Consider the following 934,510-nt stretch of genomic DNA (forward strand, 5'->3'; position numbering starts at 1 on the left):
CTTTGCTATAGTTGTTGCTAAAATACTCAGTTTTGGTATTTGGTATGGCTCTATGCTGTAGAACTTACTAAAATATAATCCCAAACTAAAGTTAGCTTTGGTACATTGGCCTGTATGTTCTGATGCTGTGCATTAGAGTAAGTGTATATGTAACGATTCATTTGTAATAAGCATTCTCTATTGTTGGTTTGGTGTGCGCATTTTCTCTTAGCATGATGCAAAACTATCAGTATGTCAAATATTTCTAAAATATATCTGTCAAATATCTCTGCTAAAAGTGATAATTAGTAAACGTTGGTATTGCACACATTGACTTTGGAATTTGTAGCTGCATTCAAATGCTATAGTACTGAAGACAACGTCTTCGAGTTTATTATTAACATGAAAATATTAATATTTTTTACAAATAATAATAATAATAATAAGTTATTAATACTTATTAATAAATTTAGTAACTGAAAAACAAATTATATAAAGGTTGGGGCTAAACATAACATACATTTCAGTATGTATTCCAAAGTATTGATATTAGAGTACCTACTTTTTAAAAAAATGGTGTGTTCTTTGCAGTGTTGAAAAGAATGCCTTTGATAGTCATAATAGACTAAACCTCTGCCTAGCTTTTCCGTTATTATTTACGGTGATTAGATCTAGGCCTAGAACATAACACTGGATGGACCTCCTCAGCTTAAGTGCATCTCACACTTTAGAACAGTGCAACGAGAAACAACACAGGCTGCAAAACGTCTCAACTAAGGCATCATTGAAATGGAGTTATTGATCTGCGAGGTGGCACAGAGAGCTAAGAAATGTCTCACGGTATTCGGGTTGGTTCTACAGAAAAGAAAATAAGAGATGAGTAAATTTTTCATAAGAATTACAGAAGAGCGACGCGCAACTTAAAAAGCTACAGAAGGAAACTGAAATATTATTTGGAAAGGAGAGAAAAAAAAGAATGTCTTAACATGAATAAAATATAAGACATTTCAAAGACAGAATGAACAGTGAGATTAGATCAGCTGGGAATATGCAACAGTAATAATATCAAATCTCCTGCGCCCTACGCTTAACACAATGGAATAATGCTCTCTCTCTCTCTCTCTCACACACACACACACACACACACACACACACACACACACACACACACACACACACACACACACACACACACACACACACACACACACACACACACACACACACACACACACACACACACACACACACACACACACACACACACACACACACACACACACACACACAAGCTGGCTATAATTACGACAGGAAGATCTTTAGTAAACATTTAGTTGATGTGGCATAATAATTGGTAGCCTCTATAAACTTTAAATGAATAAGGCAAAATGAATATAATAATCATAATGTTATGTAGTTGATTTTGGAAGCAAAAGTATAACTATCACTCATGTACCCACACATTCGAGAGAGAGAGAGAGAGTATTAGTCTTTGTTTCTGTTAGGACGAAGGAGCAATACCTGTTCAGGAACGCCACTGTCATGACTGCATCCCTTGACCATTGTATCTACGATTGTGATGGAATTTATGGCTACAAATAATCAGAATTCATAAATATGTCAAGACATTTATCTTTCCTCTGTTTTCAAATACTGGGTCAATTTTCATTTTGCATGCATTGATTAAAAAAAAAGAGGAATGGAAGTATAAAAGTAGTTCAACATACAGTATTTGGTATAGTTAAATTTTCAAATCTCTTAGAAAGTTTTTGATTGCTCATGATAATTTAAAACAGGTGTTCTTCTTAGAGACACTGTACGTGAGTGTGGAGTGGAGTTTAGGAATCAATGCTGCATGTGGTGCACATAATGTATATTAAATAAACAGTTAAATTATAAGCATAAATATGCATAAAAAACACTCTGAAAGAACGACAAATCGAATATTTCTGTTTTTCGTTACAAAGAAAGTATTGAATCAAGTTAATGCTGAGCTCACATACGATGATGCGTAAAATTATCTTATTATAAACCCTCCACTTGAATTCAGAATTACGCGTTGGCATACTAATTGCATTTTATATGAACCTATAATATTCGTATGTGCAACCTTACAATTTAAAAAGCCTGTCTTGAATTCATCGTTTGTAGCTGACATTAGCGTTGTCTTTGATTAAGAGTATTGAGTGTGGGATCAGGTTAAACTCTGAGTATACTGAGCAGGCTGAACTTCAATATCACGCAAAATAAGCTGTTTGGAGCATCTACAAGAGGGGAAATCCTGCAAGATATATTTTTTCACGACATAAAACATTTAGAATGCTTCATTAAGTAGCCTATATATTTTTTGCTTTAGATTTGCTTAACGTCATGAACATTGTAAACTATTCAAAAATGAGCTTCGAATTACAATTCTTCTTATTTTTATTTTTATTAATATTTCAATGCATGTAATCAAGTTCTCTCCCTTTGTTCCAATTTTGAATCTTATTAAACGTAAAATTTTCTTTAGAAAATTTGCTTTAGAATAAGCATTGGAATATGCCTTACAGGCATCGATGGGGGAAGACATTGTAATCAGCCAAGGAAACTGAAGTGGGTGATAGTATTAGAGAAGCTGTGTATTTGTTACAATAGATAATATAATACAATGACGTATGATACGTTCATCCATTCGGAAGAAATTATGCATTTATTCTAAACCTCCATAATATTCCATTGTTTAACTCTTGTTTGCCTTGTATTTTGTAGTAGTTGTAATTCTTATAAAGCTTTTCCTTGACAGTTCTTCAGTCCAACTGTTGGACGAATATCTCCACGCTGTACAATCTTCTTTTCTTCTTCTCTTTCCATTTGTTGCCTTCGTAATTTATTTTTCTTGAAAGCATTTTGATTTTCTTATTATCGTTCTTATTTTCCTGTTTCAAGGTTCTAATCTGTTATCGCCATCATAATTTTTAGTTTGCCGCTTGTTCTTATTTCTCTTTCCTGACTGCCAATGAACAAACAGAAAAAGCATAAAAGTTTCTTTTCCAAGCTTTCCTTTTGATTTTTCCTTTTACGTAAGCCCTTGCGTTTAAAAACCGCATTAGTTTCCGAAAATCGGAATACTATCAGTATTTAGTTTTTTTTGTTAAATAGAACATCCAGCTCATTTGTATCCTTATTGTGATTTCCTCAGTGAGTGTCCATCATACTAATTATCTTCTTGTCCCATTTAGTAGGGTTATAATTTATCCCCCCGTATTTTTAGATTTACTACTTTTCTGTCTTATTTTTATTGCAGTCACCCAAGAGAAAGTTGAATTCTTCAGCATGTTAACCCCTTGGAAGGGTTGGCCAAGAATTAAATCAACTGCAAATACTGTTCTGGCACTTCACATACCATGCAGTGGAATGGATGACGGAACATTCGCCTTTTGGTTGGAAAACACTTTGGTTTAGTGTGGCTTGATTTAGCAAGCTTAATATGTATTGTCTATGTTCGATTCTCGTCGCTAAACCGAAGAACATATTTTTTCTGAATGAAAGGGCTTTTTTTTTACCATGGCTAATGAATTGATCTCAGAAGAGATAGCAGAGTTTTTGCCTCCGTACGTACACACGCACAGAACGTTGTAAAACATACAGGGAAATCAGAGCAGAGCATTGAAGTATACAATGGGCTACAAAGTAATCTGATTGTAGCGTCTTGACAGGAGTAATATAAGGGATGGGAAGTCTGGACTGTGCTGGATATTTTCGAGATAGGATCTGAATTAGGGACTAGATAATGTATATCCTGATTCCTATTCTGAAATTAAATTTGTATTCAACAATTCATAGCAATCACAGTTTTCTTTCTTAAAGAAAGAAAACCGTTGTGCAGTTCATTCTCATAAATTCATTTCTTGTCTCTATCACTTTTCTAATGCCACCATCCCTCAGCACTTTTAATTTCCTTTTTTTTTTGTTTTCTTCAGTACGGGTTTTCTAATAGAAACCAATTTTGTATATTAAAAAAATTGATCCTCTTTAAGGTAGAGATGTCGAGGCATTTATTTTCTCTAAGATTTCATATAACTTGCTCAGTTGTTTACAAGAATACCAGAAAACCCCAATCAGTTTAAAAATGATACTTCTAAGTGTACACTGCAGTAGTCTTGTATAATGCTGTATACTAGCCGCCTTCCTTCTGAGCCTTGAGTGTTCAAGAATTATGCCAAGAATGTTTGAAAAAAAAAAACAAAAGAAAAAAATGAATGACATACTGTAACTGACTTTTATAGAAATCTCATTTCTTTCCTTTCCAATTTAAAGCAAATTAGCAAAAAATTTCAAAGCCGATTTTGAAGGACAAAAGGTAGAAACTTGCATCGTGTCCAAATCAGTCATGCCTTTTGGCATCCTGCCAGAACTATTGGTTGTAACTTCTGTTTAACTTTGCATGTCGCTCTTTTGCAGCCGGATAGTTCTATCGCATCGTTACCTATTCAAAAAAGGGCACTTTTAGTTTAATTTTTTTTTTTAATTTCAGTTTTCATTTGATGACCTAGAAACTCAGAAAACCATATCCAGAAATCTGTAAGTTTCCTCCTGCGATCCTAAGCTTATAGAGTTCGATAGTACTTTTGATTACAAGAGTAATCAAACGTTTCCATTATTCTGAAGGTTTGTTCAACAGAGTTCACTCCTGTTTTTGATGTTTTTTATACTTTCCTCTGATAGTCATTCTGCATCCTGAAAGCAGTCTGCTTTCAGTCTACTTAGCGGCAGGTACAATGCTAAAAATCTTCAGCATTAGACTATGGTCACATTGCTCTTACTTCATTTATTTTCAAAGTGATCACGATATTCATTAACAGTTGACTTCTGCATTACCTGGAAACCTCTGAACTAAAAAGCTATTCGGCCGTTATGGATTCTGTCACTGTTAATTGTTATGCGATCTTCTTGCTCGCAAGTCATCCATTTTCAATAAATACTATGTCAAAAATATTGGATAAATTGAAGCAGTTACTTTTAATATCTGTATGTTATTTGATCAAATTTGGCACGAAGGACTACTAAATAAGTTCCCATCTTATGATCTCTGTGTTTTCCACATGCTTCCTCTACGTCGGGTAGGAGAGTTTTTTCCCTCCCTGAAACTGTTTGTTTTTATCCCGAACCAGGCAAATCGGCTATAAGAACACACACAAAAATATACAGATGTTGTAGCTTCACTCATAGCCATAGTTTCTCTGGCTGTAATCCAAAACAGCAATCTGCTCCTCCCCGCTCCTTTACGATTATTTATAGCTGTGAGTCCTCTAACTTTGAAACAAATGGCAAGTATCTCAGGACTCGGTTCTTTCACTTACTCTCTTTTCTTTTGTGGAACATTGCAATCAACTGGAATTACCTTTTCCAGTTGATTGCGAATCGCATTCTTAGTTTTACTGATGACAGTACCTTACATTACGTTCCTCTTTCTAATCTGACAAACTTTGGACTATTGAAATAATCATGGTGTCATTTGATAAACCTTGCACTAACGTTAACGCCAATTAACTTCATTGCTAACAAAAACCCATTCTAGTTTTATTTCTCACAAAAACCAACTTTCTACTCTTACTTTAACAACATCCGAATTTCTAGATATGATGAAGAGGTTTCCTTTCTTTGAATAACTCAAACCCCCGATCTTTCTTAGCATAAGTATTATAAGTATGTATTTCCCCCCCCCTCAACATTAATGCAATTCTTATATCATTCCATGGAATAAGTTACCTGTGAACGAACTAGGAACGCTGTACAAATCCGCGTGATCATTAAATATTGTTCACTGTTTGCTCACATTTGAGATGTTGTCCAAAGAGTTCCCTCGAAATACTTTACTCAGTACAGAAGAAAGCATTTAGATTAATGCCAGTGACTTGTCTTCCACCAGTTTGTTCTATTCTCTTTCACGCAACCGTTCAGTTTCTTTGCTTGCATTTTCTAAAGATATATCAACGATCACTTTTCGTCAGAATTGAGAATTAGAAATCTCCTGCTGCTCTCTAAACACGTGCAATGGCTATTCAGCCACTTTACAGTTCATTTTCTCAGAGAAGAACTTGATATCCGTAAAGATCCTGTGTAACTGATCAGGATGCCGATCTAATGTCTCAGGACCAGCATCTTGTTCCGTCCTCTCCCGTTATAATTCGCCAACCTATACTTCCTTGAAGAACAAACAATGAGCACTTTAGGCCTAAAACGCAAAATCGTGACGTTGTTACACCAAGTATAAAAATAACATCTACCACCTGAAAAGACGGTTACGTACGTCCACGTTAGTCTGTTTGTAATAAACAAGAGTACAAGAGATTGTCTGATATAATAATTAATTACTGCATTAGTGAATACCTATTAAAAGACTTTACCCACTGTTTTATTAAAGAAGTATTTTAAGATTTTTTATGATAATCCCATTCCCGGAAGATAAGTAGCCTATAGCACTTTAGTATAAGTCGGCTAAGGGTTATATAATCCGGACAACCTGCTATAGAGACCATGCTTTTTTTTTCGAACTACATCAAGTCTCTATTACGCACAAACGCAAATACTAATCTTTGTACTGCATAAAGAGAAATTTGTCGCTACGCATTCGTCCTGCGAGTTAATGATACTGTAATGACTCTGGTAACACCGATTGTGTTACCAGAGTTCTTGTGGTGCAAGCAAAATCCATTAAAATATCATTACACCAGAGCACTGCATAATATAGTTAAAAGAATGGATCAGGATATAAAATCTTAGGTTTACAAGAGATTGTCTGATATAATAATTAATTACTGCATTAGTGAATACCTATTAAAAGTACATACATAAAATGGATACTCATTTATTGATTGTTCCATATTATTGTTTCCATTAAACAGTGAATAATTACTTAGTGGCATTATGGAAGTGTCATATTGATTATTTTTTTCTTTTGTTTTGTATAAAATAAAAGTGCAAAAAAAATCTCTCGCTTACTTGACTGAGATATTTTTAATAGCTTTTAATAGCACTCGAACAATCCGATAAGCAGCTGTTGGCTAATGGGCTCGGAAGTGGAGATTGCGTCATTGACGGTTAAATCGCAGCACGAATTAAGGATTGGAGTGTGTGTGTGTGTGTGTGTGTGTGTGTTGGTGGGGGAAGGGATATATCTATTCTCAACTTTCGCTTCCTTTATTAGTAAAGGAATACTTCTACCCCCCCAAAAAATGTATCTTTTCATTTCAGGTCAACAAGCTTGTGTCAAATGGGTTAGTGGGGGTTCTTTTTTCTTTTTAGATAGCAAAAAATAAACGTTTTTTTTCGTTATTAATAATAAGAGACATACACTCGGAGTGAAGCTATTAATAACCGATTATTTCAATATTAAAGTTTCGCGTAGCTATATTATTGGCACTGGAAACCTTATACTGTACGTATACAATAAGATCAACATTAACTGATTAGGTAATAACTAAAAAATAATCGCTTAAAATACACATTTTGTAACATCTGTCCTCCTATACTGGTCTCATAACCTTTTTTTTTTTTTATCTCTGCTCACATCTCCAAACACAGATACTCTGAGATCTGACGAAGAAAGATGAAATAGCCAGCTTCTCAAGTAACGTCGTCCCCTTGTTACTCAATATTTTAGGCCTTCCTACTCGTATCTTGGGACTTGATATCAATTGTAGACTTCTCTTTCTTAGGTACATTTCTCAGATACCATCTATTAATCCCTTAGAATGCTTCATTGTTGGGCAAATGGCACGTACATACATTTTTCCCAGATAATATCTGACTATCTTTTCTTTTTCTGATACTTAACCGTCTCCTGTAGACATTGTGTGACATACAGATAAGAAATTAAGTCCGAACGAACTGCTGATCTCCGTCAACTAGTCGCATCTGTTTTCTTCTGTATTCTGCGGAGCATCCCACTACTTTTGATAGGATAGGATAAGTGGATTTGTAGTAACACCCCCCCCTCACACAGCCCCTATTTATTAAGTAGGCTATATACAGTAGATTGATCAAGTACTCAGTGAATGCGTGTGTGTGCGCGCGCGTTATGTCAATCTTAATCGTGAAAGGTTCGAAAGCTAGGGTACATTTTAATATATAGGTTAAGCGTCGGATAATCTGTGGGTCCTAGTCAGGAGACACACTTTGAGTTAGATGAGGGAAAAAGTCCTCCGGTAAGCAAGTACTGGTGCTTTTACACTCATATTATGCTCTCCGTAAGTTGGAGAGCAAAGATGCTATCCACTTGTTAAAGTTGGCCACTGTGTAAGGATAATGGATTAGTAGCACTACCTACGAGTATATACCTTCGAGCACGACATGATACTTGTAACCAGTTCTTAAAGTGTTGAACCGTTCTTAAAAGATATCGAGATGGAGACTAAGAAGAACTGAGCAGTCTAACATATGAGCTATATTTCATCAAAACATAGTACACTAAAACAGTAGTCTCCACAGGAATGTAAAAAGACCATTTGACATTTCGATGTTTCGAAACATTAAACTCCAGATTCGATGTCGAAACATTAAAACATCATATGTCTGGCCTCGTGGATAGAGTGTATTATAAATCGCCTCACTGAATTCCATTTTTTAGCTAAAAAGGCAGCTGCAAGTACAGCCGACAGGGATCCTCATACACTAGAAAATTAGACAAAAAAGTCACTTTCTCCATCAAAATTTCAGACTTCACAGTAGAGCTAGGCTTTAGTTCCATCATCACTAATTAATGGTCTCTTTGAGTGTGGTTAGAATGCAGCAGGTATCGACCTGTACTTTATGAGTATATATATCCTCTCCAGTTTAAAGTTAATCTAATAACGGCTACTTTCAGCACATTACTGCATGATATCGTAAGACATGGATCGTTCAGACATGAGGCACCTTACTTCATTGGATTGCTCGGTTATCGGATCTCAACGCATTTGACACATTATTTGTTGTAACGTCCTAAAGCTTTATTGAAAATTCTAGGTTCCCACTCAAGCTTTATTTTATCAACAAAGAAAGCATTCAGGATTTCGCGTCTTGACAGCTTAATTTTCAGCCTAAGTAAAAGCTGCAATAGCTGCAAATAAGTAAATAAATAAATAATGAAAAAATAATTAAATAAAGGGATAGATAAAAAAAATAAAGAATAAATAACTAAATAAATAAATAGTGAAAATAAATACTTAAATAAATAAATAGATAAATAAATAAATGACGATGATAAATCTAAGTCCAATTTCGAAAGAACTAAATGCAGAAAACTCCGCTCTTGCATGGCATTCATGAAGGCCGTTTGAGTAGAACTTCTGTTATTCTGTACTTTCACTTTGTACAACCAGATGGCACCACTATAAAATCGCATGGAAACAAAGATGCCTGCACATTCTTCTGGTTTCTCCTGCAAAATGTTCGAGAAAGAAAACGAGCGTTCTTTTGTAAGAAAATCACCGGAAGACCCTTGCATAATCCAAATTCCAAAAATCTTATGGTCCTCTGAGATCCACGCAGAAATTATGCCCCAGAACCGGTGCTGTATATTTTGTACACAATTTTATTACTTCACGCCATGGAAACAATCCAAACAAACAGGGATCATGCAGTCATAAAAAGATGCGTTTGGCAATTGAACCTAGAACATTATTAAAGGGATAAAAATCCTATGTTGTTATATAGCCAGTAAGTGAAACTCAAGATCGAGAACTACGATCTATGAGTTTCAATGCCGAAAAACTGTCGGCGAAGGCAATTCGAAGCAAAGGTGGAGCAAGCTCCCTCACTATTCCTAATATTCTCTCATAATGTAAAACACAGCTCCTAGGAGATGTAATACTGTCATTACATTATGAGGAGAGGTCACTACCCAGACCAGTTTCAACCTTTTTTAAGGTCTCATCAGTGTATATATCCTCTCCAGTTTAGGTAGAATGGGAGTTCATGTCTTTCATCATCGGCCTTTGGAGTATAAAAATTGCTGAAGGTCAGCAGGTCGTAATAGGGGAAGTTAAAGAAAGGTAGAGTAGGATAGTAGGAGGTAAAAAGAGGCCTCAGTCAACCTGTTTAGCTGTGTAACCCAGAGGTTGTGGCTAAAAGGTCTGTAAAACATAATCTCCTGTTCTAAAAAAAAAAAAAAAAAACTTAAAATTTACACTTCACTTTATACGAAAAAGATAACTTTAGGTTACATTAATCCAGGTGTCTGGAGACGTCATCTCGTAACCCGTAAAAAAAAAGAAAAACGTTTGTTAAAATTTGGAACTTAGATTATTCTTAAATGCCTTACAACTGAAAAAGAAAAAAAAAAAGAAAAAAACTGCGATAGCGGGATCCGTATTGAGGTGGACTTTATCAACCAGAGAACCGAGAGTTGGGGGAAGAACCCGGCCCGAATGATGCAGCCCACAAGGAGCTGCACCGCCTCGACGTAAGCCTTCGCAGCCCGGGTTCTCATGTCTACCCCCTCCTTAGTGAACTAGAGAAACCAACAAGTTGTACAATAGAATTAAGTATTTAGTTGGTCCTGAAAGGAGGACAAGTTTTTAGTTTGCCCTTAACTCTTTTTTAGTTGTATTTTTCTGTAAGATTTGAGAAGCTACTGTTTTTTACCGGCAATTTATTATTTGGTTAAGAGCTTTATACAGACTCCTTTCCGTTTCTTCGTTTAATTCAGGGATTCCTTTTAGCTGTGCTGGGTTTAGTTCACTTAATCTTTCTATATAGAGGTCTCCCCATTCGAAGCTTATGGTCTCAGGACCTATGAGGAGGAGTAAAGGTGCTCCTATTTTTTCTATTGCTCTTTGGAGAATTACCTCGGAGTCTTCTGAGAGGGATGGATTCTTCCTCCGATTCCTCGGCTGAGGTAATATTGCATTTTCTTGATTCCTCAATCTCTTCTGGATTTTCTATTCTGATCTCCCTTTCTTCCTCTTCCTCAGAGTCAGATACTTCTTCTGGGCATCTGTTATCTGGTTTTGTTCTCTTCGTTTCTCCTTCTTCAGGGCTGATTGGTCTTTTTTCTGTGTTGTTGCTGGCTTCGATTTCTTCTACTTCTGTGGTCTCTTCCGTCTCGATGCGAGTTTTCCTTGCGTTACGTTTCTTTTTTTTCTTTATTTTCCATTCTGAGTTTTTCGTGGTGGCGGCTTGATTTCCTGTTGTTACTCTCACGATAGCTGGGGGTGGGAGGACTGGAGAGTCTTCCGGCTCTGTTGTTTTAGGCTCCTCTGCTGTTTTGCCTATAACTAGAATGTCGTCTTTTTTTTCGTGTTCAGGTTTATTTACTGGAGTGGTTGCTGGGGTTGGCGATATAGCACCTCCTATTCGTTCTGCTTGTGTCCTGTTGGGACAAACGTCTACCTTGTGGGTTGTATTTCCACATTTCAGGCAAGGTGCCTCACACTGGGCTAGGGCATGTCCTGCCGCCATGCAGTTTCTGCATTTGTTCTTGGGGCAGTCTGCACCTAGGTGTTCGAGTGATCCGCACCGAAAACATTGCTTTCTTACACCAGGGTAGTTGACTACTACCCTGGCAGAGCCTAGAAATACAAAGTTGGGGACCTCGGCCTTCATCTCCATAAGGAAGGTCACCTCGCCAGTCTTCCAGTCGGGGTAGTCAGCATCGTTGGTGATTTTGACGTCCTGTACGTCTCCCCATTTTGAGAAAACCTTTTTTATTATCTCTCTCCCTTCCTCGAGATATTCTACAGGGAACCTGTCTATTCGTAGTGTCTTCAGTAGACTTCCTACTACGAAGGGATAGATCATTTTCCCCTTCACATTCTACACCTGCCATTAACTTATTCCTGGTTTCTATATCTTTCACAACTACCTGGTATCTACCTGCTCCATAAGGGGTAAAACCAAATATCTTTTGTGCCCCTACTACAAGTCGGCGAGAGCTCTCGCTAAAGTCCTCTTCGGTACGTTGACGCCTGCCTCTATACCGAGGGTCTTCACCCGCGGCAGAAATGAAGTCATTTGGTATTCCAAGGCAAAAAGAAAGGACAAAAATAACTAATAAAGAATTTCTCACCAAGGCTGGAAGCAGGACTGGAACATGTAGCTCTCTTTCAGATTCACTGGATCGGGCACTTCTCACAAACTGGATCGTGAACTGGAACTCATCAGTAGGTAGACCTAGACCTGGAAGATATCAAAGCTTAGTGAAAAGAACTTACATACCTTCACTATACGAATGCCATAAAGGTGTGCTTATATTTTGTAATTAAAATGAAAAGCCAAACGGCTAGTTTCCTGGCAACTTAATAGATATTAAAGGGATAAAAATCCTATGTTGTTATATAGCCAGTAAGTGAAACTCAAGATCGAGAACTACGATCTATGAGTTTCAATGCCGAAAAACTGTCGGCGAAGGCAATTCGAAGCAAAGGTGGAGCAAGATCCCTCACTATTCCTGATATTCTCTCATAATGTAAAACACAGCTCCTAGGAGATGTAATACTGTCATTACATTATGAGGAGAGGTCACTACCCAGACCGGTTTCAACCTTTTTTGAGGTCTCATCAATGAGTACGTAGACCTGGAAGATATCAAAGCTTAGTGAAAAGAACTTACATAAACTAGTGGCTTTGGGCTTCGCTACCATATGCCTGGATTCGATTCCCGTCACCGACGTGAGGAGCTTAAGGATCTTCCTCAGCCATAGACAAGTTAGCCGGTCTTGGGCGTGGACAGCAGGGTTTTTTCCCCAGTTTATCTTGGGTTTTTCCGCAAGCAGGCAAACCGGCCCCGTGAACACACGGATCTAAAGCCGTAAATACTTAACCCTCCATGAGGTGGCTCAACTCGAACCAATAGGGACGGGGGAGAAAAGGGAGGAAACTCCATATGAATAAATAAAATAAATCTATTATACAAAATGTTATTGGCGCCTTTCAGCATAAAGTAAAAGAATTGGTCTTCTTTATATCTCTTCCTCATTTCTGCTGAACTTAAACAAGCAACAGCTGCTCAGCATCCTTTCACAGTTATTCCCATTTATTTTTCATTCCATATACCTCAATTCTGTGAGACAGCCTTATCTTGATTTGCCATACACTTAATCTGCTATGGACCTTTCGTTTGTTGGAGTGATATAAAATAAATTATACATGCTATAGACATCACAAATGCATTTTTGTAAAATTTTCCCATTTACCTAGAGTAGAGTTATTGCTGTGCATAATTTCAAGTTGATTTGATTTTTTAAAGGTTCATTTGGAATAAAAATTGAATACAAATATAGAATTTCAACACAATTCTTTTCCAGAGAATGTTTTAATATTAGCTTGTGGACGAAACGAATGTTACATACTTTTTTTTTTGCTTTTTGTTTTTTTTTTTTGTAAAATGCACACAAAGGCTACGATCAAACTATAATCCCTTTCTTCGCCTTAATCTTCTCCAAAATAACAGAAAATGTCATTAACTATTAACTTCTTCACTACCTGAAGGGATTCCACTTAATGTTTAGAGTACACGATTCTCCAAATCTTATCATAGCCTATTTATAAGCCATCTCTGAATGCGTGCATGGAAATATTCGGAAAAACATATGCAGTGGTTCTCGATATTTCCAATCCAAGATATTTGATCGGAAAAATATCCTATTCAACAAACTGCCTTCAGTTGCCGCATAATAAGCGGCAATTTTTATCCATAATTTTTCTGATGTACTGCATTCCTCTACGGATTGTACTACGGATCACTGCTGTCTTTTCACTGTGCAACCACAACACAGTTCCTGTTAGCCTCGGTTTCATTGAAGAAAACCATATCTCTCCTTCTAGGTTCATAGCTTCATGGCTGAAACACATCACACTGAGAATCCCCACCCCTCCACTAAAACTTGGTGCGCTTTTTTTATGTCTCGCATCGCATATGTCCAGTTTTTAACTTTGTAGAAGAGCTGTTCTTCCCATGCCTTTGCACGAACAACAACCCCAAAAATCTTTGATGCTGTGTAAAATATAATATGATGAGCTCTTTTTCATTCTCTTTTCCGCAAATATTCCATAGGCGCTGTACAACTGTTAGCCTTTATTCCTTCATTTCCTTTTAAGCCCCTAATAACGGGCAGGTTCGCGAAATATTAATATTTTAGTAATTAAAATAATTCCTTTCAGATTTCACATAGCCTTGTTCAAAGTTTTATTGCATTTCACATTTTCAAGTTCACGTAACTTTTTATTGTAACATCATGCGTAACATCACGCACCCAGTTTATTACCTTTTAATTTTTTCTGCAAGGAATATTTGCACCTCTGACCAAAAGCTTAATTGATCAGATCCAGATAAATCACTCCTTTTTTTATGATCAGGAACCTTTTAGGATATGCTACAGATCTGTTTGTGGTTGATGGCAGAACAAAATTTGTTGCCAGGAAGTTGAAATAAATTTTCAGCTTTATGAAAGCTGAGTTATTTATGGAAGATGAAAGTCTTATATAAGTAACAGAATTCTATCCCAGCTGCTGAGAAGTACAGAGTTTCGGTGTTGCGTGTAATGCAACTTTGTCACTTGTCCTTCTCGATGGAAAAAATACTTTATTATTCAGCACTCTTTTACAATTTCTAGAGACAACTTCTTATTCTTATTCTCCGTCTACTCTCCTACCTGTCTGTAAAGACTTTTCTCTCTATCTAATAATCTACTCTCAGCAGCTTATATGGCCCCGTCATAACACCTTTCCTCCTCCTATTTACTGAGCTGTAGATTACCCTCTTGCATTCTGTTCACAGCTGACATTCTACGCCTTTGATATTATCTCTGTTACACATCTTTCATTGCTTCATTTTCTCTCCAAAATCCAGGCTACCGAAGCTATGCAAAATAATGCAGATTATGGCGTGAATGCAGTGGAACAACCAACCAGTTCTCTGTCTCTGATTTCAATGATCTCACTACTGTCACGTTCCTCTTCACCGTATTCACTCGTTTTACAAAACTTTAATTTCCAGCTCCATTAAGTGAGATCCCTTTCCTTGTCCAATTCCAGTAATGTAGATCTGTTAGTACAGCACACATTATCGACATTAAACTCTTATGAACATTATTTTGTTAGCGTTGTTTGTATTCAAATCTGCAGTGCACTTCACATCACTCTAAATAATCCTCTCCTGCTTTACATATTTCGGAAGAAGATAGTCCCAAGTATCGCACTTGCTTTCCTTTCCTTTGGTATACGACTTCTCTGTGTACAATGACTTGAAATCTGTTAGAAAGAGACAGACAGACAGACAGACAGACAGAGAGAATGAAAGAAGGGTAGAAATAATGAAAAATAGATAGATAAATAGAGAGCCAGAGAGAGATAAAGAGAATGAAAGAAGGGTTGAAAGAATGAAAGGTAGATAAATAGTGAGACAGAGAAAGAGAATGAAAGATAGAGGGAGAAAGAATGAAAGATAGAAAGCGAGAAAGAAAGAGATAAAGAATGAAAGATGGAGAGAGAGAGAGGGGGGGGGGCTACTTATCTAATCCACTAATCCTGGGTATCTCACCGCGAAGCACGTATGTTATTGAAGGTACTTTTAAATGATCAGAACGTTACACGTGGTGACTGACATATCAATGATGGACTCTCTATTTTTGACTTTGATGTTATTATATAAATTATAACGCTTCCTTCTTTTCATTCCATCCATATATTATGCCAAATAGTCTATTATGTCATAATTCACTTCTCTCGGGTTGTTAAGTGTGATGTAGCCTAATTTATATATCTCGTTTATGCGTGTTTGTAGCTGGTATTGTGTCTGTTTTACGAAGGAAAATCCTACCATTTTCGTAATAGACCGAACTCATTTTAGTTTGGCATTTCTTCTGAATATTCCTGGGGTCCTTGTAGGGAATTGAACCCAGGTATTTCTTTTCAGCCCCAAAGGAATGTACTGAAATACCGAAGGAATAGATTTCGGAGTGAATTTCATCATTACGTACGCACACAGTACCACATATTATGGCTCTAAAATTATTGAATGCAGTGCATAACAGTAAATTTCAGCTTTGTCATTAATCTTAAGAGTGAGGTTTTTTAATCGAGCCAATAATCAATAGTTTATATCAAGAAAACAGGTATATCTTATCTGCAGTATTTGGTTCTTTAAGAACGACATTTATTATATGTACAGTTCGTTTCTTTTTTATGTGGTGTACAACGTTTTAGTATTATTTCATAAGGGACACGTGCAAACTTATTGATTTAGTTCGCGGGGATATGTGGCAAAACAAACTTTAAGAAACTCAAGAACAAACGATTGTTTCACCTCCATCTGGCATGTATTAAATGCAAATTTGATATGAAGCAGTCTTTCAAAGACTTGGAAAAACAAAATTTCCCAATATGCGAAACTTCCTTGTCTGCCATTTTAGTTGAACTTAGTTCATAGCTACTTAAACAAGTTCACTTTTTTCATTTCCATTGCACCTTTTTTGTTGCCACCCACGAAAGTTTATTACTAAACCTATAGCACATCCCTGTCCGGACAGTTCATCTCCGACAATTCATCGCGGAGAAAATTCATCGCGAAGACTATTCATCGCGGTGAAATTCATGGCGGAGGATAATTCATTGCGGAGAAATTCATCGCGGAGATTATTCATCGCTGAAAATTTAATCGTGGGGAAAATTAATCGAACGAAAATTCATCGCGGATATATGTGAAAAACAATATTTTTTTAAAAAATGTACGTATAAAGTTATATTCTTTCTTACTACAGGCTCTGTAGATGGATTATTAATTGTTACAGAACTGGGATAGGATGGTGAGGGAGAAAGAGCACCATATTTAAGAATATTTAGGGAGAATAGTTATATCGAACTAACTGCTGATTGTTGTCAGATTTCTGACAACAATCAGCAGTTGTAATAATCAACTTATTTTTAGGGGTTACCCCCTAAAAATAAGTCGATTATCAAAAGAACACCGTACACGATATTATACATGAAAAGATAACATGAAATCTATTAGTGAAAATTAAAATTATTTGAACTGTTTGTTATCGGCTAAAACACTTTAAAACAATGTTGTGCACCTAGAAGGCATGAATGTCGTAATGTTCTGTTTTTATTTTATTCCTTCAAATTTGTACTATTAGCCACTTCGAAGGAGCAATTATTATTCTGTTGTTATTAAAATAACTTAAAAATGTGTAGTCCTGAAAAGGACTGTTTTGATGATAATGAAAATGATGATACTATTAAAAATTGAGCAGTATGGGAAAATGAAACAAAAAAGGTGAATGCACAGCCACAAAGTTTTCAAAATAAAAAATTATGGGCAACTCCTCTTAAGTAATCAAGAGGTTCATGATTTTCATAATCACTGACGATGAGCTGAAGTCTTTTTGCAGTATCTCGATAGCGTTTCTTACCAGGAGGAGATTGGGTGCCAGCTATATATTGCTCTATTTTCCCCTCAATGAAAAGTTGCTCATCCTTCAAAGTTTTAGAAATTTCCATATTGTCGAATGAGAAGCACCAATTAGTTCGCTGAATGCACGATGCCACCCTTCGCATGAGTTATTTGTCTTTGGTAACCCTTCCAGAGCAGCATGGTAACATATAAGGCATCGGGAAAGCGAGGTGGACGACGAAGTGATCGACGATCAGGTTTGCCAATCCAGGTGTCTTCTACGTAGTGCAGAACAGACTGAACTTCAGCAGGATAGTCATTATTTTCACATAACACTTAAAAGCACGTACAACATTTGTAGATGGCACAAAAGCAATTGCCGATATCATGCGAATTTTTATTGCAAATTCGGAATTAGTTTCGTATCGTTGTTGAAGACCATTTGCTTGAATGTTGCGAAATATACACTGGGAAAAGTGAAAAAATCAACCTTTTTGTTGACTATTTGGAAATGCTTCACGGAACGCATTTATTGAAGCCACTTCAAAATCTGCCATAATTAAATTTGGCGACAAATTTGGTTCCAAATTTTTAACGTGTTTATAACTCTACTGTATGTATCTTCATTTCTTCGAGGCATCAATGCATAAACAGCAGGAATCACGTTATCGTTTATAATGCCATGAATTGTGTACAGCTGCTCAAAAAGAGGTTGAGTAGTTAAGTGCTATCTGCATACCATATTGTCGATTGCGACAATAACTATAGATTTCGTTTAGTAGAAAATATCAGCAATCTGTTGCGGCCATCATTGCTGTCATGCAAAAGGAACTCTTCATTTCCATAGGTGATTTTATATTTAGGCGGAATAATTAAATTACTTAACGAATTTGGATTTGATGGTATCTATCCTGCTTGATTTTGGGTTCTTCGAATAGACTTCTTTACAGAGGCATTGCTCGGCATTTGGCCGATGATGGCAGGAAATATTTTTGTGTGTGCTTCCGTGATAATTCGATGAGTCCCATCGCTAGTTGTACGGGCTCGATCTTTAATCTCATTAATTAGCTTCGCTGTTTCCCCCCGTACCATGTTACCAGCATGATTATGTTGGTTATTTCGTTTGATAAGGTTGTCGCCAGCTGTATGAATACGCGCATGGCAATGCATTTTTTGAAACTGATCACATTTCCAAAAAATCTTTTCTTCATTTTCTTTGTCTTTTATAAATAAATGACCATTATCACTCAATTTAGGCTTCATCTTCTCGCTTAAAATAAATTCCAGAGGCATCGTGCAATAACTGTAATTAATTTATAAATTGGTTCTTAAACTTCGAACTTTTAAACACTTACCAAAAGAAACAAAAATGTCTGGGATCGGACTTCTGAGAACACGTGACTTAAAACTGTTTAATTTGAAATTTCCAGTGCAGAACTTCACTTTCAAATATCTAAGCAGGAATATACTGTATTCACAGTAGCAGCTCCAAAGTAGTAGTGAAACTGAAGCTTTTATACTCTGGGAACCAGTGGTTAAATTCAGCCAGGGCTCTCCTGGTCCCGGAACTTTTTTATGCACGGAACATTTTTCAGTTTTGTGACTTTTCTCCCTTTAAGGTAATTAAGCCTAACACGAAATAAACAGCAATGACAGGTTATTAAGACGTACATATGATTGATGCAGTATTAACAAAAGATCGCACGATCGAAAGATAAAAGCAAGCCGCCAGTATTGCTTCACGAATTTCATATGTGAAACTACCATAACAACATTCACTATAATCTATATTTCTTAGTTTTAACACGTTTACGAATTTTAACACGTTCGGTTGAATTTCATTGCTGCTTTGCGAAGTCACACACATCTAATTAATAACAATAGTTTTTAGTTAGATACTGTGTTTGCTATATGGCTTTGCTTGAGTCTATACAGTACAGTTTCTGTATGAAGGGATATGTGATTCATTCATCAGTGTCGTTTTTATCCACGTTGTCTCTAATTACACTATTTGTTGAGAAATATATTACACAGACTGCTCATACCTTATTCACTGACATAATAAAAGTAATTGTTTTTCTTGCCTCTGCAGTATAGTGGCTATTGGGGAGGGCGTGTTGATTACCGCGGGAGCAGTTACTATCGCCCCAACGTGCACGTGTTTAAGCTTTTTTTTTCATGTGCAAGGTATATGCGAAACTTTTTTAATTTCTTTTTTCGAAAAGGAAAATCAGGCGTGGTGCGAGTTATATGCGAGAGCGAGTTATATTCGAGTAAGTACGGTATTTCAACTATGGATAAGTACATTGGTACCTTCTTTAACCCTGCAGAAGTCGCGATCGAAAAAATTGCAGCTTAGGTCGCATGTATCAGAGAGAGATACATTCATTACTAGTATGTGCTGAAATGCAATAAAACTTTCAAAAAAACACTACAAATATTATACATGATGGTTTATTTATTTTCAGATACAATCTAGAAATTATTGAAAAAAAAAGAAAGAAATAAAAAAAAAAAACTAAACCAATACTATACTGACATCGGAGTTCGCGGCATCTCTCAGATTTAATTTATTATCAAACTAAGGGGGGAGGATCCCCCCCTCCGGGGCCCAACCCTCCGAGTTTCGGACTGGTAGGTCGGTTCTCCTTGAATTCTGATCACTAGAATTTTGAGGACTCGACACTCAGGCTACCCGCTGAGTTTCAAAACGTTTCAAAAAACGTGACATACAGACGTGGCATACAAACGTGACATAAAAAGCTTATCATTTTATATATATAGGGTAGATATCACAGACCTTTACATAACACGTGTTAAACCAAACTGACTTAAATTTTCTAGCGAATTTTTTTTGCGACGATTTTTCCTGCAGTGAATTTTCCTGTCGATAAATTTTCCTCTCGATGAGTTTTCCCTGTTATGAATTTTCCCTGCGATAAATTTTCCGCGCGATGAATTCTCGCCGATGAATTGTCCGTGAACCTAGCACATCTGTACCATGGATTGCCAAGGATTTTTGTTTTCATTTTTGTCAGTTTTATATATATTTTTTTATAAAATTTTTGTTTTATTTTTACATGGTCCGGAAACCCTGCTCTAGAGACCAAACATGGAATTTTTTTTAGCCACTTCAGGCCTCCAATAACCAGGAAGGTAGTCTCACACTAAATTCATCTTCCACCTAAAGACAATCACAAACATCCATGCCCACGGTGGCATTCGAACCCGCGACCTGTTGGTTGGAGAGCGGGTACGCTAACCACTCGGCCAACCAGGCTGGCAAAAATTACTCATGTGTCTGGCAGGGATCGAACCTGGGACCTTCCGCGTGTAAATCGGATGCGATAACAACTAAACCTATCTATCCGAGTGATATTAATTTCCGTCTCCTTAGTGGAGGCCTGCAGTTGTTTGGGAAAAAAAACATATTTGGTCACGAGAGCAGAGGTCCCAGAAGTGAATATTCACAAAAGATTGTAAATCCCTGCACTTAAAAAAGTTTTCGTAGGTAGAGCGTTTTAAGAAATCTGATGTCCTTTCTTTTCGTGCCTACCTTCTCCCGGAGCTCAAAATCTACTCCAAGAATGTAAACTGGTCTGTAATTTGATATTTCTCTTTGATTCCACCCTTATGCGAGTATCTTTCCTCTAACAACACCTTTGGGACCTATCGGTATTCATTACAAAGTTAAGGACACTGTCAAGTTCATAGGGAGGCTTCGTAGGTCAGTCGATATCGACGATGTCCTTTAGTTGGATGGAATCCTGTCTAGGGAGCGAAGAACCTTTACTAGAGCTTTTCAACTGCAGGTGAGATAGCCGATCTCATACCGAGGTGGAAGGGTTTTTTTTCTCTTAGAAACTCGGGTTTTTCATTCCGTAAAGCAGGAAAAATGGTCAGAAGAACATGTAATTTGCAGACACAATGCATTGATTAGGTGTAAATCCAAAACATACAGAGTTATTAGCACATGCTTTCAAAACATGTAGAAAGGACTTGGCATTTCGACTTTCTTATTACAGTAAGATTACTTAATATTCTTAACTTCTCCATCCTCATTCCCATTCAGTCCTAGATCACTTTGATCTTATGGTTGGCCACGTGAATAGCGTATCCGTTTTCTGTTCTGCAGACTAGTGAGGTCGAATTTCACCTCAAACATGGATGTTTGCGAATACACTTTTAGATGATAGATAAATATAATCACCTGGTGTGAAAACCACTCTTTATTATTTCTAAGCTTAAGAATGTTTTTCTCTAGAAGGCTATTTCCGGATTACATAACTATTATCCCACCCACTGTATTATTTTACACTTTAGTCATAGTAATCATATTTCAATCTCGGGGGGACCCCGTAACCCCTAGAGAGCGCGTCCCCTGGGTGGTGGATAGGGGAGCCCATCATGTGTGTGTGTGTGTGTGTGCGCGTGCGTGTGTGTGTGTATATATATATATGGTGGGGGTGGTCCGAATATACTGAATAAGGACTCGTGGACCAACAGGGCCATAAGCGGCAATCATCTTGATTGTAAGGGAAGTGGCACTCCCATGGACCCCTAGCTGGATCTATCCTTTTCTTCTTCTTCTGCTTTGAGGAAGATCCACTTACTTTAATATTTAATCTATAAGGCCTTATCAGCCAACTCTTCTTATTTTATGACCCTTATGCTATTAGAATACTCGAGGGTCATGGGATCTTTTCATTTCTGGCCTTACAACTATGCCCTCTCTATAAACCTTACTATAATTCTTCTATAATCTACTCTTTTCCCCTTCAATATACCCTATTCCTCCTATGGGTTAAAATTTGGAAGAAGGCTAGTTCAGAAGCCTTAAGATAGCAGTCCTACCATTGAACTATTCCATTGTCAGGCTAGTCCCCTGACATGGAGAACATAATTCTACTTGTAAGCTGACAGAAAAAGATAATCGGATTCAATCTATGGAAAACGACCCTGGAATGGAAAAGGTAAAACAAAAATGGAAACGACAAAATATAATGCAAATAGCAAACTGGAATGTAAGAGGAATAGCATATAAAGAAATGGAATTAGACCAACTATTAAATGAAAGAAATTTTAAAATAGCAGTAATCACTGAAACAAAAAAGAAATTAAAAGGAACTGTGAGAACCGAAAATTTTAATGTGATATACAGTGGAGTTGACAGAGACCAAAGAGCACAAGCAGGAGTCGTGATTTGGATTCATAACTCCCTTTCGAAACAGTTAAAACATTATAAATTATGGAATAAAAGAATAATAGAAGCTAGAATAAAAATAGATAGAGGCTATTTAACAATAAGTTTATATGCCCCAGAAGAAGGAAGAGAACAGGATAATATTGATTTTTATAATCAGCTACAAAACATATATAATAAAATAAATAAAAATGATTACGTAATTTTAGCAGGAGACTTAATGAATTAATGACTTAATGAATGCAAGAATTGGAAACACGAAAATTAATAATAATATAGGAATATATGGAGAACATACTCTAAACAGGAATGGTAAAAAAATTGATTACTTTGTAGTTTATAATAACCTAAAAATAATGAATTCCTTCTATAAACATACATAAATATACTTGGGCAGCAAGAGGATGGAAATCAATATTAGATTATTTTATATTAAATGAAAAGACATCAAAAATTTCACTAGATGTTAGAGTTCACAGAGGAGATGAAATAAGCAGTGACCACTTCCTTGTTAAAATAAAATTAAGATTATACCACCTAAATGGCTACAAATAACAAGAACAGAAAGAAAATTTGAAACATTTGTTTATAAAATTAGACTATTGAATGACACAAATGTACAATGGCAATATGAACAAAGAATTAATCTATATCTAGATAAAATAAACAAAATGAAGAAATAGAAATATGATGGCTTAATATAAAAACGATACTAAATGCAGCAGCAAATAAAAGCTTAGTAAAGACCAAAAAATTCAATAAAAGGAAAAAACTGAAGATCTGGGATGATACAATCAGAGAAATAATCAAAATGAAAAAAAAACCGCCTATCACAAATGGTTAAGCAGGAAAAGATTAGAGGATGAAATATAATATAAAAGAATAAGAGCCATAGCTAAAAGAGAAGTCAGAAAAAGACATAGAGAATCATGGAACAAAACAAATTTGTTTCTAATTTAGAACATTATTTATATAAAATAAGACCCAATGTATATAATATTTTGAAACACTTAAATGCAGATACCAAAGAAAACATAAAATTAAACACCGAATTGAAATTAGAAGAATTTCTAAATTACTACACAAAATTGTGGACAGACATATATTTTAAAAAAGGCAACTGGCAAACAATTAACGAAAATGAAAAGGAAATAAATCAAAAAGAATTAGAAATCAGCCTGAAAGAAACACGAAATGGAATATCACCTGGAAAAGATAAGTTAAATGTCAGAACTATATAAATACGCAGCAACAAGATTCAAAGAAAAGAAACACTCTTATTTTTAAATAAAATTTATTCAGCTGGTATCCCCCCAATAGAATGGAAAAAAGCAATTGTGATTCCTATCTTTAAAAAAGGTAATAGAGATGAGCCTAAAATCTATAGAGGTATCAGTATACTAAATTCCTGTTACAAAATATATAACAGAATCTTAAATAGCAAACTAATGAAATATTCCGAGAACTTTATTTTATAAGTACAGAATGGATTTAGAAAAGGACGATCATGTATAGACCCAGCCTTTTTGCCTAAAATTAATAATAGAGAAAAGCAGAGAATATAATTCAGAAACACATATTGCATTTATTGACTTTGAAAAAGCATTTGATAAAGTTAAAAGAAACATATTATTTAACATATTAAAAGAAAGACAAATACTAAATAATATCCTAAAAGCTATCACAAGTATATATGAAAATAATCAGATACAAATAAGATTAAATCACGAGCTATCATATACGAGAGAGATAAACCAAGGGGGTCCGACAGGGATGTCCCCTCTCATCAACTCCTTTTAATATCTACTTAAATTAAATATTAATAAAATGGAATAAAAATTTACATCAAGGAATTAAACTTTCTCCTACAGTGAACTTAAACACTCTCCTTTTTGCCGACGACATTCTGAAGATAACTTTCAGAAAGCTATTTTAGATCTAAATGAGATAGCAAAAGATTATGGTATGATAATATCAACAGAAAAATCAAAAACTATGGCCTTTAAAGGACAAGATCCAGCAAGAACTAAAATAGTAATAGATAACAAGATCTTAGAACAGGTGAATTCATTTAACTACCTAAGTTGTATGATTATATATGAAAATGAAAAGTATATAAACCTAAAAATGGCAAAATACTTAAAAATAACAGGTGTGATTAACTCTATATTTAAACCAAACCTAGTTCAAAAACAAACCAGACTAAAAGTATACAATACATTAGCCCTACCAGTCTTAATTATGAAAGCGAAATCTGGGCAATAAAACAGAAAGACAAACAAAGATTAATAACAGCAGAAATGAAGTTTATGAGAAAAACTGCAAAATATACCTATTTGATCACAAAAGAAACGAAGAAATTATGAAAGAATTAAACCAAGAACCAGGAATAGAAAAAAATTAAAAAATATAAACACAAATGGATGGAACACGTTCAAAGAATGAAAACAGAAAGATTACCAAAACAAGCCTTAAAGTACAAGCCATTAGGGAAAAGAAAATCAGGACGTCCTCTTAAACGTTTCAACGATGACTTCTAAGGTCGGAACAGGTCATTATAGGCCTAAGTCCTTGATACGCATGATGATGATGAATGATGATGAAATTATGATATTTCACTGATTCTCTATTTATGGTTGAATTGAAACATTTGAGGCCGTGAGTTCTCTCCTTCCCACTGTTATTAGACATCCTGCATTGTTTATATAAGCTCAGAAATGTATTTTGGTTATCTTTATACCCTAAATACCTTACAGTTTTTATGTTCTAAGCTTTGTGTGATGAAGCATTAATCCTGCTTCCATGCGACTATCCCTTTCTAGTGGCATTTGTTCTTCTTTTCATCCTGATTGCCTACGATCGGATTTAACACATCTCGCTCTCATTAAGCAAAAAACGTTCGAAGCCATTCTCCCAAAGGTATTGAAAAACAGCCAATTTAGCTTTCTTCAATTGTTTTTCCTTTGACATCCCACCGGAGATTCATATTTAGAATCTCTCTCTCTCTCTCTCTCTCTCTCTGTCTGTCTGTCTGTCTGTCTGTCTTTCTTTTGATGCAGTCTGCGTATTATGTCATTCATCATCAATCCTAAATGCTATTCTTTACTTTTCACTGTCATATTAGTACTTTTTACTATTTAGTTACGTCACTTCTAACATCTCTCTCTTGCCCAAATCCGGTACTATATACAATTTATCGTTAACTCTTTCCATTAACAGGCCTTCATTACTAAGTTCCTTCTACCTGTCCTCCATCTTATCCTTCGACATATCATAATCTCACTCTCAAGCTTTTCCATTTCACTCCTCTCCCACAGCAAACTGGCTCTGCATTTAGTCCTACTTACACCACGTGCTATTCAAGTTCCCTCAGCCTGCATCTTGTCTCTTTAATATGCACACATTTCTCACACATACGTATTTTTGCCTTTCACTTACATTTTAGGTCATTTTCTCCCACGATAGATTAGAAACTCATTTCATATTTAATACTAAATAGGTGCACTAAGAATTAGATAATCCAGATAATCCAGCCGCTCTTGCTTAGGAATCAAACATGGTAAATTTTCCAAGCATTCAGTACGGATGCCTTCATCACACTAGATGCCGAAAAGCATCGGCTACCTAAAAACTTTTCTAAATAATCCCCCCCCCCTTAACAAGTACACGGTTGTGGGTGCCGCTGGACTACTTGTCCATTGGTTTCTTGTGGCAGGAAACCAACTGCAGTTGCTAGAGGATGCGGTAGGGTCGCAGACCCTACCATAGAGAGTTGGAAGAACAATTACAAACATCCGTGTCCTTGGTGGGATTCGAACCTGCAGTTTGGCTGGAGAGCGGATACGCTAACCACTCGACTAACCAGGCCAGCGCAGCTTATTAGTTGGAAAATGGAAACGCCATCCTTCAGAGAGCTAGAATGAGCTTGTAATAGCATTTGACACTATCTTCCGAGTTGCTAACCTGTGAAATCACATATATCCAATGAGTTCAACTGTGTAATACTGCATCAGAATCTTGCGCTGCAGGATTTTATTCAGAAATGCTATTACCATCTATATTTTTACATGATTAACTCTGTATTATTCATGTTGATTGTTGAGTTATTGTTGAGTTACTTGATTTATACTTCTGTTTAGTATTATTCAGAGGACATCTTCAGAATAATAGATTCTGTCTGATTTTTGTGCTCATCTAAGCTACCATCTGAGGTCCTTCTTTTATTATTTTATTTTCATTTCTCTTTTCCCTTATCCTTTCTCAGCGCTTTACTTATGTTTCATCAAAGAATATGGTTCAAGATTTTACACGAGAAAATAATTCAGGTAATTTTTTGTGTTGCTTTGAGTGTCATTTCTGTTACCTTACTTGTCTCTGTTAAAAGAGAACCGTATTTGAAGAACTTGACACTATCTGTCATCCATTTAATTGTTTCTTGTCCGTAACTATTGAGCAGCTATTTTACAACATCTGAAAGATTTCTCTCGCCATTGTCTATTTCTCACACTCCCGTAGTGCGTAATGCAACAGAAAGAAACGGTACCCATTAAATTCAATAAATCTCTTCTCATTAAATTTTTACTGTTCCATGTAATGAATTACTTAGGAGTTGCTATATTGTGAGCACAACGTCTTTAACCTTGAACTCCGTCTAAGTGATCTTAGATAATTTAAAAATCCATTTACATTTTTATCGACAAAAAGTACACTGTTATTTTTCCTACGTTTATATGACAGCTAGTAAAAGATGAATAAATGATTTGTTCTCCGTTATAGCTGGCACAGATCCTGTTTTTCCTCTTGTTATGATGCAATGAGCAAAGCGAGCCAAAAAAAAAAAAAAAAAAAAACTTATAAGATGCTAGGGGTTGCAATAAAGTATTCCTGTTTCATCTTTTGTGTGCTGGTTGGTTAGAAGTCTACTTGGCACACTACAGCCTTCCAATCACTTCATCCGCTTGGTATCTGCAGTTTCTTGGCCAAGATAACGAATATAAAGAGTTGCACAGTTGCTTCGAATACGGTATAATACTGTGTTTGCGTGTTGTGCTGTTGCCATGTTTATTCAGTCAGGAGTGAATTCGCGGAAGAGTCCTAATGCACCGAAGAGCAATGCGCAGAAGAAAGTTCAGAATAATAACCAAAAAAATTCCAGTGCAGTGCAGAGTAGTAATTCACATCCTGTTTTGAACAACTCCCATTCTGCACCGAATAACTGTCTTGCCGAGAGGAATAATTATAATGCTCAGAGCAATTCTCACAACATTCAGCTTCCGCCCAGGAGTGTCACGAATGTGGACATCGCTGAATGGTGTGATATATTGGATAACATTGCTCGCAAAAGGCAAGCAAAGTAAGTAATTGATTTCCATATTTTTCAGCTTGAATAATTTCTTCCAGCAATATCGTCGCGCTTTATTTCCTTAGGAAAAAAAAAGAAAGAAAAGAAAACAAATCAAATTTCATGGATTGCCTTTGCAGATAGCGCATGCGTATCTCTAGTTGTCCTAGATTGTCCTAGATTTTAGTTTGTAAAACTGCGAGACGTAGATTAGGTGCGACGTCGTACAATACAAGGAGGGATTTTTTTTTTCTTTCTAAATTACAGTCTATCTTACGCTAAGGTTAGTTCGAGTAAGGTAAGCTTACTCTAATGCCTTACTATAAAACTGTGATGAATAAAATAATAAATAAAAACAATTATTTGGTTTAATGATAACTGTAATAGAATAAAAGTTCTACTCTGCACATATTTCTTGATTGGAATTTATTATCATGTATAAAAGTAAGATCATCTCGAAATTAAGATCTTGTTTATAAATTTATAAATTCTCTCTCTCTCTCTCTCTCTCTTTCTATATATATATTCCGAGTTCGGGGGCTAGTAAGCTGGTAAGACAAAAAACGTGACATAAAAACGTTTCAAATTTTGGCTTATCTTTTTATACATATAGAGTAGATGTATATATTTCGTGGCAGATAAGGAAGAACTCCCTTATATTCCGATTTTTATACACTCCCACGTCTATCAAGCATAATACTTTAGTACTGGTGAGTGGGCTATCTGTTGGGAAGAAAGGTGGAATTTCTTAACATTTTTCTTCAATAACTGTAATTTTATCATCCTTAACAAATACCGGAGAAAGGAGGCAGTTCCCAAAATAACATGAGGGCGGGGGGGGGGGGGTGAAAGAATAATCAACAGTCTAGTTCATTGAGTTGAAATTGTACTTCATATGGATTGTTGACTATTCGCTTAATTTTTTGCCAGGTTTGTCGATGTAGATGTCAGCACAGTTGCATAGCGCCCAAGAAAGTATATATAAAAAGGCACGAAATCGAAACAGGCCAGCCATCTTGGTGACGTGGAAGAAGTAAGGAGAGCCATTGATTAACTAAATTCGAAAATGAAGCTGTGCTCTTTGGAGTATGAAGAAGATAAAAATTGCGATGTGTTTATGATAAGAAAGGTTGTACGTTAATGTTAATTCCAAAAAAGTGATGTCCGGTGTTATTTGGGTATGTGGGTATTATCATGGATAAGAATAGATAAAGATACAGTGCAATGCCGTATATCAGTTATGTGGTAGAGGAAAACGGTAAGCAAAAAGTATTCTGCTCTTACTCATGAATTAACAATGCTTATTAATGGATCTCATTAGCTAATTAATCTAAAAAGTTGTTTTCAGTGACTTTATTGCTGGACTTTCTTACGTTAATCATTAGCGACACGTTTAAATGGAGTATTGCGAAAATGAACTGCAATATTTAATTACTCATATTTTAAATGTTTATACATTCGGAAAAAATAAAAAATCTTAAAGTTGTTCACGTTCACAGTGACATGCATGAGGCGGAAGAAGAGAAAACGGCATCCAACATCAACGAAACAACTGTCTATATGGACTTATAAATTTTTAATTCTATAAGGTCTATATTATATTTAATAGCTGTCTATATATTGAACTTGCATAAGTTAATGTTTGTTTATCCGCTATTCCAGTTTGTACAGCTGAACCTATAGCAAAGAAATGTTTCATTGCCCTCTGACTGTAATTTTTTTGTATTTCTGTGTTTCATTTTTGCATGGGATGAGCACAGACAAATGTTACATATCTCATTCAGCATCGATTTTCAAACCGCGAAGAGAGATTTCTCTTATGGAAAGCGATCCGATCAGAGAGTGAAGGCCCAAGTAACACCTTAGTGATTGAAATTTTTGTTGTTAAATAAATATAATATTTCTAAATAATTGCTATTATACATAGAATTATTAATATATCTTAAATACGGTTAATTAATAATAATTTATTACAGTTTAAATAATTAAAATACAGTATGGCCATAAATTAAGTTTCCCTCTTTGGAGGTATCTGTAGCTAAACCTAATACACGGAATGAGACCACATTTTACATGGAGATTTTCGAAGGCATGGGGAGATGAATTTCGCGAAAAAAAGATTTTCAAACTGCGAAAAAAAGTGCCAAAAGTCGCTATTAGGGGAAATTTTGGCGCTGGCGGAGCCGAAAGCAGTTAAATATTTGCAGTAAACGCAGGTAAAAAGGATAGTAGCACCACCAATTCGACTTAAAAAGGGACTGGGAACGTTCAGGCAGTCATTCGAATGACTGACGAATTGTGCTCAATATGCGTCCTACCTTGCCTCAGCGTGCTTTACTTGTTAAGTTGTTTTACCTTAAACAGTGCAATGCCGTAGCGGCCCTTCGCGAATTTAGAAGGCTTCATAACCTGCGTACAGGTCCTATGTCAGCTGTAGCACTGAGAGCTATGATTAAGAAGTTTGAACAAACTGGATCACCAGGAGTTAGACCTGGCAGAGGACGGAAAGAAGTGAAAGAAGAGACAGTAACAGACGTTGCTGCTGCAGTGTTCGACGACACAGGGACCAGTACTGGTCCAAGCGCTCGTGCCATAGCTCGCAAACTTGATATGGCTTATGGCAGCGCTTCCTAAACTGTGGTCCGCGGCTCCCTTGGGGGACGTAGGTTTTGTTGAGGGGGGCCGTGAAATAATGAAAACAAATTTAAAATGTTTTAAGACTAAGTAATTTTTTTTATTTTAAAAGAAACTTATTTAACTTTTATTATTTATTATTTCTTTTTTGTTATTTTTTATATTTTAATATCAAGAACTGTTGATATTGACTTTATGTACATATCAAAACTCATTTTATATTATCACTGTCATCTGAGCTAGTTTTCTGTTACCAATAAAAGTTTCCCATATACTTCACACATGAAAAAAAGCTTAAACAAGTTCATGTGGGGTGATAATAACTCGCTTGCAGTGGTAAACAACACCTCCTCCCTAACAGCCACTATACTGCAGAGGCAATAAAAACAAGTACTTTTATTATGCCAGTGCAGTGAATAAGGTATGAGCAGTCTGTGTAATATATTTCTCAACAAACAGTGCAATTAGAGACAACTGGAATAAAAACACACTAATTAATGAATCACATGTCCCCTCATACAGAAACTATGCTGTATAGACTAAAACAAAACCATATGTTGCATGGGCAAACACAGTATCTAACTAAAAACTATTGTTATTAATTAGATGTGTGTGAGTTCGATTTCCCAAGGCAGCAAAGCAATAAAATTCAACCGAACGTGTTAAAATTAGTAAAAGTGTTAAAACTAAGTAATATATATATATATATATATATTACTTAGATTGTTATGGCAGATGAATGTTATGGCAGTTTCACATACAGAATTCGATTGAAGAGAGTTAGCATTTCAACTCAATTGTCAGCTATGCTTTTATCTTTCGGTTGCGCGATCTTTTGTTAATACCGCACCAATCATATGCACGTTTTAATAACCTGCCTTTGCTGTCTGTTTCGCGTTAGGCTTAATTACCGTAAAGGGAGAAAAGTCAAAGGAGAAAAATGTTCCTGGTCCGGGGATTCCCTTATTCAGGTAATATTCACTAATTTCATGTTATCAGTCTGTGGAGTGCCAGTATCGGTAAGTGGTGATATTATTTGATCTATTCTACGTTAAAAAATTTAACCCTGAGATGGATAAGTGGCTGATAAAAAATTAAAAAAAATCCCGCGAACAATCAGAAGAAGCAGAAACATACTCAAAAAAAAAAAAAAAAAAAAAAAAAAAAAGGATAGTATTTCATATTTTACCAGAACAGCCCGCATCGTCTTCAGAACCAAATGGTAAGAGGCAAAAAATGTAATATAAGCATTTGATTTTTGCAATATTCGCTGTGTACGTTTTGTATTGATTATAAATACAATAAATATTATAATAATATATCTCTCTCTATTACGATTTTGTTTTGAGGGGGGCCGTGAAATATTTTAATTTTTGCAAAGGGGGCCCTGACATCGAGAAGTTTGGGAAGCACTGGCTTATGGTACAGTCTGGAAAATCTTACGGAAAATGCTTCACTTCTATCTGTATAAGTTCAGTCATGTGCAAGCACTAACTACCGCAGATTATGATAAGCACATGACCTTCGCGCTAACGTTTCTTGCCCAAATGAAGGTCGACAATGACTGGCCTTGGAGAATATTGTGGGGTGATGAGGCTCATTTTTATCTGAATGGGTCAGTCAACACTCACAACTGCAGAATTTGGGCATCTGAACATCCCCAAACGATCCAGCAAGTACTACTGCATTCTCCAAAAGTAACCGTGCGGTGTGGCTTCATAGCCGATTTCATAATAGGACCATACTTTTTTGAGAGTATTACTCCTACAGGTCCTGTAACCTGCTCCATTACTGGAGAGATTTATTGACGAATGCTGGAAAATTTTGTCATTCCTGCATTGCAGCAAAGACAATGTTTGGATTTCATAATTTTTATGCAGGATGGAGCATTGCCGCACATTGAACGTTCAGTACAGTGCCTTTTACGCCAGCATTTCACTAATGAGAGGGTTATCAGTCAGTTCTTTCCGACAGCATGGCCGCCTCGATCCCCGTACATCACTCCATGTGACTTTTGGCTGTGGGAGTATTCAAAATCCGTTGTGTATGTTGGTGGTGTTCCCAACTTGCATGTCTTGGAAGAGAACGTAAAACGGGCTGTTATGAACATCCAATCCGACTCCTTACGCTCAGCTGAAGAGCATGTCGCACACCGGATGCAATTTGTTGTACACAAGAAAGGTCAGCACATTGAAAATCGTCTATGTGGTCCAGGGACCCTGATTCTGATGAATAAAACATTATTTCCTGTGAGTTCAATCACTACATTAATTTCTGTGTCTCTCGCAAGTTGTTGTTTTAGTTTAATTATTATTATCATTGTGACGCGGCTGTCGCTTACACCATCGAAATGTTATTATTCCATTTTAGCTGCCTTTAATGTAATTAACCGCTTGTTTTCGGCTCTACCAGCGCCAAAATTTCCCCTATCGGCGACTTTTGGTACTTTTTTTTTTTTCGCGAAAATCATCTCCCCATGCCTTCAAAAGTCTCAATATAAAATTTGGTCTCATTCCGTTAATTGGTTTTAGCTACAGATATCTCCAAAGAGGGAAAGTTATTTTATGACCACCCTGTACTTATTGTGGTTGTTATGTGGGAAAGCTATGTAACGAAAAGCAGATAAAGGAAAATATTTCTAATATAGGGGAAATAGTTGTACAAATAGACCAGCACTGCTACTCAAAATTTGGAACCAACTAGCGTACGTAGTTAAATAATCCTGTCTATAACTAGTATTTCAACTCGTTACAACCGTATGGAAGGTTATATCTATCTATTCCCTTCTGCCATACGGCGGCAGGGGGGGGGGGGGAATAGCTATATGCTACCATACTAAGGAGATGATTATGAGCAAGATGGTTTTCTGTTGCCTTCCTTGCCGTACTATATCCTATGGCAATATCCTGTGTGTTCACGGGGCCGGTTTGCCTGCTTGCGGGATGAACTGCGGAAAAAACCCTGCTGTCCACGCCCAAGACCGGGATAATTTGGCTATTGCTGAGGAAGATCCTTAAGCTCCTCACGTCATCGACGGGAAACGAACCTAGGACACTCCTTCTCCAGGCATATGGTTGCGAAGCCCATAGCCACTAGGCTTGTCGCGCGGACGAAGGTTATGAAGGACAGAAAATATTTCTTCTTTCGTATGCGACTTAAAAACAGTATACCGTATACCCGTAGATTTTGCTCATACTTGGGTGATGTAATTGTGTTTTATATATTACAAGTGTTAAACCATTATTATAGATGATTATTCTGTACCTCTGTTTGATTAACATATTCCTAGCATTATTAATTAGCCGGGTGACATATTCAGTGAAAGTCACCACTGTTCACACTAGTGATTTTAATCTCTCCTTTAATAATAAATGCACCTAGCGAAAGGAATTGCACACCTATCTTATATTACCTTTAGTTTAAAAGTGTTTCAGTTTATATTAGACTCTTTAACACTCTGATATTATTATTAGTAGTATTATCTATTATCTGAGACCTTTAGGACAGCGCTTCCCAAACTGTGGGCCGCGGCCACCGTGGGAGCCATTAGTTTTATTGAGGGGACCGTGAAATAATGAAAACAAATTTAAAGTGTTTTAAGACTAAGTGTGCCATGTCAAATGTGTATGTAAGATGCTAAAAATGTAATATTTGCATTTGATTTTTGCGATATTCGTTGTGGATGTTTTCTATTGAATATGAATACAATAAATATAATATTAATATGTCTGTATTACGATTTTTTTTTCGATGGGGGCCGTGAAATATTTTAATTTTTCCAAGGGTGCCTTTACATCCATACGTTTGGGAAGCACTGCTCTAGGAAGTCAAGGACTCATCGAGGGAGGCTATAAATCACCCAAACCAGCTATCATACATTCCCTTAAATTCATCACTAGATGCACTCACTACCCCTAAGGGCAAATTATTCCACTCACTCGCTGCTCTTTGAGAGAAAAATCTAGCTCTTACCCCTTTCTTGCCTGCAAATAAATTTAACTTCCATGGACCCCGTGTTCTCTCTCTCTCTCTCTCTCCACCTTCCATATAACGAAACATTTCATCAGTTGATATCCTATAACACCCATTCAAAAGTTTATAAACCTCTTTGTTTCTTTGATCCCTTTATTCTTCTTTTTTTAAAAACGATATCTAAATCCGTTATACAATATTTCGCACTTTCTGATCGCCTTTCAACCAATTCTTTTGTCTCTATGACCTAATACAAAATATACCATCAACAGTTCAAGAACTAATAGCATATATGTTATTGTTTCCTTTATCATAGCACGGGTAGTTTTATTTTTAAATCTTAGTTAATTTAATGCCTTGCAACGGTACTAGATACTGCGCAATTTCGCATTTAATTTAATAATTTTAAAAGGTAAGAAGGCCTACAAAAAGTGCTCCGAACTGTTCATTCTTCAACATCTTCCATCACTATTCATAGCTGTATCTAGAGTAACGTGTTCATTCAGCTGATATTAATCTTTCATTGCCACATCCATGCATCGTGTTAAGGATACCTTTATTGAAGAAAGGCGGTTTGATCAATTGGCCATCTGCCCTCCGAACATGGCTAAACCACTCAATTCTCTTATTTCTTATAAATGATAAAATGTTAGGTCTTCGAAACAGGTTTCGTGGTTCCTCATTATGTCTTCGTGCAAAGTCTAGTATTTTAATTGTAAATATAGTCCAAAACTTTTTCTCAGAACTTTTCTTACAATTGTGATAGTTTCCTATTATTTCCCTTTGTTGTTAACCATGTTTCACAACCGTAAAATTGGTCATAGATAACTAAGAGTTGGTCTTTGAATTTTCTTGATAATATTTTGGATTTTAGAAGTGGTAAGATTATAAAATATCCAAGTTTGGCTTTCTCATTTCTCTCCTCTGTTTCTTTGTGCATAGCATTGTAGCTGTAAATGTTGACTCTCAGATTACTAAAATTATTCATTTGTTCAGAGATATACCTAATTATCGACAACTAAGATGAATCTGCCCTGATGGGTCCTTGAAATGCGCATACATTCAGTCTTTTCCTGGTTTACGTCAACAACACCCATAAGCTTACTTACCTTAATTAAATTAACGACAGCGATGTTATCAGCATAAACCAGTAGGATGTCCTTCCCATTCATTTCCATTATTTGCTTATTTAGATATCTAATGACTTTTCCCAATGCAGGGTTGAACAGAGTCGGTAAGAGAGAGAGCATCTTTAGTGAAATCCAGATTTTATTTTTAAAAAAATGATGAATATTTCCATATGAAACATGCAATGCAGAGAATGAGAGAATGTGGCGATTATATGTAGTTGTATCCTTTTTGTGGTATTCCATATTCATATGAATGTCCTTTTGTGCTATTCTAAAAAAGTCTTATTGCATCCGTTGCGAAGTAAACTCTACAAATATATAGTTCACATACATTATATACGACATATAATTCCTTCTCAAATTCATGATATTTTTCTAACAATTGTTAGAGTATTGGAATATCATCAGTTGTCAACCAACTTTCTCTTGTAGCAGCACACTGATAGTCTACAATTATGTTTGAAGATTACTTTCCTGGTCAGTGTAGATAGATAGTATTTTGCCTATTCACGTGGTCGTTTAAAAAAAAAATAATGTATAACATAGCTGTATTCCAATTCAGTGAGATTTCTTCTATTGTCGTAATTAGCTTGAAAAGTTCATAAATTTCAGTTATTAAGGGTGTTCCTTCAATTTTTAGTTATTATTCTTCATTATTGTAGAATTCTTCATAACTGTTATTATAGCTGCAATTCTTCTTTGTTATTTTAGCGCCTTAAAACATTCTCGATTTCAATCAGAGATGGTGATGAGGATATGTTTAGCAGTCTCTCAAAATATCGCCTGAATTTTTCAGAAATTTCTTTTTTTGGATAATTAAATATTCTTCGTTTGCTAGTCGTATTGTAGTTTGTGGTTTATATCTTTTAAACATTCCACTCCACCTGAAGAAAACTCTTTGAGTTATTTTTTTTTTCTTTGCCAGCCGTTTCTCTCGACGTAGTATTTTACTAGTTAAATTTTGGTGGCTCCTATTAATTTTCAGTATTTTCTGATGATGGGCCCTTTAGCAATCCTGAAGGAAATACAGAACTATTAATTTAATCTCTCATGCCGAACAGATAGGCCTGCAACATGGCATCCTATCACAATGCCTCTTTCAATTTCCGTCAGTTCCCTTTTCGCAGCCATTTCATCTGGACACAGTTGCACTGACTTGGGAGCATCATATTCTTCAAATTTATACCAGCTACAAACATGTGATTCGTTACATGGCACGATGTACTTTGTCCATGAGAGTGTCTGTTAATTTCTTTCCAACATATATGTATGTACCCAGGAAAGATTTATTTGCAAACCTATACGTACATTCGTAAGGTGGGCGAGCTAAGAATCATTTTTTCTATTTTTATTGATGATATATATATATATATATATATATATATATATATATATATATATATATAATCCAGGTGTTGACATTGCAGGAATGGAAGAAGCAACAGCTTATACTGGAATTGTGATGAATGAAGTAGAGGTGAGTAGTCTATTGCATAACCTCAATGTCAATACATCTGTGAGATTGGATGGTATACCAGCTCGTGTCGTACGTGAAGCGGCTAAAGAATTGTCAGTGCCCTTGACCATTTTGTTTAATTTGAGCCTCGGGTCTGGGTCAGTCCCAAGGGGGCGGAAAGAGGGGAAAATAGTTCCGCTGCATAAAGGTGGTTCCAAGGCTGCTGTTGAAAATTACCGTCAATCAGCATAACAGGAATCATTATCAAGGTCTTTGAGAAAATAGTCAAGAGGAAAATACCAGATTGGATAGATGAAAATGGGATACTGTATCGGGGACAGCATGGTTTTGTGAAAGGTAGGTCATGCCTCAGCAACTTGCATACGTCTTATAACACAGTGACGGCTGAACTGGATAAGGGTAATGGGTTTACAGCGATTCTACTGGACCTTGCTAAGGCCTTTGACAGGATACCACATGAAACTCTAATCAGTAAACTGGAGCATATGGGATGGGGATGGATATAGGGTTGGTGAGATGGATAGGAGGGTGGTTGACGGATAGATATCAGAGAGTGGTTTATTCAGGAGTAGAGTCCATAAGACGGCCTGTGACTAGTGGTGTGCCACAAGGATTTGTTCTTGGACCACTGCTGTTTAATTTGTTCATTAATGATATAGGAGAATGGACGCCAATTTAATGTGGCAAAATGTAAGGTTATGCATTTTGGGGTGAAAAGATTAGCAGCAGTTTACTACATTGGTAGAACTGTACTCCAGGAAATTGATGAGGCACGAGATTTAGGAGTGTTGGTGGATAAGGAGTTGAACTTTAGGGGGCACATTGCAAAGTGGCCAAATCAGCTCATCAAATCACTTGATTGCTGAAGAATACATTGAAAAGCAGAGACAAGCAGGTTATTGTTCCTCTGTATCGAGCCTTGATAAGACCCCATCTCGACTACTGTGCCCAGATTTGGTTACCTAGGTTTCTTCTTGATGGGGAGGAGGTTGAGAGGATCCAAAGGCGAGTTACCAAGATGATAGCAGGTCTGTGGAATGAACCTTATGAGAATAGGTTGAGGATTTGTGGGTTGCAAAAATTGGTTGATAGGCGGAGGAGGTGAGATATGATTGAGACATTCAAATTACTGAAGGGGTTTCTATAAAATTAATTCAGAAGATATTTTTGAGAACATGGCTGGTTGTGGGAGGACTAGGGGACATCCATGGAAACTGTGCAAAAGTGTGGTTAGTAAGGGTGTTAGAGCTGGGTTCTTTACTTTTAGAGTGGTGAATGAGTGGAATGGGCTGCCAGAGTCTGTGGTGGATGCTGTGACAGTGAATGAATTTAAGGCGAGGTATGATAGATACTGTATGAATGTCGAATAGTTGTGATGAATATGATTTGGGGCCTCCCTCGATGAGTCTAAGGACTCCCTGGAGTTGCCCGTAAAATTAATAATAATAATAATAATAATATATATATATATATATATATATATATATTGTATATTTTTAATTTTTACATAATCTAGAAAGCCTGCTCTAGAGGACACACATGGAACTTTCAAAGTCACTTCAAACCTCTAATATGTGTACCTGAACTTCTTTGTCGATCTCTTACTATGTATTTATATTTTTAGTGTAGCGTTTTCCCACGAACGGTTTATTTGTAAACCTGTAATACGTTTGTACCGTGGGTAGGTTATGGATTTTTTTAATCAATTTTATATATATTTTTGTATTTTTTTAATTTATTTTTTACTAGGCGACGAACTTCACCTGCTATCTCACACATACAAACATACATTTCCACGATGGGATTCTAACCCCACAGCTGGTTGGTTACAGCGCGGATACGGGGCAAGGTTTTTTTTTTTTTTTTTCGATGTGCTTCAAATCACTTCGTCCATGGTAGTGAAGCCTTTTCTACGGAGTGTTTTTGTTTTCTTTCAAATTAAGGAATATATTGAAGTCTGATTGAAGTCTGAAGTATGATGATGATGAAGTATGATATATTGATGGAGAGAGAAGGAATTTTACCTCGCATCGTCATGCAAATGAAGGCTTCAACCGCGAACGAACAAGTCCGATGTTTTGCTGCGAATTTTCGAACACAATATGTTGAAAAACTTTCTGTAGTGTATGCTGCTGAAAGCTTATACTCAGAAAGTGCTACAGAAATATTTACAAAACAGAGTTCTTAGTTTTTCACATTTGACGTCTCTTATTGGACGCACTAAGGAAACTCATGAACCTCGTAGGGTTTTGAAAATAAAGTTTCTTCTAAAATATCGGGTCGCAGCTACCCTTTCCACACAAAATTATTAAGACAAAGACAACAATCATGAACATCAATGTTCGTGATTGTTGGTTGGAGCGGGTAACCAGGCCAGCATAGAGTACTTTGAATAAATCTGTTATGATAGTTCTCACAAAAATAGTGGAAATATCGGCAATGGAAAATTCATTTATGAACGATTTCAAATTTACTGGATTTAATCCTAATAAGCTTAATTTTTATTTAGTTATAAGTCCTATGTAACGCAATAATGCACACACACACACACACACACACACACACACACACACACACACACACACACACACACACACACACACACACACACACACTCCTTTTTATGGACAATTCATTTTCCTGTGTTAAGGGATTGTGCAACAGGGACATGCTGTATTCTCCGATGGGATATTCCAATAAGTGTTTCTTCGGTTTCGGTGAGCAGAGGAGTGTTGTCACTGGCAACAGGGTCTGTAAGTGGTTCTAATTTTGAAAGTGCGGAGGAGGTGAGCCAATTTCTGTGAACGTATGCCCGATAAAACAGAAAAGTTTTACGTGGCCTCATCTGATCGTGCTAACGTAGAGCTCACTCCTCGGAATAGTTTAACATACACTCTGTGTCTCTACAGAGTAACCATTCTGACCGAACTCTATTCATCGAAGTTGCATTTCTTTCCTAAGCTCCTTCTTCACTTTGAAATTTCCTTCCTCTGAATGATAGGGTTTAGATCATACTTAGCTTCTAAGATCTGTAATGGTGCCACTTTGTGTATAGCAACGATTCGCTTATATTGTTTTTTCTGAGTTATTTTAGCTTTTATTGTTCTTGTGCGAATCAGAAGGAGGATACCATGCGGCATCCGAAAGATCAGGTAATAAACCAAAGATTTATTTTATTGCTTTATGAATTATATATATAATTTATGAAATTTATAAAAGCAAATAACACGCCATTGGAAAGAAAAACTACTCTGGTTGGGGGGGAGGAATAAAAGAAAAACGGTAATTGCAGCTTTTAAATATTTTAACGACAGTTTCTAGCAGATATGCATCATTTAATAATGGAAAACAAGTTGCAACATTTTCTGGTAACACAAACACACCATCCACAGAAAATGAATAAGCTACTTAGTTAAGCAAATCTATTTGTTTCTCCAACTACTATATATTCGTGCACAGTCAATCTTTGCACACAATCTTTTCTACTGACAAAATCTAATAGCAACCAATAATTCTATAATCATTAGTCAAAGAAGATTAATTGCGCAACCTTCTGAAGAATAATCGTCTTTTTAAGCCAATGGATGTACTGTTTCATTAGCTTATCTCCTAAACGTCTCAATAAAAACTTTCGTAATCAGATTGAACTATTTTTATCTGCAAGAGCACGCCCACAAGCGCTTTACGTCGAGAGCCACCGAAAACTAAACATACTAACCGATAAACATGATGATTTCCAACGATCCAGTTTATGGCACTGCAGCTGCAATATATCGCTTCTCGATAGACATAAACAAATTATGTACTCTTTCGCACTGCGAGTTTTTCAGCCGAATTTCTCAAGAGTTGAAGTTTTTTTAGAGATTTTATTGCATGTATAAGCTATTCTAACTTGTGAATGCAATAAAATCTTGAAATGCGATTTAGCTTTTATTAAATACCCAAGCAATTTGTAGAAACTTTTACCACTAGGTTAGATAATGTATTATAGTTAATAAGAAATTAAATTATTGTTTTAATCCTTTACCCAAGGGTAATAAAAAAAGTAGTCTAGTCGCAAAGATACTTCACACACAAAGTTTGTTTTCTTAGACTCGGGTAGAGGATTAAAACAAGAATATAATTTTTATCAGGTATAATACACATTTAATTTCTTATTCAGGAATACATTCGAAAAAAATTCGCTGCGTATGATGTCAAAAGCTTTGCTGAGTTGAATTACTGTTATAATGAATAACATCATTGTACAAGGATGCATCGTATGTAGATTGAACAGATGATCAGCTTGATCGGTTCATCAATAGTGCGAAAGCATTTAGTAACAATGATAAATAGGCTGGTATAAATAAATAGTTATAAATAAGCTACTAGCATCAGCATCCCACAACGAGTACAGGCTGTGAGTTATACTTCCCTTGCAGGTCAATTAAGTACTTATGGCTTCTAAGCTTAAACACGTTATTGTGATATGAGTAATTCGTGTAGCTTGAATATGTTCCGTCTTGTACTTAAAATCTGGTTATAGCACTGAGAAGGGCATTATGCCATGTACACTCGACCTGCGGAAAGGGAAGAAATACTATATGTACTCTGTCCACCAATCGCACATCTTTCATATATATATATATATCAGAAAGAGCCACTCTTACAGATAGCATATACCTGTAAGGATTTCGGACCACTAGATGACGGCAATTTCCCCCCCCCCCTCTATCGATGCTCATGAAATCAACGATAACTTTAAGCCCAGTGATTATGATTGTGGAGACCGGCTACCACCGATCTTCCCAAAAGTTAGGACTAAAAGAGCTCCGCCGACTCCCGTTTGGAATAAAAGGCGGTGCTGATTTTTTTAAATCATGTGAACAAACACTGGGAGAGGACAACAGATGGCGAATCTCCCAGAGCTTGTATAATTGTACAATTTGCATACTCAATTTTTAATAAAGATGCTGAAAGTTTATGTTTATTATACATACCGCGTGGAGACTGTCTGTCTCTTGTGCAATTTAAAGTTTAATCTCGGATAGTTTCGTGTGCAATACATACACTTCTTCAGGAAAGTCATACACTTCTTCAGGAAAGTGAAATAAAATTAACAAAACAAAAAAAAAAACCTAAACTGATATTACATTGACTTTTTTTTTCAACAAACAAGCTAATCAGCAGTGCAGAAGATTTGAGGTTGACTAACAATATTGCGCGCACTATTCACGTTTTATGACTAGCGATATGATCCGCAGAATGTCCCAGATCTGCTTACGTCAGTTTCAATGAGAGATGACCAAACCTCACGATTCCTTGCATGCTCCAACAAAGAAATTGTACTCAGAAATTGTAAGCCATTTTTGTGCTACTTGATGATTTTTTTGTTATTATATGTGCCCGTTTTTCATCCTTGTTTTGTTTTACATCCTTCAGGTATTATGACATGCGTCTCTCTCTCTCTCTCTCTCTCGTGACCGGCCTGTTTGATATACTTCCTATTTTTTGAGGGGTGAATGGGACAAACAGACCACTCAGCAGAGAGAGAGAGAGAGAGAGATACTCATGTCAGAACACATAAAGGAAGTGGGAGAGGGGAAAAAAGAAAAAATCAGAACTAGCGGCACATCAGAGAAAATCATCAGGTAGTTGGCAGTGTGCAGAAATGGCTTACATTAATTACAATTTCTTCTCCAGAGCATTCAAAGGATGATCGGAAATGTTAAAGAAATCTGATCGGTGCAACAAGTAACAAAGTGTGATCCTACATGATATTTTGTCATCTTTGATGATAAACTTGACACACGTAGATCTCGGTTATTTTACCTATCAAATCGATCATAATACAATGTGAATCGCGCGTGCATGCACGTAATATTCTATTTGAAATATTCTGTATTTTGTTATTTTACAAAAGTGAGCATTAAGTGCTGCATATATGGTTCATTTCCTACATCAGATTTAAATTTTAAAAATATTAATAATAAATTTTTGCTTATATATTATGCATTTACAATAAGTATTGTTCTATTATAATGATAATACAGATTTTTTTTGTATAATGAATAACATATATATATATATATATTAATAGTAGTAACTACAATTGGTAATTTACAGTTGCAGTTGAATAAGATTACATTTTTACGGCATATATACAATAACAGTAAATTATATATATATATATTTACAAAAGTATTATTTCTGGAAAATTTTCCATGTTACTCCTCTAATAAATATTAATTTTTATGGCTATTTTCTCCTATTTTTGTTTAGGAGTACCCTTTTTATAATGTCATTGACTTTTTACTCAATTTTAAGAGCATTACTGATGTTTTAAAGACAGATACATGAAGACTATATGGGAAGAATACTTTTGAAAATACCTCTGTAGAATGTTCCTGGTTGTCTTCTTATTCAGTGGCATCCGGGTATGACGATATATATTTGTATTAATGCTGAAGTCTGACTGAAAGGAAGGGGGAGGGGTTGGAAATGTGTAGATAGAGAGAGAGAGATGTGGGAAAATTGCGGGTGAGGCAAGAGGTATGCCAATTTTAAAACTCGGATTTTAATGGTAAGCTGAGAATTCTTTGGTAAGAAGGGGAAAAGGAGAAGGATAGAGTATGATGGAGCAAGATTAGGTGTGGGACTAACGGGTTGTCAGCCGTTTCGACAATTCGTCGTCTTCGGAGCTCGTCGGAAAAGTGGAGGCTATGTCATGTCGGCCTGGTGTTTTTGTCTTGGGTATATCTGTGTTGTTTTCTGTTGGTCGGAGTCGTCGTGAACTAATTTTTATGCTTAGGAGATTCCAACTCTCGGAGATTATATAGAGGCAATGAATGCTTATTGAGTTTGTCACGTTTTATGCTATCGTTTCCGATATTCTAAGCATTGTTTCGTTTTCCTGTATTATTATGGCTTTGTCGATTTGTGGAGTATGGTCTGAACAAAAGCATACCCCACATATATCTTCACATATATATTCTTCATGTATTTGTCTTTAAAACATCAGTAATGCCCTAAAAATTGAGTAAAAAGCCAATGACATTATAAAAAGGGGTACGCCTAAACAAAAATAGTCATAAAATTAAACATTATATATATTTACAAATTTTGCTTTAATGCATTTAAGTTCTGTATTTGTAATAAATGGATTTTTTTTCTTTGTGTTGATCCCAGTTGAGGTATAATATCTCAGCTTTCATCCTCGAAGCTTTTATATTAAGCTTATGAGGATTATATAGAGCTATTTGCTAAAGATGCAAAGATAGCGTAATCAGGAATACTGCTGATATGCAGTACTTGCAGAATTATCTTAATAGACTGGAATTGTGGGCATGGGGAAATGGATGTCAGTAAATGCGAAGTCGTGCACTTTGGCGTGATTAGATATCCGATGTCATATTATACTGGTGGGATCATGCTAGAAGAAACTTATCAGGCTAGGGATCTTGGAGTGTTAGAAGACAGGAAGTTGAAGTTCAGGGGCCATATAGTAAAGATTGCAAATACAATTCAAAAGATAATTGCAATACTGAAACGAACTTTGATATGTAAAAATAAGGATGTCATTTTGCCTCTTTACGTGGCCTTGATAAGATCTCACTTGGACTATTGTGCGCAGGTCTCGTCTCCTGGTTCCCGTGGCGATTCTGCTACACTGGAGAGAGTACAAAGGAGAGTATTAAAAATGATATCAGAATTATGGAATACTGATTAAAGATAGAGACTGCAGGGACTGGCAAACAGGAGAAAGAGGGGGTGATATGATTGAGACTTACAAACTTCTCAAAGGTCATACAGGATTTCAGTTGATGGAATTTTTCAATTTATGGATGGTAGGGAAAGAACAAGAGGGCATCCTTGGAAGCTGAGAATGAATGCCGTTAAGAAGGGAGTGAGGTCTAGATTTTTTTCTCATAGAGAGGTGCATGATTGGAATGGATTGCTATTGGATGTTGTCAGTGCAAGCAGTGTGAATGTATTCAATAATGAGTATGATAGCTGGTGTGGGTGTAGTATGTGGCATTCCTCGATGAGTCCCTGATTTCCTGGAGGTCACCAGGTTTAAAATAGCTTGGTATCTTTAAAATTTATTATACCCAAGATAAAATACTTTCTACATTTATATCTCCTCCTGAGATTTTTATTTAATAAGGTTAACACACCTTATGATAACTTTTTCTGATAAAATACTTATAAGATCTGTATTACTAAAATCTTGGTATTTCTCTAGCCTGGCTCCCACTGATGAGACCTCAATAAAGGTCGAAACCGGTCTGGGCAGTGGCCCTCTTGCCTTTAATACAAAACATCATACATCTCCTCCAGGAGATGTGCTTTGCATTAAGGGTAAATATTAAGATTGATCAGAGCTTAATCTACTTTTACCATGAGTTGCCTTGGTGTTCCTTGGTTTTTATGGTTTTAAAAATCTTGGATGAGGTGTAATTTCTCAGCTTTAATCCTCGAAGCTTATTTGTAAGCTTATCTGGGGATGACACCAGTTAGTTATTATTTATTGGTTTATTTGCTGTGTTGGGAAGTTACTGCAGCTGTTGATTGTGAAATTCGTGCACGCCACGGCACGCACGCGCGCGCGCGCGCACACGCACACGCACACACACACACACACACACACACACACACACACACACACACACACACACACACACACACACACACACACAATAACTTGGAATGGAATGTATTGATGCGTCGCTGAACTGGGAAGCCTGAACGAATATATTGTATTTCATTAAGTTTGTATGGTATTTTGGGTGCGTGTTTCTTGTTCATAGTATGTCCTTCCTTAGAACTCTTTTCAGGCTATTGTAGTTTGTAAGGTTTCTGTATTCAAAAAGTAATTTGTTTATCATGTCTGGGATGTAGAAGTTTTGCTTGGCCTTTCCGTAGTGATTAATAATAATAATAATAAAATAATAATAACGGTTAGTTATTGCTTATTGGTTCGATTACTGTGTTGGATGTAGACTGACGCTTGATAAATCTGATGTTTACCACAGCCGTAAGATAAGAAATTCACACACACACACACACACACACACACACACAAAGATAATTAGGAGTTCCATGACACGTCACTGAACTGAAAACTAGAACTAAATATATTGTCTTTCATTAAGCCTATAAGGTGTTTAGGATATATTTGTCGTTCATAGTATGTCTTTAGAACCTTTTCAGGCTACTGTAGTTGGTAAGGTTCCTGTATTCAAAAAGTAGTTTTTTTTTACCATATCTGGAATGTAGACGCTTCGAGTGGCCTCTCCGTGGTGATTATTATATTTATATGTGATATAATTAGTTGTCTGAAGTCTTGTTATACGGTATGTATTTCTGGCTATCCTATAATTCAATCAAATCAAAAAAAAAAATATCAGGCTAATGCATTTTTATTCCCGTATATACAGGGAGTAGGCGAGGCCGTTTTTAGCCCTAACTAGCTTTTTGGAGACTGAGTGGGCAGTTCAATTTCCACTGGTACCCAATCAGAGATAGCTGGCCTAAAGCTATCACTAATTAAGCGGTACGCAGTGAAGAGAGGCGGCTCTACAAGTGCCGCCATCTCATAGTCCCTAACCCTAACACTCGTATTTAATGTCTGAAATAATGTTGGTTCTATGGTCGATTTTCTTGAGTTTACGGGACGAAAAACCCGAGTTTCCGGGAGGAAAAACCCGCTTGCCCGTGCCAGAGATCGACTAACTCGGGAACCGGTCGAAAAAAGGCTTAGAAAAATTTCCTCTAGTCGCCGACTAGACTCGAAACCAAGTCTTCCTTCGTGCGGCCAAGTGCCGTGGTGTGCAAAGGCCACAAGTTCAGGGTTTCCCAAACTGTGTTCCGAGGAACACCATTGTTCCGCGGAAAGTGAATAAGTATTCCGTAAAAAATTATCAAAATTAATATGCGCCTGGAATGGTTTTAAATGCTGCGACAAGTTCAAACATGTTTGAAAATCAGGCGCTCCTCACATTGCGTTTCGATTGTGCTATTAAAGCCAGCGCGCGCTGACCTTGACTCAGCCGGCCGCGGTTGTCGACACCACCGAGCGCGAGTGAAGTACATAGGTATCTATTCTAGGAAACGTGCTATCACAAGCAAGGTCAAGTCGGCAAGACGGATCCGTAACCTCGGGACAAGGATTGGCTCTGAGGACTGGGCCGATCGGGCTGGGGTCCGAAGCGGGTATGGCACTGCACCGGGACTGGACGAAACTGTCCAGTGATGGAACGGTTGAGCCCTGACCAGCGTCGAGGCCTTCTCGTGGAATGCCTCAGCTGCGCGGTGCGCCGGATGGCCCGTCTGGCGCGACCGTTTCGGCCGGCACCTAACAGCCGACTCAGAACTGGCACGGACCCGGCACGCCTGTAGTGTGTGCTGTCGCATTTTTGCTATGCGATACAGTCTGCTTCGGCGATAGTGAGCGCTTAGCAATACATTGAATACGAGACCGATGATATGCTACTCTAACCAAGGTGTTCCGTTAAAATTTCAGGATTTGTGAAGTGTTCCGTCGTAAGAAAAGTTTGGGAAACGCTGCTATAGTTGGCATCAAAGTAATATTTTAGCATAGCTGCATAGTGACATAAGTGTTTTGCTATTAGTATTTTATATTCTAACATTGCAGTGTGTATAAAACCGGTATCATCTCTTTGTGCCCAGAAGATCAGCTTTATCATTTTGTGTAATGATATTAATATATTTAATATTTTGTAACCTGAATAAAATGCGTACATTGTTATATCATATCTTAGTATATTTTCGCATAGTGATTTGTATATTAGTGTTTTTATGCGTGTGATAACTATGCCTCAATAATAATAAAAATGATATTTACAACAATATGTCTATGTATTTGAGGGGCTGACGGTAACCTATTGTCCAAAAATCTGGCCTAAACCATTGCTTGCCCTTGTCCTAGGCAAATGTTGACACTATAAGTGGCTTCCTAATTCTGGTAGTCTTAGCGTCATTCCTGCCAATCCCACATTACTGTGTTTCTCTAAAGTTCCTCCTGATCGCATTCAGTTTTATCGTTTGTCCAAAGTGCAGGAAACATTACAGTACAGTATGTGTTGCAGAATAGAATGCTCTACTAGATAACATACTGCAGTCTCTTGTTTGACATCACGTTTGAATAATTGCTCAGTGCACTAACGCTGTTCCTGGATTTCTAATGTTCCAGCTTATTTAGCAGACGACTAATTGCTAATCAAGGGAAAGCCACACGAAGCTGATGACCTTCTCGGACTAGATCAATTTATAACAATGGACTTTTCAAGTTCATCAACATCTCATCTTCATTTAGGTATAAGACAGTATGGCTGGCCATGTAACTTGGCTTTTACTTAATTTTATTATTAAAAGGACAACTTGGTAATCTTTTCTCCATAGTCTGGTTTGTTTGTCAAGTATTTATTCTTCCTCTGATTTAGCAGTTTTATGTATGTGGTGGAGATAACCTTGTATTATGAGACTCTAACCCACCGTCAGATGAAAATCTCCTTGCAACTGTTCCCAGCATCTTAGACTAGATATTCCGTAGCCGTACCACGGAGGCATGCATTTAAAGTTATATAGTTTCATTTAATTATTTTACTTTTTTTTATTCTTAGAGCATTACGTTTTTTAAATGCTGTGATAGCAGCACAAGTACTCTAAATCAGTTATTCTTATCTGTCACTTAACAACGAACTGATTGGCCCTGAGAAAATGTCAAAAATGATCCAGAAACTGTACATATGTGTGTTTAACATTTCACAAATATCTGTAGAAGTAATTTATATCAAATATTATCCTCTTTGTAAATTACATATTTTGCTATTTGTTATTTGATATGACTGATTAAAACGTTTATGATATCTGAAGTGTGGTTTATGAGTTCGGAAAACTTGAATCACGTCAGCGAAGAGCGTGGCCTGTCTAATGAGGCTCCACCTTCTTCATACCCTCTGAAGTGTATCGCAGTTTTTTTAAGTACATCCAGTTTCGTAAGAATGGGTAAAAATCAGTACAGTGCGAAATTCATGCTTAATTTCTATATCCAAAAGATTCGTTAAGAAATATATATTAACATGTGCAATCTTATATTTTACATATAAATAGCACGAATAAAAGCGAAAATAATGTCCTCCTTTGGGACCATGTCTTTTAATGTGTGCAATGCAGTAAGTCAGTAACTCTTGACGAAGGTGGTACACATTGCTAGCTTTGAAAATTTAAGTTTTCTTAGCGCAAATGTTACTTTGACTACTTGACTAGAAATATGGATATTTCATCCTTTTGTGTGAATAAGCAATAAAACGAAGCATTTTAGTTTATCTTTCTCACCTCCTCAGTCCTCATCCCCCCCCCCCTCTCTCTATCGAAAATAAACATAACATAAATATTGCTTTAGAACTACAGATTCTAGATTTTGATGATCAAATGTATACATTTTGCAAAGTGAAAGATCGCCTATACGAGCCATTTTGTCCGTCTTGTGTCATTTTGTGTGCAAGTTATTCCAGGTTTTGGGCTGGACGGATTTTATTCATATTTGGCATTTGGAATAAATCCTTATATAAACTATGTCGAAACATTCCCATTTTTGTTTCGATCAGATCATTTCAAGAAATTCAGGGAGGCAAACCGTGCCGAAGTCATATATTACAATGACTCTCTTCTCTGGATGGATGAAATTTAATAAAAATTGGAATTTAACAAACTGTTTATATGTTTTCATATAAGACAATATTGGAAAGCTAAAGTGTTTGGTTTTGGATTCAATTCACTATTTTTTTTTGTTAAGTGTTGCGTATTTTAACTGTATCTATGAAGTTTATTAATACTGTTGCACATTTTTAATAGTGTAAACAAGTTGACATTCGTAGTGTTTTATTCATTTTGTATAGCTATAAAATGATTCATCTCCAAGAAAGCGTTCAAAAATATGTACTCTTTCTTAGCACATCCATGACTCTTTGAGTTATGGATGTGTTGAGAAAGAGTAGATGAGAAATTGGTTCGGGCACTATTTAGGCGATTTAAAAGAGGTTTAGGAAGACAGGTACCTTTTTCTCCTGACAGAAAAGGAAAATGCGAGCGAAAAATGCAAAACTATATTTATTCAAAATCGTTTAATCTAGTCTAAAATCTAGTCAGGAAAAGCAAAATAAATCCAATATTGTCTGCTGTAGACTTAACTAAATAGAGACTTGACAGCTAGTGGGATTAATGTGTCTGACATCACAGTCCATGGAAGATTGTTGAAAGCTGGAAGGACTGTCCACAGACCAAAAAAGAAACAACTGTTGAGTAAGGGTATGCAGAAAAAGAGGCTCCAGTTGACAAAAGTGTACAAAGATTGGACTGTTGAGAAGTGGAAGAAGATCATATTCTCAGATGAGAGCCATTTCTTTGTTCAAGGAGAACGATTGTTCGCGAATCAGTAGCTGAGAAGATTTTTCCCGCCCACCCTCGACAAGATCTTAAATAAGCTAAAAAAAATGTTCTGGGGTTGTTTTACACATGACGGTCCAGGATCACTCATGCCTATCGATGGTGTGATGAAAAGTGGCCAATACATAAAAGTTGGAGAAAAGAGTAGTCCCACAGATCCAGAAAAACAAAGAAGTCATCTTCCAGCAGAATCTTGCTCCATGCCGCACTTCAAAAAAGGTGAAATGGTTCCTCAAAAATCGCAACATCCGATTGCTTCAGTGGCCAGGTAACTCTCCTGACATTAACCTCCCCTCCCCCTGCAAAAAAAAAAAAAAAAAAAAAAAAAAAAAAAATCGTGTTATATACAGTGAAAAAGAGACTTGGAAAATTAAATTGTGATACAAAGGATAACTTAATACAATCCATTATTATGAAGTATGGTTTCGAGATGCAGAAATAAAAAAATGTGTTGTACGTTGGTAGCATTCATGCCTAAGCGAATTAATGAGCTTATTAGGATCAGAGGAGCACATATAAATTATTAAGGAATGTTGGAGTTTAATTTTTGTAATTATTTGCTTCAAAATTAAAATATTTCTTTAAAATGTGAGTGTTCGGATTAATTTGTTCGCTACTGTAGCCCCTACAGTAATGTATACTGAGTGTCAATCTTATTTTAGACTCGTGCTGTGTTTTAATGAGTATTGCTTTTATATTATTATTAATTATAATATTAATACACTGATATATTAATATTTTACATATAAATGTGTATAGTTAATAAATCTACTTATTAGGATAGTCTTGTTTTTTTTTTTCCATTCAAACCTAATGAGACCTGACTGATGTGATGATCAAATGAATGACAATATACGAAAGAGAAGACTGGTATAAGCATAACAAAAATTTTTACCGATCGTTTCGTTCTGGACGATACTATTCATAACTTACACTTGTGATTTCTGTGCCTACATCATATTAGAGTAATATCATATATTACTTTAATATGATGTAGTAAAGTTATTATTTATTGTGGTACAAAATAAGAAATTGTGGTCTATGTGAAGATGAAATTAAAAAGATATCTACGGGGCAAAAAAGCTATATTAAACCTGACAAAATATATGAAAGACAGAGATGCTGATAAGGCTACGAAATTTGGAACTGTTAAAGCGATGGTATTTCCAGTAGATGTATGGATGTGAAAGCTGGATCATTAAGAAGAAAAATAGAAAGCGAATTGGTTCATTTGAATTATGGACGTGGGGGGGGGGAGGACTGTTAAAAATTCCATAGTCCCAAAAATGACTAATGAGAAAGTTTTAGACAAAATGCTCCTTGGAAGCAGTGATCGCTAAACAGAATTTAATATACTTTGGGCATATTATGCGAGCAGATGAATCATTGGAAAAGGCGGTTATGTTGTGGAAGATTGAGGCATGAGAAGGAGAGGAAAACCGCAGAAGAGTTAGATGGACAACATAAACGAACTTACCACTTAAATTAACACCTGCTAAAAGAAGCAGAGTGAGGTAGGAGTCTTTGTTCACAAGATCACCAAGAGTCGGAAACGACTGGATGGCACAAACGACAGTGTGTAAGAGGCTGTGTACGGTACATGTAAAAATATGATCGTCTTATACGGCGAGTATAGTAGAAAATAAACATTTTGAAAAAAAAAAATTCGGGGATCGTCTGATAGTTCCATTGCTTTGTACATAGACATATACGGTAGGCACAAAACTGTCCATGAGGTGGCTTCTGTTTTGGTTTCGATTTTTTTTTTTTTGTCAATATGATTAACTGATAATAATTTCGCACTGTTTTTTCTTTTTTTAATGTGACTCCCACTCACGAAATTTTTTTATAAATCTATAATACATTGCTAATGTCAGTGGATGAAGGATTTTTCAATTTTTTATTTATTTTACATAGTCAGGAAAGCCTCCTCTAGAGACCAAAACATGGAACTTTCTCAAGACACTTCGAACCTCCAATAAGAAAGGCAGTGGTTTTCATAGCGGCAATGCAATTCATCTCCCACCTAAGAACAATCATAAACATTCATGCCCGTAGTTGAATTCGAACCCTCATTTAATAAAGTGCGCCATAAATTTGACCTACTTTTTTGGGTCAAATTTATAAATCATCATTCGGTATATTCTTTTTTTCTCTCAAAAACAACGAAAATTCGATTCTGATCAATATATGTTGTTGCATATCTCACCAAATAAAGAAAAGAAAAGAAAAGAAAAGAAAGGAATATCTCATATGTAAAAATATGAGTCAAAGTACTGGCGAAGTAGGAAACTGTCTGAAATTTAGAGGCTGCTACTTTACATTCATCATTTTAATAATTAGGAATGCTATTGTTACTGCTGTTATACTGTAGTACTGCTTGAATATTCGAGAGGGAATTTACATTCTCGGCCATTAAAACACTACTGCCATCCAGGTGGCCTCTCCTACATTGCAGCCAACCTTTTATTTCCTTGGTACTGACCATCTGAAACACACGGACTGTGCATTTTACATAGTTAGTAAATGCTGAATTGGTTAGCATTTACTAACCAATTCAGCAATTAATATATGCCAACGGCGAATTACAGGGTTCTAATTGAATTCAAAACTCAAGTAATTAAAATTAACTCATATAACGTTATATTGAGCTAACAAAAGTTAACTCAATATAACGTTAATTTACATAGCAAGGAAATATGATAGTAGCAACCACATCAGTGATAATCTATACTTCGAGCAATATTCTAAAATATAATTCTAAGGATTATGGACCAGAACATTTAAACATACAGTATATATACGTTGGCTATTTTGCTTCCATATGAGAAACGCCATGCAAAGAAATGATTTTGTACATTGTTAATAGTTCACTAAAAATAGTCACTCGGTCTAGTACTCTTATATTAATAACAAAACAAAGTCACAATCCTACGAATCCCATATAAATTGCACAATATATCCGGTTACAAGAAGTGTGTGTGGGGGGGGGGATCTGTCGAACCGATAATTTTAATGAAAGTTTCACTTTTCTTCTTCGAAAACTTACTAAAGGAAGTTTGTCGAACGCCAAACCTTCGAATGACAATTCACCAAAAAAAAATCAATAGAACAGGAAAACAGTTTACCTAGCAACAATTCAGCAAACGGTAATTCATCGAAAAAAGAAAAAAAGAAAAGGATTTCGGCAAACAGAATTTCATCGAAAAAACAATTTAGCTATTGGTACCTCATTAAAAAATAATTCATCTCATCAGAACATCGGTCTCCAATAATTTTCTATGAATTTCTTTTCATAATCATTGAAGCAGGGATTTTCTGAGAGAGCTTGACATTAAATAAAATGCGGATAACTGGAGTGTTAGTTATCGAGGGTGTTTTAAGTTTTTTTTTTTCATATTTTGGAATATTATTCTTAATATGTACTCTAACTCACAGCAATGATGATGATTCATTGTTCATTATTGGAGATATTGTGACTTAAATGTACGGATTTTGTTGTCATAAACAGCACTCCTAAAATTTAGAATTTAATCAGCCGGCCTGGTTACCCGAGTGGTTTTTGTATCCGCTCTCCACCCAAAAGGCTGTGGGTTGAATCCCGCCGTGGGCATTGATGTTTGTGATTGTCTATGTAAATACTAGGTGGCGGTACATGTTGTAGAGTAGGTGCCCTCCCTCGATGAGTCCTTGGACTCCCTGAGGTGTCAAGTAATAATAATCACTGGAAAATATCCTGTGCTTGTTACAGATGACTTGTGATTTCTTTTATTTTTATTTTATTTTCTGTCTGGTTCGAGGCTATATAGTGGATGTTTAACGGTCCTGTGAAATTCGTGATTTTCATCTCTTTTATTGTGTTATATTCTTAGAATATTTAATTTTTATAATAATATAACTGCTATAGTACTTGATATGTTTCCTGATATTTTGTTGCAATATCATTAATATTAAAGTAGAACCGGCAAATGGCGCCATAAACTAACAAGAACGACACAGTAACATGCAAGAGGAATGGTAGTGAAATTGTTGACAATGTGGTTTGCCTTGTCCCAATTAGAATTGTGCCATTTCGGAAACTAGCGAGGATACTGAGCATGAATTAAATTTGCAAATATCTAGACTAAAGCAAATCATTAGACGGACGACAAAGGAGTTAGAAAAAATTGTGAATCGATTAGAGAACCATCGGAAAGAGTGGAAGGATAAGCAGTAAAAGGAGAAACAAAAAAATCATGAATCAGAAAAGATTTAATGTAAAGATAATCAGGTATGTAAAATATATTATAAAAAGAAGGATATTATATGGAGATTCAATCGTAAAATATTCGATTGATGACCGTGTGATTACTTCCAGTTTTCCAGATTGGAAAATTAAAAAAAAAAAAAATTTAACGAATATAATTGAAAAGCAGAAAAGAAAAGTAAGAGATTATAGTTTTGGTAGGAATAAGATTTGTCTGGCGATAAACAGTATTGAGAGAGGATTTGAAAGGACTGTTGGAAGAAGCGAGGGTGAAGAGTAAGACAGTGAAAATGGTACATTATCTAGATATGATAGAAATAAATTAAGAAGAGCTATGATGGCACTATTAGATGCGCAGGCTGTATAGAAAGAATTGCTGCGAGTATTTGAATGCGTGGAGCGAGTTTAACACGTTCATTGCCAATCGCGGGATGCGAGTCCTCACCAAACGGCCGATCACGCGTTATCGCGTGGACGTCGTTAACTAAATAAAATAATAAAAAAATATTTGGCCACCACACGAAATTCCAATTTTCAGCTTGGCAATGAAAGTGTTAAGGGACGAATAAATTTGTATCAGAGGGAACACCTACACTTGAATGTGTTTGGTATCAGGAATCTGGAAAAATTATTAATTGGTATGAGATCTAACACAGAGTCAGGGAAACTAGATAATAATGGGAGAATTGGTAAAAAAAGACGACCATGTGATATACCTGTGTTAATGAGAGTCACGTACATTATTCATCGAAATGATTACATGAGGGGGAAAAAACGATTGTGTGCTTGTCCGCTTTCGCATTGCTAAACAAATGCAAACTGTCTCTGTTGTTTATTAATAGTGCTGTGCGTTTTTAATATTGTAAGTTGATGTTCGTAGTGATTTTTTCATTTTGTGTAGCTATAAAATGGATACATCTCCAAGAAAGCGTTCAAAAACATGTACTCTTTTTAGCACACATCCATGACTCAAAGACAAATTGCCAATGAGTTTGGTGTTTGTTTGAGTACTATTAATGGGATTTTAAAAAGTGGTTTACCTTAGACAGATACCTTTTCTCTTGACAGAAAAGGAAAATGTAGGCGAAAAAAGAAAACTATACTTAATTACTCAAGATCGTTTCAGCATCATCAGTTACAACTGGAACACACAGATTATAGAAGTGAGTATGCAAAAAAAGCCAGCAAATAATTTATGTCTGTACATGAATGTTAGTCAGAAGTATCAGAAATGAAGGGGTAGAGTGTGTTACCTTGGTGAACATCTTTGTTAGACCTGGCTATCAAAGTTAGACAAATATACTAACTGGTATCGAGAGTAAAGGGTGTAGTATTTTTAGAAAGGATAGAGAGTATATAAAAGGAAGGAGGTGCTGCTAATGATACTGGGTGATTCGAGTCCAGTTAAGGCAGAAAGCTATAGATATCAGCACAGTAACAATTTTCCATGTAGCAGTGAATTTGAGCCATCTGGTGTGATGTGGAGTCTAACAAGATCAAATACATAGTGTGTGTGTGTGTGGGGGGGGTGTAATTACAGCAGTGGATTTGTTGCTACTGATGACCAAATGCATTACCAAACAAGCGTGATGGGTGTGAAACCATTAATCATCATGGATGATGATTTTAATTATCTGAACATTGATTGGGTAGCGGTGAAATCTCATGAGAAGAATGATGCCGAATTTATTGAGCTGTTGGGAAGGATATCATCAGTGCATGAAAAACATTAAAAAATACTTAAATGATGCAATGTTGGAATGTGTCTGTAGAATGACTAGAACTGAAGAATAAATAGGATAGGAAAGAAATGGATGTAATTTTATTGAGCAACAGATTCGTAAGAAAAAATATGTAGAATGAACACCCTGCGCAAAGGATAATGCTAATTATGAAAATTATAAGAAGCAGGCCAGAAGAGTTACAACTATTGTACGACAGAGTATGAAAAGAAATTATTTCAGCAACATAAACACAACCAAAAAGAATCATATCGTTATGTTGCAAGTAAAAGAAAGAATGGGTATAAAAGAATAACTGCTGAATGTTGTTTGTGGTAGGCGTTTGACAGATGCAGAAGAGACTGTTCAACCAATGAGTGCCCATTTTGCTAACAGCTACCAAGCTAGTGTATAGAACATTGTGCTCACTGCTACCGCTTCACTTGATGAATAAACTCAGGGGTACGAAGAGGATGTACTATATATATATATATATATATATATATATATATATATATATATATATATATATATATATATATCTGTTGCACAAACTGAATAAAAATTCGGTAATAGGGACTAATGGGATATAAGCACAGATGCTAAAAGAATGTTGGACTAACTGGCTATTCCTTTGACCAGGCTATAATTTGAGCCTCAGAACAGGGAAGATTTCGCAGGGGTAGAAAGAATGTATGATATAGTAGCGAACAAATTAATCCGAAGAAACCAACAACTTGATTTTCATCAAGTTGTTGGTTCGGTTTTTATTTCAGTTCACTATTTTGGTTTGAGTGCTGCGTGTTTTAACTGTCTCTGTTGTTTATTAATAATGCTATGCGTTTTTAATAGTGTAAGTTGATGTTCCTAGTGATTTATTCATTTTGTATAGCTGTAAAATGGACACATCTCCAAGAAAGATAGAAATAAATTAAGACGCGCTATGATGGAACTATTAGATGCGCAGGCTGTATAGAAAGAATTGCTACGAGTATTTGACTCAAAGACAAATTGCCAATGAGTTTGGTGTTTGCTTGAGTACTATTAATGCGATTTTAAAAAGGGGTTTACCCTAGACAGGTACCGTTTCTCCTAACAGAAAAGGAAAATGTGGGCGAAAAAAGAAAACTATACTCACTCAAGATCGTTTCAGAATCATCATGTGTCGTCTCCGTCCATGAGGTTGACTACCATGACTACCACCAACTCCGTTTCTGTGCCTCCCTTGCATATTCCTCATATGTCAGATATGCCCAGGTCTTAAGATTGCCACTCCAAGTAATTCTTTGCATTCCTCGTTCCCTCTTTCTCTCTACCATTCCTTGCGGACCATTTTTTGTAGGCTGTCATGTCTAGGTAAATGTCCGAAGATTTGGTCTTTCTTCTTTTGATAGTTTTAAGAAAACTTATTTTTTCTCCTGTCATTTGTAGAATTTCTGCATTCGTTTTCTTTTGAGTTCATAATTCTTCTTAAATTCCACATCTCAAAGTCTTTAATTTTATCTTCTGCTTCCTTTAATGTCTCAGCCCCATACAACAGAATTGGCCATATATAGCATTTTGTCAACCTTATCCTGATTTTTATGCTCAAATCTCTAGTTGTTAAGACATTTTTCATTGTGTTGAATTTCTCTCTAGCTATTTCAATTCTTCTTATTTCTCATGTGATTCTTCCATCTTGTTATTAAGGTGCTGAGGTACGTAAATTTGTTTACTTGCAGAATACGTTATGTTATCTATTTTGATATCAATTTTAGGTTTTTTTTTTTTTTTTTGGTTATTGCAATGGTCTTGGTTTTCTTGCGATTAAAAAGCAAACCATATTCCTCACTCATAACACTTTATTGATTAGATTTTCTAGATCTGTTTTATTTTCTGCCAATAGAAGTGTTTCGTCAGCATATCTTAGATTGTTTACGATCCTTCCTCCTTTATGTTTTCAACTTCCTTGTATATTTCTTTAGTATATACAAGGAAGTATATTTCCTTGTCGTACACCTCTTTGGATTGTAAATTCTTTAGACATTTCATTGTCAACTCTTATTGTTGTTTTTTGTTCCCAGTATAGATTTGTTAATACCCTTATATCTTTTCCATCCATTCCAATTTTACTCAGGCACTTGATAATTTTCATATGGTTGATTGAATCAAAAGTTTTGGTGTAATCTACAACGCATATATAAATTCTCTATTTTTTTCCCCTAGATATCTTTCTATTATTGTTCTTAGAGTGAAAATACTATCTCGTGTTCCAATTTTTTTCTTTGAATCAAATTGATTTCCACCTGTTTCCCAGTTGTACTTTTTTCTTTTGTTTCTTTGCAGAATAATTTTTATCGGAATTTTAACAACATGACTCATCAGTAATAGTTCTATACTCGGAGCATTCTGTAGCATTTTGCTTTTTTGAAATGGATATGAAGATAGTGTCTCAGTTCTTTTGGGAGATATCCTGTGTGTCGTAAATTTGGTTGCATACCTCTTGTCGAAGCATTTATGCCTATATGATTGAGAGATTTTAACATTTCCACTGTGATTCCATCGCTGCCTACTGTTTTCTTGTCATTTAATCCCTTTATTGCATTATATACTTCACTAGCAAAAATATCAGGTCCATCTAGGATGTTTTATTAGGTTTTTATTCTCTATATTCATAGTATAGTTACTCTGTATATTTTTACCATCTTCTTAGTATTTTCTCCTTATTAGTGATAGGTTTACATTTTGTGATTTTAAGATATTACTCCGTACTTTTCATTTATGTTAGTTCATTTATCGTGCTGTATAAGTCCTTTTCAAGATCGTTTACTAGTTCCTCCCTCCTCCTCCTCCTCCTTATACGAATATTAGGCCTAGTGGCCTGTTATGTTTGTATTAGGCATGAGCCATTACGATTTGAAACCGTGACCCCCCTTCCAGGATAAGGTGGTTAGTCCTATGCCTCCCTTGTGTCCTATGTCTGTAGATGCGTGTGTTCACGAGGACCGGTTTGCCTGTTCTGGGGGACGAAAATCCCGCGTTTACTAGTTAGGAAAAGCAAAATGAATCCAAGATTTCTGCTGTAGACTTTAACAGAAACTTGGCAGCTAGTGGGATTAATGTTTCTAACATGAGGACAGTCCTGGACGATTGTTGAAAGCAGGGAGGACTGCCCAGAGACCAAAAAAGAAACATCTGTTGAGGAAGGTGTTCAAAGATTGATCTGTTGAGAAGTGGAAGAAGGTCATATTCTCAGAGATGAGAGCCATTTCTTTGTTCAAGGAGAGCGAGAACCCTATGTTCGCAAATCAGCAGCTGAGAAGACTCCTCCCGCCCACCCTCAACAAGATCCTAAACACCCAGTTAAAAGATGTTCTGGGGTTGTTTTACACATGACGGTCCAGAATCACTCATGCCTGTTGATGGTGTGATGAAAAGTGACCAATACATAAAAGTTGGAGAAAAGAGTACTCCCACAGATCCAGAAAAACAAAGAAGTCATCTTCCAACAGGATCTCGGTCCATGCCGCACTTCAAAAAGGTGAAATGGTTCCTCAAAATTGCAACATCCGATTGCTTCAGTGGCCAGGTAACTCTCCTGACATTACCCCCTCCCCCCCCAAAAAAAAGAAAATAATAATTCGGGGTATATATAGTGAAAAAGAAACTTGAAAAATAATTAAATTGTGATACAAAGGATAACGTAATACAATCCATTATAAAAGTATGGTTTCGAGATGCAGAAATAAGAAAAATGTGTTATACGTTGGTAGAGTCCATGCCTAATGTGTTAATGAGCTTATTAGGAACAAAGGAGCACTTAGAAATTATTGGGTAAATTTTGAGTTTAATTTTTGTACTTATTTTCTTGCGAAATTCAAGTTTTTCTTTAAAATGTGAGCGTTCGAATTAATTTGTTCCTACTGTAATTCTATTGCATAAGAGTGAATCGAATATTAATATATCAGGGGCGAATGCTGGTCTTGAAATTCACGCTTGCTCTTGTTATCATTCAGGGAGTGAGAGGTGTGAGTGAAGTCTGATTAGCGGAACAATGAATTACTGACCATTTAAAACTATATATTTAGAAATTTATGTACATTTAATCATACAAATACAACATTTATTTTACAAATGATATTCTTTTTCAATTTAGTTACTTGAATACAAATTCTACCCTACGGTTCTTCTTTATGAACTAGTCCATAACATCGTCAGAAAAAGTTGGTTGTAACTTAATTTTCCCAAGCAACACGCACGCTTGTAAAGGCTGTCTGAAGCTCCCTGGCTAGAGCTACTTTGACTGTGTATGGCCTGTGTTTAAGACAACGTGAAGGGAGTGGAAATGGCTATGCGCGCGCATGAAATCACAGTGCTGCAGCGAGGACCTGGAAGCTCCCACAATCGAGCAAGCCAAGGTAGCTTTGATTAGACGAGCAAGCATCGGCCTTCGATACACAACGCAAAGCTCAATTATTGCCTCTCAAGCTTAAGACGTCTTCTGTTTACAAAAATAAAAGCCTAAATGGAATGCTTATAAATGCATGCATTTATTAACAAATAAATATTACTTCTTTCTCAAGTAATGAGTTTGCCCAACAAACATTGAGAATTCGCCCCTGTAATATTATGTATCTAACTATACATCTGTCAGTATTCCTAGATTGGTGCGAAGATCTTGAAAAAGTTAGTATACAGAAATTCCGTTGTATACAGAAATGGGCTAATAGAGAATCTCTATTTTGCAATGAACAGCATGTGTTTACTAAGGGATAGTCATGATTAAGCAACTTGCTCACATTCTATCATAACCATAGTTAGACATGGAGAATGAATACTTAATGATACTTATGGATTTTGTTAAGGCTGTTGACACAATACAGCATGGAAGACTGTTGTATAAATTAGAGAATATGGGATTGGATGGTAAAATCGCCAAGGATAATGAAACCATTTAGCCTCTGTACAAGGTCTCGATGCAACAACGCTATTGCACTACTTTAGGGCCCTACTAATCTCAGTAGGAACAAAAGGTGTTGCAAGGTTTCATCACCATCAGCATGGTGATGCTGATGCAGTGGAACAGCTCTCCAGACTGCAGATTAAAATCCCACTGTGTGTGTGTGTGTGTGTGTGTGTGTGTGTGTGTGTGTGTGTGTGTGTGTGTGTGTGTGTGTGTGTGTGTGTGTGTGTGTGTGTGTGTGTGTGTGTGTGTGTGAAGAATTTAAACATAAATAAATCCTCTAAACTCCCTTTCATTCTCGAAAGAAAGTGAACGGACTCTTCATTCATGGCTTTTGAAAAACCGTAGTGTGCAGTTGGTCCTTAGTCATTACCGGTGACCAAGTTCATCGCCGGCAATTTGGTGACTTCAGGGAGAGCATATGTTAGTTAATTGCTACCGTTTAGTATTCCTAAACTCGGTTTGGTGTCTTCGTGCTTGTTCCAAAGACTAACTTGGGAACTGTCTGAAAAATATCCTAGAGAAAAGTTTTTGTCGGTGACTAGAATCTAACTTGTAACTGTCTTCCATCTGCAGACTAGCATTGTAGATGTAAAATCATGAAGAATAGAAAACGACATTAAGTGAACGACAAAATAATACTTTTAAAGCAAAAATACAGTAAACCATATTCGAAACGGTTATAGTATAACTTCTAGAGCACAGACACAAATATGAATAATGATCTGAAATCATAGAAAATAAACATAAATATGCAATTTTACTAGTTACAGAGAGAGAACAATGCTTTAAATTATTGCATAGAAATTATCGAAGAAAAATTCAAAATTAAAAAAAATCATAAAATAAACCTTGCAACACCTTTTGTTCCTACTGAGATTAGTAGGGCCCTAAATTTTCAAGATCTTTTGTAAGCATGTAGATGAGACAGCTGAATCTATGGATTTTTGTATAAATCTGATACACAGTGTCATGCGGTTGTAATTTCGAGATTTTGCTTGTGTATGAGGGGACGTAATACGAAAGTTATTATTATTATTATTTGACACCTCCAGGGAGTCCAAAGACTCATCGAGGGAGAGTGTGCCAACAGCATCGAACGATTGGACCCCTTCCAACTACTAACCGCGCTCAAACTTACTTAACTGAGCCATTAGTAGCAGAGACTCTACCAATCGACCAACCTTTGCCGGCAAACTATTCTTTGTTTGGCATTAATACTTTTTTTTATCATACTTCACAGTGTAAATCTCACTTAATAGATGTTTTGTTAAAAATCTCTTTCAATAGATTTTCGTCATCATCATCATCATCAAATTCAAGGGGTGAACAGGATTGATAGTACTACATGAAACATTTACATGATTACTAACTTCCTATCTACAATTTTCCTCCAATCAGTCTGTTAAATGTCGAGACTCACATTATCAGATCTTATATTCCCAGCTTCTAAGGCACTTTGTACCGTATCAATCCACCTATGTCTTGGTCTTCCTCTGGGTCGTTTTCCTGCCAACCTGGCAGATAACACTCATTTTGTTAATCTTTCCTCTCCCATTCTGCTTAAGTGACCATACCACCTGAGATTAGCTCTGCTAACGCATTCCTGGATGCTGACAATGTCAAGTTCTTTCCTAATATCCTCATTTTTAGTATGACATTGCCATCGATGCCATCTGTTCATGCTCGTAGTCTTTCTCAGGACTGTCATATCTGCGTTCTCTAGTCTTTGGTCAAGTGTTTTATTTCTAACCGAGCTCTCAGCTCTATAAGTTAAAATTGGTTTGAACACTGTCTTGTATATAGCTAATTTCAGTGTTCCGAATAGATTTTAATTTTATAATGAATTCTTATATGAATTTTGTTATTCTATAAATTGTAGATATTCGACGATTTGCGGTTTCGGTGAATTGTTATTCAACGAATTGTTCTTTTTCGATTAATTATTATTCGATAAACTGATTTAAGTGAAATCTCTGCATACCTCTATTGTAGAATGCCTTGTCTGTACCATAATTGGGGAGTAAGTGCGGTGTATCATCATCCGAATAGCTTCTACAGTCTTCCGATTTCTTTTCTGAAAGGAGAGAGACAAGAGGAACAATCACTGTCAGCTTTGTGTGTGTGTGTGTGTGTGTGTGTGTGTGTGTGTGTGTGTGTGTGTGTGTGTGTGTGTGTGTGTGTGTGTGTGTGTGTGTGTGTGTGTGTGTGTGTGTGTGTGTATTTATGAGCAGTTTTGCTAATTTTCATTGAAAAAATAATAATGCACAAATTGAATAATAAAATATTCAACTGTAGCAATGAATAGCATTCATGTCTCATTGCTTGGTTTTTGACGACGTTTTCTGTTCTGGTTCATCTTACGAACTGTCGTTTGTTGGACGAAAGGCCGAACAAACCCGTGGCCTGTTCGCCATATGTGGTCAACCCCATTCCCACTGACCGCATATTCGCGAAAAGGCCAAAGGTTTGTTGCGAATTGTTACATCTAGTGTTACAACAAATATTGCTTCTATATTTTGATGAAAATATGGTGGCAGTACTACGAGGCATGTATGTATTCTACGCTGAATTTCAATCTTTTGATGTAAATAAAACAATGCTAATTATTTCATTAATGACAGTGTGTGTATGACTTTGTATGCTATAAAATGTAAAATATTGTGAATTAAAATATGTGTAATTTTTTTAATTTTTAAATAGATTTTTTTCCCATTGAGACAGTTACTATCTCTGATATTCATCCATCTAAAAATTACACCTCTTTCAAAAAATAAAATACATTTTATGCCAGAAAGTTCTGTGGAGAATGAGACAGGCGGGGGGGGGAGTCATCACAACTGATATAATGCAATGACCAGCCGTAAAGAAGTATCATCTTCTTTTATTTTATTTGTTTTATTTTTGAAGGAAGTTGAGACCGCAGTTACACAAAGCAGCTATCTTCGGGCAGTATCCAGTCTGTAAAAGTCCTTTGGTCCAGCTACAGAACAAACAAGAAAACTAATTACAATTAAATTGATCAGGTACAGCTGTATTTTTGTGTATATGCTCCTCTTTGTATTTTCAGTTCAATATTCTCAGGTCAACAAAAATGAAAAACTTTTCGCTCAGTCAGCTCTCCCCTAGGCGAGAATCAAAGAAATTGCCGATCAGGCCAAATTGGGATTCCCCCCCCCCGCTTCAATACTCTGGACTTGTCACCATATGCACAACGTCAGAATATGAACATTGGTGATTTAAAGTAGTAGTGCTTCACTCCTTTTTCCTCAACTTTCGTACTTTATTCCTATCATGGAAACTCACTTTTAACCATTCATTATCTGGTAATTTGAACTGCACTGTATTCGACTACTTTATTTTTTTTTATTTTAATTTTTCTCATCAGATAAATTACAATTAAATAATATGATAAGATTATTTGTTGATGATTTGATATTAGGGATCATGGAAATTCGTTTGCTGCATATCAGTCAAGTCAACTAACAGAATAATTTTGTTAAGATTTCGTCTGCATTCTTGTTCTCTGGGATCATATCAGATCAGATTGGCTCGCATTAATATTAATTTTAGATTGAAAAAAGTAAGGCCCTCCCTAGATTCTTCGCAGTAAAGTTATCGATGTGCTATGCGAATATTACATCCACGAAAGGCTGTAAACTTGTATTGTATTTGGTATTCTTTCAAGATATTTCTGGCCTCTAGGTGGTGTCACAGAGGGAGACGAAAGACGTCTAGTACCTAAACAGATGTTTTTATACAGGTTTGCACGCATATTTACGATAGAAAATTAACTTTTTCCTCCTCATTTCTGTGCTTATTGATATCGAACCTTAAAATATTTATCATATATGCTGTACCCTTCTCAGAATCAGTTACTCAAATAGAATGCGTTACTTTAAAGTTATTTTTATTTGACAGAGGATCACCTATCTTATGTAAAGTAACTTAAGGGGGATAGCAAAACACAAAACTCGTCAATAAAAACATGCTGGAAACATCACTAAAGAAAAGAATGATGCTTGGAGGCTCATAGCCATGTTATAATACTGTATAACGTGGCTGTATTCATAAAGGAAAAGAATAGTAATAAACATTGAAGTATCTAAAAACTGGAAATTACAGGTAAAAATTGCCGCACATAATTGATACATAAAAAACATATTTTGTCAAGTTGTTCTAACAGGTGTGCCATTGTTTATTGCAAGTGTGCGTGCAGGCTCACGTGAACGCCAATATTGAATAACTGCAGCATGGCTATCTGGGATGTTATAACTCAAATTGTTGTTTAAGTGGACAGGGTTCAGCAGGATTTCCCTTGATTCTACAATTTTTCTCAAACTCATCATCAGAGCGAAAAATATTTTCTGAACTATCCCAGCAAACGGAGTGGCTTTGTTGATCATCATTAGGATTATTTGAAAAAAGAATATGACTGGATAACGCAGTTGCATTAGATCTTTTGTAAGAGATGTCTCTCTTATGCTCTTCTATACGTTGTTCAATAGATTTGTTAGTTTGTCCAAAATAGGGATATTGCAATCGCACCATAATTTATATACATCTGGATGTTTTAGGTTGTGATGAGGGCTTTGGATGGCTGATTAGAGAACGGATTTTAGGAAGGGTGGTGAAAAACGTCCTGATATTGTATTTTTAAGGACTTTAGCTAATTTTTTAGAGACTGTGCTAATGTATGGAATGGAGATGCTACCTTTAAAATTAATAGATTCTGTTGTGCACTGCCTAGGAGGATCCAGAAGAAATTTCTTAATCGTTTTTTCAGAGTATCCATTTTGTTTAAAGATAAGAGTGAGGTGATTTATTTCTTTTGTAGTTCATCTGGTTCATTCAAGAGAGAGAGAGAGCGTGCTCTATGTCCTAAGGTAGACATAGTTCCAAGTTTTTGTGGTGGAAAATGATGAGAAAGATTATGCAGATATCTATTGGTATGAGTAGGTTTTCTAATGATGACCAACAAAGCCACTCCGTTTGCTGGGATAGATCAGAAAATATTTTTCGTGTGATGATGAGTTTGAGAGAAAAATTGTAGAATCAAGGGAAATCCTGCTGAACCCTGTCCACTTAAACAACAATTTGAGTTATAACATTCAGATAGCCATGCTGTAGTTATTCAATATTGGCGTTCACGTGAGCCAGCACGCACACTTGCAATAAACAATGGCACGCCTGTTAGAACAACTTGACAAAATACAACGTTTTGTAATTAAAATGAAAAGCCAAACGGCTAGTTTTCTGGCAACTTAATAGATATTAAAGGGATAAAAATCCTATGTTGTTATATAGCCAGTAAGTGAAACTCAAGATCGAGAACTACGATCTATGAGTTTCAATGTCGAAAAACTATCGGCGAAGGCAATTCGAAGCAAAGGTGGAGCAAGCTCCCTCACTATTCTTGATATTCTCTCATAATGTAAAACACAGCTCCTAGGAGATCTAATACTGTCGTTACATTATGAGGAGAGGTCACTACCCAGACCAGTTTCAACCTTTTTTGAGGTGTATTTAAGCAAAGACCTCTCTAAAAATTAGGACGATCCCTAGACCAGTCAATAGTGGCCGAAAGACCGTCCAACTCAGCGTTGTTACACTCAGTGACAGACTCATTCCGTCACAGAAAAGAACTTCTCAGCGTTGGCTCTACCCAGTGGCAGGCTCACCCCACCACTAGCCACAGCCATAATCTCAGCGGTGGCCCTACTCAGAGACGGGTGAAAACCTATCCCAAGCAGAGCCTCTCTCTATCTAGCATCCACCTCTCATCAGTGAGTAGGTAGACCTGGAAGATGGAAGATATTAAAGTCCTTATAAGGACTGGCTTAAAGGGGCGAAGCAAGAATGCTTTTCATCTTCCCTGTTATCTGTAGAGGACAGTGTAGGGATAAGGTGTTATTAAGCTATTAAAGCTCTGATCATGGCAGGAGGGTAACAGCAATAGCCGAGCCTCAGTTAGAACTTCATTGGCTACAGCATTGCCATCCGTTACCCTCCAAGGGTATTGGATTGAATGAATCAATCACCGCATCTCACGGTCCAATTTTTCAAGATATTAAAGCTTAGTGAAAAGAACTTACATACCTTCACTATACGAATGCCATAAAGTTGTGCGTGTATTTTGTAATTAAAATGAAAAGCCAAACGGCTAGTTTCCTGGCAACTTAATAGATATTAAAGGGATAAAAATCCTATGTTGTTATATAGCCAGTAAGTGAAACTCAAGATCGAGAACTACAATCTATGAGTTTCAATGCCGAAAAACTATCGGCGAAGGCAATTCGAAGCAAAGGTGGTGCAAGCTTCCTCACTATTCTTGATATCCACCTTTGCTTCGAATTGCCTTCGCCGATAGTTTTTCGGCATTGAAACTCATAGATCGTAGTTCTCGATCTTGAGTTTCACTTACTGGCTATATAACAACATAGGATTTTTATCCCTTTAAAATACACCGTTTTTTATGTACAAATTATGTGTGGCAATTTTTACCTGTAATTTCCAGTTTTTAGATACTTCAATGTTTATTACTATTCTTTTCCTTCATGAATACCTGAGGAAAGCTGTTATAAGTCGAAACTAGTTGTATTATTCTCATTAAAATCTTTATAAGTTATCTCGGATTTTAAGTCATTAAATCTATGTTTTAAAATGTATCACAACAACCGAGTAAAAGCCTATGATCATATATATATATATATGTTAAAGATGCCAAGCTATTTTAAACCTGGTTTTACTCCATTTCCCAAGTTAGCAAACAGACAAACAAGTCAAGTTTGCGCCTGCACGTATTGCAAGTCTAGCTGACCCGCAAAGTAGTGCAAGTCAAGGCAAATCGTGGTAAAGGTAGAATAAGCTCTGATCTGATGTAGAATAAGCTATTCTTAATATTTACCTTAAGTGCAAAGCCCATCTCCTTGAGGAGATGTATGATGCTATGTATTAAAGGCAAGGGGCCACTACCCAGACCGGTTTCGACCTTTATTGAGGTCTCATCAGTGGGAACCAGGCTTAGGAATACCAAGATTTAAGTAATACAGAGCTTATAAGTATTTTACCAAAACAAGTTGCCATAAGGTACTTTGACCTTATTAAATAAAAATCTCAGGATAACAGATATATGTAGAAAGTTTTTTACCTTGGGTATAATATATGTTAAAGATGCCAAGCTATTTTAAACCTGGTTTTACTCCATTTCCCAAGTTAGCAAACAGACAAACAAGTCAAGCATGTATTGCAAGTCTAGCTGACCCACGAAGTAGTGCAAGTCATCGTAGTGCAAAGTAGTGATTCATCGGTACGCAGTGAAGAAGGCGGCAAGCTTGTGCCTCCATCTCGTGATCCATAACCCTAACACAATTTATATATTTTTTTTAATATCTGAAAATAGTGTGAGTTCGACGGTCGATTTTCTTGAGTTTACGGGACGAGAAATGAGTTTTTTCTCCCGGAAACTCGGGTTTCCGGGAGAAAAAACCCACTAGCCCGTGCCAGAGATCGACTAACTCGGGAATCGGTCGAAAAAAGACAGAAAAATCCTCTAGTCGGCGACTAGATTTGAACCACCAAATCCTTTCTTCCTGCGGTCAAGCGCCGTAGAGTGCAGACGCCACGTCTACTGGGCTTGGGAAAAGCCCCATGATAAGAGGGTATTACTGCAGACATAATAAAGAAGTTCTAGTTCGGAGGTGGAAGCAGTACTTTCTCAACTACTTATCAAATGCCTTGATAAAGTCCGAACTCCAATGGAAGGGAACAATGCTACAGTGGTTCTTTTACATAAAAAAGGGCAAAGAATATCTGAAAAACTATAAAACTATTAGCCTCCTACTCATAATGTACGGGCTGCTCCCCGAGGTACTGTCACACCACCTGGAGAAAGTGCGCTGTCTTTTGCTCAACGAAGTCAACAAGTAGGCTTCAGAAGTGGTTTCAGCACCTTCGCTCATATGCATGTACTACAAGAACTAATAGAGAGAGAGAGAGAGAGAGAGATCCAGAGAATAAAGACTCCCGCTCTGCTTTGTATTCATTGACATTGGGAAAGCATTTTATTCTGTAAGAACATCAGAAGTCATCAATTCCCTGAACTATTCTTGCTCCATAGATGATAACAACATTAGATTTATTGCCAACATCCTTGAAAACGCGAGAGCATCATTCAGACTTTTTGAATACACAAAGCCGTCAAAATTGAGAAAGGAGTAAGCCAACGCTTTACTATATTATCGGAGCTTTTTAATGCAGAATTGAAGTGTCTTTTTAGCAATCGATTGGGGAGGATAAGGAATTAAAATTAATGGAAACCATTGCTGATGATATCATTATTTGCGCAACTACTCCCCCCTCATTACAAAATATTATTTGGGACCTAGGACAGAAAATTAAACATATGGGACTGAAGATGAACTAAGCTGCAAGAACTATGAATAGAGTTCGACAACTTTACAGAAAAGATAGAACAAAAAAAAACAATTATAAACAAAAATGGATAGAACATGTAAACCGAATGGCCAACACTGATATCTTAAACAAATACAAAAATATAAACCAATTGGAAAGAGAAGGCAGGGTAGACCTCAAAAAAAAAAAGGATATTGGATGGATAATGAGACCGGAACAGACCAATACGGTCTATACCCGTAATTAACGTTATGATTATGATGATGATGACAGAAAAGATCAGACATGTATGTTGAGGGTGACATTAAATCATGATATTAGAATTCAAATTCGATGCATTCACCACTAACCAGTAAGATTAAAATAATTAGTTTTTGTATATTAGTGCTGAACACGAAATTGAGAAACCATAAATGCATATAAGTGGCACCATGGATTACCAGTTCCATGCTACCATTTAGCTTTCTGATAAACATAATTAACGAAAATCAGATCCGAAAATTAACCCAGACTTAAACTATAATTGTTCACTATGTGCTTGTTATTAAGATTAACTAATACGTACAGAAGCAGTTTATTTTACGCTGCGTACTTTTCTATTTGTATAGCTGCCAAGCTCCCATTGCAAGTTTGGAATGTATGGAAGACGGTTTTCTCTCTAGTGATAGTTCTATGGCTACAAATCCCCCAAGTCGCCAAGTGTCCCTCTCCTATCCAGCAACTATGAGATACAGGTAAATAAACTCTCTTTAAATTGCTTCTTTGATAATTTACTGTGGTTTCGGGATAATTTAGTGTATGATAACTGATAAAACATTAATTTAAAAGTTCATTATTTCTCTCTCTCTCTCTCTTTTCCCTCCTCGTGGTCACCTGTTAGTGATGGAAGGGACTTCCCAATGATAACAACGACCCTTTTCATTCTTCCTCATTTTCTTTGATTTTCTTCTCGTATTCTTTGTCCAACTTCTGAGTTTTTCACTATGCTTTTTCCAGACCAAAAGATGTTCTGCGGATGTTTTACAGATTACGGTCTAAGATCAGTTGTTCCTGTTAGCGGTATGATGAAAAGTAACCAATACATAAAAATATTGGAGAAAAGAGGTCCCACAGATCCAGAAAGACAAAGAACAAATCTTCCAGAAGGATCTCGCTTCATGCCACCCTTCAAAAAAAAAGTGAAAGAGTTCCTCAAAAATCACATCTAATTACTTCAGTGACTAGGTAACTCTCCTGACGTTAAGACAATAGAAAATTTGTAGGCCATCGAAAAAGAGACTTGGAAAATGAAATTGTGATACAAAGGATAATTTAATGTAATCCATTATAAAAGTATAGTTTTGAGATGCAGAAATAAGAAAAATGTGTTATACGTTGGCGGAGTCCATGCCTAAGTGAATAAATGAACTTATTAGGAACAGAGGAGCATATATAAATTATTAGGTGAAGTTGGAGTTTAAATTTTGTACTTATTTCTTGCGAAATTAAAATTTTTATTTAAAATGTGAGAGTTCGGATTAATTTGTTCGCTACTGTATATTGATTCAATAATTGTGTGCCGATTTGTCATATTATGTTTCTGTCTTTGTCTCCCTGTATCAATCTTTGTATGTCTATGAAGTTCACATTATGTTCGTCTCTCTCTCTCTCTCTCTCTCTTCATCTATCATTGTGGTGAACGTATCTTCCTATATCAGTTTGCATCATAACAATCATTTTATATACGTGTGGACTTGTTTACATAATGTGCCGCCTTTCTATTTGTGTCTGTTTGGGTCCTTTTATCCTTCCTATCTTGGTGCTTGGGTATAAGTTTCTGCAGTTTTGAATGTATCTTCTATAAAGTTTTTGGTTGCTTAAAGGGTCAAAGCCAGATAACTGGAAGAGACCTCCATGTAGTTTTTAAGGAATGCAAAGATCAGATGAGAGGGTTGGATTCTAACTATGTCTTCACCTTCTCGTGTTGTATCCTGTTAGTAGGTATACATCTAGTGAGAATGAACTAGCAATGTGGGATTTAGCCAGTCAAACTCTGTTTTGTATCGACTTAAACTGAATGTCAGTGATGGTGAAATCAAATGAAATATCATGCTGTGTGGAGTGTTGTCCATTTAAACAATATTCCACTGTTTACGTTTGGGAAAACAGCGGAATCTTGTTTAAATTTCCCCGTTTGCACTGAAACAGTGGTTTCAGTGCGAACAGGAAAATGTCAGCCACTGCACCAAACTCAAGGTCGCCATCAGTAGAATTCAAGACAGGCATCATTGTAAGAGGTACGAACAGAAAAGAAGTGAAACTATCAGCAGAATTAGAGAAGTACTTCAGATCTGCAGTATCTTATGGATCCGAGATTTTCTGGGAAAAAGTCTAGATGTGAGTCCAAAAAGTGCATTTTCAGGTCTTGCATCCCATGTCATGATATGCTTTGAGTATAGAAGAAACGATTTATTTGTAATCGGGACAGTTTTGGTTACCCAAAATGTTTTCTGCAAGTAACTCAAAATGTGTCCATGTGTTACCTTTCTTTTGGTCTAGATCATAATAGGTGGCCAACAGCAGGCCCGCGGCCCGTAACGTGATTTTGTGCGGCCCGCGGCAGGATAAAAACTACATTAAATTATTTGTATTATCAATTTAGTTATTAGTTTCGACCGCAGATTTTCTGATTATATACTAGTTATAATCATTATTTCTGATGACGGAAACAATTTATATTCTCAACACGGAATCAAAATTGCTTTAAAAAGATTACTCAATTTATAAAATCTACTGCTTCTCTGTGCGAGTTGTAGTAGATTTCTATGCGCTCCAGAGTAACGCATCATTGAAAGTCACTTGCTTTGCTCTGGTTACAGTGATTAGTTTCACAGTTAACAGTGTTATTGTTGCAGTTTGTGTCCTCTGGTCAGTTACTTCAGCCTTTGTGTACTATGAGTAAGAAACGTAAGATCTGTGAAGAAAACAGGTTATTTCAGAAAAAATAGGAAAATGAATTTCTGTTTATAAACAATTACGACAACAAACCATAGTGCCTTGTGTGTTTGCAAATATTGTCTCTGCACAAGGAATATAACCTCAAACGCCAGCTACATACATCATCATGCCGCTAAATACCAACAATATGTTGGACAAGTACGTACTAAAATTGTACGTAATTTGAAGAAAAAGGTTAGTGCTCAGAAATCTATTTTTACTAAACCAACATCAATACAAAAAAGCTCACTCTTGGCATCGTTTGTTGTAAGCGCAGAGATAGCAAAAAAAAAAAAAAATCATTATCTGATGGTGAATTTGTAAAACTCTGAAAGTGGCATGTGCATTTGGGGAAGACAAAATTGCCAGTGAGTTTGAAAGCGTCCCACTATCAAAACAAACTGTAACAAAAAGAGTCGAGGAAATACGTTCTCACATATTAAATAATTTAAAATGTGTTATTACAGATTCAGCTTACTTCTCATTGGCTCTGGATGAATCAGCTGACATAACAGATACAGCTCAACTTCTAATTTTCATTCGAACTGTTTCCAAAGATTTTGCTATTAATGAAGAGCTACTAGCATTAGAGTCATTGCATAACACAGCCAAAGGTCAAGACATTTATGATGCAGTTATGAAGGTTGTAAATGGTACTGGTGACATCAACAATCTCATAGCTATTATGGCCGATGGCGCCAAATCAATGCGTGGTACTTAAACAGGCTTAGTTAGCTTACCAAGGAAGGCTGGAATCAATTGTCCTGTATTGCACTGCATTATACATCAGGAGACTCTGTGTGGTAAAATTCTGGAGATAGAGGATGTTATGAAAACTGAATCTAATTAAGGGCGGAAATTGGGCCTTGACACACCGCAAGTTTCTTTCTTTTCTAACAGAAATGGAGGCAGAATATGACGATTTAATGTTGTACACAGGAGTACGTTGGCTAAGCGGATGGAACTGTTTGAAACGGGTTTTTTGATTTGAGAAAGGAAATAAAACAGATTTTAGAGGAACACGAGAAGACAAACAAAGAACTAATCACAAAACTATGTGATCCTCATTTTAACAGTTTAGTCGCCTTTCTAACAGACATCACACACCACATGAATGAACTTAATGTGAAGTTACAGGGCGTAACCAAACTATCTCAGATTTAGTTGGACTTTTTCAATTCAACCTAGTCAGAGGAAACTTGGTACATTTCCCTTCTTGCAGGGAGTTGAAGGAGGAGAGCCATGACATTGACTTCAAGTTTTCTGTGCCAATGTTAAACCAACTTTTGGAGCAATTCAGTAAGCGATTTTGACTTCAATGACATATAGCCACAACTGACATTTAACAACCCAATGAAATGCGACATTTCAGAGCATGACACTATTCAATTAGAGTTGTGTGACCTTCAAAGTGGCCCCTTTTTCCTGTCAAAGGTGGAGATAGCCATTGACATTTGGAAACTGGTACCAAGGGGAAATTATCCTGCATTCAGTGATTTCAGCTTGAGAATTGCATCTATGTTTGGAAGCACATCCATATGTGAATGCACTTTCTCAACTATGAGGGTGGTTAAATCATCACAAAGAAGCCGACTGACTGATGACCACCTTCAGGTGTTACGAATATCGTCATCATCGTTGGAAATCGACTTTCTTGCCGCATATGAACGCCCACAGTGTTCTCATTAAGTTGTGTTACATGTAAAAAAAAACAGAAATATGTAATTAAATTTAATTTAACAACTTATATTTAAATCAATCAAGTATTTTATATTGTTCTCTCAGTAGTAAAATGATTTAACAAATATAGTAATTCAATACATATAACTATTGTCTTGAAAAAATGCAGTTTATTTTTATTTAAGTTCTGTCTAAAAGTGTGTGGACCGTGACGCTACCACTTATCATATATTGGCCCTCGTATAGAATGAAGTTGGCCACGTCTGGTCTAAATTATCTTCAAATTTGGCATCATTCATTAACAATCTAAGTTCTGGCCGTATGAAAATGCTATCCTTTACTTTTTTTGTCACTTATTTTTGGAAATGTTTGTTTCAAATACTGCTTTTTTCTGAGGTAATATCTGAAATATTCAGATTCAAAAACGACGATCCCCACTTAATCACCCAGGAGGAATTTAATGAAATCTTGTAAGATTAAGCGATCTTAATCTTAAAAGGATCTCGCAGAACTGTTAACGTCATGACTGCAAGGATGGAATCCCCTAGCTGAAGGAACTAAGGTCACATATTTTAGACACTTCAAAATGAGTACATCGGTTATTTCAGTGAAAGTGATACTCTGATCTTTTGTACTAACATAGATGGGCTAATGGAGTCTTATGGCATGCATGCACACCATATGAATGGAGACTTTTTTGCTGATTCCTCAAAATCCAGTCTGAAAGCTGTTCCATCCATCCCAATAGCTCATTCAGTTACTATGAAGGAAACATACGAAAACATGAAAAGACTCGTGGTAAACATATGTTTGATGTGAAGTGGTGGCAAATACCTTTTTTCTTGCTTTACCAATGGCACATGTTTAACATTCTTTTCTCCAGGTGTGAAATGTGTACGCAAAAGCCAATGTTTAACAACATAGTGATTACATCTGATCCTGCTGTCCCATTCACATTGGAAGCAACTGTAATTAATGTATCCTATTTGTAATCTAAGCAAAATGGCAATAACTTTAAAATCAGCACAAATGTTCCACTTGTAGGCATTATAATGTTTACCACCACCATTTTCATGTTGTTTTCGTATGTTTCCTTCATAGCAACTGAATGGGCTATTGGGATGGATATAAGCCCCCTCATGGGAAGAACAGCTTTCAGACTGGATTTGACGAATCAGTAAAAACTCTCCAATCATAAGGTGTGTGTGTGTGTGTGTGTGTGTGTGTGTGTGTGTGTGTGTGTGTGTGTGTGTGTGTGTGTGTGTGTGTGTGTGTGTGTGTTCAATGTAATAAGACTCCATTAGCCCATCTGTGTTAGTACAAAAGGGTCCGGGTATCACTTTCACTGAAATATCTGACGTACTCATTTTGATTGATTTGATGGTGTCTGAAATATAAGGCCTTAGTTCCTTCAGCTTAGAGATTCCATCCTTTCAACCATGATGCTAACAGTTCTGCGTGATCCTTGTAAGATTACTTACAAGATCATTGGATTCCTAGGCACTTAATCATCCTCTTGGATGATTAAGTGCCTAGGAATCCCCCCCTTTCCCCTTATTTTTCGTATAGTTTATGTCAATTTTGCCGCCCCAAAAAAACTTGCCACCCCGTGCAAGTTCACGTCTTGCACCGTCGGTAGAGCCGGCCATGATTAAGTGCAGATCGTCATCTTTGACTCCGAAATCGTGTTCTGTGACAGATATTTCATCTGTTTCTTCACTACCACTCTCAGTGTGTTGGGTGTTTGGTACTGGCAAATCAACAGAATAAGGAACTGGTCGTAAAGCCGATGCAACATTTGGATCCATATGTGTTTCTTATTTTTTAATGAAAATCCCGAAAATTTTGTAACGCAGAAATGCCAGTCGGTAAAATGATTGCTGAGCTCCCTCCAAATGATTGGAACAGCAAATGGCATGCAGGGTCTAGTTCCTTTCAGCCAAGCCCACATATTAACCATACTATTTGCCCAACACACATGTGGAGCCCAGTTTTTATTTTGATCAACTACCTTACAACCGAAATAACGTTTGTAGGCTTTATTAATTAACTTTGTAAATGGTCTCTGCTTCTTTGGGGTGAACTCCCCGCACATAGCAAAACAAATCAGTAGAATTGACACACATACGAGGCATTTTTCTGTCACGTAGAGAATACGATACAAGTTATATCCGAGACTCAGGAACCGAATGGACTGTATAGGATAATGTGGAACAATATAATGTGTTGCATCGTCTTATACAGTAGTTGCATACGTATTGTGTCATCTCTTGTTAACTAAGCATGGTTAATACAATAACAACATCTCATATAGGGTGTATTGTTTTTCTCCGGAATGGTACGTGCTAGAAAAATTTTAAAAGAATATTTGAAATCATGCGCGAAAAACTTATTCAGGAATGCTTTTTCTTGTAGAGGAAACAATATGTGTGTCGAACACTGATGCTACCAAACTAATGAAGACAAAAACAGGTGATTTTATTTTGAATAACAACTACAACAGCTTTTGCGTACACATTTAACACCTGGAGAAAAGAATGTTAAATATGCGCCATTGGTAGAAACAGAAAAAAATCTATTCGTGCAGTAATGATTAGGGAAAGGAAGGGGTTGCTATAATGTTCAACATTAAACATGAAGATAATCTTGATTGGTATGCAGTTTCAAGTGAGTAATGTGGGCAAACATCAAAATGGGGTATTAGACAATAAGGCTTATTTGCCTACTGCTCCACAAAAGGTTCTGCTGAGAATTTTATTGAGTGATTAGAGAAGATAGTAGATATATGGAAAAGAGAAAATGTAGCTCTTGTTGGAGATCTGAAGAGTGAAGTAGGAAATAAACACCAAACGTACAGAAATATTTTGGGAAAATTTGGAGAAAGGCACAGAGCTCATAATCATAGTAAGTAAGTACTTGTTGGATTTCCGTTCAGGACACCAAATAGTTATAGTTATTACTAATACAATGTGCTATCATAAAGATGTGTGCAAATTCATGAGAAGAAGACACAAAATTTTGACTGTGTCATTGGTGATATTTTCATGCTGGTTCAGGACACAAGAGTTTCCAGTAGAGATTTGACAAGGGAAATTCTCACCATTTAGTTGTAAGCAGTATAAAAATGAATGTATGCATGCACACACACACACACACACGAATCAATTGAACAGCTTTCTGAGGTGAACTGTAGACTCATACAAATATTATTGAGAGGGAAAATGAAAGATTTCGAAAACAATGATCAAGCCTTGGAGAACGGCTTACCCGGAAGAAAACATTAATTGATTCAGCTAATAGCAGGTAGTGAAGTTGAGTGTAAGGGTAGAAAAATCAAAACTCCATGTTGGATAAGAAGTTCTACATGCAGTCAAGAAAAAGAAGAAAACCTTTCAAAAGTTCCTAGTAGTTCATGATGTGCTCTGAAAGAATACAGAGAAAAATGTAAGCAGGAGAAGCATTGTGTAATAGTAGCTAAACAAAAGTGATATGAAAACTTCGTAAGAATGTACAAAATAAATATTAGGCTTTATATTTATTAAGCATTTATTAAGCATAATATTTTGCAATAAATAGCAAAATATTATGAGGCTATTAATAAATTTTAGCAGAATGAGTACCATATTGAAAGAAAGTAGCGATGATAAAGATGACATAAAAGCTGATTTTAAAGATATTCTATGTTTGGAGTAATTGAAAGGCTGTCAAATGAAACAGGAATTACAGAATTTTTGTCGAAAAAAATCGAGGGGAACGAAGTCATGAGTACATAACTATACTGAAGTGGAAAAACTAGTGACATTCGACAGAAATGCTCAACAGTAGCACTACTGCATAATTCAGAATGCATGGTAAGAAGGTCAAAACTCTCATAATACGATCTTATAAAATGGGAAATAAAACTTGTTTGAATTATAAAGGAATTTCCCTATTAATGAAATATTTGGATAAGAAAACCGAAATAGTAACCTAAAAATAAATTACACATAGATATTACAAGAGCCTTTGAAATAATAAAAGTCAAAGAAAGCGTAACAGGGGAAGTGAGATGAAGTTATAGATGAATTGTTGTAGTTCAGTTTCTGTTGGGAAAAGTAGGTGTGATTTGCAGATGGAACTGGTCATAACTGAGGCTGAAATTAGTTCTGCCTATATTTGTGAAATGGATCCAGAAAGTTTTGGAAGGATTAATTTTCCGATGTACTGTAATATTTTTCTCATATAATCTTTTTGTTTGTTTATTTCACTTTTCACGTTTGTTGTTTATAGTTAAGTTGAAATTGGGAAGTATATGTCATAGGTGCGACCATAAAGGATGTAACTGAGTCTATTAGAAAGCAAAAGGAAAGGGTGAAAGGAATGATTGTTGTGGCAGGTACGAATGATTTGAAAGGATATAAAAATGGAAATGATAGAGGACCTGAATGAATTGTTTGAGGTAGCAAAAGAAAAGAGTGAGAGAGTTAGAATGATTAGTCTTTTGCCACGGTATGACAGTGAAATGTTTAAAAGGAGGGCCTTGATTGCAAATGACTTTATGCGTGGGTTATGTATGACGAGTGGTGGAATTTGTGGACGTATGGAGTGAGTTTGATGGGCGAAAGGATCTATATAAGATGGATGGTTTGCATTTGAATGGATACGGTGTAAGGAGACTTGAAAAAGTTGCTGAATGTAGTGGATGTGCAAAATCAGGGAAACTAGATTTATTAAGGTGGGGGGTAGATTACAGTCCTTAGGGAGGCAGTTGAATCTATGAATGAGTATAATATGCCCGAGCGAATAAGGGCAACAAATCAAAATGGGATAGTTAATATAAGGCATCAAGGTAGGGTTGGGGCTAATGGGGATCTTAAATTCATGTACACTAATGCTAGGAGTATTAGGAACAAGAAGGAAGAATTTTTGGCCATGGTTGGCACTTCCAGACCACAGGTTATATGCATTAGTGAATCATGGCTGACTGTAGATGATATAGCTAGTGGGATTGAATGTGATGGTATAGTGTGTTCAGGAATGACAGGGAGAATAAAATGGGGGGGAAAGAGTATTGTTGATGACAGCTGATGAGCTGCAGCCAAGGAGAATAGAAGTTGAATTGCAGGATAGAGAAAAGAGCACATTTGAGGCCATTTGGTGTGAGATTGTGGCTAGCAGAACTAAATATACAATTGGGTGCTGCTATAGACCAGGTGATGGAAAAGATGGTGGTGACAGTATGCACAAGCAAATAGAAGAAATGAGTGGAAGAAGGGTGATTATTATGGGAGATTTCAATTATGGTCACATTGATTGGAGCGAGGAGAGGACACACGGGAGGAAGGAATTGGATTTTATGCGGTTATTAAGGGATAACTATCTGCGACAGCATGTAATGGAAAATACTAGGGGTCAGAGAGTAATTACACCTAGTCATTACATCTGAGGATTTAGGTGTAACAAATATGACCACATTGCCATCAATCGGTGAAAGTGATCATGGGGTCGTGACTTGGAAGGTGGCTAAAGGTGTAGAATTTTCAATTAAGACAGGGTACATGTGGAACTATTGGACTGGAAAGTATGACAAGCTTAGGAGTTTGATTGGTTCAGTGCCATGGCATGTACAACTGCATGGACTAAAAGTTGATAGTGCATGGGAGGCAGTTAAGAAGTGTTTGCATGAAGCAATGGCTGACTGTATACCTAGAGTCCGAATAATAAATCAAGTAGGGGTTAAATAGATGAATAACACCATTAAGCTTGAGCTGCAAAAAAAAGAAACAACTATGGAGGGAATTTAAGGAGAAAGGTGACCAGCAAGCACATGAACGGTATAAAGCACAGGCCAGAAGGTAACGAGTGTGATAAGATAAGCAAAAAAGGATTACGAAAGAACATTGGCCATGCAGGCTAAAGAGAATCCTAAACAGTTTTTTCGATATGTTGCAAGTAAAAGGGAAAATGTATATGGCAGAATGATTTTAAAGAATGCCAATGGTAGGGAGGTAACTGAATCAGTGGATATAGTTGAGTTACTGAGTGAGCACTTTGCAATGAATATATCATCCAGGTGGTGACATTGCAGAAACGAATGAACCAGTAGATTATACGGGAATTGTGGTGGATGAAGTGGAGGTGAGTAGTCTATTGCATAACCTCAATGTCAATACATCTGTGAGATTGGATGGTATACCAGCTCGTGTCGTACGAGAAGCGGCTAAAGAATTGTCAGTACCCTTGACCATTTTGTTTAATTTGAGTCTCGGGTCTGGGTTAGTCCCGAGGGGTGGAAAGAGGGGAAAATAGTTCCACTGCATAAAGGTGGTTCCAAGACTGCTGTTGTAAATTACTGACTGATTAGCATATCAGGAATCATTGTCGAGGTCTTGGAGAAATTAGTCAAATAAAGAATACAGGATTGGATAGATGAAAATGGGATATTGTACAACATGGTTTTGTGAAGGGTAGATCATGCCTCAGTAACTTGCTCACGTTTTATAACACAGTGACGGCTGAATTGGATACGGGTAATGAGTTTACAGTGAATCTATTGGACCTTGCCAAGGCCTTTGACAGGATACCACATGGAACCCTAATCAGTAAACTGGAGCAGATGGGGATGGATATAGGGTTGGTGAGATGGATAGGAGGGTGGTTGATGGAGAGATACCAGAGAGTGGTTTATTCAGGAGTTGAGTCTAAAAGACGGCTTGTGACTAGTGGTGTGCCGCAGGGCTCTGTTCTTGGACCACTAATTTTCAATTTGTTCATCAATGATATAGGAAACGATCTGAGAGGAAGTGTTCACTTGTTTGCTGATGATGCAAAGTTGGGTAGAGCAATTATGAGTGCACAGGATGTCAAAATTTTACAGGATGATTTGGATAGTTTGGAGGACTGGGCTAGGAAAAATGGATGTCAATTTAATGTGGCAAAGTGTAAGGTTTGCACTTTGGGGTGAAAAGAATAGCAGCAGTATATCACATTGGTGGAACTGTACTCCAGGAGATTGATGAGGCCAGGGATTTGGAAGTGTTAGTGGATAGGGAATTAAAGTTTAGGGGGCACATTGCAAAAGTGGCTAAATCAGCTCATCAAATCACTTGACTTCTGAAGAATACTTTAACATGCAGAGACAAACAAGTTGTTGTTCCTCTGTATCGAGCCTTGATAAGACCCCATCTGGACTACTGTGCCCAGTTATGGGCACCAGGGTTTCTTCGTGATGGGGAGGAAGTGGAGAGGATCAAGAGACGAGTGACCAAGATGATAGCAGGTCTGTGGAATGAACCTTATGAGAATAGGTTGAAGATTTGTGGGTTGCAGAAATTGGTTGATAGGCGGAAAACGGGTGATATGATTGAGACATTCAAATTACTGAAGGGTTTCTATAAGATTAATCCAGAAGATATTTTTGAAAATAGGACTGGTGGTGGGAGGACTTGGGGCCATGCATGGAAGCTAGGCAAGAATGTGGTTGACAAGGGTGATAGAGCTAGGTTTTTTATTTGGAGAGTGGTGAAGGGGTGGAATAAGCTGCCAGTGTCTGTTGTGGGTGCTACGACTGCGAATGAGTTCAAGGCAAGGTATGATAGATACTGTGTGAATGTCGAATAGTTGTTCTTGACATGGTATTAGGGCCTCCCTCGATGAGTCTGTCGAATCCTTGGAGTTGCCCGGAATAATAATAATAATAATATATTAGTGGATTCCATTCTAAGCATACACATCGAAAATTTCACCCAGCTCTTCTAAATAGCCGTTGTCTCTGCAGTGCCCTGTTCCACCACACATACCATTTCTAGGAGCCCCAGACACACCTGGCAGATTGGTGCTGGAAGATTGTTCACTATTGACCTCGAAGATCTGTCCTGTTATTCTTTGGGTCTATCCACTACACTATTAGCCGTATTATATTTGAGAAACAGAGTGCATGAAATATAAATTAACCATATTTTTAACTGAGGATCGTCATTTAAAGAGAAAATTGCAAATTGCAATATGTATATATATTGTATACACTATCTATCAATTATTGTCCGGACACCCCCTGTTATTTGAATTTATGGAACATTCCAGGTTTATAAAAACTGGAGTACAGATAATAGGAAGCATTTCATCGCAGCAGTTGAATATAGGTGATATGGCAACACAACGTGAACTCACTGACTTCGAGAGAGATGTCATGGCGGGCTGTCACATTGGTGGCATGTCCATACGTGCCTTTGGCGATATGATCAACAAATGGAGAAAACACCCAGGGCGGCCACGAAAAAACAGCTACAATCGGCACAGACCATTGGTGATGATTTCCAGAGAGTTAGTAACACCCTAGATGGGCACTAATACTGTACAAATATAACTACATTTACTTAGTTTCCATGGCAGATCAGTGACACACAAGCTGAACATCACAATAACAAACAAGGCGGTTTTTCTGGCCTAGTGCAAAGAGCGTGTGAACTGGACAATTGACCAGTGGAAAATGGTACTCTGGAGTGATGAATCAAAGTTCACCTGTTTCCAGTCTGATGGTAGGGTGTGGGTGTGGAGGCAGCCTGGAGAACGCTTGTTACCACAATGTGATGTACCCATAGTAAACTTTGCTGGTGGAGGAATAATGGTGTGGGGTGCATTCAGCTGGTTTGTAGGCAGGGGGGATGACTTGTCATTGTCTGTGGTTTCATGAAGGCAGCTCAATACCTTGATATTCAGGTGCTGCCTACACTGTGGAGTTTTATGGAATGGACCCATGTTACTATCAAGATGACAATGCTCCATGTCACAAAGCTGCAGCTGTTATGGGTGTTAAACGACTGCCCTGGCCTGCGCAGAGTTCTGACCTGGACCCGATAGAACACTTGTGGGACGAATTGGAGCAGCGATTGAGGTCTAGAGAAGCACATCCTCGAGATGTTGCTGAATTCAGCGCTGTTTCGATGGAGGAATGCGACATATTCCACTTGATGTCTGCTGCACATTGATGGGAAGCCTTTCTCAAAGGGTGCAGGAGGTGATCAAAGCCAAAGGCAGACTTACCCGATATTAGGATTCGCCTGCTGTTATCAATTATAAATTGATCAAATTTCCATACAATTATTGGTAGATAGTGTATGATCATCAGTCCACATATATAACGACTCTAAAGTTGTATTTTTTAATGTATTGCAGAAATTTAGGGAAATCAGGTTTAAGGATTTCAGGAATAGGATTAGGTAAGTAGTTCTTTTATTGATTGTTCTCTCTCTCTCTCTCTCTCCCTCTCTCTCTCTCTCATTCATAATTGTAGTACACAGTTGTATTTTTCATACATAGATACATATGACATTATTCTTATTACCACAGTACTGTTTTTTTTAACAAGATTCCTTTATAAATTGACTCATTCTTTCACTACGTCTTGCATTGTAAGCAGAATTAGTAATGAAACATCAATTATTTTGAACTTCTCTGAGACAGTGATCATTTAATCATAGAGGGAATTAAGACTAAGAGAAGAAGCTATAAGTCTTGAAATTCAAGTCCTTATGGGGAGCATCTGGAGGAGAATTTTCAGAAGCTAAGTTGATACTATTAAAAGAGAGGTGTGAGTTATTAATTAGGGGACAATTTAATGGAAGGTCATCTTCAATAATTGAATATATAAATTTATTCTGAGAAGTATATTTCATAATAGCTCTGAAATCAGTTAGATGAATAATTAAGTTCTCGAGGAATAGATCTGGAAAATTAACTACTAAGCACAATGGATATAACAAAAGGAACCGTAAAACAAAATTTCACACTAAGATTAATCTGAAAATCTTTTGTAAATATGTAAAAAATTACAAACGACAAGAGAAACGAATTTAAGATAATCAGCTACTCTGGAATAATTATGAATAACCAAGTTCACCTACAGTATGACGCAAAAAAAAAAACCAGTACTGTATTGAACTTCCCCTTCAGTACATGCGCTATGAGATATGCCATTCAACTGCATGCACATTAATAGAAGAGCACATGTAGAGTCTGCGCGATTACATTTAGCTGTAAGAGTTGGAAGAAAAGACGTTTATTGTTGAGCATTATTTTCGTTTATATGGTGTTGGTAGAGTAAATGGTCCAAGCCAATGACATGTTTATGAGCAGTTCGTCATTTCCTTAAGTGTGGCCCAAGCAATATTGTCATCATTGCCTTAATTAAGAATTTCTGACATACTGGGAATGTTCTCCCTCATTGCAAAGGGCATTCAGGGAGACCAACTGTTAACAGAAATGAGAATCACAGGTGTGTGCGGGAGAAAGTGTTAGTCTCTGAAATGCAGTCAACACTGAACAGCAATAAAATTTAGGATTCCGAAGCAGTCACTACAGAGAATCCTTAAGGAGCTGGCCACCTTTTCATATGTTATTCAGATGGGTCAGTGTTTAACAGCAATGGATTATGCTGCACGGTGGGAATAATGTTGAGTTGTGCTGACCAACGTGTATGAAGATCTGCCCTTCCTCCATAAGGTCTGGTTCTCGGACGAGCATTTTCATCTAAGCAGTCATGTAAACAGACGAATCTACAGGTTTCTTGATTTCTCGAGACCTGAATTTGTCCAAGAGAAAACTCTTCACAGCAAGGTCACCGTATGGTGCGGTTTCCAGCCATGGCATAATTAAGCCCTACTTCATTGAAGAGGATAGTGTAATTGTGACCTTGAATAGTGAATGCTACATTGAGAATGTATTGGTTCTGTTCACCAAGGATTTGCATAGGATGTGCAAAAAACATTCTCGAGGCACAAGTATTTCAACTGGACAGAGCAACCTATTATAGATCACATGGGTCAAGAGCCTATTTATCATAACACTTCCCTGGTGGTCAGGACTGGTGGAAGCGGATATTCAGAGCATGCGGTGCATGCGGGCACCGCTATGAAGGGGGCGCGCTACCGAGGCATGGTTCATAAATTCATTTTTAAGAAACAAATTTTTATCATAAAAACAAAAATTTCTTAGTATGATCAATATTAAAATAAATAAATAAATAAGAGCATGCGGGCACCGTAACGAAGGGGGCGCGCTGCCGAGGCACGGTTCATAAGTTCATTGTTAAGAAACAAATTTTTATCATAAAAACAAAAATTCCTTAGTATGATCAATATTAAAATAAATAAGGCCGGATACACCAAATAAAAATTTTAAAAAATTGTACATAAATTGTATAAAAATTGTATGTTTACAATTTTGCACAAGAGCAGGCTAAATGCTTGCCTGCAGGATGTTGTGTCTACAGCAGTCTATCTAAAGTGGAACTATCAAATCGAACAGTGAAGGTTTTTATGCACAGAAACTAATTTTTGTACAAAACATTTGTTGCTAGGTGACTAGTCATATCATATGACTGGTTACCTAGCAACAAGAGCCTACTGACAGTAGCGCAGTGTGGACTATTATTTCGTCTCTGTGTCATGTTGTGTAATAATTTCTTGTGGGTAATAAATAGAAATGGAATCAAAAGTTTTTAAAAAGTTATCCGGTGCACAAAATCGTAAGCGTCATACTGCGAAAGAAGCAAATATTAAGAAACAAACTGGGGCTCTCAATAAATTTATTAAAATATTCTGATGCAGATTGTAACCAACTCGATACATCAGAAATCAGAGTTGATGGACCATGCACATCATCCAGTTTTTCATGAAAGTACTATTGCAACTATTGAACAAGATAACAAGACGCATGATTTAAGTGAAAAACAGTTAGGAGAAGATTTAGTTGTAGTTGACAAAGAAACTAAAACATTGTTAGTCTCTGTAAATTTAGAAGATCCAGGTGAATGGGGAAATATTGATGAAAAATTATGAGTCATGAAAAATTATGCTTCAATTGAAATGAGGCCTGTTCAAAAGAAAAAAATAATATATCGCAGAGATACATATGGTCTTAAAGTTGGTGACATGTATTATAATAGAAAAATGAAAAATGAGGAGCTCGTGCCAAGAATATGGCTCATTTATTCCGAAACTTTAAATTCTGTTTTTTCGCTTTTGTTACAAACTTTTCGCACCTACTGAATCAAGTAGTCTTATAGAAGGTTATAACGATTGGAGAAATGTAAGTACAACTTTGCATAGACATGAGACTAGTTTAACTCACATGAAAAATTTCTTAAAATGGAAGGAACTTGATAAAAATTTAAAAAACAAAACTACTATTCATTGTCAGACTCAAAGCATGTATGAAATGGAAAAGAAACATTGGACGAGTGTTTTAGAATGCTTGATTGAAATTATAAAATTCCTTGGTAGCCATACTTCAGCTTTTCGCAGATCATCTGATAAATTATATGAAAGGAATAATGGCAATTTTTTAAAAATTAGTCGAACTGTTTGCGAAGTTTGATCCCGTTATGGAAAATCATGTTGAACGGGCCCTACGGCAAAACAATAGAGTACACTATTTGAGTAAAGACAGTTAAAATGAAATATTAGAAACTTTAAGTAACGCAGTCAGAGATACAATTTTATTATCAATTCGAAAATCTAAATATTATTCCATAATTTTAGAGTGCACACCTGATGCAAGTAAAACAGAACAAATGACCATTATTATTTGCTTTGTTTCCTGTGACAATGGAATTGTCAAGATCATGGAAAACATTTTAGGTTTTGCAGATATATCAGATTCCACAGAACGTGGTTTATGTGTAACAATAATGCAACAACTGGAAAAATGGGACATTCCCACTGAAGACATACGAGATCAAGGGTATGACAATGGGGCAATTATGAAAGGAAGAAAAATATGGGCTCCAAAATTGGCTTTTGAACAAAACTCCTCGAGCTTTTTACGTGCCATGTGATGCTCATACTCTAAATTTAATCATTAACGATGCAGCCTAAGTGAATGCAGATACAATTAGTTTCTTTGCAATTATTCAAGAAATATACAATTTGATGAAAAGCCAAACGGCTATTTTTCTGGCAAGGTTGATAAGTTAAGGGGATAAAAATTCCTTTATTGTTTTTCAGCCAGTAAGCGCAACTAAGATCGAAAACTACGATCTGAACGTTTCATGCCGACGAACTGCCGGCGGATCCAAGCGTAAGTGACCACTTGGTAGTGCCACACCAAGGCAACTCGTTGCAGAGGTGGAGCAAACTCCCTCACTATTCTTGATATTTTCTCATAATGTAAAAACACACAGCTCCTAGGAGATGTAATACTGTCATTACATTATGAGGAGAGGTCACTACCCAGACCGGTCTCAACCTTTTTTGAGGTTCTCATCAGTGAGTAGCTAGACCTAGAATATCAGACTTTAAGTGAAAAGAACTTACATACTTTCACTATACGAATGGCTGAAAAACAATAAGGGACTTTTATCCCCTTAACTTATCAACCTCACCAGAAAAATAGCCGTTTGGCTTTTCATCTTAGTTATAATACATTATAATATAATATAGTGACACACCTTTCTGGCATTCGTATAGCGAAAGTATGTAAGTTCTTTTCACTTAAAGTCTGATATTCTAGGTCTAGCTACTCACTGATGAAACCTAAAAAAAGGTTGAAACCGGTCTGGGTAGTGACCTCTCCTCATAATGTAAAGCAGTACTATATCGCCTAGGAGCTGTGTGTTTTTACATTATGAGAAAATATCAAGAATAGTGAGGGAGTTTGCTCCACCTTTGCATCGAGTTGCCTTGGTGTGGCACTACCAAGTGGTCACTTACGCTTTGATCTGCCAACAGTTCGTCGGCATAAAACGTTCAGATCGTAGTTTTCGATCTTAGTTGCGCTTACTGGCTGAAAAACAATAAGGGATTTTTATCCCCTTAACTTATCAACCTCGCCAGAAAAATAGCCGTTTGGCTTTTTATCTTAGTTATAATACATTATAATATATAATATAACATAGTGACACACCTTTCTGGCATTCGTATAGCGAAAGTATGTAAGTTCTTTTCACTTAAACTCTGATATTCTGTCCAGCCTACCACAGTAGGCGACTACAGACTCCTCACAAAAACCATGGACGAGTCAAATATTAAATATCATAGTTACTCACCGAAGTCGGAGAAAAACCTAAAAGTTGTACTCAGGGGAGTAACAGAAAACATCTGCACAGATGAAATTACTGAAGACCTCTGCCTCCACGATCTCCCACCTGTCAAAGTTAGCAGAATGCTACGGGCTGACAAGAGTCCGATGCCCCTAGTACTCGTTGCGATACCTAACACACACAAGAACGTATACAACTTAACAACGATCTGTGGTCTGAAAATCACAACAGAACCACTAAGAAAAAGAGCCTCATCAGGCCAGTGCTAGATGTCAGAAGTACGGACATGCACAGAAACTCTGCAGAGCAGACTACAAATGCCTCAAATGTGGGCAAAACCACCCCACAGCAACCTGCTCAAAACCCAGCACCTCACCAACCAAATGCGCGAACTGCGGGGGCCCCCACCCAGCAAACTACAGAGGCTGCAGTCACTACCCTAAGAATAAAACAGACAACAAAAGGAAACAGATCTCTGAACCCTGCCCACAGGCACCTGAGTTGACGGCTCCCCAGTTGCCTGACACCCAACAAAAGACAACAAAATACCAGCTCTCACAAGTGGAAAATACCAACAGTCTGGAAAGCCACCGTCGAAGCAGGACATACGCTGAAGTAGCCCGCTCATCCATATATCCAGCAGGACCAAATTCTTCCAAACATGACAACAGTCATCGCAGCCTCATTGGCAAACATGCTTCAAGACTTCAGTTAGTCAAACCCTTCACCAAACTCCACAAAAAGATTTCTAAAAGAAACTCAAACCATATTATCAATGCTTGTTAATGAATAAAACTAGATTACTGCCAGACTCACTACAGATCACTGCTTGGAACGCCAATGGCCTAAAAAACAAGACTCTGGAACTTTAAGAATTCTCTCACAGATACAACCCTGACGTCATCCTAATTGATGAAACTCATCTAAGACCTGCAGGCAATCCAAAACTGAGAGGCTACACACTATATAGAAACGATCGACTGGACTACAGAGGTGGTGGTACAGCCATATTTATCAGGAACTGCATCAGGCACAATGGAATACTCACCCCCCCCCCCACAACCTCCAACCTAGAACTCACCGGTGTCGAAGTCCACACAAATTCAACTGGAAGACTTAAAATCTACGCTGCCTACAATTCCCCTGCTAAGACTCTGCTATTTTCTGACTTGGATGCTGTACTAGGCACAAATGAATCCATCATCGTCGCTGGGGACTTAAACTCCAAACATCCCTCCTGAACAGCAGAACCACAAATAAAAATGGCCGTATCCTCTTCAGTACACAGGATTAAACAACGCTGTCATAACAGGACCCACTGAACCAACCCACCACAGCCCAACTGGCACAGCCGACATCCTAGACATCGCCATTCTACACAACATCAAATACCAGCACAGCATTCAAGCACTGAACGAATTATCATCAGACCACAACCCAATCCTACTTCACTTAGGGAACAAAGATCAGTCACCTCCCCCCTAAACCTCCATCATCTGGGAGAAACTCAAGAAAGTGCTACCAGAACACATTGGTTCAGTTCCCCATATAAAAGCCAAGGAAGAAATAGGCACAGCAATAAAGAACCTCACCAATCAAATCAATAAAGCCATAACAGCAGACACAGTATCCACGATTACCCACAAACAAAATCGTCTCCCGGAAGAAATCATGGACTTAATAAGGGAAAAAAACACACAAAGAAAAAGATATCACAACACTCGTGCTCCCCAGGACAAAACAGCCCTCAACAGATTAAACAAATCTGTCCGAGAAGCTCTCCAGAACCACAGGAACCAACAATGGGACAACAAGCTCACCTCCATCTCCACAGCAGATCATTCTATATGGAAATTCCTAAACAACCTCAGGATCAAGCACAAATCCCTCCCCCCTCTGCAAGCAGAACAACACCTTGCATACACAGATGCTGACAAAGCCGAAGCCATAGCAAGAAACCTAGAGAAACAATGCAGTCCTGCATATGATAACCTAAACATCAGCCACGTATACAAGATCCATCGTAAAGTCAGGTTCACAGTAAATCATCCCAATGTCAATCCAAGTCCTATAATGCCTACCTCACCTACCGATATAATCGGCATCATCAACCATCTCAAGATCAAAAAAGCCCCAGGTCCTGACGGCATCACTAACCAAGTCATCAAGGCACTACCATGCAAAGCCATAGCACATCTGGCAAACATGATAAACTCCATCCTCAAATGGCAGCACTTCCCCCAGTCATGGAAAATAGCTGACATCATCCCAATTCACAAACCAGGCAAAGACCCACACCTACCTGAAAATTACCATCCCATCAGCCTGCTATCCACTTTAGGGAAAATAGCTGAGAAAATCATCCTCATCAGACTCCAAGATCATGTCAACCAATTAAATATCATTCCAGAAGAACAATTCGGCTTCCATCAAAATCACAGCACCACCCATCAAATCCATAGACTGGTAGAATACCTCACCACAGGATTCAGTTGGAATCAACACGCTGGAGCTGTCTTCCTAGACATCTCAAAGGCCTTCGATAAGATCTGGTACCAAGGCTTTCTCTACAAACTTATCATCGCTAACCTTCCACTTAACATGATACACCTGATCAAATCATACCTCTCCAACAGGAGGATGCAAGTCAAAATCAATGAAACAGTCTCAACCCAACGGAAAATCCTCGCTTGAGTTCCTGAAGGATCACTGCTAGCCCCGATCCTGTTCAACATCTATATGGCAGATATCCCTCAAAATCCTCTCACATCCACCATCGCCCTTTATGCTGATGACACGGCTATTCTAGCCAGATCTCGTCAACCACTTCTCATCACCAAAAAACTACAAGACACCATCCTGAATCTAGAAAAATGGTTTAAAGACTGGCGACTACAATTAAACCGCCAGAAAAGTTCAACGATACTCTTCACAAGAAGACGAGCATCCCCCAAAGGAGACATCACCCTGTTCAACTCTAAAATCCCCTGGAAAACTGAAGCAAAATACCTTGGAATACTTCTCAATAAGTGATTATGCTTCAACAGCCACATCAGGAGCATATGCACCAAAGCTTCAAAAGTTATCATCCAGCTATACCCCTTGATCAACAGACACAGCAAACTAAGCTCAACAAATAAAATGCTACTGTACAAGACAGTGATCCGTCCCACAGTCATATACGCCTCCCCAGCCTGGAGCCATACCTCCAAGACAAACATCCTCAAGCTACAAAGACTACAGAACAAATGCCTGCGAATGATTCTGGACGCCCCATAGTACATCAGGAACGCCCAGATCCACTGGGACATAAATATCCCCTACATCTCTCCACTACTATGCTCCCTAGCAGAAAAAATCTTTATGAAGACATCTACGCATCCAAACCAACTGATACTATAAGCCGGAAACTATGACGGTAATGACTACTGGAAACATAAAAGACCGAAAGCCATCCTAACACCCGACGACGAATAACCACTTCTGCCCACTCAGGGCGAGCTAAAATAGCTCACAAATTTCTCCCATCACTGCTCCCGAAACAGACAACAGGGACTATGAAAAGCGTCAAGCTTCACCCTCTGTGCCATATATGTCCTGCGTCCTCTGATATTCTAATTCTAGGTCTAGCTACTCACTGATGAGACCTCAAAAAAGGTTGAAACCGGTCTGGGTAGTGACCTCTCCTCATAATGTAATGACAGTATTACATCTCCTAGGAGCTGTGTGTTTTTACATGAGAAAATATCAAGAATAGTGAGGGAGTTTGCTCCACCTTTGCAACGAGTTGCCGTGGTGTGGCACTACCAAGTGGTCATTTACGCTTGGATCTGCCGACAGTTCGTCGGCATGAAACGTTCAGATCGTAGTTTTCGATCTTAGTTGCGCTTACTGGCTGAAAATCAATAAGAGATTTTTATTCCCTTAACAAATATACAATTTCTTTTCATTCTCTCACAAACGTTGGGCAATCCTTTTAAAGTTCGTAAAAAAATTTAACATTGAAACAGCCATCAGAAACGCGATGGGAAAGTAAAATGAATGCAATCAGCCCTCTACGATATCAGTTACGAGAAATTTAAGATACACTTTTTGAAATTTTAAATAATGAAAATTTTAATACAGAAAATCAGCATGAAGCACAAACATTATGTGCTAAAATAAAGGACGACGAATTTATTTGTTCTCTTATAACTTGGCATGATTTACTTAACAGAATAAACCCTGTGAGTAAAATGCTTCAAGATAAAAATATGAACATTACACTTGCTTTAGAATCTATCGAAAACTTTAAAATATTCTTACAAGAGTATCGATCAGATACAAATTTTAAAGAAGTTCTAAAAACGTAAAAGTACTGAGTGAAGAGGTGGATGGAGAACAAGAATTTAAAACTGGTATGGAAGTTCAACGGTGAAAGAAGACACGACAATTTGATTACTAGAATCATGACGAAATGCCACAATCACCAGAAGATAAATTTAAAGTGAATGTGTTTTATACACTTCTAGATGTTGCAATGTGATCATTAATAGAACATTTTGAACAACTAAAAACATATTATGATAATTTCAATTTATTGTATAGATTACTACAAATTAATAACGAAGATTTACGAAAAAATTGTGATGATTTAAAGATTCTCTTGAAAGACGGCGACAATAAAGATGTAAATGTAATAGAACTATATGAGGAGTTATGTGCTTTCTGGGATATTTTTCGGAAGGATAATTTAAATATTCAAAACCCTTTCGATATTCTTAATTTTATTGTGTCCAATAATTTAACTTTCCCTTACTTTTCAATTGCTTTAAGAATATTAATAACCTTACCTGTTACTGTAGCGAGTGGTGAAACGTTCCTTTTCCAAGTTGAAATTGATTAAAACCTACTTAAGAACAAGTATCTCAGAAAAAAGGCTTGTTAGTTTGGTGTTAATAGCTATTGAAAATGATATATCCGTGGAATTAGACGTTAAGACCATGATTTCTAATTTTGTGAATATGAAATGAAGAACACTAAAATTTTAATTAAAAAAATTTCAAGTATATTTATGTAATTTAATTTATTTTCTGTTATTCTGTAAAGATTATATTTTTTGAATACTTATATTAAATGTTCTAATTATTTCTGAATTCTTTTCTTATTTTCTCATCTATCTTGAGTTTCTTTTATTTTCCTAAAAGATAGTTCCACTTATAAAAATTATTAAAAATTTTTTACAAGTTACTAAGAATTTAGTAACTTGTAAAATGCAAGAATTTTTTAAACTTTACTTCAAATAAATTTTAACTTTAATTAAAATTAATTTTAATTTTGTTAGCGATTTAATGATTATCCTGCTTAGTCAACACCTGGTTCGTTACATTTAGCAAACCAACGTGTGGCTTTTCTGTCAAAATTTATTTATGAAATTTCAAATAATTTAAATTTTTATTATCGTAAAAGAACCACACATGCCCGGATTGTTACAGGGGTGCTTAGATAGAAATTGCATGTCGGTGGCAAAGACCCTATCGCCGGCACTCCTGGAGGTTCACAGAATTCCTGTGAACTATGTTGTCCGTTAACCTCTTTTCAAGCAGTATATTTTGGCCTTCATAATAATAATAAATGTTTGTCCAGAGGTAGTTAAACCACTTATGAGTATTTTCAACTAGTCACTTCAAATAGGAATCATCCCTGCTTACTGGAGGTTTTCTGAATGATACCAGTTTCATAAAGGAGACCAATATATAAATGGGAACTCAAGGGCAGTTAGTCGCACAGGAGTTATTGATAAATTAATGGCAATATTAATTAGGAACTGCTGTATCCAATACATTCTTGATATAGATGATCTTTGAGCAGTTCATTTCATTAAGGATCATGTATCTTGTCAAATCTGTTCGAACTGTTTATGAATGGATTACTAGAAAGATAGATTGTGGATGGCTGTGGTGTAATTTAATTAGATTTCATTGAAGTCTTTGATGGTATTCTACACATTAAAGTAGTAACAGTGTTATGTAATTGGGTACTGATGATTATTTAGTTAAATAGATAAGTACAAATGGTTAACAGGAGAGACTTTCAACTGTCAAGTGGTTATGAGTAGTTCTGCCACAGTTCAGTTTTAGGGCATTTATTATTTTTACTATCAGTGCATGAACCTAAATCACATATTTAACTGTGCGTTAATAGCGAAATATTTCTCTCTGGTGATGTTATATAATTATGTTGATCAGTAAATTGTCCAGTAAATTAAAGACTTGAAGAATGGATAGGAAAGTGGGAATAAATATTCAGTTTGGCTAAATTTAGATATATTCGATTTGGCACTAAAGTAGGATTAGATGGATATAAATTGAATGAGATCTGAAAGGAGGCACTGAGTATAAGGATTTGGGTATTATCGTTCATGAGGAATTTCAGTTCAAGTATCGTATTGTTAAGACAACTAGTAAAGTACAATGGATAGTTGGTCTAATGAAAAAAAAAATGTAACCTGCTGAAAGAAGAAAGTTATAATACTGTTATACAGATCTTTGGTCAGGCCAGTTTGAGATTGTAGCCATCAGCTTTGGCCAGCGAAAATTCTAATGGATGGTAAACGAATTGAAGGTATATAAATTGGCATATAGAGGAAGTTTACTCAGGAGCTTGAAGGAGTGGAGAAAATGGAAACAGTAGGAGAGAGGGAATGAGAGAGATGTACGGGAGTGCTAGAAGAGGGGAGAATGGAAACAGTAGGAGAGAGAGAGAGGTATGGTAATGCTAGAAGAGAGAATAGCAGTAGAGGGGAGGGAATGAGAGAGACCTATGAGAATGAAAGAAGAGGAGAGAATGGAAACAATAGGAGAGAGGGAATGGTAAGAGATATAATGTATGGCAACTCAATGATCCGTGGTGTTCAAGATAGGATGCGTGAGGAGTGTTTGCCAGGAGGAACAATAGAAAGGGTGGCTATGGCAATTAAGAGAGGTGAAAGGGTGGATGAGATGATTGTGATGGTAGGAACGAATGACTTGAGTGGTAATGTAAGTCGGGCAGCGAGAGATATGAGGTTTTTGCTTGAGACTGTACGGAAGAAGACAGAGAGAGGAAAAATAGTGTGTGTGTGTGTGTTGCCTAGGTATGATAATGATGCATGAGCAGAAGAGCAGTGATATTGAATGGCATAATAGCAAGAATGTGTGACAAGAGAGGACTGGTATATGTGGATGCTTGGAGTGCGTTTGATGAAAGAGAGGAATTGTATGCGAGAGACTGTTTACATTTGAATGAGGAAGGACGTAGGCATCTGGAGAGATTGCTGTTCTGAACGAGTCAGTGTGTTCCAGGGAGGATGATAGCAGGGGTGGCCTCTTGTGGGAATGGATACTTGTGAGAACGGAGACAACATCAGGTAACACTGAGCCCAGTGGTGTCTAGAAGGGATAATGCTGGGTATAGAAACAATGGCATTTATATGCTTTATACTAATGCCAGGAGTATCCGGAATAAGGGAGAGGAATTGGTGGCGCAGATAGCATAAGCCTGGCCAAAAATTATTGGGATCACTGAGACGTGGTTGACAGAAGGGGAAATAATAACAGGAATAGAAGTTGCTGGGTATAGCATTTTTCGTCAGGATAGGAGGGGAAAGCGTGGTGGTTGGGTACTGCTTATGATAAGTGATGACTTATGTCGTCTAAGAGTGGAGGCTTTGGAAGGAAGTGAGACAAATGATTTTGAGAGCATATGGTGTGAGGTGGAGGTAGGCAAGACAGGATATTTAGTGGGGTGTTGCTACAGACCCAGGAGCACGGAGGATGGGGGACCAGGAGATGTTTAGACAGCTAAGTTTGGCAAGTGCAAGAAGAATGATTGTTATGGGAGATTTTAACTACAGTAGTGTAAATTGGAGAGAGGAAGATGCATGTAGCAATAGGGGAATGGAATTTCTAGAATTCTTGAGGGACAAATGTTTAAGGCAACATGTAACAGAGGTAAACAAGAGGTTCAAGAGTTTTGGATTTGGTTATAGCATCAGAAGAGTTGAAAATAACTGAGTTGACATCTCTCCCACCAGTTGGAGAGAGTGACCATATGGTTTTGACTTGGAAAATGACATGTAGGAGTATCAAAGAGACGGGAACTTATGTGGAATTATAAGGCAGATGATTATAATAGTCTTAGATGTTAACTTCGGGAAGTTTCATGGAGGGAGGAATTGGAAGGCCGGGATTTCATTAGTGCGTGGGAAATTGTGAAAGAATATTTGTTATCAGCAATGGTAAGTTGTATACCACGAGTGAAGAAGAGGACACAATTTGGAGTAAAGTGGATGACAAACAATATTAAACAGGAATTGCATCTGAAAAAGAGGCTATGGAAGAGATATAAGGAGACAGGAGAAGAGAAGATGCACGAAGAGTATAAGACAGGCCAGAAGAGCGACTAGTATGGTAAGGAAAGCGAAACTGGAATATGAGAGGAGATTGGCCCTAAGATCCAAAGAAAATCCTAGGGAATTTTTTAGCTATGTGGCCAGTAGGAGGAGAAATGACTGTGGAAGAATGATATTGTGGGATAAAAATGGGAATAGAGTGACTGATGCAGAGGACATAGTGCAATTGTTCAATGAACACTTTAATGGAGTATTTCATCCTAGAGGAGTCAGTTTTAATGCTTAGAGGGATAGGGCTGGTTCGAGGTTTAGAGGTACAGGAGGAGAGTGTGTTTCAGATACTGAGTACTCTGGATGTCAGTAAAGCTTTGGGACAGGATGGTATTTCACCACGAGTTTTGATAGAATGTGCTAGGGAACTGACAGTGCCTTTGACCTGGCTTTTCAATGAAAATCTGGCTTCGGCAAAGGTGCCCAGGGAATGGAAGGAAGGTAAGATGGTGCCATTGCATAAGGGTGGTAACAGACTGGAAGTGTCTAATTATAGGCCAGTCTGTGTGTCATCAGTAGTTGTTAAGATCTTGGAGAAAGTAGTGATGGACCGTATATAGCATTGAGCAGATGAGGGTAATGTTATCTGTGAGAGTCAACATGGATTTTTGAAAGGGTGCTCTTGTTTTAGCAATATGCTAGCCTTTTATAATAAAGTTACAAGAACATTAGATGAGGGAAAGGCATATACTGCAATTTTCTTAGACTTAGCAAAGGCATTTGACAGGGTGCCACATGATAAGCTGATATTTAAGTTGCAGCACATGGGTCTGGATGTCAGATTGGTCAACTGGATTCAGGATTGGCTGTCTGATAGGTATCAGGGAATTGTGTATGGTGGAGCAGTTTCAAGGAGACAGAGGGCTTCAAGTGGGGTCCTACAGGGCTCAGTACTAGGACCTATATTGTTTAACCTTTATATCAATGACATTGCCAATGAATTGCAAGGGGATATTCAGTTGTTTGCGGATGATGCGAAGCTGGGAAGGATTATTAGTAATAGTGCAGATGCGGTAGCCCTGCAAGAGGATTTGAATAAGCTAGATAGATGGGCAAATGAATGGGGGTTTCAGTTTAATGCAGAAAAATGTAAGGTCTTGAGTTTTGGGAAGCATCGATGGGACACTGCATACTCCATGAGAGGAGTTATACTGGAGGAAATAGAGGAGACAAGAGATCTGAGATTGATGATTGATAGAAACCTGAATTTAGGGGACATATTGCAAAGATGGTGAAGATAACATCGGTTGGGGGGGGCTTCAAGTTTATAAATTAGTTCATAAAAAATATATTATATTTGTTATGAACTAAGATATCCAATCCCTGTTGTACTTGCCAAGCGTGGACCTTTAAGGGCATAATAGTAAGATAATGAAGAAGAAAGAAGCATGAGAAGTAGCTAATTTTATGTGTTAGGTTAAGCAATTTATGGAAATAGCCTTAAGAATGAAATACATGAATGCATGAGTGGAAGGTAAGGTAAATTTAAAAATATATATATTTATAAAAATTAAATAATAATAATAATAGAATGAAAAGGTGTGTGTGTGTGTGTGTGTGTGTGTGTGTGTGTGTGTGTGTGTGTGTGTGTGTGTGTGTGTGTGTGTGTGTGTGTGTGTTATGTAGGAAGACAAGTTTAATAATTATGATTAACATTTTAATCACTGTAAAACTAAGGAACATTAGTGTGTAATTATTAGTGTGTTCTAGAATAACTGGTATTCATTAATTAGTTAATGAATTAATCAGCCACTAAGCAGTAATGAAACTTATTAGGGATATTATTCTTAATTGTTATTACTAATGACTTTTCATGGACATTGGACATTTATTATTATTATTATTATTATTATTATTATTATTCCAAGGGCACCTCCATGGAGCACGAGGACTTATCATGAGAGATCCAAATTATGCACATAAAAGCTATCATATCTCTACTTGAAACCATTAACAGACAAAGCACTCACAACTGACTCTGGCAACCACTCTCCAAGCAACAAATCCAGTCCCAAGCCCTTGCTCACCACATACTTACCTAATTTAGAAAATTATCTCTTGTCTTGTTCCCTCTAGCCAAGTTCTGATATACACTGCTTGGAAAGAAGTCTACTGATGCTGCAGGTGAGGAACAAGCAGCCATGGCACCAACCTTAATAAGATACAGAATCTCCTATCGCTGCAGTTACTGCAGCAGTCTTATGGTGCATACTTTCCATAAGCAGATGACAGTGATCAATGGGAATTTGTTGTACCGTGTCCATTATCACGGTATACGAATAACTTCTGGTATTTTTATGCATCAGTGTGAGACCACCCCATTTATTTAAAGCCTGATATGGCTTGAATATTTCCATGTTTGGTCTCTAGCACAGGGTTTTCCAGACTAAGTAAAAAGAAATTTTAAAATGTTAAAAAATATATAAAATTGATAAAAAAAATGATAATAAAAACTAATAACCTTTCATGAGTTGGAAAGTTAGTAGGTTATTAGTTTGGACTGTTGTGGGAGTGGTCATCCCTTGACCTTGCCTGACGCTCTAGTTTTTCTCACAGATATTCAGTAGGGTTGAGATCAGTGCTCTATGGAGTCAGTCAAGTGTGGTGACCTCTATGTCAACAAAACATGCAGTTACATCAGCAGCAGCTTTATGACATGGTCATTTCTGCAGAAAAACACCACAAAAGTAGAAAGAATTGCATTGTGTAGAATGCTCAGATACCTCTCAGAGTTCAATGTTCATGGCACTACAAACAGAGGTCCTAGTCCAAACCAGGAGAAACAGAACCATATCATCACACTGCCACTTCTGAATGCCATAGTTAGGGTTATGCACTCTGCAAGAGATCTTCACCAGGCACACCCACACCAGTTGATCAGTAGAGGATTTAGCGTTTCAAAACTTCCAGGTCTGCACTCTTTTCACCACTGAAGATGAAGCTGGATGTTGGTTCGGGAAATGTAGGGCTTGCATATTGCAGTCCAACCATGGAATCCCATGTTGTAAACCAGTTCAGATTTGTGTTTCATTCAATGCATGGAACTCAGTATTCGATGTGTCGGCTGATGAATGACAGTTTTTACATGCTATCCTATGTAGCACCATACAGTCATGTTCGGTGAGTGTGGTGGATCATCCACTGTGGGTAGCATTTGTGATTGACTCTCTGCACTTCCATCTCAGTGAGGTAATACTGATTGTTGACCTGGAATAGGCAAATTTGTGAAAAATTTTCCAAACAGTTAGGCCTGCAACATGACATTCTATCACAATGTGTGTTTCAAACCCCATCAGTTCCATTCTCAGAGCTGTTTCACCCAGACACAGTTGGACTGACTTGGGAGCATTGTAATCCTCCAATTTACACCATCTCCAAACATGTGACTTCTTACATGGTATGATGCACCTTGCCCATGGGGATGTCCATTGAATTCTTTCCAAGCAGTGTATTTCCTCTGTATTAATCCTATAAAATTCTTTAGCTTAAATGTTTCGATCATATCTCCCCTCTCTTTCGCTCTCTCTACTTTCAACCAAATTTTAATCTACAAACCATCAGTTTATCTTCATAGGGAGCATTCCAGAGACTCCTTATGGTCACTTGCCTCTGGATCTGCTCTATCACTTTTTGAGGAATCAGTAAGTGATAGTGATTGATCTAGATGTGGTCATATCAAGGCTTTATAAATAAGAATGATACCTCCCTTATCTTTGCTTGATAGTGTGTTCTTCAATAATCAACTTATCTTGTGAGTTACATTAGCAATACACCCTATAATCTTCTACCACTATCTCCGAATCCCTGACTTTATCAGTTTCCCCTGTGGTATAATTCCCTCAGTGTGATACACAGCTTATAATCTTTTTATCCCAAAATGTATAACTTGGCACTTTTCCATTAAATTGATATCTATAATCTTTTGCTCATACTGTTAACCTTTTTAAATCAACACCTGCAAGCTCTACATTATCTTGATTAACTGTTATCCTAACCAACTTTGCATGTCAGTAAACAACTGAATATTTCTCTTTAAACCATTTCCTATATCATTAATGTACAAATTAAGCAGCAGTGGTCCAAGCATAGAGCTCTGTAAAATATTACTAGTCACCTGCTTTCTCCTGGATTCTGCTCCTCTGCGTACTACTTTTTTGGTATCTGTCCATCAGATACCCTTGTATCCATGTCACCAGTTTCATAGCTATCCCTATTTGTTGCATTTTGTGCAATAATTTTCCATGTGATATTCTGTCAAACTACTTTGCAAAATCCAACAGTATTTTCATGTATTCATTTCCCTTATCCAATCTAACAGATAAGCTTAGGTGTTGATGGTTATTCATGACTTATTTTTCACAGTATTAACAACACCACACAATTTTATCAAAGAGATGTGTTATTAACGCTATTATTCGCTTATTTTCAACTCAGCATCATCAGAGCAACAACACACTTGTACACACGCGACAATGAGTGAGTGGAACAATATAATTCCAAAACATTTAAAGTCTGATATTTGGTGCCCTCTAATGGGGGAGAAAAAAAAGTTATGCAGGAGTTTTTCTTAGATTAACAGTCTCTCAAAATTTTGGCAAATTAATGCAACCATATTTGTTAAGGTTGGGAGAATTTTTCAGAGCCATTGCTGATATAAAAAATAATCTTTCAGAACTATAACGACTACTAAATAGCACATTCGTTTTCCTCCATCTAATCCTGTGTGAAGGAGTGTCCAAAGCATGGTCTGCCAGGTCCCGACTTGCCATAGTAATAGTAGCGAATGTATCTTGTGAGTCAGGGAGAGGAAAACAGATAGCATCAGCCTGGCCAAAAATTATTGGCATCACTGAGACTTGGTTGACAGAAGAAGATATAATAACAGAAATAGAAGTCACTGGGTACAGCATTTTTCGGCAGGATAGGAAGGGAAATCGTGGTGGTGGTGGAGTACTGCTTATGATAAGTGATGACCTATGTCCTCTAAGAGTGCAGACGTTGGAAAGCAGTGACACTAATGATTTTGAAAGCATATGGTATGAGGTAGAGGTGGGCAAGGCAGGATATTTAGTGTGGTTGCTACAGACCCAGGAGTACAGAGGGTGGGGATCAGGAAATGTTTAGACAGTTGAGTTTGGCAAGTGCAAGAAGAATGATTGTTATGGGAGATTTTAACTACAGTAGTATAAACTGGGGAGAAGAAGATGCATGTAGCAATAAGAGAATGGAATTTCTAGAATTCTTGAGGAACAAATGTCTTAGGTAACATGTAATAAAGGGAACAAGAGGTTCAAGAGTTTTGGATTTGGTTATAGCATCAGAAGAGTTGATAATAACTGAGATGACATCTCTCCCACCAGTTGGAGAGAATGACCATATGGTTTTTACTTGGAAAATGAATAGACATGCAGGAGTCTCAAAGAGATCGGAACATATGTGGAATTATAAGGCAGGTGATTATTATAGTTTAAGATGTCAACTTGGGGAAGTTTCATGGAGGGAGGAATTGGAAGGCCGTGATATCATTAGTGCATGGGAAATTATGAAAGAATATTTGTTAGGAGCAATGGTAGGTTGTATACCACAAGTGAAAAAGAGGACACAATTTGGAGTAAAGTGAATGACAAACAATATTAAACAGGAATTGCATGCGAAAAAGAAGCTGTGGAAGAGATATAAGGAGACAGGAGAAGAGAACATGCATGAAGAGTATAAGACACAGGCCAGAAGAGTGACTAGTACGGTAAGGAAGACGAAACAGGAATATGAGAGGAGATTAGCCCTAAGATCCAAAGAAAATCCTAGGGAATTTTTTAGATATGTGGCCAGTAGGAGGAGAAATGACTGTGGAAGAATGATATTGTGGGATAAAAATGGGAATAGAGTGACTGATGTAGAGGACACAGTAGAATTGTTCAATGAGCACTTTAATGGAGTATTTCATCCTGGAGGAGTCAGTTTTAATGCTAGAGGGATAGGGCAGGTTCAAGGTTTAGAGGTATAGGAGGATAGTGTGTTTCAAATACTGAGTACTCTGGATGTCAGTAAAGTTGTGGGACTGGATGGTATTTCACCACAAGTTTTGAGAGAATGTGCTAGAGAACTGACAGTGCCTTTGACCTGGCTTTTCAATGAAAGTCTGGCTACTGGAAAGGTGCCCATGGAATGGAAGGAAGATAAGATTAGTACCATTGCATAAGGGCAGTAACAGACTGGAAGTGTCTAATTATAGTCCAGTCTGTGTGTCATCAGTAGTTAGTAAGATCTTGGAGAAAGTAGTGAAGGACCATATACAGCATTGGGCAGATGAGGGTAATGTTATCTGTGAGAGTCAACATGGATTTGTGAAGGGGCGCTCTTGTTTTAGTAATATGCTAGCCTTTTATGATAAAGTTACAAGAGCATTAGATGAGGGAAAGGCATATACTGCCATTTTCTTAGATTTAGCGAAGGCATTTGACAGGGTGCCACATGATCAGATGATATTTAAGTTGCAGCACATGGGTCTGGATGTCAGATTGGTCAACTGGATTCAGGATTGGCTGCCCGATACGTATTAGAGAGTTGTGTATGGTGGGGCAGTTTCAAGGAAGCAGAGGGTTACAAGTGGGGTCCCACAGGGCTCAGTGCTGGGACCTATATTGTTTAACCTTTATATCAATGACATTGTCAGTGGTTTGCAGGGGGGATGTTCAGTTGTTTGCAAATGATGCAAAGCTGGGAAGGATTATTAGTAATAGTGCAGATGCGGTAGCCCTGCAAGAGGATTTGAATAAGATAGATAGATGGGCAAATGAATGGGGGTTTCAGTTTAATGCAGAAAAATGTAAGGTCTTGAGTTTTGGGAAGCATCGATGGGACACTGCATACTCCATGAGAGGAGTTATACTGGAGGAAATAGAGGAGACAAGAGATCTGGGATTGATGATTGATAGAAACCTGAAATTTAGGGGACATATTGCAAAGATGGTGAAGATAACACAAAGGATTGCTGCAATAATGAACACTGACCTGCACAGATAAAACAGTTATCATTCCATTGTATAAGACCCTGATCAGACCACACTTGGACTATTGTTCTCGGATTTGGTCCCCAGGATTTGAAGGGGATAAATTAACTGTGGAAAGGGTACAAAGGTGGATAACAAAGATGGTTTCAGGACTGTACCATGATAGTTATGAGGATCGGCTGAAGGAATGTGGACTGCAGAGTTTGGTCGATAGAAGAAGGAGAGATGATATGATTTAGAATTTTAAACTGTTGAGATATGGTTACAGGGTTGACACTGGGGCGTTCTTTCGCTTGGTTGAACAGTGGGAAGAAGTGATAACAAGAGGCCATCCCTGAAAGAAAACTATGAGCAAGAGGGTGAGGAGTGGTTTCTTTGCATGGAGGGTGGTTGAACCATGGAATGCATTGTCTGATGGAGTGGTGAGAGTGGTGAGAGTGAGAACGGTCAATGAGTTCAAGAAGTGGTATGATAGACTTTGTGTTTCTTAGGGGGGGGGGACCTCCCCTCGATAAGTCTTGATACTCTTTGTGTTTCTTAGGTAGAACCTCCTACGATGAGTCTTTTGACTCCATGGAGGCCTGAATAATAATAATAATAAATAATAATAATAATAAATAATAATAATAATAATATTTCATGCTCTTCCAGGCAGATGTTAACTGATCTTCCTGTTTGCCCATAATAGGCCAAGTCACAGTCAAAAGGAACTTCATACACTCCTGGGTGTGCTAAAGGGTGAAGTTTATCCTTAGGTGAGTGGATCGGAATTGCCAGCTTGACGTGAGGTTTGAAAGTGGTGCGAAGGCAATGTTTCACCAATACTTTGGCTATCTTTTCCGATGTTGCTCTGATATCAGCTAATGCCTTTTTATTCCTGTATACGGGAGCAGGCGAGGCCATTTAGCCCTATCTAACTTTTTGGAGACTGAGTGGGCAGTTCAATCTCCACTGGTACCAATCAGAGATAGATGGCCCAAGGCTATCACTAATTAAGCGGTACACAGTGAAGAGAGACGGCTCAAATGTGCCGCCATCTCGTGGTCCCTAACCCTAACACAATATATTGAATGTCTGAAATAATGTGGGTTCTACGGTCGATTTTCTTGAGTTTACAGGACGAAAAACCCGAGTTTCCGGGAGGAAAAACCGCTTTCCCGTGCCTGAGATCGACTAACTCGGGAACCGGTCGAAAAAAGGCTTAGAAAAATTTCCTCAAGTCGACGACTAGACTCAAAACCAAGTCTTCCTTCGTGTGGCTAAGCGTGGTGGTGTGCAAACGCCACATCCACTGAGCTACACGGGCTCAAATATAGGGAATAGAAATGGTTATGCTGAATTCTTGTGTATTGGGGGGGGGAGAGTAATTGGCCTATGTAGTATGTAGTCAATTTTTTTTAGGGATTGTAGCCGTTGGCTAAGAATGTATGGCACAGATATTGGAGTTCTGTAGTCAGAGCTGTATCGTTAGAACAAATGGCTCTGGCTCTGTGTGTAAGTGTTTTTAAAATGCCATAGTGTTGGACTGAATGATGATGCGATTGTTTATGTAGGTATGTACCTGTATGTGTAGGCTTTCTGTAAATAGAAAGAGATAGTGATCCATCTGAAAGGCAGGTAAGTAATGTGTCAAGAAATGGTAAACAGTTATTTCATTCTTTTTCTGCTGTGAAGTGGATTTTGGGGTGTTGGCTGTTTAGGTAGGTGACAAATGCATGCAAAGTGTCCTGTCCATGGGGCTAGATGGCAAACGCATCATCTGACATAGCGTAACCACACTTGTGGCTTGTATGTAGCTGTGGTAAGTACTTTGTTTTCAAAGTTTTCCATGTAAAAATTTGCTAACGGGAGGGGGGGGGGGGAATCCATAGCAGTATCATTAATCTGTTTGTAGAATTTTTCTCCCCATGTAAAGTAACCTGCATTCATGGTAAATTTAAATAATTCAAAACTACAGATGCCCATTACTCTTCCCCCCCCCCCCCACACCAATACACAAGAATACAACATGACCATTTCTATTCCCTATATCAGAGGTATATCGGAAAAGATAGCCAAAGTATGGTTGAAACATGGTCTTCGCATGTCTTTCAAGCCTCACGTCAAGCTGGCAACTCGGATCTGCTCACCTAAGGATAAACTTCACCCTTTAGCACACCAAGGAGTGTATGAAGTTCCTTGTGACTGTGACTTGGCCTATTATGGGCAAACAGGAAGATCAGTTAACATCCGCCTGGAAGAACATGAAAGATACATTCACTACTATTACTCTGGCAAGTCGGGACTGGCAGACCATGCTTTGGACACTCCTTCACACATGATTAGATGGAGGAAAACGAATGTGCTATTTAGGAGTCATTATAGATCTGAAAGATATTTTTTGAGTTAGCAAGGACTTTGAAGAATTCTCCCAACCTTAACAAATATGGTTGCATTAATTTGCCAAAAATTTGGGAGACTGTTATACTAAGAAAAACTCCTGCATAGTTTTTTTCCCGTTAGAGGGCGCCAAAAATAGGACTTTAGATCTTTTGTCTTTTGCAATTATATTGTTTCATTCACTCAGTGTCACGTGTACAAGTGTGTTGTTGCTCTGATGATGCTGAGTTGAAAATCAGAGAAATATAAGCATTAAAAAAACATCTCTTTGATAAAATTGTGTGGTGTTGTTAATTCCCTTATCCATCTCAGCTGTCACTCTATTATAAAACGTTAGTAAATTGCTAAGGCATGGCCAATTCTTCATAAAGCCATTCTGCCTCTCATAGAGTATCATATTCTTATCCATCCATTCCCAAATTCTCTTTTTGATCAACTCTTCTAGTACTTTTACTCCCACTCCTGTGATATCGATGGTCTATGACAGGGGATGTTCAACCTGTCGATCGCGATCAACCGGTCAATCACGGAGCAATTTTTGGTCGATCTCTTGTGTATTCCTCATTACTTAAAAATTTAATTAAAACTGAAAACAGTATTTTATTTATCATTATTTTTAATTCGGTTTACGTGTATTGCTATTGTTTATTTATTTTTTGTTAAAATTATCAAATCAGTAATTTTCTTATAAGTCCAGGTAAATGAATTAATTGGATCAGTGGAAGTCAAACAGCGAGCCGAGTGAATACGATTATAAGCAAAGTGTAAAAACTCGATTGTAGCTTAAATAATAAATATTCCAAAGCACATTACATCTATTTTTTACTTAGGTTAAGTCCCATGTGAATATTGTAAAAAAATAAACTTTGTTTGTCTCGGTATAGTTTGTATTAGATGTTTTTGCAAATAACTTTTTTGAAGCTAACTGTATATACTATACTGCTTTAACAAGAATATGTTAGAGTGTTAAAAACAAAGGCAATGTTTTTGTTGCCGAAGTTGTACATGGCGGCATTAGAAAGATTGTTATTGAAACTTGTATGTATGAGAAAGGCTTGCAGGCTCTAAGTGTAAACATCTCTGAAGTCAGTCAGAAAGAGTTCAAACAACTTTCCGATGGCTGGCAACTTACAATCAAAAGAAAGAGGAGGAGAACAAAAGGCGTGCCGAACTTGAAACTTAAGATGAAAGACTCATACCGATTCTTTGGGGGTTGCCAGACTTCATGCGAGGTCTCAGAGAAGGCCTAATAAAAAGGGACTGAAGCAAGCAGAAGGGATCCCAGTTCCAGAATTGCTGTCAGAGAGGAGGCCGCCCGGTCCAGAGTCGATGTCAGAGAGACTGCCTGGATCCACGTTGCTTGAGAGAGTAGTTTCCCGCTTCCAGAGAGGAGCTTCTCGGTTCGAGACATCACTAGAGAGAGACTACTTCTAGGCCGCAGACAAGGTTTCAGATTGCCGATAGGAACAGTTCCAATTGCCGAAGAAAAATTTCCAGGCCAGGTTAATGTCAGACATTCACCAGTGTGTTGCGTTTTCATCACAATTCGATGAATCAATCGACTTCACTGATATTGCTCAGTTAACACGTTCGCTGCCACACTACTTCGGCATAGTCTGTTCCCCTATGCCGAGCAATTTCAAGGTCAGTACGGTAATCTCGTTGCCAGCGGTAAGCGTCATACGAGTATACTCGTAGTTGGCTTGTACAGAGCATATATGATCTATGAGAATACACAGTTTTGATGCTAGCCCCACAAGCCAAGCATTTTCACTTCTTCAAGGTCAGTACAGTAATCTCGTTGCCGGCGGTAAGCATCATACGAGTATACTCGTAGCTGGCTTGTGTAGCTGGTTTACCAATTACGAGTATACTCTAGTTGGCAGCGAACGTGTTAATGGTATTTATTTGCATGGTATTTCAAGATTATTCAAGTAAAGAAGAACTTTTGAAAATTATACCATTATTGGGAAGGACTAGGGGAGAAGACATGTTTTTGGCATTTGATGAATTTGTGAAACAATACAAACTTCTGATTTTTAAACTTCTGTCTATTACTACTGATAGCTCCTGCAATGATAGGTAATTAATCAGGCTTCATTTCATTATGTAAAAACGATGACAAATATCCAGATTTTTTAATGTAGCACTGTATTATTCACCAACAAGTACTGTGTAGTAAAAGATTAAACACACAAGATGTTTTGGATATTACATTTAAAATTGTAAATTCTGTTAGAGGAAAGCCATGCAATGGCGGTTATTTAAATTACAGGCAGATGATGATAGGGAACTTCTGTTGTACAATAATGTTCGCTGGCTCAGCAGAAGTCAATTTTTAGAAAGATTTCTTGTATTAATTAACGAAATAAAAAATTTTCTAGATGAAAAAGGAGATATTTATCCACAATTGAGTGATAAAAGATGGTTGTTACACTTATCATTTTTAGTAGATTTCTGTATGAAATTAAGCAATTTAAATTTAGAGTTACGAGGTAGAGATAAAAATTTAATTGACATGTTAAGTTCAATAAAAGCTTTCCAACAGTACTTACCTTTATTAAAGAAAAATATAAATGACTGCAAATTTAGACATCTCCCATATTTATTAAATTTTTTGAACAAAATCAAGAAATGCTTTGCTATGATTTAAAAGAATCTATTAATGAAATAGAATTAGTCGAGGAAGAAATAAATTCAAGATTTAAAGATTTTAATAAAGCTGAAATGATTGTATCTTTTATCAATAATCCATTTCAAGAAAACTTGAACATCATAGAAATTTCAAATAAAATTAGTGGGCTGTTTGATATAAACTAAGCTGAAGTAGAACTTGAGATAATAAACATTCAGAATAGTTTACATTTAAAATCAATAAACAATGAAGTCATTTGGAAGTATGCACATGAAAAATTCCCAATATTAACTGATATTGCACGAAAAATTCTGTCGTGTTTCGGATCGACATACTTGTCAGAATCCACTTTTTCAAATATGACTGTCATAAAAAATCAATTAAGAAACCAAATTACGGATGATCATTTGGATGATTGTCTGCGATTGGCCACTTCTTTATATCAACTTGACTATGAAAATATTGTGAGGTCCAAAGAATGCCAAATTTCACATTAACTTTTTTTTTAATCAACCAACATTTCCTGTAACTTGTGAGTTTGCAATCAATCTGTTGTTTTTTCTAACTTTGGTTTTCCAAAATAGAGAAATAAATATTTTATTCCAATATATTTGTTTTTTTTAATTGTATTAAAATAATTAAAAGTGATAAATAAATTTTTAAATACACAAAGTTTTTAGTTGTTTATTTTTAGCTGTTTATTTGTGCCTAATCAGATATCAGATTGGGGAATGTGATCCATATAAGAGAGTAGATCGCTGAATAACTTTTTATAGAAAAGTAGCTTGCGTAGTAAAAAAAGGTTGAACATCACTGGTCTATGATTTGTTGCCCTCCTTCGATCCACCTTTTATTGAAATAATTCCTTTATGCAAAGGAATTATTTGCCCTACTACCAGTCCTTTGGGACTTTGCCAGAGGCAAGACTTAAATTAAACAGCCTAGTCAAAGGAGTCGCCAATTCCCTTGGACATTCTCTTAAAATGTGAGCTGATATCTCATCTAATCCCACAGCTGTATTTGCATTAAGATTCTGCAATATCCTAAGTACTTCCAATTCATGAACCACTGTTTTCACATTAGTCCCTGTAACCTCTGCCACAGCACAATCCTCTCTTGGTTTGATTTGGTTTATAGTTTATTTGGCACAAAAACTACAAAGGTCATACTGTGCCATACTAAAGGTTACAACATTAGCATTTACAGAAAATTGTAAACAATATGTACAAGAATCTAGTTTCACAAAGCAGCATCTCTAGGTAAACAGAACTGCTGCAGAGGGCACAGCAACACACAAGGTCAGAGGTGTTACAGTAGTGCAAAAATTGTTAACAATATAAGTTAATTCATAATATATGAAACACTAAGCCAAGGAATGCAGTATCTACATATATGTAAAATTATAATAGATGCCTTTATAGCAGTACAAAAATAGGCAAAAAGGGATTATTATACAATATGCATGGATGAAAATTAAATTTAGCAATGCAGTAGAAACAGAATTTAGAATACATATAAACAGAATTACTAGAAAGTACACAAAAAGGTAAGATGTCCTACAGCACTACATGATTATTCGAAAAATAAAGCAGTAAATAGGATGCATACACAAAATGTATGTTAAGTGATGCAGTATCTACATATAAACAAAATTACTGCAGAGGTTTCATCAGTACATAAATAGATAACTATAAGTTAACATATGTATATACAAAACAAGTCAAGGAAAGCAGTGTCTACATCTAGTAAGATTACAACAAACATTATTATACTAAAACTTAAAGAGTCAGAAAGGAATTATTATACAGCATTGATGCATAAACTTTAAGTTTAGCATTATGGTATTTACATATTAACAAAATTACAGCAGGGTGATACAAATATACAAGATCAAAGCCCATGGTAATACATAATTGGTCAGATTTAACCTAATGAATAATATATATGTATAAAAGTTAAGTTAAGCAAAAAAAAAAGCATTTACATATAAACCAATTTATGGTCAAATGTGTTTGTACAAATTAATTCTTTCTAAAAAATTAAAAACATCATGCAATTTGCCTGCATCTGCTAGCATTTCCCTGAGTGTATATGGCTTGGTTAGATAGGTGAAAATTTCATTCCTCTCTCGTGTAAATTTTTGACAATCTACCATAATATGATGAATAGTGAGATGTGTGTTGCATTTTTCACATATGGGAGGGTCATCAGCTCTCAGTAAATGAGAATGCGTAAGGTGACTGTGACCTATACGGAGCCTAGCAAGGACAACCTCCTCCCTTCTCTTTGTATGTTGACTAGAATGCCAGTGTTTAATTTCAGGTTTAATGTTATATAATTTGTTTGTTGATGTTTCTTGCCATGTTAACTCCCACTGAGCAATTAACTTTGATCTGTCTGTAGTCTGTATATGGAACTGTCAAATAGTATGTGGAGAAGGTATGGGCTGATTTAGCAGCTGCAGCCTCATTTCCTTTGATTCCGATGTGGCTGGAAATCCAGCAGAACTGAACATCAAAATTAAGGATTTTCATTTTGTAAAGCAAGTGTAGCACTTCATAAAGTGCTGGATGAGGATTATACATAGGAGAGGAGATAGCCTGTAAAGAGCTCAATGAGTCTGTATAAATTATATACTTTTGGTAGCAGTTTTCTTTTATATGCACAAGTGCAAGCTAAATGGCATGTAACTCTGCTGTATAATTACTGCAGCCTGGTGGGATCTGATTTGAGATAATAATGTCAGGGTACACCAGCATCATAGCCAACAGAGGTGTTAGTTCTTGAACCATCAGTATAGATAGGTAAGAAATCAGTGTGTGCTGCTTTGTGTGCATTAAACATTTGCAGGTAAATGGATGATGGGGTAGCTGACAAAGTGAGAGGTTGCAGGATGGTGTGCAAACCTGCCATGGAGGAATGCAGTTATATTTAGTGTAGCTAATGTTGTCAACATTTATACTAACAGCTTACACAGTTTCTTTAATATGCATACCAAAAGGATGTATAGCAGTTTGATGTGTGTGATATTGAGCTTCCCAATGCAGAGAGAAGATACTATTCCATGTAGGGTGATCTGGGAGAGATTTTATTTTTAGGGCGTAATTAAGAGACAACTGTTTCCGTCGAAGTGATAGAGCTGGTTCATTTGCTTCTACATAGAGACTTGGAGTGGGTGAGGTATGAAAGGCACCAGTAACTATCCGTATACCCTGATTATGGATGGAATCCAAATATCGTAGGTTACTCTGTCTTGCTGAACCATAGACTTGGGACCCATAATCCAGCTTTGAACGTATAAGTGCATGATAAAGATGGAGCAATGAAGCTCGATCAGCACCCCACCCAGTAGAGGATAGAGTGCGAAGGAGGTTCAAAGTTCTTTTGCACTTTTCTCTTAGTTGACGAATGTGTGCTAGAAATGTGAGTTTTCTGTCAAAAATGAGTCCCAAGAACTTGGTTTCTGTAGTTACTGGAATAACAGTAGGTACCATTCTTAGTTCACGATTTGGGTGATGAGTGCATTTTAGACAGAAGTGTACACAGAACACTTTTTTTCTGTTGAAAACCTAAACCCATTATTAAGAGCCTACAGAGAGACATGATCAATTGCTTGCTGAAGTTGTCTTTCAATTACCCTCATGTTACGTGAGTGATAGTAAATTGTGAAGTCATCAACATATAGAGCATTGTCTACAGTGGTAGGAAGCTGTTCAATGACTGAGTTGAGATTGAACTTGGGGAACTTGTTCTTGAAGATATGGTCGAGATAGCGTACTTCCCACTCTGACTTGGAAAGTTCGCCTGGACAGAAAGTTTTTAATAAATATAGGGAGTTGTCCTTTGAGACCTAGGTTATAGAGGTCTTTTAATATGCCATATATCCAGGTTGTGTCATAAGCTCTTTCCATGTCAAGAAAACAGAGATAAGATGCTCTTGCTTCAGAAATGTATCTCTTATACAAGTTTCTAACGAAACTAAATGGTCTAAAGTTGATCGATGTCTACGGAAACCACATTGTGTATTGGAAAGAACACTGTTGCTTTCTAAATACCAGAGAAGTCTGGCATTAACCATTTTCTCTAGTATCTTACAAAGACAGCTGGTCAGAGTATTGGGTTGATAATTATTTGCTTGTGTTGGATCTTTTCTTGGTTTTGGGATAGCAATGACAATTGACTTATGCCAAGAATTTGGAAACTCTTCCTCTGCAAGTATTCTATTGTATAATAAGAGAAGAAGAGCCATAGAAGATGATGGTAGATGTTTTATCATTTCATAATGGATGTCATCAGGTCCTACTGCACTAGGGTGAGATTGTAGGAGAGCTCTTTTTAGTTCCTCCTTGACAAATGGCTGATTATATGGCTGAAGAATGTTGGTACAAAAATTAAGCCTTTGTTTCTCTTGCTGCTCTTTCAGTATTATTAAAAATTACAGAGAATATGAAGCTGTTGCTGAGATTTTAGCAAAAGTTTCTCCCAAAGTATCTTCAATAGCTTTGGGATCAGCAAGAACACTTCCATTATAGTCTAAGGTGGACAAACAATGTGTACTATATCTGCCTTTCATTTTCCGGATTTTATCCCATACAATTTTTGGACTTCATTTGATTAATTGATGTAGTAAATTGGATCCATAATTGTTTTTGACTCTGACGTCTTACAAAACGTGCTTTGGCTCGAACACGCTTGAAACTTATTAAATTTGATGTGGTGGGGTATCTACGAAATATGCTTCATGCTCTGTGTTGATCTTTTTTGACTGTTGACATTCTAGGTTCCACCAAGGCTTTGGATAGACTGGAAATTGAAATGATGTTTTTGGGATAGAAGTTGTTGCTGCCTGGACAATGCATTCGGTTATATATTTTACAGCTTCATTGATAGGTGTTTGACTGATGGCATCAGCATTAAATTTTGCAAGATGAGAGAAAGTGTTCCAGTCAGCCTGGTCCATTTTCCATATAGGTATCCGTGTGGGTGAACGTGGTTCCTGTGAAGACATTGTTCAAAGAACAGGAAAGTGATCACTTCCATATATGTTCTCTTCAACGTCCCACATGAGCAGTGGAAGAACGGAAGGGGAACAGATTGTAAGATCAATTGCAGAATATGAGCGGGTAGGCATATGGAAGAAAGTATTGAGTTTATTATTTAGAAGGGAAAGGTTATTATTATCAAGAATTTTTTCAATGATTCGACCTCATCTATTAGTGTTTGCACTACCCCATAGAGCAGGGGATTCCCAACCTTTTTGTTTCCTAGAGCACATTCTAAAATACTGGTAGGGCGATGGGCACCATCTATTTTTTCAAGCAAATTTTTTGAATTCTTTTGTTAAATGAATACATACAAAGTTTACATTTAAATCAAATATTTTATTACTTAAAAGTTTACATTATATAAAAATTTAAATATATATATGTAAGTTAGTGTGATCTTTGGCATTGCATTTCATTGGCCAGTGAAATGAATTGTTGTGTGATGTGCATGTGATTATTTCAAACTATACGGCACGCGGTTGAACAGCAGCGGGCACACACATATTGTTCGACGGGTGCCATGGTGCCCGCGGGCATAGGGGTGGGAATGCCTGCCATAGAGTTGTGACCGTTAAAGTCATCCATCAACAGTATGGGTTCAGGCAGTTGCGAGATAAGGTTATCAAGATCAATTTCATTTAACTTAGTATTTGGTGGTAAATAAATTGAACATACTATAATGACGAATCCCACAGAGAAGCGAATCGCTACCGCTTCCAGAGAAGTATTAAGTTGGACCTGATGGAAAGGAGTATGACTGCCCACTAGGATAGCTACTCCTCCATGAGCAGGACCATCTCCAGTTCTATTCTTATGCACAACAGTGAAATTCCTAAAGGTATGGTCCTCACTGGGTCTTAAGTAAGTTTCTTGTAGACAGAAACAGAAAGGTTTGTGTTTCTGCTACAACATCTTGATATCGTCAATATTCTAGCAGATCCCACGGCAGTTCCATTGTAAAAATTTTCCTATTGTTTTGATTTTATTGACTTGTCTGGTTTTTGAGAGGTTGAGGGCTTACCTTTGTCAGATTTATATTTATCCACTGTTTTAGGGAAGTATGGACGGCCAGTGTCCATCTCTTTCTCTGGTAGAGTGTTCAAAACATCAAATGTTTAGTTTGCTTTCAGTGGGTATCGAGGTATCCATTTTTTCTGTGTGAGTGTCTGATGGTTTATCTTTGAGTGAAGTCCTCACCATAATTTTTTTGACAGATGAGTTTCATTGAATGAGACCATTTTTGAAGTTATCTCTGGAGTATGGCCATAGGTCTTGTGATTGATGCGCTCAACAAGGAAGCACTTGCGATCGTAAAGTTCAGATATGGTGGAATAGACATATATGTTTGAGTTGCTGTTGGCACTTTTTTAATTACTTTTTCAGCATAAGAGGATCGTAGAACAGGTGTAATGGCGGCTAGCTTTCTTTTTGCATCCTGATATGTTATGTTTTGTTCTGTTTTAATTTTTTTGGATCTCTTTTTCATCTTTCCATTTCTGACATGCACGAGAGTATGCTGGATGATCTCCCTGACGTTGACACATTTAGCTTTTTTTTCATAGCAAGATTTGTTTAAGTTAAGGGATATTACATTCCATATCGTTTCTTAGCCAAATAAGAAACTCAAAGAGTTTCATGCCGAATATAGTAGAAACGATATAAAGTTCGGCGATATAGTTTCTACTATATTCGGCATGAAACTCTTTGAGTTTCTTATTCGGCTAAGAAATGATATGGGATGTAATATCCTTTAACTTAAACAGGTCATATGTCACCGAATTGAAGCCTTTGGCTCTTCATATATCTAATAGCAAGATTTATTTTCATGTTCTTTACTACCACATCGGGCACAGGTAGTAGAACCACGACAGGCAGTTTGGGCATGTCCATATCTTTGGCATTTAAAGCATCTCAGCGGGTTAAGGATGTACATTCTAACAGGACAGCTGAGATACCCTGCTTTTACAGATGTCGGAGGTCTAGGTGCGTGTATCAAAAATAAGGATGATGTTCTTGGTTGAGACCAGGCGACTATCCCTGCGTATCAGGATGGGCCTCACACTCATCACTCCTTGATCTTTAGCTCTGAACATATCTCCTCATCAGGAACCTCAAGGAGATCCCATTCTGATGTCACTCCTCTACTGTAATTGAGTGTTCTGTGAGGTGTTACTGCAATTTGTATTCCACCCATTGTCGTTGCTCTCAGTAGTTTATCGGAATGTTGTTTGCATATTGTTTCCACGAGGATATCACCAGAACGCAATTTCTTGACAGTTTTGGGAGGTCCTGCCAGTCCTTCTAAACCTTTTTGGATAAAGAAGATCCTCACTTGGATGATATACCCTTCCAAAGTGGTCACTCAGTAGCTTGGCTATTTAGTCTGCTTCTGTCACCTGTCTACCATCAGCACTCATTAAAGTTATACTTCCATAGTCATTCTTTCTCCTATATGACATGTAATGAGATAATTCTGGGATTTCTTTTGACCCGTTTCGCTAATTTCTTCCAATAATCTGATTTTGCCTTCCTTACCATGCCGGTCAGCTTTCTTGCTTGACCCTTGTACTGTTCATGTGTTTGCTAGTCACCTTTCTGATGCTACTCATGACGCTACTTAATGATGCTACTCATCCATCCAACTCCTATCTGATTTACCTTCCTGCAATATTAGACTGTATACCTTGGGTAAACAGTCTGATATTGTACCCTACAGAATGGGAATACTCCAGATACCACTAAACTATCACATTTGCACTGTGAATTCCCTTGCAGGTTTGTATACCGTGACACTGCTTCAAGCTGCCTCCTTAGCTCATCATAATCACCTATCTTGTAGTCTTATATATATTCCTTCTTAACTGAAAATACCACATTTCGCTATCTCCCAAGTCAAAACTGTATGATCACTCTCTCCTCAGTTGGTTTTAATGAAGCCATCTAAATTCCTAAAACCAGATTTTCCTCCATCACATGCTCTTCAAGTAATTATCTCTCAGTAACATAAATTTCACTTCCTTCCTGCCATGTGATCATTCCTTCTTCCAGTCTATGTCCTCGAAGTTGAAGTGCCCCTAATAATTATTCAGCTTGCACTCGTATTAATCTGTCTTGCACCTCATCTGTGGCTTCCCCCAGCTATAGCAGCAACTTTTTTTGCCCTGTTGTTCCTATTCTCATACAAGATTGCTTCAAAATAAGTGCTCTCCTACCCTACTGACCCCTACTTTTCTTAGCTGCAATTCGTCTGCTATCATCAATAGTACCCCACTTCCCTTAACTTTCCATTCTCTTCCTACCGAAATTACTAAACCTGTGACATTTTTTCCCTGCAACTAAATTTCTGCAATCAGCCAAGTCTCACTAACTTTTGCCAAGGTTGCACTAACCAATGCCCGAATTGCACTAACCTCCTCTCCTCTTATTCCTGATAAGAAATGTTTTAGGAAAATAATTTTTAATAAGTGCGCCCATGTATTAGTTGAAAGAGAAAGACTAGATTATATAATTAGGATTGACATTTTAATCATATTGGGAGTAAGAATTACTACAGTATAACAGTCTTCCGGTTTATCCGAATGCAGGTTTCTAAAAGAAGTTTCCCTTATTTGAGAAAAGAAATTATAATGTCGTTATATAAGTCTCTGGTCAGGTCAGTAATGGATTACTTCTCACAGAGGAACACCAGAGGGTTGCTATGATGCTCCTCTTGCGAGTGCAGTCATCGTTTGCCTTTCTGTGGATGTCCATGTGAGGCTTTGTGGTGTGTGAGGATATCTGATGCAAACACAAAATCATTTGAGCATGAATTTTTCTTCCTTAAAGTTTTCAGGGGCCCTCACAAAGTTCCAATGAAGTACCAATACTGTAGATGCATACTTGATTACAGAAGTAAAAAACAAAAGATATGCAACAACAGTATAAATGTACCAGTTTTTTTCATCCTCCATGCAACAGGTGAAAAGCCATTAGGGAATATATCACCCGTCTATATTCAAAAGGGTTTAAGACTGGCAGAATCTTTCAAAACAATCAAAAACTATGTTCTGATGATATCTTTGTGGAAATATTTATTCCACAACACTCAGAAAAATTATTAAAGGCTACACGAATTTTTGGAATATCAATTACAGTGACACCTCATAAAACACTAAACTCTTCTAGAGAAGTGATATCAGAATTGGATCTCCTTGATGTTCCACATAAAGACATATGTTCAGAGTTTAAGTCCAAGAAGTGACAGGTATGAGTGCATCATGATATGTACGGATGGTCACTTGGTTCTGACAAGGGACATCATCCGTACTTCTGATACACCTAATCTTCCAACATCTGTGAAAGCAGGATATCTCAATTGTCCTATTAGGCTCTATGCCATTAATCCACTGAAAAGCTTTAAATGTTAGAAATATGGACATGCCCAAACTGCTAGTCGGGGCTCTACCACTTGTGCTCAATGTGGCAGTAAAGAGCATGATAATAAATCTTGCTCTGCAAAGAAAGCTAATATGCGTCAACTGTCAGGGTGATCATCCAGCTTACTCCTGTGCATGTCAGAGGTGAAAGGATGAAAAAGAAATTTAAAAGATAAAAACAGAAAACAAAATATATCATATTAGGATGCGAAGAGAGAGAGAGAGAGAGAGTTACCACCATATATTTTTTTATGTTGCTCCCATCCACGAAAGTTTTTTTGTAAACCTATAGTACATTTTGTACTATGGGTGGGCTCAGGATTTTTTATTTCTATTTTATGAATTATTTATGAATTATATTATATATATATATTTTTTTTTTGTATTCTTCATTTATTTTTTACATAATCTAGAGCCCAAACATGGAGAGACTGATAGAGACCAAACAACAGGTACTGTTACTAACATGGAACTTTTTCAAGCCACTTCAGGCTTCCAATAAGTGGGACAGTGGTCTCACACTAGGCGACGATATTCATTTCCCATCTCAATTGTCCTATTAGGCTCTACACCACTAATCAACTGAATATCTGTCCTGATATTTCTTATGCTGGAAAGGTGGCAATTAAGAAAATATCAATAGCATCTCATGTTTATTTGAGTATCTGATAATTTGCCCATTCCTTAATTTTATAATCATGAGTACTTCTCTGTGGATGGCATCAGTTGCACCACTTACAGTTTTACTCCTGAAATAACTTTTAAAATGTTCCCACTCTATGAGAATCCTCTTATCAGAAAATTATAGCAAAGATATCACTTAAATATAAGCCACCGGACACTCACGCAGATAAAATGTATACTTCTATATCTACCTAAAGTAACCTAAACTTACAGAATGATCCTGAGACATCAAATGACACATTAAATGTTTCTCCAGAAGTGATGTACACTGGCTGTCGATACTTCCTTGAATCAACAGATAAATAAAGTCCTTAACATCTCAGAAATCAGATAAGCATACAAAACCAAAACAATAAGAAAATTTCTACTGTAGAAATGTCGTGGGTTTTGCCATAAGATTGATGATATCAAGGTTCTGCTACAGAAACACAAACCTTTCTGTTTGTCTGTTGCAAACATTTAGAATCCACTGATGATCTTACCTTAAGGCATTTCACTGTTTTTTGCAAGGACATAACTGGAGGTGGCTGGACTCATGGTGAATTAACTTCCCAGGGGACAATCTCTCAGTAACATAAATTACATGGGTTACACATATCGGAAGCCTTTCCAATATGTGTAACCCATGGAAAGTTGTTTGCAAACCTACAGTACATATTGTAATGTGAGTAGGGTAAGGAATTTTTTTCCGTATTTTTATCAATTTTCTACTTTAAAAAAAATTTTTTTTAGAGTTACATAGTTTTGAAACCCTGCCCTAGAGACCAAATATGGATTTTTTCAAGCTACATTAGGCCTCCAATAATTAGGAAGGTGGTCTCATACTGGGCGATAAAATTCATTTCTACCTAAATACAATCATAATCATCTATGCCAACAGTGGGATTTGAACTTGCAGCCTGTTGGCAAAGATGATAATGATTGTATTTAGGTAGAAATGAATTTTATCGCCCTATAGAGAATGTAGAGAATGGGTACTCTACCCACTCAGACAACCTGGTCAGCTTAATACTATTCTGAAAGCAGTAATGGTTTGTATATTTGTGGGATTTCTTATTACAGTATGTTTAATTTATTTGCCACTGGGTTGTGAGTTAAATGAGATTGAAATTCATAATCTTATATTGCAACTGCCTCAGCCCATACTTTTCATGGCTGACTGATGGGGGCTGAGCAGTGTTCCTTGTTTCGCCTTTGTTGTGCACTTTTATGCTCAAAGCTTGAGCGTATATTCCCAGGCTTACATACAGTTCTGCAAGGGAAAGAATGCTGTGATGGTTGTACCCTGTCCATCATCACGGTACACGATTAACTTCTGGTATTTTCACACATCAGTGCAGTGTGAGACCACTCTCCCATTTATTGGAAGCCTGATGTGGCTTGAAAATTTCCATGTTTGGTCTCTAGGATAGGGTTTTCCAGACTATGTAAAAAGAAATTTAAAAATGTTAAAAAATATATAAAATTGATAAAAAAAAAAGATAATAAAGACTAATAACCTAATAACCTTTCATGAGTTGGAACCACTTAAAAAATTAATTAAAAAAAAAAATCACCCATCAAAGTCTTTATATTAAAGCATATGAACTAGCTCTATTGCTTAGACAAAAACAGTTGTATTTTAACTATGCCCTAAAAATAAAGTCTCTTCCAGATCATCCTACGTTGAGAAGCTGAATATTAAAGAGATTATGGAAACTTTTGGGATGAATGCTGCCAAAATTACCTGCATCAAATATGGCAGGTTTTCACACCCTCCTCTAACCTCTCACTTTGTCAGCTACAGAATTCTCACACTCCATCATCTGTTTGCCTGTAATTGTTTAATACACACACAGAGCAGCTCACTCAGATTTCTTGCCCATCTATATTGATGGTTCGAGATCTAAGTCCTCTCTCTTGGTTGTGTTTTGTTTCCCAACATTACTATGTCTCACTTGATTACAGTAATTATACAGTAGAGTTACATGCCGTTCAACTGTTGGTTGGGTGTGTAAAGAAAAAGGCACCAAAAATATGTAATTTATACAGACTCATTGAATTCTTTACAGATCAACCTCTCTCTTATGTATAATCCACATCTCTTGTTTTGTGAGGTTTTACAACTATTGTACAAAATGAAGAGTCTTAATTTTGATATTCGATTGTACCTAATGCCACCACATTGGAATTAAATAAAATGAGATTGCAGATGCAGTTGCTAGATATGCTCATACTTTATCCATGAACTATTCGACAGTTTCATATACTTCAGACAGTGTATAAGAGCATGGCTAATTACCCAATGGCAGTCTTCATGGCAGAACCACTAAAAAAAAATTGCATAATGTCAAGCCTGAAATAGAAGATAGGAAGTTGTCATTGTTAGGCTCTGCATGGGCCACAGGCATATTACACAAACATATTTGTTGAAGGCTGATGATTGACCTCTCTGCAGTTCTCCATCTCCACCGTCAATCTGCCGATTGCAGTGAGCTGTATCATCTACCCCATTGCCATCTACTGCCCATCACTGCCACTAGTATTTTCACAGACAATCACAAGCATCTGTGCCCATGGCAGGATTAAGGCCCTCAGCCTTTTGGCTATAGAGCGAATATGCTGACCACTCGGCCAACCAGGCTGGGATATGAAGATGTTGTATCCACACAATTCAGAATTCTTCTAATGTCTTGATAAGAGATCAGACGAAGTATGCATGATCTCTTCCTGGTAAAAGTAAGATTACTTTATCTGACTCATGTATCAAGGAAGAGATCATGCATCGTATTTCATGTGGCAGTGAATTTGAAGCCATCTGGTGAGAAGTGGAATCTAACAAGATCAATCACATAATGGAGAGTTGTTGCAGACCTGGTGGATCGGTTGCTAGTGATGAAGAAATGCATCACCAGACAAGATGAGCGTGAAAAGAATAATCACAATGGGAGACTTTAATTATCCAAATATTGATTGGGTAGCAGTAGAATCTCACGAGAAGAATGAAAATGCATTTATTGAGCTGTTGTGGGAAAACTTCCTCACGCAGTATGTGACAGAATGAACTTGAGGTCAAAGGGTGTTAGATATGATTATAGTGTCGGAGGGCGTTTCAGTAAAAGATGCAACTATTCTGCCTCTGGTGTAGTACTCACTTGCGAAGTGACTAAGTTTATGAAACTCCATTCAGAGAAGGTTACATGCTGAACTACAAAGCAGGAAAATTATGACCAACTCAGGAGTATACTAAGTTCAGTGGAATGGGATCGGTTGATGGATGGGAAGACTATTGACAGTGCATGGCAAGCATTAAACAATACTTAAATGATGCAATATCAGAGTGTGTCCTGAGAGTTCAAAGAATAAATAGGATAGGAGTCAAATGGATGTGTAATCTTATTAAGCAAGAGATTCATAAGAAAAGGATGATGTGCATTATGAAAATTATAAGCAGCAGGCTAAAATAGTCAATTGTTGTACGTAAAGCAAAATCTCAGTATGAAAAGAAACTGACTCCATGCTAAAGACAACCCACAGGAATTCTATTGATATGCTGCAAGTAAAAGAAAGAATGCAAGTGGCATGAGGGCTACAGATGCAGAAGAGATTGTATCATAATGAGTGCCCATTTTGTTAAAAGCTATCAACCTGGTGTGCATGACATTAAGCTCACTGCTACGTCTTCACTGGATGAAGAAACTCAGGTGTATGAGGATGAGGTATGAGCTGTTGCACAAACTGAATAAGAATTCAGCAATAGGGACTGATGGGATATCGGCACGTGTGCTAAAAGAGTGCTCACAGCTGAACTGCCTACTCTTTTGACCAGGATGTTTAATATGAGTCTCAGAACAGGGAAGATTCTGAAATAATGGAAAGAATGCATGGTAATTCTATTGTACAAGGGCGGTGCAAAGAATGATGTATCCAACTATCAACCAATTAGTATCTCAGGAGTGGTGGTGAAGATTTCGGAAAAATTGGTTAGGGCTTGCATTCAGAACATAAGTTTAGTAAGGGAAGGTCATATTTTAGCAACTTCCTCACAGTCTATAACAATTCTGCCATTGAACTAGACCAGGAGGAATGGATACACCATGATACTTTTGGATTTTGCTAAAGCTTTTGACAGAATACAGCATGGTTGTTGCATAAACTGGAGAATATGGGTTTGGATTGTAAAATATTAGCGTGGATAAGAGGATGGCTGACTGACAGATATCAAAAAGTGGTAAATGGTGGGTGTGAGTCTGCAAGATTTAAGGTAACCAATGATGTACCACAATGATCAGTGCTTGGGCACTGTTATTCAATATATACATTAATGACAGTGGGAAGGATTTGACAAGTCACTTACAGCTATTTGCTGATGATGCAAAGACAGGTAGGGTAATCAGGAATGCTGCTGATATGCAGTACTTGCAGAATGATTTGAATAGGCTGGAATTGTGGGTATGGGAAAATGGATGTCATTAAATGTAAAGTCATTTACTTCGACGTGATTACGTATCTAATGTCATATTATATTGGTGGGATTATGCTTCAAGAAACTGATGAAGCTAGGGATCTTGGAGTGTTAGTAGATAGGAAGTTGAAGTTCAGGGGCCATGTAGCATAGATTGCAAATACTACTCAAAACAAAACTGCAATGCTGAAATGAACTTTGACATGTAAAGTAAGGATGTTATTTTCCTCTTTACAAGGCCTTGATAAGACCTCACTTGGACTATTGTGTGCTAGTCTGGTTTCCGTTGTGATTGTGATATATTGGGGAGAGTGTTAAAAGTGATATCAGGATTATGGAATACTGATTATGAAGACTGATTGAGAATTTGTAGACTGCAGACACTAGCAAACTGTAAAAAAAGGAGTGATATGATTTAGACTAAGGTTTACTAAGGGATGGTCATGTTTTAGCAACTTGCTCACATTCTATAGCAATGTTACCATTGAACTAGACAGGGGGAATGGATACACTATGATACTTTTGGATTTTACTAAGGCTTTTGACAGAATACAGCATGGCAGACTGCTGCATAAATTGGAGAAAATGGGTTTGGGTTATACAATATTAGCACGGATAAGAGGATGGCTGACTGACAGATATCAAAAAGTGGTATACGGGGGATCTGAGCATGCAAGGTTTAAGGTAACAAGTGGTGTACCACAAGGATCAGTGCTTTGTTCACTGTTATTCAATCTGTACATTAATAATAATAATTATTATTATTATCAACACCTGACCTCCATGGAGTCGGAGACTCATCGTGGGAGGTACTCATCCAACTGCATCTTAAACTGATTCAATGTGTCCACATCCACAACACACTCAGGCAATGCATTCTACTCACCAACCACCCCTCCATGCAAAGAACCTGCTTCTCACACCTTTGCTCACACCCTCCTTATACAGTTTCCAGCAATGGCCTCTTGTTCTACTTCCCTTTCCAATTCTATGAAAAATCTCTTCACTGTCTACCTGATAACAACTCCTGACCAGTTTATATGTCTCAATCATATTCCCCCTCCCCTCCTATTCACAAGGCTCTGCAACTTATATTCCCTCAATCTGTCCTCGTACTCCACATTCCAAAGACCACTGACTACCTTTGTTAATCTTCTCTTTATCCTTTGCAATATATCCTCGTCACCATGAAAACCCGGTGACCAAATCTGTGCACAATAATCCATATGAGGCCTGATCAAGGCCTTATACAATGGAATCATAACCTCTCTATTTCTGCATGTCAGGGTTCTCTGCATCATTGCCATTATTTGATGTGATGTCTTTATAACTTGTGCAATGTGGCCCCTGAATTTCAGGTCCTTGTCCACCATAACACCTAGATCTCTCATCTCCTCTACTTCTGCTAAAGTTTCCCTATCAAGTGTATACTTGGCATCCCATCGTTGCTTACCAAATCTCAAAACCTCTCAAAACTGAAAATTACAAAATAAGTTAGCAAGACAAGCTAGTAAAACAAGTGTTGTGTGCTATGACAGAATGAAAAAAACCCAGAGGAAGACCAAAACCTAACATTGGTGATGACTTGACAGATAGCAGGAAGGAGCTTGACTAATAAGAAGAAATTTTTGGATAAGAGGATTTTAAGAGGACATGAAATATTTTTCATAGGAAGTTAGTAGCGATGTAACTTTTTCTTCATTTTCAAGTAATACTCTCGTAGTATCCTGTCCACCACTGAGGATACATGTCACAAATTTCATGATGATGCTTAAACACTTTTATATGCTATGCCTATTTCTTATTGGCATCATCCTTTTTTTAGAACTTTACTGAGGATTCCAGATATTCTTCATTTGTGTTCAGTTACCATAAAGTACATTTGATTTGTTTTCTTTGATGTTGAAGGTTGGAGGTGCATGGTGAAAATTACTCAATAAATGCTGTGACTGATGTATATTGATGTCACTCCTGACATCAATAAATCTCAATAGACATAGTGACACAGTCTTCTCTATAACAACCATAGCCCTGTCACATATGAAATCTAACATTTTTCAAATTTCGAATGCCTATTATCATTATTCATTACATATCATGTCTAGCAGTCTGGTTGGCCGAGTGGTTAGCGTATCTGCTCTCCAGCCAAAAGGCTGCGGGTTCTAATCCCGCCATGGACATGGACGTTTGTGATTGTCTGTGAAAATACTAATGGTGGTGGTGGGCGGTAGATGGCATTGGTGTTGGAGAATTAAGTGAAGACAGAGTTGTAGAGTAGGTGCCCTCCCCTCAATGAGTCTTTGGACTCCCTGGAGGTGTGTCATAATAATAATAATAATAATAATCATTGTAACTTACAGCATTTTATAACATTTTCTGTACCACTCAACTCCATTTCGTTCAGAGTTCTGTTTCATTTCTTGTCTATACCTCACTCCATATGTGTAGCAATGTTTGCAAATTAAGAAACCATACTGATGTATTGAATATTATATTTGACAGGAAGAAAGATTGAAATGAAACTTTTACTTGTATTTAGAATTTCATTAAAGGAACTGATTAGCTAATTTGGGCTAAGAAATTTTCATTTGTAAATTGTTGCCCAGATTTCATAATATCTTCATTTTCCTATCATGAAAGACAAATTTTTCACATACTTCCACTTTGTTATATCAGACAGAGCAACAAGTTTTTGTAATGAACATGTTACTTCCCTCTGTTTCCATTTGTGTCAAATTCGAGAAACAATCCTATTTTTTTGGGGGGGGGGGATGATGATTTGTGTCTCTCTCTCTCTCTCTCTTCATCCTCTGAAGAAAACAGCTAGTGAATGAACATTTGAATATTGAGAAGAACGAACAGGTTCCATACAAGTAGAGTTCTCCAAGTAGCCATCTATAAAAAGACAAATTAAACTGAAAGTGAGAATAACAAAGGAATTTCTCTACTGAGCATTTCTGGTAATTATGCAAGACTTCAGAAACAGGTAAGAAAAATTGTTGATGAGAAGATTGAAGAAAAAGCTAGGGTTTTCAGACCAAATAATGGTTGTTAGGATCAGATTTTCATTTTAAGACAGATAACTGAAATATTATGGAAATATAACAAGGAGCTGTATTTAAGTTTTGTCGATCTGGAAAATGCATGTTATTCAAGCTATTCAAGACACTACGGTTATACAGTGTAAAAGGGACATTGTATCGAGTCATACGTTTTGCATATTTGAGTTGTAAGTCAAATTGAATGAGTTCAGTGTGACATTATTTCATCATTATCTATATGGATATGGATCACATTATGAAGGAAAGTATTATTAAACCTGACATCAAAATTGGAGATTATCATCTCCAATTTTGATGTCAGGTTTAATGTCTGTTTACTTTATGCAGACGATGTTATATTTCTAAGTAAATCTAGTACCAGTCTGTAGGATTTACTGACTAATTTGAATAATTGTTGTAATAAATTTAGTATGAAAGTCAGCAATAAAAAAAAGGCAAAGATAATGAAAACACACAGTAATATTCAAAACATTAACTACAACCCTAACAGAGAATGTATTGCACAAGGAAAACATTTCAGTGATTTATGATCAAAGAGTAGATCACAAATATGAGAGTTCTGAGAAAGATAAGGGGAGGGAACTGTAGTGTCAGATTACAGATGAGGATATTACATGATCAGTTGATAGTCAAACTAGAGTGGATGGGGGTTGGATATTAGATTAGTACATTGGATCGGAGACTGGCTATCTGATAGTTATCAGCAAGTTATGTACGGGGAAGCAGTATCCTGAAAGAGGAAAGTCACTAGTGGTGTGCCTCAGAGGTCTGTTTTATGGCCATTGCTGTTTAACTTGTATGTTAATGATATTGGCAAAGATTTGGATGGGATATTCAGTTGGGATGCAAAGTTGGGATATGCTACGAAGGGTAGAGAAGATGTTGTGGTGTTACAAAGACTTGAATAAATTTAGTGAATGGGCATGGAAATGGGGATGCGAGTTCAATGTTGCAAAATGTAGGGTTTTTTAAAATTTGGGGAAGAAAGATGTGATGTAGAATTTATACTTGGTGGGGATATATTGTTGGAGGCGGAAGAAATAAGGGATTTTGGGGTGGCAGTGGATAGGGATCTGAAATTTAGGGGATTGCCAAAATTGTGAGGATAACACAAAGAATTCTGGGAATGATGCAAAGGACACTAACTTGTAGAAATAAGGAGATTCTTGTTCCATTGTATTTGATTAGGCCACACATGGACTGCTGTTCCCAAATTTGGTCACCTCGTTTTCAAAAGGACGAAGACATGTTGTAAAGGATCGGTTTCAGAGGTGACTGACAGATAGTTTCTGATCTCTGGAATGTCAAATATGACTAAAGGTTGAGAAGATGCAGTTTACAGAGTCTAGTGGACAGGAGGAAGAGGGGGTGATATGATAGAGATCTACGAGTTAGTAAGGGGTTGTTATAGCTTCAGTGTTGCAGAGGTTTTACAGAAAATGGCAGGAGATCAGGGGAGAACCAGTGGTCATCCCTGGAAGCTGCTTAAGCAGGGTGCGAGCTACAGAGAGAGAGAGAGAGAGAGAAAGGCAGGTTTTTTGCATGCAGAATTGTGAATGATTGGAATGCCTTGCCTGAGAGTGTGGTATCTGCAGAGAATTTGAGTGGGTTTAAGGCACAGTATGATTACCTGTGTGTGTGTGTGACAAAAGGACCTCCTAGATGAGTCTTTGACGCCATGGGGTCTTGAGTGAAAATAATAATAATAATAAAGACTTACAAATTTCTGAAAGGGGCATACAGAATATCAGCTGATGGAATTTTTCATTTTATGCCATGTATTGCCTGATAGAGTGGTGAGAGAGCAAGAACAGTCAATGAGTTCAAGGAGTGGTATGATAGACTTTGTTTCCTGGGAAGGACCTCCCACAATGAATCTCTTGACTCCATTTGGCTAGAATATTAATAATAATAATGTGTGAAAAATGCAATGTGTGCATCTCACCATTTGTCATATTCTAGTGGGGGTTCCAGCACTTTTTTATTATTATTATTATTATTATTATTATTATTATTATTACGGGTATCTCCATGGAATCAGTAGACTCATCGCGGGAGACCCAAACTAGCAAAACAATATCTGTCATATCTCTTCTTGAATTCATTTACAGATGAAGAGCTCACAACAAAGTCAGGCAATGAATTCCACTCATTCACCACCCTCCAGGCAAAAAACCTTGTTCTGACACCTTTGTTAACCACACTCTTCTTTAATTTCCAGAGATGACCTCTTGTTCTTCCATCACTATCACACAGCTGAAACATTTCCCCTGCATCAATCCTATAAAAACCTTTTAGTAATTTGAATGTTTCTATCATATCCCCTCTTCTTCGCCTATCAGCCAATCTCTGCAATCCACAAGCTCTCAATCTATCAATGTAGGGAGCATTTTTTCACACCAGAGAGGAATGAAATTTTTACTAATCTACCTGAGTGATATATACTCAGGCAGATGTTATCAGGTGGAAAAATTGCATGATGTGTTTAACTCTTTACAAAGATTTAATTTATTTAAACACATTTGATTATGAATTCTATTTTTGTGTAGTTTAATTTGATTAAATTAAATAATAAAAAATTATTAACTTATTGCTTAATTTATAAATTTTATTATTATTTTTAATTTGCTTTTTGTGCAGAACATAATATTTACTAATTTATCACTACTGTTGATTATTACATTCTGTACTACGGTGACGTTTCTTTGGTTTAGTATGATATTTGCTATCCTTGTGCCAGTAAACCATAAATCAATCAATCTAAACCCTGTCTATACCCTTGTAAAAAAAATACGAAACTGTAAAAATGTGGAGCTTGTGAAAATATCCACAAGCTCCACATTTTCAATGAAGCCAAACAGCAAATTTTACCTCTGAGCTCCTTCCTCAGGATTTTATGGCAAGTGTGTAGTTTTTGAAGTACAGAAATACATGTATTTCTTTATTTACGCTTTCTGGTTTTTAACCAATCAAAAAACATCAATAATTTCTTAATTTTATTGCCAGTTTTGAAGGGAGCCATTTTGTCAGTTGCACTTACAGGAAGTTTTGGAATATTGTGAAGATAATCAAAGCAGCACACTTTCTTTCTGCACACTTGACTCATTTGCAATGATGTCTCATCCTCTCAACTTCCCTCTATCAAACCACAGGGAGAACCACTCTTTACTGTCTCTCTTATTTTTCCCTTTTTTCAATTACTCTTTCATATTCTCTCTTTCATACCATACTTTGAACATTTCAAATCATTCATACTGCCAAAAACGGTCATTCCTTTCACATTACTTTCTTGCATCATGAGAAGCTCATTAATTTCCTTAATCTTTGTACCTAGAAAACATGACATCATCTTACTCTCATGACTTATTTTTCACAGTATTAACAACACCACACAATTTTATCAAAGAGATGTTTTATTAACTTATATTTCTCTGATTTTCAACTCAGCATCATCTGAGCACAACACACTTGTACACACGACAGTGAGTGAGTGAAACAATATAATTGCAAAGGACAAAAGATCTAAAATCCTATTTTTGGCGCCCTCTAACGAAAAAAAAAAAAAAAACAGCGATGCAGGAGTTTCTCTTAGGATAACAGTCTCCCAAATTTTTGGCAAATTAATGCAACCATATTTGTTAAGGTTGGGAGAATTCTTGAAAGCCATTGCTGACTCAAAAAATAATCTTTCAGATCTATAACGACTTCTAAATAGCACATTCGTTTTCCTCCATCTAATCCTGTGTGAAGGAGTGTCCAAAGCATCGTCTGCCAGTCCCGACTTGCCATAGTAATAGTAGTGAATGTATCTTTCATGTTCTTCCAGGTGGATCTTAACTGATCTTCCTGTTTGCCCATAATAGGTCAAGTCACAGTCACAAGGAACTTCATACACTCATGGGTGTACTAAAGGGTGAAGTTTATCTTTAGGCGAGCGGATCAGAGTTGCCAGCTTGACATGAGGTTTGAAAGTGGTGCGAAGGCCATGTTTCATCAATACCAAGTCAGAACTCGTAGATCACTTTGGACACTCCTTCACACAGGAGGAAAACGAATGTGCTATTTAGAAGTCATTATAGATCTGAAAGATTATTTTTTGAGTCAGCAATGGCTTTGAAGAATTCTTCCAACCTTAACAAATATGGTTGCATTAATTTGCCAAAAATTTGGGAGACTGTTATCCTAAGAAAAACTCCTGCATAGCTGTTTTTTTTTCTGTTAGAGCGTGCCAAAAAATAGGACTTTACTTATTTTGTCCTTTGCAATTATATTGTTTCACTCACTCACTGTCACGTGTACAAGTGTGTTGTGCTCTGATGATGCTGAGTTGAAAAGAGTAGCGGCTCGTACATAAGCACTGCGACACTGCAGCACCCCCAAGGAAAAATGAAAAATTTTAATTTTGTTTGTTTATAAATAATAACATTGCTTGCAACATTATATAAATGCAATACAACATGTTAAAGTCTACAGCTTGTGTTTTGACATTGATTGAATAGTTAATAATTGGAATTGTTCGATTAACACTTAAGATTACAAAACAAATGCACTGTGATCTAACGCCGATATTCGTTTGCACTTGTCATTGCATGTTATGTCATTCAGACACTGCCCAAATGGCAGTGTATTTTTAGTATCCTTATGCATGTTATTTCTGTGAGATATGAAATGTTTATTATTGGTGCTTGTGCGTGGTGAACTATTTTTTGTCAATATTATTTTATTTTGTTAAAATAACATTTAATTATTTATTTATTATAGATACAAGGCTGAATTATGATGAGTGTCACTGTTGAAAATATGAAAAGAATTATATTTTTTCAATTATCGTTAAACGAAACAAATGCACTGCGATCTAATGCCGATATTCGTTTGTGCTTGTCATTGCTATTGATACAAAACTTTTATTATTGGTGTTTGTTCGTGGTGAGGATGAAATATTTTTAATAAAGCAATTTTTAATATGTAAATTTATTTATTAATAAATTTATTACTGATTAGAATTTTTTTTTTTCCAACTGCCGCTGGTTGAAAATCAGCAAAATATAAATTTATAAAACATCTGTTTGATAAAATTGTGTGGTGTTGTTAATACCGTGTAAAATAAGTCATGAATAACCGTCAACACCTAAGCTTATCTGTTAGATTCATCTTACTCTCATTAAGCACTCTTTAAATTTTTTCCTTGCCTCTTTTGCCTGCTTACTATTACATTCTTTTCTTGTACATCATTCTTTCTCTTCTCAGCTCAAGACTCCACATAAGCATGCAGTTTCTCTCATAACGACCTTGTCATTCTCCTCATCCTCCACTGTTTTCTTTCATGCTGTCTTGCACATTGTATACCTTCTCTCACTTTCACCAATGTACTTTTACCTCTACAATCTCACTGACACTCATGTTTTTCTGCCTTTTATCATTAACTACTCCACTGTCATGCTTCTTGCTCCATGTTCTTCTGATAATCACTTTCAAAATAATTTTTACATGCTTGCCATTTTATCACCTTCCGCTTTCATCAGTGTCACTTTTCTTCCAAATCTTTCATTCTTTGTAGTGAATATATCTCACACTTGCTAAACCAAACAAAATCTTTCTTGTTAAATTCACCCACTGTTGTTCTGCTATGCATTGAGGCAATATCAAATGATATGATGCAATATATTCAAATAGTTTTTGTCTAAATACTACACAAGTAAACTCTTGTACACAAACAAGTAAAACTCATAAAAACAAGAATCTATTATAAATAAACACATTATCATTAATTATTTTTGGAGTGTGACTTATCTTTCAGCTCTGTGATATAATGCTTCTGTTCCTTAAATTATCCTCTCACTTTTCTACACCTTCTTATTTAATGGCTTCAATTTCAACATCATTAAGATAGTACTGAATTCTCCTTCACCAATGTACAACCCTTAATGTTATTACTGGTCTTTATATGTCTGCTTTCCTAAATTTTACTTTCTTCCCTTCTCAGTTCTAGATGTCTGCACAGTTCCTTGCACTTCCAATTTGGCTTATTATGGACAAATGGGAAGACTGTGTGCATCTTTCTGAGGAACATAAAAAATGCACATTCCACTAGAACTATGGACTGGTCATGTCTGGCAGATAATGCCATGGGCACTATCCACAGAATCAAAAAATAAAAAAAATAATACAATTAAAAAAAATCTCTATGCTTCAGCATATCAAGTTTAAACACAAACTTTTACTTTGTATGTTTAATATCTAATCACAATAGTTCATCAATAATTTCACTGGACATCACCAGATGCCTTATATTCAATCCACATATCAGAAATGTGTGATACAAATTCTCACTAGGTTGTTCTAATTGTGGGCTTTTCTTGAAGCTTCTTTCTGAAATTTCACCTAGAAACCAATAACTGTGGACAAGTTTTGGCTTTCTACTGTCACTGCTCCTAAGGAGTCTTAAAGTTCTACTAATCCTTTCTAGCACCCATCCATTTGGTCTGCCTTTCAGCGTGTGAGATCCTGAACAGTCTCTTGAATGCCACATCTCAAAAACATCTGTCGTTTTCCTATGACACTTCTTTATTTTCCAAGTCATCCATAGGTAGCTACTGAAAAACAGCTGCATCCATAATACTCATCTTTGTTCTTGTAATGGTAGATTTTTCCATCGAGACTTCATATATGTCATTGACCTGTCTTAACCATTCCTGTTCTTTTTCTGAAATCTTCCAAACAGTTCTTCACATTAATAATAGATCCCAGATATTCAAATTTGCTGTCTTCCTCAGTTATTTTTCCATTAAGGTACACCTGATTCTCATGCCTATACTTCCTTCAAGAACCATAACCTTTGTCTTACTAAGGTTAAGTCTTTTGTTCTTGCTGTCTTATTAACTTTTAGGATTCCTAGCTCTTTCCTGTCATTATTAAGTACCATATCATCAGTGTATATCAGATTACTGACCCATCTATCACCTATCCTATTTCTGTCTTCATTTCATCCACTGCTACATTGCATGATGTTCTCAGCAGGAGCGAGCAAAAGAGTTAATAGCATTAATTGGTACAAATGATTTGAGAGAGGACAAAGAGCATGTCAGAATGGATATCAGGAGGCTGCTTGGAAGGATAAAAGAGAATAGTGTGACAGGAAGGGTAGTCAGTGTGTTGCCTAGGTATGACTGTGGTGAAATGAGGTGGAGAGCAAGGATTATGAATGATATGCTGGCTGAAATGTGTGAGGAGATGGGAGTACAGTTTGTTAATGTGTGGAATGAGTTTGAGGGATGAAATGCAATGCATGGAAGCGATGGACTGCATTTGAGTGGTTATGGTGTGAGTCACTTGGAGAGACTGCTGCTGGAAGATAGAGAAGTGAATAGAGAGAATGAATCAGATCGAGAGGGGAGTGATGTGGAAGAGCAGGAGATTAAGACAGGAGAGATTGAAGAGGTGGATATGAATGGGGAAGTGAGTGGTATGAATATAGAGAATGAGAAAATGGCTGTGCAAGAGGAGCAGGGAAACGGGGAGGCTCAGGGTGAACAGGGATACACAGCGTGAGAAAGGTGGATGCTCCAAGAGGAGGTGAGAGCACGTGTAGGCAGGAAAGGAATGGGATGACCAGGGATCAAGAGGAAACAGTTGGAATTGAAAAGGGTTCTAAAATGAAGAAGCAGAAAGGGAAATGGCCCCAGTCAAGCATGGAGAGATCACATCGAGTGAGTGGTATCAGTGGAACTAGCTGTAGATCCAGAAATGAGCTGTTGTGTTTGTATACCAATGCTAGAAGTATAAGAAACAAGGCAGATTAAATGGTTGCACTTAATTGCGTCTGTTCACCCAAAGATTGTCAGAATAAGTGAGACATGGTTGGAAGAGGATGACATCCTGACAGGAATAGAGATGGAAGGGTATGATATGTTTCGTGAGGATAGAAGGGGTAAAAAGGGAGGGGGAGTGCTATTGATGATAGAGAAAGAGTTATGTCCATACAAAGTAATGATGCAAGAGGGATATAGTGCCAGTGGTTTTGAGGCAGTATGGTGTGAGATAGAGGTGAATGGAATCAAATACTTGGTGGGATGTTGTTATAGACCAGGTAATGTGGATGGTAGTGATAGTGAAATGTATATTCAAATTAGCCAAGCAAATAAGAAAAGGGTGCTCATTATGGGTGATTTTAATTATGGCAATATAGACTGGAATGATGAGATAGCAACTGGAAGTAAAGAAAATGAGTTTCATGAGTTTTTGAGGGATAACTACCTCAGACAGTATGTAACAGAGGCCACACGAGGATTAAGGATCTTAGATTTGGTCATCTCATCAGAGGATGTAATTATAAATGAGATGTCAAATCATTCACCAATTGGTGAGAGTGACCATGAGGTGATTACCTGGGTGGTTGCCAGCAGTGCAAGGACTCCTGTGAGAACAGGGTATATGTGGAACTACAAGGGGGGGGGGGGTGATTATGAAGAGCTCAGGAGACAGCTTGCGGGTGTAGCGTGGAATGAGGAGTTAGCTGGAAAAGAGATCACTGCAGCTTGGAGGATTTTCAAAAACTATCTAGTAGATGCAATGTCTAAATGTATTCGAAGGGTGAGAAGGTTAAATAAGGTAGGTGTGAGATGGATGAATAAAGAGATTAAGCATGCGATACAGAGAAAAAGGGCATTGTGGAGGCAGCATAAGAGAAGTGGAAATAACCAATTTCATGAAGTCTACAAAGCCCAGGCAAGGATGGTGACTTGGTTGGTGAGAGTAGCTAAAGAGAGGTATGAACAGCAGTTAGCTAATGAAGCCAAAAAGAATCCTAGGGAGTTCTTTCGATATGTAGCCAGCAATGATTATGGAAGGATGACTGGAGAAAATGGTATAAAGACAGCTGTTGCAGAATGTGGAAATACTTAATGCACAAGTCATAAAGATCTTTCAATTTTGTGAATATGACTTCATGGGGAGATTGAGAGCAGTTGATGATGGGGAGGAGAGACCGACTGTAAGTGAGCAAGAGGTGTTTTGGGAGTTGAGTAAACTAGATGTAAGTAAGGCTGTGGGACTTGATAATATATCACTGCATATTTTGAAGGAATGTACCAGGGAGTTGACACCTGTCTTGACATATTTTTTTAATTCAAGTCTTGCACTTGGTCAAGTTCCTAAGGCGGAAAGAAGGCAAGATTGTGCCACTTCATAAAGGAGGTGATCGAACTCAAACATCAAACTATAGGTCTATCTGTGTGTCAGGTGTTGTGGTTAAGTTGTTGGAAAAGCTTGTGAGAACTAGGATCCAGAGTTGGGTTGACAACAATGGTATTATCTTTGATGAACAACATGGATTTGCTAAAGGGAGGTCATGTTTTAGTAATCTACTTACTTATTACAATAAAGTGACTGCTTCCTTGGACAGAGGAGAAGGATACAGAGTAATATACTTGGATTTTGCAAAGGCTTTTGATAGAGTACCTCATGATAAGTTGACAGTCAAACTAGAGGAGATGGGGTTGGATATTAGATTAGTGCATTGGATTGGAGACTGGCTATCTGATAGGTATCTACAAGTTGTGTATGGATATGCGATATCCAGGAAAAGGAAAGTCACTAGTGGAGTGCCTCAGGGGTCTGTTTTAGGGCCATTACTGTTTAACTTGTATATTAATGATATTGGTGAAGATTTGGATGGAGATATTCAGTTGTTTGCAGATGATGCAAAGTTGGGACGAACCATAAGGAGTAGTGAAGATATTGTGGTCTTACAAGAAGACTCGAATAAATTGAGTGATTGGGCAAGCAAATGGGCATGTGAGTTCAATGTTGCACAATGTAAGGTTTTAAAATTTGGAAAACAAAGATAGGATGCAGAATTTATGCTTGGTGAGAATATATTGTTGGAGGTAGAGGAAATAAGAGATCTGGGGGTGATAGTGGATAAGGATCTAAAATTTAGGGGACACATTGACAAAATTGTGAAGACAACACAAAGGCTTCTGGGAATGATGCGGAGGACACTGATGTGTAGAAGTAGGGAGATTCTTGTTCCGTTGTATAAGGCTTTGATTAGGCCACACATGGACTACTGTGCCCAGATTTGGTCATCGGGTGTTCAGAAAGATGAAGAGATGTTTGAAAGGGTCCAAAGGCGACTGACTAAGATAGTTTCTGATCTCTGGAATGTTGAGTATGAGGAAAGATTGAGAAGATGTAATTTGCAGATTCTAGTGGACAGGAGGAAGAGGAGAGATATGATAGAGACCTACAAATTGGTAAGTGGGTTTTATAGGATCAATGGTGGAGAAGTTCTACAGAGAATAGTGGGAGATCAGGGGAGAAACCAGAGGTCATCCCTGGAAACTGTATAAAGAGGGTGTGAGTAGGGGAGTGAGAGGCAGGTTTTTTTTGTGCAGAGTTGTGAATGATTGGAATATCTTACCTGAGCATATGATGTCTGCAAGGAGTTTGAGTGTGTTTAAGGCTCGGTATGATGAGATGTGTGTGTGATAAAAGGACCTCCCAGATGAGTCTTTGACTCCATGAGGTCTTGGGGTAATAATAATAATAATAATGAATAGGTGAAGAGCAAGTAGGCTTCCTAACAGTGGCGGTCCATGAAATTTGAAGTGGGGGTGCTGCGTATACAAAATAAAATAATAATAATTTTTTTTTCCTAATCAGTAACCAATTTATTAATAAATAAATCTACAGATTTATTTATTAATAAATTGGTTTCTAATTAGGAAAAAAATAATTATTTTATTTTTTTATTTTGTATAGGCAGCATCCCCACTTAAAATATCACTGGCTGCCACTGCATCCTAACATAACATCTGTTCCAGGGATGTAGTCGAGCCAGGGTGTGCCAGGTCAATGCCCTGGTACTTTTTTAAAACTATCAAAAGTTTTAAATTCATTATAATAAATTATAAGAATTATAATAATGAGACTTATAATGCATTTCCAGCTTTCAGTCAAAAAATAGCAGCTTGCCACTCTTGTCATTTTCGTTTCAGAAAACAATGCAATCTCTCTGCCATATGGCCGTCACAATAATAATAATAATAATAATAATGCTGCACTTTGTACTCTGGATTTTTGTTTCCAAGGTAGAGCGCTGGCACTATTTCTTTTAGGACTACACTCCTGATCTGTTCCTACTGTGGCTTCTTGCTCACTGTACAAATTAGCTATCAACTGTCTTTCATTACCTCCCACCGTTTTACATGCTGAATGCAGTATAAAGTTTTTGAGTGGTCTGTGAAGCATGTTACATAGATATTAATGTGTTGGTTGGAATGGACTTTCTCTCAGAAATCACAACTGTTAAAAGAAGCAAATACTTTATTGCCAGTTACTGAGGCATTCTCAAGATTAGAGCAGTAGTAATGTAATCACGATGGTATATAACACGGGTGGCCAGAGTTTTTGCAGCAAGAGCCATAGTTACCTACCAGAAATTGTTAAGAGCTACATCCCAAAGGTCTGTGTCAGTCATATACATACACATATAAATACAATATCATTTATAAGGAATAAGGAAAAAAAAAGTTTTTGAAACGTTATATTTATTATTACATATTTTTCTTACATGTATTTACATTTTTTTATTTACTCTTTACTAGTAGAAGGCTTATGGATTTCAAAGTTAGCAACTAATTTTTGATAATTTGGTTTGTAATTAGTAATTGAACTTCTTATTAATTCTTTCAAATGTTGGTTTGTTAATTGAGAACGATACTTGGATTTTACAAATTCATCGTTGAGTACAGTGATTCAACATCATACATCGATCCAAAAATTAATATGCTGCATTTTTTAAATGGCTGTACTTTATGGTAGGTACACATTTCCAAAATTCATTGATTGAATTTACTGATTTATGTAACATTTTAAGACCTTCGTCTTCTTGCATTTCTATTAACTTCATTTCTCCTGATGCCGTTCCAGGAAGTAAGCTTTATAAAAGCGGGAAACAGTTGTTAATTACATCAATTTCAAATGATTTAATAGAAATGCGACAGATGGTTTTAATTCTTGTAAGTCTACAAATCATTCTTCAAAATCGTCCAACAGGTTGTTTAATTTTTCTCGATAGTTACCGATGGCAGTAGGAAGAATATCACATCCTGAAGTCGCTTTTTTCAAATGTGGAAAGTGATTGAATGTCTTTTCACTTATATTTTTTTGAAAAAGTTGTAATTTTTTTTTAAAACTAAAAATGCTCTGACTCAATTCTGAAATATTCTTGTCCTTGCCTTGCAGCAACACATTGGAATTTTGTAAATGTTCCAAATTATTATTATTATTATTATTATAACAGTGTCTCCATGGAGTCAAAAGACTCATCGCGGGAGTCTTTTGACACATTAACCTTAACCATTATTTACACAATACCTATCATACTTCTCCTTAAATTCTTTCACGGACGAAGCATTCACAATCATCTCTGGCAACGCATTCCACTCTTTCACAACCCTTCAAGTAAAAAATCTAGTCCTAACAGCCTTGTTAACCACACTCTTACATAATCTCCAGGAATGTCCCCTCGTTCTCTCTCTTCTTGCAGTGGTCTTAAAAATATCATCAGTATCAATCCTGTAAAATCCTTTTAATAATTTATATGCTTCTATCGTATCCCCTCTCCTATGTTTATCAGCTAGTTTTTGGAACCCACAGATCTTCAATCTATCCTCATAGGGAACATCCCACAGACCTGCAACAATCTTTGTAACTTGCCTCTGAATCCTCTCCACCATTTCTTCATCACCAAGAAATCCAAGAGACCAGATCTGTGCACAATAGTCCAAATGCAGTCTTATTAATGCCTTATAAAGTGAAACAATAACTTCCTTATCACTACTTATCAGTGTGTTCTTCAACAACCATGTAATTTGATGTGATGTTTTGGCGATGTTTGCAATATGCCCTTTAAACATAAGTTCTCTGTCCACAATAACTCCCAAGTCCCTTGCCTCGTCAACTTCTTGCAGTTTAGTTCCATTAATATAGTAAGCAGCATGTGATCTCATCCTCCTGAAGTTCATCACCTTACACTTAGCCACATTAAACTGACAGCCATTTACCTTAGTCCATACTGTCAACCTATTTAGGTCATCCTGCAAGATATCTACATCATCTGAATTGACTATCGCTCTTCCTAATTTTGCATCATCAGCAAACAAATGGATATTTCCTTTCAAAGTATTCCCAATATCATTGATGTACAAATTAAACAATAGAGGACCAAGCACTGAGCCTTGAGGTACACCACTAGTCACTTGCCTTCTCCTGGACTCAGCTCCTCCATAAACCACTCTTTGATATCTATCCACCAGCCATCCTCTAATCCGAATCACCAGCTTCAGATCCATACCCATTTGCTCTAATTTGTGCAACAGAGTTCCGTGTGGAATCTTGTCAAATGCTTTTGCAAAGTCCAGCAATATCACTGAGTACGGATTTCCTTTATCCAACTCTACTGTTACTTTATTATAGAAAGTAAGCAAGTTACTAAGGCAAGACCTACCTTTCACAAAACCATGTTGCCCCTTATAAAGTATCATATTGCTGTCCACCCAGTCCTGAATTCTAATTTTTACCAATTTCTCCAAAACCTTAACCACCACTCCAGATATATTGATTGGTCTATAATTTGCAACCTCAGTCTTGGAGCATCCCTTGTGCAGTGGAATTATTTTCCCCTCTTTCCGCTCTATTGATACTTTACCAGAACTGAGGCTTAAATTAAACAGCCTGGTTAGAGGAGGTGCTAATTCTCTTGCACATTCTTGTAACACATGGGCCGATATGTTATTAATGTAATTAATAACATATCATAATATCGATATGATATTAATGTAACACATGGCAGTGTTAGCATTAAGGTTCTGTAATATATTATGCACCTTTATTTCACCTATCTCTAGACTCTCATCAGTCAATGACACATTTGACACTGCACTATCACAACCAGAATGGTACACTTTTGCAAAATGATCACTAAGCAACTCAACTATTTGATTTGCTTCTGTAATTTCCCTACCATCAACACTTTTTAAAGTAATCTTTCCATGGTTATTCTTCCTTTTACTTGCCACATAGCAAAAGAACTCCTTAGGGTTTCTTTTGGATTCATCAGCTACCAAAATTATAATAATTAGCTTTGGCTTGCCAAAGCTAATTATTATAATTTTGTCTTGGCTTTTAGCTTTGGCTTGCCTTACCATACAGGTTACTCTCTTTGCCTGTACCTTGTACTGCTCATGGGAATGCTCATCACATTTTTCTTTGTACTTCCTACAACCTTTTCTTTATATGCAACTCCTGCTTAATAATATTATTCATCCATCTTACTCCCACTTGATTTGTCCTTCTGACTCTGGGAATACAGTCTGATACAGCTTTCTTTAAATACTCCTTGACAATCTCCCACGCACCATCAACATCTCTCCCCTTTCAAATTCCCATGCCATACTACTGCTGAAAGCTGACTTCTCAGCTTGTTATAATCACCAGCCTTGAAATTCCACATATATCCCTTCTTAACAGAATATTCAGCACATCTTACAATCTCCCAGGTCAAGACCACATGATCGCTTTCCCCAAGTGGAGACAGTATAATTAAATTACTTATTGATATGTTCTCCGATGTTATGACCAAATCTAACACTCTAGAATCTCTTGTCCCTTCCATTACATGCTCTCTCAGGTAGTTATTTCTTAACAACTGTATAAACTCCATTTACTTTGTTCCTTGAGACCATTTCTTCTCGCAATCTATGTCCCCAAAGTTAAAATCGCCCATAATAATTACTCGACCTTCACTCATCATGCTAATTTGCCAATACATACTATCTACATACTCCCTTATACCCCTTGGATTATAGTAACAACCGATTACATATTTCGCCTTGTTAATCTCTATCTCACACCAAACAGCCTCGAATGAACTGCCCTCTACATACCTGTCACCTTGAGGCACTTCTACCATTTTTGGCTTTAATGCTTCGTCTATCATTAGTAAAACTCTCCCCCATTCTATCATCTGTGTCCTGATTGAAAATATTACATTCAATCCCTATAATAACTATATCGTTCTTAGTTAACCAAGTCTCACTAATTCCTATAATTTTTGGCCAAGTTGTACTAAGTAATGACAAAAATTCTTTGCGCTTATACTTCGAGCATTAGTATACATAAACTGCAATACTCCCTTCCTCCCATAATCTCCCTGTGTGTGAATTAGCCCACTCTCTATACTGTTAATTTTCTGCGAACAATTAATCCCAAATTCACAGCGATTAATGACTAGTACTATTTACAGTTGACTCTGTCACCTGCCTCCCTAGCAAAACCTGTTTCCCTGTTTTTGACCATTTACTCTATCCTTTATCAATAAATGTTCTAAATGCCAAGCACCCAATCCATTTAAGTGCAAACCATCTCTCTTAAAATACTCCTTCCTTTTATCAAACTCATCCCAGACATTCATAAAATGAATATTCAGTTTCATTTCTTTGCAGAAGCTTTTACACAATCTTGACATCATTCCATTTACTATAATTGCTCTTCTGTTTAATTCATCACTATCAAATCTTGGTAGCACACTCATGATCTTTCCACTCTCGCTCTTTGCATTCATTGCTATCATTAAATCCTTCAAATCCTGTCTCACAGAAAATCTTTCGCTACCTAGATCATTCGTCCCTATGACTGCAATAATCTCACTCGCTCTATCTTTCTGCAATTTCACAGCCTCAGTTATATCCTTAATCTTTGACCCAGGATAACATGCTTTAATTACTCTACCATCCTTCACACCCTTAATTATAGAATCCCCATACAGCACAATATCTTTTCTGCTCCTTTTTAACTTGACATCCTTTACCCCCCACTGATGCTTGTTTTTGTCCCTGATCTTCTCCCACATTCTTTTGTATATTTCTCAGCAATCTCTGTGTATATATTTCTGCACTATTTATTCCATGCACACACTCATTTAATCCGTTACTAAATAATCTGTCATTCTCATTCCATGTCATTCTTAATCCTCTCATACTTTCTATTCCATAAAAAGCATTAGAACATATTGGAATGCTGAAAGATAGACTATACAATTTGGTAAGATCAAAATTATAAAATATATTACAGTCATTTAAAAATATCAGTTCCTTTGTCTCAGGAGAACTTGCACAACACAGTTTACTCCACATGCTTCTATCAGTTACATTGGGATATGGCTGTATAAAAAAGGAATGTTTCCTATGAGACTGATGGCACCTAAATGTGAAGTCTTGATGATCACTTAAACTTGGGACATTAGACAAACCAGATGTATCATCATATATTACACTAAAACTTCGGTGTTTATACGAATCAATTAATGCTGGCAAAACAGTTGATACATTGGAAGATGTGAAATGGACTGCATTATCTTTCATTTCTACCTTGACATCAGATTCAAGAAATTCAGTTGACTCTTACCATAGACACACAAGATGATAAAGATGTTAAGTAATCTGGATTGACATCCCCAACAACTACAGAAGAAATGGTTGATTCAGATTCAGACATATCAAAACATATCAGCAAAACATATCAAAACAAAACATATTCAGATTCAGACATATCAATTCAGACATATAGAAAATAAAGGATTGATGTCATCACTACCCAAGATTTTGATTGGCAGGTGAGAACTAACTGTAGCATCAGAAACTGAATGGGACAATACACTGGTATGCACACATTCATCTGAATTGATGAAAGGATTGTTGTCATCACTACCCAAGATATTGATTGGTAGGTGAGAATTAGCTGAAGAATCAGAAATTGAATGGGACAATACACTGGTATGCACACATTCATCTGAATTGATGAAAGGATTGCTGTCATCACTACCCAGGATTTTGATCGGTAGGTGAGAATTAGCTGAAGAATCAAAAACTGATAGGGACAATACACTGGTATATACACATTCACTTGACAGTTGGCCTTCAGCATCCAAATCAAGGCCAATTGAATGTTGATTTAGATGACCATACTCATTTGGCATGAGAATTACAGAGGTATTTCCCTACTGAGTGTTCCTGGCAAGATCTATGCACGTATACTTGAGAAACGGTTGAGAAGAATTGTGGAAGGAAAGCTTGGTGAAGAACAAGCTGGATTCAGGCCAAATAGAGGCTGTCAGGATCAGATCTTCACTTTACGACAAACAGTTGAGAAAGCATGGGAATATAACAAAGATCTGTATTTAAGTTTTGTCGATCTGGAAAAGGTCGATCCATATGAATTTATGAAAATAAATTCATATGGAATAAGAGTGAAATTAGTCGGAACATTAAATTAGCTGTATACGAGACAGTGTTCAAACTAGTTTTAACTTATGGATCTGAGAGCTGGGTCAGAAGTAAAAAACACTTGACCAAAGACTAGAAACCACAGATATGAGAGTCCTGAGAAAGATTAGAGGCATGAACAGATGGCATCAATGGCCATATCATATTAAAAATAGGATATTAGGAAAGAACTTGACATTGTCAGCATCCAGGAATGCATTAGCAGAGCTAATCTCAGGTGGTATGGTCACTTAAACGGAATGGGCGAGGAAAGATTAGCAAAACAAGTGTTATCTGCCAGGTTGGCAGGAAAATGACACAGAGGAAGACCAAAATATAGGTGGATTGATACGGTACAAAGTGCCTTAGAGGATAGAAATATAAGATCTGATAATGTTGGAGTCTTGACAAGTAACAAACTGATTTGGAGGAAAATTGTAGATAGGAAGTTAGTAATGATGTAAATTTTTCATGTAGTACTATCATATCCTGTACACCCCTTGAGGGTACATGTCAGGAATTTGATGATGATGATGATGACTCATTTGGAAAGTCTGACTCCTTATCCTTTAATGACACCAAGTCATCTATAACACTGTCACTTGAATTGTCAGATGTTGTTTTCAAATATTTACCCAGTTTAATTTTATTAAGTGGGATAGAAACTATCATTTCAAGATGTTTAATCTCTGACAACAGCTATCTTACATTACCTATATCAGACTTTTTTGGCCATTTGACTCTTTGTAATGTTCAGATCTAAGCCCATCATAGGACTTTTTGATGATTCCCCTTGTTAACTCTTACTTATTTGTGTTTCCTTCTTTGAATGCCGTTTTCTTTGGCATGACACAATATGACTATGCATGATCGATTTCCCTGCTTCCTGACGTTCATTACTTGAAGCTTCCTGCTGTGTGCCTTCCACAGAATCATAGTGCTTATTAGCAACTTCCAAAAAATCTTTCATTTTTAGCAACTCTGCGGCTTTCAACAATGATGGAAACATATCCTTTAAAATATTAATTTCTCCATGGTACATATATTGGACCATCAACCTTAAGTCATTAAAGTTTATATCAATTAATGTCACAATGGGATGATCGTCGCCGTAGCACGTGGCGGTGAATTTGAGCTGTGCAGAAGAAAGTGATTTTTAATCGGTGAATAGTCCGTTTTTTCCCCCGTTTTTCTACGTTTTTGAGTGCTGAATTGTTTCTCTGAATACGAGTGTACTTCAGTGGTTGTTTTTCGGAAGTTAGTTGCTGTCGCGATATAATATATGTTGGTACCGTCAGAATCGAACGCGTAACGGCGGAAGACAAAACGAAGCTAAGTTACTGTATTTAGTTATATTTCATTTTATTTAATTATATTAGTACTTAAATGTTCTGATGTTTGTACTTTTTTCCCCTCTTATTTATTAATTGAATAATTATTAAGGATTACGCTACTCGGCAGTAAGGAATGATGGTGGATTCAGCAGCAGTCGCAAGTGGCGTAACGCCAAGTCCTCCGCCATTTAAGAACTCAATTATTAACAATATCATAAGGGACTTTGTGGCATGCAGTACTTGCGGCATGTATGCTTCTAAGGAATTACATATGTGGTTTGTTAAAGAGAGTGGAGAGCGTATGTGCGCAAAATGCAGGCAGTTGGAGGAAATAAGTACATTAGATATATCGATATCCGACTTTGTTGCTCCAGGAACGGAGAATGAATGTAGGAAGACAAGTAGTATGATAGGAGAGAATGAGAAAATAATGGTTGATAGTGTGGAAGGTGTGAGTGACTGTGGAAGTTTAGGAGATGGTTTTGTTTGGGAGAGTGAATTTAGATTAAGAGTGACTGACCTGCAGAGGGAGATAGATGAGTTGAAAGAGGAGGTGGAATGTCTAGTGAATGAGAGCAGAAGTATGAAAGATAAGATTAGGAGAATGGAAGAGATGAATGCAAGGCGAATCAGAGTAGGAGAGAGAGAGAATTTAAGGAGTATGAGTGAGAGGTATGGGGGTGCTAGAAGAGGAGAGATTGGAAACAGTAGAAGAGAGGGAATGAGAGAGAGGTATGGGAATGCTAGCAGACGAGAGGATGGAAACAGTAGGAGAGACGGAATGAGAGAGAGATATGGAAGTGCTAGAAGAGGAGAGAATGGAAACGGTAGGAGAGATGGAATGAGAGAGAGGTATGGGAATGCTAGAAGACGAGTGGATGGAAACAGTAGTAGGAGAGACAGAATGAGAGAGGGATATGGAAGTGCTAGAAGTGGAGAAAATGGAAACAGTAGGAAAGAGGGAATGAGAGAGATGTATGGGAGTGCTAGAAGAGGAGAGAATGGAAACAGTAGAAGAGAGAGGTATGGGAATGAAAGAAGAGGAGAGAATGGAAACAATAGGAGCGATGGAATGGTAAGAGGTATAATGTATGGTGACTCAATGATCCGTGGTGTTCAGGATAGGATGCGTGAGGAGTGTTTGCCAGGAGGAACAATAGAAAGGGTGGCTATGGCAATTAAGAGAAGTGAAAGGGTGGATGAGATGATTGTGATGGTAGGAACGAATGAATTGAGTGGTAATGTAAGTCGGGCAGCGAGAGATATGAGATTTTTGCTTGAGACTGTACGGAAGAAGACAGAGAGAGGAAAAATAGTGTGCGTGTTGCCTAGGTATGATAATGATGAGCTGAGCAGAAGAGCGGTGATATTGAATGGCATAATAGCGAGAATGTGTGACAAGAGAGGACTGGTATATGTGGATGCTTGGAGTGCATTTGAGGAAAGAGAGGAGTTGTTTGCGAGAGACCGTTTTGTTAAATTGTGAATGAAACTATGTTGTGTAATTTATTTTTTTTCATTCATATTTAACATTGCTTATTATGTATTAATCATGTTTTATATAAAAAGTAATTACTATTCCTTATTTAAGAATTACTATTTAATTATTTATTCTATTCTTAACCTACTGTTAATATATTAAATAATGATATGTGTAAAATTTATGGTAACTAAATATATATGATGTAACGTAAAGTGTTATTTATAATTAATTTCATATGTAATCAAAAAGTTGATGAAGTAGCTTAAATATTCTGTTTATTCTTATTTGTGAAATTATTTAACGTTATGTAATCGTTCATGTAGTAGTGGAGCGTTGTATTACATTAGCGAAATGTTTGCGTTTAGTTTGTTGTCATGGAGACGCATGAGTAAACAACCACGGGGTCGAAGAGAACGTGGCATTCGAACGGGGGGAGGATTATTAATTAGAGAGAAGAGAGAGTTTTGCGGAGCCTGAAGGAAAGTAGGATATAAGCAAGGAAGTGAAAGAAAATTATAAGTTCTCTAGGGCAGAAATTCATGAGAATAGTGTTGAGAAGTGAGCCAAAACATAGTGAATCATATACTTAGCTGCAAGTGAAATAAGCTGTGGTTATAGAGGAAAATTGATGTCGTAATCGGATAAATAAAGAACTGGACATTCAATGAAAAATTCTGATTAGTTCCAGTTAGTCTAGGATTACGTCTTAATTCTGTGTTGCCCTGAGAAGAATATAATGAATTTATCTAGTTTCAGAAAAGTAAACAAGGAAAGATATCAGTGCCTTATTGATGTGTTTTTTTTAGAATAGTGAAGCTCAGTTAACAAAAGTTCAGTTAAAGCGTAGAAGAATTTTATTATGTGTGTTCCGCTAATGTAAATAAGTTAATTCATAAGTGTACTCGCAATAACTTGATGTATTGAAGATTTTATCTGGTAAGAGTAGTTGTATATGTTTGTCTATTCTAGCATTAACTGTAATAGATCTCCGATGCTCAAAGTCCGGAATAAGCTTGCTTGGAATATTGTCTACCTAGATTAGTGCCTGCTGTGAACTTAAGCATTGAACTGACAGATTTGTAGAGACTGACTGATTGTGAAGTTTGTTATTTTAATCTGAGTTAAGAAAATATGTGTCTTTGAAGTTGCAAATTGTTTTTGAGAATTTAGAACATCGAACTGGAATGAGAGACTTAGCGAGTTGTATTGAGTTTATTACATTGTTTCATTTAAAAGTAGAATTATTGTACTTGTTATATATCATATATTAAATGTTTTATTTTGTTAATCTAAATATTGTGTTTGCCTGAATTCCTTATTATTGCACCGTTCATAAATATTCGAATCTTGCGGGAACCCCAAGTGGAGTAGTAAATAATTCGGCCTAAACTAATGAGAAGACTGCTAACTTAATTAAGAATTGATCCTGCTATTTTATATAGACTAATCTAAAAATAGGGTGGCGCAGTATAATTATAAATTTCTTTACTTTTGGATCGGTGATCAATTTGCGATTAAGTGTTATATTGATAAGAGTGACTTGAACCAAGATGGCGGATTTAGAACATAACATGAAAATAGAACGTCACGACAAATGGCGCAGCAGTCGACAGGATGTGATTTAATCGATAGGAATTAAATTTAACAACTATAAGTTAAGAAATTGAATTTAGTTTTAGTAATAATAATCGTAGAATTGCTCCCTGAAACTTTAGAAAGTGAAATAAATAAATCACAGTAAACTGGTTATAATCTGGAGTCAGGCAAAGATAAAAGTTTATTTAAAGTAGAAAGATTATTGTATTTATTGAGATAGTAATTATTAATCACTATGGCTGTCACATCAAGTTCTGAAATGAATGATAGTGAATTTTTTCGTACGGTAAATCCACAACAAGTTTTTCCCCAATATTCAGGTGAAGAATCAGATGATGTATTATTTTTCTTTACCTATGTTGAAAAACTTAGAGAGATAGCAAGTTGGAGTGATTTTCAACTACTAGTTTTGATCAGAAGTAAATTAATAGGCAAAGCAAAAGCATTCTTACATTCCTCTCCAATACTTCGGGAAACATTTGAGTATTCTAAATTTAAGGAGACCTTATTATCCCAATTTTGTAAATTTAGAAGTGTAGGTCCTAATTTATGGAAGTTACAGAAAATTATTCAAAAGGATAAGGAGACTGTTACTGATTTCCACAATCGTTTATTAACATTGGCTAACAGTTTGAATGTTACTGCTGAAGATAAACCTCACTTAGATTGGGCAGTATTCCAACAATTTAGACAAGGTCTTAGGCAAGAATTGCGAGAAACAGCCTATAAGAAGAAAATTTCCACCTTAGAAGAGTGTGTCAAAACTGTCAAGGAAAGAGAACAAATATTAGGAGACCTTTATCCCTCAACCAATGTAAATCTTGTGAATGTTGTGAATAAGACTGACACTTCCTTCAACCAATCAGAAATAGAGAAGAGAAGTAAGTTTGAAAAAGGAAAGGCAGAGAAAATAGGAGAAAATATAAGTAGTGTTAACTACATGACTGAAAGTAAAGAGGAATTTGACAAGAAACTGATGACAGAAGTAAAAACCTTGATTCACCAAGAAGTAAAAAAATTAAATCAGCCAATCATGGATAGTCTTGATGAAGTTGTAAAACAATTGTCGACTATTACCTTAAGATCTCAAGGAAATCAAAATCCCACTACAAATGAGATTAATGAGATGATCAAACATGAAGTTAAAAAACAAAATCAACCTATTTTAACTAGTCTAGATAAGGTAATCCAAGGATTAAATGATGTTAGACAACAAATGTCTGTTGTTCCTCAGTCTAAGACAGAGACAAAGCAAGGAAATCCTGTTAAATGTTATAATTGCAACAAAGTTGGACATTATGCCAGGAATTGCTACCATAATAAAGAAAACTACTATAACAACAGATGGAACTCAAAATTTGGATATGTGACCTACAGGAGAAATAACAGAATTCAGAATTATCAGGCCTCTAATGAAAGAATGATGAGAATTAAAGGAGATATCCTGGGCTCTGAGTGTAACATCTTATTAGATACAGGATGCAATGCCTCTACCATTAGAAAGGATTATTTCCTGACTTTAAAGAACAAACTGTGGAAGAGCACTGCCAAGCTGAGACAACCTGTAAAGATTACTTCTCTCTCAGACTCAAACTCTGTAGCATATGAGAAACTTCGAGCAAGGATATACCTACCAGAATTTGGACTGTACGTGTGGCAAGACTTACTTGTTGTCCCCACTACTTCCAATCTAAGTTCTCACATTATTCTAGGAACAAATTTCTTAGCAAAATATCAATTCTCTTGTGACTTTTCTAAGAAAGAAATATCCTTGATGAACAAAAGGAGATATACCAGGAGAAATGAAATTCTTAGTAGTGATAAGACTAAGCATCAAACAAAACAGTTTAGATTGCCATTTGAATTTGGACCATCTATTAAAGAAAAGTCAGCTGTGAATCAATCATCTAATAGAGATAGTGGTGATAACTCTCATGTACACACTCTGTCTGATACTCCACTTGTCACTGATGAACAAAAAGTAGCAGTGACAAAGCCTAAATCAGAAGCTACCACTGATAGTAAGATAACGGTTGAAGTCAATTTTGGTAAAATGACCAATCTATATAATGGAACACACCACCAAGAAGAGAGACAGTTAAAACTTAATTCTGGTAATGGAAAACGTGAATTTAATTCAGAAGAGAAAATCCCATACTACAGACATAGAAGACACTCTGAAATTGATAATGGTGATAACAGATTTAATGAGAATGTGAAAGAGAATAAATGCACTAGCATGATAAGGAACCAGGTTTCATTCAAAGTAGGTACTACTTGAGGAATCGAAGAGGAAATATGGAATCCAGTTTTTTCGTGAAGGAACCTAGTGTAAAAAAAAAAAAAATTTTTTCTTATAAAAAAATTTTTCAAAGAAAGGGTGAGCCTATGTTAAATTGTGAATGAAACTATGTTGTGTAATTTATTTTTTTTCATTCATATTTAACATTGCTTATTATGTATTAATCATGTTTTATATAAAAAGTAATTACTATTCCTTATTTAAGAATTACTATTTAATTATTTATTCTATTCTTAACCTACTGTTAATATATTAAATAATGATATGTGTAAAATTTATGGTAACTAAATATATATGATGTAACGTAAAGTGTTATTTATAATTAATTTCATATGTAATCAAAAAGTTGATGAAGTAGCTTAAATATTCTGTTTATTCTTATTTGTGAAATTATTTAACGTTATGTAATCGTTCATGTAGTAGTGGAGCGTTGTATTACATTAGCGAAATGTTTGCGTTTAGTTTGTTGTCATGGAGACGCATGAGTAAACAACCACGGGGTCGAAGAGAACGCGGCATTCGAACGGGGGGAGGATTATTAATTAGAGAGAAGAGAGAGTTTTGCGGAGCCTGAAGGAAAGTAGGATATAAGCAAGGAAGTGAAAGAAAATTATAAGTTCTCTAGGGCAGAAATTCATGAGAATAGTGTTGAGAAGTGAGCCAAAACATAGTGAATCATATACTTAGCTGCAAGTGAAATAAGCTGTGGTTATAGAGGAAAATTGATGTCGTAATCGGATAAATAAAGAACTGGACATTCAATGAAAAATTCTGATTAGTTCCAGTTAGTCTAGGATTACGTCTTAATTCTGTGTTGCCCTGAGAAGAATATAATGAATTTATCTAGTTTCAGAAAAGTAAACAAGGAAAGATATCAGTGCCTTATTGATGTGTTTTTTTTAGAATAGTGAAGCTCAGTTAACAAAAGTTCAGTTAAAGCGTAGAAGAATTTTATTATGTGTGTTCCGCTAATGTAAATAAGTTAATTCATAAGTGTACTCGCAATAACTTGATGTATTGAAGATTTTATCTGGTAAGAGTAGTTGTATATGTTTGTCTATTCTAGCATTAACTGTAATAGATCTCCGATGCTCAAAGTCCGGAATAAGCTTGCTTGGAATATTGTCTACCTAGATTAGTGCCTGCTGTGAACTTAAGCATTGAACTGACAGATTTGTAGAGACTGACTGATTGTGAAGTTTGTTATTTTAATCTGAGTTAAGAAAATATGTGTCTTTGAAGTTGCAAATTGTTTTTGAGAATTTAGAACATCGAACTGGAATGAGAGACTTAGCGAGTTGTATTGAGTTTATTACATTGTTTCATTTAAAAGTAGAATTATTGTACTTGTTATATATCATATATTAAATGTTTTATTTTGTTAATCTAAATATTGTGTTTGCCTGAATTCCTTATTATTGCACCGTTCATAAATATTCGAATCTTGCGGGAACCCCAAGTGGAGTAGTAAATAATTCGGCCTAAACTAATGAGAAGACTGCTAACTTAATTAAGAATTGATCCTGCTATTTTATATAGACTAATCTAAAAATAGGGTGGCGCAGTATAATTATAAATTTCTTTACTTTTGGATCGGTGATCAATTTGCGATTAAGTGTTATATTGATAAGAGTGACTTGAACCAAGATGGCGGATTTAGAACATAACATGAAAATAGAACGTCACGACAGTGTGACAATGTCACACGAGAATGTGTGACAAGAGAGGACTGGTATATGTGGATGCTTGGAGTGCGTTTGAGGAAAGAGAGGAGTTGTTTGCGAGAGACCGTTTACATTTGAATGAGGAAGGACGTAGGCATCTGGAGAGATTGCTGTTCTGAACGAGTCAGTGTGTCCCAGGGAGGATGATAGCAGGGGTGGCCTCTTGTGGGAATGGATACTTGGGAGAAGGGAGACAATGTCAGGTAAGACTGAGCCCAGTGGAGTCTAGAAGGGATAATGCTGGGTATAGAAACAATGGCATTTATATGCTGTATACTAATGCCAGGAGTATCCGGAATAAGGGAGAGGAATTGGTGGCGCAGATAGCATCAGCCTGGCCAAAAATTATTGCGATCACTGAGACGTGGTTGACAGAAGGGGATATAACAACAGGAATAGAAGTCGCTGGGTATAGCATTTTTCGCCAGGATAGGAGGGGAAAGCGTGGTGGTGGGGTGCTGCTTATGATAAGTAATGACTTATGTCCTCTAAGAGTGGAGAATTTGGAAGGTAGTAAGGTAGAGACAAATGATTTTGAAAGCGTATGGTGTGAGGTAGAGGTAGGCAGGACAGGATATTTAGTGGGGTGTTGCTACAGACCCAGGAGCACAGAGGATGGGGACCAGGAGATGTTTAGACAGCTAAGTTTGGCAAGTGCAAGAAGAATGATTGTTATGGGAGATTTTAACTTCAGTAGTATAAATTGGAGAGAGGAAGATGCATGTAACAATAGGGGAATGGAATTTCTAGAATTCTTGAGGGACAAATGTCTTAGGCAACATGTAACAGAGGGAACAAGAGGTTCAAAAATTTTGGATTTGGTTATAGCATCAGAAGAGTTGATAATAACTGAGTTGACGTCTCTCCCACCAGTTGGAGAGAGTGACCATATGGTTTTGACTTGGAAAATGAATAGACATGCAGGAGTATCAAAGAGACGGGAACTTATGTGGAATTATAAGGCAGGTGATTATAATAGTCTTAGACGTCAACTTCGGGAAGTTTCATGGAGGGAGGAATTGGAAGGCAGGGATATCACCAGTGCGTGGGAAATTGTGAAAGAATATTTGTTATCAGCAATGGTAAGTTGTATACCACGAGTGAAGAAGAGGGCGCAATTTGGAGTAAAGTGGATGACAAACAATATTAAACAGGAATTGCATGCGAAAAAGAGGCTATGGAAGAGATATAAGGAGACAGGTGAAGAGATGCATGAGGAATATAAGATACAGGCCAGAAGAGTGACTCGTGTGGTAAGGAAAGCGAAACTGGAATATGAGAGGAGATTGGCCCTAAGATCCAAAGAAAATCCTAGGGAATTTTTTAGCTATGTGGCCAGTAGGAGGAGAAATGACTGTCAAGAATGATATTGTGGGATAAAAATGGGAATAGAGTGACTGATGCAGAGGACATAGTGGAATTGTTTAATGAACACTTTATTGGAGTATTTCATCCTAGAGGAGTCAGTTTTAATGCTAGAGGGATAGGACTGGTACGAGGTCTGGAGGTACAGGAGGAGAGTGTGTTTCAGATACTGAGTACTCTGGATGTCAGTAAAGCTGTGGGACTGGATGGTATTTCGCCACGAGTTTTGAGAGAATGTGCTAGGGAATTGACAGTACCTTAACGTGGCTTTTCAATGAAAGTCTGGCTTTGGCAAAGGTGCCCAGGGAATGGAAGGAAGGTAAGATAGTGCCATTGCATAAGGGTGGTAACAGACTGGAAGTGTCTAATTATAGGCCAGTCTGTGTGTCATCAGTAGTTGTTAAGATCTTGGAGAAGGTAGTGAGGGACCGTGTACAGCATTGGGCAGATGAGGGTAATGTTATCTGTGAGAATCAACATGGATTTGTGAAAGGACGCTCTTGTTTTAGTAATATGCTAGCCTTTTATAATAAAGTTACAAGAGCATTAGATGAGGGAAAGGCATATACTGCAATTTTCTTAGACTTGGCGAAGGCATTTGACAGGGTGCCACATGATAAGCTGATATTTAAGTTGCAGCTCATGGGTCTGGATGTCAGATTGGTCAACTGGATTCAGGATTGGCTGTCTGATAGGTATCAGAGAGTTGTGTATGGTGGAGCAGTTTCCAGGAGGCAGAGGGTTACAAGTGGGGTCCCACAGGGCTCAGTACTAGGACCTATATTGTTTAACCTTTATATCAATGACATAGCCAGTGGATTGCAGGGGGATATTCAGTTGTTTGCAGATGATGCGAAGCTTGGAAGGATTATTAGTAATAGTGCAGATGTGGTAGCCCTGCAAGAGGATTTAAATAAGCTAGATAGATGGGCAAATGAATGGGGGTGTCAGTTTAATGCAGCAAAATGTAAGGTCTTGAGGTTTGGGAAACATCGATGGGATGCTGCATACTCTATGGGAGGAGTTATACTGGAGGAAGTAGGGGAGACAAGAGATCTGTGGTTGATGATTGATAGAAACCTGAAGTTTAGGGGACATATTGCAAAGGTGGTGAAGGTAACACAGAGGATTGCTGCTATTATGAGAAGGACACTGACCTGCAGAGATAAGAGGGTTATCATTCCGTTGTATAAGTCTCTGATCAGACCACACTTGGACTATTGTTCTCAGATTTGGTCCCCAGGATTTGAAGGGGATAAATTAACTGTGGAAAGGATACAAAGACGGATGACAAAGATGGTTTCAGGACTGTACAAGGATAGTTATGAGGATCGGCTGAGAGAATGTGGACTGCAGAGTTTGGTGGATAGAAGAAGGAGAGGTGATATGATTGAGACTTTTAAACTGTTGAGAGGTGGTAACAGGGTTGACATTGGGGAGTTCTTTCGCTTGGTTGATCAGCGGGAAGGAGTGATGACAAGAGGCCATCCCTGGAAGTTACGAAAGGAAACTGTGAGCAAGAGGGTAAGGAGTGGTTTCTTTGTGTGGAGGGTGGTTGAGCCGTGGAATGCATTGCCTGATGGAGTGGTGGGAGCGAGAACGGTCAGTGGGTTTAAGGAGTGGTATGATAAACTTTGTGTTTCTCAGGGGGGGACCTCCCCTCGATGAGTCTTGACAGACTTTATGTCTTAGAAAGGACCTCCCTCGATGAGTCTTTTGACTCCTTGGAGGCCTGAATAATAATAATAATAATAATAATAATAATAATAAGCTATATAGAAGAGAGCTGCTTGCAGATAGAACTACTTTGTGAGCCTTAAGGGTCATTCAGTCACACAATAATGTTACATCCACCAAACTTTCACTAGCAAGTAATTTATTGTTATTATTATTAAACAGGACCTCATGGAGTCAAAGACTCATCTGGGAGGTCCTTTTATCACACACACACATCTCATCATACCGTGTCTTAAACACACTCAAACTCCTTGCAGACACCACACTCTCAGGCAAGGCATTCCAATCATTCACAACTCTGCACGAAAAAAACCTGCCTCTCACTCCCCTACTCACACCCTCTTTATACAGTTTCCAGGGATGACCTCTGGTTCTCCCCTGATCTTCCACTATTCTATGTAGAACTTCTCCACCATTGATCCTATAAAACCCACTTACCAATTTGTAGGTCTCTATCATATCTCTCCTCTTCCTCCTGTCCACTAGAGTCTGCAAATTACATCTTCTCAATCTTTCCTCATACTCAACATTCCAGAGATCAGAAACTATCTTAGTCAGTCGCCTTTGGACCCTTTCAAACATCTCTTCATCTTTCTGAACACCTGGTGACCAAATCTGGGCACAGTAGTGGAGAAAAATGGTAAAGCTTTACCATTTTTCTCAATAAAAGCATAGTCTTCTTTCCATTCTTCCTTATGTTCGTCGATATACTTCTGCTTCTGTTCATTTTCAAGAGTCATGCTGCAAAATATTCTATAATAAAATTTTAAAAATAAAATATTAATATTTAAATCATTTGGAATTTAAATTATTATTATCTTTTTATTAATATAAGAAGTTCGAAATTCAGTAATGTATCTTTTTAAATTATCTGACAAGGTAATATAAATATAACTACATTGCCGAACAGCATATGAACAGCAAATTTCATCAAGCCACTCAAAAACATTGACCAATCTAGCAGCAAAATACAGCTTATTAGGGATTTCAAACAAACATCGATGATTTTTTAGAGAAAAACATCAATTTTTTTTTCTCTTTTTTTTGGCTTTGCCTCGAGTTTTTTAAATTATTATCATCATTCGGAAAAACTTTATTAGGTGAGTGCCCCATGTCTGCTAGAAAATTAAGAAAAATTATAAATATTTTTTATTTGTTAGTTGAGCCGCAATAAATCTTAAGAAGAGCCACATGCGGCTCGTAAGCCGCAGTTTGGCCACCAGGGGTATATAATATGGCAATGAGTAAGAATGATGATGATTATTATTATTATTATTATTAATACCAGACCTCCATCCAAGCTAGTGTCAGAATACCCTAGCTGTGTTCACTTTGTGTAATTAAGATGTCTGATTTTTTTTTTTTTTTTTCCCGGAGGATAATACCCTTGGCTGCACCCAAAGGAGGACAGTCAGACAACACTAGCTGAATATTTCATAGTTTTACTCTGTTTTACATTGTGTACCTTTTGTAATCATGTTGTGATTACTCTAACCTTAAGGATGTCTCAGTAAATGGAGGCGAAATATTGGTAATAAAGTATTTGCTTCTTTTATGTGATAGTTATTAAATATTCAGAGTAGTCAGCTTAAATGTGCATTTACATTAGACTTTTTTTTAGAATTGGTTGGCAGCTGCTCTTTGTAAACCATCATTTTAAGGCCTCCCACATAACAGGAACAAAGTGCCACCCATGAAGAGTGAGTGCCCTTACTAGGATTTTAAGCAGTAAGTGTAATTCTTTCCCTCTTTGTGTCCCATTTGTACATTAGTTTCATAATGTACCTCAGTGATGCCTCTTTGATAGAGACGATATATTGGAATCATTAAACCATTGTTGAATTTCCTTTCTCTGTACTGTACTTCATTGCCATTGACATGAACTTTAACCAGCATGTATATATGCTATTATTTAGCTGCATTTAATAAAAGTCAGCATTTAGGTAGTACAGATGTATCTTGAAACATTTATTAGTATGGTTCATACCACAGAAACCTAAAATTTGACAGAAAAATTGTCACTGTCTGTTCAGTGATTTCCAGTAAGGGAAATCATCAGAAATTTATATAATTGTGTGAACAGTGCGGCTCACTTTGAATGATGTGGCACTTTTGTTTAAGTGACCTGTTTCCGAATCCCATCTTGGATATAAGTAAGATTTTTAAAGACATCTGAGTTAAAGGAGTTAGCTTCTCTCTTACAGATATGGTTTTATTATTATTAATCTTATTATTATTTAGTTTTATTATTAATAGTTTTATTATTATTATTATTTACGGCATCTCATTGGAGTCCGGCGATTCATCATGAGAGACCCAAAACAACCATCATACACACAAATTCTATCATACCTCTCCTTGAATCCATTCACCATCAGGCACAACCAATTCAGGCAATCCATTCCACTCACTCACCACTCTCCATGCAAAAAATTTGGTCTGCACACCCCTACTAACCACACTCTTTATACAACTTCCATGGATAGCCCTAGTTTTCTGAATATAAATGTCATATATTTTTCTGAATATAAATGAAAATTTTCACTTGCATTAATTTTATAAAACCCCTTTAATATCTTAAAAGTTTCTATCATGTCCCCTCTTTTCCACCTATCAACTAAACTTTATAACCTACAAACCTTCAGTCTTTCTTCATCGGGAGTATTCCACAGACCTATCATCATCTTGGTCACTCATCTCTGAATCTTTTCGACCATCTCCATGTCCCCCAAGAAACCCAGGTGACCAAATCTGTGCACAGTAATCAAGATGTGGCCAAATCATAGCCTTATAAAGAAGGATAATAACTTATCTTTACTTGTTAGCGTGTTTTTCAACATCCAAGTAATTCTTTGAGCTATATTATCAACTTTTGCAATATGCCCTCTGAACTTTAACTCTTTGTCCACCTTTATCTCCAAGTCCCTAGCCTCATCAATTTCCTGCAAATCAATACCATCAATATGATACACCATATATGACCTTTTCAACTTGTAGTGCATCACCTTACATTTTGCAAGATTAAATTGACAATCATATCCTTTGCCCACAACACCAATTTATTTAAATCATCCTACATCATCTTTATCAACTATTGCTCTCCCCAGTTTTTCATCATCAACAAACAATTGAATATCCCATCTTAAATCTTTCTCTATGTCATTGATATACAAATTAAAGGGTAGTGGCCCTAGTACCAAACCCTGAGGTACTCCATTAGTCACCATCATTCTACTCATTCTACATTCCACCCCACCATATACCACTCTTTAGTGTCTGTTTTTGTAATAGTTTTCCATGTGGTATTCTGCCAAATGCCTTGGCAGAGGCGAACAGTATCATGATGTAGCTATTACCTTTATCCAATTCTGCTGTCACCTTATTATAAAATGTGAATAAGTGGCTAAGACAGGACCTACCCTTTACAAAATCATGCTGCCCACTATAGAGTATCGCATCCCTATCCACTCACTGTTGTATTTTACCTTTCACCAACTTTTCCAATAGTTTAATAACCACTTCCAATATATCAATTGTTCTGTAATTGGATACCTCTGTCTTGGAGCAACCTTTATGCAATGGAACTATCTTACCCCTTTCCACTCCCTTGGAAACCTGCCAGAAATGAGACTTAGATTGAACAAGTTTGTCAGAGGTAATGCCAATTCTCTTGCAAAATATAAATGTTCACATTCATATTTTTTAATATGCTGAACACCTCCTCTTCATCTACCTCAATGTTGATATGCATCTCTGTAACATCAGCAACTGTAAAATCACCACCTGGATGATACACCTTTGCAAAATGATCACTCAGCAACTCGACTATTTCTTTTGGTTCAATCACCTTCCTACCCCCACAAAGCATACAAATTGTGGGAAGAATGCATATAGATGCAAACTATGGAGATATAAAATGAAACATTTCTATTCTAGTAAAATTAGGTTTGGGAGGGAAAAAAATAAAAAACGTTGCTTGACCATACAGGCTACTTGATTTAATACACATATGGAATATTAGCTAAGATATTAGATCTTCTTTCCTCACTTTGATCATCCTCTTTTCTCAGACAACTCTTTACTTTCCATGTTTTTATGGAATTATACAAGTTTTGAAGTTGAGTGTACTATCTGTCAGGAGTCTGAACTGTAAAAATATGAAATTGATAAATTTTTATTAACTTTATATATATATTCTTTAATATTGTGTTTTGTTTTCTATTGTAGAAAATTTTCATAAGTATTCTTATAAGCAGTTTAACCATTACAGGAACCTGGGTGACTTTTGGATCTCAAATGTCTGAAGAGGTAAGAATTAATGACCAACATAATTTTTATTTACCTTTTGTCATTATGCCATTATGTCTGCTTTCTATATATTATTATAATTATAGTGGCTATTATTATTTATATTATTATTAATATAGTAACTCAAGAAATGAGAAGGTATACACTGTATTAAAGAGCCAGGTGGAGTATGTGAAGTGTAACAACAGCTATATGAATACTAGCAATGCACTTTTTTTTTTCTGTATACAAATGCTAGATGCATTAGGAATAAAGGAAATAAGTTTGTGGCATTGATTGACTCGATCTCTTCACAAATTGATATCAGTGAAATTTGGTTAACTGGCAGGGAGAGTAAAACAGGGATTGAAATCAAATGGTATAGCATATTTTGACAGGATAGGAAAGGTAAATGCAATGGAGTGTTACTAGTAATACGATATGAATTGTGCTTTCTCAGGGTGGAGAATCACAGTGAAAATAACACTAATGGCTTTGAGAGTATATGGCGAGAGATTGATGTTTACAGGACAAATATTTAGTGGGATGTTGCTATAGACCATGGAATATAGATGGTGATCAGCAGGAAATATTTAGGCAAATGCAAAGCAAGTGATCATTAAGGGTTGGGGTGGGATTTCAGTCTTTGCAATATAAATTGAGCAGAGGAGGCAGCATGCAATATTAAGATTCTTAGGCAGCACATGGTGGATGGAGTACTAGGATCAAACATTTTGGATGTGGTTATAGCACCAGAGGATCTGATTGGGAGTGAGATGTCATACTGGCTTCCATTTGGAGAGAGTAATCATGTAGTCCTGAAATTTTTATCCCATTTGGATATAAATAGGTGAGTAGAAGTATCAAGTCAGAAAGAATTTATATGGCATTATAGGACAGACAACTATAGACTTAGAAACCAGCTTGCAACAATACAATGAAATAACTTGAAGGAAAAGCAGTCGGTAGTGCATGGGAGATACTAAAAGAAAAATTGTTAACAGCATTGGCAGATTATGCAACTCAAATGAAGAAGATAAAGCAATATGGAATGAAATGAATGATTAGAGAAACTATACAAGAATTGCAGTGAAAAAGAAATTATGGAAGACATATAGAGAGGTGGATAACAGTTGTATAAGTCTCAAACTAGGAAGATGATTAGTATAGTAAGGGGAGAAAATTAGAATATTAGAGAAGACTAGCACTGCAGTCCAAGGAAAATCCGAAGGAGTTTTATCCCTATGTGGTGAGTATGAGTTAAGATAGAACCATGGATGGATTAACCTGATGGATAGAGATGGAACTTTAGTAACTAAGGCAAATGACATGGTTCAGCTATTTAATGATCACTTTATTAGAGTATTTCATCCTGATAAAGCAGGCTTTATTCCTAGAGGGATAAGGAGGGATGAAGCATTAGAAGTAAATAAAGAGTATATATTCCAAATATTGAGTATGCTAAATTTCAGTAAGGCAGGGAGAACTGGATGGCACATTTTAAGAGGGACGTGCCATTAATCTGGATGTTTGAAAGTCTTGCAATGGGACAAGCTCCCAGAGAGTGGAAGGGGGGGGTTAAGATAATACCAATGGATAAAGTTGTGGTAGAATGGAGGTATTGGACTATTGGTTAAAGTGTGGTTGTTAAGATTTGGGAGAAATTGGAAAGAACTTGTATGTATAAAGAATTGGGCATATGAAGGCAATATTATTTATTCAGGCCAGAATAGATTTGTTAAAGGGCACTCTCATTTTAGTAACTCTGTTACCTTCTGCAATACAGTAGCAAGAGCAGTGGTGGATGAGGGTAAGGTATACCTATCATTATCTTTTTTTTCTTTTTTTTTTTTTTTTTTTTTTTGCAAAAGCATATGATGAGGTGCCACCCAAAAAGTTGGTTTTTAGGTTTCAACATTGGGTTTGGAAAGCAGGTTAGTGGATTGGATTTGTAACCGGCTTTCTGATACATATTGGAGGGCTTGTATATGGGGAAGAGCATCATGGAGCAGGAAGGTCACAAGTGGAGTCCCACAGGATTCTGTACTGGGAACATTATTTTTGAATCTTTATGTCAGTGATCTTATCACTGGACTGTTGGGAGATATTCAGTGTTTGCAGATGATGTGAGGCTTGGAAGAGGTGTTAGTAATAGTATTGTTGGCTGTTCAAGAGGATTTGAATAAGTTGTTATTATTCTTATTTGAATAAGAATAAGGTGGACAAATAAATGGGTATGTCAGTTTAATACAACAAAATATAAGGTTTTGAAATTTGGGATCCAGAGATGGTATATCTGGTACTCATTTGGTGGCATTATGGAAGAGGATGATGCAAGGGATCTGGAGGTGATTGTAGATAAAAATTTGAAGTTCAGAGAACATATTGCAACGTTTCAAGACAACATAGAGAATTGCGGCAATATTGAGGAGGCCATTGAATACTAGAGATAAAATGAAGGCAGTCCCATTGTAAATGAATTCCATTGCTGTAAATTCCAGATCACATCTGGAATTCTGTGCTAGGATGTCATTATCAGGATTTGAAGGGGATAAAGTTACTTTGGACAGAGTTACAGAGACAGATAATATAAATGATTTCAAGACTATACAATATTAGTTATGAAGATGGAATGAAGGCATGCAGACTGCAGAGCTTGTTGGATAGAAGTTGAAAGGGGAATATGAAAGTGGTCTGAAAATTTCTCGGTCTAACAATGAAAAAACGAATTTATAATCTCAAAATCATTTTTATTTTTCAACATAATCTCCCTTGAGACTAATAAATTTATTTCAGTGATGCTCCAGCACGATTATCCCATCCCTGTAGTGGTCCTCAGTAAGATCTGCAAAATACCCCTCTACAGCTGCAATCACCTCTTGATTTGAAGAAAAATGCTGACCAGTGAGGAAGAGTTTTAGTTTGGGAAGAGACAGAGGTCAGAGGGAGCCAAATCTGGGGAATAGGATGGATGTTCCAACAATTCATAGTGCAGATCCCTTAATTTTCCCATTTCCAAAACACCTTTGTGGGCAGGTGCATTGTCCTGATGAAAGATGATTTTTTTCTTCTGTAAACCAGGTCTTTTCTCACAAAGTTTTTCATCTAGTCTGGTTAAAAGATTGGAATAATATTCCCCAGTTATTGTTTTACCCTTTTCGAGATAATTAATAAACAAAATGCCTTTGGCATTCCAAAATACTGATGAGAAGAAGAATTTGTCTTCTTTGGTGCTGAACAAACAGCTTCTGTCCTCTGTTTTGGCTGCTATTTGGATTCTGGTGTGTAATGGTGAATCCAATTCTCATCCATAGTAATAAATCGACACACAAAATCAGTTTTATTCTTGCTAAAATGCTCCAAGCACTGTTCAGAGATTTTCATGGAGTGCATTTTTGATCTGCTGTGAGCAAGCACGGCCCTCATCTTGTGGAAAGCTTTTTCATGTGCAATTCTTTATTCAAAATATATCCTACACGTTCGTTTGAAATGCCTATAGTCTCAGAAATTTCATGCTCTTTGACTTCATGTACTTGATCAACGATTTCTGGTGTTGTTACACATTTTTGGACGTCCTTCACGTGGATCATCTTCAAGGCTGGTACAGCCATGTTTAAACTAGGAAGCCCATTTCTTAATTGTCGAAAATGAAGGAGAAGAGTACTCATAATCTTTCATCAACTTCGAATGAATTTCTTTTGGTGTTAAACTTTCTTTTACAAAGAATTTTATAACTTCATGATACTCAATTTTATCCATTTCAAGGGATACAGACAACACTTTGCTTCAGACAGATGTATAAAACAAACTACTTGATGAATGACTTGCAATTTCACATGGGTGCTTATGACAGGTGTACCAACTTAGAAAAAAAAAATCTTGCCCATAGTGTTGCCATCTATGGTCGAGGCCGAGAACTTTTCAGACCACCCTCGTATGACTGAGTCATTTAAGCTGTTGAAGGGTTTTTATTGGATTAGCACCGGAGAGAGTTTTCGTATGGTAGAATGGAGGTAAGGAATACAGACAAGGAGCCATTCTTGGAAGTTGAAAAAGGAAGTAGTGAGTAAAAGGGTAAGATGTAAGCTTAAAGGATAGTGAAAGTGTAAATGGTGGATGACTTTCTAGAGTAGTACAATAGACTTTGTGTTGACCAGCATTGACCTCTCATAATAAGTCTTGTGACTTTATGGCGTTCAAGAAAATAATAATAATTATTATTATTACACAGGCATCTCTCTAGAGTCCCCTCTTTGTGGGAATCTCACACTAATCATTATTCACATAATGCCTATTGTACCTTTCCTTAAAATAATTTATTGACAAAGTGCTCATGGCAGCTTCTGGAAACTGATTTCAATCATTTGCCATATTTCAAGCAAAAAATCTGTCCCACCCTTACAAACTATATTCTTACCTGACTTCCTGTTATAATTTTTAAACATCTTGCTGGAAGGTGTGTAAAAGTATCCATTAAAATCTCAAATTTACCTTTTCTCAACATCTTCCTCAAAACCAGCAATCCAAAGCTGGTTATTGCCTTAATTACTCATTTCTCTTGAACATCACCAAAGTTTCCCATCACAGAGGTATTTAAATCAACATGGTTAATTTAATCAAATTAAATTTAATTATAAATAATTAAATTAAAAAGTTAATTTACTTAAATTTAATTGACATGGTTAAATTTACACATGACATTCCATAATTAGTTCGATTAAAGCTTTGTATGATGTTATAACCACTTCCTAATCTTTACTTGTCAATGTCATAGACTTTGTAGCTACTGTGTAGAATTTATGGACACAACAATGTTAGAGCAATTACTTTACTTATTATCCCAAATCACCTATGCAATTAAAGACTACATTGAGGTCTTGGAAAAAATTCATACACACACACACACACAGCTTATCACACCGCTATGCATTTCAAGCATTCACAACTCTCCATGTAAAAAACTCTTCCTTACTCACACCTTCCTTATACAGCTTCCAAGGAAGACCTCTTATTCTCCCCCTCCATCTCCTGCCATGTTACAAAAAACCTCTTCAACATTAATTCTAAAATAACTCCTTACCAACTGGTACATCCCTATATTATCACTCTTTCTTCTATCCACTAGACTCTGTAAATTGCATCTTCTCAACCTTTCTTCATACTCAACATACGAGAGTATTTGGTATGTTGAGTCTATTGAGTATAATTGCCTCTGGATTCTATCCAATATCTCTTCATCCTTTTGCAAACCACTTGAATATATCGTTTACAAACAAGTTAAACAGCAGGGGCTCAAGAACAAAACCCTGGGGTGCACCACTGGTTACCCTTCTTTTTTAAGACACTGCTCCATCATACACAATCTGCTGGTATTGTTCAGAGAGCCATTCTCTGATCCATCTAACCAATATACTGTCTATTCCCATCCTCTGCAGCTTGTATACCAACTTATCATGTGGTAATCTTTCAAACGCTTTTGCAAAGTCTAAGAATATCACTATATATGATTCTCTCTTATCTAACACACTTATCACCTTATCATAAAATGCAAGTAAATTACTGAAACAGGACCTACCCTTTATAGATCCATGCTGACCTTCATAAAGAATGCCATGTCCATCAACTCAATTCTGTATTCTATTCCTTAACAATCTCTCCAACACCTTGACCACAACTGCAGTTATATAGACTGGCCTATAGTTGGAGACTTCTGTCTTAGAACCACAAGAACCATGCTTGTGGAGTGGTACTATGTGTGACCCTCTTTCCACTCCTTAGGAACCTTACCCACTGCAAGACTTTCATTAAATAACCATGGCAAGGGCATAACCAACTGTGGTGCACACATTCCTTAAGCATACATGGTGATATGTCATCCATTCTCACAGCCTTATTCACATCTAACCCAACCAACATCTGATACACCTCTGTTTCTTTCACTTCCAATTCTCCTAATACTTGCCTCTCTGCTATATATTGTACTGGATAATTTATACCAGTATGATATATACTGATAAAGTGCTCTTTCAATAATTCCACTATATCTTTTGTAGTTATTAGTCTGCTTCCATGACTATCCACCAGTGTTAGTCTGTCATAATTATTCTACTTCTTGCTTGCCATATAGCAGAAAAATTCCCTCGAGTTAACCTTGGTCTGACCAGCCAATCTCCTCTCATACTGCACTTTTTTTTCTTTACCATGCTCGTCACCTTCCTAGGCTGCACCTTATACTTTTCATGGATCTGATCTAGTGATCAGATACATGAAGAGCATAAGGTGTAGTCAGGATTTCCCTGATCCTGACTGTGATTTTCATTCTTACCTGTCTCATCTTTATACATTCCACCACCTTGTGCTGCTGCACCACATCTTCAACCTCATATCCATCTTCCTCCTGCTGTACAACCTCTTGATTTGTGCTATCCTGTTTCACAGGTAGACTCTGATCATTTGCTACATTAGCTTCTTGACTCTGTGCCTTCTCAGAAAACATTAGCCTTTCTAAATGCCCAAAACCAAACCCATTCAAATGTAATCCATCAGATTTATACCATTTGAACTTCCCTTCAAATTCACTCCACAGATTTACAAATTGAACCCCTTTTGCCTCACACAACTCAGCCATCTTATTATTCATTATCTCTGCTCTCCTTCTGAATTCACTGTTATCATATCTGGGCAACATGCCTATGACTTTCCCAACAACACTATTCTTCTTTACTTGCTGTAACAACTTCCTCAAGTTTCTATCAACATTCTTCTTCTCCCCAACTAAGTCATTTGTGCCCACGACTACCACTAATTCTGATGCCCAGTATTTCCTTTTCTGCAACGCATCAGTTATTTGCTTTATTGTTCCACCAGGAAAGCATGTTTTGTGCACTTTATTACTAATCACACCTCTAATGATTGAGTCTCCATACACTGATATATGACTAGCCTTTGATTCTTTCTTTATAACATTAACTTCCTCCTTCTCCTTATCATCAGCCAATCTCTCCTTTAGCTGTCTAATATCCTCTTCAGATGTATATCAGGAAAATTAGCCAGACGGACTTCGCGGAACAACTTGGACAACAGAAAAAGGATTATGAATATTGGTTTGGAAGCTGGAATGTCTTGAGCCTGACATTCAACAGGCTCAAGACATTCCAGACATTTCTTGAACAGACCAGGAACACTGAAGAGAGTGTGTGAGGAACTACAGAGATATAGAGTGCAGATAACAGCATTGCAGGAGGTGAGATGAAAAGGAAGTAGCATATTTGATACCAGAACACATACTATTTTTTACAGTGGAGGAGATCAAAAAGCCTTTGGCACCTCATTTTTGGTTAATAAAAAATGGAAACACTTGGTTCTTGTTTTAGACCAGTTAATGAATGACTTTGTGTACTGAGAATAAAGTTTAAGATATTCAATATTTCACTTATATGTGCACATGCACCAACTGAGGACTCTTGTGAAGAAGACAAGATGAATTTCTATGAATTATTGGAGAAGATACATGATCAGGCACCGAAACAGGATGTAAAAATGGTTCTAGTAGACATGAATGCCAAAATAGGAAATTAAGAGACCTTCTGACCAACAATTGGAAGAGATAGCGCACACGAAGAAAGTAATGAAAATGGCATGAGACTAATTGATTTTGCAAGTAGCAAAAATATGATTATATGTACAACCTGTTTTCCACATAAAAAAGTACATAAAGTTACCTGGAGATCGGCAGATGGAATAATGGAAAATCAGATAGATCATGTGATGATTGATAGACGACATGCGACAGATATCACTGATGCAAGAAGTTTTAAAGAAGCGGATTGTGATCATTACTTTTTAAGAATTAAATATAAACAAAGGATAAAAATTAATAAAGTAGGTAGAGGAAAGAGAACACCAAGATATGACATCCAAAAATTAAAAGATGGAAAAATCAGACAAAAATATATTGAAAGATTGAGAGAAGAAATAAATGAGGATGAACATATAAATAATATGACTACAGATAAAAAAATGGGAATGGATCAAGAATAAAATTTCTAAAGTGGCTGAAGAAGTCCTGGGATTCAGAAACAATGATAAAAGAAATGAATGGTATGATTTGGAATGTAGAAAATGTGTTGAAGACAGAAATACAGCTCGTCTAAAGATGCTTGGATGAAAAACTCGAGCAAATGAGAATGAATATAGAGAAAAACGAAAACAAGCCAAAAAGATTTGTAGACGAAAGAAACGTGAATGGGAAAAGGCAAGGCTAACTGAAATTTAGATTTTGAAGAATACAGGACAAATTAAAAAAATGTATAATAAGATAAAGGAAATTCGAGGCGGATTTCAACCCAGAACAACTTTCTGCAGAGACCATGAGGGAAACTTGCTCAGTGGAAAGGAGGACATTTTGAGAAGGTGGGCAGAATATTTTGAAGATCTCCTTCAGGACAAAACAAGCTTGGAAAATGACGTTCCAGAAGAAGACGAGTTTAACAACCCCTGGCAAGTATGGGAAAAGCTGAGACAGAGGAAGCACCAGAATTAAACGAGGTGGAATTAACCCTAAAGAGAATGAAAAATAATAAAGCACCTGGTGAAGATGGAATACCAGTTGAGCTATTAAAATATGGTGGGCAATCACTATTAATCAAAATACATAAGTGCTTGTCAGAGGTATGGGAAACTGAATCTATGCCTACTGAATGGTACACTGCTATTATTGTTCCTATACATAAGAAAAATGACAAGTCTCTGTGCAAAATTATTGAGGAATATCACTGTTAGCAGTAATTTACAAAATATTTGCAAGGGTACTGGCAACTAGATTGGAACCCTTTATAGAAAAAACGCTGGGCGACTACCAATGTGGCTTTAGGTATGATAGATCAACAACAGACCAGATTTTTACAGTACGAACTATAATGGAGAAATGCTACGAGTTCAATATCAATCTGCACCATTTGTTTGTGGACTTTAAACAAGCCTATGATAACATCGATAGAGATAAGCTATTTAAAGTCATGAAGGAATTCTAAATTCCACCTAAACTGATAAGATTAGTTAAAATGACACTCAGAAATACCATGGGTAGAGTGCAAATACAGGGCGAACTCACACCTGAGTTCAGGATTACCAAAGGATTACGAAAGGAGATCAACTATCAACAATGCTTTTCAACCTATGCCTTGAAAGGGTAATACGAAATGTAATTATAAACAGAGGTGAAACTATTATGAATAGAAGTCTACAGTTTTTGGCTTTTGCGGATGATGTGGACTGTATTGCAAGGACTGAGAGAAGCCTTAGAGAAGGTTATAGACAAATGAGAGAGGAGGCAAGGAAAATGGGACTACAAACAAACGAAACTAAAACAAAATACTTAATTGTTGCCAGAGATAAACAAAAATTGGGAAATAGCCAAAAGTTTCACAGTAGATGAAGAAACCTTTGAACGAGTCCAGCAGTTCAAATATTTGGGTTCAGTAATAACAGAAAGTAATGATATGTCAGTTGAAATTACCTATAGAATAGCTGCTGCAAATAGAACTTATTATAGTATTCAGCCACTATTAAAATCGGATTTGATTTCGATAAAAAGTAAAATCCAGCTATATAAAGTAATCGTCAAACCTGTGCTTTTGTATGGCTGCGAAACATGGACAGTGATCAAGAGAGATCAAAACCAATTACAAATATGGGAATGAAAGGTATTAAGAAAGATCTTTGGCCCAATTAATGAGAATGGACTTTGGAGAGTGAGGAATAACAAAGAAATAATGGAGAAATTCAATGAAGTGGATATTATTATTGAAATAAAGGTGAGAAGACTGAGATGGCTAGGACATGTTCAGCGAATGGGAGATGATAGAGCCGTAAAAAAGGTCTTTATGTCTGGACCAGGTGGATCTAGGTCCAGAGGACGACCAAAAAGGAGATGGCTTGACGATGTGGAGGATGATTTAAAGAAAATGAGAGTAAAGAACTGGAGGAGCAAGGCACAGAATCGTGAAGAATGGAAGGCTATCCTGAGACATGTTCTAGGACATGTCTAGCGAATGGGAGATGATAGAGCCGTAAAAAAGGTCTTTATGTCTGGACCAGGTGGATCTAGGTCCAGAGGACGACCAAAAAGGAGATGGCTTGACGATGTGGAGGATGATTTAAAGAAAATGAGAGTAAAGAACTGGAGGAGCAAGGCACAGAATCGTGAAGAATGGAAGGCTATCCTGAGACAGGCCCAGGTCCTAAATGGACTGTAATGCCAAGGAGTAGTAGTAGTAGTAATGCTTCTCGTTTATCCAAACAGTTCAGCAGATCTTGCACATTTTTCTGTGAATACATATAGCAGTTTTTGCAACACATCCACTCTGAAAAATCCAAGGCAAAGCCAGACTTTCATACAGAAGCCTTCGTGCCACTGACATATGTTTTCTTTAGAAGCTAAAGATGCCATCTTTAGAAGCTGAAGTAGTGGAAAAAACAAGTAGCTAAACATAATATAAACAACAAAGAAATTTTAACAACAACACCACTGAAGGACACTTGTATCCAAACTGAAAAGTTTGTGACAAAAAGCCACACTTATACACTGATTAAAAACATGTTTTACATGCTCAAAATTACCACTACACTCACTTTTAAAACTAGCGCCACGTTTTATTCTTATTCTTCTTATCTTATCTAATTATTCTTCCACTTGTTTGCCATAGCAGAAGAAACTGGCCAATTTTCTCTCATCATCATCATCATCATTATTATTATTATGATTATTAAGAGTGACCTCCAGGGAGTCAGGGACTCATCGAGGGAGGCCACATATTACATGCACCAGCTATCATACTTATTCTTGAATTCATTCACACTGCTTATACACACAACAACACATTGGCAATCCATTCCAATAATGCACAATCCTATGAGAGAAAAATCTAGCCCTCACCCACTTCCTAGCGGAATTCATTCTCAGCTTCCATAGATACCCTCTTGTCTTTTCCACATGCTTGATAAAATGAAAAATTCCATCAACTGAAATCCTGTATGATCCTTTCAGAAGTTTGTATGTCTCAATCATGTCACCCCCCCCTCTTTCTCCTGTTTGCAAGTGTCTTTGTAAATGAAGAAATGAAAATTTCTACAAATTTTCAATCTATCTTCATAATCACTATTTCACAATAGCATCAAAACTGTGTATTCTCATAGATAGTATATGCTCTGCACAAGCCAACTACAAGTATACTCGTATGACGCTTACCTCTGGCAACGAGATTACCGTACTGACCTTGAAGAAGTGAAATTGCTTGGCATACGGGAACAGACTATGCCGAAGGAACGTGGCAGCGAACGTGTTAACCATGCTAATATTTTATAATCAAAACCCATATTCTCCTATTATATAACAGTCTTCCATGCTATATTCTGTCAAATGCCTTAGCAAAATCCAAAAGTATCATTGTGTATCCTTTTTCCTTGTCTCGTTCAATAGTAGCATTGTTATAGAATATGAGCAAGTTGCTAAAACATGACCTTCACTAAGTAAACCCGTGCTGTTCATTACAAAGTAGAGATTCGCTGTCAACCCACTTCTGAATTCGAGCCCTAACTGAGTTTTCCAAAATCTTCACTACCACTCCTGAGGCACTGCTTGGTCAATAGTTGGATACATCGGTCTTAGCATCACCCTTGTGCAACGGGATTACCATACATTCTTTCTATTCCTGCGGAATCTTCCCTGTTCTGAGACTCAAATTATATAGCCTGGTCAAAGGAATAGCTAGTTCAGCTGAACACTCTTATAGCACCTGTGCTGATATCTCATCAGTCCTACTGCTGAATTCTTATTCAGTTTTGCAACAGCTCTAATATCTCCTGTTCATACACCTGATTTTCTTTGGAAGAGGTAGCAGTGAACTCAATGTTGCATATACCAGGTTGATAGCTTTTAGAAAAATGGACATATTAATTGAACAACCTCTTCTGCATCTGTCACCCTCATGCCATCTGCATTCAGAAGAGTTATTTTTTCATGTTCATTCTTTCATTTACTTGCAGCATATCGATAAAATTCTTGTGGGTTGTCTAAAAATATAATGTACTTTTTTTTTTTATCATACACTCCCTCAACCATTTTGGTCTCCAATTTATATTCCTCACACATCTCTTCACTACATTCATCTTGTATCTCCTCCATATCATCTTTTTTTCCCATTCTGCTTGCTTGCTTGATTTCACTGTTCATCTGTCTCACTCATATTCTATTTATTTGCATATATGCAGGCATCTTCCTGTATTTTAATTTGGTATACAGTTACTCACTGCATGTGTCAGATGTTTCCTAATTAATTCCCATGCTCTGTTAGTGTCTTTACCCCACAGCTCACCAACTCACAGTCTTCTTTCACTACGCATTATTCCCGCTTCCTATGCAGGGTCCATGTGTTACTTAGATATGACTTCTTGTTAGTACCACTCCCAACCGACCTGTAGTCTAGCTTGCCGCTGGGAGGGATATATTTTTGACTGTAGCAGCGTATGTTCACAGGGCCGGTTTGCCTGCTTATGGGATGAAAAACGCCAGATAAACTAGCGGAAAAAACCCTATTGCCCGTGCCCAAGACCAGCTAACTTGGCTATGGCTGAGGAAGATCCTCAAATTCTTCACATCTTCGATGGGAATTGAACCTGGGACATTCCTTCCCCAGTCATATGGTTGCGAAGTGCAAAGCCACTAGGCTAACCACGTGGACAGCTCACCAACTCACAGTGCTGATGCTAATTTACTTTGGAACTACTCATAATCACCTATCTTGTAATTTCACATATATATACCTTCTCAACAAGAACCTTTTCCTGTTTGACCAGTTACCAAAACAGAAGCTCATGATCCCTTTCAACAACTGGTGACAGTGTTGATATCTCATTCACAACCACTGTGTGAGAATTTCTTCCAAATCCAACACCTGAAAAACCTTGTGTTGCTTCCATCACATTCTGCTTAAGATAGTTATCACTCAGAAACTTAATAAATTTTGCTCTTGTTTTCATGCACTATCTCTTCCTTCCAATTTGCATTTCTACAACTAAAATCTCCTATTTGGATCGCTTTCCTTTTACTTGCCAACTAATTTGTCTAAGCATTTAACAGTCAGTGCTCCCCACATACCTTGGTCTATTAATAATATCCTATTAGATATACTATTCTGTTAATTCCAAATGTTCACAATATTCACACTAATTCACACTAAAGTGCTTCAATATGTACTATATGTACTAAATCATATGCATAACTACTTTCTGCTTCCACTCTTAAAGGTGACAAATTCCTCTGCTATCATTAACAGTACTCCTTCTCTCTTCATCTTCCTATTAGTGATCTCCATTGCTGTTATGAGTATAAAATCTGAACAATCTATTATCCATTGCTATCTACTTGTACATAACTTGCTATTTGTCATAGCAGCAATATGATGTTTGGCTATCTGTCAAATGTTTTTGTGAAGTCCAAAAATATCACTTTCTGCAACTTCCTTGTTCAGCATTATCAATCATATTTTTCATAAAATGCAAGTTGGCTTTTAAAACAACAGTCACACTTGCTAAATCTCATGGAGAATGCTATTCCTAGCCAACATCTCAAGTCACTAGAGAGGATAGCTAGGAATAGCATTTTGGAATGTTGGCATTCTAGGCATAGCATTCTTAATACACCTGAAAATACATAGATTAATGTACATGCCGTCTCAACATCACTCTTTTGTACTTCTTTTGAGACATCCATATTGCAATGCTCATTAAACAAGCTAGTTAAAGACATTATTATTATTATTATTATTACCACCCCAAGACCTCATGGAGTCAAAGGCTCATCTGGGAGGTCCTTTTATCACACACACAGCTCATCATGCCATGTTTTAAACACATTCAAACTCTTTGCAGACACCACATTCTCAGGCAAGGCATTCCAATCATTCACAACTCTGCATGAAAAAAATCTGTCTCTCACTCCCCTACTCACACTCTCTTTATACAGTTTCTAGGGATGACCTCCGGTTCTCCCCTGATCTCCCACTATTCTCTGTAAAACTTCTCCAGCATTGATCCTATAACAACTTCTTACCAACTTGTAGGTCTCTATCATATCTCCCCCTCTTCTGCCTGTCCACCAGACTCTGCAAATTACATCTTCTCAATCTTTCCTCATACTCGACATTCCAGAGGTCAGAAACTACCTTAGTCAGTCTCCTTTGGACCATTTCCAACATTTCTTTATCCTTCTGAAAACCCGGTGACCAAATCTGGGCACAATAGTCCATGTGTGGCCTAATCAAAGCCTTATACAATGGAACAAGAATCTCCCTACTTCTACACGTCAGTGTCCTCCGCATCATTCCCAGAAGTCTTTTGTTGTCTTCACAATTTTGGCGATGTGTCCCCTAAATTTTAGATCCTTATCCACTATCATCCCCAGATCTCTTATTTCCTCTACCTCCAACAATATATTCTCACCAAGCATAAATTCTGCAACCCATCTTTGTTTTCCAAATTTTAAAATCTTACATTTTGCAACATTGAATTCACATTGCCAGTTATTATTATTAACACTAAATCTCTATGGCATCAAAAGACTCATCACAGGAGGTACACACTGTTACACACAAAGCTTATCAAACCATTCTTTAAACTCGTTCAGTATATCTGCATTCACCACAACATCAGGCAATGCATTCCACTCACTAACCTCTCCATGCAAAGAACCTTCTCCTATGCCCCTGCCAGCATGTCTTATACAGCTTCCAGGGATGTCCCCTTGTTCTAGCTCCTTCTCCCATTCTATGAAAAATTTCTTCCCCATTAACCTGGTAACAATCCTTTACCCTTAGTCTCAATAATATCCCCCTCTCTTCCTCCTAATCACAAGGCTTCACAAACTGTATTCTCTCAATCTGTCTTCATATCCCAAAGAACAGTTACTATGTTAATTTCTCTGCATGTTCTCAAAAATACATGATAGTATATCATCCAACATTCTCCTCTCAGTTTCATTAATATCTAGTTGTTTACTCACCATTTTGAACATGTTAGTTTTAGTCCCTTCTGATCCCTGTATTGTTTGCCATCCTTCAGAACATTTATAACATCATCATTCATATTGGTATGACATATATTGACAAAATGCTCATTAAATAATTCCACTATGTCCTCTCTTCTCTAATCATTCTTTCTCTTGCTTGCCACATGATTGAAGAACTTCCTTGGATTTATTTTGGTTTGATTGACTAATCTTCTCTCTTATTGGGCTCTTTCTTGTCTTAGCAGGTTTTTCTCTTTTTTATCCTTTACATGATTCTCATTTTTCTAGCATGCTTCTTTTAACCCTCATTTCTTGATATCTTATAACTTTTTCATAACAATTTAATTTCCACATTGCTTGCATAATTTCCATTATGGTCATTCTTTATATTCATGTCAGCCATCTATAGGGTTGTGCATTGCCTCTGTCAGGTATGTTTTAATCATTCCTATATTATGTTATGTTATGTTAATTTTTTTTCATCACTGTTTATCATTCCTTGGTATTGATGCAAGTTAACCACATAAATTTGCATAATATCTTGTTCTCAGTGAAATCCTCCTCTGCATGAACACCTCCAAAGTCAGTACTGTGATGATCATTTTTGATATCTCATTCATAATTACATTTTCTGAGGCTTTCATAATCCAATACTCCAAAACTACATGTTTCATCCTGCATTTGCTGTCTAAGGCAGAGCTCCCTTAAAATATCCAGAAGTTTACTCCTTCCTTCAAAATGCTATCTTCTCTTTCCAAGACATATTTCCATAATTAATATTCCCATTAGCATCACTATCTTTTTACTTTATTTTGTGACTCCCACCTACAAAAAATTTTTAAATGTATAATGCATGAGTAAACCTATAGTACATTATTACCATCATCAGCTAAAGATTTTTTTCTACTTTTATTAATGTTATATTTTTTGGTATTTGTTATTTATATCTTACATAGTCTGGAAACCTTGCTCTAGAGAACCAAACATGGCTACTTTTCCAAGCCACTTCAGGTCTCCAGTAAGCAGGACAGTGGTCTCACACCAGACAGTGAATCTCCTGCCTAAGGACAGTTCACAAATATTCCATTTCCATAGTGGGATTCAAATTCACAGCCTGTTAGTTGGAGAGCAGAGATGCTAACCACTCCACTCCAATTTGTCCAACAATGTCTCCATACCTTTCTTGATCATTGTTCTGTGCACATTTCCAGTCTTACAGCAGCATTTTATATATTGTTCATTTATTCATTCTCAGACTAAGTATCCTTAAAGTCATCACATGTGTTGCAGTTTTTTAACCTCCACTCTCAGCAGTCATAATTCCTCTGCTATCATTAACAGAGACTTGAATGTGAAGGCCCTAATCATTGCCATAATCTGTTGTAATCTTACAATTTTAGCAATATGATCACTAAACTTCAAGTGCCTTCCTATGATCACACCCAGATAGCTCATCTCCTCCACCTCCTTCAAAATTTCTCTATTAATTGTATTCTCTGTATCCCAATGCAGAGTATACACTGCCTACCAGATTTCAAGACCTTATACTTATTATTATTATTATTATTATTATTCAGGCTTCCATGGAGTCAAAAGACTCATTGTATGAGGTCCTTCCTAGGAAACACAAAGTCTATCAAGACTCATTGTGGGAGGTCCCTCCTAGGATATTTTGTGATAAGACATAACTTTGCAACATTAAACCAACAGCTTTAGTTCCTTTCCTGATTATATATAAGATATAACATTAATATAACATTACATATCTATTGAGATCCTCCTCCAAAGTAACATATGCTCTGCTCCTCATACTTCTTCCTAACTTTGCATAATCAGCAACCAACTGATAACGATCCCATAATCAAAAAAAGTCAAACTCTTTGAGATGGGCAGATTACAGAACAATTAGCTTAAAGAACAATGCCTCTTAAAATTATTTTTTAGACTGATATTGAATAGATATCAAAACTTGATAATTAAAATTATAGCTGAAGAACAATATGGATTTAGAAGTGGCAAAAACACAAGTAATGTAATATTAAACATTTGAACATGCACAAAAGACTATTTATTGTATAAAAAGGTCTATCTTTTGCTTCATAGATTTCAAAGAAGAATTTTACACTGACTCTTACATTAGACTTATAGGGATCTTAGAAAACATTGGCCCAGACTAAGAAGATTTAAGGATAATAAAAATAGGAGTTTGACAAGGAGGTATATTATCACCATTGTTGTTGTTGTTGTTGTTGTTGTTGTTGTGGATTTTTTTCTAACTTTAAAAGTTATTTTGAAACTTCCTTACTCCCTCACGCCTGCTCTCATTTTTCTTGCACTAGCCAACCTGTTCAGTCTGCTAATCTCTTCATTCAGCCTCCTCAATTGAATCTGTGCTTTCCACCTCCTTTCTCAGCAGTTCTGTTTTTCTCTCTCCACACATTATGCTTTCATCCAGTATTTGTTCACATGTTCATGGCCATCACACAAAACATATACCTCTGTAACATGCCCAATCCATTGATTCATCTTTGAGCTTGTTTTCACCCTTTAAGATACTGTTAGTATCCATAAATTGTCACTCACCCATATTCCAATATTATAGGAGAAAAAGCGAAAAATTTTGAAACCTGTAATCAAACTATATAGCCTTAGGCAAATTCTGAAGGAAACATTGATTTATTCACCCAAGGAGGCATGTGGTTATGTTCTTTTCAGAAATGGAGAAATCTTATCTTCATGCTACAGTTAAAGAAACAGTCTTGGAAAATAAGAAAGCATATTGAAAGCTTCTAATGAGTAAGCAAGCATATACCCTGAGAAAGAACAGTACTAAACACTGATAAATAAAAGTTATAGGAAAACTTTGTAAAAATAATAGAACCTAATTGTGAAGGTGGGAAAATGTTCTGGATGCCATCATAAAGGAGAAATAAAAACTCAGGAGAAGGATATCATAGATGCTTGCAGTTATTACTATGAAAGACTGTTAAATAAAACAAGCAGTGAGAAAATGGGTAGAAAATATTCAAACCAATGATAAAAAATATTCAAAATGAATGAAGTTAGTAGGAGTGGTAGAAACAAATCTATCAAACACCTGAAATAATGATAATCACTAAGTAGATGATGTTTGACCAGAAATACTCAAATAAGGAAGTATAAAAGATATACAGTAGCTGCACTGCATAATTCAGAAGACATGGTCAGAAGGTCAAATTCCAGATGATGGAGCAGAATCTCTTTTCAAGTATACAATCATATGTGAAAAGAGGCAAAGAAAAATTGAAGCGAAACTTTAGAAAAAAACAATTTGGATTCAGTTCAAATAGGAATTATCAGGATCAGTTTTCATTTTACATGAAATAGTTATGAAATCATGGGAATATAACAAGGATCTGTATGTAAGTTTGGTATTAAGAGAAGCATTTTAAAATTAAATTAAACTTGCCAAGAAATTATATTCTTGCTTAATCCTTTATTCAGTTGTATGTGCAAGAAATATCTTTGACTGAGTCACTTGTATATTATTATTATTATTATTATTATTACCCAAGACCCCATGGAGTCAAAGACTCATCTAGGAAAACTCACAGCTCATCATACTGTGCTTTAAACACACTCAAATCCTCTGCAGACACCACACGCTCAGGCAAGGCATTCCAATCATTCACAACTCTGCATGAAAAAACCTGCTTCTCACTCTCCTACTCACACCTTCCTTATACAGCTTCCAGGGATGACCTCTGGTTCTCCCCTGATCTCCCACTATTTTCTGTAGAACCTCTCCAGCATTGATCCTATAACAACCCCTTAATAACTTGTAGGTCTCTATCATATCTCCCCTCCTCTTATTGTCCACCAGACTCTGCAAGTTGCATCTTCTCAATCTTTCCTCATACGCGACATTCCAGAGGTTAGAAATTACCTTAGTCAGTCACCTCTGGACTCTCTCCAACATCTCTTCATCCTTTTGAAAACCAGGTGACCAGATCTGGGCACAATAGTCCATGTGTGGCCTAATCAAAGCCTTATACAGTGGAACAAGAATCTCCCTACATCTACAAGTCAGTATGCTCCTATCATTCCCAGAAGCATTTGTGTTATCTTCACAATTTTGGCTATGTGTCCCCTAAATTTCAGATCCTTATCCACTATCACCCCCAGATCTCTTATTTCATCCACCTCCGACAATATATCCTCACCAAGCATAAATTCTGCATCCCAATTTTGTTTTCCAAATTTTAAAACTTACATTTTGCAACATTGAACACACACACATCCCCATTCCCGTGACCAATCACTCAATTTATTCAAGTCGTCTTGTAAGGCCACAACACCTTCTCTACTCTTCATTGTTCATCCCAACTTTGCATTGTCTGCAAAACAACTGAATGTCTCCATCCAAATCCTCACCAATATCATTAATATAAAAGTTAAACAGCAATGGCCGTAAAACAGACCCCTGAGGCACACCACTAGTAACTTTCCTTTTCCTAGATATCACTCCCCCCCCATACACAACTTGTTGATACCTATCATATAGCCAGTCTCCAATCCAATGCACTAATCTTATATCCAACCCCATCCACTCCAGTTTGAATATCAACTTATCATGCAGGAATCTATCAAAAGCCTTTGTAGAATCTAAGTATATTACTGTGTATCATTCTCCTCTGTCCATGAAAGCAGTCACCTTATTGTAATAAGTAAGTAGATTACTAAAACATGACATCCTTTAGCAAATCCATGCTGTCCATCAAAGGTAATACCATTGTTGTCAACCCATTTCTGGATCCTAGTTCTCACAAGCTTCTCCAACAACTTAACTACAACACCTGGCATAGAGATAGGCCTATAGTTTGATGCTTGAGTTCTATCACCCCCCTTTATGGAGTCGCACAATCTTGCCCTCCTTCCACTCCTTATGAACCTGACCGAGTGCAAGACTCGTATTAAAACAGTATGTCAAGGCCTGCGTCAACTCCCTGCTACATTCCTTCAAAATACATGGTGATATATTATCAAGTCCCACAGCTTTATTTACATCTAGCTTGCTTAACTCCCCATACACCTCTTGCTCACTTACAGTCAGTGTCTCTTCCCTATCATCAACTGCTCTCAATCTCTCCATGAAGTCACATTCACAAGATTGAAAGACCTTTATCAACTGCTCATGAAGTATCTCCACCACACCTTCTGCAACAGCTGTCTTTATACCATTTTCTCCAATCAATGTCATCCTTCCATAATTATTCTTTCTTTTGCTGGCTACGTATTGAAGGAACTCCTTAGGATTCTTTTTGGCTTCATTAGCTAACTACTGTTCATACTCTCTTTAGCTACTCTCACCAACCAAGTCACCCCCCCCCCCCCCGCCTTGCCTGGTCTTTGTAGTCCTCATGGAATTGGTTATTTCCACTTCTTTTATGCTGCCTCCATAATGCCCTTTTTCTCTGTATCGCATGCTTAATCTCTTTATTCATCCATTTCACACCTACCTTATTTAACCTTCTCACCCTTGGAATACATTTAGACGTTGCATCTACTAGATAGTTTTTGAAAATCCTCCAAGCTGCATTGATCTCTTTTCCACCTAACTCCTCATTCCATGCTACACCTGCAAGCTGTCTCCTGAGCTCTTCATAATCACCCCCTTGTAGTTCCACATATACCCTTTTCTTAAAATATCCTCACACTGCTGGAAATCACCCAGGTAATCACCTCATGGTCACTCTCACCAATTGGTGGGTGATTTGTCACTTCATTTATAATTACATCCTATGATGAGATGACCAAATCCAAGATCCTCAATCCTTGTGTGCACTCTGTTACATACTGTCTGAGGTAGTTATCCCTCAAAAACTCAAGAAACTCATTTTCTTTACTTCCATTTGCTATCTTATCATTCCAGTCTATACTGCCATAATTAAAATCGCCCATAATGATCACTCTTTTCTTATTTGCTTACATACTGTGTATCACATAGATGGTACTGGATTGCAAGAAAGTGACAAGGCTAGGTATTATTATTATTATTATTATTATTCAGGCCTCCATGGAGTCAAAAGACTCATCATGGGAGGTCCTTCCTAAAAACATAAAGTCTGTCAAGACTCATCGAGGGTATCTGAGGATGTTAGTTGACAGGGAGTTGAAGTTCAGAGGACATACTGCAAAACTTGGTAAAACAGTTCAAAAGATTACTTGGATGTTGAAAAGCATGCTAATTAGTAAAGAAAGGGAGGTTATTGTACCTCTATATGAGGTTATGATTCGGACACATCTTGATTACTGTACACAGATTTGGTCACTTGGGTTTCTTGGGGATCAGGAGTTGAGGAAGAGGAATTCAGAGAAAAGTGACCAAGCTGGTGATTGCAGGTCTGTGTAATGCTGATTATGAGGATAGGCTGAAGGTATGTGAGGTTCAAGGTTTGGCTGATAGGTGAAAAAGAGAGGACATGATAGAAACTTATAGGATATTAAAGGAATTTCATAAAACTGACATAAAGGAAATTTTTCAATATATGACAAATAATCAGAGAAGTAGAGGTCATCCATGGAAGTTGTGTAAGAGTGTAGTTAGTAAGGATGTGCAGATTCGATTTTTTGTGTGGAGAGTGGTGAGTGAGTGGAATGGATTGCCAGAATTAGTTGTGAGCACCCTGGCAGTGATTAGGTTTAAGGAGGGATATGATAGGTTTAATGATGTGGTTTGATATAATTTATGTAAAAGTTAGTGTGGGTTTCCCAAGATGAATCTCTGGAATCCATGGAGAGACCATATAATAATAATAATAATTATTATTATTATTATACAGAGTATTTTTATCTTCTTATGATTTCTGCCTAATCTGAGAACCAACAGTCCAAAACAGCTCTCAGGCCAGTTAAACAACAACAACAACAACAACAACAACAACAAAAAAAACTAATAGAAGGTGAATGTATATGATCCTGAGCAGAGTCTGTGTCTTAAATTGTGCAAACTAAGCAACTTTTGTACTGAAGGTTATATTCTCATATGATCTCTGGTAAATTGGGCTTTTTTAATTTTCAGTTCTGTCTAGTTATAATAACGTTGAGTTAGTAATATCCTTCATTTTTATAATTGCACTTACCAGATTGAAGCCTTTAGACTCTATATCCTCATCATAATCATCATCAAATTCCTGACATGTACCCTCAAGGGGTGTACAGGAATATATACTATAGTACTACATGAAAATTTTACATCATTACTAACTTCCTATCTACAATTTTGTTGTACCAAACATGTACAGTCATGTTGTAATAAAATATAAAATGATAGTACAACATGACTCTATATCCTAACACTTTAAATAATTATTTTTTAAATTAAAATTATTTTAAATTATTTTAATTATTATAACATTGTTATCTTCTTCCAAAAGGAAGAAGGAGATAATAACATAGGCTCCTGTAATATAATGAGTCAGTTATCACCTACTTTTTTTAATGCTATGATTTATTTTTTTAATGATTGTATTTTTGTAATGATGCTGAACTCTCACATGTTAATATTGCTGCAGTCTGGATGCATATAAATTCTGCTTTATTACTGAATAATTCTTAGATATATGTTTAGGTGCCAGTGCTAAGTGGTTATAGAATATAGCATGAAAGCAGAATATAGTATGTTCAGATGAACATACTATATATATTCTGCTTTTATGAGAGGTATTAAGAGAGAGACTAACAAATACTTTATTATTATTATTATGTGACATCTCAAGGGAGTCCAAAGACACATCGAGGAAGGATACCTACTCCAATTCTTTATCTCCACCATCTACAACTACTATCATCATCTACACCAACGCCATCAACTGCGCACCACCATTAGTATTTTCACAGACAATTACAAACATCCATGCCCATGGTGGAATTTGAACCCACAGCCTTTTGGCTGTAGAGTGGATATGCTAACCACTCGGCCGGCCTGGTTGGCCGAATGGCAACAGATACGATTTTCCTCTTCTTGCATCAGTTATCATCATCATCAGCATACCTGCTGATATGTACCTTCAAAAAGTATACAGGATAATATACCATTACTACTGATTATATTATTATTGACTTCCTATCAACAATTCTCCTCTAAATTAATCTGTTTGTCATGGATCTCCCTCAAAAAAAACAAAAAAAAACAGGGAGTTGTAGCCCTTCTCACATATTCTTGAATGTTGAAAATACCAAGTTCCTTTCTAATATCTTCATTTTTAATATGATGCTGCATTTATGCCATTTGTTTGCCAGTAGAAAGTTGCCCAATCGTGAAGTTACTTCATGTGCAAACTTTGTTTGCTTACACTTGAATAAATGTACCAAGAATATAATTTCTTGGCATCTTTAATTTATGGTATAACCAAGTGGGAAAACTTTCAACATCTATCTCTGATACAGAGTGTTTTAGTAATAAGGTGTGGTATCCCATAATCCCTTTTGGCTACTGGTATATGGAAACATGGTTTCTGCATTACTTCAACCTTGGTATCACTTCTGGATCTAGCTCCCAGTGATGAGACCTCGATAAAGGTTGAAATCAGTCTGATGAGTGACTCTTCCCATAATGCATATGTTTTGACTCCTTGGAGGCCTGAATAATAATAATAATAATAATAATGTATGATGCATAGCATTATACATTATAATTATTATTATTATTGATAATAATAATATTATTAGAGATCCGTCTTTGTATCCTTTCCACAGTGAATTTATCCCCTTCAAATCCTGGGGACCAAATCTAAGAACAATAGTCCAAGTGTGGTCTGATCAGAGACTTATACAACGGAATGATAACCCTCTTATCTCTGCAGGTCAGTGTCCTTCTCATAATAGCAGCAATCCTCTGTGTTACCTTCACCACCTTTGCAATATGTCCCCTAAACTTCAGGTTTCTATCAATCATCAACCCCAGATCTCTTGTCTCCCCTACTTCCTCCAGTATAACTCCTCCCATAGAATATGCTGCATCCCATCGATGTTTCCCAAACCTCAAGACCTTACATTTTGCTGCATTAAACTGACACCCCCATTCATTTGCCCATCTATCTAGCTTATTTAAATCCTCCTGCAGGGCTACCACATCTGCACTATTACTAATAATCCTTCCCAGCTTCGCTTCATCCTCAAACAACTGAATATCCCCCCTGCAATCCACTGGCTATGTCATTGATATAAAGGTTAAACGATATAGGTCCTAGTACCGAGCCCTGTGGGACCCCACTTGTAACCCTCTGCCTCCTGGAAACTGCTCCACCATACACAACTCTCTGATACCTACCAGACAGCCAATCCTGAATCCAGTTGACCAATCTGACATCCAGACCCATGTGCTGCAACTTAAATATCAGCTTATCATGTGGCACCCTGTCAAATGCCTTCGCCAAGTCTAAGAAAATTGCAGTATATGCCTTTCCCTCATCTAATGTTCTTGTAACTTTATTATAAAAGGCTAGCATATTGCTAAAACAAGAGCGTCCTTTCACAAATCCATGTTGATTCTCACAGATAACATTACCCTCATCTGCCCAATGCTGTATACGGTCCCTCACTACTTTCTCCAAGATCTTAACAACTACTGATGATACACAGACTGGCCTATAATTAGACACTTCCAGTCTGTTACCACCCTTATGCAATGGCACTATCTTACCTTCCTTCCATTCCCTGAGCACCTTTACCAAAGCCAGACTTTCATTGAAAAGCCACGTTAAAGGCACTGTCAATTCCCTAGCACATTCTCTCAAAACTCGTGGTGAAATACCATTCAGTCCCACAGCTTTACTGACATCCAGAGTACTCAGTATCTGAAACACACTCTCCTCCTGTACCTCCAGACCTCAAACCAGTCCTATCCCTCTAGCATTAAAACTGACTCCTCTAGGATGAAATACTCCAATAAAGTGTTCATTGAACAATTCCACTATGTCCTCTGCATCAGTCACTCTATTCCCATTTTTATCACACAATATCATTCTTCCACAGTCATTTCTCCTCCTACTGGCCACATAGCTAAAAAATTCCCTAGGATTTTCTTTGGATCTTAGGGCTAATCTCCTCTCGTATTCCAGTTTCGTCTTCCTTACCATACAAGTCACTCTTCTGGCCTGTGTCTTATACTCTTCATGCATCTTCTCTTCTCCTGTCTCCTTATATCTCTTCCACAGCCTCTTTTTAGCATGCAATTCCTGTTTAATATTGTTTGTCATCCACTTTACTCCAAATTGTGTCCTCTTCTTCACTTGTGGTATACAACTTACCATTGCTGATAACAAATATTCTTTCACAATTTCCCACGCACTAGTGATATCCCAGCCTTCCAATTCCTCCCTCCATGAAACTTCCCGAAGTTGACGTCTAAGACTATTATAATCACCTGCCTTATAATTCCACATAAGTTCCCGTCTCTTTGATACTCCTGCATGTCTATTCATTTTCCAAGTCAACACCATATGGTCACTCTCTCCAACTGGTGGGAGAGACGTCAACTCAGTTATTATCAACTCTTCTGATGCTATAACCAAATCCAAAACTTTTGAACCTCTTGTTCCCTCTGTTACATGTTGCCTAAGACATTTGTCCCTCAAGAATTCTAGAAATTCCATTCCCCTATTGCTACATGCATCTTCCTCTCTCCAATTTATACTACTGAAGTTAAAATCTCCCATAACAATCATTCTTCTTGCACTTGCCAAACTTAGCTGTCTAAACATCTCCTGGTCCCCATCCTCTGTGCTCCTGGGTCTGTAGCAACACCCCACTAAATATCCTGTCCTGCCTACCTCTACCTCACACCATACGCTCTCAAAATCATTTGTCTCTACCTTACTACCTTCCAAATTCTCCACTCTTAGAGGACATAAGTCATTACTTATCATAAGCAGCACCCCACCACCACGCTTTCCCCTCCTATCCTGGCGAAAAATGCTATACCCAGCGACTTCTATTCCTGTTGTTATATCCCCTTCTGTCAACCACGTCTCAGTGATCGCAATAATTTTTGGCCAGGCTGATGCTATCTGTGCCACCAATTCCTCTCCCTTATTCCGGATAGTCCTGGCATTAGTATAAAGCATATAAATGCCATTGTTTCTATACCCAGCATTATCCCTTCTAGACTCCACTGGGCTCAGTGTTACCTGACATTGTCTCCCTTCTCTCAAGTATCCATTCCCACAAGAGGCCACCCCTGCTATCATCCTCCCTGGGACACACTGACTCGTTCAGAACAGCAATCTCTCCAGATGCCTACGTCCTTCCTCATTCAAATGTAAACGGTCTCTCGCATACAATTCCTCTCTTTCCTCAAACGCACTCCAAGCATCCACATATACCAGTCCTCTCTTGTCACACATTCTCGCTATTATGCCATTCAATATCACCGCTCTTCTGCTCAGCTCATCATTATCATACCTAGGCAACATGCACACTATTTTTCCTCTCTCTGTCTTCTTCCGTACAGTCTCAAGCAAAAATCTCATATCTCTCGCTGCCCGACTTACATTACCACTCAAGTCATTCGTTCCTACCATCACAATCATCTCATCCACCCTTTCACCTCTCTTAATTGCCATAGCCACCCTTTCTATTGTTCCTCCTGGCAAACACTCCTCACGCATCCTATCTTGAACACCACGGATCATTGAGTCACCATACATTATACCTCTTACCATTCCCTCGCTCCTATTGTTTCCATTCTCTCCTCTTCTTTCATTCCCATACCTCTCTCTTCTACTGTTTCCATTCTCTCCTCTTCTAGCACTCCCACACCTCTCTCTCATTCCATCTCTCCTACCGTTTCCATTCTCTCCTCTTCTAGCACTTCCATATCTCTCTCTTTCATTTCGTCTCTCCTACTGTTTTCATCCTCTCGTCTGCTAGGATTCCCATACCTCTCTCTCATTCCCTCTCTTCTACTGTTTCCATTCTCTCCTCTTCTAGCACCCCCATATCTCTCACTCATACTCCCTAATTTCTCTCTCTCTCCTACTCTGATTCGCCTTGCATTTATCTCTTCCATTCTCCTAATCTTATCTTTTATACTTCTGCTCTCATTCACAAGACATTCCACCTCCTCTTTCAACTCATCTATCTCCCTCTGAAGGTCAGTCACTCTTAATCTAAATTCACTCTCCCAAACAAAACCATCTCCTAAACTTTCACAGTCACTCACACCTTCCACACTATCAACTATTATTTTCTCATTCTCTCCTATCACACTACTTGTCTTCCTACATTCATTTCCCGTTCCTGGAGCAACAAAGTCGGATATCGATATGTCTAATGTACTTATTTCCTCCAACTGCCTGCATTTTGCGCACATACGCTCTCCACTCTCTTTAACAAGCCACATATGTAATTCCCGAGATGCTTACATGCCGCAAGTACTGCATGCCACAAAGTCCCTTATGATATTGCTAATAATTGAGTTCTTAAATGGCGGAGGACTTGGCGTTACGCCACTTGCGACTGCTGCTGAATCCACCATTATTCCTTACTGCCGAGTAGCGTAATCTTTAATAATTATTCAATTAATAAATAAGAGGAAAAAAAAGTACAAACATCAGAACATTTAAGTACTAAATATAATTAAATAAAATGAAATATAACTAAATACAGTAACTTAGCTTCGTTTTGTCTTCCACCGTTACGCGTTTGATTCCGACGGTACCAAAATATATTATATCACGACAGCAACTAACTTCCAAAAAACAACCACTGAAGTGCACTCGTATTCAGAAAAACAATTTAGCACCTCAAAAACATGGAAAAACGGGGAAAAAAGCGGACTATTCACTGATTAAAAATCACTTTCTTCTGCACAGCTCAAATTCACCGCCATGTGCTACGGTGACGCTAGCGCCACCCCCTTATACATGTCTGTATGGATGTGTATGTGTGTGTGTGTGTGTGTGTGTGTGTGTTGCATTATGGGATACTAAGGCAAGTGATGCAAAGTCATTAGCCTCTATATACAGGTAGCCTAGTTGTAAAGTGATGTCATGTGCAAACTGTTTGCTTACACTTGGATAAAGGATTAAACCAAAAATATAATTTCTTGGCATCTTTAATTTATATTTATGTTTGCCCATAATATTTCTCAAATCTCTCATGTCTGTGATTGCTGATCATTGATTAACTGCTTTATTTCTAATCCAATATTCAGATTCATCCTTAAGTTAAACTGGTCCGAAGTTTGTAATCTAAACTGCTAGTTTAGTGTTCTGGCTAATTTCTCTTATTCCATATAAATTTATTCAACTTGCATAACACACCATAACATATTTGCTTATTCTGTTGTCTATTTCTATATTTAATTTTCCATCTTCACTAAACAGGACGTCTAAATAGCTAAAATGTTTTTCAGTAAATGTAAATGGAAAAACTGGATCCAGATTCAGACTCTGCAACCATTTAATGACCGGAACTTGGAATATTAGGACTACTACAATCAGGCCAACTCAAATTACTACAGCACGAACTAAAAAGATATGAATGGAGTGTTATGGGACTTTATGAAATTGAAACAATGACCCAAAACAGGAGAGCTAACAACAGATGATGGATATTTACTTCTTTACTCTGGTTGTGACTGAGGCGGTAAAGATACCGCCTCAGTCACATCCAGGTTTTTGATACACAAATCATCACGAAAGTCTGTCATGGAATTCAATCCTATTAATAGCAGAATTGCTCTAGTCCGCATAAGAGGAAAACCACTCAATATCACCATCATATAGGTCTATGCCCCAACCACAGGCCATGAGGATTCCAAAGCAGAAGAGTTTTATGGTCAACTTAATGCAACAATCACTGGAGTGAATAGAAAAGACCTTTTGATTGTACAGGGCGATTGGAATGCCAAAATTGGAACAGACATTGGCAAGGATTATCTCCCATTTGTCATTTGTCGAACCACATGGCTATGGGGAGACAAATGAAAGAGGTTTTAAATTGATCAATTTTGCCTCACAAAATGAACTCACCATTATTAACACTCTATTTCCCCATAAACCTTCCAGAAGATGGACATGGACTTCTCCTGATGGTAAAACACACAACCAAATTGACTTTATCAATTTGGTTGACTTTATTTTTTTATTTTATTTATTTATAAGCAAGATTAAAAACGCGTCCATAGGCGAATCCTGGACCAAAAGATGCTGTGGTCCAGAACTCGCCTTTTACATAGATCCCATTATAGGTTCGAACGTTTGTTCAAGGAAAGCGTGGAGGCCTTACTCCATCGTCCCAACCTGAATCGTAATGACTGTATATCTATATCAAAAATCTGGGAAAGTCTAATTAAGATTACTCATTAATTTTTTATTTATTTATTTATTATTATTTTTTTTCTTTTTATTTTTTTTTCAATCATGTCTCTACTTCAAAATGTTCCGTTTTATACTTAATACTTAGTGATATAACATCACGCGCCATGTTCTATTTTTAACGATCTATTGTTAGTATTCTAGCTTGTATTTTTTAAAACTGTTCTTGTAATACCACTGAAGATGGTCTGCTATTTCCAGGCCGAAATATTTGGTTAATTAAATATCTTTCTTGTGTTTATGTGCATTTATCATTCAGTCTTTGTCACAAGTATCCTTAAAACAGCAAAGTATAAAAGTTTATTAACAACAGTATAAAAATATTACTGAGATTATTAAAAAAGAAATCAAACATGCTAAAAACTTACGGATATTAGATGAATGCAAAAATATAGAGAGGACTTAAAATAAAAATAATTCTAAAAGTGCTTTTCAAATTATCAATAAGTTAACTAAACCTTTTACTGCAATTAATTGGAGCATAGAAGATGAAGATTGAACTCCTATCACGGACAACCAGAAAATAGTTGATAGATGGAAATGTTATGCTTTTTTGAAGCTTTTTCAAAAGGACCCTCAACTGACTGACGATATTTTGGACGGAATTTTGCCAGGAGGTTCAGAGGAAGGAGATTACCCGATATTAAAAGAAGAAGTCATTGCAGCAGTTAGCTCCTCAAAAATAGGAAAATCACCAGGAATTGATGGTGTTACAATGGAACTGATATGCAAAGGAGGTGACATCATCATAGACACCTTGTTAAATTTAATCCAGGAAGTATGGAACACAGAGACTTGGCCTTCTGATTGGCGGACTTCTGTCCTTGTACCTATTCCTAAAAAGGGAAACAGCAATAAATGTAGCAACTACAGTCATCCAAGCAAAATCCTTTTAAAAATACTATTGTCAAGAATTGAAAAGAAAATAGAAAGCAGACTATCAGATGAACAAGCGGGTTTCCTGAAGTCCAGAAGTACAATCGACCATATTTTTACAATACACATACTATACAAAAAAAACATAAAACATAACAAAATAATCTGTTACAACTTTTTAGACTTTCAAAAAGCTTTTGACTCAATATGGCATGAGGCATTATGGAAAATTTTAGAACATTATGGTATTGACAACAAAATCATTAGGATTATTAAATCTCTTTATACCTCATCTGATATGAGAATTGAAATTAAAAAAATTACAGCAGTGAACCGTTCTGGGCAGAACGGGGGGGGGGATATGCATCTTGTCCCCTCTTCTTTTTAATTGTTTTCTGGAATATGTCATAGATTCATGAATATGACACTGGAATAGTAGTTGGTGGACTAAGAATAAATAACTTACGTTTTGCCAATATCGACCTTCTCGCAGAAAGTGAAGAAGAATTACAAGAGATAACTAGCTGCGTTTTCGGAACATTAAAAAAATATGGATTATACATAAACCCTACAAAAAACAATGATAACCTCAAAATCAGACATCGAATTCTGAAAGATACAAATTGGCAATAAACAAATTGAGAAGAATGTAAACAAGTTCACTTATCTAGGAAGCACGTTGAGTCAAGATGGTTGTTCAAAAACTGACATTAAATACTGAATTGCTAAAGCAACTGTGGCCCTACAGAAGTTAAAAACCACTGTGGGGAGATAATAGAATAGCAATCACAACTAGACTAAGACAAGATTGACACCTTGGTGAATTCTATTCTTTTGTATGGTTGTGAGGCCTGGACTTTATTGAGGGAAGATGAGAGGAGACTCCTGTCTTTTGAAATGAAAACTTACAGAAGACTTTTGAAAATTCCCTATACCGCTCACGAAACCAATGAAAATGTCCAAAAAGTGATTGATTCAATAGACGGGAGAAGGGAAAATATTCTGACAGTCATCAGAAGAAGACAGATGAAATGGTAACATGTGGAGAGGGCTAATGGCATTCCAAAACAAACACTAGAAGGAATCGTTCCAGGACCAAGGGTTAGGTGCCGACCTCGATTAAAATGGACTGATAACATAAAAAAAATGGACAAATTCCTCCCTTTCTCAACTGACATTAAGTACAAGAGACCGGGATGATTGGAGGAGGTTAACAAAGAATATCACCTACCAGTCATGAATGACCCAACGGTCCATTTAGGACTACAGGAGAGAAGAAGAAGAAATGCAGTAATGTAAATGATGTTTTCAGCATTCCTGCCATTTTTAGATTCTTTGCCTTTGCACTGCTTATTTTCATAAATAAATTAGTTAAGCCAGTTATTCAATTTAATTTCAGCCTCCTGAAGACTTGCATTGGATTTATTTAGGTGTATAACATCATCTGTATAAAGTAAAGACCTAAATTCAATATTGCCAATTTTGATATTATGATTGATTCTACTTTCCTTTGTAATGTGATGACTCATTTAAATGACAAATAAGTGAAGATAATGTGCATCCTTATTTATACCTGATTTGACATTCTTATGTTATTATTATATTACTGGAGTGCATTCTTAGCTTGTCTCCACATGGTGCACCATGCGTAATGCTAAATTGCTAGAGTGATTAGCCTCTATATACAAGTAGCCTAGTCATTAATTGATGTCACATGCAAACTGTTTGCTTACACTTGGCAGCCACACCTATCTTAATGATCTCCTGGCTATAGACACATGAAGTCACAAGCTATACAATCACTGAACTATTCTTTTCAGGACCACAAGACAAGAAAGCTGGGTATTAATTTACTGATTTGCCAACTCAACATTGAAGGAATCAACTTTGCTAAAAGTCAATATCTCTCAAAAATTCTTCGAGAAAATTATATAGACATAGCTGTCATTCAAGAGACGCACACAGATAATGAACAACAATTGAAATCTAGAGGAAGAATTGGAAGTTTTTCCACTTGGTTATGCTATAAATTAAAGATACCAAGAAATTATATGCTTGGTTTAATCCTTTATCCAAGTATAAGCAAACCAAGTTTGTGCCTGAAGTATTTTTAGGACTGAGGCACATGCAAACTTTGTTTGCTTACACTTGGATAAAGGATTAAACCAAGTATATAATTTCTTGGTATCTTTAATTTAGAGGAAGAATTGCAGGGTATGATATTCTAGGAGCTACATATCACCAAGCTCATGGCTGTTCAACCTACATATGCAATAATATAAAGAATGCTCACTTAATATCAGCACATATTAATCAGAATATACATACTATCATAGCGAGAATTGAAGATCTCACAGTGGTTAACATCTATAAATCTCCCCTGGTAAAATGGTCGCTTGAAGTAATTTCCACATCCTACTATCTGCATACCCATACCATCTACATCTACATATAATTGCCGGCCTGGTTGGCCGAGTAGTTAGCATATCCGCTCTCCAGCCAAAAGGCTGCAGGTTCGAATCCCACTGTGGGCATGGATGTTTGTGATTGATGTCGTTGTGGTTAGAATGGGCTGTAGAGCAGACAGAGCTGCAGAGTAGGTGCCTTCCCTCTATGAGTCTTTGAACTCCCCAGAGGTGTCATATAATAATAATGATGATGATGATGATGATAGGAATGGTGAAGCATTAACAAACTGGGCTGACCAATACAGTCTGAGCTTAATATTTGATACAAAGGAACCTTGCTGCAGCATGGAATAGGGAATACAACCCAGACCTCTGCTTTGTTACTCAAAATTTGCAAAATCAGTCACTAAACACAACAAGATTTGTCATTGAAGATTTTCAGCATAGCTAACATCATCCAGTATTGTTAGAAGTAGAAATACAAATACCAATAATATGGTCCATTCCATGACAAAGATAGAATTTTAGGAAAGCAAACTGGCAGAATTTTTCACAAGAACTGGATAAAGTAGTAAGATGGATACCACCTGTGTCTGTGAAAACTACAACAGATTCATTGGAGCAGTCATATTAACAAAGAAGAAGTATATTCTAAGGGGTATCTGAAAGGAATACATACCCGGCTGTAATAAAGACTGTGAAGAGCTACCAAGTCTATTTAGAATCTGGCAACTGCGACATAACTGACAAAGTGTTCCAGAAACTTGACAGTGCAGAGAAAAATTGATAAAGACTACAGAAGATTTAGACTTTAAAATATTATTATTATTATTATTACTACCCCAAGACGCAAGTGCGGAAAGAAGTTTTTCTAAGCTTAAACTGATTAAAAATTATTTGCAAACAGTAATGACCGAAGAAAGATTGGTTGGTCTAGCAACTATATCAATAAAGGTGGACATAGCTTATCACTTAAATTTAGAAGGGATTTATAAACAGTTTAATTGTGCAATATCCCTGTAGAGCAAACATTTAATTAATATTATTATGTAATTGTTTTGCATTAATGTTTCACTTGTAATAAAATCAAAATAGCAATTGGAGATTTTTTAATATTTTTATCCTATTTAATTGTTTGCCTCAGGGAATGATCTAATCTGGCGACAGCCCTGTCTGCATGACGGTCCTCCACATCATTGCCATTATCCAATGTGATGTCTTCACAGCTTGTGCAATGTGGCCCTCAAATTTCAACTCATTGTCCACCACTACTTCTGTTAAAGTTTTCCCACCAAATGTATACTTTTTCATTCCATTATTGCTTACCAAATCTCAAAACCTTACACTTTGCAATATTGAACTGATGTTCCACTCACCTGCCCATTCATGCAATCTATTCAAGTCCTCCTGTAAAACCATAACATCTGCTTGGCTCTGCATTGCTCTCCCTAATTTTTCATCATCTGCAAACAACTGCATATCACTAGTTAAACCCATCCCAATATCATTAATATACAATCTGAACAATAATGGTCCCAAAACTGACCCATGTGGTGCACCAATAGTGACCTTCCTCTTATGGAATACCACACCTCCATATACAACTTTCTGATACTCATCTGGCAGCCAGTCACTGATCCAACTCAGAAGTCTGTTATCCAATCTCATCTGTTTCAATTTAATTAACAGCTTGTTATGTAGCAGTCTATCAGAAGCTTTTGCAAAATCCAAGTGCACCACTGTATATGTATCTTCCCTGTCCAAGGTATTTGTCACCTCGTTATAGTACATAAGTATGTTAGTAAAACATGATCTCCCTTTAACCAGTCCATGCTAATAACCACAGATAATACTGCTGTTATTAACCCTGTATCCTACTTCTCAACAATCTCTCTAGTACCTTCTTCACATCTCCAGATATACAGGTTGGCCTATAATTTGAAGCCACAGCCTTATACCACCTTTATGTAGTGGAATTTTTCCCTTCTTTCCACTCCCTTGGAACGTGTGCTGTTCTAAGACTCTTATTAAACAGGCAAGCCAATGTTGCTGCCAATTTCCTGGGTCATTCACTTAACATGCATGGTGATATGTCATCAAGTCCTATTGCCTTTTAGACATCAAGGTTTTTCTACCTTAACCCTGCGGAGTTTACGGTAGAAAAAATTGCAGTTACAATCTAGAAATTAATGAACAAAGAAATATAAAGAATAAAAATTTTTGTTGCAAAATAATGCAAACATGGATAATGAAAGAAAATTGAACTAAACAAATTCATTTAACATTAATTAATCAGAATCTTGAATAGTTGGATTTACAAAACGGCCATAACAGCCATCGTAAACAATAGTGATATGCTCAAGGCATAAATACTTTTTACAACACTTGCAAAAATATTTTGATAAGCAACTCATTTTGGATGCATAGTGCATAAAATATCTTTTTCTTTTTCTGTTTGCCGAGGGAGTCGTTATGTCGTCATTGGAATTTCCTTCAAATTTTGTCTGAAATTGAAGTTTCAGGTATAAAGGCTTATGCACACCTGTAGAGATTTCTGAATGCCTTTTTATTTGTTCTGACACTAACTGTGTTACGAGATTTCTAATAAATATTCTGTGCCGTATTTTCACATTGCTGTTCAGCATATGAATAGTCTGAGCATTTATTCCTGCAATATTCAAAATTGTGTAGAATATAACCATAGGCCATTTTCTGGTGTTCCTGGTTCATTTGGTCCACAGTGTCAACTCTTGACTTAGTTTGATTGTAATATTCTATTATGTCACACTTTTGGGAATCTAAATTCACAGTGTTATCAAAGTGCATACTTGAAACTAAAATGACGTTTTTTTTCCTTTTTTGGTATATGAGATACATGTGTGCAATCTGCACCAAAAGCAAATATGTTGGATTTTTTGGACCTGTTTTTAGGAGATACCAATTCAGGTGGTAGTTGGAATTTATTCTTACAAACAGTGCCTACATATGAAAGTTGCTTCTTTTTTCAAGTCAGCGATAAGATTTACATTGGTGAGCCAATTATCGGCTGTAATATTACGTCCTAAAGATAAATGGGTTCTGCGAGTCTCTTGATTATGTCTACTGGTTTATTACTAATCAAGTAAGGTCTTTCGGGCTGCTTACCTGCATATATTTCAAGATTTCTGTGTAAAATACTTTCGAATCGACCATAGCAAAAATTTTTATTTTGTATTTACTGGGCTTTGATGGAATATATTGTCTAAACCCACATTTGCCTCTAAACTCAGGTAACATTTCATCTATTATTACATTCTGTCCCATAGAGTAGCATAATTTACAATTTTCTACAATTGGTGAGAAAATGTCTCTCACGCTGCTAATTTGTCAACTTTCTGGCTTTCTAAGTGGGTAAGTTTGTCATCAAACCTGATACAATTCTGAATAAATCTAAATCTCCGTAAAGACATTGTAAGTCTTAAAAGTTCAGTCCCACTACCATCTGTAGCCGATAAATCCTGCAAATTTAGTCGATTGTTGTGATGTAAATCAGCTAGATATAAGAGGCTAAAAATGCTTTCAATTCTGTTTTGTCTATTCGTTTAGCATCTCTTTCTCTTGAATACCAGTTCGAATAGAATCGATGTATTTATTTGCATATAATAAGATTAGATCTAAAATGTCATCTGTGATAAAGCAATTCCAAGTTGGCAATTCCACTACCATTGCAACTGCCACACCTTGCTTCAGTGTCATCATTTGTACCGCTTTTCACTCCTTCAGTTTCATTAGCTTTTGTTTCGTTTGTTTCATTTCCTCTATCTTTTATTTCTTCACTCTGTTTTGCATTTTTATACTGATTTTATTTGTACTTCACCCCCATTCTAATTTACAACTTAAATATATAAGTTAAATATACTACATATTATTCTGTATAATGTTCCATTTATCCTACATAACTGCATCTTTTTGAAAGGCAAAGAAGTTATATTCTTGTTTAATCATTTATCCAAGTGTAAGCATGTACATGAAGTATCTTCACAATGAAGATACTTACATAGAGCCTGATACTGCCTTTACATCAATTGCTTTATCATCCCATAATGCAAAATACTCTTCATTTCAGAAGTATATTGAAAGTTTATTTTTCACTTGGTTAGACTATAATAAATTTAGTTTAATCCTTTATCCAAGTGTGAGCAAACAAAGTTTGCGCTTGAAAGAATCTTTAGGACTGGGGTAAGGTGGTACAATACCGGGCAACTCATTGCAAAGGGACTCCCACTGAAGAGACCTCAATAAAGGTCGAAACTAGTCTGGGTCATGGCCCTCCCTTAATACATAACATTATACATATCCTCAAGGAGATGTGTTTTGCATTATGGGAGACACTGAGATAGGAGTGTTGTGAGCTTGCTCCACCTTTGCAACGAGTTTCCCAGTGTTGTACCACCTTACCCCAGTCCTGAAGATACTTTCAGGTGCAAACTTTGTTTGCTCGCACTTAGATAAAGGATTAAACTAAATTTATTATCAGAAGTATATATGGCTATGCATTATGGGAAGGGTGACTACCCAGATGGTTGTGACCTATATTGAAGGCTCATCATTGGGAGCCAGATGCAGAAGGCAAATGATGTGAAGTCATTGGCTTCTATATACAAGTACCTAAGTCATGAAGATATTTCACGTGCATGCTTACAGTTGCTGAAGGATTAAACAAGAATATAATTTCTTGGTAATTTTTATTTAATTTCTAACCACACAGAAAAACTTTCTACAGCTATCTCTGACCCAGAGTATTTTAATAATAAGATTATAACCATTTTATTACTGTAAATGAGAATTATAAGACTTCTGCATTAATTCAACCTTTGCATATCTTGTGAGTCTACCTCCCACTGATGAGACCGCAATAAAGGTAGAAACCATCCTGGGGTAGTGACCCTTCCCATAATGCATAGCAATGTACACTTCTGAAAGGAAGTGTGCTTTGCATTATGGAATGCTAATTCAATCGATGGGAAGTCATCTGCTCTATACATCTGCGTCGACCTGGTTAGCCTAGTGGTTAGCTTATCCACTCTCCAGCCAAAAGGCTGCGGGTTCGAATCCTGCCATGGGCATGGATGTTTGTGATTGTCTGTGAAAATACTAGTGATGGTGGGCTGGGGTAGATGACATTGGTGTAGATGATGAAGGTAGTTGCGGTTGGTGGAGTCGGAAACTCATGGAGTAGATGCCTTCCCTCGATGAGTCATTGGACTCCCTGGAGATGTTACATAATAATAATAATAATAATGTAACCTTTTCAATATTTTGCAATATTAGACTGACTCTCATTATCCTTCACCTACAATGCCAATTTATTTAAATCATTTTGCAGAATATCTACATCACTTTTATCAACTATTGACCTCCCCAGTTTTGAACCATCAGGAAACAACTGAATATCCCCCGTCCCTCTTCATTGTTTCCCTATATCATTGATATACAAATTAAAGAGTAGTGGCCCAAATATACAGAACCCTGAGGTACTCCACTAGTCACCCTTATTCTCCTAGATTTCATTCTACCATATACTATTGTCTGGTGTGTGTTTGTTCATATCCATTCCCATTTGCTTCAACATTTGCAATAGGTTTCCTTGTGGTATTCTGTCAAATGCTTGTGTAAAATGTCAAGTCCAGCAGTATCATGGTGTAGCCATTTTCTGTATTCAATTCTGTTGTCACATTATTATAAAATGTGAATAAATTTCTAAGACAGGACACACCTACCCTTTACAAAGCCATGCTACCCACTATAGAGTATCCCATCCCTATCCACTCACTTTTGGAATTTATCTTTAAGTTTGCCAGATTTTGGAAAACCAAATACGGGGACATGGGTGACCAAAAGAATGATGATGCTTTATGCCACGAAATGCCATAGTTATTTCAGCAGCAATAACTTTTTTTCGTTGCTGGTATTTGGTTTTACAAAATAAGTATCAATACTTTTGGAACTGGAACTCAAAATGCTCAATTTGTGTTTCTGAGTGTTAATGTGTGTTGTGTAATATCCAATCGTCTCTCATGTGCAATACTAAATGTTCGTCTACAGATTTTGCATTCATCCTCGTTGTTATGTTTTCCTTTTGCAATAAAATTCTACTCTTTCAAATAATCATTGTTAAAAACACACTTTCGTTTTGGCATTGTTAAGGGCTTAGGGAAAGAAACAAAATTTAATCTGTCTTTGTATAATTAATAAAGAAAATTAATTTACCTTTAATTATATGTTTTATGTATTAACCAAATATTGCACATTTGGAAAAGGCGAGATATTATTTTTTTAATAATTATTGAAATGACATCCATGTACTTTACCAATACTGCACCACACAATGTCCAAATAAGAACTGTTAGAAAATAAGCAAATGCAGTATATCTGTTACAGAATTATAAATAAAATGCTTATACTAAATAAAAAGCGACCAATGAAAGGGACTGTCACTGCCATGTCGCCACTGTAAACAGTAAAAACAGTTAATTTCCTTGAATTGTCAGTTTTTATGGCTTAGAAATCAATTTAAGTTGGATTATTCAAAAAGAATATTGAAAATCATAATTGCTTAACATAATACAGTATTTATAATTTTATCTTTTCATTAAAATACAGGATATTAAGCTGTCCCTACAAGTACATATGGGACAGCAAAATTCAATGTAAAATATGGGACAGTCCTGTATATACAGGACATCTGGCAAGCCTATCTTTAACCAACTTTTCCGATACTTTGAAACCGCTCCTGATATATTAAGTGGTCTGCAGTTTGCTACTTATCCTCTTTCCACTCACTCCCTTGGAACCTTGCAGAGCTGAGACTTAGATTGAACAACTTTATCAGAGGAAGTGCCAATTCTCTTGCACATTAATGTAGTACATGGGCTGACATGCCATCTAGTCCCACTACTGTATTCACATTAATATTTTTCAATATTCTGAACATTTTGTGTTCATCTACCTCAGTTTTGACATATATCTGTCATGTCAGCAGCTGCCATATCTATGACTGGATGATACTCCTTTGCAAAATGATCACTCATCAACTCAGCTGTTTCTTTTGCTTCTGTCACCTTCATGCCATCATCACTGATTAAAGTCATCCTACCATAGTCATTTTCCCTCTTACTTGCTACATAATGAAAAAAAAAACCTCTTTTGGATTTACTTTGGCCTGCTTAATTAATTTTCTCTCATAATCTGATTGTTTATACCATTGGACCTGTCAAGAGACAGAATATTAATAATGATAATGATGACTAAAATATTAATTATAAAACACTTTAATTAATACTCTCCTATATTTCAGCAATGTTATATTACCATCATCACAAAAAACAATGATATATGCATGCAGGCACTAACACTGGGCAATGAGGCTGAAGAAAGGCAACAGAAGTCTGGCCTAGAGTCACAAAAAGTGCCACATAGTGGGCTAAATTGGGTAGTCTTGGCTTTGATGATTTAAATATGTATGCTTCCCAAATTTGGAGCAGTCTCATGTACCCAAATTTGTTGAGAGTTTGTAAAGTTTTTCAGGGCTGAGGTAGATTCAAGGAATAGCCGTTCATGTTTGTATTTGCTGTAGTGTAATAAAGTGGCTTTCTTCCAGCGTATCCTGTGGTGGGTGTCCAAAGAATGGTCAGCAAGTCCTGAGTGGCTGTATTGGTGGAACTGGATGTAGTCCTTGTATTTAGATATTCTGATATTGGTTGTCCTGCCTGTTTGGCCATAGTAGGACAGTTTGCAACTGCAAGGGACCTGGTATACTCCTGGTCGGTCTAGGGATGTGACTGGTCTTTGGTAGAGTGAATAAGAGATGCGAATTTCTTATGTGGTCTGCAAGTGGTTGTAAGGTTGTATATCCTTAGGAATTTTGTCAATTTTTTGGATGTGGTCCAGGTATATGGAATGATGATAGATTTTGAGTAATCACTTCTCTGAAGAAGGAGGGGGTATTGTGGTTATGGGGTTTTAATATTTTTGGAGGGTTGTGGCAATTGGCTAAGAAAGTGTCAAGTTCATAATAATAAATTTAGTTTAATCCTTTATCCCAGTGAGAGCAAACAAAGTTTGTGCCTGAAAATATCTTCAGGACTGAATATAGTGTTGTACTATCTTACCTGGGTAAGTAGTGCAAGACCAAGGCAACTCGTAGCAAAGGTGGAGCAAGCTACCAACACTCCTATCCCAGTATCTCCCATAATGCAAAACACATCTCCTTGTGGATATGTATACTATTATGCATTAAGGGATTGGCCACTACCCAGACTAGTTTTGACCTTTATTGAGGTGGGTGAGAGTAAAGAATAAACCCATCATCGGCCTATTGAAAAATAAAGGGGTCAGAGTGCCCCCGAAGAGAAGTAAAAGAGGGGTAAGGAAGTGACAGAGAGGTCAAGGTGGGGTGCTGGGGGGGAGGGGATGGGAGGGGAAGAGGAGGGGAAGAGGAGAGGAAGCAGAATAGGATGGGAAGGGCGGGTGAGGAGGTGGGGGGTAGGGAAAAAGAAGAAAAATAGGCCTCAGCTCATTATTCTCATCTTGCTAGCTTAAAGCTATCAAGTGATATTTCCTCACCCTCCTCGGAGATCTGCCTTAAGAAATCAAAAGGACCACGGAGGTAGCCGGTGCCCAGGTGACCCGCCCCTTCAGGGCAGCCCGCCTCGAGTTGGCCCGCGCTGCCTGGGTTTTTCCTCTGAACTACCTCCATGGGAGACCAGGAAACAAAACAGACCTCGGGGGGGGGGAGCAGAGACCAAGAAGATGACTCGGAGTGGAGCTGCTGCTGCAGATGGAGATCTTAAAGCAGCAGCGGGCAGAACTTGATGGTGTTGTTTCTGACAGTACACAGGATTGGAGGTGAACACCACTTGTTATTAAATTTGGTGTCACCCAGAGCCTCTCTCTCGAGATGTAAAAACCTCCTTAAGGAGCTATAGAACATGTAGAGGACGATCCGAGAGAGATCCAACAGACTGGGAGGATTAGCATAGTTGGAAAATTTTTTCCTAACCTTCCAGATGTGATATTTAAATTCATTGATGATAAATACTAGTAACTTCTGCCTGTTGTTGGCTGGTGGAGTGAACTGCAGGAAGATCACTTGCTACTGCAGTAGGAGGGGGATGCGGAGCACGTCGCTTAGCCTCCTCCAGATGAAGATGGAAATGGGACACCCGTAGGCGTGCTCTACGGTGTCCGGGCTCCAGCAGAAGCTACATAATGGGTTCCAGTTGTTGTTGAACCACCACTTATTCACATTGACTGGAAGGTGTCCATAGGCTATTCTCCAGGCCAGGTCCTTTCTCGACGGGTAGCCTCGATGTTTAGAGAGGTGGCCGAAGAGGATGTCATTGTTGTTGATTCCTAGATCCGGAACGTCAGTATGAAGGATGTTAAGGAGATGATCATACCACATCTTGCTGTTCCGGATCCCGGCAGTGTTGGCAAAGTCTATTGTAATCCTCTGGAACAATATCTGCCTTGGGCCCCTGGTGGGCTGGGATCCCAAAAAGGGGAAGCTTAAAGCCTAAGAAATACCACACAGGATAGCTGAAGGGATGGTTGGTCTGTAGTATCCTGCTAAGATGGAAGGCGGTATTGCTCAGGTATTTGATGTTAAGGACGGGGAGGCCAAAGCCTCCCAGCTTCTCCAGAAGTTGAAGGATCTTCGTGTCAACCTCCTGGCGTAGACTGCCCCAGAAGAACTTCAAGGGTTTCCTGTAAAGCCGAAGTTCTTGATCCTCGCTGATGTTTATTATATTCATGACGTGCTGGTACGTAGGGCACAAGATGGTCTTGATGACAGTAGCCCTAGAGGAGAGCGAGAGCTGTCCGTTTGTCCAGTCCTTGAGACGCTCGACTGTGGTGTTGATAAGTTGTTGAACATCGAGCACGGGCTCTGCTGCAAATGGGACCCCCAGGATGGTGAGGGGGTCTCCTGTAGTGACGAGACCCATGGGGATGTTGTTTAGGTCCCAGACTCCATATGTTTTGATCTTAGTTTTGTCGGGGTTGGGTGTTAACCCCGACACTTTGAACCTCTCTAAGATGTTGAAGAAGCTCTGTATGGAGTCGTTGTCCCTGAGGGTGCCCACCATGTCGTCTGCATATGCAATTACTTTGGAGTCATCCGTGGTGAGTGGTAGTGGAATCCCTCTCACAGCACGTGAGCTGTTGACTGCCCATAGAAATGGCTCAAGGGCTAGTGCAAAGAGCAGTGGACTGAGGGGACACCCTTGTTTGACCCCTTTCTGGATGTTAATGTCTGAAAGGTGTCCATTGACGAGGAGGCAGGTGGAGCTGTTCATGTAGCTTCCTCTGATGATGGAAAGCAGTCCGCTGCTGACCCCGACTTTCTGCAGGATGTTAAACAGAAAGGAGTGCCGGACGCTGTCGAACGCTCAGTTGAGATCGATGGTCAACAGTGCCATTGAGTACATCTTAAGGTTGGCCAGACGTAGAAGTTCTCGGATGAGGATGAGATTAAACTCCATCGATCGGCCAGGAACACCATACACTTGTGTGCTGTTGATGACGTATTCATCCCCAGCTTCAGTCTGTCATTGAGAACACGGGCGAGGATCTTGTAGTCCGTGTTTGACAGACTGATGGGCCTCCAGTTTTTGATGTTGGATGGATCCCTGTTGGCTTTGAGGATGAACACTGTATGGCATTCCACGAATTCTCGCGGCACGTTCCCTGTGTTGAGAAAGTTGTTGAATAGTGCCACGAGAATGGGAAGGATGTAGTCCCAGGCTTCTCGATAGAGGTCTGTGCTTAGTCCATCTGGCCCAGGCGCTTTCTTCGTACGGCACTGCTTGAAGGCTGATGTTATTTCGGCCGCTGTAATTGGTGCATCCAATCCTGCTTGGATGTGCACAGGGAAGGGGTCAATATTCCAACAGGAGTAATCTTGGGGGATACTGTTGTCCTGGTAGAGGGTGTTGTAGTACCCCCAGAAGGCCTTCAGGATGTCGGGTGTTGTGGTGTAAGTACACCCGCCTTCAGTGATAGTGGTGATGGTTCTCTCCTGTCGAAAATTGACATAGCGCCTGTTGTAGAAAGCAGCCGATTGCCTGTCTTCCGAGCGGAGGTGGAGTTGGATCTTGGTGTTCTTGTCTTCCACTTGCTTCTGTCTCTCCACTTCAATGTCGAGATTAATGTCACGGATGGCGTTGTGATATGGAAAGCCTTGGCGTTGGCTGGCCACGAACCAGCTTCTTTCCTTAGATCACGAAGCCGAGATCTTCTGAGGAAGGCACGTTCTAGGCCCCATTTTATCATGTTTTCTTTTATGTTAAATTTTAGTTGTGCCCACGTGTCCCAGTCCCAGCCAGCGGTGCTCCAAGTGGAGCACAGTTGGTTAAGCTTAGCCGAGAACAAGGACGGGAAGTCTGGTGGTAACTTCCAGGGGCCCAGGTCCGAGATTGTATAATTAATTTGAACGTGCCTTATGGCTTCGGATCTGGAGACAAGGGAGGGTGACAGGTAGAACCGGTCGAGCCGTGTGCCGATACCTTGGCCTGTCCACGTATAATCCCGACAGTAGGGGTTGTGAGCCCTCCAGATATCCGTCAGCTGGAGATTCTTGAGGTGAATTCCCAGTTGCCTGTAGCCAGCAATGCCTGTATTGGGGTTACCCCCCACTTTATCGTAGGCCGGGTCCGCCACGCAGTTAAAGTCCCCCATCAGAATGACGTGATGGGTGCCATATAAGTAAGTGTAAAGTGACTGGAAGAAAGTCGATCTTGATGTTGGATCTGCCGGGGCGTAGATGTTAATGTACCTGGTGGTACAGCCCCGGTACTTCCAGTCAATGGCGAGAACTCTCCCTTCTGCATCCCTCTGGATGTTATGGAAGGCTCCGAGGACGGGGGGGATAGCATAAATACCCCGACCCCGGCGCTGTTTCTGTTGCCGAAGCTCCAAAACGATGTTACGGGGTACTTATGGCTTAGTTCCTGCATGTCCTTGTAGTGGAAAAAGTGTGTTTCCTGCAGGAACAAAAGCCGGATGTTGAATGCTAGCATGAGCTTCCACACCTCCTCTTGTTTTGATGGTGAGTGGAGCCATCTGATGTTGAGCGCGGCAACGCAAAAAGGGGGTGGCGGCATTATGATGTTTTACGTTGTTATACCCGGCCTAGGTCCTTGATTTGCAATTGCTTGACATATTTTATTAAGGCTTCAATTTGTGTGCGGGGGGGTAGCATATCCCGCACCCTGCAGACCGGCTGCCAGTTCTGCGTACGGGCTCGAGAGGACCTCGAACTCGTGACGACTGTTCTTAATCTTGAAACTTGCTAATTTATTGTTCACTATTTGATGGTCAAAGCAGTTGAACTGGGAGCCGGTGTGTCTACTAATTTTAGAGTTAATGCTCTCTTGATGGCGGGAAGGGGTTTCCACCTCCATTTCGGACTCAGATGTTGTTGAGTCCGTGCTTTTTCTGGAGCGGCTTCGATGTTTTTTCCCCATTTTAGGGGAAGCCTGCTCCTTCCTCTTCTTAGGAGGTTCTTTGGGGGGTGGAAGTTGTGGAAGTTGATGTTTCCCTTCCTTTGTCTTCTGTTCTTCTGCAGGGTGCACGCTGACTACTATAGGGGAAATATTAGAAGCATCTACAGACAAAGCCTCCTCCGATGTTGTTGATGGGGGGATAGCTGGTGAAGTGTTATCCATAGCTTCATCTGTATCTTTGGTTGTTCGTTGTTCCTCCGTCGCTGGTAGTGGTATGGTTGAAACGACCGAGGGGGGGGACTATTTCCTCAGCTGATGTTGTTGCTGGGGGGGAAACAGTACCTTCTGCTGTTGATGGTGCAGGACGTTTTGTAATTTTCCCTAGAACTGTTTGAGAGAATGTTTTCTCCCCGATGGTGTTGGGGAGTACCGGAAATTCACCGGCGTCTCGAGCAGGCTGCGGGTTCAAAACGGTTCAATCGGTGCCCCTGCCCGCTCTGCAAATGTGTGCAGAGGACACGATGTTATTTTGTGCTCTGTATTGGAGCACTTTCGGCAGGGGTGTGGGCACTGGCTGGAGATGTGCCCAACGCCGACGCAGTTGAAACACTTGGCTCGGGGGCAGTCACTACCCAGATGTTCAGTCGAGCCACATCGCAGGCACTGTCTTTGTACCCCGGGATAATTAACCATGACATGCGACGTGCCGATGGTAACGAGGTTTGGCACTGGCTGTTGCATGTCCATGGTAAAGGTGACTTCGCCGGAGTACCAGGCGGGGTCCTCCTTAGAGACGCTCTTCTTTATATTACTCACTTTCCCCCACTTACTAAAAGTTTGTACAAGCACGTCTTCTCTGGCTTCTAGATATTCCATAGGGAAGTGGTCGATCTTAATTTGACGTACTTGTGACCCCACCATGGTAGGGGGTCACCTGCTTCCCTTGGACAGGGAAACCCTTCAGAAGTTGATCTCTCGAAGCTAAATTCTTGACTACTATAAGAAATCGTCCTCCTCCATACAGGGTGAAGGAGTAGATGTTAGAAACTCCTATTATCTCCTTAAGGGCTGTAGTGAGTGCTCTAGGATCCTCAATTCCTGGAATCTCCACTCCTAATGTCCGGGTCCTGGGGAGGGGACGGAGATTACTCTGCTCATGATTGATCTCTGCATTCTAGAAAAAAAGAGAAAAATAAAGAGTCCTAAGACTCTGTAAGGAAATCCCGTAGTGCGTATAAACGCACTACCAGCAAGTTAGTAGAGTTAGTACTAAGAATACAAAAGGTTAGTACAACAAACTAAACAACAAGTATAAATAACAAAATATTAGTAAGTAACAAATTCAACAATGAATAAATACAATACTGTCCTGCCGCAATTGAGGTCTCTTCAGTGGGCGCCAGGCCCAGAGTTGGAGATACCAGGCAGAAGCAGTAGCAAGGTCATCTTTACCTATAGAAGTTGCCAAAAGGTTTACCACCTTTTTTATTAAATTACTCTGGATTTAGAGAAAGATGTTGAAAGTTTATTTTTCACTAGGTTAGACTATAATAAATTTAGTTTAATCCTTTATACTGGGATAGGAGTGTTGGTAGCTTAAGTTAGTACAACACTATATTCAGTCCTGAAGATATTTTCAGGCACAAACTTTGTTTGCTCTCACTGGGACAAAGCATTAAACTAAATTTATTATAGTCTAACCTAGTGAAAAATAAACTTTCAACATCTTTCTCTAAATCCAGAGTAATTTAATAAAAAAGGTGGTAAACCTTTTGGCAACTTCTATAGGTAAAGATGACCTTGCAACTGCTTCTGCCTGGTATCTCTAACTCTGGGCCTGGCTCCCACTGAAGAGACCTCAATAAAGGTCGAAACTAGTCTTGGTAGTGGCCAATCCCTTAATGCCTAACAGTATACATATCCACAAGGAGATGTGTTTTGCATTATGGGAGATACTGGGATAGGAGTGTTGGTAGCTTGCTCCACCTTTGCTACGAGTTGCCTTGGTGTTGCACTACTTACCCAGGTAAGATAGTACAACACTATATTCAGTCCTTAAGATATTTTCAGGTGCAAACTTTGTTTGCTCTCACTGGGATAAAGAATTAAACTAAATTTATTATAGTCTAACCTAGTGAAAAATAAACTTTCAGTGTCAAGTTCAGTAGTTAGAGCACTGTTATCCTAACTGATTAGTTTTATTGTTATATAGGGTTTTTATAATCCCATATTGTTGGGGAGGGTGACTGCTGGTGAGTGTATTTGCCTGTATGTGTAGGTTTTCTATAAATGGAGAATGCCAGGGATCCATCAAGCTGGTGTGTAATCAGAGTGTCTAGGAATGAGAGACATTTGTTTTCCTTTTCCAAGATGTTTATCTTGGAAAAGGAAATCCTGGAGAAGGATCCTTGGAAAAGGATAATCCTGGAGGTATTGATTGTTTACATGCGTTAAGAAATTTTAAATGGAGAGCACATCATCCACGTAGCATAGCCAGACAGTGGGTTTATGTGGGGCTGAGTTTAAGGCTTTTTTTTTTTCAAAGGTCACCATGAAGAAGTTGGCCAGGGGGTGAAGAAAGTGGAGAACTCATGGCTGTCCTCTCTATCTGTTTGTAGAATTTTCCTTGCCAAACAAAACAGCCTGAGTTCATGGTGAACTGAAACAGGGCTGAGATATCAGGGGAATTATGGCTTAGATGAGGTCTAAGGTATCTTTGAGTTGGACACTGGTGAATAAAGAGAAGACATGAAAACTGATCATTATGTCAGTGTGTTGGAGTGTGAGGTTTTCTATACTGGCTTTAAAGTGGACTGAGTTTTTTTATGTGTGAAGGTGTGTTACCAGTATATTGTGTGAGCACTTTGGCTAAATGTTTGGCTAATTTGTATGTGGGTGAATCAATGCCATACACAATGGGAGACATAATAGCACATTTTGTTCATTGATTTTTGGTAGTCCATATATCTGTTGGTGGGGGGGGGATCTAGAGTTATAAGGTTATAGTCTGTTTGTGACTTCCACAGACCAAGAGGTGACCTTTTTAAAGAGCCTATGGAGTGTTCTGATTTGTGTGCTGATTGAGATCATAATCTATAGGGAGGTAGGTAGAACAATCTAGAAGTAAGAGGCAAACTTACCTGAGTAATCTAATTGGTTTAAACCCCATGGTATTTCCCTTATCAACTTTGGTAAATACTGTTTTGTTGTTGATTTTAATTTTTTGCAGCGCTTCAAATTCTTTTTTTGATAGGTTGCTTTTTTTTGTGGTTTAGCTTGGGTGAGTACATTGGCTATATCCATTCAGATATTGTTGGTTGGGAGGTCACCCTCCTTGCTTGCACCTTGTACTGCTCATAAGTATGCTGACCGTCTTTTTCTCTCTCTCCCTCCACAGTGTTTTCATCTTCTTTTTTTTTTCCAGCTCTTGCTTCCCCCCAATGCTATTAGAGTATTCGATGGCTAGAGGTGAATCTTTCCTATTTTGCTATTTCATCTTATGTGGAAAGGGCCTCTGCAACCCTACCACTTTCTTCTTGCAGTGACTTCACTCCAAAATGCTACTATGATTGTGCCTAATAATGCATCTCATGCTGCATTGGCTGTCATGCAGAATAATCAGAGCCGTGTTCAGGGCTTAGGCAGAGGGTCCTGTTCGAGAAGTATATTACAGTCTCCATCAAAAGTCAGTGATACCGTGAATGAGCAACACAGAATGTATAAGATTAATCTTAGAAAGGAATTTTACATAGTTACATGGAATGTCCGGGGTTTACAGATGGGTACTCTTGAGATTATCTGTAAAGAGATGGATAGGTATAAAATTGACATCTTGGGAATTACAGAGACCAGATGGAATGGAGAAGGTCACTTCAAAAGACAGGATGGTAAGCTAGTTATTTACTCAGGTGGTGACTCAAAACATCATGGGGTAGTTGTGATACTGTAGACAACTCAGGCAAGAAGCCTTCTTGGTTATAACCCCATTAATGATAGGATACTCTACATTAGACTTAAGGCTCAACCTACCAATGTATCAATTGTGGTAGTTTATGCACCCCACATGGATAGGCCTGAAGAAGAGAGTGAAGAATTCTATGAAAACTTACAAACTGTTTTGGACTGCCTACCAAGGAGAGACATACTGTACATCTTAGGAGACTTAAATGCAAAAGTGGGAAAGAGTATGAGAGTCAGGCCAGAGTGTGGCATTCTTGGTCTGGGTGAACGTAACACCCATGGTGAAAGACTGTTGGAATTTGTTCGTGCTAACAGATTAGTTATTACCAATACCTGCTTCCAGAAACATCCACGACGGACCTATACTTGGACATCCAACATTGATAGGTTAAGGCACCAGATTGATCACATCCTGGCTCTCCAGCAGTGGAAGACAAGCATCTCTGATGTGCATACTTGTCCTGGAGCAGATTGTGGTACAGACCATCAGCTGGTAAGAGCCAAAGTAAGACTAAGACTCTGAAAACTTCCAGGTCAGGCACATTCCACTAGATTGGATGTTAGAGTAATTTCAAGTGGATTCACAGAAGAAACATCAACCCGGCTGGATGATTTTTTGGAGACCAATGAGGAAATCTCACCAGAAATGCTTTCAAGATGATAATACAGGATACAGCGAAGTCGTATCTCAGCCCAATAAGAAAACCAAGAGACCCATGGATATCAGATTCAACATGGGAACTAATCAAAAGAAGGCAGTTGGAAAAACAAAGAGACACAGGGACCGAAGAATACAAGAGATTACATAGAGAAATCAGAAGAGCCATCAAGCGGGATAAGGAAAAGTTCTATACTAATAAATGTGAAGAAATAGAGTTCCAGATGAGAAGCCATAATTATAAAAGGATGTTTTATTTAGTTCGTGACTTAAAGCACAAGTTCAAGCCTAAATTGAATGTCATCAAAGACAGAAATGGATCATTACTAACAGAAGAGTTGGAAATCAAAAACAGATGGAAAGAATACTGTGAGGAACTGTACAGCAGAGTGGATAAAGAAAATGTGGAGTCCTCCCACCAAGAAAATTTTGATTTGGAAACTCCTCCACTTAGGCATGAAGTTGAAAGAGCAGTTAAGCAGCTCAACAGCAATAAGGCCCCAGGTGCAGATGAAATCCCAGCAGAGTTAATTAAGGCCACAGGAGATGGAGGGATAAGAGTGTTTCATAGATTGATTACAAGGATATGGGAGACAGGATCATGGCCTAGAGACTGAAAGAAGTCAGTTTTCATACCACTACACAAGAAAGGTGATATGAAGGCATGCAAGAATTATAGAACTATTAGTTTGATATCTCATGCAAGCAAAATTTTATTAAAGATCATGCTAAATAGGATTGAGGCCAAAGTTGAGGCAGAGATGCCTGAGGAACAAGCAGGTTTTAGGAAAGGTAGGGGCACCAGAGATCAGATCCTTTGCCTTAGACAGATCATAGAAAAATATAAAGAATTCAGACTCCCTCTGGTAATGTGTTTCTTAGACTACTCTAAAGCTTTTGACTGTGTTGAGCATGTGAAACTGTGGGAAGTAATGAAAATAATGGGTTTTCCTCAACGCACTATCAGATTGATAGCCAACTTGTATAAGGAGCAAGAAGCCACAGTAAGAACAGGTGTTGGATTGACTGACTGGCTTCAAGTTGGAAAAGGAGTTAGACAAGGATGTTTACTTTCTCCTCACTTGTTTAGTATATATGCAGAGGACATCATGCCTGAAGCATTGGATGAGCTCAGGACAGGAATTACGATAGGAGGTAGATTGATCAGTAATCTGAGGTAGTACGCTGATGATACAGTACTCCTTTGTAATGACATGGAAGAACTAGGACTAATTCTTGACAAAGTTAACAAGATCAGTAATAACAGAGGACTTCAACTCAATTCTAGCAAGACAAAGATCATGGTTCTCAAAGGAAAAACAAACAGAGAAGCTCTTGAGAAACAAATGTATCTTAATGGAGAAAGAATTGAGGAAGTCAGCAAGTTTGAGTACCTGGGATCCATTATTAATGTGAAGAATTGCTGTTCAGAAGATGTCAGAAAAAGGTTATGAATGGCTAAAACAACAGTCAGAGACCTGTCTAAAATCTGGAAGGATGGATCTATCTGCATGGGAACAAAGTTTAGGATTTTGGATGCAGTTGTTTTTCCAACAGCGACTTATGGATGTGAGACTTGGAACCTAAAGAAATCAGATAAGAAACGGATATCTGCTTTTGAGATGTGGTGTTACAGAAAGCTGTTGAGGATATCATACACTGAAAGGCATACAAATGAATGGGTGTTAGAAAAGATTAGTAGAACTTTAAGGCTCCTTAAGGATATTGACAGAAGAAAGTTAAAATATTTTGGACACATAGAAAGGATGGAAGGAGGACTTCTCAGAACAGTAATAGAAGGTAAAGTTCCTTGAAAAAGAGGCAGGGGTAGACCATCAATGAGATGGATGGATGGATGGCGTGTGTGGAGTGACTGATCTTCAGAGAGTTGAGGCTGCCAGAAGGGCAAACAACAGGACTACATGGCGAGGCCTAGTGTGGAACATCATCGAGCATTGGAGTGACCATATGGCATCTGTAGATGCCCAGTGAACACAGACAGCTCTTGCTTTATATCTCTACTAAGCTCCTTAATCCCACTTGTTTTATCCTGCCAACTTTGGATATTTGTATGTTAAGGTTTAAATGCTGGGAGAAACCCATGATAGAGGCTTAATTGAGTGAAACAGCACTGAGAAAGGATTAAAAATATTATTTAATTCTTCCAATATTTCATGTTAATTACTGAGACATTGTCAGGAAGTACAATAGAGACTTGTAACACATGTGCAAAGGCAACACAAAACTAAGTGAAACATGTGGATGAAAGACCAGAGTCCTAACCAGTTGGGGGTGACCTCTATGGGCACCTGTTGGCAGCCTAGGATATAAACTGGGATCTCGAAGTATTAGTGTTTCCCATGTTTTGGAAAGTTTTATGTAACTATATTTATTTATATTAGGCTGATTTCTGAGAGCAGCTGCAGACTCTAAAAATAGTCTTTCTCTTCTAAATTTACTGCAATAGAGCATGATGATCTTTTTTCAACTGATTCTATTAGCTATATCTAAAGTATGGTCTGCTAACCAAAATATCTGTGTTATTTAATGTTAAATTTCAATAGAAGTTTTAAAATGGATAGAATTTTTTTATATAGGAAGTGGATGACCAGTGAGGGAGATAAGAGAGCTTGCTGTTTTGCTAATTTATAACATTTATAGATTCCCAATCTGTAGCAGCTAGTGTAGGTCATGGGGGGAATTGGATTTGTGTATTTTTGTATCCCCCCACAGATATATGGATTACCTAAAATACACAAACTCAATTTTCCCCAAGACCTATAGTAGATGCTACAGATTCCCCAGGCTATAAATTAGCAAAACAGTTAGCAGGTTACCAATGGTTACCAAAAGTTATCAATGGTAACCTGTTCTTTTCAGAATACAGGAAGCCCACCCACACTGGCAGATACATTCTCAAACTTTCTCATCACCCCCCTCTCAACAATATGGTATGATTAAAACACTAACCAATAGAGCCCACCAATTAGTCCTCTCTTACAGTAGAATTAATCACATACATCAAACCTTCTTATCTAATGGCTACAGTTCCCAGTATCAAAAAAATAATCAATCCTTACTCCCAATCCTCCACCTTCTCTTCAGAAAGATTTTACTAATGTTATCATCATCATCCCTTATTTCCAGGGCACTTCAGAAAAAATAACCAGAGTTTGAAAGAAATATGATCTGTGCACGGCTTTCAAACCCCACCAAATGCTTGCTACCCTTATACGTTCTATTAAAGATCAGCGTCCTCTTCTCTTTGTGATTGGAGTATATAAAATGTCCTGTTCTTGTAAGTTGGCCTACTATGGACACACAGGAAGATCAGCCAACATCTGCATGGAAAAACACAAAAAAATATATTTGCAGTCATGACTATGATCAATCAGGCCTTGCAGACCATGTTTTAGATGCAGCTCATAGAATCAGTTTGAAAAAGATATTGATCCATTGCAGTAAATTTAGAAGAGAAGACTATTTTTGAAATCCTCAACTGGTCTCAGAAATCAGCATAATTTAAATATGGTTGCATTAAACTTCTCAAAATGTGGGAAATACTAATATTCCAAGGTCCCCGGTTTACATCCTAGGCCACTAACAGGTGTCCACAGAGGACACCCCACTTAGTTAGGAATCTTTTGCCCATTTATTTCACTTACTTTTGTATTGCCTTTGTCTGTGTGCATGTGTGTGTGTGTGTGTGTGTGTGTGTTACAAGTCTCATTGTACTCCCTGACGATGTCTCATGTCTCAATGATTGAGACAAAATATTGGAAGAATTAAATAATATTTTTAATTCTTTCTCAGTACTGTTTCACTCCATTACACCTCTAATATGATCTTGAGTATACAGTATGATACTGCTTCTCTCAAACAATCCCTAATCACTTCCCATGTACTACTGACATAGCTTCTTGTAGCTCTTCAAGCCATGGCACTGCTCCAAGATGTCACCTAAAACTGTCATTATTACCAGCTTTATAGTTCAATATAGACCCTTTCTTGACAGAGAATTCCACATGAAACTTCCCAGAATAATACTGCAGGTGATTATTCTCCTCAATTGGAGATAAAGTGTCTCCCTTGGTTATGCATATATCTTCTGGTGCTATTAGCAGATCCAGATCTCTGGTCCCCTCTATAACACATTATAGAGGGGGGACCTCTATAACAGCTCTTCAAGCCATGGCACTGCTCCAAGATGTCACCTAAAACTGTCATTATTACCAGCTTTATAGCTCAATATAGACCCTTTCTTGACAGAGAATTCCACATGAAACTTCCCAGAATAATACTGCAGGTGATTATTCTCCTCAATTGGAGATAAAGTGTCTCCCTTGGTTATGCATATATCTTCTAGTGCTATTAGCAGATCCAGATCTCTGGTCCCCTCTATAACATGTTGTTTTTGGTAATTATCCTTTAGCAACTGTATAAATTCCACTCCCATCTTGTCACAATGAGTGTAGGCTGATAATAATTTCTCAGCCTACACTCATTGTGCTAATCTGTTGATGCATGGCATCTCTTCCTGTGAATAATCCCCTGGTCTATAGTGGCAACCAATAATATATTTTGTCCTATTGGGTTCTATCTCACACCAGACAGCCTCAAATGAACCATTCTCCCTTAGACCTATAATCCATTTTAACTTCTATTTTTTTTGCTTTAGTTCTTCAGCTATCATCAGCAATACCCCACCTCCTGCTCTGTTCTTTCAGTGTAATTATATTTTTCAAAAGTGTTTTCAACTTGCATATACACAATTTAATCTAATGTAATAGATAAATTAAAGATACCAAGAAATTATATACTTGGTTTAATCCTTTATCCAAGTGTAAGCAAACATGTTTGCCCCTGAACTAATTTTAGGACTGGGGCAACTCGTATAAAGATGCTAACTACTTCACATCACTTGCCTTAGTATCCCATAATGCAAAGCACATCTCCTTGTAGGCATGCATAATGTTTGTTTATGAAGCAGATTTTTTTGCATGGATAGTGGTGAGTGATTATCATGCATTGTCTGAGAGTGTGATAAGTGCAGGGATAGTGAAGACATTTAAAGCAAGGTTTGATGAAATGTATCTGCAACTGGGGATCTCCCACGATGGGGTCTTTTGATTGAGGTCTGATGATAGCCTGTATAGCTCAGTGGAAATGGGATTTGCACTCCATGGCACTTGACCACCTGAAGGAAGGCCTAGGTTCAAATTTAGTCGCTGACTAGAGGAACATTTTCTAAGCCTTTCTTCAACTGGTTCTCGGGTTAGTCGATCTCTGCAACAGGCAAGCAGATTTTTCTCCCAGAAACTTGGATTTTTCATCCTATAAACTCCTGAAAATCGACCATAGAATCCACATTATCTCAGACAAAAAATATAGTGTTAGGATTAGGGACTGTGAGATGGTGGCATGTGTCAGTTGTCTCTCTTCACTGGATGCAGGATATTTTTAGTGATAGTCTTGGGCTAGCTATCTCGTCTCCAGAAAGGTTAGATAGGGCTAAAACGACCTCACTTACTTCCTGTTAGAGAATCAAAACAAAGGGCGTTTTTTTTTTTTTACATTTGAATTCACTTTGTTACTCTGCAGAGAGAGAAATATCTTATTGTCCTTAAGAGACAAGAGCATGTTCCAGCTCAAATAATGAAGAGAAAGGGACATATTAAAGAAACTGTGATAAGAAATGGTTATGAGATAAGTTCATTACAAAGAATTAACGTTAAGCCATGACTTGTCAAACAGCATTCCCCATCAAGCTAAACTTTGAATGTGCTGTGTTTTTTCTTGTGTATATAACGGACATAATAAACAAGTTTAGCACCTCATGAAAAAAATAATGGGAGCTGTCATGCGCATTCATAGATCCTAAACTTAGCACATGTCTGAAAAAATTCAATAGCTCTGAAATTTATTATATATTTGACATTTGCTATTACACAGAGCAGAAAGATGTAGATTAGGAGATATTCACAGAGATGAACAGCTCGAATTAAAAAAAAAAAATAGTTAACAGAAATCATTGTAAATGGTTGCTGCAAGTGGTTCAGGAGGCTTGTTACCTTTGGATGCCTGGTTTGAGACATTAGCTTCATGTTACCAGTGTTACATCTCTGAGGTTCTTCCATAAAAGAATTTCACCACTCATCGAAAGAGGACTCCCGATTGAACAAACTGGCTTCAGGCTGGGAAGAAATTGCTGTGACCAGGTCCTGGCCCCTGCCAACACAGATTGAAGCAGGCTTCTAGAAGAAACTTAAATCCAGAGTCACTTTCATTGACCTAACATTAGCTTTTGACGCAGTTTGAATCAGGGGCCTCCTCCTAAAGCTAGTCAATATTATAAGGTGCAAAAAACCTTCCAGCCTTTTGAATCCTTCTCTCCAACAGAAAGATCCTGTTCCATATTGGTGGAAAAAAAGAGTAGGCCCAGATTCCTCCATGACACATAACACAGGGCTCTGTGTTAGCCCCTTTACCCTTTAACACCTACATGTCTGACTTACCACATACCAGCTTAAGTAAATATATGTATGCTGATGACCTAGCAATCCTACACCAATCTACCTCCTTTGCCAACTTGAAAACAACCTTGAACACAGACCTGAACATCCTGGAAGAATATTTCAAGCAGTGGTACCTGAAGCCAAATCCAACAAAAACTATGTCCACAGCATTTTGCCTAAACAATGCAGAGGCAAATCGACACCTTAACCTCTCTTTCTGTGGCAGAATGGTAGAACATGAGCCTCACCCGAAATACCTTGGAGTAAGCCTGAACAGAAGCCTAACCTATAAAAGGCACATCATCAACCTGTCCAACAAAATTAAAACAAGAAATAATATAATTTCAAGGCTTACTGGAACAAGCTGGGGTTGTGGTGCAGAACTCCTAAGGTCTTCTGCACTAGCTCTCACATTCTCTGCAGCAGAATACTGTGCCCCCATCTGGGAAAGAAGTGTTCACCCTAACATTATAGACATCCAGCTAAACTCTACCATGTGCACAATTAGTGGGACACTGACAAGCATCCCTATCCCCTGGCTGCCTGTCCTATCTAACATTGCTCCACCAAATATACGGAGAAGACGAGCCTCGATTAAAGAATATAATAAAGCAATGAGCAACCTACTCTTGCCACTGCACCAGACTCTCATAAATCCACCTAATCTTTGCATAAAATCAAGAAACCCTTTCTGGTCTATGGACAAACTCTCTTTATCTGTCTTACTATCAACACCTGACATGTGGAGAGAACACTGGTCCAACAGTGTTCCAACAAATGGCTTCCTGGTTGAAGATTCCTGTGCTCTGCACAGGATCAGAACTAATCAGGACAGATGTGGCTATCTACTACATAAACGGAGACTGTCAGACCACCCTTATTGTGACTGTTCTCCCTATGGCCCAGACGATCACTCATATTGTGAATGACTGCCAAAGGCATCAATTTCATGGTGGCCTCCAGGACATCCACAAGGTGACGGATGAGGCCCTGGATTGGCTTTCTGGACTGGACATTGACCTGCAGCTGCTTGGTATTCATTTTTCCATAAGAATAAATAAATAAATAAATTGTAAATGGTTTATGAATTATATTATCAAAGAGAATGTTCTTTGTGAATAATGTATGTTTAGAAATAACAAAGGCATTCAATGTTATAAAACAATGATGAGATCATTATGTGGTGTATATTATGTTCACTAACCATCAAAAGAGCCTTTCTCTTAGTAGGAATATTAGACAAAGCCAAAAAATAAAAAATAAATAAAGCGTAATAATAATAATTATAATTATTATTATTATTAATTAAAAGAAAATGGAGTTTTGGTATCTGAAAAGAGTCCAAAAAGTTCAAAAAGGCCAAACTGTATTGTGGCTCCACTATAACAGCATTCACTTCATGGGCCATTGTTGTAATCTGATACACATCATGGATAATTGACAAGGAGACAAATCAGTTTGGTATACTTCATCAAAAAACATGAACATTAATGACAATGAATCATGCCTTTGTATCTACACATTGGTATATATCAATTATACATAGCCAGGAAAAATGGTGGACATGGACTAGTGGACATCCAAGTCAAACAAACAGTAGGAGAAGAGGGAACATTAAGTGATTACATAGGTAAGTACAGAAAAGATGCTGAGGCTTACAGAGAAAAAGTAGTGAATGTGTTAGATTCAAGAAAAAGCATTTAAAGGAGAAAGAAATGGTAAAAACGATCAGAAGGCTGGAAAAACATGGCACTCTATGGTCAGTATTTAAACAAAATTGAATAGAAAAGTTGAAAGTTTCCTAACTTGGAAATGGCTAAAGGAGGACACTATCAGGAAAAGAGACATAATGTCTGATACTTGCTGCTCAAGAACTAGTACTGTAAACAAATGTGCAATCAGTGCAACGAAAGAAAATATCTCTAATGATAGCAAATACTAACTATGCAGAGATAAAGAAGAGAGAGTGGACTATCTGATTAGTTCTTGTGCAGCAGGATTACTCATACAGACTACAAATAAACACAGGATCAGGTTATTTTATTATTATTATTATTATTTGACACCTCCAGGGAGTCCAAGGACTCATCGATGTCCTAGGACAAACATCCATGCCCATGGCAGGATTCGAACCCACAGCCTTTTTTTAGCTGGAGAGCAGATACACTATCCACTTGGCCAACCAGGCCACAAAAGCTTTACACTAGAGCTTGTGTAGGAAATATGATTTCCCAACTTACAAAACCTCTTGGGAACAAATTGAAAAAGTTATTGAAAATGAAATTGCATAAATGGGTCTTGAAAATTCAGAAACCAAGGAGAGGGTAAAAAAGCAGATAACAAAAATGATATCAGGACAATGAGTCTTACGTCTCTATGGGGATCCTGAATAATAATAATAATATAAACATCTGAAACATAATATGCCAGATAGCTCTGCAACTGAACAACATGGGGTTTATTTATGTCACAATTCCAGAGGATAGTAGTATAGAAGAAACAGTTCATGAATTGAAAATGTTCCAATTGTTGCAGGAGCAATACTAAGAGTATTTATGAAACATTTGGAAAAGCTGAGCCTCCCAGATATAACACCACCTAACATTTTACAATGCTATCAGTTCCTAGACCTTTGGATAAGGCAAAAATTGGACACATCAGCTTTCAAGGAATTGATTACATCATTAAATGTTTCTTGTTACTCTTTGACTGTGAATTCTGCTAACTGAATATTAAAATAACAATAATAATAATGATGATAATAATAATAAAACCAAAAACAAGAAAAACAATTTCGGTTAGGCTGAATAACTTGGTTTTGTATGCAAACAATAAAACAGTTAAGACAGTAAATGAGTCTCAGTCTTAGTTTAGAAATTTCATTGCTTGAGTCCTCAATGTATTCCAAAAGTGTAGCTCTAGGTTTCAACAATAGTACTCCTCAACTATCTATTAGGAGTGCATTGAGGACTCTGGTAACTGAAATTTCTGAATTGTGATTCAATTATTCATCAAAGAGACAAGTCCTCTTTCTTCTATATTGTCCTCTATAGTGTGTTCTGGCTGAATCAATCAATATCAATTGATTGATTCAGCAAGACGGGAATGTGGTGAGGTTGTCTGCAAAGATAGAAAAATCAGAACTCCATGGTGGACACAGGAAGTTAAAGAAATAGTGAAGGAAAAGAAGAAACATATTGAAAGTTGCTGGCAAATAAGTCACCTTGTGCTCTTAGAGAATACTAAATAATATGCCGGCCAGGTTAGCCGAGTGGTTAGCATATCTGCTCTCCAGCCAAAAGGCTGTGGGTTTGAATCCTGCATCAATCACAAATTTCAGACAATCACAAACATCCATAGGCACGGATGTTTGTGATTGTCTGAAAATACCAGTGGTGCCGGTGGGCGGTAGATGGTGTTGGTGTAGATGATGATGATGGTAGTTGCAGTTTGTTGTAGTTGGTGGATTGAGTGGTGGAGACAGAGTTGTAGAGTAGGTGCCTTCCCTCAATGAGTCCTTTGGACTCCTAGGAGATGTCACGTAATAATAATACAAATGTAAAAAAGCTAAACACTGTATAAAACTAGCTTAAACAAAAGTCATGGGAAGACTTTGGTAAGAACATAGAAAATAAATATCAGGAAGGTGGGAAAATATTCTGGGAGGATGTTGAAATATTCTGGGAGATGATAAAGGTGACATAAAAACGGGAGAAAAAGATATCCTTGAAGTATGGAGTAATTACTTCAAAAAGTTGTTAAATGAAACAAGCGATAGCACAGTGGTAAAAAAACACTCAACAGGCATACAGTCAGGAATACATATCCATATTTGAAGTAGAAAAAGCCATCAAAAGCCTGAAAGGCAGTGGGGATAGATGATATTTGACCAGAAATGTGCACGTATAAATTTCTTGCAGGGACTGCATTGCATAGCTCAGAAGGCCTGGACAGAGGGACAAATTCCAGATGATTGAAGTGGAGATCTCATAGTAACCAGATATAAAAAGGGAAATAAAAATGAATGTGAGAATTACAGAGATATTTCCCTACTCAGTGCTCCTGGTAAGATTTATGCAAGCATACTTGAGAAACAGTTGAGAAGGATTGTGGAAGGGAAGCTTGGTGAAGAATAAGCTAGATTCAGGCCAAATACAGGCTGCACAAATCAGATTTTCACTTTACGACAAATAGTTGACAAATTGTGAGAATATAACAAAGATCTGTATTTAAGTTTTGTAGACCTGCAAAGTACAAGAAAAAAAAGACTCATGCTGGCTCGGACGTTGCCCGGTCAAACAAGATCCGCATCCCAAATTGAGTAATCAGGGTTGGATCGAAAAATCAGTTACTGAAAACAAAGACAAAAAAATTAAACTCAGGCCTGTAAAGGATGGAATATCAATTTGCACATGGAATGTCCATACGCTCTGGGCAACTGGAAAATTGCAGTTGCTTCAAGAAGAAATGAAGAAATACTGATGTGATATATTGGGTATTTCAGAAATGAGATGGATTGTCAGGAGAATCAAATAATGGTGGAAGAGTTCTCTGGTCAGGAAATGAAAGTAAGCATGAAGCAGGCGTAGGTTTCTTGCTAAGTAACAAGGCCTGTCAGGCAATTATAGGATACACACCAGTTAGTGAAAGAATAATGGTTGCAAGATTCAGTGCCTAACCATTTAATATCACAACCATTCAAATATATGCACCCATTGCAGAAAGTGCAGATGAAAACATTGAGAGATTTTACAGGGATCTACAACTAGTAATTGATGAGGTGCCGAAACAGGATATACTCATCATTGGAGGAGAACGGAATGCAAAGATTGGCAAAAATAACACAGGATGGGAAAAGGTTATGGGAAAATTTGGATATGGAGAAAGAAATGAATGTGGAGAGAGATGCTTCTGATAACAGCCTGATGATTTGTAATACCAAATTCCAACAAAAAGATAGTTGTAAATGGATGTTGTGCTCCTTCGATGGCAAACATAGGAATATGATTGCTCTAATATTAATAGACCAGAAATGGAGAACCTCAGTTCAACAGATTATTCCAAGGAGCTGATATTGATTCAGACCACAGCTTAGTGATTGCGAATATAAGACTAAAACTGAAACAGAAGTACAAAGGAAAGTTCCAAAAAGCTAGAGACATCTCAAAACTCAATGAAGACAGGCTAAGAACAGCATATCAGAACATATTGGAAACTAAGCTTAAGACCCCAAGTGAAAAACAAAATATAAATACAAGAGCAGAACAAATGACTACAGTGTTACAAAAAGCAGTAGAGGAAGTAATTCCTGAAAGATAAAATACAAGAGCAGAACAACTGACTACAGTGTTAAAAAAAGCAGTAGAGGAAGTAATTCCTGAAAGAGAAAAGATCAACAAGAAATGGATAACTCAGGAAACCCTAAAATTGCTACAAGAGAAAAGAGAACTGAAACTTAAAAGAGATAATAAAGAGGCAACAGATGAGTTATACCATCAAAAATGCAATGAAGTACGGAAAGCAGCAAGATCTGATAAAGCCAAATGGTTGGAGGACCAGTGCAAAGACATTGAACAGTACTTATGGAGAACACAAAACTAGAGAGGTCTACAAACTTATAAGAAATGTCAATAGGAAGTGGCAAACAAGATCAGTAGCAGTCAAAGATGAAAATAATCAAGTATTGATGGACAAGACAGAAATCATACACTGATGGACAAGATATTGTAGCGAACTATATAAAAATCAACTAAATGATACTGCAACAGAAGTAATCGAAGAACTAAAAGCAATCTCTCCACTAGCAAAGATCTTTGAAAATGACATCTTGGAAGAGGAGGTGAATAAGGCTATAAAACATCTCAAGAACAACAAGAGTCCTGCAAATTACAACATAATAGACGAAATGCTAAAATATGGAGGAGAATCAGTTGCAAAAGAAATACATAAGCTATGTAATGAAATATGGAGATCAGGGTGTGCTCCCGAAGAGTGGAAAAAATCGGTCTTGGTTGTTCTTCATAAAAAAAGGCAGCACTTTAGAATCCACCAGTTACAGAACTATTTCATTAATGAGTCATCTTGGCAAAGTGCTGATGAAAATACTAACAGAATGCCTGAAGGGGCATATGGAGGCACATCATCCAGATGAGCAAGCCAGATTTCGACAAGATCGAAGTACAGTGCAACAAATACTCGCACTAAAACTAATAGCAGAGAAAGCTCGAAGAAAGAACAAAAAGATATATTGCTGTTTCGTGGACTTCCAAAAAACATTTGATAATATTGACCAAAATATAACATGGGCTGTCTTGGAATCCTATGGTGTGGACAATAAATTGATATGCCTGCTGAAAGATATAAACAGCCAAGCACAAGCAAAAATCAGAATAGCAGGTGAGACTGGAGATTGGTTTGCCACTAATCAAGGCACAAGACAAGGGGACCCAATATCACCAATCATCTTCATCACACATCTGGGAAGAACACTAGATAAGATTAAAAAAGAAGTGGAGACATTTCAATAAATGGCATGAGAATAAACTACATTTGCTTTGCAGATGACATTGTCCTGATTGAAGAAGATGCAGCAAGGCTGGAACAGACATTGCAAACACTATACACAGAAGGAAAAAGCTATGGACTAAATGTCAACTTTGAAAAAAATAAACAATGATATTCGGACAACAGGAGTTACTGAACAGAGTTACGATAGACAAATTTCAACTGGAAAATGTGGAACACTTCACATATCTTGGATGACGCATGACTTAGACCCCAAAAAAGAGATAAAAATTAGAATAGCCAGAGCAACAACTATTTTAAAAGCCATGGACAAAATATGGAAGAGCCGAGCTATAAAGATGCAAACTAAACTGTGCTTTGTAGAAACCTATGTCTTCAGCACCATGCTCTATGAATGCGCGGCCTGGGTACTCCTGAGAGAATCTGAAAGGAGGACACAGACTAATACTAAAGACTACAGACAAATACAACCAAAAGAAAACCTGATCCAGAAAATTATCAAAAGAAAACTACATCTATTTGGCCATATATATGGAATGAATGATGAGAGAAAATTAAAAACATTGCTGTTTGAAATGATTGAAGGAAAGAACAAAAGAGGAAGAGCAAACAGAGAATGGAGCGATGACATTGTCAAATGGTGCGGAAACTCTATACACAAACTGAGTCATCTTGCACAAAATAGAATGCAATGGAAGAATCATATCAAGATGGCAACAGACACCTACGAGCATTGGACCCATAGTTGTCGATGATGATGAGACCTGCAAAAGGCATATGATAAGGTGCCAGGAGAAAAGCTATTCAAAATGCTGAAGTTATATGGTGTAAATGGGGCATTATAGCAAGCAATACTAAGTCTTTATTTGAGTTGTAAGTTAGCAGTTAGAATTGAAGGAAGTACAGGAAGATGATTTGATGTTAAATCTGGTGTCAGACAAGGATGTACATTATCCATTCTATTATTCATTATCTATATACACCCTCTGTCCAAAAAGCAACTGAACTTTTCAAAAATAAAAGAAACTAGTGGTGCCACCTGTTGTATCTTTTTTTGTTGTTGAAAGGGGCAACCTTCATTAGTGTTATGTCAACTGTTTATGACATTTGTTTCATTAGAAGCCAAGTTATAGTGCCAAGAGTGACAGTGTGTTTTGACGAACGGTCGGAAAATGAGTTTCAAACAGAGAGCTGCGATTGACTTTTGTGTTCCACAGTTGAATGAGCTGAATGAATTGAAAACTGAATTCAGTTTATTGATCACTGTGCTATACACTTACCTTTCAAGGGTGAATATATGCACACACACACACACACACACACACACACACACACCTGAAGACAGCTTTCATGTGGATGCTGAAACATTAATATATATCAAAAAATAAATAAATATTATTCTCTAAGATGGTAGTACGATTCTTAAAGCAGCTTGTAATGAACAATGTTTTCTGGGAAGAAACAAAAATGCTGTATTGTATAAAACGTAATGTAAGACAATTCCAAGAAGCAGCATAGATAAGATGTTCCATCTCATTGTAACATTTTATAAGATGTACAAAATATACTATAAAAAGATGATACGTCATAATTACTAATGATGAGCTACATATGTGAAATGCTAGTTGCATGTTTCCAGATGTGAATCAAAGTGGGGAAGGATTCACCTTCTCTAATTGATTTATTTTATGTAATTTCTTTTATTTATAGTTGATATTTAATTCTCTTATGATACTGAGGGATTTGTTGAAATAGACAACAAAAGCTAATGTTAGTTAATGTACTGAAGCGGTATAGGTTACAACATCAGTATGCAGCTTACCACTAGAAAATATTAGAGGACTTCAGTACTTAACACCTTGATCCAACCTAAGGTTAACTTAACATCTTGACCCAACCTAAGCTTAATAGCATCTGGATGTAGAGTTGACTCCTAAATATAACTCGCAGTTCAGTAACCACCTAATGATATAAATTATAATCTGTGATGATGTATCCATTAAAAAATTTTTTTGTAATAAATATTTAATTTTTACCATAAAAGATTTCTTTTACAAATTTGAACTTGGTATTTCTTTTTTTATTCTTAAACAGGTAGCAGAAGAAATTGTAGCAATAGCCTATGAAAATGGTATTAACTTGTTTGACACAGCAGATATATATGCTGGTGGAAAGTAAGTAATAAAAGTCCTGTGAATTATAATTTTGCTTTATAGTAAAAAAAAATAAGACAAGGTCCTGGAAATTTTTTTCTTTCTTTTTTTTTTTTTTCAGAAGAAGAAAAAAATGTCTGCAGTTCTTCTATTTGGTATTTAGGTTAGTGTTATAATTAATTTAATTGGATTATTGAGTCCACATTCTTCATTGACTTCTAAATTTGGCTCCTCACTACTTTAATCTAATCAATACTTTCAATTAAGGGGACTGTCTGTCTGTATTGAGGATTAATATATATTTCTTTGTAAAGTTAGATTATATTTTACAGCTAAAAATGATATAATTGGTCAAGTCTAGTACATATCAGGTAGATGTTCCCCATGATTGGAAAAAAAAAAATCTGTGTTCACCATATTGTGAACACAGATTTTTAAACAAGTATTTTTAGAATAATAGAGGATTAGCAATTTAATTTGTTTAGAATTTTAGTATTAGTATTATTTCAGGCCTCAGTGTAATCACATGACTCAGGAGATGTTCATGCACTCTAGCAACATATGCTTCCTTAAATTGATTCACAATTGGTTTATTCACCATCCACTCTGACAATGCATTCAGCCTCTCCACTCTGTATACCAAAAAACTGCTTCTTACTTTCTCTTATTATTATTATTATTATTATTATTTGTCACCTCCAAGGAGTCCAAAGACTCATCGAGGGAGGGCATCTACTCTACAACTCTTCTCCACCACTCACAACTTCACCAACGTCATCTATCGCCAACCACCACCACTGGTATTTCCATGGACAATCACAAACATCCATGCCCACGGTGGGATTCAAAACCACAGCCTTTTAGCTGGGGAGCAGATATGCTAACCACTTGGCCAGCCAGGCTGGCTATACAACATCTTTATGCAGCTCCCAGGAATGACCTGTTATTTTCCCAATCAATCGAATAACCTTTCTTCCTCTGTTAATTTTGGTAACACAGTATTAAGAACAACTGTGTCTAAAGGACTTGTGGCCAGCCGTCGTAGAAGAGATTGGAGCCTCACCACATATCTATCCATAATCAGCCATGAAACACACCATGTCACAGTATGAAGTTAGAGATATGGTTGAGACTCCTGCAATCATCAGCTCTTATAGTTACAAGGAAGAAGAACATGAAACCAGAAATGTAAGACAAAAACTACTAAGATAGTATATGAAGATGATATCCCAAACCCTCCAGGGAGGATATTCTCAGATGTCCCTTGTCTAAAAACCAAGAGCAATCCTTCGAAAATATAATGTGGAACATCAGGACACTCCATGAGGTGGACAAAATTAGACAACTTAATCCAGGAATTAGAAGTGATGAAGGCAGATATTGCAGATACCAGTGAAGTGAGATGGACAGATACAAGTATAAGAAGAAGAAAAAATCATACTATAATTTACTCTGGCCGTGACTTACACCTAAACAGAGTAGCACTTGTTCTAAGTAATAGAATTACAAAATCTCTACATGGATATTGGCCTGTAAGTGACAGACTCATAACAAACAAATAACTGCGCAACCATTCAACTTGTATATTATCCAAGTGAATGCACCAACTCAAGACTACCGAGATGAAGAGTTGGAACAGTTTTATGAAGACATCCAAACTGCAATCTCTAGTGCTAAGTCAGATGATATTATTATAATGATGAGCAACCTAAAGGCAAAAGTGGGATCATAAAAATTCTCATTTTCCATGGGAAACCAAGGGCTTGGAATCAGAAATGAAAGAGGTGAAAGACTAATTCAAATCAATGACATAATAATTGCAATTTGATTGATTTGATTTTCCTTTTCAGTTGTTTCCAACCCCAATTTTATCTGGACTCGGGACTGGCATATGGCTGGGACTTATTTATGACTATAATCCATGTGTGTTCATGGGGCTGGTTTGCTATTTAAAAACACTATTTAAACATCCTCCCAGAAGACTATATACATGGAAAAGCCCTGGGGACATCTGTAGAAACCAAATTGACTATATAATAATAAGTAAAAGATTCCAAAATGCAATAACACAAACAAAAACATATTATTATTATTATTATTTAAGCCTCCATGGAGTCAAAAGACCCTTCACGGAAGGTCCTTCCTAGGAAACACAAAGTCTATCAAGACCCATCGTGGGAGGTCCCATCTAGGAAACACAAAGTCTATCATACCACTCCTTAAACTCATTGACCATTCTTGCTCTCACCACTCTATCAGGCAATGCATTCAATGGTTCAACCACCCTCCTTAGAAAGAAACCACTCCTCACCCTCTTGTGCACAGCCCCTTTCGTAACTTCCAGGGATGGCCCCTTGTCATCACTCCTTCCTGCTGTTCAACCAAGTGAAAGAACTCCCCAGTGTCAACCTTGTAACCACCTCTCAACAGTTTAAAAGTCTCAATCATATCACCTCTCCTTCTTCTATCCACCAAACTCTGCAGTCCACATTCCCTCAGCCGATTCTCATAACCAAAATTGTACAGTCCTGAAACCATCTTTGTCATCCATCTTTGTACCCTTGCCACAGTTAATTTATCCCCCTTCAAATCCTGGGGACCAAATCTGAGAACAATAATCTAAGTGTGGTCTGATCAGAGACTTATACAACGGAATGATAACTGTTTTATCTCTGCAGGTCAGTGTCCTTCTCATTATTGCAGCAATCCTCTGTGTTACATTCACCGACTTTGCAGTATGTCCCCTAAATTTCAGGATCCCAGATCTCTTGTCTCCCCTACTTCTTCCAGTATAGCTCCTCCAATAGAGTATGCGGCATCCTATTGATGTTTCCCAAACCTCAAGACCTTACATTTTGCTGCATTAAACCGATACTCCCCATTCATTTGCCCATCTGTCTAGCTTATTCAAATCCTCTTGGAGGGCTACCACATCTGCACTATTACTAATAACCCTTCCCAGCTTCACATCATCAGCAAACAACTGAATATCCCCCTGCAATCCACTGACAATGTCATTGATATAAATTAAACAATATAGCTCCCAGTACTGACCCCTGTGGAACTCCACTTGTTACTCTCTGCCTCCTTGAAACTGCCCCACCATATACAACTCTCTGATACCTATCAGACAGCCAATCCTGAATCCAGTTGACCAACCTGACATCCAAACCCATGTGCTGCAACATAAATATCAGCTTATCATGTAGCACCCTGTCAAATGCCTTCACTAAATCCAAGAAAATGCAGTATATGCCTTTCCCTTATCTATTGTAACTTTTAAAACTACTTTTAAACTGCTCTTGTAACTTGATTATAAAAGGCTAGCATATTACTAAAACAAGAGCGCACCTTCACAAATCCATGTTGACTCTCACAGCTAACATTACACTCATCTGCCCAATGTTATATGTGGTCCCTATTTCATTTCTACAAGATCTTAACAACTACTGATGACACACAAACTGGCCTATAATTAGACACTTCCAGTCTGCTACCACCCTTATGCAATGGCACCATCTTACCTTCCTTCCATTCCCTGGGCACCTTTCCCATAGCTAGACTTTCATTTAAAAGCCAGGTCAAAGGAGCTGTCAGTTCTTTAGCACATTCTCTCAAAACTCAGGCAAATGGATGCAAAATACCATCCATTCCCACAGCTTTACATTCTCACAGCATCCATTCCATCCAGTCCCAGAGACATCTAGAGCACTCAGTATTTGGAACACGCTCTCCTTCTGCACCTCTAAACCTCGAACCTGCCCTATCCCTCTAGTATTAAAATTTACTCCTCCAGGATGAAATACATCAATAAAGTGTTCATTGAACAATCCCACTATGTCCTCTTCATCAGTCACTCTATTCCCATTTTTATCCCACAATGTCATTCTTCCACAATCATTTGTCATTCTACTGGCCACATAGTAAAAAATTCCCTTTGGATCTTAGGGCCAATCTCTTCTCATATTCCAGTTTTGCCTTCCTTACCATGCTAGCACTCTCCTGGCCTGTGTCTTATATTCTTCATGCATCTGCTCCCCACCTGTCTCCTTATATCTTCTCCATAGCCTCTTTTTCACATGCAGTTCCTGTTTAATATTGTTTGTCATCCACTTTACACCAAATTGTGTCCTCTTCTTCACTTGTGGATAACAGCTTACAATTGCCGCTAACAAATATTCCTTCACAATTTCCTAGGCACTAATGATATCCCGGCCTTCCATCCTGGAGTGGACATAGGATCAGACCACAACCCAGTGTTACAAAAATCAAAATAAAACTTAAGATACCAAGTCAACCATTCAGAAGAGAAAATTATAATTCAGACTCACTTAACAACTGTGAAGTTAAAGACCACTTTATAAAAGAATTTACAAAATCCCTTTACAAGTCTAACACCACAATTCACACAGAAAATAGAAGACAAATTACTGAAATTAATATGAACTGGCAAAATATGTAGCAGCCAAAAATGAACTTCCACTATTAAAAAGGAAAAGTAATAAACCTTGGATAGAAAAATATTAAAGTTGATGGAACAAAAAAAAAGTTAAAGAAAAACCTGAACATAAATGTAGTTTCTAACTTCTGGAATGTCGAGTATGAAGAAAGATTGAGAAGGTGCAACTTGCAGAGTTTGATGAACAGGAGGAGGAGAGGAGATATGATAGAGACCTACAAGTTATTAAGGGGTTGTTATAGGATCAATGCTTTAGAGCAGTGTTTCTCAAACTTCAGATATCCGCATACCCCTTCTAAAATTTCCGTTATTACCAAGTATCCCCTAATTAATTAAAAAATAAAGTATTTAATTAATTAAAATAAATAAATTAATTAAAATATTAATTAAAATTAAATATCTATTTTATTTGAATTTATATGTTCATGTAAACAAAAAATATGATTTATTTTAAAATTTTGGTTCTCTAGAGATGTCAGACGACATACTTGTCAATTTCATTTGATCCAGATGCAATATCAATGTTTTCTTGTTGCTTACAGCTACTTGTATTTGCTATATTGCTCTCTTTTGGGGGTTTTATAAATCCAATCTTTAACCAATGATCCATATGTAAGAATTTGAAAGCTAAAAAAAAAACTGTATTTACTCCAATATAACTCTAACTTTTTTCCCAAAATCGAAGCTAAAAAATTGTGTTGCGAGATACGTGCGGAATTTTCGGAAACTAAAGTTTTCAGAAAAAAACTGAAAATGGTGCGGCTTACCAAGAAGCTCCTATTCGCTATGACTACTTTTGGCATCGAGAACAGTTTCTTTGTGTGCATCGTCAAAGTCATCTACCCAAATAGCGTCATCTTCTTTCCCATTATTTCAAGCAAAAATTACCAGTAATTTAAGACAGTAATTTAAGACTGGAGCAGCGAAGAACTGCATATGATTGGTGCGGTATTAATAAAAGATCGTGCGAACCAAAGACAAATTAGCATTTCAACAGTTGAGTTGAAATGTTGATTCCTTCAACCGAATTCCATAATATCTGAAACACATTCACTATATATTTCTTAGTTTTAACACATTAATGACGTGGGTGGTGTCAAGCAAAACCATATGTTCCACCAGCAACATATGGTTTTGCTTGGTCTATACAGCAGTTTCTCTTGGAGAGGGGGATGTGATTCATTAGTTGGTGCCGTCTTATCCCAGTTGTCTCTAATTGCACTGTTTGTTGAAAAATATAATTACTCCTTTAATTATGCATAGCCGAAAATTGCCCTGTATCCCTAACGACCTTTCGCGTACCCCCGGGGGTACGCGTACCACACTTTGAGAAATACTGCTTTAGAGGTTCTACAGAAAATAGTGGGAGATCAGTGGAGAACCAGAGGTCACCTCTGGAAACTGTATAAAGAGGGTGTGAGTAGGAGAGTGAGAAGTAGGTTTTTTCCATGCGGAGTTGTGAATGATTGGAATGCCTTGCCTGAGAGTGTGATGTCTACAGAGAATTTGAATGTGTTTAAAGCACGGTATGTGGTATGATGAGCTGTATGATAAAAGGATATCCTAAATGAGTCTTTGACTCCATGGGGTCTTGGGTAATAATAATAATAATGATAATAATAAAAGTATGAATAAAGAAATAAATAAAGAATGCAGGAAAGCCAAAGAGGGATGGATTAGGAATAAATGTACAGGCATAGAAAACTTTGATAGAAACCACACAGAAGCAGAGAAATTCATGTAAAGATCAGAGAAATGACAAGCAAGACAAATACAGTAAATCATGCAAGTGTCATTAGAGATTCATGAGACCATATTCTAATGGATAAAATAAAAAAGAAATAAAAAAGAAATCATTGAAAGATGGATTGAATACACGAGGAAATTATATGAGCAACAAGGAAATGATATTCCTGAACAGACAGAATTAGAAGGACCATCCATTTTTCTTTGTGAAGTTGAAAACACCATCAGAAAACTAAAACCACATAAATCTGCAGGTATAGATATCTTTGCAGAATGATTGAGGACTCTAGATGAAACAGGACTGAAATTCCTAACAAAATTATGCAATATGATATACGAGACTAGATTTCTAGCCAAAGATATTAATCACTCAATTTTCATTCCAATTCCCCCAAAAATAAAAGCTACAAGATGTGACGAGTTCAGGACAATTAGCCTCATCAGTCAAGTATCAAAAGTCCTCTTATACGTTATTCTTGAAAGAAATAAAAGAAAAAGAAACACAGAAAATGATACACAAAGTAACTTCAAGGAAAATGTAGGTACAAAAGAAGGTATTTTCAACATCAGAACCATCATAGAAAGATATCTAGAAAAACAAAAACATGTGTACCTCTGCTTCATAGATTACAAAAAGGCATTTGACTATGTTCAACATGAGCAATTAATTGAAATCTTTTCAAAAATAGGCATAGACAGAAAAGACATTAGGCTAATAACTAATCTTTACCAGGAGCAGACTGCATCTTTGAGAATAAATGGAGAGACCTCAGAAGAATTCCCAATTCAGAAAGGTGTGAGACAAGGCTGTGTCTTGTCGTTGGAAGTTTTTCCACTTGGTTATACTATAAATTAAAGAATTATATACTTTGTTTAATCCTTTATCCAAGTGTAAGCAAACAAAGTTTGTGTCTGAAGTATTTTCAGGACTGGGGCAGCTCATATATAGAAGATAATGACTTCACATCACTTGCCTTAGTATCTCATAATGCAAAGCACGTACCCTTGCAGACATGCATAATGCTATGCATTATGGGGAAGTTCACTACCCAGACTGGTTTCAACCTTTACTGAGGTCTCATCTCATCAGTGGGAGCCAGACCCCAGAGGTGATACTAAGGTTGAAGTAATGCAGAAGTCATAATTTCATAATATACATGCCTGCATGGGTATGTGCTTTGCATTATGGAATACTAAGGCAAGTGATGTGAAGTCATTAGCTTCTATATTATTTGATACCTCCAGGAAGTCCAAAGACTCATCGAGGGAGGGTACCTGCTCTACAACTGTCTCCACAACTCAATTCACCAACTGGCCAGAAATACACCAACGCCATCTACCACCAATCACCACTAGTATTTCCAATGCAATCACAAACATCCATGCCCACGGCGGGATTCGAACCCGCAGGCTTTTGGCTGGAGAGCAGATACGCAAAACCACTTGGCCAGCCAGGCTGGCCATATAAGTTTCCCCAGTCCTGAAAATACTTCAGGAGCAAACTTTGTTTGCTTATAATTTCTTGGTATCTTTAATTTATGCTGTTTCTTGCATTCGATTCTCTTTAACGCAGAAGAAATATTTAATATAATTAGTAACCTCAAAGGAATCACTGAAGGGAGCAGAAATATTAATAACCTCAGATATGTAGATGACACGGTTCTCCTAGCTGAAAACAAATATGACCTCAAAATTCTTATATGGAAACCCTGAAGTGCAGTAACTGGTATGGCCTCAGTTTCAACTTTAAAAAGACAAAAATCATGATAATTTCAATAGAAAAAGAAATATCAAAAATATGTATCAATATAAAAGGAAATAAATTAGAACAGGTGCAAACATACATATACCTCTGACACTTGATCACAGAGAATGGCAGGACAGAAGATGAAATTAGAAGGATTGAAATCACAAGGTCAGCTTTCAATAATATGAAAAATCTACTGATATCTAGAGAATTAAATCTGAAAACAAGACTAAGAATCTCCAAATGTTATATATTGTCCACGTTATTATACAGAGTAAAGACATGGATACTCTCCCGTCTGAGTGTGGAAAACTGGAAGCCTTTGAAATGTTAATGCTGCGAAGAATTATGAGGATATCATGGAAAGATAAGAAGACAAATGAAGAGTACTAGAGAAGAGTACTAGAGATTTTGCCTACTTCTGTAGGCAAAAACAGAAGCCTGATAAAAGAAATTAAAAAGAGAAGTCAGCTATTTCAGACATATTCTTTGACATAACTGTCTACAAAGGACACTTCTCGAAGGAACTGCTGAGGGAAAGAGAATGAGAAGAAAACATAGACTGGAATGGATGAAAAATATAGAAGACTGGACCTGTCTCTCATATGAGGAATGCAGCAGAGAGGTGCAGAATAGGACATGGTGGAGACACATGGTAGTTGATCTCCTGGAGGGAGAAGACACCTGACAGGACAGGACAGGAATTCAAATTCCATCTTTTTTTTTTTTTTTAATGTGAATCTCTCCCACAAGAGTTTGTAAAACCCATCACACATTTAGTACTAAGAATGAGTTAAAGATTACATAAACTGTTTTCCTCACTCTAGAGACAAAATACGAAATTGTTTTGATCCACTTCAGTACTCCAATAAGCAGAATGCTAACCTGGCACCTAGCAATGAAACCATCTATCACCTAAAAAAACTTTCATAAAATGTCAAATATATGGTGGGATTTGAACCTACAGCCTATTGGTTATAGGGTGGGTAGGCTTATTTGCTTGGCCACTAGACCAACAACAAGACCATAAGGAACATAGTATAAGAGCTTTTTATTTTCTGTAAAATAGACAAACCAGCCAGAACACACAATTAATGCATATAATAAACTAATCTTATAACAACTGGCATAATTATTATTATTATTACGTGACACCTCCAAGGAGTCCAAAGACTCATCGAGGGAGGGCACCTCCTATACAACTGTCAGTTTCAATCCACCAAATACAGCAAACTGTACCATCTACACCAATGACATCTACTGCCCACCACCAGCACTAATGTTTTTACAGACAATCACAACCATCCATGCCCAAGTCGGGATATGAACCCACGGCTTTTTGGCTGGAAAGTGGATACGCTAACCATCCCCCTGCACCACCACCAACCAGGCCGGCATTATAAATGACAACAATATCATTCTTCTGATTCTCAAGTTCTTTAATTCACATTTATTTAATTAATGTTCATGGCTAACAGTCTAGAACATTTGCCGTCTTAGTTTCTCACTTCTTGACTCTGAAGAATTTTTTCATTCTCGAAGTACATGTAGCAAAATTTGTATACACTATTTTGGATGTGACCTGATCAGTGTCATGTACAATCACTTCTGTTCACAACTTGTAATCATTGTGCTTAGTATTGTAACAGTCCTATCCTGATACAAGTGTCTGTGTTTGCAATTTATCCTCCAGACATCAACTCTTATTCCACTGTCACTTTCTGATCCCATTTACAATGCAGACTGACCAAAACACCTTATGCTTGGAAACAGTGAAGTGACAGATATTTGTTGTTTAGAGTATATTTTTTAGTATATATCGTTGATGTGTTTGTACTGTATTTAAATAATGGCAGTTGCTGTAAGTCTGGCTGCTGATATGTCATTGACCAGCCTGCCACCACTCAAGGATAGATTATTATTATTACGGACTAGTCCATGTAGTCCTTAGATTCATTGAGGGAGGCCCTAAACATCATGCCAATCACTATCCAACTTTTGTACAGTGTCTGTCATACTTTGCTTTGAACTCATTCACAGTCATGGTGCCCACAACAGACTCTGAACCCATTTCACTCATTCACCACTCTCCAGCAAAATATCTAGTTCTAGCACCTTCGCTAACTCATTCTTGCTCAGTTTCCAAGGATGGCCCTTAGTTCTCCTTCCACCATACCTGTTCTGAAAAATTTCCTATAAAAACCCTTCAGTAATTTGTATGTCTCAATCACATCACTCCTTTTCTGCCAGTCAACTAATTATTGTAACCCACGAATCTTCAACTTGTTTTCGTAAGGTTCATTCTGTAAGGTTCATTCATTCTGCTCCCATCTTGTCATGCACCTCTGGATCCTCTCCACCTCTTCACCAAGAAACCCAGATTTGCACACAGTAGTCAAGATGGTGTCTTACCAAGCCTCTATAAAGACTTATAATTGCTTTCTTGTCTCTACTTGTCTTCAGTAACCAAATCCAATGAGCCGATTTAGCCACTTTTGCAATATGTCCTCTAAATTTTACCTTCCCATCTACTAAACCTCCAAATCCATGACATCATCAATTTCTTAGAATACAGTTTCATTAATGTGATTACACAGCTGGTAATATTTTCACCCCAAAATGCATAATCTTGCACTTTGTCACATTAAACTGACATCCATTGTCCTTTGCCTAGACTGTCAGTCTGTTGAAATCATCCTGCAAAATTTTAACATCAACTATATTAAGTATTGTTCTACATAGTTTTGCATCATCAGCAAACAACTGAACAATTCCTCTCAAATCCTTTCATATATAATTAATGTACAAATTAAATAGTAGCAGTCCAAGATTAGAGCCCTGTGGTACACCACTAGTCAGTGGCCTTCTTCAGGACTCTACTCCTGAGTAAACTACTCTCTGATATCTCTCCATCAGCCACCCTCTTATCCACTTCACCAACTTTATATCTATCCCCATGTGCTGCAATTTATTGATTAGAATTCCATGTGGTATCCTGTCAATGGCTTTTGTCAAGTCCAGCAGTATCACTGTAAACCCATTACTTTTATCCACTTCAGCTGTCACTGTATTATAAAATGTGAGCAAGTTACTGGGGCATGACCTACCCTTTGCAAAACCATGTTGCCCCTCATACAGTATGCTATCTCCCTCTATCCATTCCTGTATTTTGCTCTTGACTAACTTCTCCAGTACCTTGACAACAACTCCTGATATGATGATCAGTCGGTAATTTGCTACATCAGTCTTGGAGCCTCCTTTATTCAATGGAACTATTTTCCCCCTTTTTCCATCCCTTTGGAACTAACTCAGAACTGAGGCTTAGCTTAACAATGTGGTCAAAGGCACTGACATTTCCCTAGTACCTTCACATAAAACTCAAACTGGTATACCATCTAATCTCATAGTTGTACTCACATCAAGGTTCTGTAATATGCTATGCACTTTCATTTCATTTACCTCAGTCCCCATATAAGTCTTTGCCTCTCTTGTTACTGCAATATCTCCACCTGGATGATGCACTCTTGTAAAGTGTTCACTTGGTAATTCTACTATTTCAACTGATTCAGTTACCTCCCTAACATAGGCATTCATTAATACCATTCTGCCATAAACATTCTTCCTTTTACTTGCAACATATCGAAAAAACTGTTTGGGATTATCTTTGGCCTGCACTGCTAATTTCTTTTCATATTCTGCTTTTGTCTTTCATACCACAATGGTTACTCTTCTTACCTGTGCTTAATACATTTTATGCCACATATTGCATTATGTTGTACCATGTTTGTGTCCCAACAGGTAGAAATTGCAGCATGTTTGTGTCCCAACAGGTAGAAATATGCTAGGTAAGAGACAGATGAGTGCATGTCAGCATAAAATTTAGAAAATTGGAAGAGCTTAGTGACGTTGATATTAACATTAATATAAGTGGCTGTAGTAGTGGTGTGTCAGAAACAAGCGAATGCTGCCTGAGAGAACCAAGTAGCATCACGTGGAAATGAATATTGCATCAGGTGGTGTTGTAGATTTAGAGGATAGTAACGAGTGGGTGGGTGAATGTTGAGTGAGAGTAGGTTAGTTGCAGAGAGAGAAAGAAGAAGTAGAATGTATTAAAATCAGTTCGGAAGCATGAAGGAAGAGATGAGATGACTGGAAAGGCTAACTGATGCAAAGCGAACAAGAGGGGAGTGAATGAGAGTTATAGGAATGATAGAAGGGGAGAGAATAGAAGAACTAGGAAACAAGAGGGATTGAGGAGAAGCCAGATAGTGCAGGAGCTAGGGATGGAGTGAAGACAGGTAAGTGGGAGTTCGAGGAGAGAGTGTCAGGGATGCAGGTGAGCAATAATTGAATGGAGCAGTGAGAAGTGTGATGTATGGTGATTCAATAATTCATGAGTACAAAATAGAATGTTAGAGGAGTGCTTGCCTGAAGAAATGGTAGAGAATGTGATGATCACAATTCAGTGAGGTGAAACAGTGAATGAGATGATTGTGATGATGGATGCAAATAATAATAATTTTATTTTTATGTGTTCTCCTCTTTCTCCCCCATACCTTTCTGGGGGAGGGTCGAGTTCTCCTAATGAAGGAGTTAACCGAGGGATACCTGTACTTGGTTTAATCCTTTATTCAAGTGTAAGCAAACACAGTTTGAGCCTGAAGTATATTCAGGACTAGGGCAACTTGTATAAGGAAGCTAAGACTTCATATCACTTGCCTTTGGGTCTGGCTCCCACTGAAGAGACCTCAGTAAAGGTCAAAACCAGTCTGGGTAGTGACCTTTCCCATAATGCATAGCATTATACCTATCTGCAAGGAGATGTGTTTTGCATTATGGGATAATAAGGCAAGTGATATGAATTCTTAGCTTCCTTGTACGAGTTGCTCTAGTCCAGAAATTCTTCAGGTGCAAACTTTGTTTGTTTACACTTGGGTAAAGGATTAAACCAAGTATGTAATTTCTTGGTATCTTTAATTTATTTTAACAACAGAGAAGCTAGAGTTGTTGCAGTGGATGGAGTCAGGGGTAGCCTGCTTCCATCCACCCTACAAGATTATTGGGATCACTGAAATATGATTGGCAGAAGATGATATACTGACAAGAATAGAAGTAGAAGGGCATAGTGTATTTTGGCAGGTAGAAAGGGAAATGCAGTTGTGGAGTATTGCTTATGATAAGTGATGACTTGTGTCCTCTCAGAGTAGAGGATTTGGAGGGAAATTTCACTAATGGTTTTGAGAATGGCATGGGGGTGGGCAGAACAGGATATTTATTGAAATGTTGCTATAGAGTAGGGAATAAGAGTTTGATGAGCAAGAAATCCTTAGGAGGTCAAGTTAAGCAAGTTCAAAATGAGTGATCATTATAGGAGATTTCAACTATAGCAGCATAAATTGGATGTAGTAGTCAGGGATTTGACTTTTTGGAATTCTTGAGGGGAAAATGCCACAGGCAATGTATTAGAAGGAATACAAGGCTTGAGAGTTTTGGATTTGGTCCTGGCATCAGAGGACATGATTGTAACTGAAATGTCATATCCCAAATGGGCAGAGAGACCACGTGGTCTTGACATGAAGGATGAGTAGACATGCAGAAGTTTGAGAAGAAATAAATTTATGTGGAATTATAAGGTAGCTGATTATAATAATGTTAGAAATCAACTTGGTGCAGTTCCATGGTTTGAAGAATTGGAAGGGTGAGCTATCTCTAGTGCATGGCAGCTAGTGAAGAAATATTTATTAGCAGCAATGACAAATTGTATACCTCAAGTGAGAAAGAGAATGAGATTTGGTGTCAAGTAGGTAATGAACAATATCAAACAGGACCTGCAGATAAAAAGGAGGTTATAGAAAAATTATAAGTAGAGGGGTTATAAGCAGTTGCACGAGGAATACAAAACAGTAAATTCCTGGTGACTCACACCAGGAATTTACTGTTTTTTTTTTATATATATATATATGTTGCTCTCACCCATGAAAGGTTATTTGCAAACCTATAGTACACTATATACTGTGGATGGGCTAAGATATTTTTTTCTCTATTTTTATCAATTTTATATATATTTTTTGTATTTTATTTATTTTTTACATGGTTTGTAAACCCCTTTCTAGAAACCAAACATGGAACTTTTTCGAGCTACTTTAGGCCTCTAATAGGAAGGATGGTAGCCTCACACCAGATATGAAATTCATCTCCCACCTAAAATTTATGCACTTTAAATGGGCAATCTCCAATGGGAAAGCCTAGAGTTCGAGCAGATGTTTTCACAGTCCAGAAATTTTTATGAATTATTGCAAATTAAATGGCCTGATTGACTGCAGGTTGAACTTGAGAGGGCAACAACCACTCTGGTCATTGACCAAAGACCAGAGTCAGACTTTGTACTCAAATTTGGCTCATATTTAACCCAGAAAACAGCTGAGAAACAAGATAGGTTTTGTGAAATCAGAAGGGAAAAAATGCTAACATCAAACAAAACTGCAATTCCCCTGGAAGCAGAAATGAAAAACATGAGGAAAACCTTCCTCCTGTTACCTTGTGAGCCAATGAACAATGAACAGAAGTGGCCACTGTCCTCAAAATCCATAAAATAAATTTTACAAAAACCAGGAACATGGATGAGGAGGTTTGAATACATCCAGAGATGGTAGTCAACTACCACGCACTTACTCAACTACCATGCACTTACTCAACTTTTAGGCGATAAAAATGTTGATTACCACACATTTACTTTAAAAAGTGAAAACAAACTTCAAGATGGTACAACAGAGTCCGTCACCACTGAAGGAATTACATCAGACTTCCAAAACCATGGACTAAACCCATTTCTAGTTAGCCATATTCTCTGAGCAGATAAGCACCCAATACCTCTTGTCCTAGTGGAAACAGTACCAAGAAATCTGTGACCTAAAAACCATATGTGACCTGGCTATAAAACCAGAACCATTACAGTTGAAATCATCAACTGGACAAGTGGCAGAAATTTTAACCATTGTCAAAAATTCTGCCACTTGCAATGCAAATGATTCTTGCAAGCTAATTTCTGCTGCATTGAATGCTAAATGCAGCTGGTGCAAACAAGTATTGCTTGCACCAATGACAGAGTGCGCAAGTAATACTTGGATACCCAAAAATCAAGAAAAGAAAACTAAACAGTCCCATCAACAACTGCACAGGCACTCACAGCAAATGCTAATAACCTCCAATGGCACAACAAACCACCCAAGCACATGCCTCGTACACAGAGGTGATGGCTTCAAAACTTCCTAGAAAAACCCGAATCTCAACATCCAGCCAAATCTAGCAAAGCTGCAATCATAGCAACCACTCTGGGAGAAATGTGAATCAGGTTTATCAAACAAAGCAAACTCCAGCCAGGATTCCACAAACAAGTTTGTGAGACATACACAAATAATTTTTACTGCACTGGTCGATGATTAACAAATGTAGAAGACCAAACTGTCTACAGATTATGTTCTGGAATGCTAGTGGTGTAGGAACAAAATTCACAACCTACAAGACTTGATAACATTCTATGGTGCTGAGGTAATCCTTGTAAATTTTTGAAAAACACATTCGACCAGCAGACAACCCAAAGCTCAGGAGCCATGCTCTATACTGCAATAACAGACCCAATGCCAGGGGGGGGGTTGCACAACCATATTTGTGTGGCTCAATGTAGAGCACAATGAAAATCTTGCCACTAAAGTGGAAGAAAAATATGCTGTATATAACTCCCCAAACAAACAGTTACTGGAAGTCGACTTGACTGAAATTCTAGATATGAATGAAACAATGCTAGTAGCAGGAGACTTGAATGCTAAGCATTCAGCCTGTTCATGGCATTAAGAGTTTGTGCTGTTGAGGTGAGAGTGATGTGTTAGGTGATCCAATCGGGTCACTCAGGTAGATTAATTATTATTATTATTTGGAGTCAAATAATAATAATAATTAATCAAATCTCCACATAAAAAATCTACTCCTCACACCCTTCTTCACCACGTCTTTATAAAACTTCCAGGGATGACCTCTCGTTCTTTCCATCTTAACATCTACTCTTTTTATAATTTCTTCTGTATTAATCTGATAGATTCCCTTAATTAACTTGAAGGTCTGTATCATATCTCCTTGTTTCCTCCTATCCACCAACCTCTGTAATCACATTCTCTCAAACACTAATCATAACCAACACTCCAGGGTCCTGATATCAATTTGGTTATTCATCTTTGGACCCTCTCTAGTGTTTTCACATCCCAGTGAAACTAAGTGATCAAATCTGAGTACAATAGTCCATATGTGATCTTACCAATATGCCTTATATAGATGCATCACCACCTCCTTATCCCTTTATGTCAATGTACTTTTTATCATAGCAGCAGTACGATGTGCAGTCTTTGCAGCACTTATAATGTCACTCGGAACTTCAGTCCATTATCCACCATCACTCCAAGATCCCGAATCTCATCCACTTCCTGAAGTACAGCTCCACTAATACAGTATGTAGTCTTATATCTCTGTATCCCGAAGTGTAACTATTTGCATTTATTAATATTAAAACTGCAACCCCACCTATTTGTCCAAGCTAAAAGTCTATTCAAATCTTCCTGTAAAGAATTAACATCATTTAGAGTGATCCTGCAGATCACTCATTGTTTGTGGACTAGTACTCTCACAGTACCTCAATCAAGGTTTCAGCCAGTCTTCATAATGATCTTTTCCACCAGGCATAGCATCACACATCTAAAAGGAAGTGTTTTGTACTATGGGATGCTAAGGCAATTAATGTGAAGACATTGGCATCTATAATACAAGTAGCATAGATGTAAACATACTTCACCTGCAAATTTGGTTTGCTTACACTTGGATAAAAGATTACATATAAATATAAATTCTTGGCAAATGTAATTCATCATCCATTGTCCTCATACTGCTAGCTACCATCAAGATGATCACATTATGTTCACTCTCACCAAGTGAAGGGAGATGTGCAACTCCATTCACAATCTCATCCTCTGATAATATTATCATAATAACTCACAATCCCTGTATGTCCTCCCTTATGTACTGTGTAAAACAGCAGCCACTTAACAACTGAAGAAATTAATTTTCCTTATTCCCAGATGTAATCTCTTTAGTCCATGCATTCCTAGGCCTATAGCAACATCCAATTAAATATCTCATCCTCTACCTCCATTCCACATCATACTTGCCTCAAACCACTGCCACTACTTTCCCCTTGCATCTCCATCCTGTGTAAACATAATTCTCCTGTTGTTATTAACAGCACTCTTGTCCCTTTTTGTTCTTAACATTGATAAATTAGGGACAAATGCTTCAACTCAGAAAGAGTTACATGTATTAACTAAAAGTCATGATTATTCTGTTACTTCCAAAAAACGGTATTATTGACTGAATGGAACAAATTCATTAGAGACTGTATAATGTGTCTCTGGAGATAGCTAATAAAATTTGCATTGAACTTTGAAGCTGCTCAGATTCTGTATAAAACTAGTCCTCATAATCTGACGAGCTGTTAGATTAAAGTTTTAAGGTCTCTAAAAATGAATAGTCATTTCATCATCACATCAAGTAGGAAGAGTAATTTAATACTACTACTACTACTATTATTATTATAATCTTCAGACCTCCATGGAGTCAGATTCATTGTCAAAGGTCCCTCTGTCACAGACACATATTTCTTCATATTGCACCTTATGTACATACACATTCTCTGCAGAGACCACATGCTCAGGCAGTGCACTCCACTGTATATACTTAGCCATGCAGGCTAAAGAGAATCCCAAACAGTTTTTTAGATATGTTGCAAGTAAAAGAAAAAATGTATACGGCAGATTGATTTTAAAGAATGCCGATGGTAGGGAGGTAACCGAATCAGTTGATATAGTACAATTACTGAGTGAGCACTTTGCAAGAGCATCATCCAGATGGTGACATTGCAGAAATGGAAGAACCAACAGCTTATATGGGAATTGTGGTGAATGAAGTGGAGGTGAATAGTCTATTACAAAACCTCAATGTCAATTCATCTGTGGGATTGGATGGTATACCAGCTCATGTCGTATGAGAAGCGGCTAAAGAATTGTCAGTGCCTTTGACCATTTTGTTTAATTTGAGTCTCAGGTCTGGGTTAGTCTCAAGGGGATGGAAAGAGGGGAAAATAGTTCCACTGCATAAAGGAGGCTAAAGAGAATCCCAAGAGGTTCCAAGACTGCTGTTGAAAATTACCAGCCGATCAGCATATCAGGTGTTGTCAAGATCTTGGAGAAAATAGTCAAGAGGAAAATACAAGATTGGATAGATCAAAATGGGATACTGTATGGGGACATGGTTTTGTGAAGGGTAGATCATGCCTCAGTAACTTGCTCACGTTCTATAACACAGTGACGGCTGAAATGGATAAGGGTAAGGGGTTTACAGTGATTCTACTGGATCTTGCTAAAGCCTTTGATAGGATACCACATGGAATTCTAATCAGTAAACTGCAGCATATGAAAATGGATATAGGGTTGGTGAGATAGATAGGAGGGTGGTTGATGGAGAGATATCGGAGAGTGGGTTTCAGGAGTAGAGTCCAAAAGATGGCCTGTGACTAGCGGTGTGCCGCAGGGTTCTGTTCTTGGACTGCTACTGTTTAATTTCTTCATTAATGATATAGGAAAGGATCTGAGAGGATCTGTGCATCTGTTTGCAGATGATGCAAAGTTAGGTAGAGCAATAGTGAATGCTGAGGTCAAAATTTTGCAGGATGATTTGGATAGTTTCGAGGACTAGGCTTAGCAGAATGGATGTCAATTTAATGTGGAAAAGTGTAAGGTTTTATATTTTGGGGTGAAAAGATTAGCAGCAGTATATCACATTGGTGGAACTGTACTCCAGGAGATTGATGAGACCAGGGATTTGGGAGTGTTGGTGGATAGGGAATCGAAGTTTAGGGGGATACATCACAAAAGTGGCAAAATCAGCTCATCAAATCACTTGGTTGCTGAAAAACACTTTAACAAGCAGAGACAAACAGGTTATTATTCCTCTGTATCGAGCCTTGATAAGACCCCATGAAGACTACTGTGCCCAGATATGGGTGCCAGGGTTTCTTCTCAATGGGGAGGAGGTGGAGGATCCAGAGACGAGTGACCAAGATAATAGCAGGACTATACAATGAACCTTAAGAGAACAGGTTGAAGATTTGTGGGCTGCAGAAATTGGTTGATAGGCAGAAAAGGAGGTGATATGATTGCGACATTCAAATTACTGAAGGGTTTCTATAAGATTAATTCAGAAGATATTTTTGAGAATGGGACTGGTAGTGGGAGGACTAAGGGCCATCCATGGAAATTTGGTAAGAGTGTGGTTAGCAAGGGTGTTAGAGCTAGGTTTTTTACTTGGAGAGTGGTAAATGAGTGGAATAAGCTGCCAGAGTATGTTGTGGGTGCCATGACTGTAAATGAGTTCAAGGTGAAGTATGATAGATACTGTGTGAATGTTGAATAGTTGTTCTTGACATGATGTTGGGCCTCCCTCGATGAGTCTAAGGACTCCTTGGAGCTGCCCGTAATAATAATAATAATAATAATAATATCCATCTCCCTTGTCACGATAATGCAATAAGTAAGCAGATTACTAAACCATCATGACCTTCTTTTAGCAAATTCATGCTGTCCATGAAATCCTTTGGGATATTCCATATACTGCTTGCTTTCTTATGCAGGGAAAGATCTGTAGAGGAGATGAACTTCTAAATGGCTGTAGCCACTTCATTGGCTGCAACTATGTTTGGCCGCTAGAGCAAAGGTTCTATTTTCTGTCCCTCCACTCTTTCCACATTCAGTGAGAGTGATACCCTCAAAGACATACCAACCTCACTGTAAGGAGCCCTGACCCCTCCCCCATTTGAGGGTACAGCAGTAAAACAGTTCTGCAGTTTGGCTGTGGTTGGTACACGGGACCAAACCAGGTAGTAATGAACCTGGAGGCTTTCCTATCAGCTAGCAAAAAATCCTGCAACTATGTGTTTTACTAGTTCGTGACTGGAGGGAGACCAAATACTGTGGCTGCAGGGGGAAGTGTCAAGCCATGTACAGACCGGAGATCGACTCCCCTCTGTGTGGTGGTATGTTTGCGAGCTTGTCACCTCTCACTGCATGTCCCACTTCCTTATTATCTCTTTCTCACCAAACACAATGAACCACAACCAAGCAAAATGCATTTTTACTGCGGATCTCAAAAATTCTCCCACACAAAATAGTTTGGAAAAAAAAAAAACACAAAAAACATCAAAAATCTAACTAAAAATAAAATAAAAAATACCTCCATAACAGAAATCCAACTAAACTACCTACAAACACTAATTCTTACCAAAATAAAAGTTTCCAAATCCACTTTTGCCAACATTTGTGGCTTAGACAGCAATATAAGTTATGTGCACCACCACCACCACCACCTACAGTCATCTAAAGCAGAGCTACCATTCCTTTCAGAACCCCCAACCAGTACACTTCTACTGTCCAAACAACACATTACACAGTTCTTTCCACCATTCTTTCCACAGTTCTTTCCACCAAGGGAGGCACGTGTGCATTAGGGAGAACTGACATACCATGCCAGAGACTGCAAATCCTTGAATCCCCACTATTTGATCTGCTTTGGCTCAAAATTTCTCTACCAAATCAAACTGCCTTTTTCATATGCTCCCTCTATCGTTCTCCAAACTTCATCAACCACTCTGACCTCTTCAACTTTCTGCAGTCTTAGTACCCGAATAACAAGGTCCTCCTTCTTGGGGACTTCAGTGTCCACTACAAGGTGCCAACTGGACAGACCTCCGTGACTTCTATTCCTCCTTCCCATGATCCGACGACTGCTTCAGTTCTTCTGATCCAAGCACCTTCTCAGACCAAATAACAGAAATCATCCTCACAGGAATGAAGACTTTTATCCCCTGAAGTGTGGCAATGTGGAAAAGGGAAAAACCTCTGCTTACCACAATTGGCTCAGGACCAAAACTCCAGCTGCCTTCTCTGCCTATGCTGCAGTCCGCAACAGTTATAACAGAATCGTCACCAAGTCCAAGTCAGAATTCAAAAAGGCCAAATGCTGCAAACTCAGCTCCTGCCCAAATGGCAGTTGCTCCTTCTGGTCCCTTACCAAGGCCATTGGGTGCAACTTCTGCCCATCCAGGTTTCCACCACTCTCACATCCAGATGGTAATGTACTCACCTCACCAAAAGACAATGCCAACTTACATGCATCACTCTTCTTTTCCAATTCCTGCATTGATGACCTTGGCAAAGTTCCCTTCACTCCACAAAGAATTGCTCTCTTCATGTCTCCCATAGTTCTGACAAAAAGAAATCTGAAGAATCCTTAACGACCTGAACACAAACAAGGCCCAACTATTGGGCTAAAAATTTGTGCCCCAGAACTGACACCTATCCTGTATCGCTTCTTCAATCTATCCTATTCAGCTAGTATTTACAACATGGAAACAAGTCTACATCCATCTCAAAAAAAGGTGATAAAAGTCAACCAATGAACGACCATCCAATTGCTTACTTGTCCGCTTTCAAAAATTTATGGAGAAGGTCATCATCAACAACCAACTGTTGAACCATCTAGAGACATACCAACTAATCAGTGACCAGCAGTATGGATTCCACCACTTGTGATCTACAGCTGAACTTCTTGCTTTCACCACCCACCTATAGACCAAAACGTACATGATTGCCCTCGACATTTCAAACGCATTTGATTGGGTTTGGCACAGGAGCCAACTTACCAAACCACCATCCTACGGTCTGTCTTCCCCACTCTGCAACTGGATCTTCAACTTTCTCACTGGTCACTCACTACGTGTCATGGTTGATGGCTTACTCTCCTCATATTTCCCCATCAATGCAGGAGTACCCCAGGGCTCTGTTCTTTCACCTACTCTCTTCCTCTTGTATATAAGCAATCTTCTCTCACAGACTTACAATCCTGTCCATAGCTTTGCTGATAACAGTGCACTCCATTGATCCTTTTCATTCGACAAATCTTGTAGTGCTCAAGTATTAGAATCCTCAAGATCTACCACAATCAGGGACCTGATCTCAGATCTCCTAGCTATATCCCAGTGGGGCAAGGACAACCTTGTAAACTTCATTGTCACCAAAACTCAGTTCTGTCTGATCTCTTGCAAGAAAAAGCTGACATCTCTCCCTCTTACCTTTAGTAATACTGAAATATCCAAACATGATCAGATTTCTCTTCTGAGAATGACTGGCACCTCTGATCTTTCCTGGCACAACCACATTTAACTATAGCTTCTGCAGCTGCAAAAAAACTTGGTGTACTTTTTCGCACAACACCACTTCACAACTGCTGGCTACTATAGAAAACCCAAATACACCCAGCCATGAAATATTGCTTCTGCATTTGGGATGGTGCACCAAAATCTTCTCTAACTCGATTCTGTCCAGATGGGGTCAATCCAGTAATTAACGATCCCTCTCTCACAGACCCCACTTCAATTCCTCTCTCATAGATGTTCAGGTTTTGCTTTGTGCCTCTTCTACAGATACTTTCATGGTCAGTGGTTTACTGAATTGGCCACTATTATTCATTCCTCCACTCTCCTCCAAAATCATTAAAACAAGACTCACTGCTAATCAACACCCTTTTACAGTCCATCTTAAAACACACCAAACCAACTTCACTGCCTTCTCTTTTATTCCTTCTACTTCTGTTCTTTTGAATAGTCTCCCCAACTCTGCCTTTCCCAAAGATTGCAATCCTTAGCTGTTCAAGCAAAATGTATGAACAGAGGCCTTCCTTATTCCTCTTGCTCACACACGGCACTAGTGCGCTATAGGTCTTGTGGCCTTTTATGTGGCCAGTCTCCTGTTAGTATTGCTGAATTTAGTGTACACATCTAAATACCATGGAAGATCCATCTGAACTATCCTTTAAAAGATTCACAACATTGTTCCATTAAGACTTGTAGTGAATTGTATTGGATATCCAAATTACAAGCTTAAATAATAGGCTATATATATAGAAAACACATTATCATAATGTGCTTTCTATGTATATAGCCTGTACATAGAAAACACATTATCATAATCATCATATTCCTGATATTTTCTGTTAAGCAGTTCTAATCTAGAACAGCTGAAAAACCTTAAATTCCAACATCCCTTTTCCAGGAGATGGTAAAAGGAATTGTACATTAGTAATTAGTTCACTCATAGTAAAAGTCAGTCCTGTTAGTGATGATTTTGCAAGTGTTATGGGTCCTAGTGTAAGTCATGAGTGAAGCATAAGGAGATTTGTAGATATGAATGGAAGAATGATAGATAATGGAATGAAAGATGGTTGTGTGAAAGAAATAACAAATGATTTGAGAGTGGTTCTGGATGGAGTTTCATTAATATTTCAGTTTCATTTGTTTTCCTGGAGGCAGAAGGAGCAGAGTGTGTGTGAGACATTGGATATGAGGAGTAAGAAAGCAAAATAGTAGGTAGTAGTAGGAATGAATGATTTGGTTTGGAATGAGGAGAAAATAAGAATGGATATCAGAAGGTTGAGGAGTGTAACAGAAGACATTATGGTAAGAAAGGTAGTTTGCTTGCCTAGTCATTACAGTCATGAGTTTAGATGACATATAAAGATTAGGTATATAAACGGATCTGTATAAATAAAAAAAAATGCATTTTACAATCATGCAATAGAACTATTTTAGACTGACTGCATTTGGTCATTTTGATGATTTAACTAGAGAGATCATTGCTGGAAGAAAGGGTAATGAATGCTCTAGAAGTTCTTAGAAGTTCTGAGGAAGTAACAGATGATGTGGAAGAGCAATGAAGTAAAGTAGAAGAGATTGAAGGAAGCTTCTGAATGGAGAGGTGAGTAACATGAAGTGAAGGGAATGATTGAGAAGATGCATGAAGAGTATAAGACACAGGCCAGAAGAGTGACTAGTATAGTAAGGAAGACGAAACAGGAATATGAGAGGAGATTAGCCCTAAGATCCAAAGAAAATCCTACGGAATTTTTTAGATATGTGGCCAGTAGGAGGAGAAATGACTGTAGAAGAATGACATTGTGGGATAAAAATGGGAATAGAGTGACTGATGCAGAGGACATAGTGGAATTGTTCAATGAACACTTTATTGGAGTATTTCAACCTGGAGGAGTCAGTTTTAATGCTAGAAGGATAGGGCAGGTTCGAGGGTTAGAGGTATAGGAGGACAGTGTGTTTCAAATACTGAGTACTCTGGATGTCAGTAAAGCTGTGGAACTGGATGGTATTTCACCACGCGTTTTGAGAGAATGTGCTAGGGAACTGACAGTGCCTTTGACCTGGCTTTTCAATGAAAGTCTGGCTGCAGGAAAGGTGCCCATTCCATGGGCACCTTTCCAGCAGCCAGACTTTCCCGCAACTAGTCTGCTACTACCCTTATATATATACATAAGGGCAGTAGCAGACTGGAAGTGTCTAATTATAGACCAGTTTGTGTGTCATCAGTAGTTAGTAAGATCTTGGAGAAAGTAGTGAAGGACCGTATACAGCATTGGGCAGATGAGGGTAATTATCTGTGAGAGTCAACATGGATTTGTGAAGGGGCACTCTTATTTTAGCAATATGCTAGCCTTTTATTATAAAGTTACAAGAGCATTACGTGAGGGAAAGGCATATACTGCCATTTTCTTAGACTTAGCGAAGGCATTTGACAGGATGCCACATGATCAGATGATATTTAAGTTGCAGCACATGGGTCTGGATGTCAGATTGGTCAACTGGATTCAGGATTGGCTGCCCGATACGTAGCAGAGAGTTGTGTATGGTGGGTAAGTTTCAAGGAAGCAGAGGGTTACAGTGGGGTCCCACAGGGCTCAGTACTGAGACCTATATTGTTTCACCTTTATATCAATGACATCGTCAGTGGACTGCAAGGGGATATTCAATTATTTGCAGATGATGCGAAGCTGGGAAGGATTATTAGTAATAGTACAGATGCGGTAGCCCTGCAAGAGGATTTGAATAAGCTAGATAGATGGGCAAATGAATGGGGGGTTTCAGTTTAATGCAGCAAAATGTAAGGTCGTGAGGTTTGGGAAACATCGATGGGACACTTCATACTGTATGGGAGGAGTTATACTGGAGGAAGTAGGGGAGACAAGAGATCTGGGGTTGATGATTGATAGAAACCTGAAATTTAGGGGACATATTGCAAAGGTGGTGACGGTAACACAGAGGATTGCTGCAATAATGAGATGGACAATGACCTGCAGAGATAAAACAGTTATCATTCCGTTGTATAAGACCCTGATCAGACCACACTTGGACTATTGTTCTCAGATTTGGTCCCCAGGATTTGAAGGGGATAAATTAACTGTAGAAAGGGTACAAAGGCAGATAACAAAGATGGTTTCAGGACTGTACAATGATAGTTATGAGGATCGGCTGCAGGAATGTGGACTGCAGAGTTTGGTGGATAGAAGAAGGAGAGGTGATATGATATAGACTTTTAAACTGTTGAGAGGTGGTTATAGGGTTGACACTGGGGAGTTCTTTCACTTGGTTGAACAGCAGGAAGGAGTGATGACAAGATGCCATCCCTGGAAGTTACGAAAGGAAACTCTGAGCAAGAGGGTGAGCAGTGGTTTCTTTGCATGGAGGGTGGTTGAACCATGGAATGCATTGCCTGATGGAGTGGTGAGAGCGAGAACGATCAATGAGTTCAAGGGGTGGTATAATAGACTTTGTGTTTCTTAGGGGGGGGGGACCTCCCCTCGATGAGTCTTGATAGACTTTGTGTTTCTTAGGAAGGACCTCCCACAATGAGTCTTTTGACTCCATGGAGGCCTGAATAATAATAATAATAATAATAGAGCAGAAACGTAAGAAAGGGAAATGGAAAGGTTGAGGTGGGCAAGCTGACGCTGCATGAGAAGTGTAGATTATGGATGCGTAAGTAAATGTGTAAGTAAACAAGAAAGGATTTGAGATGGCTGATGTGGGTAATGCAGTTGGGTTAATTGCGATCTGTGGTGATAGACGAATGGAAGAGTCACATCTGAGAAGTATTATTGGTGGGACATATTATAGAGCCAGAAATTAGCTTTATGTTTGTTTATGAATGTCTGTATGCCAGAAATATCTAAAATCACAGGAACTCATACACTAATCAAGTTCATTCACTCCAAAAATTGTTGAGAATAAGTTAGACATGGTTAGATGAGGACAACAAATAGATAGGAATAGAAATGGAGTAGTATGATGTTCTTCATGAAGACAGATACAGAAAGGGAGGGGTGATGTGTTGATGATAACAAAGGAGTTATGGCCATCCAATGTGCAGATGCAAGGAGCAAATAGTAGCAGTAGTTTTAAAAAGTATGGTGTGAGGTAGGTAGTGGATATGCAGTATTTAGTGGGATATTTTATAGACCTGGTAATATAGAGGATAGCGAGAAAGAAATATGTAAGCAAATTAGTGTGAGAAAAGGGTGATCATTATGGATGATTTTAATTATGGTGATATAGATAGGAAAGAACCTTTGTAGCTCAGTCAGCATAGATGAAGCTCTTTGATTGGAAAGACCAACATATATATATATATATATATATGTTAAAGATACCAAGCTATTTTAAACCTGGTTTTACGCCATTTCCCAAGTAAGCAAACAGACAAACAAGTCAAGTTTGCGCCTGCAAATGTTGCAAGTCTAGCTAATCCTACACGTAGTGCAAGACTAAGGCAACTCATGGTAAAAGTAGATATAAGCTCTGATCACTAATCTTAATATTTACCCTTAATGCAAAGCACATCTCCTGGAGGAGATGTATGATGCTTTGTATTAAAGGCAAGGGGCCACTATCCAGACCGGTTTCGACCTTTATTGAGGTCTCATCAGTGGAGCCAGGCTAGAAATACCAAGATTTTAGTAATACAGAGCTTATAAGTATTTTACAAGAACAAGTTACCATAAGGTGTTTTAACCTTATTAAATAAAAATCTGGTAAAATACTTATAAGCTCTGTATTACTAAAATCTTGGTATTTCTAGCCTGGCTCCCACTGATGAGACCTCAATAAAGGTCGAAACCGGTCTGGGTAGTGGCCCCTTGCCTTTAATACAAAGCATCATACATCTCCTCCAGGAGATGTGCTTTGCTTTAAGGGTAAATATTAAGATCAGTGATCAGAGCTTATATCTACTTTTACCATGAGTTGACTTGTTTGTCTGTTTGCTTACTTGGGAAATGGAAATGTAAAACCAGGTTTAAAATAGCTTGGTATCTTTAACATTTATTATGCCCAAGGTAAAATACTTTCTACATATATATATATATATATGGAGATGGATGTTTTTCCCCTCCTGGAAATTAGTGTTTTTCATCCTGCAATCAGGAAGACTAGTCAGGAGAACACATGCAATTTACATACAAAGAATAATCATAGGCATAGAACTAACACCTTAAATTAATGTTACAAAATCCAATGATACTTGGAAGGTCATGGGCACTTGTTAGTGCTTGTTAAAATCACTGATAATGATGATGAATATAGAATGGAATAAAGAGATGATATCTGGGTACATTCCAACGATACTTGGAAGGTCATGGGCACTTGTTAGTGCTTGTTAAAATCACTGATAATGATGATGAATATAGATTGGAATAAAGAGATGATATCTGGGTACAGAGAATATGAATTATTTCTGATTTTGAGAGATATCTACCTTAGGCAATATGTAAATGAGATCACAGAAGTATGAAGCATCTTGTAGATAATCTTAACAGAGCATGTTATTATAAATGGGATATCATATCTCCTCCAGTTGGTGAGGGTGACTATGAAGTAATCACCCAGATGACTGCCAACTATATGAAGACTTGTGAGAAAGGGATATATGTTGAGCTATAAGGCTGGTGAGTATGAAAAATTCAGTAAACAACTTGCGGTTATAATTATAGAATGAGTAATTGGATAGAAAGGAGATCAATGTTGCTTGGGCCTTCTCAAGAACTATCTGGTGCAGGGTGTTTGAATGCATTTCAAGAATCAGAAGGTTAAATAAGATAGGTGTGAAATGCATGCATGAAGAGGTGAGGCATGCAATCTAGAAGAAGAAAGCATTTGGAGGCAGTGCAAGATGAGTGATAATCCATCGCATAAGGAGTAGTACAAAGAGGCCATGAGGAAAGTACTCACTTGGTAAGGTAAGCAAAAGTGCAGTATAATTAGCAGTTAACTAATGAACCCAAAAAAATCCCAGCGAGATCTTTCAATATGTGGTTAGTAGAAGAAAGGATGATTACAAAATAATGATACTGGTTGAAGAAAATATATGATGATCATTGCATAGGATGTAGTTGAAATATTAAATGAGCAATTCATAAAGGTATTTCATCCTTGTGAATGTGACATTTTGCAGAATTAAGTATATTGGGATTGGTGGAGGTGGGACTGATGGTGAATGAGAAGGATATATCATCCACTAATTGGTGAAAGTGACCATGAGGTGATTACTTGGGTGGTTGCCAGCAGTGCAAGGATCCCTATGAAAAAAGGGTATATGTGGAACTACAAGGGGGGGGGGGGATGATTATGAAGAGCTCAGGAGACAGCTTGCAGGTGCATCATGGAATGAGGAGTTAGCTGGAAAAGAGATCAATGCAGCTTGGGGGATTTTCAAAAAATATTTAGTAGATGCAATGTCTAAATGTATACCATGGGTGAGAAGGTTAAATAAGGTAGGTGTGAGATGGATGAATAAAGAGATTAAGCATGCAATACAGAGAAAAAGGGCACTGTGGAGGCAGCATAAGAGAAGTGGAAGTAACCAATTTCATGAGGTCTACAGAGACCAGGCAAGGAGGGTGACTTGGTTGGTGAGAGTAGCTAAAGAGAGGTATGAACAGCAGTTAGCTAATGAAGCCAAAAAGAATCCTAGGGAGTTTTTTCGATATGTAGCCAGCAAAAGAAAGAATGATTATGGAAGGATGACATTGATTGGAGGAAATGGTATAAAGACAGCTGATGCAGAATGTGTGGTGGAGATACTTAATGAGCAGTTCATAAAGATCTTTCAATCTTGTGAATGTGACTTCATGGAGAGATTAAGAGCAGTTGATGATGGGGAAGGACAGACTGACTGTAAGTGAGCAAGAGGTGTTTGGGGAGTTGAGTAAACTAGATGTAAATAAGGCTGTGGGACTTGATAATATATCACCACATATTCTGAAGGAATGTGCCAGAGAGTTGACACCTGCCTTGACATATTTTTTTAATACGAGTCTTGCACTTGGTCAAGTCCCTAAAGAGTGGAAGGAGGGCAAGATTGTGCCACTTCATAAAGGAGGTGATCGAACTCAAGCATCAAACTAGGCCTATCTGTGTGTCAGGTGTTGTGGTTAAGTTGTTGGAGAAGCTTGTGAGAACTAGGATCCAGAGTTGGGTTGACAACAATGGTATAATCTTTGATGGACAGCATGGATTTGCTAAAGGGAGGTCATGTTTTAGTAATCTACTTACTTATTACAATAAAGTGACTGCTTCCTTGGACAGAGGAGAAGGATACACAGTAATATACTTGGATTTTGCAAAAGCTTTTGATAGAGTACCTCATGATAAGTTGACAGTCAAACTACAGCAGATGGGGTTGGATATTAGATTAGTGCATTGGATTGGAGACTGGCTATCTGATATGTATCAACAAGTTGTGTATGGGGGTGCAATATCCAGGAAAAGGAAAGTCACTAGTGGAGTGCCTCAGGGATCTGTTTTAGGGCCATTACTATTTAACTTGTATATTAATGATATTGGCGAAGATTTGGATGGAGATATTTAGTTGTTTGCAGATGATGCAAAGTTGGGACGAACCATAAAGAGTAGTGAAGATGTTGTGGCCTTGCAAGAAGACTTGAATAAATTGAGTGATTGGGAAAGCAAATGGGGATGTGAGTTCAATGTTGCAAAATGTAAGGTTTTAAAATTTGGAAAACAAAGATGGGATGCAGAATTTATGCTTAGTGAGAATATACTGTTGGAGGTAGAGGAAATAAGAGATATGGGGGTGATAGTGGATAAGGATCTAAAATTTAGGGGACACATTGACAAAATTGTGAAGATAACACAAAGGCTTCTGGGAATGATGCGGAGGACACTGACGATTCTTGTTCCGTTGTATAAGGCTTTGATTAGGCCACACATGGACTATTGTGCCCAGATTTGGTCACTGGGTTTTCAGAAGGATGAAGAGATGTTGGAAAGGGTCCAAAGGTGACTAACTAATGTAGTTTCTGACCTCTGGAATGTTGAGTATGAGGAAAGATTGAGAAGATGTAATTTGCAGAGTCTGGTGGAGAGAAGGAAGAAGGGAGATATGATAGAGCCCTACAAGTTGGTAAGGGGTTGTTATAGGATCAATCGTGGAGAATTTCTACAGAGAATAGTGGGAGATCAGGGGAGAACCAGAGGTCATCCCTGGAAACTGTATAAAGAGGGTGTGAGTAGGGGAGTGAAAGATAGGTTTTTTTCGTGCAGAGTTGTGAATGATTGGAATTCCTTGCCTAAGAGTGTGGTGTCTGCAAGGAGTTTGAGTGTGTTTAAGACACGGTATGATGAGATGTGTGTGTGTGATAAAAGGTCCTCCCAGATGAGGCTTTGACTCCATGAGGTCTTGGGGTAATAATAATAATAAAGGAAAATCAATTTTAGCAGCTCGTATTATAAGTTACAAAGGGAAAAAATGAATTGGACAAGAGAGATGAATACATGTTGGCATATGATTTTGAGGCTTTTGATAGATTGTCACATGACTAACTAGTATAAATGGTGTAGATGACTAACTAGTATAAATCAACTTGAATGAGTGGCATTGATAGTAGATAAGTGTGCTGATTTGGAAATTGGCTGTCTGATAAATATCAGCAAGTTTAGTGTGGGGAAGCAATATGCCACAAGAGGAAAGTTACTAGGGATGTGTTCCAAGGTATTTAACTTGTATGTTAATGATACTGGGATATATTTGGATGAAGGTATAAATTGTTTGCATATGATAGAAAATTGGGAAGAACTATGAGGAGTAGAGCAGATGTTGTAGCTTTTCAAGAGGGCTTGAATAGACTGGGTGAATGAGCAAGTGAGGTTACCATTTCAATGTTGAAAAGTGTAAGCTTTTAAAATTCGGGAAGTATTGATGGAATGCAGAGGATACAATTGGAATCTTAGAGGATTTAAGAAATCTAGAAGTGATGGTGGATAAGGACATAAAATTTTGGCTTGCAACGCATTGCTAAATTTGATTTTCAAGACAGCATAGCAGATTATGTTAATGATGTGGAGGACACTAAGTGTACATGAAGGATGTTATGGTTCCATTATATAAGGCTTTGGTAAGTTCTCATATTGTGTGGAGATTTTGTCACTTAATTTTCATAGGGATATTGGATATCCAGAGATCATTGACTAAAGTAGTTGAATTGTGGAATGTTGAGCTGAAGAAAGATTCAGGAAATGCAGTTTGCCGGAGGATAGGAGGAGGAGGAGCTGAGATATGATTGAGACATGTAAAAGATGGTGAAAAGATCTCGACCTTGACCATAGATGGCAACACTATCAGCAAGATTTTTTTTTCTAAGTTGGTACATCTATCTTAAGCATCCATGTAAAATTGTGAGTCATTCTATCAAGTTATTTGTTTTATTTACAGCTGTCTGAAGCAAAATTGTTGCCTATATCCCTTGAAATGGATAAAATTGAGTATCATGCGATTATAAAATTCTTTGTAAAAGAAGGTTTAACACCAAAAGAAATTCATTTGAAATTCATAAAAGTTTATGGGCACTCTTCTCCTACATTTCCGACAATTACGAAACGGGCTGCCAAGTTTAATGTGGCCATACCAGCCTTGAAGATGATCCACGTGAAGGACGTCCAAAAAGTGTAACAACACCAGAAATCATTGGTCAAGTGCACGATATGGTATTGGATGACTGGCGAGTCAAATTGCGTGAAATTGCTGAGACTATAGGCATTTCAAAAGAACCTGTAGGATATATTTTACATGAAGATTGCAAATGAAAAAGCTTTGTGCAAGATGGGTGCCGTGCTTGCTCACATCAGATCAAAAACGCACTCGCATGAAAATCTCTGAACAGTGCTTGGAGCATTTTAACAAGAACAAAACTGATTTTGTGCATCGATTTATTACTATGGATGAGACTTGGATTCACCATTACACACCAGAATCTAAACAGCAGTCAAAACAGTGGACAGAATTCGGTTGTTCAGCGTCAAAGAAGACAAAGTCGGTTCCATCAGCATGAAAGGTCATGGCATAGGTATTTTGGGATGTGAAAAGCCTTTTGTTTATTAATTATCTTGAAAGGTTAAAACAATAACCTGGGAATATTATTCCGATCTTTTAATCAGACTAGATGAAAAAATTCACGAGAAAAGACCTGGTTTGCAGAAGAAAAAAATCATCTTTCATCAGGGCAATCCACCTGCCCACGAAGGTGTTTTGGCAATGGGAAAATTAAGGGATCTGCACTATGAATTGTTGGAACATCCGCCCTATTTAGCTCCCTCTGACTTACATCTCTTCCCTCGCTGGTCAATGTTTTTCTTCGAATCAAGAGGTGATTGCCGCTGTAGAGGGGTGTTTAGTAGATCTTACTGAGAACCACTACAGGGACGGGATAATGGTGCTGGAGCATCACTGAAATAAATGTATTAGTCTAAAGGGAAATTATGTTGAAAAATAAAAATTGAAATTATAAATTCATTTTTTCATTGTTAGGCCAAGAACGTTTCAGACCACCTTTGTAAGTTAGTAAGTGGCTATTACTAGATGAATGTGGATGAGGTTTTGTCAAAGAAGTTGGTAAACAAGGAGTAACAAGGACTGTTTCATCTGCAGGGGAGGGGATGATGAGTAGGTTTTTTGCATGAAGATTGTTGGGTAATTGGAATGCATCACCTGAGAGTGCTATGACTGTGAAATTTTGAATGCCTTTAAGGCATGTTATGATAAATTGTGTGTGTAATAGTAGAATCTCTAAATGAATTTTTTTTTGACTGTATGGTGATCTGATGATAATTATGATAATAATGTCCAGGAAATATCAAGTGTAACAGCAGAGGTTTCTCCAAATTCCTCCTTAATATGTGCTTATTGGTGTATGATACAGGCAAGGTTTTACTCTGGATCTTGATTGGAAAAATCCACCACATTGGTCGCCACTGATTAATTGTCAGTTTTCCAGGTGTTGAAGTAGTTGATCATATTACTTTAGGCAAGACTGTTGTTTCAAGAGCACATATCCTGAGCAGAACTGGCAGCATACCATTATAACCAGAATTTCCACTACTATACAGGTTATTCAAGATTCATCTTGTGACCTTCTAGCAAAAATCTACAAAAGGCTTGCAATGCAATGTTCTGGGTAAAGAGGGAGACAATTTATACTGATCATTCTTCACTCAGGAATTGGATGAGAAGGATCTTTTCAGGTGCTTAGCTTTATCTTTAAGTGATGTTGCAATACTGCCGTCTAGGTGACAGAAATGTGGGAGCACAGATCGACAGAAGCGACACTCATTAGCCATACAAAAGACCAAAAATCACAACTTCTATTACCACAGGTGATAAATCCTCTACATTCAGTTACCTCATAGTCAAAATTAACTCTGTTAATGATTTTGCAAGTGTTGTGGGCCATAGTGTATGTTGCGAGTAAAGCTGGAGTGTTTGTCATATGCCACTTATGATTATCTGTTTTTGTTATCATCCTCACATATCACTTGGAAAACCATAGCCTTGATACTGGACAGGAATTCTGAACACGAGCAATAAAGGCCCATTCTAGCATGGATATTCTCTGTAATATAGTTATAATATATTACAAGAGGGAAGGATTGATGACAAGAGGCCATCCCTGGAAGTTACGAAAGGAAACTGTGAGCAAGAGGGTGAGGAGTGGTTTGCATGGAGGGTGGTTGAACCATGGAATGCATTGCCTGATGGAGTGGTGAGAGCGAGAATAGTCAATGAGTTTAAGGAGTGGTATGATAGACTTTGTGTTTCTTAGGGGGGGGGACCTCCCCTCGATGAGTCTTGACAGACTTTATGTTCTTAGGAAGGGCCTCCCATGATGAGTCTTTTGACTCCATGGAGGCCTGAATAATAATAATAATAATAATATATATCCAGTCCAGAGAATGGAAACAGTAGACTGATGAGAGAAGGAATAAAAGCCCTATTGATTGCTCTTCATTCCATTGCCGTGCTACCATCTTGGTTACTCATCTCTGGATCCTCTCCACTTCCTCCTCATCTGTAAGAACCCCAGGTGACTAGATCTGTTCACAGTAGCCAAGATGGGATCTTACCAAGGCTCTGTAAAGAGGTATAATTACCTTCTTGTCAATGCTTGTCAAGGTATTCTTCACTAATGTAATCAATGAGCCACTTTTGCAATATGTCCTCTAAACCTTAACTTCCTATCCACTAAACCCCCAAATCCCTGGCTTCATTAGTTTCTTAGAGTACAGTTTCATCACTGTGGTACACAACTGATAATAATTTTACACCAAAATGCATAACTTTGCCACATTAAACTCACTTCCATTGTCCTTTGTATATTGACTGTCAATCTATCCAAATCATCTTTCAGGATTTTAACATCATCTTTATTAATTATTGCTCTACCCAATTTTGCTTCATCAGCAAACAACTGTATAGGTTTTCTGAGATCCATTCCTATATCATTAATGTACAAATTAAATAGAAGTGGCCCAAGAATAGAGCCCTGTGACAAACATCTAGTCACAGGCCTTCTTCTATACTTTACTCCTGAGTAAACTTCTCTGATATCTCTCCATCAACCACCCTCTTATCCACTTCGCAAACTTTATATCCATCGCCATGTGCTATAGTTTATTGATTAGAATTCCATGTGTTATTCTGTCAAAGGCATTTTGTCAATTCAGTAGTATCACTGTAAATCCATTACCTTTATCCACCTCAGCTGTCACTATGTTATAAACTGTAAGTTTCCTCTCATATAGTATCCCATTTCCATCTATCCATTCCTGTATTTTACTTTTGACCAACTTCTCCAGTACTTTGACAGTGATTTCTGATAAGCTGATTGGTTTGTAATTTGCTACATCAGTCTTGGAGCCTCCTTTCGAACTAACACAGAACTGGGACTTGATTAAACAATTTGATCAAAGGCACTGCCAGTTCTGTAACATCTTCCCGTGAATCTCAATTTGGTATGCCATCTGATCTTATAGCTTTATTCTCAACATGGTTCTGTAATGTGCTATGCATCTCCAGCTCTCTCTCTCTCTCTCTCTCCTAAGTTTGTGATACTTACCAGTGCTGTAATTTCACATATATCCCTCACCTCATTTCTTAACTGAAAATTCCACACATTCAGTATATAACAGAGTGCATGCAAGGATTAATCTTCATGGGTTTGATTTCATTTCTTCTGTGAAGAAAGAATATATGTGGAACTCCAGGTCTAGTGATTATGAGAAGCTCAGGAGAGAGAGAGAGAGCTTGCAGGTATAACATGGAATGAGGAGTTGGATGGAAAGAAGATGATCAATGCTGCTTTGGTGCTATTCAAGAACTATCTAGTAGAAGGAATGTCTAAATATATTCCAAGGACCATGAGGTTAAATAAGGCAGGTGTGAAATGGATGAATGAAGAGAATGTGGAATTAATCATGCAATACAGAGAAAGAAGGCATTATGGAGGCAACTTAAGATGTGGTAATAATCAGTTCCATGAGGTATACAAAGAACCATCAAGGAGAGTGACTAGGTTGGTAAGGGTAGAAAAAGTGCAGTATGAGCAGCAGTTAGTAATGAAGCCAAAAGAAAGCACTACGGAGTTCTTTTGATATGGCCAGAAAAAAAAAGAAAAAAAAAAGATTATGGTAGGATGATATTGATTGGAGAAAATGGTATAAGGACAACTGCTGCAGATGATATAGTTGAGATATTTAATGAAGATTTCATAACGGTCTCTCACCCTTGTGAATGTGATTTATCCTCCTGACTAGGTATGGACTGCTATTACTTCCTTCAAACACTCCTTTACCACTTCCCATGAAGTGTCCAGTATGAAGTGTCCAATATATTCCCATGAAGTAGTCCACAATATCAGGGAGAATTTGAGAGCAGGATGAGAGACTGACTGTGAGTAAGCAAGAGGGATATGTGGAATTGAGTAATGTTAATAAGGCTGTTAGACATGATCATATATCATGATCTATTTTGAAGGAATGTGCCAGGGAGTTGACATCTGCCTTGGCATATTTGTTTAATATGAGTCTTACAATGGATCAAGTTCCAAAGGACTGGAAGGAATGCAAGATTGCATTGCTTCATAAAGGAGGTGACTGAACTCGAGCTTCAAATTATAGGCTAATTTGATGGCCATCTTGACACAATCTGTTTGTCAGGTGTTGCAGTTAATGTGTTGGATAGAGGTTATTGAAAACCAGGATCCAGAATTCGGTTGACAACAGTGGTTGTCAACAGATTTGTTAAAGGGATGTCATGTTTTAGTAATCTACTTCCTTATTACAGTAAGGTTGCAGTTGCATTGGATATGGGAGATGGATACACACAGACACACAAAATCTAACTGTAGTATAAGTTAGATTTTGCAAAGGCTTTTTGATAGATTACCACATGATAAGTTAATAGACTAGAGCAGATGGGGTTGGATATTAGACTAGTGCTTTCAATTGGAGATTGGCTATCACCGAATTGTGTATGGGGAGCAGTATCCTGGAAGAGGAAAGCCACTAGTGATGTGCCTCAAAGGACTGTTTTAGGACCATTGCTTTAACCTGTATTTTAATATTAGGTTAGATTTGAATGGGAATATTCAGTTGTTTGCAGATGATACAAAGTTGGGAAAACTGTGAGGAGTAGAGCAGATGTTACAAGAACACTTGAATATACTGAGTGAATAGGTATATGAGCAGTTATGTCAATTTAATGTTGCAAGATGTAAGGGTTTATAACTTGGAAAACAAATATGGGATGTAGATTTTACACTTAATGGGGATATTTTGGAGGAGGTTAAGAAAATAAGAGATCTTGGAGTAATGGTGGATAAGGATTTAAAATTTAGAGGACACATTTACAAAACTGTGAGGACAACACAACGAATTCCCGAAATGATGTAGAGGACACTGATTTGCATAAATAAAGAGATTTTGGTTCCATTGTATAAGGTTTGATTAGGTCACATATAGTCTACTGTGCACAGATTTGGTTATTGGGTTTTGGTCTCTGGAATGTTGAGTATAAAGTAAGGTTGAGAAGACGAAATTTGCAAATTCTGTTGGATTGGAGGAAGAGGGATGATATAATAGTGATTTCCAAGTTGGTAAGGAGGTTTTTGAAAGTTTATTTTTCACTTGATTAGACTATAATAAATTTAGTTTAATTCTTTATCCAAGTGTGAGCAAACAAAGTTTGCGTCTGAAAGTATCTTCAGGACTGGGGTAAGGTGGTACAACACCAGGCAACTCGTTGCAAAGGTGGAGCAAGCTAACATCACTCCTATCTCAGTATCTCCCATATTGCAAAACACATCTCCTTGTGGATATGTATAATGTTATGCATTAAGAGAAGGGCCACTTCCCAGACTAGTTTCGACCTTTATTGAGGTCTCATCAGTGGGAGCCAGGCCCCAGAGTTGGCGATACCAGGCAGAAGCATTAGCAAGGTCATCTCTACCCATAGGAGTTGCCAAAGGGTGTACCACCTTTTTATTAAATTACTCTGGATTTAGAGAAAGATGTTGAAAGTTTATTTTTCACTTGGTTAGACTATAATAAATTTAGTTTAATCCTTTATCCAAGTGTGAGCAAACAAAGTTTGCACCTGAAAGTATCTTCAGGACTGGGGTAAGGTGGTACAACACCGGGAAACTCGTTGCAAAGGTGGAGCAAGCGAACATCACTCCTATCTCAGTATCTCCCATAATGCAAAAACACATCTCCTTGCGGATATGTATAATGTTATGCATTAAGGGACCTTTGCAACAAGTTGCCCGGTGTTGTACCACCTTACCCCAGTCCTGGAGATACTTTCAGGTGCAAACTTTGTTTGCTCACACTTGGATAAAGGATTAAACTAAATTTATTATAGTCTAACCAAGTGAAAAATAAACTTTCAACATCTTTCTCTAAATCCAGAGTAATTTAATAAAAAGGTGGCACACCCTTTGGCAACTCCTATAGGTAGAGATGACCTTGCTAATGCTTCTGCCTGGTATCTCCAACTCTGGGCTTGGCTCCCACTGAAGAGACCTCAATAAAGGTCGAAACTAGTCTGGATAGTGGCCCTTCCCTTAATGCATAACATTATACATATCCGCAAGGAGATGTGTTTTGCATTATGGGAGATACTAAGATAGGAGGGTTGGTAGCTTGCTCCACCTTTGCAACGAGCTGCCCGGTGTTGTACCACCTTACCCCAGTCCTGAAGATACTTTCAGGCGCAAACTTTGTTTGCTCACACTTGGATAAAGGATTAAACTAAATTTATTATGGTAAGGAGGTTCTAGTGGTAAGACTTATACGTTGGTTAGACATAACTGGTAATTAATTTACGGAATTAACAACGCATATAAAGTAAATTAATTAAAGATAACTTTAATGAATCACTTCTATATTTCGACAATGTCACATTGTCATCTTCAGGAACATAAAGATATGGTATGTGCACTACAGGAACTAACAAAGCAAATGAGGAACTAACAAAGCTCATTTGCTTTGTTAGTTCCTGTAGTGCACATACCATATCTTTATGTTCCTGAAGATGACAATGTGACATTGTCGAAATATAGAAGTGATTCATTAAAGTTATCTTTAATTAATTTACTTTATATGCGTTGTTAATTCCGTAAATTAATTACCAGTTAGGTAAGGAGGTTGTTATATGATTATCATTCAAGACGGTTTTCATAAAATGATGGGAGATTGGGAAATAACAAGAGGTTATCCCTGGTAACTGTATAAGGAGGATGTAAGCAATGTGAGAAGCAGGTTTTTGCACTGAGAGTTTTTAATGGAATGCCTTACCTGAGAATGTGGTGTCTGCAGAGAATTTGAATTATTTAAGGCATGGCCTGGTGATTTGTGTGTATTATAAAGGGATCTCCCATGATGTGTGTGTAACTTCATGGGTATCTTGGGATAATAATAATAATAATAATAATAATAATAATAATTCCTGAATTCAGATATTGTTTTAATCACTCGTCTGAACTCTCTCTCTACTGTTTCCACATCATAATGGAAATTAAGTGACCAAACTTGAGCAATAATCCATATTTGGTGAGACCAATGCATTATACAGTGATATTATCACCTCTTTATCTCTACTTGTCAGTTTTCTTCCTGTCATTGCAGCAGTTCTCTTTGTAACTTTTGCAGTACTTACAACTTGTTTTTACATTATATGCTCTAAGCAATATTGAAATTCCAGTTACATACTATTCATGAAAGATACCTCATTAAAAAAAATAACAACTATACCTAGACCACCCATCAAAATATCAGCTATTGTGATTGACTCTCCCTCAGACAACTTGGAGTTTATTAAATTACAATTTAGCCTCTCACAGCTAGGCAGCCTTCACAGCAACCAAAGATGTACAGAAACATTAAAATTATATCCAGCTCTTGCATTATAATACATTGAGATCATATAACCATAATAACCATAGGATCAACTGGAATAGCCCTTGTATGGTGCAGTTTGTAAAGAATGTGAATTTGAAGGATTGAAAGATTTAAACAGACGACTGATGGTTTTCACTTGAATGGATTTGTAATTAGGTGTTTGAAAAACATGTTGTTCAGGGAAGGAATGGAAGTGAGAAAGTCACGGAAGCCAAAGCTGTCAGTTTGAAAGATACAAATGAATATGATTGCAGGTGACTGAGTATCAGAATGACAAACAATAAAGATTGATAAATGTAGTTTCTCCAGTCTCAAATCTGAATGGGACTGTCATTAAAAGATGAATAGATGCTTTGTGGGCTCAGGATGATATTACGAGGGAATGTCCAGAAAGTAAGTTCCGATGGGCTGTCAGAGAAACAAAAATATATTTACAAAAAACATCTTTCACTACTTTTTCTACATAATTTCTGTCATTGTTCAGGCACTTATCACAACGGGGTACCAAGAGGTTGTATACCTTCGTCTTAGAAGGTTGCTGCCTTTGACGCAAATCATGTATTGACTGCTTTGACCTTGTCTTCGTCATCTTGAAACCGCTGGCCACCAAGGAAAGATTTCAGATGTTTGAACTGGTGAAAGTCGCTTGCCACAAGGTCAGGACTATATGGGGGATGATGGAATTGTTCACAGCCAAAGGTGGCGAGAAGCTGTTGTGTTACACCAGCCATGTGTGGGCAGACGTTATCGTGAATCAAAACAACACCCCCTGGTAAGCATGCCACGTCATTTATTCTGGATTGCACGATGCAGTTTCTTAAGGGTTTGGCAGTACATACTTGCATTGATTGTGGGGCCTTGATCCAAGAAATCTACCAGTAAAATTCTTTGTCTGTCCCAAAACACAGTGCACATGATTTTCCGAGTGGAAACCGTTGTCTTCAATTTCGTCTTGATTGGTAATGAGGTGTGCCTCCACTCCATGGACTGTTGTTTAGATTCAGGGGTTGCTTGCGTCACCCAATCATCGATTTTACATGTGGCTGGTGATTCGATTTTCTTAGGCATTATAAACACACACCAAGAAGCATATGCGCACTGCAGGAATGTCTAAAAATGGCACCAACGCCTTTCTAAGGAATTAACAAACTCAGCATGCATGCGCACCATTGCGATCGCAGTGCTGCAGTGAAAATATTTAAAAACGGAACTTACTTTCTGGACATCCCTTGTATAATTAATGCATACTATTTGGTAGAAGCTCACTTCTATTCCCTCACTAAACATTATTTTTTTCAGATACCTGGCTACAAATCCATTCAAGAAAACCATCAGTTATATATAAATCTTTCAATCCTTCAGCTTCTTCAGAAACAAGGGTAAGGATGTTGGTTAGCTTATCTTGGTCAAAGATTATAGGTATTAATGAGATCTGTTTGATAGAGGAGAATATAGATACAGGGAGACAGAATGTAAGAGGCACTGTATTTTCAGGAAGGAAAGAGCAATATTTTCAGCAAAAATAGAGAAATAACTCTTTTCCAGTTCTGGGGAGGGGAGGGGGATTGCAGGGGAATGATAGCAGAAGAATTGCATCAACAAAGAGTTGGATTATGGAGACATTGCATTTGAGACTGTCTTGAATGAGATAAAATATGAGACAGCAGGAAAAAATATATAGTTAGTTGATGATGTAGGCCAGAAAGTGTTATGAGCCTACAATGGGATGAAGATATTCTTGGATAACTAAGACAGATTGCATTGTTATAGTATCTGGGACTAAACCTCAAGAGTGTGAAACACTGACGTGCTTGTTAATATCTTTTGATATATCTCAGCTAACTGTCATTAAAATATCAGACTGGAGGAAACTGTCTAGAAGTGAAACTGTCTAGGAGGAAACTGTCTAGCATTCATGTTCCTCAGAGGAAAGAATAAACCTCTGTAACATTAAGCAACACTAAGTGTTCAATTCTCAATTTATCATACTACCATTTTGCTTTCTGATGTTGAACAACTTATAGTATAGTGAGAGGGAACTTGTTAACATTTCATTTGAAGTGCTGTGGATTGCTTTCCTTGGAAAACACATATGATAGGAGACTTCTAGCCTGTGTAGCTCAGTGGATGTGGCATTTGCACACCACGGCACTTAACCACACAAAGGAACACTTCTTGGTTTCAAATCTAGTCGGCGACTAGAAGAAATTTTTCTAAGCCTTTTTTCAACCAGTTCCCGAGTTAGTTGATCTCTGGCACGGGCAAGCGGATTTTTTCTCCCGGAAACTCGGGTTTTTCATTCCGTAAACTCCAGAAAATCGACCGTAGAACCCACATTATTTTAGACATTAAATACGAGTGTTAGGATTAGGGACCACGAGATGGCAGCACTTGTTGAGCCGTCTCTCTTCACTGCATACATGTTAATTAGTGATGGCCTTGGGCCAGCTATCTCTGATTGGGTACCAGTGGAGATTGAACTGTCCACTCAGTCTCCAAAAGTTAGATAGGGCTAAACGGCCTCACCTACTCCCTATATATGGGAATAAAAAAGCATTAGCTAATTTTTTTTATTAGGAGACTGCTACTGCTCCAGAAAGCAGCAGTAGAAATGATGAATGAAGAGAAGGAGAAATTTGTTCTGTGGGTTTATAGTTGGACTGTGACGGATTGTTGAACAGCTGCATGCATTTCAATTGATTTAACAGATTGGAGGAATTATTGATTGCCATTTCACATAACATTGGCCACGAATGCATTTGTAGAAGAAGTAAGCAGCAGGAACTTGAATATCTGCGTGAACGTAATTGAAGTGAATTGGTGAGAGAGGGATTTAATCAATCTAACTGCTATTTTCTGCAAAGAATTAAGGATTTTTAAGATGCCAATACCTGAGATCAGTATTCAATGATTGGATGGATTTGTGAATTGTATATAATTAAAAGCTGTTCAGAAGTAATGTAACACTTGAAGTGAAAGAGAAAAACCTAATATTTTGGATGCTGAGGAGGCAATATTTGAAATATATTTATGCCAAGAGAGAGATTTGAGGTTAGAGTAATCACAAGAAGATAAATCTCATTTCGTGTAAAGATTTTAGTTTTGCCATAAGTAAGACTAGAAGGAAAGAAGTCTTTTTTTCGTAGGAAATAAGGCAGAGTTGTGTTTTGCTAACATCAAAATTGACAAGCTCATCCAAGATTATTGAAGAATGGTTTGGAGATTAGAATTTAGAGTAGTAATGGATGATATTCTGGAACTCATGGTAATTTATGCATTGTAAGGTTTATCAAATGAAAAGAAAATGCAGGATGCTATCATTAGCAAAACTGAGTATTAGACTGGCATTCAGATGAAGTAAATTGTTAATATATTGGAGGAGGAGGGAAATGAGAGAACAAAACCTTGCAGAACCTCAGCATTATTTGCATAGTTAGAAGATACAGAACCATCCACTCAGAAAACTGGCAACTCGGTTGCAGAATAAATAAATTAAAGATACCAAGAAATTATATACTTGGTTTAATCCTTTATCCAAGTGTAAGCAATCCAAGTTTACAAGTTGTCCTAGTCCTGAAAATAGTTCAGGACTAGGACAACTCGCATTAAGAAGCTAATGACTTCATATCACTTGCCTTAGTATCATAATGCAAAGCACATCTCCTTGCAGACATGTATAATGCTATGCATTATAGGAAGGGTCACTACAGTTCAGGCACAAACTTGTTTGCTTACACTTGGATAAAGGATTAAACCAAGTATATAATTTCTTGTATCTTTAATTTGTAGTATAACCAAGTGGAAAAACTTCCAACAACTTTCAGCTGCAGACTGAAAAGTGGCAGACAACATAATGGGAACGTACTTAATAGACCTTTGTGGCAGAACCAGTCAAAATCCTTGGAGATATCAAGAGCAAACACCTGAGATTTATGAAACTTTTCCATGGCATATGGTTGAGATAGGGACATAAGTAATCAGGTCACCTGTTGATTAACAGTGGCAGAATCTATTGGCACCCATTTATCAGTTGAGAACCTTCAAGGTGGTGTAGGAGTTTTAGTGTTGATGATTCTTTCCATCACTTTAGAGAGAGAACTGAGATGAGAAAAATTAGGCTGTACTTTGAAAGCATTTACACTTATTCAAAGTTTTAAGAGGCTAAATCCCATGCTTGAATTCTAGAGCACAGAGCCAGTTTACATTATTGCTATTCCTTCAGCATTCAATATGCATATGCTTTCAGAATTTCGTGAAACATCATAGAGACCTGTCATTTTTACTTTTCAGGGATATATAGCTTCAAAATTATTTTTCTACAGGCAGGCCACTAGGTAGTATATTGAACTTAACTTAATGGCAACAATTTAGGAGGCATTCAGGTCAGCCAGTGAATAATCTTGCAGCCATTATTCCAAGAAATATATGGAATATACAGTAATGGATTACTGTATATTCCATATATTTCTCATGAACTCTCTTTAAAACAACCATGAAAATTCAAGCAGAGAAATAATTTACATGCAGGAAAAGGCACACCTTCCAACCCTTCAAATTCACTTCACAGATATACATGGTCTTAATTTCCATCTCAAAGTTATTCATTTCTATTTACAATCTACAAAACCCACATCTATTTTTAAAAAAAACCTTCTTTGAGCATTACTTATCTCAGTCACCCCTCACTTTCTGATGTCATAGAGTCTCTAATATTAGAGTCTTCAACTTAAAATCTCTTCTTTTTTTAATCTCTTTTGGCTAAATAAGCTCTTTATGCCATCACTAAGTCCTATCTTAAAAGGATTATTAATGATATAGAGTTTTCTTTCATTGCCTATCTCTTAAGAAGTTGTCAAGGGCTTTCCTGAGAGAATTACCAAACTTCTTAGATCTGCTGGATTCAATGCAACTTTTCACCCAATCAACAAACTTTCTTCCTTTCTAGGCTTTGCTCAGGATAAACTTCCAACTTCTACACTACTCAGTGGTTATTATATTCCCTGCACTGGGTTATCTTACTAAGGCCAAACTGGCAGGTTTGTAGGTTCATCATGATGAACACCTTGACTACATCAGATTCCATAAACAATCAGGTGCTGAACATGCCATCTCCACTAAACATCAGAATCTTTTGAAGAAGACCAAGGCCTGCATACAAGCTGTAACACTTGTACAGTCTATAACACTTGTACGATGATAGTGGGATCTTACTTCATCATCTCAATCTGAATAGATACAATGGAAGTTATTATTTCTCTTATACTTTTTCCTTGCTTATCATTAAGTCTTCTCTCATTTCATTCTCTATACTTGAGGTTCTGATTTCAGATTGAGAATGAAACAGCTTGATAAACTGCTCACTGGATACCTCAGCTATGTCCTCTGTAGCAGTTACCAATCTCCCGGCCTGGTTGACCAAGTGGTTAACGTATCTGCTCTCCAACCAAAAGGCTGTGGGTTCAAATCCTGCCATGGGCATGGATGTTTGTGATTGTCTATGAAAATACTAGTTGTGGTGGTGGGCAGCAGATGGCTTTGGTGTAGATGATGATGGTAGTTGTGGTTTGCTGGAGTTGGTGAATTGAGTGGTGGAGATGGAGAGTTGTAGAGTAGGTGCTCTGCCTCAATGAGTCTTTAGACTCCTTGGAGGTGTCATGTAATAATGATAATAATAATAATAATGAAAGTATTCTGAAGGCAAAAAGGCTGAATAAGGTAGGTGTCAAATGGATGAATGGATGGATTAAGTATGAATTCTGGAAGAAGGCACTTCGGAGGTAGCACAAGATGAATAATGGCAATAATCAGTTGCATGAAGAGCATAAAGGTAGGCCAGGAGAGTAACTCAGTTGGAAAAGACAGCAAAAGGCCGTATGAGCAGAAATTAGCAAATCATATGAATGAAAACCTTTGGGAGTTTTTGGATGTGTGGCAAGTAGAAAAAATAATAATTATAGCAAGATGATGTTAAGAGATGAAAGTGGGAGATTGGTAACTGTTACAGAGGACATAGCTGAGGTATTCAATGAACAGTTTATCAAGCTATTTCATTCTCAATCTGAAATCAGAAGCTCAAGTATAGAGAATGAAATGAGAGAAGACTTGATGAGCGAGCAAAAAGTATATGAGGAGTTGAGTAAACTAGATGTCAATGAGCCAATAGTACTTAATGATATATCACCACATATCTTAAGAGAGTTAGTATCAGCCTTGGCACCTGATTAACAAGAGTCCTGTCTTTTAGTGTTACACGGTGATCAGCATTCATTTTTGAAATTATGGATTCTACAACCGTGTTAAAATAACTCTTTATTATCCCGACGTTTTGATCTTCATATCAAGATCATCATCTGGAGCATACATAAATATACAAGACAAGCTGCGTTACATATCAAACCGTAAGCTAGAGAAACAATGATTTGATCACATGCTATTCATTGGCATGACCTCTAGTGAAAAAAAAAAAAAAAAAAAAAATTCAAGCTAGATTTAATTTATGATTACATGAATAAACATTCTTGCTTACAGATGGTTTTCCTTCCAGTAACAGTGATGTTCTATTTCTATTATTACAATTGTTATTTTTGATTTAAAATAATATATATATATATATATATATTTTTTAATATATATATGTAAATATATATAAAAAATATATGAAATAAATATATATGCAGTTTTCAAAATTTGAGAATATGATATTTGGGATATGATTGAGATATTTAAATTGGTAAAGGGTTTTTACTGGGTTAATGTGGAAGAATAATAAACATTCATGTAATCATAAATTAAATCTAGCTTGATGTAATTTTTTTTTTTTTTTTTTTTTTTTTTTCACTAGAGGTCATGCCAGTGAGTAGCATGTGATCAAATCATTGTTTCTCTAACTTATGGTTTGATATGTAATGCAGCTTGTCTTGTATATTTATGTATACTCCAGATGATCTTGATATGAAGATCGAAATGTCGGGATAATAAAAAGAGGTATTTTAACATGTTTGTAGAATCCATAATTTCAAAAATGGATTAACAAGAATCTTGCAACAGCACAAGTTCGAATGGAATGGAAGGAATGTAAAAAGTCTTCCACAAAGATGTTGATACAGGTTAAGGCTACAAATTACAGGTTGATCTGTGTAAGATATTGGAGAATTTGGTGGAGGTAGGATACAAAATTGGATTGATAACAGCAGTATTCCCTGTGCTTGTTAGCATGGATTTGTTAAAGGGAGGCCATGTTTTCCCAACTTCCTTATGTACAATAACAATGTGATAAATGTATTTGACAAGAAAGATGTATATATATATATATATATATACAGGGTGTTCGGGATAAATTTGACAGTTTCGTAAGGAAAAAGAAAATCTTCTTTGTATCTATTAAATTTAATGAATTGACAAAAAACATTACAGGCAGAGTTAATTACAATACTATCAACAAGATTTACTCAAAATAACCACCATTAGCATCGATCACAGCTTCAATTCTGCTTCGGAACCTCGAAAAAGCTGATGCTACAGTCTCCCTGGGAAGGGCCGCAAAAACTGTTTTAATTTTATCCATTAACTGGGCTTTTGTGTTACTGGAAGTGCGATTGGTGTCTTTTTCAACTGCGCCCCATACAAAATAATCCATGGGGTTAAGGTCTGGGGAGTTTGGAGGCCAAACATTTGGACTGGTGAAGTCGTAGAAATTTTCAGACAACCATTTTTGACTTTTCCCAGAGGTGTGGCAAGGGGCCGAATCCTGCTGCCATACATACGGCCTACCATTGGCTACCCTTGTTATCCAGGGCTTGACTACAGTTAGCAACTCCACGAACAAAGCCCGAATTCCAATGCCAGGGTTCTTCAACACCTGTTCCTGCAGATTTGCGAGGAATTCTGCTGTACGAACGCAATCAGATCGTCTGCTAGGGATCTTTCTTCTTGCTACATCCTCGTAGTCACCATTGCAAGTCTCTAGTTCATGCCTGATTGTTTTTACTGTATTCAGGGAGCATTGGGCAGCAGTCGTAATATCCTTATTTTGATGGCGGGCACGAATCATCATGATACAAGTTATTCTCTTCCATGATTCAGGTGGGTTCCAGCTATCCATCCTTTCTGACATCTTGTATATGAATGAAGAAGGGTCCAAACTTTTAAATGAAGAGAAGTGTGTGTTAATACATGTAACTTACGGAAAAATATAATTAATTATAAATATGTCAAATTTATCCCGAACACCCTGTATATATATATATATATATATATATATATATGTGTGTAGAAAGTATTTTACCTATATATATATATATATGTAGAAAGTATTTTACCTTGGGTATAATAAATGTTAAAGATACCAAGCTATTTTAAACCTGGTATTACTCCATTTCCCAACTAAGCAAACAGACAAATAAGTCAAGTTTGCACCTGCACATAATGCAAGTCTAGCTGACCCTGCAGGTAGTGCAAGACCAAAGTAACTCATCGTAAAAGTAGAATAAGCTGTGATCACTAATCTTAATATTTACCCATAATGCAAAGCATATCTCCTGGAGGAGATGTATGATGCTTTGTATTAAAGGCAAGGGGCCACTACCCAGACTGGTTTCGACCTTTATTGAGGTGTATTTAAGTAAAGACCTCTCTTTAAAAATTAGGACGATCCCTAGACCACTCCATAGTGACCGAAGGACCATCCAACTCAGCGTTGTTCCACTCAATGACAGGCTCACCCCGTCACCGAGAAGAACTTCTCAGCATTGGCTTTACCCAGTGGCAGACTCACCCCACCACCAGCCAAAGCCATAATCTCAGCAGTGGCCCTACTCAGAGACAGGCAAAAACCTATCCCCAAGCAGAGCCTCTCAAAGCCAGCCCCCATCAGTGGGAGCCAGGCTAGAAATACCAAGATTTTAGTAATACAGAGCTTATAAGTATTTTACCAGAACAAGTTACCATAAGGTGTTTTAACCTTATTAAATAAAAATCTCAGGAGGAGATATAAATGTAGACAGTATTTTACCTTGGGTATAATAAATGTTAAAGATACCAAGCTATTTTAAACCTGGTTTTACTCCACTACCTGCAGGGTCAGCTAGACTTGCATTATGTGCAGGTGCAAACTTGACTTATTTGTCTGTTTGCTTACTTGGGAAATGTGGAGTAAAACCAGGTTTAAAATAGCTTGGTATCTTTAACATATATATATATATAGAAAGTATTTTACCTTGGGTATAATAAATGTTAAAAATACCAAGCAATTTTAAACCTGGTTTTACTCCCCTTCTTGGAGATGTGTTTTGGCATTAAGGGTAAATATTAAAATTAGTGATCAGAGCTTATGACACCTTTACCACGAATTGCCTTGGTCTTGCACTACCTGTAGGATCAGCTAGACTTGCATCACTTGCAGGTGCAAACTTGACTTGTTTGTCTGTTTGCTTACTTGGGAAATGGAGTAAAACCAGGTTTAAAATTGCTTGGTATTTTTAACATATATATATATATATATATATATTTCAAAAAATAGATTTAATGACTCCAAGACCGAGATAACATATAAAGATTTTAATGATAAATACTACTAGTTTCGGCATATAGCAGCCTTCTTCAGGTATTTATAAAGGAAAGGAATACTAATAAACATTGAATTATTTAAATAAACAAACTGGAAATTACAGGTACAAATTGCCTCACATAATCGATACATAAAAACGTTGTATTTTTCAAGTTGTTCCAACTGGCGTGCCATTGTTTGTTGCAATTGTGCGTGCAAGTTCACGTGAACGCCAATATTGAATAACTGCAGCATGGCTATCTGGGATGTTATAACTTAAATTATTATTTAAGTGGACCGGGTTCAGTAGGATTTCCCTTGATTCTACGATTTTTCTTTCAAACTCATCTTCACAGCGAAAAATATTTTCTGATCTATTCCAGCATACAGAGTGGCTTTGTTGGTCATCATTAGGATTATTTGAAAAAAGAACATGACTGGATAACGCAGTTGCATGAGATCTTTTGTATGAGATGTCTCTCTTATGCTCTTCTATGCGTTGTTCAATAGATTTGTTAGTTTGACCAAAGTATGGGATATTGCAATCACACCACAATTTATATACTCCAGGGTACTTAAGGTTGTGATGAGTAGGTTTTGGATGGCTGATTAGAGAGCGGATTTTTGGAAGTGTGGTGAAGAAGGTCCTGATATTATATTTTTTAAGGACTTTAGCTATTTTCTTAGAGACTGTGCTAATGTATGGAATAGAGATGCTACCTTTAAAATTAATAGTCTCTGTTGTGCACTGCTTAGGAGGGTTCAGAAGAAGTTTCTTAATTGTTTTTTCAGAGTATCCATTTTGTTTAAAAATAAGAGTGAGGTGATTCATTTATTTTTGTAGTTCATCTTGTTCATTTAAGAGAGAACGTGCTCTGTGTCCTAAGGTAGATATAATTCCAAGTTTTTGTGGTGGAAAATGATGAGATAGATTATGCAGATATCTATTGGTATGCGTAGGTTTTCTGTACATAGAGATTTTTAATCTTTCAGCGTATCGTGTAAGCATAACATCCAAAAAAGGTAAAGAGTTATTATTTTCTATATCAGCAGTAAATTTTATATTAGGATGTTGGATGTTTAGATGACGAAGAAAATCTGTGAGAGCTGTGTGCCCGTGATTCCAAATAATGAATATATCATCAACATATCTTTTCCAAACTTTTGGTTTAAATGAGAAGGAAGATATGGCTTTCTTTTCAAAGTCTTCAAGGAAGATGTTAGCTAGCACAGGGGACAAAGGGTTGCCCATTGCCAGGCCTTGTTTTTATTGGTAAATGGAGTCCTTATATCTGAAGTAACCAGAATGAATGCAATGCTTTAATAAAGTGAACATTTTTTTGGATAATTTATCCTGTAGTAATGTAAGTACCTCGTCCGTAGGAACGTTAGTAAATAAAGATATAATGTCCAAACTAGCTAGAATATCATTATCATCGATGGGAATATCTTTAATATGAGAAACAAAATCTGTGGTGTTTTTGATGAAAGATGAAGATTTATTGGAGAAACACTTGAGGTACTTTGCTAAATATTTTGAAAGTTTATATGTAGGTGAATCAATTCCTTCCACAATTGGGCGAAGAGGGATGTTTTCTTTATGAATTTTTGGAACTCCATAGATGCGTGAGATAAGAGGATGTAGAGAGCGTAATGAGAGGCGAATATTATGAGGAAGTTCACTCGCAGTCTTTAACAAGTTGTTTGTACGGTTTTGTAATTCTCTTGTAGGATCTTCCTGAAGAATTGAATATATTGAACTATCTTCAAAAACAAGAAAATTACTCTGAAAAAACAATTAATAACCTTCTTCTGAACCCTCCTAAGCAGTGCACAACAGAGACTATTAATTTTAAAGGTAGCATCTCTATTCCATACATTAGCACAGTCTCTAAGAAAATAGCTAAAGTCCTTAAAAAATATAATATCAGGACCTTCTTCACCACACTTCCAAAAATCCGCTCTCTAATCAGCCATCCAAAACCTACTCATCACAACCTTAAGTACCCTGGAGTATATAAATTGTGGTGTGATTGCAATATCCCATACTTTGGTCAAACTAACAAATCTATTGAACAACGCATAGAAGAGCATAAGAGAGACATCTCATACAAAAGATCTCATGCAACTGCGTTATCCAGTCATGTTCTTTTTTCAAATAATCCTAATGATGACCAACAAAGCCACTCTGTATGCTGGAATAGATCAGAAAATATTTTTCGCTGTGAAGATGAGTTTGAAAGAAAAATCGTAGAATCAAGGGAAATCCTACTGAACCCGGTCCACTTAAATAATAATTTAAGTTATAACATCCCAGATAGCCATGCTGCAGTTATTCAATATTGGCGTTCACGTGAACTTGCACGCACAATTGCAACAAACAATGGCACGCCAGTTGGAACAACTTGAAAAATACAACGTTTTTATGTATCGATTATGTGAGGCAATTTGTACCTGTAATTTCCAGTTTGTTTATTTAAATAATTCAATGTTTATTAGTATTCCTTTCCTTTATAAATACCTGAAGAAGGCTGCTATATGCCGAAACTAGTAGTATTTATCATTAAAATCTTTATATGTTATCTCGGTCTTGGAGTCATTAAATCTATTTTTTGAAATGTATAACAACCGAGTAAAAACTAATCGCCACATATATATATATATATATATATATATATATATATATATATATATATATATATATACAGCAGTATACATCGATTTTGCAAAGGTCTTTGATAGATTGCAACACCACAAGTTGGTAACTAAACTGGAGCAGATAGGATTGGTTGATAGATTAGTGAGTGGGATAGGCAATGGGCTCTCAGATAGGTATCAACAAGTTGTGTATGTGGGTGCAGTGTCCCAAAAGAAGAAGTTCATTAGTGATGTGCCACAGGGATCTGTTTTGGGATCATTGTTATTTAATTTGTTTATTAATGATATTGGGATGGGTTTAACTGGTGATATACAACTGTTTGCAGATGATGCAAAACTGGGGACAACGACAGGAAATCAAGCTGATATGCAGGGAATCAAGCTATTGTGCTATGGTTCTAAAATTTAGTAGGCAACAACTGGATGCAAAGTATACACTTGTTAGAAATTTTAGACAAGAGACCTTGGAGTGTTACTGGACAAGGATATGAAGTTCAGGGGTAACATTGTGCAAGTTGTGAAATCATCATATCAGATTATGGCAATGATTCAGAGGACCTTAATTTGCAGTTGTTAAGGTTCCATCATATAAGAACTTGATTACTCCTCATATGGATTACTGTGCACAGATTTAGTCCTCTGGTTTTCATGGTGATGAGGATATACTGTCAGTCAGTCAGTCACCTCAGTCTTCTCTGGAAAACATCCAGAGAAGACTGACTGAGGTGGTAACTGGTCTTTGGAATGTGGGATATGATGACAGATTGGGGGAACTTGGAAGGCAGTTTTCAAAATTGAGAATATGATATTTGGGATATGATTGAGATATTTAAATTGGTAAAGGGTTTTTACTGGGTTAATGTGGAAGAAATTTTTCATAGAATGAGAGAATGGAATAGAACAGGGGGCATCTCTGGAAGCGGTATAAGGAAGATGTGAGCAGGGGCCTAAGAAGCTGGTTCTATGCATGGAGAGTAGTTGGTGTGTGGAATGCATTGCATGACATTGTGTGAATGCAGATATAGTGAATGAGTTTAAAAAGCATGGTTTGGTAAGGTTTATCAAATGAAAAGAAATGCAAGATGCTATCATTAGCAAAACTGTGTATTAGACTGGCAGTCAGCTGAAGTAAATTGTTGATATATATAGAAGAAGGAGGGGAATGAGAGAACAAAACCTTGCAGAACCGCAGCATTAGTCAGTATTTCACTAAACAAAAGAACTCCCCAGTGTCCACTCTGTAACTATCTCTCAACAGTTTAAAAGTCTCAGTCATATCCCAACTCCTTCTATCTACAAAACTCTGCAGTCCACATTCCCTCAGCCTATCTTCGTAACTAACATTGTACTGGCCTGATCCCACAACGAGTGTTTTGACTCCATGGAGATCTAGTGTTAATAATAATGATAAATAATAGTAATAATAATAATTATTATATCCCTCATCCTCCTCTTCCTCCTATTGATGAGGCTCTGCACATTGGATTTCCTCATCTTTATTTATACTGCATTCTATAAACTGGATGAAATCACCTTTTTCAATCATTTCTGGTAGAATCTAATGTATCCTCATCCTCTTGAAAGTGAAGTAACCAAATCTGTGGACATTAATCCATATGTCGCCTATTCAAGGTCTTGTACAAGGACACCATAATCTTTTTACATGGTAGTACTGTTGTGACATGGTACTCAATGAAGTCATAAAAATTCTGGGGAATGAAAAGACAGTCCTTACTGCCTTTGTTTGCTTCATAAAAAATTACCTGATTTAATACAATGCAATTCATGAAGCAAACAAAGGCAGTAATGTGAATGTTATCGGATCCTGCAATACCATTGTGATATTTTCACAATTTACTGTGTAACTTCACTTGGTTGGCCACTTTCAGTCTATTCAAATCTTCACTACTACAATATGTCTGCGCTTCTCATACTTTTCTGCAACTTTGCATCAACTGCAAATAACTACATATCCCTATTTAACGACCCTACTAGCTGTGATGGCCTTAAATATTGATGAAAACAGTGAAGAGTACCATTGAAATAATAACATGGATACAAAGTACAAATGGTATTTTATCCACCACAGTTGGTTAGTTATTAAGCCTATTCTAGTTTCATAAATATACAAGTTAAATGGCAACAGCCATAAAGCAAAACAGATCCTTGGAGCACACTGATGGTGACTTTCCTTTTCTGGGGCACTGCTCTCTAATACATAGCTTGCTATTACCTATAATAATGGCTGAATCTATCTGTGGCAAGGCCCCAGTTTCTTGACAGAAAACATGCCTAGAATTTTGTGGACCAAAAGAACTATCATTTTTTTTTCCAGTATGCATACATTCATATCATTTTAGATAGAAAAATATAAAAAAAATTTGGATGTAAAAATATATTTATTATATCTTTTATACATTACAACTTGCAAAAAGTTCAGTTAAACAGTTTCACTTAGTCTTACTCCTTTTTTAGCACAGTCAGTTATTATATTCTCGTAATTTAAATTTTTAGCTATTTCATTTTCATATGTTAAAGATACCAAGTAATTTTAAACCTGGTTTTACTCCATTTCCCAAGTAAGCAAACAGACCAAAAGTCAAGTTTGCGCCTGCAATTGATGCAAGTCTAACTGATCCCACAGGTAGTGCAAGATCAGGGCAACTCGTGGCAAAGGTGGAACAAGCTCCGATCACTAATCTTAATATTTACCCTTAATGCCAAAACACATCTCCAAGAAGGGGATGTATGATGTTTTGTATTAAAGGCAAGGGGCCACTACCCAGACCGGTTTCGACCTTTATTGAGGTCTCGTCAGTGGGAGCTAGGCTAGAAATAGAAATACCAAGATTTAGTAATACAGAGCTTGTAAGTATTTTGCCAAAACAAATTACCATAAGGTGTTTTAACCTTATTAAATAAAAATCTCTGGAGGAGATATAAATGTAGAAAGTATTTTTACCTTGGGTATAAATATGTTAAAGATACCAAGTAATTTTAAACCTGGTTTTACTCCATTTCCCAAGTAAGCAAACAGACCAAAAGTCAAGTTTGCGCCTGCAATTGATGCAAGTCTAACTGATCCCACAGGTAGTGCAAGATCAGGGCAACTCGTGGCAAAGGTGGAACTTTGGAGAAATACTTACAAGCTCTGTATTACTAAATCTTGGTATTTCTATTTCTAGCCTAGCTCCCACTGACGAGACCTCAATAAAGGTCGAAACCGGTCTGGGTAGTGGCCCCTTGCCTTTAATACAAAACATCATACATCCCCTTCTTGGAGATGTGTTTTGGCATTAAGGGTAAATATTAAGATTAGTGATCGGAGCTTGTTCCACCTTTGCCACGAGTTGCCCTGATCTTGCACTACCTGTGGGATCAGTTAGACTTGCATCAATTGCAGGCGCAAACTTGACTTTTGGTCTGTTTGCTTACTTGGGAAATGGAGTAAAACCAGGTTTAAAATTACTTGGTATCTTTAACATATTTATACCCAAGGTAAAAATACTTTCTATATTTCATTTTCAATCGATATAATTGCAAGTGATGACAAATGACTAACTGTCTGATATGTATTTTTGCAATATTCATGTGTAAGCTTTTATTTTGTAGTAATTTGCTGACAAAATTTACTGTTAACAAAAGTTCATAGCAAACTATTAAGTTAAGAATAAATACAAATGAATCAATGTGTTCATATACAGAATCTATTTCCACTTTGATGGTGTTGTCAGAAACTGTTTCAATAAAGTCAGTCAGTGCTTTTACAAATTCTGGGATTTGAAAAGGATAACCTTACTACTTTGTTTGCTTTGTATGAATTCCATTGTAATTTAATACAATGGAATTCATGAAATTTTTATATTTATATTCTGTATCAAGTGTGAGGACAAGTCAGAGTACAGGGTCCTCTGCAACTCTACACCAAGAAGCTGGCCCTGTCTATAAGACAGCTAGTCTTTTATCCACACTTATCAGTTGTCTAACCTTATCCATTCTAATTTATTTACCAATTTATGATAGAGCAATTATTTATTATTATTATTATTATTATTATTATTCAGCCTCCATGGAGTTAAAAGACTCATCAAGGGGAGGTCTCTACCCCTAAGAAACACAAAGTCCATCATACCACGCCTTCAACTCATTGACCATTCTTGCTCTCACCACTCCATCAGGCAATGCATTCCATGGTTCAACCACCCTCCATGCAAAGAAACCACTCCTCACCCTTTTGCTCATAGTTTCCTTTCATAACTTCCAGGGATGGCATCTTGTCATCACTCCTTCCTGCTGTTCAACCAAGCGAAAGAACTCCCCAGTGTCAACTCTATAACCACCTCTCAACAGTTTAAAAGTCTCAATCATATCACCTCTCCTTCTTCAATTCACCAAACAATGCAGTCCACATTCCCTCAGCCCATCCTCATAACTAACATGGTACAGTCCTGAAACCATCTTTGTTTCAGGACTGTACCAAATCTGAGAACAATAGTCAAAGTGTGATCATATCAGGGTCTTATACAACAGAATGATAACCTTTTTATCTCTGCAGGTTAGTGTCCTTCACATTATTGCAGCAATCCTCTGTATTACCTTCACCACCTTTGCAATATGTCCCCTAAATTACAGATTTCTATCAATTATCAACCCCAGATCTCTTGTCTCCCCTACTTCCTCCAATATAACTCTTTCCATAGAGTATGCAGTGTCCCATCGATGTTTCCCAAACCTCAAAACCTTACATTTTGCTGTATGAAACTAAAAAAAAACCCAATTATTTGCCCATCTATCTAGCTTATTCAAATCCTCTTGCAGTGCTGCCGCATCTGCACCATTACTAATAATCCTTCCCAGCTTCGCATCATCTGCAAGTAATAGAATATCCCCTTGCAGTCCACTGACAATGTCATTAATATAAAGGTTAAACAATATAGGTCCCAGTACTGAGCCCTGTGGGACCCCACTTGTAACCCTCTGCTTCCTTGAAACTTCCCCACCATACACAACTCTCTGATACATATCAGGCAGCCAATCCTGAATCCAGTTGACCAATCTGACATCCAGACCAATGTCCTGCAACTTAAATATCAGCTTATCATGTGGCATCCTGTCAAATGCCTTCATTAAGTCTAAGAAAATGGCAGTATATGCCTTTCCCTCATCTAATGCTCTTGTAACTTTATCATAAAAGGCTAGCATATTGCTAAAACAAGAGCACCCCTTCACAAATCCATGTTGACTCTCACAGATAACATTACCCTCATCTGCCCAATGCTGTATACGGTCCTTCACTACTTTCTCCAAGATCTTACTAACTACTGATGACACACAAACTGGTCTATAATTAGACACTTCCAGTCTGCTACTGCCCTTATGTAATGGCACTATCTTACCTTCCTTCCATTCCATGGGCCTTTCCAACAGCCAGACTTTCATTGAAAACCCACGTTAAAGGCACTGTCAATTCCCTAGCACATTCTCTCAAAACTCGTGGTGAAATACCATCCAGTCCCACAGCTTCACTGACATCCAGAGTACTCAGTATTTGAAACACACTACCCTCCTGTACCTCTAAACCTCGAACCTGCCCTATCCCTCTAGCATTAAAACTGACTCCTCTAGGATGAAATACTCCAATAAAGTGTTCATTGAACAATTCTACTGTGTCCTCTGCATCAGTTACTCTATTCCCATTTTTATCCCACAATATCATTCTTCCACAGTCATTTCTCCTCCTACTGCCACATATCTAAAAAATTCCCTAGGATTTTCTTTGGATCTTAGGGCTAATCTCCTCTCGTATTCCAGTTTCGTCTTCCTTACCATACAAGTCACTCTTCTGGTCTGTGTCTTATACTCTTCATGCATCTTCTCTTCTCCTGTCTCCTTATATCTCTTCCACAGCCTCTTTTTAGCATGCAATTCCTGTTTAATATTGTTTGTCATCCACTTTACTCCAAATTGTGTCCTCTTGTTCACTCGTGGTATACAATTTACCATTGCTCCTAACAAATATTCTTTCATAATTTCCCACGCACTAATGATATCTCGGCCTTCCATTTCCTCCCTCCATGAAACTTCCCCAAGTTGACGTCTTAGACTTTTATAATCACCTGCCTTATAATTCCACATACGTTCCCGTCAAAGAGACGGGAACGTATGTGGAATTATAAGGCATATGTTCACTCTCTCCAACTGGTGGGAGAGATGTCATCTCAGTTATTATCAACTCTTCTGATGCTATAACCAAATCCAAAACTCTTGAATCTCTTGTTCCCTCTATCACATGTTGCCTAAGACATTTGTCCCTCAAGAATTCTAGAAATTCCATCCCCTTATTGCTATATGCATCTTTCTCTCCCCAGTTTATACTACTGTAGTTAAAATCTCCCATAACAATCATTCTTCTTGCACTTGACAAACTCAACTGTCTAAACATCTCCTGGTCCCCACCGTCTGTACTCCTGGGTCTGTAGCAACATCCCACTAAATGTCCTGTCTTGCCTACCTCTACCTCACACCATATGCTCTCAAAATCATTTGTCTCACTTCCTTCCAAAGCCTCCACTCTTAGAGGACATAGGTCATCACTTATCATAAGCAGTACTCCACCACCACGCTTTCCCTTCCTATCCTGCCAAAAAGTGCTGTACCCAGCGACTTCTATTCCTGTTATTATATCCTCTTCTGTCACCCACGTCTCAGTGATCCCAATAATTTTTAATCTATCAATCTATCTTCAATTTTATCTTTTATCTTCAATCTATCAAAGGCTTTGCAAAATCTAAATTTCAAATCTAAATCTAAATGGGGGTTCATTGTATATGAATCTCCATTTTCCAGTGCATTTATTACTGTGTTGCAATACATAAGTATATTACTAAAACATGATCTGTTTAGCAAATTCATGCAGGCCATCAAAGAGAATACTGCTGTTATCAACTCAGTTCTGATCAAAAGCCTTCATTAATCTCTCAGAGGTTGTTTTAAAGATTTGAAATCAATTTGAAAATTGAAATCAGACCTATAATACAAACTTAGTCTTGTTACCTCCTTAGTGAAGTGAAACAAATTTTCCCTCTTTGGGACTGGCCTCATTGCAAGACTCTTGTTACACCAATATATATTGAGGTTTTTGTTAACTGACTGAAAACACACAAGTGACATGTCATCAAGACATACCATTATCTTGTTTTCAAGAGTTTAAAATAGTTTAAACAAGAGCTTCAAAGTTTATTTTATTCCTAATACACCTCCTGCTCTCTCACCATCAGGTCCTCCTCTTCCATTCTCACTACACTCTGACTCTGCATGTTATCACAATATGAGGATTAAACAGTTTGATTAATTGCTTATTTAATATCTCAACTATGAGGGTGGTCTGAAAAGTTCTTGGCCTTGACTATAAAAATTGAGGATATAATTGAACATCATGCAGTTATAAAATTCTTTGTAAAAGAAGGTTTAATGCCAAAAGAAATTCATTTGAAGTTCATAAAAGTTTATGGGCACTCTTCTCCTTTGTTTTTGACAATAAGAAATGGGCTGCCGAGTTTAAACATGGCTGCACCAGCCTTGATCCAGTGAAGGACATGCAAAATGTGTAACAACACCAGAAATCATTGATCAAGTGCACGATACAATACTGGATGACTGGCGAGTCAAAATATGTGAAACTGCTGAGACTATAGGCATTTCAAAAGAACGTGTAGGATATATTTTGCATGAAGAATTGCAAATGAAAAAGCTTTGTGCAAGATGGGTCCCGTGCTTACTCACATCAGATCAAAAACGCACTTGCATGAAAATCTCTGAACAGTGCTTGGAGCATTTTAACAAGAATAAAACTGATTTTGTGCATCAATTTATTACTATGGATGAGACTTGGATTCACCATTGCACACCATATTCCAAACAGCAGTCAAAACAGTGGACAGAATCCGGTTGTTCAGCGTCAAAGAAGACAAAGTCGGTTCCATCAGCACGAAAGGTCATGGCATAGGTGTTTTGGGATGTGAAAGGCATTTTGTTTATTAATTATCTTGAAAAGGGTAAAACAATAACTTCCGATCTTTTAACCAGACTAGCCAAAAAAATTCATGAGAAAAGACCCTGTTTGCAGAAGAAAAAAATCATCTTTCATCAGGACAATGCACCTGCCCATGAAGGTGTTTTGGCAATGGGAAAATTAAGGGATCTGCACTATGAATTGTTGGGACATCCACCCTATTCCCCAGATTTGGCTCCCTGTGACTTCTACCTCTTCTCAAAAATAAAACCGGCCTGGTTGGTAGAGTGATTAGCGTATTCTCTCTCTCCAGCCAAAAGGCTACAGGTCCGAATCCTGCCGTGGGCATGGATGTTTGTGATTGTCTGTGAAAATACTAGTGGTGGTAGTGGATAATAAATGGCATTCGTGTCGTTGTAGTGGAGGCAGAGAGTTGTAGAATAGGTTCCCTCCCTCGATGAGCCCTTCGACTCCCTGGAGGTGTCATGTAATAATAATAATAATAATAAAACTCTTCCTCGCTGGTCAGAGATTTTCTTCGAATCAAGAGGTGATTGCATCTGTAGAGGGGTATTTAGTAGATCTTACTGAGAACCACTACAGGGATGGGATAATAGCGCTGGAGCATCGCTGGAATAAATTTATTAGTCTTAAGGGAAATTATGTTGAAAAATAAAAATAATTTTGAAATTATAAATTCGTTTTTCATTGTTAGGCTGAGAACTTTTCAGACCACCCTCGTATATCCTCTATAATAGTTGCTATTCTACCATTTTTACAAACTATTGTTATTTTTCCATAATCATTGTTCCTTCTATCACATATTCAAATAACTTTGAGATTTTCCTTGTGTGATTGGCAAATTAACGCTCATCATTCTTTTTATAACCTTACAAAACAAGTGATCTTCCTGGCCTCTTCTTTATTCTGCTAATGTAAATGATTACCACTCATCTTTATTATTATTATTATTATTATTCAACCCTCCATGGAATCAAAAGACTCATCGTGGGAGGTCTTATCTAAGAAACACAAAGTCTATCTAGACTCATCGAGGGAAGATCCCCCCCCCCTGAGAAACACAAAGTCTATCATACCACTCCTTAAACTCATTGACTGTTCTTGCTCTCACCACTCCATCAGGCAATGCATTCCATGGTTCAACCACCCCCCATGCAAAGAAACCACTCCTCAACCTCTTGCTCACAGTTTCCTTTCATAACTTCCAGGGATGGCCTCTTGTCATCACTTCTTCCTGCTGTTCAACCAAGCGAAAGAACTCCCCTGTAACCACCTCTCAACAGTTTAAAAGTCTCAATCATATCACCTCTCCTTCTTCAATTCACCAAACAATGCAGTCCACATTCCCTCAGCCGATCCTCATAACTAACATGGTACAGTCCTGAAACCATCTTTGTTATCTGCCTTTGTATCCTTTCCACAGTTAATTTACCTTCAAATCCTGGGAACCAAATCTGAGAACAATAGTCAAAGTGTGATCATATCAGGGTCTTATACAACAGAATGATAACCCTTTTATCTCTGCAGGTTAGTGTCCTTCACATTATTGCAGCAATCCTCTGTGTTACCTTCACCACCTTTGCAATATGTCCCCTAAATTACAGGTTTCTATCAATTATCAACCCCAGATCTCTTGTCTCCCCCTACTTCCTCCAATATAACTCTTCCCATAGAGTATGCAGTGTCCCATCGATGTTTCCCAAACCTCAAGACCTTACATTTTGCTGTATGAAACTAAAAAAAACCCAAATATTTGCCCATCTATCTAGCTTATTCAAATCCTCTTGCAGGGCTACCACATCTGCACTATTACTAATAATCCTTCCCAGCTTCGCATCATCTGCAAACAACTGAATATCCAATTGCAATCCACTGACATTGTCATTGATATAAAGGTTAAACAATATAGGTCCCAGTACTGAGTCCTGTGGGACTCCACTTGTAACCCTCATCCTACTTGAAACTGTCCCACCATACACAACTCTCTGATACCTATCAGACAGCCAATCCTTAATCCAGTTGATCAATCTGACATCCAGACCAATGTGCTGCAACGTAAATATCAGCTTATGTGGCACCCTGTTAAATGCCTTCGCTAAGTCTAAGAAAATGGCAGAATATGCCTTTCCTTCATCTAATGCTCTTGTAACTTTATCATAAAAGGCTAGCATATTGCTAAAACAAGAGCACCCCTTCACAAATCCATGTTGACTCTCACGGATAACACCACTTTCTTCTGCCCAATGCCCTATACGGTCTCTCACTACTTTCTCCAAGATCTTAACAACTACTGATGACATGCAAACTGGCCTATAATTAGACACTTCCAGTCTGCTACCACCCTTATGCAATGGCACTATCTTACCTTCCTTCCATCCCATGGGCACCTTTCCCACAGCTAGACTTTCATTGAAAAGCCAGGTCAAAGGCACTGTCAGTTCCCTAGCACTTTCTCTCAAAAATCATGGTTAAATACTATCCAGTCCCACAGCTTTACTGACATCTGAGTACTCCGTATTTGAAACACACTTTAGCTGCCTCAATAATGTCATCTTTTTTCTGGACTGCATTTTTAATCTCTTAATTCGTTCATTGTGGAACTATTAATTTTTACTTCTTGACCTTGGAATACATTCAGCCATTGATGCTTTTAAATAGTTCTTGAGTAGTCCAAGCAATATTGATCTCTTTTCCACCCAGCTCCTTGTTTCATGCTATAATTCCCAGCTGTCTCCTAAGTTTTTTGTAATTGTCAGCATTTTAGTACATATATCCTTTCCTGATAGAAATATCCATAACATTGGCCATCATCCAAGTAATGATCACCTTGTGGTCACCCTACCAAGTGTGTATATGTATGTGTGTGTATATATACAGGGTGTTCGGGATAAATTTGACAGTTTCGTAAGGAAAAAGAAAATCTTCTTTGTATCTATTAAATTTAATGAATTGACAAAAAACATTACAGGCAGAGTTAATTACAATACTATCAACAAGATTTACTCAAAATAACCACCATTAGCATCGATCACAGCTTCAATCCTGCTTCGGAACCTCGAACAAGCTGATGCTACAGTCTCCCTGGGAAGGGCCGCAAAAACTGTTTTAATTTTATCCATTAACTGGGCTTTTGTATTACTGGAAGTGCGATTGGTGTCTTTTTCAACTGCGCCCCATACAAAATAATCCATGGGGTTAAGGTCTGGGGAGTTTGGAGGCCAAACATTTGGACTGGTGAAGTCGTAGAAATTTTCAGACAACCATTTTTGACTTTTCCCAGAGGTGTGGCAAGGGGCCGAATCCTGCTGCCATACATACGGCCTACCATTGGCTACCCTTGTTATCCAGGGCTTGACTACAGTGTTTAGCAACTCCACGTAGCCATCTGAAGTCAACCTGAGGCCCTCTTGGAAAAAATGCGGAGGCATCACATTGCCTTCAGAGGATACACATCCGAAAACCATCACAGTTTGGGGAAATTTAGTCTGCATTACACGAGGAATGTCCTTTGTACTGTATGCAAGCCATCTGTTATTCTGCGTGTTGTGTTTTTGATCCTGGCAAAAGTTTTTCTCATCGGAAAAGAACCAGATTGTTTGTGGTTCCGCAGGATGTTTCACTTTGCTTAGAAGTTTCTTCGCGTTTATCAAACGTTTTTCACGGGCCTTTTCTGTAAGCAGCTGACCTTTGCGGCGCTTGTATGAGTAGTAGCGGAGGTCTTCATTGAGTGCAAGCTTCATAGTAGAGGCTGCAACATTCATTTCACGTGACAAAGCCCGAATTCCAATGCCAGGGATCTTCAACACCTGTTCCTGCAGATTTGCGAGGAATTCTGCTGTACGAACGCAATCAGATCGTCTGCTAGGGATCTTTCTTCTTGCTACATCCTCGTAGTCACCATTGCAAGTCTCTAGTTCATGCCTGATTGTTTTTACTGTATTCAGGGAGCATTGGGCAGCAGTCGAAATATCCTTATTTTGATGGCCGGCACGAATCATCATGATACAAGTTATTCTCTTCCATGATTCAGGTGGGTTCCAGCTATCCATCCTTTCTGACATCTTGTATATGAATGAAGAAGGGTCCAACCTTTTAAATGAAGAGAAGTGTGTGTTAATACATGTAACTTACGGAAAAATATAATTAATTATAAATATGTCAAATTTATCCCGAACACCCTGTATATGTGTGTGTGTAGAAAGTATATGTAAATATTAAGATTAGTGATGAGAGCTTATTCTACTTTTTACCATGAGTTGCCTAGGTCTTGCACTACGTGCAGGGTCAGCTAGACTTGCAACACTTACAGGTGCAAACTTGACTTGTTTGTATGTTTGCTTACTTGGGAAATGGAGTAAAACCAGGTTTAAAATAGCTTGGTATCTTTAACATATATATATATATATATATATAGAGAGAGAGAGAGAGAGAGAGAGAGATTTGACATCCCATTTAAAATAGTAATATCTCATGAGATCGAATTCAATATTCTTGATTCTCATGTCATCTCCATCATGCTGTTTAAAGGTAGATGTTCCTCATAAACTAAAGAAATTATTATTATTATGACTCAGACCTCCGTTAAGTCACATGACTCATCAAGGGAGGCCTGTCCTAGAAAACACCGGCTATCATACCACTCCTTGAACTCATCGACTGTTTATACTCTCACCGGTGTATGAGGCAATGCATTTTGCTGTTCAACAACCCCCCCATGCAATGAAACCACTCCACATCCTGTTTCTTACAACTTTCTTTCACTAAACGAAAGAGCTCCCCAGTGTCAACTCTGTAACTACCTCTCAACAGTTTAAAAGTCTCAATCATATCACAACTCCTTCTATCTACAAAACTCTGCAGTCCACATTCCCTGAGCCTATCTTCATAACTAACATTATACTGTCCTGATATCATCTTTGTTATCTGCCTCTGCAATCTTTTCATGGTTAGTTTATCCCCTTCAAAACCTGGGGACAAACTTTGAGAACAATTGTCCAAGTGTGGTCTGATTAGGGCTTTATACAATGGAATGACAACTCTTTTATCTCTGCAGGTCAGCGTCCTTCTAAGTATTGCAGCAATTCTCTGGGTTACCATCACACCTTTGCAATATGTTCCCTGAATTTCAGGTTTCTACCAATCATCACCCCCACCCAGATCCCTTGCCTCCCCCCACTTCCTCCAGTACAATTCCTCCAACAGTGTATGCAGCCTCCCATCCTAGACTTCAAGACTTTACATTTTGCTGCATTAAAATGAAGTCCCAATTCATTTACACATCTGTATAGTTATTCAAATCCTTTGCGGTGATGCCACATCTGCACTATTACAAATGACCCTTCCTAGTTTCACATCATCTGCAAACAACTGAATATCCACTGACAATGTCATTGATATAAAGGTTAAACAATAGAGATCTCAGTACTGAGCCATGTGGGACCCCATGTGTAACCTTCTGCCTTCTTGATATTGCTGCCCCATACACAACTCTCTGATACCTATTAGACATCCAATCCTGAATCCAGTTCACTAACCTGACATCTAAACCCATGTGCTACAACTTAAATATCAGCTTATCATGTGGTAACCTGTCAAATGCCTTTGTAAAATAAAAAATAAATAAAAATGGCAGAATATGCCTTTCCCTCATCAACCACGCTTGTCACTTTATTTTAAAAGGCAATCATGTTACTAAAGCAAGAGCACCTCTTAACAAATCCATGTTGACTCTTCCAGATAACATTACCATCATCTGCCCAATGTTGTAAATGATCCCTCACTAATTTCTCCAATATCTTAACAACTACTGATGACACACAAACTGGTCTATAATTAGACACTGCTAGTCTACTACCACACTTATGCAATGCCACTATCTTACCTTCTGTCCGCTCCTTGGGCACGTTTCCCTTGGCCAGACTTTCATTGAAAAGCCAGTCAAGGGAGCTGTCAGTGCTGAACTGACAGCTCCCTTGACCTGACTCCCTTTAACTTGCCTTATTCCTTTATTCTCTCAAAACCAGTGGCAAAATTCTATCCTGTGGCATTGCTTTATCCAGAGTACTCAGTATTTGACACACACACTCTTCTTGTTTCTAAACCTCAAATTTCTATCCCTCTAGTGTTAAAAATACTTTTCCAGGATGAAATATCCCAGTAAAGTGTTCATTGGACAACTCCACTATGTCCTTTGCACCAGTCACTCTATTCCCATTTTTATCCAACAATGTCATTCTTCCACAATCGTTCTTCTCCTATTGGCCACATAGCAAAGAAATTCCTTACAATTTTCTTTGGATCTCAGGGCTGGTCTTTTCTCCTATTCCAGTTTTCCCTTGCTTATCATACTAGTGGCTGTCCTGGCCTGAGTCTTATATTCTTCAAGCATCTACTCTCTGCCCCCTCTCCTTATATCTTTTCCATAACCATTTTTTACCTGCAGTTCCTGTTTGATATTGTTTGTTGTCCACTTCACACCAGAATTGCTTGCTCTTCTTCACTCATAGTATACAAGTATACAGCTTAATATTGCTGCTAATAAATATTTCTTCATAAGTCCCCAAGCACTAATGATATCTCACCCTTCTAATTCCTTCTGCCATGGAACTGTCCCAAGTTGATATCTAAGACTCTTATAATCAGCTGCCGTATAATTCCATATACATTCCTTTCTCTTTGATACTCCTGCATGTCTATTCATCTTCCAACTCAAAATCACATGATCCCTCTCTCCAACCAAGGCAGAAATGCCAGTTATAATCAGCTCTTCTGATGCTATGACCAAATCTGAAACTAAATCTAAAATCTAATCCAAATCTAAAATTCACTCACTTTGTCCCATAGATGCCATTTCTCATTATTACAATGAAAATCAATCATAATGATTGCCTGTTTCTTCTTTTCTGGATCAGTTTTCATATACATTTTCATGTCACCACCCTCCAAGCCTATAGTAACATTCAACTAAATATTTCTTTCGGATCATCCCCACCTCACACCATACTTCACTAAAACCACTGCAATTATTTTTTCCTGTTGAAAAATAATCTGTTATCATCAATCGCATCCCCCCCCACACACACGTGCACTTCTTGTCTTTCTTATTATCATGAAAAATATCATACTTCTCCATCTCTGTTCCCGTTAGGTTATCATTCTCATTCAACCACTGTCACATTTATTCCACAGTTTTTGAATTAACTCACTCACTGCAACAATTCTTTATGTTTTTTCCCTTATATTCTTAACATTCAAAAATGTAATTCATTCCTAGTTCTAACCAGTTGACCATGTCACTTCGCAGATATGACTTCTCTAACCTGTCCTTGGTCATTCTTCTCTACCATCAAATATTCTGTAATTTTCTTCATTCAAATTCTTTCTTCCTTTTCATCCAAGAACATCTCATTCCCTTGTTGTCTGCTTCTTCTATACACACACACACCCTTACTACTACTACTACTACTACTACTACTACTACTAGTACTACTACTTCAGCATCCCCCCCCTTCTCATGCAGTGTCTCCCTGTTCACCGCTACTTCACACCCCATTTTCTTGTCTGTGTTGCATTCTTGTTCTCTCATTTCTCCACTCTTTCAATAATCACCACTCCATTCTCAAATACTTCTTCAGTCTCTCCTGTCTTACTTTCCTGTTTTGTCTAATCAATGCTCATCTCTGCCATTATTCTTCCTTCAGCAATATCATTTCCAGTTGATTCACAACATATCCATTTAAATGCCGTCCATTACTCTTATATAATTCCACCCTTATCCAGACCAGGACAACATTCTAACTTACCTTTAACTACCACACTGTTATCGTTAACTGTCCTCACTAAGCTCCTAGTATCCATTCTCATTTTCCTTCTGTCCAAACAAATTATCTGTTTCCATTACCACTGCAGCTTTCTTTTTTTTCCTCACTTAATCCTGCTCCCAAAGCCTCATTCACTCTTCCCTCCCTCCCTTTCCTCTACTGTAAAGCAAATTTTTGTGTACCTTTTCATTCACCACACTTCTAGATAGAATATATGGCTCTTTTGTTATTTATTTGTTTATTTTCTTACTTTATTTTCTAGCCAGCCTGGCTGGCCGAGTAGTTAGCGTGTCTGCTCTCCAGTCAAGAGGCAGCGGGTTCGAATCCCACTGTGGGCATGGACGTTTGTGATTGTCTGTGGAAAAAATAGTGGTGGCAGTTGGCGGTAGATGGTGTTCATGTAGTTGCGGTCAATTGGTGGATTGTGAGTGGTGGAAGCAGACTTGTAGAGTAGATGCCCTCCCTTGATGAGTCTTTGGATTCCCTGGAGGTGACAAATAATAATAATAATAATAATAATAATTACCCACTACAGAATATAAATAACCTAATAAAAATCATTTTAATATATAAAAGAATATATATATATATTCTTTTATTGGCCATTATTTCTTATTTTATCTAACAGATAAGCTTAGGTGTTGATGGTTATTCATGACTCATTTTTCACGGTATTAACAACACCACAAACACTTTTAACAACAAAGATGTTTTATTAACGCTTATATTTCACTGATTTTCAACTCAGCATCATCAGAGCACAACACACATGTAAACGCGACAGTGAGTGAGTGAAACAATATAATTGCAAAAGACAAAAGATCTAAAGTCCTATTTTTGGCACCCTCTAACGAAAAAAAAAAAAAAAAAAAAAACAGCAGTTATCCAGGAGTTTTTCTTAGGATAACCGTCTCTCTCAAATTTTTGGCAAATTAATGCAACCATATTTGTTAAGGTTGGGAGAATTCTTCAAAGCCATTGCTGACTCAAAAAATAATCTTTCAGATCTATAACGACTCCTAAATAGCACATTCGTTTTCCTCCATCTAATCCTGTGTGAAGGAGTGTCCAAAGCATGGTCTGCCAGTCCCGACTTGCCATAGTAATAGTAGCGAATGTATCTTTCATGTTCTTCCACTGATCTTCCTGTTTGCCCATAATAGGCCAAATCACAGTCACACTCCTGGGTGTGCTAAAGGGTGAAGTTTATCCTTAGGAGAGCGGATCAGAGTTGCCAGCTTGACATGAGGTTTGAAAGTGGTGCGAAGGCCATGTTTCAACAATACTTTGGCTATCTTTTCCGATGTACCTCTGATATAGGGAATAGAAATGGTCATGTTGTATTCTTGTGTATTAGGGGAGGGCAGAGTAATGGGCCTATGTAGTATTTTATCTATTTTGTAGGGATTGTAGCCGTTGGCTAAGAACGTATGGCACAGGTATTGGAGTTCAGTGGTCAGAGCTGTATCGTTAGAACAAATGGCTAGGCTCTGTGTATAAGTGTTTTTAAAATGCCGTACTGTTGGACTGGATGATGATGTGATTGTTTATGTAGGTATCTTCCTGTGTGTGTAGGCTTTCTGTAAATAGAAAAAGATAGTGCACCATCTGAAAGGCAGGTGACTAATGTGTCAAGAAATGGTAAACAGTTATTTGATTCTTTTTCTATTGTGAAGTGAATTTTGGGGTGTTGGCTGTTTAGGTAGGTGACAAAAGCATCCAAAGTGTCTTGTCCATGGGACCAGATGGCAAACACATCATCTACATAGCGTAACCACACTTGTGGCTTGTATGTAGCTGTGTACTTTGTTTTCAAAGTGTTCCATGTAAAAATTTGCTAACGGGGAGGAGAACCCATAGCAGTACCATTAATCTGTTTGTAGAATTCCCCCACCCCCATGTAAAGTAACCTGCATTCATGGTAAATTGAAATAATTCAAAAATATCTGGGGGAAATTTAGACTTGATTAAATCAAGAGTGTCTATAAGTGGTACATTGGTAAATAAGGAGGTGACATCGAAACTAACCATTATGTCTGAATCTTTTAGGATTAGATTTTTAACCAGTGTTTGGAAATAGATCGAATTTTTTACAAAAGTAGAGGAGTTGCCAGTAAAGGGGGGGGGGGGGGGGCAAGCGACTTGGCTAAATGCCGGGCCAGTTTATATATGTGGGACTATCTATGCTATCAACTATGGGGCAAAGGGGAATATTAGTTTTGTGGATTTTTGGTAATCCATAAATACGGGGTGGTTTAACATGAATCGGTTTTATTTTCCTGATGATTTCTTTGGGCCATGATGTCACTTTTTTCAGTAATTTTCGGACTTTTTTCTTTTGAGACATCGTAGGGTCTCGATGTATAATTTGATACGTGGAACTGTCACATATGAGATCTTGCATTTTTCTGTTATACTCTTCTTTATTCATGATAACTGTTGCATTTCCTTTATCAGCTTTTGTAATAATAATATTTTTATTATTATATAACTTTTTTAGGGACGTGGCATATTGCTTTTTGGAGACTTGGCCTTGTTTATAATACTAGCTATATCTAGTCGCACGTTGTTGGCCATTGCTGGCGGAAGATCGTGGATACCCCGTTCTACTTTCATCATACTTTCAACAAGAACTAATAAACGTGTTAAATTCTGAAATATGGACTGTCCTACAACACATCTCCGAAGTTGCAGCAAAAAAAGAATTCACAAAAGTAAAAAGCTAACACCTAAAGAAATTTGAACTCCTACAACAACGCCAGCATACGAAGTCCCGACCGCAACTTCGACGAGACCACGTGGTCGTAAACCTATCATCTGAAACACTCACTGAAGAAGTCAAGAACGCTCTCAGTCTAGGACATAACTTTGCCGTCATGCCCAAACAAATTCCTAAACTAGAAATTATGATGAAAGTAGAATGGGGTATCTACTTTCATTATAATTTCATCATAAAGAAAAAAGTCTGAAAATTACTGGATGATGATGTGATTGTTTATGCAGGAAGATACCTACATAAACAATCACATCATCATCCGGTCCAACAGTACGGCATTTTAAAAACACTTACACACAGAGCCAGAGCCATTTGTTCTAACGATACAGCTCTGACCACTGAACTCCAATACCTGCGCTATACGTTCTTAGCCAACGGCTACAATCCCTACAAAATAGATAAAATACTACATAGGCCCATTACTCTGCCCTCCCCTAATACACAAGAATACAACATGACCATTTCTATTCCCTATATCAGAGGTACATCGGAAAAGATAGCCAAAGTATTGTTGAAACATGGCCTTCGCACCACTTTCAAACCTCATGTCAAGCTGGCAACTCTGATCCGCTCTCCTAAGGATAAACTTCACCCTTTAGCACACCCAGGAGTGTATGAAGTTCCGTGTGACTGTGATTTGGCCTATTATGGGCAAACAGGAAGATCAGTGGAAGAACGTGAAAGATACATTCGCTACTATTACTATGGCAAGTCGGGACTGGCAGAACACGCTTTGGACACTCCTTCACACAGGATTAGATGGAGGAAAACGAATGTGCTATTTAGGAGTTGTTATAGATCTGAAAGATTATTTTTTGAGTCAGCAATGGCTTTGAAGAATTCTCCCAACCTTAACAAATATGGTTGCATTAATTTGCAAAAAATTTGAGAGAGACGGTTATCCTAAGAAAAACTCCTGGATAACTGCTGTGTTTTTTTTGTTTTTTTTCGTTAGAGGGCGCCAAAAATAGGACTTTAGATCTTTTGTCTTTTGCAATTATATTGTTTCACTCACTCACTGTCGCGTTTACATGTGTGTTGTGCTCTGATGATGCTGAGTTGAAAATCAGCAAAATATAAGCGTTAATAAAACATCTTTGTTGTTAAAAGTGTTTGTGGTGTTGTTAATACCGTGAAAAATAAGTCATGAATATTTCTTATTTTATTTCTCTATTATGTGAAGAATTTTACATAATAGAGAAAATTAGTTGTTATTTTCATGTTCACTGTACCTGAATTACTGATTGGAAGTTAAAACTTGCAGGTGTACCTGTAGTTGTGCTTCAGTTCTCCCATTCCCCCTCCCCGAAGCCCAGTTACAACTTATTCATATTATAGTTGATAATAAAATGATTGTTTTTTAATTAATTATGAGCCTTCTGTCCACTGACAGTTGAAATGCTACTCTCACCTTTTCACTATTAATGTTACTCTGTCATTAGCATTTGATGTCTTATCAATATCAATAGTTTCTATTATTATTTCATAAAATAATGTTTTCAATCATTACTTTCATATTTTTGATATTTATAGGGCAGAAATGTTGCTGGGTAAGATACTAAAGAAAAAAGAATGGAAGTAAGTGAAATTTAGTACTCCTAATTTTCTTCTGTATCAGCATTTCTCATCCTGTGGTGCATGGACCCTCAGGGGGCCACAAGATAACTCCAATATGTCTTCACAAGTTATATCTGAAATATAAAAGTAATAACAGTTTTACAGAATGTAAATGCTTTCTATTAATAAATGCACATGAAATAATCCTTTTTATGGTATACAAATATATAAATTAGAAAAAAGCTTTTTATAGACAGAATTTTATTTTCAAATGTTTATTTAAATATTATTAGGTTTAGATCCCCTGAGTTGCTAGTTTAAAAACTTCTAATTGTACTGTTTGAATATGCATGTTTTATATATTAAAATAAAGAAACTGACACTTAACAAGTAAATATATTTTACTAAAAATATAAATTACAGATATTTCAGTTATGTATCACACACCATCCTTAGTGTATATGGATAAAACAGTGGAAAATTAATTTACAACAAAATTAAAACTATGTTTAAGTAGTGGTGAACTTTAAATTAAAAATGCCAAGAAATTATATGCCAAGAGAGAATACGCTACAGTTATATGGTGTCAATGGGGCATTATATCAAGCAATACTTAGTCTTTATTTGAGTTGTAAGTCAGCAGTTAGAATTGAAGGAAGTACAGGAAGATGGTTTAATGTTAAATCTGGTGTGATCCTCTCTGTTATTCATTATCTATATGGATCACATTATGAAGGAAAGTGGTATTAAACATGATATCAAAATTGGAGATGTTAATGTCAGCTCTTTGCTTTATGCGGATGATGTTATACTTCTAAATAAATCTGCTACAAGTCTGCAAGATTCTCTGACTAAATTGAATAACTGTTGTAATAGATATGGTATGAAGTTCAGCAATAAAAAGACAAAGACAATGAAAATAGGCAGAATCATTGAAAATGTCAACTGTGTTGTGAATGGAGAACCTGTGGAACAAGTAAAACATTTCAGCTACTTTGGCTAGATTTTTAGTTAAGATGGTAAATTAAATATAGAAATAGACAACAGAATCAGCAAAGCTGGTATGGTGGGAAATCAATTGAATGAATTCATATGGAATAAGAGAGAAATTAGTCAGAACACTAAATTAGCTGTATATACAAGACAGTGTTCAAACCAGTGTTAACTTGTGGATCTGAGAGCTGGGTCAGAAGTAAAACACTTGACCAAAGACTAGAGACCACAGATATTAGAGTCCTGAGAAAGATTATAGGCATGAACAGATGGCATCAATGGCAATATCATATTAAAAACGAGGATATTAGGAAAGAACTTGACATTGTCAGCATCCAGGAATGCGTTAGCAGAGCTAATCTTCTCAGGTGGTATGGTCACTTAAACAGAATGGGCAAAGAAAGATTAGCAAAACAAGTGTTCTCTGCCAGGTTGGCAGCAAAACGACCCAGAGGAAGACCAAGATATAGGTGGATTGATACAGTACAAAGTGCCTTAGACGATAGAAATATAAGATCTGATAATGTTGGCATCTTGACAAGTAACAGACTGATTTGGAGGAAAATTGTAGATAGGAAGTTAGTAATGATGTAATTTTTTTCATGTAGTACTATTATATCCTGTACACCCCTTGAGGGTACATGGCAGGAATTTGATGATGATGATGATGATGATGAATTGATAATAGGTTAATATTGATTTGTATACGATAATGTGTATGTCAAATTATGTGTTCATTATTATGAAATTCTATATTAATTTTTAAACTTGTCTCAATAAAATACTGCAATTAATTTTGTATTAATTAATGTTAATAAATTAATTGGTGTTGTATAATTAATTGGTGTTTTATTAATTAGTTGCTAATGTGCCAGGCACATCAGCAACTTGATTTGTAAATTTTTGGCACGTGCCGGCACATCAGCAACTCGATTTGTAAAATTTTGGCATGCGGAAATAAAAAGGTTTGCCACCACTGCCCTACTGGACTAAATTGGGTGGTTTTGGCCATTGGGTTGAAGATCTAAGGATGAGTTCTTTCCAAAAATTTGGGCAGTCTCATGCACCGAAATTTGTCGAGGTTCAGAAAGTTTCTCAGGGCTAAGGCAGATCAAGGAATAGCCTCTCATATTTGTATTTGCTGCTGTATAATAGAGTGACCTTTTCCAGGATATTCTCTGGTGAGTGTCCAAGGCATGGTCAGCAGGTCCTGAGTGGCCATAGTGGGGGTAGTGGATGTTGTCCTTTTCTTAGTTAATTAACTTGTGGCAATTTGCATAACTGATGATTTTGAGTAGAAAGCGGGTACACATTCTAATTTTCAAAGGCCATTCTATTACACTGCAACAAATACAAATATGCGAAGCTATTCTTCTAATCCACCTCGGTCCTGAGAATTCCATACTACAACAAATTTGGGTGCATGAGAACACCCAAAATTTGAGCTCATTCTCAGATCTTCAGCCCAACGGTCTAGACCACCGAATTTAGCCCACTGGAGTACTGTTTTGGACTCTAGGCCTAGCTTTGGTTGCCTCCTTCAGCCTCATTTGCCCAGTGTTAGTTCCTGCATGCACATAACGTATTTACTCAAACATAACTTGCCCTCACGTATAACTCACACCCTGATTTGTCTTTATGAAAAAAGAAATTAAAAAAGTTTCGCATATATCTTGCACATGAAAAAAAAGTTTAAACACATTCACATCGGGGCAGTAGTAACTTGCTTTCCCCGCAGTAAACAACGTCTTCTCCAACAGCCAGTATACTGCAGACGCAAGAAAAACAAGTAGTTTTATTGTATCACTGAATAAGGTACTGAGACAAAATAAAAAAAAAAAAAATTGAAAAATGAGCCATTAACTCTTCCCCTCTAAAACCTTCTATCTTGCTAAGATATGTAGATGATGTGTTCTCTATTTGGCCTCATGGCCCAGACACATTAGATTCCTTCCTCAGTTACCTCAATAGTCTACATCCAAGAATCCAGTTTACGATGGAAAAGGAAAATAACAATAGTTTACCCTTCCTAGACACCTTAGTATCATGCTTTCCTAATGGTAACCTTTCTTTCTCTGTATATAGAAAACCTACTCATACAGGTAGATACATTCACAAACTCTCCCACCACCACACCCTCCCAGCAATATAGCATTATTAAAACTCTGACCAATAGGGTCCACAATCTTTGTTCCAGTAAAACTGTCCTGCCAACCTAACTTAAACACATACACAACACCTTCCTTTCCAATGGCTATGACTACAAAATTAAAAAAATAATCAAGTCCTTCTCCATTCCCAGACCATCTCTTCAGAAGGACTTCAGAAATGCCATCACTATTCCTTACATCCGTGGTACTTCAGAAAAAATAGCCAGATCATTAAAAAAGTACAACCTCCATACAGCTTTTAAGCCCCACCATAAACTTGCTACCCTTATCCGCTCCACTAAGACCAGCTCCCTCCTCTTTCAGTGCCTGGTGTATATAGAGTACCTTGTTCCTGTAAACTTGTCTACTTCGGACAAACAGGCAGGTCAGTATCCATCTGGTTAGAAGAACACAGTTCTTACATCTGCAAACACGATTATGGTCAGTCTGGCCTTGCAGACCATGTTTTGGATACATCCCACAGAATCTCCTGGAAAAAAAACTACCATGCTCCACCATAGTAAATTCAAAAAAGAAAGACTATTCTTTGCATCTGCACTTAGGAATCAACCTAATTTAAACAAATACGGTTGCATATTATTTTAACGGTATAATAGAACACAGAAACTAAGTAAATAATTAATTTATTAACTTGATGCTGATATTTCGCTGGTATTATAACCAGCATCTTCAGAGCACAAAAACACTGTTTGTCACAATACGCGAGACTAAAACAACATGGTGTACATTAACAAAATTGTAGCAGCAACACAAAGACTAGAGTCCTGATTTTGGCGCCCTCTATCTGGAAAAAAAAAAAAAAAAAAAAAAAAAACGCTATCATATGTTGCTAGAGTCCTAGAAAAGTGCTAGTTTTTCCTTAATATGACTGTCTCCCAGATCTTCGGCAAGTTAATACAGCCATATTTGTTGAGATTTGGGGTGTGTTTTAGGGCTTCTGTCGCCTCTAAGAACAATCTCTCTGATTTATATGGGTTTCTGTGTAGTACCTTTGTGTTTTTCCAGTTGATCCTGTGTGCAGGGGTATCCAGAGCATGGTCTGCTAGGCCCGACTTCCCATAATGATATTTCCGGACGTATCGTTTATGTTCGCTGATGCGGATATTCACAGTTCTTCCTGTTTGACCGTAGTAGGCTTGATTGCATGAGCAGGGTACTTGGTAGACTCCTGGATGTGATAAACACTCCTAAGAAACCCCTCCCACCATCCACCACAGAGAACTACAACAAAACAGTCACCATCCCTTACATTAAAGGCACATCCGAAAAGATCTCAAGAATTCTCATTAAACATAAACTACGCACTACATTCAGACCATGTAGCAAATTAGCCACCCTCATCCGCTCACCCAAGGACAGCATTCCTCCTTTATCACATCCAGGAGTCTACCAAGTACCCTGCTCATGCAATCAAGCCTACTACGGTCAAACAGGAAGAACTGTGAATATCCGCATCAGCGAACATAAACGATACGTCCGGAAATATCATTATGGGAAGTCGGGCCTAGCAGACCATGCTCTGGATACCCCTGCACACAGGATCAACTGGAAAAACACAGAAGTACTACACAGAAACCCATATAAATCAGAGAGATTGTTCTTAGAGGCGACAGAAGCCCTAAAACACACCCCAAATCTCAACAAATATGGCTGTATTAACTTGCCGAAGATCTGGGAGACAGTCATATTAAGGAAAAACTAGCACTTTTCTAGGACTCTAGCAATATATGATAGCGTTTTTTTTTTTTTTTTTTTCCAGATAGAGGGCGCCAAAATCAGGACTCTAGTCTTTGTGTTGCTGCTACAATTTTGTTAATGTACACCATGTTGTTTTAGTCTCGCGTATTGTGACAAACAGTGTTTTTGTGCTCTGAAGATGCTGGTTATAATACCAGCGAAATATCAGCATCAAGTTAATAAATTAATTATTTACTTAGTTTCTGTGTTCTATTATACCGTTAAAATAATAAACAACAAATACGGTTGCATTAAACTTCCCAAAATTTGGGAAACTTTAATTATCAGAGATCCCTCTTTATGTCCCAGGCCACCTGCAAATGTCCATAGAGGGCGCACCAACTAGATAGGACTTTAGTTTCACTTTGTATTGTATTTGTGTGTGTGTTGTTACAAAAAGTTTTTGTAATTCCTGAAGATGTCTCTGTGACGGAGACGAAATATTGGAAGTATTAAAATTAGTTTTAATCCTTTCTCAGTGCTGTTAATATTCCATTAAACCTCTAACATGAATTCTTCACAGCACTTAAGCCTCAACACACGTATTAGTGAATGTTGTTATGGCAGTTGCAGATATTATGGAATTCGGTTGTAGAGAATTAGCATTTCAACTCAACAATTGTCAGCTTGCCTTTGACATTGGGTGTGATCTTTTGTTAATACTGTACCAATCATATGCACATCTTCATAGCTGCTCTATCTCTACTGGCCTACCATTGCTGTCTGTTTTGCACTCTGTTGCACTTCTCATTAGTCATTCATGAAGGATTGTTCATTGCTCAAGTTCATTGCTTGAACATCTTGATTGTTCAAGATGACACTATTTGGATAAATGATTTTGGCACACAAGGAAACAGCTCTCGAGGATGAACATAGCAATAATGAATAGGAGATTCTTGGTAAGTCATACCCATTTTCAGTTTTTTCCTGAAAACTTTAGTTTCTGAAAACCCCTGCATATATCTCGCACCACGAATTTTTAGCTGTAATTTTGAGAAAAAAATGTGAGCTATATTCGAGTAAATATGGTATCATTGTTTTTTTGTGATCACTGATGTAACATTGTAAAATATAGGAAAGTATTATTATTTTTTTAACTTTAGTATTCATATCTATTTATTTACATTATATACATGTGTACATTTCGGTATACAATTACTTTCATATAAATTATATGCATCTACATTGTAATCTTATGAACAATGAAACTTTACAATTCTATTAGCCACGTGTACAATTCGGTACAATAATTTTGTATCACTTTACTTTTTATCACCTCTAATAAAAATGACATATATTTTATAGTATTTAGGCAAGAGTACTATAATTTCTTATTTTTTTCACTTTTTCATTCTTAATATTGTTTAACTTTTATATCAATGACACTGTCAGTGAATTTCATCATCTGTTTGCAGATGATGTGTAGCTGAAAGGGTTATTAGTAATAGTGTAGATGTGGCAGCCCTGCAAGAGGATTTGAGTAAACTGGACAGATGGGCTAATAAATGGGACTATAGGGTTTAATGCAGCAAAATGTGAAGTTTGGAATACATCGATGGGAGGCTGCATACTCTTTTTGGAGGAGCTGTACTGGAGGAAGTAGGGGAGATAAGAGATTTGGGGGGGGGGGGGGTGATGATTGATAGAAATCTGAAATTCAGGGTTTGCTGCAATACAAAGAAGGACGCTGACCTGTAGAGATAACAGAGTTGTCATTCCATTGTATAAAGCCCTAATCAGAACACACTTGGACTATTGTTCTCAAATTTTATCCCCAGGATTTGAAGGAGATCAGTTAACTGTGGCAAGAGTACAGAGATGGATAATGATGGTTTCAGGAGTATATAATGTTGGTTATGAGAATCAGCTGAGGGAATGTAAACTGCAACGTTTGGTAGATAGAAGAAGGAGAGGCGAATTATATTTTATTATTTTTGTAATTTGTATTTTTGGTTTAGTACAGAATGTTATATAATAATAATAACAGTAATAATAATAATAATTATTATTATTATCATTATTATTATTATTATTATTGGTTAAGGTATTGAGACTTTTAAACTGGTGAGAGATAGTTACAGGGTTGACACTGGGGAGTTCTTTCACTTGGTGGAACAGGGGAAGGAGCGAGGACAAGGGGCCATCCCTGGAAGCTATGAAAGAAAGCTGTGAGCAAGAGGGCGAGTAGTGGTTTCTTTGCATGGAGGGTGGTTGAACTGTGGAATGGATTGTCTGAGAGAGTGGTGAGAACAAGAACAGTCAGTGAGTTCAAGGAGTGGTATGATAGACTTTGTGTTTTCTAGGAAAGACTTCCCACGATGAGTTTTTCGACTCCATGGAGGCCTGAATAATAATAATAATAATAATATTCTTATAATTTGCATAATGTGCAATTCATATAACAGAATTATAATCACAGTAATAATTTGCAAATATAGTTCACAGTTACACAAGGCAGATAATATGATTACATGCTGCATTTTATATTTTATTCGTCATCATCATCATCATCAAATTCCTGACATGTACCCTCAAGGGATGTACAGGATATGAAAAATTTACATCATTACTAACTTCCTATCTATAATTATCCTCCAAATCAGTCTGTTACTTGTCAAGACTCCAACATTATCAGATCTTATATTTCTATCGTCTAAGGCACTTGGTACCGTATCAATCCACCAGATCTTGGTCTTCCTCTGGGTCGTTTTCCAGCCAACCTGGCAGAGAACACTTGTTTTGCTAATCTTCACTCACCCATTCTGTTTAAGTGACCATACCACCTGAGATTAGCTCTGCTAATGCATTCCTGGATGCTGACAATGTCAAGTTCTTTCCTAATATCCTCATTTTTAATATGATATTGCCATCGATGCCATCAGTTCACACCTCTAATCTTTCTGAGGACTCTCATATCTGTGGTCTCTAGTATTTAGTCAAGTGTTTTCCTTCTGACCCAGCTCTCAGATCCATAAGTTAAAACTGGTTTGAACACTGTCTTGTATACAGCTAATTTAGTGTTCTGACTAATTTCTCTCTTATTCCATATGAATTTATTCAATTGACCATACCAGCTTTGTTGATTCTGTTGTCTATTTCCATATTTAATTTACCATCTTCACTAAAAATCGTGCCTAAGTAGCTGAAATGTTTTATTTGTTCCACAGGTTCCCCGATCACAACACAGTTGACATTTTCAACAATTCTACCTATTTTCATTGTCTTTGTCTTTTTAATGCTCACCTTCATACCATATCTATTACAACAGTTATTCAATTTAGTCAGGGAATCTTGCAAACTTGTAGTGGATTTACTTAGAAGTATAACATTATCTGCATAAAGCAAAGAGCTGGCATTAACATCTCCAATTTTGATATCATGTTTGATACCACTTTCCTTCATAATGTGATCCATATAGATAATGAATAACAGAGGGGATAATGTACAACCTTGTCTCACACCAGATTTAACATTAAACATCTTCCTGTACTTCTTTCAATTCTAACTGCTGACTTACAACTCAAATAAGGACTAAGTATTGCTTGATATAATGCCCCATTGACACCATATAACTGTAGCGTATTGAATAGCTTCTCTCTTGGCACCTTGTCATATGCCTTTTCCAGATCGACAAAACTTAAATACAGATCTTTGTTATATTCCCATGCTTTCTCAACTATTTGTCGTAAAGTGAAGATCTGATCCTGACAACCTCTATTTGGCCAGAATCCAGCTTCCTTCTTCACCAAACTTTTCTTCCATAATTCTTCTCAACCATTTGAGAAGTATACTAACATAAATCTTACCAGGAACACTCAGTAGGGAAATACTTCAGTTTTATTTCCCTTTTTATATATGGGTACTATTAGAGCTCTACTCCAATCATCGGGAATTTGTCCCCCTGTCCTGGCTTTCTGAACTATGCAGTGCAGCCACTGTAAGACTTTTATACCACCATACTTCAGCATTTCTGGTCGAATATGATCTACTCCTGCTGCCTTTCCACATTTCAAGCCTTTGATGGCTTTTTCTACTTCAAGTATGCATATGTATTCCTGACTGCATGCCTGGTCAGTGTTTTTTACCACTGTGCTGTCATCACTGCTTGTTTCATTTAGCAGTTTTTCAAAATAATTACTCCATACTTCAAGGATATCTTTTTCTCCTGTTTTCATGTCACCTTTATCATCTCTAACTTCTTTTACAGCACTCTTTCCTCCATTTCTGAGCTTCTTCAACAACCTCCAGAATACCTTGCCACCTTCTTGATATTTATTTTCTATGTTCTTGCCAAAGTCCTCCCATGACTTTTGTTTAACTAGTTTTACACAGTGTTTCACTTTCTTGCATTTGTTTCTGTATTCTCTAAGAGCACAAGCTGACTTATTTGCCAGGAACTTTTGATATGCTTTCTTCTTTTCCTTCACTGCCTCTTTAACTTCCTGTTGTCCACAAGGGAGTTTTGATTTTTTTATCCTTGCAGACAACCTCACCACATGCCTCTCTGACTGAATCAATCAGGGTTTTCTTCAAGGCTTGCCACTGAATCTCCAAGGTTTGGTTCCTGTTCTCAAACTCTTTCGTTTTTTCTTCAATAATCTTTGTGTATTTTAGTCTACAGTTCACATCTGAGAGCTGCTCAACTTTTATTCGCTTTTAAAACTTTCTTACATATTATTCTTTTTAATATGAAATTCAGTTTTATCCTGCTCAAGACTAAATAGTGATCACTTCCAATTTCAAATCCTCTGTACACTCTGGTGTCCTGCAACAGAGAGAAAACATCACGATCAACAATAACATAGTCAATAAGACTTTTCTTACAATATTAATAATGGAAAAAGCTCACGTACTAAGATTATTTAATAGTATAATTTTCAGGCATCTTCAGTACATATTAAGTTCAAATTAAACAATAACTGACAATTCCAAAAAGCGCCACCAAATTGCTGGTGTAAGATAACTAAAAAAGGTCAATAAATTTCCTTTAAAAAAAAAAAATCAATACAATAAAAAGTTAGGAAAGATTAGCTGATTTGTAAAGTACTATCTCCCATAAAGGGGATAGACGTAAGCCATCGGATCTGTTTAAGTTAGGAGAATGAAGTAGAGTTTCACATGTTTCTTTATAAAGGCATTCCATGAGGAACTGACTTTTGTGAAGAACTCTTGTCTTTCTCCAATGAACTCTATGTCTAGTGAAGATGGCATGTTCTGCAAGTCCAGGCTTTTCAGGTTTAAAGTATTCAATATAAGATTGGTGTTCTTCTAGCCGAATAGAGGCAGATCTTCCCATTTGCCCGAAATAAGATAATCCACAAGAGCATGGAATCTGGTAGACACCTGGAAGATTAAGATGTGGAAGCTTGTCCTTAGGAGAACTGAGAAAGGTGGAGATTTTTCTAAACGGTCGAAAGGCAATAAAAATATTCAGTGGTTTTAAAACTTTTGCTATACGTTCACTGATGCCTTGTACATAAGGGATAGGAATGCGCATTATTTCTTCTGTGTTTGAAGAGGAAGATATATTAAAACTACTCAAAGTTGTTTTAATGAAGCAATTCTTATAACCATTAGATAGAAAGGAAGAAGTTATATATTTCAAGTTTACCCTAAAAGTAGAATCAAATAAGCAGTTAGCCTTTTTAGATCTTCTAATTCTTCGTCAACCAGATGGTAACCTATATTTCTCGGTTTATAGAAAGAAAACTCATACAGGCCATTATATCCATGCGGAATCTCATCACCATCCCAGTCAAAAGGCAGAACTAATAAAATACTGGTTCATCGGGCCAACTCCTTTTGTTCTTCAGATGATCTTTTACAGAAAGAACTACAATATATAACTTCTTCCTTTCTATCTAATGGTTATAAGAATTGCTTCATTAAAAGAACTTTGAGTAGTTTTAATATGTCTTCCTCTTCAAACGCAGAAGGATTAACAAGCATTCATATCCCTTATGTACAAGGCATCAGTGAACATATAGCAAAAGTTTTAAAACCACTGAATATTTTTGTTGCCTTTCGACTGTTTAGAAAAATCTCCACCTTTCTCACTTCTCCTAAGGACAAGCTTCCACATCTTAATCTTCCAGGTGTCTACCAGATTCCGTGCTCTTGTGGATTATCTTATTTCGGACAAATGGGAAGATCTGCCTCTATTCGGCTAGAAGAACACCAATCTTATATTGAATACTTTAAACCTGAAAAGTCTGGACTTGCAGAACATGCCATCTTCACTAGACATAGAGTTCATTGGAGAAAGACAAGAGTTCTTCACAAAAGTCAGTTCCTCATGGAATGCCTTTATAAAGAAACATGTGAAACTCTACTTCATTCTCCTAACTTAAACAGATCCGATGGCTTACGTCTATCCCCTTTATGGAAGATGGTACTTTACAAATCAGCTAATCTTTCCTAATTTTTTATTGTATTGATTTTTTTTTTTTTTTAAAGGAAATTTATTGACCTTTTTTAGTTATCTTACACCAGCAATTTGGTGGCGCTTTTTTTGGAATTGTCAGTTATTGTTTAATTTGAGCTTAATATGTACTGAAGATACCTGTGACACATAGGCGAAAATTATACTATTAAATAATCTTTGTACATGGGTTTTTTCCGTTATTAATTTTGTATCGATATGTCTACTCACGGTATACCTCTTTTAAAACTTGAGACTTTTCATATTCCTTGCTTCTTCTCTTCATGTGAATTTGTGCACATTTTTATGTTGGAACATGGTGTTAGTAATAACCACTCCATGTCCTGAGCAGAAATCCAACAGGTATTTGCCATTATTATTAGCTTTGATCTTTTCCTCAAATTTTCCCAAAATATTTTTGTATGTCTGACAATCATTTCCTATTCTGCTATTTAGATCCCCAACAAGGACCAGCTTTTCCTTTTTCATTGTGTCAGTTGCTTTTTCTAAAACATCACAAAATTCCTCCACTTCTACCTTAGTAGAACCTTCTGTGGGACCATAGGCACAAATAAGTCTCATTGTCCAATTCTGCATTCTGATATTAGCCCACATCACTCTACTTGAGACTGCCTGCCATTCAAGAAGATTAGCCTTGTATTTGGTGTTGAATACTATGGCGATCCCTTCGTTTTCTTGATTGTCATTTCCTGAATATAACATTTTGTATTTATTGCTCAGAAAGATCTCACCAGTTTTTGTCTTTTTAGTTTCAGTCACCCCTATTATGTCGATCTGGTACTTATGTAATTCTTCAGCTAGCTCCATTTCTTTGCCATTCAGGCTTCTTATGTTGAGTACCAATCTTTAAATCTGGTGATGTTGAGTTGGGGTGTGCTTTCAGATTTGTTCCAGTAGCTGACTTTTCGCTGTTCGCCCTGGTTCCCTGGTGAAAACAACAAGGGCCTTGTTTAACCGAGCGATGCCCCAGCCAGCAGGAAATTTTGTCATATTGTACCATTATGTTGTATATTGGTTTAAGCCAATAAGAATACAATATGGTCAGCTAAATCCCAAATTGCACCCATCCTCGTTTCAGTATCCAGGTAGATACCCAACAGGGTGCACCACGAGAAGGTGAGGATTGGACATTAGGTCAGAAGCCCTGGTCAGTTCTCCGCATTCCTTTAAAGGCTATGTGGAGGTCTCCTCTCAGTTATACAGCTTTGACCCTTAAGCACCCCTTTATATTTTATTATATATATTTTTTTTTCCTGTGTAGCTCAGTGGATGTGGCATTTGCACACCACGGCACTTGGCCGCACGAAGGAAGACTTGGTTTCGAGTCTAGTCGGTGACTAGAGGAAATTTTTCTAAGCCTTTTTTCGACCGGTTCCCAAGTTAGTCGATCTCTGGCATGGGCAAGCGAGTTTTTCCTCCTGGAAACTCGGGTTTTTCGTCCCGTAAACTCAAGAAAATCGTTGGTACTAGTGGAGATTGAAACTGCCCACTCAATCTCCAAAAAGGTAGATAGGGCTAAATGGCCTTGCCTACTCCCCGTATACGGGAATAAAAAGGTGTTAGCTGATTTATTTTTTTTTGATATTTTTTCCTTTTTTTTTTTTAATTTGACAAAGTTTTATCATTATCATACAGGCTATTTACATTTAGACTATTCATGTATTGTATTTTGGTTTAGTACAGAATGTTATATACTAATAATAATAACAGTAATAATAATAATTATTATTATTATCATTATTATTATTATTGGTTAAGGCAGGGGTCGGCAAACCGGGGTAAATTACCCCAAGTGGGGAAAAAATTAAATTCTTGGGGGTAATGAGGACTGAATAGACATAAATAAAATTATATAAAAAGCACATTCCTTGTTATGACAGCAATTTTTCTTCTCGCAACACTGCATCTGGCCAATGTAATATACGTGTTTAGGAGACGTCACGCCATGTTGAACTCCAAACAATTTGGTTGCTAAGGCGTTGTCATGTGGCTAAACAGATATTATTTTTCAGTTGTCTATTACCTGCCTTAACCTTATTTTTTGACTTAAACAAAGCAAAAACACATGTTTTTGCTTTGTTTAAGTCGATTTAACTAGTTATTTAATTTAATTTATTTCAATAGTTCTATTTTAAGTGTAAGATTTTCATTTATTAACCATATTTTAGTTTCATGTTAGTTCAATAATTTGATTAATATATTTTCTCCTTGCTTTATTAATTTTCGATAGTCAATAAAATAATTAAATACTACCTTCATCCTGAGGACATGTCTTGGTGTCACATTTACCAATTAAATTATTGTAAATTTAAATGAACTTTAAAAAACTTAAATTCAATCACTGTCTTTTTTACCCTTCAGATGACATCAGCTAGAAAAAGAATATATGGAAGAGTTCCTCAATTATGGGTTTACACAAATAGAAGACAGAGGAATAATGAAACCACAGTGTGTTGTCTGTTTGAAAGTACTGACTGCAGAATCTTTTAAAAAGAGTCAATTGAAGAAACACTTGGATAATTTGCACCCACATTTGTCTTCCAAACTGCAGGAATACTTTGTAAATGTCTGTCAAAAGACAAATACTGGACAGCAACTTGAGAGGCCACTTCAAGCAACTTCGGCATCAAAGGCTAGCTTTGAAGTGGCCAAGTTGATTGCCCAAAACAAGAAACCATATACTATTGGTGAGGAATTGGTTAAACCAGCAGCTTTGGAAATGGCAGAGATTATGTGTGGTCAGAAAGAAGCCATGAAACTAAATTCAGTGCCCTTGTCTGCAAAAGTTGTGAAAGAAAGAATTTCTATTTTAGCAGAAAATGTGAAGGAACAAGTTATTTCTTCAATAAAAGAGAGTAAATGCTTTGCTATTCAGCTTGATGAGACTACAGATGTCAGTAGTAATTCACAGTTGATGGTGTATGTTCATTACAAAGGTTTACATGCAATTGAAGAGGAATTGTTGTTTTGTTCTCCTCTCGAGTTGTGATCTCGTGGAATTGATGTCTTCAATAAAGTTAATGAATACTTTAATAATGTTAATTTAAAGTGGGAAGATTGCATTGCTGTGTCTGTTGATGGAACTCCAGCTATGTTGGGTCGTGTAAGTGGTTTTTCGGCTTTGGCGAGAGAAAATAATCCAAAAATTGAAGTTAACCGCTGTATGATCCATCGGCAGGCACTGCTTGTGAAACATTTGGAACCTGCACTGGAAGCCATCATGCATGATGTTATCAAGGTTGTCAATATTGTCAAAGGACATGCACTAAACAGACGACTATTTCATGAATTATGTAAAGATGGTGAGGCTGAATATACAGACCTACTTTATCATACAGAAGTGAGGTTGCTTTCACGTGGAAATGTTCTGAATCGAGTGTGGGCTCTCAAAACTGAACTTGAAATTTTTATGGTTGAGCAAAAGCATGTTCTCACAGATAAGTTTACAAACTCCTTGTGGGTTGCACATCTCGCATATTTAGCTGATATTTTTGAGTATGTGAATGCATTTGCCTATTTTGTCTATCAACCAACCTCTGCAATCCACAAACTCCCAATCTGTCAAGTGTAGGAAGCATTTTTTTACATCACTCACCAACTTAGTCACTCTCTTCTGAATCCTCTCCACAACCTCCTCATCTCCAAGGAATCCAGGTGACCAGGCTAGAGCACAGTAATCCAATTGTGGAGGTATCAACATCTTATAAAGGGGAATAATAACCTCTTTATCTCTGGATGTTAGTGTGCTCTTCAATAACCAAATAATCCTATGTGCAATCTTGGCCACCTTAGCAATGTGTCCCCCTGAACTTTATATCCCTATCTACCAACACCCCTAAGTCCCTAGCCTCATCAATCTCTTGGATTAACCACACTTTTCCTTAATTTCCAGGGATGACCTCTTGTTCTTCCATCACTATCACACAGCTGAAATATTTCCCCTACATCAATCTTATAAAATCCTTTTAGTGATTTAAATGTTTCTATCATATCCCCTCTTCTCTGCCTATCAACCAACCTCAGCAATCCACAAACTCTCAACGTGGTACACAGCCGTTTATCTTTTAATCCCAAAATGCATAACTGTACACTTTTCCACATTGAACTGACATCATTACCTTTTGCCCATTTTGCCAGCTTATTTAAATCATCCTGCAAACTCTCAACATCAGCTTGATTTTTTATTGCACTACCCAACTTTGCATCATCAACAAATAACTGAATATCTCTCTTCAAGCCATTTCCTATATCATTTATATACAAATTAAACAATAACGGCCCAAGCACAGAGCCCTGAAGCACACCACTGTTCACCTGCCTCATCCTGGACTTTGCTCTTCCATACACTACTTTCTGGTATCTCTCCATGAGCCATTCTCTTATCCCTATCACCAGTTTAGTATCCATCCCCATCTGCTCTAATTTGTGCAACAGGATTCCATTGGGTATCCTTTCAGAAGCCTTAGCAAAATCCAGAAGTATCACTGTGTGTAGCCATTTCCTTTGTCCAACTCAGATGCCATTCTATTATAAAAAGTTAATAAATTGCTAAGACAGGATCGACCTTTAACAAAACCGTGTTGGCCCCTATAGAGTATCATATTTTGATCCACCCATTCTTGAATTCTGTCTTTAACGAACTTTTCCAATACATTTTACCACCACTCCCAAGATGGTGATTGGTCTGTAATTAACTACTGCAGTCTTAGAGCCACCTTTATGAAAAGGAACCACTTTGCCTTCCACTCTCTCTCTCTAGGGACCATACCAGAGTTCAAACTTAAGTTAAATAACCAAGTAAGAGGTGTTAATAATTCCCGCACATTCACGCAACACCTGAGCTGATATTCCGTCTAAACCTACAGCAGTGTTTGCATTTAAATTCTGCAATATACTAAGTACCTCTGATTTATTAACTTCACTTCTTACATTAGTTATTGCTACAGGTACAGAGATATCCTCACTTGGGGTGACAGACTTTTGAAAAGTGATCACTCGGTAACTCTACTATTGCATCTGAATTTATCCTTCTGAAGTCACATAGCAGAAGAATTCTTTCGGCCCTTGATCTCCTTGGGTAAGGTCTTCTCATAATCTGATTTAGTTTTTCTTACTATGTTGGTAACCTTCCTGGTTTGAGCCTTGTACTGCTCATGGGTGTACTGATTGCCTTTCTCCTTGTAAATTCTCCATAACATGTTCTTTTTTTGCAGATCAAGCCTGATACTACTACTACTCATCCATCTAATGCCTACGTTATTTGTCTTCCTGACCATGGGAATACATTCTGATATTGCCTTCCTCAGATACCCACTGATTATATCCCATGCACTACTAACATCTTTTCCCTGCAATAGGTTCTGCCATGGGATAGCTGTAAGCTCACTACCACATGATCACTCTCACCAATTGGAGGTAACATGGACACCTTACTTATGCATATGTCCTCTGAACCTATGACCAGATCCAATACTCTCACACCACAAGTCTCTTCAATTATGTGCTGTTTCAAGTAATTATCTCTTAAAAGGTGTATGAATTCCATTTCCTTTTTGCCACGTGATATTTCCTTCTTCCAATTGATATCACCATAATTAAAATCCCTCATAATAATCACTAATCCTGCACTCATTGCACTAATTTGCTGATGCATGAATTCAATATTAAACACCAGACTGCCTCAAATGAACTATCATTCACACTTCTATCCTCTTGATATACTACTTTCTTTGGCTGCAACTCATCAGCTATCATCAGCAATACTCCTCCCTCTGTTCTGTCTTCTCAATCCTCCCTGAAAATACTGTACCCATCACATTCAATTCCAGTAACCACATCTTCTGCTGACAGCAAGGTTTCACTAATGCCTACAACTTTTGATGAGATTGCACTGACTAATGCCAAAAATTCTTCCCTCTTATTTCGAATGCTTCTTGCATTAGTATACAAAAATTGCAGATTCCCTTTAGTTCTTGTACCAACTTTAGAATTGATATACATACTATTAATTTCAGTAGTCCCATGCCAACTTTTATCCACTCTATTCTTCAAATTATTCTGTGAAAAAGGATCAACAGATATACATTCACTGAATAAGTTTCTCCCTCTTACACTCAACCTTTTCAATTTTAGTTTCCCTACCCAATTACTTCAACTTGTTCAGAAAACAGTATGTAGGCATCAGATGCTGGTGATTTGTAAAGTGTATATTGGTGGGAATGCTATTATACTTTGAAGGTAGGGTTAGCTGTTATGAAGAGAGTGGGATTTACATACACTATTTATGTTGTTTGGTATTTTTATGGATGGAATGTAGGTGTTGGATGCTGGTGATTTGTGAAGCGTATATAGGTGTGAATGCTATATTAATTGTGTTGGTAGTATAGCTTCCAGTTTGTGTTTGAATGTTCTGTAATTGTCTGTGTGTTTTAAATTTTTTGGTAAGTTGATGAGTAGCACGGGTATTAGATGTGATCTCACTGCAGAACTGTATGAGTTGTTGAAGGATCTAGATGTATAAAGAGTTGTGGTGGGTGTGTTATGCAAAATGTGTCTCTGTTCTTATGATAGGTGTTGAAATAATTCCTTAGTAACATATGGTACTTCAGATTTTTAATGCTCAGGATTTTGTGCATCATAAAGGATTCGGTTATTGGCTGTTGTATGTGAGGCCTCCAAATTTCTGTTAAAATAATTTTCCTATGTAATGTTTCTATTGTCGCTAGATGGCTGTTTGATGTGTAGACTTGATGATGTTATGCCGTACCTTAGTAGTAATTCACAAATACTGTGATACAGGAATTTTTGTACATTATATGGAATCATGTCTTTTACTTGGAAGAGTTTTACTGTGATGATCTGGAGTTTTATGGGTGTGATTTCCGGACATTTGCAGCTATTTTTGTTGTTAATGCTGCAGTATGTGTGACAGCGTAGCAATAGTGGTGCGGGGTGCCTAATTCTCAGATTATGTATAATTAACATCTGCATCTTGGTGCTGTTGATTATTATTGAGTTTTGGTAGAAGCAAGTTGTGATTTCATTTAGATCTTGTCGTGCTTTGGAGAGCAGTGTTGATGTCTGTATGGAGTGCTAATAGCACGGTGTGATCTGCGTACTGATATATTTGACTTCTGTGTGGTTATGAACGTCATTAATGTATGTGTTGATTAGAGTAAGTGATAATATGGTGCCTTGCAGGATACTGTGTTTTATTTGTATACCCCGGCTGTAATGTGTGCCTATTTTTGTTACTTGTGTTCTGTTTGAGGGATAGTTCCTGAACCAAATATGCAGTGTTTCTCTTATTCTGACTGAATGTAGTTTGGTCAACTGTATGTCATGTTCAAGTGTATCAAAAGCTTTAGTTAAGACAAGAATTATACTTCTAATAAGGTGATGGTGCGTTTTGTTTTCTGAAAGCCGTATTGGTTTAGTGAGATAATGTTGTACTTCTGTAAACAGCTCTGTCGTCTAGTGTGTGTTATTTTTTCAAGAATTTTGGAAATGTCTGGTAGGTTAGCTATTGGTTAACGACGTTCTGTGTATCATTTCTTTTGCCAGGTTTGTAAATTGGCATAATTATCACAGTTTTTAGTTGTTTTATGGAATAATACCAGTGTCAAATATTTTGTTCATGCATCTCACAAGCAGGGGTGCACCAGTAGTGTCCGATGCCTGTGTGCAAAACTTTAGTTGGCACCCCTATCCCCTTCCAATAAAAAAATCACTTTAAAAACACATTTTTTTAAAGTATTTCCTCCTCTTTGGCGCCTTTACTATCCTGGTGCCTGTGGGCGTTGCACATATGGTCGACGCGCCCCTGCTCACAAGTATAGGATTTATTTGTTCAAAGTATGTTAAAAGATCTGTGAGTCCTATTTTGTCTATTCCTGGAGTGGAGTGGAGTGGAGTGGAGTGGTCTTTGGTTTTAGCTGTGAGAGTGCTTCCTCCAGTTCCTGTTTTGTAACTGGTGGAAAATACAGTTTGCTGTTGACTTTGTGTTGGTAATTTTTCTTTGTTCGTTGTTTGATTATCTTTTTTGAGTTGTGTGATATTGTTTGTGAAAGAGTGGTTGAATAGGTCTGCTAGTTCCTTTTGGTTAATATATCAATTTTTTTGTGAGAAAATCTTGTGGTGAAGTTTTCTTTTTTGAACTTAGTAATTCGTTAAAGGTAGCTCATATTTGCTTCATATTTTCATTATATTCCATAAATGTTTGATAGTGGGATGTCTTTTTGCCCTATGAATTTTTGTTTTAAGTTGATTTCTTGTGTTTTTTTATATAATGTTTGTAGATTAGTGTTACTGGGTAACTTTTTAGTCTTTTTCATAGATTTTCATTTACAGTAATACTATTTAGAATGTTGCCATTTATCCATGGATTTTGACCCTCTAGATCCTTCAACAACTCATAGGCAGTTCCAGTCTGTTTTTCATAAGGCTGTCAACAATGCTTTTAATATGATTGAGTTTTGCTGTGTTGGGAAGGAGGGTGAGGTGACATGATGAAATGCAGTTGAGACAAAGTAATGATTGGCAATTTTGGCATTAATTACTGATGTGGTATATCTATGGATGGGAGCCCATATGTTGATATGGTCAATGCATGACTGTATTAGTGAATTGTTGAGTATTTTCTTCTCTTGTTGGAGAGTTTATGGTAGGGGTTTTATGTTATACTGACTTAGTATATCAAGGTATGTGTTAGTGGTTGAAGAAGCATGGGCAAGAGTATTTTATTATTATCATTATTCAGGCCTCCATGGAGTCAAAAGACTGATCGTGGGAGGTCCTTTCTAAGAAACACAAGTCTATCAAGACTCATCCAGAGAGGTCTCCTAGGAAACACAAAGTCTATCATACCACTCCTTAAACGCATTGACCATTCTCACTCTCACCACTCTATCAGGCATTGCATTCCATGGTTCAACCACCCTCCATGCAAAGAAACCACTCCTCTCCCTCTTTCTCACAGTTTCCTTTCATAACTTCCAGGGATGGCCCCTTGTCACGACTCCTTCCTGCTGTTCAACCAAGCGAAAGAATTCCCCAGTGTCAACTCTGTAACCACCTCTCAACAGTTTAAAAGTCTCAATCATATCACCTCTCCTTCTTCTATCCACCAAACTCTGCAGTCCACACACCCTCAGCCGATCCTCATAACTAACAATGTACAGTCCTGACACCATCTTAACGACACCATCATTTATGTTAATGTCTCCTATTAGGATGAGCCAATGTGTTGTACTGGGTTCAGTGCCACTTAGCCATGATTCTAATTCATGCAGAAAGCTGAGTGGATTATTATCTGTGGGTCTGTATATTATTTTTATTGTGTATTTGATGCTATATTTGTTGTTATTTATAATTTTCAAAATTAGTGTTTCCACATGTTTCAAACGAGTTTGTTTTTCAGTCACACTGTATTTTTCTTTGATAAATGCCAACATGCCACCTCCTCTTTTGTTTGGTCTGCATAAGTTGTGGGACTGGTAGTTATTAATGTTGTATGCTTAACGTTTTATGTCATTTATTGCAACTCTGGTCAGGATTAGTAGGTCTGTGTTTGTCAGTGTTATCAATGTAAGCCAGTGTTTCTTTATACTTCTTATGTTTGTGTGTATGATAGTGAAGTCAGTATTGGTGGAAGTGTTGTCTGTCCACTTCTTCAAAAACTTCGAAATTTATTTTCTGACTGGATATGTTCACCCAGATTTTAGATCAGTTTTTAAAATAATTTTAAATCTTGTTCTTAGGATGGGGAGAGTTAATATATTATTTTGGTAGACTGCATAGATCTGATTCTCTTGCAGTTATATAAACTCGAGTGTTTTCATTCTGTCTCATAAATATCTGTGAATTCTTAGTCAACAGGAACTTGTAGTTTTTCTCTCTTTTTGTTTTCCTTGTCTTGGTATTAAAGATTTTTAAGGTACAGAGTCCAGTGTTCAGATATATAGATTGGAATTCAGAGTTTCTTGTTAGTTAGGATCGATGTTGGCGACCTTGTTTTTTGCTTGCTGCTAGAATGCGGTCTCCCAGACTACTGCTGGCAAAATGAGTGATAATTGGTGGCAGTCTCTCTTTATTTTTTTGTGGGACTTGATTAACAGAGGTGATGTCTGTGGTTGTGACTGGATGCTAATTTTGGTGCCAATCAGTTGTATATGGTGTTTAAATCTTCTGTCTTTTCCTTTGGTATTCCCTCTATTTGAAGTTCTTTTTTTTTTTTTTTTTGTTCTTTTGTAGTATATGCTCGATTTGGCACTTGAAAGTGTTTACCTCTTTCCACAATTCTTTATTTTCACAGTTGAGGTTTTCTTGTACTTCTATTGCTACCGTTAAATTTGTTTTTATGTCTGATTATTTTTATAATTAAAGTTAATATAATTAATATTTTAGTATGTGTTGTTATGAAAGTGGTCTGAAAAATTCTCAGCCTAACAATGAAAAATCGAATTTATAATTTCAAAATTATTTTTATTTTTCAACATAATCTCTCTTAAGACTAATACATTTATTACAGCAATGCTCCAGCGCCATTATCCCGTCCTCCCTGTGGTAGTTCTCAGTAAAATCTGCAAAATACCCCTCTACAGCTGCAATCATCTTGATTCAAAGAAAAATATTGACCAACAAGGAAGAGTTTTAGTTTTGGGAAGAGACAGAAGTCGGAGGGAGCCAAATCTGGGGGTATAGGGTGGATGTTCCAGCAATTCATAGTGCAGATCCCTTAATTTTCCCATTGCCAAAACACCTTTGTGGGCAGGTGCACTGTCCTGATGAAAGATGATTTTTTTCTTCTGCAAACAAGGTCTTTTCTCACGAATTTGTTCGTCTAGTCTGGTTAAAAGATCAGAATAATATTCCCCATTTATTGTTTTACCCTTTTCAAGATAATTAATAAACAAAATGCGTCCCAAAACATCGATGCCATGAGCTTTCCTGCTGAAACCTATGAAGAGAAGAATGCCCATAAACTTTTATGAACTTCGAATGAATTTCTTTTAGCGTTAAACCTTCTTTTACAAAGAATTTTATAACTGCACAATACTCAGTTTTATCCATTTCAAGGGATACAGACAACACTTTTGCTTCAAACAGCTGTATAAAACAAATTATTTGATAGAATGACTTGCAATTTCACATGGATACTTATGACAGATGTGCCAACTTAGAAAAAAAATCATGCTGATAGTGTTGCCATCTATGATCGAGGACGAGAACTTTTCTGACCACCGTCATATTTCCTGAAAATAATAGTTATGAGAAAATGATTGATGGAGTGTCTGTGAGAGAAGGGTGATCTGTTAAGTGGATTGTCCTCTTCTTGATACACTGGAGGTTTGGGCTACACCATCCCAAATGTGGGAACATTAATCTAAAATCAGACAGGAGTCAGAAGTAGTCTTTTGTACAAAAAAAGAATACCAAGTTTTTAGCAGCTTAGGAGGCAATTGATATGTCAAAGAAGAGAAAATTGATCAATACCAGATACTAAAATATTATCAAAAGTAAGAAGGAAATCAAGTAAGATCCTTTTTCTGAGAAATAATATTGAAATTCAATATATTATCTTTACTCCACTTGAGAATGGCAAGGAAATTAATGTTTATGACATTTTGCATATGGAAAACCTAGAAACTTTAATTATTTAAGAGCACTATAAAGTTTCTCGAATGAAGAAGAGATTGATGTGTACTGTAAAACTAATAATAGAATCTGAGATTGGTTAGAGGGGTTACTGATGTATAGTTGGAAGCATACTAATGAAAGCACATCTGTATGCTTCCTCCAGAACATTGACAGAAGAATGTGATGAGCAGAAACCATCCATTATGAAATGCAAAGAATGACCAGTGATGAAGTGGCTATCCAGTCACAAAGGGAAGAAGGGAGATCATAAGATTTTAACTTAGTGAGAAAGTGTTTGCAAGCTAAAATTCACAAAGAGTTTTAAAGCCAGAAGAAGAAGAAGAAAGTGTATGCAGGGCTTGATCAAATGCCTGGAAATAGCAAGCCACCACATGAGTTTCTTTAAACTTTTCTGTGTCTTATCAAAGGTGCAAGTTTGGTTAAGAGATCCGCTGTGTTGGATAGAATGGAATATCTATTTGGTGGGCCTCCACGAACAGATTTACTAACTTCTCTAGTTTACAAACTGTGGTTTTATTTAATTATTAGATTTCCTTTAATGAAGTGATATTTTGTATAAATTTCCCTTTCAGAATACTGTCAGTGTTACTACTGATTCAAATGTTACAGCTATACATAATGGGAAATTGTTGACCATCTGTAACAGCTGGGTTTATTTCCATTGCTCCATTTCATATATTGTCAAGTTTGTTTGAAAGTTGATTTATATGGTGATGTATTAAATTAGATTTTAATTTAAAAGTGCTTTTTATGGATTGCAGGAGATCAAGTTATATAATCACAACGAAACTTTTTTGGGGTGGAAGGTAAGTGTATGCCTTATCTAAATATGATATGCTGTAATTTTCAGGAATTTCTTTATTTTAGTAAATAACCTGAATCACATTTTTCTGCTTTGTAAATACTAGAGCAGAAACAGAAAGAGGACTTTCAAGGAAACATATTATCGAAGGCAAGTTTGGGTAAATGATCCTTTGACCACTCTTTAAGGTTGTGTGGCTGAAATAGTTATGAATGCTTTAAGATAACTGTGAGTTTCAAAGCATGTGTGCATGTGTGTGTGTGTGTGTGTGTGTGTGGTTGGTTGGTCGCATAATTGCATGCTGTAGTGTTTGCTTTTTTTTTTTTGTTTTTCTTTCTTTCTTTCTTTTTTTTTCTTTTTACCTTAGTGTTTCAGTAGTTCAGTTCTTCAGTGCATGAAGACGTGCTTGTCACTGTAATACTATTATTGTTGAATATCTAAATATGAAGTAAATTTCATAATAATGTAGATGATTTGTTCTTTTAGATTTTTCTGATATACAATTATTTTGTTACTGTAGAATTTGAGTATGTTCAAAGACAATATTCAGCCATTTGACAACTGCAATAATGGCATAGAGATCATTAAATTGACAAGTTGACTTTCACTATAGCAAACTGGTGAATCTACATGAATAGTTTGTTGTAATTGATAATTCAATATTTGTGAATTTGTGAATGCTGTACTTTAGAACAGCATTGTGCCTATGAAGATTTGATTGGGACTCTTCAGTAATTTTTGATAGTGAGTGGGTTTGTTATGATTATATTAACTATAGTAAGAGTAACTGTTTATAAAATATAAAATAATTTCAAGTAGTCCAAAGTTTCTTCAGCTTAAGGTTATTTCTGGCTGCCTCAATCTCAAGCAAAGACGATTAGATAAATTTTATGTAATAACTGGAAAAATTGTCTGTATTTTGATGAAATTTTATTGATTTGTGATAATTAAAACTAATTGCATACGGTTCTCAAGACTGCTGGTAGGTTTAGTCACATTTGTTTTCCATCCACAGAAGTCTCCGAAGAAAATTAGGTTACTCATTTTTGTGTAATGTTTGCTTATAGTGAATGAACACAATATGGTAATGTAAACAAGGGTTTACTAATGGGCAGCATGAAAACAAATTTGGTGAGTGATTTCTTGAAGATAGCATTGTCGTGAATGGAGTATGTATGCATGGTGAAATGTAAAGGATATGTTGGTAAAGAGATTGAACGTAAGAAGGGAATCAGAAGTAATGCGAGACAAAGGACAGTGAACAGTCTGAGATTATTATTATTATTAACACCAGACCTCCATGGAGTTTAAAGACTCATCGTGGGAGGAAAACACTGTTACACACAAAGCCCATCAAACCATGCTTTCAACTCATTAAATGTATTTGCATTCAGTCATTACAATATCAGGATGCATTTCACTTACCAACCACTCTCCATGTAAAGAACCTACTCCTTATGCTCCTGCTCACACTGTCGTTATACAACCTAGAGGTATGTCCCCTTGGTCTACTCCCCCCCCCCCATTCTACAAAAAATTTCTTCCACATTAACCGCTTGATAACAAATCATTACCAACTTAAATGTCTCAATCATATCCCCTCTCTTCCTCCTATTCACAGTGCTTTGCAAACTGCATTTGCTTAATCTATCCTCATATCCCACATCCCATGGTAATGAGGATATATTTCCAACATATCCTCATTACCATGAAAATGAGGGGACCAAATCTGTGCACAATAATCCATATAAGGCTGATCAATGCCTTATATAATGGAACCAGAACCTCTTTTCTGCAAGTTAAGGTACCCCGCATCGTTGCCATAATCTGATGTCATGTCTTCATAACTTGTGCATTGTGGCCTCTAGAATTTCAGATCCTCATTCACTACCACTCCAAGGTCTCTTATCTCCTTAACTTCCTCCAAAATTTCTCCACTAAATGTATACTTTGCATCTCATTGTTGCCTACCAAATTTCAGAACTTTACACTTGGCAACATTCAGTTAACAGTTCCATGCTGTTGCCCACTCATAAAATCTATGCACGTCCTCATGTAAGGCTACAACATCTGCTTGATTCCTTGTCATTCTCCTCAGTTTTACATCATCTACAAACAGTGGTATATGACCAGTTAAACCCATGTCAGTATCATTAATATACAGATTAAAGAACAATGGTGCAAAAAATGACCCTTGCAGCACACCACTAGTGACCTTCCTCTATATATCTGTATATTTCTGGAGTTTTCATACCTTAACCAAAACTCATAACACATATAACTGATCTATATATCTGGAGTTTTCATACCTTATCTGAAATTCCAGATATATAGATCGGCCTATAACCTTTTGCCTTAGCTTTATCACCACTTTTGTGAAATGGATCAATTTTGCCTTCCTTTGGGACATCTGCTGTTGCAAGAATCTTGTTAAAAAGGTAGGCCAAGCTATCAAACCATGCTTTCAACTCATTAAATGTATCTGCATTCAGTCACTACAATATCAGGATGCATTTCACTTACCAGCCACTCTCCATGTAAAGAACCTACTCAGGGAGTTAGCATCAAGGCAGATGCTAACTCCCTGAAACATTCCCTCAAGAACATAGTGATATGTCATCAAGTCCTATTGCCTTATTGACATCAATTTATTAACTCCTCAATATATATACCTTTTATTGCTCATTATTAAGTCCTCTCCCATTTCCTTCTCTACACTTGAGCTTCTGATTTCACACTGAGGATGAAACACCCTGATGAACTGCTCACTGACCACCTTGGCTATGACCTCTGCAGCAGCCACCAAACTTCTGCTTCCATAATCATTAATAGCATCTTAACATAATTCTTCCTAGCCTTGTTTTCTGATTTCTGATCATACTGCGCTTTTGTTGTCCTTACCAGCTGAGTCACTCTCCTGACCTGCTTTTTATACTCTTGACGCAATTGGTTATTACCATTATTCATCTTATGCTGCCTCTGAACTGCCTTCTTCTTACTGATTTCATTCTTAATCCCTTCGTTGATTCATTTTACACCTACCTTATTCAGCCTTTTAACTTTTTTAATACATTCACACATTGATGCTGTTATGTATTTCTTTGTCAGTTCCCAAGCAGTATTTATTTCCTTGCACTGAACTCCTCATTCCATGCTATAGCTTCAAGCTGTCTCCTAAGTTTGTTATAATAACCAGCCTTTTACTTCCATAGATAGGGCGCTCATGAGTCAAGCACAGTGACATGTATAAGAAGAGCTCCTGATTGGGATAAGTTTTCTAGGAAAATAATTAAATATATATGCGTAATTGTTTGAGTAAGAGAGGCTGTAAATGTTGTGCGCTACCAGTTTTATTAGTGTGGGGGATTTTTTTTTGCCAAAACTTAATTACGAAATCGTTATTATTAGACTTAGTAACCTGCAAATGCAAAAAATGGTGGTGGCATTGTCATTCCATGACTTTAATTTAGATTTCAGTCGTTTTGTTAAGTGTGAGTTCTGTTATATGTATTCTTTCGATTACATAAATGATTTGTGGATATTTGGTGAAAATGGAAGGAGGTGTGTGCGAAGTGTGACCTGAACGAGGAATTGATAAATGCAAATATGAAATTGATGACAGAAAGTGCTAGTAGCGAGAATGTCATGGAAAAATGGGTGCACGTTTGAAAGAGAGGCGCAAACATGTTAAAAAATCAGTAAAAAAGAAAAAGAGCGATTTGAAAATCGTAACGGATGTTAAAAGGGACAAACGTGAGGTGAGAGTGGTGGAAGGACATGAAATTGAGAGAATGAATGAAACTAGAAATGGTGTGACGCAGAAATCGAAAGTGAAAAAAATCGAAAGAATGGATGATAGCGAAAAAAGAATGAATGATAGCAAAAGATCGACACATTTTGGACTGAAAGAACAGAAACAAAGAAAGATGAATGAGTGTGAAAATGGGAAGAATGATAGCGAACGTTGGATGGATGTTGGATCGAAAATACGGAAACAAAGAAGGATGAATGAGAATGAAAGTGAGAAGATGGGGTCGAAAGTTAGAAAGTTAGAAAGATTGAATGATAGAGAAAATGCGTCACGAGATTCGGAAGTTGAAATGGATTGGATGAGGATGGAAATGAAATGGATGCGGAATGAAATTAAGAAAAAATCGGGTAAAAACTATTAAAATAAATAATGATGCCATGAAAGAGTTAACGAAAAATGAGCGAGTGGGTTTTTTGGTGACTCCATTATTAAAGGTTTGTTGGATAAGAGGATGCACAAGGTATGTTTTCCAGGCAGTAAAATGAGTACAGTGATTGAGGCAGGAGCGAGCAAAAGAGTTAATAGGTACAAATGATTTGAGAGAGGACAAAGAGTATATCAGAACGGATATCAGGAGGCTGCTTAGAAGGATAAAAGAGAATAGTGTGACAGGAAGGGTAGTTAGCGTGTTGCCTAGGTATGATTGTGGTGAAATGAGGCAGAGAGCAAGGATTATGAATGATATGCTGGCTGAAATGTGTGAGGAGACGGGAGTACAGTTTGTTAATGTGTGGAATGAGTTTGAGGGACGAAGTCAGCTGTATAGGAGTGATGGACTGCATTTGAGTGGTTATGGTGTGAGTCACTTGGAAAGACTGCAGCTGGAAGGTGGAGAAGTGAATAGACAGAATGAATCAGATCGAGTGGGATGACGTGGAAGAGTAAGACAGGAGAGATTGAAGAGGTGGTTATGAATGGGGAAGTGAGTGGTATGAGTATAGAAAATGAGAGAATGGGTGTGCAAGAGGAGCAGGGAAACGGGGAGGCTCAGGGTAGACAGGGGTACACAGCATGAGAAAAAAGGTGGATGTTCCAAGAGGAGGTGAGCATGTGTAGGGGGAAAAGGAATGGGATGACCAGGGATCAAGAGGAAACAGTTGGAATTGAAAAGTGTTTTAAAATGAAGAAGCAGAAAGGAAATGGCCCCAGACCAGCATAGAGAGATCACATTGAATGAGTGGTATCAGTGGAACTAGCTGTAGATCCAGAAATGAGCTGTTGTGTTTATATACAAATGGTAGAAGTATAAGAAACAAGGCAGATGAAATGGTTGCAATAATTGCGTCTGTTCACCCAAAAATTGTCGGAATAAGTGAGACATGGTTGGAAGAGGATGACATCCTGACAGGAATAGAGATGGAAGGGTTTCGTGAGGACAGAAGGGGTAAAAAGGGAGGGGGAGTGCTATTGATGATAGAGAAAGAGTTATGTCCATATAAAGTAAAGATGCAAGAGGGAAATAGTGCCAGTGGTTTTGAGGCCGTATGGTGTGAGATAGAGGTGAATGGAATCAAATACTTGGTGGGATGTTGTTATAGACCAGGTAATGTGGATGGTGGTGGTAATGAAATGTACAATCAAATTAGCCAAATAAATAAGAAAAGGGTGATAATTATGGGTGATTTTAATTATGGCAATATAGACTGGAATGATGAGATAGCAACTGGAAGTAAAGAAAATGAGTTTCTTGAGTTTTTGAGGGATAACTACCTCAGACAGTATGTAACAGAGGGCACATGGGGATTGAAGGTCTTTTGGATTTGGTCATTTCATCAGAGGATGTAATTATAAATGAAGTGTCAAATCATCCACTAATTGGTGAGAGTGACAATGAGGTGGCAGTGAGAGGACCTCTGTGAGTAAAGGGTGTATGTGGAACTACAAGGGGGGTGATTATGAAGAGCTCAGGAGACAGCTTGCAGATGTAGCGTGGAATGAGGAGTTAGCTGGAAAAGAGATCAATGCAGCTTGGGGGATTTTCAAAAACTGTTTAGTAGATGCAATGTCTAAAATGTATTCCAAGGGTGAGAAGGTTAAATAAGGTAGGTGTGAGATGGATGAATAAAGAGATTAAGCATGCGATACAGAGTAAAAGTGCATTGTGGAGGCAGCATAAGAGAAGTGGAAATAACCAATTTCATGAGGTCTACAAAGACCAGGCAAGGAGGGTGACTTGGTTGGTGAGGGTCGCTAAAGAAAATTATGAACAGCAGTTAGCTATTGAAGCCAAAAAGAATCCTAAGGAGTTCTTTCAATCAATACGTAGCCAGCAAAAGAAAGAATGATTATGGAAGGATGACATTGATTGGAGAAAATGGTATAAAGACAGCTGTTGCAGAATGTGTGGTGGAGATACTTAATGAGCAGTTCATAAAGATCTTTCAATCTTGTGAATGTGACTTCATGGAGGGATTGAGAGCAGTTGATGATGGGGAGGAGAGACTGACTGTACGTGAGCAAGAGGTGTATGGGGAGTTGAGTAAACTAATGTTAATAAAGCTGTGGGACTTGATAATATATCACCACGTATTCTGAAAGAATGTGCCTGGGAGTACACCTGCCTTGACATTTTTTTTAATATGAGTCTTGCACTCGGTCAAGTTCCTAAGGAGTGGAAGGAGGGAAAGATTGTGCCACTTCATAAAGGAGGTGATCGAACTCAAGCATCAAACTATAGGCCTATCTGTGTGTCAGGTGTTAAGTTGTTGGAGAAGCTTGTGAGAGCTAGGATCTGGAGATCTTGTGAGAACATTGGGTTGATAACAATGGTATTATCTTTGATGGACAGCATGGATTTCCTAAAGGGAGGTCATGTTTTTGTAATCTACTTACTTATTACAATAAAGTGACTGCTTCCTTGGACAGAGGAAAAGTAATATACTTGGATACACAGTAATATACTTGGATTTCGCAAAGGCTTTTGATACAGTACCTCATGATAGGTTGACAGTCAAACTACAGCAGATGGGGTTGGATATTAGATTGGTGCATTTAATTGGAGACTGGCTATCTGATAGGTATCAACAAGTTGTATACGGGGAAGCGATATCCTGGAAAAGGAAAGTCACTAGTGGAGTGCCTCAGGGGTCTGTTTTAGGTCCATTAATGTTTAACGTGTATATTAATGATATAGGTGAAGATTTGGATGGAGATATTCGGTTGTTTGCAGATGATGCAAAGTTGGGACGAACCATGAAATGAAGTGTAGTGAAGATGTTGTGGCCTTACAGGAAAACTTGAATAGATGGAGTGATTGGGCACAGAAATGGGGATGTGATTTCAATGTTGCAAAATGTAAGGTTTTAAAATTTGGAAAACAAAGATGAGATGCAGAATATATGCTTGGTGAGAATATATTGTTGGAAGTAGAGGAAATAAGAGATCTGGGGATGATAATGGATAAGGATCTGAAATTTAGGGGACACGTCGCCAAAATTGTGAATGCAACATAAAGACTTCTGGGAATGATGCGGGGGACACTGACATGTAGAAGTAGGGAGATTCTTCTTCCGTTGTATAAGGCTTTGATTAGGCCACACATGGACTATTGTGCCCAGATTTGGTCACTGGGTTTTCAGAAGGATGAAGAGATGTTCAAAAGGGTCCAAAGGAGACTGACTAAGGTAGTTTCTGACCTCTGGAATGTTGAGTATGAGGAAAGATCGAGAAGATGTAATTTGCAGAGTCTGGTGGACAGGAGGAAGAGGGGGAGATATGAAAGAGACCTACAGATTGGTAATGGGTTGTTATAGGATCAATGCTGGAGAAGTTTTACAGAGAATAGTGGGAGATCAGGGGAGAACCAGAGGTCATCCCTGGAAAGTGTATAAAGAGGGTGTGAGTAGGGGAGTGAGAGGCAGGTTTTTTTTGTGCAGAGTTGTGAATGATTGGAATGCCTTGCCTGAGAATGTGGTGTCTGCAAAAAGTTTGAATGTGTTTAAAAGACAGTATGATGAGCTGTGTGTGATGAAAGGACCTTCCGGATGAGTCTTTGACTCCATGAGGTCTTGGAGTGGTAATAATAATAATAACAATAATGGTTGCACCTGTTTGACAACTTGTATAGCAGAGTATATAAGTTCTTTTCGCTATACCCTTTGGTATCTATTTGGTCTAGCTACTCACTGATGAAGCCTAAAAAAAGGCTGAAACCGGTCTGGGTAGTGACCTCCCATCATAATGTAATAACAGCATACATTTCCTAGGAAATTTTTTTTTACATTATGGAAAATACCAAGAATAGCGATCAGAACTTCACCACCTTTGCTGCGAGTTACCAGAGATTGTACTACGTACTAGGATTACTTGCATTAGCTCACGCTAGTAATCGCTGATACTTTGATAGTTTACTATATTTGGCATGAAACTCTCTGATTCCAATCTTTGAGTTTCTTATTTGGTTTTAAATCAATGTGGGATTAATATCCCCTTAATTTAAATAATAATAATAATATCCTTTCCTCACAGATGTCTTCATATGGCTAGTTACAACCCATGTGATCACTGATCACTCTTACCAATTGTAGGGAAGTAGCAAATCCCACTCACAATTACATCCTCTGATGAAATGATCAGATCTAAAACTCTCAATCCTTGTATACCCTCCTTTACATGCTGCCTGAGATAGTTGTCAGTCAAAAACTCAAGAAATTAATTTTCCTTATACCCAAATGGTATCTCTACATTTCAATCTACATGGCCATAATTAAACACTTCCATAATAATCACTTTCCTTGTTCACTAACCGAAGTTGCTTATACACTTCTTCATTACCCCCCCCCCTCCACATTCCCTGACCTATAGCAACATCCAACAAAATATCTTTTCCTGTCAACCTCCAAACACACTGCCTCAAAACTATTGCTACAGTTTCCCTCTTTCTAGTCTGTCTACCTTATGTGGACATAATACTCCTACTATCAGCAGAAGCAGCACTCCCCCTCCCTTCTTGTTCTTTTTATTCTCACAAAAACCACTGTACCCTTCCATATCTACTCCCGTTAGGATATCATCTTCATTCAACCATGTTTCACTTATTCCAATGATATGGGGGTGAATAAGCACAGCAGTTCACTTTTAGGTCTATTACCAGTCTTACCCAATCCACTTGTTGGTTGCAATTTTTCCATTACACCTGCCCTTGCTCAATCACTTTTCCTGCTTATTACATATATTATTACTGCTTATTACATATATCCACTCAGCCTCAACTACTGCACTTGTATCTTGATCTATTCCATTTGTATGCTGATCACCGATAAGTGATGACTTATGTCCTCTGAGATTGGAGGATTTGGAGGGAAGTGGCACTAATAGTTTTGAAAGCATATGGTATGAGGTAGAGGTGGGCAAGTAGGATATTTAGTGGAGTGTTTCAACAAGCCAGAGAGCACTGAGGGTGAGGAGCAGGAGATGTTTAGGCAGTTGACTTTTGCACATGCAAGAAGAAGATTGATTGTTATGGGAGATTTTAACTACAGCAGTATAAATTGGAAAGAGGAAACTGCATGTAGTAATAAAAAAATGGAATTTGTAGAATTCTTGAGGGACAAATGTTTTAGGCAACAGTAGAAGGATCACAAGGTTCTAGAGTTTTGGATTTTGTCATAGCATCAGAGGAGCTGATTATAACTGAGATGACATCTCTGCCCCCAGTTGGAGAGAGAGAGTGATAGTGTGGTTTGGACTTGGAAGTTGAATAGACATGCAGAAGTATCAAAGAGAAAGGAATGTATGTGGAATTATAAGGCAGGTAATTATAATAATCTCAGATATCAACTTGGGGCAGTTCCGTGGAGGGAGGAATTGGAAGAGCGAGATATCATTAGTGCTTGGTAAATTGTGGAGAAATATTTATTAGCATCAATACGAAGCTGTATACTGTGAATGAAGAAGAGAACACAATTTGGTGTGAAGTGAATGACAAACAATATCAAACAGGAACTGCAGGTAAAAAAAGAGGTTATGGAAGAGATATAAGGAGAGGGGATGGAGAGCAGATGCATGAAGAATATAAGACTCAGGACAGGACAGTCACTAGTATGGGAAGCAAGGCAAAACTGAAATATGTGAATTAATGAAATATGAAATATCAATGGGAGCGTGCAAACTGTTGGTGGAAGTAGGGGAGGCAAGGGATCTGGGGGTGATAGGAACCTGAAACTCCGGGAACATATTGCAAAGATGGTGAAGGTAACCCAGAGAATTGCTGCAATACTGAGAAGAATGCTGAACTGCAGAGATAAAAGAGTTGTATTTTCCCCTCTTTCCACCCCCTTGGGACTGACCCAGACCCGAGGCTCAAATTAAACAAAATGGTCAAGGGCACTGACAATTCTTTAGCCGCTTCACGTACGACACAAGCTGGTATACCATCCAATCCCACAGATGTATTGAAATTGAGGTTCTGTAATAGACTAGTTACCTCTACTTCATTCATCACAATTCCAGTATAAGCTGTTGGTTCTCCCATTCCTGCAATGTCACCACCTGGATGATATACTCTTGCAAAGTGCTCGCTCAGTAATTCCACTATATCGACTGATTCGGTTACCTCCCTACCCTCAGCATTTTTTAAGATCATTCTACCATGAACATTTTTCCTTTTACTTGCTACATATCGAAAAAACTGTTTGGGATTCTCTTTAGCCTGCATTGCCAATTTTCTTTCGTAATCCGCTTTTGCTTTTCTTACCACCCTTGTTACCATCCTGGCCTGAGCTTTATACTGTTCCTGCACATGCTGGTCACCTTTCTTCTTAAATTCCCTCCACAATTGTTTCTTTTTTTGCAGCTCAAGCTTAATAGTGTCATTCATCCATTTAACCCCTACTTGATTTATTATTCGGACTCTTGGTATACAGTCAACCATTGCCTCCTGCAAACACTTCTTAACCATCTCCCATGGTGGTTAAGATGTGTTTAAGAAGTGGTTAAGGTGGTTATAATAAATAACATCTTCCAAATTATCAAATGTTATCAGTCATGACAATGGACAAAATAAAATAGAAAGGAACAGAGTTTCGATATATAAATTATTCTTTTATATATATATTTTTTCTTTGAAAAATAAATCAAATTTTTGTTTTCAAATGCATTTTGAAAAAAGTTATGAAGCAAAAAAAAAAAAGTTGATTAATAAAATCACATTATTTTGACTGACTATAATGAATTTGTAGTAATCACAGGAATTTGCTGTAGTAATTTCCTTATGAATAGCATTGGACCTATGAGTGAGTTTGTTATAATATTACTTGCTATGGTGAAAGAAGAATTTAGATGTGTTTTAATTCTTCACATGTTGTTTGAATGGTGTTTGAGATATGTTTTTAATTTTCTGTTAATAAATATAGTGCATATAAAAAATATAAAAATAGAACAGTGAATACTCATACACCTATAACTAGATTTTTTTTTTTTTTCAACTGACTGATGCTCAGTTTAAATCAAAACCTTCATCTCTCTTTGTGTTTTAAGTAGACTTATTTAAGTAAACTGTTTCACATTGTTTGAGTTAATGGCTCTAGAGTAAATTTTACTATGATGTATTTTGACAACTATAATGGAGCTTTTGCAGTGTAAACTCTATCATCATACCAGCCTGGTTGGCCGAGTGGTTAGCATATCCGCTCTCCAGCCAAAAGGCTGCAGGTTCGAATCCCACCGTGGGCATGGATGTTTGTGATTGTCTGTGAATTACTAGTGGTGGTGGTCGGCGGAATGGCGTTGCTGTAGATGATGAAGGTAGTTGCGGTTGGTGGAGTGGTCGAGATGGAGAGTTGTAGAATAGGTGCCCTCCCACAATGAGTCTTTGGACTCCCTGGAGGGGTTACGTAATAATGATAATAATAATAATAATATTAGAGTATAGTAGCGTATAGTGGTGCTTCATGTGGCTTATACATTTTTTTAAATTTCATTTTAATGTTAGTAATTTTAGTAATTATTATACATAGTGTTTTATGTTTAGATTAATTTTTTCTTGTTATCAGTCATGTAAAGATAGAGAATAGAAAAAGAATATCAGCATAGGAAGTGGTCAGGAATTGTTTGAGTGAAGCAGTATCAGACAACATACTCACCATCAAGAGGATAAACCAAGTGAGGTTTAAAAGAAAACCTCACTTGGTTTATCACTTGGAAAACCTCAGGGTGCAGGCAAGAAGGATGACTAGTATAGTAAGAAAGGCCAAATCAGATTATGAGAGAAAATTAGCTAAGTAGGCCAAAGATCTAATAGAATTTTTTCACTATGTGACAAGTAAGAGGAAAAATGAGTATAGAAGGATGACTTTAATCATTGTTGATGGTAGGAAAGTACTGAAACAGAAGAAATAGTTGAGTTTCTGAATGATTGCTTTGCAAGAGTGTATCATCCAGGTGGATTTCCAATTGCTGATGTGACATTGACTGATATGAGAATTTAGGTAGATGAATAGCAGGTGTTCAACATATTTAAAAATATCAACAGTATACAGTAGTGAGAATGGATGGCATGTTGGCCTGTGTGCTACACAAATGTGTAAGAAAATTGGCATTGCCTCTGACGAAGTTGTTTAGTCTACATTTCCTCTCTGGCAAGGTTCTGAGGGAGTGGAAAGAGGGCAAGATAGTTTCATTACATAAAGGTTTCATTACATAATTGATCTGTAATTTGCTCCAAGTAGAAATTACAGCTTAATTAATATCTCAGTAGTTGGGAGTAAAATATTCAAAAAAGTTGATTAAAGGTAAAATCCAGGAATAGGTAGATAGGAATACAATACTCTATGGTGAGCAGCATGACTCTGTAAATTTAGGTCCTGCCTTAGTAATTTACTCACATTTAATAGAGCAGTGATTTTCAACCTTTTTCATAATATGGCACATCTAGACTAATTATTAAAATTCTGCGGCACACTAAAAATATATTCTTTTAATTTTTTTGACGATCTGGCAAAAAAATAGGCTTAATTTTGATTGATTTACATACAGAAGATATTAATAATAGTAATTACTTATCCTTTTTTGGGAGCTTCAAGGGAATAAATTTGCAAATTACGACATTATTTCTTTCAATTAATTTGTAAGAAATAATGTCATAATTTGCGAATTTATTCCCTTGAATAAATTCGCAAATTCACAAACTCGTGGCACACCGGTTGAAATTCACTGCTATAGAGTAATAAATAGATAAATAATAGAGTGACAACTGAATTAGATAAGGAAAATGATTACTGATACCGCTAGACTTTGCATAGATGATGAAGCAGTGGAGAAGATTCAGAGGTGAGTGACCAAGATGTGAGTGGTCTGTGGAATGTTTTCTGTGAGGATAGATTGAGAGTGTGTAGGTTGAGAAGATGGTTGATAGGAGGAAAAGTGGGGATATGATAGAAACATTTTAGTTGCTTTAAGGGATTTATAGGATTGATAGAGGAAAAATGTTTCAGCACCTGGCTGGAGGGGCCAGAACAAGGGGTGATCCCTGGAAGTTGAATAAAAGTGTGGTTAGTAGAAGTGTGAGGACTAGATTTTTTGCTTGGAGAGTCGTGAATGAGTCGAATGGGTTGCCAGAGTCAGTTGTGAGTGCTTTATCTGTTAATGGGTTCGAGAAGAGATATAATAGATAAAAAAGGGGTATTTCAAGTGGAGATCACAACTGGTTTTCTGGTGAGGTGACCTTCACAATGGACATGAAGACACCTGCATTAAATTTCGTCAAGAGTGGTATACAACTGAGTATACCACTCTTGACGAAGGTAAAGTATCCAGCGATGTAGAGAAAGTGCATGTGTTACAACTTATATTATCAATTGTGTGGTAACTGCCATAAAGCTAAATGTTTTAACTGTAGAGATTAGACATATCATCAGTCATTATCTCAAACCTGAACACCTCTGAAGAAACCTTTCTGAAGACTGCATTACTCTGTCCCCTCAGAACTTTTCCTGAAAGATTGGTAGCACCAGCAGAAGTTATCAGGAGACAGCATATACATTGGAGGCCAATAAAGAAAAGTTTTTGGATCGTTCAGTTAAGTCTAGAAAAGATAGTGCTTTCAAACACACTATACTCAGCATAATATTAAGCAAAAATAGTCCAAAAAGTTCCAGAACAACAAAACTTGTCATCTATGGAAGGACCATCATTAGTTAAATGGAATGGTAATGAAATTATTGTAATAACAACTGAACGGATAGATGACCAAACACAAACAATAGAAATCCTTCTACAAGGAGAAATCAGAGAAGAGGAAACAGAAAAGCAAGTAAGAGATCCAAAAGAACTTTAGTATCCAGAAGAAATCATCAAAAACGAAAGATTGAATTTAAAAAATAAGAAGAAACAAAAGAAATTAAAAGACAAGCTTAAAAAAAAGGAACAAAGCTTGTAAAAAAGTAAAACATGTAAAGAGTGTTGCAAGAGAATGTAGCAGTATTTTGAGCTGTGCTAAAAAAAGCGTTTTGAAGTAGTGAACAGTGTGACTTTTTATTGTATAACTGTGTTTATTTTTTTTCATGCTAGATGCAAATTTTCTTCAGTAGTGTTTATTGTTGGGATTTTGTTTGTTTGTGTATTTGCCACTTGAAGCGCATGTCTTTGACACAGAAAACTTTTGCATGAAGATAAAGTTCTGCCCTGGTTTTTTCCCAGTGGATATGTTGCAAGAATTGTTTCATGTATGCATTGAAAAATGTGAAAGATTTATGGACTGTTAGGGTGAATGAAAAGAAAAGTATTAATGTATGTGGAAAGGGTATTGATAGGTTAGAGCATTTCAAAATGAGAGCTAATGAGGATGAAAATGAAACAAAGTGAAGTGAAATGAAGCAACTGGATGATGAGAAGGAGGAAGGTTAGTATTATGAAGAAAGAATCAAAGGATAATCCTCAGTATATCCTCTGTAACACTATTGGAAGAACGACTGTACGTTGCACCCTTTGATTGGAAAAGGCCTAAGTTTGATTCTCGTTGTGATGGTAGGAATCTTTATATGGACTTTTTCAATTGAAGGTGAGTTAGTCGATCTCATATGGAGGTAGCAGGGTTTTTTCTCCCAGCAACTTGGGTTTTTCATCCTGCATGCAGACAAATCAGCCCTTCAGAACACACACAATTTACAGATGAAAAATACTAGTTGTGGTGGTGGTGGTGGGCAGTAGGGGGCATTGACATAGATGATTGGTAGTAGAGGTTCAGTGTAGTGGTGGAAACAGAGAGTTGTACAGTATGTCCTCCCTCAATGAGTCTTTGGACTCCTTGGAGGTGTCACGAATAATAATAATAATAATAATCATATACCATTGTATGGGAACTTGATCATTAGAGGTGATAGCTAATAAAGTACACAAAACATATTTTCCTGGTAGAACACTGAAACAAATACTGATGCTTTGCAGAGGAGGAAAGAGCAGGTATCAGAATTAGTTGAGGACACAAATGACTTGGTGAAAAAAGGAATGCTGATAGAGAATTGAGGAAGTTGTTGCCGGAGGTAAAGGATAATAGTGTTGTCGGAAAAGTTATCATGTTTGCCTAGATATGACAATAATGAGTTGAGAAGGAGAGCAGACATAATGAATAGCAATATGGCTGAGTTCTGTGAGTCAAATTTGAAGAGAAGTTGGAATGGTTAAAAGTTCATAGATTACATTTGAATGGGTTTTGTGTTGGGTATTTAGTATATTGTTTACTTAGAAGGCACAGAATCAAGAAGTTAATGCAGCTAACGATCAAAAGGTACTTGTGAAGAGGGATTGTACAGCCAAATTAGTTTACAGCAAGAGTTTACAGCATAGATACAAGGTTGAGGATGTGGTTGCAGCAGGACAGGGTGATGAAATGCATAAAATTGAGAATGAGACGGGTATGAATGGTAACCAGAGTCAGGATCACAGTAATGAGACTTGTCAGACCAAAGAAAGGTGTGATAATGTGGCTAAAGTAGAGAATATTGGTATTGGTAGAATGGCCTCAAAGACCCTGGAATTGTTATGTTGGTACACAAATGTAAGGAATATTCAAAACAAGAGAGATGAGTTTGTTGCATTGATTGAGTCAGTATGCCCAAACATAATCGGAATAAGTAAAGCTTGGTTGTCTGAGTTGTGTATGTTGAAACAGTCTCAAAAAAGGAGAATAACTGGTGACATGTCCTAGGGTTCAGTTCTTGGGTCTCTGCTGTTTAACTTGTTTGTAAATAATATATCACATGGACTGGCTGGGTGTCATCAGTTGTTTACCTATAATGCAAAGTTGGGGAAAATTTTAAGTAGCACTGCTTATGTTAATTCACTTCAGAGATTTAAATAGATTTTTGGCTTGAACAGAGGAGTGGGGGTTGTAGTTTTAATATTAATAAGTGAAATTTTGGAATGCAGAAATAGAAGGCTGTGTACTATATGTTCTATATGTAATGTATAGATTGAACAAAAATGGCCCAAGGACTGAACCCTGAGCTACACCACTGGTCACCTTATACTGTCAGATTCACACCCACAAAGTGGTTAGGTCAGCCTGCTTGGCCGAGTGGTTAGCATACCTGCTCTCCATTCTAGGAGTTACCGTATTTTTGGTGGAGCAGACCACTTAACATTAGTGAGTCAGTGATCTGCTCCAGAGTCAGTATTCAACATGGAGGAGATAATGAGAGATCTTCCATGACATTCCATCTTCACAATAAAGCTCCAACCAGTGCATAGCAATGTAAATGTCTGAAAGATGTGGTGTGCATTATGTGATACTAAGAAAATTGATGCAAAGTCAAAGCCGCTATATAAAGGTGTCCTGGTTGTGAAGATACTTCATGTGCAAAACTTTGTTTGCTTATGTTTGAATAGAGAATTAACCACCTACCTGGCCATATGGGTCAAATATGTCAAAAATATATGCTTCATATCCATATAATTTTTTCTATAGCATTCAATGGTTATATTGACTTCAATGGACACTTCGCTTCCATGTAATTATGGACATGTATACATGTCCAGGCTGGTACAGTCGTTAAGCAAGAATATAATATCTTGCTTGTTATAGTTTACTTTGTAACAAAGTGAAAGAACTTTCTACAGTTATTATATTAATCTTCCCTTTCATTATGTATTTGAAAGGGATTATAGATATTCATCTTGAAAGGAGATGGGGAGGAGAAATATGGGACAAGATCTTAGAAGTCTAAAATGCTGATTGAACTCATGTTTAGACCTTGGCAGCCTTGAACATTTCCCCATGTAACTATATTATATTAATATAGATCATTATATTTGTCTCGTTTTTCAGGGTGGCACTAAGCAACTGTGCTGAATGAGACTAATTAAATCATAATAGACAAAAAATTATATTTTTGTTTTAATCCTATACCCAAGCATAAGCAAACAAAATTAGCATGGGAAGTATCTTCAAGACTAGTCTACTTGAATATAGAGGCTGTTGATTTCACATCATTTGCCTTGGTATCCCATATATCCCCTAATGCAAAGCACATTTTCAAAAGGAAATGTACTTTGCTTTATCTTATATTACTATGCATTATGGGAAGGGCCACTACACGGATTGCATTCAACCTTTATTGAGTTCTGTTAAGTAGGAGCTAGATCGAGGGAAGATACTGAAGTGATAACTAATAACTGTTCTGGCATGATGGGTTGATTGGACCTGTGGTCCCTTATCTTATTGGATATGCAGAGAATTTGTTGGATTAAAGGATGCTTATCGAGCACTTTGCATTTCATTTCATTCCCTAATGTTTTCCCTATAGAGTCCAAAATCATGTTTGCCTTCTAAATCAAAATCCCAGTTCTCTCTTTGATGAAATCATATATGGGAGAATAGGAGGAAAATTGGATGAAGGGAGTTAATGACAGTAGCTAAATTATGTCTGTTCAGGATGCAGGTAAAAGAAGGTAATGCATATTATGGTTTTATGTAATTTGTTGTGAATGTACTACATATTATGCTTTATGTAATTTGTTATAAAGGTAATGTGAATTACAGCTTTATGTAATTTGTTGTGAGGTGAATAAGTTGGAATAGAACAGAACAGAACAGAGTAGAATATCTAATAGGATGTTATTATATGCCCCATGTAATAACATCCTATAAGAAATATACAGAACACTGTGAAATGCTTTTTCCTCTCTTATCATTATGTAAATATCAACCAGAAAGAAAGTATCAAAACAGAGAATGAATTTATGGAATTTCTGCAGATATCTTAGAAATGTGATAGAAAAAACATGGAAGTATTAGTGTTGGTTTTCATACTTAATATAATTCTGAATGAAGTATCAATATTTTTGAAAATAACAGATGATTTGGGAAGTCACCAAGGAAAGTTTAGGTAAAAAAAAAAGAGAGATTTGTGAAACAACAAGGTCACTAATTATGGAAAGCTCTTTAGATTACACCAATACTATGGGATAATGAGCTGTAAAGGGAAAGATTATAGAGCATGCAGACCGATTAAAACAGGTGGTTATAAATGCATTAGGAACATAAGATGCCAGCTAGAAAAGTCTTAAGCACATTGCAAAAAAAATGAAAAGGATATGAATAGGAAATATACGAAACATGCCACAAGATTTTGCAATAGTATCAATTTTGTTCATTTTAGATAATATTAGATAGATTAATTATAATTTATATTGTTTGACAGGGATATTCATTTGGTGAAACTGATCTTAAGTCCATTACATAAATTGGTAGCATATAAGATTTAAATCAGTTGGTAGCTTACAAGTTGTTCTTAGTAGTTGATTAAGTTGATGTTTTAATCCCCCAACCGTCCGCGACATCTATAGACGTTCAGCTAAATCTGGATACGAAGCTCTAACACCCATTGAATAACATGGATAAGAAGTGCAATTTGGTGTCACTATTTCATCCACATCGGCCAGTAGGGAGGTTAAAATGTTGTCAAATGCAAGGTTTTATGCATTGCAGATTGGAGTGTAGAAACATAATGCCATGTACTGTACTAATGGAGCTGTGGAGTGTAGAAACATAATGCCATGTACTGTACTAATGGAGCTGTATTCCAGGAAGGGAATAAGAGTCAGGCCAAAGAATAATAGTTAACAGAGACTTGGTTCAAGAACAGATTGCAAGAGTTGTGATGATTATGCAGCATATTGTTTTCATGATGAGGAGGACAGTCAAGTAGTAATGTATGATGTGATTGTACTACTATAGAAGTCCTCAGTCAGATTATATATGGACTATTGTTTACAAGTTTGGTTGCTTTGTTTCTGCAGTAGTAAAGAAACTTAGAGAGGGTCCAGAGATGAATAGCAACTAAAATTACAATACTAGAACCTAGGATGCTGGTTTTAAGAAGCAATTAAGGTAATGCAAATTTCAGAGCTTTATGGATAGCTGTGATGGTGGTATTTAAATTGAGAAGGGATATTTTCAAGATTACTACAAAATAATTATTCATAAAGTTGATTAGAGAGAGAGAAAAAGAGGTCCAAGAAACATCTCTGGAAGTTGAATAAAAACTTTGGAGAATCAGGAAATGAGTAATTTTTTACATGGAAAATGATGGGGTAAATGGAATATATTGCTGTGAATAATATAACATGTATGTTTATTGATTAAGTAATCGCATAATGAGTCATATTAATGGATGAAGTATATTATTAATAACACTGGCCAACAAAAAAAAATTTTTTTTCTGCTGATTATGATCTGACACTTGTTTTTTTACTAATTTCGGTGCGCTGATTTCAAATATCAAACCCATTTTTCTCTATCACGCAGGTTTTTCCTCTATGGTATTTTCTTTTTGCTAATTTGTAAGTTTTTGATATTTTTAAGGAGGCAGTACTATTTAGAGGATCAAAAAAATCGATTTTTTAATATTATTTTCTGAAAGTATGTACTTTTAAAAATCTGTTCCTAACTTTTTATCAAGAAATTCGAAAAATTCCTGAAGATATAGCCTATTATTCAAAGCGGTGCGCAGATCAGAATCGGAGCGCTTACCGCTCTCGCTTGTTAGTAAACGAATAAATGCATAAGAACCTGCAACGGCACGTACTGGTGCTTTGAACGCGAGAGAGGCCGATAACCGACCTAATACATTTAGGTGATGAAATGTAGGTGATGACAACTGCCTAAAACAAATGAATTCTATATGTGTCATAGCGGACAAAGAACGATCGAAATCAGTCAGTCGTTAATCGATTGTGAAAGTAGTATGATGAGCGCTTATAACGTTTCAATAAAGTCTGGTTTTTTTTGTCTTGTTAATTGCATGTTAGTCGGCAGTGAAGAAAATACATCATGTCTACTACTCGAAATTGTGTCAATAGTGTAGATTCCTTCTGCTACATTTGTGGCGGCTTTACTGTTCCCAGTCAAAGGACAAATATCACTGATTTCGTTAAGAAAGTGTACTTTGCATACTTTGACTTAAAATTGTAGATCAGGACAAGTCATGGGCTCCAAATAAAGTGTGTAAGTCATGTGTAGAAAATTTACGACAGTGGAGCAAGGGAAAACGCCAAAGATTAGCTTTTGGCATTCCAATGATTTGGCGTGAACTGAAAAATGACGTAGATGATTGTTATTTTTGTTTAGTTCAGACTTCTGGTTATAATAAGAAGAATAAGAAAAAAATTGTGTATCCAAATCTCGACTCAGCAATTCGGCCAGTTGCTCATTCCAATGAAATAGCCGTGCCAATTTATAAAGGACTTCCTTTACTTGAGAACGAGCATGATCGAGATATGCCAGATGTTCTTGAGGAGCAAGACCCGGATGTTGATTTAAACAATGAAAATTTAATTTCTAGTTCTGGACCGCAACGTTTTACTCAGGCAGAATTGAATGACTTAGTAAGAGATTTGGGCTTATCAAAGGACTCATCGGAATTGTTAGCTTCAAGATTAAATGAAAAAAACTTACTGGAGCAAGATACGAAGATAACTTTTTATCATAGCAGGGAAAGTAATCTTGTACAATATTTTAAACACGTGTGTGGGTTTGTTTACTGTAACAATGTGTCAGGTTTACTAACTGAAATGAGTGTTGCACAATATCATCCAAATAAGTGGCTTTTATTTATCGACAGTTAAAGCAGAAGTCTCAAGTGTGTCTTACTACACAATGTATATGGCTCAATTCCTATTGGCTATTCAGTCCATTTAAAGGAAACATATGAGGACATTAAAAAGGTTCTGAAGTTATTAAAATATATAGACCATAACTGGATCATCTGTGTGGATCTTAAAATGGTGAACTTTTTACTTGGCTTTCAAAGAAGATATACAAAGTTTCCGTGTTTTCTATGCTTCTGGGATAGTCGAGCTAGAAACCAACACTGGAGTCAGAAACATTGGCCTCTTAGAATATCCTTAAATGTTGGAGAACAGAATGTTATAAATCAACCTTTAATCGACAGAGAAAAAATCATTTTTCCACCTCTATGCATCAAACTAGGTCTTATGAAGCAGTATGTTAAAGCTTTAGATTTACAAGGTGACTGTTTTCAATACATATGCGAAAAATTTCCACGACGTAGTTATGAAAAAATTAAAGCCAGTGTATTTGATGGACCGCAAATTAGAACTTTAATGAGAGACCCAAATTTCATCAACTCTATGAACGAAATTGAGAAAGAGGCCTGGACTTCATTTACGATGGTTGCGAATAATTTTCTTGGAAACAAAAAAGCGTGCAATTACAGAGATCTAGTGGAAACAATGCTTGAAAATTTCCAGCGCCTAGGTTGCAACATGAGCATAAAGCTTCATTTCCTATACAGTCATCTTGATAGATTTCCCGGGAATTTAGGTGCTGTAAGCGATGAACAAGGCGAAAGATTTCATCAAGACTTAAAAACTATGGATGATCGGTACCAAGGAAGATGGGATTCTCACATGATGGCCGACTACTGTTGGAGTATTCAAAGGGATTGTCAAAACAGAAGACACAGCAGAAATTGCTACAAACAAAAATTTATTCCCTGAAACTCATGTGTAAGTAAAATTGTTATTTTTTTATAAATATTCTTATAATTTTTAATGAATATTGTTAAGTACTTATGTATCTAATTATCGGCCTCTCTCACATTCAAAGCACCAGTACGTGCCGTTGCAGGTTCTTACGCATTTATTCGTTTACTAACAAGCGAGAGTGGTGAGTGCTCCGATTCTGATCTGCGCACCGCTTTGAATAATAGGCTATATCTTCGGGAATTTTTCGAATTTCTTGATAAAAAGTTAGGAACAGATTTTAAAAGTACATACTTTCAGAAAATAATATTAAAAAATCGATTTTTTTGATCCTCTAAATAGTACTGCCTCCTTAAAAATATCAAAAACTTACAAATTAGCAAAAAGAAAATGCCATAGAGGAAAAATCTGATGTGATAGAGAAAAATGGCTTTGATATTTGAAATCAGGCGCACCCAAATAGTAAAAAACAAGTCTCACATAAAAGTCAGCAAAAATTGTGTTGGACAGTGTAATCATGATGACAATTTCTTCTCCTTGATAATATAAGTGATATTCTCACTATTATGATAGTCAAGATAGAGAATTTCAATATTTCTTTTGTTGTACAGGAATTTAAAATGGTTGTCTCATAAACCATTTTATATATATACTGTATACTATCTAGCAGTCATGTGTATACTGGCTGGATGTAGTAGCAGTACTTGAGATGGCTTCCAGGCCAGCTAGCAAATTATCTTGCAGCCACTATGATTTTCTGTGGGGGTAAAGTGCATTTTTTCCCTAGATTTAGCAAAGGACTCAAAACATTGTTTTAAATTCTACAGCGTGGCTTTTTTTTCTCCCCTTATAATAGTGCTTCATTTGTTTAAGGCTCGATACAGGTGTTCTTCAGTAGCATCTTAATTTTGTTGATTTGTTTTGTGGCTGTATGTTTTTCTCTTGGCATTACACATTCTGAAAATGGTGTCTGTAAGGAAGTGTATATCAGCAGCATGGAAAGCTTCAGCTTGAAGATGGAGTTTAGTCCTGAATTTTTCTTGAGTAGATAAACTGCAATAATATATGTATGCACCAGTTTTTGGACTATTAGGGCAAATGAAAAGAAGGAAAGTATTAATGTGTGTGAAGCATGATAGCTTAGAGCAGTGGTCGCCAAAGTGGTCAATACTGACCCCCAGGGGTCGATATAACATTGTTAGGGGTCTATTCCGGCTCAGGGGTTGATAGAAAAATATATGACATCATTGTACGGGTAATATTTAATTCGGTTAACTTGGATTACCTCCATCCTGAATAACAACGCAATTAAGAGTGAATTGTGGGAACAGTGACACGAATAGGACCTGTAAGATGGAGCAAAATCATGAAAATAGTTACGGAAGCCAATCAAGTATTCCAAAATGATGTATTTACCAATAAACGGATGTTGGTGGTTCCTCCATGGCCGGCGCGGCGGGAGAGAGATTGCAACATGTGCGTGGTTCTTATTTACTTATACTTACACATATTCGATCCAGTCTCATTTTTGCGCATCGACATACAAGTGAGCGTTAATGTTCTAAAATTCATCAACATGCATATTATAATTCAATAGTTATTCATTCACGAACTAAATTTCTCTATGTTGAAGAGTTGAGCAGGGCTGGTAGTAATACCAGTGATATTAATACCAGTAGTTTATTAATATCACTAGTAATATCAGTGATATTACTAGTGATAGTAATAGTAGTAGTAATAGTAATATAATAATATATACTATGTTATACATACAATAAACACTCTAACTATAAAATAAACAATCTAAAAACTCACATAAGCATCTCTTTTGCTTGTCCTATTATAATTATGTAATAGTAAAATAGAGGGGGTTGATAAAAAGTCAAGAAACTCTTGAGGGGGGGGTCGACGGTCATGGCGACTCCTGTCCTAGAGCATTTCAGAAAAGGAGGATTAGTGTCACCAAGTCTGTCAGGAAATGGATGAAAGTGCTAGTAGCTATGGAACTGGAGCAGAAGAGTGTAGGCAGGAGTTGATGAAAATAAAGAGTGAAAGGAAGTGTCAGGAGGATGAGATTGAACATTTAAAAAAGAAATTGGCTGTTGTGAATGAAAAGGAGGAAGTTAATAGTATGAAGCAAGTGACAATGGATGATTGTAACATTGTATGGAGATTGATTCATTAGAAGTGTGATGAATAACAGCATGCATAAAACTTGTTTTCTGTGTGGAACACTGACACAAATAATTGATGCTTTGAATGGAAGGAAGGAAGGAACAGACAATCAGAATTAGTGGTAGTTGAGGACACATATGACTTTGGAAGGTGGAAAGGAATGTGTATGTGGATTAGATAAAGTTGTGGGAGTTAACGGATAAGTTGGTGGATAGTTGGTGGATAACGGAAAAGGTGGATAGTGTGTTGCACAGATATTGTAATAGCGAGTTGAGAAGGGATAATAATAATTAATATTATTACCCTAAGACCTCATGGAGTCAAAAACCTGTCTAGGAGGTCTTTTTGTCATACACACATCTCGTTATACTGTGCTTTAAACACATTCAAATTCTCTGCAGAGAATTTGAATTCTCACCATACTTTCAGGCAAAGCATTCCAATCATTCCCAACTCTGCATGCAAAAAAACCTGATTCTCACTCCCTTATTCACATCCTCCTTATACAGCTTCCAAGGATGACCTCTTGTTCTCCCCTAATCTTCCACCGTTTTGTGTAAAACCGCTTCAACATTGATCTTATAACAACCCCTTACTAACTTATAAGTCTCTATCATATCACCCCCTCTTTCTCCTATCTGCTAGCCTCTGTAGATTGCATCTTCTCAACCTTTCCTCATATTCGACATTACAGATATCAGAAACTACCTTAGTCAGTCACCTCTGAGCCCTTTCCAGCATCTCTTCATCGTTTTGAAAACTAGGTGACCAAATCTGTGCATAGTAGTCTATGTGTGGCCCAATCAAAGCCTTATATAATGGAACACAAATCTCCTTACTTTTACAAGTCAGTATCCTCTGCCTTGTAATACAAATCCCCATCCATTTCCAAAATTTGTTGTGTTGTCCTCACAATTTTGGCAATGTGTCCTCTAAATTTTAGATCCTTATCCACCATCACACCAAGATCTCTTATTTCCTCCACCTATGAAGAGTAGACCACAACATCTGCTCTACTCTTCATAGTTTGTCTCAACTTTGCATCATCTGCAAACAAAGGAATATCCCCATCCAAATCTTCGCCAACATCATTAACATACAGGTTAAACAGAAATGGCCCCTAAACAGATCCCCGAGTAACACCACTAGTGACTTTCCTCTTCTGGGATATTAGAGTAAATGATGAATAATAATAAATAGAAGGCTGAATTGTGTGAGGCAAAGGGAGTTCAGTTTGTGATCCATAAAAATAGTATGGAGAGAATTTGAAGGGAAATTGGAATAGTTTAAGGGTAATGGATTGTGTTTGAATTGGTTTAGTGTTGAGCATTTGGAGCAAATGTTGTTTGCTGAGAGTGCACATCAAGATAAAGTTAGTGTATCTAATGATTCAAGAGATGAAGTAAGTTGTGGAAGGACAGGAGCAAGATGGATACAAGGATGAAGTGATTTGACATGACACAGTGATGGCATGCCTAAAGGTTGGGATGAGAAAGATATGGAGTCATTCAGTCAGGATCAGGGAAATGGGAATGATCAGACCAAAGAGAGGCATACTGTAGCTACTAGAGTATCGATATTACTGATATTACTAGAGTATTGAGAGTAATGGTTTTGGTCATAAGAGGATCTGAAAAAAAGTAGGATTGCTATGTCTTTATTACATTGTAAGGTGTATCAAAAATAAGAGAGTTGAGTTTTTTTACAAAGAGATAATTAGTGTTAGGAAAACTTAGTTGTCTGGATATGATATATTGTCAGGAATAGAATTGGGGGGATAAGAATTTTCCTGAAAAATAGGAAATGTGAAAAAAAGTGTGGTAGTACTGTTAATAATAGCAGAGGAATTGTGTCATCACTGAGATCAAGTCTCAGTAGATCACAGTATAATGGATTCTCTTCTAAGCTTGACACTCAGACTAGTACCTAGCTCATCTGTGGGCAATTTGGTGCCCACAGGTTACCTAAGTGGTGTGATGTAGGAAGCAAGTGGCCACATAGGCCCACTGGCTGCCTTAATGCTTTGTTCTTGTGGCCTCAGCATCAGAGCAATTGCACCATAATAAAAGCAATGCTAGCTAGCGTTACCTTTCAGCATGCAAGGCACGGATGGTATCATTGCAGTGACCAGAGAGGGTTCTGACTTAGAGGGATTAAGTCATAGTCCCACATTAAAAATCTAAAGGTGTTCAGTTCTTAATGTATGCAAAGCCTGAACTTAAAGGCATTCAGTTCATGCACAAACTACTTATGGCCTCAGATTAATCAGCCATATGTTTTCAGTGATGAAGCCCAACATCTCACTAATGCCAGGTGTGGGCTGCTGTGGATTTGACCAGTTGAATTATCTCCTTAACTTAATAATAATTTGAACTATCTTACGTCTACCTTAAATTACAAGCAATGTTATCCTCCTGCTCCTATTTAGGGTCTATTTGCAACATATCACTGGCAAAGTCTAATATTATGGTTCCATCGAGTCCACATTAAGTCCATCTTTCCATTGAGTTCACCAACCCAATCTAAATCAGAAAATTAATCTATATAGAAGCACAGTGGGGACCTTTTGTGCATCCCACCTCTTCTCAACTATAACGTCAATAACGTCAATGACAATAAAGGATTGAATGTGTGTAGAAAATGTAGGGAGAATGCGGAATTGAAGTGTATTTCAGATCGTGAGTGTGATATTTTTGTCAACCTTCAGAATGAAGGAAATAGGGATATGACAAGAAACGGCAAGGTTGTACATGAAAATTGTGAGAGTGTGAATGATAGTATAAATGGTTTCTCAGACAACAAAAAAGATGAGATAGATGCATTGAGTGAGATCGCGTTGTTGAATAGTGCGATAGAAAGAGCAAAACAGCAGCTAGAGTGCATGAACAAAAGTAGACTGAATGAACCAACCAATAATAAAAGGTATGACAGGAAAAATAGACGTATGAATGTGAACATGAACAAAATGAAGGATAGAGTGCTGTATGGAGACTCGTTAGTACGAGGTGTGTTAGTAGAGGATTTGACAAAATCGTACCAACCTGGTGCGACCATAAAGGACGTAACTGCGTCTATTAGAGAGCAAAAGGAAAGGGTGAAAGAAATGATTGTTGTGGCAGGTACGAATGATTTGAAAGGAGATAAAATGGAAATGATAGAAGACCTGAATGAATTGTTTGAGGTAGCAAATGAAAAGAGTGAGAGAGTTAGAATGATTAGTCTTTTGCCACGGTATGACAGTGAAATGTTTAAAAGGAGGGCTATAATTGCAAATGACTTTATGCGTGGGTTATGTATGACGAGTGGTGTGGAATTTGTGGATGTGTGGAGTGAGTTTGATGGGCGAAAGGATCTATATAAGATGGATGGCTTGCATTTGAATGGTTACGGTGTAAGAAGACTTGAGAAAGTGTTGCTGAATGTAGTGGATGTGCAAATTCAGGGAAACTAGATTTGTTGCGGGGGGGGGGGGAGTAGAGATACAGTCCTTATGGAGGCAGTTGAATGTAAGAATGAATATAATATGCCAGAGCAAATAAGGACAACAAATCTGAGTGGGATAGTTAATATAAGGCATCAAGGTAGGGTTGGGGCTAATGGGGGTCTTAAATTCATGTACACTAATACCAGGAATATTAGGAACAAGAAGGAAGAGTTTTGGGCCATGGTTGGCACTTCCAGACCACAGGTTATAGGTATTAGTGAAACATGGCTGACTGTAGATGATATAACTAGTGGGATTGAATGTGATGGGTATAGTGTGTTCAGGAATGACAGAGAGAATAAAATGGGGGGAGGAGTATTGTTGATGATAGCTGATGAGCTCCAGCCAAGGAGAATAGAAGTTGAAGTGCAGGATAGAGAAAAGAGCACATTTGAGGCCATTTGGTGTGAGATTGTGGCTAGCAGAACTAAATATACAATTGGGTGCTGCTATAGACCAGGTGATGGAAAAGATGTTGGTGACAGTATGCACAAGCAAATAGAAGAAATGGGTGGAAGGAGGGTGATTATTATGGGAGATTTCAACTATGGTCGCATTGATTGGAGTGAGGAGAGGACACACGGGAGGAAGGAACTGGATTTTATGCAGTTATTAAGGGATAACTATCTGCGACAGCATGTAATGGAAAATACTAGGGGTCAGAGAGTGCTTGACCTAGTAATTACATCTGAGGATTTGGCTGTAACAAATATGACCACATTGCCACCAATCGGTGAGAGTGATCATAGGGTCTTAACTTGGGAGGTGGCTAAAAGTGTAGAATTTTCAATTAAGACAGGGTTCATGTGGAATTATCGGGCTGGAAAGTATGACAAGCTTAGGAGTTTGATTGGTTCAGTGCCATGGCATGTACAACTGCAAGGACTAGAAGTTGATAGTGCATGGGAGGTAGTTAAGAAGTGCTTGCATGAAGCAATGGCTGACTGTATACCTAGAGTCCGAATAATAAATCAAGTAGGGGTTAAATGGATGAATAACACCATTAAGCTTGAGTTGCAAAAAAAGAAACAACTATGGAGGGAATTTAAGGAGAAGGGTGACCGGCAGGCACATGAACGGTATAAAGCGCAGGCCAGAAGGGTGACGAGTGTGGTAAGAAAAGCAAAAAAGGATTACGAAAGAACATTGGCCATGCAGGCTAAAGAGAATCCTAAACAGTTTTTTAGATATGTAGCAAGTAAAAGGAAAAATGTACATGGCAGATTGATTTTAAAGAATGCCGATGGTAGGGAGGTAACTGAATCAGTTGAGATAGTTGAGTTACTGAGTGAGCACTTTGCAAAAGTATATCATCCAGGTGGTGACATTGCAGAAACGAATAAACCAGTAGATTATACGGGTATTGTGGTTAATGAAGTGGAGGTGAGTAGTCTATTGCATAACCTCAATGTCAATACATCTGTGGGATTGGATGGTATACCAGCTCGTGTTGTACGAGAAGCAGCTAGAGAATTGTCAGTACCCTTGACCATTTTATTTAATTTGAGTCTCGGGTCTGGGTTAGTCCCGAGCAGGTGGAAAGAGGGGAAAATAGTTCCACTGCATAAAGGTGGTTCCAAGACTGCTGTTGTAAATTACCGACCGATTAGCATATCAGGAATCATTGTCGAGGTCTTAGAGAAAATAGTCAAGAGGAAAATACAAGATTGGATAGAAGAAAATGGGATACTGTATCGGGGACAGCATGGTTTTGTGAAGGGTAGGTCATGCCTCAGTAACTTGCTCACGTATTATAACACAGTGACGGCTGAACTGGATAAGGGTAATGGGTTTACGGTGATTCTACTGGACCTTGCCAAGGCCTTTGACAGGATTCCACATGGAATTCTAATCAGTAAATTGCAGCATATGGGAATGGACATAGGGTTGGTGAGATGGATAGGAGGGTGGTTGACGGAGAGATATCAGAGAGTGGTTTACTCGGGAGTAGAGTCCACAAGACGGCCTGTGACTAGTGGTGTGCCACAAGGATCTGTTCTTGGACCACTGCTGTTTAATTTGTTCATAAATGATATAGGAAATGATCTGAGAGGAACAGTTCATTTGTTTGCGGATGATGCGAAGTTGGGTAGGGCAATAGTGAATGCAGATGACGTCAAAATTTTGCAGGATGATTTGGATAGATTGGAGGTCTGGGCTAAGGAGAATGGATGTCAGTTTAATGTGGCAAAATGTAAGGTTATGCATTTTGGGGTGAAAAGATTGGCGGCAGTTTACTGCATTGGTGGAACTCTGCTCCAGGAAATTGATGAGGCACGAGATTTAGGAGTGTTGGTAGATAAGGAATTGAAATTTAGGGGACACATTGCAAAAGTGACCAAAACAGCTCATCAAATCACTTGGTTGCTGAAGAATACGTTGACAAGCAGGTTATTGTTCCTCTCTATCGAGCCTTGATAAGACCCCATCTAGACTACTGTGCTCAGATTTGGTCACCTAGGTTTCTTCTTGATGGGGAGGAGGTGGAGAGGATACAGAGGCGAGTGATCAAGATGATAGCAGGTCTGTGGAATGAACCGTATGAGAACAGGTTGAGGATTTGTGGGTTGCAAAAATTGGTTGATAGGCAGAGGAGGGGAGATTGAGTCATTCAAATTACTGAAGGGTTTCTATAAAATTAATTCAGAAGATATTTTTGAGAACAGGGCTGGTTGTGGGAGGACTAGGGGACATCCATGGAAACTGGGCAAAAGTGTGGTTAGTAAAGGTGTTAGAGCTGGGTTCTTTACTTTTAGAGTAGTGAATGAGTGGAATGCGCTCCCTGAATCTGTGGTGGATGCTGTGACAGTGAATGAGTTTAAGGCGAGGTATGATAGATACTGTATGAATATCAAATAGTTGTGATGAATATGATTTGGGGCCTCCCTCGATGAGTCTAATGACTCCCTGGAGTTGCCCGTAATAATAATAGTAATAGTAATAATAACGTCACTCACTTTGGTATATCTGTATGTCCATCACAAACAACTAAGACCATAATTGATGATGTTATAGTTGGGAAGAGGTGGGATGCCACATTTCTAGAAGTAGCCATTCAGGCATTCCCTTCATATAGATCTAGTTTAAAATGTATTGCAGACCTGCCTTTCAGACAGGAATTTTTATTTGGCTAGCTTATATGACCAGCAGAACCAGAGCTCTATCCAATCTCTTAATAGTGTCTGCCTCAATGAGAATCATATTTACTCCTGCCAATTACCCATGATCTTAATTGATATTTTTCACTTAAACATTCACAACAATTGACAGGATCACATCATGGAAACACCTCTCAATGGCCATTGCAATGCTTTCTTTTAATGAGACAGTTGGATTTCCCTGGTCTGTGGTGCCAGTTTTGAGTTGGTTATTAGTTGCTAGTTATGACCTGCTTTTGGAGACCTGCTGCAGATATGAATGTGGCCCAGCACAAAAATCAAACTCTGTCCCTTGGATTGTAGATATGAATGAGGTATCAACAATGCCACCAGTTGGTGAGAGTGATCATGAGGTGCTGAATTGGGAAGAAGTGGTCAAACAGAAAAATGTTGCTGTTAAAAAGGGATATATGTGGAATTATAAGGAAGGTGATTATGAGAAGCTCCATAGCCAACTAGTGTAGGTACAATGGGTTGAGTGAGCCATGCAGAAAAGAAGTTGAGAGAGAGCATGGGAATTGATTAGGAAGTATCTAACAATGCACCACTGTATACCAAGACTCAAGCAAATAAATAGTAAAAGTGAAATGAATGTATGGTGAAATCAGGCAAGCGGTATTATAAAACAGTATATTATGGAGGAGGTACAAGAGTTGGTAATGAACAGATGCATGAGGAATATAAAGTGCAGGCTAGTGAAATTGACAATCACAGTCAAAGATAGAAAAAAATGCAGCATGAGAGGAGACTGGTAGTCAGGCCAAAGCTAAATCAAGGAAATCCTTCCACTGTATGGCATACAAGAGGAAAAATAATAATAATTACAGAAGGGTTATAGTGGCTATACAGTAGTTATAATAGTGTAATTATGGAAGTGATATTGTTGTGTAGTTATAATACTAGAGTGACCATGGCAAGGGATGTAGTGATCTATTTAAATATTAGAGTACTTTTGTTAGTGCATATCATGCTGGTATAAATGATGCTGTGCAACATGTAGAAGGGAGTCAAATAATGGGCTAGGACCTGGTTATTTATTGAAAGTCTTGCAGTGGGAAAGGTTCCTAAAGAGTAGAAAGAAGGCAAAACTATACTACTCCACATGCATAGTTGTAGTTTCATGGACATAGCACACCTTGTGATAGTCAACATGGACTTGTAAAGATTAGATCTTGTTTTAGCACTGTTCTTGCCTTTTATGAAAATGTGACAAATGTATGGGATAAGTGTGATTCATATACAGTGATATTCTTGAATTTTGCAAAGGCATTTGATAGATTGAATTGTAAGCTCCAGAAGATGAAAGGATAATAGATTGGTTAGATGAATTGGAAATTCATCTAACCAATTGGAAATTGGTTATTGGAAATTGGCTCTTTGAACAATACCAGCAACTTATGTATGACCGAGCAGTACTTTAAAAAACTAAGGTAGCCAGTGGTGTCAGGGATCTGTTCTTGATTATCCTACTGTTTAACTTGTTTTTGTGAATAATATTTCATATGGGTTTACCTGAGAACTTTAGTTGTTTGCCAATGATGCAAAGTTGGAGAGAATTATAAGGCGTACTTTTGATGTTAAGAAGCACTGATAATGTTAATTTCCTTTGAGATGATTTGAATAGACATTTTGCTTTGACTTTTGAGTGGGATTATAGTTTTAATATTAATCAGTGCAATTTGAAGTACATGTAGATCTGTGTACTGTATCGGTGGAAATATGCTCCAGGATGTGGATGAAATTTGATGTTTGGAATGAGGGTTGAGAGTGGAGTGAAATTTATTGTGCAGTGGATGAAATTTGACTTTGGAATGAGGGTTGAGAGTGGACTGAAATTTATTGTGCACTTTGCAAGTGTTGCAAAGTTTTGACATTACATTGCTATTATGATAAGGAGCACATTGACAAGGAACAGGAAGGTGATTGTGGCACTGTTAAAGCATTAGTCTGCCCACACATGGACTGTTCTGCTCAGATTTGGTCACCTAGTTTTCTTCAATGGTTTCAGTGTGAATATATTGTGCAGTGATATAATGGTCTACCAGTTTACACGTTATGATGGCTGCTGTATAGCCATTTGGAAGGGCCCCGTATATTTATGTAGTCAGTACAGGATGAGGTGATTGTATTTTTTACTATCTCTTCTCGTGTATATGACTGTATGGATGGGGTTATGGTATATACTGATAGGTCTATGTATTGTTCTGTGTTGTTATTTATGTTCATAATGTTTATATTTACATCACCTATTATTATCAGGAATTCTGAAACACCTTCTTCTGTGGTAGAAAGCCATCTGTTTAATTCTTGAAGAAATTTTGTGGTGCTTAAATTGGATGGTCTGTATATTGCATTTAATATCAAGGAGTTCTCTTGTTTGATGTTTTTAACTTTGATTTTCTGCATATTCTAATTTATAGTTTATTTCTATTACTTCTAATTTATGTTTGCTAAATATTATTATACCACTGCCTCATTTAGTTTGCCTTACAGTGTTTATGTTGTTAAAAGTTTGGCATTTTGTAAATGGTTGCCTCTTCGTTTGTTGTGGATACTTCTGTTAATACTAAAATATCTATGTTGTTTATATCTTCCTTCAGATAAGCTTGCAGGGTCAGCCAGTATTTTTGAATACTCCTGATGTTGATATGAAGAATACATGGTGCTTTTTTTTTTGGGGGGGGGGGTCTCACTTGTTTCCATTCTGTTTCAAGTTTAGAATGTGGCAACTGTCATGTTCTGGCATGATTAGATCTGTTTGCAGTCTGCATTAATGTAGGTTGATATGTTGTTCTCTTCTTTAAGGTTGAGATCTACTATGGATTTTATTTGGATTGGCTTTGCATCTTGTGTCTTTTTAAGGAATATTTTGCTGTCCCTTATTCATATAAACTGGTTATTTTTTGTTTTTACTTTCCTTGTATGGTAGAATATTTTCTGATAATATGGTGTTAAGTATTCAGACAGGTAGATTGGGGTAATGTGGGGAGTTCCGTTCAGATCCATGGCTACTGGTTTTTTAATCCTGCTAGCTTTTGTGAGGTTATCTTTTGTCAGGCTGTTAGTGAGTCGCACTACGATGGTGGAGGTTAGGGACAACCTTCTCCTTCCTTTTATGAGGTAATCGATGAACTGTCTGGATATCTTTTGGTTCTATGGAAGCGCTAATTTCCTGGCTTAGTTGATTTACTGGGTCTTTTAAATATTCAGTCCAATTTCTGGTAGACCATCTACGAGGAGATGATTTTTATGCTGTTGTTGGTTTAGGAGTTTGTAATGTTTTAAAGAATTTAGTTCTTGTTGCAGTTCCGTTGTCTCTTTAATTAAGTTATGATGTGTTTCCATTAGCACTTTAACTCTGTTTTTAATTTCTCTAATGGTCTGAATACATCTTCTATAGAACTGTTATTAAATTTAATAAATTCCTCATATTGGTTAAATTTTTCAGTAATTTGTGCACTATGTTTTTCAAATAGTTCTCCAGCAAACATTATTAAACAGTCTTATAAGTTTTGTAACCTAATTTCTAGTAATACATTCAAAGTGGGCTCACCTGAGTTTCTGTTATTAATATTATTATCAACACCCGACCTCCATGGAGTCAGAGACTCATTGTGGGAGGTACTCACGATTGCATACAATGCTCATCCAACCACGTCTTAAACTGATTCAATGTGTCCACATCCACAACACACTCAGGCAATGCATTCCACTCACCAACCACCCTCCATGCAAAGAACCTGCTTCTCACTCCTTTGCTCACACCCTCTAGCAATGGCCTTTTGTTCTACTTCCTTCTCCACTTCTATGAACAATCTCTTCCATGTCTACCTGATTAACAACCCCTGACCACTTTATATGTCTCGATCATATCCCCCCCCCCTCTTCCTCCTATTCATGAGGCTCTGCAACTTACATTCCCTCAATCTGTTCTCGTACTCGTACATCACCTTGTTATAGTACATAAGTAAGTTAGTGAAACATGATTTCCCCTTAACAAACCCGTGCTGATAACCACAGAGAATACCACTGTTATCAGCCCATTTCTGTATCCTACTTCTCACCAATCTCTCCAGGACCTTCACCACAACTCCAGATATACAGATCGGCCTATAATTTGAAGCTACAGCCTTATCACTGCCTTTATGCAGTGGAACAATTTTACCCTCCTTCCACTCTCTTGGAACCTGTGCTGTTGCAAAACTCTTGTTAAACAGGCATGCCAATGCTACTGCCAGTTCCCTGGAATATTCCCTTAAGATGCGTGGTGATATTTCATCAAATCCTATCACCTTATTAACATCAAGGTTATTTATTTCCTCAAATACCTCCTGCTCACTCACAATTAAGCTGTCCTCTCCTATGTCCTCTACACTTAAGTTCCTTATGATTCCATCCTGATCAGGATGAAATACACTTATAAATTGATCACTGAATAACTCAACAATGTCTTCTGCTGCAGTTACCATTCTACCACTTTCATCCCTTAACTTCATCTTTCCATTATCATTCTTCCTTCTACTTGCTACATATCTAAAACACTCTCTAGGGTTTTTCTTAGCCTGATTTGCCAATTTCTGCTCACAGTCAACTTTTGTTTTCCTTACTAACTGAGTCACTCTGTTGGCTTGTTCTTTATATTCTTCATGTGACTGATTACCATTATTCATCTTGTACTTACTCCAAAGGACTTTCTTTTTCCAGATTTCATGCTTCAGCTCCACATTGATCCATTTTACACCAACCTTATTCAGCCTTTTGGCCTTTGGGATACATTCGTACATTATCATACTCGTTGTTCTTCGTTTTCTCTGCTGTTGGTTGCTGCATTGGCAGTTTACCGTTTGGTGTTGTTTGTTGCATTGGCTGTTTCCCACCTGCCATTGGAGGTGACATCCCTTTGTTTTCTCTACAGTGTGTGCATTTCCATTCGTCACACTTAATATTCAATTTTCATTACGATATGGCCGAGAAAATGCACATTTCTCTTTCAGTTCCTGCATGTTATGTGATTATCTTTCCCTGTTAAGTCTTTCTGGCATTTATAGCATAAAATTTCACAAAGTATTATTATAACATTTTCTGTTCAGTACAAATATTCATTACAGAATGTTAAATAAATAATGTTACATAAATAATAATAATACTTTTTTTTTAATCAAACTTTATTATTCACACATAATATTATAACATTTTCTGTTCAGTACAAATATTCATTACAGAATGTTAAATAAATAATGTTACATAAATAATAATAATACTTTTTTTTTTTAATCAAACTTTATTATTCACACATAATATTTACAATATATACTTGCACACTAATCTGATACAGGTATTTACATATATTGCTAATGTATTTTTTAATAATAATAATTTTTTTTAAAATTATTATTTTTTAAAAAATATAACCTCTTGTTATATTTTTTATAACAAGAGGTTACACGTACATGCTGTATATTATTGTTATTATTATTATTATTATTATTATTAAGAGAAACCTCCATGGAGTCAGGGACTCATCGAGGGAGGCCACATACTACACACACACCAGCTATCATACTTATTCTTGAATTCATTCACACTTCTTGCACTCACAACATCCAATGGCAATCCATTGCAATCACGCACCACCCTCTAAGAGAAAAATTTAGCCATCACCCCCCCCCCCTTCTTAGCAACGTTCATTCTCACTTTCCAATGATGCTCTCTTGTCCTTATGGAATACTGATTAAAGATAGATTGATATATCTATCTTTAATCAGTATTCTATAATCTTGATATCATTTTTAATACTCTCCTTTGTACTCTCTTTCCACTGTATCAGGATCACAACAGAAACCAGGAGATGAGACCTGTGCACAATAGTCCAACTGAGGTCTTATCAAGGCCTTGTAAAGAGGCAAAATGACATCCTTATCTTTACATATAAACATTCGTTTAAGCATTGCAATTATCTTTTGAGTTCTATTTGCAATCTATGCCACATGGCCCCTGAACTTCAACTTCCTATCTACTAACACTCCAAGATCCCCAGCATCATCAGTTTCTTCTAGCATAATCCCACCAATATAATACGTCATTGGATATCTAATCATGCCGAAGTGAATGACTTTATATTTACTGACACCCATAATTCCAGTCTATTCAAATCATTCTGCAAGTACTGTATATCAGCAGCATTCCTGATTATGCTACCTATTTTTGCATCATCTGTAAACAGCCATATGTTGCCTGTCAAATCCTTCCAGATATCATAAATGTAGATTGATAACAGTGGACCAAGCACTGATCCCTGTGGTACACCACTTGTTGCCTTAAATATTGCAGACTCCCATCTTCTGTATACCACTTTTTGATATCTGTCAGTCAGCCATCCTCTTATCCATGCTAATATTCCACACTGCTCTAAACAGTTATGGGATATTTTAGTTTCTGTTGGATAATTATAAATTTCTGCAAATAATTGTAACTATTGGGTACTTTATACATGAATAAATATTTCTTACTTATGGATAGGGTATAATTGATGTGATATTGTTTAAATAATCGATATTTGTTACAAATTTAACAAATTATACATTTTAGCGTGAAATAATTTTAAGAAGAATAACAACAAGAATAACCAAAAACACTTTTGTTAATTTTTAATAGGGTGTATGGTCTCCATTAACAGTGGTATATCTTGATTGCATTGACCGGATAAGATGATCAAACAGTTCTTGTGAGATATTTCCCCACTCTTCTGTGAGAGCAATTTCGAACTCTTGAAGTGATTATGGTGGCGCCATTTGAGCAGAAACGCTCCTACCTAAAGCATCCCCAGGCATGTTTGAGTGGATTACAATCTGGTGAACAGGCAGGCCAGTCCATTCGTTCAATACCTTCTTCCTCAAACCACTCTTGTACCAAATTTGCACAGTGTAAACGGGCACTGTCATCCATAAAAATGAATTCTTGGCCAATTGCAGCAGCATATGGATGAACTATAGGTTCCAAAAACTCATCACGATATCTTTGGGCTGTTAAGGAACCGTTTTAAAATAGAGATCAGTATGGCCATCTATACTTATTCCAGTCCATACCATCAAACTCCCACCTTGATGTTGGGATCTTTCATGAACAAATTGTTGATTATTTCTTGTTTCACTTTCACTTAATATCAGGATACATCAGTTATCTGGTTGCAGACTGAACCTGGACTCATCACTAAAAAGTACATGAGCCCAATCCTAATTTGACCAATTGCAGTGTTCCTGTGCCCATATTCTTCAGGCTCTTTTGTGATTTGCAGTAATTGGAATGCAAACCATTGGTCTTTGAGCATATAAACCTATGCCATGAAGACAATTTCGTATTATCTGTTGCTGTGGCAAGTTCGCTTCGAAGTTGTGTTGTGTTAAATGTTCGATTTCTTCTGGCAAGTAATGACAAATACTGAACGTCTCTTGGAGTTTTTGATGATGGGCAACTTGACCTTGTCTTTGGCAAACATTTCCCGAATCCAGAAAGCTATTTCAAAGTTGCGAAATTAAGCTTTGAGATACACGACAAGGTTGAGTGACGACTTGCTGCGTTTGTCCAGCGTCTAATTGGCCAATGGCTCTCCAAGCCATGGATTAAGGGAATTCATGTTGCTCTGCCATTTTTAACAAATTATGGGTGGTATGCGACACAAGTTTACAATTGAAGTGATAATTATGCACTGTGGAAATGAGTGCAACAAGCCACACTTTTATACCCCCCACATGCTAATACGGCTAAGACCCGTTTTGACAAGTCTTAACATGATTTTGTATTCAGTTGCATGTTCTACACTGTTGTGTATTAAGAAAATTTTAAAATAAATGTGTTACATTTGTAAATTATTTTTATAACTTTATAATTTACAAAAAAATCAAAATATCCCCTAATTGTTTTGAGCAGTGTATAACCCAAATCCATTTTCTCCAATTTATGCAACAATCTACCATGCTGTATTCTGTCAAAAGGCTTAACAAAATCCAAAAGTATCATGGTGTATCCCCCCCCCCTGTCTAGTTCAATGGTAACATTGTTATAGAATGCGAGAATGTTGCTAAAACATGACCTTCCCTTAGTAAACCCATGTTGTTCATTACAAAGTAGAGATTCATTGTCAATCCATTTCTGAATGCGAGCCCTAACCAATTTTTCCAAAAATATTCACCAACACTCCTTAGATACTAATTGGTTGATAGTTAGATACATTGGTCTTTGCACACCACCTTTGTGCAATGGAATTGCCATATACATTCCTTCCATTCCTGTGAAATCTTCCCTGTTCTGAGACTCATTAAACAGCCTGGTCAAAGGAATAGCCAGTTCAGCTGAACAATCTTTTAGTACACGTGCTGATATCCCATCAGCCCCTATTGCTGAATTCTTATTCAATTTGTGCAACAGCTCTAATACCTCCTCATCACACACCTGCATTTCTTCATCCAGTGAAGAGGTAACAGTGAGCTCAATGTTGCATACACCAGGTTGATAGCTTTTAACAAAATGGGCACTCATTAACTGAACAACCTCTTCTGCATCTGTAACCCTCACACCATCTGGATTTAGAAGTTATTTTTTCATATTCATTCTTTCTTTTACTTGCAGCATATCGATAGAATTCTTGTGGGTTGTCTTTAGCACACAGAGCCAGTTTCTTTTCATACTCAGACTTTGTTTTCCATACAACAGTTGTGACTATTCCAACCTGCTGCTTATAACGTTCATAATGAACGTCATCCTTATGCACACGGTATTCCTTCCACATTGTCCTTTTCTTACGAATCTCTTGCTTACTAAGACCACACATCCATTTAACCCCTACCCTATTTATTCTTAGAACTCTTAGGACACATTCTGATATTGCATCATTTAAGTATTGTTTAAATGCTTCCCATGCACTGTCCATACTCTTTCCATCCAGCAAGAGATCCCATTCCACTGAACTCAGTATACTCCTTAGTTGGTCATAATTTCCTGCTTTGTAGTTCAACATGTAACCTTTTCTGAATGGAACATTGATAAACTTAGTCACTTCCCAAGTGAGTACTACATGATCACTGTCACCAACCGGAGGCAGAATAGTTACGTCTTTAACTGAAATGCCCTCAGACAATATAATCAAATCGAATACTCTCTTACCTCGAGTTCCTTCTGTCACATGCTGCTTGAGGAAGTTGTTCTGCAACAGTTCAATAAATGGATTTTCATTTATGAAGAGATGTTGGAAAGGGTCCAAAGGAAACTGACTAAGGTAGTTTCTGACCTCTGGAATGTCGATTATGAGGAAAGATTGAGAAGATAATTTGTAGAGTCTAGTGGACAGGAGGAAGAGGGGAGATATAATAGAGATCTACAAGTTGGTAATGGGTTGTTATAGGATCAATGCTGGAGAAGTTTTACAGAGAACGGTGGGAGATCACGGGAGAACCAGAGGTCATCCCTGGAAACTGTATAAAGAGGGTGTGAGTAGGGGAGTGAGAGGCAGGTTTTTTTTTGTGCAGAGTTGTGAATGATTGGAATGCCTTGCCTGAGAATGATGTGTCTGCAAAAGGTTTAAATGTGTTTAAAACACAGTATGATGAGCTGTGTGTGTGTGTGTGATAAAAGGCCCTCCCAGATGAGTCTTTGACTCCATGAGGTCTTGGGGTGGTAATAATAATAATAATAATAATTCTTCTCATGAGATTCTTTTGCTACCCAATCAATATTTGGATAATTAAAGTCTCCCATTATGATTACTCTTTTCTCACTCATCTTTTCTGTTTGGTGATGCATTTCTTCATCACTAGCTGATCCACCAGGTCTGTAACAGCACCCCACTATGTAATTGATCTTGTTAGATTCTACCTCACACCAGATGGCTTTCATACTCACTACCACATGAAATATTGCTAGTAGTACTAGTACTACAATCACAGGTCTCAACTCTAATTGGATTCAAGTTATCCAATATCATTAGCAGCACACCCCCTCCTCTCCTATCCTTTCTAAAACTACTGTACCCTTGATACTTGATACTAGTTGGTGGGTCTGATTCTGATAGCCAGGTCTCACTAATACCTACAATCTGAGGTTGCAACATATTGACTAAGGCAACAAACTCTATCTCCTTTACTTCTGATACTCCTAGCATTCATATAGAGACATAATAATCTACTTGTTTGTTCTTTTGTATAGTCTTGTCTACAGTCTGCCTGACACAGTTTGACAACTTACAGATCTCTATTATTCTCTAATGCCTTATACATGTAGACATCTTTGAACATGTTTGATGGGTCTGAACCAGACGAACACAATGCCGAAATTGTATATATATCCATATACATTTACATTGTATATGTATATACAATACATATATATATATATATTTTTTTTTAATACTTTGTCTCAAATAAATTACATATATTTAATTTATTATTATTATTAACAGTTTATTGTCTCAGATAAATTGCATACATATGAAGTAAATTTAAGCAATAATATTACATTTCTTTCGTGTGACTAATGAACATATTATGATTAATATCATTATAATATGTGTGATGTGCAATTCATATTACTACATAATTTATGTATTATTAGTAATAATAATAATTTTTTTTATCTGTAATAACATTTTTTATTTATCATACAGAGTATTTACATATATACAATAAAGTATACTATTACATTTTCTGTTCAGTACAAAATGTAGACTACAGTGATTTTTTTAAATATAAGTGTACATGATTTTTTTTTTTTCAATATCATAGCTTATTATTATACAGCCTATTTACATGTACACAATTTTATTTTCTTAATATCAGTATCTCATTATTGTTATACACCTTACTGTTTTGTTACATAATCTGCAGTCTTTGATTATAAGAATTACGTGTAGATGAGTGAAGCAAATTAATCCCACCTACTTCAAAGCTTGGGTTAGCTTTTATGAAGAGAGTGGGATTAGCCTTCACTATTTATGTTGTTGTTACTGTTTATGGATGGGATGTAGGCATTGGATGCTGGTGATTTGTTATATGTATATTAGTTTTAATGGTATATTAACTCTGTTGGTATATTTTCCAGAATTTGTGTTTTAATGTTTTGTAGTTATCTGTGTGTTTTAAATTTCTTGGTAGGTTGTTGAGTTGCGTGGGTATCTGATGTGATCTCACAAAAGAACTGTATGAGTTGTTGAAGGGTATAGGGATGCAGAGAGTTGTTGTAGGTTGTGTTATACGATATGTGTCTCTGTTGTTTCGATAGGTGATGTTGAAGTAATTCCTTATTATTGTTGTGTAGTGTTTCAGGTTTTTAATGCTCAGGATTCTGTGTGTCGCCATGTGCTGGTCGGATATTGGTTGTTGCGTATACGGTGTCCAAATCACTGTTGACACAATTTTCCTATGTAATATGTCTAATTTTGTTAGGTGGCTGTTTGATGTGTTTGCATAGACTGTTATTATACCTTATCTGAGTAGGGATTCACAGATACCATGATACAGGAGTTGTTTTATGTTGACTGGAATAATGTCTTTTACTTGGAAGAGTTCTGCTGCGATGATCCGGAGTTTGGTATGTAGATATTCTATTTGTTTTGTCCATTTAAAGTGGCAATCTATGTAGAGACCAAGGTATTTTGCATGTGATACAGGTTTGATTTTGGGACATTGGCAGGGTTTTTTGTTGTTAATGCAGCGGTATGTGTGACAGTGTATCGATAGTGGGCGCATGATTCTTGGGTTGTGTATTATCAACAAATGTGTTTTGGTGCCGTTGATTACAATTGCGTTTTGATAAGTATGTTGTGATTTCATTTAGGTCCTGTTGTGCTTTGGAGAGAGCCATGTTGATGTCTGTGTGGAATGCTAGTACTGCGATGTCATCTGCGTACTGAAATATTTGACTTCTTATGGCCATGTTGTGAATATCGTTAATGTATATGTTGAATAGAGTAGGTGAAAATATTGCCCCTTGAGGAACACCATGTTTTATTTGTATACGCCGGCTGTGACATCATCATCATTATTATTATTACGGGCAACTCCAAGGAGTCCTTAGACTCATCGAGGGAGGCCCTAACATCATGTCACGAACAACTATTCAATATTCACACAGTATCCATTATACTTTGCTTGAACACATTCACGGTCATGGCACTCACAACAGACTCTGGCAGCTTATTCCACTCATTTACCACTCTCAAAGTAAAAAACTTAGCTCTAACACCCTTGCCCAGTTTCCATGAATGGCCCCTAATCCTCCCACCACCAGTGCTGTTCTCAAAAATATCCTCTGAATTAATCTTATAGAAACCCTTCAGTAATTTGAATCTCTCAATCATATCACTCCTTTTCTGCCTATCAACCAATTTCTGCAACCCACAAATCTTCAACCTCTTCTCATAAGGTTCATTCCATAGACCTGCTATCATCTTGGTCACTCGCCTCTGGATCCTCTCCACCTCCTCCCCATCAAGAAGAAACCCTGGCACCCAAATCTAGGCACAGTAGTCAAGATGGGGTCTTATCAAGGCTCGATACAGAGGAACAATAACTTGCTTGTCTCTGCTCGTCAAAGTATTCTTCAGTAACCAAGTGATTTGATGAGCTGATCCACTTTTGCAATGTGCCCAACACTCCCAAATCCCTGGCCTTGTCAATCTCCTGGAGTATAGTTCTACCGATGTGGTATACTGCTGCTAATCTTTTCACCCCAAAATGCATAACCTTACATTTTGCCACATTAAATTGACATCCATTCTCCTTAGCCCAGTCCTCCAATCTATCCAAATCATCCTGCAAGATTTTGACATCTTCTGCATTCACTATTGCTCTACCCAACTTTGCATCATCATCAGCAAACAAATGAACAGTTCCTCTCAGATCCTTTCCTATATCGTTAATGAACAAATTAAATAGTAGTGATCTAAGAATAGAACCCTGCGGCACACCCACTAGTCACAGGCCGTCTTTTGGACTCTACTCATGAATAAACTACTCTCTGATATTTCTCCATCAACCATCCTCCTATCCATCTCACCAACCCTGTATCCATCCCCATTGCTGCAGTTTACTGATTAGAATTCCATGTGGTATCATGTCAAAGGCCTGAGCAAGGTCCAGCAGTATCACTGTAAACCCATTACTTATCCAGTTCAGCCATCACTGTGTTATAAAATGTGAGCAAGTTACTGAGACATGATCTACCATTCACAAAATCATGCTGTCCCCCCATACAGTATCCCATTTTCATCTATTCATTCCTGCATTTTTCTCTTGACTACTTTCTCGAAAACTTTGACAACGACTCCTGATATGCTGATTGGTCAGTAATTTGCAACAGCAGTCTAGGAACCTCCTTTATGCAGTGAAACTATTTTTCTCTCTTTCCACCCCCTCAGGACTAACCCAGACCCGAGACTCAAATTAAACAAAATGGTCAAGGGCACTGACAATTCTTTAGCTGCTTCACGTATGACCTGAGCTGGTATACCATCCTATCCCACAGATGTAGTCACATTAAGGTTTTGTAATAGACTATTCAGCTCCACTTCATTCACCACAATTCCTGTATAAGCTATTGGTTCCTTCATTCCTGCAATATCACCGCCTGGATGATATACTCTTGCAAAGTGCTTGCTTAGTAATTCCACTATATCAACTGATTCGGTTACGTTCCTACCATCAGCATTCCTTAAAATCATTCTGCCGTATACATTTTTTCTTTTACTTGCAGTATATCGAAAAAACTATTTGGGATTCTCTTTAGCTTGCATGGCTAATTCCCTTTCATAATCCGCTTTTGCTTTTTTACCACACTCGTTAAGCTTCTGGCCTGAGCTTTATATCGTTTGTGTGCCTGCAGGTCACCTTTCTCCTTAAATTCCCTCCACAGTTGTTTCTTTTTTTGCAGCTCAAGCTTAATGGTGTTATTCATCCATTTAATCCCTACTTGATTTACTATTCGGACTCTAGGTATACAATCAGCCATTAATCCTGCAAACGCTCCTTAACCACCTCCCATGCACTATCAACATCCAGCCCTTCCAGTTTTACATGCCATGGCACTGAACCAAGCAATCTCCTAAGCTTGTCATACTTACTAGCCCAGTAATTCCACATGTATCGTGTCTTAATTGAAAATTCCACACATTTAGCCACCTCCCAGGTCAAGACCTTATGATCACTCTAACCAATTGGTGTCAACGTGGTCATATTCGTTACAGTCAAATTCTCAGATGCAATTACTAGGTCAATCACTCTCGAACCCCTAGTGTTTTCCATTACATGCTGTCTCAGCTAGTTATCCCTTAATAACTGCAAAAAATCCAATTCCTTCTTCCCATGTGTTCTCTCCTCCTTCCAATCAATGTTACCATAGTTGAAATCTCCCATAATAACTACCCTCCTTCCACTCATTGCATCTATTTGCTTATGCATATTATCTCCACCATCTATTCCATCACCTGGTCTATAGCAGCACCCAACTGTATATTTTGTTCTGCTAGTCTCAATCTCATGCCAAATAGCCTCAAATGTGCTCTTTTCTCTATCCTGCAGTTCAACTTCTATTCTCCTTGGCTGCAGTTCATCAGCTATCATCAATAACACTCCTTCCCCCCATCTTATTCTCCCTGTCCCTCCTGAACACACTATACCGCTCACATTCAATCCCACTAGCTTTATCATCTTCTGTAAGCCATGTTTCACTAATACCAACAACCTGTGGCCTGGAAGAGTCAACCAAGGCCAAGAATTCTTCCTTCATGTTCCTAATACTCCTGGCATTTGTATACATGAAATGCAGAAGCCTGTAAGTCCCACCCCTATTTTGATGCCTTATACTAACTATCCCATTCTGATTTGTTGTCCTTCTTACTTGCTCGTGCATATTATACACATTCATACACTGAACTGCCTCCCTAAAGTCTGCATATCTACTCCCCCCCCCCTTAATAACTCTATTTTCCCTGATTCTGCACATCGACTTTCACTTCATTCAACAACACTTTTTCCAGTCTCTGCACACCAAATCCATTTAGATTGAAACCATCAAACTCACTCCACACCACTCCTGCATAACCTGCGCATAGAGTCATTTGCAATTATGGCCCTCCTTCTCAACTTTTCTCTGTCCTACCGTGGCAACAGACTCACTATCTTAACTCTTTCACTCTTTTCTTTGCTACCTCTAGTAATTCTTCAAGTCCTCTCTCATAGCAACTTTTTCTCCTTTTAAATCATTCATTCCTGCCACTACTATCATTTCTTTCACCCTTTGCTTTTGCACTCTAATAGACTCACTTACATCCTTAATTTTCGCACCTGGTAAGTACGATTTTGTCAAACTCTCATCTATTACACCTCTTACTAAAGAATCACCGTACAACACGCACTCCTTCATTTTTCTTACACTCCCGATCATACTCTTATTTTTCTTATCACACATTTGCTTCTTTCCGTTAGCTGATGCGCTCGGTAAACAATTTTGCAATCGCTCCAGCTGCCGCTTCGCCCTATGTATCACTCTGCTCAACCGTGCGATCTCTCTCTCATTGCAACTAACTCTTAATTTTTTTTTATCCATTAAACCATTCTCTTGCTCTGTATTTTTTCTTTCACTCTCACTTTCAGCACCGCTCTCAATGCTGTCTGGTACTACATCACAAATTCCTATCATATCACTATTTTCTATCACATTCTGGCTTTCATCAACGACATCAATCTTGCGACCCGAGACACACTTCAAATCCTCACTTTCCTTACACTTTCCCACCACTATGATTATCGAACCAAACTCCAGCCACTCTCAGAAAAGCATATATTCTGCAGACATTACACTGAACAAACTCCCTTAAGTTAAAATTTTTTGATGTATCATAAATCAACTTATCATTAATTGTTGAGTTCCGTGTAAGGGCCGTATCCTAATTTTAATCGGATCGGATGCATGTGGTCTGGCCCTAAAAGTCGGCTTACTACTGATAACTCATTCTTCTCATCATTCGAGTCTGTTATATTAGCAGGCTGTTAGGGCGGCGTCAACGACACAAAATAATCAGCGAACTCTCGAGTCCAATGCTAAACATTCTTGTAAAATTCTGTTATCTATTTTCCTCAAAATTAATTTATTTATTAATGCAAAATTAATGTAAAGAATATTTGAATAAATCTCTTAACTTTATATTACTATTTTATATTATTTTGAAAATGTATATACCTTGAAAAAATTTGTATAAGCAGGACTAATCTATAGGTGACATTATACTGTAAAGCGGTTTTCATTTCCTGTTCGTTTTATTCACACTTTATTCAAAAAAAAACATTTTTGGAAAGGCACCAAACATTAATCGCACATACAAGAAAAATACTATGCGCTGGCCACTGGCTGCTACACTGACAAGTGCCACCAATCGCTGCAGAATGGCAACAAAAAATTTTGCATAATGTGAAAAATCGTGTTTAACTGATTAATCACTCTCTTAAAGCAGGAAATGGTATCATTTCACTCAATTGCGTTAATTTTTTCACTGATGAAAAAAAGCATGTATACAGTGGGACATAGAAGTCTGGAAAGCTGTGTTATGGAGTGATGAATCATGCTACATCCTTTGCTGAGCAGATGGATGGGTGTGAGTATGGCGGATGTCCGTGAGTGTCTCTTACCGGAGCGTATAACCCCATCTATGAAATTCAGAGGTCGTGGTGTGATGGTATGGTCCTGTGTTTTCTGGTTTGTCCTTGGACCTGTGTTTGCGGTGCCAAGAACAGTGACCTCTGAGAAGTATCTGAATATTCTGCACAATGCAATGCTTCGTACTTTGTGGCATTTCTAAGGAACTGTTCATTGTCTCTTTTAGTAAGACAGTGCACTGTGTCATAAGGCCACTGCTGTAACTGCATTGGTTTGTGAACATGAACATCACACTATTTATTTACGGCTATTTGCCTGCTTCTGTTTAGGAGTGCCCCAGTTTAAATGCCATTGGCTCTTTTCTCACGGATTCTTAGGGCATTGTAGATGTATATTTATCAATAAATATATGTTGCATAGAGGACAAGAAATTTGCACATACCTTTTTCTGGGTGTTGTGGCTCTTCTTCTTTCACGTTGTCCAAACTACTGTGTGTGTGGGGGGGGGGGGATTTTGGCAAGTGGGAGAATTGAAATAACAAATGGAAAAAACCCAGGTTTTTTTGAATAACATATATATACATATATATATTATAAGGGATGGGCGGAGGGTTTTTTATATTTATATGAGGTGGGAAAGGTGAAAGGGGTTGAAAACAGCAACTGATTTTTAGAGGGGGGGGGGGACGGGGTGCAGTCTGTTTCGACTATTCTTGGTCGTCGTCTGAACACATGGAGGATTTGGTTTGTGGTATTCACCACAAACCAAAAATTGGCAAATCTCCTAAAACCCACTAAATCTCACACACAAAAAGAAATATTTGAACACCATAACGTAGTCTATAAATTTCTCTGCCAAAAAGACTGTGATATCACCTACACAGGTTCCACCATCAGGTCTTTATGGGCAAGACTACAAGAACACTTCCGCGCTTGTAACATCCCTATTCCAGAACATTTAAATACTAAAAAACGCAACATCAAAAAGAAAAATCGAATACAAAGCACAGGAAAAATGGCAATAGCTGTCCACGCCCTTGAACAAAAACATACCCCACAGATCGACAAGGCCATCAAGACAATGAAACAATGCTTAGAATATCAGAAACAATAGCCATAAAGTGCGATGCGAACTCTATCAACGTACACAGGCCCTACATAATCTCCGAGGTTTGGAAGCTACACAACATAAAATTGAGGTCACAACCCCGACCAATAGGCGATAACACAAACACTTCAAAAGCAGAAGCACCTACCCGACCTGACATAGCATCCACTTCCTCCATGTGTTCAGACGATGACCAAGAATAGTCAAAACGGATCGCATTCCGTCCACCCATCCCTCCCTCCCTGCTAAAAATCAGTTGCTGTTTTCAAACCCCTTTCACCCTTTCCCATCTCCTATAAATATAAGAAATGCTCTGCCCATCCCTTATAATATATATGTGTATATATGTTATTCAAAAAACCCGGTTTTTTCCATTTGTTATTTCAATTCTCTCACTCGCCAAAATCCCCCCCCCACACACACACAGTAGTTTGGACAACACAAAAGAAGAAGAGCCACAAAACTGTTAGCCAGTTGTAACATATGCTACAGCTGGCTAACAGTTCTGTGGCAAGTTAGAATATGAAAATAATGTTACACATAACACCCAGAAAAAGGTATGTGCAAATTTCTTGTCCTCTATGCAACATATATTTATTGATAAATATACATCTACAATGCCTTAAGAATCCGTGAGAAAAGAGCTAATGGCATTTAAACTGGGGCACTCCTAAACAGAAGCAGACAAATAGCCGTAAATATAATAGTTTGTTAAGAGGAGTAACATGGGAGTTTTTCCAGAAATAATATCCATAATGAACATCACACTTTACTAGCCTCCACAGAGCCCTGATCTCAATCCTGTTGACTATCTGTGGGATGAAGTGGAACATCAGGTGAGGTCAAGGAATATTTTCCCTACAACAGTCCTGGACCTTATTACATGCCTACAGGAAAAATGGTCCAAAATTTCCATTGATCGCTATCATATGCTATGGGACATACTTTTAACAAACGTCCATGACACTACAGTGTGAGGAACAAACAGCCATGGCATGCACCTTAATAAGATTTAAGACCTTATTTTGCTGCAATGATTGTAGCATACCATGGCTGTTTGTTCCTCACACTGTAGAGTCATGGACGCTTGTCCATGACACTACAGTGTTTAACATTAACTTCTTTCCAAGCAGCATATGTATCAATCATATCCTTCCATCATCATCCTATCCAACAGACTTTGCAAACTGCATTTCTTTAATCTGTCTTCATACTCAAGACTATAGGGATTAGTACCTTCCTTAGTCAGTCATCTCTGTATCCTTTCCAATATCTCTTCATCTTTTTTGAAAACCATGTTCCAATCTGTGCACAGTAATCTATACGCAGTCTGATCAAAGCTTTATCCATAATCCACTGCATTGTCCTCACATTTTAAAAAATATGCTCTTGAAATTTCATGCCCTTGTCCACTATTATCCCCATATTCCTCACTTCCTCTGCCTCCTCTAAGATCACTCTACCAATTGCATACTCTACATTCCATCTCTGTTTCCCAAATTTTAGAACTAATTTGCAACACTGAACTGGTAACCCACTCATTTCCACATTCAGCAAGTCTGTTCATGCTCTATTGCAAAGTTACATCAACTCTACTCCTCAGAGATCTAAGGTTAACATATGCTACAACTGGCTAACAGTTCTGTGGCAAGTTAGAATATGAAAATAATGTTACACATAACTATTAGAATTCTTTAAACAGATATCAGCAGTCTGTTTAATTATATAAATAAATAAATAAATAATATAGCTATTTCATGCGGTTCAGGTTACAGAGGTGCTTCCAAACTTTCCTTGAATAAACATTCATATTTATAATTATTGTGTATCACTTCTGGGTTTCTCTAGAGCAGGGGTTCTCAACCTTTTCCCGTGGCATACCACTATATTTAATTCAAGATATTAGATGTACCAGTAAGACAGTGACTCACGTTCCACCAGTGGTAGGTTCAGAATCCCTGCTCTAGAGGATATTCTGAATACAATTTTGGCTGCTCTCCAATTGAATTTTCCATAACTCTGTTAATCTGAAATGTCTGAAGATGCAGAATGTATACAGTTGTTGCTTTGCTACCAAGAGCTTTGGATTTGACTCTAATGGCAGCATTTTGTTGATAGATGATTTTCATTACCTATCTTTCTTATTGAAGGCTTTAAATGACACACACACATATATATATATATATATATATACATGGTGTGATTATTCTGAATCAATTACACAGATTCAGAATAATCTCCCTCCAACATGTCTATATCTGTCATACAGGCATTTGAAGGCAATGGGAGCATATTTCAGTGTCCTCAATTTCACTGAAGCACTCCCCCTTTCAAGATACACTTCATTTTGGGGAAGAGGAAAAAATCTGCAGGAGCCCAATCAGACAAATGTGTGTGGGGGGGGAGGAATGTTCGATCACACAGGTCGACTTTGAAACAAGAAACTGCTTCATAGGCAGCGCACAATGTGCGGGGTACTTTATCATTGAACAGAAACCAATTATTGCTGTGGAACAGTTCTTTCCTGACTCATCTCATGCAGGTGTACAGACCTTGCATTACTCCTAAATAATTCCTCTGGTGCCCTCAGAAACAAATTCGCATGGAAAAAAACGATGACTATTGTCTTGACACGTGATGTATGCAACTTGACTTTCTTCTGCTGGAGAGATGTTCCATGTCATTCCATGCTCTGGCATTTTATTTCCAGATCGAACTGAAAACACCAACTCTCATCACCAGTGATAGTTTTTTGCAACACATCATGATCTTGATCGACAGCATGGATGAAATTTTGACATGCAACCTGGTGCTCTCTCTGTTCATGTGTCAATATGTGTAACACAAACCTTGAACAAATCATCCTCTTGTGCAAATCTCTTTCTAAGATTAATCTGCCATTTCCTTACCAACACCAAGATGTGCAGTGGTTATTAACTACTAGCCTAGTGGTTATTAACCTGTCATGGGCAACATTTCCCTAGCTTTCACCATATTTTCATTTATCCATGCAGAAACTGGCCATCCATAGCATTCATCCTCCAGGGACTCCCTCCCTTCTTTAAATGTTGAAAATCAATAGAACACCTGTGTGTGGCTGAGAAAGTCATCACCGTAAACTTTTTTTAGGTCTTGGTATACTTCTGTAGCAGTTTTTCCTAATTTACAGTAAAATTTTATCACAGCTCTGTGCTCCATGATGCAGCTTCTGACATGCTCCACTCACACACTGTTACTTCAACGGTTGCCACATGAAAACTGCTGTGTCACCTGACTTGAAAGTTGCACTTGCGATTGCAAAATCATCTAGCTGTCAGAACTATAAACATGTTGGTTACTTTTATTCAAAGAACTGTCCTGTAAAAAATCAATCGCATTACTTAATTGGCACACTGTGTGTGTGTGTGTGTGTGTGTGTGTGTGTGTGTGTGTGTGTGTGTGTGTGTGTGTGTGTGTGTGTGTGTATGTGTGTGTGTGTGTGTGTGTGTGTGTGTGTGTGTGTGTACATACATACACACACACACATATACATCAGTGGCATTGAGTGCCCATTTTTGTTGGGTATGCTGTCATGGCATATGCAACTCACATTACAAAATTCACCTCAGTTTGAATATATGATTGCATTTTTATTGATGTATTAAAGTTTTAGGAGTGTATAGAACATCGGTGCTCATCTTAATTGGTCTAATGCAATTAATTGTAGGATAACTTTGAATACTTTAATTTGTCAATTAATTGTAATTAAATCTGAACAGAGTAGGGGACAGTGTGTTTTTGTTTTAAGATACTGTATATTAGAAATCAACAATGAAGGAGAATGCTATATTTGGTTGTTAAATTTGAATATTACTCAAAGGTGTAAATTTGGAAGAGGAGGACAAGGCTTACTTCCTTCGAAATTTATTGTAGTTGAAGTGTTCAAAAGTTATACGTTTATCAAAAATTATATATATTATATATAAAAACTTGCCTACCACGTCAGTTCACTCTTCATTCACGCAAAACAGATGAAAATCAAAAAACAAAAACAGCAGCTCATGACAAATGACAACGTTCAGTTGGATTGGTTGACACAATAACCAATCACAACCTACAGGTGCTGTTGTCTCAGAGCTCGCCTTTGAGCAGTTTAAAACTACTAGAATGCTAAGTTGACTCACTTCGGTCTGTACATCTTTTCAAAGGGTTCAAAGGTGTATGTATTTTGAATGCACACCCAGGCTATTAATACAAATGTGATGCAATGTTTACACGTTGAAAAGTGTCTTCTTCATGAAGCATTAGCATGTTATGTTTACTTTTAAGAATCATGCGAAGTCTGTAAACAATTAGGGGTCTTTAACAGGAATAAATGCAAAAAAATAATATTGTTGATATTGCTATTAGGCAGATGAGCACTGCACACCTAGCGCGCGCGCACACACACACACACACACACACACACACTCGGGTCTCTTTTTATGCATATCTTTTTTATGCGGTTTTGAAGTTATGCGATGCATATTTCATACAGATTCGGGGTTTCCCCATTGTACATAATGAACAGCGTGTTGCAGCACATTCTGGCATAATGTGAGTAACGTGTAAGCAGTGAGCGTCCATGAAGTTTAGTTTTGCATGTGAGTAAGTGTTTGTCTTTTCGTTATCGTAAGTCTAAATTTTGCTAATTTTTATTTTAAAGATTTAATTTGGCCCAATGAAGGAGAAAAAGCACAAAGAAAAGCAATTTCTTTGGAAATGAAAACTGCAATTTTAGATTGCTTAGCAAAAGGAGAGGGATCTACAGTGATTGGTAAACATTTTAATTTAGGCAAATCTACTATAAGAGCATTTAAAAAGAATGAAGTTGCAATAAGAAAATCTGTCATTTCTGCCACAAAACTAAGCGGCAAATTATCATCGTACTCAAGAGATGCTTTATTAGAAAAAGCGGAACAAGCCCTCATAATTTGGATTGAAGAATTAGCTCAAAGAAGAATTCCTATAAGTGATTATTTAATTAAACAAAAAGCTGTTTGGTTTTATGAACAGATGAAGCAATTGAAGCCATCTACTTTTGCTTCCCAGGCTGATAAAGAATTTTCGGCTAGCAAAAGATGACTAACTGGGTTTTTAAAAAGGAATGCACTTCATAATGTGAAGATTACAGGTGAAGTTGCAGCAGCAGATGAAGAAGCAGCCAAAAATTTTCAAGAGAGTTAGTCAAAATTATTGAAGATGGTATTGCCGGTCTGGTTGGCTATACCATCTGCTCTCCAGCCAAAAGGCTGCAGGTTCGAATCCCATCGTGGGCATGGATGTTTGTGATTGTCTCTGTGAAAGTACTAGTGGTGGTGGTTGGCGGTAGATGGCATTGGTGTAGATGATGAAGGTAGTTCCGGTTGGTGGATACGAAGAGTTGTAGAGTAGGTGCCTTTCTTCGATGAGTCTTTGGACTCCCTGGAGGTGTTATGTAATAATAATCGTGAATATTGTCTTGATCAAGTGTTTAACTCTGACGGAACAGAATTGTTTTGGAAGAAAATGCCTAGTCGAGCTTACATTGCAAAGTCTGAGAAAAAATCAAGTGGGTTTAAAGCAAGCAAAGATCGAGTAACATTGTTACTTTGTAGCAATGCATCAGAGGATCGAATGTTGAAACTCCTCCTAGTAAATCAATCACTAAGACCACGTGCTCTTAAAGGCAAAGATTTAAAACAGCTGCCGGTCACATTGGATTGCTAATTCAAATGCCTAGATGGTTCAATAATTGCTTTGTACCAAAAGTGGAAACATATATGAAGCAAAATACTTCTGATTTTAAAGTTTTATTAATTGTTGACAATGCACCAAGTTATCCGCATTTAGAACATCCAAATGTGCAGATAGTGTTTTTTCCCACCCAATACAACAAGCATTATTCAGCCATTAGATCAAGGCATAATTGCTACTTTTAAAAAATATTACGTTAAGCACACTTTTCAATTTATATCAGATAAACTAGAAAATGAATGATTAACAGTGACTTACATTTGGAAAAATTTTCTATTTTGTACTGTTTAAATCATGTTACATCTGCTATCGAAGCAGCTTGGCCTGAATGTGTTGCAAACAGTGTAACCATTCAAACATCTACATTATCAGCTGAAATCATTACTTTGGTACATGAAATTAGTGGAAAGGTTTTGATACATTTAGCCAGAATGATGTATACGAATTGCTTGTGGATAATGCCTTAAGTGACGATGATATTATTGGATATCAATTAACTTTAGATATCATCGAAGATCTAGAAAACGATAGTGAAGTGGAAGAAAAACCTGTTCCCCTCATTGTAAATATAATTCGAGAAGGTCTTGGATGCAATAAATTGGAAAATCATTTTCTTGTTAATGACACAAATTCTGAACGAGCCTTTAAATTCCAATATGAGCTGAAGAACTGTATGTCTGGATATCACTAGCTGTATAAAAAATTAGTAAAATGATCATCAAAAGTTTAATCACTGATTTCATTGTCAGAATCAAAAAATCAGCACAAAATGAGGGTGAAACTAGTTCTGTTTGTGAAGAACCATTTTCTTTACCATACAGATCTGATGTGCTGCTCTTCTGATGATGAAAGTGATTTTGCACCAGTTTGCAAATGTTGGTGAATACTGTCTAATAGTGACAATAATTCTGATGAAAAAATTGTTACTTTTCAGTAAAATTAAATGAATAAAACTTTAACAAACTTAGGCATTCTTATTTTCCTGAATTTTTATAATCTTTTTTATGTGATTTTGGGTTTATTTTATTTCATTACTTCGGTTTTATGCAGTTTTAGAAAATTATCGAACATATCCCTAATTTTTCAACTTAAGTTAGGTCTTTTTTGTGCGATTTTTTATATGCGGTTTTCTGTGGAATGTATCTTTCGCATAAAAAGAGACTCGAATGTGTATATATATATATATATATAATCATCATCATCATCATATTTTGTCTCTAGGACAAGGTTCCTGATTTATCCAATCTGTCAACCTAAAGAACATTAGTGTGCATTACATTTTCAACATTTCATTGGTTCACTAATAATAATAATTATAAAACAAAACTTATGAAACTCGATGCTGATGTTAAAGTTGGGTCTTTGGAGTTTTTCACTTGCATGTTCTCTTTGGGAAGCAGTGTATGTCAATGTGTTTCATTGCAATAGTCATGAGGTCCACTATTTGATGAGTATGGACTTGTATTTTATATAAAGTAAGGATAGAATCAAAAATGAAGATGGTTTCCTTATTAAAGGTACTGAATTTAAGTGTTTAGTTTAGCACATGATGGTTAAGTTCTCCTTGCAGGATCTTGATGCTAATTTTAAACCACTTCCAGTATAATTAGCTTACTAAATAAACAGTAGTAGTAGGCCAATGTCTAAGCATGGAGACATGTGACAAAATTTTGATCACTTATAGTATCCTATATTCTGCTGCATCATCTGATTGCCATCCATCAGTCACCTCTTTTTGATGTCACCATCTTTATATTATTACTAGGGGTGCTCCGCCCTCCCCCTGGCACCTATGGCCCTTAACCCCCTGAGTTCCGGGCTAGTAAGCCGGTAAGACAAAAAAGGTTTCAAATTTTGGTTTATCTTTTTATATATAGAATAGATTAATATTGCCTGGGAACTTCATGGTGTCACAGGACTCATCATGGAAAGCCCATGTTAGATAGCACAAAGTATTCTCTCACCATCCTATCAGGCAGTGCTTTCCACAGTACAACCACCCTCCAACTAAAGCCATCTTTCACTCTCTTCCTCACCACTTCGACTTGCCATTTCTAGAAACGGTCTCTTGTTCTACCATATTAAGGAAATAATAAATTAGGAATTAATAGAAGATGGTCTTTCATGCAGTAATCTGTCAATTGCTTTTGGATTCAGACATATCATGATGTAACTGTGTCTCTTCAACATAGTTATCAGTTTATTACCAAAAGGCGAGTAAATTATTAAGGCACTTTGCCTAATGCTCATCCAACATGCCTTAAACTGATTCAATGTATCTACATACTCAGGTAATGCATTCCACTCACCAACAACTCTCTATGTAAAGAACCTACTCCTCACTCCTCTGCTCACACCTTCCTTATACAGTTTCCAGCAATGGCTTCTTGTTCTATCCCCGTCTCCCATTCCATGAAAAATCTTTTTCATGTCAACCTGATAACAACCCCTGACTAGTTATGTCTCAATCATATCCCCCCCCCTCCTCCTCCTCCTCCTATTCAAGAGGCTTTGTAGTTTATATTCTTTCAACTTGTTCTTGTACTCTACATTCCAAAGACCCCTTACCACTTTTGTGAACTTTCTCTGGATCCTTTTTAACATATCCTTGTCACCATGAAAACCCAGTAACCAAATCTATGCACAGCAATCCATATGAGGCCTGATCAAGGCATTATACAATGGCATCATCACCTCTTTATTTGGCAGTAGCACTAGCATGCCTGTTTAATAATAATCTTACAACAGCACTGGCTTCGAGGGAATGTAAACAAGGTAAAATTGTTCCACTACATAAAGGTGGTGATAAGGCTGTGGCTACAAATTATAGGCCAATCTGTATATCTGGAGTTGTGGAGAAGGTATTAGAGAGAGATTGGTGAGAAATAGGATACAGAAATGGATTAATAACAGCAGTATTCTCTATGGTTATCAGCATGGATTTGTTAAAGGGATATCATGTTTTATTAACTTGCTTATGTACTAAAACAAGGTGACAAATGCCTTGGACAAGGGAGATGCATATATAGTGGTATACTTAGGACATATCAGCTAATAACTGGCATTAAGCCTAACACAGAGAGTCAGGGATGATGGGACAAACAATGAGAATCTGTGTGCAAGAGTGACAATGTTATGTAACTGTGTTAATAATGGTAATAAGCATTATCATGAAAATGATTATGAAGAGAGAATGATTTCGATTTTGTGTTTGTCCAGTTCAGACCCATCAATCATGTCAAAAGATGTCTGCATAAATAAGACACCAGATAAGAACACAGATCTGCAAATTGCCAAACTGTGACACACAAACTACAAACAACACATGCAGGTAGCTTAATATGTATGTACTGAAATGCTAGGAGCATCAGAAACAAACAAAATTTTATCCCTGTAACTACATCATCTGCTCACAGTAGATGATATAGTTACAGGGATAGAATGTGAAGAGTTTAGTATTTTCAGGGAAGATATAGCAGATAGGATTGTGGGGAGGGATACTGCTGTTGATAGCAGATGAACCAGAGCCAAAAAATAAAATATACAATGGCATCAGTGGAAGACATGCATTGGCAAATTAGTACAATGAGTGAAAGTCAAGTGATTATTATTATGGGGGACTTCAGCTATGGAAGTATAGACTAGAAGGAAGAAGGATCACATGGCAGAAAGGAAATAGAATTTATACACCTACTGAAGGATAATTACTTGAGGCAGCATGGGATTGAGGGGAGTATGGGTGTGATGAGTATTGGACCTGGTCATAGGATAAGAAGAGCTATCCATAACCAAGTTGCAACATAGCCTCTAATTGGCAAAAGCATGTGGTTTTGACATGGGAGATTGCAAAACATGAGGAATATTTTGTCAAGAAGGATTATATGTGGAACTACAAGGCAAGTGATTATGACAAGCTTAGGGAGGTAGCTTAAATCTCTGCCATGGCATAAAACACATAAGTGAAGGATATTAGTAGAACATGGGAAATAGTTAAAGGGCATCTACAGGAAACAATATTAAATTGCATACCTAAGCTAAAGAGGGTTAATTAAGTAGGAGTTAAATGGATGAGTAATATCATTAAGCATGAGCTGTAGAAGAAGAAAATCCTGTGGAGGGTATATAAGGAGAAAGGTGACCAGCAAACTCATGAGCAGTACAAGGCTCAGACAAGAAAGGTAGGGAAGACAAAATCATATTATGAGAAGACTCTAGTCAAGCAGGCCAAATGAAATCCCAAAAAGTTCTTTCATTATGTGGCAAGTAAGAGGAAGAATTACTATTCAATATTAATCTTAATGAGTGCTGATGGTAACCAGGTGACAGAATCAGATAAAACAGTTCAGTTACTGAGCGACCACTTTTCAGTGGTATATCATCCAAGTGATGTTACTGCTGTAACATATGACAGAGACTGACGTGGGAACAGAGGAGAATGAACTGGCATTTCAGGAATATTGCAGAATCTCAATTTAAATGCATCTGTGGGATTAGATGAGATATGAACTCAGGTTTTGTGAGAATGTTCAAGGGAGCTGATGGTGCCTCTGACAAGGCTCTTTAATTGAAATCTCAGTTCTGCTAGAGTTCCAAGGGATTGGAAAGAGGGAAAAATAATTCTTTTGCATAAAGGAGATTCTAAGACTGCAGTAGCAAATTATAGACAAATCAGTATCTCAGGCATAGTGGTATAAGTACTGGAAAAATTGGTCAAAAAGAGAATACGACAATGGGTGGAAAAGAATATGAGAACTGTATGAGGGACAACGTGGGTTTTGAAATATGATGATTTTGCAAAGGCATTTGACAGAATGCTACATGATTATGTGAATAACAAGGTGGCTGTTGGACAAATATCAAAAAAGTGGTATATGGAACGACAGAATCAAGATTAAAACAGCTGACTACTGATGTGCCGCTAGGTTCAAGGACCATTAGTGTTTAATTTGTACATAAATGATATAGGAAATAACATGAAACGAAATATTCGTTGTTGTTGTTTTTTTTTTTTTCAGATGATGGGAAATTAAGTAGAGTAATAGTCAATCAAGGCGATATGGAGTGCTTGCAGAACGATTTAAATAGGCTGTCAGTATGGGCAAAAGATAGTGGATATCAGTCCAATGTTGAAAAATGTAAAGTTATTCATTTTGGAATAAATAGATTACAAACTCTGTACCATATTGATGGAGCTGTATTCCTGGAAATAGATGAAGCTAGAGATTTAAACTGTAGACGACCTATTTCTATAGTTGCTGAAGTAGCCCATAAGATTAAAATTGCTCGCATGGTTGGCCAAGTGGTTAGCGTATCCGCTCTCCAGCCAAAAGGCTGCAGGTTTGAATCTCGCTGTGGGCATGGATGTTTGTGATTGTCTGTGAAAATACTAGTGGTGCTGGTGGGCAGTTGATGCCGTTGGTGTAGTTGTGGTTCATTGTAATTGGTGGATTGAGTGGTGGAGACAGAGAGCTGTAGAGTAGGTAGCCTCCCTCGATGAGCCTCTGGACTCCTTGGAGGTGTCATGTAATAATAATAATAATGATAATTATTATTATTATTATTTATCTATTGGAGAATGCACTAAAAGGAAAAAAAACAAGGAAGTTGTTATTCCACTTTTTAAGGCTTTGATATGTCCACATCTGGATTACTATGCACAGGTCCCGTGTCCTGCATTTCTTAGGAATGAGGAAGCAGTGGAGAAGATTCAGAGGCAAGTGACCAAGATAGTGAGTGGTCTATGGAATGTTCCCTATCAGGATTGATTCAGGGTATGTGGAATGCAGCAGTTAGTTGATAGCAGAAAACGAGGAGAAATGATACAAACATTTAAGTTGCTAAAAGGGTTTTATAGCATAGATGCAGGGGAAATATTTCGGTATTTGGCTAGTGGCCAGAACAAGAGGCCATTGTTAATAATTAGTTATTTTTATTATTATTATTACCACCCCCAAGACCTCATGGAGTCAAAGACTCATCTGGGAGGTCCTTTTATCACACACACACACACACATCTCATCATACCGTGTCTTAAACATACTCAAAACTCCTTGCAGACACCACACTCTCAGGCAAGGCATTCCAATCATTCACAACTCTGCATGAAAAAAAAAACCTGCCTCTCACTCCCCTACTCACACCCTCTTTATACAGTTTCCAGGGATGACCTTTGGTTCTCCCCTGATCTCCCACTATTCTCTGTAGAACCTCTCCACCATTGATGCTATAAGAATCCATTACCAACCTGTAGGTCTCTTTCATATCTCCTCCTGTCCACCAGACTCTGCAAATTACATCTTCTCAATCTTTCCTCATACTCGACATTCCAGAGGTCAGAAACTACCTTAGTCATTCGCCTTTGGACCCTTTCGAACATCTCTTCATCCTTCTGAAAACCCGGTGACCAAATCTGGGCACAATAGTCCATGTGTGGCCTAATCAAAGCCTTATACAATGGAACAAGAATCTCCCTACTTCTACACATCAGTGTCCTCTGCATCATTCCCAGAAGCCTTTGTGTTGTCTTCACAATTTTGGCGATGTCTCCTAAATTTTAGATCCTTATCCACTATCACCCCCAGATCTCTTATTTCCTCTACCTCCAACAATATATTCTCACCAAGCATAAATTCTGCATCCCATCTTTGTTTTCCAAATTTTAAAGCCTTACATTTTGCAACACTGAACTCACATCCCCCATTTCCATGCCCAATCACTCAATCTATTCAAGTCTTCATGTAAGGCCACAACATCTTCACTACACTTCATGGTTCGTCCCAACTTTGCATTATCTGCAAACAACTGAATATCTCCATCCAAATCTTCACCTATATCATTAATATACAAGTTAAACAGTAATGGACCTAAAACAGACCCCCGAGGCACTCCACTTGTGACTTTCCTTTTCCTGGATATCGCTTCCCTATACACAACTTGTTGATACCTATCAGATAGCCAGTCTCCAATCCAATGCACCAATCTAATATCCAAACCCATCTGCTCTAGTTTGACTGTCAACCTATCATGAGGTACTCTATCAAAAGCCTTTGCGAAATCCAAGTATATTACCGTGTATCCTTTTCCTCTCTCCTAGGAAGCAGTTACTTTATTGTTATAAGTAAGTAGATTACTAAAACATGACCTCCCTTTAGCAAATTCATGCTGTCCATCAAAAATAATACCATTGTTATCAACCCAACTCTGGATCCTAGTTCTCACAAGCGTCTCCAACAACTTAACCACAAAACCTGACACACAGATAGGCCTATAGTTTGATGCTTGAGTTCGATCACCTCCTTTATGAAGTGGCACAATCTTGCCCTCCTTCCACTTCTTAGGAACTTGACCGAGTGCAAGACTCGTATTAAAAAAATATGTCAAGGCAGGTGTCAACTCCCTGGCACATTCTTTCAGAATACGTGGTGATATATTATCAAGTTCCACAGCCTTATTAACATCTAGTTTACTCAACTCCCCATACACCTCCCCCATCATCAACTGCTCTCAATCCCTCCATGAAGTCACATTCACAAGATTGAAAGATCTTTATGAATGCTTATTAAGTATCTCCACCACACATTCTGCATCAGCTGTCTTTATACCATTTTCTCCAACAATCAATGTCATCCTTCCATTATTATTCTTTCTTTTGCTGGCTACATATCAAAAGAACTCCTTAGGATTCTTTTTGGCTTCATTAGCCAACTGCTGTTCATACCTCTCTTCAGCACCCTCACCAAGTCACCCCCTCTTGCTTGGTCTTTGTAGACCTCATGGAATTGGTTATTATTTCCACTTCTCTTATGCTGCCTCCACAATGCCCTTTTTCGCTGTATCGCATGCTTAATCTCTTTATTCATCCATCTCACACCCACCTTATTTAACCTTCTCAACAAAGGATATTATCATAATATTAATCCTACCGGCTGCGCCATTATTTAAATATAGGATTTTTATTAATTTAATCCTGTATATAGAAATGATCTCTGTTCAACAATTTTTTTTTTTTTTAATTATTGCCGAGTGTACCTATATATTATATGCACAAGGGTTCACTCCGATTGGTGCAATGACTTCTTTTTAACTATTTTTTTCAGAATCCAAAAAAATCACTGACTCAAAACCAAAATACAAAATAAACACATTTCATAAAAGAAAACAATATATATACTTCAAACAAATTTACAAAACTATAAGTAACTACAGAATTAATTGGATCCAAGGCCTTTTAAAAATAAACTTACTCTTAAGACTAGATTAAACACTTTGTTTTCGCAATGACAAAATGTTCATAGCCAGTTTCTCTCTGTGTCAAGGCCCTTTTCCGAAGATATATGACTTTATTTTTCATTTTCACAGGATCATTTCTCATTACTCTTGTAGCACACATTAATTCTTCCTAACTCATTTCTGTCTTCTTTTTAGTAGAAATAATAGTTAGATCCGGCGTCCTTAATACAGATGAAACTTCCTAATCAGAGTTTTCTCGAATATTCCTTTAGAACATAAATAGCAATTTCTTCTTTTATTCACTAATGCTTATTGACAGTCTTAACTCTTCCGCTTTAAAAAATTCACAGTTCTACGATTCCCTTTTCGGCACCTACTATAAAACTTCCAATTACCCTTTCCTCGAATATTCCTTTTAAAACATCTATAGCAATATTTTCTTTTATTTATGAATACTTATTCCACTTTGAACTTCATAGTTCCACGATTCCTTTTTCGGAATCTACTATTAATTTTCCTCCGACTGTCACATAAAAAAACTCAGTTTCCTCTGAATCTAAATGTCTACCGGCGTGTGTTCTAAATTTCTCTCCGAACACTGCTGTTTACAGCCGTTACTCCGATACCGAACGCAATCCTTGTAAGCTGTCAATCACACATCAAACTTCTCGGCGAGCATGCGCACTCCATGAAAATAGCAAGCGAGAAACTAAATATAATGGCTGACACTGTGTCTCCGTTACCGACAAGAGAATGTCTTTATAAAACATAAAACTTAATTTTTTAAATTACAATAAATTTGTTTAAAGTAATACAACTATTCAAATCCGGTAAGCACATACATTTTTAATTGCTTTACATATCATTTTTGACAAAAACTATTTCAATAACGGGCACATCGCAACCGCCGACAATGCGTGTTATGAAACTAAAACTAATAAACATACCAACAAAAACAATACGTAAAAATATTCAGAATTTTAAATTATCATTATTTTTACACCACCACTGAAATTAATTTATGGTTAGGAGTGTTGTGAGAATTACATATTTTTGCTTGGAAAGTTATGAATGAGTGAAATCAGTTTCCAGAGTCTCTTGCGAGTGCTTTGTTAATGTGTTCAAGAAGAGGTATGATAGATTGTGTGGATAGTTTGGGTCTCCTGCGATGAATCTTTGAACACAATGGAGGTGCCCATAAAATAATAATAGTAATAATAATAATTTTTCTTCTGGCAGTAAATTTGAAGCCATCTGGTGTGAGGTGTAAGTTAAAAAGTTCAAATAAATAGGGGTGTTGTTACAGACCTAGTGGGTCAATTGCTAGTGAAGAAGAAATGCATCATCAAATAATGACAGTGGTTGCAAAAAGCGTGATTGTAATGGGAGACTTTAATTATCCAAACATTGATTGGTTAGCAGTGAAATCTCATGAGAAGAATAAAACTGAATTTGTTGAGCCGTTGTGAGATAACTTTCTTAATCAGCCTGTGGCAGAAGAAACTTAAGATCAAAGAGTGTTAGATTTGACTATAATATCAGGAGCTTTCAGTTAAAGATGCGACTGTTCTGCCTCTGGTTGGTGATAGTGACTATGCAGTACTGACTTGGGGAGTGGCTAAGTTTATGAATATTCCATTCAGAAAAGGTCACATGTACAAAGCAGGAAATTATGACAATCTGAGGAGTATGCTGGATTATGTGCTATGGTATCAGTTGTTGAATGGGAAGGATATCAACAATGCATGAGTAGTATTTAAAACATACTACAATGATGTGATATCAAAATGTATCCCTAGTTCTAAGAATAAATAGAATAGGAGTGAAATTAATACGTGATCTTATCAAAAAAAAAAAAATTGTAAGAAAAGTAACAACATGTTCATAAGAATGACATCCATTATGAAAATTATAAGCATCCTACTAGAAGAGTCACAAATCTTGTATGGAATGCTAAGTCTGAGTATGAAAAGAAACTGGCTCTGCAAGCTAACAATAACCCCAAAGAATGCTATCATTATATTTCAAGTAAAAGAAAGAATGAATATCAAAGAATAACTCTACTGAATGCAGATAGTGTGAGATGATAGATTGATAAGAGGTTGTTCAACAAGCAAAAGTGCCCATTTTGCTAAATCTATCAACGGGTGTTTGCAGCATTGAGTTAACTTCTACCTCTTCTATGTATAAAGAAACTCAGGTATATGAGAAGGAAATATTAGAGCTGTTGCACAAAGTGAATAAGAATTCAGCAATAAAGACTGATGGGATATCAGCAGGGATGCTGAAAGAATGTTCTGCTGAACTGGCTATTCCTTTGATCAGGCTGTAATTTGAATCTCAGAACAAAGAAGATTCCACAGGACTGGAAAGAATGTATGGTAATCCAATTGCACAAGGGTATTGCAAAGACTGATGTATCAAATTATCAACCTATTAGTATCTCCGAAGTGGCAGTGAAGATTTTGGAAAATTTGATTAGGATTTGAATTCAGAAGTCAGTTGTTAGAGAATGTCTACTTTGCATTGAACAGCATGAGTTTAGTAAAGGAAGGTCATGTTTTAGCAACTCATTCACATTCTATAATAATGTTACCATTGAACTAGATAAGGGGAATGGATACATCCTGATACTTGGGGATTTTACTAAGGCTTTTGAGAGAATACAGCATGAAAAACTGCTGCATAAATTAGAGAATATGGTTCAGATTATAAAATATCAGTGTAAATAAGAGGATGGCTGAATGACAGATATAAAAATAACTGGTATATAGGGAATGAGGGCCTGCAAACAACAAATTTCTGAAAGGGTCATACCGATTTTGAGTTGATTTAAAGTTTTTTTACCCCAAGAATTTGATTGGTTCACTGTTATTCAATCTGTACACTAATGATGACATTGGGAAGGATTTGAAAGGCAACATACAGCTATTTGCTGATGATGATCAAAAGATAGGAAGGGTAATTGGGAATTCAGCTGATATGCAGCACTTTCAGAATGACAATGTTAGTAAATGCAACATCTTGCGCTTCGGTCCGATTAGATATCGTGTTATATTATATTGTTGGGATTAGGAAGGTGAAGTTCAAGGACCATGTAGCAAAAATTGCAAATACAACTCAGAGGATAATTGCAATGCTGAAATGAACTTTCACATGTAAAGACAAGGATATCATTTTGCCTCTATACAAATCATTGATCAGACCTCACTATTATATGCAGATTGGTCTCCTTGTTTTCTTGGTGATTCTGATACAGTGGATAGAGTACAAAGGACAGTTTTAAAAATTATATCAGGATTGTGGAATGCTGATTATGAAGACAGATTGAAAATTTTAGACCTGCAGAAACTAGCAAACCGGAGAAAGTGGGGCAATATGATTGAGACTTAAAAATTTCTGAAAGGATCATACAGGAGTTTCAGTTGATGGAATTTTTCATTTTATGAAGGGTGGGGAAAGGATGAGAGAGCATCCTTGGAAGCTGAGAATGATTGCTTTTAAGAAAGGGTGAGATCTTGAGTTTTCTCTGAAGGAGTGGTTCGTGATTGGAATGCATTGCCATTTGATGTTGTGGGTGCAAGTAATGTGAATGAATTCAAGAACAAGTATGACAGCTGATCCGTGTAATATATGGTGGCCTCCTTCGATGACAACCTGACTTCCTGAAGGTCTCTCTTAATAATAATAATGATTATGTCAATGTTTGGAGAGGAATTTGTATTTAATGATGTATAGAATATATGTGTATTGCATGGATGAATAAAGAAATGACAGTGTGTGATATTTTAAATGAATTACAGTGTTTTTTTATAAATGAAAGTAGCGAGCAAGGCATTAATGCAGAATATGATAACATTATATGATGTTATAAAATCTCTAGCTTGTAGAGCTATCAGTCTCTAGTTTCTTTATGTTTCTCTAATTCTACGTTCTAATTCTAATCAATCTCTAATTGCTTTGTATTTATTTGTGTATATGTTAATTGATATATGCTTATCAATCTGAGACCGAATGATAGTGAAAGCAAGATCAGTATGTAGATTTTGCATGGATGAATAACGTGAACAGATTAGAATTATCGTTAATGATATTATTATTATATTATTATTTTCCTGACCTTCATGGGGTCACAAAACTCATTGTGGATATCCACATTAAAGGAGTAATGTCATATCACTCCTTAAAATTATATTGTTGGAGCAAGGAAAGTGATGCATTCCTTGCTCTTACCACTCTCCATGCAAAAATGTGAACTGACTGTGCCATTAGCTTGGCTGTTTAATGAAAGTTTTGGAATGGGGCAGGTTCCCAGAGAGTGGAAGGAGGATATGATAGTGCCATTGCATAAGAGTGGTGGAGGAATGGAGGTATCAGATTATAGGTCTGTTTGTATTTCTTCTGTAGTTGTCAAGATTTTGGATCAATTGCTAAGAACTTGTATACAAAATTGGCAGATAAGAGTAATATTACTTATGCAGGCCAGCATGGATTTGTTAAAGGTTACTTTAGTAATCTGGATGCCTTTTTCAACAGAGTAACAAGAGCAGTGGATGAGGATAAGGTATACACTGTCATTTTTTTGGGGGGGGGGGGATTTTTCCAAGGCATTTATCAGGATGCCACAAGTTGATTTTTAAGTTGTATCATATGGGTTTGGTTATCAGGTTAGTGGATTAGATTGATAATTTCTGCGATTCCCCATTTATTTCTTTTGTCATCCATTTGAATTAAAATTGCTTTATCTTCTTCACTCGAAGTATTCAATCGGTCATTGCTGTCAACAATTTTTTCATAAGTATCTTCTATGCATTAATTATCCCTCTTCCTTCAAATTTTTTCACCTAATGTTCTGCTACAAGCTGGCTTTAAGTCTAATATAGTTGCCTTCCTTATAATTCCACATAATTTCCTTCTGTTTTGATGCCTCCACATGCCTATTCATCCTCCAAGTCAGGACAATGTGGTCACTTTCACCAGTGGGGTGTAAGCATGTCATCTCTGTGACAATCATATCCTCTGATGCGATGACCAAATCCAAAACTCTTGATCCTCATGATTTTAAAGAAAGTTGTCCCTCAAGAAATCCAAAAATTCAGTTACTTATTACTGCATACTGTCTCCTCTACCCACTTTATATCACTATAGATGAGATCCCCCGTAATAATCACTTGCTTATCACTTGCCAAACTAATTTGCCTAAACATTTTCTGCTCATCACTATCTATATTCCGTGGTTTGTAGCAACCTACCACTAAATATTTTTATTATTATTAACACCCTAAGACCTCATGAAGTCAAAGATTCATCTGAGAGGTCCTTTTATCACACACACAGCTCATCATACCGTGTTTTAAACACATTCAAATGCTTCGCAGACACCACATTCTCAGGCAAGGCATTCCAATCATTCACAACTCTGCACGAAAAAACCTGCCTCTCACTCCCCTACTCACACTCTCTTTATACAGTTTCCAGGGATTACCTCTGGTTCTCCCCTGATCTCCCCACTATTCTCTGTAAAACTTCTCCAGCATTGATCCTATAACAACCCCTTACAACTTGTCTCTATCATATCTCTATCTTGATGCACTCCACTAGTGACTTTCCTTTTCCTGGATATTGCTCCCCTATACATAACTTGTTGATACCTATCAGATAGTCAGTCTCCAATCCAATGCACCAATCTAATATCTAACCCCATCTGCTCTAGTTTGACTGTCAACCTATCATGAGGTACTCTATCAAAAGCCTTTGCGAAATCCAAGTATATTACCGTGTATCCTTTTCCTCTCTCCAAGGAAGCAGTTACTTTATTGTTATAAGTAAGTAGATTACTAAAACATGACCTCCCTTTAGCAAATCCATGCTGTCCATCAAAGATAATACTATTGTTATCAACCCAACTCTGGATCCTAGTTCTCACAAGCTTTTCCAACAACTTAACCGCAGCATCTGACACACAGATAGGCCTACAGTTTGATGCTTGAGTTCGATCACCTCTATGAAGTGGCACAATCTTGCCCTCCTTCCACTCCTTAGGAACTTGACCAAGTGCAAGACTCATATTAAAAAAATATGTCAAGGCAGGTGTCAACTCCCTGGCACATTCTTTCAGCATACGTGGTGATATATTATCAAGTTCCACAGCCTTATTAACATCTAGTTTACTCAACTCCCCAAATACCTCTTGCTCACCTACAGTCAGTCTCTCCTCCCCATCATCAACTTCTTTCAATCCCTCCATGAGGTCACATTCACAGCATTGAAAGATCTTTATGAACTGCTCATTAAGCCACACATTCTGCATCAGCTGTCTTTATACCATTTTCTCCAATCAGTGTCATCCTTCCATAATTATTCTTTCTTTTGCTGGCTATATATCTAAAGAATTCCTTAGGATTCTTTTTGGCTTCATTAGCCAACTGCTGTTCATACCTCTCTTTAGCTACCCTCACCAACCAAGTCACCCTCCTTGCTTGGTCTTTGTAGACCTCATGGAATTGGTTATTTCCACTTCTCTTATGCTGCCTCCACAATGCCCTTTTTCTCTGCCTTCTCAGTGCCCTTTATCGCATGCTTAATCTCTTTATTCATCCATCTTACACCCACCTTATTTAACCTTCTCACCCTTGGAATACATTTAGACATTGCATCTACTAAACAGTTTTTGAAAATCCTCCAATCTGCATTGATCTCTTTTCCAGCTGACTCCTCATTCCATGCTACACCCTCAAGCTGTCTCCTGAGCTCTTCATAATTGCCCCCCCTTGTAGTTCCACATATACCCTTTTCTCACAGAGGTCCTCGCACTGCTGGCAACTACCCAGGTAATGACCTCATGGTCACTCTCACCAATTGGTGGATGATTTGACACCACATTTACAATTACATCCTCTGATGAGATGACCAAATCCAAGACCCTCAATCCTTGTGTGCCCTCTGTTACATACTGTCTGAGGTTGTTATCCCTCAAAAACTCAAACTCATTTTCTTAACTTCCAGTTGCTATCTCATCATTCCAGTCTATATTGCCATAATTAAAATCACCCATATTGATCACCCTTTTCTTATTTACTTGGCTAATTTGATTGTACATTTCATTACCACCACCACCATCCACATTACCTGGTCTATAACAACATCCCACCAAGTATTTGATTCCATTCACCTCTATCTCACACCATACTGCCTCAAAACCACTGGCACTATTTCCCCTCTTGCATCTCCACTTTATATGGACATAACTCTTTCTCTATCATTAATAGCACTCCCCCTCCCTTTTTACCCTCTCTGTACTCACGAAACACATCATACCCTTCCATCTCTATTCCTGTCAGGATGTCATCCTCTTCCAACCATGTCTCACTTATTCCAACAATCTTTGGGTGAACAGATGCAATTAATGCAACCATTTCATCTACCTTGTTTCTTATACTTCTAGCATTTGTATACAAACACAACAGCTCATATCTGGATCTACAGCTAGTTCCACTGATGCTACCACTCACTCGATGTTATCTCTCCATGCTGGTCTGGGGCCATTTCCCTTTTTGCTTCTTCATTTTAAAACCCTTTTCAATTCCAGCTGTTTCCTCTTGATCACTGGTCATCCCATTCCTTTCCTGCCTACACATGCTCACCTCCTCTTGGAGCATCCACCTTTCTCATGCTGTGTACACCTGTCCACCCTGAGCCTCCACGTTTCCCTGCTCCTCTTGCACACCCATTCTCTCATTTTCTGTACTCATACCACTCACTTCCCCATTCATAACCACCTCTTCAATCTCTCCTGTCTTACTCTCCCGCTCTTCCACATCACCTCCCTCTCGATTTGATTCATTTTCTCTATTCACTTCTCTGCCTTCCAGCAGCAGTCTCTTCAAGCGACTCACACCATAACCATTCAAATGCAGTCCATCGCTCCCATACAGCTCACTTCGTCCCTCAAACTCATTCCACACATTAACAAACTGTACTCCCGTCTCCTCACACATTTCAGCCAGAATATCATTCATAATCCTTGCTCTCTGCCTCATTTCACCACAGTCATACCTAGGCAACATGCTAACTACCCTTCCTGTCACACTATTCTCTTTTATCCTTCTAAGCAGCCTCCTGATATCCATTCTGACACATTCTTTGTCCTCTCTCAAATCATTCATACCTATTAATACTATTAACTCTTTTGCTCGCTCCTGCCTCATATCGAATGGCTCAATCACTCTACTCATTTTATCGCCTGGAAAACATACCTTGTGCATTTTATCCTCCAGCACACCTTTAATAATGGAGTCGCCATACAACACCACTCATGCATCTTTCGTTAACTCTTTCATTCCATCATTATTTATTTTAATAGTTTTTACCTTAATTTTCTTAATTTCATTTCTTGCCTCATCCAATCCAATTCAACTTCCGAATCTCGTGACAGATTCTCTCTATCATTCAATCTTTCTAACTCTCGACCCCCTCTTCTCACTGTCACTCTCATTCATCCCTCTTTGTTTCTGTACTTTCGGTCCAACATGCATCCAACTTTCGCTATCATTCCTCCCATTTTCACACTCATTCATCTTCTTTGTTTCTGTTCTTTCAATCCAATATGCGTCGAACTTTCGCTATTGTTCATTCTTTTTTCGCTATCATCCTTTCTTTCGATTTTTTTCACTTTCGATTTCTGCGTCACGCCATTTCTAGTTTCATTCGTTCTCTCAATTTCGTTTCCTTCCGCCACTCTCACCTCACTTTCGTCCCTTTTAACACCCATTATGGTTTTCAAATCGCTCTTTTTCTTTTTTTTTCTGATTTTTTAACACTTTTTCGCCTCTCTTTCAAACGTGCACCCATTTTCCCCACAACAATCTCGCTACAAACACTTTCTGTCATCAATTTCATATTTGCATTCATCAATTCCTCGTTCAGGTTACACTTCACACACACACCCTCCTTCCATCCTCACCAAATATCCACAAATCATTTATGTAATCGAAAGAGTACATATAACAGCCCTCACACTTAACGAAACAACTGAAATCTAAATTAAAGTTATGGAATGACAATGCCACTGTCATTTTTTGCAGGTTACTAAGTCCCCAACACTAATAAAACCGGTAGCTCAGAACATTTACAGCTTCTCTTACTCAAAAAATTACGCATATATATTTAATTATTACTAGAAAACTTATCCCAATCAGGAGCTCTTCTTATGCATGTCACTGTGCTTAATGCTATTGTCTTCTTGTCTATATCTTATCTTCTAACATCTATCTCACACAATATACTCTCTAACCTATTAGTGTTATTTCTACTGAGATTCTCCATCCTGAGAGTGCACAATTCATCTCTTATCATGAGTAACACTCCCCCCCCCCCCACCATGTTTACCTTCCATATCCTGCTGAAATATGCTATACCCTTTGATTTTTATACCTGTTAACATCCTACTCAGTTAACTAAGTTTCACTGATACCAACAACCTTTGGAGAGACTGAGTCAGTCAGTGCCACCAACTGATTCCCTTTATTCCTAATGCTTCTAGCATTTGTATTCAGATAAACCATTTGTATTCTTATAGCCATTATTACTCCTATTATACTTCACCTTGCTCTGTAATACAGTGCACACACACACCCTTAGTTTTCATGCCAATATCCCCACATAGCCATCCCTGCTGCATTCCACCTGTGCAATTCTAGTTTCCCTGTCACAACACACTCACTTACCCAGAAAACAGTGATCTCTCCAAACGCCTGTGCCCTTCTGCATTCAAATGTAATCCATCTCTAACATTCAGCTCTCTCTTCTATCTTCAAACATACTCCACTCATCCACATATTCCAGATCTCTCTTCCTACACATTCTCACTATCATCTGCTAACTCACAATTAAGCCATCCTCTCTTATGTCCTCTACACTTAAGTTCATCATTATTCCACTCTGATCAATACAAAACACCCTTATAAATTGATCACTGAATACCTCAACAATGTCTCATGCAGCAGTTACCATTCTACATTTTCATCCATTAACATCATCTTACCATAATTATTCTTCTTTCTACTTGCCACATATCTAAGAAACTCTAGGGTTTTTTCTTCATCTGATTAGCCGATTTCATTTTTCTCATATTACACTTTTGTTTTCCTTACTGAGTGACTTTCCTGGTTTGTTCTTTATACTTTTCCTGTAACTGATTATTACCATTCGTGTTGTACTGCCTCCAAAATATCTTCTTCCAGATTTCATGCTTAAGCATCCCCTCATTCATCCATTTTGCATCTACTGTATTCAGCAATTTGGCCTTTGAAATACATTCACACATTGATGCTGTTATATATTTCTTTATCATTTCCCAAGCTGCATTTATTTCCTTACCACTCAATTCCTCATTCTGTGCTATAGCTCCAAGCTGTCTCATAAGCTTGTCATAATCACTAGCCTTGTAATTCCATATAATCATACCTACTTTTGCATCACCGGCAAACATTTGAAGATCTTCAGTCAATCCACATGAAATGTTATTAACAAATAAGTTAACCAGTAAGGGGGTCCCAAGACAGTATCCTAAGGCATGCCACTGATCATCTTCCTTTTCTGAGAGACTGCTCCATCATTCACTACTTGCTGATATCATTCAGTGAGCAATCTCCAATCCATCTAACCAATATGCTATGTAGCTTCTGCAGCTTATACATCAACTTATCATGTGGTAATCTATCAAACACTTTTGCAAAGTTCAAGAATATCACTGTATATGATTCTTCTTTATCCAACACATTCGTCACCTTAACATAAAACATAAGCAGATTGCTAAAACTAGACCTGCCCTTCACAAACCCATGCTGACCAGCATAGAGAATCTTATGTCCATCAATCTAATCCTGTCTTCTATTTCTAACCAATTTTTCTAACACTTTTGATCACAACTGCAGATATACAGACCAATCTATAATTGTAAACTTCTGTTTTCAAAACATGCATGTGGAGAGGTATTATTTTGTCTTATTTCCACTCCTAAGAAACCTTTCCCACTGCTAGACCTTCATTAAATAACCAAGTCAAGGGCATGGCTATCTCTTTTGCACATTCTTTAAAAAATACGTGGTGATATGTCATCCATTCCTACAGCTTCATTGACATCTAGCTGAAGCAAAACTTGATACACCTCTGATTCTTTCACATTTAATTTTTCTAATCCATGCCTCCCTTCTACATGTTGAACATGATCATTCACACCACTGTGATATACACTGATGAAGTGTTTGTTAAATAATTCCATTATATCATTTGCTATTGTTATTCTTCTACCGTAACTATCCACCTGCATCAATCTGCCATAATTATTTTTCCTCTTGCTTGCCACATAGCAGAAAAATTCACTTAGATTAGCTTTGACCTGACTGACCAATCTCCTCTCATATTCTACTTTTTCGTTTTTGTCCATTCTTGTCCTTTGTAACACTGCTTGCTTGATTTCACTGTTCATCCATCTTACTTCTATTTTATTCATTTAACTCTTGGTATGCAGGTATGCATTGCTTGTGTTAGGTACTGCCTTATCATTTCCCATTCACTGTCAACATCTTTTCTACATAATTCCTCAATCCAATGTATTGATGCTGGTTGACTACAGAACTTTCCATACTCACGCACCTTATAGGTCTACATATAGATTGAAGGCTGTTATAGCAGCAAAGGATGGACTAACTCAATATTAATGAAGTTTGCCTTTTTTGTGAGAGTTGAAATGAACAGGCATCCAGATATTTTTGCTCAGATAGTGAATTAATGTTGACTAATTTGTCATCAATAATGCCTCACAAATAGCTCATATTCCTATCAAATAATAATAATAACTCTCTTTAAACACTTTCTCCTCCTATTGATGCATCTCTGATTCCTTCCAATTATGCATCAGAAATCCATCTAAATATGTTGGAGATGTTTATCTTACCTGTGTTGTCTGACATTTTAAGAAGCTGTATACTGAAGATGAGTTTTTGTACTTTTTGTTCTGCATTTCTTTGATTATTGTTTTCAATTTTATTATAGAAAATTTGCATCTAAAACATCACCGAAAAAGGTTTCTTTATTATCCATTCCACTCTTTAAATTCTCATCTCTTATTAAAGCTTTGAGTCTCCAAGAAAAGTATCAAAAAATTCTCCAAGATAGAACTCAAGCATATGTTTGGCACAAGTGATCTAAGAGGTGATGTGAATCAACTACCAAAAGATTTGAAGTCAAGTTTAAAGATTGTGTAACAGGAAATGCTGAGAGGGAAGATAGTGAGTATGCTGTCCCAATAAGATTATTTAGAGTTGATGAAAAGAATAGTAATAATGAATGACATGATAGCAAGAATAAGATAAGAGGTCTAGAAAACATGGAAGTCTACAGGACATTTGATGACAGAAGAGAGTTGTATGTATGTATGTTGCATCTAAACCTAGATGCCGACTTATGGATAAGTTGCTGTTTGCCAACCAAGTGAGAGTATTGGAACTGGAGTTGCCAGGGTGTAGTGGGGATAGTCTTATATGGAGATAGTGGCTTAGACTGCACAGCTGAGTAGAGATTTGAAAGAACATTAATAGGTGTGGAACTAATGAAAATTCAGACAATGCTGCTTTTCAAGATATGCAAAGATTATCAGGAACAAAAGGAATGAGTTAATGGCATTGACAGACTCAGTATGCATGAAGATTACTGGTTTCAGTGAAACGTGTCACCATGTTTCACTGAATTATCATGGAATTATCGGGCTGGAAAGTATGACAAGCTTAGGAGTTTGATTGGTTCAGTGCCATGGCATGTACAACTGCAAGGAGACTAGAAGTCGATAGGAGAGGTAGTTAAGAAGTGTTTGCATGAAGCAATGGTTGACTGTATACCTAGAGTCCGAATAATAAATCAACCAGGGGTTAAATGGATGAATAACACCATTAAGCTTGAGCTGCAAAAAAAGAAACAACTATGGAGGGAATTTAAGGAGAAAGGTGACCGGCAGGCACACGAACGGTATAAAGCACAGGCCAGAAGGGTAACGAGTGTGGTAAGAAAAGCAAAAAAGGATTACGAAAGAACATTGGCCATGCAGGCTAAAGAGAATCCTAAACAGTTTTTTAGATATTAGTAGTAGTATTTTAGATATTTAGTAGCAAGTAAAAGGAAAAATGTACATGGCAGAATGATTTTAAAGAATGCCGATGGTAGGGAGGTAACTGAATCAGTTGATATAGTTGAGTTACTGAGTGAGCACTTTGCAAGAATATATCATCCAGGTGGTGACATTGCAGAAACGAATGTACCAGTAGATTATACGGGAATTGTGGTGAATGAAGTGCAGGTGAGTAGTCTATTGCATAACCTCAATGTCAATACATCTGTGGGATTGGATGGTATACCAGCTCGTGTTGTACGAGAAGCAGCTAAAGAATTGTCAGTACCCGTGACCATTTTGTTTAATTTGAGTCTCGGGTCTGGGTTAGTCCCGAGGGGGTGGAAAGAGGGGAAAATAGTTCCACTGCGTAAAGGTGGTTCCAAGACTGCTGTTTTAAATTACCGACCGATTAGCATATCAGGAATCATTGTCAAGGTCTTAGAGAAATTAGTCAAGAAAAGAATACAGGATTGGATAGATGAAAATGTGATATTGTATGGGGGACAACATGGTTTTGTGAAGGGTAGATCATGCCTCAGTAACTTGCTCACGTTTTATAACACAGTGACGGCTGAACTGGATAGGGGTAATGGGTTTACAGTGATACTACTGGACCTTGCCAAGGCTTTTGACAGGATACTACATAGAACCCTAATCAGTAAACTGGAGCAGATGGGGATAGATATAGGGTTGGTGAGATGGATAGGAGGGTGGTTGAGGGAGAGATACCAAAAAGTGGTTTATTCAGGAGTGGAGTCTAAAAGACGGCTTGTGACTAGTGGAGTGGTCTGTTCTTGGACCACTGCTTTTCAATTTGTTCATCAATGATATAGGAAAGGATTTGTTCACTTGTTTGCTGATGATGCAAAGTTGGGTAGAGCAATTATGAGTGCACAGGATGTCAAAATTTTACAGGATGATTTGGATAGTTTGGAGGACTGGGCTAGGAAAAATGGATGTCTATTTAATGTGCCAAAGTGTAAGGTTATGCACTTTGGTGTGAAAAGAATAGCAGCAGTATATCGCATTGGTGGAACCGTACTCCAGGAGATTGACGAGGCCAGGGATTTGGGAGTGTTGGTGGATAGGGAATTGAAGTTTAGGGGGCACATTGCAAAAGTGACTAAAACAGCTCACCAAATCACTTGGCTTCTGAAAAATACTTTAACATGCAGAGACAAACAAGTTGTTGTTCCTCTGTATCGAGCCTGGATAAGACCCCATCTGGACTACTGTTCCCCGTTATGGGCACCAGGGTTTCTTCGTGATGGGGAGGAAGTGGAGAGGATCCAGAGACGAGTGACCAAGATGATAGCAGGTCTGTGGAATGAACCTTATGAGAATAGGTTGAAGATTTGTGGGTTGCAGAAATTGGTCGATAGGCGAAGGAGGGGTGATATGATTGAGACATTCAAATTACTGAAGGGTTTCTATAAGATTGATCCAGAAGATATTTTTGAAAATATGACTGGTGGTGGGAGGACTAGGGGCCATGAATGGAAGCTGGATAAGAGCGTGGTTGACAAGGGTGTTAGAGCTAGGTTTTTTACTTGGAGAGTAGTGAATGAGTGGAATAAGCTTCCAGAGTCTGTTGTGGGTGCTAAGACCGTGAATGAGTTCAAGGCAAGGTATGATAGATACTGTGTGAATGTCGAATAGTTGTTCTTGACATGATGTTAGGGCCTCCCTCGATGAGTCTGTCGACTCCTTGGAGTTGCCCGGAACAATAATAATAATAATAATAATAATGTTTCACTGGTACTGGTAATCATAGGTATAGAGTGGAAAGGTATAGCATATTTTGACAGAATAGAGTGGAAAAATGTAGCGGTGGAGTGTTAATTATCACAAGTGACATGATATGACTTCTCAGGGTAAAGAAATGACAGTGACAACTTTTGAGAGAATGAGAGCGTGTAGAATGAATTAGAGGTGTACAAGACATATATATTGGGATGTTGCTATTGGCCAGGAAACACTGATGACAGTTTGCTTGTCAAGTGCATAACAAGTGATCATGATGAAAGCTTTTCACTATAGTAAAAATTCTTAGACAGAGGATATGATATATAGTAATAAAGGAAATGAATTTCAGTAATTCTTGAGAAACAAATGTCTTAGACACTGTGTGATTGAGGGAATATACAGAACAAGAATTTTAGATTTGGTCATGTCATTATTATTATAATCATCCCAAGACTCCATGAAGTCAAAGACTCATCTAAGAGGTCCTTTTGTCTTACACACAGCTCATCATACCGTGCCTTAAACACACTCAAATTCTCTGCAGACATTACACTCTCAGGCAAGGCATTCCAATCATTTACAACTCTGCATGCAAAAAATATGCTTCTCACTCCCCTGCTCACATCCTCCTTATACAGCTTCCAGGTATGACTCCTGGTTCTCCCGTGATCTCCCACCATTTGCTGTAAAACCTTTCCAACATTGATCCTATAAAAACCCCTTACTAACTTGTAGTTCTATCATATCACGCCTCTTCCTCCTATCCACTAGACTGTAAATTGCATATTCTCAACTTTCCTCATATTTGACATTCCAGAGATCAGAGACTACCTTAGTCAGTTTGCTTCTGGACCCTTTCCAACATATCAGGGGGAACCAAATTTGGGCACAGTAGTCCATGTGTGGCCTAATCAAAGCTTCATACAATGGAAAAAGAATCTCCTTACTTCTGCAAGTCAGTGTCCTTCGCATCATTCCCAGAATTCTTAGTGTTGTCCTCACGATTTTGGCAATGTGTTCCCTAAATTTCAGATCCTTATCCACTATCACCCCAAGATCCCTTATTTCCTCCACCTCCAACAATATATCCCCCAATCATAAATTCTACATCCAATCTTTGTATCCCAAATTTTAAAACCTTACATTTTGCAACATTGAACTTGCATCCCCATTTCTGTGCCCATTCACTCAATTTATTGAAGCCTCCTTATAAGGCCACAACATCTTCTTTACTCTTCATAGTTCTTCCCAGCTTTGCATCATCTGCAAACAACTGAATATCCCCATCCAAATCTTCACCAATATCATAGTGCCTCAGGGGACTGTTTTAGAGCTTTGACTTTGCTCTTCCTGGATATTGCTCCCCCATACACAACTTGCTGATACCTATCAGATATCCAGTTCTCCGAACCAATGCACTAATCTAATATTGAACCCCATTTGCTCTAGTTTGACTATCAACTTATGTGGTAATCTATCAAATTCCTTTGCGAAATCTAAGTATACTACTGTGTATCCCTCTCCTCTGTTCAAGTAAGCCTTGATCTTATTGTAATAAGGTAAGTAGATTACTAAAACATGACCTCCCTTTAGCAAATTCATGCTGTCCATCAAGGATAATACCATTGTTGTCAACCCAATTTTGGATCCTAGTTCTCACTAGCTTCTCCAACAACTTAACCACAACACCTGACATACAGATAGGGCTATAATTTTATGCCTCAGTTCTGTCACCTCCCTTATGAAGTGGCATAGTCTTTCCCTCCTTGGAACTCAACCCACTGCAAAACTCACATTAAAAAATATGTCAAGGTAGATGTCAACTCCCTGGCACATTCCTTCAGAATTGTGGCGATATATTATCAAGTCCAACAGCCTTATTAACATCAAATTTTCTCAATTCCCCATATGCCTCTTGCTCACTTACAGTCAGTCTTTCCTCCTCATCATCAACTGTTCTCAATTTCTCTATTCTGTCGCATTCACAAGAATGAAAGACCTTTATGAACTGCTCATTAAGTATCTCCACTATATCTTCCGCAGTTGTTGTCCTTATACCAACTTCTCCAATCACTGTCATCTTTCCATAATCATTCTTTTTTTTGCTGGTTACATATCGAAAGAACTTCCTAGGATTCTTTTTGGCTTCATTAGCTAACTGTTGCTCATACTTCATTTTTGCTACCCTTACCAACCAATCATCAGAGAATCTGAACATGACCAAGATGGCATTCATCCTCCAGGGATTAATCAACAAGTGAAAATATCAAAGTGAAGGAATTTATGTGGAATTCTAAGGCAGGTGATTGTAATATCAGCTAGAAACGATGAAAATTTTGAAGTATATAGTTCAGGGATACATGACAGCTAATTAAGAAATATTTCTTAGCAGCAATAGACAAATTGTATATATAAAGTGAGAAAAATAAGCAGACTGTGATTAAAATAGAATATGAAAGACTAGCAAAAATGAACATGCAAATTGCATGTTTGGAAATTGCAGATGGATAAAGAAAATCTATAAAAAAGTGAGAGAGAGTTGGAGAGTAGCAATAAAGAACATAAGGTTCATGCTAGGAAAGTTACTAGTATAGTAAGGAAGGAAAGATTAGAATATGAAAGGAGACCACTAGTTCTGTGATTAAGGGAAAAAAAAATTTTTTTTCATTAATAGACAATATTAAAGAAAATAATTGTGATTGAATGACCTTGTTAGGTGGAGAAGGTGGTTAGGTGACCTCTGCTAAACAGCAGAGGTCACCTATATGATTTCTAATAGAGCATTTCTCACACTCTCATAAGTAAATTTATTAGAATGAATATAGCATACAGAATTAATAATAATAATTATTATTATTATTACGGGCGACTCTAGGGAGTCCTTAGACTCATCGAGGGAGGCCCTAAACATCATGTCCACACAACTATACGACATTCTCACAGTATATATCATATCTTGTTATCATAATCATATCTTGAACTCACTCACTGTCATAGCACCCACAACAGACTCTGGCAGCTTATTCCACTCATTTACCACTCTAAAAGTAAAGAACCCAGCTCTAACACCCTTGCTAACCACACTCTTGCCCAGCTTCCATAGGTGTCCCCCTGTTCTCCCACCACCACCAGTCCTGATCTCAAAAATTAATCTCTGAATCCTCTGAATTAATCCTATAGAAACCCTTTAGCAATTTGAATGTCTCAATCATATCTCCCCTTTTCTGCCTATCAACTAATTTCTGCAACCCACAAATCTTCAACCTGTTCTCATAAGGTTCATTCCATAGACCTGCTATCATCTTGGTCACTCGCCTCTGGATCCTCTCATAATTCAACACAAGTTTAATAGTGCCTATATTCTGTCTCTGTAACAGAGACATCATTAGGAATACAATGTCTTCTTCTTCTTTGTAACATGGATTTTAGGCCAGGTGGCCTGTTCCGGTCTTATGCTATCTCTTTCTTGGGCTTCCGATTTTTATTTTTCCACTTATTTTTTATCTGTATAATATTATTATTATTATTATTATTATTACCCAAGACCTCATGGAGTCAAAGACTCATCTGGAAGGTCCTTTTATCACACACACACAGCTCATGATACCATGCTTTGAACACATTCAAACTCCCTGCAGACACCACACTCTCAGGCAAGGCATTCCAATCATTTACAACTCTGCATGAAAAAAAAACCTGCCTCTTACTCTCCTACTCACACCTTCTTTATACAGTTTCCAGGGATGACCTCTGGTTCTCCCCCGATCTCCCACTATTTTCTGTAGAACTTCTCCAGCAGTGATCCTATAACAACCCCTTAGCAACTTGTAGGTCTCTATCATATCTCCCCTCTTCCTCCTGTCCACCAGACTCTGCAAATTGCATCTCCTCAATCTTTCCTCATACTCGACATTCCAGAGGTCAGGAACTACCTTAGTCAGGTCACCTTTGGACCCTTTCCAACATCTCTTCATCCTTCTGAAAACCAGGTGACCAAATCTGGGCACAATAGTCCATGTGTGGCCTAATCAAAGCCTTATACAACGGAACAAGAATCTCCCTACTTCTACACGTCAGTGTCCTCCACATCATTCCCAGAAGCCTTTGTGTTGTCTTCACAATTTTGGCTAAGTGTCCCCTAAATTTCAAATCCTTATCCACTATCACCCCCAGAACTCTTATTTCTTCCACTGCCACCAATGTATCCTCACCAAGCATAAATTCTGCATCCCATCTTTGTTTTCCAATTTTAAAACCTTATATTTTGCAATATTGAATATTGAATATTTTTGGTAGTCTGTTGTTGTCCATTCAATTTAAATGTTTTATCCATTTTTGCTTATACTGTCTTATGTAGTAACTGATTGCTTTTATATTCAGGGATTGTAAAATTTCTTCATTTGTTTTATGGTCCCACTTGGTATATCCAGCCAAAATGAAACAACAGAAATTTCATTTCTGTTGTTTCATTTAATTTCTGAAATTTAATTTCTGTTGTTTGAATTCATTTTTCATCTTTCCTTTTATGGTCCATATTTCGCTTCCATATAGTACAGTTGGTTTTGTCAAGACATTATATAGTCTGATTCTAGTGTGTTTTTTTACTAGGGATGGCTTAAATATATTATTTATTATACCATTTACTTTGACAAAGTTGGATATTTTGTGTCCATGTCTTTTTCTTCTTCATATGAAAAATCACATCCCAAGTATCTGAATGTATGTACTTGTTCTAATATTGTATTATGTATCACTATTTTACTTCTTATTGGGAATACAATATTAAAATTGTAATAACACATGCGAAACCACACACGCATAATCGTATATGAGCTATGAGTGCTCATGACTTGCTTTAGCTGTTGGATCAGAAGCCTAAGAATTAAAATTTCCCAAATCTTCTGAAGTTTAACACAGCCATATTAATTTAGAGTAGGGTTGAGCTTTTAAATCTGCTGCTGATTTTTAAAAAATTCTTTCAAGTTTGTACTTACTTCAGTGAAGCATAGTAGTTTTTTTCCATTTGATTCTCTGCAAATTATCCAAGGCATGGCCAGCTGGACCTGACTGACCATAGTTGTGGCAGTAGAAGTATTTCTTGTGTTTTTAAAGATAGTTTGATCACAATATGATAAGGTACATGAACAATGAACCTTCTAAATGTCTGGAATAGGGAGGGGAGGGGAGTGGATCCTTAGGAGAGCAGATAAGTGCGGCCAGCTTCAAATGAAGTTTGAAATCAATGCAGAGATTATATTTCTTTAAAGTACTGGCTGTTTTTTTTTTTTTGTTTGTTTCTTTTTTATATTCTAAAGTGCTCTGGATATAGGAAGCAATAGCATTACTGTAATCTGTATGTTGAAAGGGATATGAAGAGATGGGAGGAAGAACTCCTTTGTTGATCTTTTTGGCATTGTAGACAATGCCATTGAACAGGAAGGTGTGGCAAATAAAGGAGCATTCAGCTCTTCTCTCCTTTATACTGGTTGAACAGAGCTTGGAGGTGCTGTTGACAAGTGTTTTAATAACACCATATTGCTGGCAGGGGGGGGATGTTAGGAAAATGTGTGTATGTATCTGTGTGGGTAGATTTTCCAAACCTAGAAAGAATGGGTGCCATTGGGAAGACATATGATTAAAGTGTCTAGAAAAGCAGTGGCTACTGCTAGTTTCTTTTTCTATAGTGAGCTGGATTTTGAAGTGTTGGCCGTTGATGTGTCTGAGCCATGTGGCTAAATAAAGAACACATCATCAATTTATCTTAGCCAGATTGATGCCAACTGCAAATGGAACATTTTGAAAAAATGTTCCATATATATAATTGGCTAGTTGAGGAAAGAGGGGAGGGCTCATGGCTTTACCCTATATCTGTTTATATGTTGTGTCCTTCCAAGTGAAGTAGCCAGTATGGATGGCAGAATTAAAGAGATCACTAATGTCATGGGGGGGACATTTCTCAGTGAAGTTATGTGAGAAAGGGAGATATTGATAAATAAAGAGGTGACATCAAAGCTCATCATTCTTATTCAAAACTATATTTTGGATTAAAAATTTTTAAAGAGCAGTCAAAAGTTAAAGATTTTGCTGTGGGATATAGAGAGTTGTTAGGTTTATGGATTTTAGGCAGTCTGTATATAATTAGTTGTAATCTTATGCCAACTATCTCAGATTGGCTGCTGTTGTAGATTGAACTCTTAACTCAGTCTCCAAAAGTTACATAGCACTAAAACGGCCTCACTTACTCCCCACTGAGCATTTCGCCATTAGAGGTCGAAAAGTTCAGTCTCCTGCGACGTACGGTCTGTGAATAAAAGATAAGTTTTGATATTAATCTATAACAATATATTATAATTTTGGTGTATATTTAGCATAATTTTAGTCTTGCTTTGTTGTGATTGAATGTGGTGTGTTTGCATTTCAAAGTTAATAAATTTGAAGCACCTTTTCAGAATAACAGTTAACAATGGCAGTAAAAACAAGGACATCCTGATGCATGGTGCAAAAGTAAAGTGTGCCGAATGGTGTGGAGATGGTTTGTTGTTGGAAATGCAATATGTATTTGTGGGCAAATGCAGCAGATATGTTTGTTGAGAGATTAAACAAGAGAAGCGAGAGAGTGAGGGTCTGTAGAAAGTGTGATATATTAATGGATTGATTTGAATGAAAGTTGGGAATTGGAAGAAGAGTACCAGATGAAAGGCAAAAAGCAGTGATGGATGTAAGACTAATATAGCCAGAAGAGTGAATATGAGAATATGAGTGTGGAGAATGTGATTGTGAATACGGAAATACTTAAAAAGGGAAAATTGAGCATTATTATGGAAGCAGAAGTGTGACTGGAAATGGAAGAAAGTCTGACTGACAAAGCAGATATGGGAGTGACTTCTAGAATGCAAGAGTTGAAGAATGAAACGATTAAGATGAGGAATGAAATGAGACATGCAGAGAATAAACTTAGAATAAAACTTCTGGGGGTTTTCGTAGAAAGGCTTAGATGTTGGTTATGCATTTTTACTAAATAGCTTAAGGAAATTACAACATATACTAGGATATACATTAAAATAAATTTTAATACACTTCCAATATTTCGGCAATGTCACGTTGCCATTTACACAGGAACTTAAAAACAAGACAGGTGCATGCGAGCACAACAAACAGTAAATGAGGACGAAGCAGGAAGCTATTCTTTCTCCTAAAAGTCCTGATGGCTAGTGGGCAATGTTGGTATTCTTGGGCAATTGGGCTGAAGGTCTTCTGATGTAGGTTTCCCAAATTTGGGGCAGTCTCATGCAACAAATTTGTTGAGGTTTGGATTGTTTCTTAAGGCTGAGGCTGATTCCATGAAAAGCCTTTCATATTTGAATTTACTACAGTGTATTATTGTAGGTTTCTTCCACCGTATTCCATGGCAGGTATCCAATGCATGGTCTGCAAGACCAGAGTGGCTGTATTGGTGAAACCGGATGTAGTCCTTGTGTTCTGAAATTCTGATATTAGCTGTCCTGCTTGTTTGGCCAAAGTAGGACAGCTTACAGCTGCAAGGTACCTGGTATACACCAGGTAGGTCTACGGGGGGGGGGCTTTAGTAGAACGGATAAGGGATGCCAATTTTTTATATGGTCTGTAACAAGAAGTTAAGTCATGTTTTTTTAGGATTTTTGTAATTTTTTCTGAGGTGTCTCAGATATAGGGTATGGTGATGGATTTAGAGTAATCCTTGTTGTGAGGGGGGGAGGTTGTAGTTTATTGGTTTCAATATTTTTTGGAATTTAGAATTTAAAAATGTACGAGAGCGACACATCAAAAAATTTGAAAATTTAAAAAAGAACTCAAACTCTAGACCACAACTTCCTATCGAAACGGTAGTCAACCTTTCGTCAGTTAGTGTGAATCCTGAAGCACTCAACGCGCTCTCACGTGGCCACAACTTTGCCATTGTGCCCAGAAGAATACCTCTGAAGATATTATGATACGAATTGAACGCGGGATATGACACCTTCCAACCACATCGCCAACGATATTAGACTGGATGTGGCTTGTGTTCTGACCAAAGCAAAACCACCAAAAACTAACATGCCCAGTAAGGAAATTAAATCTCTACTAGAATTAAAGAAAAACAAGGAAATAATAATCACCAAAGCAGATAAAGGGAACGCCAAAGTATTGCTTAACCAAAAGGATTACACAGGTAAGCTGAATGCTCTATTGTTAGATCGGGCTACTTACCTCCCTATCGAGTACAATCCCACCAACTCACAAATTAGAAAACTCCACAGGCTCCTTAAGAAGGTCACTTCTTGGCCTGTAGAAGTAACTAACAAATTAAAACCATTTAACTCCTAACCCCCCCCCCCCCTGTATTTATGGACTCCCAAAAATACATAAGAAAAATGTGCCATTACGTCCCATAGTGGATGTCATTGATTCCCCCACATTCAAACTAACTAAACATTTGGCCAAAGCTCTCACACACTATACTGGCAACACACCTTCACACATAAAAAACTCAGCCCACTTCAAAGCCCGCATAGAAAACCTTACACTCAAACACACTGACGTAATGGTCAGTTTTGATGTCTTCTCCTTATTCACAAATGTCCCACTCAAAGAATCCTTAGAGCTAATCCAAGCTAAATTTCCTCCCGATATCACAGCCCTATTTCAGTTCACAATGAACTCAGGCTATTTTGTTTGGCAAGGAAAATTCTACAAACAAATAGAGGGGATAGCCATGGGTTCTCCACTCTCCCCACCCTTGGCCAACTTTTATATGGAGACTTTTAAAGAAAACGCCTTAAACTCTGCCCCATAAAAAAAACCAACCATATGGCTTTGCTATGTTGATGACGGGCTCGCTATTTGGCCACATGGCTCCAATGCACTCCTCTCCTTCCTAACACACTTAAACAACCAACATTCCATAATCAAATTCACCCTAGAAGAAGAAAAAAACAACTGCCTTCCTTTCTTAGACACACTAGTCACCTGCCTGCCTGATGGAACCTTGGTTTTCTCAGTCTATAAAAAACCCACCCATACAGGCAGATACATTCACCAACAATTCCCCCCCCCCCTCACAACAATATGGAGTCATTAAGACACTACACAACAAGGCTAAACTTATCTGTTCAAATGACAATGCCCTAACCACAGAACTAAACCACATTCTCAACACTTTCTCAACCAATGGCTACCCCCCCCCCCCCCTCACAACAAGGATTACTCTAAATACATCACCATACCCTATATCTGAGGCACCTCGGAAAAAAATTTCAAAAATCCTAAAAAAACATGACTTAACTTCTTGTTACAGACCATATAAAAAATTGGCATCCCTTATGTGCTCTACTAAAGACCAACCTCCTCCCTAGACCTACCTGGTATATACCAGGTCCCTTGCAGCTGTAAGCTGTCCTACTTTGGCCAAACAAGCAGGACAGCAAATATCAGAATTTCAGAATACAAGGACTACATCCGGTTTCACCAATACAGCCATTCTGGTCTTGCAGACCATGCGCTGGATACCCGCCATGGAATACGGTGGAAGAAAGCCACGATGATACACCATAGTAAATTCAAATACGAAAGGCTTTTCATGGAATTAGGCTCAGCCCTAAGAAACAATCCAAACCTCAACAAATTTGGTTGCATGAGACTGCCCCAAATTTGGGAAACCTACATCAGAAGACCTTCAGCCCAATTGCCCAAGAATACCAACATTGCCCGCTAAGGGGCACCATCAGGACTTTTAGGAGAAAGAATAGCTTCCTGCTTCGTCCTCATTTACTGTTTGTTGTGCTTGCATGCACCTGTCTTGTTTTTAAGTTCCTGTGAAAATGGCAATGTGATGTCGAAATATTGGAAGTGTATTAAAATTTATTTTAATGTATATCCTAGTATACATTGTAATTTCCTTAAGCTATTTAGTAAAAAAAACCTCTGGGGGATACGAATGAAAGAATACAAAAGAATAAAAAGAAAGATAATGGAAAGAAAAAGGTAGCGAATGACTCACAAATATATGGAGATTCTATCATAAAAGGTGTGAGGGATGAGAAGGTGCACAAGGTATGTTTTCCAGGAAGGAGAATGAATGGGGTGATTGAAGCACTAGATATGAGAAGTAAACATATGAGGAAGTTAGTGATTGTAGTTGAGCCAAATAATTTGAATGAGAGAATGAAATTGGATATCACAGATTATTGAGGAGAGTGAAAGACATCAGTGTGGTAGGAAGGATTGCTTGTGTGTTTCCCAAATATGACAATGATGAGTGAAGAATAAAGATCTTGAATGGAATGTTAGCAGAAATGTGTGAAGAGAAGGGAGTGAGTTTGTGAACATGTGGGGTGAATGGAGCTGAATAAGAACTGCATCTGAATGGTTTTGGAGTGAGTCATTTGTTCTTCGCTCATCATTGTCATATTTGGGAAACACACAAGCAACCCTTCCTACCACACTGATGTCTTGGAAGATTCTGCTGTAGGGAAGTGTATTAGTTATGCAAACAAGGTATCAGTAGAAGTCAAAGATAATGTGAATGAGGCAGGAGAGTGAACCAGGTGAGATCATTGTGGTTGTGAATGAAGAAGAGAATGTGACAACAGAAAAGCAAGCTGGACAGGGAGGTCAGGAACACAGTGTAAGGAGAGTGGATTCTGAAAGTGGTAATGAATGCACATATGTGGGTGGTTGGCATAGGAATGGAATGGCCAAGAATATATGGGGATGAATCTGGGAGGCTATGTGAGACTAAAGAGGAGCATGTGAGGAGAAGTCACAGATGGAGGATAGCATGAGTAGGACTGGCTATAGACCAAGAAATGAATTGTTATGTTTATTTACAAATGCCAAAATGTCAGAAATATTCGAGATGAAATTGTGACATTGATTGAGATTATGTGCTTGAAAATAATTGGAATAAGTGAAACATGGTTGGATAATAATGACATCTTGATGGGAATAGAAATGGGGAGATATGATGTTTTCCTGAAGATAAGAAAAGCAAGAAGGGAGGGGAGGGGAGTGCTGATGGTTCAGATACAAGGAGAAAAATTTGTTGGGTTTTTGTTATGGGTCAGAGAATCTTGTAGAGGGTAGAGATAAAGAAATGTATAGGCAATGTGGCTTAGTGAGCAAGCAAAGGGTGATCATTATGGGTGATTTCAAGTAAGGTAATATTGATTGGAATGAAGAGATAGCATCAAGGAATAAGAAGAATGAATTTCTTGAGTTCTTAAAAGACAACAATATTAGGCAGTGGAGGACAGCACATAAGGGTAAGAGTCATACATTTGGTTATATCATCAGAGGATGTGATTGTGAATGGAGCATCTGATCTTCCCCTGTTTGGAGAGAGTGACCATGAAGTGATCATATGGGTTGCAGCTAGTCACATGAGAACCACTATAAAGAATGGATATATGTGGATCTATAAGGCTCATGATTATGGAAAGCTTAGGAGACAACTGGGAGGATTTGAGTGCGAAGGATAGAGATGCTGCATGGACATGATCAAGAACTATTTGACAGCAGCCATATCTGAATGTATTACAAAGGTGAAAAGTCTAAACACGGTAGGAGTCAAATGGACGAATGAAGAGATTAAGTGTGAAATCTGGAAGAAAAATGCACTGTGGAGACAACACAAGATGAATGTTGGTAATGATCAGTTGCATGATGAGTTCAAGGAGCAGGCCAGGAAGGCGACTTGCTTGGTAAGGGAAGCAGAAGTGGAGTATGAGAAGAAATTAGCCAATCAAGCTAAGAAAAATCCTAGTGAGTTCTTTCAATATGTGACAAGTAGAAGGAAAAATGGCCATGGGAGGATAATGCTAGTTGGTGACATCAGCAGACTGGTAACCATTGTTTAGGATATAGTTGAATTATTCACTGATCAGTTTATTAATGTATTTCCTCCTTGTGAAGGCAACTTCAAGAGAAGCTGGAGTGTAAAATGTATGGCAGAGGAAAGCCTCATGGTGAATGAGCAGGATGTATATGAGGAACTAAGTATACTTGATGTTAATAAGACAATAGGATTTAACAGTATATCACCATGTGTCTTGAGGGGATATCCTCCAGAATTAATTCACCTTTGGCGGCATGACTATTTAACATGAATCTTGCAGCAGGGCTAATCCCAAAGGAATGGAAGGCAGGAAATATTATTCCACTTCACAAAGGGGAGGGGAGAGGATAAGACTTAGGCCACAAATTATAGGCCAGTCTGTGTGTCTGGATTAGTTGTTAAGGTATTAGAGAAGTTGGTTAGGACTAGGATTCAGAAGTGGGTTGATAGCAATATTCTTTATAATGGTCAGCATGGATTTGTTCTGGGGAGAGAATAAGCAGTGTTTCAGCAATATGCTTATGTATTACAACAAGATGACAAAGAAGAAGAAAAGGGGGAATATGGCTGAGACATGTAAGTTACAGAGAGGTTGTTACCAGAGTAGAGGAGATTTGAAATTGTATGCCTAAGGTGAGGAGGGTAAATCATGTAGGAGTTAGATGGAGGAGTAGTATCATTAAGCATGAGCTGCAAAAATAAAAGAAATTGTTTTGGAGGGTATAAGGAGAAAGGTGACCAACAAGTTCATGAACAGTACAGGAGTCAGGCTAGAAAAGTGACCAACAGAGCCTTCTGAATAGAAAAGGAAAGAGAAAGCAAAATCAGATTACAAGAAGAAACTAGCTAAGCAGGCCAAAGGAAATCCCAAAGAGGTTCTTTCATTACATGGCAGGTAAGAGGAAGATTAACCTTAATGAGTTCTGAAGATAACCAGATGACAGAAGCAGATACTGAGAGACCATTTTATAATGGTATATCATCCAAGTGAGGTTACTGCTATAACATGTGACAAAGACTGATGTGGGAACAGACGTGGATGAATTGGAATTTCATAGAATATTGCAGAATCCCAATGTAAATACAGCTGTGGGATTAGATGGGATACTAGCTCGCATTTTGTGAGAATGTGCAAGGGAACTAGCAATGCCTCTGACTAGGCTCCTTAATTAAAGTCTCAGTTCTGGTAGAGTTACAGGGGATTGGAAAGAGGGCAAAATAATTCCTTTGCATAAGTGAAATTCTAAGACCACAGTAGCAAATTATAGACACTCGGTATGTCACGAATGGTGGTAAAAGTATTGGAAAAATTGGTCAAAAACAGAATTCAAGAATAAGCGGTGGGCAATATGGCTTTGTGAAGAGTCGGTAGTGCATTAATAATTTGCTAGCTTTTTTAACCCCTTAACATACCAATTAAAAATCAGAAAGCGGTTGTTTTTTCTGCCAATGTTTTGGGCAAGGGTGATTTGCTGGATCAAATTCATCATTATTTGAAAAATAATGATGAATTTGTGCAAACGCAAACGAAACAGCCGATACACGGTTGTCACACAGTCAAGAGCGTGGTTGACAAGGGTGTTAGAGCTAGGTTTTTTACTTGGAGAGTGGTGAATGAGTGGAATAAGCTTCCAGAGTCTGTTGTGGGTGCTACGACCGTGAATGAGTTCAAGGCAAGATATGATAGATACTGTGTGAATGTTGAATAGTTGTTCCAGACATGATGTTAGGGCCTCCCTCGATGAGTCTGTCGACTCCTTAGAGTTTCCCGGAACAATAATAATAATAATAATACACGCCGTTGGCAACTTTTCTCGGCTGAAAGGAAATAGGCACAAGATTGTCTAGCATCTATATTCGGTTGTATTTATATGTGATACCAAAATTCAAAATCAATTTTGGTGCAATAAACAAAAGACGTGTCACAGAAGTCTTTGTATGTTAAGGGGTTAATAATGTTACAAGTGAGTTGGAAAAAGGAAATGGCAAAGCTATGATTCTGCTGGATTTTGCAAAGGCATTTGACAGAGAACCACATGGAACTCTTTTATGCAAATTAGAACAAAGGGGAGATGGATATGACACTGGTTATGTGGATGAAGAGGGTGGCTGCTGGAAACATAAAAATGGGGTAGTATATAAAGGAGCAGAATCCAGGAGAATAGTGGTGTACCACAAGGTTCACTGCTAGGACAACTACTGTTTCTTTTAGACATAAATGATATAGGAAATAACCAGAGAGGAATTATTCAGTAGTTTGCTGATGATGCAAAATTAGGTAGAGTAATTGTAATCAAGGTCATGCGGAGAGCCTGCAGGAAGATTTAAGTAGGATGCCAGTATGGGCAAAGATAATGGGTCTCAGTTTAATGTGGAGAAATGTAAAGTTATCCATTTCAGGATAAACAGATTACAAGCTGTGTACCACATTGATACTCCAGAAAATATGAAGCCAGAGATTTAAGAGTGGTGATAGATAGGGTTCAAGTTTAGAGGGCATAATGTTAAGCTAACTCATAAGATTACTTGGCTATTGAAGAACATACTAACAAGTAGAGATAAGGAAGTTATTATTCCTCTTTTTATGGCCTTGATACATCCACATCTGGATTACTGTGCTCTGGTCTGTCTGGTCTCCTGAGTTTTTTGCAGATAAGGAAGTGGTGGAGAGGATTCAGAGGTTAGTAAGCTAGATGACAAATGGTTTGTGGAATGTTCCTATGAGGATAGATTGAAGGTGAGTGAAATTGCAGAATTTGGTTCATAGACAGAAAAGAGAGGATATTATAGAAACATTTGAGTTACTTAAATGGTTTTATAGGATTAGTGCAGGGGAAATATTTCAGCACTTAGCTAGAAGGTGTAGAACAGGTTGTCAACCCTGATAATTGAATAAATGAATGGTTAGTAGGATTGTGAGGACTAGATTTTTTGCTTGGAGATTTGTCAGTGAATGGGATTGATTGCCAGTTTCATTTGTAAGTGCTTTGTCTATTAAGGGGTTCAAGGAGAGAAATGATAGATATTGTGGAAAGTTAGGGTCTCCTGCTATGAGTCTTCTAATTTCGTGGAGGTGCCCGTACAATAATAATAATAATTTAATGAAAATACACTCATGTCATCAAATGGTAGTCCATTCTTTTGTACCACCTCTGAGAAGAACCTCGACTTCACATGCTTCCCAACTACACTTACTCAGCTTTCAGCAATGATCCCTGAGTTCTGCCTTCATATAACATGAACTTCAAAATCTCACTTATATCTGTACTATAAAATCCCCTTACAAACTTTATATCTGTATCATATTTCCTCCCATCCATCTATTTCTCAGACTGTAAAGACCACATTTCTTCAGTTTGCCATCATATTCATAATTCCATGAGCCAGATATCATCTTGGTTATCCTCTAAGGGTTCTTTTTAACTGTCTCCTAATTTCCTCTGAACTTATGAGCACAGAAGCCAAGATGCATATTTATAAAAGCTTTTATACTGTGGAAGAATAATTTCCTTATTCATACAAGTTAGTGTTTTTTCAATATTGCATTATCCAATGTGATGACTTAACTATCTTAGTAATTTGGCTAAGTTTAATTGACTTTCTAGTTGAATTGACTACTTATGTCAAATTTCTAATGATATAATTTCTTACAGTTTGGTCTTGGCAAACATTTTTACTCGGCTTGGACATATCCTAATACATGGAAAGAAGTGTATATATATATATATATATATTATTTTTTTTTTTTTTTTATTATTTTCCTCTTCCCCATGGAGTCACAAGACTCATTCTGGAAGTTCAACATTAGTGAACACAAAGTCTATACATGTCACTCCTTAAAATCATCCACAGTTTGTACATTCACCAAATCTCAATCAATAATTCCATGCTCCTACCAGTCTCCATGCAAATAACTTATTTCTTATCCTTTTATCACCATCTCCTTTTGTTACTTCCAGGAATGGCATCTTCTCCTTGTTCCTTTCCCTCATTCTACCATATGAAAAATATGTTAGTATGATAATAACCCTTCAACAGTTAAATTTCTCAATCACCCCCCCCCTGTTGCTTCTATCCGCCAATCTATGCAGTCCTCATGCCCTCAGTGTATCCCTGTAATCAGTGTTGTACACACATGACATCATTTTTGTTATTTGTCTCTGTGTCCCCCTTCAAATCCCAGTGATCAGATCTGAGCACAGAAATCCAGATCTGGTTGATCCAATCTTTATTTATGGGACCAATCCATTTATCTCTCATGGTCAATGTTCACCTCAACATTGTCCGCGGTTAGCCTAGTGGCTATGTGCTTCGCAACCATATGCCTGGGGAAGGCGTGTCCTAGGTTCGATTCCTGTTGACAACGTGAGGACCTTAAGGATCTTCCTCAGCCATAGCCAAGTTAGCCAGTCTTGGGCGTGGACAGCAGGGTTTTCATCCCGCAAGCAGGCAAACCAGCCCCGTGAACACACACACACACAGATACAGTCAGGAATACTTAAGACAATCCTTCCAGCCATAGGTCTGAATTGTCAGCTAGACCAGTCCTGAGCCTGGTTAAAAATAGGGGGGGGGTTGAGGTGGTGCCATACCTCCCCATAAAAGGGGCTGATGGCCATTAAATCACAAAACAAAATGAATGAACCTCAACATTGCTGCAGTTCTCTGAGATGTCTTCACAACCTTTCCAATATGTCCCCCAGAACTTTAAATCTCTATCCACAATCATCCTCAAATCCTTTGCTTTCTCCACTTCTTCCAGTATAACTCCACCAAGGAGTTAATCCTATGAATAATCTCTTCTGTGAATCCCAAATTTTAAAACCTTACATTTAGTTGCAGTAAACTGAAATTCACATTCATTTGCCTACCCTTCCAGCTTATTTAAAAAATCATCTGAAAGAGGCAAAATATCAGCATTATTACTAATAACCCTCTCAAGCTTCACATCACATCTGCAAACAATTGAATATCTTCCTGTAGTCCTGTGATAATAAACATAAAGTTTGAACAGCAATGGTCCCAGGTCTGATCCCTGTGAAACTCCTCTTGTAATCTTCATACACCCTGATACTGTTTCGCTATATACAACTATGTGATATCTATCAAAGAGCCAATCACTAATCCAATCCACATACCTGATATTCAGACACATATCACAAATTAAAAATCAACTTGTCATGTGGTAGCCTTTCAAATATCCTGGGAAAATCCAAAAAAAATCATAGCTTATGCCATACTTTCATCCACTGCTCTTGTTTGTTACTCTACTGTAAAATGTGATCAGATTACTAAAAGAACAGCACCCTTTAACAAATCCATGCTGGTCTGCAGAAATGATATTACACTCAACTTGTGTATCTGAGTTCTTACCAATTTCTCCAAAATCTTAGCAACTACAGTAGAAATACAAGCAGGCCTATAATTTGATACCTCCAATCTATCACCACCACCACCCTTATGCAATGGTACTATCTTATTTTCCTTCCACTCTCTCTAGGAACTTGCCCTGTTACAAGACTTTTAAGTAACCAGCCAATTTAATGCATAGTCAGTTCCATAGCATAATCCTTTAAAACACGTGGGGAAATTCCATCTAGTCCCCTTACCTTCTTGACATTTCATGTACTCAGTATTCACTTTCATTGACTTTTAACATTTCCCCTCATTACCCTTCTAGGATTAAGGTCTGTAGTACCAGGAATGAACAACACTCTAATAAAGTGATCATTAAATTGCTCGACTATGTCATCTGCTTTGGTCACCTAGTTCTCATCTCCATCCTGCAAGATAATCCATCCACTATATTTTCCTCATACTTGCCACATAGCAAAAAAACTCCTTGGGATTTCCCTTGGATTGCAGTGCCAGTCTCCTCTCATATTCTAATTTTTCTCTCTTTACAATACTAGTCACTTTCCTAGCCTGAGTCTGATATTCCTCATGCAAATACTCTCCACTACTCTGATGCACATGCTTTGACAAAGTAGTGAATGGAAATCTCTTACTCAAATTACAACAAATGGAGATGGATATAACACCAGTTGAGTGGATAAGAGGGTAGCTGCTGGACAGATATTAAAAGTGGTATGTGGAGGGGCAAGAATCAAAGCAAAAAACAGGTGACTAGTGCTGGGATCGTTACTTTTTAATTTGTACATAAATAATATAGGAAATAACCTTAAATGAAATATTCACTTGTTTGCTGATGATGTGAAATTAGGTAGAGGAATAGTTAATCAAGGTGATGTGAAGAGCTAGGAAGATTTAAATAGGCTGTTGGTATGGCTATTCCAGATATTCCAGACACATTTCTGCTGTACTATGTCTATCATCAACGTCAAATTTCATGTTACACGAGTTAAGCTGCCTCTCAGGTCATTCGTCTCAGCCATTACTCTGATCTCCTCCACACTTTTATCTCTCTCTTCACTGCCATTGCCAGACTGTGTATCATTTCACCAGGCAAGCACTCCTCTCGCACTCTGGCCACTGTGATTCATCAAATCTCCCTGCATGCACTCTGATTATATTCATTCATCCTTCTGTCACTGTCATCCCTGACTCTTATCTCTTGCAATCTCACTTGCTCTCTCTCTCTCACTCTCCCTTTTACCTCCATCCCCTTGCTTCGACACTCATCTTTCTGCAGTTTCCTCTCTTCCAATGTTTCTCCCATTTTCTTGCTTTTCTCTCTTCCTTGCTCTCTCAGACGCTGTTCTCTTACACCTACTCTTGTTCCTCTCACACTATTCAACTGCTCTATCCTTCCAAGATCTTTATTCGCCTTCCTTAGCTCAGTCTTCATTCCTTCCATCTGCTTTCTCAACAGATTTATTTCTCTGTCCACACATTCTACTTTCCATTGCCACACACACAATCATGGCTATTGGACAAACCATCTCCATCTGCTAAACTACCAAATGCTAAATTTTTATCTGTATATATATATATATATATATATATATATGTAGGAAGATTGATTTACTCGGTTAATATACATTGTTTTAAAAAAAATTGAATAACTACAAACTGAAAAAAATGAAACAAAGTTTATTAGCACAACTAGTTTCAGGTTGTATCAGACTTCTTCAGGTGCACATTAAAAAAGAAATAACCAGTAAAACATAGAGGAAATAATTATAAACATCACGGAAAGTTAGTGTACATGTATTCAATGTTGAAGTCTGTGCATTCAAAACTGTTCTCTCATTGGCTTCATTGTTGGGCGTATAGCATCTCGTGAATTCAGTATTTGATCGTAGCACAATGACAGTCCGAAAGGTTGTAACTCAGGCTGTTGTTGAGATGTAGGGGGCTGAAAATGATTTCTTTTGATTATATTATCTTTCTTTCTAATTCATCGTGGCAACGGAAAATGTTATTAGACTTGTACCATAGGACTGTATGGCTAAGGTTTTCTTGATTAGAATCGGCCAAGAACAGAACATGACTAGACAAAGCACTGGCTCGCATTCTCTTATGAAGAACATAAGAGAGACGTCAGTTGCAGGCGAATGCGAGCCAATGCGTTGTCTAGTCATGTTCTGTTCTTGGCCGATTCTAAGAAGAAAACCTTAGCCATACAGTCCTATGGGACAAGTCTAATAACATTTTCCATTGCCACAATAAATTAGAAAGAAAGATAATATAATCAAAAGAAATCATTCTCAACCCCTACATCTCAACAACAGCCTGAGTTACAACCTTTCTGACAGTCATTGTGCTACAATCAAATACTGACATTCGCGAGATGTTATATGCATGCACATGCCCAACAATGAAGCCAACAAGAGAACAGTTTTGAATGCGCAGACTTCAACATTGCAATGTTGAATATATCTACACTAACTTTTCGTGATGTTTACAATTATTTCCTCTGTTTTACTGGTTATTTCCTTTTTAATGTGCACCTGAAGAAGGCTGATACAAGCTGAAACTAGTTGTGCTAATAAACTTTGTTTTCATTTTTTTCGGTTTCTAGTCATTCAATTTAAAAAAAAATATATATATATATATATATATATATACATATTCTAAATCTTTAAAATTCTCTTCATTCTCCAACACACTACTGTCATCCGCAAACTGAAAATCGCTCGTTTCCAAAGAACTATCTCCACCACCACTAAATCCCAAGATCAAGACACTCATGTCTCTTTAGTAGAAATAGTCTTATTTTAGTAGAAATAGTTCTGTCAGCCATCACTGCATAGACTTCAAACTCATCCACCTCCTGGAACCAGTTCTACCAATACAGTACACACTTTTAGACCGTTGCATTCAAAAGTGAAAAACTTTGCACCCATCTGTAAGCTTAAAGTTCATAGATATGCATACATTTTCAGACAACCAATCTCATATCTGTTTTCCTCAAATTGAATATCCATTATCCATGTGATAGTTTTTCAAATGTTTTTTGCAAGGCATAAAATCTGATGTATAACGAATCTCTTCTCATTCAGATATCTGTTCACTTTTTTAATAATAATGATAATAATTATTATTATTAAATAATAATTATTTAATAATAATAAGCACAATCAATACAATATCTATTGTACCTTTCTTTCAAACCATTAATAAACAAAGCACTCGTGACTAAACTCAGGCAGCCCATTCCATTCATTCATTACTCTTCAAGGGAATAATAAGTCCTCGTGGCCTTGCTAACCACACTTTAACCCAACTTCTTGTTCTGCCCCTCTAGTCAAGTGCTGAAACATTTCCCTTACATCAATACTATAAAATACTCTAAGTTACTTAAATGTTTCTGTCATATCCCCCTTTTATGTCTATCAATGAAATTTTGCAATCCACAAACCCTCAATCTATCTTCATAGGGAGTATTCCACAGACCATTCACAATCTTGGTGACTTGCTTCTGAATCTTCTCCACTACTTCCTCATCCACAAGAAACTCAGGTGACCACACCTGGGTTTCTTGGGCAAAATCATAGAAACACATAGTTATTAAACGAGTTTTATAGGACTGACACAGAAGACTCTTTTCAATACATAGTAAGAAGTGAGAAAACAAGGACAGAAAGCTTCTTCTTTTTTTTTTGACTAACTTAGTTATTAAATAATTTTAATAGACAAAAAACTACATTCTTGTTTTAATCGTATACCCAAGCATAAGCAAAGAAAGTTTACACATGAAGTATTTTACCAACTAGGCTACTTGTATATAGAGGATATTGCATTCACATCAGTTGCCTTGGTATCTGATAATGCAAACCACACTCCTTTTGATTATGCACATTGCTATACATTATGGGAACAGCCACTATCCAGACTAGTTTTGACCATTATTGAGGTGAAAAAAAGCAAACAGGTATTCATCAAAGGTCTAGACTAATTAGTATAAATTACTAGTTTTTTAATAGACATGTGCTTTAGACATACTATATGTTTCTGAATAAAGAAGCTCATGTAAGAGAAAACGAAATAAAATATATTACTCCTATATATTTCCTCAATATGTCATGAGCTTTTCTGTCTTCAGGGAGAAAACAGAAAAACAGGTCACAATGTTTAAATTCTGAATACAAGAATAAGTCTTGTAATTAATGTAGTAAATAAGGTAGTAATGGAAATCAGAGTCAGGATCAGGGAAATGGGAGTGGTCAGACCAAAGAGAGAGATGTGGCATAGCAACTAGAATAGAGAATGTTGGTGCTGGTAGAATGGCCTCAAACATGCAGGGATTGTTATGTTTGTACACAGATGTCAGGAGAATTCGAAACAAGAGTTTGTTGCATTGATTAAGTCATTATTATTATTATTATTATTATTATGGGCAACTTCAAGGAGTCCATAGACTCATCGAGGGAGGCACTAACATCATGTCAAGAACAACTATTCGACATTCACACAGTATCTGTCATACTTTGCTTTGAACTCATTCATAGTCATGGCACCCGCAACAGACTCTGGCAACTTATTCCACTCATTCACCACTCTCCAAGTAAAAAACCTAGTTCTAACACCCTAGCTAACCACACTCTTGCTCAGTTTCCATGGATGGCCACTAGTCCTCCCACCACCAGTCCTGTTCTCAAAAATATCCTCTGAATTAATCTTTTTCAAACCCTTCAGTAATTTGAATATCTCAATCATATCACCCCCCTTTGCCACCTATCAACCAATTTCTGCAACCCACAAATCTTCAACCTGTTCTCATAAGGTTCATTCCATAGACCTGCTATCATCTTGGTCACTTCTCTCTGGTTCCTCTCCACCTCCTCCCCATCAAGAAGAAACCCTGATAAGATAAGATACCCTGATAAGATAAGAAACCCTTGATAAGAGGAACAATAAAACTGTTTGTCTCTGCTTATTAAAGTATTTTTCAAGAACCAAATGATTTGATGAGCTGATTTAGCCACTTTTGCGATGTGCCTCCTAAACTTCAACTCCCTATCCACCAACACTCCCAGATCCCTGGCCTCGTCAATCTCCTGGAGTACAGTTCCACCAATGTGATATACTGCTGCTAATCTTTTCACCCCAAAATGCATAACCACCTTACATTTTTCCAGATTAAATTGAAATCCATTCTCCTTAGATCAGTCCTCCAAACTATCCAAATCATCCTGCAAAATTTTGACATCCTGTGCACTCACTATTGCTCTACCCAACTTTGCATCATCAGCAAACAAATGAAAAGTTCCTCTCAGATCCTTTCCTACATTGTTAATTAGCAAGTTGAACAGTAGTGGTCCAAGAACAGAACCCTGTTGAGCATCTATCCAATCCTGTATTTTACTCTTGACTATTCTCTCTCCAAGACCTTGACAACGATTCCTGATATGCTGATTGGTCGGTAATATCCAACAGCAGTCTTGGAACCTCCTTTATGCAATGGAACTATTTTCTACTCTTTCCACCCCCTTCGGATTAACCCAGACCCGAGACTGAAATTAAACAAAACGGTCAAGGGCACTGACAATTCTTTAGCTGCTTCACGTATGACCCGAGCTGGTATACCATCCAATCCCACAGATGTATTCACCTTAAGGTTTTGTAATAGACTATTCACCTCCACTTCATTCATCACAATTCCCTTATAAACTAATGGTTCCTTCATTTTTTCAGTGTCACCACCTGGATGATATATTCTTGCAAAGTGCTCTCTCAGTAATTCCACTTTATAGACTGATTCAGTGACCTTCTTACCATTGTCATTCCTTAAAATCCTTCTGCCGTGTACAGTTTTTTTTTTTACTTGCAACATATTTAAAAAAACTCTTTAGGATTCTCTTTAGCCTGCATGGCTAATGTGCTTTCATAATCCGCTTTTGCTTTCTTACCACACTCGTTACCCTTCTGGCCTGCGCTTTATACCGTTCATGTGCCTGCCGGTCACCTTTCTTCTTAAATTCCGTCCACAGTTCTTTCTTTTTTTGCAGCTCAAGCTTAATGGTGTTATTCATCCATTTAACCCCTACTTGATTTAGTATTTGGACTTTAGGTATACAATCAGCCATTACTCCTGCAAACGCTCCTTAACCACCTCCCATGCACTATCAACATCCAGCCCTTGCAGTTTTACATGCCACGGCACTGTACCAAGCAATCTCCTAAGCTTGTCATACTTACTAGCCCAGTAATTCTACATGTATCGTGTCTTAATTGAAAATTCCACACATTTATCCACATCCCAGGTGGACCTTATGATCACTCTAACCAATTGGTGTCGACGTGGTCATATTTATTACAGTCAAATTCTTAGATGCAATTACTAGGTCAATCACTCTTGAACCCCTAGTGTTTTCAATTACATGCTGTCTCAGCTAGTTATCCCTTAATAACTGCATAAAATCCAATTCCTACCTCCCATGTGTTCTCTCCTCCTTCCAATCAATGTTACCATAGTTGAAATCTCCCATAATTATTACCCTCCTTCCACTTATTTCTTCTATTTGCTTATGCATATTATCTCCACCATCTATTCCATCACCTGATCTATAGCAGCATCCAATTGTATATTTTGTTCTGCTAGCCTCAATCTCACACCAAATAGCCTCGAATGTGCTCTTTTCTCTATCCTGCAGTTCAACGTCTATTCTCCTTTGCTGCAGCTCATCAGCTATCATCAATAACACTCCTCCCCCAATTTTATTCTCCCTGTCACTCCTGAATATGCTATTCCCCTCACATTCAATCCCACTTGCTATATCATCATCTGTCAGCCATGTTTCACTAATGCCAATAACCTGTGGCCTGGAAGTGCCAACCAAGGCCAAAAATTCTTCCTTCTTGTTCCTAATATTTCTGGCATTAATATACATGAATTGCAGATGCCCATTTGTCCCATTCCTATTTTGATGCCTTATACTAACTATCCCATTCTGATTTGTTGTACTTCGTACTCGCTCGGGCATATTACACACACACATTCATACACTCAGTTGTCTCCCAGTTGATTGTCTTGGTTGTCTGAGGAGGATATGATGTCGGGAATAGAATTAGAAGGGTATATAATTTTCCTGAAGGATAGAAATGTGAAAAGAGGAGGGCGAGTGCTGTTAATGATTACAGAGGAAATTTGTCTACAGTGTGTGCACAGATTTTGAATCTAATTGGTGTGAAGTTGAAATGAACAGGTTAGTATAGCTGATAAGATGCCGGCCAGGGAATGCAGAGAACACTGATTGTGAAATGTTTAGGCAAGTTTGTTCGGCATGTAAAAAGAAGGTGATCCAGATGGGAGACTTTATTTACAGGAATATAGACTAGAAGAAGGAGATAGTGTGTGGGAACAAGGAGAGCAAATTTGTGGAATTTCTGAGAAATTTTGCAAATTCGCTCTCCTTGTGATTGAAGCAAGTAGAGGCTTTAATGTTTTGGATTTGGGATGACTTCACAAGATTTGGTTGTTAATGAGGTGTTGACACTGCTGCTAATTGGTGAGAGTGATCATGAGGTGACTGTTTGGGAAGTGATGAAACAAGAAAAGGTTATTGCCAAAAATTGATACATGTGAAAGTATAAAGCAAGTGATTACAAGATGCTGTGTAGTCAGTTAGCATCAGTATGTTGAGTAAAAAAAGATGTTGACAATGCATGGAAACTCACAAGGCAGTATCTGATAAAAACAATGTATAAGATTTAATGCAGCAAAATGTAAGGTCTTGAGGTTTGGGTCAACATCAATGGGACACTGTATACTCTATGGGAGGAGTTATACTGGAGGAAGTAGAGGAGACAAGAGATCTGGGATTAATGATTGATAGAAACCTGAAATTTAGCGGGCATATTGCAAAAGTGGTGAAGGTAACACAGAGGATTGCTGCAATAATGAGAAGAACACTGACCTGCAGAGATAAAACAGTTATCATTCCGTTGTATAAGACCCTGATCAGACCACACTTGGACTTTTGTTCTCAGATTTGGTCCCCAGGATTTGAAGGGGATAAATTAACTGTGGAAAGGGTACAAAGGCAGATAACAAAGATGGTTTTAGGACTGTACAATGATAGTTATGAGGATCGGCTGAGGGAATGTGGACTGCAGAGTTTGGTGGATAGAAGGAGAGGTGATATGATTGAGACTTTTAAACTGTTGAGAGGTGGTTACAGGGTTGACAGTGGGGAGTTCTTTCGCTTGGTTGAACAGCAGGAAGGAGTGATGACAAGAGGCCATCCCTGGAAGTTACAAAAGGAAACTCTGAGCAAGGGGGTGAGGAGTGGTTTCTTTGCATGGAGGGTGGTTGAACCATGGAGTGCATTGCCTGATGGAGTGGTGAGAGCGAGAACGGTCAATGAGTTCAAGGAGTGGTATGATAGACTTTTTGTTTCTTAGGGGGGACCTCCCCCCCCAATGAGTCTTGATAGACTTTGTGTTTCTTAGGAAGGACCTGCCACGATGAGTCATTTGACTCCATGGAGGCCTGAATAATTATAATAATAATAACTACATTCCAAGGGTTAAGCGAGTAAATACAGTAAGAGTGAAAGGATGAATAGTGAAATCGAGCAAGCTGTGCTGGAAAAGAAAATGTTATGAAGCAGATACACCAGTTGGTGGTGATCTGATCCATAAAGAGTATAAAGTGCAGGATAGAAAGGTGACGAGCATGGTAAAGAAAGAAAAGGTGCAGTATGAGAGGAGATTGGCTGGTAGGCCAAGATTAACTAAAGGGAATTTTTCGGCTACATGACAAGCAAGAGGAAGAATAATTATGGCAAATTAACACTGGAGGATAGTAATGATAGCAGAGTAACAGCTGCAAAGGATATAGTGGAATTATTGAATGAGCATTTTTATCAGCATATATCATACTGGTGTAAATAATGCCATGCAATATATAGAAGAGAGGCAAGTATTAGGAGAATTGGAAGTGAAAGAATCAGAGGTATATCAGATGTTGTTTGGGTTAGATGTTAATGGCTGTGGGAATGGATGACATATCACCACGTATTTTTAAGGAATGTGCATTGCAGTTGGCTGTACCCTTGGCCATGGTTATTTAATGAAAGGGTTGCCGTGGGTAGGGTTCCTGAGGAGTGGAAAGAAGGTAAAATAGTACCACTCAACAAGCATGGATCTAAGACAGAAGTCTCCAACTATAGACCAGTCTGTATATCTGTGGTTGTGGTCAAGGTGTTAAAGAGATTGGTAAGGAACAGAATACAGGATTGGATTGATGGACATACCATTCTTTATGATTGTCAGCATGGATTTGAAAAGGGTAGGTCCTGTTTTATTACCTGTTTTATAATTTTTATTTTATGAGAAGAGAGAGAGAGAATTATATACAGTGATATTCTTGGCTTTGCAAAAGCATTTCATAAATTACCACATGATAAGTTGGTGTACAAGCTGCAGAGGATGGGAATAGATAGTATATTGATTTGATGGATCAGAGATTAACTCTCTGAATGATACCAGCAGGTTGAGTATGATGGAGCAGTGTCACAAAAAAGGAGGATAACCAGTGGTGTGCCCCACTGTTTTTGTTTTTGGGCCCCCTGCTGTTTAACTTTTTTGTGAACGATATATCATGTGTACTGACTGGAGATCTTCAGTTGTTTGCTGACTATGCAAAGTTGGGAAGAATTATAAGTAGCACTACTGATTATAATTCCCTTCAGGAAGATTTGAATAGACTTTTGCCTTGGGCAAAGGAGTGGGGTTGTAGCTTTAATCAATAAGTGCAAGATGTTGCATTTTGGACTGCAGAAATATAAGGTTGTGTACCGTATCGATGGTGCCGTACATCATAGTGCTATGATAAGAATACACTTACATATAGGGATAAGGAAGTGGTTGTACCACTGTATAAGGCAGGGGTGGCCAAGACGTCGACTGGTGGACCGCAAGGCACCAGAATGTAGCAAATAAACGAATAAATAGATTGAAAATGAATAGATAAATGATAATCAAAATTATTAATTGATAAAAAAATTATCAAACATGTCAAACTAATTTATTTCTATTATGATGTAAAGTTTACAATTTAGCGGTTAACAATGAAGCCATCGCTTTACAGCAGTCACGTGATTCGCTTCTTCCAGAAACATTCGCTTGATAGTTCTGAACGTGCCCAATGGTAACACGTTTTATGACGTGTATACTGGCAGTTGACAGTCCATCTGCGTATTGTTCTTGATCAAGCCTCTTGCAGCCAAAGTGTCCCAATTATCCAGTATTTTAGTACCGAGTAATCCCATGAACTCGTTTTCTGTTTATCGATCTTTAGTGTGTATTATTTTAAATTAAGCAACTGAATGCAATTAGTATTGTTAAAAAATAAAAAAAACCAATTAAGGATAACAATGAGTGAGCCAAGAACAAGTGTGAAAAAAGTAAAAACTTGTCACTATCATAAAGAATGGGAAAAAAAATTTTTCTTTATAATGACGAAAGACAAATGCGTATGTATAATTTGCAACATGAATCTGGCTTTACCGAAAAAAGCAAACGTTGAAAGACACTATCGAACTGTTCATAAAAACTACGAAGAAGATTAACCACAGGGCACTGCCTTAAGAAAAGCAAAGGTACATCAAATGAAGACACTACTGACAGAACAACAAAATATTTTCGTCAAGTACAATACAGGCACAAAGGCTGCTACAATTGCGTCGTTCAAAGTTGCTGAAACTTTAATTAAATGTAATAAGCCATTTCAAGATGGAGAATTATGGAAGGAAGCCTTCATCAAAGCTGGTGAAATATTATTTCAAAATTTTAAGAATAAATCAGAAATAATAATTTCTATTAACAATATGTCATTATCATGAAATACAATCATGTGTAGAGCAGAAGAAACCAGCTGGAACCTTGAAGAGATTCTGCATGAAAACATAAACAAGTGCAATTATTTGTTGGTACGGTTTGACGAATCTACTGATTACGCTGGTACTGCACAATTATGTATTTTTATTCGAATTGTTTTTGAGGATATGTTGGCCACAGAAGAATTATTAACCATTATTCCAATTCAAGGACGAATAAGAGGTCAAGATATCTATGATTTATTTAAGAATTACATTGTACGTACAAGTTTTCCAATTCATAAGTTAGTGTCAATAAACTGACGGAGCACCTGCAATGGTAGGTAATGAAATCGGTTTCGTCACTCTTTGTAAAATCAATGAAGATATACCAAGTTTTGTGGACTATCATTGCATCATCTATCAGCAGGCCTTGTGTTCAAAAGTACTGAAATTCAATCATGTTATGAATGTTGCTTTCAAAATTGTTAATTGAATAAGATCAAATAGCTTGCTGCATCGTCAATTTCAGGCTTTACTAAAAGAATGGGAGAGTGAGCATAGTGAATTATTGTTACACTGACGTAAGATGGTTAAGCCGTGCGACATTTTTAGATGTGAAACAGAGATGATTCTCATCCAGAATTCAATGATAAAGAATAGCTACTTGACCTGGCCTTTTTCTGTGATATTACAGAAAAACTAAATAACGTAAACTTAGAATTACAAGGAAAAAATAAAACAATCATTGATATGATAAGTGCCTTAAAATCATTCAAGGAAAAATTAAACATGCTTAAAATACAATTAAAGCGGTACAAATTGAAACATTTTAAAAATTTGGCCAACCAGTCAAGGGATATACAAAACGTCACCTTTAATAAACATGCTGAAAGCATAAGACTTTTAATGAACGAATTTGAGGTAAGATTTGTAGGAATCAGTAAGCTCGATGATATCGCTACTTTTTTATCATATCCCTTCAATGAAAATATTAATGTTGAGAATACTGCTTCAAAATTGAATAAATTTCTCGACACAAATAGAATAGATTTGGAAGAAGAAATCATAAATGTGAAATGTGATATCCACCTCAAATCAATTGCTTCAAATAATAGTTTTTAAAAGTTGATCCACAAAAGTAAATATCCAAATATTTGGAGAAACGGCGCTTATTTTAACGCATTTTTTGGATCAACTTATTTGTGCAAATTGGCATTCTCATGTATGAATGCTATTAAGACAAAGCATAGATCGCAGCTAAGTGATCAACATCTGGAATCATGTTTACGAATTTCTTTAAGTTCGTACGATCCAGATTATAATTGTTTAGCTGCATCTATGCAATGTCAGGTATCGTCCAATTAAATTAAAATATTCAATTTTGTTTGTATAATTTTATTTAGTTTTTTGTATTTTTTATTGTTATTAATTTTTTAATGAAGTTATGAACAATAAATATTCTTTTTTTTTTGTTATATTTATTGCCTTATAAACTTTTAAAAATCTCAAAAATATTCCACAATTTTCGATCGCATCTATAGAAAAAAATTTTTTTTTCCTAATCAGTAATCAATTTATTAATAAATAAATTTACATGTTAAAAAATTGCTTTATTAAAAATATTTCACCCTCACCACTTACAAACACCAATAATAAAAGTTTCATATCTCACAGAAATAATGCGCATCGATACACGAACGCAAGCATCGCTACACTGCCCACTTGAGCAGTGTCAAGGGTAAACGAATATCGGCGATTCTAGCTGCAATTGGCGCGATCATTCTCACATTGCGTTAGATCGCAGTGCATTTGTTTCGTGTAACGATAATTGAAAAAATATAATTCTTTTCATATTTTCAACAGTGACACTCATCATAATTCAGCCCTGTACCTATAATAAATAAATAAGTATATGTTATTTTAACAGAATAAAATAAGATTTGCAAAAAATAGTTCACCCTCACCACAAACACGCACCAATAAAGAATAACACGGGCAAGCATACACTGCCCAAAGAGCAGTGTCAGATTCACTAGTTATGTGCAATGAGAAGTGCAAACGAATATCGGCGAGTGGATGCGATTGGTTGAACGTGATAATTCTGACACTGCGTTAGATCACAGTGTATCTGTTTCGTGATCTAAAGCGTTAATCAAACAATTCCAATTATTAACTATTCAATCACTGTCGAAATATAAGCTGTAACCTTTAACAGGTTGTATTGCATTTATATAATGTTGTAAACATTGTTATTATATTATAAATACAAACAAAATTTAATTTTTTCATTTTTTCCTTGGGGGTGCTGCACTTTGGAGGTGCAGCACCCCCAAGGTGTCGCAGTGCTTATGTACAGGCTGCCACTGTCCCAATGTCTAAAAGTTTGGCCACCTGTGGTATAAGGAATCGGCCAGACCACACTTGGACTATTTGCTCAGATATATTCATCTCGTTTACAGTGTGATGTGAGACATTTTAGAGAGTCCAGAGGCAAGTGACTAAACAATGTGCAGGCTTTAGAATGCTGGCTAATGAAAGAGTTTGAGGAAATGTGGATTACAGAGTTTGGTGGATAGTAGGTAAAGAGGTGATATGATAGAGACTTTTAAGTTAGTGAAAGGATTTTATCAGATTAATCCAGAGCAGATTGTAAAAAGAGTAGAAGTTTTTTTTTATAATATTTTTTTATTATTATCATACGGAGTAATTACATATATACAATTAAGACATATTACATTTTCTGCTCAGTACAAAATTTTGTACACAGTTTAGAGTATTTTTCTTTGAATATAAATACGTATGATTTTTTTTTAAATGAATATCATTATTTATTATCATACACCGTATTTACATATACATTACAATAATTTACAGTCTATGATTATGTGGATTAGTTAATTGAGGCAGGCTAATCCCACCTACTTCGAAGCTAGAGTTAGTTTTTATGAAAAGAGTGGGTTTAGCCTTCACTATTTATGTTGATTGGTACTGTTTATGGATGGAATGTAGGCATTGGGTGCTGGTAATTTGTGAAGCGCATATTATTATTATTACCCAAGATCCCATGGAGTCAAAGACTCATCTAGGAGGTCCTTTTATCATACACAGCTCATCATACCGTGCTTTAAACACACTCAAATTCTCTGCAGACACCACACTCTCAGGCAAGGCATTCCAATCATTCACAACTCTGCATGAAAAAAACCTGCTTCTCACACCCTCTTTATACAGTTTCCAGGGATGACCTCTGGTTCTTCCCTGATCTCCCACTATTTTCTGTAGAACCTCTCCAGCATTTATCCTATAACAACCCCTTAATAACTTGTAGGTCTCTATCATATCTCCCCTCTTCCTCCTGTCCACCAGACTGCAAGTTGCATCTTCTCAATCTTTCCTCATACTCGACATTCCAGAGGTTAGAAACTGCCTGTCAGTCTCCTTTGGACCCTTTCCAACATCTCTTCATCCTTCTGAAAACCAGGTGACCAAATCTGGGCACAATAGTCCATGTGTGGCCTAATCAAAGCCCTATGCAATGGAACAAGAATCTCCCTACTTCTACAAGTCTGTGTGCTCCGCATCATTCCCAGAAGCCTTTGTGTTGTCTTCACAATTTTTTTTGTGTGTTCCCTAAATTTCAGATCCTTATCCACTATCATCCCCCAGATCTCTTATTTCCTCCACCTCTGAGAACGTATTTTCAAGAAGCATAAATTCTGCATCCTATTTTTGTTTTCCAAATTTTAAAATATTACATTTTGTGACATTAAACTCGCATCCCCATTCCCATGCCCAATCACTGAATTTATTCAAGTTTTCTTGTAAGGCCACAACATCTTCTCTATTCTTCGTGGTTCGTCCCAACTTTGCTTCATCTGCAAACAACTGAATATCTCTATTCAAATCTTCACCAGTATTGTTAATATACAAGTTAAACAGCAATGACCCTAAAACAGACCCCTGAGGCACACCACTAGTAACTTTCCTTTTCCTGGATATCGCTCTCCCATACACAACTTGTTGATACCTATCAGATAGCCAGTCTCCAATCCAATGCATTTAAGTGTTAATGCTATATTAACATACCTTTTGTATGTTTTTATAGCATCCAGACTTCGCATTTTGATGTTCTATAGTTGTCTATGTCTTTTAAATTTCTTGGTATATTATTGAGCGTGGTATCAGATGTGATCTTGTGAAATAACCGTATGAGTTGTTGAAGGATCTAGGAATGGAAAGAGTTGTTTAGGGTCATGTTATACGATATGTATCTCTGTTGTTTCGATAGGTATTGTTGAAGTAATTCCTTAGCAACATATATAGAGTGTTTCAGATTTTTAATGCTCAGGATTCTGTGTATTACCATAAGCAGTTTGTATATTGGATCTCCATTGTATTGTATATGAGACCTCCAAATCACTGTTGGAATAATTTTCCTATGTAATGTTTCTAATTTTGTTAGGTGGCTGTTTGTAGTGTTTGCGTAGACTGTTATAGTACTGTACTTGCTTAGAGATTTGCAAATACCATGATATAGGAGTTTTTTTATGTTAGATGGAATCATGTCTTTTACTTGGGAGAGTTTTGCTGTGATGATGCAGAGTTTAGTATGTAGATATTCTACCATATTTTTCAGATGATGAGATGCACTGGACTCTAAGACACACCCCAAATTTATGAGACAAGTTTTAGAAAAAGTATATTATTATATAAGAATATTTACAAACCTTAAATTCCATTTATTATTACCGTAACTTGTACCAGCAGCATTCAGTTCGTCTTCACTCATTCTCATTGCTGTCACTTTTTGTATTATTGTCTGAACAATTGTTATCACTTTCTTCAAAATCTAAGTCATCTTCAGTACCATCCATCATGTTACTTTTGCCACATTTTTTAAAAGACTTAACAATCGTCTCATCCATTCGAAACCGCATATGCTCACCCACTAACTGCTATTGAAATGGTAAAGTTTTCGCATGCAAATATCGGGGATTCCCACATATGTAGTGAGACACGTGTTTGGCTCGCATCGAAAATGTGGGAATCCAAGACTTACCCGGTATCACCTACCTTCAGACCATAAGATGCACCCCAATTCTAAGTCAGTTTCTCTACATTAAAAGGTGCATCTTATGGTCTGAAAAATACGGTATATGTTTTGTCCATTTAAGGCAGCAATCTGTGTAAAGGCCAAGGTATTTTGCATGTGTTTTGGGTGTGATTTTGAGACATTGGCAGCTATTTTTGTCATTAATGCAGCAGTATGTGTGACAATGTAGTGATAGTGGTGCAAGGTGCGTGATTCTTGGATTATGTGTAATTAACATCTGTGTCTTGGTACTGTTGATTTTACTTGAGTTTTGGTAGAAGTAAGTTGTGATTTCATTTAGATCTTGTGAGCAGTGTTGATATCTGTGTCGACTGCTAGTAAGACCGTGTCATCTGTGTACATATATATTTGACTTTGTGTGTGTCAGGTTATGAACATTGTTAATGTATATGTTGAATAGAGTAGGTGATCATATGGTGCCTTGTGGGACACTGTGTTTTATTTGTATACCCTCAGCTGTAATGTGTGCCTATTTTTGTTACTTGTGTTCTGTTTGAGAGATGGCTCCTGAACCAGGTGTTACTCTTATTCCGTTGAGTATAGTTTGGTCAGCAGTATGTCATGTTCAAGTGTATCAAAAGCTTTGGTTAAGTCAAGAAGTATAAGGATAGTGAACTTGTTTTTATCAAGGGCTTTGTTTATGGTGTCGGTGATGGTTTCTAATAAGGTGATGGTGCTTTTTGTTTTCTGAAATCCGTATTGGTTTTGTGAGATAATGTTGTACTTCTGTAAATAGTTCTGTAGTCAAGTGTGTGTTATTTTTTCAAGAATTTTGGAGATGACAAAATAATAATAATAATAATAATAAATAATAAGGATTTTATCAGATTAATCCAGAGGGGATTATAAAAAGAGTAGGGTGAGAGGAAAAGAACCAGAGGTCATTCTTGGAAGTTATGTAAAAGTGTGGTGAAAAAGGGTGGAGCAAAAACTGATGTGTCTAATTACCGACCTATTAGTATCTCTGGTGTGATAGTGAAGATTTTAGAGAAGTTGATAAGAACTTGCATACAAAAATGGGTAGACAAGCATTCTATACGCTTCAGGAAACAGCATGGGTTTACTAAAGGAGGGTCGTGTTTTAGCAATTTGCTCATATTTTATAACAATGTTACGTCCGAGTTGGATAAAGGGAATGGATACATTGATTTTTCTAAGGCATTTGATAGGATACCACACGATAGGCTGTTGCATAAATTGGAGAATATGGGATTGGAATATAATCTATTGACTTGGATCAAGGGATGGTTGACAGACAGATATCAAAGAGTGGTATACAGTGGGTGTGAATCTGCCAGATTTAAGGTAACCAGTGGTGTACCTCAGGGTTCAGTCCATTATTGTTCAATCTATACATTAATGACATCAAGCAGGGTTTATCGTCAGATTTGCAATTGTTTGCTGATGATGATGCGAAGATAGTCAGGGCAATCAGTGATGTTACTGATATTCAGCAATTACAGAATGATTTGAATAGACTGGAAATCTGGGCAAATGAAAATGACTATCAGTTTAATGTTAGTAAGTGTAAAGTTATGCACTTTGGCATGATTAGAGTCCCAGTGGCATATTATCTTAGCGAGTTTATGCTACAAGAAACTGAAGAGGCAAGGGATCTTGGTGTATTGGTGGATAAGAATTTAAAGTACAAAGGTCACATAGCAAAAGTTGTAAATACAACCCAGAGGATAATTGCTATGTTGAACCGAACCTTGACATGTAAGGATAAGGAAATAATTTTGCCTCTTTATAAGGCTTTGATAAGACCACACATGGATTACTGTGTGCATATATTTGGTCTCCCAGGTTCCAAGGGGATAAAGAAGCTGTGGAAAGGGTGCAAAGAAGAGTTACAAAGATTATATCTGGATTATGGAATTTAGATTATGAGGACAGATTGTGAGTATGTGGATTGCGGACTCAACAGGAGAAAGAGGGGTGATATGATAGAGGTCTATAAACTTTTGAATGGGTGTTATAGCATTTCAAATGATGAAATTTTTCAAGAAAGGGGTAAGAGCTAGGTTTTTCTCCTAAAGAGCAGTGAGCAAGTGAAATAATTTGCCCTTAGGGGTAGTGAGTGCATCTAGTGTAAATGAATTTAAGAGAAGGTATGATAGCTTGGTTGGGTAATTTACAGCCTCCCTCAAGGAGTCCTTGACTTCCTGGAGGTCTCAGATAATAATAATAATAATAATAATAATCTTTATCATGCTTTTGGAAAGAATAATGGAAATCACAAATAATAATATAAGGGGAATTTAAATTCAAAGTATGATAATAAACAATTTACAAGGTGCAGATGGCATAGTCATTATTAATGAAGATGAAGAGGAACTAGAAAGAACAGTGCTTAAGCAAAGTGAAGAATGAAAGCGATATGGGCTGATAATGAACATAGTGAGAGTATTAGAGTGCAAAAACAGAGGGTGAAAGAATTGATAGTTGTGGTGGGTACGAATGAATTGAAAGGAGATAAATTTTTTATGAGAGAGGACTTGGAAGTATTGTTAAAGATAGCGAACGAAAAGAGTGACAGAGTTAGGATGGTGAGTCTGTTGCTGTGGTACGACAGAGAGGAGTTTAGAAGGAGGGCCATAATCGCAACTGACTTTATGCACAGGTTATGCAGACAGTGTGGTGTGGAATGAGTTTGATGGGCGAAAGGATTTATACAAGATGGATGGCCTGTATTTGAATGGATTTGGTGTGCGGAGACTGGAAAAAGTGTTGCTGAATGAAGTGAAAATGGATGTGCAGAACCAGGGAAACTAGAACTACCAAGGAGGGGGGGGGAGTGGATATGCGGACATCAGTGAGACAGTTGAATGTAAGAATGTATATAATGTACCTGAGCCAGTACTAAGGACAAGAAATCAGAATGGGATAGTTAGAATATCGCATTAAGATAAGGGTGGGGCAAAGGGATCTCTGCATTTCATGTATACTAATGCCAGGTATATTAGGAACAAGAAGGAGGAATTTTGGGCCTTGATTGGCTCTTCCTGGCCACAGGTTATTGGCATTAGTGAAACATGGCTGACAGAAGATGATATAGTTAGTGGGATGGAATGTGTAGGTTTTAGTGTGTTTAGGAGGGACAGAGAATAAAATGGGGGGGGGAGTGTTATTGATGATAGCAGATGAACCGCAGCCAAGGAGAATTGAAGTTGTATTGCAGGATAGTGAAAAGAGCTCATTTGAGGCTATTTGGTGTGAGATTGAGACTGGCAGAACAAAATATACAGTTGGGTGCTGCTATAGACCAGATGATGAAATAGATGGTGGAGATAGTATGCATAAGCAAATAGAAGCAATGAGTGGAAGGAGGGTAATTATTATGGGGGATTTCAACTATGGTAACATTGATTGGAACGAGGAGAGGACACATGTGAGGAAGGAACTGGATTTTATTCAGTTATTAAGGGATAACTATCTCAGACAGCATGTAATTGAAAATACTAGGGATTTGAGAGTGCTTGACCTGGTAATAGCATCTGAGAATTTGACTGTAATGAATATGACCATGTTGCCACCTATTGGTGAGAGTGATCATAAGGGCTTGACCTGGGAGGTGGCTAAAGGTGTGAAATTTTCGATTAAGACAGGGTATATATGGAATTACCATGCTGGCAAGTATGACAAGCTTAGGAGATTGCTTGGTTCAGTGCCATTGAATGTAAATCTGCAAGGGCTAGATGTCGATAGTGCATGGGAAGTGGTCAAGGAGCATTTACAGGAGGTTATGGCTGATTGTATACCTAGGGTCCGAATAGTAAAACAAGTAGGGGTTAAATGGATGAATAACACAATGAAGCTTGAACTGCAAAAAAAGAAACAACTGTGGAGGGAATTTAAAGAGAAAGGTGACCTGCAGGCACACGAACGGTATAAAGCTCAGGCCAAAAGGGTAACGAGTGTGGTAAAAAAGCAAAAGCAGATTATGAAAGGAAACTAGCTATGCAAGCTAAAGAGAATCCCCAACAATTCTTTCAGTATGTTGCAAGCAAAAAAAAACTGTACACAGCAGAATGATTTTAAGGAATGATGATGGTAAGGAGGCCACTGAACAGTTGATATAGTGGAATTACTGAGAGAGCACTTTGCAAGAGTATATCATCCAGGTGGTGACATTGAAAAAATGAAGGAACCATTAGTTTATACGGGAATTGTGATGAATGAAGTGGAGGTGAATAGTCTATTACAGAACTTAATGTGAATACATCTGTGGGATTGGATGGTATACCAGCACGGGTCTTACGTGAAGCGGCTAAAGAATTATCAGTCCCCTTGACCATGTTGTTTAATCTGAGTCTCGGGTCTGGTTTATTCTCGAAGGTGTGGAAAGAGAGGAAAATAGTTCCACTGCATAAAGGATGATCCAAGATTACTGTTGCAAGTTACTGACCGATCAGCATATCAGGAGTTGTTGTCAAGGTCTTGGAGAAAGTATTCAAGGGAAAAATACAGGAATGGATTGATGAAAATGAGATACTGTATGGGGGACAGCATGACTTTGTGAAGGGTAGATCATGCCTCAGTAACTTGCTCCAGTTTTATAACACAGTGATGGCTGAACTGGATAAGGGTAATGGGTTTACATTGATACTGCTGGACCTGGCTAAGGCATTTAACAGGATACCACATGGAATTCTAATCCGTAAACTACAACATATGGGAATAGATATAGGGTTGGTGAGATGGATAGGTGGGTGGTTGATGGAGAGATATCAGAGAGTAGTTTATTCAGGAGTATATACCCACAAATCCAAAAGACGGCCTGTGACTAGTGGTGTGCCACAGGGTTCTGTTCTTGGACCACTGCTGTTTAATTTGTTCATTAACGATATAGGGAAGGATCTAAGGGGAACAGTTCATTTGTTCGCTGATGATGCAAAGTCAGGTAGGGTAATAGTGAATGCAGAAGATGTGAAAATCTTGCAGGATGACTTGGATAGATTGGAGTTCTGGGTTAAAGAGAATGGATGTCAATTTAATGTGACAAAAGGTAAGGTTATGCATTTTGGGGTGAAAAGATTAGCAGCGGTATACCACATTGGTGGAACTGTACTCCAGGAGATTGATGAGGCCAGGGACTTGAGAGTGTTGGTGGATAGGGAGATGAAGTTTAGGGGGCACATTGCAAAAGTGGCTAAATCAGCTCATCAAATCACTTGGTTGCTGAAGAATACTTTGACGAGCAGAGATAAGCAAGTTATTGTTCCTCTGTACCGAGCTTTGATAAGACCTCATTTCGACTACTGTGCCCAGATTTGGTCACCTAGGTTTCTTCTTGATGGGGAGGAGGTTGAGAGGATCCAGAGGCGAGTGACCAAGATGATAGCAGGTCTATGGAATGAGCCTTATGAGAACAGGTTGGAGATTTGTGGGTTGCAGAAATTAGTTGATAGGGGGAGTATGATTGAGACATTCAAATTGCTAAATGGTTTCTGTAGGATTAATTCAGAGGATATTTTTGAGATCAGGACTGGTGGTGGGAGAACTAGGGGACACCTATGGAAGCTTGGCAAGAGTGTGGTTAGCAAGGGTGTTAGAGCTGGGTTCTTTACTTTTAGAGTAGTAAATGAGTGGAATAAGCTGCCAGAGTCTGTTGTGGGTGCTCTAACGGTGAGCGAGTTCAAGGCAAGGTATGATAGATACTGTGAGAATGTCGTATAGTTGTGTGCACATGATGTTTAGGGCCTCCCTCGATGAATCTAAGGACTCCCTGGAGTCGACCATAATAATAATAATAATAATAATAAAACAAAACAAAACAAACAATTATATTTGAAAGAAGAGGATGAAAAAGTAAAGAAAGGTCAACAGACAAGAGCTGGAAGAGATTAGGAACTTCACATACCTAGGCAGCAACATGACACATGATGTAGAATGTAAAAAACAGATAAGATCTTGGATAACATTTCTACTCTACATTTTAGCCATGAGTGGGCACAATTCTTATGCTATCATAAACAGCACTCAGTCTTCCTCCCCTTCTGTACCATTTCTATGTTCAGAGTAAACAGTAAACACATCAGTGCATATTCAGTCAACCAGGTTTCACTTATACCATTCATTTGAGCTGGCTGACTCAATCAGTGAAATGAATTCTTCCTCCCTTATTTCTGATATTCCATCCATTTCTAAACAAGCATAGTAACTCCTTTATTAGGTCTGCCAGTCCAACTTATGGCACTTCTCAGTTATAATTATTATTTTTTTTATTAACATCTAACATTCATTGAGTTAGAGACTCATCATGGGAGATATACACTGTCACACACAAAGTTAATTGAACCATGCCTAAAACTCGTTCAGTGTGTCTACATTCACAACACACTCCAGCTATGCATCCCGCTAACCACTCTCCATGCAAAGAACCTGGCTCCTTAAACAGTTTCCAGGAATGGCCTCTTGTTCTACCCTCTCCCTTTCTATGAAATATTTCATCCCCATTCTTTCAATCTGTCCCCATAATCCAGATTCCAAACCACTTACCACCTTTGTGAATCTTCTCTGGACCCTTTCTAACATATCCTCATCACCATGAAATCCCAGTGACCAAATCTGTGCACAGATTTGATCCATATGAGGTCTGATCAAGGCCTTATACAAACAAATCATAACCTCTTTATTTCTGTACGTCAAAGTTCTCTACATCATTACCATTCTCTGATGTAATGACTTCACAACTTGTGCAATGTGTCCCTGAATTTCAGGTCCTTGTCTATCATCACTCCTAGTCTTTCATCTCCAGTACCCACTTTAAAGTTTCCTCACCAAGTATATGCTTTGCATCCCATCGTTGCTTACCAAATTTCAAAACTTTATACTTGCAGCCCTGGTTGGCCGAGTGGTTAGCATATCCACTCTCCAGCCAAAAGGCTGCAGACTTGAATCCCACTGTGGGCTTGGATGTTTGTAACTGTCTGTGAAAATACTAGTGGTGGTCGTCAGTAGATGGAATTGGTGTAGATGATGAAGGTAGTTGCAGTTAGTGAGTGGTGGAGATGGATAGTTGTAGAGTAGGTGCCCTTCCTCAATGAGTTTTTGGACTCCCTGGAGGTGTTGCATAATAATAATTTACAATACTGAACTGATAGTTCCACATACTTGCCTATTCATATAATTTATTCATGTCTTTCTGTAAGCCATGACATCTGCTTGACTCTGCATTACCCTTTCAAATTTTGCATCATCTACAAACAGTTGCATATCACCAGTTAAACCCATCCCAATATCATTAATATACAAATTGAACAACAGTAGTTCCAATACAGCAGCACACCTGCAGCACACCACTAGTGACTTTTCTCTTTCGGGATACTACACCTCCATTTACATCTTTCTGATACCTATCTTGCAGCTAGTCATAGATTCAAGTTGCTAGTCTGTTATCCAATCCCATCTGTTTCATTTTATTTCACAGGTTGTCATGTGGCAGCAGTGGCGGCTCATACATAAGCACTGCGACACTGCAGCACCCCCAAGGAAAAAATGAAAAAATTAAATTTTGTTTGTGTTTATAAATAATAACAATGCTTACAACATTATATAAATGCAATACATGTTAAAGGTTACAGCTTATGTTTTGACATTGATTGAATAGTTAATAATTGGAATTGTTCGATTAACGCTTTAGATTATGAAACACGTGCACTGCGATCTAACGCAATTATTAAATCGCTTAAGGAATTGAACAACATAGATACGAATATAAATTAAATTACACTTTAATAAATATTTCTGAAATTTTGGCAACGTCACGTTGCTAACTTCAAAAGGAACTTACAAAAAAAGGCATGTGAACGTAGGCACTACAACACAGTAACTGAGAATGAAGAGATGAAGCTATTGTTCTCCTAAAAGTCCTGATGGTGCCCTCTAGCGTGCTAAGTAAGTGTTCTTGGCCATTGGACTGAAAGTCTGCTGATGTAAGCTTCGCAAATTTGGGGCAGTCGCATACAACCAAATTTGTTGAGGTTTGGAGAGTTTCTTAGGGCTGAAGCTGATTTCATAAATAGTCTTTCGAATTTGTATTTGCTACGGTGTATTACTGTAGCTTTCTTCCACCGTATTCTATGGCGTGTATCCAGAGCATGGTCTGCAAGACCAGAATGGCTGTACTTGTGAAAACGGATGTAGTCCTTTTTTTCAGAAATTGTGTTCAGATATTCGCTGTCCTGCTTGTTTGGCCAAAGTAAGACAGTTTCTGTCTTTCTTTGTAAACTGTGTTACTTTGTATCTATAATAAATAAATAATTATATATTATTTTAACAAAATAAAATAAGATTTACAAAAAATAGTTCACCCTCACCACGAACACGCACCAATAATAAAAGTTTCGTATCTCACAAAAATAATGCGCGCAAGCATACAATACACCGCCCAGTGTCGCAATCATTTGTAAAGTGCAATGAGAAGTGCAAATGAATATCAGCGAGTCTAGCTGCAATTGGCCGAATGTGATAATTCCGACATTGCGTTAGATCTCATAGACAGGCTTATATGTTGGTTATGCATTATTAAATCACTTAAGAAATTGAACAACGTAGATACGAATATAAATTAAATTAAAATTGTTAAAATAATATATAATTATTTATTTATTATAGATACAAGGTTGAATTATGATGAGTGTCATTGTTGAAAATATGAAAAGAATTATATTTTTTCAATTGTCGTTACACGAAACAAATGCACTGTGATCTAACACAGTGTGAGAATTATCACGCCAATTGTAGCTATAGTAGACTCGGTGATATTCGTTTATGCTTGTCATTGCACGTTACAAATGATTCTGACACTGCTCATTTGGGCAGTGTTAGTTAGTTAGTAAAGACAAATTGGCCCAAAGAAAGGAACAAGGGAGTCTGAACATCCCAATAATATCAGATATGCTTTTAATAGAGAAAATTATGCAGGTAATTAAGATTATGCAAACTGCACACCCCTCCCATGAAATGTGCCAGTACTGGCTAGGAGTAAAGTACAAAATGTTCACAGGCCAAACCCACATTGGTGAAAAGGCAAAAATTTCATCAGAATACTACAGAACCATATCTAGACAAGCAAGAATCATCACCACAAAAAAGAACAAACAACATCTTCAAGAACTAAAAAAAGCGGACATATTACAGGCAGTTAGTAACATTCCAACAGACACACTCCCCCAAGAAAAGGAAAAATGGAAACACTGCTGCTTCAAGTACACCTACCCATCCAGACACAATTTTAACTGGAGGATGTTACACAACATCTTACCAGTAAACACAAAACTCCTGAAACGGAGAATACTTCAAAGTGCAAATTGTGCCTTTTGCACCCTACAAGAAACCCAAGAACACCTGTTCTATGAATGCACAGTGGCAACACAAATATGGGCTAATGTAAGCAGCACCTTCAACATCCCACACTCAGAAAGGAACAAGCACTATACCTGCAAGACCTACCAGTGAAAGGAAGCTTGAAAAATCAACTACTCTACCTACTAATTGAAATTAAATATCACATTTGGAAAATCAGGAATATTGTAACATATGAAAAACAAAAGAAAACAATAGAGGATATTAAAAGAAGTTCAAGAGCCTCAATCAAAAACTACCTGAAACTACAGTTAGCAGAACTGGGACCAAATCTTTTCAGGAAAAGATGGAGTTCCCCACCTGCATTATGCTACCTATCTGAAGGCAACATCATTCTGAAACTCCCATGAACAATTCCAAGAAAAGTAAACAAAATGGCCACAACAACCCTCTTTTTTTTGTTTATTTTATTTTATTTTTATTTTTATTTATTTTTTTTTATCCCCAAAAATTTGTACTTTTACAATTGATTATAATTTAATCCTAAACAGATCTTTATGTTAGCCTGGCCCCCATGCTCAGGTTTAATCAACCTTTTAGTTTAGGTTCTTTATTTACTTAAAGCCTATGGTACTATACTCTTAAATAATGCTACCAGAGCATATGTTAACCAGGCTAATAAGCACACCAATATCTCTATCACTTTCAGAGAAGTGTTCTTCCCAAGCCTCTGACATACACCTAGTAACCAATGTGAATGCAGAGGTATGGGAATGAAAATAATTATTCAAAATTCCCAAATACCCAACACCTGAGCAACTCTCTGGATGCAGAGAAGAAAAGCTAGTTATCATTATCCCTTAACCAAAAATAATAATTAAATAATTATTAAATGAATAATTAAATAAATAATTAAATAAAAATAACAAATAAAAATAAAAGAAAATAATTTAAAATGACTTAAAATAAAATTATATAACATAGGAAAAAACACTAACAGTAAGGAAAAACACCAAACAAATTATAAAAGACTATACTGTCTAGTCCATTGAGTTGCCAGAATCCACTTTTGGGAAACTGTCCCCCAAAACTGGAGAGAGTCCCTTAAAAGTAAAATTAAATAGGAAACTCCTATATGATCTATAATTATTCAACCCCCATCTCCTTCAGGACAGACCACTCACTTCATCTTTCCTGTCTTCTTCTCTCTTAAGGCCGTAGCTTCATAAGAGACTGTCAACCCTGCCACAGGAGCAAAAGATCTGTTCCTGTAAGAGTTGATTACAACCTGAAAAATATACAGACAATGTCAGTACTCAAGAAACAAGATGGCAAGCATCTAAGGTACAAGTGATAGATAGAGTGGTGGAAAGTTGCTGAAACCATTGTACTTATGACTTTGTAATGAATGCAACCTTCTCTGGTTTTGGTGGATGAAAGTCCAATACCATACTAACAAGAAGGCACTAATTATGTAATTAGTAAATCAGAGATCTGGTATTCAAACAGACAGATAAATTGTATGCATGCATGCATTATTTCTGAGATATGAAACTTTTATTATTGGTGTTTGTTCATGGTGAGGGTGAAATATATTTAATAAAGCAATTTTTAATATGTAAATTTATTTATTAATATTAATAAATTGCTTACTGATTAGGAAAAAAAAAAATGTTTTTTTTTTTTTTTTTTTTTTTGTATGTGCAGCATCCCCAATTAAATTTTTCACCGGCCGCCACTGTGTGGCAGTCTATCAAAGGCTTTTGCAGAATCTAAGTATATGACTGTATTTGCATCTTCCTTGTCTAAGACATTTGTCACCTTATTATAGTACATAAGTTGGTAAAACATGATTTCCTTCTAACAAATCCATGACCAGCACAGTTAATACTGCTCTTATTAACCTATTTCTGTATTCTAGTTCTCACCAATCTTTTCAATATCTTAATCGCAACTCTGGATATACAGATGTACAAATGTCTTTACTACTTTACATGCTCAAAATACATTAAGGTTCTAGAAAGAATAACTTTAACAAGAGAATTTAAAAAATAATAAAAATAAATACATTTTTCTTGAGAGAGAGCAGCATTTCAGTAGAGCGGAGGGAATGTACTCGATGTACGAGAGACTTAACGGTGCTAGATTTGTTGAAAATCCAGTCCATTTTCTTTATCAATGGCTTTGTCAAACTTATGTCAACAAGATAATTGATAATTATAGTTTCCCTGTCATCTGCTTCTAATCAAAATAGTGATACAGAGGTGGTCTATTGTGTTGCCATTCCATATGTTATAGGTGTCTTGGAAAGTATAGCCAAACTACTTAGATCTGTTGGCTCTGTCCCCAATCATCAAGATATCTACTTTATAGGCTCAGCTAAAGAGATAAGCTTCCACCTTTGGTTTATCCTGGATTGTGTCAAATTCCTTGCCAGTGTGAATTATCGTATTTTGACTAATCAGGCAGATCTGTGGTTATGCATCATGTTGAACACTTAGATTATGTTAAGTTCCATAAGTTAGAACAGTACAGACATGCAAAACATGCCATTACCACCAGATATTGAATCCTTTGGAAGCAAATTAAGGTTCTGTATAAAAGTAATAACCTCTTAGAACGTTTAATAAATTTAGTTTAATCCTTTATCCAAGTGTGAGCAAACAAAGTTTGTGCCTGAAAGTTGAAAGTATCTTCAGGACTGGGGTAAGGTGGTACAACACCAGGGCAACTCATTTCAAAGGTGAAGCAAGCTACCAACACTCCTGTCTCAGTATCTCCTATAATGCAAAACACATCTTGCAGATATGTCTAATGTTATGCATTAAGGGAAGGGCCGCTACCCAGACTAGTTTCGACCTTTATTAAGGTCGAATGGGAGTTCATGTCTCTCATCATCGGCCTTTGGAGAATAAAGCATGCTGAGGGTCAGCAAACAGTAAGAGAGGAGAATAATGAAAGATAGAGTAGGATAGTAGGAGGTAAAAGAGGCCTCAGTCAACCTGTTTAGCCTTATATGGCTAATTGGTCTGTGACACATATTCTCAATTTATCTGTTAAAAAAAAAAAGAAAATTTAACCATAAAAATTTTGACTAATAGTTCACTTATAAATTTATCCTTAATAATTTCGTCAGTTATCTATGAAGGAGATCCATTGACCTGTTTTGAAAACAATAATTTCAGTTAGAACTTTTTTCTTTCTTTTTTTTTTTTTTTTTTAAATTACATAAAAATCAAAGGACTTAAGGTACGGTCAATTGAACTGAAAGGGAACAAAATAAGGAACTTGCAGACCTGGTACCACTGGGACTTAGAATGGGGTAGAAGACTGGCCCGGGAGATGCCGCTCACAAGGAGCAGCACCGCCTCGCAGTAAGCCTTCGCAGCCCGGGTTCTCAGATCTACCCCCCTTATTTGGAGTAAAGGAAACCGTGCCAGCGAAAGCTTTGTGGAAGGAAGAACAGAGTGGTTGTTACTTTTCCTAGGGAGAGTTAGGTGGAGTTTTGGAGATACTAAAGAAATATACAGGGCTTGATGCGTCCCTGTATAAGAAAGCATATTTTCGGTGGTTTGCAGTATTTGTTCACAAATTTAAAGTCGCCTAGTAGATGTCTCTCTTGCGCAAGAAATTTAGGAAGGTAAAAAAAGAAACCTTTCCTTATTCCTGCGTACATTAAATTTGCGTCCCGTACCTGGGATTTTTTCCGTACCTTCCAGATGTGATACTTTAAGACGTTAATTAAAAAAATGGCGAATTTTTGGGTCTTGTTGACTGGTGGCGGGAATTGCAGGTGTATGACCTCTTCTAGTGATAGCATCGGGATTCCCAGTGCTGTGCTCAGTCTTTGCCAGACGCGTTGGGCTGGTGGGCAAAAATAAAAGAAATGCTCCACCGTTTCCACGCCCCGGCAGACATCACAAAAGGGATCGCACGGACTGGGTACGTACCTAGATTTAACCTGTTTCACCGGGAGCCGCCCATAAGCTATTCGCCAGGCCAGATCCCGATGAAAAGGCTGTCCCCAGCTATTCTTGATGTTTTTAAAGAGAATTTCATTGTTTGTCCCGAGGTTTGGTGTATCACGCCTGGAGAGTTGGAAGAAATCCCAGTATACTGCTTTTGGTTTGTGTGTGAGGATTTCTGTTCCTTTGTCCCTAAGTACTGTGAGTGATTTTACTAGTGTGCGGTACCACTTGGGCACAACCCTTGCACGGGATCCAGCATAGTCCATGGTTCCAAAGAGGGGGAGGAAAAGTCCTATAAAATATCTAATTAGGAGGCCTGAAATATGGTTTGAGTTTAAGGCCTTCCGTACGGTTTTGAATGTATTTGCATAAAGCAAGCTTTTGAGATCAGGCAGAGCGTACCCCCCCTTCTTCATGTTTTAGTTGCAGGTATTAACCTCATGTTTTTTTTCATTCCAGAAGAAATCTATGAGTTTTTTGGATAATTGGTTTTCTTGTAGCAGTGTGATGCCTGTGATATTGATTGTGTGCATCAGCATTGGGGTAATGATTGTTTTTATCACTGTGGCTCTGCCATAAAAGGAGAAAAAGGTCGGTTTGAATAGACTTATCTTTTCCGTACTTATTTCCTGTAATTTTTTAACTGGTAAAGCTAGCGACTCAGAAAAGGGAACTCCTAGTATTGTTAGCGGCTACGTATGCAGCGCTAAACCGTAGGGAAGTCCGGTGTTATGGAAATTTCCAAAATTTTTGATTTTGGTTTTTTGTGCATTAACTCGGAGACCGCTGACTATGCTGAAGTTTTACAGTCTCTGAGTGTGGCCACTACATCATCTGCATATGCTACTATTTTGCACTGTTTGGAAACTTGGGGCAGTTGAATACCATTAATTGCAGGGGTGTTCTCTATTCTTTTGATGAGGGGTTCTAATGCTAGGGAAAAGAGAAGGGGGCTTAGTGGGCAGCCTTGCCTAAGCCCTCTCTTTATACGGATTGGTTCTGTCAGAAACCCATTAATAGACAGTTGTGTCGAGGCCCCCGCGTACATATGTTTAATTGTACGCCGAAGTCTCGGGCCTATGCCTACTTTTTTTAGGGTGTCCTGTAAGTACGTGTGGCTGACGCTGTCGAACGCTTTTTCCAGGTCGGTGGAGAGAAGTGCCAGGGGGTATTTTTTTTCCTTGGCCAGTCTGATTAGGTCTCTTAGCAGGAAGAGATTAAATTCCATAGATCTACCTGGGATTCCATAGACCTGTGAACTTGTTATTATGTTTTCTATTTCGCCCTTAATGCGTGTACAGATAATTTTTGCGAAAAGTTTATAGTCTAGGTTACTTAAGGAGATGGGACGCCAGTTATTTGACAAGGTCCGATCTCGGTCTTTTTTGGGGATAAAGATTGTATAGCTCTTAGCTAATTCCTCGGGGATGTTTCCCAAAGTGAGGAATTCGTTAAAGATCTTTACTAGTGCTGGCGGTACAAGGTCCCAGATAGATCTATAGAATTCTATCCCCAGTCCGTCTGGCCCTGGGGTCTTTTTTGTCTTCATCGTTTTGCATGTGGCTTTTATTTCAGCTGCAGTTATCGGCCTGTCATGCAGGGCGCTAAGATGCTCGGGAAAACGTTTGACATCCCACTCACTGAAGTCATCCGTGCCTTGCTGGTCAGCGAAGATGCCGAGATACTGCTGGTGAAAGTGACGGAGTATTTCATGGGTTGAATTTAGAATCTGGCCTTTCTCCTCGATCTGGTAAATCGTTCTTTCATCGTTTGCTGCCACCCGTTGTTGATTGTAGAATGTGGCGGAGGGTGTTTCCAAATTTCTGAGATAGAGTCTCGTGCGAAAGTCGAGGTCATCGACTCTACTCTGCCGCTCTTGCTGCAGCTCTATTTCTACCTGTCTGATAAGATGTCCGCAGGGAACTCCGCTCCGTTCGCTTGACCGGTACCAGCCGAGTTCCCTGTAGAGATCCCTCAGCCGTTTACGTTGTTGGTAGACCTTTTCGCGCCCACATTTTTGAAACAGTTCCTTAACCTGCCACTTAAAGTGCAGCCAGTTTTCCCAGTCCCAGTTGATGTTTGTCCATTCATCACAGAGTTTCTGTAGCTGGTCGCTAAAAAGACTGGGAAAGGTAGGAGGAAGCCTCCAAGGACCTCTGGCTGTTTCCATAACCTCTGGGAGTGTAATTTTTAAAACGATCAATTTGTGGTCTGTTGACATGTTGTGTGCTGTGGTGTGACCTGTCCTTTGAACATACTGTTCCAAGTTTTGGGACACGTACACCCTATCTAGTCTCGTCGATATCTGGCCGCGGCACCACGTTGTTTCTACCTTCGATGGGTTATTCCTCCTCCAGACATCGACGAGATCAAAATTTACACAGCATCATTTTAGAGCAGCGGTTCCGCCAGTTCAGGAGTTTGCGTTCCCGCCTACTTTGTCCAAACGTGTGTCTTCCACACAATTCCAGTCCCCGGCTACTATTAGGTGTTCTGCTCCCAAGAGGTAGTTTTCAAGGGCAGAGAAGAAACCGCTTCTGTGGTATGGGCTGTTCGGGGCGTATACTGCAACAAGCCGGATGGTACGGCCATCGTACTTCCAGTCTACCGTTATTAGACGTCCCATGGCGTCCTTCTGGACGTTGAAGAACCCCCCCCCCCGCGATTGGGGGGCGAATTAGTATCCCCACGCCTCGCAAGTGAGCATCCCCAAAGCACCAGTAGCTGGTGACTGGGTAGCTTCTTGAGAAGTTCTCCACGTCCCAATGCTTATAAAAATGGGTTTCTTGAATCAGGAGGATATTAATTTTGTACCTTAACATTAGCTTCCAGACAGTGCTTTGTGCGAAGGGGTTGCGTAAACTGTTGGTGTTTAAAGTGGTAATTTTAAAATCCATGTTGGTATTTGGAGGAAGGGGGGGGTGTTGTCTGTTTGTTGCTCTACATGTTCCACCTGTGATTCATTATCGGAGCTGTTTGGAATATCCATAACGAGGTCGTTTTGAAATTCGATTTCTGTGACGCTATAAATGTCCGTGCTGCAGATTGGTCCGCTACTGGGGATAGGTTTCCTGTCTTTGTTACCGCCTCCTCAAGGGGCTGGGTGCCTTCGGATTGGCTTGTAGTTTGGATGTTGTCCATTTCATCTTCTGACGAGAGTAGGCTGCTTTGTTTAGTCTTTTTTACCTCTTCTGTTTCTGCCTCTCTTGTGCGCTTTATTGGGGTGCTGGTTGTTACGACTTCTTCCTCTTTGCTGCAGGTTTCGAAGTTGGCTGTTATTTCCTTGATGGAGCGGGTTGCCCTGGGTGTCTTACCTGTTATGGGTTTCATGGAGGTTGTGTTTTCTGCTAGTGTTTCTTTTTCGGTCTGTTGCCAGAGCTCTGGAAAATCGCTCCCTGATGATTCCTCAGGTTTACCGAGGGGTATAGCCCTGATCGGTATTATGGTCCCTCCAGCTGCTTCTGAGAGTGTTCTGTGCGAGCACGTGTCCACTTTATGGGTCAAGTCCCCACATTTAAGACAAGCTTCTGTGCAGTTTACTATTTTGTGCTCTGTTGATTTGCAATTTCTGCACTGTAGTTTTGGACATTCTGCCCCTAGGTGACCCTCAGAGTTACATCGGAAACAATCTTTTAACACCCGGGTAGTTAACCATGACCCTTGTTTGGCCCACTAAAATGAAGTTGGAAACTTCCTTTTTCATATCCATCTGTATTTCAATGTCGCCTGTTTTCCTGCCTTTGTAATCAGCATGTTGAAATGCTTTGATACTAATAATATCGCCCCATTGGCTAAAAAATTTCTTGACGTTGTCTTCATTCTCCAGGTATTCCAAGGGAAATCTAGTAATTCTTAACGTTTTCCGTAAACTCCCTATTAAATAAGGTTTGATCATTTGTCCCGCACAGGGGAAACCCTCTAATAATTTGCTTCTTGTTTGGTCATTTTTTACTACAATTTGGAATCTTTCTTTTGAGTACGGTGTGAAACCGTATATGTTTTCTGCCCCTACTGTATCAATCAGAGCTTTCACTAACGTCTGCTCATCTGAGAGCCGCTTGACTTCGATGCCAAGCGTTCTAGTTCTGGGTAAGAATAACGGCATTGTTGGGGGATGACTTAACTACTGGCTGTAGAAGGGGGGGGGGTAAAGGAGGGCGAAGTCGGGGAATGCCCAGTGTCCCTCACAACAAGCGAAGAGATACCAGAAGGAATGGGTAAAAGAGCCAATAACAAGAAAAAAGGTCTTACCAACGCCGACGTACTTCTGTAGAAAGTGAGCATGGAGCTCTCTCTTCGGGCCGCGGGAAATGGATCCTCTTTTGGACTGGTAGGCACAGGTTCTTTCTTCTTCGAACTGGAGCTGTCTTTCACGTCTTGGCGAATAAGGTAGAATGGGAGTTCATGTCTCTCATCATTGGCCTTTGGAGAATAAAGCATGCTGAAGATCAGCAGACAGTAAAAGAGGAGTATGATATAAGATAGAGTAGGATAGTAGGAGGTAAAAAGAGGCCTCAGTCAACCTGTTTAGCCTTATTGGCTAATTGGTCTGTAACATATAATCTCAATTTACCTGTTCAGAAAAAGGTTAAACATAGACTTTTGTCTATAGTTCACATATTATTTTATCTAAAGTAATGATTTACTCCAGTATTAATGGAGGTTCTTTTTATGTTACTAGATATAATATCCTTGTTTTTATTCCAGGTAAATAATTTTTTTTTTTTTTTTTTTTTTTTTTTTTTTAAAGACAAGCTGTAAATAATAGGACTTATTTAAATATTTATTTTAAATCTAAAATAACAGGACTTAAGGTCCGGTAAGTAGGAATGAATAGGAACTTACTGAGGAACTTGTATACCTGGTACCACTGGGACTTAGAATGGGGAAGAGACTGGCCCGGGAGATGCTGCTCACGAGGAGCGGCACCGCCTCACAGTAAGCCTTCGCCGCCCGGGTTCTCAGCTCTCCCCCCCTTGTTTGGAGTAAAGAAACCGTGCCACCAGCGAAAGCTTTGTGGCTAGGGGAGACAGAGTGGTTATTCTTTTTCCTGGGGTGGGGGGGGGGGGGATGGTGGGTTTTTTTGGGTTCTAAAGAGATATACAGGGCCTGATGCATCCCTGTATAAGAAAGCATATTGTCGGTGGTTTGCAGTATTGATTCACAAATTTAAAGTCTCCTAGTAAGTGCCTTTCTTGTGCAAGAAATTTGGGTAAGTAGAAAAAGAAACCTTTTCTTATTCTTGCATACATTAAATTTGCGTCTCGTACCTGGGATTTTTTCCGTACTTTCCAGATGTGATATTTTAGTACATTGATTAGGAAGATAGCGAACTTTTGGGTTTTTTGGACTGGTGGCGGGAATTGTAGTCGTACGACCTCTTCTACTGTCAGCATGGGGATTCCCAATGCTGTGCTGAGTCTCCGCCAGATGCATTGGGCTGGTGGGCAAAAATAAAAGAAGTGGTCCACCGTTTCCATGTCCCGGCAGACATCGCAGAATGGGTCACACGGGTTAGGTGCATACCAGGATTTCACCTGTTTCACCGGGAGCCGCCCGTAGGCTATTCTCCAGGCTAGATCCCGATGAAAAGGCTGTCCCCAGCTATTTTTGATGTTTCTGAAGAGAATTTCATTATTTGTACTAAGATTGGGTGTATCACGCCTGGAAAGCTGGAAGAAATCCCAGTATACTGCTTTGGGTTTGTGTGTGAGGATTGCTATTCCTCTGTCTCTGAGTGTTGTGATCGATTTCACTACTGTACGGTACCACTTGGGCACCCCCCTTGCGCGGGGTCCAGCATAGTCCGTGATCCCAAAGAGGGGGAGGAAAAGTCCTATAAAATATCTAATTAGTAGGCCAGAAATGTGGTTGGAGTTTAAGGCCTTCCGTACGGTTTTGAACGTGTTTGCTTGTAGTAAGCTTTTGTGATCGGGCAGAGCATAACCCCCTTCTTCCTGTTTGAGTTGTCGGTATTCTTTCCTTACTTCTCGTTTTCTCCCATTCCAGAAGAAATCCAGGAGTTCTTTTGATAACTTATTTTCTTGTGCCAGTGTGATGCCTGTGATATTGACAGTGTGCATCAGCATTGGGGTGACGATTGTTTTTATTACTGTCGCTCTGCCATAAAAGGAGAAGAAGGTTGGTTTGAACAGCCTTATCCTTTCCCTGCTTGTCTCCTGCAATTTTTGGATTGGTAGTGCTAGGGTGTCTGAAAAGGGCACGCCTAGTATAGTTAGGGGCTGTGTCTGTAGCGTTAATCCGTAGGGAAGTCCAGTGCTATGGAAATTTCCGAAACTTTTGATTTTGGTTTTTTGTGCGTTAACGCGAAGACCACTGACTATGCTGAATTTTTGCAGCGTGTGCAGATAGATATAGATGGACTCAGAGTCTCTGAGTGTAGCCACTACATCGTCTGCATATGCCACTATTTTGCATTGTCTGGAGCCTTGGGGCAGTGGAATACCGTTAATTGCGGGGGTGTTATCAATTCTTTTGATTAGGGGTTCTAATACTAGGGAGAAGAGGAGGGGGCTTAGCAGGCAGCCTTGCCTAACCCCTCTCTTTATGCGGATTGGTTCTGTTAGAAACCCATTAATAGATAGTTGGGTCGTGGCTTCCGCATACATGTTTTTAATTGTACGCCGAAGTCTCGGGCCCACGCCTGTTTTTTGTAGGATGTTCTGCAAGTACCTGTGGTTGATGCTGTCAAACGCTTTCTCCAGGTCGGTGGAGAGAAGTGCCAGGGGGTATTTTTTCTCTTTGGCCAGTTTGATCAAGTCCCTTAACAAAAAGAGATTGAATTCCATAGATCTACCAGGGATCCCGTAGACCTGTGAGCTTGTTATTATTTTTTCGATACCGCCCTTAAGGCGCGTGCAGATAATTTTTGCAAAAATCTTGTAGTCTACGTTGGTTAGGGAGATTGGACGCCAGTTATTCGACAAAGTCTGATCTCGGTCTTTCTTGGGGATAAAGATGGTGTGGCTCTTAACGAATTCCTCGGGGATGTTTCCCGAAGTGAGGAATTCGTTAAAGATGTTTATTAACGCTGCCAATGCAAATTCCCAGATAGATCTATAGAATTCTATCCCCAGTCCGTCTGGCCCTGGGGTCTTCTTTGTTTTCATCATTCTGCACGTGGTCTTTAATTCGGCTGCAGTTATCGGCCTGTCCTGCAGGGCACTAAGATGATCGGGAAAACGTGTTGCGTCCCACTCACTGAAGTCATCCGTGCCCTGCCAGTCAGAGAAGATACCGATATACTGCTGATGAAAGTGACGGAGTATTTCGTTGGTTGAGCATAAAATCTGGCCCTTCTCGATCTGGTGAATCGTTTTCTCATCATTAGCCGCCACCCGTTGTTGGTTGTAGAATGCGGCGGAAGGTGTTTCCAAATTTCTGAGATAGAGTCTCGTTCGAAAATCGAGGTCTTCTACTCTACTCTGCCGCTCTTGCTGCAGTTCTATTTCTACTTGCCTGATAAGATGTCCGCAGGGAACTCCGCTCCGTTCGTTTGTCCGGTACCAGCTGAGTTCCCTGTAGAGATCCCTCAGCCGTTTGCGTTGTTGGAAGGCCCTTTCGCGCCCGCATTTTTGGAACAGTTCCCTAGCCTGCCACTTGAAGCTCAGCCAGTTTTCCCAGTCCCAGTTGGTGTTTGTCCATCTCTCACAGAGGTTCTGTAGCTGGTCGCTAAAAAGACTGGGAAAGGTGGGAGGAAGCCTCCAAGGCCCTCTGGCTGTTTCCATAACCTCTGGGAGCGTGATTTTGAGTATGACCATTTTGTGGTCGGTTGTCATGTTGTGCACTGCAGTGTGACGTATCCTCTGAACATATTGTTCCAAGTTTTGGGACACGTACACCCTGTCTAGTCTTGTCGCTATCTGGCCGCGGCACCACGTAGTTTCTACTTTGGAGGGGTTATTCCGCCTCCAGATATCGACGAGATCAAAATTAATACAGCATCGTTTTAAAGCGTCAATGCCGCCAGTTCCGTTGTTTGGATTCCCACCGATTTTGTCTAGACGTGTGTCTTCCACACAGTTCCAGTCTCCTGCAACTATTAGGTGTTCTGCTCCCAGGAGATAGTTTTCAAGGGCAGAGAAGAGACCAGTTCTGTGGTATGGATTGTTCGGGGCGTAAACTGCAGCCAGTCGGATGGTACGGCCACCGTACTTCCAGTCCACCGTTACTAGGCGTCCTGTGGCGTCTTTTTGGACGTTGAAGAACCCCCCCGCGATTGTGGGGCGAATTAGTATCCCCACCCCTCGCGAGTGAGCGTCCCCGAAGCACCAGTAGCTGGTGACCGGATAGCTTCTCGAGAAGTTCTCAACGTCCCAGTGCTTATAGAAATGGGTTTCTTGTATCAGGAGGATATTAATTTTGTGTGTTAACATTAGCCTCCAGACAGCGCTTTGCACAAAGGGGTTGCGTAGTCCGTTAGTGTTTAAAGTTGCGATTTTAACTTCCATGGTGGTGTTAGAATGAGGGGGGGACGTTATCTGGTGTTTGTTTTATGAAGGCCGGTTCTGGTTCCTCGTCGGAGCTGGTTGCACTTTGAGCATCCGAGACAATTACGAGCCTGTCTGTAGAGTCCCTGTCTTCGTCAGAGTCCATTTCGTGGACTTGGGGTTGTGCCATTTGATCCATTACTGGGGGTAGGCTCTCTAACATTGTAACGTCATTGTCGAGGGGCTTTGCGCCTATTGTTCGACGTTGACCTGTGGTCTCTGTTTCGTCCTCCGATGACATCATGCTGCTTTGTTTCGCTTTTTTCTTTTCCTGTGATTCCGTTTCTCTTGCGCGCATTGTTGGGGCGCTGGGTGTGACCTCTTCCTCTTTCCTGCAAGCTTCATGGTTTGCCACATTGATGCTGGTGATGTTCTGTGTGTGGCGGCTTGCCTTGGGTATCTTTGGGGTGTTCGTTTCCGTTGCTGCTTCCTTTTCAGCCTGTTGGCCGAGCTCCGGAAAATCGCTCCTTGATATTTTCTCAGGGTTCCCGATGGGCGTTGCCCTAATCGGTGTTATGGTCCCTCCTGTTGCTTCTGAGTGTGTCTTGTTCGGACATGTGTCCAATTTGTGGGTCAGAGCCCCACACTTAATACAGGGTTCTGTACAGCTTTCTATTTTATGCTTTGACGATTTGCAATTTCTGCATTGTATTCGAGGGCAATCTGCCCCAAGGTGTTCCTCCGAATTACATCTAAAGCACCTTTTTTTCACACCTGGGTAGTTCACCATTACCCTCGTTCCCCCCAAAAAAACAAAATTGGGGACTTCTTTTTTCATGTCAATCTGTATTTCAACGTCTCCTGTTTTCCATCCTTTATAGTCGGCGTGCTCAAGTGCTTTAATCTCATGGATTTCCCCCCATTGACTGAAGAATTTCTTGACTTCAGGTTCATTCTCTAGGTATTCTAGTGGAAACCTGGTTATTTTTAGCGTTTTGCGTAGGCTCCCTACTAGAAACGGTCTGATTGTTTGCCCACAACAAATGAAACTCTCTAATAATTTCTTTTTTGTTTGTTCGCTTTTGACCACTATTTGGAATCTATTGTTCCCATAAGGTATAAAACCGTATATATTTTCAGCCCCTACTGTTTCGATTAGAGCTCTCGCTAACGCCCGCTGATCTACGGGCTTCGTGAGCTCGATACCGAGCGTTCTAGTTCTAGGCAAAAAATGCGACATGGTTACCAAAATTCCTGACTACTGGGTGTAGAAAGGGGATGTAAGGGAGGGCAAAATCGAGGAACGCTGGGCGTTCCTCGCCGCAAACAAAGCGATACCAGAATAGACGGATAAAACAGGCAATAAAAAGAAAAAAAAGGTCTTACCAAAGCTGGGGTACTACTGTGGAATCTGAGCATGGAGCTCTCTTTTCGGGCCGTTGAAACTGGATCTTCTTGAGAGGTAGACGTCTGCCTTCGGCCGGAGCTTTCTCGGGGGTCCTCGGGAACTGTCTCTGGAATCCGCTGCGTTCTGTCGATGTCGATATTAAGGTCTCTTCAGTGGGAGCCAGGCCCAAGCTGAGATACCAGGCAGAAGCATTCGCAGGTCATCTCTACCTATAGGTGTTGCCAAATGGTGTGCCACCCTTTTTTAACAAATTACTCTGGATTTAGAGAAAGATGTTGAAAGTTTATTTTTCACTTGGTTAGAGTATAATAAATTTAGTTTAATCCTTTATCCAAGTGTGAGCAAACAAAGTTTGCGCCTGAAAGTATCTTCAGAACTGGGGTAAGGTGGTACAACCAGGGCAACTCGTTGCAAAGGTGGAGCAAGATACCAACACTCCTGTCTCAGTATCTCCTATAATGCAAAACACATCTCCTGGTGTTGTACCACCTTACCCCAGTCCTGAAGATACTTTCAGGTGCAAACTTTGTTTGCTCACACTTGGATAAAGGATTAAACTAAATTTATTATACTCTAACCAAGTGAAAAATAAACTTGCAACATCTTTCTCTAAATCCAGAGTAATTTGTTAAAAAAGGGTGGCACACCATTTGGCAACTCCTATAGGTAGAGATGACCTGCGAATGCTTCTGCCTGGTATCTCAGCTTGGACCTGGCTCCCACTGAAGACACCTCAACAAAGGTCGAAACTAGTCTGGGTAGTGGCCCTTCCCTTAATGCATAACATTAGACATATCCGCAAGGAGATGTGTTTTGTATTATATAGGAGATACTGAGACAGGAGTGTTGGTAGCTTGCTCCACCTTTGCAACGAGTTGCCCTGGTGTTCTACCACCTTACCCCAGTCCTGAAGATACTTTCAGGCGCAAACTTTGTGTTTGCTCACACTTGGATAAAACAGCTGGGACCTGGCTCCCACTGAAGAGACCTCAATAAAGGTCGAAACTAGTCTGGGTAGTGGCCCTTCCCTTAATGCATAACATTAGACATATCCGCAAGGAGATGTGTTTTGCATTATAGGAGATATACTGAGACAGGAGTGTTGGTAGCTTGCTCCACCTTTGCAACGAGTTGTCCTGGTGTTGTACCACCTTACCCCAGTCCTGAAGATACTTTCAGGCGCAAACTTTGTTTGCTCACACTTGGATAAAGGATTAAACTAAATTTATTATACTCTAACCAAGTGAAAAATAAACTTCAACATCTTAGAACGTTTATGCAAAAAAAGTTGGGAAACTTTTCTGCATCAACCAAATCTAAATAGAAGTGATGTTTTAAATTATCCCTCTTATGGGAATTAGTTCTTGTTTACAAGTTCCATAATTAATTAAATTTAATTAATTATTTTTTATATATTATTTATGTTTTTAAAATCTCTTGTTAAAATTATTTTTACTAGAACGATAATGTATTTAGACCATGAAGCTCTACATCATTCACATGCAGTTTGCACATTTTCATAATTGAATCTACTAATTTGTGTTCTAGTTGTTTAATTTGAATGTTATACTCATTAAGATACCCTTGATAAGGGGGGGGGGCAAAAAATTTATAACAATAAAATATTTACTTACGTGAAATTATTACGTTTAACTAATTATCATGTCTTATGTTCCAATTCATCATGTTATATAATTCAGAAGAACCACTTCATCAAATTAAATGTCTCTCCAGTGTTTTGTCATCAAAACGCAAGCCACATGGCAAAATTATTATTATTCTTGAGGCCCTTCATGGAGCTACATGACTCGCCAGAGTAGGCCCATCTTAGTTAACACAAAATATCTATCATACCACTCCTTAAATTCATTCACTGTTCATGTTCTCACTATCATATCCTTGATTTCAACCATTCTCCCTGAAAAAACCATGTCTTACCATCTTGTTCATAAATTCCATTTGTAACTTCCAGAGATAGCCCATTGTTCTTCCCTGTGAAACATCTCCTAGCATCAATCAACCCTTTAACTGCCTCTCAACCATTTAAATGTCTCAGTCATATCACCTCTTTGTCTTCTATCCACCAAACTCTGAGGCAAATTCCCCTTCACATTCCCTTCACTCTATCCTCGTAACTAAGCAAGATGTGGTGTTATTAGGGTTTTATACAATGGAATTACCACTCTTCTGTCTTTGCTAGGTAGCATCCTTCTCAGTATTGCATAAAGCCTCTGGGTTATCATCACCTCAAGATCTCTTGCCTCATCAATTTCTGCTAGTACATCAGAGTATGCAGTCTCCCATCAGTGGATTCTAATTTTCAAGACTTTACATTTATTCTGTAAAGTGACATCTGCACTTCATTTTTCCATCTGCTCAACTTATTCAAATCCTGTTGAAAGCCAACTTCACATCAGCACCATTATGAGTTACTCTTCACAGCTTTACATCATCTGCAAATAACTAAATACCCCCCCCCCCCCACACACACACAATCCACTGACTTTTCATTGATATAAAAGTTGAAGAATACAGGTCAAAGAACTGAGCTCTGTGGAACTCCACTTGTGACTTCTGCTTCCTTGACACCACCTCCTCATGTACAACTTTTTGACATCTATCAGCCAGTCAGTCACCATTCTGATTCACTAATCTGGTATCTAAACCTATATGCAGTAACTTATTCAAGCTTATCATGTGGCACTCTGTCAGATACCTCTGTAAAATAATAAAAAATAATGACTGTATATGCCCTTTTCTTATCGACTGCTCTTGTTACTTCATTATAAAAGGCAATCAGATTACTAAAACAAGAGTGCCCCTTAACAGATCCATGTTGACCCTCATCTACCCAATGTTATATAAAATCTCTCACTAATTTCTCTAAAATCTTAACAACTACAAAAGAAACACTGGTCTATAGTTTGACACTTCCATTCTACTACAAACTCTTATGTGATAGTACTATCTTATCCTCCTTCCATTCCCAGGTCACCTTTCTCATAGCCAGACTTACTAAAACACCAGGCCAATATAGCTTTCAGTTTCTTAGCACGTTGTCTTAAAATCCCATCCAGTCCCACTACCTTATTGACATCCAGAATACTCAGCATTTGAAACACACTCTCCTCATGTGCTTCCAAATCTTGAACCCTCCGAATCTCTCTAGTAATAAAATGCACCTTTCCAGGATGAAATATCTCAATAAAGTAATTATTAAATAACTCTACTATGTCTTCTACATCAGTCACTTGCCTCCCATTTTCATCTAACGTCATCATCCTTCCACAATCATTTCTCCTCCTACATAATTTCATTATGTTGGAGGAGTATCTCCGGCCACATAATGAAACAATTGCTAGGATTTATCTTTGATTGCATGTTTAATCTCCTCTTGTATTCCAGTTTTGTCTTCCTTACTATCCTGGTCACTTTCCAGGATTAAATCTTATATTCCTCATACAGCTGCATTCCACCTCTCTCCTTATACTTTTCCCATAACCTCCTTTTTTTCATCTGCAGTTCCTGTTTATTTCATTAGTCATCCACATTAAACCATATCATGTTCTCTTTTCACTTGAAGTATACAATTTTCCATTGCTGCTAATAAATATTTCTTCACTATTTCTTATGCATGGGTGATATCCCACTCTTCCAGTTCTTCCATCCTTGAAACTGTTTCAAGCTAATGTCTGAGATTATTATAATCACCTACCTTATTATTCCACATTAATTCCTTTCTCCTTGATACTTCTTCATGCCTTTACATCATCCAGATCAAGGCAACATGGTCACGCTCTCTCTCTCTCTCTCTCTCTCTCTCCCTCCCACCAGGGGGCAGGGATAACATGTCAGTTACGGTCATATCTTCTGATGCTAGGACTAGATCCAAAACTCTTGAATCTCATGTTCCTTCTACTGCATATTGCCTATGACATTCTTAAGTTCCTTAAGAATTAAAAATTCCATTCCTTACTACTATATGTTGTTTCCTCTTCCCTGTTTATACTACTACAATTTTAATTTTCTATGATGAAGATCACTCATTTTGCATTTATCAAATATAACTGCCTAAACATCTGTTCTTAATTTTCTGTGTTCCCTGGCTTATAGCAATATCCTATTAAATATCCTGTTCTGCCCACCTCTACCTGATAGCATATGTCCTCAAAACCATTAATGTACTTCTCTCCAAATTCTCCAACTCTGAGATGAATCAACTCATCACTCACCATAAGTAATACTCCACCACATCATTTGTTCTTCATATCCTGCCAAAATATTCTATATCTTTCTATTCCTGTCAGGACATCATTTTTGTCAGCTGTGTTTCACTGATTACAATAATATTTGGACAGGCTGAGGATAATAGTACTGCTAATTCATTTCCTTTATTCCTGATGTCCTGAAATTTGTATAAAAAACATTAATGCCTTGTCAGTATATCTATACTTATTATTATTTCCTTTAGACTGCATTTGTTTGTGCAATATACAATAATATTTTCCCATCTTCCAAATGATTATTCCTACAATTGGCAACCCCTATATCATCCATACTAGCAACTCTAAATTCCCTGCCTTAACACACTCACTCGCCCAGAAAACCATCTCTAATCTCCCAGGTTGTGTACATCTTTACTTGTTCAAATGCAGTGTATCTTTCTTACAGCTCTCTTCTATCCTCAAAAGACACTCCAATCATAGCAGTAGTTTTGAGGTGCGATAAAAAAAGGTGTTTTTAATTAGTGTATAGTGTGGCTTTCGTTGTTAATTGTGCTGTATTCTTTTCAGTTTGGATACAAGTGTCCTTCAGTGGTATTGTACTTGAAATCTTTTTTGTTGTTTATGTTGCATTTGCTACTTGTTTGTTGTACTACTTCAGCTTCTAAAGATGGCATCCATAAAAAACATATACATCAGCGACACGGAAGACCTGTATGAAAGTCTGGCTTTGCCTTGGATTTTTTCGCAGTGGATACGTCGTGAAAACTGCTATATGTTTGCACTGAAAAATGTGAAAGATCTGTGCACTGTTTGGGTAAACAAGAAGAAGGAAAGCGTTAGCATATGTGAAAAGTGTCTGGATAGATTAGAGCTATTAGGAATGGGAGCAAATGTTGGGACCATAGTAGAAGAGCTTTGGCAGTAGTTAATGAAAATGAAAAGTGAAATGAAACATCTTGAAGAGGATATTAAACAGCTAAAGGAGAGATTAGCTTATGATAAGGAGAAAGTTAATATTATAAAGAAAGAATCAAAGGATAGTTGTATATCAGTGTATGGGGACTCGATCATTAGAGGTGTGATAATAAAGTGCACAAAAGATGCTTTTCTGGTGGAACAATAAAGCAAATAACCGATGTCTTGCAGAAAAGGAAATACCAGGCATCAAAATTAGCAGTAGTTGTGGGCACAAATGACTTAGTTGGGGAGAAGAAGAATGTTGATAGAAACTTGAGGAAGTTGTTGCAGCAGGTAAAGAAGGATAGTGTTGTTGGGAAAGTCATAGGAGTGTTGCCCAGATATGATAACAGTGAATTCAGAAGAAGAGCAGAGATAATGAATAATAAGATGGCTGAGTTGTGTGAGGCAAAAGGGGTTCAATTTGTAAATCTGTGGAGTGAATTTGAAGGGAAGTTCAAATGATATAAATCTGATGGATTACATTTGAATGGGTTTGGTTTTGGGCATTTAGAAAGGCTAATGTTTTCTGAGAAGGCACAGAGTCAAGAAGCTAATGTAGCAAATGATCAGAGTCTACCTGTGAAACAGAATAGCACAAATCAAGAGGTTGTACAGCAGGAGCAAGATGGATATGAGGTTGAAGATGTGGTTGCAGCAGCACAAGGTGATGGAATGTATAAAGGTAAGGATGAGACAGGTAAGAATGGAAATCAGTCAGGATCAGAGAAATAATCCTGACTACACCTTATGCTCTTCGTGTATCTGATCACTAGATCAAATCCATGAAGAGTATAAGGTGCAGCCTAGGAAGGTGACGAGCATGGTAAAGAAAGAAAAAGTGCAGTATGAGAGGAGATTGGCTGGTCAGGCCAAGGTTAACTCGGGGGAATTTTTCTGCTATATGGCAAGCAAGAGGAAAATACTTATATCAGATTAACACTGGTCGATTGTCACGGTAGCAGATGAACAGCTGCAAAGGATATAGTGAAATTATTGAATGAGCACTTTATCAGCATATATCATACTGGTGTAAATGATCCGGTGCAATATATAGAAGAGAAGCAAGTATTAGGAGAATTGAAAGTGAAAGAAACAGTGGTGTATCAGATGTTGGTTGGGTTAGATGTGAATAAGGCTGTAGGAATAGATGCCATATCATCACGTATGCTTAAGGAATGTGCATCACAGTTGGTTATGTCCTTGACCTGTTTATTTAATGAAAGTCTTACAGTGGGTTGAATTCCTAAGGAGTGGAAAGAAAGCAAAATAGTACCACTCAACAAGCATGGTTCTAAGACAGAAGTTCTCCAACTATAGGCAAGTCTATATAACTGCAGTTGTGGTCAAGTTGTTGTAGAGATTGATAAGGAATAGAATACAGAATTGGGTTGATGGACATGGCATCTTTATGAAGGTCAGCATGGATTTGTAAAGGGTAGGTCCTGTTTCAGTAATTTACTTGCATTTTATGATAGGTGACGAGTGTGTTAGATAAGGGAGAATCATATACAGTGACATTCTTAGACTTTGCAAAAGCATTTAATAGATTACTACATGATAAGTTGGTGTACAAGCTGCAGAGGATGGGAATAGACAGTATATTGGATCAGAGATTCGCTCTCTGAACGATACCAGCAGGTTGTGTGTGATGGAGCAGTGTCTCAAAAAAGAAGGGTAACTAGTGGCATGCCCCACGGGTTCTGTTCTTGAGAACCCTGCTGTTTAACTTGTTTGTAAACGATATATCATATGGACTGACTGGGGATCTTCAGTTATTTGCTGATAATGAAAAGTTGGGAAAAATGTTATAAGTAGCACTGCTGATACTGAATCTCTTCCGGAAGATTTAAATAGACTTTTTACTTGGACAAAAGTGTGGGGTTGTAGTTTTAATATCACTAAGTGCAAGTGTTGCATTTTGGAGTGCAGAAATATAAAGCTATGTACTATATGGATGTGCTGTACTGCAGGAAGTGGATGAGATTAGAGATTTTGGAGTGATGGTTGACAGTAGACTGAAGTTTGGAGGGGATATTGCTAGTGTTGCAAAGGCTGCACACGTAGTGCTGCTATGATAAAAAGTACTCTAACATGCAAGGATAAGGAAGTGGTTGTGCCACTGTATAAGGCTCTGGTCAGACCACACTTGGACTACTGTGCTCAGTTCTGGTCAACCTCTCTCTCTCTCTCTCTCCATAGCCAGCATTCCAAACTCCCGATATTGTCTTAGTCACTCGTCTCTGGGCTCTCAACACATCACATTGGAAACCTGTCGAAGAAATGTGGATTGCAGAGTTTGGTGGATAGGAGGAAGAGAGGTGATATGATAGAGACATTTAAGTTAGTGAGAGGATTATATCAGCTTAATCAGAGGGGGATTATAAAAAAGTAGAAGGCGAGAGGGGAAGAACCAGAGATCATTCCTGGAAGTTAGGTAAAAGTGTGGGGAAGGGGGGGAATGCGAGGAGTAGATTTTTTACATGGAGAATTGTCAGTGAATGGAATGCATTACTAGAATGTGTTGTTAATGCAAGGAGTGTTAACGACTTTAAGATTCTATATAATAAATATGTTGTCAGTTGAATGAACTGTCCATGATGAGTCTGTCGACTCCACGGAGGATGTAATAATAATAATAATAATAATAATCCATTCTCTCTTTTGACACATTCTCGCTATCATGTCATTCAATACTTATGCTATTCTCCTCAACTCTGCATTATCATAAGTGGGTAACATGCCCACTATATCCCTTACAGTCTCAAACATTAACCTCAGATCTCTCGCTACCCAATTTATACTACCTCTCAGGGCCATTCTTACCAACTTTTATCATCATCTCATCCACAATTTCACCTTACTCAATTGCCATAGTCACACTCTCTATTGTTCCTCCAGGAAGCACTTGTGGCATTTTATTTTTCACTCTCCAAATCATTGAATGTCCAGATAAAGAATTTTCTCAGTGGTGAAACTACCATCATCTTATCTCCTTACCCCACTGTGCAAAGATAAGATTCATTATAATTTTATTTTTTCTTAAAAAGAAAAAAATATTGCAAATTGCATTAATTAAGAATAGTTGTGGATCATAAAGTATCATTTAAATACAGTGTGTGTGTGTGTGTGTGTACTGTATTTCTCTGTATTAATAAAATAATTATTAATTTAATCATATAATAATATCTCTTATTATTATTATTATTACGTGACACCTCCAGGGAGTCCAAAGACTTATCGAGGAGGGCACCTACTCTACAACTCTCTGTCTCCACCAATGCCATCTGTTGCCCACCACCATTAGTATTTTCACAAACAATCACAAGCATCCATGCCGGGATTCAAACCTGCAGCCTTTTGGCTGGAGAGCAGATATGCTAACCACTCGGCCAACCAGACCACCATATTATTATATTGTTATATTATTATTATTATTATTTACCAAAGAAAGATCCATATAGCTTCATTTTCCCCATGTAAAATAAATAGAAATAGGGCATATTAAAGATCCAAACTTATTTCAAAGCCGAGTGCATGTAGAAACTTGGAAATTTTTCAAATTTTGACCAGACAGTTTACAAGAATGCAATCCTCACAATTGGAGTGATGTGAAAGTATTGTTATTATTTGCCTGAATTCCATTGAGTCACATGACTCATTGTGGGAGGTCAGTACAAAGTCTATAATACTATTCCTTAAATTCATCCATATTCATTCATTCATCTTCATGTTCTCTACCTTCTCAGCAATGCATTTTATGCTCCTATACTCTCCATGCAAAAATACTACTTCTAACCTTTTTACTCACCATGCCCTTTTCAACTTCCAGGGATAGCCTCTTGTCCTTGCTCCTTCCCCCTCATTCCTACCATATGAAAAACTCTTCAGTGTTAAAATCATAATAACACATCAACAGCTTAAATGTCTGCATCACATCCACCCCACCTTTGTCTTCTATCCTCCAAACTCTGCAGTCTGCAAGCCCTCAGTCTGTTACAATAAGCAACATTATACAGTCTTGGTATCATTTTTGTTATCTGTCTCTTCATCCTCTCTAAGGTTACTTCATCCCCTTCAAATCCTGGTGACCATATCCAAGCACAAAAATCTAGAGGTGGTCAAATCAAAGTTTTTATACAATTGGAAGAGCATACTTTTATTTCTTCTAGTCAATGTTCTCCTCAACATTGACTATGAGAGATAAAAGTATGCTGGTAGCCAATGTTCTCCTGAATATTGCTGCAATTCTCTGAGATATCTTCACAACCTTTGCAATATGTCCTAGGCACTTCAATCTATCCACAATCACCCTGAGATCCCTTGCTTCCTCTTCTTCTTCCAGTATAACTCCACTAAATGAGTAGGAAGCATCCCATCTGCGGATCCCAAATTTTAAAATGTTACATTTAGTTACATTAAATTGAAGAGCAAAACATTAGCACTATTACTAATAACCCTCACAAGCTTTATATCATTTGCAAACAGCTGAACATCTCCCTAATCCGTTGACAATATCATTGACATAAAGATTGAACAGTAACGATCATATTGGAACTTTACATAAGTAAAGTTCTTTACATTACTTTACTTATGGAACTTTACTTACTTATAACCTTCCTACTCCCTGATATACAACCCCCATACATAACTCTCTGATATCTATCAGAGAGCCAATCACCAATTCAGTCCAATAATCTGATATTCAAAACTAAAAAATCAACTTGTCATGTACCCCCACCCATCAAATGCCTTTATAAAAATAAAAATATTAAAAAAAATTACAGTGTATGCCTTACCCCCCTCATCCACTCTTGTTATTCTACTGTAAAATGTTATTAGATTACTAAAACAAGAGCACGCCTTTACAATCCATGCTGGCCTGCATAAAGAATATTGATCTCATCTGCCCAATTCTTTATACGAGCTCTTACCAGTTTCTCCAAAATTTTAACAACTACAGAAGAAATACAAACAGGCCTATAGTTTGATGCATCCATTGTACTGCCACCCTTATTCAATGATACTATTTTATCTTACTCTCCTTCCATTCTCGGAATCTGTCCCATTGCAAGACATTTATTAAACAGCTAAGCTAATGGCAATCAGTTGCATAGCACATTCCTGTAAAATGTGTGGTGAAATTTTCCATCTAGGCCACCTGTCTTATTAATATTTAGACTACACAGTATTCAGAATACATAATTTTCCTTCACTTCTAACACTTCGTTACGCATTATACTTCTAGGAATAAAGCCTGCTGTAACAGGATGAAACATTAATAAAGTTATCATTTAATAGCTCAACTATGTCATCTGCTTTAGTCAGGTAATTCCTATCTCCATCATGCAAGGTAATCTTTCCACTACATCATTTTTCCTTCTGCTCGCCACATAGCAAAAAAACTCCTTGGGATTCTCCTTGGATTGCAGCATCAGTCTCTTCTTGTTCAAAATTTTCTTTCTTTACAATACTAGTCACTTTCCTATCCTGAGTGCTATATTCCTCATGCAACTGTTCTCCATCTCTCTTTATAATTTTTATAATTACAATAATCTCTTTTTCTTCTGCAATTGCCCATTTGACTCCAGATTTCTCATCTTCTCACTTGATGTATACATTATGTCATTGCATAATCAACTTTTTCTTAAGTATCTCTCATGCACTGATGATTCCTCTTCAAATTCTTTCATTCATTGTACTGATGAAAGCTGGTTTCTAAGTCTGTTACAGTGGCCTGATTTATAATTTCACATAAATTCTTTCTGTTTTGATACCTCCACATGCCTATTCATCCTGCAGGTCAGCACTCCAGGTAGGACTAATTGTGTAAGCAAAGGCAACTCTGATGCTGAAGATTGTATTCTCATAAGCTCTCGGGTCAAATTTTCAAAACTTTCCAAGTTTGTACATATATTCAGCTTTGAAATAAGGGTGGATCTTTAATATCCCCTATTTCTATTTATTTCACCTTGCCAAAATGAAGCTGTATGACACTCTTTCTTTGATAATTACTATTATGCACTGACTGAGAGTTCACTTATGAAAAAATAGAACTCTCTGACATAGAACTGTTTTGGTATTGGATAGGAGTTTTTGTCCTCTTAAGAGATCTGAAGAAACTCAATTAGTTTTAGAAACAGCTGTCAGGCCTACGAAACTTTTCTGAAAAGCATTAATAAAAGGCAACTATATGAACTCCTGGGAAATGCTCATGTCTTTCAACAAGAAAAGGCAACTCTGATGCCTAGGATTGTATTCTCATAAGCTCTCTGGTCAAATTTTTGAAATTTCAAAGTTTTTACTTACATTTGGCTTTTTATTATTAGTACAAGTATTCAGGACCATGATTTAGTCATAAGACTCATTGTGGGAGGTCCTTCTTAAACATGTTAAAGTGTATCATTCCATTCCTTGTACTTATTTACTTCATTGGTCCAACCATTCTCCATGCTAAAAAAGCCACTCCTCATCCTCTTATGCAACACCTCCATTTGTCATTTTCAAGGATGGCTCCTTGTCCTTACCCCCTTCCTCTTGTTCTACCATATGAAAGGACTCCTTAGTGTCATTCCTGCAACTACTTCTCAGCAGTTAAAATGTCTCAATCATATCACCTCTCCTTTTTCTATCTATCAAACTCTGCAGTCTACATGCCCTCAGTCTATCCTCATAGCTAACACTGCACAGTCCTGATATCATTTTTGTTATCTGCCTTGTACCTTCTCCAAGGTTAATTTATCCCCTTCAAATCCTGGTGACCAAATCTGAGAACAGTAATCCAGCTGTGGTCTGATTAGGGCTTCATATTAGTACATCTGTTATATATCTATTATAATAATATCTAATATAATATGATGATTATTTCATGTTTTTTAACAATTGTGGAATTATTCTAAGAAAATGTTATTATTATTTATTTTGTTTTGTCTTTTGAAAAAAAAAAAAAACTGTTCGAAATGAGCAGTAAACATCTCTATTTCCTAAATTCAGTGTTAACAAGTTTCCTTCAACTTTCATTCATCAAATTTCATTCATCATTTACTTTAGCCTGAAAATTAATATGATTTAATTTGTTGTATTATTTTTTAACCACCTTGCCTGCCATTATGGATCACATATGCATCCTCATACGCTTCATATCCATTATATTTCAATGTAATATCAATGGTAGTACAATTTTAATATGCACTTCGCATCCATGATAACCTTGATGTCTATAGACATCTTGGCCGGTAGCGTGGTTAATAAAAACAAAAAGGACACAGGGGATCCTGTGCAGTAAGTTAAATGACTGTTTCATGCAACTTAAGTGTTAAATAATATTATATTCATATGTAAAACAATAAAAAAAAAATAAAAACAGTGAAACAAATTTATTTTCAAAAAAATGCCTTGGATTAAATTATGCATGCACAAATGTAAGTAATACTAATTACATCGTTTTTTTTTCTTTTTTGTTTAAGGGCAGGGAAACAGTGCATAATTATCATTGCCAGTCTCATGATCTCTTTATTCAATTTTTCTACTTCTTTAGGATTACAGTCATCTTTAGAGAGATTACAACTAAGCTATGTAGATATAGTTTTTGTTAACAAAGCAGATCCAATGTGTCCAATGGAAGGTGAGTAAGATTTTTTCATTTCACACAATTGTAATAGGATATTAATTTATGGTGATTTGGAAAGTATTATTATTATCATCATCCTTATATCCTGCCATCCTTATAGAGTCAAAGTCTCATTGTCGGTGATCCCAGTATCACATATATCTCATCAAACTGTACTTGATTTACTGTCAGTACATCATTACACTCACAGGCAATGCATTCCACTCACAAGCTCTCTCTCCAAGCAAAAAGAAAATATATGCTGCCCACTTCCTGACCCCCATACCTTTTGTATACAGCTTCCAGAGATTGCCTCCTGTTCCACTCTGTGAAAGATCTCTTCACATTAATCAGTAACAACTCCTTATCAACTTAAATGTTTCAGTCATTAACCAACTCCTCCTATCAGTGAGCTTCTGCAAACCACATTTCCAAAATCTTTCTTCATATCCAACATTCCAGTGACACCAGAAACCACTTATAAGTCAGTAATCTCTAGATATTTTCCAGTATATATCCTGATCCCCTTAAAAACTAGGCAACCAAATCTTTGCACTGTAATTCATATACTATATATGATCAAAGCCTTATACAAAGGAACCATAATTTCATTGCTTCTATATCTCAGTGTTTTCTGCATGTTTTGATATTCTCACAATTTTAGCAGTGTGGCATAAATTTTAGGACTTTGTCTGTTCTTAAACTCCAGATGCTATATCTTGTTCATATTTGTAAGATATCCCCAAACAGTTATATATAATGCATCCCATCTTTACTTTCCAAATTTTGAAAGATTACACTTTACAGCACTGATCTGTCTACTCCACTCCACTTGCAGTTTATCCTGTAAAGCCATGAAATCTGTTTACTCCTCATACTTTTCCCATCCTTTACATCATCTTCAAAGAACTGAATTCTCATTTTAACAAAGAAATTAAAAAGCAGTTGTCCAGAAATAGATCCCTGTGGCACACCTGGTGACTTTCTAGAACAATGTTACTCATACACAGCTTGCTAATACTTATCAGACTGCCACTTTCCTATCCAACTCACTAGTATATTATCTGACTTCATTTAGTCTGTTCAAATCCTGCTAAAAAGCCACAATTACTATACTCATGATAGTTCCTCCAACTTTGCATCATCCACACAGAACTACATTTTGCAATTTAAATTTCTCTAGTGTGCTATCATAAAACATGGCAGGTTAAATGGAGCTCCAAACTATATGCACACTAATCTATTATCTAACCCACTGATTCCAATTTAATTACTAACTTTTAAATTGGTAATCTATCAAAGTTCTTTGAAGAATCTCGGTATACTGTTGTACGCATCTCCCTTGATGCATTTGTCGCCTTGTTGTAATATATCATTATTATTATTATCTGAGACCTCGAGAGATTCAAAGACTCAGCAAGGGAGGCTGTAAATCACCCAAACTGCTGTCATACCTTCCCTTAAATTCATCCGCACTACATGCACTCACTACCTCTAAAGGCAAACATTCCACTCACTTACTGCTCTGTGAGTGAGTGCAATAAACCTAGCTCTTACCCCTTTCTTGACTGCAAACAAACTTAGCTTCCATGGATGCCCCATGTTCTCTCCCCACCTTCCATATAATTATAATTATTATTATTATCATTTGGACTCCCTGGAGGTGTCCAAAGACTCATTGAGGGAGAATGTGCCAACACCATCGAACGATTGGGTCCCTTCTAACTACTAACCATGCTCAAACCTGCTTAACTTTTTGCGAGCCATTAGTAGCAGAGGCTCTACTAATCGACCAACCTTTGCTAGCAAAAATTTCATCAGACGATATCCTATAACACCCATTCAGCAGTTTATAGACCTATGTCATATCGCCCCCTCTTTCTCTTGTTAACCAGAGTCTGTAACCCACATAGTTTCAATCTGTCCTCGTAATCTAAATTCCATAATTCAAATATAATCTTTGTAACTGTTCTTTGTACCCTTTCCATAACTTCTTTATCCCCTTAGAACCCAGAGGCCAAATTTGTGTACAATAATCCAGGTGCAGTCTTATCAAGGCCTTATAGTCCACGCGGTTAGCCTAGTGGCTGTGCGCTTCGCAACCATATGACTGGGGAAGGAGTGTCTCAGGTTCGATTCCCGTCGAAGAGACATGAGGAATTTGAGAATCTTCCTCATCCATAGCCAAGTTAGTTGGTCTTGGGCACGGGCAGTAGGTTTTTCTGCAAGTTTATCTGGTGTTTTTCATCCTGCAAGCAGGCAAACCGGCACCATGAACACACACAGGATCTACAGCCATAAATACTTAACCCCCATGAGGGGGCTCAACTCGCCCCAATAGGGACAGGGGAGAAAAAGGGAGGAAACTCCATACGAATAAATAAATAAAGGCCTTATAAAGAGGCAAAAATGACTTCTTATCTGAATGTCTATTCTGACAATATAGCCAAATTAGCATAGCCTTTCCTTACTTAAATCATGCTAAGAGGTAGCTGACCACTTTTCTGACATATCACTTCATTATTCACCAAGTCAAGCTATCTTACTCCCAAAATATTTTTTAAACACCATTGATTAAAATATAATAATTTTGTTTAATCCTTTATCCAAGTGTGAGCAAACAAAGTTTACTCACACTTGGGTAAAAAATCCAAGACCAAGCTATCATCACTCCTATCTCAGTATCTCCCATAATGCAAAACACATCTCCTCGCATATATGTATAATGCATTAAGGGAAGGGCCACTATCCAGACCTGGCTCCAACTGGTCTCGTCAGTTGGAGCCAGGCCCAGAGTTGGAGATACCAATGCTGATAATATCATAATGCTGATATGTTTGTCAGGTATTCCATAAGTTCCATACAATTTTCTTATCAACTGATTTAAAAGCTTTTTGAAGTACAAAACACATGATCACAGGTTTCTGAAATTCTAAACATTTCTCAGTGATCTGTCAGTGAAAATATTTGTTCTATGCAGCTTCTTCTCTTTCTGAATCCACTTTGCTCATCTCTAAGTTGCTGTCAATCAAGTTGTATGATTGACAGCAACCAGTCACCAAATTCTTCTCATGACTTTTGTTTAGCTACCTCTTCCCATGACTTTTTTCCTCTTTAATCTTATAGGGCACATGCTGATTTGCTTGTTAGGAACTGTTAGAAAGAGTAAAAATCAATAATCAACAATTTTCTTCCCAATTAATTTGTTATTTATCAGGTCTTATAGTATTGGCAGATCTTGTATCTTCTTCTTCTTCTAAGGTGCTAATAGCATTAGTCCATCTATATCCTGATCTTCTGGATCTTTTCCCTACCATCATAGCACCAATTGGCAACTATAGTCCATTTTGTTTTACTGACCATACTACCTTAGATTATATCTGCTCACATATTCGTAAATGCTTACAGCATCAACTTCCTTCCTGATATCTTCATTTTTCATATGAGACATGTAAGTCATTGAATGGTATTTACCAGATTGATACCTGGGAGATTTTTCATATGGTAAAACGAGTGAAGGGGCCATTCCTTGGAAGTTGCAAAAGGAAGTAGGAAGTAAGAAATCAGTTGTTTGCATGGAGAATGGTAGGAGCATGGAATGCCTTGCTTGAGGAGATGGTGAAAGTGCAAATGTGGATGAGTTTAAGTAGTGCTATGATAGACTGTGTTGTCTAAGGTGGACCACCCAGAATGAGGCTTATGACTCCATTGAGGTCAGAAATAATAATTAATATTAGACCTCCATAGAGTGAAAAGACTCATTATGGGAGGTCAAAACTCTTACACAAAAAAAAAGATCATCAGTCCAATGGCTTAAACCCATTTAAAGTTTCTACACTCAGGCAGTTCTTTCCACTCACCAACTGCCTTCCATGCAAAGAACCTGCTTCTTACTCCCATGCACATACTCTCCTCATACAACTACTAGGGATGACCTCTTGTTCTGTCCTTGTCTCCCTCTACTCTATGAAAAATCTCCTCTATATTAACAACCCCTGGCCAACTTAAAGATTTTACTCATATCCCCTTTCTTTTGTCTTCTATTTATATAGCTCTTAAAATTGCATTCCCTCACTCTTTCTTCATTTCCCAGATTTCAAAGACCTGAAATGAGTAATGAATCTTCTCTGGAATCTCTCTAAGATATCCTTATCAGCTTGAAAACCAAGTGATCAGATCTGCACACAGTAACTGGAATCTTAAATGGAATCTGGAGACTTTTAAATAGATTAAGAACATTTTTATTGACACCTTTGTGATATGTATCTTCCACAATCTTACCAAAGTCTTCTTATGACTTTTGTCACATGTAGCTTTCTATTTACTCATAGTTTTTCTATCTTTCCACTGTATTTATAAAGATGCATGTTAATTTATTTACTATCTTGCAAAATATTATTTCTTCTTTTCCAAAACTTCCTCTTTAACTTTGTGAATCAACAATGAAGTACTCATTTTTCTGTCCTTGCAGTTATCTTCATCACATACTTCTTAGAATTTTGCCACTGGGTGTCTAAGGTCTGGTTCTTTTCAAGATCTTTTGTTTTTCTTTAATATTTGTATTTTTAAATTTGTATACAATTTTAAAATTTGTATACAAATGCTAGAAGTATAAGAAACAAGGCAGATGAAATAGTTGCACTAATTGCATCTGTTCACCCAAAAATTATTGGAATAAGTGAGACATGGTTAGAAGAGGATGACATCCTAACAGGAATAGAGATGGAAGGGTATGATGTGTTTCGTGAGGACAGAAGGGGTAAAAAGGTAGGGGGAGTGCTATTTATGATAGAGAAAGAGTTATGTCCATATAAAGTAGAGATGCAAGAGGAAAATAGTGCCAGTGGTTTTGAGGCAGTATGGTTTGAGATAGAGGTGAATGGAATCAAATACTTGGTGGGATGTTGTTAAGCCCAGGTAATGTAGATAGCAGTGATAATGAAATGTACAATGAAATTAGCCAAGTAAATAAGAAAAGGGTGATCATTATGGGTGATTTTAATTATGGCAATATAGACTGGAATGATGAGATAGCAACTGGAAGTAAAGAAAATGAGTTTCTTTAGTGTTTGAGGGATAACTACCTCAGACAGTATGTAACAGAGGGCACACGAGGATTGAGAGCCTTGGATTTCATCATCTCATCAGAGGATGTAATTATAAATGAGGTGTCAAATCATCCACCAATTGGAGAGAGTGACCATGAGGTGATTACCTGGGTGGTTGCCAGCAGTGTGTGGACATCTGTGAGAAAAGAGTGTATGTGGAACTATAAGGGAGGGTGATTATGAAGAGCTCAGGAGACAGCTTGCAGGTGTAGCGTGGAATGAGAAGTTAGCTGGAAAAGAGATCAATGCAGCTTGTGGGATTTTCAAAGACTGTTTAGTAGATGCAGTGTCTAAATGTATTCCAAGGGTGAGAAGGTTAAATAAGGTAGGTGTGAGATGGATGAATAAAGAGATTAAGCATGCAATACAGAGAAAAAGGGCATTGTGGAGGCAGCATAAGAGAAGTGGAAATAACCAATTCCATGAGGTCCACAAAGACCAAGCAAGGAGGGTGACTTGGTGAGGGTAGCTGAAGAAAGGTATGAACAGCAGTTGGCTAATGAAGCCAATAAGAATCCTTAGGAATTCTTTCGATATGTAGCCAGCAAAAGAAAGAATAATTATGGAAGAATGACATTGATTGGAGAAAATGGTATAAAGACAGCTGATGCAGAATGTGTCGTGGAGATACTTAATGAACAGTTCATAAAGATCTTTCAGTCTTCTGAATGTGACTTCATGGAGGGATTGAGAGCAGTTGATGATTGGTAGGAGAGACTGACTGTAGGTGAGCAAGAGGTGTATTGAGTTGAGTAAACTAGATGTTAATAAGGCTGTGGGGTTGATAATATATCACCACGTATTCTGAAAGAATGTGCCAGGGAGTTGACACCAACCTTAACATATTTTTTTAATATGAGTCTTGCACTTGGTCAAGTTCCTAAGGAGTGGAAGGAAGGCAAGATTGTGCCACTTCATAAAGGAGGTGATCGAACTCAAGCATCAAACTATAGACCTATCTCTGTGTTAGGTGTTGTGGTTAAGTTGTTGGAGAAGCTTGTGAGAACTAGGATTCAGAGTTGGGTTGATAACAATGGTATTATCTTTGATGGACAGCATGGATTTGCTAAAGGAAGGTCATGTTTTAGTAATCTACTTACTTATTACAATAAAGTGACTGCTTCCTTGGACAGAGGAAAGGGATACACAGTAATATACTTGGATTTTGCAAAGGCTTTTGATAGAGTACCTCATGATAGGTTGACAGTCAAACTAGAGCAGATGGGGTTGGATATTAGAATGGTGCATTGGATTGGAGACTGGCTATCTGATGGGTATCAACAAGTTGTGTATGGGGGAGCGATATCCAGGAAAAGGAAAGTCACTAGTGGAGTGCCTCAGGGGTCTGTTTTAGGTCCATTACTGTTTAACTTGTATATTAATGATATAGGTGAAGATTTGGATGGAGATATTCAGTTGTTTGCAGATGATGCAAAGTTGGGACGAACCATGATGTGTAGTGAAGATGTTGTGGCCTTACAAGAAGACTTGAATAGATTGAGTGATTGGGCAAGCAAATGGGCATGTGAGTTCAATGTTGCAAAATGTAAGGTTTTAAAATTTGGAAAACAAAGATAGGATGCAGAATTTATGCTTGGTGAGAATATATTGTTGGAGGTAGAGGAAATACGAGATCTGGGGTGGTAGTGGATAAGGATCTAAAATTTAGGGGACACATCGCCAAAATTGTGAAGACAACACAAAGGCTTCTGGGAAGGATGCAGTGTAGAAGTAGGGAGATTCTTGTTCTGTTGTATAAGGCTTTGATTAGGCCACACATGTGCCCAGATTTGGTCACTGGGTTTTCAAAAGGATGAAGAGATGTTCAAAAGGGTCCAAAGGAGACTGACTAAGGTAGTTTCTGACCTCTGGAATGTTGAGTATGAGGAAAGATTGAGAGATGTAATTTGCAGAGTCTGGTGGACAGGAGGAAGAGGGGAGATATGATAGAGACCTACAAGTTGGTAAGGAGTTGTTATAGGATCAATGCTGGAGAAGTTTTACAGAGAATAGTGGGAGATCAGGATAGAACCAGAGGTCATCCCCGGAAACTGTATAAAGAGGGTGTGAGTAGGGGAGTGAGAGGCAGGTTTTTTTTCGTGCAGAGTTGTGAATGATTGGAATGCCTTGCCTGAGAATGTGGTGTCTGCAAAGAGTTTGAATGTGTTTATAACATAGTATGATGAACTATGTGTGTGTGATAAAACGACCTCCCAGATGAGTCTTTGATTCCATGAGGTCTTGGAGTGGTAATAATAATAATAATAATATTTATATATGTGACTCTTCACCACTTCCGAAGGTGTTATACTTCGATTCTCTTTAAAAAATCTCTTACTTTTTTTTTTTTTGAATATGATGTTCATGGTGATCTCTCCCTGTATATACTCTTGTTTCTTGAACTAGCATGAAAATATCACACTGAGCAGTCAGCGATTGCAACGTAAGAAACACCATGTTTCTTACGTTGGATCATGGTGTTAGCAATGATTAGCCTCCCATTTTGAACAAAGATGCATGTGCTTGCCACATTTATTAGCTTTGCTTTTTTCCAAAATTTCCAATACATTTCTTTATGCCTGCTTTTCATTTCTCATTATTCTATTTTAGGTATCCAACAAGAACCAGCTTGTTGTACAGAACTGCTGAGTAGGGTTTACTCATAGTTTTTCTATCTTTTCTCTGTATTTATAAAGATGCATGTTAACTTATTTGTTATCTTGCAAAATATTATTTCTTGTTTTCCAAAACTTCCTCTTTAACTTTTTGAATCAACAATGAAGTGCTCATTTTTCTCTCCTTGAAATTATCTTATTATTATTATTATTATTACGGGCAACTCTATGGAGTCATTAGACTCATCGAGGGAGGCCCCAAATTATATTCATCACAACTGTTCGACATTCATACAGTATCTATCATTCCTCGCCTTAAACTCATTCACTGTCACAGCATCCACCACAGACTCTGGCAGCCCATTCCACTCATTCACCACTCTAAAAGTAAAGAACCCAGCTCTGACACCTTTACTAACCACACTTTTGCCCAGTTTCCATGGATGTCCCCTAGTCCTCCCACAACCAGTCCTGTTCTCAAAAATATCTTCTGAATTAATTTTATAGAAACCCTTCAGTAATTTGAATGTCTCAATCATATCTCCCCTTCTCCGCCTATCAACCAATTTTTGCAACCCACAAATCCTCAACCTGTTCTCATAAGGTTCATTCCACAGACCTACTATCATCTTGGTCACTCGCCTCTGGATCCTCTCCACCTCCTCCCCATCAAGAAGGAACCTAGGCGACCAAATCTGGGCACAGTAGTCGAGATGGGGGTCTTATCAAGAGGAACAATATACAGAGGAACAATAACCTGCTTGTCAACGTATTCTTCAGCAACCAAGTGATTTGATGAGCTGATTTGGCCACTTTTGCAATGTCCTCCCTAAACTTCAACTTGTTATCCACCAACACTCCTAAATCTCGTGCCACATCAATTTCCTGGAGTACAATTCCACCAATGTAGTAAACTGCTGCTAATCTTTTCACCCCAAAATGTATAACCTTACATTTTGCCACATTAAATTGACATCCATTCTCCTTAGCCCAGACCTCCAATCTATCCAAATCATCTTGCAAAATTTTGACATCATCTGCATTCAGCCCTACCCAACTTTGCATCATCCGCAAACAAATGAACTGTTCCTCTCAGATCCTTTCCTATATCATTAATGAACAAATTAAACAGCAGTGGTCCAAGAACAGATTCTTGTGGCACACCACCAGTCACAGGCCATCTTGTGGACTCTACTCCTGAATAAACCACTCTCTGATATCTCTCCATCAACCACCCTCATATCTTCATCACGTACTTAATAGAATTTTGTCACTAGGTGTCTAAGGTCTGGTTCTTTTCAAGATCTTTTGTTTTTTTACTGAGTACTTTTCAAGCCACCCCACAATGGTGTTCAGAACTTTTGAAACCAAGATTACATCCTTCAGAATCATCTTTCTTTTTAAGTCTCTGCAGATGAAACTTACATTTCATCTATTCCAGAATATATTCTTTAAAAAAAAAAAAAAAAAATATCACCTGCTATCTACTTAATTCCTTTCCATCAAGTTTTTATCAAGATATTACCCTTCACCAAAAAGGCCATGAACAGCATCACATCACATACACTAAAAACATGTGTGACATGCTTATGGATTATGAGGTGTCTGTGAATGTGTGCAGTAGCTAGCAAAAGGCAGAGCAGAAAATCATGAATGTAGTTACAGAAGCAAGCAGGGTTGATGGTACATTAGTGTGAGACAGATGATTAGGCTGACATTAACAGTAAGATAGTGGGCACGACTGGTAGTGCAGTAGTAAGAGAGAGTGTGATAGTATGCAGCAAGACAGTGAAGGTGCAACTGCATAATAGCAAGCATAAATGGCAGCAAGAAAGTGATTGAAAAGATCCATCGTATGAAGAGGGAAATGAAAGGAATTATATGAGGAAGAATGGAAGAAAGTTGGCACTTGAAAGAGGTATTGAGTGATTCAAGAGTAGCTCTGTGTGGGTATTCAGTTATTAGAGGTGTGGTGTGTGAAAAGGCACACAAGGTTTGTTTTCTTGGAAGGAAGTAGAATCAGCAGAGTGCTGGAGGCATTAGATATGAGGAGTAAGCAAGCAAAAGAGTTAATACTGGTAGTGAGAAGAAATATTTTGGTTGTGAAAAAGGAGAATGTGAGGTTGGATATCGGAAGACTTTTGTCTAGGTATCACAGCAGTGAGTTGAGGTAGCAAGCAAAGATCATGAATATATGACAGTGGAGCTAGGTTAAAAAAAAAAAAAATTAGTGTATTTTGTAAGCATGTGGGATGAATTTGAGAGATTGGCTGGAACTGCATAATGGAGATGGGCTGCAGTTAAATGGTTTTGGTGCATAAGTTGGATAGACTGTTGCTGGAAGGCAGTAAAGATGACAATGAATACAAGATATGAGGACATAAGAGATGATATAGAATAATGAAAAAATAAGGTAGAAGAGCTTGTGAATGGAGAAGTACGAGGGTGGTTTGAAAAGTTCCCTAACAATGAAAAACCAATTTATAATTTCAAAATTATTTTTATTTTTTATCATAATCTTCCTTAAGACTAATACATTTATTCCAGCGATGCTCCAGCACCATTATCCCGTCCCTGTAGTGGTTCTCACTAAGATTTGCAAAATACCCCTCTACAGCTGCAATCACCTCTTGATTCGAAGAAAAATACTGACCAGCAAGGAAGAGTTTTAGTTTTGGGAAGAGACAGAAGTCAGAGGGAGCCAAATCTGGGGGTATAGGGTGGATGTTCCAGCAATTCATAGTGCAGATCCCTTAATTTTCCCATTGCCAAAACACCTTTGTGGGTAGGTGCATTGTCCTGATGAAAGATGATTTTTTTCTTCTGCAAACTGGATCTTTTCTCACAAATTTTTTCATCTAGTCTGGTTAAAAGATCAGAATTTATCAGAACCTTTAGCCTCCCAAAAGACCAATGCCATGACCTTTCCTGTTGATAGAACCGACTTGTCTTCTCTGGCGCTGAACAACTAACTTCTGTCCAGTGTTTTGACTGCTGTTTGGATTCTAGTGTGTAATGGTGAATCCATGTCTCATCCATAGTAATAAATCGACGCACAAAATCAGTTTTATTCTTGTTAAAACGCTCCAAGCACTGTTTAGAGATTTTCATGCAAGTGCATTTTTGATCTGCTTTGAGCAGTTCTTCATGCAAAATATATCCTACACATTCTTTTGAAATGCGTATAGTCTCAATAATTTCATGTACTTTGACTTGCTGGTCATCGAATACCATATCGTGCACTTGATCAATGATTTCTGGTGTTGTTACACTTTTTGGACATCCTTCATGTAGATTCATCTTCAAAGCCGGTACAGCCATGTTTAAACTTGGCAACCTATTTCTTAATTGTCTAAAACAAAGGAGAAGAGTGCCCATAAATTTTTATGGATTTCAAACGAATTTCTTTTGGCTTTAAACCTTCTTTTACAAAGAATTTTATAACTGCACGATACTCAAATTTATCCATTTCAAGGGATACAGACAACGCTTTTCTTCAGACAGCTGTATAAAACAAACTACTTGATAGAATGGCTTGCAATTTCACTTGGATGCTTATGACAGAACGTACTAACTTTGGAAAAAAAAATCTTGCTGATAATGTTGCCATCTATGGTTGAGGCCGAGAACTTTTCAGACCGCCCTCGTAAGTAGTGTGAATGAAGAGAATGAGAGGGTAGGAACACGAGACAGACAGGGAAATGAGGATGGGAAGATCCAGATTAACAAGGAGACATTGTTTGAGAGGTGTGCATTCTGGATTTAGAAATGAATGTGTGAGTGGACAAGAAGAGTTTGAGATGGTCTGGTATATGCAGAAAGTGTATGAGTCTGTGAGAGTTTTGGGATTGTCAGTGATGAATAGGATTGTCAGGGGAGGTATGGAGAAGACCCATCTGACAAATGGTTTCCATGGGACTTATCTGAAATAAGGGAAAAGAAATAAGAGATGGCATCTGAACCTTATCTGAAACAGGGGAGTGAAATTGTTGCATTGATTGAGTTTATTCACCAAAAAGTTGTTAGAATAAGTGAGACATGGATAAAGAAGTCTCTTGATGGTAGTAGAGGAGTTATGCCCATTCACGGTGGAGATGCAAGAGACAACTACTTTAAGCAGTATGTAAAAGAGGTCATACAAAGATCAGGGATCTTAGATTTTAGCATCTCAACAGAAAATATTATTATAAATGAGATGTCAAAGCTTCCTCCAGTTGAGTGAATATAACCATATAGTGATCACTTAGGTGGTGGCCATCCTTATGAAATCTTTTGTCAGAAAGTGATATACATGTAACTATAAGGCTGGTGAGTATGATAAACTTAGGAGATGGCTTATAGCTGTATGGAATGAGGAATTGAATTTTTATTTATTTTTTAATATCTGATCAACACACAGAAGGCCAGAAGACCTATAGCACCTTAGTGCTGTATGTGGGCAAGAGGAATAGAAGAGAGGAGGAGTCTGTTCACATTTGTAAAGAGGTCAGTTGCTTGTGCCTTACTCAGAAGCTACCTGGCAATGGGAAAATATCTGAATGTGTTTCAAAAGTCAGAAGGTTAAATAAGCTAAGTGTAAAATGGATGACTGAAGAGATTAGGCATGCCAACTGCGAGAAAAAGGCATTGTGTAGGCAGCACACGATGAGGGGCAGTAATTAGTTGCTTGAAGAGCAGCCAAGAAGGTAACTCATTTGGTAAGGATAGCAAAAAGTATGAGCAACAGTTTGCTGATGAGACAAGAAAAAAAAAATTCCAGGGAGTTCTTTCAATACAAAATGTATCTGTTAAAAAGAAGAAATGCAAGTGAAAAAAATCGAAAGAATAAATGATAGCGAAAAAAGAATGAATGATGGTGAAAGTCGGACGCATGTTGGACTGAAAGTACTGAAACAAAGAAAGATAAATGAGCGTGAAAGTGAGAAGAATGATAGTGAAAGTTGGACGTATGTTGGACCGAAAGTGCAGAAACAAAGAAGGATGAATGAGAGGGAAAGTGAGAAGAGGAGGTCGAGAGTTAGAAAGTTAGACAGATTTAATGATACAGAGAATGTGTCGCGAGATTCGGAAAGTGAATTGAATTGGATGAGGCAAGAAATGAAATGTATGTGGAATGAAATTAAGAGAATTCAGGTCAAAACTATTGAAATAAATCATGATGGCATGAAGGAGTTAACGAAAGATGAGCGATTGGCGTTGTATGGTGACTCCATTATTAAAGGTGTACTAGAGAATAAAATGCACAAGGTATGTTTTCCAGGCAGTAAAATGAATAGAGTGATTGAGGCATTGGATATGAGGCAGGAGCGAGCAAAAGAGTTAATTGTATTAATTGGTTCAAATGATTTGAGTGAGAACAAAGAGCATGTCAGAATCAATGTCAAGAGGCTGCTTGGAAAGATAAAAGAGAATAGTGTGACAGGAAGGGTAGTCAGTGTGTTGCCTAGGTATGATTGTGGTGAAATAAGGCGGAGAGCAAGGATTATGAATGATATTCTGGCTGAAATGTGTGAGGAGATGGGAGTACAGTTTGTTAATGTGTGGAATGAGTTTGAGGGACGAAGTGAGCTGTATGGGAGCGATGGACTGCATTTGAGTGGTTATGGTGTGAGTCGCTTGGAGAGAGACTGCTGCTGGAAGGTAGAGATGTGAATAGAGAGAATGAATCAGATCGAGAGAGGGAGTGATGTGGAAGAGCAGGAGAGTAAGACAGGAGAGATTGAAGAAGTGGAAATGAATGGGGAAGTGAGTGGTATGAGTATAGAAAATGAGAGAATGGGTGTGCAAGAGGAGCAGTGAAACGGGGAGACTCAGGGTAGACAGGGGTACACAGCGTGAGAAAGGTGGATGCTCCAAGAGGAGGTGACAGCATGTATAGGCAGGAAAGGAATGGGATGACCAGGGATCAAGAGGAAACAGATGAAATTGAAAAGAGTTCTAAAATGAAGAAGCAGAAAGAGAAATGGCCCCAGTCCAGCATGGAGAGATCACATCGAATGAGTGGTATCAGTGGAACTAGCTGTAGATCCAGAAATGAGCTGTGGCGTTTGTATACCAATGCTAGAAGTATAAGAAACAAGGCGGATGAAATGGTTGCATTAATTGCGTCTGTTCACCCAAAGATTGTCGGAATAAGTGAGACATGATTAGATGAGGACGACATCCTGACAGGAATAGAGATGGAAGGGTAGGATATGTTTCGTGAGGATAAAAGGGGTAAAAAGGGAGGAGGAGTACTATTGATGATAGAGAAAGAGTTATGTCCATACAAGGTAGAGATAGAAGAGGGAAATAGGGCCAGTGGTTTTGAGGCAGTATGGTGTGAGATAGAGGTGAACAGAATCAAATACTTGGTGGATGTTGTTATAGACCTGGTAATGTGGATGGTGGTGATAGTAAAATGTATAGTCAAATAAGCCAAGCAAATAAGAAAAGGGTGATCATTGTGGGTGATTTTAATTATGGCAATATAGACTGGGAAGAGATAGCAACTGGAAGTAAAGAAAATGAGTTTCTTGAGTTTTTGAGGGACAACTACCTCAGACAGTATGTAACAGAGGGCACACAAGGATTGAGGGTCTTGGATTTGGTCATCTCATCGGAGGATGTGATTGTAAATGAGGTGTCAAATCATGCACCAATTGGTGAGAGTGACCATGAGGTGATTACCTGGGTGGTTGCCAGCAGTGCAAGGACCCCTGTGAAAAAAGGGTATATGTGGAATTACAAGGGGGGGGGGTGATTATGAAGAGCTCAGGAGACAGCTTGCAGGTGTAGCATGGAATGAGGAGTTAGCTGGAAAAGAGATCAATGCAGCTTGGGGGATTTTCAAAAACTATTTAGTAAATGCAATGTCTAAATGTATTCCAAAGGTGAGAAGGTTAAATAAGGTAGGTGTGAGATTGATGAAAAAAGAGATTAAGCATGCAATACAGAGAAAAAGGACATTGTGGAGGCAGCATAAGAGAAGTGGAAGTAACCAATTTCATGAGGTCTACAAAGACCAGGCAAGGAGGGTGACTTGGTTGGTGAGAGTAGCTAAAGAGAGGTATGAACAGCAGTTAGCTAATGAAGCCAAAAAGAATCCTAGGGAGTTCTTTCGATATTTAGCCAGCAAATGAAAGAATAATTATGGAAGGATGACATTGATTGGAGGAAATGGTATAAAGACAGCTGATGCAGAATGTGTGGTGGAGATACTTAATGAGCAGTTCATAAAGATCTTTCAATCTTGTGAATGTGACTTCATGGACAGATTGAGAGCAGTTGATGATGGGGAGGAGAGACTGACTGTAAGTGAGCAAGAGGTGTTTGGGGAGTTGAGTAAACTAGATGTAAATAAGGCTGTGGGACTTGATAATATATCACTGCATATTCTGAAGGAATGTGCCAGAGAGTTGACACCTGCCTTGACATATTTTTTTAATACGAGTCTTGCACTTGGTCAAGTTCCTAAAGAGTGGAAGGAGGGCAATATTGTGCCACTTCATAAAGGTGGTGATCGAACTCAAGCATCAAACTATGGGCCTATCTCTGTGTCAGCTGTTGTGGTTAAGTTGTTGGAGAAGCTTGTGAGAACTAGGATCCAGAGTTGGGTTGATAACAATGGTATAATCTTTGATGGACAGCATGGATTTGCTAAAGGGAGGTCATGTTTTAGTAATCTACTTACTTATTACAATAAAGTGACTGCTTCCTTGGACAGAGGAGAAGGATACACAGTAATATACTTGGATTTCGCAAAGGCTTTTGATAGAGTACCTCATGATAAGTTGACATTCAAACTAGAGTAGATGGGGTTGGATATTAGATTAGTGCATTGGATTGGAGACTGGCTATCTGATAGGTATCAACAAGTTGTGTATGGGGGAGCGATATCCAGGAAAAGGAAAGTCACTAGTGGAGTGCCTCAGGGGGTCTGTTTCAGGGCCATTACTGTTTAACTTGTATATTAATTATATTGGTGAAGATTTGGATGGATGTATTCAGTTGTTTGCAGATGATGCAAAGTTGGGACGAACCATGAAGTGTAGTGAAGATGTTGTGGCCTTACAGGAAGACTTGAATAGATTGAGTGATTGTGCATGAAAATGGGGATGTGAGTTCAATGTTGCCAAATGTAAGGTTTTAAAATTTGCAAAACAAAGATGGGATGCAGAATTTATGCTTGGTGAGAATATATTGTTGGAGGTAGAGGAAATACGAGATCTAGGGGTGATAGTGGATTATGATCTAAAATTTAGGGGACACATCGCCAAAATTGTGAAGACAACACAAAGACTTCTGGGAATGATGTGGAGGACACTGACGTGTAGAAGTAGGGAGATTCTTGTTCTGTTGTATAAGGCTTTGATTAGGCCACACATTGACTATTGTGCCCAGATTTGGTCACTGGGTTTTCAGAAGGATGAAGGGATGTTGGAAAGGGTCTAAAGGTGACCGAGTAAAGTAGTTTCTGACCTCTGGAATGTTGAGTATGGGGAAAGATTGAGAAGATGTAATTTGGAGTTTGGTGGAGAGAAGGAAGAGGTGAGATATGATAGAGACCTACAAGTTGGTAAGGGGTTGTTATGAGATCAATGGTGCAGAAGTTCTTCAGAGAATAGTGGGAGATCAGGGGAGAACCAGAGGTCATCCCTGGAAACTGTATAAAGAGGGTGTGAGTATGGGAGTGACAGGCAGGTTTTTTTCATGCAGAGTTGTGAATGATTGGAATGCCTTGTTTGAGAGTATGGTGTCTGCAAGGAGTTTGAGTGTGTTTAAGACACGGTATGATGAGATGTGTGTGTGATAAAAGGACCTCTCAGATGAGTCTTTGACTCTATGAGGTCTTGGGAAATAATAATAATAACAAGGTAACAAATTCATTGGAAAATTCATGCACAGTGATATATTTAGATTTTGTAAAGGCCCTTGATGAATAGTCACATTGACAAGCTAGTGATTAAACTAGAAAGGATGGGGTTGGATAGTAGATTAATGATTGGAGATTAGTTGTCTGGTATCAGCAAGTTATGTATGAGAGAGAGCAGTATCCCAGAATGGAACATCACTAGTGTTGTGCCCGAAGGGTTTGCTTTACAGCCATTAATATGTAATCTGTATGTTAATGATATTGTGAAAGATTTGAATGGCAGTATGTAGTTTTTTGCAGATGGTACAAAGTTGGCTAGAACTATGAAGAGTAGAGCAGATGCCATAGTTCTGCAAGAGGACTTCAATAGACTGCTGAATTATTATTATTATACAGAGGTTAATTTATCAGCAAGTGCTGGCAAGCACACTATTTAGATGCTCCCATACTTTAAGTTGTAGAGTTTTTACTTGTGGATTAAAATTCAAAGTGTATCAATGAATTCCACTTGTCAAGCCAAACATATTGATGTAAAAATGTATCTGTTAAGTAATAAGTAAGTTATATAAGTTTCAAAGTTTGAAGTATACAGTGGTCAGCTACACTACAGGAGAACAAAGGAAATCACCATTTTAGTAGTCACACCAGGATCACCAAAACCAGAAAGATGAAGTGCTATAAATGCCAAGAAGACTTAAAGGAGGAAGAAAACCACATAAAATGTAGGTACTGCCAGAGAAATATGCATTTTCTCTCTTTGGGATTGTCTGTGGCTACTTGGCAGCGAAAATCGAATGTGAAACGTGGTAAAAGTGCCGACACTGGAGAGAAAACAAAGGAATGTAGCCTTCAACAGCAGGCAAGAAACAGCTGATGCAATAAACAACAGCAGGCAGCAAACAGCTAAAGCAGCACACAACAGCAGGTGGTAAACAGCTAAAGCAGCAATCAACAGCAGAGGAAATGAAAAACAAAGAGTACAATAACAGAAAACTCAAGTGAGACCACTTTGAATGTATTACTAGAAAATAGATTCCAAAACCTAAAAGACTGTTTAATCACATTTGTTGGAGTGAAAAACATACTGCACAAATTATTGAAAAATTCAACCAATATCAGGAATTTATTAAATTTAAAACAATTCTTTAGAAGATGTATTGCAAATCATTAGAGAAATTAAAAACAGTTAAAGAGCTAATGGAAAAACAGTATAACTTAATTAAAGAGACAACAGAATTACAGCAAGAACTAAATTCTTTAAAACATCACTACGAATTCCTAAACCAGCAACAGTATAAAAATGATATCCTCACAAATGGTCTCCCAGAAATTGCAACTGAATATTTAAAAGACATGGTAATTTAACTAAGCCAGAAAATTGGTGCACCCATGGAATCAAAAGATATCCAGTTGGTTCATCGATTACCTCATAAAAGGAAAAGAGAAAGTTTTCCCCAAACTCCCCCTCCCATCGTGGTGATTCACTAAAAGCCTGACAAAAGTTAACCTCATAAAAGTTGGCAGGATTAAGAAACCAGTAGCCAAGGATATCTGAATGGAACTCACAATAATACCCCAATCTACATGTCCGAGTATTTAACACAGTATTATCAGAAACTCTTCTACTATACAAGGAGAGTAAAAATAGAAAAAATTACCCATTTATATGGATAAGAGACAGCAAAATATTAAAAAAGAATCAGAAACTTAAAAAAGAAACAAGATGCAAAGCCAATCCAAATAAAATTCGTAGATCTCAAAAGGCTGCCATATTAAAAATAACAGTGATGAGTCATAAAGAAGGGAACAACATACCAACCTACATGAACGCAGACCACCAAGCAATTGACATGACAGTTGCCACATTCTAAACTCAAAACAGAACAAAATCAAGTGACTACCCCAAAAAAAGGACTCACTATTCTTCATATCAACATCAGGAGCATTCAAAAATACTGGCTGACCCTGCAAGCTTATCTGAAGGAAGATATAGATAACATAGATATTTTTGTATTAACAGAAGTATCCACAACAAACAAACAGGCAACCATTTACCAAATGCAGAACTTTCAACAACATAAACACTGCAGACAAACTAAACAAGGTGGTATTATAATAATATTTAGAAACATAAACTGGAAGTAATAGAAATAAACTATAAATTAGAATTTGCAGAAATTCGAAGTTAAAAATATCAAACAAGAGAAATCCTTGATATTAAATGCAACATACAGACCACCCAATTTAAGCACCACAAAATTTCTTGATGATTTATACAGATGGCTTTCTACCACGGAAGAATGTGCCTCAGAACACCTGATAATATTAGCTGATATAAATATAAACATTATAAACATAAATAATAACACAGCATAATACCTAGACCTCCTATCAGTATATACCATAACCCCATCCACATAGTCATATTCACGAGAAGAGATAGTAAAAAATACAATCACCTCATCCTATATTGACCACTTGAATATAGGCCCCTCCAAACAGCTGTACAGCAGCCATCATAATTTGTAAACTGACAGGCCATTATCACTGCACTACTGTTGCACACTGAACCAGAACCCTTAAAACTTGCTGAGACTACAAAACAGTATAAGAGCATCATAAGTGAAACTATAGTAAATGACGAAATCCAAAAAACAGACTGGATGCAGATAGCATCTTCAGACTCTGCTGATGCTGTGTATACTAATCTTAAACTTCATTTAATAAAATATATAACAAAGCATTAACAAAAATAAAAATACACTCCCAAACCAAATGTAATCCATGGATAACAGACAACGTATATGGAAACAACTTAAGAGGTCACCTAACAACACCGTTTTACAAGCTGAATACAAAAGAACACGGAATCTCTTAACAACACAGATTAGGACTGCAAAAAGAAAGTATTATAGAAACAAATTAACAACAGCTCATAACAGCATAAAGGAAACCTGTCACCTGATCAATGAAATGCATGACAATATACATAAAACAACTGCCTCAGAAACAATGAAACACAGCTTTGCTTGCGAGCCCAAATCCCTCAAACAGTTGGCAAAAACTTTAATCAGCACTTTGTGAACTCTTTCCAAAAACTTCAGGAAACATTCTCTCCTCACACAAAAGAAATATTCTCCACTAGAACCAGGAGCAACCCAGTCAGTGTGGTTCCCCACAGGAGAATTCAACTAACCTATGTCCACTTATACTAAAACTGTTAAATAAAATCTTCAAAATGGGGCATGTATCTGAAACACTGAAGACTGCATTAATCACTCCCATACATAAACATTGAAAAAGAAACATCATCATCATCAAATTCCTGCCATGTACCTCAAGGAGGTGTACAGGATATGATAGTACCACATGAAAAATTTACATCATTAATAACTTCCTATCTACAATTTTCTTCCAAATCAGTCGGTTACTTGTCAAGACTCCAACATTATCAGATCTTATATTTCTATCGTCTAAGGCACTTTGTACTGTATCAATCCATTTATATCTTGGTCTTCCTCTGGGTCGTTTTCCTACCAACCTGGCAGAGAACACTTGTTTTGCTAATCTTTCCTTGCCCATTCTGTTTAAGTGACCATACCACCTGAGATTAGCTCTGCTAACACATTCCTGGATGCTGACAATGTTAAGTTCTTTCCTAATATCCTCGTTTTTAATATGATATTGTCATTGATGTTCATGCCTCTAATCTTTCTTAGGACTCTCATATCTGTGGTTTCTAGTCTTTCGTCAAGTGTTTTACTTCTGACCCAGCTCTCAGATCCATAAGTTAAAACTGGTTTGAACACTGTCTTGTATACAGCTAATTTAGTGTTCTGACTAATTTCTCTCTTATTCCATATGAATTTATTCAATTGACTTCCTACCACCCCAGCTTTCTTGATTCTGTTGTCTATTTCCATATTTAATTTACCATCTTCACTAAAAATCGTGCCTAAGTAGTTGAAATGTTTTACTTGTTCCACAGGTTATCCATTCACAACGCAGTTGACATTTTCAACGATTCTGCATATTTTCATTGTCTTTGTCTTTTTAATGCAACCTTCATACCATATCTGTTACAACAGTTATTCAATTTAGTCAGGGAATCTTGCAGACTTGTAGCTCGTCTGCATAAAGCAAAGAGCTGACATTAACATCTCCAATTTTGATATCACTTTTAATACCACTTTCCTTCATAATATGATCCATATAAATAACGAATAACAGAGGGGATAATGTACATCCTTGTCTCACACCAGATTTAACATTAAACCACCTTCCTTACTTCTTTCAATCCTAACTGCTGATTTACAACTCAATTATATCAATCTAAGTATTGCTTGATATAATGCCCCATTGACACCATATAACTGTAGTATTTCGAATAGCTTCTCTCTTGGCACCTTGTCATATGCCTTTTCCAGCTCTACAAAACTTAAATACAGATCTTTGTTATATTCCCATGATTTATCGTCTATTTGTTGTAAAGTGAGGATCTGATCCTGACAGCCTCTATTTGGCCTGAATCCAGCTTGTTCTTCCACAATTCTTCTCAATCATTTCTCAAGTATACTAGCATAAATCTTATCAGGAACACTCAGTAGGGAAATACGTCTGTAATTCTCACATTCAGTTTTGTTTCCCTTTTTATAAATGGGTACTATGAGAGCTCTACTCCAATCATCGGGAATTCGTCCCGCTGTCCACGCCTTCTGAAGTATGCAGTGCAGCCACTGTAAGACTTTTATACTACCATACGTAAGCATTTCTGGTCGAATATCATCTACTCTTGCTGCCTTTCCACATTTCAAGCCTTTGATGGCCTTTTCTACTTCAAGTATGGATATGTATTCCTGACTGTATGCCTGTCAAGTGTTTTTTACCACTGTGCTATCACTGCTTGTTTCATTTAGCAGTTTTTCAAAGTAATTACTCCATACTTCAAGGATATGTTTTTCTCCTGTTTTTCATGTTACCTTTATCATCTCTAATTTCTTTTACAGCATTCTTTCTTCCATTTTTGAGCTTCTTCAACAACCTCCAAAATATTTTGCTACCTTCATGATATTTATTTTCTATGTGCTTGCCAAAGTCCTCCCATGACTTTTGTTTAGCTAGTTTTACTAAGTGTTTAGCTTTCTTACATTTGTCTAAGTGCACAAGCTGACTTATTTGACAGGAATTTTTTATATTCTTTCTTCTTTTCCTTCACTGCCTCTTTTATTTTCTGTATACACCATGGAGTTCTGATTTTTCTATCCTTGCAGACAATCTCACCACATATCTCTCTGGCTGAATCAATCGGGGGTTTTCTTCAAGGTTCGCCACCGAATCTCCAAGGTTTGGTTCCTGTTCTCAAACTCTTTCATTTTTTCTTCAATAATCTTTGTGTATTTTAGTCTACAGTTCACATCTGAGAGCTGCTCAACTTTTATTCGCTTTAAATAAACTTTCTTACATGTTATTCTTTTCAATATGAAATTCAATTTTATCCTGCTCAAGACTAAATAGTGATCACTTCCAATTTCAAATCCTCTGTACACTCTGGTGTCCTGCACCAGGGAGAAAACATCATTATCAACAATATCATAGTCAACGAGACTTTTCTTATTCCTTGCCTCTTCTCTCCATGTGAATTTGTGCACATTTTTATGTTGGAACATGGTGTTAGTAATAACCAGTCCATGTCCTGAGCAGAAATCCAACAGGTATTTGCCATTATTATTAGGTTTGCTATTTTCTCCAAATTTTCCCAAAATATTTTTGTATGTCTGACAATCACTTCCTACTCTGCTATTTAGATCCCCAACAAGGACCAACTTTTCCATTTTCATTGTGTCAGTAGCTTTCTCTAGAGCCATGAAAAATTCTTCCACTTCTACCTTAGTAGAGCCTTCTGTGGGACCATAGGCACAAATAAGTCTCATTGTCCAGTTTTCCATTCTGATATTTTCCCATATCACTCTATTTGAGACTGCCTGCCATTCAAGAAGATTAGCCTCGTATTTAGTGTTGAATACTATGGCTACTCGTTCTTTTCCTTGATTTTCATTGCCTGAATATAATATTTTGTATTTATTGCTCAGAAAGATCTCACCAGTTTTTGTCTTTTTTGTTTCAGTCACCTCTATTATGTCGATCTGGTACTTATCTAATTCCTCAGCTAGCTCCATTTCTTTGCCATTCAGGCTTCTTATGTTGATAGTACCGATCTTCAACTCTGGCGATATTGATTTGTGGTGTGTTTTAGGGTTTGTTCCAGTAGCTGACTTTTCACTGTTCGCCCTGGTTCCCTGGCGAAAACAACGGGGCTTTTGTTTAACTGGGCGACGCCCCAGCCGGCATGAAATTTTGTCATGTTGTAACATCATTTTGTATTTTGGTTTAAGCCAATAAGAATACAATTTGGTCGGCTAAATCCCAAATGTTAGCCCATCCTCGTTCGTTCAGTATCCAGGTAGACATACAAAAGGGTGCGCCACGAGAAGGTGAGGTTTGGACATTAGGTCAGAAGCCCTGGTCGATTCTCCGCATTCCTTTGGCTGTGTGGAGGTGTCCTCTCAGTTATACAGCTTTGACCCTTAAGCACCCATTATAAGTAATTATACTTATAATGGGTGCTTATACCTATTGTAATCAACGAAATCATGGAGTGCACTGTATATTGCAAACTCTTCACATACATTGAAAAATTCTGAATCATCCTAAAAACACAATATGCTTTCAAAAAATAAAGGAACAGCAATCCTCCTGGAAGATTGCACAGACCTAATAAACGCTACATTAGATAAAAACAGAATAGTATGAGTCTTTTTTATTGACCTAATAAAAGTGTTTGACACACTAACACATAAAACCTTGTTGAACAAACTAAAACATTTTGGAATCGGAGGTTGTCTACTCTAGTGGTTCAAAGCGTACATGAAAAATGGAAAGCGCATCACTTGTATAGGATTGGCACACAGCAAAGATGTATTGGTCCTTTTGGAGTACCACAAGGAGCTGGTCTATCTCCCATTCTGTTTAACATACACACACACGATATTAGCTATCTATCCCTAAAAAGTAATATCTTCCAGTATGCAGATGACATGGCCATAGTATTCATTCACAATAACGCAAATATAGCTTAAACAAATATGCAGTACAACAACATTCTGATTACTAGCTGGCTAACTGAAAACAGCATATATATAAACCCTGAAAAAACAAAGCTAATAATATTTGAAAAACCCCCAGACCTTGCCCTTAGAAACAAAATATCTCACTATCTGACATCCATCCTCCTATACACAAAGCGCTGATCCTAAAACCACAACCATCACACATGTGAAAACAACACGTTATCTCAGACTTCACTTCAATGCTGATCAAAGTTGTAATAGCCACACAAAATATCCACAACAAACTCACGATCATATCAAGCAAATTATATCGATTAAAAGACATCGCTCCAATAATTCTAATCTATAAAACATTATATGAAAACAATTTAAGATACGCATTCTGTGCAGACTACAAACTTAACAGATTATAATTGTTGCAAAATAAAATGCTGAAACTGATATTCTGGGAATGAGAACAGTTCACACTTATACGAGCAGCAAGAACAGAAAACAAAATATTTACGGTGAAACACTTATGCCACTACACACTCATGCTAAAACATTACTTCAATTCAACTTACAGTGTTACCAAAACAACATATCAGATAACAAGACCACAGTTAATAAATTACATAACATACAGAGTCCGTCAAAAAAATGTATACACACTTTAACAGATGTCATCTATGGACTTTTTTACAAAGTTGGATCAAATTACATAGCGATGTGTAGTAAGATGTGCTCTCAAAAGATGTCATTACTCACATGAATACTAGCATCAACACGTGACTGGTAGGACAGTCAAACAAAATGGCCGAGGTACGATTGTCGTTCGAGGAACGCAAGACCATTTTAAAATGGTATTTCAAATTTGAGAATGTTTTTGAAGTTCAAAGACAATGGGCGGGCGTGAGTTTGCAACACGGCCTCTAACACGCCTGACAATTGCATGTATTCTTGATAAGTTTGAGACCCATGGTACCGTGTGTGATGTGCACAAGGGAAGATCTGGGAGGCCTCACACAGCAACGTCCTGCTTCCTTGGCTGTGGTGTTGAAACAGTTTACATGCCCGCCACAGAAGTCTACCACACAATGTGCACATGAGACAGAAGTTAGTAGTGCAAGCATATGGCACATTCTTAAAGCAGCTAAATGGAAAGTTTATATCCCGATTATTACATGCAATGAATGAAGATGATCCTGATCAAAGAATGTAGTATTGTGAGTGGTTTCAACACATGGTAGATGAGGATGAGGAGTTTATGAGGAAGATGGTTTGGTCTGATGAATCACAATTTAAGCTTAATGGAACAGTAAGTAGGCACAGTGAGTAGGCATAATGCCGGCAAAGGTTGGTCGATTGGTAGCGCCTCTGCTACTAATGGCTCAGTTAAGTAAGTTTGAGTGAGGTTAGTAGTTGGAAGGGGGACAATCGTTCGATGCTGTTGGCACACTCTCCCTCGATGAGTCTTTGGACTCCCTGGAGGTATCAAATAATAATTATAATAATAATTGTGTTTACTGGGCTCCAGAAAATCCAGGCGTTCATGTGGACAAGGCAGTCAATTTACCGTTACTCAATGTCTGGTGTGGATTGTCATCTAGGGGTTTAATAGGACCATCTTCTTTGAAGGTACTGTTACTGGTGTACCTAGACATGCTACACAGATTTATTTTACCTGCCATTCATGCACTTTATGGGAATGATCAATTTCTCTTCCAACAAGATGGCACACCACCAAACTACCACCACGACATGTGAGCTTACCTTGATGAAAGTTTCCAGGGACAATGGATAGGACAAAGAGGTGCAGTTGAGTCCCCCCCCCCATACGTTCTCCTGATTTAACACCCTTGGACTTCTACCTCTGGTGGTGGGGGGGGACTCTAAAGGATGTAGTGTATCATAGAAAACCAGCTACACTGGTGGCCCTTCAGAAAGAAATTGAAACAGCATGCGCAGTAATCCACTGGACACTTTGGCCAATGTTGCCCAAGCAGTAGTTCGCCATAATAATAAGTGTCTGGATGCAAATGGTAACCACTTTGAGCACCTCATGTAATTGTAGAAGTCAAAGGTAACTTGTATTCATCCCTCGATGTCTGTATAAATTTAGTATTACGATTTTTGTACAGGTTTTTCTTTTGCTGAAGTATGTATACATTTTTTTGACAGACTCTGTATAAGTAGTATAAGTATAATAACCACTATGAAAAAGCCACCCGAAGCTTCTACATACCTGACATGATCAATAAATTGCCATTCAATGAGAGAAACTCAGTTACCTACAGAGAGTTGAAACAGGTGGTATATAAATCTTATAGTAATACTGAAAATTAGAGGGAAATTACACACACAAACCAATAACGAACTCCTCACAAACACCATTACAATGACACAAACACCATATCCACATCCAAGTTTCCCCCCCCCCACTTCAGAAAAGTTAAACCATGCTCATGCAGTGGTAGTCCATGGGCATAAGTACTTGCCTCTACATGTTAACCGGAAATAAGCATATATATATATATAAGTTTCCAAGCACACACACATATAAACAGTTAAACCTACACCTGATTCATGACAGGAACTGAAACAAATCCATGAAACCACCGCCATCTATCATCTTCCTCAGATATGCTCTGAAGAAGCTTCGAGGAAGAAAGCCGAAATGCCACCAATACATACAAACAAGTATATCAAAAAGAATGTTCTCAGTAACTTGCATACTGAATTTTTGTAGAGGAGCAAAACAGCTATATTAAATACAGAATCTATAAAAAAAAGTATATTGAAAGAAAAACACAAAAGACAAAATGCAGAAAAATTATGTTTATTAATATAAAATCATTCCATTATTATTATTACTATTTAATACTATTGAACTGTGTGTTGTATTACTACATTATATAATGAATTGTATGCATATTCATGCCAATCCATATATAAATATGATGGATAAATATTTAATTAGTTTTTAAAAAATGTATAATTATATTTATAAATAATTAAGTAATTAAGTAAATAATATATATATGTAAATACTCTGTATAATAATAAACCTGTCTGTGCTGTTAGCCTATTGGCCGTGCATTTCACAACCATATGCCTGGGGAAGGAGTGTCCTAGGTTCGATTCCTGTCGGTGATGTGAGGAGCTGAAGAATCTTCCTCAGCCATAGCCAAGTTAGCTGGTCTTGGGCATGGACAGTGGGGTTTTCCTCAGTTTATCCTGGAGGTTTCATCCCGCAAAGCAGGCAAACCAGCTTTGAGAACTCAACATTACAGGACATAGGATACACCTGGGCATAGGGCTGACCACCTTATCCTGTGAGGTTTGAGGTCCAATGATTAATATACCCTCGACACCGCAAGGTAAAAGAAGGTATAAAGAAGATGAGATGAAATGAGATAATAAACCTTGTCATTGTCAAAAAAAAAAAAAATTATACCTCATCTCCATGGAATCTAGAGACCCATCGTGGGAGATCCATACTAACTTTTATACACATAAAAGTAATCATACATCTCCTTAAACTCATTCACTTTCAGGGAACTCACACCTAATTCTGGCAATCCATTCCATTTGTTCATCGCTCTCTATGCAAAATATCTAGACTGCACACCCTGACTAACCATTCTGTTACACAACTTCCACCGATGACCTCCGATTCTCTGACTATTTTGTCATATATTGACAAATTTCCTTTATATCAATTTTATAAAATCCCTTTAATATCCTGTAAGTTTCTGTCAAGCCTCCTCTGTTCCACCTATCAAATAAACTTTATAACCCACAACCTATCCTCATAAGGAGCATTCCACAGACCTGTCACCAATTTGGTCACTCATCTCTTAATCCTCTCCACCATCACCTGATCTGTGAGAAACCCAGGTGACCAAATCTGTGTACAGTGGTCAAGATGTGGACAAATCGCCTTATAAAGAGGAATAATAACTTCGATATCTTTACTTGTTAGCCTGTTTTTCAATATCCAAGTAATCCTTTGAAATATATTTACAACTAAAATATATTTAACAACAAATATATTTAATAACTTTTTCAGTATACCCCCTCTGAACTTCTGCTCTCTGCTCACCATTATCCCCAGATCTCTTCCCTCATCAATTTCTAGGAAGGTAAGAGATATTTTTGTAATTCTGCACCATCAATATGACACACCACATATAACCTTTTCAACCTGAAGTGTATAACTTTATATTTTACAACATTAGATTAGCAATCAGTATCCTTTGCCCACAATATCAATTTATTTATATCATCCTGCAGGATATTTGCCTCACCTATCTACTATTGTTCTCCTCAGATTTGCATCGTCAGCAAACTGAACATTCCCCCCCCCCCTAAATCTTTTCCTGTGTCATTGATTTTCCTAGATTTTACTCCACTGTATATTAATCTCTGATGTCTGTCAGCCACCTGCTATCCATGCTACTAGCTTTATATCCATTCCCATTTGCTTCAACTTTTGCAATAGTTTTGCATATGATATTCTGCGAAATGCCTTTGCGAAGTTCAACAGTATCATGGTGTAGCCATTTCCTTTATCCAATTCTGCTTTCACTTTATTATAAAATGTGAATAAATTACTAATTTATTATTATTATTATTATTATTCCGGGCAACTCCAAGCAGTCGACAGACTCATTGAGGGAGGCCCTAACATCATGTCAAGAACAACTATTCGACATTCACACAGTATCTATCATACCTTGCCTTGAACTCATTCACGGTCGTAGTACCCACAACAGACTCTGGCAGCTTATTCCACTCATTCACCACTCTCCAAGTAAAAAAAAAACCTAGCTCTAACACTCTTGTCAACCACATTCTTGCCCAGCTTCCATGCATGGCCCCTAGGCCTCTCACCACCAGTCCTATTTTCAAAAATATCTTCTGGATTCATCTTATAGAAACCCTTCAGTAATTTGAATGTCTCAATCATATCACCCCTCTTCCACCTATTGACCAATTTCTGTAACCCTCAAATCTTCAACCTATTCTCATAAGGTTCATTCCACAGACCTGCTATCAACTTGGTCACTCGTCTCTGGATCCTCTCCACTTCCTCCCCATCACGAAGAAACCCTGGTGCCCATAACTGGGCACAGTAGTCCAGATGGAGTCTTATCAAGGCTTGATACAGAGAAACAACAACTTGTTTGTCTCTGCATGTTAAAGTATTTTTCAGAAGCCAAGTGATTTGATGAGCTGATTTAGCCACGTTTATAATGTGCCCCCCCTAAACTTCAATTCCCTATCCACCAACACTCCCATTGATGAATCCCTGGCCTCATCAATCTCCTGGAGTATGGTTCCACCAATGTGATATACTGCTGCTATTCTTTTCACCCAAAGTGCATAACCTTACACTTTGCCACATTAAATTAACATCCGTATTTTCTAGCCCAGTCCTCCAAACTATCCAAATCATCCTGTAAAATTTTGACATCCTGTGCACTCACAATTGCTCTACCCAACTTTGCAAACAAGTGAACACTTCCTCTCAGATCCTTACCTATATCATTGATGAACAAATTGAAAAGCAGTGGTCCAAGAACAGACCACTCCACTAGTCACAAGCTGTCTTTTAGACTCCACTCCTGAATAAACCACTCTCTGGTATCTCTCCATCAACCACCCTCCTATCCATCTCCATCTGCTCCAGTTTACTGATTAGGGTTCCATGTGGTATCCTGTCAAAGGCCTTGGCAAGGTCCAGTAGAATCACTGTAAACCCATTACCCTTATCCAGTTCAGCCGTCACTGTGTTATAAAACGTGAGAAAGTTACTGAGGCATGATATACCCTTCACAAAACCATGTTGTTCCCCATACAATATCCCATTTTCATCTATCCAATCTTGTATTCTTTCCTTGACTAATTTCTCTAAGACCTCGACGATGATTCCTGATATGCTAATCGGTCGGTAATTTACAACAGCAGTCTTGGAACCACCTTTATGCAATAGAACTATTTTCCCCTCTTTCCACCCCCTCGGGACTAACCCAGACCCGAGACTCAAATTAAACAAAATGGTCAAGGGTACTGACAATTTTTAGCCGCTTCTCGTACGACACGAGCTGGCATACCATCCAATCCCACAGATGTATTGACATTGAGGTTATGCAATAGACTACTCACCACAATTCCCATATAATCTACTGGTTCATTCGTTTCTGCAATGTCACCACCTGGATGATATATTCTTGCAAAGTGCTCACTCAGTAACTCAACTATATCAACTGATTCAGTTACCTCCCTACCATCGGCATTCTTTAAAATCATTCTGCCATATACATTTTTCCTTTTACTTGGAACATATCGAAAAATCTATTTAGGATTCTCTTTAGCCTGCATGGCCAATGTTCTTTCGTAATCCTTTTTTTTTTGCTTTTCTTACCACACTCATTACCCTTCTGGCCTGCGCTTTATACCGTTCATGTGCCTGCCGGTCACCTTTCTCCTTAAATTCCCTCCATAGTTGTTTCTTTTTTTTGCAGCTCAAGCTTAATGGTGTTATTCATTCATTTAACTCCTACTTGATTTATTATTCGGACTCTAGGTATACAGTCAGCCATTGCTTCATGCAAACACTTCTTAACTGCCTCCCATGCACTATCAACTTCTAGTCCTTGCAGCTGTACATGCCATAGCACTGAACCAATCAAACTCCTTAGCTTATACTTTCCGGCCTGATAATTCCACATGTACCCTGTCTTAATTGTAAATTCCACACCTTTAGCCACCTCCCAAGTCAAGACCCTATGATCACTCTCTCACCAATGTGGTCATATTTGTTACACCTAAATCCTCAGATGTAATGACTAGGTGTAATTACTCTCTGACCCCTAGTATTTTCCATTACATGCTGTCGCAGATAGTTATCCCTTAATAACCGCATAAAATCCAATTCCTTCCTCCCGTGTGTCCTCTCCTCGCTCCAATCAATGTGACCATAATTGAAATCTCCCATAATAATCACCCTCCTTCCACTCATTTCTTCTATTTGCTTGTGCATGCTGTCACCACCATCTTTTCCATCACCTGATCTATAGCAGCACCCAATTGTATATTTTGTTCTGCTAGCCACAATCTCACACCAAATGGCCTCAAATGTGCTCTGTTCTCTATCCTTCAATTGAACTTCTATTCTCCTCGGCTGCAGCTCATCAGCTATCATCAGCAATACTCGTCCCCCCATTTTATTCTCCCTGTCATTCCTGAACACACTATACCCATCACATTCAATCCCACTAGCTATATCATCTACAGTCAGCCATGATTCACTAATACCAATAACCTGTGGTCTGGAAGTGCCAACCAAGGCCAAAAACTCTTCCTTCTTGTTCCTAATACTCTTAGCATTAGTGTACATGAATTTAAGACCCCCATTAGCCCCAACCCTACCTTGATGCCTTATATTAACTATCCCTTTCTGATTTGTTGTCCTTATTCGCTCGGGCATATTATACTCATTCATACATTCAACTGCCTCCCTAAGGACTGTATATCTACCCCCCCCCCCCTTAATAAATCTAGTTTCCCTGATTTTGCACATCCACTACAATCAGCAACACTTTTTCAAGTCTCCTTACACCGTATCCATTCAACTGCAAGCCATCCATCTTATATAGATCCTTTCGCCCATTGAACTCACTCCACATGTCCACAAATTCCACACCACTCGTCATACATAACCCACGCATAAAGTCATTTGCAATTATGGCCCTCCTTTTAAACATTTCACTGTCATACCATGGCAAAAGACTAATCATTCTAACTCACTCTCACTCTTTTCTTTTGCTACCATTATTAAATCACTAAATTAATAATTATAAATTACAGGACCTACCCTTTACATAGCATTGCAGTCCACTATAGCATATCACATCCCTATCCATCCACTGTTCTTGGTATCTTTAATTTATAGTATAAGCATATGGAAAAACTTCCAACTACATCTTTCTGTGGACCCCCTCCCTGCATCAGTAGATTACACTATAGCAGCAACCAATAATATTTTTGTCCCATTGGCCTCTATTTAACACCAGACAGACTCAAATGAACTATCTGCTCCAGACCTAAAATCGCTTTCAACTGGTAATTTTGTTGGTTGTAATTCTTCAGTTATCATCAGCAGTACCCACTTCTTTTCCTATTCCTGTAACTTTATCAGTTTCTGTCAATCAGGTCTCACTCATGTATATAATTTTTGCCCAAGTTGAGCTGACCCATGCCCAAAACTCCTCTCCCTTATTCCTAATATATCTGGCATTTGTGTATATGCATTTTAATGTGCAATGTTACCCACAATTACCCCCGTGTAATGTGATTACCAACCCATTTGAATTTGAAACCTGTGAAATTGTATTCAGCATTGCTTATTTATTTCTGTACACATGCACGTTTATCACAGGGGTGGCCAGGAAAATGCTTGATTGCATTTCCCCCCCTAATATCTCATTTCCCTGGTTTGCACTTCCAAACTCTCATTAAACAACAAATTCCTCCTGCACAATCTTCTCATTAACACATCATGGCCCTTCTTCTCAATTTTGTCCTACATACCAAGGCAACAGACTCACAATTTTTATATCCTTACTCTTCATTTTCACTTCTTTCGAGAACTCTTTCATATTTTCTCTCATTGCATATTTCTCCCCCTTCAAATCATTTGTTCCTACCAGAACAATCATCTTTTTCCCTTTCGCAAACTAACAGCTTCACTAACATCCCTGATTTTTGCACCTGGGAAACATGCTTTCGTCACTTGCTCATTAAGTATACCTCTTATCATCAAATCTCCATACAATACCTTCTCCTTCTTTTCAGTTTCTTTCACTTTCATACTTTCCAAATTTACGTTTTCTTTCATTCTCCTGCCTGCTGTATCACACGATAGTCATTTCTCCAGTCATTCTAGCTCTCATTTTTTGCCTTGTGAAGGATGCCATGTAATCACGTTATTTCACTTCTCGCTGTAACTTCATCACCCACATTAGTTTTAGCCACTTCTTTCATGCTCTCATTTCATGCAATACCATTCACTACTTCTGCATTCACCAGAATGCTTTCATTTTCTTTCCTTACATTATTAATATTCGGTATTTCATTTTCCCTCTTTCGACATGACTCGCATTGCTTGCACTATCACATAAAACATTGACAATGAAGTCTGTCTCCATTTTCACATTCATACCACAACCCATTCATTCTTAGCAATGAATACATAGAACATACACTACATTGTACAAAATCCTTCATGCTGAACTGTCATAGAGGAGGTGTAAGGGAAGGAATCGCAGTTGATTAAGGACCTGAAGTTTCAGGGACATTTCTAAAATTGAGGACCACACAATGTATTGTGGTAATGATGCAGATGACACTAAAATTAAAGAAGTAAGGATGTTATTGTAAAGGGCTTTGATCTGGCCACATATGGACCATAGATTTGGTCACTTTGTTTTCAAAAACATGAAGAGATATTGGAAAGGGTCCTCAGACAGTTGACATATGATTTGTGTGTGACATCACATCACAACAAAACTGTAATGTGATCCCTACTTGAAACTGGGCAGGAGTCAGAAAAATCAGAGACATTCCAAAGAATTTAAATAGAAAAACCTTTAAATATCTGTTAATAAAAAATCTCAAAGCAAAATCACTGTACTAGCATCTGAAATTAGCAGTCGCAAAAGCCTTTCCAGGCCTCATAACAGTGCATGGTATCCAAATTTCCACTGGAAATTCACAAGTACCCACCTGTACTTTCCAACTCATATCACCTTGCACTCCTGTACCTCCATTACCTACCAAATACAGGAAAATATATCATTTGCTAATGTCACTTGATCAGGCATCCCACCCGAATCCTCCTCTCCACAACCATGTGTACTATCCAACTTCTAGTAGAACATTTAGTATGAGATGTAAGCATCAAAGCAGATGTAGAAATCCATTGGAGGCTAAGACTATGGCACAACCTCCCAACACCAACCAAGCTGCACAGATTTATACTTATTGATCAGAATCCTGCACTTACTTCAACACACTGGGAATGCTGGGATATACATACCTGACTTGTCCTGTAAATGTGGCTATTATCAGATATGCTCTGGACACCTACTCCACTATCTGTAGTCAGACACACACATACACACACAGTCCAGAAGACTGTTGGCATCTACTCTAACGGATCTCAAGAAACACAAATTGTGCAACCACCTCTTTGTTGCTGCACAAGCTATCATTTGCTGTTTCCATCTAAAACACACAAGAAACATTGGTCATCTATCACTCATTCAATTTATGGAAAACTTCAAGCTGAGCATATGCAGAAAACTGCACAACACATTATTCCTCAAGTATCACAACCACAGAGAAAGAACAAGGAATCTATCACATTTCACTGAAGAATTATTATTATTATTATTATTATTATTATTTTACGGGTACCTCTGTGGAGTCTGAAGACTCATCGTGTTAGACCCAAATTATCCACACAATCTATTATACCTCTCCTTGAACCCATTAACAGATAAAGCACTCACAACTGACTCTGGCAACCCATTCCAATCATTCACAACTCTCCAAGCAAAAAATCTAGTCTTCACATCCCCACTAACCACACCTTTATTCAACTTCCAGGGATGACCCCCTTGTTCTGGCCCCTCCAGCCAAGTGTTACAACATTTCCCCTGCATGAATCCTATAAAATCCTTTAAGGAACTTAAATGTTTCTATCATAGCCCCAACTGAACTCAACCAGTGCTCTTTTCATCACCAAAGATATCAGGAACAACATTCTCATGTAGAGCTGACCTGGTTGGCCAAGTGGTTAGTCTATCTGCTCTCCAGCCAAAAGGCTGTGGTTTGAATCCTGACGTGGACATGGATGTTTGTGATTGTCTGTGGAAATACTAGTGGTGGTGGTGGTGAACAGTAGATGACGTTGGTGTAGTTGCAGTTGGAGATGTCATGTAATAATAATAATAACAATAAAGATGACAGTCTACTCCAAACTTCATCAGAGAAAAGCGCTGAAAATGCCATCCCTCCTTAGTGCAAATTGAAAAACTTTATTGTTTCCTGAAAAAAAAAAAAAAAAAAACTACTTAATGGATTTACTAAAAATAAAGAGCCAAAAGGCTTCATTTTGGTGATGCAAATTTATAAAAATTAAGTGGATATTAAATCCAGCATTATTTCAAAGCTGAATATAGAAACTATAAAAGTTTTTTATATTCTATATAAAAGTTTCTATTTCTACTTAATGGAGACGTGTACTTATGATTTAAATTTTAATCTTTTTAAAAATAATATTCTTCTTTTTAATGTAGATAGTCTTTCCTGTTATGATATATAGTCAGGTGGTGTATTTTAGCATTTAAAGTTGAAATAAATAAATATTTATACTTATATTTATCTGCATTCATTTTGCTATTGCAGAAGTTGTGCGTGCCTTTACTCACTGTATTAACCAAGGGATGGCTATGTATTGGGGAACATCGCGATGGACTGCAATGGAAATAATGGTATGTTTTGTTAGAAATCTTAGTTTCTGAAGGATAATGAATAAAAAAGTTTTGTAGGTATTTATTTGTAGTAGCTAAAACAGAATTATGTAGCTGATGTGTACAAAGGAATACCTTGTGCTGATTTATAATGCATATATATATTTTCAATAAATAAAATGATATTTTGCACTAATTTCACATATTTACTGAAGCATAATTTGATCTGCTTTTTTCTGTAGCTTAGTTGTCTTACAAATTTAATCATTTCAACTTCCCATATGTGGCATTGGACTGTAATAATTTGAATCATTGACACAAAACAAAATGCATTCCTTACAGCTCCAGTGTTATAAACCCTTAACAATGGGCTCAAGGAGTTGAATTTTGGCATTTCTTATAATTTTTTTAATAATAATTAATATTTTTATTGATTTCTAAAATATTTACACATATAATACAATAATTATCTTGAGTGACATGCTAACTTATAATTTTACAAAATTCAGCACTTTTCTACATTGGATTTGAATCGAACTTATTATTATTATTTTAATTAAAAATTTTAATGATACTTTTTTGCCTCAATATTATGTATTTACAACACATGTTCTTCTAACATTCTCTTCCAATGATGATTATATTATACTGAATTTTTTGTATAATGAATAACTAATATAATAATAATATTTTTTTCTGGTTGGATAAGATTACATTTTAATAGTATTTATACTTCTTCTTCTGCAGCTTTTCCCGCTTAAGTAGGGTGGCTATTTGTAGTGAGTCTCCTCCACAACCTCCTGTCTTGGGCTGTAGCCACATCCAAGTTCTTCATCCTCAAGTCCTCCTCCACCATCTCCCTCCATCTCTTCTTTGGCTGCCTGCGTTTCCTCTTCCTCCCCTGCACATCCATCTGCATGACCTTTCTTCCCACATACTCTTCCTCCCTCCTCATCACATGACCAAACCATCTCAACCTTGCCTCCTGTATCTTTGCTCCTAAGTTCATAACTATCACCATTCCTCTTATATAGTCATTTCTCAGACGATCCTTTCTGGTCACACCGCAAATCCACCTAAGTATTCACATCTCTGCTACCTCTATCCTGCTGATGTTATTTTTCCTCAGGGCCACAGTTTCCATAGCATACATCATAGCTGGTCTCACTACTGTCCTGTAGATTTTGCCTTTTAGATTGATTGACACCCTCTTATTGCATAGCACTCCAGCCATCTCTCTCCAGTTCCTCCATCCTGCTTGTATCCTGCATCCCACTTCCTTTTCAGTCTCACCATCCTCTTTCATTGTTGAACCTAAGTATCTAAAGCCACTGACCTTCCTGATGACATTTCCTTCCAGCTCCAGATCTGTCTCCTGGCTGCCATCCACTTTGCAACACATATACTCTGTCTTACTTCTGCTCAGTCTCATACCTCTCTCTTCCACTACTTTCCTCCAACTTTCCAGTTTAGCTCCCACTTCTTCTCTTGATTCTGCACACAGCATGATGTCATCTGCATACAACATAGTCCAATGCGCATCTTCTCTCACCTCCTCTGTCACCACCTCCATCACAATATTGAACATGAACAAACTTAATGCTGACCCTTGATGCAAGCCAACTGTCACTGGAAAACTTTCTGTCTCTCCCAGACAAGTCCGAACTCTTGTCTTCACATTTCTGTACATCTCCTGCACCAGCCCGACATATTTCTCCGCTACCTTCTTCTCCCTCAGACACCTCCAGACTTCTTGCCTTGGCACTCTATCATACGCTTTCTCCAGATGTAGCTCCCGTTGCTTCTCTCGAAACTTTTCCATCATTTGTCGTAACCCAAAGATGGCATCTGTTGCAGATCGACCAGGCATGAAGCCAAATTGCTCCTTTGCAATCTCCACCTCCTTCCTCAATCTTCCATCAAGAACCCTCTCAAGGATTTTCATTCTGTGGGACATCAACTTTATTCCTCTGTAATTCTTACAGTCTTGTGCATCCCCTTTTGCTCTTGTAGATGGGGACAAGAGTACTTTCTCTCCATTCCTTGGGTATATTTTCCTGTTGACAAACTTTTTTAACAGGTCCCACAGCAGGTCAATTCCCTCTTCCCCCAGTGCCTTCAATGCCTCCACTGGGATCCTGTCAGGGCCCACCGAATTTCCATTCTTCATCCTCTTTATGGCCTCCTTCACTTCCACTCTACTAATGTTCTGGACCATCCCCTCATAAGGCTCTCCATCTTCTCTGTGAGTCCTTGCATTTTCTTCATTCAAAGGCCCTTCAAAGTATATTCTCCATCTGTTTCTTATATCCACATTCTTCCTTAATACCCTTCCTCCAGAGTCTTTGATCTGCCTCACATGTATTATGTCCTTTGATGCCTTATTTCTACATTTTGCCAATCGATAAATCTTTCTCTGTCCTTCCTTTATTTCAAATTGATCATAAAAGTCTTGATATGCCATGGCCTTGGCCTGTGCAACAACTCTCTTGTCTTCTCACTTTTTCTCTCTGTACTCCTCTCAGTCCTCTTCCTCTCTTGACTCGTCCCACTTCTGCTTTGCCTTCCTCTTAGCCATCACTGCTTCTTGTACATTATTATTCCACCACAAACCCTTCTTCTGCTCTCTAATCTTTCTGGATGTTTCACCAAGCACCTCAATTGCGCAGCTTAGAATTGTTTTTGAATTATGTCTCCACCAATCTTGCACACTTTCTAGTCCATCCGAAATCCTCTCTAACATATCCCTAAAACGGGTCCTCACACTCTCTTCTTTTAAGTGAAAGCATTTAATTGTCTTCCTCCCATGGCTTCCAAAGGTTCTTATCTTCGACTTTATTTTAAAGTCTGCGCACAGTAGCTGGTGTTGCTGCGCCACTTGATCTGTTGGGATTACCTTACAATTTGTTAATGCCTTAAGATGTTTTCTTCTAGTCAAAATGTAGTCAATCTGTGAATAATATTTATACAATAACCATAAAAAATTTTATATATTTACAATTTTTGCTTTAAAGTATTTAAGCGCTGTAACTATAGCACTTAAATGTAATAAATGGATTTTTTTTTCTTTGTGTTGATCTCGGTTGAGATGTAATGTCTCAGCTTACTTCCTCGAAGGTTTTTATTAAACTTATCTGAGGAATGAACCAGTTAGTCATTGTTTGTTAGTTTGATTGCTGTGTTGGAAGTAGGCTGATGTTTGATAGGTCTGATATTCACTACAGCTATAGCATGAGAAATTTATTCACACGCACATGCACGAATGCATGCACACACACACACACACACACACAATAATTTGGAATGTCATGATGCTTCGCTGAACTGGAAAGCTTGAACTAATATATTGTGTTTCATTAGGTGTGTAAGGTGTGTAGAATGAGTATTTCTTGTTCAAAGTATGTCCTTAAGGCTCTTTTCAGGCTATTGTAGTTTGTAAGGTTCCTGTATTCAAAAGGTAGTTTACTTAACATATCTGGTATGTAGAAGCTTTGAGTGACCTTTCTGTACTGATTGTTATATTTATATGTGATATAATTAGTTGTCTGAGGTTTTTTATACGGTATGTATTTCTGGCTGTCCTGTAGTTGGCATCGAAATATTTTAGCATAGCTGCATAGTGACATAAGTGTTTTGCTGTTAGCATTTTGTGTTCTGACATTGTAATGTATATATAATAGTATATATAATAGTTATAATAATAATAGTAATTATTATTATTATTACAATAACCTTCATTGAGCTAGCACTCTCATTATGGGAGGCACACTTACCTAGCAACATATCTCTCATATTGAAACTTGAAATCATTTACACTCCAAATATTCACAATGCAGTATAGCAAGGGTTTAATTTACTCACCTCTCTCTCTCTCTCTCTCTCTCTCTCTCTATGTAAAAAATTAACTCCATGCCCTTCTTCACCACACATTTACACTACTTTCAGAGATAGCTCTCGTTCTTCTTCCTCTTGCACTCCATTCATTTTATAATTCTCTCTCTCTCTCTCTCTCTCTCTCTTTATTAATTCAGTAAAATCCTCTGACTAACTTAAACATCTCTATCATATTACCTCTTTTCCTCCTATCCTCTAAACTCTGCAATCTACATTCCCTCAATCTTTCTGCATAACCAACATTCTAGACTGCAGATATTGCTATTGTCATTCATCTCTGAATCCTCTTTACTGTTTCCATTAACAATATAAACTAGTTGACCAAATTTGAGCACAGTAGTCTGTGTGCATTCAGACCAATATCTTATAAAGTGGCACCACACCTTATCCCTATTAGTCAACACATACTTCTTTCATAGAAGAAGTACAATGTACAAATATACAGCCTTATATCACTGCACTCTAAAGTTCACCATCTTGCATTTATTAATATCAAAACTAAAACCCCATGCATTGCCTATTCAAATCCTCCTGAATGGAATTAACATCAGCTACACTCCATATAATTCTCTCTAGCTTTCCATTTTCAGCAAACAATTGAATATTCCATGTCAATTCATATGAAATATTATTAATAAATAAGTTAAAAAGCAGGGCCCAGATCCTGAGGCATGCTACCAATCATGTTCCTCTTCTGAGATACTGCTCCATCATAGACAACTTTCTTTTATCATTCAGGGTGCCAGTCTTCAATCCATTGTCCATTCCCATCTTCTGCAGCTTATATGACAATTTTTTATGTAGTTATCTATCAAATGCATTTGAAAAATCCAAGAATATCACTGTATATGAATCTCTCTTATCCAACACGTTCATCACCTAATAATAAATGTGTGTGGATTACAATAACAAGGCCTACCCTTTGCAAACTCATACTAATCATCATAAAGGATCTTGTCTCCACATGCAATCCTGTTTTTTATTTCTAACCAATTTCTCCAATATCTTGACCAGTCTATATATTCGCAGTTCCATATCTTCATATATATATATATATATCTGATCACCTTCAGATATACAGACTGGTCTATAATTGGAAACTTGTGTCCTAGAACTGTGCTTGTAGAGCAGTACTATTTTGACCTTTTTCGATTCTTTAGAAACTTTTCCCACTGCAAGACTTTTAGTAAATAAACAGGTCAAAGGCATAGGTATCTTTTTTGTACATTCTATAAAAATATATGGTGATATGTCCATGCCCATAGCCTTATTAAGTCAAGCAAAATTTGATACACTTCTGATTGTTTTACCTCTAATTTCTTCTAACATTCACCTGTCTTCTACATGTTGAACAGCATCATTCATACCAGCATGATATATATGCTGATAAAGTGTGCATTAAATAACTCCACTCATCCTTTACTATGATCATCCATCTTATTTACTTATGCTCTATTTATTTGCACAACACTTAATATACAGTTGTGCACTGCATTTATCAGATGCCTCCTGATCAGTTTCCATGCTCTATCAGCTTTTTTTTTTGTTGTTGTTGAAAGTTTATTTTTCACTTGGTTAGACTATAATAAATTTAGTTTAATACTTTATCCAAGTGTGAGCAAACAAAGTTTGCGCCTGAAAATATCTTCGGAACTGGGGTAAGGTAGTATATCACCGGGCAACTCGTAGCAAAGGTGCAAAGGCTATCATACCACTTCTTAAACTCATTGACTGTTCTCGCTCTCACCACTCCATCAGGTAATGCATTCCATGGTTCAACCACCCTCCATGCAAAGAAACCACTCCGCACCCTCTTGCTCACAGTTTCCTTTTGTAACTTCCAGGGTTGGCCTCTTGTCATCACTCCTTCCTGCTGTTCAACCAAGCAAAAGAACTCCCCACTGTCAACCCTGTAACCACCTCTCAACAGTTTAAAAGTCTCAATCAAATCACCTCTCCTTCTATCCACCAAACTCTGCAGTCCACATTCCCTCAGCCGATCCTCATAACTATCATTGTATAGTTATGAGGATCGGCTGAGGGAATGTGGACTTTGCCTGAAACCATCTTTGTTATCCGCCTTTGTACCCTTTCCACAGTTAATTTATCCACTTCAAATCCTGGGTACCAAATCTGAGAACAATAGTCCAAGTGTGGTCTGATCAGGGTCTTATACAACGGAATGATAACTGTTTTATATCTGCAGGTCAGTGTCCTTCTCATTATTGCAGTAATCCTCTGTGTTACCTTTCTCCACCTTTGTAATATGTCCCCTAAATTTCAGGTTTCTATCAATCATCAACCCCAGATCTCTTGTCTCCTCTACTTCCTCCAGCATAACTCCTCCCATAGAGTATGCAGCATCCCATCGATGTTTCCCAAACCTTAAGACCTTACATTTTGCTGCATTAAACTGAAACTCCCATTCATTTGCCCATCTATCTAGCTTATTCAAATCCTCTTGCAGGGCTGCCGCATCTGCACCATTACTAATAATCCTTCCCAGCTTCGCATCATCCGAAAACAACTGAATATCCCCTTGCAATCCATTGACAATGTCATTGATATAAAGGTTAAACAATATAGGTCCCAGTACTGAGCCCTGTGGGACCCCACTTTTAACCTTCTGCTTCCTTGAAACTGCCCCACCATACACAACTCTCTGATACCTATCGGACAGCCAATCCTGAATCCAGTTGACCAATCTGACATCGAGACCCATGTGCTGCAACTTATATATCAGCTTATCATGTGGCACCCTGTCAAATGCCTTCGCTAAGTCTAAGAAAATGTCAGTATATATGCCTTTTCCTCATCTAATGCTCTTGTAACTTTATCATAAAAGGCTAGCGCATTGCTAAAACAAGAGCGACCCTTCACAAATCCATGTTGACTCTCACAGATAACATTATGTATAAGGTTATATACATAATGTTGTTGTATAAGGTCCTTCCCTACTTTCTCCAAGATCTTACTAACTACTTATGTTGGAGGTTTAATGGATTTTTTACAACACTCAAAAAGAATTAAAATAGAATTTAATACTTCCTATATTTCGTTCTAGTCACTAGGACATCTACGGGGATTACAAAAACAATTAATGTAACATGCACACAAAAACTTACAATACTAAGCACAGCCACGTGGGTGACACTAAAGTCCTATCTAGGTGGAGCGCCCTCTAAGGTCGGTAGTAGATGGCCTGGAATGTAAGGTGGGACCTCTGGTGATGAGTGTTTCCCAAATCTTCGGAAGCTTAATGCAACCTTATTTTTTAAGATTTGGTTGGTTTTTGAGAGCTGCTGCTGCTGCTTCTAAGAAAAGTCTCTCTTTCTTGAATTTGCTGTGGTGGAGCATGGTGGTTTTCTTCCATGATACTCTGTGGGTGGTGTCCAAAACATGGTCAGCCAAACCTGAATGGCCATAGTTGTGTTTAACGATGTACGACTTGTGTTCCTCCAGGCAGATGGATGCTGATCTGCCTGTCTGTCCAAAGTACGCAAGCTTACAGGAACAGGGTACTTTGTAAACTCCAGGCAGAGAGAGAGGAGGGAGCTGATCTTTCGTAGAACGGATAAGGGTAGCAAGTTTGTGGTAGGGCTTATATGCTGTGTGTAGGTTCTCCGTTCTACGAAAGATCAGCTCCCTCCTCTCTCTCTGCCTGGAGTTTACAAAGTACCCTGTTCCTGTAAGCTTGCGTACTTTGGACAGACAGGCAGATCAGCATCCATCCGCCTGGAGGAACACAAGTCGTACATCGTTAAACACAACTATGGCCATTCAGGCTTGGCTGACCATGTTTTGGACACCACCCACAGAGTATCATGGAAGAAAACCACCATGCTCCACCACAGCAAATTCAAGAAAGAGAGACTTTTCTTAGAAGCAGCAGCAGCTCTCAAAAACCAACCAAATCTTAATAAATAAGGTTGCATTAAGCTTCCGAAGATTTGGGAAACACTCATCACTAGAGGTCCCACCTTACATTCCAGGCCACCTACTACCTCCATTAGAGGGCGCTCCACCTAGATAGGACTTTAGTGTCACCCACGTGGCTGGGCTTAGTATTGTAAGTTTTTGTGTGCATGTTACATTAATTGTTTTTGTAATCCCCGTAGATGTCCTAGTGACTAGAACGAAATATAGGAAGTATTAAATTCTATTTTAATTCTTTTTGAGTGTTGTAAAAAATCCATTAAACCTCCAACATAATGTCTTCACAGCACTTAAGCCTCTACACAAGACTTACTAACTACTGATGACACACAATCTGGTGACACACAATGTCTATAATTAGACATTTCCAGTCTGCTACCACCCTTATGCAATGGCACTACCTTCCTTCCATTCCATCGGCACCTTTTCCTGATGTTATGCATTACGGGAAGGCCCACTACCCAGACTAGTTTCAACCTTTATTGAGGTCTCTTCAGTGGGAGCCAGGCCCAGTAGTGGAGATACCATGCAGAAGCCTTTTTATTAAATTACTCTGGATTTACAGAAAGATGTTGAAAGTATATTTTTCACTTGGTTAGACTATAATAAATTTAGTTTAATCCTTTATCCAAGTGTGAGCAAACAAAGTTTGTGCCTTAAAATATCTTCAGGACTGGGGTAAGGTAGTACATCACTGGACAACTCATAGCAAAGGTGGACCAAGGTAACATCACTCCTATCTCAGTATCCCCCATAATGCAAAACACATCTCCTTGCAGATATGTATAATGTTATGCATTAAGGGAAGGGCCACTACCCAGACTAGTTTCAACCTTTATTGAGGTTGCTTAAGATTCAGGCGACTAATCCTAATCTTAATTCCTAATCTTAGGAGTTAAAATTAGTATTAGCTGAGTCATATAAAGCCTAGTTAATGCAATATCGTTTGAGCACAAGGTAAGACTTGGATTTAGATGCAATATAATTGCTATTGTTTCGTTTATTCTACACTTGGTATTGCTGGCGGTCCTTTGTGGCTGTGGGATATTCTACAAAATTTCTGCTGGCAGGTCTTTAGACCTGCGGGATTTCTACTAGCACTCACATGCAATTAAATCGATATGAGCGTGCCTGACCTAGATGTATTCACTGATTTGCTCGATAAAGAGTCGGCTCTTATACTCATTAATAAACTGCAAAAGAAGTTCAAGCTGACATGGCCTACTAGCATGATCGACCCCGACATCATTATCGAGTCACTCAATAAAGGGCTAGCACTCACTTTTGTTAAAAAGCTTCTCAAAAACTTTTGAACGAGATTGGCCCGTCTACTTAAACTTATATTCTTCACCCGAGGTCGATGTTGAGGAAAATGAAGACTCTCCTCAAATGGAGGAAAAACTCAATCTAGTTGTCTCTGCCACTAATCCTTCTGATCAAGGAGAGATCCACGCTCGTAAGAAGCGAAAACCTCTCACTGCTGAGCCAACAAATGATGTTGGTATGGATGAGGACTCTCCCATTTCAGATCCCTCTGCCTCCCCCAATGAAAAGGTGCCACCGATTATCCTAAGGGAAAATCAGACATGGACAACACTAAGAACCATCATGGCTAACTTAAAAATAAGTTATAGATAGACTAAAAATGTAGATGATAAAATTTCAGCGTGCCACGGTGGCTGATTATAAAAATCTTACAAAGGAGCTGGACGCAAGAGGAACACAATATCACACATTTTCACTTGCCTCCGAAAAAATTCTGAAAGTGGTCCTACGAGGAGTCTCCGAGGATATTGACACGGATGAAATAGCTACTGACCTCAACTTACAGGATCTACCTCCCATAAAGGTCACTAGAATGTTCAGATCAAATAAGACACCTATGCCTCTAGTCTTAGTAGAGATTCATAATATTTACATAGACATATACAATCTAAAATCAGTCTGTGGAATTAAAATCACCCCAGAACTATTGAGAAAGAGAGCATCTTCTGGGCAGTGCCACAGATGCCAAAAATTTGGCCATGCCCAGAAGCTATGCAAAGTCCAATACAGATGCCTAAAATATGGCGAGAATCAGCCCAAAAACACTTGCACCAACCAAAATCCACCCCAGTTAAGTGTGTTAATTGGGGGGGGGGGGGTCCTCACTCTGCTAATTATAGAGGGTGTATACATCACCCCAAAAATAGCTGGAACGATCCAAATAATGAATACCTCTTCATCTAGTGCAAGAGTTCCTGAAGTTCAGGCTCCTCATCCTCCAAGAGTGAGAACATGACAACAGGTGCTCGCCCACCATTAACTGAGCCCCTTAAGAAAATGAATCTTCAAAGCGAGAACATATGCTGATATGGCCTGCTCCAAACAGGTAGTACAAACCCAGAACCTGGCTAATCCACATTCAAATCTATCAGCTATTATCACCTCTTCTCTTGCAAACATGCTGCAGGATTTCAGCAACTCAAATCCATCACTAAGTGTTACAAAAAAAGATTCTTACAGCAAACCTAATCCATATTATCTGTACTCTGATGCATAGGAAAAAAATCACCTCAGATTCGCTTAGGATTATCGCTTGGAACACCAACAGTATCAAAAACAAAGTGTTGGAAATCCAGGAATTCAATAATAGATATAATCTGGATATATTATTAATTAATGAAACTCACCTGAGACCTGCTGACAATCCTAAATTTAAAGGATATCAACTTTACAGGAATGATAGGCTGAATTATAGAGGTGGTGGTAGTACAGCCATCCTCATCAAAAATCACATTAACCATCATGCTGTAGCCATTCCTACAACCACTAATCTCGAAGTCACAGGTATCATTGTCATCACAAACTCTGTCGGAAACATAAAAATCTATGCTGCTTATAACCCACCATCAAAAACATTGCTGACCACAGATCTGGATGCTATCCTTGGAGTTAAACTACCGGTTATTATCGCTGGAGATTTAAATGCAAAACATCATGCCTAGAGCAGTAGGTCTACAAATAGGAATGGCCGCATCCTCTTTAACTACACAAGCTCAAATTGCACAGCTGTGGCTGGCCCCTCACTGCCAACTCACCACAGTCCGTCTGGCTCATCCAACGTCTTAGATATAGCTGTCCTTCAGAAAGTCAACCTGCAGTATACCCTGGAATCATTGAATGAATTATCATCAGACCACAATCCTATTCTGCTCCAATTGGGTTATCAGATGGGGACATTCCCCTTCGCCTAACACCTTCATTTCCTGGGAAAAACTATCCAAAATGCTTCCAAACTACATTGATCCCATCCCTCATATTAATTCCAAGGAAAAAATTGATTCTGCAGTCAATAAACTTACTGATCAAATCAACACAGCCATAGCATCTATCACCTCAAATTCAATTGCTTTTTAGCCTAAACGACTACCAGATGACATAATGAACTTACTCCGGAAACAAATAAAGCAAGAAAAGATACTACAACACCAGAGCACCCCAAGACAAAAAATATCTCAACAAAATGAACAGTGCAGTGAGAGATGCACTTAAAGATGCACTTAATTTACACAGATGCAGAAAAAGCCGAAACTATAGCTAAATTAGAAAAACAGTGTAGCCCTTCATATGATAACCTAAACTTCAATCATATTTATAAAATTCACCGCCACGTCAGACACGTGTTAAAACGGCCTGATACCTGTACCAACCAACTCACACCTTCTTCTCCAGCTGAAATTTATGACATTATAAAGAATAAAAAAGCTCCAGGGCCTGACGGCATATCCAACAAAGTTATTAAACTGCTACCCAGAAAGGCCATCGTACATCTTACAACAATAGTAAATGCTATGTTCAGGTTTAAGTAAAATTGGCAGACGTAGTTCCTATATACAAGCCTTGCAAGGATCCTCAGCAGCCTCAAAGTTATCATCCCATAAGTCTGATTTCTAATTTGGGCAAAATAGCAGAAGAAGCTATCCTTTCCAAATCAACTTTCAGTAAAAAAATTAAACATCCTTCCTTCAGAACAGTTTGGTTTTCGCCAGTTTCACAGTACCACCCAACACATTCATAAACTAATAGAATTCATTACCACAAGTTACAATTGGCACCAATACACTGGAGCAGTTTTTCTTGACTTAGAAAAAGTATTCGACAAATTATGGCACTTTGGACTACTATACAAGTTGATTTTAGCTGGCATTCCATTAGATCTAGTCCAAATTATAAAGTCATTTCTTAGTGGCAGACGAATGCAAGTCAGACTCAATAATATATTATCTACCCAGAGATGAATCTTGGCAGGAGTGCCTCAAGGGTCCCTACTGGCACCGATACTTTTCACGATTTACATGGCCTACATTCCGCATAATCCACTCTCATCTATCGTTGCCCTATACGCAGACCGTACCTTGTCACCAAGAAACTGCAAGAAAGCCTACAGAGATTAGAGCACTGGTTCTCGGAATGGAGATTGCAAGTAAACCCTCAGAAGAGTATCACCATGCTTTTCATTAAAAACTCAATATCTCCCAAAGGTGACATCTTCCTATTTAATATCAAGATTCCCTGGAAAGCAGAAGCCAAATATCTGGGTGTACTGCTGGACAGAAAACTAACCTTCAATCCACATATAAAAGCCTCATGTACAAAAGCATCAAAAATCATTGCACAGCTTTACCCTCTTATCAATAGGAATAACAAGCTGGATACCAAAATAAAACTGCTCCTTTATCAGTTGATGATTCGACCCATTATTACTTATGCATCCCCAGCCTGGAGCCACATCTCAAGTACAAATATCCTCAAACTACAGGGAGTGCAAAACAAATGTCTCCACATGATCTTAAATGCACCATGGTATATCAGAAATGTCCAACTTCACCAGGATACAAATATTCCCTACATCTACTCTCTCCTGCAGTCTTTAGCAGTAAAGTTCTTCTCAGCATCCACTTCACATCCAAATGAATTAGTGAAACAAGCAGAAAATTATGTTGAAACAGACTTCTCCAAATATAGGAGACCCAAGGTCATCCTACTTCCAAATGAAGATCTTTAAATCGCACCCACTCAGGCAGAGCACTTAGCTCATAAACCTTTCCCTACACAGCAACCTTATCAGATAGCAGGGATTATAAAAGCATTTTGCTTCACCCTTATAGTCAGAAACGTGTTGCGTCTTCCTGGTATCTCCACTATTGGGCCTGGCTCCCACTGAAGACACCTCAATAAAGGTCGAAACTAGTCTGGGTAGTGGCCCTTCCCTTAATGCACAACATTTTACATATCCGAAAGGAGATGTGTTTTGCATTATGGGAGTACTGAGATAGGAGTGATGTTAGCTTGGTCCACCTTTGCTACGAGTTGCCCGATGATGTACTACCTTACTCCAGTCCTGAAGATATTTTCAGGCGCAACCTTTGTTTGCTCACACTTGGATAAAGAATTAAATTAAATTTATTATGTTCTATCAGCTTCTTTTCTCCACAGCTCAATAAACCATGGTATTGGCACCAGTTGATTTCAGTACATCTCATAATCACTCACCTTCTCAACAGCAACCTTTTGCTGTTTGACCTCCTTCCAAGCCAGTGCCTTGTGATCACACTCATCAAATGGTGGCAGTGTTGATACCTCATTTACATCCTGTGAGATATCACTAAATTCAATTCCCTAAAGTCTTATGTTGCTTCAATTGCATGCTACCTAAGATATTTATCCCTTTAGAAGCTTATGAGATTCATTCTCTTTGTTTCTATATTATATCTCTTCCTGCCAGCCTGCTTTGCTATAATTAAAATCACCGTTTAGGATCACCTTCCTTTTACATGCCCAACTAGTTTGTCCAAATATTTCCAATTATTACTCTCTACATTCCATGGTCTATATTAATTTCAACCTCACACTAAACAGCTACAAACTCTTATGTACTGTTACCATCCAATTCCACTCTTGAGGATACAATTTGAACAATATTCTCCCTCCTCTTTTCACTTTCCTATCCTTTTGAAAATTTTGTGTTCTACCTATAAATTAAAGATACCAAGAAATTACATGCTTGGTTTAATCCTTTATCCAAGTGTAAGCAAACAAAGTTTGCGCCTGAAGTTTTTTGAGGACTGGAGCAACTCATATAGAAGCTAATGACTTCACATCACTTGCCTTAGTCATTAGCTTCTATATACGAGTTGCCCAGTCCTGAAAATAAAGGATTAAACCAAGTATTTAATTTCTTGGTATCTTTAATTTATAGTATAACCAAGTGTAAAAACTTCCAACAACTATTTATATTCCTCCATTTTTATTCCTGATATTTTGGATTCAAGTTTAACCTTTGCCAATTATCTTGGAGCATATTAATTGAATGAATGCCACTCAGCCCATATATTTCTGATACTCCTTATATTAGTATATAAACCTATCAAACCATGTGCTTCAACTCCTTCCCACTGTTCAACCAAGTGAAAGAACTCCCCAGTGTCAACCCTGTAACCATCTCTCAACAGTTTAAAAGTCTCAATCATGTTACCTCTCCTTTTTCTATCCACCAAACTCTGCAGTCCACATTCCCTCAGCCGATCCTCATAAATAATTTGTACAGTCCTGAAACCATCTTTATTATCTGCCTTTGTACCCTTTCCACAGTTAATTTATACCCCTTCAAACCCTGGGGACCAAATCTGAGAACAATAGTCTAATTGTGGTCTGATCATGGTCTTATACAATGGAATGATAACTCTTTTATCTCTGCAGGTCAGTGTCCTTCTCATTATTGCAGCAATCCCCTGTGTTACCTTCATCACCTTTGCAATATGTCCCCTGAATTTCAGGTTTCTATCAATAATCAACCCCAGATCTCTCGTCTCCCCTACTTCCTCCAGTATAGCTCCTCCAATAGAGTATGCAGCGTCACATCGATGTGTACCAAACCTAACCTCAAGACCTTACATTTTACTGCATTAAACTGAAACCCCTATTCATGTGCCCACCTATCTGGCTTATTCAAATCCTCTTGCAGGGCTACCACAACTGCACTATTACTAATAACCATTCCTAGCTTCACATCATCTGCGAACAACTGAATATTCCCCTGCAATCCACTGGCAATGTCATTGATATAAAGGTTAAACAATATAGGTCCCATTACTGGGCCCTAATGGACCCCATTTGTAACCATCCGCTTCCTTGAAACTGCACCACCATACACACCTCTCTGATACCTATCAGACAGCCAATCCTGGATCCAGTTGACCAAACTGACATCCAAACGTGTGTGTGCTGCAACTTAAATATCAGCTTATCATTTGGACCCCCATGTCAAATGCCTTCATAAAATCCAAGAAAATGGCAGTATATGCATTTCCCTAATCTACTGCTCTTGTAACTTTATTATTAAAGGCTAGCATATTACTAAAACAAAATGCCCCTTCACAAATCCATGTTCACTCTCACAGATAACATTACCCTCATCTGCCCAATGCTGTATACGGTCCCTCACTAATTTCTCCAAGATATTAACAACTACTGATGACACACAAACTGACCTAAAATCCAGTCTTTCATTGTAAAGCCAGGTCAAAGGAGCTGTCAGTTCTTTAGCACATTCTCTCAAAACTCGTGGTGAAATACCATCCGGTCCCAACAGCTTTACTGACATCCAGAGTACTCAGTATTTGGAACACACTCTCCTTCTGCACCTCTAAACCTCGAATCTGCCCTATCTCTCTGGTATTAAAATTTATTCCTCCAGGATGAAATACTCCAATAAAGTGTTCATTGAACAATTCCACTATGTCATCTGCATCAGTCACTCTATTCCCATTTTTATTTTCCACAATGTCATTCTTCCAAAGTCATTTCTCCTCCTACTTGCCACATAGCTAAAAAATTCCCTAGGATTTTCTTTGGATATTAGGATTAATCTCTTCTAATATTCCAATTTCACCTTCCTTACCATACTAGTCACTCTCCTGTCCTGTGTTCCATCTTCTTTTCACCTGTCTCCTTATATCTCTTCCATAGCCTCTTTTTTGCATGCAGTTCCTGTCTAATATTGTTTGTCATCCTTTTTACTCCAAATTGTGTCTGCTTCTTCACTTATGAAATACAGCTTACTATTGCTGCTGACAAATATTCCTTCACAATTTCCCAAGCACTAATGATATCTTGGCCTTCAAATATGTTCCCCAAGTTGATGTCTAAGACTATTATAATCACCTGCCTTATAATTCCATATGTTCCTCTCTCTTTGATACTCCTGTATATCTATTCATCTTCCAAGTCAAAACTACATAGTCACTCTCTCCAACTGGTGAGAGAGATGTCATCTCAGGTATTATCAACTCTTCTGATGCTATGACCAAATCCAAAACTCTTGAACCTTTTGTTTCCTCTATTACATATTGCCTAAGACATTTGTCCTGCATGAATTCTAGAATTGCTGCTGACAAATATTCCTTCACAATTTCTCAAGCACTAATGATATCTTGGCCTTCAAATATGTTCCCCAAGTTGATGTCTAAGACTATTATAATCACCTGCCTTATAATTCCATATGTTCCTGTCTCTTTGATACTCCTGCATATCTCTTCATCTTCCAAGTCTAAACTATATAGTCACTCTCTCTCCAACTGGTGAGAGAGATGTCATCTCAGGTATTATCAACTCTTCTGATGCTATGACGAAATCCAAAACTCTTGAACCTTTTGTTCCCTCTATTAAATATTGCCTAAGACATTTGTCTTGCATGAATTCTAGAAATTCCATTCCTTTATTGCAATGCATCTTCCTCTCCCCAATTTATACTGCTGTAGTTAAAATCATCCATAACAATCATTCTTCTTGCACTTGCCAAGCTCAACTGTCTAAACATCTCCTGGTCCCCACCCTCTATGCTCCTTGGTTTGTAGCAACATCCTACTAAATATCTTGTCTTGCCCACCTCTACTTCACACCATATGCTTTCAAAATCATTATTGTCACTGCCTTCCAAAGCCTCCACTCTTAGAAGACATAAGTCATTACTTATCATAAGCAGTACTCCACCACCAAGCTTTCCCTTCTGTTCCTGACGAAAAATGCTGTATCTTGTTATTATATCCTCTTCTGTCAACCACGTCTCAGTGATCCCAATAATCTTTGGCCAGGTTGATGCTATCAGTGCCACCAATTCCTCTAATTTATTTTGGATACTCTTGGCATTAGTATAAAGCATAAAAATGCTACTGTTTCTATACCCAGTATTAACCCCCTCTAGACTCAACATTACCTGATGTCCCTCCTCCCTTCTCCCAAGAACCCATTCCCACAAGAGGCCACCTCTGTTACCATCCACCTTGGGCATTCTAGTTTCCCTGCATTGACACACGAAGTCGTTCAGAACAGCAATCTCTCCAGATGCCTATGTCCTTCCTCATTCAAATGTAAGCAGTCTCTCGCATAAAATTCCTCTCTGTCCTCAAACCCCATTCCAAGCATCCACATATTCCAATCCTCTCTTGTACACATTCTAGCTATTATGTTATTCACTATTTCTGCTCTTCTGCTCAGCTCGTCACTATCATACCTAGGCAACATACACACTATCTTTCCTCTCTGCATTTTCTTTTGTACCACCTCAAGCAAGAATCTCCTATCTCTTGCCACCCAATCTACATTGCCTCTCAAGTCATTCATTCCTACCATCACAATCATCTTATCCACCCTTTCTCCATCTTAATTGCCATAGCCACACTTTCTATCATTCCTCCATGCGAACCCTCTTCATGCATCCTATCTTACACCCCATAGATCATTGAGTCCTTATACATCATACCTCTTACACTCTATTCCTCGATTGCTCACATGTATCCCTCACTCGCTCTCCTTTTACACTTTCTCTCTGTGTTCCTCTACTTACCTGCCTTCCTGACATCACTCTATCCCCAGTTCCAGTGCTCCCTCGCATTCTTCTCATTCCCTCTCTCCTACTGTTTCCATTCTCTCCTCTTCTATCATTCCCATATCTCTCTCTCTTCCACTGTTCCTATTCTCTTCTCGTCTATCGTTCACATAACTCTCTCTCTCTCTCTCTCACATTCCCTCTCTTCTACTGTTCCTATTCTCTCCTCTTCTATCATTCCCATAATTTTCTCTCATTCCCTCTCTTCTACTGTTCCTATTCTCTCCTCTTCTATCATTCCCAAAACTCTCTCTCACTTCTACTCTGATTCACCTTGCATTCATCTCTTTCATTCATCTAATCTCATTTTTCACACCTCATCTCATTCCCTAGACATTCCACCTGCTCTTTCAGCTCATCTATCTATCTCTCTCTCTGCAAGTCATCCACTCTTATTTGCCATTCATCCTCCCAACTGACACCATCTCCAAAAACTTCAAATCATTCAACCTTTCCATACTCCCCACTCTCATTATTTTATTCATATTTCTCTCGCTATTCTCGCCCTCTATCACACCACTCATCTCTCTATGTGGAGAATCTCCTGCCTTATTTTAACACACAATTTAAACTTTATTATTAACACACAATTTAAACAATTAATGCAATGAAAACAATGAAATACTTATGTTCAATGTTTAGTTGCATAAAATTTTCACTGAAGTATTAAGAGCATTTTTAGTTTGGATTCATAAATTAGACAAGGCTCAGGTAACATAACTGAAGAATCAACAATGAGAACATATCAGGCACATGTGAATAAAATATAGTAGCTTGGTCTAAACGGCTGTAGAGATCTAATAATAGCATTAATGTGTGTGTGTGTGTGTGTGTGTGTGTGTGTGTGTGTGTGTGTGTGTGTGTGTGTGTGTGTGTGTGTGTGTGTGTGTGTCTGTGTGTGTGTGCGCACGTGTGTGTGTGTGTGTTTAAAAAATTAACTAGAGCAGGCTGAATGAAGAAAAACATTATTATTATTATTATGTGGTACCTTCAGAAAATCCAAGGACTCATCACGGAAGGGCATTCTACTCTACTCTGCTATACCCATCTTACCATCTACCCTACTACTTAATTTTCCAAATACACTACTACCATCAATGCCATCTACTACCGCCACCAGCAACAGTATTTTTTGTCTGTAAATTGCATGTTCTCATGGCGCATTTGCCTGTATGTGAGATGAAAAAGCTGAGTTTCTGGGAAGAAAAACCCTGCTACCTCCGTATGAGATCAGCTAACTCACGTTCCATTGAAAAAGTCCATATAAAGATTCTTCTCATAATGACGAAAATTGAATGCAGGTCTTTTCCAACTGAAGGGTGCAATTGCGCTATGGAGGGTTTAAGAATTTTCCTATAAAGGAGATAACTTAAGCCAGTTAGATCTCTTCAGATTAAAGGAATGTAAGAAAGGTTTCACATCTTTCTTTATACAACTGTTAAATAGGAAAACAGTTTTTATGTAGAACTTTAATCTTTTTCCAAAGAATTCTATGTTGACAGAAGATGGCATGTTCATCTAGTCCATATAGCCCTGTTTTGTGGAAGTTAATGTAGTCTATATGTTCCTCGAGATGAATAAGCTATGTATCTGCCAGTTCGACAGTTCTGGGAATGATAGACCATCAAGTCAGGGAAGTTGATATCCACTAGGGTGGAACAAGTTTATCCTTATGTGTTAGTAATGCCTTAGTGCGGCACATTGAGGGGCTCAATAGATAACAGTTTTAATGATACAAAATTTCTGATTAGGATGGTGATTTTACTAAGCATGGATATAAAGTCCAGTGTGGGTTTCTCTCTAAAGACAGAAAAACTGAAGGCTTTCCTCTGGCTGATGAACAATAAGCAGGTCTCTGAAAGAAATATGTTGATCAATTTCGAGATAAATGAATATGAGGATAAATAACAGTGATCTTTGTAAGAAAGTTGTGAAGTTCAGATATAGAGCCTTGCTATATCCTCTTTAGGATATCCATGTTAAAATTCAGATATCCCACAAATGAAAGATATAAAAATTAATTAAAGGTAAGAAGTTAGTAATGAGGCATTCTTTTATAAAAGTAGTTAGTTAAATGTGCGTTTCCTTTTTAGTATTTTGAGCAAGATGTTTTAAGATGTTGTTTTTGTATTCAGCTAGGTGTCCCCCCCCCCCCCCGAGTTCTGGACTGGTAGGCCAGTTCTCCTTGAATTCCGAAGACTCGAATTTTGAAGACTCGAAAAGGGGGGCCCTGGTGCCTACGGCACCCAACTCCCCGAGTTCCAGACTGGTAGGCCTGTTCTCCTTGAATTCTGATGACTCGAATTTTGAAGACTCGAAAGGGGGGTTACTCCCCCCGGCGCATAAGGCGCCCAACCCCTGAGTTCTGGACTGGTATGCTGGTTCTCCTTGAATTCAGATGACTCGAATTTTGAAGACTCAAAAAGGGTCCCCTTGGCACCTATGGCACCCAAGTTCCGGACTGGTAGGCCGGTTCTCCTTGAATTCTGATGACTCAAATTTTGAAGACTCGAAAGGGGGATTACTCCCCCCCGGCGCATAAGGCACCCCCCCAAGTTCCGGACTGGTAGGCCGGTTCTCCTTGAATTTTGAAGACTCGAATGGGGGGTTCTGCCCCGGTGCGTATGGTGCCCAACCTCCTGAGTTCCGGACTGGTAGGCCTGTTCTTGAATTCTGATGACTCGAATTTTGAAGACTCGACACTGAGGGTAGCCCTGAGTTTCAAAACGTTTCAAATAACTTGACAAAAAACGTGACACAAAAACGTTACAAAAAAGCCTTATCATTTTATATTATAGAGTAGATAAACTTTCCTGAACTATGAAAAGAACTTCATCATTGTTTCAAACACAGTGCTGAAAGCAGTAATGGTAGTGCACAGCAGTGGACTTTAGAAATTTGCAGTTACATTCCAAGCATGCATGAAAGCAAAAAGAATATTATTGAATGTTGCTCATCTTTCAGCTGTTCAGAAGTAGAAAAGGAAAACAGCAGGAGCAAAATTGTGTTGTTTCTGTCTTCAGCATATGAAGACTAAACAGAGATTATAAGAAAAGTTAGAAATGGAAGGCTGAGAGAGGATAGCCTTTAAGACATAAATGAAGTTTTTAGTAGTCATTAATCCATATAGGATTTAATTCAGTTAAAACAGAAAGGAACTTTACTGCTCATCAGTTCATACAGAAATGGCCCAATAAAATTTGTTTATTTAAAATACTAGTCTTAAGGCAATTTGATACTGCTGATGTGGTTTCTTTGGAAGCTTTCATATAGGAAGTAACATTGTTCTGAAGTGATAAAATTGTTGATATGGTCTTAGTTATTTCTTCAATAAAATATCATGAGACTTTCATTTAGAAATATAATTAATCTTTAAGTGATAATATGGTTGCTAACGTTTTAGTAGTTGGAAGATTTTCCACTTGGTTTTGCTATAAATTAAAGATACCAAGATATTATATTATTATTCAGGCCTCCATGGAGTCAAAAGACTCATCATGGGAGGTCCTTTCTAAGAAACACAAAGTCTGTCACGATTCATCGAGGGGGAGGTACCCCCCCCCAAGAAACACAAAATCTATCGTACCACTCCTTAACCTCATTGACCGTTCTCGCTATCCGAGTGTAAGCAAACAAGTTTGTACCTGAACTATTTTCAGGACTGGGGCATCTTGTATATAGAAGCTTATAACTTCATATTACTTGCCTTAGTATCCCATAATGCAAAGCACATATCCTTATGGGTAAGTATAATATTATGCATTATGGGAAGGGTCACTACAAAGACAGGTTTCGACCTTTATTGAGGTCTCGTGAGAGCCAGACTCAGAGGTGATACCAAGGTTGAAGTAATGTAGAAGTCATATTTTCATATACGAGTTGCCAAAAGGTGTCACACCTTATTATTAAAATACTCTGAATTAGAGAATAGTTGTTGGAAGTTTTTCTACTTGGTTATGCTATAAATTAAAGATACCAAGAAATAAGCTTCTATATATGAGTTGCCCCAGTCCTAAAAATAGTTGAGGTGCAAACTTGTTTGCTTACACTTGGATAAAGCATTAAACCAAGTATATAATTTCTTGGTATTTAATTTATAACATTTTTAGTAGATTATTCAGTGGAGTTTGCTGCTATTTTCTTATAGAAAGTGAGATTATAGAAGTGTCTTGGATGAAGACATGATATGTTTTCTTCTGTGTTCTGTGATTTTAAGATGTAGGGAGAATCTGTCTGACTTATGGCACTATCAACTAGGAAGCATGTTTGATGTTAGTCTTTCTCCTGTTTGAATTCAAGAAAGAATAAAAGTTTCTGTAAGAAGCAAGAAACTTAAATTCCAGAAGCTTTGTTCACATAAGATATCTGTTGGCTTGTGTGACTGAAGGCAAGCTGAGTAGCTAGTGTTTTTTTTATGTTGTGATGTGAGGAATGTATTGGTGCTGACATATATATGTTGTGTTGAGTTGATTAATTGAGTTAAACAGGTTAATTTAAGAGGTTAAGTTATTATTATTATTATTATTCAGGCCTCCATGGAGTCAAAAGACTCATCGTGGGAGAATCATTCCTAAGAACATAAAGTCTGTCAAGACTCATCGAGGGGAGGTCCCCCTAGGAAACAGTCTATCATACCACTCCTTAAACTCGTTGACTGTTCTCGCTCTCACCACTCCATCAGGCAATGTTTCCATGGTTCAACCACCCTCCATGCAAAGAAACCACTCCTCACCCTCTTGCTCACAATTTCCTTTCGTAACTTCCAGGGATGGCCTCTTGTCATCACGCCTTCCTGCTGTTCAACCAAGCGAAAGAACTCCCCACTGTCAACCCTGTAACCACCTCTCAACAGTTTAAAAGTCTCAATCATATCACCTCTCCTTCTTCTATCCACCAAACTCTCCAGTCCACATTCCCTCAGCCGATCCTCATAACCAAAATTGTACAGTCCAGAAACCATCTTTGTCATCTGTCTTTGCACCCTTTCCACAGTTAATTTATCCCCTTCAAATCCTGAGGACCAAATCTGAGAACAATAGTCTAAGTGTGGTCTGATCAGAGACTTATACAATGGAATAATAACCCTTTTATCTCTGCAGGTCAGTGTCCTTCTCATAATTGCAGCAATCCTCTGTGTTACCTTCACCACCTTTGCAATATGTCCTCTAAATTTCAGGTTTCCATCAATCATCAACCCCAGATCTCTCGTCTCCCCTACTTCCTCCAGTATAACTCCTCCCATAGAGTATGCAGCATCCCATCGATGTTTCCCAAACCTCAAGACCTTACATTTTGCTGCATTTAACTGAGACCCCCATTCATTTGCCCATCTGTCTAGCTTATTCAAATTCTCTTGCAGGGCTACCACATCTGCACTATTACTAATAATCCTTCCCAGCTTCGCATCATCCACAAACAACTGAATATCCCCTTGCAATCCACTGGCAATGGCATTGATATAAAGGTTAAACAATATAGGTCCTAGTACTGAGCTCTGTGGGACCCCACTTGTTACCCTCTGCCTCCTTGAAACTGTTCCACCATACACAACTCTCTGATACCTATCAGACAGCCAATCCTGAATCCAGTTGACCAATCTGATATCCAGACCCATGTGCTGCAACTTAAATATCAGCTTATCATGTAGCACCCTATCAAATGCCTTTGCTAAGTCTAAGAAAATGGCAGTATATGCCTTTCCCTCATCTAATGTTCTTGTACATAGGCTGTTCAGTAAGTAATAAGACTAATTTTACTGTCCCAAAACCACTCATTACAATATTAATTTCTTTGGAATAAAGAAATGTTGCTGTCTGTATTAATAAAAGAGGTTGATAGATGGTGTATATGGGCTGATGTGCCAGCGTGTCACATGACTAAATGCAAGCTTGTTTCGGTGCGCCTACAAGTGATTAAATTTTGCGTGCGTTTGCAAAAATTGGCATCGGACAAGCTTAAGAAGTTGTCGCCTTCTTGTTCCAGTCTTTCTTTCCATTCTGTGAACACATCCACTCGATGCTGCATTTGCTCCTGTGTCAAGAGTTTGGGAATCCATCGCTACTGTGTTGATCATTGTCTCTGTGATGGACGTTGAAGGTCTTCCCTCCCGTTCAAGATCTTCCACATTTTGCCTTCCTTCCTTCCTTAAAAGTTTATGCCAGCGAAAAACACTTGCCTTTGACATTGCTTCATCGTGGAAAGCTTCGCGTATCATGTTAAAAGTGTCCGATGCCGATTTTTGCAAATGCACACAAAATTTAATCGCTTAACACTGTTCCAATGACGCTTCCATTTCAACGACTGGTCGAGGTTCGTAGGCACGTGAAACAAGCTTGCGTTTAGTCATGTGACACTCTGGCACATCAGCCCGCATAGGCCATCTATCAACCTCTTTTGTTAATACAGACAGCAACATTTCTTTATTCCAAAGAAATTAATATTGTGATGAGTGGTTTTGCGATAGTAAAATTAGTCTTATATGCGATAGTATGCGATAGTAAAATTAATGATTACTTATTGAACAGCCCTCGTAACTTTATTATAAAAGGCTAGCATATTGCTAAAACAAGAGCGCCCTTTCACAAATCCATGTTGACTCTCACAGATAACATTACCCTCATCTGTCCAATGCTGTATACGGTCCCTCACTACTTTCTTCAAGATCTTAACAACTACTGATGACACACAAACTGGCCTATAATTAGACACTTCCAGTCTGTTACCACCCTTATGCAATGGCACTATCTTACCTTCCTTCCATTCCCTGGGCACCTTTGCCAAAGCCAGACTTTCATTGAAAAGCCACGTTAAAGGCACTGTCAATTCCCTAGCACATTCTCTCAAAACTCGTGGTGAAATACCATCCAGTCCCACAGCTTTACTGACATCCAGAGTACTCAGTATCTGAAACACACTCTCCTCCTGTACCTCCAGACCTCGAACCAGTCCTATCCCTCTAGCATTAAAACTGACTCCTCTAGGATGAAATACTCCAATAAAGTGTTCATTGAACAATTCCACTATGTCATCTGCATCAGTCACTCTATTCCCATTTTTATCCCACAATATCATTCTTCCACAGTCATTTCTCCTCCTACTGGCCACATAGCTAAAAAATTCCCTAGGATTTTCTATGGATCTTAGGGCCAATCTCCTCTCATATTCCAGTTTCGCTTTCCTTACCACACTAGTCACTCTTCTGGCCTGTGTCTAAGGCACTGTCAGTTCCCTAGCACATTCTCTCAAAACTCGTGGTGATATACCATCCAATCCCAAAGCTTTACTGACATCCAGATTACTCAGTATCTGAAACACAATCTCCTCCTCTACCTCTAAACCTCGAACCTGCCCTATCTCTAGCATTAAGTTATGTATGAGATATCCTGGGATATGATTCATTGTTCAAAGTTAATTTGTAGTTCAGTTTCAGGTATCTTCTTTTGTTTTAAAATTAAGAGTTACAACCACTAGGAGTAGAGGGAGCAGTTGAGTAAGAGTGCACTGGCAGAATTACATGCATGCATGCACAAAAGAAAGTAAAATATACATCCCCCACTACACACACACACACACACACACACACACACACATACTTTTGATGGATGTTGCAAAGCTGCTACTGTTCACACCATTCTATAAAATTTACAAGATAGAAGAAAGTAAACTACCCATGTTGGTTCCCTCTGCTTGTTTGTAAAATTTGCTCTGACATGTAAAGTAGTCTGCAGAGAGATGAATACGTTGTTAATTACTTTGTTTTGTGTAGTTTGTGGTTTTCACTGAAAACAAGAAAATGAAAGAGAAGGTTATTATGTTATTATTATTATTATTATTATTACCCAAGACCTCATGGAGTCAAAGACTCATCTGGGAGGTACTTTTATCACACACACAGCTCACATACTGTGCATTGAACACATTCAAACTCCTTGCAGACACCACACTCTCAGGCAAGGCATTCCAATCATTTACATCTCTGCATGAAAAAAAAAACTGTCCCTCACCCCCCTACTCACACCCTCTTTATGCAGTTTCCAGGGATGACCTCTGGTTCTCCCCTGATCTCCCACTATTCTCTGAAGAACTTCTCCACCATTGATCTCATAACAACCCCTTACCAACTTGTAGGTCTCTATCATATCTCCCCTTCTTTCTCCTGTCCACCAGACTCTGCAAATTACATCTTCTCAATCTTTCCTCATACTCGACATTCCAGAGGTCAGAAACTACCATAGTCAATCGCCTTTGGACCCCTTTCCAACATCTCTTCATCCTTCTGAAAAACAGGTGACCAAATCTGGTCACAATAGTCCATGTGTGGCGTAATCAAAGCCTTATACAACAGAACAAGAATCTCCCTACTTCTACGTGTCAGTGTCCTCCGCGTCTTTCCCAGAAACCTTTGTGTTGTCTTCACAATTTTGGCTATGTGTCCCTAAATTTCAGATCCTTATCCACTATCACCCCCAGATCTCTTATTTCTTCTACCTCCAACAATATATCCTCACAAAGCATAAATTCTGCATCCCATCTTTGTTTTCCAAATTTTAAAACTTTACATTTTGCAACATTGAACTCACATCTCCATTTCCGTGCCCAATCACTCAATTTATTCAAGTCTTCTTGTAAGGCCACAACATCTTCACTGCTCTTTCTGGTTCGTCCCAACTTTGCATCATCTGCAAACAACTGAATATCTCCATCCAAATCTTCACCTATATCGTTAATATACAAGTTAAACAGTAATGGCCCCAAAACAGACCCTTGAGGCACTCCACTAGTGACCTTCCTTTTTCTGGATATCACTCCCCCATACACAACTTGTTGATACCTATCAGATAGCTAGTATCCAATCTAATGCATTAATCTAATATCCAACCCCATCTGCTCTAGTTTGACTATCAGTTTATCATGAGGTACTCTATCAATAGCCATTGCAAAATCTAAGTATATTACTGTGTATCCTTCTACTCTGTCCAAGGAAGCTGTCACTTTATTGTAATAAGTAAGTATATGCAGCACAAAAACCAAATATGGTTAGTGGCTGAGATTTTTCAAGGATGGTTCATTGTCATGAGTGCCTGCATTTGTGGAGAAATCGAACAAGAGAAGTGAGAAGGTTTGTATCTGCAGAAAATTTTGATATACTATGATATCATTAAATGAGAGTAAGGAATGATGAAAACCTCCATAGCTCAGTCAGTATAGACAAAGCCATTTAGTTGGAAAGATCTGAGCTCAATTCCCATTAGTGACTTGAGAAACCTTTATCTGGTCTCTTTCAATGAAAGGTCAGTTAGCTGGTCTCATATGGAGGTAGGGGATTTTTTTTTCACCCAGAAACTCGTGTTTTTCGTCCCCCAGAACAGGCAAACCGACCCCGTTAACACATGAATATTGCCCTTAGGGGATGCAGCAATGAGTGACAAACCAGCTGCATTAAATTCATCATATACCCCACATTAGGGTCTCTACCATTCTAAATTGATGGATGAGATCAATCAATCAAGGAATGATGAGAGAATTTTAGATGAAGAACGGAAGACAAACAGAAATGTAAGGTGTTGTGAGGAATATTGACCAGAAGGGTCAGATAAGAAATGAGTGCACAGACTGACTGTGAATGAGATACCAATGGAGCAAAAGGAAGTGCGATGGCAAGAATGAGAGTACAATTGTCCAAATACAAGATTTCAAGTACAGATATCAGGATAAGAAATGAGATGAGGTATATGTACAATTAAATTAAATGTTTGGTGAATATGAATGAAAGAGTACAAAAGAATAGAATAGAATAAAAGAAAGTAGCAAAAAAGAGGTGATCAGTGATGTGAGGATTGCAATGTATGGAGATACCATTATTAAAGGTATGGTGAATGAGTGGGTCCCGGATCTGTTTTCCTAGGAGAGAGAATGAATAGAGTGATTGGAATATGAGGAAGAATTAAACAAAATAGTGACTAGTGGTTATAGGAACAAATGATTTGGTTGGACAAGAGCAGAATGTGGTAAGAAACTTGATCACTGTGTTACAGAGGTACAGCAATGGTGAGTTCAGATAGTGAGGAAGCATCACCAATTATAATGGAAGTTTTTTCTCTAGTCCAGAGAATTTTAATAACAAGATGTGACACCTTTTGGCAACTGATATATGGAAATATGACTTCTCCATTACTTACACCTTAGTATCACCACCTCTGGGTCTGGCTCCCACTGATAAGACCTCAATAAAGATCGAAACCAGTCTGGATAGTGACCCTTCCCTTAATGCATAGCATTATACATGTCCACAAGGAGATATTATGGGATACTAAGGCAAGTGATGAAAAGTTATACCACCTTTGCCACGAGTTGCCCCAGTCCTGAAAATACTTCATGCATAAACTTTGTCTGCTTACACTTGGATAATGGATTAAACCAAATATATAATTGATCATCAATTATACTTGATAAGAAATTGTATTCTTGTTTTAATCCTTTACTCAAGTATTAGCAAACAAAGTTTGCATGTTAAGTATGTTCTTAACTAGTATACTTGAATATAGAGACTGTTGACTATACATCATTATTTGCCTTAGTATCTAATAATGCAGAAACATTAATGGAAGGGGAATACTTACTACATAGTCAATTTTGATCTTTATTGAATTGAAAAAGTAAAGGGTTGTTCAGCATAGCCTAGAGCAGTTTGCATAGGGGTGCAAGAAAATCTGATAGTATTAGGAGAAAGAACGATAGATAGTACGTGAGATAGAGAAAAAGGCCTCAGCTGTTTTATGTCATTATATATATACAAAGGCTATCAGTTTTCCTTTTTCACCAGTCTCATGCAAATGAACAATCAAAAGACCAATTGAAACTAAAGGGCAAATATGACTGATACCCAGGTGGTTAGCCTTATCTAAGTTAACCACTTTGAGTTGGCCTTCTCTGCCTATTATTGCTCTCCAGTCATCCCTGCAATTGACCATAAGACCATATCGAAGTAAAACAATTTCATCAGTGAGAGCTAGACCCTGGAAAGTACTCAAGTTAAATTGAGAGAGAACTCACATATTTTCCATATATACTATTAGTAAAATGGTGTATCAGCATATTATTATTATTATTATTATGTCATGCAAATTTTTATTATGCACATTATATTATGCATTATTATATTATGTCACACACACACACAGTGTGTCTATTATGTAATGAAATTGATATTTTACAGGACAGCCCTTTAAATAAAAGTAACAAATTTGTTAATAGTTTTGACCGCTAGAGTGTGTTCTAATCGCTGGTGCAAGTTTTGAGTCAGGTGATGCAGAAGTTTTTGCGTGGCAACCATTGAAGTAAGAGTGTGTGAGTGGAGCGTATCAGAAGTTGGGTCATGGAGCAAAGAACTGTGATAAAATTTTACTGTGAATTTGGATGGACAAACTGCTACAGAAGTATACCAAGATCTAGAAAAATTTTATGCCAATGACTGTCTGAGCTGTGCACATGTATTATGCTGGTTTTTCATGGAGGGATGGAGGATTGCAATGTATGGAGATACCATTATTAAAGGTATGGTGAATGAGAGGGTCCCTGGATCTGTTTTCCTAAGAGAGAAGAATGAACAGAGTGATTGGAATATGAGGAAGAATTAAAGGGGATGAACCATACTGTGGACAACCAGTTTCTGCACAGACAAATGAAAATGTGGTGAAAGCTGGGGAAATCGTTGCCCATGACAGGCAAATAACCACTAGGCTATTTGTTGTATAGCTTGGTGTTGGTAAAGATATGGCCAGATTAATCTTAAAAAGAGATTTGCACAAGAGGAAAATTTGTTTGAGGTTTGTGTTGCACACGCTGGTACACGAACAGAGAGAGCACCATGTTGCATGTTGTCAAATTTTCATCCATGCAGTTGATCAAGATTGTGATGTGTTGCAAAGAATTGCCACTGATGATGAAAGTTGGAGTTTTCAGTTTTGACCCAGAAATAAAAGAGAGCATGGAACATTTTCTCCCCAGAAGAAGAAAGTCAGGTTGCAAACACCATGTGTCAAGACAATGGTCATTGTTTTTTTCGACGCTGCTGGAATTATCCACTGCGAATTTGTTCCTGAGGGCACGGTGAATGGTTGGCATTATTTAGGAGTAATGCAGTGTCTGTATGCCTGCATGTGATGTGATGTGTCAGGAAAGAATGTTCTACAACAACAATTGACTTCTGTTGCACAACAGTATACCCATGTACTGTACGCCTGCCTTTGATGAAGTTTCTGACTTCAAAATTGATCTGTGTGATCAAAAGTCTCCCCCCCCCCTTCCCAAAGATGAAGTATGCCTTGTAAGGGGAGCGCTTCAGCAACATTGAGGACATTGACATTGAACACAGTGTGACCCAGACACTGAAATAGGTTCCCGTCCATGACTTCAACCATACCTCCAAACACCTGTAGTACAGATGTAAATGTTGCCCATGACAATGAAGTTGAAGGGAAATTATTTTGAATCTGTGTAATTGACAATTCCAAATATAGTTGTTTGTTTTGATATAATAATTGTTGTCGCATTACTTAACAGACTGTGTGTGTGTGTGTGTGTGTGTGTGTGTGTGTGTGTGTGTGTGTGTGTGTGTGTGTGTGTGTGTGTGTGTTATCATATGCCCATTATGCCCATTTAGGTTTGGGTGTGTTGTTTATGCAATCCATGCTACAAAATTCACGTCAGTTTGACCGTATGATTGCATTTTTGTTGTATGAATTAAGAGTGTATAGTGCATCAGTATTCATCTTAATTGGTTACATCAGAAACTTGTGAATACAGACCAAGAGAGATGAGTAGCATGATATAGGATGAGGAAAATGAGTGGAATCTGAATGAATATATAAAAGTAGGGAGTGTTTGAAACATCATGAAGTTTTTGAAGATGGTGTTGATTGGGAGGATGAATGTCGAGCAAGAGTAGGTAGCTTGCAGAGAGAGAGAGATAGGTGCACTGAAAAAAGAGGCTGCATGAAAGAAGAGATTAGGTGACAGGATACAATGAATGCAAAGCAAATCAGAGTAGGAGTGTGAGAGAGTTATGAGAATGCTAAAAGGGGAGAGAATAGGAGAATCAATGAAGAAGAGGAAATGTTAGAAAGGCAAAAGAGTGCAGGAACCACTGATGGAGAGATAACAAGGTGGCAGGTAATTGGGGTAACAAAAAAATAAAGTGTTACAGCAGAGAGATGCAGATAAGCAAGGAATAAACAGAGTGGTAAGAAGTGTGATGTATGGAGACTCAATGATCCATGGTATACAAGATAGCATTTCAGATGATAAATGATTGATGACTATGGCAAGTAACCTCCCTACCAGCCGACGTGGATGAAATAGACCAAATTGCACTTCTTATCCATATTATTCAATAGGTGTTACAGAATTGTATCTAGATTTAGCTGGACATCTATAGACGTCATGGCTGGTTGGAGGGTTAAGAAAAGTGAAAGGGTAGATTAGATGATTGTGATATTGTGATGTTGGAAGGAATGACTTGTGAGGCAGTGTGAATCTGGTGGCAAGAAGTCTGAGGTATATGCTTGAGGTTGTATGAAAGAAGATCTCCGATTGTGATGTGTTGTCCAGGTATCGTAATGAAGAACTGAGGAGAAGAGCATTAATAATTCATAGTATGATAACCAGAATTCCAGTGGAGGCATGGAAGGCACTGGGGGAAGAGGGAATTGACCTGCTGTGGGACCTGTTCATGAAAGTTTGCCAACAGGAAAATATACCCGAGGAATGGAGGGAGAGTACTCTTGTCCCCATCTACAATAAAGTTGATGTCCCACACAATGAAAATCCTAGAAAGGGTTCTTGATGGTAGATTGAAGAAGGAGGTGGAGATTGCAAAGGAACAATTTGGCTTCATGCCTGGTAGATCAACAACAGATGCTATCTTTGGGTTACGGCAGATGATGGAAAAGTATCGAGAGAAACAAAGGGAGCTACATCTGGCATTTATTGATCTGGAGAAAGCATATGATAGAGTGCCAAGGCAAGAAGTCTGGAGGTGTCTGAGGGAGAAGAAGGTTCCGGAGAAATATGTCAGGTTGGTACAGTTAATGTACAGAAATGTGAAGACAAGTGTTCAGACCTGTCTGGGACAGACAGAAAGTTTTCAAGTAACAGTTGGCTTGCATCAAGGGTCAGTATTAAGTCCATTTCTGTTTAATATTGTGATGGAGGTGGTAACAGAGGAGGTGGGAGAAGATGTGCCTTGGACAATGTTGTATGCAGATGACATCTTGCTGTATGCAGATTCAAGAGAAGAAGTGGGAACTAAACTGGAAAGATGGAGAAAAGTACTGGAAGAGAGAGGTATGAGACTGAGCAGAAGTAAGACAGAGTATATGTGTTGCACAGTGGGCGGTGGACAGGAGACAGATCTGGAGCTAGAAGGAAATGTCATCAGGAAGGTGAGAGACTTTAGATACTTAGGTTCAACAGTGGAAGAAGATGGAGGAGCTGAGAAGGAAGTGGGATGCAGGATACAAGTGGGTTGGAGGAACTGGAGGGAGATGGCTGGAGTGTTATGCGATAAGAGGGAGAGAGGGGGAACCCATAGCAGTACCATTAATCTGTTTGTAGAATTTTCCTCCCCATGTAAAGTAACCTGCATTCATGGTAAATTGAAATAATTCAAAAATATCTGGGGAAAATTTAGACTTGATTAAATCAAGAGTGTCTATAAGTGGTACATTGGTAAATAAGGAGGTGACATCGAAACTAACCATTATGTCTGAATCTTTTAGGATTAGATTTTTAATCAGTGTTTTGAAATGGATTGAATTTTTTACAAAAGTAGAGGAGTTGCCAATAAGGGGAGCAAGTGACTTGGCTAAATGCCTGGCCAGTTTATATGTGGGACTATCAATGCTATCAACTATGAGGCATAGGGGAATATTAGTTTTGTGGATTTTTGGTAATCCATAAATACGGGGTGGTTTAACATGAATTGGTTTTATTTTCCTGATGATTTCTTTGGGCCATGATGTCATGGTGACCATTTCTATTCCCTATATCAGAGGTACATCGGAAAAGATAGCCAATGAAACATGGCCTTCGCACCACTTTCAAACCTCATGTCAAGCTGGCAACTCTGATCCACTCCGCCTAAGGATAAACATCACCCTTTAGCACACCCAGGAGTGTATGAAGTGCCTTGTGACTGTGACTTGTCCTATTATGGGCAAACAGGAAGATCAGTGAACATCTGCCTGGAAGAACATGAAAGATACATTCGCTACTATTACTATGGCAAGTCGGGACTGGCAGACCATGCTTTGGACACACCTTCACACAGGATTAGATGGAGGAAAATGAATGTGCTATTTAGGTGTCATTATGGATCTGAAAGATTATTTTTTGAGCCAGCAATGGCTTTGAAGAATTCTCCCAACCTTAATAAATATGGTTGCATTAATTTGCCAAAAATTTGGGAGACGGTTATCCTAAGAAAAACTCCTGGATAGCTGCTGTTTTTTTTTTTTTTTTTTTTCGTTAGAAGGCGCCAAAAAAATAGGACTTTAGATCTTTTGTCTTTTACAATTATATTGTTTCACTCACTCACTGTCGCGTTTACAAGTGTGTTTTGCTCTGATGATGCTGAGTTGAAAATCAGCGAAATATAAGCGTTAATAAAACATCTTTGTGATAAAATTGTGTGTGGTGTTGTTAATACCGTGAAAAATAAGTCATGACTGTGGGAAGAAGGGTCATTTGGATGGATGTGCAAGGAAGGCAGGAGTGTGGGCAGCCAAAGAAGAGATGGAGGGAGCTGGTAGAAGAGGACTTAAGGATGAAGAACTTGGATGTGATGACAGCCCAAGACAGGATGGTGTGGAGGAGACTCATTATCAACAGTGACCCCACTTAAGTGGGAGAAGCTGCAGAAGAAGAAGAAGAAGAAGAAGTATGATAGCCAGAATGTGTTAAAAGAGAGGCTTGGAATATGTGGATGCTTGGAGGGCATTTGAGGGCAGAAAGGAACTGTATGAGAGAGAGAGAGAGAGAGACAGTTGGTATTTGAATGAGCATGAACGTACACATCTGGAGAGAATGCTGTTCTTGAACGAGTCAGTGTGTCAGTGCAGGGAAACTAGAATTATCAGGATGGATGGTAGCAGGAATGCCCTCTTGTAGGAACAGGTGCTTGGCAGAAGGAGGAATACATTGGGTAATGCTTAATCCAGGGAAGTCTGGAGGGGATAATGACAGGTATTGAAACAATGACAATGCCTTGATTCCTTATACTAATGCCAGGAGTATCTGGAATAAAAGAGATGAATTAGTGACGCTGATGACATCAGCCTGTCTAAAGATTATTGGGATCTCTGAGACATGGTTGACAGAAGATGATATACTGACAGTAACTGAAGTAGAAGGATATAGGATTTTTCGACAGGATAGGAAGGAAAAATGTGGTGGTGGTGGAGTACTGCTTATGATAAGCGATAAGTTATGTCTTCTCAGAGTGGAAGATTTGGTGGGTAATGGAACTAATGGTTTTGAAAGCATATTGTGTGAGGTAGAGGTGGGCAGGACAGGATGTTTAGTGGGATGTTGCTATAACCAAGGGAGCATAGAGGGTGAAAAGCAGGAGGTGTTTAGGAAGTTGAGCTTGGTGAGATTGCAAAAAGAATGATTGTTATAGGAGATTTTAACTACAGGAGTATAAACTGGGAAGAGGAAACTGCATGTATTAGTAAGGGAATGGAATTCTGGAATTCTTGAGGAACAGTTGTCTTAGGCAACATGTAGTAGAAGGAACATGAGGTTCTAGAGTTTTAAATTTGGTCATAGATCTGATTATGATTTTACTCCCCGTGTTCAAAAACCACATGATCACTCTTCTCCTCCATAAGGAGCTCTGGAAAAGATAAATGTACTTTGAGTAATAATTGGAATATTTCTTGAATTTTAGTGTTGTACTATTTATTTTTGAGCAACATGTAGTTGCTCAGCAACGAGAACAAAGTGTGTCCACACAATTTATTAAATTTTTAAATGTATTATTTATTAAACAGAACACAATGGTGGTACTCACAAGGTCAACCACGCAGGCATTGTTCGGTGCGACTAGGCAAGCACCGTGAAAATTAAGTAGCATTAATGAAATAGACTTTTCAAAATTGATTTGATATGAGTGTAATATGTATGCATGGCAGAGTGTAAGGGATGTGTTTGTGCTTAGAATGGACACGAGACAAGGGAAGGTAATGCAGTAATCGTGATATATTATTACACCATGAGGCAATGAATGTGAAGCATATAGAAAAGATAAAATGGTGTAAATGAAAGAAAGAGAAAAGAAATAAAAGCTAGTGAAACTGATGGAGTGAAAGAATACAAGAATGTAGAAAAGAAAGTTAATGAAAGCAAGAATTTAGAAGTGAAAGTTAGTGAAAGTAAGAATATAGGAGAGAGAGAGAGAGAGAGTAAAAGTGTTAAACGAAAGAATAGTATGACAGATGTAAAGAATGAAGAATTGACTTCAATGAGGGAGATAGCTCAGTTGTGCAGAGTGGTACATAAGGTGAAGCATGAGCTGGAGCAAATGTAGACATGTCTGACGAGTGGATCATCTAATAACAGAAAGAAAGAAATGCGAGATAAGAAATATGAGGGTTTGACCAAGAGAGAAAGAAAAATCAAGGAGTGAGTGTTGTATGGAGATTCAATCATAAAAGGTATAATCGATGAAAGTTTCACAAAATCGTGCTTTGACAGAGTAGAGCTGAGAAAGAGGGATAAAATAGCAAATGACTCGATACATAGGTTACGCAGGAGGAGTGGTGTGAAGTTTGTGGATGTATGTAGGGAGTTTGATGGGCGGAAGGACTTATAAAGGAAGGATGGTTTACATCTGAATGGATTTGGTGTTCGGAGGCTGGAAAAAGTGTTGTCAAATGAAGTGAAAGTGGATGCAGAATCAGGGAAACTAGAACTTTGGGGGGTAAGCTGTTGAGTAGCTATGCAGACATCAGTGAGACAGTTAAGTGTTAGAATGTGTATAATATGCCTAAGTTAGTATAAAGCGTCAGGATAGTGGTGGGCCTAAGGGGTTTTGCACTTTATGTACACTAATACCAGGAGCATTTGGAACAAGCAGGAAGAATTTATGGCATTTGTTGGCTCCTCTCCTGGCCAAAGGCTATTGCCATTAGTGAGACATGGCTAACAGAAGATGATATAGTTAGCGTTATTGATGATAGCCGATGAACTGCAACCAAAGAGAGTAGAAGTTCAACTGCAGGCCAGTGAAAATAGCACATTTGAAGCCAGTAGAACAAAATATATTGATTGAGGTTGAGGTCAGTAGAACAAAATATACAGTAGGATGCTGCTATAGACCAGGGGATGGAAAAGATGATGGAGATAGCATGCATTCGGCAAATAGGCTCAATGAGTGGAGAACAGGTAATTATTATGGGGGATTTTTACTATGGGAAAATAGATTAGAAGGAGGAGAGAGGACACATGAGAGGAAGGAAATAGAATTTATGCAGTTCCGAGGGATAATTTCCTTAGTATGTAATGGAATTTACTAGGGGTTCGAGAAGCGCTCGATCTAGTAATTGCATTTGAGAATTTGTCTATAACGAATGTGACCATGTTGCCACCTACTGTGAGAGTGATCACATGGTCTTGACCTGAGAAGTGACCAGATATGTGAAATTTTCATTTAAGATGGGATATATGTGAAATTACAGGGCTGGTAAGTATGACAAATTTAGGAGATTATTTGGATCATGGCATGGCACATAAAACTGCAAGGGCTGAATGTTGACAGTGCATGAAAAGTAGTAAAGGAGTGTTTAAGGGAGGTAATGGCAGACTGCATACCTACAATCAGGAGAGTAAATGAAGTGGGTGTTAAATGGATGAATATCATCATCAAGCTAGAGCTGCAGAAAACAAAACTGCACACACACATGAACAATACAAGGTACAGGACAGAAGGGTAACTAGTGTGGTAAGAAAGGAAAAATCAGATTATGAAAGCAAGTTAGCCATGCAGGCTAAAGAGAATCCCAAACGGTCCTTTCAGTATGCTGCAAGTAAATGAAAGAATGTATATGCCAGAATGATTTTAAGGATTGCCAGTGGTAGGAATGAAATGAAATTATTGCAAAATGAAAGGTAGAGCATGCCTCAGTAACTTGCTCACGTTTTATAATATAGCGATAGCTGAATTGGATAAGGGTAATCGGTGTGATACTGCTGGACTTTGCAAGTGCCTTTGACAAGAATACTAATGGAATTCTAATAATTAAACTGCAGCACATGGGGATGAGATAAAGGAGGAGGGTCGGTCAGATGAGTGTCAATGCTCTGACCCTAAGGAAAAAACATGATTGTTATCTAATGCCTATACAATCAACAGCTACAACATGCCGGCTCGGGTGTCACCCGGATAAACAAGACCCACGACACCAATCGAGCGATCGGGGTTGGATCGAAAAGTGGGATACCAAAAGGAAACAGAAACTGAAACTAACAGAACTGTTATCAGTAGGAACGTGGAATGTGTGGACACTCTGGATGTCAGGAAAATTAGAACTACTTCGTGAGGAAATGAAGAGATATCGGTGGGATATACTAGGATTGGCAGAGATGAGATGGACATCATCTGGAGAGATCAAGGGATGCAAAGTAATATGGTCAGGACATGACACCATGCATGAAGCAGGAGTTGGCTTCCTTCTTAGCAAAAGAGCTCGAGAGGCACTATTAAGCTACTAACCAGTTAATGAACGAATCATGGTAGCAAGATTTCAGGCAAAACCATTCAACATATCAATAGTCCAGATATATGCACCCACATCTGACAGCACAGATGAGGATATTGACTTATTCTACAAAGATCTGACAGAGACAGTAGAAACAATACCAAAGCAAGATGTGCTAATTATTGAAGGAGATTGGAATGCCAAAGTTGGAATAGATAATGAAGGTTGGGAAAGAGTCATGGGAAAATATGGTTTCGGAGAAAGAAATGAACAAGGTGAAAAATTGTTAGAATTTGCTGTGGACCACCAGATGATGATCTGTAACACAAGATTCCAACAAAAGGAGTGTAGAAAATGGACATGGCGATCAAATGATGGGAAAACCAAAAACATGATTGATATGATTATGATTAAAAGAAGATGGATAACATCAGTACAGCAATGTCGAACTTTCAAGGAGCGGATATAGACTCGGACCATAGTTTAGTCATTGCAAACATCAAGATGAAAATTAAAAAAGAAATATAAACCCCAACATCAGAATAGAAGAGATACAGCACCAATAAGTGAAGCAGAAATAGGAACAAGGTACAGAACAGTGTTAGAAGAGAAACTTAAAGTGTGGAGAAAGAAAAAAACTCGAATTTAAGAGTGAAAAGAGTAAAGAAGGCGATAGAAGATGCAGTTGAAGAAACAGTACCAGAAGAAGAGAAGATCAAGAAGAAATGGATTACACAAGAAACACTGAAGTTAGTACAGGAGAAAAGAATGTATGTTGAAGATAAGAAGGGATGCATCAGAACAAATAGAAGAGCAATATAGAAGAAAGTGTAATGAGGTGAAAAAAGCAGTCAGAATGGATAAGATGAAATGGTTAGAAGCCTAATGCAACAATATAGAACAGTACTATGGAGAGCATAAAACAAGGGAGGTATACAAAATGATCAGAACCATTAATAGAAAGTGGCAACCAAAACAGACCACAATTAAAGATGAAAAAGGCAAAGTATCGATGAATAAAGAAAAAATTGTACAGTGGTGGACAAGATACTGTAGTGAGTTATATGAAGAAAAACTAGATTCAGATAGCGTTGGGAAACTGACTGAAGAATTGAAGCAGATATCACCACCAGGTAATGAGCATGATATGGACATTTTAAGAGGAGAGGTAGAAAAAGCAATAGGATGGCTAAAACACAACAAGAGTCCTGGTAATGATAACATTACTGGAGAAATGATTAAATATGGTGGTGAAAGTATGGTTACAGAAATGCACCAACTATGTAATATGGTATGGAAAGAAGGGAAAATGCCAGAGGAGTGGGTGAAATCAATATTAGTAACATTATACAAGAAAGGAAATTAGCTAGAATGTAAAAATTATAGAACAATTGCCTTGATAAGTCACCTTGGTAAAGTGATGATGATCATATTGACAGGAAGATTGAGAACACAATTGGAAGCATACCTTGCAGACGAGCAAGCAGGATTTAGGAAGGATAGAACTACAATTCAACAGATTTTGACAATGAGGTTAATAACAGATAAAGCTAGGAGAAAAAACAAAAACATATATACTTGCTTTGTTGATTTTCAGAAAAGCATTTGACAGTATTGACCAGAAAGTGACATTAGCAGTTCTGGAATCCTATGGAATTGATAAAAAACTAATAGCTATATTAAAAGATGTTTATCAGAATGCAGTTGCAGCAGTGTTAGAATAGGTGATGATTTAGGGAAATGGTTTAAAACAAGCAGAGGTACTAGCCAGGGAGACCCAATATCACCAAGTATTTTCATCGCACATTTAGAAAGAGCAATGGATAAAATGAAAGAAGATGCCAAAGGAATATCTGTACACGGAATGAGAATTAACAATCTGAGATTTGCAGATGACATTGTTATTATTGAAGAAGACGAAAGAGAACTACAAAAAACACTGAAACTGTTAAATGAGGAAGGGAAGAGATTTGGACTTGTTATGAACTTTGAAAAAACAAAGACAATGGTATTTGGTGAGACGAACATGAAACAAAAGATACAAGTGGATGGAACTGATATAGAAAATGTAGAACAATTCACATATTTGGGAAGTAAACTGACATATGACTTGAATTGTAAAAAAGAAATAAAGATCAGGATTGCAAAGGGAAGAACAAATCTGAAGGCCATGGATAACATCTGGAAAAGTAAAGTGATCAGTCTGCAAACAAAACTAAGAATATTCGAAACATGCATCTTCAGCAGTGTACTGTATGGATCTGAAACGTGGGTAATAAATAAGGAATCAAGAAAAAGAATTTTGGCATTTGAAAGAACTTGTTACAGGAAGATTCTAAGAATAGGATGGGTACAGAAAATCACCAATGAAGAGCTCTATCAGAAGATACAACCAAAACAGAATCTAATGCAGAAGATTATAAAATGGAATCTGCAATTATTTGGACACATCTGTAGAATGAGTGAGGACCGGAAGATAAAGACATTTATGTTTGGTATTTTGGATGGTTTAAACAGAAGAGGTAGACCATACAGAGAATGGGTAGACAATATAAAAGACTGGTGTGGAATGGGTGTACAAAAACTGCGACACTGTGCATTGGACAAAGAAAGGTGGAAGAAGATAGTGAAACAGGCATCAGACATCAACAGGCAGTGAGCCCATGGTTCGTGATGATGATGATGATGATGAATGGTAGGAAGATAACTGAATCACTCGAAAGAATAGATTTACTAAGTGAACACATTTCAAGAGTATATCATTCAGGTGGTGATATTGCAGGAATGATAGAACCAAAGACTTATACAGGAACTGAGGTAAAAGGAGGTGCAAGCATATTGCAGAACCTTATGTGAATACAGCTGTGGGATTGGATGGTATGCCAACTCGAGTTTTATGTGATGCTGCAAGCGAATTGTCAGTGCTCTTGATCATATTGTTTAATCTAAGTCTCATCTTTGGGTTAGTCCTGAGGGGATGAAAAGAGGAGAAAATAGTTCCATTGCATAAAGGAGGCTCCAAGACTGAGGTAACAAATTACCCACTGCTCAACATATCAGGAGTTGTTGTCAAAGTATTGGAGAAGTTGGTCAAGAGCAAAATACAGGAATGGATAGATGGAAATGGGATACTGTATGGGGGGGACAGCATGGTTTTGTGAAGGGTAGGTAATGCCTCAATAACTTGCTCACATTTTATAAGACAGTGAGAGCTGAGTTGGATAAAGGTAATGGGTTTATAATGATACTACTGAACTTTGCAAAGGCATTTGACAGGACATCACATAGAATTCTGATCACTAAACTGCAGCACATGGGGATGGATATATATAGGGTTGGTAAGATGGATAAAGTTAATGGGTAGAGATATAGAGAGTAGTTTATTCAAGGGTAGAGTCCAAAAGAAGGCCTGTGACTAGTGGCGTGCTGCAAGGTTCTGTTATTGGACCACTACTGTTTGATTTCTTCATTAACGATATAGGAAAGGATCTAAGACGAACTGTTCAGTTATTTGCCAATGATGCAAAGTTGGATAGAGCAATAGTTAATACAGATGATGATGTCAAAATTTTGCAGGATGATTTAGATAGATTGGTAGACTGGGCAATGGAGAATGGATGTCAGTTTAATGTAGCAAAGTGTAAGGTCATGCATTTTGGAGTGAAAAGATTACAAGCTGTATACCACACTGTACTCCAGGAAATTGACTTGAAAGTGTTAGTGGATAGGGAGTTAAAGTTCAGGGGACATATAACAAAAGTGGCTAAAACAGCTCATCAGATCACTGAAGAATACTTTGAATGAGCAAAGACAAGCGGTTTATTGTTCCTCTTTATCGAGCTTTGATAAGACCCATCTTGGCTATTGCGTAGAGATCTGGACAGGGTTCCTTAGTGATTAGGATGATGTGGAGAGGTTCCAGAAGCAACTGACCAAAATAGTAGGGTCTATGAAATGAACCTTACTAGAACAGGTTGAAGATTTGTGGGTTACAGAAACTGGTTGATAGGCTGAAGGGGTGGGTGGGTAATATGATTGAGACACAAATTACTGAGGGGTTTTTACAAGATTAATTCAGAGGAAATTTTTCAGAACATGTGTGTTGGTGGGAAAACTAGGGGCCACCCATGGAAACTAAGTAAGAGTGTAGTTAGCAAGGGTGTTAGAACTAAGTTTTTTGCTTGAAGAGCAGTGAATGAGTGGAATAGGTTGCCGGAGTCATGTGGGTGCCATGAGTGTGGATGAATTCAAAGCAAAGTATGATAGATACTGCAGAAATGTTGAATAGCTCTTGAGATGATGTTTGGGGGTCTCCCTTGATGAGCTTAAAGACTCCTTGGAGTTGCCCGTAATAATAATAATAATAATAATAATAATAATAATAACTGAGTTAGCATCTCTGCCCCCCCCAGTTGGAGAGCATGATCAAGTGGTGTTGACTTGGAAAATGAATACAAATGACAAACAATATTAAACAGGAACTGCATGCGAAAAAGAGGCTGTGGAAGAGATATAAGGAGACAGGAGAAGAGAAGAGAAGATGCATGAAGAGTGACTAGTATGGTAAGGAAGATGAAACTGGAATATAAGAGGAGATTGGCCCTAAGATCCAAAGAAAATCCTAGGGAATTTTTTAGATATGTGGCCAGTAGGAGGAGAAATGACTGTTGAAGAATGATATTGTGGGATAAAAATGGGAATAGAGTGACTGATGCAGAGGAAATAGTAGAATTCTTCAATGACCACTTTATTGGAGTATTTCATCCTGGAGGAGTCAGTTTTAATGCTAGAGGGATAGGGCAGGTTCAAGGTTTAGAGGTACAGGAGGAGAGTGTGTTTCAAATACTGAGTACTCTGGATGTCAGTAAAGCTGTGGGACTGGATGGTATTTCACCACGAGTTTTGAGAGAATGTGCTAGGGAACTGACAGTGTCTTTGACCCTGGCTTTTCAATGAGAGTCTGGCTTCGGCAAAGGTGCCCATGGAATGGAAGGAAGATAAAATATAAGGGCGGTAGCAGACTGGAAGTGTCTAATTATAGACCAGTTTGTGTGTCATCAGTAGTTAGTAAGATCTTGGAGAAAGTAGTGGACTGTATACAGCATTGGGCAGATGAGAGTAATGTTATCTGTGAGAGTCAACATGGATTTGTGAAGGGGTGCTCTTGTTTTAGCAATATGCTAGCCTTTTATAATAAAGTTACAAGAGCATTAGATGAGGGAAAGGCATATACTGCCATTTTCTTAGACTTAGCGAAGGCATTTGACAGGGTGCCACATGATAAGCTGATATTTAAGTTACAGCACATGTGTCTGGATGTCAGATTGGTCAACTGGATTCAGGATTGGCTGTCTGATAGGTATAAAGAGTTGCGTATGGTGGGGCAGTTTCAAAGAAGCAGAGGGTTACAAGTGGGGTCCCACAGGGCTCAGTACTGGGACCTATATTGTTTAACCTTTATATCAGTGACATTGTCAGTGGATTGCAGGGGGGGGGGGGATGTTCAGTTGTTTGCAGATGATGCAAAGCTGGGAAGGATTATTAGTAATAGTGCAAATGTGGCAGTCCTGCAAGAGGATTTGAATAAGCTAGATAGATGGGTAAATGAATGGGGGTTTCAGTTTAATGCAGCAAATGTAAGGTCTTGAGGTTTGGGAAACATCAATGGGACACTGCATACTCTATGGGAGGAGTTATACTGGAGAAAGTAGAGGAGACAAGAGATCTGGGATTGATGATTGATAGAAACCTGAAATTTAGGGGACTATTGCAAAGGTGGTGAAGGTAACACAGAGGATTGCTGCAATAATGAGAAGGAGACTGACCTGCAGAGATAAAAGAGTTATCATTCCGTTGTATAAGACCCTGATCAGACCACACTTGGACTATTGTTCTAAGATTTGGTCTCCGTGATTTGAAGGGGATAAATTAGCTGTGGAAAGGGTATAAAGACGGATGACAAAGATGTTTTCAGGACTGTGCAATGATAGTTATGAGGATCGGCTGAGGGAATGTGGACTGCAGAGTTTGGTGTATAGAAGAAGGAGAGGTGATATGATTGAGACTTTTGAGCGGTGGTTACAGGGTTGACACTGGGGAGTTCTTTCGCTTTGTCGAACAGTGGGAAGGAGTGATGACAAGAGGCCATCCCTGGAAGTTACGAAAGGAAACTGTGAGCAAGAGGGTGAGGAGTGGTTTCTTTGCATGGAGGGTGGTTGAACCATGGAATGCATTGCCTGATGGAGTGGTGAGAGCGAGAATGGTCAATGAGTTCAAGGAGTGGTATGATAGACTTTGTGTTTCTTAGGGGGGCGGGGGGGGACCTCCCCTCGATAAGTCTTGATGCACTTTGTGTTTCTTAGGAAGGGCCTCCCACGAAGAGTCTTTTGACTCCATGGAGGCCTGAATAATAATAATAATAATAATATCATAGAGAGGAGAATGTATGTAAAATTATAAGGCAATTGATTATAACAGTCTTAGATATCAGCTTAGGGTAGGTCCATGAAGGGAGATATTACTAGTGCTTGAGAACTTGAAGGAATATTTATTAGGAACAATAGCTAATAAATAAGAAAATTTATTAGGTAATAAATAGGAATATTTATTATTAACAGTTTGGTGTAAAGAGGTGCTAACTAATAATATCAAATGGGAACTGCAAGTAAAAAGGAAGTTATGGAAGAGATATAAGGAGAGTGGTGGAGAGCAGATACATGAAGAATATTGGAATCATGCCTGGAGAGTGACTAGTATGCTAATGAAGGCAACACTAGAATATGAGAAGAGATTGGCCCTGAGATCCGAAGAAAATACTAAGGAATTCTTTTATCATGTGTCCAGTAGAGGAAAAATGATTGTGAAAGAATGACATTGTTGCATAAAAATATGAATAGAGTGACTGATGCAAAGGACATAGTGGAGTTGTTCATTGAACACTTTATTGGGGTATTTCATCCTGATGAAGTAGGTTTTAATACACTTGTGTCCAAAAACTAAGGATGATCTACATTTTTACCTGTATATGAAAAGTTTTTCTTGATTACAGCCAAATATGGACATAAATTTATTGCTAAAATACTCTTGTATCACTCAAAAAAGGGGTTAGAAATTTCCTACAAAATTAATTGTATACATTTTAGGAAAGAGTTACAAATTTCTTAAGGAATTAGTGTACATTGCTTACAGAAAACTATGTGGATAGACATTTTAGTATGGTATATGACAACCCTGCTACATACAGCTCTCACAAGAGCAAGAAAATATGGCTTTGTTTGTTTTCTTGAGGGGAATTTCGAACAGCAATGCATCTCTCTGTTGCTTCCAAAATGTGTTCTATAGCATTGAGATGTGGTGAGTTTGATGGCCACTTGATTTGATTACTATGCTTGATCTTCAGAAATATCTTCCCTGCTTGTGTATACTGTGGTATGGCATTTCCCATGACACTGAAGAACTTCATTGCAATATCATTCACCAGTCATACTACCTATTTCCAGCATATGTAGTTTGGTGCATCCATTAAGCATAATGCTTTCCCACACCATGACTCCAGCACCATTGCTTCTGTCACTTTCAAGAACATTCTCATGATGGTAGGTAGTACCACTGTCACATCAGATCAAGTGTCTTCTAGAATTGTAGGAAAGACTAAAACGACTCTTCTCTGTAAAGAGTAAATTAGTTCATTGGTGTCTTGTCCAATTTTTATGGATACAATACCACTGAAAACATGCTTTACTATAAGCATATTTTCAGTGGACAAAGGGACACAGACTATAGGTCTTCGGACGTATAGGCCTATTTGTTGCAGACATCTTACCAAAGTTTGTTGAGATATCTGCATACCTGTGCTTGAATACAGCTGACCTGTTGTGGTGCATCGATTAGGTTTTGCTGTTATAACCAGAAATCTGTCTTCGTTCTCCATGTTAAAGTGGGGAAGACCTCTTAGCAAATGTCTGGAACAAATTCCATTGATTTGAAATGCTGCCCAGAGCCTGGATGCCACACTGTATGAGATTTCAAATTCCCTGGCAATATCAGTAATTCTGTGGTCTTCTTTAAGCTTTCCAATAATTCTTCCCCATGTGAATCATCTAGATCAGGGATTCTCAACCTATGGTACCCATACCACTGGTGGTACGTGAACCACTGCCTTACTGGTACATCTAATATCTTGAATTAAATATAGTGATATGCCACTGGAAAAAGGTTGAGAACCCCTGATCTAGATGATGTCTTTGAGACATTACAAGGCATCTAATTTTACAACTTTATCCCTTCAAACACAAATCGATCAGTGCTACCTATTGCACTGATCGATTTGCATTCTAACCTGTTGTTGTGTGCTACCACGTGATACTTTTGCGCACAATTCAAAAATTTGAATGTGTACCCACTTTCTTCTCAAAATTGTCAGTTATACAAATTGCCACAAGCTAATTCATCTAAACTTGTGGTTCCAATTTTCAGAAATATTGTTCGTCCTTAAGTTTTGGACACTAGTGTACTAAAATGATAGGACATTCAAATACTGAGTACTCTGGATATCAATAAAGCAATGGAAATGGATGGGAATTTATTATGAGTTTTGAGAGAATGTGCTAAAGAACACCGTTGACCTGGATTTTCAGTGAAACTCTCGCCACTGGCAAGGTGTCCGAGGAGTAGAAGGAGGGTGAGATAGTGCCTTTGCATAAGGTGGTAGCAGACTGGAAGTGTCAAACTATAGATCAGTTTGTATTTCATCAGTAGGTGTTAATATTTTGGAGAAATTAGTGAGAGATCATTTACATTGTTGGGCAGGGTAATGTTATCTGTGAGCATCACCATGGATTTTGTTAAGGGTTGCTCTTGTTGTAGTAATATGGTTGCCTTTGATTATTATTATTATTATTATTATTATTTTCAGACCCCATGAAGTCACAGACTCATCTCGGAGGTCCTTTATGTCATACACACAGTTCATCATATTATGCCTTAAACACATTCAAATTCTCTGCAGACACCACACTCTTAGGTAGTGCATTCCAATCATTCACAACTCCATGCAAAAAACCTGCTCCTCACTCACTCCCTTGCTCACTGCCCCCCCTTATACTGTTTCCAGGGATGAGCTCTTGTTCTCTCCCCATTTTCCACCATTTAATGAAAAACCTCTTCAATTAATCATAGAGCAACCCCTTACCAATTTTAATATTTCTATCATATCACCCTGCTTCCTCCTATCCTTTCAATTTTGCAAATTGCATCATCTCAGCTTTTCTTCATATTCAACATTCCAGAGATCCGAAACTATTTTGGTCAATCACCTCTGGACCCTGTCCAACATCTCTTCATCCTTTTGAACACCATGTGACGAAAACTGTGCACAGTAGTCCATATGTGGTCTAATCAGAGTCTTATACAATGGAATCAGAATCTCATTACTTCTACAAGTTAGTGTCCTCTAGATTTCAGATCCTTATCCACCATCCCCCTAAGATCTCTTAGTTCCTCCACTTCCAACAATATATCCCCACCAAGAGTAAATTTTACATTCCAACTTTGTTTTCCAAATTTTAATACCTTATATTTTGCAACACTTTATCCCCACTCCAATACTCTGTTGGTCTGTTAAAGTCTTCTTGTAAGACCAAAACATGTGCTCTACTCCCCAGCTGTATATCCAAAATCAAATCCTCCCCAATATCATTAGCGTACAGGATAAACAGCAATGGCCCTAAAACAGAATTCTGAAGCACATCACTAATTAAGAAGAGCAGTAATATTGAATAGCATAATAGCTAGAATGGGTCACAAGAGAGGATTGGAATATGTGGATGCTTAGAGGGCATTTGAGGACTGAGAGGAATTGTATGTGAGAGACCACTTGCATTTGAATGAGGAAGGACGTAGACATCTGGAGAGATTGCTGTTCTGAATGAGTCAGTGTGTCAGTGCAGAGAAACTAGAATGCCCAGGGTGGATGATAGCAGGAGTGGCCTCTTGTGGGAATGGGTACTTGGTGTGAGAAGGGGGACGACATCCACTCTAGACTCCACTCGGCTCAGGTAACGCTGAGACCAGTGGAGTCTAGTGGGGATAATGTTGGGTATAGAAACAGTGTCATTTTTATGCTTTTCACTAATGCCAGAAGTATATAGTATAAAGGAGAGGGATTGGTAGTGCTGATAGCATCAGCCTGGCCAAAGATTATTGGGATCACTGAGACATGGTTGACAGAAGAGGATATAATAACAGGAATAGAAGTAGCAAGGTACAGTATTTTTCGGCAGGATAGAAAGGGAAAGCTTGGTGGTGGAGTACTGCTTATGATAAGTGACGACTTATTTCTTCTAAGAGTGGAGGCTTTAGAAGGCAGTGACAATAATGATTTTGAAAGCATATGGTGTGAAGTAGATGTGGGCAAGACAGGATATTTAGTAGGGTGTTGCTACAAACCAAGGAGCACAGAGGGTGGGGACCAGGAGATGTTTAGACAGTTGAGCTTGGCAAGTGCAAGAAGAATGATTGTTATGGGAGATTTTAACTACAACAGTATAAATTGGGAAGAGGAAGATGCATGTAGCAATAAAGGAATGGAATTTCTAGAATTCTTGCAGGACAAATGTCTTAGGAAACATGTAATAGAGGGAACAAAAGTTTTAAGAGTTTTGGATTTTGTCATAGCATCAGAAGAGTTGATAATAACTGAGATGACATCTCTCCCCCCAGTGGGAGAGAGTGACCATGTGGTTTTGACCTGGAAGATGAATAGACATGCAGGAGTATCGAAGAGATGGGAACGTATGGAATTATAAGGCAGGTGATTATAATAGTCTTAGACATCAACTTAGGGAACATATTGGAAGGCCGAGATATCATTAGTGCTTGGGAAATTGTGGACGAATATTTGTTAGCAGCAATAGTAAGCTGTATTTCACAAGTGAAAAAGAAGACACAATTTGGAGTAAAGTGGATGACAAACAATATTAGACAGGAACTGCATGCAAAAAAGAGGCTATGGAAGAGATATAAGGGGACATGTAAAGAGAAGATGCAAGAAGAATATTAGACACAGGCCAGGAGAGTGACTAGTATGGTAAGGAAAGCGAAACTGAAAAATGAGAAGAGATTGGCCCTAAGATCCAAGAAAATCCTAGAAAATTTTTTAGCTATGTGGACAGCAGGAGGAGAAATGATTGTGGAAGAATGACATTGTGGAATAAAAATGGGGATAGAGTATCTGATCCAGAGGATATAGTGGAATTGTTCAATGAACACTTTATTGGAGTATTTCATCCTGGAGGAATAAATTTTAATATTGGAGGGATAGGGCAGGTTCGAGGTTTAGAGGTGCAGGAGGAGAGTGTGTTCTAAATACTGAGTACTCTGAATGTCAGTAAAGCTGTGGGACTGGATGGTATTTCACCACGAGTTTTGAGATAATGTGCTAAAGAACTGACAGCTTCTTTGACCTGAATTTTCAATGAAAGTCTGGCTACGGGAAAGATGCCCAGGGAATGGAAGATTGGTGAAATTAGTGAGGAACCGTATACAGCATTGGGCAGATGAGGTTAATATTATCTGTGAGAGTCAGCATGGATTTCTTAAAGGGCACTCTTCTTTTAGTAATATGCTAGCCTTTTATAATGAAATTACAAGAGCAGTAGATGAGGGAAAGGCATATACTGCCATTTTCTTGGATTTAGCAAAGGCATTTGACATGGGTCACATGATAAGCTGATATTTAAGTTGCAGCACATATGGGTTTGGATGTCAGGTTAGTCAACTGGATTCAGGATTGCTGTCTGATAGGTATCAGAGAGTTGTGTATGGTGGGGCAGTTTCAAGGAGGCAGAAGGTTACAAGTGGGGGTCCCACAGGGCTCAGTTTTTGCCTTTATATCAATGACATTGTTAGTGGATTGCAGGGGGATAGTCAGTTGTTTGCGGATGATCACTTATCTATATATTTTCTTTTAAGTAGTTCGCTGAGGCTACTACCCATAGTATGTAAAATAGTGCAGATGTGGTGGTGGCCCTGCAAGAGGATTTGAATAAGCTAGACATATGGGCAAATGATTGTGGAGGGTCGGTTTAATGCAACAAAATGTAAGGTCTTGAGGTTTGGGCACATTGATGGGATGCTTCGTACTCTATTGGAGGAGCTATACTGGAGGAAGTAGGGGAGACAAGAGATCTGTGGTTGATGATTGATAGAAACCAGAAATTCAGGGGATATATTTCAAAGGTGGTGAAGGTAACACAGAGGATTGCTACAGTAATGAGAAGGAAGCTCGCATGCAGAGATAAAAGAGTTATCATTGCATTGTATAAGACCCTGATCAGACCACACTTAGAACTATTGTTCTCAGATTTGGTCCCCAGGATTTGAAGTGGATAAATTAACTGTGGAAAAGGTACAAAGGTGGATAACAAAGATGGTTTCATTGGTTGAGGGAATGTGGACTGCAGAGTTTGGTGGATAGAAGAAGTGGTGATATGATTGAGACTTTTAAACTGTTGAGAGGTGGTTACAGGATGGACACTGGGGAGTTCTTTCGCTTTGTCGAACAGCGGGAATGAGTGATGACAAGAGGCCATCCCTGGAAGTTATGAAAGGAAACTGTGAGCAAGAGGGTGAGGAATGGTTTCTTTGCATGGAGGGTGGTTGAACCATGGAATGCATTGCCTGATAGAGTGGTGAGAGCAAGAACGGTCAATGAGTTTAAGGAGTGGTATGATAGACTTTGTGTTTCCTTGAAAGGACCTCCTGCAAAGAGTCTTTTGACTCCATGGAGGCCTGAATAATAAAAATAATAATTTCCTTTTCTGGTATATTGTTTCCCCATGTACAACTTGATGATACCTATCACTAGCAGTCTCCAATCCAATGAACTAGTCTTATGTCCAACTGCATCCACTCTAATTTGACTATCAATCCTTCAAAAGCCTTTGCAATGTCTAAGTATGTATCCATCTCCCATGCTTAATGGTGCTGTCACCTTATTGTAATAAGTAATTAGATTACTAAAACATGACATTCCTTTAGGAAATCCATGCTGTCCGGCAAAGATGATACCATTCTTCTCAACCCAATTTGGGATCCTGATTCTCACCACCTGTCCAGTACTTTAATACCTTAACCACAACACCAGACACACAGATTAGCCTATAATTGGATGCTTGAATTCTCTCACCTCCTTTATGAAGCAGTACAATCTAACCTTCCTTCCAGTCCTTTGGAACTTGTCCCAGTATGAGACTCATATTAAAAAAATATGTCAAGGCAGATGTCAACTGTCTGGCACATTCCTTCAAAATAGGTGGTGATATATCATCATGTTTCACACTTTTATTAATAACGAATTTGCTTAATTCCCCATATACCTTTTCATCACTCATGGGCATCTCTCTCCTCCTCCTCATCTACTACTCTCAAACTCTCCATGATATCACATATATATATGGGACCTCCCACAATGAGTCTTTTGACTCCATGGAGGCCTGAATAATAATAATAATAATCACACAACCATCCTTGTGAATGGAAGTACCTTCATGAAATGCTCATTAAATTTTTCAATTATATCCTCCACAGCAGTTGTCCTTATACCATTTTCTCCAATTACTGCCATCCCATCCACCATAATCATTCTTAATTTTGCTGGATATATCGAAAGAAATCTCTAGGATGTTTTTTTTTTTTCTTCATTAGCTAACTGCTGTTCATACTGCACCTTTGCTACCCCCCTTACGAACCGAGTCACCCCCTTGCCTGTTCTTTGTATTCTTCATGGAATTGATTATTAACACTCTCCTTATATTGCATCCATAAAATATCGTTTTCTCTGTATTGCATATTTAACCTTTGGACCAAGCAGTATTGATCTCCTTTCCTCACAACTGCTCATTCCATGCTACAGCTCCAAGCTGTCTCATGAGCTTCTCATAATCACCAGTCTTGTAATACCACATATATCCTTTCCTCACAGAAATCTTCACATGGCTTAGCTGGCAACTACTCAAGTAATCACTTTGTGGTAACTCACCAACTGGAGGGAGGTTTGACACCTGATTCATCCTCTGATGAGATGGTCAAATCCGAGACCCTCAATCCTCATGTTCCCTCTGATACATACTGCCTGAAGTAGTCATCCCTCAAAAACTCAAGAAATTCATTTTCTTTAATTCCAATTGCTAATTCTCGTAGACAGGCTTATACGTTGGTTATGCATTATTAAAACACTTAAGGAATTGAACAACGTAGTTAAGGATATAAATTGTGATGGTGTGTTTTATGTGTGATGGTGTGTTGCCCACACACCATCACACATAAAAAACTCAGCCCATTTCAAAGCCAGCATAGAAACCTTATACTCCAACGTACTGACATAATGGTCAGCTTTGACGTCTCCTCTTTATTCACAAATGACGTCTCCTCTTTATTCACAAACTCAAGGAACTTTAGAGCTAATCCAAGCTAAATTTTCTCCCGATATCTCAGCCTTATTTCAGTTCACAATGAACTTAGGCTATTTCGTTTGGCAGGGAAAAGTCTACAAACAAATAGAGGGGACAGCCATGGGTTCACCACTCTCCCCACCCTTGGCCAATTTCTTTATGGAGACCTTTGAAGAAAAAGCCTTAGCCTCTGCCCCACAAAAACCAACCATATGGCTTCGCTATTTGGCCACATGGCTCTGAAACACTTCTCTCCTTCTTAACACACTTAAACAACCAACAACCCAGAATCAAATTCACCCTGGAAAAAGAGGAAAAAAAGCAGCCTCCCTTTCCTAGACACACTAGTCACCTGCAGCCTAATGGAACCTTGGTTTTCTCAGTTTACAGATAACCCACCCCACCCATACAGACAGATACATTCACCTACAATCCCCCCCCCTCACAACAATTTGTAGTAGTGAAAACACTATACAACAGGGCTAAACTAATCTGTTCAAACGACTTGGCCCTAAGCACTGAACTAAATCACATCCTCAACACTTTCTCAGCCAATGGCTACCCCTCCAAAAAAGTCCAAAAAATATTAGAACCTACAAACCACAGATCCCCTCCCCCCCTCCACAACAAGGATTACTCTAAATCCATCACCATTTCCCTACATCCAAGGCACTTCGGAAAAAATTACCAAAATCTTAAAAAAGCATGACCTGACCTCCTGTTACAAACCTTACAGAAAATTGGCATCCCTTATCTGCTCCACTAAAGACCAACCACTTCCCCTAGACCTACCTGGTGTATACCAGGTCCCTTGCAGTTGTAAACTGTCTTACTTTGGCCAAACAGGCAGGACAATGAATATCAGAATTTCTGAACACAAGGACTACATTCGGTTTTACAAGTACCGCCATTCTGGTCTTGCAGACCATGGTCTGGATACACGCCACAGAATACGGTGGAAGAAAGCTACAGTAATACACTGTAGCAAATACAAATTCGAAAGACTATTTATGGAATCAGCCTCAGCCCTAAGAAATTCTCCAAACCTCAACAAATTTGGTTGTATGCGACTGTCCCAAATTTGGGAGGCTTACATCAGCAGACCTTCAGCCCAACGGCCAAGAACACCTACTTAGCCTGCTAGAGGGCACCATCAGGACTTTTAGGAGAACAATAGCTTCATCTTTTCATTCCCAGTTACTGTGTTTGTAGTGCCTACGTGCACGTGCCTTTTTTTGTAAGTTCCTTTAGAAGATGGCAACGTGACGTTGCCGAAATATCGGAAAATATTTATTAAAGTATAATTTAATTTATATCCTTAACTACATTGTTCATTTCCTTAAGTGTTTTAATAATCCAATTGCTAATTATCATCCTGGTTTCTATTGCCAAAATTAGAATCACCCATAATGATCACTCTTTTCCCATTGCTTGGATAATTTGCTTATATATTTGCTGGTCACTACTCTCCACATTACCAGGTGTATGTATGTATGCATGTATAGAAACATCCAACAAAGTATTTCATTCTATTCACCTCTATCTCACACCATAGTGTCTCAAAGCTACTACAACTATTTTGCCTTTGCATCTCTACCTTGTATGAACAACTCTTTTTCTGTCATCAGTAGCACTCCACCTCTCTTTTTACCCTTTCTGTCGTCATTAAATACATATTACCCTTCCGTCATCCTACCACGTCTCTCACTTATTCCAACAATTTTTGGGGTAATGAACTCGATCAATGCAACCATTTCATTTCTCTTGTTTCTGATACTATAGCATTCATATACAAACATGACAGCTCATTCCTGGATTTATAAAAAATTTCACTGATACCACTTATTAGATGTGACTTCACCATACTTTGAAAGTTTATTTTTCACTTGGTTAGAGTATAATAAATTTAGTTTAATCCTTTATCCAAGTGTGAGCAAACAAAGTTTGCGCCTGAAAGTATCTTCAGTACTGGGGTAAGCTGGTACAACACCAGGGAACTCCTTGCAAAGGTGAAGCAAGCTACCAACACTACTTGGTAGCTTGCTCCACCTTTGCAAGGAGTTCCCTAGTGTTGTAACAGCTTACCCCAGTTTTGAAGATACTTTCAGGCGCAAACTTTGTTTGCTCACACTTGGATAAAGGATTAAACTAAATTTATTATATTCACCATACTTTCTTTGAGCCATTTCTTTTTCTCCTTACTCTTACCAGAATCTTCTGTAAATCCAACTGTTTTCCTTACGTCCCAGGTTATCCCCTTTAATCTTTGTTACATACACACATCCACATCCTCTTGGAGCATCAACCGTTCTTACACTGTGTTCCCTTGTCTGCCATGAGTCTCTCTGTTTCCCAGTTTTTCCTGCACACTTGTTCTCCCATTCTCTACACTTATGCTACCCATTTCTTCATTCATAATCACCACTTCAGTCTCTCTTTTCTTGCTTTCTCCTGCTCTTTCCCATCGCTTTTTACTTGCTCAGATGCATTCTTTGTACTCCAGGACTGGGAAACTCGTATATAGAATCTAATGATTTCACATCACTTGCCTTAGTACTCATTACTCTCCTTTCCAGCAACAGTGTTTCCAAATGACTCACACCAAAACCATTCAAATGCAGTCCATCATTCTTATACAGTTCAATTCTTCCTTCAAACTCATTCCACACATTAACAAACTACGCTCCTTTCTTTTCACGTATTCTTGCTAACGTTATCACTCGTAATTCTTCCTCTCTGTCTCATCTCATCACTGTCATACCTGGGCAACACACTGACTACCTTCCTTATCACACTACTATATTTAACCTTGTCAACAACTTCCTAATATTCAATCTTACAGTCTCCTTGTTTCCAGCCAAGTCATTTGTCTCTAATACCACTACCAACTCCTTTGCTCGCTTAGTCCTCATCTCCAATTCCTTAGTCACTCTATTCATTTTACCTGCAGTAAAAGAAACCTTGTGCACTTTCTCATTTACCACACCTGTAATAATCAAACTGCCATACAAAGCCACTAATGGGTCTTTCTTTACCATTTTCATACAAACATCATTTGTTTTCGTCTTCTTCACTCCTCCATACATATCTACAGTTCTCTTCATTTTACTCCACATCTGCCTCATCTTCACAAACTCATCTTTCAAATCTTGTGCCTTTTTTTCATTATCATTTAGTCTCATTATTTTATCACCAGTCACACACACTTCTTCACCATCAACACCGCTTGCTCCTTTAACTGCATTATTGCCCACTTTATTGTTAATTTGACTTTCTTTTTAATGTTATTATTATTATTAACATCTCACCTCCATGGAGTCAGAGACTCATCATGGGAGGTACACAATATTGCACACAACGCTCATCCAACCGTGCTTCAAACTGATTCAATGTGTCTATATTCATAACACTTTCAGGCAATACTTGTTGTATAAATTATTCCATGCTTTTATTGTCAGTCCACACATTCTCTGAACATTCACACAATTTTCAACTGCCATGTCACTTATGACACCATGTTTCCTGCTCATATTTAAACTACAACTATTTAAACTCATATTTAAGCAAACCTAATGCTAAATCAGAATGTCGCATTTCCTATATACCAACACTTGTTCTTTTCTCTTATTCAGCCGCTCCACATAAATATCTACGACACCTTCCCATTCATACGTATTACATTCACAGCACTATACCATTTTTCAGAAATCCATGCCATTTATTTTATTTGTCTTCCACGCAGACATACACAATGATTTGCTATTCACTGCCATATTGTATCAATTTGCTAACAAAAACAATGAATTTATGATAATGTTGCCTAACAAATTTATCCAAACTACATTCCACACTCAAATATCTCACAATAATAGTTAATCTACAATTTAGACAATATCTGCACACATTTAAATATAAAATTTACTTATCTTGATGCAGCCCACATGAAGACCCAAATAAAGTGACAAGTTATAATAAAGTGACAAGAGCAGTTGAAGAAGGAAAGTCATAGTCTACCATTTTTTTTTTTTTTTTGGTGATGTGGTTTTTTTCTAATTTACAAAGGCATTTGAGAGGTACCTCATGATTAGCTGATGTTTAAGTTGCAGCACATGAGTTCGCTAACCTGATTTAGATGTCAGGTTAGCGAACTGGATTTGGGATTAGCTATATGATAGGTTTCAGAGACTTGTGTATGAGGGAGTTGTATCAAGGAAGCAGAAGATTTCAAGTGGGGTCCCACAGCACTCAGTACTGGGGATCTGTGTTGTTTAATCTTTATATCAATGACATTACCAATGGACTGTAAGGAGATATTCAGTTGTTTGCAGATGATGTGAAGCTGAAAGGGCTATTAGTAATAGTGCAGATGTGGTAGCTCTGCAAGAGGATTTGAATAAACTGGACAGATGAGCAAATAATGGAAGTGTAACGGTTTAATGCAGTTAAATGTCTTGAAGTTTGGAATACATCGATGGGGGGGAGGGGCTGCATACTCTTTTGTAGGAACTATACTGGAGAAAGTAGGGGAGGCAAGGGATCTAGGGGGTGACGATTAATAGAAACCCAAATTTCAGGGAACATATTGCAAAGATGGTGAAGATAACCCAAAGGATTGCTGCAATACTGAGAAGGATGCTGAACTGTCGAGATAAAAGAGTTGTTATTCCATTGTATAAAACCATGATCAGGCCACACTTGGACTATTATGCTCATATATGGTCCGGATTTGAAGGGGATAAATTAACCATGGAAAGAGTGCAGAGGCAGATAACAAAGATGATATCAGGAGTATACAATGTTAGTTATGAGGATAGACTGATTGAATGTAGACTGTAGTGTTTTGTAGATAGAAGGAGTTGTGATATGATTGAGACTTTTAAACTGTTGAGACGTATTTACAGGGTTGACACTGGAGGAGTTCTTTCATTTGGTGGAATGGGGGGGGGAAGAGCTAGGACAAGGGATCATCCCTGGAAGATACAAAAGGAAGTTGTGAAAAGAGGATAAGAAGTAGTTTCTTTTCATGGGAGGTAGTTGAACTGTGGAATGCATTGCCTCATAGAGTAGTGAGAGCATGAATGGACAGTGGATTCAAGGAATGCTATGATAGATTTTGCTTTTTCTAGGGTGGGCCTCCCATGATGAGTCTTGTGACTCCATGGAGGCTTGAATCATGATCATAATAATAATAACAACAACATGACCTTAGACAACTAATTATATCACATATAAATATAACAATCACTATGGAAAGGTCAATCAAAGTTTCTACATTCCATATATGCTAAATAAACTGCCTTTTTAATCCAGAAACCTTACAAACTACAGTAGCCTAAAGGTAGCCCTAAGGACATTCTATGAATGAGAAACATGCAAACTGTTCACCTTACAGGCTTAATGAAATGCAATATATTAGTTCAGACTTTTCAGTTGAGTAATGAGTCATAGCATTCCTAATTATCATGCATGTATGCCTGCATGCATTTTTGTGTGAATGAATTTTTTATATTATAGCTGTGGTAAATATCAGATCTATCAAGAGTCAGTCTACTTTCAACGGCAATTAAACCAATAAACAATAACTAATTGGTGTCACCCTCAGAAAAGCTTAATAAAAAGCTTTGAGGATGCTGAGACATTACACTTCGACTGGGATCAACATAAAAAAAAAGTCCATTTATTATAACTGGAGCATTTAAATGCATTAAAGCAAAATTTTAAAAATATATATAATTTATTGTTATTGTATATGTGCTGTATACTGTATTATACCCTCAATGGAGTCAGCAGACTCATCGTGCAAAGTTCATTCAACTGACACTAAACTATACTATACCATACTAAATCTAAAAATCCTTAACACTTCCTATGTTAACAACATATTCTGGTAATGCATTCATTCACTTACAATTCTCCATATAAAAAAAAATCTCCTCAGCCCTTTTTCATCACACTCTTACATAACTGCTGGAAATGACCACTGGTTCTTCTCCTCTCCCCTTCTACTCTTTTTATCATCCCCTCAGGATTAATTCAATATAATCCTCTCACTAACTTAAATATCTGTATCACATCACCTCTTTTCCTTCTATTGACCAAACTCTGCTATCCACATTCCTTCAACCTCTTTTTCTCTCTCTCTCTCTCTCTTCCCCCCCCCCTCTCTTCATAGCCAACATTCCAGAATAATGATATTGTATTATCTCTGTATCCTCTCTCATGTTTCCATATCACAATGAAATCCAGGTGACTAAATCTGAGCACAACAGTCCTAGTGTGGTCTGACCTGTGCTTTATAAGTGGCACTACCACTTCCTTATCCCTACATATTAGAGTACTACTTCTTATCATAGCGGCACTATGATGTGCAGTCTTTGTGACACTTGCAATATGCCTTATAAACTTCAGTCTACTGTTAGCCACCACTCCCAGATCTCTAATCTCATTCACTTCTTGCAGTACAGCACCGTCAATATAATACACAGCCTTATATTTCTGCATTTCAAAATGCATCACCTTGCACTTATTAATATTAAAACTAAAACCCCACTCCTTTGTCCATTTCAAAAGTCCATTCAAATCTTCCTGAAGGGAATTAATATCAGAAGTGCTACTTATAATTCTTCCCAACTTTGCATCATCAGGAAATAACTGAAGATTCCCAGTCATTCCATGTGATATACCATTTACGAACAAATTAAACAGTAGGGGGCCAAAGAACATAACCCCGGGTCATGCCACTGGTCACACTCTCCTATTTTGAGACGTTGCTCCATCATACACAACTTGTTGGCATTGTTCAGAGAGCCAATTTCTGATTCATCTACCCAATATACTATCTATTCCCATCCTCTGATCTTTCTTTTCATTCTAATTTTCTGATCATTCTAATCCACATTTCTTCAACCTCTCCATACCCTTCATTCCAAAGTCCTAATATTGTCTTAATTACTCATCTCTGTACATTCTCACATCACACTGAAAACCAGGTGACCAAATTTGAGCACAGACCAGTGCTTTTTACAGCACAACCACTTCCTTATCACTACATGTTAGAGTACTTCTTATTATAGCATCATAGCAGCACTACGATATGCAGCCTTTGCAACACATGCAATATACCCTCTAAATTCAATCTACTCTCAACCATCACTTCCAAGTCTTTGCAACACTTGCAATATGCCTTATAAACTTAAGTCTACTGTCTCACTACCGCTCCCAGATCTCTAATCTCATTCACTTCTTTCAGTGCAGTATGTCAATATAATACACAGCCTTATATTTCTTTACTCCAAAATGCATCACCTTGCACTTATTAATATTAAAACTACAATCCCACTCCTTTGTCCAAGTCAGAAGTCTATTCAGATCTTCCTGAAGGGAATTAACATCAACAATGCTACTTATAATTTACCCAACTTTGCATCATCAACGAACAAACAACTGAAGATTTTTATTATTATTATTATTATTATTATTCAGGCCTCCATGGAGTCAAAAGACTCATCGTGGGAGGTCCTTCATAAGAACAAAGTCTGTCAAGACTCATCGAGGGGAGCCCCCCCCCTATGAAACACAAAGTCTATCATACCACTCCTTAAACTCATTGACCATTCTCGCTCTCACCACTCCATCAGGCAATGCATTCCACGGTTCAACCACCCTCCATGCAAAGAAACCACTCCTCACCCTCTTGCTCACAGTTTCCTTTCGTAACTTCCAGGGATGGCCTCTTGTCATTACTCCTGGCGCACACTGCTGGTTACCCTCATTGTTTGAGACTACTCCATCATACATAGCTTGCTGATATTGTTCAGAGAGCGAATCACCAATCCATCTAACCATTGTACTATTTATTCCTATCCTCTTCAGCTTCAATAAATTACCAACTTATCATGTGGTAATCTATTGAACACTTTTGCAAAACCTAAGAATATCACTGTATGTTATTTTCCCTTATCTAACATTCTTATTACTTTATCATAAAATGCAAGTAAATTGCTAAAACAAGACCTACCATTTACCAATCCATGCCAACTATCATAAAGAATACTATGTCCATCAACCCAATCTTATTGTAACCAATCTCTCCAACACCTTGACTACAACTGCAGTTATACATACTTGTGTTGGAAACTTCTGTCCTTGAAGCAATCTTGTGGAGGTACTAGTTTGCCTTCTTTCCACTCCTTAGGAATCTTATTCACTGCCAAACTTTCATCAAATAACTAGGTCAAGGACATAGCTAACTGTTGTGCACATTCCTTAAAAATACGTGGTGATAAGTCATCCATTCCCACATTCTTATTAACATCTAACCGAATCAACATCTGATATACCTCATATTCTTTCACTTCCAGTCTTTCCAATACTTGTCTGCCTTCTACATGTTGCCTGACATCATTTACACCAGTATGATATATTATTATATATATATATATAATATGTAATATTAGCATAACCAAGCAATTTTATATGCTTGGTTATTTTAGCTCCTAATCCCAAGTATGCAAACAATTAAGTTTGCGCCTGAAACAAAGTTCAAGTCTAAAGATGGTACAACACCTGTGCAACTCATTGTAAAGGTGGGTAAAGCTCTGATCACTATTCTTAGTATTTTCCCATAACGTAAAGCACATCTCACTAGAAGATGTATACTGCAATGCATTATGGGTGGGGTCACTACCCAGACCGGTTTCAACCTTTTTTGAGGTCTCCTCAGTGAGTAGCTAGACCCTAAATACCAAGGTTTTAGTAATACAGAGCGTTATCAACTTTACCTATATAAGTTGCAATAAGGTGTATTAAGCTTTAATAAAAATCTCTGGAGGAGATATTGATGGGAATAAATTTTTAACTTGGGTATATTGTATATTAGCATATTAGCATAACCAAGCAATTTTATATGCTTGGTTATTTTAGCTCCTAATCCCAAGTATGCAAACAATTAAGTTTGCGCCTGAAACAAAGTTCAAGTCTAAAGATGGTACAACACCTGTGCAACTCATTGTAAAGGTGGGTAAAGCTCTGATCACTATTCTTAGTATTTTCCCATAATGTAAAGCACATCTCACTAGAAGATGTATACTGCAATGCATTATGGGTGGTGTCACTACCCAGACCGGTTTCAACCTTTTTTGAGGTCTCCTCAGTGAGTAGCTAGACCCTAAATACCAAGGTTTTAGTAATACAGAGCGTTATCAACTTTACCTATATAAGTTGCAATAAGGTGTATTAAGCTTTAATAAAAATCTCTGGAGGAGATATTGATGGGAATAAATTTTTAACTTGGGTATATTGTATATTAGCATAACCAAGCAATTTTATATGCTTGGTTATTTTAGCTCCTAATCCCAAGTATGCAAACAATTAAGTTTGCGCCTGAAACAAAGTTCAAGTCTAAAGATGGTACACAGGTGTTGTACCATCTTTAGACTTGAACTTTGTTTCAGGCGCAAACTTAATTGTTTGCATACTTGGGATTAGGAGCTAAAATAACCAAGCATATAAAATTGCTTGGTTATGCTAATATACAATATACCCAAGTTAAAAATTTATTCCCCCCCCCAATATATAATATTATATATATATTATTATATATATAATATTATATATATTATATATATAATATTATATATATTATATATATAATATTATATATATAATATTTGGACACCTCCAGGGAGTCCAAAGACTCATCGAGGGAGGGCACCTACTCTACAACTGTCGTCTCCACCACTCCGCCAACCGCAACTACCTTCATCATCTACACCAATGCCATCTACCACCAACCACTACCACTAGTATTTTCACAGATAATCACAAACATCCATGCCCACAGCAGGATTCTAGCTGCAGCCTTTTGGCTAGAGAGCTAATATGCTAATCACTCGGCCAACCAGGCCAGCTGGTTATATGCGAATAAAGTGGTATATGCTAATAAAGTGGTCATTCAATAATTCCACTCTATCCTTTGCAGCGGTTACTCTGCTGCCATGACTATTCACAGAGTATTATTAAAATACTCTGGATCTAAGCTAGTGGTAGAGACATCTATAATGGTCATAACCAGTCTGGGTAGAGACCCTTCTCATGTTTTTGCATTATGGGATTTGAGGCAGTTGAAGTCAACAGCCCCTACAGATAGACTAGTCATGATGATACATCATGCACAGATTTTGTTTGCCTTTGCTTGGGTAAAAGATTCAAACAAGGATATAGTTGAGCCTGCGCTTCAGAGACATTTATCATAGGCAGTACATAACAGAAGACACCGAGAATCACAGGTCTTAAATCTGATCAGATCAAATATATTAGAAGATGTTATTATGAATAAAGTGTTGGTGCGTCCACCATTTAGTTAGAAAAGCCATGAGGTGATCAAAATGAAGTATTTTCTCTCTCTCTCTCTCTCTCTCTCTCTCTCTCTCTCTAGTTGGCTAGAGTGACTATGAGAGGTGATCATTTGGGTGGTGGCTAATCATATGACAACTCCTCTGAGGAAAAGCTATATGAGGGACTACAAGGCTTAGGAGATGGCTTGGAATTATAATATGGAATTAGAAGCTAAGCAGAAAGGAAATAAATGCTAATTAGGCCCGGGTCATAAGCTATTTAACAGCATCAGTGTATGAATTATATTTCAAATGTCAAAAGGCTAAACAAAGATATGTTTAAAATGGATGCATCAAGTGATTATACATGCATTTTAAAAGAAGACATGTGGAGGCAGCACAAGATGAATGATGACAATGATAAGGAAGTTGCACTAAGGAGTACAAAGAATAGGCTAGGAAGATGACTCTTTTGGTAAGGATATTAGCAGCTGAAATCACTCAGATGAAGAATAATCCTACCAAATTATCTTGATATGTTTCAAATAGATAAATGAATGGTTATGGGAGGATGGTGTCAGTGGATGAAGATGGCAGATTGGTAACTGCTGCAGAGGATATAGTTGAAGTATTCAGTGAGCAATTCATCCTCATGAGTGTGACATCGTGAGAAGTTTGAGTGTGGACGGAATGGGAAGAGAATCGGTTGATAGTAAGGAAGTATGGGGCATATGAGGAGGACTTAAGTAAACTTGATGACATTAAGGTTTCATGACCTATCACAATGAGTCCCAGGGAAAGTTTCCAGGAAGTTAGCAGCACCCTTGGCATACCTGTTTAACAACAGCATGCCAATGGGGAGTTTTCCAAAGGAATGGAAAGAGGGTTAAAAAAAAAAAATTATACTTCACAAAGATGGTGATAAGATTGAAGCTACAAATTATATGCCAGTCTGTGTGTCTGGAGTTGTGATCAAGGTGATAGAGTGTTTAGTGAGAGCTAGAGTACAGAATAGGCAACAGCAATGTTCTCTGTGGTAATGAGCATAAGTTTGTTAAAGGAAGGTTATATTTTACCACTGTAATGAACATATTGGACAAGGGAGCTACATATATGTTATACTTAGATTTTGCAAAGCAAGGTTTTTGATAGATTGCCACATAACAAGTTGATAATTACAGATGGGTATCAGCAAGTTGTGCATGTTGATGCACTATCCCAAAAGAGGAAAGTCACTAGAGGTGTACTGCAGCACTTCAAGGGTCTGTTTTGGGGCCATTATTGTTTACATTTTATATTAATGATATTGAGATGAGTTTATCTTGAGATATGCAGCTGTTTGAAGATTATTCAGAATTGAGGAGAACAATGAGAAATTAAGCAGGTGCAATCCTATAGAAGGATGTAAATAAAACTTGGAATTGACAAGTGAGGTGCTTCCAGTTCAGTTTGGCAGAAAGTATGGTTTTAAAATTTGTTAAGAAAAGAGGGAATGCAGAGTATAATATTGGGGAAATTTTGAACCACGTAACCACTAAATTTCAGGGACCTGAAGTTTAGTGGTTACATGGTTCAAGTAGTCAAATTATTGCATCATTGGATTATAGCAATGAAGTGGAGGACTTTGACATGCAGAAGTAAAGAGGATGTGGTTCCATTGTATATGGCCTTAATTAGGTCTCACATGAGACCTAATTAAGGCCTTATACTTATTAAGGACTATTATAAAAGTTGGTCATCTTGTTTTCATGTGGATAAGGATGCACTAGAAAGGTCTAGTCAAGATTGACTAATTGGTTTTCCCATCTGAAGGATGAAAACAGATTGAGGGACTGCCATTTGCAAAGTCGTGTGAATAAAAGAAGAAGGGATATGATTGAGACTTATAAATTGGCAAGGGATTGTTACTAGGTTAATGTGGAAGAGTTTTTTCCCCCCAGAACATAGAATGACAGGGCTAGCACAAGAAGCAATCCTTGGAAATTGTATAATCAAGGTATGAGCAATGAGGTTTTTTTGAGAGTGTGGGGTTCTTCAGATTGTAGTGAGTGTGCAAAGGTGGAATGTGTTTAAGGCATGGTTTGATGAGATTGTGAGTGACAGGGGATGGGAGTACCCTCGTGTGATGAGGTTTGCTTCCAAGGAGCTAGTGCTAATAATAACAATAATAGCTGCTGAAAAGTATTGTTTGAGTAACTTCAGTGTTTCATTTAACAGAACATTCATGAAGACAGATATAATATCAAAACTGATTAAGGGATCATTTGGACTAACATAAATCTCCAAGATTTCTTCTTTAAAATTGGGACTGTATTGGATAAAAGAAATAAATTTGTCTATGAAAGATGTAGTATAAATTAGTGGGGTGCTTTGTGATTTTGTAACAAGGTGAACATATGCAGTCAATGGTAGGTCATAATGGAACATTTACTTTGTGGGTTATGGGGAACATTATACGATATAGAAGGATAGTCATGATGAGTTTCTGCCGTGATGCGTTTCTATCCTATGCAGTAATGCCATTAATGAGTTTTTTAAGGTTGTTTATCTGACTACAGATTGGATGGTCAGAAAGAGAATGATGTGGTATAGTCATATAGTATTAAAATAAGTTTTCTATAGTATTATTTTCTGTCTTGAACCACAATTGTTTTTCTCTTATCAACTTTTGTGATTACAAAATGTGTATTTATCTTTAAGAACAAGCAATGCTTTGAGTTCTAGAGAAGACAGAATAGGGGATAGAAAGTTTAGACTTATAGAGAATTTGTACCACTTCAAAACAAAATTGGGTAGCTGTTTTTGGTTTTCTTGACTTTGCTACTGAAGAGTTTTATTTTTCTTATTATAATTAGATTTTTTTTTTAAAGTAAACCCACACATGAAAGGTTACAAGATCTAACACAACAGTGTCATGTGTGAGTAAGGAGAAAGAAGTAATCTATAGATGGCCAACTATAGGTGGGAGAGATTCTCCGACCTCAAACTTAGCGAAATATCTGACAAACATGATAACACCAGACATAGGAAAAAAAAAACAAAATCATTTATAAGAATAGTTTGCATTTCATGGAAAAGGTACATTTATAAGATTAAGTTTGCATTTCACTGAAAAGGTAATGGATATAAATACAGAACCTTCAGACATCTTAGCAAGTTTATAGTCAATCTCTTCACCTATGTACCCAGAAATGACACAGTGGATCCACTTGGAAATCTTTTTCCACCGGACACTGTAGAACGTTTCAAACACTGCATGGAAAACACTTTTTTAATTTTTCAAGACAAATATGGGATCAAAAAGAAGGATTTGTCATGGGTTTCCCCCCCCCCCCTTTCTCCAGCTTTAGCCAACCTATTTATTGAAAATTTTGAAACAAATGCATTAAAAACCTTTCAGAAAAGACCAAAAGTTTTGCTACATTAAGCCGATGATATTTTCGTTATTTGACCACAACAGTAGATGAGCTGATGGCTTTTGAAGATTATCTAAACAACTTGCATCCCAATATAAAATTCACTATTGAGAATAGCACAAAAAAATTACCTTTCCTTGATATCTTGTTGAAGTAAACGAAGAGGAAAAAAAGTTATCCTTCTCCAGTGGTGGCCAGTGAAAATTTTAAGTGGGGGTGCTGCATATACAAAAAAAAAAAAAAAAAAAAAAATTATTTTTTCCTAATCAGTAACGAATTTATGAATAAATAAATTTATATATTAAAAATTGCTTTATTAAAAATATTTAATCCTCACCATGAACAAACACCAATAGTAAAAATTTCATATCAATAGCAATGACAAGCACAAACAAATATCGGTGTTAGATCGCAGTGCATTTGTTTCGTGTAATGATAATTGAAAAAATATAATTCTTTTCATATTTTCAACAGTGACACTCATCATAATTCAGCCTTGTATCTATAATAAATAAATAATTATATGTTATTTTAACAAAATAAAATAAGATTAACAAAAAATAGTTCACCACGCACAAGCACCAATAATAAACGTTTCATATCTCACAGAAATAACGTGCTTATGGATACTAAAAATACACTGCTGTTTGGGCAGTGTGGGAATGACGTAACGTGCAATGACAAGCACAAACAAATATCGGCGTTAGATCGCAATGTATCTGTTTCGTAATCTAAAGCATTAATCGAACAATTCCAATTATTAATTATTCAATCAATGTCAAAACATAAACTGTAACCTTTAACATGTTGTATTGCATTTATATAATGTTGTAAGCATTGTTATTATTTATAAACTCAAACAAAATTTAAATTTTAAATTTTTTCCTTGGGGGTACTACAGTGTCGCAATGCTTATGTACGGGCTGCCACTGTCGTTCTCCATATACAGAAAGCCCACCACAACAGGAAGGTTTTTAAATGCCGCTTCACACCACCATGCAATGCAAAAAATAGGCATAATTAAACTTTGCGAGACAGGAGATACAATATATCTAGCACACTGATTAAAAGAAATAAAGAATTACACTACCTGGCACAGAACCTTGCACTTAATGGTTTCAAACCCAAGATGATAAAAAAAATCTTAATACAGCTTCTGCAACTTTCTTACTTAAACAAGATTTCAAGAATGTCACGAACAAAGTGGCTAGGATGCTCCATGAGTACAACATAAAAGTGGCGTTTCTACCTTTACAAAAAATATCAAGATTCCGGCATCCACCAAAACTGCCACATCACCCCCATGAAAAAACCAAGCATCTATGCGATTCATTGCTCTTGTGGCATTTTACATGCTCAGACGTGAGATCCGCATGTCTGAGCATGTAAAAGATGTCAATAAAGGAACAGAGCACAAATCAGGTTCAGCATTCCATACAGCCACTACTCGCCATCAAGTACTCTGGCAACAGACAAACATGTCATATATATTAATAATAATTGTTTCACAAGAAAATTTAAAGAATCCACACAAATGCTTAGGATCCCTGCGCAGTGCAATAATTAACTTAAATAAACTTAAATAACTAAAGACCACACTTGATTTTACATCAAGTGTGGTCTGCCTTCATCAAAATTTTAACTGCCACAGACCTAGGATATAGCACACGTGAATCACAGAATGCAACAACAACTAGCAATGTTCAAACACACATACAGTAACTAATATATCATTTGTATTATGGTTTCTCAATTATTTAACAGTTGTGAAGTTATTAAAAACATGTAATATGTGTAATTAATTGTCAATAAGTTTTTGTTGTGTAAACCTCTTATGTACCATTACCCTTAATGTAAGTCTTATGTTGCACGAAAATTGTTGGGTTTTTTAATTGTTTATTTTTAATAAACTCTTTATATTAGTATGTGGTCTCAATACCAAAAATTACCTACAGAAGTCCTTAACCACAGAAACCTATGTCTAAAAGATAATGTTGAATAGTCCAAGCCAACCCAGTTACAGGAATTTTTTGGATCAACTGAACTCAATACACCAATGAAAATTATGCACCTTTAGCTAATTAACAAGGACATTAAAAGCAGCTGAAATGTTCTGCATTAATAAGGATTAAATATTGTGACTTATTGTGTATGATGACATCTTAAAATTTAGTTGTTGCTTCGATGGATATATTATATTTGGTATATTTGAGGTGTAGCACCTAAAAATTCTCTCTCTCTCTCTCTCTCTCTCTCTGTGTGTGTGTGTGTGTGTGTGCGTGCGTGCGTGCTTGCATACATGCATGCATTGAATAAAATATTCTTTTCTATCTTCAGGAAGCCTATACAGTAGCTCGTCAGTTCAACTTGATTCCCCCACTTGTGGAACAAACAGAATACCACATGTTTCAAAGGGAGAAAGTAGAAATTCATCTTCCAGAATTATACCACAAAATTGGTAAGAGAGTAGATCATTCTGTTTCACCAACTATGAAGATTTATAAAATTGTACAGAATTTTCTTTAAATTAAAAAAAAAAAAGTTGTTTTAACTTTTCTGTGCTGACTTTCCTGTTAATGTATTTCAGAAACAGTGGAAAGAAGAAAAGATGATTTTTAAATTAATAATGCTTATTAAAAATGCAACAAGACTCAGTTAGAACTAGTCTTATCAAATTTCACTTTCCCATTATTATTATTATTATTATTATTATTATCATTATCACAACCGTCTAGTGTTGGAGGACTCCTCTGGGAGGTCTTCCCTTCAAGACACTTTTCTATGCTGACTTTCCTGTTAATGTATTTCAGAAACAGTGGAAAGAAGAAAAGATGATTTTTAAATTAATAATGCTTATTAAAAATGCAACAAGACTCAGTTAGAACTAGTCTTATCAAATTTCACTTTCCCATTATTATTATTATTATTATTATCATTATCACAACCGTCTAGTGTTGGAGGACTCCTCTGGGAGGTCTTCCCTTCAAGACAAACAGTCCACTCCTGACAGCTACAGATCTCTAGTTAAGCCAAGTCCCAATGTCATTAACATGCAAGTTTAACAACAATGGTCCCAAAACAAATCCCTGTGGCACTCCACTAGTGAACTTCCCCTTTTTGGGATACCACTCCTTCATATACAACCTGCTGATGCCTGTCTGACAGCCAGTCAACTATCCAACTTACACACCAGAGATGTGCAGCTGTTTGCTGATTATGTAAAATTGGCAAGGGCTATAAGAAGTTGAGCAGATGTTGTGGCCTTGCAGAAGGATCTGAATAGACTGTGAGCAGGGCAGTTTTTATGAAGTGAATTTGTCACATTGTTGTAGTACATAATCGTATTGCTGATATATGGCTTTCTCCTAACATACCAATGCTGACCATCAAAGAATACTGCTGTCTGTTATTAACCCACTTCTAAATCCTAGTCTTCATGAGTCTTCACCAACTTCTCTAATAGCTTAACAACAATCCTAGACACACACACACACACACACACACACATACACACACACACACACACACACACACACACACACACACACACACACACACACACACACACACATTGGCCTATAATTTGTAACCTTAGTCCTATCCCCCCCCCTCTGTGAAGTGGAATAATTTTCCCCACCTTCCATTCCTTTGGGACATGCCCTGTTGCAATACTCATGTTAAATAGTCATGCCAAAGGTACCATTAATTCCACAGGGCACTCCCTCACACATTGTGATATACTGTCAAATCCTGTTACCTTATTAACATCAAGTTTACTTAATTCCTCATATATGTCCTGCTCATTTACCATCAGTCCCTCTTTCACCTTACCCTCTACACTCCATCTTCTCCTGATGTTGCCTTCATGAGTGTATTTCATAAGGATGAAATACACTGATAAGCTGATCATTGAGTGTCATCAGCTAGCATCATCCTCTCATAGTCATTTTTCCTTCTATCATATCGAAAGAATTCACTAGGATTTTTCTTAGCTTGATTAGCTAATTTCATATATGTCCTGCTCATTTACCATCAGTCCCTCTTTCACCTTACCCTCTACACTCCATCTTCTCCTGATGTTGCCTTCATGAGTGTATTTCATAAGGATGAAATACACTGATAAGCTGATCATTGAGTGTCATCAGCTAGCATCATCCTCTCATAGTCATTTTTCCTTCTATCATATCGAAAGAATTCACTAGGATTTTTCTTAGCTTGATTAGCTAATTTCTTCTCATACTGCCTTTATCAATTGGATTACATTGGGAAGAGGAAGATGCATGTAGCATCTTCCTCTAGTATAAATTGGGAAGAGGAAGATGCATGTAGCAATAAAGGAATGGAATTTCTAGAATTGTTGCAAGACTATTGTTGCTAACATATTTTTTAGCACCAATAGTAAGCTGTATTCCACAGGTGAAGAAGCGGACACAATTTGGTGTAAAGTGGATAACAAACAATATCAAACAGGAACTACATGTAAAAACGAGGTTATGGAGGACAGATACACGAAGAATATAAGATGCAGACCAGGAGAGTGACCAGAATGGTGAGGAAGGCAAAACTGAAATATGAGAGGAGATTGGCACTAAGATCCAAAGAAAATCCTAGGGAATTTTTAGCTATTTGGCCAGTAGGTGGAGATACAATTGTGGAAGAATGACATTGTGGGATAAAAATGGGAATAGAGTGACTGATGCAGAGGACATAGTGGAATTGTTTAATGAGCACTTTATTGGAGTATTTCATCCTGGAGGAGGTTTTAATACTCAGTATTTGGAACACACTCTCCTCTTGCACTTCTAAACCCTGAACCTGCCCTATCCCTCTAGTATTAATAGTAAAGCTGTTGGACTGGATGGTATTTCACCACGGGTTTTGAGAGAATGTGCTAAAGAACTGACAGCTCCATTGACCTGGCTTTTCAATAAAAGTCTGGCTGTGGGAAAGGTACCCAGGGAATGGAAGGAAGGTAAGATAGTGCCGCTGCATAAGGGTGGTAGCAGACTAGAAGTGTCTAATTATAGGCCTGTTTTTTGTGTGTGTCATCAATAGTTGTTAAGGTCTTGGAGAAATTAGTGAGGGACTATATACAGCGTTGGGCAGATGAGGGTAATGTTATCTGTGAGAATCAACATGGATTTGTTAAGAGATGCTCTTGCTTTGGTAATATGATTGCCTTTTATAATAAAGTGACAAGAGCAGTTGATGAGGGAAAGGCATATACTGCCATTTTTTTGGATTTAGCGAAGGCATTTGACAGGGTGCCACATGATAAGCTGATATTTAAGTTGCAGCACTTGGGTTTAAATGTTGGGTTAGTCCAGTGGTCACTAAAGGGGTCGATTCATGCTCAGCGGTCGATTGGGGGTCGACAGAAAAATATAAGACATCATTGTATGGGTAATATTTAATTCGGTTAACTTGATTACCTCCATGACAAAAGACATGGAGGTAATGACATCGCAATTAAGAGGGAATCGTGGGATCAGTACCTCCATCTTACAGGTCCATGAATAGGACCTGTAAGATGAAATAAGGTCATGAAAATAGTTACTGAGGCCAATCAAGTAGGCCAAAATGACGTATTTACCAATAAACGGATGTTGGTGGTTCCTGCCGGCCGGCACATTGGGAGTGAGATTGCAACACATGCGTGGTTCTTATTTACTGATACTTACGAGTATTCGATCCCAGTCTCACTTTTGCGCATCGACATATAAGTGAGCGTTAATGTTCTAAAATTCATCAACATACATATTATAATTCAATCGTTATTCATTCACGAACTAAACTTCTCTATGTTGAAGAGTTGAGCAGCACTGGTAGTAATACCAGTGATATTAATACCAGTAGTTTATTAATATCACTAGTAATACCAGTGATATTACTAATGATAGTAATAGTAGTAGTAATAGTAATATAATAATATATACTATATTATACATACAATAAACACTGTAACTATAAAATAAACAATCTAAAAACTCACACAAGCGTCTTTTTTTGCTTGTCCTATTATAATTACGTAATAGTAAAATATAGGGGGGGGTCGATAAAAAGTCAAGAAATGCTTGAAGGGGTCGACGGGCAAATAACTTTGGCGACCCCCTGGGTTAGTCAAATGGATTCAGGATTGGCTGACTGATAGTTATCAGAGAACTGTATATGATGGGGCAATATCAAGGAAGCAGAAGGTTACAAGTGGGGTTCCACAGGGCTCAGTAGGTAGCCCTGCAAGAGGATTTGAATAAACTAGACAGATGGGCAAATGAATGGGGGGGGGGGTCAGTTCAATGCAGCAAAATGTAAAGTCATGAGGTTTGGGATCCATCGATTGGAGGATGCATACTCGATTGGAGGAGCTGTACTGGAGGAGGTAGGGGAGACAAGAGATCTGAGGGTGATGATTGATAGAATACTGAAATTCAGGGAGCATATTCAAGGTGGTGAGGGTAACTCAGAGGATTGCTGCAATACTGAGAAGGATGCTGATCTGCAGAGATAAAAGAGTTATCATTCTGTTGTAGTAAGAAGTAAAGAAGTAGACTCTGATCAGACCACACTTAGACTATTGTTCTCAGATTTCATCCACTGAGACTATTGTTCTCAGATATCCAGGATTTGAAGGGGATAAATTGACTGTGGAAAGGGTACAGAGGAAGATAACAAAGATGGTTTCAGGATTGTACAATATGAGTTATGAGTATCGACTGAGGGAATGTGGACTGCAGAGTTTGGTGGATAGAAGAAAGAGATGTGATATGATCGAGAACTCTCCAAGGTAGACATTGGAGAGTTCTTTCACTTGGTGGAACAGCAAGAAGGAGCGATGACAAGAGGGCCATCCCTGGAAGTTACGAAAGGAGGCTGTGCGCAGGAGGGTGAGGAGAGGTTTCTTTGCATGGAGGGTGGTTGAACCTTGGAATGCATTGCCTGAGAGAGTGGTTGGAGCAGGAAAGATTGGTTCAAGGAGTGATAAACTTTGTGTTTCCTAAAAATGACCTTCCACGAGAGTCTTTTGACTCCATGGAGGCCTGGATAATAATAATAATAATAATTATAATAACTAACTGGGCAACTTGGCTTTCACCTTAAAGTCGAAGTTTTGAGTATTCACATAAGCACAAAGAATGTGAATTAATACTACATTATAATTTGGTCTACAATAAATCTAAAATAGCTTACCATAAACCTAGCTGCCCTTTTCATGGAACAGGAGCAAATATAATGATGAATTATCATCAGCCAGTTGAGAAGGCACAATGTTAGAAATAATTGGATTTTATTAAATTGTATTACAGGATAAAATGTGAACTTGAGTAACTGGAGAAACAATTGGTATGTGATGTAGAAAGAGGGTGAAAGAAAAAAAGAAAGAGCGGATGGGAAAAGCATAAAAGTGTGAGAAATTAGGAGAAAAAAGAAAGTATTATATGGCAGTTTGATGAGAAAGTGATAAAAGTGTGTTTCTCAGGTGTGAAGATAAAGGATAATAGTGAAACTGTAACTCTGCAGAAGAAAGAAGTGAATGAGTTAATTTTGGCAGGCACAAATGATTCAAAAAGGTAATAAATATTCAGTGAGAGAGGATATGAAAGACTTGTTTGAAGAACCAAAAAGAAAGAGTAAGAAAGTAAAAGCTGTGAGTCTGCTACCTTAGTATGATAAGACAGTATTGAGAAGAAATGCCATGATTGTCAATGAGCAGATTATGTAGGGGGAATGATGTTCAGTTTATAGATGGGTGGAGTGAATTTGATGGACAAAAGAACCTGTATGTGCCTAATGGGCTGCACTTGAATGACTTGGGAGTTAGATGTTTGAAGAAAGTGTTGTTTAGTGAGAGTTTGGAGGTGCAAAACCAATGACTCTAGAGATATTAAGTGAGAAGCAATCGATCATGTGTCTAGCCACTCCTGGGACAAATGAGTGCAGGAATGACTCTGAGGAAATAGCAAACTCTGGGATAGATGAGTATGAGTGATTTTGAAGAGCTGGGTACAGTTTCCCTGAGTTCCAAATCTGAATGGGCATGTACTAACATTATGTAAGGGTAACTGTGGGCCCAAGGGGATGTTGAAATGCATGTACACAAATGTCTGAAGTATCAGAAATAAATGAGAGGAGTTTTGGGCATTGGTCAGTGACTTGCTAAAAATTATTGGCGTCAGCAAGACCTTTTGTCAGAGAATGATGTAGTTACAGGGATGGAAATGTAACAGATATTATTATTATTATTATTATTAATATTTGACCTCCATGGAGTCAGAGACTCATCGTGGAAGGTACTCACTATTGCATTCAATGCTCATCCAACCACGTCTTAAACTGTTTCAATGTGTCCACAACACAATCAGGCAATGCATTCCATTCACGAACTACTCTCCATGCAAAGAACCTGCTTCTCACTCCTTTGCTCACACTCTCCTTATACAGTTTCCAGCAATGGCCTCTTGTTCTACTCCCCTCTCCCATTCTATAAAAAATCTCTTCCATGTCTACCCGATAACAACCCCTGACTAGCTTATATGTCTCAATCATATCCCCCCTCCTCCTATTCATGAGGCTCTGCAACTTACATTCTCTCAATCTGTCCTCTTACTCCATATTCCAAAGACCACTGACTACCTTTGTGAATCTTCTCTGTATCCTTTCCAGCATATCCTTGTCACCATGAAAACCTGGCGACCAAATCTGTGCACAATAATCCATATGAGGCCTGATCAAGGCCTTATACAATGGAATAATAACCTCTCTATTTCTGCATGTTAGGGTTCTCTGCATTATTGCCATTATTCAATGTGATGTCTTCACAACCTGTGCAGTGTGGCCCCTGAATTTCAGGTCCTTGTCCACCATCACTTCTAGATCTCTCATCTCCTCTACTTCTGTTAAAGTTTCCTCACCAAGTGTATACTTTGCATCCCATCGTTGTTTACCAAATCTCAAAACCTTACACTTGACAACATTGAACTGACCGTTCCCATTCATGCAATCTATTCAAGTCAAAGGCATTAACATCAGCCTGACTGTGCATTGCTCTCCCCAGTTTTGCATCATCCGCAAATAGCTGGATATCACTAGTTAAACACGACCCAATATCATTAACATACAAATTGAACAACAATGGCCCAAAACTGACCCCTACAGCACACACACACCACTGGTGACCTTTCTCTTTCGAGATACTGCACCCCATATACAACTTTCCAACACCCAGTCACTGATCCAACACAGAAGTCTGTTATCCACATCTTTTTCAATTTATTTAAGAGCTTGTCATGTGGCAATCTATCAAAAGCTTTTGCAAAATCCAAGTACACCATTGTATATGCATCTCCCTTGTCCAAGATATTTGTAATCTTGTTATAGTACATAAGTAAGTTAGTGAAACATGATTTCCTCTTAGCAAACTGATGCTGATAACCACAGAGAATACTGCTGTTATCAACCCATTTCTGTATCCTACTTCTCACCGATGTCTCCAGGACCATCACCACAACTCCACAACACACTCAGGCAATACATTCCACTCACCAACCACCCTCCATGCAAAGAACCTGCTTCTCACTCCTTTGCTCACACCTTCCATATTGTATTTTCGGAGAAGATATAGGGAATAGGTCAGGATGAGGAGGAGTATTATTAATGATAACTGCGGAACTTCAACAAACATAAATTGAAGTTAAGGAAGAATGTAGATCTGAATGAACACATGGATGACATGCATCAGTAGATTAGCACGAGTTCAAACCAAGCAATTATCACTGGAGTTTCAATTATGGAAATATAAATTCTGTGGAAGAAAGGGCACATGGCAAAATGGAAATGGAATTTACAGTTACTAAGGGATAATTACCTGAATCAGCACATTATGGAGGGAACCAGAGTTTTAAGAGTGTTGGATCTGGTAATAGCAACATAAGATCTATAACTACAATAGCAACTGTACCTCCAGTTGGGGAAAGTGACCATGCACTAATGACATTCATTTCATGTAGATTTATATGTCATGTCACTGCTCCAAGTTATCTCCTAAGTTTGTCATAATTGCCTTCTTTGTAGTACTACATATATCCTTTCTTGACTAAAAATTCCACATGTTGAGGAACCTTCTAGGACAAGATGGTCACTTTTCCCAACTAGAAGAAATAGGCTGGAATTGTGGGCATGTGAAAATGGATGTCAGTAAATGTAAAGTCGTTCACTTTGGCGTGATTAGATATCCAATGTCATATTTTATTGGTGGGATTATACTAGAAGAAACTAATGAAACTGGGATCCTGGAGTGTTAATTGATAGGAAGTTGAAGTTCGGGGGCCATGTAGCAAAGATTGCAAATACAATCTCTGCTGCAAATACAATGATAACTGCAATGCTGAAACAAATGTTCACAAGTAAAAATAAGGATGTCATTTTGCCTTTTTACAAGGCCTTGATAAGACCTTACTTGGACTATTGTGTGCAGGTCTGGTCTCCTGGTTTCCATTGTGATTCTGATATATTGGAGAGAGTGCAAAGGAGAGTGTAAAAAATTATATTAGTACTGTGCAATTCTGATTATGAAGACAGATTGAGAATTTGTAGACTGCAGACACTAGCAAACAGGAGAAAAAGGGGTGATATGATTAAGACTTATAAACTTCTGAAAGGGTAATACAGGATTTTGATTGATGGAATTTTTCAATTTATGGAGGGTGGGGAAAGGACAAGAGGGCATCCTTGGAAGCTGAGAATGAATGAAATGAAAGCTGAGGGTGGTGCGTGATTGGAATGGATTGCCATTGGATGTTGTGAGTGCAAGCAGTGTGAATGAATTCAAGAATAAGTATGATAGCTGGTGCATGTAGCACGTGGCCTCCCTTGATGAACCCCTGATTCCCTGTAGTTCTCTCGTAATCATAATAATAATAAAATTCAGGAATGGATGGATAGGAATATGATACTCAACAGGGGTCAGCATGGCTTTGTAAAAGGGAGGTCATGCTTCAGTAATTTATTAACATTTTATAATATGGTGACAGTGGAATCGGATTAAGGAAATGGCTACATTGTGATACTGCTGGACTTTGAAAAGGCATTTAACAGAATTCTGCATGGAAACGTGTCACATAAGTTGGAGCAAATGGGAATGGATATGAGGTTGGTGGGATTGTCTGATAGATAGATATCAGAGGGTGGTGGAGTGCAATCAAGGCAAATGAGGATGCTAACAGAGTTCTCCAGGACTCTGTACTAGAACCACTACCTCTTTAATTTGTACATTAATGATATAGTGGAAGATTTGAAGGCATTGGGAGATATGAGTTGTTTGCATGATGCAAAACTGGGGAGGCAATAGTTGATAAAGATGATATAGATATCTTGCAGGATGAATTAAATAAATTGGCAGTGTGGTCAAAGGACGGTGGTTTTCAATTTTATGTTGTAAAATTTAAGGTACTGCACTTTGGGATGAAAGGATTACATACTTCATACACATCGATGCTACTAGAGCACAGGAAATTGATGAGGGTAGAGATCTAGGGGGTGATGGTGGATGGAGATTTGAAATTCAGAGGATATATTGCAAATGTTGGCAGAATAGCTCAGAGGAATACTTGGATGTTGAAGAATACATTGACAAGTAAAGATATGGAGATTATTAACCCTCTTTATAAGCCTATGATTCATTCACATGTTGACTACTGTGTACAGATTTGGTCACCAGCATTCTAGGGGACTGAGAGGTAGTGGAGAGGATTCAGAGAGGAGTGATCAAGCTCATGACAGGTCTGTGGAACATTCTCTATGAGTATAGATTGAAGGTGTGAGTTGCAGAATTTAGCTGACAGGAAGAGGAGAGGCGATATGATAGACACTTATAAGTTACTAAAGGGATTCTATAAGATTGACACAAAAGAAATTTTTCAATAGATGGGGAGTAGGGGAAAAACAAGGGATCAACTGGGAAGTTATGTAAGAGTGTGGTTAGTAAGGATGGATGGACTAGGTTCTTTACTTGGAGAGTGGTGAATAAGTGTAATGGATTGCCAGAGGTGGTTGTGAGTGCTCCAACAGTGAATAAGTTTAAGGAGATGTATGACAGTTATTGTGTTAATGGATAGTTTGGGTTTCCCACGATGAGTCTTTCGACTCCATGGTGTACCTCTATAAATCATCATCGTCATCATCATGCATATCAAGGATTTAAGCCTAGCATGGCCTGTTCCAGCCTTAGAAGTCATTGTTGAATAGTTTAAGAGGACGTCCTGGTTTTCTTTTTCCTAATGGCTTGTACTTTAAGGCTTGTTTTGGTAATCTTTCTGTTTTCATTCTTTGAACGTGTTCCATCCATTTATGTTTATATTTTAAAATTTTTTCTATTACTGGTTCTTGGTTTAATTCTTTCATAATTTTGTTTCTTTTGTGATCAAATAGGGAATATTTTGCAGTTTTTCTCATGAACTTCATTTCTGCTGTTGTTAATCTTTGTTTGTCTTTTTGTGTTATTATCCAGATTTCGCTTCCATACATTAAGACTAGTAGGGCTAATGTATTGTATACTTTTAGTCTGGTTTGTTTTTGAACTAGGTTTGGTTTAAATATAGAGTTAATTTACACCTGTTATTTTTAAATATTTTGCAATTTTTACGTTTATATCTTTTTCGTTTTCATATGTGATCATACATCCTAGGTAATTAAATGAATTCACCTGTTCTAAGATCTTGTTATCTATTACTATTTTTGTTCTTGCTGGATCTTGTCCTTTAAAGGCCGTAGTTTTTGATTTTTCTGTTGATATTAACATACCATAATCTTTGGATATCTCATTTAGATCTAAAATAGCTTTCTGTAGTTTTTCTTAAGAATTTGTAATTATTATTTGGTCGTCGGCAAAGAGGAGAGTGTTTAAGTTTACTGTAGAAGAAAGTTTAATTCCTTGATGTAAATTTTTATTCCATTTTATTATTATTTCATTTAAGTAGATATTAAAAAGAGTCGTTGAGAGGGGACATCCCTGTCGGCCCCCTTAGTTTATCTCTTTCTTATATGATAGCTTGTGATTTAATCTTATTTGTATTTGATTATTTTCATATATACTTGTGATAGCTTTTAGGATATTATTTGGTATTTGTCTTTCTTTTAATATGTTAAAATAATATGTTTTAACTTTGTCAAATGCTTTTTCAAAGCCAATAAATGCAATATGTGTTTCTAAATTGTATTCTCTATTATTAATTTTAGGCAAAAGGCCAGGTCTATAATGATCATCCTTTTCTAAATCCATTCTGTTCTAAAATAAAGTTTTCAGAATATTTCATTAGTTTGCTATTTAAGATTCTGCTATATATTTTGTAACAGGAGTTTAGTATACTGATACCTGTATAGTTTTTAGGGTCATCTCTATTACCTTTTTTAAAGATAGGAATCAGAATTGCTTTTTTCCATTTTATTGGGGGGGGGGGGATACCAGTTGAATAAATTTTATTTAAAAATAATAAGAGTCTTTCTTTGAATCTAGTTCCTGCATATTTATATTACCTCTATAAATATACCTCTATAAATATATACCTCCATTAGGAAGGACCTCCCTCGATGAGTCTTTTGACTCCTTGGAGGCCTGAATACTACTACTACTAATAATAATAATAATAAATAATAATAATAATATTATATACAAGTACTGTCACTTTTCACTTGCAGAACTGGAGTTATGGAAACATTCATCTCATTTTGTGTATACACTTAATTGTTATACCAGATATTATGACATCTGACACATTAATATTTCATTACTAGTTTCTGAATATTTATCGTGTCTCTGATTTGATTAGTTCTAATATTTCCATCTTCTGAACACTTCTAGAAAAGGCAGCAAAGAAGATGAATTTGCAGATTAACCAAGAAAAAACAAAGTATATACCAGTAACTAGAAAGATTTGTGATAACAATCTTCCTCAAATTGAAATTGGTTCCTATAAATTTGAAATTGTATATAGTTTTATATACTTGGGATCAGAAGTTAATTATAGAAATGAAATCAGTACTGAGATTCAGAGACATATTCTTTCTGCAAATAGATGCTTTTGTGGACTTAGGACACCTAAAGTCATCTGATCTCAAGAAAAACAAAGATAATGATGTACAAAGTACTTGAAAGACCAACGTTAACTTATGTCTCAGAAAACTGGGTATTATCAATAGCAGATGTTAGATTGCTAGTTCTCAGATATATTTTTGGAGCAGTAAAAGAGAATGGAGTGAGGAGGAGGATAGATATAACTATGAACTATACAGATTATTTAATGAACCAACATTATTAGGTACATAAAATTAAATAGATTAAGTTGAGCTGGACACATTATACACATGGATAGTAATAGAATAGTTAAGAAGATGTTTAATGCTAAGCCAGAAGGAAAAAGAAAAATTGGAAAACCTAAATTAAGATGGGAAAATAGAGTGATGCAAGATTTAAGGTTTTAAGAGTCAAAAATTGGAGTAATTTGGCATTGAATAAGGAAGACTGGTAGAAGTTTCTGAAGGAGGCCAGGGCCTATGTAGCGCTGTCGAGCCAACGATAATGATGAACACTCCTAACTGCATTAACTCACCTAAATCTTGGTCTTGCTCTGAGTCCCCTCCCTTTGCTGTTTTTAATTCAAATATTTTTATTACCCTTTAGTTTCTATTCCTTTTAAGTAATTTAAATCATAATTAGCTCTGTTTACACATTGTTGAATAATATTATGTACTTTTCTATTATTTTCATTTTTAATATGGGTCTGTCATTGATGTCATCTGCTCACTATTCTCAAATTTTTTTTTCAGCATTTTCATGTTTATGGCCTTCAGTTTTAATTGACATTTTTACTTCTAATCCAACTTGCCACTCCATTGTTAAAAGAAGTTAGATGACTGTCTTTTATAGGACTTAGCTTAATATTTTAGATAGTTTTTTTCTAATTTCTTAAAAATTCACTTAGCCGGCTCTCCACCATACTAGCCTTTCTTATTATCTATTTCCATATTTAATTCATTCATAAATATATAGCCAGTAGCAGAGCTGTATGAAGAAAATCAAGTGCATTTTGTGGATGTATGGCATGAATTTGAGAGAAGAATGAAATTATAGAGATATGATAGATTGCTTTTGGAGATAACTGGAGAAACTGTTGCTAGATGGAAGTGCAGCGTGTGATGCAGGCAAGAGATCAGAAGTAAGAGATGGAAGTGAAAGATCTGGAGAGTGGTATTGAAGATACCGAAGTGCTTGGAAATGGAAGCAGTAGCACTGTGAGAGATGAAGAGAGAACTGGAATGCAAGAGGAACAGGGGAATAGGCAGGGGGGGGGGGAGTAGAGCCAGGGCAGACTGGGAGATATAAGGAGAGTGGAGGTTGGAAAAAGTAGTGAATGTGTGTATGTATAGGGATGATCAGTATAGAAATGGAATACATCAGGATGTAAGTGGGGAAGTTAAGCCTGAGTGGATATATGTGGTAAGTGGTGATAAAGATGATTAAGCAAGGACAGGTGTGTTGGGAAAATCACAACCAAAAAGTTGCTTGGGTAGGACTAGTTCTAGATCTAAAAATGAACATCTGTGTTCATTTACAAATTTTATTGATTGCTGAAATATTTATACATAAAATGCCAGAAATATCAGAAATAAGGAAGATGAAATTATTATTATTATTTAATAATTATAATAATTATTAATATATTAATATTATATTTTTATTTATAATATTTTATTATATTTTATAATATTATAATTAATCATTATAATATATATAATATATTAATAATAATATATAATAATAATATTAATATATTAATATTATATTTTTATTTATAATATTTTATTATATTTTATAATATTATAATTAATCATTATAATATATATAATATATTAATAATAATATAAATATATTAAATTATTATAATTATTTAATAATAATAATTAATAATTATAATATTATTGGGAGAATGTGGCAGGATATTTGAGCTGTGCTGAAAAAAGTGCTTTTTAATCAGTGAATAGTCTGACTTCTGTCAAGATTTCTGCTGTGTTGTTTTTCTGGAATATGAATGTCCTTCAGTGATTGTTTTTGAAGTTAGTTGTTGTCACTATGTTGTATTTTGGTTATCGAGAAGATGGGGTCGAAATTGGATGCATAACGGTGGAAGAGAAAACCAAGATAACATAACTTTTCATTATTTAGTTTTATTTTATTTATATTTAGTATAATATTTTGTTTGTTTGTACTTTTACTTATATAGTTATACTCCCGTATACTTATTTAGCGTTTAGTTGTAATAGTTCCTCGACACTATTTTGAATAATGGCGACAGCGGCAGTTAAAATTGCAAATGGTGTATCGCCAAGTTCTCCCCATTTAAGGACTCCATTTAGCGTGATATCATATGGGATTTTGTAGCATGCGGGACTTGTGGAATGTATGCATCCTGGTGGTTGTATATGTGGCAGGTGAGAGTAGGGGAAATACGTATGTGTGCAAAATGCAAGCATGAGGAACTTGGTGAGTTAGAGATGACTATAACTGATCTCGTTGAGTCAGAGGTGGGAGATTCTCCACGTAGAGAGATGAATGGTATGATAGAGGGCGAGAATGGTGAGAGAAATATGAATAAAATAATGGGAATGGGGAGTATGGAAAGGTTGAAGGATTGTGAAGCTTTCGGAGATGGTCTCAATTGGGAGGATGAATGGCAAATAAGAGTGGGTGAGCTAATAGATGAGCTGAAAGAGCAGGTGGAATGTCTAGGGAATGAGATGAGATGAGAAGTGTGAAAGATGAGATTAGGTGAATGGAAGAGATGAATATAAGACAAATCAGAGTAGGGGTGAGAGAGAGTTATGGGAATGATAGAGGAGGAGAGAATAGGAAAAATAGAAGAGAGGGAATGAGAGAGAGTTATATGAGAATGGTAGAAGAGGAGAGAATGGAAACAGTAGGAGAGAGGGAATGAGAAGAAAGTGAGGGAGCACTGGAACCAGGGATAGAGTGATGTCAGGAAGGCAGGTAAGTAGGGGAACACAGATGGAAAGTGTTAGAGGAGAGAGAGTGAGGGATGCATGTGAGCAATTGAGGAACAGAGTGGTAAGAGGTGTAATGTATGGGGACTCAATGATCCGTGGTGTTCAAGATAGGATGCTTGAGGCCTGTTTGCCTAGAAGAATGATAGAAAGTGTGGCTATAGTAATTAAGTGGGGTGAAAGGGTGGATGAGATGATTGTGATGGTAGGAACAAATGACTTGAGAGGTAATATAAATTGGGCAGTGAAAGATATGAGATTCTTGCTTGAGGTTGTACCAAAGAAGACGCAGAGATGAAGGATAGTGTGCGTGTTGCCTAGGTATGATAGTGACAAACTAAGCAGAAGAGAGTAATATTGAATAACATAATAGTTAGAATGTATCAGAAGAGAGGATTGGAATATGTGGATGCTTGGAAAGCATTTGCGAACAGAAAGGAATTGTATGAGAGAGAGAGAGAGAGAGAGAGAGAGAGACCACTTACATTTGAATGAGGAAGGACATAGGCAATGAAGGGAAACTAGAATGCCCAGGGTGGATGGTATCAGGGGTGGCCTCTTGTGGGAATGGGTACTTGGGAGAAGGGGGACGACATCCACTCTAGACTCCACTCAGCTCAGGTAATGCTGAGCCCAGTGGAGTCTAGAGGGGATAACTCTGGGTATAGAAACAATGGCAATTTTATGCTTTTAATGCCAGGAGTATCCGGAATAAAGGAGAGGAATATTTGGCACTGATAGCATCAGCCTGGCCAAATATTATTGGGATCACTGAGATTGACAGAAGAGGATATAATAACAGTAATAGAAGTAGCAGGGTACAGCATTTTTCGGCAGGATAGGAAGGGAAAGCATGGTGGTGGAGTACTGCTTATGATAAGTGACGACTTATGTCCTCTAAGAGTGGAGGCTTTGGAAGGCAGTGACACTAATGATTTTGAAAGCATACGGTGTGAAGTAGAGATGGGCAAGACAGGATATTTAGTAGGGTGTTGCTATAAACCAATTAGCACAGAGGGTGGGGACCAGAAGATGTTTAGACAGTTGAGCTTGTCAAGTGCAAGATGAATGATTGTTATGGGAGATTTTAACTACAGCAGTATAAATTGGGGAGAGGAAGATGCATGTAGTAATAAGGGAATGGAATTTCTAGAATTCTTGAGGGACAAATGTCTTAGGCAACATGTAATAGAGGGAGCAAGAGGTTCAAGAATTTTGGATTTTGTCATAACATCAGAAGAGTTAATAACTGAGATGACATCTCTCCCACCAGCTGGAGAGAGAGAGAGTGACCATGTGGTTTTGACTTGGAAGATGAATAGACATGCAGGTGTATCAAAGAGATGGGAACGTATGTGGAATTATAAGGCAGGTGATTATAATAGTTTTAGACGTCAACTTGGGAAAGTTTCATAGAGGGAGAATTGGTAGGCCTTGATATCATTAGTGCTTAGGAAATTGTGAAGGAATATTTGTTAGCAGGAATAGTAAGCTGTATTCCATAAGTGAAGAAGAGGACACAATTTGGAGTAAAGTGGATGACAAACAATATTAAACAGGAACTGCATGCAAAAAAGAGGCTATGGAAGAGATATAAGGAGACAGGTGAAGAGTAGATGCATGAAGAATATAAGACACTGGCCAGGAGAGTGACTATTATTGTAAAGAAGGTGAAACTGGAATATGAGATGAGATTGGCCCTAAGATCCAAAGAAAATCCTAGCGAATTTTTTAGCTGTGTGACCAGTAGAAGGAGAAATGGTTGTGGAAGAATGACATTGTAGGATAAAAATGGGAATAGAGTGACTGATGCAGAGAACATAGTGGAGTTGTTCAATGAACAATTTATTAGAATATTTCTACCTGGAGGAGTAAATTTTAATACTAGAGGGATAGGACAGGTTCAAGGTTTATAGGTGTAGGAGGAGAGTGTGTTCCAAATACTGAGTACTCTGGATGTCAGTAAAGCTGTGGGACTGGATGTGACTTCACCATGAGTTTTGAGAGAATGTGACAGCTCCTTTGACCTGGCTTTTCAATGAAAGTCTGACTACGGGAAAGGTGCCCAGGGAATGGAAGGAAGGTAAGATAGCGATATTGCATAAGGCTGAAGCAGACTGGAAGTGACTAATCATAGGCTTTGTGTGTAATCAGTAGTTGTTAAGATCTTGGGGAAATTAGTGAAGGACTGTATACAGCATTGGGCAGATGAGGGTAATGTTATCTGTGAGAGTGAACATGGATTTGTGAAGGGGCATTTTGTTTTAGTAATATGCTAGCCTTTTATAATAAAAGTTACAAGAGCAGTAGATGAGGGAAAGGCATATACTGTTATTTTCTTGGATTCAGTGAAGGCATTTGACAGGGTGCCACATGATAAGCTGATATTTAAGTTTTGGCACATGCATTTGGATGTCAGGTTGGTCAACTGGATTCAGGTTTGGCTGTCCATTAGGTATCAGAGAATTGTGTATGGTGGGGCAGTTCGAAGGAGGCAGAGGGTTACAAGTCAGGTCCCACAGGGCTCAGTACTGGGACCTCTATTGTTTAATCTTTATATCAATTACATTGTCAGTGGATTGCAGGGGGGATATTCAGTTGTTTGCGGATGATGTGAAGCCGGGAAGGGTTATTAGTAATAGTGCAGATGTGGTAGCCCTGCAAGAGGATTGGAATAAGCTAGACAGATGGGTAAATATATGGGGGTGTCGGTTTAATGCAGGCAAATGTAAGATCTTGAGGTTTCAGACACATCAATAGATTAGAGGGGATCACATCGAGTTCATTGTGAACTGAAATAGGGCTAAGATATCGGGAGAAAATTTAGCTTTGATTAGCTCTAGAGTTTCGTTGAATGGGACATTTGTGAATAAGGAGGAGACGTCAAAACTGACCATTATGTCCGTATGTTGGAGTGTAAGGTTTTCTATGCTGGCTTTGAAGTGGCTGAGTTTTTTATGTGTGATGGTGTGTTGCCAGTATAGTGTGTGAGCTCTTTGGCCAAATGTTTAGCTAATTTGTATGTGGGGGAATCAATGTCATCCACTATGGGACGTAATGGCACATTTTCTTTATGTATTTTTGGGAGTCCGTAAATACGGGAGGGGTAGGGGTATAGAGTTAAATGGCTTTAATCTGTTGGTAACTTCTACAGGCCAAGAAGTGACTTTCTTAAGGAGCCAGCAAAGTTTTCTAATTTGTGAGTTGGTGTATTTGATAGGGAGGTAAGTAGTCCAATCTAATTGAAGAGCATTAAGCTTACCTGTGTAGTCCTTTTGGTTAAGTACTACAGTTGCATTTCCCTTATCTGCTTTGGTGATAACTAATTCTTTATTATTCCTCATTTCCTGCAGAGCTTTATATTCCTTGTTGGATATGGTGGTATTGCTTTGCAGAGGACACAAGCTACATCCAGTCTTACACTGTCGATTTGATGTGGAAGGTGGCGGATTCTGCGTTCGATCTGGATCATAATATCCTCACTAAGTATTTTCTGGGAGCAGTGCTGAAGTTGTGGCCATGTGAAAGCTCGTTGGGTGCTTTAGGCTTCAGGGTGACTGAAGAAAGGTTGATTACAGTGTTGGTAGGAAGTTTTGGATTGACGGTAGAGTTCTTTTTTAATTTTTTTAATTGTTTTCATCTGTCGGCCTCGCATTTTTTCAAATTCTTTGTCTGCAGCGGTACACAAGAAATCATGTAAAATTGACCAAAGCTCGTGATTTAAAGTGCACGAAAGCTCTTCTTCAAAGGAACAAATAGCTTCATTAATGTCCACTAAGAGAAACCGCGTGGCGGTGATTTGTTCGTGAAGCAACGCATAGCTGGCACAGTTATATATATACGGAGAGCTTTTGATGTTGCCCTGATATGTTGTTCTTTTTTGTGGTCTATGATTATAATGGCTCTGAGAAGTCTGTGGTCAGAATCTATGTTGAAGTATATTTCGCCTATTGTGCCAACATTTTGTACCAGCCTTTTACAGTCCGTTAAAATGTAGTCAGTTTCATTTTTGTGTCTCCATTCGGTGATTGACAAGTCCATCTTCTTCCTGGGCGTTTGTTGAAAAAAATTGTTCATGATAAAGAGTTGTTCAGCTGCAGCAAATTAAGCTAATCTCTCTCTCTCTCTCTCTCTCTCTCTCTCTCTCTCTCATTCTCTCCTCTTCTGTTTCTTTCTCCCAGGCCATGTGGTCCTATAAACTTTTTGTTTTCTTTTCCACATCTTATTTTGCCATTAAAGTCACCACCAACAAATGTGTATGTTGACTTGTAATTTAATGTCTGTGCAAGATTTGTGTAAAAATTTTCTATTTTTTGATTACCAGCTACAGATATTGGAGCATACCTGGATATTAATTTTATTGTTATATTGTTCTCTATTCCAATTAGGAATATACATATTCTTTCAGATATGATGTTACAAGAAAGGATCGACTTGGTGAGCTTAGATTTAACAACGAAGCCCACTCCGCCTTCTTTGCCATTGTTTGAGGATGCTCTGAGGAGTATCTGTTAGCCATCATACCATCTTGCTGTCAGTTCTTTCAGGAAATAAATAACCTTCGTGTTGTTGGAACGTATATCCTAGTTCCGAATCCGACATCTTGTTGTAACGTACTCTTATTAATAAAATTAATTAATTGCTAATTGATCACTAATCCAAATGTAGGGAAATTTATATTTATACTGCGCCATCCTATATTTAGATTAGTCCATATAAAATAGTAGAATAAATTTTCAATTAAATTAGCAGTCTCCTTACTCATTCAGGCCGAATTTAATACTTTTCACTTGAGGCTCCTGCAAGATTCGAATTATTTATGAACGGTGCAATAAAAAAGAATCAGGCAAACACAATATTGAAATTAACAAAACAAAACATTTAATATAAGGTTATATGACAAATACATGAATTCCACTTCTAAAATAAGACATTACAATTAAGTTAGTACATCAGGTCAAATCATTCATATTAATTCAGTCTTCAAAATCTTCACATACAAGTTTCACAGTTTTCTCTATTACAAGATTCCTTACTCAGATTAATACAACAGAAATTCTTGTTTAATAGTTTGCCCATATCTCTCAGTTATACTCCATACTTAACTCTCAGCAGGCACTTATCATATCATTAAATACGGCAGATATTATTTCAAGGCAAATTATTTTTAACTTCTAACTTCGGCGATTTGCCACAGTAAATGTTAGAATAAGCGAAATGGAACTATCACTGAAATCTTCATACACAGAAACAAATAAAATATGACTGTCCTTACTGGAATTTATCTTCAGCACGTCAGATTTAATGTGAGCACATCTTCAAATTATATTTATTACACCCATGGAACACATTTAAAAGAATTCTTCAAGGTCATAACTAGATTATTATTTGTCGCGCTTCACAATTCTCGACGGCAACTATACGGCAGATTGATATCCTTGTTTACTACTTCACAACAAAATAACCTCCGTACAATTCTTCCTAAAAGCAATATAGAAATAAGTAATAATTCTAAGCTAACTGGATCTATTCTGAATCCTTCATTAACCTTCCAGTCCTTTAATTATCCAAATATGGCACCAATTCCTATTAATGTCACTGCTGACTTTACTTTCAGCTATCTATAAGTTTTCACTTCGTCTCTGCACACTTCTAAATACTACTCTCTTGAATTCTTGCCCTTCAGTCCTTTTTATTTACTTTCACCCCCTTGCTTATATCCTTCCTTCTTCCCCTTCAAAACTCTTCCTTTTTTCTCTCTCTATTACTACTCATATATTTTTCTTCTCTCCTCGTTATCGAAGCTCACGGTCTACCCACGTGCGTTCCATTTTATTTCTCTCTCCATGGCAACGAAGAAAACGTAAACATTCGCGTTAACATTACATAAGGCCATACTTTTACATTGAGTAATGAAAACCATTAATAAAAATATTACAGTTACTTAATTTTCTCTTTCATTTCATTTACAATTAACAATAATAAAATATATGTTACAGTATATATATAAGGTATATTAAATTATATACATATAATTTCTCATAATATTATTGAAGGAATAAAGTAAATAAGATAAATGATATTTATCACTGAGTCCTTCCAATAGTAAAATATACATTAAAATTATTTAATCAATAATAGCTGATGAAATTCAGGAATAATACATGAATAATAATTCTTAAGCAAGGGATTAACAAATAATTTTTAAACAAGTCATGCTTAATATATGATAGGTTATGTTAAATGTGAATGAAGGACAAAATATACATAATAATTTCATTCACAGTTTAACAATGTTAATAAAGCAATAGGATTTGATGACACATCACCATGCATCGTAAGGGAGTGTTCCAGGGAATGGCAGTAGCATTGGCATGCCTATTTAATAAGAGTTTTGCAACAGCACAGGTTCCAAGGGAGTGAAAGGAGGGTAAAATTGTTCCACTGCATAAAGGCAGATATGGCTGTAGCTTCAAATTATAGACCAGTCTGTATATCTGGAGTTGTGGTGAAGAAACTGGAGAGATTGGTGAGAAGCAGGATACAGAAATGGGTTGATAACAGAAGTATTCTCTGTGGTTATCAGCATGGAATTGTTAAGGGGAGATCATATTTCACTAACTTACTTATGTACTATAACAAGGCAAGAAATTCCTTGGACAGGGGAGTTGCATATATATATATATATATATACAATGGTACTTAGATTTTGCAAAGGCTTTTGATAGACTGCCACAGACTTCTGAGTTGGATCAGTCACTGGCTCTGTTGGATAGATGTCAGAAAGTTGTATATGGGGGTGCAGTATCCTGAAAGAGAAATGTCACTAGTGGTGTGTCGCAGGGATCTGTTTTGAGGCCGGTATTGTTCACTTTGTATGTTAATGATATTGGGATGGGTTTAGCTAGTGATATGTAATAGTTTGCAGATATTTCAAAACTGGGGAGAGCAATGCAGAGTCAAGTGGATGTTATGGCTTTATCAGAGGACTTGAAGAGATTGCATGAATGAGTAGGTAAGTGATACTATGAGGAGGTTTTGAGATTTGGTAAGCAATGATAGAATGCAAAGTATACACTTAGTGGGGAAACTTTAACAGAAGTAGAGGAGATAAGAGATCTAGGAGTGAAATTCAGGGACCACATTGCACAAGTTGTGAAGACGTCACATTGGATAATGGCAATGATGCAGAGGACCTCGACATCCAAAATAGAGAGGTTATGATGCCATTGTATAAGGCCTAATACATCAATTATTGTGCAGAGATTTGGTCATTGGGTTTCATATTGATGAGGATACGTTGGAAAGTGTCCATAGAAGATTCAGAAAGGTGCTCAGTGGTCTTTGGAATGTGGAGTACGAGGACAGATTGAGAGAATGTAAGTTGGAGAGCCTCGGGAATATTAGGAAGAGATGTGGTATATGATTGAGACATATAGGTTGTCAGGGATTGTTATTGGGTCAACATGGAAGAGACTTTTCATAGAATGGGAAAGAGGGGTAGAACAAGAGGCCATCGTTGGAAACTGTATGAGGAGGGTGTGAGCAGAGGAGTGATTTGTTTGCATGGAGAGTGGAATGCATTGCTTGAATGTGTTGTGAGTATAGACACATTGAATCAGTTAAATTGAATTGAATTTAATCAGTTTAAACCAGTTGAATCAAATTTCACAAATGGTTTCACTGATTTAGTTTATTCACAACAAAATCATTGGGATAACTGAAACATGGTTGAATGAAGATGATATCCTATATTGGAGTAACTGAAACATGGTTGAATGAAGATGATATCCTAACATAAATAGAAATGGGAAGATACAGTATTTTTCTCAAAGATAGAAAGGACAAGATATGAGAGGGAGTGCTGTTGATGACAGCAGAGAAATTATGTCCACATAAGGTAGACATGAAAGAGAGAAATAGTGGCAATAGTGATGAGGTAGTGTGGTGTGAGCTGGATGTTGACTGGAAGACATATTTAGTTGGATGTTACTATAGGCCAGGGAATGTGGAGGATGGTGTTGAAGAAATATATTAACAGCTTGGGTTAGTCTACAAAGAAATGGTAATTATTAGGTGATTTTAATTGAGGAGGTATAGATTGGAATGAAGAGATAACATTTGGAAATGAAGAAAATTAATTAATTCAGTTCTTGAGACAACTATCTCTGGTAACACGTAAAGGAGAGCACACAAAGATCGAGAATAATAGATCTGATTATTTCATCAGAGGATGTAATAGTGAGTTGGATTTCCTCCAGTTGGTGAGAGTGATCATGAAGTGATCACCTGAGTTATGTAGACTTACGTAATGAAAGGATATATCACGAAGTAGAAAGCTGATGATTTCAAGCTTAGGAGACAGGTTGGAGCTATAACATGGAATAAGAGTTGAGCGGTAATGCAATAAATGCTGCTTGGAAATTGATAAACAAATATATAACAGCATCAATCTGTGAACATATTCCAAAAGTCAAAAGGTTGAATAAAGTACAGTATATGTAAAATGAATGAATTAGAGTTTTAATCATGAAATCTGAAAGAAGAAGGTACTTTGGAGTAAAAGATGAATAATGGTAATAATTAGTTACATGATGAGTATATAGATCAACCCAGGGAAGTGACTCGGTTATTAAAGACAACAAAAGAGCAGTATAAGCAGAAATGAGCAAATCAGGTGAAGAAAAACCCTAGAAAGTTTTTTAGATATGTGGCAAGTAGAAGGAAGAATGATCATGGTTAGATAATGTTAATGGATGAAAATGGTAGAATGGTAACTGCTGCAGAAGACATTGTTGAGATATTCAGTGATCAATATATAAAGGTGTTTCATCCTGATTAGGGTGAAATCATGAGAAACTTAAGTGTAGCGCATATAATAGAAGATGACTTAATTGTGAGTTAGCAGGAGCTATATGAGGAAATAAATAAACTTGATGTGAATAAGTCAATGAGATATCACCACACATCTTACTTATTATTATTATTACGTGACACCTCCAGGGAGTCCAAAGACTCATCAAGGGAGGGCACCTACTCTACAACTTTCTGTCTCCACCACTCAGTCCCACCAAATACAATGCCATCTACCGACCACCACCACCATGACTCTTATTTTCACAGACAATAACAAACAGCCATGCCCACAGCGGGATTCGAACCTGCAACCTTTGGGCTAGAGATCGGATATGCTAACCCCTTGGCCAACCAGGCTCAGGGAATTAGCAGTAGCATTGTCGTGCCTGTTTATTATGAGTCTTACAACAGAGTACCAGTTCAAAAAAAGTGAAAAGAATATAAAATTGTTCCACTGATAAAATTGGTAATAATGCTGTGACTACAAATCTGTAACTGACAAATGTCTTGAACAAGGGAGATGCATATAGAGTGGTGTAGTTTGATTTTGCTAAAGCTTTTGATTGACTGTCACATGACAAGCTGTTATATTAATTGAAACAGATGGGACTGGATAACAGACTTCTGATTCGGATCAGTGACTCACTGTCAAAAAGTTGTATATGGGGTGCAGTATCCCAAGAGAGAGAGAGAACGATCACTTGTTGTCTACTGCAGAGGTCAGTTTAGGGACCATTGTTGTTCAATTGGTATGTTACTGATATTGAGATGGGTTTAACTAGTGATCTGCAACTGTTTGCAGATAATGCAGAATTGAGGAGAGTAATGTAGCATCAGGCAATGTTATGGCCTTACAGGAGGACTTCAATAGATTGCTTGAATGGGCTGGCAAGTGGAATTGTCAGTTCACTGTTGCAAAGTGTAAGGTTTAGAAATTTGGTAAGCAACAATGGAATACATAGTATACACTTGGTGGGAAAGTTTAAGAGAAGTAGAGGAGATGAGAGATCTAGGAGTGATGGTGGACAAGGACCTGAAATTCAGTAACCGCATTGCAGAAGTTGCGAAGACGTCACATCAGATAATGGCAATGATGTGAGGGACCATGACATGCTTAAATAGAGAGATTATGATGCCATTGTATAAGGCTTTGATCAGGCCTCATATGGATTATTGTGCACAGATATGGTCACCAGGTTTTCATGGTGATGAAAATATGTTAGAAAGGGTCCAGAGAAGAGTCACAGAGGTGGTCAGTAGTCTTTGATGTGCAGTAGGTGGACAGATTGAGAGAATGTAAATTGTAATATGATGAGGAGAAGAAGATATGATTGAGACAAATAAGTTAGTCAGAGGTTATTATCAGTTTGACATGGAAACAATTTTTCATAGAATAGGAGAGGTGGAGTAGAACAAGAGGCTATTGCTGGAAACTATCTAAGGATGGTGCGAGCAAGAGGAGTGAGGAGTATATTCTTTAAATATAGTGTGGTTGGTGAGTGGAATGCATTGCCTGAGTGTGTTGTGAATGTAGACACATTGAATCAATTAAAGGCATGGTTGGGTGAGCTTTGTGTCAGATAGTGTTTACCTCTCACTATGAGCCTCTGGCTGCATAGAGGTCAGATGTAAAAAAGTATCGACTACTTGTATCGGACTACTTGCATTAGCTCACTCTAGTAATCGCTGATACTTTTACAGTTTACTATATTCGGCATGAAACTCTCTGATTCCAATCTTTGAGTTTCTTATTCGGTTTTAAAACAATGTGGGATTTAATATCCCCTTAATTTAAATAATGTTTATATCGCCGAAATGAAGCCTATTGGCTCTTTATATTTAAATTTCTATCATATCTCCTCTTTTTCTCCTATCAACAACTTCTGCAATCCACACACTCTCACTCTATCTTGATAGATTGAGAGTGTGTGGATTGCACAGATCACTTGCCTCTGAATCTTCTTCACTGCTTCCTCATTCCCAAGAAACCCATGGAGGGGGAGACCAGACTTGAGCACAGATGTGGGTGTATCAAGGCCTTATAAAGGGGAATAACAACTTTTATCTCTGCTTGTTAATGTGTTCTTCAATAGCAAAGTAATCTTATGGAGCTACCTTAACAGCCTTAGCAATATGTCCTCTAAACTTTAAGCCTGTCTACCACCACCACTAAATCTCTAGCTTCATCTGTTTCCTGGATTACAGTTCCATCAATGGGATACACGACTTGTAACCTGTTTATCCCAAAATGCATAACTTTATGTTTCTCAACATTAAACTGACATCCAATATTGATAGCAAATTTAAATCGTCCTGCAAGCTCTCCACTCACCTTGATTAACTATTACGATACCTAATTTCGTATCATCAGCAAACAACAGAACATTGCCTTTCAGGTGATTTCCTATCATTTATGTACAAATTACACAGCAATGGTTCCATCACTGATCCTTGCAGCACACCACTAGTCATGTGTTTTCACCATGATTCTGCCCCTCCATATACCACTTTTTGATATCAATTCAGCAGCCACCCTCTTATCCACTTAACCAGTGTCAAATCCATCCCCATTTGTTCTAATTTGCATAACAGAGTTCCCTGTGACATTCTGTCAAATGCTTTAGCCAAATCCAGTAGAATTATCATGTATTTATTTCCTTTATCCAATTCTGCTGTTACTCTATTATAAAAAGATATTAATTATTAATGCGTGATCGACCCTTCACAAAGCCATGTTGCCTCTCATACAGTCTCATATTTTTATCCATCCATTTTTGAGCTCTCTTTTTAACCAATATTTTCAATACTTTTACCACTACACCTGAGATACTGATTGGTCTATCATTTGCTACTGCAGTCTTAGAATCTTTATGCAAAGGAATTATTTTGCCCTCTTTTCACTAAATTAAAGTGCCTAGTCATTGGCTCTTCCCATACACATTTTCACAAAACCCAAGCTTATATCTCATCTAATCCCACAGGTGTATTTACATTGAGATTCTGTAATATCCTAAGAACCTCCAATTCAAAAAAATCACCTCTGTTCCCACATTAGTGTCTGTCACATACGGACAGACACTAATTAAAGCAGTTACCATACTAGAATGATATACCATTGCAAAGTGGTCACTCAGTAACTCGACTATTTTATCTGCTTCTGTCGCCTCATGACCATCATCACTAATTAAGGTTAATATAGTCATTCTTCCTCTTACTTGCCACATAACAAAAGAACTATTTAGGATTTCCTTTAGCCTGCTCTGCTATGTTTTTTTTCTCGTGATCTGATTTTACCTTACTTGCCATGCTGGTCGGGTGAAGGCTTATATGTATGCAGACACTCTGTAGTGTTGATTCTAGTATTTTTAGACAGGCTTATATTGGTTATGCATTATTAAAACACTTAAGGAATTGAACAACGTAGTTAAGGATATAAATTAAATTATACTTTAATAAATACTTTCCGATATTTCGGCAACGTCACGTTGCCATCTTCTAAAGGAACTTACATTCAGCCCCAACAGCCAAGAACACCTACTTAGCCTGCTAGAGGGCACCATCAGGACTTTTAGGAGAACAATAGCTTCATCTCTTCATTCCCAGTTACTGTGTTGTAGTGCCTACGTGCACGTGCTTTTTTTTGTAAGTTCCTTTAGAAGATGGCAACGTGACGTTGCCGAAATATCGGAAAGTATTTATTAAAGTATAATTTAATTTATATCCTTAACTATGTTGTTCAATTCCTTAAGTGTTTTAATAAAACTCTGTAGTGTGATGGATAGTGTTCAGTTCTTATTGGAGAGTTGGGGAATTGGAGCAGATAACTTGTTCTTGTTGATCAAAGATTTGAAGATACCTATTTTTGAGATGGATGATGCGCTGAATCTTGCTGTATATAGTGGCTTCTGAAGACTTCTTTATGGTGAACAGATGTTGTAAGTATTCCAGGTGTGTGTGTGGGGGGGGGTTATAGGGAAGGAGGATGTCCCAGGAAGGCTGATATCAAGTCCTTTTTTGTTTCATGGTGAAGTTGATTTGTGGGTGTAGGCTGCTGTAAGAAAGTTGTTTAGAAATGTTTTCAGTCTGGATAGATGGCAAACACATCTTCCACACAGCAAATGAAAAGAAAGGTCAAGGCTGTATTGAAGAATATGAAGTCTTCAAGATGTTCTGAGTAGAAATTGAAGTGCAGGGGAAAAACAGCTTCTCATTGCAGTTCCTTTAATCTGTTTGTAGAATTGGTTTCTGCAGATGAAACAGCCTGAGTGTATGACAAATTCAGCAGTTCGACTGTCTGGAGAAAACTCTTCTGATAATTGGAGAGTGTAGCCATAGATATTTACCCATGTATCTCTTTCTTAACCAAAATCAACAGCCTTAACCCATGCATCAACTTCACCAAGGAAAAAGAAAAGGACAGGAAATTAGCTTTCCTGGACATCTTTCTTTCCCTCGTCTGGAATACTTATAACATTTGTTAAATATATATACAGCAAGATTCACCCCATCATCAATCTCAAAAAAGAGGCATCTTCAAATCTTTTTTCAATAGAGCACATGTTATCTGTTCCAATTCCAAAGCTCTCCAACAAGAATTGAATACCACTCAGTGCATTATACTATAGAATGGCTTCACCTCAAGAAAGTTTAAATGCATTATGGAAATATTATTATTATTATTATTTGACACCTCCAGGGAGTATAAGACTCATCGAGGGAGGGCACCCTCTCTACAACTGTCTCCACCACTCAATCCACCAACTGACTGTAACTTCACCAATGCCATCTACCACCGACCACCACCACTAGTATTTCCACAGGCAATCAGAAACATCCATGCCCACGGCAGGATTTGAACCCACAGCCTTTTGGCTGGAAAAATGGATACACTACCCACTCTCATATACAAGCCTAATCATAAGAACAATCCAGAAAATGAATGGCAAGTCCCTATCCCATACATTGCAGACATCTCAGGTGATTGTAAAGGTCCTGAAAAGATTAGTTTAGTCCCTACATTCTATGCTGTCAACAAATTTTCCTCATGGGTACCATCCATGAAAGATAAATAGCACCCCACCCAAATCCCTCCTTCCCTGGTATTGACCAGGTTCAGTGTGAGTGCCTCCACTTATATTTTGGATAAACAGAATGTTCAGTTGAAAAATGACTACAAGAACAGCTATCGTATATAACCAACAATAAATCTGAAAAATCTGGCCTTGCTCAGCATGGGCTGTATGCTGATAACAATCTCTTTGGTTCAATACTCACATTTTACATCATTGCCAGGTTAGGTTCGGAAGCACTTCTACACTCTCCAAACTTAAATGGAATGACTGCATAACTGATGCCAAAATTTGGGAGGGATTTATCATTATAAAGGGCAATGGCAAAGCAATAGTGTTTTCCACTTTTATATATATGTTACAGTTAAAGTGAATAATTCCTAGAGGAGTTCTGGTAAATGTAATAAAAACATGTTTATAGGTTTTGTATATAGGTTTTCATTCTCAATAGAAATTATAACAGCTTAGGTTAGGTTAGGTTAGTTTATAATGAAAAAAGTAAGGAAAGTACTTCTTTTGCACTCAATGAAATCAGAAATCATTATAAATTAACCTAATCTATCCTAACCTAACCTTTATTGGTTAGGTTAGTTTATAATGAAAAAAGTAAGGAAAATACTTCTTTTTGCACTCAATGAAATCAGAAATCATTATAAACTAACCTAACCTAACCTAAACTAAATTAACCTGGATGTCGCATGTCGAACCAGAGTGTAGGTGTAGTTTCTCATGGGCAGATTAATGTGGATGAAAGATAAACGTTGTTGTGGTCCGAGCTTAATGATTGCGAGCATATAAATGGGGATAACAAATAAGTTGTTGTGGGCAGATGAATGGGGATAATAGATAAATCAGAGAGGAACTGATCAGTGTTTTTCTCCATTGATGAGGAAAGAGGTACAGCAACCACTTTTATCTGGTATTCCCATTCATTTGCCCACAACAACTTTTATTTGTCATCCCCATTTATCTGCCCGTAATCATTAAGCTCGGCCCACAACAACGTTTATCTTTCATCCCCCATTAATCTGCCCAAGACAGACTACGACTGCACTCTGGTTCGACATGCGACATCCAGGTTAGTTTAGTTTAGGTTAGGTTAGTTTATAATGATTACTGATTTCATTGAGTGCAAAAGAAGTATTTTCCTTACTTTTTTCATTATAAACTAACCTAACCTAAGCTGTTATAATTTCTATTGAGAATGAAAACCTATATACAAAATCTATAAACATGTTTTTATTACATTTACTCCTCTAGGAATTATTCACTTTAACCGGTAATTATTAATAATAACCGGATTTATCACTTTAACCGTAACATATATATATATATATATATATATATATTGCTGTATCATATAAATTATTTATTTAAATTTTATTTATATTTGTATTTCAAGTAATTTAACTTTAGTTTTAGATTTAATTGTAATCTCATTTGATTTTGTAACCACCCATGTGGTGGCACTCCAGCACATGCTCAGCTCTGAAAATAAGATAAATAATCTTTGTTCAAGCTTCATCCTGTGATTATTCTGATACACTGATGATGCTTGTTAATTTTTGGCCAAAATATTTGCAATAATTATAATCATCATCATCATCATACGTATCAAGGATTTAGGCCTAGTATGGCCTGTTCCAGCCTTAGAAGTCATCCTTGAATCGTTTAAGAGGACGTCCTGGTTTTCTTTTTCCTTAATGGCTTGTACTTTAAGGCTTGTTTTGGTAATCTTTCTGTTTTCATTCTTTGAACATGTTCCATCCATCTATGTTTATATTTTTTAATTTTTTCAATTACTGGTTCTTGGTTTAATTCTTTCATAATTTCTTCGTTTCTTTTGTGGTCAAATAGGGTATACTTTGCAGTTTTTCTCATAAACTTCATTTCTGCTGTTGTTAATCTTTGTTTGTCTTTTTGTTTTATTGTCCAGATTTCGCTTCCATACATTAAGACCGGTAGGGCTAATGTATTGTATACTTTTAGCCTGGTTTGTTTTTGAACTAGGTTTGGTTTAAATATAGAGTTAATTACTCCTGTTATTTTTAAATATTTTGCAATTTTTGCAATTTTTTTGCAAAAATTGCAAAAATTATAATAATTTTTATATATAGTTATAATAATTATTATTAAATAATAATTATAATAATTATAATGCAAATAATTATAATAGTCTTGCATATCAACTTGGGGCTGTCCCATGGAGGGCGGAATTGGAAGGCTGGGATATCATTAGTGCTTGGGAAATTGTGAAGGAATATTTGTTAGCAGCAATAGTAAGCTGTATTCCACAAGCGAGGAAGAAGACACAATTTGGTGTAAAGTAGATAACAAACAATATTAAACAGGAACTGCAGGTGAAAATGAGGTCATGAAAGAGATATAAGGAGAGGAGATGCATGAAGAATATAAGACTGAGGCTAGGAGTGTGACTAGTATGATAAGGAATGTGAAACTGGAATATGAGAAGAGATTGGCACTAAGATCGAAAGAAAATCCTAGAGAATTTTTTTGCTATGTGGCCAGTAGGAGGAGAAATAATTGTGGAAGAATGATATTGGATAAAAATGGGAATAGAGTGACTGATGCAGAGGACATAGTGGAGTTGTTCAATGAACACTTTATTGGAGTATTTCATCCTGGAGAAGTAAGTTTTAATACGAGAGGGATAGGGCAGGTTTGAGGTTTAGAGGTGCAAGAGAGGAGTGTGTTCCAAATACTTAGTACCATATGTCAGTAAAGCTGTGGGACTAGATGGTATTTCACCATGGGTTTTGAGAGAATGTGCTAAAGAACTGACAGCACATTGACCTGGCTTTTCAGTGAAAGTATGGCTACAGGAATGGTACTCAAGGAATGGAAGGAGGGTAAAATAGTGCCATTTCATAACGGTGGTACCAGACTGGAAGTGTCTAATTATAGGCCAGTTTGTGTTTCATCAGCAGTTGTTAAGATCTTGGAGAAATTAGTGAGGGACCATATACAGCGTTCGGCAGATGAGGATAATGTTATCTGTGAGAGTCAACATGGATTTGTTAAGAGGCACTCTTGCTTTAGTAATATGATTGACTTTTATAATCAAGTGACAAGAGCAGTTGATGAGCGAGAGTCATATACCGCTATTTTTTTTATTTTGCAAGGCATTTAACAGGGTGCTACATGATAAGCTGATATTTAAGTTGCAGCACATGGGTTTAGATGTCGGGTTAGTCAACTGGATTCAGGATTCGCTGTCTGATATGTATCAGAGAGTTGTGTATGGTGGGGCAATATCAAGGAAGCAGAAGATTACAAGTAGGGTTCCACAGGGCTCAGTACTGGGATCTGTATTGTTTAACCTTTATATCAATGACATTGTCAATGAATTGCAAGGGGATGTTCAGTTGTTTGAGGATGATGTGAAGCTGTTAAGGATTATTAGTAATAGTGCAGAGTGGCAGCCCTGCAAGAGGATTTGAATAAACTAGACAGATGGGCAAATGAATGGGGGTGTTGGTTTAATGCAGTAAAATGTAAAATCAATGGAAGGCTGCATACTCGATTAGAGGAGCTGTACTGGAAGAAGTAGGGGGTGACAAGAGATATGTGGGTGATGATTGATAGAAACCTGAAATTCCGGGAACATATTGCAAATGTGGTGAAGGTAACCCAGAGGATTGCTGCAATACTGAGAATGATGCTGACCTCCAGAGATAAAAGAGTTATTGTTCTTTTGTATAAGAACCTGACTAGACCACACTTAGACTATTGTTTTCAAATTGCTCTCCAGTATTTGAAGGGGATAAATTAACTGTGGAAAGAGTACAGAAGCAGATATCAAAGATAGTTTCAGTACTGTACAATGTTAGTTATGAGGATCAGCTGAGGGAATGTGGACTGCAGAGCTTGGTAAATAAAAGAAGGAGAGGTGATATGATTGACTTTTAAACTGTTGAGAGGTAGTTCCAGGGTTGAAACTGGGAAGTTCTTTCGCTTGGTGAAAGAGGGAAAGGAGTGATAACAAGTGGACCATCGCTGTAAGTTACGAAAGGAAGCTGTAAGCAAGAGGGTGAGAATTGATTTCTTTGCATGGAGGGTAGTTGAATCATGGAATGCATTCTTGATAGAGTGGTGAGTGCAAGAAAGGTTAATGAGTTCAAGGAGTGGTATGATAGACTTTGTGTTTCCTAGGAAATACCTCCCACGATGAGTCTTTTGACTCCATGGAGCCCTGAATAATAATAATAATAATTATTATTATTATTATTATTATTATTATTACTACTCTTTTTTCTTGTGAATACAAGTGTCTAATAATCTTTACTATGTCACAATTACCATGAAAAACTGAAATGAAACTGGGTCGAGCATTATCAGGCTATTATCAGATAGCTTTTAACTGTGAGCACACAGATTTTTAAAATGGATGATGATAGGTAATCAAAGGTATTCATTGTAATTCAACAAGTGTGTGGAGGAACTGTACCAGATAGTTATGCTATTTGGTTGGCTACCTTTTAATGTTGAGCTTTACCAACAGGAAGAAACTTAACTGAAGTTTAGAAATGAGTTTACATATTGTACAGTATAATATAGATAACCAGATTCTACTATAGTTTTCTAGAGAGCACAATAACAAACTTATGTGACTAAAGAAAATTATAAATACTGGCAACTTAAATAGATTAGAGTTCAGAGACATTGGAATAGACATATAATTAAATAATTAATTTAAAAATAATAAATAAATAACAATATAAAAAATTATAAACAATTAACGCCAATCACTTCCCAAAACTTAGAAATAGGCATTCAGTCTGTCCAATTAAGATTAAGGACGGTGGGATAGGGTTTCACATGATTATAAAAAATAGATGATCAGATTTGAACCTACTGTCGTGTAGCATTTTGGTGTGGTTCCAGTGAACTCTGTGTCTAGTGTCGATGATATGAAAAACAAGGTGTGAAACTTCAGAATTCAAAAATATAATCTTGACACTCTTTGATTCTAATAGTAGCAGAACAGCAAAAGTAACAAAGATAACAAGAACAGAATATGTGATAAACACCAGGCAAGGATAAAAGTGGTAATGTATCTTTGATAGGTGGTAAGAAAGATGACAGCTTCCAAGCTGGTTTGAAGGTGGTATACAAATTTTATCTGTGAAGGGTTCTTGCTATTTGTTCAGATGTTCCTTTAAGATAGGGTATGCTGATCCTTAACATCACATTGCAATCTGGAAGAGGGATGATAATTATCAAATATTTTCTATATTTGATAATTATCATTAGAAGGAAGTTAATTCTTCTAATAGAAGAGACTCAAAAGAATAAATTGTGCATACTTGGTGTACAAGGCTTTTCATAATACCTATTTTTTGTGAAGGATGATGATGTAAAGATGCATGGATATATTGGCTAGTAAAGGATGGCTTCCTGTAAACAAAAATTTCAATATCACCAGTAGAGTTGATACATGATATATTAAAGTATCCAAAAAGGAAAGATTGTTGTTAGATTCTCATACAATAGTCAACTTGATGCGAGTATATAAGGAATTAATTTTATCCTCAAGTAGTTCTGTTTCAGAGTGAGACCAGATTACAAAGATGTCATCCACAAAACATAGCCAAATGCGATGTCGAGGAGAAATGGTGTTAGAAATCAGATCCTCTAAATTCTCCATAAAATAATCAACCGAAGCAGGTGATGTAGGAATACCCATCACGGTTCATTTGATCTGCTGAAATAATTTATTATGCCAAATTAAATAGCTGGCATTGATAGTAAACTTAAATTAAATCGACGATGCCAACAGAGAAATCTACTCGTAAAAGATGTAGAGTTTCTTGAAGTGTAGACTACATCATGTAAGCTACATCAAAGGAAACCATCATTTCAGACTCTTGAAAATGAAGATCTTTAATTTTTTCTGTGGTGTGAAAATTGTTTCTGATGTAACAGGTGGTTTTTCCAGTAAAATTTCAAGAAGTCTTTAAAGATATTTTACCAAATAATAAGTGGGAGTTCCTATGCAATCTACTATTGGACATAATAGATAACCAGATTTGTGTACCTTAGGAGGTTTAGCATGATGAATGTGCACCTTTTCAATAGTATTAGTCAGGGCTGCTGAGAAAAATTTTCGAGCCAGTGACAAGTCTGTGGTCCTGGCCCTACTTAAAAAAGTGCATCACTTTTGTTTAATAAAAAAAGTCATACCAAACATTAAACATTTATTTACAAAAATTGTACAATAAATTCAAAATTCGATACATTACATACCATACAAAATACAAACATTAAATAAAAAGAGAATTTTTATTGCCTCATCTGCCTCATCCACTTCCTGACTTTATGGTTAGCGAAATCTTTAATCACCTGCCAGAACGAATCGTTCTGGCAGGGAACATTACTGTGAATGCAATTACTAGCTAGCACTAGCACAGCCTACTGCAACAACCTTGCACAAATGCCTATTGACGTCATCACCCGTTATAACTACAGTGATCCGTGCCGAGAGATTCAGTGTCTTCTTCTGGACACTCACGGCGAGCTAAAGAGTGTAGCCATCTGTCTAAAACAAAACACAGTATCATTCTTGATATGCCATTATCCTTTATCGTTGTTGTATTATTACGAGAATTAAAACCATGCATTATAAACACAGTTATGTGACATGTCAGGGCCCAACGGTCAGGCCCTTTTTGATGCCGGGCCCGTGACAAATGTCTTAGATATCACTCCCTCTTGGCAGCCCTGGTATTAGTAGCTAAGGAATATGTTTAATCAAACAATTTATTCCATTTGTTTAGCTGCCTTTGCATAGGATCTCTGTCAATTATACTATAAATAGATCTATCTATTACACAGTGAAACACGTTTGCGATTGTTGTAGTCAGTGGTATCCATGAGTACAGTTTCATTTCCTTTGTCAGACTTCAGAATTAAAATGTTATTATTTTGGCATATAGAATGGAGAGAGCTTGTAATTCAGACAAAGAAATATTCAGAGATGGGGTTTTTTATACAAAATCTGTGCAATTTCAAATTCCCTAATACCTTTTTCTACACCTTCCATAAAGTTAGTTTAAATAAGGTAGTCAACAAAGTGTTACTACAAAATTTGGATCTTTTGACCTTAATTCATCATTTATAAAAGGATGGTTAGTTCAATTTATAACCAATTATATTTTTCTTGGGCAGAGCTCAGTAATTGCTGAATGAACCAATGATTTCTTTGTTCTGATAATGAAAATTACATATTAACTTCTGTTTATAATTTAATTGAGCATGCTTGGATGAGAAAAGAGAAATTCTACTGATTAAGTCAAAATGTTTTCAGGATTAAGATTATTCTGAAGTATAGCTTGAAGTTCAGAAATTTTTTAAAGGAAACTGTGAGCAAGAGGGTAAGGAGTGGTTTCTTTGTGTGGAGGGTGGTTGGGCCGTGGAATGCATTGCCTGATGGAGTGGTGGGAGCGAGAACGGTCAGTGAGTTTAAAGAGTGGTATGATAGACTTTGTGTTTCTCAGGGGGGGGGACCTCCCCTCAGTGAGTCTTGACAGACTTTATGTCTTAGGAAGGACCTCCCTTGATGAGTCTTTTGACTCCTTGGAGGCCTGAATAATAATAATAATAATAATAAAAACAAGAGCTTCTTAACATAAGTTTGAAAATTGGTTACAAATAGAATACAGGATTGGGTTGATGAACATATGATAAGGTCTTAAATTATAAAAATCTCTTATTATTTTACAGCCAGTATGCGAAACTCTTTAACTTTAATTTAACTTCGCCAGAAAAATAGCCATTTGGCTTTTCATCTTAGTTATAGTATAACAAGCCAAAAGGCTATTTTACCAGCGACATAAGTTAAGTTTAAGGGACATGATAAATCCTGTATTATTCTACAGCCGGGTACGAAACTTTGATCGAAATCCATCAAAATCCTAGAGTTTATTGAAAATAATATCAGTGAGCCCAAGTGTAAGTAATCACTTGGGTAGTACAACACCAGGGTAACTCGGAGCAAAGGTGGAGCAAGCTCTGTCACTGTCCTTAATATTCTCTCATAATGTAAAACGCAGCTCCTAGGAGATGTATTACTGTTTTACATTATGAGAAGAGGTCACTACCCAGACCGGTTTCAACTCTTTTTTTGAGGTCTATTAATGTAAAATAGTAATACATCTCCTAGGAGCTGCGTTTTATATTATGAGAGAATATTAAGAACAGTGACGGAGCTTGCTCCACCTTTGCTCTGAGTTGCCCTGGTGTTGTACTATCCAAGTGATTACTTAAAATAAAATAGAATAATACGGGATTTACCATCTCCCTTAAAATTAGTTATAGTATGATAAGGTCACTACTGGTGTACCACAGAGGTTAGTTTTGGGACCATTGTTGTTCAATTTATATGCTGATGATATTGGAATCAGTTTAACTGGTGATATGCAGCTGTTTGCAGATGATGCAAAATTGGGGAGAGCAGTGTAGACATAGAGAAGTTGAGACTTAGCAGATATACAGTATGTGGTAAGTGGTGATAATAGTGTTTGGACGTGTGATGGGGAAATCACACTGGTTATAGACCTGACTGGGACTAGTTATAGACCTAAAAATGAATTACTGTGTTTGATTACAAATGCCAGAAGAATCAGAAATAAGGGAGATGAAATGGTTATACTGATGAAGTTTATTTGCCCCAAAATCATTGGAATAAGTAAAACATGTTTGAATGATGATGATATTCTAACTTGAATAGAAATGGAACGATGCAGTATTTTTCATGAGGATAGAAAGGACAAGAAGAGAGGGGATGCTGATGATAGCAGGGAAATTATGTCCACATAAGATTGACATGAAAGAGGGAAATAGTTACAACGATTATGAGGCATAAAGGAGTAACATGGAAGTTGACAGAAAGATAACATTGTAGGCCAGGGAATGTGGAGGGTGATGATGAAGAAATGTATAAACAACTTGGATTAGTCTACAAAGAAAGGGTAATTATTATGGGTGATTTTAATTATGGTGGTATAGATTGGATTGAAGAGATAGCGTTGGTAATAAGGAAAATTAATTTCTCAAGTTCTTCAGGGATAACTGTCTTAGGCAGCACATAAAGGAGGGCATGCGAGGATTGAGAGTTTTAGATCTCATTATTTCATCAGAGGATGTAATTGTTAGTGGGGCTTGGCACTTCCCTGCAGTTGGTGACAGCGATCATGAAAGGATAGGATATATCTGGAAGTAAAAGGCTGGTGATTATGAAAAGCTTAGGAGACAGCTTGCAGCTATAGCAAGGAGTGAAGAGTAACAAAATAAATACTGCTTGGGAACCGACAAAGAAATACATAACAGCATCAATGGGGTCTGAAGACCAAAAGGCTGAATAAGGTAGGTGTAAAATGAATGAATGAGGGTCTTAAGCATGAAATATGTAAGAAGAAAGAACTTTGGAGTACAAGATGAATAATGGTAATAATCATTTACATGAAGACTATAAAGAACAAGACAGGAGAGTGACTCAGTTAGTAAGGAAAACAAAAGTAGAGTATGAGCAGAAATTGGAGTTTTTTAGATATGTGGCAAGTAGAAGGAAGAATGATATGGTAAGATGATGTTAATGGAGAAAGTAGTAGAATGGTAACTTCTGCAGAAGACATTGTTGAGGTATTCAGTGATCAATTTATAAGTGTTTCATCATGATCGGGGTGGAATCATGAGGAAATTAAGTGTAGAGGACATAGGAGGGGATGACTTAATTGTGAGTGAGCAGGAGGTATTTGAGGAAATAAATAACCTTGATGTCAATAAGGCAATAGTATTTGATGACATATCACCACACATCTTAAGTCCAGGGAATTGGCAGTAGCATTGGCATGCCTATTTAATAAGAGTCTTTGAACAGCACAGGTTCCAAGGGAGTGGAAGGAGGGTGAAATTATTCCATTGCATAAAGGTGGTGATAAGGCTTTAGCTTCAAATTATAGGCCAGTCTGTATATCTGGAGTTGTGCTGAAGGTACTGGAGAGATTGGTGAGAAGCAGGATACAGAAATGGGTTGATAACAGCAGTATTCTCTGTGGTTATCAGCTTGGGTTTGTTAAGGGAGATCATGTTTCACTAACTTACTTATGTACTATAACAAGGCGACAGATACCTTAGACAAGGGAAATGCATATACTGTGGTGTACTTAGATTTTGCAAAGGCTTTTGATAGAGGGCCACACGACATGCTCTTAAATTAATTGAAACAGATGAGATCGGATAATAAACTACTGAGTTAGATAAGTGATTAGCTGTCAGACAGGTATCAGAAAGTTGTATATGGAAGTAGAGTATCCTGAAAGAGGAAGGTAACTACTGGGATATCACAAGTGTCAATTTTGGGACCATTGTTGTTCAATTGTATATTAATGATATTGGGATGGGTTTAACTAGTAATCTACAGCGGTTTACGGATGATGTGAAATTGGAGATAGCAATGTTGAATCAAGCAGATGTTTTATCCTTGCAGGACTTGGATCGATTGTATTAATGGGCAGGTAAGTGTAACTTTCAGTTCAATGCTGCGAAGTGTAACGTTTTTAGAATTTGTAAGCAAACGATGGGATGCAAAGTATACACTTGGTAGGGAAACTTTAAAGGAAGTAGAAAACATGAGAGATCTGGGAGTGGTGGTGGACAATGACCTGAAATTCAGGGACCACATTGCATAAGTTGTGATGTCACATCAGATAATAGCAATTATTGAGGACTCTGACATGCAGAAATAAAGAGGTAATGATGCCATTGTATAAGGCTTTGGCCAGACTTCATATTGTGCACAGATTTGGTCACTGGGTTTTAATGGTGACAAGTATATGTAGGAAAGGTTCCAGATTCACAAAGATGGCCAGTTGTCTTTGGAATGTGGATTGCGAGGAAAGATAGAGAGAATGTAAGTCGCAAAATTTTGGTAAATAGGAGAAGAGGTGGGGGGGCAGATATGATTGAGAAATATTAGCTAGTAAGGGGTTGTTATCAGGTTGACATGGAAGAGATTTTTCATACATTGGAAGAGGTGGGGGAGTAGAACAAGAGGCCATCGCTAGAAATTGTATAATGAGGGCATGAGTAGATGAGTCGGGAATGGGTTTCTTTATTAAGAATGGTTGGTAAGTGGAATACTTTGCATGAGTGTGTTGTGAATGTAGACATAGACACACTGAATGTTTATGGCACGGTTGGATGAGGTATTGTGTACAATAGAGTATATTTCATACCATGAGTCTCTGACTCCATGGAGGTCAGGTGTTAATAATAATAATAGTAATGATTCTCTATGATGGTCAGCATGTATTTGTGAAGGGCAGATCTTGCTTTAGCAAACTGCTTATGTGTTATGATCAGGTATCAAATATGTTGGATAAGAGAGAATCATATACAATGATATCCTTGGACTTTGCAAAAGCATTTGATAGATTACCACATGATAAGTTGGTGTACAAGCTGCACAGGATGAGAGTAGATAGTATATTGGGTAGATGGATCAGAGATTGGCTCTCTGAACGATGCCAACAAGTTGTGTATGATGGAGCAGCGTCTCAAAAAAGGAGAGGGTAACCAGTGGCATTCCCCAGGGTACTGTACTTTGGTCCCCTACTGTTTAACTTGTTTGTAAATGGTATATCATGTGGATTGACTGGGGATCTTCAGTTATTTCCTGATGATGCAAAGTTGGGAAGAATTATAAGTAGCACTTCTGATATTAATTCCCTTCAGGAAGATTTGAATGGACTTTTGACATGGACAAAGGAGTGAGGTTTTAGTTTTATTATTAATAAGTGCAAAGTGATGCATTTTGGAGTGCAGAAATATAAGTCTGTGTATTATATTGACAGTGTCATACTACAGGAAGTGAATGAGATTTGAGATTTGGAAGTGATGGTTGACAGTAGACTGAAGTTTAGAGGGTATATTGCATGTGTTGCAAAAGCTTCATATCATAGTGCTGCTATGATAAGAAGTACTCTAACATGTAGTGATAAGGAAATAGTTGTGGCACTGTATAAAGCACTAGTCTGTGCTCAAATTTGGTCACCTGGTTTTCAGTGTGATATAGAAACATTGCAGAATGTGCAGAGATGAGTAACTAAGACAACATTAGGACTTTGGAATACAGGCTATGGAGAGAGAGAGAGAGGTTGAACAAATATGGATTGCAGAGTTTGATGATAGGAGGAAAATAGGTGATGTGATAGAGATGTTTAAATTACTTAGAGGATTATATCAAATTAATCCTGAGAGGATGATAAAAAGAGTAGAAGGCGAGAGATGAAGAATCAGAACAAGAAGAACCATTCTTCACCACAATCTTTCATAACTTCCAGGGATGGAAGTTATGAAAGAGTGTGAGGAGTAGATTTTTTACATGGAGAATTGTGAATAAAGGAATGCATTACCAGAATGCATTGTTAATGCAAGGAGTACTAAGGATTTTAAGATTCGCTATGATAAATATGTTTTCAGTTGAATGAACTTCCATGACGAGTCTGCCAACTCCATGTTGGGTGCAATAATAATAATAAAATATAGTTTAGTCCCTACATTCTTTCCTGTCAACAAAATCTCCTCCTTTTTAACCTACTATCCATGAAAGATAAACTACTCCCTCCCTCCCTGGCGTTTACCAGGTTCAATGTGATTGCCTCTGCTCATTTTGGAGAAACAGAGCATTTGGTCAAAAAATAACTACAAGAACACCCATTTTATATCACCAACAGTAAACTTGAAAAATCTGGTTTACTCAGCATGGAGTGCACACTCGTAACAATATTGTCTATTCCAGTATTCATGTTTTACATCGGTTCCAGTTTAGGTGAAAGACTGTTTAAAAAGGGTGGTGAAGCACTTCTACATTGTTCTAACTTAAATTGGACAATGTTTCCCAGATCTATTGCCAAAATTTGGAAAAATCTCATCCTTATAAATGGCAATGCCAGTTGCAAGCAATAGTGTTCCATCCCTTTATATATATTATTATTATTATTATTTGACACCTCTAGGAGTCCAAAGACTCATCGAGGGAGGGCACCTGCTCTACAATTCTGTCTCCACCACTCAATCCACCAAACTGCAACTACATCTACCGCTGATTGCCACCACTACTATTTCCACAGACAATCACGAACATCCATGCCCATGGCGGGATTCAAACCTGCAGCCCTTTGGCTGGAGAGCGAATACGCTAACCGCTTGGCCAGCATAGTGGCATTATTATTATTACGTAATGTCGAAAGACTCATCAAGGGAGGGCACCTACTCTACAACTCTCCGTCTCTGCCAACCGCAACTACTTCATAAGCTACACCAATGCCATTTACTGCCAACCACCACCACTAGTATTTTCACAGACAGTCACAAATATCCATGCCCACGACAGGATTCGAACTTGCAGCCTTTTGGTTTGAGAGCAGATATGCTGACCACTTGGCCAACCAGGCTGGCAATGTATATGCATATATACATATATTTCAGATCACTTTATGATCAGAAAAATGAATTGGATGAAATTTAACCAAACTTGGTGTAAGTACACTCTTGGAACATGGGGATTTGATTTATAGAAAAAAAAAATCAAAAAGTACAGAATTTTGCCACCAGCAGACAAATGGTGCTAGAATCGCTTGATATATATATATATATGCATATTCTCGCTGTTTCTACTGACAAGTTTAATGATCTTACTTTACCAGAATGTGCGTTGCTAGTCAAGCTTTGCTAACAACAACACGTTACACATTGTTGATAGTAAAGCCATGCTTTGAGAATTCTGCCATTTGAAGGGCCGGAGAAAAGGTCGAATGACAATAACAAGTCTTAGAAAAATGATTTTTATGATTTGAAAATAGTGGATCTTTAGCAGTTTCTCCAGGATGAGGGCACATATGGATTATTCCTGAACAAGTTGACAAAGTTGTAACTGCCACTGTGGAACATGGAATGAATAATGAACAAAGGTCCACAATCTTTGGGCAATATCAAGACAACTGGATATGCCATACTCAACTGTGTGAAAAATCTTGCATCAAATGCTGAAGTTTTCCCCTATAAGATCTACCATACTCAAGCTTTGCTTCATGGTGATGCAGAAACTTGAATGCAGTTTGCCCTGACATTCTTAGCTCAAATGGAGGTGGATGATGCATGACCATGGAAGATCTTATAGAGTGATGAGGCACATTTTTATCTGAACGGTATTGTTAATTCACACAATTGCCGGATTTGGGCTACGAATAACCCTCATGAGTTCCATCAAACCACTTTATACTCACAGTGTACTTAGTTTCGCTGCATTGTTTATTATTGGTCCGTACCTTTTCGAAGATCTTTTCCCAACAGGACCAGTGACTTCTGTCATTTCTACTGTTAGGTATCGAGAGATGCTGCATAACTTTTTTGTCTGCAACCACAGCAGCCAAGATGCCTTGACTCTGCTCTATTCATGTAGGATGGAACATTACCTCACATTAGATTGCTGGTATAGTGAATGTTACAAAAACACTTTGGACAGTAGATACAAATACGTTTGTTGTCTGATTACCAGTTTTGATATTTTTTCAGATCACACATATTATATTGGCTGAATACATATTATGTTTGCTATTTACAAGAATCACAGCAGTTTTTGCCTTTTATGTTTTCGTAACACCAGTTATTAATAGTATTATTTGGTAACCTCCATGGAGTCAAAGGACTCATAATGGGAGTCTCACTCAACCATTAACATGGCTATCATAATGAGCTTTGAAGTTATTTACACTACCTGCACTCACAGTGCACTCATAACCAAAAAAGGGCATGGCTAACTCTTTTGCATTTTCTTTAAAAATACATGGTGATATGTCATCCATTACCACAGTCTTATTACATCTAATCTGAGTCACACTTGATACACCTCCAATTCTGTCACCTTTAATTTTCCTAATTCTTGCCTAACTCAGGCAATGCATTCCACTCACTAACAGCTCTCCGTGTAAAAAATCTACTCCTCACACTCTTCTTCATCACATCTCTATACAACTTCCAGGGATGGCTTCTTGTTCTTCCCATCTTAACATCCACTGTTTTTATAATTTCTTACGTTAATCTGATAGAATCCCTTAACTAACTTGAAGGTCTCTATCATATGTCCTCTTTTCCTCCTATCCACCAACCTCTGTAATCCACATTCTCTCAAATTCTTATCATAACCAACACTCCAGAGTCCTGATATTACTTTGTTTATTCGTCTTTGTATCCTCTCTAGTGTTTCCACATCACAATGAAAACTAGGTGACCAGATCTGAGCACAGTAGTCCACATGTTGTCTGACAAATGCCTTATATAGATGCGTCACCACCTTCTTATCCCTACATGTCCACTATCCACCATCACTCCATGATCCCGAATCTCATCCACTTCCTGAAGTACAGGTCTGCCAATATAGTATGTAGCCCTGTATTCCAAAGTGTAACACTCATTTGCCCAAACTTAAAATCTATTCAAATCTCCCTGTAAATAATTAACATCAGCAATACTCCTGATAATTCTACCTAACTTTACATCATCAGCAAACATTTCAAGAATTCCATTTAATCCACATGAAATATGATTAACAAACATGTTGAGCAGTAGAGGCTCAAGAAAAGAACCTTAAGCATGCCAGTGGTCACCTTCCTTTTCTGAGACACAGCTCCATCGTACACAACTTGCTGGTATCGTTCAGAGAGCCAATCTCCGATTTTTCTAAACAATACAGGGTGTTCGGGATAAATTTGACATATTTATAATTAATTATATTTTTCCGTAAGTTACATGTATTAACACACACTTCTCTTCATTTAAAAGTTTGGACCCTTCTTCATTCATATACAAGATGTCAGAAAGGATGGATAGCTGGAACCCACCTGAATCATGGAAGAGAATAACTTGTATCATGATGATTCGTGCCCGCCATCAAAATAAGGATATTACGACTGCTGCCCAATGCTCCCTGAATACAGTAAAAACAATCAGGCATGAACTAGAGACTTGCAATGGTGACTACGAGGATGTAGCAAGAAGAAAGATCCCTAGCAGACGATCTGATTGCGTTCGTACAGCAGAATTCCTCGCAAATCTGCAGGAACAGGTGTTGAAGAACACTGGCATTGGAATTCGGGCTTTGTTCGTGGAGTTGCTAACTGTAGTCAAGCCCTGGATAACAAGGGTAGCCAATGGTAGGCCGTATGTATGGCAGCAGGATTCGGCCCCTTGCCACACCTCTGGGAAAAGTCAAAAATGGTTGTCTGAAAATTTCTACGACTTCACCAGTCCAAATGTTTGGCCTCCAAACTCCCCAGACCTTAACCCCATGGATTATTTTGTATGGGGCGCAGTTGAAAAAGACACCAATCGCACTTCCAGTAATACAAAAGCCCAGTTAATGGATAAAATTAAAACAGTTTTTGCGGCCCTTCCCAGGGAGACTGTAGCATCAGCTTGTTCGAGGTTCCGAAGCAGGATTGAAGCTGTGATCGATGCTAATGGTGGTTATTTTGAGTAAATCTTGTTGATAGTATTGTAATTAACTCTGCCTGTAATGTTTTTTTGTCAATTCATTAAATTTAATAGATACAAAGAAGATTTTCTTTTTCCTTACGAAACTGTCAAATTTATCCCGAACACCCTGTATATAAGCTATCCTATGCAACTTGTACACCAACTTATCATGTGGTAATCTGTCAAATGCTTTTGCATAGTCCAAGAATATCACTGTATATATTTCTCTGTTATCTCCCATTCATCACCTTATCATAAAACATAAGCAGATTATTAAAATAAGACCTGTCTTTCACAGACATATACTGACCATCATAGAGAATCTTATGTTCATCAATCCAATCTTGTATTCTCTTTGTAATCAATTTTTTCAACAGTTTGATCACAACTGCAGATATAATTGGAAACTTCTCTTCTCAAACCATGCTTGTGGAGAGATATTATTTTGCTTCTTTCCACTTCTCATAAACCTTCCCCACTGCAAGACTCTCATTAAATAAACAAAAAAAGGGCATGGTTGACTCTTTTGCATGTTCTTTAAAAATACATGGTGATATGTCATCTGTTACCACAGCCTTATTACATCTAATCTGAGCAACACTTGGTACACCTCCTATTCTGTCACCTTTAATTCTCCTAATTCTTGCCTAACTTCTACATGTTGCACAGCATCTTTCATGCTACTATATTATTTGTTATGGTTAGTCAATCAAAGCTAATCCAAGGAGATTTTTCTGCTATGAAGCAAGCAAGAGGGGAAAAATAATTATGACTGGTTAATAGCAGAAAAATCTCCTTGGATTAGCTTTGATGTGACTGGCCAATCTCCTCTATATTTTACTTCTTTTCTAACCATCTGTGTCACTTTTCTGGCTTGCACTTTATGTTCTTCATGCATCTCTTCACTGCAAACTGTCTTGTGCTTCTCCATAACAATTTCTTTTGTAACGATGCTTGCTTTGATTTCACCATCCACCCATCCATCTCACTCATATTCTATTTATTTGCTTAACTCTTGGTATGTAGTTATGCATTGCTTGTGTCAGATACTGTCTTATCATTTCCCATGCACTGTCAATATCTTTTCTACACAATTCATAAACCCAGTGTTGATGCAAGTTGACTACAGAGCTTCTGATAATCACCCATCTTATAGTTCCTCATATAGACCTTCTGGATAACAATTTTTTCCTATTTAATTACCTTCCAGACCAATATCTCATGATTACTTTTACCAACAGGTGAAAGTTGATACCTCATTCACAACTATATCCTATGAGGATGTCATCAAATCTAACACTGATGAACCTCGTGTTGCTTCCATTACATGCTGCTTTAAATAGTTATCCTGCCAAAACTCAACAAATTTAATCTCCTTGTTACTATGCACCATCTTTTTTTTTTCCAATCCACATTCCTATAATTAAAATCTCCCATTAAAATGATTTCAAGGAGTGGTGATAGACTTTGTATTTTCTAGGATAGGCCTCCACGATGAGTCTTTTGACTCCATGGAGGACTGAATCATAATAATAATAATGTATCATATGACTAGGGTATGCCTGTATACCCTGGTCATGCCTGTATGCCTGTATAGTGCTTTCATCCATCATGGTCACTCCACACATCCACAAATAGTAATATTTCTCCTGCATAATCTACTATGCATTGACACATTTTCAACCATCACCCTTCTTTTCCACTCATCTTTGTCATATTGTGGCAGTAGACTCACTTTCTCTACTTCTCACTCTTCTCTTTTGCTGCATTCAGGTCCTGTCTTACACTGTACTTGGCTTTTTCTAATCATGTGTACCTGCCAAAATAAACAATCTTTCACTATGCCTTTCTGCATTCTAATAGCCTCACTTGCTTCATTAATTTTTACACCTGGTAAGCATGATTATGTCACCCTCTCATAAAGCTTGCCTCTTAGCATGGGATCTCTGTACAAAATTGTCTCCTTACTTGCTCTTTCTCACCTAGTGAGCATTCCTTTCTCTTCTCTCCTCCTCTTCTTAGTTTTTGGAAGTTTTATCGCTTGGTTATACTATAAATTAAAGATACCAAATAATTATATACTTGGTTTAATCCTTTATCCAAGTGTAAGCAAACAGGTTTGTCCCTGAACTATTTTCAGGACTGGGGCAACTTGTATATAGAAGCTTATTACTTCACAATACTTGCCTTAGTATCCCATAATGCAAACCGGTCTGGGTAGTGAATCTTCCCATAATGCATAGCATTATACATACCCATAAAGATATGTGCTTTGAATTATCGGATACTAAGGCAAGTAATGTGAAGTTATAAGCTTCTACAGGGTGTTCGGGATAAATTTGACAGTTTCGTAAGGAAAAAGAAAATCTTCTTTGTATCTATTAAATTTAATGAATTGACAAAAAACATTACAGGCAGAGTTAATTACAATACTATCAACAAGATTTACTCAAAATAACCACCATTAGCATCGATCACAGCTTCAATCCTGCTTCGGAACCTCGAACAAGCTGATGCTACAGTCTCCCTGGGAAGGGCCGCAAAAACTGTTTTAATTTTATCCATTAACTGGGCTTTTGTATTACTGGAAGTGCGATTGGTGTCTTTTTCAACTGCGCCCCATACAAAATAATCCATGGGGTTAAGGTCTGGGGAGTTTGGAGGCCAAACATTTGGACTGGTGAAGTCGTAGAAATTTTCAGACAACCATTTTTGACTTTTCCCAGAGGTGTGGCAAGGGGCCGAATCCTGCTGCCATACATACGGCCTACCATTGGCTACCCTTGTTATCCAGGGCTTGACTACAGTATTTAGCAACTCCACGTAGCCATCTGAAGTCAACCTGAGGCCCTCTTGGAAGATTTGCGAGGAATTCTGCTGTACGAACGCAATCAGTTCGTCTGCTAGGGATCTTTCTTCTTGCTACATCCTCGTAGTCACCATTGCAAGTCTCTAGTTCATGCCTGATTGTTTTTACTGTATTCAGGGAGCATTGGGCAGCAGTCGAAATATCCTTATTTTGATGGCCGGCACGAATCATCATGATACAAGTTATTCTCTTCCATGATTCAGGTGGGTTCCAGCTATCCATCCTTTCTGACATCTTGTATATGAATGAAGAAGGGTCCAACCTTTTAAATGAAGAGAAGTGTGTGTTAATACATGTAACTTACGGAAAAATATAATTAATTATAAATATGTCAAATTTATCCCGAACACCCTGTATATACGAGTTGCCCCAGTCCTGAAAATAGTTCAGGGTGCAAACTTGTTTGCTTACACTTGAATAAAGGATTAAACCAGTATATAATTTCTTGGTATCGTTAATTTAGAGTATAACCAAGTGGAAAAACTTCCAATGACTATCGCCTAATCCAGAGTATTTTGATAATTAGATGTGACACCTTTTGGCAACTCATATATGAAAATATGACTTCAGCATTACTTCAACCTTGGCATCACCTCTTGGTCTGGCTCCCACTCATGAGACCTCAATAAATGTCAAAACCAGTCTGGGTAGTTATCCTTCCCGTAATGCTATGCATTATTGAGTGGTGGAGACAGAGTTGTACAGCAGGTGTCCTCCCTCGATGAGTCTTTGGACTCATTGAAGGTGTCTAATAATGTCTAATAATAATAATAATTATTATTATTATACATACTCATAAGGATATGTGCTTTGCATTGTGGGATACTAAGACAAGTAAACTAGTGGCGCTATTTGTTGTATCTTTTAGTTGTCGAAAGTGGTAACCTTCATTAGTGTTGTGCAGGGGTGGCTCGTGCATAGACACTGCAGCACCCCAAGTTTTTCTCGATATATATATTAATTTATAAGCTTTAAAAATTTATTTATATTTGCTTGTAATATTTAATTTTATCATCAACAATCCTATACAATTCTTTTATTTTGTATAAAAAATAAGAAAAATCCATCTTGTAGCACACTTAGGTGGGAAAAGGACGCTAGCAGCACTGTGTTTACCACAGTGTCATATTGCTACGCGTGCAAGCATATGCACGTCATAGTGAGATGCGAGCTATTAGCATAATGCGGCACTGTCTGTTGCGCAGTTTAACTGTTGTTTATATGCAGTTTGCACCAGTAGTAGAGTGTTCGTAATTCTTATCGTGTTTACTCCGTCTCTTTAAATATTTGGATGGACATTACAATTAAAGACATAACATTTGTTATGGTTTTTATTTTAGAACATTATTAGGGTTATGATAGTGGATTTTATTTTTGTAATTTTGAATTATACGAAACTGTATAATTTTATCGATAATAAATAATATTTTTCGATGTTTAATTTTTTTTAATTTTGACCATAATTTTGATATTTTATCCAAACACTGTACTTAAAATGTGTATGTATATTTCGAAAGTTGCAGCACCCCCACGCTTTCAAGCCACGAGCCGTCACTGGTTTTGTGTCAACTGTTTATGATATTTATTTCATTAGAAGCCAAGTTATAGTGCCAAGAGTGACAATGTGCTTTGACGAATTGTAGGAAAATGAGTTTCAAACAGAGAGCTGCAATTGACTTTTGTGTTAAACATGGTAAAAGTTTTATCAAAATGCATCAAATGCTTCAAAAAGCATATTGTGATGAATTCTTATCTCCTGTACTCAAGTTTATGAGTGGTTTAAGCGATTTCAAAGTGGTCGTGAGACACTTGACGATGACGAAAAGATGGCCATCCAAAAACTGGACTGAGTGAAGTTAACATCCAAAAAGATTGGAGTTTTTTGTGATTTCATCAAAGAGAACCCGGAATCGTTCGTAAGATTGATTGAAAATGGATTGGGGATTCCAAAATCAACTGTGCAACATTTTGACTGAGGGTTTGGGCTTCGTAAATTGAATTCGCAATTTTGTTCCTCACAAGTTGACCGACGACCAAAAAATGTATTGGACCTCATTAAAACCACTCGTAAGGACTCAAACTTCCTTGAAACGATCATTACTGGTGACGAAACATGGTGTTTTGAGTATGAGCCCAAAACAAAGTACCAGAGTGCTGAGTGGTCTCCACTCAGCACTCTGGAACCACCAGAAGAGGGCATCTGAAAAAAAGTCGCTTGGAGAAGTCAAAAGTAAAGACAATGCTGATTAGTTTCTATGATTTCAAGGGCATTATCCACAAAGAATTCATGCCACCTGGCCAAAGTGTCAATGGTGAGTTTTATCTCGAAGTTTTGAAGCGACTGATAGTGAGAATTCGTCGTGTACAGCATGAATATCGTGATGCAGGCAGCTCGTCACTTTTGCACGATAATGCACCATCTCATTGTTCGAACATTGTGAGACAGTTTTTGAACAAAAACCAAGCTTGTGTGTTGGATCACTCTCCATATTCACCTGATTTAGCACCCTCTGAGTTCTTTCTCTTCCCCCGACTTCATTTGCCGATGAAAGGAAAGCGATATGACACCACTGAAACGTTCAAGCGGCAGTAGCCAGTACCCTCAACGGTGTTCCAAAAACTGATATAAAAAACTCACTTAACGAATTAATTGACCGTGCCAAACGCTGTATCGAAGCTGAGGGAGAATATATTGATTGAAGTAAATGATTTCAATAATTATAATTGGCCTGTGTTTTATTTTTTATCAAAAGTTCGGTTTCTTTTTGGACAGAGGGTGTAAATATAACTGAAACTACACATAAACTACATATAACATAACTATAAGAAATACACAAAAATATATAATAATAATATAAGATAATGTATAAAAAACTATTAACTTTCCATAGCACCCTAATTGGGAACTTTTGTCAGACGCTACCTCTTCTGAACTCATAAAGAATTATCTTAATCATAGCAGGAATGATAAATGATTACTGCTTGCTGATTTCCACTGGAACTCCTGTATATATATATATATATATATATATGTAAATATAAGTTTTTTTTACCTTGGGAATAATGTATATTAGGATTACCAAGGAATTTTATAAACTTGGTTATTTTACTCCTAATCCCAAGTAAGCAAACATTTAAGTTTGCCTGAAACGTAGTTCAAATCTAAAGGTGGTGCAACACCAGGGCATCTCATTGTAAAGGTGAGTATTTAGGGTCTTGCTACTCACTGAGGAGACCTCAAAAAAGGTTGAAACCGGTCTGGGTAGTGACCCCCACCCATAATGTATTGCAGTATACATCTCTTAGTGAGATGTGCTTTACATTATGGAAAATACTAAGAATAGTGATCAGAGCTTTACCCACCTTTACAATGAGTTGCCCTGGTGTTGCACCACCTTTAGACTTGAACCACGTTTCAGGCGCAAACTTAACTGTTTGCTTACTTGGGATTAGGAATAAAATAAAATAACCAAGTTTATAAAATTACTTGGTAACCCTAATATACATTATTCCCAAGGTAAAAAAAACAAAAAAACTTATTTACATATATATATATATATATATATATATATATATATATGAAAATAATAAATCAACACATCTACTATTAGAAGTCCATTCAGATTTCTGTGATTTGTGTTGTGTGATATGTAACAATTTCTGACTTCCAGTTGTTTTTCCTGTGTTTTGTATCTAATTTATCTGGTTCTTTTTATTTGTTATTAGTTATGGTAAACCACATCACGTAAATGCCTTCCATATTCGGCTTCACAAAGATTGGCTCTTTCTATGGCATGTTCCATTACAGCTGTTAATGGTTCTGGTGCAATGTCCTAATTTCTGCATGCATGTTCTCCTTCAGCTATTTGTTGGATTGTCTGAGGCTTGTTCACATGCACCTTTTTTCTTCAGATAACCCCATAGAAAGAAGTCAGGAGCTGTCAGATCTGGAGAACGTGATGACCAATTAATTGCAGATCTTCATGAAATTATTACAGATATTTACAAAATTGCATGATTTTGGTTTGTTATTGGGTTATGAACTTTTCCATGGTTAATTTCCCAAATATTCCTTAGAATACATGAAAAAAAGTAAAATGAAAAACTTAATAACCAAAAAATTCATTCATATTTTAAACCCCCACATGATTTATGGGCAATCCTGTATAAATATCACAGAGATGAACATATTCCAGAATGGATGAGTAATATAACTTGTGGAAGAAGTCATTAAAATTGTATTACTTGAAACATTACTTCATTGTGTTTCACTGATATGATGTAGACATCATCAGAAGAGAGTGAGAAAATCCAGCTATATTACTGATTAATGATCGTACTGATTAATGATCTTACTCGTGTTCTTTGGTTTCGCTGCCGTTACACTGATGAAACAAAATACATTAATATCAAAAGGATGTTTGTTAGGATTAAATGCAGTTTTAAAACTAATCCTATCTTCCACACACCACTTTATTATTTGCTCTAACAATAAAAAAGTCATTAGTTATACAAATTAAGTGGATATTGAATCCAACATTATTTCAAAGCTGAATATATAGAAACTACAAGAGTTTCTGCCGAATATATAAGTTTTGGCGAATCCAAGCATAAGCAACCTTTCGGGACAGGGGCAACTCGTGGCAAAGGTAGAGTAAGTTCTGATCACTTTCCTTAGTATTCTCCATAATGCAAAGCACATCTCCTTGCAGACATGTATGATGCTATGCATTATGGGAAGGGGTCACTACCCAGACCGGTTTCGACCTTTGTTGAGATCTTATCAGTGGGAGCCAGACCCAGATGTAAAATACTCAGGTTGAAGTGATGCAGAAGTCATTCATTGTATAACTTTGCATTGCCAAAGTGAAGCTTCTTGGTTCTTTATTTCAGTAATTCTTGGTACCTTTTAAAATGTGACACCTTTTGGCAACTCGTATGGGTTTACATCTAGATTTGGCTCCCACTGGCGAGACCTCAACAAAGGTCGAAACCAGTCTGGGTAGTGACCCCCTTCCCATAATGCATAGCATCATATGTGTCCGCAAGGAGATGTGCTTTGCATTATGGAGAATACTAAGGAAAGTGATCAGAACTTACTCCACCTTTGTCACGAGTTGCCCCTGTCCTGAAAGGTTGCTTATGCTTTGATCTGCTGAAACTTTTATAGTTTCTATATTCGGCACAAAACTCCTGTAGTTTCTATATATTCGGCTTTGAAATAATGTTGGATTCAATATCCACTTCATTTGTATAATTTTGCATCACCGAAGTGAAGCCTCTTGGCTATTTATTTCAGTCATTAGTTATTATAAAGATCATTTCAATGCATATAATTTATTGCCAAGTAAAAAAAAAAAAAAAAATAGGTTGAAATTAAAAGAGAAACTTTTGTTATTTTTCTTTAGGTATTGGAACAATGACATGGTCACCTCAAGCATTTGGAATGTTTACAGGGAAATTTGATGAAGGAGTGCATCTTTTGTCCAGAGGTTCTATCAAGGTTAGGGTTGGTATTAAAGATTTTCTTTTATACCTTGTTTGTGTTGTGCTTGTGATTGGTAGCATAGAATCCAGGAGTAAGATTTTATGTTGTTCATTATTTTCATGTTACACTGTATAATGTCTCACATCAAGCTTTAAAAGAATTCAGGAATTAAATATTGATGACAAACATTTCTACATGTATATATAAACTGTGCATTTGTCAGTACACTCAGTCAACAAAACATTAGAGATAGGGGTGATGTGAAGTTAACACTGGCAATTCTGCACAGAGTGAATCTTATCCAAACTAAAATGCATGCAGTAAATAGGCAGACATTGGGGCTTCCCAATCGCATATCACAATCACTGAACATGGATAAATGTGGTGATCTTAGCGACTTTGATCATGGACTTATTATTAGGGCAAGACAGATGGGTCATTCTATTTCCCAAGTGGTAAAAACCCCAGGGTTCTGGGGGGGGGGGGGGGCAACCATATCAGGGTCTGCCACGAGGATGACAGACATATCATTCCCAATGAGCAAGACCATTTGTGAACTTATTAATGCCCAATGAAGAGGAATAATAACCATCCTATATTGGCTTGTCAGTATGTCCTTCTACAACCATGTAATCTGATATAATATTTTGGTCACCTTTTCAATATTCTTTCTAAACTTCAACTTCCTGTTTTCAATAACTCTGAAATCCCTGGCCTCATCAATTTCCTGCAGTTCATTTACATCAGTGAAGTACATGGCCTGTGATTTTCTACATTCCAGATTCCATGATCATGATTACTTGGCCATGTTAAACTTTTATTATTCTCATTATTATTATTGCACCCTCCATGGAGTTGACAGAGTCATCATGGGAGGTTCATTCAACTGAAAACGTATTTATCATACAGAATCATAAAAGCCTTAACACTCCTCGCATTAACAACACATTCTGGTAATGTGTTCCATTCACTGACAATTCTCCATATAAAAAATCTACTACTCACATAACCCTTTTCACCACACTCTTACATAACTTCCAGGGATTGCCTCTGGTTTTGACCCCTCTCACCTTCTACTCTTTTTATAATCCCATCTGGATTCATCTGATAAAATCCTGTCACTAACTTAAATGTCTCTATCATATCACCTCTTTTCTTCCTATCCACCAAACTCTGCAATTCACATCTCTTCAGCCTTTTTCCATAGCCAGCATTCCAAAGTGCTAATATAGTCTTAGTCACTTGTCTCTGGACCCTCTCAAATGTCTCCACATCATACTGAAAACCAGGCAACCAGATTTGAGCACAATAGTCCAAGTGGGGTCTGGCTTGTACAGTGACACAACCACTTCCTTATCCTTACATGTTAGTGTACTTCTTATCATAGCAGCACTACAATGTGCAGCCTTTGCAACACGTGCAATATGTCCTTTAAACTTCAGTCTACTGTCAACCATCACTTCCTAATGTCAAATCTCATACACTTCCTGTAGTATGGCACTATCAATATAATACACAGCCTTATATCTCTGCACTCCAAAATGCATCACCTTGCACTTATTAATATTAAAACTAAAACCCCCACACTTTTGTCCAAGTCAAAAGACTATTCAAATCTTTCTGAAGGGAATTAACATCAGCAGTGCTACTTATAATTCTCCCTAATTTTGCATCATCAACAAGTAACTGAAGATTCCAAGTCAGTCCACATGATATATCATTCACAAACAAGTTAAACAGCAGTGGCCCAAGAATAGAACCCTGTGCATGCCACTGGTTACCCTCTCCTTTTTTTTTTTTGAGACACTGCTCCATCAAACACAACTTGCTGGTATCGTTCAGAGAGCCAATCTGTGCCACACTTCACATCTAACCAATATACTATCTATTCTCATCCTCTGCAGCTTGTACACCAACTTATCTTTGAATGTGGTAATCTATCAAATGCTTTGCAAAGTCCAAGACTATCACTATATATGATACAACCTTATCTAACACACTCATTACCTTATCAAAGAATGCAAGTAATTTGCTAAAACAGAACCTACCCTTTAGAAATCCACTGACCATCATAAAGAATGCCATGCCCATCAACCCAATCCTGTATTGGTTTTGATGGACATTCTATTCCTAACCAATCTCTCCAACATCTTGACCACAACTGCAGTTATACAGACTGGTCTATAATTGGAAACTTCTGTCCTAGAACCATTCTTGTGAAGTGTGATACTATTTTGCCTTTTTTCCACTGCTTAGAAACCCTACCCATTGCAAAACTTTCATTAAATAACCAGGTTAATGGCATAGCCAATTGTTGTGCATATTCCTTAATAATATGTCGTCATATGTCATGTTCCCATAGTGTTATTAACATCTAACCCAGTCAACAACTGATGCACCTTTCATTCTTTAAATTCCAAATTTCCTAATACTTGTCTCCCTTCTACATTTGCACAGCACCATTTACAGTAGTATGATATATGCTAAAAAAGTGGTCATTCAATAATTCCGTTATATCCTTTGCAACTGTTAATTTGCTCCCATGACTATTGGCTAGTGTACCTGCCATAATTATTCTTTTTGCTGTTTGCCATATAGTGGAAAAATCCTAATGATCGAGTCCCCATACAATGGTGTAAGACTATCCTCTGACTCTTCATAATACTAACTTCCTTCTTCTCATTCTCATCATCCAATCTGTTCTTTAGATGTCTAATGTCCTCTTCTAGATGTTTCATTTTGCTTTTCATTTTCACTAACTCTTGCTAAGCTCTTCTGCTAGTTTCCACTCTTGCTCTTATTTCTAATCACTCTAATCTATCAAGACACTTTTCACATATGTTAATGCTTTCCTTCTTTTCGATTACACAAACAGTTCACAAATCTTTCACATTTTTCAGTGCATATGTATAGCAATTTTCACAATGCATCCACTGTGAAAAATCCAAGGCAGAGCTCAATCTTCATACCAAAGCTTTTCATGCTGCAAACATGCATTTCTTTATGGATGCCATTTTCAAAAGCAGAAGCAGTAAGAATAAACAAATATCAAAACACAATATAAACAACAAAAAATTCCAACAGCAACAACATTACTGAAGAACACTTCTATCCAAACTGAAAAAACTCACACTATACACTAATTAAAAACATTTTTATGCACAGCTCAAATCTACTGCTACATTCACTCACAACTCTAGTGCCATATCTGTAATCCTTTACCCATGTTGCCAATCTGTTTAAGTCATCCTGCAGAATCTTTACACCATGTCTGGTGACTGTTGCTTTTCCTAGTTTTACATTATTGGCAAAATAACTGCATATTTCTCCTTAAATCATGTCCTACATCATTGATATACAAATTAAATACCGGTGGACCAAGTACTGAGCCTTGTGGTTAATTACTAGTTACCCACCTTGTCCTGGATTCAGTTTAGCCCTATTTTATTCTTTGACATCTGTCTCACTGAAGGTGCTATCCAGATCACCACTTTATATCCATTCCCATTTTCTCCAGTTTAGTTCTGTGTAATATTCTGTCTTTGCAAAGTCCAGCAGTATCACTGTATAGCCATTTCCTATATCCAACTAAACTGTCACTTTATTATAAAAAGTGAGTTAACTTAGGTAACAAAACGATGTTTCCCCTCCCCACCACCACATAGAGTATTATTATTATTATTAACATTTGATCTTCATGTAGTCAGAGACTCATCATGCAAAGTACACACTATTGCATGCAATGCTCATCCAACCATTCTCAAGCTGATTCAATGTGTCTACATCCACAGCACACTCAGACAATGCATTCCACTCACCAACCACCCTCCATGCAAAGAACCTGCTCCTCACTCCTCTGTTCACACACTCCTTATACAGTTTCCTGCAGTGGCCTTTTGTTTTACTCTTCAAGTTCTTCAATTCTATGAAAAATCTCTAACCGATAACTCCTGACCAGCTTATATGTCTCAATCGTAACCCCCCTTCCTCCTATTCACGAGGCTCTGCAACTTACATTCTCTCAATCTGTCCTCATACTCCACATTCTAAAGACCACTGACTACATTTGTGAATCTTCTCTGAACCCTTTCCAACACATCCCCGTCACCATGAAAACCTGGCGAACAAATCCGTGCACAACAATCCATATGAGGCCTGACCAAGGCCCCACACAATGGAATCAAAACCTCTCCATTTCTGCATGCCAGGGTTCTCAGCATCATTGCCACCATCTGATGTGATATTCTTCAAGTCCATTAAAGTTTCTCCACCAAGTGTATACTTTGCATCCCATCGTTCCTTACCAAATCTCAAACCTTACACATGGCAACATTGAACCGACAGTTCCACCTACCTGCCCATTTGTGCAATCTATTCAAGTCCTCTTGTAAGGCATTAACATCTGCTTGACTGCATTGCTCTCCCCAGTTTTTCATCATCTGCAAACAGCTGGATATCACTAGTTAAACCCAACCCAATATCATTAACATACAAATTGAATAACAATGTCCCCAAAACTGACCCCTGCGGCACACCGCTGGTGACCTTTCTCTTTCGGGACACTGCACCCTCATATACAACCCCCCCCTCCCCAATGTCCATCTGACAGCCAGTCACCGATCTAATCCCATCTGTTTCAATTTATCCAAGTGCTTGTCATTCCATCAAAAGCCTTTGCAAAATCTAAGTACACCACTGTATATGCATATCCCCTATCCAAGGTCATATTTGTAAATTTAGAGACACAAAAACACACGTGTTGACTAGATTATTTTATTAATTACTAATAAAATAAAACCTCACGTTTTGACCCCTGTATCGAGTTCATCATCGGAAGAATACAAGTGTATAATATCATTAACATACAAATTGAATAACAATGTCCCCAAAACTGACCCCTGCGGCACACCGCTGATGACCTTTCTCTTTCGGGACACTGCACCCTCATATACAACCCCCCCCCCCAATGCCCATCTGACAGCCAGTCACCGATCCAATCCCATCTGTTTCAATTTGTCAAGTGTTTGTCATTCCATCAAAAGCCTTTGCAAAATCTAAATACACCACTGTATATGCATATCCCCTGTCCAAGGTCATATTTGTAAATTTAGGGACACAAAAACACACGTGTTGAATAGATTATTTTATTAATTACTAATAAAATAAAACTTGATGTTTCAACCCCTGTATTGAGGTCATCATCGGAAGAATACAAGTGTATAAGGAACCAAGCTACATGCTATTGCCCTGTATACCAGTAAACTAAATCTACGTAGTTAATTAATCCTTTTCCTAGCCTGACCTCTAGTGATAAAAAATAAATAAATAAATAAAATAAAAAAAATAAAAAAATATTTATTATTTATTTATTTATTTATTTTTTATCACTATAGGTTAGGCTAGGAAAAGGATTAATTAACTACGTTGATTTAGTTTACTGGTATACAGGGCATGAGCATGTAGCTTGGTGCCTTATACACTTGTATTCTTCCGATGATGACCTCGATACAGGGGTCGAAACGTCAAGTTTTATTTTATTAGTAATTAATAAAATAATCTGTTCAACACGTGTTTTTGTGTCCCTAACTTTACAAATATGAGTGCTGATCACCATGTAACCTTAAAAGAAATGTCCAAGGTATTTGTCACCTTGTTATAGTACATAAGTAAGTTAGTGAAACATGATCTCCACTTAACAAACCCATGCTGATAACCACAGAGAATACTGCTGTTATCAACCCATTTCTGTATCCTACTTCTCACCAATGTCTCCAGGATCTTCACCACAACTCCAGATGCACAAACCAGCCTGTAATTTGAAGCTACAGCCTTATCACCACCTTTATGCAGTGGAACAATTTTACCCTCCTTCCACTCCCTTGGAATCTGTGCTGTTGTAAGACTCTTATTAAACAGGCATGCCAATTCCCTGGAACAATCCCTTAAGATGTGTGGTGATGTGTCATCAAATCATATCGCCTTATTGACATCAAGTTTATTTATTTCCTCAAATACTTCCTGCTCACTCACTATTAAGGCCATCCTCTCCTGTGTCCTCTACATTTAAGTTCCTTATAATTTTGCCCTGATCAGGATGAAACACCCTTATAAATTGATCACTGAATACCTCAACAATGTCTTCTGCAGCAGTTACCATTCTTCCACTTTCATCCCTTAACTTCATCTTACCACAATCATTCTTCCTTCTACTTTCCACATATCTAAACAACTCTTTGGGAAAATCAGGCAAATATGCCTGAGTTGCCAATTTCTGCTCATACTCTACTTTTGTTTTCCTTACTAACTGAGTCACTCTCCTGGCTTGTTCTTTATATTCTTAATGTGACTGTGTTGGATCTTGAATGAAAAGATTTCCTTAAAGAAATAATTTATTCAGGATTCAACAAGTTTTAGCTAAACAACAACGAAAACGCTTGTACATAGGTAAAGATACAAATTGTTTAACGAATCATATGCTAGTACTATTTTATGTAATATTACTTAAATGTAAACGATGTCATTTTTTTGTAAGAATTTATAATGGAAGAAGTATTCTTTGTAAGATATATGTTAAGGCATGTAACAGAAGTTCAAAGTCCACTAACGAAAACTTCGGGTGAATTGCGTAGCCTACGGCAAATTGTCTACTTGTGGAGCAGCACGCACTCAGTGTTTTCCAGGAAGACGAGGCACGTGCACGAAATTCCCCAGGAAGATGCGAATAGAAAAAAACGACACGTGCGCAAAAAGAGGGTGCCAGGTAGAAAGGTATGGGAGTGAAGAGGGCACCAAAAGTAGTGGATATAAAAGGGGTTTGTCCCCCTTTCAAGAAGTCTTTTGTCTGTTTTTGCCTTGGATTTTCTTGTGAAGTCGGGGCGAGTTCGAGTTTGGGATCTTGTCAATAGTGTGTAGTTATTCACGGCCATCGTTTCGAGATGTCGTATGGAACGAATTGACAAGGAGATAATCGGCAGCATTCCGAGCAAGCTTGAAGGAACTGACCGCCATATACGTCCATGTGGATCAGTCCAAGCCATGCTGTTTCTTGTCCATGATGGGAAAAAAAAGGCAGAACAATGAAGTCCAAGCCTAGCCGCTGAGACAATCGTCTAGAAGAAGACCGGACATTCCGTGGGATGAAGTAAGGATAAGATGACAGAATGAATATACTTTCAGAAATATGGTAATGTTAAAACCTTTTGTAATTCTTTGTTAAGAAAGAGTGGAATATTGTAATATAAAAGACAAGAAATGTTATGTTTTAGAACTCTATACTTGTAGGAAAAGGACTATAGCAAACATTGGATAGCAGTGTTTTAAGTCTTAGGGCTATTTCTCAAGTAATTAATGAATGTAGTTTGAATTGTTGTGAGTAATGATCTATAAAGTTACCGATGTGATTGAATTCATTTGAGAGAATGTGTAGACTAGTAAGGATATTTGGAGGATGCTAACAAAATTTTGTGTTATGGAATTAACCTATGCTTAAATTGTTGTATGAAATACAGTTGCTATGCTTAACCTTTTTACTTAGGATTCCTATATTCTAATTGAGTTTATTCTTGTAAATGTGTAACCTTAGGAATTTAATAAATGTATCTTGAATATCTTAACCTGGTTTGTGCCTTGAATTGAATCCAATGCAATGCTTACTAATATCTGAATCTGAGCAGGATAGAATTATTTGACAGAGACCACGACTGCAAACTAAAGTAAATTAAGTGGCATAGATAAACTGAGATAAGAAGCAATTAGTAAATCGATTAGCTTAGTATATTTTCGGAAGGTTACTCCTTGGTTAAGAGGAATTTTTAACTTAGGGATCTGGCTGGCGCAGCATGATCAAATAAATATTGCCAGAACCTGATTTAGGAGGTGACTCTAGACCGTTATTACTGAGGATAGGGCCCTATTCAGAGGTCTACCCTTTGTTAATTAATTAATATACTTAATCATTCTAAGAATCGGCCAATTGTCTGGATAGATTTTACAGTAAATGTGAGAGTTTAGTGTTATGTTAGTTTCATGAGTATAGACCATAGAAGTACATAGTTAAAGTGATAACACTACACAGTGATAATTTGAGACTAATAAAATAGGAAGAGAACACAATAAAGATATTAAGTTAAGGTAATGTCACAACATAATAACTGATTATTACCATTATTCATCTTGCACTTCCTCCAATATGCTTTCTTTTTCCAGATTTCATCCTTAAGCCCCACATTCGTCCATTTTGCACCTACCTTATTCAGCCTTTTGGCCTTCGGAATACATTCATACATCGATGTTGTTATATATTTCTTTGTGAGTGCCCATGCACCATTTATTTCCTTACCACTCAAATTCTTGTTCCATGTTATAGCTCCAAGCTGTCTTCTACGCTTTTCATAATCACCAGCCTTATAATTCCACATATATCCTTTCCTCGCGAAAGCCTGCATATGACTATCCACAACACAGGTGATTACTTCATGATCACTTTCACCAACTGGAGGAAAATGTGAAACTTCTCTAACAATTACATCCTCTGATGAAATCATCAGATCTAGAACTCTTGATCCTTGCATGCCTTCTTTTGCGTGCTGCCTGAGATAGTTATCTCACAAGAACTCGAGAAATTCATTTTCCTTATTCTCAAATACTATCTCTTCATTCCAATCTATACTGCCATAATTAAAATCACGCATAATAATTATCATTCCTTTGTTCACTAATCCAAGTTGTTTATACATTTCTTCATCACCACATTCCCAGGCCTATAGCAACATCCAACAAAATATGTCTTCCTCTCAACCTCCACAATACACCACACTGCCTCATAACCATTGCCACTATATCCCCCTTTCATGGCTGCCTTATGTGGATTTAATTCCCCTGCTATCATCAGCAGCACTCCCCCTCCATTCCTGCCCTTTCTATCTTCGCGAAAAATACCGTACCCTTCCATTTCTATTCCCATTATGATATCATCTTCATTCAACTATGTTTCACTTATTCCGATAAATAAACTCAGTCACTGAAACCATTTCATCCCCTTTGTTTCTGATACTTCTGGCATTTGTAAACAAACACACTAGTTCATTTTTATGTTTATAACCAGTCCTATCCAACCCATAGGCTGGTTGTGATTTTCCCACTACACCTGCCCAATCACCTTTATCACTGCTTATCACACACATATATCTGCTCAGTCTCAACTTCTCCATCCACATTGCAATATACTCCATCTTCATACATGCATTCACTGCTACTTTCAACATTCACTCTCTCTCTCTCTATGCCATGTATCCCTGTCCACCCAAGCTCCCCCCATTTCCCTGTTCCTCTTGTATTCTTGTTCTCTCTCTCTCTCTTCCTCTCTCATACTACTACTGTTTCCACTGCCAAGTACTTCTCTCTCTTCAGTACCACTCTCCTGATTTTTCCCCTCATCTCTTTCTTCTGATCTCTTGCAAGCATCACACACAGTGCTTCCACACTCTATACTAGAGTGGTCTGGAAGGTTCTCGGCCTAACAATGAAGAAACGAATTTATAATTTTAAAATTATTTTTCTTTTTCAACATAATTTCCCTTAAGACTGATACATTTATTCCAGCAATGCTGGAATAAATGTATTAGTCTCAGCAGTGACATATCCCGTCCCTGAACTGGTTCTCTGTAAGATCTGCAAAATACCCCTGTACTGCTGCAATCATCTCTTGATTCGGAGAAAAATGCTGACCTGCGAGAAAGAGTTTTAGTTTTGGGAAGAGACAGAAGTCAGAAGGAGCCAAATCTGGGGAATAGGGTGGATGTTCCAACAATTCATAGTGCAGATCCCTTAATTTTCCCATTGCCAAAACACCTTTGTGGGCAGGGGCATTGTCCTGATGAAAGATGATTTTTTTATTCTGTAAACCAGATCTTTTCTCTCGAATGTTTTCATCTAGTCTGGTTAATTGATCGGAATAATATTCCCAGGTTATTGTTTTACCCTTTTCAAGATAATTAATAAACAAAATGCCTTTATTATCCCAAAACACCAATGCCATGACCTTTCCGGCTGATAGAACTGACTTTCTCTTCTTTGGCACTGAACAACCGGCTTCTGTCTACTGTTTTGACTGCTGTTTGGATTCTGTTGTGTAATGGTGAATCCAAGTCTCATCCATAGTAATAAATTGATGCACATAATCAGTTTTATTCTTGTTAAAACGCTCCAAGCTCTGTTCAGCGATTTTCATGCGAGTGCATTTTTGATCTACTGTGAGCAAGCATGGCAATCATCTTGCGCAAAGCTTTTTCATTTGCAATTCTTCATGTAAAATATATCCTACATGTTGTTTTGAAATGCCTATAGTCTCAGCAATTTAACACACTTTGACATGCCAGTCCTCCAATACCATATCGTGCACTTGATCAATAATTTCTGGTGTTATACTTTTTGAACATCCTTCATGTGGATCATCTTCAAGGCTGGTACACCTATGTTTAAACTCAGCAGTCCATTTCTTAATTGTTGAAAATGAAGGAGAAGAGTGGCCATAAACTTTTATGAACTTCAAATGAATTTCTTTTGGCATTAAACCTTCTTTTACAAAGAATTTTATAACCGCACGATACTCAATTTTATCCATTTCAAGGGATACAGACAACACTTTTGCTTCAGACAGCTGTATAAAACAAACTACTTGATAAAATGACTTGCAATTTCACATGGATCCTTAAGACAGATGTACCAACTTAGAAGAAAAAATCGTGGTGATAGTGTTGCCATCTATGTCGAAGCTGAGAACTTTTCAGACTACCCTCGTACTTTCATCCAGCACACTCACTGGAGTGTGCTGGAGAAAGTGTAGCATATTATATAAGCCAATCAATATCTACTGATGTGGTAGTTAAGCTACTGGAGAAGTTCTAAAAGATAGAATTTAGAAATCAGTGAGACAGGAATATAATCTTTTAGAACTTCTCCAGTTCCTACCACATCTGAAGATATTGATTGGCTTATATAATATGCTACCTCTGTCTTGGAGTCTTCTTTAACGCAATCAATCTAGTTTGTTCTCTTTCCACCCTCGGGACACTTTCCATAACTAAGGTTTAAATATATAGCGTGGTCAGAGGAACTTCCAGTGCTTCTCTTGCACATTCATGTAACATACTGATATCTCATTTAATCCTATGCCTTATTTGCATTCTGGTACTTCAATATCCATTACATCAATCAATGTTACATCTGATTAGCTATTGGGGACTTAAGGAAGAACAAAGAAATAATAATTATGAAAGCAGACAAGGGGAATGCCACCATTATCCTTAACTCAAAAGACTACATTAAGAAGTTAAACGACTTACTATCTGACAGTTCCACGTACAAAATGCTCACCAGAGATCCTACAATGAAGAACCACAATGAGACAAACTTCCTAATCCGTAACATGAATACTTGGCCTGAAGAACTAAAACGAAAACTTAAATCCTCACACCCCATCACTCCTAGACTGTACGGGGCGCCTAAAGTGCATAAAGAAGAAGTGCCACTTCGTCCGATTGTGGATGGCAGGTCCTCTCCAACGTACCTATTGGCTAAGCACCTAGCGAATCTACTTAAAGGAAAAATTAGACAAACAGAGTCCTACTTAAAAAATTCTCAACACTTTGTGGACAAACTAAAAAACATAAAAATTACACAAACAGACAAAATGGCCAGCCTAGATGTAGTGTCCTTGTTCACGAATGTACCAGCAGAAGAAATAATGAACATTATCAAAGATCTCTTTCCTGCAGATATCACAAAGATGTTCGAGCATTGCCTACGATCAAATTTTTTCAAAGTTAACAACAAGATATACAAATAATTAGAAGGCCTAGCCATGGGCAGCCCTCTGTCACCACCATGTGCAGACCTTTTCATGGAGAAATTTGAAGATGAAATATTCACCAGCATTACTCCTAAACCTTCTATATGGTGGAGATATGTGGATGACATCTTCATCATATGGAAAGACAACTTAGATAGCCTACATATGTTTGTTAACAGAATCAATGCACTCCACAATAAAATAAAATTTACTCTAGAAGTAGAAAATAATGAACAGCTACACTTCTTGGACTTACTAGTAAAAAGACAAGGAAACAGCATCAAACTGTCGATTTACAAAAAACCAACGGACACTGGAAGATATCTACATTACTCTTCTAACCATCATAGGTCACAGAAACACAGCATCATCCACATGCTAAGAAATCGAGCTAGAAAATTTATCTCTGACGAGGAAGAAGTTCAAACAGAACTGTCTCAAATAGCTACAACTCTATCACAAAATGGTTATCCTAGACACATCATCAACAAATTTCTATACAAAGATAACCAACAAGAAAGAACAGTCGCCCAGCAAATCTCAACAGCAGTCATCCCCTTTATAGGTTCAACTTCCACAAAAATTGCAAGATTGTTAAAGACACATAACATCAGGGTTGTATTTAAACCAACAAATAGCATAAGACAGGTCCTAAGATCTCCTAAAGACAGTGTGCCATTTTATAAATATCCAGGTGTGTATAATATTCCATGCACGTGCGGTCTTTCCTACATTGGGCAGACGTCGAGAAGCCTGGAAATAAGACAGAAAGAACATGTAGGCGATGTTAATCACAACAGAACGATCACCTCAGGATTGGCACATCACTTTTCAACTTCGAACCACACTATAGACTGGAATAACAGCTCCATGCCCTACGTAGACGAGGATTACAGACATCGAGTATTTAAAGAGGCGGCAGTTGTACGGGAAGTAACCTAAACAGAAATCAAGTTGTCATTCTGAACGATACCTGGAAAAATCTAATTAACTCCCTCAGTTCAACAGAGCTACAGTACGCAAATAATCATATTACGCGTTTGCATGTAATGCGTGTTCATGATGCTGAGTAGTTATGTCATGCGAATGTGTCACCCTAGCTACCTAACAGGTACTAACGGTTCTTTGTATTTTTAAACCTTTTTGCATTTACCTTTTTTTGTACTATGCAAGCCTTGAGAAAGCTTATCAGTTACTAGCGAAACCAAGAGGCAATTTGTAAGAGCTTAAGTACGTTATAAATATATGGTCTATGTAACAGTAAATCTTTATTTTGTAATACTTTATGACCAAAACATGTACAATTTAAAGAGTTTAAGGAGTGGTATAATAGACTTTGTGTTTCTTAGGGGGAGACCTCCCCTCATTGAGTCTTGACAGACTTTATGTTCTTAGGAAGGACCTCCCACGATGAGTCTTTTGACTCCATGGAGGCCTGAATAATAATAATAATAATAATAATAATAACCAAAAGAAAGACCATATCTTAAAACCCTTTAATCTCCATGTTTCATCATATTGCAATAATTTGTTCTTTTTCTTTTAGGATATATAAGAAGATATAAAATTAATTAATTTCTGTTCTAGGTGTTTATCAGAACTTTCCAGACCCCCCCCCACATTTTTTTTTCAGCTCCTTTATTATTATTTTTATTTTTATTATTTCCATCCTCTTGCTGCCCAAGTATATTTATGTATGTCTTTATGTTTATAGAAGGAATTCATTATTTTTAGGTTATTGTAAACTACAAAGTCAATCAATTTTTTACCATTTCTGTTTAGAGTGTGTTCTCCATGTATTCCTATATTATTATTAATTTTCGTGTTTCCAATTCTTGCATTTAAGTCTCCTGCTAAAATTATGTAATCATTTTTATTTATTTTATTATATATGTTTTGTAGCTGATTATAAAAATCAATATTATCCTGTTCTCTTCCTTCTTCTGGGGCATATAAACCAATTATTGTTAAATAGCCTCTATCTATTTTTATTCTAGCTTCTATTATTCTTTCATTCCATAATTTATAATGTTTTAACTGTTTTGAAAGGGAGTTATGAATCGAAATCATGACTCCTGCTTGTGCTCTTTGGTCTCTGTCGACTCTACTGTATATCACATTAAAAGTTTCAGTTCTCATAGTTCCTTTTAATTTCTTTTTTGTTTCAGTGATTACTGCTATTTTAAAATTTCTTTCATTTAATAACTGGTCTAATTCTATTTCTTTATATGCTATTCCTCTTACATTCCAGTTTGCTATGTGTATTATATTTTGTCGTTTCCATTTTCGTTTTCCCTTTTCCATTCCAGGGTCATTTCCGATAGATTCAATCCGATTATCTTTTTCTGTCAGCTTACAAGTATGGTTATGTTCTTCATGTCAGGGGACTAGCCTGACGATGGAATAGTTCAGTGGTAGGGCTGCTACCTTAAGGCTTCTGAACTCGCCTTCTTCCAAATTTAAACCCATAGGAGGAATAGGGTATATTGAAGGGGAAAGGGTAGATTATAGAAGAAATATAGTAAGGTTTATAGAGAGGACATAGTTGTAAGGCCAGAAATGAAAAGACCCCATGGTCCTCGAGTACTCTAATAGCACAAGGGTCATAAAGTAAGAAGAGTTGGCTGATAGGGCCTTATAGGAAAGATTAAAGTAAGTGGGTCTTCCTCAAAGTTGAAGAAGGAGAGGATAGATCCAGCTAGGGGTCCATGGGAGTGCCGCTTCCCTTACAATCAAGATGATTGCCCCTTATAGCCCTGTCGGTCCACGAGTCTTTATTCAGTATATTCGGACCACCCCACCATATATATATATATACACACACACACACACACACACGCACGCGCAGGTATACACACACACATGGTGGGCTCCCCTATCCGCCATCCAGGGGACGCGCTCTCTAGGGGTTACAGGGTCCCCTGAGAATACATGGAGAACACACTCTAAACAGAAATGGTAAAATATTGATTGACTTTGTAGTTTATAATAACCTAAAAATAATGAATTCCTTCTATAAACATAAAGACATACATAAATATACTTGGGCAGCAAGAGGATGGAAATCAATATTAGATTACTTCATATTAAATGAAAAGACATCAAAATTTTCACTAGATGTTAGAGTTCACAGAGGATATGAAATAAGCAGTGACCACTTCCTTGTTAAAATAAAATTAAGATTACCACCTAAATGGCTACAAGTAACAAGAACAGAAAGAAAAATTGAAACATTTGTTTATAAAACTAGACTATTGAATGACACAAAAGTACAATGGCTATATGAACAAAGAATTAACCAGTATCTAGATAAAATAAAACAAAATGAAGAAATAGAAATAGAATGGCTTAATATAAAAACGATACTAAATGCAGCAGCAAATGAAAGCTTAGGAAAGACCAAAAAATTCAATAAAAGAAAAAAAAACTGAAGATCTGGGATGATACAATCAAAGAAATAATCAAAAAGAAAAAAGAAGCCTATCACAAATGGCTAAGCAGTAAAAGATTAGAAGATGAAATAGAATATAAAAGAATAAGAGCCATAGCTATAAGAGAAGTCAGAAAAAGACATAGAGAATCATGGAATAAATTTGTTTCTAATTTAGAACATGATTTATATAAAATAAGACCCAATGTATATAAGATTTTGAAACACCTAAATGCAGATACCAAAGAAAACATAAAATTAAACACTGAATTGAAATTCGAAGAATTTCTAAATTACTACACAGAACTGTGGACAGACAAATATTTTAAAAAAGACAACTGGCAAACAATTAACGAAAATGAAAAGGAAATAACTGAAGAAGAATTAGAAATCAGCCTGAAAGAAACAAGAAACGGAAAATCACCTGGAGAAGATAAGCTAGGTTCAGAACTATATAAATACGCAGGAACAAGATTCAAAGGAAGACTCTTATTATTTTTAAATAAAATTTACTCAACTGGTATCCCCCCAATAGAATGGAAAAAAGCAATTGTGATTCCTATCTTTAAGAAAGGTAATAGAGATGACCCTAAAAACTATAGAGGTATCAGTATACTAAATTCATGTTACAAAATATACAGCAGAATCTTAAATAACAAACTAATGAAATATTCCGAAAACTTTATTCTAGAGGTACAAAATGGATTTAGAAAAGGACGATCATGTATAGACCCAGCCTTCTGCCTAAAATTAATAATAGAGAAAAGAAGAGAATACAATTTAGAAACACATATTGCATTTATTGACTTTGAAAAAGCATTTGACAAAGTTAAAAGAAACATATTATTTAACATATTAAAAGAAAGACAAATACCAAATAATATCCTAAAAGCTGTCACAAGTATATATGAAAATAATCAAATACAAATAAGATTAAATCATGCGCTATCATATACAAGAGAGATAAACCAAGGGGTCCGACAGGGATGTCCCCTCTCAGCAACTCTTTTTAATATCTACTTAAATGAAATAATAATAAAATGGAGTAAAAATTTACATCAAGGAATTAAACTTTCACGTACAGTTAACTTAAACACTCTCCTCTTTGCAGATGACCAAATAATAATTACAAATTCTGAAGATAACTTACAGAAAGCTATTTTAAATCTAAATGAGATATCCAAAGATTATGGTATGATAATATCAACGGAAAAATCAAAAACTATGGCCTTTAAAGGACAAGATCCAGCAAGAACTAAAATAGTATTAGATAACAAGATCTTAGAACAGGTGAATTCATTTAACTACCTAGGATGTATGATCACTTATGAAAATGAAAAAGATATAAACATAAAAATTGCAAAATATTTAAAAATAACAGGAGTAATTAACTCTATATTTAAACCAAACCTAGTTCAAAAACAAACCAGGCTAAAAGTATACAATACATTAGCCCTACCGGTCTTAATGTATCGAAGTGAAATCTGGACAATAAAACAAAAAGACAAACAAAGATTAACAACAGCAGAAATGAAGTTTATGAGAAAAACTGCAAAGTGTACCCTATTTGACCAAAAATGAAACTAAGATATTATGAAAAAATTAAACCAAGAACCAGTAATTGAAAAAATTAAAAAATATAAACATAGATGGATGGAACACGTTCAAAGAATGAAAACAGAAAGATTACCAAAACAAGCCTTAAAATACAAGCCATTAGGAAAAAGAAAACCAGGACGTCCTCTTAAACGATTCAACGATGACTTCTAAGGCCGGAACAGGCCATACTAGGCCTAAATCCTTGATACGTATGATGATGATGATGATTTTTATTATTTGACACCTCCAGGGAGTCAGTCCAAAAACTCATCAAGGGAGGGCATCTGCTCTAAAACTCTGTCTCCACCACTCAATCCACCAGCCGACCGAAACTATACCAACGTCATCTACTCCAGACCACCACCACTAGTTTTTCCACAGACAATCACAAATATCCATGCCCACGTTCGGATTTGAACCCACAGCCCTTTGGCTGGAGTGTGGATACGCTAACCACTTGGCCAGCCAGGCCAGTGTGGTTCTTAATGATGCTGCTCATCCATTCAACTCCTATCTGATTTATTCTCCTAACCATGGGTATAAAGTCTGATATTACTTTCTTCGAATACTCCTTGACTATCTTCCATAGACAACTAATCTCTTTTTCCTCCAAATTCTTATATGATGACATCATTTTTATATAGCTTCTTACCCATGAAAGGTTTTGCAGACCTGTAGCACATTCATCATACCATAGATGCATACTATTTTTAGTATTTTACTTATTATTTGTTATTTAGTCCAGAAACTCTGCTCTAAGGATCAAAAAGTGTGGTGATCTCTCACTAGGCAGTGACATTCATCTCCCACCTAAAGACAATATCCTGTTGATTGGAGTGCAGATAGGGTAACTACTCAGCCAACAAGGCCAGCACTGCTCTAAGCAGACTTCTTAGTTTCATTAGCAAAAGAACCAGACTGATAAAGATACAAAAGTTAAATCAATGCAGAATTCATGTGTTTCCGTATTTAAATAGAAAAAATGTGTGTTGCTTATTATTAAATATACTCTGGATTTGATATATTGATGGAAAGTTTTTCTGCTTGGTTATGACATATATCATTATTATTATTATTAACATCAGACCTCTAGATTCTAAAGACTCATCATGGGAGGTTAATACTGTTACACACAAAGCCTATCAAACCATGCTTTAAACTCATTCAACGTATCTGGATTCACCTCAATGTCAAGCAAAGCATTCCACTGACCAATCACTCTCCATGCAAAGAACCTGCTCCTTATGCCTCTGCTGACATCCTCTTTATACAACTTCCAGGCATGTCTCCTTGTTCTACCTCCTTGTGCATTCTATAAAAAAATTCTGCATTAACTTGGTAACAACCCTTTACTAACTTAAATGTCTCAATCATATCCCCCCCCTCACAAGGCTTTGCAAACTAGATTCCCTCAATCTGTCCTCATATCCCACATTTCAAAGATTACAACCTTAGTCATTCTTCTCTGGACCCTTTCCAACATATCCTGACCACCATGAAAACCAGGGGAACAAATCTGTACACAGTAATCCATATAAGGTCTTATTAAAGCCTTATACAATGGATATAGTTGTGGAAAGTTTTACTGCTAGGTTACGACATGTTATTATTATTATTAACCCCAGACCTCCATGGAGTCTACAGACTCATCATAGGAGGCAAACACTGTTACATGCTTGAAAATAAATTATTATTATTATTATTGTTCCGGGCAACTCCAAGGAGTCAACAAACTCATCGAGGAAGGCCCTAACATCATGTCAAGAACAACTATTCGGCATTCACACAGTATCTATCATATGCCTTGAACTCATTCACGGTCGTAGCACCCACAACAGACTCTGGAAGCTTATTCCACTCATTCACTACTCTCCAACTAAAAAACCTAGCTCTAACACCCTTGTCAACCACACTCTTGTCCAGCTTCCATTCATGACCCCTAGTCCTCCCACCACCAGTCATATTTTCAAAAATATCTTCTGGATCAATCTTATAGAAACCCTTCAGTAATTTGAATGTCTCAATCATATCACCCCTCCTTTGCCTATCGACCAATTTCTGCAACCCACAAATCTTCAACCTATTCTCATATGGTTCATTCCACAGACCTGCTATCATCTTGGTCACTCGTCTCTGGATCCTCTCCACTTCCACCCCATCACGAAGAAACCCTGGTGCCCATAACTGGGCACAGTAGCCCAGATGGGGTCTTATCAAGGCTCGATACAGAGGAACAACAACTTGTTTGTCTCTACATGTTAAAGTATTTTTCAGAAGCCAAGTGATTTGGTGAGCTGTTTTAGTCACTTTTGCAATGTGCCCCCTAAACTTCAATTCCCTATCCACCAACACTCCCAAATCCCTGGCCTCGTTAATCTCCTGGAGTACGGTTCCACCAATGCGATATACTGCTGCTATTCTTTTCACCCCAAAGTGCATAACCTTACACTTTGGCACATTAAATTGACATCCATTTTTCCTAGTCCAGTCCTCCAAACTATCCAAATCATCCTCGAAAATTTTGACATCCTGTGCACTCATAATTGCTCTACCCAACTTTGCATCATCAGCAAACAAGTGAACACTTCCTCTCAAATCTTTTCCTATATCATTGATGAACAAATTGAAAAGCAGTGGTCCAAGAGCAGAGCCCTGTGGCACTCCACTAGTCACAAGCCGTCTTTTAGATTCCACTCCTGAATAAACCACTCTCTGGTATCTCTCCTTCAACCACCCTCCTATCCATCTCACCAACCCTATATCTATCCCCATCTGCTCCAGTTTACTGATTAGGGTTCTATGTGGTATCCTATCAAAAGCCTTGGCAAGGTCCAGTAGTATTACTGTAAACCCATTACCCCTATCCAGTTCAGCCGTCACTGTGTTATAAAACGTGAGCAAGTTACTGAGGCATGATCTACCCTTCACAAATCCATGTTGTCCCCCATACAATATCCCATTTTCATCTATCCAATCCTGTATTCTTTTTTTGACTAATTTCTCTAAGACCTTGACAAAGATTCCTGATATGCTAATCGGTCGGTAATTTACAACAGCAGTCTTGGAACCACCTTTATGCAGTGGAACTATTTTCCCCTCTTTCCACCCCCTCGGGACTAACCCAGACCCGGGACTCAAATTAAACAAAATGGTCAAAGGTATTGACAATTCTTTAGATGCTTCTCGTACAACACGAGCTGGTATACCATCCAATCCCACAGATGTATTGACATTGAGGTTATGCAATAGACTACTCACCTCCACTTCATCCGCCACAATTCCCGTATAATCTACTGGTACATTCGTTTCTGCAATGTCACCACCTGGATGATATATTCTTGCAGAGTGCTCACTCAGTAACTCAACTATATCAACTGATTCAGTTACCTCCCTACCATCGGCATTCTTTAAAATCATTCTGCCATGTACATTTTTCCTTTTACTTGCTACATATCTAAAAAACTGTTTAGGATTCTCTTTAGCCTGCATGGCCAATGTTCTTTCGTAATCCTTTTTTGGTTTTCTTACCACACTTGTTACCCTTCTGGCCTACACTTTATACCGTTCGTGTGCCTGCCGGTCACCTTTCTCCTTAAATTCCCTCCATAGTTGTTTCTTTTTTTGCAGCTCAAGCTTAATGGTGTTATTCATTCATTTAACCCCTAGTTGATTTATTATTCGGACTCTAGGTATACAGTCAGCCATTGCTTCATGCAAACACTTCTTAACTACCTCCCATGCACTATCGACTTCTAGTCCTTGCAGTTGTACATGCCATGGCACTGAACCAATCAAACTCCTAAGCTTGTCATACTTTCCAGCCCGATAATTCCACATGTACCCTGTCTTCATTGAAAATTCTACACCTTTAGCCACCTCCCAAGTCAAGACCCTATGATCACTCTCACCGATTGGTGGCAATGTGGTCATATTTGTTACAGCCAAATCCTCAGATGTAATTACTAGGTCAAGCACTCTCTGACCCCTAGTATTTTCAATTACATGCTGTCACAGATAGTTATCCCTTAATAACCGCATAAAATCCAATTCCTTCCTCCTGTGTGTCCTCTCCTCACTCCAATCAATGCGACCATAGTTGAAATCTCCCATAATAATCACCCTCCTTCCACTCATTTCTTCTATTTGCTTGTGCATACTGTCACCACCATCTTTTCCATCACCTGGTCTATAGTAGCACCTAATTGTATGTTTAGTTCTGCTAGCCATAATCTCACACCAAATGGCCTCAAATGTGCTCTTTTTAGAGAAAAGAGCACATTTGAGGCCATTTGCTGTGAGATTGTAATTCTCCTGCAATTCAACTTCTATTCTCCTTGGCTGCAGCTCAGCTATCATCAACAATACTCCTCCCCCATTTTATTCTCCCTGTCATTCCTGAACACACTATACCCATCACATTCAATCCCACTAGCTATATCATCTACAGTCAGCCATGTTTCACTAATACCAATAACCTGTGGTCTGGAAGTGCCAACCATGGCCAAGAACTCTTCCTTCTTTTTGCTAATACTCCTAGCATTAGTGACATGAATTTAAGACCCCCCAATTAGCCCCAACCCTACCTTGATGCCTTATATTAACTATCCCACTCTGATTTGTTGTCCTTATTTGCTCGGGCATATTATATTCATTCATACATTCAACTGCCTCCCTAAGGACTGTATATCTACCGTCCCCCATTAATAAATCTAGTTTCCTTGAATTTGCACATCCACCACATTCAGCAACACTTTCTCAAGTCTTCTTACACCGTAACCATTCAAATGCAAGCCATCTTATATAGATCCTTTCGCCCATCGAACTCACTCCACACGTCCACAAATTCCACACCACTCGTCATACATAACCCACGCATAAAGTCATTCGCAATTATGGCCCTCCTTTTAAACATTTCACTGTCATACCGTGGCAAAAGACTAATCATTCTAACTCTCTCACTCTTTTCTTTTGCTACCTCAAACAATTCATTCAGGTCTTCTATCATTTCCATTTTGTCTCCTTTCAAATCATTCGTACCTGCCACAACAATCATTTCTTTCACCCTTTCCTTTTGCTCTCTAATAGACTCAATTACATCCTTTATGGTCACACCAGGTTGGTACGATTTTGTCAAATCCTCTACTATCACACCTCGTACTAACGAGTCTCCATACAGCACTCTATCCTTCATTTTGTTCATGTTCACGCTCATACGTCTATTTTTCCTGTCATACTTTTTATTATTGGCTGGTTCATTCAGTCGACTTTTGCTCATACGCTCTAGCTGCTGTTTTGCCCTATGTATCGCACCATTCAACAACGCGATCTCACTCATTGCGTCTATCTCATCTTTTTTATTCTCAGTAAAACCATGAATACTATCATTCACATTCTCACAATTTTCTGGTATAACCTCGCCGTTTCTTGTCATATCCCTGTTTTCTTCATTCTGAAGTTGGACAAAAATATCACACTCACGATCCGAAATACTCTTCAATTTCTCATTCTCCCTACATTTTCTACACACATTCACTCCTTTATTATCATCTAACCACACTCCGCAAAGTGTACATTTTGCAGCTAGTACACTGAATCATCTCTTTTATAGTACCGTTCTTTGATAAAGATGGCGAACCATCATTACTGGCCGCCATTTTCCTTCGTACTGGAGCCATACTTACTTGCAACGTATTTTATGAAATTATAAATTATAACACACCAAAAACACACAAAAAGATGCACTAAGAGACACAAGGCAAACAAAACTACGCAATATTAAATAAATTTATCAACGATAACTGAAAATAATACTTATCTTATCCGGAGCTTTCACGAGCACTACACACTACGAATCCCTCTAGTGGCGACAGCCCTAATAAAATATGTTATATAGACACACAAAATACTCTAAAAACACGAAAATCATTCTAATATACTATAAAACCAATTTTCTAAGGAAAAACACACACAAAAAACACCAAAAATCACCAATTTTTCACGAGCACTAAATTACACCGACCACTCACCATATAACCTCAAACCCAAGTGTCCAATTATATTTTTGTTTTAATCCTATACCCAAGGATAAGTGTAAGCAGGAAGTATCTTCTTCACTAGTCTGCTTGTATATATAGAAGCTGTTGACTATATATCAGTTGTCTTAGTATCCCATAATGCAAAAATATTATGGGAAGAGTCACTGCTCAGACTGATTTCAACCTAAATCAATGCAGAATTAGGAGTATCTGACTTCTCCAGGAATATATGCAAGAATGCTGGCAATACATTGTTTTTTCTGTATACAAATGATAGGAGCATTAGAATAAAGGGAATGAGCTGGTGGCATTGATTGACTCAGTCTCTCCAAAGGGTGTTGGTATCAGAGAAAAACTTGGTTAACTGAGGAGGATATTCTAATAGGGATAGAAATAATAGGGTATAGCATATTTTGGTAGTATAGGGCAGGTAAACGTGGAAGTGGAGTGGCACTTATCATAAGATATGAATTGTGCTCTCTCAGGGTGAGAATCTCAGTGGAAATAACTATAATGACTTTAAGAGTATATGGTATGATATGGATGTTTATAGGACAAGATATTTAGTGGAATGTTGCTACAGACCAGGGAATATAGATAGTGATGAGCAGGAAATGTTTAGGCAAATTAGTTTGGCAAGCACAAAGCGAGCAATCATTATGGGGCACTTCAACTATAGTTATATAAACTGGGCAGAAGAGACAGGACATAGTAATAAGGGAACTGAATTTTTGCATTTCTTGAGGGACAATTGTCTTAGAGAGCATGTAGTGGAGACAACATGAAGATCAAGAGTCATGGATTTGCTTATAGCATCAGAGGATCTGATTGTGACTGAGATGACATACTTATCCCCCATTGGTGAGAGCGATCATGTGGTCCTGACTTGGAGGGTGAATAGGCATGGGAAGGTATCGGAGCAGAAGGAAATTATGTGGAATTATAAGGCAGGTGACTGTCATAAACTTAGAAACCAGTTTGCAGCAGAACAATGGATGAAAGAATCTAAAGGAAAAAGGGTCAATAGGGCATGGTGTTAATGCAATTTGGAGTCAAATGGATAACAAAAGGAAGAAAAGGGGAATTGCAGAAGAAAAAGATTATGGAAGGCATAGAAAAAGAGAGGTGGAGAACAGTTGAATGAGGAATATATGGCTCAGGCTAGGAAAGTGACTAGTATTGTAAAGAGAGAAAAATTAGAATACGAGGGGAGACCGGCACTTCAATCCAAGGAGAATCCCAAGGAGTTTTTTTGTTATGTGGTGAGTAGGAGGAAAAATGATAGTGGATGGATTATCTTGCTGAGTGGAGATGAGAATCGGGCGACAAAAGCAGATGACATAGTTCAGCTATTTAATGATCATTTTATTAGAGTGTTCCATCCTGGTACTACATGCTTTATTCCTAGAAGGATAATGAGGGCTGAAATGTTAGAAGTGAATAAATAAGATGTATTCTGAATCCTGAGCATGCTAAATGTCAATAAGGCAGGGATACTAGATGGAATTTCACCATATGTTTTAAAGGAATGTGCTGTGGAACTGATTGCGCTATTAACTTAGCTATTTACTGAAACTCTTGCAATGGAGCAGGTTCCTTCAGAGTGGAAGGATAAGATAGTACCATTGCCAAAGAGTGGTAGTAGAATGGAGATTTCAAACTATAGACCTGTTTGTATTTCTTCTGTAGTTGTTAAGATTTTGGACAAATTGGTAAGAATTCATATACAGAATTAGGCAGGTGAGGGTAACATTGTTTATGCAGGCCATCATAGATTTGTTAAAGGGTGCTCTTGTTTTAGTAATCTGGTTACCTTTTACAATAGATAAGAAGCGCAGCAGATGAAGGTAATGTATACAGTGTTATTTTTTGGATTTTTCCAAGGCATTTGACAGGGTGCCGCATGACAAGTTGATTTTAAGTTGCATCATATGGGTTTGGATATCATGTAGGTGGATTGGATTGGTGATTTTCTCTTTGAGAGTTGTATATGGGGGAGCAGTATCAGGAAGTTGGAAGGTTACAAGTTCAATTCCACAGGGTTCAGTCCTGTGACTATTGCCATTCAATCTTTATGTCAATGATATTGTCCCATGACTATAGCGAGATGTTCTGTTGTTTGCAGATAATATGAAGTTTGGGGGTGGGGTATTGCTAATAGTGCTGATGTTTTGGCTCTTCAAGAGGATTTTGAATAAGCTAGAAGGGTGAGCCAAGGCATGGGGATGTCCGATTAATGCAAATAAATGTAAGGGTTTAAAATTTGGGATCCACAGATGGGATGCTTCATACTCACTTGGTGGAGTTATACTGGAAGAAGTCAAGGAAGTAAGTAATCTTGAGATGATCGTAGACAAAGTTCCGAGGACATATTGCAAAGGTTGTGAACACATCTCAGAGAACTGTGGCAATGTTGAGTACATTGACCATGAGAAATAAAAGTGTGCTATTCCTATTGTGTATAACGCTTTGATCAGACCACATCTAGATTTCTGATGTGGTCACAGGATTTGAAGGGGATGAAGTAACCTTGGAGATGATGCAGAGACAGATAACAAAAATGATGTCAAGACTGTACAACATTGATTATGGATATGCTGAGGGCAAGTGGACTGCAGAGCTTGATGAATAGAAGGCAAAGGGGGGGGATATGATCAAGACATTTAAGCATTTCAAGGGTTATTATTCTATTAACAGTGAGGAAATTTTTTATATGATAGAACTAGGACAAGAAGCCATCCCTGGAAATTGCCAAACTATAAGTAAAAGAGTAAGAAGTAAGTTGTTGTTCTTTTTTTGCATGAAGAGTGGCAGGAGCATGGATTACATTGCTGACTGGGTGGTGAATGTGCAGACTGTGTGGATGATTTTAAGGAGTGGTATGATACTTTGTGTTCACTAGTGTTGATCTTCCGTGATGAGTCTTGTGATTCCATGGGGTTCAGGAAAATAATAACAATAATATATCTCTTACTGAATATAAATTTATTCATCTGGCTCGCAAGCATACTTGCATTGCTTATTATGTTATCTCCTAAGTATTTTCTTAGTGCAGTCGGAATAATGATGTGATAATGTGCTCTTCAGATGGAAATGACTCAGGTTACATTCTTGTCATGACAAGAGAAATATTCATATATATATATATATATATATATATATTGTCATTTGATGATGAGTTACTCAAACTCATATAGAGGAAGTAGGGTTCCCCTTCAGGTTATTCAACCCACATACACAGAAACGAACTAAAGAATGCATGCAATTAATAGACAGAAACAGTATTACTAGGCAGCAGATGCAGTGATGTCTAGACAGAAGATTAATTAGTGTAAATGAAGAGTTGTCTTGTGCAGAGTGCCCTCCTGCAATGAATCCTTGGATTTCATTATATGGGCCTCTGTGGAATGAGGACACGATACAATGGTGTTGCCAGTATTCTTACTCCATAAAGCAGATGTAATTTGAATTAGTTTATTAATTAACGGTAATTTCATGGAATTCACACATTTCACACATCACTGGGAGATATAAGTAAATAAGCAAAAAAATTAAAATGAGAACATCATAGTTCTGAAAGTGCACAAAAGCAACACAACAGCATTATGAATTCTGCAGAATACAAAGGAAAAAATGCAAATTCTACTACTGAATGACGAGAACACCTATATTAAACTCAAACACTACACAATGAATCTTTCTCATAATATGACTAATAACAAACTGGTGTCCAAAAAATAAGGACAAACTACATTTTTACTTGTATGTGGCTGTAGTCATGAAAAAAAGTTTCATGACTACAGCCAATGTGGACATAAATTTATTGCCAGCATACTAATAAACTATATTTACACAAAAAATGTGTTAGAAATATCTTACAAATTAAACTATAATACGTTTTTGGCAAAAGTTATAAATTTCCTAAGGACATTGTTAAGGAATTAATGTACAGTGTTTACAGAAAACTATGTGAAGAGACCTTTCAGTATGGAAAATGCCCACTCCAAACTGCGATGCAGCTCTCACAATGTCATACCATGCTAAGCATGGTACGACGTTGATTCAGGAGTTCTTGAGGCAAACTGGCCCACTCCTCCTTCAGAGCAAGGATAAGGCCTTGATTGTTTCTGGAGGGAAATATCAAGCTGCAGTGTATCTTCCTATTGTATCCCAAATATGTTCTGTGGAGTTGAGATCTGGAGGAATGTGCTGGCCACTCAATTTGATTAATATGCTTGGTCTCCAGAAGTATCTCCAATGCTGATGCACAATGTGGTGTAGCATTGTCATCCATAAAACTGAATTCTTCCCCTACAGCTCCACGGAACAATTGAACATGATTGAAGAACTTCGTTATTGTTCCCCAGTCATAGTCCCTTTTTCCAGCATTTGTAACTTCCTTTAAGCATCATGCCTCCCCACACCATGATCCCAGCCCCACCATATCTATCCATTTTAAGAAAATTCTTGCGATGGTAAGTGGTACCACTTTCATGCCAAATCAACTGTCATCAAAAATCAGAGGAAAGACTAAAACAACTCGCATATGTAAGCAATACATTAGCCCATTGGTGTATTGTCCAATTTTTATGGATACAACACCACAACCACTGAGCTGTGGATAAAGGGAAGCAGACTACAGGCCTTTTGGCATTTAAACCTACTTGTTGCAGACATCTTGCCACAGTTTGTCGAGATATCCATGTATTCTTGAATGGAGCTGACTTGCAAGCTTAACTGCCATGGTGCATCAATTATGTTGATGCACCAAAAATCTGTCTTCATGCTCTGTGGTAGAGTGAGGGCAACCTCTTAGCAAACATCTGGTACATGTTCCATTGGTTCAGAACTCTTCCCAGAGCCTGGATGCAATGCTGTGTGAGATTCCAAGCTCTGGCAATATCAGTAATTCTGCAGCCTTCTTCAGACTTTCCAATAATTCTTCCCCATGTGAAATCATCTAGATGATGTCTTTGGGACATCACAGGACATCCAAGTTTGCAACTTTATTCCATCACAAAAAAGCACTTTCTTCAAATACAATTCACTTATCACAGCCTTTTGCCTTTTATCCTGTTGAGCACTACCATGTGATCCCTCTGCATGCGATTCAAACAATTTAATGTGTGTACTGCTTTCCACTCGAAATCGTCTGTTATACAAATTGCCACAAGCTGATTCATTTGAATTGGCAGTTTGTAATCTTCAGAAATAGTGTTCATCTTTAGGTTTTGGACTGCCAGCGCATGATCAAAGACATGCTGAACTGGTCCGAAGACACCAAAAATCATCTAATATCAACATGCCCCCCCCCCCCATTCCAGTCCCAAGAATTTACTGTGTCTCAAAAATACACAAGCAGGAATTTCCAATGAGACCCATTGTAGATTATTATTATTATTATTACATCACACCTCCAGGGAGTCCAAAGACTCATCGAGGGAGGGCATCTACTCTACAACTCTTGTCTCACTACTCCACCAACCTTCATCATCTAACACCGATGCAATCTACCGCCGACTACCACCACTAGTGCTTTCACAGACAATCACAAACATCCATGCTCACGGCGGGATTCGAACCCACAGCCTTTTGGCTGGAGAGCGGATGCGCTAACCACTCGGCCAACCAGTCCGGCTGGTGCAAGGTGTTATCTGAGTTCATTGCTAAGTATCTAACAATCCTACTAAGCCCTCACATTGGCAAGAAACCTCTTTTATGAAGAACATGATACATTTCATAGAATGCACCAAAGGCATTGCATTAGACCCTGCCAACTTACTTGCAAGTCTAGACATTGTTAATATGCTCACCAATGTTCCAAGTGTGAAAACCATACAATTACGTGACCTATTTTCACTGAACACAGCAGACCTTTTCAAACATTATATTAATATCACTTTCTTTTCCAGTTCCAAGAGGAATATTTTGAACAGAAGGAAGGAGTGGATATAGGTTCTTCTTCTCTTCCTCCTCTGTTAGCAAATTTGTTAATGGAGTGGTTTGAAGAGAAAGTCTTACAGTACGAGGGAACACATCCTAAAGTTTGGCTCAGATATGTCAATGGATGACATATTCATCATCATTTGGCCTGACTCTACTACCTAATTAGAAGAATTTGTCATTCACTTGAATGATATTCACCCTTCTATTAAATTCATGCTTGAATTGGAAGTTAACAGGTCTTTAACATTTGCAGACACTGTCGTAGAAGTATCCAAACAAAACGCTCTAAATTTCTCATGTTAAAGTAAGCCAACAAACACTGGACATTTCTTGCATGATACTTCCCATTACTATCTGACACAAATAACAGGAATTATTCATACCTTACATGATAGAGCTTACAAAATCTCCACTAATTTAGATTAAAGAAATCAGAAGTTTGATTACCTCAGTACCATCCTACCCAAGAATCATTACAACAAAACTTTGGTGAATAAAATTTTCTGTGAACCAATAAACACAAAATTTCAGATTAACAGCGATGCTTCCCTATATATACAATCACAGATATCAAGGCTACTACTACAACAATATTTAACCTTTATATCAATGACATTGTCAGTGGATTGCAAGAGGATAATCAGTTGTTTGCAGATGCGGCAGCCCTACAATATAGATTGAATAAGCTAGATAGATGGACAAATGAATGGGGAGTATCGGTTTAATGCAGCAAAATGTAAAGTCTTGAGGTTTGGGAAACATCGATGGGACACTGCATGCTCTATGGGAGGAGTTATACTGGAGGAAGTAGGGGGAGACAAGAGATCTGGAGTTGATGATTGATAGAAACCTGAAATTCAGGGGACATATTACAAAGGTGGTGAAGGTAACACAGAGGATTGCTGCAATAATGAGAAGGACGCTGACTTGCAGATATAAAACAGTTATCATTCCGTTGTATAAGACTCTGATCAGACCACACTTGGACTATTGTTCTCAGATTTGGTCCCCAGTATTTGAAGGGGATAAATTAACTGTGGAAAGGGTACAAAGGCGGATAACAATGATGGTTTCAGGACTGTACAATGATAGTTATGAGGATCGGTTGAGGGAATGTGGACTGCAGAGTTTCGTGGATAGAAGAGAGAGGTGATATGATTGAGACTTTTGAGAGGTGGTTACAGGGTTGACACTGGGGAGTTCTTTCGCTTTGTCGCACAGCGGGAAGGAGTGATGACAAAAGGCCATCTGTGGAAGTTATGAAAGGAAACTGTGAGCAAGAGGGTGAGGAGTGGTTTCTTTGCATGAAGGGGTGGTTGAACCATGGAATGCATTGCCTGATGGAGTGGTGAGAGCGAGAACGGTCAATGAGTTCAAGGAGTGGTATGATAGACCTTGTGTTTCTTAGGGGGGAGACCTCCCCTCGATGAGTCTTGATAGACTTTGTATTTCTTATGAACGACCTCCCACGATGAGTCTTTTGACTCCACGGAGGCCTGAATAATAATAATAATAATAATAATAATATAGTATAAAGGTTGCTTTCTACCCCTACTTCTTCCCTCCCCTAAAAAAAACAAGATCTCAAATCTCATGAAACTTCTAAAGCTACTCATCCACGACCATTTTAATAGCCTGGTGTCTACAAGATCTACTGTAACTGTAGGTTGTGCCACATAGGACAGACAGGCAGGTATGAAGATACACCACAAGTCTGAACACATCAAGGACATTGAGAACAAAAATAAAAATACAAATCTGGATGAAACTAAACATCAGAAATTATGACAGCAAACCAAAATGTCTCATGTATATTATATATTCTTCTCAAGAGCTTTCAGGGAGCCAGCCGAAATGTCCATGAATTATTATACTTGGGATGATTTCGCATCAAGTCTGGTCTTCTCTTATTAAGCATGATACATGTGTGGTTACCATTTGTTCCCAGAAGATCACGAACCAGCAAATACCTTTATAACAACACAAATGCTTTCCATTGTTGCTCCTGTTTTCAAATACATTTTATTTCATTCTGAATGTTACCTATATATAAAATTGTCTAGTTTATTCTTATTTCTCTTGATGATGTGAAACATATGAATTTCATGAAAGTAGTTCAGTTACTTAATTAACTACTTCACATTCCATCTGTTTTATGTGGTAAGAATACCAGCAACACTATTGCATAATGAATCCTTGAATTCTATGGAAGTGTCATGTATTAATAACTAATATATATTTTTTTCAACTACAATAGTTTATTCTCTGGCAAAGAAATAATACAGGGAGAAGATATGAACATAACACCAAGCCTGGTTTGCCGAGTGGTAACATATTCGCTCTCCAACCAGCAGTCTGGGAGTTCAAATCACAATTTGGGCATGAATGTTTCTGATTGTCCTTAGGTGGGAGATGAATTTCATCGCCTGGTTTGTGACCACCACTACCCTGCTTAGTGGAGACCTTAAGTGGCTTTAAAAGTTCCATGTTTGTTCTTTATAGCAGGGTTTCAGAATTATGTGAAGAAAAAGTAAATAAATAATTAATTACAATATATATATATATATATAATCAATAAAATTAGAAAAAAAAAATCCATTTTTAGCCCTGTAGTACACTATAGATTGACGTTTCATGGGTGAGAGCCACATCAAAAAATTAAAAACAAAAAAATAATTCAGTTTTAGTGCTGAATACTGTTTCCATTTTGTTTTGTTTTTCACTAGGTATAATTAATATACATAAATTATTATTATTAATAATAACAGTAATTTACATTTACAGTTGAATAAAATTATATTTTACAGTAATTTTTAATGTGCAGTAATATTTAATAAAATAATTTAATTTTTTCATACATTTTGTTTGCATCATGTATGTGTACCTATATACAATGAAATTTTACATGAAATTCTATTTTTTTAAATTATTTCTTAACAATTTTTTGCATGAACGTGTTGGTTATTTTTTATGCATTTACAATACTGTAGTTGCAATGAATGAATTTTTTTCTTTGTATTGATTGCAGATTAGGTGTAATATATCAGCTTGCATCCTTGAAGTTTGTGTTTAGCTTATCTTAAGATGTTACTGGTTACTTACTGTTCATTGTTGTGTTGGTAATAGGCTGACACTTAATAGATATGATACTGAAGTAAGATGAGAAACACATACATGCACACAGGAACCTAGGAATGGGATGATGATGATTATTACCAAACTGGAAAGCCTGAACTAGTATAGTGCAGTCTTATGTTATGTCAGTAAGGGTAGAGTGTGTATTTCTTGTTTACAGGCCCTTAAGGCTCTTTTTAGGATACTGTAGTTGTAAGGTTTCTGTTTATAGAAATATGATTTGTTTAATGATCAGGAACATAGATGTTCCAGGTAGTTTTTACTTAGTGATTGCTGTATTTATATATGTTATAGTTAGTTGTCTGAGGTCTTGTTGTGTGATATGTGGTTCTGTATGTCTTGTAGTTGACATCCAAGTAATATTTTAGCTTAGCTGTAGTGAAATAGGTATTATGCTGTTACATGAAATTCTAATTATTATTAGAATTATTAGAATTTAATGATTCTAATTATTAAATTCTAATATGTATTGTATCATAGGTTTCTGCTGTTAGTATTTGTATCTTATGTCCTGTCATTGCAGTGTAGATAAAGCTGGTATTGTCGCTTTCTTCCCAAAAGAATTAGCTTTATCATTTTATTCTGTAAGGTATTAATTATTTAGTTTATAGTCAGCACAGGATGCATATATTATTATAACATATCTATATTTTCAAATAGTGCTTTGTATGTTATGTTTTTTTAAATGTTTTAATCTATGTTGCTTTGCCTGCTGTTGTCTGGAGTTTGTTTTACAAATAATTTATATGTCTATTCCAATTCATATCTACATCAAGGTAATACAATACATCCAAAGTATTGTATTGTTTCAAGCTGAATGATGGCAATGCTGTAGAATACTCCCTACGAGGATAGTTAAAGCTTTGTGCATTACAAAGTTTAGTTGATAGGTAGAAAAGAGGGACATGATGAAAACTTTTAAGATATTAAAGGATTTTATAAAATTGATGCAAGTGAAATTTTTCAATATATGACAAATAGTCAGAGAACTAGGGGCCATCTTGTGTAAGAGTGTGGTAAGTAGGGGTGTGAAGATCAGATTTTTTGTGTGGAGAGTGGGGAGTGAGTGAAATGGATTGCCAGAATTGGTTGTGAGTTCCTTGACGGTGAATGGATTCAAGGAGAGGTATGATAGGATCACACCTCTAATTAGTGAGAGTTTTTGACCAGGTCATAGAATCAGAAGAGCTATCCAGAAGAGCAACTACACACTCTTTAACTCCTTTTGACCCAAGGGTGGTGTCTTCGCATACATCCACTCTGACATACCTTGCCATAGAGCACCCAACCTAGACCTTCTTTGACCTTCTTTGGTTCAAAATATCCCTTTTCCACTCAGTCAAATTCATTTGCTGTTTCTATCACTCTCCCAGTGCAACCAACCACTCTGAGCTCTTTAATTTCCTCTCCTTAAAAATTGATTTTCTCCAGTCCCACTTTCCCAACAGCAAAATTATCCTCCTAGGAGATTTTAATGTCCACCACACCAGCTGGCTTTCCTCCTCCAGTTGTACATATCTTTCAGGTAGAGATGCTGAAATATTTGCCACTAATGACCTTACACAACTTGTTTAGATGCCAACCAGAATACCAGATAACCCAAACCACTCCCCAAACACCTTATATCTCTTTCTCACCAATGACCATTCTAAATACACAGTGAAAGTAGCAGGCCTCCTAGGTAATTCTGACCACAATCTAGTGCTCATCTCCTCCCCCATGCAACAACACTTACACAGCCACTCCCATACAAGAGTAGTTTGGCATTATAACAGTGCCAAGTGGGACAGCCTCCGCAACTTCTGTGCCACATTCCCATGGTTGGACTATTGCTTCCTGTTCCAACCCAAACATATGCACCGAACTTATCACAAAAGTAATCCTCACTGGCATGGAAACATGCATTCTCCCACACTACTCTGAAATGCCATTCCCTAACTAAATCCTGATTCTCCAAAAGCTGTACCAAGGCTGTGCAAAGAAAAAATCAAGCATACAACAACTGGCTCACACCAAGAACTCCATCTTCCTTTAGTGCTTATACACAAGCCTGAAGCTGCTACAAGAAAACTATCAATGCTAGTTTAGATGCCAACCAGAGTTTTTCAAACCATAGTTTGAAAGAGCAAAATTCAGGAACCATTGCAGCCAAGCCTTTTCGTCTCTTTTGCCCAACACTGTTCACAACCCTATCATACCCAGATGGCTCTATTGCATCATCACCCACAGAAAAAGCCAATCTGCTGGTGTCACACTTTGCTTCCAATGCATATAACTGCAATGGAAAATGCCCCCCTACCATTCCAGATGCCCAACATATCCTTTTGCCAGGAAGAGATCAGAAAAATACTGGCCAAATTAGACACAAAAAAGTCTCCTGGCCCTGATGGCATTTCTCCAATTGCCCTGAAAGTTTGTGCACCAGAACTGACTCCTAGCCTATGTCGACTATCCACTGGTATCTATCCCACAACCTGGAAACGGGCCTATATTCAACCTATTCCCAAGAAAAGTGACAAGTCACTGTCATCCAACTACCCCCCATCTTGCTTACCTCAGTCCTATCTAAAGTAATGGAAAAATTCACCAACTCCTACACTACCTCGAAGGCACCTACCTAATAAATGACCGCTAGTATTGATTCTGTCACTGCCGATCAAGGAGATCTGCTCACATAAGTCACCCATCTCCGGACAAATGCCATGGAGAAGTTTGGTGAATCTCGAGTGGTTGCATTTGATATCTCCAAAGCTTTTGACCAGGTCTGGCACAAAGGCTTACTAAGCAAACTACCATCATTTGGTCTGTGTCCGGACTTTTATAGTTGAATAGCCAGCTTTCTGTCTGGACGCACACAGTGTCATGGTGGATGGTTTCTTATCCTCTCACCATTCAACTAATGCCAGGGTTCCATGAGATTCTGTCCTCTCACCAACCCTCTTCCTGCTATATATCAATGACCTACTTCAGTTGACCTCCAACCCAATGTGCTGTTTTGCAGACGACAGTACATTGCACTCCTCTCTTTCATTTGATAAACCTTACTCTACACAACTCACCTCAGCCTACAGGACATCAGCCACCACCACCACCACCCTAAATTCTGATCTCCGAGCCATCCTCCAATGGGATTCGGATAACTTCATCAATTTCAATTCTAGTAAAACCCAGTTCTGTCCTATTTCTCATAAAAAAGAACCATTTTTTCCCAGTATTCTTTTTGACGATAATACTCAAATTTCCAGACAATTTAAGATTTCTCTTCTTGGAATTACCCTGACATCAAACCTCACCTGACATAAACACATCACAACCACTGCATCCTCAGCTTCAAAAAAACTAGGATTTTTCTTTCACTCAAGACTTCACCCCTGAACAGCTGTTAACATTATACAATACAAATCACAAATCTGCACTATTGAATACTGCTCTCACATATGGAGTGAGTCCCCTAAAAGCTCCCTCAAAATGCTCGACTCACTCTACTTTCGCACAGGCATTTCGTTTATGCAAGTATATTCTACAAATATTTTCATACGAAATGCTCATCTGAAATTACATCAATGTTTCCCCCACTTAGTACTAAGCTCGTTGTAACATGTACAGCTGCTGCTCAACATCCCTTCAGAGTACACCTTGAAACAAACAGAACAAGTTTCTTTTCCTCTTCCTTCATCCCTGCGACTGCTGCATTGTGTAACAGCCTTTCCCCCTGTTGTGTTTCTCAAGGAATACAATATACAGTCTTTCAAATCAAATGTAAACAAGTTCCCCCTTTCCCAACCCGCTACCCATATACGGTACTACTGTATTATAGGTTGATTAACCAACCTCTTGTGTATGGGCTCAACATAAAAAAAATAAAATAACCAAAATGGCCACATTACCTCTGATTGTTAAAAGTGACCATGTGGTCTTGAATTGGGAGATTGTAAAACATGAGGAATATTCTGTCAAGAAGAAGTATATGTAGAACTACAAGGCAGGTGATTATGACAAGCTTATGAGGAAGCTTAAATTTGCAAATGATGTAAATAAAATATGTATTTACACCATATGTGCAAACAAAATATTTAGAATAACTTTCACAAATGAAAAAGTAGTAGCTTAGCTTAAAGGAACATGCCAACCAATTTGGTCATCAGCCTATACTATTAAAAGTTTTGCAATTTTGGCAATAAAAGTGTAAAGTTTAGAGATAACTATGGTGTTAACTAGTGCTGCACTTTTCACTGTACTTAGAACTTTATCTTTGTTTTTAGTAACTGTAACAACAGTAGTGCAAAGCTTTCTCAGACTGGTTTGCCTGCTTGCAGGATGAAAAACACCAGATAAACTGGTGGAAAAAACCCTGTTGTCCATGCCCAAGACTGGCTAACTTGGCTATGGCTGAGGAAGATCCTTGAGCTCCTCACGTCGTTGACGGGAATCGAACTTTCTCTCAATGTTTGGCACCACATTGTCACTCAATTTAATAATTTTAATCTTAATATCTAATAAATAAATAAATTCTGTGTGATGATACAGCATTCCCCCTTTATACGGGAGTTCACGGTACCATCTAGTCCCCCCAAATTTTATCTGGGCTCTGGAACCGGCATAGGCTGATGAATCAGACCTATGGCTGGGTCAGTATTCTTGACTGTAATCCGTGTGTGTCCTCGGATCAGTTTGCCTGCTTGCGGGATGAAAAACACCAGATAAACTGGCGGAAAAAAACCTGATGTCCACACCCAAGACTGGCTAACTTGGCTATGACTGAGGAAGATCCTTGAGCTCCTCATGTCGTTGACGGGAATCAAACCTAGGACACTCCTTCCCCAGGCATATGGTTGCGAAGCGCAACGCCACTAGGCTAACTGCGCTGACTTTAATATCTAATATAATATGTTTATGCATCTTCTTCTCTTCACTGGAGCAACACCATCCTTACTTTATTTAATTTTCTATTATTAACAATAAAATAAACTAATAGTTATTAAATTTATACGACTTAAGTTTTTAACGGGATTAACAACACCAAACAATTTAATCAAAAGATGTTTAATTAACTGCTTATATTTCACTGAATTTCAAATGAGCATCATCAGAGCTCAACACACTTGTACACGCGACATTGAGTAAGTAAAACAATTAAATTGCAGTGTACAAAAGATCTAAAGTCCTATTTATGGTGCCCTCTAATGTTGAAAAAAAAAAATCATTACAGCTATGTTGGCAGTTGCTCTTAGGATGACAGTCTCCCAAATTTTTGGTAAATTAATGCAACCATACTTGTTCAGATTAAGAGAATTCTTCAAAGCCATTGCTCACTCAAAAAATAATCTTTCAGATCTGTAACAACTCATAAATAGATGGAAGAAAACAAATGTGCTATTTAGGAGTTGTTACAGATATGAAAGCAGCATTATGTGCCAGTAGGCATGGAAAGACTTTATGATGATGATGACAGATCTCAAAGATAATTTTTTAAGTCAGCAATGGCTTTGAATAATTCTCCTAACCTGAACAAGTATGGTTGCATTAATTTGCCAAAAATTTGGGAGACTGTCATCCTTAGATCAACTCCCACATAGCTGTAATGATTTTTATTTTTTTTTAACATTGGAGGGCACCATAAATAGGACTTTAGATCTTTTGTACGCTGCAATTTTATTGTTTTATTTACTCACTGTCGCATGTGCAAGTGTATTGTGCTCTGATGATGCTGATTTGAAATTCAGCGAAATATAAGCAGTTAAGTAAACATCTTTTGATTAAATTGTTTGGTGTTGTTAATACCATTAAAAACTTAAGTCATGAATAACTGTCAACACCTAAGCTTATCTGTTAGATATTAAATTTATAATAATTCACAACAAAACATCAAAATACAGGGAGATGTAGCAAGCAACGACATCACAAATAAACTGAATTCACAAATGCTGTGAATTGGTTGATTCCCAGCAGCATGTTGCTAAAACCACTGTATGAGCAAATGTGGCATCATATAAATGGGCACTGGTCATAATTGAAAAGGACCATATGAGCAGTTGGTTGTAAAGCAAAGCATCATGAGGCGAGATATTACTATATATCTCTCTGATTACTCCAGCTAGCTCTGCAGTATACATATGCATCATCTCTGCCATGCTCCACCCTTCCAGTTCTAGTTTCCCTTCCCTAGCACACTCAGTTGTCCAGAAAACAACAGTATCTCTCTCTCTCTCTCTCTCTCTCTCCCTCCCTCCCTCCCTCCAAACACCTGCATTCTTCTGTGTTCAAATGTATGTAATCCATTTCTTGGATTACATTTGAACACAGATATAGTTTCATTCTGTCTTCAAATGAGCCAATACCACCAACTCATTCCCTTTATTCCTAATACTCTTGGCATTTGTATATAAATAAACTAGTGCATTGCCAGTATTCATGTAGCTATCACTGGCATACCCTGGTCATATGATGTGTTACGTTCCAGACCACTATCGTCCGGGCCTTCACCAGATTAGATCGTGCCCTGAGGCAAACAATTAAATATCGCCCCTGATAGATTATAAGACAAAAATATAAGAAAATCTCCAATTTCTGTTGTTTTTATTACAAGAGAAACATTAACGCAAAAGGATTACATAATAATATTAATTAAATGTTTGCTCTACGTGGATATCGCACAATAAAACTTTATGAGCGCTTCTAAATTTAAATTGCAAGCTATGTCCTCCTCTATTGATATAATTGCCAGACCACCTAATCTTTCTTGGGTCATTGCTGTTCGCAAATAATTTTTAATCAGTTTAAGCTTGGTAAAAAATCTTTCTGCACTTGCTACACTTACAGGAATTGTTAGCTTAGTGACGGCGCCTACTGCAATATGGCTGAAGGACCTCCCTTATTAAGCTGCGCAGTGAGGCAGGCTGCCTCTATGCTACACCCTTTGAATGGTACTGAGTATCATATAGTGAATCAGTGCAGCCCCCCCCCCCACACACACACACATCACCTTCTAGATGCATGTAATGGTATAAGAATGTTTTTAAGCAGTCACACGTGTGCATAAATGATGCAAATAAATCATATTTACATCAGATATGCAAATAAAAAATTTAGAATAATTTTTACAAACAAAAAAAAAGTTATTCTGAGTAGCTTGGCTCAAAATAGCTTTTACTGCCAAAATAGAAAAAAACATTAAAGTTTTGTGATTTTGGCATTAAGATTTATGGATAACTGTAGTGTTAACTAGTATAGCACTTTTTAATTTCACTTAGTATTTAACTTTGTTTATCACTATGTTAACAACAGCAATGCTACGTAAAGTATAGCCTGCTGCCTCTCTCTCTCTCTCAGTGTTTGATACCCCGTCGTCACTAAATTTTTTTTAATAAATGTAATACATTTATGCATATTATTTTATTATTATTATTATTACACCCTCCATGGAGTCAACAGACTCATTGTGGGAGGTTCATTCAACTGACAACATATTTATCATAAAATCCTTAATACTCCTTGCATTAACAACACATTCTGCTAATGCCCATTCACTGACAATTCCCCATCTAAAAAATCTACTCCTCACACCCCTCTTCACCACATGTTTACATAACTTCCAGGAATGACCTCTGATGCTTCCCCTATCACTTTCTACTCTTTTTATAATCCCCTCTGGATTAATCTGATAAAATCCTCTCGCTAACTTAAATGTCTCTATCATATCACCTCTCTTCCTGCTATCCATGAAACTCTGCAATCCACATTTCTTAAACCTCTCTCTCTCTTATCTTCCTTATCCTTACATGTTAGAGTACTTCTTATCATAGCAGCACTATGATGTGCAGCCTTTGCAATGGTTGACAGAAGACCGAAGTAAACTTCGGTCTACTGTCAACCATCACTCCCAAATCTCTAATGTCATCCACTTCCTGCAGTACACCACTATTAATATAGTACATAGCCTTATACACGCTCTGTCCAAAAAGAAACTGAACTTTTTGAAAATAGAAGAAACTAAGAAACGCCATCTCTTGTATTTTTTTGTTGTCGAAAGCGGCAACCTTCATTAGTGTTGTTTCAACTGTTTATGACATTTGTTTCATTAGAAGCCAAGTTATAATGCCAAGAGCAGTGGCAGCTAATACATAAGCACTGTGACACTGCAGCACTCCCAAGGAAAAAAATTAAATTTTGTGTTTATAAATAATAACAATGCTTACAACATTATATAAATGCAATACAACATGTTAAAGGTTACAGTTTATGTTTTGACATTGATTGAATAGTTAATAATTGGAATTGTTCGATTAACGCTTTAGATTACAAAACAAATGCACTGCAATCTAACGCAGTGTCGGAATTATCACATTCGGCCAATTGCAGCTAGACTCGTCGATATTCGTTTGCGCTTCTCAATGCACATTACAAGTGATTCCTACATTGCTCGTTTGGGCAGTGTATCGTATGCTGCTTGCACGTGTTATTTCTGTGAGATACAAAACTTTTATTATTGGTGCGTGTTCGTGGTGAGGGTGAACTGTTTTTTGTAAATCTTATTTTATTTTGTTAAAATAACATATAATTATTTATTTATTTATTATAGATACAAGGCTGAATTATGATGAGTGTCACTGTTGAAAATATGAAAAGAATTATATTTTTTCAGTTATTGTTACACAAAACAAATGCACTGCAATCTAACACAATGTCAGAATTATCATGTTAGGCCAATTGCAGCTGGTCTCACCGATATTCGTTTGTACTTCTCATTGCATGTTATCAGTGATTCAGACAATGCTCGTTTAGGCAGTGTATACTTGTGTGCATTATTTCTGTGAGATATGAAACTTTTATTATTGGTGTTTGTTTGTGTTGAGGGTGAAATATTTTTAATAAAGCAATTTTTTAATATGTAAATTTATTTATTAATAAATTGGTTACTGATTATGAAAAAAATATTATTTTATTTTTATTATTTTTTATTTTGTATATGCTGTATCCCCACTTAAAATTTTCACCGGCCACCACTGGCCAAGAGTGACAGTGTGTTTTGACAAACGGTTGGAAAATAAGTTTCAAACAAAGAGCTGCAATTGACTTTTGTGTTAAACTTGGTAAAAGTTTTACCGAAACGCATCAAATGCTTCAAAAATCATGCAGTGATGAATGCTTATCCCGTACTCAAGTTTATGAGTGGGTTAGGCGATTTCAAAGTGGTCGTGAGATGCTTGAGGACGACAGAAAGCCATGCCGTCCAAAAACTGGATGGAGCGAAGTGAACATCCAAAAAAGTGAGTGATTTCATCAAAGAAAACCCGAAATCGTCCATGAGAACAATTGAAGATGAATTGGGGATTCCAAAATCAACTGTGCACAACATTTTGACCGAGCATTTGGGCCTTCATAAAGTGAATTCGTGATTTGTTCGCCACAAGTTGACCGACGACCAAAAAATGTATCAAATTGAACACTGCAAGAACCTCATTAAAACTGCTCATAAGGACTCAAACTTCCTTGAAACGATGCTACTGGTGACGAAACATGGTATTTTGAGTACAAACCCAAAACAAAGCACCAGAGTGCTGAGTGGAGACCACCAGAAGAGAGGCATCTGAAAAAGAGTCGCTTGGAGAAGTCAAAAGTGACAGTATTAAAGACAATGACAAAGACAGTATTAAACAAATCAGTATTAAAGACAGTGCTGATTTGTTTCTATGATTCCAAGGGCATTATCCACAAAGAATTCATTCTGCCTGGCCAAATGGTCAATGGTGAGTTTTATCTTGAAGTTTTGAAACAATTGATAGCGAGAATTCGTCGCGTACGGCATGAATATCGTGACGACCAACCATTCGTCAGAACACACTGTCACTCTTGGCACTATAACTTGGCTTCTAATGAAACAAATGTCATAAACAGTTGACACAACACTAATGAAGGTTGCTGCTTTCGACAACAAAAAGATACAACAGGTGGCGCCACTAGTTTCTTCTATTTTCGAAAAGTTCGTTTTCTTTTTGGACAGAGGGTGTATTTCTGCACTCCAAAATGCAACACTTATCGATATTAAAACTAAAACTTCACTCTTTTGTCCAAGTAAAAAGTCTGTTCAAATCTTTCTGAAGGGAATTAACATCAGCAGTGCTACTTATAATTCTTTCCAACTTTGCATCATCAGCAAATAACTGAAGATCCCTAGTCAGTCCACATGATATATTGTTTAGAAACAAGTTAAACAGCAGTGGACCAAGAACAGAACCTGGGGCACACCACTGGTTACCCTCCTTTTTTGAGACACTGCTCCATCATACTTAACCTTCTGGTATTGTTCAGAGAGCCAATCCCTGAGCCATCTAACCAGTGTACTATCTATTCCCATCCTCTGTAGCTTGTATACCAACTTGTCGTGGTAATCTATCAAACTCTTTTGCAAAGTCTAAGAATATCACTGTATATGATTCTCCCTTATCTAATGCACTTGTCACCTTATCATAAAATGCAAGTAAATTACTGAAACATTCTTTACAAATCCATGCTGACCTTCATAAAGAATGCTATGTCCATCAATGCAATTCTGTATTCTATTCCTGACCAATCTCTCCAACACCTTCACTACAACTGCAGTTATACAGACTGGCCTATAGTTTCAGACTTCTGTTTTAGACCCATGCTTGTTGAGTGGTACTATTTTCCCTTCTTTCCACTCCTTAGGTATCCTACCCACTGCAAGACTTTCATTAAATAACCAGATCAAGGGCATAGCCTACTGTGGTGCACATTCCTTAAGAATACATTGAGATATGTCATCCTTTCTCACAGTCTTATTCATATCTAATCCAACCAACATTTGATACACCTCTGTTTCTTTCACTTCCAATTCTCCTAATACTTACCGCTCTTCTATATATTGCACTGGATCATTTACACCAGTATGATATATGCTGATAAAGTGCTTGTTCAATAATTCCACTATATCCTTTGCAGTTGTTAGTCTGCTGCCATGACTATCCACCAATGATAATCTGCCATAATTATTCTTCCTCTTGCTTGCCATGTAGTGGAAAAATTCCCTTGATTTAACCTTGTTCTGAGCAGCCAAAATCCTCTCATACTGCATCTTTACCATGTTCGTAACCGTTCTAGCCTTCATTTTATACTCTTCATGAATCCGATCACCACCAGCTGTCTTTTACCTCTTCCATAACATTTTCTTTTCCAGCGCAGCTTGCTTGATTTCACTGTTCATCCATTTCACTCCTACTCTATTTACTCTCTTAACCCTTGGTATGCAGTCATACATTGCTTTTGTCAGATACTGCCTTGTGAGTTTCCATGCATTGTCAACATCTTTTCTGCTCATCTACCCAATGTACTTGTTGGAAGTTTTTTCACTTGGTTATACTATAAATTAAAGATACCAAGAAATTATATAGCTTAATCCTTTATCTAAGTATAAGCAAACAAAGTTTGTGCCTGAAGTATTTTCAGGACTGGACAACTCGTATAAAGAAGCTAAGACTTCCAATTACTTGAATTAGTATTCTATACTGCAAAGCACATCTCCTTGTGGACATGTAAAATACTGTGCATTATGGGAAGGGTCACTATCCAGACAGGTTTCAACCTTTATTGAGGACTCTTCTGTTGGAGCCAGACCCAGAGGTGATACTAAGGTTGAAGTAATGTAGAAGTCACATTTTCATATACGAGTTGCCAAAAGGTGTCACACCTTATTATTAAATCACTGTGGATTAGAGAAAGTTGTTGGAAGTTTTTTCACTTGGTTATAAATTAAAGATACCAAGAAATTATATACTTGGATTAATACTGATGCTAAGTGACTACAGAGCTTCTTATAATCACCTGCTTTATACTTCCACATGTATCAATTTTTGCAGTGACCTTTTCTTGTATTATCACTTGCCAAACAAGTACCTCATGATCACTCTTTCACCAATCCATGTCAGTGTGAACACTTCATTAACAACGTTAACTACATCTTGTGAAGTTATCAACAAATCCAAAACTTTAAAGCCTCTAGTTGCTTCAATCACATGCTGCTTAAGATACTTATCTCTCAGAAATTCCACAAACTCGCTCTCCTTGTTCTCACACACTATCCTCTCCTTCCAGTCTATATTCCTGTAATTAAAGTCTCCCATTAGGATCACCTTCTTTTTACATGTCCATCTGATTTGCCTAAACATTAGTATTTAGGCAAAACATTAGTATTTATCACAATTAGTATTTTCTGTATTCCCTGGCCTATAACAGCATCCTATCAGATATACTAACCTGTTTATATCAACTTCTCATGACAAAGATTAAAATCTATGCATGCACTACCAACTTCCACACTTTGTAGACACAATTCCTCTGGAATCATTAACAGCACTTCCCCTCCTCTTTTCTCATTTCTATCTTTCCGTAAAATTATATATCCTTCTAATTCTATTCCCGACATCACATCCTCCTCAGACAACCAAGTTTCATTTATTCTAATTATTTTTGGGCATACTGTCCCAATCAATGCAACAAACTCAGCTCTCTTGTTTTGAATACTCCTTACATTTGTGCATAAACATAACAATCACTGTATGTTTGAAGCCATTCTACCAGCACCAACACTCCTCTATTCTAGCTGCTATACTACCTCCCTCTCTCTTCAGTCTGACCACTCCCGTTTCCCTGATCCTGACTGTGATTTCCATTCCTACCTGTCTCATCCTCACCTTTATATGCATTCCGTCATCTTCTGCTGCTGTAACAACATCTTCAACCTCATATCAATCTTCCTCCTGCCGTACAATCTGTTGATTTGTGTTGTCCTGTTTCACTGGTAGACTTGGATCATTTGCTACATTAACTTCTTGACTCTGTGCCTTCTCAGAAAACAGTAGCTTTCTAAATGCCCAACACCAAACCCATTCAGATGTAATCCATCAGCTTTATACCATTCCAACTTCTCTTCAAATTCACTCCACATATTTGCAAATCGAACCATCCCCTTTGCCTCACACAACTCAGCCATCTTACTATTCATTATCTCTGCTCTCCTTCTCATTTCACTGTTGTCATATCTGGGCAACAGGCCTATGACCTTCCCAACAACACTACTCTTCTTTACCTGCTACAACAACATCCTTAAGTTTCTATCAACATTTTTTTCCTGCCAAACTAAGTCATTTATGCCCATGACTACCACTAATCTTGATGCCCAGTATTTCCTTTTCTGCAACGCACGCTTCATTATTTGCTTCATTATTTTCTCTGGAGTAGCATCACCCTTACTTTATTTTATCTGCAAATATTTACAATGATAAAACAAAAAAAAATGTTTTAAGTTTATAATTCACAACAAAACATTAAAACACAGTGAGATGTAACAAACAACTATGTTGTAAAGAAACTGAGTTCATGAATGCTGAGCATTGGTTGATTCATGGTAGCATTGTGTCGCTAATATATTGTATGATCAAATGTGGCATTGTAGAAAAATGGACATTGGTCATAATTGAAAGTATTACATGAGCAAATTCAGTGTCATATAAATAGGCATTGGTCATAATTGAAAAGTACCATGTGAGCAGATCATTGTAAAGCAAAGCATCATAAGGCAGGGTATTCCATATATGTGTATTATATGCTCTGCATTATTTATATGCAACATCTCATTTCTAAAGCCATTATCCCAACATGAGGTAATCTCTGCTGTGTCCCACCCTTTCCGTTCTAGTTTTTCTGTCCTAACACACTCAGCTGCCCAGAAAAGAAGTCTTTCTCCAAATGCATGCAGCCTCCTTTGTTCAAATGTAATACATTTCTTGCACATAGCTCTTTTCTGTCGTCAAATGTATTTCATGCCTCCACATATTCCATACCTCTGTTTCTACATATTCTCGCTATCATCTCATTCATTACCACTGGTCTTTTCCTCCACTCTGTATTATCATACTGTGGCAAATGCTCACTGTCTTCTCTCTGACATATTTCTACTGCACTATCCCTAACATCAATCTCAAATCTCTTGCTACATAATTCATTCAACCTTGCAGGTCATTCATGCTAGTAATCACTATCATCTCTTCTGTATTTCCATCTCCCCTCATCAATCGCCACAGTGTATCATTTTCTCCACAGTCATGGCTCTGGCACTCTACTCTGGATATCCTGGAATTGCCAAATCTCCATGCATGACACTCTAGACATCTTTATTCATTATTCTCTCACTGGTGCCCTGACCCTTTCTACTTCTAATCTCTCCTTTCACTCCCACTTTTTCTTCTTCTGCTCTTCTCTCTATCTCTTGCTCAAGCACTTATATATTTTCTGATTTTCTTTCTTTTCCTGTATATTCCATTCTCTTACCTTCTCCTCTCTCTCTTGCTGTTTTCTCACCCTAGCTAACCCCTTTGTTCTCTTAATCTCTTCATTCATCATTCTCAACCTAGTCTTCATACTATCAATTTCCCATGTCACAGTTCTTTTTCCCTCTCCATACATCCTGCTTTCACCCAAAATTCACTCATACAGTCATGTTCATCATGCTTCCCAGGTCAAATTAATAGACACTTCTTACATGTTCTCTTCATCCTCTAACATGCAATAATATCTACATCAGCACTCACCTATTTCCAAAACACTAACTCTGCTGCTGCTACATTAAATGTAGGCCTATTGCTTATATTTAATGTGCACATGCATACACATTGCCATTTCTCATATGCCACATTTTTAACCCATACATAGCATGCTATAAAATTCTTGACTAGGTTACGAATAATGTAGCCTTTAACCTCCCTACCGGCCGAGATGGATGAAATAGTGAGACCAAATTGCACTTCATATCCATGTTATTCAACGGGTGTTACAGAATCATATCCGGATTTAGCTAGACATTTATAGATGTCATGGGTAGTTGGGGTGTTAAATGGTAGCAGGCTAGGATGTATTAGATATAGCAGCTGCCATGACAGACACAACCATAGTTAGATATAAGACAGTAAATTGATACCAAAATACCACACCATTCATACAAAAACTCTGATGACACTCAATAGCAAACTGGTATTCTTAAAGATTTGCACATAAAAAGTCCCCAAGTGCCCAACAAAAAATTGCCATCAGCAGAAGGATGATAATGGGTGAAAGCATTGACTGGCAGCAGGAAATATCATGTGTGAGTAAAGATATCAAATTTCTTGAACATCTTAGGGATATATCTTACACAGCATGTAGATGGAGCAACATATGGGATTCAGTTGGTAAACTTAATAATATTGTCTCATACAGTGATAATACAAGTCACTGCAATGCCACCAAAAAGGAGATCAGCTGTAAGAGTATGGAAAATAAATATCAGAAGGTGATAAAATGTTCTGGAGGCTATTGAAGAAGTTAGAAATGCAGGAAAAAAGTACTATAAAAGATGGTTCCTTTTTTTTTTAGATTGGAAAGAAGAAAGATCACATGGCAGGAAGGAAATAGAATTTGTACACCTACTAATCGATAATTACTTGAGACTGCATGTGATGGAGGGGACTTGTTTGCCAGAGTAATGGACCAAGTCATAGAATCAGAAGAACTATCGTAACCAAGGTGGCCACATTGTCTCCAATTGGGGATAGTGACCATGCAGCCTAGACTTGGGAGATTGTAAAATGTGAGGAATATTCTGTTAAGAAGGTATATATGTGGATATACAAGGCAGGTAATTTGACAAGCTTAGAAGGAAGAATGAATCTGTGCCATGGCATAAAACCTGCAAGGGAAGGATATCATAGGGAAAAAAAAAAAAAGAAAGAAAGAAAGAAAATATTGTGGAGGGTATATAAGGAAAAAGGTGACAAGCAAGATCATGAAACAAGGATCATTCGAGAAAGATGACCAGCATGGTAAGGAAGGCAAAATCAGATTATGAAAAGAAACTAGCCTACTTCAAGCAAGCCAAAGGAAATCCAAGAATTCTTTTGTTACATGGCAAGTAAGAGAAAGAATGACTATGGAAGAATAAGCTTAATGAATGCTGATGATGACAAGGTGATAGAAACCAATAAAACATTTGAGTTACTGAGTGACCACTTTACAAGATATATCTTCCAAGTAAGGTTACATCTGTAATATATGTGGTAGACTGATGTGGGAACAGAGGTGGATGGATTTGAGGGTTTTTTTTTAGGATATTGCAGAATATCAATGTAAATATAGCCATGAGATTAGATAAGATCAGCTCGCATTTTATGAGAATGTGCAAGGAAACTAGCAATGCCTCTGACTAGGCTCTTTTAAGTCTCAGCCTTAGAAGATTTCCAAGGAGTGGAAAGAGGACAAAATAATTTCTTTGCATGAGGGAGGTTCTAAGACTGCAATACCAAATTACAGACTAATCTCAGAAGTGGAGGTAAAAGTACTGGAAAAGTTCATGAGAAAGAGAATTCAAGAATGGGTGGATAAGAATATGATCACATTCTTATGCTCCACCTGGGCAACATGGCTTCATGAAGCATCTGTCATGCCTTAGTAATTTATTAACTTTTTATAATAGAGTGACAGCTGAATTAGATAAAGGAAATGGCTAAATGCTGGATTTTGCCAAGGTATTTGAAGAATACCACATAGAACTCTGTTACACAAATTAGAACAGATGTGGATGAAATATGACACAGGTTATATGGATAAAAGGATAACTAATGGATAGATGTCGAAAAGTGGTACATGGAGAAGCAGAATTCAGGAGAAAGCAGGTGACTAATCGTGTGCTGCAAGGTGCTGTGCTAGGATTTGTACTTAAATGATACAGGAAAAATCTGAAAGGAAATATTCAGTTGTTTGCTGATGATACAAAAATGGTAGAGTAATAGTTAATAAAGATGATGTGGAGAGCTTGTAGGATAATTTAAATAGGCTGTTAGTACAGTTTTGGCAAAAGATAATGAATATTAGTTCCATGTGGAGAAATGTAAAGTTATGTGGTTTGATATAAATCAGTTACAAGCTGTGTACCACATTGATGAAATTGTACTCCAGGAAATATATGAAGCTAGGGAGTTTTGAGTGGTAGTAGACAGAGAGTTGATGTTACATGGTAGCTTATCAGATTACTTGGCTATTGATGGTCTTTGGTCCTTATCTCTACTTGTTATCCAAGTAGAGATAAGGACATTGTTATTCCTTTTAACAAAATCTTGATATATCCACATCTGGATTACTGTGCCCAAGTCTAGTCTCCTGGGTTTCTTGGGACTGAGGAAGTAGCAGAGAATGTTTAGATTCAAGTGACCAAGATAGAATGCACCTTATGAGGATATAAATTGAGGGTATGTGGATTGCAGAAGTTGGTTAATAGGTGAAAAAAGAGGAGGTATGATAAAAACATTTATGTTACTTCAATGGTTTTATAGGATTGATATAGGGGAAATGTTTCAATAATTTCCTAGAGGAAGCAGAACAAGAGGTCATTCTTGGATGTTGAGTAAGAGTGTAGCAGTAGAAGTGTGAGGACTAGATTTTTTGCTTGGAGAGTTGTGATGGATGGAATGGATTGCCAAAGTCAGTTGCAAGCACTTTGTTTATTAATGTGTTCAAGAAGAGGTATGATAGATATTGTGTGGATAGTTTTGGTCTCCCATGATGAGTCTTTGGACTCCATGGAGGTGTCTATGCAATAATAATAATAATAATTCTCAACTCTCAAACTGGGGTTTTCAGTCCCTAAAGTGTATTTGGCATGTCCCTGAATAGTTTTGCTTGTACTGTCTGTGAGAATGGAATCAAAGATTGAAACTGGTGTTCTTATATAGCAATAGCCACTTCAGGCTTTCATTAAGCAAGGTAGTGGTGTTTCATCATGACCTAGTTGATATTTAGGGGGGGATTGGTCTTTGTGGTGGCAATACTCACCTGATGTGCCAGAGACCAATTTGTAAAAATAGACTACACTGCAAGAAGATGGGGTTAACTTGGCTGGGATAGTCTGTATGTTGCTCATATAGAGTAAATATATATATATATATATATATATATATTTTTTTTTTTTATTTATATCTTTACACTTACTTTATCCTTGTATATTATGCCTTTTTTTCTAGCAATATAATCTGACTCCAAATGCATTGAAGAGACAGACCATAGTAATTATTCAGACAGGTGTCTGAACACTACAAAGTCTGCTGTACCACTCCCTAAGACAATCATTCACTATCTCCTTTTGCACCAACCACCCTATCAGGCAATGCATTCCATGCTCTTACCACTCCAATCAAAAAACTTATTTCTTACCCTCTTACTCACTGCTTTCTTTTGAAACTTCCAAGAATCGCTGCTTAATCTTATTCATTTCCTTGTTCTACCATATGAGAAATCTCTTCAATGTTAACCTAGTAAATACCTCTGAAGAGCTTAAATGTTTCAATCATGTTACTCCTTTCTCTTTTACTCTCTTCTACTCACCATGCTCTCCAAATTACTTCATCTTTCAGAACGCAATTTACATATCCATGATAAGAAAAACAAGACAAACAGCTCTCAATTAAATTTGTGGAGAAACGGTTCAAATTTAACTGAGAGATTGTTTTTAGAATCAGAATCAGCTGTGAAACATTACTATTATTATGATTATTACGAACCTCTAAGAATTCACAAGACTCATTGTAGGAGTTCCATTTAGACAACAAAGCACTATCATAAACCCATTTACCATCTTCACATTCACCACCCTATCAAGTAATGAATACCATAGTCCAACCATCCTTTACGCAAAAGTGCACTTCTCACTATCCTAACCATCTCCTACTTTTACAACTTCCAGGGATGGTCTCTTGAACTTGTTGCTTTCACTTGTTCCTTTGTCTTCTATCCACCAAACTCTGTAGTTTGCATGCCCTCAATCTATTCTCATAAATAATATTGTCAAGTCCTGATATCATTTTTGTTATCTGCCTCTGTATGCTCTTAAGGTTAATTTATTGTCTTCAAATCCTTGTGAAAAGGAGCACATAATCAAGATGTGGCCTGATCAGAGTGATGCAATGGAATTTCAGTCTTTTATCTCTACTGGTAAAAGTGCTTTTTAGTATTTTAGAAGTCCCCTGAGTTAATTTCATCACCTTTGTAATATGTCCCATAAACTTCAAATTTTTATCAACTAGCACCACAAGATCTCATGCCTCATCCACTTCCTCTGGTATTGATCCACCAATAGAGTGCAGCCTCCCATCTATGGAATTCCAAATTTCAAGACCTTACATTTAGTTGCATTAAACTGATATCTCCATTCATTTTCCCATATGTGAGTTTATTTAAATCCTCCTGAAGTGCTGCCACGTCAGTACTATTATTAATAACCCTTCCAAGCTTCCATCATCTGAAAATAACTAAATATCTCCCTGTAACTCAGTGACAATATCATTGACATGAAGGTTGAAAAACAGAAGTCCCAGTACTGTTCCCTCCCCCCACACACACAATTTCTGATATCTTTCAGACAGCCTATTTATAATCCAATTCAGTAACCTGATATCTGATCCCATGTGTAACAACTTAAATATCAACTTATCATGTGGCACTGTATCAACTGCTTTGGAAAATCCCAAAAAAAATAGCAGATTTGCCTTTCCCTTATCAACTGCTCTTGTTATTTTATTATAAAAGGCAAACTGAAACAAGCTTACCCCTTAACATATACATGCTGACATTCACAGATAATATTACCCTCATCTCTCCAATTCTATATACAATCTCTTACCAGTTTCTCCAAAATCTTAACAACTATAGAAATACAAACTGGTCTATAGTTTGATGCCTGCATTCTACCACAACCCTTACAATGACATTATCTTAACCTCCTTCCACTCACTGGACACTTTCCTACTACTTCCCAGTAGCTAGCCTTTCGATGAACATAGCCAGGTCAATGGAACTCTCAGTTTTATGTAGCACATTCTCTTAAAACGTGCAGTGAAATCTCATTTAGTCCCACTGTCTTATTGACTTCCAGAGTACTTGAGTTTTGAAACACATTCCTCTCATGCACTTCTAAACCTTCAACTCCTCTCATCTTTCCAGGAATAACATCTGCATTGATCGCTTGACCCTCTTTTTCATCTGACAAGGTTATTCATCCACAATCACTTCTCCTCCTACTGGCCACATCATGTAAGAATTTCTTAGGATTTTCTTGAATTTCAATGTTAATCCTTTCTTGTATTCAATTTTCTTCTTCCTTACTATACTAGTCACTTTCCTAGCTTGAGACTTATATTCCTCATACAACTGCTCTCCACCTCTCTCTCTCTTTATACTTTTCCATAATTTATTTTTAATCTGCAGTTCCTGTTTCATTTCATTAGTAATTCACTTTCAATCAAATTGTGTGATATTTTTCACTTGAGGAATGCAATTTGCTATAGCTGAGAAATTTTTCTTCAGTAGCACTGCTGCTATCTCTTCCTTGCAATTCTTCCATCCATGGAAGTGCCCTTAAATGATTTCTAAGATTATTATTTGTCACTTGCATTATAATTCTACATAAATTCCTTTCTCCTTAATAATTCTGAATGACTGTTCAGCCTCTGAGTCAAGACTACCTGGTCACTTACATCAGCTGGAGCCAAAACTGACATCTCAATCACAATCGCATCCTCTGATCCAAAACTTGATTCTCATTCATAATAGTGCCTCACAGTATAAACAACACCAAAAAAAAAAAAAAAGACTGTAAATTAATTTATAGAACTTACTAATATTTCGCTGGTTGCTACCCAGCATTTTCAGAGCATAAATTATAACTCTGACAAGCACACAAAGATCAACTTCATCCTCTTGCACATCTGGAGTGTATAAGAGTTCCTCATACCTGCAGTTTGGCCTACTTTAAACAGACTCTAGATCAGTTAACATCTGCTTTGGTGAACAAAAAAATTGCATCTTTGATCATCTGAATGACAAATCGGGACTAGAAGACAATGCTCTGGATACTCCTTCAAATAGGATTAAATGGAAGAAGACATTAGTATTTCATAGAAGTCATTATAGGGCTGAGAGACTAACTATTTTTAGAATCAGCATCTGCTACAAAGCACTCCTACAACCTCAACAAGTATGGTTGCATTATTTGCCAGTGATCTGGGAGGCAGTCATTCTGAGACCAGATAGCCTGTCTTCTCCAAATTAACTTTATGGCTATCCAGCTTGGAGAGGGGCATCATGTTAGGACATTACAGTTTCAGTTACAATTTGGATTGTTTTTAATGATTTAGTTTAGTGTCTGTGTGCTTGTCATGGTTATCATTTGTGCTCTGAAGATGATCGGTAGAAAACTAGCAAAATAAGTTCAATAAATCAATTTATTTTTTTCTCTCTTGGTGTTGTTTATATCATGAAGCATTATTATGAATAATCAACAACAGCTAAGCCTTTCATGTATATTTGATCCTCTTGTTCCTACTACTACATGTTGCCTGAGATATTTGTCCCTCAAGTATTTCCTTAATTCCATTTTCTTACAGCTGTATGTTGTTTCCTGTGCCAAATTTATACTGTTATAGTCAAAAGCCATAACGAACCAAAAGCCATAATGATCACTTGCCAAACTGATCTGATTAAACATTTATATGAGCAATAAATGTTTAGGCAATATCTTGTCCTTCCCATCTCCTCCTAACACTTTCAAAACTTTCATTGCCATTTCCTTTCAAATTCTCCACTCTGAAAAGCTTCAGCTCATTATGTATCATAAGTAGTGGTGTCATTCAGCTAGTTTGCACCAGTTGACCTGAAGCGGTTGTTCAAGTTTATGAAGTTCACTGAACTGCTTATCAAGGAGACAGAAAATGAAAAATGTTGTTTAAATTTTTGTGAGTTTGCTAAATTTTTTACAGTGTAAGTAAAAATGAAAACAATAATAAATAAATAATAGATGCTCTGCGTACTCAGAGCATCAGTTAGCTTTGTAGGCTCTTCACAATTAAATGTTTGCTAGCAGTTGGTGAGTTTTGACAATAATGCAAAACAAAAAATATTTGCATGTTGCACATCAGTTGTTATTGTTATTATTATTGTCATCATCATATTATTGTCATTATTATTGTCATCATCATATTATTGTCATTATTATTGTGTGTTGTAAGGAAAATTATGAATCATGCAACAATTAAAAATTTTTGATTAACATGTACATTAACATCAGAGATGTCATAAGTAACACTCCACTATCCCATTTGTCCTTCCTAGCCTGCTGGGACATGCTATACCTTCTGTTTTTATTCCTGTCAGGATATCATTTTCTGTTGAACATGTTTCACTGATTCCAACAACTTTTGGACAGGATGAGGCATCAATGCAATGAATTCACTTCCTTTATTCCTAATACTCTTAGCATTTGTATAAAGAAACATTAATGCATTATCACAATTTCTATCCCTATTATTATTCTCTCAGACTCCATTTGACCTTGCAGTATACCATACTTTATTCCAGTGCTCTTCAGCCTTTTAATACTTAGCACCCACTTGTAACTTTTGTGAGGGTAAAATTTCCTTACCAGCCACTAATATTTGAATTGAAAAAAAAAGTTACATACCCTACATAAAACAATAAAATTAATTGAAATCACCTTTAATTTAATGAGATTCTTGAGCCTAATGCTGAGAAACTAAATGTTGGATATCTGGTTCAGTTTTGATAAGGAACAAGTGAAGGTCTCCTCTTTCATAATTTGCAGACAGTTTCTGTGTTTGGTGACAATATGATTCATAGCACTAAACCCTGATTCCACTAGATTTGAGGTAGAGAAAGGTAGCAGTAAATTAAAAACCTTTTTCCACATATTTGGATATAAGGCAGGCATTTTTTTATTTTGCCAGAGTTTTTGGTATCCACCACTATTAAAATTCGATCCGCTCTCTTAATCATATTTGAGTTCTAATAGTTCTTGATATGTTATATCAGTCTCAGCAGCATTTGCAGTAAAAGGCTTCATCATCCAATCATATATCTTCAAGTTCAAAATATCACTAAATCATTTTTCCATAACCAATTTAATTCATTGAGGAGACTACTGAAGCTTACAATCACCTCTGGAGATACATCATCTTTTATTGATGACAATCCAGAAACTGATGAAATCTCCTCTTCAAAAGATTATGATGGAAAATATTTTTTTCCATAAATAATACACAACATTTTTGCAACCCATAAATGTTATATTGGCTCCTTGATGCTGCAGGTTAATTTCATTAAATTTCTTAAAAAAGCCTGCCAAATAAAATGCATCATGTTTTATTGTTTTTAATTGTTGACAGAGATCAGCCTCATTTTCACTTTCAAAAAAACTGAAACTGCATGACACTCTCATATACTTCAACACAATGAGTCAAGCATGCACCCTTTGAGAGCTAGTGAACTTCTATGTCTAAGTAACCTAATAAATTCCTTATTATTGTCCTGGCACAGATGTCAAAACATTCTATCATTTTTGGCATTCGATTTAATCTTATTTATAGCTCTAATTATTATACAGGAAAACCTTGCTTAATGCAATTAATTAATCCATCAATTAATTATTATTATTATTATTATTATTATTATTATTATTATTATTATTATTATTATTATTATTATTATGGGCGACTTCAAGGAGTCCTTGAACTCATCGAGGAAGGCCCTAAACATCATGTCCATCACAACTATTCAACATTCACACAGTATCTATTATACTTTGCCGTGAACTCATTTACTGTCATAGCACCCACAACAGACTCTGACAGCTTATTCCACTCATTCACCACTCTAAAGTCAACCAATCTAACCACCAGTCCTGTTCTCAAAAATATCCTCTGAATTAATCCTATAGAAACCCTTCAGCAATTTGAATGTTAATGAGTGCTAAGTGAAATCGTGTTAAGTGAATACAGCAAACAATAGGAATGATTATAGTTCATTCATCAGTTAGCATAAATTATGGAAAAAAATTACAACATAAGCTGTGTTATGGGATAAAAATCATCAAAGTTAATAAAAACCAATTGCTTAAATTTTTATTTAATATCTAAACATTTGATTGAGCTACTTTTTTACAAAAAAAAAAAAAATTTAAATAAAGATGTTTGAATCATGCCTGACTTTTTCATCTTGTCATGCAATTTGCAATAGCTGGCGGCCACTTTATCAAGATTTCGGCAGACTTCGAAGCTTTGTTCCATATCAGGATCAAACAAAATTTCCTTAGCATGTGTTTGAAAACCAACTCCAGTTCTTTTGCAATTAGCTTCATAGTCGTAACATTCTCTTCTTTTTCACGCTCTTTATCTTCTTCTTCATATGCACACTGTTCTTCTAGTTGAAGGAGATCATTCTCACTTAACTGTTCTGAATGGGAATCGAGCAAGTTTCTCACATCTTCATTATCCAGTTCATTAAATCCAAGTTCTTTTTCAGTTGTGCTGATTTCTTCAATAATGTTAGATTTTGGATTTTGTGCACAATAAACTAACATAGGCTAGAGTTTAAAGCCTATGCATTTACCTCTTAATAAAAGTGTAAAAAAAATAAAAGATAAAAAATTATCATTAGATACTTTGTATCCTGGTTGAGATGCTTCAGTTTTAGCTAGGAAGGTTTATGTTGTCATACGCTTCCAAAAGAAACCAGTTTGTTACGTCGACGTGGAATATTTGCCGATCGTCATAATCACCCTCCTTAATTATCCTTTGCAATTCTTCAGGAAACTTGGTGGCAGAATCTTTATTAGCATTAGCAGATTCTGCAGTTATTCTTACATTATGCAGTCTAGCTCAATTTTTATAATGGTCAAACCATCCTAAACTCTCATTAAAGCTTTCACATTCCTCTTGAAATCAGGTCTCTTTCAGTGAGGTAAAAATATTGAGAGCTTTTGCCTGAATATTCCCTGTACTAAGCTCCTTAAGCTCCTCACATTGTCGACGGGAATTGAAACTAGGACACTCCTTTCCCAGGCATATGGTTGCGAAGTGCACAGCCACTATGCTAACCACGCGGACACTAAAAAAACTAACTAAAAATGCACCACTAAATCTAAGAAAACAATTAGTAAATCAATAAAAATCACAGATCTTTTGGGAGCTTTCTAAACAGCACATCTTTTCACCAGTAGCCTTAAACACAATTTCCCAATACATCATGAAAATTATGGAAACACCTACCATGTTAGAGTAAAACTTTAGCTTAATATAAACCAAAATAAACACTCGACATTTCGACCTTCACATTAAGGTCATCATTTGGAGTATACACATATATACAAAGAAACAAGCTGCACTACAATCTACATGACAGCATAGTAAAGTTACTGATCAACCACAACTATTGGCCTGACCTCTGGTGGGAAAAAAAACTTACTACATTAAAGCTAGAGTCCTATTATTATTATTATTGTTATCTATGAGGTTACAAAATTGAATTATGCTGGAGAGCAATGTGTTTACAAAAAGGAAAAACTTAATAAATAAAAATAAAAGATTACTTATGTAGGTATATATATATATATATATATATATATAAATTACAACCAAATGGTATGGATAGTGGCCAATAAAAGCTGAAAAATTGCTTAGAGTCCTAAAGTCAGGGGTTTGCTGGAAACTAAGTGGGCTGAACGTGTGCCATCCAAATTTTTGGAATTTTTATGCCACCATTATTGTTAAGATTAGGGTGGTTAATCAAAATTTCACAGGCTTCTTTAAATTTCCGTTCATACCAGGTTTTTGTATAACGAGTAGGTACAATTTGGTACAATCAATTTGGTGTAGAGTGTTAAGAGCATGATCTGAGAGACCTGCTTCACCAAAAATTGTTATATTTAATGTGCCATTAGTACTCTTTTTTACGGATAGGATTGTACATCCACCTTCCCCAATGTAAAGTAAGTTACAGGTGCAATAGATGCAATAAGCTCCACGACGTGCCATTGGGTGGAGAAGATCCTTAGAGGAGTTTAATATGTTTTTAATTTTAAAGGTTGTTTGAAAGTGATATTAAGATTATAATGGTGTAGGATTCTGTTAATTTTTTCTGATAATCCTCTAATGTATGGGATATAATAAATTTAGTTTAATCCTTTATCCAAGTGTGTGCAAACAAAGTTTGCACCTGAAAGTATCTTCAGGACTGGGGTAAAGTGGTACGACACCGGGCAACCACCTTTCAAAGGTGGAGCAAGCTACCAACACTCCTATCTCAGTATCTCCCATAATAATGCAAAACACATCTCCTTGCGGATATGTATAATGTTATGCATTAAGGGAATGGCCACTACCCAGACTAGTTTCGACCTTTATTGAGGTCTCATCAGTGGGAGCCAGGCCCAAGCGGAGATACCAGACAGAAGCATTAGCAAGGTCATCTCCTCCTATAGGAGCTGCCAAATGGTGTGCCACCTTTTTATTAAATTACTCTGGATTTAGAGAAAGATGTTGAAAGTTTATTTTTCACTTGGTCAGACTAGGTCAGACATAGGAGGAGATGACCTTGCTAATGCTTCTGCCTGGTATCTCCACTTGGGCCTGGCTCCCACTGAAGAGACCTCAATAAAGGTCGAAACTAGTCTGGGTAGTGGCCCTTCCTTAATGCATAACATTAGACATATCCACAAGGAGATGTGTTTTGCATTATTATGGGAGATACTGAGATAGGAGTGTTGGTAGCTTGCTCCACCTTTGCAAGGAGTTGCCCGGTGTTGTACCACTTTACCCCAGTCCTGAAGATACTTTCAGGTACAAACTTTGTTTGCACACACTTGGATAAAGGATTAAACTAAATTTATTATAGTCTGACCAAGTGAAAAATAAACTTTCAACATCTTTCTCTAAATACAGAGTAATTTAATAAAAAGGTGGCACACCTTTGGCCGCTCCTATAGGAGGAGATGACCTTGCTAATGCTTCTGCCTGGTATCTCCACTTGGGCCTGGCTCCCACTGAAGAGACCTCAATAAAGGTCGAAACTAGTCTGGGCAGTGGTCCTTCCCTTAATGCATAACATTATACATATCCGCAAGGAGATGTGTTTTGCATTATGGGAGATACTGAGATAGGAGTGTTGGTAGCTTGCTCCACCTTTGCAAGGAGTTGCCCGGTGTTGTACCACTTTACCCTAGTCCTGAAGATACTTTCAGGTACAAACTTTGTTTGCACAACTTGGATAAAGGATTAAACTAAATTTATTATAGTCTGACCAAGTGAAAAATAAACTTTCAACATCTAATGTATGGGATAGCTATGGTTTTACTGTAATCTATATTATTTTTTGATGACGTTTTATGAAGAACTTCATCAATAGTATTTTTGCTATAGCCATTATTTATAAATGTATTGCTAATCATTTGTAATTCTTGTTTAAGAGCTTGTTCATTAGAGTAAATTGTTATAGCTCTGTTTTTGAGGGTGTTAATGACTCCAAATTTTTGAAAAGTATGGTGATGTGAGTTAGCATTTATATATTGACCGGTCTGTGTAAGTTTGCAGTAAACAGTGAAGGATAGACAGCCTGAAGGAATACGTGTTACTGGTGTATCCAGGAAAGGGAGCAAGTTCTGATTTTATGCGCTCATGTTGTTTGTTCAGGTGGCTAAGGAATGTGTTTAAAGTTTGGCGACCATGTGGACTGATAATGAAAACATTGTCAACATATCTAAACCACACTGTAGATTTTGGAGTAAAGGAATCAAGAGCATCTTGCTCAAAAACTTCCATATAAAAGTTAACAATTAGGAGGGGGCGGTAGAGATGAGCCCATGGCCCTACCTTCTTTTTGTAGGTAAAATTTATTTTGCCACACAAAGTAACCGGAATGTAGTGTGGAAATGTCGGGTGGAAATTTGTTCTGTAGGAGGAGAATTGTGTCACTGATTGGGACATTTGTGAAAAGGGCAGAAACATCAAAACTGATTAATAAATCATCTTTGCCGAGTGTTATGTTTTTAAGTGTTGTGTGTTCTTTATATAGGATGGGGAATGACCTACCAACTTCTTGAGCATTAACACTAATTTCTTGGCTAGGTGATAATTAGGGCTGTCTATTTCTTCAACTGTTGGGGCAGAAGCAGTACATCATATTTGTGTAACATAACATATCAACTCCTCTATGGATCCTCTCCCCCCATTGGCACATCCTGGAGTTTATTGCATCTATTGTACCTGTAACTTACCTTATATTGGGGAAACTGGACGTAAAATCCCTATCTGTAAAACAAAAAGAGCACAAATGACACATTAAATTTAACAATTTTGGTGAGCAGGCCTCTCAGATCATGCCCTTAACACCCTAAACCAAATTGACTGGAAAAGTACTTACTCGTTACATCATACAAAAACCTAGTATGAATGGAAATTTAAAGAAGCCTGTGAAATTTTGATTAACCACCGTAATCTTAACAATAACGGTGGCATAAAAATCTCAAAAATTTGATGGCACACATTCAGCCCACTTAGTTTCCAGCAAACCCTGACTTTAGGACTCTAAGCAATTTTCAGCTTTTATTGGCCACTATCCATACCAGTTGGTTGTAATTTATATATTTATATAGTTATATATATATATATATAACTATATAAGTAATCTTTTATTTTTATTTATTGTTTATTATTGATTTTTTCCTTTCTGTAAACACGTTGCTTCCAGCATAATTTAATTTTGTAACCTCATAGATAACAATAATAATAATAGGACTCTAGCTTTGATGTAATAAGTTTTTTTTTCCAACCAGAGGTCAGGCCAATAGTTGTAATAGTTGATCAGTAACTTTAGCATACCATATAGATTGTAGTGCAGCTTGTTTCTTTGTATATATGTGTATATTCCAGATGAGGACCTTAATGCGAAGGTTGAAATATCAAGTATTTATTTTGGTTTATATTAAACTAAAGTTTTACTCTAACACGGTAGTTGTTTCCATAATTTTCATGATGTATTCTGATCACTATGTAAACAGTTTCCCAAGTTGATAGTCAAACTAGAATGAATGAGATCGGATATTATATTATTTAATTGGATTGGAGATTGGCTGCGTCATAGGTATCAGCATGTTGTGAATGAGGGAGCGATATCCAGAAGAAAAAAATCAATAACGGTGTGCCCTAAGGGTCTGTTTTAAGGCGATGGTATTTAACCTGCATGCTAATGATATTGGGAAATGTTTGAATGAGGATATTCAGCTGTTTGCGGATGATGCAACATTGGGAAGAGCTATGTGGAGTAAAGCCGATGTTGTGGCTTTACAAGAGGACATGAATAGACTGAGTGAATGGACACTGGAGTGGGGTTGCTGTGATGGTGGATAGGGATCCAAAATTTTAATGGACACGTTACTAAAATTGTGAAGATAGTGCAACAAATTCTGATAATATTGCATAAGATGATCTCCAAGTAAGGAGATTCTGGTTCTACTGATAAGGCCTTGATTAGGCTACATATGGACTACTGTGGACAGATTTGGTCACCTCATTTTCAAAAAGATGAAGAGGAATTGGAAAAGGTCCAGTAGTGATTAACTAAGGTGGTTTCTGGTCTCTGGAATATTGTGTATGAAGAAAGTTTGAGAAGATTTTTAGAGAATTTATAGAGTCTAGTAGATAGCTTGAGGAGGAGAGGTAGTATGATATATGATAGAGACATATAATTTGAGAAAGGGTTCTTATCAGATTAACATTGAAGAGGCTTTTCATAAAATGGGGAGAGAACAAGAGGTCATCCCTGGAAGTTGTATGAGGAGGGTGTGAACAAAGGAGTGAGAAAGATTTTTTTTTTTTTTTCATAGAGAATGTAGAATTGTAATGCATTGCCTAAGAATGTGAATGCATTTAAGGCATGATATTATGAGTATGGCAGTATGATCAGCTCTGTGTGTGTGTGTATGACAGAGGGATCTCCCATGATGTGTCTATTACTCCATTCAGGTGAGGATGATAATAATAATAATAATATTATTATTATTGTTATCTCAAATATATCATCAACAAATTTATACCTACTGTAGGTTTAGGAGAAATGTCATTCAGGAAGATGATCTTCAAAATGCTCTCTATGTGGTAGTTGGCATGCTTAGGAGAAAGAAGTGTACCTTTTATTTCTTTCTAAATACTTGTGTATATTCTATCTACTTTCACTAGAAAATCTGCTTCACATATTAAGAACACGTTAGTTTCACAAACTAAAATTTGTGATCTTAATATGTGAAGCAAATTTTGTAGTGAAAGTAGATATAATATAGACAAGTATACATACATACATATATACATACATCTTCAAGGCCCACCTTTCCTAATTGGGTTGTGGGGGCAACAGCTGCAAGAGGAACTTCCAATGGTCACGATCCTCTGCCACCAAGCTCAGGTGTTCTGGTGAGATTCCCAAACGTCTCCACCTAAGGCTTTGGATATAATCTATCGAGCAAGTCCTTGGCCTTCCACGTGGCCTCCCACCCTCTGGCTTGGCAAAGAGGGCCTACTGAGGGAGCCTCTCTTGTGGCATTCTGACCAGGTGCCCATACCAACGTAACTGTGATCTCTCAACACGGAGAAGCAGCGGTTGAGTATTGAGGTTTTCCCGAATTGCAGAGCTTCTGACTCTGTCGAGTCTTGTCAGCCCTGCAACCCCTCAAAGGAACCTCATTTCAGCCACTTGGATTCGTATCTGCATTCTTTTGGTCATTACCCAACTCTCATGACCATAGGGGAGGATGGGGACGTAGACTGTATTGAAGACAGCCAGCTTTGCTTTCTGGCTTAACTCCTGCTTCAATACTACCGAACGGCCAAGCTCCCGCAATATTGAGCTTGCTAAGCCAATTCGAGTATCTAGCTCTATGTCCCATTTTCCATCATTCGTGAATATAAACCCAAGATATTTAAACTTCTCCACCTGCCTCATTGGGACTCCACTTACATGTAGAGTGCACTGGGATGGTTGTCTTGAGACCACAAATGTTTCAGTTTTGGCCACACTGATCTTCATTCCAGTATCTGCACAAACAGCTACAAACCTATCCAGGGTCCGCTGGAGGTCATCTGTGGAAGAGCTAAGTAGAACTGGGTCATCTGCAAAAAAGCAGACATCCAATGCTACATCTTCCAATTCTGACACACTCACTGCCTCGGCTGTGCCTATCAGTCCAGTCCATAAATATTATGAAAAGGAGGGGTGACAGAACACACCCTTGGCGGAGGCCAACGGAGACTGTGAAAGGGTTCAGACTTTGTGCTGTTTACCCTGACACAAAACTCTGGGCATTCATACAGGGACCTGATGGCAGCTAATAGTTGGCCATCCACTCCATACTCCTGTACTACTTCCCAAAGCTTATCCCAAGGAACTCGGTCATATGCCTTCTCCAAGTCCACAAAACATGTGTAGAAATTCTTGGCATTCCCAAGAATTTCTACACATGTTTTGGGCATTGAAATTCCCAAGATTTCTCAAAGACTTGCCTTAAAGTGAAGATTTAGTCAGTTGTGCTTCTACCAGGACGAAAGCCACATTGTTCTTCCTGGAACTTGGACTCAATTATGCTCCTGCACCGTCTTTCCAAGCACTTAGAATACACTTTCCCAGGCAGGCTGAGCAGAGAGATGCCACGATAGTTACTGCAATCCTTCTGGTCTCCCTTCTTAAAGACTGGTATTATTATGCCTGTCTGCAATTGCTTTGGTGCTCGCCCAGATATCCAAGCAGCCTGACACACTCGAGTCAGCCAGAGAACACCGTCTCAATTTAAGGCTTTTAGCATTTCGGGCCGAATTTCATCATCACCAGCAGCCTTGCCCGATTTTAGCGATTTTATTGCTAAATGGACCTCTTCTGCTGTGAGACTAGTCATTGCCCCAATCTGCACCTCTTGGATGTCCACAACTGCTGAGTTGTGAACACCCGGGTAAAGAAGGCTCTCAAAGTATTTCCTCCATCTGCGGAGGATATCCTTCTCGGTTGTTAAAAGTGCACCATCAGATGCCTTAATTGCCCTTGCTGTGCACAATTTCCTCCCTCGAAGGCAGCAGATGGTCTGCCAGAATACTTTGCTTGCATTTGCATAGGATGAGTCTAATCTTTCTCCAAAGGATTCCCAAGCCTTCTGCTTTGCTTTCTTTACTGCCTCAGCAGCAGCTTTTCGTGCCTCAGCATATTGCAAATGCATCTCAGATGACCTGACCCTAAGCCAAGTTAAGTAGGACTCCTTTTTTGCCCGGACAGTTTTTTGGCCTTCTTGGTGTCCTTTTCTCACTGCCCGTTGCCACGCCGAGCCGCTTTCTGCCACAGAATGAGAATGCAGAGGCAGTGACAGCTGTTCTGAACAGCTTCCACTCCTCCTCAACATCTGCAGTATGCTTGGGAATCTCTTTGAACCTGGAGGAAATGTCATCTGCAAAATTCTTCCTAACAGCCTCATTTTCCAATGTTTCCCATTTTATGCGGTATAGCTGCTTAGGCCTACCAGCGTTGATGGTAGCATCTGGTTTCTGAAGCCGTAGAGTGCACACAACAAGGTGGTGGTCAGTTGACAGTTATGCCCCTCTTCTCACACAAATGTCCAACACTGAGGAAAATAGGTCTGCTGAGACTATAAAGAAGTCAATCAGAGACCTTTGTTCTAGTGTATCCCTGTACCAGGTATACTTATGGACTTCTTGGTGCTGGAAGAAGGTATTCATTATGGACAAGCTGTTAGTACAGCAGAAGTCCAATAATTTCAACCCATTCACGTTAAGGTCACGGGCACCATTCCTCCCAACCACACCCCTCCATGTCTGGTCATCTGTTCCAACAAGTGCATTGAAGTCACCCATTAGCAGGACTGATTCCATGTCTACCACCCTCTTCAAAAGCAGCATCCACTTCCTCTAGGAAGACAGAGTATTCTGACTCCAGATTAGGTGCATAGGCTTGCACCACAGCCAAATCATGGTTTTTCATCTGAAGCCTTAACACACACATACTCTAGTCTCCCCAATGGGATCCACTCAGCAACACAGTCTGACAGCTTGGGGCTTGTGAGTATCCCCACACCCGCCTGAGCAGACATTGTCGGGCTCACACCAGAGTAGTAGAGCTTCCACCCCCTTATCCGGGTCGACACTTCCAAAGCCTCTCCTCTTGATCGAAGAAAGCCCGACTAAGTCTAGCCGGTAGCGCTTGGCTTCCTCGACTAGTTCCAACTCCTTCCCTGTCAGAGAGATGTTCCAGTTGCCTAAATCTATAGTCTGGTGCCATTGTTGTTGCCATTTCCATCCTTTTGCAGAACCATTTCTTTGCGCTGCCCCCTAAACACCTCCCCAAACGTGTAGCGGGCCCATTGATGGAATTTCCTCTAGCAGAGTGCTGAGGAGTGGTGTCTAAGGGAGACTGTAACATATTTTTCGAATGGATCTCTGCCTAAAACCCGAACACGTCCCTTGGTAACCCACGCAACAGACGATGCAGTATGAGCATTTTTTGACGGCCTGATTATGTTACAGTGTTTGATAATGTCCTGTTGGAACAAGACGAAATGACACAGCAAAATAGGAAATATTCCCCTCGAATACTCTAATAGCATTCGGGAGAAGGAGCAAGAAGAGAAGAAAGAAAGAAGCAAGGGAGGAAGAGGAGGGACCAGTCTACAGATAATATAACAGATGTATATTACATGAAGTAAGGCATGGTCCAGCATCAGGTACCTCAGGTTTGCCATGCCCGTACTCACTAAAGTGAGCCCCTGAGGATTATAACCTCAAACATATAGACAAGTATATGTTTAGAAACTATGATAAGTCTTGTAGTATCTTAATATATCTTACTTAGATATTTGGTAAGATACTTACTTAGTAACCAGCTCAGAATTAAATCTACACTAAAGTTATACTAAATCTCTAATAATTAATATTAAAAGTTAACTTTTTTTCCTTCATCACAAGTTGCACAACATTACTCTCCTTGTCCTGTAGTATCAAAATACCCTAACTTTAAGAAGTATAGCTGCCTCAGACACAGAGCTGAAATTCTGTGTCTGAAGTAGAGGTGGAAGTGAGCCCATGAGAGAAGGATCATCTGTGAGATGAATTGCTCTCCTTTTGACAGCATCAAGAATTTTTAAGGAGGTTTTAGGTACACCACCCCAAAAGTGTGAACATTATTATAAGGATGGACAGATTTGGGATTTGTATAGGGATAGTAGCTGGGTGGGTGTAAAATAGTTTCTTGAGAAGAAAGTATGCCTAGTGTTTTTTGGAAGCTGATGAAGCTGTTAATGTGATGTGTTTGTGCTAAGAGAGGTTGGAGATAAATGTCAGGCAAACACACACACACACACACACACACACACACACACACACACACACACACACACACACACACACACACACACACACACACACACACACACACACACACACACACACACACACAGAGTGCTTTTTGGGATGATTAATAATGATATGGCATAGTGGTATCTTTATTAACAGTGACATGCCATATGGATATCATGGATTTAGAAATTTGCAATATACAGCACTTTTTTTTTTTTACTACATGCCTAGTTTTTTGGAAGCTGATGAAGCTGTTAATGTGATGTGTTTGTGCTAAGAGAGGTTGGAGATAAATGTCAGGCAAACACACACACACACACACACACACACACAGAGTGCTTTTTGGGATGATTAGTAATGGTATGGCATAGTGGTATCTTTATTAACAGTGATATGCCATATGGATGTGATGGATTTAGAAATTTGCAATATACAGCGTTTTTTTTTTTTTTTACACATTTACTTAGTATGCAGATAAGCTTAATTATTTTAATGAAATGTAAATTTTTTTTACTGTCTGTTGTTAAGATATTTGCTGTAATAACTTTTTTTATATATATTTTTGTTATTTTTATATTTATTTTTGTTATATACTATTTTTATTAAAAATTGTTCTGTACATTTTACTTATTTTTTACATATTTATACAATAAATGTATACTTAATAACTGGATACTATATGCTTATAATTTACTGTTCTTATTTCAAAAACTTTATGCACTATGAAGTAAAAATATCAATAAATAATTTTTTATTTTCCTTCTTGTATCTTTTTAATTAAAAATTTTTCTTACTAGCAACAAATGAGTACCCATGCATATTGTTTTATTACAAAAAAAAAAAAAAAAAAAAAGCCCCGTATGTGTGTGTGTGCACACACACACACACACGCATATATATATATATACACACAAGGGGTTTCCGAAAAGTAAGGTAACATTTTTACTTGAAGATGTTTAATAATAGGAAGTTGAAATTATACACTAAGAAATATGTGAACATGCACTACTTTTCAACAAAGTCTTTGAATTTATTGATGCACTCATCCCAATGATACATCAGTTTATCAATACCAGTTCCGAAGAAGTCCATGTCCATATCGAGTAACCAACATTGCACTGCCTGATGAACTTCCTCATTTGTAGGGAAATGCCTTCTGGAAAGATGTTTTTTGAGGGGGATGAACAAATGGAAGTCTAAAGTGTTAAGTCTGAGCTGTAGGGGTTGTGGGTGGGAGTGGCAGCCTTTCCCAGTGATCACAGCACAATCACTCATGTGTGGTATGTTCAGCATGTAGAGTAGCACAATCATGTACCAAAATCGTGCTGCTTGTCAGGAGTCCTGGTAATTTGCATCGAATGTTGGCTTTAAATTTGTCCAATGTTGCCCAGTAAAGTTCTGCATTGACTGTACCTTCCCTTCAGCAAAGGCTAGCAACAGAATGCCTTGGCGAGCCTGCGACTTTTTGAACAGTGGGAACAGTTTTGAATTTTTTGCACACAGGAGATTGTGGATGTTTCCAGTTCAAGGAGTCTTGTTTGCTCTGTGGGATGAGCGATGATTCCACATTTCATCTTCTGTGACTAGGCGAGTGAGAAAATCCTTGCCTTTGTTGCCTTTACAACAGCAGGAGCATACCTTTCAAAAGCCAAGGAGATCATGAACAATTTTATAAACAGTGGACTTACTCAAGTTCATCGCTTCTGCAATTTCACATAGTTTCACTCACTGGGCTTCAAGAATGATGCTCTTAATGTGCGAAATGTTGTATTCTGTCTTGTTGATCGTCCGATGTTGATCGTCAATGTCATCATTCTTCTTTAAGTTCACCAAAAACACACCCGCTTCTTTGACATTGCATTTTCACCATACACAGCAACTAGTTCACAGTGAATGTCACTGGATGAAGCCCCTTTTGCTTGCAAAACAAGAATAACTTTATGGACATCTGTTTTGAATCACACTCACACAGTAGCTGCCATCTTGAAACTGGAATTAGCTGTAAAGTAATAGTAGCACCACACTGCAATGGTGGTCTTTTTGAATGTTATTAATGAGTCTGTCTGTCCACTGTGTTTTATCTCATTCCCTTTAACCATTATTAAGGAAAATATGCGTTACCTTAATTTTCAAAAACCCCTCGTGTGTGTATGTGTGTGTGTGTGTGTGTGTGTGTGTGTGTGTGTGTGTGTGTGTGTGTGTGTGTGTGTGTGTGTGTGTATATATAAACATCACAAAAGTTTACTACATGTCTTAACTTCATTTGCATTGCATGCATGTTTGGTCTGGATATAATGTAGATGAAAACAAAGATATAATCTTTGTTTTCATCTACTATTTCTATTACATATATTATATAATAGAAATAGTAGTATTTCTATTATACAATATATTATATAATCTTATAATACTATTATATATATATCTTATATATATATATATATATTTATGTGCATACTCCAAATGATGGCATTAATGTGAAGGTTGAAACGTCGAGTGATTATTTTGGTTTATATTAAATTGAAGTTTTACTTTAACGTGGTAGTTGTTTCCATAATTTGTATAATGGATCTGTAGCTCTGCTTCCAAAATGCAACCACTCTTTCCTCTTTGAAATATGTAGTGAAGACTTTCAATTATGCCAACATGAAGCTATAGGAAGCATAATAAAGATTATAAGATTTATTCATAAGATCAATTTAAAAAGGATTATAAAATTTAAAGTAGTTAATGGAATGATTTAAATTTAAATAGACTTACTCTTTTTTTTTTCTGTATTACAGATAGATATAAAACCTGATAATCATTTAAGGGCAAATTGGTAATATTTGAAATTCTTCATGTCACATAAAAGTTGGCCGTGGGAAAATCCAGAATTTGTACCATATATTGCATGATTTATAACATACTAATCTTATCTTGTAATAACTATTAAAAACAAAACACCACACCAAAAACAACAACAAAAATGAAAGCTGTTGCATGACTATTAATAATTCTTCATTTTGATTCTAATTTAAACTATTAGCGTCATGTTTATTTTTTTTTAACTTCAAATCATTTCAGAATTTTGCCATGTTACATGAAAAAAGTAGTTCAGAAGAAGGCCGGAGCCCAAGACATCAATCAAAGCTTCAAGAAATTAATAATCTATCTGAAAAATTGGGTTGCACTCCTACTCAATTAACAATAGGCAAGTGATTTTAATTTGATTTTAGCCATTAATTATTCTGTGCTTTATAATATAATATTTCATCATTCTTATTATTGCAAGAAATCCAGGAACAAGAGTCTCATTGCAAGAGTTCTACTCTGGGTACCACAGTTGTACTATATTCAGAGTCATTTACCCTGTTAAACCCATCATACTCTGAGGCAATACATTCTGTGAATCCTGCTCTCCATGCAAAAAAAAAACTACTTTTCACTTCCTTCTCACTGCTTTGTGCACTTTCCAGGGATTGCCTCCTTCCCTTTGTTTTATCATTTGGAACCTTCACCCTGTGTCTGTTTGATAAGCTCCTCTTAGCAATTTATACCCCTCCATGTGAGGCACCTATATGTGGTGGAGGGGGCCTCCCAGTGATGGTACTGGCTGTTTTCATTCTTATTCTTTGTATATGACTTTCTTTTCATATTCTTCACTCTTCTTCCCATGAGTTTTTTTACTATCCTGTATTCCAGACCACCATCACTGGGATTTAATGCCTTGCCATCATGTTTTCTGTGCAGTGCGATCTGTGGATATGCAGAAAGGGGGGATCCTGGTAGTCTTGCACTTACTTTGGCCTCTGGTTTGGCAAGATGGGTGGTTCTAGATGGCCATCCAGGATCAGTTGGCTAGTGGGCTTGCCTGCAAAGGGTCAGGGGTATTGCAGTAAATCTCTTTCCCCATGTTCTGGGGAGAGGGACAAGCTTGCTGTGGTACTTATAAAGCATCTGGGGTAGCCCTGCATTCCATTCCTGAGTGCAGTCATTGCTTGCTGGTGAGTGGGCATCAATATGTAGCTTCATGGTGTGGGGGGGGGGGAGCTCATCCGCTGAATCCAACTCCTCCTTTGAATCAGTACTTCCTCATTCACCGAGCATTCACTCCCACTGACTTAGCTATCTGCTCACCTTCCCTTTTCCTGCTGTTTTAAGTTCAAAACTGATGATAACCTATTTGGAAGTGATCACTTTCCTGTGATATCCACTCTTCTGCATGGGCAATTATGTACTACATTACAGGTATCACAGTGGAAAATTGAACTTGCCAACTGGTTCACCTTTTCCTCATTTGCAGTTTTTGATTCTGCAACAGTCAGTTCATCTCCTATCGGTGATGCAGTGAAGCATGTAACAGCATACCATAGCAGCATCTGCAATGCCTAAAACATTTAGTTAGTTCACACATTTTCCTAAGCCATGGTGGAATGATGATTGCACAGCAGCAGAAAGAAAAAACCCAAAAGAAAACTTGGTGTCTTTTCCGCAGATACCCCACAGCAATAACAAACCTAACTTCTTTCAAATGAGCTCAAGCACAAGCAAAACACATTAAGCATCAGAGCCAAAAGAACTCCTGAATCCAATTTACTTTTTCTATATCAAGATCCACCAACAACAGAGACGTGTGGGAAAAAAATCTAGAAAATGAAAGGCAGATAGGAGGGGGTACCCAAAAATAACCAGAATTATTATTATTTTTTAATTTATTAAAGTTTATAATACCATATTCTAGTCCTTCAAAGTACTCTCCATGTGAGTCAATGCACTTGTCCCAATGTTTTTTCCACTGCTGGAAACAGTTCTGGAACTGTTCAACTGGAATACTGTTTATGGCCACCAGCGACTTTTCTTTTACTTCATCATCAACAACAAATTGCTACCCTTTCATGGTTTTCTTTATCCGTGGGAATAAAAGTGTCACATGAAGAAAAATCGGGTGAATAGCGAGGTTGGGGAACAACCAGTATGTTGTTTTTCATCAAGAACTGTTGGAAAGACAAGGCCATATGGGCTGGGACATTGTCATGGTGCAGCAACCAATCTCTGATCATTCCAAATTCTGGTCATTAAGAACGTGCTCCCTCAAATCGTGGCAGACATTCATACGATTTTTTTTTTTTTTTTTTTTTTTTTTTTTTTGATCCCCAGTGAGCAAACAAGGCACAAATTTAGCAGACACATGCTTCATTTGCAAATCGTTTCTTAAAACTTGCTGCCAAAAACTCCATTACATCATCTCTTCAGAAACTTGCTTGATAGCCTTTTGACGATCTTCATTGATTGCCTGGCAAACCTTTTCAATGTTTTCATCATTTCTGCTTGTCAAAGGGTGGCCAGATCATGATTAGTCTTCAACTAACATGTCCCCATTTTTGAAACTGGAAAACCACTCATAGACCTGTGATTTACCTAAAGCGTCATCCTTAAAGACTTGCTGAAGAATAACAATATTTCAGCTGTAATTTTACCCCCAAAAAAAAAATTTCACATACACTCTCTGTTCCTTGTGGTCAGCGATCACAAAATCGCCAAACTTGCTTAAAAGCAGTCAGAACAATGAACCAATTCACACAGGATGACACCACTTGCCAAACTGGTGAGGAAACTGCACACTCACAATGCCTAGTGGCATCATCCGTAACTGGAAAATGCGCTGTGCACCAAGTTCAGATTCCGAATATTTTTGAGTACTCTCTTGTATACCACTCACCGGTAGCTCTCTATCCTTCAGAACAGTGGTTGCAAAGTTGCTGATCCAAGAGTAATTGCTGACACACTCAGAGAGACTTGTGTAAAAACGTTGGCAACATCTTCTTATCCCTCTGAGTTCGTTGCCCAAAAATGCAAAGCAGGAAAACAACAAATCCGTTTTTCTTAGAACAGCATATACGAATACAACAGACCATTTACCAAAGAAGAAATGAAAGATGCTTTGCTTAAATCAGGGGTCATCAATGCATGGCCCACAGGCCACCTGTAGCCCATGGAGCTCTTTGCCATGGCCAGTCGGCCACTTTGAAAAAATAACTACTTAACATTAAAACGTGATTAAATAAATAATAATTTCAATGAAGCCCTCAGGCCACTAAGCTGTACCGCGGTATTTAGAATTGTAAGATGCTTTCCAGATTCACAAGGAACACTGAACATTTGATACTTTACATAAAATCCTATAAAAATAAATATTAAATAGACATGCTTCTTCAGCCATCTACCAGTGCCATGCAGTACTTAAGTACTAGTACTAACTGTACTAGTACTAAAGTACTGCATGGTACTTAAGTACTAGTACCGTTAGTATTAGTACTTAAATATTAGTACTAGTACAATACTTAAGTACTAATACTAATACTAAGTATTAGTATTAGTACTAGTACTTCTTACTAGTATGAAGCAGTAGTTCATTCGAGTACGGTGTTTAGTGCCTTCCAGATACATCACGAAGGTTCTCGATACTTTGTTATTTTCATATAAATACAAGAGGATCTCATCCACAGTCAGTCATGAACAGTGTGATATTTGTGTATAAGTGCACACAGGTTCATCGTGTCAGCTATAGCCTATTGTGGTTTTATATTGCCAGACTTTTTTCATTAACGTGAGACATATTTAGTGGATAATAACCGTTACACTGCCATTTTGGATCATTTTTTGGTTCACTGTCCATCACTATGGTGTCTATGAGTAAAAAACGTAAATCAAGTGATTCTTGTCAGGTTTTTAATGAAAAGTGGACCAATTTGTACTTTTTTTGTGCAATCGATGATAAGCCAGTGTGTTTAATTTGTCGTGAGTCAGTGTCAGTATCAAAAGAATACAATATAAAACGACACTATGAGACAAAGCATGCTTCCAATTTTGATCACCGTCAAGGGCAGCTTCAAAGTAAACTGTCTCCAAATTGATTTAAAATGCCAGCAAGATATGTTTAAAAGGCAGAAGGAAGAGAGCGAAGCATGAATCAAAGTAAGTTATGCAATAGCTGAAAAAATTGCTAAAAAATCAAAAGCCTTCTTGGACGGAGAGTTTGTGAAAGAGTGTCTTGTCGCTGCTGGGGATATTCTGTCCCCAAATAGTAAGGAAGTGTTTAAAAAACCGAGTTTCTCTGGGTAACTGTAGCACAACATGTTGAAGAACTTGTCAATGACATTGAAGGAACTTTAAAAAACGGTCGTCCGAAGTTACATCATATTCACTTGCTTTAGATGAGAGCACAGACAGCACAACTGGCTATCTTTGTCCATGGCACTGATCAACAGTTCAATGTGACAGAAGAACTGCTAGCGCTCGTACCTCTGAAGGGAACGATGAAAGGCACCAATATTCTTTAAGCTGCCAAGAAAATGCTCCAGTGTTTCGACATCAGCTTAACCAACCTCAAGGTTGTGCTAACTGATAGTGCCCCTGCTATGGTGGGAAAGAACGTGGGTTTGTTGCACTGATACGGAAAGAACCGGAACTAGAAGGAAAAGATTTCATCCATTACCACTGTTTAATCCACCAGGAGAATTTGTGCATGAAAACTATTGGATTTCAGAATGTCATGAAAGTTATTTTGACTGTCGTCGACATTTTTAGGGCAAGTGGATTGAATCATCATCAATTCCAAGAGTTTTTGACCCAAGAGTGCAAAGCGGATCACGGCGATGTGGTTTATTATAGCGATGTGCATTGGTTGAGCAGAGGGAAAGTTCTTAAAAGAGTCTTTGACTTAAGGAGCGAAATACAGCAGTTCATGCAAACCAAGGGGAATTCGATTGTGGAATTTAACGATCCAAAGTGGATGACAGACTTTGCCTTTGTGACTGACATCTCGTTGCATATGAATGACCTAAATATGTGGCTACAATCCAAAGATCAACTGGTGCACACTCTGTTTGATCACATCAAAGCTTTTGTGGCCAAGCTCAAACTTTGGGAGGCACAACTCGCAAAAAAAGACTTAACTCATTTTCAGCTTCTTGCTGAGTCCAACTGTTCATCTCTTGATGAATACGCTACAAAATTAGCCATGTTGCAAAGTGAGTTCAAAGAGAGATTTAGTGATTTTCATAACCAACAGTCCTCTTTAGATTTATTTTCAATGCCATTCAGTGTCAATGCTGCCGAAATGCCATGCTCAGTACAAATGGAGCTGCTTGCACTCCAAAACAACTCTTCTTTGAGAGAATAATTATTCAATGTGCCCTTATTTACATTTTACAAAGACTACATTTCTGAGGAAGCATATTTGCTTGTTGATCTACACTTGTTGACCTTGCTGCAAAAAAGTTCAGCTTGTTTCTCAAACATCCACCATCTGTTTGTACCATACACAGCTTATAGACAAAAAGTCCTTCCCAGTGGCAGCTATCCTGGAACAGAGAGAGTAATAATAGGCTCTACCAAATTAAGTCTGAGATTAAATTCTGGCAGTCTAACCTGCACAGAGTTCGAGCAGAGGAAGTTGTTCTTGCTTAGCTCCAAATAGGTCATTGACATCTGACCCACTCCTTATTTCTGAGGGATGATGACATGCATTCTTGTGAGTTTGTGACTGTGGACTATCCCTCATTCGTATTTTAATCGACTGTCCTCATTTATAATCTGTTTGAGCCGTACCCACTTAAGCAAATATTATCATACTCATGAACTGTCAATCTGGTTTTTAAGTTTTTACAGAGTATTAATCTTTACCACCTTAATATATATATTTATTCTTGTGTAGAGGCTTAAGTGCTGTGAGGACATTATGTTGGAGGTTTAATGGATTTTTTACAACACTCAAAAAGAATTAATTAGAATTTAATACTTCCTATATTTCGTCCTAGTCACTAGGACATCTACGGGGATTACAAAAACAATTAATGTAACATGCACACAAAAACTTACAATACTAAGCCCAACCACGTGGGTGACACTAAAGTCCTATCTAGGTGGAGCGCCCTCTAAGGGCGGTCGTAGGTGGCCTGGAGGTGGTCCCACCTTACATTCCAGGCCACCTACGACCGCCCTTAGAGGGTGCTCCAGCTAGATAGGACTTTAGTGTCACCCACGTGGTTGGGCTTAGTATTGTAAGTTTTTGTGTGCATGTTACATTAATTGTTTTTGTAATCCCCGTAGATGTCCTAGTGACTAGGACGAAATATAGGAAATATTAAATTCTAATTAATTCTTTTTGAGTGTTGTAAAAAATCCATTAAACCTCCAACATAATATATATATTTAAGTTATAATAAATATCTTTTTTAAAAAACTTGGATTTATGTACATTTTATGAATTTTAATATTAAAATACATTCTTTTATATTTCTTTTTTCTGCACTGTTTTTGTTGTCTCACTTATTTATTAAATAATATACTTGTCAGAATTGTTTCATTTATGATTTTTTGTTATTTCAACTTTTATATATAATTTTTTTTTGGGGTACTTAAGGGTCAAACCTATATAACTAAGAGGACACCTCCACATAGCCTTTAAAGGAATGCAGAGAACCAACCAGGGCTTCTCTGACCTAATGTCCAATCCTCACCTTCTCGTGATTCACCCTGTTAGGTATCTACCTGGAAACAAACGAGGATGAGGTGGCAATATGGGATTTAGCTGACCAAATTGCATTCTTATTGGCTTAAACCAAAATATAAAATGAGGTACAACGTGACAGAATTTCATACTGGCTGGGGCGTAGTAGCCTTGTTAAACAAGACCCCCATTGTTTCACCAGGGAAACAGAGCAAACAGCGAAAAGTCGGCGGCTACTGGAACAAATCTTAAAACACACCCCAACTCAACATCACAGAGTTCAAGATCAGTGCTATCAACACAAGAAGCCTGAATGGCAAAGAAATGGACCTAGCTAAGGAATTAGATAAGTACCAGATCGACATAATAGGGATGGCTGAAACAAAAAAGGCAAAAACTGGTGCGCTCTTTCTGAGCAATAAATACAAAATGTTATATTCAGGTAATGACAATCAAGAAAAAGGAGTAGCCATAGTATTCAACACTAAATATGAGGCTAATTTTCTTGAATGGCAGGTAGTCTCAAGTAGAGTGATGTGGGCAAATATCAGAATGGGGAACTGGACAATGAGACTTATTTGTGCCTATGGTCCCACAGAAGATTCTACTAAGGTTGAAGTGGATGAATTTTTTGAGACTTTAGAGAAAGAAACTGACACAATGAAAAAGGAAAAGTTGGGCCTTGTTGGGGATCTAAATAGCAGAGTCGGAAATGATTGTCAGACACACAAAAATATTTTGGGAAAATTTGGAGAAAAGACCAAAGCTAATAATAATGGCAAATACGTGTTGGATTTCTGCTCAGGACATGGAGTGGTTATTACTAACACAATGTTCTAACATAAAAATGTGCACAAATTCACATGGAGAGAAGAGGCAAGGAATAAGAAAAGTCTCATTGACTATGTTATTTTTGATAGTGATGTTTCACTCTGGTGCAGGACACCAGAGTGTACAGAGGATTTGAAATTGGAAGTGATCACCATTTAGTCTTCAGAAAAATAAAATTGAATTTCATATTGAATTTCAAGTGAATAAAAGTTGAGCAGCTCTCAGATATGAACTATAGACTAAAATACACAAACATTATTAAATAAAAAATGAAAGAGTTTGAGAACAAGAGAAAACACTAATCGATTCAGTCAGAGAGGCATGTGGTGAGGTTGTCTGCAAGGATAGAAAAATCAGAACTCCATGGTGGACATAGGAAGTTAAAAGAGACAGTGAAGAAAAAGAAGAATGCATATCAAAAGTTCCTGGCAAATAAGTCAGCTTGTGCTCTTAGAGAATACAGAGACAAATGTAAGAAAGCTAAACACTGTGTAAAACTAGCTAAACAAAAGTCATGGGAAGATTTCCATAAGAACATAATAAATAAATATTAAGAAGGTGGCAAGATATGAACTTTCAGGCACAAACTTTGTTTGCTCACACTTGGATAAAGGATTCAATTAAACTTATTATGGAGTAATTACTTCAAAAATTGCTAAATGAAACACGCAGTGATAGCACATTGGTAAAAGACACTTAACAGGCATGCAGTCAGGAATATATATCCATACTTGAAGTAGAAAAAGCCATCAAAGGCCTGAAATGTGGAAAGGCATCAGGAATAGATGATATTCAAATAGAAATGATCAAGTTAGGAGATATAAAAGTCTTTCAGTGGCTGCACTGCATGGTTCAGAAGGCCTGGATAGAGAGACGAATTCTGGATGATTGGAGTAGAGCTCTTATAGAACCCATATATAAAAAGGTAAATAAAACTGAATGTGAGAATTATAGAGGTATTTCTCTAATGAATGTTCCTGATAAGATTTATGCAAGTTTACTTGAGAAATGGTTGAGAAGGATTGTGGAAGAAAAGCTTGGTGAAGAACAAGCTGGGTTCAGACCAAATAGAGGCCGTCAGGATCAGATCTTCACTTTATGACAAATAGTTGAGAAATCATGGGAATATAACAAAGATCTGTATTTAAGTTTTGTAGATCTGGAAAAGGCATATGACAAGTTGCCAAGAGAGAGAAGCTATTCAATACGCTACAGTTATATGGTGTCAATGGGGCATTATATCAAGCAGTACTTAGGCTTTATTTGAGTTGTAAGTCAACAGTCAGAATCGAAGGTAGTACAGGAAGATGGTTTAATGTTAAATGTGGTGTCAGATAAGGATGTACATTATCCCCTCTGTTATTCATTATCTATATGGATTACATTATGAAGGAAAGTGGTAATAAACCTGATATCAAAATTGGAGATGTTAATGTCAGCTCTTTGCTTTATGCAGATGATGTTATACTTCTAAATAAATCCACTACAAGTCTGCAAGATTCTCTGACGAAATTGAATAACTGTTGTAATAGATTATGATATGAAGATCAGAATAACAAGACAATGAAAATAGGCAGAAACATTGAAAATATTAACTGCATTGTAAATGGAGAACTTATAGAACAAGTGAAACGTTTCAGCTACTTAGGAACGATTTTTAGATGGTAAATTAAATATGGAAATAGACAACAGAATCAACAAAGCTTGGGTGATAGGAAGTCAATTGAATAAATTCATATGGAATAAGAGAGAAATTAGTCAGAGCACCAAATTAGCTGTATACAAGACAGTGTTCAAACCAGTTTTAACTTATAGATCTGAGAGCTGGGTCAAAAGTAAAACACTTGACCAAAGACTAGAGACTGCAGATATGAGAGTCCTGGGAAAGATTAGGGGCAAGAACAGATAGCATCAATTGCAATATCATATTATGAATGAGGATATTAGGAAAGAACTTGACATTGTCAACATTCAGGAATGTGTTAGCAGAGCTAATCTCAGGTGGTATGGTCACTTAAACAGAACGGGCGAGGAAAGATTAGCAAAACAAGTGTCCTCTGCCAGGTTGGCAGGAAAAAGACCCAGAGGAAGATCAAGATATAGGTGGATTGATATGGTAAAAAGTGCCTTAGAAAATAAAAATACAAGATCTAATAATGTTGGAGTCTTGACAAGTAACAGACTGAATTGGAAGAAAATTGTAGATAGGAAGTTAGTGATGATGTAAATTTTTCATGGAGTGCTATCATATCCTGTACACCCCTTGAGGTACATGGCAGGAATTTGATTATGATATATAACTTTTAGACCATATATAATCCCCTTATTTATTACCCTTGTTTTTGTTGTAGTATGTCTCCTCGCACCGTTAAACACAAAAACAAACAAACAAACAAACTTGCCAGTTTATATGTCACAGTTATATACCTCCCTGTTCACGGAGCTAGCTGTATTGTCAAAAAGCTAAGAGTATACTATGTGACAATACTCAAACCAATTAAACATGTGGATCTAAAATCTAAGAGCTGGGTTAGAAAGAAAATAATTGATCAAAGACTGAAGGCTACAGATATGAGAGTTTGATGAAAATTAGGGGAGTGACCAGAAAACAGGAATGGCAGGACCATACTAAAAAGTAAGAAAAGGTGCATTTTTAATTGCAATTGCAAAATGCACCTCTCTATGATATAGCGAAGCTATTCATTATTCCAACAGTTGAACCTTGAACTATTTTTGTCATATGTACTTTAGAAATTTTTGATTTTCCTAATTTTTCCATTAAAATGAGTCATTGAAAATGACATCAAATTGTAATAATGATCCTAAATACCAAATTTTATTAAATTTTATAAAGCCAGGCAGAATTATTATTGTATTGAATTGTGTTATCAACAAAATATGGCCCAATCATAGTGAGAAAAGAAAGCCAAAAATTATTATTTCTGTGGGCATGAAATTATAACAATAAAAAATATGTTCATTTCAATTAATCAGTCTGTATTAGTTTATCTGTGGAAATTACTATACTTCAAGTTGAAATTGTTCAGAGTAATTTTTTGTCAGTTTTTTTTTTAGATCTATCATGAATTTTGTTACAAAGTTATATTATCCAAAAACTCTTTTGAGTAATAATGCTTTTTTTTAAATATCTAATGAGTAATTTAGGAACATGTTGTAACCAAAAGTTACATGTTCCTAAATACCAAATTTTATTATATTATGTTCAGCTGCTATGGAATTATTAATATCAATTTAAATATTTTGTCAAACAAAATGCACTGATTGATGGAAAAATTGAACACACATTTTATTTATCCTGAGTCCCAAGTTTATTAAATTATAGCCAAAGGAGAATTATTATAATGTATCATTTTGTCATATAACATATACATTTTATCTTTGTTAATAGTCAAATTTGCATATTTTTTTCTCCATCTCCCTGGCTCAGTTGACTGATTGAATAATGTACCCACTCTGCAACCAACAAGCTGTTAGTTTCCATCTCATCATGGGAATGGATATTTGTGAATGTCATTGATGAATTTCATTGCATTATCCAGCTTATCTAACTCTTAGCCCACCCATGGTGTTAATGCACCATATTAGGTTTATAGCCTTTTGTTAGTAGAAATCATATTTAAAAAAAAAATTTAATGACAACAAAACAGGAGCCTGTTGTGGGGAAAAAGTGGTTCATGGACCAATGTAGATGATGTACTAGAGCAGTTTAATGATTACTTTATCAGGGTATTTCATTCTGGTGAAACAGGTTTTATTCACAAAGGTAATGGCATGGGGGTGATGTATTAGAAGTGAAAGAAATAGTCAATTCTTAGTATAGCAAATTCATAGGGACTACAACATTTATCTTTATATGTCCTACAGGGATTTGGCAGGACTTTTTAGTAGTTTGTTATAATACTTTGCTACAGTAAGAGCCACTGCAGAAGTACATAGAATGCTAATTACTCTGCTTGTCAACCTGGTCATAAGTTATATAAAATTACATGACCTGCTTTAAAGGAATATACTAAGGAAAGTCTTGCAACTTTCCTTAGTACATTTCAATCATACAAGAAGTCAGTCCTTAAGGAGTGGAACAAGGACAAGATAATGCCACTGTTTCTAGATGGTAGTAAAATTGGGGAATACCAGGTGGGAGATGAATCTCTTGAGATGAATCACTGTCGCACCATTTACTGAAGGTCTGAAGTGGCTTGAAGAAAGTTCCATGTTTGGTTTTCAGATTATGTAAAAAACAAATAAAAATGCAAAAAAAAAAAAAAAAAAATTAAATTAATGAAAACAGTTAACAAGACTAGGCTAGAAATTATATTCAGTTATAGTTTTGTTTTAATCCCTTTACCAAGTTAGAACGAAGGCCGGCCTGGTTGGCCAAGTGGTTAGCGTATCTGCTCTCCAGCCAAAAGGCTGTGGGTTCGAATCCCACCTTGGTCATGCACGTTTGTAATTGTCTGTGAAAATACTAGTGGTGGTGGTCTACGGTAGATGGCATCGATGTAGATGATAAAGGTAGTTGCGGTTGATGGAGTGGCGAAGACGGAGCATTGTAGAGCAGGTGCCCTCTCTCGATGAGTCCTTGGACTCACTGGAGGTGTTAAGTAATAATAATAATAAGAAGAAAATCTCCATGAATAGGCTGTTTGCAGTACTTTTTTTGCAAAACAATAGGTGCTAGTACTCTTTCTTGCCAGCAGGAGAAATTGAAAATATAAAGAATATAAAAAGAAACTAAATTCACTTATTTTTTACTTCACTGTGTGATCATCTGGAGAGATTAATATTTTCATGGTAAGTGGATGTTAGATCAGGGCAAGGTTTTTCTAATATGTAAAAGTACAATTAAAAATAAAACACAGTAAAAATATATAAAGCATAAGGAAATAGTTTTCAAAATAGTTTAAATATGAATAGGGAACATGGCATTGTAACTGAAACAGCATAATGATATTGAAAAACAGAGTGCAATTAATGATAAAGTGTGCAATAAGTAAGTTAACCAGTGGGGTTGACACCAAACAAGCATGTGTGACTGGTGATAAAATATTGAGGGTGAATGAGAGCAAAAAATAAAAATAAAAAATAAAATAAAATATGACACAAGATTTGAAAGCTGAGTTGGTGAAGATGAGGCAGATGCAGAGTAAAATGAAGAGAATTGTAGATATGTATGGAGAGTGAAGAAGATAAAAACGAATATTGTCAGTATGAAAGAGATAATGAAAGACCTGTGAGTGGTGTTGTATGGAGATTCGATTATTGCAGGTGTGGTAAACAAAAAGATATATAATGTTTGTTTTTCAGGAGGTAAAATAAATAGAGCGATTGAGGCATAGGATATGAGGTGTTAGTGAGCAAAAGAATTGGTAGTAGTGGTAGTAGCGACAAATGACTTGACTGTGAACAAGAAGAATGTAAGATTGGATATCAGGACATTGTTGAGAAGGATAAAAGATAATAGTGTGATAGGAAAAGTATTCAGTGTGTTGACCAAGTATGACAGTGATGAGATGAGGGGGAGAGCTAGGATTATGAATATGTTAGCAGATATGTGTGAAAAAGAAAGGAGAGCAGTTCATTAATCCATGGAATGAATGTGAAGGATGGATTGAACTGTATAAGATGGACTGCATTTGAATGGTTTTGGTGTGGGTCGTTTGGAGAGGCTGCTGCTGCTTTCAGGTAGAGGAATGAGTTCAGAGAATGAATCTGAGCATTAAGAAGTGATGGGAAAGAGTAGAAGAATAAAGAAAGAGAGATGATTTAAGTTATGCTTATGAATGGAGAAGTGGGTATCATGAGTGTAGAGAATGAGAAAATAAGTGTACAAGACAAACAGGGAAATGGGGAGACTCAGATTGGACAGAGAAACATAGCATGAGAAAGATTGATGCTCCAAGAGGAAGTGAATGTGTGCATAGACAAGAAGGGAATGGGATGGCCTGACTGGGATATAGGGGAAGGAATTGGATTTGAAGAAGGTTTTGGAATGGGTAAGCAGAAAAAGAAATAGCTCGAAGAAGGTATGGAGGAGTCACATCTAATAAGTGGTCGCAGTGAAACTTGTTATAGATCCTGGAATGAGCTACTGTGTGTGTGTATATGAATGCTAGAAGTATCAGAAACAAGAAAAATGAAATTTTGCATTGGTTGAATGAGGGTGACATCCTGAGGAACAGAGATAGGGTATGATGTATTTTGTGATGATAGAAAGGGTAAAAAAAAAGGAAAGGTGTAGTGCTATTGATGACAGAAAAAGAGTTATCTCCATACAATGTAGATGCAAAGGGTGGCAGTGGTTTTGAGGCAATATGGCATAAGATAAAGATGAATAGAATGGTGTATTTAGTTGGATGTTGCTATTGGCCTGGCAATATGGAGGGTAGTGATCATGAAAGTATAAACAAATCGGAAAAGGATGAACATTATGGGTGATTTTAATTATGGAAATATAGATTAGGATGACAAGATTGTAAATGGAAGTAAAGAAAATTAATTTCTTGAGTTTTTGAGGAATAACTACCTAGAATATTATGTAAAAGAAGGCACATGAGGCCTGAGGATCTTAGATATGGATCATTATAAATGAGGTGTCTAATCTCCTTTCATTTCTGAAAATGACCATGAAGTGAATAACAGGGTGGTTGCCAGCCATGTGAGGAAAGGGTATATGTGAAACTCCAAGGCAAGTGGTTATGTGAAATTCAGCAAAAAATTTGCAGCTATAGCATGGAATGAGGAGATGGAAGAAAAGGAGATCAATCTTGCTTGGGTGATATTTGCCAGCCTGTTGACTGAGTGGTTAGTGTATCCACTCTTCAGCCAAAAGGCTGCATGTAAGAATCCTAACGTGGACATGGATGACTAAATAAACACACGTAAAACCACAGTAATAGGTTTTTTAATACGTAAATATTTCGACCTAAGTGTCTTAGGACATCGTCAGTACAGTTATGAACAATACTAAGAATAACATACAGATAGGGCATAAGAGAAGTGGAAATAACATATTCCATGAGGTCTACAAACACCAGGCAAGGAGGGTGACTTGGTTGGTGAGGGTAGCTAAAGAGAGGTATGAACAGCAGTTGGCTAATGAAGCCAGAAAGAATCCTAAGGAGTTCTTTCGATAGCCAGCAAAAGAAAGAATGATTATGGAAGGATGACACTGATAGGAGAAAATGGTATAAAGACAGCTGTTTCTGTGGTGGAGATACTTAATGAGCAATTCATAAAAGTCTTTCAATCTTGTGAATGTGATTTCATGGAGAGATTGAGAGCAGTAGATATGGGGAGGAGAGACTGACTGTAAGTGAGCAAAAGGTGTATGGGGAGTTGAGTAAACTAGATGTTAATAAGACTGTGGGACTTGATAATATATCGCCACATATTCTGAAGGAATGTGCAAGGGAGTTGACACCTGTCTTGACATATTTTTTTAATACGAGTCTTGCACTCGGACAAGTTCCTAAGGAGTGGAAGGAGGGCAAGATTGTGCCACTTCATAAAGGAGGTGATCGAACTCAAGCATCAAACTATAGGCCTATCTGTTTGTCAGGTGTTGTGGTTAAGTTGTTGGAGAAGCTTGTGAAAAACTAGGATCCAGAGTTGGGATGATAACAATGGTATTATCTTTGATGGACAGCATGGATTTGCTAAAGGGAGGGCATGTTTTAGTAATCTACTTACTTATTACAATAAAGTGACTGCTTCCTTGGACAGAGGAGAAGGATACACAGTAATATACTTCGATTTTGCAAAGGCTTTTGATAGAGTACCTCATGATAAATTGATAGTCAAACTAGAGCAGATGGTGTTGGATATTAGATTAGTGCATTGGATTGGAGACTGGCTATCTGATAGGTATCAACAAGTTGTGTATAGGGGAGCGATATCCAGGAAAAGGAGTCACTAGTGGAGTGCCTCAGGGGTCTGTTTTGGGGCCATTACTGTTTAACTTGCATATTAATGATATAGGTGAAGATTTGGATGGAGATATCCAGTTGTTTGCAGATGATGCAAAGTTGGAACGAACCATGAAGAGTAGTGATGGTGTTGTGGCCTTACAAGGATTTGAATAAATTGAGTGATTGGGCATGGAAATGGAGATGTGAGTTCACTGTTGAAAAAATGTAAGGTTTAAAATTTGGAAAACAAAGATGGGATGCAGAATTTATGCTTGGTGAGGATATATTGTCAGAAGTGGAGGAAATAAGAGATCTGGGGGTGATAGTCGATAAGAATCTGAAATTTGGGAGACAAATAGCCAAAATTGTGAAGACAACACAAAGGCTTCTGGGAATGATGCAGAGGACACTGACGTGTAGAAGTAGGGAGATTCTTGTTCCGTTGTATAAGGCTTTGATTAGGTCACACATGGACTATTGTCCCCAGATTTGGCCACAGGATTTTCAGAAGGATGAAGAGATGTTGGAAAGGATCCAAAGGAGACTGACTAAGGTAGTTTCTGACCTCTGGAATGTCGAGTATGAGGAAAGATTGAGAAGATGTAATTTGCAGAGTCTGGTGGACAGGAGGAAGAAGGGAGATATGATAGAGACCTATAAGTTGGTAAGGGGTTGTTATAGGATCAATGCTGGAGAAGTTTTACAGAGAATAGTGGGAGATCAGGGGAGAACCTGAGGTCATCCCTGGAAACTGTATAAAGAGGGTGTGAGTAGGGGAGTGAGAGGTAGGTTTTTTCGTGCAGAGTTGTGAATGATTAGAATGCCTTGCCTGAGAGTGTGGTGTCTGCATGGAGTTTGAATGTGTTCAAGGCACGGTATGATGAGCTGTGTGTGTGATAAAAGGACCTCCCAGATGAGTCTTTGACTGCATAAGGTCTTGGGGTAATAATAATAATAATAATAGGGTGCATGAATAAAATGGAATCCAAATGCATGCAGCAGTGCTTTCTAGCGTTAATAAAAAAAAATAAAAACATTAAAAAAAATTAGATTATTTAGATTAAATTAAAATTAAAATTGAATTATTTTATACAATTTCCCATACTTTAGGAATGGCAAGAACATCATTGTGGTTTAGATTGGGTCTGTGAAGTAGAGCTCCAGCACTGTCTTTATATAAACATTCATGTTTGTATGCAGATCTGTGTAGAAGTTTGGTCTTTTCCCAGCGGATCCTATGGTTTGGGTTTTCAACTCAATGTTGGGAGAGGCCAGATTTTTGTGGCTTGATGAGATGGATGTGATCTTGATGTTCAGAGATGCGTTTAAGAACAGATCTGCCTGTCTGCCCATAATACGACAGTTTACAGGAGCATGGTACCTCGTACACGCCAGGTAGTAACAGAGGTGGGAGTTTGTCTTTAGGCGAAGGTAACAAGTTGTAGATCTGGTTGATGGGTTTGTAGGTCGCAGCAAGATTGTATTTTTTCATAATTTTTGAAAGTCGCTCTGAGATGCCTTTGACATAAGATATGGGAATCCTATGGGCTTGTTCTTGTCTAGGTTGATGTGTGGAGAAGTGGCTGATGATTTTTTTTGAGTAGTTTTAGGATTGTATCCATTTCGAATGGCTGTGTTTTTGATTATTTCCAATTCTTGTTTTAGAGATTCCTCAGAGGAGCAAAATCTATGTGCTCTGGTTACCAGTGATTTGATGATGCCAAATTTTTGAAAAAGGATGATGAGCAGAAGAGTTGTGGATGTAGCGACCTGAAAAGGTCGGCTTTTGATAGACAGAAGTGGAGATGGAACCATCTACTTTTCTTTGGATGTGTAAATCCAGGAAAGAGATACCGTGTGGAGATTCTTTTTCTAACGTAAATTTGATGCGGGGGTGAAGAAGGTTTATTTTATCTAGAAAGTAGCTCTTGTTCGGAATGCCCCAGACTGCAAAGATGTCATCGACATAATGTAGCCAGATTTTTGGTTTGGATTGAAACGCAAAAATTTTTTCCTCAAGATCTTCTACAAACAGGTCTGCCAAGTTAGGTGATAATGGGGTCCCCCTTATCACCTTATCACCACATCACGTGACGAGGTACCATGCTCCTGTAAACTGTCGTATTATGGGCAGACAGGCAGATCTGTTCTTAAACGCATCTCTGAAGATCAAGATCACATCCGTCTCATTAAGCCACAGAAATCCGGCCTCCCAACATGGAGTTGAAAATCCAAACCATAGGATCCTCTGGGAAAAGACCAGACTTCTACACAGATCTGCATACAAACATGAACATTTACATAAAGAAAGTGCTGAAGCCCTACTTCACACACCCAATCTAAATCGCAATGATGTTCTTGCCATTCCTAAAGTATGAGAAATTGTCATACAAAACTGTGTAAAATAATTCAATTTTAATTTTAATTTAATCTAAATAATCCATTTTTTTTTTTTTTTTTAATGCTAGATAGCGCTGCTGCATGCATTTGGATTCCGTTGTATTCATGCACCCTATCTGTATGTTATTTCTAGTATTGTTCTCAACTGTACTGACGATGTCCTAAAGACACTTAGGTCAAAATATTTACGTATTAAAAAACCTATTACTGTGGTTTTACGTGTTTATTTAGTCATGAATTCTCCATGATACTTTTCTTTATATAATCAAGTGGATATGGATATTTGTGATTGTCTGTGGAAATACTAGTGGTGGTGGTGGGCAGTAGATGGCATTGAGGTAGACGATGCGGTTTGCTGTAGTTGGTGGATTGAGTAGTGGAGAGGAGAAATTGTAGAGTAGGTGCCCTCTCTTGATGAGTCTGTGGACTCCTTGGAGGTGTCATGTAATAATAATAATAATATTATTCAAGAACTATCTAGTATGAGAGAAGCAATGTCTAAATGCATTCCAAGTGTCAGAAGGTTAAATAAATTGGGTGTGAACTGGATGAATGAAGAGATTAAGAATGCAATACTGAGAAAGAAGACATTATGGAGTCAACATAAGATGAGTGGTAATAATCAATTCTGTGAGGAGCAGTTAGTTAAAGAAGAACAAGCAAGGAGGGTGACTTAGTTGGTAAAGGCAGCACAAAAAAAAGAATGATTATGGTTGGATGACATCAATTGAAGAAAATGTCATAAGGACTTCTGCTCCGGAGAAATTGTTGAGATATGAGATATTTAATGAGCAGTTCATAAACGTCTTTCATCCTTGTGAACTGTGAATGTGACATCATGGAGAGTTTGAGAGCAGTGGATGATGAGGAGGAGGGACTGACTGTGAGTAAGCAAAAGCTATATATATATATATATATATGGGGTGGTATCAAAAAGTTTCGAGACTAGCTCTGTTTACGAAAAATTACTTTATTTATCTACATTATACTATCACCTTCAAAATAGTCCCCTTGCATATCAATACAGCGCTCCCAGCGTTCTTGCCACTTTTGGAATGTGTACTGGAAATCTTCTTTTCGAAGAATGTCAATCACCTTCTGCGATTCGTGCTGGATCTCCGTAATGGTGTCAAAAAAAATGGTGACCTTTGAGCTGGATCTTCATTTTTGGGAAGAAGGCGAAGTCTGCAGGAGCCAAATCTGACGAGTAGGGTGGGTGCAGAAGTGAGATTATGTTGTTTCTGGTGAGAAACTCACATGTGAGGAGAGCTTGGTGACAGGGTGCATTGTCATCGTGGAGCATCCAGTTTTTCGTGCGCCACAGATCTGGTTGCTTTTTCCATATGTCCTCCCTAAGATGCCTTAAAACCTGGCAGTAGAACTAGCTACTGACTGTCTGTTCTCTGAGGACGAATTCTCGATGCACAATACTGCGAATGTCAAAAAAGACGATGAGCATGCACTTGGTTGAGCTGTGGACCTGCCTCGCCTTTTTCGGTCGTGGAGATGATGGGCCCTTCCACTGTGAAGACTGTTGCTCTGTCTCAGGATCATACCAATACACCCAAGTTTCATCACCAGTAATGATCCTCGAATTTCACGTTTTTTCAAATGTGAATTTCACATTTGCTCTTTGTTCTAACTTGCTGTCCATGATGAAATTGCAGATGTGGTAATGCAGGTGGTCAGAATAGCATCAGTTGCACAGCTTCCGATGTACACAGGATGATGTCTTTTGGTACACTGACTTATGAAGGTAGGTGCAGCCTTGTGCTGCCATCTGTTGGTGTGTTACAAACCTAGTCTTAAAACTTTTTGATACCACCTCGTATATATAAGGAATTGTGCAAAGAAAAGGAAGAAATGGTAGACCACATTATAAGTGGGTGCAGCAAAATCGCACAAATTGAGTAATGTAAAAGGCACGATAATGTAGCTAAGATAATTCACTGGCATTTATGTAAAATGTATGGGGTTTAAAGTATCTAAAGACTATTGGAAACATAAAGTTGACCAAAAAGTGATTGAGAATGAAAAAGCTAAAATACTCTGAGATTTCAAAATCCAGACTGACAAAAGCTTGGAATGTAATACACCTGTTCTTGTAGATAAGCTTATACGTTGGTGATACATAACTGTTAATTTTAAGGAAAGAACAACGTATATTATTATATTAACTAAATAACTTTAATTAATACTTCCAATATTTCGCTAATGTTACATTACCATCTTCAGGGAACATAAAAATTAATGAAATGTGCACGCAGGCACTAACACTGAGCAAATATGGCTGTAGAAAAACAACTGAAGTCAGTCCTAAAGGGTGCCACCTAGTTGGCCAAATTGGGTATTAATCTTGGCTGTTTGGGCTGATGGTCTAAGAATGCAAACCTCCCATATTTGGGGTAGTCTCATGCATCCAAATTTATTGAGGTTTGGGGAGTTTTTTAAGGCTGAGACAGATTCTAAGAATAATCGCTCATATTAAAACTTGCTGTGGTGTAGTAAGGAAGATTTCTTCCACCGTATTTTATGGCAGAAAAAGATTTCTTCCACCATTTTTTGACTTGCTAACCATGTCCAAGGCATGGTTAGCAAGTCCTGAGTAGCTATAATGGTGGAAACGGATATAATTCTTATGTTCAGATATCCTGATATTAGCAGTCCTGCCTGTTTAGCCATAGTAAGACAGTTTACAACTACAAGGGACCTGGTAAACTCCAGGTAGGTCTAGAGGAAGTGGCTGGTCCTTGGGAGAGCAGATAAGAGATGCCAATTTTTGATATGGCTTGTAACAAGTTGTCAAGTCATATTTTTTTAAGATTTTTGTTAACTTTTCAGAAGTACCACGAATATAAGGAATAGTAACAGATTTAGAGTAGTCCTTGTTGTGGAGTGGGAGGGGGTTAACTGGTTTTAATATTTTTTGGATTTTATGGGGGTTGTATCCATTGGCTACAAAGGTGTCCATGCCTTGAACAACTGCCATAAAATACGTTGGAAGAAATCTTCCTTACTACACCACAGCAAGTTTAAATATGAGAGATTATTCTTAGAATCAGTCTCAGCCTTAAAAAAATCCCCAAACCTCAATAAATTTGGATGCATGAGACTACCCCAAATATGGGAGGCTTGCATTCTTAGAACATCAGCCCAAACAGCTAAGATTAATACCCAATTTGGCCCACTAGGTGACACCCTTTAGGACTGACTTCAGTTGTTTTCTTCAGCCATATTTGCTCAGTTTTAGTGCCTGCGTGCACATTTAATTAATTTTTATGTTCCCTGAAGATGATAATGTAACATTACCGAAATATTGGAAGTATTAATTAAAGTTATTTAGTTAATATAATAATATACGTTGTTCTTTCCTTAAAATTAACAATTATGTAATACACCTGATAGTGGTTGAAAAAAGTGAAAACAAGGGTGTTTAGTTTATTGAAATACCAGTACCAGGAGATAGTTGAATTGATGAAAAAAAAACTGAAAAAATTACAAAGTATTGTGAGTTGCAAGTTGAAGTTGAACGAATTTAGCAAAAGAAAACGAAAGTTCTTCCCATAATAATAGGTGCTTTAGGCACCATCCCCAAAACATTGAAAAAACATCTAGAAACACTCCAGTTAGATGGATTAAAAACCAGGTACCTGCAAAAGGCTGGTTTGTTCAGCACAATATTTGTATTCAGAAGGTATTTCCACAACTGATAGGCCCTTGGATATGGCTCAAATTAGTGGAATATAACCAGCCTTTTACTTAAGGCTGAGGAAGTAAATCAACCTGGATGATTATATATATATATATATATATATATATATATATATGAGGAATTGAGCAAACTTGATGTTAATAAGACTGTGGGACTCGATGATATATCACCATGTATTTTGAAGGAATGCACCAGGGACTTATTTGCTTAATATGAGTTTTATATTAGGTCAAGTTCCAAAGGACTGAAAGAAAGACAAAACTGTACTGCTCATAAATGAATTGACAGAACTCAAGCATCAAATTATAGGCCGATCTGTGTGTCAGGTGTGAGGATTAAAGTGTTGGAGAGGCTGGTGAGAACCAGGATCCAGAATTGGGTTGACAATAGTGGTATTATCTTTGATGGGCAGCAAATATTTGCTAAAGGGAGGTCATGCTTTAGTAATCTGCTTACTTATTACAATGAGGTGACAGTTGCATTGAACAAGAGAGAGATGTATAAATAGTACACTTAAATTAAAGATTCCAAGAAATTATATTCTTAGTTTAATCCTTTATCCAAGTATAAGCAAACAAAATTTTGCCTGAAATATTTTCAGGACTGGGCAACTCGTATATAAAGGCTAATGCCTTCACATCACTTGCCTTAGTATCCCATAATGCAAAGCATATCTCCTTATGGACATGTATAATGCTATGCATTATGGGAAGGTTCACTACCCACACCAGTTTCAACCTTTATTGTTGTCTCATCAGTGGGAGCCAGACCCTTCCCATAATGCATAGCATATATGAGTTCCACAGTCCTAAAAATATATCAGGCACAAACTTTGTTTGCTTAAACTTGGATAAAGAATTAAATCAAGAATATAATTTCTGGCATCTTTAATTTATAGTATAACAAAGTGGAGAAGCTTTGAGTAGTACACTTATATTTTGCAAAGGCTTCTGATAGCTTACAGCATGATAAGTTCATAGTCAAACTACAGCAGATGAGATTGGATTCAAATTAGTGCGTTCGATGGAGATTGGCTATCTGATAGATGTCATCAAGTTGTGTATTGGGGAAGCAATATCCTTGCACTGGAATGTCGCTAATAGTGTGCCTCAGGGGTCTGTTTTAGTACCATTACTGTTTAACCTGTATATTAATGATATTATAGAAGATTTGAATGTGGATATTCAGTTGTTTACAGATGATGAAAAGTTGAGAAGAACTATAAGGAGCAGAGCAGATGTTACAAGAAGACTTGAATAAGCTCAGTGAATGGGCACAGGAGTTGAGATACTAGTTCAGTGTTACAAAATGTAAGGTGCTAAAATTTGGTAAAATTTTAAAACCTTCCATTTTAAGGTTTTAAAACCTTAAAATGGAAGGATGTAGAATTTATTCTTGGTGGGGATATATTGTTGGAGGTGTGAGAAATAAGAAATATTATTATTATTATTATTATTATCCCAAGACCTCATGGAGTCAATGCTGGGAGGTCCTTTTATCACACACACAGCTCATAATACCGTGGCTTGAACACATTCAAACTCCTTGCAGAGTTTGAATCTTCTGGTGATGGTGAATAAGGATCTAAAATTTAGAGGACACATTGCCAATTGTGCATACTTGTTTAATAAGTCTTGCAACAGCAGAAGTTTCTACAGATTGGAAGGCGGTTAAATTGTTCCACTGCATAAGCCAATCTGTATATGTGGAGTTGTGGTGAAGGTACTGGAGAGATTAGTGAGAAGCAGGATACAGAAATAGGTTGATAATAGCAGTATTATCTGTGGTTATCGGCATAGGTTTGTTAAAGGGAGATCATGTTTCACTAACTTACTAATGTACTATAACAAGGTAACAACTTGGACAGGGGAGATGCATATACTGTGGTGTACAAGAACAATAATCCAATAATCAATAATCCAAGTACAAGAACAGTAATCCATATGAAGCCTTGAGCAGGCCTCATATGGATTACTGTGCACAGATTTGGCACCCGGATTTTCATTCTGCTGAGGATGTGTTGGAAAGGGTCCAGAGAAGACTCACAAAGGTGGTCAGTGATCTTTCGAATATGGAGTATGATATAATTGAGACATATAAGCTAGTTAGGGGTTGTTATCAGGTTGACATGGAAGAAATTTTTCATAGAATGGGAGAGGGGATTGGAACAAGAGGCAGTCGCTGGAAACTGTTGGTGAATGGAATTATTATTATTATAAGATGCCATGGAGTCAAATACTCATCTAGGAGATCCTTTTGTGAGCTCATCATTCCGCATCTTAAACACACTCAGATTCTCTGCAGATGCCACCCTCTCACTCAAGGCATTCCAGTCATTCACAATTCTGCATGCAAAACAATGACTTCTTACTCCTCTGCTCACACCCTCCTAATACTGCTTCCAGGGATGACCTCTGGTTCGCCCCTGATCTCCCACCATTTTCTGTAAAACCTCTTCAACATTGATCCTATAATGACCCCTTACTAACTTGTAGGTCTCTATCATATCACTCCTCTTCCTCCTATCCACTAGACTCTGTAAATTGTATCTTCTCAACCTATCCTCATATTCAACATTCCAGTGTAAAAGATTCTTATACAATGTAAAAGCATCGCCTTCTACAAATCAATGTCCTTTTCATCATTCTCAGAATTCGTTGTGTTGTCCTCCCAATTTTGGCAGTGTTTATGTATTCCCTAAATTTCAGATCCTTATCCACTATCACCCCAAGATCTCTTATTTTCTCCACCTCCAACAATACACCCTCTGTCCAAAACAAAACCGAACTTTTCGAAAATAGAAGAAACTAGTGGTGCCACCTGTTGTATCTTTTTGTTATCGAGAGCAGCAACCTTCATTAGTGTTATGTATTCTGTTTATCACATTTGTTTCATTAGAAGCCGAGTTACAGTGCCAAGAGTGACAGTGTGTTTTGACGAATGGTCGGTCGTCACGATATTCATGCTGTATGCGACGAATTCTCGCTATCAATCGCTTCAAAACTTTGAGATAAAACTCCCCATTGACCGTTTGGCCAGGCGGAACGAATTCTTTGTGGATAATGCCCTTGGAATCGTAGAAACAAATCAGTATTGTCTTTACTTTTGACTTCTCCAAGCGACTTTTTTTCAGATGCCCCTCTTCTGGTGGTCTCCACTCAGCACTCTGGTGCTTTGTTTCGGGCTCATACTCAAAACATCATGTTTCGTCACCAGTAGCGATCATTTCAAGGAAGTCTGAGTCCTTACGAGCAGTTTTAATGAGGTCCTTGCAGTGTTTAATTCGATACATTTTTTGGTCGTTGGTCAACTTGTGGGGAACAGATCTCCAATTCAATTTATGAAGGCCCAAACTCTCAGTCAAAATGTGGTGCACAGTTGATTTTGGAATCCCCAATTCATCTTCAATCACTCTCACGGACGATTTTGGGTTCTCTTTGATGAAAATCATTCACTTTTTGGATGTTCACTTCGCTCCATCCATTTTTGGACGGCACGACTTTTTGTCGTCCTCAAGCATCTCATGACCACTTTGAAATCGCTTAAACCACTCATAAACTTGAATACGGGATAAGCATTCATCACCGTATGCTTTTTGAAGCATTTGATGCATTTCGGTAAAACTTTTACCAAGTTCAACACAAAAGTCAATCTCGGCTCTCTGTTTGAAACTCATTTTCCGACCATTCGTCAAAACACACTGTCACTCTTGACACTATAATTCGGCTTCTAATGAAACAAATGTCATAAACAGTTGACACAACACTAATGAAGGTTGCTGTTTTCAACAACAAAAAGATACAACATTGTGGCACCACTAGTTTCTTCTATTTTCAAAAAGTTCGGTTTCTTTTTGGACAGAGGATGTATATCTCCTCCAAGCGCAACTTCTACATCCCATCTTTGTTTCCCAAATTTTAAAACCTTACATTTTGCAACATTGAACTGGCATCCCCATTTCTGTGCCCATTAACTCACTCTATTCAGATCTCCTTGTAAGGCCACAGCATCTGTACTCTTCATGGTTTGTCCCAACTTTGCAACATCTGAAAACAACTGAATATCCCCCATCCAGATCTTTGCCAATATCATTAACATACCAGTTAAACAGTAATGGTCCTAAAACAGGCCCCCTGAGGCCACCACCACTATTATTCCCTCATACACAACGTGCTGATATAGTACACCCACAGATACGAGACCCTTCGATACTTCTGCGCATGTTAAAAGAAGATGAATCCATTCCGATAATAGGGTAATCAATCCGTATTGTGGGATGAGTGTTTATTATTACACATCGGATAATTAACTTCTCTTTTATGATCATTGTAGTTTTTAAAGTGGTAACTATTTTGCTTGTATAACAGTTGGAAAATTTTATGTATAAAGCACTTGATTTCGATAGCTTATGTGGTCGAACTATACCTGTCGGATAGCCAGTCTTCGATCCAATGCACTGATCTGCTATTCAATCCCATCTGTTCTAGTTTAACTATCAACTTATAATCTTAGTACACTACTTAGTACACTGTATCTCTCTCCTCTCTCCAATGAAGCTGACACCTTATTGAAATAAGTAAGTAGATTATTAAAATGTGACCTCCCTTGAGCAAATTCATACTGTCCGTCAAAACCTCAGGAATGTCCATCAGGAATGCATTGCCTGAGTGCGCTGTGAATGTAGACACACTGAATCAGTTTAAATCATGGTTGGATGAGGATTGTGTGCAGTAGTGTGTACCTCCCACGATGAGTCTCTGACTCCATAGAGGTCAGATGTTAATAATAATAATAATACAAATTCTTTCAATGATGTGGAGGACACTTGCTTGTTGAAGTAAAGTGATTCTTGTTCCATTGTGTAAGGCTCTGATTATCCCACATATGGACTACTGTGCATAGATCTGGTCACCTGGTTTTCAAAAAGATAAAGAGATGTTGGAAAGGGTCCAGAGGTGATTGACTATAGTTTCTGATCTCCGAAACATTGAATATAAAGAAAGGTTAAGAGGGTGCAATTTGCAACATCAGCAAACAATGATGATATGATAGAGATATATACAAGTTGTTAAGGGGTTATTTTAGGATTAATGTTGAAGAGGTTTTTCATAACATTTCTGGATATGGAAAGAGAGAGAGAGAGAACAAGAGGTCATCCCTGGAAACTGTATAAGCAAGTTATGAGCAAGGGAGTGAGAAGAAGGATTTTTTCATAGAGTTGTGAATGATTGGAATGCATTACCAGACAGCATGGTGTCTGCAGAGAATTTGAATGTTCTTATTGCATGGTATGATGAACTGTGTATGATAAAGGGACCTTTGATTCTATGGGGTCTTAGAATAATAATAAGTAAAATGTATTTACTAAAAAAAAGAGCCAAAGGCTTCAGTTTGGTGATGCAAAATTACATAAGCAAAATATAATATAATAAGTAAAATGCATATACTAATTTTAATAAAAATGTATATAGTAAATTTCTAAAAAAAATGTTTTATATGGCAAATATCTCAACAACAGATGTCATGAAAATGTAAATTTCATTAAATAACTGTGCATACTAGGTAAATGCATAAAAAATTATCGAATATTACAAATTTCTAAATGTATTTCATCCATATTATTATTATTATTACGTGACACCTCCAAGGACTCCAAAGACCTGCTCTAGAACTCTCCGTCTCTACCACTCAAACCACCAACTATGGCGAACCGCATCTGCAATCATCATGCACTGGCTTTCAACTTTATTAAGATTTCATCTGTGGCAGTTATTGGCATGGGGAAACCAAGTGCTAAATCAAGACGGAAGTCATATCTCTCATATACAAGGAGGAAAATGGTGCATTACCATATTATAAAAATACTTTTGATTAGAAATAGTTACAGAAATTTTTGCTTCAAAATAAATTATGCTAGACAAGTCATATTCTCATTTTAATCTTTTACCCAAACATTATCAAAATTGTGTATGAAATGTCTTCATGTCCAGGCTATGTATATATGGAGGCAGATGGCCACCTCAAATTATCCTAGTATCCTGCTAAATTAGTTTGCATTTCTTCTGTAGCTGTTAAAATTTTGAACAGATGCAAGTGAACATTATTTATGGAGGTCATGTTTCCGTATTATTTCCGTATTATCAGTGGCCTTTTGAAAGGTATTAGAGTTGTGTATGAAGAGAGTATCAGTGGTATCAAGAAGGATGAAGTTTACAAGTAGGATTCCATGGGGTTTAGTATTTTCTGTAGATTTCAGAAAGATGTTCAGCTATTGCAGAATTTTCTGCATCTGGCTGTTCAGTTGTAAAAAATTCTATAACCGAACAGATATAGAAAATTGCAGATTTGAAATAGGCTAGGAATGTGCACAAATGGCAAGAGAAATGGAAGTTGTGTGAATCCTATAAATGAAAAGCTATACCCATTAGCACAAAATATGGCACTTTTTTAAAGGCACATCTGATAAGTTAGGTGGTGGTGGTGGTGGGCTCACACTGAGTGATGAAAATCACCTGCCACATAAAACACTTCAACAAACGTCCATATCACTTTGGGATTCAAACTCACATTCAGAGATTAGAGACCAAGTATGCTATTCACTTGGTCGACATAGAAGGCATAATATCTTAGGGGTATAGACAGACAGTTTGAAGTTCAGAAAACATATTGTGGAGATAGTGAAGACAACCCAAATATTACTACAATAGTGAGATGAATGTTGGCTACTAGAGATAAGGCAGTTCCATAAGATCCTAATCAGATTACATCTTGACTATCATGCTGAGAGTTGGTCCCTTGGATTTGAAGGTTACAACAACAAAAAAATACTTTAGAAAGAGAATACAATATCTTGGCACGAATAGAAACAGTAGAAGAGAGGTTGAGAGAGAGCTATGAGAATGATAGAAGAGGAGAGAATGGAAACAGTCAGAGAGAGGGAATGAGAAGAATGCAAGGGAGTGCTGAAACCATGGATAGAGTGATGCCAGGACAGCAGGTAAATAGGGGAAGATGGAGAGAAAGGGTTAGAAGAGAGAGAGAGAGAGTGAAAGATGCAGGCGAGCAATCAAAGAACAGAGTGGTAAGAGGTGTGATGTATGGAGACTCGATGATCGTGGTGTGCAAGATTAGGATGCAAGAGGAGTGTTTGCCTGGAGGAACAATAGAAAGTGTGGCTATCACAATTAAGCAGGATGAAAGGGTAGATGAGATGAGATGATTGTGATGGTGGGCACAAATGACTTGAGAGGCAGTGTAAATCGTGTGGCGAGAGATCTGAGATTCATGCTTGAGATTGTACAAAAGAAAATGCAGAGAGGAAAGATAGTGTGTGTGTGTTACCCAGGTATGATAATTCCAAGCTGAGCAGAAAATATGTGGATCTTGGAGGGCATTTGAAGATAGAAAGGAACTGTATGCGAGAGACCGCTTGCTTTTGAATGAGGAAAGACACAGGCATCTGGAGAGATTGCTGTTTTCTGAACAAGTCGGTATGTTATTATTCCCCTATAGGACCACCATTGGAGTCGGAAGACCCACTGTGCATGAGATGGGGGTGAAGGATGATAGTATACATTTTGAAAAATTATGGAGACAACTACCGTGTTATAGAGTAAAACTTTAGTTAATATAAACCAAAATCAACACTCGACGTTTCGACCTTCATATCCTCTGGAGCATACACAATATATACAGAGAAACAAGCGGCACTACAATCTACATGGTTTGCTAAAGTTACTGACCAACCGTTACTATAATTATTGGCCTGACCTCTGGTGAAAAAAAAAAAAACCTTTACTACATCAAAGCTAGAGTCTTATTATTATTATTATTATCTATTAGGTTATAAAACTAAGAGTTCGGCTGGAGAGTAACAAGTTTATATATATATATATATATATATATATATAAAAAAACAATGTGATTATACATATAAATTTCAGTCAATTGGTATGGAATAGTGTCCTAAAGTATGCTAGATACTAAATGGGCTGAATATGTGCCATCCAAATTCTTGGAATTTTTATACCACCATTATTGTTGAGATTAGGGTGTTAATCAGAATCATAGTATGTTTCAGTTGGCCGAAAGTTAGTCATGCCACTGCATCAACTCACTGACATTTCACACATATACCATCTATTTCAAAAACCTGCTTCTTACTCCTGTATGCAAACTTTCAACAATGGCTCCCTTATCCACATCCCTTTGGAAAATCTTCCAGCATATATTCCATCATAAATACCTCATGGAGTCAAAGACTCATCTGGGAGGTCCTTTTACACACACACACACACACACACACACACACGGCTCATCATACCGTGTTTTAAACATATTCAAACTCTTTGCAGACATCACATTCTAAGGCAAGGCATTCTAATCATTTGCAACTCTGCATGAAAAAAACCTGCCTCTCACTCCCCTACTCACACCCTCTTTATACAGTTTCCAGGGATGACCTCTGGTTCTCCCCTGATCTCCCACTATTCTCTGTAAAACTTCTCCAGCATTGATCCTATAACAACCCCTTACCAACTTATAGGTCTCTATCATATCTCCCTTCTTCCTCCTGTCCACCAGACTCTGCAAATTACATCTTCTCAATCTTTCCTCATACTCGACATTCCAGAGGTCAGAAACTACCTTAGTCAGTCTCCTTTGGATCCTTTCCAACATCTCTTCATCCTTCTGAAAATCCGGTGACCAAATCTGGGCACAATAGTCCATGTGTGACCTAATCAAAGCCTTATACCATGGAACAAGAATCTCCCTACTTCTACGCGTCAGTGTCCTCTGCATCATTCCCAGAAGCCTTTGTGTTGTCTTCACAATTTTGGCTATTTGTCCCCTAAATTTTAGATCCTTATCCACTATCACCCCCAGATCTCTTATTTCCTCTACCCCCAACAATATATTCTCACCAAGCATAAATTCTGCATTCCATCTTTGTTTTCCAAATTTTAAAACCTTACACTTTGCAACATTGAATTCACATCCCCATTTCCGTGCCCAATCACTCAATCTATTCAAGTCTTCCTGTAAGGCCACAAAATCTTCACTACACTTTATGGTTCGTCCCAACTTTGCATCATCTGCAAACAACTGAATATCTCCATCCAACACCACTAGTAACTTTCCTTTTCCTGGATATCACTCTCCTCCATACACAACTTGTTGATACCTATCAGATAGTCAGTCTCCAATCCAATGCACCAATCTAATATCCAACCCCATCTGCTCTAGTTTGACTGTCAACCTATCATGAGGTACTGTATCAAAAGCCTTTGCGAAATCCAAATATATTACTGTGTATCCTTTTCCTCTGTCCAAGAAAGCAGTCACTTTATTGTAATAAGTAAGTAGATTACTAAAACATGACTTCCCTTTAGCAAATCCATGCTGTCCATCAAAGATAATACCATTGTTATCAACCCAACTCTGGATCCTAGTTCTCACAAGCTTCTCCAACAACTTAACCGCATCTGACACACAGATAGGCCTATAGTTTGTTGCTTGTGTTCGATCACCTCCTTTATGAAGTGGCACAATCTTGCCCTCCTTCCACTCCTTAGGAACTTGACCGAGTGCAAGACTCATATTAATAAAATATGTCAAGGCAGGTGTCAACTCCCTGGCACATTCTTTCAGAATACGTGGTGATATATTATCAAGTCCCACAGCCTTATTAACATCTAGTTTACGCAGCTCCCCATACACCTCTTGCTCACCTACAGTCATAACTTATCTCTATCATATCACTTTTTCATCTTCTATCAATCAAAATTTGCAGATTACATGAACTTAATCTATTCTCATGGCTGACATTCCATAATTCCAATATCATTTTTGTTTACCTGATATTATTATTATTATTATTCAGGCCTCCATGGAGTCAAAAGATTCGTCGTGGGAGGTCCTTCCTAGGAAACACAGTCTATCATACAACTCCTTGAACTCATAGACTGTTTGTGCTCTCGCCAATCTATCAGGCAATGCATTCCATGGTCAACCATCCTCCATGCAAAGAAACTACTCCTCACTCTTTTACTCACAGCTTCTTTTCATAACTACCAGGAATGGCCCCTTGTTCTTGCTCCTTCCCGCTGTTCCACCTAGCCAAAGAACTCCCCAGTGTCAACCCTGTAACTACCTCTCAACAGTTTAAAAGTCTCAATCATATCGCCTCTCCTTCTTCTATCTACCAAACTTTGCAGTCCATATTCCTTCAGCAGATCCTCATAACCAATGTATAGTCCTGAAAGCATCTCTGTTATCTGCCTCTGTATACCCTTTCCATAGTTCATTTATCCCCCTTCAAATCCTGGAGACCAAATATGTGAACAATAGTATAAGTGTGGTCTGATCAGTGCTTTATACAATGGAATGACAACTCTTTTATCTGTGCAGGTCAGCATCCTTCTCAGGATTGCAGCAATGCTCTGGGTTACCTGAATTCACCACCTTTGCAACATGTTCCCTGAATTTCAGGTGTCTATCAATCATCACGCCCAGATCTCTTGTCTCTCCTACTTCCTCCAGTACACCTCCTCCAACAGATTATTCTGCCTCCCATTGATGTAATCCAAACTTCAAGACTACATTTTGCTGCATTAAACTGAACCTCCCCTTTCATTTGCACATCTGTCTAGTTTATTCAAATCCTCTTGCAGGGCTGCCACATCTGCACTATTACTAATAATCCTTCCCAGCTTCACATCATCCTCAAACAACTGAACATTCCCTTGCAATTCATTGACAATATCACCATACACAACTCTCTGATACATATCAGACAGCCAATCCTGAATCCAGTTGACTAACCCAACATCTAAACCCATGTGCTGCAACTTAATTATCAGCTTATCACGTAGCACCCTGTCAAATGCCTTTGCAAAATCCAAAAAAAGGGCAGTATATGCTCTTCCCTCATCAATTGCTCTTGTCACTTGATTATAAAAGCCAATCATATTACTAAAGCAAGAGCGTCTCTTAATAAATTGATGTTGATTCTCACAGATAACATTACCCTCATCTGCCCATTGAGGGTAATGTTATCTGTATATGGTCCCTCACTAATTTCTCCAAGACTTTAAATGATAACACACAAACTGGCCTATAATTAGACACTTCCAGTCTGCTACTGCCCTTATGCAATGGCACTATCTTACCTTCCTTCCATTTCCTGGGTACCTTTCCCGTAGCCAGACTTCATTGAAAAGCCAGTTCGATGGAGCTCTCAATTCTTTAGCACATTTTCTCAAAACCCCTGGTGAAATACCATCCAGTCCCACTGCTTTACTGACATCCAGAGTACTCAATATTTGGAAAACACTCTCCTCTAAACCTCGAACCTGCCCTATCCCTCTAGTATTAAAACTTTTTTCTCCAAGATGAAATACTCCAATAAAGTGTTCATTGAACAACTCCACTATGTCCTCTGCATCAGTCACTCTATTCCCATTTTTATTCAACAATCTCATTCTTCCACAATCATTTCTCCTCCTACTGGCGACATAGCTAAAAAATTCCATAGGATTATCTTTGGATCTCTTCTCATATTCCAGTTTTTTCTAACTCGCCATTCTAGTCACTCTCCTGGCCTGAGTCCTATATTCTTCATACATCTGATCTCCACTCCTCTCGTTATATCTTTTTCATAATCTCTTTTTCGCCTGCAGTTCCTGTTTGATATTGTTTGTCATCCACTTTACACCAATTTTTTTTCACTCATGGAATACAGCTTACTATTGCTGCTAACAAATATTCCATCACAATTTCCCAAGCACTAATGATATCTCACCCTTCCAATTCCTCCCTCCATGGAACTGTCCCAAGTTGATATCTAAGACTATTATAATCACCTGCCTTATAATTCCACATATGTTCCCTTTTCTTTTATATAGTCTTCTGGGATGAGTTTGTTTATTATTACAGGTTGGAAAATTTAGCTTTTCTTTTACGAAACATTGCTGATTTAAAGTGTAACTATTTTGCTTGTATAACAGTTTGGAAAATGTACGTAGATTACACTGGCCAACAAAAAAAAAATGTTTTTCTGCTGATTATGATCTGACACTTGTTTTTTACTAATTTGGGTGTGCTAATTTCAAATATCAAACCCATTTTACTCTGTCACGTCAGGTTTTTCCTCTATGGCATTTTCTTTTTGCTAATTTGTAAGTTTTTGATAGTTTTAAGGAGGCAGTACTATTTAGAGGATCAAAAAAATCGATTTTTAATATTATTTTCTGAAAGTATGTACTTTTAAAAATCTGTTCCTAACTTTTTATCAAGAAATTCGAAAAATTCCCGAAGATATAGCCTATTATTCAAAGCAGTGCGCAGATCAGAATCGGAGCGCTCACCGCTCTCGCTTGTTAGTAAACGAATAAATGCGTAAGAACCTGCAACGGCACGTACTGGCGCTTTGAATGCGAGAGAGGCCGATAACCGACCTAATACATTTAGGTGATGAAAAGTAGGCGATGACAACTGCCTAAAACAAATGAATGCTATATGCGTCATAGCGGACAAAGAACGATCGAAATCAGTCAGTCGTTAATCGATCGTGAAAGTATGATGAGCACTTATAACGTTTCAATAAGGTCTCTGGTTTTTTTTGTCTTGATAATTACATGTTAGTTGGCAGTGAAGAAAATACATCATGTCTACTACTCGAAATTGTGTCAATAGTGTAGATTCCTTCTGCTATATTTGTGGCAGCTTTACTGTTCCCAGTCAAAGGATAAATATCACTGATTTCGTTAAGAAAGTGTACTTTGCATACTTTGACGTAAAAATTGCAGATCAGGACAAGTCATGGGCTCCAAATAAAGTGTGTAAGTCATGTGTAGAAAATTTACGACACTGGAGCAAGGGAAAACACCAAAAATTAGCTTTTGCCATTCCAATGATTTGGCGTGAACTGAAAAATCATGTAGATGATTGCTATTTTTGTTTAGTTCAGACTTCTGGTTATAATAAGAAGAATAAGAAAAAAATTGTGTATCCAAATCTTGACTCAGTAATTTGGCCAGTTGCTCATTCCAATGAAATAGCCGTGCCAATTTATAAAGGACTTCCTTTACTTGAGAACGAGCATGATCGAGATATGCCAGATGTTCTTGAGGAGCAAGACCCGGATGTTGATTTAGACAATGAAAATTTAATTTCTAGTTCTGGACTGCAACGTTTTACTCAAGCGGAATTGAATGACTTAGTAAGAGATTTGGGCCTATCAAAGGAATCATCGGAATTGTTAGCTTCAAGATTAAATGAAAAACTTACTGGAGCAAGATACGAAGATAACTTTTTATCGTAGCAGGGAAAGTAATCTTGTACAATATTTTAAACACGAGTGTGGGTTTGTTTACTGTAACAATGTGTGTCAGGTTTACTAACTGAAATGAGTGTGTACAATATCATCCAAATGAGTGGCGTTTATTTATCGACAGTTCAAGCAGAAGTCTCAAGTGTGTCTTACTACACAATAGGAATGTATATGGCTCAATTCCTATTGGCTATTCAGTCCACTTAAAGGAAACATATGAGGACATTAAAAAGGTTCTGAAGTTATTAAAATATACAGACCATAATTGGATCATCTGTGTGGATCTTAAAATGGTGAACTTTTTACTTGGCTTTCAAAGAGAATATACAAAGTTTCTGTGTTTTCTATGCTTCTGGGATAGTCGAGCTAGAAACCAACACTGGAGTCAGAAACATTGGCCTCTTAGAATATCCTTAAATGTTGGAGAACAGAATGTTATAAATCAACCTTTAATCGACTGAGAAAAAATCATTTTTCCACCTCTACACATCAAAGTAGGTCTTATGAAGCAGTATATATGTTAAAGCTTTAGATTTACAAGGTGACTGTTTCCAATACATATGTGAAAAATTTCCACGACTTAGTTATGAAAAAATTAAAGCCGGTGTATTTGATGGACTGCAAATTAGAACTTTAATGAGAGACCCAAATTTCATCAACTCTATGAACGAAATTGAGAAAGAGGCCTGGACTTCATTTACGATGGTTGCGAATAATTTTCTTGGAAACAAAAAAGCGTGCAATTACAAAGATCTAGTGGAAACAATGCTTGAAAATTTCCAGCGCCTAGGTTGCAACATGAGCATAAAACTTCATTTCCTATACAGTCATCTTGATAGATTTCCCGAGAATTTAGGTGCTGTAAGCGATGAACAAGGCGAAAGATTTCATCAAGACTTAAAAACTATGGAAGATCGGTACCAAGGAAGATGGGATTCTCACATGATGGCCGACTACTGTTGGAGTATTCAAAGGGATTGCCAAAACAGAACACACAGCAGAAATTGCTAAAACAAAAATTTATTCCCTGAAACTCATGTGTAAGTAAAATTGTTATTGTTTTATAAATATTCTTATAATTTTTAGTGAATATTGTTAAGTAGTTATGTATCTAATTATCGGCCTCTCTCGCATTCAAAGCGCCAGTACGTGCCGTTGCAGGTTCTTACGCATTTATTCGTTTACTAACAAGCGAGAGCGGTGAGCGCTCCGATTCTGATCTGCGCACCGCTTTGAATAATAGGTTATATCTTTGGGAATTTTTCGAATTTCTTGATAAAAAGTTAGGAACAGATTTTTAAAAGTACATACTTTCAGAAAATAATATTAAAAAATCAATTTTTTTGATCCTCTAAATAGTACTGCCTCCTTAAAACCATCAAAAACTTACAAATTAGCAAAAAGAAAATGCCACAGAGGAAAAACCTGATGTGATAGAGAAAAATGGGTTTGATATTTAAAATCAGCACACCCAAATTAGTAAAAAACAAGTCTCATATAAAAGTCAGTAAAAATTGTATTGGACAGTGTTATTAACAAAATTAAAAAAGATATAGCATAAAACAAAAATTTAAATAAGTTCAGTTCTCTCAGTTGAGAGAACTGAGACACTTTAATGTCCTAAACCGATTAATTATTTATGACTTGTTGTGACTCTTTTAACAATCCCATGAAAAAAAAATGTTGGATAAAAATACCATTATCAGATCCTTTTAATCTTCAGAGTCATCTGAATCGCCATCACTTTCACTTAAACTGATCACCAAAGGTTTGCATAATTCTTCGATAATTCCGTCTCTGTCCCAATAGATATTTTCCAATGAGGTGACATGAGAGCAATATTTTTTCCAGTTTTGAACTGTAATACTTTCAATCGCCTGTTCTGAAAGCTTAAAAAGTTTCGACATGTCAATATCCCCAGTTACGTTGTGATGGTGAATGAAACTTTTCACTTCTGCCCAAACATACTCAATAGCATTAATATCGCAATGATATGGTGGTAGCCTGAAAGCTAGAAGTCCATGCTCTTTGAGCATCGTGTCGAATTTAAATAGTTTAGTTGTGGGCGAGTTTCTTTTGACCAAATTAAGCAATTCAATTTTTCACATATCTGGGGAATGAGAAATGTTATTTGCAGAGAGCCAATCCATAAGCTTCTTATTAGACCAATTCGGAACTTTGTTTAATTGAATAGAAAGATATGAAGCGTTATCAATTATAACAGCATTTTTAGGAAGGTTTGGAATCAGTTTTTCTTCTGCCCACTTTTCGAAGATCGTAGAATTTATTTGTCCATGGTAATCTCCAGTAGTTGAATTGGCTTTGTATAGTTAGTTTGAATTCGGTAAAAAAACTTATTTCTCCACCCGCACACAAAATTATTATGCGGCGTGAGGCATTTCCGGTTTGTAGCACTCCGCATTTTTTCTTTAGACTGCCAACATTTTCCATAAGTTAAATTACTATCAATCCAAGTTTCATCTAGATACACAATCGGTCTTTTCTCCTCCCTGAAACGTCTTATTGCTCTCAAATACTGTGTTCTAGATAAAACAATGTCACTTCGCTCCATGAAAAGTATCCTTTTATTCTGGGACTTTTTAAAACAAAATCCAATTTCATGTAGTATTTTCCTTAAAGTGTGCCTTAAACTTGACTGTACTGGATCCATCATACAAATTAATAATAAAAAAAAATGCAAAAAAGCAACAACAAAAATCAAGCTAGTACTAGTACAGCGACAGACAAGAAAGCACATGATTTCGTATGTTGGCGACCAATTCATACATCCTTCATTTCTTTCTCCCCTTCAGCATGAATCGACTATTCTTGGCAAAATGCCAAGGAGAGACCTACAAATGGTGGGCAAACTATACTCCTGCATGCCTATTCATCTTCCAAGTCAAAACCACATGGTCAATCTCTACAGCTGGGGGGAAGAGATGCCATCTCAGTTATAATCAGCTCTTCTGATGCTATGTCCAAATCCAAAACTCTTGTACCTCGTGCTTCTTCTATTACATGTTGCCTAAGACATTTGTCCCTCTAGAATTGCAGAAATTCCATTCCCTTATTACTGCGTGCATTTTCCTCTTCCCATCTTATACTGCTATAGTTAAAATCTCCCATAACAATCATTCTTCTTGTACTTGCCAAGTTCAACTGCTTAAACATCTTTGCTCTCCCATCCTCTGTGTTCCTTGGCATCACCCCACTAAATATCCTGTCTTGCCCACACTATATGCTTTCACCATATATGCTCACTATATGCTCACACTATATATGGTGTGAGCATATAGCACACTATATGCTCACACCATATGCTTTCAAAACCATTAGTATCACTACCTTCCGAAGCCTCCACTCTTAGAGGACATAAGTCATCACTTATCATAAGCAGTATTCCACTACCACGTTTTCCCTTCCTATCCTGCCAAAAAAATTCTGTACCCTGTTACTTCTATTGCTGTTATTATATCATCCTCCATCAACCACATCTCAGAGATCCCAATAATCTTTGGCCAGGCTGATGTTATCAGCACCACCAATTCATCTCCTTTATTCTGGATACTCCTGGCATTAATATAAAGCATAAAAAATGTCACTGCTTCTATACCTATCATTATTCCCTCCAGACCCAACTGGACTCGATGTTACCTGATGTCGTGTCTCTTCCCTCAAGAGGCAACCCTTGCTACCATCCACCCTGGGAATTCTAGTTTCCCTGCATTGACACACTGACTTGTTCAGAAAACAGCAATCTCTCCAGATGTCTATGTTCTTCCTCATTCAAATGCAAGCAATCTCTCGCATATAGTTGTGGTGGTGCTAGAGAAGGGAGAGTGGGAGGAATTCAGTAAGTTAGATGTTACGATATCCGACCTCGTTGTGTCAGGAGGGGGGGGGGGATTTTCGAGAGACAAGTAGATATGGAATGATGAATAATGATGAATAGATATAGATATAGAAATGTAGATATAGAATGCACCATTTGTCTACCTTGGAACATAATGGATGTTGTTGTTGTTATTGTTGCTGATCCCAAAGCTATTACATACACTTTTGGAGAAAATTTTGTTACAGCAACAGCTTCATGTCCTCCTGAATTTTTAATATTGAAAGAGCAACAAGAGAAATAGTGGCTACACTTTTCTGTCAGTGTGCAAGAGCTGAACAATCAGCCATTCATTATGGAGGATCTAAAAAGAGTTCTTCTGCTGTCTCATGCTAGTGCAGTAGGTGATGGCATCCATTATGAGATGATAAAACATCTTTCATGAATCTTCCTTCTCTTACTAAACAACAGAATACTTACAGAGGAAGAGTTTCATGATTCTTGGCATAAGTCGATTGTCACTTCCATCCCAAAACCATGAAAGAATCCAACAGAAGTAAACAATTATTGATCTGTTGCTCTGACCATCTGTCTTTATAATAGATATTGAAGAAAATGTTTAATTCCAAACTTCTCTGGTATTTAGAAAGCAGTGGTCTTCTCTCCAACATACAATGCGGCTTTTTGTAGACATCAATAAATGTTGGACCATTTGATCTGTTTAGAAACATGTATAAGAGATGCATTCCTGAAATGAAACATCTGGTTTCAGTGTTCTTTGACACCAGAAAAACGTATTACATAGCCTAGAGATATTAGTATATTAAAATACTGCTATAACCTAGGTCTCAGAGGGTGGCTTTCTCTATTTATTAAAATGTTTCTGTTTAGCCAAGTCTGAGTGGGGAGTATGCTATCTCGACCACATCATCAAGAAGATGGTGTTTCCCAAGGCTTTGTCAAAGTTAATTTAATCACTGAACAGCTTCCTCCCACTGCATGCAGTTCTCTATATATTGATGATATCACAATTTACTATCACTCTTGTAACATGAGTGTCATTAAGAGACGTGAACAGTCTATTGATCATGTCGCTTTGTGAGTTCTTAGTAATGGTTCATTAGCAGAAAAAAGTGTGGTCTACACTTTTCCAAAAAGCCCTTTTCACCCAGATCCAGTGTTAAGAATCAGTCGTCGTCGTCCGGTAGCATCCTCTAGCAAGAGAGTTGCAGCAGATGAGCAGCTCTTCTCCATTTCTCTCTGTCTGTTGCTTCCATCATTCTTAAACCAGTCCATTCCACGATGTCATTAAACCACTCTCTAGTTGGTCTTCCACGTCTTCTCTTCCACTCAACTTTCCCTTGTAATATAGTTCTTGTCAGGTGTCCTGAAGAATCTCTCAGAAGATGGCCTGCAAATCTAGTCTTTCTTTGCATAATATTCTTTAACAGTGTTCTTTCCATCCCAACTCGTCTTAAAACTTCTTGATTGAATCAGAGAAAGTATTATTCCAGTAGCAACAGAATCCAAGTCATTAGGACTCATCTTCCACAGAAAAAGGTTTATCTTTGATGTAAAGAGCAGGATTTCAGGATTATCTTACCTTAGCCCTCCTACAACACTAATGCTATAGGTTTATAGCCTTCTGTGGGGGGCACAGTCATTAACAAGATGTGGTTTTTTTTAAAGCCAACATCAGGTTTCCAGTAATAAAATATGTTCTTCCACACGCACAACTTTGAAAATCATCTACCACTTAAAGACTTTTCCAAACAGCCATTCCCTAGAAGTATTTGCACATACAACTTGTGGTTTGGAGAGCAGACATGTTATTACCCAGACTAGCAGTTAAATAAATGAATTAATTTATTATTATTATTGTCATCATCTGATTTCCATGTATCAAAAGAATAATTGAGTGGTCCCACTGTCACATGCATAGCTCATAATATTATGTCTTAAATGTATTCACTGTTTCTGCACTCACCTCACTTTTAGGCAGTGCATTTCATTTTCTCTCTCTCTCTCTCTCTCTCTATGCAAAGAAACTGCTCATCACTCCCTCCATTTACACTCTTTTTATACAGCTTTCAGAGATGATCTTTTGTTCATCCCCTATCTCCTCTCATTCTGCAAAAAATTTCATCCACATTAATCTGATGATAATCCATTACTAACTTGCATGTCTAATCATATTTGCCTCCCCTCCTCCTATCCACTCTGGAAATTGTATTTCCTCATTCAGTTTTCCAGAGCACAGAAACCACCTTAGTCAAGCATCTCTGGATCCTTTTCATTATCTTTTCACCTTTTTGAAAATGGGGTGACAAAAATCTGTGCACAGTAATTCATATGTGGCCCAATCAAAACCTCATGCAGCGCAACCATAAAAGAACACACACAATTTACAGACAAAAAATACTGTTGTTGGTGATGATGGGTAGCAGGGTTTTTTTCTCCTGGAAACTTGGGTTTTTCATCATGCTCACAGACAAATTGGCCTTCGAAACACACACAATTTACAGACAAAAAATACTGTTGTTGGTGATGATGGGCGATGGATGACATTGATGGTAGTAAACTTAAAAAAAAAACTATAGAACAGTAGTTGGAGAATTAAATGCTGAACTTTGTAAAATAGTTCATTAATTGTTCATTAGTAGTGAAGAGTGTAAAATCAGGTATAAGATGCACATTACTTCCACTCATATTCATTATCTAGATGGATTGCATTATGAAAGAAAGTAGCATTAAACTTGGTCATAAAATTGGAGATGTCAAAATTAGCTCTTTGCTTTTATGCAGATGACGATGTACTCCTAAACACATCCATTGCATTCTCTAACTAAATCGAATAACAGCTGTAACAAATTTGTGAGAAAAACCATCAATAAAACGACCAAATCTATGAAAATAGGAAGGAACATGAACAACTTCAGGTGCATTCTCAGTGGAGAAACTATAGAACAAGTAAAATATTTCAGCCACTTAGGCACAGTTTTTAGTAAACACGGCAAATTAAATCTAGAAATAGATAACCGACTTAGCAAAGCTGGTATGGTGGGAAGCCAGCTGAATAAATTTATGTGGAATAAGAGAACTTAGCCTAAACATTAAACTAGCAGTATACTTCTAGTTTATTTCAGTACAACTGCTGAAATAAACTAGCAGTATACATCCTCATCTACACCAACACCATCTAATAGGTTAGAAATAAAGTACTTGACTAAAGATAACGTATTGATAACGTCTATGAGAGTTCTATGAAAAATTAGGGGACCTTCAGGAATGTGTGAACAGAACTGATCTAAGGTGGTATGACTGCTTAAACAGATAGGAGAGGAAGCGGTAGCAAAATAGGTGTTTGATGCCAAGATGACAGAAAAAAAGACCCAGAGGTAAGACAGGATATTTAGTGGGATGTTGCCATATGCCAAGAAAGACAGTTTCAAGAGTAGAAAATATCAAGGCAGTTGACTTTGAAAGTGCAAAACAAATTGGATGGAGTAATGAGGTAATGGAAATGGAATTTGTATGCAGATGACATCTTGCTGTGTGTGTGTGTAGATTCAAGAGAAGAAGCGGGAACTAAACTGGAAAGATGGAGAAAAGTACTGGAAGAGAGAGGTATGAGACTGAGCAGAAGTAAGACAGAGTATATGTGTTGCGCAGTGGGCGGCGGCCAGGAGACAGATCTGGAGCTGGAAGGAAATGTCATCAGGAAGGTGAGAGACTTTAGATACTTAGGTTCAACAGTGGAAGAAGATGGAGGAGCTGAGAAGGAAGTGGGATGCAGGATACAAGCGGGTTGGAGGAATTGGAGGGGGATGGCTGGAGTGTTATGCGATAAGAGGGTGCCGATCAATCTGAAAGGCAAAATTTATAGGACAGTAGTGAGGCCAGCTGTGACATTTGCTATAGAAACTGTGGCCCTGAGGAAAAATAACATCAGCAGGATGGAAGTAGCAGAGATGAGAATGCTTAGGTGGATGTGCAGTGTGAGCAGAAAGGATCGTCTGAGAAATGACACATAGTCATTTCTCAGATGGAACGATTTCTCAGGGGAACAATGAAAGTTACGAACTTAGGAATGAAAATACAGGAGGCAAGGTTGAGATGGTTTGGTCATGTGATGAGGAGGGAGGACGAATATGTGGGAAGAAGGGTCATGCAGATGGATGTGCAAGGAAGGCAGAAGTGTGGGCAGCCAAAGAAGAGATGGAGGGAGCTGGTAGAGGAGGACTTGAAGATGAAGAACTTGGATGTGCTGACAGCCCAAGACAGGAAGGTGTGGAGGAGACTCATTGCAAACAGTGACCCCCCCCACTTAAGTGGGAGAAGCTGCAGAAGAAGAAGAATGAGGTAATGGAATTTCTGGAATTCTTTAGGGGAAATGCCTTAGGCAACATCCAGTAAAATATGAGTCTCAAAATTTGTGGATTTGGTCCTAGCATCAGAGGACCTGAGTGTAAGTCAATGCAAACCTATAATACATTTGGTACTGTCGATAGGCAAAATAATATATCTAATATATTCATATATCTAAAGAATCATATATCTAAAGAATTCATATATCAAAATAATATATTCATATATCTAAAGAATCAAGCATTTCTAGTATTCAGTTAGAAACTTATTATTATTTTTATTATTTTAATAATAATAATTTTATTGATCTCTAAAATATTTACATATGTGAAATAATCATCTTGAGTGACATTCCAATATATTATTTTACAAAGTTCAGCATTAACTACTTCATATATGGTTCATTTTTAACATTTGATTTCAATAAAAAAACTGTTTTAATAATAATTTTTTGCTCATATATTATTATTACTACTATGTGACACCTCCAGGGAGTCTAAAGACTCACCGAGGGAAGACACCTACTCCACAGCTCTTCATCTCTACCACTCAATCCACCAACTACAACGAACCGCAACTACCTTCCTCATCTACTGCCAACCACCACTACCACTAGTATTTTCACAGACAATCACGAACATCCATGGCAGGATTCAAGCCCGCAACCTTTTGGCTGGAGAGTGGATACGCTAACCACTCGGCCAACCAGGGTGGCATATTATTATTATTTTATTATTATTATTATTATTATTTGACACCTCTGGGGAGTCCTAAGACTCATTGAGGGAGGAGACCTACTGAGGGCACCTACTCTACATCTCTCTGTCTCCACCACTCAACCTCGTCCACAAGCCACCTTATCTACATCAATGCCATCTACTGTCCACCATCACCACTATTATTTTCACAGACAATCACAAACATCCATGCCCACGGCAGGATTCGAGCCCACAGCCTTTTGGCTGGAGAGCGGATACGCTAACCACTCAGCCAACGAGGGCGGCAATATTATGTATTATATTATGTATTTACAACACACATATTATGTATTATATGTATTTTTGCGTATATATTATGTATTGTATGTATGTATTATTATATACATATGTTACAACAGATATCATTCTAATATTAACAATGAAGATTATACAGAGTTTTTTATATAATCAGTAAGTAATATGTAACTGTAATTGGTAATTTACAGTTGTAGTTGAATTTTTTTTCTTAAATCGAACTTTATTATTTATACATTTTTATAATACATTACATGAACACAATTGTGCATAACAGATACTTACGCATGCATAATATTTTTTATTTTATTTTATTTTATTTTTTGACAAAGTTTATTATCATCTTCACATATACAGATTATTTATAAATGTACAGTTGAAGTATTACTATTACACTTTTGTTCTTTACAAATATTCAGTACATAATGTTAAGTGAATATCTTATTTAAATGTATATAAATAATAATACTAACAATTATTTTATTACATTTATTTTGCATTTTTTCCCATACATTTACAATGATTCATTTAACCACGTCGCCGCCAATATGGATAAAATACATCACTCCTTTACACTTTGTATCCATCACATTGTAATACTATTGATATCACATTGAAATGTGATATCAATGGTATTATAATTTTAATATGCACTTTGCATCCATGGTAACTTGGACATATATATATATACGTCCTGGCCGGTTGGGTGGTTAATGTGTTAAGAGAGAGATATTTTTCATATTAAAGATAGGGTATACCATGGAATTGGAAAAAAAATTATTAATCCAGTAACAGTCATATTAATGTCAGTAATAACTTTCTTGGAAATGTTTTTTAATTAACATTAATTTTAAAAAATTCAGAATTTTTTTCTGTCACTTTTTTTATGAAACAAATAATTTTTTTTAGTTCAAATTTGTTACAGATATTCTATCATGTCTATTAAACAATATAAACTAAAATTATTGAGCAAATATCAGTTCCTTTAAAGCTATGAAATTTAATTTGTCCATATAATGATTATTACACAAATCTTGCATGTTTGAAAAATAAACTTAAAAAATAAAAATGAAAATACATATCAATGATTATAATTTTAGTTCAATATATTCTGGATATATTAAGCTGTGTTAGAAAAAAAACTAATATTCTAGGACTAATAGTTTTTAAGATATCTTGCCAAAACCAACTGCAATGTGTTAAAATTTAAATATCAGAAAAAAATCAATTTAAAGTTTATAACTATACTTTATTATTATTCTATGAATATTTAAAAGCCACCAGGAAAGCTTTGAAAACACACCAGTTAGTGGCAGCCATATTGGTTCCAGTTTTGGTGTTGTAAGCTTTGCTCTGATTGGCTTATTTCAAAGTAGCTTCTAGCAATGGTAGCAAGACCAATAAAATTTCTTCTCACCATTGATTTTGCTTGTGAAACTGATATAGAGCTTTTAAATCTACATAATTTTCTTTTTTTAATTTTTTAATTCTGACAATTACAAGCAAAGTTATAACAATTTAAAGTTTTTGCATATTTAATGAGCATTTAAATGATAAATATAGAGATAAAGATAACTCAAAATGTAGGACGTTTTTGAGTACAAAAATTACGGAATATATTCTTTAGTATGTAAACTTTATAAAAACTAAAAAAAATTTTTTTTCTTATTTTTACCTCAAAACTATGATTTTTTGTGGGTACCCTAACCTTACTGATATTGGACGTGGAATAATTTTATATAAATATAAAATTATTTATATTTGCATAATTCTTATTAATAATAATAATAATAATAATAATTTTAGTAATGTTAATGTTTTATTACATTATGTTTTCATATATGCCAGCATAAGAAAGTTGGTCGATTGGTAAAGCCTCTGCTACTAATGGCTCAAGCAAAAAGTTAAGCAAGTTTGAGCGCAGCTAGTAGTTGGAAGGGATTCAATCATCCGATGCTGTTGGCACACTCTCCCTCGATGAGTCTTTGGGCTCCCTGGAGTTTGCAAATAATAATAATAATAACATTACATTATGCAATGTAATATTGATATATTATATAATAAGATTATTACACTATATATAGTAATAGTAATATTTTACATAATTTTATTACATTACATTTGGTAACTTTAATATGAGTATTAATTTAATTATATTTTATTCAATAAACACTTCGTGTTTTTGGTTCATTTAGAATAAGGTTTATAAAAGACCAAGCACATTGTTTGAGTAATTCAGTATTATTATTATTATTATTATTACCCCAAGACCTCATGGAGTCAAAGACTCATCTGAGAGGTCCTTTTATCACATACACAGCTCATCATACCGTGTCTTAAACACACTCAAACTCCTTGCAGACATTACACTCTCAGGCAAGGCAATCCAATCATTACAACTCTGCACGAAAAAACCTGCTTCTCACTTCTCTACTCAAACCCTCTTTATACAGTTTCCAGGGATGACCTCTGGTTCTCCCCCGATCTCCCAGAGTTTTCTGTAAAACTTCTCCCGCATTGATCCTATAACAATCCCTTACCAAGTTTAAGGGAGATGGTAAATCCCGTATTATTCTACAGCCAGGTACAAAACTCGGATCAAAATCCATCGAAATCCTAGAGTTTCATGCCGAAAAAACTATCAGCGAGCCCAAGTGTAAGTAATCACTTGGGTAGTACAACATCAGGGCAACTTGGAGCAAAGGTGGAGCAAGGTCCGTCACTGTCCTTAATATTCTCTCATAATGTAAAATGCAGCTCCTAGGAGATGTATTACTGTTTTACATTATGAGAAGAGGTCACTACCCAGTCCGGTTTCAACCCTTTTTGAGGTCTCATCAGTGAGTAGGTAGACCTGGAATATCAAGGTGTTAAGTGAACTGAACTTACTTATACCTCTACTAATGAATTGCTAAACTGGTGTACTTATATAATGTTATTACTACTATAACAAGCCAAAAGGCTATTTTACCAGCGACATAACTTAAGTTTAAGGGTGATGGTAAATCCCGCATTATTCTACAGCCGGGTACGAAACTCAGATCGAAATCCTAGAGTTTCATGCCGAAAAAACTATCGGCGAGCCCAAGTGTAAGTAATCACTTGGCTAGTACAACTTAACTTATAATAATGTAAAACTCATAATGTAAAACAGTAATAAATCTCCTAGGAGCTGTGTTTTACATTATGAGAGAATATTAATTCTCTCATAATGAGAAGAGAATAATGATTACCTACACTTGGGCTTGCCGATAGTTTTTTCGGCATGAAACGCTAAGATTTCGATCCGAGTTTCGTACCCGGCTGTAGAATAATACAGGATTTACCATCTCCCTTAAACTTAACTTATGTTGCCGGTAAAATAGCCTTTTGGCTTGTTATAATCCTTTACCAACTTGTAGGTCTCTATCATATCTCCCCTCTTCCTCCTGTCCACCAGGCTCTGCAAATTACATCTTCTCAATCTTTCCTCATACTCGACATTCCAGAGGTCATAAACTATCTTAATCAGTCTCCTTTGGACCCTTTCCAACATCTCTTCATCCTTCTGAAAACCCAGTGACCAAATCTGGGCACAATAGTCCATGTGTGGCCTAATCAAAGCCTTATACAACAGAACAAGAATCTTCCTACTTCTACGCATCAGTGTCCTCCGCATCATTCCCAGAAGCCTTTGTGTTGTCTTCACAATTTTGGCGATATGTCCCCTAAATATTAGATCCTTATCCACTATCACCCCCAGATCTCTTATTTCCTCCACCTCCAACAATATATCCTCACAAGACTAAATTCTGCATCCCATCTTTGTTTTCCAAATTTTTAAACCTTACATTTTGCAACAGTGAACTCGCATCCTCATTTCCAATCACTCAATTTATTCAAGTCTTCTTATAAGGCCACAATATCTTCTCTATTCTTCATGGTTCGTTCCAACTTTGCATCATCTGCAAACAACTGAATATCTCCATCCAAATCTTCACCTATATCATTAATATACAAGTTAAACAGTAATGGCCCTAAAACAGACCCCTGAGGCACTCCACTAGTGACTCCTGTTCCTGGATATCACTCTCCCCCATACACAACTTGTCGATACCTATCAGATAGCCAGTCTCCAATCCAATGCACTAATCTAATATCCAACCCCATCTGCTCTAGTTTTTATCATGAGGTACTGTATCAAAAGCCTTTGCAAAATCCAAGTATATTATTGTGTATCCTTCTCCTCTGTCCAAGGAAACAGTCACTTTATTGTAATAAGTAAGTAGATTACTAAAACAAATAAATTTGCTAAAGGGAGGTCATGTAGATTACTACATGACCTCCCTTTAGGAAATCCATGCTGTCCATCAAAGATAATACCATTGTTGTCAACCCAATTCTGGATCCTAGTTCTCACAAGCTTCTCCAACAACTTAACCACAAAACCTGACACACACATATAGACCTATAGTTTGATGCTTGAGTTCGATCACCTCCTTTATGAAGTGGCACAATCTTGCCCTCCTTCCACTCCTTAGGAACTTGACTGAGTGCAAGACTCGCATTAAAAAAATATATCAGGGCAGGTGTCAACTCCCTGGCACATTCCTTCAGAATACATGGTGATATATTATCAAGTCCCACAACATTATTAACATCTGGTTTGCTCAACTCCCCATACACCTCTTACTCACTTACAGTCAGTCTCTCCTCTCCATCATCAACTGCTCTCAATCTCTCTCCCCATGAAGTCACATTCACAAGATTGAAAAATCTTTATGAACTGCTCAATAAGTATCTCCACCACACATTCCGCAACAGCCATCTTTATACCATTTTCTCCAATCAATGTCATCCTTCCATAATTATTCTTTCTTTTGCTGGCTACATATCGAAAGAATTCCTTAGGATTCTTTTTGGCTTCATTAGCCAACTGCTGTTCTTACCTCTCTTTAGCTACCCTCACTGACCAAGTCACCCTCCTTGCTTGGTCTTTGTAGACCTCATGGAATTGTTATTTCCACTTCTCTTATGCTGGCTCCACAATGCCCTTTTTTCTCTGTATCACATGCTTAATCTCTTTATTCATCCATCTCACACCCACCTTATTTAACCTTCTCACCTTGGAATACATTTAGACATTGCCTCTACTAAACAGTTTTGGAAAATCCCCCAAGCTGCATTGATCTCTTTTCCAGCTAACTCCTCATTCCACGCTACACCCGCAAGCTGTCTCCTGAGCTCTTCATAATCACCCCCCCCCCCCTTTTTGTTCCACATATACAATTTTCTCACAGAGGTCCTCGCACTGCTGGCAACCACCCAGGTAATCACCTCATGCTCACTCTCACCAATTGGTGGATGAGTTGAAACCTCCTTTATATTTACATCCTCTGATGAGAAGACCTCAATTCTCGTGTGCTCACTGTTACATACTTTCTGAGGTAGTTAACCCTCAAAAACTCAAGAAACTCATTTTCTTTACTTTCAGTTGCTATCTCATCATTCCAGTCTATATTAGAATAATTAAAATCGCCCATAATGATCACACTTTTCTTATTTGCTTCGCTAATTTTATTATACATTTCATTATCACCACCATCCACATTATCTGGTCTATAACAACATCCAACTAAGTATTTGATTACATTCACCTCTATCTCACACCCTACTGCCTCAAAACCACTGGCACTATTTCCCTCTTCCATCTCTACTTTGTATGGACATAACTCTTTCTCTATCATCAATAGCACCCCCCTCCCTTTTTACCCTTCTATCCATCATGAAACACATCATACCCTTCCAACTCTATTCCTCTCAGGATGTCGTCCAATTCCAACCATGTCTCACTTAATCCAACAATCTTTGGGTAAACAGATGCAATTAGTGCAACCATTTCATCTGCCTTGTTTCTTATACTTCTAGCATTTGTATACAAACACAGCATCTCATTTCTGGATCTACAGCTAATTCCACTGATACCACTCATTCGATGTGATCTTTCCATGCTCGACTGGGGCCATTTCCCTTTCTGTTTATTCATTTTAGAACCCTTTTCAATTCCAACTGTTTCTTCTTCATCCCAGGTCATCCCATTCCTTTCCTGTCTACACATGCTCTCACCTCATCTTGGAGCATCCACCTTTCTCACGCTGTGTGCTCCTGTCCACCCTGAGCCTCCCCGTGTCCCTGCTCCTCTTGCACACCCATTCTATCATTTTCTATACTCATACCACTCACTTCCCCATTCATAACCACCTCTTCAATCTCTCCTGTCTTACTCTCCTGCTCTTCCACATCACTTCCCACTTGATCTGATTCATTCTCTCTACTCACTTCTCTACCTTCCAGCAGCAGTCTCTCCAAGCAACTCACAACATAACCACTCAAATGCAGTCATCATTCCCATACAGTTCACTTTGTATGTTTGAATGTTTGAATATATATATGTGTGTGTGTGTTACATAATGTAAAGGAATGGAAATGATGTATTAATGAATATGAGTTCCATCCACTTTGCTCCAATATTAATAATTTTAGATTAGATTACATGCATAAGAGGGTAATGTGGTTTATGGAATGGAAATGATATATTTATGAAAATGAGTTCAATGCTAATATTCACAAAATGGATGATGAGGTGAAGTAATCCACTGACTTTGAAGTTTTAGTTAGCTTTTCTGAAGCCAGTGGGATTAACGATTAACTAAACTTTTTTCTTAGCATTTGTTATTGTAGTTAATATGTTTTATGTGAAACGATGGTAACTGTTGCAGTTCTAAGTGTACTGATACAAGTAGTTCGGATAAAACATCTGAACAGTTATGTTCTATAACTGTTCAGATGTTTTATCTTATATGGCAAGTTGTTGAGTAATGTGAATATAAGATGCTCCCTCATGGCTGTACCATACAAATTTCTGTAATGCCTGGTTGTGAAGAGGGTTGTGTTTGGTCTGGTTATGCAGTTCATTTCTCTGTTATTGCAGTAAGCATTGTTGAAATAGTGTCTTAGTAACAGTATGTAGTGTCTTAGATTCTTTATACTTAGGATTTTTTTTCTTTTGTCATTAGGGGTTCAGTTATTTCCTGGTGTGTATTGGGCATCCAAAGCACCATTTAAACGATTTTTGGTGAAGTTTTTCTAAATTTGATAAGTGACTGCTGTGTTTGCATAGACACTTATACCGTACCTTTGTAATGTTTTGCAAATTCCTCAATTTTGCAATATTAATTTTATATATTATATTAATATTACATTATATTATATATCTGTCAGGGGCTCACATTGGTGAATACAGGCATGGCAAATCCGAGATACCCAAGCTAGATTTGATCTTACTTCCTCCAATATACACTTGGCATATCATATCTGTAGACTGGTCTTCTACTCTTCTTTCCTCTACTCTCTCTTACTTCTTACCCCCCACCCCCACCCCCAAGTACTATTAGAGCAATTCGAGGGTGAGGGGGTGACTCTTTCCTCTCAAACTGTAGTTTCCACTATTTACTAAAAAAAAGGAAAGCATAGTTGCCCTAAGTGGGGTGGGGGGAAGCCCTACCACTAGGATACCTATTGTCATGCTAGTAACTTGACACAGGGAAACACATGTTATTTTCAAGTCTCAATGAAATCAATCCAAACCGGAAATAAAAACATGGAAAAAGAATACAAACTGGAAAAGGTTAGGTAACTTTGGAAAAAGAAAAACATGGTGAAATATATTACATGGAACATTAGAAGTATGGTACATAAAGAAGAAGAATTAAATAAAATATTAAATGAAGAAAATATAGAAATTGTAGTTCTTACAGAAACAAAAAGAAACTTAAAAGAATAAAAGAAACAACTAATTACCATATCCTATATAGTGGAGTGGACAAACAACGTGCAAAAGCTGGTGTAATGATTTGGATCCATAAATCAATTAAAGGAAAAATAACTCATTATACATACTGGAATGAAAGAATATTAGAAATATGATTAAAATTAAATAAAGAAAATGTAACAGTTGTGAGTGTATGCTCTCAAAGAAGGAAAAGAAGAAGAAAATGATGACTTTTACAAGCAGCTACAAGGAATATATGAAAAATTAAATAAAACAGACAATATAATTATAGCCAGATATCTTAATGCCAGAATAGGAATGAAAAAAATTAATAATAATATAGAAAATTTTGGAGAACCAACAGTAAACAAAAATGGAAAGCAACTCATTGATTTTATAATATATAATAATTTAAAAATAATGACTACATTCTACAAACATAAAAATATACATGGTGTGCAAGAGGACAAAAATCAATAATAGACTATTTAAATTAAGGGGATATTAAATCCCACATAGTTTTAAAACCGAATAAGAAACTCTAAGATTGGAATCAGAGAGTTTCTTGCCGAATATAGTAAACTATAAAGTATCGGCGACACTAGCGTTAGCCAATGCAAGTGATCCTAGTACGTAGTACAATACCAGGGCAACTCGTTGCAAAGGTGGGGCAAGTTCAGATCGCTATTCTTAGGTATTTTCCATAATGTAAAAACACATTTCCTAGGAAATGTATGCTGTTATTACATTATGGAGGGAGGTCACTACCCAGACCGGTAGTGACCTCCCTGAGTTTCTTATTCGGTTTTAAAACTATGTGGGATTTAATATCCCCTTAATTTAAGTAATGTTTTCATTGCCGAAATGAAGCTTATTAGCTCTTTATACTTAAGTAACTTAATGGTTGCACCTGTTTGGAAAACTCGTTTGCAGAGTACATAAGTTCTTTTTGCTATACACTTTGGTATTTAGGTCTAGCTACTAACTGATGAAGCCTCAAAAAAGGCTGAAACCGGTCTGGGTAGTGACCTCCCTCCATAATGTAATAACAGCATACATTTCCTAGGAAATGTGTTTTTACATTATGGAAAATACCTAAGAATAGCGATCTGAACTTGCCCCACCTTTGCAACGAGTTGCCCTGGTATTGTACTACGTACTAGGATCACTTGCATTGGCTAACGATAGTGTCGCCGATACTTTATAGTTTACTATATTCGGCAAGAAATTCTCTGATTCCAATCTTTGAGTTTCTTATTCGGTTTTAAAACTATGTGGGATTTAATATACCCTTAATTTAAGTAATGTTTTCATTGCCGAAATGAAGCTTATTAGCTCTTTATACTTAAGTAACTTAATGGTTGCACCTGTTTGGAAAACTCGTTTGCAGAGTACATAAGTTCTTTTCGCTATATACACTTTGGTATTTAGGTCTAGCTACTCACTGATGAAGCCTCAGAAAAGGCTGAAACCGGTCTGGGTAGTGATCTCCCTCCATAATGTAATAACAGCCTACATTTCCTAGGAAATGTGTTTTTACATTATGGAAAATACCAAAGAATAGCGATCTGAACTTGCCCCACCTTTGCAACGAGTTGCCCTGGTATTGTACTACGTACCAGGATCACTTGCATTGGCTAACGCTAGTGTCGCCGATACTTTATAGTTTACTATATTTGGCAAGAAACTCTCTGATTCCAATCTTTGAGTTTCTTATTCGGTTTTAAAACTATGTGGGATTTAATATCCCCTTAATTTAAGTAATGTTTTCATTGCCGAAATGAAGCTTATTAGCTCTTTATACTTAATTAATAGACTAATTTATAGCAAATAAAAAAACAGCAAACAAACCTCTTCCTAGATGTTAAAGTCAGAAGAGGACTAGAAATCGACACAGATCACTATTTAGTGCAGGAAAAATTAAAATTTCCACCAAATTGGTTACAAAAAATACAAAAAAAAGTAAACAAACTAGAGAAACAAAATCTAATTACAAAGTAAGACTACTGAAGTATTCAAGTATAAGAAATTTATACCAACAGAGGATTAATAACTACTTAGAAAAAATACAAGAAAATGAAGACATCGAGAATGAATGGAATAATATAAAAGAAATATTTACAACAGCAGCATATGCAAGTCTATGAACAAACAAAACATGTCATGAAAATAAAATATTGCATATATGGGACAATGAAATAAAAACAGTGATTGAAAATAAAAAGTAGCAAAAAACAAGAAGATGAAATTGAATATAAAAAAAGACAAGCAATAGTCAAAAGAGAAACCAGAAAGAGACACAGAGAAAGCTGGGAAAAATTATTATCATATCTAGAAAATGACATAAACAAAATAAAACCCAATGCATATAAAATACATGAATATAAAACACATGAATATAAAACACATGAATGTAGATATAAAAGAAACTGCAAATATAAATTGTGAAATAGATTTTAAATAATTCTTGGATTACTTGTCAGATCTTTGGACAGGTAATACTAACATCAAAAAAAATCACACCAAAAACTTACAAAATGCTTTAAATTATATAATAACAATGAAAGAATTAAAGGACAACCATAGTAAACTAAAAAATGGTAAATCAGCAAAAGATGGGATAAACTCCAAACTGTACAAATTTGCAGGAAAAAAATTTCAACAGAGATTATTAAAATTTTTAAATAAAATATATACAAATGGACAAAGACCAACAGAATGGAATACAACTATAGTAATACCTATATTTAAAGGGGAAGGGGAAACAAAACCTGCTAATTACAGAGGTATTAGTTTACTGAATACATGCTACAAAAATTCTTTTGCCTGATTGAACAGTGTGAAGAAGTGATTACAAGAGGCCATCCCTGGAAGTTACGAAAGGAAATTGTGAGTAAGAGGGTGAGGAGTGGTTTCTTTGCATGGAGGGTCGTTGAACCATGGAATGCATTGCCTGATAGAGTGGTGAGAGCGAGAACAGTCAATGAGTTTAAGGAGTGGTATGATAGACTTTGTGTTTCCTAGGAGGACCTCCCGCGATGAGTCTTTTGACTCCATGGAGGCCCGAATAATAATGATAAAATATATAGCAGAATACTTAAAATTGAAAATATATGAAAAAATATTATTATAATGTCAAAATGGATTTAGAAAAGGATGCTCTACAATGGATGCAGCTGTTTGTTTAAAACTAGTTATAGAAAAAAGAATAGAATTTAATTTAGAAACTCATTTTTGTTTATAGATTATGAAAAAGCATTTGACAAAGTAAAAAGATATATACTGTTTTATATCTAGGTAGGAGCAGCACATAAATGGGAATATTTTACTACATGCAATATTTAATGTATACAAAGATAATGAAATAAAAATAAATGAAAAAATGTCTGAAAAACAATCTTTAAACCAAGGAGTAAAACAGGGATGCTCTCTGTATCCAACACTTTTCAATATTTATATTAATGAAATGTTAATACAGTGGAACACTTAAACAATCCAGATATAGAAATTTCCCAGAATAACAGAATAAATACACTATTATTTGCAGATGATCAGGTAATAATATCAGATTAGGAAGACAATTTACAAAGAGCAATATATAATTTAAACATTATAGTAGAAGAATTTGGAATGAAAATATCCATAGATAAAACTAAAACAATGGCATTTTTGTGGACAAATTACAGTTAGAAGTAAAATAGTTATTAATTAAATTAAGGGGATATTAGATCCCACATTGTTTTAAAACCGAATAAGAAACTCAAAGATTGGAATCAGAGAGTTTCATGCCGAATATAGTATAAAAAACTATAAAAGTATCAGCGAATACTAGCATGAGCTGAATGCAAGTAGTCCTAGAACGTAATACAAACGCAGGCAACTCGTTGCAAAGGTGGGGAAAGTTCTGATCACTATTCTTTGGTATTTACCATAATGTGAAAACACATTTCCTAGGAAATGTATGCTGTTATTACATTACGGTAGGGAGGTCATTACCCAGACCAGTTTCAGCCTTTATTGAGGGTTCATCAGCGAGTAGCTAGACCAAATTATTAATACCAAAGGGTATAGCGAAAAGAACTTATATACTCTGCTATACGCGTTGTTCAAAAAGGTGCACCCATTTAGTTACTTAAATATAAAGAGCCAACAGGCTTCATTTCGGCGATATAAACATTAATTAAATTAAGGGGATATTAGATCCCACATTGTTTAAAAACCGAATAAGAAACTCAAAGATTGGAATCAGAGAGTTTCATGCTGAATATAGTATAAAAAACTATAAAAGTATTGGCGAATACTAGCGTGGTTTCTTATTCAGTTTTAAAACAATGTGGGATCTAATATCACCTTAATTTAATTAATGTTTATATTGCCGAACTGAAGCCTGTTGGCTCTTTATATTTAAGTAAAATAGTTATTATTATTATTATTATTACATGACACCTCCAAGGAGTCCAAAGACTCTTCGAGGGAGGGCACCTACTCTACAACTATCCGTCTCCACCACTTATCCACCAACTACAGCGAACTGCACCTGCCATCATCATGTACAACAATGTCATCTACTGTTCACCACCATCACTAGTATTTTCACAGAAAATCACAAGCATCCATGCCCACAGTAGGATTTGAACCCCCAGCCTTTTTTGGCTGGAGAACAGATACGCTAACCACTGGGCCAACCAGATACTTTCAGTTATCTTGGATGTGAAATATCATATGAAGGAGAAAAAGACATAAAATTAAAAACTTCAAAATTTTTACATATCCAAATATAGTACAAAAAGAAACATGCTTGAAAATATACAATACTTTAGCAGTGTCCACATTTATATTATATGGCAGTGAAATTTGGGCAATAAACAAACAAGATAAATAAAGAATAAAAACAAGTGAAATGAGATTCATGTGAAGAACTGCAAAATACACATTATTAGACCAAAAAAAAGGAACAAAGATATTTTAAAAGAACTAAAAACAAAATCAATAGAAGAAAAACTAAACAATTATAAACAAAATTGGGCAGAACATATAAACAGAATGGCCAACACCCAATATCCTAAACAAATAATAAAATATAAACCAATTGGAAAGAGAAGGCTGGGTAGACCTCAAAAAATTATATTAGATGGGTAATGAGACTGGAACTGACTTATATGGTCTATACCCATAATTAGCATTATGATGATGATATATATATATTTTTTTATTATATATTATATTATATTATATATATTAATATTATATCAATATAATGTTATATTATCATTATTATTTTAGTTTTTAAATTATTTATAAACTTTGTCAAAAAAAAAAAATTAAGATCTGACCTCCATGGAGTCAGAAACTCATTGTGGTAAGTACACACTATTGCGCACAATGCTCATCCAACTGTGCCTTAAACTGATTCAATATGTCTAGATTCGCAACACACAAAGGCAATGCATTCCACTCTCCATTCCTATGCTCACATCCTTCCTATACAGTTTCCAGCAATGGCCTTTTGTTCTATCCCCCCCCTCCCTCCCATTCTATGAAAAATCTCTTCCATGTCAACCTGATAACAACCCCTGACTAGCTTATATGTCTCAATCATATCCCTCCCCTCCTATTCACGAGGTTTTGCAGCTTACATTCTCTCAATCTGTTCTCGTACTCTACTTTCCAAAGACCACTGACCACTTTTGTGATTCTTCTCTGGACTCTTTCCAACATATCCTCTTCAAGGCTGCCCATAGGAATTTTGCCGCCCCTTCCTCCTTATTTTTCGTATAGTTTATGCCAATTTTGCCGTTCTGTACAAATGCAAGTCTTGCACTGTCGGTAGAGCCAGCCCTGATCCTCGTTACCATGAAAACCCAGCAACCAAATCTGTGCAAAATAATCCATATGTGGACTGATCAAGGCTTTATATAATGGCACCATAACCTCTCTATTTCTGCGTGTCAGGGTCCTCTGCATCACTGCCATTATCTAATGTGACATCTTCACAACTTGTGCAATGTGGACCCTGAATTTCAGGTGCTTTCAAATGTTCAAATTCTACTGCATTTCAGAAGCCTCCAGATAGAAATTTTCCTTCTTGTAAAGATAATCTTCCTCTTTTAGTGTATTCCAGAGTTTATAAGACTGCTTATTCTTCTAATTTGTTCTTTTTTTGGTTACACTGATCATACTGAAGACATCCTTTGTTCATAACAGATAACATATTTTTCTTCAGTGGTGAACTACAGTCTCACAGAACATGGAATCTAGCTACTGGATACTTTGGAGAAATAAAAAAAATCTCTCATTTCACCGTTTTGAGAATCTATTCTAAGAATGTTATGTACCTCATTACAAATTTTGTATCAGCTAGCTAATGCCTTTTTATTATTCCCGTATATATATATATATATATATATACGGGCATAAAAATATACGGGCATATATATATACCTGCAGGCACACGAACGGTATAAAGTGCAGGCCAGAAAGGTAACGAGTGTGGTAAAAAAAGCAAAAGCGGATTATGAAAGGAAACTAGCTTTGCAAGCAAAAGAGAATCCCAAACAGTTCTTTCAATATGCTGCAAGCAAGGAAAAAACTGTACACGGCAAAATGATTTTAAGGAATGACGATGGTAAAGAGGTCACTGAATCAGTCGATATAGTGGAGTTACTGAGCGCGCACTTTGCAAAAGCATATCATCCAGGTGGTGACATTGAAAAAATGAAGGAACCATTAGTTTATACGGGAATAGTGATGAATGAAGTGAAGGTGACTAGTCTATTACAGAACCTTAATGTGAACACATCTGTGGGATTGGATGATATACCGGCATGGGTCTTGCGTGAAGCGGCTAAAGAATTACCAGTGCCCTTGACCATGTTGTTTAATCTGAGTCTCAAGTCTGGTTTAGTCCCGAAGGTGTGGAAAGAGGGGAAAATAGTTTCACTGCATAAAGGAGGATTCAAGACTACAGTTACAAATTACCGACCGATCAGCATATCAGGAGTCGTTGTCAAGGTCTTAGAGAAAGTAGTCAAGGGAAAAATACAGGAATGGATTGATGAAAACGAGATACTGTACAGGGGACAGCATGGCTTTGTGAAGGGTAGATCATGCTTCAGTAACTTGCTGAAGTTTTATAACAAGGTGACGGCTGAACTGGATAAGGGAAATGGGTTTACAGTGATACTGCTGGACCTGGCAAAGGCGTTTGACAGGATACCACATGGAATACTAATCCGTAAACTACAACATATGGGAATGGATATAGGATTGGTGAGATGGATAGGTGGTTGGTTGATGGAGAGATATCAAAGAGTAGTTTATTCAGGAGTAGAGTCCAAAAGACGGCCTGTGACTAGTGGTGTGCCGCAGGGTTCTGTTCTTGGACCACTGCTGTTTAATCTGTTCATTAACGATATAGGGAAGGATCTAAGTGGAACAATTCATTTGTTCGCTGATGATGCAAAGTTGGGTAGGGCAATAATGAATGCAGAAGATGTCAAAGTCTTGCAGGATGACTTAGATAGATTGGAGTTCTGGGCTAAGGAGAATGGATGTCAATTTAATGTGACAAAATGTAAGGTTATGCATTTTGGGGTGAAAAGATTAGCAGCAATATACCACATTGGTGGAACTGTACTCCAAGAGATTGATGAGGCCAGGGACTTGGGAGTGTTGGTGGATAGGGAGATGAAGTTTAGGGGGCACATTGCAAAAGTAGCTAAATCAGCTCATCAACTCACTTGGTTGTTGAAAAATACCTTGACTAGCAGAGACAAGCAAGTTATTGTACCTCTGTACCGAGCCTTGATAAGACCTCATCTCGACTACTGTGCCCAGATTTGGTCACCTCTGTTCCTTCTTGATGGGGAGGAGGTGGAGAGGATCCAGAGGCAAGTGACTAAGATGATAACAGGTCTATGGAATGAACCATATGAGAACAGGTTGAAGATTTGTGGGTTGCAGAAACTAGTTGATAGGCAGAGGAGGGGAGATATGATTGAGACATTCAAATTGGTAAAGGGATTCTACAGGATTAATTCAGAGGATATTTTTGAGATCAGGACTGGTGGTGGGAGAACTAGGGGACACCTATGGAAGCTGGGCAAGAGTGTGGTTAACAGGGGTGTTAGAGCTGGGTTGTTTACTTTTAGAGTGGTAAATGAGTGGAATAAGCTGCCAGAGTCTGTTGTGGGTGCTATGACGGTGAACGAGTTCAAGACAAGGTATGATAGATACTGTGAGAATGTAATCGCATAGTTGTGTGGACATGATGTTTAGGGCCTCCCTCGATGAGTCTAAGGACTCCTGGAGTCGCCCGAAATAATAATAATAATAATAATAATATATATATATAGGGAGTAGGCGAGGCTATTTTTAGCCTATCTAACTTTTGGAGAGTGGGCAGTTCAATCTCCACTGGTATCCAATCAGAGGTAGCTAGCCCAAGGCTATCACTAATTAAGAGGCACGCAGTGAAGAGTGACAGCTCAACAAGTGCCACCATCTCGTGATCCCTAACGCTCATATTTTATGTCTGAAATAATCTGGGTTCTACGGTTGATTTTCTTGAGTTTACGGGATGAAAAACCCGAGTTTCTGGGAGAAAAAACCCACTTGCCTGTGCCAGAGATGGGCTAACTGGTCGAAAAAAGGCGCAGAAAAATTTCCTCTAGTCGCCGACTAGACTCGAAATCATGTCTTCCTTCGTGCGGCCGTGGTGTGCAAACGCCACATCCACTGAGCTACACAGTTTGTATCAGGGTGTTTTTATTTATTTTGGCCTTTGGAGATTTGATATTACTAATATCTTTTTGTTTTTTATGTATAAGGTATGTGTGCATGCATGTGAGTATTTATGTGTACATATAGATATATATTTATGTGTATGGATGCATATATATATATATATATTTATGTGTATGTATGCATATATATATATATATATAACGACAAATAGGTCTTTTTATCTTTATGTAGTTATAACCCTTTGAACTCTGCTCTCCTTTAACTGTGTTTAAATGGTTTCTTAGCTTTCTAATGGTATCCTATTTGCTGTCCTTCAAGCAGTAAAAAGAATGGATTTCATAACATTTATTTTCATTCCATCCTTGCCTGTACAATTAAAATGTTCCATGTTAATATTAGGTTTGAACATTTCTAAACCATACTTTTCATTTTTACATGAAAAGTCATGTAATGAAAAGATCTGTCACATGGTACTAAATCCTATTTAATTTAAGCCCAAATTGAACAGAACTGTCTGCGCAGTTAGCCTAGTGGCTGTGCGCTTCGCAAGCATATGCCTGGGGAAGGAGTATCTTAGGTTCGATTCCCATCGGTGACGTGAGGAGCTGAAGGATCTTCCTTAGCCATAGCTAAGTTAGCCAGTCTTGGGAATGGACAGTAAGTTTTTTCCCTAGTTTATCATGGAGTTTTTCATCCCGCAAAGCAGGCAAACCAGCCTTGAAAACTCAACACTACAGGACATAGGACTGACCACTTTATCCTGTGAATGGTTGGAGGTCCGATCATTAATAAATCCTCAACACCGCAAGGTAAAAGAGGGTAAAAAGAAGATGAGATGAGATTGGACAGAACTGATTAGAATCTGTTCAGCTAATATCACCACTGTTATACATGTATTAACAGATGAACAAAGCACTCCTAATTAATTATTTTCAAACATACAAATTTAAAAAAAAAAACATTTTTTTGTAAATATCCATACAAATATACAAATTTTTCTCTAATTTTCTTGCACTGAATTACTCTTTTACATTGTTTAAGCGCCTCCATAGCGCAATCAGAAGAACCATGGTACATTGCGCCCTTTGATTGGAAAAGGCCTAAGTTTGATTCTCAGTATGACGGGAGGAATCTTTATATGGACTTTTTCAGTTGAAAGTGAGTTAGCCGATCTCATACGGAGGTAGCAGGGTTTTTTTCTCCTGGAACTCGGGTTTTTCATCCTGCATACAGACAAATCGGCCCTTCAGGACACACGCAAATTACAGACAAAAAATACTTGTTGTGGTGGTAGTGCGCGGTGGATGGCACTGATGTAGTTGATTGGTAGTGAGGTTCAGTAGTGGTGGAGACAGTAGGTGTCCTCCCGGGATGAGTCTTCAGACTCCTTGGAGGTGTCACAAATAATAATAATAATTGTTAATTTATGATGATATTGATAATTCATTATTTAATGAAAACAATAAAACACTGATAAGTACATAAAAAGTTAACCTTGCATTATATTTATATTTAATATTAATTAGACTGATACATTGTGGAAATTCTTTTGATGTGTTAGTTCATTTAAACCACCAGAAATATTAATCAATAATGTTTGGGACTCCACTTACATATATCATGTAATATTATCAGACAATCAGAATTTAAATCAACATTTAATATTATAAATTAAAGATGCCAAGATATTATACTCTTGGTTTCATCGTTTATTTTATCCAAGTGTGAACAAACAAAGTTTGTGCATGAAGTAACTTCACGACTATTTCTAATTTAGAATATTTTAGTAATAAGTTGTGACACATTTTGACTACTTGTATATGGAAATATGACTTCTTCATTACTTCTTCAACCTTGAAGTAATGAAGAAGTGCTGTCTGGCTCCCAATGATGAGACCTCAATAAAGGTCAAAAACCAGGGTAGTGGCACTTCCCATAATGCATTGCATTATACATGTCCGTAAGGATGTGTGCATTGCATTATGAAATACTAAGGCAATTGATGTGAAGTCATCAGCCTGCATATACAAGTAGCCCAGTCGTGAAGTTACTTCACGTGCAAACTTTGTTACTCACACTTGGATAAAGGATGAAACCAACAATATAATTTCTTGGCATCTTTAATTTATAGTATGACCAAGTGAAAAACTTTCAATATTTAATATTGTTGAACATCAGAAAGTTAATAATGTTAAGGTAGGATAAAATTATAAATAACTCTAAATATTTATTATATCTTTAGCATGGTGTTTGAAGAATGAAAATGTTCACTGTGTCCTAGTTGGTGCCTCATCTCCAGAACAGCTATATGACCACCTTCAAGCTCTTCAGGTATGTTGTTCTATTTTTCTAAATATAATACAGATAATGTTGAATGACTTTAATAATATTATTATTCCAAAACTCTACATGGAGTCATAACACCCATCACGGAAGATATGTCTTAAACACAGTGTATTGTACTACTCCTTAAACTCATTCACTATCAGCAACTCAGACAATGTATTCCATGCTCCTACCACTTTCCATGCAAAAAAAAAAAAAAGATACTTCTCATTCTCTTACCACTTTCTTTCTCATTTTCATTGACCTCTTATCCTTGTTTCTACCACATGAAAAATCTTCCCACGGTCAGTCTGGTAAACAGTTTACAGCAGCTAAGTAAACATGCAACAGAGTTACTGGTTGTTGGAAGGAATGATTTGTTGGGCATACAGGGAATATGAGGCCATATATATCAGGAGATTATTGATGAGAGTGAAAGAAAACAGCACAGTAGGAAGTGTAATTTGTGTGTTGGCCAAATCTGACAATGATGACTTGGAGAGCAAAGTTCTTGAACAGAATCTTAGCAGAAATGCCCATTCGTGAAGTTAAAGGTCAAAGAGAGGAGTGCAGTTTGTGAATGGTGGGGTGAGTTTGAGGATGGACTACATCTGAATGGTTTTGGAGTGAGTCATCTGAAAAGACTGCTGTTGGGAGAAAGTGTGATGAGTGATGCAAGCAAGATATCAGCAGATGTCAGATATGATGTAAATGAGCAGAAGAGACCAGGTGAGATCATTGTGAATGGAGATGAGAATGTGAGAACAGGAATGCAAGTTCAAGAAAACGTGGTGGGCCAGAGTGACAGTGTAAAGAGAGTAGATTTGGAAAGTAGTAATGAATGCATGTATGGAAATGGTCAACATAGGAATAGAATGACCCAAAATATACAAGAGGTGGTTGAATCAGAAGAGATAAGGTTGGCATGGGACAAAGGGTGAGTATACAAGAGCAAGTGAGGAGAAGTCACAGATGAGGGGGCAGCAGTGGGTGGAACTGGTTACACATCAAAAAATTATTTGTTATGCTTATTTACAAATGCCTAAAGTATCAGAAATAAGGCAGATGAAATTGTAATGTTGATTAAGGTTATTTGCCAAAGTGAGACAATAAGCAAAACACGGTTGGATGGGAATAGAAATGGAAGGATATGATGTTTTTCAATGTGGATAGGAAGGGATAGAAGGAAAGGAGGAGTGCTGCTGATGATAGCTGGGGAATTATGCCCATACAAGGTTGAGATGCTAGGGGAGAAAATGTAGTAGTGGTTTTGAAACAGTATGGTGTAGGTTGATAGAATGAAATATTTGTTTGAGTGTTGCTACAGGCTGTGGATGGTGGATACAAAGAAATGTATAAGCACCTTGGCTTAGTGAAGATACAAAAGGCAATTATTATGGGTGATTTCAATTAAGGCAGTATTGATTCAAATGAATAAATTAGTGTTAGGAAATAAGAAGGATGAATTTTTTCTGTTCTTAAGAGACAACAACCTTAAGCAATATGTAACAGAGGGTACACAAGAGTTAAGAATCTTAACTCTGGTTTCATCAGAGTATGTGATTGTGAATGCAATGTCAAATCTTCCCCTGGTTCCTTCTGTGAATAAGGGATATATGTGGAACTACAAGGCTGATGATTATGAAAAGCTTTGGAGAGAATTTGGAGCAATAGAGTGGAAAGAGGAATTGAGCGGACATTCATCATAAGCTATTTAACAGCAGCAATGTCTGAGTGTGTTCAAAGGTTAAATTAGGCAGGAGTAAAATGGATGAATGAAGAGATTAAGCATGAAATCTGGAAGAGGGCACTGTGTAGGCAAAGCAAGATGAATGTTTATAATAATCAGTTGCATGAAGAATACAAAGAGCAAGCCAGGATGTCAACTCAGTTTGTAAAGACAACAAAAGTGCCTCATGGGAAGAAAATTAGCCAGTCAAGTTAAGAAAAATTCTAGTCAGTTCTTTCGATATGTGGCAAGTAACAGAAAAAAATGACTATGACATGATGATCCTAGTTGATGACACTTGCAGACTGGTAACTGATGCAGAGGATATAGTTGAAGTATTCATTGAGCAGTATATCAGTGTATTTCATCCTCAGGAAGGCAACATCATGAGAAGCTGGAATGTAGAAGGTATAGTGGAGGAAGGAATGACGTTGAATGAGCATGAGGTATATGAGAAATTAAGTAAAATTCGTGTTAATAAGACAGTAGGACTTGATAATATATCGCTGCATGTCTTGAAGCACCTCTGGCACACCTATTTAACGAGTCTTGAAGGAATGGAAGGTGGGCAAAATTGTTCCACTTCACAAAGGGATGGGGGGCTAAGAATGAGACTACATATTATAAGTCAGGAGTTGTTGTGTGTCTGTGTGTTGTTGTTGTTAAGGTGTTAAAGAAGGTGGTGACGCCTAGGATTCGGAAATGGATTGATAATAGTGGTATCCTTTCTGTGAGTGATAGTATTCTTTATGATAGCCACATGGGTTTGTTAGGGGGGAGGTCATGTTTTAGGAATCTGCTTATATATTAAAAGATGACAAATTCACTCCATAAAGGAGATGCACATGCATTGGTGTCCTTGGATTTTTCAAATGCCTTTGATAGACTGCCACATGAAAATCTAGTAGCTAAATTGAAACAGATGGGATTAGATGTTGGATACCTGATTGACTGTTTGACAGATATCAGCAGGTTATGTGTGGAGTAGTGCTATCCCAAAAGAGGAAGGTCACTGATGGAGTGCCACAGGAATCTGTGTTGGGACCATTGTTGTTTAACTTGTACATTAATGACATTGGGACTGGCTTAACAGAAGGCAGCTGTTTGCAGATGATGCAAAGTTGAGAAGAGGTATGAGAAGTAGAGCAGAAGTTATGGCCTTGCAGGAGGATCTCAACAAACTGTGTGAATGGGCAAATGAGTGGTGCTATCAATTTAAAGTTTCAAAGTACAAGGTATTGAAATTTGGTAGGCAAGATTGGAATGCAGAGTATACAATTAATGGAGAAATTTTAAAATAGGTAGAGAAGATGCAAGATCTAGGAGTGATGACAGACAAAGACTTGAAGGTTAGAGGTTACATTGCTAAAATTGTAAGAACATCACAACAAATTATAGCAATAATGAGGACAGTGACAAGCAGAAGTAAAGAGTTTATGGTTCCCTTGTATAAGGCTTTGATCAGGCCATATATGGACTAATGTGCACAGATTTGGTCACCTGGTTTACAGGGGAATGTGTTGGAGAGGGTCCAGAGAAGATTTACAAAGTTAGTGTCAGGTCTGTAAAATGTCAGATATTAGGAGAGATTGAGGGGATGCAACTTACAGAGCATTGTAAATAGAAGAAGAAGAGGAGATAAGATTGAGACATAAGTTGGTGTGGGGTTATTACCAGATTAATGTGGAGGAGATTTTTAATAGAGTAGAGGCATGCATGGGTAGAACTAGAGGCCATCCTTGGAAGCTGTGTAAAGAGGATGTGAACAGGAGACTTCCTAGCAGGTTCTCTGCATGGAGAGTGATTGGTTAGTGGATTGCATTGCCTGAAAATATAGTTAGTGCAGAAACTGTGAACGGCGCTGCTCCATAATGGGGTGAGCCTGCCATGGGATAGAGCCAATGTTGAGAGTTCTTCTCAGTGATAGGGTGAGCTTGTTACTGAGGGAGAACAATGCTGAGTTTTTGATCCTGCGGGTCGCTCATTATTGGGTGATCCGGAGGATCCCACGAGTTTTTGGAGAGGTAACACTGCACTTGAACAGGGAAACCAGTCTGGGTAATGGCCCTTCCCTTAATGCATAGCATTATACATGTCCACAAGGAAATGTGCTTTGCATTATGGGAGATATGATGAGAACTTATACCACCTTTACCACGAGTTGCCCCAGTCCTGAAGATACTTTAGGCGCAAACTTTGTTTGCTTACACTTGGATAAAGGATTAAACTAAATATATAATTTATATTGGTGGATGTGTATACCATGCTTCATGTAATGGATGAAATTCAGAATGAGAGAGGAGTTGGAATTTCAAAGGGCACATTAAAAAATTGGAAAAATGATACAGTGTACTGCTTCTATAAGGCGGTAAACCACAGTACAAGGTCTTGATCAGACTACACTCAGACTACTGTGTGTGCACATTTGGTCACCTGATTTCCATCTTATTATTATTATTATTATTATTATGTGACACCTCCAAGGAATCATTGCAGGAGGCACTCTTCTCCAAAAGGTTTACTATCTCCATAATGTAATCCTTATCTACATTTAGGATTACATCCACTTTCTATACACAGTGCATCTGCTGCCCACTAATAGTATTGTTTGTCTGTAAACTGTGTGTTCTGGTTTACGGAAAAGTGGCCCCTCGCATTTTGCCCCCCACATTTCGTCCCCTGTAGATAATGAGTAGGTTACAAAAATGTAAATACAGTCAACTCTCAATAACTCGCATTTTTATTGAAATCCCAGCCCCTTTAGTGGAGATTCAATGTTAAACTCTCTCAATTACTCGAACTTAACTTCTGATAACTCTAACCGAACAAATTTTCAAAATTACATTCATGTACAAATTGTCACGTAGCTTTTAAACTAATTTCTCCCCTTCTGTAAGTATGAAAGAATACATACTCGACCACGAGGGCGATAGTCACGTGGTTGGTGACGGACATGGGGGGGAGGGACAGTGACTAATCTTATAAGAGTCTTTTCAGTAACAAGTGAATCTTGTTCTGATTTGTCTAAATCCAAACAATAAAAGTTCCTGCATCTGGCTCTCCTCACATTTCAATGTGAGGAGAGCCAAACCTAACCTAACCCGTGGTCTATGCGCTTCTGCCAAACAAAACTCGTACCACATAGTTGCTTCAAGAAGTCAAAAATCTACAACTGGGTCTCCAACCCCAGCGACTTATGACAGATTTTGAACAAAGTGCCATGCAAGCCTTCTAACAAGAATTTCTTAGTATTGTAAATACCGGTTGTTGTTTTTTTCATCTTTTCCAAAACATTAGGCGAAAAGGTACAGAACGAAGGTTTAAAAGCCCGACATGAACAAGACCATGAATTTGCTCGTTGGATCCGAATGATTTGGGCATTGGCATTTATTCCTCTGCTAACGTTATTCAAGCATTTGAAGATTTAGTTGAAGCTGATGACTTCCCCATTGAAGCTATGGTGATTGTAACTACTTTGAAGATACATATATTGGAAGAAGACAACGGAAAGGCTGGAAATTACCCATTTTTTCCATTGAATTGTGGAATGTTTACACATGAACACTGAATGATCAGCAACGTACCAGCAAATGCATGGAGGGATTGCACAGGGGATTTCAGGAAACTTGTGTTACTTTATTCCCAAATATTTACAAATTCATTGATTCTTTAAAGAAACAACAAGGGCTGCACAATTTCGAAATTACACAACTAATTGCCGGTAATTCAGGCAATCAAAGAAACATGAAGTATGCTGCAATTTCTGCTAAAATTAAAAGAATAATCCAAGATTTTCAAAACTGTAATGTGATTGATTACCTTAGAGACATTGCAAACAACTTCGAGTTTTAAACATAATAATAATGTGCATTTATTCTATTAAAACAAAATAAATTAAAATTATTAAAAAATTAGGTGAATTATTTACATTTTTGTAGGCTACTCATTATTTACAGGGGGCGAAATGCAAGGGGCCACTTTTCCAGATCCTGTGTATTCTACCATCAATCTGAATACACGATGAAAAACCCTAGTTTCTGGAAGAAATCCTTGCTTTCTCTGTGTGAAATTGGCTAACTCACTTTTACTTGAAAAAGCCTATATAAAGATTCCTCTGATCATAATGAGAACTGAACTTGGGCATTGTGCAGTTGTAGAATGCAATGTCTCATTGTTATTCCAATAGTATTTGATGACATATCACCACGCATCTTAAGGGAATGTTCCAGGGAATTTGCAGTAGCATTGGCATGCCTGTTTAATAAGAGTCTTGCAACAGCACAGGTTCCAAGGGAGTGGAAGGAGGATGAAATTGTTCCACTGCATAAAGGTGGTGTTAAGACTGTAGCTTCAAATTATAGGCCAGTCTGTTTATATGGAGTTGTTGTGAAGGTACTGGAGAGATTGGTGAGAAGTAGGATACAGCAGTATTCTCTGTGGATATCACTATGGGTTTGTTAAAGGGAGATCGTGCTTCATTAACTTATTTATGTACTATAACAAGGTGACAAATACCTTGGAAAGGAAAGATGCATATATAGTGGTGTACTTGGATTTTGCAAAATCTTTTGATAGACTACCACACAACAAGCAGGTAAATAAATTGAAAGAGAGTGGATTGGATAACAGACTTCTGAGTTGGATCAGTGACTGGTTGTCAGAGAGGTTTCAGAATGTTTTATATAGGAGTGTCCTGAAAGGTCACTAGGGGTGTGCCACAGGGATCAGTTTTAGGACCATTGTTGTTCGATTTGTATGTTAATGATATTGGGATGGGTTTAACTACTGATATGTAACTGTTTGCAGATGATGCAAAAACTGGGGAGAACAATGCAGAGTCAAGCTCAAGCAGATGTTATGGCCTTACAAGAGGACTTGAATAGATTGCATGAATGAGCAGGTAAGTGGAGCTATCAGTTCAATGTTGCAAAGTGTAAGGTTCTGAGATTTGATAAGCAATGATGGGATGTGAAATATACACTAGGTGGGGAAACTTTAAAGGAAGTAGAGGAGATAAGAGATCTGGGAGTGATGGCAGACAAGGACATGAAATTCAGGTGCCACATTGCACAAGTTGTGAAGACGTCACATCTGATAATGACAATGTTTCAGAGGACCCTGACATGCAGAAATAGAGAGGTTATAATGCCATTGTATAAGGCCTTGAGCAGGCCTCATATAGATTATTGTGCATAGATTTGGTCGCCAGGTTTTCATGGTGATGAGGATATGTTGGGAAGGGTCCAGAGAAGATTTGCAAAGGTGCTCAGTGGTCTTTGGAATATGGAGTACAAGGACAGATTGAGAGAATGTAAGTTGCAAAGCCTCATGAATAGGAGGAAGACGATGGATGTGATCGAGACATATAAGCTAGTCAGGAGTTATCAAGTTGACATAGAATTGGGGGGGGGGGGGCTAAAACAAGAGGCTATCGCTGGAAACCATATAAGAAGGATGTGAGCAGAGTGAGGAGTAGGTTCTTGGAGAGTGGTTGGTGAGTGGAATGTATTGCCTGAGTGCGTTGCGTATATAGACCCATTGAATCAGTTTAAAGCACTGTTGGATATGCATTGTGTGCAATAGTGTGAACCTCCCATGACGAGTCTCTGACGCCATGGAGGTCAGATGTTAATAATAATAAAGTACAGACACTGAGTGATTGGAGCAGAGTGCATTGTCAGAGTGTATTTTGAATATACCAATCAATGCATTTCAAGTGTGGCACAGTAAATATTGTAATAGGTATTGTATACTCTCTCTTGATGAGTATATTGATTCCATGGGGTCCTGATAATTATTCTTTCATCCAATTAGATATTTTTCTCAAGTTTTGAAATATCATAAAAAAAAAATTAACAGTGAAGTTTGATTGAAAATTTTGTTTTTAAAAATAAACTTCATTTTCATTTAAACTGCAATATAGAATTTATTTCATCAAATTTATTTCAGGTAGTTCCAAAATTAACAACAGGTGTCTTAAATGAGATTGAAAAGGTTGTGGATAACAAGCCTATACGACAACCCCTACAAAGGTGACTAATGCTGCAAAGGGACTCCTTACTTCCAAGGAGCCCCCTTGGTCCTGGTGGTTCTGGTGGAAGTGAAGAACCTGCACTTGGAGCACCAGGAAGGGAAGACAGTGGAATGGGAGAAAGTAACACACAGGCAGGGAGCAGTGGAAGATTTATTGATACACTATTGTCAGCATGTGCCATACAATGAAGAAGGTTAAACCGTAGTACTGTTTTTACATATTTCAGCACACAGAATGCTAACTTCCACACGTGGCTTATTCTGAGAAGCATGCGTCCTTTTGAAGTCCAGAATGATTTCTTCCAGGATGTCTTTGGAGTTGTCCATTAGTGAGTTCATCCAGTAATTCCTTCCTGGATGAATCTGTTAGTTTTACTAGATTAAAATTCTTGCCTCTAGTTCATAGTCATGACTATAGAGTTCTTTCACTTTAATCATTTTTAGTGAACCAGGGCATTCATTCCAAGATATAGTCAGCTTTGGTAGTCATTTTAGACTAGATATAGAACTAAGAATCCTGAAACAGCAACAACAACATCAAAAAAAAAGAAAAAAAGAAAAAAGTGGAATAGAAAGAATTGCCTCTGGTAATTATTGTAGCCCTTAGCTGATTCATTCGGATCGAATTTTTATCAAGTTGTCTACTATCAAAAATTTAAAAAAATTAATTCCTTAGAGTTACATTTTTTTACAGTTAGTAGAGTATAGCTGTTGCATAGACAAGTTACGAACATTTCTGCACATGATGAAATCACTAAATCAAAAAATTAGAATCAGAATTGTTTAAAAGGTTTTCCATTGAATTTTTATGAATATTTTGATACATAACAGAATATAATTTTTTCTATGATTAGCTATTAATAAAGAATATATGGATGGATAAAAATTGATTGTATCTTTTTAATACATTAACATCACAAAGAATAATTATATATTTTCTTTGTCACTCTACCTGAACAACCAGCAATACCTGCTTAATAAGTATTATCTTGATATCCAGAACTAGTAAGCTTACCAAAAGTACTGTATTAGAAAATCAGCACATGTGCACATGCACACACACACAGACTAAAAATAATATATATTAAATGTATCTAACATTTCACTCATTTCTCGATTATTCTCTTGAGTATGTATACATGAGTTAGATACTTACTTATCATTATGACATTATCTTAAATGCATTTGTAAAATCCAGGGATATCAAAGTATATGCCTTTCCTCTCACACTAGTTTTTTCCATTTCAGAGTAATTCTTTAATTCTTCATTTTCTCTACTGCATATTACTTTGTAATGTAAGTTAGTGAGTTGTTTTATCTTTTATTTTTTGTTGTTGTAAGATACTAGACTGTCATATGTTGTGATATATTATCATATGAGTCAGTGTGCATGTTGAAATATTAGAAGATATTTCAGCTATATAAGTTACCTTTACTTCCTGCGTGTCATTAACTTGCTCACAGTTTCACAATATTCCAGATAATCCTGTAACTTGAGACCTGCTAGATTTGTGTTCTCCCATACAGTAAATAAGAAAATAAAGATCTCGGTTCATGAAATGAAACGCATTTCATTACGTATTAAAAAACCTATTACTGTGGTTTTACGTGTGTTTATTTAGTCATGAAATGAAAGGCTGCGTGCATGTACAAACACACTTTACTAATATTCATTCATAAATTTCTCTCCAAGATTATTTAATACTCCTTAGGGGAAAAAAATCTATCTCTTCCTCACAACAAGGAGGTGTCATGAATAATAATAATAATAACAAAAGCTTTGCTTCTTTATTCTTTTTCTATCTGCTGTTGGATGGCCTTTTAACTTTCCAGTGTTTTCTATCTTTAGCCAATGTCCACCATCTCCTGTCAAACCTTTGTTAATCATTCCTCCATCTTTCCCTTGGTGACCATTCCTTCTCTTGGTATCTACAGAGTGCTTAACTTTGTCCATTTCTTATATATTATACTAACTATATTATTTATTATCTTACCTCATGCTTGTCAAATCAAATTACACTGAATACTTTTTGAGTGCAGCCAAACATAGTGAGATCTATTTTTGACAATATTATTATTATTATTGCCCCCTCTATAGAGTAAGCAGACTCATCTTGAGAGGTTCATTCAACTGACATATTTATCATACAGAATCTTAAAATCCTTAACACTCTTTGCATTAATAACACATTCTGGTAATGTGTTCCATTCACTGACAATTCTCCATATAAAAAATCTACTGCTCACACATCAATTCACCACACTCTTACATCTTACATAACTTCCAGGGATTGTCTCTGGTTTTTTCACTTTTGCCTTTTACTCTTTTTATAATCTCATCTGGATTAATCCGATAAAATCCTCTCATAACTTAAATGTCTCTATCATATCACCACTTTTCCTCCTATCCACCAAACTCTTCAATCCACATTTCTTCAGTTTCTCTCTCTCTCTCTCTCTCTCTCTCTCTCTCTCCATAGCAAGCAGTCCAAAGGCTTGATATTGTCCAGAGTCACTCATCTCTGGACCCTCTCCAGTATCTCCACATCGCACTGAAAACCAGGTGACCAAATTTGAGCACAATAGTCCAAGTGTGGTCTGACCAGTGCATTTATACAGTGGCATAACCACTTCCTTATCCCTCTAACACGTAGGGCATTACAATGTGCAGCCTTTGCAACACTAGCAATATGCCTTCTAAACTTCAGTCTACTGTCAACCATCACCCCACCAAATCTCTAATCTCATTCACTTCCTGCAGTAAGGCATTGTCGATATAGTACACGGCCTTATATTTCTGCACTTCAAAATGAAACACCTTGCACTTACTGATATTAAACCTACAACCCCCACTCCTCTGTCCAAGTCAAAAGTCCATTCAAATCTTTCTGAAAGGAATTAACATCAGCACTACTCCTGATAATTGAACTTTGCATCATCAGCAAACATTTGAAGATTTCCAGTCAGCCTACATGATATATCGTTTACAAACAAGTTAAACCCAAGTTAAATCCTGTGGCACGTCACTGGTTATCCTCCTTTTTTGCGACACTGCTCCATCATACACAACCTGCTTGTATCATTCAGAGAGAATCTCCGATACATCTAACCATTATACCAATGGCGGCTTGTACATAAGCAATGCGACACTGCAGCACCCCAAGGAAAAAATGAAATTTTGTTTATGTTTATAAATAATAACAATGCTTACAACATTATATAAATGCAATACAACATGTTAAAGGTTACAGCTTATGTTTTGACATTGATTGAATAGTTAATAATTGGAATTATTCGATTAATGCTTTAGATTGCAAAACAAATGCACTGCAATCTAACGCAGAGTCGGAATTATCACATTCGGCCAATTGCAGCTAGACTCGCCGATATTTGTTTGCGCTTCTCAATGCACGTTACAAGTGATTCCGACATTGCTCGTTTGGGCAGTGTATCGTATGCTTGCACGTGTTATTTCTGTGAGATACAAAACTTTTATTATTGGTGCGTGTTCGTGGTGAGGGTGCACTATTTTTTGTAAATCTTATTTTATTTTGTTAAAATAACATATAATTATTTATTTATTATAGATACAAGGCTGCATTATGATGAGTGTCACTGTTGAAAATATGAAAAGAATTATATTTTTTCAATTATTGTTACACAAAACAAATGCACTGCGATCTAATGCAGTGTGAGAATTATCTCGCCAATTGCAGCTAGACTCGGTATTCATTTACATTGTCATTGCATGTTACAAATGATTCCGACACTGCTCGTTTGGGCAGTGTCGCTTACAGATAAATTGTATGCATGTGCGTGTTATTTCTGTGAGATACGAAACTTTTATTATTGATGTTTGTTCATGGTGAGGGTGAAATATTTTTAATAAAGTAATTTTTTAATATGTAAATTTATTTATTAATAAATTGGTTACTGATTAGGAAAAAAAAGAATTTTTTTTTATTTTTATTTTGTATATGCAGCACCCCCACTTAAAATTTTCACCGGCTGCAACTGCATCATATTCTCAATTCCTAATCTATTTCATCATGTGTGTGTCCAATTTCATTTACATATCAGACTCAATGGTCTGAGATGAATAAATTCTACTTGTCAAGGTGTAGCAGTTTTTCACTTCACACTCAAGCAATAGCCAAAATGTTTGAGATGACACTTTCATTGTTATGTAACTGGGCTTTTCATTAACCTAACTGCAGTAATGATAGAGTAGTTAATACTATATCTATAGTCTGCTTTGTTTATCAATGCACAAGTTCTCTGGACAATGAGTAGTGTGAGGAGGGACCTTGCTACCTTCATATTGAGATCAGGAAAATCACCTGTAGTTAAAAATCCTTATAAATGTCGTTGGCTATATCTATTGCTGTGCTTGCTTTAGTCACTTTTTCAGTGTTCTTCACTGACATTTTCTACCTGTACACAGTTTTGTAAATTTTTACAGTTGATCCATGACACAACTTCTTATCACTAATACCAGGCAAGAGGACAGAGCTGTCCCTATGAATTTAGCCCATCATTATGAATTTTTACATGTCAAGGTTAATGTTAGCCAACCAGTCCAATGACTTTGAACAAATGGCTAGATGTGACAGTTTGTTCCATCACACCCAAGCAATAGCTGAAATGTTTGAGATGAGACTTTCATTTTTATGCGTGCGTGCGCGCACACACACACACACACACACACACACTTTGAATGTAGGATCTTCCCTTGTTTATTTTATTGTGCTTATTAAGCAGGCTTTTTTTATTGTGAGTGATAGAATTACTTGGAAATATTAATTATTCTAATTTAACACTAATTTCACAGTATTTTCTAACCATGATATATACTTTATCTCAGAAACTTATCACTTAATTTCAGAAAAAAAAAAAAAAAAAGTGAGACGAATGGCAAGCTGTTAGTTCTTTTGTGCAGCCTGCTATTTTTTTTAAATGCTATAATTATTTGATATATCATGTATATTGTTAAAAATATCTCAATGCAGCCCACAGGCATTTGCAACAGTGGAATGCAAGCTAGTAGATTATTTGAGTTTGAAACCTACAAACTGCACTTATGCTTTTTTTGTAATGGTTAATTATAGAATACAAATTAAACTTCATTTTCAAGATCTTCTCATTAACTACTTAAATATGTAATACTGATATGAGCTGATGAAATTATTTGCTATGCTATATATATATATATATATATAGCTTTATATGTATATAATGTATGAATGAAAATCATTGCATAAAGTAAATCATAAAAATTATTAAAAAAAACTACTTTTTTTGTGAAAAGTGAGTATTTTTTAAATATTTAACTCTATCTTTTACACTAGTTTTAGTTCAATGCACTGATTTCTATTTATTGGATATTTGCCCAAGTAATGAGTATTTTGAAAATCTTTTGGAGGAAATGGCACATATTAGATTCTGCATACTATACTATATAGTAAAGTATCTTTTAACACCTGGATGGTCTGTCTGTCTAAAATATCTACTAATTGAAACAATGCCCACCTTGTCATGTCTTATTTAATATTTTATATGTGTGTGTTTAATTACAACTGCAGAAAATACTGTTCAGAGCATATGCATTTAGATCCCAGAGAGCTTTTTAAAAAAATATAATGCTTGAAGAAAACTTTAGCTGGAAGTTTAATGGGCAGATATATCAAAAAAATTTGCTACATAGTTATTTTAATTGAAATTGAACATTATAACTTCACATTTCTAAATATCCCTAAATACAATTTCTTTAGAATATACTTTCAGTTGGTACAGTGCACCAAAGCAACATAAGCATCTGTGATAACATTTATTGACTTAATTAATGTTGATATGCTACTTAAACGATGTCATCAGTAGCCATTAAAATTTATTGAATTTGATATAATTTAAATAAGATAACTCAAGTTTCTTTATGAATAAAAGAAAGTTTATTTTATTCATACACCAGTTCATTGTAAAAAAGAAATTTTCTTTGAAAATCATGTGAATTAAAACTTTTTTCTCCCAATTACCAAAATTATATAAATGCACTTAGTTAAAATGGTTAATTTATTTATTTTTTAAATATTATTATTATGATAAAAAAAGTTTGAAAATCTACATTTCATATTTAGTTTTCAGCATCCTAAATTTAGATATTTTGTGCCTGAAAAACAAATTTTCTGAAGAAACTGTATGATGAAAATCATCTTTTTTTTTTTTATCTATAATCTGTAGATGAAATATAGAAATTTATAAACTGATAACGAAAAATAATAATAATCAGAGCCATTGCTAGATTACATCGATTACATTGTGCCCTGAGGCAAACAATTAAATATCACTCCTGGATTATAAGACAAAAATATAAGAAATTCTCCAATTGCTATTTTCTTTTTATTACAAGAGGAACATTAATGCAAAACAGTTACATAATAATATTAATTAAATGGTTGCCTTAGCAAGTTGCTGTCGCCCCCGATGTGAACGTCGGAGCGATAGTAACTCGCAATTTGAGTAGGAGTTTAAATTAATTTGAAATAATTAACATTTAAATTACTTATTTTTTTCTTAATAATGATTCCATGCATTAATGATGCACAGCCAAAAATTATCACGTACCCCCCTGAAGACCTTTCATGTACCCCCAGGGGTACTACGTGTACCATACTTTGAGAAACACTGATCTGATAAGTGGGTTCTAAAATGTTTAGTTTTAGTATGTATGACTATAACTTTTTTATTATTAAAATATAATAAGCACATAAACTAAACTAAATGCCATAATATATTTGTAAAATATCTTGTTGTCGTAATACGGCACCACAATATGGCTGAATGAGGCCTTTATTAAGCAGTGCTGTGAGGCAGGCTGCCTCTATGTTACACCGTGTTGACGGTACAGATAATAATAATAACTATAGCACATACTAACATCTCATAAAATTATTTTGTGATTGTGTTATAAGAAAAATTGCTGATTTTGCATTAGTACCCTTTGTAATAGCAAATTAAACAAATATAGCACAAGTAAGTCCCTTCCACATTTTTCCAAACATTCAGGTGTTACCATGCAACTTAAATGTCTCTCGTAATGACTATGATATAACCATGGTATAACAGAAAAGTTTTTAGATATTTTATTGAATAATATAGGAATAATCATTACCAATCATCATCATAGGACTTACATAGAGTCATGAGAAGTCATAAAGTCTAACTCATATGCTGCAGTACTGAGAAGGATGCTGACCTGCAAAGATAATAGAGTTGTCATTCCATTGTATAAAGCCCTGATCAAACCACACTTGGACTACTGTTCTCAAATTTGGTCCCCAGGATTTGAAGGGGATAAATTAACTATGGAAAGGGTACAGAGGTGGATAACAAAGATGGTTTCAGGACTATACAATGGTTATGTGGATTGGCTGAGGGAGTGTGGACTGCAAAGTTTGGTAGATAGAAGAAGAAGAAGAGGTGATATGATTGAGACTTTTAAACTGTTGAGAGGTAGTTACAGGTTTGACACTGGGGAGTTCTTTTGCTTGGTGGGAAGGAGCAAGAACAATGGACCATCCCTGGAAGTTACGAAAGGAAGCTGTGAGCAAGAGAGTGAGGAGTGGTTTCTTTGCATGGAGGGTAGTTGAACTGTGAAATCCGTGGAATAAACGAATGATGAACAATGGAAATATCAGCCAAAAGACCAGGTTAGCAGTATATAAAAAACAGCATTCAAACCAATTTTAACATAGGAACAAGCTTGTTTCAAGCCAAATAGAGATTGTTAGGATCATATTTTAAATTTAAGACAAACAGTTGAGAAATCATGGAAATATAATAATAATTATTATTATTCAAGCCTCCATGGAGTCAAAACACACATCGTGGGAGGTCCTTCCTAGGAAACACATAGTCTATCATACCACTCCTTGAATGAAGGAAAGTCTTATAGATCTGGAAAAGGCATAGGACAAGGTGCTAAGAGAAAAGTGTTCAAATTGCTACAGTTATTCATATGAATGTTTAATGGTATAAACAATACCTAGAGGAAAAAATACATACATTCACTGGCTTTCTACCGAGCATCATCAGAGCACAATGATAACTGTGACAAACACACAACACTAAACTAAGTAATTGTAGAAACTATTTAAAATGCAACACACACTTAATGTCCTTTCATGGCTCCCTCTATGGGTCAGATAACTATAAAGTTGAAATCTGACTATTAGGTCTTAAGATAGTGTCCCAGATCTTTCATAAATTAATGCAACCATACTTGTTGAAGTTGGAAGAGTGTTCCATAGCTGATTCTAAGAATAGCCTCTCAGACCTGTAATGACTTCTATGTAATATAGATGTTTTTCTCCATCTGATCCTATGTAAACATACTCTTGAACATCCTGGAGTGTATAAAGTTCCTTGTGTCTGCAGTTTAGCCTGCTTTGGACAGACTAGTAGATCAGTTAGCATCTGCCTTGAAGAAGGCAGAAATTACATCTGAGATCATCTGTATGGCAACTCGGGATCGGCAGACCATGCTCTAGATACTCCTTCACAAAGGATCAGATGGAGAAAAACATCTATATTACATAGAAGTTGTTACAGATGTTAGTTTAGTGCTGTGTGCTTGGCACAGTTATTATTGTGCTCTGATAATACTGGGTAGAAGACCAGAAAAATATTAGTGACTTTAATAAATGTATTTTTTCCTCTTGCATTGTTTATACCATTAAGCATTATTATGAGTGCCACAATTATGTGATATAAATGGGATGTTATATGGAGCAGTATATATTCCATATTTGCATTGTAAGTCAGCAGAATTGAAGGAGATACAGGAAGATTGCTTAATGTTAAATCAAATTTGAAATGAGGTGCACATTATATCCACCATTATTCATCCATATAGATCACGTTATGAAGGAAAGTAACATTTGGCTCTTTACTTTTTTGCAGATAATGTTATACTCTTAAATCAAGTACAAGTCTGTAGGAATTCTTAACTAAACTGAATAACTGCCATAATAAATTTGGTATGAAAAATAGCAATAATGATGGGATGGAGAACCTATTGAAAAAGTAAAACATTTCAGCTATTTAGGCACAATTTTTAGTGAAGATAGCAAATTAAATATGGAAATGGACAACAGAATTAGCAATGCTCATATGATAGGAAGTCAAGTGAATAAATTTATATAGAATAAGAGAGAAATTAGTCAAAATACTAAACTAGCTGTATACAAGACAGTGTTCAAATTAATTTTAACTTATAGATCTGAGAACTGGGTTAGAAATAAAATACATGATCAAAGACTGGAGATCATAGATATGAGAGTCTTATAAAGATTAGGGGAGTGAACAGATGGCATTAATGGTACTGGTAATTAATGGTTGTTAATTTTTAATACAATTTTAATTGTATTAAAAATGAAGATATTAAGAAGACACATGACATTGTTTCCATTCAGCAATGTGTGAGCAGAACTAAATCTCAGGTAGAATGGTCATTTAAAACTGAAATGGGAGAGGAAAGGTTAGAAAAACAGGTATTTGTTGACAAGATGCCAAGAAAAAAGACCCAGAGGAAGACCGTGATTTAAGTGGATTGAAAGAAGTGCCTTAAAAGACCAAAAATATAAGATCTATCAATATTGGAGTCTTGATAGATAACAGGTTAATTTGGAAGAAAAATCAATAAGAATTCAGTAATGGCATAAACTTTTCATATACTACTATCATAATAATATTATTATTATTATTCAGGCCTCCATGGAGTCAAAAGACTCATCATGGGAGGTCCTTCCTAAGAAACACAAAGCCTATCAAGACTCATTGAGGGGGAGGTCCCCCCCCTAAGAAACACAAAGTCTATCATACCACTCCTTGAACTCATTGACCGTTCTCGCTCTCACCACTCCATCAGGCAATGCATTCCATGGTTCAACCACCCTTGATGCAAAGAAACCACTCCTCACCTTCTTTCTCACAGTTTCCTTTTGTAACTTTCAGGGATGGCCTCTTGTCATACCTTTACACTCTCCCATAAATACATATCAGGTACTTGATGATTGATGATGATGATGATGGCTCAGAGAGCTGGATTAAAAATAAAATAGTTGATCAAAGACTGGGGACTACAGACATGAGAGTTCTAAGAAAAATTAGGGGAACCAAAAATATCATCAATAGCAAGATCATTTTAATATGATCCTGCCACTGAAGATAATTCTCTGATTACCTTCATTTATATATATTAATAAATGTTTCATAATAATTAATAAATGTATTAATATTTATTAATTAATATGTTAACTTATTAAGTTGTTAATTTCTTATTAATTTATTAATTAATATGCAGTATGAAATCGGCAATGGAGATTATATTGCTCTAATTTGTGGAGGAATGAGAGGGAATGAAACTTAACTGTGTTCAGATTTCAATAAGGGTTAAAACCAGTCTGCATAATGATCATCTCCAGTGCACGGTATAATATCAGATATACTATCCCTTGAGAGTGTACACAGCATTGCTGCAGCAAATTCTTTTTTTTATTATTATTGTTTTTTATTTTTTTAAATTTTTGCTGAGAAAGAAAGTAAACTGTACTTATTAAAATTATATTCTTGTTTTCATCCTTATTTTACCCATGAATGAACAGATGGATCCCCCCCCCACCACCACCACAATTACTCACCTTGCACTCATTATGCTAATTTTCTAATAAATGCTGACCACATCCTGTCTTTTAATCTCCCACGGGAAGCCAAATTTAACTTCTTTCAACTTCTTTAGAAAGTTGTCCTATTGCAAAACTGCTTAAAAAGATATGTTAGAGCTTTTGTTAACTCTGTTCAACATTTCCTATGTCATGATATGCCATCCAGCCCTGATATAACAGAAAATAATAATGGGTTATTATTATTATTATTTTCCTGACCTCCATGGAGTCACAAGACTCATTGTGGAAGATCAGTACTAGTCAACACAAAGCCTATTACTGATCCTTAAACTCATCCACCATTTGCATTTTCACCATCCTCTCAGGCAATGCATCTCATGCATTTACCACTCTCCTTTAAAAACTTACTTCTTATCCTTTTCCTCTACTTTTTTTTTGTAACTTCCAGTGATTGTCCCTTAACCTTGTTCCTTCTCCTCATTCTTCCCCCTTCAATATCTTAAATGTCTTAATGATATTCCACCCCCCATTTGTTTTCTGTCCACCATATTCTGTAGTCTGTATGCCCTCAGTCTATCCTTAAAACCAACACTGTACAGTCCTAATATCATTTTTGTTATCAGTCTATGTATCCTCTCCAAGGTTACTTTATTCCCTTCAAAAATGATTCAAAGAATAATGGGTCCTACCTGGAATTTGAGGAATGTGGTTAGCAGGTGAGAAGACTTGATTTTCGTTTTGATTTGAAAGAGTGGATTGCTGGTGAAAGTGAAGTGCATTGTTTGCAAATTAAAGGAAATGTATGTTAGAAGATAATCGAGCCTTCCTAGAGGAGCTCTTAGACTTACAATTGGTATCACACAGGAAATCAAAGTGTGTTTGACATCTTGGTACACTTTGTATATCAAAGAGCTATAATGTCTCTTGAAATTTTAGTTTTACAAATTCTGAAAACTACTCTTTAGGTTCTTTCCTGGTATTCAAAGTAAAGTATAAAAAAACAAACCATTTTGAAATAAAATTACACTGTTTTTAGAATAACCATTATTATTATTACCCAAAACCAAAGACTCATCTGAGAGGTCCTTTTATCATATACACAGCTCATCGTACCATGCTTTAAACACACTCAAATTCTCTGCAGACACCACACTCTCAGGCAAGGCATTCCAGTCATTCACAACTTTGCATGAAAAAAACCTGCTTTAAACACCCTCTTTATACAATTTCCAGGGATGACCTCTGGTTCTCCCCTGATCTCCCACTATTTTCTGTAGAACCTCTCCAATTGATCCTATAACAACCCCTTACTAACTTATAGGTCTCTATCATATCTCCCCTTTTCCTCCTGTTCACCAGACTCTGCAAACTGCATCTTCTTAATCTTTCCTCATATTTGACATTCCAGAGGTTAGAAACTACCTTAATCAGTCACCTCTGGACCCTTTCCAACATCTCTTCGTCCTTCTGAAAACCAGATTCTGGTTTTCAGAAGGACGAACACATGGACTGTTGTGCCAAATCTGGGCACAACAGTCCATGTGTGACCTAATCAAATCCTTATACAAAAGAACAAGAATCTCCCTACTTCTACAAGTCAGTGTCCTCCGCATCATTCCCAGAAGCCTTTGTGTTGTCTTCACAATTTTGGCTATGCGTCCCCTAAATTTCAGATCCTTATCCACTACCACCCCTAGATCTCTTATTTCCTCCACTTCCGACAATATATCCTCACCAAGCATAAATTCTACATCCCATCTTTGTTTCCCAAATTTTAAAACCTTACATTTTGCAACATTGAACTCACATCCCCATTCCCAATCAATCAATTTATTCAAGTCTTTTTGTAAGGCCACATCTTCTCTACTCTTCATGGTTCGTCCCAACTTTGCATCATCTGCAAACAACTGAATATCTCCATCCAAATCTTCACCAATATCATTAATATACAAGTTAAACAGTAATGGCCCTAAAAGAGATCCCTGAAGTACACCACTAGTGACTTTCCTGTTCCGGGATATTGCTCCTGCATACACAACTTGCTGATACCTATCAGATAGTCAGTCTCCGATCCAATGCACAATCTAATATCCAACCCCATCCACTCTAGTTTGACTATCAACTTTTCATGCAGTAATCTCTCAAAAGCCTTTGTGAAATCTCAGTATATTACTGTGTGTATCCTTCTCCTCTGTGAAGGAAGCAGTCACTTTATTTACATATAATTCAGGTATAATTATTTGTTATACATAACAGATTGCACTAGCATTATTTATGCATAATGTGGAAATGTATTTATAAATATTATATGATGTAATTTATATTCTCCACTGTTTTATAATTGTTTCACCAATATAAATGGTGGAGGGGGGAAGTTTTTTTGACTAAGAGACCTTTTTTTCTGATATCACCTGTGTTTGTGTGATCAGGGCAAAATTTTGGACTGTCAGTTTTTCCATTAATACACTGCCACTTGGGCACTGTTACTGGAAGTTATTAGTGTATGAGATTGGGAATTCAGTTATCTTTCTAACTTCAGTGTTCAATAAGAAACATTTAATACCCTATAAGCAATAATTGTATAAAATTTGCCAGTCATCTTAATTAGCACTGTATTAGTATTCAGTTGAGTGAAACTGGAAACAGATGATATCAGAGAGTGGCACTTGAAGATGTTAAATGAAAATAAATTGAAACCTAGGACCACTACAAGGTTCTGTTCCTTGTGACTGATTTATTTGAGTGTTATGTTATGTTACTTCTGTTGTGGAAAGAATATATGTAGGACCATGAAATATGTGATATTGAAACCTTAGGAAAGAGCTTAAAACAGTGACATGAATGAGGAAAGGGAAATGAAATTAATACTGCTCTTTTGTTGATAAACGAATGTCGGATTATAATTCCAAAAGTTAGGAAGTTAAACAATGTATGTGTGAAATAGATACATGGTCAGATTAATCAAGCAACTGGAAGAAGATCACTGAATTATGGAATCAGTATAAGATGCGAGGCAATAATCAATTATATGAGGTATACAAAAGCAGGCCAAGAAGATGGCATAGTATGAACAGTGCTTAGTCAATCAGATCCAGAAAAATCCTAGAGAGAGAGAGAGATCATTGGATATGTGACAGGAAGAAGAAAGAATAATTATAGGAAGATTTGAAAGTTGTCTAAGAGTGTGTATAGTAAGGGTATGCAGACTTGGTTCTTTGCTTGGAGAGTGATGAATAAGTGAAATGGATTGCCAGAGGTGGTTGTGAGTGCCCCAACAGTGATGACTTTAAGAAGATGTATGATAGATTTTGTGTTAATGGATAGAATGGGTCTCCTGCAATGAGTCTTTTGACTCCATGGAGTGCCCATATAAATATTAATAATATTACTATTAGTTAATGAAAATGATGAACAGGTGACTAATGCACTTGAAGTATGCACAGAATTTATTCTGTGCATACTTCAACTGCATTATAAATGAGCAATTTATTAAGATATTCATGCTGACAAGTGTAATATTGTACAAAGTTTGAATGAAGATAGAATGGATACGAGGTATGGTGTAAGAGGGGCCACTAGGGATTAAGCATGTGGAATATCAAGTGAATTCAGTGTTATTTAGAGATAGGGTTTGTGTATTAAAGAATGTTCTAGGAAGTTAACTATTTACTGAAATGTTGAGACATAGTTGTAGTAGCTTGACAAAACATGTCAAGTGCCTTGCAAAACAAGGAAGATCTCAAAGGGAAAAAGAACCTTGCAAAAAGAACACCTCTAGAAGAGTGAGATGGGACTGGATGATGAGACAGTTTTCAAATTTTTAACCACACTCAACATATGTCAGTCTACAGACCAAGGATTACATTGATGACATGTATTTTCTACAAGAATCAGTGGTAGTTGAATCTGAGAAGATATATATATAGAGTAAGTGGTGATAAAGATGATTATGCAAGGGCAGGGGTGGTGGAAAAATCACAACCAATATGGCTTGGGTAGGACTAGTTATTATTATTATTACTCAAGCCTCCATGGAGTAAAAAGACTCATCGTGGGAGGTCCTTCCTAAGAAACACAAAGTCTATCAAGATTCATCGAGAGAAACCCCCCCCCCCATAAGAAACACAAAGTCTGTCACACCACTCCTTAAACATATTGACCGTTCTCGCTCTCACCACTCCATCAGGCAATGCATTTCATGGTTCAACTACCCTCCATGCAAAGAAACCACTCCTCACCCTCTTGGTCACAGTTTCCTTTCATAACTTCCAGGGTTGGCCTCTTGTCATCACTCCTTCCTGCTGTTCAACCAAGCGAAAGAACTCCCCACTGTCAACTCTTCTAACTTTCCTTCTTCTATCCACCAAACTCTGTAGTCCACATTCCCTCAGCCGATCCTAATAACTAACATTGTACAGTCCTGAAACTATCTTTGTTATCTGCCTTTGTACCCTTTCCACAGTTAATTTATCCCCTTCAAATCCTGGGGACCAAATCTGAGAAGAATAGTCTAAGTGTGGTCTGATCAGAGTCTTATATAACGGAATAATAACCCTTTTATCTCTGCAGGTCAGTGTCCTTCTCATTATTGCAGCAATCCTCTGTGTTATCTTCACCACCTTTGCAATATGTCCCCTAAATTTCAGGTTTCTATCAATCACCAACTCCAGATCTCTTGTCTCCCCTACTTCCTCCAGTATAACTCCTCCCATAGAGTATGCAGTGTCCCATTGATGTTTCCCAAACCTCAAGACTTTACATTTTGTTGCATTAAACCGACATCCCCCGATTCATTTGCCCATTTATCTAGCTTATTCAAATCCTCTTGCAGGGCTACCACATCTGCACTATTACTAATAATCCTTCCCAGCTTTGCATCATCTGCAAACAACTGAATATTCCCTTGCAATCCACTGACAATGTCACTGATATAAAGGTTAAACATAGGTCCCAGTACTGAGCCGGGACCCCACTTGTAACCCTCTGCCACCTTGAAACTGCCTACCATACACAACTCTCTGATCCCTATTGGACAGCCAATCCTGAATCCAGTTGACCAATCTGACATCCAGACCCATGTGCGGCAACTTAAATATCAGCTTATCATGTGGCACCCTGTCAGCCTTTGCTAAATCTAAGAAAATGGCAGTATATGCCTTTCCCTCATCTAATGCTCTGGTAACTTTATTATAAAAGGCTAGCATATTGCTAAAACAAGAGCGCCCCTTCACAAATCCATGTTGACTCTCAAAGATAACATTATCCTCATCTGCCCAATGTTGTATACGGTCCCTCACTACTTTCTCCAAGATCTTAACAATTACTGATGACACACAAACTGGCCTATAATTAGACATTTCCAGTCTGCTACCGCCCTTATGCAATGGCACTATTTTACCTTCCTTCCATTCCATGGGCACCTTTCCCGCAGCCAGACTTTCATTGAAAAGCCAGGTCAAAGGCACTGTCAGTTCTTTAGCACATTATCTCGAAACTCATGGTGAAATACCATCCAGTCCCACAGCTTTACTAATATCCAGAGTACTCAGTATTTGAAACAACACACTCTCCTCCTATACCTTTAAACCTTGAATCTGCCTTATCCCTCTAGTATTAAAACTGATTCCTCCAGGATGAAATACTCCAATAAAGTGTTCATTGAACAATTGCACTATGTCCTCTGCATCAGTCACTCTATTCCCATTTTTATCCCACAATATCATTCTTCCACAATCATTTCTCCTCCTACTGGCCACATAGCTAAAAAATTCCCTAGGATTTTATTTGGATCTTAGGACCAATCTCCTCTCATATTCCAGTTTCACCTTCCTTACCATACTAGTCACTCTTCTGGCCTGTATCTTATATTCTTCATCCATCTTCTCTTCACCTGTCTCCTTATATCTCTTCCATAGCCTCTTTAGACCTAAGAGTTAACTAGTGTGCTTATTGAAATGTTAGGGGGATGAAATTGTTTCACTGATTAACTTTATTCACGTAAAAATTATTGGAATAAGTGAAACATGATTGAAAGAGGATGATACCTGATGGGAATAGATTTTTTTTTTTTTTTTTTTTTTTTTTTTTTTGTAAATGTTGGACCCATATACAGGAGGTCGGCTGGTCAACCTATAGTACATTAGTATACCATATATGAGTGGTGGGTTTGCGAAAGGAGAAACTTGTTTACATTAGATTTGAACACCTGTATATTGTATTTCCCAAGAAATACATCTGGGGTTAAGACTGTTCCACAATACTGCAGTAGCAGAGATGAATGAAGAGGAAAAGAAACTTGTTTTGTTGGTTTCGAGGTGTACTGTGAAAGGATGTTGGGCGGCAGCTGTATGTGTTCCGATGGGCTTAGTACAGGGCGGGGGAATTATTGATGCTGTTTCAGATGAACATTTCCCATGGAAATATTTATAGAATATACAGATTGCGGAGTCCACATATGCATCTATGTGAAAGTGGGGGGAATGAGTTGGTGAGGGATGGGTCATTTATTAGTCTAATTGCTTTCCTCTGTATTGAGTCAAGCATTTTGAGGGAGCTTTTTGGAGGCCCACTCCAGATGTGTGAGCAGTATTTGAGAGCTGAGCGGATTTGTGACTTGTATAGTGTTAACAGCTGTTTAGAGGTGAAGTAGCGTCTTGAGTGAAAGAGGAAGCCTAGTTTTTTGAAAGCTGAGGATGCAATGGTTGTGATGTGTTTGTGCCAGGAGAGGCTTGATGTCAAGGTAATTCCGAGGAGAGAAATTTCATCTTGTCTGAGAATTTGAGTGTTATCGAAAACAATGCTGGGGGAAAATGGTTCTCTTTTTGTAAGAAATAAGACAGAACTGGGTTTTACTAGCATTGAAGTTGATGAGGTTATCTGAGCCCCATTGGCAGATGGCTTGCAGGTCAGAATTAAGGACAGTGGTGGTTGATGTTCTGTGGGTTGAGATGAGTTGTGTAGAGTAGGGTTTGTCAAATGAAAGGGAGGAATGTAATGTGCTGTCATCTGCAAAACTGTGTATTGGGTTAGAGGGCAACTGAAGTAGGTCACTGATATATAGAAGGAAGAGGGTCAGTGAGAGAACTGAACCTTGTGGGAGAAATGGAAGAGTATGATGTGTTTTGCAAGGATAGAAAGGACAAGTGAGGGTAAATGCTGACGATGATAGCAGGGAAATTATGTAGAGATGCAGGAGGGAAATAATGGCAGTGGTTTTAAGACAGGTATGAATGGAGGTTGACAGGAAGAGATATTTGCCATGTGTTGTTATAGGTCAAGGAATGTGGATGGTGGTGATGAAGAAATGTATAAGCAACTTGGGAAAGATAGAGTGGAATGAAGAGATAGTATTTCAGAATAAGACAAATGAATTTCTTAAGTTCATGAGAGACATCTATCTTTGGCAGTATGTCAAGAAGGGCACTTGACAATCATGAGTTTTAGATCTGATTATTTCATCAGAGGATGTGATTATGAGTAGGGTGTCACACTTCCCTCTATTTGGTATGAGTGATTATGAAGTGATCACCTGAGTTGTGACTAGCGATATGAAGACTTCTGTGAGGAAAGGATATATGTGGAATTAAAAGACTGTAATTATGAGAAACTTAGGAGACAGCTTGGAGCTATAGAATGAAGATGTGACTGAGAAGGAAATAAATGCTGCTTGGGGACTGAGAATGAGATACTTAACAGCATTCTGAAGGTTAAACGACTGAATAAGGCAGGTGTCAAATGGATAAATGAAAGGATTAAGTTTGAAACCTGGAAGAAGACTTTGGAATCAGCACAATATGAATTGCATGAAGAGTGTAGAGAGCAAGCCAGGAGAATGACTCAGTTCGTAAGGACAGCATGAGGTACAATCATAAATGAGCAAATCAGGCCAAGAAAAACCCCTGGGAGTTTTCTTGATATATAGCAAGCAGAAAGAAGAATGATTATGACAGGATGATGAAAGTTGGAGATTAGTAGCTGCTGCAGAGGACTTCATTGAGGTATTCAGCGAGCAAAATGAAATGGGAAAAGACTTACTTGGGTGGGCAAGAGGTATATGAGGAGTTAAGTAAGCCTAATGTCAAAAAAAAAGCAACAGGACTTAATGACATTTCACTACATCTTAAGGCTTAAGGAAATGTTTCAGGGAATTGGTGTCAGCCTTGGTTTACCTGTTTAACAAGAGCCCTGCAACAACACAAGTCCAAAAGGAATGGAAGGAAGGTAAATGCTCCACTTCACTAAGTGGTGATTATACTAAGACTACAAATTATAGGTCAGTCTACATCTGGAGTTGTAATTAAGATATTGGAGAAGTTTGTGGAGGTAGGATATAAAAGTGGGTTGATAACAGCAGTATTCTCTGTGCTTGTTGGCTTAGGTTTGTTAAAGGGAAGTCATGTTTTCCCAGCTTACTTATATACTAAAACAAGGTGGTAAATGTATTGGACAAGGGAGATGCATATACAGTGGTATACTTAGATTTTGCAAGCTTGTGATAGATTGCCACACGACATTGGTAACTAAACTGGAGCAAATGAGATATGGATGCTAGATAAGTAAGTTGGACAGATAACTGGATAAGTATCAAAAGGTTGTGTATGTGGGTGCTGAATCCAAGAAGAAGAAAGTCACTAGTAGCAAGACGCAGGTGTCTGTTTTGGGACTATTGTTATTTAATTCGTATATTAACTGGAGTTTATTATATTAACTATTTAACTGGAGATATACAACTGTTTGCAGATAATACCTAACTGGGAGGGAGTGATTAAGAATCAAGCATATAATGTCGTCTTAGGACTTGAATAGATTGTATGAGTGGGAAAGTGTATGGAACTTCAGTTAACTGTTGCAAAGTGTAAAGGTTTCAAAATTTTGTAGGTAACAATGAGATGTCAAGTATATACTTAGTGGGGTAAATTTGGAGGACATTGAGGAACCAGGAGTTGTGGTAGACAGAGATCTGAAGTTTATATATTCACATTGCACAATTTGTGAAGTTATTGCATCAGATTATGGCAATGATGCACAGGACCTTAACATGCAGAAATTATTATTATTATTATTACTATTATTACCCAAGACCTCATGGAATCAAAGACTCATCTGAGAGATCCTTTTATCACACACACATCTCATCATACCATGTCATAAACACACTCAAACTCCTTGCAGACACCACAATCTCAGGCAAGGCATTCCAATCATTCACAACTCTGCATGAAAAAAACCTACCTCTCACTCCCCTACTCACACCCTCTTTATACAGTTTCCAGGGATGACCTCTGATTATCCCCTGATCTATCACTATTCTCTGTAAAACTTCTCCAGCAGTGATCCTATAATAACCGCTTACCAACTTATAGGTCTCTATCATAACGCCCTTCTTCCTCCTGTCCACCAGACTCTGCAAATTACATCTTCTCAATCTTTCCTCATACTCAACATTCCTGAGGTCAGAAACTACCTTAGTCAGTCACCTTTGGACCCTTTCCAACTTCTCTTCATCCTTCTGAAAACCCGGTGACCAAATCTGGGCACAATAGTCCATGTGTGGCCTAATCAAAGCCTTATATAATGGAACAAAAGTCTCCCTACTTCTACACGTCAGTGTCCTCCGCATCATTCCCAGAAGTCTTTGTGTTGTCTTCACAATTTTGGCTATGTGTCCCCTAAATTTTAGATTCTTATCCACTGTCACCCCCCAGATCTCTTATTTCCTCTACCTCCAACAATATATTCTCACCAAGCATAAATTCTGCATCCCATCTTTGTTTTCCAAATTTTAAAACCTTACATTTTGCAACATTGAACTCACATGCCCATTTGCTTGCCCAATCACTCAATTTATTCAAGTCTTCTTGCAAGGCCACAACATCTTCACTACTCTTCATGGTTCATTCCAACTTTGCATCATCTGCATACAACTGAATATCTCCATCCAACTCTTCACCAATATCATTAATATACAAGTTAAATAGTAATGGCCCTAAAACAGACCCCTGAGGCACTCCACTAGTGACTTTCCTTTTCCTGGATATCACACCCCCATACACAACTTCTTGATACCTATCAGATAGCCAGTCTCCAATCCAATGCACTAATCTAATATCCAACCCCATCTGCTCTAGTTTGACTGTCAACTTATCATGAGGTACTCTATCAAAAGCTTTTGCGAAATCCAAGTATATTACTGTGTATCCTTCTCCTCTGTCCAAGGAAGCAGTCACTTTATTGTAATAAGTAAGTAGATTACTAAAACATGACCTCCCTTTAATTGAAGATTAGATTGTATGAGTGGGCAAGTGTGTGGAACTATCAGTTCAGTGTTGCAAAGTGTAATCTTCTGAAATTTGATGGGTAACAATGGGATCATGCTGTTTAAGGAAATTAATAGTGTAGACTAGATAATAACTAAAAGTATTTATTTAATTTAGGGGACACATAGCCAAAATTGTGAAGACAACACAAAGACTTCTGGGAATGATGCGGAGGACAGTGACGTGTAGAAGTAGGGAGATTCTTGTTCCATTGTATAAGGCTTTGATTAGGCCACACGTGGACTATTGTGATTTGGTCACCGGGTTTTCAGAAGGATGAAGAGAAGTTGGAAAGGGTCCAAAGGTGACTGACTGAGGTAGAGTCTGACCTCTGGAATGTTGAGTATGAGGAAAGATTGAGAAGATGTAATTTGCAGAGTTTGGTGGACAGGAGGAAGAAGGGAGATATGATAGAGACCTACAAGTTGGTAAGGGGTTGTTATAAGATCAATGGTGGAGAAGTTCTACAGAGAATAGTGGGAGATCAGGTGAGAACCAGAGGTCATCCCTGGAAACTGTATAAAGAGGGCATGAGTAGGGGAGTGAGAGGCAGGTTTTTTTCGTGCAGAGTTGTGAATGATTGGACTGCCTTGCCCTAGATTGTGGTGTCTGCTAGGAGTTTGAGTGTGTTTAAGACACGGTATGATGAGATGTGTGTGTGATAAAACAACCTCCCAGATGAGTCTTTGACTCCATGAGGGCTTGGGTAATAATAATAATAATTAGTACTTCCTATATTTTGCCAAAGTTAAATAGGCATCTTCAGGGATTAATACACTGGTATTAAACATGTGCATGCAGGCACACTTCAGTAATGAAGATGGAACAGGAGAGATACAGGATTACCTAAATCCTATAAATATGACTTTAGGTCATCCTGTTTCACTCCTAAACTCTTTTACAGAAGTAGAAGCTGCTGTTTAATCATCTGTTGATAATTTCATATGGTTTGCGGAATGGCCAAATTAAACAAAAAAATTTTTTTCTATTTTGTCATACTTTTTATACTTTATTTTTCTTTGCATTAATAATTGCATACTTAAATCTAATTTGTGTGGATTCTGTGAATGTCGAAACTAACAGAAATAACCTTTAAAGCATGCTGTGTTCTACTGCACACACATAATGTAAACACATAAACCAATAAAGAATAATTAACGGGTGGGTGAGTGTGTTAATTTTGAGTTACATCAAGTTTGTGGAACCCTTGCATAAATTGGGGACTGCCAGTATATATATATATATATCTACTCTCTGTATATAAAAAGATAACCTGAAATTTGAAACGTTTTTATGTCATGTTTTTTGTCTTAGCAGCCCTGAACTCGGGGGGGCTTGGGCCCATAGGCACCAGGGGGGGCTAGTGCCTATGGGCCCAAGCAAGAGGAGTCAGAACTGGTGGAGGCTGGCTTTGAGAGGCTCTGCTTGGGGATAGGTTTTGCCTGTCTGTGAGTAGGGCCACCGCTGAGATTATGGCTCTGGCTGGTGGTGGGGTGAGCCTGCCACTGGGTAGAGCCAATGCTGAGAAGTTCTTCTTGGTGATGTAGTGTGCCTCTCACTGAGTGGAACAACGCTGAGTTGGACGGTCTTTCGGCCACTATGGAGTGGTCTAGGGGTTATCCTAATTTTTAGAGAGGTCTTTACTTAAATACACCTCAATAAAGGTTGAAACCGGTGGAGGGCTATTATGAGTTTGCTCTCTTAAGGTTTTTGCCTTAAGGGAGCAATTTGAGTCTCTGGGGAAAGTGTTCTCCGGCACGGCCTGGTGAGGGGCTTTGTCAGTGAATGCTTTTCTTCAGAATATGAGCGGTTCTGCTCAGTGGTGGTGTTGGGTGGAAGGCCATCACTGAGTGGAGCCAATGCTGAGATGGACGGTCTTTCGCCCACAAATGAGTGGCCTAGGGATCGTCCGAATTTTTAGATTTGGCTTTACTTATTCATAAGGTCGAAACCGGTGGAGGACTATTATGAGTTCGCTCTCTTAAGGTTTTTGCCTTAAGTGAGCAATTTGAGTCTCCAGGGAAAGTGTTTTCCGTCAGGGCCCGGTGAGGGGCTTTGTCAGTGAATGCTTTTCTTCGGAATATGAGCGGTTCTGCTCGGTGGTGGTGGGTGGAAGGACATCACTGAGTGTAGCCAACGCTGAGATGGATGGTCTTTCGCCCACAATTGAGTGGCCTAGGGATCGTCCGAATTTTTAGAGACAGCTTTACTTATTCATAAGGTCGAAACCGGTTGGGGGCTATTATGAGTTCACTCTCTCAAGGTTTTTGCCTTAAGGGAGCAATTTGAGTCTCCAGAGAAAGTGTTTTCCGGCACGGCCCAGTGAGGGGGCTTTGTCGGTGAATGCTTTTCTTCGGAATATGAGCGGTTCTGCTCGGTGGTGGTGGTGGTGGATGGAAGGCCATCACTGAGTGGAGCCAACGCTGAGATGGACGGTCTTTCGCCCACAATTGAGTGGCCTAGGGATCGTCCGAATTTTTAGAGACGGCTTTACTTATTCATAAGGTCGAAACTGGTCTGGGTAGTGGCCCCTTGCATTTAATATAAAGCATCATACATCTCCTCCAGGAGATGTGCTTTGCATTAAGGATAAATATTAAGATTAGTGATCAGAGCTTATTCTATTTTTACCATGAGTTGCCTTGGTCTTGCACTACGTGCAGGATCAGCTAGACTTGCAACACTTGCAGGTGCAAACTTGACTTGTTTGTCTGTTTGCTTACTTGGAAAATGAAGTAAAACCAGGTTTAAAATAGCTTGGTATCTTTAACATTTATTATACTCAAGGTAAAATACTTTCCACATATATATATATATATGTGAAATATTTAAGTTGATAGTACTTAATAACAATTTCCCAGAATTTTGGCATAGAAAGTCTATTATGGTTGAGCTTAAAACGATGTAGAAGGATATCTGCACTTTCTTTAAAAAGGTGTTTATATTTATGGGGAACATCTGTGTTCTGATGTAGCACAGTTTCAAAGGCTGCTGTGACTAGTATTGGTAATCCCATCTTCTGCCAGACCAGATTTCTTGTTTTCTTGGAGGCAATGTAGGATTAATATTTAGAGATGTATATAGAAACAGATCGCCTGTTTATAATAACTGATAGATGCATGGGACTGAATGCACTCCAGGTAGCCCTAACAATGGAACTTGATCTTTTGGAAATGGTATCATAGAGCTGATTGAATTAATAAGCTTAAATGTGGAAGAGATATTAATCTTTCAGATATGACAGGAGCATTCTGAAATGCCCTGAATGTACAGGATGGAGATTCTATGTGATTTATCTCTTTTGATAGAAGTTGGAGAAAAATGGGTTATAATCTTCTCTATTGTTTTTTGGGTTGTAACTATTTGAGAATAGCTGATTCTTTGATTGTAGAAATTTCTTTTTGAAGTAGTTCAGATGAGGAATAGATGATATGAACTCTTGAAAGAAGGCATTTAATAATACCATACTTCTGTGAAAGATGGTGATATGCTGACCTGAGAAGGAAAGTTTGTAAAAGACAGATGTTGACAAGGAATCTAGTTCCCTTTTTATAAGAACATCTAAGAAAGATATAGTTCTGTTTGATTCAGATTGTTCCATAGTGAATTTGATTCTGTGATGAAAGTTACTGATTGTTTTGCAACAAAACTTCTGGTTGTTGATACGCCTCATTTCAAATAGCAGAAATATCATTTTAGAGAAATTATTATCATTATTAGCACCAGACCTTCATGCAATCAAAAAACATTGTGGGCAGTCTCTGCTGTCACGCATGAAATTCATCAAACCATGCTGGAAACTCATTCAGTGGTTCTGCACTCACCACATTCTTGGGTGATAATGGCTCCAAAACAGACACCTGTAACACACTATTAATGACTTTTTTCTTAGACATACTGCTTCCCATGCATCTCCCATGTCCAATGCATTCACCACCTTGTTATAACATATAAAACATGACCATTGTATAATAAACCCATACTTTCCACCACAGAGAACACTGCTATTATCAACTCAATTCTGTATCCAAGCACTCACCAATCTCTCTAACACTTTAAACACAACTTCAGACACACACAGATTAGCTTATAATTTAAAGCCTCAGTCTCATCACCACCTTTGTGAAGCAGAAAAATTTTACCCTCTTTCCACTTCTCTAGGACTGGACTTACCTTGTTGCAAGACTCTTGTTAAACAGGTAGGTAAGACTGCTCTAAACTCCCTGGAACACTCCCTTAAGATACATGACAATATGTCAAGTCGTATCACCTTATTCAAGTTTAATTCCTCATAAGCCTCTTGCTCACTCACCATCATTCATTCCTCTTCTATTCCCTCTACTCAAGCTTCTCAAGATGTCACACTTAATGATGATAAAATACCTTAATGAATTACTCACTGAATATCTCGACTTTACTCTCTGCAGCAGTTATCAGACGACCATTTTCATCCATTAATATCATCTTACCATAATCATTTTTTCTTCTATTTGCTATATATTTAAAAAGCTCTAGGATTTTGTTGGCCTCATTGGCTAATTTCTGCTCATATTGCATTTTTGCTGTTTTTATCGTCTGGTATGGTAAGAACATCAGAAATGCTAGCCTGCTCTCTGTATTCTTGATGCAACTGCTTATTACCTGTATTGAATTTGTGCTGTCTCCACAGTATCTTCTTCTTTAAAACTACATGCTTAATCACTTCATTCATCAATTTGTCACCTCTCTTATTCCACCTTTTGACTTTTGCAATATAGTGGAATAAATGTATTATTTCTCAACATTTTAAGCCTCATATCAGGGTCATCTTTAAGAATTCATCATCATCATCAGATTCCTGATATGTACCCTCAAGGAGTGTACAGAATACTATGGTAGTACTACACAAAACGTTTACTTTATTATAGCTTCCTATTTGCAGTTTCCCTCAAAATTAGTCTTCAAGAATTTTATAATTAACAAGCACTGCACACACTGATACACATATTTAGCAAGCCAACAATATATGCAGTATACATTTGCAATAGGCATGACATATAGTGAGAGAAAAAAAACTGAACAATAACAGAGATGAAATAAAAAAACTAAATATAAAATTGATCTATTCATTGAGACATCACAGTTATCTACATTGATAATTATGGTAACAGCACAAAGGTCTTGCCATCTTAAAGTATCTTAATCTTTGAAGTAAATTTTAATTCATGGTAAATAACAGCTATAGCGAAGATAATATCTATTGCAGTAGATTTTATTTTCATTGCAATATTTGCCATGAATTAAATGCTGTTATAAGTTACTGTTCAGCCAAAGACTAATTATTATCTGATAAATACACATTTTTCATTCTTATATTTACAAAGTAAATTTTTGTTATAGTATTCTCATTATGTTAAAATAAACTTTTTAGCCAGCTAAAAAAAAAGTTTATTTTAATCATATTTCACTTTTTTTATCACTTGCACTTTCTTCAGAAAAAAATCTAATTTGTTGAGAAAAGAAAAAGGGAGGGGAGTTATTTTCTGCCTTTAAGAAATGTTGTGACAAGTGTGACAAATACTTTGTGACATCACTCTACTCTCATGGAACATTACATAATAGGAAATAATCACTTTAAATCTATATGTAAATAATCATATCATATGTGGAATCAGCATTTCTAATTGGTAATATAATATTCATTTCCTCCATTTTTGAAAATAAAAAATAAACTTAGCATGAAAAATGAGTTACACTGTATTTTGAATTTGGGGCTCTTGTGTTTATATGCGAACTATGTGTTATGTGAATATTTTTCTTAGTTTTGTATTAAAAATAAAGTATTTGCTTAAGGAAAGTTTTTTCCTGTGATACATAAAAATATTCATTCATTAAGTTATCAAGTCTGGTTCTTTGAAAATGTTTCCAAGCTATGCTATGAATCACATTAATAATAAATTTAGTTTAATCCTTTATCCAAGTGTGAGCAAACAAAGTTTGCGCCTGAAAATATCTTCAGGACTGGGGTAAGGTCAACACCGGCCAACTCGTAGCTAAGCTGGACCAAGATAACATCACTCTTATCTCAGTATCCCCCATAATGCAAAACACATCTTCTTGCGGATATGTATAATGTTATGCATTAAAGGAAGGGCCACTATCCAGACTAGTTTCGACCTTTATTGAGGTCTCTTCAGTGGGAGCCAGGCCCAGAAGGGGAGATACCAGGCAGAAGCAATGGCGAGGTCATCTTTACCTAAGGGAGTTGCTAAACGGTGTGCCACCTTTTTATTAAATTACTCTGGATTTAGAGAAAGATGTTGAAAGTTTATTTTTCACTTGGTTAGACTACAATAAATTTTAAACTAAATTTATTATAGTCTAACCAAGTGAAAAATAAACTTTCATGAATCACATTATACACCTTTCAGATCAGATAGCAAATTACACTTCATACTGCTGCTTGATAATGATACTGCTAACAGCTTACATACCTGTTTACACTGAAAGTCTTTCCTTGAACAAATTACTTCATCACACAAAAAGCGTTTCATGATATGAACATGAAACTCTCTGATTTACAAATATATTAACATAATAATACTGTTGCTAACTTGTATGTTATGATATAGCAGCAATAAAATATAAAGGTTTGGAGTATTAGAAAGAGCAGGACAATAAAGTTGTAAATGATCAAGCATCAGTTACTCATGCAGTGTAGTGTGATAAATGTAAACCTAACTACTGCTGCTTGTGATGGTTATGTTCAAACAATGACGCTACAAAACCTAGCTGTATTGTACAGTTTTTTTCTAATACTGCATACAATCTGGTCTGTGATATTAATCACAGATTCTAAGGCTGCTATATTACCTGTTCTTCAACTGATTTTGTAAAATGGCCATCAAACTTGAGCTAGTCATAATTTGTATCATGTGATTTTTCATTTTTTTTTTAAACTTCAAATAATTAGTTAATACGATTTTACTTTTGGCTGTCAATTGCTCTTGTCTATTAGTATTATATATATAACCATTTCAGGTATTTCAAATACTATAATACAGATAATGAAGGCAATCTTCACTGGTATCAGTCAATATTGTTCAGCCATTTTTATAATCCAAGAATAGAAAAAATATAAATTTTATGGCTATTTTGCCTATTTAATTTTTTTTTTCATTTTTGAATTACATAGTTAACAAACTTCTGTGTGCCATCTTGTTATGAATTTATTTTTAATATTAAATGACATTCTTTTGTAATACTTGTCAGTAAACGTGAATTGCAGAATGTAATACAAGAATTTAAAATTATAAAAAACAAAACAAAACAAACTTGTCCCAGCATGTTGAAAAAGATAACTTGTTATAGTGAATTATTAATGATTAGTGTCGAAAAAAGGAAATTAAAGTCACACGTATTTGTATTCATTAAAGATGTGACTGTTTTCAGTCATTTAAAATCAGGCAGCATTAGCATATATTTTTCAAGGAACCAATGAAAAATATAAGCAGGATGTTCAGTTGCCCAGAGTTTTAAGTGCCTTCTTGTTGTCTGTTGCATATGCAAACACTTGCAATGAACTTATTTTGTTGTATGCCAGTTATCTACACTGTCCAAAGTTGTTAGGTTTTATCTCATTCATTCTACTATCCTATCAGCACTAAGTTTAACAATTATCTCTATTGCATAGTTTTTTGGTTATCATATTTGGTAGCATATGTATATTCACACACAACACAACACCTCCAGTGGAACAAACTTTAAATAGCATATGCCTAAATAGACCAATAAAAACATAAAAAAATATTGTGATATAAAAACAGGAGTGGCAAGCACATGAGCTGTTTAGTAAATTACTTGTAATGCAAGATGTTTATAATAGAGGAGTTCTGCTGTATTTGAAGATTCAGTACCATAATATCAGATAATATTATGGTACTGCACTATCAGTTCAATATTGTGACTAAGTGCAAAGCTATTGCTCACTATATTTTAAAGTTGTGAAAATTGTCTATCTTTTATAATATTTAGTTAATCATATTACCAGTTAAAAAAGAAAAAAAAAAAAGCTTCAGCTCATGAAGATTTTTTTTTTTTTTTTTTTGCTATATATATATATATATCAGTGGCATATGCAACAAGGGGATCTGTAGTGTCTAGACTACCCTATCCCAAAGAGATAGAATTATAGACTGATATAGGAGTTTATGCACTGATTCCAGAAATTGCCCATATTATTATATGAGCAACTCCGTAGAGTTTAAACATTCATTGCAGGAAACCCACACTAACCATTATTTGTACAGCACTATTTGTGCCTCTCCTCGAACTGGCTTACTGACAACACAACTGCTTCTGGCAACCTATTTCATCCAATCACTACTCTCCAAGCAAAAAAATTAATCGTGCTTTTGCTAACAATATTCTTACTCAGCTTACAGTGGTATCACATGATGAAAAATTTCTTCTACATATATCCTATGAAACACTTTTTGTAACTTACATAAATGTTTCTATATTGTTTCCCCTTTTTTTGCCTATTAACAAAATTTCATAACCCATAAAACTATAATTTATTCACATTTATTCATCTTGGTCGTTCATTTCTTATCTCTATTTGTTAGTATGTTTGTGTCCTTATTTATACTTCAACATCCAAGTGATATGAACAAACTTATTTGCCCACTTTTGCTATGTTCTCTGTGAACTCCCTATCCATTATTACTCCCATATCCCTAGCCTCATTAGTTTCTTACTGTTTAGTTCCATCAGTTTAACAGACCACTTGTATTCCTTTCACCTTAGACCTTATACTTGCCACACTGAATATGCAACCAATTATATTCTTTGTACACATTGCATCTACTTAAATCATTCTGAAGGATCTTTACATCACCTTTATTAACTGTTGCTCTCTCTAGTTGAACATTATCAGCAAACAACTAAATATTTCCCCTCATATCACTCCCAGTATCATTAATGTACAAATCAAACTGAAGCTGCCCAAGTATAGAGCCCTGTGATATGCAACTTACCACCTACCTTCTTAATTCTGCTGCATTATAAAATTACCCTTGAAGTCTGTCAGGCACCTTCTTATCCATGTTCACATATCCATTCCAGTTTACATAATAGAGTCTTTGTGCAGTATCCTGTTAGAAGCCTTGGCAGAGTTAAGTGGTATCACTATGTGGCTGTTTCTTTATCCAATCCAACTATTGCTTTCTTAGAGAAAGTGAACAACTTTCCAAGACAAGACACATATTCTTCAAAAAGTCATATTCACCTTTCTCCCTTTCACCTGTGAAGTGTCATATTCACCCATTTTTAACTTTTCCAATTCTTTTAAACACCACTCCTGAGATACTAATTGGTCTTTAATTTATATAATGGAATTATTTTGCTCCTCCCTCTTGAGACTTTGCCATTCTTGACACTTAAATTAAATATCCTAATCAGAGACTGTTAACCACACTACCAGCCAGGACGTATATATACGTTCAAGTTTCCATGGATGCGAAGTGCATATTAAAACTGTAATATCATTGATATTACATTGAAATATATGATCGATACGAAGCACATGAGGATGCATATTTGATCCATAATGGCCGGTAAGGTGGTTAATTCTTTTGTATCTTCTCATAGCACATGGACTGATATCCCGTCCAATCTTATGGCTGTTCATTCTGGGAGTTTGTAATATTGTAAGTACCTCCAGTTCATCTACCTCTGTTCTCTCATCAGATGCCATCACATAAGTCATTGCGCTATCTCCACTAGGATGATAGTATCACTTTCAGCTGCTGAGTAAACTCAAAGTAATTACTCTGCATTTCAATTATTTCTTCTACTTCTGTCATTTCCTTGATATCTATTCCATATTGTTTTTGTTTCAAAATCCTTCTTCCTTTTGCTTGCCACATATAGAAAGAACTCTATAGGAGTTCCTTTGACCTGCTCAGTTATTTCCTATAATAATCAGATTTTGCCTTCTTTACCATGCATGTTCACCCTTCATACTGCTTATGTAAATATGCTGGTCACACTTAACATTTCCCTTTATTCCCCTGAACATGGATATGCAATTCGATATCCATGTTCAGGATATCTTAAAAAAACACTTCTTAACCACTTTACATGCAATGCTAGCATCCTTTCTTTTGCAGTGTCTTTAGTCGTAGCCCTGCTCCAAGTTGCCTCTTAATTTTATTATAATCATTGCTCTTTATTGAAGGCAACGTAGACAGCTAACTTGGTTATGGATAAATCCTAATGTTATCACCAGATAGAGTAGTACTCTTCAATCAATTTATCCATCTTTTGGTTGGATTTTTGTTGTTGCTCTTGAATTTTTGGTGCTATTTACAGTACACTGAGAGATAATAGTGCAAAAAAGTTAACTGAAAAAAATTGGACTATTTTTTTTTTTTTTTTTTTGAAAAATCAGGCTATAACAAACATTAGTAACATCCCATGTATGCCACTGATATAACAGCAGTTTATATTTCTGTGGTAAAAATCACTTTGCAATGTAATGATTCTGCATCATGTTTTTGTACTTAGGCAATTTTAAGACATTTTATAAGCACTGTTGTTCTGCTTTTTTACTTATGTACTATATTGTATGCATCCCTGTAATACCATCCACACTTCTCCCTTAGTAACGTGGTCATGTTTTCTTTTATTTCTTACACTTTCATTAATTAACAAAAGTAAGATAGGCATAATAGAACAAGGTGAACCTTACAAGCAAAATTGCTAAATATTCATCACATGAGTTTAAATAATTCAAATCTAAAATTAGCTTAATTAAATAATTAACTTTCATAACTGGTACCTGAAGTAATATTTCATATTTCAAAAGCCATGAATTACTGCTATAGTAGTATATATATATATTTATCTTTAAAGAGTAACTTCATCTAAGATAAGGGTGCAGCATGCTTAATAAAGATTTTAAATAGAATAAAAAATCTTCAGATGTATTTGAAAGCAAAGATCAGCTTTCATTTTTTTTCAGATATTTTTCATACATTCCACTGTACAAATAAATAAAGATATATAATAAATCTATATGTACTTGAATTTAATGTTTCGTTTTTAAATGAGATTAAGATTACTGAAAATATACCATAAATTTCAACATCAGGATTCCAAATCAAGTGGCTTACTTTTCCTATCAAACTTATGAAATAGCAGAAATTATCAGTTTGAATATTACTCTGAAATTTTATACATTTCATCTTTCCTCGCAATTCTATGCACAAATTAAGCATGTATTATTTATCAATATCTATTTAATATGTGTTAGACCTATAGTATTAGTCAGTCTGTTGCTAAATTGGTTTCAAAGTGAAAGAAATAAGAAACAATGTAAAGTATTGATGGAGTACCATTTGCAGAGCCTCATGAACAAGGAGGAGGAAGTGGAGGAGTAATATTATTATTATTATTCAGGCCTCCGTGGAGTCAAAAGACTCATCGCAGGAGGTCTCTCTTATGAAACATAAAGTCTCTCATACCACTCCTTGAACTCATTGTCCATTCTCACCCTCACCACTCCATCAGGCAGTGCATTCCATGGTTCAACCACCCTCCATGCAAAGAAACCACTCCTCACTCTCTTGCTCACAGCTTCCTTTCGTAACTTCCAGGGATGGCTTCTTGTCATCACTCCTTCCCGCTGTTCAACCAAGTGAAAGAACTCCCAAGTGTCAACCCTGTGATCACCTCTCAACAGTTTAAAAGTCTCAATCATATCACCACTCCTTCTATCTACCAAACTCTGCAGTCCACATTCCCTCAGCCTATCCTCATAACTAACATTGTACAGTCCTGAAACATCTTTGTTATCCACCTCTGTACCCTTTCCACAGTTAATTTATCCTCTTCAAATTCTGGGAACCAAATTTGAGAACAATAGTCTGTGGTCTGCTCAGAGTCTTATTACAACGGAATGACCAAGTGATCTCTGCAGGTAGCGTGCGTCCTTCTCAGTATTGGAGCAATCCTCTGTGTTACCTTTGCAATATGTCCCCGGAATTTCAGGTGTCTATCAATCATCAACCCCCAGATCTCTTGTCTCCCCTACTTCCTCCATTACAACTCCTCCAATAGAGTATGAAGTGTCTCAAACCTCAAGACCTTACATTTTGCTGCATTCAACCGGCACCGCATTCATTTGTTTCTGTCTAGTTTATTCATATCCTCTTGCAGGGCTACCACATCTCCATTATTACTAATAACCTTTCCCAGCTTCACATCATCTGCTGACAACTGAATATCCCCCCCCCCCCTGCAATCCACTGACAATGTCATTGATATAAAGGTTAAACAATATAGGTCCCAGTACTGAGCCCTGTGGGACCCCACTTGTAACCTTCTGCCTCCTTGAAACTAGCATAGCATATTACTAAAATACAACTTGGCTAGCTAGCATATTTCTAAAACAAGAGTGCCCCTTAACAAATCCATATTGACTCTCACAGATAACATTACCCTCGTCTGTCCAATGCCATATATAGTCCCTCACTAATTTCTTCAAGATCTTAACAACCACTGATGACACACAAACTGGTCTATAATTAGACACTTCAAGTCTGCTACTGCCCTTATGCCATGGCACTATTTTACCTTCCTTCCATTCCATGGGCACCTTTCCCGTAGCCAGACTTTCACTGAAAAGCCAGATCAAAGGAGCTGTCAGTTCTTTAGCACATTCTCTCAAAACTCATGGTGAAATACCATCCAGTCGCACAGCTTTACTGATATCCAGAGTACTCAGTATTTGGAACACACTCTCCTCCTGCCTCTAAACCTTGAACCTGCCCTATCCCTCTAGTATTAAAATTTACTCCTCCAGGATGAAATACTCCAATAAAGTGTTCATTGAACAATTCCACTATGTCCTCTGCATCAGTCACTCTATTCCCATTTTTATCCTACAATGTCATTCTTCCAGAATCATTTCTCCTCTTACTGACCACATAGCCAAAAAATTCCCTAGAATTTTTCTTTGGACCTTAGGGCTAATCTGTTCTCATATTACTGATTCGTCTTCCTTACCATACTAATCACTCTCCTTGGATGTGTCTTATATTCTTCATGCATCTTCTCTTCACCTGTCTCTTTATATCTCTTTCATAGCCTCTTTTTCACATGCAGTTCCTGTTTAATACAGCTTACTATTGCTGCTAACAAATATTCCTTCACAATTTCCCAAGCACTAATGATATTGCGTCCTTCCAATTCCTCCCTCCATGATATGATTAAGTTGGTAAACTTAAGAGTTGTTACCAGGTCAATGTGGAATAGATTTTTAATAGAATGGAAGGTCACAGGGATAGAGAACATTCCTGGAAATGGTATAAGGAGGATGTAAGCAAAGGGGGGGGGGGGGTAAGGAGCTCTTTACCTGTAGAGTGAATGGTGAGAGGAATGCGTTTCATGAGATTTTTGTGCATGCAGAAACATAAGTTTAAGACATGATTTGAAGAATTGTGTGTGTCAATGGGAACCTCCTACAATGAATCTTTAGACTGCATGATGGGTCTGGTGATAATATTAATAATAATCAAATTTAATTACTCGTACATGCTATTTATATATGCACATGCACTCACCTGCATACATGTAAAGTACATACAATTACATAAGTTATATGTACAATAATACATAATAATTATCATCATGTATACACAATATTAATAAATACTGATGTCACACACACAGAGTTAAGATGTTATTATTATTCTATTTTCTGTTCACTACAATGTTCTTATATTATTATTATTATTATTACTGCATCCTCCATGAAGTCAGCAGGCTCATCATGAGAGGTTCGTTCAACTGAAAACATATTTATCAAACAGAATCTTAAAATCCTTAACACTCCTTGCATTAATAACACATTCTGGTAATGTGTTTCATTCACTGACAATTCTCCATGTAAAAAATCTACTGATCACACCCTTCTTCACCACACTCTTAAATAATTTCCAGGAATGGCCTCTGGTTCTTCCCTTCTCACCTTTTACCCTTTTTATAATCCCATCTGGATTAATCTAATAAAATCCTCTCACAAAGTGAATTATATCACCTCTTTTTCTCCTATACACCAAACTCTGCAATCCACATTTCTTCAACGTCTCTCCATAGCCAACATCCCAAAGTTCCAACATTGTCTTAGTCCTTGCCTCTGGACCCTCTCCAATGTCTCCACATCACATTGAAAATCAGGTGACCAGATCTGAGCACAATAGTCCAAGTGTGGTCTGACTAGTGCCTTATACAGTGGCACAACCACTTCCTTATCCTTGCATGTTAGAGTACTTCTTATCATAGCAGCATTACGATGCGTAACCTTTGCAACACTAGCAATATGTCCTCTAAACTTCGGTCTACTGTCAACCATCACTCCCAAATTTCTAATGTCATCCACTTCCTGCAGTACGGCACCATCAGTATAGTACATAGCCTTATATTACTGCATTCCAAAATGCAACTTTGCACTTATTAATATTAAAACTACAATCCCATTCCTTTGTCCAAGTAAAAAGTCTATTTAAATCTTCCTGAAGGGAATTAACATCAGTACTACTCTTGATAATTCTCCCTAACTTTGCAACACTGGCAAACATTTGAAGATCCCCAGTCAGCCCACATGATATATCATTTACAAACAAGTCAAACAGCAGGGGCCCAAGAACAGAACTCTGGGGCATGCCACTGGTTACCCTCCTTTTTTGAAACACTGCTCCATCATACACAACTTGCTCATATCATTCAGACAGTCAATCTCCAATCCATCTAACCAGTACACTATCTATTCTCATCCTCTGCAGCTTGTACACCAACCTATCATGTGATAATCTATCAAACACTTTTGCAAAATCCAAAATTATCGCTGTATGTGATTCTCCCTTATCTAATACCCTGATTACCTCATTCATCATAAAATGCAAGTAAATTGCTAAAACAAGACCTACCCTTTACAAATCCATGCTGACCATTAGAAAGAATGCTATGTCCATCAACCCAATCCTGTATTCTATTCCTATCCATTCTAAAAAAAACAATATCTGCTCTGATTGTCTCTCACCCAGGAAAGGGTTATTTGTAAACCTATAGTGCATTTGTAGCATGGGTGGCTTAATTTTTTTTCTCAATTTTTATTGAAATTATATATTTTTATATTTTCTTTTTATTATTATTTTTTTTACATCATCCAGATATCATACTGTAGAGACCAAACACAGAACTTTTTCAAGTCTCTTCACACCTCCAATAAGTGAGGCGGTGATCTCACATTGCAGAGTGAAATTCATTTCCCATCTAAAGACAATAACAAACATCAATGCTCAGAGCAGGATTCAAATCTGCAGCCTGTTGGAGAGCAGTTATGCTAACCACTTATCTAACCAGAATGCATATGCATTAATATAATTACTTGTTATATGTATGCGATATGCTGAGGTCTGATTTGGTGTGGGATAACTCTTGTTGATCGGTATTTTTTTTCTAGAAAGTAGTGTCTTGTTATGATAGTGTAATGTCTAAGATTTGGTAAATTGTCAGAATTTGATGTTTGTCATATACTAATGATTGGAAAAGAGGAGTGCTATTTTGGTACTGATTGCCCTTGCCACCAGTATCTTTTGTAACAAATATTCTGGTCTGAATAATAGCAAGATATACATTATTATTATTATTCAGACCTCCATGGAGTCAAAAGACTCTTCGTGGGAGGTCTTTCCTAAGAAACACAAAAGTCTATCATACCACTCCTTAAACTCATTGACCGTTCTCACTCTCACCACTCCATCAGGCAATGCATTCCATGGTTCAACCACCCTCCATGCAAAGAAACCACTCTTCACCCTCTTGCTCACAGTTTCCTTTTGTAACTTCCAGGGTTGACCCTTTGGCATCACTCCTTCCCGCTGTTCAACCAAGCGAAAGAACTCCCCAGTATCCATCCTGTAACCACCTCTCAACAGTTTAAAAGTCTCAATCATATCACCTCTCCTTCTTCTATCCACCAAACTCTGCAGTCCACATTCCGTCAGCCGATCCTCATAACTATCATTGTACAGTCCTAAAACCATCTTTGTTACCGCCTTTGTACCCTTTCCACAGTTAATTTATCCCCTTCAAATCCTTGGGTCCAAATATGAGAACAATAGTCCAAGTGTGGTCTGATCAGGGTCTTATACAACGGAATGAAAAATGTTTTATCTCTACAAGTCAGCGTCCTTCACATTATTGCAGCAATCATCTGTGTTACCTTCACCACCTTTGCAATATGTCCCCTAAATTTCAGGTTTCTATCAATCATCAACCCCAGATCTCTTGTCTCCCCTACTTCCTCCAGTATAACTCCTCACATAGAGTATGCAGTGTCCCATCGATGTTTCCCAAACCTCAAGACCTTACATTTTGCTGCATTAAACCGATACCCCCATTCATTTGCCCATCTATCTAGCTTATTCAAATCCTCTTGCAGGGTTGCTGCATCTGCACTATTACTAATAATCCTTCCCAGCTTCGCGTCATCTGCAAACAACTGAATATCCCCTTGCAATCTACTGACAATGTCATTGATATAAAGGTTAAACAATATAGGTCCCAGTACTGAGCCCTGTGGGCCCCCACTTGTAACCCTCTGCTTCCTTGAAACTGCCCCACAATACACAACTCTCTGATTCCTATCGGACAGTCAACTGGATTCAGGCCAATCCTGAATCCAGTTGACCAATCTGACATCCAGACCCATGTGCTGCAACTTAAATATCAGCTTATTATTATTATTATTCCTGACACTTCCAAGGAGTCCAAAGACTCATCGCGGGAGGATACCTACAATTGCCTCAACCACTACACTGAACTTTTACTATGAATCATCTCCATCAATGCCATCTATCGCCCACCGCAACTAGTATTTTTTGTCTGTAAATTGTGTGTGTTCTGAAGGGCCGATTTGTCTGTATGCGGGATGAAAAACCTGAGTTTCTGGGAGAAAAAACCCTGCTACCGCCATATGAGATCAGCTAACATGTGGCACCCTGTCAAATGCCTTTGCTAAGTCTAAGAAAATGGCAGTATATGCCTTTCCTGCATCTAATGCTCTTGTAACTTTATCATAAAAGCCTGGCATATTGATAAAACAAGAGTGTCCCTTCACAAATCCATGTTGACTCTCACAGATAACATTACCCTCATCTGCCCAATGCTGTATACGGTCCTTCACTACTTTCTCCAGGATCCTAACAACTACTGATGACACACAAACTGGCCTATAATTAGACACTTCCAGTCTGCTACTGCCCTTATCCAATGGCACTATCTTCCATTCCATGGGCACCTTTCCCGCAGCCAGACTTTCACTGAAAAGCCAGGTCAAAGGCACTGTCAGTTCCCTAGCACATTCTCTCAAAACTCGTGGTGAAATACCATCCAGTCGCACAGCTTTACTGACATCCAGAGTACTGAGTATTTGAAACAAACTCTCCTCCTGTACCTGTAAACCTTGAACCTGCCCAATCCCTCTAGCATTAAAACTCCTCCAGGATGAAATCCCCTGATTTCTTAATATGGACTTACTTAGGAATTTGTAGATGGCTCTCCCAGCACAAAAGTGGATAGTGAATACTAGATAAGTTGTGGATTGTCAACATCAAGGATATTTGTAAGTTGGTTAGGACTGTCTGGTATTCTTGTAGGAAGACAGACTATCTCTGTTAGGTCACTGCTGATGGCAAATACCTCAGCATCCCTGTCAGCTTATCAATGAAACTGGAGAAGGGGAAGCGAGTTTCAGTTGTGGACATTAAAAGCCACCAAAAAAGATTATCGCATTATTTTGACAGCAGAAAATCAAGCTTTAGAGATAGGTACTTTAAGAGGACAGAGTGATCAACAGAATAGACATAGCAAATGAATGCACATGAGTTCGTAGTGAAATTTTCAGCCAAAGCAAGTCACACAGGGTGGAGTCAAGGTTTTTCTTTGACATGAGATGTCAGTTCTGCTGAATGCACAAATGTCATCCTTGTGGTAGAAGGAATTGTTCAAGGTATAGTTGTAGTTATGGTTGCTATCCAAGATTTCATCAAGAATAATAAATCTGATTGTGATGAAAGTAGGAGCTAGTGCATGTCATTTATGTTGCTGTTCAGGCCATGAATGTTTATAAACTGGATTATGAATATGTTTGTTTTTTCGGAGGGGAAAGGATGTTTTTTTTTTTTTTGATTTTTATTGTTTTTTATGATTTTTTGGAATTGTTTTTTGTAGGAAGTTATATGATGTGCAGTAAAACCATATTTCAGTTTTCATTGTATATGGAAGTAGAGTTAAATAAATAGTAGAGGATATGCCGAGTCTCCTGTCTAAATGTGGCCTAGACAATTTCCTTTGCATGCTTTCGTATTTCAGTTCTTCTCAGGTATGATAAGTGGCAGCAGGATTTATTGCTATGATTGGGAAACCTCCAGATTTCTTACAATTAGGTTCAGTCCCATGTATTATCTAGCTGCCAGCTGGCAGAACTGCTATACTGCTGTACCCTCAAATGAAGGATGGAGGAGGGCCTCGGTTCCTACAGTGTATCTGGCATGTCCTGAAGGGTGCCATGTGAGAAGAAATGGGGGACAGAGACAGAAATGCTTGCTCTGAAGACCAGATATTTCCAGCCTCTAATAAGAAGGATGGTAATGACCTACTCCAGTAAGAAGGCTGTCATGCCTAGTGGTATTTCATTACATGTACCGCCTAAACGTCTAGTTGGCATTTCCTCCAACTAGGGAAGGCATGCTTTTGTATCAGCAGCAGTACTCACCAGATATGCCAGGATCCTATTTGCAGAAACAGGCTACACCACAGGAAAGTGGGACTGATTTGAGTGTAAGAGGCTATATGTTGCTCATTGATAGCTCTTTGGTAGCCCAAAAGTTAAACTGTATATTTTCTCTTAGTCTTTTGTTCAGCATGCATGTTGATATCTATTCCAATCAATCTGGCTGCTGTGTTCAAATTGAGCTCTTGCAAAGGCTTTATTATTATCCTAAGATCTTATGTAGTCAAAGAGTGATCTAGGAGCAGGGCCGGCGGAAGTGGGCATTCAGAGCATGCGGGTGCCGCTACGAAGGGGATGCTGCAGCCAGGGCATGGTTCATAAGTTCATTTTTAAGAAACAAAATTTTTATCATAAAAACAAAAAAATTCTTAGAATGATCAATATTAAAATAAATAAGGCCGAATACACCGAATAAAAATTTTAAAAAATTGTACATAAATTGTATAAAAATTGTATGCTTACAATTTTGCAGCGAGAGCAGGCTAAATGCTTGCCTGCAGATGTTGTGTCTACAGCAGTCTATCTACAGTGGAACTATCAAATCGAACAGTGAACGGTTTTTATGCACAGAAACTAATTTTTGCATAAAACATTTGTTGCTAGGTGACCAGTCATATCATATGACTGGTTACCTAGCAACAAGAGCCTACTGCCATGCGCACCATATACTGACAGTAGCACAGTGTGGACTATCATTTCGTCTCTGTGTCGTGTTGTGTAATAATTTCTTGTGGGTATAAAATAGAAATGGAATCAAAAATTAAAAAAAGTTATCCAGTGCACAAAATCCTGAGCGTCATGCTGCGAAAGCAGATATTAAGAAACAAACTGGGGCTCTTAATAAATTTATTAAAATATTCTGATGCAGATTGTAACCAACTCGATACATCAGAAATCAGAGTTGATGAACTGCGCACATCATCCAGTTTTCATGAAAGTACTATTGCAACTATTGAACAAGATAAGACGCATGATTTAAGTGAGTAGTTGACCACGAAACTAAAACATTGTTAGTCTCTGTAAATTTTGAAGATCCAGGTGAATGGGGAAATATTGATGAAAAATTACAAGTTGTTTTAATTGAAATGAGGTCTGTTCAAAAGAAAAAAATAATATACCCCAGAGATACATATGATCGTAAATTCGGCGTCACATATTATAATAGAAAATTATAATTAGCCATGTTTCACTAATGTCAATAACCTGTGGCTAGGAAGAGCCAACCAAGGCCTAAAATTCTTCCTTTCTGTTCCTAATACTCCCGGCATTAGTATACATGAAATGCAGAGATCCCTTTGTCCCACGTCTATCTTGATGCGTTATTCTAACTATTCCATTCTGATTTCTTGTCCTTAGTACTGGCTCGGGTACATTATATACATTCTTACACTTAACTGTCTCACTGATGTCTGCATATCCACTCCCCCCCCTTTGATAGTTCTAGTTTCCCTGGTTCTGCACATCCATTTTCACTTCATTCAGCAACACTTTTTCCAGTCTCTGTACACCAAATTCATTCAAATGCAGGCCATCCTTCTTGTACAAATCCTTTTGCCCATCAAACTCATTCCACACGTCCAAAAATTTCACACCACACCATCTGCATAACTTGCGCATAAAGTCATTCGCGATTATGGCGCTCCTTTTTGGTGTTAGATCGCAGTGCATTTGTTTCGTGTAACGATAATTGAAAAAATATTATTCTTTTCATATTTTCAACAGTGACACTCATCATAATTCAGCTTTGCATCTATAATAAATAAATAATTATATATTATTTTAACAAAATAAAATAAGATTTACAAAAAATAGTTCACCAGGCACACGCATCAATAATAAACGTTTCATATCTCACAGAAATAAGGCACGTAAGCTTACTAAAAATACACTGCCGTTTGAGCAGTTACAGTTGGGAATGATGTAACGTGCAATGACAAGAGCAAACAAATATCAGCGTTAGATTGCAGTGCATTTGTTTCGTAATCTGAAGTGTTAATCGAACAATTCCAATTATTAACTATTCAATCAGTGTCAAAACATAAGCTGTAACCTTTAACATATTGTACTGCATTTATATAATGTTCTAAGCATTGTTATTATTTATAAACACAAACAAATTTTCATTTTTTCCTTGGGGGTGCTGCAGTGTCGCAGTGCTTATGTACGGTCCGCCACTGGAAATAAATAACCTTGATGTTAATAAGGCAATAGGATTTGATGACACATCACCAAGCATCTTAAGGGAATGTTCCAGGGTAATGGAGTAGCATTGGCATGCCTGTCTAACCATGCTACCGGCCAAAACGTCTATAGACGTCAAGCTTACCATGAATGCAAAGTGCATATTACAATTGTAATACCATTGATATTACATTGAAATATATGATGGATACGAAGCATATGACGATGCGTATTTGATGCATAATGGCCAGTGAGGTGATTAATAAGGGCTTTGCAACAGCACAGGTTCCAAGGGAGTGGAAGGAGGGTAAAATTGTTCCACTGCATAAAGGCGGTGATAAGGCTGTAGCTTCAAATTACAGGCCAGTCTGTATATCTGGAGTTGTGGTGAAGGTCCTGGAGAGATTGGTGAGAAGCAAGATACAGAAATGGATTGATAACAGCAGTATTCTCTGTGGTTATCAGCATCGGTTTGTTAAGGGAAGATCATGTTTCACACTTACTTATATACTTCTCATGTATAACCAATGTATAACCAATGTATAACATTGGTTATACATTCTTACTAAATAGCTTAAGGAAATTAACATCAACATGCAATAGAATATACATTGCCACAAATATACACTGACCCAAATTTGGGAAACCTACATCAGAAACTCAGGCTATTTTGTTTGGCAAGGAAAATTCTACAAACAGATAGAGAGGACAGCCATGGGTTCTCCACTCTCCCCACCCTTGGTCAACTTTTATATGGAGACTTTTGAAGTTAAGCCTTAAACTCTGTCCTACAAAAACGAACCATATGGCTTCGCTATGTTGATGATGTGTTTGCTATTTGGCCACATGGCTCCGATGCACTCCTCTCCTTCCTAACACACTTAAACAACCAACATCCCGGAATCAAGTTTGCCCTGGAAGAGGAAAAAAAACAACTGCCTTCACCCGCCAGCCTGATGGAACCTTGGTTTTCTCAGTTTATAGAAAACCCACCCATAGAGGCAGATACATTCACCGACAAATCTCCCCCCCCCCTCACAACAATATGAAGTCATTAAGACACTACACAACAGGGCTAAACTTATCTGTTCAAATGACAATTCCCTAACCACAGAACTAAACCACATTCTCAACACTTTCTCAGCCAATGGCTACCCCCTAAAAAAATCCAAAAAATATTGAAACCAATAAACCACAACACCCCTCTCCCCCTTCACAACAAGGATTACTCTAAATCCATCAGCATTCCCTATATCTGAGGCACCTCGGAATAAATTAGAAAAATCCTAAAAAAACATGACTTAACGTTACAGACCATATAAAAAATTGGCATCCCTTATCTGCTCCACTAAAGACCCCCCCCGATCTACCTGGTGTATACCAGGTCCCTTGCAGCTGTAAGCTGTCCTACTTTGGCCAAACTGCCTGTTTGGCCAAAGTAGGACAGCTAATATCAGAATTTCAGAACACAAGGCTACATCCGGTTTCACAAATACAGCCACTCTGATCTTGCAGACCATGCGCTGGATACCTGCCATAGAATACAGTGGAAGAAAGCCACGATAACACACCATAGTAAATTCAAATACGAAAGGCTATTCATGGAATCAGCCTCAGCCCTAAGAAACAATCCAAACCTCAACAAATTTGGTTGCATGAGACTGCCCCAAATTTGGGAAACCTACATCAGAAGACCTTCAGCCCAATCAGCCAAGAATACCAACACTGCCCATAGCAGGCACCATCAAGAATTTTAGGAGAAAGAATAGCTGCCTGCTTTCTCCTCATTTACTGTGTGTTGTGCTTGCATGCACGTGTCTTTTTTTAAGTTCCTGTGAAAATATTGGAAGTGTATAAAATTGATTTTAGTGTATATTCTATTGTACGTTGTAATTTCCTTAAGCTATTTAGTAAGAATTCCTTATGTACTATAACAAAGTGACAAATACCTTAGATAGAGGAGATGCATATACAGTGGTGTACTTGGATTTTGCAAAATCTTTTGATAGACTGCCACATGACAAGCTCTTAAATAAATCGAAAGAGAGTGAATTGGATAACAGACTTCTGTGTTGGACCAGTGACTGGCTGTCAAATAGGTATCAGAAAGTTGTATATAGGGGTGCAGTATTTTGAAAGAGAAAGGTCACCAGTGGTGTGCCGCAGGGGTCAGTTTTGGGGCCATTGTTGTTCAATTTGTATGTTAATGGTATTAGGTCAGGTTTAACTAGTGATATCCAGCTGTTTGCATATGATGCAAAACTGGGGAGAGCAATGCACAGTCAGGCTAATGTTAATGCCTTACAAGAGGACTTGAATAGATTGCATGAAAGGGCAGGTAAGTGGAACTATCAGTTCAATGTTGCCAAGTGTAAGGTTTCGAGATTTGGTAAGCAATGATGAAATGCAAAATATACATTTGCATTTGGTCTGGAAACTTTAACAGAAGTAGAGGAGATGAGAGATCTAGGAGTGATGGTGGACAAGGACCTGAAATTCAGGGGCCACATTGCAAAATTTGTGAAGACATCGATATTACCATGCGAGGTCAAGGGTATGACAATGGGGCAAATATGAAAGGGAAAAAATATGGGCTCCAAAATTGGCTTTTGAACAAAAATCCTCGAGCTTTTTACGTGCCATGTGATGCTCATACTCTAAATTTAATCATCAATGATGCAGCCAAAGTGAATGCAGATACAATTTATTTATTTGCAATTATTCAAGAAATATACAATTTCTTTTCATTCTCTCACAAACATTGGGCAATCCTTTTAAAGTTCGTAAAAAATTTAACATTGAAACAGCCATCTGAAACGCGATGGGAAAGTAAAATTAATGCAATCTGCCCTCTACGATATCAGTTACGAGAAATTTACGATGCACTTTTTGAAATTTTAAATGAAAATTTTAATAAAGAAAATCAGCATGAAGCACAAACATTATGTGCTAAAATAAAGGACTATAAATTTATTTGTTCTCTTATAACTTGGCATGATTTACTTAACAGAATAAACCCTATGAGTAAAATGCTTCAAGACAAAAATATGAACATTACACTTGCTTTAGAATCTATCGAAAACTTAAAAATATTCTTACAAGAGTATCGATCAGATACAAATTTTAAAGAAGTTCTAAAAACGGCAAAAGAACTGAGTGAAGAGGTGGATGGAGAACAAGAATTTAAAACTGGTACTGAAGTTCAACGGCGAAAGAAGACACGACAATTTGACTACGAGCATCATGATGAACCCCACAATTGCCAGAAGATAAATTTAGAGTGAATGTGTTTTATACACTTCTAGACGTTGCAATGTGTTCGTTAATAGAACGTTTTCAACAACTAAAAACATATTATGATAATTTCAATTTCTTCTATAGATTACTACAAATTAATAATAAAGATTTACGAAAAAATTGTGACGATTTAGAGATTCTCTTGAAGGACTGTGACATAAGACGTAAATGCAATAGAACTGTATGATGAGTTATGTGCTTTCCGGGATATTTTTCAGAAGGATAATTTAAATATTCAAAAGCCCTTTTGATATTCTTAATTTAATTTTATTGTGTCCAATAATTTATCTGTCCCTAACTTTTCAATTGCTTTAAGAATACTATTAACCTTAACTGTTAGTGTAGCGAGCGGTGAACGTTCCTTTTCCAAGTTGAAATTGATTAAAACCTACTTAAGAACAAGTATGTCACAAAAATGTCTTGTTAGTTTGGCGTTAATGGCTATTGAAAATTATATATGTGCGGAATTAGACGTTAAGACCATTATTTCTAATTTTGTGAATATGAAATCAAGAACCCTAAAATTGTAATTTAAAAAATTTCAAGTATATTTATGTAATTTAATTTATTTTCTGTTATTCTGTAAAGATTGTATTTCTTGAATACTTATATTAAATGTTCTAATTATTTCTGAATTCTTTTCCTATTTTCTCGTCTATCTTGAGTTTCTTATATTTTCCTAAAAGATAGTTCCACTTAGAAAAATTATTAAAAAATTTTTACAAGTTACTAAGAATTTAGTAACTTGTAAAATGCAAGAATTTTTTAAACTTTAGTTCAAATAAATTTTAACAGTAATTAAAATTCATTTTAATTTTGTTAGTGATTTAACAATTATCCTGCCTAGTCAACACCCCCAGTTCATTACATTTAGCGAATGAACGTGTGCCTGTTCTGTCAAAATTTATTTAAGAAATTTCAAATAATTTAACTTTTTATTATCGTAAAAGAACCACACACGCTCGAATCGTTACAGGGGCGCTTAGATAGAAATTGCATGCGGGCGGCAAAGACCCTAGTGCCGCCACTGTCTAGGCGGTCCCTTTAGTCATACACACAGCTCATCATGCTGTGCTTTAAACACATTCAAATTCTCTACAGCCACCATGCTCTTAGGCAATGCATTCCAATCATTTGCAATTCTAGATGCAAAAAAGCCTGCTTCTCACACCCTCTTTATACAGCTTCCATGAATGATCTCTTGTTCTCCCCCAATCTCCATTTTATGAAAAATCTATGCAACATTATTTATTATTATTATTATTATTACGTAACACCTCCAGGGAGTCCAAAGACTCATCGAGGGAGGGTATCTACTCTACAACTAACATGAATACCATCTACTGGCACTAGTATTTTCACAGACGATCACAAACATCCATGCCCACAGCGGGATTCGAACCCACAGCCTTTTGGCTGGAGAGCGGATACGCTAACCACTCAGCCAGACAGAGGTTCCCCCCCCTTCTTCCTCCTACCCTTGTAACTTATCAACTTCTATTCTTTCATTCAGTTTTCCCCTCAGCATCCAAAAACTGTATATTTTACTCACTCAACAATTCATATATTTCTAAAACACTCATCACTTTTTACTACTACTATTATCTGTATTCTGTAAGGTTATTTTTGGTCATTCTCCTGTTAACTTGCCACAGAGCAAAAAATTTCACAATGAAGAATTTATGGAGACAAAAACACATCTCTTGGAGTAATTACTTTACTTATAATAATGAAAACAACACTCAATGTTCCGACCTTGTATTAAGGTCATCATCAGGAAACCATACATATGCACATGACACAAGCTAGACTAGCAGGACAAAGGACACTACACAAAAGCAAGATAAATCTAAATGTTTTGTTAATCGTTTACCATAGCCTGATGACTGGTGAAAAAAATAAATATAATAAATTTTTATACATATGAGTATAATAATATACAGATGATAAAAAAAAAAAGATGTTGATAGTGCATATGTAGAATGATAAGGCAGTAGCTAACACAAGTGCATAACTGCATATCAAGAGTTAAGCGAATATGTAGAGTAGGAGTAACATGGATGAACAGTAAAATCAAGCAAGCAGTGTTACAAAAGAAGTTGTCTTATGGATGAAGTACAAGACAGTTTGCAGTGAACAGATGCATGAAGAATATAAAGTTCAGGAGAGAAAAGTGACAGGAATGGTTAAAAAATAAAAAGTACAAAATGAGAGGATATTGGCCATCTGGGCAAAACAAGGGAATTTTTCTATATTGTGGCAAGCAAGAACAAAAATAATTATGGCAAGTTGATGCTGGTAGCAGAGTAACCATAGCAAATGATATCATAGTGATGCTGTGTAACATGTAGAAGGGAGGCAAGAATTAGGAGAATTAAATGTGAAAGAGTAAGGGGGTGTCAAGTGTTGCTCAGGTTAGATGTTAATACAGCTGTGGGCATGGATGACATATCACGTATTTTTAAAGAATGTGCAAAAGAGTTAGCCAAGGCCTTTTCCTGGTTATTTACTGAAAGTCTTTCAGTGGGGAAGGTTCCTAAGGAAGAAAGAAGGCAAAATAACATATCTCCACAAGCATGGTTCAAGAACAGAAGTTTTCACTTATAGACCGGTGTATATATCTGCAGTTCTGATCAAAATGTTGGAAAAATTGGTTAGAAATACAATACAGGATTGGATTGATGAACATAAAATTCTCTATAATAATCAGAATGGATTTGTGAATGGCAGGTCTTGTATTAACAATCTGCTTAGGGAGAATCATAGGAATAGAAAGCTGCAGAAGATAGGAATAAATAGTATATTTGTTAGATGGATTGGAGATTGGCTCTCTGAATGATACCAGCATATTGTATATGATGGAGCTGTGTCTCAAAAAAGGAAGGTGACCATTTCATGCCTCAGGGTTCTGTTCTTGGATCCCTACTATTTAACTTGTTTGTTAATGTTATTTTGTGCAAATTGACTGGGAATCTTCAAATGTCTGCTGATGATGCAAAGTTGAATAGAATTATCAGGAGTATTCCTAATGTTATAATAAATTTAGTTTAATCCTTTATCCAAGTGTGAGCAAACAAAGTTTGCACCTGAAAGTATCTTCAGGACTGGGGTAAGGTGGTACAACACCAGGGCACTCCTTGCAAAGGTGGAGCAAGCTACTAACACTCCTATCTCAGTATCGCCCATAATGCAAAACACATCTCTTTGCGGATATGTCTAATGTTATGCATTAAGGGAAGGGCCACAACCCAGACTAGTTTCGACCTTTATTGAGGTCTCTTCAGTGGGAGCCAGGCCCAAGTGGAGATACCAGGCAGAAGCATTAGCAGGTCATCTCTACCTATAGGAGTTGCCAAATGGTGTGCCACTCTTTTTTAATAAATTACTCTGGATTTAGAGAAAGATGTTGAAAGTTTATTTTTCACTTGGTTAGAGTATAATAAATTTAGTTTAATCCTTTATCCAAGTGTGAGCAAACAAAGTTTGTGCCTGAAAGTATCTTCAGGACTGGGCTAAGGTGGTACAACACCAGGGTTGTGGCCCTTCCCTTAATGCATAACATTAGACATATCCGCAAGGAGATGTGTTTTGCATTATGGAGTACAACACCAGGGCACACCTTTGCAAGGAGTGCCCTGGTGTTGTACCACCTTACCCCAGTCCTGAAGATACTTTTCAGGCGCAAACTTTGTTTGCTCACACTTGGATAAAGGATTAAACTAAATTTATTATACTCTAACCAAGTGAAAAATAAACTTTCAACATTCCTAATGTTAATTCTCTACAGAAGATTTGAATAGACTTTTAGCTTGGACAAAATGAGTGGAGAGTTGCAGTTTTAATATTAACAAATGCAGGTGTTACCCTTTGGGATACAAAGATATAAGGCTTCATACTATTGGTTGAGCTGTACTTCAAGAAGTGGATGAGATTCAAGATCTTGAAGTGATGGTGGAAATTGGACTGAAGTTCTGAGGGCACATCGCATGTGTTGTATCATATAGTTGCTATGATAAAAAGTAAATTGACATGTAGGGATAATGAGGAGATGGTGCCTCTATATAAGGCATTGGTCAGACCCCATTATGAACTATTGTACTCAGATTTGGTTACCTAGTTTATGTGATGTGGAAGCACTAGAGAGGGTCCAAAGACAAATGACCAAAGTGATATCAAGACTCTGTAGTTTTGGTTATGAAGAGTTTGACAGAATGTGGATTAGAGGTTGGCGCATAGGAGGAAAAGAGAATATATGACAAAAATCTTCAAGTTAGTTAAGGATTCTATCAGATTAATACAGAAGAAATTATAAAAAGAGTAGATGTTAAGATGGGAAAAATGAAAGGCCATCCCTGGAACTTGTATAAAGATGCGGTGAAGAAGGGTGTGAGGAGTAGATTTTTTATGTGGAGAGTTGTTGGTGAGTGGAATGCATTACCTGAGTGTGTTGTGAGAGTAAGTAGTGTAAATAACTTCAAAGTTCATTATGATAGACATGTTGCTGGTTGAGTGGGAATCCCAAGATGAGTCTGTTGACTCCATGGAGGTTACCAAATAATTATAGTAATAATAATAATAACAATATTAAGGTTTTCTTGTGTTGGGGTTCTGACATCATATTCAGGATAGTAGATGGTATATAGGTTGCAGATTGGTCCTCCAGATTCTTGGAATTACTAATCCATTCTTGTTTAGATTTGGATAATGTTTCAGCATCTGACAAGCTTCCTTGAACTTCTTTCAAACCAGGTTTGAAGTGCATGGTCTGACAGGCCTGTTTTACCATAGTGGAGGAATTTAATGTGGCATTTATGTTTGTCTTTTCTTTTTGGGATGATGTGCCCTGTTTCCCTATGTAGGGTAGATTTCAGGAGCACTGAATTTTGTAAACCCCTGGGTGAGCAAGGGGATCTTTGGATGAGCTGAGTATACTTTTTAATTTTGTAGGAAGTTTGAAGTTGCCTTAATGTTGAATTTGTGTACTGCTCTGTGTATGTTTTTCTGATATTACCCTAATGTATGATATGGCTATGGCATTCTTATAATCTTTTTTGCTTTTCATGGTATTTTTGTGGAGGATATCTTCTGAACTGTTTTTTGTTGTAGCTATTTTTTTATAAATGTTTGGCTAATGATTTCATATTCTTTGTTCAGTGCCTGCTCACTTTATGTATGTATTAATGTATGTTATTAGGTATCCAGAGAGTTCATCGAAAAACAGTTTACCGAAAGACAATTCATTGAAGGCAATTCATCGAAGGCAATTCATCGAACAACAATTCATCTAAAAAGCAATTCACTGAATAAACAATTCATCGAAAGTCAGTTTATCAAACAACAATTAATTGAAAAAGCAATTCATCGAAAGACAATTCCCCGAAAAAGCAATTCACCGATGAGCAGTTAATCGAAAAGACAATTCCCCGAAAAAGCAATTCACCGATGAGCAGTACGAAGATGTGTGTGCAATTTTTTTTTTTTTTTTTTTTTTTTTTTTTTTTTTTTTTTTTTTTTTGGATTATTTTGAGAGGTATATATCTTTTTATTATCCTACTATTTATCCTACTTCGTTCGGAAAGCGATTTTTTGGCGGGGCATACTAGTTGCAGTGAATGATATCCACTGAGGCGGATATAGTTGAGATGTTAAAAGAACATTTCATAAAGGGATTTCATCCTCGTGAAATTTTTTAGCTCATATTCTAACTGTTGATGAAACATTGCTTCGTCACTATGACCCAGAGAACAAACAACAGTCAATCAATGGAGTGGAGACACAAAGGTTCTCCATGGCCAAAGAAGTTTCGAACCAAACAGTCAGCAGGGAAAGTTCTTGCCATTGTCTTTTAGGACAAGGATAGTGTAATCCTTACCTTACCTCAAGAAAGGTGAAACTGTTACAGCAGCTCTGAAAGAATTGAAGGAGGTACTGAAGGAAAATCAGTTCGAGAAACTAAGCAGAGGCATGTTGCTGTTGCAGGACAATACACCTGCTTATGAAATCCAACAGACAATATACAACTTGGGATTTCAATATCTACCTCAAACACCATATTCACCAGGACTGGCCCAGGGTCGGCCCTAGAAATTTTGTTGCCACGTGCAGTAGCATATTTTTCCACCCCTTCTCCTTAAAAAAAAAAAAAAAAAAACTATTTTAATGACGTCTTAAAAGCCATGATATCAATCTAGGCTTCAACATCTCTGATCATAAATTCTAAATAGCAGCATTAGCTAATAAAAATTCATACGTTAATGAAAAAGGATCATAAACTATATTTTTTACAGAGAGAGAGAGAGAGATTTCCTCTTAATGTGCAGTATAATAAAATGATTCGTAACTGTTATTGTACTTCGGGATCTTTTAATTTTTAATGGAAGGGGGGGGGCCGAAACTTTTGCACTCAGGCAGCGCAAACCCACGGAACGGCCCTGAAGATCAGTCACTAAGAGTTGTGTAGATTCTAGTTAATTGTTAAGAAAAGTTAATTGCTCGTAATGGATCACTTTTATCATGACATTTCCGTAAAGAAGTTCCGAAATGATATTAGCAACTCCGCTCTGGCTGGATGAAATTTAATAATATTTTTAATTTCAATCGACTAGACTTATTGTGGCGAAATTTGGTAGAACGAATTTCTTAGCCTATTCCTCCCCTTATTAACTGCAATTACATGTTTTCGAGGTTATTCGGGAGATAAGTGCATGTGGTACTACTGTCTACCCTACAGATAAATCGCTAACTGTACAATGAAGCAGGATGTACACTTACATTAAATGCTCTAAAATGCAAGAAAATAATTATTACGTTTCAATGACCCCTTCGATATGTTGTCTGTATCATGAGTAACGTTCCACATTGTTACTGAACATTTTCTAAACAATAGTTTGCAAGAAAAATGACTTTTCGATGAATGTGCCTGTAACCATGTTATTAATGTATTTTATGTATGTATTATGCCTGTGTGTATGTGTAGGTTTGCAGTAGACTATGAATGAAAGGCAGCCTGAGGGGAAGATGTGTGACGTGTGTCTAGAAAAGGAAGGGTTATTGTTTTCAATCTCAATGGTTAATTGGATACATTTGTGTTTGTTCAGATGGCTTAGGAATGTGCAGATATTTAATGTTTCACAACTGTCTGACCAAATGGCAAAAATATCAACATATGCACCTCAGTAGCGCATATGTCGATCATATGTTCATTCACAGGACTGTACAATTTAATTATGAGGATCAGCTGAGGGAATGTGGACTGCAGAGTTTGGTTGATAGAAGGAGAGGTGATATGATCAAGACTTTTAAATTGAGAGGCAATTACAGGGTGGACACTGGGGAGTTCTTTCACTTGGTGGAGCAGCAGGAATAAACGATGACAAGGGGCCATCCCAGGAAGTTACAAAAGGAAGCTGTGAGCCGGAGGGTGAGGAGTGGTTTCTTTGCGTGGTGGTGGAACCGTGGAATGCATTGCCTGAGAGAGTGATGAGAGCAAGAATGGTCAATGAGTTCAAGGAGTTGTATGATAGACTTTGTGTTTCCTAGGAAACACCTCCCACAATGAGTCTCTTGACTTCATGGAGGCCTGAATAATAATAATAATAATAATAATATAATACTGTATGAGGGTCAATATGCCTTTGTGAAGGGTTGGTCATGCCTTAGTAATTTACTAACTTTTTATAAAGTAACAGCTGAGTTGTAAGGAAATGGCTACAGATGATTTTTCTGGATTTTGCAAAGGCATTTGACAGAATACCACATGGAAGTTCCATGTGGTATTCTGTCAAATACCACATGGAACTCTGTTACACAAATTAGAACAAATAGGGATGGATATGACACTGGTTAAGTGGATAAGAGGGTGGCTGCTGGACAGATATCAAAAAAGTGGTATATGGAGGGGCAGAATCAAGGCAAAACAGGTGACTAGTTGTGCACTGCAAGGTTCAGTGCTAGGACCATTGCTGTTTATTTTGCACATAAATGATACATGAAATAACCTGAAAGGAAATATTCAGCTGTTTGTTAATGATGTGAAATTAGACAGAGTAATAGTTAATCAAGGCGATGTGGAGAGCTTGCAGGACAATTTAAATAGGGTGTCAGTATGGGCAAAAATTAATGGATGTCAGTTTAATGTTGAGAAACGTAAAGTTATGCATTTTGGAATAAATAGATTACAAGCGTGTATCACATTGATGGCACAGTACTCCAGGAAATAGATGAAGCTAGAGATTTAGAGGTGGTAGACAGAAAGTTTAGAGTTTAGAGGACATATTGCTAAGGTTGCTAATTACTAGGCATTAACAAGTAGAGATAAGTAAGTTGTTATTCCTCTTTATAAGGCCTTGATATGCCCACATATGGGGATTACTGTGCTCAAGTTCGGTCCCCTGGTTTCTTGGGGATGAGGAAGTGGTGGAGCGAATAGGCCACTCACCATCTTAGTCACTTTTTACAAGTGACCAAGATTGTGAGTAGCCTATGGAATGTTCCCATGAGGATAGATTGAAGGTGTGTAGTTTGCAGAAGTTGGTTGATAGGAGAAGAAGAGGGGATATGTTAGAAACATCTAAGTTGCGTAAAGGGGTTTTATAGGATAGATGCAAGGGAAATGTTTCAGTACTTGGCAGAGGGACTAGAACAATGGGTCATCTCTGGAAATTGAATGAAGTTGTGGTTAGTAGTGGTGTGAGGACTAGATTTTTTGCTTGGAGAGTGGTTCATGAGAGCAGTGGGTTGCCAAAAAATCAGTTGTGAGTACTTTGTTAATGGGTTCAAAGAGAGGTATGATAGATTGTGTGGATAGATGGGTCTCCCATGATGATCTTTGGACTCTATGGATGTGCACATATAATAATAATAATAATAATTGTTCTCAGCAATTGTTTCATCACTCACAAATCTATACATGTTTAATCGTGTTTGTGTTATAAATTGCCTTCTTGACAATTTTAGCCCCATCTACAGCTAAAAATTACACAGAACTGGATTTCACCAAACTAACTTCTCAACAGAAACGATTTAATTTATTCCATTAAAGATTTTTATGATTGAAAATTGAAATTTCATAATTTTTTTCTATTGTATATATAGTGGGTTAATTAAAAAAATTGTGTGTAATTCATTATAATGCAAATGCATTATTATTATTATTATTATTTGACACCTCCAGGGAGTTCAAAGACTCATCGAGGGAGGGCACCTGCTGTACAACTCTGTCTCCACCACTCAATCCATTAACTATACCAACGCCATCTACCACTGACCACCACCACTAGTATTTCCGCAGACAATCACAAACATCCATGCCCACGGCGGGATTCGAACCTGCAGCCTTTTGGCTGGAGAGTGGATACGCTAACCACTCGTCCAGCCAGGCTGGCAAAAAACACTTTAACACCATAAAAAGCTCTAGCTGGATAAGGAAGGCTTGTAACCAATTAGCAAATTAGTTACCCATGAAAAGGTGTTAGAGGTTCAGGTCATATTGTCCTGTTGAAATTATATTTAAGGAGTTTAGCTATTGATAGTGATTCCAGATATCTTGTACAGTTCTGCCATTATGTGCTCTGATTATTAACCCCATTAATAAAGAGGAAAGTGAATTTTTTTTTCAATATTGCATGCTGAACTCTAAATTTTTCTGGATACTGAAGAAACATAATATAACCATGAAATATTTTACATATTATTATTACTACAGGAAAACCTCACTTAAAGCGATTAATTAGTTCATCATCAATTAATGTGTGCTAATTAATGACTACTATTCATCAAACACATCATTCTTATTAACCATTCCAAGTAAATCAATAAAATGTAAGAAATATTTTAATGTTCTTTATAAATTTCTTTAAATATTTCTTATCGAGAAGTAGCAATGAAGTAAAAGGGTGAAGGAATTATTATTTTTAAATTGAGAAATTTATTATTGATAACATTTATTCATTTATTTAACATGATGGAGGTCGATGAGGGATCAAGGATTCCCTGAAGGGGTCAATGGTCTAAAAAGTTTGCTGACCCCTGGTCTAAACATTTGATTGAGATACATTTTTACAAAAAAATTAAGTAAAGATGTTTGAATCATGCTCAACTTTCATCTTGTGATGCAATTTGCGATAGCTAGTGATCTCTTTATCAAGATTTCGGTGGACTTCGAAGCTTCGTTCTATAACAGGATCAGCATCAAACAAAATTTCCTTAGCATGCTCAATGTGATCGAAAATTAACTCAAGTTCTTTTGTAGTTAGCTTCTTAGTCGTAGCATTCTCTTCTTGTTCGCACTCCTTATCTTCATATGCATGCTGTTCTACTAGTTGAAGGAGGTCATTCTCACTTAACTGTTCTGAATGAGAATCGAGCAGGTTTCTCACATTTTCATTATCCACTTCATTAAATCCAAGTTTTTTTTCCATTTGTGCTGATTTCTTCAATAATGTTAGATTTTGGATTTTGCAGATGATAAACTAACATAAGCTTGAGTTTAAAGTCTCCTTCTGCATTGTCTCCTAATAAAAGCATAGGACAATCTTTAAATACTTTGTATCCTGGTTGAGATGCTTCAGTTTTAACTAGGAAAGTTTTTATTGGCATACGCTTCGAAAAGAGACCAGTTTCATCAACATTGAATATTTGCCGAATGTCGTAATCATCCACCTGAATTATCCTTTGCAATTTTTAAGGAAACTTGGCCAAAGAATCTTTGTCGGCACTAGCAAATTCCCCAGTTATTCTTATGTTATAGTCCAGCTTGATTTTTAAAATGGTTAAACCATCCAAAACTCGCAGTAAAGCTTTCACATTCCTCTTGAAATTTGATTTCTTTCAATGAGGTAAAAATACTGAGAGCTTTTGTCTGAATATTCCCTGTACTAAGAGGTATTTTTTTTGGTTACAATCCTCAATCCAGAGTGATAGAAGACGCTACATCTCAATCATTAAATGGCTTCTATTTTCAGTGATCTGCATGCTTAAAGAAGCAGTAGCAATTTTTCTCTGTTCTTTGTATTCTTTGCTCTTATTTAATATAGTCCAAACTGTATACTCATTGTCTTACTAGCACCACTTTCATGTCTCTTAGTGACTTCCAGCTTTTCTGGTTGCTGTAGATTGTGACAAAAAGTTTCATGTAACGTAAAAAATTGCATTAACTGACTAATTACTTGCTTAAAGCAGAAATAGTATCATTTCACTCAATCACACTAACTGATTATTGTGCATATCGAATTCACGTTAAACGAGGTTTTCCTGTATTATTATTATTATTATTATTATTATTACTATTGCAAACCTCCTTTTAGTCAACAGACTTATTGTTGGAGGCCATCTAACAAAAAACATAAGTCATTTAACAAAAAACATATATATCATACTTGCACTATAAACTCATTCACATCTTTTTCACCCATTTCTTCAAAAGAAGGAATGGGTGAAAAAATATACACAAACAGCAGTAAAATAGGCTTAGAAATGAATCTAGAAAAAACAAAATGGATCAAAAACATCTACACAAGTGACAGTCACCTATGTATTGATAACATGACAAGTTGACTCCTACAATTACCTAGGACAAACAATAAAAATTAATAATGATTTATCTGAAGAACTAGCAAAAAGAAAGAAAGCTGCATGACTATCATTCAACAGACTAAAAGAAACATTACTGATCCAAATCTTGACATCTCTGCAAAGGAAACTATTTAATCATGACATTCTTCCATCACTCACATATGGATCAGAAACATAGAACACAACAAGAAAAGAAGAAGAAACTCTAAGAATAACTTAGCATGCAATAGAATGCAGAATTTGTAACATCAGCAAAATGGAACGTGTTAGAAACACGGAACTAAGAAAGAGTTCAGGCATAAAAGATGTGGTAACTGCAGTATATGAAAGCAAGATGAGATGGGCAGGTCAAATAGTCAGATTCAGGGATAACAGATGGACATATAGAATACATGACTGGCAACCAAGAATAAAGAGAAAAGCAGGAAGACCACGTACAAGATGGGAAGATCCACTAGTGAAATCTATGGGTATAACATGGAAGAGAGAGGCTCAAGATCGAGATCGTTGGAGGCATCTTTGTGACCTGCACTCATGGAGAAATATTGAGTGAAACACAGGTCCATCAAGATAATCATAATACTGCACTATAAACTCATTCACATCTTGGCATTCACAAACACACTTAGGAAATGCATCCCATAAACCATGATTTTCATGTAAAAACCTACTTTTCACTTCTCTCTTTTAATCTGGTAAACCCCACTCACCAATTTGTTTTAACTGGTGAGGTAATATGATAGATGCATTTGTCTCTATCATGTGGTTTTCGTTTTTTTATTTTTTACCTAGGCACTAAAGTATGCAACTGCATATTTCCTCAACCACTCCGCATATCCAACATTCCAGATTGCTGTTATTGCTTTACTCATCTCTGGAGATTTGAGAGTTTGACATCACAGTGAAAACTAGGTGACTAATCTCGTTAATGTTGTAATTCTGGTAATTTTTTGTCTAACGACTTTATAATTTTTCTTTTTAATGCAACATTCAAAAGTGGATATTATTTTCTGAAAAGTGTATAAACAAAACTATTTTTTTGTTCATAATGATCTGAAAAGCAAATATTATGATTAGTGAAGAAGGAAAACAGCATTCAGCACTTATTCATGGATGTGTTTTTTCAACAGCATATATTGTAGACATATGTCTACAATATATGCAGCCTATCAAACCGTGCTTTAAACTATCCAATGTATCTGCATCCACCACACTATCAGGCAATGCATTCCACTCACCCACTACTCTCCATGCAAAGAACCTACTCTTTATGCCCATACTCGCACCCTCCTTTGACAGTTTTCATGGATTCCCCTTGTTCTATCCCCCCCCCCTTCTCCCATTTTTATGAAAATTTTCTTCCACATATGGACCTAGAAATGAAACTTCTGTCTTTATTTACAAATGCCAGAAGTATCAGAAATAAAGAAGATGAAATGGTTTCACTGATTGCATTTATTCACCCCAAAATCATTGGAATAAGTGAAACATGGTTGAATGAAGATGATTTCCTAACGAAAATAGAAATGGAAGAATATAGTATTTTTTACAAGGATAAAAAGGACAAGAAATTAGTGAGAGTACTGCTGATGATAGCAGGGGGGAATTATGTCCACATAAGGTAGACATGAAAGAGGGAAATAGTGGCAATGGTTATAAGGCAGTGTGGTGTAAAGTGGAGGTTGACAAGGAAAATATATTTACTTGGATGTAGCTATAGACCAGATGTGGAGGGTAGTCATGAAGATTTTTTTGCAGTGAATGCATTGCGAAAACTGCTATATGTATTCACCGAAAAATGTGAAAGATCTGTGGACTGTTTGCATAAACGAGAAGAAGGAAAGCGTCTGGATAGATTAGAGCAATTGGAAATGGGAGCAAACGTCGTGACCTTACTAGAAGAGCTTCGGCAGGAGTTAATAAAAATGAAAAGCGAAATGAAACATACAGAAGAGGATATTAAACAGTAAAGGAGATATTGGCTGATGATAAGGAGAAGGAGAAATATTATAAAGAAAGAAAGAAAGAAAGGATAGTCATACATCAGTGTATGGTGACTCGATCATTAGAGGTGTGACTACTTATAAAGTGCACAAAACATGCTTTCTTGGTGGAACAATAAAGCAAATAACCGATGCGTTGCAGAAAAGGAAATACCAGGCGTCAAAATTGGTGGTAGTTGTGGGCACAAATGACTTAGTTAGGGAGAAGAAGAATGTTGATAGAAACTTGAGGAAGTTGTTGCAGCAGGTAAAGAAGAACAGTGTTGTTGGGAAAGTCGTAGGCATGTTGCCCAGATATGATAACAGTGAATTGAGAAGGAGAGCAGAGATAATGAATAGTAAGTTGGCTGAGTTGTGTGAGGCAAAGGGGGTTCGATTTGCAAATATGTGGAGTGAATTTGAAGGATAGGTCATATGGTATAAACCTGATGGATTACATTTGAATGGGTTTGGTGTTGGGCATTTAGAAAGGCTATTGTTTTCTGAGAAGGCACAGAGTCAAGAAGTTAATTTAGCAAATGATCAGAAGCTACCTGTGATCATTTGCTAAAATGTTCACACAGTCTAGCACAAATCAACAGATTTTACAGCAGGAGGAAGATGGATATGAGGTTGAAGATGTTGTTACAGCAGCACAAGATGATGGAATGCATAAAGGTGAGGATGAGACAGGAAGGAATGGAAATCACAGTCAGGATAAGGGAAATGGGAGTGGTTGGACTGAAGAGAGAGAGAGAGATGTAGTATAGCAGCTAGAATAGAGAATGTTGGTGCTGGTAGAATGGCTTCAAACACACAGTGATTGTTATGTTTATGCACAAATGTAAGGAGTATTCAAAACAAGAGAGCTGAGTTTGTTGCATTGATTGGGACAGTATGCCCCAAAATAATTAGAATAAGTGAAACTTGGTTGTCTGAGGAGGATGTGATGTCGGGAATAGAATTAGAAGGATATATAATTTTACGGAAAAATAGAAATGAGAAAAGAGGAGGGGAAGTGCTGTTAATGATTGCAGAGGAATTGTGTCTACAAAGTGTGGAAGTTGGCAGTGCATGCATAGATTTGAATCTGTGTGGTGCAAAGTTGAAATAAACAGGTTAGTATATCTGATAGGATGCTGTTATAGGCCAGGGAATGCAGAGAATACTGATAGGGAAATGTTTAAGCAAATTAGTTAGGCATGTAAAAAGAAGATGATCCTGATGGGAGACTTTAATTTCAGGAATATAGACTAGAAGGAGAAGATAGTGTGTGAGAACAAGGAGAGTGAATTTTTGGAATTTCTGATAAGTATCTTAAGCAGTATGTGATTGAAGCAACTAGAAGCTTTAAAGTTTTGGATTTGATGATAACTTCATAAGATGTAATTGTTAATGAGGTGTTGACAATGCCACCAGTTGGTGAGAGTGATCATGAGGTACTTGTTTGGGAAGTGATGAAACAAGAAAAGGTCACTGCCAAAAATGGATGCATGTGGAAGTATAAAGCAGGTGATTATAGGAAGCTCCGTAATCAGTTAGCATCAGCATGTTGAGTAGATGAGCTGAGCAGAAAGGATGTTGAAAATGCATGGAAACTCATAAGGCAGTATCTGACAAAAGCAATGTATTACTGCATACTGAGGGTTAAGCGAATAAATGGAGTGGGAGTGAAATGGATGAACAGTGAAATCAAGCAAGCTGTGCTGGAAAAGAAAAGGTTATGCAGGAGGTACAAGACAGTTGGTGGTGATCAGATCCATGAAAAGTATAAGGTATACAGGCTAGAAAGTTGACGAGCATGGTAAAGAAAGAAAAGGTGCAGTACGAGAGGAGATTGGCTGGTCAGGTCAAGGTGAACTCGAGGGAATTTTTCCACTACATGGCAAGCAAAAAGAAAATAATTATGGCAGACTAACATTGGTGGATAGTCATGGCAGCAGATTAACAGCTGCAAAGGATATAGTGGAATTACTGAACAAGCACTTTATCAGTTTATATCATATTGGTATAAATTATCTGGTACAATATAAAAAGTGAGTATTAGGAGAATTGGAAGTGAAAGAAACAGTGGTGTATCAGATATGTCATCAGAATGGATGACATATCGCCATGTATGCTTAAGGAATATGCACCACAGTTGGTTATGCCCTTGACCTGGTTATTTAATGAAAGTCTTGCAGTGGGTAGGGTTCCTAAGGAGTGGAAAGAGGGGAAAAATAGTATCACTCAACAATCATGGTTCTAAGACAGAAGTCTCCAACTATAGGCCAGTCTGTATAACTGCAGTTGTGGTAAAGGTGTTTGAGAGATTGATAATGAATAGAATACAGAATTGGGTTGATGGACACAGCATTCTTTATGAAGATCAGCATGATTTGTAAAAGGTAGGTCCTGTTTCAGTAATTTACTTGCATTTTATGATAAGGTGACAAGTGTGTTAGATTAAGGGAGAATCATATACAGTGATATTCTTAGACTTTGCAAAAGCATTTCATTGATTACTACATGATAAGTTGGTGTACAAGCTGCAGAGGATGGGAATGGATGGATCAGAGATTGGCTCTCTGAACGATATCAGCAGGTTGTGTATGATGGGGAAGTGTCTCAAAAAAGAAGGGTGACCAGTGGAAGTGCCCAGGATGCTGTTTAACTTGTTTGTAATCGATATATTGTGTGGACTGACTGGGGATCTTCAGTTATTTGCTGATGATGCAAAGTTGGGAAGAATTATAAGTAGCACTGCTGATACTGATTCCCTTCAGGAAGATTTAAATAGACTTTTTACTTGGACAAAGGAATGGGATTGTAGTTTTAATATTAATAAGTGCAAGGTATTGCATTTTGGAATGCAGAAATGTAAGGCTATGTACTATACTGATGGTGCCATACTGCAGGAAGTGGATGACATTAGAGATCTGGGAGTGATGGTTGACAGTAGACTGAAGTTTAGAGGGCATATTGCTAGTGTTGCAAAGGTTGCACATCATAGTGCTGCTATGATAAGAAGTACTCTAACATCCAAGGATAAGGTTGTGGTTGTGCCACTGTATAAGGCACTAGTCAGACCACACTTGGACTATTGTGCTCAGATCTGGTCACCTGATTTTCAATGTGATGTGGAGACACTGCAGAGGGTCCAGAGGTAAGGACTAAGACAATGTTGTGACTTTGGGATGTTGGCTATGGAGAGACGTTGAAGAGATGTGATTGCAGAGTTTGGTGGATAGATGGAAGAGAGGTGATATGATAGAGACGTTTACATTAGTGAGAGAATTTTCTCAGATTAATCCAGAGGGGATTATAAAAAGAGTAGAATATGAGAAGGAAAGAACCAGAGGTCATTCCTGGAAGTTATGTAAAAGTGTGGTGAAGAAGGGTGTAAGGAGATTTTTTTACATGGAAAACTGTCAGTGAATGGAACACATTGCCAGAATGTGTTGTTAATGCAAGGAGTATTAAGGAATTTAAGATTATATATGATAAATATGTTGTCAGTTACATGAACCTCCCATGATGAGTCTGTCGACTCCATGGAGGGTGTAATAATAATAATAATAATAAACAGCTTGGAATACTGAACAAAGGAAGGGTAATTATTATGGGCGATTTTAATTATTCACACTATATAGATTGGAATGAAGATATAGCATTTGGGAATGAGGAAAATGAATTTCTCTAGTTTTCGAGAGATAACTATCTCAGGGAGCATGTAAAGTAGGGCACGTGAAAATCGAGAGTTTTAGATCTGATCATTTCATCAGAGGATGTAATTGTGAGTGTGGGTTTCTCATTTTCCTCCAGTTGGTGAGAGTGATTATAAAGTTATCACCTAGGTTGTGGCTAGCCATATGCAGACTTCTGTGAGGAGAGGATACACGTGGAAGTACAAGGCTGGTGATTATGAAAAGCTTAGGAGAAAAACTTGGAGCTATAGCACAGAATGAGGAGTTGAGCAGTAAAGAAATAAATGCTGCTTGGGAACTGACATTGAAATACATGACGTCATCAATGTGTGAATGCATCTCCCCTCCGTGGAGTCAGAGACTCATCATGGGAAGTACACGCTATCACACACAAGGTTCATCCAACTGTGCCTTAAACTGATTCAGTGTGTCTACATTCACAACACACTCAAGCAATGCATTCCACTCACCAACTGCTCTCCATGCAATGCAAGTAGGTTCTTTGCCACTATGCAAAGAACCCACTCTTCACTCCTCTGCTCACAACCTCCTTATCAAGTTTCCAGGAATGGCCTCTTATTCTATTCCCCCTTCTCCCATTCTATGAAAAATCTCTTCCATGTCAACCTGATAACTTCTGAATAGCTTATATGTCTCAATCACATCCCCCCCCCCCTCCGTTCCTCCTATTCACAAATCTTTACAATTTACATTCTCTCAATCTGTCCTCATACTCTGCATTCCAAAGACTACTGACCACCTTTGTGACTCTGGACTCTTTCTAATATATCCTCATTGCCATGAAAATTTGGTGACCAAATCTGTGCACAATAATCCATATGAAGTCTGATAAAGGTCTAATACAGTGGCATAATAACTTCTTTATATTTACATGTCAGGGTCCTCTGCATCATTACCATTATCCGATGTGATGTCTTCACAACATGTGCAGTGTGGCCCCTGAATTTCAGGCCCTTGTTTACCACCACTCACAGAACTTTCATCTCTTCTCCATCCTTTAAAGTTTCTCCATCGAGTATATACTTTGTATTCTATCGTTGGTTGCCAAATTTTAAAACTTTGTAACAATGAACTGATAGTTCTAGCTGCCCATTCATTCAGTCTTAACTCTGGCATGAATATATTCATGTCCTCCTGTAAGGCCATTCCAATCTATACCGCCATAATTAAAATTGCCCATAATAATCACCCTTGTTTTGTTCATTAACTGAAGTTTTATAAATTTCTTCATCACCATGCTCCACATTCTCTAGCCTATAGCAACATCCAACAAAATAAATCTTCCTATTAACCTCCACTTTACACCACACTGCCTCTGACCATTACCACTATTTCCCTCTTTCATGTCTACCTTATGTGGACATAATTCCTCTGCTGTTATCAGCAGCCCTCCCTTTCTATCCTCACAAAAACACTGTACCCTTCCATTTTTATTCCCATTACGATATCATCTTCAACCATATTTCACTTATTCCAATGATTTGTGGAGGAGGGGATAAACTCAATCAGTGAAACTATTTCATCTCCCTTATTTCTGATACTTCTGGCATTTGTAAATAAACACAGCAGTTCACTTTTAGGTCTATAAACAGTCCTACCTAAGCTAACTTGTTGGTTGTGATTTCCTCACCACACCTGCCCTTGTCCACCACTTATCACATATATCTGTTCTTGTGTAGAGGCTCAAGTGCTGTGAGGACATTATGTTGGAGGTTTAATGGATTTTTTTACAACACTCAGAATGAATTAAATTAGAATTTAATACTCCTATATTTCGTCCTAGGCATTAGGACATCTATGGGGATTACAAAAACAATTAATGTAACATGCACACAAAAACTTACAATACTAAGCCCAACCACATGGGTGACACTAAAGTCCTATCTAGGTGGAGCGCCCTCTAAGGGCGGTAGTAGGTGGCCTGGAATGTAAGGTGGGACCTCTGGTGATGAGTGTTTCCCAAATCTTCGGAAGCTTAATGCAACCGTATTTGTTAAAATTTGGTTGGTTTCTGAGAGCTGCTGCTGCTTCTAAGAAAAGTCTCTCTTTCTTGAATTTGCTGTGGTGGAGCATGGTGGTTTTCTTCCATGATACTCTGTGGGTGGTGTACAAAACATGGTCAGCCAAGCCTGAATGGCCATAGTTGTGTTTAACGATGTACGGCTTGTGTTCCTCCAGGCGGATGGATGCTGATCTGCCTGTCTGTCCAAAGTACACAAGCTTACAGGAACAGGGTACTTTGTAAACTCCAGGCAGAGAGAGAGAGGGGGGAGCTGATCTTTCATAGAACGGATAAGGGTAGCAAGTTTGCAGTAGGGCTTGTATGCTGTGTGTAGGTTATACTTTTTAAGTATCTTGGCTATTTTTTACGAAGTGCCTGGAGTTTACAAAGTACCCTGTTCCTGTAAGCTTGCGTACTTTGGACAGACAGGCAGATCAGCATCCATCCGCCTGGAGGAACACAAGTCGTACATCGTTAAACACAACTATGGCCATTCAGGCTTGGCTGACCATGTTTTGGACACTACCCACAGAGTATCATGGAAGAAAACCACCATGCTCCACCACAGCAAATTCAAGAAAGAGAGACTTTTCTTAGAAGCAGCAGCAGCTCTCAGAAACCAACCAAATCTTAACAAATACGGTTGCATTAAGCTTCCGAAGATTTGGGAAACACTCATCACCAGAGGTCCCACCTTACATTCCAGGCCACCTACTACCGCCCTTAGAGGGCGCTCCACCTAGATAGGACTTCAGTGTCACCCATGTGGTTGGGCTTGGTATTGTAAGTTTTTGTGTGCATGTTACATTAATTGTTTTTGTAATCCCCGTAGATGTCCTAGTGACTAGGACGAAATATAGGAGTATTAAATTCTAATTTAATTCATTCTGAGTGTTGTAAAAAAATCCATTAAACCTCCAACATAACACATATATCTGCTCAGTCTTAACTCTGGCTCTCCATCTCAACTCATCATTGTCATAGCTTGGCAACATACTGACAACCTTTCCCACTATACTGTTATCTTTCATTCTCCTCAATTACTTCCTGATATTCACCCTTACATTCTCCTTATGTTCACTTAAATCATTTGTCCCCACAACCACCACTAATTCTTTTGCTTATTTCCTCTTCATGTCAAAAGCATAATTATCTTGTTATTATATACTGCTCAAACCAATTAGAAGATATTTTGGTTTTCTTGTAAATTAAAAAGTTATAAAAATAATTTTACAAATGTAACACAATTTGTAATAAATATCGATTATTTAAACAATGTCTCATCAATTACACCCTATCCATAAGTAAGAAATATTTATTCATGTATAAAGTACTCAATAGTTATAATAATTTGCAGAAATTTATAATTATCCCACAGAAACTAAAATATCCCCTAATTGTTTTGAGCAGTGTATTTTATTATTATCTCATTATTATATTATATTATTATCATTATAATAATTAGAAAGCTATTTACTTTTTAACTTGTGTATTATACGAAATTACAAACAAGTGAAAAAACTTTTTTTCAATTATTAAATACATTTGTAGTTATACGAATTCAATAATACAGTAAACACAAAAACTTATGAAATTTAAATTTTAATTAATATATATTTAATATATATATTTATAATATATAATTATATATTTAATTATATAATACAATAAATAATAATTGCTAAAACAAAATTAATTACATGAAAATTGTTTCTGTTAGGTGAAATCTGATTATGTATCTCTTTATTTTTAGCCATAGATGGGTCTCCATGTCAAGAAGACAATTTGTGAGACAAACGATTAAACATATATGAGATACACACACACATGGTGGTGAAATAGTAGATATTTTAGTTATTGAAAAATTAATTATAGAATGGAACTGCACTTATCTACTATACAATACAGCAAGAAAAATATAAATGTAAAACAGTAATCGAGTTTAAAATTAGTGGCTCGTATCCTTTTCATTTCAGGATCATGTCCCACCTCAACATCTCTAAGATCTTGATACCCCACTTCAACGTTTCAAAGATTTTGATGCCCCCCCCCCCCCCTGCTAGCATAATAGTCAGCCAAGTTCTGAAAAAGTATAATATAAATATGTATAAATATGTTATTATTATTATTATTATTATTCAGGCCTCCATGGAGTCAAAAGACTCATCATGGGAGGTCCTTCCTAAGAATCACAAAGTCTATCATACCACTTCTTGAACTCATTGACTGTTCTCACTCTTACCACTCCATCAGACAATGCATTCCATGGTTCAACCACCCTCCATGCAAAGAAACCACTCCTCACCCTCTTGGTCACAGTTTCCTTTCGTAACTTCCAGGGATGGCCTCTTGTCATTACTCCTTCCCACTGTTCAACCAAGTGAAAGAACTACCCAGTGTCAACCCTGTAACCACCTCTCAACAGTTTAAAAGTCTCAATCATATCACCTCTCCTTCTATCCACCAAACTCTTCATTCCACATTCCCTCAGCCAATCCTCATAACAATCATTGTACATCCTGAAACCATCTTTGTTATCTGCCTTTGTACCCTTTCCACAGTTAATTTATCCCCCTTCAAATCCTAGGCACCAAATCTGAGAACAATAGTCCAAGTGTGGTATTAACTTCATCTTTCCATGATCATTCTTCCTTATACTTGCCTTGCCCTGATCAGAGTCTTATGCAACGAAATGATAACTGTTTTATCTCTGCAGGTCAGTGTCCTTCTCATTATTGCAGCAATCCTCTGTGTTACCTTCACCGCCTTTGCAATATGTCCCCTAAATTTCAGGTTTCTATCAACCATCAACCCCAGATCTCCTGTCTCCCCTACTTCCTCCAGTATAACTCTTCCCATAGAGTATGCAGTGTCCCATCGATGTTTCCCAAACCTCAAGACCTTACATTTTGCTGCATTAAACCGACACCCCCATTTATATGCCCATCTATCTAGCTTATTCAAATCCTCTTGTAGGGCTGCTGCATCTGCACTATTACTAATAATCCTTCCCAGCTTCGCATCATCTGCAAACAACTGAATATCTCCTTGCAATCCACTGACAATGTCATTGATATAAAGGTTAAACAATATAGGTCCCAGTACTGAGCCCTGTGGGACCCCACTTGTAACGCTCTGCTTCCTTGAAACTGCCTCACTATAGAATATCAGCTTATCATGTGGCACCCTATCAAATGTCTTCGCTAAGTCTAAGAAAATGGAAGTATATGCCTTTTCCTCATCTAATGCTCTTGTAACTTTATCATAAAAGACTAGCATATTGCTAAAACAAGAGCACCCTTTCACAAATCCATGTTGACTCTCACAGATAACATTACCCTCATCTGCCCAATGCTGTATACGGTCCTTCACTACTTTCTCCAAGATCTTAACAACTACTGATGACACACAAACTGGCCTATAATTAGACACTTCCAGTCTGCTATCGCCCTTATGCAATGGCACTATCTTCCATTCCATGGGCACCTTTCCCGCAGCCAGACTTTCACTGAAAAGCCAGGTCAAAGGCACTGTCAGTTCCCTAGCACATTCTCTCAAAACTCATGGTGAAATACCATCCAGTCGCACAGCTTTACTGACATCCAGAGTACTGAGTATTTGAAACAAACTCTCCTCCTGTACCTGTAAACCTTGAATCTGCCCAATCCCTCTAGCATTAAAACTGACTCCTCCAGGATAAAACACTCTAATAACGTGTTCATTGAACAATTCTACTGTATCCTGTGCATCAGTCACTCTATTCCCATTTTTATCCCACAATATCATTCTTCCACAGTCATTTCTCCTCTTACTGGCCACATCTCCTCTTACTGGCCACATATCTAAAAAATTCCATAGGATTTTCTTTGGATCTTAGGGCTAATCTCCTCTCACATTCCAGTTTCGTCTTCCTTACCATACTAGTCACTGTTCTGACCTATGTCTATACTCTTCATGCATCTTCTCTTCACCTGTCTCCTTATATCTCTTCCACAGCCTCTTTTTTGCATGCAATTCCTGTTTAATATTGTTTGTCATCCACTTTACTCCCAATTGTGTCCTCTTGTTCACTCGTGGTATACAAATTACCATTGCTGCTAACAAATATTCTTTCATAATTTCCCACGCACTAATGATATACCAGTCATCCAATTCCTCCGTCCATGAAACTTCCCCAAGTTGGCGTCTTAGACTATTATAATCACCTGCCTTATAATTCCACATACGTGCCTGTCTCTTTGATACTCCTGCATGTCTATTTATTATCCAAGTCAAAACCATATAGTCACTCTCTCCAACTAGTGGGAGAGATGTAATATCAGTTATTATCGACTCTTTTGATGCTATAACCAAATCCAAAACTCATGATCCTCTTGTTCCCTCTATTACATGTTGCCTAAGACATTTGTCCTTCAAGAATTCTAGAAATTCCGTTCCCTTATTGCCACATGCATCTTCCTCTCAGTTTATACTACTGTAGTTAAAATCTCCCATAACAATCATTCTTCTTGCACTTGCCAAACTCAATTGTCTAAACATTTCCTGGTCCCCACCCTCTGTACTCCTGGGTCTGTAGCAACACCCCACTAAATATCCTGTCTTGCCCACCTCTACCTCACACCATATGCTTTCAAAATCATTAGTGTCACTGCCTTCCAAAGTCTCCACTCTTAGAGGACATAGATCGTCACTTATCATAAGCAGTACTCCACCACCATGCCTTCCCTTCCTGTCCTGCCGAAAAATGCTGTACCCAGCGACTTCTATTCCTGCTATTATATCCTCTTCTGTCAACCACGTCTCAGTAATCCCAATAATCTTTGGCCAGGCTGATGCTATCTGCACCACCAATTCCTCTCCCTTATTCCAAATACTCCTGGCATTAGTATATAGCATATAAATGCCATTGTTTCTATACCCAGCATTATCCCCTCTAGACTCCACTGGGCTCAGTGTTACCTGATGTCGTTCTCCTTCTCCCAAGTACCCATTCCCACAAGAGGCTACCCCTGCTACATCCTCCCTGGAACACACTGACTTTTTCAGAACAGCAATCTCTTCATATGCCTACGCCCTTCCTCATTCAAATGTAAGCAGTCTCTTGCATACAATTCCTCTCTGTCCTCAAACGCACTCCAAGCATCCACATATTCCAGTCCTCTCTTAGTATATTTCATATAAATGCCATTGTTTCTATACCCAGCATTATCCCCTCTAGACTCCAATGGGCTCAGTGTTACCTGATGTCGTCCTCCTTCTCCCAAGTACCCATTCCCACAAGAAGCCATCCCTGGGACACACTGACTTTTTCAGAACAGCAATCTCTTCAGATGCCTATGCCCTTCCTCATTCAAATGCAAGCGGTCTCTTGCATACAATTCCTCTCTGTCCTCAAACGCACTCCAAGCATCCACATATTCCAGTCCTCTCTTGTCACACATTCTAGCTGTTATGTCATTCAATATTACTGCTCTTCTGCTCAGTTTGTCATTATCATACCTAGGCAACACACACTATCTTTCCTCTCTGTGTCTTCTTTCGTACCACCTCAAGCAAGAATCTCATATCTCTCGCTGCCCTATTTACACCACAACTCAAGTCATTTGTTCTCACTATCACAATCATCTCATCCACCCTTTCACCTCTCTTAACTGCCAAAGCCACCCTTTCTATAGTTCCTCCTGGCAAACACTCCTCACGTATCCTATCTTGAACACCACGGATCATTGAGTCCCCATACATTATACCTCTTACCATTCCCTCTCTCTCCTATTGTTTCCATTTTCTCCTCTTCTTTCATTCCCATACCTCTATCTCATTCCCTCTGTACATGTACTAAATGTACATGTACATTTTCTAATTGCCCCCCCCAAATATTCAAATTATCCCCCTGTGGGGGTGTATGCCCCAAATTGAGAAACACTGCTTTAAAAGTCTTTTCATGTAACCCCCCCCCCGGGATGCGCATACCACACTTTAGGAAATACTGCTCTAGGTAATCTGAAGGGTAGCGTTGTTGTCAAGGACCTATCTATTGTCAGGAAAATGGGGGGTGGACAGGGAGACATGGCATAAAGAGAGTGAATGTGTGTATGAAAATGGAGTATATTGCAATTTGGGTGGAGACTGAGCAGGTATATGTGGTAAGTGGTGATAAAGGTGATTTGGCAGGTGTAGTGGGGAAATCACAACCAACATATGGCTTGGATAGGACTGGCTATAGACCTAAAAATGAACTGTTGTGTTTGTTTACAAATGCCAGAAGTGTCAGAAATAAAGGAGAAGAAATGGTTTCAGTGATTGAGTTTATTCACCCTCAAATCATTGGAATAAGTGAAACATGGTTGAATGAAGATGATATTGTAATGGGAATAGAAATGGAAGGGTACAGTATTTTTTGTGAGGATAGAAAGGGCAGGAGGGAGAGGGGGGGTTCTGCTTATGATAGCAGGGGAATTAATTCCACATAAGGTAGACATGAAAGGGAGAAATAGTGGCAATGGTTATTAGGTAGTATGGTGTAACGTGGAGGTTGAGAGGAAGATATATTTAGTTGGATGATGCTATAGGCCTGGGAATGTAGAAGGTGGTGATGAAGAAATGTATAAACAACTTGGATTAAGTGAACAAAGGAAGGGAATTATTAAGGGTGATTTTAATTATGGTGGTATAGATTGGAATGAAGAGATCGCATTTGGGAATAAGGAAAGTGAATTTCTTGAGTTCTTGAGAGATAACTATCTCAGGCAGCACCTAAAGGAAGGTATGTAAGGATCAAGAGTTCTAGATCTGATCATTTCATCAGGGGATGTAATTGTTAGAGGGATTTCGCATTTTCCTCCAGCTGGTGAAAGTGATCATGAAGTAATCACCTGTGTTGTGGCTAGTCATATGCAGGCTTTTGCGAGGAAAGGATATACGTGGAATTATAAGGCTGGTGATTATGACAAGCTTAGGAGACAACTTTGAGCTATAACACAGAACAAGGAGTTGAGCGGTAAGGAAATAAATGCTGCATGGGAACTTACAAAGAAATACATGGCGACATCAATGTACGAATGTATCCCAAAGGCCAAAAGGTTGAATAAGGTAGGTGTAAAAATGGATGAATTTGGAGCTTAAGCATGAAATCTGGAAAAAGAAAGTACTTTGGAAGAAGTACAAGATAAATAATGATAATCAGTCACATGAAGAATATAAAAAATAAGCCAGAAGAGTGACTCAGTTAGTAAAGAAAACAAAAGTAGAGTATGAGCAGAAATTGGCAAATCAGGCTAAGAAAAACCGTAGAGAGTTTTTAGATATGTGGCATGGCAAGTATAAGGAAGAATGATCATGGAAAGATGAAGTGAAGGGATGAAAGAGTTAGAATGGTAACTGCTGTAGAAGACATTGTTGAGGTATTCAGTGATCAATTTATAAGTGTGTTTTATCCTGATCAGGGTGGAATCATGAGGAACTTAAGTGAGGAAATAAACTTAACTGTTTATTTCCTCAAACACCTTCGGCTCACTCACCCATAATTGTGAGTGAGCTGAAGGTGTTTGAGGAAATAAACAGTGGCAGCCAGTGAAAATTTTAAGTGGGGGTGCTGCATATACTAAAAAAAAAAACACTTTTTTTTCCTAATCAGTAACGAATTTATTAATAAATAAATTTACATATTAAAAATTGCTTTATTAAAAATATTTCGTCCTCGCCACGAATGAACACCAATAATAAATTACTAATTATATGAAGAGCCAAAGGCTTCAATTCAGCGATGTGAAATTATTTAAGTTAAGGGATATTACATCCCATATTATTTCGTAGCCGAATAAGAAACTCAAAGAGTTTCATACCGAATATAGAAACTATATAAAGTTCAGTGAGTCCAAGCATAAGCAAAGACCTGGATAGTGCAACACTGAGGCATCTCATAGCAAGGGTGGAGCAAGCTCCGATCACTGCACTGTTCTTGGTATTTACTGATAATGTGAAACCCAGCTCGTAGGAGCTATATTTCTGTTCTACATTATGAGAGAAGGTCACTACCCAGACCAGTTTCAACCTTTTGTATAGGCGAAGCGGGCTCTAAAAATAAGACGATCCCGAAAGATCGCCCAACTCAGCGTTGTTCCACTCAATGACAGGCTCACCCCATCACCGAGAAGAACTTCTCAGCATTGGCTCTACCCAGTGGCAGGCTCACCCCACCACCACCACCAAGCAGAGCCATAATCTCAGCGGTGGCCCCACTCAGAGCCAGGCAAAAACCTACCTCCAAGCAGAGCTTCTCAAAGCTAGATCTGCCCCGCACCGGTTTCCACCCTCATTGGGAGTCTCATCAGTGAGTAGGTAGACCTAGTTAATACCAAGTTTGTAGTGAACAGAACTTACATACCATGCTATAAGAATTGCCAAGAAGGTGTCCTAATAAATTACTAATTATATGAAGAGCCAAGCGCTTCGATTCGGCGATGTGAAAGTATTTAAGTTAAGGGATATTATATCCCATATTGTTTCATAGCCGAATATAGAAACTATATAAAGTTCGGCGAGTCCAAGTGTAAGCAAATACCTGGATAGAGCAACGCTGAGGCAACTCATAGCAAGGGTGGAGCAAGTTCCGATCACTGTTCTTGGTATTTACTCATAATGTGAAACCCAGCTCCTAGGAGCTGTATTACTGTTCTACATTATGAGAGAAGGTCACTACCCAGACCGGTTTCAACCTTTATTGAGGTCTCATCAGTGAGTAGGTAGACCTAGTTAATACCAAGTTTGTAGTGAACAGAACTTACATACCCTGCTATAAGAATTGCCAAGAAGGTGTCCTAATAAATTACTAATTACATGAAGAGCCAAAGGGTTCAATTCGACGATGTGAAATTATTTAAGTTAAGGGATATTACATCCCATATTATTTCATTGCTGAATATAGAAACTATATAAAGTTCGGTCTACCTACTCACTGATGAGATCTCAATAAAGGTTGAAACCGGTCTGGGACCTTCTCTCATAATGTAGAACAGTAATACAGCTCCTAGGAGCTGGGTTTCACATTATGAGTAAATACCGAGAACTGTGATCGGAGCTTGCTCCATCCTTGCTATGAGTTGCCTCAGTGTTGCACTACCAAATGGGTTATGTGTTGCACTATCCAGGTATTTGCTTATGCTTGGACTCGTCGAAATTTATATAGTTTCTATATTCGCATGAAACTCTTTGAGTTTCTTATTCGGCTATGAAACAATATAGGATGCAATATTCCTTAACTTAAATAAACCAATAATAAATGTTTCGTATCAATAGCAATGACAAGTGCAAACGAATATCGGCGTTAGATCACAGTGCATTTGTTTGGTGTAACGATAATTGAAAAAATATAATATTTTTCATATTTTCAACAGTGACACTCACCATAATTCAGCCTTCTATCTATAATAAATAAATAATTATATGTTATTTTAACAAAATAAAATAAGATTTACAAAAAAATAGTTCACCACGAACACAAGCCAATAATAAACGTTTCATATCTCACAGAAATAACGAGCGCAGGCATAAGATACACTGCCCAAGCGGTAGTGTGACGTAACGTGCAACGACAGCAAATGAATATCGGCATTAGATCGCAGTGCATTTGTTTCGTGTAACGATAATTGAAAAAATATTATTCTTTTCATATTTTCAATAGTGACATCGTCATAATTCAGCCTTCTATCTATAATAAATAAATATGTTATTTTAACAAAATAAAATAAGATTTACAAAAAATAGTTCACCACAAACACTCACGAATAATAAACGTTTCATATCTCAGAGAAATAATGAGCAGAAATAAGATGCACTGCCCAAGCGGCAGTGTATCTAATGACATAATGTGCAACAACAGCAAACGAATATTATTAATATTATTATTACGATGGGCGACTCCTAGAAGTCCTTAGACTCATCAAGGGAGGCTCTAAATATCATGTCCACACAACTATTCGACATTCTCACTGTATCCATCATACCTTGCCTTGAATTCATTCACTGTCGTAGCACCCACAACAGACTCTGGCAGCTTATTCCACTCATTTACCACTCTAGAGAGTGTGGTTGGTAAGGGCGTTAGAGCTGGGTTCTTTACCAACCACACTCTTGCCCAGCTTCCATCGATGTCCCGTAGTCCTCCCACCAGCAGTCCTGATCTCAAAAATATCCTCTGAATTAATCATATAGAAACCTTTCAGCAATTTGAATGTCTCAATCATATCTCCTCTTTTCCGCCTATAAACCAATTTCTGCAACCCACAAATCTTCAACCTGTTCTCATAAGGTTCATTCCATAGACCTGCTATCATCTTGGTCACTCGCCTCTGGATCCTCTCAACCTCCTCCCCATCGAGAAGAAACCTAGGTGACAAAATCTGGGCACAGTAGTCGAGATGAGGTCTTATCAAAGCTCGGTACAGAGGAACAATAACTTGCTTATCTCTGCTCGCCAAAGTATTCTTCAGCAACCAAGTGATTTGATGAGCTGATTTAGCCACTTTTGCAATGTGCCCCCTAAACTTCATCTCCCTATCCACCCCAACACACACTCCCAAGTCCCTGTCCTCATGAATCTCCTGGAGTACAGTTCCACCAATGTGGTATACTGCTGCTAATCTTTTCACCTCAAAATGCATAACTTTACATTTTGCCACATTAAATTGACATCCATTATCTTTAGCCCAGATCTCCAATCTATCCAAATCATCCTGCAAAATTTTTGACATCTTCTGCATTCACTATTGCCCCACCCAACTTTGCATCATCAGCGAACAAATGAACCGTTCCTCTTAGATCCTTCCTTATATCGTTAATGAACAAATTAAACAGCAGTGGTCCAAAAACAGAACCCTGCAGCACACCACTAGTCACAGGCCGTCTTTTGGATTATACTCCTGAATAAACTACTCTCTGATATCTCTCCATCAACCACCCACCTATCCATCTCACCAATCCTTTATCTATTCCCATATGTTGCAGTTTACGGGCTAGAATTCCATGTGGAATCCTGTCAAAGGCCTTAGCCTGGTCCAGCAGTATCACTGTAAACCCATTACCCTTATCCAGTTCAGCCATCACTATGTTATAAAACTTGAGCAAGTTACTGAGGCATGATCTACCCTTCACAAAGCCATGCTGTCCCCCATACAGTATCTCATTTTCATCAATCCATTCCTGTATTTTTCCCTTGACTACTTTCTCCAAAACCTTGACAATGACTCCTGATATGCTGATCGGTCGGTAATTTGCAACAGTAGTCTTGGATCTTCCTTTATGTAGTGGAACTATTTTACCCTCTTTCCACACCTTTACTAGATTAAACTCAGATTAAACAACATGGCCAAGGGCACTGATAATTCTTTAGCCGCTTCATGTAAGACCTGTGCTGGTATACCATCCAATCCCACAGATGTATTCACATTAAGGTTCTGTAATAGACTATTCACCTCCACTTCATTCATCAGAATTCCCATATAAACTAATGGTTCCTTCATTCTTTCAATGTCACCACCTGGATGATATACTCTTGCAAAGTGCTCACTCAGTAATTCCACTACATCTACTGATTCAGTGACCTTCTTGCAATTGGCATTTCTTAAAATCATTCTGCCGTGTACAGTTTTTCTTTTACTTGCAAATTGCAAGAACTGTTTCAGATTCTCTTTAGCTTGCATAGCTAGTTTCCTTTCATAATCCGCTTTTGCTTTTCTTACTGCACTCATTACTCTTCTGGCCTGCGCTTTATACCGTTCATGTGCCTGCAGGTCACCTTTCTCTTTAAATTCCCTCCAGAGTTGTTTCTTTTTTTGCAGCTCAAGCTCAATGGTGTTATTCATCCATTTAACTCCTACTTGTTTTACTATTCGGATCTTAGGTATACAATCAGCCATAATCTCCTGCAAATGCTCCTTGACCACTCCCCATGCTCTATTGACATCCAGCCCTTGCAGTTTTACATGCCATGGCACTGAACCAAGCAATCTCCTAAGCTTGTCATACTTGCCAGCACGGTAATTCCGCACATACGCTGTCTTAATCGAGAATTCTACATCTTTAGCCACCTCCCAGGTGGAGGTGGCTAAAGGTGTAGAATTGATTTAGCCACTTTTGCTACACCTTATGATCACTCTCTCACCAATGGGTGGCAGCATGGTCATATTTATTACAGTCTAATTCTGAGATGCTATTACCAGGTCAAGCACTCTCAAACCCCTAGTATTTTCTATTACATGCTGTCTGAGATAGTTATCCCTTAGCTACTGAATAAAATCCAGTTCCTTCCTCACATGTGTCCTCTCCTCCCTCCAGTCAATGCTATCATAGTTGAAATTCCCCATAATAATTATCCTCCTTCCACTCATTTCATCAATTTGTTTATGCATACTATCTCCACCATCTATTCCATCACCTGGTCTATAGCAGCATCCAACTGTATATTTTGTTCTGCTAGTCTCAATCTCACACCAAATAGCCTCAAATGAACTCTTTTCACTATCTTGCAATACAACTTCAATTCTCCTTGGCTGCAGTTCATCAGCTATCATTAATAACACTCCTCCCCCATTTTATTCTCTCTGTCCCTTTAACACACTATAACCTACACATTCTATCGCACTAACTATATCATCTTCCGTCAGCCATGTTTCACTAATGTCAATAACCTGTGGCTAGGAAGAGCCAACCAAGGCCTAAAATTCTTCCTTTCTGTTCCTAATACTCCCGGCATTAGTATACATGAAATGCAGAGATCCCTTTGTCCCACGTCTATCTTGATGCGTTATTCTAACTATTCCATTCTGATTTCTTGTCCTTAGTACTGGCTCGGGTACATTATATACATTCTTACACTTAACTGTCTCACTGATGTCTGCATATCCACTCCCCCCCCTTTGATAGTTCTAGTTTCCCTGGTTCTGCACATCCATTTTCACTTCATTCAGCAACACTTTTTCCAGTCTCTGTACACCAAATTCATTCAAATGCAGGCCATCCTTCTTGTACAAATCCTTTTGCCCATCAAACTCATTCCACACGTCCAAAAATTTCACACCACACCATCTGCATAACTTGCGCATAAAGTCATTCGCGATTATGGCGCTCCTTTTTGGTGTTAGATCGCAGTGCATTTGTTTCGTGTAACGATAATTGAAAAAATATTATTCTTTTCATATTTTCAACAGTGACACTCATCATAATTCAGCTTTGCATCTATAATAAATAAATAATTATATATTATTTTAACAAAATAAAATAAGATTTACAAAAAATAGTTCACCAGGCACACGCATCAATAATAAACGTTTCATATCTCACAGAAATAAGGCACGTAAGCTTACTAAAAATACACTGCCGTTTGAGCAGTTACAGTTGGGAATGATGTAACGTGCAATGACAAGAGCAAACAAATATCAGCGTTAGATTGCAGTGCATTTGTTTCGTAATCTGAAGTGTTAATCGAACAATTCCAATTATTAACTATTCAATCAGTGTCAAAACATAAGCTGTAACCTTTAACATATTGTACTGCATTTATATAATGTTCTAAGCATTGTTATTATTTATAAACACAAACAAATTTTCATTTTTTCCTTGGGGGTGCTGCAGTGTCGCAGTGCTTATGTACGGTCCGCCACTGGAAATAAATAACCTTGATGTTAATAAGGCAATAGGATTTGATGACACATCACCAAGCATCTTAAGGGAATGTTCCAGGGTAATGGAGTAGCATTGGCATGCCTGTCTAACCATGCTACCGGCCAAAACGTCTATAGACGTCAAGCTTACCATGAATGCAAAGTGCATATTACAATTGTAATACCATTGATATTACATTGAAATATATGATGGATACGAAGCATATGACGATGCGTATTTGATGCATAATGGCCAGTGAGGTGATTAATAAGGGCTTTGCAACAGCACAGGTTCCAAGGGAGTGGAAGGAGGGTAAAATTGTTCCACTGCATAAAGGCGGTGATAAGGCTGTAGCTTCAAATTACAGGCCAGTCTGTATATCTGGAGTTGTGGTGAAGGTCCTGGAGAGATTGGTGAGAAGCAAGATACAGAAATGGATTGATAACAGCAGTATTCTCTGTGGTTATCAGCATCGGTTTGTTAAGGGAAGATCATGTTTCACACTTACTTATATACTTCTCATGTATAACCAATGTATAACCAATGTATAACATTGGTTATACATTCTTACTAAATAGCTTAAGGAAATTAACATCAACATGCAATAGAATATACATTGCCACAAATATACACTGACCCAAATTTGGGAAACCTACATCAGAAACTCAGGCTATTTTGTTTGGCAAGGAAAATTCTACAAACAGATAGAGAGGACAGCCATGGGTTCTCCACTCTCCCCACCCTTGGTCAACTTTTATATGGAGACTTTTGAAGTTAAGCCTTAAACTCTGTCCTACAAAAACGAACCATATGGCTTCGCTATGTTGATGATGTGTTTGCTATTTGGCCACATGGCTCCGATGCACTCCTCTCCTTCCTAACACACTTAAACAACCAACATCCCGGAATCAAGTTTGCCCTGGAAGAGGAAAAAAAACAACTGCCTTCACCCGCCAGCCTGATGGAACCTTGGTTTTCTCAGTTTATAGAAAACCCACCCATAGAGGCAGATACATTCACCGACAAATCTCCCCCCCCTCACAACAATATGAAGTCATTAAGACACTACACAACAGGGCTAAACTTATCTGTTCAAATGACAATTCCCTAACCACAGAACTAAACCACATTCTCAACACTTTCTCAGCCAATGGCTACCCCCTAAAAAAATCCAAAAAATATTGAAACCAATAAACCACAACACCCCTCTCCCCCTTCACAACAAGGATTACTCTAAATCCATCAGCATTCCCTATATCTGAGGCACCTCGGAATAAATTAGAAAAATCCTAAAAAAACATGACTTAACGTTACAGACCATATAAAAAATTGGCATCCCTTATCTGCTCCACTAAAGACCCCCCCCGATCTACCTGGTGTATACCAGGTCCCTTGCAGCTGTAAGCTGTCCTACTTTGGCCAAACTGCCTGTTTGGCCAAAGTAGGACAGCTAATATCAGAATTTCAGAACACAAGGCTACATCCGGTTTCACAAATACAGCCACTCTGATCTTGCAGACCATGCGCTGGATACCTGCCATAGAATACAGTGGAAGAAAGCCACGATAACACACCATAGTAAATTCAAATACGAAAGGCTATTCATGGAATCAGCCTCAGCCCTAAGAAACAATCCAAACCTCAACAAATTTGGTTGCATGAGACTGCCCCAAATTTGGGAAACCTACATCAGAAGACCTTCAGCCCAATCAGCCAAGAATACCAACACTGCCCATAGCAGGCACCATCAAGAATTTTAGGAGAAAGAATAGCTGCCTGCTTTCTCCTCATTTACTGTGTGTTGTGCTTGCATGCACGTGTCTTTTTTTAAGTTCCTGTGAAAATATTGGAAGTGTATAAAATTGATTTTAGTGTATATTCTATTGTACGTTGTAATTTCCTTAAGCTATTTAGTAAGAATTCCTTATGTACTATAACAAAGTGACAAATACCTTAGATAGAGGAGATGCATATACAGTGGTGTACTTGGATTTTGCAAAATCTTTTGATAGACTGCCACATGACAAGCTCTTAAATAAATCGAAAGAGAGTGAATTGGATAACAGACTTCTGTGTTGGACCAGTGACTGGCTGTCAAATAGGTATCAGAAAGTTGTATATAGGGGTGCAGTATTTTGAAAGAGAAAGGTCACCAGTGGTGTGCCGCAGGGGTCAGTTTTGGGGCCATTGTTGTTCAATTTGTATGTTAATGGTATTAGGTCAGGTTTAACTAGTGATATCCAGCTGTTTGCATATGATGCAAAACTGGGGAGAGCAATGCACAGTCAGGCTAATGTTAATGCCTTACAAGAGGACTTGAATAGATTGCATGAAAGGGCAGGTAAGTGGAACTATCAGTTCAATGTTGCCAAGTGTAAGGTTTCGAGATTTGGTAAGCAATGATGAAATGCAAAATATACATTTGCATTTGGTCTGGAAACTTTAACAGAAGTAGAGGAGATGAGAGATCTAGGAGTGATGGTGGACAAGGACCTGAAATTCAGGGGCCACATTGCAAAATTTGTGAAGACATCGCATCGAATAATGGCAATGATGCGGAGAACCCTGACATGCAGAAATAGAGCGATTATGATTCCCTTGTACAAGAACTTGATCTGGCCTCACATGGATTATTGTGCACAGATTTGGTTGCCATGTTTTCATGGTGACGAGGATATGTTGGAAAGTACAGAGAAGATTCACAAAAGTAGTCGGTGGTCTTTGGCATGTGGAGTACGAGGACAAATTGAGGGATTGTAAGTTGCAGAGCCTCGTGAATAGGAGGAAGATGGGGGGGAATATGATTGAGACATATAAGCTGGTCAGTGGTTGTTATCAGGTAGACATGGAAGAGATTTTCATAGAATGGGAGAGGGGAGTAGAACAAGAGGCCATTGCTGGAAACTGTATAAGGAGGGTGTGAGCAAAGGAGTGAGAAGCAGGTTCTTTCCATGGAGGGTGGTTGGTGAGTGGAATGCATTGCCTGAGTGTGTTGTGAATGTGGACACATTGAATCAGTTTAAGATACAGTTGGATGAGCATTGTATGCAATAGTGAGTACCTCCCACGATGAGTCTCTGACTCCATGGAGGTCAAATGTTGATAATAATAATAATAATCTGTGTTGATCAAATCTTTAAAATTTTGAGACCATCATTTTTGTTTAGAGTTTGGTTGTTTTATGAAGTTCCACAAGCTTATCTTTCTTTCAATTTTCTTTTGCACTATGTTTTTTATTATTATATTATTATTATTATTGCATGACACCTCCAGGACAGTCCAAAGACTCATCAAGGAAGGGCACCTAGTTTACACTCTCAGTCTCCACCACTCAATTCACCAACTACAATGAACTGCAACTACATTAATGCCATCTACTTCCAACCACCACTAGTATTTTCACAGACAATCACAAACATCCATGCCCATGGTGGGATTCAAACCCACTGCCTTTTGGCTGGAGAGAGGATGTGCTAACCACTCGGCCAACCAGACCGCTATTCCTGTCTAATGAATCCTGAATTCTGTCTTTCATCAACCTATCAAATACCTTAACTACCATCCCTGAGATATTGATTGGCCTATAATTTGCTACTTCTGTCTGGCAGCCTCCTTTATTATTATTATTATTATTAATACCCCAAGACCCCATGAAGTCAAAGGTTCATCTAGGAGGTCCTTTTTTGTTTGATGTAGAAGTTGTTTACCATTCCAGTGGCTGCTGTAGAATAATTCCAGAGAATGATCAGAAAGTCCTGTTTTCCCATGGTGCATTAAACAGATGGGTTTTATGTTCTTTTCTTATTTTTTAATATTTACTGTGCACCCTTCACTTAGGAAGGTTATGTGCATTTAGTTTTGTATACCCCTGGACATGAGAGGAGATGAAGGGGGGTCCTTGGATGTGCTGAATAAAACCACCTTTAAAGCATCTACAAAGCAGTTTTGTAGATGCTTTAAAGGTGTTTTTTTATTAGAACAGTATTCTAAAGTTGTTTGTATTTTGGATTTATGAAGGGTTAGGATATGAGCAGGAGAGAGTAGTGCTTTAAATGAAAAATAATACCAATATCTTTGGATGCTGAAGAGAGTATGGATGTGGTATGTATTATTATACAGGGTGGTCCATAAGTTATGGAACATGCTGTAGAAAGAGCCTACCTTTGTGAAGCAGCTGCATAAGTTTTTAACACGAGCAGGTTTTTTTTAAATTAGTTATGCAAAAACACATCACATAAATGCCTTCTATTTTTGTTTTCACATAAATGAACCCTTTGTATGGAATGTTCCATGACTTATTGGCCACCATCTTAGTAAATATCTTAGTAAACTCATGCTATTCATTGCAAAGTATAGTTTCTCTATCATCCCATTTCTGTATGCAAGCTCTTACCAACTTGTCCAAAATCTTCACAACCACTCCAGAGATACTAATAGGTCAATAGTTGGACACATCAGTCTTTGCACCACTCTTGTGCAATAAGGTTACCATTTATTCTTTCCACTCCTGCAGAATCTTCGTTGCTCTGAGACTCAAATTATATAGCCTGGTTAAAGGAATAGCAACTTCAGCTGAAACTTCTTTTAGCATCCATGTCTTTAGCTTACAGAGGCTTTAGAAGTCTTTAGCTTACAGCGTGGGCCAGTTTTTTCCGACTGGGATTACTACAACATTTATGACTCTTCTGGCTTGCTCCTTATAATTTTCATAACTGGCATCATCTTTATGCACACAATATTCCTTCCACATAATATATGTGAAATTATAAGCAGGTGATTACAATATTCTTAGATATTGTAACTTAGATATTGTTCCTTCCTCCATGGAACTTGGGACAGTTCCATGGAGGAAGGAACCGGAAGGTCAAGATATCATTTGTGCTTGGGGAAGTTATGAAGGAATATTTGTTAGCAGCAATAGTAATCTGTATTCTACAAGTAAAGAAGAGGACACAATTCGGTGTAAAGTGGATGAAAAACAATATCAAACAGGAACTGCAGGTGAAAAAGTGGTTATGGAATAGATATAAGGAGAGGGGTGGAGTGCAGATGCATAAAAAAAATATAAAACTCAGGCCAGGAGAGAGTGACTAGTATGGTAAGGAAGACGAATCAGGAATATGAGAACAGATTGGCCCTAAGGTCCAAAGAAAATCCTACGGAATTTTTTAGCTATGTGACCAGTATGAGGAGAAATGATTGTGGAAGAATGACATTGTTGGATAAAAATGGAAATAGAGTGACTGATGCAGATGACATAGTGGAGTTGTTCGATAAACCCTTTATTGGAGTATTTCATCCTGGAGAAGTAGGTTTTAGTACTAGAGAGATAGGGCAGGTTCGAGATGAAGAGGAGAGTGTGTTTCAAATACTGAGTACTCTGGATGTCAATAAAGCTGTAGGACTGGAAGGAATTTTGCCATGGGTTTGAGAGAATGTGCTAAAGGTACCCAAGGAATGGAAGGAAGGTAAAATAGTGCCATTGCATAAGGGCACTTATGCAATGGCACATAAGCAGACTGGATGTGTCAAACTATAGACCAGTTTGTGTTTCGTCAGTAGTTGTTAAGATCTTGGAGAAATTAGTGAGGAACCATATACAGCATTCGGCAGATGAGGGTAATGTTATCTATGAGAGTCAGCATGGATTTGTTAAGGAGTGCTCTTGCTTTAATTAATATGATTGCCTTTTATAATAAGGTTCTTTCTTTTAAGGTTACATGGTGATCAGCACTCATATTTGTAAATTTAGAGACACAAAAACACACGTGTTGAACAGATTATTTTATTAATTACTAATAAAATAAAACTTGACGTTTCGACCCCTGTATCGAGATCATCATTGGAAGAATACAAGTGTATAAGGAACCAAACTACATGCTCATGCCCTGTATACCAGTAAACTAAATCTACGTAGTTAAGAAATCCCTTTCCCTAGCCTGACCTAAATAAATAAATAAATAAAAATAAAATAAAATAAAAAATAATAAATAAATTTTTAAAAAAAATAAATAAATAAATAATAATAGTAAAAAATAATAAATAAATAAATAAATACAACTACGATAAACTGCTAAAGTCCTCGTGTATTAATATTCTTCTGGATAGTTCTGATTGTTATAATATGATTTCTTTCAGTTGCTGTTGAATGTTACAAACACTTCACCAGGTTGTCTTCTTGTAGTGGGATTTTACTATGGCTAGTTTAGGTTGTTATATAGGTTGTAGATGGGTCCTCCACATTCTTGAAATGGTTAGGCCATCATTTTTGTTGAGATTTGGGTTGTGTTTGAGCATTTCACATGACTCTTTAAATTTTCTCTCAAACCAGGTTTGGTGCGGTGTAGGGACTTGGTATTTTTCCAATCAATTCTGTAGTATGTTAGGAGTGCGTGGTCAGAAAGGCTGATTTTACCAAAATGGAGGTATTTAATGTGTCGTTTGTGTTCGTCTTGTCTGATTGAGATAGTTCGCCCTGTTTCCCCTATGTATGGTATGTTACATGTGCATTGTATTTTGTATACTCCTGGGTGGGCTAGTGTGGAAGAGGATCTTTAGAAGAACTGAGTAGGTGTCTTAACTTATTTGGGGGTTTAAAGGTGGTTTTAATGTTGTATTTGTGAAGTGTTCTGTCTATTTTTTCAGAAATGCCTCTAACATAAGGAATGGCAATAGCATTCTTGAAATCTTTTTTGTTCTTACTGGTATCTTTATGGAGGATCTTGTGAATAGTTTTTTTACTGTATCCATTTTTGATAAATGTTTGGTTGATGATCTTGTATTCCTGGTTTAGAGCCTGTTCATTAGAACAAATAGTTAGGGCTCTGTGTTTAAGGGTGCTTATGACACCTAGTTTTTGTGTTGGGTGGTGGTAAGAATTTTTGTGTATGTATTGGCCTGTGTGTGTAGGTTTGCAGTAAACTGAGAAGGAGGGACAGCCAGAGGGAAGACGTGTGACAAGTGTGTCTAGAAAAGGAAGAGAGTTGTTTTTTTCCATTTCAATGGTGAATTGGATACATTTGTGTTGTTTGTTTAGGTGGCTAAGGAATGTATTTAGAGCTTCGTGGCCGTGTGGCCAAATGGTGAAAATATCGTCGACGTATCTGAGCCAAATTTGGGGCTTTAGACATGCTGTCTCTAGAGCACGTTGCTCAAAGTCTTCCATATAAAAGTTAGCTATTGGGGGAGAAAGTGGTGAGCCCATGGCTGTACCTTCTTTTTGAAGGTAAAAATTGTTTTGCCACACGAAATATCTGGAGCGGAGTACGTGGGCAAAGAGGACCATGATGTCATGTGGAAATATGTTCTGTAGGAGTAAGATCATGTCATTGATTGGGACATTGATGAAAAGAGAAGTTATGTCAAAGCTGACTAATAAATCTTGGTCGTTGAGTGTAATGTTTTTAATTTTATTAATGAAATGTTGCATATTTTTTATGTAGGAAGGGGACTAACCTACCAATTCCTTGAGTGTGGCAGCTAATTTTTTGGCTAAGTGATAATTTATATAATAAGGTGACAAGAGCAGTTGATGAGGGAAAGGCATATACTGTACTGCCATTTTTTTTGGATTTTGCAATGGCATTTGACAAGGTGCCATGTGACTATCCTGACATCCAAACCCATGTGATGGGTTTAGATGTTGGTTTAGTCAAATGGATTCAGCATTGGCTATCTGATAGGTATCAGAGAGTTTTGTATGGTTGGGGCAATATCAAGAAGGCAGAAGGTTACAAGTGGGGTCCCAGGCTCAGTACTGGCAGCCCTGCAAGAGGATTTGAATAAAATGAACAGATGGGTAAATGAATTAGGATTTCATTTTAATGCAGCCAAATATAAAGTCTTGAAGTTTGGGATACATCAATGGGAGGCTGCATACTCTGTTGGAGGAAGTGGGGAAGGCAAGGGATCTGGAGGGTGATGATTGATAGAAGCCTGAAATTCAGGGAACATATTACAAAGGTGGTGGAGAGGATTGCTGCAATACTGAGAAGGACGCTGACCTTCAGAGATAAAAGAGTTGTCATTCCATTGTATAAAGCCCTGATCAGATCACACTTGGACTGTTTTTCTCAAATTTGGTCCCCAGGATTTGAAGGGGATAAATTAACTGTGGAAAGATTTCAGAGGCAGATAACAAAGATATTTTCAGGACTATACAATGTTGGTTTCTATCTATCAAACTGCAGTATTTGATAGATAGAAGGAGAGGTGATGTGAAGGAATGGATTGAGACTTTTAAACTATTGAGAGGTAGTTACAGGGTTGACACTGGGGAGTTCTTTTGCTTGGTTGAATGGGGGGGGGGGATGAGCAAGGAAGGCCATCGCTGGAAGTTACAAAAGGAAGCTGTGAGCAAGAGGGTGAGGTGTGATTTCTTTGCATGGAGGGTGGTTGAACCATGGAATGCACTGCCTGATAGAGTAGTGAGAGCACAAACGGTCAATGAGTGGTATGATAGACTTTGTGTTTTCTAGGAAGGTCCTCCCAAGATGAGTCTTTAGACTCCATGGAGGCCTGAATCATCATCATCATAATAATAATCTTTTTCTTATGAATCCAGTATTGACACATTCCAATATTGAATCATTTAAATATTTTTGAAAAACTTTCCATGCACCATCAATATTCTTCCTATCCAACAACTGATACATTGGTGCAGAATGCAGCATACTCCTCAGTTGGTCATAATTTCCTGCCTTGTAGTACATCATATGACCTTTTCTGAGTGGAACATTCATAAACCTAGCCACTTACCAAGTAAGTAAGTACCACAAAATCACTGTCACCAACCAGAGGCAGAATAGTTACATCTTGAACTGAAACCCCCACTAATACTATAATCATATCTAACAACTTTGGATGTTGAATTTCTTCTCTCTCATGCTGCTTGGGGAAGTCACCTCATAACAGCTCAGTAAATTCAGTTTGATTCTTCTCATGAGATTTAAGCTACCCAATCAATGTTTGGATAATTAAAGTCCCTCATTATTACTCATTTCACACTTATCATTCACAAGTATCATCCTTATGGATTTGACAGTGATTATGTGGATAACAGGATGGCTGCTGGACAGGTATCAAAATGTGGTATATGAAGGTGCAGAATCAAGCCAAAAACAGGTTACTGGTAGTGGTGTCCCATAAGGTTGAGTGCCGAGACCTTTGCTGTTTAATTTGCACATAAATGATATAAGAAATAACCTGAAAGGAGATATTCAATTGTTTGCTGATGATGTGAAATTAGGTAGAGTAATAGTTAAGACAAAGTGAAGAGCTTGCAGGATGATTTAAATAGGATGTCAGTATGGACAAAAATAATGGGGATGAGTTTAATGTGGAAAAATGTAAAGTTATGCATTTTGGGATAAACAGATTACAAGCTGTGTAACCACAATGATGGAAGTGTACTCCAAGAAATAGATAAAGCTAGAGATACATGGCTGGTAGTAGACAGAGAGAGTTAAAGTTTAGAGGACATATTACTAAGGTTGTTAAGGTAGCCTGTAAGATTACTTGGCTATTGAAGAATACATTAACAAGTAGAGATAAGGAAGTTGTTATTCCTCTTTATAAGGCCTTGATACATCCACAACTGGATTACTGTGGCCAGGTCTGGTCTCGGGGATGAGCAAGTGGTGGAGAAAATCAGAGGTGAGCAACCAAGATGGTGAGTCTTCTGTGGAATATTCCGTATGAAGATTAATTAAGAGTGTGTGGATTGTAGAAGTTGGTTGAAAGGAGAAAAAGAGGGGTATGACAGAAACATTTAAGTTGTTTAACCCAGCATTAGTGAGGTGGGGGTGTCACAGACCCCAAACATATAGAAAGAAATAACTGTGACACCGCCACCTTACTAACGCCGGGTTAAAGGATTTTATAGGATTGATGTAGGGAAAATATTTAATCACTTCCACATTCCAGGGGCAACAATTGGTTGCCCCTGGAAGGTGAATAAAGGTGTGGCTAGTAGGGATGTGAGGACTAGTTTTTTTTTGCTTGGAGAGTTGTGCATGAGTGGAATGGTTATGAGAGTCAGTTGTGAGTGCTTTGTCTGTTAATGGTTTCAAGGAGAGGTAGAAAAAAAGGAACAGTGTAAAAGAGCATAAAATGGTAAAAAAGTTTTGAAAAAGTGAACGAGCAATCAGATGAACTTAACAATCGATGGTAAAAATGACAAAAACAGTATGAATGTAGCAGAAGTTGAAAAATCGAGTGCAATTAGAGGTAAGGTAGCAAGCAGCATTGACAGCACATAAGCATGTATGTGCCGTCAATGTAAAATGAAGAGAATATCTACAATTCTCTTCATTTTACTTTGCATCTGCTTCATCTTCACGAACTGAATTGTAGATATGTAAGAAAAGCGAAAACGATGAAAATGAATGATATCGGTTTGAAAGAGGTAACGAAGGACCTGCAAGTTGTATTCTATTGGGATTCAGTTATTAGAGGTGGGGAAAATTAGAAGCACAAGGTTTGTTTCCTCTGAAGGTAAAATGAATAGATTGATTGAGGTGCTGGATATGAAGAGTAAGCAAGCAAAAGAGTTGGTAGTGATAACAGGGCAAATGACTTGACTGGGAACAAAGATCATGTAAAACTGAATATCAGGAGGTTGTTGACAATGATAAAAGATAATAGTGTGATAGGAAAGGTAGTCAAGTGTATTGCCCAGGTATGACAGTAATGAAATGAAGCAGAGAGCAAAGATTGTGAATTATATGTTAGCAGAAATGTGTGATGAGAAAGGAGTGTAGTTTGTTAATGTGTGGAATGAGTTTGAAGGACAAATTGAACTGTATAAGAGTGATGGATTATTTGAATAATCATAGTGTGAGTCATTTGGAGATACTTATGCTGGAAAGTAGAGAAATGAGTGCGGAGATGAATCTGATCAAGTAAGAAGCAATATGAAAGAACAGGAGAGTAAGAATGGTGAGATTGAAGTGGTGATTATGAATGAAGAAATGGGTACCATGAGTATAGAAAATGAAAGAACAAGTGTGCAAGAAAAACAGGAAAACAGCAAAGCTCAGGGTGGACAGCAGAATATGGCGTGAGAAAGTTTGATCCTCCAAGAGGATGTGAATGTGTGTGTGTGTGTGTGTGTGTGTGTGTGTGTGTGTGTGTGTGTGTGTGTGTGTGTGTGTGTGTGTGTGTGTGTGTGTGGAGACAAAAACGATAGGGGATGACCTGGGATCAAAGGAAAATAGTTGAATTTGAAGAAGGTGCTAAGATGAATAAGAAGAAAAAGAAATGGCTTCAGTTAAGTATTGAGAAGTCACACCTAATAAGTGGTATCAATGAAACTTGCTATAGATCCAGCAATGAGCCATTATGTTTGTATACAAATGCTGAAGTGTAAGAAACAAGGCAAATGAAATTTTTGCAGTAATTGAGTCTCTCACCCAAGAATTGTTGGAATAAGTGAAACATGGTTGGATGAGAATGACATCCTGAAAGGAATTATTATTATTATTATTGTTCCGGGCAACTCCAAGGAGTCGACAGACTCATCGAGGGAGGCCCTAACATCATGTCAAGAACAACTATTCGACATTGACACAGTATCTATCATACCTTGCCTTGAACTCATTCACGGTCGTAGCACCCACAACAGACTCTGGAAGCTTATTCCACTCATTCACTACTCTCCAAGTAAAAAACCTAGCTCTAACACCCTTGTCAACCACGCTCTTGCCCAGCTTCCACGCATTGCTCCTAGTCCTCCCACCACCAGTCATATTTTCAAAAATATCTTCTGGATCAATCTTATAGAAACCCTTCAGTAATTTGAATGTCTCAATCATATCACCCCTCCTTTGCCTATTGTCCAATCTCTGCAACCCACAAATCTTCAACCTATTCTCATAAGGTTCATTCCACAGACCTGCTATCATCTTGGTCACTCGTCTCTGGATCCTCTGAACTTCCTCCCCATCACGGAGAAACCCTGGTGCCCATAACTGGGCACAGTAGTCCAGATGGGGTCTTATCAAGGCTCGATACAGAGGAACAACAACTTGTTTATCTCTGCATGTTAAAGTATTTTTCAGAAGCCAAGTGATTTGATGAGCTGATTTAGTCACTTTTGCAATGTACCCCCCTAAACTTCAATTCCCTATCCACCAACACTCCCAAATCCCTGGCCTCATCAATCTCCTGGAATACAGTTCCACCAAGGCGATATACTGCTGCTATTCTTTTCACACCAAAGTGCATAACCTTGAAATTTGCCACATTAAATTGACATCCATTTTTCCTAGCCTAGTCCTCCAAACTATCCAAATCATCCTGTAAAATTTTGTAATCCTGTGCACTCACAATTGCTCTACCCAACTTTGCATCATCGGCAAACAAGTGAACACTTCCTCTCAAATCCTTTCCTATATCATTGATGAACAAATTGAAAAGCAGTGGTCCAAGAACAGAGCCTTGCGGCACACCACTAGTCACAAGCCGTCTTTTAGACTCCACTCCTGAATAAACCACTCTCTGGTATCTCTCCTTCAACCACCCTCCTATCCATCTTACCAACCCTATATCTATCCCCATCTGCTCCAGTTTACTGATTAGGGTTCCATGTGGTATCCTGTCAAAGGCCTTGGCAAGGTCCAGTAGTATCACTGTAAACCCATTACCCCTATCCAGTTCAGCTGTCACTGTGTTATAAAACGTGAGCAAGTTACTGAGGCATGATCTACCCTTCACAAAACCATGTTGTCCCCCATACAATATCCCATTTTCATCCATCCAATCCTGTATTCTTTTCTTGACTAATTTCTCTAAGACCTTGACAATGATTCCTGATATGCTAATCAGTCGGTAATTTACAACAGCAGTCTTGGAACCTCCTTTATGCAGTGGAACTATTTTCCCCTCTTTCCACTCCCTCGGGACTAACCCAGACCCGAGACTCAAATTAAACAAAATGATCGAGGGCACTGACAATTCTTTAGCTGCTTCTCGTACGACATGAGCTGGTATACCATCCAATCCCATGGATATATTGACATTGAGGTTATGCAATAGACTACTCACCTCCACTTCATTCACCACAATTCCCGTATAATCTACTGGTTTATTCGTTTCTGCAATGTCACCACCTGGTTGATATATACTTGCAAAGTGCTCACTCAGTAACTCAACTATATCAACTGATTCAGTTACCTCCCTACCATCGGCATTCTTTAAAATCATTCTGCCATGTACATTTTTCCTTTTACTTGCTACATATCTAAAAAACTGTTTAGGATTCTCTTTAGCCTGCATGGCCAATGTTCTTTCGTAATCCTTTTTTGCTTTTCTTACCACACTCATTACCCCTCTGGCCTGCGTTTTATACAGTTCATGTGCCTGCCGGTCACCTTTCTCCTTAAATTCCCTCCATAGTTGTTTCTTTTTTTGCAGCTCAAGCTTAATGATGTTATTCATCCATTTAACCCCTACTTGATTTATTATTCGGACTCTAGGTATACAGTCAGCCATTGCTTCATGCAAACACTTCTTAACTGCCTCCCATGCACTATCAACTTCTAGTCCTTGCAGTTGTACATGCCATGGCACCGAACCAATCAAACTCCTGAGCTTGTCATACTTTCCAGCCCGATAATTCCACACGTACCCTGTCTTAATTGAAAATTCCACACCTTTAGCCACCTCCCAAGTCAAGACCCTATGATCACTCTCACCAATTGGTGGCAATGTGGTCTTATTTGTTACAGCCAAATCCTCAGATGTAATTACTAGGTCAAGCACTCTCTGACCCCTAGTATTTTCCATTACATGCTGTCGCAAATAGTTATCCCTTAATAACCGCAAAAAATCCAATTGTTTCTTCCCATGTGTCCTCGCTTCACTCCAATCAATGCGACCATAGTTGAAATCTCCCATAATAATTACCCTCCTTCCACTCATTTCATCTATTTGCTTGTGCATACTGTCACCACCATCTTTTCCATCACCTGGTCTATAGCAGCACCCAATTGTATATTTAGTTCTGCTAGCCACAATCTCACACCAAATGGCCTCAAATGTGCTCTTTTCTCTATCCTGCAATTCAACTTCTATTCTCCTTGGCTGTAGCTCATCAGCTATCATCAACAATACTCCTCCCCCCATTTTATTCTCCCTGTCATTCCTATATCCAACACATTCAATCCCACTAGCTATATCATCTGCAGTCAGCCATGATTTGCTATTAGCAATAACCTGTGGTCTGGAAGTGCCAACCATGGCCAAAAATTCTTCCTTCTTGTTCCTAATACTCCTAGCATTAGTGTACATGAATTTAAGACCCCCATTAGCCCCAACCCTACCTTGATGCCTTATATTAACTATCCCACTCTGATTTGTTGTCCTTATTCGCTCGGGCATGTTATATTCATTCATACATTCAACTGCCTCCCTAAGGACTGTATATCAACCTTGTATATCTACCCTTAATAAATCTAGTTTCCATGAATTTGCACATCCACTACATTCAGCAACACTTTCTCAAGTCTCCTTACACCATAACCATTCAAATGCAAGCCATCCATCTTATATAGATTCTTTCGCCCATCGAACTCACTCCACACATCCACAAATTCCACACCACTCGTCATACATAACCCACGCATAAAGTCATTCGCAATTATGGCCCTCCTTTTAAACATTTCACTGTCATACCGTGGCAAAAGACTAATCATTCTAACTCTCTCACTCTTTTCTTTTGCTAATTCAAACAATTCATTCAGGTCTTCTATCATTTCCATTTTATCTCCTTTCAAATCATTCGTACCTGCCACAACAATCATTTCTTTCACCCTTTCCTTTTGCTGTCTAATAGACTAAGTTACATCCTTTATGGTCGCACCAGGTTGGTATGATTTTGTCAAATCCTCTACTAACACACCTCGTGTAAAAGAGTAAAAAGGGAGGGGTAGTGCTATTGATGATAGAGAAGAGATGCAAGAGAGAAATAGTGCCAGTGGTTTTGAGGCAGTATGGTGTGAGATACAGATGAATAGAATTATTACTATTATTATTATTATTCAGGCTTCCATGGAGTCAAAAGGCTCATCGTGGGTGGTGCTTTCTAAGAAACACGAAGTCTCTCATACCACTCCTTAAATGCATTGACCGTTCTCGCTCTCACCACTCTATCAGGCAATGCATTCCATGGTTCAACCATCCTCCATACAAAGAAACCACTCCTCACCATCTTTCTCACAGTTTCCTTTTGTAACTTCCAGGGATGGCCCCTTGTCATGACTCCTTCCCACTGTTCAATCAAGTGAAAGAACTCCCCAGTGTCAACCCTGTAACCACCTCTCAACAGTTTAAAAGTCTCAATCATATCACCTCTCCTTCTTATAACCACCAAACTCTGCAGTCCACACTCCCTCAGCCAACCCTCATAACTAACATTGTACAGTCCTGATGCTATCTTAGTTATCCGCCTTTGTACCATTTCCACAGTTAATTTATCCCCTTCAAATCCTGGGGACCAGATCTGAGAACAATAGTCTAAGTGTGGTCTAATCAGAGTCTTATACAATGGAATGATAACCCTTTTATCTCGGCAGGTCAGTGTCCTTCTCATTATTGCAGCAATCCTCTGTGCTACCTTCACCACCTTTGCAATATGTCCCCTAAATTTCAGGTTTCTATCAATCATCAATCCCAGATCCCCTACTTCCTCCAGTATAACTCCTCACATAGAGTATGCAGCATGCCATCGATGTTTCCCAAACCTCAACACCTTACATTTTGCTGCATTAAACCGACACCCCCCGATTCATTTGCCCATATATCTAGCTTTTTCAAATCCTCTTGCAGGGCTACCACATCTGCACTATTACTATTAACCATTCCCAGCTTCGCATCATCTGCAAACAACTGAATATCCCCTTGCAATCCAGGGACAATGTCATTGATATAAAGGTCAAACAATATAGGTCTCAGTACTGAGCCCTGTGAAATCCCACCATACACAACGCTCTGATACCTATCGGACAGCCAATCCTGAATCCAGTTGACCAATCTGATATCGAGACCCATGTGCTGCAACTTGAATATAAGCTTATCATGTGACACCCAGTCAAATGCCTTTGCTAAGTCTAGGAAAATGTCAGTATATGCCTTTCCATCATCTAATGCTCTTGTAACTATATTATAAAAGGCTAGCATATTGCTAAAACAAGAGCACCCCCCCTCACAAATCCATGTTGGCTGTCACAGATAACATTACCGTCATCTGCCCAATGCTGTATACAGTCCTTCACTACTTTCTCCATGATCTTATTAACTACTGATGACACACAAACTAGCCTATAATTAGACACTTCCAGTCTGCTACCACCCTTATGCAATGGCACTATCTTACTTTCCCTCCATTCCATGGGCACCTTTCCTGCAGCCAGACTTTCATTGAAAAGCCGAGTCAAAGACACTGTCAGTTCACTAGCACATTCTCTCAAAACTCATGGTGAAATACCATCCAGTCCCACAGCTTTACTGACATCCAGATTCTGCACCTCTAAACCTCGAACCTGCCCTATCCCTCTAGTATTCAAATTGACTCCTCCAGGATGAAATACTCCAATAAAGTGTTCATTGAACAATTCCACTATGTACTCTGCATCAGTCACTCTATTCCCATTTTTATCACACAATGTCATTCTTCCACAGTTATTTCTCCTCCTACTGGCACATAGTTAAAAAATTCCCTAGGATTTTCCTTGGATGTAAGGGCCAATCTTCTCTCATATTCCAGTTTCGCCTTCCGTACCATACTAGTAACTCTCATGGCCCGTGTCTTATATTCTTCATGCATCTTCTCTTCACTTGTCTCCTTATATCTCTTCCATAGCCTCTTTTTTGCATGCAGTTCCTGTTTAATATTGTTTGTCATCCACTTTACTCCAAATTGTGTCCTCTTCTTCACTCGTGGAATACAGCTTGCCATTGCTGCTAACATTTATTCCTTCACAATTTCCCAAGCACTAATGATATTCTGGCCTTCCAATTCCTCCCTCCACGAAACTTCTCCAAGTTGACGTCTAAGACTATTATAATCACCTGCTTTATAATTCCACATACGTTCCAGTCTCTTTGATACTCCTGCATGTCTATTCATTTTCCAAGTCAAAACCATATGTTCACTCTCTCCAACCGGTGGGAGAGATGTTATCTTAGTTATTATCGACTCTTCTGATGCTATAACCAAATCCAAAACTCTTGAACCCCTTGTTCCCTCTGTTACATGTTGCGTAAGATATTTGTCCCTCAAGAATTCTAGAAATTCCATTCCCTTATTGCTACGTGCATCTTCCTCTCCCCCAATTTTTACTGCTGTAGCAAAATCTCTCGTAGCAATCATTCTTCTTGCACTTGCCACGTTCAACTGTCTCAACATGTCCTGGTCCCCACCCTCTGCGCTCCTTGTCTGTAGCAACACCCCCACTAAATATCCTGTCTTGCCCACCTTCACCTCACACCACATGCTTTCAAAATCATTAGTGTCACAGCCTTCCAAAGCCTTCACTCTTAGAGGACATAAGTCGTCACTTATCATAAGCAGTACTCCACCACCATGCTTTCACTTCTATCCTGCCAAAAAATGCTGTACACAGCAACTTCTATTCCTGTTATTATATCCTCTTCTGTCAATCACGTCTTGATGATCCCAATAATCTTTGGCCAGGCTGATGCTATCAGTGCGACCAATTCCTCTCCCTTATTCCGAATACTCCCAGCATTAATATAAAACATAAAAATGCCATTGTCTCTATACCCAGCATTATCCCCTCTAGACTCCACTGGGCTCAGGGTTACCTGATGTTGTCCCCCTTCTCCCATTCCCTCAAGAGGCCACCCCTGCTAACATCCATACTGGGACAGTCTGACTCATTCAGAACAGCAAGCTCTCCAGATGCCTACATCCTTCCTCATTCAAATGCAAGTGGTCTCTCGCTTACAATTCCTCTCTGTTCTCAAACGCACTCCAAGCATCGACATATTCCAATCCTCTCTTCTGACACATTCTTGCTGTTATGCCATTCAATATCACCGCTCTTCTGCACAGCTCATCACTATCATACCTACTCAACACACACACACACACACACACACACACACACACACACACACTATCTTTCCTCTCTGTGTCTTCTTTCGAACATCCTCAAGCAAGAATCTCATGTCTCTCTTTGCCCTACTTGCATCACCACTCAAGTCATTTGTTCCTACCATCACAATCATCTCATTCACCCTTTCACTTCTCTTAAATGCCATAGCCACACTTTCCATTGTTCCTCCTTGCAAACACTCCTCACGCATCCTATCTTGAACACCACGGATCATTGAGTCGCCATACATTACACCTCTTACCACTCTATTCCTCGATTGCCCACATGCATCCCTCACTCTCTCTCTCTCTCTCTCCTGTAACACTTTCTCTCTGTGCTCCTCTACTCAACCTGCCTTCCTGACATCACTCTATCTCTAGTTCCTGTGCTCCCTTGCATTCCTCTCATTCCCTCTCTCCTGCTGTTTCCATTCTTTCCTCTTCTATCATTCCTATATCTGACACTCATTCCCTCTCGTCCACTTATCCTATTCTCACCTCTATTATCATTCATACAACTCTATCTCATTCCCTCTCTTCTACTGTTCCCATTCTCTCCTCTTCTATCACTCCCATAACTCTCTCTCATTCTCTCTCTCTTATACTGTTCCTATTCTCTCCTCTTCTCTCATTCTCATAACCCTCTCTCACTCCTCCTCTGATTCGCCTTGCATTTGTCTCTTCCATTTGCCTAATCTCATATTTCACACTCCTCATCTCATTCCCCAGACATTCCACCTGCTCTTTCAGCTCATCTATCTCTCTCTGTAAGTCAGTCACTCTTGTTTGCCATTCATCCTCCTAACTGAGACCATCTCCTAAAACTTCAGAATCATTCAACCTTTCCATACTCCCTACTCTTATTATTTTATTCATACTTCGCTTGCCCTATCCTTAGATGTTGTTATAGACTTGGAAATATGGATGGTAGTGACCATGAAATATATAATCAAATTACCAAGCAAATAAGAAAATGGTGATCATTATGGCCAATTTTGATTATGGCAATATAGACTGGGATGATGAGATAGCAACTGGAAGTAAAGAAATGAGTTTTTGAGGGACAACTACCTCAGACAGTATGTAACAGAGGACACATGAGGATTGAGGACCTTGGATTCAATCATCTCATCAGAGGATGTTATTATAAATGAGGTGTCAAATCACCCTCCAGTTGGTGAGAGTGACCATGAAGCGAAAAGGACCTTTGTGAGGAAAGGGGATATGGGAATCTGGTGATTATAAGAAGCTCAGGAGACAGCTTGCAGGTGTAGCATGGAAAGAGGAGTTGGCAGGAATGGAGATCAATGAAGCTTGGGTAATAGTCAAGAGCTATCTAGTATGAGAGAAGCAATGTTTAAATGTATTCCAAAGGCCAGAAGGTTAAATAAGGTAGGTGTGAAATGGATGAATTAAGAGATTAAGCATGCGATACAGAGGGGAAAAAAAGTCATTATGGAAGCAGCATAAGAGAAGTGGTAATAATCAGTTCCATGAGGATTACAAAGAACAGGCAAGGAGAGTGACTTGGTTGGTAAGAGTAGCAAAAGTGAAGTATGAGCAGCAGTTAGCTAATGAAGACAAAAAGAATCCTAGGGAGTTCTTTCGATATCTAGCAAGCAAATAAAAGAATAATTATGGAAGGGTGACATTGATTGAAGAAAATGGTATAAGAACAACTGCTGCAGAAGATAAAGTTGAGATATTTAATGAGCATTTCATAAAGGTGTTTCATTCTTATGAAACATCTTTATGAACTGCTGTAACTGCTGAACTGACTGTAAGTGAACAAGAGGTACATTAATAGGTATGTTAATAAGGCTGTGGAACTTGATAACATATCACCATATATTTTAAATTTTAAAGGAATGTACCAGGGAATTGGCATCTGCCTTGACATATTTGTTTAATATGAGTCTTGCACTGGGTCAAGTTCCAGACGAGTGGAAGGAAGGCAAGACTGTGCCACTTCATAAGGGACATGACAGAATTCAAGCATCAAATTATAGGCCTATCTGTGTGTCAGTTGTAGTGGTTAAAGTGTTGGAGAAGCTAGTTAGATCCAGGATCCATAATTGGATTGACAACAGTGGAATTATCTTTGAGGGACAGTATAGATTTGCTAAAGGGAGGATATGTTTTAGTAATCTACTTATATATTACAATAAGGTGACAGCTTAATTTCACAAAGGATATGAATACACAGTAGTATACTAAGATTTTGCAAAGGCTTTTGATAGATTGCTGCATGATAAGTTGATAGTTAAACTAGAGTGAATGGGGAATAGGGTTGGATATTAGACTCAGCGATTTTCAACCGGTGTGCCATGAGAGGTCTTCAGGGGTGCAGCGAGATTTAGAGATTTATGATAACAAATTAATTGAAAGAAATAATGTCACAATTTGTACATTTATTTATTAGTGTCTGGTCTTCCATCTTATTGTGTGTGTAAATCAATCAAAATTATGCCTATTTTTTGCCAGATCATCAAAAAAATTAAAAGAATATATTTTTAATATGCTGCAGAATTTTGATAATTAGTCTAGGTGTGCCGTGTTATGAAAAAGGTTGAACATCACTGGCCTAGTGCATTGGATTGGAGATTGGCTATTTGATAGGTATCAGCAAATTGTGTATGGAGAAGCAATATCCCGGAAGAGGAAAGTCGCTAGTTGTGTGCCTCACAGGACTTTTAGGGCCAATGCTGTTTAACCTGTATGTTAATGATATTGGAGAAGTTTTGGATTGGGTATTCAGTTGTTTGCAGATGATGCAAAGTTGGGATGATCTATGAGGAGTAGAGCAGATGTTGTGGCCTTACAAGAAGACTTGAATAGATTGAGCGAATGGGCACGGAAATGGGGGAGACCTGTTTAATGTTGCAAACCTTGCTAATGCTTCTGCCTTGGTATCGCCACTTGGGCCTGGCTCCCACTGAAGAGACCTCAATAAAGGTCGAAACTAGTCTGGGTAGTGGCCCTTCCCTTAATGCATAACATTATACATATCTGCAAGGAGATGTGTTTTGCATTATGGGAGATACTGAGATAGGAGTGTTGGTAGCTTACTCCATCTTTGCAAGGAGTCGCTCGGTGTTGTACCACTTTACCCCAGTCCTGAAGACACTTTCAGGCGCAAACTTTGTTTGCACACACCTGGATAAAGGATTAAACTAAATTTATTATCGTCTGACCAAATGAAAAATAAACTTCCAACATCTTTCTCTAAATCCAGAGTAATTTAATAAAAAGGTGGCACACTGTTTGGCAGCTCCTATAGGAGGAGATGATCTTGCTAATGCTTCTGCCTTGGTATCTCCACTTGGGCCTGGCTCCCACTGAAGAAACCTCAATAAAGGTCGAAACTAGTCTGGGTAGTGGCCCTTCCCTTAATGCATAACATTATACATATCTGCAAGGAGATGTGTTTTGCATTATGGGAGATACTGAGATAGGAGTGTTGGTAGCTTACTCCACCTTTGCAAGGAGTCGCCCGGTGTTGTACCACTTTACCCCAGTCTTGAAGATACTTTCAGGCGCAAACTTTATTTGCATACACTTGGATAAAGGATTAAACTAACTTTATTATTGCAAAATGTAAGATTCTAAAATTTGGGAAACAAAGATGGGATGTAGAATTTCTGCTTGGTGGGCATATATTGTTGGAGTTGGAGGAATAAGAGATCTTAGGGTAATGGTGGATAAGGATTTAAAATTTAGAAGACATATTGCCAAAATTGTGAGGACAACATAACGAATTCTGGGAATGATGAGGAGGACAGTGACTTGTAGGAGTAAGGATTTCGTTGTACAAGGCTTTGATTGGGCCACACACTTTTACTACTGTGTATGCATTTAGTCACCTGATTTTCAAAAAAACCAAACCAAGAGATGTTGGAAATGATTCCAGAGGCAATTGACTAAGATAGTTTCTAATCTCTAGAATGATGAATATGAGGAGATGCAATTTACGGAGTCTAGTGGATAGGAGGAAGCAGGGTGATATGATTGAGATGTACAAATTGGTATGGGGTTGTTATAGGATCAATGTTGAAGAGGTTTTTCATAAAATGGTGGGAAATCAGAGGAGAACAAAAGGTCATTCCTGGACGTTGTATAAGGTGGCTATGAACAAGGGAGTGTGAGAAGCAGGTTTTATGCATTAAGAGTTGTGAATGATTGGAATGCCTTGCCTGAGCGTGTGGTGTCTGCAGAGAATTTGAATGTGTTTAAGGTGCCATATAATGTGCTCTGTATATATATGACAATGGGACCTCCTTGATGAGTATTTGACTCCATTCGATCTTAGAGTAATAATAATAAAATGATAGTTTGTGTGGATAGTTAGGGTTGCTTGGGATGAGTCTTTGGACTTCATGGAGGTCCCTGTACAATAATTATAATTTGGTAATGCATTTTTTTGTCACTAGTAACTGATCCACTAGGTCCGAAACAATATCCCATTATACACTGCTTGGAAAGAAGTCAATGGACACCATAGTGTAAGGAACAGCCATGGTCCCCAGCTTAATAAGATTTAGAACCTCCTTTCACTCTGATGACTGCTGCATTCCTATGCGGCATACTTTCTAATCACAAGCATATGATAGCAATCAATGGGAATTTTGGACTGCTCTTCCTGTAGGCATGTAATGAAGTCTTGGATTGTCATGGGTGGATGCGTCCCTTGACCTCATCTGAAGCTTCGGTTTATCCCGCAGATGTTCTGTAGGGTTGACATCAGGAACAGTGTGGAGGCCAGTCAAGTGTGGTGACGTCCATGTCCACAAACCACACAATTACCAGCAGATTTAAAATATGGTGGACTGTCATGCTTAAAAAGACAATGGTCAGTTGTTTAGAATCGCCACAAAGTAGGAAGTATTGCATTGTTCAGATACCTCTCAGAGTTCAATGTTTGTGGCATCAAACAGAGTCTCAGGCCAAACCAGGAAGAACAGGACATTATCATCACACCACCACTTCCAAATTTCATAGTTGGGGTTATGCACTCTGGTAAGAGACATTTACCAGTCATGCACCAATACCCATGACTGGTAAACGTCTCTTACCAGAGTGCATAACCCCAACTATGGGGTTATGCTCTTTAGCAAGTGTAACATGATTTGTCACTCTATAACACAGCTTTCCAAGTTTCCACGTTCCACTGAACATGCTCTTTGCACTACTGAAGACAACGATTCAACGATTCACGTTGGTTCGGATAATGTGGGGCTTGCACATTGCTGTCCTACCATGAAGACACTTTCAATATGAAAGTTTCATGTTCACAACATGAAAATTCATGTTGTGAGCTTCAGTGCGGAATGTTTTTGTGCAGATTCATGTTCCAGTCGATGCCCAGTGTCGTCCAACGAATGATGGTTTTTACATATTATCCTTCATAGCACCCTACGGTTACATTTGGTGAGTGTGGTGGGTTGTCCACTATAGCACTTGCAGTTGACTCCCTGCACTTCCATCTCAGTATGGTATCACTGATTGTTGCCTGGGATGGTCCAATTTGCCAAATACGAGTTTTGTCAACAGTTCTTTCAAACTCCATCAATTCCCTTTTTTCAGCCATTTCACCCAGACACAGTTGCACTGACTTGGGAACATCATACTCCTCCAATTTATACTGATTGTAAACATGTGACTCATTACATGGCACGATGCACCTTGCCCATGGGTAGGGGTGCCCACTGACTTCTTTCCAAACAATGTATATTTGATCTCCACCTCACACCAGATGGCTTCAAACTCATTGCCAAATGAAAAACTGTTACTAGTATTACAGTCATAGGTCAACTCTAACTGGATTCAAGTCATCTAATATCATTAGCAGCACACCCACTACTCTCTTATCCTGTCTATCCCTCCTAAAAATACTGTACCCTTTATACTTAATACTAGTTACTTGGTATCAAGTAACTTGATACAATAGGGAGAATGGCCTGAAATTGAAGAAAAGAATTCTGTGAATATATAAATATACCAATCATAGCAAGAGAAGAATGGTTAAACTATTTTACTAAATTATATGTGATTGGAATGGATTGCCATTGGAAGTTGTGATTGCAAGCAATGTGATTGAATTCAAGAATAAGTATGATAGCTGGTGTGTAAGTTTGTGGCATCCCTTGATGAGTTGCTGACTCCCTGGAGATCTTTCTTGATAATAATAATAATATTAACATGAAGAAGAAGAAATAAAAATGTCTGCAATACATTATTATTATTATTATTATTATTATTATTATTAAACAAGACCTCATGGAGTCAAAGACTCATCTAGGAGGTCCTAGACATCAGCCAGAAAACACAGATAAAGCAGAAATAAATAAATAATAATGTCATCATCTCAAAATTGATAAATAGAAAATCGTCTGGAACTGATGGGATTTATAATGAATGCTAAAATATAGAGGTAAAGAAATTACTGAAAACATGAGGAATTTAATTAATTAAAGATATCTTTGAGAAAAAACAGATTCCCAATGAGTGGGGAATGAATATTTAAAAAGGGAGCAACATATGAATCGTGGAATAAACTTACTGTGCGCTTCTCTAAAAATATGTACAAGAATTATTATTATTGTTATTATTATTACCCCAAGACCTCATGGAGTCAAACACTCATCTGGGAGGTCCTTTTATCACACACATACAGCTCATCATACCATGTCTTAAACACACACTCAAACTCCTTGCAGACACCACACTCTCAGAAAAGGCATTCCAATCATTTACAACTCTGCACGAAAACACCCTGCTTCTCACTCCCTTACTCACACCCACTTTATACAGTTTCCAGGAATGACCTCTGGTTGTCCCCCAATCTCCCACTAATTTCTGTAGAACCCTTACTAACTTGTAGGTCTCTATCATATCTACCCTCTTCCTACTGTCCACCAGACTCTGCAAATTACATCTTTTCAATCTTTCCTCATACTTGACATTCCAGAGGTTAGAAACTACCTTAGTCAGTTAGCCTTTGAACCCTTTCCAACATCTCTTCATCCTTCTGAAAACCAGGTGATCAAATCTGGGCACAATAGTCCATGAGTGGCCTAATCAAAGCCTTGAACAATGGAATAAGAATCTCCATACTTCTAAGTCAATTTCCAGTGCATCATTGCCAGAAGGGTTTGTGTTGTCTTCATAATTTTGGCTATGTATCCCCTAAATTTCAGATCCTTATCTACTATCACCCCCAGATCTCTTATTTCCTCCACCTCCAACAATATATCCCCACCACGCATAAATTCTGCATCCCATCTTTGTTTTCCAAATTTTAAAACCTTACATTTTGCAACATTGAACTCACATCCCCATTTCCGTGCCCAATCACTCAATTTATTCAAGTCTTCTTGTAAGGCCACCACATCTCCACTACACTTTATGGTTCGTCCTAACTTTGCATCATCCGCAAACAACTGAATATCTCCATCCAAATCTTCACCAATATCATTAATATACAAGTATATGGCCCTAAAACAGACCCCTGAGGCACTCCACTAGTGACTTTATTATTATTATTATTCGTAACACCTCCAAGGAGTCTGAAGACTCATTGTAGGAGGACACCTACTATACAACTGTATCCACCACTACACTGAACCTCTACTACCAATCATCTCCATAAACACCATCTATCCACCGCCACCACAACTAGTATTTTTTGTCTGTAAATTGCTGTTCTGAAGGGCTGATTTGTCTGTATGTAGGATGAAAAAACCAAGTTTCCAGGAAAAAAAACCTGGCTACCTCCGTATGAGATCAGCTAACTGACCTTCAATTGAAAAAGTCAACATAAAGATTCCTCTCGTCACGACGAGAATCAAACTTTGGACTATTCCAATCGAAGGGGGCAATGTACCATTGTTCTTCCAATTGCGTTACGGAGGCGCTTTCCCTTTCCTGGATATCGCTCCCCCATACACAACTTGTTAATACCTATCAGATAGCCAATCTCCAATCCAATGCACTAATCTAATATCCAACCCTATCTGCTCTAGTTTGACTGTCAACTTATCATGAGGTAATCTATCAAAACCCTTTGCGAAATCCAAGTATATCACTGTATATCCTCCTCCTCTGTACAAGGAAGCCAACACTTTATTGTGATACGTAAGCAAATTACTAAAACATGACCTCCCTTTAGCAAATCCATGCTGTTCATCAAAGATAATACCATTGTTGTCAACCCAATTCTGGATCCTAGTTCTCACAAGCTTCTCCAACAACTTAACCACAACACCTGACACACATATAGGCTTATAGTTTGATGCTTGAGTTTGATCACCTTCTTTATGAAGTGACACAATCTTGCCCTCCTTCCACTCCTTAGGAACTTGACCGAGTGCAAGACTCATATTAATAAAATATGTCAAGGTAGGTGTCAACTCCCTGGCACATTCCCTCAGAATACATGGTGATATATTATCAAGTCCCACAGCCTTATTAACATCTAATTTGCTCAATTCCCCATACACATCTTGCTCACTTACAGTCAGTCTCTCCTCCCCATCATCAACTGCTCTCAATCTCTCCACGAAGTCACATTCACAAGATTGAGAGACCTTTATGAACTACTCATTAAGTATCTCCACCACACATTCTGCAACAGCTGTCTTTATACCATTTTCTCCAATCAATGTCATCCTTCCATAATCATTCTTTCTTTTGGTGGCTACATATCAAAATAACTCCTTAGGATTCTTTTTGGCTTCATTAGCTAACAGCCTAATGAAGTTCCCTTGTAGTTCCACATTAACCCTTTTCTCACAGAGGTCCTCACACTGCTGGCAATCACCCAGGTAATCACCTCATGCTCACTCTCATCAATTGGTGGATAAGTTGAAACCTCCTTTATAATTACATCCTCTGATGAGATAACCAAATCCAAGACCCTCAATTCTCGTGTGCCCTCTGTTACATACTGTCTGAGGTAGTTAACCTCAAAAACTCAAGAAACTCATTTTCTTTACTTTCAGTTGCTATCTCATCATTCCAGTCTATATTAGAATAATTAAAATCACCCATAATGATCACCCTTTTCTTATTAGCTTTTCTAATTTGATCATACATTCCATTATCACCACCATCCACATTACCTGGTCTATAACAACATCCCACCAAGTATTTGATTCCATTCACCTCTATCTTACACCATACTACCCCAAAACCACTGACACTATTTCCCTCTTCCATCTCTACTTTGTATGGACATAACTCTTTCTCCATCATCAATAGCACTCCTCCTCCCTCTTTACCCCTTCTATCCTCACGAAACATATCATTCCCTTCCAACTCTATTCCTGTCAGGATGTCGTCCTCTTCCAACCATGACTCACTTATTCCAACAATCTTTGGGTGAACAGATGCAATTAGTGCAACCTCATCTGCCTTGTTTCTTATACTTCTAGCATTTGTATACAAACACAACAGCTCATTTCTGGATCTACATCTAGTTCCACTGATACCACTCATTCGATGTGATCTCTCCATGCTCGACTGGAACTATTTCCCTTTCTTCTTATTCATTTAAATCCCTCTTTAATTCCAACTGTTTCCTCTTGATCCCAGGTCATCCCATTCCTTTGTTGTCTACACATGCTCTCACATCCTCTTGGAGCATCCACCTTTCTCACGCTGTGTGCTCCTGTCCACCCTGAGCCTCTCCGTTTCCCTGCTCCTCTTGCACACCACACCAATTCTCTCATTTTCTATACTCATACCACTCACTTCCCCATTCATAACCACCTCTTCAATCTCTCCTTTCCTACTTTCCTGCTCTTCCACATCACTTCCCGCTTGATCTGATTCACTCTCTCTCACTCTACTCACTTCTCTAGCTTCCAGCAGCAGTCTCTCCAAGCGACTCACACCATAACAACTCAAATGCAGTCCATCACTCCCATACAGTTCACTTCGTTATTCAAACTAATTCCACACATTAACAAATTGTACTCCCCTCTCCTCACACAGTTCAGCCAACATATCATTCTTAATCCTTGCTCTCTGCCTCATCTCACCACAGTCATACCTAGGCAACACGCTTACTACCCTACCTGTCACACTATTCTCTTTTATCCTTCTAAGTAGCCTCCTGATAACCATTTTGATGTACTCTTTGTCCTCTGTCAGATCATTCATACCTATTAAAACCATCAACTCCTTTGCTCGCTCCTTCCTCATAAAAAGATTATCAAAGAAGAATTAGAATCAAAACTAAATTTTAATGAACAAAAAGATTCCATCTGGAAGATCATCTACCTGTGCTATATCCGATATAAAGCAAATAACAAAAAAAGCAATACAGATTAACAAACCGGTATTATTATTTTTGTTATCATTAATATTATTATTATTATTATTAAGGGCAACTCCAAGGAGTCCTTAGTCTCATTGAAGGAGACCCTAAACAACTACTCAACATCCACAGAGTATCTATCATACTTTGCCTTGAACTCATTCATAGTCATGCACCCACAACAGACTCTGACAACTTATTCCACTCATTCACCAGTCTCCAAGTAAAAAACCTAGTTCTAACACCCTAGCTAACCACACTCTTGCCCAGTTTCCATGGATGGCCCCTAGTCCTCCCACCACAAGTCCTGTTATGAAAAATATCCTCTGAATTAATCTTATACAAACCCTTCAGTAATTTGAATATCTCAATCATATCACCCCTTTTCCACCTATCAACCAATTTCTGCAACCCACAAATCTTCAACCTGTTCTCATAAGGTTCATTCCATAGACCAGCTATCATCTTGGTCACTCGTCTCTGGTTCCTCTCCATCTCCTCCCCATCAAGAAGAAACCCTGGCACCCATATTTGGGCACAGTAGTCTAGATGGGGTCTTATCAAGGCTCAATACAGAGGAACAATAAAATTGTTTGTCTCTGCTTATTAAAGTATTTTTCAGCAACCAAGTGATTTGATGAGCTGATTTAGCCACTTTTGCGATGTAACCCCTAAACTTCAACTCCCTACCCACTCCCAAATCCCTGGCCTCGTGAATCTCCTGGAGTGCAGATCCACCAATGTGATATACTGCTGCAAATCTTTTCACCCCAAAAGGCATAACCACCTTACATTTTTCCTCATTAAATTGACATCCATTCTCCTTAGCCCAGTCCTCCAAACTATCCAAATCATCCTGCAAAATTTTGACATCATGTGCATTCACTAATGCTCTACCTAACTTTGCATCATCAGCAAACAAATGAACAGTTCCTCTCAGATCCATTCCTATATCGTTAATGAACAAATTAAATAGTAGTGGTCCAAGAACAGAACCCTGTGGCACACCACTAGTCACAGGTCGTCTTTTGGACTCTACCCCTGAATAAACTACTCTCTGATATCTCTCCATCAACCACCCTCCTATCCATCTCACCAACACTATATTCATCCCCATATGCTGTAGTTTACTGATTAGAATTCCATGTGGTATCCTGTCAAAGGCTTTAGCAAGGTCCAGCAGTTTCACTGTATACTCATTAGCTTTATCCAGTTCAGCCATCACTGTGTTATAAAACGTAAGCAAGTTAGTGGGGCATGATCTACCCTTCACAAAACCATGCAGTCCCCCATACATTATCCCATTTTCATCTATCCATTCCTGTATTTTTCTCGACTACTTTCTCAAAAACCTTGATAACGACTCCTGATATGCTGATCGGTCGGTAATTTGCAACAGCAGTCTTGGTACCTCCTTTATGCAGTGGAACTATATTCCCCTCTTTACACCCCCTTGGGACTAACACAGACCAGAGACTCAAATTAAACAAAATGGTCAAGGGCACTGACAATTCTTTAGATGCTTTACATAACACCTGAGCTGGTATACCATCCAATTCCACAGATGTATTCACATTAAGGTTTTGTAATAGACTATTCATCTCCACTTCAATCACCACAATTCTTGAATAAGCTATTGGTTCCTTCATTCTTGCAATATCACCACCTGGATGATATATTCTTGTAAAGTACTCACTCAGTAATTCCACTATATCAACTGATTCAGTTACCTCCCTACCATCGGCGTTCTTTAAAATCATTCTGCCATATACATTTTTTCTCTTACTTGCAGCATATCGAAAAAACTGTTTGGGATTCTCTTTAGCTTCCATGGCTAATTTCCTTTCATAATTCGCTTTTGCTTTTCTTACCACACTCTTTACTTTTCTGGCCTGTGCTTTACACCGTTCATGGGCCTGCAGGTCACCTTTCTCCTTAAATTCCATCCACAGTTGTTTCTTTTTTTGCAGCTCAAATTTAATGGTGTTATTCATCCATTTAACCCCTACCTGATTTACTATCCGGACTCTAGGTATACAGTCAGCCATTACCTCCTTCAAACGCTCCTTTACCGCTTGCCATGCACTATCAACCTCCAGCCCTTGCAGTTGTACATGCCATGGCACTGAACCAAGTAATCACCTAAGCTTGTCATACTTACCAGTCCGGTAATTCCACATGTACCCTTTCTTAATTGAAAATTCCACACATTTAGCCACCACCCAGGTCAAGACATTATGATCATTCTCACCAATTGGTGGCAACATGGTCATATTCATTACATCAAATTCTCAGATGCAAGTACTAGGTCAAGCACTCTCGAACTCCAAGTATATTCCATTACATGCTGTCTCAGGCAGTTATCCCTTAATAACTGCATAAAATCCAATTCCTTCCTCCCATGTGTCCATGTATTTATTTGTTTCATTGACTTAGAGAATGCATCCTGTAATCTAATTCTGTTGAATTAGATTACAGGATGTCCTGAAAGTACTAGTATTAAGAAAGATCATCATCATCATACGTATCAAGGATTTAGGCCTAGCATGGCCTGTTCTGGTCTTAGAAGTCATCGTTTAAGAGGAAGTCCTGGTTTTCTTTTCCCTAATGGCTTGTACTTTAAGGTTTGTTTTGGTAATCTTTCTGTTTTCATTCTTTGAACATGTTCCATCCATTTAGGTTTATATTTTTTAATTTTTTCTATTACTGGTTCTTGGTTTAATTCTTTCATAATATCTTCGTTTCTTTTGTGATCAAATAGGGTATACTTTGCAGTTTTTCTCATACACTTCATTTCTGCTGTTGTTAATCTTTGTTTGTCTTTTTGTTTTATTGTCCAGATTTCACTTCCATACATTAAGACCGGTAAGGCTAATGTATTGTATACTTTTAGCCTGGTTTGGTTTTGAACTAGGTTTGGTTTAAATATAGAGTTAATTACACCTGTTATTTTTAAATATTTTGCAATTTTTACATTTATATCTTTTTCATTTTCATATGTGATCATACATCCTAGGTAGTTAAATGAATTCACCTGTTCTAAGATCTTGTTATCTATTACTATTTTAGTTCTTGCTGGATCTTGTCCTTTAAAGGCCATAGTTTTTGATTTTTCCGTTGATATTATCATACCATAACCTTTGGATATCTCATTTAGATTTAAGATAGCTTTCTGTAAGTCATCTTCAGAATTTGTAATTATTATTTGGTCGTCTGCAAAGAGGAGAGTGTTTAAGTTAACTGTAGGTGAAAGTTTAATTCCTTGATGTAAATTTTTACTCCATTTTATTATTATTTCATTTAAGTAGATATTAAAAAGAGTTGCTGAGAGGGGACATCCCTGTCGGACCCCTTGGTTTATCTCTCCTGTATATTATAGCTCGTGATTTAATCTTATTTGTATTTGATTATTTTCATATATACTTATGATAGCTTTTAGGATATTATTTGGTATTTGTCTTTCTTTTAATATGTTAAATAATATGTTTCTTTTAACTTTGTCAAATGCTTTTTCAAAGTCAATAAATGCAATATGTGTTTCTAAATTATATTCTCTTCTTTTCTCTATTATTAATTTTAGGCAAAAGGCTGGGTCTATACATGATCGTCCTTTTCTAAATCCGTTCTGTACTAATAGAATAAAGTTTTCGGAATATTTCATTAGTTTGTTATTTAAGATTCTGCTATATATTTGGTAACAGGAATTTAGTATACTGATACCTCTATAGTTTTTAGGGTCATCTCTATTACCTTTCTTAAAGATAGGAATCACAATTGCTTTTTTCCATTCTATTGGGGGGGATACCAGTTGAGTAAATTTTATTTAAAAATAATAAGAGTCTTGCTTTGAATCGTGTTCCTGCGTATGTAGTTCTGAACCTAGCTTATCTTCTCCATGTGGTTTTCTGTTAAGAAAAATATTAAGAAAGATACCACTGCAATTCATGAAAGTGATCAAAAGATATATATATAGACAATAAATGAATGTTATTATTATTATTATTATTATTATTATTATTCAAGCCTACATGGAGTCAAAAGACTCATCGTGGGAGGTCATTCCTAAGAAACACAAAGTCTATCATACCACTGCATAAACTCATTGACCGTTCTCGCTCTCACCACTCCATCAGGCAATGCATTCCGTGGTTCACCCACCCTCCATGCAAAGAAACCACTCCTCACCCGCTTGCTCACAGTTTCCTTTTGTAACTTCTAGGGATGGCCTCTTGTCATCACTCCTTCCCACTGTTCAACCAAGCGAAAAAACTCCCTAGTGTCAACCCTGGTAACCACCTCTCAACAGTTTAAAAGTCTCAATCATATCACCTCTCCTTCTTCTATCCACCAAACTCTTCAGTCCACATTCCCTCAGCCGATCCTCATATCTTTGTTATCTGCCTTTGTACCCTTTCCACAGTTAATTTATCCCCTTGAAATCCTGGGGACCAAATCTGAGAACAACAGTCCAAGTGTGGTCTGATCAGGATCTTATACAAAGGAATGATAACTGTTTTATCTCTGCAGGTCTCATTATTGCAGCAATCCTCTGTGGTACCTTCATCACCTTTGAATATGTCCCCTAAATTTCAGGTTTCTATCAATCATCAACCCAGATCTCTTGTCTCCCCTACTTCCTCCAGTATAACTCCTCCCATACAGTACGCAGTGTCCCATCGATGTTTCCCAAACCTCAAGACCTTACATTTTGCTACATTAAACCGAAACCCCCGATTGATTTGCCCATTTCTCTAGCTTATTCAAATTCTCTTGCAGGGCTGCCAGATCTGCACTTATTACTAATTATCCTTCGCTTCACATCATCCGCAAACAACTGAATATCCCCTTGCAATCCACTGACAATGTCATTGATATAAAGGTTAAACAATATAGGTCCCAGTACTGAGTGCTGTGGGACCCCACTTGTAACCCTCTGCGTTCTTGAAACTGCCTCACCATACACAACTCTCTGATACCTATCAGACAGCCAATCCTGAATCCAGTTGACCAATCTGACATCCAGACCCATGTGCTGCAACTTAAATATCAGCTTATCATGTGGCACTATATCAAATGTCTTCGCTAAGTCTAAGAAAATAGAAGTATATGCCTTTTCTTCATCTAATGCTCTTGTAACTTTATCAGTGGACTCTCACAGATAACATTACCCTCATCTGCCCAATGCTGTATACGGTCCTTCACTACTTTCTCCAAGATCTTACTAACTACTGATGACACACAAACTGGCCTATAATTAGACACTTCCAGTCTGCTACCGCCCTTATGCAATGGCACTATCTTCCATTCCATGGGCACCTTTCCCGCAGCCAGACTTTCATTGAAAAGCCAGGTCAAAGGCACTGTCAGTTCCCTAGCACATTCTTTCAAAACTCATGGAGAAATACTATCCAGTCCCACAGCTTTACTGACATCCAGAGTACTCAGTATCTTATCCGATATTAGAACAAAAATACACAAAATTCCCTATAAGGAAAGGGATCAGACAAGTTGATCCTTTAATTATATGATTTAACATAGTCATGCATGAAATAATAAGAATTTAAGAAACAGAAATAAATGGAATAAAAAATTTTAATTTTGTTGGGTATGAAGAAATGTAGCATTATATGCAGAAAATGAAAATTATAATTATTATTATTATACAGGTATCTCCATGGAGTCAAAAGACTCATCGTGAGAGATTCATTTATTCATGCACTAGGCATCATTCACACAATACCTATCATACTTTTATTTAAGCTCATTCACTGATGAAGCACCCACAACTACCTCTGGCAAACCATTCCACCCTTTGACCATCCTCCAAGCAAAAAACTAGTCCTAACATCCTTGCTAGCCACAATCTTTCACAACTTCCACTGGTGACCTCTTGTTCTCTCCTTTCTTCATCTAGGAGGTCCTTTTGTAATACACAGCTCATTGTACCATGCCTTAAATGCACTCAAATTCTCTCAGACACCACACTCTCGGAACAAGGCATTCTAATCATAAACAACTCTGAATGCAAAAAAACTGCTTCTCATCCCCCCCTCTACTTACACCCTCCTTATACTGCCAGAATGACTCTGGTTCTCCCCTGATCTCCCACCATTTTCTGTAAAACCTCTCCAACATTGATCCTATAACAAACCCTTACCAACTTGCAGGCTCTATCATATCACCCCTCCTTCTCCTATGTAGTAGACTCTGCAAATTACATATTCTCAACCTTTCCTCATATTTGACATTCCAGAAATCAGAAACTACCTTAGTCAGTTGCCTCTGGACCCTTTTCAACATCTCTTTGTCCTTTTGAAAATCAGTTGGTTATACTATAAATTAAAGATACCAAGAAATTATATTCTTGGTTTATTCCTTTATCCAAGTGTAAGCAAATAAGTTTTCACCTGAACTATTTTCAGAACTGGGTCAACTTGTATAAAGAAGCTAATACTTCACATCACTTGCCTTAGTATCCCATAATGTAAAGCACATATCCTTACTGATATATATATAATGCTAATTATAATAATCTGGCTCCCACTGATGAGATCTCAATAAAGGTCGAAACCGGTCTGGATAGTGACCCTTCCCAAAATGCATAGCATTATACATCGGTAAGGATATGTGCTTTGCATTATGGGATACTAAGGCAAGTGATTGTGAAGTCATTAGCTTCTTTATACAAGTGTCCCCAGTCCTGAAAATAGTTCCGGCACAAACTTATTTGCATACACTTGGATAAAGAATTAAACCAAGATGTAATTTCTTGGTATCTTTAATTTATACTTCAAGTGACCAAATCTGGGGACAGTAGTCCATGTGTCTCCTAATCAAAGCCTTATACAATGGAACAAAATACTCCTTACTTCTACAAGTCAGTGTCCTCTGCATCATTTCCAGAATTCTTTGTGTTGGGCTCACAATTTTGGCAATGTGTCCTCTAAATTTCAGATCCTTATCCATTATCATCCCAAGATCCCTTATTTCCTCCACATTCAACAATATATCCCCACCAAGCATAAATTCTACATCCCATCTTTGTTTCCCAAATTTTTAAACCTTACATTTACAACGTTGAACTTGCATCCCCATTTCCATGCCCATCAAAGTACTGAGAAAAATGTACTGAACAATGTACTGAAAAAAGTCTTCAGTGTCAATCCTATAAATCCCTTTAATAACTTAAATTCTTCTATCATGTCTCCTCTTTTTCTTCTAACAGCCTACAGACTGTCAATCTATTCTCATATGGAGCATTCCACAAACCTCTCACAATCTTTGTCACTTGCCATTGAATCCTCTCCACAACCTCTTCATCACGACAGAATCTGTGAGTCCAGATGTGGCTTTATTAAAGACATATAGGGAAACAATGAATTTTCTATCCCTGCTTGTTAGAGTGTTCTTCAACAACCACATAATCTGATGTGCTGTTTTGTTTACCTTCGCAATATGTCCTCTAAACTTCAACTCCCTGTCCACAATCACACTGAAGTCCCTGGCCTCATCCGCTTCCTGCTCTTCAGTTCCATCAATATACTACACATCTTCTGATCTCTTCCCAAAAGTGCATTACCTTACACTTGTCCATATTAAATTGGCAGCCATTGACTATACTGCTAGTCTGTTTAAGTCTTCCTGCAGGATTTCTGCATCGCCTCCATTTACTATTGCCTCTTCCCAGTTAAGCATTGTCATCAGACAACTGAATATCTCTTGTCAAATAATTTCCTGTATCACTGATATACAAATTAAACAACAGAAGACCAAGTACTGAGCAAAGAATATACGTCAAGGCAGATTTTGGAGATGATTTCCAAAAGCAATTATTGAAATTCCAACAGAGATGCAGCAATTTTAGCATGCAATATCAATTATTATTATTATTATTACATAACATCTACAGGGAGTCCAGACTCATCGAGGGAGGGTACCTACTATACAGCTCTCTCTCCACTAACTACAACTATGCCAACGCCATCTACCACCCACCACCACTAGTATTTTCACAGACAATCACAAACATCCATGCCCACGGCAGGATTCAAACCTGCAGCCTTTTGGCTGGAGAGCAGATATGCTAACCACTCGGCCAACCTGCTGGATTTCTTCATATCAATGAAGAAATCAAAAACAATGGTAACTGCAAAAGCACCAAGCAGATGTAAATTAGAACTAAATGGAAAAATATTGGAACAAGTAATGAAATTTAATTACTTAGGAATAACTGAGAACAGTGAAAATACAATACAAGATGAAGTAAAAGAATAATCCCTGGATGTCTAAATCCTGTTATTATTATTATTTTGTGACACCTCCAAGAAGTCAAAAGACTCATCAAGGGAGGGCACCTACTCTACAACTTTCTATCTCCACTGCTTCATCCACCAACTACACTGAACCTCTACTACCATCATGATCTACACCAATGCCATCTACTGCCCACCATCACCACTAGTATTTTTTGTTTGTAAATTGTGTGTATTCTGAAGGCCAGTTGTATACGAGTGGAAAAACCCTGCTACCTCCATATGAGATCATCTAACTAACCGTCAGTTGAAAATACCCATATAAAGATTCCTCCAGGCATGATGAGAATTGAACTTAGACCTTTTCCAATCGAAGGGTGCAACATACCATCATTTTTCCAATTGTCCTATGGAGGTGCTTTATTATTATTATTACGGGTATCTCCATGGAGTCAGCAGACTCATCGCAGGAAACCCAAACTATCAAAACAATATCTAACATATCTCTTTTTGAATTCATTGACAGATGAAGAACTCACAACTGAGTCAGGCAATGCATTCCACTCATTCAGCACCCTCACCTTGTTAAACATACTTTTCCTTAATTTCCAGGGATGACCTCTTGTTCTTCCATCACTATCACACAGCTGAAACATTTTCCCTGCATCAATCTTATAAAAACCTTTTAGTAATTTAAATGTTTCTATCATATCCCCTCTTCTCTGCCTATCAATCAACCTCTGCAATCCACAAGCTCTCAATCTATCAATGTAGGGAGCATTTTTTATATCACTCACCAACTTAGTCACTCGCCTCTGAACCCTCTCCACAACCTCCTCATCTCCAAGGAATCCAGGTGACCAGACCTGAGCACAGTAATCCAAATCTGGAAGTATCAATGCTTTATAAAGGGAAATAATAACCTCTTTATCTCTGGATGTTAGTGTATTCCTCATTAACCAAATAATCCTATGTGCAATCTTGGACACCTTAGCAATGTGTCCCCTGAACTTCATCTCCCTATCCACCAACACCCCTAAGTGCATAGCCTCATCAATCTCTTGGAGTACCGTTCCATCAATGTAGTACACAGCTGGTAATCTTTTAATCCTAAAACTCCTAACTTTACACTTTTCCACATTGAATTGACATCCATTACCTTTTGCCCATTTTGCCAGCTTATTTAAATCATCCTGCAAACTCTTAACACCAGCTTGATTTTTTATCCCAACTTTGCATCATCAGCAAACAACTGAATATCTCCCATCAAGCCATTTCCTATATCATTTATGTGCAAATTAAACAATAATGGCCCAAGCACAGAGCCCTGAGGCACACCACTGGTCACCTGCCTCATCCTGGACTCTGCTCCTTCATACACCAGCTTCTGGTATCTCTTCCTGAGCCATTCTCCTATCCATATCACCAGTTTACTATCCATCCCCATCTGCTCCAATTTGCGCAACAGTATTCCATGGGGTATCCTGTCAAAAACCTTAGCAAAATCCAGAAATATCACTGTGTAGCCATTTCCTTTGTCCAACTCAGATGTCATTCTATTATAAAAAGTTAATAGATTGCTAAGGCAGGATCAACCTTTAACAAAACCATGTTGGCCCTATAGAGTATCATATCCTGATCCACCCATCCATTCTTGAATTTTGTCTTTAACCAACTTTTCCAATACTTTTACTACCACTCCCGAGATGGTGATTGATCTGTAATTAACTACCGCAGTTTTAGAGCCGCCTGTATGCAAAGGAACTACTTTGCCTACCTTCCACTCTCTAGGGACCATACCAGAGTTCAAACTTAAGTTAAATAACCAAGTAATAGGCGTTGACAATTCCTTTGCACATTCACGCAACACCCAAGCTGATATTCCATCTAAACCTACAGCAGTGTTTGCATTTAAATTTTGCAATATACTAAGTACCTCTGATTTCTTAACATCAATTCTCACATTAGTTATTGCTATAGGTACAGAGATATCCTCACTTGGGTAATAGACTTTTGAAAAGTGAACACTCAGTAACTCTACTATTACATCTGAATTTGTCACCATCAGCACCCACTAAAGTTATCCTTCCGAAGTCATTCTTCCTTTTACTTGTCACATAGCGGAAGAATTCTTTCGGACCTTGATCTCCTTGGGTAAGGTCTTCTCATAATCTGATTTAGCTTTTCTTACTATGCTGGTAACCTTCCTAGCTTGAGCCTTGTACTGCTAATGGGTGTACTGATTGCCTTTCTCCTTGTAAATTCTCCATAACATTATTTTTTTTTGCAGATCAAGCTTGATACTACTACTCATCCATCTAACGCCTACCTTGTTTATCTTCCTGACCATGGGGACACAATCTGATATTGCCTTCCTCAGATACCCGCTGATTTTATCCCATGCACTGCTGACATCTTTCCCCTGCAATATATTCTGCCATGAGATGGCTGCAAGCTCACTCCGAAGCTTGTTATGATTGCCTAACCTGTAGTTCTGTATATACCCTTTCTTAAGAGAGAAATCCATAAATTTTGCAACCTCCCAAGTCAATACCACATGATCGCTCTCACCAATTGCAGGTAACGAGGACACCTTACTTATGCATATATCCTCTGAACCAATGACCAGGTCCAACACTCTCACACCATGTGTCCCTTCAGTTATGTGCTGGTTCAAGTAATTATCTTGTAGAAGATATATGAATTCCATTTCCTTTTTGCCACGTGATATTTCCTCCTTCCAATTGATATCATCATAATTAAAATCCCCCATAATAATCACCAACCCTGCACTCATTGCACTAATTTGCTGATGCATGAATTTAATATCACCCCCTGTACCCCCCTGGGCTATAGCAGCAACCAACTGTATATTTGGTTGCGTTGGTCACTATTTCACACCAGACCGCCTCAAATGAACTATCACATGTCTTTCATCTTGATATACTACTTTCTTTGGCTGAAACTCATCAGCTATCATCAACACTACTTCTCCCCCTGTTCTATCTTCTCTATTCTCCCTGAAAATACTGTACCACCACATTCAATTCCAGTAACTACATCTTCTGCTGACAGCCAAGTTATGCTTATATGGGAAAATAAAGAACTAAGAAAAGTAAAATATATATATCAGTAGTCCAATCAATATTGACATATGAATGTGAATCAGGAATAGAAACATTAAAAATACAACACGTGAAAAGAAAAAAAATTAAGAAACATAGTCTTTTTCTTAATTTTTTTCTTTTGCTTCATTTTTTACTCTATGAACAAAATTTCATCATCATCATCATCATCATCATCAAATTCCTGCCATGTACCCTCAAGGGGTGTACAGGATATGACAGTACTACATGAAAAAATTACATCATTACTAACTTCCTATCTACAATTTTCCTCCAAATCAGTCTGTTACTTGTCAAGACTCCAACATTATCAGATCTTATATTTCTATCGTCTAAGGCACTTTGTACCGTATCAATCCACCTATATCTTGGTCTTCCTCTGGGTCGTTTTCCTGCCAACCTGGCAGAGAACACTTGATTTGCTAATCTTTCCTCTCCCATTCTGTTTAAGTGACCATACCACCTGAGATTAGCTCTGCTAATGCATTCCTGGATGCTGACAGTATCAAGTTCTTTCCTAATATTCTCGTTTTTAATATGATATTGCCATTGATGCCATCTGTTAACGCCTATAATCTTTCTCAGGACTCTCATATCTGCGGTCTTTACTCTTTGGTCAAGTGTTTTACTTTTGACCCAGCTCTCAGATCCATAAGTTAAAACTGGTTTGAACACTGTCTTGTATACAGCTAATTTGGTGTTCCGACTAATTTCTCTCTTATTCCATATGAATTTATTCAAATGACTTCCTACCATACCAGCTTTGTTGATTCTGTTGTCTATTTCTATATTTAGTTTACCATCTTCAGTAAAAATTGTGCCTAAGTAGCTGAAATGTTTTACTTGTTCCACAGGTTCTCCATTCACAACACAGTCGACATTTTCAATGATTCTGCCTATTTTCATTGTCTTTGTCTTTTTATTGCTGACCTTCATACCATATCTATTACAACAGCTATTCAATTTAGTCAGAGAATCTTGCAGACTTGTAGCGGATTTATTTAGAAGTATAACATCATCCGCATAAAGCAAAGAGCTGACATTAACATCTCCAATTTTGATATCAGGTTTAATACCACATTCCTTCATAATGTGATCCATATAGATAATGAATAACAGAGGGGATAATGTACATCCTTGTCTCACACCAGATTTAACATTAAACCATCTTCCTGTACTTCCTTCAATTCTAACTGCTGACTCACAACTCAAATAAAGACTAAGTATTGCTTGATATAATGCCCCATTGACACCATATAACTGCAGCGTATTGAATAGCTTCTCTCTTGGCACCTTGTCATATGCCTTTTCCAAATCGACAAAACTTAAATACAGATCTTTGTTATATTCCCATGCTTTCTCGACTATTTGTCGTAAAGTGAAGATCTGATCCTGACAGCCTCTATTTGGCCTGAATCCAGCTTGTTCTTCACCAAGCTTTTCTTCCACAATTCTTCTCAACCGTTTCTCAAGTATACTTGCATAGATCTTGCCAGGAACACTCAGTAGGGAAATACCTCTGTAATTCTCACATTCAGTTTTATTTCCCTTTTTATATATGGGTACTATGAGAGCTCTACTCCAATCATCGGGAATTCGTCCCTCTGTCCAGGCTTTCTGAACTATGCAGTGCAGCCACTGTAAGACTCTTATACCACCATACTTCAGCATTTCTGGTCGAATATCATCTACTCCTGCTGCCTTTCCACATTTCAAGCCTTTGATGGCTTTTTCTACTTCAAGTATGGATATGTATTCCTGACTGCATGCCTGGTCAGTGTTTTTTATCACTGTGCTGTCATCACTGCTTGTTTCATTTAGCAGTTTTTCAAAGTAATTACTCCATACTTCAAGGATATCTTTTTCTCCTGTTTTCATTTCACCTTTATCATCTCTAATTCCTTTTACAGCACTCTTTCCTCCATTCCTAAGCTTCTTCAACAACCTCCAGAATATTTTGCCACCTTCTTGATATTTATTTTCTATATTCTTGCCAAAGTCCTCCCATGACTTTTGTTTAGCTAGTTTTACACACTGTTTAGCTTTCTTACATTTGTCTCTGTATTCTGTAAGAGTAAAAGCTGACTTATTTGCCAGGAACTTTTGATATGCTTTCTTCTTTTCCTTCACTGCCTCTTTAACTTCCTGTGTCCACCAGGGAGTTCTGATTTTTTTATCTTTGCACACAACCTCACCACATGCCTCTCTGGCAGAATCAATCAATGTTTCCTTCAGAGTTTGCCACTGAATCTCCAAGGTTTGATTCCTGTTCTCAAACTCTTTCATTTTCTTTTCAATAATATTTCTGTATTTTAGTCTACAGTTTACATCTGAGAGCTGCTCAACTTTTATTCGCTTTAAAACTTTCTTACATGTTATTCTTTTCAATATGAAATTCAATTTTATCCTGCTCAAGACTAAATAGTGATCACTTCCAATTTCAAATCCTCTGTACACTCTGGTGTCCTGCACCAGGGAGAAAACATCACTATCAACAATAACATAGTCAATGAGACTTTTCTTATTCCTAGCCTCTTCTCTCCATGTGAATTTGTGCACATTTTTATGTTGGAACATGGTGTTAGTAATAACCAGTCCATGTCCTGAGCAGAAATCCAACAGATATTTGCCATTATTATTAGCTTTGCTCTTTTCTCCAAATTTTCCCAAAATATTTTTGTATGTCTCACAATCATTTCCTACTCTACTATTTAGATCCCCAACAAGGACCAACTTTTCCTTTTTCATTGTGTCAGTTGCTTTTTCTAAAGCCTCAAAAAATTCCTCCACTTCTACCTTAGTAGAACCTTCTGTGGGACCATAGGCACAAATAAGTCTCATTGTCCAGTTCCCCATTCTCATATTTGCCCACATTACTCTACTTGAGACTGACTGCCATTCAAGAAGATTAGCCTTGTATTTTGTGTTGAATACTATGGCTACTCCTTCTTTTCCTTGATTGTTATTGCCTGAATATAACATTTTGTATTTATTGCTCAGAAAGATCTCACCAGTTTTGGTCTTTTTTGTTTCAGTCACCCCTATTATGTCGATCTGGTACTTATCTAATTCCTCAGCTAGCTCCATTTCTTTGCCATTCAGGCTTCTTACGTTGATAGTACCGATCTTTAACTCTGGTGATGTTGAGTTGGGGTTTGTTTTCAGATTTGTTCCAGTAGCTGACTTTTCGCTGTTCGCCCTGGTTCCCTGGCGAAAACAACGGGGGCCTTAAAACAAAATTTCATAGAGTAAAAAATGAAAATATTTATGATAATGTCAATTATAGCCCATAAATACATGAATAAAAAAAGAGAAGATCTTAATGGAATAAACATATTAAGAGACTGGAATTCAAATATAAAAAGGCCAGTTAGCAAACTGGCCTTTTTATATTTGAAAAAAAAAAAAAAAAAACAATGGACAGGCTGCCTGCATTGAAGTATTGGAGACGCAACAAGCTAAAGCTTAAAGCAAGAAAAAAACCCACTGTAGTGTAAGTTGATCGAGAAACTGGAATTTTTAACTTCAGCCATTAAATTATTATTATTATGTGACACCTCCAGGGAAGTCCAAAGACTCATCGAGGGAAGGCACCTACTCTACTCTCTCTGTCTCCACCACTCATTCCATCAACTACAATGAACTGCATCTACACCACCACCACTAGTATTTTCACAGACAATCACAAACATCCATGCCTATGGTGGGATATGATCCCACAGTTTTCTGGCTGGAGAGCAGATATGCTAATGCATATTTATTCAAGAACCTGGGTTGGATAGAGTTTTGGAGGTTTGAGTGGAGGAGGAATAAAGACATGAATTTCTGCAAGCATAATTTTAGTTATCTGACCAGATCAAGTACTTGGGTTCATAGAGCTAATACAATAATTATATCATGGAAGAGGCATAAAATCTCAGCTTTCATCCCATGTGGCACTGCTGTAGTGCCATAGCATATATAGAAAATGATACGTGGACAAGGACAAAAAAGTAAGGAAAGATTGAGAGCGTTGGGAGAATGATGAGTATTATCTGGTATTCTGGTAAATTTTGTTAGATAATTAATGACAGCAAATAATGTTTCTCTTCCTTGCCTGTGAAGTTAGATGAGTGGAGCTATCATGCATTATGGATATTGAAATGTTCCAGGACAATTATCTCACTATTTGGATAATTGGACTGGATGTGATCAACTTCCAGAGATAAATAATCAAAAAAGACAGTATGGTCATTGGAATTTGGAGAATAATAAACACAGCAAATAGAGGAAAGGAAATTTTGAGCCAAAACATATCATATGAAGAGGATTCCAGGTTCGATAACTTTTGTTGTAGGATATCAGACCTGACAAAAACAAAAATTATGTATGATATAATGTGGAAAGTTGAGGTGAGCTGTAGTTTTAGAGGATGCCAGCTGAGGCTCAATGATGAATAAAACAGATTAGGTTTTGGATGCCTTAAGTGGTGATGCCCATGATGTGGACATCACCATTTATGCCAAAAAAAATGGAATTTTTTTTGGCATAAATATAAAAAAACAGCATAAGTTTGCTGTTTTTATGCTTTTTTTTTTAAGTTTCGATATATATATATATATATATATATATATATATATATATATATATATATATATATATATATATTTTTTTTTTTTTTTCTTTTGTTTTTGGGGGAGATTTTATTTTAACTCTGCAATGACTATGCAATTTGTTATGTTATTTTTTCATGGCATTGGAATACCAGAAAATCTGGTATTCTAATGGCAGATTTCTGCAAGGGTGAAGAACTTGTGGACAAAAACTCCCTCACAGGGAATGTCTAGACTGCAATCTGAGCATGGCATTGACTGGATGAGATCTGTTTCTCCCCCCCACACACACACTACCACCAACATCTGTGTGACTTAAACTCCCTTCAGGCAGTGGCGTAGCTAGGGGGGGGGGGCAGTCTGTCCCAGGTGGCACTTTGAATTTTTTTGAACTTTTGCAGTTAATTCTAAAATAATGAGTCTCGAGAATTCATTTCCAAATAATTCCGAGATATTGCAATACTACTGCGAATTTTCCTCACAATTGCTGTAAGTGTTGCTAGTTGTGAGAGGAGTTTTTCTGAATAAAAATGATTAAGAATTACCTACATTACTATGAAATAGACTTTGCCAATGTCTTCAATGATTTTGCTAACAAAAAAGCAAGAAATATAACATTTTAGAATGTTGAAATTAAAGTTTTACTTAAAAAATAAACATAGTGTTTTAATTTATTTCCCTATACGTCGTTTTGACTTTTTGTAGTATTTTTGGTGTGCATTGAGAGGGGCGGAAAACTTATGGACCGCCCCGAGCGGCAAAAGCTCTAGCTACACCACTACCTTCAGGCACAATCTTACAGAATAAGCTGCAGCAGAATTGTTCACCAGGTGATCAGGAAGTTTCCCAAAGTGTTATCAAAAGCATTACTAACAGGTTTGGTGCTATCTTGTAGCAGAAACCATTTTACTGCTATACCTTCAAATGTAGAAAACACTCACTCCCTGGTTAATTATAGTGTGGAGAGCACACTCAGGTAGGATATCACTTGCACTGCATGTGTAAAGAAAGGCTGGGTACCGAAACAGGAGACCCTGCTCTAGGTACAAAACATGGAAACAAGCCATACCACAGGAAGGTGGGGGTTGACTTGGCTGGGAGGCAATATAGTTACAATCAAATTAATCTGAACAAGCTGAATTTTTTCCAAGTTTTTGGTTTGGTTTTTGTTTCAGTTTATTATTTTCAGTTTTGGTTTTAGTTCACTATTTTGATTGAGTGTTGTGTGTTTTAACTTTCTCTACGATGTTTATTAATAGTGTTGTGCATTTTTAATAGTGTAATCAAGTTAACAATCATAGTGTTTTATTCATTCAAATTAAGTGGATATTGAACCAACATTATTTCTTAGCCAAATTACTTCATCCTTACTACGAGTTTCCCCAGCATGTACTGTTGGATTACGCTTGAACTCGCCGAACTTTTGTAGTTTTCTATATTCAGCATGAAACTCTTAGATAGATTTTCTATCTTTGAGTTTCTTATTCGGCTAAGAAATAATGTTGGATTCAATATCCACTTAATTTGAATAAATTTACTTCGCGGAAGTGAAGCCTATTGGCTCTTTATCTCAGTGTTTTATTCATTTTGTGTAGCCATAAAATGGATACATCTCCAAGAAAGCATTCAAAAATATGTACTATTTCTCAGCACACACACACACACACACCAATGACTCAAAGACAAATTGCCAATGAGTTGTGTTGGGTACTGTTAATGCAATTCTAAAGAGGTTTAGGGAGACAGGTACCTTTTCTTCTGACAGAAAAGGAAAATGTGCGCAAAAAAGGAAAACTCACTTACTCAAGATCGTTTACTACTTAGGAAAAGCAAAATGAATCGAAGATTGTCTGCTGTAGACTTAAATGGAGATTTGGCAGCTAGTGGGATTAATGTTCCTGACATGAGAGTCCATCAAAGACTGTTGGAAGCAGGGAGGATTGCCCACAGACCAAAAAAAGAAACAGCTGTTGAGGAAGGGTATACAGAAAAAGAGGCTCCAGTGGACAAAAGTGTACAAAGATTGGTCTGTTGAGAAGTGGAAGAAGGTCATATTCTCAGATGAGAGCCATTTCTTTGTCCAAGGAGAGCGAGTACCCTACGTTCACAAATCTTATACATGACAGTATGATGAAAAGTGACCAATACATAAAAATATTGGAGAAAAGAGTGTTCCCACAGATCCAGAAAGACAAAGAAAGCATATTCGAACAGGCTCTGGCTCCATAACATACTTCAAAAAAAAAGCCTCAAAAATCACAACATGAAATTGCTTTTGTGGCCGGTAACTCTCCTGACATTAACTCAATAGAAACTGTGTGGGCCATAGTGAAAAAAAATGAGACTTGCAAAATTAAATTGTTAAAAAAAGGATAAATTAATGCAATTCATTAGGAAAGTATGGTTTCGAGATGCAGAAATAAGAAAAATATGTTCTACATTGGTAGATTCCATGTCTAAGTGAATTAATGAATTTATTCAGAACAGAGGAGCACATATAAATTATTAGTAAAGTTGGCATTTAATTTGTGTACTTATTTTCTTGTGACATTAAAATTTCTTTAAAATTTGAGTGTTCAGATTTATTTGTTCCTACAATATATTGATAAGCACATAATGGTTCATAATGGATTGTGTTAATATACCTGAAAATTATTAGCATAATTGAAACAAACTTAGATTAGTATAATAAATTTATTTTAATCCTTTATCCAAGTGTAAGCAAACAAAGTTTGCGCCTGAAGTATCCTCTAAATCCAGAATAATTTAATAATAAGGTGATACATCTTTTGGCAACTCGTATAGGTAAATATGACTTCTTCATTCTCGAGTTGAAATTTATGAAGAGTGGCTGATTATAGAAATCTTACAAAGGAGCTGGATGCAAGAGGAATACAATACCATACATTTTCACTTGATTCTGAAAAAAATCTGAAAGTGGTCCTCCGAGTCTCCAAGGATATTGACACGGATGAAATAGTCACTGACCTCAACTTACAGGATCTACCTCCCATAAAGGTCAGCAGAATGTTCAGATCAAATAAGACTCCTATGCCTCTAGTTTTAGTAGAGATTCATAACATTTATAAGGATATCCACAATCTAAAGTCAATCTGTGGACTTAAAATCACCCCAGAGCCATTGAGGAAAAGAGCATCTTCTGGGCAGTACCACAGATGCTTAAAATGTGGTGAGAATCACCCCACAAACATTTGCACCAAGCCAAAATTCACCTCGGCTAAGTGCGCTAATTGTGGCAGTCTTCACCCCACTGATTATAGAGGGCGTATTCATCACCCCATAAATAAACAGATGGAACGATCCAAATAGTCAACCTACCTCGTCATCTAGTGTGAGAGTTCCTGAAATTCAAGCTCCTCAGTCCTCCAAGAGTGAGAACATGACAACAGGTGCTCGCCCACCATTAACTGAGCCCCTTAAGAAAATGAATCTTTAACATCAGGCGAGAACATATGCCAACGTGGCCCGCTCCAAACAGATAATACAAAAACAGAACCGGATTAATCCACATTCAAATCTATCAGCTATTATCACCTATTATCTCTTGCAAATATGCTGCAGGATTTCAGCAATACAAACCCATCACTAAGTGTTACAAAAAGATTTTACAGCAAACTCAATCCATATTATCTGCACTCTCTGATGCATAGGAAAAAAATCACTCCAGATTTGCTTAGGATTATCGCTTGGAATTATTATTATTATTACTGACACCTCCAAGGAGTCCGAAGACTCATCACAGGAGGATACCTACAACTGTCTCAACCACTACATCGAACTTTTGCTACAAATCAATGCCATTTATCGCCCACCACAACTAGTATTTTTTGTCTGTAAATTGTGGGTGTTCTGAAAGGTCGATTTGTCTGTATGCGGGATGAAAAACCTGAGTTTCAGGAAAAAAAACTCTGCTACAGCTGTATGAGATCGGCTAACTCACCTTCGATTGAAATCGTCCAGATAAAGATTCCTCCCCGTCGCGACGAGAATCGAAAATTGTACCGTCGTTCTTCCAATTGCGCTACGGAGGCATAAATTGGAATTCGTTGTAATTTTAGAATTCCGTAGAAATATTCCGAATTGCCTATTAATTCCCAGTCCTTTCTTAATCAATTTATGGCATTTCCAAAATCCCTTTACTGCCACCCGTTACTTCCCTCCTTGCTGTCCTAAACTCTTTCCACTGAACGAATGCCAACAGTATCAAAAACAAAGTGTTGGAAATCCAGGAATTCAATAATAGATATAATCCACATATACTTCTAATCAATGAAACTCACCTGAGGCTTGCTGACAACCTAAATATCAGAGGGTATCTGGTTTACAGAAACGACAGATGTGGGTATAGAGGTGGAGGCATACAGCCACCCTTATCAAAAACTATATCAAGCATCATTCGATAACCAACCCTACAACTACCAACCTTGAAATCACAGGCATTAATGTCCTCACAAACTCAGGAAACCTAAAAATTTTTGTTGCTTACAACCCTCCAACAAAAACATTGTTGACCTCAGATCTGGATGCCATCCATGGTGTAAAAGGACGGGTCATCATCATCGCTGGAGACTTCAATGCAAAACATCCTGCCTGGAATAGCAAATCTAGCAACAAAAATGGCCGCATTCTGTTTAACTATTTAAGTTCCAATTGCATAGCTGTGGCTGATCATTCAATATATAAACAACTCATCTCAGTCCAACTGGCTCCTCGGACGTCCTAGACATAGTTGTCCTCCAAAATGTCAGATTGCACTACAACTTGGACTCACTTGACGAATTAACCTCTTACCACAACCCTATTCTGCTCCAATTAGGTAATCAGAAGGGACTGTACCCCCCGCCTCACACATTCATATCTTGGGAAAAATTATCCAATGTGCTCCCAAACTACTTTGGTCCTGTTCCTCATATTAACTCTAAGAAACAAATCAATGCTGCAGTCAATAAATTTACTCAACAAACCAATGCAGCCTTAGCATCTATCAACTGAAAATATGCCTGTTTCTAAGCCTAAAAGACTTCAAGAAGAGATTATGAACTTAATCAGGGAAAAAATAAGGCAAGAAAGAGATACTTTAATACCAGGTCTCCCCAAGATAAAAAGTTACTTAACGGGTTGAATAGTGCAGTGAGAGATGCACTGAAGGATCACAGAAACAAACTATGGGAAGATAAATTAGCTTCCATTTCTCGGCGATCAAACAGTTTGGAAACCGTTAAGAAATATCAAAAATAAAAACAAAACTCTTCCTCCTCTCAAATCGGATTTAGGCATAGTTCACCCAGATGCTGAAAAAGCCGAAACTATAGTTAAAAACTTTATAGTTATAGTTAACAAGTTTAAACTATAGTTAAAAAGCAGTGCAGCCCTTCATATAATCTTAACTTCAATCATATTTATAAAATCCACCGCCACGTCAGATACGTGCTAAAACGGTATGATACCTGTACCAGCCAACTCTCACCTACTTCTCCAGCCGAAATCTATGACATCATACAGAATTTAAAGAATAAAAAAGCTCCTGGGCATTCCTAATAAAGTTATTAAACTGCTAACCCGAAAGGCCATCGTACATCTTACAACAATAATAAATGCCATGCTTAGATTTAAATACTTTCCCTATGCTTGAAAAATGGCAATGTGGTCCCTATTTATAAGCCTGGTAAGGACCCACAGCTGCCACAAAGTTATCGCCCTATCAGTCTGATTTCCAATTTTGGCAAAATCGCTGAAAAAGTCATCCTCTCCAAAATTCAAGTTTCAGTAAACAAGCTAAATATCCTTCCTATAGAGCAGTTTGGTTTCCGCAAACTCCACAGCACTACTCAACAAATCCATAGGCTAGTTGAATTCATTACCACCAGCTTCAACTGGCATCAATACACAATGACAACATGAAACGTTTTTTCATGTTAATTATGTACTGCAATTTTTTCCTGTGTTTCTCAGTTTTTTTAAACTTTAGTGTTTTTATTGCTGTTTCCTATTTTTAAAAGACACCCGAAGAAGGCTATCAAAAGCTGAAACTAGTAGTGTGTTATACCATTAAAGCCTTACAATTCGGTTTCAGTCATTACATTCTCTTTATACAAATGTATCAAAATAATCGAGTCAATGTTCCTCAACACACACACACACACACACACACACACACACACACACACACACACACACACACACACACACACATATACATATAGTTGTCTGTATTCATTGAAATGGATAAAATTGAGTATCGTGCGGTTATAAAATTCTTTGTAAAAGAAGGTTTAACACCAAAAGAAATTCATTTGAAGTTCATAAAAGTTTATGGGCACTTTTCTCCTTATGTTTTTGACAATTAAGAAATGGGCTGCCGAGTTTAAACCTGACCGTACCAGCCTTGAAGATGATCCATGTGAAGGATGCCCAAAAAGTGTATCAGCACCAGAAATTATTGATCAAGTGCACGATATGGTATTGGATGACCGGCGAGTCAAAGTACGCGAAATTGCTGAGGCTATAGTCATTTCAAACGAACGTGTAGGGTATATTTTGCATGAAGAATTGCAAATGAAAAAGCTTTGCACAAGATGGGTGCTGTGCTTGCTCACAGCAGATCAAAAACGCACTCGCATGAAAATCTCTTAATAGTGCTTGGAGCGTTTTAACAAGAATAAAACTGATGTTGTGTGTCAATTTAGTACTATGGATGAGACTTGAATGCACCAGTACATGCCGGAATCAAAACAGTGGACAGAAGCCAGTTGTTCAGCGTCAAAGAAGACAAGGGCATGGCATCGGTGTTTTGGGATGCTAAAGGCCTGTGTAGCTCAGTAGAAGTGGCATTTGGACTCTACAGCGCTTGACTGCACGAAGAAAGGATTTGGTGGTTCAAACTAGTCGCCGACTAGAGGAAATTTTTCTAAGCCTTTTTTCTGTGGTTCCCAAGTTAGTTGATCTCTGGCATGGGCTAGCCGGTTTTTTCTCCCAGAAACTCAGGTTTTTCGTCCCGTAAACTCAAGAAAATCGATCATAGAACCCACACTATTTTCAGACATTAAATACGAGTGTTAGAGTTAGGGACCACGAGATGGCAGCACTAGCTTGCTGCCTTCTTCACTGCGTACCAATGAATCAGTGATAGCCTTGGGCCAGCTATCTCTCTGATTGGCTACCAGTGGAGATTGAACTGCCCACTCAGTTTCCAAAAAGTTAGGGTAAACGGTTCCCGTATAGCCTACTCCCTATGCGAGAACAACATAGGCATTAGCTGATTTTTTTTTTTTTTTTTTTTTAAAGGCATTTGGTTTATTAATTATCATGAAAAGTGTAAAACAATAACCTGGGAATATTATTCCGGTTATCTTTTAACCAGAGTACACGAAAAAATTCGTTAGAAAAGACCTGGTTTACAGAAGAAAAAAAAAATCATCTTTCATCAGGACAATGCATATGCCCACAAAGGTGTTTTGGCAATGGGAAAATTAAGGGATCTCAGGGCCGGTTTTATCATTAGGCGAACCTAGGCAATCGCCTAGGGGCGCTAAACTTCGGGGAGCCAGATTTTGCTACATAGTTCGGGGAAAAATTACAACCTTCCAAAAAATTAATAAAACCTTGATTAATAATAAAAAACTGAAATAAGTCAAGCCGTCCTGGTGCTTGCTGATGATCCTACATTATTTTCACCTTTCTCTATTTCTTCCACTCCCTTGCTCTTTGTATACTTAACCTCAAGTGCAGAGATTTTTCCTCCTTCTGGCATCTGTCCCAAGATGAGCGGGGAATGATATTATTTTTATAAATATCCACATTTGTAAGTGTACGTGTGCTTGGGTGAGTATTACAAAAAATATATAGAGAGACATTGTATCGGGGTGCCTAAATTTGCTTTGCCTTGAGGCATCAGATACTCTAGGACCGGCCTTGACCTGGGATCTGCACTATGAATTGCGGGAACATCCACCCTATTCCCCAAATTTGGCTCCCTCTGACCTATCTCTTCCCAAAACTAAAACTCTTCCTCACTGGTCAGCGTTTTTCTTCGAATCAAGAGATGATCGCAGGTGTAGAGGGGTATTTTGCAGATTTTACTGTACATGATCATGGGGCTGGAACATCTCTGGAATAAATATATTAGTCTTAAAGGAGATTATGTTGAAATATAAAAATACTTTTGAAATTATATATATATATATATATATATATATATATATAAGTACTCATATAAAATTTTGACTGAATAAAGTATGTTACATGTGGAGAAAAACGCTCATGACAAGAATTCCGAGGGAGGGAAGAAAAAAAAAACAAAGTTTTATTTATGATTGTGTGATTAGTAGCTTCGACATGGTCTCTGAAAACGATTGCCACCTGAAAGTCAAGAAACTTGATGATAGAAGGAAATATATGCTTCCGTGGACACTGTTGGTGTGGTCTACTGGCTTCTCCTTCCGAACTTTCTTGAGTCAAAATTTAATTTTGTAAATATGTGAATTCTATGTTTTGCTTTGACTGAGTCAAATTAAAAATACAAGACTTCGTTCTGTATCTTCTCACCACTGGTAGCCAAAGGTAATGATGAGCTGGCGGGTGTATAAAAGCAATGTTTTCAAAGCAGTGTAACTGCTCTATAAAATGATGTGGTTCCTACTCTCCAGGACCTGACAGATTCTCAAGTATCCAGAAATCTGCAATAGGCCTGCAGATAATATTGCCATTCCAATAATAACACTCTAATTAGTGCAATTTTTTACACAGTCTGTTACTATTTTCTCCAACATCAAATATATCTTAACAGCTATAGAAATACAAACTAATCGATAGTATACATCTCTATTTTCTCACCATCTTGACCTCCTCCAACTCCTTAGGGAATATTCCAGTTCAAAGATTTTTAACAAACAGTCAAATGAATGGCACTGTCAGTACCTACCCCATCCTCTTAAAACACATGAAACTATATCCAGTCCCATGGCCTTTCTGATCGGAGTACACCCTCTTCATGCAATTTGAAACCTTGAATTGTCCTACAACTGCTTAGGAATAAATCTTTCTTTACAAAGATAAAACCACTCACTAAAGTGATCATGAAACAACTCCAGTGTCATCTGCATTGGTTACTCAAATACAGTCTCCATCTAAGTAGGTTTTTCATCCACAGTCATTATTATTATTAACGTCACAGTTCCATAGAGTCAAAAGACTCATCACAGGAGATCCATACTCACATGCAAAAAGATATTGAACTGTGCTTTAAACCATTGTTTCGCACCCACAACACTTTCAAGCTATGCATTCTATTCTCAAATCACTCTCCATGCCACGAATCTGCCCTCCCCCCAACCTCATAGCTTCCAGGGATGGCTTCTTGTTCTATTCTTGTCTTCCGTTGCTCTATGAACAATCTTCAATTACTCTGGTAACAACCCCTCGCCACTTCATACAACTCAATCATATTCACTCTCCCTCCTTAAACACTATTCACCGTTGCTTTCCCAATTACACTCTTTGACTCCTTTCACCTCAGAGGTGGGGTTTGTCCGTGTTCACTCCTGTCTACCACGCCAAACAATATCCAACCTAGAATCTCAGTTTTTGACTCCCATTGGCTAAAAACGACCCTACCCCATTCTGTCAGCATATGTCAATTTTGTTATATGCTGTTTCTACCGTTTTCCTAATACCAACACCACTTTGAACTGTTAAATTTCCTTTTCCTGAAGGTTGATTTTTTTTCAATCCAACTTTCCTAACAGTGAAGTAATCTTCCTCTGAGAATGCAGTGTTCACAGCACTAGCTGCTCTCTTCCAAATACACAAACCAAGAGGCTGAGACATTTGCAATCGCAAACAATCTCACATAAATTGTTCCCATGCCCACCAGAATACAAGATAACCCAACTACTCCCCTAACATTGTTGATGTGTTTCTCACTAGTGACCTAATTACACTGTGAATGTTGACTGTCCTTTAGGCAGCTCACACCACAATCTAGGGTATATCTCTTTCCCTAAGGTGCAACACATATGCAACCACTCATATTCATGCAATTGTATGGCATTCGAGCCAAATGGGGCCAATTTATCTTTGCAACTTATACGCTTCATTTCATTGGTGAGATCCTGTTTCAACCAACTGAACCAAACCTGTTGGCAAAAGGAATCATCGAAATATTTCTTTTCAACATGGAAACATCCATTCACTGCTCCACTCTAAATTCCCGTCCCTATCTAAGCCCTGGTTCTCCCACAGAGGCAGCACAAAAAAAAAAAAAAAAAAAAAAAAAAAAAAGTTAAGCATACCGCAATTGTCTTGCATCTAAAACTGTCTCTTCCTATATTGCTTACACCAAGCCCAGAATAACTGCATGAAAATTATCAACGCATGGAAAACTAATTCTGAGAGCTAAAAAAAGGAAACTTGAATCCTGCCCAAAATGGCAGCCATGCCTTCTGGTCTCTCGCCAAAGCTGTTGGCCATAATTTTTCCCAACACTACTTTTACTACTATTACTTCATATTACTACTGGCTCTCTGCCTCTCCTACAATTATTGCATAACTGATCATGATAGATGCTGCACTACTATTCCAAACGCCCAACAAGCAATGTCTCGTTTGACTTTTCGCTAGAAAGTGAAGATAAATTTTGCTCACATTGTACCAAAAAGTCTCCTTGCCATGATCGTTCCAAAGTTCTGTGCTCCAGACTTGACACGCCTGTTTACACTTTCTGATTCTACTGGTATGCATCATGCAGTCTGGAAATTAGCCCATACACAAATTATTCCTAACAAGTTTTACAAATCTTTACCTTCAAACTATTGTCCAATTTCTCTCATCTGAATTTCATAATTAATAATAATTAGCTAAACGCTTTTTATTCCCTTATAGAGAGTAGGTGTGGTCTTTAAAACCTCACCTACTCCCTATCTAGCTTATGGAGACTGAGTGGGCAGTTCAATCTCCACTGGTAGCTAATAGGAAATAGCTGGCCATCATTAATTATAAGCAGCAACCAATGAAGAGATGGGCACAAGTGCTGCTATCTCTTGATACTTAACTCTAACAGGATATGTTATTTTCTGAAATAATGTGGGTTCTATGGTCGATTTTGGTGAGTTTAAGGGACAAAAAAACTCGTGTTTCTGGGAAAAAACACACTCTTGTCAGTCGGCGACTAGACTTGAACTTAAGTCTATCTTCGGGCTGCTTAGCAAAGAGGATGCCAGCACCAATTCCACCGAGATACACAGGCCTTTTCTAAAGTAATTAAAAGAACCATAGACACACACACACAACTATGCTACCTCGAATGCTTATTTATAAATAAGCATTTATAAATATCTACGGCAGATTGGTCCGCTTGGTGTCGCAGTGATTAGATCGTCGGCTTGTCGAGAGCTCCTGAAAAGATTAGTATTATTTTGTGTTAACATTAGATATTTTACTAGAATTTTAAGTAGTATTGTTTGCTTTTTGTTTCTTGGTGTGTCTGTACAATTTTTGCGTGTTTTCTGTTATTTTAATTATTATTTTTAAGAAAAGATAGTGCACACATGGCACCGATAAAGAAAAAAATGGCGGCCAGATCGCCATGTTTGTTTAAGAGTTTTGATGTAAACGAATTTATGCAATGTGCTGTCTGTGAGATGTATGCCTTGCGAAGAGCGGTGGGAGTCTGGTTAGAAAGTAATAGTGGAGTTAATATGTGAAAAAAGTGTAAAGAGAATGAGGACTTCAAGCGTGTTTCGTGTGTCGAGAGCGATATCGTGAACGATAGTCAGAATGTAGAAAATGGCGGTGTGCTAGAGAATTGCGTGGTAGTGCCAGATAGGTGTGAGAGTGTCGCCGAAAATGTAATTGAAGGTAGAAACACAGAAAGAATGGATGATTTGATCGATACTGAAAATGGTGAGATAAATGCAAGTAGCGAAATTGTCCGTTTGAATGGTGCCATACACAGAGCTAAAAGACAACTGGAGCGTATGGAAAAATGTGTGTTGAACGTACCGACAAATAACCGGCGGAAGTCTGCGACGGCAAATAATAGAATGTTTGCAAACGTCAATAAAATGAAGGAGCGAGTGCTGTATGGGGATTCGTTATTAAGAGGCGTAATAATTGAGAATTTAACGAAGTCGTACCAGCCGGGTGCAATCATAAAGGACGTCAGCGAATCTATTCGACTGCAAAAACAGAGGGTGAAAGAGATGATAATCGTGGCAGGAACGAATGATTTGAAACAGGACAAAATGGAAATGATAGAGGATGTGAGGGAGTTGTTTGAGGTAGCAAAAGAGAAGAGTGAGAGAGTTAGGATGGTGAGTATCTTACCGCGGTATGACAGTGAAGTGTTTAGAAGGAAGGCCATAATTGCCAATGACTTTATGCGTGGGTTATGCATGGAGAGTGGTGTGGAATTTGTGGATGTGTGGAATGAGTTCGATGGGCGAAAGGACTTATATAAGATGGATGGATTGCATTTGAATGGAGTTGGTGTACGGAGACTTGAAAGAGTGTTGATGAATGATGTGGAAGTGGATGTACAGACTCAGGGAAACTAGATTTATTAAGAGGGGGGAGAGTAGATATGCTGACTTTAGGGGGGCAGTTAAGTGTATGAATGAGTATATTATGCCCGAGCGAGTATGGCGGACAACAAATCAGAATGGGATAGTTAGTATAAGGCATCAAAGTAAGGATGGGACAAATGGGCTTCTGCGATTCATGTACACTAATGCCAGGAGTACTAGGAACAAGAAGGAAGAGTTTTTGGCCATGGTTGGCACTTCCAGGCCAGAGGTTGTCGGTATTAGTGAAACATGGCTGACAGAAGATGATAAAGCTAGTGGGATTGAATGCGACGGGTATAGCGTGTTCAGGAGTGACAGGGTGAATAAAAAGGGGGGAGGAGTGTTATTGATGATAGCTGATGATCTTCAGCCAAGGAGTATAGAAGTTGAACTGCATGATGGGGAAAAAAGCGCATTTGAGGCTGTTTGGTGTGAGATACAATCCAGCAGAACAAAATATACAATTGGGTGCTGCTATAGACCGGGTGATGGAGTGGATGGTGGGGATAGTATGCATAAGCAAATAGAAGAAATGAGTGGAAGGAGGGTAATTATTATGGGTGATTTCAATTATGGTAACATTGACTGGAAAGAGGAGAGGGCACATGGGAGGAAGGAATTGGATTTTATGCGGTTATTAAGGGACAACTATCTACGGCAACATGTAGTGGAAAATACCAGGGGGCAGAGAGTGCTGGACCTAGTAATTGCAACCGAGAATGTGGCTGTAATGAACATGACCATGTTGCCACCAATTGGTGAGAGTGACCATAAAGTCATGACTTGGGAGGTGGCTAAAGGAGTCGAATTTACAATTAAGACAGGGTACATGTGGAATTACCGGGCTGGTAAGTATGACAAGCTTAGGTGTGTGCTTGGCTCAATGCCATGGCATGTAAAACTGCAAGGGCTGGATGTTGATAGTGCATGGGAGGTGGTTAAGAACTGTTTGCAGGAGGCAATGGTTGACTGTATACCAAGAGTCCGAATAATAAATCAATTAGGGGTTAAATGGATGAATAACACTATTAAGCTTGCGCTGCAAAAAAAGAAACAATTGTGGAGGAATTTTAAGGAGAAGGGTGACCATCAGGCACAGGAACAGTATAAAGCTCAGGCCAGGATGGTAACAAGGGTGGTAAGAAAAGCAAAAGCAGATTACGAAAGGAAATTGGCCACGCAGGCTAAAGAGAATCCCAAACAGTTTTTTCAATATGTTGCAAGTAAAAGGAAAAATGCTCATGGTAGAATGATCTTAAAAAATGCTGAGGGTAGGGAGGTAACTGAATCAGTCGATATTGTGGAATTACTGAGCGAGCACTTTGCAAGAGTATATCATCCAGGTGGTGACTTTGCAGGAATGGAAGAACCAACAGCTTATACTGGAATTGTGATGAATGAAGTAGAGGTAACTAGTCTATTACAGAACCTCAATGTCAATACATCTGTGGGATTGGATGGTATACCAGCTCGTGTCGTACGTGAAGCGGCCAAAGAATTGTCAGTGCCCTTGACCATTTTGTTTAATTTGAGCCTCAGGACTGGGTCAGTCCCAAGGGGGTGGAAAGAGGGGAAAATAGTTCCACTGCACAAAGGTGGTTCCAAGGCTGCTGTTGAAAATTACCGGCCAATCAGCATAACAGGAATCATTATCAAGGTCTTAGAGAAAATAGTCAAGAGGAAAATACAAGATTGGATAGAAGAAAATGGGATACTGTATCGGGGACAGCATGGTTTTGTGAAGGGTAGGTCATGCCTCAGTAACTTGCTCACGTATTATAACACAGTGACGGCTGAACTGGATAAGGGTAATGGGTTTACGGTGATTCTACTGGACCTTGCCAAGGCCTTTGACAGGATACCACATGGAATTCTAATCAGTAAATTGGGACATATGGGGATGGACATAGGGTTGGTGAGATGGATAGGAGGGTGGTTGACGGAGAGATATCAGAGAGTGGTTTACTCAGGAGTAGAGTCCACAAGACGGCCTGTGACTAGTGGTGTGCCACAAGGATCTGTTCTTGGACCACTGCTGTTTAATTTGTTCATAAATGATATAGGAAAGGATCTGAGAGGAACAGTTCATTTGTTTGCGGATGATGCGAAGTTGGGTAGGGCAATAGTGAATGCAGATGACGTCAAAATTTTGCAGGATGATTTGGATAGATTGGAGGTCTGGGCTAAGGAGAATGGATGTCAGTTTAATGTGGCAAAATGTAAGGTTATGTATTTTGGGGTGAAAAGATTGGCAACAGTTTACTGCATTGGTGGAACCGTGCTCCAGGAAATTGATGAGGCTCGAGATTTAGGAGTGTTGGTAGATAAGGAATTGAAATTTAGGGGACACATTGCAAAAGTGGCCAAATCAGCTCATCAAATCACTTGGTTGCTGAAGAATACGTTGACAAGCAGAGACAAGCAGGTTATTGTTCCTCTGTATCGAGCCTTGATAAGACCCCATCTAGACTGCTGTGCTCAGATTTGGTCACCTAGGTTTCTTCTTGATGGGGAGGAGGTGGAGAGGATACAGAGGCGAGTGACCAAGATGATAGCAGGTCTGTGGAATGAACCGTATGAGAACAGGTTGAGGATTTGTGGGTTGCAAAAATTGGTTGATAGGCGGAAGAGGGGAGATATGATTGAGACATTCAAATTACTGAAGGGTTTCTATAAAATTAATTCAGAAGATATTTTTGAGAACAGGGCTGGTTGTGGGAGGACTAGGGGACATCCATGGAAACTGGGCAAAAGTGTGGTTAGTAAAGGTGTTAGAGCTGGGTTCTTTACTTTTAGAGTAGTGAATGAGTGGAATGCGCTCCCTGAGTCTGTGGTGGATGCTGTGACAGTGAATGAGTTTAAGGCGAGGTATGATAGATACTGTATGAATGTCAAATAGTTGTGATGAATATGATTTGGGGCCTCCCTCGATGAGTCTAATGACTCCCTGGAGTTGCCCGTAATAATAGTAATAGTAATAGTAATAATAAATGAACAACAGTATGGGTTCCATCAACAGGGATCTGCCGAACAACAGGGATCTGCTAACCCGTGTCACCCATCTCTGGACAAACAGTATTAAAATGTTTGGTGAATCTAAGTGGTTACCCTTGATATCGCCAAGGATTTTCACTAAGTTTGGCACCACAGTTCTGTTAAGTAAACTCCCATCATAACAATTGAGTAACCATCTTTCTGAATGGACACTCACTTCAACTAATGATGAATGGCTCCTTATCTTTTAACTATACAACTAAAGCTGGGTTTCCACAAGGCTCTATTCGTTTGCCCACTCTCTTTCTTCTGTGTACATATATATATATATATATACAACCAGCTTGCATTCTTTGTACCTTGCACTTAGTACCTTTCACTCCTTTTCATCTGACACACCTTGCAGTTCACAAATCACCACAATCTGCAGAACTTTCTCTATTACCTTAAATTCTGATCTTCAAAACATCAATGGGTTTGGACAATCTTGTTAAGTTTAATGCTAGCATAACACAGCCTCGCATTATTTTCATCAAAAAATAGCCCTTTTCTTCTAGTTTCATCCTTGATAATACCCACATCTGTATTCATTATGAAACTTACTTGTTTCATAATGAACAAAAAAACAAGGTCTTGTTTTGCTTAAAAGCTCCCTAAAAATGGATTCTATACAGGATACCACATGGAATTTTAATCCGTAAACTACAACATATGGGAATGGATATAGGGTTGGTGAGATGGATAGGTGGGTGGTTGATGGAGAAATATCAGAGAGTAGTTTATTCAGGAGTAGAGTCCAAAAGACGGCCTGTGACTAGTGGTGTGCCGCAGGGTTCTGTTCTTGGACCACTGCTGTTTAATCTGTTCATTAACGATATAGGGAAGGATCTAAGTGGAACAATTCATTTGTTCGCTGATGATGCAAAGTTGGGTAGGGCAATAATGAATGCAGAAGATGTCAAAGTCTTGCAGGATGACTTAGATAGATTGGAGTTCTGGGCTAAGGAGAATGGATGTCAATTTAATGTGACAAAATGTAAGGTTATGAATTTTGGGGTGAAAAGATTAGCAGCAATATACCACATTGGTGGAACTGTACTCCAAGAGATTGATGAAGCCAGGGACTTGGGAGTGTTGGTGGATAGGGAGATGAAGTTTAGGGGTCACAATGCAAAAGTGGCTAAATCAGCTCATCAACTCACTTGGTTGTTGAAAAATACTTGGACGAGCAGAGACAAGCAAGTTATTGTACCTCTGTACCAAGCCTTCATAAGATCTCATCTCGACTACTGTGCCCAGATTTGGTCACCGAGGTTTCTTCTTCATGGGGAGGAGGTGGAGAGGATCCAGAGGCAAGTGACCAAGATGATAGCAGGTCTATGGAATGAACGTTATGAGAAGAGGTTGAAGATTTGTGGGTTGCAGAAATTAGTTGATAGGTGGAAAAGGGGAGATATGATTGAGACAATCAAATTGCTCAAGGGTTTCTATAGGATTAAGTCAGAGGATATTTTTGAGATCAGGACTGGTGGTGGGAGAACTAGGGGACATCTATGCAAGCTGGGCAAGAGTGTGGTTAGCAAGGGTGTTAGAGCTGGGTTCTTTACTTTTAGAGTGATAAATGAGTGGAATAAGCTGCCAGAGTCTGTTGTGGGTGCTATGACAGTGAATGAGTTCAAGGCAAGGTATGATAGATACTGTGAGAATGTCGAATAATTGTGTGGACATAATGTTTAGGGCCTCCCTCGATGAGTCTAAGGACTCCCTGGAGTCGCCCGTAATAATAATAATAATACAGAAAAGAGCAGTTAGATTGATTGATGACCCATCTCTCACTAATACACTCCACTCACTTTCATGTCGGCATTCAATTTATACAGTCTGCATCTTCTATAAATACCTCTACGGCTATGTGAATTGGAATTGGCATCACAAATTCTCCCATCCACTAATAAATCAATTGGTTTCTGCACGAGTTCATGCAGAAGTCAGTCAACACCTTCTCACAGTTCGACTCGAAACTGACAGCACCAATTTCTTCCCTTTGTTCATCCCTTCCACATGTTGCCCTCTGGAAGTCTCCCACCTTACTGTGTTTCCCAAGGAATGTAATCCATGGCTTTTCAAGTCAAATTTGAATGAATTTCTTATTGCTCATGCACAGTGCTTGTGTTCCTCTCCTGAGATCTAAGAAAACAGGTGTGCCAAGAGGACCATTAATTTCTTAGTGCAGTGTTTCCCAATGTCTAGTAAACTGCCCCCCCCCAGCCACATGCAAAAAAACTTTAGAGGGAAGGTATGAGGAGCTTTGAATTTTGATTACTTTTTTTAAATATTCCCCTCTACTTTTCTTCACCGGTTCCATTTATAATTAGTGATAATTTTAGGCCAGCTATCTCTGACCAGATACCAGTGGCAACAGAACTGCCCATCAATCTCCGAAAGATAGGGCTAAAATGACCTCGCCTACTCTCCCTATAGGGAATAGATGGCTTTACCGAATTTATTTATTTTTTCATCTTATTGTCACAGATAAATGCAGGTATATTCTGTAATTAGTTTTTCAACAAAACACATATCTTGTATCGACTTGGATTGGATTTATCGACTGACTTTCGTTACGCCACTGCTCGAAATGTTTGCATTAGTCTACTGGTCTCATCTGAGCCATCACCAATTATTACAGCTCGCAAAATGAGACTTGTTTTTAAATGATTATCATGATAGTATCATGAAATTGGTGTTTCAGTAAATATGGAATAGTGTTATGATGCAGCCTTAGTTATTCCCTTTTCATATTATCTATGGTTGCTTTTGCACCACAAGTAGTTACTCCATCCATCCATCTGTTTATTGGAGATCAACAGCCGTATGATCACTCAGATTCTTGGCGATGTGCCACACTTGTTCTCACAAAGTGATCCTGTTATATGCTTTTCTGGAACTTCAAATTTCTGAAGATCACTCACTCCAACAACACATCATCCATCCATCTCATTGAGGATCTACCCCATCCTCTTTCTGCAGAAACTTTACCTTCTATTACTGTTCTGAGAATTTCTCCTTTCATCCTTTCAATGTTTCCAAAATATTTCAACTTTTTTCTGCTAATATCCTTAAGGAGCATTAAAGTTCTACTGATCCTTTCTAGCACCAAACCATTTGTCTCACTTTTAGATATGATATCCTCAACAGCTTTTTGCAACACCACATCTCAAAAGCAACTATCGTTTTCCTATCAGACTTCTTCAGGTTCTAAGTCTCACATTAATAAGTCACTGTTGGAAAAGCAGCTGCATCCAAAAACTTTGTTCCCATGGAGATCCGAACTTCCAGATTTTAGACAAATCTCTGACTGCTATTTTAGCCATTCCTAATCTGACGTCTTTTGAACAGTAATTCTTCACATTAATAATGGATCCCAAGTACTCGAACTTGCTGACTTCCTCAATTCTTTCTCCATTAAGATACACTTGTTTCTCAGGAGCTTCCTAGTCTGTATTGTTTGACAACCATAATCTTGATCTTTTTAGGATTGAGTTGAAGTCCTTGAATCTTACTTATCTTATTAACTTTGTCAGAAATTTGTCATAATTCTCAATTTGTCATTAGAGAGGAGCAGTGTATCATCAGCATACATCAGTTTGCTGATCAATCTACCACCTCTTTTAATTCCTATCTTGAGCTTATCCAATGCCAGGCATGATATCCCGAGCATGGATACTAAACAAATGAGGACAAAGCAGACATCTTTGTCTAACTTCCTTTCCAAAAAGAAGCCAGTTAGTTCCAACACTGTTCTTTTCATGGCTTCTTGTTCCATGTACACGTTACTATTTGCCTGATAATGTTTTGAGGAAAACCCATTCATTTCATTACTTCCCACACTCAAAAGCTATATACTTTATTCTTATAAATTTTTTGTACTTTTCTATGATCTGTCTAAGGCAAAGGATCAGATCTCTGGTACCCTTACCTTTCCTAAAACCTGCTCGTTGCTCAGGCAACTCTGCCTCAACTTTGGCCACAGTCCTGTTTAGAATCATTTTTAATAAATCTTGCTTGCATGAGATATTAAATTAATAGTGCCATAGTTGTTAAAATCCTTCATATCTCCCTTCTTATAATGGTATGAAAACAGCCTTATTTCAGGATATAGGCCATGGTCATATTTCCCATATCCTTATAATCAATCTATGAAACACTTATCCCTGCATCCGTATTTAGCTCTGCACCCGGGGCCTTGTTGCTGCCAAGGTGTTTAACTGCTCTATCTATCTCATGAATAAGTGGAGGAGGTCCCAAATCGAAATTTTCCGATGAGAGGGGGTTCCTCCAAATTTTCTTTATTCTCTCAGTTGTGAAGTTTCTCACAGTATTTCTATATATCTGTTTTTTTTTTTTTTTTTTTTTTTTTTATCTGTAAGCAGTACCACTTTCATAAAGTGGTACTGCTTACCACCGTGAGAATGTTCTTGATAGATATGGAGGTGCTAGGATCATTGTGTGGGGAAGAAATATGCTTAATGGATGCACCAAGCTATAAGTGCTCAAAAAAAGGGACTATGACTATTGAATGATATTGCAACAAAGTTCTTCAATGTCATGTTCAAATGTTCCACGGTGCTGTAGGCGAAGAATTCATTTTTATGGATGCCAATGCCACACCACACTCTCCCAGATCTCAATACCAAAAAAACATGTTTGGGACACAATAGGGAGACACATTGTCAAAATTCTGCTAAAAAAAAAAAGGCCTTATCCTTACTCTGAAGGAGGAGTGGGCTAGTTTGTCTCAAGAACTCCTTAATCACTTAGTGCTAAGCATGGTATGATATTGTGAGAGCTGCATTGCAGTTCGGGGTGGACATTCCATACTGAAATGAAACTCCACATACTTTTCTGTAAGCACTGTACATTAATTCCTTAACTGCATCCTTAGGAAATTTGTAACTTTTGCCAAAAAGGTATTGCAATTTAATTTGTATGAAATTTATAACACATCTTTTGTGTAATATAATTTATTAGCATGCTAGTCATAAATTTATGTCCACATTTGGCTGTAATCATAAAAATGTTTTCATATAGGTAAAAATGTAGTTCGTCCTTAGCTTTCAGACACTAGTGTATAATAAATTACAGTGAAGATAAGTATACATTCCGATTATAGTGATATGAATATCAGTTCTATGGTTTAGCTAAAGCTTTTTTTTTTTAGCTTTATTTCTTTTACTTCAGAGATGACAGCTGTTTTGATTGTGCTAAAAGAACTAACTACTAAGGTAAGTATTATTTCCTGTCTGTGTCTGACATTTGTCTTCTGGTAAGTTTTTATGTTATGCACAATGAGAAACTCTGCTAGTGATCAGTCTTACAGATATTACCACTCTAATTCTGTTCTGCTACATTTACTGTTGTCACTAGTATTAAAAATGATGCACTCCCTTCTGGTTCTTCTTTTTCCTCAGAACATGGGGGGAGGGAAACAGAAGAAAAAATGAAATTAGATTAGTATATTGACTCTATCTCTGCAATCCACAAGCTCCCAATCTGTCAATGTAGGGAGCATTTTTTACATCACTCACCAACTTAGTCACTTTGGGAGTGGTGGTAAAGGTATTGGAAAGGTTTGTTAAGGACAGAATTCAAGAATGGGTGGATCAGAATATGATATTCTATATGAGCCAACATGGTTTTGTTAAAGGTCGATCCTGCCTTAGCAATTTATTAACTTTTTATAATAGAATGACATCTGAGTTGGAGAAGGGGAATGGCTACACAGTGATATTTCTGAATTTTGCTAAGGTTTTTGACAGGATACCCCATGGAATACTGTTGCGCAAATTGGAGCAGATGGGGATGGATAGTAAACTGGTGATATGGATAGGGGAATGGCTCAGGGAGAGATACCAGAAGGTAGTGTATGAAGGAGCAGAGTCCAGGATGAGGCAGGTGACCAGTGGTGTGTCTCAGGGCTCTGTGCTTGGGCCGTTATTGTTTAATTTGTACATAAATGATATAGGAAATGGCTTGACGGGAGATATTCAGTTGTTTGCTGATGATGCAAAGTTGGGATAAAAAATCAAGCTGATGTTAAGAGTTTGCAGGATGATTTAAATAAGCTGGAAAAATGGACAAAAGGTAATGGATGTCAATTCAATGTGGAAAAGTGTAAAGTTATGAGTTTTGAGATTAAAAGATTACCAGCTGTGTACTACATTGATGGAACGGTACTCCAAGAGATTGATGAGGCTAGGGACTTAGGGGTGTTGGTGGATAGGGAGATGAAGTTCAGGGGACACATTGCTAAGGTGTCCAAGATTGCACATAGGTTTACTTGGTTATGAAGAACACACTAACATCCAGGGATAAAGAGGTTATTATTCCACTTTATAAGGCATTGATACTTCCACATTTGGATTACTGTGCTCAAGTCTGGTCACCTAGATTCCTTGGAGATGAGGAGATTGTGGAGAGAGTTCAGAGGAGAATGAATAAGTTGGTGAGTGATGTAAAAAATGCTCTCTACATTGATAGATTGAGAGTTTGTGGATTGCAGAGGCTGGTTGGCAGGCAGAGAAGAGGGGATATGATAGAAACATTTAAATTACTAAAAGGTTTTTATAGGATTGATGCAGGGGAAATATTTCAGCTGTGTGATAGTGATTGAAGAACAAGAGATCATCCCTGGAAATTAAGGAAAAGTGTGGTTAACAAGGGTTGAGAACTAAATTTTTTTTGTTTGAAGAGTAGTGAATGAGTGGAATGCATTGCCTGACTCAGTTGTGAGTTCTTCGTCTGTAAATGAATTCAAGAAGAGCTATGATAGATATTGTTTTGCTAGTTTGGGTCTCCTGTGATGAGTCTATTGACTCCATGGAGATACCCGTAATAATAATAATAATAATAATTATTATTATTATTATTATTATCCTAAGACCCCCCCATGGAGTCAAAGACTCATCTGGGAGGTTTTTTTGTCATATCATACACACACACAGCTCATCATAGTGTGCCTTAAACGTACTCAAATTCTTAGCAGACACCACCCTCTCAGGCAATGCATTCCAATCATTCACAACTCTGCATGCAAAAAACCTGCTTCTCACTCTTCTGTTCACCCCCCACCATTTTTTGTAAACCCTCTTCACCACTGATCCTAATACAACCCTTTACTGACTTGTAGATCTCTATCATATTAACTCCTATCCCCTATTACCTCTTTCTCCTATCCACTAAACTCTGTAAATTGCATCTTCTCAACGTTTCCTCATATTCGACATTCCAGAGATCAGAAACTACCTTAGTCTGGACCCTTTCCAACATCTCTTCGTCCTTTTGAAAACCAGGTGACCAAATCTGTGCACAATTATTAAAAAAAAAATTTTAAAAAGTGTTCAAAATTGAAAAAATGTATGTTTGTTAAAATTAAAGATTGAGATTTGGAAATCATACATAAAAACAATGATGAGGGTAACATTACAACATGGCAGAGAAATGCCTATTCAACCCCTAATCACTTTAACTGCACTTAGGTACAAGGTTTAAAAGAAATCTGCTTCTGATTTCCAAGCTTCTGGTGGTAGTATATGATCCCCAAATTCTCCAGATTTACATTTCTCCTGCTTTAGCTTACTGAATATTTTCATAATCTTGTTAATTTTCCCATTACTCAAACAAGATTCTTATCTTTTAAAATTAGAACATACAAATCTTATCCACCATGGGATGGCACAGTCATTCCACCCAATTAAGAGAACTAAAGAGATATAGACCATCACACATAAAATGCATATTTCATAAATTGGCATAGCAGGAAATTAACTATAATAATAATAATAATATTCTCTTCACATCATCAATGTTTTTAAATACAACTAAGAAGATTGCCAAATGGGAAGTGCAGTGGCATAACAATTTTTTGTATTGCACTCTTTTGATTTATCTGCATCATCATCAATGAATTATTTTAAATTCATCCTGATCTACATAAAACTGAGATTTTCCTGGCATGGTTGGCTGGTTGACATATCTGCTCTCCAACCAAAAGGCTGCGGGTTCAAATCCCGCCGTGGGCATGGATGTTTGTCATTGTCTGTAAAAAATACTAGTGATGATGGTCAACGTAGATGATGAAAGTAGATGATGAACTGTAGTTGAGTGATCGAGACGGAGAGTTGTGGAGTAGATGCTCTCCCTCGATGGAGTCCTTGGACTCCCTGGAGGTGCTACATAATAATAAAAACAGGTCAGAAAGCACACCCAATTTACAGTCATAATTTTGCATTTCACATAGGCTCCAAATAGCAGCCATATGTAATATCGAGCTGCATCTGCTATCTTCAAATCACAGAATACCTTGTTAAAGTAGTTAAATGTGTGAAGCTTCATTTTAATAAAGCAATGGTCTTACTAGGTGGTTAATTACGATGAAGCCATAACCCGTAATCTACGGCTTATTATACCATATTTCACAAAGGCTACGATAAGCTGCTGTAAATCTATCCCGATGCTTAAGAATCCTAGGCTTATTCTGTCTCATAAAGTTGGGATTCGTAAGCTATACTAAGCCACTATTAAAAGTTGATCTACTAGAGAAACGTTCAAAGGGAAACTTTTAGAGAAATTTTTAACGAAGTGGAACTTTTAATTTCCTCTAGTACAGTACATTGCTACTGCATTCTGGAATTTCTAGTGGGAAGCAGTGAAAAGACACTAGAATAAATATATTAGAATTTAAGCATCAATATTCGCAATGCTTTATTATACAAAAGGAAAAAGTATCACTGTGTTATGAAAGGTACTCAAGTTTTCCCCATTTCATTTAGCATTTAATTTATTATATTTTCTCAAATACACTACGGACGGTGATAGAATGCCATTACGTCTGTTTAGTAGTAATATGACCGAAAATTAACTAACCATTTTAAGGAGGTGATTATACGTATTTCAGTTATATCTTTACAGAGCTTGAAAAATGATAATCGTCAACCAAAATGTCTCTTTTTCTGTATCTTGCAGAATTTTTTTTAGGCTTCAATAGCAAGAAAAAAAAATAATTTTTTTGTAATTTATGAGATTGACTCGTGCGGCACTTATAAAAGAGTATTATCAAATAAATTACCTTCCTGTGTTGCTACTATACTTCAAAATGAAATATTACAATTATTTTTAACAAATTGTATCTATCATCTGGTACCCAACTTAGCAAGATGTGTGTGTGTGTGTTACCCCGAAAATAATATACTGTATAAATATAGGTGTAAACATATTTAGAGAGCAGATATTTCTGTTTCTTATGAAAGTTTCATATTAATGAATGAAAATAATATCCATACACATTAAAAATATGGCTTGGTAAACGATATATCTTTCAAATATGAATTTACTGACCTTCGTAAAAAAAGTCCCTGTAGCGCAGTGGATAGCGCGTTGGACTTCTAATCCAAAGGTCCCGGGTTCGAGTCCCGGCAGGGATGGAATTTTTTCCCTTTTTTTTTTATCTCACAATAAAAGATGTGTATTGTATTATGTCATTTTTTAAATAGTCCACATCAAATATACTTAAATTATACAGAAAAAAATTGTTAACATAACCTTCGCACTTCAGGTATTCACACCTTACTTGCGCGTGGAGATATTCATTAACAATATGAATAATAATTACTGCATTTATCCATGCAACATGCATTTAGGGAAAAAAAAAAAAAAACATAATTTTAAGCTATTCATTACTGTTATTATAAATTTTGCATTTATTCTAAATTACCGCTTTTATCCATGCAACATGCAATTAGTAAAGGGAGAAAGAGATTCATTACTGTTATTCTAAATTTTGCAGTCGCTTTTTACTTAAAGTAAAAAAGTTAACACTGTTTCACAAAATACATGCATAATACATTTTGTGAAAATGCGCCCAATTGTTGAGTACCTGCAGACAGATCAAAATAGAATATTTTTTTAAATAAAAAATTACTTTCTAAACAAAATGTTTATTTTTAACTTCAAAAAAAAAAAAAACACAGAAGAATATCTATAATATAAAGAATCTTAAAATAACAAAAATTAATCTAACGATATATTTTCCGGGAAAAAAAATCAATGTTCTTTTTTACTCTTTTCATATTCTTATTATTTATTGAATTCACCTTCTTGGAATTGTTCTCACAATGGTCTGTATCGTTGTTCAACAAACAACGATACAGACCATTAATCGTTTTATTGATTACTAATGAACTTATTGGGTCATATCAATCCCATTAAAAATAGTGGGGGAAGGGTAAAAGTTGGGCAAGTAATTAGCAAGTGGGATTTCTTACCACTCGCCCACGGCAAGTATCTGCAGAACGAACAAACAGATTATTTTTATTTCAGAAATTATGAACACAATATGGAGGTTGAATGCAATACACTTGCATTATTTTTTTCTTTTCAAGCCAGCCGGAAAAATGCACTCATCTTTCCAGCTACTAACAGATGTCTTAAAAAAGGGGTCACGTTAAATGGTGGCACCTACTAGTTCTAAAGCTGGTCAGGGTAATATGGGGATATAGACTGGAAATAGAAAAAGAAAACGCCATACAGCTGTAAAGAGACAATAAAATGGAAGAACTCGCGGGTCGTGAGTGTTAGATTTGGATAACCTCGAAGAATTTGTTCGTACCATGAGTTATGGAAGAAATATATGGTGACGTGCAAGCAAGAAGCTCATAGATATTTCAGGGTACACGCAAGAAATGTAGCCAACATTCTGAGAAAGGTTAAAGCAAATTATGAGCTACGAAGCTAAAAGGAATTCCAAAGAGTTATTTGGTATGTAACTTATAAGAAGAAGAACGGTTACGGAAAAATATTTTAAATAATTTCTGCTAGAATGATGTATCAGAACCTGAAGAAATAGTTGAATTACTGAGCAAACATTCTACATTCAAGGACGGAGTCTTCAAAAGATTATTATCAGGATGTGAGTAAATCAGTGTATTATAGAAGGACAGCAGATAGTTCTTGCCATTAGGCAAGAATTATCAGCCCGTTCTAAATTCAAGAAAAAAAAATGATGGCATATTTTTAATTGAGATCCAATTTTTCCGGGTTTTTTCACCATACAAATTGACGCTCCTAAAATATCTCTTAGCTTCCTAGTTGGATGCGATGGCTATATGTGATGACAAGCATTGATATGAACACTGAGGTGGATGAATAATCGTGGTATATTACAAACTTTCAATGTAAATATTGTCATGTTATTTGATGAAATATCTGCAAGAGTGTTGCATGAAATGGCAAAGGAATCGGCCTTACTTTGGACTACGTTGTTTAAGTCTCAGCTATAACACATGAGTGGAAACCCTTTCCTGGGTTTCCACTCATGAAAGGTTATTGGTAAACCTACAGTACATTTGTACCGTGGATGGGATAACGATGTTTTACTTTTAAACATTTTTATCAATTTTATATATTTCTTGTCATTTTTTAAAAAATTATTTTCAAGCCATTTGACAGGATACTGCATGAAAATCTGTTCAATACGAAATAGTTAGATGGATAAGAGGATAATTATTAACAGACATCAACACATTGTATGAGTGAGCAGGGGCAAAAATTTAGCAAGTGATTTGTGGTGTGCTATAAGGCTCCTGTGGTCTCAATACATTGCCCTTTAATCTAAAAAAACCCCCATCTAACTTTCCAAGACTGATTGGGCAGTTCAGTCTCCACTGGTAGCCAATCAGAGATAGCTGATTGATTGGCTACCAAGGGGATCACTAATTTCAACAGCTCGGAGTGAAGAGAATGTTAAACAAGTGTCGCAATCTCGTGGTCCAAAACCCTATCGCAGTATTTTAAATATCTGAACTTGTGTGGGTTATATGGTCCATTTTTGTGAGCTCATGGGACGAAAAACCGGAGTTTCCGGGAGAAAAAACGCGCTTGCTCTCGCCAGAGATCGACTATCTTGAGAACCAGTCGGAAAAATGGCTCAGGAAAAATTCCTCTAGTCGGCGATTCGATATAAGATAGATTTTAGTCTATCTTAGGGCGGTTTAGCCTGATAGGAGTTATATCTAAGATAGCTAAGTCAGAAAACCACTGGATATTAGTGGTTTTCTGACTTAGCACTGTCAGAAAACCACTAATATCCAGTGGTTTTCTGACAGTGGTAAGTCAAGGAGGGCAGTGGTAAATAAAAGTGATATAGAAATCCTTCAAGAATAAGTTGGCATAGTGGACAAGGAATAAGGGTTTTTCTTTAGATCTAGTTAAACTTAGGGTTGTGCACTTTGGACTTCTTCTTCAAACTTTTGGTTCTGCCCGCTGCTGGACGAAGGACTCCCTATGTTTTTCCAGACCAGTCGGTTTTCTGCCTCTCCCATCCATCTCACTCCTGCAATTTTTTCCGGTTCATCCCTCCACCTTCTTCTCGGTTTTCCTCTTTGTCTTACTCCATCCATTGATATCCACTCTGTTGTTTTTCTAGTCTATCTCCCGTCACTGCATCTGGCAATATCGCCAGCCCATCTCAACTTAGACTGTTTAATGCACTTTGGACTAGAAGCGTTTAATTTTGTACATTATGTTGATGAGATTTCTTTCTCCATAATGAATCTATGGATTTGTGTGTGTGTGTGTGGGGGGGTGTACAGTCGACCTTCATCATGCTACCTAAAAAAGCAAACGCAAAAACTTGTAATGACTATAGAATGATCAGCCTAATGAGTCATGTTCTCAAAATCTTTCTGAAAATAATTCATAAACGAATATACAGAAAATGTGAATACACCACCAGTGATACTTAATTCGGTTTTAGAAACAGTTTGGGAACAAGAGAGGCTCTTTTCTGTTCTCAAATCTTATTCCAAAATTACATTGACCAAAACAATGGAATATTTATTTGCTTCATCAACTTCGAGAAAACATTTGACAAAGTCCAACATGCTAAAATGATTCTACGATTAAAAAGAATTGGATTAGATCAGGATCATTGAAAACTTATATTGGAACCAAAAGGCATCTGTTCAAGTTGATTACACTATTACAGACTCCATTAACATCAAACGAGGAGTAAGGCAAGGATGTGTGTTGTCACCTCTTCTTTTTAACATATACTCAGAAGCTATATTTCAAAAAGTCTTAAAAGGAAGGGAATAATGTAAATGGTGAAATCATCAGTAACATACGATTTGGTGATGACAGCTCTTCTGGCTGACAATATTCAGGAACTTCAAAATCTTCTGGAACTAGTGAATGAAGAGAGTTGAAAAATGGGATTAAAAATAAATATCTCCAAAATTAAATTCGTGGTGTAAGCAATAAACCAATTCTTAATTCAGCACGTTCTTTAAATTTAAACAAATAGAAAGATTGGCAAAGTTTAAATAACTCGGATGCTGGATCAATGAAGATTGCAATCATCCAGAAATAGAAATAAAAGTTAGAATTGAAATGGCAAGAAAAAATTTTCTCTTGATGAAATCAACACTGTGTAACTGCACTTTAAATTTAGAGCTGAGAGTATGCATGGTTAAATGCTATGTATGGTCTATACTGCTGTATAATGCAGAAACTTAAACCTTGAAGACAACATCAATAAAAAAGACTTGAAGCCTTTGAGATGTGGTTAAAGACGAATGTTAAAAATCTCATAGACAACAGAAACGTCCAATCAGGAAGTACTGGAACAAACGGAAATCAAGTGAATTTCAGATACAATAAAAAGAAGGAAAACTGCATATCTTGGTCATCTACTTCGTAATAAAAAATATAAGATACTTCATTTGATTATAAAAGGGAAGATAAATGGAAGAAGATGACAAGGAAGACGAAGAAACTCTTGGCTGGCAGACATCAGATGGTGAACCAGCAGATGGTGGGTAGGCCAGGGCCTTTATACCCTATCTAGCTTTTGTAGACTGAGTGGACAGTTCAATCTCCACCACTAGCCAATCAGAGATAGCTGGCCCATTCTACTACTAATTATAGGCAGTCAGCGATGAAGTGGCTAGCAAACAAGTGCTGCCATCTCATGTACCTAACCCTAATAGGATATGTTGCTGTCTGAAATAATGTGGGTGGTATCGTGTATTTTCTTGAGTTTATGGGACGAAAAACCCGAGTTTCCGGCAGAAAAAACCCACTTGTCCATGCCAGAGATCGACTAACTCGGGAATCGGTCGAAAATAGACTTATAAATAGTTCCTCCAGTCGACGACTAGACTTCAACCTAAATCTAATTTCGAGCGACCAAGCGCTACTTCCACTAAGCTACACAGGCCTTCAAAATGCAATAGTAATATGCTAATTGGTTTTATATGGTTTTATAGGCAAAAGGCAAGAAGTGATTATTGGAAGAAGTTTGCGAGAGGTAATGATCATTGTTGCATTCTTACTTAATTAAGAGCAAGTAAGGATGCAATGTCTAGATTTTTTTCTATCAGAAAAAAAAAAAAAAACATAATTTTAAGCTATTCATTACTGTTATTATAAATTTTGCATTTATTCTAAATTACCGCTTTTATCCATGCAACATGCAATTAGTAAAGGGAGAAAGAGATTCATTACTGTTATTCTAAATTTTGCAGTCGCTTTTTACTTAAAGTAAAAAAGTTAACACTGTTTCACAAAATACATGCATAATACATTTTGTGAAAATGCGCCCAATTGTTGAGTACCTGCAGACAGATCAAAATAGAATATTTTTTTAAATAAAAAATTACTTTCTAAACAAAATGTTTATTTTTAACTTCAAAAAAAAAAAAAACACAGAAGAATATCTATAATATAAAGAATCTTAAAGTAACAAAAATTAATCTAACGATATATTTTCCGGGAAAAAAAATCAATGTTCTTTTTTACTCTTTTCATATTCTTATTATTTATTGAATTCACCTTCTTGGAATTGTTCTCACAATGGTCTGTATCGTTGTTCAACAAACAACGATACAGACCATTAATCGTTTTATTGATTACTAATGAACTTATTGGGTCATATCAATCCCATTAAAAATAGTGGGGGAAGGGTAAAAGTTGGGCAAGTAATTAGCAAGTGGGATTTCTTACCACTCGCCCACGGCAAGTATCTGCAGAACGAACAAACAGATTATTTTTATTTCAGAAATTATGAACACAATATGGAGGTTGAATGCAATACACTTGCATTATTTTTTTCTTTTCAAGCCAGCCGGAAAAATGCACTCATCTTTCCAGCTACTAACAGATGTCTTAAAAAAGGGGTCACGTTAAATGGTGGCACCTACTAGTTCTAAAGCTGGTCAGGGTAATATGGGGATATAGACTGGAAATAGAAAAAGAAAACGCCATACAGCTGTAAAGAGACAATAAAATGGAAGAACTCGCGGGTCGTGAGTGTTAGATTTGGATAACCTCGAAGAATTTGTTCGTACCATGAGTTATGGAAGAAATATATGGTGACGTGCAAGCAAGAAGCTCATAGATATTTCAGGGTACACGCAAGAAATGTAGCCAACATTCTGAGAAAGGTTAAAGCAAATTATGAGCTACGAAGCTAAAAGGAATTCCAAAGAGTTATTTGGTATGTAACTTATAAGAAGAAGAACGGTTACGGAAAAATATTTTAAATAATTTCTGCTAGAATGATGTATCAGAACCTGAAGAAATAGTTGAATTACTGAGCAAACATTCTACATTCAAGGACGGAGTCTTCAAAAGATTATTATCAGGATGTGAGTAAATCAGTGTATTATAGAAGGACAGCAGATAGTTCTTGCCATTAGGCAAGAATTATCAGCCCGTTCTAAATTCAAGAAAAAAAAATGATGGCATATTTTTAATTGAGATCCAATTTTTCCGGGTTTTTTCACCATACAAATTGACGCTCCTAAAATATCTCTTAGCTTCCTAGTTGGATGCGATGGCTATATGTGATGACAAGCATTGATATGAACACTGAGGTGGATGAATAATCGTGGTATATTACAAACTTTCAATGTAAATATTGTCATGTTATTTGATGAAATATCTGCAAGAGTGTTGCATGAAATGGCAAAGGAATCGGCCTTACTTTGGACTACGTTGTTTAAGTCTCAGCTATAACACATGAGTGGAAACCCTTTCCTGGGTTTCCACTCATGAAAGGTTATTGGTAAACCTACAGTACATTTGTACCGTGGATGGGATAACGATGTTTTACTTTTAAACATTTTTATCAATTTTATATATTTCTTGTCATTTTTTAAAAAATTATTTTCAAGCCATTTGACAGGATACTGCATGAAAATCTGTTCAATACGAAATAGTTAGATGGATAAGAGGATAATTATTAACAGACATCAACACATTGTATGAGTGAGCAGGGGCAAAAATTTAGCAAGTGATTTGTGGTGTGCTATAAGGCTCCTGTGGTCTCAATACATTGCCCTTTAATCTAAAAAAACCCCCATCTAACTTTCCAAGACTGATTGGGCAGTTCAGTCTCCACTGGTAGCCAATCAGAGATAGCTGATTGATTGGCTACCAAGGAGATCACTAATTTCAACAGCTCGGAGTGAAGAGAATGTTAAACAAGTGTCGCAATCTCGTGGTCCAAAACCCTATCGCAGTATTTTAAATATCTGAACTTGTGTGGGTTATATGGTCCATTTTTGTGAGCTCATGGGACGAAAAACCGGAGTTTCCGGGAGAAAAAACGCGCTTGCTCTCGCCAGAGATCGACTATCTTGAGAACCAGTCGGAAAAATGGCTCAGGAAAAATTCCTCTAGTCGGCGATTCGATATAAGATAGATTTTAGTCTATCTTAGGGCGGTTTAGCCTGATAGGAGTTATATCTAAGATAGCTAAGTCAGAAAACCACTGGATATTAGTGGTTTTCTGACTTAGCACTGTCAGAAAACCACTAATATCCAGTGGTTTTCTGACAGTGGTAAGTCAAGGAGGGCAGTGGTAAATAAAAGTGATATAGAAATCCTTCAAGAATAAGTTGGCATAGTGGACAAGGAATAAGGGTTTTTCTTTAGATCTAGTTAAACTTAGGGTTGTGCACTTTGGACTTCTTCTTCAAACTTTTGGTTCTGCCCGCTGCTGGACGAAGGACTCCCTATGTTTTTCCAGACCAGTCGGTTTTCTGCCTCTCCCATCCATCTCACTCCTGCAATTTTTTCCGGTTCATCCCTCCACCTTCTTCTCGGTTTTCCTCTTTGTCTTACTCCATCCATTGATATCCACTCTGTTGTTTTTCTAGTCTATCTCCCGTCACTGCATCTGGCAATATCGCCAGCCCATCTCAACTTAGACTGTTTAATGCACTTTGGACTAGAAGCGTTTAATTTTGTACATTATGTTGATGAGATTTCTTTCTCCATAATGAATCTATGGATTTGTGTGTGTGTGTGTGGGGGGGTGTACAGTCGACCTTCATCATGCTACCTAAAAAAGCAAACGCAAAAACTTGTAATGACTATAGAATGATCAGCCTAATGAGTCATGTTCTCAAAATCTTTCTGAAAATAATTCATAAACGAATATACAGAAAATGTGAATACACCACCAGTGATACTTAATTCGGTTTTAGAAACAGTTTGGGAACAAGAGAGGCTCTTTTCTGTTCTCAAATCTTATTCCAAAATTACATTGACCAAAACAATGGAATATTTATTTGCTTCATCAACTTCGAGAAAACATTTGACAAAGTCCAACATGCTAAAATGATTCTACGATTAAAAAGAATTGGATTAGATCAGGATCATTGAAAACTTATATTGGAACCAAAAGGCATCTGTTCAAGTTGATTACACTATTACAGACTCCATTAACATCAAACGAGGAGTAAGGCAAGGATGTGTGTTGTCACCTCTTCTTTTTAACATATACTCAGAAGCTATATTTCAAAAAGTCTTAAAAGGAAGGGAATAATGTAAATGGTGAAATCATCAGTAACATACGATTTGGTGATGACAGCTCTTCTGGCTGACAATATTCAGGAACTTCAAAATCTTCTGGAACTAGTGAATGAAGAGAGTTGAAAAATGGGATTAAAAATAAATATCTCCAAAATTAAATTCGTGGTGTAAGCAATAAACCAATTCTTAATTCAGCACGTTCTTTAAATTTAAACAAATAGAAAGATTGGCAAAGTTTAAATAACTCGGATGCTGGATCAATGAAGATTGCAATCATCCAGAAATAGAAATAAAAGTTAGAATTGAAATGGCAAGAAAAAATTTTCTCTTGATGAAATCAACACTGTGTAACTGCACTTTAAATTTAGAGCTGAGAGTATGCATGGTTAAATGCTATGTATGGTCTATACTGCTGTATAATGCAGAAACTTAAACCTTGAAGACAACATCAATAAAAAAGACTTGAAGCCTTTGAGATGTGGTTAAAGACGAATGTTAAAAATCTCATAGACAACAGAAACGTCCAATCAGGAAGTACTGGAACAAACGGAAATCAAGTGAATTTCAGATACAATAAAAAGAAGGAAAACTGCATATCTTGGTCATCTACTTCGTAATAAAAAATATAAGATACTTCATTTGATTATAAAAGGGAAGATAAATGGAAGAAGATGACAAGGAAGACGAAGAAACTCTTGGCTGGCAGACATCAGATGGTGAACCAGCAGATGGTGGGTAGGCCAGGGCCTTTATACCCTATCTAGCTTTTGTAGACTGAGTGGACAGTTCAATCTCCACCACTAGCCAATCAGAGATAGCTGGCCCATTCTACTACTAATTATAGGCAGTCAGCGATGAAGTGGCTAGCAAACAAGTGCTGCCATCTCATGTACCTAACCCTAATAGGATATGTTGCTGTCTGAAATAATGTGGGTGGTATCGTGTATTTTCTTGAGTTTATGGGACGAAAAACCCGAGTTTCCGGCAGAAAAAACCCACTTGTCCATGCCAGAGATCGACTAACTCGGGAATCGGTCGAAAATAGACTTATAAATAGTTCCTCCAGTCGACGACTAGACTTCAACCTAAATCTAATTTCGAGCGACCAAGCGCTACTTCCACTAAGCTACACAGGCCTTCAAAATGCAATAGTAATATGCTAATTGGTTTTATATGGTTTTATAGGCAAAAGGCAAGAAGTGATTATTGGAAGAAGTTTGCGAGAGGTAATGATCATTGTTGCATTCTTACTTAATTAAGAGCAAGTAAGGATGCAATGTCTAGATTTTTTTCTATCAGTGTGATGAATGAATAGAACAGGTTGTCAGGTTGTCAATGATTCAATCACTTGAAAGGATAGGTATAAGTATTGGGTGAATAATCCACTAACGCCATTTATTCCCTTATAGTCCCCTAAGGAGAGGCGGTTTTAGCGCCATCTAGCATTGAGAGACTCAAGAAGCAGTGCAATCTCCACCAATAGCCTTAGCTTGCGCTTGACCAAGGCTATCACCAATTTGGTCCGGCCTGGTTGACCACCACCGGGCTGGTGGATAGCATATCCGCTCACCAACCAAAAGGCTGTGGGCATGGATATTTTTGATTGTCTGTTCAAATACTACGTGATGGTGGCGATGGTGGGCAGTAGATGGCGTTGATGTGGATGATACAGTTCGCTGGATTGAGTGGTATGGATGTAGATTTGTAGAGTAGGTGCTTCCCTCGATGAGTCTTCGGATTCCTTGGAGGTGTTACATAATAATGATAATATTAAGCAGCATCCCATGAAGATAAGGCAGAGAAATACCTCCACCTCCTACTCCCCAACACATTGTGTTATTTGTCTTAAATAGTGTGAATTTTACGATTTTCTTGCTTTTATGGAACGAAAAAGCAAAGTATCCGGCAGGAAAAACCTGGTTTTTGTGCCGGAGATCGACTAACTTGGGAACGGCTAGAATGCAAACAGGAAAAATTCCTCTATTCACCGACTAGAATTGAACTTAAGTCTTTCTACAGACGTCCTACCGCTCTAGATGCATATGCCACATCCACTTAACTCAATAACAACGCATTTTATTTCTTTTTAGGAGTTTATGTGTCACTTCTGAATTATATTCCTTTAATAAAAAGACAACCATTGGCAAATTATTAGTTACATTATTCGATTAATGATTATTATCCACCTATTTTGCGCAAAATAAACTCAAACTGTTTTGAGAAACAGACTCATGTTCCTATTCTATAAGGTGCTCAATGTGCGCCGCAGTGATACTAATCCATGAAATCTGAAGTTGCCTCAGATCTCATAGTTACACGGATAGTGCATTCCACTCTACAAGTATTCACTTAGTTGCAGTTAATATGGAGATGAAGTGATAAATTTGTTTTCGTGATACTGATCTCATTCCCAAAGAGACCTATGGGTTGAGGAATATCGTATTTAACTTAATAATAATAATAATAATAATAATAATAATAATAATAATAATAATAATAATTTTTTTTAGCATTTTATTATTTCTCAGATAAATTACATACATTATATGAAGACAATTATGCATAACAAATACTTTCTCGTACATAAAGTTTTTTTTAAAATAATAATAATAACAATAACTGTTTACAACATATATTATTATAATATTCATAATGACGATTATTACAGATGTTTCTTTGCAATTTTACACTCTATATATATACAATATCAATGGATATAATCACTCTATATTGCATACTTTTGTTACGATTATTACATACATTACATACATTTCTTTACATATGATACATTACTTACATATGTTTACATATGATACTTACATTATTTACATTTGTTTACATATAATACATACATTACATACTTTGGTTTACATGTGATACGTACATTACATGCACTTGATTACATAAGATACATCTTGGATGAGAACTAATTTCTCTGACAATTGACAATTGACATTTATGTCTTTAGGGGTGAAGCAAGATGCTTTTCATATTCCCCGCTATCTGTTGTGGTTGCAGTGAAGGTAAAATTTATGAGCAGAATGCTCGCCCTGATTGGGCATGGAGATTATGCATCACTAAAGGAGGCCAATATAGCTTTTGGTCTTCTATATTTGAATATGTCCGTTGGATTGTATGCTGTAGCTTGTTGAACCAAATCGTTGGGATGTGTGGACGTCTTTAGGAAAAACTTGGTGGCTAAGGATCGTAGAAAAGAGAAGATATAGGGAATATTTGTGTCTCTGTGGAGTTGAGTGTTTCTAACATACCACGGGGCGTTCAAAATCATTCTCAGGCACTTGTTCTGCACTCGCTGTATTTTGATGATGTTAGCATTAGAGGTGTGGCTCCAGTCCGGAGAGGCATAGGTGATTATAGGACGAATCGTCAACTGGTATAGCTGCAATTTGATTCTGTTGCTGAGCTTGCTATTTCTATTAATTAGTGGATATATCTGTGCTATGGCTTTAGATGCCTTTGTGCATGCAGACTTGGTGTGTTGATTGAAAGATAGCTTTTTGTCGAGAATTACACCCAGGTAATTTGTTTCTGATTGCCAGGGAATTTTAGTATTGAATAGTAACAAATCTCCTACAGGAGACATTGGCCTTTTTGAGAAAAGAACGGCTGAGCTTTTCTGGGGGTTGACTTCCAATCTCCATTTAGAGAACCAACCCTCCAGCTTTAGAATGTTTTCTTGAAGCTTTCTGGTAATGAAAAGGGGTCTGAGAGATCTGGTTAGTATTGCCGTATCGTCCGCATATAGGGCCAAAATGGAAGTCATCGGATTGTGTGGGATGTCTGACATGTATACAGAGAACAGCAATGGAGCCAGTAGAGATCCCTGCGGCACTCCAGCAAAGATGTGGCGCTGGGAGGATGTAGAACCGTTGATTTTTACTTGCATTGATCTATTTTGAAGATATGAGTGGATTAAATGAACCATTTTACATTTTAGGTGAGGTGCCGGCTGAGATAAGCTTGTGCAGGAGTCCAAAATGCCAGATTTTGTCAAATGCTTTGGATAAGTCTAGGAAAACAGCGCCTGCGCACTGGCGCCAGTTGTAGCTGGTTGTGATGTATTCAACAATTCTGTGGATTTGCTGGGTAGTACTATGGTGTTGCCTAAAACCAAACTGTTCTTTTGGAAGGATGTTTAGGTCATTTATTGAGGTTTGAAGTCGTGAGAGGATGACCTTCTCTGCAACCTTACCCAGATTTGAGATGAGACTGATTGGACGATAATTTTGGGGTAGGTGTGAGTCTTTGCCTGGCTTATGTATGGGAATTACGTCAGCCAGTTTCCAGGTGGAAGGAAAATAGTGAAATCTTAAAATTGCATTTATTATACTGGTCAGGTACACTACTGCCCTCCGGGGCAGAAGTTTAATCACACGATTAGTAATGCCGTCTGGTCCAGGAGCTTTTTTGTTCTTTAAATTTTTAATAATGTCATATATCTCAGCAGGTGATGTTGATGCAATATGGTCAGTGCTGGTGATAGGAAGTTTGAGTGAGTGTCTGACCTTGCTGTGAATCTTATGTATGTGGTCAAAGTCAAGGTTTCCATACGAAGGCCTGCATTGCTCTTCCAAGCTGTGCGCTATAACCTCTGCTTTGTCCACATCTGTGTGAGCAAGGCCCTGATCAGTTAATATTGGGGGAAGGGATCTGCCTTTATTTTTGGTATTTTTCAGTAGTCCCCAGATGGAGTGATCACCAGGTGAAATGGAGGATAACTTTTCATCCCATACATAGTCTCTGTGAGCTTTCAGTGCATCTCTTACTGCCCCATTTAGTCTGTTTAGATTTGTTTTGTCTTGTGGTGCACACGTGTTACGGAATCTCTTTCGAGCTCTGTTTTTATCTCTGATTAAGTTCATGATGTCTTCAGGCAAACGATCTGGCTTGCGGGCAGATTTGTAGGAGGAAGCTACCTTTATAGCAGAATTAATTTGTTGTGTGAGATTTGTAACTGCAGTTTCTACTTCTTCTTTTGTGCGTATGTGAGGAACAGGTCCAATATAATCCTTGAGTGCTGCTGACAGTCTTTCCCATACAATGTAGGAGTGAGAAGGAGGACACAGGAATTCCTGATTTCCCAGCTGCAGCAGAATTGGATTGTGATCGGATGATAGTTCATCCATAGATATGATACTGTACTGAAGTTTAATATCCTGCAGGATAGCTATATCCAGGATGTCAGCAGTGCCGAACGTACTGAGATGGGTTGGTTCGGTGGGGCCTGCCACAACAGCGTTGCTTGATCCTATGTAATTGAGAAGGATGCAACCATTCTTGTTTGTGGTTGAACAATTCCAGGCAGGATGCTTGGAATTCAGATCCCCGGCAATAATGGTAGGCCCTCTGATGCCTAAGATGGAATTTAGATCAGAGTGAAGTAGAGATTTTTGGGGAGGGTTGTAAGCTGAGTAGATTTTCAGTTTGCCAGTGGAGCTGGTGACTACTTCCACTCCTGTGATCTCAAGGTTAGTGGTTGAAGGAATGCTCACAGAGTGGTGCTTAATGTAGTTTTTAATGAAGATGGCAGTGCCACCGCCTCTGTAGAGTAATCTGTCATTTCTGTATAGGTGATAGCCCCTTATTGTAGGATTGTCTGAGGGTCTTAGATGAGTTTCGCTGATTAGAATAACATCTGGCTGATACATAGATGTGAAGGCACGGAGTTCCAGGATTTTGTTTTTGAGGCCATTTGCGTTCCAAGCAACTATTTGAAGAGATGCTGGAATGAGTTTGTTACTATTCATTTATAAGAGCTGTGAGGATGACCTGTGTTTCACGAAGAAATCTTTTAGTGGAGGTTTCAGTAGGGTTTGATAGGCTAAAATTTTGTAGCATGTTTGCTATTGAGGCCGTGATGATAGCTGTTAGGTTTTTAGGTGCTCTTGGTTGATTTTGTTCTGGAATTGGCCTAATTGTACGGCTCACATCGGCATAACTTCTTGTTTGCTTTTGGTTGGAGGTCTCCGACTGTGGTCGCTGAGTCTCCGGTTTTGATGTCTGGGCCGCTGGTGTTCTTGTACTGTAGGAGGAGGGCTGATTGATTGCCTCCATCCGTCTGTTCTTTGGGTGTTGAGTACATCCTTTGTAGTTCGCCGGATGAGGGCCACTGCAGTTGGCACATTTGGCCGAGGTGGTCCTTGGCTTAGTACAGGTATTGGTTGGGTGGCTGTCTCCACATTTTAAACATCTATATTCTGCTCGGCATAGATTCTGGGCATGGCCAAACTTTTGGCACCTATGGCACTGCCCAGAAGATGATCTTTTACGGAGTGGTTCCGGTGTGACGATGAGACCACAGACTGTTTTTAAGTTGTAGATATCCTTATATATTTTGTGAATCTCAACAAGGACTAATGGCATGGGAGTTTTGTCTGCTTTGTACATTCTGCTCACTTTGACTGGTGGCAGATCCTGAGAATTTAGGTCAGCAGCGATTTCTGCTGTGTCAATGTCTTCACAGACACCACGAAGGACTACTTTTAAATTTTTTTCTGAGCTGAGCGCAAAGGTATGATACTGGATGCCTCTGTTGTCCAGTTCCTTGGTCAACCTTCTGTAGTCTGTCACTGTTGCTGGCTGAATCTTTATGCCTTCATCCATGTTTTTGGCCTTAATGAAGCCAATATGCAGATTGGACATTGTGGATCGTAAAGCTGCCCACTTTTGTTTTTCTCTAAGGATGACCGGAGGCACCTTTTCTTTGGGAGAAGTAGCGGCGTCCGAACCCTGAGAATCCTGTTCCATTACAGTATTGTCATTGTGCGGTTCTTCTGTTGTTCTTCGCTTTTTGCGAGCACGCACTTCTACGAAGTCTGAAGGTGTAGAAGGCATCGACTCTAAATGATCTTCAGCGAAGACTTTGTGAGCACGCACTTCTGCAAAGTCTGAAGGAGTAGAAGGCATCGACTCTAAATGATCTTCAGCGACAGCGTCTGAGACACATTCGGGGGGAAACGTGTCATACAGCTTAACCTTTCCCGGCCAATTATCACTCAGTAGCTTTCCCAGTCTGAGGAATTCCCTATAAACTTCTTCGAATTGGGTCTCATTTAGAAGTTTTGTCATTTCAAGAAATTAAAATGTGTTGAGACACAGATGGAGAATGAGTAGAGGTCCCTCAGGTTCCCCGAGCAGGCAAAGACAATCCTGTGGACTTTTGAGGGTCCACTAGCAGATCCCGTAGACACTCTTAGGTGTCTACCAGCAATAAAATGTTACTCTATATATATATATATATATATATATATATCCCGTAGATCAAATCGATCTACCAGCAACGGTAGCAAATATTTCACCTTAAAAAACCTCAGAAAATGAAGAACACTTACCTCTGTATATATCATTTATCATTCAAAACTATCGCCACTAATTAACAACACAATGACTCATCTGACTCTTTAATTCCATCATCAATAATACGCTACACAAAACACTAACACACGGGCCGCCATGTGACAAGACTACCTAGTGCAATAAAATTTCATACCTAGCTGCCATCTTCCAAGTCTTGAACACTTAATGAGTATACGGGGAAATAATGAAAATATTCTTACTTGTACTCACAAAATTAAAATAATTTCTCTGCTTTCATCCTCCTTGCTTATATGTAAGCTTATCTGAGGATGACACCAGTTGGTTATTATGTATTGTTTTTTTTTTGATGTGTTGGGAAGCTACGAAATCTATGATTGAGAAATTTGCGCGCGCGCATGCACACACACACACACACACACACACACACACACACACACACACACACACACACACACACACACACACACACACACACACACACACACACACACACACACACACACACACACACACACACACACACACACACACACACAAACTTGGAATGTATTGATGCGTCGCTGAACTGGAAGCCTGAACGAGTATATTGTGTTTCATTAAGTTTGTATGGTATTTTGGGTGTGTGTTTCTTGTTCATAGTATGTCCTTAGAGCTCTTTTCAGGCTACTGTAGTTTGTAAGGTTTCTGCATTCAAAAGGTAATTTGTTTATCATTTGTAGATGTAGAATAAATAATAATAATAATAATAATTTTTAAAAAAAATTTTTTTTAAAAAACATTTTATTATGTCTCAGTATAAATTACATACAATAATAATGTTTACAATATTTACAATAAGGATTATACAGAATTTTTGAATTTAAAATATACATAATAATAATAATAATAATAATAATAATTTATTTATTTTATTCATTTATTTATTATTATTTTTTTTTATGTGTCGGATGAATTGCATACATAGTTGCTGTAGTAATTATATATATATAATATTTATAACGCATTACAATTGTGTATAACAGATACTTGCAAGTTAATAATTTTCTTCCTCGAAGCTTAGCAGAGCTTATCTGAGGAACATAATAGATGATAGAGGGTGGTGGTTTCATGGTTATGTTCCTATACTGGTCACAAGCCAGGTGTTGATTTTACTGTTTGTTGGTACATGCTTGGAAGACTCTAACTGCTATTACAGTTTAGCTTTTCTTTTCTTTTTTTTTCTTTTTTTTTCTTTTTTTTTGTGCAAATAGGGTTGGATTTAGACATGGTGTGTTTGTTTCTTTGTGTTCTTGTAGTGATAGTTTTTAAGAAGGGGGGGAGTTGTCATAGGTTTGTGTGTGTGTGTGTGTGTGTGTGTGTGTGTGTGTGTGTGTGTGTGTGTGTGTGTGTGTGTGTGTGTGTGTGTGTGTGTGTGTGTGTGTGTGTGTGTGTGTGTGTGTGTGTGTGTGTGTGTGTGTGTGTGTGTGTGTGTGTGTGTGTGTGTGTGTGTGTGTGTGTGTGTGTGTGTGTGTGTGTGTTGGGGGAGAGAGAAACAGGAATTGCTCTAATTTTCATTCTCGCTATAATATTTATATAGTGCCTGTTTCAGCTCCCTGTATGTTCCTAGGTTTCTGTTGTCGAACGGCAGTTTGTTTATCATGTCAGGTATGTAGAGGTTTCGGGTGGCTTTGCGGTGGTGATTGTTGTATTTATATGTTATGTAGTTTGTTGATTGTGGTCTTGTTATTTGATATGTTGTTCTGGTTACTTTATATGTTGGGCTGTAGTAGTGTTTTAACATGACTGTGTAGTGGCATAAGTGTTTCACCTTAAATATTTTGTGTTTTGTCCATGCTTCCTGCATAAGAGTGGGTTGTTCCCAGAATATCAGTTTTATCATTTTATCTTGCAACCATTGTAGCCTGTTAAGTCTGTAGTCTGCGCAGAATGCGTATGATGTGATTGCATATCTTAAAATGTTTTCACATAATGCTTTATAGATTAGTATTTTTATGTGGGTTAGGGCAATGTCTTTTAATCTGTATAGTTTGCTTGCAATTATCCTAAGCTTGGTATGTAGGTAGTTTGTATGGCTATTCCAACTTTGATCAGCATCGAAGTGAAGTCCAAGATAGCGTGTTGTTTTCACCTGTGTGATGGTTGTGATTTTAGGTTCTGCACTTTGTGTATAGGAGGATGAATGTTTGATAGTGAGATATTTAGTTTCTATGGGCAGGGTTTGGGGGTTTTTGAATATCATTAGCTTTGTTTTTCCAGGGTTTATATATATGCCGTTTTCGGTTAACCAGTTAGTGATTTGATTGATGTCGTGTTGCATATCTTTGTAAGCGATATTTGCATTGTTGTGTATGGATACTATGGCCGTGTCGTCTGCATACTGGAAGATTTTACTTTTTAGGGGGAGTTGGCTTATCTCGTGTGTGTATATGTTAAATAGAATGGGAGATAGGACAGCTCCTTGCGGTACTCCACAGGTTACATGTACTCTTTGCTTTATGCTGATCCTATACGTGTGATGTGTTTTCTGTTTTTCGTGTATGCTTTAAACCACTGGAGTAGACGACCTTCAATTCCGATATGGGTAAGTTTCGTTAACAAGGTTTTATGTGTTAGTGTGTCAAATGCTTTTGTTAGGTCAATGAATACCACTAATGTTATTCTGTTTTTATCCAATGCAGCGTTTACTAGACCTGTGAAATCTTCCAGGAGTGTTGCTGTTCCTTTATTTTTTTGAAAGCCATATTGTGTTTTGGGTATGATTTGAAATTTTTCAACGTATATGGAGAGTTTCTGATGTACAATGCGCTCCATGATTTGGTTGATTACAGGCAGCGTGGCGATAGGTCTGTAATTACTTATTATGTTTCTTTTTCCCTGTTTGTGTATGGGTGTGATTAATGCAGTCTTCAGTGTTTCAGGTATGTGTCCCGTTTCGAAGATTTTATTTAACAATTTTTGTATAACCGGAAGTAGGTCGGTTGTAATAATAATAATAATAATAATAATAATAATAATAATAATAATAATAATAATAATAAAGTAAGACATGACATTTAGATATTGCAGTGAGATCAGATGACTTTCAAGTGCTTGAAGAGACTACACCAACTGCGAAGTGATTCTATAGGGCATAAATGTATACATCGATTTAATCAGCGGATGTTGATATACTCTTGCCCTACTATCAGCATATAGCAATATAATCTAAAATATGTTAAACTAGTAGCTCTTATTTCACTTCTAATTTATACTATGTCAGTGTTTTTGCGACTAGTTGATATTACTGCAACTACTAACAAGAGAACGTGTTATATTACGTCTGTTAATAGAGTGTGTTCTGTCAATTTTCCTTTTGCAGAGATAAAAACAACTCTACATGATTAATTAATTCCATTTCAGAATCCATCATTCAGAAAAACCTGCACCCCAAATGCATTATTAAACCTGTCATTAGCAAGAAACAGCGCCATATAATTCAAGTTCTTGAATTATATGGCGCTGTTTGATTAATCGTAGCCTGTCTTGTAGGCTCAGCAATCACTTTAGCAAGGTAGTTGCACCCAAACCAAGTATTCTGCTGCTGTCTCGATGTTTTTTTTGGCTGCTGAAATATCCTGTTCAAATTCCGTCCAGTGTATCTTTATAAGTGATTTTCAACTGACTGAGTTGCCATGTCTAATAATGATGGGGAATGGTTTTCCCCTTGTTTCCATAAATTAAGGAACAAATAAAAAAATAATGTTCACTCAGGGGAAGGAAAACACACTCTTGAAAATCAAATACGTTCTGTAAATTGTGACACTCATGTTGGTTATCGCATATAAAAGAGCGTCACTGTCAGCATTATATGCAAATGAGCTAAGGAATAAAACCGGACGTTTTGAAGTGTTTTCCATTTTTTATCTGGAGTGAGAACAAGATATCATTTAACCAATTAATTCAGGTGGTGAGTCATCATAAGACTAGAGGCTAATAACGCTCTGTCAGTGGTAGCCATATGAGTGAATGTGAGTCTTTCCATGGTTCACAAGCTCTGGAACCAATTCCAGCTACAATAATCAGTATCAAAGAGACAGAGTGAATGAAAGCCATGGGAAACAGCAACAGTGGGTGACTAATATCCCTCTGATTATCTGCTCAACAAAACAGGAGTGCTACTCCGAATCAGTTGCGATGTTGCCTCATGTCGGCGACAGAAAAATTTGCATCTGCTTTCATTGCGTGCAGAGGCTTCTTGATTATGCCTAGCGACTGGTAATCTGCGTGCACCAATCCCAATGCGACAAGATAAAACTGAAATGGGACAGACTGCATGACAACTGGTGCTAAGACCAATGGCGTAAGTATTGTTGAATGACTTCTGATTTGCTGTACAAAGTGATTCAAGGCGTTCTCTGATTTGTGGAACCAGGGACACGTTATCATCCCTCTGATATTATTAAAGGGACACTTATAGTGGAAGTAGTGTGATGGTTTGGCGAGGCAAATCTTTGAATGAACGTACTCAACTGTTATGTGCTTCCTAGTGGAACCACGAATGCTGAAACATAAAATTTCAAATGACATGATGGGATTGATGGGATTTTGATGTAGGACGAGATCCTGGATCCTCATCAGTTATGTAGATGCGTTACGGGAGGCATTTATCCTACAAGGCGATAATTCTCGTCCTCATCGAGCGAAGCTAGTGGACCATATCTTCAAGAAGAGACTGGACAGCAAAGATATCACAACTTAATCCTACTGAACGTGTCTGGGATTATCTAGATAGATGTGTAGCAGCCCTTAAACGCCCCTCCCCTAAATCTTGAGCGACTTAGGAAAACCTTGCAGGAGCAATGGTTGTTATTACCAACTGAACTCCTGAACACCATTATAAATAGTAGGAAACATACACCGTTGTGAGCACTCAATGGTTGTCACCACATTCCTCGTTGAGACAATTTGATTTTCACCCATTGTTTTTGATCATTGTCTTCATGAATGCATTTGTTTCTGAATTAAATTATTTATTTGCAATTTTTGTGAGTGTTCCTTTTACATCAGATATACTACTTTCTACGGAAAGTAGTATATCTAATGTAAAAAAACTGTAGTATATCTGATGTAAAAAAATTAAAAACTTTTCTACGGTTTTTTAATATATATATATATATATATATATATATATATATATATATATATATATATATATATATATATATATATATATATATATATATATATAACTGTATATATATATATATATATATATATATATATATATATATATATATATATATATATATATATATATATATATATATATCCCGAAAATTTCTTTGTTCCTTAATTTATGGAAACCAGTATACTTTATAAGTTGCTTTAGTAGATGGTCATTTTGTTGTTAAGATTAAAAAAAAAAAAAGATGTAGTTTTCTTTTCTGTCATTTCAGTTTCAAAAGTGAGGATATTTGTTCTACTCCTTTTTTCAATGCAGCGTATTTATAGACACTATAAAACCTGTTCGCAAAATAGCTCTTCACTAACGTTAAATATTATCATTATTATTATTATTCCTGATACCTCCAAGGAGTCCGAAGACTCATCACGGTAGGACATCTACAACTGTCTCTACACCTAACCTCTACTACGAATTATCTCCATCAACGCCATCTACCGCCCACCTCCAACACCACCACAACTAGTAATTTTTTTTTTGTCTGTAAATTGCGTGTGTTCTGAAGGGCCGATTTGTATGTATGCGGGATGAAAAACCCGAGTTTCCTGGAGAAAAAAACCCTGCTACCGCCGTATGAGATCGGCTAACTCACCTTCGATTGAAATCGACCAGATAAAGATTCCTCCCGTCACGACGAGAATCGAACTTAGGCCTATTCCAATCGAAGGGTGCAATGTACCGCAGTTCTTCCAATTGCGCTACGGAGGCGCTCTCATATTAAAATTGTTCGTTTATCATCCTTTCCCTTAATAGTTCTGGCTCTTTGGACTTAATGACAATTTAAGGATCTCAAATTAAATTAATATAAAAGCAAAAAAAAAACTTTAAGAAAAACGAAAGGTTTTGTACAAACCCATTCGTTTTTTTAAAGTTTTTTTTTATTATCTGGAGTGAGAACAAGACATTTCGTGATAGCCAAAATTTTTAACTTCGTGATTTGGCTATCACGAAGTTAAAAATAATCTAATTAGTATTGATCTACTTATTTGTAACAATAACTTTTCCCATTCCATGGTTATAAAGGTTTTAAATTGCATTTCAATCTGTAATGGCAATGCATCCAAGTAAGTAATTTGGTATCAGCATAAGTCATTTCCATTTCGTTCAATGAACATAAGGCCTTGTTTTCACGGTCCTCGCCATAGTTTCCTGGAATGTTAAGAACACTCCAAGATACTATGGCGAGGAGCATTAAGAACATGTTCAGAACGGGTTATCAATATATGAATATGTATGAATATGAAAATCCAAAATTCTGCTCTAGTATTGTATACATTCGTGAGTTCCCCATCCCTGGTTCCATGTCACTGAAAGTTGTTATTATTATAAAGTACATATAATGTTCACATGCAGTGTAGTTGCATTTTGCTATTATTATTTTGCTAGCAGTATTGATGAATCATAGTAGAAATATCCTGTGCTAGTTGGATAAAGAATAGTAAAACCGCTATAACCAGTAAATGTAAAGATAAATAAAACAGTGTTCGAAGAGAGAGAGAGAGAGAGAGAGAGAGTAGAACATAATGTTAAAACCTTCTATATGATTTTCTGTGCTTCGTGAGTTGATCGATATTTAGCTTTAGCGGGCATGATTTTCTTACAAGTTTTCTTTTTAACAACGAAACTAAAAAAAAATTGAAGGCTGAAATTACATTCTTTCTGACACTAATGTAGCATTAGCCTTGGTGGCAGTTTCTTTCGTGCTCGCTCTCTCTCTCGCTCCCAGATGTTTACGAAATAATTGACAGCTTGTGCCAGTCACACTGATTGTTATGGGTGAAGAATACCTTCCCATCGCTATCTGGTCAAAATATATGTACACCTACGTAGTTGTGGATATCACTATATATATATACGAGACTTGTTTCCAGGGGCACGCCAGTAGTATCCGGTGTCTGTCTGCAAAACTTTAGTTGGCGCCCCTATCTCCCCCTCCAATAAAAAAATTCACTTAAAAAAAACGTTTTTTTAAGTATTTCCTCCTCGTTGGCAGCTTTACTATCCTGGTGCCTGTGTGCATCGCGCGCTTTGCACATATGGCCGGCGCGCCCCTGCTTGTTTAAAAAAAAAAAAAAGACCGAACTCTTTAAACAGCGCGTCAACTATCACAGAGAGTGCGCTGTGGCTACTGGGGCACCTAGCAACAGACTAAGTGACAATAAGAGCTTGAAGAACAACATTGTGTGTGTGTGTGTGTGTGTGTGTGT

At 37.5% G+C, this 934,510-nt stretch overlaps 1 protein-coding gene and 1 non-coding gene across 2 annotated transcripts; both read left to right on the plus strand.

Moving 5' to 3' along the window:
- Window positions 1–27,595: 27,595 nt before the first annotated feature.
- LOC150105358 (voltage-gated potassium channel subunit beta-2-like) lies at window positions 27,596–767,679 on the plus strand. Its single transcript, XM_090393939.1, has 16 exons — window positions 27,596–27,891; window positions 70,474–70,599; window positions 83,675–83,718; window positions 159,770–159,807; window positions 224,732–224,811; window positions 224,912–224,953; window positions 296,847–296,891; window positions 320,633–320,677; window positions 320,780–320,823; window positions 466,930–467,016; window positions 502,163–502,248; window positions 570,280–570,400; window positions 623,748–623,848; window positions 693,170–693,296; window positions 755,814–755,902; window positions 763,575–767,679. Exons 1-16 carry the CDS (start codon window positions 27,596–27,598, stop codon window positions 763,659–763,661), a joined length of 1,458 nt encoding a protein of 485 aa, XP_090250065.1. The 3' UTR covers window positions 763,662–767,679.
- Window positions 767,680–911,276: 143,597 nt separating this feature from the next.
- On the plus strand, window positions 911,277–911,349 carry TRNAR-UCU (transfer RNA arginine (anticodon UCU)). The gene has a single exon. It is a non-coding gene; the product is annotated as a tRNA-Arg (tRNA).
- The last annotated feature ends 23,161 nt before the right edge of the window (window positions 911,350–934,510 follow it).

This window comes from Typopeltis vanoorti, chromosome 6 (assembly GCF_054136105.1).
Source record: "Typopeltis vanoorti isolate ZY-2024b chromosome 6, IOZ_Tvanoo_1.0, whole genome shotgun sequence".
In the NCBI taxonomy this organism is placed as follows: Eukaryota; Metazoa; Arthropoda; class Arachnida; order Uropygi; family Thelyphonidae; genus Typopeltis; species Typopeltis vanoorti.

Excerpts from the sequence above, each read along its gene's own strand:
- LOC150105358 (XM_090393939.1), top strand. The coding sequence starts at position 27,596 with ATGTTTATTCAGTCAGGAGTGAATTCGCGGAAGAGTCCTAATGCACCG. Across the intron at positions 70,600-83,674 it reads CCAGCAACTATGAGATACAG|AAATTTAGGGAAATCAGGTT; the intron begins GTAAATAAACTC and ends AATGTATTGCAG. Across the intron at positions 320,824-466,929 it reads AAGGAAACATATTATCGAAG|GATTACAGTCATCTTTAGAG; the intron begins GCAAGTTTGGGT and ends CTACTTCTTTAG.